This window comes from Chiloscyllium plagiosum, unplaced genomic scaffold, assembly GCF_037043375.1.
Source record: "Chiloscyllium plagiosum isolate Xiang-an unplaced genomic scaffold, Cpla_swu_hap1 HiC_scaffold_6, whole genome shotgun sequence".
Taxonomy (NCBI): Eukaryota; Metazoa; Chordata; class Chondrichthyes; order Orectolobiformes; family Hemiscylliidae; genus Chiloscyllium; species Chiloscyllium plagiosum.
In genome coordinates, this window is record NW_028270144.1 from 111893251 (window position 1) to 112725634 (window position 832384).

The 832384-nt window shown below is 42.8% G+C and overlaps 1 protein-coding gene, 1 long non-coding RNA gene and 1 pseudogene across 2 annotated transcripts; 1 reads left to right on the plus strand and 2 right to left on the minus strand.

Annotated features, from left to right (window-relative positions):
* Positions 1-69986: 69986 nt before the first annotated feature.
* LOC122550885 (uncharacterized) lies at positions 69987-81461 on the minus strand. Its single transcript, XR_006311968.2, has 3 exons — positions 81247-81461; positions 79239-79538; positions 69987-70624 (listed from the first exon to the last, which is right to left on the minus strand). It is a non-coding gene; the product is annotated as an uncharacterized LOC122550885 (long non-coding RNA).
* Positions 81462-81517: 56 nt separating this feature from the next.
* gabrg3 (gamma-aminobutyric acid type A receptor subunit gamma3) lies at positions 81518-677071 on the plus strand. The gene is made up of 10 exons (XM_043692286.2): positions 81518-81803; positions 83471-83619; positions 106334-106401; positions 268656-268876; positions 310315-310397; positions 416359-416496; positions 597581-597733; positions 643124-643320; positions 670801-670935; positions 672282-677071. The coding sequence occupies exons 1-10, from the start codon at positions 81751-81753 to the stop codon at positions 672558-672560; spliced, it is 1476 nt and encodes a 491-aa protein (XP_043548221.1). The 5' UTR covers positions 81518-81750; the 3' UTR covers positions 672561-677071.
* On the minus strand, positions 287484-289580 carry LOC122551022 (mitogen-activated protein kinase 6 pseudogene; annotated as a pseudogene).
* Positions 677072-832384: the final 155313 nt, after the last annotated feature.

The window sequence follows — 832384 nt, forward strand, 5'->3', positions numbered from 1 at the left end:
ACTTGGGACACTGCACCATGTTTCCCTACCTGCACTAGCACTAATAGCTGAGCTAACCACTTTCACCTCAACAGTCCCTCCTTTTGTCCCAATCCTGGAGAAAAAAGCTCGGAATATGACAGATGGCTGGTGGGGTGACTGATTTTCATCTGTTCACCCATTACAATGTCTGTGACTGCCCCAGATGGGTGCCATCCCATGCTCAGTCTCCTGGACAGATATGGGTGGCTGCCCTTGACTTACTGTGCCATGAATACTGACTGACTACGGACTTCACTGAGGGCTGCTCCCCTTAGACTTTGTGAGAGAGCCATTTGGTTGATGCTGTTTGCCTGCTGCATTAAGACCCTGGCACATGGTTCAGGTGTAAGATTGGCACAGCACCTGAGACTGATGACTGCTAGCAAACATGACAACCTGCATGTTTTTGTGTCTGCACTAAAGAAAAAGGCAAGGCAGGAGCTATTAGTGAGTACTGTGAGCTTTCAGACTCTGGCTGAAGGTGCAAAGCAATAAAAGCCAAGGCAGAGGTATGTGCCATGCATCAGAGGAAGTGCGAAATGAGTGAGTGTGGGGAGATCAAGCATCCTCTTTCAATCCATGGGTGCACTATGTGTCTAGCAGCAATATTGCAATGAAAGATGTTTGTGTGCTCCAAGTGCAGAAGGATAGAATTATATTATAAATGGATTGGAAATTTGCCTTGAAAGTATAGAGAAGCTGGTAATGTCTGATCACAATGCCTACGGAAAGGATGTGCATTTCTAATGGGAAGAACAGGTGGGGCCAGGTTAATAAACAAGGTGGGCTGACAGTCTGAAGTGTATTTAATGCAAGGAGTACAACCAGGTAAAGCAGCTGAGCTTAGAGTTGGATTAGCTCATGGAACTACAAATGTTGTCAATACAGAAACCTGGTTGAGAGAAGGATGGGACTGGCAGCTCAGTGTTCCAGGGTTTAGATGTTTCAGGATAGATAGAGAGAAGTGTAAAACAGGTGGGTGAGTTGCACTACTGCTGAAGGGAAATGTCATAGCTGTACTGAGACAGGGCATCCTGGAGGGCTCTTCCTAAGAGGCAATATGGGTAAAACTCAGGAATATGAAAGGTGCAAGCACTATGATGGGGTGCACTATAGACCTCTCAAGAGCAAGCAGGAGACAGAGGAACAGGTACGTAAGCAGACTAGAGAAAGATGTAAAAACAATTAGGTTGTTGCACTGTGAGATTTTAACTTCTCCACTGTTGACTGGGACTCCCTGAGAGCTATGAATGGGGATAGGGTAGAATTTATTAGGTGCATTCAGAAGAGTTTATTAAAACTATATAAAACTATATATTTCTGATGAAGGGCTTTTGCACAAAACGTCGATTTTCCTGCTCCTCGGATGCTGCCTGACCTGCTGTGCTTTTCCAGCACCACTCTAGTCTGGACTATATTTCCAAGAGGCCTAGTATTGGACAAAGAGCCTGGCCAGGTGATCAAATTTTCAGTGGGAGAACGTCTTGTGAACAGTGTTCATAATTCCATAAGTTTTAAGATAATTATGGATAAGGATAAGATTGGTCCTCAGGTGCAAGTGCAAAACTGGGGAAAGTCTAATCACAACAGTATTAGGCAGGAATTGGAGACAGTAATTTGTAGGTGGCTGTTTGAGGGTAAATCCACATCTTAATGTGAGAATTTTTTAAAGGCCAGTTGATCAGAGTTCAGGACCAACATGTTCCTGGGAGGATGAAAGTTAGGGATGGCAAGATTCAGGAAGCTTGGATGACAAGAAATATTGAACATTTAATCATAAAAGGAAAAAAAGAAGCATATGCTAGGTTTCGGAGACTGAAATCAAACAAGGTCCTTGAGCAGCCTGTGGTGGAGCCCACTAGGAAACCAGCAATACTGGATTTAGTGTTGTGTAATGAGGTAGACTTGATAAGGGTATCCATGTACAGCGCATCATCCGCCGTCACTTCCGCCACCTCCAAACAGACCCCAGCACCAAGGATATATTTCCCTCCCCTCCCCTATCAACTTTCCGTAGAGACCACTCCCTCCGCGACTCCCTTGTCAGATCCACACCCCCCACCGACCCAACCTCCACTCCCGGCACCTTCCCTTGCAACCGCAGGAGGTGCAACACTTGCGCCCACACCTCCCCCCTCACTTCTCTCCAAGGCCCCAAAGGAAACTTCCATATCCGCCACAGATTCACCTGCACCTCCACCCACATCATCTACTGCATCCGCTGCAGCCGGTGTGGCCTCCTCTATATTGGGGAGACAGGCCGCCTACTTGCGGAGCGATTCAGAGAGCACCTCTGGGCCACCCGGACGAACCAACCCAACCACCCTGTAGCACAGCATTTCAACTCCCCCTCCCACTCCACCGAGGATATGCAGGTCATTGGATTCATCCACCGCCAAACCACAACAACCCGATGGTCGGAGGAGGAGCGTCTTATCTTCCGACTGGGAACCCTCCAACCACAGGGGATGAACTTGGACTTCACCAGTTTCTTCATTCCCCCCTCCCCCCACCTTGTCTCAGCCGAATCCCTCCAGCCCGGCACCGCCTTCCTGACCTGCAGTCTTCTTCTTGACCTCTCCGCCTCCATCCTACTCCGACCTATCACCCTCACCTTGACCTCTTTCCACCTATCACATTTCCAACGCCCCTCCTCCAAGTCCCTCCTCCCTACCTTTTATCTTCTCCTGCTGAACACTCTCTGCTCATTCCTGAAGAAGGGCCTGTGCCCGAAACGTCGAATCTCCTGTTCCCTGGATGCTGCCTGACCTGCTGTGCTGTTCCAGCAATAAAGTTTCAACTTTGATCTCCAGCATCTGCAGACCTCACTTTCTCCTTGATAAGGGTCCCTTCACTTTAAGACTCCCTTAGGAGGCCGACCAAAATATGATGGAATTTACTTTGCAACTTGAGATGGAGAAAATAGACAGGAACAGTAAGGAGGAGGTGTTATCAATTTTAGAAGGTGTGAAAGTAGATAAGCCCCCTGAGCGAGATGGGATTTATCCGCGGATTCTCTGGGAAGATAGGAAGGAGATGACAGAGCTTTGGCATCGTCATTGTCTATAGGCTTGGTACCACAGGACTGCAGGAGTGCAAATGTTGTGCCCTTGTTCAAGAAGGGCAGTAGAGATGACCCAGATAATGATAAACCAGTGAGCCTTATGTCTGTTGTAGGAAAAGTTTTGGAAAGAATTATAAGAGAAAGGATGTATAATCAACTAGCAAGCAACAATTTGATTGGAGATAGTCAACATAGTTTCGTCAAGGGCAGGTCATGTCTCAAACCTCAGTTTTTGAGAAAGTGACCAAGCATGTGGATGTGGGTAGGGTGGTTGACGTGGTGTACGTGGACTTCAGTAAAGTCTTTAATAAGGTTCCACATGGTAGGCTTTTGGAGAAAATGCGGAGGCACGGAATTGAGGGTGTTTAAGCAGTTTGGATTAGAAACTGGCTTTCTGTAAGAAGGCAGTGAGAAGTAGTTGATGGAAAATATTCAGCCTGGAGTCCAGTTACAAGTGGTGTGCCACAAGGATCTGTTTTGGGACCACTGCTGTTTGTTATTTTTATAAAAAGGATGGGTGAGTAAGTTTGCAGATGAAACTAAAATCTGTGGAGTGGTGGACAGTATGGAAGAATGTTGCAGGTTGCAGAGGGACTTGGATAAACTGCAGAATTGGGCTGAGACATGGCAAATGAAATTCAATGCAGTGAAGTGATTCACTTTGGGAAGAATAACAGGAAGGCAGAATACTGGGTCAATGGAAACATTCTTGGTAGTGTGGATGCGCAGAGGGACCTTGGTGTCCATGTACATAGATCCCTGAAAGTTGCTACCAAGGTGGATAGTGCTGTTAAGAAGGCTAACAGTGTATTAGAAGCCCTGAAGAAGGGCTAATGCCCGAAACGTCAATTCTCCTGTTCCCTGGATGCTGCCTGACCTGCTGCGCTTTTCCAGCAACACATTTCCATCTCTGATCTCCAGCATCTGCAGACTTCACTTTCTCCCTAACGGTGTATTAGGTTTTATTAGTAAAAGGATTGAGTTCTGGAGCTGTGATGTCATACTGCAACTGTGCAAAACGCTAGTGTGACCTCACTTGGAATATTGTGTACAGTTCTGGTCTCCCCATTACACGAATAATGTGGAAGCATTGGAAAAGGTGCAGAGGACATTTAACAGGATGTTGCCTGGTCTGGAGGGAAGGTCTTATGAGGAAAGGCTCAGGGACTTTGGTTTGTTCTCATTGGAGAGAAGAAGGCTAAGAAGGGATTTAATAGAGACATACAAGATGATCAGAGGATTAGATAGGGTGGACAGTGAGAGTCTTTTTCCTAGGATGATGACATCGGCTTGTACGAGAGGGCATAGCTGCAATTGATGGGTGATTTTTAAGGCATATGTCAAAGGCAGGTTCTTTACTCCGAGTGGTAAGGGTGTGGAATGCCCTGCCTGCCATTGTAGTTTACTCAGCTACATTAGGGGCATTTAAATAGCTCTTGGATAAGCATATGGATGATGATTGGATAGTGTAGGGGGATGGGCTTAGATTAGTTGGTGCAACATCGAGGGCCAAAGGGCCTGTTCTGTGTTGTATTGTTCTATGTTCTATGCATAACAGCTCAATAAAGGTAACCACAGAGGAAGAAGGAGGAGCTGGGCAGAATTGACTGGGAGGGGAGCCTAGCAGGGCATGTAGTGGAACAGCAACAGCAGACGTTTCTGGGAGTAATTCAGGAGACATAGCAGAGATTCATCCCGAGGATAAAGAAGCATGGTACAGGGAGGATGAGATAACCATGGTTGATGAAAAAAGTCAGGGTGAACATAAAAGCAAAACAGAAAGCAGATAATTTGATGAAGGACAATGGGAAACCAGGGGATTGGGAAGTTTACAAAGACCAAGAGAGGGCAACTACAAAAGAAATAAGGATGGAGAAGATTAAATATGAGGGTAAGCTAACCAGTAATATAAAGGAAGACTGTAAGAGGTTCTTTTGAAATATAAAGGGCAAAATAGAGGCAAAAGTGGACATTGGGCTGCTAAAAAATGACACAAGAGAGATATTAATGGGGAACTGAATAAGTACTTTGGGTCAGTTTTCATGATGGAAGAGTAATATCCCAAACATTTAAGAGAGTGAGGGGGCAGAGGTGAGTGCGATGGCCATCAGAAGCAAAAAGTGCTAGAAAAACTGAATGGCCTGAACCAGATAAATCACCTGGACCAGATGGTCGACACCTCAGTTTTAAGGGAGATAGTTGAAGAGATAGTGGAGTCATCAATGGTGATCTTTCAGGAATCGCTAGAACCTGGAAGGGGACCAGAGGAAATTCACTAATATGTCACCCCTGTATAAAAAGGGAGTAAGATGGTAAATTACATGCCGATTAGCCTAACCTCAGTCGTGCGTAAGATCCTGGAATCCATTTTGAAAGATGAGATTTCTGAATACTCTGAAGTGTATGGTAAAATAGGGCAAAGTCAGCATGGTTTCATCAAGGGGAGGTCATGCCTGATAAATCTGGTAGAGGGCATTCTGGCTAAGTTTGCAGATGATACAAAGATAGGTTGAGGGACACGTAGCAGGCAGGTAGGCTGCAGAAGGATTTGGACAGGTTAGGAGAGTGGACACAGAAGTGGCAGAGTACAACGTGGGAGACTGTGAAGTTGTGCACTTCAGTAGGAAGAACGGAGGCATGGGCTATTTTCTAAGTGGGGAGAAAATTCAAAAGTGAAGAGACTTGAGAGTTCTAGTTTAGAATTCTCTCAAGGTAAATTTGCAGGTTGCGTCAGTAGTTAGGAAGTCAAATGTCATTATGGCATTTATTTTGAGAAGACTTAAATATAAAAGCAGGGATGTACTTCTGAGGCTCTATAAGGCTCAGGTCAGACCACATTTGGACTATTGCACACAGTTTTCAGCCCCATATCTCAGGAAGGATGTACTGGCCCTAGAGCATGTTCAGAGGAGGTTCACGAGAATGGTCCCAGGAATGAAAAGCTTAACATATGAGGAATGTTTGAGGACTCTGCGTTTTACTCAATGGAGTTTACAAGGATGAGGGGGGATCTAACTGAAACATACAGAATACTGAATGGACTGGATATAGTAGATGTTTCCATTGGTCGGAGAGACGAGGACCCAAGAACATAACCTTAGAATAAAGGGAAGACCTTTCAGAACGGAAATAAGGAGAAATGTGAATATTCACCTGCACCTCCACACACATCATTTACTGCATCCGCTGCACCCGATGTGGCCTCCTATACATTGGGGAGACAGGCCGCCTACTTGCGGAACGTTTCAGAGAACACCTCTGGGACACCCGCACCAACCAACCCAACCGCCCCGTGGCTGAACACTTTAATTCCCCCTCCCACTCCACCAAGGACATGCAGGTCCTTGGCCTCCTCCATCGCCAGACCTTGGCAACATGACGCCTGGAGGAAGAGGGCCTCATCTTCCATCTAGGAACCCTCCAACCACAAGGGAAAAATACAGATTTCTCCAGCTTCCTCATTTCCCCTCCCCCCCACCTTTTCTCAGTCCCAACCCTCAGACTCAGCACCGCCTTATTGACCTGCAATCATCTTCCCGACCTCTCCGCCCTCACCCCCTCTCCGGTCTTTCACCCTCACCTTAACCTCCTTCCACCTATCGCATTTCCAACGCCCCTCCCCCAAGTCCCTCCTCCCTACCTTTTATCTTAGCCTGCTTGGCACACCCTCCTCATCCCTGAAGAAGGGCTTTTGCCCGAAACATCGATTCTCCTTCTCCTTTGATGCTGCCTGACCTGTTGCGCTTTTCCAGCAACACATTTTAAAGCTCTGATCCCCAGCATCTGCAGTCCTCACTTTCTCCTAGTTATGGAGGGGTGTTTTTCTGATTAAATGTCTATGACTAGTGGTGTTCCACAAAGACCAGTGCTGGGACCTCTACTGTTTGTAATAAATAAATGACTGAGATGAAAATGTAGGTGCTCTGATTAATAAGTTTGTAGATGATGTGGAAATTACTCAGGTTGTGGATAGTGAGGAAGTTGATCAATAGATGCAGCAGCATATAGAACAGTTGGAATGTTGGGTGGAGAAATAGCAGATGGAGTTTAATCCAAACAAGTGAGGTATTTGACCTCCTAAAATGCATCACAAGAGGAAAGTATACAATAAATGGCAGGCCCCTTAGCAGCATTGATATTCAGAGGAATCTTGGGGTCCAAGTCCATAACTCCCTAAAAATGGCAACACAAGTGGATAAGATAAAGGAAGCATATGGCATGCTTCCCTCCATTGGTTTGGGCCATTGAGTGTAACAGCCAGCAAGCCGTGTTGCAGCTGTCTGATTTTAGTTAGGCCATATCTGGAATAATTTGTCCAGTTCTGGTCATCACACCAGAAGAAGGATGTAGAGTCTCTGGAGCGGGTGCAAAAATGGTTTACCAAGATGTTGCCTGGATTGGGGTTTATTGGTTATATAGAGAGAGGCTGGAAAAACTTGGATTGTTTTCATTACAACACTGGAGACTGAGAGGCAACTTGATAGAGCGATATTAAATAATGAGAGACACGCAGAGAGTGGACAGTTGGAGTAACTTGGAATGGTTGAAATGGTTAATACTAGGGGGCATATTTAAGGTGAAAAAGGGAAAGGTTTAAGGGAGATGTATGAGGAAAGGTTTTATGTAAAAGTTGGTAGCTGCCTGGAAAATGCTGCCACGGGAAGTGTTTGAAGCAGTTTCATTAACAAAGTTTAAAAGGTATTCAGAAAAACAAATGAACAGGCAGGAAACAGAGGGATACAATTATATGCGAGCAGATGAGATCAGTTTATAATGGCGTCATGGTTGACATAGACATGATGGGCTGAATGGCCTGTTACTCTGCTGTAGTGTGCTATGTTTTATGCAGTTGCTGTGCAGGGGTCATGCCTTAGGCTTTGGCAACTGGTGCCCATGATGTTGCGGGTGGGGGGATGCAGAAGAGCAGGTGACAAGCTGGAACCTGAATGATGGTAGAGCTCAACACATCAGTGCAAGAGATAAGGTTGAAGCATTGACAGGAACCTTCAGAAGAAACAACTATGTGGATGACGCATGTGTGCCTCATCCAGTGGTCTCCAATATCACAGATGCAGTCTTCAGCAAATTCTATTAATTCCATATATCAAGAAACAAATGGAGGCACTAGATACTTCAAAAGTCATGGTCAACATGCTGCGATAGTACTGAAGGCCTGTGCTCCACAACTTGGAACTCCTCTAGCCAAGCTCTTTCAATACAGTTGCAACACTAGCATCTACCCAACAAAGTAGGCAATTGCCCAGGTACGTCCCTTAAATAAAAAGCAGGGCAAATCCAACTTGACCAAATGCCACCCATCAGTCTACTCTTGATCATCACCCCAACACCTGTATTCAATGCTCTGACTGATGAAGGCAAGCATGCCAAAAGCTTTCTTCACCATCTTATTTGTCTGTGATGCCACTTTCAAGGGACTACATACCTGCATCCAAGATCTCTCTGTTCGACCACATTACCAGGTCCCTACTATTAACTATGTAAGTCCTGTCCTGGCTTGTCATACAAAAATGCAGCACATCACACTTATCTAAATTAAACACCATCTGCTACTCCTCGGCCCACTGGCCCTGTTGATCACTGTTCCATTGTACTCTTACATAACTTTCTTCACTGTCTACTATAGCACCAATTTTGGTATCATCCGCAAACTTATTAATCATGCCTTATATGTTCTCATCCAAATTGTTTATTTAAATGATGAACAGTAGACCCAGCACCAATCCTCTGGTCACAGGTCTTCAGTCCGAACAACCACCCTCTACCATTACACTCTCTGTGTCCTACCATCAAGAACTTTTTTTTATCCAATTGTCTAGTTCTCCCTGGATCCCTGATCTAACCTGACTAAGCAGTCTACTAGGCAGAACTGTTAAAGGCCTTGCTAAATTCCATGTAGACAATGTCTACCACTCTGTCTCCAGCTATCTTCTGGGTCACCAGTTCAAGAATCTCAATCAAGTTTGTGAGACATGATTTCCTATGCACAAAGCTATGCTAATCAGTACTTGTCTTTCCAAATGTGTGTAAATCTGTCTCTCAAAGTTCCCTCAAACAACATATCCACCATTAATGTCAGGCTCACCTGATTTTTCCTTACAGCCTTTCTCAAATAATGGCACGACATTAGCCATCTTCCAGTCTTCTAGCACCTCACCCATTGCTGCCAATAACATAAGTATCTCTGCTAGGGGCCCCACAATTTCTTCCCTATTTCCCACAATGTCCTGGGGTACACCTGATTGGGTCCCAGGGATTTATCTACCTTTCTGCGTTTTAAGATCTCCAGCACCTCCTCTTCTGTAATGCGGACTCTTTCCAAAACATTATTTATTTCCCAAAGTTCCCTAGCTTCCATGTCTTTCTGCAAGTAAATACTGATGAAAATATTTGTGTAGGATCTCACATATCTCCTATGGCTCCACACGTACTTGGCCTTGGTGATCTTTAAGGGGCCCTATTCTCTCCCTTGTTACTCTTGCGCCTAATATACTTGTAAAATCTCTTTGGATTCCCCTTAACCTTATCTGTCAAAGTTATCTCATGTTTCCTTTTTGCTCTCCTGATTTCCCTCTGAAATGTAATCCTATACCCCCCATACTCCTCAAGGGATTCACTTGATCCCTGCTGTCTGGGATATGACATATGCCACCTTTCTCTTGACCAGAGCCTCAATATTTCTAGTCATCCACTATTCCCTACTCCTGCCAGCCTTGCCCTTCACACTAACAGAAATATGCTGTCCCTGGACTTTCACTTTTGAAAGCCTCCCACTTGCCGCATGTCCCTTTCCTGTGAACAATGTCCCCCAATCAATTTTTGAAAGTTCCTGTCTAATACCATCAAAATTGGGCTCGCATCAACATAAAACTTTAAACTTATGGACCAGGCCTATTCTTTTCCATAGCTATTTTAAAACTAATAGAATTATGGTCACTGTTCCCAAAGTGGTCCCCACTAACCCCTCAGTCACCTGCCCCTGTCTTATCTCCCAAGAGGAGGTCGAGTATTGCCCCTTCTCTAGTAGGGCAATCTACATGTTGGTTGAGAAGATTTTCTTGAACGCACTTTACAAATTCCTCCCCATCCAAGCCCTTAATAAGTCTATGTTTAAAAAATTAAAATCCCCTACTGTTACAATCCTATTATTTTGACAGCTAACTGCGATTTCCCGACATATTTCCTCCTCAATTTTCCACTGACCGTTAGGCGACCTATAATACAATCCCATCAGAGTGATCACCTCCTTCTCCTTTCTTAGTATCACTCATCTAGTTTCATTGGACAATTCCCAGGACTAGCCTCTAAGTACTGCCGTGACATTTTCCCTAATCAAAAATGCCACTCCGTTCTTGCCTCCCTTTCCATCCTTCCCACAGCATTATACCTCAGAACATTGAGCTGCCAGTCCTGTCCCTCCCTCAGCCATGTCTCTCTAATACCTATGATATCTCAGTCCCATGTTCCCATCCATGTCCTGAGTTCAACGACATTTCCTGTCAGGCCTTTGGCATTGAAATAAATGTATTTTACTTCATCAGTCTATCCCCATTCTTGCCTGCCTGTCTATTTAACTAGCTCTCTTTAACTACAGTACCACCCTCAACCTTCTCTCTTGTCTCATCACCGCTTAGGATTCCAACCCTCTGCTATACTAGTTTAAACCCCCCCAAGTAGCTCTAGCATTCCTCCCCACCAGGATATTGGACCCCTCTTGGTCAGATGCAGCCCAAATCTCTTGTACAGGTCACTTCTGCCCCAGAAGAGATCCCAATGATCCAAAAATCTGAAACTCTGTCCCCTGCTCCAACTCCTCAACCACACATTCATCTGTCCTATCCTCCTATTCCTCTTCTTACTACCATGAGGCACCGGGAGTATAATCCAGACAATACTACCTTTTGAGATCCAGCTTTTTAACCTCCTGCCTACCTCCTGATATTCATTCTGCAGAACCTCATCCCTTTTTCAAGCTATGCTATTAGCACACATGTGTACAACAACCTCCAGTTAGTCATACTCCCCTTCTAGAATTTACTGCCACAGAAACGCCTTTTTGTGCCCCGACTAGACAGTCCCTATCACAATTGCTCACTTGGATTATGCCATACACTGTTCTACAGCAGAGCCAGTTGTGATGCTACAGATCTGGCTGTTGCTGCAATGAGAGGCCATTCCCTGCAAATGTATCCAAAATGATATACTTGCTTGAGGGAGATAGCTATAGGAGACTCCAACACTTCCTGCCTACCTGCTCTGGTGGCCACGTATCCACCATCTACCATGGTGTGACCACCTATATGAAGCTGCTATCTATCATACTCTCTCCTACCTCAGTGCATCCAATTCCACTCCAACTGGCCCATGCAGTCTGAGAGAAGCTACAGCCAGGGATACCCTGCAGATTTAGTCATCAGGGACAGTCAACTACTCCTTGATCTCCCACATCTGGCAGGTGGAGCATACTACTCCAGTGACTAGGGCGGGGAAAAAAATAGGTGTTACCCTTACCTTGTTGCTGCTTACCCTCCTCAACAAATCTAGTATTCACCTTGGCCTGCTTTTAGATCTAATCAGCAGCACCTTGACCAATCAGCCCCTTGCAAAAATGGTGAGAACAAGACACAGCAATGCCTGCCTCACCATTTGCCCAATATTCCACACTTAACTCAACTCCCAGTGATTGCACATACTTACTGGTCACACTCTCACAACGGCTGTGCTGGGACCAATGCTCTTTGCTAAGTACTGGAATGATTTGGACTCAAGAATTAGATATTTGATATAGAAATGTGCAAATTATACTAATTTGCAGGCATATCTAATAATGTGGAAAGTCTCGCTGACGTATAGGAAAGCATAAACAAGTGCAGTAGCTGCATAAACAGAAAATGTAATTTAGTGTAAAAAAGTTTGCGATTTTCAAAGCAGGGCTAAGGAGGTTGCTCATTACTGGGAAAGAAAAAAGCTAAAGGAGTGCAGTGATTCTTTTTAATTGCAAATTCCAATCTCTAAGTGTATTTGTAGAAATATGAAAACCTATGTCTCTACAAATTTACTTTGCAAGTCTCATGCAAAATGAAACACAATTAACTGAACCTGAAAATCTGTTTCCCACTCCTTTCATTGAGCATTGCATTGCATGCAAGGATTCATTAATAGTCTCCACACGTAATTAAAATGAAGAACAACTCCAAAATATAGGTCGATTTTTAACTATTAACCAGGAGATTCATACAAAACTAAATTATGCATGTAGAGGAAGAGAACATTGAAGGAAGAAAACTTTTGGAGAAATTCACATTCTGACCACTTTGTGTTTTTAATTGTAAGTGTTAATACAATGTAGCAGCTACTAACAAAACGATGGGATCCAATATGGAATGTGCGCTCAATTTGGAATAAGTACAATTAATTCAGCAATTGTGTTCAAATGATTACTGTGCAGTGCTACCACTTGGCTGCTTGCATCCTCTGTAGACTCATAAGTTGTAGCAACAGAGCAAAATGATGCATGATACAACGATGGTGACATCATAGGATTCCACAACCTGGAAAAACCATTGTCCTCCTTTTGTAAGATTTTAATGGAGAAGCAATGAATAGCTGCAAATACTTGCAACATTTACTTGAAAGTGTTTATCTAGATCAATTTTATAATCCCTGTAGAGAGTATTTAATTTTAAGTTCGCAGTCAACTTTGATAAGAATTACAAGAAGACTTCACATCTCTTTTAACAAGCAAACCAGAGCAACAGGCTAAACACGATTTGTATAGGTCTGCTTATACTTTAAACTGCCAATTCTTTCCCTTTTTAATACAGCCACAAATTCCACTTTACAATTATGCTTTACACTGTCCCTGCAATACACATTCAATTTATCCAGAATGAGTTTAAAATGATTCTTAGCTGCCAAGGGTTTACTTTCATTCTTTTCCATTCCCATGTTGGGAATTTTTAACCCCACATCTATCTTTCATAAGGGTTTTCTTTGGGGTTTCTCGCTCTGGCTCAGTGAGGCAAATCTTCTAGTCTCACTTTAATGAATGTGGCAATTTCAGTTAGAGTGTGAGGTCTTAGATGCATTCCTGTGCAGTGGACCATAAATACCTCTTGTCTTTCGCTTCTCTCTCTCTCGCTCTCTCTCTCTCTCTCTCTCAAGAAATCTTGAAGATAGCTTTTAATTGTATAAGGATTCCTCCTGTCTGAAAGCCTACCTCTAAGGTAATGTGAATCGATGTACCTTATATTCAGGTGGGGAAGCTGCATAGTATTAAAACAAAACTATATTGTATCTTCAAAGCAAATAAGCAGATTAAAGCATGACTGTGAGAAACCTGACGTTTTCAAAACCTTCCTCGACTTTTAAGGCCAGCAACATAACTGTTGTAAATATAGATGCATTTGCTATCGTCACATCAGGAAGCATTTCTTCACAAAAAGCATAATGGAGTTCCCGAAAAAATCTGTTCAGGCTGGAGTCAAGATTAGTCAGTCAAGTTTGATTTTTTTTTTGGCCAAACTTTTTGCAGGCTCTGGATTCAAAGTGAGTAGATCATTATGAATCAGATCTGACATGATCTAAGTGACGGTGGATCAAATGAAATGAGAGAGCTTGGTTTGACTGGGCCTCTACTCACTTGTTTTAAAACTATTGAACCTAACACTTTTTAGCAACCATATTTTGCAAGTGAGCTTTGAAATATTAATAAAGGATATTCGTATCTAGACTAGAATAGATTGAGGTTCACAAGAAAGAGGTATTAGAAATACTGCAGAGTGTGAAAATAGACAAGTCCCCTGGGCCGGATGGGATCTATCCTAGGATTCTCTGGGAAGCAAGGGAAGAGATTGCTGAGCCTTTGTCATTGATCTTCAAATCATCATTGTCTACAGGAATAGTGCCTGAGGACTGGAGGATAGCAAATGTGGTTCCCTTGTTCAAAAAGGGTAATAGAGACAACCCTGGTAATTACAGACCAGTGAGTCTCACTTCAGTTGTTGGTAAAGTGTTGGAAAAGGTTATAAGAGAGAGGATTTATAACCATCTAGAAAAGAATAATCTGATCAGGGACAGTCAGCACGGTTTTGTGAAGGGTAGGTCGTGCCTAACGAATCTTAGTGAGTTTTTTGACAAAGTGACCAAACAGGTAGATGAGAGTAAACCGGTTGATGTGGTGTATATGGATTTCAGCAAGGCGTTCGATAAGGTTCCCCACAGTAGACTATTACACAAAATGCGGAGGAATAGGATTGTGGGAGACACAGCAGTTTGGATCGGTAATTGGCTTGCTGAAAGAAAACAGAGGGTTGTAGTTGATGGAACATGTTCATCTTGGTGTCCAGTTAGTAGCGGCATACCGCAAGGGTCAGTGTTGGGTCCACTGCTGTTCGTCATTTTTATAAATGACCAGGATGAGGGCTGAGAAGGGTGAGTTAGTAAATTTGCGGACAACACTAAGGTCGGTGGAGTTGTGGATAGTGACAAAGGATGTAGTAGGTTGCAGAGAGACATAGAATGCAGAGCTGGGCTGAGAGGTGGCAAATGGAGTTTAATGTGGACAAGTGTGAGGTGATACACTTTGGCCGGAGTAATCGGAATGCAAAGTACTGGGCTAATGGTAGGATTCTTGGGAGTGCAGATGAGCAGAGAGATCTCTGTGTCCATGTACACAGATCCCTGAAAGTTGCCACCCAGATTGACAGGGTTGTTAAGAAGGCATACAGTGCTTTGGCCTTTATTAATAGAGGGATTGAGTTCCGGAACCAGGAGGTTATGCTGCAGCTGTACAAAGCTCTGGTACAGCCACACTTGGAGTATTGTGTACAGTTCTGGTCACCGCATTATAAGAAGGATGTGGAAGTTTTGGAAAGCGTGCAGAGGAGAATTACTAGGATGTTGCCTGGTATGGAAGGAATGTCTTATGAGGAAAGGCTGAGGGCCTTGAGGCTGTTCTCGTTAGAGAGAAGAAGGTTGAGAGGTGACTTAATAGAGACGTACAAGATAATCAGAGGGTTGGATAGGGTGGATAGGGAGAGCCTTTTTCCAAGAATGGGGATGGCAAACACGAGGGGACACAACTTCAAAGTGAGGGGAGATAGGCATAAGACAGATGTCGGAGAGTAGTAAGGGTATGGAATGCTTTGTCTGCGTCGGTAGTAGATTCGCCAAGTTTCAGTGCATTTAAGTCGTCATTGGACAGGCATATGGAAGTACATGGAATAGTGTAGGTGGGACGGGCTTCAAATTAGTATGACAGGGCGGCGCAACATCGAGGGCCGAAGGGCCTGTACTGCGCTGTAATGTTCTATGTTCTATAAAGGTAAATGGGTATGGATGATATTGAACCATGTCACGATGTTGTAATACAGGCCTTAACCTAGTTATTGTAAAACAACAGGCAAAGGAATATTTCATTAATACTATTAAGTTTTAATACCTTCATGCATGAATAGCCAAATTCCAAAGTATCAGAGGCTAGAAGGTACTATTTGTGACATCAAGATGTCGGACTAAAGGTATCAATACGTATGGAGAGAAGGCAGGAACAGAGTACTGATTAAGTTGATCAACCATGACCATATTGAATGGTGGAGCAGGTTCCACAGGCTAAATGGCCGATGTCTGCTCCTATTTCTAGATTTCTACAAAGAAACATATGAAATGGAATTTGGATGGCAATATAACTGAAATCCCTGGAGAGTTTTCAAACTTGTGTATCAAGTGCTGCATATTTTTGAGTTGTACAATAAAATGCTGCTTTCTAAAATATAAGGGTGAGAATGAGGCTGAGTGGCATCAAAGGTCTTTTGTGTTATGGACACTGTGCCTAATAGCTCTCTGGTTGAGCTGCAGAGTGTTAAAAAGCTGTAAGTGCCAGTGTGAGGAATGTCTGGAGCTTACAAGCTGAAAGCATTTATCTCCACTACCCCTCTCTCTTTCTCACTCCCTCCATCCTTTCTCCCCCTCTCCCCCTCTCCCCCTCTCCCCCTCTCCCACTCTCCCCCTCTCTCCCTCTCTCCCTCTCTCCCTCTCCCCCTCTCCCCCTCTCCCCCTCTCTCCCTCTCTCCCTCTCTCCCTCTCTCTCCACGTGCAAGAAAGATAAAAAACCATATAAGCTTAAAAGAAAGCATTGTAACAAGAAAAGTCCTTGGTCCACCCAATCAATGATTGAATCGAAGAATGACCATCATGAGACAGAGAGCAGCATGTCATCACCTCTAAAATGAGCAAAATCAAGTGAGACAGTTTAACACAGTCTTGAAATGAGGACATGTTGTTTGCCTGTTCATATTGTAATATAAGGTGTGTGAATTGAGTATATTTTAAATAGCATTTATTTTAACGTTTGGTTTTGGGCTACTGGTACATGGGTTCTCATATATGCGGCTGAAAGTGTTTAATGATTAACTTGAGTACTTCTGTCGTCATTGTCATTTCTTATTTAAGAACAAACAGGCTGAGGGAGAGGTTGAAGGAGGCTAAAGGTATTTTGTTTATTGTGAAATTGAGAGCGTTCACAAGTGAGCAAAGTCAACATTGTAGTTCATTACGCTTTCAGTTAAGATGGTTCTGCAAATTGTTTCTTTTTGATTAGGGGAAAAACTTCATTGTTTCAGTTTGGTGAAGAAGTCTAAGCTACAAATGGATGTGTAAAGCAGTTGCTCTGGATAAAAGGAGTTGGTTTAAATTTGTTAAGAAATAGGTTCCCTCAGTGTAAGCAGGTTAGTTGAAAGTTCCAGACCAGAAGTGTTTGGTTACTACTCCAAAAGAGTTATTTGAAGCTGATAAAGTCTAAAAAAACAGTTCTTCCTGTAAGCCTTCATGCAACTATCAGATTTTCAAAATAGGAAATTGAAGTCACAATTAAATTAAGCCTTATAGGTGTGATTAAGAAGGTAACTTTATCTGGCATGAGTATTGTAAAGGAATGCTTTTGGGATTAATAGGAATGTATTTCATGAAGTATTTCAAAATTATTAAATTTATGCTACTAATTTGAATTTTTCACAAACTATTTTATTGTTAAAGACAAATACATAGCATTGTACACTTTTGTTTCAATTAAAGATGACCCTGTTAGATCATATTTTATCATCTTTTTTGATTAGATTACTTAGTGTGGAAACAGGCCCTTTGGCCCAACAAGTCCACACCGACCCTCCAAAGAGCAACCCACCCAGGCCCATTCCCCTACACCTAACACTATGGGCAATTTAGCATGACCAATTCACCTAACTTGCACATTTTTGGACTGTGGGAGGAAACCAGAGCAAACCCACAGAGACTGGGAGAATGCGCAAACTCCACACAGATAGTTGCCTGAGGCAGGAATTGAACCCGGGTCTCTGGCGCTGTTGAGGCAGCAGTGCTAACCACTGTGTCACTGTGCTTACTGGTTTTATCAATCCAGATTTCACACTGAAATTTGACACATCTCATAATAATGTCCTCTGAGATCATAGCCATACTCCTAGCCCATCTGTGTCTAACCATTTGTCTTCTGTCAAATTTAATTGTGATTGAGTTTATATATATTTGAGGGTTTTTTGCAGGGGCATGGTTTAAATAGTACAGCATAGAAATCTTTCTTTTTTCTGTTTTATGTTGAAATCATGTGTGTTACAATAAATAGAACTACTTTTCTGCACTGAAAAGCTGGGGGATATATTTTAGTCCAAACAACAGTCAGTCAAGCAAAGTGGTCATCTTAGTGGTCGAATTAGGAATTATATATTTTAGGAAGACTTGAGAAACATTGGGGCATGATTACAGGGCACATTCCCCACTTAGGTCACAACAATCAGATAGGTGTTTATGGGTTAATATAAGTTAAAACCAGGAGTTAAAATTTTAAGGTTAATAGATTAACACCCTCATTTCAATTACAGAGAGAGAGGTTGCTGGGTAAATGACAATTTGTTATGCTAGTAATCCAAAAGGCCAGGCTAATGCTCCAGGGGCAGGAGTTCAAATCCCACCACATCAGCAGACAGAATTTAAATTTAGTTAATAAAATATGGAACTGAAAACTACTCTCAATAAGAATGGTCAGCAAGTTATCACCTTTTGTCATATGAGTCCACTTGCTTTAGCAATGTCCTTTTGGGAAAGAAATCAACAGTGTGATTTGGCTTCCAGGTGAGTCTAGACCAACAATTATATTATTTATTCTTAAATACCCCATGCTACTTAATTCAAGGAATGGACAACAAATACTGGCCTTACCAGTAATGCCAACATCTCATGGAACAATAAGTAAGTAACATCAGTAAAAGGAATTTAATTGAAAGTTGAATGGATTTGAACCTTCACAGCGGGCTTGCCTAAAAAATGAGAGAATGAGAGCAGGTAGTAAGGCCTACAGCTCAAATAAAAGCAAAACACAGCAGATTCTGGAGATCTGAGATAAAAACAGGATGTGCTGGAGAAAGGCCTGCAGCTACCTCATCTCCCCACTCTAGATTTCCTTCCCCTGAACCTTACTGAGACCGTAACTGTGCAGTCCTCGTCACATTACCACATGGCAGGGTGAGCAGGTGGATCTTAAACACAACACTGGACATTGTCTCTCGGGGCCAACATATGGAAATTAGGGTAACAGCTGGGAGCACTGAAAATGGCCAGCAAGTCAGACAGTCATAGAGAGTCATACAGCACAGAGACGGACACTTCGGTTCAACTCGTCCATGCCAGCCAAGTTTCCCAAACTAAACTAATCCCACTTGCCTGCATTTGACCCAAATCCCTCTAAACCTTTCCGATTCATGTACCTGTCCAAATATATTTTAAATGTTGTAACTGTATGGGCATCTACCACTTCCTTTTAGTTCATTCCACATATAAACCACTCTGTGTGTGAAAAAGTTGACCTTCAGATCCCTTGCAAATCCTTATCCTTCCACCATAAAAATATGCCTGTAGTTGTGACCCTTCTGCAGAGAAAGGAAGATTGTGCCTCATCAAAGGCAGACATCTATCTCCTTTGGTCTCTGCTGAGGACTGCTTGCCAGGCAACGTGGCTTGTGTATGGGACACTTCTGCCTGTGGTAGAGCCAATTCACCAATAGCCTCATGTGTATCAAAAACGAACTCCGACTCAGCGATAAGGCCATTGGATGTAGGAGTAGAGATAGATCATTCAGCCCATCAGCTCCACAACTCCATAAGATCATAGCTCAGGTGTATTTAAGGTGGCAAGCTGAAAACTGGTCATGCTGGAACCCTGCCCTAAAGCTCACTCACATACTTACCATCAACCTGAGCTACAAATTGTCCAAAAATCGCTAATGTTTATATTCAGTTTCAAGCATCGATAGGCTGAAGTTATTTAGAGAAATGAACGAGACAAGAAACCTGACTCAAATCGAGCACTGCGAGGTGAGTTGTAATACCCAACTCAATTGTAAATACCTTCTGCCAATTATGAACAGATCAAAATAATGTAAACTGTAAAAAGCTAACAGCAAGCTCACAGATGGGCACCTACGACCATCTGAGGTGTAGCAGCTGAAATGAACCGTGAAAGTAAAAGCTGAGATTGGGTCCAAATAATTACTTGAGGTGAATGAAGGAACAGAAAGGCCACTGAAGCGAAAAGTCCTCAGAGATTAATTTTCTTATCTGTTTAGTGGAAGACACTACCCACTATCAGACAAAACATGATTCTGTTTAGCTTGCGTAGCACAAAGAAAAACTTGAATTGAATCAGTCATGAGAGGAGTTGTTAACCCGTAGTTCACTTGCTATCTCACAAAAAATACTTAACTGCGCAGTCAGAAATTTTGTAAGATTGTAATTTTGACGACATATAGGGGGAGAAAGAATTGGGCCAAATGCTAAGTTGATTGACAATCTCCATAGTCTACCAATGCCTAGATTAGGGCATTTGTCCACAATACTGGAAGGAATAAAATGGTTTGGCAAAATCTTCCATGTGCAGCTCTACTATTTTTAATTGGCCCCCAAATCAATTCACAATCAAGAGACCACCAGATGCATTTTCATACACATCAGCAATACTAACAATAGCACTGATGAACAAAGCATTTTCAGTATGTTGGCCAGGTGTACAAAGAGGCAGTTGTGCAGTTAAAGCTGCTGTAAAAATAAATTCAGTTTCTGCTCAAGCCTTTTTCCTTTCTCCTTCCTTCAGTTGATTGAGCTGCCCTCTGGTTTGGGGCTCCTGTGATACTTTTTTCAACACCAATCCCACCATATTACATGGTAACAACCCTGCCAAGTAAAACCTGGCCTGTGAGAGGATGAAGCAGAAGCTTTGCTCCATTTTTCTGCACTCAGAAGAGATGTTTGAGCTTTTGCAGTGCCAGGTTCACTCTTCACGTACAAACAAAGGGTTAACTTGCTCTCTTATTTGCTCACTTTGCTACTTATCTCCCCTTTGCCAGAGTGGACTCATCTTGGTTCTGACTTGCTTGTAACCAGCCTTTCAGTTCATTTCAATCAAGCAGCTGAGCGGTAAGGTGAAGAACGACCTTGGAGTTAAAACAGTCCTTGCCTTAAACTCTCGATATTTGTCAGGCTTCACATTTGCATGCCTGCCTGGAACCCCACCCAAAACAACTTAAACTATCCCCACATGAGTAACAGATAGGTATTCATATATAAAAGTATTGGGTCTGGTTTTAACACTCTGCAAGCAGGCAGGTTTTGAATAGGGGAGAATCTCACCAATTGTCATTAAAGTGATTGAGCTTCTGGAGCACATTGCATCATTCACAGTCCAGAGAAACCTGTTCCATGACTGATCTCAACTTTAACTGATCATCCAAAGCTTGAAGGACAATGGCACCACAAAGAACATGGGGAAGGGGTTCATTTTCCCATCTAAACTCAAAATACCTCCACATAATGGCATTGGAGAGAAGCCTTTATTAAGCGAGTTTTGAGAAGATTAGTAGCTCAGGTTGTGGTTCTGGATGTAGGTTTGCTCACTGAGCTGTAAGGTTCAATTTCAGACGTTTCATCACCATACTAGGTAACATCTTCAGTGAGCCTCTGGATGAAGCACTGCTGAAGATTCCAGTTTTTTGTTTATATGTTTGGGCTTCTTTGGGTTGGTGATGCATTTCCTGTGGTGATGTCATTTCCTGTTCTTTTTTCAGTGGGTGGTAAATAGGGTCCAAGTCAATATGTTTGTTGATAGAGTTCCAGTTGGAATGCCATGCTTCCAGGAATTCTTGTGCATGTCTCTATTTGGCTTGTCCGAGGATGGATGTACTGCCCCAGTCGAAGTGGTGTCCTTCCTCATCCGTATGTAAGGATGCTAGTGAGAAAGGATCATGTCATTTTGTGGCTAGTTGATGTTCATGTCTCCTGGTGCCTAGTTTTCTCCTGTTTGTCCAATGTAGTATTTGTTACAGTTCTTACAAAATACTGTGTAAGAACTGTAACAAACACTACATTGGACAGGCAGAAAACTAGCCACCAGGAGACATGAACGTCAACTAGCCACAAAACGACATGACCTTCTCTTTCTAGTATCCTTACATATGGATGAGGAAGGACACCACTTCAACTGGACAACACATCCATCCCAGGACAAGCCAAACAGAGACATGCATGAGAATCCTAGAAGCATGGCATTCCAACTGGAACGCAATCAACAAACATATTGACTTGGACCCCATTTATCACCCCCTTTAAATAAAAGGAAATGACATTGCCACAGGAAATGACATCACCATCCCAAAGAAACCCAAACATATAAATAGAAAGCAGAAATCATCAGCAATGCTTCGTCCGGAGGCTCACTGAAGATGATACCTAGTAAGGTGATGAAATGTCCGAAAATGAACCTTCCAGCTCAGCGAGCAAACCCACATCCAGAAGCCTTTTTTTATTCACTCTTTGGATGTGGGCATTGTTAACTGGCCAGCATTTATTGCCAGTTCCTAGTTGCCCTTGAGGTGGTGGTGGTAATGAGTTCCTTCTTGAACTGCTGCAGTCCACGTGGTGTAGGTAGACCCACAATCCCCTGAACAAGGGAATTTCAGGATTTTGACTCAGTGATAGTGAAGGAAAAGCAATATATTTCCAAGTCAGGATGGTGAGTGGCTTAGAGGGGAACGTGTAGGTGGTGGTGTTCCAATGTATCTACTGCCCTTGTCCTTCTAGATGGAAGAGGTCATGGGTTTGGAAGGTGCTGTCAGAGGATCTTTGGTGAATTGCTGTTTTGCATCTTTTAGATGGTACATGCTGCTGCTACTGAGCGTCTGTGGTGGGTGGAATGGATACTTGTGGATGTGATGCCAATCAAGCAGGCTGCTTTGTCCTGGAAAATGTCAAGTTTTTCGAGTGTAGCTGACCAGGTCAGTGAGCAGTATTCCTCACACTCCTGATTTGTGCTTTGTGAATGATGAACAGGCTTTGGGGAGTCAGGTGGTGAATTACTTGTTGCAGCATTCCTAGTTTCTGACCTGCTGTTGTAGCAACTATATTTGTTTATGTGGTCAGTCCAGTTGAGTTTCTGGTCAATGGTAACCTGAAGGATGTTAATAGTAGGGGATTCAGTAATAGTACCATGATTGAATGTGAAGGGGTGGTCATTAGATTGTTTCTTATTGATGATGATCATTGCCTGGTACTCGTGTGGCACAAATGTTCCTTGCCAGTTGTCAGCCCAAGCTAACTTGCGGAATGTTTCACAGAACATCTCTGGGACACACGCACTAAACAATCCTACTGTTCTGTGCTTGTAAACATAACTTCCCTTCCCACTCCGCCAAGGACATGCAAGTCCGAGGCCGCCTCCACTGCCAAACACTAACCACCCGATTCCTGGAGGAAGAACGCATCATAATCCACCTTGGGACCCTTCAACCACATGGGATCAATGTGAATTTCACCAGTTTCCTCATTTCCCCTCCCTCCCATCTTATCCCAGATCCAACCTTGCAACTCAGCACTGCCGTCTTGAACTACCCTACCTTCTCACCTATCCGCTCCACCCTCCTCTCTGACCAAACACCACCTCCCCCACCTTCTTCTACCTATCGCATTCCCAGCTACCTTCCTCCCCAACCCCACCCCCTCCCATTTATCTCTCAGCCACAAGCCTCATTCCTGATGAAGGGCTTATGCTCAAAATGTCGATTCTTCTGCTCCTCGGATGCTGCCTGACCTGCTGTGCTTTTCCAGCACCACACTCTTCAACTCTGATCTCCGGCATCTCCAGTCCTCATTTTCTCCAAGTCTAGATACTGTGCATGATGTACACATGGACTGCTTTAGTGTCAAGGTGTCACAAATGATTCTGAACATTGTGGAACCATTGGCAAACATTCCCACTTCTGATCTTATGATGGAGAGAAGGACATTAATAAAACAGCTGAAGATAAGTGGGTCAAGGACACTACTCTGAGGGACTCGTGCAGAGATATCACGGAGCAAAGATGGCTGACCTCCAACAACCACGACCATCTCCCTCCATGCCAGGTATATCTCCAGCAAAGAGATGCTAATTGAGTCAAGTTTTACATGGCTCATTGATGCCACACTTAATCAAATGTGGCCTTGATGCCAAGGGCTTCACCTCTGGAATTCAGCTCTTTTGTCCCTGTTTGAACTAAGGCTGTAATGAGATCAGGAGCTGAGTCACCCTGGCAGAATACAAACTGGGCATCACTCAGCAGGGTATTACTGAGCAGGTGCTGCTTGACAACATTGTTGGTGACGACTTCCATCGCTTTATTGGTAATTGAGAGCAGACTCCTGAGTTGTTAATTGGCCAGGTTGGAACAGCTTTTTGTGTACAGACATACCTGGGAAATTTTCCACAATTCTGGGTAGATGCCAGTGTTGTAACTGTACTGGAAGAGCTTGGCCAGGGGAGCAACCAGTTCTAGAGCACAAGTCTTCAATACAATTGCCAGAATGTTGTCAGAGCCCATAACTTTTTCAATATCCAGTGTCCCCAACCAATTTTTGATATCATGGGAAGTGGGATTGCTTAGCTCTGTCTACCATTTGTTGCCTTTGCTGTTTGACCTGCAAGTACAGCAGTGCCCCCTCTCCCATACTCGAGGGCGATATGTTCCAGGACCTACCGCCTGGAACATATCAGATAGTTGTGAATCCATTCATTTAAATAGGAAATCTACCTTCCCAGCAGCCCCAGAACATTCCCTATAATACATTCGGGTCACGGTAAACCCCAGGTAACTGAAACCACGGAAACCAGACCTGCGGACACGGCGGTCAGCCTGTAGTCCTTTTTGGTAGCACAAGTCTCCAATACAATTGCCAGAAAGTTATCAGAGTCTATAACCTTTTCAGTATCCAGTGTCTCTAACCGATGCTTGATATCACGTGAAGTGAAGTGAATTGGCTCAAGACGGGTGTCTGATTTGCTGGGGACCATTGCTGCAAATGCTTTTGCCCTTGCCAGCCTCAATGCTTCATCCAAGTATTGGTCAACATGGAGGAGCACTGATTCATCAGCTGAGGTAGGAGGGTACATGGTAATCAGCAGCAAGTTTCCTTGCCATCTTCGCTCCATGATGTCTCTGCAGGAGTTCCTCAGAGTAGTTGTGGGCTGATATGTTGGGCTCTTCCATCATGAGGATGAAGACATTTGTGGAGCCTCCTCTTCTAGTGAGTTGTTCAATTGTCCACCACCATTCATGACTGGATGTGGCAGAACTACAGAGCTTAGATCTGATGTGTTGACTGTGGGATTGCTTAGCTCTGTCTACCATTTGTTGCTTACGCTCTTTCAACCTGCAAGTACAGCAGTCCCCTGCCGTACCCGAGGGGGATACGTTCCAAGACCTACCCTGGAAGCCCGGAACTGCGGATAGTCATGAACCCATTCATTTAAATGGGAAGTTTACTTTCCATGTAATACTTTCAGGCCATGGTAAACCCTGGGCAACTGAAGCTGCAGAAACCGGACCCGCTGATATGGCGGTTGGCCTGTAGTCATGTTTGGTAGCTTCACCATGTTGACATCTCATCTTCAGGTATGACTGGTGCTGCTCCTGGCATGCCTTCCTGCACTCTATATTGAACCAGAGTTGATCCCTTGGCTTGATGGTAATTGTTGAATGGGGGATATGCTGGGCAATGAGGTTGCACCTCGGGTTAGAAGTATAACTCTGCTGCTACTGATGGCCCACAGCACTTCATGGATGTTGCTAGATCTGTTTGAAGTCTACCCCATTTAGCACAATGATGGTGCCACACAACACGATGGAGGGTATTCTCAATGTGAGGTTGGGCCTTTGTCTCCATAAGAACTGTGCGTTGGTCACTCTTATCAATACTGATGCATCTGCATCTGGCAAATTGGAAAGGATGACGGCATGTATGTTTTTCCCTCTTGTTGGTTGGTTACCACTTGCCGCAGACCCAGTCCAGCAGCTATGTCCTTTAGGACCTGACCAGCTCGATCAATAGTGCTGCAGCTGAGCCAATCTTGGTGGTGAACCTTGAAATCCCCCACCCAGAGTACATTTTGTGTCCTTGCCAGCCTCAATGTTTCATCCAAATATTAATCAACATGGAGGAGCACTGATTCATCAGCTGAGGTAGAAGGGTACATGGTAATCAGAAGGAAGTTTCCTTGCCCATGTTTAACCTGAAAGCATGAGGTTTCATGGAATCCAGAGTCAATGTTGAGGACTCCTAGGGCAACTCCCTCCAACTGTATACCATTGTGTCGCCACCCCTGCTGGGTCTGTCCTACCAGTGGGACAGAACATATCCAGGGATAGTGATGGTGGTATCTGGGACATTGTCTGTAAGGTATGATTCCATGAGTATGACTTTGTCAGGCTGTTGCTTGACTAGTCTGTGAGACAGGTCTTCCAATTTGGGCATGAGTTCCTAGATGTTAGTGAGGGGCACTTCAGCAGGGTCGATTGGGCTGTTTCTGCCATTGTCTTTTCTGGTGGCTGATTGATGCTAGGTGTTCTGTCCAATTTCATTTCTTTGTTGAGACTTTCATGATTGATGCAACTGAATGGCTTGCTACGCCATCTCAGAGGGAAGTTGACAGTCAACCACATTGCTATGGGCCTGGAGTCATATATAGTCCAGACCATGAGAGAATGGCAGATTTTGTTCACCAGACATTAGTGAAACAGATGGAACAGTCTACTGTGGTTTCATGGTCATCAGTAGATTCATAATTCAAGGTTTTTGAGTTCATATTTCACCACCTGCCATGGTAGTATTCAAACCTAGCTCCCCAGAAAATGAGCTGAGTTTATGGATTAATAGTCCATTAATAATATCACTCGGTAATCACCTACCCTGCTCATCTTGCTATTCCTTATGTTTTTCTTTCTCCGAGTCGAAAAGCGTGGCGCTGGAAAAGCACAGGTCAGGCAGCATCCAAGGAGCAGGAGAGTCGACGTTTCGGGCATAAGCCCTTCATGAGAAATATTTCTCCATCCTATCTCACAACAGGCCAGTTGTAGGCAGAGTTTCAGCAGCAGAAATGATCTTCTGGTGCAGACACACTAGGGTAGGGAGAGGTCACTCAGTAGCTGTGTGTATGCAGTGAGCTTTACTCAGTTCATTTCACAACACGCCAACTCGCTCATGCCAGGAGAGGTTTAAATGTGGTGATGGTGATGGTGAGAACAGCTTTCAAAGCATAACGAATCTGATACACGAAGCTGCTCATCAAACATGTCCCACAATGTCCTTAAGCACATCTAGGATAGATGGGACTTGAACCTTGGCCTCATGGCTCAAAAATAGGGACACTACGACTTCACCATAAGTCTCTCTTAGAAATGCCAACACACTAATACTAGGGAGTGGCCAATCACCTGGTCACTATGGGAGCAATCATTTCCTCATTCATCCCATCTACCGACACACCAGCAAGTTTGGAAATCAGACTTTGGCTGATTAACTACTTATTTCCTTTACTATCTTCAGATTTGTTGATGACATTAGTATCTAGAAGTTGATCTCTGTATTAAATGTCAATGAACTCGCTGACTGAGCTTGCACAGACCTCTGGGTGATATGTTCTGGATATGTACCTAATAGAGTATTAGAGTCATAGAGATGCACAACATGAAAACAGACCCTCAATCCAACTCATCCATGCCGACCAGATATCCTAAATTAATCTAGTCTCATTTGCCAGCACTTGGCCCATATCCCTCTAAACTCTTCTAATTCATATACCCATCCAGATGCCTTTTAAATGTTGTAATTGTACCCGCCTCCACCACTTCCTCATTCCATACATGCACCACTCTGTGTGAAAATGTTACCCCTCAAGTCCCTTTTAAATATTTTCCCTCACCTTAAATCTATGCCCTCTACTTTTGGACTGGCCCACCTGGGGGAAAAGACCTTGGCTATTCACCCTGTCCATGCCTCTCATGATTTTATAAATCTCCATTAGGTCACTCATCAGCCTCTTGTGCTTCAAAAAAAAATAGCCCCAGCCTATTCAGCCTCTCCCTGTAGCTCAAATCCCCCAAACTTGGCAACATCCTTGTAAATCTTTTCTGAACCCTTCCAAGTTGCACAACATCATTCCTATAGCAGCGAGGTCAGAACTGTACACAGTATTCTAAAAGTGTTCTATAGACCTGCAACATGACCTCCCAATTCCTATACTCAATATTCTGACCAATAAAGGAAAGCATACCAAAAGCCTTCACTCTTTTGTCTACCTGCAACTCCTCGTTCAAAGAACTATGAACCAATACTCTAAAGTCTCTTTGTTCAGCAACACTCCCCAGGACCTGACCATTAAGTGTATAAGTCCTGCCCTGATTTGCCTTTCCAAAATGCAGCACCTTGCATTTATCTAAATTAAACTCCAACTGCTACTCCTTAGCCCATTGGCCCATCTGATCCAGGTCCCTTTGTAGTCTGAGGTAACTTTCTTTGCTGTCCACTGCACCTCCAATTTTGGTGTAATCTGCAAACGTACTAACCATGTCTTCTATGTTCACATCCAAATCATTTATACAAATGATGAAAAGAAGTGGACTCAGCACTGATCCTTGTGGCACACCATTGGTCACAGGCTTCCAGTCTGAAAAGCAACCCTCCACCACCCTCTGTCTTCTACCTTTGAGCCAGTTCTGTATCCAAATGGCTAGTTCTCCCAGTGATCCATGTGATTTAACCTTGCCAACCAGTCTACCACGAGAAACCTTGTCGAACGCCTTACTGAAGTCTATGGAGATCACGTTCACTGTTGTACCCTCATCAATCCTCCTTATTACCTCTTCAAAGAAACTCAATCAAGTTAGTGAGACACTATTTCCCACGCACAAAAGCCATTTTGAGTATTCCTAATCAGTCCTTGCCTTTCCAAATACATGTAAATCCTGTCCCTCAGGATTCCCTCCAACAACTTGCCCACCACCGATGTCAGGCTAACCAGTCTATAGTTCACTGACTTTTCCTTACCACCTTTCTTATATAGTGGCACCACGTTAGCCAATCCCCAGTCTTCCAGCACCTCACCTGTGACTATCAATGATACAAATATCTCAGCAAATAAATCATCTAACTCTAGAGGCAACTATTCATGAAAGAGGATTGCTGAGGGCAGAGTGGTGGACATGATCAATATGGACTTCAGTAAGAAGTTTGACAAGGCTCCTCAGAGTAGACTGGTTAGAAAGGTTAGGTAATGCATCTTCACATAGAGGGTATCAGAAGTGTAGCTTCTCCCAGAACATGGATATGAATTCAACTATTAATTTTAAGTCTGAGATCAATAGGCCTTTGTTACTAAAGGATATTAGAAGATTTGGATCTCAGATTGGAAAATGAAATTAACATGTAAATCAACCATGATCATGTTAAATGGCAGAACAGGCTCAAGGAGTCCGAATGGTTCACATTCTTATGCTCCTATAAATTATGTCCCTTAGTCCAATCAATTAACTTTCAAAAGGTTTGGATAAATTATAAGCCTCCATGAGAAGCCTCTCTGGGCCACGTGTGGTTAATGAAATTAGTAGGATCAACATTGAAGTGTAAAGCAAATTGACATGACTCAAGATAGAAAATATGATGTGAATCACCAGTAATGATGTGTAAATATAGAATAGGGACTGACTGTGGTGAGTGAAAGATAATAACTGGGACTCGGTCAGCAAAATAGCACAATAATAAGATTCTGCATTAACAGATTAAGATTGAATATTAATTGTGTGCAAACATTGGGACCTATTGCATCTGACCATGAGTCAAATCAATGTGGAAGAACTAATCAGCAACAGTAACATCAGTTTGTGAACCTCCATTGCAGCCCATGACTAGAGGTTATTATCATCAATATCCCAACCTAAGAATGCAGAAGTATTTAAAAGCAGGGCTTGAAGGCAATACAAATGCTGGTAATAATGGCAAGCTTTTTTTATTGAGTACTTTGATGACTTAAAGAGAAATCATTAATGATTAAAGTGATAGTCAAAGAATTAGATGAAGATGAGAAGGATATTTTATGCCCAGAGAGTAATGGAGGTCCAGAACTCACTGCCTAAAAAAATGTTAGAAGATGAAACCATCATCGCATTTAATAAGCATATATAGGGCTGTAGACTAAAAGCTCTAAAGTAAGATTTGACTAAATTAAATTTTTCTCAGTTACATTAGACATAATGAGTCAAATGGTGTCTTAATGTTTTCTGAGCATCTATGCTTTCTTTTACAAAGATACAAACATATCAAATAGGAGTACAAGTAGTCCATTTGGCCCCTTGAATCTGTTCTATCATTCAATAAAAATGTTGCCGGATTTGGTGGGTTTGAGCTATTGGGCGACGCTGAATAGGCTGAGACTTTTCTCCCTGGAGTGTCTTAGAGGCTGAAGGGTGACCTTACAGAGATTTATAATGTTATGAAGGGTGTGGATAAGGTAAGTAGCCAAAATCTTTTTTCCCAGAGCAGGAGAGTCCCAGATTAGAGGTCATAGGTTTAAGGTGAGAGGGAAAAGATTTAAAAGGGACATCAGGGGCACTTTTTTCACACAGTGTGGTGTGTGCATGGAATGAGCTGCCAGAGGAGGTGGTGGACATTTTGTACAATAACAATTTTAAAAGGCTACTAAATGGGTATGTGAATAGGAAGGTTTTCGAAGGATATGGACTGAATGCTCGCAAATGGGACTAGATAAATTTAGGATATTTGCTTGGCATGGACGAGATGGACCATCTGGTCCCGTGCTGTACAACTCTATCACCCTATAATAAGATTATGACTGATCTTTTTATGTTAAAATGTTTAAAATTCCAGATTCCCATTTGCTCCTGCTAACCCTTTATTCCCCCTGCCTAACAAGGCTCCATTCTCTTCTGACTTAAAAATAATTCAGTGAACATTTTCCACCACCTTTTGAGGCAAAGAATTTGAAAGTTGCACAACCCTCTTAAGAGAGAAAAAAAATTCTCTTCATGTCTATTCTGAGAAGTCAACCTCTCATTTTAAAACAGTTTGCCCTCATTCTGGACTGACCCACAGGAGGAAACATTCCTTCCACATCCATCTTTGGGCGGCACAGTGGCTCAGTGTTTAGCACTGCTGCCTCACAGTGCCAGAGACCCGGGTTCAATTCCCATCTCAGATGACTGTGTGGAGTTTGCACATTATCTCCATGTCTGCGTGAGTTTCCTCTGGGTGCTCTGGTTTCTTCCCACAATCCAAAGATGTGCAAGTCAGGTGATTTGGCCATGATAAATTGCCCATAGTGATAGGTGCATTAGTCAGGGGTAAATGTAGAGTAGGGGAATTGGTTTGGGTGGGTTACTCATCAGAGAGTCAGTGTGGACTTGTTGGGCCAAAGGGTCTGTTTCCATACGGTAGGTAATCTAATCTTGTCAAGACCATTCATGATCAATCAAGTCATCCTGCACTCTTCCAAACTGCAGTAGAAACAATCCCAGACTGTCCAATCCACAGGCTGTGACATCTAGCTCACTCAAAAAAAAATCAGTCCAGTAAATAGCTTCTGAACCACTACCAATGCACTTGCATCCTTCCTTCATAAGGAAACCAAGTTGCACATTGTATTCGAGATGTCTCAACAATCCTCTGTATAAACTGTAGCATAATATTCTCACATTTATGTTCAACAGCTCTCATAAAAGGGGAATTATTCCATCAGCCGCCTTAATTCTCTGCTCTACCTGCTTATTAATTTAAGATTCATGAACCAGAACAATTAAATCTCACTGGATCTCAGAATTGTGCAGTTGTTCTCCATTTAAGGATTACTTTGCTGTTTTACTCTTCCTGCAAATGATAGATAACTTCACAGTTTCACAGTTTCCCACACTGTCCTACACCTGCCAGATTTTCACCTAATCACTCAACCTATCTAAATCCATCACAACTTGTTATATTTTCTAACGCCGTTGTTTTAATCCTATCTTGTTGCTTGTGATTTAATTTTTTACCATGCCTTCATTCCCCTCATCTAAGAAATTGATAAAAATTGTAAAATATTAAGGACCTGGCACTTCCAATTCTCTGCTTGTCAAATCCTGCCAATCAGACAAAAGGCCATTTATGCATAATCTGTTCCCTGCCAGCTAATCATTTTCTCATGCTCACTCTGATATGATGAGATTTTTATTATGCATAATAAATTTTGACGTAGTATCTTGTCAAATGCAAACCGGATATTCAAATATCGTATATCCACAGACTCTCCTCCACAGTAGATATTACTCCTTCAAAAAACTCCAATAAATTAATTAAGCATGATTTTCCATTGACAAATCCTATCACTCTTCCCAATTACCTTGAGATTTTCTAAGCATGCAGCTGTACTCTCTTTAATGTTTGATGACAACGTCTTCGGCATCAAGCTAACTTCTTTCTTCTTTCTGGGGAAGTCAAATCAGAGATTGTTCTGGGGGGTATGACATCCCAAAATTGATAGAAACATGGCTCAAACCAGAACAGGGCTGGATACTTAACATTCCAGGTTATAAAACTTTTGGTTGAAATAGGGTGGGTAAAAAGGGTGTAGTCGTCTTGTTTAAGCATAGTATCACCGGCCTTGAAGGAGATGCAGTTTCTGAATTAAAATGTACTTGGTTGAAGGTGAGAAACAGGAAAGGAGCACTGACCTTGTTGGGTATTTATTATGGACCTCCAAATAGTAGGAGGTAGAAGAGAGTATTTGTAGGCAGATTATAGAAATCTGCAAGACAAACAAGATTTTGATAGTTGGTGATTTCAATTCCCATAGGGTAGCCTGGGAAGAATCAACTAAGCAAAAGTGAGGACTGCAGATGCTGGAGATCAGAGTCTAGATTAGAGTGGTGCTGGAAAAGCACAGCAGATCAGGCAGCATCCGAGGAGCAGGAAAATCGACATTTCGGGCAAAAGCCCTTTGTTGGAATGAAGGCAGGGAGCCTCCAGGGTGGAGAGACCTGCCTAATCTGTGCTTTTCCAGCACCATTCTAATCTGGACTGGGAAGAAGTTAGAATGTGGGACATGGAAGGGAAAAGAATTCCCACGATGCATGCAGAACAACTTTCTGGAACATTATATTTCTAGCCCTACCGGGGAGGAAAATATGTTGGATCTGGTCCTAGGAATTGATGCAAGTCAAACTGAGAATGTCAGAGTTGGAGGGGTTTGGGAAATAGTGATCATAATACAGTTCAATATTAATTTGGAATAGGATAAAAAATTGTCAAGGATCAAACTCCAAGACTGGGAAAAGGATTGACTTTAGGGAACTAAAGGTTGAACTGGAGCAGGTTGACTGGAAATGCGTTTTGGTGATCAAAAGGGTGGCTAAAAATGAGAGACTTTCAAATGAATGATGAATAGGCTGCATGCTCGGTACCTACCTATGAGAAATAAATACAGATTATCCAAAGCGAGAGTACCCTGGATGACTAAGGTTATTGATGAGAAAATAAAGAAAGAAAAGGAATCATATGATAAAAATAGCATTACAAAATCAGGATGCTATATCTCAAATGCAGGAGAAAGGCTTCGTCAGGACTAAGGAAGATTAAGAGGAAGCATGAGGAAAGAATGATAGACTGCGCCGAAACAAATAGTAAAATGGTGTTCAGATATATTAATAGTAAAAATGAAGGATAGAGTGAGGACCATAAGGAACAAGCAGAATAAAATGCTCATTGAAGCAAAGGGAACCGCAGAGGCACTAAATGAATATTTTGATTTTGTCTTTACTAAATTAGAAAATGGTGAAAATGGCCTATTTGAAAATGTGGGTGTTGAACAATTGAGCATAATGATAGATAAAGAAGAGGTGTACTCCAGGTAGAGACGTTGCCAGGTCCAGATGGGATACATCCTAGATTGCTGAGACAGTTAAAGGAGCAAATTGTGGAGCAGTTGACAGAAATTTTCCAGGCCCTTCTGAATACAGGATTAGTCCCAGGAGTAGAGGATTGCAAATGTGATTGTGTTGTTTCAGAATGGGGTAAAGGATAAAATAGGACACTGCAGACCTGTCACCTTGACATCAATTGTGGGAAGACTGACAGAGACCATAAAATGGAAAAACTTTTTTAAAAAATACTTAGAGAAAAATAATTAATACTAGACAGACAAAATGGCTTTGTCAAGGCAGGCCACATCTGACAAATTTAATTAAGTGCTTTGACAAGGTGACACAGTCAGTGGATGAGGGTAGTGGTGTGGATGTTGTATATTTGGACTTTTAGAAAGCATTTGTTATGGTGTCACATGGCAGGTTGGTGAGAAAATTAGAAATGTTTGGATTTGATGAGTGCAGCATGCATTAAAAATTGGTGAAAATATAGGAAACAGATAATAAGTATATTTGGGCATTTCTCAGATTGGAGATGAGTTGAAAGTAGTGTTCCCCAGGGATCAATATTGAGAACTTTGCCTTTTCTAGTTTGCTTAAAATGATTTGGAGATGGGTGTTGAGGGTAAAAATCTCTAAATTTGCAGATAATGCTAAGCTAGGGAGAATAGTGAATTGTGAGGATGATACTGAGGCAACTTCAAATAGACATTCACAAGTTGGCCAAATGGGCAGACATCTGGTAGATGAGCTTCATAGCTGCAGTGTATACTATCTACAAGCTGCACTGCAGAAATTTACCAAAGATCCTGAGACAACACCCTCAAAACCCACAACCATCCAGAAGACCAAAGACAGCAGATACATGGGAACATCATCTCCTGCAAGTTCCCCTCTAAGCCAATCACCATCCTGACTTGAAATATATAATTGTTCATTCACTGTTGCTGCGTCTAAATTCTGGAATCCCTAACAGCATTGTGGATCAACTGATAGCATATGGACTGCAGTGGTTCAAAAGGCAATTCACCACCACCTTCTCAAGGGCAACTAGGGTTGGGCAACAAATGCTGGCCAACCAGTGATGCCCATGTCCCATTAGAGAATAAATAAAAAATGTGAGGAAGTATATTTTGGGAGAAGAAACACAGGGAGACAATACAGGCCGAATAGTACAACTTTGAGGGGAATACAAGAGCAGAGGGACCTCAGGATACATGTGCATAATTCTCTGAAGGTGGCCAGGTAAGTTGAAACCATTGTTAATAAGATTTATAGGATCCTTGGATTTATATATGCGTACAAAAGCAAGGAAGTGATGCAACACCTCTACAAATGGTTGGTCAAACCACATTTGGAGTAACATGTTCAGTTCTGGACACCTTATTTAAAGAAGGATGTTAAAACCCCGGAGAGAGTATGAAGCAGATTTACAAGATTAAATTTACAGATTTATCAGGAATAAAGGATTTTAGGTACACGGACAGATTAGAGAAATTGAGCCCATTCTCCTTGGAGCAGAAAAGATCAAGGTTACCTTGTCAAGGTGTTCAAAATTATGCAAAATGTTGACAAGGTAAAGAAGGACATTCTGTTTCCACTAGATGGTATGTCAGTCACCTAGGGTCACAATTTCAAGATGGTGTGCAAGACTGCTTGCAGTGAGATGAGGAGTAATGTCTTTACTCAGAGAGTTGTTAGGATTTGGAACGTGCTGCTTTGGTGGAATGATGGAGGTAGATTCCATAGGAGGTTTCAAAGGAGAGCTGGATATATATTTAATAATGAAGAATTCAGAGGGTTACAGACATAGGATTGGAGAATGCGACCAGCTGGATAGCTCTTTCAGGGCCAGTACAGACATGATGGGATGAGTGGCCTCCTTTTGTAAAGTAAAATTATGAGTCTATGATTTTAATCAGCAGTTACCAGGACATAACACAGAGATCATCTTCCCAGACTGTAACATTATGTGGACTTTGTAGTCCTATCTGCCATGGACTCAAACTCATTTCCCAGAATGTTAGACAGGGATAACAAGGTCGTGGCATTGCCACTACACTACTAATCCCTCAAAAGACTGAGCTAAACCTGTATCAAGTCTCAACTTCATCAAAACTTGATTTCTAGAAGAAGTCTTATATTTACTGGACACTGGACCAAGTGTATATCCCTCAAAAGACTACTAATCCCTCAAAAGACTGAGCTAAACCTGTATCAAGTCTCAACTTCATCAAAACTTGATTTCTAGAAGAAGTCTTATATTTACTGGACACTGGACCAAGTGTATATAAACTTCAGTGCCTTCAGCTCTGACAAAAATGAATTCTGAAACTTCAGCCAACTGCACTCACCTGAATATCAGTCCGACAGAAATGAACTTTCACTGGACACAGCCTTTCTCAACTCTTCAAACATAAAAGTACACTTATTAAGGACTGTAATAACCTATCCTTCGTTGTAACTTTATCCCCTTCCCTTTCTTTGAAACGTTTTCTCTTTGCTGTTTACTTCTGTGTGTATATGTATTATGGCAATTTTCCCTTGGGTTTGAATGCATGAATAAACCATATTTCTCTTAAACTGAGTATGTTGTGGATCATTTGAAGAACATTGGGTTGCATGGACAAAGGGTTTTAGGGAAACATTGCACAGCCTAGTTCAAACAAGGAAATAATCGAGAAAAACCTTTTTTGAAAAAACACCTCTATTGAAGGGAACAAAAATGAAATAATTAAATTTTCCTCTGTCCCTGATCATAAAAAGACATTTTAATTTGAATGATGTTAGGCTATGACAAAATAATTTGCCAGTACAGAAATGTTATAAGGATAATAAACAATGAACTGTGGATGCTGGACATCTAAAACAAAAATAGAAATTGCTGGAGAAACTTAGCAGGTCTGGCAGCATCTGTGGAGAGAAGGAGAGCATGTTATAAGGAGTTCTTGTTACATGCAGAACTGTATTTCAACTCACTCTGTCTCCATGAGAAGGGTGGAAATTTAGACACATGGGGAGAAATGGGTTAACATGCTCAGAACTATATAAATATGGGATCGAAACTTATTCAAATGCATTTCAGGAATGACAACAGATAAGTCATAACACAAAACAGGTAATTAATGCTTAAACTGTTCTAATTCTTCTTTTTATTTATATGCTAATTAAAGGTGCAATCATTCATGCATGAATAGGCAGCTCTCAAATATGCACAAGAATGAAATCTGCAAAAGGAAAAGATCGGCAATGCACATATACAAATCTCAAAGCAAATATTTGGCCTTCGCTTGTATTCTCAATAATATTGAATTTAATGTGGGCATTAGCTAGGATTTGGCCCTGAATTACCTCACCAACTGTAATAATCTCAGATTCTGATCACAGCTATAATTAATACTTTGTACTTAATAATGCTGCTGTATAGTGACACACTGATTTATCACCATTACTTTAGTTGTTGATTTTGTTAACAATGTCCATTAATAGTTTACATGTTAGATTCTGATATAACTTTGACTCATCTACTCACATCTATCAAGCATTCATGTTTTTAGATATAAATTATGATTCTGTAATTGGTCTTCTTGTATTAATTAGCTGGTTATCTTTCTCATTATGCCTACATGGGATGTGGGCATTGTTTGGAGAGGCCAGCATTTGTTGTCCATCTTTGAGCTGAATGACTTTCTAGGTTTTTTCAGAGGGCAGTTAAGAGTTAACCATATTACTGTGGTCTGGAGTCACATATAATCAGGTAAGGATGGTTGATTTCCTTCCCTACAGGCCATTAATGAAGCAGACAGGTTCATAGTTACCATTTCTGAGACCAACTTTCAAATCTAGATTCATGGCTGTGAAATTCCACCAGGTTGGGATTTGTACAAAGGTCCCCAGAGTGGTTAGATGCAGTCTCTGGGTTACCAATATGCTACCATGCCCACTGATATCCACTTTAATAATTCAGCAATGAAGATTCATTTACCCACTCAGTAGATTACAGGCAGCCTCATCATGAATCACATTAAAATAAACCTGGTTGAGTTTGTGTAGGAAACAAATGGTGAGCCTACAGGGGTTTCATCCAACCCATTGTCTACACTGGGAGGTGAATGCCAGCTAATTCTTATGAAGTGTGTTTCAGGATGTTTCTAGTTGTTTGCCGTGATACAGAGAGTCAGTGTCCTTCCAATTCTTACGGTGAGAAGTCTGGTCAGATATCACAGACAGGCAGAGCATTGCCTGCAGTACTTGGAACAAGATGCTTAAGTAAATGGCATACTGCCAGAAATCTAAATCAACAATCTCCTGTAGCAGGAAAAGCACACACTACAAAGCTCAGCTTAATAAGCTTGCCCATGTTTACTGAATGTTTGTGCCAAGCCTTCAGATAACATTACTGCTTTTTCCTTAAGCATTGCTATCCCTCCGCAAACTGCATAACCAAGGAGTAGCAATTGCATAGAAAGGTGGGAACAGGAATAGGTCATTCAGTCTCTTGACCCAGCTCTGCCATTCAATTAGTTTATGATTGGTCTCTATCTTACTGCCATTTATTCACCTTAGGACCCTTACCTAACATAAATTCATTAATGTTAGCTTTGATATTTTTAAGGACACATTTCTACCACTTCAGAGACAGCTTCAGATTTCCACCATTCTTATTGTGGAAAATGTTGCTGAACTTTGCCTGTGAAAAATGGAGTTCTAATTAAAAGTTCTATGTTCTTTCAATCACTAAAGGAGGCTCATTCACCTGGATTCCTACACCTGAAAGAAGTTTCTCAACAGCCAACTTATCAACGCTTTTAATCATTTGAATCATCTCAATCAGATAATCCATCATTTTATGTACTCAAGGGAATACAAGGCAAGTCATTTTACTTTGTAATTTAGTTCTGGTTTCATTCTAGTCAATATGCCCTACATTCCCTGGAAAGTAATATATCCTTCCTAAGCAGTGGGGCCCAGAATGTCAAACCAAGGTAATGGCCTGTAGGGAAGGAAATCAACCACCCTGCCTATGTTACTCCAGACTACAGTCATATGGTTAACACTTAACTGCCCTCTGAAAGAACCTAGGACTTTACACAGGAATAGCACTTTTTGATACTACAGTCCTTGTACAGACTGTAAAAGAGTGCGTCAGTAGAATGAACGTGGCTAAAAGGTCATAATACAACATTATGGGAATCGTTAATGTATCAGTAATGTCACTGGATCGTGACACGGGCGAATGCTCTGGGGTCACGAGTTCATAGTTGATTAAAATTAAAGTCAATTCGTAAATCTAGAACATAAAGCAGATATGTAAGGGGATGTTACAGAATACATATATTCCAAAAAGTAAGAAAAATTCCAAGATGTATCATCTGTGGTTAACTCAAAAGGTTAAATATAACATCAAGAATAAAGAAAACGTGGTGCAGTAAGAGCATTCCCACCTCCACCCCAGAGGTGCATCATAACATGCCTGAATAAATTGATTAAAATGGTTGTAATTTGCAAAGGTAGGTAGCATATTTAGAAGATTGGACAGAATCTGAAAACCAGCAGAGAATTACGAAAAGGTCAATGAGGAAAAGATTGGAGTATAAGACGGACCTATACAGAAACATAAAGACAGACAGTAAGAGTTCCTAAAAATAATTTAAAAAGACTAAATAGTTGAGTGTTGGTCCTATAGAAAGTGAGTCTGCAGAACTGATACCAGAAAATTGATCCCAGGGATGAGGTGTTTGTCGTATGAGGAGAGATTGAACAGTTCAGGCCGATACTCTCCGGTATTTAGAAGAACTAGGGGAGATCAAAAAAAGGTATTCAGGATGATAAAAGGTGTGGATAAAATAGACATGGAGCAGATGCTTTCTCTTGCATTGCATTCTAGGATGAAAGATCATAGCCTTAAGAAAAGGGGTAGCTAATTTAAAACGGAGCTGGGGAGAAATGACTTCTCTCAGAAGATTGTGAATCTGTGGAATTTGCTACTTCTAAGTGTGGTGGCTGCTAGGACAGTGAACAAATTAATGGAGGAATTGGACAGATTTTTAATTGGTAATGGGTTGAAGGGATATGAGAGAAGGCAGGAAAATGGGAATGAGGAGCATATCAGCCATGATCAAATGACAGAGCAGACTTGATAGGCCAAATGACCTAATTCTGTTCCTAAATCTTATGACCTTCTGAAAATAAAGAAATGCTGCATGAATCAGATGGGTTTTTAGTATCAGTTCACTACTGAGTACATAAATAACAGAAACGAAAGGGAGGGAGAGACACAGTAAAATTGCAATCACCAGAGAAATAGTACTGAGCAAATTGATGGAGCTGTAGACTGACAAGTATTTGTGTCCTGATGGAATTTGCCCATGGGTTTTAATGAAATAGCCAGTGAGATAGTTGGTCAGTTCTGAGGAAGGGTCACTCGACCCAAAACATTACCTCTGATTTCTATCCACAGATGCCGCCAGACCTGCTGAGCTTTTCCGGCAATTTCTATTTTTGTTTCTAATTGATAGCATCTGCAGTTCTTTTGGTTTTTATTGAGATAGTTGGTGCATTGATCTTATTTTTTTAAAACTCTTGAGATTCAGGAAGGGGCCAACTAGATTGGAGGATAGCAAGTGTAACTAAAAGGCAGGGAGACAAAACTTAGGAAACTACAGGGCACTTAGACCAATATATCTCATAGTTTCAAACATTTCCCCTATCACTAAAGAAGTTATAACAGGGCACTCATATAGATTTGAGGCAATCAAATAGAGTCAATGCAGTTTAGTGACCAATGGATTGATATTCATTATCAATCAGAACTAATATGTTGTTGAGAAAGTGGAAATCAGTGGATGCACTGAAACTAGATTTGAAGGAGGCCTTTTGATAAATTGCTACAAAGTTAATGCAAAAAGTTAAACTTGGGGGTAGCATACTGGTAAGGATAGAAGACTGGTTAGATAACAAGAAGCAGAAAGTAGGCATAAATGGGCATTTTTCAAGTTGGCAGGATGTAATTAATGTGCTGCAGGGACTGATGCTGGGACATTAACTGTTTATAATTTATACAAATTATTTCAATAAAGGGGCAGAAGGGAAGGTTACCAAACTGTTCTATGAGACAAAGAGATGGAATAATAAGTTGTGAAGGTAGAGCGTACAAAGGGAGACAGCTAGGGTAAGTGAGTAGTGAAAGAACTGAAAATGGAATACATTATGTGAAAAGGTGAAATTGTCCATTTGGCAGGAAAAATAAAAGAAAAAAACATATGATCTAAATGGTGAGAGATTGCAGAGTTCTGAGTTGTAGCAGGATCTTAGTGTCCTTGTGCATGGATTGAAAAAGACTAGAACACAGGTACAGCAAGTAGATAGGACAGCGAATTGAATGTTATTGATGTGGGAATGGAATATAAAAATAGCAAGGGTATGTTTCAGTTATAGTGAGACTATATCTGGAGTACTGTGCACAGTTTAGGCCAACTTATTTAACGAAGGATGTATATGCATTAGAGACAGTTCAGAAAAAGTAGATGCGACTAATACCTGGAATGGGCAGGTTTTCCTCTAAAGAAAGCTTGAATCGTAGGAGTCTAGAACAGTAAGTGGTAACGTGATTGAAACATATAAAATCCTGAAGGATCCTGATAGAGTAGGTATGGAGAGGATGTTTCCTCTTATGGGAGAATCTAGAATGGGAGGTCACTGTGATAAGTTCTGAAGAAGTGTTACACCAGAATTGAAATTTAACTCTGTTTCTGTCTCCACAGATGCTCCCAAACCTGCTGAGTTTCTCCATTGCTCTCTTTCTTTGTTTCAGGTTTCCAGCATCTGCAGTATTTTGCTTTTATGTGAATACATTTCAGATTCTAACTATTCACTGTCTGAATATTTTTTTCTCAGCTCGTATATGCTTCTTTTGCACTTTGAAACTGTGCCCTCTGGTTCTTATGAGTGGGTACAATGTCTCCTAATTTAATCTGTCTCGACCCCTCGTGATTTTGAAAACTTCCATCAAACCTTCATTGAGCCTTCTCCTCTCCAACAAAAACAATTAAAATTTCTCTGAATTTTCTTAATCGAAGTGTCTCATCCTTTGAACCATTCTCATATACCTTTTCTCTCCAATGTATTTGTTGTATGCAGCTTATAGTGTGGTGTCCAGTTTGTACACTGTGCTTCAGCTGAAGTCTAACCAGTGCCTTATATAAATTCATAGTTAAAAAACACCCAAGACCAGGTTATAGTCCAACAGGTTTATTTGGAAGCATTGGCTTTTGGAACTCTGCTCCTTCATCAGGTGGTTGTGGAGTATAAGATCATAAGATGCAAAATTTATAGCAAAGGTTTACAGTGTGATGCAACTGAAATTATATATTGAAAAAGACTTGGATTGTTTGTTAAGTCTCTCATCTTTTAGAATGAGCATGTTGGTTTCAGTTCTTTCATATTCCAATCCCAGAACTTTTTTTAAAAGTTACATTCTCAAGTGGTTGCATCACACTGTAAACTTTTGCGATAAGTTCTGTATCCTATGATCTTATACTTCACAACCACCTGATGAAGGAGCAGCATTCCGAAAGCTAATGCTTCCAAATAAACCTATTGGACTATAATCTGGTTTTGTGATTTTTAACTTTGTACACCCCAGTCCAACACTGACACCTCCAAATCATATAAATTCATTATAGTCTCTCTATTCTTATACTCTACTTATGAAACCTGGAGGAGAAAGTGAGGACTGCAGATGCTGGAGATCAGAGCTGAAAATGTGTTGCTGGAAAAGCGCAGCAGGTCAGGCAGCATCCAAGGAACAGGAGAATCGACGTTTCGGGCATAAGCCCTTCTTCAGGAATGAGGAAAGTGTGTCCAGCAGGCTAAGATAAAAGGTAGGGAGGAGGGACTTGGAGGAGGGGCGTTAGAGATGGATTGGTGGAAGGAGGTCAAGGTGAGGGTGATAGGCCGGAGTGGGGTGGGGGCGGAGAGGTCAGGAAGAAGATTGCAGGTTAGGAAGGCGGTGCTGAGTTCGAGGGATTTGACTGAGACAGGATGGGGGGAGGGGAAATGAGGAAACTGGAGAAATCTGAGTTCATCCCTTGTGGTTGGAGGGTTCTCTCCCCAAGGCCTGTCTCCCCAATATAGAGGAGGCCACATCAGGTGCAGCGGATGCGCCCACTTGCGGAACGTTTCAGAGAACACCTCTGGGACACCCGGACCAACCAACCCAACCACCCTGTGGCTCAACACTTCAACTGCCCCTCCCACTCCACCAAGGACATGCAGGTCCTTGGACTCCTCCATTGCCAGACCATAGCAACACGATGGTTGGAGGAAGAGCGCCTCATCTTCCGCCTCGGAACCTTCCAACCACAAGGGATGAACTTAGATTTCTCCAGTTTCCTCATTTCCCCTCCCCCCACCTTGTCTCAGTCAAATCCCTCAAACTCAGCACCGCCTTCCTAACCTGCAATCTTCTTCCTGACCTCTCCGCCCCCACCCCACTCCAGCCTATCACCCTCAACTTGACCTCCTTCCACCTATCGCATCTCCAACACCCCTCCCCCAAGTCCCTCCTCCCTATCTTTTATCTTAACCTGCTGGACACACCTTCCTCATTCCTGAGGAAGGACTAATGCCCGAAACGTCGATTCTCCTGTTCCTTGGATGCTGCCTGACCTGCTGCGCTTATGAAACCTGGAGTCAAGATTGTGGTGCTGGAAAAGCACAACAGGTCAGGCAGCATCTGAGGAGCAGGAGAATTAATGTTTTGGGCATAGGCCCTTCGTAATGGCTTCATTATGAAACCTGGATTATAAATAGCTTTAACTACCTGGCCTGCCACTTGTAATGATTTATGCATGCATACACTCATGTCTCTCTGTTCCTAAACTATTTTTAGAACAATAGCCTTAATTTTATATTGTCTCTCCATGAATCACCTCACACTTTGCTGCATTGAACTTTGTTTGCCACCAATCCATCCACTCAACCAACAGATCAAAATTACTTTGTTATGTTTGAACTAACCTCCTCAAAATGTACAATTCTTTCAAGTTTTATGTCATCCGCAAACTTTGAAATTGCCCCCTGCACACCAAGATCTAGATCATTTATATATGTTGGGAAAAGCAAGGGTCACAATTCTTATCCTTGGGAACTCCATCCCAAACCTTTCCGCAGCCTGAAAATGCCCATTGAACATTGCTCCCTTTTCCTTTTCCCTCAATCAATTTTGTATCGCCTTTGCTGCTGTCACTTTTGATCTATCACTTTCCTTACAGGTCTGTTATGGACCAAATCAGACCCCTCAAAAATATTTCGAGAAGATAGACTAGACCCTATTTTTTCTTAATTTAAAGGCAAGTATAAAGCATCTCAGAAGCAATGAGACTGTCAAACTACATCATGTTGAGCAAAACACAATTTATTTAAACATTGCAGATAAAATACAACCAAAGAAAGGAATTTAGAAAACTTAACTCTATTGGAATCTTAACAGATACAGTAAGTATTACAAATTAACTGTTTCAGTACAAACACACACCTTGGCAAAAAGGGAAATTCAGGCATAGATTCTCACATGCAGTTCTCCAGTCCTGGAGGAAAAAGTACCAAGAGAAGATTCCGAGACAGCAGCAGCCAAAAGACATTCACTGAAGCTTCCAACCCTTTTGAGACCCCAGTAACTTCCTATGCTACTGGAAAAAAAAAACAAAACCCCGAAATCTGGATCTGAGAAAGCTGGCTGTTTGGGAAAAAAAAACAAGGCCTCCGAAGAGGTCTTCAGTAGTCAGTTTGGCACTTCTGCCTTAGCTCTCTTCAAAGAAAAAGGACAAAATGACCTCAAAGTGACAGCATCATCACATATGGCCTTACATTGGATGCCTTTTGGAAGTCCATCACTAACCCTCAGTCACCTCTTCAAAAAAAAGCAGAGTTAGTAAGACGCAATTTTCCCTTAACAAGTCCATGCTGAATCAATCCATATTTTCTCATGTGAAAATGAATTCTATCCTGAATAGTTATTTTGAGATGTTTCCCCAGCACTGGAGTTAAACTGTCTGAGCCCTCGAGTAAGGAAAATGATGGAGAGATTAAAAAAAAGTAAAGAGAATGAAGATACCTGGAGAATGTAGGAATGATATCAATATGAACATAGATCATATAACCATAGGATAGAGGAGCAGATTTAGGCCATTCAGCACACTGAGACTGCTTTTTCGAGAAGGGTTGTAAAAGGCAGAGGTTCCGATTTGTTTGGGGTTTGGGCTAACAGATGCTGCCTCAGGCAACAATCTGGGGAAAAGGTTTTTAGGATTTTTTTTAAAAAAACACTTGTACAATGAAAGGGAGGAGTGGCCAGTTCTCCCAGTTTGGGGATTTTTCTAGCTTGGTTTTGTTTTAGCTGGGGACCTAAAGGAAGTGCCTGCAGTGGAAAGAGGTTCCATGCTGATTCTCTCTCTGACATCTCTCCTGTGTTTGAATTTACCTTTTTGCCAAGGGTTGTGTTTATGGGGATGTTGCAGGAAATTGGAACACCATCATTCAGTTGGGTTTTCAGATAGGTTAAGTTATTTTATATTCTGTTCTCTGTTGTTCATGTTTCATTTGATAGTCTGTAAATAAATTGTTTTGTTTAAAACTGAATGGTTTGACCAGCTGCATCACTCCTGGAATATGCTACTTTACACCTGCTTCAAACAATTCAAAAAGTCACGATCTGGGCTACCTTCTTGAAATGTTTTGAGGGGTATGGCCTGGTCCATAACAAGACTTCACAAACATTGGCATCCTACACAAAGTGGGCATCAAGGTAAAGTCCACGCGTTAAATCAAGAAACAATAAATGAGATTAATTTTTATTTTAGCTACACAAGCACTTGTACTTTGTCCATGAAATTTCACATCAATGAATTGGAATTGGAGACTGACGTTTACCTAGAAAGAACTTGTCAGGCTATAAATGTACCATTAGCCATAACCGACAGAAACAGGCTGGGGACCCAAAGAATACTCACCCAGTTCTTAACAGATAAAAGTAAAAAGATCCTATGTAATATGACTAAGGACAGCTGGAATCCATTACGGGCCTTCGAAAGAGAAAGGAGATAGGAATTTTGTGAGATAGGAGATAGGAAGATTGACTCAGGAGAAAGAATAATTGCAGGAGAAACATGAGGAGATACATGATATAAAGAGGCAGCTTCATAATTTTTGAGTCAGTAGCTGAATAACCAACTACGATAATGCAACAGCAGAGAACACCTCAATAGTATGCAGAAGTTATTTTTGTTGGTATCCAGCAACTCAGGCAGGAGCTCTCAGAAAGCAAAAAGGGCAAATAATAAAGCTGGCCACAAAGAAGAGTATTCACCAAAACACAAGTAATGTTGAGGTAGAAGGGAGAAAAAAATGGGATTGAAGAAAAATGATGAGTAGAAAGTAAGGAAAGCTGTAATTAAAAACTGAAAAAGAGGTGAATTCCACGCTTTCCTTTTTTTCTGAGGTAAAAGTCAAGCTTTTATTACACTATAGGGCTGTTCTCTCATTAGAGGGGTTTAACTGGCGTAGTTTAACCTGCCTCAGACAAGGGCAGAGATTGAGAAGGGGAATCCTTCAAAGGTAACCTCAGCAACTCATGCTGTTGACATCACAAAACCAGCTATCCAACCAGCTGAAATAACTTAACCTCCTTTTGAATTACCAAGTCACATGAATAAACATTTGACACAAGCAAAGCTGCTCATCTGAAATTTAAGTTTCACCAGTACTTTGAAATAATACTTAGATATTTAGTATGGCCAAAGAATGCAAGTCCAAATTTGCATTCCAAGCTGAAAGAAAAATAGTAAACTTAGGGGGCTATACAAAAGTGCAATAAAACCGACAGCAGATAGCAATGGGGAGGGAAGGTACCAAGCAGGGCAACTCGAACAAATTCTCTCTGAAGGAAAGGGTATCTTTAGGGCAAGATGTCTAATGGTGAGAAAGATCAGGTAGACAAAGAAATTTTAGAACTAGATATAAACCATAGGTGTAATTCTATGTAAGTCCTATGTCTTCCTTTTTTAAACTCAATTTCTCTTCATTTGTAATATATCGTGCCAGCGAATAAAGAATCCGTGCTGCATGATTTTTGTGCCATCTGTGTGTTCAAATCTCATGATACAAAAGGGGGAAAAAAACATTGTCTATGAGAAGAAGATTGTTTTGCGTAATTTCTTGGAAATAAAAAAGAAATTTCTTTCTCAATGTGATTTCCTTCAGTGTCAGCAAGTTTCTAAATAAAGTGTTAACTTATTTTAAACTAAATTAAATATGTTCTGGTCTTGCTTGGTGTTTGAATATTGGTTGTTAAATGTTATTCGTATATATTTGTCTTGTGATGGAGGTTTGAAGCTAATTTAAATTTTAATATTCTTTCTTTTCCCTTCGGAGCCTCCAGTCTGGGGACATGTTTTGTACTCAGTGTTTATAATGCATTATAGGAGTTCATATTTCTTGCGCTCATGCAGATATGAAAGTGCAGATATGATTATTGAATGTATCCATATTAAACTAATAAAAACAGTAAAGTTAACCTATGGATCAATGTGAAGTAATTAGTACTAAGACTCTATTCTGTTATTGCAACTCTGTCAGATAAAAGAAATGAGTTGCATGGAATGAAAACTGAGAAAATGAGTGTGAGGTTGTAGTGTTCTTTTTCAAATAGCCACCTGTGGCTAGGAATGACAGTGCATTACATACGTTTAGAATCAAAATGTTAAGGGTTTTCTCGTGAGAATTCACCTCTTTTTCAGTTTTTAATTACAGCTGTTTGAAGGTGATTTGAAGAAATAAGATTCAAGATAAATGACAACATTTATTTCTCCTTTTCCTTTAAACAGCGCTGTGCTATCCTGTTTTGTGTTTCAGCCAAGAAAATGTTTTAGATAACAGCCTGACTTCTGAATTTTCTTTTAAATGGAGTTGTCAAATTTGGATTTGCATTCTCTGGCCATACTGAATATCTAAGTATTATTTCAAAGTATCGGTGAACCTTAAATTTCAGATAATCAGCTTTATTTGTATTTAACATTCATGTGACTTGATAATTCAAATGGGGTTAAGTTAGCTCAGTTGGTTGGATAGCTGGTTTTATGATGTCAACAGCATGAGTTTCTGAGGTTACCATTGAAGGATTCCCCTTCTCAATCTCTGCCCTTGTATGAGGCGGGTTAAACTACACCACTTAAACCTTTCTAATGACAGTACAGCCCTATGGTCTAATAAAATTACAGCAGCTTGACTTTTACCTCAGGAAAAAAAACGAAGCATGGATTTTCAAAACATGGGAAGGGTAATGTTTAAAAAAAGACTGTTTGAAGATATACCTGAGAATCTGAGACAGCAGACATTAATGAATTTGGGACAATAAAAAATCTAATAGAGGATGTAGGCTTTTCCTTTGTTTTAAAAAAAAGGACAAGGCATGTGATTCTCATCTTTGCCTTAAAACAAAGGGGTGGTGATCTAATTACAAAGACAGTTTGTTTCACCCTTTTAAGTTAATAAAAACATCAATTATTTTGGTTGGCAGCTCAGAGTGAGTGCTCAGCTTTTATAATTTAGTTAAATATTGGGCATTATATAATTTTAAGTCTCTGAACTGTCAGAGATGTTTGGATGTAGTAAATAATTCTGCCTGAAGCAGAATTGATCTTTTGCAGCATTTTTTTAAACAGGAGAACTGCTGTAAACATTGATTATCCAATAGTTCAAAAGCGTATGTACAGAAGTAATGAATAATATTAAGATTCATTGAGTTGATAGTTCACAACAGTCTTTAAAAAAAGTGACTTGACATTTAAAGTGATTTTAGAAAGCCAATAAAAATACATGGACACGGTCTCAAACAAACGTAAGACAGAAAGCTGGACAAACAGTCTCAGTTTGGGGAGTGGTGATGCAGTAACAGTAAAGACCTGCAGAATCCCAGGCTAAAGTTCTGTGGATAAGAGTTCAAATCCCACCAAGACAGATGGTTGAATTTGACTAAAAGAAACCTGGAATTAAAATCTATGGTAATGGTGAGCATATAAGCACAGTTCTCTGTCATACAAACTCATCTAGTTCACTGAGATTCTTTAGGGAAGGAAATCTGGTATTTTCACCTGATCTGGTCTCAGTGTGACTCCAGACTCACAGCAATGTAATTGACATTTAACTCCCCTCTGGCCATTTAAGGATGGGAAATAAATGCTGATCTAACTAGTAGCTTTCACCTGATGTGAACAAATTTAAAAAAAATACAAATCTGAAAAAGTAAAGTTAAAAATCGCACAACACCCGGTTATAGTCCAACAGGTTTAATTGGAAACACTAGCTTTCAGAGCGTCGCTCCTTCATCAGGAAGGAGCAGCACTCCGAAAGCTAATGCTTCCAATTAAACCTGTTGGACTATAACCTGGTGTTGTGTGATTTTTAACTTTGTACACCCCAGTCCAACACCGGCATCTCCAAATCATGAAAATATAAATGCAGGTAAGGAATCCTTTATCCATAAACTTCAAATAAAAGATGTTTTTGATTTTTGGATATAGTTTAATTTAGGTCTTTTCTAGTTTTAAAAGAAACTTCACTTGACACAAATAAACCCAAATGGACCTGAAAACAAAGGTATTTTTTTCTCAAAGGCCTGAACTCAGCAAACCTACAGGTCTATTTGGGTCTGCTTGGGTCCACTTTCAAAATGACCTTCGCTTTTTAGGTCATTTCAGCTTTTGGATGTACAGACGAAGGACACCTGACCTGTTATGTTTAAGAAAAATAAATTAGTCATAGAGTCATAGAGGTATACAGCATGGAAACAGACCCTGCGGTCTAACTTGTCCACTGCTGACCAGATATCCTACATAAATCCAGTCCCATTTGCTAACATTTGGCTCATATCCCTCTGAACCCTTCCTATTCATTTACCCATCCGGATGCCTTTTAAATTTTCTAATCATACTCGCTTCCACCACTTTCTCTCGAAGCTCATTCCATACACACACCACCCTCTGTGTAAAAATGTTGACCCTTATGCCCCTTTTATATCTTTCCCCTCTCACTTTAAACATATGCCCTCTAGTTTTGGACTCCCCCACTCGAGGGAAAGCACTTACCTATTTACCCTCATGATTTTATGAACCTCTATAAGGTCACCCCTCAGCGTCCGATGTTCCAGAGAAAATAGTCCCAGCCTAATCTACCTCTTCCCATTGCTCAACCCTCTAACCCTGCCAACTTAAATCTTAAAGGAATTATGTCAGCCAACACTTATTTAAATTTGGGATGATTTTAAGACATGATAATGCAGCATTACTTAGCATCTTATTTTTGAGGCAAAAATAACATATAATCTGAACTAAAGTGCAATGCCTGAAATAAAATAGAAATGTTTTAATATAGTTTTAATGATTTTATTTTAATAGTCTATTGAACTGTGAAATTTCTTGAGGGTTCATGATTGGGACAGATGGTAACTGGTAGGATTTGTAAAATTGTATGAGAGTAAAGTTGTGCAGGACAAGTAATTCCTCTTAATGGAGACAAAACATACTGCTGGGATTGGCTCCTGAAACAATAGGGTAAGTGTCTATGTTTGTGAGTTCAGTGATCAGCAATCTAGCTGCTCAGGTACCATTTCCTGGGAAGCTCTCACTCATAATCAGCAAGATAGTAGGGTATAGTGCCCCTTATGAAGAGGAAGTGCCCTCGTGGGTTATTACAGATAGTTTGGAAACATTGACTATATTGATAATAACTGCATTGTATGTGTCTCTGAGGTTTAGTGCAGACATATACACATAGTATAGGTAAACTGCAAAAAGAAAAATCTCGCAGTGATGAGTTTAGTGCTTTTCTTTTCGGAAGTGCTGAAACCTCTCACAATGGTTGCAGCACAAACTATATTCTGTTTCTGACAACAGGAGGATCAGATGTCAATCTCCTCAGCATTTGTTTTCAGCTAAATCAGTCGATGAATGGCAGTCAGTGGGCTGAGTAAGAGTGAATATCCTCCTGGTAACCACAACAGTATGGAAAGTACCCACCGTGTACTTCAGCGAGAGCAGCAGCCTGCATGTTTGACAGTACATGGAATGCCCAAAGAAGGGAAAAGAAACAATCACTAAAATCCTAAGTGTTACAAGAGATGTTGTTGGAAGAGATTATGATTTCACAAGGATGAACTAATTTACCTTCCTTCATATGGGAACCAGGATATGAAGGACAACATAATCAAGAATTGCATGTTGAGATTATTAAAAGATTAGGATGTACTAATGTAAAATGCTTTCATCTAATAACACATGATTATGAGAAATCAATGGAGTATGCGACTGTTGCTTTGCCTTCCTAGGATTGCATCACATAGATAGGGAAACTAAAGAAGATGTTATCATGAATCCATTAGGAGTGAATTAGAGTGTAAAACTGTTAAAGATCAACTGCAGTAATCACCCTGAGTCTTATTTAAGTGAGTTGCTGCTTTTAACATGCTGCAAACTTGCACCTTCAAATTTTTTGACAGTCTTACAGTATCAATCCTACTTCAGTTCTGCTCCATTCACCTGAAGTATTGTGTGCAGTTCTGGAACGCACCTTAAGCAAGGAATGCGATTGCTGTGAAGAAGGTGTATAGATTTACCAGGATGTCATCTGGGCTGGAGAGTTTTCGTTATGAAGAGAGATTGAGGATAGACTGGGATTGTTTCCCTTGGAGCAGAGATTGAGATTGGCCATGATTGAGATGTATAATATTTTCAGGAGCATAGACAGAGTCGATCAGAAGGAACTTTTTCCCGTCGAGGAGAGATCAGTGACTAGGGGAATTGATTTCAAGTAAGGTGAGGGAGATTTAGAGGAGATATGAGAAAACATATTTTCATCCAGAGGGTGGTGGGAAACTGGAACTGACTGACTGTAAGGGTGGCAGAGACAGAAACCTTCATAACATTTAAGAATTATTTAGATGTGCACTTGTGATGCTAAGGCATATAGACTATTTGCCATGTTCTGGAAAATGGGTGAGAATAGTTAGTTCATTGTTTTTGAACCTGTACAGAGCCGATGAGCCAAAGGGTTTTTTTTTTTCTGTGCTTTAGATCTCAATGAGTCCAAGGACTGCAGCAGTTCAACAAGGCAGCTCACCAGCATCTTCTCAGGGGCAATTAGCAATGGGCAATGAATGCTGGCCCAGTCTCATCCAACAATTGAGTTTTTTTCAAAAAAGCCAGTGACATTACCATTCTCTGGATAGGCAATTGAAAACACAGCCTCCAACATATCACAAGGATACAGGTCAAGCAGTATGAGGTAAAAGGTAAAAGCTTAGGGGTGTAATATCCTTAGAGTATTGCAGGAGTTCTGGACATCTGTCAGTTCAGTATCCAGGTAGGTGGCCTTTATGGCTCAGAGGATATTAGTCAGGGCACAGATGAGGAACTGAATCAGGACAAGGGGATTAATATTTATTGTGTGGAAAAAAATGCATGATAGTGTTGGCTGTAGTTCTGCCTGATTTCAGTTTTAACAATTATCCATTGCTACATGGACCAATGAGATAAGGGGAAGCTGAAGGTTGAGTTGTCATGGAAAACAGTGGACTCAGGTTGAAGTGGAGAGAAGTCAAAATAAATTTGGGAATTATAAACAGTGTTTGAACTTCCTATTGTTTTTAAGGTGTCATCGTGGGTAACCAAGTGAGCTTTTTACCCTTACGTACACTTGTATAAATCTTTGCTGGCTGAACCCAAAACTCAAAGTTACTGTTTATACAACAGAAATCCCACCATTTAAGAGATTATAAGATCATTGAGGAATCAGCTTGGCTTCGTGAAAGATAGGTCATGTCTGACTAATCTAATAGAGTTCTTTGAGACAGTCACTGAGGTGGTGGATGGAGTAGAATTGATAAATGGTAGATACATTAATTTTTAGAAAGTATTTGATAAGATTCCATGCAAAAGATTAGAAGCTAACATGATGCACATTGCAGTACAAACAACCTTGTGACAAAGACAAGATCCCTGTTCAAAGTAAGAAGTAAAAAAGCTGGGTTAAGAGGGACAGTCTTGGAATAATAAGTAGTGATGATTATTCTCCTCCAAGATCAACAGACACCTGTTTTTTACTCAGGAAGCAAAATTTTATTACAGGTTGAATTGTATAAGCAGGGCACATGGTCAGCTAAAATTATCAACACCCTATCCCACTGTCTTTCAATCTACCATGCTATCCTTAGGAAGGAGGAAGGCCATGAAGTGAGAAATGGCATGGGGCAGGGTGACACTAGGCACACAGACACAAGATGGCCACTTAGCCATCAGTTGGCCACTTGACACATAAGATGGCTGCTGGATGACAATATGGAGAGAGACAGCAGAGCAAACACAGATACAGTCTGGGGCTACCAGAATGCCAGCACAATACACTCACAGCCTAGTTGATTAGTTTAAGGCGGGTGGGGGAGAGAATACACAAGTAGCATATACTGTCCGCCGAAGTGTCTGGGTCCAGCCAACACCTTTGATAGAAATGCTAACAGTTTGATACGGACTCAGTACAGAGTGGTAATAGCCAGGGCTGCAGTAATCGTCCTTCTCAGGAAGAGCGATTGGCGCCCATTACCATAGCAACGGACTTCCGCACAGACATTGAAACTGAAATTGTCTGTGCTTAATATAAACAAAGACTGCGCTGTAACTGACAGTGACTGTATCAAAACTTTCAACGATTCTGCAATGATTACCATAAAAAAGACCATGTTACAAAAACAATAACCTCATCACTGACCTATTGTACCATAAGATGCATAAAAGTATCTTGACATGTGCTCCGGGTTGAGAGAAGAATCGCAGCTGACCACTGTGCTGTTGGGGTCTTTCTCTCCCTGGAGCTCCGGTATTTCCTTGTACAATAAACTCTGTCATTGAACCCTGACTCTGACTCTGAGGCTGGTGATTTTCCCCACAACAGCCAACTCTTTGTTTGTGCTGAAAATGTGTTGCTGGAAAAGCGCAGCAGGTCAGGCAGCATCCAAGGAGCAGGAGAATCGACATTTCAGGCATGAGCCCTTCTTCCTGAAGAAGGGCTCATGCCCGAAACGTCGATTCTCCTGCTCCTTGGATGCTGCCTAACCTGCTGCGCTTTTCCAGCAACACATTTTCAGCTCTGATCTCCAGCATCTGCAGTCTTCACTTTCTCCTAGAACTCTTTGTTTGTGGCTAGTTCCTTCCAGACAGCAGTCAAGCCTCAAAGACACTATTTTAATTGGTTGTCATGTGATTTTCCAACCAAGTGATCTTAGCTGGAAGAGGCATTCTAGACTCCTGTGCCCAAATGCACTCTTTTTGTATGAAGATTTTCACTAGATAAATAATGCTCAAAGAGAAAACGTAATATGTTTTTAACAGATCTGCTCCCATTTGAAATGGGCGACTGGATGCTTATTAGAAATTTCCTGAAATGTGGGGAAGCTTCTCATTCCTAATGCAATGTCATGGAAAACCCATTATTCAGGAAGTAAAATGTTATGGATCTGAAATCTATACAATGATTTCCAATCCCAGCCACCTTCATACCCCCAAACATAGTCCACCTGAAACCTGCCCAGGTTAAAATTGTCCGTTATTCTGAGTATTAATAGTACTGTATTATCAAGTATTTGCTGATAAACTATCAAGATTATGAGAAAATTATTCAGGACCATTTTACACCTCTATGTAACTTTTCCATTATTTAGGTTTTACAAAACAAGCTATGCCAATAAAATCTTAACATCCACAACCACCTGAAGGAGTGGCGCTCCAAAAGCTAATGGTTCCAATTAAACCTGTTGGACTATAACCTCGTGTTGTATGATTTTTAGCTATGTCAATAAGAATTGAACAAAATTTCAGAATGGTATCTTTTAAAATTTAAACCACAGCAGTTAAATTTAGGTCCCTTTAACATTTACTTTCGCTGAGATTGGGCTCTTGATAGCAACCGAATCAATTTACGAACATCACATGATAGTTGGCTGGGATGCTCTCCGTTTCTGGAACAAAGGGGAAGACTTGCATTTGTGTACAATGCCATGCTTTACTAAACTCTTGTTGAAGTCTAGTCAGTGGGGAAAGGAGGTAGCCAATCTATTTCTGTAAGGTCACACAAACAGCAACTGGACAATGGCCAAGTTTTATTGTTATTTTTTATTATTTGAGAGATAAATGTTGGCCAGGACACCAGTAAAAGCATCCCAACTCTTTTCCAAATAATGACGAGTTTTTTTCATGTCCACCGATTAATATCTCTTGCAGTGATATAACTATAACACAACATTTCACTTCTACTCCATTGGAACTTCAGCACAGATTGTGATTTTAAGTCGATGTACCAAAACTTGAACACGCAACTTTCAGATTCAGAAGTAAAAATGCTATCATCTATTTGGGGTGGCGCAGTAGTTAACACTGCTGCCTCACAACACCAAGGAACTGAGTTCAATTCCAGCCTTGGGCGACTGTCTGTGTGGAGTGTGCACATTCCCCCTGCATCTGTGTGGATTTCCTCTGGGTGCTCCAGTTTCCTCCCACAGTCCAAAGATATGCAGGTTAGGTGGATTGCCTTGCTCAATTGCCCATAATGTCCAGGAACATCCAGACTAGGTGGATTAGCCGTGGCAGGGTTACAGGGATGGGGTGAGTCTGGTTGGGTGCTCTTCAAAGGGTTGGTGTGGACTTGATGGGCCAAGTGGCCTGCTTCTTCACTGTAGGTATTCTATCAGGCCACAGTCAATAGGGAATGAGCTTCTAAATTTTCTAACATTATCTCAGGCTAGATCCAAGATTTGAGTTGAATTATTGAATCACAGCCAGCTGTAGAGACTGGAAATTTAACCTTAGCATCCCTGAGTGATACCGTGGAATAACTGCACAGGATTCATCTTTCTAATTTCTATAGACTGACCACGTTGAACTCTTATATGTGTGGTATTGAGCTAAGGGCACCGACAGGCATAGCAGCAATTATAGCCAGTGACACATTAAACAACAGCTGTTTGAATGGGGTCAATAATTAGCACTGTTGAAATCCTGCCTCATGATAAGTCACAACCTTCTAAACTGTACAGATTAGAGGAGAAATGTCATATATGAAAAGGATTTGAAACTACACACGCCTGAAATAAACTGGAGCTTTCAATGTAGTAATCGTACAAACAAAGAATGAGTGTGGGCCACTCAACTCTTCAAGCCTGCTGTACTATTCAATAAGATTATGGCTAATCCAACTTTAACCTCAACTCTACAATCCTGCAAATCCCCGATTATATTTCATCCCTTTGGTCATCAAGAATCTGTCTACCTCTGCATTAAAAATGCAGGGATCCTGCATGCACTTCCTTTTGAGGAAGGGAATTCCAAAGATTCTCAACCCCCAGGAAAAAAATCTTTCCTCATCTGTTTTAAATGGATGACTCATTAATTTTAAACCATGATCCCCAGATTTAGATTCTCCCACAAGAGGAAACATCTTTTCAATAACCACCTGGTCATTTTCCCTCAGGATCTTTTATGTTTCAATTGAAGTCACTTCTGACTCTTCTAATCTCTAGAGGATACAGGCCTAGCCCTGCCTTGCCTGTCCTCATAAGGCAATTTATTCATTCCAGTTGTGCCTTGATAAAATGCATACTGGGAATATTGGCTGTGCAATACTGTTACACAAAATAATAACTGTTGAAACCCTGCTGGCTTCGTAAGTAACTATTCCATCTAATGTCATGCTGAACCAAGATGTCCCAAGTTCCAGAACTTGGTTTGTGTTTAATATTCTAGAATGAGCCAAGATGGGCGGCATAGTGGCTCAGTAGTTAGTACTGCTGCCTCACAGTGCCAGGGACCCGGGTTCGATTCCTACCTTGGGCCACTGTATGTGTGGAGTTTGCACATTCTCCCCGGGTCTGCGTGGGTTTCCCCTGGGTGCTCCAGTTTCCTTTCTCAATCCAAACAAAGATGTGCAGGTCAGGTGAATTGGCCATGCAAAATTGCCCAAAGTGTTAGGTGCATTAGTCAAGGGTAAATATAGAGTAGGGGAATGGGTCTGGGTGGGTTCCTCTTTGGAAGGTCATTGTGGGCTTGTTGGGCTGAAGGGCCTGTCTCCATAATGTTGGAGTCCATTCTAATATTGCACAAAGGGCTCCAGCTGACCTCAGCAACAAGAGGAAAGCAGGGAAATAAACTCACCAGGATTACTGGACACTATTTCCTGGTAGAAAATGTATTTGTATCATCACCAAGTAAGGTCTTAACAATATGCTCATTAAAGCCAGTGAATTCATTTCAAACTCTGACCTGTAAGCTGATTTTTACCAAGCATGGATTCCCTATCATTCGAGCTGAATGACATTGTTTCCCGATGTCAAGATATTAAAATTCTCATCCCTGTTTTCAAATCCTTGTTCAGCATCTCTTCATCCAAACCAAGATCTTCATGCTCTGCCAGTTATCATTGATATCTGATATCGTTGCTCCAATATATTAAGATTCTGCACTATGGTCCAATATTGGTGGCTAGGTTTTCGTGAGCTGTGGAATTCTCTTAAACTTCTTTGTGTCACCATCAATTCCAGCTTTAAGTTGCTTCTTAAAACTGATCGCTTTGACCAAGCTATTAGTCACCTGCCTAATATCTCCTCAAGTGGCTCAATGTTTTATATTGTTTGGTAACACTCCTGCGATGCACATTGGGTCATTTTACTGCATTTAAGCCTGCTATACAAATGCAAGGTCAATAATAATAAAGGAGGTAGCCAACAACTACCATAGGTCAATAAAACCTGAATCTAACTGTGAAATTATACATCCAATATGTTCAGGACAGAGGGAAGAAAGGGGGAGAAAAAAAAATCCCGTAGCTCATGTGGAGTTTGTCAAAAAAACATGCATTTTTGTACTATCATGAGCATCAGAGCCTGAGCTACCATAGCAACTAAATATGTGTACCCTGGAAATCAGACCTTTTAAAATGTGTATTTGAGTTGCTGTATTATTAAGCCTTGAGTTTCACTCAGGATTAACAGCAAGTGGGGAAGTGACAAGCTAAGTGCCAGACTCAACTACATTCGCCAATGTTAGTTCAAAGCCATTTTAAATTCTTGAAACCACTAATGCATTCCAGCCTGACAGTCACCTAAAGGTGGCTGGATTGTCACAAAGATTTTGAATGGAAGGATGCCACATATAGTAGTCGGCTATCCCTATGCAAGATTGGTCTCCAGAAGTCAAGTAAATGACTATGGGACTCAGTAGAGTACTTCTGCAGCCTCTGAGCCACAAGGAAGGAAGCCAAAAATAAATTTTACTTGCCACTTCAGGCTTTTTCTGGTGCTGCCATTCTGCAACACACAGGTGCCAACCACATTGTTTTAGATAAACAGTATCATCAGAGTCTCACCTTATACCATCAGATCCTGACATTAAATTGCAATAATGCTCACCTCACCTGCCTGAAGTTAAGGCCTCCTCACACACTGACTATCAATGGAGTTCACTTGCAGTGTGAATATGCTACATACCTATCTGTCCCTTCCAACATACCTCTATTATCACCAAACATGGATAGCTTAAAATCAGGGGTCCAATTTCAAGTTCCCAGGATAAATGTCTCAATTAGACTCACATTGGTCACTAGGAACAAAAATAAAGACTCGCAGTTATGTCACACTTTTCATAAATACCAGCCATCTTAAAGAACTTTACAGCCAGTGATGAACTTTTGAAGTGGACTCATGGGTGTAATATAGAAAATGTGGCAACCAACTTGCACACAGGAACCCCAATTTGCACTATCTGCAGCATGATAATATCAAGGTGATCCAGTTTTGTCATGTTGACTGAGGAATATTGGCCAGGATACAAAGACAATTGCCCTGCTCTTCATTGAAATGGTTCTCATGGGATCTTTTGCATCCACATGAGCAGCCAGATAGGGCATTAGTGTAATGTCTCATCTGAAAGACATCACCGCCAACAGTATAGCACTCCCTCAACATTGCACTGAAATGTTAATCTTGATTTTAACTCAACATTAGAGTGGATGTGAACTTGCCATCTTGGAATTCTTCAGCGAGAGCACTTCCCACTGGAATGATAATATTCTCATGTCTTTAGTTATATCCATTTTGCATGCTATTTGTGATATTCCTAATTCCATGCTTTCATTTCACTTCTGTATGAATTTTCATATATGCTCTTCCTTAGAGACCTATCAGTTATTGAACAGATCTTCAAGTTTCATGAGATCGGTTTTAACTGTTAATAATGATGTTATGACAAATTCCATTTTGATAGTGGCATACCATCAGCAAGTATGTCTATCAAAATATATAGATAGGGGTACAAAGGTCCTGAGTGTCATCTTAGATTGAAGCTGGTTCTGCATTATATGCTCTCAAGGCATTACAAGACCAAACCAAGGAAAGGTGATATTTATATAAAGCCAGGAGGAGCAGAACTACTCTTCAATGGATCTATTGAAATGACCAGAGGATCAGGGCCTGACTGGGACTCCATCCCTTCAAAAACGTGCTCCATCACCAACACATACCTTTGTTGCAGTCATGATAGCTTTTAGTAAAGGAAGCTTTTTTCTTATATTGGAAGCCCTCTCTTTATTGAGGAGACCAGTCAGTGTTTTCCATTGGTTGGTCACCTATTAAGCCAACATAACAGATGCATCTGCTCAAGTTCAAATTCCATTAAAGTGGCAGCTCACCTACAATTACTGTTGCCACTTACATCATAAATAAAATAGAATTTCAGCTCGGAGACAACTTATCTTCGTTATCTAACTTATTGGACACAGCTGAAGATTATGCAAGAATTTACATTTTGTAAACTAGCTTTTATGTTTTTACAGTCAGGAAGGTGAAAAATGTCATGACTAAAGAATGTCACTTTGACATTAAAGGTCATTTTGAGTGCTTTCAGATCAAATGCAGCATGACTATATAGCAGCATGCACTTTTTCATTTTAATTCAACAATGCTTCCCTTCATCACAATTTATGAAATTCATACACAGGATTACTTTTCAGTTCCTCTGTTTTTTGCCCTTGCATCTCCTCTGTGTAAGATTGCCAGTTTCCAGGTGAATAGTGGTCATTGTTGCAGTTAGCACAAATGCCCATTAAAAGCTGAATTAGATATTAACAGATTCATTATATCTAATTACTTGAGAGAACTTTCAATCGAAGCTGACTTCAGATAGATCCAGACTTCAGACAAAAAACAAGTACTGCAACACAGATTGGAAAATAAAAACATATTGAAGTCAATAGCCTGAAAGATGAGTGCATATAATATACTTGGGTACAATCTCTTAGAGTAGTACATTCAGAGCCAACAGGAGAAAGAGTGTTTTAGATCAGGTGATGTGCAATGAAGTAGCACCATTCTTGATTCCTCAGATACTGAAGCAGTTCATGTTCAAATGCAACAAGATTTGGAGAATAGCCAGGCTTGGACTGACGAGTGGCAAGTAACATTTATATCATTCAAGCACTAGTTAATGACAAAAAAAACCAAAGAATTGTGGATGCTGCAAATCAGAACCAAAATCAGAATTGCTGGAGAAACTCAGCATCTATGGAGAGAAAGCAGAGTTAACATTTCAGGTCCAGTTCTGAAAAAGGGTCAGAAATTACATAGAACATTACAGCGCAGTACACGCCTTTCGGTCCTCGATGATGCACCGCCTGCTGACAGACCTGCTGAGTTTTGCTATTGCTTTCTGATTTTGTGCCAGGTAATTACCATATCCGATAAGAACCAATCAAACCATCACATTCAATGGTGTTACCATCACTGAATTCCACATTATTAACATCCTTGCGGTTACCATTGTTCAGAAATACAGTCGGACTTGCAATATAAATAGTGACTACAAGAGCAGTTCAGAGGCTCGAAATATGGCAGCACGTAATTCACCTCCTGACTCCCCAAAGCCTGTCCACAATCTTCATGGCACAAGTCAAAGTGCGATGGAATACTCCCCTTTTGCCTGGATGGGTGCATCTCCAATAATGTTAAAGAAGCTTGATACCATTCAGGACAAAAGAGGCGGCTTGATTGGCACCTAGAAGCAACCACTCCCTACACCACCGACTGGAGCAGAAGGGTGTACTACCAATAAGATGCCCTAAAGAAATTCACCAAAGATTCTCAGGCAGCACCTTCCAAACCCACGATCACTTCCATCTAGAAGGACAAGGGCAGCAGATGTATGGAAATACTATCACCCTCAAATACCTCTCCAAGCCGCTCACCATCCTGACTTGGAAATATATCACTGCTCCTTCACTGCTGTTGGGTCAAAATCCTGGAATTCCCTTCCTAAGGACATTGTGGGTCTACGTACCGCATATGGACTGTAGCGGTTTAAGAAGGCAGCTCACCACCACCTTCTCAATGGCAACTAAGGACAGGCAATAAATGTTGAGCCAGCCAGCGATGCCCACATCTCACAGGTGAATAAAAATAATGGTGCTGTTGTACATGAACCTCTAGGGAGTAGTGAGCATAAGATGCAGTTCACATTTAATTTGTCAGTAAAGAGAGTTGATCTAAGACTAGTCTTAAAGTTAAATAAAGGTAGTTAGAAGGATATGAAGATAAAGTGGCTGAAGTATTATGGGCAAATAGGTTAAAAGGTGGGAATGTAGAGGAGCAGTAATAGACATTAAAAGATATATTTCATTACTCTCTGCAAAGATGTTCCTTCAAGAAAAAAATCTATAAGGGCTATACACCATCAAACATTAATAAATAAAGTTAACGATTGTACTAAATTGAAAGAAAAATCACAAAATAATACACAGATTAATAGTAGGTCAGAAGATTGGACAGATTGTAGAAGCTAGCAAAGAATAATTAAAAATGAGTGATAAAATAAAGTAGGAGAGAAATTGAGCTAAAAATTTGAAAATCATAAAAATTTCTATAAGTAGTTTGAAAGAAAATGAGTAATTAAAGTGAGTATTTGTTTTCCTACATTCAGTCTCTAAGGAACAATCAGAAACAAGAAAATGTGCAAGTATTGGAACAAATATTTTGTGACTGTAAGGACAGTGGAAGATATATGATACATACTAAGAAAAGTTCAAAATCAAGGGATAAAAAGGGATGGAGACACTTAAAACAATAATAATCACTAGGGAAGTTATATTGAGAAAGCCATTGAAGCTAAAAGATGACATTTCTCAGGGATCTGATTTACTAGGTATGAAATGGTTAGAGGCAGAGTGGCATTAGTTATGATCCTCCAAAATTTCCTAAATTCAGGGAAGGTTTCAACAGGAAAATTGTACAACTGCAAATGTAATCCCACTATCTGAAAAAAGAGAAATACGGTGGAGAGGAAACTATAAGGGCTAAAGTTAACCTAACACCTATCATAGGAATAATGTTATAACCAATTATAAAGGAGATAACAGCAGAATATAATCAGATGGAGTCAATAGGCCGTTGTTAAAGAGAAATTATTTGTCAGATTTATTAGCACTCTTCAAGTTACAAGCAAGGTAGATAAAGGGGAAGCAGTAGATGTAATATATCTGGATTTCCAAAAGGCATTCAATAAGGTCCAACTTTGAAGATTTGTACACAAAATAACAGATCATGGTTTAGGGTGTAACATATAAACATAGAAAGAAGATTGGTTGACAAGCAGGGAGAAGTCAATTCTGAACTCCAGAGGTGAAGTGCTGCCATGGACATCAAAACAGCATTTGACTGAGCATGACATCAAGGAGCCCTCGAAAAACTAATCAATGGGAACAAGGAGGAAAACTCTCCATTGGTGGCGACCATACTTAGCTCAAGGGAAGTTGTTTGTCATTGTTACAAGTCAGTCTTCTCAATTTCAGGTCACATCTGTAGCAGTTCCACAGGGTAGAGTCCCAGGCGTAAATGTCTTCAGCTGCTTCACCAGTGACCTTCCCTCCATCATAGCATCAGCAATGAGGATGCTCGCTGAAGATTACACAATATTCAGCATCATTCACAACTCCTCAGACATTGAAGCAGTCATGATCAAATGCAACATGACAACAATATCCATCGCCAACGTGAAAGAATCCAACCATAATTCCTTGACATTGAATGGCATTATCATTATTGAAGCCCCTTCCCCAGTATCAACAAGTTGGGGGTTACCATTGACCAGAAATTAAACTGCACCATAGAAATGTCAAAAGGATGTTTCCATTTGTGGGAAAATCTATAAGCAGGGTCACAGTTTAAAAATAAGGAGTCACCCATTTAAGACAGCATTGAGGAAACATTATTTTCCCCCAGATGTTGTGACTCTATAGAAGTTCCTTCTTGAAAAGCCTGTGGATGTAGAATCTTTAAGTATTTCCAAATCAGAGATGAATAGATTCTTGATTACCAAGGGGATAAAGCACCGAGTGGAAACTTCCTTTTGACATTTCTATGGTACAGTTTAATTTCTGGTCAATGGTAACCCCCAACTTGTTGATACTGGGGAAGGGGTTTCAATAATGACAATGCCATTCAATGTCAAGGAATTATGGTTAGAATCTTTCACGTTGGCAATGGAGATTGTTGCCTTGCTGCATTTGATCATTACTGCTTCAGTATGTAAGGAGTTGTGAATGATCCTGAATATTGTGTAATCATCAGCGAACATCCTCATTGCTGATGCCATGATGGAGGGAAGGTCATTGGTGAAGCAGCTGAAGACATTGCAGGAATTTCAGTTGACGTTAAAATCAGGTCAGCCATGGTTTTATTGAATGGCAGAATAGGTACGAAGGGCCAAGTGGCCTACATGTCTTTCTATGCTTGTGAAATCCTGGAACTCCCTCCCTAACAGCTTTGCGCATATACCTACACCAAATGGACTGCAGCAATTCAAGAAGTCAGCTCACCGACAAATTCACAATGGCAATAAATGCTGGCCCAGCCAGCAAATGTCCCCCAAATGAATATAAAATAATTGGGATGAATATTCATTTTGATGGAACACCAGAGTCCTCAGTGCTGCAGCCTCAATCTGTTTACTATCCATATCAATCACTTAGACAACGACGCCAAATGTGGTAGCTAAATTTGCTAATGATACAAAGATGGTTAGGATAGTAAGTTGTCAAGAGTATATTGTTGACAGAGCTTTACACAGGTTAAGTGCGAGTATAATGTGGAAAAATGTGAACTTGTCCACTTTGGCAGGATACTGTCGGTTATGAAATAACACAATAGTTCAGATCTCAGGTGATCCTGTGTTATTAGAAAATTGCACAAAGCTGCACCATTTAAACTAAAAGGCTGGAATCACAGTACAGCCAATACAGCTAAGGAAAGTTTGTGTTCTACAAATAACTGAATAAATTCTTCAATTGCGTTAAAGCCAATTTGCATTGAAGAAACAGACTGTAGTGCAATCTGGATGTACTGGCACATGAATCATAAAAAGTCAGTGTGCAGGTGCAGCAAGTGATCAGTAAGACAGATGAATTGTTAGTGATTTCTGCAAGGTATAAAAGTAGGGAAGTACTGCTGCCACTTCTGGAGTTGTGTGCAGTTTTAGTCTCCTTACCTAATAACCTGAGATTATTCAGGAAACATTCACTTGACTAATACCTGGGATGGGAGGATTTGTTTATGGAAAAAGGTTAAGTATGACCTTCCAACAACACCTTCCAAGTCTGTTGTCTTCACCACGTAGAAGAACAAAGGTATCAGATGCAATGCAACATCACAATCTGCAAGTTCCTCTCCAAGCCGGGACCCATCCTAACTTGTAACTATCTTACTATTCCTTCACTGTTACTGAGACAAAATCCTGGAACTCCCTCCTAACCAGCACTCTGGGATTCCTACACCCCAAGAACTGAAATGCATCAGCTCAACACTGCCATTCATTGGATGACCAATGAATAGTGGACTTACCAGTGACACACACATCCCTTGAATGAATAAAGAAAAGAAGGCTGGTCCAATTCATATTAAGGTTTAGAAGATTGAGAACTGATCTTGATAAAGCAAATACGATCCTGAGGGAACTTGACAAGTTGGAGGCTGAAAGGATAAATGTGTGAATTAGCTTTATTGTCACATGGACTCAAATGAGTACAGTGAAAACTTTACAGGTCACCACTTAAGGTGTCATATTAGGTACAAGGTACCTAGGTACAGATTCTTCAGTTCAAGTTCTTAGGAAACAAAGAATAATTAAAAATCCAGTATTACAGATTGTAGGAATAAATTATAAAATAGAGAAATACAAAGTTCAGAATGACAGACCCTCCCACCCTTTCCACACTGGCACCTAACCTCCAGCCGGGCCTTGACTTCTTCACCTCGAGGCCGGGAGACTACTCTGGAATCACCTCGGAAGTCCACACTGGACTGAAAGACTGCCACCAATCACCAAAAGATCACAACGCAGGGCTGAGAGACTGCCATATTATGCCAAAAGATTGCCTCACCAGGTCCATGCTGAGGCTGGAAGTTCAGAACGTCTTCTCCAAGAAGAAAGAAGAGAAAAGCAGAGAGAAAAAAAACACCAAAGAGAAAAGAGAAAGAAGCAAACAGAGCAGGAGAGATCCAGCTAGAGCGTCCTACACTGCCATCACCTTGAAAAGGATGTTTCCCCTTGTGGGAAGTCTTTACTAGAGAACACAGTTTAAAAATTAGGGACCTCCAAATTTAAGTCGAGATGAAGAGTTTTTTTTAAATATCAGAGACTGCTCGTCTGTGAAATTTTGTTTCTCAGAAAACAGTAGATTTTGGGTCATTGAATATGTTCAAGCTGAGTTGGCTAGATGTTTGAACAATAAGTGTAATGGGTGGGGACAGTCAGGTCACTGGAGTTGAGACCATAATCAGATCAGTGGATGGAGGAGGCAGGCAGATGGGTGAGGTGGGTAGGTAGGTTGGTGGGTGAATGGGTTGTCATGCCAGCGGTTAGTTGGACTTCTGAGTAGTAATCGGGTCATGTTGGAGGGAAAGAGTCAAAAAGTGCTGCCTGACCAGCTGTGCTTTTCCAGCACCACACTTTTTGACTCTGATCTCCAGCATCTGCAGTCCTCACTTTCTCCATGTTGAAAAGATAGTTGAGTGATCTGCAAGGCAGTCAGGTTGTCAGGTGGTAGTCGGATCAAGTCAGGGTGAATTGGAGAGGTCAGGTTGTAGATGTGATTGGGAGATGAAGGATTAGTCAAGACAGGTTGAGGAGATGATTGAATTGGGTGAGGGATGTGTTGTTGGATGGTTGGGTGTGGTTGGGCTAGGCTAGGGAGTAGTTGGATGGTCGTGGATGGGGTTGGTGATTGGAAGGTTGGGCAGGTGAGGATGTCAGATGGCTGTGGGTTGTCTGATGGCTGGTGTTCACCAGAATCATTTGGGGCTGATGATTTCGGTGGAAGGCTGTGGAGCCACCCAGCTGTAAGATCAGGTATTAATCTAATAGAAACATAAAAACACACAAATTAGGAGGAGTGGGCCATTTAGCTCTTTGAGCCTACTCCACCATTCAATATGATCATGGCTGATCATCCAACTCAGTATCCTATTCCTGCTTTATGCGCATACCTTTTGATCCCTTAATTCCTAAGAACTATACCTAACTGCTTATTGAAAAGAATATTTTATGGGTTTGCAGATTGCTAAGTTCCACTTACCTAGCCCAGGTCTCCGCCCTGAGTTCAGGGTCAGGGCCTTTCACAGAAGGTTCCAGACAATAGGAATCATCGTTTTGGTAGGTTAAACATCTGTCTGTCCACCAGGGTCCTGACATGAACCTCCTGATACTTTTTTTTAATCTCCAACCATTAGGAGATAGTAAAGTTTGGGCCAATGTTTCACTTCAATGGTTTGGTTTCCAACATAGTGAAAGTTGGCTTTACAGAATTCATACCATGAGTAGAAAGTGAGGACTGCAGGGCCTGAAGAAGTCCTCATTCCTCATTTGAACTTATGCCCGAAACATCGATTCCCCTGCTCTTTGGATGCTGCCTGACCCGCTGTGCTTTTCCAGCACTGCATCCTCGACACTAAATTCATACACCAGGTATTTCAATGTGGAACTTGGGAAATAACCATATTATGAGATGTCACAGTTTAGATAAATATTATACCAAGACCCATTCTCTCTTTGAAATGGAGACTAAAAGTCTCATGGCACTATTTAAAGAAAGGCAAGAGATCCTCCCTGGTGTCTTGGCCAGCATTCAATAACTATTCCACTTGGGTATCTGGAAAGCATTCTATATCACCTAAAGCTATGGTTGCTTGACTGGGAGTACACAATCTTAGCTCCACCCAAGATGTCAATTGCATTTGAACTGATGGCTTCAGAAAGTACATGAGTAGGTGTGAATGCAGAGTTTCCCATGCTGACTAAGTAGCAGACAATTGTCAATGCTACACTACTAGTCTGTGCCATTACAACAAGCAAATGACAAAACAGGATAAAGGCATATTTCAGTGAGTTACTGCCATCCATCTCCTGCCCAACTGGGCCACTGTCACTAGATCAGTGGATAGAAAACATTTTTTACACAAAATGCAGCCCCAAGCTGTTAAAGGCTTATGCAACTATATTCTTGTGAGTAGGTCTCAAAACAAGTAGTCACCATTTTCATCCAAGTCAACCTACGGAAAATGTTAAAATCTGAGTCCACTGCTGTTAGTAGGATATTGATACAATTTTGCTCTTCCTTAAAAGACTATTTAAGGCTGCTCAAAGATATGCAGATTCGTTATTTCTGACACCAGTAAGTCCTTTATTGGTCTAGACTCCATTCTCTCTGAGATTTCTGTCACCGATTTTATGTTAGGAAATTGGGGGAAACACCCTCATGTTCATTCCATCTCTCAGACTATTTCACTCTCAGCCTGTTTTATCTTTTTATTGATGAGAAAATGTAGAACATAGGTGTGCATTAGCAAACACATATAACATCTCGAAACATGAGGAACTGAGTTAGGGCAATGTATGAAAAAACACAAGATGAGAATGTGAGAAAGAAAGAAAGGTTTTGGAGGTGACTATTTAGAACATAAATCATCAAGTTATTTACAGTTTGTTTTATATTGGACTCAAACAGAGCCTTTGTTTTATCATTAAACGTTAAGGCTTAATACTTAATCTTTCTGATTGCTTTTAACAGCTACTTGGGCAATGAGTGCTTTTAAAATTACATTTCATTGTAAGACAATTTTAACTGTGTTTTTGCTTCAATAGCTGTGAATTAGATGTGTTACAATCCGTCAGTATTACTCGGATCTTGAAATCATACTCTTACAGATGAGCTCTTGCAGGTAAGAATTTATTTTTGGCTGCTTTAGATAGCAGAATCTCCACTTCTATACTAGCATGAATTGTTTACCTATGTCAGAAAGCTTTGCCAAAGGTTGCGAACAGCCAAGGTTTGATCCCCTCCACTCTTCCCACTGTCACCATCACCACCACCATTTTCCCATCCTCCTCCACTATCACTAAATGCAGCAGAATTAATACAACAGCTTTTCCAATGTAAGATGGATGGTGGTACTACCATAGCGGCCCTCATCCTGCATCAGGAGAAAGTGAGGTCTGCAGATGCTGGAGATCAGAGCTGAAAATGTGTTGCTGGAAAAGCGCAGGGCTTATGCCCGAAAAGTCGATTCTCCTGTTCCCTGGATGCTGCCTGACCTGCTGCGCTTTTCCAGCAACACATTTTCAGCTCATCCTGCATCACCCTACCCATCCGGTTGGCTGGATGGTTGGCTTGCGTTGCAGAGCGACACCAATAGGTTTAGTTCCTGTACAGTTACCACGAAGGCCCAACCTCTTGTCCTTGCCCCTCAGTGTGGTGATACTCAGGTTAAAATACCACCAATTGTCTCCCTCTCTAATGAACGAACAGTCTTATGATCGTCTGAGTCTATGGTGACTACCAGCCATTTGGCCATTAGCTTGCAGAGTTAACTTGAGTTAAATGGGAAAAAAACTAAGTTCACACTGATGAGCCTGGCACATGAAACATCATAGATGACCCAATTAATTCTAATTAGCAACAGTGCTGTATGCCTGGCTGGATCTGGTGTTAATTGGACATGTTTGCCATTCAGATGAACTAGCTTTGAATCTCTTAACACCACAAAAGTTTCTATGTGGCTACCTTAAGAGCATAGTGGCTTTACTTGGTTTACCATCTCCCTCGCAAAGCAGGATAGCTACTAATAGGCTCACAAAAAGTGGATGTAAATGTGACATTTACAAAAGGGAACCATTTCTCTGTTGCAACCGAATATGTGTGTCGCACACCTGAAGAGATAATTTGCTGAAGCTCTCAAATAAATTAAAAATTTGAAACATATCTAAAAACAATATTATAGGGGCTTTGGGAAGGAAAACACTGGAAGATGTGAGAAAAGTAAGTTCTTTTATTTGACAAAGTTGAAAAATGTTACAGGTGTACTTTCCATTGTTCTATGATGTCAGTCAGTTACCTTCACAATATTCTTATGCAATGATTTTAAATAAAATTACAAAAAATAATTGTGATTGTACCAACATTAAATTTCAAATCGCATTGAGTTAATTGGTATAGTTTGAGTACAGTCAAGATACATTCCCATGACAGAGAAAGGCAATTCAAAACAAAAACTCAGAGTTCCCAGAATGGAGGAACTGACAGACAGCATGATGAAGCAGAATGCAGGTGAATATGAGAGTTGCAAAATGGATAGTTCAGTTAATACATTGAACCTGAATATAAAAAGGTTGTGAAATGGGAAATACAAGAAGTGAAGACAGAGAAGGGGAAAACATTGGCAACTATGGTATTATGATAAAGGGTATCCAAAAGTCTTCTGTAGGCATATAAATATTAAAGTAGTGTTTAAAGAAAGGACATGAAAGCAGATTATTTGTGCAGGGGGCATGGCTAAGGTACTAAATGAAAACTTTGCATCCTTCTTTACCAAAGATCGAGACACTGCACAAATCATAATAAAGAGGAGATAGTTGAAGTAGTGGATAGGCTGACAATTGATAACGAAGAGAGAGTTGTTCTGTTGAAACCAAAAGAGAAAATGCTGGAAAATCTCAGCAGGTCTGGCAGCATCTGTAAGGAGAGCAAAGAGCTGACGTTTCGAGTCTAACTGGCCCTATGTTAACGCTTTGACAAAGGGTCAGTTAGACTCGAAATGTCAGCTCTTTTCTCTCCTTACATATTCTGCCAGACCTGTTGAGATTTTCCAGCATTTTCTCTTTTGGTTTCCGATTCCAGCATCTGCAGTAATTTGCTTTTGTTTTGTTGAAAGGTCACAGATTTGAACCATCAGCTCTGCTTCTCTCTCCCTGGATACTAAATGACCTACAGAGTCTTTCAAGTATTTTGTATGCATTCACACCCCCTTTTTTTGCTTCAGTTTTGGGCTTGCATGTTATACACCAGAGCAGGAGGCTACGCACATTCTAACAAGTCCAGGGTTTTCCTGTCATTTAATAGCACTGTCTGAAATGTGATTCATTGATAGCTTTCTTTTTTTGGTCTGCTATAGGTCTCACTTCAGTTGAGAATTTAGCATTTCTATTGTTTGGTCATAATTGCCTCAGGGATTCAACTTAAATGAAGACAACTCATTTGCAGAGACAAGACAGATATAGTTTCATTCATTTCTTTTCGATTCAATATGCACTAAAGATGCTGCACAAACCAGGATGATACAAAATAACTTACTCTAGTTCAAGTGCAGCAAAGCAAGATAGAAATGGGACTCTATACATATTCCATCACAATACTGACTTATTAGGGTACGAATGAGATAACCATATGGATAGTGCATGAAAATTACAAGTGCTACATGGATGCATTTTTCTAAATACTATTTTAGACTTACTAGGTATTTCCGATTCTGAACAGAGTTATCTTCCTTGTTCAGTAATTTGATTTACTTTCCCCAAAATGCACTATCTTCTCTTCAGAGGTATTTCATCCTGTATTTAATTTTCATTTCGGGCACCCTTTTGCCCTATTCCAGGTCTGCACTTTTTCCCTTTGTAGTAGGTTGATTTCTGATGAATGGTTGATTTGAGATGTTCTTATTATTAAACCCTTGTTGGCTTATTAAACCATTGTGGAGAAGGCTTCTGATGTTTTCTTTCTCTTTGTTGAACAATGAAGTGTTGTGCCAGGAATAATAGGTTGACATGTGACCAGTGACCTGTTTACAGTGGTGGTGATTAATATAACAATGTTAGCTGGAACTTGAGGAGAAAGTGGAGAAAGACTTCACAAAAATGATTCACACAGCATCCTTACAGTCTGCTTTAATCATTCACTTTGTTTACTGTCAGTGAGATTTCTGTAGACATGTTTTTCAACATATCAGTGCTAACTGCACTTCAAGTTCACTCCACTGTCTATGAGGTACTTTGCAATGTCTTAAGGATGTGACAAGGTCTTTTACACACACGATGTTTCTACTCTTTTGGACCCTACTGTGTGTAAAATGATTGCTACGTTAGCCAACATCGTAGTAGTCACAATATTTCAAATACAGCATTGTTCGTTAAGCTTATTAACACATTTCTCAGATGTGAAAATAGTTAAAGAAATAGAAAGCTTCCTTTTTAATACATTCCAGGTTTGTCAAAAAACACAAATATTGTACTTTAAAAAAAAACCAGATTAATCTACTTCAGCGATAGTTTATTGAGCTGATGGAACTTTGTACCTAACTGTGCTATATCTGATCTAGATGTGCTTGACAGTGCTGACAGTGAGTACTTGCAATGTGAAATATTCCACTTCTGAACATCAATATCCCTTACCTTCAGGAGTATAAAATCAACAATAACAAAACTAAACAATTAGTTGAAGATGTACAGATGCTTGTCCTGATATAGGAATAAATATTTTCAGGTGAAATTATACGTTAAAATGGCAAAACATTTGGTCATTCATTTTAATGTTGAATGTAAGATATTACAAGGGTGAAATGGCTGACACATTGGTTTACAAATCAAATGCAGATTAATGGCAAATAATTGTATGAAATGCATTGAGATGTTCTAACATGGTAAGAAAGAACTGTATGGATATAAATCTGTCTCTCTTTCAGATGATGAACTATCACTGTAAATTTTTCTAGGTTTTCCTGTTATTTCTCCTAGCTGTTTTTTGAGGTATTTTTCCTTTATGGCAAACTGGACAATCTTCTCCCAATGTAATGATGCTCAAATACATAATTCTTCTGGAAAAGATTTTTTTTTAACTGGTATATTTCAAGAAATTTCAGGTTAAAAATTAACTCTAACACGAACAAATGAGGAAAGCCAGCACAAATATGTTCAAGGCAAATTGTATTTAAATAACATTGTTGGACTTTTTAAAAATTGGTTGATAGAAAAGGTTGAAGAGGATGGATTTTCAAAAGACGATCAATAGACTGCCATGTTTTAGGCTTGTCAGAAAACCTGGAACTTCTGCAATAAGTGGGACAGACTGCAAACATGTGGAGTTGACTGAGTGACAAGAGAAAGGAATAGTGGTGGGTGTTTTCTTCAAGCCAGAGGAAGGTAAGCAGAGATCTCCAGAATCAATGTTTTCCTTCATCTCTACCAATGACCTAGATCCAAAGTGGACAGCACACAGTTTGAAGATGACAGCAACATTTGAAGTATTATGATCTGTGAGGAGGGTAGTGATGGACTACAAGAGGACACAGGCAGGCTGCTGCAATAGGCAGTCAAGTGGCAGATTAAATTTAATGCAGACAACTGTGAAGTGGTGCATTTTCATACATTGAACAAGGAGTGAGGAGAAAATAATGAGTGAATTTTAAAGGGGGTGTGGAAGCAGAGAGACCTGAGGGTGTACATATACAAATCATTGAATGTGGCAGGACAGATGGAAAAAGTGTTTAAATACAGCAATAGAACTCTTGAGCTTTAATAAATAGAGTTCAAAAGCAAGGAGGTTATGATGAACATTTCTGAAACACTGGTTTGGCTTTGACTGCAGTTTATGGACCAGGCCAGACTCCCTCAAAATATTTTAAGAAGGTATCCCAGACCCTAACTTTTTCTTATTTTAAAGGCAGATGTGAAGTGGATATTCTAGGTATGATGCAGCTGGTTAAACCACTCGGCTTTAAGAAAAACAGTGTTTTTTTAAACACAATAGTTGAAACATAAACAAAAGAAAACAGAATTTAGAACAACTTAACTATTAGAAAACTTAACTGACCCGACACAGCAACTTAACTAAGGAGATGTTCCAATTCCAGTAACATCCCATAAACATACCTCTCGGCAAAAGGTAAATTCAAACTCAAGTTCTTACAGGCCGGAGAGATTTCAGAGCAAAGAATCAGTCAAGAATCATCTGTTGAAGCTCGGAACCTTTCTCTGGACTGCAGCAGCTTCTCTGCTACTGCTAAAACCAGCAATTCTCACTGTTACAACCAAACCAAACTAGATAAAACCTGAACTGGGAGAATTGGCCATTCCCCTGCCATTGTTAAAGTAGACATTTTGCCACCTCTGCCTTTATGACCTCTCTTGAAAAAACCAAGGACAAAATAACCTTCTTAAAGTGACAGCGTCGTCGCAGCAGCATTGTGTCCAATTCTGGTTACCTCAATTTTGAAAGATGTGAAGGTTTTAGACAGGGACAAAATCCATGAAATTGGTTCCAAAGATGAGAAACTTCAGTTGTGCAGATGAACTCGAGAAGCTAGGGATGTTCTTCCTGAGGAAGGGATGGTGAAGAGGAGATTTGATAGAGGTCTGCCTGTTCGTGGAAGGATTCACAAACAGAGGACTCTTATTTAAGATAACTAATAAAAAGACTAATGGCAACATGGGGATGAGAGTAATTAGAATCTGAGGGTTGTTGGACAGTATGACAGGGGTAGGTAGGTTCAATTGCGGCTTTCGGAAGGGAATTGGATAAGCACCCGAATGGGCAAACAAATTACAGTCGGTAGGGAAAAGAAAGGGGAGAACTAACTGAGTTGGACTTACAGATCCAGATTTGACATGTTTTCCAAATCATAGCTGAATGGTTTCCTTCCATACTAATTTTTTATATAAACCTATTATTCCATAACTGGTACAAGATAAGATCTGGTAATAACTCAATGGGACTGAAATGATAGTTTTAACAGAAGAACGTGAAGATGCCAAAATGCAGTCATGTCTCAAAGAATATTAGTTTCAGAATGAAATAACAATCAACTAGCAGTGAGGTAACGATTTATACTAACTCGTTCTTACACGTTTTTCTTCTAATTGATTATTCAAAACTTTTTTCTTCCTGTCGGTCTCACATCATTCACAGGGCATTACCCAGCACTTCAGTTCCTAATAATCATTCTCTGTAGCATCAGGAAGGGAAACAAAAATATTTTATTCAGCGAGTTACATGCACTGCTTCACACATGCCAAAAGCTATTGTTGCTCTTTGATAGCACTAAAGTTGAGTTATGGGTCTCTCAGATTCATGAATGAAGCACTATAAGTTACAACTGAGGTAAATTACACAGAGAATAGCAATGACAGAGGTTCTGCTGTAAGGCTATAACACAATTAAGAGTTCCAGACTACATCATAAATTTTGAGAGCAATATCTGAGAGTTTTACATCGATGATCTGAGAATGTGAGACAGCCTTGAGCACACTCCAAAATATGCTTACTCCATTGTAGAACTGAGTACCCAAAAGAAATTGATTTGGAGCATTCCATCCATATCAGTCCTCTGTGAATGGTGTGCACTTTGATCCACTTTTATTCTTCTATATATTTGTAAGAACTTTAGTAAGGTGTCAATCTTGGTTTGCTGGTAACATTCTTGCCCTGAGCTTAGAAGTGGCAAGTTCATATCCTACCCCAAAGAGTTCCACAAATGTATAAAGCAGACACCTCAATGCAATAAAATAAAATGCCATATTATTGGTATCCTTCAGACGTGATTGAGGCTTTTCAACATACGTTTAAGATCCATAGCACTCATGGAAGAGAAGGAAGATTCTCTCCTGTGGAGTCATGGACAATATTACCCCTCAAACAACACCACTAAAACAAATCAATCAGTCATTATTTCACTGCTGTTGGTTGCATCTTACTGTGTGCTGTATTGACTGTTGAACATCACAACAATAACCCAACTTAAGAGCTAATTGGCTGTAAAATAGTGTGGTATGTCCTGACATCACGAACACTGCTATTTAAGTACAAGCTCTTCCTTTAAATAGATTATTTTGTGAACCTATTTGAATCTGTTTCGATTAGTTTTACCATTGGAGCTTCATGTCCTCATTAGCTGGTCCTGGCGTTGCCATTCTTATGGCTGTTGCTTCTTCATATGCTGTACGTCTCGAATGTTTTTGTCTGTGCAGCCTTGGAAATTGTAAGGAATGTTGACCATTCTTTGTGTAGCTATTTTATTCCTGCTATATCCTGTGTTTACTTCTTACAAAGATAAATTAAAACCGGTGATCTAGTCATTATTTCAGCATGGTTTGTCAAACCTTGGGCACGGTTTGGTTGCCATTTTTCCTACACAAAACCGTTACAGGTTAAATGGCTGTTATAATACATGTGGGAGATTGGTAGTGAAAGATGCTATATAAATGCAAGCTTCTCTTTCTGAATTTAGGAAACACTTGAGCAGGAGGAACATAAGCACACTGCTATATTGATCCCATGCAAAATAAAGTCATATAAATCTACTAAGAAATCGGATAACAATTAGTACTTTGCTGCGTAATTCTCTTTTTTTGTGAAAAAAATCAGCAATGAATGGGGCGGGAAGAAGTTTTCTTTGTCTTGATAGTGGTCAGGAGGATGGAGAGATGCAACTTTACTGTCACTAAGTTCAGATGAACCTCACACAAATAATTCATAAGGCGGTGTCCATTGCTTGCCCTCAGTGCTTTCACTCCACTGACTGCTGTACTCAGGATTCCACTGTTTATTTTTCTCTGAAATAGACCTTCCTATCAGCCTTTTCCCAGTCATCTAATTTTCAGAAAAAGAATGGAAACTAGATTTAGTTTCCATACGCAAACATTAATTCCTATAATTGCTGGGATTCACTTTAAAATCAATAAAGTCTGCAGGGCTTTGACACCCAGGAGTGCAGGAATCCTTGTATGTGCAAAATTAAATTCACTGGTGGAAGATTAACATCTCCCCATCCATAGTCTGAGGCCAGTTTAAACAGCCATACTCACCCTGCATTACATGTGAATGCCAGATAACTGGGATGACATCAGGTTAACCAAAGTAAGCCATTAGCGCCAGATATGTCGATGCTGAGGCCACAAAGCAATCTTTAAAGAGACTAAATTTGCCAACCTGTTAACAGGCTGCTGAGGTTTTAACTTGTCGGTGCATGGTGGCTCAATGGTTAGCACTGCTGCCTCACAGTACCAGGATCCTAGGTTTGATTCCACCCTCAGGTGACTGTCTGTGTGGAGTTTGCACATTCTCCCTGTGTCTGCATGGGTTTCCTCCAGGTGCTCCGGTTTCCTCCCACAATCCAAAGATGTGCAGGTTAGGTGGTTTGGCCATGGTAAAATTGCCCATAGTGTCCAGGGCCATGTAGGTTGGCTGTGGGGACAGGTTGGATCTAGGTGGGATATTCTTCGGACAGTCGGGATGTATTTGATGGGCCAAATGGCCTGCTTCCACACTGGCAGAATTCTGTGATCCTCTGTCCCAGTGATATATCAACGTGCTCCAGCAGAAAGCGTGCTGTGGAAAACAATCCATTCACGTCAGTGAGTTTGTCGTGGGGGCTGTTTGTGATCGAGCACAGCTTCACCTTTCCCATTGTTTTATAGGGCCTACGTAGATAACTCAGCAGGGTGGCATCTTAAGAGGCAATATTAAGATCATCAACCTGAAGGGTTTTGCTCTTAAATCATCAAATGAAATATCTCTTAATGGAATTGGTGTAGATGTTTGATGCCAGTCCAGTAGTACTTATTCGTATCCACAATCTGACTCAGCGCATCGTTGAGTCAGAGATTTTACAGCATAAAAAAGGCCCTCTATGATTGTTGTCAAACATCCATCCTTTCCAATCCTATTTTCCAGCACTTGGTCTAGAGCCTGATATGCTATGGTACATCTAATATTCATCTAAATTGTTCTTCATGGTCTTGAAGGTTCCCACCTTCACCACCCTTTAAGGCAGTAAGTTCCAGATATACACCATCCTCTGGGTGAAAGATGTTTTCGTCAAGTCTCCTCTACACCTCTGCTCCTTACCTTAAAACTGTGCCCCCACATTACTGACCCCTCTACTAAGTTTCTGCCTACCTGGCCTGCCTATGACCCTTAGAACTTTGTGCACATCAATCCAATCCCCCTCAGCCTTCTCTGCTCTCAAGAAAACAAGCCCAGACAGTCGCCTGTGTCTTTGTTGCTGAATCACTCCAGTCCAGGCAACATCCTGGGTGAGCAAGAACAGAAATTGCTGGAAAACCTCAGCAGGTCTGTCAGCATCTGTGAGGAGAAAGCAAGATTAACGTTTTGGATACAGTGACCCTTTTTTCAGAAGAACTGTTTTTTCTGGTTAACTCTGCTTTCTTTCCACAGGTTTTGCCAGGCCTGCTGAGCTTCTCCAATGAATTATGTTTAAGATTTTGATTTCTAGCAGGAACAGTTCATTTTATTCCGGTCTAGCATCCTGGTGAATCTCCTCCGCACCCCTTCCATGTGATCACGCACTCCCTGGAATGAGATGACAGAACTGCACACAGTCCTCCAGCTGGGGCCTAACTAATGTTATGTACAGCTCCATCACAACCACCCTGATTTCAGGCCATAATCAACACCTTGACCAATAAAAGCAAATATAATTTTCTCATAGTCACCAAAGGAGTGTGAAGTGTGTCTTACCATATGACCAGTGCTTTCTGCTTATCTTTCACAAGTGTTAGAACTACGTGCACTTGCCTGATTGACACAGTCTCCCCTGAGTGAGGATTCTCCATATCAGGCGGGAAGCCAAGAGCATTCAGTCTATTAGTGAGGGCTTCACCATCTTCAAAATGATCAGACTGGGTTAAGAATGATGACGGTGACCCCCAATTTAGTTTTTCCCTCGCTTGAAATTAGTTTCTATCTTCTCACCCTGTTCAATATTTTCTGGTCAACTTGATAACCCATGTTATCAATTGGAACTTGACTCCCCTAGCTCAGAGACAGGGACACTCCCAATGTGCCTCAAGGAGTCTTAACGACCTCCACCCCGGATATTTTCCTAATCAAGTTGTTCAGGGATATTATCGCATTCCTCTGGAGAACGTGGTGCTTGAGCCTGGGTCTGCTGGCCGAGAGGTAGGGACGCTACCACCGTGTCACAAGGAGCCTTACCCCACCCCGAACGCCCCAAAATGCCTCTCCACATCCTCCTCAGCTGCATCTGACCACATTGATACACTCGGTCGCACTCACTGGGCTCTGGCTTTCAGCTGCTTGTTCACAGTTGACTCGTCTCGTTGACTTCAAGTAAACAGCAACGCTTCCAGACTCCAGATAAATGGAGGGAGGGTTTCAAATGATCAGGCACAACAGGGGGGTTGGGTTCACCCGAAGCGGGATCCATCCTACATCTCCCACGGGAGCTCCAGGAACCCTGGCTGTGACTGTTCCACAGACCCGAGGATGGCGGCGGGGGGGGGGGGGGAGAACCAGGCCGATGCCACCTTTTCAGGGACTTCACCCAATGTGCTTGCCCCTCTGTCTGGTTGATGCGTGCCCTCAGCATCCTGCTTCGTAGGAGCACTGGTTACTGCCGCCGCCTGAGGTTCGCCTCCAAACGCACGCAGACACATCGCCATCTGTGGGGAGAATCACGGGGAGGCTCCGGGCTCAGACAGTCACTGCCTCCCATCCCTCCCCGGGACCTCCCTCACCCCCTATTCCCCCCAGCCCCTACTCCCCCAGGAACCTACAGACTTGTCGGCTCAGCTCCAGAGAATCAGACTCTTGCCAATAGCTCACTGCAGATGAGTCACCCCCCCCCCCCCCCCGCTCCACTGCCTGAGATCTGATATTTATATATATTTTTTGTTTATACATATTCAGAGTGCCCACTGATCGTTTATATGTATGTATCAGAACGTACACAAACGGAGTCTACAGAGATTGAAGTGTATATTATAAAAGGGAATACTGGCATTTTATACAGAGTACACGCTGACAGTTTGTACAATAGTTTATATATCAGGACACACCAATGCATCGATATACTGATGTGCAGTAAATTTCAGGCGAAAACTGATTTTATACACACACAGTAGATATATATTCAGAGTACACGCTCTTAGTTGGTGTCTACACTCAGTGTACACCCTAGAAATTTCGACGGAGTGAAATTCCCTGCCTTGAAATGTTCACTGTTAACACTTTATTGTGCAGCAGACAAACGGACGAACGAACCCGTCCCCCCATTTTTGAACACGCCTGTAAGTCCCTCGATTTTCGCCAACTCCTGGTGTTGTAAAGTTAATGTCTCTCTCCCCACACACTGCTAAACCGCAATGAATACTGAACCCCTCTGGGGTCTCTCGCGATTGTTTGAGCGTGTGGAAGGGGGGAGGTGTGTTTGGAGGGGGTGGTGTGTGTGTGTGTGTTCTGGCGGTAGTCCCTCGACATCAGTTTAAAGCGAGCTACAGGTCTGTCGAGCCTGCACTGAAACACGCACTTTTGTTACGGGCAAGGTGTTGAACAGATTACCTTTTCCCCGCGCAGACTTCCCCAAAGCAAACACATACAGAATACTGTGTTATGTACAATCTAGCCGAGTTAGCGCTTACCCGAGCGGTCCGTCCCGAAGCGGCTGCGAGCGAGATGCATTCCTCTATGACGGACTCTCCTCCGATCCCTGGCCCCGCTGAACGAAACATAAGACAGAACAGCAGCGGAATTGGCTGCCCCGGGACTCCCGTGTGAGTGAGGCTGCAGAGAGATAGAGAGAAGGGAGGGGGATAGAGAGAGAGAGAGAAGAGAGAGGGGGTGGAGGGGGGCGAGAGTGGACAACAGCTGTCTCCATTCTCCTTTATGAAGTCAGCGCCCCTCGGCAGGTTCGATACTGCAACCAGGTTGTCCGGCGTCACCTGAGACAAAAAAAAAGTATTTCAGCACGGTCTGGCGCTGGAAGCCCCACACACTTGAGACTCCTTCCACCCCACCTCACCCCGGAGTGGGGATTTTCCCGTCGCCTTTTTTTTTGATTTGGGATCTTCAAAAACCAAGTGGGAGTTTTCCAAACAATAATTGCAATTGCTCCTGTGTGTGTTAATCGTTGGCTGAAATCTGTTTTGCTTGGATTATAAAGTCCAACTCAAAATACACGCAAAATGCTTCAGAACCTTGCGTGTATTCAAGGGCTGGTGGGCACATCAATCACGATCTTTATACTTTACATGTCATTTTATCAGCTGTTGCTCCCCCCCCCCCCCCCCCACACACACACACACACATACACACTCCTCAGATATCACAGAAACTAAATGTCATTGTCATGGCCAGAGCCGTGACCCGGGGTTTCAGGGCGCCAGCAAAGCAAGGGGCATAAATATCTGACACTTGGGTTAATCGCGTTGAATCAGAACGCGGAGTAAATCCGATTAAAACCCCATCTTGAGGTAACGGAAAGGATGTCAGGGTTTGGGAATGGGCGAGCTTGGTTAATATATTAACGAATCCAGCCTGGGAATGATCAAAGGGCACCAAGCCCAGGGATCATAACCCCTTGCACACATTGCACCCAGTCTCAGATGCAGCATCACGTTTTGCACCCTGTCACATATTGGACACCAACACACATCGTATCGTCATATAGTCACACAATCATATACGGCTTCAGTCACGCATGTAGCCTGTCGCATGTTGTACCCATTCCCGTACTGTACCCTGTCACATACTGTACCCCGTCACACACTGTACCCTGTCACATATTGCACCCTGTCACACACTGTACCCTGTCACATATTGCACCCTGTCATACACTGTACCCCGTCACATATTGCACCCTGTCATACACTGTACCCTGTCACATATTGCACTGTCACACACTGTACCCCGTCACATATTGCACCCTGTCACACATTGTACCCCATCACATATTGCACCCTGTCATACACTACCCTGTCACACACTGTACCCTGTCACATATTGCACTCTGTCACACATTGTACCCCATCACATATTGCACTGTCACACACTGTACCCTGTCACATATTGCACCCTGTCACACATTGTACCCCATCACATATTGCACCCTGTCACACACTACCCTGTCACACACTGTACCCTGTCACATACTGAACCTTATCACGTACTCCAACTTGTCACATACCGAACCTTGTCACATATTGCACCCCGTCATATACTGCACCCTGTCACATATTTCATCCTGTCAAATATTACCCCTTGTCACATACTGCATATTTCCATATATTCACCGTCACATACTGTACCCTGTCACATATCCACCCTGTCACATACTGCACCCTGTCACATATCCACCCTGTCACACATTGCTCACTATCACATATTGCACCCTGTCACAAACTGCATTCTGTCACAGATTGCAGTTTCATAACTTGCCCCCTGTCATATACTGCCCCCTGTCATATACTGCCCCCGTCACATACTGCACCCTGTCACACATTGCACTTATCACATCGTGCCCCCTGTCACATAGTGCACCCTGTCACTTTTTGCACCGTCACATATTCACCCAGTCACATCTCGGACCCAGACATCTGTATTCCCTCGCACCGAGGTGGTTTCAACAGTCAAAGGTAGATCGCTCGGTACCTTGCTCGCCCTGATTGCAGGGAAACTGCTGGCCTCCTCAAAACTAATCTCCCGATCCTGCGGTGAAACCTGACGTCAGTGAACCCAATGGGAGTCCCCTCGGTTGGAATAATGGGAAAAGTGGGAATTGGAGGCAGCTCGAGCTCGGTGCTCGGCCCCTCTCTCCCCCAGTGCAGGAAAGCCGAATGAGGTGCAGATGAGCGTCAGGAGAGGGCTTGTGGAGCTAGGAGGGGCTAGTTGACTCTGTCAGCCACTCGGTGCCGGATGGAAAGGCTGGAGCGCCACAAACGCTCCCACCTGTCAGAGGTGCATGTGCGATTTATCGCTGAGCACGGGAAGCACCGCTCGGTCTCATTTGTTCCGAGTCTCTTGATGGCTCCGAAGTGAGAGACAGCCGCTGTTTACACAGAGGGAGAAGCGAAACTCAGTCTCTCAGCTTCCTCTCCAAATCTACTCTCTCCACTGTCCGGCTCGCTCTCTCTTTCACGTCTCTCCCGCCCAACGATGCTAACGAAACTACTGGCAGCTTTGTTGCTACTCTCAGTCTTCCAAGCGTGGTAAGCAAATGTTATTGGTATTATTGCCCGAGAAGGGACGGTGCTACCTGACTGACTGTGCGGGCGACTAGTGGCTGTTGTTTCTGCCTGACTGCTCTGTCAATGGGGACTGTGGATGTTCTCCCCCCTTTTCTATTTCCAAATTTTTTAAAAAAAGTTGTGAAATGCACAGGCTCAGCCATGAAGCTGGTGGGAAGCGGTGGGTTTGGGTCTATGGGTTGTCTCCCACCCAACCACCCCCCCACCAACACCACCCCCGTCCCCCCCTTCCCCCGAGCACTATTACTGATGTCGCAGTTTACGGTCTGATGCAGGGCTACAGTCTCAGTCCTGGGGTTGGCTGTGGGATTTTTTTTGTCTCTATCGCGGGTGCCGGGCTGTGCAAACTCGGATCTCGCCCACTCAGTCTGGACAATGGGTTTAGTAACACACTACACGGGGTGAGGGGGGTGGGGGGGAACTCACCCCTTGAACTCCCGAGTTCAGCCGCTTCAGGGGAGAAGTGGGCTCAACATAGGGTGAGGGGGTGGTGTTTAATTGCCCCCACCTCCAGCCCCATGTAGTGATTTCAACCGGATAGTTAAACGGTGTCAGATATCCAGAGGACATCTCCCGTGAAGGTGCCTGTGTGCCTGAGGGAGGACTCTCAAGGCAATGCGAACAGGGTTAACAGAGCATCTAATCGACACCATCATTTGATCGTACATTGTGAAATGATGGAAATTAATCTTTCAGAGGCCGAGCGGTGGGAGCAGGAACCCATCCAGGTCCCACCGTTGAGTGAGCACAGTGAATAGACAGCCACTGAGTGTATTTTGATATTAGGTTCTCTGTTTAGAAAGACACTAAAAACGGCTTGGCAAGAGCGTGCAATGGACTGCAGGTTTTCACAATTGCCACTGACAGATTAGCGCTACCTGCAAGCAGCAGACAATTTGTGACTTCTCTCTTTATTTCCAGCCGGCCTGTGTGGGGATGGCGGGGTGGGGGAGGAATCTCGCTCTTTCCGGGCCCGGCACCGATAACCGTGCGGCATGTGCAGCATCGCCTTTAATCTGGAGAGCTGCTCAATCTTAACCAGTGAGGCAGAGCGCGCAACGCCATCAAGAAATCAAAATTACCCCCCCCCCCCATCATTGTGCACAAAGGCAGGGGTAAATATTATTTGCAAATGACCCCCCCCCCCCCCCCGCCATCTCCTTTTTGACATCCGCACAATCAAAATTGAAGGCGGCGTGAACCGTTCAAGTTTGGTCTGTCGACATTTTAAATATGTTCAGAAACAAACAGGGAAGCCTCACCAACCCGCTTTTCTTTTAAGAGTTCAGGCGAGATGAGAGCTCAGAGCAAGTTGCACACCAGATGCCAACTGCAAGTGCAGGTGAAAAGGGGCATTGAGTCTGTCTGATCGAGTGTCCTAGATATGTGACCCACTTGGGTACCTGTTGCTGTCTGGAGTGGTCCCGTGACCAAACTTCAGGACTGCTCGTTCCCTGCTTCCTGAACCTTCAGGATACACACACACACACGGTTCGCTTTGGGGGCCCCCCGTACACTCAGACAACCACTACGTTCAAACTGTGCAAAGTTTGCAGACGACCCTGGTTAACGCTGCTGCCAAATTTGCAGGTAATGACGGTAAGTGCCACCTTTTCTCTGTCTTGCAGCTCGAGAAAAATCGACGATGGCGAGGACGAAGATCGCACGGTCAACCAGACCTGGGTGCTGACTTCCAAGATGCAAGATAGAGACGCGACCAAGATTTTAAACCACCTGCTGAAGGAGTATGATAAGAAACTTCGCCCCGACATTGGAAGTGAGTACTGGCAGGTATTTCGTAAGTGATGTCCTCGCTCAGGGAAAGTTTTGACTGGATGTTGCCCGCGGTGTTCAGGTGATGTTTAAATGTTTAATAAGCTGGGGTTTCTTTGAATCAGGAATTCTAATATGAAACAAAAATGGAAATTATTGGAAAAGCTCAGCAGGTCTGGCAGCATCTCATAGAGTCCTAGAATCACAGAAGCCTACAGAACGGAGGCAGGCCCTTTGGCCTACACTAGTACATGCCGGCCAAAATGTTCGTCCACACTCACCCCATTTCCTTGCATTTGAACCCTACCCTTCTAATCCTTTCCTATCCTTGTATTTGTCAAATGCCTTTTAAATGTTTTAATGTACCCACCTCAAACATTTTCGCTGGCAGCTCATTCCATGTTCTTACCACCCTCTGTGTAAAAAGGTTGCCCCTCAGGTTCCCTTTTATTCTTTCCCCTCTAACCTTAAACTGATGCCTTCTATTCCTCAATTCCCCAACCCTAGGAAAAAGACAGAGTGGATTTACCCTATCCATGTCTCTCATGATCTTATACACCTTTATAAAGTTCCCCCGTCAGTCTCCTATGCTGTAAAGAAAAAAGCTTGTCCAACCTGTCCCCACAACTCTCAGATCATTGACTCCAGGCAATATCCCTGGAAATTTCTTCTACACTCTTTCCAGTTTAACCTACTTCCTATAGCAAGCTGACCAAAACTGAACACAATACTCCAAGGGTGGCCTCACCAACATCCTGTATAACTGCAACATAACTTCCCAGCTTTGATACTCAGTTCCCTGACTGATGAAGGCCAGTATGTCAAAAGTCATCTTCACTGCCCTGTCTACCTGTGACTCCACTTTCAGAGAACTGTGAACATGAACTCCAAAATCCCTCTGTTCCACGATACTCCTTAAGGCCTTACCATTCACCATGAAATTCCTACCTTGGTTTGACTTTCCAAAATGCAAGACCTCACACTTACCTTTATTAAACTTCATTTGCCACTTCTCTGCCCACTTGCCGAGCTGATGAAGGTCCTGCTGCAATTTCTGATAACCTTCCTCACTCTCCAAGATGCTGCCTATTTTAGTGTCATCAGCAAACTTGCTAATCATGCCTTGTACCTTCTCATCCAAATCATTGATATAGATAACAAACAGTAATGAGCCCAGCACAGTCCCCTGAGGCATCCCTGATTAAGGGGGTCGTTCCTGAAACGTCAATTCTCCTGCTCCTCAAATGCTGCCTGGCCTGCTGTGTTTTTCCAGCACCCCACTCTCAACCCTAAGGCATTCCACGGGCCACCAGTCCGTTATCACCCTCTGCTTCCTACCATCAAGCCAATCTTGCATCCAATTTGTGGAAAGAAATCAGTGTTAACGTTTCCTTCCAAGGAAGGGTCACTGGACCCAAAGGTCAACTCTAATTTCTCTCCACAGGTGCTGCCAGAACTGCTGAGCTTTTCTAGCAATTTCTGTTTTTGTTTCAGGTTTACATTGTCTGCAATTCTTTCAATTTTTAATTCTAATATGAACTTTGCAGTTTAAAAAAAACTTTAATTCATTATGACATGGTTGTTTCCATCAAGGCCTGTTGTAAAGTTATTGCAAATTCAAATGGTTGAAAAGAAACAAAACTCAGAAGACTTGCATTTATATAGAACCTTGCAGCAGCACAGATTACCTTAAAAGTAATGGCCCTCTGTAGGTGATGCAGCAGTCAATTTGTACACAGCAAGCTCCTGCATTAGGCTCTGTGAGGATGGCTAGATTTTTTTGTTGCTGTGAATGTTGACTGAGGATAAATATTGGTCAGGACATAATGAGAATGGAACCTATAACATTTAGACCGAGTGATGTGAGGATTACCAACTGAGTTATGACTGACACTACAACAAATGGTGAAATTGAAATGTTGACCAGCAAAGCTTGCTGTCATACATAAAGTGCATGATCAAGGATGCTTATTAGATGCTTAAGGCCAAAAGTTACACATGACAACTTAATGCAATTGTTCTTTCCCATATCTGACCATAACAGAAAATCCAATATATTAGCCACTAACTTCTGCATTGTAGAATGCTTTGTTTTAATTTAATCTCTAGAATTCAACACTGTGAAAGATTTGCCTTACACATGGAATCTCATATCTTGTATAGTTTGGTAATAGAGTGATTGAGGAGGGAGACTTCAGTGGACTCGGTTAATCAAATACTGAAGCTATCAGTTATTGCTCCTTTCCCGAACATAAATTCCATTATTCAGTGTATTTCAATATCACACACCTGTCAGCAAAGATTTCACTGGATTTATCAAAAAAAAGTACAACCTAATTGTCATGCAGACAGGGTGAGAAAAACTAATTATTGGAAGGTGCATCATTTACTTCCAATACATAAAAAAGTGAAGTGTTATGTAATTATGTGCACTGAACTGAACTAGCTGCATGGCAGGATTAGGGTATGGCATTTTAATATATATGATTTATGGGTCATGTAGATTATTTCAAATGACAGCAGCTTAACCAGACAAAACTCATGTGAAATCTTGACAGTGATTCCAATGAAGACATCGACACAGCAAAGCAACAGGATACAATTCTTATTTGTAATCACAAATCTTACTTGATGTCAGTGTAAAAAAGTGAAATGAACATCTATTCTGCTTCAAGTTGTTTGAGTATGTCAATAAAATTCTGTATTCATGGCTGCAAATCATACATAATCCAAAGAAAAACCTAGTTTAAAAGGCAGCACTTGAACTGAAGGAATATGAAGCTAAATTATTTTTTGTCAAAATATATTTTGTGCACTTGCTGTCTTTTGGGTGAGCTTAGTGATTCATTCATGCTTTATTTCAATCTTCTGTTAGCCTGGGTAAGTTGTTACATACCTGAAACAATAATCTGAAAGGTTTTTCAACCTGTCAAATCCATTTCAGCAAAACAGTTAATGTTACTTCTTAGCTGCTTATGGGGTTGACATATTTTCTACATTTTACTACGGAAATAACAAGATGTCAGTATGAGTATTGAAAAATGTCGTGCTGGAAAAACACAGTAGGCCAGGCAGCATCTGAGGATCAGGAGAATCGACGTTTCGGGCACAAGCCCTTCTTCAGGAAGAAGGGCTTGTGCCCGAAACGTCGATTTTCCTGCTCCTCGGATGCTGCCTGGCCTGCTGTGTTTTTCCAGCGCGACACTTTTCAACTCTGGTACTCCAGCATCTGCAGTCCTCACTTTCTCCTGCCAGTATGAGTGGTAAAGAAAAAAAATTAGACTGAATAGAACACAAAGCGGGAACATCTTCATGTCCTGCCAGGCTGATTTGATTGGGCTGTAGAAGTTTTCGATTTCCAGATTCCCCATATGATTATGGAAAGTGTTTTGTAAAGAAAATTACTTGTGCCTCTTAATACATTGTCAATCAAGGTGTTTGTATTATGCAATGCCATTTTAGAGACAATATTTACACTACATCCTGCCAAAAAGGCCCTTGATTGGATTTGTTTGCATGATGTTAACACAGGGATGGGAGGGCCTGAGGAAAGGAAAGAAGCAAATGATTCACTTATCTGGACCAAACATGATCTATAAGGCACAAGTCACGAATGTGATTGATTCTTTACACATACCTGGCTGGGTGCAGCTTCAGCAACACACAAACTTGACACTATGTGGGAAAACACAGACTTCTTGATTGGCCTCCCATCCACAGTATTAATTCCTTCCACCACTGATGCACAGTGGCAGCATTGTGTATATTGCATAAAGTGATCTGCAATAATTCACCAACCCTCTTCCATCAGCACATTCCCAACCTATAACATTTATGACCTACAGTGTCAAGGGAAGCAGATGCCTGGGAACACTGCTGCAAGTTCCTCTCCAAACTACACACCATTCTGACTTAAAGATCGCCACAGTTCCTTCTCTGTTGCTGGATCAAAAGCTCTCTCCCAACAGCGTTGTGTGTAAGGGGTCAGTGAGCTCAGTTGTTTGGATGGCAGGTTTGCAATGCAAAATGATGCCAACATCATATGTTTATTTTCCATGCTGGATGAGGCTGTCTGTCAGCCACTCTCCTCCCCTGAGGTATGGTGACCCTCAGGTGAGCCACACTAGTCATCTCTCCCAGTGAGAGAGCAGGGCCATGCAGTATCTACTCAACATGGACTGTTGAGATGCAAAAAGGCAGCTTCGCACCGCCATCTCTGGGATGGGCAATAAATGCTGGCTTTGCAAACAATATTCACATTCCATGTACAAATATAAACAAATAAACCAGCAATACTGAAACTGCCTATTCCAACCTAGCTGAAGTTAGACAACTGGCTCCATCGTTGGCTGTTTTTCTGTGTGTATTAGCTACTTGTTTGTAAATCTGCTGAATCATTGAGATAGTCACTTAGATATGGTGAAGAATGTCCCACAAAAAGAATAATAAAATAGTTTTAAATTGATTGATGTTTTAGTGTATTTGTAACCTGGTAGCAAATAACGTCAAGTCACTTTTCATTTTAAGTGATTGTGATTGGTTAATTTTAGTTTATTCCAGCTTGTAGTAAAGTTAATGGAGCTATTCAACCTAACTGCTCGATTAAAACTGTTGAATTTTTTTACAAAATCAAATTTTACTACAATGTAGAGTTTGTAAAGTTGTCAATTCATATTTATTGATATCCAAATTTCAGATTGCTGTGCAATTTGTATGATTTTATGGGTTCATGTTAAGAAGAGAGTAGAAGAGGATCCCTTTGCTGATAAGCAATAATTAACTGAACCAATCTAGTCCATTAGAATTGGTGATTGTGAAGACTTTGCTTAAAAAATGGGTGTAGATATCTCGATGCCTGAATAACATATGCCTTTTGACAGAAATACTAGTGGTGCTTTGCTACCTTCCTCTTACTTACTCAATGATTTCAGCATGCAACACGGTATAACTAGGTTAGTGATTGGCTGGAATCATCAATGGGAAGGCCAATATCATGAGGGGCTGACACCACTTAAAACTAACCTGCAAGGGGCATGGGGCGGACCGAGAGCCAGAAGGGGCGTAGGAGCTGGCTGCCTTAGAGTGACCGGAAAGTTGGAGGGACGGGAGGCTTGCTGGGTTGCTGGGGATGGGGTCTATATTCTATGCACTGCTTCTTATCTAATTGGACTGCCTTGTATGTATTTGTTACTGCTTCTTTTGTGATGACGGAAAGTGGGATTTGAAAGTGGGACTTGAGGTTTGTCCTCTTTCCCTGGATATTGGTTGAACTGTAGGGTTTGGGGTCTAGCTTTGCCACTCCTCTCCCTCGTAAAGTGCTGTTTCTCTATATACAGCTGTCAATGTTAATTGTTTGTAAACTGTACTGTTTAATGAAAAGAAAAGGAAAATAATAAAACCAACCTGCATTCCTTCAAGGGAAGGGATTTATTGTGGCTGGAACAGGTGGTGGCAGACATATAAGAAATGAATCTGATCTATGAAGGGAATGGGTGACCACCCGGAAATCTAACAGAAAATTGGAACAAGTGTACACCAGTTAGCCCTGTACCCCAAATGTAGCAGACTGATACAACATGAAAGTAAAAATGAGTAGGCAGCACAGCTTGTGGATGCACCCCCTGAGTTCTTGGTTAAGAAGGAACAGAGAAATTGCATTTATCCATGGTTAGCTGGAAATATATCTGGATGTAAGATCAATAGGCAATGGGATCAAGTAGTTATAGAAATTAATCAGAGAATCATAACATTTTACAGTACAGAAGGAGGCTATTTGACCCATCCTGTCTGTGCTAGATCTTAAAAGAGCTACCCAAGACAAAAGTTATCTCTGATGATGTGGATGCAATGTCGTAGAAGCTCACAGGATCATAAAGAAGAGATCAAGATCAGTGATTGCATCTTCAAATGCTGCATCCTATCAAATTACTTACTAGTCCCATGCACTCCTTAATTCATCACACGTAACTCAGTCACTTATCAATTACACCTGTCATTCAGGACTCACCCTAACATGCAAATGTACTATCTCACCTTAATACACATAACATTACTACGGTGTGACCACCTCCGTGATTGTGCCATCCACATAACTCTCAGCATTGCAGATGTGCCACAGTGTCTCCTGCCACAGCTCTGAAACATGGAGTTAAAGTTTCTGCAGTTGGAAGCATTCTTGCACATGTGGTTATCTTGGACATGAGTGGGAAACATGACTTCCCACATTTGATAGGTCACACACATCACTTGGCTGCCCTCGCCTGGCATGAGGTGCCATGCAGTTTGAGAGGGAGAAGCTGGGATCATTGAGAATTACAACTGAAAAAAGGTAACTACCATAAGACATAGGAGTGGAAGTAAGGTCATTCGGCCCATCGAGTCCACTCCGTCATTCAATCATGGCTGATGGGCATTTCAACTCCACTAACCCGCATTCTCCCCGTAGCCCTTAATTCCTTGTGACATCAAGAATTTATCAATCTCTGCCTTGAAGACAATTAGCATCCCGGCCTCCACTGCACTCCGCGGCAATGAATTCCACAGGCCCACCACTCTCTGGCTGAAGAAATGTCTCCGCATTTCTGTTCTGAATTTACCCCCTCTAATTCTAAGGCTGTGTCCACGGGTCCTAGTCTCCTTGCCTAACGGAAACAATTTCCTAGCGTCCACCCTTTCCAAGCCATGTGTTATCTTGTAAGTTTCTATTAGATCTCCCCTTAATCTTCTAAACTCCAATGAATACAATCCCAGGATCCTCAGCCGTTCCTCGTATGTTAGACCTACCATTCCAGGGATCATCCGTGTGAATCTCCGCTGGACACGCTCCGGTGCCAGTATGTCCTTCCTTAGGTGTGGGGACCAAAACTGGACACAGTACTCCAAATGGGGCCTAACCCGAGCTTTATAAAGTCTCAGTAGCACAGCGGTGCTTTTATATTCCAACCTTCTTGAGATAAATGACAACATTGCATTCGCTTTCTTAATCACGGACTCAACCTGCATGTTTACCTTTAGAGAATCCTCGACTAGCACTCCCAGATCCCTTTGTACTTTGGCTTTATGAATTTTCTCACCGTTTAGAAAGTAGTCCATGCTTGTGTTCTTTTTTCCAAAGTGCAAAACCTCACATTTGCTCACATTGAATTCCATCAGCCACTTCCTGGACCACTCTCTCAAACTATCTAGATCTTTCTGCAGCCTCCCCACCCTACTCAGTACTACCTGCCTATAAGGAAGAGCTTGACAGATTTAATTGGAAGGGGAACCTTGCAGGGAAGATGGAGCAGCAATGGCAGGAGTTTCTGGGTGTCACTCAAGAGGCAGAGCAGAAATTCATCTCAAGGAAGAGAAAATACACTAAGGGGAGGACAAGGCAACCATTGCTGACAAGGCAGGTCAGGGTCGAGAGAGTGGTGCTGAGAAAGCACAGCTGGTCAGGCAGCATCCAAGGAGCAGGAGAATCGACGTTTCAGGCATAAGCCCTTCATCAGAAGTCAGGAGTCAGGAATCAGGAATGTCAGGGACAGCATAAAGGGAAAAGAAAAAGCATACAGTGTGATGAAGATCAGTGGGAAGCTAGAGATTGGGAAGCCTTTAAAAAAACAGCAGAGGATAACTAAAAAGGCAATAAGGGAAGGGGAAGAAAATGACATGGATGCAAACTAGCTAGTGATATGAAAGAAGATTGCAAGGGTGTTTTCAGATAGATAACAGGTCGGAAGCCAAAGTGAATATTGAACTGCTCGAAACTGGGATTGTAGAAGTACTAACAAAGAATGGTGGAAGAACTGAATAGGTACTTTGCATCAGTTTTCACCATAGAAGTCACGAGCAGCATACCAGAACTTCAGGAGAGTCAGGGGGCAGAGGTGATTGTTGTGGCCATCACTAAGGAGATGGTGCTGAAGAATGTGAAAGGTCAGAAGGTGGAAAAATCACCCAGACCAGATGGACTGCATCACAGAGCTCTGAAGGAGGTGGCTGAGGAGATGGTGGAAGCATTGTTGGCAATGTTTCAGGAATCACTGGAGTCCAGGAGGGTCCCAGATCTCTGGAAAATGGCTGATGTAACACTTCAGGAAAGGGGGAGGCAGGAAGTTATAGGCCAATAAGCCTGACCTTCATTGTTGGTAAGATTTTAGGCTCCATTTATTAAGTATGAGAATGCAGAGTGCTTGGTAGTGCATGGTAAAATAGGGCAGAGTCAGCACAGCTTCATCACGGGGAGGCCATAATATGTTATAATTCTATGAGGAGGTAATGAGCAAGTTAGACAAAGGAGAGCAATTGCACATGATCTGTTTGGATTTCCAGAAGGCCTTTGACAAGATATCACAAAGGAGGCTGCTAAATGAGATTAGGATTGGCTGACTGGCAGAAGGCAGAGGATGAGATAAAGCGAACGTTTTCAGGATGGCAACTGGTAATGAGTAGAGTTCCAGAGAGGTCTGTGTTGGAACCACAGCTATTCATGTTATGTATTAACGATCTGGATGAAGGAACTGAGGGTCATTGTTGCCAAGTTTGCAGATGACACCAAGATAGGTGGAGGGTCAGATTATGTTGAGGAAGCGGGGGGGCAGCAGAAGGACTTGGACAGGCTAAGAGAGTAGGCAAAGAAGTGCCAAAGGGAAGACAATGTGGGAAAGTGTGAGGTTATGTGCTTTGGCAGGAAGTACAGAGGCATTGACTCTTTTGGAAATGTGGAAAGACTTAAGAAATCTAAAGCACAAAGGAACTTGGGTGTCTTAGTTCAGGATTCTCTTCAGGTTAACATGCAGGTTCAGTTGGCAGTTAGAAAGGCAAATTCAGTGTTAGCATTCATTTCAAGAGGGCTAGAATGCAAGAGCAGAGATATCCTAATGAGGCTGTATAAGCCTCTGATCAGACCTCATTTGGAATATTGTGAGCAATTTTGGGGCCTGTATCTAAGGAAAGATGTGCTGGCCTTGGAGAGGGTCCAGAGGAGATTTACAAGAATAATCCCAGGGTTGAAAGGCTTGACATATGAGGAGCAATCTCTAAATCTGTATTCAATAGAATTTAGAAAGGTGAGGGGACCTGCTTGAAACTGACAGAATGCAGAGAGGCCTGGATAGAGTGGATGTGGAGAAGATGTTTCCACTGGTAGAGGAGACTAGGACCTGAGGGCACATCTTCAAAGTGAAGGAGCTGTGGATAGGGGCTCCCGTTAGAACTGAGATGAGGAATTTCTTTAGCCTGAGGTAATTTACTTGTGGAACTCATTGCTGCAGAAGGCAATGAAGGCCAAGTCATTGCATCTAGTTAAGACAGAGATAGGTAAGTTTTTGATTGGTGAGGGGATCAAGGTTTATAGGCCGAAGGCAGGTTGAGAAATCCACCATCCATGATCAAATGACAGAGCAGACTTGATGGGCTGACTGGCCTAATTCTGTTTCTCTGTGTGATGATCTTACTTAAAATTTAGTCTTACCAGCTGACCTTTCCCATAACTTAGGCTAAAATGATACTCCACTTACTTTAGTCTCCACGTTCTCTGACTGTTACTCATCCCCCGCTGCATTTCAGTTAATCTTCAGTTAATTCCTTAGCAATTCTACACCTTTTAAAATAACTGATATTAAGCATTAATCTCTAAATGATGGTCATTACCACGCAGTCAATTCACTGTTAATTTTATCTTTAAGCATTTCCTACTGGTCTTTAACTTTTTAATCTGTAAAGTATTTCCCTTATCTACAAAACAAATTATCATGATATGCACATAACCAGCTGTTATGAATGTGCTGTTCCTCTTTGTTTTGTGCTGGGCTTCTGATCTTGAGCCTCAATTTGTCCTGTTAAAAGACCTGACAAACTGAACCAAAGAAAAGCAAAAAAAAACTCCTCTTCCCTTGTGCAATAAATTCCCACAGTGTTCCAAATTCCCCGAGATACACATTCATTCAGGCTGTGCCTCACTCTGGATGTGTTCTCTCCTACCTGCTCATATGGAGCTTATTGGTCTCATGTTGTAAGTTGACCAGGTTGGTATGTTATTTTTATGTATGCTTGGTAATGCTTCAGACATGCCCTCCTGCACTCCTAATTAAACCAGTATTGATCTCTAGGTCTAGTAGTAATTGTAGTGTGAGAGAGAGGCTGGATTCTACTGCTGCTGGTCCATAGCGCAGCATCGATGCCCAGTCTTAAATCTGTTTGGAGGAGGTCATGTTGCGGATCCTTAGGACCTTGGTTAGGGCACTTTTGGAAAACTGCCATTCTGGTCTCCCTGCTATTGTGAAACTTGAAAGGGTTCAGAAAAGATTCACAAGGATGTTGCCAGGGTTGGAGGGTTTGAGCCATAGGGAGAGGCTGAATAGTCTGGGGCTGTTTGGATAGTTAACATGGCAACAGGTGGATTGGTGATGATGAGGGGAAATAGATTTTGCCTTTTGTTGTTTTCCTCACCATGTGCTGCAGGCTCAGGCGAGCAGGGATGTCCTTTAGGACTGAACAGCTCGGTTAGACATTGAAGACTCCACATTCAGTGCTTCCTCCAAGTGCTGTTCAACATGGAAGACATGGGTGGGAATCAGGAGCATGGGTGTGGTGTTGTGGTACTATACATGGCAATTGGCAGGGGATTTCTTTGTCAATGTTTGACCCGATATCATGAAATTACACAGGGTCTGAAGCCAGTATTCCCAGGGAAAGTCTCTTCTAACATTGTGCCATCACATCTGGTGAGCTTGTCCTGCCAGTAGAACAGAACATGGCCAAGGAATGTGATGATGCTGACTGGGTTGTTATCCACAAATTATGATTCCATGAGTAGGCCGATGCTGGACGAGTCTGTGAGTTAGATCGCTCTCCTAATTTTAGCACTAACCACTCCGATGGGCAAAAAGAACTTTGCAGGGTCGACAGAGTTCGTGTTTGCCATTGTCATTCCCTGGTCTCAGTTAATGCCAGGAAGTCTTTCCAATATTTTACCTTTCTTTAGACATTATCGTAGTTTTAATATAACTAACTGATAGGCCATTGCAGACACCAGTAAAGAGTCAGTCATATTGCTGTGGGTCTGAATCACACATAGGTCAGGACAGGTAAGGACAACAGGTTTTCTTGCCTTAGGGATGTGAGTGAACCAGTTGTTTTTTATAACAGCAGTTAATAATGCCCACATTGTCACCATTAGTCTAGTTCCTAATTCCAGGTTTTATAGAATTAAATTTCAACATGTGCCAAGCTGAGATTCAAATCCATGCACCCTGAACATTCAACTCCAGCTTTGGATGTCCTATGTCACTCATCTCTCCCTGCCCTGGCATTTTGGAATTCTGTAGGATTCTACAGTGCAAAAAGTAAGTATAAACAATCCTAATTGCTCACCCACAATAGTACAAACTGAATAGATGTCCCTCTTGTGATAATCCAATCTACAGTTCTCACATCTTGGAGGGGGAGTTGGTTTATTTAGTATTATGCATTTCACTGCTCACTGAAAATAAAACATGAAAATCTAAACACTCTTAACTTTTTGTTGGCCACCAGTTTAATCACAGAATCCCTATAATGTGGGACCAGGCCTTTCAGCCCAACGAATCCACACTGATCCTCTGAAGAGCATCCCAACCAGACACATCCTCCTACCCTATCCCTGTATTTTCTGTGGCTAATAGTCTAGCCTACACATCCCTGGACACTATGGGCAATTTAGAATGACCAATCCATGTTACTTGCACATCTTTGTGACTGTAGGAGGAAATCGGGAGCACCTGGAAGAAACCCACACAGACATGCGAAGAATGGGCAAACTCGACACAGTCAGTTGCCTGAGGCTGGAATTGAACCTGGGTCCCTGGCGCTGTGAGGCAGCAGTGCTAACCACTGAGCCATCAGGCTGTCCCACAATTGTTGCATAAAAAGCCAAATAATACAAAGCCTCTGTGTGATGATACTTTTATAAATATGAGAAAAATGATAAATAGACTATTACATTCTCAATTGTTGAATGTACATTTTGTGTTAGTGTACTCAGTATGACATTCGAAGAGTTTGTGTTAGGTTCTTTTTCCTGAGGTTTCACATGTGAGATGCAATTTGCACAACCAACCTCTGCAAACAGTTAAAGTTTATTAAAGCTTGTACAAGCTAGGTGGCCCCTGTTGACCCTCATTGCAGGCATGCGAAGTTGAGTCAAAGTGAGGCCCTGAACAAAAGAAACACATCCCCTTTATACAGGTCAGTTGATCATGCTCACAGATACTTTGGCTGCTCCCCCACAGTCACATGCCACTCAAGACGACCCCTAGCCACTCCTTCACAGTCACATGTGACCCCAGGTACAACGTTAGGATGAGATCATCCTCAGAGATAATGCTAAATGTAAATCCCCTAATCCTGGGGAATTGCTATGCAGACGATTTCCTGACTCAGAGATTCCCCAAGACAATGTAGGTGTGATATGTCCTAGCTTCAGGAGATGATCATGCAAATGAATGTGATTGACTGGGCGATGGCTATGAAAGCATTCCTGAATGGAAGGGTCTGAAGGAGAGTTTAATTTGATAATAGCAGTAGAATAGTAGTAAATGGCTGCCAAAATGAAGTGTGGATTACAATGGATAGTCATCCTCATTCCTGTATGCTGTCTGTGAGACAGCATGTCGCCCCCACCCACTTGCAGAATTTTCAGCTTCTTGGAGAAAGACAGTACAGTCTAACTCTTTAACATTAATGGCCAGAGAGATAGTAGAATTTAATCCTTTCACATTACATTTGGAATCATGATATATTCCACTCTGAAAACCTCTTCTTGTGACTTCTCTGCTTCTGCTGTTAGTTACCAGACACAAGTGCAAAAAATGCAGAATTCAGCTCAGTTTTTGCTTAAAATTCAGGTGAGAGTGTCGCCTAACCAAGCACAGAATTCCAATGTGTCAATCCATTTTCAATACAGGCCCATTGTTCAGACTTCCAAACACAAGCAAGCAAGCATAAAATGATTTGCAAATCTTTCATTTGTAATTTACAGTACACTGCAGTACAGTGAAACACTGCTCACTTTGGCAAGATCAAAGCTTATTACTGATATCAAATCAGTACTGTGTGAGGTACATGTTTTAATTCAGAGCTTTCTGGTAGCTCTGTGACTTAATTGTCGTAATTCAAACACAGGTAGACAGGTGCATAAACCCATTATTTTATGTGCAGTCTATAAAGATTCTGATATGAGCATTACACTTCCTGAAAAACTAGTTTAAACTTTGATATGATTTGATGAGAATGCAGCATTCTTCCTATTTCATAGGTTAAAAACATATGTAAACACCAACGGAGAAAAATACTTCATTTTTATAACTTTGTGTTAGTTATTTAACTGCAATATCTTTATTTATCTGATTCATCTCCCAATAGTGTGCATCCTGGAGATATATCTGGAACATCTTATTCTCTCATTCTATTCCTGATTGCTCCAGCATGAATCTGTCTGTTCTCCCACCATCAATTTCAAGGGTTGGGCCCTTAGATCTATCCATGCTTATGGGCAGAGAACTGCAATGATTGCCATTGCTATTTAGCATGGGACTTGAACCCGGAGCTTCTGGCCCAGAGGTGGGGACATTAGCACTGTTCCACAAAACCAGATGAGTCTATTTCACCCAGATACATTATGTTCATCCATTTAGCCAAACTTGAATGTTATGGGAAAGAGTTGGAACCAGAAGGTGATGAAAAAGAAATACTACTTTTTCTTCCAGTTGTGCTGTCCAGACCTCAGTGCCGCAAGATGCTCACGACAACAGTACTGAAAACGTTGATGTTGAAGGTGCCTTAGCCCCAACCATTCTGTTGATGTCACACACAATCTGTGGGTGGAGATCGTGAGTTCTACTTTTAGATAATTTCCTCAACAACATCTTCAGAAATGTTACTTCACGTGCTCTGGACTCAGTGTGTCTTGAACCTAGGTCTTCTGGCTCAACAATAGGGATATTATCTCTGCACCACAAGGTTTCATGTCAAGTCACTGATAGTCAACTGTCAACACACAGTTCAAGTCAGGGATGAGAAGAAATGCAGTCAACAGGTCTTGAATTTGCATTGGGAAACACTCATGAATTTCAGGTTTATTGCCAAGGCTATAAGCCTGACAGTGAGTTCTCCATTAGCCTTCATGGGGAGAGATGTAGTCAGTAGAGCTTCTGAGACTGCTAGTAAGTATATCTGATTTGCAATATATTTATACTTATTGTTATAAAGCAATAAAAATGTTGATAACCACTATCTGCCTTTTCTGTAAAGACTCTGTGGTGGTATATGCTCAGTCAGTGATCATCAGATTGGTCCCAGAAAAAAGAACAATTAAAACAGAAAATGCTGGAGAAATTCAGCATGTCTGGCAGCATCTGTGGTGAGACAAACAGAATTAAAGTTTAGAGTCTGATATGACTCCTTAAGTTCTGGTGTATTTTTGCTAATGCTTTCATTCACTGTTGAAAGTCAAATGTACAACTAACAGATATAGTGTCATTGTCTAAATTTGAAGGGTCTACACATATGACAAGACATCAGTGATGAAATTGTTCTTTTTCCACTATATTTTAGGTTATAGGGCTATATGAACAATCTCCAGTGGAGACCCTGATATTAGTCAGAAATTTCAAAGAGTTGTGGTCTACATATCCCAGAGTTCCTCATTGCCCATTCGAGAATTTAGTAATTGGAACGAGGTTAGCTAAATGGACCTCATAGAAAAGGAATTCCCTGATTGGGGCTGTTAATCTGGTTCAATCAGGGAGCCCTGGCTGACAGATATAAACAGGAGTGTCACACCTGCACACACACACAACATGGGTGCTGGGGGAAAAAAATAAGCACTACCGCAGTTAAGCGTTAGTGTGGGGTTAATGGAGGAAAAAATAATAAACAGGAGTGTTCACTCTGAGTGCTGGCTCTGAGGGAACTGGATCAGTGTGGAATGAAGGGAAGGGGAGGACTCTGCTCTCTCAAGAGAAGAGGAGACTGATTTTTTGTTGTTGGTTTCTTTGCAGTAAGGAGGAGTTATATTTTGAAGTTCTTTTGGTCCTTTATATTGTTTACTGAGTTTGTTTGTTTTCTGGGGTTTTGAGAAAATTTAAAAAAACAGGAATGTCAGAAGGTTCTGTTCACTCTGACAGCTGGCTCTGAGGGGGCTGGATCAGTATCCACACGAAAATAAAGGGCAACTTGGCGATGGGATACCAGCCTCTGAGTTATTTCAGAGAATAGGTTTCAAAATGCTGCAGAGCTAATAAGATACTTGAGCTTGCTTTGGTGAATGTTTTCTGGAATTTGGCAGGTAGGTTACTGCCTGCCCCTAGGTTGCTGGCCAAAGTTTACAAAGGTCTTGGGCTCTGGATCACTTACTAAGCTCGCCTTTAATTTTGCATAAAGTCTTGGTCTACCCCATCTTTGATTTTCTTTTGAGAGCACTTGGCAGGGGACATGGCAGAGTGTTAAATCTCACAAATAACTTGGAGTAGAACTTGTACATCCCTAGGAATATGATATTTCCCTTTGGTTTTTGGAATTATGGCAGTTGACCTGGGCACCTCCTTTAGCTTTTCAATGTGGGAATGTGTGGCATTTTACACTTTAGTCAGAAGAATAGATGCAAAGACTGCTTTCCAAATGGGGAAAGGTTTCTGAAATTTGAGGAACAAGGGAACTTTGGAATCCTTGTTCGGGATTATCTTAAGGTTAACAAGCAGGTTCACTTGGCAGTTAAGCAGAGGCAATATTGGCATTCATTTCTAGAAGCCTAGAATATACAAGAGCCAGAGATGTACTGCTAAGGCTGTATAAGTCCCTGATCAGGACCCATTTTGAATAGTGTTAGCAGTTTTGGGCCCCATATATAAGGATGTGCTGGCATTGCAGAGAGTTCAGAGAAGGTTTGCAAGAATCATCCCAGGAATGAAAAACTTGTCATATGAGGAGCAGTTAAGGTCTCTGCAGTTTATACTCAGTGGAATTTAGAAGGATGAAGGGTGGATCTGATTGAACCTTAAGAGAACACTGAGAGGCCTGGATAGAGTGGATGTGGAGAAGATGTTTTCACGAGGTGGAGAGTCTAGGACCTGAGGACACAGCCTCAGAGTGAAGGGATGACCCTTTCAAATTGGGATGAAGAGGAATTTCTTCAGCCTGAGGGTGGTTAGTCTGTGGAGGTCGTTGCTGCAGAAGGCTGTGGAGGCCAAGTCACTGAGTGTATTTAAGACAGAAATAGATAGATTCTGCAGGATCGAGGGGTATGGGTTTAAGAAACATATCAACAATGATTGAATGGTGGAGCAGACTAGAAGGGCAAATGTTCTAATTCTGCTCCGATATATTATGATCATACAAAAACTGAAAGGACTGCATGATGCTGTAAATCAGAAGCAAAAACAGATATTGCTGGAAAAACTCAGCAGATCTGGCTGCATCTGAGGAGAGAAATCAGTTAACCTTTTGGGTAGAGTGACCCTTCCTCATAACCGATGGTAGCTAGGAAAATGTCAGTTTATGTGCAGAGGATTGGGTGGGGGGAAGGTGTAAGGAGTAAACGACAGGTGGGGATAGAGCCCAAAGTGAGAAAAGAACAGTTGGACGGACAAAGAAGTCATTAATGACCCAGTCTGGAGGTTGAATAGCTATTAATGGGCACTATTAGTGATTAACGATGGGTTGTCTGTAATATGGTTGTCTGCTATTACACACAACGCATTGTTAGTTCCTAACAGTCCCCATTAATAGCTATTCACCCTCCAAACCAGATCATTATCGACTCCTCTGTCTGTCCAACTGTTCTTTTCTCACTTTGGGCTCTATCTCCACTGATTGTTTACTTCTTAACCCACTTTATCTTCTGCATAAAACTGACATTTTCCAAGCTACTATCAGTTCTGAGGAAGGGTCACTCAACCTGGAATGTCAACTCTGATTTCCCTCCACCAATGCTGCCAGAACTGCTCAGCTTTTCTAGCAATTACTGTTTTTGTTATGGTCTTATGGTCAACAAGTGATGAAAGTTTGGAAAGTGTTGATGTCCAAAGGGACTTGGGTGTTAAGAAGACCCTGTAAGCTGGGTCAGTAGATAATTGCAAAAACAGTCTCCCAGTTGGAGCATGTAAGCCTGTGCTTGCCTGTCCAAATGTCTCTTTTTGTTCAGCTGAGAAGTTTCTAAATGCTCATAAGCCACTGCACAGGCAATAAAAGCACACTTCTGGAAGATGCAGACATATCTCCGTCTTCCTTGGATTCCAGAAACTTCTCTTTTAGTAGCTTCACGAAGCCCTGCACTTCATGATCATGACTTAACTCAAAGATTGAAGCCTAATGTTTGATATAATGACGTACTGGATGAAGGACAAAGTTAAAAAAAATCTCACAACACTAGGTTATAGTCCAACAGGTTTACTTGGAAGCACTAGCTTTTGGAGCACTGCTCCTTCGTCAGATGGTTGTGACCTGATGAAGGAGCAATGCTCCGAAAGCTAGTGCTTCCAAATAAACCTGTTGGACTATAAGCTGGTGTTGTGTAATTTTTAACTTTGCCCACACCAGTGCCTCCACATTAGGGTGAAGGGAACTTTCCAATAACGTGTGTTCACTTTTTTTTTAACAAAGATACCATTTTAAACCACAGCTTTATTGCGAGCAGTGACTCAGTGATAGGATTCTCACCTGAGTCAGAAGGTTGAGTTTGAGTCCCATCCAGAGCTTTGGGTTCACATTGTTAGCTGACGTGGGAGTCCTGTATAGTCAGAGGAGCTGTTTCTTGGAGAAATTGATAAACTGATATTTCTAGGAGAAAGTGAGGACTGCAGATGCTGGAGATCAGAGCTTAAAAATATGTTGCTGGAAAAGCGCAGCAGGTCAGGCAGCATCCAAGGAGAAGGAGAATCGACGTTTCGGGCATAAGCCCTTCTTCAGGCTTATGCCCGAAATGTCGATTCTCCTTCTCCTTGGATGCTGCCTGACCTGCTGCGCTTTTCCAGCAACATATTTTTAAACTGATATTTCTGCCTTCTCAAATGTACATTGCTGATCACATGGCACAAATACAAAGAGGAAAGTTAGTTCTCCAAATTTCCCTGGATGATAATTGTGACATATAAATTAGAAAAAGATTACCTACTTGTTTCATCATTGGACCTTGCTTCGCACACAATAATGGCTGTGCTCCCAACATCCCAATAACGACTGTGCTCCCTACATCCCAATAAATGCTGTGCTCCCTACATCCCAATAACTGCTGAGCTCCTGACATCCCAATAACGGTTGTTCTCCCACGATCCCAGTGACTACTGTTCTCCCTACATCCCAATAACTGCTGTTCTCCCTACATCCCAATAACTGCTGTTCTCCCTACATCCCAATATCAGTTGTTCTCCCTACATCCCAATAACTGCAGTGCTCCCTACTTCCCAATAACTTTGATCCCTCCCACATCCCAATAACTTTGATCCCCCCCCCACATCCCAATAACTTTGATCCCCCCCACATCCCAATAACTTTGATCCCCCCCCCACATCCCAATAACTTTGATCCCTCCCACATCCCAATAACTTTGATCCTCAGCCCTACATCCCAATAACTTTGATCCCTCCCACATCCCAATAACTGCCGTGCTCCCAACATCCCAATAACTGCCGTGCTCCATACATCTCAATAAATGCTGAGCTAACTACATCCCAATAACTGCTGAGCTCCTGACATCCCAATAACGGCTGTTCTCCCAAGAACCCAGTAACTGCTGTGTTCCCTACATCCGAATAACTTTTCTCCCACCCAACATTCCAATAACTGCTGTGCTACCTACATCCCAATAACTGCTGTTTTCCCTACATTCCAATAACTGCAGTGCTCCGTACATCCCAATAACTGCTCTGCTCCCTGCATCCCAGTATCGGTTGTTCTCCCTACACCCCAATTTAAGTTGTACTCCCTACATCCCAATAACTGCTGTTTTCCCTACATCCCAATAACTGCTGTGCTCCGTACATCCCAGTAACTGCTCTGCTCCCTACATCCCAATAACTGTTTTGCTCTGTACATCCCAATAACAGCTGTGCTCCCAACATCCAATATCGGTTGTTCTCCCTACATCCCAATAAATGCTGTGCTCCTACATCTCAATAACTGCTGTTATCCCTACATCCCAATATCGGTTATTTTCCCGACATCCCAATAATGGCTGTGCTCCCTACATCCCAATAACATTGAACCCCCCTACATCCCAATAACTGCTGTGCTCCCTACATCCCAATAACTGCCGTGTTCCCTACATCCCAGTAACTGCCGTGTTCCCTACATCCCAATAACTGCTGTGTTCACTACATCCCAATAACTGCTGTGTTCCCTACATCCCAATAACTGCTGTGCTCCCTACATCCCAATAACTGCTGTGTTCCCTAAATCCCAATAACTGCTGTGCTCCCTACATCCCAATAATTGCGGTGTTCCCTACATCCCAATAATTGCGGTGTTCCCTACATCCCAATAACTGCCGTGCTCCCTACATCCCAATAACTGCTGTGTTCCCTATATCCCAATAACAGCTGTGTTCCCTAAATCCCAATAACTGCTATGTTCCCTACATCCCAATAACTGCCGTGCTCCCTACATCCCAATAACTGCTGTGTTCCCTATATCCCAATAACAGCTGTGTTCCCTAAATCCCAATAACTGCTGTGCTCCCTACACCCCAATAATTGCTGTGTTCCCTACATCCCAATAACTGCCGTGCTCCCTACATCCCAATAACTGCCATGTTCCCTAAATCCCAATAACTGCCGTGCTCCCTACATCCCAATAACTGCTGTGTTCCCTACATCCCAATAACTGCCATGTTCCCTAAATCCCAATAACTGCCGTGCTCCCTACATCCCAATAACTGCTGTGCTCCCTACATCCCAATAACTGCTGTGCTCCCTACATCCCAGTAACTGCCTTGTTCCCTCCATCCTAGTAACTGCCGTGTTACCTACATCCCAATAACTGCTGTGTTCCCAAAACCCAATAACTGCTGTGCTCCCTACATCCCAGTAACTGCCGTGTTCCCTACATCCCAATAACTGTTGTGTTCCCTACATCCCAATAACTGCTCTGTTCCCTACATCACAGTAACTGCTGTGTTCCCTACATCCCAATAACTGCCGTGTTCCCTACATCCTAGAAACTGCTGTGCTCCCTCCATCACAATAACTGCCATGTTCTCTACATCCTAGTAACTGCCGTGTTCCCTACAGCCCAGTAACTGCCGTGTTCCCTACATCCCAATAACTGCTGTGTTCCCTACAGCCCAGAAACTGCCGTGTTCCCTACATCCTAGTAACTGCTGTGTTCCCTACATCCCAATAACTGCCGTGTTCCCTAAATCCCAATAACTTTGTTCCCCCCTTACATCCCAATAACTGCTGTTCTCCCTACATCCCAGTAACTGCCGTGTTCCCTACATCCCAGTAACTGCCGTGCTCCCTACATTCCAATAACTGCCGTGTTCCCTACATCCCAGTAACTGCCGTGTTCCCTACATCCCAGTAACTGCCGTGCTCCCTACATTCCAATAACTGCCGTGTTCCCTACATCCCAGTAACTGCCGTGTTCCCTACATCCAAATAACTGCCGTGTTCCCTACATCCAAATAACTGCCGTGTTCCCTACATCCCATTAACTGCCGTGTTCCCTACATCCAAATAACTGCCGTGTTCCCTACATCCCATTAACTGCTGTGTTCCCTACATCCCAATAACTGCCGTGCTCCCTACATCCCAATAACTGCCATGTTCCCTAAATCTCAGTAATTGCCGTGTTCCCTACATCCAAATAACTGCCGTGTTCCCTACATCCCATTAACTGCTGTGTTCCCTACATCCCAATAACTGCCGTGCTCCCTACATCCCAATAACTGCCATGTTCCCTAAATCTCAGTAACTGCCGTGTTCCCTACATCCCCGTAACTGCCGTGTTCCCTACATCCTAGTAACTGCTGTGTTCCCTACATCCCAGTAACTGCTGTGTTCCCGACATCCCAATAACTGCTGTGTTCTCTACATCCCAGTAACTGCCGTGTTCCTTACATCCCAGTAACTGCTATGTTCCCTACATCCCAATAACTGCCGCGTTCCCTACATCCCCGTAACTGCCGTGTTCCCTACATCCTAGTAACTGCCGTGTTCCCTACATCCCAGTAACTGCTGTGTTCCCGACATCCCAATAACTGCTGAGTTCCCTACATCCCAGTAACTGCTGTGTTCCCTACATCCCAATCGCTGCTGTGCTCCCTACATCCCAATAACTACTGTTCTCCCTACATCCCAGTAACTGCCGTGCTCCCTACATCCCAATAACTGCTGTTTTCCCTACATCCCAATAACTGCCGTGTTCCCTACATCCCAGCAACTGCCGTGCTCCCTACATCCCAGTAACTGCTGTGCTCCCGATATCCCAATAACTGCTGTGTTCCCTACATGCCAGTAACTGCTGTGTTCCCTACATCCCAATAACTGCTGTGCTCCCTATATCCCAATAACTGTTGTGTTCCCTAAATCCCAATAACTGCTGTGTTCCCTATATCCTAGTAACTGCCGTGTTCCCTACATCCCAATAACTGCCGTGTTCCCTACATGCCAGTAACTGCCATGCTCCCTGCATCCCAGTAACTGCCGTGTTCCCTACATCCCAATAACTGCCGTGTTCCCTACATCCCAATAACTGCTGTGTTCCCTATATCCTAGTAACTGCCGTGTTCCCTACATCCCAATAACTGCCGTGTTCCCTACATCCCAATAACTGCTGTGCTCCCTGCATCCCAGTAACTGCTGTGTTCCCTACATCCCAATAACTGCCGTGTTCCCTACATCCCAATAACTGCCGTGTTCCCTACATGCCAGTAACTGCCATGATCCCTGCATCCCAGTAACTGCTGTGTTCCCTACATCCCAATAACTGCCGTGTTCCCTAAATCCCAATGACTTTGTTCCCCCCTTACATCCCAATAACTGCTGTTCTCCCTACATCCCAGTAACTGCCATGTTCCCTACATCCCAGTAACTGCTGTGTTCCCTACATTCCAATAACTGCTGTGCTCCCTATATCCCAATATCTGCTGTGTTCCCTACATCCCAATAACTGCTGTGTTCCCTACATCCCAATAACTGCCGTGCTCCCTACATCCCAATAACCGCTGTGCTCTCTACATCCCAATGACTGTTCCCCCTTACATCCCAATAACTGCTGTGTTCCCTACATCCCAATAACTGCTGTGCTCTCTACATCCCAATAACTCTGTTCCCCCATATATCCCAATAAATGCAGTGCTCCCTAAATCCCAATAACTGCTGTGCTCCCTAAATCCCAATAACTGCTGTGTTCTCTACATCCCAATAACTGCTGTTCTTCCTTCATCCCAATAATTGCTGTGCTTCCTACATCCCAATAACTACTGTGCTCCCTCCATCCCAATAACTGCTGTGCTCTGTGCATCCTAATAGTGGCTGAAAATACTTCTTGGCAGTAAAACACTGTGGGAAGCCCTCAAGACTTAATCGGTTGTATATAAATGCAAGTAGTTTATTCTCTAAATTGTAATGCCATCATTATAACTGCTGCAGATATGAGTGCAAGAAGGTGTTATTAAGGCAACATAAAATGTGGTGATTAATGAGAATGGCGTCGGTTTGCTGTTTATTAACATACAACTTTTGTTTCCCCTTTTTTAACAGTGAAACCAACTGTTATCGATGTTGATATTTATGTAAACAGCATTGGGCCTGTGTCATCAATTAACATGGTAAGTCAGCTTTCCAGCTAAGGCATTGTCATCCTAATTTAATTTGCTGTGATGAACAAAAGATTGCTGCATTATAGTGGTAATGGTTTAGCTTTTAGAAGTTAACACAGAAACAATTTGCATATGTGTTCACATTAAACTGCATCTGCCATGAATGATACAGTCAGGTTGAACTATGGTAGGACATTGAAATAGGTACAACCACCAACTGAATATTATACTTTACAATGGGATGCTTCTCCAAAATTGAAAATATGCGAAAAAAACAAGTTAACGATTTATTTTGTTGCGGTGATATTGACCATTTCTTTTACCTTTGAGTATCAAAGGGATCAAGGTGGGCAAGTGAAGCTGAGATACAAATCATTTTTGATCTTATGGAATGGTGCAAAGGTCGGGAGGGACTCAATGACCATTCCTTCCTTTCATATGTTCCTTCCTTACAGGGACACATTTTGAAGGAGAAATTATCTCCTCAGCTGAATTAACATCAGTAAAGATACGCGAGTTCAGTATAATGACTGTGGTATTGGCTCTGGTCAATGGTCAGAAGGCCAGTGGCAACACTGGCACAGATACTTCCAGGATTCTCAATGAGATCAAATCTCTGTCAGATATTTAGCAGCCAACACTGTTCCTGGAATTCTTGAGGCAAACATCCCACCTTGGAGAGTAGCCAATCTATCAGAGGTAGCTCTTCCCTCCCAGCAGCCCCACCAGAGATGGTAGAAGGCTGGTGATCAGGAACAGTGCCTGATTGTTGGTCCAATATGGCAGGCTAAGACAGGGTCTGGTGGCCAAAGAAGCGCTTCCCTTCAGCCACCTGTTGCTACTGGTGGGGTCCTCCATCTGGCAACGGGCATCCAGTCCTAAGGAAATCGACCCCCCTCCCCGCTCCATCCTGTCTCCGTTGCATATTCATTGCAGCCGACCCAACAGGCAGGCTTGGTCGAAAGGGTCTCAGTTGATCTAAGGGGTGGACAGGCTGAACTTGACCTTCCATTCCTCTGACCTCATGGTCACATGGTGAAGTTGGAAAGGTAATGGCCTCACCACTCTGTTCCTGTGCACCTGATTGACTTCTCAATGTCTCCGAGTCCACTTCCTTTTGCGGCCTTAGCTTTGAGCCATATGCCTTCTAAGGTATTTGCAAGCACGCACATTAGATCAGTTCCTGGATCAATTTATTTCTCATGATGATGTGATCATTGTTACTGTTTAAGCAGAAAGGTCAATAGTGATAAAACAAAGAGCAAAGGGATATTTTCATTAGAGATAAAAATGCTGCCTTTTGTTCACAATGATTTGAAAATATAACATTGAACCAACTGTTCCATAGGAGATGCACCACTTGAGGGTTTTTGTCTAAGCTACTCCACTGACATCAGTTTGATAGTAAAGCCAGCTTACAGTACACAAATTGGCTGCCCTGTTTTCTACATTACTTGCATGGTGGTGCAGGAGTTTCAGATGCTCTGAGGTGAAACTGCAACTCGCTGAATAATTGCAAGTCTTTCCTTCCCCTTCCCCTTCCCCAGAAGAGACCGTTCCATTTTAACAGCACTGGCAACTTTGTGTCAGTCAGCCTGGAGTTGCAGGATCCCAGAAAGATGTGCCAATGCATGGGTATGCTGCAGACTTTGCCAGTAGTTTGTTTTCATTATGTCACCGCTTCTTCAATTCTCAGCTGGATCTCCTGGATCTCTTTAGTAGCAGTTGTATGTATTGTGTATTGGAGACTTTCACCTCCATTTGACTGTTCTAAATGCATTTTCACACAATTGCTGTTCAAATCTATTCATGGACAAAATATATCCTGACCAATCAAAATATAAAGGTTTAATTGAAATTGTTCCTTGGTGGCGTACAATTTAACATTATTTCAATGAACTAATATCCAATCAGACAGTATGTTATTTTACTACATATTGCACATGTAGGCATGTAAAATGGAAAACAAAGGCAGACCCCAGATCAGAAGGTCATCATTTAATGGACAATACACAGTAATGGTCTGGGATAATGAATAAGTGGTAGTTTAAAATGAGCAGAAGGCAGTAATCTAATAGAAAGTTCAAATAATGGCATAAAACATAAGTAGAAAGGTCAAATCAGGTTTAATGTAAATATTGAGCTGAGAAAAACACTATGGGATCTCTCTGTTATATTTATAAAAGACATGGTATCCACCAAATTTACAGTATTTGTGTAGCTCCCTCACTCTCTCTCTACCCCTCCCCCCTGCCCTCCTCCCTTCCCTTCCCCCTTCCCGCCCCTTGCTCTCTATCTCTCATCAGAGTCCAATAACATTCTCACTAGAGGAGTAAGTGCAAGTTTATTGAGAAATAGTTTACAGTCAGTAAGCTGTATAGGTGATTTGTTAGACACTGTTAACGTCATCAGTGTAATAACTTGTATATTTTAAAGGGAGATATATAATATTGGAAAATCAGGTATCCAAGAAGTGTGCTGCAATCATGTTTTAAAACTTGAATTTTAAATATAATCTCATGCACTGATAGCACGTAACTTTGAAAGAGGGGGTTCATCCAGTGTCCATTGTGATTGTATGTATTTGAGAAATAACACAAAATAGCTGCAGTTGTGTGGGAACCTGATGATATTCATGTGCCAATTCCTTTAAGGGTTCCACCTACTCAACCAAGCTCAAATCTGAATATGTAGATCTGTCCAGGTCCTTTGGGATTGCACTGCGATGACAGGGAAAAAAACATCAATGTGGCAGATTCTGAGTCTTGTTTACAAAAGTCTGTCAATTATTTTCTGGAGTGTTTCAAGATACCTAATGCTGGCACAGTGAGGCAGGTGGAGCATTTCTCTTTTGACAGCAACTAGTGCGTCAAACAGAGATGCAGATCAGCATTCATAACTGAAATTCGCATTCTTTGTGCCTCCCTACAAGTTCACTGCATTGTAAAAAGGTACAGTTACAAAAGCACTTTCCTGCTTCTAGCACGCCAAGCTCAAGTCTCAGAATGCCATTACTGCCTGGAAGAATACAAGTTGAATTCATTATCAACTGCTGTGCCCACCTTACAACAGTATAGCCAGTGAGTTTGAAGAGCAGACATTGACATGCCTTTGTCACTTGAGAGATCTTTTCTTGAGGACTGCTTGCCTACAAAGCAATCACTGCAGCCAACACAGAATTCATTATTCAAAGCATTTCAAGGCATTTTGACAATGTAATAAGGTCATTATCAACAGTAGTATTTCATCTTTTCTCATACTTATTCAGAGTTTAAAAAGTGGCTGTTGGGAAACCTGAGACACTTGAGCACATTTAAAGTGCATATTTCAGGAAATGGATAAGATGACTTAGTAATTTGACACTTTAGGACGGATGATACCCATTGTCAAATGTTGTACTTCCAGCAAAATGAAATGACTTTGCATGATAATGCAAGAGCCCCTCATTTTATTTTAAACAGAACTTCTGGTGCATAGCAGATGTCATATTGAGCAGGCCACATGGGTCAGGAGCTGGAATATTAAATGTCATAATCACTGAAGGGTTTCTACCTTCTATTAACATCAACAGTTTTTATTGTTCCCTTGGAAAAAGGGAAGACTTAACTTGACATTCATTGCCAAAGTTTGTCTTCCGTGAGCTATCATTTTCAGAGCCCTAGGGGATTAATATAGTATTGTCTCAGTTGTACAATCTGATATCCAATTAGTAAGTCTTAAGGGGAGGAGGGACTCAAATTCTGTAAGAAAATAAGTTGTGAAGGGAAATAAGGATGCAACGCCGGGCTGTAGATAGGTAAGGTGAGAGAGCAAAGATCCGGCGAATGAATATAATGTGAGTTTGTTCATTTTGGCAGGAAGAATAAAAAAAATTCTGAATGATGAGAGATTGCAGAGTTCTGAGATGCAGAAGGATCTAGGTGTTCTCTTCATGAATTGCAAAATGTTAGTTTGCAGACATAGCAAGTAATTCGGAACACTCATAGAATATTAGCAACTGCAAAGAAAATTTAATACAAATGTTGAAGTTTATACTTCAATTATACAAAGCATTGTGAGACTATGTCTGTAGCACTGGCACGATATTGGCCACCTTATTTTAGGAGCGTTGTAAGTAGATTGGAAGCAGATCAGTAAATGCCTATCAGATTAATGCCTGGAGTGGACAGGTCCTCTTTTGAGTGAAGGTTGGATAGACTAGGCTTGTATCTGCTGGACTTTAGAACAGTAAGTGATGATTTGATTGAAAGATAAGATCCTGAGTGGTCTTGACAGGTTTAACGTGGAGAGGATGTTTTTGACTTATGGAAGAATCTGGAATTAGGGGTCAATTTTTAAAAGTCGGGAGTTGCCCACTTAAAACAGAAGTGAAATGATTTCTTTTCTCTCAGCTTTGAGACTTTGGACCTCTTCCTGAAAATGTAGTGGAAACAACATTCTTGAACATTTTTAAGGCAGAGGTAAATAGATTTTTGTTAAAGAGGCAGTGGCCTCGTGATATTATTGCCAGCTGATTATTCCAGAAAATCAGTTATTGCCGGATTAAAATTGTGCCATGACAGATGGTGGAATTTGAATTCAACAAAGAATCTGGAATTAAGAGTCTAACGATGACCATGAAACCTGTCTGGTTCACATAAATGTCCTTCAGGGAAGGAAATCTGTCATCCTTCTCTGATCTGGCCTACATGTGACTGCACAGCCACAGCAACGTGGTTGACTCCTAACTGTCCTCTGGGCAAATAGATATGGGCAATAATGATGATCTGAAAATATGTTGCTGGAAAAGCGCAGCAGGTCAGGCAGCATCCAAGGAGCAGGAGAATCGACGTTTCGGGCATGAGCCCTTCTTCAGGAATCCTTCCTGAAGAAGGGCTCATGCCTGAAACGTCGATTCCCCTGCTCCTTGGATGCTGCCTGACCTGCTGCGCTTTTCCAGCAACACATTTTCAGCTCTGATCTCCAGCATCTGCAGTCCTCACTTTCTCCAATAATGATGGTCTAGCCAGCAATACCCACATCCCAAGAATGAATCACAAAAACTGAAAGATTGTCAGTGGGTGATGGGGATGTGAATTTGAGGTTACAATTAAATCAGCCATAATACTGAATGGCAGAGTAGATCTCAGGGGCTGTATAGCCTATTCCTGCTCTTTGTTCCTACGTAAGTACTAATCTGTGACAAAAAGCTTGGTTTCTTGGAGAGTGACTCCCAGACTTGTGTTAATACTATAGTAGCTTGATGTCTTCTGAAAAGGTTATTCTTCCTTTGCTTGGAGCAGGGTGCTTATTGGAGTTATCAGGCCGCAGTCCGATTATCCTTCAATTAAAGGAACAGATCTGAATCTCTGTAACTCCAGAGAGCGGCCTCAAAGCTGAAATACAAAATTAAGTCTTTAACGTGATGTAGCAGACCAAGAGAAAAATGGGCTCAATCCAAGCAGCTGTCCCAGTATGTGCATAATCAGAACTAGCCAGCAGCTGGCTCCCTCTCCCATGTTTACAGCTGTATTGACATTTGTCAAGTTTTCATTTCCCACCTCGTTTCTGCAGTCCCCAGTAGCAGAGACTTTGAGAATTCACTTAGTTAACAGACCAGAACTGCAGACAGGCTTTCGTTTGAATAGTATTTGGAGAATTTCTATATTTAAAATTATGGTCTGAGTTTTTTGAGTTGATGGTAACAAAGGAAATCTTTTAGCGTAATCAAATGCATGGTTTTGTGTAAGTTTGATTAGTTCCATGCTTCATGCAAATCATTTAAACTCTACTGCCTGTCATACAGCAATTCCAGTCTGTTGTTGTTCTCATTGGCTGACATTGGTTCCTGGTCAAGCAATATCCTGACTTTCATTCCATTTTCAAAGTCCCTCTGTGGACTGGTGCCTCACTATTTCTGCAGTCTCTTCCAGTGCTACATCTCCTTAAGGGATCAAGCTAATTATACAATTGCTGCACTCGTGCATATATCTTGAGCTTTGCAAAACTCTCCCTACACCTCTCCTGCCTTTGTCCTCTCCTTTCTTGAGACACATCTTTAAAACTTACCTCTTTGACCAAGCTTTTGATCAGCTGACCTACTTCTCCTTATGTAGCTCAGTATTTTGCATTGTATTGCTTTTGTGAAAGCTGTTTTATTATGCTGCTAGTGCGATGTGAATACAACTTGTTGTTGTTAGGAGTGATGCATAAAATAATACTGTTCATTATTACTACAGTCCAAGAGGCCCTTTGATTTACAATGGAAATCAGTAGCTAATTGGGAGTTGGCAAAATCTGAAACAGGACCCCTGATATCCACAGTACATTGGGATCCAATGAAAAAAAACCATTCGACACTTTAATAAAAAAAATCATGATATGGTTTTATTCATCAAGAGCTGCCTATAATGAATAAATTACAGAGAATAGATGAAGCATTGAATATAAGATCATAAAATCAAGAGCAGAGAAGGCCATTCAGCCCACTGAGCCTGCTCCACCATTCACTGAGGTATGGCTGACCTGATAATCCTCAACTTAACCTTCTTCCCTTTTTTTCCCCATACTCTTGATTTTTAAAAACTATCTTTGCCTTGAATATACTTACTGACCCAGCCTCAGCAGGTCCCGTGTTAAAGAATTCCACAAATTCACTTCTGTTCCAGAGAAAAAATTCTCCTCATCTTTGAATAAACTGTACAACCCTCTTATTCTGAGATTATGCCCTCCGGTTCTAGACTCCCCAACAGGTGGAAACAAACTGCCTATCTGCCCTGTCAAAAACCCTCAGAATCTTGGAAAAGTACAGCAGGTCAGGCAGTATCCGAGGAGCAGGAGAATCAATGTTTTGGGCATAAGCCCTTCATCAGGAATCATCCATTCCATATGAAGGGCATATGCCCGAAATACCAATTCTCCTGCTACTCGGATGCTGCCTGATCTGCTGTGTTTTTCCAGCACTACATTCGACTGTCTGCAGTCCTCACGTTTTCCCTCAGAATCTTGTATGTTTCTGTAGGCCATCTCTTATTCTTCAATATTCCAATGAGTACAGTTTCAATCTATTCAACCTTTCCTCATAAGGCAGACCCCCTCCATGTCTGGTATCAATGAACCTTCTCTGATTTGGAGGTGCTGGTGTTGGACTGGGGTATACAAAGTTAAAAATCACATAACACCGGTTTATAATCCAACAGGTTTATTTGGAAGCACTAGCTTTTGAAGTGCTGCTCCTGCATCAGGTGGTACAACCTGTTGGACTATAACCTGGTGTTGTGTGATTTCTAGCCTTCTCTGAGTCACCTTCAATATTAGTAAATCTTTCCTTAGATAAGAGTACCAAAATTGTTCACAGTATTCCAGCTGGGAACTGACTAGTGACTCATATAGTTTTAGAAAAACCTTCCTACTTTTATACTCCATTCCTTTTTGAAATAAAGATCAACATTCCATTTGCCCTCCCTGTTACCTGCTGAACTTGGATGCTAGCTTTTTGTGATTTGAGAACTCCCAAATCGCTCCATTCCATAGGTTTCTGCAGTCTTACTCCATTTAAATGATATTCAGCTCATCTGCTTTTCCTGGCAAAGCACATAACCTCACATTTTCCAAAATTATATTCCATCTTTTTGTTAACTTGTTGATATCCTTTTGCTCTTTGTATCAATATCTGTGCAATGGGAAAGAGGACTGAATTTCCTGATCTGCAAAAAAACATTATGGGTGTGCTTTCAATAGGGTACTTGAACTGGTGTAGCAAGGCTTATGTCATCTCTTGTACCATAAGAAACTGGTCATTGGTGTTGTAGTATTGAATCATACAACAGACATTTATTACAGCTAACTGTTGTACACCTAATTAAATAAAACGACACTGAGCAGCTTCTAGTTTTGTGTCATGCATCATGTGATCCCAGAGTGAGATGGAGTATGAGACCTTTACACACTCAGGTCTCATGCTATGATGATATTATGTGCATATCCCTGAACAGTGTACTGACATAATGGACCATGAGACATACCGCAGCACAAGTTTAACAAGTGGGAGCAGGAACAACATTGTAAAATAGCCCCTCGGTTCCAGACTCCAAGTAACTTTGTTGTAGGCTGGGTCAGTGCAGTGGATAGCCAGTATAGCCCACTCATGGGCCAATGAGAGGAAAGTTAATGGTGCCACTGGGATCTTTGGATGGTGGACAGAGAGGGAGAGAGACACAGAAACACAGAGATACAGAGAGGGGGAGAGAAAAGACATACACAGAAGGGAAGAGATAGAGAGACAGCTGAAGAGAGCGAAACAGAGAGACACAGAAACACAGAACAGAAAGACACAGATACAGAGAGGGAGGGGAAGGGAGAGACAGATGAAGAGAGCAAAACAGAGAGAGAGAGACAGATAGACAGACAGAGTGAATGAGACACATGGTAGGAGAGAGACGCACACAGATAGACAGACACTCAAAGAACCATCTTTTAACTGAAGATATTGACTGTAAAATGTTGAGGGGCTGTCACATCTCTTCACAGTCACCCAGTGTGAAGCTGCTGAAATGTATCAGCCAGACGTTATAGAGTTATAGAGTCAGAGATGTACAGTATGGAAACAGACCCATCGGTCCAACCTGTCCATGCCAACCAGATATCCCAACCCAATCTAGTCCTGCCTGCCAGCGCCCGGCCCATATCCCTCCAAATCCTTCCATTTCATATTCCCATCCAAATACCTCTTAAATGTTGCAATTGTACCAGCCTCCACCACTTCCTCTGACAGCTCATTCCATACACGTACCACCCTCTGTGTGAAAAAGATGCCCGTAGGTTTCTTTTATATCTTTCCACTCCCACCCTAAACCTATGCCCTCTAGTTCTGAACTTCCTGACCCTGGGGAAAAGACTTTGTCTATTTACCCTATCCATGCCCCTCATAATTTTGTAAACCTCTATAAGGTCACCCCACAGCCTCCGAAGCTCCAGGGAAAACAGCCCCAGCCTATTCAGCCACTCCCTATAGCACAAATCCTCCAACCCTGGCAACATCCCTGTAAATCTTTTCTGAACCCTTTCAAGTTTCACAACATCTTTCTAATAGGAAGGAGACCAGAATTGCACGCAATATTCCAACAGTGGCCTAACCAATGTCCTGTACAGCTGCAACATGACCTCCCAACTCCTGTACTCAATACTCTGACCAATAAAGGAAAGCATACCAAACACCTTCTTCACTATCCTATCTACCTGCAACTCCACTTTCAAGGAGCAATGAACCTGCACTCCAAAATCTCTTTGTTCAGCAACACTCCCTAGGACCTTACCATTAAGTGTATAGGCCCTGCTAAGATTTGCTTTCCAAAATGCAGCAGCTCGCATTTATCTGAATTAAACTCCATCTGTCACTTCTCAGCCCATTGGCCCATCTGGTCAGGATCCTGTTGTAATCTGAAGTAACCTTTTCGCTGTCCACTACACCTCCAATTTTGGTTTCATCTGCAAACATACTAACTGTACCTCTTATGCTCGCATCCAAATCATTTATGTAAATCACAAAAAGTAGAGGACCCAGCATCGATCCTTGTGGCACTGCACTGGTCACAGGCCTCCAAGCTGAAAAACAACCCTCCACCACCACCCTCTGTCTTCTACCTTTGAGCCAGTTCTGTATCCAAATGACTAGTTCTACTTGTATTCCGTGAGATCTAACCTTGCTAACCAGTCTCCCATGGGGAACATTATCGAACGCCTTACTGAAGTCTATATAGATCACATCTACCATTCTGCCCTCATCAATCCTCTTTGTTACTTCTTCAACAAACTCAATCAAGTTTGTGAGACATGATTTCCCATGCACAAAGCCATGTCGGCTATCCCTAATCAGTCCTTGCCTTTCCAAATACATGTCCATCCTGTCCCTCAGGATTCCCTCCAACAACTTGCCCACCACCGAAGTCAGGCTCACTGGTATATAGTTCCCTGGCTTGTCCTTACCACCCTTCTTAAACAATGGCACCACGTTTGCCAACCTCCAGTCTTCCGGCACCTCTCCTGTGACTATCGATGATACAAATATCTCAGCAAGAGATTCAGCAATCACTTCTCTAGCTTTCCACAGAGTTCTCAGGTACACCTGATCAAGTCCTGGGGATTTATCCACCTTTATGCATTCCAAGACAGGACTCCTAATTCCTGTTGAAGGGCTTGTGCCAGAAACGTCAATCTCCTGCTCCTCGGTTGCTGCCTGACCTGCTGTGCCTTTCCAGCACCACACTCTCGACTCTGATCTCCAGCATCTGTAGTCCTCACTTTCCCTTAACACTCTTGTTTATCTTTTTTTTTGCTTAATCCCACACTACTGCCTAACTACAGTAGTGCTTATTTTTCCCCAGCATCCATATTGTGTGTGTCCAGGTGTGAGACACAGTGAAAGACACAAGGCGTACGAATCTTTATTCAGTTTCCACCACCAGGAAGAAAGGAAACACTCAAGTGACCAGTGACAAGCAGTGCCCTTCGCATCAAAGAGCAAACAGTTAAAGGGAGGGCAGGGATTAAATCAAAATAGAGTTGGAGGGGGAAGTAATGCACTCCACTCCCTGCGGCGCCCACCTCTCCCTGAACAACTCCAGGGTGTTGGTGGACACCGCATGCTCCTTCTCCAAGGACACCCGGGCTCTAACGTAACCGCGGAAGAGGGGCAGGCAGTCGGCCCTAACGATCCCCTCCACGGCCCGCTGCCTGGACCTGTTTATGGCCAATTTGGCCAGGCCCAAATACTCTTGTTTATTTTTAAAAAATTTTTTTTCTTCAAAGGTTGATGTTCTAAGACTTTGTTCTGAAAAAAAATTCTAAAGCAGTTTGTATTCAAAAAAAGGCTTGAAGTTTATTTGTAGTGACTTTTTTTAAAAACAAAGGTTGTTTTGGGAAAGGTGCATGACAACACTGACTTGCCCCAACACTATTTAGTTCTGCAAATTGAGACTAAATCCCACACTGACATATGGTTTGAAATTACTTTTCTGTCCAAAACGATATTGAGGGGCATGAATGGAATTAGTAGGCTCAGTGGGGTGCCTAGTGGAAATGAATTTACACTTAACTGACCATTAGGTAGCACTGATTTGTGCTAATTGACCAATCTTTGTCCAAGACATATTAAAACCGGATGGGACGCTGTCACCCCGGGCGGGTACCGGGGCAGGCTGTCCTAGAGGTGGTTGAAAGGTGTGTCAGGGCGGACCGAGAACTGGAAGGGGCATGGGGTGGACCGAGAACCAGAAAGTGGGTCGGGGCGGGCTGCCTTAGAGTGGTCGGAAGGTGGGAGGGGCAGGGGCTTGCTGGGTCTGTATTGTCTGCACTTTTGTATGTAACAGTATTGTCTAATGTACAAATGTCATTGTTGATGTCTCTTTATATTTTTATATGTGAAACTGGGATTTGAGGTTTGTCCTCATGTCCCTGGAGACTGTTTGAACGGTAGGGTTTGGGGCCTGGCTTTGCTCCTCTCCCTTGTAAAATTGTTGTCTCTTGTATGCAGCTGTAAATGTAACTGTTTGTTGTAAACTGTTTTTGTAATTTGTTTAATAAAATAAAACCAGATGGTATGGGAAACAAACATGGGGAGTCGGAACACAATTCCATACTTCGGCTAAACCACTGAACTAATTCCACAGTGGCCCATATCCCATCAGCAAGTCACCCTTTATTTACACTTTGAGAACCCTTGACATTAGTCCGGCTTCTATAGAGTCAGCTCTCAGAGTGAACAGGAAGTCTGACACTCCTGTTTTTTTTTTGAGACACAGTGAAAGACACAACGTGCACGAATCTTTATTCAAATTTCCACCACCAGGAAGAAAGGAAACACCCGAGTGGCCAGTGACAAGCAGTGCCCTTCACATCAAAGGTCAATGCTGTGTGATCAAACAGTGAAGGGGAGGGCAGGGATTAAATCAAAATAGAGTTGGTGGGGGAAATAATGCATTCCACTCCCTGCAGCGCCCACCTCTCCCTGAACAACTCCACGGTGTTGGTGGACACCGTGTGCTCCTTCTCCAGAGACACTTGGGCTCTAATGTAACCGACCAGATATCCCAACCCAATCTAGTCCCACCTGCCAGCACCTGGTCCATATCGTTCCAAACCCTTCCTATTCATATACCCATCCAGATGACTTTTAAATATTGCAATAGTATCAGCCTCCACCACTTCTTGTGGCAGCTCATTCCATACATATACCACTCTCTGTGTGAAAAAGTTGCCCCTTAGGTCTGTTTTATATCTTTCCCCTCTTACCCTCAACCAATGCCCTCTAGTTCTGGACTCCCCTACCCCAGGGAAAAGACTTTGTCTATTTATCCTAACTTAGTAACAATGCCCTCAGTTCTTTCATCCAAATTATTAAGGTGTAATGTGAATAGTAGGGGGTCCCAACTCGGACCCCTGTGGAACCCCACAGGGGTTCCATCCTGAAAAAGACCCATTTATCTCCACTGTCTGCCATCTGCCAGTTGCCCAATGCTCTATCCATGCCAGCACCTTTCCCCTAACACCATGGACTCTTATTTGTCAGGCATGATTTCCCTTTAATGATGCCATGCTGTCTCATCCCTATTTACCATGCACTTCCAAGTATTCCGCAATCTCATCTTTAATAACGGACTCTGAGATCTGACCAACAACTGAGGTCAGGCTAACCAGCTTCCTGTCTCCTGCCTCCCTTCTTAAATAGGGGTGTTACAATATCCATTTTTCAGTCCTTTCGGAAACTCCCTGACTCCTGTGATTTCTGAAAGATCACCACCAATGCATCCACATCTTCTCAGCTATCTCATTCAGAACTTTGGGATGTAGTCCATCTGGTCCGGGTGATTTATCCACCTTCTGACTATTCTACTTCTCCACACCTCTCTACCGATGGCCACTACACTCAGCCCTGCCCCCAGATATCTTGAAGTTGTGGTATGCTGATGGTGTCTTCCACTGTGAAAATTCATGCAAAGTACCTATTCAGTTCCTTTGCCAATTCTGAGTTGCCCCATTACTACTTTTCCAGCCTCATTTTCCATTAGTCCAATGTCCACTCTTGCCTCTCTTTTGCCTTTTATACATCGAAAGAAAAACTCTTCTAGCTTACACTCATATTTTATTCCTTCTCCCTGTGCAAGGAGAAATGCCCTTTAGAGAGTTGTTCTTTCCTGTTTCTTTTGAAAGCTGTTGTAAATCTGGTGACAAGGTGTCTGCTCCATGGAAAGCAGAGTAAATAGCTATTTTTTTTTTAAAATTAGACCAAAGAAGCATGAGTGGGTGGAATCAGGCTCAGGCAGTATCTGAGAAGCGGGAAGATCTTCAGCATCTGCAGTACTCGCCTCCGCCTGGAATCGGGCTAATACAGACACAGGGGTTTAGTATTTGCTTGCAGTTGTTGCCATTGGGGTTTTTGGAGTGGACGCTTCTAGATACAGCTGTCTCTGTGCTGCTACAAAAAAAAAGTTTGAGTTCTCTCTCTGCTGCTAGATTCATTCTTTTGGGTTTTCCTTCCTCCTGGACTATGGGAGATAACATAGAGTCATTGAGATGTACAGCATGGAAACAGACCCTTCGGTCCAACCCGTCCATGCCGACCAGATATCCCAACCCACTCTAGTCCCACCATGCCAGCACCCGACCCATATCCCTCCAAACCCTTCCTATTCATATACTCATCCAAATGCCTTTTAAATGTTGCAATTGTACCAGTCTCCACCACATCCTCTGGCAGCTCATTCCTAACATGTACCACCCTCTGTATGAAAAAGTTGCCCCTAAGGTCTCTTTTATATCTTTCCCCTCTCACCCTAAACCTATGCCCTCTAGTTCTGAACTCCCCGACCCCAGGGAAAAGACTTTGCCTATTTACCCTATCCATGCCTCTCATAATTTTGTAAACCTCTATAAGGTCACCCCTCAGCCTTCAACGTTCCAGGGAAAACAGCCCCAGCCTGTTCAGCCACTCCCTGTAGCTCAGATCCTCCAACCCTGGCAATATCCTTGTAAATCTTTTCTGAACCCTTTCAAGTTTCACAACATCTTTCCGATAGGAAGGAGACCAGAATTGCACGTAATATTCCAACAGTGGCCTAACCAATGTCCTATACAGCCGCAACATGACCTCCCAACTCCTGTACTCAATACTCTGACCAATAAAGGAAAGCATACCAAACGCCTTCTTCACTATCCTATCTATTTGCGACACCACTTTCAAGGAGCTATGAACCTGCACTCCAAGGTCTCTTTGTTCAGCAACACTCCCCAGGACCTTACCATTAAGTGTATAAGTCCTGCTAAGACTTGCTTTCCCAAAATGCAGCACCTCGCATTTATCTGAATTAAACTCCATCTGTCACTTCTCAGCCCATTGGCCTATCTGGTCAAGATCCTGTTGTAATCTGTTTTGCTGAATTTGCGGTTGTCAAGGAGATGTTCATCAGATGTTGCTGGATTGGAACAGTTGATGAGTAATAGTTAAAATATATATTGTTTTGTTATGTATTTTGATTGAATAAGTTACATCTTTTTGTTGTCTGTATTTTAACTGTGCAAGAATAAAGTGTGTTTTGCTGAAAGCCGAATAGTGTGACCAATCAAATCAAATTTGGACTACAGTGCCTTAGACATGCCTTTAAGTAGATAAAAGCTAGGGTCTTGGCTATCTCCTTGCTGTGTTTTGAAAGGGTTTGACCTGGTCCATAACACCTATTATTACTTTTTTTTACTTATTCTCCGCTAGTTTTTAAAGGCTTCCCAATCATTTGGCTCCCCCTTAATCTTCAACACATTGTATGCTCTTTCTTTTGTTTTTATACTGTCTTCGACTTCCCTTGTCAGCCATGGTTGCCTTGTCCTCCCCTTAGTATGTTTCTTCTTTTAGATTAGATTAGATTACTTACAGTATGAAAACAGGCCCTTCGGCCCAACAAGTCCACACCGCCCCGCCGAAGCGCAACCCACCCATACCCCAACCCCTACATTTACATTTACCGCTTACCTAACACTACGGGCAATTTAGCATGGCCAATTCACCTGACCTGCACATCTTTGGACTGTGGGAGGAAACCGGAGCACCCAGAGGAAACCCACGCAGACACGGGGAGAACGTGCAAACTCCACACAGTCAGTCGCCTGAGGCGGGAATTGAACCCGGGTCTCTGGCGCTGTGAGGCAGCAGTGCTAACCACTGTGCCACCGTGCCGTCCTTGGGATGAATTTCTGTTGTGCCTCCCAAATTACGGTACACTGCTGCTCCACTGTCTTCCCTACTAGGCTCTCCTTTCAGTCAGCTCTGGCCAATTCCTGCTTCATATCTTTGTCGTTATCTTTACTGAATGGTAATGGCATTACATCTGATTCCAGCTAGCCTCGAAGACATTGGCTATGAGGAAAGGGTAAAAAAGACGATGATAGTTTTCACTGGAAAGATGGCGGCTGAGAGGAGAGCTGATAGAAGTCTACAAAATTATGCAAGGCATGGAGAGGGTGGATAGTCAGAGGGTTGACGTTTCAATTACGCAGGGACTCAGGTTCAAGATGAGAGGGAGAATTTATGGGACTTGTGCGAGGGAAGTTTTTCACGCAAAGAGTCGGGAATGCAGTGCTAGAAGTGGTAGTGGAAGCAGGCACATTGGCAACATTTAATAGGCGTTTGGATGTTTACATGAATAAAGAGTGAATAGAGGGATACAGATCGAATAAGGGCAGAAGGTTTGTTTTTTAGTTTAATTAAAGCATGATGATCAGCACAGGCTTGGAGGGCCGAAGGGCCTGTTCCTTTGCTGTATCTCTCTATTGCTGTTTTGTTCTAGCTCACCAAGGCTCATTCACCAACACCTTTTAAACCCATCTCCTCAATGTCCTTGAAGACGAGTGCAGCAGGTACTTGGGAACATCACTACCTGAAAGTTCCCCTTCAAATCACAAACCATTCTGACTTGGAATGATGTTGCTGTTCCTTCAATGTCACTGTGTCAAAATCTTGGAAATTCTTTCCGAACTGCACTGTGCGTGCACCTGCACCAGTTCAACTGCAGTGGTTCAAACAGACAGCTCACCACCGCCGTCTCAAGAGCAATTACGGATGGACAACAAATATTGATCTTGCCAGCAACATTCAGAGCACAGAATGAGTAAATCGGAAGGGGGAGAGAATTTGCAAGAGATGCTGTCCACGCCTGTGAAGTAGTTACAACATTAAAATAAAATCTCCAATTAACTATGCGCACTGACAGGTTGCAGGAGAATCCAGGTTGGATGTGACAAGTGCTTTCGCAACTGAAGAAGCAGGAATGCTGACACTTGAAGCTTGTAACAAGGGAAAGGGGAACATCATAAACTGTTCTTTTCTTTCTCGTTTCAACCTTTTGCTGTGATTATCCCCATTGCCTCTGCAAGCAGCAAGGAGAGACAGCAAAAATACAGTTGGACAATAACAATCTCAAGGCATAATCAGACAGTAGGTTCAGCCAATTAATCTAAACTGATAAGTACTAACTGAATGTTGTGGCAGTTTACTGGGAAAAGAGCCTGTGAACAGCAGAGAAGGCTGAATAAAGAATGTTATTTCTACCAAGAATTTAAACTAGCCACACTGAATAGAATGATTACATTGATTGCTGAGATCTTCTTTGCTTGAAAATGTAACGGGTCAGCACCTTGTTTCAGATTGAAAGAAAACTCGGCGTTCAAGAGAATCATAGAAGCCTGCAGGGCAGAAGAAGGCTATTCAGCCCATCATGTCACACTTTTTTCTTTGAGGCTAACTCTGCTAATCTCACTCCTCCATCTTGCCCCATTGATCAATGTCATGTAAGTGGACCCGAAAAATGCAGAGCAGATACAGATCAGATGATTCTTCCCCCTTTTGTGCAGTTGGCAAAAGATTAACTTACTGTTTTCAGTAAGGTTTGGATTTTGACCTCTAAAACTGTACTTTACCTCCTTAATTATCCCTGAAACTGAATCTGGCAACATTAGTGACATGTCTGTATTTGGACTTAAACGTATTTATGTTGATACACCAAAAGCTCTACATCTTTCTGTTTCAGCAGCCTTCAACAGGTTTTCCTCTGTGGTTAAGTGGGTTGTTTGTTCGTATCAACAGACCTAATTAAGTAGAAGTGAAAATGCACCAACATTTAACAAAGTCCAGCATTTCTGCAGGCACTGAAACTGCAGTACATTGGCTGAGTGCTGCTTATTTGTGAGCCCCTGAATTTTAGCAGGGTTTTTTCTTAATATGAAGAGCCCATGCTTGAAATGTCAACTCTCCTGCTCCTTGAATGCTGCCTGACTGGCTGTGCTTTTCCAGCACCACACATTTTGACTTTTTTTTTATAGCCAAACCGAATTCAGCATTCACCAGTGGCTAATAAACACACATTTCTGGTGCAGCCTGTCAGAAACTGGAAAACTTTTACAGTGCCAAACCCCTCTTCCCCTGCCCAATTGGTGAGGATGCTGGAGTCAAATTTGACTGTGGTTATGTAGACCAGCCTCTGTTCTGAAATCAATGGAAATAAAATTCGAAAGAGATATAAAGCGAAGTAGTATTGCATTATTATCACCTTGAAGTATTTAAAAAAAAACAACCAAAACTCCTGGGTGTAACTTATTTATTTTATTCAGCAAATGCCAATCTTCAAAGCCAAGTGATATATTCCTCATCTGCTGAGTTTGGGTGGCACGGTGGCACAATGGTTAGCACTGCTGCCTCACAGTACCAGGGACCCGGGTTCAATTCCTGCCCTGGGCAACTGACTGTGTGGAGTTTGCACATTCTCCCCGTGTCTGTGTGGGTTTCCTCCAGGTGCTTTGGTTTCTTCCCACAGTCCAAAGATGTGCAAGTTAGGTGAATTGGCCATCCTAAATTGCCTGTAGTGTTAGGTGCATTAGTCAGTGGGGAATGGGTCTGGTTGGGTTGCTCCTCGGAGGGTCGGTGTGGACTGGTTGGGCCGAAGGGCCTGTTTCCACGCTGTAGGAAATCTAATTTGGTGGTCAGCACAACATTGTGGGCTGAAGGGCCTGTACTGTTCAATGTTCTATGATTAGTCTGCCCCTTTGTCCAGAGAGGAGGCATCCCAGCATAATTTGCCTCCTGGACACCCACATCTAAATAATGGGTCTCCTAAAGCAATGCAGGGAGTGTGTTGATCTTGGAGGTGGGGGTGGAAGAGTGGGAGTAGAGTCATCTCAATCTTCGAAGCTCGGGAAGGATTCACTGCCTCATTGAGGGAAGACCTTTTCAAATGGTGGATGAAGAGCAGTGAGTGAGGTTTTTAAGGCTACTCTTTCTTTTCTTAATTCATTCCTTGGATGAGGGCAGCATTTATTCCCCATCTTTAATTGTTTAGAGGGCAGTTAACAGTCAGCCACATTGCTATTGGCCAAATCAGGTAAGGATGGCAGTTTCCTTCCCTAAAGTGCATAAATGAACCAGATTGGTTTTACCAACAATGGACTCATAGTCATTATTAGACTTTTAATTTCAGATTTAAATATTTTTTCATTGAATTCAAATTCCACCATCTGCCATGGTGGGATTTGAAGCCAGGTCCTCAGCACATTACCAGGATCTCTAGAATAACAGTCCCGTGAGAATACCATGTAGCCATCACCTCCCCATAATTGGTGCCAAACACAGAAGCAATTGCAACCCACAACAGTTTGAAGAATTCCAGGGTGTAGTGGTACCGACCCTCCCTCAGAGCCAGGGGGCCTGATTTCAAGTCCCACAGCTGCTTCAGAGGTGTGTGATAACTGTTGTTTTGGAAAATATCTAATCTGAGTTGAAGATTATGAGAGGGAAGACGGATGATGATGATGACAGTTTAGCAATTTTTGGCCATTTCTCCTTGGAAAGAGTTTCGAAAAAGTGCTACTTTTCAAGCACTAGATTTTGAAGTATGTTTTTAAAGCTATATTTTAACAAATGAACACAGTGAAAATGAAAGGGTTTATTAATTTGAAAATTCTAAATGATAAATGATTTGATAACCAATAAATCAATTCTTTGGGTTGGGAAGTCTCTGGCCCTGAGCATTTGATCAGATTTTCATTCCAGCTGTCCGTTTGGAAATGAAAACTAATGGAACTGCATATGAAATCAGCCAAAGATTAAATGGAACTTTGCTTCTTAGGAATTGAAGAATAAGGGAAGGCAGAGGCCATTTGGCCCCCCCAGTCTACTCCACCATTCAGTAAGATCATGTCAGACCTGAATGTGTCCTTGAGTCCACTCTCATGCTTGCCATCCCCCACCCACCACATCCCAATAACACTTGTGTTCTTCAATCGAGGAGGAAAACATTGGCAACTGTGTTGTACCGATCACAGAAAATCACCAACCCACTGCCAATGGAAAAGGATTGCGCATTCACTATTTTTGCACTTTGGAAAATTGTGCTAATTTGCAACATTATTGCTGCTTTGTATGTTAACTTGTTGTGAAATAAAACTGCGTAATGATTCATCTGTGACATTACCTCACAACATCTTCTCCCGTCTCACATTCTGAAGAATCAGAGAACCATGTGTGAAATTCAGAGAAGGAGTGGGTATGATTGTCACGCCCTTGGGAATGATTTCAAGTCCCATCCCAGAGGCTTGAACATAAACTTAAGGTGACACTCTCACACTATACTGAGAGAGTGCAGCATTGTCAAAGGTGCTGGGAAGAATCTTATGAGGGCCTACAACTCTAATGAGGTCCATCTCCACATTGAGAGCAACATGCTTCATCTTTTATGCATTTGCTGAATGTTGAGGCAGGTTTCTCGCTAGGCAGCGGTGAGTTGCCAATTAAAGGGAATTATTGATTCATATCATACCATAGAGTCATATAGCACAGAAACAGACCCTTTAGTTTAACCTGTCCGTGGCAACCAGGTTTCTCAAACTAAACTAGTCCTATTTTCCAGTGTTTAGCCCACATCCATCTAAACTTTTCCTATTTATGTACTTGTCGAAATGTCTTTTGAATGTTTTAACTGTATCTACCTCAACCTCTTCCTCTGTCAGTTCCTCTGACATGCCACCCACTTTGTGAAAAAGTTGCCCCTTTTAAATTGTTTCCCCTCTCACCTTAAAATTATACCCTCTGCTTCTGAATCCCCTACCCTAGGGAAAAGAGCTTTGCGATTCAACTTCTCTACATCCCTCATGATTTTATAAACCGCTATAAGGTCACCCCTCAACCTCCTGCGCTCCAAGGAAGAAAGTCCCAGCCTATTCAGCCACTCCTAATAATTCAAACTCTCCAGTCCCGGCATATCCTGGTAAATATTTTTTCAGTACCCTTTCCAATTTAATAATATCCTTCCTAAAGCAGGGTGACAGAATTGAAAGGAGTTGCTTGTTAAGATCCTTATTAATGCCACAAATTGCCTGATTAATAGTCAGCTGCCTATCATATCAAACTGGCCAAACAAGCCAGACATGGAGAATTTTCTACAGAACGGGTACCCATCTGAACATCAGCAGTGAGGAGATTTTGTGCTGCTCAGCACCCAACAGTATTTCAGGGCATTATCCATGGATACATGCACCGCTTGTCATTAGATTCCCTTCAGTACAGGCCATTCAGCCCAACAAGTCCACACCAACCCTCTGAAGAGTAATTCACCCAGATGCATCCCCCTACCCTATTTTTACCCCTCACTCATGCACCTAACACGATGGGCAATTTAGCATGGCCAATTCACCTGATCTGCACATCTTTGGACTGTGGAAGAAACTGGAGCACCCGGAGAAAACCCAAACAGGCAGGGGGAGAATGTGCAAACTCCACACAGACAGTGGCCCGAGGCAGGAATCAAACCCGGGTCCCTGGTGCTGTGAGGCAACAGTGCTAACCACTGAACCAGCGTGCCACCTGTCAACTCCTCATTACCATCTTGGCACCTCTGCAATGCACTGGCAGTGCACTTCAGAAGTACAAGCTGGCATTACAGGATGCACAAATTACTAATACTGAAGAGGAGCTACGCACGTGTACACAGATACCCAGCTGATTAACTGGGCTGGGCTCCATCTCAGGGCTGCTCACGTCATCTCACAGTGCTCACTCACTTAGCACCAACCTGCATTCCTGCCTGGTTCTGCCAATTAGCGCAGTCACATAACCAGGCCTTGCCTTGGTCTTCAATTCTCAGAGTTGAAAAGTGTGGCGATGGAAAAGCACAGCAGGTCAGGCAGCATCTGAGGAGCAGGAGAGTCGAATAATCAGGCATTAGCCCTTTATCAGGAATGCCTTCAATCCTTAGTCAAGGGACAGACATCTTGTTGTATAGCATTGTAACTGCCCTCTGGGCAAATAGATATGGGCAATAATGATGGTCTGAAAATGTGTTGCTGGAAAAGCGCAGCAGGTCAGGCAGCATCCAAGGAGCAGGAGAATCGACGTTTCGGGCATGAGCCCTTCTTCAGGAAGGATTCCTGAAGAAAGGCTTATGCCCGAAATGTCGATTCTCCTGTTCCCTGGATGCTGCCTGACCTGCTGCGCTTTTCCAGCAACAAATTTTCAGCTCTGATCTCCAGCATCTGCAGACCTCACTTTCTCCTCCTAGCATTGTGCTACATCAGTCTCACATCTGCTCATCTGTTAGCAGCTTATTTGATAAACACACTGGATGTGCGGCAGTCAGCAGCCCTGTCTCAAAGTCTGAGGCCTTGGTACTCTTGTCCTCAGAGATTGAGGAGATTGTACTGATAGACCTGGCTATTTCTCCACTGAGATGGTGGCGATCCTAGCAGCACCTGTAAGACTAAAGAGATCGAAAGCATCGCGGACAGTAGTTCAAAAGTGGTTAAAAGTTAGGTGCAGCATTGTGGACAGTGTAGATGATGGCGTAAAATTGCAAAGTCATATTGATAGACTAAGTGAATGGGCAAAACTGTGGCAGATGGAGTTCAATGTAAGCAAGAGTGAGGTTTGGACTGAAAAATAGATCAGGGTACTTCCTCGATATTCCTGAGTCCATTGTTCATCATCTTTCCAAGCTGGCTGATTGGTGGGACAGCCATTCATATCCCAAAATGTGAAATGATCAAATAAGTGCAAAATAAAACAGGAGATGCAAATTGCCTGATACTGACTCAGTCATCTCGTTCCAATATCTTTAAAATTGGTAGTTTCCGTGTAGACAGCTTTGTTTCCTCCCTATGGAACTTTCAAACCCTGTTTCAATCTGTGACCTAGTGATGAGTGCAGTCATATAAAGTCCATGTTTCTTCTTTTTTTGAAAACCAATTTAGTCCATGAAATGCCTCAGGCATCACAATCAAATGATGACAGTCAAAATTCAATAGTGCATATATCCCCCTATTGTAGCAAAACCAAAATGGATTCATAACACCTGTTATCTACAAATGGTTCCAGATTTTCCATTGTATAAGCCCATGAGGAATAACCACTATGGTTAGGCAAGCAGCCTCTGTGACTGTCCTTGATGTCAAGGCCACATTTGACTGAGTGAGGCACCAAGGAGCTCTGGCAAAAGTGAAGACAGGGAATCAGGGCGAGAGCTATCTATTGGTTGGAGTCATACACAGCATAAAGAAAGATGATTGTAGTTGTTAGAAGTCAATCATCTCAGTTCTAGAGCATCTTGCGGAATTTCCTCAGGCCCCTTCAGTCTCTTTAGCCCAACCAATTCAGTTGCTTCATCAATGACTTGCCCCCCCCCCCTTCATAAGGTCAGAAGTGGTGATATTCGCCAGTGGTTGCACAATGCTCAGGACCATCCGCGACTCCTCAGACACTGAACAGTTCCTGTTCAAATGCACCAAGACCTGGACAAAATTCAGGATTGGACTATGTTACATTGATGGGTCTAAACCCCAATATACTACGGACATATTTAGCCCTTATTCCAAACTGTATCCTTTTTAATAAAAAAGAGGACTGCTACAGAGACAAAATAGCTGCTGGTGTAAATCCTGTGGCTAGCTAGCAAAAAATACAGTGTGGTACCAATGAGATGTAATACCCAAAGGTGTCATAAAAACTTCACACAGACTGGACTGTGATCTGTGGTGACTATAAAATGGCTGGGTTCAAGCATTAGTTTGCTCTGAAGGTCACAGTCAAAGAAGTATCATCTCGTTACCCTGTATTTCTCTCACGCTTGAGTCCAGGAAGTCAACTACTTAGCAGGACTGTCCATCACCCTCATGGTTCGAATTCAATCAAAATCAAAGAGGAACAGAATAACAGAATCTCAACCAAGACGCGAAATCAAACATCATGTTATGGACTGTTGAAGAAACAATGTCAACGCTGCTGGTAACTTTCACTGCAAAGGCCATGACATTCAACTCTCTACTTTTCATGAACAATTTTGAGACTGATCTGTATATTTTTTAAAAAATTCTGTCCTTTTGAATGTACTCCATTTCTAAACCTATGTGTCCATGTACTGTCACTTGCATTTTCCATTCCAAGACATTCAACATCCTGACTTGGAAATATATCGCTCCGTCATTCCTTCAGTGTCACTGGGTCAAACTCCTGGAACTCCCTCCTTAGCAACATTGTCCCAATGCCAACTGGACTTCAGCAGTTCAAGAAGGCAGTTTAACACAACCCACTCAAAGACAATCAGGAATGGGCAATAAAATTTGGCCCAGTCAAAGACCCCCCTCCATCCCATGAATGAATAAAAGAAAATTCTTAGAACAGGCATTCTGGAATTAATTCAAGAATAGACTGTACCAGCCCTAGTATTGTGTAACAAGAGGTATTCATTAATCACTGCATATGGAAGCCACCGCTTGATAGCAGTGACCATAATACAAATGAATTTCGGGTTCAGTATAACAGAGAGAAGAGTAGGTCCAAGATTAGTATTGTAAGCTGGAATAATGACAATTATGAGGGCATGAAAGCAGAACTACCCAAAGTGATGTAGCAAATGAGGTCAAGGGCTAAGTCAGTTTGCATGTAGTGGTAGATTTTTAAATGGATATTTATGAACATATATAAGATATACATTCTAACAAGGAAGTTAGTTCCAAAGGTAGAACCCACCATCTGTGGTTAGCCAAAAAAAAAACATATTATCAAACTTAAATAACATGCATATCATTGTACAAAGTCACATTTTGTCCAAACAGTTTGCCTTGTACTACCTCTGGACAATTTGCAAGAATACCAATTTAAGGGCAAAACCAATATTTATGCTGCACAATAGGAGAATGCTGATTGTGTGGCTGGTCAACTCAGATTGGTAGAGGCATTGACATGCAGAAAGCACCAGTTAATGATGATTGACAGCTAATTGCCAAGCTCTGTTTAAATTTTAAACCAGGCAGGTTGACTTTAATTGGCGAAGACACTGCCCTGTGAAATGAAATAGCGAATGGCTGTCACATGCTTTATTGAGTTGAAACAGGCACTGCACATATACACATTCTTTTTGTCTGCAAGGATCAGGACCTGTGTATTAAGACCTGTAACTTCCAGTACACACCATTGCACCACACTGTAAGCCCAACTCACAATCCTAAATTAGTTGTCAGTGACATTCCTTTCACACTCAGGATTATTCTGAGTGCTGTCCAATTGTAGAGTCACTTCTAATGTTGGACACTATGTTGCAAGTTTTTTCCCAGTTACTAGGAAGTAACGATACATGTTCACCACTTACAGGATGCTCCCATCAAGCCAAAAAGATATTCTGTCTATCAAACAAATGAAAATGTGATATATGAATTTCAGTGCGGGGGTGATTCTAGCTGTGTAGACCATGCATCTCAGAAAATTGTGAATTACATCAAAGAGGATTTCAGTTTGTGTATTCATAACTGACCATACCATATCAAACTGCAAATAAAAATGAAGCATACTACCTAAACAGAGAGAAACTTCAGAGCATTGAGAAGCAGCGGAGTTGGGTTTCTTAGTCTATGTTTCTCCAAAGGTTAGTATACAAGTACTGCAATTAATTCAGAAAACTAATAAAACAGTAATGTCATTTGGAAGGGAAATTAGATCCAAGAGTTGGGAAGTTATGTTTCAATGAAAGGAAAATAAACTGCAGATGCTGGAAATCTGATGTTAAAAATAGAAAATACTGGTGCAAGTTAACAGGTCTGGCAACATCTGTGGAGAGAGAAACAGTTAATGTTTCTTGTCTGATTGGATTCTACTTCAAACTCTTCTTCAGAGATTATGCTTCAGTTGTACAGGGCATTGCTGAGACCACAACTGATCATTGAATCATAGAATCCTTACAGTGTTGGAAGCAGGCCATTCTGCCCATTAAGTCCACATTGGACTTGGTGTAAATGTTGGTTTTATTATTCAAGGAAAGGTGTAGTTGCATTGGAAGCAAGGTTCAGAGCAGATTTACAGACAAACACCTGGAATGGGTGGGTTGTCTTGTGAGGAAAGGTTGGAGAGGCTAGGCTTGTATCCACTGGAATTTGGAAGAAAAAGAGGCAGTTTCATTGAAGTATAAAAGGCTCTGAGGGGTTTTGATGCAGCGCATGTGGGATGTATGGGGTCATCATTTCAAAAGAAGGGGTTGTCCAGTTAAAACAGAGTCAAGACAATCTTTTTTTTTCATTACAGTTAATTGTGGGTTTCACAAGGCGGTGGAAGCAGAGTCCTGAATATATTTTTGAGATTGAGGTAAATGCTTGACAAGTAGGGAGCGTAAGATCATTAGAAGTTGGGGGAATGTGGAGTAATCAGACCAGCCACGATCTTATTTAATGGCCCAATAGGCTGGAAATGTTGAATGACTTATCACAGCCGTAATCCTTCTGTCCATATGCCTCTACTGATGTATGTTTTCTCCAGTGGGTAGATCTAGATCCCAAGAGGAAAAGTGGACGTGGAATAGAAGATGGAACTGGGGAATAAAAATCAGCATGATATCTAAATCAGCGCAGTATGCTGGGCTCTTGCCAGAACAATTCCTTTGTTGTCAGAAATTTCGTCCATGTTGGTTAACGCTGAAGACATTCTCTGAAAGCAGTAGTTCTCTGTCAACCTGTGCAAGTGAATGATTGTTAAGAAATAAAAGGTTTATAAGAACCAGAAAAAAAAATTAAGTAAGCCAGTTTACCATTTTGAGTGCAAATGTTTTGCTGGAGTTATATTGATGGATTTTGGCGGAAATTTCAACTTGATTATCGTGTAAGTTGATCAGCATTCTGAAAGGTCTGTATAAGAACAACAGTGGAAAGAAAGGCAAGTGAGCTGCATAAGAATGTGAGCAAAATACTCCTATAAGAATATGTGTGGATGCTGGAAATCTGAAACAAACACTGAGAGTACTGGAGAAACTCGGCAGGTCTGGCTGCTTCTGTGGAGAGAGGCAGGAGGCTGGAAGAACACAGCAAGCCAGGCAGCATCAAAAGGTGGAGAAGTCGACGTTTCGGGTGTAACCATTCTTCAGCACTGGGGGTGAGTTTTGGGGGGAGCTGCAGATAATGGTAGTGGTGGGGGCAGGGTGGTGAAGTGGGGACAGGTGAAGACAGGTAGAGGGTACGACCTTGGATGTCAATAGGAGGAATGAATCTGGTTGGTGGCAGGGAGCAGTGGAAGGGATGAGGAGGGACTGGGAACGGAGTGGGGGATGGGAAGGGAGGTTATTGAAATTGGGGAACTCAATGTTGAGTAGTTTAATTCAGATAAATGCGAGGTGCTGCATTTTGGGAAAGCAAATCTTAGCAGGACTTATACACTTAATGGTGAGGTTCTAGGGAGTGTTGCTGAACAAAGAGACCTTGGAGTGCAGGTTCATAGCTCCTTGAAAGTGGTGTTGCAGATAGATAGGATAGTGAAGAAGGCGTTTGGTATGCTTTCCTTTATTGGTCAGAGTATTGAGTACAGGAGTTGGGAGGTCATGTTGTGGCTGCACAGGACATTGGTTAGGCCACTGTTGGAATATTGCATGCAATTCTGGTCTCCATCCTATCGGAAAGATGTTGTGAAACTTGAAAGGGTTCAGAAAAGATTTACAAGGATGTTGCCAGGGTTGGAGGATTTGAGCTATAGGGAGAGGCTGAACAGGCTGGGACTGTTTTTCCTGGAGCGTCCGAGGCTGAGGGGTGACCTTATAGAGGTTTACAAAATTATGAGTGGCATGGATAGGATAAATAGACAAAGTCTTTTCCCTGGGATCAGGGAGTCCAGAACTAGAGGGCATAGGTTTAGGGTGGGAGGGGAAAGACATAAAAGAGACCTCAGGGGCAACTTTTTCACATAGAAGGTGGTACGTGTATGGAATGAGCTGCCAGAAGAAGTGGTGGAGTCTGGTACAATTGCAACATTTAAGAGGCATTTGGATGGGTATATGAATAGGAAGGGTTTGGAAGGATATGGGCCGGGTGCTGGCAGGTGGGACGAGATTGGGTTGGGATATCTGGTCGGCATGGACAGGTTGGACTGAAGGGTATGTTTCCATGCTGTACATCTCTATAACTCTATGACTCCTCTGCGCTATAGGCTGCCCAGGCGGAAGATGAGGTAGTTATTCCTCCAATTTGCAGTGTGGTTCATTTTGGTAATTGAGGAGGTCAAGGATAGTCATGTCAGAAAGGGAGTGGTTGGGGGAATTGAAATGGGCGGTGACTGGAAGTCTGCTCGGCCCCTGCATGCCCGGCTGAGATGCACAGCGAACCGTTCTCCAAGTTTACATTCGGGTCTCCCCAATGTAGAGAAGACCACATCAGGAGCACCAGATACAGTAAACTAAGTTGGAAGAGAGACAGGTCTGCCTGTTGATTTTGGAGTCTGGCATCTGTAGACTTTTTGTCTCTGTGGACAGAGAACCAGATTGCTTAAATAAAAAAAGTCAGACGTTTCTGTCGTCAGAATTTTATAAGATCATGGACAGTCGTGTTTGCATTGAATCTTGAATGCTCTACCCTGGGCGAACACGCTGAGTTTCAGACTTCATTACGTTGCATTTTTCCGACATTTTATTTCAGTTGCACGACGTTATTGATGAGCTGATTGTACATTTAGTGACCTGATGGTTGCTCATGAGGACATAGGGTTATCTATCTGCCTAGGTCCATTTTGTTTTTTGGGACAGCTGGTTCAACAGAGTACATTGGTCAACTCCCCACCCACCCGCCCACAGTCTTCATGCTGTGCACCTACCCTTTCCCACCCCACACAGTCAGGTAGCAAAGTCACTCTGTCATTTTCAGGCTTTGACATTGTTTCCATCTGCTAAATGGAACCAAATTAACAGTCCCAATGGAGCTCATTAGATTGAGCAGGAGAAACTAATCTCCAATGAGTACAAGCTCAACCTTTCATCTTTACCCGGGATCAATCTAGTGAACTTAGGTTTCTGGGGTGGCTTTAACCCAGATTGTACCTGCGTAGTAGATTAGCCTCTCCCCTCCATTGCCTGTGGAAGCAGTTAAAGCCTGCACTAATAATACAATCTAAATGGCAACTGTGATCCTAACTAAGACACAGATCCATAATTTTCTATTGCTTGTATAAGGTAATTGTTTTGGACACCTATCCATGGGTCTGTTTTATTTTCTAAATCAAGCTGATGAGAGATGTTAATGCACCCTTATGACCATAAGATATGGGAGCAGAATTAGGCCATTTGGCCTATCGGGTCTGTCGTACCATTCAATCATGGCTGATAAGTTTCACAATCCCATTCTCCTGCCTTCTCCCCAGAATCTTCTGCAGCAGGTGAGGTCTGAACTTAGGGTCATCTGGTTTAGAGATTGGGACACAACCAATGCAACATAAGAGCCTTCATAGGTCTGTTGCTGGATGTCTATAGAACAGTGAGGTGACATTCCTATTTTGAGTCCTTTCATTGTCCAAGAACATCAGATTAAGGGCATCCAAATTAATGTCTATACTTCTTTAAATGCTCTGATGTTATTGAAAATATTAAACAGCCTTTCTTTTAATATAAACAAATTAACGTTTGTGTTAGAGCTAAGGCCCTCTGGGATACCATGGCAATTGCTGGTGTGATTGTTAAATAAAAGTTTGCTAAGTATGCAGTAATTAAAAGTAATTAAGTTTTGGTCAATATTAAATGAAAAGTTATATAAACAGGTGGAGTAATTTATTGCTTCAATTTAGAACTTCCCACCTTTTTGTTATCCACATTAAAAGTTTAACTTGTGTGTACTTAATGTTTATGTAAAACTCATAGCTCAAGAGAGCTCTCCTTTAGTAGCTCAATGGACCATTAAGGAGCTAATGGTCACATCTTTTAAGTTGTGTAACTGTAAGTGAAACAAGAGCACTCACTTGGTGTAACGATACTATGGCTTTAACAGGAGTATTTTATCCTGCTGTTTTTATGAAGAGAGGTTGAGACAGAGGTATGGAGCAGTCTGTTCCAAGTCAATAAAGTAAACAGCTTGTGAGGCCTTGGGGTCTTGTTATTTAAAGTTGGAACAATAGAAACAGCAAGAATGTATGGAGCCAGGCTCCCATAGAACTAGGATTTCAGTTCAGCTTTCAGTAGTTATTAGAGTTTTGAAACATCTCTCGCTGTTACAGCAAAACACTTGAGTTCTGTCTCTCTCTTTCTGCTAGAATTTTCTCTTGATGTTCTCTCCTCCTTGACTGCATGTTAAACAATGTTTTACTGACTTTGCCTTTGCCAAGGGTATGTTTATGGGATGCTGCTATATTGGACCAGTTGTTGTTTAGTAATTAAATAATCTATCGTTCTGTCAAGTTTTCCAATAGAGTTAAAGATCTACCAGTTCTTCCTTCTTTTGTTTGTGTTTTAACTAGATGTGAGAATGAAGTGTGATTTGATGAAAGCAGAGTAGTGTGACCAATCTAATTACATCTGGAGCACAGCACCTGACACTTGCCTTTAAATAAGAGGAAGGTAGGGTCTAGGCTATCTCCTTGATATATTTGAAAGGCGTTTGGTCTGGTCTCTAATGTTGGAGTCATCCTTAGCATAAAGGAAGATAGTTGTGGTTAGAGGAAGTCTGTCTTTCCAGGCCAAGTCTGTAGGAGCTCTTCAGGAAAACAGACACTGGGATGGCATGGTGGCTCAGTGGCTAGCACTGCTGCGTCATAACATCAGGGATCCAGGTTCGATTCCAGCCTTGGGTGACTAATTGTGTGGAGCTTGTATGTTTTCCCTGTGTCTGCATGGGTTTCCTCCCACAATCCAAAGATGCGCAGGTCAGGTGAATTGGCTATGCTAAATTGTGTAGGTTAGTACATCAGGGGTAAACATAGGATAGGGGAATGGGTCTGGGTGGGTTACTCTTTGGAGGTCGGTGTGGACTCATTGAGCTTAAGGGCCTGTTTCCACATTATAGGGATTCTAATAAAAAACATTCAGTTCTGATATCTGAAAGGTATGAATAACACTGAACACTGTACTAACATCAGTGAACATCCCCATTTCTGAGTTTACGTTGAGGAGGAGGTCATTGCTGAAACAGCTGAAGATGGTTTAGCTTGGGGCACTACCCTGAGAGGATAGGATTCTTGTTACACAGTGGTAGCGTCTCTGCTTGTGAGCCAGGAGGCCTGGGTTCAAACCTCATTTGCTCCAGAGCTGTGTAAAAACATCTCTTAATAGGTTTGTTAAAGCATTTACCCTGAGAAAATAGAGTTCTTGTGGTGCAATGGTCACCTCTCTATTTCTGAGTAGGAGGGCTGGGTTCAAGTTCCTCCTGCCTCAGCGGTATGGAATAACATCCCTGTGCAGATTGATTAGGAGAATATTTTCCTTGAGAAGCTATGGGCTCTTATGGTGCAATAGTAGTTTCCCTCCCCTGAGCAAGGTTCATGTCTCACCTGCTCCAAAGGTGTGTGATAACACCTTTGAACAGGTACCATCTGCCTGTACAGCCTGAAAAACAGCACTTTTCACTGTAACAGATTCAAGATGGCGGCGGAGTGGGGTTTCTGGACTGGAGCTCCTCTGCTCAATGTGTTTCTTTTCATTTTTGCTCTTTTCATGTTTTGTTTTCCATTTTTACTTAACTCCCATCCTCGGACAGCGTCGGTGGTGGACTCGTTGTGAGGCCCAGCATGGATTCACGAGACTCATAGTGTCCAGGGATGTGCAATCTGGGTGGATTAGCCATTGGAAATGCGGGGTTATAGGGATAGGGTCGGTAGGTAGGTCTGGGTGGGGTGCTGTTCAGAGGGTCAGTGTGGACTCAATGTGCCAAATGACCTGCTTCCACATGGCAGGGATTCGATGACTCCCAGCCTCGAGGTGTAGCCCAGTGTGGACTCTTCTGTTCAGTCTGCTTTTAGTTTTGTTCCCTACTTTAGAAGTACTGTAATGCTGAACTTTTAACTTTAGTTATTTACTCTTCTAACTTCTACCTAACATATTGTACCTCTATACATAAGATGGCACCGGAAATGGTGACTGTACACTTTACTCATGCATCCCTGCAGTTGAGAACATGTGACAACAAAACGCAGTTCTAATGCTAACAATAAATCAAATCAAATCAAAGTTTGTTTAGAAGATATCAATGTCAAGGAATTCCTGTAGCCATGTCAATTTAGAAAGTATCAGTCAATTTGAAATATTCTCTTAAATCACCTTGTGATGACAAAGTGAAAGATTGTGACAATGGTTTGGGCACTGAATTTTCCAAAATTATTCTCTTGCTGACATTTTTGCTCAAACTTTTTTGCAAATCTTGGCAGAATCTGGCTCAATGGGCCAGATGGCTTACTCCTGCTCATATTTCTTATGTTCTTCATTGAATAAAGGAGCTGCTTTTTTATGACAGAATGTATTAAAAAGAAATTTTCTCTGGAAATATTTTAATTGCTTTTGAAAAGGGGGAACCTGGTGCAATTTTTTAAATGTAGCTTAATATGAGTATATTACAAAGAAAGAAGCAATTTTAATTAGTATCAAGAGATTTCACATGTGAGGAACGGGATTTTAAAATAATCGAAAATGACCTCAGCAAACTGCACCGAAGAATTTACTGTTTATATTGGTGAGCACTAATTAGTGGGTTTAAATAATACTATTTATAAGCTTTTAAAATGTGTCTATATTATCTATGCATCAGAAAATAAATCATTACTTTTAAGAATCTCTTTGAGGTCCTGCAAAACGATGCAATTGCCAAAAACTGACTCAGGCAATTAATGAGATCTAATGATGTGGTCAGTTTTGTGGGCAGGATGCAGTTCAGGGATTGTCTTGTGAGGAGAGATTGAATAGGTTGGACCTCTGCTCATTAGAATTCAGAGAGGAGACCTTATTGAAACGTACAAGATTCCGAAGGAACTTGGCAAGGTAGATGGGGAAAGAATGTTTCCTGTTGTGGGAGCATTTAAGACCAGAGGACATGATCTCAGAATAATGGATCGCACATTTAAGATGGAGTTAAGAAGAATTTCTGCTGTCAGAATCACAGATTCCCTAAACTGTGGAAGCAGGCCATTTAGCCATCAAGTCCACACCAATCCTCTGACGAGCATTACACCCAAACCCCCCCTCCCCCCCACCCCCACCCTCTCTCTGTAACCCTGTATTTCCCATGGCTAAGCCACCTCACCTACACTATGCTCAATACTATAGACAATTTAGCATGGTCAATTCACCTAACCTGTAAATCTTTGGACTGTGGGAAGAAGCCGGAGCACCTGGAGGAAACACGCACAGACGCAGGAAGAATGTGCAAACTGCACACAGACAGCCTCCAGAGGATGGAATCAGATCTGGGACCTGGTGCTGTGAGGCAGCAGTGCTAACCACTGAGCCACCATACCAATCTTAGTACTTAATAGGCAGTGCTGAATTTGTGGAATGCTTTAACACAGAAGGCTGTTCAGGCTGGGTTATTAAGTATATTCAAGACTGAGCTGGACAGATTTCTAGTCAGCAATGGGAATCATGATTTTGGGGATAGCAAAGAACAAAGAACATTACAGCACAGGATCAAGCCCTTCGGCCCTCCAAGCTTGTACCAATATATCCTCTATCTAAATCTGCCGCCTATTTTCTAAGGACCTGTATCCCTTTGCTCCCTGCCCATTCATTTATCTGTTCACATACATCTTAAATGACGCTATCGTTCCCAACCCTACCACCTCCGCTGGCAATGCACTCCAGGCACCCACCACCCTCTGCGTGAAGAACTTTCCACGTAAATCTTGCCTAAACTTTTCCCCTCTCACTTTGAACTCATGACCCCTAGTAATTGAGTCCTCCACTCTGGGAAAAAGTTTCTTGTTTTGCACCCTGTCTACACCTCTCATAATTTTGTAGGCTTCAATCAGGTCCCCTCTCAACCTCCTTCTTTCTAATGAAAATAATCTTAATCTACTCAACCTCTCCTCTGCACCTACTCCAAAGCATCTATAATCCTCTTGGTAATGTGGCGACTAGAACTGTATGTAGTATTCCAAATGTGGCCAAATCAAAGTCTTATACAACTGTAACATGATCTGTCAACTCTTTTACTCAATACCCTTCCGATGAAGGAAAGCATGCCGTATGCTGTCTTGACCACTCTATTGAACTGTTGCCACCTTCAGGGAACAATGGACCTGAACACCCAGTTCTCTCTGTATGTCAATTTTCCCCAGGACTTTTCCATTTACTGTATAGTCGCTCTGGAATTGCATCTTCTAAAATGCATGACCTCGCATTTGTCCAAATTGAACTCCATCTGCCATTTCTGTGCCCAACTGTCCAATCTATCTATACTCTGCTGTATTCTCTGACAGTCCCCATCACGAACTGCTACTCCACCGATCTTAGTGTCATCTGCAAACTTGCTAATGAGGTAACCTACACCTTCCTCCAAATCATTTATGTATATCACAAACCACAGTGGTCCCAGCACGGATCCCTGTGGGACACCACTGGTCATTGGCCTTCATTTTGAGAAACTCCCTTTCACTACTACTCTTGTTTCCTGTTGCCCAGCCAGTTCTCTATCCATCTAGCTAGAACACCCTGGACCCCATGCGACTTCACCTTTTTCATCAGCCTACCATGGGGAACCTTATCAAATGCCTTACCTAAGTCCATGTATATGACATCTGCATCCCTTCCCTCATCAATCAACTTTGTCTCCTCTTCAAATAATTATTTTATCTTTGTAAGACATGACCTTCTCTGCAAAAACCATGCTGCCTATCACTGATAAGCCCAATTTCTTTCAAATGTGTATGTATCCTATCCCTCAGTATCTTCTCCAGCTTCCCTATCACTGACGCCAAGCTTTACAGGTCTGTAATTACCTGGATTCTCCCTGCTACCTTTTTTAAACAAGGAGACAACATTAGCAAATCTCCAGTCCTCTGGGACCTCCCCCATTTTCAAGGATGCAGCAAAGATATCTATTAAAATCCCGGCTATTTCCTCTCTCGCTTCCCTCAGTAACCTGGGATAGATCCCATCTGGACCTGGGGACTTATCCACCTTAATGCCTTTTAGAATACCCAACACTTCCTCCCTCCTTATGCTGACTTGATCTAGAGTAATCAAAGATCTATCCCTAACCTCAACATTCACCATGTCCCTCTCTTCGGTGAATACAGATACAAAGTACTCGTTAAGAATCTCACCCATTTTCTCTGGCTCCACACATATCTTTCCTTCTTTGTCCTTGAGTGGGCCAGCCCTTTCCCTAGTTACCCTCTTGCTCCTTATATATGAATAAAAGGATTTAGGGTTTTTCTTAACCCTTCTTGCTAGGATATGACCCCATTTAGCCCTCTTAATTCCTCGTTCCAGATTGGTCCTACATTCCCGATATTCTTCCAAAGCTTCATCTGTCTTCAGTCACCTAAACCTTAAGAATGCATCGTTTTTTCTCTTAGCTAGTCTCACAACTTTACCTGTCATCCATGGTTCCCCAATCTTGCCATTTCTATCCCTCATTTTCACAGGAATATATCTCCCCTGAACTCAAATCAACCTCTCTTTGAAAACCTCCCACATATCGAATGTGGATTTCCCTTCAAACAGCTGCTCCCAATCTACATTCCCCAGCTCCTGCTGAATTTTGGTATAGCTGTCCCTTTCCCAATTTAGCATCTTCCTTTAGGAGCACTCTCATCTTTGTCCATGAGTACTCTAAAATATATGGAATTGTGATAACTATTCCCAAAGTAATCCCCCACTGAAAGTTCAACCACCTGACCAGGCTCATTTCCTAACACCAGGTCCAGTGTGGCTCCGTTCCCGAGTTGGACTACTTACATACTGCTTTAGAAAATCTGCCTGGATGCTCCTTACAAATTCTACTCCATCCAAATCTCTGACGTGAAGTGAATCCCAATCAATGTTGAGAAAATGAAAATGTCCTATCACCACCACCCTGTGGCTCCTACATTTTTCTATGATTTCTCGACATACTTGTACCTCTATCTCTCATTCGCTGTTGGGTGGCCTGTAGTACAATTCCAACATTGTTACCGCACCCTTCCAACTTCTGAGCTCTGCCCATATCACCTCACTGCTCGAGTCCTCCATGGTGCCCTCCTGCAGTACAGCTGTGATATCCAGTAATGCAACTCCTCCACCCCTTTTATCTCTCTCTTTATCCCGCCTGAAGCATCTACATCCTGAGATATTTAGCTGCCAATCATGCCCTTCCCTTAACCAAGTCTCAGTAATAGCAATAACATCATACTCCCAGTGTTATTGCTATTACTCCCATGATGTTATTGCTATTACTGATACTTGGTTGAGGGAAGGGCATGATTGGCAACTAAATATCCCAGAATATAGATGCTTCAGGCGGGATAGAGAGGGATGTAAAAGGGGTGGAGGAGTTGTATTACTCGTCAGAGAAGATATCACAGCTGTGCTAAAAGAGGGCAATATGGAGGACTTGAGCAGTGAGGCAATATGGGCAGAGCTCAGAAATAAGAAGGATGCGGTAACAATGTTGGAGCTGTACCACAGACCTCCCAACAGCGAACGTAAGATAGAGGTACAAACATGTAAACAGGTTATGGAAGGATGTAGGAACCATCGGATGGTGGTGATAGGAGATTTTAATTTTCCCAACATTGACTGGCATAAGGCAGGAAGGTGGAGTTGAGGATTATCAGATCAATCATGACCTGATTGAATGATGGAACAAACTCAATGGGCTGAAATTCTGCAATTTGTTATGCTGATTTGTGCAATGTTGCATGAATTACAACAGAGAAAACCAGCACAGTCCAACGGCTGGTCCTGTCCCTTGTCCCTTTACCCGACTCTATCCAGTTGAAACCTTGGATACATTTCATAATCTTGCACCAAAATTACCGCCTAATCTATCTCACTGTAGATAATGTATACATCCACAACGTATTTTGCTTCAACATTTAAGGAAAGGTAGGAGATTGTTTTTGACTCTGCAACCAATGGCCACTTGTTAATGAAGCTGTATTGGATCCCAGAAGAAGCAATGAGTGTCCCAAAACCATCAAAGCTCTGAATATTGTGGGGTTTTGGTGTTTAAGTGTCAATTTTGTCATGTTTCATGGAAGGTTAATTTTTGTGAGGCGGAGAAATTCCTCCCTGTATGGTCACAAATTCTCCCCATTAAATAGCGAAAATGGTCCTCTGCCGATGGAAACCCTATCATTCGATGCCAGCCCAACTCTACCATTTCACTGCATCCAGTAGAACTTGTCACTGCTGGGATAACCCAGAAAATGCTGGCATCCATTGGCATCTGTGCAATTTTTAAAATGTTGTTATGCATTTGGAGTAACAATGTCAGTTCATGACATTTGCCCCAGACATGGCAAACAGGGGCGAATTGAGGCTCCACTTCATAGACATGCCCCTGGAAGTCCTGGTAGTTAGGGTGGTGCAGAATAGGGATGTTCTTCACACACCCTTGACCCACCCCACACTGGACTATCAGAAGATGGTATGCCTTCAGACCCTGCCAACCTGGCCTGATGTTGTCACCTGGGTTATTGTGTCCAGCAATGTAGGAAGACGGCCAATGAGCTTCTCCACTCAGTGAGGGTAAAAGTCATCATCATACTTCACTCTCATTCCATTTACAATTACTCCTACCTCCAACACGGCTCAGATGCTACCCCTCACACTGTTACATAAAACACTTTGCTGCACTCTTCTCATTCACCTCACACCTCGTTGGCATGGCCTCCATAGGCTGCCTACTCACATGCTTAGGACACTTTTCTCCAAACAGTACCATCTTCAACAACCATGCCATCCACTTTCATCTCACTTAATCCCTCCCCTTCTCTAATGGCAGGAGAATGCAATCCACAGTTGGGCAGAAAGAGATAAGACATTTGGCCCCTCACTCCCTGACTCTCATCATGGCTGACTGACTGTGCCCAAGCTTCTGTACTGGTATTGGGGGCTGCCCTTGACTCACTTTACCCAGAACCACTCTGACTCCACCCTTCCGCTATCCCCCCAAACCCCACCCCCACCACTAACTGAAGGCTGTCCTCCTTGAGTTGCCTCAGCCATGCTGACAGCCATGACAAGTTTCCTGGCTTTGTATCTGCACTAAAAAACAAAACAAGACAAAAGAAATGTGAGCTTGGTAGCTCTGCCTGGGGAGGCAAACCCCCAAAGGTAAGGCACAGATTCTGTGAGTGCCCAGGTTGAGTGAGTGCACCAACAGAGCAAAGAAAGAGGCCTAAGCTCCAGTGTGGTCTATCTGGGAGCTGTGTGCTTCGCCTTGCGTGCAAAGCATCCTCGCAGCAACCCTTCGATAGGAATTACCCTTCCACCTGAGGTGCAGAAGAGTCCTGCAAGTGGATCAAGGAGGCGTCAGGAACATTATTAGATGCTGGCAGATGGCAGTGTCCCTGGAGCACGACAAGCGTTGTGAGTCGAGAAGATGCTCTGGATAGTGCCCCAAGATGTTGTTGCTAAGATGGCAGCCCGGATGAACCATTGGCAAGATGGACGCTGCCAGGTACCTGCTCTGACCTTCGTGTCAGGAATTCTTGGCGTGTTGTTTCCCAGTGACAGGTGTGGATGTTAATAGGATGAGATTTGGTTTGTGAGGCTGCCAACAAGCAGTAATCATCTTCCCCCCACCCCCAACCGCTGCCCTCATTAATAGGCATCACACTGCTCCCTGAGGAGAATCTCATCTTGACACCTGGAACTCTGTTTGAAGATGCAACAAGAAAGGCCAAGTCTGAATTCTCATTCAACTCCTGGTATGTCTGACCAAAAGTCACATAGTTCAGGCCTCTGTAAGTTCCTACCCAAAGTTTGTGATCCTCTGATTGAAAATTAAAACATTTCATTCCTGTGCGATAGATCGGGAGAATGCAGCTCATGGTCTCTGATGTTATTTAATGCAGAAAAGTAGGAAGTAGAAGTCAATGATAGGTACTTCATAAATGGTGCTTAAATTGCAAAGAATAAAACTGAATAGAATCTAAAACAAAGTTTGTTTACTTGTTGAGTATTTAACTCAGTGGAATCCAGGCTCACGATGTTGAACAAAGCAGAGCAGACATCATCCAAAGCAATGGGGTATTGAAACAGAAAGCTAAAACAGTAGAATACAATATGTGACCAACTTTAGGATAATCTGGTCAAATTTGTATCCGTTCTGACACTCAGGGAAACATGCTGAACACAGGTAACTGATTGAAAGGTGGGATTTCCCTCTGGCGCTCCAAGCAAGATACCATACAAGACTTGGAACTATATCATCATTCCTTCAGTGTGGCTGGGCCAAACTTCTGGTGTTGCCTGCCTAATGATACAGTGGGTCTTTAATAATGCTGGACTGCAGTGATTTAAGAAGGCAGCTCACCACCACCTTCTCAATGGCAACTAGGGATAGACATTAAACGTTATTTATAGACCATCCAGCGATACCCACATCACATGAATAAATTTTTAAAAACTGTTAGAGAATCAAGAGACAGTTATGAAGGAACGTTCACCGTGTATTCAACCTTTCTGTGTCTTAACCTCCCTCTCCTTCTTTAAAATCTTCTTCAAACCGAGTCCTTTGACCCACCTTTTGGTCACCTAATATCTCAGGTGGCTCGGCGTCAACCAATGTTTCAATAATGTTGCTGTAAAGCACCTTGGAAGTTGTAGTACATTCAAGGTGCTGCGGAAATGTAAGTTGTTGTTGTTGTTTTCAATGTTGGCGCCAGCACATGTACAAAATGTGTTAGGGTGCAGTAAATTTACACTTTATCATCAGCAGAGCAGATGCAAATGTTTGTGCCTGCTCCTAATAATTGCTCCTGGGAGTAAGCCAATCTAATGAACGTTAACACATAACTGATGTGAGTGTTTTTGTTTTGCTTGTTAAAGCCTTGTTAAGCAGCAATTAAAGGAAAGGTGCAAAATTGCTTACATTTGCTCACAAGCACAGATTGTGCTAATCATAACTGCAAAAATGATAATCTCCACTACTGTAATACTATCAGCCGAGGTTGAGCATGGAGCAGAGCAGAAGGCATGCACAGGAACATTTTGTCAGATTCACGACCACATGGCCTCAGCGTCCTAAACAACCAATAAACTTAGCTTCAGCCTATTGCCCTGCAACTCCTGTTAGAAAGGTCCAAAGTTTCTTGAGTACAAGATCAATCTTAATTGCAAAACCTGTCCTTTCCAGTCACATACCCTGCCAGCACTCACTTTTCAGATGCTTTGGAGCGAAAGCTTTATGAAACAATCAGTGTCAGTGAAAATTTAACTCCCAGCAAGGGAGTTAACCCGTTAAGGAGAGGAAGTGGCAAAATCAGATTGAAAAATAAAGAGCAATAAATTAGAAAGTTAAGATTAACAAGGGAAACCTGACAGAATCTTTTTCACTCAAAGGGGAATATCTTTCGAATAAATTGCTGTTTATATTGTGAAGGAAAGAAAGGTTATTCAAAAAGACATTAATGGAGCTAGTAAACTGTTTCAAGAGGCAATAATTAGTCTCTGGAGAAAAGTAATTGACAAATATAGAGAAATGTAGGAAAATTAGAAAAAGGAGAGTAAGGGAAAGGGTATTAGATGGATACCAGTAACATAAGTATTCAGGACTAATGTCAATGAGACGATATTTTTTAGCCTGTTCTTTTATGCTCTCATTCATAGAATCATAGAAACCCTACAGTGGGAAAACAGGCCATTCAGCCCAACAAGTCTACACTGACTCTACGAAGAGCATTCCACCCAGACTCATCCCCTGTACCCAATCCTTGTAACCTTGCATTCCTCATGGCTATAGATCTAACTGAGAAGCAAATGTGGTTTTATGGGGGATCATGCCTCACTAACTTGTTTGTGTTTTTTGAGAAGGTGACGAGGGTGATTGATGAGGAAAAAGCGGTTGATGTTGTCTACATGGACTTCAGTAAAGCCTAGGCTGGTACAACAGGTGAAGTCACATGATATCAGGGGTGAGCTGGCAAGATGGATACAGAACTCGCTTAGTCAAAGGAAACATAGGGTAGCGGTGGAAGGATGCTTTTCAGAATGGTGGGCTGTGACTAGTGATGTTCCAAGGGATCAGTGCTTGGCCCTCTGCTGTTTGTGATCCACATAAATGATTTGGAGGAAAGCGTGGTTAGTCTAATTAGTAATTTTGCAGACAACGCAATGTTTGTTGGAGTTGCAGATCGTGTGGAGGATTGTCAGAGGATACAGCAGGATATAGATCAGTTGGAGGCATGGGCAGAAAAATGACAGATGGAGTTTAATCTGGACAAATGTGAGGTGATGCATTTTGGAAGGTCAACTACAGAAGGATACTGTACAGTGAATGGCAAAACCCTTAGGAGAATTGATATGCAGAGGGATCTGGATGTGCAGGTCCACAGATCGCTGAAGGTGACAATGTAGGTAGATAAGGTAGTAAAAAAGGCCTATGGCATACTTGCCTTCTTTGGAAGGGGCATTGAGTATAAGGATAAACAAGTTATGCTGCAGCTTTATAGAACTTTAGTTAGGTCACACTTGGAATATGGCATCCAGTTCTGGTCAGTGTACTACCAGAAAGTTGTAGATGCTTTGGAGAGGCTACAGAAACAGTTAACGAGGATGTTGCCTGGTATGGGGGATTTTAACTATGAAGAAAGGTTGGATAGACTGTGTTTGTTTTCACAGGAACGCAGAGGTTGAGGGGTGACCTGATAGAGGTTTATAGGATTGTTAATGGTATGGATAGAATGGAAAATATGGGGCTTTTCCCAGGATGGAGGGTTAATTACCAAAGGACACAGGTTCAAGGTGTGAGGGAGGATGTTTAAAAGAGATTAGATTAGATTCCCTACAGTGTGGAAACAGGCCCTTCGGCCCAACAAGTCCACACTGACCCTCTGAAGAGCAACCCACCCAGACCCATTCCCCTACATTTACCCCTGACTAATGCACCTAACACTATGGGCAATTTAGCACGGTCATTTCACCGAGCCTGCACATCTTTGGACTGTGAGAAAGCGAGCACTGCAGATCAGAGCTAAAAATGTCAGGTTTCCTGAAGAAGGGCTCGTGCCCGAAACGTCGATTCTCCTGCTCCTTGGATGCTGCCTGACCTGCTGTGCTTTTCCAGCAACACATTTTCAGCATCTTTGGACTGTAGGAGGAAACCAGAGCACCCGGAGGAAACCCACGCAGACACGGGGAGAATGTTCAAACTCCACACAGACAGTTGCCCAAGGTAGGAATTGAACCTGGGTCCCTGGCGCTGTGAGGCAGCAGTGCTAACCACTGAGCCACTGTGCCGCCCCCATTTGTGTGAGGCAAATCTTTCTCACACAGGGTGGTGAGTGCCTGGAATGTGTTGCCAGAGGAGGTGGTGGAAGCAACCACAATAACAGCATTCAAGAAACACCTGGGCAAATACATGAGTAAGAAGAGAATAGAGGGATACGGATCCTGTAAGGGAAGACAGTCTTCGATAGAAGGGCAAAATGCAGCAGTACAAGCTCTGAGAGCCAAAGAGCCTGTTCAGTATTGTTCTTCACCTTCCTGGACACTATCGGAAGTCGCACATCTTTGGTGTGTAGGTGGAAGCCAGAGCACCGAGAGGAAACTCACACAGACACAGGGAGGATGTGCAAAGTCCACACAGGCAGTTGCCTAAGGCTGGAATTGAACTTGGTCCCTGCCACTGTGAGGCAGCAGTGCTAACCACTGAGCCACCATGCTGCCCAACACTCTGCTGTTTGCGTCCTAACTCCCACCTAGTCCTGATCACCCGTCATCTCTATGGTCACTGACCTACATCAGCTCCCCGAATGCCTTGATTTCAAAATTCATCCAAGGCCTCACCCCTTCCCTTCTCTGTAATGTTGTCTTACCCTCCACCTTCTGTGATATTTATGCTCCTCAAATTTTGGCCTCTTGCACTCCTCAGTTTTCATTACCTCATCATTCACACCCAGATGTTCAGTTATTCCAAATTCTGAAATTCCTTCCCTATACATCTCTGTACACTTCTCTTTTAAAGTACACCTTTGAATACTCGATCACATGGATACGTTTTAATCACACATTCAAATATCTCTTTACATGGTTCACTGTTAAATATAATTTGATAATTGGTATAATAAAGCACATTTAGAGAAACTGTGTAAATGCCTTGTTTTAACTAGTTTTAAATGTTGAAAAATAAACTGAAGCTCACCTGCTATTTTTAGGATGTATTGTTTGAAACATTAATTTCTCTTCAACAGCAACAATTTTCTGTAATAGTTTGCTTTGGCTCAATGCAAAAGGACAGACTTTGAGGAACATGGAGATCTTGGAAGGTTACGGTGTTGGACAGTGTTCGAGAGATGTAGACCGGGCAAGGTCTTAGTGGGATTTGAAAATTAAGATCAGAATTTTAAAATGGAGATGTTGACGGGATGGGAGCTAACGAAAGTTAGTGAGCAGGGGCTGATAACAAGTGAATGGGACTTGCTGGAAGTTTAACTCTGGGCAGCAAAGATTTGGATGAGCTCATGTTTGTTAGTCTGGTGTGCATTGGAACCCCAAAATGACAGAACAAGAGGCAAAGGCAAGAAGCAACCACAGGTACAAGAAGGTACAGAAGCCTGAACAGATGGTTTCGCAACAGTTTCTACCCTACTGTTGTTAGAATACTGAATGGACTCACAAACTCTTAACATTTGCCTGTACCTGTGTTTTTGTTTTTGCTGCTATTTACCTATTATTTACTTATCTATGCTAGTTAACTGTGATCTGCCTGTATTACTTGCAAGACAAAGCTTTTCACTGTGCCTCGGTACATGTGACCATAAATTCAATTCAATTCAATTCAATTCAGTTCACTCTTAGAGACTATTATCAAGCTGGAGAGGGTTTAGAAGAGATTTACCAGGATGTTGCTGGATATGGAAGGTTTGAGTTAAAAAGGAAGGCTGGATAGGGTGGGACATTTTTCTGTGGAGCATAGGAGGTTGAGAGGTGATTTGGTAGAAGTTTATAAAATAATGAGAGGTATAGATAGAGTTGATGGTAGTTGTCTTTTCCCTAAGATGGGGAATTTCAAAAACAAAGGAGTACATTTTTAAGGTGAGAGGAGAGAGTTTTAAAATGACATAAGAGGCCATTTTTTACACAGAAGTTAGTTTGCATGTGGAATGAACTTCCTGAGGAAATGTGGATGTGGGTACAATTACGTTTAAATGACATTTGGATGGATACATGAATAGGAAAAGTTTGGAGGGATATGGGCCAGGAGCAGGCAGGTGGGACTAGTTTAGTTTGGGACTTTGTTCGGCATGGACTGGTTGGACCGAAGGGTCTGTTTCCGTGCTGCATGACTCTATGACTCTAAATCATTTGGCATTTCTTTCTGTAGCCAGTTCAATACAAAATATTAAATTGTGCTTTACACGCCCTCCTATGCCTTTTGTTATGGATTCTGACTTATCATGAAAAGTGTTGAGGGAGATCCAATTGTATTTCCCACTGTCCTGCATTTCCATTATTGTATATTGGCCAAGGAGCTTTGTCAGTGATTTTCAAGGATTGTCAAGGATGGCAGGTTTACACATGATCAGAGGTGTGTTTCCTGAAGGAAGAGATAAACCATTTGAACACATTTTCTGTCCCTTCTGAATTCTGGAGTTATTTTTATTTTGTAACTCTCTTCTTCAATTGACCCACTTTTGGTTAAGTGTGAGCAGTACCTTGAAATGTTGTGTTACCTTAATCAGGTCATACACATCAGAGTATCACACTGTGCCACATTCTATTTAAGACATTACTGCTGCAAAATGTGGTGGCTTAGGCTCTCAATTTTTGGTGCAACAGGTGGCATTTTGGTTGCTCATGGGGTGGTGAGGTTCTTATTGTGGGTGCTTCGGATGTATGCCAGAGGTTGCAGAGTGGGCGGGTTGTGAGGTCAGTCTGTGTATATCGATGGTTTGTCCTGAGAGGTACATTATTGACTTCAGTGCTCCATTCACACCTTCAAGTTCTGTGAGGGGGCACTTACGTCGTCACACAGTTTGACAGTAAAAACAGGAAGGCCGATTATTATCTGAATGTCACTAGTTCAGGAAAGGAGGAGGTTAGACAAGAACTGAATGTCAGTTGCTGAAAGTAAGCGTACAGGTGCAGCAGTGGTGGAGAAGGGCAATGTTATATTGGCTTTCAAGGAAGAGGATTCGGGTGCTGGGGCAGGGATGTCTTGCTGCAATTCGACAGGACCTGGAGTATCGTGTGCAGTTTTGGTCTCCTTACCTGGGGAAAGATATTCTGGCTATGCAGGCAGTGCACGGAAGGTATACCAGACTGATTTTTGCGATGATAGGATTGATGTATGAAGAGAGACCATATCGATTAGGATTACATTCACTGGCATTTATAAGAATGAAGGGTTGGGGAAAAGGGAATCTCAGAGAAATAAGTAAAACTCTAACATAATTAGACAGGAAAAATGCAGGCAAGATGACCAGAGTCAGGCTTCATATTCAAAAGATAGAGGGTAGGTTGAGATGAGGAGAAACTTGTTCAGCCAGAGAGTTCAGCTATCGAAGGATATTGTGAAACTTGAAAGGATTCAGAAAAGATTCACAAGAAAGTCGCCAGTGTTGGAGGATTTGAGCTATAGGGAGCGGCTGGATAGGCTGGAGCTGTTTTCCCTGGAGCGTTGGAGGGTGAGGAGCGACCTTATTAAATAATGAGAGGCATGGATGGGATAAATAGACAATGTCTTTTCCATGGGCTGGGGAGTCCAGAACTGGAGGGTATAGGTTTAGGGTGAGAGGAGAAAGATATAAAAGGGACCTAAGGGGCAACTTTTCATGCAGAGGCTGGTGCATATATGGTATGGGCTGCCAGAGGAAGTAGTGGAGGCTGGTACAATTGCAGCATTTAAAAGGCACCTGGATGGGTATATAAATAGGAAGACGAAAGTGAGTACTGCAGATGCTTGAGATTAAAGTCAAGATTAGAGTGGTGCTGAAAACGCAGAGCAGGTCAGGCAGCATCAGAGGAACAGGAAAATTGACATTTCGGGCAAAAGCCCTTCATCAGATAAATAGGAAGGGTTTAGAGGGATATGGGCCAAGTGCTAGCAAATAGGACCAGATTAATTTAAGATATCTGTTAGGCATGGACGAGTTGGACCGAAGGGTCTGTGTCCATGCTATACATCTCTATGACTCTCTGGTGAGCCTGTGGAATTCTCTGCCACAAAAAGCAGTTGTGGTCAAAAGATTGAATGTTTCAAGAAGGAGTTAGATACAGTTCTTCGGGCTAAAGGGATCAAAGGATACGGGGAGAAAGTGTTAACAGGGTACTGAATGGCAGAGCAGACGCAAAGGGCTAAATAGACTACTCCTGTTCCTGTTTCCTTTATCTTTTGATTGTTGTCCATGTTTCACTTGCACAGTTGTATACGTTCTGAAACAGGAAGGGCCTTCCTTCCCCTTCCCACCATCTCCCCAACACAATTGGGTTTGTACTTAGCTTTTAGAAAAGCTTTGAGTTTTCTACTTCCACTTTAGTGTGGTGAAGTTAACTGCGAGTGATGCTGCACGCGATGAAGGTCTTGTTTCTCAGCGGAAGAATCTTTCAAATGAGGATCCTGAACCGGTGCCTGCTGGGAGAGGTGGGTGCTTTGAAGGTAGGAAGAAGACCTCAAAGGCATCTCAGCATGCAGGCAGCACCCACTATGATGTTCTACATTAACAATTAATAGTTTGCACCTAATTAGAACCTGAAGCATTTAAATTAGCTCTGTGGAGTGTGCAAGTGATTCACATGTTATCCCTTGTGTGGAAAATTTGCCCAATGGTCGGAGTAGCTCCCACCGCATTTCCACAAGGTTGGAAAATACTAATCCAAAGATTTTGCTGAAATTAAATTCTCTGAGATCTAGGCAGAGCCTGTACAGAACATGACATTGGAGACGCTGGACTAGTGCTCCAGAGGCCCACGTGAATACACTGGGTTTAAATTTTACCCCTGTAGCGAGCAGCATTTAGTGCAATTAATTAATTTAAAGATTTTGGAATTTAAAGCTCGTCTTAGTATTAGTGCCTTGAAACTGTCATCAATGTTGGAAGAACCTACATGGAAAGGAATTTTACTCTCCTTATCTGGTCTGACCGACTATTGACTCCAGACCCATAGAAATGTAGTTGACTCTAAATTGCCCTCGAAAATGACCTAACAAACTGAGGGTGATTAGGAATTGGGAACAAATGCTGGCCTTGCCTGTGACATCCAAGTTCTTGAAAGGCATAAAAAAAAGGATGAGCTGTTAGTTGAGGGATGAGGAAGAAGAGACAGAGGAGTTCATGACAGGAGACCTTATCCACCTAGAATCTCTGACCTCAACCCACACCAGGAACAGTGTGTGAACCAAAGAGGTTCTTGCAGAAACTTGTCACATTTTTGCAGGGCAGACCAAGGTGAGGATGACATTGACCACACCTGTGAAGGTGGACATGAACTTGTGATAACTCTAACATCTTTTAGGCTGGAGCAGGCGAGTTTGCCAACCATGTTTTGTAGAAGTCACCATTGCTCTTGCCACTGGGAGAAGGTAATATGTTGCAATATCCCTGGCAAATGGGAAATCAGGATAATGGACTTTGCAGTGGTAAATGGTATCATTGGCAACAAACAATGTTGAAATGCAACACAGCTGCAAAGTTTTTCTCAATCTTCTCCAGGGTTTGAAAATTATTAATATCCCTTGTCTTTTACATTCACCAAGAAATGTTGTGTGACATTGGAAATGTGTAAGCAGCCAAAGAGATATCTAGCACTTAAGACACAGGCCTGTCCAGAAGTGTTTAAGTCGAGATTATAGTGCTAGAAAAGCACATCAGGTCAGGCAGCATCCGAGGACAGGAGAATTGACGTTTCGGCATAAGCCCTTCATCCTTCAGCCCATCCCTGATGAAGGGCTGATGCCCGAAACATTGATTCTCCTGCTCCTCAGATGTTGCCTGACCTGCTGTGCTTTTCCAGCACCACACTCTCGATCTGATCTCCAGCATTTGCAGTCCTCACTTTCTCCCAGAAGAGTTTTATACATGTGAGAAATCAAACACATTACTTAATGTCAAAGGTATTCTCTGAGAGGCTTGGCTAAGCAAATTAATTGGCTGAGGTTGGATGTGGAATGGGGTTGAGATTTGAGGTGTCTGAAATACTCATAGAAGTAGCTGGTGAGCAGTTTTCCAAGATTTACCTCAGTATATCCTATCTGGAAACCAAGGCCTTATCACAGCTCTCAGTATAATAAACTTCCTCTTTCATTTACAATAAGATGTCATATCCAACTATTTGGATTTGATCAAAATTGCATTTATTGGGGAACGGGGAATCAGTACAATTCATGACTGTCTTTGTGACGACTCACTCCAAACCTTACTTTGAAATCTCCACTGCCAAGGAGTGCTTGGACATAAAAGAGGAATAGAGAGATCTATCAACCACCTGAATACATCTATCTTACATCTTACAAATAGCTACAAGAATGAAAACCTGCTATGTCAACCTGCCCCTAATATTCATACAATAGTTTCCACTAATAAGTGCATAACTAGGTGAGAACAGGAGTAGGGTTGACAGTGCATCCTTTTAAACCTATCCACTGCTAGTCATGATTCAGATTGACAAATGGAGAATGGCTGTTTGTGCGAGAGGTCTATTAGTAAAACTGGGGCATTCCCAGCAAGAGGTGAAAAGATAGGGCGCATCTAGAACAGATTAGAGTGGTGCTGGAAAAGCACAGCAGGTCTGGCAGCATCCGAGGAGCAGGAAAGTCGACATTTCGGGCAAACGCCTTTCATCAGGAATGAAGGCAGGGAGCCTCCGGGGTGGAGAGATAAATGGGAGGGGGTTGGGGCTGGGGAGAAGGTAGCAAAGAGTACAATAGGTGGATGGGGGTGGGGTTGAAGGAGATAGGTCGGAGAGGAGGGTGGAGCGGATAGGTGGGAAGGAAGATTGGCAGGTGGGACAGGTCATGAGGGCGGTGCTGAGCTGGAAGGTTGGAATTGGGGTAAAGTCGGGGGAGAGGAAATGAGGAAACTGGTGAAGTCCACATTGATGCCCTGGGGTTGAAGTGTCTAGACAGCAAATCTATGATGAACCAGAATCACATTTATTGGCTCAAATAATATCACAGAATTTTCAAAAACTGATATATTCTGATTCAAAAAATTAAGAGGTCTCTAGTTCTTTAATTTTTCAAAATTCTCATAATAACGTCTTCAATACTATGGACACAAGGAAGAAAGTGTCCATTTTGAAAGCTCACAGGGACATTTGTTATTAAAGGGTTACACTGGGAATATTTAAATGACCTAAATTTTTTAGGTTACGCAGTTCCTTCTATTTTTAATTTTGCTTGCTTTCTTGCTGCAGTGTAATCAATTCTTGCAAGGCAGATTTGGACTCCAAGATTAATTTGATTCCCAGTCTAACCGTTCACCAGGGATGTACAGTTTATTACCAATGTAGCGATGAAGCCAAAACAGACAGAATGATATATCATCTGCATAAACTTTTCTTGCACTTCGTTAGTACAGGGTCATGGAATGTATTCCACAGAGTACAGCCAATCACAGCAGATGGAATTTATTTAGGAAGCAGCTAAACCACAGCAATTTGAAGTAGGTAAGCCACCCAACAGCCTTCCGCTACCATCATCTCTATAGTTTGACATTGAGCATTGCTTTACACTACTGAAAGAATATTTGATTAAGAATGTTACTTAAAATAATTCACTTTATGATTAGATATAACAGAGTTCCTACACAGATGCTAAATTAGGTGTGACTGCGCTCTTTTTTGGTGATGCTGTACCCTAACATAAGATTCTTGCATTGCTGGCATAGTAATCCAGAGACCAGGACTAATAATCACGGAAACGAGTGTTCAATTCCCACCCTTCCCGGTTTTCTAAATGTTAATTTGGTTTAACACAAAATGTGAATTTGATTTTGAAAAAGTTGACAATGGTAGAGGAGTGGCCAATGGAGCCACCAGATCCTTTTAATAAAATCCAACTGGTTCACTAATGTACTTTTAGGGAAGGATATTTGCCATTCTTATTCTGCTGGATCTTGATGTAACTCCACACCAGTGCGCCTGGCTGGTAATTGCCCTGAGAAGCCAATAGGTTGTGGTTAACTGAACAGAATAAGTATAAGTAACAATCCAGTGACATGCGCATCCTGAGAACAAGAAAGTGTAAATTAAGTCTGAGCAGGGGTGTGGATCCTTCATTTAAGCAGGTTTAGGTAAAAGGCCAGAGGGGCATGATATCATAATAACATTTTAATGAGTCATTTATATTTTGGAAGAAGCTTTTTCCAAATTTTGGTTGCACAAAAAAAGCAATTTTTAAAAGAGGCTCAATTTTGTGTACAAGAGAATCGGTCCATGAAGTAGAGATAATTTGGATTTGCCCTGCACTCATTCCTGGCGACATCTGATGTGATCCTTTTGGTGCAAAAAGTGAAAAAGCAGTTCCATAAGCCAGCGCTGATCCACTTCACCTTAACGGAGAGAATAAATGGCAACAAAACGGGTGATAGCCATTCACATGGTCTAGTTGGCATGGTCAGCCAGAGGAAAGGCCGGCTGGTCAGCAGGGAGGCAGTGACCTTGTGGTATTGTCACTGAGCTGTTAATCCAGAAACCCAGGTGTAGGTTCTGGGGCCATGGGTTTGAATCATACAGTGGGAAATGGTTAAATTGGAATGCAATAAAAATCTGGAATTAAGAGTCTAATAATGATGATGAATCCATTACCAATGGTCACCAAAATCTCATCTGGTTCACTGAGATTCTTTAAGGAAGGAAACTGCCATCCTTACCTGGTCTGGCCCACATGACTCTAGACCTACAGCAATAGTGTTGACTCTCAACTGCCTTCTGGACAATTAGGGATGGACAACAGATGCTGACCCAGCCAGCAACACCCTCATCCCATGAATGAATTTTATAAAAGGCACCAATCAACTTGCAATCCCTGCAGCCACAGTCATTTTAAGCAGGCACAAAGTACGCCTTCTTCTGGAGCTACACTTCTGCAGGAGGTGATAACCCAGTGTAAGGTCAGAGTGCCATGAAATGAACATCCCGAGCTTCATTCAGACCCACAGCTAAATTCCCCATAGTCCATGAATGTGCAGGCTGGATGGATTAACCCATGGGAAATGCAGGGTTTACAGCGCTGAGGTAGGGGGTTGTGTCTGCGTGGGATGCTCTTCGGTGGGTCAGTGTGGACTTGATGGTCTGCTTCTGTAGATATCCTATGATTCGATGAATGTGGTTGACTTTTAACTGCCCTCTGGGATGGACAATAAATGCTGGCCTAGCCAGCAACACCCTTGAATAAAGAACAAAAAGGGAGAGCACCTGGGGAGTGTGCAGGGCAGACTCTGATGTGGAAAGACAGCAGGTATGGATAATCCTTCCCTTTTTCCACCCAAAGCCTGAGCAGGGTGACCTTCAGGGCCTAGCCTGCATTCTGAACTCATCCCATTGGAAGGGAAATTCTGGCCAGGCAGATAAAGGCCTTAAAGTGGCCAAGAATTGGCGTGAAGGTTGGCTGGATCACCCTAGACCTCATCTTCTCCAATAAGGCAGGTGGGAGGGCGAGGGGAAGCCCACCTGAATCTTTTTATGGGCCCCCTCATCTACAAACATGCCAGTGGGGCCCATAAGTTAAAGTTTCTGCCTCTACGTTCTAAAGTGGTTCCAGCCAATTGAAAGTTAACAAATGTTACAATACTATTCAGAAAACGAGGGAGAGAAAATGCTGGAAATTACAGGCCTGCCTCAATCATCAGGAACACACTGAAGTCCATGAATAAGAAAAGTCTCAACAGTTCACTTTTCAAATCACAGTACAATCAGCAAAATCGGCCATAGTTTTATGAAAGGGAAACCATGTTTTACAAATTTAATAGAGAGTTTGAAGATGTTAAGGTTAGATAAAGGAAATCAATTCGTACTCTGGTTTTCAAAAAAAGCATTTGACAATTTGCCAGACAAAGTGTTACAACACAAGATAAGGCATTTGAAGTTGTGAATAATTACTTAGCCTGGATAGAAGATTGGTTGATGGACTGAAAGCAAAGAGTAGGAATAATTGGGCATTTTCATGATAACAAGCTGTGATTCGTAGAGTGCTGTGACAATCAATGCTGCGCCTCAGCAATCTGTACAATCTATATTAGGGACTTTGTTGAAGAGACAGGGATGAATGTATTAAACTTTGTTTCAAATACAAAGTTCAGCAAGAATGCAAGCTGTGAGGTGGATACAACGAGGCTGCAAAGGGATATAGGCAGCTTAAGTCATTGAGTCGAAAGGTGTGGCACTGGAAAAGTACAGCAGATCAGGAAGCATCCGAGGAGCAGAAGAGTCAACGTTTTGGGCAAAAGCCCTTCATCAGCTCCTTCTGTGAATACAATTAAACTTATATTGATAACAGCATAACAATGACAGTTAATCCTTTAACAATCTCTTTGACCCTTTAATCGAATTGTAAAGTTGTACTGCGATAACGGTACACCTTGGAAAGCAATAAAACATCAGGGAAGAGCCTAACATTGATAATGCTAATATTATATCAAGAAACAACCATTGAAATTGAATTGGTTTTTAAACTCCCACAGACATTGACGGACCTGTTTTATTTTTAAACAGCTGGCATTTAAATAGCTTGACAGGTGACAGTTCGACAGACATTAACCACACTTCAAATGCATATACAACTTCAGTAAAGATTCCCATAATTCAGTGTAATGAAAATAGAGTCAGGTTTAAATCAATGCGGAGTACAAATTACCTTGCTGAGTTCAGGATTCCCACAAATGGAAGTCACATCCCATCTTGCTTCCCCTCCCAAGCCTCAGTCATGCTTGCGGTAAAAAAGGATCTCTCAGCAGGATGGGTGGGACTCCATGGAGTGTCCCCTGCATGACTTCATAAAAATCCAAGTGTCAATCCATAACCTACAGGAAAGCCACTTTTAAATTATAGGAAATATGTTTTTACAGAACTACAACTAGCTTGGGACACAGCAGCAAATACTACTTTGAGCTAAAGACAAAATTCAAAACATACTTATTGGCGTCCTTTTGCCTAGAACTTCTGCTTAATTTTAGAGTCACCACAAAAACCTGCAAATGAGCACAGCTAATAAAAGCCAACTGGGGGAATTAATTTATTCTCATGGTGTGGCCAATTTTGTAGTGTTATGACTATAACAGGAAGAATGCATTGATGACCAGACCCTAGTACTCTACGTATAAATGTTTAAGTACAATCATCAAATTTACCCATGGTTCCCTTTGGTACTGATAACTTGAATAAGAGAGATTTACACAGGCTTCTTCAATACTCGGTTTATTATAGCCCAAAACCGTTCTTAAAAACAGGTGGCAAGACTCATTAATATATTTGCTGTAATCCAGATTTAGAACTATATTCACTTTTAACCTCAAACAAATACACTTACACAACTTAAAAGTAAAAAAAAAATGTGGGTGCTGTAAATAACAAACAAAAATAGAATTTGCTGGAAAAGCTCAGCAGGCCTGGCAGCATCTGAGGAGAGAAATCAGAGTGAACATTTGGATCGAGTGACCCATCGTCAGAACTCAGACCCTTCTGAAGAAGGGTCATTCAACCTGAAGCATTAACTCTGATTTCTGTCCATAGTTGCTGCCAGACCTGTTGATCCTTTCTAGCCATTTCTGCTTTTGATGCTTACACAATACACATTGCTGTGCAGAGATGGTAGTTTAAAAAAAAAAACAAAAGGGAGAATCTCCTTTATTGACCAATGGCTTGAAAAGCAGAGCTTAGAGGTTGATGATTCCTCACAGTCCACTGAGCTTCTTGTTGAGAAAATCGAGTTTCTGGCAGCCATATGCCGGAAATGAAAGTGGGTGACCCAGCTATAATTGCTGGTGCAGGTGGGGAAACGAATGAGGAGGCAGTGCAGAGGGCATGCAGGGTTCATGGTGCGATCCTTTAAAGAAAGTTTCACTTTGATTGATAATCATGCTGGTTTCCAAATGATTCCGAGCCTTCAAACAGGAGAAAAAGAAAGACATGTTGCAGCTTTCTGATCCTTACTGCTGCTTTGCCTTCTCTGGCTCCACAGGATTTTGAAACAGCAGACAAATCCAGGCAGGGTTGCTTATCAGTACAGAGGCAGGTGTTCCAGCAGTTGAGGAGTGTTGACATTTTTTTATTCCAGAAGGTGTCCAAACAATTTAGTATCTCCCAATTCTCCACATAGACCATACACATATATATATATTTCCCACAGCAGGCAAGGCTGTTTACAGAACAAAAACTTTTTAACCTATTACAGATCTTAGTGGAAACTGGAGATGTGCTGAGCACACTTTGCTCTGTGGATTCTGCAATCTTTGGTAGCAATTGTATTGGTAGCAAGGAATTGCACCAGTTGTTCTACTTCAAAGCAGAAATGCTACACATGAATCACTCTGCAATTTAATAAGATTTTACATGCGTGAAATTCTTCCTGAAAAATGTTATTCTGCTCAACAGAAATTAACACAGCAACAAAGGAACCAGCAAAAGGCTCTGTTGGTAATTAGAAAAGTTCATGTTGGTTAACGATGATAAATTTTTCTTTGAGGCTTAAGGTTGATGAAACTGTTTGACATGGGAGCACTGACATGCTGTGCTTTGATTTACTTTAAAAAAGTGCACAAATTATATTGCTATCAATACACTTGTAACAGAACAAATCCTCACATTCATATGTAAGCTGAACTCCTTTGAAATATATTCATTGAAAGGACATCACTTTTTTTGTCAATGCTAGGGTCCCCAATTATATTCTTACACAGTCTATCTACCTTATCCTCGGTCTCAGTCTCCAGATCAAACACTACCTCAACTCTGTTTTTGTTCTGGGTGGTAAAAACAATGACTGCACATGCTGGAAACCAGATTCTGGATCAGTGGTGCTGGAAGAGCACAGCAATTCAGGCAGCATCCGAGGACAGGCCTGTCCTCGGATGCTGCCTGAATTGCTGTGCTCTTCCAGCACCACTGATCCAGAATCTGTTTTTGTTCTGTCAATGGAAATTCTCTTTTCCTTTTTCTCTTTCTGATGCATTACTGTTTAACCAGGTCTGTTATGCTTTCTTTCTGTTGGCCCTTCCTTTCATCTTGTTTGAATTTGTAGCGACTGTAACGAGGTCAGCTAGGTGGACATCATAGAATATGAGTTCCCTGATTGGGGCTGTTGATCTGGCTGACTGAGATAAAGAGGAGTGTCAGGGGGGAATCCAAGATGGCGGCGATCTAAGAAGATCACACTGCAGAGCTCTGCATTGCAGCACAAGCAGGATGAATCTTAAATCTGCCCAATCCAGACCATCACAACATCTTGGGACTCCGGAAAGATCATGGACTCCCAAGAAACTTTAAAACATTAACTTACCCATGTTTCTAGCCATCTAGAGAAGCTGAAAAAGGGAGGAGGAGCATCCGAGGCCAGGTCTGCTGTTCAGCTTGCAGGATCCTTGGAAGCAATTGCTTTCCAGGCCCTCGTGAACAAGCTCGCGAAATCTCGCGAGATGTTGGGGAAACAGATTGAAGAGAAGCTGACTCTAGTCTTTCTCATGCTGCAGAATCATGAGCAGCAGCTGGGAGACCTGAAGAAGAGGATGGATGAGGTGGAGCACAGGGTCACAGTGGTGGAAGCTGATGCCAGTTCATCCAAGGATAGGATCCAAGCCCTGGAGACGCAGGTCCGTAATTTGCACGACCAAATGGATGATCTTGAGAACAGGGGAAGGAAAAAAAACATTCGGATCATCAGACTGCCTGAGGGTAAGGAAGGTGAGTGGCCTGCGGGATTTGTTGAGGATTGGTTTTCAAACTTCCTTGACTTGGAGGCTGGATTGAAGATAGAGAGGGCTCACTGGGTCGCAGCATGGAGATCGGGTCTGGGTCAACGTCCTAGTCCTCTTCTGGTGAGGTTCCATCATTACCAGGATAAGGAAAGAGTCATGGAGGATTCCAGGGGAAGGACCCGAAGGCCCTAATTTACGAAGGCTCGAAGATCATATTTTTTCAGGACTTCTCAGCAGTGGTGATCCAGAAACGAAAATCTTATGACGTTGTCAAGAGAAGACTGAGGGAGCTTGGGTTTCAGTACTCCCTGAGGTATCCGGTGGTGTTCCGAATCACCTTAGATGGATCCATACATCTCTTTGACACATCAGAGAAGGCAAGGGACTTTGTGGACAAATTAACCTAATTTGAACAATTTCAATGTGTATAAATAGTGTTGTTTGTGTATGTACTTATCATTCTGTAAAAGAAACGGAGGAAGTCTGGTTGGAGCTTTATCTTTCTTTTTTATCCTCTATTGATAATAATTTGGTTTAAACTATTTTTGGCAGCGGTTGAGATGTACATTTTCAACTTCTAAGTTACGATACACCAAAGGATAGGTGGGGTATTTATTCTCCATTTTTGTTAAGAAATGTTTTTTATTCATATTGGTATTCTATGGAATGTTTACTCTTTTCTGCTTGTGTTTGTGGTGCCATTACAACAATTAGGGAAGGGGCTGAGAACCTAACATGTGATTCTAAAAAGATTAATGTGGCGTTCCAGAGATTTTACTCTAAGTTATACCAATCTGAGGATTGTGAGGAGGCTAAACGGAATCTCTTTTTAAGGATCTGAGGCTCCCAGGCATGACTCCCGAACAAGAGTCCTTTCTCAATGCCCCGTTATCAGAGCAAGAAGTGCAGGAAGCTGTGAGGCAGCTTCAGAGTGGAAAGACGTCCGGTCCTGATGGACTTCCCAGTGAATTCTATAAGGAATTTATAAGTATACTGTCAGGCCCGATGCTCAGTATGTTTAATAATTCATACAGTCATGATTGTCTCCCGTCATCTATGATCCTTATTCTTAAACAGGGAAGGACCCAGAAGACTGTGCTTCGTACAGGCCCATCTCGCTCTTAAATGTGGACTTTAAAATCCTCTCTCAGACTCTCACAGGCTGGAGACTGTGTTACCTTCTATTATTAAAGAGGATCAGACACGCTTCATAAAGGGTCGCAGATCTTCCAATCATGTTAGGAGGATGCTTTATGTAGTTCAAATCAATAAAGGGATTGGTGATTTCTCTAGATGAAAAGAAGGCATTTGATGGAGTTGAGTGGCCATACCTTTTCTATACTCTAGAGTGGTTTAGTTTAGGCGAAGTCTTTATAAGATGGGTAAAGGTTGACTATGTTGACCCTCTCGCGGCGGTCATCACCAACGGGGTAGATTAAATTCCCGAAGGTGTGGAAACAGGCCCTTTAGCCCAACCAGTCCACACCAACCCTCCAAAGAGTAACCCACCCAGACCCATTTCCCTCTGACTAATGCACCTAACACTATGGGCAATTTAGCATGGCCAATTCATCTGACCTGCACATCTGTGGACTGTGGGAGGAAACCAGAGTCCCCAGAGGAAACCCACGCAGACAAGGAGAGAATGTGCAAACTCCACATAGATAGTCATCTGAGGCTGGAATTGAACCTGGGACCCCGGTGCTATGAGGCAGCAGTGCTAACCATTGAGCCACTGTGCCACACAATCAAGCAATTTTAATATTTTTAGGGGCAGGCGGCAGGGCTGTCCCCTTTCACCATTGCTTTTTACGTTGATGATTGAACCGTTGGCAGAGGTCATTCAAAAGGATCCCAATATATCAGCTCCAGAAATGGGGTCAAAATTACATAAGATTTTGTTGTATGCAGATGATGTTCTAATTTTTTTGATAAATCCAGCAGTTTCAGTGCCTTGCCTGATACAATGCATTTGCGCATTTGGCGCTTTTTTGGGGTACAAGATTAATTTTGCGAAATCAGACGTTATGCCTATGGATGGTCTTATAAAAGAGCTAGGCCTTGAGGGCGACTATGGATTCCCATTTAGGTGGTCACAGGGGGCTTTTGTGTATTTGGGCATATTTATTACTCCAGTTCTGGATTATCTGTTCAAAGCCAATTTATTCCAAACATTTGAAAAAATTAAAAAAGTTCTTCAAAGATGGGAGGCACTTCCAGTCTCGTGGTGGGTCAGACAGCACTTATTAACTTGAATATTCTCTTGAATATTAACTTGAATATTTGCTATACCCTATATGGATGCTCTCCCTGATTTTCAATAAACAAATCTCAGGAGGTTGAATGGTTGGTTCAGTTCCTTTATTTGGCATCGTCAGTGACCCCTTATTAAATTAGCCAAACCGCATCTGCCTCACAGATTGGGTAGAGTGGACCTTGTGGACATTAAAAATGACCAATTAATCTCACTTTTGTCCTACATGAGTGATTGGGTTTGTGGAGATCCTCTTTCAATATGGCTACATATCGAAGCCTCCCAGGCAAGTTGCCCCCTTACCAGTTTGCTATTTTTGGACAAAATGAGGATAGTTAGAGAATATTGCCAGAACCCAATAGTTATCAATACTGTTAAAGCATGGAAGGCAATTCAGCAGAGGGAAGGCAAGATTGGCAAAACATCTTTGTTTACATCTTTAGTGAGAATGCTGGGTTTTCAACCGGGGATGATAGATTCGGGATTTAAATGTTGGACAGCTAGGGGAGTGTCTTGCATGGGCGATTTATTTGTGGTAGATGTAATGATGTCCTTCAATCAGTTAGTACAGAAGTACAAGTTACCTAATAGAGGTCTGTTTTGTTTTTTTCAAGTTAGGGATTTTATTCAAAAAAAGACTACACTTTTGACTGATCCTTACAAATCTGACAGAGAGAGGAGGGGGCTAAGTGCGAAGAGTACACTTTCTGTCAGTATTAATATCATCAATTGGGGGTGCCCCTTCAGATGAGTTTGATTGACTCTGCAGGATGTGGGAGAGAGAGCTGGATGTTGAAGTCTCCTCAGAGGCATGGGAGGATATTTGGGAGGATGCAGGAAGATATCAATTTGCAATAGGGCCCATACTTTACAGTTGAAGATTCTCCACAGGGTTCACTTGGCTCTGGATCATTTGCCAAAATTTAAACCAGGGGTATCTTCAGCATGTCCCAAGTGCAAGGTCTGCATGGGCACTCTTACCCATTGTCTCTGGTCTTGCGATAGGCTTCAAACATATTGGAGAGCTGTGGCAGGTGCACTGGAGAGGATTTTGGGTGTAAGGGTGGAAAAGGATTCTATCTCCCCTCCTTTTGGACCTGCCCACTGTATTTCCTGCAGGCGCATAAGAAAAAAATTTATAATATTCTTACGTTCTGTGCAAGAAAGAATATCTTGCTAGGTTGGATATCCAAAAACCCCTCCGGGCCTTTCGGGTTGGCGGAAGATTGGATTTTCTTACCACAAAACTGAGAATTTATACAAGACATGGCAGCCCTTTTTGGAATACCTGGATACAGATTTATCTGCCACACTAACAAGGGCTTTTATATAACCATAACGATTGTGTTTCACGAGTCCAATATCCAGAGAGGAGGAACTGTGAATGTATGTGCGTTTTGTTTGGCTGGGCTGAGTTATTGCTATTTATTAGTTTGTTGTTGGTTATTTATTTAGTTAAATAGCCAGTTTGGGTATTTTTATTCTATACTTTTCTATATACGTTTATACATTTGTACATGAGGGTGGGTTGGTTTTTTTTAACTTGGTCTTTTTTTGTATTGTTTTGTACTTGTTGTAATATTAAAAAATCTATTTTTCCAACAAAAATATATTTTAAAAAAAGGTGTCAGGGGTTCTATTCACCTGAGGAGTCGGTTCTCAGCTACCTGGGTCAGTGTCATAAGCTATGCACGTGTAAATAAAGGGTAACTTGGTGATGGGATCCTGGCCTTCAAGGAGTTACTTTGGAATTCTTTGTTACATTTGTCCTATTACTTTCTAGCATTTCATTCTTAACCCCTTTCCTGGGTATACTTTCCTTGGGTATATCAGGAGGAGAAAGTGAGGACTGCAGATGCTGGAGATCAGAGCTGAAAATGTGTTGCTGGAAAAGCGCAGCAGGTCAGGCAGCATCCAAGGAACAGGAGAATCAACGTTTCGGGCATAAGCCCTTCTTCAGGAAGGGTATATCAGACCAATTAGGTCGAAAGTGCAAAACGTTCACTGACATTTAAAGACCACAGCAATCTGTCATTTACACAGGCATGTTTGCACACAGCTTCATTCTTGAAGAAAGGTACGTATTTTTAAGTGTAGCTTTGTATTTACTAAATTTGTTTCAATCCTTGATATTTTGTTTAAGAAGCCCTTCTAAGGAATAGTTAAGTTTTCACTTGTAAATTAATTTTTGATTTCAAGTTAATAAATCATTAATTGATAAATGAATTAAGCAAAAATGTGGGAGCAATAATTGCCAACTGCGTTCTCCTTGGCAACGCCTCGCCTATTTGGCATGAACTTGCCAACCATTTAGCGGCCTTTTCTTCGATAAATTGTGGCTGCCTTTGAAATTTTGCTGAATCTTATCTATTTTTGGTGAAATGCGAGTTGTGTTGAGTTTTTTGGAGGGTTTATCACAGCAAAGCCTAATGGCTTTTCATGCCATACCTCACTAAACCCACCCCATTAATTAATGACCACATCCCTATGGTGTGTCTCATGTCCACCTCATCTTACCACGTGCACTGCCCAGAACATCTCGCCACTCAGTGGATATCCTAGAATTCACTGGGATCCCTTGCAACCACTCTATCTTTAAAAATTTGCTGGGCACAAGTGACGTCAGTCCACTGCTGTCCTGCACGATTCTTGAAATTTGCCCAAAATAAGGAGGGGAATCAGCACCCCTTGTGAGGGCAGGGTCCAATTGGACAGGGTGGTTTCAATACAAGAATTCCTCTTCCCTCATGACCAGCAATGGAGGCCTCGACACCAGACAACTGTCAGGCAGGTCTGAGGTTACCAGCAGTATAGGAAAAGGGTCACTGTCCCTCTGCACTCCTCCTGGGTAAGTTCTGTTGTCAGCTCTCCGATATCTCACATTCTACCACCCTCACTATTGAGTCATAGAGTCCTAGAGATGTACAGCATGGAAATAGACCCTTCGGTCCAACCAGTCCATGCCGATTAGATATCCCAACCCAATCTATTCCCACTTGCCAGCACCCGGACAAGATCCCTCCAAACTCTTCCTATTCATATACGCATCCAAATGCCTCTTAAATGTTGCAATTGTACCAGCCTCCACCACTTCCTCTGGCAGCTCATTCCATACACATACCACTCTCTTTGTGAAAAAGTTGCCCTTTATGTGCCTTTTATATTTTTCTCCTCTCACCCTAAACCTATGCCCTCTAGTTCTGGATTCCCTGACCCCAGGGAAAAGACTTTGTCTATTTATCCTATCCATGTCCCTCATAATTTTGTAAACCTCTAAAAGGTCACCCCTCAGCCTCTGACGCTCCAGGGAAAACAGCCCCAGCCTGTTCAGCCACTCCCTATAGCTCAAATCTTCCAACCCTAGCAACATCCTTGTAAATCTTTTCTGAACCCTTTCAAGTTTCACAACATCTTTCCGATAGGAAGGAGACCAGAATTGCACCCAATATTCCAACAGTGGCCTAACCAATTCCTGTTCAGCCACAACATGGCCTCCCAACTCGTGTAGTCAATACTCTGACCAATGAAAGAAAGCAGCCCAAACACCTTCTTCACTATCCTATCTACCTGCGACTCCACTTTCAAGGAGCTATGACCCTGCACTCCAAGGTCTCTTTGTTCAGCAACCCTCCCTATGACTTTACCATTAAGTGTTTAAGTCCTACTAAGATTTGCTTTCCCAAAATGCAGCACCGCGCATTTATCTGAATTAAATTCCATCTGCCACTTCTTGGTCCATTGGCCCATCTGATAAAGATCCTGTTGTAATCTGAGGTAACCTTCTTCGCTGTCCACTACACCTCCAATTTTGGTGTCATCTGCAAACTTACTAACTGTACCTCTTATGCTCGCATCCAAATCATTTATATAAATGATGAAAAGTAGAGGACTCGGCACCGATCCTTGTGGCACTCCACTGATCACAGGCCTCCAGTCTGAAAAACAACCCTCCGCCACCTCCCTCTGTCTTCTATCTTTGAGACAGTTCTGTATCCAAATGGCTTGTTCTCCCTGTATTCCGTGCTAACCAGTCTCCCATGGGGAACTTTGTCGAACGCCTTACTGAAGTCCATATAGATCATATCTACCGCTCTGCCCTCATCAATCCTCTTTGTTAGTTCTTCAAAAAACTCAATCAAGTTTGTGAGACATGATTTCCCACGCCCAAAGCCATGTTGACTATCCTGAATCAGTCCTTGCTGTTCCAAATACATGTATATCCTGTCCCTCAGGATTCCCTCCAACAACTTGCCCACCACCGATGTCAGGCTCACTGTCCTTACTACCCTTACTACCCTTGTCCTTGTCCTTACTACCCTTCTTAAAGAGTGGCACCACATTAGCCAACCTCCAGTCTTCCGACACCTCACCTGTAATCTTCATAATCTTGCCTTCAACATTTTTCCTCACTAGCTCTCATCCACCACAACCCCCTTCACCTCTAACCCTACATGTCTTATGTTCTGCCTACTCACTCATTCTCCACCTGCACTCGCAATAATGGCTGGGTCACCCAATTCCATTTCCATCAAACCTACCTCTCTTATATTTCATGAGGAAAGCAACCCAAAATAGAGAGTCAAGAAGGGTGGTGTGTTACCTGTTGTTGACTTCCTCACCCATTTTATGGGTAGGATCTTTACTCTTACCACCCCATTTCAGAGGCTGACCTTGTCTTACTGTGCAGCGAATCTCTGACTGAAGGCAAAACCCCTGGTGTTGACTGAGGACTACATTAACATGAGTCTGGTATCTCTGGCTCAGGAGCCAAAGATCAAAAAGGCAAAGCAAGGCAATGCATGATAGGAATGCTGGGAGATTCCAGATAGGTTCAAATTGAATTAATGCTATGAGAACAAGTGAAGCACCTGCAGATGCAGCCTGGTCCAGTCCATGAGCTTGGGTTGTGTGTCCCCAAATATACAGGCTCTTGTTTCAGGTTTACAATGCCAGTTTCTGGGGCAGCATTGCTGAGGTGCAGCATTGAAGTAGATTGGAAGTGAGCCATGAGGATTCTTAGAAGTTGCCACTTATTGGATTCTAATGTCCATGGACATGGGTACTGTTTAGAATGAAGCATGCCCTGAAATGTTGGTGCCCTGTTTCCAATGCTAAGGTTGTTCAGAAAAGTAGTGGGTGTTAATGAGGTGAGTTGGACTGTTACCGAGGCGTTAAGCAAGCAATAGAACTATCCGTTGAAATCTTGCTGCTGCCTCATGAGAATCTCGCCTTGCCACTTGTCAAAAGCTTAGTGAAGGTAGCATGCTTGTGTGGGCTAAGGTGCTGGATTGAGGCTCCAGTCTCTCTGAAGATGTAAGCTCAAATGTCGTCACAGATGCCAAAATGTTCTGATTTGTTAAAGAGCTCTTGTGATGCAACGGTAATGTCCCTATCCCCAAGCTGAAAGGTCCATCTGCCCTGGAGGTGTCATAACATCTTTGTTTAGAAAGGTTACTGCACTTGAAACATTAACTCTGTTTTCTCTTCACTGATCTGCTGCATTTGGAATCATAGAATCCCTACAGTGTGGAAACAGGCCCTTCAGCCCAACAAGTCCACACCGACCCTCCAAAGAGGATCACACCCAGATCCCTTCCCCTACCCTATATTTACCCCTGACTAATCCTCCGAGCCTATACATTCCTGAACTCTGTGGGCAATTTAGCATGGTCAACGCACCTAACCTGCAGATCTTTGGACTGTGGGAGGAAGCCAGAGCACCCGCAGGAAACCCACGCAGACACGGGGAGAACGTGCAAACTCCACGCAGACAGTTCCCCAAGGCTGGAATTGAACCTGGGGCCCTGGTGCTGTGAGGCAGCAGTGCTAACCATGCTGTTTCTCAAGCAAATTCTGATTTTTTTTTCACATCTCCAGCATCTGCAATTCTTCATTTTGTCATAACATCTCTGAACAGGTGAATTAAAAATATCTAAAACGTTGAGCAAAATGATCTTGAGGTCAAGGTGGGCCCTGTCAAACTTGTTGCCTGAGTCTGCCACACACCTCATGATAGCCCACAGTCACTCAGATCTCCATAAGGATCCAACCCCTGTGTCTGTCTCAGTGTAAGGTGAAAAGATTCAATAGCTCCTCTCCTTCAGCAATGGTATTCAAATTAAATTTTCTTATTTTTAGTTTCGCTTTGTATTCTTTTTCATTGGGTTTATAGAAATTGTGGTTTGTAAGACATCATTGCATTACATTGGTGTTAGATCTTCAACTGAGATTGTCTACCTCAATCCCACTTTCCTGCCTTTTATCCCAAATCCCAAGTATTTTTTAAACACAAATCCCTGACAAATTAGCATTAAGGTTTCTGCCTTGATAGCAACTTGTGTAAAAGCATCTCATGCTCCAACAAGGTTTTACGTGGAATGGAACATGCTGCAATTTTTTCCTTCATCCCTCTGTTGTTAATTAGAGTAGTAGAGGTCTACAACATGGAAACAGGCCCTTTGGCCCAATTATCCCATGGCGCCCAGTTTTCACAATTAAATTAGTCCCATTTTGCTTGTATTTGGTCCTTATCCCTCCATACCCATCCCATCCATGAGTCTGTCTTAATGTTTCTTAAATGATGAAATTATACTCACTTCCACCACTACTGCTGGCAGCCTGTTCCAGACACACTACCCTCTGTGTGGAAACAAAAAGGCCCTCTGGACCCTTCTGTGTCTCTCCCCTCTCACCTTAAACCTACGCCCTCTAGTTTTAGACTGCCCTACCCTGGGGAAAAGCTGTTGGCAATCTACCTTATCTATGCCTCTCCTGATTTTATAGACCTCTTTAAGGTCATCACTCAGTCTCTTATGGTCCAGGAAAAAAATACCCAAGCCTATGCAATCTCTCCTTATAACTCCAACTTCCAGTTCAGGTAGCTTCCTAGTCAATCTTTCGTGTGCTCTTTCTAGTTTAATAATATCTAAGCCTGAGGGAGTAGATGTTCGTCATGGATGGTGATGGAAAAAGAACAATATCAGATCAGCATTGTATTCCCTGTCTGATATGTCGGGCAAAATGTAGCTGTTAACATGTCAACCCTGATGTGATGATGACTTCCAGAGATTGGGAGCCACCAGAAGGCAATGGTGGGACATCAGCTGTAATGTATTCAGAGGTGGCCAATTGGAGGATGAACCAAAGTGTTTACAGGGAAGAGTACCAGCAGAGTGACCATGACTGTTGTTGCTGAGCTGAACCAAAGCCTGAGGCCTGCTTATAATTCTACAACCGAAAGAACAGTTAAGAATAAAAGTAATATACTGCAGATACTGGAATTCTGAAGCAATTACAGAGAACACTGGTGAAACTCAGCAGGTCTGGCAGTATTTGTGGAGAGAGAGAAACAGAGTTAATGCTTTGAGCCTGCTCTGAATCTTCTTCAGAATTGAGGAAAGTTCTGGAAAAGAAAAGTCCGAAGTCTGAAACTTACACACGGATTCCTCTGCAGGGATATGTGCCCACTTGTGAATGTGCTGAATGAGGCTCAGGATGTTCATTTCATGATCTTACATTGACCATACACCGGGCAATTATCTTCTGAGGAAGCTTAGCTGCAAAGAAGCAAGTGTGCTTTGTTCCTCCATGACTGCCGGTAATAGTGAGTTGATTTGTGCTTTTTAAAAATTCATTCATTGAATGAGGGCATCATTGGCTAGGCCAGCATTTATTGTCCATCCCTAAATGCCCAGAGGTCAGTTAAGAGTCAACTACATTGCTGTGGGCCAGATTCAGGTAGGGACATCAGTTTCCCTTCCTGAAGGGCATTACTGAACCAGATGCTTCTTTTTGACAATCAATGACAGATTCATGGTCATCATTAGACTCTTAATTCCAGGTGTTTTATTGAATTCAAATTCCATCATTTCACCATGATGAGATTTGAATCTGGGTTCTCAGGAAATTATCTGGCACTCTGGATTAACAGTCTCCTGATAATATCATTGGACCGTCACTTCCCTACATGGATATTAATAGGCCACTTCCCTAGCCAACAAGGATACAATCCAGATACACAGCCTGCTATTGGGGGAAAAAAAAACAGCCAGTGTTGCGAGACATCAGGAAACAAGCCCAACACTGATTTTTGGTAACCTACTTTTCTTTAAATTGCCCCCAAGTGGGTGGGAACTCTTGCACATTGACTTTAGCAGAACTGAATATTGAGTATCTCAGGCTGTTGAAGCAGGATCACTAATTCTAAGCTACTTAAAAGACAAATTTCACCCCATCCTTTCACAATTGATTCTTGTGAATCAATAGCATTTTACTATTGATTCATCAGCTAGTCACTCACTGTCTGACTTCGTGAAGCACTATTGAACTCTGACATTGAAGGCATCAATTTTGTCCATCCTTTCAACTGCTTAGCTCCAGTGAAAACAGCCTCTACTTTTCCATACTTCTGTTCATAATTATAACCCTTGACATAAATCTCATGAAACTTTGCTGAGGTATTTCCAAACTTTAATAACCTCTCTCTAATCAGGAGCCAAGAACTGCCTGAAAAACGCAAGTCGCAGTCTCACTGATGTATTCTAAAAATTTACATAATTTCCAGACATTCATTACAATTTACTTATACCTACCATCCAGAATAATTTTATAATCTTTGTACCTTAACTTCGATGTTTCACAGCCACTGCTATGTAATTGCAATGTTGGCCTGGCTCCTTTTGATCCTTTCGCATGTGCAGAGATCTTGCGAATGTGGATGGGATGGGAGTGACCAAGCTAATGAGCTGTTGTGTTGCAGTGGTAGTGTCCCTACTTCTGAACCAGGAAACCCACGTTCAAGTCCCACCAGTCAAAATGTAACAACATGTCTGAACGGGACACTTAGGGAAATACGTAATGATTCAATGAAACTCAATGACAGAAGGAGAGAAGTGACAATATGACTTGTAAAAATTCCATTTTGATGGCCAAAGATTTCCTAGATCATGATGCTGGGAATTGACTCCAATTTCACTATTTTGGATGCACCTCCAGAGTTTTCAGTGAGTTTGGGTTTTAATTTCAGCAAAACCCGTTTGAAATTGGCCAAACTGGTACTTAATTTGGCAAATTACAAGTGTGATTTTCATCCAGCATGCATTAGATTTCTGTAAATGTTTGCTCTTATTTAAAAACCATTGCATTGTAATCTGACCATGACCATTAACCTGGATATCCACCACACTGAGTCATTTTGTCCTTGTCTGTGGCCTTCCAGAAAGCTCAAAATTTTTTTTGTGCTGGCATCACAGATCAATATCCATCTCTGCCAACTTTTGTATGGGCACTGATCGCTGAGACGATAATGGAAAACGTAAACAAGCAGAATCTAAAATTGGATCTTAAAGATTTCAAGCAAAATGATTATGAGCATTTCCTTTGTGTTCCATTGTGGGATCGTCCTTGCAAAGAAAATAATTAAGCTGGTTCATTTGGGCACAAAGAATTTTTAGGCATTTTTAAAAAACTTGGAGGAAGTGAGCACAGCAGATGCTGGAGATCAGAGTTAAAAGGTGTGGCGCTGGAAAAACACAGATGGTCAGGCAGCATCCGAGGAACAGGAGAGTTGACGGTTTGAGCATGACCCCTTCATCAGGAATGTTGGGGTGCCTAGGGAGCTGAGAAATAAATGGGAGGGGAGTAGGGCTGGGGGGAAGGTAGCTAGGAATGTGATGTGTAGATGAAGGTGGGGGCGATGGTGATAGGTCAGAGCAGAGGATGGAATGGATAGGTGGGAAGGAAGATGAACAGGTAGGACAGTTCAAGAGTGCGGGGCTGAGTTGGAGAGTTGGATCTGGGATAAGGTGGGGGGAGAGTAGATGGGAAAACTGGTGAAATTGACATTGATACCTTGTGATTGGAGGGTCCCAAGGCGGAAGATGAGGTGTTCTTCCTACAGGCCTTGGGTGGCGAGGATTTGTGGTGGCGGAGGTCCAGGACTTGTATGTCCTCGGCGGAGTAGGAGGGGGAGTTGAAGTGATTGGCCACGGGGTGGTTGGATTGTTTAATGTGTGTTCTTGCTCAGCAGGTCTGGCAGTATCTGTGGAGAGAAATTAAAATTTACGTTTCAGGTCAAGTGACCCTTCCTTAGGTCCATTCTGAGGAAGGGTCACTCGACCGAAAGCATTAACTCTGATCTCGCTCCACAGATGCCGCCACACCTGTTTGGCTTTTTCGGCAATTTCTCTTTTTGTTTCTGATTTACAGCATCTGCAGTTCTTCTGGTTTTTATCATTAAAACTAAGGTGTAAACCTGGTGAATCAACAAAGTAAGAATACTTGAGTTACAAAAATTGTAAGCAGCCCGTGATGGACAGAGCTCAGTGATTCCATAAGCAATTGATCAGATTTGCAGTCCTATCCCATTCAGTCATGAATGGCGTTGGACAATGAAATAACTCCATGGAGTCTGGTATCCTATCACCAAGTCACCTTTTATTGACACACGCATAGTGCATGGACTCTGACTAGCAAGCTCAGAACCAGTCCCTAGAGTGATGAGAATTCCTTAGACTCCTGTTTATGCCTGTCAGCCAGGACTCCCTGATTAGCCCAGGTTAACAGCCCCAATCAGTGGTCTCTTAATCATCGCGATCCACCTGGCCAACCTGATTCCAATCATTGCAGACAAGTAAACAACTTCCTGGTGGAGAAGGCTCCACAAACATTCCTATTCTGGTGACAAAGGATATTGGAAGGTGAGTGAAGAGATTGACTGATTCTAAGATAGCCAATTCGTAAGTTAAAAAGAGAATACCAGCATTATCCTGAACAAATCCATCTGTAGTTTAGAAAGAGAAAACCAATACTGGGCTAATCAATTTGTATTTTCAAAATAGGAAATCAATACTGAAATAATAAAATAGTCATTTATAAAGAAAAAAAGCACAAAAATAATCAATTAGCAATTTCAGAAGGGACTATTAAAGTAATTTACAGAAAGGAAAACATTACCATTATATTTAGTGATTTAGAAGAGTGACCGAAAAACTATTGATTGTTGTAAAAATCCAAATAGCTCTCCACTGGATGTAGGTTTGCTCGCTGAGCTGGAAGGTTCATTTGCAGACATTGCATCACCCTACGGGGTAACATCTTCAGTGGGCCTCTGGGTGAAGCAATGTTAATAATCCCTGCTTTGGGGAAACCCAAACATATAAATAGAAAGCAGGAATTATCAACAGTGCTTCGCCCGGAGGCCCACTGAAGATGTTACCTAGTAGGGTGACGAAACGTCTGGAACTGAGCCTTCCAGCACAGCAAGCAAACCTACATCCAGAGCCTCAACTTGAGCTACAAATCTTCTCAGTTCTCCACTGTCCATTCTCAAGGAAAACCAACCTTCTCCATTGACTGTGGTTTCTATATAACTCCAGGTCCACACCAATCCAATTGACTCTTACTTCCCACTGAACTAGGCTCTCAAGCCAATCAATCAGGGCAATATCAAAGGTTCATTGGAAGAAAAGAATATTAGCAGGAGCACTGTGTATTGGTCTGTTAAGTCACCTCAGGATCCTCACTCCATCATGTAAAAAATTCATCCTCAGTATTGGGGTACTGCTGAAGTAGAAGTAGAAAGACCTAACCCTTCCACAAGAAACTCCTCTGCTGCCTTAACATGGAACTTTAGCCTGAATATTTTGAATGGATAAATATATCCTTTAAAAAAAAGCTGTAATTTCAATCATCATACATTCAGTTGTATAACTTTCTCCCTTAATGTTCTGAATGTGTCAAAATTTATGTCATTATTCACTGTCATATAGAATCCCGTGACTGACAGAGACAGAAAGTCTAAAAGCAATCTCTGTCTGTCTGCCTGTGTCGCAGGATGACATCAATATGCTGTGGAACACGAATGATTAACAGTATAGTCATTCACTATTGTTGCATAACTTACGTGTGTTTTTATCTCAAAAGTGACACAAAATAATGAAACAGACTGCTTTCAGGAGCACTACTTCTTGTGAGTGCTCTATAAATAATTAAAACAAATGTGCAGTCAACAGATTTTGTGTTAAGAAAAGTGTTTGTGTAGAAAGCATATCATCAATTTGACTATCCCGGTCCAAAATATCACTGAGTCATGAAGGTCTACCCCACAGAAAAATGCCCTTTAGCCCGTTGAGTCCAAACTGGTCAAAACCAACACCTCTCTATTTTAATCCCATTTTCCAGTACTTGGCTATAGCCTTGTATGCTTTGGCATCGCAAGTGTACATCCAAACACTTCTTAAATGTTTCTGTCTCTATTATCCTTACAGGGAATAAGTTTGATGCTGGACCTGTATAGTTCAGGAGCTGATTATGCTGGACAATATTTTGTGTAAGGGCATCACTGCAGGTACCCTTTTAACCTTTTCTGTCATTCAATAAGTCCGTGACTGATCTGTGGCCTAACCCCATCTTACCTCCCTTTGGTTCATATCCATTCATACCTTTATTTAACAAAAAAATCTTAGATTTAAAGCTAACAATTGATCTAAGAACCATTATCATTTCTCAAAGAGTTCCAAAGAGCTTCCGAACAGTTCTTCTGACCCCCCTGTCTGGCCTAACTTTTAGACTATTCTCCCTAATTCTAGAATCTCCAACCAGTGGAACTTGTCTTTTCCTGTTATTCCATTCCAACATCAATTAATTATCCCTATACATTCCCTTAATGACAGTGTACTGCTTGCCTTTGTCAATCCCAGTGCTACACCAGTGGAGAAGGCAGCTGATGGCTTTTCATAATTTCTTTCAGCAGCTCTGAGCCAGGAAGGCCTGAGATGGGCTGCACCAACTTCACAGGGTTGGCAGCACTCTGGGTACGACTAGCAGACAGGCACTAGGCCAAGCACAGGCTGGGGTGGCAATGGAAAGATGAATGTTGTGTTCCTGAGAAAGAATAGTAGGTACCTGGTCAGTGGAATCAAAGACATTCCAGTGGAATCATGCCTCAGCAATCCTGGCAATGTGTCGGAGGACATGGTGTTGGACTGCTAAGGGGAGGGGTGGTGTGGTGGTAATACCATTGAATGACTAACATAGAATGATTGAAAGTTGGAACCTAAGTTGGAACCATTTGGCCCGTTGAACTTGCTGCACCATTCATTATGATCATGGCTGATGATCCAACTCAGTAGCCTGTTCCTGCTTTCTCCCCCAAATCTCTTTAGCCCTAAATGCTATATCCACCCTTTCTTGAAATCATTCAATGCTTTATTCCGCTAACCCAGAGATCCAGGCTGATGCTGTAGGGACACAGATTTAAATAGCGCCATTGGGTGATTGAAATTTTAATTTAAAATCTCAAATTAAAATACTAGCCACGGTAATGGTGACCATGAAAACAACGTTGATTGTTGCAAAAATCCATCTGATTCTCATGTGATCTTCAGGGAATGAAATCTGTCATCCCTATCTGGTCTGACTGCAATGTAATTGACTCCAAACTGCCCTGTGAATTGAGGGCTCAATTAGCTCTGGGCACCTTGGCCACCAGTGCCACACACATCTAATTAACAAATTTAAAAAAAACTTGCAAGCCCTTTGAACTCTGCTGTCTGCAGCAACGGTGGTACAGTGTAGTCTGTGTGACAAGTAAGGTGGTCATGCATGACTTGAGTTTGAGCTTCCAATGCTGCACCCAGGCATCAGGTGGTATCTGACTGTGCTGAATGCAGGCATCAGGCGGTGTCTGACTGTGTTGAATGCAGGCATCAGGCGGCGTCTGACTGTGCTGAACCCAGGCACCAAGAGGTGTCTGACTGTGCTGAACCCAGGCATCAGGCAGTGTCTGACTGTGCTGAACCCAGGCACCAAGAGGTGTCTGACTGTGCTGGACCCAGGCATCAGGCGGTGTCTGACTGTGCTGGACCCAGGCACCAAGAGGTGTCTGACTGTGCTGAACCCAGGCATCAGGCGGTGTCTGACTGTGCTGAACCCAGGCATCAGGAGATGTCTGACTGTGCTGAATGCAGGCATCAGGTGGTGTCTGACTGTGGTGAACCCAGGTATCAGGAGGTGTCTGACTGTGCTGAATCCAGGCATCAGGAGATGTCTGACTGTGCTGAATCCAGGCATCAGGAGATGTCTGACTCTGCTGAACCCAAGCATCAGGAGGTGTCTTACTGTGATGAACCCAGGTACCAGGAGGTGTCTGACTGTGCTTGAATGCAAACTGAGACATTGTCCACCAGACAATGCATCATGGTTGGGTTGGCTCATGTGCACATGGAGTTAGCACCACCTTCACTCCGTGAGGAGCTTAGATCTCATCCTAGACTTCGGTGAGACCACTTTTAGAATATTGTATTCAATTCTAGTCTCCCAGCTATAGGAATGATGTTAAACTTGAAAGAGTTTGGAAACAATTTGCGAGGGTCTTGCCAGGTTTGGAGGGTTTGAGCTATGGGAAGAGGCTAAATATGCTGAGGCTTTTTTTCCTGGATTATCGGAGACTGAGGGGTGACCTTGGAGAGCTTTATAAAATCATAAGGGGCATTGATGTGGTGCATAGCCAAGGTCTTGTTCCTAGGATGATGGAGTCCAAAGCTATAGGGCATAGGTTTAAAGTAAGAGGGGAATGACATAAAAAGGACCTAAAGGACACCTTGTTGATGCAGAGGATGAAGCAAGCTGCTAGAAGAAGTGGTAGAGGCAGATACAGTTACAACATTTAAAAGGCATCTGGATGAGTATATGAACAGGAAGGATTTAGAGGGATGTGGGCCAAATGTTGGCAATTGTGACTCGAACAGTTTAGGAAATCTGGTTGGCATGGACAAGTTGATCTGAAGGTCTGTTTTATGCTGTACAGTTCTGTGACTCTGTGGCTGTTCACGGTCTTGTGCCAATAGTTAAGTCCCTGGGCTGGATAGGATTTATCCTCGGATTCTCTGGGAATCCAGAGAGGAGATTGCAGAGCCTTTGGCTTTGATCTTTATGTTGTCATTGTCTACAAGAATCGTGCCAGAAGACTGGAGGATAGCAAATGTTGTTTCCTTGTTCAAGATGTGAGGGAAGAGACAACCCTGGAAATTATAGTCCTGGGAGCCTTACTTCGGTTGTGGGCAAAGTGAAAGGGTTATAAGAGATTTATAATCATCTAGATTAAGGATAGTCAACATGGTTTTGTGAAGGGTAGCTCAAGCCTCACAAACCTTACTGAGTTCTTTGAGAAGGTGACCAAACAGGTGGATGAAGGTAAAGCAATTGATGAGGAATATATGGATTTTAGTGTTTGATAAGGTTCCCCACAGTCGGCTATTGCACAAAATATGGAGGCATGGGATTGAGGGTGATTTCACAGTTTGGATCAGAAATTGGCTAGCTGAAAGAAGAATGAGGGTGGTGGTTGATGGGAAATATTCAACCTGGAGGTCAGTTACTTGTGGGGTACCGCAAGGATCTGTATTGGGTCCACTGTTGTTTGTCATTTTTGTAAGTGACCTGGATGAGGGCATAGAAGGATGGGTTAGTAAATTTGCAGATGACACTAAGGTCGGTAGAGTTGTGGATAGTGACGAAGGATGTTGTGGGCTACAGAGGGACATATATAAGCAGCAGAGCTGGGTTGAGAGGTGGCAAATGGAATTTAATGCAGAAAAGTGTGAGGTGATTTACTTTGGAAGAAGTAACAGGAATGTAGAGTACTGGGCTAATGAAAAGATTCTTGGTAGTGTAGATGGGCAGAGAGATCTCGGTGTCCAGGTACATAGATCCTCGAAACTTGCCACCTAGGTTGATAGGGTTGTTAAGAAGGCATACAGTGTGCTGGTTTTATTGGTAAAGGGATTGAGTTTTGGAACCATGAGGTCATACTGTAGCGATACAAAACTCTGGTGCGGCTGCACTTGGAGTATTGTGTACAGTTCTGGTCACCGCACTTCAGGAAGATTGTGGAAGCTTTCAGGGTTCAGAGGAGATTTACTAGGATGTTGCCTGGTATGGAGGGAAGATCTTATGAGGAAAGGTTGAGGGACTTTAGGCTGTTTTCATTAGAGAGAAGAGTTTGAGAGGTGACTTAATTGAGACATATAAGATAATAAGAGGGTTAGATATTTTGGACAGAGAGCCTTTTTGCTCGGATGATGATGGCTAGCATGAGGGGACATTGCTTTAAATTGAGGGGTGATAGATATAGGACAGATGTTAGAGGGGATTTCTTTACTCAGAGAGTAGTAGGGGTGTGGAATGCCGTGTCTGCAACAGTAGTAGACTCACCAACGTTTAGGGCATTTAAATGGTCATTGGATAGACAAAATGGACGAGAATGGAATAGTGTAGGATAGATGGGCTTCAGATTGGTTTCACAGGTTGGTGCAACATCGAGGGCCAAAGGGCCCGTACCGCACTGTAACGTTCTATGTTCTATGTCCTGTGGTCTGTTGATGCTAGTCTACTCAGAGAAAGCGAGTAATGCAGATGGTGATGATCAGAGTTGAAAAGTGTGGTGCTGGAAAAATATAGCAGGTTAAGCAGCATCTGGGAACCAGGACAATCAACGTTTCAGGCATAAGCCCTTCATCAGGAATGTAGTGCCAGTCTGCTCTAAGCTCCTTGACAGAGACAGCAGGCTTTCTGGGAGATCCTGCTTATGTTCCAAGGGTCTTAGTGTGAATACCCATCAGCCTTTCCTCATTGCCTGTCCCAATGGAGTCCTCACCAGACATTGCTGCTGCAGGCCTCATGGTCAGCTTTGCAACCCAGCAAGTTGGCAGCTCTGCTACCCTCCCCCTCTTTTCCTAGCCCCCCTTCCCCCTTCTTCAACAAGTACTTGAATAAGAAAAGAGGAAATAAAGCTAGTGTGTTGGTCTTCAGGTGAACGCTTTTGGTTAATTAATAATTGAAAACAAAGAAATAATGGAAGCTTTCAGCATTGAATGTTGGGACACTCTTCAGTGTGGAAGATTTTGAAAATAGAGATAATTGTTGTTAGGGAGGGTTGAACCACTTTTACCACGGAAACAATGCTGAGAAAACAATTGACCAACAGTCTGGCAAGTTCCCAGGATCAGATGATCTGTATCCTGGCATCTTAGAAGAGGTGGCAGCACAAATAGTAGATGCATTGGTCAATATCTTCCTCAATTCCTTAGATCTGGAAGTATCGAGAAGATGGCTAAGTTTTGAAGTTTGATAAGAAGGAACGTGGGTAGTAAACAACTGCGCTGACCTTAAAGAAGGGTAATTACAAAGGAATGAAGGCAGAGCCGGCTGATGTAGACTGAGAAAGAAGTTTAGCAGCAAAGACCCCTGAGGAAAAATGGCAAACATTTAAGAAAATGGTTCATGACTCACAGTAAAGATATATCTCACTGTGAAAGAAGGATTCTTGGAAGGGTATAGATGACCCTGGTTAACCAGAGAAGTTAAAACCAGCAATAAATTGAAAGAAAAACATTCAATGTGGCAAAAACTAGTGGTAAGACAACGGATTGGGAAAGTTTTAACAACCAAGAAAAGAAGACCAAAGAAAGAGGAGAGGATGTATTTCAAGGATAAACGCGAAAGTGCTATTAAGACAAACAGCAAGAGCTTCTTTAAGTGTATAAAAATAAAGTGAGATGACAAAATAAACATGGATCTTTTAGCAAACAAGCTGGGAAAATAAAAATGGGGAGCCAGAATTTGGTAGAGGTGTTGAATAAACATATTGTATCATAGTAGTAGACACTAATAGCATTCCAAAATTACAAAGTAATCAAGTGGTAAAAGGAGGAGAGAAAATACATTCAACTTTTAGGTGAGAAGACGTGCAAGGGAAACTGGGATATTCAAAGAAGCATTTCCTGCTCCTCGGATGCTCCCTGACCTGCTGTGTTTTTCCAGCATCAATCTAATCTAGACTATTAAAAGAAGCAGTCACAGCAATAGTGGATATTGTAATCTTCCAAGAATCCTTAGTGTCCTAGCAGAAACATTTCTAACCAATCGAGACGAATGAGTTGATGTGATGTAGTGAGCTTTCCAAAAGGCATTTGACAAGTATCAGAACAAAGCTGAGAGCACACGGTGTAATGGGTGATGTATTAGAATGGGTAAATGATTGGTTACCTAACAGGAAGCAGAGGAGGGACAAGTTGTTGTTGAATCAGGCAAGCTGTACCAAGTGAACTTCCACAGTAATCCATGATAAAGCCTCAACTATTCGCAATCTTTATCAATAATTTTGACCAGGGGCTTAATGTATGGCAGCTAAATTTGCCAATCACAAGATAATAAGAAACTAAGTTGTCAAGAGGAAATGAAGAGTCTGCGAAGAGTTTTGAACGGGTTGTGAGGACAAAAAATCATCAATATAATATAACATAATATAGATGAATGTAAACTTGTCCATTCTGCCAGGAAATATAGAAAAGCAGTATTGAAATGGAGAAAGACTACTGATCTTGATTCTGCAGAAGCACAAAGGTAGCATACAGAGACAAGAGATTGGGAGGGCAAATGGAATGTTTTCATTTGTTGAAAGGGGAATATATATGAACGTAGGAGAAGTTCACTGCAGTTATACACTGTATGGTTAATGCCAAATCTGGAAGACTGTATGCAGTTTTGGTCTCCTTATTTGAAAAAAATGTTGTTTAAAGTTTAAAAGAGAGGTTATCTTCATGAAAAATAAGATCTTAAGAGGACCTGATAGGGAATGTACCCAAAGGGTGTTTCCTGTTATATAGCAAACCGAAACCGGGTGACATAGTTTAAGTATAAGAGGTTTACTCTTTTAAAATGAGGATTTGGAAATTTTCTATTTTCTCTGCATCATTATTCTGTGGAATTCTCTTCCCACAGAAAACAGTGGAGGCTAAGTCTTTAAGTCTTGAAGGCTGTCAAGATTCATGCAGTATAGACAGACACATACCGTTGAGTAAACAACATGGTCTTATTGAATGGCTGACCAGGCTTGAAGGGCCAAATGGCCTACTCCTGCTCCTAAATCCTATGTTCCTAGCAGTTGCCCACTCTTGTCCAGTGTCTCACCAAGTGTAGCTTCTGCCTATAAACTATCTGCTAAATTATGAGCATTGTCAGTACGTGAGCTGCTGGCTGAGAGTGTTGGTTCTTCATTGCTGTTTTCCTACTCTTCCAACTATTGCTGTTTCACCACAAGTAAGTCACAAGGTTAGGGTGCAGATAATGGCTGGTCCAATGATAGTGTGCACAGTTTACACTGTATAAAATGTCTATATGAACATTTGGGCATACATGTCCTTCACAAGTTAATTCCCGCTGCCTCTGATTATGTGTCACTTTTTCTTGCAAGACAGAGGGAAGCATGTCAGTGAGTGGCATGGTGGCTCAGTGCAGGGACCCAGATTCAATTCTATCCTTGGATGACTGTCTATGTGGAGTTTGTATATTCTGGTGTGTCTGCATGGGTTTCTTCTGGGTGGATCCATTTTCCTCCCACAATCCAGAGATGTTCAGGTTAGGTGGATTGGCCATGCTAAGTTGCTTATGGTGTCCAAGAATGTACAGGCTAGGTGGATTAGCCATAGGAAATGCAGGGTTACAGGGATGGGTGAGTTTGGCTGGGATGCTCTTCAGAGGGTCGGTGTGGACTCGATGGGCCAAATGGCCCACTTCTACACCGTACAAATTCTATTCTGTGTGTGAATTGCAATACCTTTGGGTGGTCTGATTGAATGGTAGGTGGTGTGTGAACTGAGGCTGGGGTTTGCAGCCATATTGAGAGAGATGAGTAATATGAACATTAGGTTTGAGTCATGATTGAGAGAGATTATTGATACATGAGTGATTGCGGTATGCTATATGCGGTATTTTGAAGTTTCTGGAACCAATGGTATGATACGGTATTCAAGATATATTTACTGACCCTGATCACCTGTCTGAGCTGGTTGAATTTCTTGCTACACTACACCCAAATCCTCAGGTCTACTGCAGTATTAACTGTCAGGAGCAGTCTGCTCCTGATCCTTTCTGTTTGTTTCTCTGGACGGTCTCCTGGCTAATTGCAGACTAATGTTCTCACTCCCCCTTTGTACCAAGGCCTCGAGGAGCACAGTGGAAATGCTTAGAGCTTGCCAGTGTGTCATTATTCAATGCTTTTCTCATTCACGGTATCTTCTACAAACGTACCACTGTAAAGTTTAGGCAAAAGGTTTTGGAGATGAAATGTGAACTCTGATTCAGACCACAGATGCTGTCTGAGACCCACTGAGTATATTCAGCACTTTCTGCTTTTATTTCAGATTTCCAGCATCTTTCTGTCATGGTACTGAGGTTTGTATTAAGCAATGTATGCTTCCTGCACCAGAAGCAACAAACAGAGATTAATCATGCATCACAATGCTCAGGGCCATTTTCAGATCTTGTGGAATTTTAAGGCCAATCTATTAAATTTACTAGCAGTTGAATTTCCATTTTCTGGCTTAATCATTATGTTAACATAACTTTCAATGTAGCTGCAGCATCATCACACTAACCAGAATTAACTGTAATAATTAGACCACTAATTCTCATAACACTGGAATTATTATAAATAGGAATGGTAAAAGGGCTAACTGTGTGAAAGTCATTGGGATTCAAACTGTGCGGTAGTTTTGTAACTTTGAACATGCTGCCAAGATTAACTTTGATTCTCCCACAGAAAACCTGCCAAAGTATTAGTAGGATTATATGAATGATATATCTTTAAGTCTTGTTTTTCCATGACTGGTAATGATGTAACGGTCCACTCCAGCAATAATTAGTTCAGTAAGGGCTACCTTTAGTTTTCTCCATTCACAGGATGTGTGTGTCACTGTTAGGCTAGCATTAATTACCCACTTCCAATTGCCCAGTTCAGTGTGAACCACTTTATTGTGAGTCTGGAGTCTGGACCAGATAAGAACGGCAGATTCTCTAAAGAACATGTGTGAGCCAGATGAATTGCTATGACCATCAATTGGAGATGCCAGTGTTGGACTGTGGTGTACGAAGTTAAAAATCACACAACACCAGGTTATAGTCCAACAGGTTTAATTGGAAGCATTAACTTTTGAGCTCCGAAAGCTAGTGCTTCCAACTAAACCTGTTGCATTATATAACCTGGTGTTGTGTGATTTTTAACTATGACCAACAACAGTGTCTACACAGTGGCTAATAGGCTAATTTTATTATTGAATTCAAATTTTACCATCTGCCTTGGGGGAATTCAAACCCAAGTCTCCAGATAAACAGTACAAAGTTCTGGATTGTTAGTCTGTTTTTTCTGTCTGTTTTTAAAATTGTTGCTCTTCATGGGACAAATCACTGCAAGTATACTATGTATATTTCACTGAGGCTTACTGACAGTTAACATCTCATTCATATTTCTCCCAGAATCTTGGTTATTTAAGATTCAAAAGAATGGAGTTTTTAGGAAAGGATGCTCAGTCTGGAAATCTATTTTCAATATCGACTCAATATGGCCTGAGTTGAAGTCGCTTTCCTGCTTTAAAAGTAAAGGTTCAAGTTGCACTGACAATAGACAATAGGTGCAGGAGTAGGCCATTCTGCCCTTCGAGCCTGCACCAACATTCAATATGATCATGGCTGATCATCCTTAATCAGTATCCTGTTCCTGCCTTATCTCTATAACCCTTGATTCCATAATCCTTGAGAGCTCTATCCAACTCTTTCTTAAATGAATCCAGAGACTGGGCCTCCACTGCCCTCTGGGGCAGAGCATTCCACACAGCCACCACTCTCTGGGTGAAGAAGTTTCTCCTCATCTCTGTCCTAAATGGTCTACCCTGTATTTTTAAGCTGTCTCCTCTGGTTCGGCACTCACCCATCAGCGGAAACATGTTTCCTGCCTCCAGAGTGTCCAATCCTTTAATAATCTTATATGTCTCAATCATATCCCCTCTCAGTCTTCTAAACTCAAGAGTATACAAGCCCAGTCGCTCCAGTCTTTCAGTGTAAGGTAGTCCCACCAAACCAGGAATTGACCTCGTGAACCTACGCTGCACTCCCTCAATAGCCAGAATGTCTTTCCTCAAATTTGGAGAGCAGAATTGTACACAGTACTCCAGGTGTGGTCTCACCAGGGCCCTGTACAGCTGCAAAAGAACCTCTTTGCTTCTATACTCAATCCCTCTTGTTATGTAGGCCAGAATGCTATTAGCCTTCTTCACTACCTGCTGTACCAGCCGCTTACCTTCATTGACTGGTGTACAAGAACTCCCAGATCTATTTGTACTGCCCCTTTACCTATATTGATTCCATTGAGATAGTAATCTGCCTTCCTGTTCTTGCCACCAAAGTGGATAACCATACATTTATCCACATTAAACTGCACCTGCCATGCATCTGACCACTGACCTAACTTGTCCAGGTCACCCTGTAATCTCCTAACATCAGAGACACCAGCAGAGAACATAATGGTTGACACTCTAGTCCCATACTGAGGACATACTGCACCATTACACCTGTGATTTGAAACCAAGGCACTATTATGAAGAGGGCAGCAGAGTTCTCTGTGGTGCCAAACCAACACTTTCCCCTCAAACAACATAGCAGCAATCAGATTATCTGACCATTTTCATATTGCTGGTTGTGAAGGCTTGTACTATGTCAACTGGCTGCCATTTTACCAACATTATGGCAGTGACTGGACATCAAAAGTACTCCAGTGGCTGTAAGGCAATTGTTTTGCAGTTGCTCATGGGACATGAGGTGTCACTGCTTGGGCCCTAGTTGCCCTTGAGAAGGTGGTGGTGGGCTGCCTTCTTGAACCGTTTCAGTCCAAGTGTTGTAGGTTGACCCAAAGTGCTGTTACATTCCAGGATTTTGACCCAATGACACTGAAGCAGTGGTCATTTCCAAGTCAGGATAGTGAGTGGTTTGGAGGGGAACTCGCAGGTGATATCTGCTGCCCTTACCTTTCTCGAAGGAAGTGGCTGTGGCTTTGGCTGGGACATCTTGAAGTGGTGAAAGAACATCCTGAGACCATGACAGGGTATCCTGAAACTGTAAACGGGGTTCGATCAATGCAAGTCCCTCTTTTATCCAGAGTTAAATGTGGCTAAATCTTTGTGGTTTTGATGGCCTCATAATATAATTCTGAAAGAAGTCTGGTGAAATCTGCTTGCAAAGCAGTGTGCAAGATTTGATTCCACCAGGCTTCCTAAGACTTCCAAATTACCTTGCAAGGGGAAAACAGTCTGCTCATCCCTCTTAAGACAAATATTGCGAGGGTCTGAGCGACTGATTTGAACTTTCTACAGTGAGAGTTGCCACCCTATAGTGGCTGGATGAGGATCAGTATCTGTGATGCCAACTGAATTGAGACATATCAATTTCAAGGAGAAAAGTTGGAGATCCTAAACATCAGATCCAGAGTAAAAATGCACTTTGGAATCAGGAAGAACAAAGAGAGGAGCAACTCTTGCAAGCATGAGAAATGGCTATTGGACAATGTATTCAAAATTGTAAGAACCATGTCCTGCCATGAAATCAAACCTTGGAGATAGAGTAAGGAGGTGAGTAGTTAGAAATTTTGCTTTGCAGTTTTTAAAATGCTCCTCTTTGCATTGTCCATTTTCTTTTCTGCCTCTGAGCACACCTTACATGCTCTTTATATTTACAAGTGTTTTAATCACAAGTTAGGTTTTAATCAATCCAAATTACTGTTTTCGTGCTCTGTCGACAGTTTAGCTCCCCATATGAATCTGCGCAACCGACAATTCTTTCGACCTGAGAAAACTCTCTAGTTGACTGCAGATTCAATCCCCTGCTTCGCTCAGCATTTTAATTATTTCCACGTCCCAGCACGAGAAACAATTCATGCACAAACATGATTGCAACTTTTCCTTGTTTTGCAACCTACTTTTTTTTCACATCTCAATTGCGTAGTCGTTTTAAGGTTTTCGAGGAAAATCGTCAGATTGGGTTTTCAAGATTCTGGCTATAAGAAAGGCGGGGGTCTAGGCTAGAGACTACACCCAACAGTGGCTATTTCAGGCATGCCCATCTCAATCCTCAGTGAAAACCAGGGATCAATGTCCAAATCAGTGATGAGAGATGGTCAACTCTTGCTGGAGAGCCAGCATGCAGTGATTGGCAGCACCACTGGTCAAGCTAGAAGCTATCAGTCTTCGTCATAGATTACACACACAGCACAGAAAAGGCCATATGGCCTTCAAGCTTGTGATGGCTATCTGAAAGAACTGTTCAACTTAGTTTCACACCCTAGTTTTTCATCATTGGCCAGTCCTTACACCAAATCTCAGTCTCTACCTTTTCCAGTGCCTGTTTAAGGGAATTAATCACTGCACATTTAGAAAGAAAAAATCTGATGTAGTATTTGATTTGGCATTTAGTCCATCAAACTCATTAGTCACCTGGTGGGCACTTATCTTATACTGCGGAAAGGTTGATTGAATTTGATATCACTGTAAAAAATAGAAATAACAATTCAGATGAGCTGGAGGAATAAGAGAATCAATCTAATTAAGGAATAAAACTTCTTCATGAAACTATTAACAAATGTGAAAAATGTGTCCTGCTGTGGAAATAAAGAGGAAAATGAAAATAGTAAGGCTAAAATTAATCTGTGGACCTAGAATAAGAGTTATTTTATAAGGTTTTGTCAGGTATTGATTTGAGAAATTTTACCATCTAGCGTCACGGATGCTCCAAAGGTCATCAAGTCATAGAGATCTACAGAAAAAGGTCCTTTGGCCCATCATCTCCATACTGGTCAGAAAAAGACTATTCTAACTATTCGATTCTAATCCCATTTTCTAGCACATGGCCCATAGCCTTGTCTGTGGTCTTAGAAGTACAAATGACATGGTGATGGAACACTGACATGAGAAGGCACATGGGTACTCTACTTTTTGTCATTTAATAAATGGTTTGGATGCGAGCATAAGAGGTACAGTTAATAAGTTTGCAGATGACACCAAAATTGGAGGTGTAGTGGACAGCGAAGAAGGTTACCTCCTGTTGTAATCTGATCTTGATCAGATGGGCCAATGGGCTGAGAAATGGCAGATGGATTTTAATTCAGATAAATATGAGGTGCTGCATTTTGGGAAACCAAATCTTAGCAGGACTTATACACTTAATGGTAAGGTCCTCGGGAGTGTTGCTGAACAAAGAGACCTTGGAGTGCAAGTTCATAGCTCATTGAAAGTGAAGTTGCAGGTAGATGGGATAGTGAAGAAGGTGTTTGGTGTGCTTTCCTTTATTGGTCAGAGTATTGAGTATAGGAGTTGAGAGGTCATGTTGCGGCTATACAGGTCATTGGCTAGGCCACTGTTGGAATATTGGGTGTAATTCTGGTCTCCTTCCTATCGGAAAGATGTTGTGAAACTTGAAAGGGTTCAGAAAAAATTTACAAGGATGTTACGAGGTTTGGAGGTTTTGAGCTATAGGGAGAGGCTGAACAGGCTGGGGCTGTTTTCCCTGGAGCGTTGGAGGCTGAGGGGTGACCTTATAGAGGTTTACAAAATTATGTGGGGCGTGGATAGGATAAATAGACAAAGTCTTTTCCCTGGGGTAGGGGAGTCCAGAACTAGAGGGCATAGGTTGAGGGCAAAAGTGAGGACTGCCGATGCTGGAATCCAGAGTCTAGATTAGAGTGATGCTGGAAAAGCAGAGCATGTCAGGCAGCATCCGAGGAGCAGGAAAGTTAGGGTGAGAGGGGAAAGATATAAAAGGGGCCTAAGGGGCAACTTTTTGATGCAGAGTGTGGTGCGTGTATGGAATGAGTTGCCAGAGGAAGTGGTGGAGGCTGGTACAATTGCAACAGTTAAAAGGCATTTAGATGGGTATATGAGTAGGAAGGGTTTGGAGGGATATGGGCCAGGTACTGGCAGGTGGGACTAGATTGGTTTGGGATATCTGGTTGGCATGGACGGGTTGGACCGAAGGGTTTATTTCTGTGCTGTACATCTCTATGACTCTATGGCCCATAACCTTGGTCTGAGGTCCTTGAGGCTGTGTTGGTAGTTAGAAGAACACATAATGACATGGTGATGGAATGCTGACATGAGAAGTCACATGTTCGGGAGGCTCGGAGAAGTGAGGCTGGAATAGCCTGTAGTAGGGAGCTGTATTGCAGAGATCATATTCTGTATTCCAGTGTGTCAATAAAAGTGCTTGCTGGAACCACTGAGAATCAGACAATAGGCACTCTTTGTGAGGCAGAAACTGAGATGTTGCGCATTAATAACGGAAACTGCACAGTTCTCAGGATCAATCCCTCAGCGTGCAGGATAGCACCCTGAGTTCCGAACCTCATGCTGGCTTTACCCATGAGGACTGATCAACTGAGGATTGTATCAGTAAAAGGCAGACTAAACAAGGAATGTATATATACGCCGAGGGACTCCAAAGGGATACAAACAGAGCATTTGTGCTCCTGACAGGGAGAAATACCATGAAGAGAGATGGAAATAATGTAGCGAGGATGATATTCTAGTCAGAACAAATTTGGATCTGAGTGGGTGACAGAGAACAGTAGCGTGTTACTTTGTTAAAAGAATAGCCACAGGGAAGAAATTTCCAGTGGACTGAACCAGGAATCCCCCACATGTTATTTCTGAAGTAGCAGCGGGTGTTACAGCTGAAAGTCCATTGCAGAAAAATGAAAACAACTCTACGTGTCAGCACAATGATAACTGGAAAGTGCATTCGAAAAACAGAGAGAATTGAAGCAAATGTTTACAGCCTTTGATTGTACCTTGATGTGATAGATTTTATTTGCTTCTCAGGCAGACAGAAATAGATAATAGATCCTGACCCACTTTAATGCCCCCCCCCCCCCCCCCCCCCCCCCGCTCACTGTCGTATTTTGCCACCAATTTGTACCATATTTAAATGGGGTAATAATACTTTCACAATATAATGCATTCCATTTTCCATCAGTACAGTCTTATTAGCACTAAACATGTATCAAACCTGGATAAAATAGGCATCCAGCAATGCTCAGTGGTAAGTCAAAGAGAGAGATAGATTGAAACATCTTTTGTGAAAGGATTCATAGGAAACATTTATTTTAAATCATAGCTGCAAGCTGCTTCACTGATTATCCTTATGCTTTTCACTCTGGGACTCTCAGTTATTGCTTCATTCAACCCTAAGTAGAACGAGCACTACTATAAATAATTCAGTTGAAGGCAGCACAGTGCCCAAGGCTTTTGGAGGAAGAAGAGAAACAAGAGCTGAGGACAGGTTAGCCAGGCAGCGCAAAGAGTTAACAGCAGTCAATGTCCATTGCCAATGTCTCCATAATGGAACACATACACACTAAATGCACTTCTATCTTAAGCTAACTGAAGGATATACTTCTTCACAAGTTCTCCTGCAAGTTGACCACAACCATAGGAACTGAGGTCATAATGGCTCTAAAGGCCAGAACTGTTGTGATGCTTCAGGCTGTGGGGCTGGAATTCTACTGGAGGACTCAAATCCCTGCCCTGTGGTGAGAAGATTGGGCTCACTGTGCTTGTGCTGTTCACCCCACAACCTCTTGACAACCATCGGGTCTGTCATTGGGTTGAAGTGAACCTCAGTTCCAAAGAAGTACCAGCCACGAGAGTGTCTGACCAATCAAGTGACAATGTCCTAGAAACACGCTGAGTGATTTGATTTGATTTGATTTATTATTATTGTCACATGTACTGAGATACAGTGAAAAATATTATTCGTGTGCAATCATTTCTTCTCATACATTATATAATTACATCAGGATAATAGGACAGAACGCAGAATGTAAAAGGTGCAGAAAAAGATCAACTTTAATATACGAGAGGTTCATTTTTAAGCCTGATAATAGCAGCAAAGAAGTTGTTCTGGAATCTGTGCATTCAAACTTTGGTGGGCGGCACGGTGGCACAGTGGTTAGTACTGCTGCCTCACAGCGCCAGAGACCTGGGTTCAATTCCCGCCTCAGGTGACTGACTGTGTGGAGTTTGCATATTCCCCCCTTGTCTGCGTGGGATTCCTCCGGGTGCTCCGGTTTCCTCCCACAGTCCAAAGATGTGCAGGTTAAGTGAATTGGCCATGCTAAATTGCCCGTAGTGTTAGGTAAGGGGTAAATGTAGGGGTATGGGTGGGTTGCGCTTCGGCGGGGCGGTGTGGACTTGTTGGGCTGAAGGGCCTGTTTCCACACTGTAAGTAATCTAATCTAATCTAATCATTTTCTATCTACTGCCCTATAGAAAAGGGTAGAAGAGAGTATAATCGGGGTGGGAGGGGTCTTGGGTCATGTTAGCTGCTTTCCTGAGGCAGTGGGAAGTGTAGTCGGAGTCAATGGATGGCAGGATGGTTTGTGTGATGGACTGGGCTGCATTCACAACTCTCTGTAGTTTCTTACGGTCTTGGACAGAGCAATTTCCAAACCAAGCTGTGGGATGTGTTCTATAAAAATTTGTAAGAGTCATTGTATACATGCAGAATTTTCTTTGCCTTCTGAAGAGGTAGAGGCATTGCCATGCTTTCTTGACAGTAGCATTGACGTGGATGGACCAGGACAGGTTGTTAGGAGGGAGTGAGGACTGCAGATGCTGGAACTCAGAGTCTAAAAGTGTGGCGCTGGAAAAGCACAGCCAGTCAGGCAGCATCCGAGGATCAAGAGAGTCGAAGTTTCGAGCATAAGCTCTTTATCAGGGACAGACTGTTGGTGATATTTACTCCGAGGAATTTGAAATATTGATAGCCAATGTTATGGTTGCAGGCAGTCCCTAAAGAAGAGGAGCCAGGAACCTGGACTGAGGGAAGGCTAGGGTCTTTTTGCAAGCTGGGATGGTAAGACCCAGTGTCAGGGTTGTGAGGGTGTGCAGGGGACTGAAATCAACAGGACTAGAGGGTAAAGAGAAAAGAGAGGAGGAATACTTCAGGAGGCGCACACAGTATCAAGAACAGGAGGCAACTACCATCCTCTCCCTACAACATGTGGCTAGGGTACTGCCATGTTTGACCCAGATGGGCTACTCACACCATCAGAAAAGATCAAACAGCAGGAGGAGGCTTGTAAGTGGTCATTTAGCCATTTGAAGGGCTCACCTTACACATAGGAAGGCAGGCTGCTCAAAACCTTCCTTGCCAGAGTCAACTTGCAGGAGAACTTGTGAAGAAGCATCACCCTCGGTTAGCTTGAGATAGAAGTGCATTTGGTGTGTGTATGTTCCGTAATGGAGACATTGGCAATGGACATTGACTGCTGTTAACTCTTTGCGCTGCCTGGCTAACCTGTCCTCAGCTCTTGCTTCTCTTCTTCCTCCAAAACTCTGCCATGCCAACCACTTTTCTGTCCTGTCTACCCTGTGACCCCAGAGGCATGCACACATTTCCTCTGGCAAACACTCCTTTCATGATCTCCTACCATTGCTCCATCACTAAAGCTTCCCAAGCCACTCCAACTCTGAGAGCCCAATCATTACTAAGACACTGTCTCTCCCTCAATACCCTACTTACCTCTCTCTGCAATCCATTAGCTTTCTCCCCTCAGCAGGGAAAATGCAGCTTTCCACTATATTCAGCGAATGCAGCTTAACACGTGGCTGCGAGGCTGGTGCAGGACGGAGGGCTTCAGATTCCCAGACCATTGGGATACCTTCTGGGGAAGGTGGACCTGTACATGAAGGACGGGTTGCACCTGAGCTGGAGAGGTACAAATGTCCTGGATGGGAGATTTGCTTGTGTGATTCGGGAGAGTTTAAACTAATTTGGCAGGGGGGTGGGAATCAGAGCCACATGTCTGAGAGGGGGTCAGTTGCAGATGGGGCAGTGACAGGATATATTAAATCTAAAAGGAAGGTTTCTCACGCGATGAAACAGAGGGATTGGTTGAAGTGTGTATGTTTTAATGCAAGGAGTGTCCGAAATAAGAGTGAAGAACTTAAAGCATGGATCAGTACTTGGGGCTATGATGTTGTGGCCAGAACGGAGATGTGGGTTTCACAGAGGTAGGAATGGTTGCTTGATGTTCCAGGGTTTAGAACATTTAAAAAGAACAGGGAGGGTGGAAAAAGAGGAGAGGGTGTAGCATTGCTAATCAGAGAGTACATCGCAGCTACAGAAATGAAGGTTGTTGCGGAAGATTTGTCTACTGAGTCAGTATGGGTGGAGGTTAGGAACATCAAGGGAACAGCCACTGCATTGGGGGTTTCCTACAGACCCCCTAATAGCAGTAGGGAGATTGAAGATCTCATAGGTGGGCAGATTCTGGAAAAATGCAAAAGTAGCAGGGTTGTGTTATGGGTGATTTCAACTTTCCCAATATCGACAGGAACTTCCTAAGTGTAGATCGTTTGGATTGAGCCAATTTTGTCAGGTGTGTTCAGGAGGGTTTCCTTACTCGGTATGTCGACAGACCGACGAGGGAGAGGCCATTTTGGAGTTGGTGCTCGGCAACGAGCCAGGACAGGTGTCAGATCTCGCGGTGGGAGATCCCTTTGGTGACAGTGATCACAACTGCCTCACATTTAGCAGCCTTGGAAAGTGAAAGGAGCAGTTACCGAGGGAGATATTCAATTGGGGAAAAGGAAATTATGACGCTATCAGACAGGAGTTGGGAAGTATAGACTGGGAGCAATTGTTCCACAGAAAGGGCACAACAGACATATGGAGACTATTTAAGGAGCAGTTGTTGCGAGTGATATACAAATTTGTTCCTCTGAGACAGGTAAGAAGAGGTAAGATTAAGGAACCTTGGATGACAAGAACAGAGGAACTTCTCATCAAAAGGAAGAAGGCAGCTTATGTAAGGTGGAGGAAGCAAGGATCTAGCACAGCTTTAGAGGATTACAGGCTTGCTAGAAAGGAGCTCATAAATGGACTGAGAAGAGCTAGGAGGGGGCACAAAAAAGGCTTGGCAAGAAGGATTAGGGAGAACCCAAAGGCGTTTTACTCATATGTGACGAATAAGAGAATGATCAGGGAGAAGGTAGGGCTGATCAGAGATAGCGAAGGGAACTTGTGGAGTCTGAGCAGATATGAGAAGCCGTAAATGAGTTTCTTGCTTTGGTTTTCACCAAGGAAAGGGAACTTGTTATAAATGAAAACTTAGAGGAGCTGGGATACAGTCTTGACCAGATCAGGATTGATGAAGTTGATGTGTTGGAAATTTTGGAAAACATTAAGATTGATAAGTCTCCAGGGCCAGACCACATTTATCCTAGGCTGTTCCAGGAAGCATGAAAGGAGGTTGCTAAGCCGCTGGCGAGAATATTTGCCTCCTCACTCTCCACGGGAGTCGTACCGGAGGATTGGAAAGAGGCGAATGTTGTTCCTCTTTTCAAGTAGGATAATAGGAAAATCGCTGGCAATTACAGACCAGTCAGTCTTCTGTCTGTGATCAGCAAAGTTTTGGAAAGATTTCTAAGGGATAGGATTTATGACTATTTGGCAAAACATAGTGTGATTAAAGGCAGTCAGCATGGCTTTGTGAGGGGCAGGTCATGCCTCACAAATCTTATTGAGTTCTTTGAGGGGGTGTCAAGACAGGTCGATGATGGTTGAGCAGTGGATGTGGTGCATATGGATTTCAGCAAGGCATTTGATACAGTTCCCCATGGTAGGCTCATTCGTAAAGTCAGGAAATATGGGATACAGGGAGATTTGGCTATCTGGATTCAGAATTGGCTGGCTGATAGAAGGCAGAGTGGTTGTTGATAGAAAGTATTCTGCCTGGAGGACAGTGTTGAGTGGGGTCCTGTAGGGCTCTGTACTTGGGCCTCTGCTCTTTGTAGTTTTTATAAATGACTTGGATGAGGAGGTTGAGGGGTGGGTTCGTAAATTTGCAGATGACACAAAGGTTGGATGTGTCATTGATAGTGTAGAGGGCTACTGCAGGCTGCAGCGCGACATAGACAATATGCAGAGCTGGGCTGAGAAATGGCAGATGGAGTTCAACCTGGATAAATGCGAAGTGATGCATTTTGGAAGGTAGAACTCGAATGCTGAATATAGGATTAAAGACAGGATTCTTAGCAGTGTGGAGGAACAGAGGGATCTGGGTGTGCAAGTACATACATCCCTCAAAGTTTCAACCCAAATGGATAGGGTTGTTAAGAAAGCATATGGTGTTTTGGCTTTCATCAACAGGGGCATAGAGTTTAAGAGTCGCGAGGTTTTGCTGCAGCTCTACAAGTCCCTGGTGAGGCCACATTTGGAATTTTGTGTCCAGTTCTGGTCGCCCTACTATAGGAAAGATACAGAGGCTTTGGAGAGGGTGCAAAGAAGGTTTACCAGGATGCTGCCTGGACTGGAGGACTTGCCTTATGAAGAAAGGTTGAATAGGCTTGGACTTTTCTCTCTTGAGAGAAGGAGGAAGAGAGGAGACCTGATCGAGGTATACAAAATAAACAATAGATAGACAATAGACAATAGACAATAGGTGCAGGAGTAGGCCATTCTACCCTTCGAGCCTGCACCACCATTCAATATGATCATGGCTGATCATTCCTAATCAGTATCCTCTTCCTGCCTTATCTCCATAACCCTTGATTCCACTATCTTTGAGAGCTCTATCCAATTCTTTCTTAAATGAATCCAGAGACTGGGCCTCTACTGCCCTCTGGGGCAGAGCATTCCACACAGCCACCACTCTCTGGGTGAAGAAGTTTCTCCTCATCTCTGTCCTAAATGGTCTACCCCGTATTTTTAAGCTGTGTCCTTTGGTTCAGCACTCACCCATCAGCAGAAACATGTTTCCTGCTGCCAGAGTGTCCAATCCTTTAATAATCTTATACGTCTCAATCAGATCCCCTCTCAGTCTTCGAAACTCAAGGGTATACAAGCCCAGTCGCTTCAGTCTTTCCATGTAAGGTAACCCCGCCATTCCAGGAATTGACCTCGTGAACCTACACTGCACTCCCTCAATAGCCAGAATGTCTTTCCTCAAATTTGGAGACCAGAACTGCACACAGTACTCCAGGTGTGGTCTCACCAGGGCCCTGTACAGCTGCAGAAGCACCTCTTTGCTTCTATGCTCAATTCCTCTTGTTATGAAGGCCAGCATGCTATTAGCCTTCTTCACTACCTGCTGTACCTGCATGCTTGCCTTCATTGACTGGTGTACAAGAACACCCAGATCTATTTGTACTGCCCCTTTACCTAAATTGATTCCATTGAGGTAGAAAGTGAGGTCTGCAGATGCTGGAGATCAAAGTTGAAACTTTATTGCTGGAACAGCACAGCAGGTCAGGCAGCATCCAGGGAACAGCAGATTCGACGTTTCGGGCACAGGCCCTTCTTCAGGAATAGATTCCTGAAGAAGGGCCTGTGCCCGAAACGTCGAATCTGCTGTTCCCTGGATGCTGCCTGACCTGCTGTGCTGTTCCAGCAATAAAGTTTCCATTGAGGTAGTAATCTGCTTTCCTGTTCTTGCCACCAAAGTGGATAACCATACATTTATCCACATTAAACTGCATTAAAATAATGAGAGGAATAGATAGAGTCAATAGCCAGAGACTTTTCCCCAGGGCAGGATTGACGAGTACGAGAAGTCATAGTTTGAAGATATTAGGAGGAACGTATAAAGGAGACGTCAGAGGTAGGTTCTTTACGCAGAGAGTTGTGAATGCATGGAGTGCGTTACCAATGGTAGTGGTGGAAGCAGAGTCATTGGGGACATTTAAGTGACTGCTGGACATGCACATGGATAGCAGTGAGTTGAGGGGCGTAGGCTGTTAGTATATTTTACATTAGGATTAAGTCTCGGCGCAACATCTTGGGCCGAAGGGCCTGTTCTGTGCTGTACTTTTCTATGTTCTATTTTCTATATTCCTGGCACTTTACCTTCCCCTTGGCAACTCGACTATTATGCCCTGTCTTGCAGCATGTACGTTCCAGTTGGGTGGCACTATCATTGTATCTTTGAGATTTTGCTCTCACGAGGCTTCTAACCGGCAGGAAATAATGCAATAGTGTTAAAAGGCAGCACTGAGAAGCAGAGTTGTCGCTTTTGCTGTGTTTGCAGCTCTCTCTTTCATCGTTAAGAAAGCACTTTGTGGATTTTAGTCCCTTTAATTGGACAAAAGCATAGTGGCCATGTTATTGGACCAGCAGCCCAGAAGCCTGGGCTCATGCTCAAGACTGAATTTTACAAACCATCTGGAGGCAGGCTGGTAGATCCATAAGCTGACAATGAGCCTGTAAATGGCCAGCCTTGCACCATGACTTTACAAACAGTGAAGAGGCATTGGGTGAATCACCTATCTAAGTTGAATTGGAACTCTTAAAAGGCAATTCATACTTAATTAATAACCTTAACCCATTGTTGAAAACTCAATTGACCCCAGTGTGACCACATCTGACTACAGATCACAAGCTTGTCGATTCAACTCCAATCTGGCTTGAGTGCAATTCACAACTTCAATGTTTGGGGCCCTCTTGTGGCGCAGTGACAGTATCCCTATGTCTGGACCGAGAGGCCCGGATTCATGTCCCACCTCATCCAGAGGTGTGTAATAGCATTTTTGGAACAAATGCATTAGCAAAATAAATTAAATTTTAAAAAACACGTTTGGTGGGAAAGTGAGGCTATTCTGTTTGGAGGGCAGACTTTGCAGGTGAGGGATACACCCCAAAATAGAGTACCCCACTTCTTAGTTCCTGTCCAAAAACTTAATCCCACCTCTCCAACCTTTTGCCCTCATGCCCTCTTCAACCAATGCTTCCCTTCAACCAATGACTTCTCTGGATCTGGAGATCCAATGTGGGGCTGGTTGTAGTACAGGCAGTGCCAATATGGAGCTCTAACAGTTGGGAATGTGAACCAGTCAGATTATCTGGCAGCTCCAGAATTTCCTGTCAGTGAGGGCCATAGTCCCACAACCCACTAATTGCTCTTTCTCAGAGTCTGTTCATGAGCCACCAAACTTGCTTTTGAAGGAGTGAAATGAGTGCCCCAACCCCTGCCATAACTTCCCACCCCTTCTGTGTGGAAAATCCTGTAACTTTTGAGATATTTTGAAGTACTGTAAATAAACCTGTTGTAGTTTGGGAACCAGAGTCATCTCTGCATAGTTCTGAGATAAATCAGTTGTACAAAATTGTCCCTCTGCCAGCGAATATGTAACAAAATTGGCAACAAGCAGAGCTGAGAAAGTTTCAACTTTATCAGCTCCAGAACATATTTCTTTTATTTCTGGCAAAGCTTCCTATGACCTTGAAGAATTGGATCTTGGGGTTCAGGACCTATTGGCTTATTGAAGGGACTGACTGTAGCAGCAATTCATAGGAAAGTGATACTTTGTACATTGCCTTGGAACAGAAGGTCAGTGGATATTCAAGCAACTCATAGATGGTTTTATTCAACAGTAAGTTCACTCAAAAATTACTTCACACCAAAGAATAATGATCAAACAATATATATTCCTGTCAGAGATCCCAGGGAAATGGTGAACCCACCAAACAACATCTGGTCGCATATATTTGGTGCACAAATCAATGAACTAATTTGCAAACAATAAATTGAAAAAGATTAGGGAATAATATTCCGAACATGTAGGACAATGATCCACCCTTGGAAAAAGTCACATACATAGTGCCCATGTGGAATCTGCCATATTAGATTCAAAGGGGTCACAGAGAAATGCACCTTTGACTCAGGATCACTGACTCAGCCTGCCCAACCAGCTCACATGCAAAAGTTACGGACCAGGAGATTTCAACAACCTCCTGCTTGCTCCATCACAGTTTTTGAACTGTACCAAATTGGCCAAATGCTCATTAAGTCCCAACACATTGTTGAGCATGAAGAAAAAAGGTAACTTATACCTTAGGTGGAATCATTTGGTCGATCATTGAAGAAAAATTTATCGGTTCAACATGTAGATCAGTTTCTTCCTGATAATGAGATGCAGATTGTATCAAACATCTCAGAAAGTTAAACATCAGCTGGTCACTTTAAAGAGAGCCCAGTCAAGATCTCACACACTCAATACCACTTCTTATTGATTGTGCAATAATATCTGTGTTCAGTAACAAAGTCTACCATTGAAATTATACACAACTCAATCTCACTCCTTCCATAGACACTCTTCAAAATTGCAGTGTTTATTGCTCTGATTTTGGGAGTAATCGGTATACACCACAAAAACTGTACCTTAGGCATGTTCACTTTCAATATAGCTGCCAGGTGAAGCCGTTTGGATGTGAAACATCTCAAACTTGAAGACCCCACCAGCCACAAGTGATGTAGACTATACACCTCATTATCCTCTCTCATTTGCTGACAGTGACTTAAGGGCACTGTCAGACTCCTAAGCTTAACATATCAACAGTCACACAGACTTGAGACAGTTAGCATTTCCAATCCATATGAAGCCCGACCTACTCTAGTGAAGACCTAGGAGATGGCTCTCTGCATCGTGATGCATTGACCTGTGGAGCCGCAGAAAATGGGGGAGATACTAAACGTGTATTTTGCATCAGTATTTACTGTGGAAAAGGACATGGAAGATATAGAATGTAAGGAAATAGATGGTGACACCTTGCAAAATGTCCATATTACAGAGGAGGAAGAGCTGGATATCTTGAAACGGTTAAAGATGAATAAATCCCCAAAACCTGATCAGGTGTACCCGAGAACTCTGTGGGAAGCTAGAGAAGTGATTGCTGGGCCTCTTGCTGAGATATTTGTATTATCGATAGTCACAGGTAAGGTGCCGGAAGACTGGAAGTTGGCTAACGTGGTGCCACTGTTTAAGAAGGGTGGTAAGGACAAGCCAGGGAACTATACACCAGTGAGCCTGACATCGGTGGTGGGCAAGTTGTTGGAGGAGATCCTGAGGGACAGGATGTACATGTATTTGGAAAGGCAAGGACTGATTAGGGATAGTCAACATGGCTTTGTGCGTGGGAAATCATGTCTCACAAACTTGATTGAGTTTGTTGAAGAAGTAACAAAGAGGATTGATGAGGGCAGAGTGGTAGATGTGATCTATATAGACTTCAGTAAGGCATTCAACAAGGTTCCCCATGGAAGACTGATTAGCAAGGTTAGATCTCATGGAAAACAGCGAGAACTAGCCATTTGGATACAGAACTGGCTCAAAGGTAGAAGACAGAGGATGGTGGTGGAGAGTTGTTTTTCAGCTTGGAGGCCTGTGACCAGTGGAGTGCCACAAGGATCGGTGCTGGGTCCACTACTTTTTGTCATTTACATAAATTATTTGGATGTGAGCATAAGAGGTGCAGTTAGTAAGTTTGCAAATGACACCTAAATTGGAGGTGTAGTGGACAGTGAAGAGGGTTACCTCAGATTACAACAGGATCTTGACCAGATGGGCCAAACGTCTGAAAATTGACAGATGGAGTTTAATTTAGATAAATGCGAGGTGCTGCAAATCTTAGCAGGACTTATACACTTAATGGTAAGGTCATTGGGAGTGTTGCTGAACAAAGAGACCTTGGAGTGCAGGTTCATAACTCCTTAAAAGTGGAGTCGCAGGTAGATAGGATAATGAAGAAGGCGTTTGGTATGCTTTCATTTATTGGTCAGAGTATTGAGTACAGGAGTTGGGAGGTCATGTTGCGGCTGTACAGGACATTGGTTAGGCCACTGTTGCAATATTGCGTGCAATTCTGGTCTCCTTCCTATTGGAAAGATGTTGTGAAACTTGAAAGGGTTCAGAAAAGATTTACAAGGATGTTGCCAGGGTTGGAAGATTTGTGCTATAGGGAGTGGCTGAACAGGCTGGGGCTGTTTTCCCTGGAGCGTCGGAGGTTGAGGGGTGACCTTATAGAGGTTTACAAAATCATGAGGGGCATGGATAGGATAAATAGACAAAGTCATTTCCCTGGGGTTGGGGAGTCCAGAACCAGGTTTAGAGTGAGAGGGGAAAGATATAAGAGAGACCTAAGGGCAACTTTTTCACACAGAGGGTGGTATGTGTATGGAATGAGCTGCCAGAGGAAGTGGTGGAGGCTGGTACAATTGCAACATTTGAAAGGCATTTGGATGGGTATATGAATAGGAAGGGTTTGGAGGGATATGGGCTGGGTGCTGGCAGGTGGGACTAGATGAGGTGGGATATCTGCTCGGCATGGACGGGCTGGACCGAAGGGTCTGTTTCCATGTTGTACATCACTATGACTCTATGAATCTATAACCCAATGTCTTGGAGAGTGAAAAAGACAACCTTATCTTCCATGGTAGAGGACTCAGTATCTACACCAACAATCAGACTATCCTTTGGCCTTTGTCATGATCACTCTGGATTGCCATGCATCTCTGTGCCACAGAGAGAGGTTGTGGACTTTTCTAAGCTACTGCACATTATCAGAAGGATGTTGGGAATGCCTGGACATCTGTTGACACTCTGCAAGCACCCTACTAATAAAAGCAGGGATGCCGGAGTACTTTGGGTTCAGCTGTTTCACCAACCATACAGAAGATTTGAAGACCATCTATGGAAATTCAGAGCCAATGTTGAAAATGCTCTTAAGTTACATGTCAATCAAAGATGTTCCACAAAGACTTTCTGTGTGGTGAACTTGGCACCAAGGCAAGATCTGATGGCCAGCCATATCGCTATGACATAAACAAGATATGAATCTGAGAGATATTGGCATTTCCAACTGTGAGATACAGGGAGCACTGTGACTGCCAGAGGATTTTTTTTGGAAGGAAATTGGAAGACGTGAGCACAGACAGGAAGCCCAATTGTTTGAGCCATGGGCTCCAAAGACTTCAGAGAACAGTGAATTGAACAGTGAATAGCTCACTTTCTCGTGGTGGTCCCACATCAAATGAGGTACGGACCACCAGAATGGGATTCCTGAACTGCATGAGACAATAGTCAGCACAGAGTTGGCCACCATGGAGTAGACCATGGAATCATGGGATAGAAGTTTTCCAAGGCATGTTAGAGAAACCAGGCATCGAGTAATTAAGTGAGAAATCCAGGAGGCAAGGTCGGGATACGTATCTGCGATGTAGAAGGAGACCATTTAGCCCCATCATGACTATGGTGGGTCTCCAAATGAACACCTCACCCAGGACTGGACATTACATGCCTCTAGCCGGCCTGAGTTTGGGCATGTAATTGTCTCAAGGCTAATATCAACACTAACACATGGCTTGTGTGCAGTTGCCCGAATTTGGCAAATAAAGTTGAGGTGAGGGACCAGACAGTGTCCTTGATTTTCCCCAAATCATATGCAAATAAGTAAGGAAGGTTCAGTTCAGTTTGTGAAACGCTCACGTGGCCCATGCTGCTGTTATATAGAAAGATGAATGGGAATGGGGAGACTTTTTTTGTAAGAAGATTATAAAATCCAGGAAGGGGGCATATTATCATAGGGGGTCACCTCCCCGAAGCTAGTGCCATTCCCCCTACCTCTGCCTGACACCGTGCATATTATTTATTTTCAAATAATAATCCAATTCCATTTGAGAGCCTTGACTGAGCCTGTTTCTGCAACACTCAGACAGGACATTCCAGACCCTAACTATGCACTGTGTGAGAAAATTTTCCTTGTGTCAATTTTGCTTCTTTTACTCAGTTAATTTAAATCTGTGCCCTCTCATTCTCGTTCTTCCCACACGTAGGAACCTTTTCTCCCTGTTTAATCTGTTGAGGCCATTCATAATATTAAACACTTCAATCAGATCACCACTCAGTCTTCTCCAAGGAGGAGAGTCCCAGATTTTTAAATCCATCTTCATAATTTAAATTCTTTACGATTGAAAAGTGGGGTCAGATTAAATGATAGGCTTGCTAATAAGCAAAGCATGCAGTGCACATTTATAGAGGCAGACATGGAATTGTGAAAAACTCTTGAGTGTGGATGTGTATGTTTACACTTACTCAGGACTGAGAATTTAATACTTTGATGTTCATATTTTCATTTTCTAATCTAAAACTTAAGCAGTATGAAGTGAATGAACAACCGTCTTGCATTTGTCTACCATTTTACTGGAAGGGTTAACCTTTTTGATGGGTTAGTGGTTCCATTAAAATATAAAACAAATGAAATCCATAATGTTTTATATGCTCATATTGCGCAACATAATTTCGAAACTCTCCCATTAAGAATAGCACTTTGACTATACACAGTTCACCACAATAACACTGTGACAGACACCACAAGAGCAGAGAGACTGGGTAATAAAGTCTACCAGTAAAATAAAAAGGATAAAATAAAACCCTTTGGTGAAATCCAATTATCATGTTAAAATACATAATTGATTTTAATTATCATGCCTTAGTAATGTGGGCATTTTAGTACAGTAGTCCCACTTCATTGCAAATTTTTATTGTAGCCCATGGCTTGGTGGTGATGACTATGCCTTAACACATGACGAGCTTTTTATTTTCTATGCACGGCTTAGCATTTTCAGTCTTGTGGCAGTTTCACTGGGCTCATAATTCAGTGCCGTACGTTGGAGACGTAAGTTCAAATCCCACCATCGCAGACAGTGGAAAATTGAACATGTAAAATTAATACCTAATGGTAATCATTGTCAGTTGTAAAAACCCATCTGGTTCACTCATGTCCTTTTAGGAAGGAAATCTGCTGTCCTTACCTGCTCTGGCCTACATATGACCCCAGACCCACACAGCAATGAGGTTGTCTTGGGATTGGCCAATAAATGCTCACCCAGCCCAGATTCTACCACAACCACGAACTGGTTGCTTTCAAATACTTCAGCCTTCAGAATTTGGCTTCACTGGTGAATTGAAGTTCGATTCAGACCATTTTGATTCTCAGCTCTCCTGAGTCTATTTCACTTGCTGCTGTCCTCTGTGTGATTACAAAGGGTGATGCATCAGGAGTGCCAGGAATGCTGCTTTTTTTAAAATAGGGAAAAATACACGGTATGAAAAGGTTTGTCAGTGTAGAATTTCCTATAAATCCCAAATACGTTGATATTTATTTGCTTCAGCCAGAGGTCTCTGAATAACAAAACAAAAAGGTGGAGCGGAAGGAATTTATTTGACAATTATCATCTTGATAACGCAGGAATAGTGAGGCCGAGTATAGAAATTTCACAGAACAAGTGAAAATAAAGAAAAATAAGAGAAGCAAGGAGAGACAATGAAAAGAGAATGGCAGATAACATTAAAAAAGTTCCAATTTTTTTTTCCTTACATATCATGATAATAAGAGAATTTAGGAACAGGAGTAGGCTATTCAGCCCCCCAAACCTAGGCTGATCTGTGGCCTAACTCCATAAAACTTGCCTTTGGCCATATATCTTAATACCTTTGTTTAACATCTGCCTAGTTTGGCCTAGTTTTTAGTCTATACCCCCTAGATCTGGAATCGCCAGCGAGTGAAAATGGTTTAACTTTACCTGCAGTCTGTTCTGATATAACGCAATAGTTTATTTCTGTGTGATCCCACATTATAGGAAAATCACATAATAGCAGCACTATTTAAACCAATCAGATCAGAATCACATTATAGGCATTACCGGGAAGATCAGTTTGCATTGTACAAATAATGGTCTGAAGTCTTCAGTCGTGTGAAAGCCAATTTGCTTTCTTTTAATATCATGAAGAGTTCAATTAGATCACCCCTTAACGTTCCAAATTCTAGAGAAAACAGGCCTAGTTTGTATAATCGCTCCTCGTAACTCAATCCCTGAAATCAGTTATCATTCTTATAAACCCATGTTGTACTCCTTCTCAGATCATAGAAATTTTATGCAAGTTATGGAATGAACTCAGGATCATAGAATCCCCACAGTGTGAAAGCAGGCCATTTGGCCCATCGAAAACAAACTGACCCTCCAAAGAGCATCCTACCCTATCCCTGCATTTGCCATGGCTAATCTACATAACCTGCACTTCATAGGCAATTTGACTCTGGCAGTCCACTTAACCTTTAGGCAGTGGAAGGAAACCCATACAGACAGTTGCCCAAGTGTGGAATTGAACCTTTGTCCCTGGCACTATGAGGCAGCAGGGCTAAACACTGTGGCACCACATGTGTGGAGGCAATTGCTTTGCTTGAGGTGCTGGATGATACTTCCCATCTGTTTTACCAAGGAAAAGGTTCTGTCAAAGTAGTGTCATAGTGAGAGAGGCTGTAGTTGAAATTCTGGATGGGCTAAACTGGTAAAGAGGAGGAACTGGAAGGTTACTTCAAGTTGATCTGTTATCAGGATTAGATAGGATGCTTCTCATGATACTGAGGGAACAGAGTGTGAAAATTGTTGAGATTCTAGCCAGAATCTCCTCAACCTCCCATTGCTAAGGGCATTGTGAAACACTGGAAACTTGCATGTGTTACCTGTTTGATCAAAAAGAGATGTAAAGGACAAACAGAGAAGTCACAAGCTGTTCAGTTTAACCTTAGAACATAGAACATAGAACATAGAAGAATACAGCGCAGTACAGGCCCTTTGGCCCTCGATGTTGCGCCGATCCAAGCCCACCTAACCTATACTAACCCACTATCCTCCATATACCTATCCAATGCCCGCTTAAATGCCCATAAAGAGGGAGAGTCCACCACTGCTACTGGCAGGGCATTCCATGAACTTACGACTCGCTGAGTGAAGAACCTACCCCTAACTTCAGTCCTATATCTACCCCCCCTTAATTTAAAGCTATGCCCCCTTGTAATACCCGACTCCATACGCGGGAAAAGGTTCACACTGTCATTGTGGGAAAACTCATGGAAATGTTTGTATAGGACAAAAGGAGTAAAGGAGTGAAGACTTGGAAAAGACCTTGCTCAGCCTTTTGTGGATGGCGACTGAGAAATCCATCTCTTCTCCAGGGGACCCAGACCTCACGTGCCTTATTCCCTTCCCCTTTCTTGGACAGAACCAGGCATTCCAGGTCATGGAAGACCAGGGCAATCAAGCTGCATAAACATAGAATTTAAAATGCAAAGTCAGAGAATAAGACAAAACATTCACATCACGTCAAAATTCAGAACCTGTTCTGAGATGGACCCAGGGTAGGATCTCCTGTATGAACTTGCTAATTCTGTCGTTCTGCAGTGGAATTAAACATGAAAAAACTGTTTTCATCATCCACGGTCATACGCTCAGCTCTTCAAACAAAGCAGCAAGCTTTAGAGCTTGAGGGACATATCAGTTTCTCTGATTCAGTACCAGTAATGGTAGGAAAGTGAAGAGTGGAAATTGATATTGTAAGACAGGTAAACAATGGTTGGAATGATGTGAAGTTATGTAATTCAATGTTGTCTTGTAGAAATGTTTCACTGAAGCTGATGTGTAAAATCTGCAAGGCCGTTCCAAGACTGATGTGATCGAGCATTAAATCATAGCTAACTACTATCAGCAATGGAGCTCATGGTTTTGTTTTATATATTCATTCATGGGATGTGGATGAAATTACAAGAATTTAATTGAAAACCCTTCTGGGCATCTGGTTTTCTCCAGTTCTTTTGGGGAGAAATCCTGTGACCATAAAAGGCCTGGATAACTCCAGATGTGCTCACTGTCACCTCCTGAATGAAATATCAGATGGGGAACGCGATAACCGTTGGCATTGTGAGCAGAAAAAAATTGATACATTAACAGATGAATTTAAATGTCCAAAAAAAAGCTGGGGTCAACTTATTATGGATAGCTGTGAGGGCATTGGGATTTTTAAATTTCATTCATTCATTCATCCCCGAGGAAGAGAAAGGGGACAAGGTACATGAGGTATGGGTCCCCCTGGAGACATCACTGACTAGGTCAGGATTTATTGCCCATTCCTAATTGCCCTTGCAAAGGGAGTGAGCCACATTCTAGAAACGTTGCCATCAGTAGGGGTTATGTACACCAACAGTGCTATTTGGGTGAGTCTTAAAGGACTTTGACCAATCCAAAGGGAAGGACTGGGGATACAGTTCCAAGTCAGTCAGGTTGGTGCCTAACTGGGAGGGGAACTTGTAGGTGGTAGTGCTCCCATGGATCTGCTGCCCTTGTCCTTCAGGTTGGTCAAGAGTATGAATTTGCAAGGTGCTGTCGAAGAAGCAGTGATGAATTGCTGCGGTGCATCTTGTAGATGGTGCACACTGTTGACACTGAGCATTGGAGGTGGAGAATATGCATGTTGACAATGTTGAATGAGGTGCCAGTGAGGAAGGCTTCTTTGTCCTGGATGATGTCAAACCTCATGAGTGCTGCTGCAGCTGCACTCATTCAAGCAAATGGAGAGTATTCCATCACACTCTTGACATGTGCCTTGTAAATGGTGGACAGGGTGTGAGGAGTTAGGAAGTAAGTTACCTCTGAATTCTTGCCAACTATAACTGTCTTATCTTTACAGCTACAGACTGTTTCCTTTCAAGCTTTGGTCAATGGTAACCAGCAAGGTGCTGAAGTAGGGATTCAATGGTGGTAATGCCATTGATTGTCAATGGGATATGATTTAGTACTCTCTCGGATTAGATGATCAGTGCTTGGCACTTGTGTGGTATGAATTTAACAACCCATATATAGGTGTTTTCTGGGTCTTGCTGTATGTTGACACAGACTGCTTGAAGATCAGAATACTGAAGGAGACAGTCCTAGTGCAGTAGATAATGGAAGAGGGAGAACAGTCGGAAAATAGCAATTATAATATTGTTGTTGTTGATATAAAAACTGAAAAAGGGAACATTCAAACTTAAATAATTGCATATAATTGACTCCAAAGAAGGTAATTTGCAACATAATATAAAGGAAACAAACTAACATTTCTTCCTGGTATGTGTCAAGTATTATTTGATAATGTTCCCGCGAAACCCCTAAAGATGTTTTACTTTTGCACCATATAGATGCAAGAAAAGAGTCCATTTAAATTTAGTATAAAAGAAGTATTGAAGATAAATTCGAGAAAAATTAGTTGTGGATCATCAATGGAAGGCATTCAAACAAGAGGTTAAGTTTGTCTAGGTACCCTCCAGGACAAAGCAGCCCACTTGCTTGGTACCTCATCTGCAAGCATCCAGTCCCTCCACCCAATGTTCAGTAGAAGCAGTGTGTTCCATCTACAAGGTGCAGTGCAGAAATTTACCAAAGATTCTCAGACAACACATTCCAAATCTATGACCATCTCCATCAAGAAGATCAAGGGCAGCAAATACATGGGAACATCACCACCTTCAAGTTCCTCTCCATGCACCCATCAGCCTGATTTGGAAATATATTGTCATTCCTTCACTGTTGCTGGGTCAAAATCCTGATTTTCCAATGGTGGGTCAAACAACAGCATGTGGACTGCAGCGGCTCAAAAACGCAGCTCATCACCACCTTCTCAAAGGCAACAAGGGGCTGGTAATAAATGCTGGCTCTGCCAGGGACACCCACATCACACAAATGAATAATTAAAAAAAAAACATATTCCCAAAAGAATAAAACGGCAAGAGTAGGAAATGTTTAAATGAAACCAAAAATTAAGATGGGGGCACATGATAAAATCGCTCGGAAAGGATACAAGAGAGCATTTGTTACCTGTGGTAAAGATCCTAAGCTGGATGTGGGTGCCTTTGAGATACTATGCTGGGCCAAGTACTGGAAAATGGTACCAGATTAATTGAGGATATCTGGTCATCATGGACAAGTTGGATTGAAGAGTTTGTTTCCGTGCTGTATATCTCTATGACTCTATGACTATGCTATAAACAATCAAAAAATAGTTCCGTCCTGTTGATTTGCAGATTAAAACAACAGATGCCAAATTACTTTTGGAAATCTATGATGGAATTAACCAATTATGCATTGCTCCACTTCAGTAATTACAGTGGATCAATGCCACTTCAAAATCAATCCCCAATATTTCAATCACATTCCAGGAGAGAAAACTCAGCACAGGATGGTGCCCTGTGAATATCTTGATTGATTATCTCAATTCCTTCTTGTAGCTTTCCTCATCACCCTGTTTCCTGGTGACTGAGTGCGTTTCGAGTGCAACAGTAATTAAGGGTGGCAGGCCTAATCAAAATCAATTATCCTCTATGTTAATTCCCCGATAATTTCTGTGCTCAGCAGGGCTGAAAACAAAATCAATGTTTTGCTTTTGTGATGTTGTTTTATAGACTGACAATTGCACTTCTGGACAAATGAAGCCAAAGTGAGAGTGTGATTTGGGAGAGGGAAGAAAAAGAGGGAATTGCTTGATCATGCTGTATCAAGTTCAGCCAAAAATCATATGGCGTTTGTTCTGTTGCACGGACTTAACAGAAAAGTTAGGAACAGGCTAAATTCAACTCTGTTCCTTTCTCAGTGATTTATCAATTTCTTCAACTTCTCATCATTGTCCCGGAAATGCCATCAGTGCGCAAATACTTAATGCACTCCCATCAGATCTTTCTCCACAATATTAATGGAGAGCGTGAGCTATTTATTTTGGACAGATTAATGCCTCCTCTAAAATAGTGCAGGTCAGAATTTGATCCAATAAAACAGTGAATAAAGCAACAATGTCACAAATGTAACTTGCATCCTTTTAACAATTCAGCATCACAGGAATGTCTCCTTCTACTTCTGAACAAAAATAACTACAGGATGTGGATATCAGTGGCATGGCCATCATTTATTGCCCATCCTCGATTAGCAAATGGCTTTGAGATGCCTTTTTGAGCTGTTGTCTTCTGTATGCCCATGCAATGCATGTCAATTCATGCTAACACATAGTCCTCCCCCCAGCCCCATTGGCCTCTCCTATACTCCATACCAACCCATGCCCCTACTCAACCCCATGGTCCCTCAACTTAGTGCCACCTCAAGCCTTCCACACCTTCATGACCACTGACACTTCTTTATGCCACTTAGTAAAACTCCTCCCAGTCCCATCCCCACATCATGATGCCCATGGCATCTTTTGGCCCTATGCCAAGTAAGTGCCAACTATGAGCAATACTTTCTTTATTTTGTTCAGTGCGTGGACCTCTGAGGTCTTTGTGCGGCATCAACTTCTGAGACCATAAGTCAATGCATTGGGATGCCACTTGGTTTGTATGGAACCTTGGAGTGGCTGTGTAATGGCACAGTCGTGTAGCCTAGAGGGAACATTGCTCATGATCCCTGTCTCCATACCCACCCATCACCCTTTAATTAGGTACCCTCCATGTCAACTCACCTAGAACCCACCATAGATAGACACTCTCCTAAGCCTTGCTCTGATGGAAAAAAAAGTTTTAAATATTTAAAATAGCATTCAATATTATTAGGAAACATTATAATTTGTGAAAACCTATTTAAATCCCCTTGAGTTTTTAACTCTGAATAAAATATGCATTTATATTCATAACCCCAAATCAAAGACAGTTAATCCTTTAATAACCTCTTTCAATTTGTCCTCATTATGATATTGATCGGTTATAAAGGGCACTTAAACCTCTTACTATAACTACAGTTAAAGTTATGTCAACAAACAAATTTTCCTCCAGCTTTGCTTCATGACTAGACTTTGCCTCTCCCCAAGGTCTTGCATCCCCTCCCTCCAGCACATTAATCCCCAGCGTGTCCTTCCATTCTGCTCCACCAACACCAGCACCAACCTTGGCTCCCTCCCAGTGTTTCTGTTTACCCTTTCTTCCTCCCCTGCGCTTCTTCTACCCGCAACCCATCCCAAAAACCTCACCCTGTTTCCTACTCAGCTTCCCTTAGGCTCAACATTCTTCTCTAACCTGCTGACTTTGCTCTTCATTCCAGCTTTGCTGCTGGTTTCACCCATTCCTAAATTTGCGCTGAACCTCTAGGCTCTATCCATGGGAGCACAAGTGGGTCAGTGCTGGTAATCTAGACTTGGACCAGCCAGCCTCTGGCCCCAGGTGGAGCCTGGTCAGTATGAAAGTACCATATGCTGAAGCCATTTTATTGAGTGTTGTATTTCTTCTTTAGAATGTCATGTACTTTATTTTCCAAGATATTTAGGAATACATTGTACATGTATGACACAATATCTCAACTTGTGCATTGTTTGTCCTGGATGAGAAGTGGCTGAAGAAAACTAATTCTGGCTTTAGAATTGATTCTGCTGGCAACCTATGATTCCTTTAAAGTTGTTTCAACTAATGTCATGATTTTCAGAAATGTAGCCACAGCTGTAAGCAAGGATTTATCATTACCTCATCTGTTCATTGAGATTATTTATGCCTACTTTAAAAAGCCATAACTCCCATGCTGTGGGAGAAAGCAAAAGGTGGATCCATTGTTATCTGCAAGGTGTTATTATCTTGCTGTCAAATTCAGTGTTCCCACATGAGTCATGTCCAGTCTCTGATCCAGCCTCTTCCCTCCTGTTCCCACCTTCCAACTGTCAAACTGACAAAAATAAGTTGGTAAGGCATTAGATCTGGGGTCTGTCCACCCTTTTGGACACATCAGGTAGTTTCCACAGCTGTGTGAAAGTCCAAGGCTATTTGTTCAGATATCATTTATCCTCTCCTGCTTTTGGGCACCTCTAGAGTGCCCCAGGGACTGCAAAATGAATTCCCTCTGATTTTCACAATTTAAATCCTGCCTTCACTAAGACAAGTTCCATATTTCTCCACCATCTCTGAGGCAATCCCAATGGCCATAACTGTTTTTTCCAATGACCTTCCGAAAGTGAAGTTCTAAATGAATCTGTTGAAAGACTCATTTATGAGACAAATATTATCCTCTATTCCCGGACAGTGCCTGCATCCCTAAGTTTAATTGCATTGTTATTTTTGTTTCAAGTTTCCATCAACTGTCGTTTTGCATTTTGTATTTTCCTTCGAGCATCGGAGGCTGAGGGGTGATCTTACAGAGGTGTATAAAATCATGAGAGGCATGGATGGGGTGACTTGCAAGGTCTTTTTTCTGAGGGTAGGGCAGTCCAAAATTGTAGGACATAGGTTTAAGTAAGAGGGGAAAGATTTAGAAGGGACCTAAGGAATAACTTATTAACACAGAGGGTGGTGCATGTATGGATTGAGCTGCCAGAGGAGATCAGAAGTCATACGACACCAGGTTATAGTCCAACAGGTTTATTTGAAATCACAAGCTTTCATAACGCTGCTCCTTCGTCAGGTGCAGTGGGGCTGCGCTCTGAAAGCTTGTGTGATTTCAGATAAACCTTTTGGGCTATAGCCCAGTGTCATGTGACTTCTGACTTTGTCCATCTCAGTCCAACACCAGCACCTCCACATTCTGGCCAGAGGAAAGGGAGGAGGCTGGTACAATTACAGCATTTAAAAGGGATCTGAATGGGTATATGAATATATAGGGTTTAAAGGGATATGGGCCAAATGCTGGTAAATGGGACGAGATTAGTTTAGGCTAAATGATAGGTATGAATGGGTTGGACCGAAGGGTCCATTTCTGTGCTGTACATCTCTATGACTCCATGATTCCTGTCGAACTATATTAGGATTCCACTGCCCCGCTGGAGCAGACATTCCTCTGATGAGTCTGCTGGTCCTTTGGCGTAGCATTTCACAAAGCTAGGTGTCGACACATGGGAACATGTGGAAATTCTGAACTTGAGGCGTTAGTGGTGAGAGTTGCCCCCCTTTGTGGCCTCTGAAAGTGAATATCCAAGCTTAAATTGTCTATTCACAGGTAACCGTGGAAAAGGAGAAAATCTATCTCAAAATTCAAATCCTGTTTCCAGGCAGCCTGTGTCTGTAATCAGTTTTGTGTTTTTATATCAACCTCAAACCATAATAGCAATGAATTTGTGAAATTACCACAAGTGCTTGGTACTTAACAATTTAACAATAACTGGCTGACAATGAAGAGCTGTGGTATTAATCCTGTTGCTAAGAATTGTATTGTGTATGTTTCAGTTAATGCCTGTTATTTATTTTCATTCACAGTGATTTGTGTGTCATTGCTATTTGTTTTTAAGCAGCCATTTTATCAATGTAATCTGGTAATGTTTTCCCGGACGGTACCTTTTAACCTTGTCCTTGTTCTAGGCAGTTATCAATAATTGAAGTTTTGTTGGGGCAGTTTTGTTTTCTGTGTAGTCACATGGAGTAAAATTACCTGAACCTCAGTGTGCTGGTAAGAACTGGGAAGCTTCCTTGATTTTTCTGGGTATAACCTTTCTAATGCAAATTGGAAACAAACACATCAGGAGCAGGAGTAGGCCTTTCAACCCCTTGAGCATGGTCTGCCGTTCCCTCCTCCTCTAACCTAAATTAAAAGTCCACAAACTTGCCCTAAAAAGAGGGTCCAAGGAAGTTGCTGTGGATTGAAGAGTGAGGCTTTAGCTCAGGAGTCTTCGACAAGGAGGTTTAGTGAAGTCATTATGCCACAGTTGAAGAGGGTGAAGACATGACTGCCCAGCTGGTTCAGTGCGCTACGTGCTTGATGTGGGAGGTCAACGACTCTGGTGTGTCTGGCTCGTATAAGTGTGGAAAGTGTGTGCACGTTCAGCTACTGACAGAGCATATTGCAGCACTGATGAAAGAACTCGAGGACCTTAGGCTCATCCGAGAGAACGAGATCTTTCTGGACAAGACCTTCAGCGAGGTTATTACACCGACCATACCAGAAGAGAGCAGAAGAGAGCAGACGATGAGGAAGGCAGAGAGGAGACAGGTGCAAGAGACCCCGGGGGAAGTACCTGTCAGGAACAAGTTGAATCTTTTGGAAACAGTAGAGACAGATGACACTGCCAGTCCGCGAGGCGGCCAGGTCTGTCAATCAAAAGTTGGCGTGGAGACAGAGCGGAAGAGTCGGACATCGCACAGAGCCGTGGTAATAGGGGACTCCATAGTGAGAGGAACTGACTGGGGTTTTTGTGGCAGCAGACGGGACTTAAGGATGGTGTGTTGCCTTCCTGGTGCCAGGGTTAAAGATATCACAGACAGAGTGCAGGAAATCCTCAAGGACGAAGGTGAAGAGCCAGAGGTGATGGTACATGTCGGCACAAATGATGTCGGGAAGAAGAGTAGGAACATACTACAGCGGGACTTCGGAGAACTAGGAAGAAGGCTGAAAAGCAGGACATCCAAGGTGGTTATCTCCGGTTTGCTTTCAGTTCCAGGGTTGGAGAGGCCAGAAACAGGGAGATAATGGACTTGAACATGTGGCTGGGGAACTGGTTCACCTAGAATCGGGGATGTAGAGTCAGTATGGATAGAGCTGAGAAATACTAAGGGTAAAAAGACCCTCTTGGGAATTATCTACAGGCCCCCAAACAGTAGTCTGGAAGTCGGATGTAAGTTAAATCAGGAGCTGAAATTGGCCTGTCTCAAAGATGTTACTACAGTTGTTATGGGGGATTTCAACATGCAGGTAGACTGGGAGAATCAGGATGGCATTGGACCTCAAGAAAGAGACTTTGTGGAGTGCCTCAGAGATGGATTCTTAGAACAGCTGGTGCTGGAGCCAACCAGGGAGAAGGCAATTCTGGATCTGGTATTGTGCAACGAACCAGAATTGGTCAGGGACCTCGAAGTGAAGGAGCCATTGGGAAGTAGTGACCATAATACAATAAGCTTCAATCTGCAATTTGAGAGGGAGAGAGTACAATCGGAAGTGACAATTTTTCAGTTGAATAAAGGGAACTATGGAGTTATGAGGGAGGAGCTGGCCAAAGTTCAATGGTGCAATACTTTAGCAGGGATGACAGTGGAGGAACAATGGCGGATATTTCTGTGTATAATGCAGAAAATGCAGGATCAGTTCATTCCAAAAAGGAAGAAAGATCCTAGGAGGAGACATGGGTGGCCGTGGCTGATGAGGGAAGTTAAGAAACATATAAAGTTAAAAGAGAAAAAGTATAACATAGAAAAGATAAGTGGGAAAACGGAGGACTGGGAAGCATTTAAAGAACAGCAGAGGATTACTAAGAAGGAAATACGCAGAGAAAAAATGAGGTACGAAGGTAAACTGGCCAATAATATAAAGGAGGATAGTAAAAGATTTTTTAGGTGTGTGAAAGGCAAAAAAATGGTGGCCGTCATAACAAGACGGATTGAGTATAGAAGCAAAGAGGTTCTTCTGCAGCTGTACGGGGCCCTGGTGAGACCACACCTGGAGTAGTGTGTGCAGTTCTGCTCTCCAAATTTGAGGAAAGACATTCTGGCTATTGAGGGAGTGCAGCGTAGGTTCACGAGGTCAATTCCTGGAATGGCGGGATTACCTTACACTGAGAGACTGGAGCGACTGGGCTTGTATACCCTTGAGTTTAGAAGACTGAGAGGAAATATGATTGAGACATATAAGATTATTAAAGGATTGGACAATCTGGAGGCAGGAAACATGTTTCCGCTGATGGGTGAGTGCTGAACCAGAGGACACAGCTTAAAAATACGGGGTAGACCATTTAGGACAGAGATGAGGAGAAACTTCTTCACCCAGAGAATGGTGGCTGTGTGGAATGCTCTGCCCCAGAGGGCAGTGGAGGCCCAGTCTCTGGATTCATTTAAGAGAGTGTTGGATAGAACTCTCAAGGATTGTGGAATCAAGGGTTATGGAGATAAGGCAGGAACAGGATACTGATTAAGGATGATCAGCCATGATCATATTGAATGGTGGTGCAGGCTCGAAGGGCAGAATGGCCTTCTCCTGCACCTATTGTCTATTGTCTATTGAAAGCAGTATGGGCTTGTTGGGATCCACTCACCCCTTGTTCCTAAAGACCTTCACATTGGAAACCAGACCTTCTCCATGGGCTTTGGCCATATGCACCCTTTATTGCAGAATCACAGATTTGTTTCAGTGCAAAAGGAGGCCGTTCAGCCCATCATGACTGTAGCAGTTCTATTATCAAATACCAATCTCTTGTCTTTTCTCCGTATCCCTGTCCACCATTTCTATCTAAGTAACTAACTACCTCTTCTTGAATGCCTCAGTTGAACCTGCTTCCACCATACTTCCAGGCAGTGCATTCTCCACACTAACTTTCCACATCACTCTTTGCACATAACTTTAAGTCTATGTCCTCTCATTCTTGTTACTGTTATGAATGGCAACAGCTTTATCCTATCTACTGTATCAAACCCACTCATGATTATGAAATCTTTAATCAGGTTTCCTCTCAGATGACTTCTTCCCAGGAAGAACAGTCCCAGCGGCATCAATCTATCCTCATAACTGAAGTTTCTCATTCCTGGAACCATTTTAGGGAATCTTGTCTGCATTCTCTCCAGTACTTTTGCATCTTTCCTGTAAGGTGGCACTATGACTGTACACAATACTCCAGCTGAGGTTTAACAATTGTCTTGTACAAGTTCAACATCACTCATTGCTCTTGTACTCTGTGCCCTTGTTAATAAAACTGAGGACACTGTATGCATTATGTACTGCTGTCTCAAATTGTCCTGTCACCTTCGATGATCTGTGCACACATACAGCCAGGTCCCTCTGCTCCTGCACTCTCTTTAGAATTATACCCCCTATTTTAAAAGCAAATTACTGCGGATGCTGGAATCTGAAACCAAAAGAGAAAATGCTGTTAAAATCTCAGTAGGTCTGGCAGCATCTGTAAGGAGAGAAAAGAGCTGACATCAAAGCCTTTGTCAATACCCCCTATTTTATATTGATTTTCAAAATGTTCTTCTCAACAAAGTACATCGCCTCACATTTTTCAGCATCAAACCTCATCTACCACCTCTCTGCTCCACTAACGTCTTAGTCTGCTTTTAGAGATCCCCACTGTCCTTCTTACATTTCACAGATCTTCCAAGTTTAGTGTAATTTGCAAAGTGTGAAATTGTCTTCTGTGCACCAAGATCCAAATCATAAAGGAAAAGCAAAGATCCCAAAACCTGGAGTACTCCACATTCTCCCCGTGTCTGCGTGGGTTTCCTCCGGGTGCTCCGGTTTCCTCCCACAGTCCAAAGATGTGCAGGTCAGGTGAATTGGCCATGCTAAATTGTCCGTAGTGTTAGGTAAGGGGTAAATGTAGGGGTATGGGTGGTTTGCGCTTCAGCGGGTCGGTGTGGACTTGTTGGGCCGAAGGGCCTGTTTCCACACTGTAAAGTAATCTAATCTAATCTAATCTAATCTAATAAACATCCATTGACTATTGCACTTTGTTTCCTATCTCTCAGCCAGTTTTGTATAGGGCTGTTCTGTCATTAGAGAGAGAGATAGGCAATTGGTGGTGATTGAACCTGAGAGTCACCACACCTCAGGTGAGGGCTGAAGTTGGGAAGAAGAGCCCTTTATGGTAACCTCAGCCAGTGTGGGAATTGAACCCATGCTGTTGGCACCACTCTGTCTCACGAACTAGCTGTCCAGCTGACTAACCCAATAACTCAGAGAATATACCTCGACTCCACCTGTATGGAGGCCGATATCCTATCACCAAGCCACCCTTTATTTACGCGTGCACAGTGCATGGACTCTGACCAGCCAGCTCAGAATCAGGCCCTAGAGTAATGAGAATTTCTGAGACTCCTATTTATTTTTGAAAATTTGTTTCCCCAGCACCCATGATGTGTGTGTGCAGGTGTGAGACACAGTGAGAGACACAAGCTGCACGATTCTTTATTCAGTTTCCATCACCAGGTAGATAGGAAAACACCCGAGTGGCCAGTGACGAGTAGTGCCCTTCACATCAAAGGGCAATGCTGTGTGATCAAACAGTCATGAAATAGTCATAACCTGGTGTTGTATGATTTTTAACTTTGATCAAACAGTGAAAGGGAGGGCAGGGATTAAATCAAAATAGAGTTGAGACATTTTTTTTTTTCCTCTTTTTTTCTTTTTTTTTTACCCATGTTGTGTGTGTGCAGGTGTGAGACACAAGGTGCACAAATCTTTATTCAGTTTCCCCCAACAGGAAGAAAGGAAACACCCGAGTGGCCAGTGACAAACACTGCCCTTCACATCAAAGGGCAATGCTGTGTGATCAAACAGTGAAGGGGAGGGTAGGGACTAAATCAAAATAGAGTTGGAGGGAGAAATAATGCATTCCACTCCCTGCGGCGCCCACCTCTCCCTGAACAACTCCAGGGTGTTGGTGGACACCGCGTGCTCCTTCTCCAAGGACACCCGGGCTCTAACGTAACCGAGACTCCTATTTATTTTTGTTATTTTTTTTTCCTTTTTTTTTCTTTTTGTTTTTTTTTCTTTCTTAAGGGCAAGCACACCTGTGTTTTTTTATTCTTTTTTATTTTAACCCCCACACTACCACCTAAGTGCGGTAGTGCTTATTATTTCAACCAGCACCCATGGTGTGTGTGTGCAGGTGTGAGACACAGTGAAAGACACAAAGTGCACGGACCTTTATTCAAATTCCACCACCAGGAAGATAGGAAAACACCCGGGTGGCCAGTGACAAACACTGCCTTTCACGTCAAAGGGCAGTGCTGTGTGATCAAAACAGTGAAGGGGAGGGTAGGGACTAAATCAAAATAGAGTTGGAGGGAGAAATAATCCCTGCGGCACCCACTTCTCCCTGAACAACTCCAGGGTGTTGGTGGACACCGCGTGCTCCTTCTCCAAGGACACCCGGGCTTTAACGTCACCGAGACACTTATTTTCTTTTCCACCACCAGGAAGATAGGAAAACACCCGGGTGGCCAGTGACAAGCAACTCCTGTTTATTCTTTTTTTTTAACCCCCACACTACCACCTAAGTGCGGTAGTGCTTATTTATCCCCTGTTTATTTATTTTTTCTTCTTCTTAGTGCAGTAGTGCTTATTTTTTCCCCCAGCACCCATGGTGTGTGTGTGCAGGTGTGAGACACACTGAAAGACACAAAGTGCACGAATCTTTATTCAATTTCCACCACCAGGAAGATAGGAAAACACCCGGGTGGCCAGTGACAAGCAACTCCTGTTTATTCTTTTTTTTTAACCCCCACACTACCACCTAAGTGCGGTAGTGCTTATTTTTCCCCTGTTTATTTTTTTATTTTATTTATTTATTTATTTATTTCTTTTCTTCTTTTTTTTTAAGTGCAGTAGTGCTTATTTTTTTTCCCCAGCACCCATGGTGTGTGTGTGTGCAGGTGTGAGACACAGTGAAAGACACGAAGTGCACGAATCTTTATTCAATTTCCACCACCAGGAAGATATGAAAACACCCGGGTGGCCAGTGACAAACACTGCCCTTCACATCAAAGGGCAGTGCTGTGTGATCAAAAACAGTGAAGGGGAGGGTAGGGACTAAATCAAAATAGAGTTGGAGGGAGAAATAATGCACTCCACTCCCTGCGGCGCCCACTTCTCCCTGAACAACTCCAGGGTGTTGGTGGACACCGCGTGCTCCTTCTCCAAGGACACCCGGGCTCTCACGTAACCGAGACTCCTATTTATTTATTTATTTTTTCTTCTTTATTAACCCCCACACTACCACCTAAGTGCGGTAGTGCTTATTTTATCCCCAGCACCCATGGTGTGTGTGTGCAGGTGGGAGACACAGTGAAAGACACAAAGTGCACGAATCTTTATTCCAATTCCACCACCAGGAAGATAGGAAAACACCCGAGTGGCCAGTGACAAACACTGCCCTTCACATCAAAGGGCAGTGCTGTGTGATCAAAACACTGAAGGGGAGGGTAGGGACTAAATCAAAATAGAGTTGGAGGGAGAAATAATGCACTCCACTCCCTGCGGTGCCCACCTCTCCCTGAACAACTCCAGGGTGTTGGTGGACACCCGTGCTCCTTCTCCAAGGACACCCGGGCTCTAACGTTACCGAGACTCCTATTTATTTATTTTTTTTCTTTTTCTTTTTTTTTCTTTATTCAATTTCCACCACCAGGAAGATAGGAAAACACGCGGGTGGCCAGTGACAAACACTGCCCTTCACATCAAAGGGCAGTGCTGTGTGATCAAAACAGTGAAGGGGGGGACAGCCCACTTATTTATTTATTTTTTTAAATTATTTTTTTTTAACCCCCACACTACCACCTAAGTGCGGTAGTGCTTATTTTTTTTTCCCCAGCACCCATGGTGTGTGTGTGCAGGTGGGAGACACAGTGAAAGACACAAAGTGCACGAATCTTTATTCAAATTCCACCACCAGGAAGATAGGAAAACACCCGGGTGACCAGTGACAAACACTGCCTTTCACATCAAAGGGCAGTGCTGTGTGATCAAAACAGTGAAGGGGCGGGTAGGGACTAAATCAAAATAGAGTTGGAGGGAGAAATAATGCACTCCACTCCCTACGGCGCCCACCTCTCCCTGAACAACTCCAGGGTGTTGGTGGACATCGCGTGCTCCTTCTCCAAGGACACCCGGGCTCTAACGTTACCGAGACTCCTTTTTTTTTACTTTTTTTTAGACAATACCGTTACATACAAAAGTGCAGACAATACAGACAATCTCCTGTTTATTTCTTTTTTCTTTTTTTTATTTATTTATTTATTTATTTATTTAAATAATTTAACCCCCACACTACCACCTAAGTGCGGTAGTGCTTATTTTATCCCCAGCACCCATGGTGTGTGTGTGCAGGTGTGAGACACAGTGGAAGACACAAAGTGCACGAATCTTTATTCAATTTCCACCACCATGAAGACAGGAAAACACCTGGGTGGCCAGTGACAAGCAGTGCCCTTCACATCAAAGGACAGTGCTGTGTGATCAAAACAGTGAAGGGGAGGGTAGGGACTAAATCAAAATAGAGTTGGAGGGAGAAATAATGCACTCCACTCCCTGCGGCACCCACTTCTCCCGGAACAACTCCAGGGTGTTGGTGGACACCGTGTGCTCCTTCTCCAAGGACACCCGGGCTCTAACGTTACCGAGACTCCTATTTATATCTGTCAGATAGGGCTCCCTGATTGGCCCAAGTTAAAAGTGCCAATCAGAGAACCCATCCTCAGTGAGACCCACCTGATCAACGTTTCAGTCACTACAGTACCCAAACCATCTACTCATTGAAGGTAGTCATTATTCAATCACTGATCTTCCCACCATCCTCCTACTCCAATTAATCCTGCTCAGCTTTGTTCTAGCCCCACTGAAGTCATCTCTCTGCCAGATGTTTTTTTTTTGCTCTGGGTTGGAGCTCTGGATTATACAATGATCATTGTACATCTATTAACTTTGGCATCTGATATGTGCCAGTGTCTACAAATCCTCATAGTACATTTTCAATCCACCTGCAGAACATTTCTGAACTTCAGTGTTGCACCTTGTGCTCACCAGCAACTATTATTGTAATGCTACTGCAAGGATACTTTGTGTTCAGAGACATGCACCCAGCCTATGGACTATAATATGCTTCACTCATTGTCGTAGAAGTCACTTACTCTGAGCCTCCCTGGATTCTAGAGCATCCTTGACATGGATTATTTTATCTTATCTTTTGGCACATTGACCCCTCAGCCACAAAAACCGTGCTTATATAATGACTGTACTGCCGTGCCCTTCAGCATGGATACAAATCTAGGAGGATTTACAGTTGCCAGCAGGTCTGAGTCAAGTTAAGTGTTTGAATTATAAGGAGAAGCTGGATAGGCTGGGACTTTCTTTCCCTGGAAGATCATGACCTTATGGAGGCCCTTTCAAATCATGAGAGGCATCAATAAGGTTGATAACCAACAGCTTTTCCCCATGGTGGGGGAGTCTAAAACTAGAGGGCATAGGTTTAAGGTGAGAGGGGAGAGATACAAAAGGGTCCAGAGCGGCAATTATTTTTCACACAGAAGGTGATGAGTGTCTGGAACGGGGTGACAGAGGTAGTGGTGGAGGCGAGTACAATTTTTTTTATTTAAGAAACATTAGACAGGTACATGGATAGGATGGGCATGGAGGGAAGTGGACCAAATGCAGGCAAATGGGACCACACTAATTGTGAAAACTGGGTGGCATGGACAAGTTGGGCCAAAGGACTGGTTTCAATGGTGTAAACCTCAATGACTCTTAAGTCAAGCCTTTGCTCAGAGTATCCTAGCACAGTAAGTGAAACCTAACCTCCGATACCAGCCCAGGTCATACACGGGGTGGTCAGTGTTAAGAAATGGTAAAGCTTTGAATGATGGATAGCAAACTATCCACCTTGACTCTTTATGCCCTATTTTGGGCTGTTTTGCTCCTGGAGTGAGAGAGTAACAGAGAGAGGGACAGACAGGTATAATTATTTATTAACCATGGTCTGTTATTGAGGCTTCCAATGCTGACCCTGGGGGGGAAGAGGAAGCCCTGCATGTGCATCACCCCATCCAGCTGCAGCTCTGGGTCCTTGCCTGCACAGCAAAATGCCAATTTTCCCCTGTCTGCCAAGTCAAATGTCAGGCATTGTGCAGGGCAGCTCCATATTGGCACTGGGTACACAACGACATTTTAAATATAATGCCAGTACATGGGATACTGGTCAATTCTGGGATCTCAGGAACAGTGTGTGGTAAGGTGGAGCAGAAATCAGACAAAAGGCTGAAAGGCTTAAATGCAGAAACACCAACTGAAGTATCAAGTTTGGAAAGTTACAGTGAGAAAACGTTCTCAGCCTCATGCCAAGAATCACCCTGACAACTGCAACGAGATGGAAAACCATGAGATTCAGCTCACTGTGATTCACATGTAGGGTTACCCAAGGCCCTCTGTACTGCAATGTTGTGTAGTCCATCTCCATTTAAGTAATTATTTTTACACATTATACATTTTCCCACATTATTCTCCATCTGTCTTTTTTTCCCACTCACTTAACCTTTTAAGAACAAGGCCATATCATCAATAACAAATTAAATACATACTTAAATTACCAATGACATGACTTGTGAAGTCAGAAACAATTGCTAAACCTGCTTAAAACATTTTTTAAACTCAACAGACTCTCAACACAGAACTGGCTTCTTCTGTTGTCAACAGCCCCTCCAGCCTGACTTGGTTGACACAAGCGTCTAAAACCTACTTTCCTGGATGAAAGAAAATGTTAAAGTTGAAAATGAGACAGCAATGATATGGCTGTCCTGAAGTTAGATTGCATGTGTTTTTTTTGTTTAATTACTAAAAGAGTTTCTTTGGTTATGGAGTCATAGAGTCAGAGAGATGTACAGCACGGAAACAGACCCTTCAGTTCAACCCATCCATGCTGACCAGATATCCCAACCCAATCTAGTCCCACCTGCCAGCACCCGGCCCATATCCCTCCAAACCCTTCCCATCCAAATGCCTCTTAAATGTTGCAATTGTACTAGCCTCCACCACTTCCTCTGGCAGGTCATTCCATAAGTGTACTACCCTTTGTGTGAAAAAGTTGCCCCTTAGGTCTCTTTTATACCTTTCCTCTCTCACCCTAAACCTATGCCCTCTAGTTCTGGACCCTCCGACCCCAGGGAAAAGACTTTGTCTATTTATCCTATCCATGTCCTTTGTAATTTTATAAACCTCTATAAGGTCACCCCTCAGCTTCCGATGCTCCAGGGAAAACAGCCCCAGCCTATTCAGCCTCTCCCTATAGCTCAAATCCTCCAACCCTGGCAACATCCTTGTAAATCTTTTCTGAACCCTTTCAAGTTTCACAACATCTTTCCGATAGGCAGGAGACCAGAATTGCACGCAATATTCCAACAGTGGCCTAACCAATGTCCTGTACAACCACAACATGACCTCCCAACTCCTGTACTCAATACTCTGACCAATAAAAGAAAGCACACCAAACACCTTCTTCACTATCCTATCTACCTGCGACTTCACTTTTAAGGAGCTATGAACCTATACTCCAAGGTCAGTGTATAAGTCTTGCTAAGATTTGCTTTCCCAAAATGCAGCATCTCGCATTTATCTGAATTAAACTCCATTCGCCACTTCTCAGCCCATTGGCTCAACTGGTCAAGATCCTGTTGCAATCTGAGGTAACCTTCTTCGCAGTCCATTACACCTCCAATTTTGGTGTCATCTGCAAACTTACTAACTGTACCTCTTATGCTCGCATCCAAATCATTTATGTAAATGACAAAAAGTAGAGGACCCAGCACCAATCCTTGTGGCACTCCACTGGTCACAGGCCTCCAGTCTGAAAAACAGCCCTCCACCACCGCCCTCTGTCTTCTACCTTTGAGCAAGTTCTGTATCCAAATGGCTAGATGTCCCTGTATTGCGTGAGATCTAACCTTGCTAATCCTTCTCCCATGGGGAACCTTTTCAAACGCTTTACTGAAGTCCATAGTTTTCCAGTGATTGAAGGTAATGAATGTAAAACTGTCCCTATCCATATTGCTGGAGGGAGTGTGAAGCAAGAGGATTCTTTGTCCCCGGCATTGTTTAATATAACCTTAGATCTACTTATTAGTTCATTAAAAAGTCAGAAATCAGGTATTTTTTATTCATTTTAAAGACAAAGATTTACATTGTGCAGCCCTAGCTTTTGCAGATGATATTTTTCTCCTGAGTGAGTCTCCACTAGGAATGGCCAAGAACCTGAAATTTGTGGAAAGGTTTTGTGGAAGTATAGGACTCTCAACATCAAAAAGAGGATTTTGCAGGGTCAACGGGACTAGAATAGATTAGATTCCCTACAGTGTGGAAACAGGTCCTTCAGCCCAACCAGTCCACACCAACCCTCCCAGACCCATTTCCTTCTGACTAATGCACCTAGCACTATGGACAATTTAGCATGGCCAATTCACCTGACCTGCACATCTTTGGACTGTGGGAGGAAATCCACCCAGGCACAGGGAGAATGTGCAAACTCCATACAGACAGTTGCCCGAGGCTGGAATTGAACTAAGGATCCTGCTGCTATGAGGCAGCAGTGCTAACCACTGAGTCACCATGCCACCCCTATTGTTAGTTCTAGAGTCTAATTTGACACTGGTGATCTGACCAGTTTCCTTCCTTTCTTTAAGCTTTACAATGGTTTCATAAAAATGAATGGCTTTCCAAGGTTACTTCAGAAGGCATTTAAGAATCAACCACATGAGCTAAGAACATTTGGCCTGGAGTCACACTGACGCCCGGCTTGGTCAGTTAGAGGTTTCTTCCTTGCACACTGTGTGAAAAACTTTTTATATCATCAGGTTGACAAATAGAAGTTGGATTGTAAAAGAGGTGTGGATGTCTCTGACTGGGCCAGCATTTATTGCCCATCCCTAGTTGCCCTTGTTAGTTGAGTCATGTTTTCTGCACTTGTTAAAAGGGCAGGAAATAAGGTCACAATTATTGAAGTCGAGTCCACCGCTCCTGAACTCCAGTTCTGTTTGCATCAGTTTGACATGGGTTTGACTAATATGAGGATGGAAAATGCAGCCCGTGTTTCCTGCAAGAGATCTCTGCCCTGTGGAACTGAATGAATGAATGCTCGTAAATTATTCTAAAATTATCACAGTCACAGTCACAGTTCAGGGCTGACCAGGAGGTACACGTATGGGTAGCCACCATGTTTTCTGGTCACAATTGAAATCAAGATTATTTTAGCGACACAAGAGATTGGGAGCAATAATCAGATTTTCAACATCTCCAGTCTATTCCATAATCCTGTCTATATTTTACCTTCATTTATTTACCTTGGCTTCAGATACCTAAAAAGCTTGACAAACGAGGATGTGACGACAATCTAAAGTTTGAACGTTTTGGTTTGAGATTTCAGATATCCATGACTTTAAAGAAGTATGCAGAATTACCTATGACAGCATCTCTGTGCTATAAATTTACCATTAGCAGAGGAAGGTGTCAAGCATCCAGGCACCACACTGAATACACTAATGATTCCCAGTTGCCATCATGCCCCAGGTTGTTGATGAGCAATGATGATAGTCATTAACAGCTGTAATGATAGAGGCTATATTCATCACTTACGGGAGATGGTGGCTGCAGAGACTGTTTCCTCCATTCCAATCTCAGCAATACTCTCAGTTAAGAACACTCCAGACACAGTTTCCAGAAGGAAACTCCTGTGACTTTATCATCTACTGCTGTAAGTCTTCATCTGCGGATATCTGAATCCTTATAGTAAACATTTTACCAGCTCTTCTATGACACAGTGACATGAGTTAATGTTCTTCTTTGAATTCCTTCAATATGCTGATTAATGTCACATCAATTGTCCACTTTTTAACAATCTAATTCAGAGATCCTGACCAAGCCTGGCCTCAATGTGACTCCAGACCATTCTTAAATGCTTTCTGAAGTGACTGGCAAGCCACTCATTTGGACAAAACCGCTATAAAGCTTAAAGAAAGGAAGAAATTGGTCAGATCACACAGTGTCAAGTTAGACCCTAGAACTATCAGCAGTGATTACATGGTAACCATTTGTCAAGCTTTCAAATTCCCAACTTATATTGAATACAGCCATGGTGGGATTCGAAGCGATATGTCTTGAAGATTAGCCTGCGTTTCTAGTTTATTAGTCCATTAACAGATTTCCAGAAGGCATACAACAAGATGCTACCGAAAAGGCTGCTGCGTAAGATTAAGATTACCAGTAATGTATTAGAATAGATAGAAGATTGGACAGAAATAGTGGATGCATTAATAGTCATCTTTCAACATTCTATTAACTTTGGAACAGCTCTTGTGGATTGGAGATTAGCTAATGTAACTCCCAAATTAATAAAGGAGGTGGAGACAAATCAGGGATTACAGACTAGTTAGCCTAACATCGGTCATGGGGAAAATGTGAAAGTAAAAAATCTAATGGCAGCACACTCAGAAAACAATGACAAGATCAGATAGAGTCACCATGTATTTCCGAAGAGGAAATCAGTGGTTAGTGGTGTGCCTCAGGGATCAGTGCTTGGACTGTACAACTTACATAGATGATTAAGGTTGGGGACCCAAGTGTAGTGTGTCACAGTTTGCAGATGACTCTGGGATGAGTGGTAGAGGAAAGTGGTAGAGTGGTGGAGGAGACTAAAAGTCTGCAGAGGGATGTAGATAGTGAGTGGGCAAGGGTCTGGCAGATGGAGTATATTCTTGGTAAATGTGAGGTCACCCATTTTGGTCAGAATAACAGCAAATGGACTAAGGTGGGTAGCAGATTTAGGACTGAGTTGAGGAACCCAAATGATTGTGAATCTGTGGAATTCCTTGCCCAGTGAAGCGGTTGAGGCTACCACTTTGATTGTTTTTCAGGCAAAGATAGGTAGATTTTTGAACTGTCAGTAAGTTAAGGGTTAGAGTGTGTGGGTGGGTAAGTCGAGCTAAGTCCACAAAAAGATCAGCCATAATCTTATTGAATGGAGGAGCAGGCTTGAGAGGCCAGATGGCCTACTCCTGCTTTTATTTTGTATGTTCTCATCAACCCCTATACCACCACTTCCCCTTTTCATTTGCCACTTGTGCCACCTGCAGGAAAGGAAAAATTCCAGCAAGGACTTGCATTTATATAGTGCCTTTTACGAATACTGCACATCCTAAGTATTTTTGAGTACTGTCACCAGTTTGATGCAGAAAATGCAACAGCCAGTTCTCCCACAAACAACAATGTAATAATGGGCAGATAATCTGTTCCTTTGTGATTTAACTGAGTGGTAAGTATTGGCTAGAATACTTCCACCTTGCTTTTCATCAAATAGCACCATGGGAAATTTTTACATCCACCTAAGAGAGGACAGCACTTCATTTTAACGCCTCATCTGAAGGATGTTTCGGCCTTGATTGTTTGCATAAGTGCAGAATTAGTAATTAAACAACATTTTTGTGACTCATCTATGAGTGCCACCAATACACCAATTGCTGAGAGAGTCGTCAATGTATTTTTTTGAAGCATCAACATAATTCAGTGGCTGACATGGAATGGAACTCTTTGTGAAGAACTGCCTTTTAATTGATGGTCTTTTCATTTTCTCAAAACTTGCATAGAAAAATGATACAAGGGGTAATTTTTGAGGCTTTGCTGCCAACACAGACTCTTGTAGCGTACAATATGTTACAGAAAACCACCACGTGGATTGCTTTACAAATCTGCCCCTGCTGTTGTCTGAGGCTCCCTGCCAGCATCAGACAATTGCAGAATTATCCCTCATACATCCGCATTCTAATTAGGTTCTTCTAATGAGAACCGCTAATCCCTGATAATACCCTAATTCTGCTGGAGTTTATTGTGAGACTGGTAATGGGTAGTGAATAGAAGAGTAAACAGTGTGAGAGTATTAATGAGGAATTGTAGATAAATGAGACATTGTACAGGATATATAAGTCACCTGCCCATCATATAGGGGATCAAAGAGATAGCATAGCAGTTCACTAATACTGTACTTTGGTCTGTCTTCACAAAGGAGGATAAAAATGACATTGCAATAATGTTGGAAAACACGAGGTCTAGTGAGAGGGAGGGGCTATGGGAAATCAGGATGTGTATGGAAATGGTGTTGGGGAAATTGTTGGATCAAAAGCCGATAAATCTTCAAGGAGCGATAATCTACATCTGAGAGTACTTAAGGAAGTGTCCGTATAAATCTTGGATGCATTAATGGTCATCTTTCAGCATTCCATTAACTTTGGAACAGTTCTTGTGGATTGGAGATTAGGTAATGTAACTCCCAAATTAATAAAGGAAGTGGAGACAAAACAGGGATTTCAGACTGGTTAGCCTAACATTGGTGGTGGGGAAAATACTAAAGACAATGTGAGGACTGCAGATGCTGGAGATCAGAGTCGAGACTGTGCTGCTGGAAAACCACAGCAGGTCAGGCAGCATCCGAGGAGCAGGGGAATCGATGTTTTGGGCAAAAGCCCTTCATCAGGAAAATGCTAAAGTCCATTATAAAAGATTTATTGCCACAACACTTGGGAAACAATGACAAGATCAGGTAGAGTCACCATGTATTTATGAAGGGGAAATCATGCCTGACAAATCTACTGGAAACTTTGGATGATGTAACTAGTAGAGTTGATGAGGAGGAGCCAGTGGATGTGGTTTACTTGGACGTTCAAGGTCCCACATAAGCGATTGGGTCGACAACTGGCAGACAGGAAACAATGAGTGGAAATGTTAATGCGTGACAGGCAGTACATAAAGTGGTACTGCTGGAATCAGTGCTTGGACCCAAGCTACATATTTAAAAAATGCTAATAATTTAGAGGAGAAAAATAAATGTAATGGTTCCAAGTTTGCAGAAGACACAAAGCTGTGTGTGAGGGTGACCTGTGATAAGAATGCTCTGCTTCAGTGTGATTTGGATAAGTTGAGTGAGTGAGCAAATGCATGATAGATAAAGTCTCATGTGGATAGACGTGTTATCCATTTTGGTAGCAAAAACAGGAAGGCAGATTATTATCTGAATAGTATTGGTTAGAAAAAAAAAGATGTGCAGTGATAGCTGGGTGTCCTTGTACACAAGTCGCTGAAAGTAAAAGTCAGGTGCAGCAGGTGGTGAAGAAAGCAAATGGCGTACTGTTGTACTTCATAGCAAGAGGATTCAAATACAGGAGCAGGGATGTCTTGCTGCACTTGTACAGAGCCTTGTTGAGACCACACCTAGAGCACTGTATGCAGTTTTGGTCTCTTTATCTGGGGGAGGATGTTCTGACCATGGAGGGAGTGTGGTAAGGTTTGCCAGATTGATTCTTGGGATGGCAGGACTGACATATGATGAGAGCCTAGATTAGTTAGGATAATATATGCTGGAGATTAGGATAATGAGGAGGTGGCAATCACATAGAAACTGATAACATTTTAACAGGACTAGATAGAGTAGACTAGACTTCCACAGAAGTGGCTGAGAACAAATCAGTAAGTTTTTTCAAGAAGGAGTTAGATCGAATTCTTAGAATTAAAGAGGTCAAAGGGGATGAGGAGAAAGTGGGAACAGGGAACTGAGCTGGATGATCAGCTATGATCATATTGAATGGTGGAGCAGGTAAGAGGGGCTGAATGGCCTGCTTATATTTTCAATGATCCTGAGTTAAAGGGGGTTGTTGCCTGTTTACTCAGTGAGGCTGGGGAATAATTGATGAAGTTTCTGCATCACAACATTCAAGTACAGCAACAATACGATAATGGGCTGGACTTTTTGGATGACACAGTTTCCTTTCCCACCATCTGAAAAGTCAGTGGAGAACTCATATTCATGTTCACCGAGCAATCATTTAATGCTGCAAGGAGGCCTCATTGATGGTGATTGGATCTCATGGCCTCCGCTGCAAAAGGGCACTGTGAACAGAACTGAATGTCCCACTTCAAAGTGAGATTGTTGGGTATCCATTTCCTTCCTGCCTCCATCCTGATTCAGTCTGTGATGGCCTTCCCACTTGCCTCTGAGTAATGCCCACTCGAAGGCCTCACGCAGCGCCAGTGTTATCCACCCAGCGGCGGGCAGTTTTCTGACCATGCAGGGCATCTATTTTTAAAAAAAAATCCCTTGCAAAGTGGCTTGGGGGAACCTGGGGAACAAGGCTGTTTTGCTGCAACTATATTGGGCACTGGAGAGGTCACACCTGGAATACCACATGCAATTTTTGTCTTTGTATCTGAGGAAGGATTTTCTTGGTGTGGAGGGAGTGCAGCAATGGTTTACCAAACTTATCCCTGGGATGGCAGGACAGGTGAAAATGGTGAAAGATTGCAGCATGCGGTTGTGCAGAGGGACCTCGGTGTCCTTGTGCATGAATCACAAAAAGGTTGGCTTGCCAATGCAGAAGGCAAATGGAATATTGCTAGAGGGATGGAATTTAAAAATAGGGAAGTTATGCTGCAGCTGTAGAGGGTGCTGGTGAGGCCACACCTGGAGTTCTGTGGACAGTTTTCATCTCTTTATTTGAGAAATGATGTACTGGCACTGGAGGGGTGCAGAGGAGATTCACCAGGTTAATTCCAGAATTGAGAGATTGAGAAGAGATTGAGCAGATTGGGACTAAAGTTTGGCCTCTATTGGAATACTGTGTTAAGTTCTGGTCTCTCTGCTACAGGAAGGATATTGTGAAGATTGAAAGGGAACAGAAAAGATTTGCAAGGATGTTGCCACAGTTGGAGGGTTTGAGCTACAGGGAGAAGCTGATAGGCTGGGGCTACTTTCCTTGGAGCGTCAGAGGCTGAAGGCTGACCTTAAAGAAGTTTATAAAATCATGAGGGGCATGGATATGGTAAATAGACAACGTCCTTTCCCCAGGGTAGAGGAGTCCAAACCTAGAGACCATAGGTTTAAGGTGAGAGGGGGAAGATTTAAAAGAGACATAAGGGGCAACTTTTTCACGCATCAGTGGTGCATATATAGAATGAGCTGCCAGAGGAATGGTGGAGGCTGGCATGAACAGAACATTTAAAAGATATCTGGATGAGTGTATAAATAGGAACGGTTGGGAAGGATATGGGCCAAATACTGCCAAATGGGACTAACTTAATTTAGGATATCTGGTTGGCGTGGGTGAGTTGGACCAAAGGGTTTGTTACCATGCTGTACAACTCTATGATCTACTTATTGGAATTTAGAAGAATGAGGTGGTATCATTTAGAAACATATAAAATGATGGGTATAAATAAGATGTAAGTAGAGAGTTCTTTCCACTGGTGGGTGAAATTAGAACCATGGGGCATAGCCTCAAAATAAGAGGGAGTAGATTTAGGACTGAGTTGAGGAGTAACTTCTTCATCCAGAGGGTTGTGAGTTTGTGGAATTCCCTGCCCAGTGAAGCAGTTGAGCTACCTCATTGCAAGTTTTTTAAGGCAATGATTTTTGAACAGTAAGGGTTATGGTGAGCAGGTGGATGAGTGGAGCTGAGTCCATGAAAAGATCAGCCATGATCTTATTGAATGGTGGAGCAGGCTCAAGGGGTCAGATGGCCTACTCCTGCTCTTATGATCTTATGTTCTTATGACTGACGTATGAGGAGAGATTGAGTCGTTAAGGCTGTATGCACTGATGTTTAGAATAAAGAAGGGGATTATGTAGAAACCTGGAAAATTCTAACACAAGTATACAGGTAAGAACATGTTCCTGATGGTTGGGGAATACAGAACCAGCATTCATCGTTTCAGGATAAGGGGTAAACATTTTCCTAAACATGGAAAGATTTCTTCACCCAGAGAGTGCTGAGCCAATGGAATTCACTGTCACAGAAAGTTTTGAGGCTAAAACCTTATGAATTTTCAAGAGGGATAGATAGTTTTTGTGGCCAAAGAGATCAGGGGGTATGGGGGGGAAGATGAGATTAGGGTATTGAGTTTGATGATCAGCCATGATCATGTTGAATGGCAGAGCAGGCTTGAGGGGGTCAAATGGTCTACTCTTGCTCCTATCTTTTACGTTTCCATGTTTGTGTGAGTGGATGGGAGTTGCGGGCTGTGCTCTTGCTGTTAGGTGCTCCATGGCTGATTAACAGACCTCAGGATGGAGAGCAAGGAATAGCCAGCACCTCATCAGTGCCTTCAGTCATACAGCTGACTGACAGATCTCTGTACATGGAATCCTTATGGATTCCTGGAGCTGGAGAGGACTCCTTGGCCTGTCAAATGCTCAAGTGCCAGTTAACTTAATGAGCTTCCCTAAAAAAGATTATGTTTACAGCAACAACATCCCTGGATTCATGAAAAGAAAATGTCTGATATCTACTTTATGTAGAACCAATTCAGAATCCAAATCTCCTTAAACATATGTTGGCCATTAATATGTGAAGAAAGCAAAGAGCTTACAATTTCCATTTCTCATGGGTATATTCATAGATCTTTCTCTGAAGTTGTGGTGAGAATCTATATGAGTACACGACCCCAAGAAATCTTAGGGAAAGGGTAGCAAATAGTTTTTAAAAACTCAAAGAGTTTAGAATGCTGGAAATTAGAAACACAGCAGATTTTCCAGCATCTGTGGAGAGAAAACCCTTCTTCTGAACATTGGACCCGAAACATTAACTCCAATTTCTTTCCATTGATGCTACCCAGACCTGCTGAGTTTTTCCAGCAATTTCTGTTTGTGTTCTTGGTAATAGATGGGTGTTGGCTATTGGAGCGACACAAGTTGGCGGAGGTAGAAATTCCTCAGAACAGCGTACTTTCAGAACTCGATAGATTGAACACAAGTTCTTATTGAGTCAGAAATGAAATTATTTAAAAGAGAATTGGATCTGTGGCTGAGAAGGAAAGATGGAAAGGGAATAAAGCAGCTCCAATTGAAAGGTGATACAGGTAGAGGGTGCAGTATATAGCAGAGAATTCCCTGTGCCCATTAGAGAGTGGGATGAAGTCTTTTAAGAGTCTCATTCTCAACCACTTACCTTTCCAGTATTCACTGTGTTTATGTAGTTCCATATCAGGAAAAACTCCTGTGGATTCATTGGAAAGGATGTGCCTAAATTGAGACATTGTCTGCACTTGGTTGCTTTCTCACCTGAAGCCTCAAGCCCTTTTCTCTCTGTAAATGTATAGGAAAGGGAATTGTACCTTTATTCCTGGTATAGGTACTAAGCTTTGTCATTTTGATGTCAAATCACATGCAAATGGAACTTTGGCCTTTGGGCTCCACGTAACATGTCCTTTCTTACTACCTTCTGCATACGGTTAAGTTCAGTAAAACCTGTTCATTCACAATTGTGTAGATATTGTCTCAGTAAATACATTGGACGACCAAGTTCCCTGTCAAGGTGTTCAATCCTGAAAGCCATTGATCTCCAGTCTGTATTGTGCCATTTAATCAGAACAGTCAGTATTGATTCATGAAGTGAAGTTATATCTAAAATAACTGGTTGTTATTTGCAAATAACAAAGATAACAACTCCAAATAGCAAGTGAAGGAAATGAGCTGCTCACTATATTTGTAATTTGGGCCCTGAAATCTGAGTCATTTCCAAGGTTATTTCAACAACAGCTCTTCCACTGGAGTTGCGCCCAGAGCAGAGTAGGCAGAGGTAGACACTAGAGCTGAATTTCTACACAGGTGACCCACCTAGTTCAAGACTGGTTTTGAGGGGATAGCTATTCTCAACATTGCCAATGTCCCTGTAAGCACTGGGAGATTGACTCAAAAGGAGGCAGGCTAGATCAGATCTGAGCATCAGCTCTCTCTGGCTGCTAATATACTCTGAATCAGCTTAGGTAGGATTTGGAGCAGGTGGAGAAATGTAGGAGGAGGATGACTAACGTAAATTGAATTACCACCAGGCTGACCTGAGACAACACAAGATCTTGCCAGTGATACTTTCTATCTGCCAACTCTTGCAGCTGTTTGGCAGCATTTTGGCTGAAGCCCTCCAAGCTTTATTATTACAGATGAAACGTTCACAGCTGGGACCCAATCCATTAGCTTCTAAAGCTATTGATCCTCAGACATCTGGCTGTATGCAACACCATCTTATTAGAGCACACTCATTAACTGAGTGTTGGCCACTCCTGTTGTTGTAATTGTTACACAAAATCCTTTCAGTACATTTGGTTTGCAAGCACTTCCTCTTTTTGTGCATTTGGGAAATTGGCACTCTCACGTCGACTTGACACAAAATTCAGCACATGGGATGTCCCTCTTCTTTCGACTGAATACATTCCCACATAGAGAAAAATCCAAAGGAGACATTACTTTGCAATTTTACCATATATTCAATTAATCTGCCTGTAGAGTTAGGTGCATTAGCTCGGGGGAATGGGTCTGGGTGGGTTACTCTTCGGAGGGTCGAAGGGCCTGTTTCCACACTGTAGGGAAGCTAATCTAATCTACGTCACACAGATGCACACATTGGCAGCACAGTGGTTCAAATCTTAATTAATCATCACTAAGATCCTTATTTTCAAAATATCATTACCATTTAAAAGATGTCCATTGTGAAAAGTTTGATTATATCATATTAGTGGCTTATACACACTCCACACAGGATATTACTCCAGTGCCTTAGCATCAGTATTCATACATTGTAAATCTAAACAAATAGTCATTATCAATTTAGGAATAGCATGGCCGCTTAAAAAAAGCACAGATGTCAGTATTCCTGGGGTAGGAGTGGTTGGACCACAGATGGTTCAAGGAATAGTTAATCAAACATAGGTTTCTGCTTCATTACTTATGCCAGGGGAGGGAAAGAAATCTGACCCCTATCTCCTTCCCGTTGGCCTCCTGCCCTCATATAACAGTGGGCTTGTTGGGTGTTTCTTAGATAAGCTGGAAATCCTGCCTATTACAGGTGGAAGCATTGGAGTCTCTGAGAGTTTTACTGTGGACTCACTAAAGATGGCAAACATTTCAGCTTCGAAAGGTGTCATTTTGTTCACTGAGGTCCACAGGTTTGAAAATTTACTTTTTGGGCCATTGCCATCTCTCAGACTCCCCAGTTGGAATGGCATGGTGCCACCATGATTGTTTTGCCAGCACTTCCATTACCTGCCTCAGCTATTATAAAAAGGTCAATCAAGGGTCAATATTCCCAAGAGCAATATTTCCTGAGAATATACCATATAATCTTGCTCATTCTACACACATAAATTCTACATTAATTCGTTGAAACCTTTGCTTGCTTTAGCTGCTTCAATATTGTGCAGCTTAACGACATGAAACCTTTTCTGTAAGTGAGCCTCATAGTTTAAGGGTGTCCTGTGAAAATGCCAGTGTTTCCAGCCTGAGATGAAAGATTTTGCAAGCCTTGCTAATACAGCAGACAAATGGTGTTAACTCTGTGTCACTCTCCTTAACACCAGAGAATCTGGCAGAGCTACTCTCAGAGGAGGTCATTTCTGCTTTATCCAACAGTTTATGTTCGACAATAGTGAAGCAGTTGTCTGTCAAACATGCCTGTTCAGATTGAAACCAATGGAAATGGAAATCAACAGAGCTGTAAAAGGGCTCTGAACTTGCTACCACTCATTTTACATTATTGTACAGTCAGTTCTACCCCAGAGAGTCTTTTTTTTTATAAAAGGACGGGCAGTCAGGGGAGGCTGGCTCTTTCTGATGCATGCAATCAGCATTTATTTTAGCAGCTTTTCATTACAGCTCCATTCACTTACAAATAAAGTTATTCCTTTGTAAATCTCAAGTGTTATCCACTTTAATTCCATGCAGAAGTTCTGAATAACTTTAAGAATGGACAAATCCTGCCACAAGCGTTTTCTACTGTATTCTCGCCCATGCGTTCTTGGTTTTATTATCCAACAAATGTATTGCATTGTAAACAAAGCATCTTTTCTCTCAAAGTGTCACAAAGCTAGTCCCTTTTTTTGTCTAAAAGCTGTTCCTTGGCTCAAGGAGACTCTGTCCTTGATTTTCTTTCAGAAGGGTAACAAAGCAGGCCGGGGTCCAATCAGTCTGGTTTGGTACAGAGATGAAAAGGATTTTGAGAGGGCTTCTGTTTATATGTAAACAGATGAGACTTCAGGCCAAAGTGGTCATGTTTTAGAAGTGACCTGGACAATGAAACGGGAGTGGTCAGCTCACTAGCTGAGCAGAGCAGTTTGGTTCAGTCCAGAACTGGTTGGGAGTTCAACAGTGGGCAGTGTGGAAACTCTCTCTTCTACCCTTCTAACTTCAACCTATAAACATCTGACCCTTTTTTGCACTGTGTTTTAAAGGGGGTTTGGGTCGAGAGTGTGTTGCTGGAAAGCACAGCAGGTCAGGTATCATCCAAGGAGCAGGAGAATCGACGTTTTGAGCATAAGTCCTTCATTGGGAATGATGATTCCCGATGAAGGGCTTATGCCCAAAACATCAATTCTCCTGCTCCTCGGATGCTGCTTGACCTGCTGTGCTTTTCCAATGCCACACTTTTTGTCTCTGATCTCCAGCATTTGCAGTCCTCACTTTCTCCTCCTTTAAAGGGGGGTTTGTTTATTGGGACTGTTGGGTATATTTGGAACAGAATAATTAAGTCCAGTTTGGATAGACTGAGTTCTGTAGGAGTTCTTTATTCTGTTTTTTGTGTTTCATTGTGTAATCTTGTGAATAATTTTTTGACTGTTTTAAAACCTGGTAGTCAACCTAGCTACCTCACTCTAGGTAATTCTCACTATACACTTACTGAGACAAATTGCAAAGTTATGGTCTGGGGGCTGCCTGCTTAAGAATGTTTTGAGTGGTCTGGCCTAGTCCATTACAAAAGGCACTGCTGTTTCACTTAAAAGCATTTGGGCTCATATCATCATTAACTATACCAGGAAAAGTGTGAGCCAAAACATACCCAACTCTGTCATACCCAGCTGCAGATTCTGTTGAAGATTTGCCTTGCTGTTTGTACATTGTTATAAATAGACTATTTTTAGTGGCAAATACCACTGGTAGTGCGTCATTGCGCTCTTTTCCATTTACTAGCCTGGAAAATTGTCTTGAGAGGCAATCTACCAGATGACAATGTCACTTAATCCAGCCAGTACCTGGTGCAATTGAAAAATGCAGCACCTTAAGGTATAAGCAAAAACTCGGGTAAAATCAAGTTGCAATAAGACGTTTGCTGTAAATGAGAAGCAGTGAAATTCAACTGGACTTATGGATTGCCATTGTACTGCATGAAATCTCTTTTTAAAATTATTTTTAGAAATGGGAAGGGCTCATTACAATTTCAGATTTCCCCAGAAGATGGCTTTGACTTTATGACAGCGTTTAATAAAGGTACATGGAGAAGCTTTCCATTTGAGGAAGAAGCCAAAGCTATGTGCTTCAACTATAAGAAAGATACCAATAAGTTGAACAGTGACTTCAGTAGATTTTCTTTAACCCAGATAATACTTGGAATCTGCAAATCCCTACTGAAAGGATTAGTTCAGGCAAATTGCACAGATGCATTTAAAGGGAAACTACTTTCATACATGACGGAGAAAGGAATTAAAAAATCTTTTGATAGAGGTGTCAGAGATGGCTTTTGTGGAGCATAAGCACTGGTATGGACTAATTGGGCTGAATGGCCTGTTTCTTTGCTTTACATTCCATATAGATGTATATGTTTTCTGTGGAGATTGGAGTATTATACTTCCCTGTTGCTAATCAACTTTTTTCTTACATTCTTCTGTGAATATTTGTGCCCATGCAGTTTTTAGCTGAGGATCAGTGGGTAGCACATTTGGTTCTAGATTGGAGCTCATAACCTTGAGTATGAATGAGTATAAATTAAGGGTTCTGAATTGTAGAGTCACAGGAAATTAGACTAAAACTGCCCAGCTACATCACTTAGGACGTTGACAACAAGCAGTCTAAATATTTTCACATCCTGTCACATTAAGTTGGATGCAGCACCCTTATTGAGGGTTAAGCATTAATGCTTAACCACTGGTCGAACTCTATGTCATGCATTCTATAAAAACATAATCCTGGATTTAATTTTCTCATTGATTAATCTTGTTGAGATATTGTGAGAAAATCATCAAGGTAGAAAACAGGAAAACAGGTGAATAAGGAAGTAATTATTTTGATGTAGAAGTTGGGTTTTGAATATTGGAAACATTGAAAAATAGATGACATCTGTTAAAAGGTAGGCTCTTTTGTTTCCCTTGGATAATCTTTAAGGGGTTTGTGGAGGATTACAACTGTCTCCGAATTTGTGGCAATAGTCTTCAGGTTTTAGATAATTGTGTTCTTGATAGAAAGACAAGTAAAGAACCTAAGCATTGTTGAAAGAAGACACAAAATTAAAGCTTTTCATCTGATACTCATCAGTACTTGGACACAAGAAACCAGATGTGGAAAAGGAAGACCAATTAAAATGTCATGAAAGAGGATGGTATCAATTGGTTGGGTCATTGTTCGCATGGGGATGTAGCAGGAATGATTAACCATCAATTTTAATTCTCAGGCTAGGCAGGTATGCTCTGATTGGTCAGGGAGGTACCATGGGGAGTGTATTCTGGATCAGTGGTGCTGGAAGAGCACAGCAATTCAGGCAGCATCCGAAAAGCTTCGGGGAATGTAGCATGGATTGACAGTCCTGACGAACACTTCCCATGATAAAGGGGCAGTTTACCTACAGATTCATTTTGTCGAAAAAGAAAACCCGAAGGGAAACACTGCAAGTCTGAATTATAATCTTAATTGGTTTCTTGTGTAATTCTCATCACGGTCTAGATTATTTAAGGCGTGTTGTCTATTATCTGCCATAGGTGTGCCAATCAGCACCCTCTTCTCAACCATAGAAATTGGCGTTCTTCTTCCAGGTCTGGTTTCTTGTGCCCCAATCCTGACGTGCGCAACATAAAGAAAAAATCAACAACATGTCTCCTTTTAGCAATGATTAACTGAGTCATGTTTTGCTGAGGCTAAAACAAATATTTGATCCACTGAGAAAATAAAAGCACTTTAAGAACACAGTTGATAATTAACTGGCCATCCTCTCTTACTGATGGCACATATAAAATCGTCGGCTGATTCTAACGCAGAAGACCATTGTGTCCATGTTCGTTCATTATAAAACCAGTTCAGCCAATACTACTCCACTGCCTTTACTTGTAATGCTTCAGTTACTTTCCTTTCAAGTGCTTATCCATTTCCCTTTTCAAAGCATTGTTGAATCTGCCTCTATCACATTAACAGGTAGTACATAAATTGAGTAGATAACCTATTAGGGGCCATTAGGGGTGGCACAGTGGCTCAGTGGTTTGCGTTGCTGCCTCACAGTGCCAGGGACCCAAGTTCAATTCCAGCCTCAGGCAACTGTCTGCGTGGAGTTTGCACATTGTCCCCATGTCTGTATGGGTTTCCTCCAGGTGCTCTGGTTTCCTCTCACAGTCCAAAGATGTGCGGGCTAGGTGAATTGGCCATGCTAAATTGCCCATAGTGATAGGTGATTAGTAGGGAGTAGATGAATGGGTCTGGGTGGGTTAGTCTTTGGAGGGACGTTAGATTAGATTCCGTACAGTGCGGAAACAGGCCCTTCGGCCCAACAAGAACACACACCGACCCTACGAAGAGCAACCCACCCAGACCCATTCCCCTACATTCACCCCTGACTAATGCACTACGGGCAATTTATCATGGCCAATTCACCTAACCTGCACATCTTTGGACTGTGGGAGGAAACTAGAGCACCCAGAGGAAACCCACACAGACATGGGGAGAATGTGCAAACTCCACACAGACAGTTACCCGAGGCGGGAATTGAACCTGGGACTTGTTGGGCTGAAGGGCCGTTTCCGCACTGGAGAGAATCTAATCTAATCTAAACCTGTATCTAGGACTTGGACACTTCCTAATTGGCATCAAATCTCCAGAACACTATACAGGCTTGTTGTAGCTGGAAAAATGCCTGTTCACCAATAATTGATGCAACATTAGTAAGTTGTGTGGAAGTCTTGAAAACTTGGCTCTAACAATTTGCGATGAGCCTCTATGGTTAAAGGGATTTAAAAAGGGCACGGTTCAAAAAGAGGAAAATGTACATTTTATGTCAGGTAAATGTAAACTCTGCTTAACATGGATTTCCTTCAGTTTTGGGACTTGAAGCATAATGACAGCCAGACTCCTGGCTGTACCAAAGCAAGTGTAAATGACAGCAGAGTATGCAACTAGAGCTAGAGGAGACCAGTCTAGCCATCTGAGAATTGGAGTTGTCGGACAACAGGATATTTGTTGCATAAGTGTAACTGAGGGTAAGATCATCAAGAAGGTTGAAGGGACAGTTCAGGTTGGCAGTGCCACAGTGTGGCTCCATGGCTATTACCTATTCTTGTGCACCAAGCAACACTTGACCCAACCCAACCTAGCTTGACGCAAAGTAACTGACCTGAATAGCACTGATCTGAAACCTGGAAACATTCAAAATCTGGTGCAGCTACAGTATCAAGGTGCCAGATTGGATGTGCTGTACCTTGAATATGAGAAAATAGCTTGCATTCAGACCACTCAGAACAAACTAATGGAGGAACAGATGGATTTTCTCATGGATAAAAGAAAAGTTGTGCGCACTGCTGCAGGAAGATGAAAGTTTCATAATCAATGGATTTCCATTAGCAAAGATGAAGGAGGAAAATAATTTGGGTGCAATTATCTGTCAAGTCAATGTGAGGCTGCGATCAACAAGGCTAATCAAGTACTTGAATGCATCTCAAGGGCATTTAATTATGAGAAAAAACAAGCCATTTCAAGCCTGCATTATTCACTGGTAAAATCATATTAGGAATATCTGTTGTTATGTGGGCCAGCTCACCTTTGAAAACAAATTAATTCACTGGAGATGGTTTAGAAATACTGACTTCAATCATTTTGAGGCTTGATTACAAGTGATTGGGGCGATGATTTCCTGGGTGTTCTGCATGTAGCCAACTCTTAATTGGTTTCTTGATAGAAGAAATAGAAAGGAGCTGGTTGCAGTCTGGTTACACACAGTGCACAGAGGTAATCTCTCCCTGTGTGACAAGCTCATAGCATTGATTTTGTCTTCCACGTGCTGCAGAAATAATAGTGAAAGGACAGTACAGGTTTTATCAGTGATTTGATCATGCTAAATTTGCAGCCTGACCAGACAAGTGTCTGGAATTAAGAATCTAATTGTGGGCGGCACAGTGGCACAGTGGTTAGCACTGTTGCCTCACAGCGCCGGCGACCCGGGTTCAATTCCCGCCTCAGGCGACTGACTGTGTGGAGTTTGCGCATTCTCCCCGTGTCTGCGTGGGTTTCCTCCGGATGCTCCGGTTTCCTCCCACAGTCCAAAGATGTGCAGGTCAGGTGAATTGGCCATGCTAAATTGCTCATAGTGTTAGGTAAGGGGTATGGGTGGGTTGCGCTTCAGCGGGTCGGTGTGGACTTGTTGGGCCGAAGGGCCAGTTTCTACACTGTAATGTAATCTAATTAAAAAGTAATCTAATCTAATTAAAAGAACAAAGCATGTGGAATACCAAACTGGAAAGCCTTAGCCAACATTGAAGAATTTATTTCAAGTTGTACATGGATTAATATATGACTTAAATAACACCAACTTGTACTTACATGTTTTTTAAAAATTCATTTAGGGGATGAGGGCATTACTGACTAAGTGAATATTTATTGTCCATCCCTAATTGCTCAGCGGGCAGTTAAGAGTCAACCATATTGCTGTGGGTCTGGGGTCACATGTAGGTCAGACCAGGTATGGATGGCAATTTACTTCCCTAAAGTGAACTAGATGGGTTTTCTGACAATCAACAATTATATTCTTAATTCCAGACACTTATGGAATTCAGATTCCACCATCGGCTGTGGCAGGATTCAAACCCAGGTTGGCAGAACATTTTCTGGGTATACGGATTAATAGCCCAGCAATAATACCACTCGGCCGTTGCCTCCCCCTAAGCATACATAGCACTTTTAACATAGAGGAAAAAAAAACTCAAGTCACTTCACAGGAGCATTGTTAAACAAAATTTAACACATTTGGATATTTTCTCATCAGCCTGTTCAGATATATTATCACACAGCTCTGGAGAAGGTGGGAATTGAATTCGGGTCTCTTGGCTCAGTGATAAAGACACTACCAGTACTTGACAAGAGCTGTTATAACAGATTTCTAATATTCAAAATGTTTGGATAAGTCAAATAGAAGCCAATGAGATTAGCATTGGTAAATGTTCACATAGGAATTGGAAACTTGTATGAGAAGTACACATTAGATGAACACAAAGGAAGAGACACCCATGATCTTGCAACAAATCCAGTGGTTAGCGTTGCCTCACAATCAAATGGAGCATGGGTGAGAGTCTATCATTAGCTGTGAAAAAAATAAAAAGCATCAATACTGCACAGTTCCACATGTGCATGCATTTGCTTCATTCCCTGTGACACGGCAACTGAACTATGCTTCAAACCATCATTATTCCACAGTCTCTCTTTTGTATTGTGAACAGCACTGTAGCTCATTGTTTGAGCTTTTCAATTTATTTAATTGAAGTTCAATTGTCCACTTGAACTTCATGTATTATCTCCCTCAAGGGGAACTTTCAAGTATAACAGCCAATCTGACAGAAACAGAGAGAGAATGGAGCGTGGGGTGGATAGTGAGGTGAAGAGAGAGAGATACAGTGAGGGGACAAAAGAGAGAGTAAGTGAGAAGAATGACAAAGAAAAAGAAAGAGAAATAAACAGACTTTCACAACCTCCATCTTTTCTCGAGCTCTTCGCAATCAAGGGAAATGCCGTTAGGATAATGGAAATGTGTCAGTTAATTAGTGAGCAGCACTATCCCATTAATGGTAATATTTAGTGGCAAAATCAGATTTCTTTAGATGATGTTTGAGAAATAAACATCAGCCAATTGAAAATATTGAAGAAGAATAGAAACCTCATGTAGCATTCTGAAAAGTTTTGTAGCATCATTCATTACTATAAGAAGATTGCTGAAACTATTTATGATTATCCTTATGTATAAACTGGGTAAAATCTTCTAGGGTTATGAATGGGGTGGGCTTTGGCATGCTTCAAAATTAGACAAGAAGTTTGGCAAGGCCCATCTCCTCATTGGGAGCATCTCACTCCATCGTTCATGCTTTTGACAAGGGCTGAGGTGAATTTCTCAATAGGCAGCGGTGAGTTGCTAAATAAGGAGCATCATTGCTTGATTTCTTATTATTATTCATGTTTTATTAACAGCCCCCAGCTCACCTCATCAGTATTCAGCTTCCCATTTTAACAAACCCCTCCAAAGAAACTAGACATCTAGACATCAAAACGAGGTATCTGGCGATGTCAGCTCATCACTTATTCTGAGTGGCTTCCATGTTTGATACTTGGCACCAACATCTCAGAGCCCTTTTCTTGGGCACAGGCCAAATGCAACCCATGCCCACAGACATTGGCTTCTGAGGTGTTCCAGCTTTAAAGAACACGCTGCGCTCTACTTAGGGTAAGCTTCTGCACCTCAATGCAGCACCTTAGGCTGCACCAGTAACTATCATTGCTGTGCTACAGTATTATGGACCAGAGCTAATCACCTCAAAACATATCAAGGAGATAATGTAGACACTAACTTTAATCTTATTTAAAGACAAATATAAGGCACTGTGGCCCAGATGAGATTTGATTGGTCAAACTACAAGGCTTTAAGCAAAACTTGATGTGGAAGTGCTGGTGTTGGACTGGAGTGAACAAAAGTCAGATGTCACATGATGCCAAGTTATAGTCAGCTCTGATGAAGAGTCATCTCAACTGGAAATGTTAGCTTGCTCTCTTTCTCCATGGATGCTACCTGACCTGCTGTGATCACCAGTGTTTGTTGTCTTCAGTCTTTCAGACTTTACCTGATGAAGGGGCAGTGCTTCAAAAGCTTGTGATTTCAAATGTAAACCTGTTGGACAGGTGTTGTGTGACTTCTGACTTAAGCAAAACATACTTTACTGTTACACCACAGTTAAAATACAAACCAAAAAAAAAAGAATTGGCAAACCTTTAACTCTAAAATACTTAACAAAATAATGTATTATTTAACTACTACTCATTAACTGTTCCAATATAGCAGCATCCAATAAACACACCGTGGGCAAAGGCAAATTCAGATCCCCCTCACTTTGATAGTTCCTTCAGTCCAGAAGTAGAATCACTGAAAGAATGAATCTACCACAGAACGGGAGGACTCAAGTGTTTTGCAGCAGCAGAGAGAGAGAGATAGGGAGAGACAGAGCTATATCTAGCAGCTTTTACTCCAAAATTCCAATGTCAGCAACTGAAAATAAAATTAAAACCTTGGATCTGTGTGACTCCATTCACTCATGCTTCTTCTGTCTAATTCTAAAAAGAAATCCAAAGCGATTTACTCTGCTTTCCATGGATCAGACAACACGCCACCAAGTTTACACTTCTGTTCAAGAGATGCAGAAAAAAACAAATCCCTCTTAAAGGCACATCTCAGCAAGGACATTTGGTACTCAGGGACAATCCCCCAGCTCATGGACTGGACAAGACTACATTTGTGATCTGTTCTCTTGCTGTCATTATGCTCGCTCACTCTTAACCTACCCAAATGCTCACTGTATTCCTACCTAGCATTGCCTTTGTGCATTTTGCCCACCACTCAGTGAGGGTTACCAGGCTCATATTCCTTCTGTTTTGCCCTGTTTTTAGCACAGACACAAAGCTTGTCGGCAGTCCACAGTCAAGTCAAAAGGGTTAGCCTTTTGTCTGGGAGTCCCGACTCAGTGAGTCAAGGGCAACATCCCAGTACCAGACGAGGGGCTTGAACACAATCAGTCATCCACCCGAGGCAATTAGAGTCAGGATGTCCTCTGTATAAAAGGTAAGGAGCTGAATGTTGGGCAGTCCACCACCCAGCTTGACTCTTTATGTCATATACAGGGCTATTTTCCTCCTGGTAAGTGTTATAGGAGATGAAAGTGGGTGGTAAAACTGTTACCTTCCAAGAGGGGCGTGTCCCGGATAAATAAATAGGCAGCATGGAGGGAATGCAGGATTAGTCGTGTCAGGGATTGGGGTGCATGACAGCAATTGAGGAAATAGCCCTTTCTGCCATTCAGTGAGATCATGGCTGATCTGTGGCCTAACTCCACGTACCTTCTTTTGACCCTTTGGCAGCTCACGAGCCTTGGTGGGACATGGGTACATTAGCTCAGATTGAATGAGTGTGAGGATGTTGGCATTTACACTGGTGAAGTGAAAAAAAAAATGACATTCTTCTTACACTGCTGGGCAGTCTTGCAAATGGCTAAGGCTGCTTTAAACCGGGTGGCAACCTTAGACCAGATGTTGTGACCTCCTCGAGTAATCTTAGGAGAAGAAGTCCTATTTATGCAAACTATATCAATGATTTGGGGATGAGGGTGGGGGCAACTGTAATATTCCCACATTTGTTGATAACATAAAGCTAAGTGGGGATTAATGTTGGGAGAAAGTTCTAATGCAGCTTCAGTTGGATTTGGACAGTGATTGGACAAGAACATGACAGACAGACAATAACGTGGAAAAATGTGAGATTACCCATTTTGGTCATAGAAACAAATTTGCAGAGTATTTCTTAAATGGTAAGAGGTTGGAAAGTGCTAACATACAAAAGGACTCAAGTGTCCTTATTGATAAGTCACTGATGGCTAACGTGCTGATGCAGCAAGCTAACTGGAAGGCTCATGGAATATTAGTCATTATTGGAAGAAGACTTGAGTGCAGCAGTAGTGATGTCCTGCTTGAATTGTATAAGAGCTTGCACCACCCCACCCTGCAGGAACCCTAGGTTCCTGAAATGTGGGGCACTGATTTGCCGTAAATGCCATGTCTGGGGCAAATGCCAGGAACTGCACAAGTAGCTCCACACTGATAGTTTAGTGTCCAGGTACACAATGGGCTTTTAAACATGGCACCATTGCAAGGGATACTGGTTAATTCTGGGTTATACTGGTGCTGGTGAGATGTTAACATGTCCACACCATGGTCTGGTGACAGCTGAGGAAAGCTGTCTGTGCCTGTGATAAGAGGCAAGGTGAAGATGCTGTGAGCATCCTAAGTTGGTCCAAGGTAACTGAGTGCTGCGAAAGCTGCATGGAAATACAACCTAGTCTAGTCCATGAGCTGCTTCCAGTCCCTGTGCAGAGTGCACTCATGTAGTAGTATTCCATTGAGATGTGTCATTGTGCTCCAAAGCATAACACTGAAGCACAGCAGTGTAGCGTAAGTGGACCAGAGATGTACAACAATGTTGTGGGGAGGCAGCCTCTGACAGATGCCAAGGTGCATGAGCATGCCGTGCATGTGATTGCCATCCTGGGGAGTGGGCCCTGAGATGTTGGTGCTTGAATGTCCAAGATGAAATCCAGAGGAACAAATGGCAAGCTGAAATCATCAGTTACATGACTGGGAAGTCTCAGCAGCTAGTTTCTATCTGGAGCATTGTAGAATAGGAACCTACATATTGATGAGTTGTGATTCGATATTAATGAGCAATAATACCCATGAAGTGGTACCTTGATATTACCGTGCAAGAAACTTATTTTAACAATTGAAACTCAATCTGTTGGAAAATATACCTTGTTGCTCCTGACATAGAAAGGATTCTCACCTAGCCCAGGTCATTAAGTGCCTTATATGAATTCCACCCAAAAGGCAATGGTGACTGGATGTTTTTGCAAATTGAATAAAGCTCCCAGAGACATTTGATAGAGCTCTGTGTTCTCTGCTTGCTGTTGTTGCAATGATTTGGATTTAAAACCATGAGGCATTGAAAGATTTCAGCTCATGCAAAATTTGGCTGAGTAGTTGACAGTGAAGAGGCAAGCTGTAGGCACCAAATAGTATCGATGGTTCAGTTGAGTGAACAGTGAAGTGATAATGGAATGCGGGAGAAAGATCTGTGATGGTAAAAACAATGACTGCAGATGCTGGAAACCAGATTCTGGATTAGTGGTGTTGGAAGAGCACAGCAGTTCAGGCAGCATCCGAGGATCAGTAAAATCAACGTTTCGGGCAAAAGCCCTTCATCAGGAATAAATCCTGATGAAGGGCTTTTGCCTGAAACGTCGATTTTACTGCTATTCTTTCTTGGGTGACGTGTTGGATGAACAAGGAGGGATTTAATGCAGGAACTAAATAAAAGACTGGTAAGGACCCAGCTGGAATTTTATCCACAGTTCTCATCGCGATGTTTCAGGAAAGACATAATTGTGCTGGAAAGAGTACAGAGGAGATTCACAAGAAAGTTGCCACACTTTGATAATTGAGCAAAGATGGTATAGGCTCAGGTTATTTTCATTCAAACAGACATGGCTGAGGGGTGAGTTAATTGAGATGTACAAAATAATGAGGTGCCTAGATACAATTGACACAAAGACCTGTTTCCCCTCATAGAGGGATTGTGAGGGGATATGAGGGAAAATATGAGGGCGGCAGGTGTCTGGAACATACTGCCCAGTTTGGTGATTGAGGTGGATGCCTCAACTCATTTAAAAGATATCTTGATCTGCACGACGTGCTGGAAAGTGGGATGAGAATAGACAGCTAGTTTATATTGGCTGTCAGGCATTCAGTGAGCTGAATGGTATCTATTTGTGCTGTAATATTCTAGAGTCATATAGCACGGAAACAGGCCCTTTTGCTCAACTCGTCCAATGCCAACCAGGTTTCCTGAACTGAACTTGTCCCATTTTCCTGCTTTTGGCCCAGGTCCCTCTCAACTTTTCCTATCTATATACCTGTCCAGATGTCTTTTAAATGTTGTAATTATACTTGCTTCCACTACTTCCTCTGGCAGCTCATACACACCACCCGCTGTGTGAAGAAGTTACCCCTCAAGTCATTTGTAAATATTTCTCCCCTCGTCTTAAACCTGTGCTCTCTAGTTTTGGACTCTCCTACCGTTCAGGAGCCGACCTTGGCTGCTCATCTTATCTCAGCCCCTCATGATTTTATAAATCTTGGTAAGGTCATCCCTCAGTCTCCTATGCTCCAGGGAAAAAGTACCAGGCTATGTAGCCTCTCCTTATAACACAAGCCTTCCAGTCTTTCTAACACTCTTGTAAATCTTTTCAGTTTAATAACATTGTTCTGACAGCAGGGAGACCCGAACTGTATGCAGTATTACAAATGTGGCCTGTCCACTGCTTGTACAGCTGTAACGTGACACCCCAACTCATGTACACAGTGTTCTGACCAGTGAAGGTAACATACCAAATGCCTACATTACCACCCTCATTCAGCCCTCCATTGCAGCACCTCCATTCCCTGTTCCACTGCTCTTAATCCCCCCACCCCAAAACACAATAAAGACAGTGTCCCCCTTGTCCTCACCTACCACCCCACCAGTCTCCGCAGCCAACGCATCATCCTTAAACACTTACGCCAACTCTAGATAGACCCCACCACCAAGAACATCTTCTCCACCCCACCCTCCTCTCCCTTCCACAGAAACCATTGCCTTCCTTTGTTTGCACCACTCTCCGCACCAACTCTCCCCCACACCCCCTCCAAACCTTCAGGTACCTTCCCCTGCAACCAGAAAAAGATGCAAAACCTACTGGTGCACCCCCACCCCACTTTCATCCAGGGTCCCAAACAGTCCTTCCAGGTGAGACAGAGGTTCACCAGTCTCTTTTCCAACCTAGTTTACTGCATCTGTTACTCCCAATGTGATTTTCTCTACACCAGGGAGACCAAACGTAAACTTTGGGAACGGCTCACCAAGCATCTCAGCCGGGACCAGAGGGGCCAAACATACCTCCCAGTCAGCACCCATTTTAATTACCCTTCCCACTCCCTTTCCGTCATGACCATCCTTGGCCTTCTCCATTGCCACAATGAACCACACTGCAAATTGGAGGAACAGCACCTCATCTTCTACCTGGGCAGCCTCCAGCCCGAAGGATTCAACATTGAGTTCTCCAATTTCAAATAAGCTCCCTTCCCATCCTCCAGCTCCCTTCTCAGCCCTTCCCCCTCCCTTCAACTCCTCACACCTATCATCCAGATTCATTCCTCCCATTGACCAACCAGGTCATACCTGTATTCACCTGTCCCCACTTCACCACCCTGCCCCTGCCACCCCCTTTATCTGCATCTCCTCTTACATTCAGCCCCAGTCCTGAAGAAGGGTTACACCTGAAACGTTGACTTCTGGACCTCCTGATGCTGGCTGGCTTGCTGTGTTCTTCCAGCCTCCTGCCTATCTACCTTGGATTCCAGCGTCTGCAGTTTTCTTTTGTCTCTACTTTACCATCCTGTCTACATGGGATGCCATTTTCAGGAACGATGTACCTGAACCCCTAGTTGTCTCTGTTCGACAACACTCCTCAGGCCCTGTCATTAACTGTATAAATCCAACTGTGGTTTGTCTCACCAAAATGCAACATCTCGCATTTTCTGAATTAAACTCCATCTGCCATTCCTTGGCCCAATGGGAATATCCCATTATATACTTAGATAATCTTCTACATTGCCCACTGTCCCACCAATTTTGATGTCATCCTTAAACTTATTAACCATGCCTCGCATAATTCTCATCCAAATTATTTATACAAATGATAAACAACAGTGAACCTACCGTCGAACCTCATGGCACGTCGCTGGTTACAGGCCTCCAGTCTGAAAACAGCCCTCCACCACCACCACCCACTGTTTTCTACTTTCTAGCCAATTTTGTACCCAATTGCCTAGCTCTCCCTGGATCCCATGTGATCTAACCACACTAACCAGTCCACTACAGAACCTTGTTGAAGGCCATGCTAAAGTCAATTTGCTAAATCGTTGGTTTTATACATCTGGCAACTCAACTGAAAGATAGCACCTCCGCACTGCAGCACTCCCTCTGGTCTGCATGGACTACCTAATGTGATTTTAGTGTTCAAATTATGAAATGGAACTTGGACTGGGAACCTTGTGCCTCAGATGCAAAAGTACTACCATTTGACCCACAGTTGTGACGTTTTTGGGGCTTCTGGGTGATGGGCTGTGAAACCACCTCAAATAGAGTGAATCCTATGCCCTTACTACTGTCAGTAGGGCCTAGTATCTGTTCTAAGTGATGATTAACGTGGGAGAATATGCACAGGTGTCCCCCCTTATCCGTGGGTGATACACTCTGAGACCTACCGTGGATGCCCAAAACCATGGATAGTAGTGAAACCTATCATTTAAAGGAAAAATTTACCTCCCCAGCAGCCCCCTGGAATTACTTCTAGAATGTTCCATGTAATATCTTCAGGCTGCGATAAACCATGGATAACTGAACCATGGAAACCAAATATGGGGGTTCTACTGTATTCATTCACAGAGTGAAGGTGGCACTCTAAACTAGACTACATGCGGCTCAGAGTCTAGATTAGAGTGGTGCTGGAAAAGCACAGCAGTTCAGGCAGCATCCAAGGAGCAGGAAAATCGACGTTTCGGGCAAAAGCCCTTCGTTAGGAATACAGGGGCTCAGAATCAATGTTGACAAATCCCAGGGTTCCTCCCTTCTGGTTTCCCAGATCATAGCTAGGACATTAGTTGTAAGATGTGATTATATATGACCAACGTCAGGCTGTTGCTTGACTTGTCTGGGACTCAGGGCTCTCAAACCTGGCCCAAGACCCCCACCAGTTAGTGGGGTTAACTGTGGGTTAAGAGGGTTAACTGTGTAGATACGTCTTTCAGGTCCCTGGGTCAATTCTGGGTGGTTTTTTTTGTATTCTTAGCAGTGTTGGAACAACTTCTCAGCTGTTCCAGAGAGTAGTTAGGAATAAACCACATTGCTGTGGGTCTGGAGTCACGTGTGGGCCAGACCAGGTAAGGATGGCAGACTGACTAAAAACCACAAGAACTGCAGATGCTGGAAATCAGACACAGAAACAGAAATTGCCAGAAAAGCTCAGCAAGTCTGGCAGCATCTGTGGAGAGAAATATGAGTTAATGTTTTAGGTCAAGTGACCCTCAGAACTGATAGTAGTTAAAAAAATGCAGAAGATAAGATGGGGAGAGAAGGTAAGGAATGAACAATAGTGGGGGATAGAGAGAAAAGAAAAGTTGGACAGACAAAGGAATAGATAACAATCTGGCTAGGAGGGTGAATAGCTATTAATGGAGACTGCTAGTGACTAACAATAAGTAGTGTGTAATAGCAGACTGTGTGATAACAAGGCCTGGTGTGTGGGGGTTGGGGTAAGGACACAGGGGAGCTCAAGCCCTAAAGATGTTGAACTTGATATTGAGAACAGAAGGCGGCAGGGTCCCCAAGCAGAAAATGAGGTGCTGTTCTTGCAGCTTGCGCTGAGTTTCATTGGAGCACTGCAGCAAGCCTGAGACAGAGAGGTTGTCCAGGGAACCGGGTGGGGTGTTGAAGAGGCAGGCAACTGGAAGCTTAGGGGCAGACTTCCCATTCTAAAGACGTTTGGGGAATCAACCACAATCACAGTCTTGGTTCTAAAGACTTGCTTTATCTTCCATATTTATCAAATGAATTTAAATTCCTCCCGTGCTGGAATTTGAACCGATGTGTCCAGAGCATTATTTTGGGTCTCTTAAGTCCATAATGTTACTGTCAGGCTGAAAAAGTGCAGCAAAGCAGTTATGTGGTGAGAAATGAGGGAGGATGGGATGAGAAAGGGGAGTGAGATTAATTCCATGTGACAGCCCCCACCCACAGCTGTCATGGTTGCTGGACTACAGCCTTTCATCCTTCATTGGAGGGTCTGTCCCTATGCAATCATTGCCTGCTACCATAATCGTATTAAACCTTCAGAAAGCATAAAATATGGGCTGGGAGGGTGGGAATTGACAGAAACAAGTGTCTGCTGCCCTCTGACAATGACAAAACATGCTGTAGCCAGCCACACAAGCTACAAAGACCATTTGTTTTCCCAAAGAGTGGATCGACAATCTTTCTTCCCAAAGATAATAGCACTGTCAAAGACAGATGCCAAAATAAATAGTTACAGGCCTGAAATTTAAAACTTCAAGACCTATTGTTGGATATTTCCATTTATACATTTTTCATTGCCAGGACTGCCATCTCAACAGGTTCAGATAGCCTTGTGGATATCGATGAGGATGGAATAGTGTGAACAGTGCAATCGCCACAGAACAGATACAAAAGTGGAAACCTTGTACGGGGGCTGCCTTTCCCCGCTATTCCATCATGAATCAACATCTTTCACCTGGGTCAGTGGAACTGTTGTCATGTTAGTGTTGCAGGGCCTCAGTACCCTTCCAATTGTTGTTCATTGCACAACGAGCCTGTGTCCTGCCATTAATATGCCCTCACTGAAAAAGTGAGGTGGGTGTGTCAGGAACCTGCTGCATGGAGTCCACACCTGGAACTGCTCCTGACGATAGATTTCTGACCAGGGCATGCAAATCCCACACCAATCATTAACCTCCTTGGTGAACTGCTCCTGTTCATTTTGTAAGTGTTTCTCTGACCGTCCAACCCCAACTCCTCTGGAAACATCGTTGATCATCCATGATTAAGGCTTGTTTTTATTTCAAAAATATACAACATTGGAGTTTGATTCTATCCAAACAAACCAAAGGTATCTCTAACTTGGACCAGACTATATTTACATATATATGAGGTAATGGGAGGGTCCGGGAACTGAATGGACCCCCATTTACCTTCAGTAGGAAGACCTCAGATGATGGTCTTTCCGCACTGCAGCCTGGCAATGGCTGCCTCAAGCTTTAGTACGTCCCTCAGCATGTCGTCCTGGACCTTGAAAGGTGCCAGTCTGCAACTCTCGGTCAAGATCAATGCCTTGTTTTTAGACACCAGCAAGTTTTGGGCAGATTAAAGAGTGTCTTCATCAAGTTGATGTTTGTCTCAGTGTGTGCATCCCCGAATCCAGTGTCACATCCTTGAACTGTTCATTGCCTTGATGTTCTTTATCGTTGTCCCTGCACTGACAGTCAACAGCAGGCTCCTTTGATTCGTTGTAGCTTTCCTTTAAGAGGGACTACTATCTCTATAAGTTGGAAGCTAGCTGAGTTGCATTCTGGCTCACATACTGTTGGTCCTCTTATTGTGTTTAGCACGAAATGAGTGTGTGGTCATATTGGACATTAGCTGTATCCATGGAAATGAGGAGGTACTGTGAAGGTTGTCAGTGGACTGAGTCTGAAAATGGCAAGCTCTCCACCCAAAAAACGACCTTGATGATTCTTCCCAAAAGTGGTAGTTAGCATTGAAATGAAGACAATTTATTTGATCAGTAAATTCTGTGTGCATGAACTTGACAGCAACTTGGTCAAATTAACCATAATTACGAGATTAGACTTGTTTTCTGCTTAGAGACCAGTAAGAAAGGGTTTAAACTAATCTGCTTCATATTAACTTACAAAAATTGATTCTTAATGTCGGAAACGCTCTTTCAATCCACTTATGATGTATTACTTAAAAGATATTGAGTTCCCAATGCTTGGAGTATAATACAGAATATACTTGACAGAAATTACATATTATTTGCCGATGCAGTGGGGCACTGATGATGCAAATTCATGTTGCCTCTGCCACAGTTTCAAAGAACAAATCCACCCTAATTATAATTGTGAATAAGCTGAAAGGTCACTTACAATTATACTGATTGTTTGTTTGTGTCCAACTGTGCACAGCTGCTGATGTCAGAGACTGTACTCAATTTAGTTTGATGGTGTACAAAGAGGAAACCATTTTACAGTCCAGTGAACTGGTTCACCTGCCTCTGAGGTTTCCAACCTTCCAGGATTGTCCAGGCGTCTGCCAGAAAGCAGAGATTAACATAAGAACATACTAATTAGCAGCAGGAGTAGGCCATGTTGTCCTGTGAGCCTGCTCTGTCATTTGATGATTGTGGTTCATCTCATTGGCAACTTCTCCTTTCCTGCCTGCCCTTTATATCCTTTTGACTCTTTGATCAGTCAAGAATCTATCTAACTCAGTCTTTACAATGTCCAACGTCCCCACCTCCACCGCTCTACGCGGAAGCAAATTCCACAAACGAATGACCTTCTGATAGAAGAGAACTCTCCCAATCAGAAACAAAAACAGAAATTGCTGGAAAATTTCTGGCCACTGGACCTTAAAGTTAACTCTGATTTCTCTCCACAGATGTTGCTAGTCCTGCTGAGCTTTATCACCAATTTCTAATCTCCTAATCAGAGATCAAGAGAATTTTAAAAACCAAAAGAACTTCGGATGCTGGAAATCAGAGAGTAAAACGGAAATTGCTGGAAAAGCACAGCAGATCTGGCATCATCTGTGGAGAGAAATTAGAGTTAACTTTCGGGTCTAGTGGCCAGAAAGTTTCCAGCAATTTCCGTTTTACTCTCTGATTTCCAGCAGCCGAAGTTCTTTTGGTTTTTCAAATTTGCCTAATCTCAGATGGGAGAACCCTTAATCTTAATATTCTCTAGTTCCAGTCTCACCCCCATCGGAAAACATCCTTTCAACATTTACTCTGTCAAGTCCTGTCTGTATCTTGTATGTTTCAATAAATTCATCACTTGCTCTTCAATATTGTCCAATCTGCATAATCTGTCCTCATAACATTAAGTGCCTGGACACAGCGGGGAGCAACAGGCGAGAAATTTGGTTGCCCATCTTCTAGGCTTTCATGATGGCCATACAGATCAAGGTGGACACCATGCAAACTCCATGTAAAATCTACGCAGGAATAGGCCATTCAGCCCCTCGAGCCTTAACAGCCATTCGGTGAGATCTCACCTGAATGAATTGTTGAGTAGCTTGAATCGCTGTCATGTTTTACTTCTGCACTGTCCCGTGTCATCTGTGCACAAGATGGCGGCCTGTTTGCAGATCGTGTGGTGCAGCCATCCTGATCTTGCCCAACACCGGCTGCATCTTAAAGGGACACTGCACAAAATTGTTACAGCCAGGCAAGCAGCAAAAAAGATTTCAATTTATTTAGGTGACCCGGGATGTTCAAAAATGCATTGCAGCCAATGTAGTACTCTTAAAGGTTAGGAGGTACCATTGTCAAAACATGTGGTGCTGGAAAAGCACAGCTGGTCAAGCAGCATCCGAGGAGCAGGAGAGTCGACGTTTCAAGTATAAGCTTTTTGTCACGAATGGGTGCTGCCTGACTGGCTGTGCTTTTCCAGCACCACACGTTTTGACTCTTATCTCCAGCATCTGCAGTCCTCACTTTCTCCTAGCAGCCAAATTGTGTACAGCAAGCTTCCACAAAACAAATAGATTGACCTGATAATTTAGAGTCATAGGGTTGTACAGCACAGATAAAGACCTATCGGTCCACTTCACGTATGTCAACCAGATACCCTGAATTATTCTAGTCCCATATGCCAACATTTCACCCATATCCCTCTAAACCCTTCCTACTCATGTACCCATTTGTTTTTGATGGACTGATGGATGGTAGACAGGATGCCAAGGATATCTCTCCTGTTCTTTATCCTATTCAGCCAATGGGATATTTCACATCCACTTTTCAGACAAGAGGGCCCCCAGTTTGACTTTTCATCTGAAAGATGGCACTGCCAACAAGGTTGCCACCTTTTAGTACTGCACTGGAGTGTTAGCCTAAACTTTCAGGCTGAAGTCCAAGGCAGGGACTTGAAACCAGGTTCTTCTAACTCAGAGGTAAAAGTACTATCAACTGAGCCATGGCTGTCTGGAATCCATGCTGATGGCTATGGTACTGGAGGCATTTGTGACAGGGAGGGGAAACTGTACAAGCAAAAAGACCCTCAGGAACAATCCTTAGAAAGGGTGACCCAGAAAGGTAATCTTCCAACGTCTGGAACTAAAGATCTCACACCAGCACCTCATGAAGTCAAATAACCTCATGTGGGAGATCGAGGTCAGTGAGTGCAACATCACTTGATATCTGCGACCTACGTTAACAGTAACCTCTCATATTGCTCAGTACACCACACCAATGGTCCCTCCACCAATTACTCACCCATCAGCACTGCCTAGACATCAAGATTTATACCTGACAGTCAGACACTCACCTCATTCTCTGAGCAACAAAGCTGGCACCTCACAATGACTCTCCACTATCTCCGTATACATTGAGCTTCAACCATGATGGACTTGTCACATAGACACAGTGTGACACAAGCTATTCTGTGTGGGAGGAGGTGGAATAGTTTAGAAGGAGGGAACAGCTGGTAGGGGACATCAGGTGTTTCTTCTGATCACAATGTGCCCATTGCAATAGGAGCTATGTCTTCTGGGTAACAACACATTCCTTCCTGCCTGATATTCCCCTTCTCTGCTCCGTTTATACCCTCATCCACCTGTTCCCAACTGCAGGTGAGGAAAGAGGTAACAGCACAGTGTAGACAAACAAGGCCATGTCACTTGACCTGACACATACAGCCCACAGCTCAGACACTGGGAGCTGCACCTTCCTAAGGAAGATGGCATTATATTGTAAACAGTGCATGGCAAGGCCTTGGCATTTGTACCAAGCCGGGGGAAGGAAGATTGCCAGTTGTACAAAAGGCTACTGAGGAGCTAGATGAGGACCAGAAAGGGCACTTTGAAGGAGTAACATCCAGGAGAACACTGATGGGTATTTATACCACGTTGCCAGTCTGGTCTGCCACACAGCCTTCTGTCAATGCCAAGGATCCCAGAGGAAGCGGCCTCCCAGTTTTTTTTCCTCCTGCTACTTTAGTTCCTGTTCCCTGTTACTCTGCACATACAGAAGCACTGCACAGCTGACCAACCCCCATATATGCTGCATGCTTTGCATGGACCATTCAGCCACACTGCCCCCATCCACCTTCTTCCAGAGCAGTAACACTCCCTGGCAAATCTCCACCATCACCAAAATATAACAGCAATCACAGCCTGGCCCCCTTAAATAGTGCTACTGCACGACCTGTCTTGCAACTTGATGGTCTCGGGTCAATAATGCAGACTCTGCCTGGCTATTCAGTGTCCGAGTTTCCAAACCCCCCGAGTCACATCAGCTGGTTGGGCTTTGTGATGCGAGGACACTGAATCAGCACTTTTCAGTGCACACAGGGAAATGCACCTGCAAGTGCCCTTAACCTGGCAGAATGCCACCCCAGCTGTGCAAGAAGTGGCAGCTGGCAGAGTGGGCACTGAGCAATAACACACTTTCCAGTTTAATGACATATGTTTTATTCACATTCTTTGACCATGTCTATTTATTAATTACAAAACCATTGTCAGTGAGGCAAAAGGTGGTTTACTTGGGCAGTCAGGTCAGAGGCCAGAGGTCACATTATAAAACCTTTAGGAATAAATCCAGCTAAAGCTGCCAACCTAGAATCCAGCTCTTTCCAGTTTACAGTCAGTCTGAAAGATTAATCTTTTTTCACAAGCCTCCACAGGGAGTAAAACTTCAAACGTTTTTTGCCTGCATAATTCTGTTTAGAACTAGTGATAGGAAGGGTCTTTGCAAAACATTGGTGAATGGTCTTTGTCAGTTAATTCTGCAATTTGTGGCCATTTGGTTGATAATCTCCTTCAAAATATAAGAGCAGCTGTGACCCTTATAGCTACCATGAGAAGTTGGTATGATCTGCACAAATTGATTTCTGCAGGAGATCTGCTCAAATTGCCCACTGTAGTTTTGGCTGCAGGAGCAATGGAAACCCCACCAAAATGTTATGCGTGATAAATATTCCATTTGTCAGATACCTTGTTTCAAGTCAAGTATTTTCCAGATTCCTAACTGTAGCATATAGAATGCAGAGAGAGGCTGTTCAGCTCATCAAGTCTATGCCAACCCTCCAAAAGAGCTACCCAACTCCCCACCCTATTCCCATAATTCCAAATTCCCCATGGCTGGTCCACCTCACCCTCACATCTTTGGACAAACTACGGGGGAATTTAGCCTGGCCGATCCACCTCAGCCTCACATCTTTGAATTATGGGAGGAAACCAGAGCATCCAAGACAAAACCCACGCAGACATGGGAGAGTGTGCAAATTCCACACAGACAGTCATCAGGGCTGGAATCAAGCTTAGGTCCCTGTGCCACTGTGCTGTACCATTCCTTTGACTTCTCTTGAGTCTGAACAGCTTGAAACCTTCTACAGCAGTACCATTTGGTGATGGAGTCTCTTTTCCTTGTTCCTAAGTACCTGACCAATTACTGCCTAAAGGTGACAATTTTCTCCTCTGATTGGCTCATTCCAACTGACTGAACCGAGTGTGCAGAACCCTTGCACTGTTCTCTGTGGCCTATTGAAAAGTTCACAATAATTCTGGGCGGCACAGTGGCTTGATGGTTAAGACTACTGCCTCACAGCACCAGAGACGAGAGTTCAATTCTAACCTTGGTTGGCTGGCCGTGTGGAGTTTGCATGTTCTCCCTGGGTCTGTGGGGGTTTCCTCCAGGTGCCCTGGTTTACTCCCACAATCCAGAGATGTGCAGGTGAGGTGGATTGGCCACGCTAAATTGCCCATAGTGCCCAGGAATGTGCAGGCTGGGTGGATCAAGGATGGGATAAGGGGAGTGAGTCTGGGTGGGATGCTGCTGGTGTGGACTCGATGGGCTGAATAACCTGTTTTCACACTAGGGATTCTAAAAGTAGAAGGCTCACCCTTGTTTCTAGGCAGTATTTAATATAATTGATATTTTGGAATAGTCAAGTATAGTATCCCCTTAAAACTCTCTTGAATGTTATCATTTTCATAGATTGGTAGTATACAATGGTATAAATAGCATAAAACAAAACATGGTTTTCATCATGGTCACAAATAACATTTGGGCCACAGAAGTGCTAGGTGAACACCATCTCCAACTAAAGAGAATCAGACCATCTCCCCTTGAAATTCAAAAGCATTATCATCACTGAATCCCCTCTATCAACATCCTGACTTTTACTATTTACTTTTACCAGCAACTTGCCTGAATGAGTGCAGTTCCACCAACACTTGAGAAGCTTGGCATCGTCCAAGACAACTTTAATATTTGGTTTCACTTGATCCATGGCATTAAGCCCTTACAGCTTTCACCAATTCTTAGTGTCATTGTGTTTAACATGTAGAAGATGCATCAACTCATCAAGCTTTATTTGACAGCACCTTTTAACCCCCCAACCTCTGATACCTGAAAGGACAAGGGCAGTGGATGCACGGAAACACTGCTCACCCAAATGTTCAGGCCAGGGCACACATCATGTTGACTGATCATGTTACTGATCCTATACTGGTCAAAACCCTGGATCTCCTTCCTAATAGCTCCATTGGTGTACCTACACCATGTGAAATGCAGTGATGCTTACCAGTGGGCAATTCATCTGAAATTGCCAGAAATGGCCAAATCCTGTGAAAAAGTTTTTGAAAAGTGACATTGCTCAAATTGGTGCAAAACTTCAAATTTACACCCTTATTGTTAGTCAATACTAATCACTCAGGAAAGATCGTTTGTTTACTAATTTGATTTTATTATTGTCACATGTTCCTAGGTCCAGTGCAGTATCAACAGACAAAGTGCATTGGATAATAGAACTTAGTGAAGAACACAATGTTACGGCTGTAAAGAAGGTGCATAAAGTGCGAGATTAACTGCATTTGTTTAACAAGCTTTGAGTCTTTCACGCTCCCCCCCACCTTTTTTTTTTAGATTACTTACAGTGTGGAAACAGGCCCTTCAGCCCAACAAGTCCACACCGACTCGCCGAAGCGCAACCCCACCCATTCCCCTACATTTTACCCCTTCACCTAACATTACGGGCAAATCAGAATGGCCAATTCACCTAACCTGCATGTTTTTTTTGGACTGTGGGAGGAAACTGGAGCACCCGGAGGAAACCCATGTAAGACACGGGGAGAATGTGCAAACTCCACACAGGCAGTCGCCTGAGGCAGGAATTGAACCCGGGTCTCTGGCGCTGTGAGGCAGCAGTGCTAACCACTGTGCCACCGTGCCGCCCTCGTAGAACATTGTTCATAACCAAAAGGCAAGAACACTTGAAAGCCATAACTTATGCTTTTCTTCATAAAGATGTTACAAATATGAAGTATTATATTGCTTTGTTTGCATTGTCTCCTGAACGTGGAGTAAAGTGAATGAAGAGGTCATGTGACCTGTTCTGAATCTTGCTTGACAACGAACCCTTGGTTATATTAGGTTAAAGGGATGGGCAGGGGGACCTGGTTGCTGGGCTGTTATAGGTAGTCTGTCAGTTTCCAAGACAAGTAAATTTTGGAAAGATCAGGTCAGTAGCCAATTATTCTTTAAAATAGTGCTTTAATTCCAAGATAGAATGGAATTGTGGATCTTGAAGATAGCATTTCTATTGGATACGATATACCTGTGATTCGCATTATCATTGGATGATTGAGGACACTGAGTCTGTATTTCCAAGAATTTCAAGCAATAAGGGGTCGAACTTAGTGAAACTTACAAACTTCTTACAGGGTGCATGTTGTTAAGATATTTCATTGGCTATGAATTTAAAGCCAGGGATGTGATCTCAGGATGGTCTCATTGAAGCCATGGATTTAGAGGAATTTCTTCATTCAGAGGGTGAGAATTTTTGGAATTCTCTACCCCAGAATGCAATGGAAGCTCAGTCATTGATTCAAGAAATAAATTGATACGTTTCTGGAAACTAAAGCCATTGAAAGTTGTGAAGGTAGTGATGATTTGGAAGTGCCGGTGTAGGACTGGGGTAGATCCTCTGATAGGCAAAAGTCAGGTCTGCAGATGCTGGAGATCAGAGTCTAGATCAGAGTGGTGCTCGAAAAGCACAGCAGGTCAGGCAGCATCTGACAAGCAGGAAAATTAATGTTTTGGGCAAAAGCCCTTCATCAGGAATTCATCAGGTTCCTCCACAACCACCCAATGAAGAAGCAGCACTCTGAAGGCTGGTGCTTCCAGATAAACCTGTTGGACTATAACGTGGTGTTGTGCGATTTTTAACAATGAAGATAGTGCATTGATATAAATGATAGGCCATGATCAAATTGAATAACAGAGCAGGTGCAACAATCCAAATTGCCCATTCCTGTCTTTTTATGTACCTGTGAAATGGACATTGAGAGGCAAATAGTCTAAAGCAGCTGAAACAACAGGAAAACAGAAATAGACAGGAGTGGCTGTGTCTCTTGTAGACCATGCAGAATGGAGCTCACACTGGGATTGAAGAGACCACATTTATGAGGATTTATATGGGGTTGGACATTTACCCTAGTTTTGGTTGGAGGAAGGGATCCCTAGATTAGCCTTCACTGTTAGATTTACTTCAGGGATTAGAAGTCATTCAGCCATAAAAGAAAAAAGGAAACATGTTAATGAAAAATTAGATTAGTTTTGGACTGGTTCCTGGATAATGAAGTGAACACTTCAATGACAGAGAAAATGAAAATCATGGAGGGATATGTTCAGATTTTAAATGAGGAATTTTTTTCTATCGTTTAACATATAAGTTGCCTGCTGAATTGTGCAAGAGCAATTGTCCATTTCACTTTCTTATTACAGTAAAATCTTTACAACTTCAAATACAGTCACTTTCTGTATGTTCAAATATGTTTTAAAATGTTATCAGCTTTGAAGCAGTTTGTAGCAGTAGTGGTAACATTTTTCTTAGCACATTTTATTGTGAAGTGCATAGTAGCAAAAATCAAGATCAAAATGGAACTCAACCTATTTCTCCAAGTCATATCAGACTTAGAAATTTAACCAAATCACCAAAAATAATTTCTTCTTGCTTATGTAATGACAGATGGCGTCTGAGATGGTGTCTTAATACCTTGATGTATAGTGAATTGAAATGCAGTGACCATTATGTTGGTAAATGCCAAATATGCATGATGTTCAAGATCTAATTACCTTGCAGCATACAGTAACAGATATTACTCAGTAATGAAGTGTTGATTATCTTTCAGTACATTGACAGTGATTACACCTCTGATTATCCTTGTGGAATTAAACCCACCCACCACCATCCAGAGATCATAGGGCCAAGATACAATCATGTCACCACATTAAAGTTCGCACATTTACGTAGATCTTATAAGCTTCGGAGTTAAAAGTGTAACTTACCTTACACTCATAAAAATATACCTTTAAATCATGTTACAAAGCTGTCCTTTATTCTCTGAGATATAATAGTTGTCATGCGTCACTTCAGTTTTACTCTCCTACTTGTATTATCAGGTAAACCACTCTAATAAGAACAAAGACATACACCATTTACAGTCACACAGACAGAAGTGGCTGTGTCTCTTGTAGACCATGCAGAATGGAGCTCACACTGGGATTGAACAGAGCACATTTGTGGGGACAGCAGATGCACGGAGAGTTTTACATCCAATGTTTGAAGTGTAATTACTATTAGGTAAACATTGATTGAGGTAAAAAAAAAACTGGAAGTACTACAGATGCGTAAATCAGAAACAAAAACAGAAGATGCTGGAAAAGCTCTGCAGGTTTTGCAGCATCTGTGAAGATAAATCAGAGTTAACGTTTTGGGTTCAGTGATCCTTCTTCAGGGCTGAATTGGTTGAGGTGTATAAGATTATGAGGGTTAGGGACAGGGTGAATAGAGAGCAGCCGTTCACCTTGGTTGAGGTGTCAATCATGAGGGGGCATAGTTTTAGGGTCAGGAGATTCAGGGGGGATTTGGGAATAAAAACTTTTCACTCATCAGGTGGTGGGAATCTGGAATGCACAGCCTGGGAAGGTAGTGGAGTTGGGAACCTTACAATATTTGGATGAGTGCTTCAAATATCAGAACACCCAAGGATATGGGACAAGTGCAGGCGTACTTTTACTGGTAGTTATGTTGGTACAGATTCAATGGGCTGATGGGCCTTTTCTGCATTGTATGAATCTATGAAATGGTAAGGATCTGGGGAAAGCACCCGGCTCCTCTTTGAAATAGCTCCGTATGATTTTTTGCGCCATCGAGAGAGGCGGTGTCTTAGTTTAACAACTCAACTAAAAGATGGGGGAGCTGCAGAAGTGCAGCGCAGCCTCAGTATAGCACAGGAGCCAGCCTTGACTTTGTGGTGAGGTCTCTGGAGTGCACTTAAACCCACAGTTTTCTGATTCACCACTGAGAGCGTGACCAACGAGCCATGGAAAATTCTTGAATGTCAGCAATCCTGGATGTTAAAAACCTCAATTTGTAATACTCAGCATAAAGTACGGAATGGCAGCAATGTTCCCAGCAATGGGAAGTGGGTTGGAGAGTTGGAGATGCTGGGAAAGTAGCTGTAAACTCCTTTGGGATGGCTCCCCAGTGTTAACTTTCACAAGGGCAGGCTCGATCAGCAAATGACAAATTACTCACTGAAGTATTGTGGGGGATGGAATGGCCACAGGGCAGACAATCAAGGGTGCAAGACCTCAGTTAGTGACCACTTTTAGAAATCCTGGGTGGCTCTCTCATCAGATTCTTCCATTGTCCCTCCTGTGTTCATATTCCACCCACTGTCCATAATATGATGGCAGGTAAAGAGGCAGGCAGTCATTTGGTTGCCTGCCATAGAATTTAACAGGCAGAATAACTGCCAATACAGAGAGCTCAGGACCCAGTCCGGGTCAGGTCTTGCCCTCACTAGACTTTGTAATTCCAGAAGATTCTAGTCAATGTGTCTTATCATTAGTTTGTCCATTTTTACAATGCTGAAGGATGAGATTGGATTTTAATGGTTAATGCGTTTCTGGTGGGAAACCACTGATTCCACTTGTTTTCTAGGATTCAGCCTTTGGATTAATGGTAGCAGTTTCATCACTGAGAAAAAAAATGGCCCAGGGTCCAAATTTCAGACAAATAAAGCATTGATGTTAAATTGTGGATTGGCACCCAGTTGGGTGCCAGCTGAAATTGGTTACCCCCAGGTCCAATCATCAATTGTAGGGGTGGTGGGTGTCCATAAAACCTTTCTGATGCATACTATTAACAAATGATATTGGTATAAACATGATAAAGCTATAGAAGGAGAGATGACTTCAAAGCCTGTCAGATTGTTGATCAGCCTGCAAGTTATTCAAGGACTTTTAGCATGTTCTCCAAGGGACATATGTGAAGATATGAAAATAGCAATAATCACTGGGTCTCATTCGATATACTGGCTGTCCAATTTTCCGCTCAGTTTGGATGGGAAGCCATTGTCAGCCTTTTGAAATTAAGTGGCGCAGATAAAGGGTAAGGATGGAAGGTTCTATGAAAAGGGTGAAATCTAGATTTTGTAAGTTCAGAAGACTCCCCAGGGTGGGGAGGGGACAACATCAGAGCAAGGTCATCAACAGATTCTGGAGCCTCTGCAAACTGGCCTTCACTTGGCAGGAAACACACAGTGGCTTTCCTGTTCACACACAAGTTAAAATGGCTGTCAGACACCAATGCTTTCATTGGGTTCCAATAAGGAAATGTCAATTATGGACCTCACTGGCTGTGGGTGGCTAGATAAGCCACCTGTACAGAGATGCCGTTTAAAATTAGAACTGTCATGATTTGGCCAGCTATCCATTTGGCAAGTAACCAAGGAGATTTAACTGCCGTCTGCTGGTTTCAACCAGGGTGGTAAGGTTAAAATCCTTTGCAAACTATTTTCCAGCTTCTTTTTAATTCTCATTGAAAATAGTTATTTAGATAATGATAACAGTCTTATTACATGTTACTAGTAGACAAATATTCTCTCAATTTCTTTGCAAACCTTTATCAAGTAAACTGCAGATAAGTAAACTGCATATAAAATAAATCAAGTTATAAAATATTAAATATGAGATAGGAAATGAAAAAATGTATTTCACACTGACGGACTAAGTGACTCACTGATTAAGATTTTTGGAAAAGTAATAAAGTAGATTGATGGAGGCGGAGTGGTGGACATGATCTACATGGACTTCAGTAAGGTGTTGACAAGGTTCCTCATGCTGGACTGGTCAGCAAAGTCAGATCAAATGGAATACAGAGAGAACTGACCATTTGGAAACAGAACTGGCTCAAAGGTAGAAGACAGAGAGTGGTGGTGGAGGGCTGCTGTTTAGACTGGAGGCCTGTGACTAATAGTGTGCCACAAGGATTGCTGCTGGGCCCACTGCTTTTCATCATTTATATAAATGATTTGGATGTGATCATAGGAGGTCTGGTTAGCAAGTTTGCAGATGACGCCAAAATTGGAAGTGTAGTGGACAGCAAAGAAGGCTACCTTAGAGTACAATGGGATCTTGATTAGATGAGCCAAAGGGCCGAGGAGTGGCAGATGGGGTTTAATTTAGATAAATGTAAGGTGCTGCATTTTGGAAAGGCAAATCAGGGCAGGTCTTATACACTTAATAATAATGATCTGGGGAGTGTTGCTGAACAAAGAGACGTTGGAGTGCAGGTTCATAGCTCCATGAAAGTGAAGTCGCTGTTTGACAGGATAGTGAAGAAGGCAGATGGTATGCTTGCCTTTATTGGTCAGTGCATAGAAGTTGGGAGGTCTTGTTGTGACTGTATATGTCATTGGTTAGGCCACTATTGGAATACTGTGTGCAATTCTGGTCTCCCTGCTATAGGAAGGATGTTGTGGAACTTGAAAGGGTTCAGAAAAGATTTACAAGATGTTGCCAGGGTTGGAGGGTTTGAGCAATAGAGAGAGGCTGAATAGGCAAGGGCTGTTTTTTTCTCTGGAGTACAGGAGACTGAGGGATGACCTTATAGAGGTTTATAAAATCATGAAGGGCATGGATAGGGTAAATAGACAAGGTCTTTTCCCCAGGGTTGGGGAATCCAAAACTAGAGGGCCCAGGTGTAAGGTGAGAGGAAAAAAATATAAAAGGGACCTAAGAGGCAACTCTTTCACGCAGAGGGTGCTGCGTGTATGCAACAAGCTGCCAGATGAAGGGGTGGAGGCTAGTACCATTGCAGCATTTAAAAGGCATCTGGAATGGGTATATGAATAGAAAAGATTTAGAGGGATATGGGCCAAGTAGTGGAAAATGGGACTAGATTTATTTAGGATATCTGGTTGGCATGGATACGAGGACCGAAGGGTCTGTTTCTGTGCTGTACGTCTCTATGACTCACAGATACATGAAAGAATAAATTAGAATTGAAGATGGTGGAAACGAGGTGATCTCATTGATTGAAATTTTTGAACGATTAAAGCTAGGGATGAGCAATAAATGCTGACCCAGCCAATGATACCTACATCCCATGAACGAATAGAAAAAAACCAAACCTGAACCCCACAATTTAGAACACCATAAAGTATTCTAGTTTTCTTTTAAAATCTACGGCTGTACGTATGCATTTTAATAAAGGTGGAATAATGGTTTATGTTACTTTATCGAGTAATCAGAGGATCTGGACTAATAATCTCCTGTGACACAATTAGTCAGTGGGTTTGGCTTTAACGAAAGGTTGATGATTTGAGACCACCAAGGGATTGAGCTTGTGCTGTTCTCACTCCATCAGCTTTCAAGGGATTCTTGTGATAAAATGGTAGCAATCCTACCTCTGAACCGAGAGACCCGGTTCAAGTCCCACCTGCTCCAGCAGTGTGTCGCAATATCTCTGAAAATAGACAAGCCATTTCGGACCGAGATGAGGAGGAACTGATTTACTCACAGGCGAGTGAACCTTTGGAATTCTGTCCAGCCAGAAGACTGTGGAAGCTTAGTCAGTGATTTTAAGGCAGACATTGATGGATTTCTAGGTGCTAAAGACATCGCACAAGAATGTGGTAGATGGTTAGTCATAATCTAGAATAGCAGAACTGACTCAATGGGCTGAATGGTCTACCCCTGTTCCAATGTTCTTACCAAGTTGTTACTTAACCAACCTTTACAGAAGTGGAATTGTTATCCTTACCCAGTCTGGACTGTATGTTATTTCAAACCTACAACAAAATGGTTGACTGGTAACAGCGCTCTGAAATGACTGGGAAGTCTCTCAGTCATATCCATTAAATGGATGGTACTGTAGGAATTCCTTCACCACATGGAATGGAGCAGTTCTGGGAGAGAGCTCTCCCACCTTTCTAGCCCTACGAGTGACTCTCAAACCTCTTAGTGAATGTATCTAAAAAGAAACTATTCTGAGTCGCAGGTAGATAGGTTAGTGAAGAAGGCGTTTGGTATGCTTTCCTTTATTGGTCAGAGTATTGAGTACAGGAGTTGGGAGGTCATGTTGCAGCTGTACAGGACATTGGTTAGGCCACTGTTGAAATATTGCACGCAATTCTGTTCTCCTCCCTATCGGAAAGATGTTGTGAAATTTGAAAGGGTTCAGAAAAGATTTACAAGGATGTTGCCATGGACGGAGGATTTGAGTTATCAGGAGAGGCTGAACAGGCTGGGGCTGTTTTCCCTGAAGCATCAGAGGCTGAGGGGTGACCTTATAGAGATTTACAAAATCATGAGGGGCATGGATAGTATAAATAGATAAAGTATTTTCCATGGGGTAGGGGAGTCCAGAGCTAGAGGGCATAGGTGAAGGGTGAGAGGGCAAAGATATAAAGGAGACCTAAGGGCAACTTTTTCATGCAGAGGATGGTACATATGGAACGAGCTGCCAGAGGAAGTAGTGGAGGCTAGTAAAATTGCATCATTTAAAAGGCATTTGGATGTGTATATGAATAGGAAGGGTTTGGAGGGATATGGGCCGGGTCCTGGCAGGTTGGACTAAATTGGGTTGGGATATCTGGTCAGCATGGACGGGTTGGACCGAAGGGTCTATTTCCCTGCTGTACATCTCTATGACTCTATCTCCCAGAAGTTAATTGTGATCCAAAGCATAATTAGAAGGTTCACCCTCTCTTTTAGAAGCTGCTCAGTAAGTGTTGCTGTCTTGACATATGTGGAATTTTGTTACTCTGTGTTCAACTCTGCTGGATTTACTAGGTCTTGCCTTTGTTTTGCAGGAGTACACCATTGACATCTTCTTTGCTCAGACCTGGATTGACAGTCGCCTGCGGTTCAACAGTACAATGAAAATTATCACTCTCAATAGCAACATGGTTGGATTCATATGGATACCAGACACTATCTTCAGGAATTCCAAAAAGGCAGATGCTCACTGGATCACCACGCCCAATCAGCTGCTTAGGATATGGAATGATGGGAAAATCTTGTATACTTTGAGGTGGGTTAGGAACTATCTGATGACATCTATTTAAGTAATTGGTTTGTGTTATTCATAGTTTGGGGGAGGGGCGGGGTTTGGCCTAGTGGTATTATTGCTGGACTATTAATCTGGAGATCCAGGTAATGTTCTGGGGACCTGGGTTTGATTCCTGCCACGACAGGTGGTGGAATTTGAATACAGTAAAAATCTGGGATTAAGAGTCTAATGTTGACAATGCATTCACTGTTGGAAAAACTCATCTGGTTCACTAATGTACTTCAGGAAATAAAACTGACATCCTTACCTGGTCTGGCCTACATGTGACTCCAGACCCATTTCAATGTGCTTGACTCTTATCTACACCCTGGAATGGGTAACAACTGCCAGCCTAGCCTGTGATGGCCTCATCCTGTAAATGAATAAACAAAGCAATTGGGTCCACACTGGTTCTGATCCCTCTCCCACATACAGTACCTTTTTGGTTTTATTCATTCAAGGAATGTGGGTATCACTAGCTGGCCCAGCCCATCTGTAATTACTGCTTGAGCTGAATAACCTGTTCAGCCATTTCAGAGGGTAGTCAAGAGTCAACCACATAACTGTGGATCCGGACTCACGTGGAGTCCAGACCAGGAAAGGATGGCAGATTTCCTTCCCTAAAGGAATTTGGTGAACAAGGTGTGTTTTCACAAGAACTGACAGTGGGCACATGGTCAGCATTAGGCTAGTGTTATTCCAGATTCTCATTGATACAAATGTCACCATTTGCCATCAAGCTCATGTCCCCAGAATCTTAACCTAGCTCTCTGGATTTCTAGCCTAGCAACGATACAACTATGGCCTCAAGTCTTCCTATCCCCCTATTGAATTCCAGTAGAGGGAAGGAGATTGGAGGATTTTCTTCTGCACCACCACAAATCAAGGGGACTCCTTTGCTGACTCGAGGACATACTGTTTATTCTGGGTTTTTTTCTAAGGCCTTGGAGGAAATTATACCAATTAAACTTAACATGAGTCCTACTGAGAAAACACCAAACAAGAAGGTAATTGATCCTAAAAGATGTAAAAGACCATTCCAAAGCCGTGCATTGCTCTACTGGAGCAGAAGATGAGATTATTCTTCACTGAGCACTGGCTGAGCTGACACTTTGCCACAAGAGAAGCTTGGCACGCCTCCAACATTCCAACTAACAGTTCAGGGCGAGTACTGCTGAATCATCCTTTTAAGTGCAGTGAAGCTGCCCTGCACATGACCATGTGTGATGGGAAGCAACAACAATGTAAAAGGAGAAAACAGAGGTTCAGCTCCACCCCAGAAATTCCAACTGTCTGAAAGAGGACAATAGGGCTCTTGATGGAACTCGTTATCATGTGAATTTAACTTGAACTCCAATTGTTTAACTATCAGGACAAATTGAACAAACTGAGGGCGAAACTTTCGATTGTTAAGAGATAATCCATTTGAAGAGAAATGAGTGTAGTAGATTATAAGACCACAAGATGGAGGATCACAAGTAGGCCATTCCTTCTATCAAACCTGCTTTGGCTGATCTGTTAGTTTTCAATTCTATTTTCCTGCCTTTTTCCCATAACCCTTGATTCACTTACTGATTAAAAATCTGTCCGTCTCAGCGTTGACTTTAATGATGCCCCAGTAAAGAATTCAAAAGATTCACTGCCCTCCGAGAGAGAACATTTCTTCTTATCTCTTTTTTAAATGGGGAGCTCCTTACTGTGAAATTATGCCCTGAGGTCCTAGACGCCCCGACAAGGGGAAGCAGCTTCTCCGCATCTGCCCTATCAAGCTCCCTAATAACCTTAAACATTTTAATAAGGTCTCTTCTTATTTTCCTAAAATGGCTCGAGTGGTCAAGTGGAGTTCTGCAGGGATCCATGGTGGGGCCCTTGCTGATTGTGGTACAGACAAACAATTTAGACTTGAGTGCAGGAACATTAATCAGTAAGTTTGTGGATGATATGAAAGTTGGTTTGGTGGTAAATAGTGAGGAGTATAGCCCCTGATTCCAGGAGGATAAAGACTGGCTGGTGAGATGGCCTAATCAATGATAACTGAAATGCAATCTGGATAAATGTGAGCTGACTTAAACAGGACAAATTAGGCAGGGGAATACATGATGAAAAGTAGGACTCTGGGAAGCACCAATGATCAGAGGGATTTTGGTGTGCAGGTCCCTTCAGATAACAGGACAGTTAGATAAGTGGTTGAGAAGACATACAGGATACTTGTCTTTATAAGCCAGAATGTAGAGTTTGAGAGCATAACAGGTTGTGCTTGAATTGCATAAAAATTTGACTAGACCACAGCTGGAGTATCATGTGCAGTTTGAGAATGCACTCGAGAAGGTGCAGAGGAAACTAACCAAGATGCTGCCTCAGCTGGAGAGATTTGATTGTGAAGAGAGATTGGATAGACTGCAGCTTGGGGCAGAGGTGTCTGAGAGGGGACATGATTGAGAAGTATAAAATTATGAAGATATGAAGAAACTTTTCCCATTGGTGGAGAGAGCAATGACCAGGGGTCATCACTTGATGGTAGAGGGGATGTGAAGATTTTTATTACACCCAGGATATGGTGGAAATCTGGAACTCAGTGCCTGTGATGATGGAGCCAGAAATCCTCAGCACATTTAAGAAGTGTTTAGATGTACACTTGTGATGCCAAGGTATACAAGGCTCTGGGCCAAGTCCTGGAAAATGTGATTAGAATAGTTAAGGTGTTTGTTTTTGACGGTTGCAGGCACAATTTGCTGAAGGGCCTTTTTCTGTGCTGTAGACGCTTTTCTGCGCTCAGACTCTCTGACGTAAAACATTTAAAGAAAAATTCAAAATGTTTAACAAAAACATTCCTTTGGAAAAAACATCATGAGTGACAAAACTTGATCTGTAGCTTCCTAGGAAGGTTTAAGGATGGTATTAGGTTAAAGGATGAACCTAACAAATTTGCAAAGAACTATCATAAGCCTGAGGATTTCAAATTTTTGAAAACAACATAAGGTAACCATAAAGTTGATAGAAAGGGAAAAACAGAATTTGAGGGAAATCTAACCTAACCTAATCTACACCTTCTGAAGCATATGAAAAGAGCATTGCTAGTCGAAACGTTGGTCCATCAGAAAATCATGTTACCATGGGGAATGAAAAGATGGTAGTGGCATTGAATAAATATTTGTGTCTGTCTTCACAGTATATGACACAAATTAAATATGAGAGCTAGAACATAACCAAGGAGTTAAAATTTAGGGCTATGATGGCTCAGTGGTTAGCACTACTACCTCACAGCACCAGGGTCCCAGGTTCAATTCCAGCCTTGGGTGACTGTCTGTGTGGAGCTTGCACATTCTCCCTGTGTTTGCGTGGGTTTCCTCTGGGTGCTCCGGTTTCCTCCCACAGTCCAAAGATGTGCAGGTCAGGTGAATTGTCCATGTTAAATTGCTCATAGTGTTAGGTGCATTCGTCAGAGGGAAATGGGTCTGGGTGGGTTCCTCTTCGGAGGGTCAGTGTGGACTTGTTGGGCTGGAGGGCCTGTTCACACACTGTAGGGAATCTAATCAAAATAAGTGAGGGAATTAAGTCAATTAGTGTCATCAGAGGAAAATATTGGAAATAGACTAAAAGTAATGGACTAAAACGCAACAAATCCCTGGACTACACCATAGGCTTCTCATCCAGATAGCCACAGGGATTGTGGATGTGCTGGCTCTAATTTTGCAGAATTTCCTACATCCTGGAATAATTCCAGATTTGGAGGTGGCAAGTGTATTCAGGGAAGGAAGGATAAAGAAACAAGGATCTGCAGGCTGCTAAGCCTGACATTAGTCATTGGGAAAATGCCAGACTATTATTAATGATGCACCAAGAAAAACATAATAAAGAACATGGTTGATAAATTTGTTTGAAGTTTTGAGGATATAACCAGTCGAGTAGATAAAGAGAAATAGCAGATGCAGCATCCTTGCATTTAAAGCCATTCAGTAGGGTGATGGATAAAAAAATTAACATACAGGGAAAGGACTTAGAGACTTGGGGAGGTGTGTCAGTATGCACAGATGAGTGGTTAACCAGGGAACTGGTGGCATAGTGGTAATGTCACTGGACTAGTAATCCAGAGTCTCAGACTATTGTCCCGAGCACATGAGCTTGAATCCAATGATGGCACATATAGTGAAAAGTAAATTCAGAAAAAATATAGAATTAATTGCTGCTCAAATGTAGACATTTTTGATTGCTTTAAATACCCATCAAATTTATTAGCAAGCCATTCAGGTCAAGGCAGTTAGAGATTGACAATAAAAGTTAGCCCAGCCAGTGATGCCCAGATCCCATGAATGAATTTTTGAAAAGGACTGGAAATGGAAAACAAATGGAGCATTTTGAATTGTGGCTTGTGGAGTGGCACAAGCATCATCACTGAGACCTCAATGATTTCTAATCTAAGACAGACGGTATTGTAACTAAAGATTTATGATGAATGCACGCTCTGCAGAGGGCAAACAATCTGTACAGAGATTAAGTGAGTGGTGTGGTGCTGGAAAAGCGCAGTCGGTCAGGCAACATCCGAGGAACAGGAGAGTCGACATTTCGAGCATAAGCTCTTCATCTGGAATGTTCCTGATGAAGAGCTTAGGCTTGAAACGTCAAATTTTTCAGAGGAAAAAGTGAGAGAGAGGCCTTTGCAGAGGTTCGCTAGATTGGTCCCTGGGCTAGGAAGCTGAATAAACTAGGCCAGTACTCTCAGGACTTTAGAAGAATGATAGGTGATCTAATCAAAACATTCAAGATGATGAATGGAAGCTATTTGACATGGTAGTTACTGAGAGTTTACTTCCCCTGGCTGGTGCGTGTATAATCACCTGATGGGAGCAATCATTTGGAACTAAGGTGAGGAGGTATTAACTCAGAGGTTGTGAACCGGTGGAATTCCGCACCACAAAGAATTCTGGATGTGCCATAATTGAATATATTTAAAGCTCAGATGCTTAAACTCTCAGCTAATTAAGGGATATTGGGAATGGTTGGTAAAGTGACCTGAAGCTAAAAGTGAGCCATGACCATGTTGAATGGTGGTTAGACTCGACAAGCTGTATTCTTGCATCTATTCCTTTTGTTCTTCCCTGTAAAGCATAATCTGTTAAAAAAATAATTTAAGAAATTGGTGGGAAGAGGATCAGAGACAATAAGGTTCGAATTCCAAGCATTATTGAAAGAACTGACGCACATTTTGTTAAATATATATTTAGCAACAAGCAGTCGGCTAGTCTAATAGCCAATGAAGGGATTTAAAGTAAACATGGTACTGAGGGAGGTGGTAAAATCAGGGAGTTTTTTTTTGCTGTATTCAAACAGCAAATGGCTTTCTCACTATTTCAGGTAATGGGTGGGTAAGTAGTAGGAGCAGCAAAATTAGAAATTGCTGGAAAACACAGCAGGCCTGGCAGCATCTGTGCAGAGAGAAACTGAGTCAATGTTTCACGTTGAGTAACCTCGTTCTGAAGAAGCGTCACTGGACCTGAAATGTTCACTCTGTTTCTCAGTCCACAGATGCTGTTGGACCTGTGTGGTTTTCCAGTAATTTCTGATTTTGTTTCTGATTTCCAGCATCCACAGTTCTTTGTTTTTTTTTGATTAGAGTAACATAAGCAATTTTGAACAGGTTTGCAGAGGGTGCAGAATGAACTGTTCAGGATAGCCGTGGAAATACAGAGTGATGAGCATAATAGCACTGCCGGGGCAGATCAGAGACCTTTAGAAGTAACAGTGTTTTATATTTTAGATGGAGGATTGGAGAGATAAAAAACACAGATGGGATTGTTGAGTCTTGGGGGAGACCTTCCCCCTCATTACCCTATCAAAGGGGGCATGAAGCCTCCAGGTCCCCTGCCTTTGATATATAGAACTCCTCTATTGTGTTGGCAGCTAGCCCTTGCAATGGGAAACCACGGTGAGTTTGACATCAGTGGTAGGTCAGTTTTTGGAAGGGTTTTGAGAGATAGCATTTACATGGATTTGAAGAGGCAAGAACTGACTGGGGATGATCAGCATGGTTTTGTGTGTGGCAAATCGTATCTCACACACTTGACTGAGTTTTTTGAGAACGTAACCAAAGAGATTGATGAGGGCAGAGCGGTGGATGTTGTCTTCTTAATAAAGCCTTTGACAAGGTTCTGCATGGTAGACTAAGTAGTAAAGTTAGATCACATGGGGAGAGTATGCCAATTGGATACAAAATTCGTTTGACAGTAGGAGACAGAGAGGGATGGTGGAGGATTGTTTTTTGGACCCGGAGGCCTGTAATCAGTGGTGTTCTGCAGGGATCAATGCCGGGTCCACCTTTGTTTGTAATCTATTTAAATGATTTCGATGAGAATTTAGGAGGCATGGTTAGTAAGTTTGTGGTTGACACCAAAATTGGTGGTGTAGTTGACAGTGAAGAAGGTCATCTCAGATTACAAAGGCCATTTAGGAGAGGGATGAGGAAACATTTCTTCACACAGTGTGTGGATAATCTATAGAATTTACTGCTATGGAAGGCTGGGGAAACCTGGTCGCTGTGTATATTCAGGAAAAAGATAGTTACATTTTTAAGGCACTAGGGATATGGAGAGAAAATGGGAAGATGGCGTTGAGATAGAGGATCAGCTTGGGCATACTGAATGCTGGAGTAGGCTCAAAGATCTGAATAGCCTACTCCTGCTCCTAGTTTCTATATTTCTATGTTTAAAGTGACAGAGCGTGGAATCTTCCCAACCACTGCATGATGTGGGCATTGGCAGAAAATTTGGGAAATAGGGTGAGATCAGCAGTAAGATGAATCTTAATGTCAAGAGCAAAACATCCAATTTTTCAACTGTGTGTTGAAAGGTGGGACAGATTCTTACTAGTAAGCAGGAAGAGACTTATTTGCATCCATTTACATGTATTAACATGTCATTATTAGTTAATCTGACCTCATTTAGTGAAATTCGATGTTGACCATTCCTGACATCAGGAACATTACAAAACAATTTCAGACCTTCCAGACAGCAGTCACCAACGTCTCAGGGCATGCTCCATGGACAATGCCAACATGTACCTTCCCATTCATGGATGTTAGCTCTGAACATATGCCAGACCTACCACACCCATCACTGATCCATTTACAGCTCAGTACTTCAATGCTGCACTTTGAAGTATCTCAACACCTTTCATTTGGATGCTGCTGCCAGGACACTTTGTGGGATAGGTATCCAACGCGCGGGTTGGAGGAGGTTGTACCTCATGGCTTCTCCCCTGCTCCTGTGCTCTTTGCTCACACTTGGAAATCAAGGAGAGGTGATGTGGGTTGCCAGGAGCCACTGATGCAAGGGACAGCTGCGGAACTCAGTTGTTGGGATTGGAGAGGGGATAACGATAATGCAGCTCGACATATAAGAGAGAGAGGTGGTAGAGCACAGGATGGAAAAAGGTAATGTTGCCCTTAATTATAATTAGTTTTGTGATTGGTTCTAGAAATTTTAAACAACTCATTATGTTGAAGCATTGTTGTTGGCTTCCACTTTGAAGATATCAATGAGATGATTTTTTTAAAGTGAGTACACTGCTTGCATACAGCACGGGGACCAAGTGGGGAGAGGCGGGGAGGTGGCAGCAGTACAGTCTAAGGGGCTGCACGCGCTACACACAAGGCACCTCTCCAAGTTAGATACCTCCCTTCTTTCCCTTGGTGAAAGAACAGATGCCCCATTTTCTTTAGTTTTCCACTCCCCAGCATATTGTGGTATTAGAGGAGGATTGAGATCCTTAGTTGCTACTTCATAAGGATTTTGAGGGTCTCAGTACACCTCAGGGCAGTCTGCTAAGCGGATACTTAATCCACCCCCTCCACCCTATATTATGGGCACTGGGTAGAAGTCCTTACCCACTTGACCTATTTTACATGGGACCCCCACCATTGAAAACAGCTCTTCGAGAAGTTGAGGAGCTGTAAAATACCCCCCCACCCCAATAAAAGACCCATCATCTTTCTATTACACTTATTTAAAAATAGAGAAAGACAGGGTAACATGCTGAATTATTTTGATAACAAATGGAATAATTGGGATTTAGTGCTCTTCTAACACTTTTCCAAGATCTGTGGATACAGGATTGTGACAGTGAGGAGTGAGAAGAATTTGGAAACAGTTGTAAACCAGAGTGAAAGTGAAAATAGGGAATTCCCAAATGCATTTTTAAATATATAGTCTTACATAAAACTCTAGGTTGAATTTCATTTTTTTGCTATTGACTGGATCAAAGTCACCTACAAAAACAGACAAAAAAGGGAATAAAGATTTATTTGCGCCCAGGGAATCCATAACAGTCACGTTCGTTATGAGCACACCCTCTCCCACTGCTGTGCAAGCTTCCAGATTACAAAGTCACAAAGGCAAACTGCAGTGTCAGATGTCAGTATTTAGATTGTAATGCCTGTGCTGGCATTGTCTTGTCCCTTGGAAGCAGTGTATCAAGCATGTTGATCCAGCAGATGTGAGCAGGTTTTGAGTATTCGAGTTAACTTCATTTTGAATTCAAGGATTCTGACTGAGCGACAGTGCAGGAATATGGTTCCAAGTCAGGATGGTGTGAGACTTTGATAGGAACTTGCAGGCAGTCGTGTTGCCAATCAGATGCGGTCCTTGCCCTTCTAAGCGATAGAGGTCACAGATTTGGAAAGTGCTGTCAAAGAAAGCTGAGTTAATTGCTGCAGTGCATCTTATAGGTGGCTCACACAGCTGGAGGGAGAGAATTTTGAAAGTGGTTAATAGGATGCCAGTCAAGCAGGCCGCTGTTTCCTGATTGGTGTCAAGTTTCTTGAATGTTGTTGGAGCTGCCCTCATCCAGGCAATCCATTACATTTCTGACCTGATTTGGAGGTGCCGGTGTTGGACTGGGGTGTACAAAGTTAAAAATCACACAACACCAGGTTATAGTCTAACAGGTTTAATTGGAAGCACACTAGCTTTCGGAGCGACGCGCCTTCATCAGATGATTGTGGAGGGCTCGATCGTAACACAGAATTTATAGCAAAAATTTACAGTGTGATGTAACTGAAATTATACTGAAAAATTGATTGTCTGTTAAGCCTTTCATCTATTAGAGTACAGTGATAGTTTCACTTCTTTCATGTGTAAATCACAAAACCTTTTTTTTAAAGTTGCATTCTCGGGTTAGCTGTTAACAATGGTGATAGCTAGACAATATGTTGAAAATGTTGGCCCCCTGTGTTCTTTGTCTATGCCATGCTGTTTAGATTGATTCTAATCTAAAAAGTGAGATAACGGACTTTTACATAAATTCATGCAGTTTTTGAGCTCAGAGTTCTACATGAATGCAACATCACACTGTAAATTTTTGCTATAAATTCTGTGTTACGATTGAGCCCTCCACTACCACCTGATGAAGGAGCGTCACTCCGAAAGCTAGTGTGCTTCCAATTAAACCTGTTGGACTATAACCTGGTGTTGTGTGATTTTTAATTCCTCACCTGGGCTTTGTAGGTGGTGGAAGGGCTGTGGAGATCCCCTTGTGCATTAATCACTTTGCATTTCAAGCATCTGAAATTTATGGCAGCTTAGGAAGAGCAAGCGAATGATTCAGAAGAATAAAAGACTAACATTTACAAATTTACAAAGTGTTACCCCAAGTTCAGGCTCTAGCCACTTAGCTATGTGGTATCCAGCTTTAACAAACACCAAAATAACCTCTTTCAGTAATGTTGGCAGAGGGATTAATGTTGATCTCACCTATGCTCCTTCCTAATGGTATGTTTTATATCTATGTGAGAAGATATACAGGGCCTCAGTTAAGCTTTCATCTGAGAAATATGGAAGTCCCTCAAGACTGTGACAAAGTGTTAGCCTAGATTTTGTGCTCAAGCACATGAAGTAGGATTTGAACCCACAGTGTTCTGACTCCAGGGCAAGATTACTCAAGTGAACTGATCCATGTTTCCAACATGTGGTTTCTCTACTGGGATTACAGCTTTTTAAAACATACCCGACTCTTCTGAACTACTGTGTTGAGAACAGTTCTCCAATATCACTGGAATGTCAATACCTGACATTGCCGATTTAATTGAGAGATAATGGATTGAAATTGCCGAGATGCACATATGTAAGTTTCCAAAATGCAGTGAGTTTCTTTGCTGGGAGCCTCAATTTCTGAAGTTAACTCTCATGTGCTGGGACCTCTTACTCTTCATGTTATATGGCAATCAAGTGCACATGCATGTCACGTTATAACTTCGCTTCGCGCTGAAAGACACAAAAGCTTCCAATGAACTTTGACTTGCCCTATGGCGATCAGAGAGCAAGCAGCCTCCTAAGAAAATGATGCTCTGGTGAATCTTGCTGCTATGGGCTAAAACTCTGGAAAAGGAACTTACTGTGTGGTTAGGGAAGGTAGTAATAATATCACTAGATTAGTAATCCAGAGTCCCAGGCTAATGCTGTAGAGACACTGTTTTGATTCCTACCATGGCAGGTGGTGAAAATTGAATTAACTTAAAATCGGGAATTTTAGAAAAAGATGGCTAGTCTCATGGTTATCATGTAGTAATTGCTAATTGCTGTAAATCCCATCTGGTGCACTGACATTCTTGAAAGAATGAAATTGGATGCCTTTACATGTGACTCCAGACCACAGCAATGGGGTTGCCTCTTAACTGCTTGATGAGAAACAGCATGGAATGTCTAAAACCAATGAAAGAATTTTTAACAAAACTCTCCTCCAAATAGCTGTTAATGCGATTGAAAATGTCAGTACTGAGGTTGATGGCTTTGATAAAAACAAGGTTGTTAAGGAGAACTGAACCAAAGAAGTGATGGAATTAAGAGCCAGATCAGCCACAATCTGATTGAACAGTGCAACAGGCTCTAGAGTCTGACTGGCCTGTTCTTATATTGCTGGAATGACCACATTGGCTGAGTGGAACTGATTTGTCTGGTGATTGGCTTTCAGGGCACTGAATGTGCAGACTTCACCTCTGTCTCCATAGTGATGCCAGAGACCAGAAAGCAGTGGCATTTCTGCCAGCTTGCATTATGTCATTCTTGAGCAGGGATGCATTGCTTGATAAACATGCTTCATTAACACAACTTCCAGTCTGATGAGGAAAGGGCATATTCACTGTTATATCTGAGGGGAAAAATCGAAAATAGGACATCTGTGGATTGTGTATTCAGCCAATGTCCACCCCACTCTCCCCAGCCATCAATTCTGATCGAGTTTGTATGAAGCAGTAGGCAATGAGAAAATCTCTCCCATTCCAGGAATGACATCATAGTACAAATGGGCATTAAATCACATATATTGCTTGCAACATCGTAGTAAACCGAGAAAACAGTTCAAGTAATGGAATTCAAATTATCATTTCACATTATGGGTATTCATGGAGATTTGTTTGTGACTTCACATTGTAACAAGTTGAAGGCTGGTAGCGTCAGCTTCAGACTGTACAGAATTACCTACAATGTGGAAGCAGGCCATTCAGCCCATCAAGTCCACACCAACCCAGTGAAGAGAATCCTACCCAGACTCACCACAACCCTATAACCCTACATTTCCCAGGGAGAATCCACCTATCCTGCACATCTTTTGAATCATAGAGTTAGAGAGCTGTACAACATAGAATGTGGGAGGAAACCCACACAGACTCGAGGAGAATGTGGACACTCCACCCAAACAGTTGCCCGAGGGTGGCATCAAACCTAGATCCCTGGCGTTGTGAGGCAGCAGTGCTAACCAGAGGTTAGCAGAGGTCTTCAACCTCTCCTTGCAGCAGGCCACTGTCCCTGCCTGTTTCAAGAGGGCCAACATCATCACTGTGTCTAAGAAGGCTCATGCAGCATGTCTCAATGACCACCGCCCAGTGGCCCTAACGTCGGTGGTCATGAAGTGCTTTGAAGGCTGGTCATGGCATTAATCAACTCCAGCCTCCCCACTACTCTTGACCCACTCCAGTTTGCCTATTGGACCAACAGATCCACATCAGATGCCATATCACTTGCCCATCACTCCTCCTAGAACATCTTGACACCAAGAACAGCTACGTAAGAATCCGACTCATTGACTTCAGTTCGGCCTTCAAGAGACTAATTACTAAATTTAGTGATCTCAGACTAAACCCCACTCTTTGCAACTGGATCTTCAGTTTCCTGACCCACACATCACAATCAGTGAAGATTGGGGATGATATTTCATCCTCACTAACACTCAACACTGGAGCTCCCCAGGGGTGCGTACTCAACCCCCTACTGTACGTATTGTATACCGATGACTGCATCGCCAAATACCAGACTAATGCCATTTACAAATTCACGGATGACCCCACCATTGTCGGTCAATCTCAGATGGTGACGAAACAGACTACAGACAGGAAGTTAAAGACCTGGAAAAATGGTGCACTGAGAACAACCTAGCTCTCAATGCCAGCAAAACCAAGGAACTCATTATTGACTTTTGGTGGGATGTTACTCATGCCCCCCTACACATCAACAGCACAGAGTGGAGTGTGTCAAGCTCCTGGGAGTGGTCATCAGCAACAAGCTTTCTTGGACTCTTCATGTGGACGCACTGGTTACAAAGGCCCAACAATGTCTCTTCTTCCTCAGGCAGCTGAGAAAACTTGGCATGATGGTGAATCCCCTTGCCAACATTTATAGGTGCGCCATCGAGAACATTCTGTCTGGATATATCACTACCTGGTATGGCAACTGTACCATTCAAGATCGGAGATGGTGGCAGAAAGTGGTGAACTCGGCCCAGACAATCACAAAAGTCAACCTCCCATCTCTAGAATCCATCTACCGCTATCAAGGAAAGGCTGCCAGCATTCTCAAAGATCCATCCCAGCCTGGCAAATATTTCCCAACAACCTCTACCATCGGGGAGAAGGTACAGAAGCCTGAACACACACACCAGCCGGTTTCACAACAGTTTCTACCCTACTGTTGTTAGAATACTGAATGGACTCACAAACTCTTAACATTCGCCTGTACCTGTGTTTTTGTTTTTGCCACTGTTTACCTATTATTTACTATCTATGCTAGTTAACTCTCTGATCTGTCTGTATTGCTCGCAAGCCAAAGCTTATCACTGTGCCTCAGCACATGTGACAATAAATTCAATTCAATTCAATTCAATTCAATTCAATTCAGTCACTGAGCCACTGTGCTACTCCAATGTTATAATTCAACATTGAATGAGATTTGTAGGAAGTGGAGGACAAAGGTGGCAGACGGTAACTGATTGATATGAATGGAATGGATGGATCACGGCAGCATTTATCAGTAATGTTTAGAGCTGCCTTAAATGACAGTTTGGACACCTTTAATGCCTTTGCTAAAGTAGTCATTGAACACTTCCTGTAAATTACCTTTTGTGTGTTAACTTTCAATGTGGTCATTGACTTCAGCTCACAAAGGAAATTTGTGGAATCTTAACTCCAAAAACCAAATTGGAAGATAAAACTCATTATTTCAAAATTCAGACTCTCAGCCTGGGTCCTGAGAGACCTCCTGTGGAACAGGACATTTAGCTTAGAAATCCCATAGGATGCTCTGTCCACAAATTCGCAAAACAATGGAATATTATCATCAACAATTTGGAAAGGAATAAATATACCTGAAGGCAAGGTGTTCATCACATTGTTCCAGCTGAAATGGGATTGGAACAGAACTCTGTATCATTGAAACATATTCATAAGCTTCACTCACATTGGCAAATAGTTAGCTATTCTTTGCTATGTTTGCAACAGTTGATTTGCTTCTCTTTGGGAATAATCAGTCAGTAGTCCTCTGGAGACCATGTCTGCCACTGTTCACATGGTACATGCATGTTGTTACAAAGGCTTTGTGCTGCCATAGATTCTGTGCTCTTTACTAGGAACCCTTCTTCATCTGTTGAAAATTGAGACAGTGTGTGGCATCCTGTTCAGGTGACAGATGGGGGCATTTAGAGCTAATGATGATAAGCCAAACGAAAGAGCATTCCAAACAGCCAGTGACCAAACTCTGATCAGATCCTGCGCCAAGTTAGGAGTTTGGTGAGACTCATGGGATACAGCTCACCTGTACAAGATAGTTCCACAAATAGATCTTGGACTTAGCTGTGCTCGAGTCGGATTCTTAAACAAACATGGTATTTGCAGATGATGCCAGGAGCTTTCTGTGCTTCTAATATTTAAACATTTAATTATATTTTCATGCCTGCAGCTACAGCTGCTGGCTTGGCTCAGTGGTAGCACCCTGATCCCTAGCTCATTAGGTTTTAGGTTGACATAACATTCCGGAAAAATGAGCAGAAATCCTAATTTGGCATTCCCACTTCAGTATGGATTGAGGGCTCTCAAAGGTACTATATTTCAGATGAGGTGTTAAACTGAGGCCTTGACTCTCCCCTCCAATGAATATAAATAAATCTTACGGTGCTATTTCTTAGAAAAGCAAGAGATTTATCCACAATGTCCTGACCAATATTTAACTTGGAACCAATAAATCATATTACCTAGCCAATATTTTATTACAGTTTGTAGGTCCTTATCATTCACAAACTGTCATGTTTCCTACTTTGCAACAGTAACTGCATTTCAAAAGTATTTTATTGGCTGTAAATATTTGAGGTGTTCAGGACTCATGCAAACTTATGTAAATTCAAGACTTCCTTCCTTTCTTCTCCATTAATTGGCTATGTTGAACATCCCTCCATCCCTGTACGTTCTCCTCTCCACATTTAATACTGACCCTTAAGCTACACAAGATGGATTAGTGAGTGTGGTAATTCTAATGATCTTAGCTTCAAGTCCCACCTGCTCCAGAGGCATGTGATAACATTTCTGAACAGGTTGGTTAGAAAAATAGGTTTCAATTGATGCAGTATGATTTCAACATGGATAACCAACAAATGAAACACTGTAGGGATTCTATGAATTCTATTCTATGTGAGAAGATAGAGTAACACTGAAGGCATTTTATGTACACTTATCATTGTTCTTGGGGCCATCATTATCTTCAAAAGATGCAACTTGTTTTGTTCCAGATTGGAGACAAGCAGGAGAGAGGGCTAACACATCATTACAGGGCAGTTCCGTGGGTTTTAATGGTGTTAGGATGGCCATTCAGTGTTGCTGTAACTTTAAGAAAAGGTGGGATTTGGGTGAGACAGAGAAGTTTTATGCCTTGAGGTATCAGGGAGGTGTCTCCAGAAAGTGGGAGTGCTGCAGGGAATGGGAAAAGTAAGATGTTGGGAATTTCAAGGTTGTGAGATAGGGTGGGGGGAGTTGCTGGTGCGTGGCAGTGATGGAGATGACATTGGAAGTTGGAAACACTAGGAAAGCAAAGGCTGGTTCTGAGATAAGTGGGGAAGGGTTGCTGGGGGTGTTCAAGGGTGGTTTCCGTTGGAGAAACTCATGTGAATAGACATTTAAAGAATTATTACCATTACCACCCACTCCCACCCCTAGCCCCGGCTCCCCCAAATCCTCCACCTCTATTCTAGTGGTTTGCCCTGCAGCCAGTTAACAGTTGCCGAATTTGGTTGTCGAGTCCTTGATTTTGGGGGAGTCTGGTAACTGATCTATGCTCACTATGCCTGATTGGTTAAATATGGGTGCGGACTCAGAGTAAAATAAACATACCATAGAAGTACAGAAATCTTGTGGTTGCAGTGATAGCTTAAAAGTCATGTAAATAAAGCTATTGGAAATGAGGGTCATTTCAACATTGCGTGAAAAATAAAGTATAGAATCCCTACAGTATAGAAGGAGGCTCTTCAGCCCATTGAGTCCACACCAGTCTACTGAAGGAGAGGTGATGGCTTAGTGGTATTATTGCTGGATTGTTAATCCAGAGACCCAGATAATGTTCTGGGGACCCCGGTTTGAATCCCGCCAAAGCAGACAGTGAAGTTTGAATTCATTTAATAATCTGAAATTAAGAAACAAGTGATGACCATGAATCCATTGTCAATTGTTGGAAAACCCATCTGGATCATTGATGTCCTTCATGGGAAGGAAGCTGCCATCCTTACCTGGCCTGGCCTACATGTGAATCCAGACCTACAGCAATGTGGTTGACCCTTAACTGCCCTCTGGGAAATAAATGCTGCCTGGCCATCAACGCCCTCATTCATGAATGAAATTTTAAAAAAGCATCTCAACCATCCCTGTAACCCTACATTTCCCATGGCTAAGCCACCTCTCTCTGGACACTATGGGCAATCTACCCTAACCTGCAGATCTTTGGACTGTGGGAGAAAACCAGAGCAAACCCACCCAGACAGGCATCTGAGGGTGGAATCGAATCCAGGCCCTTGGCTTTGTGAGGCAGCAGTGCTAACTACTGAACCACTGTGCCACCCCTATAAAACAGGTATATTGTTTCGTGACTTGACACTTCCACCCTCATCTGGGCTGCTGGCCAGTCAAATGACCTAGAGCTCCCTGGACATGTTAGCAACATGTGGAGAGATGGTCACTGCTGGGATTTCATCCTATAACCAGTGAAGGTCATCACTAGTACTGCACATGGGATATTTTAAAGGGGCAGGCTGGTGGGGTGGATGAGAGAGCAAGGATTGTGTAGGAGGGCCAAGATGAATCAGACCTGGGTAAAGAGACTGGTATAATGTAAGGGTATTCCATGGGCCCTGTGAAGAAGGTACCACTTCCACTTTGCTTGCAGCCAGCCCAATCAGTGCCAACTATCAACTAGGACTGGCCACCACTCTCTGTGAGTAAAGTTGTGTGGGAGCAAGAATAGGTCCTGAAGTAGCCTTTCCTATCACACATTGAAATATAGAAGTGGCCCCCATTGCACATTGAAACTAATGTTACATCCCCTGCTTGCTTGCCAACCATTCCAGGGGCATAAAGCCCAGCCAACTGTGTGTTTATAGATGTTATTTATAACAACTTGAATTTGTTCTGAGTTGAATGTCTTTTGTGTGTTTTATTTTCTCCAAGAGATTTATAAAGCACTTTCTTATATAAGTTTTTAAACATTGTAATATTTGAAAAATATCAACTTTTCATTACTTATTTAATTAATCTGCCTCATTGTAAAATGATAAACTTTACCCCTTCCAAAATAATTGAACAGAGAGGTTATGGAGGCACAGTGAATGTCAATGTTTGTATTTTATTGTTTGTATTCTAGGGGCATTAACAGTTTAACATGGTTGTAATCAGTTCATCAATGTAAACCCATTTCAGATTTTAAGGCTGGTTAGGTGTCAGAAGGTTTGAGAAGGTTGGTACTTGTCCACCAGAAAGGCCTCACTCATAAAAACTATCATAATCAAATATAAGACCCAAACTTAACAGTGGCTAATGGCTTGAGATGAGTTTTAAGGTTGGCCAAATTTTGCCCCTCCTGTGACTTTCAATGCTTCCAATCTCTTTAAGGTTCAGTTGAATTACAGTTTTCCTGTCCTCCTTTATTAGTTTGTCCACTTGCTCTGCTTTGAGCTATAACTAACCACACCAATGAACTAACGGAGAAAGAAATCATGCGATTTTGTCCCAGTTTTCCCTTTTCTTCAAGCTATTCAGGTATGAAATACTCCAGAATTGGAAAAAGACGACAGTTGTAAGGTGACATCAGCACAGTCTGTAACAGCTGCTCTTACAATTGGATTGGATTCCTCTTTATTGGCAATTAAATGCTGAGAAATAAAAAGGCTATAAATTACTTTCACCTACTGAAAGTGAATAGTTTATAAAACCAAACTATTGCATTATTGCAGGGATCTCAGAAAGGCTTTCAACCTTTAAGGCAGCAAGATGGCATTATGATATGTGATGTTCCAGTATAAGAGATGTCTATTTTCAAATGGCAGTCAGCATGCCCGTTAATCAGTTGGCAAGCCCATCAACAGTCAACATAATGTAATTGTAATGTATGGAAGAATATAACCCACACTGTATATGTAAATCTGAGATGTCATATTAGTATACATAGTTATTTTTAAACTTCCAGATATTGGGCATAATACAAACCCAATTCGTTGTTTTATAAAACAAAGATTTGTAAATGCTGGAAATCTGAAACAAAAACAGAAACTGCAGAAAAGATTTAGCAAGACTGACAACATCTATGGAGAGAAAGCAGAGTTAACAGGGTTTGGGTTCAGTGGCACTTCAGAACTTCCAATTTAGCAACTTCAAGCACTTCAACCACAGCACAGGATGTCCCATAATGCTTCACAGTCAGTAATGTACTATGGAGGTGTATTCACTTTTGCACATGAAAAAATAATTTAAATAAATAAATGGTTTGACAATTCACTTTCATGGTATCTATCCCAGTTGTAAATATGGCTGTGACTTTCATCCATTAGCAAACTATCATCAACTTCGTCCTCAATGCTTCTAATGAAAGCATCATCAGGGATGCAAATGCACCTTAGCACATCCTGTGGTGGTGAAAACATTTGATATTGCCATGTTTGCTGTTGCTAAATTGGAAGTGTACTCATCCACACTCAGTTTAAATGGTAATTGTTGCCAAGTGACTGGTATTCTGTACTACATTGAAAACAACAGAGATCTCATGAAGAGGTGTAAAATCCTGAACTTTGAAGAACCTGTACCTCAGAATTTCAGTGGTGAACTGGCAGGATTGTCAAACTGGGGAATACCAATGGACTCAAATTTCTTGCTAATAGAATCTCACCAATTCTGCTCACCTCTTTCACGCACTCTTCATTAGTTCTTTCCCCCAGTTTCCTGTCACTTGCCAGCTCGAGATTCTGTGATTTCTACCTCATCTTTTTTTTGTTAAATAACTTGTCTAAAATAACTAGTGAATGTACTTTTTTCTAGCTGCTCATCCTTCCAGTTGTCCCAACAAACATCTTCATCTAGATGAATTAGAAAACTTTTCTCCTCACCATCATTTCCGTCAATTGCAAACTGGCGATCCCATGGATTTTGACTTTGATATTCCAGTGAGCCAAACTGGCCATCCCTTTCTTCTCCTCTTCTTGACTGACAGACTTGGAACTTGACATTGAACTTTTCAGGTTTAACTGGGATGCAGAACTGTTCAAGTCATTCAGCTTATCTATATCACAAGTCTCTGGCTGCAAGCTAAACTTGATGGTGCTTGCCATGAAAGAATCAAAGCCAAACTTCTGAATCTTCTCTTTGTCCTTCTCAACAATCTGTTGTGTTGCCTCTACCAAAACAACTGTGCTTTCACTAGTCCATTCTTTTCACACTTTGAATTGCCTTTTTTATCTGGCTTATCTCTGCTTTGCTCTTTCCTGTTAGATAGGTCTACAATAAGTTTGGGCTCATAGTAATGATTCACTTTACTGTCTCTCCACACCAAGTCATCTAAGTAGGAAGGTGACCCCATGTTATAAATACAGTTATAGCCACATTTTAGACCACAGTATTTGTTTTCATGATGATCTGAATGTGGCCAAGAATGTTCAGTGTTCAGTAGTTCAAGTCAAATGCAGGATCCTCCAAATACTTTTCACGTTCTCCCTCTAAATACTTGAGGGTCCACTTGTACCTCATCTTCTTCAGTCATGTCAGACATTGCTCGTGGATCTCGTTGAACATCATCTGCCTCAAAATTACTGTGCAAAGGCCAGTCATGGTCTGACAATTCGCTTTCATGGTATCTATCCCAGTTGTAAATATGGCTGTGACTTTCATCCATTAGCAAAATATCATCAACTTGGTCCTCAATGTGAAAGGGGTAGGCAGCTGTGGGTTCATCTGAAAGGAAGGAATAAATACTCATGTACCAAAGCCTCAGCTGCTGTCAGTCTATCCATTAGATTGACGGTCAAAATTCGTTCCAGAAAGTCCAGTGCTTTAGCACAGACACCGGGGAGTAATTGTGGCAATGGATTGTGGGGTTCTGTCATGTCATTTTGTGTATAAATTGGAATCACATCCAGTAACTCCTGAAGGTCTTCTTCATGGATTACAGGGATGCAATTAGGAATCAACTGCATTTGCTCCAACTCATGAGCACATGCAAAAAGTGTTTTCCCAGTCAGCATTTCAGCAAATATACAGCCAGCGGCCCACATGTCTTTGGTGTAATTGTTGGGAGAGAGCAGGAGACGTGGAGATCTGTACCACTTAGTAACCAGTCCTTCAGACAGATAACCTTTGTGAGAGTAATGGGGATCCATGATGCATGCCAGACCAAAATCCCCTGTTTTAAGCACCAGATCCTCAGTGTTAATGAAAAGGTTAGCCCGTTTTAAGATCTCTGTGCAGAACATTAGCTGAATGGATGTATTTTAGCCCACGAAGCAGCTGGTATATGAAGAGCCTAGCATGTTCTTCTGAGAATGGACCTTGTTCCAACAGCTTTGCTAGATCGGTCTCCATATACCCCTGAACAAGGTATACTGCACTCAGTTCTGTGATCGCACCCGCATCATCAGACAGCAGTATCCCACTTGGACCCAAAATCTCAAATATCTTCACTATGTTATCATTGTCAAGTTGTCGGATGATTTTGATCTCTCGCAAGGTATGTTTGACACTCTGTGGATCACTCAGGGCAACTTTCTTGACAGCCACTCACTTGTCACAGTCATTGCCCACAGTAGAGAAAACCAGGCCATTGCCACCATACCCAAGTGGCTTCACGTCCCTAGACCGAGCACCCAAATCAAAATCATGAATGTTCATTAAACTTCCAAACTTTTCTGCCATGTTGATAATCCTCAAGCTTTCCTCTTCTATCTATGTCAAAACTAAACTAGTGAAAAATCAGCTTCCACAACGGAGAGCAAGCCAACTTTAACCTTTTCGCAACTTCAAGATATTTTCTCTTTAAAATGTGTGTGCTATCTATTCTAGCTGAACAAGTTCAGCACTGTTCCCAGTTGAATCCCTCTTTCAAGAATGAACAGCTTGAAGAATAGAAATTTCCGTCTGACCTAGGTTAGTAAATGTTAGACTAATTCAAACAAGGGCATCCCTGCAGACATTAAAAATTAAACAAAAGTTTGATTGCAATGGAATGAACTTCAACAGACAGATGCATCCAAACTACTGCTGTAAACAGGTTAACATTTAACAAGGTATGTGACAATACATATACGTGTTCTTAACCTCTCCTGACATCCTCCTCATAGTGCAGATACATTCAATGAAAGACTGATTCTGAGCAGCATCATTCTACAGTGCTGACTGGCACTTTTGTTTCTTTCCTTTTAATTATAGTCTGGACAGGTAATTAACTTGTGGCAGCTTTCTATCCCTAAAACATGGCTTCCGTTAATGATGAGTTGGTTCAAGCTCACTGCAGTCATAATCAAAGCAATCATCCATTTTATATTTGGACAACACGGCGTTCCAAAAACATGAGGAAAGCTTCAAATGCGATAACGCTACTCGCTCTCAGTCCCAGTCACTCCCCCGCCAGAGAAGGCTCAGCAACCGAGACCATCCAGCACGTGGCCTCCCAACAGGTGGCTCAATGGTTAGCACTGCTGCCTCACAGCACCAGGGACCCGGGTTCAATTCCTGCCTCGGGTGACTGTCTGTGTGGAGTTTGCACATTCTCCCCGTGTCTGTGTGGGTTTCCTCCGGGCGTTCCGATTTCTTCCCACTATCCAAAGATGTGCAGGTTGGGTGAATTGACCATGCTAAATTGCCTCATAGTGTTTAGGGATGTATATTTTAGGTGCATTAGTAAAGGGTAAATATCGGGTAGGGGAAATGAGTCAGGGCAGGTTACTCTTCAGAGGGTCGGTCTGGACTTGTTGTGCCAAAGGGCCTGCTTCCACATAGTGAGGATTCTATGGAATTTCCACTTTCTAAAAAGGATGGCATTGGTGTTAAACATTCTCAGCTATATTTTAAAGCATTATCATGTGGGACACCATTGCCAGTATATCACATTTCATTGAAGTATGGTGATTCACACACTGAAGACTTGACATTCACTTAGTGAGTGCTAAGTAACAAAAGATGTGTTGCAAGAACTATGCTCTGTATGTAGTACACATTATCTCATTGATATGATTGTTGGTAGTGAAGAGGGATTAAGCTACAGACACGAGTGTAGATTTTGAACCATTGAAGTTCATTGTATGAATTCACACTTACCTCAAGCTATGAATACTAACAGATTCTGGTGTGCGGTTTGGGATTTATTCACTGATAACATAAAGTGCAGTTACTTCCAAATCATTTGGCCAATAAAATTCAAACAGCACAAACAAGTTAAAAGCATAAATATGACTCTCTCACCTAGTTTTCCGGGGCTGTGACTTGGGTATAGAATATTATGCAGAGTTGAGACTAGGATAAGATCAGCCATGATCATGTTAAATGGCAGAGCGGGCTCGAAGGACTGAGTTGTCTGCTCATATTTCCTCATTCCTATGATGCATGGGCTGTATCATGAATATCCCTGAGTTAATTAAATATTTCAATCCAAATAAATATTCGAGTAAAGCTCATGTCAATATTTGCAATAGTGTGCTGAACAATATTGTCATTTTGAAGGGACAGCCATTGCCACCAGCTGCACAGCAACCAGCTGAGGCGGGTGAAGACAAAGGGAGGAAGCAAGCGCTGCCCCCTTTCTGCCAGATCGAGATGCTGTGTGTCGAAAAGGCAACTTGAAAATGAAGGTGCTTCGTGCATCTGCCGTCCTTATTCTTGTCGTTGGTGGGGATTGTGAACTTGAAAGCTGCTGTTGAAGCAGTCTTGGTGAATTGCTCTAAGATCATCTGTAGGTGGTACACACTGCTCCTGCTGTCTGTTGGTGCTGAAGGGAGTGGGATGCAAATCAAGTGGGCTGCTTTGTTCTGGATGGTGTCAAACGTCTTGAGGATCTTTGAAACTGCACTCATATGGATAAAAAGAGAGTATTCCAATGCATTCCTGGCTTATGCCTTATGGATGACATATAGGAATTGAGGAATCTGTCACAGAATTCTCAGCACTGACCTACTCTTGTAGCCACAGTGTTTAGGTAGTGGTCCAGTTCAATTTCTAATTGATGGAAATCATCAGAATGTTGTTAGTGGAGATTCAGTAATGGTAAAGCCATTAAATATCAAGGAGTGATGATTAGATTCCTTCTTGTTGGTTTGGTCATTCCCTGGCATTTGTGTGCCTAGAATTGTTAGTTGCTATTCATCAGCTGAAGCATGTATGTTATCCAAGCGTTGCGATGTCTGGACTTAGACTGCTTCAGTATCTGAGGAAGCATGGTTGATGAGGAATATTATCCAATCATGAATGCACATTCCCAGTTTTGTGTTGATGATGGAGAGATGGTCATCGATGAAGCAACTGCCTGCTAGGATACTATACTGAAGACCTGCTACAGAGATATCCTGGTGGCTGAGATGATTGAACTCCAACAACTGCACCGATCTATCTATGTGTTAGGTGTGACTCCAACCAGCAGAGAGGATTTGGCTTGACTCCCATTGACTCCAGTTTTTCTAAGGCTTCTTGAAGAAACACATGCTTAAATTCTGCCAATTGATAACAAGGTCAGTCACTGTCATAGCAACTCTATCATTCAACCCTTTTGTCCATGTTTGGACCAAGGCTGTAATGTGGACAGGAGCTGAATGGCCCTGGTGGAACACAAGCTGAGCATCAGTGAGCTGGTTAATCATTTGCCAGCATTGCTTGATAGCACAGTCAATGATTCCTTCCATCACTTTGCTGATGTTTAAGGGTAGATTCATAAGGTAGCAATTGGTCGAGTTGGATTTGTCCTGCGTTTTGTGCAAAGGACATATCAGGGCAAATTTCCACATTGTCAGGCACATAGGAACAGGAGTAAGCCCTTGAGCCTGTTCCAATATTCAATGAGATCATGGCCAATCCATGCCCAAACTCCATATCCCTTTGGCCCATATCCCTTAATAGCTTTGTTTAATAAATAGTTTAGTTATCCATCTCACATTAAAATTAGTAACTGACTTGCATACGCTGTCATTTGTGGAAGAGAGTTTCAAACATATTCCACCCATTGTGTGTAGATCTGTTTTCTAGCATCTCTCCTGAATGGTCTGGACCTAATTCCCACATTATGTCCTGTAGTTCTAGATAACTAAACCATTGGAAATGGTTTATCTTGGTCTACCTTCTTTTTTCCTGTTAATACCTTGAAGATTTTGATTTGATCACCCCTCACCTTTTAAATTGTACTGAAAACAGACCTAACTTGTATAACCCGTCCTCATCACTTAACCCCTGAAGTCGCCCGAAGTCCATGTATCATTCTTGTAAACCTATATTGTACTCCCTCAACTCTGTGGGCTTCCATCTTAATTAATAGTCTCGTATGTGGGACTTTCATCAAACACCTTTTGGAATTCCATGTAAACATCATCCATATACATTACCCTGACCACTAACTTAGATACCATTTCAAATATTCAATACAGTTTGTCAGGCATTACCTACCGGTCATAAATCTATGCTGAGTCTCCCTGATGAACTGAAAATTGGCAAAGTGTTCAGATACCCCATCCTTGATTGTTGGACTCCAATAATTTCCCCATCACAGTTATTAGGTTAACTGGTCTGTAATTCCCTGGTTTTCCTCCTTTGCCTTTCTTAAAAAGCAGAATGACCTGCAATTTCCCAATCTAGAGAGATGACTCCTGTATCTAGGGAACTCTGAAAGGTTATAGTTAGGTGTCTACAATATGCTCCTACTTGTTTAAAACCCTCGGTTAGAAACTGTCAGGTTCTGGGGTATTGTCACTTTTTAATTCGATTAATTTCTGTAATTCCCTGGTTTTCCTCCTTTGCCTTTCTTAAAAAGCAGAATGACCTGCAATTTCCCAATCTAGAGAGATGACTCCTGTATCTAGGGAACTCTGAAAGGTTATAGTTAGGTGTCTACAATATGCTCCTACTTGTTTAAAACCCTCGGTTAGAAACTGTCAGGTTCTGGGGTATTGTCACTTTTTAATTCGATTAATTTCTTCAATTCCATTGTTTTAGTCATGTTAATTTTATTCAGACCCTGTTCTCAATCCACTATTAATTTTTTTGGGACTCCTGGCAAGCTTTCCTCCTTTTCTCCTGCAATACCAAGGTAAAGTGATTACTCAACATGTCTCCCAATTCCTCATCGTCATTGACAATATTACCACTTTCAGTGTTTAGTCAGCCAACATTGTTTCTGCCCATCCACTTTCCCCTTTTGTGTCTACACTGTAAAATTTCTTGTAATTGGTTTCGATGTCCCTAGCAAGTTTCCTTTCACAGTCTCTTTTAGTAACTCTTGTCAGCTGCTTTGTGACCCTTTGCTGGTCTTTGTATCTTGCCTATTCAGCAAGATCTGTGCTTTTTTATAAGCCCTTTCTGTAAGTTTTACGCCGTTCCTTAACTCTAATTATCCAAGCTTTTTGTCTGTGAAGTAGAGTTTTTATGACCCAGTTATAAACTGGATTTGTATTGGGTTAAATGTTTCTTGAAACATTCTCCACTGTTCTTTAGTTGTTTTACCCACTAGCAGCTTTTCCCAGTTTATTGTAGATAATGTCTGTTGCATCTCATTAAAGTTGGCCTGATCTAAATCTAAAGCTCTCATAACTGATTCATTGTATTTTTGCTTTTAAATGGTACCTTGAACTCGATCATGTTATAATCACCATTTGATAAATGTTTATGCACAATTAGGTTTATAATTAAGTTTTTACTCTTTACTAAATCCAATATTGCTTGTCCCCTAGTTGCATCCAGGACATACTGCTGTAGCAAACTATCCTGGGCACACTCCAGAAATTCACTACCTTTGGAGAGATCCTTGTCTGCCATCCCCAAACTGTGTTAAAGTTATAATCGCCCATTAATACAACTCTGACATTTTTGCAAAGTTGCATAATTTCTGCACTCATACAATCAAGCACTTCTGAGCTGCTCCTGAAAGTCTGTATACTACAGCAATTTCACTGTTCCTCAGTCTCCACTGAATGCTTTCCTCTCATTATATCCTCCCTCCCCATTGAAGTTTTACATTAGTAAGGCTACTTCACCTTCTCTGTCATTTTGCCTGTATGTCCTTATAACCTGGAATGCTAAGTTCCTAGTCCTGGCCATCCCACAGTTTTGTCTCAGTAATGGTTACTATATCATAATCTCCAATTTGAAGTTGTACCTGCAACTCATTTAATTTATTCCTTATGCTCTGTGCACTTATATGTAGAGCTCATTTTGGGGGCATACACAGCAACCTATCCCTCAGCACTAATGCTTTAATCACCTGCTTGTTACTTCTCTCTTCTAGTTAATCAATCTGCATCTTGTAGATTTTCCATGACCTGCCATACATGAAGCAGGCTACAGACTGTTTCTTCACTCTATGTCATGTTACTTGATTTTGAAACTACATTGACTTCACCCAAGATTTCCAAAATCACTCATTTATTAGTTTGACATCCATGTGACAACTCTATTTAGCCTTTCTGCTGAGAGATTGGCTCTGGGTCAGTTCAGGTGGAGCTCTTCCTAATGGTACACTTTCTTCCTGTGCCAATACTGATGCCAGTGCCCCACAAAATGGAACCCAGCCTTGGTTACTCTTGAGGAGTTGATAGTGAGCTGCCACCTTGGTATGTGGGAATATCCACAGACCGATGAGGAAGGGAATTCTATGATTTAGACCCAGCAACAGTGAAGGATTGATGAGAGAGTTCTAAGTCAGAGTGATGTATGGCTTGAAAGGAACTTGCATGTGTTGGTGCTCCCATGTAAGTGCTGGCTTATCTTATGCCAAAAGACGTGCAAGTGTTTAGAGATGTATAGGCAAAGTGGATTATTCATGGCAAATATGGGAGTACAGTGGGAGCTGGGTCTAGATGGGATGCTCTTTGGAGGGTCAGTGTGGGCTCAATGGGCTGAATGGTCTCCATCTACATTTGTAGAGGTTCTATGGTTATCTTCTAGGTGGTAATGATCAAAGGTTTGGAAGGTATTCTTGCAGGAGTTGCAGATGGACATTGCTAGGTACTTGTGTAACACAAATGTTACTCGCCAGTTGTCAATCTAAGCCTGATGTCCGGGTCTTGCTGCATATGAACATGGATAGCTTCATTATCTTAGGTGATGTGAATGGTGCTAAACATTGTACAATCATCAGCAAACAAACATTTCCACATCTGGGTTTACGATAGAAGGAAGATTATTGATGAAGCAGTTGAAGATAGTTGAACCAAGGACAATCCAGATCCAAGGTCACCCCTGAAGAGCTATTGCAGTGACCTACTGAGGCTGCAATGATTGATTGATTTCCAACAACTACTATCATATTCCTTTGTACTTGATATGACTCTAACCAGCAAAGAGATTTCCTCCTGTTTGTTGGTTGGGGCTTTGTAAGGAACAATTCATGAGTATGGAACTCCGAGACAAGATCAGCTAACCACAGAAAAAAACATGATATAGTGACAGCCATCAACTGAGCTTGTTATTCAATACGTTTCCTTTTTCTCACGTTGGAAATAATAGTAATGAGATGAGCCAAAAGATGATGGTTGTCAAAGATAATTATTTCCTTTTCCCTTGTCTGCATGAGTTTTCTTTGCATGCACTTTGGAAAGACCAATCAGGACTTATACACTCAATGGTAAGGTCCTGGGGAGTGTAGCTGAACAAAGAGATACTGGAGTGCAGGTTCATAGCTCCTTGAAAGTGGAGTCGCAGGTAGATAGGATAGTGAAGGCGGCGTTTGGTATGCGTTCCTTTATTGACCAGTGCATTGAATATAGGAGCTGAGAGGTCTTGTTTTGGCTGTACAGGATATTGGTAGGCTAATTTTGGAAAACTATATGCAAGTCTTGTCTCCCTGCTATAGGAAGGATGTTGTGTAACATGAAAGGATTCAGAAAAGATTTACAAGGATGTTGCCTGGACTGGAGGGTTTGAGCTATAGGGAGAAGCTGAATAGACTGGGGCTATTTTCCCTGGAACATCGGAGGCTGAGAAGTGACCTTATAGAGGTTTATAAATTCTTGAGGGCATGGATAGGATAAATAGACAAAGTCTTAAACTAGAGGACATAGGTTTAAGGTGAGAGGGAAAAGATTTAAAAGTGACCTAAGAGGCAACTTTTTCACACAGACGGTGGTTCATATATGGTATGAGCTGCCAGAGGAAGTGGTGGAGGCTGGTACAATTACAACATTTAAAAGGCATCTAGATGGGTATATGAATAGGAATGGTTTGGAGGGATATGGGCCAAGTGCTGGCAAATGGGACAAGATTTATCTAGGAGTTGAACCGAAGGACGAGTTGAACCGAAGGATCTGTTTCCATGCTGTACATCTCTATGACTCTATGTGTACAATGCTGAAAGACCAATTTAAAAAAAAAGCCACAAGTTGAAGAAACCTTATTAAACAGCCTGTTAATGTCTCGCTATCGTCCCAAGTTATTCTGTGCCTACCCTGACCTGAACCCATTTATATTTCTGAAGTTGAGTCACTAAATTGGTGAAAGCCTTTTGCATGTCATCGAGGATGAAAATTCAGCCACAGTGGCTGGTGTCAGGGCTTCAGGTCCTCCTGCCTTTGTGGCTGACCTCCTCGTGACAACAGGGCCTAGCTGTGATATTTCAGATTGAGGGAAATATATAATCCGTGGGTAGCAGGTGGAGTTGAGGTGCAGATGGACCATGATCTAATTGAATGAGGTCATCTCAAAGGGCTGAATGGCCTAATCATGACACCTACAGTCCTGTCCATTTCTAAAAGGCACGTGGCCAAATTGGCAGCTGCCAACCCCTGCAGAGCAAAAGGTGGGCAACGAGATACAATCAAGCCACGTTACCTTTTAAGTAGCAACTAAACAATACATATCATCCCAAACCATTGGGAAACTCCAGGAATTCCCAAAGGAGACGAAAGCAATGGGGATTTAGAATCACAGCATTCTCCTCTAGTCCTCAGCTTTGAAACTGAGTGGGGACTATTCCCTATGTGAATACCAGCTCTTGCATTTAAAATAGTTCAAATATTCCTTCTGAAACACTGAATGCAGATGTTGTCATATTTTTAGTAAGGGCTGATAGGAGCATTGGAACAGGAAAAGGTCATTCAGCCCCTCAAGCCTGTTCTACCATTCAATGAGAAAGGTTAAACACACGTACTGACAGGTTGAAGAACAGCATCTTCCCCGCTGTTATTAGACTTCTGAATGGGCTTCTCAAATTTCAAATCTAATGTAGGTCTTGATATTTGTGCACCTTCTTTGCAGTCGTAACCTTGTATCCCTCGCTTTGTCCAAATTGAAGGAAGGCTAATTTTAATGGTATTAGACAAGAACTTTCAAAAGCTGATTGGGTGTAGATGTTCGCGGGTAAAGGGACGGGCTGGAAAAGAGGAAGCCTTCAAAAATGAGATAACAAGAGTACAGAGACAGTATAGTCTTGCTAGGGTGAAAGGAAAGGTTGGCAGGTGGAGGGAATGCTGGTTGACTAAAGAAGTTGAGGTTTTGGTTAAGGAAAAGAAGGAAGCATATATCAGATATAGACAGGAGAAATCGTGTGAATCCTTAGAAGAGTAGAAAGGCAATGGGAGTAATCTTAAGTGGAAAATCAGGAGGGCAAAAAGGGGACATGAGATAGCTTTAGTAAATAGGGTTAAGGAGAATCCAAAGGGTTTTTATAAATTCATTAAGGACAAAAGGGTAAGTAGAGAGAGAATAGAGCCCCTCAAAGATCAGTCAGGCAGGGAGCTGCAGGAGATGGGGAGATACTAAGCGAGTACTTTGCATCAGTGTTTACTATGGAGAAGGACATGGAAGATATAGAATGTTGGGAAATAGATGGTGACATCTTGAAAAATGTCCGTATTACAGAGGAGGAAGTGCTGGATGTATTAAAATGCATAAATGTGGATAAATCCCCAGGTCCTGATCACATGTAACCTCGAACTCTGTGGGAAGCTAGGGAAGTGATTGCTGGGCCACTTCCTGAGATATTTGTATCATTGATAGTCACAGGTGAGGTGCCGGAAGAGTGGAGGTTGGCTAACGTGGTGCCACTATTTAAGAAAGGTGGTAAGGAAAAACCAGGGAATTATCAACTGGAGAGCCTGACATCGGTGGTGGGCACGTTGTTGGAGAAAATCCTGAGAGATAGGATTTACATGTATTTGGAAAGACAAGGACTGGTTGGGGATAGTCAACATGACTTTGTGTGTGGAAAATCATGTCTCATGAACTTGATTGAGTTTTTTGAAGAAGGAACAAAGGATTGATGAGGGCAGAGCAGTGGACATGATCTATATGGACTTCAGTAAGGTGTTCGACAAAGTTTCTCATGGGAGACTGGTTAGCAAAGTTAGATCTCATGGAATACAGAGGAGAACAAACCGTTTGGACGCAGAACTAGTTTGAAGGTAGAAGACAGAGGGTGGTGGTGGAAGGTTGCTTTTCAGCCTGGAAGCCTCTGACCAGTGGAGTGCCACAAGGATCGGTGCTAGGTGCACCACTTTTTATCATTTATATAAGTGATTTGGATGTGAGCATAAGAGATATAGTTAATAAGTTTGCAGGTTACACCAAAATTGGAGGTGTAGTTAACAACGACGAGGTTACAACAGAATCTTGATTAGATGGGCCATTGGGCTGAGGAGAGGCAGATGGAATTTAATTTAGATAAAGGTGAGGTGCTGCATTTTGGAAAAGCAAAGCTTAGCAGGACTTATACACTTAATGGTCAGGTCCTAGGGAACGTTATTGAACAAGGAGATCTTGGAGTGCAGGTGCATAGCTCCTTGAAAGTAGAGTCAGAGGTAGTGAAGAAGGCAATTAGTATGCTTTCCTTTATTGGTCAAGGTATTGAGTAAAGGAGTTCACGTTGCAGCTGTACAGGACATTGGTTAGGCCACTTTTGGAATATTGCGTGCAATTCTGGTCTCCTTCCTATTGGAATGATGTGAAACCTGAAAGGATTCAGAAAAGATGAACAAGGATGTTGCCAGGGTTGGAAGATTTGAGGAAAAGGGAGAGGCTGAACAGGCTGGTGCTGTTTTCCCTGGGGCGTCGGAGGCTGAGGAGTGACCTTATAGAGCTTCATAAAATCATGAGGGACAGGGATAGGATAAACAGACAAGGTCTGTTCCCTGGGATGGGGGAGTCCAGAACTAGAGGGCGTAAGTTCAGGGTGAGAGGGGAAAGATATAAAAGGAACCTAAGGGGCAACTTTTTCATGCAAAGGGTGGTGCATGTATGGAATGAGCTGCCATAGGAAGTGGTGGAGGCTGGGACAATTACTGCATTTAAAAGGCATCTTGGTAGGTATATGAATAGGAAGGGTTGAGAGCGATATGGGCCGGGTGCTGGCAAATGGGACTAGATTAGGTTACAATAACTGGTCAGCATGGACAAATTGGATCAAAGGGTTTATTTCCATGCTGAACATCTTTCTGACTCTATGACTCTATGTGACATTAATAAATAAAATAAAATTAGTTGAAAGATTATGGCTGATCTTTGGCCTAACTCCATATGCTTGCCTTGTCAGAGAAAGATCTTAAAAATATTTAGATAATTTCCAAAATCAGGCAATAGTTTCCCTTGCACTGAAGTTATCACAAGATTGATTCTTCAGTGACATTTGTTGACTGTTACCTCAAAATAAAAACACTTCTGAGATCTTTTAAAAATCCCAACAGACTGTTTTATTCTTGAATACAAAGATTTTATTTACTTGTCTCTTTCTTTTTCAAGGCAGTAAACACTCTGTAGGGGCTGTTACATATTTATATGGCTATCGAAATGATTGCTTATGAGGGCTGTTCATTTTATCTCTTCATTACTCCATGCAATGCCAACAGGAACTTTGGTTATCAAACTGCTATCATAATAAAAATCAGCCCAACCAGCATAGATTGAATCATAGAACCTCTACAATGTGGAAGCAGGCCAGTTGGCCCAACAAGTCCACACCTGCTGAGTAACCCACCAAGTTCCACTTTCCTAATACTCTACATTTCCCCTGACTAAGGCACCTAACCTACACACCCCTGAACACTGTGGGCAATTTAACATGGCCAATCCACCTAAACTGCACATCTTTGGATTGTGGGAGGAAACCAGAGCGCCCCGAGGAAACCCACGCAGACACGGGGAGAATGTGCAGACTCCACACAGACAGTTGCCCAAGGCCGGAATCAAACCCAGGTCACTGGTGCTGAGACAGCAGTGCTAACCACTGGGCCACCATTCCGCCATGAATTATCAAAATATTTCAACTGCAATGTCTTCAATGACCTCAGGACATTTACAAAGCATTTTACAGCTGATGAATTATTTTTGAGGGTTTCTTACTCTTTTTGTGTCGGCAACGCTGTAGCTGATTAGTCTTCGTCCCATGAAACAACAAAGTGGTGTTGGTCAAAGCATCTATTGTTGTGCTATTGGTTGAGGGATAAATAGCTGCTTTGCAGTATAGAGTGATGCCAACAACACAGGTTCAATTCCTACACCAGCTGAGGTCACCATGAAGGTCCCACTTTCTCAATCTCATCCTTCACCTGAGATGTGGTGACCCTCAGGTTAAACCTACTCTGTCATGAGAGAGAAACCTTGTGAGACTGTGGTGACTTTACCTTTACCATGGTTCAGAAATAAGTATTGTCTCAACACAAAGGAAAACACTTTTTTCCAAACAGCACAGGAGGATCTTTGACATTTCAGACATAGGCCCAGGTTTTTAAGCCTGGTTTACTGCCCACAATCAGCCCTAGCTAATTTACTTATAGGCAGGCAGATCAAGGCCATGGGTCTATGGGCATGTGGAGAGTAATTTGTTCAGGATCCTTAAAGACCAATTAAGGCCTGTTATTTGAGGCTGACCTTTCCAGGGGGTTTCCAGGGCAGTGCAGAAGAAGGATTGCTGGACCCCAAATGGCAACTCCAGTTTCTCTTCACAGATGCTGCCAGACTTGCTCAGATTTTCCAGCAATTTCTGTTTTGTTTCTGGGACCTTTCCAGCCTGACTGGAGACCCCATGAAGCACTGGCAACCAGGTCAGCTGTGAAGGGAGAGCTTCCCATTGGCTGACCTTAGTTGGCACTCCTAGCAGACTTTGAGTTCTTTTCATGGCAGCCTGGCCTCAGCTTTAATTTAAAACTCAAAATATTAAAGGCTGGAGAAAGGGCTGCCTCCATCTCGAAACCATAAGAGGTAGATTCCCGTACCTTCTGTGTTATTCTTGACTCACTGTGCCTGCTTTCCACTCAATTAGAAAGGTAGCCTGCTCATTCTCCAGGGTTGCAAGACCTCCCTATGGCCCTCCAGCTTTGAACATCCACCTGCCATTCTTCAGTGAACAGTGAGCCTGACCTTTACAGACTTTTTGTCAATTAGGGGGGAAATCAGTGTTGGGTAATTATATCCTAAGCAATGTGGGTGTTTGACCCACATTCAACCACAACATTATGAGGTCAACCCTGAGGACAAAATACTGCTCTGTACCATCTGACAATGCAGCTATCCCTCAGTACTGCAGTGGACCGTCGACCCACATTTTCTGCTCAAATCTGAGTGGGCTTTGAGGCCACAATGTGCAGGTGCAAAGCCTAATACAGCAGAAAACACAGCCTCGACAAGAAGGCCATCAAGGGAGCATCACTTCTACTTATCTTTTATTTAAGTTCTTAACGTTGGAATAATTGTCTGTACAACAACAGGAGATGCTCATAATTTACCCTGAGACTGTGATTAGACTTAGAGAAAGTGGTCAGTGTACTTTAATGCAAAGCAGTTAAATTCTTAATTGGGGAAAAAAAAAGTTAGATTTAAACACCTACATGTTTTGTTGAATTGATTTGGAAGATTGCCATGCCTATTTGCTTAATTGATTATCTGAAATTTGACTGATTAAATTAAGGAAATGAAAACTGATTACAGTAGAAGCCGCGTACCTGGGTGTTTAACAGTATAGTACAGTTTAACTTGACAATGGACTAATGAAAGTGAGAATATGAATTATTTTGTATATTCTAAGTGCTCCTCTTCAAAAGTGCAATCATTTTTTTAGGTTTTGTTAAAATTTCATGTTGTGATGTGGATGTCGTTGAATAAAGTCACCGATTCTTTCCTACTGCTGATTGTCCTTGGGCAGATGGTGAGCCACTGACAGCTGATGTAGGCCATTCGAAAGCACTGTTAGGAGTCAACTGCTTGGCTATAGGCTGGAATCACATGTAGGTCCAACCAGGTGAGGATGCCAGGTATCCTTTCCTAAAGGGCATGCATGAAGCAGCAGGGTTTTCATTATAATCTGGTAACTACATTATTGTTGTTAAATAAGACAGAAATTTTATTTCAGATGTTTTCATCAATGGAATTTACAGTTCCTCCCACTGCCACGGTGCGATTTGAACATATTTTTCAGAGCGTTAGTAAATCCATATGCAGGATAACTTGGACAATGGTGTCTTGGGCAGATAAAAGGCCAAACATTTATGCTGCACGTGTACCAGGCAATGATCATTCCCAAGAAGAGAAAATCTAACCACTTCCCCTTGGCATTCAATGGTTTCACCATCACTAAATCTCCCACTATCAACTTCTCAGAGGGTCACCATTAACCAGAGACAAAATTGGACTCGCCCTATAATACAGAGCAAGTCAGAGGCTGGGAATTCTGCAATAAGTAGTCTACCTCCTGATTCCCCAAAGCCTGTCCACCATCTACAAGTCAGGAGTCTGATGGAATACCCCAACCTGCCTGGATGGGTTTCTTGAGACCACTCACAAAACCTGATGCCATCCAGGACAAGGCAACCCATTTGATTGGTATGATAGCCATCCCTCAAACAGTTATTTCGTTGACCACCAAAACACACTGGAGAAAGGTCATCCCATTTCCAAGATGTGCTGCAGAAATTCACCAAGACTCCTCTGACAGCAGCCTCCAAGTCCTCAACCTCTACCACCTTGTAGGACAAAGCAGCAGATGTATAGAAACATCACAAGTTCTCCTCTACACTGTATACCATTTTGAATTGGTACTACATCACTATTTCTCCATAATGGCTATGCTATGTCAGTATTGTGGAACTCCCTTTCTGCTAACACTCTAGGTGTCACTACATCCCAAGGACTCCAGTGATTCAAGAAGACGGCTAACCATCATCTTCCCCAGGACAATTAGGGATAGGCAAGAAATACCACATCATCCAGTGATGTCCACATCCCCCCTCATTTTCCAAAATTCCAGTGAACACAACCAGAGTCGATCCAGTCTTTCCTCATGTTTCAGTCCTGCCATCCCAGGAATCAGAGTTGAAAAGTGTGGCACTAGAAAAGCACAGCAAGTAATGCAGCATCTGAGGAGCGTTGACGTTTTGGGCATAAGCCCTTCAATCAGGAATATGTCTAACGAACTGGCCCCAACAGCTTTGTGTGGTAGAGAATTCCATAGGTTTGCATTCCTGATGAAGGGCTTATTGCCTGAAATGTTGATTCTCCTGCTACTCGGATGCTGCCTGACCAGCTGTGCTTTTCCAGCGCCACCTGTTTTGACTGATCTCCAGCATCTGCAGTCCTCACTTGCTCTCATCCCAGGAAGCAGTCTGGCGAATCTGTCCTTCCTCAGACTAGGAGACCAAAACTGCACACAATACTTTAGGTGTGGCCTCACCAATGCCATGTATAACTACAGCAAGATATCCCTACTCAAATCCTCTCACTGTGAAGGAGAACATGCCATTAGCTTTCCTCACTGCCTGCTGCATCTGTATGCCAACCTTCAGCAACTGTTCCACGGTGACACCCAGGTCTCATTGCACCTCACCTTTTTCTAAACTACAACCATTCAGATAGAGACCAAAAAAGTGAAGATGCGAGAATCCAAGATAGACAAGCAGGAAGCTGGAAGAATACAGCAAGCCAGGCAGCATCAGGAGGTGGAGAAGTCAATGTTTCAGGTATAACCCTTCTTCAGGACTGGGGATGAGTGTAAGGGGAGCTGCAGGTAAGGGGAGGGGGGACCAGGATGGTGAGGTCATGATAAGTGAAGACAGGTAGAGGGTGCAACCTGTTTGGTCAATGGGAGGAATGAATCCGGTTGGTAGCTGGAAGGAAGGATTGATTAGAGGAATGGAAGGGAGAGGGAGGGTCTGGAAAGGGAGTCAGGGGATGGGAAGGGAGGTTATTTAAAATTGGAGAACTCAATGCTGAGTCCTCCGGACTGTAGGCTGCCCAGGTGGAAGATAAGGTGTTGTTCCTCCAATTCGCCAATCCTTGGTTCACACCACTCTCCCTACCAACCCTCCTCCCCAAACCCCAAAGTACCTTCCCATGCAACCATAAAAGATATAAAATCTGCTGGCACACCACACCCCTCACCTCCATCCAGGGCCCCAACCAGTCCTTCCAGGTGAGAGGAGGTTCACCTGCCTCTCCTCCAACCTAGTTTGCTGTATCTGGTGCTCCCGATTTGGTCTCCTCTACATCGGGGAAACCAAACGTAAACTCAGGAGACGTTTCGCCGAGCATCATAGCCGGGCCCGCAGGAGCTGACTTCACCTCCCAGTCACCGCCCATTTTAATTCTCCTTCCCCCTCCCTTTCCGACATGACCATCCTCGGCCTCCTCCAATGCCACAGCGAATCAGACCGCACATTGGAGGGACAACATCTCATTCTTCTGCCGGGGCAGCCTGCAGCCCAGAGGACTCAACATTGAGCTCTCCAATTTCGAAATAACCTCCCTTCCCATCCCCAGACTCCCCTCCCAGCCCCTCCCCCCTCCCTTCCATTCCTCTGATTGACCCTTCCTTGCAGCCACCAACCGGATTCATTCCTCCCATCGACCAACCAGGTCATACCTTCTACCTATTCTGTTCACCCATCCCTACCTCAACACCCTGCTGTCCCCTTCAACTACACCCCCGCCTTATCTACAGCTCCCTTTATACCCACCCCCAATCTTGTTGAAGCTTTACACCTGAAACATTGACTTCTCCACCTCCTGATGCTGCCTGGCTTGCTGTGTTCTTCCAACCTCCTGCTTGTCTACCATTCAGATAATAATCTGCCTTCCTGTTTTTGCCAACAAATTGGATAACCTCACATTTATCCACAATATAGTGCATTTGCCAAGTATTTGAAACAGATTTCACCTCCATTCTGTTTTTAATAACAAATATTAATCCCAAAATATGGGTTTTAATTTTAAGGCTAAATATTCATTGATTCACTAAAACCTAGCTAAAAGCTTAAAATATTTACTTACTCCACTTATCAACACTTTGAAATTAGCAACACAGGCATTAATTACATCAGCTGGAATTTGCACCACTGTTAGATTACTCTTTTTGATGTCAAACTGTGATCTCTCTCTCTCTCTCGCTCTCGCTCTCCCCACCAAGAATCCAGACAAAGTGTCATTTTTCTTCCTAAGTGGAAAAAAAGCGATCAACATTTTCTAGAGCTTATGATGTCCCCTTTGAGTCTGGTCAAACCTAGAGACAGCAAATTTAATTTGAAAACTATTATTATTTAATTACTTAAATCTCTCTTTTCCTCTTTATTGTCTGGTCATCCTCAACTTTCCTCCCCCAGTCATATTAATTGCAACATTCAGTTGGTGTTTAATTGTAATCCAGTGATAACATTAAATTTGGATTTACTGGTATCCCTATATATAGTGGAGCAGGACAGGTGCACTGGTAATGCTATTACCACTCGGCCACACGTTCCAGTGTGAAAGTCTCTGCCTCACCCAGAGGTGTGTCATAACAAGTCTAAACAGTTTGATGAAAGGGGTTTGTTTTGATTTGTTAATACACCTAAATACAGTGAAAAGTTTTGTTTTACATGCAGTATAGGCAGTTCATAACATACAAAGACACAAAGATCATAAGGGCGATTGAACAGAGCAAAGAATACAAAAAGTTATGGCTGCAAAGAAGGTATCCAGAAAGCAAGAACAACATTAGATGTGAAATTAGAGAGGTCCATTCAGCAGTCTAATAACAGCAGGTAAGAAGCTGTTCTTGAACACGTTGGTCCGTGTATTTAAGCTTCTGTATCTTCTGCTCAATGGAAGAGATTGGAAGAGATTATAAATGAGATGGGAGGGGTCTTTGATGAGGTTGGCTGCCTTTGCAAGGCAACGGGAAATATAATTGGAGTCAATGGATGAAAGGTTGACTTGCATGAGGGTCTGGGCTTTATTCACAACTTCCTGCTGTTTCTTATGGTCCTGGGCAGAGCAGTTGCCAAACCAAGCAGTGATGCATCCAGATAGAATGCTTTCTGTGGTACATCCATAAAAGTTGGAGAGAGTCCTAAGCCTGCTGTGGAAGAGGAGGCATTGTTGTGCCTTCTTGAATGACGCATCTACTTGGGTAGTCCAGGACAAATTGTTGGTGATGGTCACTCCTCGGAACTTGACACTCTTGAACATCTCCACCTCAGCTTCATTGATGTAGATAGGTGTGTGTCCTCCTCCTCCTGCTCCTTTCTGTTTGAGCAGGTTTATACTTGGTTTGGAGGTGCATAACATGGAATAAGTGTCTCTGTAAATAAAAGCTTATGAAAGTATAAAGGTTTGGCTCCAGTCTTGCCTAATGATTAGAGTTTTAACATCCCTCATAGTACAGCCCAGCCATGTGCTGCAGAAGCTTGAAATAAACGGTTTTGACTGAAATACAGTGAGATACATTGTGCTATTTCATGTGCATTACCTAAAAGGATTTGCTGCTTTGGTTCAATCAAAAAGAAACTATTTACAAGGACAGATTGATTGATGCCATCTTTAGATCAGGGAAGGTTGAAGGAAGCTACAATGCAGGCTTTCAAAAGAATGAATTGTTACTTGATATTTTTTCAAGTATGATTGGCCAGCACTTGATGTAATACCGCTTGACATCTCCTGGTCATTCTTTGGCTCGTATAAAACAATTTTTCAATGAAAATATTAAAAAGGGATATACCAGGCATGTAGTTTTCCATATAACTAGGAAAACTGGAGTGTATTAATATTTTAGACTGGTATTTGGCAGTAGTGAACGATTCAGATTCTATTATCTCAAATCAAATTAAACCTACTCTATAGCCTTCTGCAATGAAATGTATAACATTCTCAGGGGATTTGGCAGGATAGAAACTAGACGATGTTTCCTCTCATGGGGTCTTGAGAACCAAGGGTCAAAATTTAAATAGAGGAAGTCTCTCATTCAACACGAAGATGAGGAATTTCTTCTCCCAAGGGGCAATTAGTCTTTGGAATGTTCTTCTATGGAGATCGGAGGAGGCTGTATCATTGGATATGTTCAGAGCTGAGTTAGGTAGATTTTTGATTTGCCATGGGAGTCTAGGCTTAGCCAGAAATTGGAAATAAGACCACAATCAAATAGCAATGATGTTGTTCAAAGCCCATCCTGCTGCTTTGTCTTCTTATTAGATGAGGACAATGCCATCCTCTCCATAAATCTAAATACAAAAACATTCCTTGTGTAAAAGGTGGTTATGGCTGATGAAGTAAAAGGACAGTAGTAACATGGAGATAACGTTATCTGGAGGATCAGGAAGCAGACTGATAGTTTATGGCTGTTTTACACATTGGTGGGTGGTTTGTAATGGCGTTCCTGAAGGGTCAGTACAGGATCCTTTGCTTTCCCTGATGTAAATGATCTAGATCTTGATGTGCAGGAGACAACTCCAAAAGTTGAGATGGCACAAAAATTGAGGATATTGTAACTGGTGGCTGAGGATGTCGTAAATGGTGTTAAATTCCAAAAGGACATAAACAGATTGGTGGAGTGGGCAGATGGGGCAGATGAAGTTCAAAGGGCAGAACTGTGTGGTGATGGAGAGCCAATATTAACAGAAAGGATAATATTCTAAAGGATAGGCAGGAGCAGACAGACCTGGGTATAAGTCATTAAAAGTGGCAAGAAAAGTCGAGAGAGAGCTGTTAATAAAGCGCACAGTTTTCTAGGCTTCATTAATAGGACTATACAGCACAAGAGTACTATACATATAAGACACTAGTTAGACCCCAGCTGGAGGGATGTGTATTGCTGTAGTTGGACAGTTCTGCACTGGAGAGGAAAAGGCTGTGAAGAGATTCGGTAAAAGGTTTCAAAAAATCAGGATTGCCTTGGATTGTATAAAATGGGAGGAACCTTTTCCTACTTGTAAAAAAGGATCAATAACTGGGGAGGGTGGGGGGGGGGTGCAGTTTGAACATGTTTTGCAAGAGAAGTGAACATGAGGTGAGAATAAAAGCCTTTTCACACAATGAACAGTTAGGGGCTGGAATGCACTTCTTGGAATGCACTACAGTGGAGGGAAGCAGGCAACTGAAGCAGTCAGTAGTGTGTCTGTTTCTATTTCAATAATCAAGATGCAAGGCAGGAGATTGACCTAAAGTCAAAACGCTTAGAGAGCTTCCACAGATTCAATGGACCGAATAGCCTTCTGTAATCAAACAATTTAGTGATTCTGTGACACATTTTCAATGTGTTAGTGAACGTCCAATTGGAATAATAAATAGAGGATTTGGTAAATTTGAAACCAAAATGTGGAGTTGCAAGATTAAGAAAGAAGATTGAGGAGATTGGGTCTGTTCTCCAATGAGTTTCCAAGACTAAAGGATTGCCTTGTGGAAGCTGAAAGAATTCTCACATCACAGGGTGCAAGAGTGTGATTATAGATAGGATGTTTCCCCTGACTGATGAGTCTAAAACCAGGGGATAAGATCTCAGGATAAAATGTAGCTTATGTAGAGATAGAAAGAATTACTTCACGTAGACGGTGGCGAATGTTTGGAATTCTCTATCTCAGAGGGTGGTGGAAGCCCAATTGTGGAGTTGGGTTCAAGATAGAAATTGATAGATTTCTGAAAACTAATGACATCAAGGGAAATGGAGAAGGTGTGGGAAAGTAGCATTAATGTAAACAATCAACCATGATGTAATTGAATGTTGGGCTGAGCCTCAATGGGCTGAAAGGCCTGTCCAGGATCCTGACACATCCAAAGGGGAGTTATTTTATAAGATATCATTTGCCAGTATGAAAAAGGCAGTTTTTAAAAAGGGGAAGATCAGTAAATATTGCAAAGGTTTCAAACATTTTTTTTTTAAATCAGTGTTACCATAAGATGGTCTAATTTCATCATTTGCCTGCCATGAAAGACAACATGTGGATTTTTGAATCTATAGATGAACCCAATTAATGAGCGTAGATTAAATGAATCAGTTGACCACTGCTGTGGTCTTCGTTCATTTGTGAGAAGTTACTTCTTATGCTAAAATAAATATGACTAGATTCTGTGTGGCAGTTTAGGAATTTCTTTACTTTCATTTATGGCCAGTTCCTCAATGCCTCAACTGGAAAATTGTGAGCAACACTTCCATTTCTTATTCTTTAGTAAAGCTGTAACAGTGCCAGACTGTAGCATAAAGTGATTATTAATAAACACTTGTTTTCCGCAGGCTGACAATAATCGCAGAGTGTCAACTGCAGCTCCAGAACTTTCCAATGGATGAACATTCTTGTCCACTCATCTTCTCCAGCTGTAAGTACTGCCTCACTCAAATATCTAATAACCCTTCAAGCAATTGATTGTTGGGCAGTATGGTTGCTCACTTTTGAGAAAGCTGGAATAGTGTTAATGCTTCATCACACTGTATCCCAGAGCGATTCCCAATTAACAGCTTAATGTATAATACATGTTGACTGGTATCTCCTTCATTTTCTCTCGTTCTTTAGCCAGCGATACATGTGAAACCTTGACAATGTTGAACTAAAATAATCTCACCCTTTGTAACATGCCACTCATGTAGTAGCATCTTTCTGTTTCACTCTGACAAGGCTGTCAGAGATTGGCTCGTCATGTCAGTTATTTAACTGGGCTTGATACTTAAGGGCCTTAAATGCACTGAATGGTGCTAACCTTTTTGAATGGAGCACCCACCTTCAATATGCAGAATGTGAGTAGGGATACGTGTGTGTGCACGTGAGTGAGTGAGTGAGTGAGTGAGTGAGAGATCTGTGCTCATAAATGCTATTGTGAACAGCAAAAATGTGTTTCGACTCCTGCTGGGGATAGCAAGTGAAAAAAAAAAATTGCTTAAGATGCTGCTACACACAACAGCCAAAAGGAAATTTAACAATCTACCCCTGCACCATTGCAGCACCCTCAGAATGGAAGTCTTTTGAGCAGTAAAGATTACAAATCAGCAGAAAGAAGGTATGGGTGGGGTGAGGTGGGGTTCGGGAGAGGACATTATGAACAAAACTGAAGAATTTAAACAATGTTTGAACAACATTCTGCAAAACAACAGATAAAATGTGGCTTACCATTTTGAAAAATCCTGATATAGCGTCATAGAGCCATACAGCATGGAAACAGACCTTTCGAACCAACAAGTCTGTGCCGAACATAATCTCAAACTAAACAAGTCCCATCTGCCTGCTCCTGGCACATATCCTTCCAAACCTTTCATATTCACGTACTTATCCAAATATCTTGTAAATGTTGTAATTGTACTCACATCCATCGCTTCATCAGGAAACTTATTCTCTGCAGTTCAAGCAATCTAATAGAGATAGCCTTGCTCCTTTTTCACATTACCAAAGCTTATCAAAAGTATTTAATTGGTTGCACAGCACTTTGAGGTGTCCAGGAAAAGTGCTGGGGGGGGGAGGGGGTGAATGCAAATCATTCATTCACTGATAAATTGCAAATAAAGCAAATGAAAGCAAAATGCTGCAGATGCTGGAAATCTGAAACAAACAGAATGCTGGAGAAACTCAGACGGTCTGGCGGCATCTGTGGAAAGAGAAACCGAGTTAACATTTTGAGTCGGGTATGACTCTTCTGCAGAACAGCACATCAAGCAGATTAATTCCGAAGCACTGCAAAAATGAAATGACTCAAGTCGAGAGTTGTTTTGGAACAATATCGTAAATTCATCTCTGAATTATGAATGTCTCCAATATGAGCCACAGCTTAATAAACAGCATTAATAATACATTAAAAGACCAACAAGGAAATGTTAAGGATGTGACTTGAATTGGCAATTGTCCTAAGAAATGCAGCCTATGGATTTCCCAGGGCCTTGAAGCAAGTTGATCTTGTCAGAACAGGAGTTTTCGCAACACCTTATTTAGCTCAAAGTTGGCTGGTTTGGCTGAGGGTATCTTCCCTAAGGGATCTACTGAAGTTCTAACTTCAATAAGTGTGAAATCTAATGCACCATCTGTCATAAGCATTGTTTTATAATTGGGTTGGACAGTGTAACAATTCAGATGGCTGTGTTGTGTTGTAAAAGCTTTCATAATGACTTTAAACATCCTCAGGAGTTCAATGGACATTGTAGCCTGACTTTGGATGGGGACCTATTTTTAAAAATATGCCATCTAAAAGTTCTTAGCGTGTGAATGAACCCTGGACATTTGCAGACCGTTGCTTAACCAATTCATCTGAAAACCCTTTATCTGCTTTTACTGAAGGGTATCATTGGCTAATGTCATGAAGGAATGATTTCAGATAGAGAAAAGAAAACAGTGCTCCTCACTGACTGTCACTAGATGTAATTTTTAGACTCAGGATTTTTTTTAAAATCAAAGTTAAACACAAATGCGTTCCACTCTGTCCCCTGATTCATTAATCCTTGGGGTTACTCGAGTAGGTGAAATATTAAAGGTTACCGCATAGAAGGAAGCCATTTGGCCCATCCTAATTGTGTGGGCTCTCTGTCACAATTAAGTGCACTCCACTCCCCTTTTCCCTGCATCCTGCAATTTTATTTCTGCTCAGATTCTTATCCAATTATGTCAATGAAATGTCACAACTCTGGCATTTTTTCACCATGTTTCATCGTACCATCTGTCCGGTTTTGCAAATGGCAAAAGGTTGCAAACACAGATGGATGGAACTAGTACTTAGAAGGAAAGATAATTGGGAGCTGGTGTTTCTATGAATAAGTGACATCCATTAAGCTTCTCCCTAGTGTTACAATTGGATCGTCCACATGCTTTGGGAACTGATAATGTTGGATAGTTGTTTGAAATAGATTTTCTTGTTGGGGTTTGAAAAATCCCCAATAAAATCTGAGAAAGTTTAGATAATGGTTCATAGATAAGAGTGCCGGCGATGAGTGGCTGAGGGATACATGCCATTCAGAACTGAGATGAGGAAACAGTTATTCACTTAAAAGAATGGCCAAATTTTGGAATTTGCTACCACAGAAGGGGCTGGAGGCCAGGTCTCTGAGGTTAATCAAGAAAGAGATTGATAATTTTCTTACATATTAAGTGTATTGATAGGTATAGGTGAGAAAGCAAGAATTTGGCAGAGATAGAGGTTCAACCATGATCATATTGAATGGTAGAGCAGGTTTGAAGGGCTGAATGGCCTACTCCTCCTCATTCCTATCATTTAACAGCATTCCAGTTTCAATCCTCAGTCTGTCCTGACATGGCTAATTTTGTTTTTGGGAGATTGAAAATCCCCAAACAAATGTTAGCTGTCTTTACAGGTGGCTCAATATTCTATAACATTACTTCTCTTACTGGATTTGTGTTTTTCTTTTAAACTTTTTGCCTGTCTCAGGAGAGCAACATGACTTTGAAGGGGAGGCTGTCTTAAAGCCCTCCAGTCATCAGGACATGGGGTGAACCCTGCCCCAGAATCGCTGATTACTCCATGCTTGATTTTGTCCACTCATGTTTAGAAATGACCATCTCTGACTTCACCAAGGAAATAACAATCAGGTTTCCAGAATCAGAGACCCATGCAGAAAATCAGGTGCTCTCACAAAGAATCATGTTCGACTTTGGTACTCCTGTAATCTACGAACTCAGTAGCTTATTACTTAGACTAGAAGTGGGGACATTCACTGATAGTGTTCAGTATTATTCACAACTCTGCAGATATTGAAACAGTCTATATCTGCATTAAGTAAGACCTTGTTAATATTCAAAGTTGAAACTTTATTGCTGGAACAGCACAGCAGGTCAGGCAGCATCCAGGGAACAGGAGATTCGACGTTTCGGGCACAGGCCCTTCTTCGGCCTGTGCCCGAAATGTCGAATTTCCTGTTCCCTGGATGCTGCCTGACCTGTTGTGCTGTTCCAGCAATAAAGTTTCAACTTTGATCTCCAGCATCTGCAGACCTCACTTTCTCCTTGTTAATATTCACACTTGGGCTGTGAAGTGCCATGTAATATTTGTGGAACTGAAATGCCAGACAATGCCCATCTCCTACAAAGAAAGAATCTAACAAGTCAACACTATTAGCAAACCTGAATCCTCCAGCATCAACACAGTGGGACTTGCCAGTGACTAACAACTGAACTGGACCAGCAATGAAAATTCTCTGGCTACAGGAGAAGGTCAGAAACTGGGAATTGTTCAATAGGTAACTAACTTCCCTATCCATAATCTACGAGGCCACAAAGTCAGGAATAGATTTTGTTTCTTTCCTCTTTATTCTTTCCTTGGATTTATTACTAGCAAGGCCAGCTTTTGTCACCCAACCCTAATTGCCTATGTTAAGTCATATCAGAGGGTAGTTAACAATCAACTACATTGCTGTAGGTCTGGAGTTACATAAAGGCTGCATCAGGTAAAGATTGGAGATTTCCTTCTGTAAAGGACTTTAGTAAAAGGATTTTATGACCATCAAGGCTAGTTTCATGTTCAATATTACTGAGGTTGGCTTTATAATTCCAGATTATAAATGGCATGGTAGCTCAGTGGTTACAGTGCCAGGGACCTGGGTTCGATTCCAGCCTTGGGTGACTGTCTGTGGGGAGTTTGCACATTCTCCCTGTTTGCGTGGGTACCCTGTGGGTGTTCTGGTTTCCTCCCACAATCCAAAGATTACAGGTTAGGTGAATTGGCCATGCTAAAATTGTCCCAGAGTGCTCAGGGATGTGTAGGTTAGGGGTAAATGTAGAGTAATGGGGAATGGGTTTGCATGGGATACTCTTCAGAGGGATGGTGTGGATTTGTAAGACTGAAGGGCCTGTTTTCACACTGTAGGAATACCGTGATCTATTAATTCACTGAATTTCACAATTGGACCTAAGTCATTCACCTGTAACCATTCCAGTGATATTACCATTGTGTCACCAACTTCCCACTTGCCTGCTTGAGTGCAGCTCCAATAATAGTCACTTTCATCAGCACCATTCAAGCCCACAGTCTCTCCCACCTCAGGATGATGGTAATGAATACTCCACTTGCAAGTTCCCCTTCTTGCCCTCAACATCCTGACTGAGGAAAATAGGTGTGTTTCTTCACAGTCGTTCAATGAAACTTCTGGAACTCCCTTTCATAACAGCACCCTGGGTGTATCTACACCAGTGGCTCAAGGAATTGGCTCACTATCACATTCTCAAGGGCAGTTAAGAACAGGAATCAGATGCTGGTCTCACCAGTAATATTCATATTTCGTCAGTGAATACGCAACTGACAAATAGTCACCTTGGTAAGATAATCACTGTTGAATTACCTCAGAGTGAATTGTTAACTTAAAAAAAACTGAAGGCAAAAACGAGGACTGAAGTTTTGCTCCCAAGTCAGGTGATTTCCTGGTTCCAGAAGCCTGACCAGGGAAGGTGTGTACTGGAACTTTGGAAGTCAGGTTTTATGGAATTTTGTGGCAGTTAGCACCAGAGATAGTGCAGAGGCTGTTGGGTGTGGAGATGGTTGGAGGGAAGGTGAATCATGGTACACAAACACTTTGCCAAAGCAACGATTAAAACAAAGCCAAAAGCAGCTATTAATCCATCTTGGCTAGAGACAAAAATTCCCTAGAGTTACTTGAATTAGCCTATGGCTGTGAGACACCCAGTTTCCATGTACTTCCAAGAGAAGGTAGCATTAGAGTGTAGCATTAGAGCTTCTGATTGTTCAATGTTGGAACATCTCATGTTGGAAACAGTTCAAATAGTTGAAACCATGAACATTTATTAAACAATAAGGAAAAGCAAAGAAAAAAAAACAAGCAACAGAAGTTTTATTCACTTCTTGGGGAAACAGGGAGTGTTTGTCTTTAAAGTTTCTATCCTTCTAATTATCCTGCTCCCAGCATGACCACGTTCCAATTCGTTCCCAGTTTGAATGGCTCCTCACCTTTACCCCAATATGCTCTCATGCCCCATCTATGTCAACCCAAGCCCTGATAACCCCAGTCTGTTGTCAACAGATGGCAGGAAATAACAAATATTGATTTTATTTTGTACTTCAGGCAGGCTTTGTTTTCAAAAATTTAAAGAGCAGGGGCTTTAAATGCCTTCACACCTCCCTTTGACAGTTTTGTTGCTTCCATTTCTGTTGATTGCTCTCTTGAGAGTTCCAATGAGCTCTACAGTTTTAGTGAATTTATAAATTTCATACATAAATTCATGTCCGCTCTTATCAACTCGAAGGGACACCTTGCCTTCCCAAAGCTGTCTGAGGAACTTATCTGAATGGGCACTGTACTTCTTCAAATAATTCCAGAAGTTTTAGACCTTCTTCTCTTTCGTATGAAGTGCAGAAAACATGCTCTGGACATCCCAGTTGTGAAAATCATCTCAGTCTAAGGTAGCTGCACTTTAATGTTCCCAGTACCTCTAGGCACAATGGATTTGTCAATTAGGAGACTCCACCATTTCCCCTACCGCTCCCATGAAAATGCTATGTCCAGGGTGGTACTTAATCACAACACCCTCGCCTGTGGCATAGTAATCCTCAGGCTAAACCACCAACAGTTGTCTCTCTCCAATGAGAGCAGCCCTGTGGTCTGGTAGGACAATGGGGTTTTACCTTTATAGAATCACTACAGAAGGGATAGAGGCCATATGACCCATCAAATCTGCACCTACCCTCCAAAGAGAATCCCATCCAGACCCAGGCCCTTACCCTATCCCTGTAGTGCCAAATTTACAACGCCTAACCCACCCAGCCTGCACATCTCTGGACACTACAGGGCAATTTAGCATGGCCATTCCACCTAACCTGCACATCTTTGGACTGTAGGAGGAAACCAGAGCACCCAGAGGGAACCCACGCATACATGGGGAGAATATACAAACTCCACACAGACAGATGCCAGAGGGTCAAAGCAAACCCATGTCCCTGGCGCTGACAGGCAGAAGTGCTAACCACTGAGCCATCATGCCACCCATTCTCAATTCAGACTAAATACTCATTAATTTAGAGGCTTGACCTTTTAAAACATTTTATCAAAGATCTTGACTTGGCATTGATTGAATAGTGTCTGAAACGCACATATTGTTACTGTTAGATGGGGGATTATGCTTGACAGTAGAGAGTTTATCTTCTATCTCACGTTGAAAGTATCTGCTGACACCAGATGCCCCTGTTAACTGTCTATACACCTGCGTGCAGAGCTACACATGCTGCCACAGGACTATATCCAAAAGGACACCACACTCCTTCAAAGAGTTCCAGAAATTTTAGATCCTCTTCTATCTGGTAACAAGCACAAAACGTGCCCTGGACATCCCACTAGTGAAAATCATCTCAGTCTGAGCTAGCTGAACATTTCCAGCTACCTCTCAGAACTGTGGATCTGCAGATTAGAAGGCCCCACCATTTTCTCTATCACTCTCAATGAAAATGCTCAGTCCAGGGTGGGACTGTCTGATTCAGGCCTTCATTTTTATAATGGTGGACGGGCTCTCCATTTCAACTTGTCCCCTCGCATGAGGCAGTGGTGACGTTTGTGTTCAGCCACCAATTGTCTCTATTGAATCAGTGCAGCCGGTGCGTGTGGGGAGATTAGCACTGATTCAGTGGAAAAAGTGGGTTTGCCATGGAATTGTTTGTCTCACTGAAGTCTGTCTTGGCACTGAAAAGGTTGGGAACCACTGTTCTGTCTCAAGGGCAATATGACATTATGATGCTATTGTTCGTTACCATGGATTTGGAAATGTTTGAAGTTTTTTTTTCTGAATTAGCAAAACGTGAATGCATTGAAAACATTCAAGAAAGTAACTTGCAAATAAAGGTTCATTTAGCAGTGTTCTCCCTCCTTGATGCTCGATCCCTCAGTCCCTAAGGGCTGTTCTTTTCTCCTGTTGTAAAAATACACCTTAATACAGCAGCATTGTATTTCTGGAGGAGGGTTGTAACTTCATGTTATATGTATAGCACAACTGGGATAAGTAAAGCATAAAAAAGGAACATTGTGTCTCTTGCCTGCTTTGCTGATGACAAAAAAAAAATCAGTGAGCTACGGAAACTAAGAACTGGGGTGTATAATAAAGCTAGGTTCTATCACTGAGAAAATCTGCACAAACTAATATACAGGGTAAAAGTTCCATTATGTCTTACTCATCCGATTTCGCACTCTGCTTTTTATGAATCTTGCTGTTTTACTAATGTTCCAGTCCGTCACCAACCTCCATTTCCTCTTCAAGGTGTTGTTACCTTCCAAATCCATAACACCATATTTAACTTACTCTAACCAGATCTGCCCTCTTGCCACAGTATTGAAACAGCTCTTAACAAAAATCACAAATGATACCTTATGTGACTGTGACAAAGGTAAACTTTCCCTTGTCATCCTTCTTGACTATCTTCAGCCTAGGGGATGATTGAACACATCATTCTCCATTATTGGCACACCATGGTCATTCAGCTGACTGGCACTGCGCTCACCTGGTATCATTCTTACTTATCGGAGAAACACTACGGCGATCCCTCTTCCTGCTCCAGTGCTGTTAACTCTGGTGTCCCCCAAATACCAATCTTTGGATCTTCTTATTACCTGGCCATCTGACATATTCAGAAGGCACAGCATTAATTTTTACATATATACTGAAGACATCAAATTCTACCTCATCACCATTTCCCTCAAATCCTCCCTGTTCTCTCAGACCCACAACCCTCCAAGATGTTGGCACACATTTAATTTCAGCATTTGACATTTAAGTGGCCATGCCTTCAGTTGAAGAGCCCCAAGCTCTCCCTACACCTCTCTGCCTCTCCATCTCACTTTTCTCCCTTGAGACATTCATTAAATTCGTGAACCAAGAATTTGACCATGTGGCTGAACATCTCCAATGTGGTTTACGGTCATGTAGTTTTTAAAAGTCTCCTCTGAAGCACCTCTTGTTACATTGAAGTTACGGTTGCATGTTTTATATCACAGATCCATGCAGAGATGGCAGTTGTGTTTATCTGTATACATAAGCTCTCCTTTGTCCAACTTGTTCGTTATCTCCTGAAGGAATTCTAACAGATTTGTTAGGTATGACCTCCTCTTGACAAAGCCATGCTGACTTAGCCCTATTTTACCATACACTTCCAAGTACTCTGCAATCTCATCCTTAATAATGGACTCTAAAATCTTACCAACAACTGAGGTCAGGCTAACTGGCCTATAGCTTCCAGTCTTCTGCCACCCTCTCTTCTTAAACAAGGTGTTACATTAACTCCTTTCCATTTCTTTGGCGCCGTCCCTGTAATTCCTGAAAAAGATCACTGCTAATGCTTATACAATCTCCTCAGCTATCTCCTTCAGAACTCTGGTGTGTAGTCCATCTGTTCCGGGTGAGTTATCCATCTTCAGACCTTTCAGCTTCCCCAGCAACCTTTCCCTAGTGATGGCCACAACAGTCACCTCTGCCCCTGACTCTCATGAAGTTTCTGGTATGCTGCTGGAGTCTTCCAATGTGAAAACTGTAGTGAAGTATCTGTTCAGTTCCTCCATCTTTGTTTCCCATTAATATTTTCAAGCCTCATTTTCCAGCAGTCCATTGTCCATTCTCACCGCTCTCTTATCTTTTAGGTACTGAAAAAAACCCTCTTGCAATCTTCTTTCATGCTACTAGCTACTTTACTGTCATCTTTCACCATCTCCCCACTTATTGTTTTTGTTTAAGTTATCCTTTGCAGTTCTTCAGAACAGAGGAGACTAAGTGAAGGTTTAATTGAGGTGTAACAAAGTGCTTAGAGTGAGTAGGCAAGACCTATTTCTCCAAGCAGAGAGGTCTCTAACCCATTGATTTTAGTTAATTGCTCAAAGGTTTAGAGGGTTACACAGAAATGCAGAATAGGAAAAGTAGGCCATTCAATCCTTTGAGCCTGTTCTGCCATTCAGTAGGATCATGGCTGATTATTCAATTCAGTGTCCTGCCCTCCCCCCAATTCTTCCCATTTGCTTTAATCTTTTTAATCCAAAGAACTGTACCTACTTTCTTGAAACCATGAAGCTTCAATTGCTTTCTGTGGCAGAGAGTTCCACAGAAGAAATTTATCCTTAGCTCAGCCCTGAATGGTTGAGGGGCTAGTACATGCATTCAGAGTGTGGTAGCAGTCTGGAACTGTGCCTGAAAATATCGTCAAGGCAAAACTCTACATTGCATTGAAAACAAAATTCACTGATATCCCAGGGGACCAACTACGGACCAAGAACCATAAAGAGGGGTCAACATTTTGAGTCCAATGAAGAATCGGCAGACGCGAGACTTTAACTCTGCTTTATTCCCACAGATGCTGCCAGACCTGCTGAGTCTCTCCAGCAAAACAAAATTGTTCAGATCTCCAGCATCTGTGGTTCTTTGTTTTATTAATATCAGGAAGTGGGATTGGGCTGGATTTGTTGGCAAGCACAAACTCAACAGGCCAAATAGTCTCCTTTTATGCAATGAATCTAGCATTGTTTCACCTATGGGTCAGTTAGTTCTTAAGCAGCCCTAACAATCCAAAACAACTGCAATATATAATACGAACAAAGTATTGGAGAAACTCAGGAGCGTGGTGCTGGAAAAGCACAGCAGATCAGGCAGCATCCGAGGAGCAGGAGAACCAACGCTTTGGGCATAAGCCTTTCATCAGGATGAAGGACTTATGCCAGAAACGTCAATTCTCCTGCTCCTCGGATCCTGCCTGACCTGCTGTGCTTTTCCAGCACCACGCTCTCGACTCTGATCTCCAGCATCTGCACTTTCTCCATTGGAGAAACTCGTCGAGTCTGCGAGCATCTATGGAAAGAAATGGAGAGCAGTTTGATGTGACTGTTTTCAGAATTCTGTTACCTGTTGTATAGAAGTATATGTCATTAATATAACCTCGCAATAACACATCATTCAATTGCTTTCATTTAATTCAAAGACTTCCAATGCACATCTAACCCTTGTGGCTGAAATTTGAACATCGATAGAGTGGTCACATTCAGATAGCTTTCTTCTTACTTTATGCTGCGATCACCGGAGTCACTTGCTAGGCCAACCTTTATCGGCGGAGGTAGGTATTGCAGATGCTGGAGATTAGAGTCAAGATTAGAGTGGTGCTGGAAAAGCACAGCAGGTCAGGCAGCATCCAAGGAGCAGGAAAATCGGAATTCCTGATGAAGGGCTTTTGCCCGAAACGTCGATTCTCCTGCTCCTTGGATGCTGCCAGACCTGCTGTACTTTTCCAGCACCACACTAATCTAGGCCAACTTTTATGGCCTATCCTTAAGTGTCTTTGGAAAAGGAGGGTGAGATGGGGATGCGGTCATGTACTGCATCTCTGAAATTTATATTTCTTGAGAGAATGACAAGTAAAGTCACACAAGCAAGTCATGGTGTCAGAGAAATAGGGCAAAGGGTGTTCTACCAGCAAACAGCCAGGACACTGGCTCAATGATAAGACAGTCTGGTAAAATCCTGAAATAAGACAATGCGGATGCCAGCAACCTGAAACAGAAATTGCTGGAGAATGCTAAGTTCCAACTCAATGGGTGGACTTGAAACATGAACTCGGTTTTCTCTTCACAGAAACTACCAAGCCTGTTGAGTTTCTCCCAGAAATTTCTAATTTCGTCACAGTGAAATCCAGGATGGTTGATCACCCTACACAGATCTGTCAGTTTTCCAAATGTCCTCCCTGTGCCAGAATGACAGGGCAAGCTGGTGAATCTTCATCAAAAGCTACCTTAAAAGGAAACAAACTTTGTGTGGAAAATATCAAGCTTAATAGGCCAAATAGATCTCTTATTCGTACTATATTGTCTCATGCCAGCAGAACAACTTGCTAATCACTGCAGGTTTAGTGAGTGCTAATTACAATCAATCACTGGAAAATAACACATTCTGTTCAGTAACTGCACAATGAATTTCACTCATCTGAAATTAACATTCTTTCCATTTAGCAGACTCGACTCACTCAGTCTCCTTACAGATTACTTGACACTTGCCTCTGATTTGCCTCTTTCTCAGATTGATGAGTTAATGCTGCAAAAGATGTTACCCATGACTGTTATATTTTTACCAATAAACAAAATCCAGCTGAGAGATATTAGTCAAATTAACTGCTTAATAGTCAAATTAAATCTAATTAACTTACACGAGCACAAAGCTTCTGATAGTTAAGGATTTTGGCTAACATCCCTCACCTGGAATCTATTTAATTTTACAAATACAGCAATTGCTGAGAAAGCTACCTTTGTGGTATTGACAGTTCTTGGAATAAAGACAATCCAGTGTCAAATTAGCTGAGAGATGCCAAAAAAAATTGAATTCGACTTTTCTCTTTCTACCCAGAGGAGCACAGCAATGCATTCAGATATTCTCTCAATTCATTAAGCTGTTTTGTTCTTACAGCAGAATGCGTGCAGGGTGAACAAAACAAGGCCAATGCATTTGGAATTTTACACTGCATCATTATTTTGTAATACGTTCTGGGTCAGTTGAATGCATTGAGGGACTTTAGATAGAGAGAGAGAGAGAGAGGGTTAATTGAAACAACAAAAAATGAGGAGACTGGCCAGGATTCTCCAATGGCCAGAGAGCCATTATTCCACCATTGATGCAAGTTGTACATGGGGATCCCACACAATCCCATGATAGCAGACTCTAAAGGAATTGCATTGTGGATTCTGGTGGCTAATTCCTCAATTAACTGTAACTGTAACTCTCCAAAAGCTTCCATTTAAATCCTTCTCCCACTCACTCTGATCTACTTTAAACACTGTATCACTTACCTGATTTCCTTGCCACCTTGCATGCTGGCAGCATATCCACTTGTTACCCCATTCCCTTCCCACTTGGTATCCTACCCACCTGGTGCTGTACTTACCTGCTACTCTACCCCCTACTCCTGTGGCATCTGACATCCTGATCCATGACCCAGCTAGTACCCTGGGTCAGGCAGGATCTGAGGAGCAGGAAAATCGACATTTCATCAGGAAGGCTCCTGCCCGAAACGCCGATTCTCCTGCTCCTCGGATGCTGCCTGACCTGCAGTGCTTTTCCAGCATCACTCTAATCTAGGCCAACTTTTATGGCCTATCCTTAACTGTCCTTGGAAAATGAGGGTGAGATGGGGATGCAGTCATGTACTTCATCTCTGAAATTTATATTTCTTGGGAGAATGACAAGTAAACTCTAATCTCCAGCATCTGCAGTCCTCACTTCTGCCCAGCTAGTACCCTCCTCACCTGGCAGTTTATGTTCTATCGAAGATTCTGCACTCAGTTCCCCTTTCACCACCACTGGAACCACTCTTCATTTTTCTCACATCGTATTCAACCTCTCTACCCTGGCCGCTGGGCCCCCAATTTGCAAGTAACACCCTTCCCCCCACCCACCCCCTCCACTGTCAGACACAATCCCCTCTCCCACCACTGGTACCAGACTTGACAACCCCCTTGACACCACAACCCCATCCTTTGCCAATTTCTCCCACTCACCCACCCAACCGAAACACTGCATCACTTACCAGTCCCCCTTTGCACCATGCTTCCTGGCACGCTGCATTCCAGCACATTACCCCTCACCCATCTGGCACCCAATTCACTTGGCACCCTACTTACCTGGTAACCTGTGCCCCTACACATCCGGCACCCGAACAGCCTACTTATGTTACAGACCTACTATCTGACAACAACTGTGTGGACTATTAACTGACAGAATATGGCAGTTGACTGCAGTGAAAAGGCAGTGTGACTTGTCTTCTTCATCCCATTTTGCAGTGTGAGGAAGCTGAGGTACGGCTCTGCTTTTCTAAGGCAGTTCTGATTGGATTTTTTTCTCAGAAATACAGAGATCCCTCCTTTCGCAACAAAGAAGGGACAGAGCAGCAATCTGCGACTGACTGCTGCTCCTCAGAAAATCCAGCCATCAATTTGGAGAGGTGGTGGCCTGATGATATTATCACCACACTGTTAATCCCGAGACCCAGGTAATTTTCTGGGGACCTGGGTTCGAATCCTGTAGATGGTGGAATTTGAGTACAATAAAAATCTGGAATTGCAATTCTAATCATGACCCTTTTGATTGTCAGAAATAAAGCCCATCTAGGTCACTAATGTCCTTTAGGAAAGGAAACTGCCGTCTTGGTGTGGCCTACATGTGATTCCAGACCGACAGCAATGTGATTAATTCTTAACCGTTCCCGTGGGCAATTAGGGATGGACAATAAGTGTGGCCTAGCCAGTGGTACACTCATCCCATGAATGAGTAAAGAAAATGTCTGAGTGTTGTACAGCACAGCTTTTAAGAAGGGTTACACCCGAAACATCAACTTCGCCACCTCCTGATGCTGCCTGGCTTGCTGTATTCTTCCAGCCTCCTGCTTGTCTACTTTAGATTCCAGCATCTGCAGTTTCTTTTGTCTCTCATCAACAACACAGCAGGAGACCATTTATTCCATCTACCTCTGTTGGTTCTGAGGTGGGACTATCCAATTAATCTCACTGCTCCCACTTTCTCCCACAATCTGTTTCTCCTTCACATATTTGTCAATTTTGTTGAATCTGCGTCCACCATCTTTTGAGATGGAACATTCCAGATCAGACCGACTCGTTGTGTAAAATATCTTTCCTCATGGAGGCAGTGATCCTTTTTCCAACCACTTTAAGTTTGTGATGTCAGGTTAATGGCCTTTTCTGCTCATAGAAACATTCTTTTATTATTCTTTTCCTGGAGGTGAGTATCACTGATAGGACTAAACTTTTTTGCCCCTCTCTCGTCTCCCTTGAGACGGTGATGGTGAACCACTGCAGCCCAGCTGAGGAGGGGAAGTGCATGGGTGGAGAGGGTTGTGTGGGGTGGATAGCGTCCTGTTAGGAAAGGGATTCCAGGATCTTGATGCAGAGATAGTGAAGGAGATGTGACGTGGTACCAAATCAAGGTGGTGTGTGGCCTGGTGAGGAACTGGCTGCACCCAAGCATCTGCTGCCTTTCTCCTTCGGTCGGAGGTTCAGAAGGTACTACACAAAGAGACTTGGTGAGTTGTTGCTTTACAACTTTTCAACCCTGCACTAAGCCCCAGCAGCAATCTAAATCAATTAAAGATTCCCGTTGTCGTTTCTCCCTTCAGACTGTTGCTGTAAGATTAATTTTTAAACAATATTCCCAGTCCAACTCTCCATTCCCCACTGCCAGCTAATGAATTTAAAAATTGCATGCATTGATTTAAAAAAAATTATTTTGCCTGCTCCCATCCATTGCATAATTAAGTTAACAATGACAGTTCTATTAATTAATTAATTAATTAATTAATCACCATGCAAAGATTTATTCTTTTATGTAATTTAGATATTTTGGGCATCACAGATTTTCCCTGCAATTTATTTAATGAATGCTAGCTGCTGCCTATAGAATAGATAACCTCATTACCACCATCAATGGCAACTGCTTTTACCCAATGAATATATTTTTTGTTAAATCTCAGTCCACTAAATGGCAACTATGTTTTGTGAAGTTTTGGTTGCTATGACTCCATTCATCTGATTGGCCATCAACAATGAGATAGGGAACGGACTCTTTTTGTTCATCTCTGGATGCTCAGTGTTGTCTGGCTCAAAATGGCAGAGACGTGTCTGCACACCCCTGAGACAATCAGATTATTTTACCATTGTATGGGGGCAGAGCAACAATTGATTTATTTCTCAGGACAATGTTAGCATGGAGATGAAGATAAATTTATTCACTCATGCGCTTGTAAATCTTAGAAATATTCAGAGATGTATAGCTGCTTGTTACATTCAAGGGTTTAAATCGATGGATCTTGGATGTGAAGGCATTCAAGGGATATTCTCAAAGGGCAGGAAAGTAAAGGGAGGCGGGTCATTGGCCATCATCTTATTCAATGGCAGTTCAGGTTCATTTGCCATATGGTGATCCTGTTCCTATTTTCTTCATTTAAATGGAAGGTAATTTAAGCAGATTCTGAAACCTTGGTGCCATTCTTTCCTTAGAGTACTCTATCAAGGCAACACTTCGAGTTTGATTTTCACCATGGAAACAGAAGATGGAGTTGAGAAATCTACCACTTAACAAGACCACCATGACAATAACCCATACAGAGATGGAGGAGAGTAGTAGTATGATCATGTTAGCCCGAGAGGATCACTGAGTGGGCAGTTGCTGAAGTAGCCTGGCTACAAGGCCTCCTTTAGTTCTCTTAGACATTAATCCAATTTTAGACTTTCTCGCTGTCATCCCAAAATACTCCCCCCTCAGCTTTCCTCCACCACCCCTCAAAGCCATCTCATAACCCAGTGCCACCTTCCTTATCCACTCATCCAATATCCCCTTTGAGAAAGTGAGGTCTGCAGATGCTGGCGATCAGAGTCAAGAGTGTGTTACTGGAAAAGCACAGCAGGTCAGGCAGCATCTGAGGGGCAGGAGAATCGAAGTTTCGGGCCGGAGTCTTTCAATAGGTGCTCCATTCCTGATGAAGAGCTCTGGCCCGAAACATCGATTCTTCTGCTCCTCAGATGCTGCCTGACCTGCTGTGCTTTTCCAGCAAGACAATCTCGACTCAATATCCCCTTTGGTCTAATTTCGGGAGCTATGTGGAGAAGGACAAAAATAACTTTAATGATGTAAAAGAGTTCTCTTTCATGTATACTTGATCTGGAAATAAATCTCCCAATTATGAAATTCATTCAAAGATTTAAGTCCCCTAAAATGATTGATTTGTTATTATTCTGTAATAATTCTGTATTCTTTTATTCTGTAACCATTGAAAAGCTAGTTAATTCTTTCGTAGCCTTATATAATTATCAATAATAACAAAAACACAACTCCTTGCTGAGATAAAAGATTTGGATATTTGAAACTCTACTTACCATTCATAATAGGCTCACTGGGAATAATAGCCCTTGGGGACTTATTGAAATTGCATCTACATTTTTTTTAAGCTACCCATGATGGCCTTTCAATCAATGCTCTCCAGTAGCAGCTTTCTTACTGTAAATGACACAAACAGCATGATTTTCTTAATATCGCCCAGTTTGGGTTCTGCCAGGACCACTCAGCTCCTGATTTCATCACAGCTTTGGTCCAAACATGGACAAAAGAGTTGAATTTCAGAGGTGAGGTGAAAGCAACAGCCCTTGACATCGAGGCCACATTTGAGTGTGGCATCTAGGAGCCCTGGCAAAGCTGGAATTTGTGGGTATCAGGGGGCAAACTCTCCACTGGTTAGAGTCATACCTGGCACATGGGAAGTTGGGTTGTTGGAGGTCAGTCATCTCAACTGCAGGTCATCTCTCCAGGAGTTCCTCAGAATAACGTCCTTGGCCTAACCATCATCAACTGCTTCATCAATGACCAATACTTCATTGTCTGTTGCAACATAATAATTATTTGTTTTTTTTTATCTGACTAACGTTAATCCTTTAACTATGTCTTTTCTAACTTATTCTTTAAATACTTTTCTTTTTATTCCTCTTTTGTATCTACGATTTGTACCTAGGTACTTGTATCTAAGATGGCACCATAAGAGGTAACATTGTAAAACTTTTCACTGTACTCCTGTATTTCTGTATTCTGGATTAGAGCGGTGCTGGAAGAGCACAGCAGTTCAGGCAGTATCCGAGGAGCAGTAAAATCGACGTTTCGGTCAAAAGCCCTTCATCAGGAATACAGGCAGAGTGCCTGTATTTCTGTACTTGAGTACACGTGACAGTAAAGGAGATTCTATTCTATCCCATTCTATTCCATTAGTACAGAGGTAGGGACTTTCACTGATGATTGCGCAATGTCCAGCACCATTTGTGACTTCTCAGATGCTGAAAGAGCCTATGTTCAAATGCAACAAAATCTGGACAGCATCCAGGCTTGGGCTGACATGTGGCAAGCAACATTCACATCAGACAGATGCGAGACAATGACCGTCTCCACAGACAGAAATCTAATCACTGTTTCTTCGCATTGAATGGTGTTACCATCACTGAATCAACATCCTGGGAATTACCATTGACCAGAAACTCAACATAAACAGAGTGACAGTACTGAGTGCAGGAGTTGGGAGGTCATGTTGCAGCTGTACAGGACATTGGTTAGGCCACTGTTGGAATATTGCATGCAATTCTGGTCTCCTTCCTATCAGAAAGATGTTGTGAAACATGAAAGGGTTCAGAAAAGATTTACAAGGATGTTGCCAGGGTTGGAGGATTTAAGTTAATAGGGAGATGCTATACAGGCTGGCGCTGTTTTCCCTGGAGCATCGGAGGTTGAGGGGTGAGGTTTACAAAATCATGAGGGGCATGGATAGGATAAATAGACAAAGTATTTTCCCTAGCGTCGGGGAGTCCAGAACTAGAGGGCATAGGTTTAGGGCGAGAGGGGAAAGATATAAAAGAGACCTAAAGGGCAACTTTTTCACACATCGGATGGTACATGTCTGGAATGAGCTGATAGAGGAAGTGGTGGAGGCTGGTATAATTGCAACATTTAAGAGGCATTTGGGTTGGGTATATGAATTGGAAGGGTTTGGAGGGATATGGGCCGGGTGCTGGCAGGTGGGACTAGATTGGGTTGGGATATCTGGTCGGTATGGACGGGTTGGACTGAAGGATCTGCCTCTGTGTAGTACATCTCTATGACTCTATGACTGTATGACTACAAGACACTGGGAATATTGCGGCGAATAACTCACCTCCTGACTCCCCAAAGCCTGTCCATCAACTACAAGGCACAAGTCAGGAGAATGATGGAATACCTGCCTGGATGGATACAGCTCCAACCACACACAAGCAGTTTGACACCATCCAGGATGAAACAGCCCGCTTGATTGGAACCACATCCACAAGCATCCACTCCCTTCACCACTGACATGCAGTGGCAGCATTGTTGTACTGTCTACAAGATGCACGTCAGAAATTCATCGAAGATCCTTAGACTGCATCTTCCAAAGCCATGATCACTTCGCCTGGAAGGACAAGGGCAGCAGATGCATTGGAGCACCACCACTTTCAAGTTCCCCTCCAAACATTAGAGACAGGCAATAAGTTATGAATAGCCAGCTTTGCTACATCCCATGAGTGAATTAAAAAAATAAAGAGGGCCAGTAATTTAAAAACTTAAGACCCCCGGCACTTAAACAGATTATTGCACACATAAGAGCATGACCTCCCACTTATTTGTGTATCATCATCAGCAAAATTTGATACATCATATCCTGCCCCCTCCTCCAATTTATTAGCATCGATAAAACATAATTGAGGACTGATTCCTGTGGAACTTCATTAATTATGTCTTTCCAACCTGACTTTCTGACATTTGTGTATTAACTAATCCACAACCCATGCTAACACATGACTTTAATACCATGAGCTCCTATCTTATACAACAAATATTTAAGTGGCATCTTAGTGAATGCCTTCTGGCAACCTAAATATGCTATATCTACAGATTTTCCTTTATCAACTCTGCTTGTTACATCCTCAACGAACTCGATCAGATATTTCAAACCTGATATAATTTTCACAAAATCATGTTGACTCTGATTGGGTGAAGCTTTTCTGAGTGTCCTGGTGTTTCTTTCATAACAATGGCCTCTGGCATTTCTCTGGTGATTGATATTCAGACAGGCACTTATTGTTTCCTGCTTTTTGTCTCCCTCCCTTCTTGAACAGGGGCACCACACAAATGGCTTCTCAATCTGTTGGACCTCTCCAGGAATCCAGTGAGTTCTGGGATATTTTGACCAATGCCTTCTTCTATCACTGCAGCCACTTCCTATGAAGCTCTTGGATGCAGTTCACCAGGTCCTTAATTTGTCAAATAATTTGTCTCTTGCGATAGAGACTGTTACAAGATCGTTGCTCCCATGAGCATCTTGCTGATTTGTACCTCTTTAACCATGAAGACCAATGCAATATATTGTCTGCCCACCCATATCTATTCTAAACAATTTGGATGTTAAATATGTTAAAAACGAATTTCTTAACTGCACTCTTCAAGTGCCAAAATGTCTCCTGATTGAAACCATGTGGCCAATCAAAAGAGACACAGATGAAATACCTGTTTTTCTCTGACAATGCAGTCCGGCTCTCACAGCAAAAAACAAGTTGAAGAGGCTATCTGCCAGCAGATTCTATCTCCCACCACCTCTGCCCTTCCCGTGCATTTGTCTTTCTGAAACTGCTGTCCCTGTGTTTTCTCACTGTGTTTGAGAAGCTGATGATCCTGCTGTCTCTCTTACTCTTTATGAAGATGCTATCCCCTTTCTCTGTCTTGCATTATTGCAGTAACACAGGGTCCTTCTCCTGGCGCTCTCTCTCTCTCACTGTCTCTCTCTTTCTCTGTCTGCCTCTCTCTCTCTCTCTCTCAATCTTACAGGTGCTGAAGACTCTCCAGGTCATCTTTGTTCCCATTCCCACAACTGGGTCCTGCCATTATGTTTAGAACAGCTTTGGAATCAGTCTGACTATGCCAGAATTCTGCCATATTGCAGGGTAGAAAAGATTTTTTACCTTCATTAAAAGCTATTTGTAATTTATTTTCAAAATAGGAAAAGGAAATTGCATAATGTATAAATGCTATTGTGGCCTCTTCTTGCGTTCTTAAATGTATTTCAGTCGCACTCTGATTCCAGTAAACCAACAAACAAATCCTGTAAACTATTCCCACACAAAGCAATACAGAAAGCAAAGAATATGTAGTTGTTGTAGCAAGGTCAGCCAGCTGGACCTCATAGAATATGAGTTCCCTGATTGAGGCTGTTAATCTGGCCCAGTCAGGGAACCTTGGCTGGCAAATAAAAAGAAGAGCATCAGAGATTTTCCGATGAAGCTGTGCCAGAGTCAAGGACATTGCACGTGCAAATAAAGGGTGACATGGTGATGGGATACCAGCCACTGTTGAGATATTTCACAGTAGAAACTGATCAAAATATTTCTCAAATTCTGTGTTAACTTATCAGCAAATGAACGCTGGAACATTTTCTAACACAGCGACACATGTTAAGGTTATAAAGGGTTTTTAATTCCATGAAGTTCAACTGCCTTGAAAAGACACCGAACAGTCCTATCTGATATACAATAAAGGCGACAAAGACTGTGGATTAATGAATGTCCTTTTGCAAACAAGATTAAATGCTGTCTCAACTACTTCAATAGGATCGCTAGCCTATTTGTTTTAAAGATAAAAATAATTTAACAAAAGAAAGCAGATTTCACAGAAACACAATTTTCTCAATCTTTCAGGTGCTGAATACCCTCCAGGTCATCTTTGTTTCCATTCTCACATCTGGGCCCTGCCATTATGTTTGGAACAGCTTTGGAATCGGCCTGACTCTGCCATATTGCAGGATAGAAAAGATATTTTAATCATCTACCCTAAGGGATCCACCCATACTTACTAAATATATGTTAGTAGCTATTGATAAATGCTTGCCTTTCTCCCCATTAATTGACAGACATGTCAGATGGGTCAAGTAATTTCTAATAGATCCCTCAGTTATATGATCTAAGCCTGAATGCATAATTCATGCCATACAGATTTCTAATTTTGTGCGATGTGCTGAATTCTAGATAAATGGAAAATCGTGTTTCGTGAAATTTGATTTCTTTTGTCAATTATTATCTTTAAAACAAATAGTCTAGCAATCCGATTGAAGTAGTAGAGACAGCATTTAATCTTGGTTGCAAAAGGACATTCATTAATCCACAGTATTTGTTGCCTTTATGTATACAAGATAGGACTGTTCACTGTCTTTTCAAGGCAGTTGAACGTCAAGGAACGAAAGACCACTTATAACCTTAAATTGCGTTGCTGCCTTAGAATATGTTCCAGTGTAATTTGCTGATCAGCTAATACAGAATTTAAGGAACATTTTAATCAGTTTCTGCTCTAAATAACTCCACAGAGGCCAGTATCCAGTCACCAAACCACTCTTTATTTGCATATGCATGTCCTTCACTCTGGCACAGCCTCGTCAGTGTCAGCGCCCAGGGTGTCAGAGTCTCTCACAATCCTCTTTTTATTTGCCAGCTAAGGCTCCCTGACTGGACCAGATTAATAGCCTCAGTCAGGGAACTCATATCCTATGAGGTCCAGCTGACTGACCTTGTTACAATCACTACATATTCCTTGCTTTCTGCAACGCTCTGTGTGGGAATATTTTGTTCGTTGGTTTACTGGAATCAGAGTGCGACTGAAATGCATTTAAGAACGCAAGAAGAGGCCACGATAGCATTTATACATTATGCAATTTCCTTTTCCTATTTTGAAAATTACCAACAGCTTTTAATGAACTTAATGTTTAAAAGCATAATAGGTATATGTATGAAGCTGTGACAGCAAATACGCAAAAGGCTCCCATTCCTTGGGAACTTGGATATTTAGGGAAAATAAGTCGAAGAATGTGGTGCTGGAAAAGCACAGTCGGTGAAGCAGGATCTGAGGAGCAGGATAATCGATATTTTGACCATAAGCTCTTCATCTGGTTCCTGATGAAGAGCCAATGCTCGAAATGTTGATTCTCCTGCTCCCTGGATGCTGCCTGACCTGCTGTGCTTTTCCAACACCACATTCTTTGACTCTGATCTCCAACATCGGCAGTCCTCCCTGGTTAGAGAAAATGGGGCATTTTGCAATAACAAGCTGAATAATATAAACGAAAACATAATATATTCACATGAATGAAATTCTAATTCCTGATACATTTTCACTTCATGTTTTCATTAACTATTGATTGAGTATAACTATACAAGGGTTTGGCTTTTCTTTTTCTCATAGAGAAGCAAATTTACGGAGGATTATGAGATAAATTTGGATTATAAAGAGTGCTTTGGCCTGCTCAATCTTGTCTTTTCAAAGTTAAAGCATTCCTGTCTTCCATTAGCATTGTCAGTTTTTTTTTTGTTAAAATGACCTTAAATGCTTTTTCAAACAATCTGTTCCTGCTTTTGTTCTCTGGCCATTGAATATGTGTCTTCATGTTTCGTTACCTCGGCACATCTGAAAATAATTTGCTGTCACATTGTGCATTTCTTAATGTCCCCATAAAGCCCTTCCACAAAATCTCAAATTATGAAACATTTTCTCCTAATCTACCCCGTCTAATTCTCGGAATTTAGATACTGCCAAGCAAAATAGTGACGTATGAAGAAAAGGTTGAAACCAGAAAATGCTGCACATGACTGCAGGTCTGGTAGCAACTGTGAAAAGGGAAGCAGAGTTAACAATTCAGGCCTGTGATCTTTCATCATAGCTCATATGTCAAAATCTACAACAATGGCCCACATTTAAAGCAGAAATCCTGATGCAGCTGACACTCCGGAAATTCCCCAGAATATTGAACTTTCCAAAGGCAGTTCCTTTGTATCTGAAACCCTCCAAAAAAGGCTCCTAATGTCAGAAACTTTGGACTGTTCTGATTAGATTCCCCACACCGACCCGCCGAAGCGCAACCCACCCAGATCCATTTCCCCTCTGACTAATATACCTAACACTACGGGCAATTTAGCATAGCCAATTCACCTAACCTGCACATTTTTGGAATGTGGGAGGAAACCGGAGCACCCGGAGGAAACCCACGCAGACACGGGGAGAATGTGCAAACTCCACACAGAGAGTCGCCTGAGGCGGGAATTGAACCCAGGTCTCTGGCGCTGTGAGGCAGCAGTGCTAACCACTGTGCCACCGTGCCGCCCACGGTGATTCACTTAAGCTTAACTGGTGCCCAGAAAATGTTTAAAAAAAAAACCTGCTCTCACAATGAGGAATGTCAAATCAGCCATGATCCTGTTGAATGGCTCAGCAGACTCAAATGGCATTCTCATGTTCCAAGGTCTTATGGTCATATGGTCGCTCCTGGTGTCCTCCGGACTGGAATCCCAATTACACCCCCATTGACAACCTAACACCCCATGACCCTGAAATCCCTCCACCTACCCCTGTTCCACAACCGTGATCTGATAAAGTCCCCCCAACCCCAAGCCACCCTTCCAGACCTGACCTGACAACCCCGTTCCCCATTTCGACCCAAAGTGCCGTCAATGAGGCAACCTGATACCCAACTTGAATCAACATCCCAATCCCATTGACCTGTAATCTACCTGGTCTGATCTGACCTGACCCCCAAATGATAACCCCACCACTATGACATCATTCGACACAACACCCCCCAACATAAACCAACACCCCCACAATCTGATCCAATCCCCCCACCCCACAACTCAACGACTTCCCCCAAAGCCAACCGACCCCCTCCCCCGACCCGTAATGACATTTGGACATCCCCCAATCCAGCTCCAGCCTGACCCAGCCCAATCTGACAAAACACTTCTGATCAGATTCAACTCTTGCTCCCACCCAACCAGACCCTTCCACACCTTCTGCTGACCTGACCCAATCCCCAAGTTACACTAAGCAGTCATCCACATAACTGGCACTCTTGCCACCTGTAACCTCACTCACCTGAGTTGCCTGACACTCTACCCATGTCATCAGCCAATTATACTCACCCCGCCCCTCTCCCCACACATCTCCCACCCTAACCTCAAACATGACAAGTGGCAGATGGAGTTTAATTCAGATAAATGCAAGGTGCTGTATTTTGGGAAAGCAAATCTTAGCAGGACTTATACACTTAATGGTAAGGTCCTAGGGAGTGTTGCTGAACAAAGACACCTTGGAGTGCAGGTTCATAGCTCCTTGAAAGTGGAGTCGCAGGTGATTAGGATAGTGAAGAAGGCGTTTGGTATGCTTTCCTTTATTGGTCAGAGTATTGAGTACAAGAGTTGGGAGGTCATGTTGCAGCTGTACAGGACATTGGTTAGGCCACTGTTGGAATATTGCATGCAATTCTGGTCTCCTTCCTATCGGAAAGATAGAGTCATAGAACATGGAAACAGACCCTTCGGTCCATGCCGACCAGATATTCCAACCCAATCTATTCCTGCCTGCCAGCACCTGGGCCGTATCCCTCCAAACCCTTCCTATTCATATACCCATCCAAATGCCTCTTAAATGTTGCAATTGTACCAGCCTCCACCACTTCCTCTGGCAGCTCATTCCATAGCCGTACCACCCTCTGTGTGAAAAAGTTGCCCTGTAGGTCTCTTTTATATCGTTCCCCTCTCACCTTAAACCTATTCCCTCTAGTTCTGGGCTCCCCAACCCCAGGGAAAAGCCTTTGCCTATTTACCCTATCCATGCCCCTCATAATGTTGTAAACTTCTATCAGGTCACCCCTCACTAACATGTTTTAGATGCTTCAAGCACTCAGCTAAATATTTGACCTGTTACAGATTGTGTGGTGCCTTGTTGAGTGTGTTGTTAGTTGTGTAGCATTGTCATTGTCTCCATTTGACTGTAATGGCCTTTATTCTCCCATCTGTTCTATGGTCTTCCCATTGAGGGGACAAAGGATTAGTTGTTGTTCAATTATTGGCATTATAGCCTCTTAGTCATAAAGTTCCAGTTTCAATTCCCACTACACCGTATGATCACAAAAGGCAGATGCTTCAGCGCAGTTCAGTGGGTGTGCTGCACTGGCAGAGTGCCAACTCCTGGATGAGATTTAAAACCATGGTCCCAAGTACTTGTTTGGATGGATATGGAATAAATCCCATGCACTGTTTTGAGAAAGGAGCAGGGAAATTATCTCGCCAATATTTTCCCCTTGATGAGTGTCGTGAAAGCAGATTCTCTGCTTATACTCACATCGTGGTTTGTGAAGGGTTGTTGTGTGCAAATTGGCTGATATATTTCAGAAATTGGAACAATAGCGAGTCCTATATGGGCTATAAAGCATTTTGGGATTTTCATTAATCACGGATGGGGCTTTAAAAATGATCTTTCCTCTTTCTTAATGGGCACAGGGCGTTACTGCTTTTGGGGTCAAGATTAGAGTGGTGCTGGAAAAGCACAGCATGTCAGGCAGCATCCGAGGAGAAGGAAAATCGAAGTTTCGGGCAAAAGCCCTTCATCAGGAATAACCCTTCATACTGCTTTTGGGGCAAGCCAGCACATGACACTTAAGCTGATCCCATGTTGAAGCTTCCCACCACCATCCTTTTGAAGTGAAGGAAATATAGGGTCTGCTTGGTTAAATTTTGGTCTAACTTCTTGATCTAACTAGGAGAGTACCTCATAGTGATAAGATATAGTTCATTGCATGTTCACAACTAGTTACAGGTTACATTAACTCAAGATATTGTTATAGGGACTTGGAGGAGGACCTGATGTTAGATCTTACTCTTTCGAGATCCTAAGGTGTCCACATAACATCACCCTAATAGGCGTGAAATAACTGCACAGAGGCCAGTACCCTGCCACCAATTAACCCTTTATCTACACATGCACACAGTACATGGGCTCTGACCAGCCAGCTCAAAGCCAGTCACTAGTCTGAGGAGACCTCCTGAATCTCCTGTTACCTTTGTCAGTCATGGCTTCCTGATTGACCCAGGCTAACAACCCCAGTCAAGGATCTCATAGTCAATGAGATCCACCTGGCCATGATTCCAATCACTACAGGGTGACACTTATGGCACTTGTCAGTATTAACCCTTTCAGACCCATATTCAACCGTTATAACACTCTTCCATAGTTCTGCAGATCTCACATTTGCTGAGATGTTCAGAAGTACAATTTTTATGAAGGACACTAAGGAAAGAGAAGAATATGGGGATAGGTAGAAAAGTTGGTTTGAAGTAGAAGATTACCCATGATCCTGTGCAGTAGTGCAGCATAATCAAGGAGCCACCTCTCCCTATGATCATGTTTGGCGCTTTAATGTGAAAGTTATGAATTCAGTGTGTTTCAGCGAAGCTAATATGTAGGAAGCGTGCTACCATTCTACGAGGGATTAGATAGCAGATAACTTGTGACAAATAAACTGATTAGGGAGGATGAGGGACCACCTTTTCAGATTATGTAAGGGCAGACTAGAGAACAGTAAAGCTGAGGAACAGGTTGACCTTTCCCGTGGTGAATAATGCAGTTTGATGCTTCTGTCATTGCAACTATATGTTAAAAGCTGAGTGGACTGGCCAGCCAATTCTTCCTCGCTTTCCTGATCTTGGTAAGCATCCAGGAAAGTGTCTTCCTGTCACCATGTCATCTTGCTGGTGACGAGAAGAGTATCAGACAGCCCCATCTTGCCTGAAGCTGAATTGAGGGTGTGCTTGCTGCTTCCTACCAGTAGAGGGCAGGCTGCTCCTCTAAGTGGGGATGAACATCCTCTGGGATGTTCTGAGAGTGGGCAGATCCTCTTTTTTGGCCCACTGTGGCAACCCGCCCCTCTCAACTCCACGCTGGAGGTTGACTGACTGACCCCCGAGCTTCCAGGTTTTGAGTCCTGAAGAAGGGCTCATGCCCGAAATGTCAATTCTCCTGCTCCTTGGATGCTGCCTGACCTGCTGCTCTTTTCCAGCAACACAATTTTTCAGCTCTGATCTCCAGCATCTGCAGTCCTCACTTTCTCCTTTGAGAGCATCAAACCCACATTCCCAGCTGCAACTCCCCACCATGGCCACTGCTGCTGGTGGCGCTGCTGAGGCTATTGAGCTACCAGCCCTCCTCTGGGGAATTGCCCTGTAGCTCATGGAAACCAGTGACTGACCATGAGAGGATGGTAGGCTCAAAGGCACTCATTGATAAATTACAACCCCAAATCCAGTAGGATCCCCCACTCTGCCATTACACTCCTTTTCTAATCCGGCAGTGGAATCCCAAACTTGGGAAAAATCTTGGCCCAGCTCTCAAACATCAGCAACTCTATCCATTTGAAGCTTACCTACCCCATTTTAAGGTTTGATCTGCTGGAGCACCATAGGCTGGAAGGCTTGGAAAGGCAGCTTTCAATAGCTGGTCCCCTCCCTCACTAACAACTCTTCAGTCTTACGAAAGGCCACCAGCACACACTCACATGAAGCCCAGACAATTGAAGGCACAACTCTGTGAACCATTACTGAAGAGAGATGTAGGGGTGAAACTTTACCAATGAAGTTTTTCTCAGCAGCTCTCTGGAAGGAAAGAGTGACATATTGTACGAGCTGCCTGTACAGCACATAAGACAACACTTCTCACTGTACCTCGATGCTCATGGCAGGAATAAATCAGACCAAATCAAACTGTAGCCATGGAGAAAGGTTGTGAAGTGCCAGGTGGATGCATCAACAAATATCTTCAGAATGTCAACATTTTACCCAAGAAGAACAGCAAGACAAAACAGTCCAGTTCATAAGGCAGAAGTGATGAAGCATTCCTGATGAAGGGCTTTTGCCTGAAAGGTTGATTTTCCTGCTCTTCGCATGCTGCCTGACCTGCTGTGCTAAGCACCACTCTTATCTTGAGTCCAGTGAATAAATCCATTCTTCACAAAGGAGTTTAAGATCCTGGGAACTGAAAGACGTATGAAACGCACAGAAGAAAGCATTGCCACTTGTTGTTCCCTCTGGCATAACAGTCTGCCACCAGAGGACACAGATTGAAGGTAATTGGCAACAGAGCGAGAGGAAAAATAAGTTGTTTTACTTTTATGTGAAGTGAATTGCTGCAGTATGGAATGCATAGCTTGGGAGAGCTGTAGTCAACAGTTCGGATTCAGATTTGATAATATAGTTCCAAAAGGAATTGAATGCCGACTTGAAGGGGAAAGCTTTGCATGGTCAAGAGGAAAGTGCAGAGAAGGAATGCTAAAACAGAAACAGAAAGTGCTGGAGAGACTCAGCACGTCTGATGGCAACTGTGGAGAGGGGAACAGAGTTAAAAGTTTGAGGCCAAACTGACACCACTTTGAAACCTTCTCTCTCTCTATAGATGCTGCCAGACCTGCCAAGTCTGTCCAGCATTTTGAGTTTTTATTTCAGCATCCGTCGTATTTTGCATTTATTTGGGGAATGATATTAATTTGATTCTTTTCCAATGAGCTTTGAAATGAGCTGAATGACCTACTCTGCGCTGTCTGTTTATTCTACGCATGATTCATGTATCTGTTGTGTAGAGGCAGTGCGTCAACTATGAGCATAAACATCATCATATTTTTCTGCAGGCTATGTGCCTTATGCTGTTACATTGAAGAGAGGATAACAGGTTTTAATATGCCTCAGACAAGGCTTAGCCTGGACAAAGCAAAACATACTTGGAAGAGAATCACAGTTAAGAATAGTTGAGATTGCAAGTCTTCAATAACGTGTTTGTTTTTATTAATATGTGGGTGTGGATTTTGATGGCTAGTCCAACGTTCATGGCCCATTCTCAGCTCCACTTGAGAAGGTGATGATGAGCTACCTTCTTGAGCTGCTGCATTCCATTTGCCATATGTAGACCCTCTATTCCGCTAGGGATGGAATTTTGGATTTTGACCCAGCACCAGTGAAAGGATAACAATTATTTTCAAATTCAGAAGTCACACTGCACGAGGGTACAGTACAATAGATTTATTTGAAATCCAAATGTCAGGTGAAGTCAAAGAAGCAGCACTTTGAAAGCTTGTGATTTCAAAATAAGAGCCTATTGGACTGTAACCTGGTGTCATGTGACTTCTGACATTGTCCACCTCAGTCCAACAATGGCACTCCCACATCATGATTTATTTCTGGGTCAGGATACCGAATGGCTTAGAATCAAAGAGATGTACAGCTTGGAAACAGACCCTTCGGTCCAAACCGTCCATGCCGACCAGATATCCCAACCCAATCTAGTCCCACCATGCCAGCACCCGGCCGATATCCCTCCAAACCCTTCCTATTCATATACCCATCCAAATGCCTCTTAAATGTTGCAATTGTACCAGCCTCCACCACTTCCTCCAGCAGCTCATTCCACACACGTACCACCCTCTGTGTGAAAACATTGCCCCTTAGGTCTCTTTTATATCTTTCTCCTCTCACCCTAAACCTATGCCCAATAGTTCTGGACTCCCTGACCCCAGGAAAAAGACTTTGTCTATTTATCCTATCCATGCCCCTCATAATTTTGTAAACCTCTATAAGGTCACCCCTCAGCCTCCGACGCTCCAGGGACAACAGCCCCAGCCTGTTCAGCCTCTCCCTAAAGCTCAAGTCCTCCAACCCTGGCAACATCCTTGTAAATCTTTTCTGAACCCTTTCAAGTTTCACAACATCTTTCTGATAGGATGGAGACCAGAATTGCATGCAATATTCCAACAGTGGCCTAACCAATGTCCTGTACAGCCACAACATGACCCCCCAGCTCCTGTACTCAATACTCTGACAAATAAAGGAAAGCATACCAAACGCTTTCTTCACTATCCTATCTACCTCAGACTCCACTTTTAAGGAGCTATGAACCTGCACTCCAAGGTCTCTTTGTTCAGCAACACTCCTGAGGACCTTACCATTAAGTGTATAAGTCCTGCTAAGATTTGCTTTCCCAAAATGCAGCACCTCGCATTTATCTGAATTAAACTCCATTTGCCACTTCTCAGCCCATTGGCCCAGCTCGTCCAGATCCTGTTGTAATCGGAGGTAACCCTCTTCGCTGTCCACTACAGCTCCAATTTTGGTGTCATCTGCAAACTTACTAACTGTACCTCTTATGCTCGCATCCAAATCATTTATGTAAATGATAAAAAGTAGAGGACCCAGCACTGATCCTTGTGGCACTCCACTGGTCTCAGGCCTCCAGTCTGAAAAACAACTCTCCACCACCACCCTCTGTCTTCTACCTTTGAGCCAGTTCTGTATCCAAATGGCTAGTTCTCCCTGTATTCCATGAGATCTAACATTGCTAATCAGTCGAACGCCTTACTGAAGTCCATATAGATCACATCTACTGCTCTGCCCTCATCAATCTCCTTTGTTACTTCTTCAAAAAACTCAATCAAGTTTGTGAGACATGATTTCCCATGCACAAAGCCATGTTGACTATCCATAATCAGTCCTTGCCTTTCCAAATACATTTAGATTAGATTAGATTCCAGTGTGGAAACAGGCCCTTCGGCCCAACAAGTCCACACCGACCTGCCGAAGCGAAACCCACCCATACATTTACCCCTTACCTAACACTACGGGCAATTTAGTATGGCCAATTCACCTGACCCTGCACATCTTTGGACTGTGGGAGGAAACCGGAGCACCTGGAGGAAACCCACGCAGACACGGGGAGAACGTGCAAACTCCACATAGTCAGTCGCCTGAGGCGGGAATTGAACCCGGGTCTCTGGCGCTGTGAGGCAGCAGTGCTAACCACTGTGCCACCGTGCCGCCCACATGTACATCCTGTCCCTCAGGATTCTCTCCAACAACTTGCCCACCACTGAGGTCAGACTCACCGGTCTATAGTTCACTTGCTTGTCCTTTACCGCCCTTCTTAAAACAGTGGCACCACGTTTGCCAACCTCCAGTCTTCCGGCACCTCACCTGTGACTATTGATGATACAAATATCTCAGTAAGAGGCCCAGCAATCACTTCCCTAGCTTCCCACAGAGTTCTTGGGTACACCTGATCAGGTCCTGGGGATTTATCCACCTTTAACCATTTCAAGACATCCAGCTTGAAGGGGAACTTACAAAGGGTGTTGTTTCCATGTGTCTGCTGCCTTATCCTATTAGATGGAAGTGGTCATGGGTTTGGAAAGTGCTGTACGAGAATCTCTAACTGGTTTGGAATATGTTTTTTTGGTTATAAGAATAGTTACTGACCAAATGATCAGGTATTACGCAGGACTGGGAGATCTCCCAGTGCTGGGTCAGGACATGGGCAAATCTGTCTGAACTGACTCAGCACAAGAGTGGAAATGTGGGAATATATGGACATTTAAGGAATTTTCTTCAGAATTAAGGAGTATTTATCAGAAACGTTCCCTCAAGATTATTTGTATTCGAGACTTTATTGACTGTAGCATACGGAAGGAGGGGATGTAAATGGTCCAAGTATCTCTTTCTGTGCAGCAACAGTTCTGCCATTCTGTGACTTGATGATCTCCCCTCAAATATAGTTCTGTTCCAGTAGGAATGAAGCCAAATGACAATATGGCTGAGTGCGGTTTTCAAAGCTGTTGGAATAAGCAAGGACAGAAACAATTAAGTGATTAATCGGTAGAATACTTCTTCATGGATAGGGAATGTAATCTGTCAACTGTGAAATAACATGGGCAGTAAATTGGTATCTTCACTGGCAACCCAAAATGATTTCAGAGGGAAATACTGGAGGACATTTCCCTTAGGAGATCAATTAATTTTGTAACACTCACAACAGGGCATTCTGTTCATGCTGTTGACCTGATGAAGATGAATGCCTTTGTGCTCTGTGCTTCTTTATGTCAATGTAATAAGTGCCGAATTACCCAGTTTGTAACATATCGACAGGTAGGAGTTATTCCTGAGCCACACATTTATTTAACCGTTTATTAAGCACCACAATTGAGTAGTCAACTTTTTACTGTCACTAAATATTGATATGTAAACACTGTCAGAATGTAAAGTTTGGCATGGGCTTCATGGCTCAAGGGGATAGTGAGATTTAGATTAGATATAAAAGCCATTGAACACTCCAAATTAAGAATAATTAAATGAAGGGAAAATCAACATCAATTGGGGTAAGAAAAAAATAACAGAACATAATGGAAATATTCAAAGGTTAGACAGCATCTGTGGAGAGGGAACTGTGGTTCACATCATAGGTCTGTTTTTATTTCAGATTTCCACCATTTTAATAAATCTGTTCATCAATGAGGAACAAATGGATTTAAACCAGGTAAATTGGAATGATAGGTTTGCTACTTTCAAAGAAGAGGTCATTCATGAACAGTCAAGATATATTCCCTCCAAAAAAAAGGAAAAAGAAAGGCAAACAAATCCAGACCTCCCCTGGTGGTGAACAAGATAGAGATTAAATATCAAAGAAAAAGTGTGCCTCTGACAGATGCCAAGCGGATAATGCATTGAGAACAGTGCTGAATATAAAAGTACTGAGTGGAATTGAAAAAGTGAATAGGAAAAGAAGAGAGAGACGATGAGAAGAGATTGGAGAAAGTGAGGACTGTAGATGCTGGAGATCAGAGTCGAGAGTGTGTTGCTGGAAAAGCACAGCAGGTCAGGCAGCATCCAAGGTGCAGGAGGATAGACGTTTTGGGCAAAAGCCCTCGTGCTCTTCCATTGCTGCCTGACTTGCTGTGTTTTTCCAGCTCCACATTCTCAACTATGAGAAGAGATAGGCAGCTAATATAAAAGGAAATCCAAAGGATCATTTTATAAATAGAATCCAGTTCTTTTTCTTTCACTTTGAAAAGCCAATCATTAACCATCTCTGTTGACTAATCAACCAATAACAATTTACCAATACTGATCTCGGCCGGTAGTGTTACAATGACAAAAACTAAAAAGATAGAGAAAACAAACATCATCCTACACTTTATCAGTTGGGTATAGAGTACAAGAACATCAAAGCTATCTTAACCTTAAACATTAGTTCAAACTCAACTGGACTATGTGCCCAGTTGCGTGCAGCACACCTTAGATGAATGTGAAAGCATTAGAAAGGACAAAACAAATTCATGCAAATGGTTCCAGGGAGCAAGAATTTCAACTGCCTTAATAGATTGGAGAAGTTGGGACTGTCTTGCTGAGAGAGGAGAAGCATGGAAGCAGATTTGATAGAGATATTCAAAATGATTATAAAGCAAAGAGCTGTGGATGTGGGAGACCGACTTGTGTCAAATGGTATTTGGACAGTGGAGATAGTGAGAAACTGTTCCCATTGGTGCAAGGATCGAGAACCAGATGGTGGATTTCAGGAAGATGATTAAAAAGGAGCAACCTTATCTTTATTCATTCATGGGATGAGGGCATTGCTGACTAGGCCAGCATTTATTGTCCATCTCTAATTGCCCAGAGGACAGTTTTTTTAAGAGTGAACCATATTGGTGTGGGTGTGGAGTCATATGTAGGCCACACCAGGTAAAGATAGCAGCTTCTTCCTCTAAAGGACATTAGTAGACCAGATGGACAATTGACAATGTTCATCATTAGACTCTTCATTCCAGATTTTTATTGAATTCAAATTCTCCTATCTGCTGTGGTGGGACCGTGACCTGTGGAGAAACAGTTTCATGCATCTAATCGTTAGGATCTGGAATACGCTGTCGGGAAATGCAATAGAGGCAGATTTAGTCGAGGCTTTCAAAAGGAATAGGTTTATGATGTGACTTGGATGAATTCTTCCTTCAGAAAACCAACAGACATGAATGTCCAGTTTGCTTCTGTTAGAAAAACGGAGAAATCAAAACTTTGACCGGATAGAGACAGTAAAGGATGAGGAGGATTTGGCTAATTTTTGTGACATTATGCTGCTAAGTGGATGCTGGAGACTTGTGAACAAGACCAGTAAGAAAATGAGTATATGTCAATGATAACAACAGAACAAATGCAATACCAGGCACCATGTCTAGGAAGGCTTAAACACCAGTCAATAAGATGGATTGCTAGAGAGTTCTTCAGCAGGAAGTTGGTCTCGATGGAACGTCATGTGAGAATAAAGAATTGAATAAATGAACAATGACCCAGAGCTTGTAATATAGTGGTGAAGGGTGTACATAATAGGAGTGAGACTATAATAAGGGTGGATAATTAGCTTAAATAAGGAATGGTAAGGATGGTTGATGAATTCCAACAAAATACCTGCTGAATGAGGATTTTGTGGCAATTAAGCCCAGATGTAAAAATCAAACCAGTGTAGACACTATCTTCTGGGCAGTCATGGATTTCCTAATAGTTTTCTATTGAAAGAGCATTGTAATTATTGAAAGACGGGAGCATTTCAGATACCAGGTAGAAATGGAAATAGATGGCTGTGCAGTTTCACAGTGACAAAAAATATAAATAGAGTATGAAATATTTCAAGAAACACGCATCATTACCAATGTCACACTGCCTATTTAAATTATTGCTTAACTATAGTTTTCCTGGCAGCATCATCCTTCGCTAATCTTTGGATGAGTTGCCAGTGCACCAGAAAAATTGTCACTTTTTTTTGCTTTCGAAATGAATATAATTTGCTGTTCATCGCTGTTCAACCTGGTGGCACCCAACAATTTTAGGTCCACAATGTCTGTGGCTTTTGTGTTGTGCCTTTGACATTACACAGTGCAGCTCAATCTGCAGACACCTGAACAATGGGAGACTTATTTATTCAGAGAAGATAAGTGCAATACAGGAACACAGCCAAGAGCAAACCTTATCAGGCTGGATAAAAAAGCACATCAGACTCCAGATAAATCATTAATTCACTTTTTTGTACTCGACAGTTGATCACTGCTGCAACCTTCATACTTCCCAACTAAAATTTAAGTATTCTGATCTTTCTTTGATTAACTGTACTTCCTTGGCCGTGAGGGAAAATTGTTATGTTATGCCACAACTATTTAATAAGTTACCATATACTGATGAGCAGATAGAAAATCACAGCGAATCAAATATATATGAAAGAGCAGAAGTTCTTGCTCCTTTTTGATGTTCATTGATTGTTATCCTGGTCAGTGATTGATTTCCAGCCACATTCAATTTAAAACTCACTAAAACTATGCAATCTCAACTCTGTACGTCAAATCTGCAGATATATTTTAATCTGTAACTCAGTCGGCTTATGCATTCAATGTATTGTTTACTACACCAGCTGGAGGATGTTTACCAATGCAAGCGACTAAATCAGAGAAACACAATTTATATGAAAAATTCTGTCACGGGACGTGGATGTCCTGGCAAGACCAGAATTTGTTGTACATCCCTAATTGCAGCCCTATTGAGTGGCTTTATGGGCTATTCAAGAGGAAGTGATGGCCCAGTGCTATTATTGCGACTCTGTTAATCCATAAGCTCGACTAACTTTCTAGAGACCTAGGCTTGAATCCTGCCATAGCAGACAGTACCATTTGAATACAGTTTTTAACAAATGTGGAATTAAGAATGTACTGTTAACCTTGAAGCCATTGTTAATGATCAGAAAAACCCATCTACTTCACTAATGTCGTTCAGGGAAGGAAATCTGCTATCTTCACATAGTCTAGCCTATATGTAACTCCAGACCCTCATCAGTGTTGTTGACTCTCAATTGCCCTCTGAAATGGCTGAGAGAGCTATTACAGTTGTACCAATCATTACAAAGTCTCAAGAAAGAAATTAAACTGGATGAACCACTGGGCATTGGCCTAAGCACCGGAAAAGACAACGGCAGAAACAGCCCTATCAACCCTGCAAAGTCCTCGAGACATCTAGGGGTTACTGCCAAAATTGAGAGAACTGTCTCACAGACTCATCAAGTGACAGCCTGACATAGTCATTCTCAAGGAATCTTACCTGACAGACAGTGTCCCATCAGCATCCCTGGATATGTCCTGTCCAACCGGCAGGACACCCTGAGAAAGTGGTGGAACAGTGAGATACAGTCAGTAGGGTGTTGCCCTGGGAGTCCTCAGCATTTCCTCTGGACTCCATGAAATCTCGCGGCTTCAGGTTAAACATGGAGAAGGAAACCTCCTGCTCATTGCAATGTACTATCCTCCCTCGGCTGATGAATCAATGCTACTTCATATTGAACAATACTTGGATTAAACACTGAGGGTGGAAAAGGTGCAAAATGTACACTGGCTGGGGAATTTTAATACCCACCAGCAAGAGTTGCTGGGAAGCAGCACAACTCATCAAGCTGGTCAGATCCTAAAGGACATAGCTGCTAGACTGGGTCTGTGGCAGGTGATGAGGGGACCAACAAGAGGGAAAAACATACTTGACCTCATCTTTGTCAGTTTTGGACCTTAAAGAATTGATGTGGCAAATGTTGCTTCAGGCAGTTACTGCCTGAAAGAGTTAACTGACATCACAAGGTAAGCTCTGCCCATCTACAAAGGAACTTAGGAACACAGGAACAGGAGTAGATCATTGAGCCTGAGCTGCCACTCAATGAGATCCTGACTGATCTGTGGCCTCATTCCTTCGCTTAACAAAAAGTTATCTCTCTGAGACTTAATCTATATCTGAAAGTAAAGGATTGTTCCTGGATGGATTGCGGGATGTCTAAGTAGTGTTCTACTTCAGTTTGAGTTGTTGAAATGCTCAATCAATGTAGCTAACAGTAATGTGTGCTTACCCTTGTGTTGAGCCTGGTTTCTCACAATAGACTATCATGTATCTCAGATGTAATGGAAACTGGATAATAAAAATCATGTAACAAACCTTTATCAAGATTGAATCTGGACATCCTTTCTTGTTTGGGGTGCATAACGTGGACTAATACGAGTATGAAGGCTTGGTGGTGGTGGATCTACCTAAGACATCCCACATGGTTTAAACACATGCCCATAATATAAGTGTGAACACTGAGCACTGTTGCTAAGGACCAGGACTGCCGACAGTCTCTAAGTTCCTGCAAACATTCATGCGAACTGGTGAAATTTTCTGATGGCGCTGACTTTGAGGCAGAAGAAGCAACTTGGTATCTGAGATATTTTCATTCAGATGATTCTGTGAAGCTAAAATCCAAAATAATTGACGTTTTCTTCAGCCAGCTTTTGCTGACCAGGATCCCGACATGTGCATTAGCAGACAAAGCACAGAGAACATGGAACAAAGAACAGTACAGCAAAGAATGGGCCCTTCGGCCCATGATGATGTGCCCAACATGACATCCAACTAGCTAATCCCTTCTCCCTGCTTCTGCTCCATATCTCTCCATTCCTTCCATATTCATTTGCTTATTTAAAAGCCTCTTAAATGTCACTGTAGGAAGGGATAGAAGACAATTATTTTATTTTGTTGTTATGTGTCTTAACCACTGAAACCGTCACCACTTCTTTGCTGCACCCACCATTCAGTGCTCGCCTGACAAATCTCCACGCACTTTAGGTCATTCAAAAATACGCCCCCATATTCTATTCATATCAAGTCATGCCCTTTTTTGTCTATCCTACATTGGCAACTGGTCACCCAATGTCTTAAGTTTAAAATTGAGTTTAAATCTGTCAATGTGTCCTCCTCCAGCTCTAGAATTCTGATGGTCTATCATTCTTTGGAGCCCACTATTTTATGTATGCTGCTTTCCATAGGCATATAAGGAAATAGATAAATTTATGGGAACGTCATTGGGCTAGGCTGGTGATCCAGACATCAAGGTTAATGCTGTGAGGAAATGGCAGCTCATGGAACTTCAATTCAATTCACAAAGTCTGGAAATGAAAGTTAGCCTCAATAATGGTGACCATGGCAACAGTCATTGGTTGTTGTAACTCACAGATGATGCACTCTAGCTTCATCACAATATGCTTATCTCTTAACCAGCTTCTGTGATGGTCTATCTTGTCACCCAAGGCCAGTTATGGATGGGCAAAGAATCCTAGCCTTTCCAGCAAAACCCAAGTCCCAAGAAAAATACAGCAGATACATCTCCAATCATGAGCACAATGCTCTGGAATAACCCCTCCAAACCTTAAGGATCTTTTCACTTTCATAAGACCTTAACCCTATTTCTCCTTTAAGATTCTGCTTAAAATCTTTAACAGTGTTTTTCCTGAGGTAAATGTAGAGAATGAATAGAATGATAATACCAGTCTTCTCATTATTGGTTTAACTCAGTTGCCTGGATTGTTGGTTTATGGAGCAGTGTGATACCAACAGTGTGGGTTCAGCTCCCATCGCCAGTTTGAGATTACAATGAAGGACTCTACTCAACCTCTTCTATTGCCTGAGGTCTGATGGCCTTCAGGCTAAATCACCACCAGGTACTTCTCTCTCTAATGAGAGAGCAGCCCCTATGCTCTGGTAAGACTATGGCGACACAACTTCGCATTCATGATGCTTATGGCAATGGGATATAACAAAATCTTACTTCTAATGCTATACTTAGCCAAGAGTCTGGTTACTAACTGAATCTTTTTTTCTGACATCATTAATGGGATCACATTCTTTGATTTCTACCATTTCTCTGTGAAAACATTGCTCAGTAGCCTTGCTGATAACACAAACCAGGATGGGTGGGTGATAAGTAGGGGAAAGATTGACAGCAGCCTTATGATATATGGATCAATGAATAGATGGAGAATGGAGCGGCTAATGTAGCTTAGATTGAATGAATACATAAATGCATTAGGCATTGGCAAAGATGGGGATAGGAAAAGAAACAAATTCACTAAAAGTTGGTCCGCAGTTCAAAATCACTGTCAACAAGACTGAAAGTCAATGTGCAGCCATTATCAGCAAGGCGCAGGACTGGAGAACAAACATGTACAAGATTAATTCATCTCAGACAAGACTTTAAATTAGAAGGATTTGTTTTCCTTCAAAGCATTCGAAAAATGTGGTTAGAAATTCCTGCCAAATCGTGGGAAAACCTGGCTTTCAATCCATGTTGGCAAAAATATCAGAGAAGGAACAGTCCAGATTTCTGATTTGGACTGTGTATGGAGTTTATAATATCGATATGGAGTTTGTAGATATTGATGTTTCGAACATGATACTTCTTCGGCTATTTCAGGACCAGATAAATGCCACAGAAAGCAATGATTTTACCGTGCTAAAATCGACAGGAAAGATGTTTGAATTAGATTAGATTAGATTAGATTAGATTACTTTACAGTGTGGAAACAGGCCCTTCGGCCCAACAAGTCCACACCGACCCGCCGAAGCGTAACCCACCCATACCCCTACATTTACCCCTTACCTATCACTACGGGTAATTTAGCATGGCCAATTCACCTGACCTGCACATCTTTGGACTGTGGGAGGAAACCGGAGCACCCGGAGGAAACCCACGCAGACACGGGGAGAACGTGCAAACTCCACACAGTCAGTCGCCTGAGGCGGGAATTGAACCCGGGTCTCTGGCGCTGCGAGGCAGCAGTGCTAACCACTGTGCCACCGTGCCGCCCATCAATTCTCAAGTTGTAATTAAATTCCCTAAGGAAGACAAGAGATTTTCGTACAGTTTCAATGGGATGAATACTCAGACCATGATAATGTGATTTTCACACATTGGACTAAATGTTAATTTTGGTGGTGGGGAAACAGAAGTCAGGTGATTTCCCTGAACGGCCATGCCCCCCAGGACATGGGAGACCATAAGACATAGGAGCAGAAATTAGGCCGTTCGGCCAATCGAGTCTGCTCCGCCATCAACCATGACTGATATGTTTTTTCAACCCATGCTCACCATAACCTTTGATCCCCTTGTCAATCAAGATCTCCTTGTCAAATAAATATACTCAGTAATCTGGCCTCCACAACCTTCTGTGGCAATGAATTGCTCAGATTCACCACTCTCTGACTGAAGAAGTCTCTCCTTATCTCCGTTCTAAAAGATTTTCCCTTTACTCTAAGGCTGTGCCCTTAGGTCATAGTCTCTCCTGCCAATGGAAATACTTTCCCAACATCCACTCTGTTCAGGTTATCAGTATTGCGCAAGTTTCAATTAGATCTCCTCTCATCCTTCTAAATTCCTATCGAGTATTATCCCAGAGTCCTCCACCGTTCCTCGGATGTTAAGCCTTTCATTCCTAAATCATTCTCATGAACCTTCTGTGGACCCACTCCAGGTCAGAACATCCTTCCTGAGGTTTGGGGCCCAAAATTGCTCGCAATATTCTAAATGTGATCTGAGAGCCTTATAAGTCCTCACAAGTACATCCCTACTTTTAACTTCCAGTCCTCTCAAGATGACTGACAACATTGTATCTGTCTTCCTGCAACGTGCAAGTTTACCTTAAGAGAAAACTGGACTAGTGGCCCCAAGTCCTTTTGCACTTCCAATTTCCGTATTTTCTCCCCCTTTAGAAAATAGTCCATGCCTCTATTCTTCCTAACAAAGAGATGGGCAACTGCCACATCAACACACCGTCTTGTTCCTTGGCCAACATCTCTGACTTCGGTTTGCTGCAGTGATCCAGTGAAGCTCCAGCAAGCACCTCTTTTTCCATTTGGGAACTTTACAGCCTTCTGGGTACAATATCAAGTTAACAATTCTAGGGCATGAGGCACCTTCACCCATTTCCTTCCACCAACCCTTGTTATCACATAGTCTGCTATTACACACAAACCATTGACAGCCATTAATAGTTCCCATTAGCAGCTATTCATTCTCCTAAACTGATCAGTATCCATTCCTTTGGCTGTCCATCTGTTCTTTTCTCTCTGTGTGCTCTACCTTCACCTATTGCTTACTCTTTAACCCTTTCTCCCCATCCTATCTTCTGCACAAAAAAACTTTTTCCTAGCTACCCTCAGTTCTGAAAGAAGGGTCTCTGAACCTGAAATGTTAATTCTGATTTCTTTCCACAGATGCTGCAAGACCTGCTGAGTTTTAACAGCAAAATCTGTCTTTGTTTCTGATTTCCAGCATCTGCAGTTCTTTTGATTTTCCACTCAGACAGTTAGTTTTGTTTCAGATCAACATCTGCAGTTCTTGGATTTATTTTGGTTTAGTTTCAACTTCAGAACAGATTGAAAGCCTAGATTGCAGTTCAGTTCGAGGGACCAGTCATCTCAGCACAAGTGGTTTCTCATGTCTTCTGAGTCAGGAGAGCTTAGGAGAGCTTTTAAATTGCCTTCAAAATTAGACCTCAGAAAATCTTAGCCATCAAAATTATGAGAGGTTCATGCAGTGGACTTGGAAAGGCATCAGAAAGAATAGTCTCAAGGGACAGAAACTGGAGAGCACAAATTCAGTAAATGTTTGCATCGGTGAGTTAGGAGTGATAATTTACTCGGATTGAGTCTGTACATCAGATGGTATTGGAAAACCGGCTGAAACTTCGTTTTGACATTTCTGTGAAGTTCTTTCAAATGGAGTGTACATTAAATGTATAAAATAGCTTTGTTTTCCCCCAACTTTGTGTAATAAATTTATGCACTGTTGTTGAAGAACATCTGCAGCCTCATTTGGGGTAAGTATTCACAGATCCCTGAAGCATGTGAATAGGATAGTTAAAAAGGCATGTGGGATACTTGCTTTCATCAGTCATGGAATAGTATATAAGAGCAAGGAGGTAATGTTGGAGTTGTACAGACTATTGATCAGGCCATAGCTGGAGTACTGTGTAGACTTCGGGTCACCTCACTATAGGAATGATGTAATAGCACTGGAGGGAGTACAGAGGAGGTTCACCAGGATGTTGCCTGAGATGGAGAAACTGAGCTATAAGGAGAAACTACATAGACTTGGATTGTTTTCCTTAGAATAGAGAAGACTGAAGGGGGACAGGCTTGAGGTGAGATTATGAGCAGAATGGACAGAGTGAATAGAGTGGCCATTCACTTTGATTGAGGAGTCAATCATGAGAGGGCATAGTTTTAGAGTAAGGGGCAGGAGACTAGTAGGGGATTTGGGCATGAAGCATTTTCACTCAGCGAACGATGGGAATCTAGAGTGCACTGCCCAGGAAGGTAGTGGAAGCCAGAAACCTTACAACCTTGAAACAATGTTTAGATGAGCACTTCAAATTTGACAACATTCAAGGATTGGTAGAAGTGTACGGAATTGGGATGAGCACACTTTTACTGGTAGTCACATTGATGCAGACTCAATGGGCCGAAGGGCCTTTTTGCACATTATGAATCTATGTGAGTATATTTGAGGGGCTAATCATTACATTTACCAGCTACAAAAAATTAAGTGCGTGATCTATCAGGCTAGGTTTCATTCAGAGATCTGACTTGTCCAGTATTACCATCAGCTGGGATATGGGAAAATGTGACAATGTTGACTTTGGCAGCAAGGGTAGAAAAGCAACATTTTATGAAAGTGGAGAGAGATTGCAGAATTGTATTGCACAGAGGTGTCCTGGAACATGAATCACTAAAAAAAAATGCAGGTACCCCAAGTAATCACAAGCATCGTTGGGATAATAGCCTTTCTTGCATCAGGAAGAGAATATTGCATAGAGAAATATTGCTACTAGCTGTACAGCGCCTTAGTGAGGCTGTACCTGTATTTTCATGTTTATCTTTGGTCTCCTGTTGCAAGTAAGAATATTTTGCACTGGAAATAGTTCAGACGAGGTCCACTCAGCTGATTCATTCAATGAAGACTTTGTCTTAAGAGGGAAGGTTAAGCAGGCTAGGCTTGTACTCATTTATTAAAGTTTAGAAGAAGGAACAGTGAACTTTCTGAAACATATAAGGTCCTGAGGGGTCTGACAGGGGAATTGCAGGGAGGAATTTTCTTCTTACTAGCGTCAAGACTTAGGATATCAGTTTCTAAATAATCTCTCATTTACAATGGAGAAGTGGACAAATTTTCTCTTCGAAGATCGTTAAACTGCTGTTAAGATTCCAGCTGATATTAGCTTTTGACAAATTAGATCTCAGTATGAAACCGAATATTTGTTAGATTCTAATTTTTTTATAACCAAAGGGATCAGTTACTGGACACGTTCATAAGAAGCCGCCAGTGTACTTTTTGCACAAAGATTAAAATATTTATTAAGTAAGGGAAAGAAGACATAAATAATATTACACCAGACAAAAAGGTTAGGAAAACTTCATTACAAATGCACTTTGCACTATACCTTTCACCGAAACAGTGATTTTAGAAATGTACAAACCTGAGCAAAGTATGACTATAAGACATAGGAGCAGAAATTAGGCCATTCAGCCCATCAAGTCTGATCTATTCAATCATAGCTGATAGCTTCCCAACCCCATTCTCCCACTTTCTCCCCGTAACCTTTGATTCCCTTGACAATCAAGAACCTATCTATCTCCATCTTAAATATACTCAATGACCTGGCCTCCACAGCCTTCTGTAGCAGTGAATTCTATAGATTCACCACTCTCTGGCTGAAGAAGTTTCTCCTGATCTCTGTTCTAAAAGATCTTCCCTTTCCTCTAAGGGCTGTGCCCTCAGGTCCTAGTCTCTCCTATCAATGGAAACATCTCCCAATATCTACTCTGTCCAGGCTGTTCATTATTGTGTATGTTTCAATTCGATCACCCGTCATCCTTCTAAATTCCATTGAGTATAGACCCACAGTCTTCAAATGTACCTCATATATTAAGTTAATCATTCCTGAGACCATTTTCGTGAACCTCCTCTGAACATGTTCCAAGGCCAGTACATCCTTCCTGAGATATGGGTCCCAAAAGTGTGGTCTGACCAGAGCCTTATAGACCCTCAGAGGTACATCCCTACTTTCACATTCAAGTCCTCTCAAAATAAATACCATTATTGCATTTGCCTTCCTAACAACTGACTCAACCTGCAAGTTTACCTTCAGAGAATCCTGGACTAGAACTCTCAAGTCTCTTTGCACTTCAGACTTCTGAATTTTCTCCCCATTTAGAAAATAGTCTGTGTCTCTATTCTTCCGACCAAAGTGTATGACCTCACACTTTGCCACGTTGCACTCTATATGGCACTTCTTTACCCACTCTCCTAACCTGTTCAAATCCTTCTGCAGCCTCCCCACCTCATCAATGCTAGCTGTCCTTCTACCTATCTTTGTATCATGTGCAAACTTAACTGGACTGCCCTCAGTGCCTTCATCGAGATCACTAATGTGTAAAGTAAAACGTGTGGTCCCAACACTGAGCCTTGAGAGGAACACCACTTGTCACTGGCTGCCATTCTAAGAAGGACCCTTTTAACCCCATGCTCTGCTTTCTGCCAGACAGCCAAGCTTCAATCCATGCTAGGATCCTGCCTCTAATGGGCCCTAATCTTACTCAGTAGTCTCCTGTGCAGCACCTTGTCAAAGGCCTTCCTGAAGTCCAGATAGATAACATCCATTGGCTCTCCTTCATCAATTCTGCTCATTACTTCCTCAAAGAATGCTAGATAATTTGTCAGGCCTGACCTCCCCTTGATGAAACCATGCTGACTTTGCCATATTTTACCATACACTTCCAAATATTCAGGAATCTCATCTTTCACAATGGATTCCAGGACCTTACCCACAACCGAGGTCAGGCTAATCAGTCTGTAATTTTTCATCTTTTGCCTTACTCCCTTTTTAAACAAGAGTATAACATTAGCGATTTTCCTGTTCTCTGGGACCCTTCCTGTTTCTAGCATTTCCAAAAGATCACCACAAACTCCTCCACTATCTCTTCAGCTATCTCCCTTAAAACTGTGAGGTGTACTCTATCTGATCCAGGTGATTTATCCACCTTCAGGCCATTCAGTTTTTCTAGCACTTTCTCCTTGGTGATGACCACCATACTCAGCTTGGTCCACAGAGTCACTTGAAGTTTGGGAATATTACCTGTGTTTTCCACGTGAAGAGTGATGTAAAGATATTATTCAGTTCCTCAGCCATTTCCATGTTCCCTATTAATATCTCCCCATGTCAATTTCCAATGGCCCAATGTCCATTTTTGTCTCTCTTTTGTCCTTTATATATCTAAAGAAACTCTTGCAGTCTTCCTTTATATTACTGGCTAGCTCACCCTTATACCTAATCTTCTCCCTCCTTATTTTTTTTTGTTGCCCTCTGTTGATATCTGTAAGCTTCCCAATCCTCTGGTTTCCCAATGCTCTTCGCCACATTATATGCTTTCTTTTTTGCTTTTATGCTATTCCTGACTTCCCTTGTCAGCCATAGTTGCCTCATCCTCCCTGTACCATACTTCTTTTACCTCAGGATGAATCTCTACTGTGTCTTCTCAATTACTCCCAGAAACTCCTGCCATTGTCTTTCCTGCTGGGCTCCTCTCCCAGTCAATTCGACCCTCATGCCTCTTCGGTTGCCGTTTTTCAGCTGTAATACTGTCACTCGGAGAAAGCGAAGACTGCAGATGCTGGAGATCAGAGTCAAAAAGTGTGGCATTGGAAAAGCACAGCAGGTCAGGCAGCATCCGAGGAGCAGGAGAGTTGATGTTTCGGGCATAAGCCCAAAATGTCGACGGGCCTGCCCCTTGGATGCTGCCTGACCTGCTGTGCTTTTCCAGCACTGCACTTTTTGACTGTAATACTGTTATATCTGATTCTATCTTCTCTCTCTCAAATTGCAGAGTAAATTCAATCATATTATGATCACTGCCTCCTCAGGGTTCCTTCACCTTAAGCTCCCTTATCAAGCCTGCCTCATTGCAGAACACTAAATCCAGTGTTAAAATCAACAAGGAGAAATTGAGGACTGCAGATGCTGGAGATCAGAGTCGAGAGTGTGGTGCTGGAAAAGCACGGCTGGTCAGACAGCATCTGAGGAGCAGGAGAATCAATATTTCAGGCCAAAGCCCTTCATCAGGAATGAGGAAATGCCCCATGATCATGGTAACTTTGCCTGTACTATCTCCTGGTGTATCTTGTGCCCCAGCTCCTGATTACCATTTGGAGACCTGAAAATAACTCCAACTATGGTTTCTTTACGTTTGCGGTTCCTGAATTCTACCCACACAGATTCTATACCATCTGACCCCACTTCGGTTCTTACTCTTGATTCACTTTCATTCTTACTAATAAGGCAACCCCATCCCCTCTGCCCACCTGCTGATCTTTTCGATAGGATGTATATCCTTGAATATTCAGCTCTCAATTACCTTACAGCCACGTCTCTGTGGTACCCACCACACCACCATCAGTGAAGGTATCACCACTACCTCCACACTTTCTTCTTTTTACTGGTACACCTGTATCCAGTTGCCTTTTGGTGAATTTTGTGCAATCACTAGGATTTTGTTCAGCCAATATCACTCCCTGAGACCTAAAGCAAGTGCAAACTGCAAAACTCCCTATCACTTTAATTTCAGAGCAAACTTATGAATTCCCCAAAGTCAAGTTTCCATCATTTACTTTTGTTTAAAATTTCTGACTGAAGAGATTAACACTTCAGCCTTCACACTCCAGCAGACTCACAGACTGACTGACAGATTGACTTCCTGGACTGTTTTGTCTCTTGACATGTCCTTGTTGCTAATCAACAGTCTCATATTTTCCCTCAATCTTCTTGCACAGCTTCATCCCTATCTCAACCTTGTAAAACTTAATTAAAATACACTTTCACAAAACAGACCTCCAAAGTCCTAGGCACTAAGTTCTGAAGTGCACAAGACATCTACAAATGAAACTAAAACTATGTCTTCCCCTTCTAACATACAGAATTTAAATTAAATTTTAAGTTCGACACGGTTCTTAACACCTCAGATTTATCTTTCCCAGAAAGCAGAGAAATTGGATCAATGAATACATTCAAGGCTTAATTTGACTGATTTTTGATTGACAGGGGTGTCAAGGTTTGTGGAAATCAGGGAAAAAAGTGGAGCGAGAGTCAGGATTGGGTCAGTCAGGATCTTATGGATTGGAGGACCAGGCTCAAGGGGCCAAATGGCCTATTCCTGCTCAATTTTGTTTTGGCCTTAGGATCTTATCACTGTGACAATGTTATGGCAACCCTGTCATCACATTTACTTTCTTTTACACTCTACAAATCTTATGACCTCACTCATTGAGATTTCCAATTAGTCCCAAATTACTTCCAAATGGTGGTGATAATAAGCTCATTGCCTGAATGAGACTGGTGGCATCCATTTTTTTTTTTTGCAGACCTCAGTAGTGATGAGATTTCTCACTCCATTTGATTTAAGGTTTAGAGAATAAAGGGATATCTCTTAACACTCTGCACTCACTCTATTCATTGTGTTTTTTGGTTTGTGTGTTTATGCGGGTCAAACTTCAGATGGTAAAATTGAGAACCTCTATACCTTGATCAGACCTTTGAGTTACATACATTACCATTATGGCATTCTAATGCAATGCAAATATAAGAGCATTATACTCAATGTCTTTTATTGCATATATTATAAATGGCTGTTTCTTCTATCATTGTCAAAAGCACAGTAGAAAGCAGCAGATTTCCAGCTTTATTTTTCCTACTAAGATGATCACTACCCTTTGATGCACTGACGTACGTTATTTTCCTGTTTTGCATTTGCAGCTTTCCTGTCATTGGGTTGTTTCTGCTTTTTACATTCAGCTGACTGTCAGTTGTGGCTCAGGCTTAGTGTTTTTGCCTCTGAGTCTCTAGTTCAAACTCCACTCCAGGAATTAATGAAATCACCACATCTGGCTCATTAGTCAAGTCCTGACAACTGGTTGAAGGTGTGTTGTATTTTTGGTGGTGTTGTCTTTTGGATGGGACGTTAAAGTGAGCCTACCTGCTGTAAAAGTAGATTAAGTGACCATTAGCATGTTGTCATTTATGAGAGTTTGCTGTATCAAATTGGCTGTTGTGATTCGTGTATCACAACCATGGCTACACTTCAAAAAGTACTCCATTGATGAGCACTTGGAGGTTTCCAGAGGTTGTGAAAGCCTCTATGTCAATGCAAATATTCTCTCTACTTCAAGAGTACTGTGAATGCTTGCATGTTCCAAGACTTTGCTTCCAGAAAAGATGAAGGCAAGCAGAATGCATAAAGTAAATAGCTTGTTCGGAAAGCCAGCGCAGACATAATGGGTCAAGTGGCCTCTTCCTGCGGGGCAACAATTCAGTGATTCTGTGCTTATCAATCATGTTTTCTCAGATTATTTGTTCGTTTTTCCAGTAATGGCTCTGGGTGAGCAACCAGACGGTATTGTGAAGGCAGAAATGGGTACTGCAGATGCTGGAGATTAGAGTCAAGATGAAGGGCTTTTGACTGAAACATTGATTTTCCTGCTCCTCAGATGCTGCCTGACTTACTGAGCTTTTCCAGCACCACTCTAATCTTGACTGTATTGTGGAAGGCCAAGGGCGCCAATTTTAACTTGGAGTAGATTCCTGTTCCAGTTGTTCCTTGCTCCCCCAACGTGGAAGGACAGGATCCTTTGGCAATTTTATCCATCTGACCCTATTTTCTCACTTACCTACTAGCCTCTTTGCCCTTCCGAAATGTTGCTGGTGAGAAACCTGGGGGTCATACCCGAAACATCAACTTCTGCATCTCCTGATGCTGCCTAGCTTGCTATGTTTGTCCAGCCTTCTGCCTGTTGACTTGAGAAACCTGCTGGGGCTTCCCTAGCCCAGGGATCCTGTTGAAGAAGGCACTAAAATTGACACTGCACTTCCACTTGTCTTTATGTGTTGAATTAAGTGCACGGAGGCCGGTAACCTGTCAGCAAGTCATCCTTTTTTACCTCTTTATTTACTTGTATTCAGTACACTGGCTGTAGCCAGCCAGCTCAGAGTCAGTCCTCTGGACTGAGGAGATACTAAATCCCCCATTAATTTAGTTGCTAGGGTTTTCCTGATTGTCCCAGGTAACAACCCCAATCAAGGACCTCATAATCAACAAGATCCAGCTGGTTCCAATCACTACAGGTGGTAAGTTTAGATTTTACCGAAACGATAGAATTGCTCAATTTCTATACTGTAACGTTGGTGATCGCTCCATTTATTGAAATCTGCAATTGATGCAGACCATCTCTGCCTGTAGTCAGCAATAACTGGAGAGAAAGACAAGAATACAGGTAAACATATCTGTCTTGTATTGAATTGTGTTCCCCCTACCCCTTCAATATGCATCGCTTACTCAGGTAAGCAGCTTTTTGTTCCAACCATAGAGTCATACAGCACGAAAATAGACCTTTCAGTCCAACCAGTCCATGCCGACCATAATCCCAGACTACATTAGTCCAGCCTTGGCCCCTATCCTTCCAAACCTTCCTTCTTTATGTACTTAACTAAATGTCTTTTAAATGTTGTAACTCTATCACATCCACCACTTGCTCTGGAAGTTCATTTCACACACAAACCATTCTCTGTGTAAACAAATTGCCCCTCATGTCTTCTTTTAAAATCTTTCTCCTCTCACCTTAAAGATACGTCCCCTAGTTTTGAAATCACCCACGCTAGGGAAAAGAGACCTGCCAATCACCTTATCTATATCCTTCATCGTTTTGTAAACTCTGATAGGTCACCTTCTCTAGTTCCTACGCTCCGGTGAAAAATGTCCCAGAATTTCCACCATCTCCTTGTAACTCAAATCCCACCTTGGCATCATCTGTCCTGATCTCTGTAACTTATTCCAGTCCAGTAAAGCTCTGCATTCCTCCAACTGTGACCTCTTATAGATCCCTCATAACTTCACCAGACAATCCTGACTTTAAGCTCCTCATAAAATACCTTCACCTTCCTTTGAGAAACCTTATACAAGCAACTGCTTTAGCTGTGTGTCTCACTGTCACATTGTTGTGTGTTTAAGTCCCTGTGAACTGTCTTGGGGTCATTTTACTATATTAATGGTGATAAATAAAGGCAAATCCTTGATGCTATTTGCAACATGATTTGCATCAATTCCTAAAGCCCCTGCTTTTAGATGGGAAAGCCACCTTCTGGAATCTCCAGGTTAAGGTTATAGGCAGCAGGGAAGGAGTGAGTTGTGAAGCAGTTTGTCAACTTGTTTAATTAAAACATCAACCTGCTTGTTATAAATGTATTAACTTTTTTTTTGATAATTAGAGTGCAGTGCTATAAGGTAGAGGGCTATGGAGACAGGATTGGAGAGTGGGTTTAGCTGGGTGCCTGTTTCGGGAACTGATACAGAAACAATGGGTCAACTGGCCTCCGTCTGTACTGTAAAATTCTGTGATTCTATGTTACTCTGACTCTACATCTGCCTGCTCCTGTCCTCTTTCATTTATCTTCCCCTCCCCCATCTTTGCCAGATTTACCCGATGGTCCTGAACTAGTGTCTCTCAAATGAGCCACCTGCATGGGAAGGCCTAAGTTTGCCTGAGTTATGTTGATGAGATACAAGTTCTGTATTTAAACAACTGGTGACCACTTTATAACTAAAATTCAGGACTAAGGGAATTTTTGCCCCTTTTCGTTTTAATTTTAACACCGATGTAGGAAGGAGAAAAATTACCAATTGCCAGTTGAATATTCAGTATTGCAAGAGGGTCATATTTTGCAAGAGGATCTAATAGCATACAACATAATTTCAGTTGCGTGTTTAAGTTTCTCTAGCCTTTCACATGGCATGTTATGGTAAGTGCAAAAGTGACACAGCATGAAAAACATGGGCAGATGGGGAAACTGATGAACATGGCAAGCCAACTGTGTGTTTGCATATCCAAACAATTGTAGGATAACGAGAGTAACAGTGCAAGGATGAGAGATGAATGTCATTTAAAGTGAGGGATTTAAATATCAGATCATGTCTGGAAAATAAATTGAAATGCAATGAAAGACTGTTTATTAGAGAGATAGATAATGAAAAACGAAAGGTTAAACAAAATGTCTGTGTTTCATATTTTAAATCTTCAACAATTAAAATCTAAAAAAATGAGACTTCACATTGATGATAGTTCATTTTCAGTGCCACAGAGGATGACTGGCATTAATAGCTGTTGCATTATGAGGGGTATACTTAAGACTTGAAAACTAACGACTGCGGATGCTGGAAATCAGAAACCCCCAAAATTGTTGGAAAAACTCAGCAGGTCTGGCAGCATCTGGAGAGAAAGCATAGTTAACATTTCAGATCTAGTGACCCTTTTTAGAACTTCATTAGTTTTTCCAGCATTTTCTGATTTTGATACTTACACTTGAAATGGTTTAACTGCAGAATCATAGAAGCATCTTCAAAGGTTTACATCGATTGGCATGGACAGGATTTTATGGGATAGGAAAATAGGCCGTTGCCCACCCACTAAAGAAGCAGTTGACAGATCTGGAAAATGCCCACCCTACAGCTGTAACACTTTGCTATCGAGCTAACCTGGTGCAGCATGGGATTCTGCCCCCTCAGTGCAAAGAAGACCAAACTTGTAGAGTTTCCAATCCATCTGAATGGGCAGTAATGCTAAGATCTTGGAAGTGGGCACTGCCAGGACTACAAAAAGAAGCATGAAAACAGGCCCTCTGGCTCCCCTGAGAGAAGTAAATTGGGATTATTGAATGGAGAGGGTTCAGTGAGTCTATGGAGTGAGAAGAGAGTTGTTGAAGGTGTAGGTGTTGGAGATCAGCTGGATAAGTAGGAAGGAAGGTGGGTCAATTGACCCTTAAATATTTCGTTAAGTAAGGGAAATAAGTGGAAAGCACTGCTACCTCAGTGTCAGGGACCCAAATTCAATTCCAGACGCAGGCAACTATCTGTGGAGTTTGCATGCTCTCCCCGTGTCTGCTGGGTTTCCTCCAGGTGCTCTGCTTTCCTCCCCCAGTCCAAAGATGTGCAGGTTAGGTGGATTAGCCATGGTAAATGCAAGGTCACATGGATAGCGTGGGATATTCTTTGAGGGTCGGTGCATACTTGATGGGTGAATGGCTTCTATCTGCACTGTTGGGATACTGTGATTTATGTGAACCCCTGCTGAAAATCCAGCGGTATATAAAATCCAGTCTTGGATGCAAGTTCAGCCATTCTCTGAATTGCAATGTAGTAAGATATCATGCAGATAATTGCCCAATGTGGACAACCACTTTTGGATTTCGGTGTTGAGCCCTCCATCTGCCCATGGCCTAAATCTGCTGAATCCTTTGCACAATAATAATGACAAGTGAAAGCAGCCACAATTTGGAATCAAAACCTGGACCCACTATCTTCATGTACAATACCTAGTCAGAGAAGTTCAGGTTTACTTGATAAATCTCACAAAGTTATTAAAATGGACAGGGAAACTAGCCTTCAAGCAGAAATATTCATAACATTTTTGTCTGCGTTTTTCATCAGTTCATCTACAGATTAGAAGTAGCTAGCCCTGTGTGCAAATCAATTTGATTTCTAAATCACGATTACAATGCTGTTCATATTTAGCATTTCCCCTATAAATGACTTATGTCTTCTCCCAGCTAATCTGTCCACATGAGTAATTACTAATGTCTCTTCTCACGGATTCCATCCACCAGTTAGATCATTCAAAGTTCTCTTGTGGTTCAACTTATCTATTTTTGACAATGTTACAGATTGCACCGGTAGAGACAGTGTTTGTTAATGTCACACTAACTAATTCCTCATTATTCAAGCTGAACATATGTCAATAAGTGTTCTGTTTCCACCACAGCTTATTCAGGTCATGGTCAGGTAAATTCAGCTGACTATAATTTTGGCTTAGAATACAAAGTTGCTCCAATACCACAGTAGATTTACCGAAAATGTAACTGAGCCATATCAAGAAGGGAGGTGCCAACATCAGAAGATTTCTTATGCTGAGTCTTAGCCCAGTAATACCTAGGACGCTCCAAATAACATTAGTGTCCCGGAGTTGGGGGTGGAGTGGTGGCAGTGGGATATTTTCATTATCTTGGATCCCTCCAGTGTGGAAGCAGGCCATCCAGCCGTCCAAACAGCATTCCACCCAGACCCACCACCACCACCTCCCTCCATCCAGACCTACTACCACCCCCCTCCCAATCCCTGTAACACTGCAAATCCCTGGACACTATGAGGCAATTTAGCATGGCCAGTGCACCTAAGCTGCATATCTTTGGACTGCGGGGAGGAAACTGGAGCACCCGGAGGAAACCTGCACAGGCATGGGTAGAAGGTGCAAACGCCACACCGAAGGCTGGAGTTGAACCCAGGTTCCTAGCGCTGTGAGGCAGTTGTGCTAACCACTGAGCCCTTTTGATATGACGTCCCTATAGGCCAAATCCCTGGCATCTATTGATGCTTTCCAGCAGTATGCAAATGATTGAAGGCTGTTGTGGAATTTCATGAATAAGAGCTGCATTGTTGGCAAGTAACTCTTACAAATACAATGGGATTGCCTGCAATGAACTGATAGCTTCAGGAGAGGGAAGAGATGGGAAAAAAAATGTGAAACAGGTACAAAGACCATGGTTACATCCTAACACCAAGGTAAATGTCAATATTAGTTTTGTGATAATTTCTGAATCTGAAGGTGGTATCCAAGTCACATCATGATGTGGAGGTGCGGGTGTTGGACTGGGATGGACACATGACACCAGGTCATAGTCCATCAGGTTTATTTGAAATCGCAAGCTTTCGGAGTGTAGCCCCTTTGTCAGGTGAAGAGAGAAGGGGACACACAGAGCACAGAAGCTATAGCCAGAGAGATCAAGGTCAGAGAGATCAAAAGATCATACAAGCGAGTGGAGTGTTGAATAATAAGTCTCTGCAGGTGACCACTGGTGTTAGACAATATGAATAAAGTATCAACAGCAGAATAACAAGCAAAAGGATGACCTATAATCTGAATAAATGAGGCAGCGAGATAGTTACTAAAAATGAAAAATAAGATCGTGGGTTACGAGCGCAGACTTGAAGTTGCAGCCAAGGATGATGTGAACTCGTGGAAAATTGACTTTTCATCAGACTTTCTATTCAGGTTGCTGGAACTGAATAGATTTAACATCTTGGTCTCAACTGGTTTGCAACGTGATTGTTCAGATTCCAAAATTCAACTGCACGGAACTCAAGTTAAAATTGCCCCTCGAACCTGCAATGTGGAGAAAATAGTTAAACGTTTCTCCAAGTGAATAAGATTTCTGACTCACGCTAATAAGTCAGAATGCTTAATGATCATTGGCAAGTGATTTTTTTTTTGGAAAATAAAGGTTTTGCTGATGCCTTCCGTCATTTCTCAGTGGACTAATTCTTCGAACCAGTAGATAACGGATCTGACCCTAACTGTCATGTGCATCACTTTTCAAGCTGGGATCCACAAGGGGATCTTACATTTTTGCACTGCAACGTCAACAGAGCTTTCTTTGCTTGAGACAAGATGGAGGATCTGCCATCAGCATTGTGCCCTGAGACTTCTCTTTTGTTTACTGCTGCTGTGTAGTAGCCAAATAATGTATTTTTGCAGCGATTGAGACCAGCTTCATTTAACTACAGTGCCGTGTCTCTACAGAAACAGAGTATCCTGTGTAAATGTAAAGCGACATCATCAAAGATCCCTCCCACCCTGGTTATAATCTCCTCCAATGTTTTCTTTCAGGCAGAAGATACAACTTCTTCCCTGCTATTTGACTTCTGAATGGACCTCTCAAACTTTAAATTTAACGTTGATCTCACTCTTTGTACACCTTCACTGCAGCCATAGCATGGATCCCTCGTTCTGTTCTATTACATTAATATAGTTTGTATTGTAAGATCTGCCTATAGTGCATGCAAAGCAAAACTCTTCACTGTACCTAGGTACTTGTGACAATAATAAACCAAATCAATAATAAACTCTCCTGCCCAGATCCTAACTCACATTAAGTCCTATTCATCTGCCCTTTCTCAACTACTTGGGGTCTTGCTTCAGAAAGGCCTCAACTGTTTGACCAAGTTCCCACTAAGCACCTTGTGGCAATTTATTACATTAATGGGGTCATATAAATGCAGATTGTTGTTGGTGACTAGTGAGCCAGCTGAGCGCAATGATCAAACCAAAAACAAACTGTTGTAATAACAAGATCAAAAACAACAAAGAATGCATTAAAGAATACATTGAACTCACTGACATACTTGAGTATAGATTTTCAATCAATTGAAAACAATTAACTGAATTCTGTTCTAATAAATGAGCATTATTTCTGTAACCTCATCCACCTCTACAAAACTATGATTCTCTGTTCTTGTGTCTTTGGCCTCTTCCAGCCACATTTGGTCCTGTTATCACTGTCGAGTGCCTGTACTCAAGGAATTTCCTCCCCCAGCTCCATCTGCCTCTTCATCTGGGCGGCACGGTGGCACAGTGGTTAGCACTGCTGCCTCACAGCGCCAGAGACCTGGGTTCAAATCCCGCCTCAGGCGACTGACTGTGTGGAGTTTGCATGTTCTCCCCATGTCTGCGTGGGTTTCCTCCGGGTGCTCCGGTTTCCTCCCACAGTCCAAAAGATGTGCAGGTCAGGTGAATTGGCCATGCTAAATTGCCTGTAGTGTTAGGTAAGGGGTAAATGTAGGGGTATGGGTGTGTTGCGCGTCGGCGGGTCAGTGTGGACTTGTTGGGCCGAAGAGCCTGTCTCCACACTGTAAGTAATCTAATCTAATCTAATCTCATCCTGGGGTTCTTACAATTCAGGTTTTTATCCAAATTTTTCATCCCCTCTGCTTGTTTGGCCCAGTATTTACTTTTGTCTGCTTGCAGAATTACAGAAGTGTTATGGTACAGCAAGAGGCCATTCAGCCCACTGTGTCTGTTCCAGCTCTCTAACGGGCATTATGTTTTTGTACCAGTCTCCTGCCTTTTTTCCATGCCTTTGCACCTTACATCATCACTTAAACAGAAACAATGCCCTCTTCAATGCCTCAATTGAACCTGCCTCCACATACTTCCAGCAAGTAATTGCAGACCCACTGGTTGAGTGAAAAAGATTTTCTCAATCATATGATTTCCTATATTTGCATATCACTGTAAATCTGTGCCCTCTCATTCACAATCCAACCATGAGTGAGAACAGTTTTTCCCGATCTGCTCGAAGCAGATTTTTCATAGTTTTGAGTGTGTCTCTCGGATGTCCTACGAGCCTTCTGTTCTCCAGGGATAACGATCCTAAGCTATTCAATCAGCAGAATCCTCCTTTCTTCTCGGATAGTATCTCACCTTTTACCACGCTTTTGCTATTGGGAGCTATCTTAGAGTCATGCAGCATGGAAACAGACCCTTCAGTCCAACCAGTCCATGCTGACCATGTTCCCAACCTAAACTAGTCCCACCTGCCTGCGTGTGGCTCATATCCCTCTAAATCTATCCTATTCATGTACTTATCTAAATGCTGTTTCAATGTTGTAACTGTACCTGAATCCACGTGTTCCTCTAGAAGTTCACTCCACGCATGAACCACTGGGTAAAAACCTTGCCACTCATGTGTTTTATTAAATCTTTCACTTCTTGCCCTAAAAATGTGCCCTTAGCCTTGCAATCTCCTACCCTAATGAAAACAGCCTGCCATTCATTTTATCTATGCCCCTAATGATTTTAAAAACCTATTTAAGGTTACCCCTCAACCTCCTGCGCTCCAGTGAATAAAGTCCCTGCCTATCCAGCCTCTCCTTATAACTCAAACCTTCCACGTCCTGGCAACATCCTGGTAAATCTTTGCTAAACCCTCTCCAACTTGACAATATCCTTCCTATAACTGGGCAACCGGAACTGCCTCAGTACTCCAGAAGAGGCTTCACCAACATCCTGTACAACCTCAACATGATCTCCCAACTCCTGTTGCTTTAATGTGGCACATCTGTGAAGTGGCATCAATGTGGACTTCACCAGTTTCCTCATTTCCCCTTCCCCACCTCACCCCAGCTCCAACCTTCCAGCTCAGCACCGCCCTCATGACCTGTCTTACCTGCCTATCTTCCTTTCCACCTATCCACTCCACCCTCCTCTCTGACCTATGATCTTCATCCCCACCCCCATTCACCCATTGTACTCTTTGCTACCTTCCCCCACCCTCCTCTCTGACCTATCACCTCCATCCCCACCCCCATTCACTCATTGTACTCTTTGCTACCTGCCCCCACCCTCCTCTCTGACCTATCACCTCCATCCCCACCCCCATTCACTCATTGTACTCTTTGCTACCTTCCCCCACCCTCCTCTCTGACCTATCGCCTCCATCCCCATCCCCATTCACCTATTGTACTCTATGCTACTTTCTCTCCCCCCCCCTCTCATTTAACTCTCCAGTCTGCAGGCTCCCTGCCTCTATTCCTGATGAAGGGCTTTTGCCCGAAACGTTGATTTTCCTGCTCCTCGGATGCTGCCAGACCTGCTGTGCTTTTCCAGCCCCACTCTGATCTAGACACCTGTGAAGTGGGCTTGTGGCATTTTTCTATTTAAAAGACGCTTCATAGCATGTGGTCTGTTGTCGTCTGTGGGTGAGCGATTAATATTCAGTCTGCTACATCTCAGAGGAGTGCCGCTCTCATAACTGATCATTCAAAATCATCAACCATCACTGCTGTTGATTGCAATATCTTATTATAGATTCTTTGTCAGTCACATTAAATGCACTGCTCTTTTCCCAAGTTGCACTCATTTATCAAGCAACCACTCAGGTTCTGCATTCAGAATTAACCCATGATGGCATGCCCAACTTTAACAGAACAGTATTGATTAAGTTCTCTTGACCAACTCCTTCAACAGATGGGGTAGCTGTGCACAAGCTTGTGTGAGAAGTTGACAGCTATTTGAGAAAATACAAATACTTCCCAAGGTGGGGTAGATTCTATCGCTGCCTGTCACTATTCTAATGATGATGTTCAGAACAGGAACTTCTATTGGGTTTTTACTGCAGTATGAACGAGCAATTAATTGGTGCCGTGACGGGACACATTGACGTGAATGTCAGAAGTCAGGTATTAACCAGCCAGTTAGGCTGTCTGCTCCTATGTATCTGTTTCAATGTCTCTTGCACAGATGTTTGCATACTTTTACAAGACCGTCTTCAGTAATTGGCTAAGATTTGCCTCCTACAAAGCATAGTGCTTACTGATGACAGAGTGGGAAAACTGATGGCATAATTGTTTGTACTAAACCATGATGTTTGCTGTGAAATTTTGAGGTGGGAGTTCATAATTGAGCATTTCTGTCTCCCATTCTCACAACGTGGTTCTGTAATAGCATTGAATTTCACATCACAAAATGTCATCCTTTTGGTTTCTAAAATTGCTACGCTCGGGTCCCATTTATATTGCACCAGAGATGCCCAGTGATGAGTTGCTAGATTTGTTCAAAGCCATCCGATTTAACGCGGTAGTACAACACAACATAATGGAGGGTATTCTCAATATGAAGTCTGGGCTTCATCTCCACAAGGACTGTACAGTGGACAGTCTTACCGATACTGTCACGGACGGATGAATCTGTAGCTGTCAGGTTAGTGAGGCTGAAGTCAAGCGGAATAAATTTTCACTTGCACCTTGTGGACAATAATCTAATGGATCAGATTGTCTCTCCATGATGGAACCCATCTGACTGATAGGAGAGGCCATAGCCTGCTGTTTATATGTGTATCAGCCAGGCCACCTTAATCGGCCCAGGTTAACAATCCCTATCAAGGATCTTATAGTCGATGAGATCCACCTGGCTCTGGTTCCGATCACTACACTCCTTCAGACCATTTATTTCCCAAAGAAGTTTAAGTTTGAAAAGGCAAGTTATGTCTGCATTTGTGAAAGGACTGGAGGTGTGACACTGGGTGGGTAATTTGTTTCAAGAGTTGGTGCAGAGGTGATAGGTTATTTGAGAATTTTTTAATTCTGAGCATCCAATTCTGCATCAAGCAATGATCAAAGTTAGTATCGTGGACAAATGCAAGTTATACACCCTTCAGCTCAACCTCAGCTAAACAAGTGAAGATCAATGCCAACTGCAACTTGCCACTTCAGTCACTTTGAGACATTAGTGTCAGTTAGTGTCTTAAAATTGAGTCAGTTGTTTTGTCATTGTTGAGAGCTCATATCCTTAAGGAGTTGCTTTAGCATTGTCTGTCTTTTGTCCTGCCCTCGATCCAAGAGTTCACTTCTCTTGGATTGGTCCACCCTTATGAGGAGATTCCGCAGCGCTTTGCCAAAGCTATCTGCAGGGAGAAAGTGAGGACTGCAGTTGCTGGAGATCAGAGCTGAAAATGTGTTGCTGGAAAAGCGCAGCAGGTCAGACAGCATCCAAGGAACAGGAGAATCGACGTTTCGGGCATAAGCCCTTCTTCCTGAAGAAGGGCTTATGCCCGAAACGTCGATTCTCCTGTTCCTTGGATGCTGCCTGACCTGCTGCGCTTTTCCAGCAACACATTTTCAGCAAAGCTATCTGCAGGATGGCTGACCAAGAGATTCTGCCATTCTTCCCGCAGGCCAGCAGATGTGTTCAAAGGGTTTGCAGGCTGACAACTAACCTGTTAGGCACTGTATGAACACGCCTTCCAAGACTAACAAGTCCTGGTGTGGGGCTGTGACCCAGAGCTTCTGACTTCTGTGACACAAGACTTCAGTTTGACTTCATGGCACCCAGATAGATTTTTCATCAAACTTCAATCAAACAGCCAACAAACTGAAAAGGCTTATGTGCCACTAGTCAGGATGGATTTGAAGCAGATTTGAAACTTAACAGGCCAAGGTATGAACTTAACCCTCTTAATAAGAACTGTTTAAGCAGCTTGGAGTACAACTCGTACGTTTTGTGTTGCACTCGATGCTGCTGAAATGATTTTGCTTCTTGTTGTTAATTACTCTTAAACTGTTGAAGAATGAACTGAAATTAAGATTAAAAGGTGGGACATATGGGGGTTTCCAGAAGTTAATTAAAACCGAAAGAACAGTGGATGCTGTAAAATCAGAAACGAAAACAGAGATTGCTGGAAAAGCTCAGCGGGTCTGACAGCATCTGTGGAGAGAAATCAGAGTTAACGTTTCAGGTCGAGTGACTCTTCCTTAGACCTGCTGAGCTTTTCCAGCAATTCCTGACTTTGTTCCCAGAAGTGGAGTTGTATTTTGATTTGGAAAAGGTGGAAGAAAAGAGAAAAGTCAAGGCAATGAGGTTATTAGTTCCCAATTGGAAGAAATGTGAGAATGCAACATGGATCATTTAGAATTCCATAAGGTTCTCTCAGTGCAAAGCATACTACATTACCTCATTTTGCTTCACTGTTAGGGACCAATTTCAACCACTCGTCTTTTAAAAACTCTTCCCAATTCTGTATCTACCACCTGTTGCTCTACACGCTGCCCACTAAAACTCAGAGGTTAGCCAGTTTCCATTGCTGCAGTTTTATTGTAACAATGGATTCCAATTTAATGACAGCGCACACAGAAATTCTTGCTTTCATGCTGTGAATGGCCTTGCAGCTGTAACAGTTTGAAGTTTTACCAATTTGTTGACATGCTGGAGGACATTATAAGTGATTATCCAACCTAAAGGTCACGATGTCACTTGCTGGCATTCGAAAAATTGTCACCAAAATAATTTTTTAAAAAGCTAATTGCACAATTCTATTTTTGCTTCGATTGGAGGCACTTAAATTCCACACTGTGCACAATATTGTGACTCTGTTCCTAAGTACCAGAGGTACTCAGAAATTGTGCATCAGAGGAGGCAGCCTTATGAATGTCCTTCAGACAAAGCAATAAGTAGCTCTGAATGCAGTCATTCAGTTTAACATCGCTGCCAGAGGTGACAGTTTATTGCCTCTAATAATATTGAATCCCATTGCGTAATTTCCATCCAGCAGTATTATTAAAACGATAAGAAAGTCCTGGAATGTATAAAAAGAACTGTTTAAAAAAGGAATGATTAATGAATAGTAATTTCATGCCCTGTGATTGACTGAAAAATCAATTGAATGTCTATGAAGCAATTTGGAATGTCCCTGGGGCCCAGAGGCATAGCTGTTATCAGGACTGGACAAAGCAGGTCGCAAAATGCAATCCGGTATTTTTTTTTAAACAAAAACAGAAATTGCTGGAGCAACTCAACAGGTCTGGCAGCTTGCCCAAAACGTCGATTTTCCTGCTCCTCAGATGCTGCCTGAGCTGCTGTGCTTTTCCAGCACCACTCTAATCCAGAATCTGGTTTCCAGCATCTGCAGTCATTGTTTTTACCCAATGGAGAGAAAGCAGAGTTAACGTTTCGGGTCGAGTGGCCCTTCTTCAGACTTGCTGTGTTACTCCAGCAATTTCTGTTTCTGTTTCAGGTTTCCAGCATCCGCAGTGATTTTTGTTTTGCTCTGGCATTTTAAAAATTCAAGGAGCAGGAAAATCGACAATTCGGGTAGGAGCCCTTCATCAGGAAGCCTCCGGGGTGGAGATATAAATGGGGAGGGGGACGGGGTGGGGGGCAGGGGAGAAGGTAGCTAAGAATGCAATAGTTGGATGGAGGTGGGGGTGAAGGTGATAGGTCGGAGAGAAGGGTGGAGTAGATAGGTGGGAAGGGAGTTTGTCAGGTAGGACAGGTCATGAGGAAGGTCCTGAGCTGGCAGGTTGGAACTGGGGTAAGGTGGGGGGAGGGGAAATGACGGAACTGGTGAAGTCCACATTAATGCCCTGGGGTTGAAGTGTTGCGAGGCAGAAGATGAGGTGTTCTTCCTCCAGGTGTCAGGCTCTTCCTCAGCTACATTGATGACTGCATCAGCGCCACCCCGAGCTCCCGCGAGGAGGTTGAGCAATTCATCCACTTCACCAACACATTCCACCCCGACTTTAAATTCACCTGGACCATCTCTGACACTTCCCTCCCCTCCCTGGACCTCTCCATCTCCATTAATGACAACCGACTCAACACTGACATTTTTTACAAACCCACAAACTCCCACAGCTACCTGGATTACACCTCTTCTCACCCTACCTCCTGCAAAAATGCTATCCCGTATTCCAATTCCTCCACCTCTGCCGTATCTGCTCCCAGGAGGACCAATTCCACCACAGAACACAACAGATGGCCTCCTTCTTTAAAGACCATAATTTCCTCTCCCACATGTTTGAAGATGCCTTCCAATACATTTCATCCGTGTGCCACACCTCTGCCCTCAAACCCCCACCCCTCCAACCGTAACAAGGACAGAACCCAGGGGTCCTCACCTTCCATGCCACCAACCTCCGCATAAACCACATCATCCGCCAACATTTCCACCACATGCAAATGGACCCTGCCACCAGGGATATATTTCCCTCCCCACCCCGATCCGTTTCTGCAAAGACTGTTCCCTCCATGACTACCTGGTCAGGTCCATGCCCTCCAACAGCCCATCCTCCTCTCCTGGCACCTTCCCCTGCCACTGCAGGAATTGCAAAACCTGAGCGCACACCTCCCCCCTCACCTCCTCCAAGACCCTAAAGGAGCCTTCCACATCCATCAAAGTTTCATCTGCACTTCCACACGTCATTATTGTATCAATTGCTCCCAATGCGGTCTCCTTTACATTGAGGAGACTGGACGCCTTCTCGTAGAAAGCTTTCGGGAACATCTCTGGGACACCCACACCAATCAGCCACACCGCCCTGTGGCCCAACATTTCAACTCCCCCTCCCACTCTGCCGAGGACATGCAGGTCCTGGTCCTCCTCCACTGCCACTTCCTCACCACCTGACGCCTAGAGGAAGAATGCATCATCTTCCGCCTTGGAACACTTCAACCCCAGATGATCAATGTGGACTTCAACAGTTTCGTCATTTCCCCTCCCCCCCATCTTACCCCAGTTCCAACCTGCCAACTCAACACTATCCTCATGACCTGTCCTACCTGCCAATCTCCCTTCCCACCTCTCCACTCCACCCTCCTCTCTGACCTATCACCTTCATCCCCACCTCCATCCACCTATTGCACTCTTAGCTACCTTTGCCCAGCCCCATTCTCCTCCCATTTATCTCTCAACCCTGGAAGCTCCCAGCCTTCATTCCTGATTAAGGGCTCCTGCCCGAAACATTGATTTTCCTGCTCCTTGGATGCTGCCTGACCAGCTGTACTCCATCACCACTCTAATCTTGACTCTGATCTCCACTATCTGCAGTCCTCATTTTTGCCCATTTTAAAAATTCATACAGGAGACGTGGGCATTGCTGGCTAGGTTAGCATTTATTGTCCATCACTAGCTGCCTTTGAGAAGGTGGTGGTGAGCTGCCTTATTTAATTGGCACAGTCTATTTATTGTAGATACTGTTACAATGTCATCAGAGAGGGAGTTCCAGAACTTTGCCCCAACAACACTGAAAGAACTGTGATAAGTTTCCAAGTCAGGATGGGGAGTGGCTTGAAAGAGAAATTGCAAATAGTGGTATTCCAGTGCTCCGCTCACTTTGTCCTTCCAGATGGTAGAGATTATGGGCTTGGAAAGTGCTGAGGAGTTGTGGTGCCTTTCTGCCGTGTATCTTGTAGATAGTACACACCGTTGCTATTGTGTATCAGCAGTGGAGGGATTGGATGCTTGTGAACATGGTGCTGTTCAAGCAGGCAGCCTTGTCCATGGAAAGTACTTGAGTGTTGTTGGAATTGTATTCATCCAGGCAAGTGGGGAATATTCCATCACGCTCCTGATTTGTGTTTATAAATGGTGGACGGACAATAGGAAACAGAAGTCGAGTTATGCGTGGTAGGATTCCTACCTCTGACCCATTCTTGGAGCCACAATATTTACATGACCGGTCAACTTCAGTTTCTGGACAATGGTAACACCCAAGAGATGCTAATGGTGGAGGATTCAGTGATAGAAATGCCATTAAATGTCAACAGCTGGTGGATATCACATGGAGCGAATTGAATTGACTAAATACTGACATCCATAATGCTAGAGACCTCTGGAGGAGGCCAAGATGGATCAGTCATTCTGGTTGAAGATTGTTGCAAGTTCTTCAGCTTTACCTTTGACACTGATGTGCTGTGCTCCCCTGTGACTGAAGATGAGGATGTTTGTAGAGTTTCCACCTCCAGTGACTTGTTAATTATCTACCACTATTCACAACTGAATGTGACAGGACGACAGCGGTTCAATCTGAGTCATTGATTCTGGAATCATTTGGCGCTGTCAATCATTTGTTGCTTATACTGATTGGCACGAGGGTAGTAATTTGTTACGGCTTCACCAAGCTGACACCTCCTATTTAGGTACATCTACTGCTGCTCCTGGCATGCCCCTTACACTCTTCATTGACCAAGTTTGCTCCCCTTGTTTGATGGCAATGGTAGATTTACAGGATATGCTGAACCCTGAGGTTACATAATGTGTTGGAGCACAACTCGGCTGCTACTGATCACCCACAGTACACAATGTATGCCCTGCCTTGATTTCCTAGATTTGTTTGAAGTCTATCCAATGTAGCAAGGCGATTGTGCCACACAGCACAATGGAAGGTATCTTAAATGTCAAAACAAGACATCGTCTCAAAAGGACTGTGTGCTGGTCACGCTTACGAATACTGAATGGACAGATGCATCTACGGCAAGCAGATTAGTGAGGATGAGGTCAAGTATGTATTTCCCTCTTGTTCATTCTTTCACCACCTGTCACAGACTGCAGCTATGTCCTTTAGGACCCAGTCAGCTCAGTCTGTAGGGTGTTGCTAAGCCACTCTTGGTGATGGACATTGAAATCCCTCACCTGGAGTACATTCTGTGCTCTTGCCACCTTCAATGTTTCTTCTAAGTAGTGCTCATTATGGTGGAGTGCTGGTTGGGTTGTACTACATAGAAATCAGCATGAGATTCTTAGCATATATTTGACCTGATGTCATGAGACTTCATAGAAGCTGGAGTCAATGTTGAAGACTCCTGTGTGTAAAGACCGTAACTTTAGTTTTCTGTACTTATTTGATTGTGGACTGAAATGGGAAATGCACTGCATTTAAAAAAAAAGGATTATGATAAGGATTATTGCACGTGTGGACTTTTAAAAAGCAGGTTAGCAACCCTCATTTTAAGTGTTGTTCATGTTCAGTAAGGGCAGCTTACAACAAATGAGCTGGAATGGGAGCAAGTGCTTGAATGGAGATTTGGGTGGCAACAATAACTGATTGGTCTGTGGAATAGTGATCAGTTGTTGATGATAAACGAGTTCTACTATGTGATTGGCTCCCACACAGCTGAAGAATTTGAGGCTGAGAATATTCTGTCAGAAGCCATCGAAACTTCAAAAATGAAGGAGCCATCGTTTCCTCTGCAGTAAAAAAATGTATCTCAAGGGTCAAAGCCCATTTATTTCCCCTCATTTGTCATAGACTTATACAGCGCAGTAACAGACCCTATGATCCAACTCAGCCACGCTGATCAGATATCCTAAATTATTCTAGTCCCATTTACCAATATTTGGCCCATATCTCTCTAAATCCTTACTATTCATAGACCCATCCAGATGTATTTTAAATTATGTAACTGTACCAGCCTCCACCACAGCTCGGTCCATACACACACCACCCGTTGTGTGAAAATGTTGCCCCTCAGGTCCTTTTAAAATCTTTCCCCTTTCACCTTAAACCTATGTCCTCTAGTTTTGTACTCCCCTACCCTGGGAAAAGACCTTGACTATTCACCCTATCAATGCCCCTCATGATTTTATAAACCAGGCCTCCCATCTGAAAAACAGCCCTCCACCATCACCCACTGTCTCCTACCTTTGAGCCAACCTTTTACAATATATCCATTTATGAGATGAAGAATTCACTTGATCATCCCTAATTACTCAGAGGGCAGTAAAGAGTCAATCACTTTACTGTCGGTCTGGAATCACATCTAGGCCAGACCCAATGGCAATTTCCTTTCCTAAAGGACATTAGTGAACTAGATGTGTTTTTCTGACAATTGACAATGGTTTCATGATCCTCATTAGACTCTTAAATCCAGATTTCTATTGAATTCAAGTTCCACCATCTGCTCTGATGGAATTTGAAAGCAGGTCCCCAGAGCATTAGCTGGGATCTCTGGATTAATAGTCCAGCTAAAACACCACTGGGCTATCGGCTACCCGATTTTATATCCAATGGCTAGCTCTCCCTGTATTCCATGTGATCTAACCTTGAAAATCAGTCTACTATGCGGAACCTTGGGAAACACCTTACTGAAGTCCATGTAACACCTACTCTGCCCTCATCAATCTTCTTTGTTACTTCTTCAAAAACATCAATCAAATAGTGAGACACAATTTCCCACGCACAAAGACATGTTGACTATCCCTAATTAGTCCTTGCCTTTCCAAATACATATGAACCCTGTCCCTCAGAATTCCCTCCAACAACTGACATCAGGCTCATTGGTACATAGTTTTCTGGCTTTTCCTTACCACCTTTCTTAAATAATGGCACCACTTTAGCCAACCTCCAGTCTTCCGGCACCTCACCTATTGCTATCAATGATGCAAATATCTCAACAAGAGGCTCAGCAATCCTCTCCCTAGCTTCCCACAATGTTCTGGGATACATCTGATCAGGTCCCTGGGATTTTTCCACCTTTTTGTGTTCTAAGATTTTTGATGAATAATCTTCAGTTTCATTGTTCAAGAAAATCTGCAGCCTAGTGTGTCTATGTTTCAGTGAATGAACATCACGTTCAACAACAACAAAAACACTATCAAGCTACGACCAATAAGAATGAAACTAGGTGACCATCTAGCATTAACGGAGAAATTACAGCAGCAAATTCAGTCCTGACAAACCTGCAAAATCCTCCTTCCCAACATTTTTTGGCTAGTGCCAGAATTGGGAGAGCTGTTCCACAGTACAATCAAGCAACATCCTGACATAGTAATAATTGTGGAATCATATCTTACATGCAATGTCCCAGGACATCACCATCTCTGGGATATCATGTTTTAAGATGTCCAGCTCCTCTTCAGTAATGCAGACGCGATATCACTATTTATTTCCCCAAGTTTTCTAGCTTCCATATCCTTCGCTGTCAACAGGATCTTGACCAGATGGGCCAATGGGCTGAGAAGTGGCAGATGGAGTTTAATTCAGATAAATGCGAGGTGCTGCATTTTGGGAAAGCAAATCTTAGCAGGACTTATACACTTAATGGTAAGGTCCTAGGGAGTGTTGCTGAACAAAGAGACCTTGGAGTGCAGGTTCATAGCTCCTTGAAAGTGGAGTCGCAGGTAGATAGGATAGTGAAGAAGGCGTTTGGTATGCTTTCCAGAGTATTGAGTACAGGAGTTGGGGGGTCATGTTGTGGCTGTACAGGACATTGGTTAGGCCACTGTTGGAAAATTGCATGTAGTTCTGGTCTCCTTCCTATCGAAAAGATGTTGTGAAACTTGAAAGGGTTCAGAAAAGATTTACGAGGACGTTGTCAGGGTTGGAGGATTTGAGCTTTAGGGAGAGGCTGAACAGGCTGGGGCTGTTTTCCCTGGAGCATCGGAGGCTGAGTGGTGACCTTATAGAGGTTTACAAAATTATGAGGGACATGGATAGGGTAAATAGGCAAAGTCTTTTCCCTGGGTTGGGGGAGTTCAGAACTAGAGGGCATAGGTTTAGGGTGAGAGGGGAAAGATATAAAAGGGACCTATGGAGCAACTTTTTCACACAGAGGGCGGTACGTGTATGGAATGAGCTGCCAGAGGAAGTGGTAGAGGCTGATACAATTGCAACATTTAAGAGGCATTTGGATGTGTATACGAATAGGAAGGGTTTGGAGGGATATGGGCCGGGTGCTGGCAGGTGGGACTAGATTGGGTTGGGATATCTGGTCGGCATGGACGGGTTGAACCGAAGGGTCTATTTCCATGCTGTACATCTCCATGACTCTAAATGGTGGCTCTCAACAATGGATGGCAGACTTTATAGATTGTGAGCCAATCACTTTGTGCCTCCTGAAAGCAAATTGAAGAATCTGGAGAAAGAAGATCAAGGAGCAGCAGGTCCTGACAAGCTTAAAGGATCATCTCAGTGAACCTGCGCACAGAAAATGTTGAGGTACCTTCCCAGATTTTCCCCCTGTCCATAAAACCCATGCTTCTTTTTGTCTGTTAGTATATGTGTGTAAGGGGATATTTCTAAGGGGGTTAGAGTTTTAACAAGTATCATAATATGTTGATGGTTTATCATTAATTGTCTGTAGCCTGAAGCTATCTTTGTTATGGATAGTAACTATGAAATACAGGAGCTCGCTCCATGCTTTCTGTTAGCCTAGGTCTAAAATACAAGTAAATTGGGAAATGTTGCATATTTATTTTTGTAAAAGCTTTAACTTTTATGAGGAATCCAGAAATAGCAGGGTTTGATTTCCAGCGGGCTGCAGGAGTGAGATGTAACATGGGACAACTAACTCCCTTCTGACTGCTTACCTCAGTGCTGCCACCTCTGCTGGGTCTGTCCTCTGGTGAAACTTTATTGCTGGAACAGCACAGCAGGTCAGGCAGCATCCAGGGAACAGGAGATTCGACGTTTCGGGCACAGGCCCTTCTTCAGGAATGAGCAGAGAGTGTTCAGCAGGAGAAGATAAAAGGTAGGGAGGAGGGACTTGGAGGAGGGGCGTTGGAAATGTGATAGGTGGAAAGAGGTCAAGGTGAGGGTGATAGGTCGGAGTAGGATGGAGGCGGAGAGGTCAAGAAGAAGACTGCAGGTCAGGAAGGCGGTGCTGGGCTGGAGGGATTCGGCTGAGACAAGGTGGGGGGAGGGGGGATGAAGAAACTGGTGAAGTCCAAGTTCATCCCCTGTGGTTGGAGGGTTCCCAGTCGGAAGATAAGACGCTCCTCCTCCGACCGTCGCGTTGTTGTGGTTTGGCGGTGGATGAATCCGCCACAGATTCACCTGCACCTCCACCCACATCATCTACTGCATCTGCTGCAGCCGGTGTGGCCTCCTCTATATTGGGGAGACAGGCCGCCTACTTGCGGAGCGATTCAGAGAGCACCTCTGGGCCACCCGGACGAACCAACCCAACCACCCTGTAGCACAGCATTTCAACTCCCCCTCCCACTCCACCGAGGACATGCAGGTCATTGGACTCATCCACCGCCAAACCACAACAACGCGACGGTCGGAGGAGGAGCGTCTTATCTTCCGACTGGGAACCCTCCAACCACAGGGGTTGAACTTGGACTTCACCAGTTTCTTCATCCCCCCTCCCCCCACCTTGTCTCAGCCGAATCCCTCCAGCCCGGCACCGCCTTCCTGACCTGCAGTCTTCTTCTTGACCTCTCCGCCTCCATCCTACTCCGACCTATCACCCTCACCTTGACCTCTTTCCACCTATCACATTTCCAACGCCCCTCCTCCAAGTCCCTCCTCCCTACCTTTTATCTTCTCCTGCTGAACACTCTCTGCTCATTCCTGAAGAAGGGCCTGTGCCCGAAACGTCGAATCTCCTGTTCCCTGGATGCTGCCTGACCTGCTGTGCTGTTCCAGCAATAAAGTTTCAACTTTGATCTCCAGCATCTGCAGACCTCACTTTCTCCTGTCCTCTGGTGAGACAGGACATCCCAGAGATGACAGTGTTCTGGGACATTGCCTGGAAGATATGATTCCATGAGTATTACTAAGTCAGCCTGTTGTTTCATCATACTCTCGGACAGCTCTCCCAATCCTGGCACTCACCTCCAAATGTTGGGAAGGAGGATTTTGCGGGGTTGACAGTTCTGAATTTGCTGTTGCAATTTCTAGATGAGTGGTCAATGGTCCATTCAGTTTAATTCCCAATGATAGTGGCTTGACGGTTTTTTTTGTTATTGTTGAATGTGGTGTTCATTCACTGAAATTCAGTTTTCATATACTGAGCTTCAGAATTTCTTTAACAATAAAACCGAAGGTTATTCAACAAAAATTAAAAATGCTAAACTACTGATGTAGAAGATAGTTTGAAAGATCTTAAAACACTCTGCAAAACAAAGTGTCATTTATTCTCCACCTATTCTCCAAACATTTTCACTTTACAGTGATTCTAATGCAAAGAAATTACCCTTGTGTATGAAATCTTAAGGTTCAATTTAATTGCATTTCCTTAATTCTGTTTCATGAACTGCAAAGCCTTCTTGCATGAATACACATGAAGCTGAAAACTTAGACTTCCTCAGTCTTTTCATAATCTGCTGATTGCTAACCAAGTACATCCACGAGCTAAACTTTGGAACAAGGAACTGTGCCTTGTATGACCTGTCCTATACTTCTTTCTAGGGCTTAAACCAAATCTCAGCTCCCATCTCTGTAACTGGATCCTTAATTTCCTGTCCCATAGACCGCAATCATTAAGAAGAGGCAACAACACTTCCTCCATCATAACCCTCAACACCAGTGCCCAGCAAGGGCTATGTACTCAGTCCTCCGCTATACTCCTTATCCACTTATGACTGTGTGGCCAGATTCCACCCCAACTCCATTTACATGTATGTTGATGACCCCACCGTTGTAGATCGGATCTCAAACAATGAAGAGACAGAGTACAGGGGAGAGATTGAGGACTTAGCAGCATGGTGTAAAATCAAAAATCTCTCCATCAATGTCAGCAAAGGAGCTGGTCATTGACTACAGGAAGCAGAGTGGAGGGCACGCCCTGTCTGCGTCAGTGATGCTAAGGTGGAGATGGTCAAGAGCATCAAGTTGCTAGGGGTGATGATCGCTGACAATCTGTCCTGGCCCATCCACATCGATGCGATTGTCATAAAAGCATAACAACCCCTCTACTTCCTCAGGAGGCGAAGGAAATTTGACATGTCCACAAAGACTGTTATTATTTTTTATAGCTGCACCATAGAAAGCATTCTATCTGGATGCATCACAGTGTAGCATGGCAACTGGTTTTCTCAAGACCACAAGAAACTACAGAGGGTTGTGAACACAGCCCATCACACAAACCAGCTTTCCATCTATTGACTCCAGCTATACTTCCCACTGCCTTGGGAAAGCAACCAATTTAATAAAAGACCCCTCCCATCCCGGTTATCCTCACTTACACCTTCTTCAGTCAGGTAGAAGATATAATAGTTTGAATACATGTACAATAGGTTCAAGAACAGCTTCTTTTCTTCTGTTATCAGACTTTTGAATGGACCTCTCACATTTTAATTTTGATCTGTCTCTTTGCACTTTCTCTGAAGCTGTAACACTGTACACTGCACTTTGTTCTGCTACCTTGATTCACTTTGTATGGTACAATCTGTATCTATAGGATGCAAAACAACACTTTCAGTGTGTCTCAGTGCATGTGACAACAATAAATCAAATTCAAATTCAACCAAACTCAAACTATATTTGCTTCTGACCTCAGTCAGTATCTTCCATGATTGTAAACCTCACTGTGTCAACAATCATTCATTGACACTCCATGGAATTTGCAAACATCTCTCTGGCACATACAGAATTATGACACTATTCTAGAAAGGGCTCTAACCATGTTTCTTTGGTAACAAAGACCTAACAAAATTACTCAACGCCCATATGCTGCTAGTTTGAAATCCAAACTCTAAAGCTAATATGTATAATATAATTAGTGTGTGTAATAAATCTCATTCTGAGACGTATATCTATTTTTATTGCGATCTACTATTTTCCAAATTTTGTATCATTCATGAACTTTATAATGCTGCTGTCTACACCCAGGCTGTGAGTGCAGGTTAGAATGTGGAAAGCATAATGGAGCCAAAATCAATCTTTGGGGAACACCAGTGCATGAGTCTGAAAAATTGTCTACCCACTCTTACGCCTGCTGTCCCTGAACAAATCCTGCACCTGTACTGTCACTTTCCTCTAACGTCCATGGGTTTCCATCTTCCTAATTACTTCTCTGTCAAATGCCTTCTAAAAGTTCATGCATGTATCCACTGCATGATCTTAAATTCAATCTTAATTATTCATAATTGACTGTCCCTTAACAAATACATGCTGGCCTTCTTTGATTCACCCATATTTTTTCAAGTAAAAGTTTATTTTGTTCCTGATAGTTGATATAAATCCTGACCGACCAACACCCCCCTCCCATAAGCGAATAAAAAGCTACACCTTCATCACACAGTAAATCTTTGATTTATAGAAACGTACAGTGCACAATTCAGATAAGTTTGCTGACTCTTAAAAAGGATAGTCATGTTTAGACCCATATCCTATAGCCCTTTAACTTCGTCTTCCTCAAATATCTATCTAACTCCCATTTAATAATACTAATGGAGTCAACTTCTATTCTTATTTCATGTACAGTGTTCCATTCCTGCTAACAGTCTGACTGAAATAGAAATCTTCACCCCGTCTCGAGATTTTCTGCTCATAGTTTTGAATCTGTGATTTCTGGTTATTAACCCAGAAGGAATAACATTTCTCTCAATGCTCAATCAAAACCATTCATTGCTTGAAAATCTCTCCTTATCTTTGAAGAGTCTATTAGATCAACTCTTCACCTTCTCTGTTTCAAGGAGAACAGTTTTATGTTTTTGGACCCCTCTCATAAATGAAGTCCATCATCCGTGATAAAACAGATAAGACATCTCTGTTTACCTTTTCTGATATGCAGTGCTTAGAATTATCAACAATGCTGATTCCTAACCAGTGATTTATCAAGTTTAAATGTGATCCCTTTGCTTTTATGTTATATTCCTCAATTCATAAATCCCAGTTGTTTTGTTATTTTAATGTATTTGGGAATTTGTCCTGCTAATTTGAAGTATCTGTGTATGTAGACAAGAAATTATCAATTATCTCTGTTCATCAAGCTTTTCAAATTTATGCCGTTTATGCCATACCGACTTTGCATATTGGTCGTCACAAAATGCATCATACCTTACTACATTGAACACCATAACTGTTGCCATGTCACCAATCTATCTGTGTCATTCTAAGATGTTTAGCTATTTTTATCGCAATTACCATTTTCAAAGTTTTGTATCTTACATAAACTTTATAATGCTGCTCTCTACACCCAAGCTGTGAGTGCAGATTAGAATATTGAAAGCATAATAGAGGCAAATTCAATCTTTGGGGAAAACCAGTGCAAACCACCTCTGACTGTGAAAAATTGTCCACCCACTCGTCTGCCTGCTGTCCCTCATCAAATCCTGCATCTGTACTGTCGCTTTTCTCTAATGTCCATAGGCTTCCATCTTCCTAATTACTTCTCTGTCAAATGCCTTTCAAATATTCATGGATGTAGCCATTGCATGGTCTTAAATTCAGTCCTAGCTATTCAGAAATTATTGTTCCTTAACAAATTCATGGTGGCTCTCTTTGATTAACTATGCTTTCCCAAACGTATGTCTATTTGGTTCCTGATAGTCGATTTCAGTAGCACCTCCACCACTGATGTCAGGTTGACTGGCCTTTAGTCTTCTGTTTTTCCTTCTCTCCTTTCCTGAACAGGAACACATCATTAGCTGTCTTGCAGTTGTCCTATTACTACAACTCTACCTAAAGAGATTTCAAAGATTGTGACCAAGTCTTCTGCTATTTTTAACTTTTGTTTCTTTCCACAATCTAAGATGCATTGGATCTGAACCAAACAAATTACTGGTGTTCAGTAGTGATGATATTTTTAGTTCATTATCACGACCTACTACTATTCAGTACATTAGCTTCCCTTCACTCTTTCCACGTCACCTTCACATCATTCATTTTCCTTGTGCAGACTGATGCAAAGAACACTCTTAATACTTTATCATATTCTCTGCCTCCAAGATGGCCAAAATTTCCCTAGTCAGCAGTGTATACTTTTAATTATAAATTGTTCTTGGGGTTCAGTTTAATTTTGTCTACTAATATTTTTTTCATAACCTCAGTTCAACTCCTGATTAAATTTTTAAATTCTATCCAACACTTTGCATAATTTTCCTGCTTATGAACTAAATCATGCTTATGACATTTGTTAGAAGTCTTTTTCTTCTGCTTGGTAATAACTAATGCTTCCTCTGTCATCCAAGGCTCAGTGGCTTTGGATATTTTTCGTCCAAAGGCGGAAACTTGGTTTGCACTTAAGCTGTTTCTTCCCTCAATTCCCTTTATTGCTGCGTTACTGCCTTAATCAGCAATCTCAGTTTCCAATATTCCTGAGTTAAGCCCCTTCTCCAAACGTTGAAAATACTGTCGCTAAACCTTGTTCTTACCGTTGATTATTTTCTGGTCTTTTGTCCAATTATAGAGTCATAGAGGCATAGAGATGTACAGCATGGAAACAGACCCTTCGGTCCAACCCGTCCATGCTGAGCAGATATCCCAACCCAATCTAGTCCCACCTGCCGGCACCCGGCCCATATCCCTCCAAACCCTTCCTATTCATATACACATCCAAATGCCTCTTAAATGTTGCAATTGTACCAGCCTCCACCACTTCCTCTGGCAGCTCATTCCATACCTGTACCAACCTCTGTGTGAAAAAGTTGCTCCCTAGGTCTCTTTTATATCTTTCCCCTCTTACCCTAAACCTATGCCCTCTTGTTCTGGACTCCCCAACCCCAGGGAAAAGACTTTGTCTATTTACCCTGTCCATGCCCCTCATAATTTTGTAAACCTCTATAAGGTCACCCCTCAGCCTCCGACGCTCCAGGGAAAACAGCCCCAGCCTGTTCAGCCTCTCCCTAGAGCTCAAATCCTCCAACCCTGGCAACATCCTTGTAAATCTTTTCTGAACCCTTTCAATTTTGTGTGATTTTTAACTGGGTTTAACTTCAACAATTTTGCAAGTTATGAGGAAGCTCTTGGAGTGCTATTAGGACAAAGATAAGATACTGGCTTGCAGTTAACTCAAGAATTAACTTAGAAGTCTGGCTTTAGCAGGAGTGGTGTTTCCTGAGGAAACTTTGCCAGGATCACTGAGATAACAGAACAGTGGGGGGTACTGGCTCTGTTAAGCAAAGAGGCCATGAAGTCTTCGAACTATGACAGTGTAGTTCTGGATCCCTGCCGCTGTGAGAGTGCTCACAGCAATTCTGAAATTCTGCTTTCACTGTTAAACGGGTGATTTCTAACTTGTCAGATGCCATTGTAACTATCTTGAACATCACTCGTTCTGATCTGCAATTCCCTGCTGCAAGCAATTTACACAATCTACCTTGGACCTCTTAATGAGGGAGATGGGGAATAGCAAAACCAACAGCAGCCGCCTTCTCCGCAGACACAAAAGCTGGATCTACAGATGCAGCACAGTGGAGGTGAGGTGCCCAGCACAGATCCTGCAGGCAGAGAACGCGCGGTCTCGGCATGTGTGAGCATTGGCCCCTCAGAAGGCTTTCATAGGACGTTGCCACTTGACATCTGTAGCCTACTGGAGCAAGGTGGTGGGCATTGTCAGTGCCTGTCATGATAGCCATCACTTCAGCTAAACAGCCAGAGCAAAGCTCACTATAATTACAGATAACTTTCCAACCTAGTATTGGTTCCACTGCTGCACTTGGTCTATTATAAGACTGGAAGTGTTTAAAGAGATGTCTGAGGCATGTTTTTCATGCAGAGGGCAGTAGGTCTGGAACATACCAGGGGAAGTGGAAGAGCAGATATGATTGCAACATTTGACAGACACATGAACAGGCAGGCAATAGAGAGATACAGACAGATGGGATTAGTTTGGAATGGCACTGTGGTCAGCACAGACGTGGTGGGCCAGGGGGCCTGTTCCATGTCCTGTGGTCTATGTTAAGGTTCCAACCATTGAACATGAACGTTCTGCTGCACAAATATCAGAAATTCAGTTCTTCTGTATCCTTATCATTATATTTTACCTTGCCTATTGCAGGCCAACTACATGATTTTACTAAACTAGTTTTGTCCACATGTCTGCTGACAAATTCCCTGATCAATCTCCTTACCGTTGTTTGGCTATCTGAAAAAAAATACTCTGAATGATGTAACAACTTAACCTCTTCTTCAAATCAAGCAAACCTGATCCCATCTGAGAGGTATCCAATAAATGCCATTTAAAACTGTAACATCATCTGTAATCTATCCCGATCCAGCCAATCCCCTTTCCCCTTCTACATCAATCCTTAATGTTGAATAACCAAAGATACTTGGCTCCTTTGAACCATGTCCTTATTTTTATTAGTCACTCATTGGATGTGGGCATCGCTGGCTAGGCCAGAACTTTTGCCCATCGTGAGGCCAGTTAAGAGTCGACCGCACTGCTGTGAGCCAGACCAGGTAAGGATGACAGTTTATAGCATAAAGCACGTTTATGAGCAATGTCATAATCATCAGGGATTGTGGCATTGTGACATTGTCACTGAATTACTGATCCAGAGACCAGGCTAAGGCTCCAGGACATGGCTTTGGATCTAATCTTGGTAGCTGGTGGAATTTAAATTCACTAGTTTCTGAAATTGAAAGCTTACTGCCTTTCATTTCCACCCAGTCAAGCGAAGTCTTGAATTTAGTAATACCACTCTTGTTTTCAAATTCCTGCGCAGCTTTGCCCTTCTGTATCTCTGTAATTTTCTCTAACCCCACAACCCTCTGAGATTATTGGGATGCCTCTAATTCTGCACTCAGGTATATTCCCAATTTTGTCTTTGTCTTCGGTAGCTTAGGTCCAAAACTCTGAATTTCTCTCCCGATACCTCTCCGCCTCTCAACCTTGCCTTCTAACTTTAAAGATACTTCTTCAAATCCACCTCTTTGACCAAATTGTAAATTAAAGACATGATACCTCTTTATCCAACTTAGAGTCTTATTTTGCTGAATAGTGCTGCTGTGAATTAGAATTAGGTTTTATTGCCATGTGGACTCCAGTACAAAAGTGCAGGAGTACAGTGCAAAAAGTACAATGTCACCAAACACAGCGCCATCTTAGGTACAAAGTACCTCGTCGCAAATCTTAGATATTACAATAGAGAAATAAAGAAAAAAGCTAAAAGTTCTACATCAAAGTTCTTCATAGCATAGGTACACAATCCTTTATCTGAAACACTTGGGACCAGCTATGTTTTGGAATTCGGAATTTTTCCAATTTTGGAATAGGTGACAGTTTGACAGTGAATTTCTAAAACAAAATCTTACCAAACAGCAGACTCACTGTTGAAAATGTGTTGCTGGAAAAGCGCAGCAGGTCAGGCAGCATCCAGGGAGCAGGAGAATCGACGTTTCGGGCATAAGCCCTTCTTCAGGAATGAGGAAAGTTTGTCCAGCAGGCTAAGATAAAAGGTAGGGAGGAGGGACTTGGGGGAGGGGCGTCGGAAATGTGATAGGTGGAAAGAGGTCAAGGTGAGGGTGATAGGTCAGACTGGGGTGGGGGCGGAGAGGTCAGGAAGAAGATTGCAGGTTAGGAAGGCGGTGCTGAATTCGATGGATTTGACTGAGACAAGGTGGGGGGAGGGGAAATGAGGAAACTGGTGAAATCCGAGTTCATCTCTTGTGGTTGGAGGGTTCCTAGGCGGAAGATGAGGCGTTCTTCCTCCAACCGTCGTTTTGTTGTGGTCTGGCGATGGAGGAGTCCAAAGACCTGCATATCCTTGGTGGAGTGGGAGGGGGAGTTGAAATGTTGAGCCACAGGGTGGTTGGGTTGGTTGGTCCAGGTGTCCCAGAGGTGTTCTCTGAAACGCTCCGCAAGTAGCCGGCCTGTCTCCCCAATATAGAGGAGGCCACATCGGGTGCAGAGGACCCCAATATAGAGGAGGCCACATCGGGTGCAGTTGGACTCCTCCATCGCCAGACCACAACAAAACGACGGTTGGAGGAAGAACGCCTCATCTTCCGCCTAGGAACCCTCCAACCACAAGGGATGAACTCGGATTTCACCAGTTTCCTCATTTCCCCTCCCCCCACCTTGTTTCAGTTAAATCCATCGAATTCAGCACCGCCTTCCTAACCTGCAATCTTCTTCCTGACCTCTCCGCTCCCACCCCAGTCTGACCTATCACCCTCACCTTGACCTCTTTCCACCTATCACATTTACGACGCCCCTCCCCCAAGTCCCTCCTCCCTACCTTTTATCTTAGCCTGCTGGACAAACTTTCCTCATTCCTGAAGAATGGCTTATGCCCGAAACGCCGATTCTCCTGTTCCCTGGATGCTGCCTGACCTGCTGCGCTTTTTCAGCAACACATTTTCAGCTCTGATCTCCAGCATCTGCAGACCTCACTTTCTCCTCAGCAGACTCACTATGAGTACTACAGGCCTTGAGACAAAATTGAGGCCTGCTAGTGCTGGGCCACACCCACCCACATTGCATCTGAGTGACACGCATCATGTGGGTGTGGAGTTGGTTTAATTGTTTGCATGCTAAACAACCTTGTTAATAAGAAAAAAACTTCACGAGAAAACCTTTGGATTTTGGTGCTTTTCAGATTTTGGGATTTTGGACAAAGGGTTGTCTACCTGTTTAAATAAGGGAGATAAAGAAATAAGCCCTGGGACAGTTTGTTACATTAAAGGCGTTGTATATAACTAAGTTGCCAAAGTTGTATTCTACTGCAGACTGTTTTCAATATACAGAGGAACCTTGATTATCTGAATATCGGATTATCCAGCAAGATCGCAGGGTCCTAATGCTTGGCTAAACCATGTTATCCAGCATTCGATTATCTGGAATTCAATTGACAAAACAAAATACTCCTCACCCATGCCCTTTGGATAATCGAGGCTCCTCTGTATTATTGAACAAAACAAGAAAATAATTTCGCAAACGTTTTACATACACCCTCTCCAAGCATAAGCTTTTGTGAGAGTGCAGCATAAGTCTTTAATCAAATAGACAATATTAAATCTGTCTTTATTACTGCTGTGTCCTTCAGGAATGTTTCTATTTCCTGCCGGTACTTTTTGTCTCTGTCACCAAGTTGACTGCAATCTGGGGAAAAAGACCAAGCTTAAATGTGTTTAACTACACTTTTGATGGCTCAAAGACTGAGACACATGCTGTAGGATGAGGATAGTAGTGTATCTTTGATGTTAAATGACATTGGACTGATAATGTGACCTAACAATGTTGACTTAACCAAGATTAGAAAGCAGTGATCTTATCTACAATAAATTGCCTCACAGTGCAAAGGATTTGTACGGTAGGTAGGGACAAGATAACCTTAAGTATTCATTGTCACCATTATTGAGGGGTGAAGGGCTCTTAGTTTCGATTCCCTACAGTGTGGAAACAGGCCCTTCGAACTAAGAAGTCCACACCGACCCTCTGAAGAGCAACCCACCCAGACCCATTTCCCTCTGAATGATGTACCTAACACTATGAGCAATTTTGCATGGCCAATTCACCTGACCTGCACATCTTTGGACTGTGGGAGGAAACCAGAGCACCCGGAGGAAACTCATGCAGACACAGGGAGAATGCGCAAACTCCTCACAGATAGTTGCCCAGGGCTGGAATTGAACCCGTGTCCCTGAGCTGTGAGGCTGTAGTGCTAACCACTGAGCCCTTGTATTAAAAAAAACAGCAACTGCTGGAAGCATACAGCAGACCAGTGTTTCCTGCAAAGAGAAAGTAATTTTCATCTGTGTCCTGTGACTGAGCAAGAGAGGACAAATGTTTCAGACGGAAATTTGTCTTTTTCATAAATGTGTGGTATGTACGTTTTGAAATGAGTTCAAACAATAAAACTATTTGGAGACTTTTAAATTGTGGCCCTCTCACCTTTAACTTTTCTTTCAAATGTGAATGATTTTTCCTCAGATGTTCTTTTGCTCAAAACAGACCACTATAGTTTGACATTTGATGTTCAGTTGATCCTTGATGTATTGTTCTCCATTTTTCCTTTCTTGTCGTTGACCACATCATTTTAGTGACAGAGGGACTTTCTCCCTGCAGGGTAGCGCAGCCATCTGCTTTTCATTTCAGTTGATAAATGCCGACGATGGTGGAGCAGTGGGAACATGAGCAACATTATGAACTCATGATGAACAGAGAAGTGAGTTTCCTTTCTTATTGTATTGGACCATAAGGAAGCATAATGAAGCAATCAGGCTTGGACACAATGGGCCAAAAGGCCTTTTTTTAACCGTAATGACTCCAGGACACGACCAGAGCAAACTGAACATCTCACAATCCATCAAATATCATGTTACTTTTCTCTTCACAGTAATTCATGTGGACATAAAATGGTGTGGGTTCTGTTTCCAGTATGTAATCCTTCCTTCCTAATTTTCTATTGTGCCCAGTTGACACAATATGGTTGACCACAAAAAGAGGAAATTCTGTACTTAATTATTGCCATAGGTACTGGTTATCATCCAGTGTCTGTTTTCGTTGTCATTTTAGTGATTGTTGGTATGTACAGTATCTGAATGATACCATGGTTACATCCTCTTCTTACTTGTTATCCACCACGTGGCACTTCCAGCAGAGGCAGTGAATAATGATCAAGATTCAGACTTCCAAGAAAATAGACATTGAAGTTACCAGCAGAACGCCCTATCACTTTGCAGACTGGGTTCAGTTAATTCAGCATAGCGGTAGGGATGTTTCCTCTCCCAGTTCCTGAATTAAAGAGGCAAAGCACCTTCTCTCGCATGCATTTTAAGTGATTCATATCCTCAGTCTTTCTTCATAACTAAAATGCTTCATCCCAGGCAACATCCCTGGAGAATCTCCTCTGCAAGGCCTCCTGTGCAATCATGTCCCTCCTACAGTGTGGTGACCAGAACTACTCACTGAGCTATCAGGTAAGATTAGATTAGATTCCCATACAGTGGGAAAACAGGCCATTTGGCCCAACAAGTCAACACCAACCCTCCAAAGAATAGTCCATCCAGACCCATTCCCCTACATTTATCCCAAACTAATTGTAAGCTATTGTATCCAGCTGTAGCCGAACCAAAGTTTTGTACAGCTCTACAAGACCTCCTTACTCTCATAATCTATGTCTCGACAGTAGAGGCAAGTGTCCATATGCCTTCTTAACTGCTCGATTAACCTGTCCTGATCTGTTGACAAGCACACCAAAATCCCTCTGTTCCTCTGAGCTTCCTAATGTCCTGCCATTAGATGTATACTTGCAACATCAAGTGGGTCACGTGCTGAAAAATAGGATTACAATGGTTAGGTGGTTGTTTTTGGCTAACACAGACTGTGATGGGCCAAAGGGCCTTTCTTCTGTGCTGTAGACCTCTATGACTCTATCTTACAAAGAAACATGTGGCACTTTGGTAAGAGTAACAAAAAGATGGGGTACTTGACTAATGGTTGGATACTTGGTAGTGTGGATGAGCAGAGGGATCTTGGTGTCCATGTACACAGATCTCTGAAAGTTGCCACCCAGGTAAATAGTGCGGTGAAGAAGGCATATGGCGTACTGGCTTGTATTGGTAGAGGAATTGAGTTCTGGAGTCCTGAGGTCATGTTGCAGTTGTATACGACTCTGGTGCGGCCGCATCTGGAGTATTGTGTGCAGTTTTGGTCACCATACTATAGGAAGGATGTGGAGGCACTGGAACGGGTGCAGAGGAGGTTTATCAGGATGTTGCCTGGTATGGTAGGAAGATCGTATGAGAAAAGGCTGAGGCACTTGGGGTTGTTTTCATTGGAGAAAAGAAGGTTTAGGGGTGACTTGATAGAGGTGTACAAGATGATTAGGGGTTTAGATAGGGTTGACCATGAGAACCTTTTTCCACGTATGGAGTCAGCTATGACGAGGGGGCATAGCTTTAAATTAAGGGGTAGTAGGTATAGGACAGATGTTAGGGGTAAATTCTTTACTCAGTGAGTCGTGAGTTCATGGAATGCCCTGCCAGTAGCAGTGGTGGACTCTCCCTCTTTATGGGCATTTAAACGGGCATTGGATAGGCATATGGAGGATAGTGGGCTAGTGTAGGTTAGGTGGGCTTGGATCGGCGCAACATCGAGGGCCAAAGGGCCTGCACTGTGCTGTATTTTTCTATGTTCTATGTTCTATGTTCTATAATGAATAACTTCAAGAGTAAATGAGGACTGATTGCAGAGATGAAAAATAGAATACATATCTCTGATAGAATAATGTAGTCTGAAAACATGACAGAAAAATTGTGTAATAACAGCATACAGGAAATAAAGACAAGGCACGAAACAAATAATCAAGCAATTGCTAAAGGATAACCTGCATTCGACTTTACTGTTACAACATTTTGTTTTGCTTTTTGGAAAAATGAATTATTACATTTCTATGAAGAAAAGTAACAGGCTCTGGATTGCTTGATTCCAAACACTTTTATCATTAAAAAAATAGTTTACCTGATAGCTCAGAGCACAGTATTATCATGTGATATGCTTTTGAACCACACAGGATATCATTGTGTCACGTTGGCAAACCTTTTCTGAATTTACCAATGTCAACCTTTGCTTGGTTTTTGCCATTCAGTTCAATGGAAGGGAAAGTTTTTGGCTATGCTTACTGCTTTGATCATTACCATCCACATTGTCCGACCTCATATCCGCACTTTCAAATTGCCAGCATAGAACAATGTCAACAATTTTAACATCCAGATGTGAACACAGCTTTGAGAATGTCTGATTCATCTCAGAGCAGAAGCGAGGAGACCCAGTTGATTTTAGTAACAGGCCTCTCATTAATATAGCATTGAGCAATTTCCCATCAAAACGACTTCCGCACCTGCTGTTGGTATCAATCATTCTTGGCTTCGCAAGTTAAACCTCTGCGACAATCAGGTTTAAAAGCCATTGGTTCCCATAATGTGTATGATGTGATTTTTTTCTTTCATGTACATTTTCACCAGCCGGTATTTCCAGCAATATCCTGGATAAGTTGGCCCAGAGTTTGCTGCGAAAATAAGATGAACTTAATGCGTGTGCTGTTAAGGCGTAAATAGCCCTGCAATTTGCAGTGGAGAAGAGATAATCTGTGGGGTATGAACTGGCACAAACTGCTGGGAATGAGAGCCTGGCTTCAATCACCCCCAATGAAATTCAATAAATCTCTGTATTTGCTGCAGAAATATGAATTAAATTCACCTCAGAACATTAGGCTAATACTTAATGTTGTAAGGAGCCATTTCATGACGAGATTTATGTGCTTTCAGAGATCTCGGAGTGATGATAAGCAGTGATATTAATGCAAATTCTTCCTTTCTACCCAAATTGGATTTAGTTACCATATATTAACGAATTATTAACTTGATGAATTGAACAGATAAGCCTTCACAATTCTGAAAGGAGATGACATGTTGTTTGAATTAGATTCAATTTAATTCCAGTGATGACATCACTCAACTCCACAGCTGAAGTAAATGTGCTCGATCTGGCACATCATTTTAATTGCTTGTGGTTTGAAAGAATTTTAGATGGACAAGACTTTGTCTATGTCAAGATCGCCCGTCCAGTCTACCAGAACATTCCTGTCCCACATCCATCATTTTGGGTGCTGCACTTAGTTTTGATTTTTAACACTTTCCTTAATGGGGCAGCACAGTGGTTAGCACAGCTATCTCACAGTGGTTAGCACAGCTATCTCACAGTGCTAGTGTCCCAGGTTCGATTCCACTCTTGGATGACTGCCTGCAGAGGTTTCCTCCTCCAATCCAAAGATGTGTAGGTTAGGTGGACTGGCCATGCTAAATTGTCCATAGCATCCAGGGATGTACAGGCTAGGTGGATTAGCCAGGGTAATGCAGGGATGGGTAGGTGGGCTGATCTTTGCAGGGATCAGTGTGGATTTGATGAGCTGAGCAATCTGCTTCCACACTGAGAGATTGTGTGATTTGGGTTCAAGAAGAGAATCATGAAGGAGGGAAAAGAAATATGTTCAATACCATTTCAGATCTATCCAAAATGATGCAAAGGTTACCAGGGGTCTCTGATATCAGCATGAAAAGCAAATGACATTAAAAGAAAATGTGCATTGAAACTTCACCATGAACTCCATGATAACATGAAGAGAAGACAAAGTAACCTTATTTGTCATTTTTGGTCAAAATGCTAATAATTAAACACACAAAACAAAAGACTGTAAATGTGATCAAACATGATGCAAGAACCTTTTTGAAATGTTTGAGTTGATGTGAAACTTCAATGCGTTTTTTGTTATTTTCTAGAAATATTGTTCAATCATGGCACTTTATAGAGTGGCATCACCGTAATTTCTTTCTTGAAGAATCTTTTCGAATTACAACTCCATTTCTACAACCGGGTCCTTACTTTCATCATATTAAATGGGTTACATTCACAGTAATTAAAGGATAAGGGAGTGAGGAGAAAATGAAAGGACTGGATCATTGTCCCCTTTAACTGTGATGCAGTGCATTTGTTAATGATGTATTTTCAACGGAATTGAACAAATTGTGCTGTTGGCAATTACAAGTTGGATGTTATAATGGGGTAATTTAACACTGTATATGGCAGTTCCTGGAACGTTGTGTTGGGTAATCAGCTAATTAAGAAGTTGTTGGAACCACTTCTCTGGCAATACAATGAAAAGCTAGTCAAAGATATTCCCTTCCGAATGTTATCATAGGCAATTGCATTTCCTGACCACTGGAAACAACCTTTAAAGCTGCCAAAGAACATAAATAGAACAGTTCAAAGCTGAAGATGTGTGGGAAGGATGCAGAACCAGCAATATTCTCTTTATTTTGTCTCCTTTAGGTTGTGTGCATGTTTTATATGCATGTTTATGTGTATCTCTGCGTGTGCATGTGTATTTTTCTTTGTATCTTCTCAAATTTCTTTCAGGAAACTCTCATCTAAAGCATTGATGGTTGATTCTGTTTCATTTGTGCATCTGGCAGTCAGATAGGTTATCCAGGAGTCAGATATTTCTCCAGTTGTAATCCCAAGCAGGACTGTGATCCCAGGCTGGTCTTTTCCACTTCCTTGCCTTTCTTCTGGCAAATTAGCTGATCAGGTCAGCATGTTTTAGGGAATGATCCGGCAATAGTCTAATTCTAAATTCTTTCAATGTGGACTGAGAAAGGAAATAGGGTGGTGGTGGTGGCGGTGGTAAGAGTCAAGAGTATGATGCTGGAAAAGCACAGCAGGTCAGGCAGCATCCGAGGAGCAGGAGAGACAATGTTTAAGAAAAAAAGGGTGGCACAGTAGCTCAGTGGTTAGCACTGTAACCTCACAGTGCCAGGGACCCGGGTTCAATCCCTGCCTCGGGCAACTGTCTGTGTTGAGTTTGCACATTCTCCCCATATCTGCGTGGGTTTCCTCCCACAATCCAAAGATGTGCAGGTCAGGTGAATTGGCCATGCTAAATTGTCCACAATATTATGTGCATTAGTCAGGGATGAATATAAGCTAGAGGAATGGGTGTGGATGGATTACTCTTCGGAGGGTTGGTATGGACTTTTTGGGCCGAAGGGCTTATTTCCACACTGTGGGGATTCTAATTCTAATGTTTGCATGGCTCAGTTTCACATTGGCCATTACCAAATCAGACATTGACAGAGCTTCTCCTTCTCATCAGTGATCTATGCTGCTTCTGCTGATTTTGGGTTGTGGAAAATGTCCCAACCCAAGCTCCTGCAGAAAGAAAACCCGTGGTGCAAAAAGGCATGTTTCTTTTCCCTAAGAGGTAGCTAGCTCAGTCCTCTTTGCTCTGGTCTTCCCTCCATGCTGGATTACCTCTTGGTATTCATTATTGCACCTAATAGGTGAATATTATTTGGAAGCAGAGTGTTACCCGAAAGGAATACTCAAACCTTTTATCCAAGTGTGTCCCTTATGTGACAGATAAGAGGCAGGGAATTGACTTTGACCTTAATTAAACAAATCCTTTTTTATTTAATTCTTTATATACTAATACTCAATATAAAACATGCATTTGTTGCAACATTTCCTTCTTACTTCGCTATATGAACATAAGAATGTACAAACTAGGAGCAGGAGTAGGCCATCTGGCATCTCGAGCCTGCTCTGCCATTCAATAAGACCATGGCTGATCTTACTTGACTCCAACTTTAACTCACTTCATTTAACTTCACTCCACCTTACTTTAACTTTATTCACATTTAACTCTAACCTTAACTCGATAAGTTTGGCTTGGATCAAATTCCACCCCAATTCGAGCGAAGCAGCCAACTTTGCTCTCAGTGTAAATCTTGCCACGCCGTACTTTATTTCTCTGAAGCAGGGCACATTCTTTTCAAATGTTTGTCTCTGGGGCTCATTCCTGCAAAATTCGTTGTGCTGTTAAGTTTTATCCCAAAGTGTGCTCATTTTCCAGAAACCTCTCTGGCACTCAGCCAATGAATTGACCAAACCTGATCACAATGTTTGATCCCAGCGAGTGGAGTTTACTAGTGAACAACTCCCCAGTGTTTATACCTTGTCATTTAACCCACTTTCCATGCTCCATATAAGGTAATAGTGGTGCTAGCATGTCTGGCAGACCACCATGAGACCTCTCATACTTGAGCAACACAGGGAACTGCAGGTCATAGTTGACTGGAGGCGTCCTTCAGCTTGAACCTAGGTCTGAATTTAAACCAGCTTGACCAAAATTCCCAGCATGCCTGATTGCAGCTCTTAACCATCCTCATCGTCATTTCTGCTGCTGGCCACCTGACCACAACAGAGTGGAAAACGAAAAGGAAAGGGTGTGAGGTAGGCACAAAGTAATTAATATTCGGTTGTGCAAGTACACGACATCAACACAGAAACAGAAATTATTGCATGGTTTGAGTCAGGTGGGGTGATAGTTGTCCACATCCCGAGACCAAGCTAGATTCCTAGTTCTGATCCCTATCCAGTGATGTCTGCTGAAGAATGCTCTTAGAGTCATAGAGATGTACAGCACAGAAACAAAAGCTTCGGTCCAACTTGTCCATGCCGACCAGATATTCTAAATTAATCTAGTCCCATTTGCCAGTATTTAGCCCATATCCCACTAAACCCTTCCTATTCATATACCTATCCAGATGCCTTTTAAATGATTTAATTGTACCAAGCTCCATCACTTCCTCTGGTATCTCATTCCATACACGCACTACCCTCTACATGAAAAAATTGCCCCTCATGTCTCTTTTAAATCTTTCCCCACTCACCAGAAACCTATGCCCTCTAGTTTTGGACTCCCCTTCCCTGGGGAAAAGACCTTGGCCCCACATAATTTAATAAACCTCTATAAGGTCACCCCTCAGTCTCTGACACTTCAGAATAAATAGCCCCATCCTATTCAGTGTCTCCCTGTAGCTCAAAACCTCCAAACCCTTGTGTAGACATCACATGAGAATATAATGTTGCTTAGCTGTGGTGTTCCACTATCATGGAATAGACTGGAGATGGTCACTGCCTGAACTGAGGATTGAAGAGGAACTGGGGATAGTCCAAGTTATTAGAAACAGCATCCACTCACTTAAGTCAGGCCAAATGGCATGTTGGCCTTTATTACTTGCAGATCAACAAACAAGAAAAACAGGAGTGTTATTACATTGTACAGGAATTTAGTGAGCTTACATCTGAAATATTATGTGTAGTTTTAGTCTTCACATTTAAGAAAATATATACTTGCATTGGAGGCATTACAGCTAAAGTTTACTAAATTGGTCCCTCTGGTATCTCATTCCATACACGCACTACCTTGAAAAAATTGCCCCTCATGTCTCTTTTAAATCTTTCCCCACTCACCAGAAACCTATGCCCTCTAGTTTTGGACTCCCCTACCCTGGGGAAAAGACCTTGGCCCCACATAATTTAATAAACCTCTATAAGGTCACCCCTCAGTCTCTGACACTTCAGGATAAATAGCCCCATCCTATTCAGGGAGTTGTCCTATGATCAGAGGTTGAGCAGTTTGCATCTGTGTCCTCTAGAGCTTAGATGAACGTGAGGTAATCTTTCTGAAACATGTAAGCTTAAAAAGAACCTTGATAGGGTCACATTGGACTCAAACGTTAATTCTGGCTCTCTCTCCAGATAATGCCAGACCTAGCATTCCCTGTGTTTGTTTTTGATAGGGTAAATGCCGTGAGATCATTACTGCCCCTCAGGGTATCTAAAACACAGGAACACAAGCTCAGGATAAGGGGCAATTTTCTAGGACTGACATGAGGAGAAATTGCTCCACTCAATTCTTCAATTCTTGTGATTCTTGGAATTCTCTCACCCCAAAAGGTTGGGGCTACTCCATCGTTGAATATGATTAAGGCTGAGGTGGGCGGAATTATAGGTGGTTGTGTTCTCCTAGGACTATGGCCCTTGTCCTTCTGGTGGGCGAGGTTGCAGGTTTGGAAGTTGCTATCAGAGGAGCCTTCATGAGATTCTTTCTGCACTTTGTGTTATTAGATTAGATTAGATTACCTATAGCATGGAAACAAGCCCTTCGGCCCAATAAGTCCACACTGACCCTCCGAAGAGCAACCCACCCAGACCCATTCCTCTATGTTTACCTCTGGCTAATCCACCTAACACTACGGGCAATTTAGCATGGCCAATTCACCTGACCTGCGCATCTTTGGACTGTGGGAGGAAACCGGAGCACCCGCAGGAAACCCACACAGACACGGGGTGAATGTACAAACTTAGCTTCAAGCATTCCCAGTATTAAAAGAAAATTAAGAATCTTGAATGATAGCTCAGCTCTTGGTCAGAAGGCTGCTAAAATTAAACAAGTGGGAAACAAAACAGCATTAAAGTACATGAACATTAAAGTAAAAACCGATTAAACTGCAAACACTGGAAATCAGAAACGAAAACAGAAATTGCTGAAAAGTCTCGGCATCTGTGGAGAGAAATCAAAGTTAATGTTTCGGGTTCAGTGACTGTTCTTCAGAATGAAGCTTCAACAATGAACATTAAAGTGATTGTTTACTGGTCCCCAATCTTGGCCTCAGGAGACATCCTCTTGCTGTAGTCTTTCGACTGTCTTCTGTAGCTAACATTGTTACCTTCTGAGATGATCACTAAGCAACCACTTTGTGTTGAAGTGTGGGCAGTTTTGGGGTATGGAATACATTCACTGGAACAATTTATAGCAAGGTCTTCTGAAGAAAGAATAAAACTTGATGGAAATCTTCAAGGAGCAAAAGGTCCTTGAAAAGGTTCCTGAGAGGCAGTTACCTCAATCATGGTCATTTTGGCTGTTTATAATTTGGCTGTTCATAATTAATTACCTATTGACACACATTGGGACAGTCAATATGTAAAGAAAAATGTTCAGGAAGCAATGAAACTTATGGAATGATGCAGGACAAGGGAGAAGATGGGAGGCAAGAGGACATGAAATAAAGGATATTTACTCATGCAAGTGCATTATATTAAATCAAAAAGAAAAAAAATAATGTACAACTTGCATTCTCTCTAAATATTATGACACCTGTGAGATTTGGACACCATATGTTAATTAGGCAATCAGTTATTTCTTCAAGTATTAATCGTGTTAACTGCTAACATTTAGAGGTATATTAGCATCACCTATGTTACAAATTGCTCCCAGTAAGGAACTGAATTCCTGTCTTCCATCTCTCCAAAAGGATAATAAAACACAGAAGTAGACTCTGACGGTGGCAAATAAAGATATTGTGGAAATAAAAATCGAGAGAAAGAGATGCAAAGATGCTGTAGACTCAACATCGTTACTTAATATGATCTCACAAAGTCAACGAGAAAGTGAGGGCTGCAGATGCTGGAGATCAGAGCTGAAAATGTGTTGCTGGAAAAGCGCAGCAGGCCAGGCAGCATCCAAGGAACAGGAGAATCGACGTTTCGGGCATAAGCCTTTCTTCAGGAATTATGCCCGAAACATCGATTCTCCTGTTCCTTGGATGCTGCCTGACCTGCTGCGCTTTTCCAGCAACACATTTTCAGCTCTCACAAAGTCAAGACCAACCTACCATATTGATGGAGATACATTGGAGATTATTCAAAACTAACAATACAGTTTGTTTTACTTGTTCTTGGGAAGCTAGTGATGCTGATGAGGCCAACATTTATTGCCCTTGAGTAGCTGCTGGTAAGCCAACCACAACTGAGGGTCTTTTTCAAAGGGCTATTTCAGAGGGTAGTTAAGAATCAATCACATTGATGTGGATCTGGGATCGTGTTTAGGCCAGTGTAGCTAATCAGAGCAGATTTCCTTTCCTGAAACAATTTTTCAACAATCTAGTGGGCCCGTGATCGTTATCATTCATTCCAGATATGTTTAAGTCATTATATTTCAATTCCCCTGAAGGGTGGCTCAGTGGCTGGCACTGCTGTCTTACAGTGGCAGGGTCCTAGGTTCGATTCCAGCCTTGGGTGACTGTCTATGTGAAGTTTGAAGATTCTCCCTGTTTTTGCCAAGTGCTCCAGTTTCCTCCCACAGTTCAGAGATGTGCAGGTTAAGTGGATTGGCCATGCTAAATTGTTTCTAGTGTATAAGGGTGCCTAGGTTGTGTGGATTAGCTGTGCTAAATGCAGGATTACAGGGATAGAGGGGGTCTGGGTGGGATGTTCTTCAGAGGGTCAACACAAACCCCATGGGCTGCATAGCCTCTTTCAACAGTGCAGGGATTCTCTGAACCTGTGTTCTCAGGAGATTGGTCCAGTTTTCTAGCTGACTATCCAGTGAACCATCTAAAATCTGAAATCAACTTTTAAAACCTTTATTGAACTATTGCAAGCCAATCAGCCTTCATGAGTCAATTTTCAACTTTTCTTCTGGATTTCAAACATTCAGTGTGGATTGACAATTTATTACAGAAACTGGCCCATTTTTCTTCCTGCTGTTGGAGGTGGAAATGAAGATTGTCTGGTTTCCATGACTTGCAGCTGATATATAATGATAGATTTTATGGGCCATCATAAAATCTCATGATACTGTCACCCTTTCAATCTTCCAAATGGGCCACAGTACAATCAAGACATCTCTGATCAGCTGCTTGTTACTTCAAAGCCTGGCTATATGAAGGCTTATTCATGATGAGAAACCTGCAAGTTCTACAAAATCATAACTGCATTCAGCATTTACTGTACCCCACACAAACCACTTTGAATCTCTCCAAAACCTGTTCTAGCATCAAAACAACTATCAAGGCTACAAATGATATCCAATGTGATTGTGACCATGGTAAACAATCCTTCCTCATCCTGTCTTCTGTTGTGATGAAGTTGACAACATTGTCCATTTCCAAATCCTCCCTTTCATTATTCTACAAACTGCACTCACGTGACTTCATTCTTATTGATTCTTTTAAGGTGAGAGAATCAGTTGTGATGTCTTCTTACATCATCACAGTTACCTCTGATGTCCATCAGGCCTCTATCTTGGGGCCCCTCCTGTTTCTCACCTACAGGCTGCCCCTCAGACACATTATCTGCAAACCTAACACCAGGTTCCATGTAGACACTGAACTCCCAAGCTGCCATTTCTCACGATCCCTACATTATCTCGAAGTTGTCAGACTGCTTGTCTGACATTAGATGCTGAATAAGCAGAAAATTCCTTTAATTAAATATAAGGCAGAATAAAGCCATGATCTTTGATCTACACCACAAACTCCATTACTCAGCCATTGACTCCATCTATTTCCCTGATAACTGTTTAAGATTAGTTCAGAATATTCACAAATGTAGTGTCATATTTGACCCCAACATGAGCTTCCGGCTGTAAAGATAGGGGAGACAGAGTTGTGGTGATGTCATTGGACTAATAATTCAGAACCCCAGGCTATTGTTCTGGGACATGAATTAGATTGCCAGATTGTAAAACTTGAATTGAATTAAAAGCTGTTCCAGTAGTGACCAATGTAGATCACTGGAAAACTCATCTAGATCACCAATGCTCTTTGGGGAAGTAAATTTGCCATCTTTAACTAGTCTGGACTACAGGAGTCTCCAGACCCACGACAGTGTGGTTGACTCATAACTGTCTTCTGGGCAAGAAATATTGGCATAACCAGTGAAACCCACATTCCATGATGAACTTAAAAAAAATCACCCAATCCATCCATTTTCACCCCAAAAAATCTTGCCTTTGAACCTCTATGACCTTAAGCTCATCAAAATCTCTGATACCCACCAGCCGTCTCATACCAAGTCCATACATGACTACACTGGTTATGCTTCAATTTTTCTAACACAGCAGCTCTTTGAGATTCTGTAATTCTCACCTCTTAGGACACAAGAACTTAAGAAGAATATGCACATCAAGGCCATTCAGCCCCTCAATCTTGACATGCCATTCAACAAGATGATGGCTGCTCTACATCAGGCCTCAGCTTCTCTTTTGTGTCTGCTTAATGTAGCCAACAATTCCCTGCTATTCCAAAAGTCTGTCTTCCCCTACTTTAAATATTTTCAGTGATTGAGCATTCATAACTCTCTGCTGTAAAGATTCCCAGGCATTCACTGTCCTTTTGGGGAAGAAGTTCCTTTCCATCTCATTTTAAAACCAGTGCCTCACTTATTCTGAAATTATATCCACTAGTTTGAGATTCCCCCACTGTTTGAAACACTTCCTCAACGTTTCCATGTCAAGCACCTTCAGAATCTTGGATGTTTCAATAAGCTCACCCTTAATTCTTCTCGACTCTAATGAATAAAGGCTGAAACTGTTCAGCTGTTTTTGATCAACCTTTGTTTCACATAACTTCAATGTTCCATCATTGCCATCCAACTTTCATTTGTTAGGACCGTAAGCCATGGAATTTTCACCCTAAAACTCTGTGGTCCAGACTGTTTCCATTGGAAGCTGGATTCTTGAGTCTCGGAGACTCCCAATTCAATAGATATGCAAACAAAGCCCATACTCATGATATTTACTCGAGTATCAGGTTGTAAGTTTACTTGCTGAGCTGGTAAATTTGTTCTCAGATGCTTTGTCACCATCCTAGGTAACATCATAAATGAACCTCTGGTGAAGCACTGTCCCACTTTCTATTTGTGTGTCTTGGTCTGTTGTGGTTGGTAACATAATTTCTGGTTCTTTTTCTGAGAGATTGTTAAATTGGGTCCAAATCTATGTGTTTGTTGGTGGAGTTCTGTTTTGAATGTCAGGCCTCTAGGAATTCCTGTGTGTGTCTTTGTTTAGCTTGTCCCAGGATGGATACATTGTCCCAGTCAAACTGGTGTCCCTCATTGTCTATGTGTAAGGATACTAGTGATAGTTGGTCATGTTTTTGGTTGCTAGTTGGTGCTCATGTATCCTGGTAGCTGGTTTCCTACCTGTCTGTCGGATGTAGTATTTGTTGCAGTCCTTGCAGGGTATTTTGTATATGACGTTCGTTCTACTGATTGTTGGTATAAGGTCCTTTAGATTCATCAGGAGCTGTTTCAGTATGGTGGTAGGTTTGTGGGCTACCGTGATGCCTAAGGGCCAGCATGTCTGGTTGTCATCTCTGAGATGTCTTTAATGTATGGCAGTGTGGCCAGAGTCTCTGGGTCTGTTGTACCTTCTTGTTTAGGTTTGTTGTGTAAGAATCGACGGACTATGCTTATCGGGTACCTGTTGTTCTTGGATACGTTGTATAGATGTTTTTCTTTGGCTTCTTGTAGCTCCTGGGTGCTGCAGTGTGTTGTGGCTTGTTTAAATGATGTCCTGATGCAGCTCCATTTGTGGGTGTTAGAGGATGTTTACCATCCTCTCAGAAAAAGAACCGGAAGTGATGTCACCCACCACAACAGACCAAGACACATAAATAGAAAACGAGACTGTACACCAGCACTTCAACGGAGGCTCACTGATGATGTTACCTGGCATGGTGTCTGAGAACAAATCTTCCAGCTCAGTGGGCAAACTTACAACCTGAGCTACAAATTTTCTCAAATTTGCTCCAGAGGTGGTCATAAATCCAGCAACAGCTGAGGAAAGCTTGTTGAAAGGCTTGCCCTATTTCTCCAGAACTGCAGCCCAGCTTTGTAAAAGGTTGCAGGATTCTCACACCTCAAACAGTTTCCCACCCTCCCTGCACATGCTGTCCCACATCCCCATGTCTTTCATACCCCCATGCCAATCCATGCTATCTCACAACCCATTCCACCTTAAAACCCCTCATACCTCCAGGGAACCACTTCATCCCCTATGCCACCTTAAATCTGCTGCCAAGCTCATGCCTGCTCAGATCCTATGATACCTGACCATGCCAAGCAAAAAATGTCCCAAAGGGAATTCCCACGAGTCTCAGATTGTGAGATTGCGGTTCCTGAGGGAGGTACCAGGGCTGGGTGCTAATGCAAAACTCCTGTCCCCGTACCGATGTGCTCAAATGAGAGTCACCACAAACGTGAGCTGCCTGAGGAGCATGGTTGCTGTAAGGGCCGGGCAGCACAGTTTTGAATCTTCAGGATTCTGGTGTCGGCTGTGAGCATTGGCTCAATGTCCAATGCACAGCTCCTACTGGCAACATCTAGCCCCACTCCTGCACCACTCAGCACGCCCTCACTGCTGGTTACCCCAGCAACTGAGACTGGGGAAGCATTGCCATTGTCCGAGCTCCTTTTGGACAAGGTGTCAAACCCAATTCCCATCTGTCCTTGTCGAGGAAAATTAAAAGGGCCCAAGGCACAATTCTAAAGCCAGAGCTGGGGAGTTCACTTCAACGTCCTGACCTTGCTTCGGACAACGTGAGCAAATTTATCAGATCAATACGTCATAGCTGCTTCTGGTGTGCTGTGTTTCTGAAATCATGCCTGTGCCCACAGTTCAATTATGGCTGCGTTCATCATCAATATCACCATGGCAACCACCATGACGCACACTGGCAGTAGAGGTCATGTTGCAGGTGACTGACATCAGCATGGGCTGCCATCTATGACATCAGGAATGCATACTTCCTTCAGTTGGCACCTATGGGAGATGCCAAGGTTGTAACGTGCTATGTCAATGCAAGTCTTCATTTTAGTTTATTTAGATGAAGCCCAACACTTAATTTCAGGACAGCCTTGGGCCCACTCAGTTGGTTCACAGTATAACCACATAGCAAGATCACAAAGTGAGCACTCCCTGAATTCTGAGTGCTGCAGGTCTTTCTGTAGTTTTATCTGGTTTCTAACATTCTGTGTATGGACCTGCCACCATGAGATGGATGATACTGTATTTATTCTGTGTGCCCAAGAAATGAACTATGCCACATTTACTGTCTGTTGCCATTAGATCATTTATTCCATATTTACAATTCACTTCTCCAAAAAATGAAATATCTGTCTTCATAATGTCAACAGCTAGACAACAAATTATTCTATTTTTACTGCCTGTCAAAGATAACACATGACTCCATATTCACAGCCCACCACAGCCTCGACAATGAACAATTTCCTATTTGCAGCAGATCACTGTTAACTAACAATGAATTTTAAATGGATTGAATGGCCTCACTCTGTTTCTATATCTTACAGTCTTACAGTAAATGCTGGAGAAACCCAGCAGGTCAGGCAGCATCTGTGGGGAGAGAACCACATATGCAGCTTAGGTGGGTTGACCATGTTAAGCTGCCCATCATGTCCAGGGATATGTAGGTCATGTGGATTAGCCATGGGAAATGTAGAATTACAGGGATAGGGTAAGGGAGCAAGTCTGGGTAGGATGTTTTTCAGAGAGTCATTGTGGACTTGTTGGGCCGAATGGCCTGTTTCCACATGGTTGGGATTCTGTGGATTTCTGGCTGAGGGCCTTTGGCCAGAACTGAGAAGAAAAGGTTTTGAGAGGTGCAGCAGGTCTCAGGTCTCTAAAACTGCAGGGAAAAGTGAAGGACAGGTGAGGAAAATAGACAAACGGGAGATTCGGTGATTGGGTGGAAGGCAGGAGAATAAGGCCTGGATTCTTAGCTCCTACCGTGTACAGGGACAGAAATAGCAAGCACAGAATGTAACGGCATTGTTTATGCCCAACTCCATCGCACCCTCACAGACAGTTTCCCTGCATGGGGATGTGGTAAGAGCAATCTGGGTTCTGCCCATCACCTGTGGCTAGTCGACTGAGGCTGATAGGGATTTTCCATTTGGTCCACAGTCTCCTGGACGCACTGAGGGATAGTTCAGCCGCCTGGGATGTGGCCGTGGGCCGACCCTGATACCTTCCTGGGCATTGTACCACCATGTGTCGGAGAGGTTCACCCACTTCTCCCCCTCCCCCAGCCCCAATCACCACCATCACTTCAGTGACACCGAGGCTACCGTCTTTGTCTTGATGGTCAACAATGTTGAAGAGCTGGCACCTCCAATAGGCAGCACCCCTTACCTTCACTTACCTGCCATGATGTACTAGATTAGAGTGGTGCTGGAAAAGCACAGCAGGTCAGGCAGCATCCGAGGAGCAGGAAAATGGACGTTTCAGGCAAAAGCCCTTCACCAGGAATCTTCAGATGCTGCCTGGCGTGCTGTGCTTTTCCAGCACCACTCTAATCTAGACTCTGATTGCCAGCATCTGTAGTCCTCACTTTTGCCACGGTGTACTGCCATTTGTTTCAAGCCAGACGGCTTCAGATTGGCCAAAAAGCTCCAGTGCCTCTCCACCGTCCCAGGCCTGCCCTTGTGGCTGTGAATTGGCAAATCCAGCAAAAGCACATTTAACCGTATGTTACGAATCGGAGTCAGATTTAGCAAGACCAGCCTGTGTTTGTGTTGGGAGGGGTTACTGAGGAATTACATTCCACTCAACATTTTGCCAAAAGTGCAAGCCAGATAAAGAGATCAAACTGAAGGAGGATAACGCAGAGCAGAACTCGATGGGCACAAACTGGCAGAACTTCAAGTACCATCAGTTGCACATAAAACAAAGGACTGAATACATCAGTAATGTCTGCAGCAGTGCACTGTGAAAATAATCTCCGCCTCTGTGAGCTGAGCATCACTGTCAAACTCCCACACACTGCTGAGGGATAACAGCCCCACAGCAAATCTTGTTAATAAATCAGCTGGCATAAGCATAAATTACATGTGTGTATGTATGTGTGTGCACTTGGAGTCTGATTCTGTATTAATGTTTGATGGCTGCTATAACCACAAACTTGTTAATTGCCTCTGTCCATTTCTCTCAGAAAGAGTAGGCTTTTGTAAATTCTGGATCATATGCAGATACTGAGGACAATTACAAAACTGGGCTTGATGTGTTGGGATTTTAGTACCAGCCTCTACATTGGACCTCCATATCCAGTTGTCTGCAAACAGACATCTGGGTCAGAAGGTTGTGAGCACTCAATTCTAGGCTGACACTCTGGTGCATTACTGAGGGAGTACTGAGCTGTCAGATGTGCCAGTTAATTGAGGCCTCTTTTGCCCCTTCAGATGGGCATCATAGATTCCTTGGCATTGCTTAAAAGAAATGTTATCCCTGGTGTCCTGACCAATACGTATCTGTCAACCAGAATCACAGATCAGTTAGCCAGTTTCACCTTGCTATCTGCTGGAGCATATCATGTGCAAAACTTGCTGCTTCATTTCTTACGCAGCAACAACTGCATTTCCAAGGAGGTAATTAATTAGCTGTAAAGGGCTTTGGCACATCCTGACTTCACAAAGGTGCTATAGAAATGAAAGCCTTACTTTCCTTTTTGTGAAGTAAAATTTTGTGTTTCTGTCCAGATAAAAAATTGGCATTTTGGATCAGTTGCCTGTTAGAGAAAACACACCACGTCCACAACAGGAATTGGTATTGACAGTGTCCATTGTGGATGGCTAATCATTGATGTCAGTTTTATGTCCAGATGGAAAGATAAAAATCTCTCGCAATATCTCTGCAAAACCCTCATAAAAATGGACCTTGATTATTGCACCAATGCTATAATTGCTTTTTGTTTTGCTTTAAAAAGTAGTACAAAATAGACATGGTAATTTCTCTTCAATTTAGTTTTTATTAGATTTTGTTTTAATTGGATTTTATTTTAATTAGATGGGTTTGGATGAAGAAACCCCTTTGGCAAGTTTTGATCTCTCCTTTCCAGATGATATGCACAATAATATGTATAGCAAAGGTTAAGCAATCAGACATACACTATGCCTAACAGCTATGTGTATTCAGAATATGCCACTTAGTCTCTAGGACTCCAAGTCCGAGCTTGGAAATCAACCTCTCATTACTATCTGTGTCCCATTGAGCTATAAGTGTCTTCACTGTATTCAAAACCTGTCAATTAAAGGGGTCTGCTGATTGCCAGGGGAAAAGAAGCCTTATTGACATCCAGGAGAGAGAAGATTGATCCAATTGTTGGTGCTTCCTGGATGCTATGACTAAAACTGAGAGCATCTTTGGAAAGAGAAACGAAGGTGATATTTCAGATTGCTGAAATTTCATCAGGTTGCATGTTCATTTCAGCACCTCCCTCTACATCAGATCAGGACTGTGAGTGCAAACAACAGCGTACCTCTTCAACTGGTCAGATGGTAGAATTTTCGTTGAGACAGCATTAGGCTCACACGTCTGTTAGCTGGGCACCGCAGGACGTCTTGAACTACCAAGCTACCAGGCTTTCAATAGGAGGTGCACTGAGATGCCGCAGTTGTAAAGAAGAATTGCACATACACATGAAAGGATCACAGTCAGCTGCTAATTTGGCACCATGTTGCAGCTTGTGCCCTTTTCCATTCACGCAAATGTGTCGATTGGCATGCAGGGCTTCCTACCAGTGCTACTTAAAAGGATCATCAACTATTTACAAGGATCATCAACTAGTTGCCAGGGTTGGAGGATTTGAGCTATAGGGAGAGGCTGAACAGGCTGGGGCTGTTTTCCCTGGAGCATCGGAGGCTGAAGGGTGACCTTATAGAGGTTTACAAAATTATGAGGGGCATGGATAGCATAAATAGGCAAAGTCTTTTTCCTGGGGTTGGGGAGTCCAGAACTATAGGGCATAGGTTTAGGGTGAGAGGGGAAAGATATAAAGGAGACCTAAGGGCAACTTTTTCACACAGAGGGTTGGACGTGTATGGAATGAGCTGCCAGAGGAAGTGGTGGAAGCTGGTACAATTGCAACATTTAAGAGGCATTTGGAGGTTTTGGAGGGATATGGGCTGGGTGCTGGCAGGTGGGACTAGATTGGGTTGGGATATCTGGTTGGCATGGACTGGTTGGACTGAAGGGTCTGTTTCCATGCTGTACATCTCTATGACTCTGTGACTCTACTTGTAGATTGGCTGATGAATTATTTCTTCTGGCTGTTGTTGCAATTTTACCTGCTTTGGCTGCTTTTCCATGTGTATTTGCAGTCTCAGTGGTCTTCAGGGAATACTCTGGTTGGGTCAGAAATACATTTTTAGTAATATAAATGTTTGTGCACAAACAAGATGCTTCCAAAAACTGCTGCTTCCCAGGTGGCATTGAGCTTTGTTGGAAGAACAATAGAGGCCATTCAGAGCAGGATAAGCAGCTAGAAAAAGGAAGAGGTGGAGGTGGAAGGGGAGAAGAGGTTTCAACAATGCACTTGTTGAAACCTCTATAGGTCTAAAGAATGTAGGCAAACCTTCGCTGATTTACTTTAATTAGTGCTGCCTCCTGTTCTATGCCTCTTTCTCCTACTAGAAAGAAGGCGGTGTGCCAGTGAAAGTTTTGTGATGGCTTTCAATGATCATGGTGGACAAACTGTTAGTCTGTATAAGTAGTCAGATGTGGATGTGACACTGGACTCTGTTCTCTCTTTGAGGGTGTGATAACCTGTGTCTAATGTAATTTATGAGCCCTTGATTGGTGTTGTGAGTGGGTGGGTTGAGGTGTTGGTGGGTAAATTATGTTTAATTAGGCAGTGGATGAAGTTAGGTATGGCACTACTTACTTTGGCAAGCCCTGAGAGATCATTAAATTTCTTCCTGCATTGCAGCAGATTCTTCGAGCCATACTCCAGCAGCAACATCTGCCACTATCACTCGCCACTGTTTTCCAAGCAAGTGTCTGGAGACCTTCCTTCCACGTTGAGGATACAAGACATCTTTATTTCCATCACTTCCATAAAAGCACCTAGTCCTGCATCCGAAAAACCTTGATGCATACACTTTACCATTGTCAGTTATTTATGAATCTTCCACAGCAAGGAACTGGGATTACAGAATTGTTCCATTGCAGAGTTAATGTTTCAAGTCCAGTGTGCCTCTTGTTCAGAACTAAAGGTCTCAGAGCCCTTCTTATTCTAGACATCTTCTCGTGTACCACTTTGAAATCACGTGAGGTGACTTTATCCAGTTAAATCTGACCTCTATGTAATCCCAGTCCTACAACGCTGCATGGCTAATCCTGAACTGCCCTCTGAAGCAGCCTAATACGACCATTCCAGAAGAAGAGCCATTAAAACAACTCGGAGAATAAAGCCCACATTCTGAAAATGCATTTTGAGTCAACATCCCCTTTAGACCACAGTGAATCACGAACACCTCATCGATCTCTCGCACAGTTTCCTATGGCATGTGCATTCACTGCTGTATCTTTTGCCAGTTATCATGCAACGCAGCGTTAGTAGTGCCATGGACAGCATGAAATGTATGTATATGTATGTAAAAAAAAAGCACTTTTTGTGACATCCTGAAGCACGTTACATCCAATGAAGTATTTTACCAAGTATAATCTGTGTTGTAATGTAGGAAGTGCAAAAGTCAACTTGTAAGTCCCACAAACAGCAATGTGATGACATGTGGATAATGTTTTTTTATGTCATTGAATGAGTGATAAACATTGGCCAAGGCACCAGTGTCAATTCCCCCGTGCTCTTTTGTAGTGTAGGTTTCTTGGTAGTGTAGATGTCCAGGTACACAGATCCTTGAAAGTTGCCACCCAGGTTGACAGGGTTGTTAAGAAGGTAAAAACAATGACTGCAGATGCTGGAAACCAGAGTCTAGATTAGAGTGGTGCTGGAAAAGCACAGCAGTTCAGGCAGCATCCGAGGAGCAGTAAAATCGACGTTTCGGGCAAAAGCCCTTCATCAGGAATACAGGCAGAGAGCCTGAAGGGTGGAGAGACAAGTAAGAGGAGGGTGGGGATGGGGAGAAAGTAGTATAGAGTACAATAAGTATGTGGGGGAGGGGATGAAGGTGATAGGTCAGGGAGGAGAGGGTGGAGTGGATAGGTGGAAAAGAAGATAGGCCGGTAGGACAAGTCATGGGGACAGTGCTGAGCTGGAAGTTTGGAACTGGGGTGAGGTGGGGGAAAGGGAAATGAGGAAACTGTTGAAGTCCACATTGATGCCCTGGGGTTGAAGTGTTCCGAGGCGGAAGATGAGGCGTTCTTCCTCCAGGCGTCTGGTGGTGAGGGAGCGGCGGTGAAGGAGGCCCAGGACCTCCATGTCCTCGGCAGAGTGGGAGTTGAAATGTTGGGCCACAGGGCAGTGTGGTTGATTGGTGTGGGTGTCCCGGATATGTTCCCTAAAGCGCTCTACTAGGAGGCGTCCAGTCTCCCCAATGTAGAGGAGACCACATCGGGAGCAAAGGATACAATAAATGATATTAGTGGATGTGCAGGTAAAACTTTGATGGATGTGGAAGGCTCCTTTAGGGCCTTGGATGGAGGTGAGGGAGGAGGTGTGGGCGCAGGTTTTGCAATTCCTGCGGTGGCAGGGGAAGGTGCCAGGACGGGAGAGTGGGTTGTTGGGGGGCATGGACCTGACCAGGTAGTCACAGAGGGAATGGTTTTTGCGGAAGGTGGAAAGGGGTAGAGAGGGAAATATATCCCTGGTGTTGGGGTTCGTTTGGAGGTGGCGGAAATGCCAGCGGATGATTTGGTTTATGCGAAGGTTGGTAAGGTGGAAGGTGAGCACCAGTGGCGTTCTGTCCTTGTTACAGTTGGAGGGGTGGGGTCTGAGGGCAGAGGTGCGGGATGTGGACGAGATGCGTTGGAGGACATCTTTAACCACGTGGGAAGGGAAATTGCGGTCTCTAAAGAAGGAGGCCATCTGGCGTGTTCTGTGGTGGAACTGGTCCTCCTGGGAGCAGATACGATGGAGGCGGAGGAATTGGGAATACGGGATGGCATTTTTGCAGGAGGTAGGGTGGGAAGAGGTGTAATCCAGGTAGCTGTGGGACTCGGTGGGTTTGTAAAAGATGTCGGTGTCAAGTCGGTCATCATTAATGGAGATGGAGAGGTCCAGGAAGGGGAGGGAGGTGTCAGAGATGGTCCAGGTAAATTTAAGGTCAGGGTGGAATGTGTTGGTGAAGTTGATGAATTGCTCAACCTCCTCGCGGGAGCACGAGGTGGCACCAATGCAGTCATCAATGTAGCAGAGGAAGAGGTAGGGAGTGGTGCCGGTGTAATTATGGAAGATTGACTGTTCTACGTAGCCAACAAAGAGACAGGCATAGCTGGGGCCCATATGGGTGCCCATGGCTACACCTTTGGTCTGGAAGAAGTGGGAGGATTCGAAGGAGAAATTGTTAAGGGTGAGGACCAGTTCAGCCAAACGAATGAGAGTGTCGGTGGAAGGGTACTGTTGGGGACGTCTGGAGAGGAAGAAACGGAGGGCTTGGAGGCCCTGGTCATGGCAGATGGAGGTGTAGAGGGATTGGATATCCATGGTGAAGATGAGGCGTTGGGGGCCGGGGAAACGGAATTCTTGGAGGAGGTGGAGGGCGTGGGTGGTGTCTGGAATGTAGTGGGGAGTTCCTGCACTAGGGGGAATAGGACAGTGTCGAGGTAGGTAGAGATGAGTTCAGTGGGGCAGGAGCATGCTGAGACAATGGATCGGCCAGGGTGGTCAGGCTTGTGGATCTTGGGAAGGAGGTAGAACCGGGCAGTGTGGGGTTCCCGGATTATGAGGTTGGAAGCTGTGGGTGGGAGATCTCCTGAGGTGATGAGGTTCTGTATGGTCGGGGAGATGATGGTTTGGTGATGAGTTGTTAAGAAGGCCACAGTGTTTTGGCCTTTATTAATAGAGGGATCGAGTTCCGGAACCATGAGGTTATGCTATAGCTGTACAAAACTCTGGTGCGGCTGCACTTGGACTATTGTGTACAGCTCTGGTCTCTGCACTATAAGAAGGATTTGGAAGCTTTGAAAAGGGTGCAGAGGAGATTTACTAGGATGTTGCCTGGTCTGGATGGAAGGTCTTACGAGGAAAGGCTGAGGGACTTGAGGCTGTTTTCGTTAGAGAGAAGAAGGTTGAGAGATGACTTAATAGAGACATATAAGATAATCAGAGGGTTAGATGGGGTGGACAGGGAGAGCCTTTTTCCAAGATTGGTGACGGTGAGAACAAGGGGGCATAGCTTTAAATTGAGGGGTGATAGATATAGGACAGATGTCAGAGGTAGTTTCTTTACTCAGAGAGTAGTAAGGGTATGGAATGCTTTGCCTGCAATGGTAGTAGGTTCACCAACTTTAAGTACATGAATGTTGTCATTGTATGGACGTACATGGAATAGTGTAGGTTAGATGGGCTTCAGATTGGTATGACAAGTCGGCGCAACATCGAGGGCCGAAGGGCCTGTACAGTGCTGTAATGTTCTATGTTCTATGTTCTTTTACAAGTCAATGCTGTAAGATCTTCTACATCCATTTAAGCAGGCAGATCAGGCCTTAATTTAACATCTCATTTGAAAGGCAGCATCACCAAAGGTGCAGTGCTCCCCAACCCAATGCTGTTGTGAAGTATCAGCCTGAGCTTTGTTGTACTCACAGGGTTTTGAACTGAGAAGCTTATGATTCATAGGCGAGAGTGTGATATGACTGCAATGCAGGAAAGATTCAACAATTAAATTGATATAAAATGGAAGGATTAGGCATACATTTGAATATTAATTTCTGTAGAATGTCTGAGCAGATAGGCAATTAACTTTCACTGGTGACAAAGTCATGTGTTTAGCAAGTCACAAAAGAACAGGCAATGTGCACTGACCCTGTCTCCTTCTGACTGAGTGCAGGGAGATGTCAGACCAACAGTCCTGCCTAAACCTTGAGCCCTTTGCAGATGGAGTCATTTGTTTCCTTTTAGATTTATGTTGCTTGTTCTGAATAATTGAATGGAAGGTCAGTTGAGTTTTATTTCTAATGCATTGCAGCATTGCTTTGTTTACTGGAGGCAGCCCCTGTGGAAATGCCACCAAATAAATATTAATGAGATTATTATTGGTCATGCCTAGGATACTTTCACATTGGCACATTGCTCCTATATTTTCATAAATGGGATTAGATTAGATTAGATTACTTAGAGTGTGGAAACAGGCCCTTCGGCCCAAAAAGTCCACACTGCCCCGCCGAAGCGCAACCCACCCATCCCCCTGCATTTACCCCTTACCTAACACTACGGGAAATTTAGAATGGCCAATTTACCTGACCTGCACATCTTTGCACTGTGGGAGGAAACCGGAGCACCCGGAGGAAACCCACGCAGACACGGGGAGAACGTGCAAGCTCCACACAGTCAGTCGCCTGAGGTGGGAATTGAACCCGGGTCTCTGGTGCTGTGAGGCAGCAATGCTAACCACTGTGCCACCGTGTCGCCCACGGAGGATATTGCAGAGTGCAAATCGAATGATTTCCCAGGTCCCTCTCTCCCCATTATAATGGGGACGTTAGCAAGTAACAGTGGGTGGCCCAGTGATTAACACTGCTGCCTTACAGTGACAGGGACCTGGCTTTGGTTCCAGCCTTGGATGACTGACTGTGTGGAGTTTACACATTCTCCCTATGTCTATGTGGGTTTCATCTCGGTACACCGGTTTCCTCCCGCAGTCCAAAGATGTGTAGGTTAGGTGGATTGGGCACACTGAATTGCCCAGAGTAAAACTCCCCAAGGTAACTCTCCTGGTCAGTAATTGCAACCCACACTGTCCTGCAGGCTCGGCGTCTGTCACTGGACTGGCCCATCTTTGCTCCTGGTTCATCACTATTTATCAGCTTTATTGAACTGCTGCTCATGATCCAACATTGACAAAGCCACCTCAGATCCCACAGTTTAGAATCGAGGGTCAGTTACTGCACTCCGCAGCTACCCAAAATGGGTGAGCCCAAATTTTGGCCTGTACTCTGTGTTGTATTTTTGCCAGCGAGTGTGTGGTGCACTAAAGATCAATAATGACAGTGACAGGATCTCACTGTTTTTGATGTCTGCGAGAATAAGTGCTGGAGATAGGGGGCACTGGTAGCCTGATATTACCATCACTACACTATTAATCCAGACTTAGCTCATGTTCTGGCAACATTGGTTTGAATCCTACCATAGCAGATGGTGAAATTTGAATTTAATTTTAAAAAAAGGAATGAATGTCTATCTAACCACAGCCAGTTGTAGTAAAAGTGTCATCCAGTTCATTCATTACATATAAGATAATCAGAGGGTTAGATAGGGTGGACAGTAAAAGCCTTTTTCCTTGGATGGTGATGGCTAACACGAGGAGACATAGCTTTACATTGAGGGGTGATAGATATAGGATAGATGTCGGAGGTAGTTTCTTTACTCAGAGAGTAGTAGGAGTGTGGAACGCACTGCCTGCAACAATAGTAGACTCACCGACTTTAAGGGCATTTAAATGGTCATTGGATAAACTTATGGCTAAAAATGGAATAGTGTAGGTTAGATGGGCCTTAGGTGCGTTCCACAGGTCAGCACAAATGTACTGCGCGGGAATATTCTATGTTCTATGTATTAGAGGGCAGGAATTTGGCTTTGGTCTGATTTAAGCATGATCCAGATCTAAAACAAGATTGAAGACACTTAACTGTCCTCTGGGCAATAAACACTGTCAAAACCAATGACGCCCACATCCCATAAATGACTTAAAAAGAATAATCTTGTCTCTTTATGTGTCAATGTATTTTAAATAGGAGTATCTTGTCCCTGTTATTTGAACAATTATGGGTTCAGTGGATAAACGATTAATTAGATCATTTGCTATTGATCTGCACCGAGTTAAATTACTAATGAAAGTAATGATTAAGACAAGGGTCTATTTCCATACAAATATCCTTGGCTGAGATTTCTGTGTTTAAAGTGGTCAAGGTAATGGTGGCAACATAGTTAAAAAAGACCCACTGATTCCTCCAGCCAGCTGACCCTCACAGCATGGCGTTTTAACTCCCACATTATATCCCCTCCCCACAACATCTTAGCTCTAACCTTTCTTCGTTGTTCGTAACCTGTATCCTACATTGTGCTGGTACATTCTAGGTAATTGGGAGGGCACGCACCCATGCAGTTTATTGGGGAACATTGCACTCCACCCTACTCGGAAATCAAGCTAAATCCCAGATAATGCCAAAAAAACCCAGAGGGAAAATTAGGATCACAAGAGGAATAGGGTTGGTAAATTTTTTCCCAGTTCCCTTTGGCAATTGAAACTGTGTCATCAAGTGTGTTGTTTTATGTCACAAAATCTACATTATAATTGTGAGCAAAGTGCTGTGCATTTGACAATAAAGTCTGTTCTGATCTTTCTTCCAGATGGATACCCAAAAGAGGAGATGGTCTACAAGTGGAGGAAGAATTCAGTGAAAACAGGCAATGAGAAATCCTGGCGACTCTATCAGTTTGATTTCTTGGGCTTGAGAAACACAACGAAAATCATTGAAACGACTGCAGGTATTGGACCGAAGTTCTTGTTAGTTTTCAAAGCTCAATGTTTAAATGTCTTATTCTCCTCAAACACTGAGGCTTCCAGTTGAGTGTTAAGGTTAAGAAGTGTTATTTAAGTGCACTGTCAATCAACTGAGACAAACATTGAAGGAAGCAACGTAGTGACAAGATGCAATGAAGCATATAATGAAACTGGATTGCATTTTGCGAGCGCGGTTTTCCTTGCTGAAAATTGAGTCAATATTACCAGTCACTCAGTCCAGGGTTGATTGGATTGGTTATTTTAATAAGTCATTGGACTGACCAGGTTAACAGAAAAGTGGCAAATGCAGTTTATTCCTGAGACGTGACGTAATTCATGTGAGGAGTATGTAAAGGCAATGGCAATAAATGAGGTGGTGCTGAGAAGAACAGTAAACGTTTGGAAGATTCAGACCAGTGACTACAGTTCGGGAAATAACTGCTATGGCTGTGAAGCACTTTTAACTGTAGAAAATGCAGGAAATCAATATTCTGTTTCACCACATCTTTCGAAAAATTTCTATTCACTAAAAATGTTAAATCTCAAAGATTCCAGTTTTGATTCCAGCTCTCAGGATTTATTCTTCCTTTTTCTTGTCAAGCCTGGTCCCAATCTCAGCGATCACCTCCTGCTCACCTATTCTGTCAGTCTCAGTCAGTCATTACTCGATGTGACTTGCTATATCATGCAACTGCCTACTAAAGACTCCTTTCATGTGGCAGGTCCTAGAAATTGTGTGACACTCATTTTGCAGCCTTCCTCATCCGTGACAGTTCTGCTGTTTTTCACATCGTTAGGCTCCTAGGTCCTTCTGATTCTGTCAGCTCCTAAGACTGTGCTGGTTCCTGGACCTTCTCATTCAATCCTTCACTTCTCTTTCTCTGTCACTTCTCTGATCCACGTGACTTATAGAGTCAAAGAGTCATAGAGATGTACAGCACGGAAACAGACCCTTCGATCCAACCCGTCCATGCCAACCAGATATCCTGACCGAATCTAGTCCCACCTGCCAGCACCCGGCCCATATCCCTCCAAACCCTTCCTGTTCATATACCCATCCAGATGCTTTTTAAATGTTGCAGCTGATTGGTCAACATTCTGTAAATGATAGCGACAGCAAGTGGATGACTGTTGGAATGCAGTGAATCGACTGTCAAGAGTGGTCTCTACTTACTCTGAATGGACAGTGATGAATTTGTATGTATGTGTTGATAGCTCCTTAAAAATAACATTCTTCTGATTAAACACAAAGCTAGCCCATCTGCCATCTCTGTTTGCATTCGTAAGAAAAGCTGGTGAAAGCCTTTCCTTTAAAGCACACTGAATGTTGTAGAAATGTTCCCGGCCTCACCTTCCTGGAATGGTCAAATTTTTCATTTAGAGGTTAAAGAGAAAGCCAACAGTAGCTGTCCAACAATGCAAACATTTGAACACAGCAATCCTACAAAGCGAGCAGAGATTAACACGATACACTGAGGGTTGGGAAAGGAGTCATTTTAGTTCAGGACAAATGAAAATGGAAGGAGTGTTCTTATTCACTCATGGGATGTACGCATTATGGGCTGGCACGGCAACTATTGCCCATCCCTAGTTGCCCTGAGAAGGTGGCAGTGAGCTGCCTTCTTGAACCATTACAGTCCACGTGCTGGAGGTACACCCACAACACCATTAATGGGGGAACCCCAGGATTTTGACCCAATGAGTGGAGTCACGGCAAACACCAGGAACTGCAATAAAGTCACACAACAGATGCTGGAGATTTGAAACAAAGACAGAAGTTCAGCAGGTCTGGCAGCAACTGCAGAAGGAAAGCAGATTTAATGTTTTAGGTTCAATGGCCCTTCTTCAGAACCCTGCAATATTGGGCTGATTGGCAGCAGTGCTTAGAGAAATCCTCTAGCTGCCAAGGATCCTGGAGTAGTAGGCCATCGAAGGTGGTCATTCAGCCCTATTACGCCAATCATTGGATGAGCTATCCAAATAGTTCCACTCCCCCATCTTATCCCTGCAGCCCTGCATTTCTGAGTATTTATATCACTTCCTTTTGAAAGACACTGTTGAATCTGCTTCCAACAGCCTTTCCGCCAGTGCAGACCAGAAATAACAAGTTTTCTCTGTGAAGGCAAAAGTCTCCTCATCTACCCTATGTTTTTTTTTCCCATAAATTACATTACATTTGTATCCTCTGCATACTATCAGTGGAACACAACTTTTACATCTTTCCATAATCTCCTGTGCTTAGGAAGAAAGAAAGGGAGAGAAAGGTATATAAGCAGGGGGGGAGCAAAAATGCATGTGCATTATGAACTGTTCTTCTCACTCCCATCTCATTACAACATTTAAGCTCATATACCTGATGATCCACATATTTAAAATTAAAATGGAAGACATTCATTGATTTATGTTGAAGTTGACTGTACTCCTATCAGTCTGCACGTCAGCACCAGAGTCTTGAATCGGCAACCCCTACTATCATAACTCACCATGCTTTCAGACAGCAAAGCCTTAAAATCTAGGCAAAAGTGAGGACTGCAAATGCTGGAAATCAGAATCTAGATCAGAGTGGGGCTGGAAAAGCATAGCAGGTCAGGCAGCATCCGAGGAGCAGGAAAATCGACGTTTCGGGCAATAGCCCTTCATTCCTGATCTGGTGATCCCTCCCTAAACCTCTCTTCCTCCTTCTGTCCTCCTTCAAGTCTTACTCTTTGACCAAACCTGTTGTAATATATGGCTCTCTATCAAAATATGATTGATAATTTCTGTTGTAAACAGTGTGGAAAGGTTATACTTCACCAGACGTGCTATATAAATGCACATTGTTGCATTATAATATGGGGTGATTTGGTCACTGTGTGTTTCTTATTTCGCATGTATGCTCTTAGATATTACGGGCTGGATAAATATCTTTTTGTCACTGTCTGAATGCAGAACGAATATCTGCCACTTGGAGAATAACACTATGATAAATACAATAACTGTGACTGATTAAACTGCTGTAACCTTTCTTTCAAATTGTTCTTGCAATGACCTGACTGCTTCCACGAAGGGAAATCTGATGCAGTCAATCTGTCCAAGTTTTGCAGACAGCGTTACCTGGCACCTAGCATTTAGTAAAAAAAAAGCTCTTACGAGGGCAGTGATATGTCACAGGAGACATTTGCAAAATGTTACCTGGAAGGCATGTCATAGACAGAACTCCCTAGTTGTGTTATAGCGTGGAAATTGCTGAAGTTTCTTCCTGTACTGTTGCTATAGCCTGCCAAATTGGATAGGCCCAAGGTGATTTGAACTGGCTTATGTCATGTTAGCAGGGTTCATTGAGCATTGTGAAATGCACTCTGTAAGATCTTCCTTGAGAAAGTGGTGTTGAATAACTTACCTTAAGCCCAGAGGGCAATTTGAGAAAACTTGTAACAACTTAATTCATACGCACTGTGCATTTAATAAGAGCACACATTATTTTCGAGCATTTAATTTTCAGGTGTGATATAAAACCAAGGCGAAATCTGCCCTCTCAAGTGGACTTTAAAGATCGCAAGGATTTATTTTGAAGAATAGCAAGAGAGTTAACCCATGAACATCATAAAAAAGAGATTATCTTGTCATTATTGTCTAGCTGTGTGCACATTGGCTGTCACATTTCCTCCATTGCAGCAGCAACACTTCATGGAGCAGTTCATTGGCTGTAAAGGGGTTTGGCATGCCCTGTGAACATGAAAAGTACAGCTGAAATGTGTGTTTTTTTTATTTACCGATAACTGTAGATGGTCCTGCAGAGTAAAGGACAAAAATTCCAATGGCATTGTACAGGCCCAAATTTTGAAATCGTTAATATTCTAAGGTTGATGTGGAGGTGCCAGTGTTGGACCGAGGTGGACAAGGGTAAAAATCACACAACACCAGGTTATAATCCTGTTGTACTATAATCTGGTGTCCTGTCATTTTTAACTCTAATTTTGGGCACTCAAATCAGTGCGAGCATCACATCCCAGGGAGAACGATTAATTCAGGAGGGTGTTTTTTTTTCTCTGTTTTGTCAGTCTATTGCTGGCTGGATCCTCAAATGAAAAATTGATGCATTGCCATATGGAATCTGTGACGATCACAGATTCAGCTGAGGATGGTACCTGAGCCAGCTTTCTACAAACCAAAACTCAAGCTGCTGACAGTGGAGTGAAAGTTTGCAACTAATTTCCCAGATTTGTACAGTTGGACTGAACTTCCTGGTACCTGCCCACCTTTTGCATCTGCATCACATGAAGACTCAGGAAGAAGCCAGCTCGCCAGAGTTAATGTCCTCGTTTCTAATTACTTGTGCGAGCAAAACATACTTTCTGATTCCCAACTGCATGGACAAGACATGCAGCAAGTAAGGTACTGTCCCTGCTGGATTTTGGAGTTAGTAGCTGCTGCTTTCAAAATCGAGGGCTCTGGACCGAGTGTACAGGGAGAGCACTTCTGAGGAAGGGTCACTGAACCCAAAATGTTAACTCTGATTTCTCTCCACAGATGTTGCCGGACCTGCTGAGCTTTTTCAGCAAGTTATGTTCTTGTTTCTGATCTCCAGCAGTTCTTCCGGTTTTTATTTGGACAGGGAGAAACTATCCCCACTCACAAAAGGGTCAGGAACCACAGGGCACAATTTTGCAAAAACGGCAATTGTGCTGTGACAGAAAGCTTGTTTAGGCAGACAGTCGTGAAGATTCGGAATGCATTGCCTTGAAGTATGCTGACGGTTTGTTCAAAAGACGCATTCAAAAGGGCATTGAATGATTATTTAAACTGAAACACTGCTCAAGGTTTACCGGCATGGAGATTAGCAATGAGTTCAAATACTCAGAGAGCCTCTGCAGACATGATGGACCCAATGACCTCTTTCTGCATTGTAGCAATTCAATGATTCTGCTTTATTTGATTCATTATAGTCACATGTATCTAGGTTTTGAATTGAATTGACTATATTGTTACGTGTACTGAGGCATTGTGAAAGGCTTTGTCTTGCGAGCAATACAGGCAGATCACAGAGTTAAGTAGCATAGATAGTAAATAATAGGTAAACAGTGGCAAAAGCATAAACACAGGTACAGTCAAATGTTAAGAGTTTCTGAGTCCATTCAGTATTCTAACAACAGAAGGATAGAAACTGTTGTGAAACCGGCTGGTGTGTGTGTTCAGGCTTCTGTACCTTGTCCCCGATGGTAGAGATTGTAGAAAAGCGTTGCCAGGGTGGGATGGATCTTTAGAATGCTGGCAGCCTTTCCTTGACAGCGGGCCTAGTAGACGGATTCTATAGATGGGAGGTTGGCCTTTGTGATTGTTCAGGCCGAGTTCACCACTCTCTGTAACGGTCTCTGATCTTGAATGGTACAGTTGCCATACCAAGTAGTGATACATCCAGACAGAATGCTCTCGATGGCACACCTATAAAAGTTGGCAAGGGTATTCACTGTCATACCAAATTTCCTCAGCTGCCGAAGGAAGAGGAGATGTTGTTGGGCCTTTGTAACCAGTGCATCCACATAAAGAGTCCAAGAAGGCTTGTTGTGGATGACCACACTCAGGAGCTTGACACTGTCGACTCATTTCACTTCTGTGCTGTTAATGTGTAGGGGCATGAGTAACATCCTGTCAAAAGTCAATAATGAGTTCCTTGGTTTTGCTGGCATTGAGAGCTAGGTTGTTGTCAGTGCACCATTTTTCCAGGTCTTCCACCTCCTGTCTGTAGTCTGTTTCATCGCCATCTCAGATTCAACCGTCTATGGTGGTGTCATCAGCGAACTTGTAAGTGGCATTAGTCTGGTATTTGGCGACACAGTCATGGGTATACAATGAGTACAGTAGGGGGCTGAGTACGCACCCTTGAGGGACTCCAGTGTTGAGTATTAGTGACGATGAAATATTGTCCCCAATCTTCACTGATTGTGGCCTGTGGATCAGGAAACTGAGGATCCAGTTGCAGAGAGTGGGGCTTAGTCTGAGATCACTATGTTTAGTAATCAGTCTCGAGGGGATAATAGTGTTGAAGGCTGAACTGTAGTCAATGAGTAGGATTCTTACGTAGCTGTTCTTGGTGTCAGGATGTTTCAGATAGGAGTGAAGGGCAAGTGATATGGCATCTGACATGGATCTGTTGGTCCAATAGACAGATTGGAGTGGGTCAAGAGTAGTGGAGAGACTGGAGTTGATTAATGCCATGACCAGCCTTTCAAAGCACTTCATGACCACCGAAGCTAGGGCCACTGGGCAGTAGTCATTGAGACATGCTGCATGAGCCTTCTTAGGCACAGGGATGATGTTGGCCCTCTTAAAACAGGCAGGGATAGTGGCCTACTGCAGGGAGAGGTTGCAGATACAGTGTACAGAGGTACAGTGTAAAGTTTTGTTTTGCCTGTAGTACAGGCAGATCGTAACATTCAAAGACACAAAGATCATAGGGTGTTTGAACAGAGCGAAGAATGCTAAGTTACCCCTGCAAAGAAGGTGTATGAAAATAAGATCAACATTAGATTTGAAATTTGAGAGGTCCGTTCAGAAGTCTAACGATAGCAGGAAAGACCCTGTTCTTGAACCTGTTGGCTTGTGTGCTTAAGCTTGTGTAGCTTCTGTCTGATGGCAGAGTTTGGAAGAGATTATAACCAGGGTGAGAGAGGTCTTTGAAGATGTTGACTGCCTTTCCTTGGCAACGAGAAGTGTAGGTGGAATCAATGGATGGAAGGTTGGCTAGCGCAGTAGTCTTTACTCCCTTCGCAAAGTGTTAGTCTGTTCCAGGCAATGATTGAGATCGGGTGGCCAAATGTAAGTTGCTCCGGGCATGGAGGATGACAGAGAGAGAGAGAGGCTGGAAGGCAATGAGCTTGTTCAAGGAGACTGACCAAGCTTCATGTTCCTCTCTGGAAGCGAGGCAAGCTGACCAGAATGTTCAACTGCAGGTGTCCACTCCGACAATCCGTGTGATGCTCCTGGCTCAGAGAAAATGAACATTTGTCCTGGTATCCTTTAAATACGACAGGAGGACCTTCAACCTCTTGAGCTAATAGACTTACTGATCACCTCTGTCATAGAATACAGTATGTTCTTGAGCGTGCAAATGTAGGGGCAGCACGGTGGCACAGTGGTTAGCACTGCTGCCTCACAGCGCCAGAGACCCGTGTTCAATTCCCGACTCAGGCGACTGACTGTGTGGAGTTTGCACATTCTCCCCGTGTCTGCGTGGGTTTCCTCCGGGTGCTCCGGTTTCCTCCCACAGTCCAAAGATGTGCAGGTCAGGTGAATTGGCCATGCTAAATTGCCCGTAGTGTTAGGTAAAGGGGTAAATGTAGGGGTATGGGTGGTGTATGCTTCGGCGGGTCGGTATGGACTTGTTGGGCCGAAGGGCCTGTTTCCACACTGGAAAGAAATCTAAAAAAAAATAATCTAATCTAATGAGCTAAGAACCATGTGAAAAGCGTTACCTGTCTGCAAGTAGGCGAGACTTATCCGAGTATCTCATTCCGCTGCTCACCATGTTGTATGAGCTCTCTGTACTATTGCTCGACTCAAAATATTTTTACTGCTGCCACCCTTTTTCCTGGTAGGGATTGTCAGGGCCTACCTGTCTGGTGTGGTAGAAGCAAACCACTCGGTGGTCTAACAAGTAGCAGCTCTTGTCCCATTGAGGTAGACCCATTGAGATCCCAAGTCGTTCTTCACCAAGCCCAAATACCATCACCATGTTGGGCAGTGCCAACAGCAATCCACCATTTTCACTTTTCGTGATCATTTGACCCTTACCCAGCAGTGTACAACTCCACACCCATAATGGAACTTAGAGGCATAATGAAAGGTTCATTGAAGTTCAACTAGATCCATCAGGATTGCAGCAGGTAGCACTGCGGACAACAACAAGGTCTTGGTCCTTATCCGCCAGGTAAAGGCTTTCAGAGTAAGGAGGACGTATTCATGACCATGCCCTAACTCTCCTCTGATTGTCCACTGCGCAACCCAGCCCACACTCCGTGTTTGCACTTGAAGCTAATTATCAATGAGAGAAGAGCCGATGGACCCTATTTTTTCTTCAAATTCCAATGTTTATCTCTTGCCCAGATTCTGTAGCAAGAACGAACCGAGTTTCAGTGGTGAAACATTATAAAGGCAAAATGAAAAGCGTAGTGTGCATTTGCAGCGTGCTCTGTGGAAAAACCAACAAGTAGTCCTCATCCTCTATTCCTGAAATTCCCCTGTCTGACATGGAAGACACTTGGAAATAAAGTGCATTAATGTGCAGCAGGATGTTGCTTGCCTTAATACCCAAGCAGATGCCCAAACGTTTACTTTTGATTTGTTTCAAGGTCCAGAGACCAGGGTCACCAGCACCACCATCCACATTATTGACCATTTGATGTCTAATTCTCACTTTTCTAAAGTTGATGGCTATGCCTCAGCAACTTGGGCTGTGAGCTGTGCAATTTCCTCCCTAAGTATTTCTGCCTCTCTTGTATTCGCTCTCTCTCTATCCTACTTTAAGATCCTCCTTAACCTACCTTTTTTTTGACCACCCCCTAGCCACTTTTCCAGTATCTCATGTTACTGTGTGTTCAATTTTGCCTGTTAATACTTTGATGAAACAGCTTGGGATGTATTCCTTCATTAATGGTATTACATAAATGCAAGTTGTTGTTGCATTGCTGCTCGTGTTGCCATTATCACCAAAGGATGGCTCTCCACCCATAAGAGCCATCCCATTTGGTTGTGCTTGTCACTACTAATTCAGAGTGAGGAAGTGTTTCCCATATTGTTCCTCCCAACCATAAGTTACTGACTTTTGTGAGATATAGAATCCCAATAGTGTGGAAACAGGCCCTTCAGCCCAACAAGTCCACAGTGACCCTCTGAAGACTTACCCCCTAGACCTATTCCCCTACTGCTCTACATTTACCCCAGACGAATACACCCAACCTACACATCCCTGAACAATATGGGCAATTTTAGCACGGCCAATTCACCTAACCTGCACACCTTTTGGACTGTGGGAGGAAACCCATGCAGACATGGGGAGAATATGCAAACTCCATATAGACAGTCGCCCGAAACTGGAATCGAACCCAGGTCCCTGGTGCTGTGAGGCAACAGTGCTAAGCACTGAGTCACCGTGCCACACCGGGGTGGTTAGAATGAGGTTAGAAGACTCTTTTACATGCATTGATCTGTTCCTGTTAAGTTCAGCTGCTTGGCATAATTCTACAGCCAATAGTCATCCTGCTGGTCGACTTAATCCCCTTGTAGTGTGTAAGGGACTGAATCTAACACTGTAGCATTGTGCTCAGTTCTGCCTTATCAGCTGCATTCACTCTCTGTGGCAGCCTTGTGCTTTGCAAGGAGATGGTTTGCGCCAAGATGGCTAACTCTGTGTTGGACATCTCTTGGTGTGGCTCAGGAAGATGCCCCACTCTGACAATGGCAGTCTCTGCCGCACAGTTTCCAGAGAAACACAGAGGGAGCTGGGAAGGTGCACACTCTGCTAGCCTCTGTTTTCTCTGGCCGGCTGAGCTTTTCCCTTCCCAACCAATGTCCTTCCAAACAGTCAATCACCAGAACAACCCCTCACACCTTCTTAATCTGTAGTTCTGCCTACCCCCACCTCCAGTCCTGAAGCGTTGACTTCTCCACCTCCTGATGCTGATGCCTTGTTGTGATCTTGCAGCCTCCTGTTTGTCTACCAGAGTATATGGCTCTCAGTGACTGCCTCCCAGCTGGCAATGTCAGTGTTTGCCAGCTTCAGGTGTTCTTTGATGAGCACCCTATTGAGAGTGTTACCTCAGTTGTAAGGCACTGATCTTACTGAAGAGTTCAGACGGGATCATAGACTGTTAAGGCAAAAAATTAAAAACTGTACACCTGTTGTCTGAGTCCCTAAATGGAAATGCAACCTGTCTTTTCTTAACGAGATGCCAGGGTTTATCTCAATGGAGGGTGTGCTTCAGTCAGTTCACTAATAGATGTGCTGACGATGGGCATTGAAAGATGATGGTGCTTCAGTCTGTACAATTCACCCACTGCTCCTGGCCTCTAAAATCCACCCTTGCCCACCAACTTCCCTTGATACACTCTGACAAAACCAATACAGGCCTGGTTCTCTTTTTATACTACCAACTGTGACCACTGAGGTGAGCAATCAGTGTCAGCTTAAGGTCCTCATCACCTTACCTCTAGTATTGACCTGGCAGAGCCCCCTACCTTTGCTGCTGACCAGCCTCCCACCCTGTGAAAAATTGTCCTCCCATCAGCCCCTCTGACCCGGGATCCAGTGATGGTCCTAGACCTCCAGATGGGAAGCACTTTGGCTGTATCCACCCTTCATCTGGTGGCATTGCTCCCCAATACATTTGATGACCTCTGACTGGCTGGCAGCTCTTGGTGGGCACAATATTCACCTCACAATTATTCTAGCATTTTTGTTTGCAGTTTAATTTTCTTCAGCTTTGCTTGTCGACTTACTGATTCCTGAGATCAAAGTGCAAAAGTCTCAGTTTCTAGAGCCTTGTGCCCTACAAATGGCTCAGTGGTTAGCACTGCTGCCTCATAGCACCCAGGACTCAGGTTCAATCCAACCCTCAAGGTTACAGGGATGGAGTGGGTCTGGATGGGATGCGCTTCAGAGAGTCAGTGTGGACTCGATGGGCCAAACGGCATACTTCCACATGGTTGGGATTCTATGAAACATCTGGGGATCAGCTAATGTGAAAATGGATCAGAATAATTTTTCCCAGAGTGTCTGACAACGACCTCATCATTGTATCTAATGAGGAGCAAGACAAGTTCTCCCTTAAGTCTGAGTTTGGAGGTGCTGGTGTTGGACTGGGGTGTACAAAGTTAAAAATCACACAACACCAGGTTATTGTCCAACAGGAGCAGCGCTCTGAAGGCTAGTGCTCCCTTAAGTCTGTTTGATTTGACTTATTATTGTCACCTATAACGAAATACAGTGAAAAGTATTGTTTTGTATGCTGTCCAGATAAATCATACTATACGAGTGCTTCAGGGTAATAGAACAGAATGCAGAATATCGTGTTAGACGTACGGAGAAGGTGCAGAGAAAGATCAACTTTAATATGTTCCTCAGGCTTTGAAACATTCCCTCATATGATTCCTTTTTGCCCTGGCTTATGAACCTCCAACATACCCTTGGCTCAGTGTTGTTCCTTGCATTTGACCTTAACCCCTTCATTCCCTTCCTCGATCAGGCACAGACCAGGCATAATACAAAGAACAGCAGCTGCTGGAAATTTGGAACAAATTGCTGGAGAAACTCAGCAGATACGACTGGCATCTGTGGAGAAAAAGTAGAGCTAACGTTTCGGGTCCGGGGACAATGCCTTCAAAACAGAAGTTGCCAGACTTGCTGAATTTTTCCAGTAATTGGTGAGTGGCACATTGGGACAGTGGTTGGCAATGCTGCCTTACAATGCCAGGGACTATGGTTCGACTATTCCCAGCCTCAGGCAACTGTCTGTGTGGAATTTGCATGTTCTCCTGGTGCCTGCATGGATTTCTTCCCACAGCTCAAAGATGTGCAGGTTAGAGTGGATTGGCCATGCTAAATTGCCCATAGTGTCCAGGGATGTGCAGGTTAGGTGGATAAGTCATGGGGAATATAGAGGTTGGGTGGGATGTTCTTTGGAGGTTGGTGAGTGGACGCAATGGACCAAATGACCTGCTTCCACATGGTGGGGATTCTGTAACTTCTGTTTTTGTTACAATCCAGACACGACAGCCCATCTCTCAAAATAGACCTGCAGCCCTGCTGGTTACTCAAATAAAGTCATGTATTAAAAACCTGTCTATAACGGTATGAAATGAAGAATTAAATATAATATTGCAGAGTAGTAGAAGGAACCGCCAAGAAAAACATTATACAGATGCAATCCGGATTGCAAATCAAATGTTAAAGAGAGAAAGGACATTTTTGTGGAAAGCAAATAAATAAAATTGGAAAGGGATAACAGAGAGTTTGTAATGCGCTGGGTGTAAGATATCTTGGACAGCGCAGTGACGCCAATAGTACGCTTTCAATTCCCATACCAGCTGAGGTTACATGAAGGTGCCACTTTCTTAACCTCTCCCCTCCTCAGGAATGGTGACCGTCAGGTAAACCTCACCAGCAATTCTCTTTCTCTCTCTGTCTGTAATGAGAGCGCAGACCTGTGGATTTTACCTTTTACAAGCATCATGATTTAGCTCAGGACAATATGATCTCTGGTTTCACAGGATGTTGATTAACTTCTCGGACTCAGTTTTGATTCACGAGAGCCCTTTAGACTGATTACAGCTTGAGAAATCTCTGTTGTTTTCTAGATGAGGGAAAGCTGTTGGCCACGATTCTGTTTGTTCAGATAATATTATGGGATCCTTTAACGCCCACCTGAACAGACAGCTGGGGCTCAGCTTGGCATCTCATTCCAAAAAAAACCAGCTCTGAAGTAACAGCATTCCCTCAGTGCCACATTGAAATGTCAGCTTTGATTATGTGCTCAGAACTTGCGTTGAGACTGGAACCCACAACCTTTGGAGTCAGAGATGTGATAAGGCACTTTGAAAGCGAGCTAAGTATTTAACAACAGATCTGCAGTAGAGCCTTTGGGACGTTAATTCTGGTTGGTGGAAAGACATGGAGCTTGTATACAGGGACAGGGATCCAGGTGAATCACCATTCGTTTTGTAAGACAGTTTTGACTGTCAGCTCCTAGTTACGCCCAGAAGGTGGTATTCAACCAGCGTATTCACTTTTATAAGGGGCCATTTTATGTATCAAAGGGGTATCGACACAGGATAAGGGTTAGCAGTGACGTGTCCACAGATTTTAACAGCAAATTATCAAATTATTCAAAGAAAACAAAGATAAAAATCAAATTACTGTGTATGGTAGAAAAACAGAAAATGCTGGAGGAATTATGCCGGTCCAACAACCTCCGTGGAGGAAGAAACAGAGAGCTGAAGTTTACTTTTTTATTGGCTAAGTGTGAGCTTAATGGAGAGATTCTCGCCAAGTGAGATTTCTTGCCACGTCTTACCAAATGCACCTCATTAATGATCTACTCCATCCCTATGGTGTCCGTCATGTCCAATACGATCTCCATTTTACCACATGAATTCCAGAACAATTTGCCCCTCGCAGGGTATTTGCTGAAACACCAGCCTCCCTGGCACCATCTTGAACAGGCATCTGTGAACGCGGACCGACACAGGCATTCCGAAGCTGCACTCCTGGGTCAAGGGCAAAGTCATTAAAAAAAAAGATGGCACTGCGACTCTCCAACAGGGACCTGGAGGTTCCAGTCGAAGGGATGGTCCAGAGGACAAGCAGCTTCCTGGATGACTGGCAGCGAGGCCGTGCTACTGGACCCTGGCAGCTTGGTCTGAGGTCGCCACCAGGTCAGTGCAGTGTTAGGGGTGTGGAGAAATGGGCAGCAGTGTCAAACGAATGTCAGTGATCTTCTCCACTGTGCCAGGGTAAATGCCACACACATTTCTCTGCTTCCTCACACTCACTCAATAGTGCACTCACCTCCCACCTAGGATCATGCTGGAGCACTCTCACTGTTGCTGGCAACACTTGTTTTCACCTGTTTTCCCTCACACCCAACCTCCCAAGCCATGAACCCTCCTGTGCTATCTCCTCATTCCCTCAGAATCCCTCAGCCAGCTTTCCGCCTCCTGCTTCAGCACGAACAGCACTTATACCTCACACATTCGCTCCCTTTCTCTTGTTCCAGGAGAAGATAGCCCACAATAGGACAGAAAGGACCCAGAAAGTGGGAGGAGAGAACCCTAACATTCGACTCTTCAGGAGAGAATCCCAGTATCACAGGAGAAAACTTTGAGTGATCCTCCAGGGCTGCTGAGACATCCATGTTCCATGAACTGAATCCATACCATTTTCCATCCCACTCCAGCCTCACAGTAACCTTGCTGCAAGTCTCATTCATTGTGCACCACTTCTAACCACTGGCCACAATGCTTTCTCTGATGTTGTGTTGGACAGATACTGGTGGGATCTCCATTGTCTCTACAAGAAATGGCCGACATTGCCAGATGCCCCATCCTTGATCTCTGACGGAGAGAGCATTGAGATCTTGAAGAAAGCATTGACACGGCTGCCACCTGAGCTCCCCCCACAACCCCCCCTGCCTCCACCCAACCAGACCAGTGACTGGCACTTTGGTGGGAATGTTAACATTCAAGAGTGTGGGTCCACAATCTGATGAGCACCTCGCTGTGAAATCTCTGCTACTGCTGGTGGTGGAAGAAATGCCCCAAATCCAGAACATTTGGAGGACCACCAGAGGCCAACAAACTGCTCAACCCCCAACAATAGAGGACCCTAGAGAGTCGGTACTCAGGGACTTGATTCTGAGCAACACAGAGGCTCTTCCCAGTCAGCAGCAAGCTGGAGTTGACAGGTCGTCATTCTGATTTCCATGCTGAAATTTCTCAATGTTCTGCTGCTTAGGCGAGTTGTTAGAGGGAATCCTGAGGCATTTAGAAAGGCAAGGACTGATTAGGGATAGTCTGGAAGGCATTGTGCGCGGAAAATCATGTCTCACGAACTTGATTGAGTTTTTTAAAGAAATAACAAAGAGGATTGATGAGGGCAGATCAGTGGACGTGATCAACATGGATTTCGGTAAGGCATTCGACAAGGTTCCCTGTGGGAGACTGGATAGCAAAGTTAGATCCCATGGAATACAGGGAGAACTAGCCATTTGGATATTGAATTGGCTCAAAGGTAGAAGACTGAGGGTGGTGGTGGAGGGTGGATTTTCAGAGAGGAAGCTGAATATCAATGTCATATCTGGCACAGAGGAAGGTGGTTATGGCTGTTGCGGGCCAATCAGGACATCACCGAAGGATTTCCTTAGGGAATTGTCCGAGGCCCAACCACCTTCAACCTCTTCCTCAATGATCTTTCCTCCATCATAACATCAGACGTGGGCGTATTCACTGATGATTGCACAATATTCACTATCATTCATGTCTCTTCTGATACTGAAGCAGTCCATGTTCAATTGCAACAAAATCTGGACAATATACAAGTTTGGCCTGACAAGTAGCAAGTAACATTCACGCCATACAAAAATCAGGCAATGATCATTTCCAACAAGAGACAAACTAACCACAGCCTCTTGATATTTAATGCTATAACTATCTCTGAACCCCCCCATAATCAACATCCTGGGTGTTACCATTGACAAGAAACTGAACTGGACTTGCCACATAAATAGGGAGGTTAAAAAAAACAGGTGAGAGGCTAGGACTACAGCAGTGAGTAACTTACCTCCTGACTCCCTAAAATCTGTCCAACAACTACAAGACACAAGTGGGGAGTATGATGGAATACTTCCCACGTGTCTGGATGGGTGCAGCTTCAACAACACTCAAGAAGCTTGACACCATCCAGGACAAAGCAACCCACTTAATTGGCACCACATCCACAATTACCCAATCCCTCCATGACTGACAGTCAGTGGCAGCAGTGTGTACCATCTACAACATCAGTGTTTACTGTGGAGAAGGACATGGAAGATATAGAACGTGGGGAAAGAGATGGTGACATCTTGAAAAATGTCCATACTACAGAGGAGGAAGAGCTGGATGTCTCGAAATGCATAAATGTGGATAAATCCCCAGGACTGATCAGGTGTACCCTAGAACTCTGGGAAGCTAGGGAAGTGATTGCTGGACCCCTTCCTGAGATATTTGTATCATCGATAGTCACAGGTGAGGTGTGCCGGAAGATTGGAGGTTGGCAAACGTGGTGCCATTATTTAACAAAGATGGTAAAGAAAAGCCAGGGAACTACAGACCAGTGAGCCTGACATCGGTGGTGGGCAAGTTGCTGGAGGGAATCCTGAGGGACAGGAATTACATGCATTTGGAAAGGCAAGGACTGATTAGGGATAGTCAACATGGCTTTGTCTGTGGGAAATCATGTCTCACAAACTTGATTGAGTTTTTTAAAGAAGTAACAAAGAGGATTGATGAAGGCAGATTGATGGACATGATCTACTTGGACTTCAGTAAGATGTTTGACAAGACTCCCCATGGCAGACTGGTTAGCAAGGTTAGATCTCATGGAATACAGGGAAAACCAGTCATTTAGATACAGAATTGGCTTGCAGGTAGAAGACCTGTGGTGGAGGGTTGTTTTTCAGACTAGATGCCTGTGACCAGTGGAGTTCCAAAAAGATCGGTGCTGAGTCCACTACTTTTCGTCATTTACATGAATGATTTGGATGTGAACATAGGAGGTATAGTTAGTAAGTTTGCAGCTGACACAAAAATTGGAGGTGTAGTGGACAGCAAAGAAGGTTACCTCAGATTACAATGGAATCTTGATCAGATGGGCCAATGGGCTGAGGAGTAGCAGATGAAGTTTAATTTAGATAAATGCGAGGTGCTGTATTTTGGAAAAGCAAATCAGAGCAGGACTTATACACTTAAGGGTAAGGTCCTAGGGAGTGTTGCTGAATGAAGAGACCTTGGAGTACAGGTTCATAGCTCCTTGAAAGTAGAGTCACAGGGAGATAGGATAGTGAAGAAGGCGTTTGATATGCCTATTGGTCAGAGTATTGAGTACAGGAGTTGGGAGGTCATGTTATGGCTGTACAGGTCATTGGTTAGGCCATTTTTGGAATAATGCATACAATTCTGGTCTCCTTCCTTTTGGGAAGATGTTGTGAAACTTGAAAGGGTTCAGAAAAGATTTACAAGGATGTTGCCAAGGTTGGAGAATTTGAGCTATAGGGAGAGGCTGACTAGGCTGGCGCTGTTTTCCCTGCAGCGTCGGAGGCTGGGGGGTGACCTTATAGAGGTTTATAAGATCATGAGGGACATGCATGTGATAAATAGACAAGGTCTTTTCCCGGGGGAGGGGAGTCCAGAACTAGAGGGCATAGGTTTAGGGTGAGAGGGGAAAGATATAAAAGAGACCTAAAGGGCAACTTTTTCATGCAGAGGGTAGTGTGTGTATGGAATGAGCTGCCAGAGGAAGTGGTGGAGACTGGAACAATTACAACATTTAAAAGGCATCTGGATGGGTACATGAATAGGAAAGGCTTAGAGGGATATGGACCAAGTGCTGGAAAATGGCACTGAATTAGGTTAGAGTATCTGGTCGGCTTGGACGTATTGGACCTCAGGGTCTGGTTCCGTGCTGTAGATGTGCATGACTCTATGGCTCTCGGATACATTGTAGAAATTCACCAAAGATCTTTAGATAGTGCTTTCCACACCCACGACTACTTCCATCCAGAAGGACGAGGGTACCAGAAACATGAGAACCTATGAGTTTCCCTCCAAGCCACTCATATCCTGGCTTGAAAATATTCCTTCACTGTTGCTGGGTCAAAATCCTGGAATTCTCTCTAGGATTCTCTCTGAGGGTCAACCTGCAGCACATGGACTATAGCAAGTCAAGAAGACAGCTCACCCCCACCTTCTCAAGAGCAATCTGGGTTGGGCAGTTAATGGTGACCAGCCACTGACACCCGTACCCTACAAGTGAACAAACAGAGTGAGTTGAGTTGGTCCATTAATAAGGTGCTTAACAAGCTATTGTTCTTCTTAATTAATAACTTGCCAGTGTTTAGTGAGGAACTTACCCCGCTGCTCAGCAAAAGCATAAACATTACAACCAAATGTCCCCAATATTGAGATGGCCATGATTGATTCTGCCACAAATTCCACCATAGCCCCACGTCACTCAAACCCTGTGAGATTCTATCAGAGTTAGTGTTTTGAGTCCAATTATGAAGCCAGATCTGAAGAAGAATCATATTGGGCACAAAATGATAACTGTTTCTCTCTCCACTGAAATTTCCTCCTCTGGCGACTGTCTGTGTGAAGTTAGCACATTCTCCCCATGTCTGTGAGTGTTTTCTCCAGGTGCTCTGGAGAATCCAAAGATGTGGAGGTCAGATGAATTGGCCATGCTAAATTGCCCTTAGTGTTAGGTGCATTAGTCAGGGGTAAATACAGGGTAGGTTGAATGGGTCTGAGTGGGTTACTTTTTGGAGGGTCAGTGTGGACTTGGTGGGCCAAAGGGCCTGCGGGGTTTCCTCCGGGTGCTCCGGTTTCCTCCCACAGTCCAAATATGTGCAGGTTAGGTGAATTGGCCATGCTAAATTGCCCATAGCGTTAGGTGTAGGGGAATGGGTTTTGGTGGGTTGCACTTTGGCGGGTCGGTGTGGACTTGTTGGGCTGAAGGGCCTGTTTCCACACTGTAAGTAATCTGATCTTAGCTCAAACAAGGCAAGAATTGCAGCACGTTGCTTTTGTACAGTGTGAACAACTTGTGCAAGGCCAGCAGTTTGTCTGTTCATCAGATGGAATTAAAGCAGAAGCAAACTCCTATATTTGACAACTAGTTCTTTCTATAGCAACAACTGCTCATAGATAGTAGACATCAAAGTCAACAACTCTGATGCATCTAGCTCACAGTCCTTAAAGGAGTGCTGAGGTTTGTTTTGGTTGCCAGAACAAAATAATTCTGTGCGTGCTGGTGGATAATTAAACAAATAACAGGAGGAAGATGTTCAACAATATCCCCAGCCTTAATGATGGGGGAGCTCTGCATACTCAGTGCAAAAGGAAAAGCCGAAACATTTGCAACTATCTTCAACCAGAAGTATTGAGTGGAATATCTATCTCAGGCTTCTTTAAAGTTCCGAGCTTCACAGATGCAATTCGGTTCACCCCACTTGATATTAAGAAATGGCTGAAGGCATTGGATACTGCAAAAGTTATGGGCCCTGATGACATTCTGGCAATAGTATTAAAAACTTGCGTTCCAGAACTTGCTGCACTTCCAAACTGTCTGTGTCCCTACACCCTAAAGACTTCAGTGTTTTGAGAATGCAGCTCACCACCGTGCTCTCACAGGCAACAAGGGATGGGCAATAAATGTTAACTCGGTCAACAACAGTCACATTCTGTGAACAAGTAGAAACAATTTGAAAAAGGTCTCTTCTCTGCTTGAATGTTTTGAACTGAATTGGAAGATGGATTGAAGGACACAGATTTGGAGTAGGAATAGCGTTCCAGAACCCAGTATTACCCATTTGACTGCTTCAGTCGATTAAGGTGCGTCTTCTGAAAATTTGCGGATTTGTTTGGCAATGACAGTGAGGTCCTGTTTGTTGTTACACTCGCCTGTAGCATTTACACTTGATGAGCGGATCTTACCATCAAAATGTTTGTAACCCCTGGCTTCAAGCTGCGACAAGGTATAGCTCCTAGATCAGTTAACACAAGATACAGGGAAATACATGATTGCTGAACCTTCCTCCACTTTCATCAACACCAACAAACAGAAGAGGATGGGGAATTGGCAGAAGTCTAGGGAAATTAGCAATTGTGCATAAATCCAGTGCCAGGATATTAAATTAGAATTGATTCCCTACAGTGTGGAAACAGGCCCTTCAGCCCAACCAGTCCACACTGACCCTTCAAAGAGTAACCCACCCAGACCCATTTCCCCTCTGACTAATCCATCTAACACTATGGGCAATTTAGATTAGATTAGATTACAGTGTGGAAACAGGCCCTTCGGCCCAACAAGTCCACACCGACCCGCCGAAGCGAAACCCACCCATACCCCTACATTTACCCCTTACCTAACACTACGGGCAATTTAGTATGGCCAATTCACCTGACCCTGCACATCTTTGGACTGTGGGAGGAAACCGGAGCACCCGGAGGAAACCCACGCAGACACGGGGAGAATGTGCAAACTCCACACAGTCAGTCACCTGAGGCTAGAATCGAACCTGGGACACAGGTGCTATGAGGCAGCAGTGCTAGCCGTGCCGCCCGTATGATAATGAGCAGTCAATAATCCCGAGGAATTCGATACCAATTTCTAAGCGGTTGGGGATTAGACAATAAAACCAGTTGGGTTAAACCTGCTAACCAGGCAATAGTCACAATTCTATATTTTATTGGAACTCCCTGTGATTGGTTTGTTTCTGGAATGGAGTGAAGTTATATGTTGGCAGAGTTATAGGCAGATACTGAATGCAAATTGCTCAAAGTCCATGCATTTCCCATGGAGATAAGAAACAAGTAGATAGTAGACAGTTGCCAAGGCCCGAAGCTCTGGGTTCATTCTCCTCACCTCTCTATCGAACATGAGGTCCTCCCTTAGGTCACTCCTTAAGACTCAACTGTTTTACCGTGATCTCATCTTAGATCGCCTGATGTCAGTCTGTGTCATATTTTGCTTTTTAATCAAGTAACTTTGGATGTTTTATTACTTTAAAGGTGATACATAAATTCTAGTGCTATTGTTTTTAATGGTTGTGATTAGCCATTTCTCCTTGGGCTAACTTTAAGTCCGTGAGAGTTGAATGCTTTTCATCGTGGCTACAGGAGGGAGTGATGCTAAGTATTCGTTTCCTTTTCATGGTAACTACACCAGAGTTTTTTGTAAGGAAATATGAAGATAGGAGTGGACCTATAATAGATGACTAACTGACAGGCCTGGCAAACAAGATGTCATGTTATAATGCTTTACTCTATTCCATGGGAGAGTGAAGATAAATACTAGAATAAATAGTGCTACCCGTAAACTTGGCAGATCCCTCTGATTACATTCTTTTCTCGATATTATTCAAAGTGACTTCTTGGTAATGTGACAAAAAGTACATGAAGATCTTTCTTGTCAGCAACTTGCATTTGTGCAGCATATTTCACTGTCAACAACATCAGAAACCATGTCAGTTTGAAATGGATGCTGTGCAAGGAATTAGACATAAGGACCTGTAAATGATAATGTGGCCCAAGTGAAGCTTGTTAGGAGGGACTTGTTAAAGCACAGAGGGAGGGGAAGAAGTGGAGAAGTTTAGGGTGGGAATTCCAGAGTTTGGGGGGACAGTATTTTCAAGAACGCTTACCTCTGCTCTCAGTAGTGCAATTTCAGCCAGGATCACTTCATGCGCTTTGTTCTGCACATGTACCAATGTCCGCAGCAGACAGAGCAGCTTTCTGTGAGAGGTACTACATAGAGAGTAGCTTTCTTACATTTCTTAATTGTGATAAATTTACTTTTGCTTTGTTAACAAATATGATTTCAAACTTCATTCAGGCTGTGCTATACTTTGTGTGAGACATTTGGGTGATTTTTGAGCGATCGTGAGTGATATCTTTGCTGGTCTGTCCCAACCCCACTTTTCCCATAGGCCCCATTATTTCTATTAAGTGATTTTCTATTAAGTGAGGTTTCACTGGAACACGACTATGGTGTTATAGGAGAACTATGTGCAAATGCAAGTTAAAGGAAAACGTGCCCTAGCAAAAAAAAGTCACTGAAGATAAACCCTGTAAATGATTAGACCATTATGTCTGCATCTGTACATTTAACCAGGTCAACATTAATCTTATCCCATCATCATCCTGCACTCCACAGATTTTCTTTACAAACTGTCGACTTGCTTCTTAATAGAATTGATGGACTTTGTTTCAAAAGCGGTTTGAGGAGAGAATTCCACATCCAAACTATTGTGTTCTTGTGGTCCAGGCACACTTGAAGTCAGAGAGACCAGGGAACCTTTCAGATAATGGAGGCAAGTAAGTCAGAGATTAGCCAGAAAGCCGACACAGGGCGAAGGACAACTGAGGTATGAAGGAAGGTTTTTCCATTTTACAAGTGCATTGGATAAAATTATCCAGAAATTGTATTGAACCAAAGGACAAAGTAAGATGAAGGAACATAGATTCAAACCAGTATAAAAAAACAGCTTTATGTGTAATATGAATACATTTCCTTCCTGCAATATGATCCATAGATAGAATACACTTCTCAGTAGAACAGTGGAGACAAAAACCCTGGGAGCATTTGCAAGAATCAATGTCAAATAAAAGGACTTGTAAGGTGTTCTGTAAAAACAAGCTTAGATGAGCTTGAGTGGCCACCCTGTGCACATTTATCTTTTGATCTCGAAGTCGTTTGTCACAATGAACTGTAAGATAAGTATATTTTGTTTCAGCTCAGGAGAGGAGTTTGATATAATAGAAGATCATTTCCAACAGTGATTTGACTGACTGATCTGAAGATTAGGATCTCAATTCCAATCAGACCTCAGCTTTTTACCCTCAGGAAGCTCATTCAGTTATAATAGGATACACCAACGTTAGACAACTAAACATTGATTAGAATCAAGCCTCTAACCTTTTTTCCGTCTAATAGCAGAACTCTCATTGAAAGTAAGAAGTGTTATAAAGCATTCAGTTGAAGTGCAAAACAGCATTTGATGTATCGTCATGGGTCTAGATTTGATGGATATGAGATATGCCAATGTGTCAGAATTTTGACAAGATCTGCACAAACGTTCTTTCATATAATTTATTTAAATATATACATTTTATATATGTTCTTCAGACAGATTGAACCCCATCAAAGGATTGAATAGATCACCTATTCACTCAGTATTTGTGGCTGTCACAACCAAACAAGTTCCCTTTGTTCCCCAACAAGGCATTTTAGTGCCATATAAAAGATAACAACACAAGACAGGGGCTCATAGAGCTGGGGATGTTATATTTAGTGATTAGTAAGCAGACAGAGAGTAGGAGCAAGCAGGCTTTTTCAAGTTGGTGGCTATAATAAAGGCAGATCCCTCAAGGATCAGCACTGGGATCTCAGCTACTTGCAGTCTATCTTAATAAGGGACCGAGAGTGATGTATTCAAGTGTTCTGATTAGAGAAAGATAGGTGAGGGATAAGCTCTGATGAAGACACTGCAAAGGAATATATAAAAGCACAGTACTTATGATACTGGAGGTCTGAAATGAAAACAGAAAATGCTGGTGAAGCTCTGACAGCATTTGTTGAGAGAGCAAAGGAGAGTTCGAGTTTTGAGTCCAGTATGACTCTTGTTCATGTTGAAGAACCTTATGAAGTGGTGGTGCAAGCTCGAGGGAAGGAATGGTCTACTCCTGCTGCTAATGCTTTCGGTCTTTTGTTTGGATGGTCTCAGTAGTTCAGTGTAATCAAGGCTGAGTTTAATAGGTTTTACTGGAAGAGAAGGAACAAACATGGGGATTTGGCAGGAGAATGAAGTGAAGATCAAAAATAAACATGTTCTTCTTGAATGACAAAGTAGGCTCACCAGACCTTAAGGCCTGATCTTTCTATTTCCAATGACGAGGTGGCTTCCTGTTTATCAACACAGTAGATTGGCTAGTGTTGAATAATCCTAGGTGTCAACGGAAAGTATGTCCCCTGCTCATCAACAAGCTGGATTATCAAAACCACTGCCAACACGACCCTCGAGTATAATGTCCCTACCTCTAAACCAAGTGGCTTGAGTTCAGGTCCTACCACCTCTAGTGGTGTGTAATAACATCTCAGCAGAGTGATTAATGGGTGGCATGGTGGCTCAGTGGTTAGCACTGCTGCCTCACAGTGCCAGGGACCCAGTTTCGATTCCTGCCTCAGGCTGTGTGGAGTTTGCACATTCTCCCCACATCTACATGAGTTTCCTCCAGGTGCTCAGGTTTCCTCCCACAATCCAAAGATGTGCAGGTCAGGTGAATTGGCCATACTAAATTGCCCACAGTGTCAGAGGGAAATGGGTCTGGGTGGGTTACTCGTCGGTGTGGGCTTGTTGGGCCGAAGGGCATGTTTCCAAACTGTAGGGAGTCTAATCTAATTTTCGTAACAACACTGCAAGCTGTTATTATATGATGGAAAATTAAAGAGGACTTTGGAAATGCAAACAAAAAGCTGGGATTGTTTCTTTTTTTCAAGACACAGCAGGCCAGTGGAGTCTCCATTTATTAATTACCCATCCATATTCCAAAGCTTTACTTCAACCTATTGGCATTTATAATGCTTTATAATTTTGTGTGTATAAAATGGTAAACCACACTTCCTTGTGCCAGTGAAAAGTTTAAATGGAATGAAATGACAATGGGCAAAAATATGGAAGGGTAATCCCCAAATTAATAGCTGCTGTGAGTGTTTGAAAAGCTTCTGACATTGATCCAATATTAAACAGTGCAAAGGAAGTAACACTTTAGATGTATGGTTAATATTAGAGAAACTGATCTGTTGTGACAAGCAATTTATTTTAACACTGATCTACTCAGAAGTAATGCTTCCACATGCCTTTTGGGAGTTTTTAGTGCACAGCTCAGAATAAAGGCATTTGTTGTCATAGCTTGGATTGACATACCAAGAAGGGTTCTCACGTTCACTTGAAACACTTTGACCTGGAGAAACAGTCTCCCCATTTCATCAAACTTGCCTCATTAATTGCTCACCATGTCCCTATAGCATTTCTCACACCCAATTTCTGCCACACTGTCACACTCCGGGAATACTCACTAGTCAGTAGATGTCTGTCAAAAGACTGGTAATCCCTATGGCTGCGCCATCTTTAAAAGGTTGTTGAGTCTTGAATATCTGCAGGAGCACAGGTGCCCATAGCTGCCTTGCTTGGACATGGGTCAAGATTAGAGTGGTGCTGGAAAAGCACAGCAGGTCAGGCAGCATCCAAGGAGCAGGAAGATCGATTTTTCGGGCAAAAGCCCTCCATCAGGAATCCGCCCTGCTTAGACAAGAGCAGCGTCTGAATATGTTGGAGAAGGGAAAGATGGCTATGATATTATTCAACAGGGACACAGAGGTCTTGGTGCACGAGGTGGTCAGAGGATCAACTTCCCAGAGATCCCGCAGAGGAGGCCTTTCCAGCCAGTCAGGTCGAAGGTTGTAAGATAGATCAGCGCCCAGTCTCCAAGCTTCTGAAGAACACCAATAAAGAAAGAAGGTTAATAGCCTTCTTCACTCCACCACGGTAATAACTCCACACTCGCTCTATCTCTGCTACCGTACACACCTCTCACCAAGATCTCCACACTCACTCTATCTCTGCTACTGTACACACCTCTCACCAAGATCTCCACACTCACTCTATCTCTGCTACTGTACACACCTCTCACCAAGATCTCCACACTTGCTCTATCTCTGCTACTGTACACACCTCTCACCAACATCTCCACACTCACTCTATCTCTGCTTCTGTACACACCTCTTACCAAGATCTCCACACTCACTCTATCTCTGCTACTGTACACACCTCTCACTAAGATCTCCACACTCACTCTATCTCTGCTACTGTACACACCTCTCACCAAAATCTCCACACTCACTCTATCTCTGCTACTGTACACACCTCTCACCAAGATCTCCACACTTGCTCTATCTCTGCTACTGTACACACCTCTCACCAAGATCTCCACACTCGCTCTATCTCTGCTACCGTACACACCTCTTACCAAAATCTCCACACTCACTCTATCTCTGCTACTGTACACACCTCTCACCAAGATCTCCACACTGGCTGTATCTCTGCTACTGTACACACCTCTCACCAAGATCTCCACACTTGCTCTATCTCTGCTACTGTACACACCTCTCACCAAGATCTCCACACTCACTCTATCTCTGCTACTGTACACACCTCTCACCAAGATCTCCACACTCACTCTATCTCTGCTACTGTACACACCTCTCACCAAGATCTCCACACTCACTCTATCTCTGCTACTGTACAGACCTCTCACCAAGATCTCCACACACGCTCTACCTCTGCTACTGCGCACACCTCTCACCAAGATCTCTACACTCACTCTCCCTCTGCTACAGCACACACCTCTCACCAAGATCTCCACTCTCGCTCTATCTCTGCTACTGTACACACCTCTCACCAAGATCTCCACTCTCGCTCTATCTCTGCTACTGTACACACCTCTCACCAAGATCTCCACTCTCGCTCTATCTCTGCTACTGTACACACCTCTCAGCAAGATCTCCACTCTCGCTCTATCTCTGCTACTGTACACACCTCTCACCAAGATCTCCACTCTCGCTCTATCTCTGCTACTGTACACACCTCTCACCAAGATCTCCACACTCACTCTATCTCTGCTACTGTACACACCGCTCACCAAGATCTCCACTCTCACTCTATCTCTGCTACTGTACACACCTCTCACCAAGATCTCTACACTCACTCTCCCTCTGCTACAGCACACACCTCTCACCAAGATCTCCACTCTCGCTCTATCTCTGCTACTGTACACACCTCTCACCAAGATCTCCACTCTCGCTCTATCTCTGCTACTGTACACACCTCTCACCAAGATCACCACACTCACTCTATCTCTGCTACTGTACACACCTCGCACCAAGATCTCCACTCTCGCTCTATCTCTGCTACTGTACACACCTCTCACCAAGATCTCCACTCTCGCTCTATCTCTGCTACTGTACACACCTCTCACCAAGATCTCCACACTGGCTGTATCTCTGCTACTGTACACACCGCTCACCAAGATCACCACACTCGCTCTATCTCTGCTACTGTACACACCGCTCACCAAGATCTCCACTCTCGCTCTATCTCTGCTACTGTACACACCTCTCACCAAGATCTCCACTCTCGCTCTATCTCTGCTACTGTACACACCTCTCACCAAGATCTCCACACTGGCTGTATCTCTGCTACTGTACACACCGCTCACCAAGATCTCCACACTCACTCTATCTCTGCTACTGTACACACCGCTCACCAAGATCTCCACTCTCGCTCTATCTCTGCTACTGTACACACCTCTCACCAAGATCTCCACTCTCGCTCTATCTCTGCTACTGTACACACCTCTCACCAAGATCTCCACTCTCGCTCTATCTCTGCTACTGTACACACCTCTCACCAAGATCTCCACACTGGCTGTATCTCTGCTACTGTACACACCTCTCACCAAGATCTCCACACACGCTCTATCTCTGCTACTGTACAGACCTCTCACCAAGATCTCCACACACACTCTACCTCTGCTACTGTGCACAACTCTCACCAAGATCTCAACACTCGCTCTATCTCTGCTACTGTACAGACCTCTCACCAAGATCTCCACACACATCCTACCTCTGCTACTGCACACACCTCTCACCAAGATCTCTACCACTCACTCTACCTCTGCTACTGCGCACACCTCTCACCAACATCTCCACATCAGCTCTATCTCTGCTACTGTACACGCCTCTCACCGAGATCTCCACACTCACTCTATCTCTGCTACTGCACATGCCTCGCACCAAGATCTCCACACACCCTCTACCTCTGATACTGCACACGCCTCTCACCAAGATCTCCACACTCACTCTACCTCTGATACTGCACACGCCTCGCACCAAGATCTCCACACACCCTCTACCTCTGATACTGCACACACCTCTCACCAAGATCTCTACCACTCACTCTATCTCTGCTACTGCGCACACCTCTCACCAACATCTCCACATCAGCTCTATCTCTGCTACTGCGCACACCTCTCACCAACATCTCCACATCAGCTCTATCTCTGCTACTGTACACGCCTCTCACCGAGATCTCCACACTCGCTCAATCTCTGCTAATGTACACACCTCTCACCAAGATCTCCACACTCGCTCTACCTCTGATACTGCACACGCCTCTCACCAAGATCTCCACACTCACTCTATCTCTGCTACTGCACACACCTCTCACCAAGTTCTCCACACTCTCTCTATCTCTGCTACTGTACACACCTCTCACCAAGATCTCCACACATGCTCTACCTCTGCTAATGCGCACACCTCTCACCAAGGCTGCGCCACTTTCATTATTGAATGTTTCACCTTCTTTCACTCGCTCTCCACTTTCTCAAATCACTAATTCGGCATGGCCTCTGCTCTGCCCTCCTTCAGTACGTCTCACCAGCTTTCTCTCATCTGGACGAGCACTGATATCCATGCCACCCAAAGTAATCTCACTCATTTCCTCTGTTTCTCTCATTGCAGGAGAATAGTGTGTGTGTGTGTGTGTGTGAAGGCAAAAGCCAAGACCCTTCCTCATTCTATTGAAACTCATACACTAAAGCTGCTGCCAGTCACAAACATTGCACAATCATCTCCTGCCATCTCATCCCAAATCGAACCTTCCAACTCGGCACCACCCTCTTGAACTGTCTGAACTGTCCATCTTCCTTCCCACCTATCGGCTTCACCCTCCACTCTGACCTATCACCATCACGCCCCACCTGAATCTGAGCAACCTTCCCCCACCCGCACCCCCACCCCTCAGCCCCCTTCCGCCCATCACATTCCTGATGAAGAGCTTGTGCCGAAAACATCACTTCTCCCGCTCTTCGGATGCTGCCTGACCTGCTGTGCTTTTCCAGCGCCACATCTCTCGACCACAATCATTGCACACCAATTCTAACCCACTGAGTGCAATGCCTTCACTCTCTTTATTCTTACAGATTCCACCAGCCTCCCCAACCTGCTCCATCAGAAGCGCTTTCTCAGACCTCCGAGGGTGAAAGTGAGAGTGCTCAGGTTTCAGAGATAGTGCTTCCGCACCACCCCCCCCACTCCCGCCCCCCCCGAGCCTAGATGCTGAATGTCAGGTAGCACAGTAGGCATAGAGATTGCAGGGGCACAATCTGGGGAGCACCTCACTTCTGCAGCTGTCTGAGAAAGAAATAGCCCAGCCATTTTTGCTTTGTGCAGATATGAGATTGAAGTAGCACTCTTGTGGACTGCAAGAATAATCTGCAGCATAGTATGTGTGACTGTGCTTATTAGTAGGGCAAGGTGAGGCAAGGCAGGAATGTCAAAGATAGGCATTAAGTAAGCAAGCAAGTATTCCAGAGATGCCAGTAATTCCAATCTACGAGTTGGGTGCCCTATCTCAATGGGTAAAGTGACCCACTGCAGCCACTCAGTGTTAGTTACTGGTGTGCCCTGCAATGCAAGTCTGTGCTCCCAGAGCATACTGGCAGTGTGTAGGAGAGGTCGCAGGTTGGTCATGATGGGTTGGCTAAGATGATGATGCGTGTGGATGACTGGTGCATGCACTTAGTGCCTGTCAATGAAGCCTTGGTTGTGGTACAATTGAGGACAACATAGATGCCATCTGAAGCAAACAGCACGCTGAATTGACCAGGTATGCACTGTCGTCTCCTCATTGAGTTTTCCCAACATTGAGCTTCTTTGGCAAGTTGGATAAGGCAGAAGCCTAAATATCAATGAGGTAAGCTGCGTCATTAATGAGGCAATTAATGAGCCTTAATCCCCATCAGTTTGCAACTCCTCACTGTCAAGTGAGAATCTCACCATTGCTACGTGTGAAAAGCATCAGAGATTGAGTAGGAAGATATTGACATTGAGATGGGGCCTTGCGGAGTTCCTGTCCGATTCTACTACACATTCACTATCGCTCAAATCGCTCTGACCCCTGTAAGATTCCACCCTTTACTTTCAAATCTCTCCATTTATTTCTCCTCCTCTCTCTATCCCTGTAACCTCCCCCAAGCCTACAGCATTCCGAGATTGTCACATTTCAGACATGCTATATTTTGCACGTAGCTGTTTTAGTCGGTCCACCCTTGGTATCTGTGCTTTTAGTTGCCTCGACCCAAAATGCTCGAATGCTGTCTTTTAATTTCTCAACAATTTCTCAATTTTTTCAGAATGGCAGCTGGTGACAAGTGGTGTCCCGCAGGGTTCAGTGTTGGGGCCGCAGCTGTTCACTTTATATATTAATGATCTGGATGAAGGGACTGGGAGTATTCTGATGAAGTTCGCCGATGATACAATGTTAGGCGGACAGGCAGGTAGCACTGAGGAGGTGGGGAGGCTGCAGGAAGATTTAGACAGTTTAGGAGAGTGGTCCAAGAAATGGCTGATGAAATTCAATGTGAGCAAATGTGAGGTCTTGCACTTTGGAAAAAAGAATACAGGCATGGTCTATTTTCTAAAGGGTGAGAAAATCCATAAAGCCGAAGTACACAGGGATCTGGGAGTGCTATGTCGAGGATTCTCTAAAGGGTTGACTTGCAGGTTGAGTCCGTGGTTAAGAAAGCAAATGTAATGTTGTCATTAATCTCAAGAGGGCTGGAATGTAAAAGCAGCAATGTGCTACTGGGACTTTATAAAGCTCTAGTTAGGCCCCACTTAGAATACTGTGTCCAATTCTGGCCTCCATATCTCAGAAGGACATACTGGCACTGGAGCATGTCCAGCGGAGATTCACACGGATGATCCCTGGAATGGTAGCCCTAACATACGATGAACGGTTAAGGATCCTGGGTTTGTATTCATTAGAGTTTAGAAGGTTGATGGGAGATCGAATAGAAACTTACAAGATAATGCATGGCTTAGAAAGGGTGGATGCCGGGAAGTTGTTTCCGTTAGGCGGGGAGACTAGGACCCTTGGGCACAGCCTTAGAATTAGAGGGAGTCAATTTAAAAAGGAAATGAGGAGACATTTCTTCAGCCAGAGAGTGGTGAGCCTGTGGAATTCATTGCCATTGAGTGCAGTGGAGGCCAGGACATTAAATGTCTTCAAGGCAGAGATTGATAAATTCTTGATCTCGCAAGGAATTAAGGGATACGGGGAGAGTGCAGGTAAGTGGCATTGAAATGCCCATCAACCATGATTGAACGGTGGAGTGGACATGATGAGATGAATGGCCTTACTTCCACACCTATGTCTTATGGTCTTATGGTATAACATCAATCTCTTTCTATAGAAGCACTGAAATCTAGCTCTTTAATCTGTTTTTTGACACATGAATTAATAACTCCTTTTATGGCTATTTGATAATGCTTCTAATTACATTACAATTCAATATTGTTGCAGCATTAGGCTGTATACCAATCACAAAATACATTTATAACAGTGCGATTTCCCAAATGCTGCCGACTTGTGATAAGGGGTAAGAAAGCCATAACTGATTTCTCTCCCCAGCAAAAACAAAACACAATCAATTATACTTCCACAACACACCATTTGATCCCGAGGTGTCTCTTGAACATGGTTAAACCGACAAGCAGCAGACTTAATATCACTGAAGCCAGTTGGGAAATCAAACCACAGATCATCAAAAGATATTCATCTGAAATAATGTGCTGCCAATCCCTGGAGGAAGAGTCCACCAGAGGTGAAATTTCAGAACGAGTCAGGAAGATTTATCAAGCCAAATGTCACATAGCAGATGTGGAAACTAAGCAACAAATCATCAGAGCTGGATCAGTGTCGAGATTAAACTTCAGCAAGAAATGGCAAAACCACAGACCATTCTGATCAATTGTGTAGTTATCCTTCAGATGAGGTGTTCCACCGAGGACATTTATGCTTATTTGGGTGAACCTACAAGTCCCACAACACCTTACAGAGAAAGCAGATAGATCTGTTGTTAGATGCCCATTTAGTAATACTGTCACTTCTAAGATTGTGAATTGCAGCCCAAATCCAGAGATACAATCTAGGCAGACCCCCAGTGTAGTGTTGGGGTGGGGTGGGGGTGTGGGTGCTGCATTGCCAGACTCACCGCCTTTCAGGTGAAATGCTAAAACAAAGCTTGGATGAATGAATGAATGTAAAAGTTTCCACTAAATCAGATAAGAGCAGGAGTGTCCTCTCTCGTGATGTTGACCATTAGTTTTTCCTCAACCAAAATCATCCAAATCGATAATCTGCTCATTATCACATCTCAGTGTGTGGGAAGTTGCTTGCACTCAAAATGATCACTACATTGGGCCACATTTCAACACTGATTACACACTTCCAAGATTTTAATAAGACCATAACAATAAGAGCAGGAGTAAGTAATTTGGCCACATGAGCCTGCATCGTGATTCAATAAGATCATGGCTGGTCCAATATCCCCCAGGTCAACTTCCCTGCCCTTTCCCCACTGCAGGCGGAGATGAGTATCCACCTATTGCCCTCTCAACTACCTTCCCCCCAGCCCCATCCCCCTCCCATTTATCTCTCTACCCCTGAGGCTCCCAGCCTCGTTCCTGAGGAAGGGCTTTTGCCCGAAATGTTGACTTTCCTGCGCCTCGGATGCTGCATGACCTGCTGTGCTTTTCTAGGTAAAAGTGCTTTTCTAGCACCACTCTAATATTTCCCCACTGCACTCCATTCTCCAACTGATCAAGAATCTAACTATTTCAACCTTAAATATATGCAATGACTCTGCACCACAACTCTCTGTGACAAGGAATTCCAAAGACTCACAACTCTCTGAGAGAAGAAATTTCTCCTAATCTCAGTCTTAAACTTTAATTCTGAGACTATGACCTCTGGTCCTAGATTCTTCCATGAGGGGGAACATCCTCTCAGCATGAACGCTATTAAGCCTAAAACCTGTAAGTTTCAATGAAATCACTTGTCTTTCTTCTAAATTCTAATGTGTAGAGTCCCAAACTGTTTAACCTTTGCACAAAAGTCAATCCCTCCCTACCAGGAATCATCCTAGTGAACCTTCTCTGAACTGCTCCCAATAAAATGGCACCTTTTCTTAAATAAGGGGTCAAAACTGCTCATTGTACTCCAGATGAGATCTCACCAGAACCTTGTACAATTGCAGTAAAACTTCCCTCCTCTTATACTCTGACCCCTTGAAATAAGGGTCAACATTCCATTAGCCTTCCTAATTACCTGCTGAACCTCTGCACTAGCTATCTTTGCATAAGTACCCCCGGTCCCTTCGTGTTGCAGTTTTTCTCTATTGAAGTAATATTCTGTCTTTTGTTCTCCCTTCCAAAGTGAACAACTTCACATTTTCCCACGTTGTGCTGCATTTGCTAAATGTTTGCCCACTTACTTAACCAATCAATATCTCTCTGTCAACTGTTTGTATCCCATTTGGAATCTACCTTTCCATCGTTTTTGGTGTTGTCTCCAAATTTGGCCACAATACATTTGCTTCCTTTCTCCAAGTCACTCATTTATACTGTAAACAGTTGTAGTCCCTGCCTGATCCATGTGGAATCCCACCGGTTACAGGTTGCCAACCTGAAAAATAACCCCTTATCCTCCACCGTCTATTTCCTGCCCATTAGCCAATTCTCTATCCATACCAATATACTACTGCCAGCACCGTGAGTCTTATGTATTAACTGTTTGTGAGGTATATTGTCAAATTCCCTCTGGAAGTTCAAATACAACACATCTACTGGTTCCCTACTAAACTCTGGTTGAGACTTCCTCACAAAACTCTGATAGGTTAGTCAGACACAATTTCCCTTTCATGAAGTCATGCTGACTGCTTGATTCATTAAAACTTTCCAAATTTTGCACTAATACTTAATAATAGATTCCAATACTTTTCCAACAATAGATGTTAGGCTAATCGGCCTGTAGATATTCACTATTTGCCTCCCTCCCTTTTTGAATAGGGCTGGGATATCAGCAGGTTCCAATCCTCCTGTACTTCTACTGAAGCTAATGATTTTTGGAGAATTGCAACCAATGTGTTCACTATCTCTGGAGCTGTCTCTTTTAGGATCATTGGGCCAGGAACCTTGTCTGCCTTGAGCCTCATTAGATGGTCTAAAATTACTTTAGCTCCAGAGGTGTGTAATAACATGGCTGAACGGATTGATTCGAAACATACGTTAAAAAAAGTATTATGTCTCAAGTGAAGGTGATAGTCCTTATCTCCTCCCTCGTATTCTTTGGTATTAATGAGATGTTTGCAATATCTTCCACCATGAAGACTGATCATAATATCTATTAACTCCTCTGCCATTTCCTTGTTCCCAATCACCATCTTCCCAGATTCATTTTCCAAGGGGTCAATATTCACTTTAACTTCTCTCTTTTTATAGATTTCAAGAAGCTCTTATTATCAGTTTTCATGATCCTCACTAGTGTGCCCTCATTGTTTATTTTCTCCCTCTTTTTATCTTTTTAGTTCTCTTTTGCTGGATTCTCAATTTATTCCAGTCTTTGGGGCTTTCACTGATTTTGGCCTCTTTATATGCCTTTTCTTAACTTCCTTGTTTTGTCATGGTTGGTTTATTCTTCTCTTGGAATCTTTTCTCCTTATTGGAATGTAATTTTTCTGTGAGTCATGTATTACCTCCTTAAGTATCTGCCACTGCTTGCTTCCTGGCATTCCTGCTAATCTATCTTCCTTGCTCACTTGAGTTTTTTTTTCCTAGTTCATCTTAATGAAGTTAAACACAATTGCTTCTGACCCAAATTTCTCAACCTCAAAATAATATTACATTTTTTCATGTTATGATCACTAATTCCCAGGGGATCTTGAAAATAAAAATGGCTCATAATTATTGCTTAATTCTTTTCATATGCTCCTATAATTTGTTGATTTCCTACAGTGTGGCTACAGTTCGGGCATCTGTACACTACTCCTACAAATGTCTTCTTTCCTTGCTGCCTTTTATCTTTGTCCAAATGGACTTGACATCATCGAAGCGTAGACCTTCTCTCACAACTGTTCTCATTTTCTCACTTATCAACAGTGTTTCACAGCCAATCAAAATTAATATTAAATTCTATCATGCTATGATCACGACTGCCTACGGGATCTTGCTTGGGACTTTAACCTAAATCTTGGAAGTGCAGGTTGAGTTGCATTGAAAATTTTAAAAAAAGAGTTAAAGGAGAAGGTAAGATTGCAGGTTAGTGACGGGGCTGATTATTTGTCAGATGACAAAAGGAAGGGACAGAATGTGTGAACAGTATGTTCACAGAATCCCTATGGTACAGAAACAGCCCATTTGGCCCAACAAGTCCACACCAACCCTCCGAAAAGTATCCCACCCAGACCCATTTCCCAATCCTATTACTCGACATTGCCCCTGACTAATGCGCCCAGCCTCCACATCCCTGGACACTAAGGGCAATTTAGCATGGCCAATTCACTTAACCTGCACATCTTTGGACTGTGGGAGGAAACTGGAGCACCTGAGGGAAACCCACGCAGACACAAAGAGAATGTGTAAACTCCACACACATTGCACCAAGGAACTATAAAATTTAAAGACCTTATATCTTAATGCACAAAGCATTTGGAATAAGGTAGGTGAACTGGCAGCAGAAATCGAGTTAAACTAATATGATCTGATAAGCTTTACAAGAAGATCAAGACTGGGAACTTAACATTTGTTTGACCTTTTGGAAAGACAGGAAGAATGGAAAATATTGTGGGGTAATTGCACTTTTGATAAGTGAGCTGCCAGAGGGAGTAGTGGAGGCTGGTACAATTGCAACATTTAAAAGGCATCTGGAAGGATGAATGAATATGTTTGGTTGAGAGGGATGTGGGCTAAATGCTGGTAAATGGAATTAGATTAATTTAGGATAGCTGGTCAGATTTTGTGGTGCAGTTGTAGTGTCCCTGTATCTGAGCCGGAGATGTGGATTCAAATCCAACCTGCTCCAAAGGTGCGCAATAATATCTCTGAACAGGTTAGTCAGCAAATACCTCAATCTGGGTCTCTTTAAGAAGGCAAAGTGGAACATTTCAGACAATTGCCAGATTCGCAGAGCTGACAGGAACCAGACAGAGAAGGCCTCCCAGCCTGGTGCAGGACTAGCAAGACGCCACACTGTAAAAGGATTCCATCATCACCTTCACCTGCAAACCCATGGCCATGTTACACTTTATAAACAAATTTTGGAAAGAGGGCACCTCCACATCGAAGCTCCCTCACATACCTACGATCACATCCTACTGAATCTGCTTTCAGTCTGGGTGGTTCACTCAGCTCTGAGAATCCCAAATTGGATAGCTAGCTCTGACCATTAATTAGCCAATCTTAAGCAAAAAAGTCTTTTTCTAACCTAGTGCAGGTTTGTGATGCCATTTTGAACATGATGGTGTGGTTCAGAAGCCCATAGGGAAAAGTCCTGTCACAGTGATATTATTGCCAGGTGGAGCTATCAGCCTGTTGTTGCTAGTCTGATGTTGGATTAGTGGTGCTGGAAGAGCACAGCAGTTCAGGCAGCATCTGAGGAGCAGCAAAATCGACGTTTCGGGCAAAAGCCCTTCATTCCTGATGAAGGACTTTTGCCCGAAACGTCGATTTTGTTGCTCCTCGGGTGCTGCCTGAACTGCTGTGCTCTTCCAGCACCACTAATCCAAAATCTGGTTTCCAGCATCTGTAGTCATTGTTTTTACCTAGTTATTAGTCTGATGTCTGATTGACACTGCATCACATACTGATCTAGATGTTTAATATGAAAAGACACCTCCTCCAGTGCTCTGACTGACTTGGACAAGTAAACTTATGTTTTTGATAAATGGAAGACCTGTTTGTTTACTTGGCCTACACCCAGCTCAAGCCTTGTGCTCCAAGATCAAGATTACAGTATATAGCATCAATAAAACAGCATCGATGGTTGCTATTTATAGTGAATTCTCTCTCATCTTCAACAGTATATGGCAGCCGAGGGGCATGCATGACAAACTGGTCACAACTGTGTTATTCCCCTGGTCCAGTGTCATTGCAAGATATCATTTCCTTTCTGGAAAAAAATTGGAATCAAATTAAAAGAGCTAATCTGCAGTGATTTATTTAGAAGTGCAGAGAATCCTTGGTGTCTTAATGTTTACTAATTGCCCTCAAGCCTAACAGTCCCAGTGATATAAATCTTTCTGTCGATATGTAAACAACAAAACAATTAAGCATCAATAGACTTGACAGAGCAACTTGTTATTCCTGGAATCATGGCAAATATTTATTCCTCAACCAACATCACTAATGCAAATTATTTGATCGTTATATCATGGCAATTGGGGGGTGCTTTCTATGAGTTTTTTTATGGTGTTATTTGATAGTTTGTATTTGGATTCAGGACAGACTGGTAAAGGAGGAAACAAAATCAAGAACTGTCATCAGGCTGAGGCTTAAAAGTAACACAATTTATCGTACAGTGATACTAAGAATAATAGGGAAGACAAATGGCATTTTGGCCCTTATTTTATAAAAGGAGGAAGGTTTTGCTAAAACTATACAATACTATATAAGACATTAGTGAGACCACTCATGGAATACTGTGGACAGTTTTGGGCCCTTTATTAAAGGAAAGAGGTCTTGGCAGTGGAGGCAATCCAGTGAAGATCCTAGATATGGAAAGGCTATCTTATGAAGGAGAAAGTTAAAATTCACACAACACCATTTATAGTCCAACAGGTTTAAATGGAAGAACTAGCTTTCGGAGCGGCGCTCCTTCATCAGGTGGTTTTGGAGCTAGTGTTTCCAATTAAACCTATTGGACTATAACCTGGTGTTGCGTGATTTTTAATTTTGTACACCCCAGTCCAACACCAGCATCTTCAAATTATGAAGGGGAGGTTGAGTAGATTGGGCTTGTACTCTTTGAAATATAGAAGAATTAGAGGCCACCTTACTGAAGTTTACAAGATTCTCAGGGACTTGACAGAGTGGAAGTGGAAATGGAGTTACCTCCTAGTGGGAGAATCTAGGTCCAGAAGGAATAATCTAAGGAGTAAGGAATCACACCTTTAAGACAAAGGTCAGGATGAATTTCTTCTCTCAGACTTTGTAAATCCCTAAAAGAGAGGATGTGGAGAACAGGGGAAGGAAGTCAGGGAAGGTTTGAGTGTTGACAGGAACAAAGAAATGGTCGTCTTCCAATGGGAAAGAAAGGGGTAAGAGCATAGTTAAATTGTTAATGAGCAGAGAATTGTGAATAAAATTGGGGAAGTGGCAGCAGAAATTGCTTGAGGAGGATATGACGTAGTAGCATTGACAGAAATGTGGGTAAAGTCAGAACATTCTGGGTTATAAGGCTGTTGGTAGAAACAGGGTGGGTAAAAACAGAAGAGGTGTCGCAATATTACTGAAAGATAGTGTCATCACCTTGAACGGGATGCAGTACCTGAATTAGAATTTGTATGGAGGTGAGAAACAGGACCGGCACAGTGACCTTGTTGAGTATTTATTGTAGACCTCTAATCAGTGAGGAGGAAATCGAAAAGAGCATTTATGGGCCGATTATGGAAATCTGCAGGGCACATAGGGTTGTGCTAGCTGTTGATTTTAATGACTCTCTGGGAAAGAGGTAGAATGTTGGCCACAGAAGGGGAGAAATTCCTGCAATGTGTGCAGGAGAACATTCTGGAACAATACATTTCCACTCCTACAAGGAGAAGGCTGTGCTGGATCCGGCCCTAGGAAATGAGGCAGCCCAAGTGGAGAATGTCTGAGTGGGGGAGCACTTGGGAAATAGTGATCTTAAAATAATAAGTTGCAGTATTAAGTTGGAGAAGGATAAAAATCAGTCAAGGATTAAGATCCCAGAGCGAAAAAGAGCAGATTTTAGGGGTCTTAAAGTTGAACTGGAGCAGGATAATCAGAATGTATTTGCTGAATAAAACAGTGGATGAAAAATTGGTGTTGAGAGTGTGGTGCTAGAAAAGCATAGCAGATCAGGTAGCATCTGAGGAGCAAGAGAATCAACGCTTCTGGCATAAGCTCTTCATGAGGAATAATTCATATGAGGGGTTTATGCCTGAAATGTCGATTCTCCTGCTCCTCAGATGCTGCCTGACCTGTTGTGCTTTTCCAGCACCACATTCTCGACTCTGATCTCCAGTAACTGCAGTCCTCACTTTCTCCTAGATGAAAAATTCAAAAGAGAGATGAACAGAGTGCAAGCGAGGTACCTACCCATGTGAAATACATATAGGGTATCCAAAGCTGGAGTACCCTGGATGACTGAGGATCTTGATGAAAAAATAAGGAAGTCAAAGAAGACATATGATGCATACCAGAAGAATAATAGTAACAGAAATTAGGAAGAGAATCTCAACTACAGAAGAAAGACCAAGGCTGGAGTAAGGAAGACTAAGAGGAAACATGAGGAAAGGAGCTTGGCTGAATTTAAACAAATCTTCAACCACATTAATGGTAAAAGATTATTGAAGAATAAGGAGTCTTCTGAAGACCAGAAGAAACAAGCAGGGTAAACTGCTCACTGAAACAATGGTTATAGCACAGGTATTAAATGACTATTTTGCTTCTGTCTTTACAAAATTAGTAAATGATGACAATTGACCAGTTAAAAACATGGGTGTTGAGTACCCGAGCCCCCAAATCTGCCCTTTTCCCATCCTTGACTACTTAGGAGTATACTTAAGAGAGAAATCAGGAGGGCAAAAAGGGGGCATGAGATAGCTTTGGCAAATAGAATTAAGGAGAATCCGAAGGGTTTTTACAAATATATTAAGGACAAAAGGGAAACAAGGGAGAGAATAGGGCCCCTCAAAGATCAGCAAGACGGCCTTTGTGTGGAGCCGCAGTAAATGGGGGAGATACTAAATGAATATTTTGCATCAGTATTTATTGTGGAAAAGGATATGGAAGATATAGACGGGAGGGAAATAGATGGTGACATCTTGCAAAATGTCCAGATTACAGAGGAGGAAGTTTTGGATGTCTTGAAACGATTAAAAGTGGATAAATCCCCAGGACCTGATCAGGTGTACCCGAGAACTCTGTGGGAAGCTAGAGAAGTGATTGCTGGGCCTCTTGCTGAGATATTTGTATCATCGATAGTGACAAGTGAGGTGCCGGAAGACTGGAAGTTGGCAAACGTGCTGCCACTGTTTAAGAAGGGCAGTAAAGACAAGTCAGGGAACTATAGACCGGTGAGCCTGACCTCAGTGGTGGGCAGGTTGTTGGAGGGAATCCTGAGGGACAGGATGTATATGTATTTGGAAAGGCAAGGACTGATTAGGGAAAGTAGCATGGCTTTGTGCATGGGAAATCATGTTTCAGAGACTTGATTGAGTTTTTTGAAGAAGTAACAAAGAAGATTGATGAGACCAAAACAGTAGATGTGATCTATATGGACTTCAGTAAAGCATTTGACAAGGTTCCCCATGGGCGACTGATTAGCAAGGTTAGATCTCATGGAATACAGGGAGAACTAGCCATTTGGATACAGAACTGGCTCAAGGGTTGAAGACAGAGGGTGGTGGTGGAGGGTTGTTTTTCAGACTGGAGGCCTGTGACCAGTGGAGTGCCACAAGGATCGGTGCTGGGTCCTCACTTTTTGTCATTTACATAAATGATTTGGATGTGAGCATAAGAGGTACAGTTAGTAAGTTTGCAGGTGACACCTGCTGAGAACTTCTTTACTCAGAGAGTTGTTAGGATTTCAAATACACTGCCTGGGAGAGTGCTGGAGATGGATTCCGTGGGAGGTTTCAAAAGAGATCTGGATATGTATTTTAAAGTGATAAATAAAGAGGGCGAGAGAGATAGGGCTGGAGAACAAAACTAGCTGGGTAGCTCTTTCAGGAGCCAGTACAAAGATGATGGTCAAATGGTCTCTTCCTGTCCTGTAAATTCAATTATTTCTACATTCCATTTGTCTCCTTTACTGCCTACTGCACCTACATGTTTGTTTTCAGCCACTGGTTACAGGGACACACAGATCTCATTGCACCTCCCACTCTTGCATCTATCACTATTCAGATGAGATTCTGCCTTCCTGTCTTTGCTACCAAAGTGGATAAGCTCACATTTAGCCTTAGATTCTGAATTCGAAGCGGATTTGTTTAATTCAGTTTCTGCCATCTGCCATGGCCAGGTTACAAACTTGGCTTCCCAGAGAGTTATCTGGGTTTTCTGAATTAATAGTTCAGCACCAGGCCATTGCCACCTTGACTTATTGTGAATCCAAGAGAGGATTCCAAAAAACTATATCTGCATGACGAGAGGCAATCTTTTTGATTGCAATTCCAGTTGAGATTTTTCCATTTGTTACATTCATGCAGACTATGTTCACAATTCAACATGTAATCACATTTACTCGAATAATGTGATACTCTCTCATCATTGGCTGTCAGCACATTACCTGCCATTTTATTTTTATTTGCAGTTCAATCTTTCAACCTCAGTTACTGCCAAAACACCCCCATGTTTTCTCAAAGTACTGCCTTGCCACCCCAATTGAAATCCATTTCAAATTGTTGACATATATTTACCTGCATCTTGAACCTCTGCAAGATTCCTCTTACTTAGGGAAAAGACTGGTCTGATAAGGAGATTTTGAAGTCAATTAATCTCGCATACAGCAATCACAGCAGAACAATGAAGGAAAACTGAACACAATATATATCCAGATCCCCCAGCATTTTCTTAAGTTCAATGAAGCAATCGCCCCAGTTTCTGCAGCAAATGCACACAACGGTATGTATGCCCAGAAGAATCTTGCAAAGCAAACATGGAGTTCAAACGGTGTAAATTGCTCAGGTAGTTTTGTTTTCAAAGTTTGTGGCACCACCTGGCCGTGTCCCCTTTTCACTGGATGGTTTAAACCATGTCGTTCGTGACTCGTCTGACGGGGCAGCTGTTAGTCCTTATGTTGTGAAATGCTTCTAGTCCTCTCAATATGCCTCAATCCATGCTCACTGAATGATAAGGGCTTGCTGACGAATATTCCAGATAAGCAGTTGGCAGAATGGATCATGTCTTCTACTGAACGAAGGAAATGATAAGAATCCTCCATGTCAACCAGATGTTTTACTCGGCTGATCTGCAGGAGGCTGCTGGGTCAGAGGTCAAGGTGTATATGGCATCACTCAGTCAGTGATTAACAACCTCGGCATCAATTCAGCAGGGAGTTTGTCAGCAGAACATTTCAGATCATAAACACTTACTGCATGAATAAAAATCTACTCCTCTTACATCTGGATGTTTTTTGATTGTTATCTAAAACCTGTGTACTCTCGAAACTGGGCTTTCTGCTACAGGGAACACTTTATTCTTATATTCTATCAAAACCTCTAGGGGCTAGAACAATTTGAATGAATATTTCCTTCTTCTCCTCGGTTTGGAACAGAAGCTCCTCATCCCTAGTATTATGAGCGATTCAGAGACTGGTTATTCTGCACTGAATGACTTACCACTTGACATCCCAAATCCTGTCTGCTACCTACAAAGTACAAGTCAGGAGTGTGGTGGAATGCTGTCCACTTACCTGGACAAGAGTAACTCCAACAACAGTCAAAATGCTGGAAACGATCCAGGTCAGAGCTGCCCACTTGATCAAAACCCCACCTTAGACATTCATTCCCTCCTGCATCAGTGCAGAATAATACCAGAATGCACTGCAGCAACTTGCCTCAGCAGTACTTCCCACACTTCCAACCTCTACCACCTAGAATGATAAGGGCAACAAATGCTTGGGAATACCACCACCACCAAGCCACACCATTCCCGATGTGGAATGAAATTCCTGTTCCCATGTTCTCTCCAAAACCCACACCATGCGGACCTGGAACGATGTGCTCATTCCCTCAATGAGACTGAATCAAAGCCCCAGCATCCACCTCCTTAGCACCACTGTGCATTTAGTTCACCACATGGAGTGCAGTGGTTCAAGAAGATGATTCACCATCACCTTCTCAGGAGCAGTCATTGATGGTTTTGCTTTGACCAGTTTATATAATAAACTTTAACTCAGCGCTGTTATCAATGAGGTGGACAAAGGAACAGAGAATTCAGTTTGTGATTCAACTCAACTTTATTAAAAAAAATCCTTATTAAAAACACAGTGTGAGCATATCCCAAATTCCCACAATATTTACTCTTTGTCCATCTCTATCTGTCTGTTAAAGGATATTATCTGCAGTGACCTGGGTGTTTGAGCTGAGCCTTTGGAATCTTCTTCCTTTCTGACTTAGGGCTGGCTCTCTTCATCAAAGTGGGTCTGATAGCTCAGGGTAAATCGATTCCTGGATCTTCTCGGGTTGCCACGCAGTCTTAGCTCTTGCTGTGAACCTTTACTTCGAGTCTTCGTTGAGTCTTGCCTGATGGACTGGCTTCCAGGTGTGTGTATTTTTATCCCTCCTTGCCCCAGACCCTCCAGAACATTCTGTGGCCTTTGGTCAGTGGGTTCAAATCAATCAATGGGGCTGCGCCAACAACCCTCACTGTTACCATGCCGGGAGATGTAAAATGCACATACTCAGGCAGTCAAGGTACCAGAAAGTCTGACTGACACTTCTCCAATACACAGCCCTCAGGCTGATTATAACTGGTTCCCTTTGAACCCTTGTGACCACTTTGATATTGGTTTTCACTGTTCTCTGTCGCCAATAACTGCTGGCTATTTAATTTGGCCAGTTATATGTCAAGTCCAATTTCTCTACTGGTGGAGCAATTTAGAATGTCCAACTTTGGGCCTGTGGTCTCTTGATCTCACCAGCAATGCCTACACTTGAATAAGTTAATGAATAAGTTAAAATTGAGAGCTTTAATTGGAGTGCACATTTATCCCCAAGGAGTTCAATTCCTTTTTACTTTGGTCTCATCCAAACTCTCTTGAATTGTGTAGGATTTCTCTTTAACGCTGTGGTTATAGTTGATAACTAATGAATATATAACTAATGTAGCTGCATTATTGCTCCATTGTTAACGTTTATGTTTTCAGCTAGATGTGCCCTAAGGTCCAAAAATTCCCTCTGCTTCTCTGCCTCTTGACCTTCACTAACTCTTTATAATATGTACCTCTGACCAAGACATTGGTCACCTGTTTTGTTACATCCTTTGTATGGCTCAGTGTCCACGTAACACACAATAATAAAAATTGCTGGAGAAACTCAGCAGGTCCAGCAACATGCATGGATATAAAGCAGACTTCACATTTTGCATTCAGTCCATTGAACTTTCTTCAGTAACCATGTACTTTGACTGACTGCATGGCTTTATGATATTTTACTGTGTTGAAACTGTTGCATATATGGGGATGATGGCTGATGCATATTCTGTTACTAGGAAAACGGGGCACTCATAAAATGTTGGTGTTACTGCAGCTATCACAGGTCATGAATGTTACGAATTCATCGGGACATGTGAGTGCCTGGTCTGTGCACTATTTTTTCAGCTAACGTTATTGTTCCTCAGTTCCAAGATATTTCACCTTTCCTCATATGATGATCCCAGTTAAGGGAGAAATTACATAAAGTTGGATCCATCGAAGGAGAAAGTGTCATAATTAGGGGAGAGAGGAATGTAAAGTGTGTGAAGGATACTAATTATGGAAAGCACAGACTGATATAAACCACTGGTAAATGTTATATTTTGTTTTTATAAAGTAGACAACAGTGAGGTACACAAATTTCTAAAACTAACAGCAGACAAGCACTGAAAAAATTAAATAAAACCCAACTTATCCTTTGTGGTACATGCTCAGAGTTCCAGGAATTGCAAATATCTCTGTAAATGTGTCCCTGGCATCTAAGCCCTGACCACATTATTCTTAGGCGAAAGTGAGGACTGCAGATGCTGGAGATCAGAGTCAAGATTAGAGTGGTGCTGGAAAAGCACAGCAGGTCAGGCAGCATCAAAGGAGCAGGAAAATCGACAATTTGGGCAAAAGCCCTTCATCAGAACATTATTCTTTGGCTCATGTGGAAAGGAGGAGCCGTCAATAGATGTGATTTTGAAAAAGTGCTGACGTTCAAAGTATTATCATGATTTGGAGCTCGACCCTAATAAGTCCAATTTTATCCATTTGTGGGTCAGTTGCCTCACTCCCCTATCTCCAATAGGGGAGATTGAACCCCAATCTCACTTGAGAATGAGTTGTTTTAAGTTTCTCCGTGTTTAATTTTCATTCAACTGGCTTCTAAGTCAGTCTCCTGAATTTAGCTATAGTGTACATCATTTGTGCGTCACCGAAGATTACCCATCCAACAATGGGTCTCACCAGTGGTCAGATGATATGTGGCAAATTTAGATTGAGGTAATTGCCATGTGTGTGAGCTAGTGACTAAGACACCATAACATTTCCTGGACAGGATTCCCAGCTCACTTCAACTTGACAATTGACATTGCAATAAGGCTGTGGACTGGGTCAGAATGCGAGTCTTCCTTTGGATCTTGTCTCCATCTGGGTTCATTGTAATTGTGCAGCTACCTCTTCAAACATGGAACATAATTTAGTCATATCTCTTATCATCAGTGAGCTGCAATTCAATTATCTGCAATCTTCAAATATCAATCAGTGTTTCCTCTGCAATGTGGCAGGGAACTGAGATCCCATTGTACCTTTAAATGCATGATTATAATAGATCCACGGGGCATAGCTGCAGGCTATAGCAGAGATCGACTCCGGCTTTCAAACTGCAATGTGTAAAAATGAAACTGTCATGAGAAATCTATTGCTGTTGCGGTCAAGAGGAATATTTTGCAGTTATGGATTTTCAGTTGTTTTATTGGCTGTCCAAGCTATGGAACTGATTTGAAAGTCAATGTAATATAGCAAGGCTATTTGTATGTTGCACTTCAGTTGCACACTAACTTCCTGGATATCCTGTTTTCCATCATGGCCTACAGTGGGCAAGGTGAGTGGAGTGCATCAGGGAGGTCAGGGGCTTGGAGATGAGGCAAATTATCTGCCTGAATGTTTCACAAATTGTTTGACAGGATGTTTCAGATGAAGATCTGTTTCAGTCACAGTCATAGAGTCATAGTCATAGAGATGTACAGCACGGAAACAGACCCTTCAGTCCAACTTATGCATGCCAACCAGATGCTGCCTGACCTGCTGCGCTTTTCCAGCAACACATTTTCAGCTCTGATCTCCAGCATCTGCAGTCCTCACTTTCTCCTGCCAACCAGATATCCCAACCCAATCTAGTCCCACCTGTCAGCACCTGGCCCATATCCCTCCAAACCCTTCCTATTCATTTACCCATCCAGGTGCCTTTTAAATGTTGCAATTGTACCAGCCTCCACCACTTCCTCTAATAGCTCATTCCATACACGTACCATTCTCTGCATGAAAACATTGTCCCTTAGGTCTCTTTTATATATTTCCCCTCTCACCCTAAATCTATGCCCTCTCGTTCTGGAATCCCCCACCCCAGAGAAAAGATTTTGTCTATTTATCTTATCCATGTCCCTTATGATTTTATAAACCTCTCAGACTCCGATGCTCCAGGGAAAACAGCCCTAGACTATTCAACCTCTCCCTGTAGCTCAAATCCTCCAACCCTGACAATATCCTTTTCTGAACCCTTTCAAGTTTCACAATATCTTTCTGGTAGGAAGGAGACCAGAATTGCATGCAATATTCCAACAGTAGCCTAACCAATGTCCTGTACAGCCGCAACACATTTTCTTGAAATGTTTGTCCCAATGACTCAATGACTGGTCCAGCTGGGTTGCATTCCTCTGGAGAAGAGGATGCACAGGAGAGATGTAATGGAGACCTTTAAAATGTTGAAGGGGTTTAAAAGGATTGAGAAGAAAGGTTGGATGGATATTCCTGTTCTGACATAATCCTTTAAAAATGGTGTGCCAGACCTGAGTTGGGTATTTTCTCCCCCATTCCTAACACTGAAAACTTTCAATGATGTGCAGAAAGGCGACACACAGATGGCCTGATGCCTCTGTAGAAGACATCAGATCTCCTGCAATTTTCCTGCTGTGTGACTGGCTACGATAGGGGACTTATTTCCCACCAGCACAGAGATGTTGTGAACCATAGGTGATGTGATGATGCTATTACTTTAAGAGGTTATTTTGTCCTGTTTTTTTCTGAGGAGAGATCATAAGGCAGAGGTGAAGAGCTGGCTACTGAAGACCTCTTGAGTAAACAGTTTGGGAGTTTTTTTCAACAGCCTGAATGGGTGTGGCCAGCTCTCACAGATCGAGATTTCTGGGATTTAGTTCTTTTTCAGTAAGATCAAAAGAGGTGGAAGCTTCAGTGAATGTCTGCTGGCTCTCTGAATCTTCACTTGATTTTTTTTTTCCTCCTGGATTGGAGAACTGCATGTGAGAGTCTGTGGCTGAATTTTCCTTTTTGCCGAGGGGTGTGTTTCTAGGATATTACAATATTGCAACAGTTAATTAGTAATAGCTACTGTATCTGTTATTCTGTTAAATTTCAAATCTATTAACTTATTCTATATTCCTCTTTCTTTGGTTGTATTTTAATGAAAGCATTTAAATAAATTGGGTTTGACTTAATGTCAAATAGTTTGACTAGTCTCATTGCATCTAGGACACATTACATTTGCCTTTAAATATGAAAAAGTTAGGGTCCAGTCAATCTTCTTAAAATATTTTTTGAGGCAGTCTCGTCTGGTCCATAACAAATGAATCACTATTTGGAGTTGGGAACCATATGAAAGGTAAGTTTGAAAGCTGTTGCCAATTACATCTGTCAGAGTGAAATGGTATGTCATAAGTATATACATTGTTAAGGCAGTGAATGATGTGTATTGTTTCTGTGATGTAGCAAGTGGCAATGTCTACCTCACTTATTACAGCTGACTAGTTGCAAAGGAAATATAGGGCTTTGTGCAAATGAAAACGTTTCCAGATGCTTTAACATGTTGTCTCCTGGATAAAATGATATTGTACATTGTGCGTTAGTGATTACAGAAATGTGCCCCAAGCCTTGATTGCTTTTCATCAAGTTCAAGCTTAGACATCTGTTTGAGTTCATCCGTCTACTTGACAGATGGATGAATTTTTGTTATTTTTGAAGTTCGATTCAGCTGTTTATCTGTTTAGCTGTTTCAAAGCCTTGATAGTTGATGATCATTATGTATATCATGGAAGGCTTGAATATATTCATAAATGGATTTGTTGACAGAGTAAATTGAATGTACCACATTGTGGATGTTCTGTTGAGTTCCAAACCCACCAATGAATTAAGTTGTTTACATTAGACTATCATTATCAATAGTTGGTTGATTTACAAAGTCACAAATTAAGTTGGCCTTTCCGTGTTTGTTGACAGAGTTGTCAACGATAATGTGAGGTTTCTTATTTTGGTAGATTTATTAGCAGCTAAAAGAATGATATTTAAGTGAATTTCGAGTGCTATTTACTTATTTTTCACAGATTCTTGAGATTTGCATACTGCAGGCAGTAGTAGTGAGATCAGGCAGATGAACCTCATAGAATAGGATTTCCCTGTTTGGGATTGTTAATCTGGTCATCAGAGAGCCCTGGCTGACAGATATAAACAGGAGTGTCAGAGGATTCTGTTCACTCTGAGAGCTGGCTCTGAGGGAGCTGGACCAGTGTCAAGTACAATGTACGCATTGATAAAGAGTGATTTGGTGATGGGATGCCAGCCTCGCTGGAGTTATTTCATATACACTTCAACAACTCATGGTTCTGTTCAGAGTGGATACTGTGTGAAGGGATTTGGGGGTTTGAGGGGTCTGGGAAGGATAAGGAAGTTTGGATGTTGGTGTTGGGAGTTACGGGGCTGAATTGGTTATGATTCGAAAGTGAATAGATGTTTGGGAGCATGACAGGATGGGATTGGAGGTAATGGGGGTGAGGATCAGAGGGGACCTCACACTCATCTTCAGGGCTAGGCTGATGGCTCTGTGATTGAAGGCGGCCATTTTTACCTTGGCATCAGCCTATCTTTATTTCCTTGTAGTTGGGCACTGCCTGCCAGGTGCTGGGATAGCGACATTGGGAAAGCTCCTGACTCACAATTCCCAGGTCTAAGAAGGTCCAATGTTTCCATTTGCACAGGAGATGAGAAGTAAATGGCATAATTGTAAAATAGTCCCAAAAATTCCCATATGGAATTATTGATTTCGAATATAAGGAGAAACCTCTAGTTTGGGGTACCTAGAATGTGACACTCACTAATGCAGAGCATAGTCCAGCTGATAACATCGACACGTTTAAGTAGATGCTCAATAAATACATGAAGATGAAAGAGAAAGAAAATTATTCTGATAGATTTTAAAGAAATGTATAAACATTAGTTTTGTCCAGTTGAACCAAATGGCTATTTCTATGCTGTAAGGTCTTTGTACTTCAAGAGAGGGTCTGCGAAGTAGCTAAACCGCAGAGATCAGATTGGCTCCCAAGTTCAATTCACAATCTGTGATATAGTTTGCTGGCCTCAGGTGGGAGTTGCAGAAGTAACTGCAGTAACTGGTGTTTATATTGTAGAGGCAGTGTAAACAGGCCTGAACAGTCCGGAGTGCTGGAAGGTCCAAGTGGATATGAGGAGTGTCAGATGCTACTGAATGGTGGGGCAAGCTTGAGGGGCCGAATGGCCTGTTCCTGTTTCTTATTGTCTTATGGTTTAGCAGTCAGGCTTGGGGAAGGGAGGGGAAACTGAAGAATGGTTTTCACTTCTGATGGTTATTCAACTTTCTCATGTAGGTTTCGGGGTTTCGAGGGGAAGGTGGGAGGGGAGATACATAGAATATCCAAGAGTTGGCACAGACTCAGTAATGACACTGTACACAATTCAAAGGCATGGCATCAAGGTTCAGGCATTAATAATGGCAACCTCGATGAAGTGATGATAGGATTGTAACTCTGCCATTTAGTTTACACACCATGGCTTGTATTTTAGTAACCCTACAATGATGGGTTTGGAGGCACGATGCCTCATGAAATGGAAGTGGAAGGCACAAGGAGGTATCCACAGCGATGTAGTCTCTCATGGAGGGAGGAAGCCGGTGGCAATGAAGAGTCTCATATCTACTGCACCAGCATTACATCTGGCATTGAGGAGGAACTGCTGCTGTACAGAATGACTGGCACTGATGATCCCATAGCAAATTCTCCAGGCAGTGGATGAGTGAATGTGGGATCCCGAGTGGATCCTCCCTGTGTAGTATCACTGCTGGAGTACCACGCTGGATTTCCAGGGAGTAGCCTCTACCTAATAACGGAAAGAAATTGACTCTAACATTGCGGATGAATCTGTTCCAGTCGCCATTGCTATCTGTACCATTTGGAGGCTATCCAACTGGTGGCACGTCAATTAGGCCTGGAAGGTATCTCTGGGAGGTAGGCCAACATCAGACAGAGGTCCCCACAATGGTCTTTATATTTTCCAAGTACCCTGAGCAGGAGACCTTACCTTGATTCAAACTCAGCCCTGTGATTCCTCAGATCAGTCATGATCTCATTGAACAGTGGAGTGGACACAATGGGCTGAATGACGGAATTCTGCCCCCATATCTTATGGTCTTATCATCCTCAGCATTCCATTGGACTTTCAGCCACACCTGAAAGATTTTATTTCCCAAAAGGTCCTTATCTTTAAAGCAGTTCTCTGCTTTGTTCGAAAGAGACAGCCAATTAAATCACAACATTACCATACAAATAGAACACCTTTACTATTAATGACGCGTCGTTTGCAATTCAATCACCAGTCAAAAATAGTTCCCTTTTGTCTCTTTGGCTTATCTGCATGCTTGTATTGGGACTTTTAAAAGGAGTCTTTGAAGACTGCTCACTTTCCTTAGTGGATTCTGTCGAAATATTTAAGTAAGTAGATTTTAGGTCATTTTAGGTATGTGCTAATAAAGTGTAGACCATGAGAAATAGCAATGAGACTAGCTATGATTATGACAATAACAGCACCATTTTAGCCGAAAATTCCTCATACACAACACAAGTAACTATCATTGAAAAGACAGATACTTTCCTGAAGCTTTTCATCACTCATCAGGACAATTGCAAGACTGCAAACAAACACAACAATTATGCTGCAAGAGGAGCGGGTGATAATTGGTTGCCAGGCTAACTGATTGACAGTAGCGTTGGGGAGAATTCTCCCTCTCGAGAATAGCTTGGACAATGGGGAAGAAGTTGGGAAAATGTGGTGAGGAGAAACAAAAAAATTAGAACCTCAACATTAGGGAAATAGTTTCCAACTTTCCTTTTCAGGTTTAAGTGGTGATTTCAGAATCTCACTGTTGAACGGTGACAAATTCATCTCCATGGATTTGTGTCTCATTATTAACCCCAACTCACCCAATTTGCATGATATTTCCATTTCTCCTCTCTTTTCCCATGATACAAGATGGCACAAATTTCCCACATGTAAATCAGAGCTGGTGGAGTCGCAGTGGGAGGGAGACCCATTGAGATCTCTCAACTAACCCTGACCTAAACTGTCCATCCTCCTTCGCACCTATCTGCTCCACCCTTCCCACTGACCAATCACAGCCACCTCAAGCATGCATCCACCTATCACCATCCCATCTACCTGTCTCCCATCCCCACCCTCTCCCTCTATTTATCTCTCAGCCTCCTTCCCCATCCCCAGGCCTGATGAAAAGTATAATGGCGACTCCCCTCCTCCTCTAATGTTGCTTGACCTGCCATGCTATTTCTAGCTCCACTCTTTATCCACTCCTCAGGAGTTCAAGTAGCTGTGCCTGTTGTAGCTTGGAAATAAGGTTTGTCATGGTAGAGACTTTAATTTTCTTTCCACCACATAAAATCATGGAGTCATGGAGCTGGCCAGGAATCTGTCACACTCTTTCTGCCTGCCAACGGCATACATTGAAAGGAGTTATGAGTTGATTCCAATGTGTTGGGCAGCATGGTGTCACAGTGGTCAGCACTGCTCCCACATAGCGCCAGAGACCTGGGTTCACTTCCAGCCTTGAGTGACTGTCTGTGTGGAAAGTTAAAAATCACACAAACCAGGTTATAGTCCAACAGATTTAATTGGAAGCACTAGCTTTCAGATTGCTGCTCCTTCATCAGGTGGTTGTGGATTATAAGAGAGTGTAAGAGAGATTTTATACTCCACAACCACCTGATGAAGGAGCAGCGCTCTGAAAGCTAGTGCTTCCAATTAAACCTGTAAGACTATAACCTGGTGTTGTGTGATTTTTAATTGAGTCACCCCAGTCCAACACCGGCTCTTCCATATCATGTCTGTGTGGAGTTTGCATGTTTGTCTGTGTGGGATCCCTCTGGGTACTCAGTTTCCTCATACAGTCCAAAGATGTGCAGATTAGATAGATTTGCCACGGTAAATGTGGGATTATGGGGATAGGCGGGTTGCTCTTTGGAGAGTCGGTGTGAATTTGTTGGACCGAATGGCCTCTTTCTGCACTGCAGTGATTCCGTTTGGCCCTGTTATGAACCCACCTTCCTTGTGCCATCAAATCCTGGAGTGGGACTTGAACCCTGAGCTTCTTCTTCCTGGAATGGTGCCTACGCCAACACGAGAGCTCCCTTCAGAACTATTCCACTATGCACAGAACTGAAGAAGCAATATCCTTTTTTTACTGCATCTGTCATGCTAAGGCATCTTTCTACATGAAAGAACCATTAAAGCACAAGATGTTGAAGCTCACAGCAAGAAAAATATAGTTTCAAAATCAGCATTAAGAAGTACGTAGCTTCTTCCAACAGCTATTGAAATATGGAGTTATTAAATTCAAAGTGAATATTTGAATCTGTAATACAATACAACAAAAAGGCATTTAATTATTTCTCCACATTGACCAGCATTCTAGTTTTACTCAAAATGCCTCCAGGGTTGACAATAACCAACATTATTGCTTTGTTATTTTCGTTCTTGCTCTGGTCAATAAGTTTGTATGGCATTCTGAGAATGCCAAAATGTCAAAAATGTTACTGGTGGTATACTTTAGCTGTAAGATCACAATTATAGGGAATCACGATGGTGTAAATCCCCTGGAGAGCTTCAGTGTACTGCATGATGGTTGAGTTGTAGCCTTTCTTTTGCATGAGTTTTATACAGACTCAAATCAGTTTTATTCTTGAATTTCACCTGCATCTGCATCTTGATTATTTTAATGCTCCAGGTATAAGCCAGCCAAAATATGGCTTGATTTGACAACATAGCTTCATTCCCCAAGATATCCCTACAGTGTGGAAGCAGACCATTCGGCCCATTGGGACCAAAACAACCCTCTGAAGAGCATCCCATCCATACCTAATCTTAACCCTGCATTTCCCGTGGCTAACACACTTGACGTATACATCCCTGGACACTTCAGTATGGTCAATCCACCTGACCTGCACATGTTTGGACTGTGGGAGGAAACCAAAGCACCCAGAGGAAACCTATGCAGACACAGGGAGAATGTGCAACCTCCACACAGACAGTCACCCAAGGGTGGGATTGAACTAAGGACTTGCAGTGAGGTAGCAATACTAACCACTGAGCCACTGTGCCACCCATGCAAGAATAAGTTTTCATTATTTATTCCAGTTTTGAGTCCATGTGGATTTATGCCCTAAAATCTAAGTGTGAGCTAATCTGTCGTCACTATCTTAGTGCTTTTAAGAAAACTTTGAATCCATTCTTTTATTTCTCATTGCACTTTCCTTGCATTTAAACAGCTTTTAGTACCATCAGAACCTTGATTGATTGGCAGCACATCTGCAAACATCCACTCATTCCATCGTTGACGCTCAGTAGGTGTACAATCTACAAGGTACACTACATAAATTCACCACATCTCCTTGGACAGCACTTTCATAACCCATGACCACTACCACATTGAAAAACAAGAGCTACAGATGCATGGAAACACCACAACCTGCAAGGTCCCCCTCCAAGCCACGCGTCATCCTGACTTGGAAATATACAGACATTCCTTCACTGTGGCTTGGGCAAAATCCTGGAACTTTCTCCTGAACAACAGTGTGACCTCCAAGTCAAGAAGGTAGCTCACCACCATCTTCTCAAGGGCAACTTGGGACTGGCCCATCATACCTGCCCCACATGGGTGGCATGGTAGCTCGGTATTTAGTATTGCTGCCTCACAGCACCAGGGTCCTAGGTTCAAATCCAGCCTCGGGCGACTGTCTGTGTGGAGTTTGCACATTCTCCCTGTGTTTGCGTGGGATTCCCCCCACATTCGAGTGAATTGGCCACGCTAAATTGCCCATAGTGTTAGGTGCATTAGTTAGAAGGGGGTGGGTTGAAGGGCCTGTTTCCACACTGTAGGGAATCTAATCTAATCGCTCAATACTTTGACCTAAGAGATTAGTTGATCTCACATTTGACATTTTTTGTTGATTTGACATCAACAAATTGTCTCCAGGTCAATGTTCCTGATTTCCATTAGCTATTATTGTGAAGAATGGTTTGCTGAAGCAAACACTGAGCTGCCCAGCATCTAATTCTAATTGATGCCTCCATCTTCCCCATGCAAGCTTTTTCTTTGCAACTACTTTAAAAGTTGTAGTGTTTTTGTCACTAAATTAAAATCTGACTTGAACTAAAGTTCTCAAGGAATGTATATACTTTGATTCAATTGCAACATCCTCGCTTCTGTGCTCGGAAATCTCTTCGCATTTACACAATGTTTGTAACCCCAGATAAGTTATTGCCAGTGCGGAATATAAAATTCTCACAAAACTAATAGTGATCTAGATCTATTGGGATTTATGCTGCTGACTTTGATGGGAATGACAAAACATTTGGACCATTGTAAGTGCATCCAGAATATTGTTTGTTAGCAATGCAGTTTGACTTGTGCATTTGAGAGCACAGATTTGTCTTCAAGGAGAATGTATGTGAAAGCATGAACACTGGACTTTACTAAGCTACACCAGAATGGTTTAGGAAGCTTCTATCGAGATCAGGGCAAAACATGGTTTCAGAGAAAATACAATATTTTTAAAAAGAGGTGTTTTCTTTTTCTGGGCTTCATGAGGCAATGCTTGTTCCTAAGCTAATATTTGCAGAGAAGGTGTTTTTTCATTAATGTGCATGTGTTTAGTTTTTTGAAGGATATATTTGTTCTGTCAAATTTCAGATTGCATGTTGTTAAGCTTTGCATTTTTATTGTTTTATAATAATTCAATAGTTTTGTTGTTCATTTAAGAAACTTGATTGGCACATTTGTATTCTGAAACGGATATATAATTGGCCATATTGCTAAGTGGATAAAGCATTTTCTTTCATATATATTGTGACTAGTGGAGTACTAGGAGTTTAGGTCAGCACATTCTCCTTCCATCTTTATTGTAACAGTGCGTAATATGGAGTGAGTGAAGTGCTGAGTCATATACATTTGTATTACATTGTAATTGGGAACTTAGATTCTAAACTTTAGGAAAATTGATCTTAATTTTTAGTTCTTTGAAAGTGACTTGTTTTAAAGGAAAAGAATATCATTTTTTGAACAGAATTCAAGATAGATTTGGACTGTAGAATATGGGGCTGAAATTAAGTGACAAATTAAGTGTTTTACAAATTAAACTCTTATGACAAACTAAAGCGGATGGTCAGGACCACGATTAAGTGGACTTCAGGAGAAAAGATACCATCCTACAAGTTTGTTAACTTGTAGAAATTTCCAAACTAAGGGAGCTTAGTCTGTGAAAGTCTTCAGGTTCTGACAGTTCAGAACTGGAAAGAAAATTCTCAGCCATTAGAACTGGAGAAAAAGAAAATTAGTTAAGTATCAAATTATTTTAATATTAAGATTATAGAGATATCTAACTGGGATTGATATTATTGGGAAAGGGTTTGAATCCTTATTTTATTTTGTTGTTCATGTCAAAATCTTTCTAAATTGTCTTGTATGTAACATTTCTTTAAAAGATGCGCTGAGCAATAAACTTGTGTTCTTTTGTTAATCGAATCTTGACAGTCTCAATATGCCCCAGTGAGTGACTTATCAAGCTGCAACAATAAACCTGTTAATCTATCAAACCAAGTTCATGTTGGGATCTGACTTGCGCAGTAGTATCATAGCTGGGATCAGAACAACTGAGGGAGTGCAGTACTGAGGATGTACTGTTCTGAGGGAGAGTTGTGTTTCAGAAAAGATTATAAAATTGAAACATCACCTATACTCACAGATGAATGGAGTAGGGTGGCACTGCTACCTCACAGTGCCAGGAACCTGGGTTCAATTCCAGCCTTGTGTCACTTCCTGTGTGATGTTCTTGTCATATCTGGATGCTCCTCCCTCAGTCCAAAGATATGCAGATTAGGTGAATGGGCAGTGCTTGAAAATTATCCAAGGGTGTGCACATTAGGTGGGTTGGTCTTGTGTCTGTGTGGGATAATCTTTGGAGGTCTGATGCAGACTTGGTGGGCTGAATAGCCTCTTTCTACACTGGAAGGATTCTATGAAAAGCACCTAAAATGGTTCTCGATGAAGAACAGAAGAGTGCTCCTCAGCTTCCTGGGTCAATATCTGTCACTCAAGCAACACCCGAAGCAGATCTACAGGCCATTTATTTCAAGTTCTTTGTGGGAGTTTGCTGTGTGGAAATTGGCTGAATTTCCCACATTACAACTTGACAACTCAACAAAGTACATCATTGACAAAACTACCTTCAAAATTAAATGGACCTTGGTGAATTGTCATTAATTGAGATTTACTCCATGGTATTCTGGTCTGGATATTTGCAATGTGACTTATGGAGTTCAAAGTTTGTGAGAAGATTTGTAGCTCGGGTGCTCGTTGCTGTGGTTCTGTTCGCCGAGCTGGAAGTTTTTGTTGCAAACATTTCGTCCCCTGTCTAGGTGACATCCTCAGTGCTTGGGAGCCTCCTGTGAAGCACTTCTGTGGTGTTTCCTCCGGCATTTATAGTGGCCTGTCCCTGCCGCTTCCGGTTGTCAGTTTCAGCTGTCCGCTGTAGTGGCCGGTATATTGGGTCCAGGTCTATGTGTTTGTTTATGGAGTTTGTGGATGAGTGCCATGCTTCTAGGAATTCCCTGGCTGTTCTTTGTTTCACTTGCCCTATAATGGTAGTGTTGTCCCAGTCAAATTCATGTTGCTTGTCGTCTGCGTGTGTGGCTACTAGGGATAGCTGGTCGTGTCGTTTCGTGGCTAGTTGATGTTCGTGGATGTGGATCGTTAGCTGTCTTCCTGTTTGTCCTATATAGTGTTTTGTGCAGTCCTTGCATGGGATTTTGTACACTACATTAGTTTTGCTCATGTCTGAGAGTGGCTGTTGGTTTGTGTGCTGTTATAAGTCCTAGTGGTCGCAGTACTAGGTCGCAGTAACAGCACACAAACCAACAGCCACTCTCAGACAACAACTCACCAAAACGAAGGACCCGATACCCAGCATGAGCAAAACTAATGTTGTGTACAAAATCCCATGCAAGGACTGCACAGAACACTACATAGGACAAACAGGAAGACAGCTAACGATCCGCATCCACGAACATCAACTAGCCACGAAACGACACGACCAGCTATCCCTAGTAGCCACACACGCAGACGACAAGCAACATGAATTTGACTGGGACAACACTACCATTATAGGGCAAGCCAAACAAAAAACAGCCAGGGAATTCCTAGAGGCATGGCACTCATCCACAAACTCCATCAACAAACACATAGGCCTGGACCCAATATACCGGCCACTACAGCGGACAGCTGAAACTGACAACCGAAAGCGGCAGGGACAGGCCACTATAAATGCCGGAGGAAACACCACAGAAGTGCTTCACAGGAGGCTCCCAAGCACTGAGGATGTCACCTAGACTAGGGGACGAAACGTTTGCAACAAAAACTTCCAGCTCGGCAAACAGAACCACAGCAACTTATGGAGTGTTGCATTTGTGTTATATAAACTGAACTAACACAGTTTCAGCTTTTATTTATTTTTAACAAAGACTGCAATAATCTCAGTACTGTAACTAAAATGGAGAAGTAACAATAAAATACACAATTCAAATGCCTCTAGAATAAACAATGAAACAGTACAACAATAATATTAGTAGTTCGGTGATTGTCTCACTGTAACAGGAACAAATAAAGATAGTTCAGGAAATCAAATGGAGCAGTGCAAATACCGACGAGTTTTTTTTCTCTCAGGTTATAGAGTCATAGAGTCAGAGATGTACAGCATGGAAACAGACCCTTCAGTTCAACTCGTCCATGTCGACCAGATATCCCAACTCAATCTAGTCCCACCTGCCAGCACCCGGCCCATATCCCTCCAAACCCTTCCTATTCATATACCCATCTAAATGCCTCTTAAATGTTGCAATTGTACCAGCCTCCACCACTTCCTCTGGCAGCTCATTCCATACATGCACCACCCTCTGCGTGAAAAAGTTGCCCCTTAGGTGTCTTTTATATCTTTCCCTTCTCACCCTAAGCCCTCTAGTTCTGGACTCCCCGACCCCAGGGAAAAGACTTTGTCTATTTACTCTAATCACTTAATCCTTTCCATCCAGTGGAAACTATGCTGACAGGCAGTGCAATGATCCCAGCTAATGGTATGACTGGAAAGGCCAGGTCCCAGAGGGAAATTTGACCTGTTAGATCCCATGTTTCTCAATATACTCAATCACAGGGATACAGGAGTACAGTGAAAGGTCTACAGAGTCACCCCAAGCGAAAGTGAGGACTGCAGATGCTGAAGATCAGAGTCTAGATTAGAGTGATGCTGGAAAAGCACAGTAGGTCAGGCAACATCCGTGGAGCAGGAAAATCGACGTTTCAGGCAAGAGTCATTCATCAGGAATCCTGATGAAGAGCTTTTGCCGAAGCATTGATTTTCCTGCTCCTCTGATGCTACCTGACCTGTTGTGCTTTTCCAGCACCACTCTAATCTAGACAAAAGAGTCACCCTCCCCAGTGCCAGCTCAGGTGTAAAAACCCAGATGCAAAATCTTAGTATAAAGTAGACAAACAAACTTAAAAGTTCAACATTAAAATCCTCCTTAAGTGCTCAGCCATGGACCTAGACCCACGCTTCTCTACTCAATGCTGAGACCATCACTAGGACCAAGTAGTCTTCAGCCTCGTGTCCCTGAGCCACTCCACAGCCGAAGGACTAGATTCCCTATTCTTCAGTGCCATCATCCCTTGACAAACCACTTCGGAACCATGAAATGGCACTAGGCCAATCACGGCAATGCAACCACCGCTCAAGCTGTTGGGTCCAGTGCCAGGCATTGGGCCCAAATGCGCCTCCCTCCCCCACCAAAACGAACACACTCTCCCCTCACTCCCCCACCGCCAACAGGAACACACTCTCCCCTCCCTCCCCCACCGCCAACAGGAACACACTCTCCCCTCCCTCCCCCACCAAAACGAACACACTCTCCCCTCACTCCCCCACCGCCAACAGGAACACACTCTCCCCTCCCTCCACCACCGCCAACAGGAACACACTCTCCCCTCCCTCCCCCACCAAAATGAACACACTCTCCCCTCCCTCCCCCACCACCAACAGGAACACACTCTCCCTTCCCTCCACCACCGCCAACAGGAACACACTCTCCCCTCCCTCCACCACCACCAACAGGAACACACTCTCCCCTCCCTCCACCACCACCAACAGGAACACACTCTCCTTTCCCTCCACCACCACCAACAGGAACACACTCTCCCCTCCCTCCCCCACCAAAATGAACACACTCTCCCCTCCCTCCCCCACCGCCAACAGGAACACACTCTCCCCTCCCTCCACCACCGCCAACAGGAACACACTCTCCCCTCCCTCCACCACCGCCAACAGGAACACACTCTCCCCTCCCTCCCCCACCAAAACGAACACACTCTCCTCTCCCTCCCACACCGCCAACAGGAACACACTCTCCCCTCCCTCCACCCCCGCTAACAGGAACACAATCTCCCCTCCCTCCTCCACCACCAACAGGAACACAATCTCCCCTCCCTCCCCCACCAAAACGAACACACTCTCCCCTCACTCCCCTACCGCCAACAGGAACACACTCTCCCCTCCCTCCACCACCACCAACAGGAACACACTCTCCCTTCCCTCCACCACCGCCAACAGGAACACACTCTCCCCTCCCTCCACCACCACCAACAGGAACACACTCTCCCCTCCCTCCACCACCACCAACAGGAACACACTCTCCCTTCCCTCCACCACCACCAACAGGAACACACTCTCCCCTCCCTCCCCCACCAAAATGAACACACTCTCCCCTCCCTCCCCCACCGCCAACAGGAACACACTCTCCCCTCCCTCCACCACCGCCAACAGGAACACACTCTCCCCTCCCTCCACCACCGCCAACAGGAACACACTCTCCCCTCCCTCCCCCACCAAAACGAACACACTCTCCTCTCCCTCCCACACCACCAACAGGAACACACTCTCCCCTCCCTCCACCCCCGCTAACAGGAACACAATCTCCCCTCCCTCCTCCACCACCAACAGGAACACAATCTCCCCTCCCTCCCCCACCACCAGCAGGAACACACATCTCCCCACCCTCCCCCACTGCCAACAGGAACAGTCACCCCACCCTCCCCTCTCTCCCCGACCGCCAACAGGAACACATTCTCACCTCCAATCACCACCACCAACAGGAACACACTCTCCCCTCCCTCCCCCAATGCCAAGAGAAACACACTCTCCCCTCCTTCCCCCACCGCCACCATGAACACACTCCCCCCTCCCGCCCCCACCACCAACAGGAACACACTCTTCCCTCACTCGCCCACCGCCAACAAGAACACACTTTCCCCTCCCTCCCCCACCGCCTACAGGAACACACTCTCCCCTCCCTCCCCCACCGCCTACAGGAACACACTCTCCCCTCCCTCCCCCACTGCCATGAACACACTCTCGCCTCCCTCCCCCAACACCAACAGGAACACACTCTCCCCTCACTTCTCCACCGCCGGGAACACACTCTCCCCACCCTCCCCCACCGCCAGGAACACACTCTCCCCTCCCTCCCGCACCGCCAACAGGAACACACTCTCCCCTCCCTCCACCACCGACAACAGGAACACAATCTCCCCTCCCTCCCCCACTGCCAACAGGAACACACTCACCCCTCCCTCCCACACCACCAACAGCAACACACACTCCCCTCCCTCCCACACCGCCAACAGGAACACACTCTCCCCTCCCTGCCCCACCACCAACAGGAACACACTCTCCCCTCCCTGCCCCACCGCCAACAGGAACACACTCTCCCATCCCTCCCCTACCGTCAACAGGAACACACTCTCCCCTCCCTCCCACACCACCAACAGGAACACACTCACCCCTCCCTCCCCCACCGCCAGGAACACACTCTCCCCTCGCTCACCCATCGCCAGGAACACACTCTCTCCTCCCTCCCCCGCAATCAACAGGGACACACTCTCCCCTCCCTCTCATACCGCCAACAGGAACACACTCTCCCCTCCCTCCCGCACTGCCAACAGGAACACACTCTCCCCTCTCTCCCCCACCGCCAAGAGGAACACACTCTCCGCTCCCTCCTCCACTGCCAACAAGAACACACTCTCCCATCGCTCCCACAATACCAACAGGAACACACTCTCCCCTCCCTCCCCCACCGCCAGGAACACACTCTCCCCTCGCTCGCCCACCGCCAGGAACAAACTCTCCCCTCGCTCGCCCACCGCCAGGAACGTACTCTCCCCTCCCCCATAACCAACAGGGACACACTCTCCCCTCCCTCCCCCACCGCCAGGAACACACTCTCCCCTCCCTCCCCTACCACCACCAGGAACACACTCTCCATTCCCTCTCGCACTGCCAACAGGAATACACTCTCCCCTCCCGCCCCCACCACCAACAGGAACACACTTTCCCCTCCCTCCCCCACCACTGCCAGGAACACACTCTCCTCTCCGTCCCCCGCCACCAACAGGAACACACTCTCCCCTCCCTCCCCCACCGTCAACAGAACACACTTTCCACATCCTCCCCCACCACGAACAGGAACACACACTCCCCTCCCTCCCCCACTGCCAGGAACACACTCTCCCCTCCCTCCCCCACCACCAACAGGAACACACTCTCCCCTCCCTCCCTCACCGGCAGGAACACACTCTCCCCTCCCTCGCTCACCGCCAGGAACACACTCTCCCCTCCCTCCCCCACCACCAACAGGAACACACTCTCCCCTCCCTCCCCCACCACAAACAGGAACATACTCTCCCCTCCCTCCCCCACCACTACGATCACACTCTCCCTTCCCTCCCCCACCACCGCCAGGAACACACTCTTCCCTCCCTCCCCCTCCACCAACAGGAAAGCACTCTACCTTCCCTCCCCCACCGCCAGGAACACACTCTCCCCTCCCTCCCCCACCACGAACAGGGACACACTCTCCCCTCCCTCGCCCACCGTCAACAGGAACACACTCTCCCCTCCCTCCCCCACCACCGCCAGGAACACACTCTCCCCTCCCTCCCCCACCACCGCCAGGAACACACTCTCCCCTCCCTCCCCCACCACCGACAGGAACAAACTCCCCTCCCTCTACCAAAAACAACAGGAACACACTCTTCCCCTCCCTCCCATACCGACGGGACCACACTCTCCCCTCCGTCCCCCACCATCAACAGGAACACACTCTCCACTCCCTCCCCCACCACCAACAGGAACACACTCACCCCTCTATCTCCCACCACTGCCAGGAACACACTCTCCCCTCCCTCCCCCACCGCCAGGAACACACTCTCCCCTCCCTCGCTCACCGCCAGGAACACACTCTCCCCTCCCTCCCCCACCACTGCCAGGAACACACTCTCCCCTCTCTCTCCCACCACCAACAGGAATGCATTCTCCCCTCACTCCCACCACTGCCAGGAACACACTCTCCCCTCGCTCACCCATCGCCAGGAACACACTCTCCACTCCCTCCCCCACCACCAACAGGAACACACTCTCCCCTCCCTCCCCCACCACTGCCAGGAACACACTCTCCCCTCTCTCTCCCACCACTGCCAGGAACACACTCTCCCCTCCCTCCCCCACCGCCAAGAACACACTCTCCCCTCCCTCCCCCACCCCCAACAGGAATGCATTCTCCCCTCACTCCCACCACTGCCAGGAACACACTCTCCCCTCCCTCGCCCACCGTCAACAGGAACACACTCTCCCCTCCCTCCCCCACCACCGCCAGGAACACACTCTCCCCTCCCTCCCCCACCACCGACAGGAACAAACTCCCCTCCCTCCCCCACAAACAACAGGAACACACTCTTCCCCTCCCTCCCATACCGCCGGGACCACACTCTCCCCTCCGTCCCCCACCATCAACAGGAACATACTCTCCACTCCCTCCCCCACCACCAACAGGAACACACACTCCCCTCCCTCCCCCACTGCCAGGAACACACTCTCCCCTCCCTCCCCCACCACCAACAGGAACACACTCTCCCCTCCCTCCCTCACCGCCAGAAACACACTCTCCCCTCCCTCGCTCACCGCCAAGAACACACTCTCCCCTCCCTCCCCCACCACAAACAGGAACATACTCTCCCCTCCCTCCCCCACCACCACGATCACACTCTCCCTTCCCTCCCCCACCACCAACAGGAACGCACTCTACCTTCCCTCCCCCACCGCCAGGAACACACTCTCCCCTTCCTCCCCCACTGCCAACAGGAACACACTCTCCCCTCCCTCCCCCACCACAAACAGGAACACACTCTCCCCTCCCTCGCCCACCGTCAACAGGAACACACTCTCCCCTACCTCCCCCACCACCGCCAGGAACATACTCTCCCCTCCCTCTCCCACCACCAACAGGAACAAACTCTTCCCTCCCTCCCCCACAAACAACAGGAACACACTCTCCCCTCCCTCCCATACCGCCGGGACCACACTCTCCCCTCCCTCCCCCACCACCAACAGCAACACACCCTCCCCTCCCTCCCCCACCGTCAACAGGAACACACTCTCCCCTCCCTCCCCCACCGCCAAGAAACACACACTCCCCTCCCTCCCCCACCACCGCCAGGAACATACTGTCCCCTCCCTCCCCCACCACCAGGAACACACTCTCCCCTCCCTCCCCCACCACCAACAGGAACACACTCTCCCCTCCCACCCCCACTGCCAGGAACACACTCTCCCCTCCCTCCCCCACTGCCAGGAACACACTCTCCCCTCCCTCCCCCACCACCAACAGCAACACACCCTCCCCTCCCTCCCCCACCGTCAACAGGAACACACTCTCCCCTCCCTCCCCCACCGCCAAGAAACACACACTCCCCTCCCTCCCCCACCACCGCCAGGAACATACTGTCCCCTCCCTCCCCCACCACCAGGAACACACTCTCCCCTCCCTCCCCCACCACCAACAGCAACACACCCTCCCCTCCCTCCCCCACCGTCAACAGGAACACACTCTCCCCTCCCTCCCCCACCGCCAAGAAACACACACTCCCCTCCCTCCCCCACCACCGCCAGGAACATACTGTCCCCTCCCTCCCCCACCACCAGGAACACACTCTCCCCTCCCTCCCCCACCACCAACAGGAACACACTCTCCCCTCCCACCCCCACTGCCAGGAACACACTCTCCCCTCCCTCCCCCACTGCCAGGAACACACTCTCCCCTCCCTCCCCCACCACCAACAGGAACACACTCTCCCCTTCCTCCCCCACCGCCAGGAACACACTCTCCTCTCCCTCCCCCACTGCCAGGAACGCACTCTCCCCTCCCTCCCACACCGCCAACAGGAACACACTCTCCCCCCATCACCCAACCACTGGGAACACACTCTCCCCTCCCTCCCCCACCCCAAACAGGAATGCACTCTCCCCTCACTCCCACCACTGCCAGGAACACACTCTCCCCTCCCTCCCCCACCGCCAACAGGAACGCACTCTCCCCTCACTCCCCCACTGCCAGGAACACACACTCTCGTCCCCGTCCCCCCAACACCAAACTGGGACATAATCGCATGGGCCTCGATTGTTTCTTGATCAACAGAATACATATTATTATACAGAACAATTATAACAAAACCAAGCTGTCTAGATCTAAAAGATGATTTTGAAATCAAATCTTTTTTTTAAAAGGCAGCAACAAAACAAAGTTTCAATCTGTTTCCAAGCACTTTCACTTTAGAGCAATTCAAATCCAGTCAAATTATACTAAGTGATTAAACTGGATATGACTGATGTTTCCTCGTTTTTTTTCCTTTGAACTGTAAAGTCCCCTTACATGAATATTCACAAAACTGAGAGGTGAGACTTTCTCAACTTCGAATACTTTGCTAATTTGTGCTCAAACAACTTTTGCAGGTAAACGTTATAGCATATGTTAAACTTTTCTACTGAGGCAACCTATTCCTGGAATTGCCTTGGAAAGGCTCATTTCAAGGAGAGCGACTGTTTTCTTTTTAAACTCCAGTTAGGTCTCCTCAGATCAATCTTGGAAACTTTCATTCTCTGCGTTTTCCAAATCAAAACTCAACTGTTAATTGTACTGAACTGAAAATACGCTAATGACATTTTGTCCTCTTGTAAAACACCTCCTTTTGAACAAAGTTAAAAATCAAACAACACCAGGTTACAGTCCAACAGGTTATTTGGAAACTTTCAGAGCGCTGCTCCTTCACCAGGTGGTAGTGGAGTATAAGATCATAAGACACAGAATTTATCACAAAAGTTTACAGTGTGATGTAACTGGAATTATATATTGAAAAAAACCTGGATTGTTTGTTAAGATTCTTATCTTTTAGAATGAACATGTTGTTTTCAGTTTTTTCATATGTAAGTCGCAGAACTATTTTAAGTTGCATTCTCAAGTGAACTTTAACAATTGGTGTCACATCGCCCCAGATAATGTATTGGAGGTGTGAGGTGCCCTGTGTGAGACAGTCTGTGCCAGAATGGTCAGACTGATTCTAATCTAAAAAACGGATTGACAGAATCTTATATGGATTCAAGTAGTTTTTGAGCAAAATAAAATGTATTTCTGCAAGTACAAATTCACCCCACACACGTGTGTGTGTGTGTGTGTGTGTCGGGGGTTATGAGTGTCTGCGAGAGAGTGTGTGTAATTGTGTGAGTGTGAGTGTAAAGGGGTATAAGTCTGTGAGAGGGTGCGGGTGTGAATGTGGGAGCATATCTGTGAACGTGTGAGAGAGGGTCTGCGTGAGTGTATGGGTCTGTACGAGTGTTTGTGTGTCTGCAGGAGTGTGTGTAGGAGTGTCTGCTTGTGTCAGAGTGTCTGTGTGTCTGTTTCTGTCTCTATGTGTGTGTGTTTCTGTGTCTGTGTGTATATAGTGCAATTGGGTCACCTGTAGTGTGACATGAATCCAAGGTCCCGATTGAGGCCATCCCCATGGGCACTGAACTTTGCTATCACTCTCTGCCAGGCCAATTTTCGTTGTTGCCTGTCCTGAGTCCGCTTGGAGGATGGTCACCAGAAGGTCTGAGGTCGAATGTCCTGGACCGTTGAAGTTTTCCCCAACTGGGAGGGAACACTCCTGTCTGTTGATTGTTGCGCAGCATTCATTCATCCATTGCTGTAGCCTCTGCTTGGTTTTTCCAATGTACCATGCCTCAGGGCATCCTTGCCTGCAGCGTATGAGATAGACAACATTGGCTCAGTCACATGAGTACCTGCCACGTACATGGTGGGAGATGTCCCCACGCATAATGGTGGTATCTATGTCCACACTCTGACATGTCTTGCAGCCTCACCATGACAAGTTTGTCCAGAAAGCCAGGCAGTTTGCTATGAACAATGATCTGTTTGGGGTTTGGTGGTTGTTTAAAAGTGAGCAGTGGAGGTGTGGGGAAGGTCTTGGCAAGGTGCTCATCCTCATTGATAATGTGTTACAGGCTGCAAAAAACATGGGGTAGTTTTTCAGCTCCTGGTAATTACTGGACAACGAAGGGTACCCAGTCAGTTGCAGCACGTGTCTGTCTCCTGTGGAGGTCATTACAGTTCCTTGCTGTGGCACATCAGAACTGGGGTCAATGAGTTGAGCATCATACCCCGTTCTTATGAGGGGCATCCTTGAGTACTTTGAGGTGCCTGTCACGTTCCTCCTCATCTGAACAGATCCGGTGTACGTGTAGGGCTTGTCCATAGGGGATGGCTGTTTTAATGTGGTTTGGGAGGAAGCTGGAGAAGTGTACCGTCATGAGGTTATCTGTGGGTTTGCAGTAGAGTGAGGTGCCCATCCTTGATAGAGATGCATGTGTCCAAGAATGAGACAGTTAGTAGAGAGTAGTCCATGGTGAGTTTGATGGTGAGATGAAACTCATTGATATCACTGTGTCGTTGTTTCAGTAACCCCTCGCCATATGACTCAACCTTCTATTAACATTGCAGAGGTTCTATGCTTTTTGTCATACCCCGGATTAAGTCAATGTTTCAGAAGGACTATCTGATTTGTGTTATACTTAAAAACTCTTCTCAGACATTTTTTGTTCATAAAACACACTTTAATGTCACTAATTTAAAATTTCAAATCTGATCATATACTTTTCATCACAGCAGACACAATCCTGTAGATGATGTATTTGTCTTGAGTATTATTCTGCTCTTCTGAACAAGTAGTGAGGGAATCCTGCCTGAAGCTGGGGTCCTTTAAATTTTGATTTGATTTGTTATTGTCACACATGTATTGAGATACAGTGAAAAGCATTATTTGGATTGCTAACCAGACAGATCATACCTTACATAAATACATCAGGGTAATGGAACAGAACATATTGTTGCAGCTACAGAGAAGGTGCAGAGAAAGATCCAATCTAATATATGAGAGGTCTGTTCACAAATCTGATAACAGCAGGGAAAAAGCTGTTCTTAAATCTGTTGGTACATATTTTCAAATTATTATATTTTTTGCCCAATGGAAGAGGTTGGAAGAGTGTTGTAACCAAGATAGGAGGGGACTGTAATTATGTTGGCTGCTTTCCCTAGATAGCAGGAAGTGTAGACGGTGTCAGTGGATGGAAGACTGGTTTTCATGATGGACTGGGCTATGTTCACAACTCTTTGTAATTTCTTGCAGTCTGAGCAGAGCTGTGGCCATATCAAGTTCTGATGCATCTGGATAGAATGCTTTCCATGGTGAATTTATAAAAATTGGTCAGAGTCATTGTGGACATGCTGAATTTCCTTAGCCTCCTGAGGAACTAGAGGACATTGATGTGCTTTCTTGACTGGAATGTCAACATTGATGTCCCAGGATAGATCGCTGGTGATATTTACTCCCAGGAACTTGAAGCTCTCAAATATTGATACAGACAGGGGCGTGTCCTCCACTCTATTTCCTGAAGTCAATGACCAGTTCCTTCATTTTGCTGACATTGAGGGAGAGATTGTTGTCCTCACATAATACCACTAAGCTGTCTGTGTCTTTCCTGTATTCCATCTCGTCATTATTTGAGATCCAGCCCTTTACTATGATGTCATCGAAAATTTTGTGGATGGAGTTAGAGTTGAATTTGGCCAAATAATTATGAATGTTTAAGGAAAATAGTCGGGGGACTGAGCACTCAGCGTTGTCGGGCACTGGTGTTGAGGATTATTGTGGAGGAGGTATTGTTACCCATCTTTACTGATTCTGGTCCATAGGTCAGAAAGTCAAGAATCCAGTTTCAGAGGGGGAAACCGAGTCCTTGGTCTCAGAGTTTGTTTGAAAATATGATGTTGAAGGTGGAATTGAAGTCATTAAAAAACAGTCTGAATAAGTAATAAATAAATGAATACATTTGCAGATTGAAGCCTGCTGATATCACCGGGTCCTGACCACTGTTATGATTAGAGAATTGCTGAAAAATGGACACTTTGTGGAAGACCTTTGGCATGTACTCATTGGGACATTTGTGAGAATACCAACATAAAGGGAAACAATATTTTATATTTTATGAGAAGGAAGTGCTGATTGGTTGGCAAGTGTTGTGAATGTTGATTACCATGCACCAGTAGATGATGACTGGGAGTTGACTGCCATACAGTTTGGCTCTGATTTGTCAAGGCATTGCCCTGAGGATTGAATGACAGAATGGCTATCAATTATTGTGTTAAACAGGAGATAGGTGTATAAAACAGGGCCCTGTCCGTTAGTGTATGTAATTTCTAGAATATGCAAGTGCACTACACTGTGAGGCCAACTGACAATCTTGAACTGGTTGGCAGCATAAATCTTAGCATATTTAGGATTATTTATGATTTGGAGAATTATCACCTGATGAAGGAGCATCGCTCCGAAAGCTAGTGTGCTTCCAATTAAACCTGTTGGACCATAACCTGGTGTTGTGTGATTTTTAACTAGGATTATTTAGGCTTTGTGCACTGACCATATCCAACTTGCCCATGTTTGCAAAACTTAAAACACAGTATCCAACATCACATGTAATTCCACTACCGGACAACATTTGCTGTTGATCCAGGGGTTTAACGGATCTGATTGTATGCAGTTTTGATCTTCTACTCTAGGGAAGGAGGTCTGACTTTGGGAGCATGCAGTGAAGATTTACCAGACTTATTGATGGGATGGCAAATTGATGTATGAAAAGCAATGGATTACTTAGAACTATATTCACTGGAATTGAGAAGAATGATGTGGTAATCTCATAGAAGCCTATAAAAGTCTAACAGGATGAGACAGGGTAAACACAGGAAGGATTTTTCCGATGGCTGGGAAGTCCCGAACCCAAGGTTCACAGCTTAAGCATTTGGGGTAAGCCACTTAGGGCTAAGATGAGGAGAATTTATTTTTACCCAGAGTTGTAATCCTGTGGAATTCTATTCCACAGTAAGTGGTTGAGGCCAAAACATTGAATGCTTTCAAGAAGAAGTTTGATATAGCTAAAGGTGTGATCGAGTCTGCAGAGAAAGCAGACACGGGATACAGAGTTGGATAATCAGCCGTGAATAGTGGAGCGCGCTCAAAGAGCTGAATGGAATCCTCCTGCTCCTGTTTCCTCTGTTTCACTGTCTACATGATAAGGCCAGACATCACACAACACCAGGTTATAGTCCAACAGGCTTATTTGAAATCACAAGCTTTCGGAGCACTGCTCCATCATTACCTGACAAAGGGACAGCACTTCGAAAGCTTGTGATTTCAAATTAACCTGTTGAACTATAATCTGCTGTCATGTGACTTCTGACTTTGCCCACCCCCAGCATGGAGTTGCTGGGGTTGGACAATGTGCACTGGGAGAGGATTAATTAATGACCTCATAGTGAAGGCATGCCTGAAGAACAGTGATCACAGTATGAATGTCACATTTGGCTTCAGATAGAGAATAGTGGATCTAAAAGAGGTTTTAAGTTGAGTGTTCATAGCATGAGAAATGGGACAGGAGTAGACCGTTCAACCCATTGATTTTGCTCCACCATGCAATCAGGTTATGGTTGGTCTTCCACCTCATTGCCACGTTCCTGTGTTTGCTCCACACGCCCCAAGGGTTCTCTCTATGATTTCTGATGTGTTACCTCACAGCATTCTCCATTTGTCACCTCAGTCTGCATTCATCCCTCCCCTACAGCGCCATGCTTGTGCTCACGAATAATGGAAGCACTCATCTCTGCTGGGCCTTTTTGGGAATCACACTGCTGATTCTGTGTTTCAATCTCAGCTGTGCACCAGGCCAAACACTGCAAGCCAGGAACTGACTGACTTCCATGGTGTGTTCCTGCACAGTTTCAGATGTCATGGCTAAGAAAGTGACATTGGTACCCGCTTGGCTGACAGGGTACGCAAGGTCCTGGTGGATGGCATGGCAGAGAGGAGGGCACTCCTCTATCTTCAATACCTTTAGAGGAGACCAAAGCACCAGACGCTGTCAACCTTGGTCTGAAGTTGCCATCCAGCTCAGTGCCATGCCCACAATCTGGAGGAAAGCACGCAGTGCAAGAAGAAGGGTAGTGACATTCTACCCTCTGCCACCATAGTATGCCTATTTTTAAATTCAGATTTATAAAGAAAATGAATCATATTTTATGATCTACTATGGTGGGATTTGAGCTCAAATCCTCAGGACAGCAACCTAGGGTTCTGGATTATTACTCCAGTGACATTATGCCACCAACACCTCTGGAGTCTCTCTTTCTACACCTGATTTGAAATGCATTCTCCCATTTTAATTCCACTTCCTTCTCAAACTTTGTGTTTCTTTTTGTGTTGCAATCTTTCTCCCTGTTTGATCAAGGAAACAGAGCGTTGCACAAAACAGTGTTCAGTACTGATTCCAGCTTTCACTCTCTGTGTTGTGTTCAATGGTTTGATTGACCTGTGTTGGATTATGTTAGTCTGGTGGCCATTTTATGTTACTGTGGTTTATTGACTGAGCCTCAGTGGACCCTAGGGCCCTAAAGTAAACAGATTCTTCCAGAAAGACCTGTGGAGCCTGAACTGTGAGTATATGGGTGGAAATCTGGAGATTGCTGAGATATTTTAGAGCACTGTGAACAAATCTGTTGTGAACTTAGAATGGTGTCATATCTGCATTGCTCTGAGGTAAACCAGATGTATAAAAAATTGCAGTAAACTGGCAAAAACAGAATACTCTACAGTTTTCAGGTCAAAGTTTCAACAGATTAAGGCAGTAAAGGCAAGTCGAAGTAACACTGGGTGCTGCTTATTGCTCTATCCAAGCATATCCAGGGTCAGTGTTCTACAGCAAGATTCAATTCACTTTCCTGAAAAGAATCCAATTTACAGGCACTTGACATTTTAGAAAGTTCCAGTGTTTCAGAATTACTAATGCTTTCTCAACCAGTAACAAGATCTCATTTGAACCATTGCGAAGTCAGTAAATTTTGTTGCCATATTGCTTTCAATCCTTTCTCATTAACTCTCTTCTCTTGCCCACTTACTATGTTATCAGCTACTTCCCTTGTCCCAGATTTTATCTGATTGCACTCCTGTGAATCTGCTTGGGAAGTTTTACGATGCAAAAGGCAATAAGTGCATCAGAAGTGATTCTCCAATCAGTTAGAGGAAGGGCTTTATATTACAATATTTTGGCTATTTAGTTTTGGCTGGTTTTCATAGAATCCCCACAGTGTGGAAGCAGGCCCTTCAGCCCATCGAGTCCACACCAACCATCCAAAGAGAATCCCATCCAGACCCACCCCATCCTTGTAACCCTGCATTTACCATGGCTAATCCACCAAGCCTGGACTGTGGAAGGAAACCCATGCAAACACAGAGGGCATGTACAAACTCCCCACAGACAGTCACCCAAGGGTGGAATCGATCCCACATCCCTAGCAAGGATGTGAGGCAATAGTGGTACCCACTGAACCACCCTGTATCATTTCATGGAGTTTAACCGTGTGAGAAGCCCAGTGAGTTTTCTTGCCATATCTTACCCAAGCTCAACTCATTAGGTACCATGCTGCCTCTCTTACCTGATTCACATCCCATGCTAACACCCACCATTCCTGCAACAATTTGCCACTGCCTAACTGACGCACACAATATTAGTACAGGCACTAAAGAGCCTGTGTCTCTAATATTCATATATGCCTGTTGAATCTTTCAAAGTCATGTTACCCATGTCCAGTTTTAAGATACAGAAGCTGGCATGTCACATCAGGTTCCAACATCCAATTGGAGGTAAAGCCAACACCATGATGGTAGGTCCTGCCCTGCTGCTAATTGGCTGTTAAGTGGCCAATTAACGAAGATATCAGGCCTCATCCCACCACTGCTGGTATTAACCCATTTGCCAGCGATAGTGGCACCACACAGTGTGTGCACAGCAGCTGCAAATCTGTGTCCACCTCTGGGATCAGTGGGATCCCTTGCTCAAAGGGACTTAGTGTCTCTTCAAGGGTCTTGACATTAGGATGGAGGGGGTCCCATGAGAGCCAACTCCTTGGTCTCGTTACCAACATGCTGTTCTCCATCACCCACATCCTCTCTGCCCCTTACCCCCCAAACCATATTGCTTCCTGGTAGCCTGGACCACTCCACTGGTTGGGTATTTTACCTGCAGTAGGCAGCTCCTCCTTTGCTGTGCTGTTGAACATGAGAGTTGCCAGCCTCTGATTGGCCAGTTATTTCCAGTAGGCAAGGCTTCTGCTCCCCTATTTTAGTTTCCAGGTGAAGTGCTGCAGGTAGCCTGCCTCGTCACTGCTCAGTTGGTTTGTGGTCAGGTGGACCTTCCCAAAATGAGGCAGTGCAGATCTCTCCCGAGTGTTCCATCTGGCAGGAAAAAGCTGTGAAGCCTCTACAATATCCCACTCACCATCCAGAGTGTGGCTTTGCCAAAGGCTGGTACAGTTGGCCGGCAGTCAGCTCAGTTGGCCTGTTGGCTACTTTGTGATGCCAACAGCGAAGCTTCACTTCCTGCTCTGGCTGAGGTCACCACAAAGGTCCTACCTTCTCAACCAATTTCCCCCCAACCCCCCCCCCCCCCCCCCCCCCTCACTCCCCACACCTGAGGCATGGAAACCCTCAGGTTAAATCACCACCAGTCTAATGACAAAGTGATACTCTGGGGACTGCATTTTCTTTACAATTATTGGAATATTTCCAATGCCTTTGCAATGATTGCCAACAGACCATATGCCTGACTATTTGCTTGCTGCGCCATGGTAACCTCCTGTGTCCCTTGTATATGTTCACCCAAATCTTCCTGAATGTCAACATTAACCAAATTTTGAGAAAAGTTGCTTCTTTCTGAGCTTTGAGACATGTTAAACTCTTCACGTTGGTCAGAGTTACTCCTCTGTCATGTTTAGCATTTGACATTCCATAATGTTACGGCTAAAATTCTCTCATCAGATGTCAGCATTGCTGGCTGGTCCTGTACTTTTTTGCCCTTTTCTAATTGCCCTTGAGATGGTGGTAATGAGCTGTCTTCTTGAAGTGCTGCAGTCCGTGTGGGGTCAGTACACCCATGGTGCAATCAGGGAGGGCATTCAGCAACTTGATCCAGCAACAGTGAAGAAGGAGTGACATATTTCCGTGTCAGGATGACAGGTGACTTAAAGGCATGTATGACAAAAAGTCAGAGAATTTGCAAAGTGTGACATCTCGAAATGTGACTGCTGCTATGAGATAGGGGCTGAATGTGATGCTTGCAGGACTTGTGCATTAAAACCCTGAAAATAATGTCATTAATAAGGGGGGCAGCTTATTCCAATTTTGGCAAAGGTTTTATACTTCCTGTCACCCTGTGCATTGATAAATAGAGTCATAGAGATGTACAGCATGGAAACAGACCCTTCGGTCCAATCCGTCCATGCCGACCAGATATCCCAACCCAATCAAGTCCCACCTGCGAGCACCCGGCCCATATCCCTCCAAACCCTTCCTATTCATATACCCATCCAAATCTCTCTTAAATGTTGCAATTGTACCAGCCTCCACCACATCCTCTGGCAGCTTATTCCATACACGTACCACCCTCTGCATGAAAAGGTTGCCCCTTAGGTCTCTTTTATATCTTTCCCCTCTCACCCTAAACCTATGGCCTCTAGTTCTGGACTCCCCGATCCCAGGGAGTCTATTTATCCTATCCATGCCCCTCATAATTTTGTAAACCTCTATAAGGTCACCCCTCAGCCTCCGACGCTCCAGGGAAAACAACCCAACCTATTCAAACTCTCCCTGTAGTTCAAATCCTCCAACCCTGGCAACATCCTTGTAAATCTTTTATGAACCCTTTCAAGTTTCACAACATCTTTCCGATAGGAAGGAGACCAGTATTGCACGCAATATTCCAAAAGTGGCCTGACCAATGTCCTGTACAGCCGCAACATGACCTCCCAACTCCTATACTCAATACTCTGACTAATAAAGGAAAGCATACCAAACGCCTTCTTCACTATCCTATCTACCTGCGACTCCACTTTCAAGGAGCTATGAACCTGCATTCCAAGGTCTCTTTGTTCAGCAACACTCCTTACCATTAAGTGTATAAGTCCTGCTAAGATTTGCTTTCTCAAAATGCAGCACCTCGCATTTATCTGAATTAAACTCCATCTGCCACTTCTCAGCCCATTGGCCCATCTGGTCCAGATCCTGTTGTAATCTGAGGTAACCCTCATCGCTGTCCACTACACCTCCAATTTTGGTGTCATCTGCAAATTTACTAACTGTACCTCTTATGCTCGCATCCAAATCATTTATGTAAATGACAAAAAGTAGAGAGCCCAGCACCGATCCTTGTGGCATTCAACTAGTCACAGGCCTCCAGTCTGAAAAACAACCCTCCACAACCATCCTCTGTCTTCTACCTTTGAGTCAGTTCTGTATCCAAATGGCTAGTTCTCCCTGTATTTTGTGAGATCTAACCTTGCTAATTATTCTCCCATGGGTAGCAAGCTTCCCCAGTCAAATTTCATTCTCTTGCTTATCAGGAGGAACTAATGGCTATGTAAAAGGAGAACAGATACTTAATCTTAATTATAAAGGTAACAACATCATGGAAAAATGCATATTATACAAATACATGTATAAACTCAAAGGGATGGCCTATAGGTGAAGTATTATTAGTACTTATTTTTGTATATATACACACACCATGCATTTATCTAATTATCTTTGTATTCTGTGACAAAGCAATGTTTCAGAACTGGCACGATGGCTGAGTGGTTAGCACTGCTGTTGCACAGTGCCAGGGACCCAGGTTTTATTCCAGCATTGGATGTCTGTACCTGAAATTTGCACATTCTCCCCGGGGCTGCATCGGTTTCTGCTGGGTGCTCTCGTTTCCTTCCACAGACGAACAGGTTTGGGAGATTGGCAATACTAAATTGCCCATAGTGTTCAGGGATGTGCAAGCTAGGTGCATTAGTCAGGATAAGTACAAGATTATGGTTGGCAATCAGGGTGGGATGCTCTGCAGGCAAGTGCAAGCATGATGGACCAAATGGCCTCTGTAGGGATTCTGTGATTTTAATTCAGCTTGATTGCAAATACCACATGTATAAATCAGTAATGGTTGAACTCCTCAGATCATTATTTTACCTCTTGTCGACTTTCCTTTTAAAATATATCTCTACCGTCATCTAGTATTCTGATCCCGGCAAGTTTATCTGGAAGGAGACTTTAAATGTCCATCTGTCTATGGTAGCTAAATAATCAAAATTGGGGTTGTCAGTAATTCAACTCAAGAGTCTTTCTCTGAATTTAAGTTTATTGATGTGAAAGCCTCTGTCATTTTTCAAAATATCAGGAAAGGTTGTTCCTTGAACAGGTAACAGAATTTGGAAGTCAAGCAAATCACACTCTTGTTGCCTGGCATCTCCTTCTCTTGCCTGGTCAGTAGAATTGAAAAGCGTGGTGCTGGAAAAGCATAGCAGGTCAGGCAGCAACCGAGAAGCTGGAGAGTCAACGTTTCAGGCATAAGCCCTTCTTGAGGAGAATTGCTTAGAATCAGCAAATTGAATTGTGGTCTAGCTGGTTCTCACTGAAAAGGTGAAATTAAAATCATCCTTTCAAAAATGGATGAATCAAAAATCTGTTGGTAAACATAAATCATATCAGGAACATGTCTGTGCTGAGTCTCCTTTCAGCCCGGAGGCAGGTAAACAAGGTCAGCTAGTTAACCCACCAGCATCCCAATCACCCCTGAGCTCAACTACATAGTACCGAAACCTGCAGCCCACCCCATCATTTATAAATAACTAACTAAGGGCCAAAACCTTTACCCTGATGATATCCTGTCCTTTCCAAATTACAGCTGGGAGTGGGCATGCCATTTTTAAAGACTTACATGGGGCAAGGGCAAGAAAAAAGTTAGGAGAGGCACCTCAAAGGATGTGCTGCATGAATTGAGGACAGCCAGCTCCCCCCCCCCCCCACCACCACATCCTCTCATAAGGTGCCACCTCACTCTTGGATGAATGCCTGTGTGCACTTTGCCCATTCTCCCCGTGACCTCGTGGGTTTCCTCCCACAGTCGAAAGATGGGCAGGTTAGGTAGATTGGCCATGGGCAATGCAGGATTGCCAGGTGAGTCTGGGTAGGATGCTGTTTGGTCAATGTGGACTTGGTAGGCTAAATGGCCTACTTCCACAATGCAGGGATTCTATGAGTCATAGACTCACACAGCGTGGAAACAGACTCTTCAGTCCAATTCATCCACACTGACCAGATCTCCCACAAACTAGTCTCATCTGCTTGTGTTGGCCCATATCCCACCAAACCATTCCTCTTCATGTACCTGTTTAAATGTTGTAACTGTATGTGCATTGACCACTTCTTCTGGCAGTTCATTCCACATATGAACCACTCTCTGTGTGAAAAGGTTGCCCCTCGGGTCACTTTTAAATCTTTCCCCCCTCACCTTAAGTCTAGGTCCTCGGATGCTGCCTGAACTGCTGTGCTTTTCCATCACTATTCTAATCTAGACTCTGGCTTCCAGCATGTGCAGTCATTGTTTTTACCCCCTCACCTTAAACCTACAACCACTAGTTTTGGCCTTTGGTCCTACACCTTATCTATGCCCCTCATGATTTTATAGAATCCCGACAGGCTGTTTGGCCCAACAAGTCCACACCAATCCTCTGAAGAGTGACTCACCCAGACCTATTTCCCTACCCTATTATCCTACATTTACCCCTGACTAATGCACCTAACCTAATGTTATAAACCTCTATAAGGTCACCCCTCTGCCTCCTACACTCCAGGGAAAAATGTCCCAGCATCTCCTTATAACTCAAACCCTTCAGTCCTGGTAACAACCTTCTAAATCTTTTCTGCTCCCTTTCCAATTTAATAATATCCTTCCTATAACAGGGTGACCAGAATTATGCGCAGTATACCAAAAGTGGCCTCACCAACCTCGTGTACAACTTTAACATGACATACTAACTCCTGTACTTAGTGCTCTGACCTATGAAGGCAAGCGCTATTTTCACCACCCACAACTCCACTTTCAAAGAACTATGTACCAGAACTCGTGTGTCTTTCTGTTCGACAATACTTCCTAGGGCTTGTCTGGCAGAACTTACACCACCATCCCCCTGCCACATCCCCCCAAAAAACACTTTTCTCCCTGTCTATGGACTCTGGACTCACATTTCTGTTCAAGTCTCTTCCTGCAGTCCTAGCAGCACCTACTACAGGGCTTTGTGGCAGTTTTACGCAATCCAGTGCACAGTCTACTAGTGTCATCACAGGTTAAGGTGATAGAGTCGTACAGCATGGAAATAGACCCTTCAGTCCAACTCTCATCCTTCAACCCCTTTGCACCAGTTTTAGGAAAGCTGTGAACGGTGCAAAGCAAACCTTTGAACATGTGATTTTAAAGTATACTAAGCCCAGATAATATAGTTTTTGCATTTTTCTCATATAACCATTGGTTTTTTACAACACAAAGATAGCCATTTGGCACATCCTCAATATTTTCGACAGTTTCATGGCTAACTTCTACTGCCATAGCCTTGCAAATATTTCATCCTTAGATTATTAATGGATGGAATATATTACTTAGATACTGTCCTGCAGAATCTGCATGCATCTGTAAGCCTCCATGTGTGGAACACACACACTCACTTGTTTAACTGAACTGAGAGCATCGTGAGTGGGGCAGTCATGTTCCCAGTAGATATTATTACTGGTAAAGCCCGATCACAATTAGGAACATGGCTTGATTGATCATATTTTTATTTGTTACAGTCTTTTGCTGAAACGTAAGTAGACAGGGCTGCAGATCTTGTTTTAACAACAAAATAGAACTTTATTACAAAAGGAACTTAGATAAAACAGAATAATGCAAAAAGTCTATTTAAGACCATAAGACCATAAGACATAGGAGCGGAAGTAAGGTCATTCGGCCCATTGAGTCCACTCTGCTATTCAATTATGGCTGATGGGCATTTCAACTCCACTTACCCGCATTCTCCCCATAGCCCTTAATTCCTTGTGACATCAAGAATTTATCAATCTCTGCCTTGAAGACATTTACCCTCCCGGCCTCCACTGCACTCCGCGGCAATGAATTCCACAGGCCCACCACTCTCTGGCTGAAGAAATGTCTCTGCATTTCTGTTCTGAATTGACCCCCTCTACTTCTAAGGCTGTGCCCACGGGTCCTAGTCTCCCCACCTAACGGAAACAATTTCCAAGCCATGTATTATCTTCTAAGTCTCTATTAGATCTCCCCTTAACCTTCTAAACTCCAATGAATACAATCCCAAGATCCTCAGCCGTTCCTCGTATGTTAGACCTACCATTCCAGGGATCATCCGTGTGAATCTCCGCTGGACACGCTCCAGTGCCAGTATGTCCTTCCTGAGGTGTGGGGCCCAAAACTGGACACAGTACTCCAAATGGGGCCTAACCAGAGCTTTATAAAGTCTCAGTAGCACATCGCTGCTTTTATATTCCAACCCTCTTGAGTTAAATGACAACATTGCATTCGCTTTCTTAATCATGGATTCAACCTGCATGTTTACCTTTAGAGAATCCTCGACTAGCACTCCCAGATCCCTTTGTACTTTGGCTTTATGAATTTTCTCACCGTTTAGAAAGTAGTCCATGCTTGTATTCTTTTTTCCAAAATGCAAGACCTCGCATTTGCTCACATTGAATTCCATCAGCCACTTCCTGGACCACTCTCCCAAACTATCTAGATCCTTCTGCAGCCTCCCCACTTCCTCAGTACTACCTGCCTGTCCACCTAACTTTGTATCATCGGCAAACTTCACTAGAATGCCCCCAGACCCTTCATCCAGATCATTAATATATAACATGAACAGCTGCGGCCCCAACACTGAACCCTGTGGAACACCGCTTGTCAGCGGCTGCCATTCCGAAAAAGAACCTCTTATCCCAACTCTTTGCCTTCTGTAAGACAGCCAGTCCTCAATCCATGCCAGTAGCTCACCTCGAACACCATTTGTAATACAAATTCAAAAATTTAAGCATACAATAAAAGTATAATCCCATTAATCCCAAAATGCTGTTTCATACACTAAAAAGAAACAAAAAATAAATTATATAATATCCAAAATACCTGTTCTGGTATAATTGACAAAACACCATTAAAATTGTACCTAGATCAGAATCCCTGTATCTAACACCTTAGTAGTTTAAATCTTTGCGAATTCAGCTTTTAAAATCTGAAACTGCACCATCTTCTTGTTGCTGCCACATACCTGGGCTTCACTTTACTCTGCGCTAGGTAAGCTTTTACAGCATTTTATCCCAATGCTTCTGGTCTGGGGCTAATACTAATTTTTCATTCCAAAGTAATCTGCTTCACTATATCATTCTCTTCTCAAGTATACTGCTCTATACAACTGTCGTGTTCCAACATATTAACATAACTAACATTGCCAAGAGTTAAAAGTGAAACTAAAGGCTGTCTGTAATGGGCATTTTCCATACGGTCAACAAAAAAAAAATTTCAAGAACTCTCTTAATAACATTTGAAGCATCCTTATTTACCAAGCTGAGTTGCAAACCTAAAATAATTGTAAGTTCATTAGTGCTCAAACCCATTCAACAGCCAGGCTTCAACAACTGTTCTTTAAACAAAATCACTCTAATTATAGAAATACTTAAAAGTTAGCTATTAACTTCAGACACACAGAAAAGCCCCATGAGTTATTGACTGACAACCAGAGATTATGCTCAGCGCAACGAACATTAAAAATTATACATACAAATCCCACCGTTTACATTATAGGGCTAGTACTGTCAGTCTGCACTATTCTCAGGCTAGTTACCTTCAAGATAATTGAGTTATGAGTAGCAGAGATGTTCGCTGTCTCTGTCAAATCGAATTAATTAGAAGAAATGCTGAATCAGAATGAAAAGAAAATGAATCAATGCTTAATTAGTTAAATCTTGTTGACTTTGCACAAAATGGATGCCCTTTAATAGAGAGCATGTGTTGGGCATCAGATATATTACTAGAAGAATGAGGCTCAGCTTGAGTAATATTGGATCTTTGATCAGCACATACCTATCAGCCTCTGAATCCTCTTTCCATGGGATGTTACTTCACAGCAGCGGCGGGCTGAAAGGCAAGCCCATGTGCGTAATTCCAGGAAAACATTCCCTCTCAGATTTGCTGTAATGGCCAAATTTAGGACGAAAGCAGAAATTGCTGGAGAAACTCAGCAGTTCAGACAGCTTCTATGGAAAGACAGCAGATTTAAAGTTTTGAGTCCAGGCATCCTTCTTCAGCATCTTCCTTGTTCTGAAGAAGGGTCAATGGACTCAAAACATTAACTCTCTTCTCTCTCCACAGATACTACCAGTTCTATGGAACATAGAACATAGAAGAATACAGCGCAGTACAGGCCCTTTGGCCCTCGATGTTGCGCCGATCCAAGCCCACCTAACCTACACTAGCCCACTATTCTCCATATGCCTATCCAATGCCCGCTTAAATGCCCATAATGAGGGAGAGTCCACCACTGCTACTGGCAGGGCATTCCATGAACTCACGACTCGCTGAGTAAAGAACCTACCCCTAACATCTGTCCTATACCTACCCCCCCTTAATTTAAAGCTATGCCCCCTTGTAATAGCTGACTCCATACGTGGAAAAAGATTCTCACTGTCGACCCTATCTAAACCCCTAATCATCTTGTACACCTCTATCAAGTCACCCCTAAACCTTCTTTTCTCCAATGAAAACAACCCCAAGTGCCTCAGCCTTTCCTCATACGATCTTTCTACCATACCAGGCAACATCCTGGTAAACCTCCTCTGCACCCATTCCAGTGCCTCCACATCCTTCCTATAGTATGGCGACCAAAACTGCACACAATACTCCAGATGCGGCCGCACCAGAGTCTTATACAACTGCAACATGACCTCAGTACTCCGGAACTCAATTCCTCTACCAATAAAAGCCAGTACGCCATATGCCTTCTTCACCGCACTATTTACCTGGGTGGCAACTTTCAAAGATCTGTGTACATGAACACCAAGATCCCTCTGCTCATCCACACTACCAAGTATCCGACCATTAGCCCAGTACCCCATCTTTTTGTTACTCTTACCAAAGTGAATCACCTCACACTTCGCTACATTGAACTCCATTTGCCACCTTTCTGCCCAGTTCTGCAGCTTATCTATATCCCGCTGTAACCTGACACATCCTTCCTCACTGTCTACAACTCCTCCGACTTTCGTATCATCCGCAAACTTGCTCACCCAACCTTCTAACCCCTCCTCCAGGTCATTTATAAAAATGACAAATAGCAATGGTCCCAAAACAGATCCTTGCGGAACACCGCTAGTGACGGCACTCCAAGATGAACCTTTGCCATCAACTACTACCCTCTGTCTTCTTCCAGCCAGCCAACTCCTAATCCAAACCTCCAAGTCACCCTCAATGCCATACCTCCGTATTTTTTGCAGTAGTCTACCATGGGGTAGACTCCTGCTGAGTTTCTCCAACGATTTCTGTTATTGTCACAGTTTTTTGTTTGTTCTGGTGCTCAAATTTAAGGTCCTCTTTATGTTTTTGTTGCATTATGTTTTTGTTCTCAGCTGATATGAGGCATTGTAATGATTATTTAGCACCTCAAAACCCAGGTAGCATAATCATATGTGATTCTGTTATATTACAGCTTAGAACCAACACCGAAGATCATATGGTGGTGATATGGTAGATTGCTAATTTACCACGTACACTATTTCATCATTTTTTAAAGCTGTTATTTGCAGAAATTTAGAATGAATGGGGAAATGCATTTAATTCATACAAGCAAGTAAATAACGTTATCTGATTTGACACTTAAGGTTGAATGTTCCTTGGAACTGAAACACGACGTGTTGAGTTACTCCAATTTTCTGCGATAAAAAACAAGGAAAGTCAAGTGTGAGTGGTGTCCAATACAGCATCATAATTAGTCATATTGAAAGTTAGAAAGGTTTCTTATTTGCATTTTTCTCAAAAAGCACACACAAGATTCTCATGGTGTAAATGGTTTTATATATTATGTACATTTTTTTATTTGAAGGGTTTTCACAAAGAAACATGTGTCACTTTCCTCAGAAAACAACAAATGCTGGAGATCGCAGCAGGTCAAGCAGTATCCATGGTGACAAAGCAAGCTAACATTTCGAGTCTAAATAACTTCTCAGCTCTGATGAAGAGTCATCGCGACTCAAAGTGTTAGCTTACTCTCTCTCCATGGATACTGCCTGGTGCGCTGTGATTTCCTGTATTTTTTGTTTCCAGCATCTGCAGTAATTCACTCCCTCGCTTTCCTCAGACCCTGATTGATTTTTCACTTATTGTTGCTTCTTTGTCATTGTTGTTACGGTACAACATTTGGTAATGTGGACGGCAGGATATTTTTCTTCGGCAATATTAGTGTAACAAGTTCAGAGTTTGGAAAAAAAAACTTTCTAATTGCATGACTTGTGGAAAATTCTGGCCTCAAATTGCATTGCAACCAAAGCAAGTAAAATTCTTACTAAATAAAGTGCGAACATCTGCCGGGCTCTGTTAATTCAATGTTATTATAGTTACGCAGTTCTTACTTGAGGCTTTTCCCTGCCAGAGCGATATTCTGTAAGTATAAAGCTGAAAAATATTTCCTATTTATCAGGTCTTTCATCATATTAAAGAGCCTTCAGGCCAACCTATACCCAACAACCTGCTCCGAATACTCTGCTCACACTTTGACAGCTGTTGCAAAAGACACCACACTGGCTGAGAAAATTATCAAATTCTAAAACAATCAGCAACGTTCTTAATGAAACAATTGCTGTGCCTCACTGGGGTATTATTGGAAAAGCAAGAACACTATTCAGAGAGACTGAACTAGTTAAAAGATTTTGGGCGGCACAGTGGCACAGTTGTTAGCACTGCTGCCTCACAGCGCCAGAGATCCGAGTTCAATTCCTATCTCGGGCAACTGTCTGTGTGGAGTTTCCACATTCTCCCCGTGTCTGCGTGGGTTTCCTCTGGGTGCTCTAGTTTCCTCCCACAGTCCAAAAATGTGCAGGTTAGGTGAATTGGCCATGCTAAATTGCCTGTAGTGTTAGGTGAAGGGGTAAATGTAGGAGAATGGGTCTGGGTGGGCTGCTCTTCGGAGGGTTGGTGTGGACTTGTTGGGCCGAAGGGCCTGTTTCCATACAGTAAGCAATCTAATCTAATTTAAGAAAGTATGCAGAATTCCCCAATTTACCTATCTTTCAGACGCAAGTTGACAAAAGCACTCTGTTGTGTTACCCTGATGCACTTGTATAGTACAATCTGCCTGTAAAGCATGCAAGACAATAATTTTACTGTATCTCAGTACATGTGACACTAATAAATCACATCAAATCATAAAAAGAATGGATCAGGTTTCTGGATTTAACGCCAATTGCTATTTATTACAAATTAGCATATTCTAGCTAAAGATAAACAATTACAAATCATCAACATAAAGTTCTACTGGTTAAAATTCAAACTCCCTTATAAAGTCTACACAGACATACGATGAACTCAAAAAATGGGTGTTATGGATGGAGGGAAAGGCCGGGAACGTAGTTCTGTAGTCCCTGTCTGTCGGCTTGCTGGCGGGATCTTTTTGCTGATTACAGCACGGTTTCTTGATCTTCCTTCTCCAGGTACTTTCGTCTGTTGGCAGGAATGACTGGTTCCCACTTATAAAGGTCTTTGACTTATCAATCAAAAGTCATTGCTTACAGCAACTGCAAGAGGGAAACAAATGGGTCTCCTCAGGCATGAGATAGTTTTTACTGCAGAGCGAAAACAATTTTTCTGCCTGAGATCCAGTGATTTCTGTCAAAATGTTCACATCCTTAAGCTGTTCAACTGCTGAGGAACCTATCATATAGTTGTTGGCAGGCAGAAAGCCTTTGCATTGATACCTCGCACAGACCAATCAGTTACTGCCTGCCAAAGCTCCATTAGTATACCCACCTTGCCTCCAGCCAGGACTAGTTTCCACTTCTGCTTGAACACGCAGCTGTGTAAACATTACTTACAAGGAGTATCAGTTGCTTGCTTTCAAAAAGTACTACAATCTTTTAAACATGCTTGGATTTTAAAACAGCTTTTTTTTCATTTTAGTCTACATTCAATAATATAGAAAAATAAAAAGGCACAGTCTTTACACAGCCCAGTCTATTTTTAAATACAAGGTCAATTTTCTCTATCTCCCAATGTTGCCAGCATGGTCATTGGACTCATTTTTTGTTATTCCCTTATGGAATGTGGACATCACTGACTGACCAACATTTATTGCCCATCCCTAGTTATCCTTGAGAAGGGGATGGTGAGCTGCCTTCTTGAACCACTGCAGACCATGTGCTATAGGTTGACCCAAAATGCTCTTAGGGAGAGTATTTCAGGATTTTGACCCAGCAACTGTGAAGGAAAGGCAATATGTTTCCAAATCAGGATGGTGAGTGGCTTGGAGGGAAGCATAAAGGTGGTAGTGTTCCCCAGGATGCTAGGGTCCATATCTGGATCAAAATCGAATCAGTTCTTCCGTGGGCTACACCCTTTCTGTGTGTCAAGTTTCTTTGAAATCTAACCATTAATTTTTGATATCACATTGAAAGAATGGAAGCCTAGCAGGAGAAAATACATGGCAAATGCTTAAGTCTGCATTTGATGGCGAGTTAGCACAAATTTTGTTTCCATTGTCTCATTTGCCATACAGAGTAGGAACTGGCAACAGTGCTCCAGCAGCACTGGACAATGAGAAGAGCCAACAAATGAGCCAAAGGATTGTCTATGAGGTGTCATAGTCAGTGGGATGTGCTGTCAGGTCTGGCCACTTCTTTACATGGCCCGTTCATCTCTCTATCAGATAAAAAATATCATATGTGTAATGATTGTAACAAGGTCAGCCAGGTGGATCTCACAGAATATGGGTTCCTTGATTGGGACTGTTAACCTGATTCAATCAGGGAGCAATGGCTGACAGATAAGAACAGAAGTGTCAGACATCCTCACACTCAGTGCTGACCCTGAGGGAGCTGGATCAGTGCTAACTTTCCGCATATAAATAAAGAGTGACTTAGTGATGGGATATCGGCCTCTCTGGAGTTTCCTCAATATGCACCAAGAGGTTCTTCTGTTTTTCCAATATAATTCTCCTCAGGTAAGTCAAAGAAAGCAAAATATTGGAGAACTTTTGGTCTGAGTTACTTCAAGTTCCTCATCTAAATAAGGATTAGAATTAGTCTAAATAAGGATTAGAATCAGAGCAGGATTGGTGGGCCAAAGGGCCTGTTCCTATCGTGCATTGTACACATTAAGTTCCACAAATAACTTTTTTAAAAACCTTGCTGGAAAAAGGCCCACCCTCAAAATAATTCACATCCTGGATAAAATTAACTTCTCTCACGAATGAAACTAGTAACTGGTTCCAGTTTTCTTTAGAATTTTTTGCCAGTCATAATCAGTGATTTATAATGAGGTCACTCAGGACTGTTGTTAACAACTCTTATTAAAGTGATCTTTTTTGTGAAAAACCTATTTTCAGCTGAATTGATAACACTGCACAAGTTACGACTCTTAAAGACACTATTTCTTAAAGTGCAGAAACCAACTATGTTCTTTAATGTTCCACTGGGTGATGGAGGATTATACGACTAAGTTTAAGCAGAAATTTAAATTGCATCTTTACTCTGGGAAACCAGTGTAATTTCAGGTGCTATGCATACTCAGATTGCTAATTGCTGTCAACTCCCCCCAGTTGCTCATATGTGAGGTTGTTGTGAGGGTGGAAGGACTGAAGGGAATGTTTGGTATTGTGCTTAAAGTTTTGAGACCATTTGCAGCTCAGGTTGAGGTTCTGGATGTAGGATTGCTTGCTGTGCTGGAAGGTTCATTTCCAGACGTTTCATCCCCCTACTAGGTAACATCTTCAGTGGGCCTCCATTAAAAAGCTGGAAGATGTTACCCTAGTAGGGTGATGAAACATCTGGAAATGGACCTTCCAGCTCAGCGAGCAATCCTACATCCATTGTGTTTAAACTTAAGGACCATTCTGAAACAGACGGAGGAGTTGCCCAGTAAGAGGGAGCTGTGATAATCATTGGCTTGTGGTGGAAGAGCAGCCCCATTGGTTGACAGTTTTGCTTGAGCCTGAACCTGTAGAGTTGAGATGCAAAGTTAGAAATGTCAGTGATAAAGATATTAAAGGCACAATGAAATGCATTATTGAGTAAATCAATAATGGCAATTAATTCACAGCTGGTGGAGCACCAGTAATGTAGTGTATACTGGGAGGAAAAGTTCCAAGGTGTTGGATTTAATGAAGCCAAAATGAACAAAACAAGTTGGAAAAGGGAGACTGATAGTAATCTTGGAAATTGCCTGGCTCTTTCATGAAAATGTTGCATGTAATACAACTATTACACAGTGGGGTTGAAATTTGTGATTGTTTATTGGGGAGATAGTGAGATACAAGCAGTGTTCCTTTCCTTCCTGAATATCATCTCTTCTGTCAAACCTTCCAGCACTGTGGATGTCTGTCCTGTTTTCTGTTAAATACCTTTTAGTTATGGAAATATGGAAATTATGGATGAGAGGATGTCTAAGATATGTTTTCGCAAAGCTTCCAAATTTCTCAAATGGTTGAATTGGTAAACGTCATGCACTGCGCACATAACATTTTGCTTCCATGAAATTGCAGTTTAGTCCTGGCTTTATTCTGTTTCATTTGGTATGTATTTCATTTGTGAATACTGAGGATAATGAACAATCTGTTTATTATTTGCATATCCATATTGAAGAATAAAGTGTTCAAATGTCACATGATATCAGCACAAACATGCATAAGTACTTTCTGTGAAATTTCATTTTGGCTATTACAATAAAGTGGAGCTTTGCTTTTTCATTTATTATAATATTTTCTACTATTTATTTATAAAATCACTGCATTTTATTATTAAAATGTACATAAAATGATTTAATTCCATTGCTAGAAACCCCATTCCTCAATTGCACATACTTGTGTGCAGCACCTTTCCCTGCACTAAGGCTGAGATTAATCTGTATTTGTTCTCACATTTTAAATGGATTAATACTGCCATTTTAAAAAAATCAAATAAACGAATTTCAAATGAATGTACTAACTGTGGACAAGCTAATACATACAATATTGTAATTTCAAGAATAATGTCTATAAGAAAAATATTCTTCATGATATGTATAAAAATCACCTTTAGGAAGTTATTCATGGCTACAAAATCTTCTTGGATTTAATGAAGTTTGCTTTTTTGCACATATTTTTCTAATTTTTAGACTGAATGAATATTTTGGTTAGGAAATTAGGGCATCATGACATGCTGGAAAAACACTGGAGGAGCAAGGAAAATGGTGACTAAAGCTACATTACCGGAATTTGCTGGTACAGGGTGAGAAGGACTTGTGTAGCAGGTCAGGTGATGCAGAGCCAAGAGTAAGGAACAGGAGAATGGATCATTTTAATGATGAGAGTGATGGCAGCAGACCACAGTTATTATGGAAGCCCTTGGAAGTATGTGGGGTGGGGTCACTGGCAGTTTGGCTCAGTAAACCTTCTAGATTTGTAGGGCTGATTACCATTCTCTCCTCCCCTCAAACAATGGGCAGCACGGTGGCGCAGTGGTTAGCACTGCTGCCTCACAGCGCCAGGGACCTGGGCTGAATTCCCGCCTTGGGCAACTTTCTGTATGAGTTTGTACATTCTCCCCATGTCTGCGTGGGTTTCCTCTGGGTCTTCCAGTTTCCCCCCACAATCCAAAGATGTGCAGGTTAGATGAATTGGCCATCCTAAATTGCCCATAGTGTTAAGTGCATTAGTCAGGGGTAAAATGTAGGGAAATGTAAAATAAGTCTGGGTGAGTTACTCTTCTGATGGTCGGTGTGGACCTGTTAGGCTGATGGGCCTTGTTCCACACTGTAGGGAATCTAATCAAATGCTTATTCACTGACCGAACAATTCCAGAATAAAGAGTTTGAGATCCATATTTTCACAACCTCTTATCAAGATTTCACTTGCACCCTTCCTTGAAAAGATGTCATGGTCCCCACCTTCAACTAATCTTTGTGGCAAAGCTTTCTCAGTTTCAACAGCTCTCTGCGTGAAGAAATTATACCTACGCTTCTCTCTGCACTTAGCTAAGTGGATGACACTTCGCTGCTGAGCCACTAACCAAAGGAAGTAGTCTTTCCTATTCACTCTCTAAAAATCCTCCATCATTCTAAGAGCATCTATTAAATCTGCTCAGCCACCTCTGTGTGTGTGGATGTTGTCCCAGTCTGTCAAATCTATCCCCATGTGGTTTGTCGCTCTTGTCATCATTTTGGTTATTCTTTGCTGTACACGCTTGACTGCTTTTTAAATCATTTTCTTAAAATGTTGCCCACAACTGCACATTGTCAACAATGTCAGGAAGTTAATTACAACTTTGAGTTGCCATGTGGAAATTGTGGAGATGGTCCTGTTCTTTTCTATTTTGACATCTTAGGTCTTCCTGTCTCTCACTGACAAGCAAATCTTTATCATCAGCCTTATTTGGGCCAACAGTACTTCTGTCGGTCCTCCTAATAACATGCGATCTCCAACTAGCTGATCTTACCTGACAGTTTCAACTTCTGTTTGAATTGCAAGCAGTTCCTTGTCTAATAATTGTCATCAATCAAGGGTTCATTGGTCCTTCTTCTCAATTTTTCATTTAATGTTTTCACACCATTTACCAATTTACAGCCTTAACCATATGGCATGCTTATTGTCTGAGGCCAAAGAATATCACGTGAAATAATCAAAAGAAACACAAATATAGGGCTGAATCTTATGTTTTCTGGTTACATGCCATTTGCACCGAGTTATTTGGAGGTTTCTGGGCGTGAGGCCTGCAGAGATTTCACGCTATACCTGACTAGACCTACCTCATTAATTATCTGTCCGATCTCTATGTTGACCCCCTTTTCTGATTCTAGCCCTATCTTACCATGTGCACCCAGAACCAATCGCTTCTCCATGGATATCCACCGAAAAACTGGAATACCTTGGGATCGCGCCATCTTTAAAAGCCCCTGTGCTCCCAGACAAACGTTGGCAATCTAGTGATTCACCTCACCAAGAGCTTAATGGCACAGCAGCCACAAAGCCACATCACCCTCAGCATGTAACTGGCATAGCTGACACTTCTCCATGCATACAACTCTGTCCTCTCCCTCAGCCAGCAAAAAGGAAAGCAAAGAAAATGATCAGAGGCAGCCATTCACCCCCACAATGCAAACACAATGCTGGCATCATGACTAATTTGTAATCTACAGGCCATGATGATCTGCTGCAACCAGCTCTCACTTTATGGAACCAGATGTTAGTCTGATCGTGCCTGGTTATAGTGCCTGATGCGGCTAAGCTGTGTCATGGGTAAGGAGATTGTCCTTCTCCCCATTGTATTCCATATCCTCATCAGAAAACTTCTCCCATTCCTCCAGTTCCTCAGGATCTATCACATCCCTGTGTTGCTTGCTCCTGTTGTGCAGTTGCCAGATTGCGAGGGCACATTCTGTCTCGACTATACTGAAGGGCCCTGCCCAGACAGCCTTAAACTACAGGATTGCATCTTCAGGAGTCCTACTGGAGACTTCACCATGGACTTGGTCACAGCGTGTGTACCAAATTGGTGAAGGTGCTATGCCAGCTGAGTGACCAATGCATTATATCAAAAGGGAGTAACTCCACTCTCCGACCCCCTTCCCATCCCAGACCCATATCGCCTCTTCCACTTTCCATTGTGCCCATTAGAGTCCATTGGCATAGTTGCATGGCATATGATGCAGCAATGTTCCCTTCCTTCCACACTGTCTCGAATGTTTCACAAGAGATGGGACACTTTTCGCCAGCATTAGCCTTTTAAATCATTGCCATTGCTAACTTCAGCTTCACTGAGGTATCCATATCTGAGTTACAAGGACCAACAGCATGGTGTAATCACCCTTGAGGAGAATTTGGAGGCGCAAAACTTTTACTCTGCAAGCATTGCGACTGGGCAACAAAGTGATTACAAACACCCACTTCATGTTGCTGCCCATTCTCAATGCCCTAGAATTGTGCACATGCAGGTCTCACGCTTTCAGACTGACACTGATTCTGCCAATTGGACAAGGTCAGAGGTCAGCTCATTGATTGCTGAGGGACTGTTCCAGCTATTCCCAGTTGCATCTAGCATTTAGAAAGCAGTGATTGATGGTAGTGAACACAGCTCACAGTGAGCATCATCAGTCTTGGGCTCCTCCTGGTAACCGGCTACCCATATCTCATGCCCCCTTTCACCTTGCAGTAGCCTGACAGTTCATTTCCACTCATTCCCCTCCATGCTAAGACCCACCATTGAACATTGCCTCCAACTCCTCTGTGTCCCGTGAACTCCATACATTATACACATAAGGGTACACCCGTTACACCATAGTGATGGCCACCCTGCTCTTTTATGTGTCACCCCACACCCCGCACCCCCGTGAACCCCACAACGGTGGTTGCTGCCAATAAACCCACCTCATCCAACCCACAATGCCTCCCTCCACTATTCTGCCTAACCTTCCAAACACCTTACATTTTCCTCATCACCATTCTTGTCCCTATCGCTGCAGATGACTCAGTTTCCACTCACCCCATTCCAGCCTTGATAGCCCCACTTACCCAACAGGACCCTCTTTGAGGACAAAAGTCACACCAGATTTCTGACCAACTGCCATACAGAACCTCATCACCTCAGGAGATCTCCCACCCACAGCTTCCAACCTCATAGTCCGGGAACCCCTCACTGCCCGGTTCTACCTCCTTCCCAAGATCCACAAGGCTGACCACCCTGGCCGACCCATTGTCTCAGCATGCTCCTGCCCCACTGAACTCATCTCTACCTACCTCGACACTGTTCTATCCCCCCTAGTCCAGGAACTCCCCACATATGTTCGAGACACCACTCACGCCCTCCACCTCCTCCAAGACTTCTGTTTCCCCGGCCCCCAATGCCTCATCTTCACCATGGATATCCAATCCCTCTACACCTCCAACCGCCATGACCAGGGCCTCCAATACCTCCGTTTCTTCCTCTCCAGACGTCCCCAACAGTACCTTTCCATCGACACTCTCATTCGTTTGGCCGAACTGGTCCTCACCCTTAGCAATTTCTCCTTTGAAACCTCCCACTTCCTCCAAACCAAAGGGGTGGCCATGGGCACATGTATGGGCCCCAGCTATGCCTGTCTCTTTGTTGGCTACGTAGAGCAGTTGATCTTCCTTAATTACACCGGCACCACTTCCCACCTCTTCCTCCGCTACATTGATGACTGCATTGGCGCCACCTCGTGCTCCCGCGAGGAGGTTGAGCAATTCATCAACCTCACCAACACATTCCACCCTGACCTTAAATTTACCTGGACCATCTCTGACACCTCCCTCCCCTTCCTGGACCTTTCCATCTCCATTAATGACGACCGACTTGACACTGACATTTTTTACAAACCCACCGACTCCCACAGCTACCTGGATTACACCTCTTCCCACCCGACCTCTTGCAAAAATGCCATCCCGTATTCCCAATTCCTCCGCCTCCGCCATATCTGCTCCCAGGAGGACCAGTTCCACCACAGAACACACCAGATGGCCTCCTTCTTTAGAGACAGCAATTTCCCTTCCCACGTGGTTAAAGATGCCCTCCAACGCATCTCGTCCACATCCTGCACCTCCGCCCTCAGACCCCACCCCTCCAACCGTAACAAGGACAGAACCCCCCTGGTGCTCACCTTCCACCCTACCAACCTTTGCATAAACCAAATCATCCGCCGACATTTCCGCCACCTCCAAACAGACCCCACCACCAGGGATATATTTCCCTCCCCACCCCTTTCCGCCTTCCGCAAAGACCGTTCCCCTCCGTGACTACCTGGTCAGGTCCACGCCCCCCCTACAACCCACCCTCCCATCCTGGCACTTTCCCCTGCCACCGCAGGAACTGTAAAACCTGCACCCACACCTCCTCCCTCATCTCTATCCAAGGCCCTAAAGGAGCCTTCCACATCCATCAAAGTTTTACTTGCACATCCACTAATATCATTTATTGTATACGTTGCTCCCGATGCGGTCTCCTCTACATTGGGGAGACTGGGCCCCTCCTAGCAGAGTGCTTTAGGGAACTTCTCCGAGACACCCGCACCAATCAACCACACCGCCCCATGGCCCAACATTTCAACTCCCCCTCCCACTCTGCCGAGGTCCTGGATCTCTTTCACCGCCGCTCCCTCACCACCAGACGCCTGGAGGAGGAACGCCTCATCTTCCACCTCGGAACACTTCAACCCCAGGGCATCAATGTGGACTTCAACAGTGTCCTCATTTCCCCTTCCCCTACCTCACCCTAGTTCCAAACTTCCAGCTCAGCACTGTTCCCATGACTTGTCCGGACTTGTCCTACCTGCCTATCTCCTTTTCCACCTATCCACTCCACCCTCTCCTCCCTGACCTGTCACCTTCATCCCCTCCCCGACTCACCCATTGTACTCTATGCTACTTTCTCCCCACCACCACCCTCCTCTAGCTTATCTCTCCACGCTTCAGGCTCACTGCCTTTATTCCTGATGAAGGGCTTTTGCCCGAAACGTCGATTTCGAAACTCCTTGGATGCTGCCTGAACTGCTATGTTCTTCCAGAATGCGATGAGCAGCCCCAAGGCATGATTGATTCCGTCACCATCCTTGCTCTGACCTCTGCAGCTACCTCTAGTTCACACCCCACTGCAGCCTTGCCTTGACCTTCCCACCTCTGTTGACAGGGTCCCTCCTTTCATCTCCCTCAACAATGAATGGACTGACCCCTGACCTTGCCCAGTGCGAACTAATGACTAGCTCTTGGACAAGGCCCTGCACTGTGTGCTGACCGAGCTCATGATGGACAATGCGTCGTGACTGGCAGTGTCCACTCCACCCCCACTAACAGGTAAGACATGGTGAGATAGGGGTGTACCTACACCACATGGACCACAGCAGGTCTTAAAGGCATTCCTGATGAAGGGCTCCTGCCCGAAACGTTGATTTTCCTGCTCCTCAGATGCTGCCTGACCTGCTGTGCTTTTCCAGCACTACTCTAAACTTGACTCTGATCTCCAACATCTGCAGTCCTCACTTTTGCCTATTACTTTCTACAGGCAATTAAGGATGGGCAATAAATGGTGGCCAAGACAGTGATACCTTGCTTGATTAAAAAAAATTGAAGTGTGCCAAATTGAGCATTCTGTAATCAAGAACATTGCTGGAAATTTTACTGTTTCCTTAACATTTGAATTTGGGAATTTCCCTGTGGCTCTTCAAGTCATAAACCGTAGTTCGAGCGAAAGACAAGCAGACGTTTTCTTTGCGCATCCATTTGCAAACTTTCATCAATCTCTCCTGAAGTTACTTAGCTGGTCAGGAGAGACGTTGAGGTAAATAACGATGATTACTTTATTCAGTCATGAATTTGTCTGCATCCTAAATCAGCCATCATTACAGCCTTTCAGTGTGCTATTAGTCTTTTAGCATCACTGCCTACCTAATGAGTGCCATCCATGACAAAAGCAGCTGAGCTGAGATGTGCAATTCAGTAATTTAGAATCCTTACATTGGCAGATGGACGATACTTTAATCACATCAATTTTGGCGAGATTTGAATCCATTCTTCATGAATAACAAAGGAGCGTGCTAATCCACTATGATGTGTGATCATTCTGTATTCATTTCAATAACAATTATCGTTAGATTCACTGTGTTCCAAAGTTGTTTCAGTACTTTCTGTTCCCTTTACTATTGATGATTAGGTGATCCATTTGGAAATTAAACACAATGGGCACAGTTTTTCCTTGACATTGAAGTGTGGTGGGATGTGTGTTAGGTGGTGATCAGCATGCCACCCATTACTGCTGAGAAAACCCAATGGATCATGTGCCACTCGGCTCATGAACAGTTAGCATAGGAATGTGGGCGAGTGTCGCAGCCTATCACAGACCACGGCAATGGCGTCCCGGGACCTCAGAAGCTCCTGACCAATCAAATTCTGGCCCCGAGGACCCATGGTTGAGACCCAGTCCTTGAGGAATCCCGCAACCAAACGTTAAGTCTTTGTTCATCTATTGTCGTGGCAAGGGGAGAGGGTGGAAGCACGGGTGACCAGAGACAAGGGCGGGACTGTGGCTTTGAGAAGGCTATCCACTATCCTCTCTTCCATTCCTCCGATTGCCTCCAGACTGGAGCCCCACCAACCAGAAAGGTCACCTAACAGTCACTATCCTGGCTGGACAGAAGGCCTGGTAATCATCAGATGACAAGTTCAGGCCCTTAAGTGATTATTCATTGACCATTTACAGGCCTTAATTGATAGTAGGTTGAGATGGTCACCCATGGACCTTCTAACTCAGAGTTTAATTGCTGAGGTGACGAGATGGGAAGTGAGTGTCTTGCAAGAGAAAACTTCAGAGTCAGAAGTCACACGACTCCAAATTATAGTCCAACAGGTTTATTTGAAATCGGAGCGCTGCCCCTTTAGCAGGGGATCCAACTTAACACTACAACTGGATTTCATATGACATCAAACAGGTTGAAGAACCAAGGGATCTGAATTTCTCCCAGGTGTTAGGAGTGTACCAAATGGAAGGGATTTTTATAGCACTGTGCTGTGGCAACAGTCTCATTTTGGGCCTTCTGAAAATAAGCTTGGACCTACAGGTCTGACAGGCTAATCAGCTGAGTCCCTGCAATTCAATATCCGCCATCCTACAGGGGATCCACTAATGGTTTTTAGAGCATAGCCATTAAAACGACCTCTGTCAGGAACTTGTCACAAAGAAGAAACAGCATTCAGCAGTATCAGGTCATGGGGCTGCCAGAAATGAATGTAGTGCTGAGTGAAAGTATTAGCTGAACAAGTGAGAATGGTGTTTGGGTCTGATTTGTGGAGCAGATTTATTTCGCATTGAGGATAACAGCATGTTTGCACCATTTGTTGGATCCATCCTCTGTGCAGATTTATAAGGATATCTCAGGGTAGGTTTCTCAGACAGCAGTGTCAACAGCAAGTTACATTTATATAACACCTCTGGTCAACATGGCAAGGTGCTTCACAGGAGAGTGAAAATTTGTTCTGAGTGACACAGGAGACTATTCGGACAGACAAGGAATTGGGTTTTAAGGAGCACCTGAAAGGAGGGAAGAGATGTACAGAGGTTCCGGGAAGGAATTTCAGAGTTTAAGATTCCAGGCAGTCTGAAGCCACACAGCCACCAATGGTAGAATGGATATGTAAGGAATACGCAAGAGGTATGATCTGGAGAAGTACAGAGATTGCGGTGATACCTAGGGCTGGAGGAGTCCAGGGAAACAGGAAGTGTTATATGAGGTATTGGGGTTCTGCCAGAGTTCATGGTGAAGTTTGCATCATGCTCCATCCAGACTCTTCAGAGGGGGGTGATGGTCTGGTGGTATCATTGCTGAACTATTATTCCCCTGACCCAGGTAATGTTCTAAGGACCTGGTTCAAATCCCGCCACGGCCGATGGTGAAAATTGAATTCAATAAAAATCTGGAATTATGAGTCTAATGATGACCATCCATCCATTGCTGATTGTCAGGAAAATCCCATCTGGTTCACTGATGTCCTTCAAGAAGGAAACTGCCATCCTTACCTGGTCTGGTCTACATGTGAATCCAGACCCACAGCAATGTGGTTAACGCTTAGACTGCCCTCTGGGCAATAAATGCTAGCCTAGCCAGTGACACCTTCAGCCTGTGAATGAATAAATAGAGTAAACCCAATCTAATGATGCCAAACAGCCTTGGCTGGGGTAAAGAGATCCTTATGGGGTCAGAAATATTATCTGTGGCTCCTGATAGCAAGGTGTAGATCTGATTTGTGCCTTTTGCAACCAAGTAATAAACTACATTTTGATGTTTAGACAAGTGCCTCAGCCCACTAAGACTCACTAAAGGTTTATCCTCTCCCATGCAAACCAGTTAAACCCTTAAACCCAGTATGGAAAGAAGGATTGGTGGCAGCACTCAATCATGAGCTGCTCATGTTGCAGAAGCATACAACTGGATTAAAGGACAAAACCACTAAGAGACTTGTCAACAGGGATGAGATTTTTAAACATTGAGCTCTTATCAGACTGGGAGCCAATGTACATCAGAAGTAGTACTTTGGAAGCTAGGATCTACCAATTTGGGTCTTATCTTTGCTTTTTGAACTCTCACTAATGTATTGGGAGGCAGTTTGTAGCTGGCTCTGATATTAATGTATTCAGTTTTACCCTTTGAAAAGTTGTTTTTGCTGTCAATAAGGGATGCTAGCAGTGGAGATACTAGCTTCTTCCATTCCAAGCAGCACTAAGCACGTCCAGGCCTGGTTGAACATAACCAGATGCAGAGTAACACTCACTTCACCCTCCCCCTGAAAGACACATTGAGGATTACAGTTCAGAAAGAGGCCATTCAGCCCATCATGGTTGCCCTGGTCCACACAGGTCTGGCTGCACTAATCTCATTTTCCAGCTCTTGGTCCTTTACCCTGGGAGCGATGGCGATGCAAGTGAATATCTAGATCCTGTTTTAATGTTATGAGTGTTTGTGACTTCAGCACCATCTCAGTGAAAACATTTCTCCTCAATTTTCCTCTTAGCCTTCTAGCTCTTACCTCAACCTATGCCCTCTGGTTATTGATCTTTCTGCTAATGGGGAAACGCCTTCCAATCCACACTATCTGTGCCCCTCATACATCTCTATCAGGTCACCTCGGAATCACTCTCTCTTGTGTGCAATCACATCCCTCCTGTAATATAGTGACCAGACCCATTCACAATGTGCCAGACACGGCCTGACCAGCATTTTATATAGTTCCAGCATAGTCTACTTGCTCTTATATTTCTATACCTTGGAAAAGCACAGCAGGTCAGGCAGCATCTGAAGAGTAGGAGAATCAATGTTTCAGGCATAAGCCCTTCATCAGGATATTCTCCTGCTCCTTGGATGCTGCCTGACCTGCTGTGCTTTTCCAGTGCTGCACTTTTCCACTCTGATCTCCAGCATCTGCAGTCCTCACTTTCTCTTATTTCTATATCTTGGCTAATAAATCATGGAATCCCTACAGTGTAGAAGCAGGCTATTCAGCCCATTGAGTCCTTACTGACCTTCTGAAGAGTATCCCACCCTGATCCAACCCCCACCAACCCCCGGTCCTGTAACCTTGCATTCATCATAGCTAGGAGAAAGTGAGGGCTGCAGATGCTGGAGATCAGAGCTGAAAATGTGTTGCTGGAAAAGCGCAGCAGGTCAGGCAGCATCAAAGGAACAGGAGAATCGACGTTTTGGGCACACGCCCTTCTTCACCATAGCTAACCCACCTTCCCCACACATCCCTCATGACCATGGGCAATTTATCACAGCCAATCCACTTAACCTGCGCATCTTTGGACTGTGGGAGGAAACCAATGCAGATACAGGGAGGATGTGTAAACTCCACCCAGACAGTCAACCAAGGCTGGAATTGAATCCATATCCCTGGTGTAGTGAGGCAGCAGTGCTAGCCACTGTGCCATTCTAATAAAGGCAAGTATCCCATTTGCCTTCTTAATCACCTTACATACTTGCCCTGGCACCTTAAGGGATCCGTGGACCTGTACACCATGGGCCCGCTGATTTTCCGTACTTTCCAGGATCCCTCCATTCACAGTATAATCCATGGCTTTATTAGTCTTTCCCCAGTGTACCCCCTCGTACTTTTCCAGTGTGACCAGTCTGTTGACCAGTCTGACCAGTCTGTTGATATGCTCTGGCAGTTCATTCACATCACCTGTCCAGAGTGTGGCGCTGGAAAAGCACGCAGGTCAGGCAGCATCCAAGGAGCAGGACAGTCAATGTTTCGGGCATAAGCCCTTCATCAGGATTCCTCTGATCTCCAACATCTGCAGTCTACACTTTCTCCATACACATCACTTACCTAATTCGTATCACTAATTATCACCCTACCAACATCCGTATCATCTGTGAATGCCTTAATCATATTGTATCTCTGCAGTTAAGTCCAGTACATTAATATGTACCTCAAAGGGTAAGGGCCACATGTGCCAGATCTTCCTTCAGATTAGCACTCATTGTGATTTTTTTCCCCACCACAGCCCAGTTGTGGCTTCTATGATTAAAATGGCAGCATGGTTGTTCAGTCGATGACACTTCTGACACCCATGTCCACGATAGAGGTGTTGTTTAAATGTGTAAGGGCCTGAAAGGGTTAAAGCTGAGGGGTGCTTTAAGTTCCCCGCAGTATGATGATATCATGTGGACTTGGTGGAAGCACAGTTTAGAGTCTTGAAGGAATAAGATAAACTATTGCAGGTCTCCCTCATAGTCTCTGTAACAATGCCTAACCTATTAATAAAACTTGTACACAGTCACTGTCATGCAATAAACCGCACCTTATTGAAGACAAGACCATTTTCAATAGAAAACCAATTTGATTTTCCTCTACCATACTAGATCAAGCAAACCCAAGAAAGGAGATGGGTGGCGGCAAATCTACACAGAAATTCAATATTAATTTATATTCCCTTTCTGTAGGTGGTACTTATACCAAAGGGACCGCAGTGGTTCAAGATGGGAGCTCATCACCACATTCACAAGGGTGGTTAGGGGTTTGCCTCACCAGTGACAGTCACATGTCAACGAATAACATTGTGTCAACAGTCAATAGTCAGGTGAAAATTGCACATCATCAGCCAAAGCTGGATTTCAACCTGGTAAAGAAGAAATACATTCATCCAATGAGTTAAGCTGATCACTGAGACTGGTCCCTGTTGTGGAATAGGAAGGCCCAAGGCCTATTCAATTTGGGGCCTCAGGCTTCATTTCAATAAATCCATTTAAACTGGGATACTTATCAATACCAGAACCGTCAACAATCCAGGAGTTTAAAATTCCACAGTCTTGCTGTCAAAAATCTGGAACGCCTGTACTAATATGTCACTGGATGTGTTTCCGGCAGCTGTATGGGCTAGAGATTACCACCTGCACCCCCCCCCCCAAAAAAATTGGAGCCTCTGTTTTCAGGGTGGTGTCGCTGGAAAGGGCAAATCCCTAACTACCCTTGTGAATTTGGTGACCTGAAAACGCATGTATAATCAGGCCGATTTCTTTGCCTGTGGAATCCCTGAATTAGAAAGTCTTCCTCTCCTTCACTACACTTCCCATTTCCCTCACGTAAAATAAATCTTTGAGCCAGAAACGGAATTGAAGCAACATAGTGCGGGCATCCCTGAGAAAACCAGCAGGCAGATATTGCAAACCTGAGGAATGAAGATGCAGAGAAACTGGTTCTTCAGCATTGACGGGAAGACATTTTTAAATCAGCCTGTCTTTAAGCAGACATGGTGTGATACAATTCTGCAGCAGGTGGAATCCAGGACATCTGTTGGTTGGGTCTGAATACAGTCTGCAAAAACCTTTGCTCGGGTTGGATTACTAAACCTGTCAGCACTTCTGTCTCAAAATATACTTTACTTGTAAAAATCTCTTTATACATATATGTTGTCACAAATGCAGTTCAATTTTGTACAGTTGCATATTAAGTAAACAAACAGACCAGTGGACTTTGACTGTCTCCAAAAACCAAAGACTTCTCTTATATATTACAATACTAATATTTACATATGCTTGAGGCACCAAGTGCATCTGTTAATTGAATGAACCCCCATTTACCTTCAGCAGGAAGACCTTAGACAGTGGTCTTTCCCCACTGCACCCTGACAGCGGCTGCCCCAAGCTTCAGCGCATCCCTCAGCACGTAGTCCTGGACCTTGGAATGTGCCAGTCTGCAACACTCAAAGAGGGTCAACAACTTGTTCTGGAAGACCAACAAGTTTCAGGCAGACCGAAGAATGTCTTTCACTGAATTGATGGTCCTCATGTGCAGTTGATGTTTGTCTCGGTGTGCGTTCTGGGGAACAGCTCTTGGAGCACGGACTCCTGTGTCACCGAGCAGCTTGGGACGAACCTCAACAATAACCACTGCGTCTTTCTCCAGACTTCTTTTGCAAAGGCACCTTCCAGAGGGAGATGTGTGCCAGCGTCTACCCACTCCCCGCAGCCTGCTTGGCACACCTTCCTCATACCTGAAGAAGGGCTTATGCCCAAAACGTCGATTCTCCTGTTCCTTGGATGCTGCCTGACCTGCTGCGCTTTTCTAGCAACACACTTTTCAGCTCTGATCTCCAGCATCTGCAGTCCCCACTTTCTCCTCCTAAATTGCCCATAGTCAAGGGTGAATATGGGGAATGAGTCTGGGTGGGTTACTCTTCAGAGGGTCAGTGTGGACTTGTTGGGCCAAAGGGCCTGTTTCTGCACTGTAGGGAATCTAATTTAATTACTCGACCTTTTCAGGCAGGTTGTGTTTAGACACACCTCCAGGATAGTTGAGACTTGAACCCTGAACCTGCTTGAACAGAGATAGGGATATTACCAGTGCCCCACAAGAGTCCTAACCTTCAAAATGAACGCATAAGATAAATCAGAAGAGAAATAACTAGCAGCGCTATGTAATCCCACAAAGATTAGAATGATTTATTTTAATTTGATAAACTGCTGAAATCTATTGTGGAGGAGTACTCAGAGCTTGTTTTCAATGTGTCAGTCAGTAACCTGTAAGCTAATTACGATTCATTTGCGCCTAATCTGTGACTACTGGTAATAACCCCAGGGAGCTGCATTGCTTCTCTTCTAATGGCATAATACTGGAGGAAGAACTTTTGTGCAAGTAACCAAGTTATACAATTAAGCAGTCACCATGGAAATGAATGAGGAATTAGCACTGCTTGCAATTCCTTAATAGGAGCATTTGCAGTTCCCTGTCAGATTCATTCTGAAGGAAAACAACAGAGGCTTATCCAATAAGCTAAGGCATTTAATAATCAGCTGTACGTTTGGATTGCTGGCATTTGTACCTGGCAACATACACATTCTGCTACCTGTCTGTCAAATCAGTAGAGAGATTGCTTTGAGAAAATCAGGAAATCCAACCTGCCATAAATTATGTAAATAAAATTGCAATAATAGAAGTGAAGGCCAGAATTTAAATAAATGGCTTTGTAAATTAATCTATTTAATTAAATGGGTGTGCATGAAATAATATGGGAAAATTTGGGACTTTGGATCAGATTGAATCAAGTTGGCTCTGTGATTAAATGTTATGAGTGGGAGGCATTGTTTTGCTGTAATAACATTTCTGTGCAAAATGTAATTACTTTGCCTATTCTAATTGTGCCTAAAATCAAATTCTATAGAACCCTTCTTATGTTTTTGACCTAAGATTTTGTTGGGAGGAATTTCAATTCACATAATTATTTAACCAGAGTCAGTGTCCTAGTTAACATGCATCTTTATTTTTAATTCACTAGGAAGATGTGGGTGTTAAGAGTCAACCACATTGCTCCAGCCCAGCTCTTTATTCCAGATTTTTTATTGGAATTCAAGTTACACCATGTGTTATGGTGGGAATTGAATCTATGTCCCCAGAATATTGGCTTGTGTTCTGGATTATTAGTCGAGTGGTGTTATCACTACACCCTCAGTGCTCGACCTGAATTATTAAATTAAATTGTATGATCATTTATATCACTACCATTTGGGGATCTTGTGCAAGTAGCCTGCAGGCAAGGCATACAGTACAGGAGGAGGCCATTCAACCCTTTGTGTCTTTACTAACTCACTGAAAATTTGGACAGTGACAGTGCCTTATTCCTGTAACGCTGTATACTATCTCTAGTTAAGTCCCTCTCGGATCCTTCAATTGAACCTGCCTCCACCCCATTTCCAGACAGTACATTCCAAACCCTGTCTAGCCTCTCAGTGAAAAAGGTTCTTCCTTGCCTCGCATTTGTTTCTTTCGTGAATACTTTACAATTGTGCTCTCTGTTTTCGATCTGTTCAACGGTGGGTACAGTTTCTCCCTAATCACCCTGTTCATGATTTTGAAAATCTCTTTTTAACCTTCTTGGTGGCTCAGTGGTTAGCTCTGCTGCCTTAGAGCATGAGGGACCAGGATTTGATTCCAGACTTGGGTGACTGTCTGTATGGAATTTGCACGTTCTCCCTATGTCTGCGTGGGTTTCCTCCAGGTGCTCCGGTTTCCTCCCACAATCCAAAGATGTGCAGGTCAGGTGAATTGGTCATGCTAAATTGCCCATGATGTGAAGGTGAGGTACAGGGATGGGATGGATCTGGGTGGGACGCTGTTTGGAGGGTCAGTGTGGACTTGATGGGTCAAATGGCCTGCTTCCACAGTGTAGGGATTCTTTTCTCTAACAAATATCAACAGGCGTAGGCTATTCAGCCTTTCAAACTTACTTCATCATTCAACAAGAGCATGGCTGATGTGCCCCAGGCCTCAGCTCCTCATAGTCCTCAATTCCCCAATATTTCAAAACTGTATCAACCCCTCCTTTAGACACCTTCAATAATCTAGCCTTCATAACTCTCTGGGATAGACAATTCCAGATATTCATCATTCTCTGGGAGAAGAAAAGTTTTTCTCCTCTCAATTTTAAATTAGTGTCCCGTTCTCTAACTGCTCTAGTTCAAGGATCCATCATTAATGGAAACATCATCCCAACTTCTACTCCGTCAGACTCCCTCAGAATCTTGTATGGTTCAATAAGATCACTCTTCATTCTTCGAAACTCTAATGAGTAAAGGCCTGACCTGCTTGACCAATCTTGATAAGCCAACCCCTTCATCCCAGGAATCGACTAAATGAGTCTCATTTGATGCCAATATATCCTTTCTTAACTACGGGAACCAAAACTCTACACAATATTCCAGGTGTGACCCCACCAATACCCTACACAGTTCTAACAAGATTTGCGTAACTTTAAATTTCAACACACTCACAATAAAAGTCAAAGTTCCATTTGTTTTCTTAATCACTTGCTGTATTTGTAAGCTAACTTTTGTTTCATGCACCCAGATCTCTCTGCACTACACTTTTTTTGAGACTCTCTCTATTCAAGTAATGATCTGCCTTTTGATTCTTCCTAACAGAGTGCATGACCTCACACTCTCTGACAATTGAACTTCCTCCACCAAGTTTTTATCCACTCACTCAACCAATCTATTGCCTTTCCTTTACTTTCTGGTGTACTTTCCTTTACATTCCTAGTTACCCTTGAGAACGGGCTAGTGAGCTGCCTTCTTGAACCACTGCAGTCCACATGCTGTAGGTTAAGCAACAATGATCTTCGGTCAGGAATTCCAGGACTTTGACCCAGCAATAGCAAAGGAGAAAGACTCTTTGGGTTCTGATTATCTGGTTTATACAAACTGAGCTCTGATCATATTTGTCACAAAGATTGCCAACTTCCACCCTCAAAACAGGCCTCAATCTATCACCCAAACACAGCCTATCCTCTGCTAAATCTGTCTTCACGTATTTTGTCATCTCTAGATTCCAAGCCCTGACTGGTTAATATTCACTATTCACCATCCATAAATATCAGCTTGCCGAAATTCCAATTACTGCTGTCCTACCTCACTCCAAATCCTGCTTAACACTTTGTTTTGCTGACGATGTTGGCTTCCTGTTTTCCAGCACTGCAGATTTAACAATCTCAGTTTTTGTGTTCGAACCCATCGCTGTTCCTATTGGTCTGTAATCTTCTGCTACATTTGCTTAAGCCGTCTCAAACTGGCTTGACCTCACCATTAGTCCTATGTCCCACATTTCCAAGATTCTCCACCTTCCCTCCTCCTCTAAGGCCCTCTTTCCAACACATCTCTTCAATGTAAGTTCCTCCTCTCTTTTCCTTCAGGTTTTTTTTTGACTTTGCAGTTAAGGTCAGGGTTTATTGCTGATCACTTATTGTCCTTGAGAGGGTGCTGGTGAGCAAACTTGGTCAACCATGACAGTCCATCTCATGGAGCTACATACACAATGCTTTTCTCTCTGTAGCAACTGGAATAACAGTTGTTTGGCACCACTTTTCAGAGGACTGAGCATTGCTTTGAACCTGGAGTCATATCTACGCCAGACCAGAGAAGGATGGCAGATTTCCTCCTTTGAGAACATCTGTGAATTTATGACAATCAGATAATTTCATTGAATTTAATTGAATATCTGAGCTGACATGGTGGTATTTGAACTCATGTCTGTGAATTATAGTCCACAATCATCATGAGTATGCTGCCATTCCTATCCATTCAGACACTCAGAAGCACTTCCAGGTTATTTTTCATGTCGAGCATGCGACTATAACTGCAAGCTACATGGGACAGTCAATTCCAGAAGAAGGGAGATATGTTCAGGGCACTTTGACACTTTTCACAGTGAATTAACTAATTATTTGAATTTGGATGGTGTGATTAGACCCTGACAGATAGGATAAATAGACAAAGTCTTTTCCCTGGTGTCGGGGAGTCCAGAACTGGAGGGCATAGGTTTAGGTTGAGAGGGGAAAGATATGAAAGAGATCTATGGGGCAGCCTTTAAACAACCTTTTAAATGATGATGGCTCATTTTCACAACGAAGATAGATTTATGCAGCATCTCAGATGTTTGGTGCAGATTGTGTGGGTGATGCAGAATGTTATTACATTGATTGTTGGCCTTGAGGGCTGGCATGCTCCTCCATGAGTTCTTGGCTTTCAGTGCAATGAAAAAGTGGCACATGATTCGTTTACATGTGGAGGCAGTGAGTTGTTAAGTTCTGGAATACATTGCCCAAAAAGCCAGTGGGGAAAAAAAAACGTTAGCAGTGATTTTCAAAAGAGGTTTATATTATTGAAATGGAAAATTTTGCAGAGCTGTAGGGAAAGGACAGGAAAGAAGGGCTCCAGTAGATAGCTCAGATATGCTGAGCAAATGGCCTCCTTTTTGACAGCAAGAGCCTGTGATTCTTTGGTGATTGCTAAGCAGATTAACACAGTTTGCTAATGATTTTCCAATTTCCGTGCTCAGTCATGTTCTTTTTAAGGATGTCCTTGATTTCGGTCTCCCTGCCATCTCTGTTTGGACAGGAACATTGAAGTGCACAGTTACATTGATCAACCATCCACCATTTATTGTTATCAGGTGCCAATTTAGCCACTCAGCATATGCTCAGCTCTTCAATTGAGCATCATTCATTCAAAGTTAGCAACAATCTGTTCTCTTGGCAGCATGCAGCAAAATGAAACAAGTGAGAGTAAAACCCACTCTTCTTTAGCTTCAGATGAGCCTTCTCAGTGAGTTAAACATTAGTGGCCCAAAAATTAGGACATCGCCCCATCCTGCTCAGCGAACAGACAGGGTGGTTGTTTCAAACTTCCACATCAAAGCAAGCCTGCTAATAAGAGTACTGGTGTTAACAGAAACATGCCTGTGATTAAGAGATGCATAATGACAAGAGCTGCAAAGGTATATATTTCAGCAGACTAGGGACTGAATCTTAACCTTCACCAGCAGGCATGAAAGCAGGCAACACCACCTTAAATTAGGACATTGTACCATTGATAGGGTGCCCATTACTGCCCCCTTTCCCACCACCCTCATCCTCACTACAGTTGTATAGAGGTGAGGGTATGTATAAGTGATGGGTGGGCTGACCATCAATGGCCTAATTAAGGTCTCTATGCCACAGCTACTCTGAGTTAACAGAGGCTGGCACTCCCGCCCAGGGATCTTCAGCCCAGCACTTTCAAAAGGAATCATGCACATACAGAGTCAGAGAGATGTACAGCATGGAAACAGACCCTTCGGTCCAATCCGTCCATGCTGACCAGATATCCCAATCTAGTCCCACCTGCCAGCACCCGGCCCATATCTCTCCAAACCTTTCCTATTCATATACCCATCCAAATGCCTCTTAAATTTTGCAATTGTACCAGCCTCCAACACTTCCTCTGGCAGCTCACTCCATGCATGTACCACCCTCTGTGTGAAAAAGCTGCCCCATAGATTTCTTTCATATCTTTCCCCTCTCACCCTAAACCTATGCCCTCCAGTTCTGGACTCCCTGACACCAGGGAAAAGACTTTGTCTATTTATCCTATCCATGCCCGTCATGATTTTGTAAACCTCTATAAGATCACCCCTCAGCCTCCGACGCTCCAGGAAAAACAGCCCCAGCCTGTTCAGCCTCTCCCTAGAGCTCAAATCCTCCAACCTGGGCAACATCCTTGTAAATCTTTTCTGAACCCTTCCAAGTTTCACAACATCTTTCCGATAGGAAGGAGACCAGAATTGCACACATATTTCAACAGTGGCCTAACCAATGTCCTGTACAGCCGCAACATGACCCCCCAAATCCTGTACTCAATATCTGACCAATAAAGGAAATCATACCAAACGCTTTCTTCACTATCCTATCTACCTGCGACTCCACTTTCAAGGAGCTATGAAGCTGCACTCCAAGGTCTCTTTGTTCAGCAACACTCCTGAGGACCTTACCATTAAGTGTATAAGTCCTGCTAAGATTTGCTTTCCCAAAATGCAGCACCTCGCATTTATCTGAATTAAACTCCATCTGCCACTTCTCAGCCCATTTGCCCATCTGGTCAAGATCCTGTTGTAATCTGAGGTAACCCTCTTCGCTGTCCACTAAACCTCCAATTTTGGTGTCATCTGCAAACTTACTAACTGTACCTCTTATGCTCGCATCCAAATCATTTATGTAAATGATAAAAAGTAGAGGACCCAGCACTGATCCTTGTGGCACTCCACTGGTCACAGGCCTCCAGTCTGAAAAACAACTCTCCACCACCATCCTCTGTCTTCTACCTTTGAGCCAGTTCTGTATCCAAATGGCTAGTTCTCCCTGTATTCCATGAGATCTAACCTTGCTAATCAGTCTCCCATGGGGAACCTTGTCGAACGCCTTACTGAAGTCCATATAGATCACATCTACTACTCTGCCCTCACCAATCTCCTTTGTTACTTCTTCAAAAAACTCAATCAAGTTTGTGAGACATGATTTCCCATGCACAAAGCCATGTTGACTATCCCTAATCAGTCCTTGCCTTTCCAAATACATGTACATCCTGTCCCTCAGGATTCTCTCCAACAACTTGCGCACCACTGAGGTCTGGCTCACCGGTCTATAGTTCACTGGCTTGTCTTTACCGCCCTTCTTAAACAGTGGCATCACGTTTGCCAATCTCCAGTCTTCCGGCACCTCACCTGTGACTATCAATGATACAAATATCTCAGCAAGAGGCCCAGCAATCACTTCTCTAGCTTCCCACAGAGATCTCGGGTACACCTGATCAGGTCCTGGGGATTTATCCATGTTTATGCGTATCAAGACATCCAGCACTTCCTCCTCTATAATATGGACATTTTGCAAGATGTCACCATCTATTTCCCTACAGTCTATATCTTCCATATACTTTTCACAGTAAATACTGATGCAAAGTATTCATTTAGTATCTCCCCCATTTTCTGTGGCTCCACACAAAGGCAGCCTTGCTGATCTTTGAGGGGCCCTATTCTCTCCCTAGTTACCCTTTTGTCCTTAATGTATTTGTAAAAACTCTTTGGATTCTCGTTAATTCTATTATCTTTACTCCAGTGCACTACGCACCCTGTGCTGTTGGCCAGTGAGGAAGGAGGTGAGTGAGGATGTTGTTGCCCATCGGAGGTTCTACACCACAGATGTCCTCACTTGCCCTAGGTCGATCTCCCACCATGCTCTGCCCAACATGGCCTCTGCCCATCTGTGGCCCATCAGCCTGGCAACAGCCAATCCCTGGACGTAGCTGAATGTCCAAGATTGTTGCTGAATGTCACCTCCTTGGTCTACTCGCAGTGCCCACTAAGTCTGCTGGTGGGCAGGACTGCTGACCTCCAATTGGCCAACTCTCTGAGGTGGGACTGCCTCCAGTCAGTGGACTAATATCCCACCTCCTACCAGCTACCAAGGTACTGCCCCAAAACTTAAAGTGAAATGAGATAGGCAAGTGATATGGACATTCTCCGGAAATTCAGGCTCGGGTACGGGCATCCTGCCTTCACTCCTAAGAGCTTTGTAATTTGTAGATAGTGATATAAAATGGGGCATGACAGCAATGCAAAACATCTCAGTATTGTTACACGGAGAAAAAGCAAAATAATTTACATTTATATAGTGACTTCAGACTTCAGGATGATTTAAAGTGCTTTGTAGACAATTAAATACTTTTTGGGGTGTAATTACGGATGTAATTTTCGAAACAGGACAGTCAATTACTGTGTATTCGAGTATCTCACTGCAACTTGGCACTGACCAGATTAGCTCTGTTGGCTGGATAGCTGGTTTGCAATGCAGAGTCGGAGAAAGTGAGGACTGATGCTGGAGATCAGAGTCAAAAAGTGTGGTGCTGGAAAAGCGCAGCAGGTCAGGCAGCATCCGAGGAGTCGGAGAGTCGACGTTTCGAGCATAAGCTCTTCATTAGGAATGTGGGGGAGGCCCAAGGGAGCTGAGAGATAAATAGGAGGTGGGTGGGGCTGGGGGGTAGGTAGCTGGGAATACGATAGGTAGTTGAAAGTGGGGGGGTGATGGTGATAGGTCGGAGGGGAGGGTGGAGCAGATAGGTGGGAAGGAAAATGGACAGGTGGGACAGTTCGAGAGGGCGGTGCCGAGTTGGAGAATTGGATCTGGGATAAGGTGGGGGGAGGGGAGATGAGGAAACTGGTGAAATCGGTGTAGCATGAGTTCAGTTTCCCTACCAGCTATGGTTACTGTGAAGACTCTCCTTCCCAGGCTCTCCCTTTGCCTGAGGTATCATGGCCCTCAGATTAAACTACTGCAAGTTATCTCTAGACTAATTTTGGCTGAAGGATAAGAACTAGACAAGCCATCAAGGAGAACCTTCCTGTTCTGCATCAAAGTGACATCCATTGGAAAGAACAGGTGGGGACCTTGGTGGGATACAAATTTGGAAGTTCCAACATTTCTGTACTGTACTGGAATGTCAGCCTAGATATTATACTCAGGGTGAGTGAGCTGAGAGTCACTGCCTGTGATACCGAGGCAGCATCTGACTGAGTCTAACATCAGGGAGCCTTAGTTGATCTAAAGTCAATGGTAATCAGTTGGAAAACGCTCTGCTGGCTGGAGATTTACCTGAAACATAAGAAGATGACGTTACTGTTGGAGGTCAGTCATCTGATTCTCAGAACATCTCTGCAGGAGAACCTGAAGTCCTAGGTCCAACCATCTGCAGCTACTTTATCAATGACCTTCCCTCCATCATAACGTCAGGACTGGGCATGCTCCCCAATGATTGCACAATGTACATTACCATTCACCATTCCTTAGATAGTGAAGCAGCCCATGTCCTGATAAGACCATAAGATGTAGGAGTAGATCTAGGCCATTCAGCCCTTTGGGTCTGCTCCACCACTCAAATGAGATCATGCCTGACCTGATAATTCTCAACTCCATTTTCCTGCCTTTTCCTCACAACCTTTGATCCCTTACTGATTGAAAATGTGTCTAACTCAGCCTTGAATATAATGGCCCAGCCTCAACACCTTCTGTGGTAAACAATTTGACAGATTCACCACCCTCAAAGAGAAGAATTTTCTCCTCATCTCATTTAATTGTGTGATCCCTTCTTCTGAGATCGTGCCCTCTGATCCCAGGCTCTCCCACAAGGGGAAACAATCTTCCTGCATCTACCCTATCAAGTCCCCTGAGAATCTGAAATATTTTCAACCATGTTGCTAATCATTCTCCTATATTCTAATGAGCATAGACCCGAACTCTTCAGTATCTCCTCAGAAGACAGTCTCCCTATACTTGGTATTAGTTTAATAAACCTTCTGTGGAGTGCCTCTGATACCAGTATATCTGAGATATGGAACCCAAAACAGTTCACAGTATTCCAGTTTTGATCTCACTGGTGCCCTGTATAGTTTTAGCAAAACTCCCCTACTTGTACACTCCATTCCCCCTGAAATGAAGACCAACATTTCATTTCTTTCTATGTTCCTCATTGAACTTGGATGCGAGCTTTGTTTGATTTATGCATGTGAACTTCCAAATCCCTCCATTCCATAGCTTTCTGCAGTCTTTCTCCATTTAAGTAAATGCACTCCTCTGTTCTTCCTGAAAAAATGCATGACCTCACTTTTCTCCACATTATATTCCATTTGCCAGTGTTTGCACATTCACTTGCCCTGTTTGTATCCCTCTACAGACCCTTTGTGTCATCCTCACCCTTTGCCTTCCCACCTATTTTTGTGTGATTCATAAACCTGCCTATAGTACATTCATTTTCCTCAACCAAATCATTTATATACTTTTAAAATAGTTGTGAACCCAGTACTATCTCTGTGGCATTCCACTAAATACATGTTGCCATCCTGAAAATGCCCTCCTTATCTTGACTCCATCTCCCCGAGTCAGCCAATCCTCTATCCATGTTCGACACTATCTTATTAACCGGCATAATGTTGGTACCTTATTGAACACCTTGTGAAAATCCAAAACACTTTGCATCCAATGTAAACAACAAGAGGGCATGATTTTAATGTAAAAGGCAGGAGGTTTAGAGGGAATTTGAGGAAAGCATTTTCACCCAGTAATTGGTGGGGGTGTGGAATACACTGCCCGGGAGCACAGTTAGGGCAAGAAACCTTCCAATCTTACTCAGATGAGCACTTGAAGTGTCGTAACATTCAAGCCTGTGTGCCAAATGCAGTATGTCGGCATTAGTGTAAGTAGTACCATGTTTTCCAAGGTACAGCCTTGATGGGCCAAATGGCCTCTTCTGTACTGTAAGATTCTAAGATCCTGTGCTTCCACTTTATGCTGTTACTTCAAAGAATTCTTTTTCAGGCAAGATTTCCCTTTCATGAAGCCATGCTAATCCTGCTTGATCATATTTTGCGTTTTTAAATTTCCTGCGATGACATCCTTACACATAGAGAGGAGCTGGTAGTGTCATGCTAATGTCACTGGTTGAATAATCCAGAACCACAGGCTAATGTTCCACTTTGAATCTCACCATGAGAGGTGATAAAATTTGAATTCAATGAAAATCTGCATTAAAAAGCAATCTGAGTTGTTTAAAAACCCATCTCCTTCATTCATGTCCTTTAAGGAAGGGAATCTACTATTCTTACCTGGTCTGGTCCATATATGACTCCACCAATGTGGTTGACCCTTAGCTACTCTCTGGATGATTAGAGATGGGAAATAATTCTGGCCTAGCCAATGTGTCACACACATTCCAGGAAATAATTTTATAAAAATCAAGTCTCAGAAGTTGGACTTGAACCGACAACTTTCTGATTCAGAGATAAGAGCCTGAATGACTGAACCGCCAGTCAAAATTGTTCATGACGAAAACATAGAGCTGGAAACCTAGAGCTGGAAACAAACTCTTACCTCATGTATCCTGATAACACACTCTCTGTGCAAGTTGGATCGATGTTTTTAATCATCCTGTTCAGCGATGTTGTTGCTCACCTCTGGAGTAAACAGGACTTGAACCTGGGCCTCCTGACTCAGATGTAGAGACATTACCTTTGCAACACAATAGCCCTCGGGCAAAAAGGATATATTATATGTGATTATAATGTGATAATGAGCAAATTAGTGACACGTAGTGAAAGCAGAAAGTGATAATCAGTGACTGACTGAGTACAACTAGTGAAACAATGATCTAATGCAGATGCTGTATCAGTTTTAATGTTTTATAGTCCACTGGAACTGATTACAATATAGAAGTAGGTCAGCCGTTGGTTTCAGTGATTGTTTTATAGTTCCGCTTTAGGTAGTAATTAGGCTCAAAGCCAAAATTAACAACGTGTTTATACAGAGTTTCAGATGAGTAAACTGAATCTGTAAGAACCCTGGGGGTAACCGTGTGGGAGGTGGAGCTGGAGAATAAGAGAAAATTCTAATGTTTGAACAGTCATGTCAAGTGGTGTGGAAAGTAAATGTATCCCTTTGAGATTCAGAACAAGTGAAAAGATAAATATAGAAAGAGAAAATTCGTATTGCCTGCACAAGGAGGTCAAAAAGAATCCAAAAGGCCAAGCAGAAATACTTTGAAGGAAGAACAAGCACATAATAAGCCATGGGGAGAGGGAATTATGCAAGACTCAGTTTTAGGGTAAAATCAAATACATTTTTCAAAGGGCTATGGGGAGCAAATTGCAAATAAAAGCATGAGAAGTTCAAGGATACCAGTTCTGAAGAACAGTCACATCAGGCTAGAACACAGATGCTGCCAGACCTGCTCCAGCATTCTCGATGTTTGGTTCGGATTTCCAGCATCTGCAGTATTTTGCTTTTATATCATTACATTGATCGAATTGACGGTTGGTTTAAGTTGTATTGTTCATTGGCAACTTTGCTTGTGGCCCAGTTTCTTTCAGAAGGTAGCGCATCCCATACTTCAGAGATGGTTTATGCAAATTTACAAGATGCCGGCCATAAGTCACTGTAAATGGTAGGGTTAATTTGTCAGTGCACCAGAGCCCTTCCTGTAATCACGATGCCTCTTGACATCCTCAGGATGCCTTCTTTCATGGGTTTATTCCCTTTGCTCCCCATTGTTCCTAATGCCTTGATACAGTAGCTTCTTCTGGATAATTGATAGCCAATGGCAGGATAATGTTAACCACAAGGGCTTCAGACTGCAGGAGCAAGTGAGCATGGCAGGAGGTTGCCACTTAGGGCTCACGGGATCAGTGCCCATGATAGCTAGGCCTGAAGTGTTGGCGAGGTAACCAGAGAATCTGGATTGGTTCAGTGCCTGGGCAGATGAATTCTCTTCTTTCTGGTCAATGGAGGTCTGTCTTTAAATAAAAGAGCAACCATACTGTTTTGGCCTCCCACTAGCAATGCCTTTTCTTGGCATCTGGCCTTGCTGGTAGAGAATCCCAAAATCGTGACAGTGCAAAAAGAGGAACTTCAGCCCATGATTTATTACCTAGGTAAGACCCTAGCATTGGTGGGCGGCACGGTGGCACAGTGGTTAGCACTGCTGCCTCACAGTGCCAGAGACCCGGGTTCAATTCCCGCCTCAGGCGACTGACTGTGTGGAGTTTGCACGTTCTCCCCGTGTCTGCATGGGTTTCCTCCAGGTGCTCCGGTTTCCTCCCACCATCCAAAGATGTGCAGGGTCAGGTGAATTGGCCATACTAAATTGCCCGTAGTGTTAGGTAAGGGGTAAATGTAGGGGTATGGGTGGGTTTCGCTTCGGTGGATCGGTGTGGACGTGTTGAGCCCAAGGGCCTGTTTCCACACTGTAATCTAATCTAAATCTAAATCATTGAACACTGTTCAGACAGCTCTTAGCAATGGCATTGTGGATTGATTTACATCACCAGACCCTCACTGCTTGGTTTAACTAAGTAAGTATTGAGTACAGGAGTTGAGAAGTAATGTTGTGGCTATACAGGACATTGGTTAGGTCACTTTTGGAATATTGCTTGCAATTCTGGTCTCCTTCCTATTGGAAGGATATTGTGAAACTTGAAAGGGTTCAGAAAAGATTTACAAGGATGTTGCCAGGGTTGGAGGATTTGAGCAAAAGGGAGAGGTTGAATAGGCTAGGGCTGTTTTCCCTGGAGCATCAGAGGCTGAGAGGTGACCTTATAGAGGTTTATAAAATCATGAGGGGCATGGAAAGGGTAAATAGACAAGGTTTTTTTTCCTGGGGTGGGGGAGTCCAGAACTAGAGGGCATAGGTTTAGGATGAGAAGAGAAAGATATAAAAGAGACCTGAGGGCAACTTTTTCACGCAAAGGGTGGTGCGTGTGTGGAATGAGCTGCCAGAAGAAGTGGTGGAGGCTGTTACAATTGCAACATTTAAAAAGCATCTGGATTGGTATATGAACAGGAAGGGTTTGGAGGGATATGGGTCGGGTGCTGGCAGATGGGACTAGATTGGGTTGGGATATCTGGTCGGCATGAACAAGTTGGACCGAAGGGTCTGTTTCCGTGCTGTACATCTCTATGACTCCATGAGTATAACAGTCACCTCACAGCCTGCAAAATAGGCCCCATACATCCCCCAAAACATGTCGGGATTTAATAGATCCACACAGTGCAAATGCAGCATATAGTGGTATTTAGTTTAACCTTTGGCAGTTCTGTTCTCATTGTTCAGGTGAGTGGTCCCCATCATCCATAGCAGTGATTTGTGGACTTGTTCTCAATGATACTAAGCAGGAATAGCTCCTCTATGGTTTGCACTTTTGCAATTTTTTTTATCTCCAAGAGTTTTGTTTTCTGCTCTATTTCGATGAAATGTAAAGTAACCCTGTTCATTTCTTTAAGAAAGCCAAATTACTCTAGCAGTTCAGCATTTCAGACACAGATTCATGAGGACATCACATAGTAGATGAGCTGCAGACTCCATGACTGATGCAGCTACCACTAGACTATTGCTATGACAACACCTTTAGATCATTCCAGTATTTATTTTGGTGCTTCAAGTAGCTGTGAAATGAGGATGGGGTGTGGGTGTATATGTTTAGGAGGGGGTTAGGTAGCAATCCATGGTGAAGTGGTGAGAATTTCTTTAAATACACTGACATTGAAAATCATTTTTTTTTTAAACAGTTTCCTCCAATTCTGTGAGAAACATCACAACCTAAGGCACTTTATTAAAGCTTATCCCAAGCTACTTTCCCTTGGTCATTAATTTTAGTGAACCTGGGGATGTCACTTTTTTGCAAAAGCAAAAACAAATCTCTAGTTCATAATTAAGTCTCTTCCCATCCTTAAATTAGCAAATAGTGGAAAGCTTCGGGCAGCGGCGTCAATCTGGAATGGCTTGACTTGCTGAAGGCCTTATTTAGCTTTCAGTTGGAGGCCTACAGGACCATGGTGATGAACCTTAATCTTCCCATTCACCTGATAGCTGGAGAACCTTCCCAAGTGGCAGACTTCGAATACATTCAGCTGCCACCACACTGAGGTGAGCAGCCAATTAAAATGGGTAAAAACAAGGACTGCAAATGCTGGAAACCAGAGTCTAGATCAGAGTGGTGCTGGAAAAGCACAGCAGGTCAGGTAGCATCCGAGGAGCAGGACGATCGACGTTTCGGGCATAAGCCCTTCAGCAGGAAAAATGGAAATATATTGAAGGGCCTGAAACATCGATTCTCCTGCTCCTCGGATGCTGTCTGACCCTCTGTGCTTTTCAAGCACCACACTCTCGACTCTGACCTCTAGCATCTGCAGTCCTCACTTTGTCCTAGCTGTATAAATGCAGCAAACCATCTCTCCTATTGTATACAAATCCTCCTGTAATGAAGGCCAACCTACCATCTGCCTCTCTAATTGTTTGCTGTACCTGCATGTTAGCTCTCAGTGACTCATGAACAAGGACACTCAGGTCCCTGTGAGACTCAACACATTCTACCCTCTCACTATTTCAACCATACAATGTATTGCCATTTTTCCTTCCAAAATGTATAACGTCACATTTCTCCACATTGTAGACTACCTGCCAAATTCTTGCCCAATCACTTCAAATGCCCTTGAATCGTGTTCCCATCTTTCTCACACCTCCACTTGCACCTCGAATTTTGCTATCTGCAAACTTGAAAACATCATGTTTAATCCTCATTGATATACATTGTATATAGCTTGGCCCAAGCACTAATCCTTCTGCTACTCCATAAGTTAGAACCTGCATACCTGAAAACATCCCACTTATTCCTAAATTAAAAATCAAAAGCTACAGATACTGGAAATCAAAACCAAAGCCAGAAGTTGCTAGAAAAGTTCCACAGGTCTGGCAGCATCTGTGCAGAGAAATCAGAGTTACCATTTCAGGTCCAATGACCCTTCCTCAGAACCCTTCCATTTGTTCCTACACAGTAAGAACTGGCAATTAACCAGTTAACAATCTATGCTAGTAAAGTTGCTCCCCTAACCCCATACCCAACCACACGTGCTCTAATTTTATTTGCTAAACTGTTACGTGGAACCTTGTCAAAAGCTTTCTGAAAATCTAAATGTGCCCCATCCACCATTCCCCTTGTATCTACCATTCCCCTCGTATCTACTTGATGAAGTACATCCTCAACACGTTAAGAATGGTTTCACTTTCTTAAATCCATGTTCACCAATGTTCCCTCTGTGCTGCACGGTGATAGGGTGCAGCATTGACTTTCAGCTCCAGAAGTTACTGCCCACACATTGGCCTCAGACGTCCATGCAGCTTGTAAATAAAATTAGATGGAACGCTAATGCTGACTATGTCCAATCTGATCACTATTTTGTAACTGTCTTATTATCGCATCCTTTTCTATCAACAATATAATGTGTCCGTTACAAATTTACCACCATATCCTTGCCCTTTATACTCTGTGCTGCTATTAACAAGATCAGAGATGCTGTATCCTTTATTAACTGTGCTGCTCATCTACTGCCACCTTCAATGATTTATTTCCGTCGGCACCCAGGTCATGCTGCTCTTGAACTCCCTTTAGAATTATATCCTTCATTTTATATTGTCTCTCCATACTCTTCCGATCAAAATGAATCACTTTACGCTACACTAATCTTACTGAAAGACATAAATCTCTGTGGAGGCCCAACAAGAGAGATGTTTCCCTTCGTGGGCAAGTCTAGGGGATACAGTTTAAAGTGAAATGTCTTCCAATTTAAACTTAATAAGGAGATCTTTTTCTCTCAATGGGCAATGCATCTGTGGAATTGTCTTCCTCAGAGAACAGTTGAGGCAGAGCTTAAAATTGTGCCGTATACGCCCAAGGTCTAGGTATATCACAAGATGGACAAGAGTCCATATTCCAAACTGTGGGGAATTTCACCACAAACTTTCCTCCAATCCAAAAATTAGATTAAGCATCACTCTATATTGTTGGTAATAATTAGGGACATTTAAGCAACTCTTGGATAGGCACATGGAAGATAGTACAATGAAGGGTATGTCAGGTCTTCTGATCTTCAAGTAGGATAAAAGGCTGGCACAACGTCGAGGGCTGAAGGGCCTGTACTGTGCTGTACTATTCTATGTTTTTTATCCTTCCTCCCTGCCACTTTCATATCCATTTTGCTACAGACCCTTTTATTGCAGGGGCACCAGCCTATCATAACGTGACAATTTCTTAAATGTTTTCTGGAAGTTCATACGCATCATGATTCCACCTTCTTATTGAAAGCCAAGCTACTTTGACAGTTTTTCTACAGTTAAGACATCCCAAAATAAGTATAGAAACGGATTATGATATTTTATATTGGTACCATACTCTCACATTCTACCCTCCAATACATGAGGTAATCCAAATCGTTGCTGCCCATGCCTTAATCTGCTCCAAATCCTATTTCCTTATCACCCGTGCTGATTTACATTGGGTCGCAGTCAATGCTGCTAAATTTTGAGTCCATATTTTCAAATCCCTACATAGGCCTCATGCCTCCCTCTATGAACTCCCCTCCAGACCGCAATCTCCTGAAATATCTGCATGCATCTAATTCTGGCTGCTTGAGAATCCGTGATTTTAAAAACACCACAATTCATGATAATATTGACAGCTACCAAACCCACAAGTGGTGGAATTCCCTCCCTACACCTGTCATTTTCCTGTTTGAAGATACTGATTTATACCTCTTCTTAGCCAAACTTTTCATCAACTGAACTGCAGTTGATGCCTCCCACTGCCAAACCGTTACCACCCGATGCCTGGAGGAGGAATGCCTCATATTCCACCTTGGGAACCTGCAACCATCTGGGATAAATGTGGATTTCAACAGCTTCCTCATTTCCCCTCCCCCCTACATTATCCCAGTCTCAAGCCTTCAACTTGGCACCGCCCTCTGGACCCGTCCGTCATTACCCCCTCTGACCTATCACCTTCTCCTTCAGCTTCATCCACCTATCGCTTTCTCAGCTACCTTCCCCCCAACCCCATCCCCTCCCATTTATCTCTCAACCCCAATTCCTGATGAAGGGCTTATGCCCGAAACATCGATTCTCCTGCTCCTCGGATGCTGCCTGACCTGCTGTGCTTTTCCAGTGCCACACTTTTGACTGTTTAGATTAGATTAGATTAGATTACAGTGTGGAAACAGGCCCTTCGGCCCAACAAGTCCACAGCGACCCGCCGAAGCGAAACCCACCCATACCCCTACATTTACCCTTACCTAACACTACAGGCAATTAGTATGGCCAATTCACCTGACCCTGCACATCTTTGGATGGTGGGAGGAAACCGGAGCACCCGGAGGAAACCCACGCAGACACGGGGAGAACGTGCAAACTCCACACAGTCAGTCGCCTGAGGCGGGAATTGAACCCGGGTCTCTGACGCTGTGAGGCAGCAGCGTGCCGCCGTGTTCTCTGGCTTCTACAGTCCTGACTTTCTCCTTTGTTGACCTCGTGCCATATTTTGTTTGAAGATGTCCTGTGAAGTATTGTGGGGCACTTTTTATTGTAAAGGTGCTATATCAATAGAGGTTGTTGTTGTTGCTGAAGAACATCTCCTGTAACCTGGAGCCAGCTGCTCTGTGACCTCCATGACACCGGTTTCTCCTCACCTCTTCACCATGTGCTTATTCCTGACTCTCTGAACCTTCTAAATACTGTACCTCCTGGAGGCCTTTGAGGGCAATGGCTGTGCAAACAGTGACTGGTGCAGTTGAGGTCAAAGCAGCCATCCTGATAAGCTCCAGCGCAGACCTCTTAAATGAAGAAGCCAGGTTAAAACAATATTGGAACGGTACTGTGTGAAATGCTGTGAAATGAACTCCAGTGCAAATCGTAGTACTTGCTATGTTGCTGCGTTGCTGCGCTCTCCATAATGAGCACAAAAGGGCAGCAAGACAATTAAATGAGAGAGGACGTAATGCATGCTGGGCCTATGCAAAGCCGTCAGGTTTTCCTTGACCTATGCCCTCAATCAACTCTGCCCCGACAGTTTGCAAGGTGCCTCCATATGTTAATTGTGTCTTCTCAGTTGACAGGTCTGGCCCTGGTCCATTTTGCCTGCTCATGGTTGGGAGAAGTCTTGCTGTTTAAAACTAAAAACCTAAAATTCCATTTCCACGCACGCTGGGAAGGCACACTGTGAAATTGCACACTCACAGCTTGTATATTTCCCAGTCATAGATGTTCGCAATTTTAAAAAAACAGAGTCTGTTACCCCAGTGTAGAGCACACAGACTACATCCTACCTTCAGTAATCTCTGGGCAAGCGTGCATTGACATTTTCTTTTTTAAGCATTGATTGATTTGGCCAGATAGCAAGCCAAGATCACAATCACATCACTCATACTTTGATACAGTGCGTCTACAAGGTGCAAGTGTTGTAATGTTAAAAATAATGCTCTGTCTTCCATCTGGTTCTGTAAACGATCCTGTGCCAACATTTCTAAGAGCAGGCAAGAACACCTCTGTGCCCAGGATAATACATTAGCCCCAAGAAACACCACCAAAAACAAATTATCTGATCATTTGAGCTGGAGGGAGAGGCTGAATAGGCTGGGGTTGTTTCACCTGCAGCGTTGGAGACTGAGGGGTGACCTTATAGAGGTTTAAAAAGTCATGATGGATATAGAAAGGACAAATAGACAAGGTATTTTCCTGGGGTGGGGGTGTCCAGAACTAAAGAGCATAGGTTTAAGATGAGGGAGAAAAATTTAAAAGGGACCTAAAGAGCAACTTCTTCACGCAGAGGGTGGTGCATGTGTGGAATGAGCTACCTGGGGAAGTGGTGGCGGCTGGTACAATTGCAGCATTTAAAAGGCATCTGGATGGGACATGAGTAGCAAGGGTTTAAGGGGATATGGGCCAAATGCTGGACTTGATTAGGTTCAGATATCTGGTCGGTGGGGTCGGTTTAGACCAAAGGATCTGTTTCCGTGCTGTACATCTCTATGATTCTATTTGTTTCATTGCTCTGAAAGACACTGCTATGTGCAAATTGGTCTCGAGGATTTCTGCTGTTTTCTCATTAATTTGTAGGATGTGGGTGTCAGCACCAGCATTAATTGTCGACATCTAGTTGTCCTTGAGAAGGTGATGGTCAGATGTCTTCTTGAATTGCTCCAGTCCATTCAGTGTAGGAACACCCACAGTGTTATTAGGGAGGGAATTCCAGGATTTTGACCCAGTGACACTGAAGGAATAGCGATATATTTCCAAGTCAGGATGGTGAATTGCTTGGAAGGGAACTTGGTGTTGCTATGTATCAATTGCCCTTGTCCTTCTAGAGATAGTGGTCATGGGTTTGGCAGGTGCTGTCTAAGTACCGTATATACTCGAGTAATAGCGGATATCATGTAAATGTCACCCCCCCACCCCCCCCCCCCATTTTTGGCCAAAAAATCAGCAAGTAAAAAGTCAACCCTACTTCTTCACCGATATCGGATCAACATTTATGAGTCAGTGTGCTGGTCATTGTGTTCCTTTTCAGGTTTCCAGTCTGTTGGTCATCCTGCTCTAATCTATTTAATCTATTTCTGTCCTAACTCTATCATGCTCTTGTTGGGCAAACAACTTACATAATGACTCTGGTATTCTATATTACACGATAGTACTCCAGCCAGCCAGCTGTTGCGCTTTGCTCCAGGTTTTCAGAATTATTGTAATTCATTATTTGTTTTTTTCTTTATTTCTTTACTGGGCTTCTGTTAATAATACAGTATAAATTTTAACAGGCATGAAGTTTAGCCGCTCAAAGATAATATCCGTGTAATAGTTGACCCCATAAATTTAACCTTAAAAGTAGTAAAAAAAATTTGACTATTACTCGAGTATGTACAGAAGCTTTGGTGAATTCCTGTAGTGCTTCTTGTCGATGGTGCACACTGCAACTACTGTCTGTGGTGGGAGGAATAGATACTGATAGTTGTGCTGCCTATCAACTGGGTTGCTTTATTCAGCATAGGGTCAATTTTTTTTCACATGTTGTTGGAGCTGCATCCATATAGGTAAATGAGGAATATTCCTTCACGACCCTGAAGGAGTTCCATGTCAGGCATCGGGAAGTCAGGAGATGAGCTATTCACTGCAGGATTCCTAGCCTCTGACCTGCTCCTGTAGCCAAAGGATTTATGTGGCTGATCCAGTCAGTTTCAGATCAATGGTAACACCCAGGATGTTGATAATGTCTCAATACAATGTCAAAGGGCTATGGTTAGATTGTCTGTTGTTGGATTATGGTAATTGCCTGTATTTGTGTGGCACAAATATTGCTTGCTACTTGTCAACCCAAATGTGAATATTGTCCAGATCTGGGGGAATTTGGACATGGAACTTTTTTCAGTATCAGAGGAGTCACAAATGCTGCTGAACGTTGTGCAATCATCAGCGAACATCCACACTTGTGACCTTATGATAGAGCAAAGGTCATTGATGAAGCAGCTGAAGATGGTTGGGCCTTGGACACCACTCTGAAGAATTCCTGCAGAGAGGTGCTGGAGCTAAGATGGCTGACCTCCAACAAACACAACCTTCTTCCAATGTTCCAGGTATGATTCGGAACACCAGAGAGTTTTCTCCTCACTCCTGTTGACTGTAGTTTTTTTTTTTGCTAGGGCTCCTTGATAACACACTTGGTTAAGTATGGCCATGATGTCAATGTCAGATTCACCTCAGGAATTCAGCTCTTTTATCCACATTTGGACCAAAGCTGTAAAGAGATCAGGAGCTGAGTGGCCCTGTGGAAACCAAAACTAGGCGTCACTGAGCAGGCTATTACTGAGCTGTTCTCAAACATACATGGCCTATGGATGGGGAGACAGTATTGATCAATCTCTGGCTTCGCTTGACGTGCAGCCTCAGTCACAAATATGGATATCCAGCTCAAGACTAACTCGCTGAGGCTCTTTTGTGTCTTCTGAAACTCTGACTTCTATCATCAAGGGTAGCAAATGCATGGGAGCACTCCCACCTGCAAATCCCCCTCCAAGCTACACATCAGCCTGAGCTGGAACTAAATTACCATTCTTTCACTGTTGCTAGTGAAAGTCCTTTCGAGCAGCATTGTGAGTGCGCTTAGACCACGAGGACCACAGCATTTCAAGAAGGTAGTTCATCTCCATTTTCTCCAGTGGAATTTAGCCATGCTCTTGTTGATTGGTAGAGGAGCCTCAAAGGGCTGAATGGCCTCCTCCTGTCTGGAGTGAGCTATAAACACTCCCATGAATGGATATATAGAAAAAAAACAACCTTGTCGTTGGAGAACATTCAAACTACACTCATCCATAGAGCAGTCTTCTCCAAGTGTCCTTGCCTCCTCTCCATTGCTGTTCTGCACCTGAAAGACCAGGTCTAATTAACCAGCCACTACCAAGCAACTGATGTCCCTGCCTCCCTGCCAGTCACAGCTCTCTGCGTTCTTGGAAATGGGAGTAAGCGTTTAATCTATTTCTGTCCTAACTCTATCATGCTCTTGTAGGGCAAACGATTGCATAATGACTCTGATGTTATATATTACACGATAGTACTCCAGTGTAGGGTGCACTGCTCTGGTGTCACCCGTCAGATGAAGCATTAAACTGAGGCTGTATCTGTCCTCTCAGGTGAATGTCAATGCCCTTTCCCCTATCCTTAATACAGCTGAATGAAGGTCACTAATCATAGAGTCATAGAAGAATCATAGAACCCCTATAGTGCAGAAATCAGCCCTTGGGCCCAACAAGTCCACACCGACCCTCCGGAGAGTAACCCACCCAGACCTATTTCCCTACCTTATATTTCCCCTGACTAATCCCTGAACACCATAGGCAATTTTCATGGCCAATTCATCTAACCTACACATCTTTACATTAATATCTCTTAAAACTGTGCACATGCTTGAACAAGAAATGTTGATGGGAATGGCTTCAACTTGAATGTTGTGGAATAATTGCTGGTGTTTACTATCCAGTCTCTTTCATGAGGTACTGAATCTTTGGCATTACCTATAAAATATAAGTTGTCACATCTACATGGACCTGCAAGCTCGCTATACTGGAAGAAAATGAGGATTGCAGATGCTGGAGATCAGAGTCAAGAGTGTGGTGCTGGAAAAGCACAGCAGGTCAGGCAGCATCTGAGGAGCAGGAGAATTGACGTTTCAGACAAATATCCTTCATCAGGAATGAAGCTTGTGAGCCGAGGGGGTGGAGAAATAAATAGGAGGGCTTGGAGCGAGGGGGAAGGTAGCTAAGAGTGCGATTGATGGAGAAAGGTGGGGGGTAATGGTGATAGGTCGGAGAGGAGGGTGGAGCGGTAGGTGGGCAGGAAGATGGACAAGTAGGACAGGTCATGAGGGCAATGCCAAGTTGGAAAGTTGGATCTGGGATAAGATGGGGAAAGGGAAAATGAGGAAACTGTTGAAATCCACATTGATCCCATGTGGTTGGAGGGTCCCAAGGCAGAAGATGAGGCATTCTTCTTCCAGGCATTGGGTGGTTAGGGTTTGGTGATGGAGGAGGCCCAGGACCTGCATGTCTTTAGCAGAGTGGGAGGGGGAGTTGATGTGTTTGGCCACGGGCCGGTGGGGGTGGTTGGTGCGGGTGTCCTGGAGACGTTCTCTGAAGCATTCTGGAAGTAGGCGTCCTGTCTCCCCAATGTAGAGGAGACCGAATTGGGAGCAACGGATACAGTAAATGACATGTGTGGAAGTGCAGGTAAAACTCTGAAGGATGTGGAAGGCTCCTTTGGGGCCTTGGACGGAGGTGAGAGGGGAGTTGTGGGCGCAGGTCTTGCAGTTTCTGGATTGGCAGGGGAAGGTGCCAGGAGGGGAGGGTGGATTGTTGGGTGGCGTGGACCTGACAACAGAGTTGCAGAGGGGATGGTCTTTACGGAAAGCGGATAGGGGTGGGGAGGGAAATATATCTCTGGTGGCGGGGTCCATTTGTAGGTGACTCAGTACACTGTATGAGCAGCTGCTCATGATTAAGGCTGCTGCCATCGGCCTCTCTAAGAAACTACAGTGTGGTCTGTGTGGTCTCATGTGTTCTAGAGGAAAACCAATTCCTGCTCTGTCTACAAGAGTCTCCTATAGTTAAGAAGATATGCAAAGGCACTTCGATTATCCAGCATTCGATTATATGAATTTTAGATTATCCAACAAAATACTCCCCATTTGGCACGATCTCAACATCTAAACTGTGTTATCCAGCATTCGATTATCTGAGCATTCGATTATCTGACAAAATGCTCCCCATTTGGGTGTGATTTGGATAATCGAGGTTCCTCTGTCGTTTATGGCCCGTTAGCAGCTAATTACAGGTTATGTTGCTATGGCGGACAGATACTTTGAGGAGGATCCGACATTTGGTCTCACACCTTTTGGGATACTAAGCTGTTTTGCTCACAAGTCCATGTCATGATTCGGAGATGCCGGTGTTGGACTGGGATGTACAAAGTTAAAATTCACACAACACCAGGTTATAGTCCAACAGGTTTAATTGGAAGCACACTAGCTTTCGGACAAGTCCATGTCACACCATCATACTGGGTGTCGTGTATAGCACCCCTGAGCATTAGCCATTTCAGCTGCACATACAACAGTCACCTCCATGGGAGAGAAAGGGAAAACTGAAACACAAAGCGAAACTGACAAAAGAAGGTTGGCAGAATCTGCAGGTCACTAAGAATTGGTTCTTGTCCAGCTTGTTTTGTTAATTTTAAGTGCTTGTGCTTATTTCTCATTGCTTTGCAAGGTCATAAATTGTGTCAAGAAATTTATAGGCTTCATAAAGAAATGGTCAATTCATGTGGTCATTTCTAATTACCCATTGAATTATTGAATACTACAGGAAAATTATGCAGAGAGATATTGCTGGTAGTTTCATGTCCTTAACCTTTCAAGGCCCCTGTTAAAAAATGTCTTTCATTTGCATTCAAAGCACACAATCATACCCATCAATTAATTCAGAGAAAGTTAGGAGTGAAATATTTCCGATGAGATATACTGAAAACAGCATTGCAGCTTTAACTGTTTCTAAAGAGACAATGTGGTTGCTTGGGAATAATTAAATCAGATTAACTTTGTAGTTAATACAAAGGACAAAATTGACAAAACACAGAAAATGTTGGCTTGATTTTGCGCAAGTAATATGAGTAAGACTGTGAGCATTCAACATCACTACTGCTGTGAAACTGACAGGAAATTCTGCTCTGTTTTGTTTCGGCCCAGAAAGGGAGCATTGAAAAGCAGAGAAGTTATTTTAAGCTTATATCAACCTTGTTTAGGTCATACTCAGGATACTGGTTAACTGTTTGGTCTTCATGTTATAAAAAAGATAAAGATACTTTGGAGATGCTGCAGAAATGATTCACCTGATTGTTGTATGAGTTGGGATCATATTCCTGTCAGGGAAAATATAGAGGAACACCTATAGGCAATGTTCAGTCAAATGCAGAAATCCAAAAGTTGCTGTCAGTGATTCCTCATTTGACAACAGGGTGCTCTTTTGATAGCAGTCAAGTAGAAATTACAGAACTGATGAATATTTATCCATTAAGGCCATTGGTACTGCTGCAAAAATTCCTTGCATCTTGTTGAATGAAGTGTAACCTGTCATTAATTGCATACTAAGTTCATAATTACTGCTGAACAATCTAACTGAACTTGATAAACTAACTCTAGGTGTGTGGAATGTTACATTTCTCCAAAATTGCAGTTTTAACGTTCTTTTAAAAGAAAGATTGTTTGTGATCATTTGAAAAGTCACAATCATTGATTTTGCCTCTTGTAAATCTTTTCGTAAAGGGAACATTTTAGAGCTGAATACTTGCCACTGTGGTGGCTGTAGTTGTACATCACGTTGATTGGCTGTGTATCCTGTTTGATGACATCACTGTTGTTGCATGCCTGGAGACCCCTTGACTTGACATCACATTCAGGCTCATGTCTAGAACGAGGAAATCCATAGCACAGAGATCCCTACATCATTGTGGGAAGCTTATTGTGAAATCAACTGGTAGTGTGCTCAATGACCACTGACCATAAAATCTAGATAATAAATATGCAGAATAAGTAACTGTCAAATTAATCTCAATATTAGACAGATATGAGCTTGTGTATTTTGGCAGCAGGAGTAAGTATGTTTGCATAATGAGAGTTTATACAGTGGTCATAATAACAGCCTGAATAAAATGGAGAAGCTAATGAACCTAACAGGACAAATATAAAACAGGCTTAAAATATTTTCAAAAATATTTAGGCTCAGAAGTATAGAATTGAAAAGCAGAGAATTAATGTTAAAATTGTATTGAATCCTGTTTGGTGTTCAACTGCTGTTCAACTTTTTGGTGGTTAAAAAGGAAACAAACTCATTGGAAGTACTCCAAAAAAGGATTCGCCAGAATGTTTTGAGAACTGAGAGGGTATGCTTGTCAGGGAAGGTGGCGGTTAGCTGAAGCTCCTTTCATTTAAAAAGAAAAGGCTGAAGGCTGACCTGATGAAGGTTTACCAACCATGAAGGTAATTGATAGGGTAGGTTTAAGGGAAACTTTCCATTTGTACCTCGTCTGAACTCAAAGGTAATGAATATACCGCTGTCACCAATCTCCATGCTACATTCTGGAACGTGATCCCCTCTTCCACCTACCATCCTACACCCCATCCAAAGGTCTAGTTTCCCCTCTTGTATCCAACTCTCTCCTGACCTCTTAAGTTCCCATCTTCCCCCGAACCCAATCTCCAATTTTCTTCCTTACACTCCACTCATCCACTGACTAACCTGTGATCCACTCTCTGGCCTCTGAGCATCTCTTACCCGAGATTCCGTTGCTCCCTCATGTCTCTGCTCTTCTCTGACTGCAACCTCCAATTTCCTTCCATATCCCCATATTCCTTAATCCAATGAAATTGATTAGCTTCAATATTAAAGATACTCATTGAGTGAGAATTCACAGCCCTCACAATTCCAAAGATTCCGTGGGTGAAGAAATAAATCCACGCATCAACCCTAAATGGGTGACCGTCTTATCCTGAAATTAATTTGTGTATCTCTGGTCAAGGGAACTAGTAACTTAGTATGTACCTTGATATTCACTCTATAAGCTTTAATAACATCTCTTCTCATTTTTCCAAACCGTAGAGAATGCAGGACCATCCTATTCCTTCTTTGATTTGATTTTATTTACTATCATCACATGCACCTAAGTACAGAGAAAAGTTTTGTTTTGTGTGCAGTACAGGGATATCATACTACACAGTATATTCAGGTAATAGAGCAAGGAATGCAATGTTACAGCTGCAGAGAAAGTGCTCAAAGAGTGATCAACATGAAATTTAAAATTTGAGAGGTCTATTCAGAAGTCCATTAATAGTGGGGAACAGGCTGTTCTTGAATCTGGTGGTACGTGTTCATAAGCCTTTGTATTTTCTCCCCAACAGAAGAGGTTGGAAGAGATTATAGCCGGGGTGGGAGGGTTTGTTGATTATGTTGGCTGCCTTCTCCTCATAGGGCAACCCTTCACTCCACGAAACAATTTTGTGATGTTTTGTTGCATCCCTTCTAAGGCAGGAAGGAAACAAACAGCTGCACCATACTTGAGGTGTGAGCTAACCGAAGTCCTATGTATTTGCAGCAAGACTTCTGTACTCTTGTGCTCCAACCTCCTTATAAATTAAGATTAACAAATCATTAACCCTCAACCCTACACATACGTGGACTTTAGGTTTGTGTGGTTTATCTACAAGGATAATGGGGATATAGCAGGAAAATGTACATGAGAAGTGACAGATCAGCCATGATCCTATTGATTGGCAGAAGAGACCTGAGGTGCCAAATGGCTTGCTCCTATTCCTACTTCCTGTGGCCTTATAGTCTGATAAGAATTTCCAACTGCATTGAAATATCAATATTTACTATTCTGTTTTGAAAATTTTCTGCTTTTTGACTGATGATACATCTTCCCCCACCTTGCCTGGTCACTGAAACAGTCTGGAAATGTGTTGCTGGAAAAGCGCAGCAGGTCAGGCAGCATCCAGGGAACAGGAGAATCGACGTTTCGGGCATAAGCCCTTCTTCAGGAATGAGGAAAACCACCTGGACACCCCGTGCTGGCCTCCTACCTGCCCTCGGCCTCTTCATAGCCAACTGCCGCCGCGATATTAACCGCCACCTGAACTCCCCCACCCTCTCACCCACTCCAACCTCTCACCCTCGGAACGCGCAGCCCTCCACTCACTCCGTTGCAACCCCAACCTCACTATCAAACCAGCAGACAAGGGAGGTGCGGTAGTAGTTTGGCGCACCGACCTCTACACCGCTGAGGCCAAACGCCAGCTCGCAGATACCTCCTCCTACTGCCCCCTTGACCATGACCCCACCCCCCACCACCAAACCATCATCTCCCAGACCGTCCATAACCTCATCACCTCGGGGGATCTCCCATCCACCGCCTCCAACCTCATAGTCCCACAACAGTGGGCGGCACGGTGGCACAGTGGTTAGCACTGCTGCCTCGCAGCGCCAGAGACCCGGGTTCAATTCCCGCCTCAGGCGACTGACTGCGTGGAGTTTGCACATTCTCCCCGTGTCTGTGTGGGTTTCCTCCGGGAGCTCCGGTTTCCTCCCACAGTCACAAAGATGTGCAGGTTAGGTGAATTGGCCATGTTAAATTGTCCGTAATGTTAGGTAAGGGGTAAATGTAGGGGTATGGGTGGTTTGCGCTTCGGCGGGTCGGTGTGGACTTGTTGGGCCGAAGGGCCTGTTTCCACACTGTAAAGTAATCTAATCTAATCTAATCTAATCAACCCCGCACCTCCCGCTTCTACCTCCTGCCCAAAATCCACAAACCTGACTGCCTCGGCCGACCCATTGTCTCCGCCTGCTCCTGCCCCACCGAACTCATCTCCGCATACCTTGACACCGTCCTGTCCCCCTTAGTCCAAGAACTCCCCACCTACGTTCGGGACACCACCCATGCCCTCCACCTGCTCCATGATTTTCGCTTCCCCGGTCCCCAACACCTTATTTTCACCATGGACATCCAGTCCCTGTACACCTCCATCCCCCATCACGAAGGACTCAAAGCCCTCCGCTTCTTTCTTTCCCGCCGTACCGACCAGTACCCTTCCACTGACACCCTCCTTCGACTGACTGAACTGGTCCTCACCCTGAACAACTTATCTTTCCAATCCTCCCACTTCCTCCAAACGAAAGGAGTAGCCATGGGCACCCGCATGGGCCCCAGCTATGCCTGCCTCTTCGTAGGATATGTGGAACAATCCATCTTCCGCAACTACACTGGCCCCACCCCCCCACCTTTTCCTCCGCTACATCGATGACTGTATCGGCGCCGCCTCGTGCTCCCACGAGGAGGTTGAACAGTTCATCCACTTCACCAACACCTTCCACCCCAACCTCAAATTCACCTGGACAGTCTCAGATTCCACCCTCCCCTTCCTCGACCTTTCTATTTCTATCTCAGGCGACAGAATCAACACGGACATCTACTACAAACCGACCGACTCCCACAGCTACCTGGACTACACCTCCTCCCATCCTGCCCCTTGTAAAAACGCCATCCCATTCTCCCAATTCCTTCGACTCCGCCGCATCTGCTCCCAGGACGACCAGTTCCAAAAACGCACAACCCAGATGGCCTCCTTCTTCAAGGACCGCAATTTCCCCCCCGACGTGGTCGACGATGCCCTCCACCACATCTCTTCCACTTCCCGCTCCTCCGCCCTTGAACCCCGCCCCTCCAACCGCCACCAGGACAGAACCCCACTGGTCCTCACCTACCACCCCACCAATCTCCATGTACAGCGCATCATCCGCCGTCATTTCCGCTACCTCCAAACAGACCCCACTACCAAGGATATATTTCCCTCCCCTCCCCTATCAGCATTCCGTAAAGACCACTCCCTCCGTGACTCCCTCGTCAGATCCAGACCCCCCACCAACCCAACCTCCACTCCCGGCACCTTCCCCTGCAACCGCAGGAGGTGCAAGACTTGCGCCCACACCTCCCCCCTCACCTCCCTCCAAGGCCCCAAAGGAAACTTCCATATCCGCCACAGATTCACCTGCACCTCCACACATATCATCTATTGCATCCTCTGCACCCGATGTGGTCTCCTCTATATTGGGGAGACAGGCCGGCTACTTGCGGAGCGTTTCAGAGAACACCTCTGGGACACCTGGACCAACCAACCCAACCACCCTGTAGCTCAACATTTCAATTCCCCCTCCCACTCCACCAAGGATATGCAGGTCTTTGGACTCCTCCATCGTCAGACCACAACAAAACGACGGTTGGAGGAAGAACGCCTCATCTTCCGCCTAGGAACTCTCCAACCATAAGGGATGAACTCGGATTTCACCAGTTTCCTCATTTCCCCTTCCCCCACCCTGTCTCAGTCAAATCCATCAAATTCAGCACCGCCTTCCTAACCTGCAATCTTCTTCCCGACCTCTCCGCCCCCACCCCAGTCTGACCTATCACCCTCACCTTGACCTCTTTCCACCTATCACATTTCCGACGCCCCTCCCCCAAGTCCCTCCTCCCTACCTTTTATCTTAGCCTGCTGGACAAACTTTCCTCATTCCTGAAGAAGGGCTTATGCCCGAAACGTCGATTCTCCTGTTCCCTGGATGCTGCCTGACCTGCTGCGCTTTTCCAGCAACACATTTCCAGCTCTGATCTCCAGCATCTGCAGTCCTCACTTTCTCCCCACTGAAACAGTCTCTCTATTTCATTGCAGCTCCTTTGCATCCTCATTGCAACTACATCCCTACCTGTCAATATTACTCCTGAGTTACTTTTCTGTGGCAATTGTATAAAGGATGCTATAATGTCTCAACAGGTATCTATCATTCATATGAAAACTGTCATGTGCGCTCATGTGAAACTCAGCTGCTGACATCACAGAAGAGGATTTAAAAAATTAATATCAAAATTCAGAATTAGTTTGGATAGATGGAGGAAGTGATGGAGATAAAGAACAGGGCAACCAAGTGCAATAAGGCTTGGTCAGGAAGTGTCAATATGGTTGATTTGAATATCTTGCTTTCAGGGTATTGCTACCTTGAAACCTGCCACAGTCGGTTCTTTTAAGGTTGTTCTTCTAATAAACACTCGAATTGGAAGGAATGCCATGTAGAATCATGGATTCCCTACAGTATGGAAGCAGGCCGTTCAGCCCGCCAAAGAGCATCTTACCCTGTCCCACCCTCCCTATCCTATCTCTGTAGCACTACATTTCCCATGGTAAATCCATGCATCTCTGGGCACTATGGACAATTTAGATTAGATTCCCTACAGTGTGGAAACAGGCTCTTCAGCCCAACCCAACCCTCCGAAGAGTAACCCACCCAGACCCATTTCCCTCTGACTAATGCACCTAACACTATGGGCAATTTAGCGTGGCCAATTCACCTAACCTGCACATCTTTGGATTGGGGGGGGGTGCCGGAGCACCCAGAGGAAACCCACGCAGACACAGGGAGAATGTGCAAACTTCACACAGACAGTCACCCAAGGCTGGAATCAAACTGGGACCCTGGTGCTGTGAGGCAGCAGTGCTAGCCACTAAGCCACCGTGCCGCCCTTAGCATGGGCCAATTCACCTAACCTGCACATTTTTGGATTGTGGGAGGAAACCGAAGCACCTGGAGGAAACCCACGCAGACAATGTCCAAACTCCACACGGACGTCGCCCGAGAGTGGAATTGAATCCAGGTCCCTGGCACTGTGAGGCAGCCACGCTAACCACTGAGCCACTCTGCCACCCTTTGTAGCAGGGTGAGTGAGAACATGTCCCAATATTCAACATACAGTCTCAGAAGTGGATAACAGGCTATTTCATGAACTGAGATTTCTTGTGCTATCCCCAAGCAATTGACAGTGGCATCATATCTTCTAAGAGCACAACAATACAGTCAGTGCTACTCTTCAGAGGTGTTTTGCTTCTATGTTGAAAATTCAATTATCAGGGATTTAAGTTGAGGTGTAAAGTCCGAGATATTGTCAATTTGCTATGCGGAACAACATAAATAACATAGATCTGTGAAAGTTTCCTCTGTAATTTCTGTGAAAATTATAAATTGGCTCTAAAATAGTGTGTCATGTTACTGAACAAGAAAATTCCTCCCTTAATGTGCCAACAATGTTGATGGATTAAAACAGCTGAACAACATCCCATTCCATGGCCACGTACAGCCCCAGTCTTTTTTTTTGCAATAAGATACAACGAAAACATTAAAATCTTTGACTAGAAGGCACGATAAAAGGATATCTTTGATTTCAAATCATTGCCATCTCTCAGAGTCTAATGTTATCTTTTTTTTGTCCAAAGTGTTATCCTGCCACATATTCTCTCTTTATTATCATTATCCTTTTGTTGATACAATATACTAGAATGGTTGGCAGTGGGGAGGAAGTGAGGCCACAATTATGATGAACTTCATGACATCATTATTTTGAAACTTGGATCCTGAGAATGGCTTAGTTTCCTATTTGAGTACGATGATGAATACCAGGAATTTGGAAATGTGTCTTCATACATTTAAATGAGGCAATTAAAATTCTTGAGGTAAATAGCTCATTGCAAGGGCAAAATGGAGAAGAAAAAAAATTGAGCTGTAGTGTAGCAACAATATGTCACATGACACAAGAAGACAGAGAATGAAACAGTTTCCCTTTTGAGAGAACCATCCAGAAAGTCAGTCAGTGTGCAGATTTCTTTCAGATAGCAGGAGTGCCGATTCATAATGTCCAGAACAGTCAGGGCAGAAGAAAGTAAGCCGTGAGTAGTTCACTGTCATTTAGGGAAAGTTCCAAACACAAAAGGTTGTGGAAAAGCAGTTTAAGAAACTCATGGTGAGGAATAAATGAGCTATGTCAGCAGTTTGTGTAAAGATCTCAGTAAGAGATATTCACTAAAGAAGATAGCATTAAATGTATATGTAAGTTTGCAAGAAAGAAATAAAATATGGCCCTGTCAACTGAAAAAGAAATCTGAAGTGGAAACAGATGACTCTCTGCTGAAGCTTGTGTCTCAGTGGTTAGCACTGCTGCCTCACAGCACCAGGGTCCCAGGTTCAATTCCAGCCTTCGGTGACTGTCTGTGTGGAGTTTGCACATTCACCCCATGTCTGTGTGGGTTTCCTCTGGTTCCCTCCCACAGTCCAAAGACGTGCAGGTCAGGTGAATTGGCCATGTTAAATTTCTCATCGTGTTGGGGGATTGGTTGGTGCGGGCTTGTTTCCAAACTGTAGGGAATCTAATGTTGAAACTAAAATAATTGAATCTTTATTTGTAATAAGGCCATTTCAGCTCATTCTTACATAGTGTAAAATAGGTTTTGTTCCTTTCCACAAACTTTGATATTCTTTTGTTGAAAATAAATAGGCAGCCTCTAGTGAACACATTCATTAACTGATCACTGCAGCAACCAAATTGCAAAAATAAAACTTATTGTTGATCAAGCTAGATTTTAGTTGAAAATGTGTTGCTGGAAAAGCGCAGCAGGTCAGGCAGCATCCAAGGAGCAGGAGAATCGATGTTTCGGGCATAAGCCCTTCTTCAGCCCTTCTCCTGAAGAAGGGCTCATGCCCGAAACGTCGATTCTCCTGCTCCTTGGATGCTGCCTGACCTGCTGCACTTTTCCAGCAACACATTTCCAGTTCTGATCTCCAGCATCTGCAGTCCTCACTTTCTCCTACAAGCTAGATTTTACTCAATAATCTGACTTATCCAGTATTACTATTAGCTGGGATCAGAACATAATTTTGTATTTAAGATATTGTGGGGCCATTGTAGCTCAGAGTAATGGACAAGCAGAACTTGCTTCAGGAGATCTGATGAGCAGAGCTTTTTTTTATGAACTGAAGTCTACGGACTGTGGGTGATATGATAAGGATAGTCTAGAGATTACTAGAACAGTTGGACTGGATGTGGGGAAACACAGTTCGAGGTTTTTGTGAGAGACAGGAGCTTGGGGTCGAAGTAGAGGCAACAGAGTTCACAGTGTTAGAGGTTTGAAGGTTGTAGCTCCTAAAGTAGAGTACATGGGATTGGCATTGCCTTTCAAATTTGAATAGGATAGTCTACAAGAATCTGCAAATGGGGACAGAGTTAGTGTTACTGTCTGCAGGTGATGGCTTCAGTCTTCACCCAGAAGAAGTTGCAGTTCATCCAAGCTGGATATCAGACAGTGTACCAGCATTGAGAGAGTAGAGGGAAGTGAAGGTGGGCAGAGCTGACACCATCACTACTGTATACATAATGTGAGAGTAGATGGCAGAGAGTGTGCCACATATATTTGCAAACGCAATGTGATTGGAAGCTCTCAGAAGATTCTAAAAGATTTGCTGTATGTACTCGAGTAGAGCTTGATCCATATAAAGTTGACTCCCATCTTTTAGGCAACAAGTTAAATTAAATTTTCGTATACCTCATGTACATGTCTTCTCCTAACAAATAGAAATCTGATCTCTTTGTACTTGGCATGACTCAGCGTTGTAGTCAAACTCACCCTCGTGCAAACATACAACATAAGCAATTAATCCATGATAGAATCGTTAATAAAGGTGACTGTTCAGTTTCTTATGTCTGTACATCTCGTTTGGTTTCATTTGCACTACTTTTGAGGCAAGGACAACCTCTGAACTGGCAGCTCTACCAAAGGTGTTACCAGTATAAAAGTCAACACCCTGCTTTCTGACAAAAGATTTATAAGTTAGATTTTTACACAAGGATAGAGCACAAACAGGTTCCAACTAAAACAGCTCTTTCAGAATCTTGAACTGTTTGGTTTTAAGGAAAGGAATTAATGTATGATCCAGTCTTGTGATTAATGAGAAAATATCACATCTGAAAAGCAGATTACAGTCAGTGAATCATTACCAGATTTGTCTGTGGCTGATGAAGATTGTGTTCCATTCTGCCCACATTGCTCACTGAACGTACACAGCACTTGCCTGTAGCCTTGATATTATTTTGTTTTGGCCCGTAATCTGGCAACCTCACTGCATTCTCAGTTATTGATGCTGACAGTGAATCATGCATTAATTCTGCCATTTGCTGTAACATTAAGTACTCCCCTGTGGATATAGAAAGACCCAACTGAAGTTGAGTAATAAAATCACGCAGATCCAGAAATGTCAGTCAGGCTTACAGTGACGAAGAATTTGCTTCAAGTACCACTTGCCTTTTTAAGACGTGTTCAAATGAAAATGTCCAAAGATATATTTAAGAGAATGTTGGGAGTCTTGGAGATTACAGCAAAAACGCAAGCACAATCTACAACTGATGTTCACTATCCAACACATATCCAAAAACTATCTTCCAAAATCATTGTTAAAGAAAAGGGGGAGTATACTTCAAATACTTGTGTGAATTGGGTGCTGTTGGATCAGCCGCCCATTGTGCATCTCTCTGAAGTATCATACTCTGTGTCATTGATGCTTCATGTGAAGTAAACAGAAATATTATTACACTGTTCAGGATAGAAGACACAAAAAGATTACCCAAGAACTGTCTTACAGTCTTGTAACATTTACTTATTAGTTTCAGCATATCCACTTGCACACTTCGACTATCACTGTGGTAAGGAGAAAGTGAGGACTGCAGATGCTGGAGATCAGAGCTGAAAATGTGTCACTGGAAAAGCGCAGCAGGTCAGGCAGCATCCAGGGAACAGGAGAATCGATGTTTCGGGCATAAGCCCTTCTTCAGGAGGGCTTATGCCTTTCCTGAAGAAGGACTTATGCCCAAAACGTTGATCCTTCTGTTCCCTGGATGCTGCCTGACCTGCTGCGCTTTTCCAGCAACACATTTTCAGAGCTTATCACTGTGGTAAGGTAACCTCACTATATATTTTATCTATACAATGACAAAGATTTGCTTCTAAAATAGAAAACAGAGGATTGTTTACAACTGCAAGCAACATGGAAAATGAGAGGGTTAGCAGTCAACTATCAACCAATATCCTTTGCTTAAAATGACTGAGGTAGTCTACAATTGCCAATGTTTAGACAAGTAACTATTGGCAAAATATTTAGCTCCCAGCAGCAACTAATACCTTGATGTTCGTAGAATCAGTTACTTTCCCTCTTGCCCACCGTCAACGCATGATGGTAGTACTTACCATATTATCTAAATAGTGAGAGGTTGCAGAGCTCTGAGATGCTGAGAGACCTAGGTGTCCTAGTAAATAAATCACAAAAGATTAGCTTGCAGGTATAGTTAGTAATTGGAAAGGTAATTGAACGTTATGTTTATGCAATGATAATTTAGTGTAAGGGTAGGGAGGTTGTGCATCAGTTATACAGTATTGTGATCCCACATCTGGAGTACTGTGTATAGTACAGTACTTACTGAAGGATGTTAACACATTGGTAACTGTTCAGAGAAGGCTTACTAGACAAATACCAGGAATGAGCAGATTGCCTTATGAGGACAAGCTAGACAGGCTGGTCCTGCATCCTCTGGGGTTTAGAAAAGTCAGAGGTGACTGAATTGAAACATATAAGAGGATTTGATCAGGTGGATGTTGAAAGGATGTTTGTCTTGTGGGAGAATCTAGCATGGGGGAATCATGTTTAAAAATAAAATGTTGCCTATTTAAAACAGAGGTGTGGAATTTTTGTTTTACTCTCAGAGTTACAAGTTTTGGAATAGCCTTCCTGAAAAGGAAATGAATGCAAAATGTTCAAATATTTTTAAGATGGAGGTAAATAGATGCTTGAAAATGAAGGGGATGAAAGGTCATTGGGGATGTGCAGGAATGTAGAATTGAGGATAAAGTCATATCATTCATGAACATATTGAATGGTGGAGCAGGCTTGAAGGGCTAAGTGGCCGACTCTTGTTTCTAGGTAATTTTTATACCATTTACTGGATGGACTGCAGCAACTCACCAAGGCTTCCTTGACAGCACCTTCTGAACCTAAGATCTGGAAGGACAGAAGCAGCAGATGTGTGGAAACACCACCACGTTCAAGTTTCCCTCCGAGTCACAAACAATATCACCTATATGGAACAATATCACTATGCTTTCACTGTCACTGGGTCAAAATCCTGGAACTCCATTACTAACAATACCAATGATGTATCTAACCCCCCTAAAATACAGCAGTGTGGCCTCATCACCATCTTCTCAAGGAAGTTAGGCCTAAGATATAAATGTGGGCCCAGCCAGGGACACTTACATTCTGTGAATAAATAAATACATACCTCTAAATTTGAATATAGACATAGTTAGTAGAATATTTTACCAATATTTCCCAGAACTCCACACTGGGTAAATGATACTTTTTGTTCTGATTTGTAAAGCTGAGTGAAGCATTTTTGACAACATACCGAGATTTTCTTTTACACTATACAACTGTTTCATGTGAGATAAGGCGTAAGATTACCAAGACAATGATCCAAATATTTCTGCTATGAGTTTGCCATCAAAAAGGCAGGTCCAAGTTCTGATCCAGGATGTGTAAAATAGAACGGGTGATTTCAATGTCAAATTAAATACCGAATGAAAAATAAAGAGGAAAGGCACATTGGGTAACGAGAGAGAAAACAGGAAAAGGAAATAGAGTTTTTACTTAAATTTAGCATTAAAAGCATCTCCAACAATGATGGAAAATGACTAAATGAGTTTCCATAAATTATTTGTTTTTGGTGTCAGATTACTTAGCAGCAATTAGCACTTAGTATGTTGTTAGAAGGATGCTTAGACTTGAAATAACTTAGAACATAGAACATAGAACAATACAGTCCAGAACAGGCCCTTCGGCCATCGATGTTGCGCCGACCTGTGAACTATTCTCAGCTTGTCCCCCTGCACTATCCCAAAATCATCCATGTGCTTAACTAAGGATTGTTTAAATCTCCCTAATGTGGCTGAGTTGACTACATTAGCAGGTAGAGCATTCCACACCCTTACCACTCTTAGCGTAAAGAACTTGCCTCTGACATCTGTCTTAAATCCATCACCCCTCAATTTGTAGTTATGCCCTCTCATACAAGCTGATGTCATCATCCTAGGAAAAAGATTATCACTGTCTACCCTATCTAATCCTCTGATCATCTTGCATGCCTCCATCAAATCCCCTCTTAGCTTTCCTCTTTCCAATGAGAACAGAACCAAGTCTCTCAGCCTTTCCTCAGAAGATCTTCCCTCCAACCAGGCAACATCCTGGTAAATCTCCTTTACACCTTTTCCAATGCTTCCACACCCTTTCTGTAACGGGGCGACCAGAACTGTACACAATATTCCAAGTGTGGCCGCGCCAGTGTTTTGTATAGTTTCAGCATGATATTGCGGTTCCGGAACTAAATCCCTCTACTAATGAAACCTAACACACCGTATGCCTTCTTAACAGCACTATCCACCTGGGTGGCAACTTTCAGGGATCTATGCACATGGACTCCAAGATCCCTCTGCACATCCACACTACCAAGAATCTTTCCACTGACCCAGTACTCTGCCTTCCTGTTATTCTTCCCAAAGTGCATCATCTCACATTGAGCTGCATTAAACTCCATTTGCCACCTCTCAGCCCAATTCTGCAGTTTATCCAAGACCCCCCTGCAACCTGTAACATTCTTCCAAACTGTCCACTACTCCACTTTAGTGTCATCTGCAAATTTACTAACCCGTCCACCTATGCCTGAGTCTAAGTCATTTATAAAAATGACAAACAGCAGTGGTCCCAAAACAGATCCTTGTAACACACCACTAGTAACTGGACTCCAGACTGAATATTTTCCATCAACCACCATTCGCTGCCTTCTTCCAGAAAGCCAGTTTCTAATCCAAACTGTTAAATCACCTTCAATTCAATGCCTCTGCATTTTCTCCAACAGCCAATCATGTGGAACCTTATGAAAGGGTTTACTGAAGTCCATGTACACCATGTCAACTGCCCTACCCTCATCTACATGCTTGGTCACCTTCTCAAAAAACTCAATGAGGTTTGTGAGACACGATCTGCCCTTGACGAAACCATGTTGACTATCTGAAATCAAGTTGTTGCTTGTTTTAGCTGTGATGAGTTTATTTATTTTCTACCCATGCAAGTATTGGAACTTTATGTCAATCAAATGTGTTTGAGCCAGAAGCTGAGCCTTCGCTTTTTGCAAAGCTAATGGTAGAACAATTACTCTCTGATAGCAACTTCTTGATTTCTTTGATTTATTGGGCATCAGCCTTGCCTGAAGCTGTTACGGCATTTTGCACTTAAATAACGACAAACATTGTTAACCTCACCATTATTTTGACATCAATATTTGACCAGCAGTAAACTGACTGATGCCATGGGGTACTGTGAATAGCTTTCAGATAGAAATGAAGTAATATTTGCACAGAAAATAATACAATGTCACAACATTGATTGTAAAATTGTTAAATGGAGATGATTCAAACAATTGTGTATATGGCAGGAGCATATCAGTGGTGGCTCCTTAATCAAAGGTGTCGACTAGTGATAATTGGGTACAACTAGCATAATTTAAAAAAATATAAGTTTGGCATTCAGTGACAGTACTAAATAGTTCCAGATCTCGAGCAACAAGACCTGTTGTTGAATAGGTTCCCTCAAACCTGCACTCCAGGACGGTAATCACCGCTAATGTGGCGTGGGGGCTCAGTGGTTATCACTGCTGCCTCGCAACATCAGGGTCCCAGGTTTGATCCCAGTTTTGGATGACTGACTGTGTGGAGTTTGCACATTCTCCCCATGTCTGCGTGGGTTTCCTCCGGGTGCTCTGGTTTCCTCCCACAGTCCAAAGATGTGCAGGTCAGGTGAATTGACCATGCTAAATTGCCCATAGTGTTAGGTACATTCATCAGAGGGAAATGGGTCTGGGTGGGTTACTTTTCGGAGGATCGGTGTGGACTTGTTGTGCTGAAGGGCCTGTTTCCATACTGTAGGGAATCTAATCTAATGTAGTACTGTGATAGGTCTATTTCCATTGCAGCGTCTTTGAGATTCTCAATCACTATTTCTAATTGTTCTTGACGGGCAAGAACTCTATCTTGCAGATGCAATCATCAAGTCTATTTCGACCTAGCAACATGAAGTAAGTAGTCAGTTTCAACTCTGCCTGATGTCCAAAATATAAATGTTAGGGAATCCAGAAATTAGACATGGTAAATTAAGAAAGAAAATGCAATACTCTGGGGTTATCTTGATGTATTGAACTGCCTTTGCATTCCCTTTAATTTCACTTTGTATTTCTAAACTTTATAGGATCATAAGGTGTAGGAGCAGAAATAAGCCAATCAGGCAATTGTGTCTGCTTTGCCATTCAATGAAGTTATGACTGATTTGATAATCCTCAACTCCACTTTCCTGTTTTTCCACATAACCTTCCATCGCCTTACTGATCAAAATGTCATACCACATGGAATATACTTAATGACCCAGCTTCCTGTAACAAAGATTCATTACTTTCTCAGAGAAGACATTGCTCTTCACCCATGTCTTAAATAGGTGACCCCTTACTCTGAGATTATGCCCTCAGACCCTAGACCCTTCCACAACGGTAAACAGCCATTCTGTCAAGTTCTCTCTGATATGTGTATCTTTCAATAAGGTGTCCTCTCATTCTTCTAAATTCCAATAAGTATAGACCCAACGTACTTAACTTCTCCTCATAAGAAAGTCCTTCGACATCAGGATCAAACTGGATGCACTTTTATCCATTTGCCTTCCTATTACCTCGTAAACTTGGTCTGACGTCACATACCAGGTTATAGTCCAACAGGTTTATTTGGAATTTCAGAGCGCTGCTCCTTCATGTGAAAGCGCTGAAAACTTATGATTTCAAATAAACCTGTAGGACTACAACCTGGCATCGTGTGACGTCTGACCTTGTCCAGAAGAAGGGCTTATGCCCGAAACGTCGATTCTCCTGTTCCTTGGATGCTGCCTGACCTGCTGCGCTTTTCCAGCAACACATTTTCAGCTTGTCCACTCTTGTCATCATTGCTGATGAAGGGTTCTGGCCTGAAACGTTGATTCTCCTGCTCCCTGGATGCTGCCTGACCTGCTGTGCTTTTCCAACAACACACTCTTGACTCTGATCTCCAGCATCTGCAGACCTCACTTTCGCCTTGTCCACCTCAGTCTAACACCATCACCTCCACATCTCTGGTAAACTTGGGTGCTACTTTTTTTTCGTGATTTATACACAAGGGCTCCTAAACCCCTCTCTGTAACTTTCTGCGTAAACAGGCAGTTCTCTGCCAAATGTAAAACTCAAGGAGAGATTATTAAGTGTAAAATGTTTAGCATTTCAGAGTTACAAAGCTATAATTTGTTTCTCTCTATCACTATGTGACTGTTACCTTTGGTCATATCACCACATCTCTTCTTTCCTGCCTGTGTATCATTTCCCACTCACATGTCTGTGACATTCCTTGAAAATGTATTAACATAATGTCACTTTCCAAGTGTAAATTGTTCTGTTGAGCATTACCAGCTGCAAATTACAATTCATTCTTCAATATTCCTTCACTGGACTCTTGGAAGCAGCAACAATCTCCTGAACAGGAAAGACATCTATCAGTTTCTTTGCCACTTCAAAATCTGAATTCCATGACTTTGACAGCAACAAGGTAAAAACAATGACTGCAGATGCTGGAAACCAGATTCTGGATCAATGGTGCTGGAAGAGCACAGCAGTTCAGGCAGCATCCGAGGAGCTTCATACTACAGTCATCCCATGAATAAAACAAACACATTAATCATATTTCGTTAATACAGAAGTGGATGTTAAATACTCAGAACCTTACAAGCAAACGGATTTTTAAAAAGCATGGAACAACTCTTGGCTGCCTCATTTCACATGTATTGTGGGCGGCACGGTGGCACAGTGGTTAGCACTGCTGCCTCACAGCGCCAGAGACCTGGGTTTGATTCCCGCCTCAGGCAACTGACTGTGTGGAGTTTGCACATTCTCCCTGTGTCTGCGTAGATTTCCTCCAGGTGCTCTAGTTTCCTCCCACAGTCCAAAAATGTGTAGGTTAGGTGAATTGGCCATGCTAAATTGCCCGTAGTGTTAGGTGCATTAGTCAGAGGGAAATAGGTGTGGGTGGTGGGTCGGTGTGGACTTGTTGGGCCTGTTAAGACGGACCCGCGGGGTCCCGTCTTTGCGTGTTCTTTCGGAAGGAGAGACTCACACTGGCAACTATGGTTAGACGCAGACAGCAGTTTATTCACAGAATCTTAACTGGTACAACGAATCTACAAGCATGTATTCGTTGGAGAAGGCGTTCTCCCTCCTCGTTCAAACTTGACACAATTATACTTCGCGCTGCCTGGAGTCCCCGGTCAGTTCGCCTTCCCCATTGGTCCATTCATCTGCGCGCGCTGGGGATCCGTCCTCCTATTGGCCGCAACGAAGTGCCTGTCCAGCTCCTGCTGTGCTTGACAATGGCTCAGCCATCCCCGGGAGCGGTTCCGATCCCGTATTCAATAGTTCATTGTTTCAAGGAATTACTATGCGTCTAACAGGCTAGCCATTTTCAATAGTTTCAGTTTAACTAAATTGACAATTACACTTATGAACTTTAGACTTAAATAGAGCCATTCACACTTAACAGTTACAGGTTCCGATAGAGCAATTCACACTTGTCTAACAGTTACAGATTCCGATCGGTTTCTTTATTAATCCCGAGTTTCGATGGGGCAATTGATACTGGCTGGTATTTACAGGCTCCAAGATTTAATTAACATTATGCATATCCCTTACAAGCTCCAGCCAGGTACTCATGCAGTCGCCAGCAGCAGCTCGCTTGGCTGTTGTTAACCATTTCAGGGCTGGAACTAGAAGTGTCTGTTGCAGAACTAGTGTCACCCTCCCTAGCCCTACATTAAATACCCCAGTGAAATCTCCCCAACAGGCCGAAGGGCCTGTTTCCACACTGTGAGTAATCTAATCTAAGTATTAAATAATGATCTGATTTGTGTCAATAAACATTTGCATATGTTGTAAATATAGTGTTTTTTTTCTTCAAAGTAATAGTTTTTTCATTACTTCCATGTTACTTGTGAAAATGAATAACTGGGTGACTAATTTTTTATTATTTAATTTCTGGGAACTTGTCAGCTCCTTGATTTTTTGACTTTGTTGACCTGATGCAAAGTTCAAGAAATGAGGGCACCTTTTGAGCTGGAGGCCTATTTACCATTAAAGTATTAGCAATTTAAATTGCGAATATTGTGGGCGGCACGGTGGCACAGTGGTTAGCACTGCTGCCTCACAGCGCCAGAGACCCGGGTTCAATTCCCGCCTCAGGCGACCGACTGCGTGGAGTTTGCACATTCTCCCCGTCTCTGCGTGGGTTTCCTCCGGGTGCTCCGGTTTCCTCCCACACTCCAAAAATGTGCAGGTCAGGTGAATTGGCCATGCTAAATTGCCCGTAGTGTTAGGTGCAGGGGTAAATGTAGGGAAATGGGTCTGGGTGGGTGCGCTTCGGCGGGTCGGTGTGGACTTGTTGGGCCGAAGGGCCTGTTTCCACATTGTAAGTAATCTAAAAAAAAAAGAATATGTGCTGTTCTCAAAGCTCAGCATCAATGATGCTCGATAATAAGATTTACTCTTCACTGTTGCTTAACGTAAAGTGCCACTTGGCCATAATGTGAAAGGGATATCTGCAATTTGAAAAGGATTTATTTGGTAATGACTTTGGTATGTTGACCTCACTGATTGTTTGTTTATTGTCAGCCAATGTTTTAAGTACAGTAGCTTCTCGTTGATATGATTGTGTGAGAAGGTAAGAGGAGATCTTTCATCAAAAGAGAAGGCCCAGACAAGATTTGTTCGAGATGTTCAAACAACCCTGGGTCTGGATGGAGCAGTTAGGGAGAAAGGATGAAGAAGGAAGGGGCACTAAGCAAAACACTTTTCATCCAGCAGGTGGTTAGGGTCTGGCATTTACTCCCTGACAGTGTGATAAGTTCAACCACTGCATTCTAAATGTTTATTTTTAATCACTCATTCACAAGCTAGGGTTTATTTCCCATCGCTAATTGACTCTGAACTGCCCTCTGGGCAATCACGTTGCTATGGGGCTGGGGCCACAGGTAGACTTAACTAGGTAGATTTCCTTCCCAAAAGGACATGGGTGAATCAGATGGATTTTGACAACATTCAGTAATGGTTACATGATCATCACTAGAACAGCTTTATTTTGAAACAATCAGACTTTTACTGAGTTTCAATTTCACCATCTGCCATAATGCCACTGCTCCCATGACCCTCTGCACCATGCACAGGGACATTTGAAAAGGAACAGCTTGGAAGGTTACAGGACAGTTTCAGTGAAACTATCACTTTGAGAGTATTGCTGCCAGCTAATGATGCAAGGACAAGAGGATACAGATTTAAAATTCTGGGTAAGGGATACAAGGGGGAATGTGAGGAAGAACTTTCTATTATAATGATCGGATGGTTATGTAATAAACCTGCTGTCCTCATTGGTGGAGAAGCAGAGGTGATCAGTGAAAGGGAATTGGACAAGGAAATTAATTTGCAGAGCTACTCCGATGCTTTTACAGTGATTGGGTGGTAACGTCATCATCCTGCTGTCCACAAGGATGGAGAAGCAGAGGTGATCAAGGAAAAGGAATTGGACAGACACTGCAAGGAAATTAATTTGCCGAGCTACTCCAAAAGAGCCCTCCTCATCAGCAGTCACTCATAGATGTGGATAACTCTTCCACTCTCAGGGTGAGACAACAGGTGGTTGTATAGATCGATGAGACTATCACAGACTCAGTCACATTCAGGGCAGAAGGTCTTCATGGGAAGGTATGCGTGGGGCGTTGGAACGGCAGCGTGTTCCTTCCGCTGTTTTGGCCCGGCTTCCACTTGTTCTTAATGGCAAGTCTCGAGGTGCTGTACGCCTTCCTGGATACTCCTCCACCAACGATTCCCAGGTGTCTGTGGGAATGCTGTACTTCACCAGTGAGAGTGTCAACGAAACTGTTCCTCTGCCCACCTGGACCCCACCTGCCATTTCGGAGCTGGGAGTAGAGCACCTTCGTGGGAAGTCTCATATCAGTCAAGAGGATGACAAACCCAACCCATCGTAGGTCGTCGGTGCCTCAATGCCTCAGAAAGAGTGGAAGGAATGGGACTGACTGGATTGCTCTACTGGGTCAAAATGCCCTCTTTCGGGTTAGAAATGCTTTTCTCTCAAATATCAACTGCAAATTGACCTGTCCCAGTGTCAACCTAATGTCAATCAGCAAAGATTCCTTAAAACTAAAGAGATGAAGTATATATGTATTTGAATGTAAACAGAATGTGTGTGCTGCTTCACAAAACAATGACCAATCTTCCGTCCATCTCAAACGATTGGAAGAGTTTATGGCTTGAGGCATCTTGCTATCTTGCTTGTTGAGAACAGTCTTTTGTGGATCTTCCATTGTTAAAGTGATCTGGCAACCCTCCCTCTGCACTCTGGCAGCTTTAAAAATGCAAACCAGCTGACTACTGTGTACTGTGAAAGTTCTACTGACAAAATTACCATGTTGATTGGGCTCCTTGAGTTCGAGTAGATGCAAGCTGAAGCATTCTGAGTGACAGTACAAATGATTCGTTGCTTATGATCAGACAGATATATTAGTTTCAGGTAACTGATGTTGCTTTTGATATCCACCTCTGCCCCAACCTTTGTGTATTTTATTTATTTAAATAGCTGCTCAGGTTTTCAGTTTTTTGTTGATACACGGATTTCTCGAGCAGTAAAGCATTGATCATTGACAGTAAACAGTACAATGCAGAGAGATAAATCTCTTACCGTGTGGATGCATACCTCACATTCACCTTTCTTCCCTTAAATTCGGCCTCTTTCTTTTCTGCTCCACTTTGCATGGATCCCACAGGCAATCCGATACAGCACCACTTGACCTGGCTTAGCAAAAATCATCCTTAGATGTTCTTGCACAATATGTAAGGTTTTCTGTACACAAATGTATCCGCAAGGGTGACTACGTCTAATCTAATACGTATTGCATTTTGCCAGAATTACATCATGCCCCTTGATGCCACAGTGGCTCAGTGGTTAGCACTGCTGCCTCACAGTACTAGGAACCTGGGTTTAATTCCAGCCTTGGGTGATTGTCTGTGTGGAGTTTGCACATTCTCCCAGTGTCTGTGTGGGTTTGCTCTGGTTTCCTCCCACAATTCAAAGATGTGCAGGTTTGGTGAATCGGCCATGCTAAGTTGCCCATAATATGCAGGTTAGGTGCATTAGTCAGGGGTAATTATAGGATAACAGGGTAGGGGAATGGGTCTGGGTGGGTTACTCTTCAGAGGGTCGGTGTGGACTTGTTGAGCCGAAGGGCCTGTTTCCACACTGTAGGGATTCCAAGTATAATTTCTCAAATGTTTGAAATATCCTTTGGGAAGCAGAAATCTGCCATCCTTACCTGGTCTGGCCCACATGTGATTCCAGACCCACAGCAAGGTGGTTGACTCTCATTGTCCTCTGCAAAACCTCAGCAAGCCATTTGGTTTCCAGGCAATAAGGGATAATAAATGCTGGCCTAGCCAGTGAAACCCACATCCCATAAACAAATCCAAAGAATTAAAACAGCTCATGTTTTTCTGAATTTCTAGCCATTTCAAACAGTTTACTGGTCAGTGCATTGAGAATAGGAGTTGGGAGGTCATGTTGTGGCTGCACAGGACATTGGTTACAACACTTTTGGAATACTGCATTCGAATCAGGTCTCCCTGCCCTAGGAAAGATGTTGTGAAACTCAAAAATGTTCAGAAAAGATTTACTTCAGAAAGGATGTTGCTAGGGTTGGAAGGTTTGAGGTAAAAGAAGAGGCTGAATAGGCTGGGGCTGTTTTCTCTGAAGTGTCAGAGACTGAGGGGTGAGCTTATAGAGGTTTATAAAATCATGAGGGGCATGGATAGGGTGAAGAGCCAAGGTATTTTCCCCAGGATAGTGGAGTCAAAACGTGTGGCGCTAGAAAAGCATAGCAGGTCAGGCAGCATCTGAAGAGCAGGAGAGTCAACATTTCAGGCATAAGCCCTTCATCATACGAAACTGTAAGGGAGTACTGTAACGCACAACTGTAGGGTAGCACTGTAGCAGAGTACTGTAGGGGAGTAATGTAACACAGAACTGTGGGTGAGTACTGTAGGGGAGTACTATAGCAGAGTAATGTCGGAGCGTACTGTAAGGGAATACTGAGGAGAGTACTGTAGGGGAGTACTGAGGAGAATACTGTAGGGGAGTACTGTAGGAGAGCACTGTAGGGGAGTACTGAGGGAGTAGAGTACTGTAGGGGAGTACTGAGGAGAGTACCGTAGGGGAGTAATGAGGAAAATACTGTAGGGGAGCACTGTAGCGGAGTACTGTGAGGGAGTACTGAGGAGAGTACTGTAGGGGAGTACTGTAGAGGGGTACTGATGAGAGTACCGTAGGGGAGTACTGTTGGGGAGTACTAAAGAGAGTACTGTAGCAGGGTATTGTTGGGGAGTAGTGTAGCACAGAACTGTAGGGTAGTACTGTAGGGGAGTACTGAGGAGAGTACTGTAGGTTAGCACTATAGGGGAGTACTATAGGGGAGTACTGAGGAGAGTATTGTGGGGGAGTACTGTAAGGGAGTACTGTAAGGGAGTACTGTCGGGGAGTACTGTCGGGGAGTACTGTCGGGGAGTACTGTCGGGGAGTAATGTTGAAGAGTACTGTAGGGGAGTAATGTTGAAGAGTACTGTAGGGGAGTACTGAGGAGAATACTGTCGGGGAGTGCTGAGGAGAGTACTGTAGGGGAGTGCTGAGGAGAGTACTGTAGAGTACTGTAAGTTAGCGCTGTAGGGGAGTGCTGCAATGGGGTCGCCTCAGTTTCTGGTTCCATTTATCTTCAGTCTTAAACACACAAATGCACGTATCCCCTGCAATAAGACCATAAGAATTAGGAGTAGAATTAGGCCATTTGACTCATCAGGTTTGCTGCACTATTCAAACATGGATGATATGTTTCCCAACTCCATTCTCCTGCCCTTACCCAGTAACCCTTGATTCCCCTTACTAATCAAGAACCTATCTGTCACGGTCTTAAATACATTCAATGACTTGGCCTCCACAGTCCTGTTTGGCAATGAGTTCCACAGATTAACCATCCTCTGTCTGAAGACCTTCCTCCTTATCTCATTTTTAAAGGGTTGTCACTTCACTCTGGGGCTCTGTCTTCAGGTCTTAGTCTCTCCTACTAATGGAAACATCTCCTCCACATCCAATCTATCCAGGCCTCTCAGTATTCTGTAAGTTTCAATCAGATTTCGACTCATCCTCCTAAACTCCATCGAGAACAGGTCCAGAATCTTCAACCACTCCTCATATTATATGCCCTTCATCTCTGGAATTATTCTTGTCATTCTCCTTTGGACCACATCCAGAGCCAGCACATTCTTCCTTAGATATGGGGCCCAAACCTGCTCACAATATTACAAATTCAGTCTGGCTAGAGCAAGCCCACTTTGCTTTCTGTGTACAGACCCATTTTGATTGAAATCTCTCTTATTGTTGTGGTTCTGATGACCGAGCTGGGAATTTGTGTTGCAGACATTTCGTCCCCTGTCTAGGTGACATCCTCAGTGCTTGGGAACCTCTTGTGAAGCACTTCTGTGATGTTTCCTCCAGCATTTATAGTGGTTTGTCTCTGCCACTTCCGGTTGTCAGTTCCAGCTGTCCGCTGCAGTGGCCGGTATATTGGGTCCAGGTCGATGTGTTTGTTGATAGAATCTGTGGATGAGTGCCATGCCTCTAGGAATTTCCTGGCTGTTCTCTGTTTGGCTTGACCTATAATAGTAGTGTTGTCCCAGTCGAGCTCATGTTGCTTGTCATTGCGTGTGTGGCTACTAAGGATAGCTGGTCATGTCATTTCGTGGCTAGTTGGTGTTCATGGATACAGATCGTTAGTTGTCTTCCTGTTTGTCCTATGTAGTGTTTTGTGCAGTCCTTGCATTGGATTTTGTACACTACATTGGTTTTGCTCATGCTGGGTATCGGGTCCTTTGTCCTGGTGAGTTGTTGTCTGAGAGTGGCTGTTGGTTTGTGTGCTGTTATGAGTCCTAGTGGTCGAAGTAGTCTGGCTGTCAGTTCAGAAATGCTCTTTATGTATGGTAGCGTGGCTAGTCCTTTGGGTTGTGGCATGTCCTCATTCCATTGTCTTTTCCTTTAGGCACCTGTTGATGAAATTGCGGGGGTATCCGTTTTTGGCGAATATTGTATAGGTGTTCTTCTTCCACTTTTTGCAGTTCTGGTGTACTGCAGTGTGTTGTGGCCCTTTTGAACAGTGTCTTGATGCAACTTCTTTTGTGTGTGTTGGGCTGGTTGCTTTCGTAGTTCAGGACTTGGTCTGTGTGTGTGGCTTTCCTGTCTACCTTTGTGGTGAATTCTCCGTTCGGTGTTCTCTGTACCATCACGTCTAGGAATGGGAGTTGGTTGTCCTTTTCTTCCTCTCTAGTGAATCGGATTCCTGTTAGTGTGGCGATGATGATCCGGTGTGTGTTCTCTATTTCTGTGTTTTTAATGATTACAAAGGTGTCATCTACATATCTGACCCAGAGTTTGGGTTGAATTTACAGTAAGATTGTTTGTTCTAATCTTTGCATTACCGCTTCTGCTATGAGTCCAGAGATGGGTGAGCCCATGGGTGTGCTGTTGATTTGTTCATATATTTGGTTGTTGAATGTGAAGTGTGTTGTGAGGCACAGGTCCAGTAGTTTGAGTATGCAGTCTTTGTTGATAGGTTCCCTGTCCTGTTGTCTGTTCTGTATGTCCAGCAGGTTGGCTATTGTTTCTCTGGCTAAGGTTTTGTCGATAGAGCTGAACAGTGCCGTTACATCGAATGAGACCATAGTTTCTTCCTTATCTATATGTATATTTCTGATGATGTCCAAGAATTCCTGTGTTGACTTTATAGAGTGTCTGGATCCGCTGATCAGGTGTTTCAGTTTCTGTTGTAGTTCTTTAACCAGTTTGTGTGATGGTGTCCCTGGTAGCAATGCGATGGGTCTGAGTGGGATGTCTGGTTTGTGTACTTTAGGTAGTCCATAGAATCTGGGGGTTGTGTTGCTTTCAGGTTTCATTCTCTGTAGGTCAAACCTGGTTATCTGTCCGTTTTTTTGCAGGTTCCTCAGTATTTTGTTTATCCTATTGGTGAGCTGTGGGGTGGGGTCAAACTCCCTATTTTTGTAGGTGTTGGTATCTGCAAGTAGTTGTTGCACTTTCTGGATGTACTCTGCTTTGTCCAGGATGACCGTCATTCTGCCTTTGTCTGCTGGTAATATGATTATGTTCTTATCATTTCTTAGTGTTTTTAGTGCTTCCCTCTCCTTGGCGTTGAGGTTGTGTGTTTGTCTTTTCCTTGTTATCAGGGGTACGATACTTTGTCTCACAGTTTCTTGTGTCTCTTCTGTCAGTCCATTGTTCCTGAGTGTGCATTCTAGTGCTGCTAGGAAGTCTGCTGTCTTGGCGTCCCTGTGGTTGTAGTTGAGTCCCTTGGCCAGTATTGTTCTTTCTGTGTCTGTGAGCTGTCTGTGGGAGAGGTTTCTAACCCAGGTGTGTATTGTGGTGTCCTCTCTGTTGTGTGTTAGTTTGGCCATTTTTTTCTTTTAGTGCCGTTTTTTTGCGGTGTGTGGTCCTGTTCTGTCCTATGGTGACGGCCTGTTCTATGGTCCGGGTCCATTCCTGATTGGTGGTTTTTGAAATTAATGATTTTTGGCATGCAATTTCTTGTCTGTATTTGTGAAGTCTGTTGTGTGCGTCTGTAATCATTACCTGGATCAACCTGAATCCGTTCTCTCTGGCTGTGTCCCTGGCTTGTGGGTTGTTGACTGGTGGTCTGTATCTGACACATGGTGGAAGGATTCGATTCTTTCGGCATTCGTGCAGGAATCGGAGTTGTTTGTATGTGGCGCTTAGGCGGTTGGCACAGGATTCCCATTTCCTGGCTTGTCTTAGTGTCTCTCGCCCATAGGTGATCAAAGTTTGTGAGAAGATTTGTAGCTCGGGTGCTCGTTGTTGTGATTCTGTTCGCCGAGCTGGGAATTTGTGTTGCAACAGAGTACATCAAGGCAGATTACATCCAGAAAGCGCAACAACTACTTGCAGATACCAAAACCTACCAAAATAGGGAGTTTGACCCCACCCCACAGCTCACCAATAGGATAAATAACACACTGAGGAACCTGCAAAGAAACGGACAGATAACCAGGTTTGACCTACAGAGAATGAAACCTGAAAGTAACACAACTCCCAGATTCTATGGACTTCCTAAAGTACACAAACCAAACATCCCACTCAGACCCATCGCATTGCTACCAGGGGCACCATCACACAAACTGGCTAAAGAACTACAACAGAAACTGAAACACCTGATCAGCGGATCCAGACACTCTATAAAGTCAACACAGGAATTCTTGGACATCATCAGAAATATACATATAGACAAGGAAGAAACTATGGTCTCATTCGATGTAACGGCACTGTTCAGCTCTATCGACAAAACCCTAGCCAGAGAAACAATAGCCATACTGCTGGACATACAGAACAGACAACAAGACAGGGAACCTATCAACAAAGACTGCATACTCAAACTACTGGACCTGTGCCTCACAACACACTTCACATTCAACAACCAAATATATGAACAAATCAACGGCACACCCATGGGCTCACCCATCTCTGGACTCATAGCAGAAGCGGTAATGCAAAGATTAGAACAAACAGTCTTACCGCAAATTCAACCCAAACTCTGGGTCAGATATGTAGATGACACCTTTGTAATCATTAAAAACACAGAAATAGAGAACACACACTGGATCATCAAAGCCACACTAATAGGAATCCGATTCACTAGAGAGGAAGAGAAGGACAACCAACTCCTATTCCTCGACGTGATGGTACAGAGAACACCGAACGGAGAATACACCACAAAGGTATACAGGAAAGCCACACACACAGATCAAGTCCTGAACTACGAAAGCAACCACCCCAACACACACAAAAGAAGTTGCATTAAGACACTGTTCAAAAGGGCCACAACACACTGCAGTACACCAGAACTGCAAAAAGTGGAAGAAGAACACCTATACAATATTCGCCAAAAATGGATACCCCCACAACTTCATCAATAGATGCCTAAGGGAAAGACAACGGTATGAGGACATGCCACAACCTAAAGGACTAGACACATTACCATACCTCAAGAACATTTCTGAACTGACAGCCAGACTACTTCGACCACTAGGACACAAACCAACAGCCACTTTCAGACAACAACTCACCAGGACAAAGGACCGATCCCCAGCGTGAGCAAAACCAATGTAGTGTACAAAATCCCATGCAAGGACTGCACAAAACACTACATAGGACAAACAGGAAGACAGCTAACGATCCGTATCCATGAACACCAACTAGCCACGAAACGACACGACCAGCTATGCTTAGTAGCCACACATGCGGATGACAAGCAACATGAGCTCGACTGGGACAACACTACTATTATAGGACAAGCCAAACAGAGAACAGCCAGGGAATTCCTAGAGGCTTGGCACTCATCCACAGATTCTATCAACAAACACATCGACCTGGACCCAATATCCTGGCCACTGCAACGGGCAGCTGGAACTGACAACCGGAAGCGGCAGAGACAAACCACTACAAATGCCAGAGGAAACATCACAGGAGCGCTTCACAGGAGGCTCCCAAACACTGAGGATGTCACCTAGACAGGGGACGAAACGTCTGCAACACAAATTCCCAGCTCGGCGAACAGAACCACAACAACGAGCACCCGAGCTACAAATATTCTCACAAACGTAGAACTCTCTCTTATATGTGGGTGAGCTCTATAATAGGTGGAGGACAAATTAACTTGTATCATGTTGAACCTGAAGACCATTTGATTATAGATTTGTATATATGGTGATAAGTATGGCAAAGTCAAAAATCACAAAACACCAGCTTATAGTCCAAAAGGTCTATTTGGAAGTGCTAGCTTTCAGAACACTGCTCCTTCATCAGGTACTTAATGGGGCAGGATTAATAAGTCACAGAATTTATAGCAAAAGTATTACAATAGATAAGGCCTAATTTTGTTCATTTAAGTTTGAGCCTGATCCAAATAGTGAGGAGCCGTTGTCCACAACAGACTGTAGGATCTTTCTCCATTTGAGAGAAACAATTGGTTATGCAGAGCTTAGTGGTAACCACTCCATAAGTGTATATGCAGGCCTCCATGAACTATGGAAGTGCAGGGAGTGAACCAAAATTGTTAACTTGCTTGTTAACCATATTTGCAAGCAACAGTTTGCATTGGAACAGCATCTTTTGTAAAGAAACATCATCCCAAGTCACGGAAGTTTTCTAAGACAGACCTTGACACCAAGTTACGTGAAGAGATAATAGGACAAATGACTGAAAACTGGATGCAGCATGCCTTCTGGGAGACTGTGAGTGTTTTGCATATACTTAGCATTCTATGGTACTCTCTGCCTCTATATCCCAGGGTCATGTTCTTTATTAACTGCTTGATAGCCTGGAGAAAATGAGGACTGCCGATGCTGGAGAGTCAGAGTTAAAAATTGTGATGCTGGAAAAGCACAACAGGTGCTTTTAGAGGCAGAGAGTACCATAGAATGCTAAGTATATGCAAAATACTCACAGTCTCCCAGAAGGCATGCTGCATCCAGTTTTCAGTCATTTGTCCTATTATCTCTTCACGTAACTTGGTGTCAAGGTCTGTCTTAGAAAGCTTCCGTGACTTGGGATGATGTTTCTTTACGAAAGATGCTGTTCCAATGCAAACTGTTGCTTGCAAATATGGTTAACAAGCAAGTCAACAATTTTGGTTCACTCCCTGCACTGCCAGCTCCTCGGATGCTGTCTGACCTGCTGTGCTTTTCCAGCACCACTGTAATCCAGACTCTGATTTCCAGCATCTGCAGTCCTCACTTTTGCCCTGTTAGCATAACTGTCCACTTGATGTCTATTACCGTCTTACTCAGTGACTACTGTACCGACAAATCTTACATTATCGGCAGATTTCTAAAATTTTCCCTGTACCCTTGTGATGTATGGTATGTGATTTATATATATTTTACTATCAGTTATTCTACAGTTTGCATTTTTAACTCGTGGCATGTGGTATGGTCTTTGTTTATAAAGAGGTTTAATGATTAACTAATAAGTATTGCTGTGGCCATGTGATCTTTAAACATAGTATGAAAGAGAGACTTCCTGGAGAGAAATAAGGTTTTATTTTTTTTCTATTGGGAGAGTGGTTGGAGCATTAGCTTTTAGTTTGATTAGATTAGATTAGATTACATTACATTACAGTGTGGAAACAGGCCCTTCAGCCCAACAAGTCCAGACCGATCCGCAACTCACCCATACCCCTACATTTACCCCTTAGCATGGCCAATTCACCTGACCTGCACATCTTTGGACTGTGGGAGGAAACCAGAGCACCCGGAGGAAACCCATGCAGACACGGGGAGAACTCCACACAGTCAGTCGCCTGAGGTGGGAATTGAACTCAGGTCTCTGGCACTGTGAGGCAGCAGTGCTAACCACTGTGCCATAGTGCCGCCCCGTTAGAACGTTTCAGATTTTTTTTGGCTGAGAGGAAACACTCATGGTTTGAAGAAACGTCCTATTTTTTAGTTTGCAGAAGTCTTTGTTGAAGTTGGATATGTTAAATATTTTATCTTAGAGAAGGGAGATATTTTAGAACTGTTAAGAAATAGATTGCACCATTATCAAGGAGTTTAGTTTTAAAGTTCCAGACCAATGATGTGTGATTCACTGAAAGTTATTTGAAGCTGAGAACGTCTAAGCTCAGTTGTATGAAGATTCATGGGAGAGGTGATCAAATTCTCAAGAATGGAGAACTGAAGCCACAGCTAAGTCTAATCCTATGTGTGATATAAAAGGAAAATCTGTCTTTGGTATTTGGTACATGTCTTGACATTTTTAAACGTGTTTTATGTAAATAGCTTGTTTGTTCTATTTTGCCTTTTCTTTTACTTCATAAAAGTTTATGTTATTGTTAAATCCAAACATGCAGCATTGCTTTTCAATGAAAGACTACCTCATTAAAAAAAAAACAAAAATCTGTCGAGCCAGATTTCAGTCTAGGATCAAACTTGTCTCGTCTGGCATGTCTGGAGAGAGAAACAGAGTTAAACAAATTCAGTCTGGGATCATAACAACTCTCAAGTCCAAGTTATCAATGTCTAACATCATGGTGTGAGATAAACAAAGAGAATGCAAGCTCTTGCAAAAGGTTGTCAAAAGTATCAGACTGAGTTTATCAAGTTTCAGTAACAGCCACTTGGACAGAACATAGCAAAATGCAGAAACAAACAGTGGTTGGCTGCCAATGCCATTATGTAAATAGGCAGCATGGTCTCAGGCTTAAATGAAGGATTTCAGAGATTTCAATGTCTGCAACCAGAATCTAGAAGAGACATTAGATCAGCAAAATGCCTTGAGGCTTTAGCTCTCATGCAACAATCTCCTGAATGCCACACTTGTAAAATATCTGGATAGTAGGGAAAGCCTAGTGGCAGAATGGGAATATTATCTATGTCATTTGCAATCCTACCCATTATCCCACTGATTGTGAATTGGATAATCTAGATGCTGAACCAAAGTACTATCGAATTAGATCGAGAGTAAGTCACAAAAACAAGCAATGTGGTCAGCAAACCCAAGCTGACATTCAACCTCACTCAATCCTCATTCTGTTTTTCCTCCACTAACTATTCCCTTCTCTTCATTTGCTGATCTTTGTAGCAATTAAATACATTTCACGTAAAACCTTTCAAAGATGAAGACCTGAATATTTTAGGATTATGTTCCAGTGTAGTACTGGGGATGAGCTGCACTGTCAGATGTTCTACTCCACAGATGAAACATCTGGATTAGTACCAAGTCCTTGTCTGTCTTCTTCAGTGAACGTAAAATATTCTATGCTAATATTTTTAAGAAGGACAGGGATGTTTTTCTTCGTATTGTGGTCCATGTTTTTCTTTCGATCAATTATCTTGTCATTCTGATTTTGTTGTATGTGGCATCTTATTAGGAGGTAGATTAGCTGCTGTACTTTGTGCATTGTAACAATGGTGACATTTCATAAGTACTTCATTGATTGTAACACACTTAGTGATATGCAGTAGTTATGAAACTATACTAATGCATGTATTTATTTTATAGTGATGTCAAGTTTATTTTCCTTCAGTTTCATTCCCTTCAATCCCCTGTTTTCAAATAAGAATGAAACCTTTGTGTTCTTTAAAGCTTAAGTAATTTGAATGTGGTTACAAATGAGACAAGTAATCCCTTGCAAAATATTTTAGGGTGACTGTAAAATAAAAGGAAAGTAGTCATAAAAGCAGTTGTTAATTTGTAAGATAAGGTAAAGTCACCACAGTCTTTCCAGACCATGGGGCTGATGTCTCAGGGAGAGAGAGAGAGAGAGAGAGAGAGAGAGAGAGACTGACTGTGGGGGAGAGAGAGAGAGAGATGACTGGTGGTGGTTGAACCTAAGGGTCACCACACCTCAGGTGAGAGGGGAGGTTGAGAAGGAAACCCTTTCTGGTAACCTTTGCTGGAATTGAACCTATGCTGTTGGCATCATAGAATCCCTAAAGAGTAGAAGCCAAGCATTCAGCCCATCAAGTCCATGTTAACACATCGAAGAACATCCTGCCCAGACTCACCTCAACCCCCGACCCTATCCTGTAAGTTTGCATTTCTCATGGCTATTTCACCTAACTCACACACCCCTGGACACTGTGAGCAATTTAACACGGCCAATCCACCTAACCTGTGCATCGTTGGACTGTGGGAGGAAACCCACGCATACAGGGAGAATGTACAAATTCCACACAGACGTTCTCCTGAAGATGGAATTGAACTTGGGTCCCTAGCACTGTGAGGCAGCAGTGCTAACCACTGAGCCACTGTGGATCACTCTGCATAAAAACAACTGGCCATCCATCTAGCTGAGCCACATTTTGAAGGTACTAATTTTGCCTGACGGTTGTCAGTTGGTCTTGCTCCTTAACCCCGGTTTAGATCACAGAGTTTTAAATACAGCTGGAGAAATTAGCCCACACTTCCCCATCCTGCTACAAAGCTGATCCATGGTAGGCAGGCTTTACAAATGGCAGCAGGAACATAAAATCAGGGCTTTCATTCCCAATTAGAAATGAAGGGGATAAAGGTTTGGACCATCAGCCCGCAAGTTCACTTATGCCCACTTCATTATGATGGGGGGGTGATTCAGAACCAATCCCCCACCCCCCACCCCACCATCCCCAAAGTTTTCATGGACCTGCTTTTGAAGAGGACATGGATCTCCTCACCTAGGTCAAGTTTTCAAAAATGAAGCGGCTAAGCACTTTGAATTTCAGCTTGGACATCAAGTTTATTGTTTTAACATTTGATCGCAGAGCCCTTTCAGCAACTTTTGAGGCTTTAATATATTCAACTCTAAGTTTTTGTTGACCAAGTTACGAAAAGGAATTTCATTAAGAACACGTGGCTGACTTCTAAATTCACTAATCGATTTAGATCAGCAGGGGTTATTGCTGACATTGCTCCAAGGATGGATTTCTACACTTTAACAGCATTGTGATTTCTTTTTAAGTATTTTGCTCTGATTAATACCTTGACAGTGTTATCAGATCTTAAGAGGATTTTTGTTTACCAAATGTATTTTGAATGATGATTTATTTCACAGTTTTATGAACACCTCGAGTATTCCTAAAATGAGCATACCATTTGTGAGTTCGGCAGATAATGGTTACATATCCTCATGTTCATTTACAGAACTGTAATAACATCCCAGCAAATGGAAACTTTTATCTTGTCTGCCATCGCATCTGCTCTTCCAATTCTGCCTCAGGCATTCTTCTCGTGTTGGTACCTAACACCAACTAGTGCCCAAAGTTCTCACTGTGGTGGCCAAACACTACCAGCTAGAGTCTTACTCCTGATTTCCATTTGAACTTAGCACGAGCACTCCTACTGAAGTTCACACAATATAGAGTCCAGGAATGCAGTTGCATTTCACATTAGTTGGGAGACTGAGATCTGAGCTGCACAAAAACAGCAAGAACAGAGAATGTTGGAGAAACTCAGCAGTTCTGGAGAGAGAAACAGAGTTAAAGTTTCGAGTCCGGTATGACTCTTCCTCAGAACTGCTCTGAGCTCTGACTTTTTATGGATTAAGACAACAGTGAACAGGCAATTGCGCCCCGACCAGCTCTTTGCAGACCGACCCAAATTCTCCCATCTTCCATTCTTCACCTCTCATTTCCCCTCATGAACAACAGAGATTGTCTTTTTTTTATATTCTATTCATCCTCCAATATCCTCCTCTTTAGCATTTTCTGATTTCTGGGGCAGTCTCTAATCTCTCCTCCAATATCCTCCCATTTCATGTCTGGATCAGAGAGTGAGTGGAAATTCAAATGTCTATATCAGGGAGGGGTGGGACAGAGAAATGGAGGAGAAGTCATAGTAGCCACAATCTTATCAAACAGTGGAGCAGTCCCAAGGGATCAAATGGTCTGCTTCTGTTCTTGATTTGTATGTTAGCCCCTCATGTACATTTTTAGAATGAAAAGAAATACTTGCATTTATATAGTATTTTCATGACCATCAAATATCTCAAAGTATTTTACAACCAATGAAGTGTCATCATCAGTGTAATGTAGGGTATTAATTTGTACACAGTAAACTCCCACAACAGCAAGGAGATAAAGATCAGATTTTTTTTCTGATGTTTATCAACGGATCAATATTATCCAAGGCACTGTGTATAACTCCCCTGCTGTATTTTGAAATAGCATCTTTGACATAATCTTTTACATGAGAAGGCGGATAAGTCCTTGAATTAACGCCTGAGGTGAAGGATTGGGTATTATTTTCACCAATAGTTATATGTGGACTTTACAACTGAGCTTATTAGGCAGCAAATGAATAACCTGGCTAATCTTCTGCACCAAATTGATCAGTACGACTCAATACAAATTGGGCAATTCCAACTAATTTTCAAATTTATAATGCCATTTTTAGTTTTACAATGCTGCATGTGCCTTGTAAAATTATTTTTAGCAATGCCCTGTTTTGATTTCTTATATTTACTTACCTTATTTTGATGAGGATGTAATCCTCTCACAACATACTGATTAAAGTCTATTAATACTATTTTTCCCTTTTGTACTTACACTTATATTTTCAAGAAATTTATCAATTAAATGACAAGGCATATTACAGCAGATGAAATCATTGCTAATTTAGAATCAAGATTAGAGTGGTGCTGAAAAAGCACAGCAGGTCAGGCAGCATCCGAGGAGCAGGAAAATCGACATTTTGGGCAGGATCCCTTCATCAGGAATGATTCCTGATGAAGGGCTCCTGCCCGAAATGTTGATATTTGCTACCTTTGATCATTGCAGCTAAGCTGAAAATCAATGGTAAGAAATAAGTTAGAGTTCATCAATATACATTCCATGATACTTTAGGACTATCTATTCATCAAAATAATTTCTAGTGGTTGGTACAGGTGTTGCTGCATTTTTGGCAGGTATGTGCAAATGACAAAAGACTGAAGCAGTGGCTGCATGTTTTGACAGTCTTCCTCAGCTGAACATGTAGCAGCAGGCTGAGTAGTGGAAGTGGTTTGGAAATTCTGGGAAAAGTTGAGTTCTCCCAGTGTCCGAACATCGGTGTGCAGGAGACCTAGAATTGTTGGGCTCAGAAGTAGATATGGAGAGACTTTTATAGCCGGAATGTGTTATGAAACTGTATTTTATTGAACAGAGTGAGATCTCAACATGGCCACCTTAAAATAAGATGCTCCACACATGAATATCACTCAACATGACATCACTGCTAGTAATGTCATTAGCTAACCTATTGATAGCTGTTTCCCTCATACTCCAAGAATCTCTGTGGAGTTCAGATCTCATCGGTACATATATTCACTTTAAAAGAAAACATTCCATTATTTGTCCTTTGTTGCCAATCTGACACCACGGTTGGACAGAGCCATGTCGATTGCTACTCCATGGTTCCTCCAGATATACTCCAGTGCAGTCTGTGAACTCAGACCTGAGAATCTGTCTTCACAAAGTTTACAGTCTAGTGGGGACCACCTGCAGCTAATTCACCTGCAGCTGCCCCTTTCCCACACAAATCTTGTATTAGTTCTTTGGTTTAAAATATTTGTTTTTGCACTTGACGGGGTAGACCAGGTGACATTAATCTGAAATGCATGAAAAATTCAAATGGACTGGGATCTGCGCATTGGCTTTGTCTTCCTTAGGTACGTCTACAGGAGGCCAGAGGTCTGGGAGGTTTTCCCTTTGCTGTAGTCTCTTTCTCTATCTCTCTCTAATTTATGACAATCCTGTCCTGGAAAAGGAGAGCAAGAAGTAAGAATTGTATTCAGTTTTTAATGAGACAGAGTAAAGAAAAAGAGGATTAGCACACAGCAAAGGAACATATCAAAGTGAAAACTGGAGCCACAAAGGTATAATACTTACTTTTACGGGTCTGAGAAAAAAATGTAATTAAAGTGCTTTAACAAAGTTTAATGGGAGATCAGCGGAAATAGCCCCTTGTATTTGGCAGATTCTGCTTACCTTACCTGTGCTCTTAATTACTTTTCCAGCACAGATCTATGATGCATGGGTATTTACGTTATCACTGACTGCCTGAGCCACTTCACCACTACTCCTGTACTGCTCTCCTCAGAAATCTGGGTCATTCTGTTCCACAGAGTGCCTTTGTCTACTCTCCATCAGCAAACAACACATTGGCAGCTGCTTGTGTGATACCTGAGGCCATTGAAGCCCTGCTATAGCTGTCAAAAACCCCTTTGCTGGTGGAATTTCTCTCTTCACATATAAATCTGATTAGTGTATCTCCATCCCACTTAAGCTGCTGCAGGTATTGAAACACCAGTTCCCCCACCAACAATGGACAAGCTCCCACAATATGACATTCTTACTGTCTATAACTAATCTGTTATGTGGTTGATCCCTAGAGCCTGTGATGATTTAATGCATTTTCCCACAGGTTGACACAAAATATTGTCTTGTCTACAGTTTTAAAAGGACAGTTGAGGACATGTGGAGTTCTTTATAAATGTATAATTAAATGTTAATTCGAGGCAGAGAATTGCTACTGCATAGAAGAGTCTGTTTAGCCCAACTTGTCTTTGCTAGATCCCTGCTCAAGCAGTAAGCTCAGTTAGCTGCACAGCAGGTTTGTGATACAGTGTGACACTAAACAGTGTGAGTTCACCTCCTGCACATACTGAGCTTCCCATGAAGGTCCTGTCTTGCCCCTTGCTGTGCCCCTCAGGTCAAACACACCATCAGTAATCTCTCTCTGAGGGAGCAGCACTCTGGCAACTTTAGTTCCAAGAATAGCTCAGCTATTAACATGCCCATCCCCAAAGGTTTATTTTGCAGCACTGCAGGTGTTTTCAGATAACTGAGAGCCATGATGAGATGTGCCACCATCATATTCTCAGATGATGCATTCCAGAACCTAACCACTTGATGCATAAGGAAGGTTTTCCGATAATTGTTTTGGATATTTTCCCATCCACTTTAAAGCTGTGTCCTTGACACCTCTGTTGATAACAACAGTTCCTCCCACCGACTCTGATCAGACTAGAGTGGTGCTGGAAAAGCACAGCAGATCGGGCAGCATCCTGAACTTCATTCCTGATGAAGGGCTTTTGCCTGAAATGTTGATTTTCCTGCTCCTCGGATGCTGCCTGATCTAGAGTCATAGAGATGTACAGCATGGAAACAGACCCTTCGGTCCATCTACTGTGCTTTTCCAGCACCACTCTAATCTTGACTCTAATCTCCAGCATCTGCAGTACCCACTTGCACCTACTCTGATCAGACTCCTCCTGATTTGAAAGATTTCTATCAAACCTCCTTTCTAAACAGAGCAACCCTAGGTTCTTCAATCTTAGCTGATGTCCCTCATACCATGAACAGTTCTCACAAGTCTTTCTGACCCTCTGTAATACCTTCCCATGCTTTTGGGCTGGATGTCCTCAGAAAGTGGCTGATCCACCACCGTTCATGGCAACATAAAGAAGCAGCATCTTTTTAAAAAGAATTTACAGAATGTAGATATCACTTGCTGGACCAGTATTTATTACCCCTTCGCTAACTGCCCCTTGAGCTGACCGGCTTGATGGAGCCATTTCAAAGGACAGTTTAGAGTCAGCCAGTCCCATGTAGGCCACATCACTAAGGGCAACAGATTTCCTTCAAGTGAACCAGATGGGTTTTTAACAACAACGTTGTACATTGTCACCGTCTTAACAGAAGATTTTCCATTGATTTAAGTTTTAATCATTGGCCACAATGGGATTTGAACTCACGTGTTTAAGAGCATTAGTTTGGATCTCTGGACTGCTAGTGCAGTGACAATATTGCTATGTCACTGCATCTCCTACCTGTCAGGTATTTATTTCGGGTTTCCAGCAATCGCTACAGACAAAAGAACATCTGAAGAGCACTCCTGGTATAATAAGTGTTTTGAAGAAAGTTTAAAGGCAAAAGTGCCACAAGGAGACAATCAAATTCAGTAAAGAAAATGATTGTGCAACAGATTTCATGCAAATGAGATATGGAAAGGGAACCAGCCACGAATTAGGCTTTTACTCTCATGTAAGGGATCTGACAACTCTGAATGATCCTTTGAACCAGTTTGCCTGGCATGTAGCATGATGAAACACTGATCAGTTGAAATCGAAGGCCTAGCTACAATTGTTGCCTTCAGACACAAAATAAATGCTGATTCAGATTATTCTCTGGGGGTAAAGACTTATCTCATTACTGTTGAGAACGCCTCAGAAATATAATTGATTGATTCAGTTGCCTCTGGTGGAACAATAAATTGAGATAGAGTATTCCTCTGAGTGCAACCTTAATCATCGTGTAATTCAAAAGGACTTAATCGGCATCAGGCTAACGACGAAAAAAATCTAGAATCCCACCATTAACTGCATTCCATATTCTCTCTGGATTCATATTTACAAGACTGAGACAGAGTTGCGACATTGTGAATTCAGGGCCTTGTATGTGAGTATACATGTTCCCTGCAAAAGGGCATCTTCAAACCTCAAATGTTTCATTCCTTAAGGATTAAACCATTACAGCTAACTGTAGGAATGGTTCAATGATTAAAAGTTAAAACCTAACAGCTCAACTTTTTTTAACTTAGGATGAATTAGGGAGTAAATGATAGAATTCTACTGAGGCCCCTTCAGATAATTGTTTTGGCAGTGGAAAGCACATTAGCAAACTTCCTGACTTGTCCCTAGAATGTCATCAACCCACTGACTTCAGCTGTTTGCTCTAATGGTCTGTTTGCATACAGTATGGAGTCCACTACACGTCAAAAAGAAACATCTTCCATTCTGCCAAAATAACTTGCCCACAATTGAAATAAAATGTGTAAATGGGGTTTCCCGCCACGTTTGAGGTGAAGTTATGACAACCGAGTTTCAGCCTTTCAAAGGACATCTTCCTCTTGCAAACGACAAGTGTGTTACAGATCATTTGGTTCTTGAACTAGAAGGGTATTTTAATGTTTTAGGTTTTAGCCACCAATGGAATTAGCTGAGTTTGGTTGGAGATCCTCCTAATCACAGGTCTGTTCTGGGCACTACAATTTAGAAAGCACATCTTGGCCTTGGAGGGGGGAACAATGCCAATTTACTCGAATTATGCCTAGACTTTGGGAGTTCAACTATGAGGAGAGATTAGAGGTTTAGAAAGGGTCGACAGTGAGAATCTTTTTCCACGTATGGAGTCAGCCATTACAAGGGGGCATTGCTTTAAATTAAGGGGGGGTAGGTATAGGACAGATGTTAGGGGTAGGTTCTTTACTCAGCGAGTCGTGAGTTCATGGAATGCCCTGCCAGTAGCAGTGGTGGACTCTCCCTCATTATGGGCATTTAAGCGGGCATTGGATAGGCATATGGAGGATAGTGGGCTAGTGTAGGTTGGGTGGGCTTGGATCGGCGCAACATCGAGGACCGAAGGGCCTGTACTGCGCTGTATTCTTCTATGTTCTATGTTCTATGTTCTAGACGAAAATGAGGACTGCAGATACTGGAGACCCGAGTCAAGATTAGAGTGGCGCTGGAAAAACACAGCAGATCAGGCAGCATCCGATGAGCAGGAAAATCAATGTTTGGGGCAGGAGCCCTCTAAGTTAGGCCTTTTTTCTCGGGAATTTAGAAGGTTAAGGAGCGGTCGGATCAAAGTCTTCAAGACATTAACATCCAATTCCTGATGAAGGGCTTATGCCCAAAACATCGATTCTCCTGCTTCTCGGATACTGCCTGACCTGTTGTGCTTTTCCAGCACCACACTGTCAACTCTGATCTCCTCACTTTCTCCTGTTAACAGAAAAAGACAAGGTAGATAAAGATAAACTATTTCTACAGTTTGGGGAGTCTAGAACTGAGGGACATAGTCTGAGAATAAGGATAGATTTTGGGAAGCACTTCCACACATAAAGGGTGGTAGATGTTTAGAACTGTCATCCACATTTGGCAGTGGATGCTAGATCATTTGTTAATTTTAAATCTGTAAGAATTTTTTATTGTTGTTAAGATGTATAGGCCAAAGGTGATAGGTCAGCCATGATCTCATTGAATGGCAGGTCAAGCTCAGGGCATTGAATGGCCTACTCCTGTTCCTATGACTCAGCAAATCTACCAAAGTCTATAGACCCCAAAGTAGTGTTTCTGTCGAGTAACCCAGTAAGTATTCTGTAGAGTAGCTCAGTAACCCAGACATCGGAAGCAGGAAAATCTGAGTGCAAATTCCCATCATAGCAGTTCAAAATCTGAGCTACTGCTCTGTGCACTCATGTGGCCCAGTAGTAGTGTTTTTTCTCAGAGCTAGGAGGCCTGGGTTCAAGTCCAACTTGTTCCACAGTGATAACATCTTTGAATAGGCTGATTAGAAAGTATCTGTATACCTGAGTAGGAGAGTGGTATAATGGTAATATCTCTGGGCCGGTAATCCAACAGCCCAGGATAACTTTCTGAAGACGTGAGTTTGAATGCCACATGGCAAATGGTGAAATTTGAATTCAGTAAAAAAAGCCCTGCAATTTAGGAGAAGGAGAAAAAAGCCTAGTCTAACCATGATCATTGTTAATAGCCCATCTGGTTCATCAGAGGCGTACATATGACTTCAGACCCACTGCAGTATGGTTGACTCTTTACTGCTGCTTGGACAATTAGAGATGGGTAATGCATGCTGGCCTTGGCTAGTGGCATCCACATCCTGTGAATGGATTTCTTAAAAGTGTAGCTCTTAGATATTGCCAGTGAATTTTGTCCCAGACCTTGAGGTGAAGTGGGACTGTGGCTTCACAAGCCACTCCTGTACACTGGTAACATGCTGCAGACTTGGAGAGCGCAGAGAATTGGGATCATAAAGAGACTTCCTTTTGCCAGGGGATTTTCAATGAAGGAGATTTGTGCTGCTATATGATAGCAACCTTATTTCTTAATTAGTATGTGAAGCTTGGGTGTCCGAAGATTGTACACACAGCATTAGCCAATGGTTTTCTCCTACAGAAAGCTACACAAAGAAATGCAGCCCCACAGGAACTGGAACTATTTTAAAAGCAGTGGGTGTAGACATGGTGAATGCTCTACTTTTGTCACTTTTATTTTAATGTTTTGCTTCTTGGCAAACTCCCTTATCACTTTGAAGTGACAATGTATTGTTGTGTTACAGTATGGATTCCAGACTAGATGGGCTTGTACCTTTAAAACAGGTACACAACATCATGATAAGTGTAAAGGTATCTGCCTCATCTTCAGTCACTCTCTCTGTCTAATGGATGTGGAGGTACCGGTGTTGGACTCGGTGGACAACATCAGAAGTCACACGACACCAGGTTATAGTCCAGCAGGTTTCTTTGAAATGACAAGCTTTCGGAGCACTCCATACTTCACCCGATGAAGGAGCAGTGCTCCGAAAGCTTGTGATTTCAAATAAACCTGTTAGACTATAACCTGGTGTCATGTGACTTCTGACTTTGTTCTTATATATCATGAACAATAAGGAATGCGGCACTGATCCCTGTGGTACACCATGGACACCAGCCTCTAGTAACACAACCGGCCTTCCACCACTACCTTCTGTCTCCTACCACTAATGTTTGAACCTCTTACAAAGTTATACGGATCCCCTGTGCTTTTATCTTCTTTATTAGTTTCCCATTTGGGATATTGTCAAAGGCTCTGTTGAAATCCATATAAACTATATCAACTACATTACCCAGAACTACACACCTAGTCACCTCCTCAAAAAATGCAATCAAATTTGTTTGACATGACTTCCTTCTGACAAAGCCATGCTGAGTATCCCTGATCAATCCCTGCCTCTCCAAATGGAGATGAATCCTCTCTTTTAGAATTTTCTCCAATAATTTGCTTACCAATAATGAGCATCTCACTGGTCCATGAAGTTCCCTGGTCTATATGTACCAGCTTTATTGTAAAGTTGAACCTCATTAGCTGTCCTCCAGTCCTCTGCCACATTCCCTGTAGGCAGAGAGGAATTAAGAGTTTGTCAGAGCTCCTGTAATTTCCTCCCTCATCTCCCAACCTGGGATACAACTCATCTGGACGTGAGGGTTTGTTCACCTTTTAGCCCACCAAGACACATAACCCTTCCTCTCTCCCTATGTCGAATGCCTCAAGACCCTCACAGTCCCTCTTCCCAGACCCTCACAGTCCCTCTTCCCAAATTTTGAATCCTCTTTCTCCAAAGTGAGGACAAATGTGAAGTACCCATCGAGTTATACAGCACGGAAACAGATTCTTCGGTTCAACTGGCCCATGCCGACCATATACCCAAACTAAACCAGCCTGCGCTTGGCCCATATCCCTCCATACATTTCTTCATCATGTACTTACCCAAATGTCTTTTAAACATTGTAATTATACCCACATCCACCACTTCCTCCGGAAGTTCATTCCAACGTGAACCACTTTGGCTGTAAAACAATTGCCCCTCATATCATTTTTAAATCTTTCTCCTCTCATGTTAAAAATATGTCCCCTAGTCTTGAAGTCCTCTACCCAAGGAGAAAGACACTAGCTGTTCACCTTATCTGTACACCTCATAATTTTATAAACCTCTATAAGGTCACCGCTCAACCTCCTACGCTCCAATGGAAAATGTCCCAATCTATTCAACCTCTCCTTATAACTCAAACCCTCCATTTTGGCAACATCCTGATAAATCTCTTAAATAAATCTCGTTTAAATACTCATTTAACACCATACCAATATCCTCTTACACAAATTGCCCCTTGACCCTTAATGGGCCCTACTCATATCCTGGTTGTCCTTTTCCATTTGGTATACTGAGAGAATATCTTGTGATTCTACCTAATCTTACATGCCAGTATTTTCTCATACCACCTCTCTCAGTAAAGGCAGGACAATTTCTTCAGAATAGATTTTGTCAGAGAGGGATATTTGCATAAAACAAATTATGCTTGTACCATTCTTATGGCTGGTACCAATGTAGTCTGCAGGACTGACAGATGAGTAATTGCTCATCAATCTCCATTCTGCCTGTGAATGGTGGTGTCAAACGTACAGCCACAGAAAGATTCCTATTCATCTTCAGTGAACTTTAACCCTCCAGTTTTCTGTGAAACTCAATAGTCATTTCATAGGCGATTTCTCAACATGTCTATCTTCATTTATTTGACTCTGCACAAAACATAATTCACCTTTTTATTTGGCTTGGGTAAGTTGTGAGAGAAAGGTGGCCTTTCCTCCACAGAGATTGGCTAAGAGCTATTCTTTCATTGATTTCTTATTTAATTCCAGGCAACTTCTTACTCAATCTTCAAGAAAATGGAAAATTAGCTAGAGTATATAAAATTTAATTAGGATAGAGTGTTCCAACATTCCACAGGTCAACCAATCCAATGCATACTTCAATCAAGGTTACAAAAGTACCTTTGAACCAATTAACTCTCCTCTCTTCGGTGGGGTGTGACTGAATTTTACATTGTTATTAACATTGTGACAGACAGGAGTCCTTTCACACTTCACTAATGTGTATTTGCAAGTCGCTGTCTTGCACATCACTAATCCTTACTAATTACAAACATTCACTTGGCAGCAACTGTTTTCCATTGTGAGAACTGACAATTGTTTTCAATGATGCTGTGCTGAATAGCTCTCTAATTTATGACATACGCAGCCAAGGGGAAGCAGTGAAGCGAGCTTTACGTCCCCAGTGCTCTGCCTTGTCTTCCTAGCCTGGGTGCCAGTGGTGAAAATGATGCAGTGTCAAGCCGCTGTGCACTGAACACTCCACCGAGGGACTGAGGTACAAATGCAATGGAGTACCATTCCTCCTGTTCTTCTCGTTCAGCCACGTTAAAATTCTCCTCAGCATGATTTGCTCAGCCAACTTTCTAGTATAGAAAGAAAATGAAATTATCATTGTAACGCTGTTGGTCTTTTAACAGCTGCATTAGCACTGATTGATAAATTATCTTATTTTGTGTTTGTTCTGGGGACATTTCTGCTCCTTCTGTGGTCATTTTGCTGTAGACGTGATAAGCCCTTAGTTTTTGCTCTGAAGGAAAAGCCCATTTATCCAAGTGACATGATAAACAATTGCATATCAGTGGTATCGCTTTGAAGTATTGTCGAGAGCAAGAAACAGGATCTCCACAAACTAGAATCACGTAGCTAACTGAGAAGCCTTTTTATATTCAAAGATGTTTTTTCATCGCTCCTTGTTTACTCAGATTCTACTGTAGTCCATTATCATTTCTTCTGTCAGATAATATGCCACCAAGCATTGGTGAAATAATTTGCAGACTCCTGTTGGAAATTAGTTTCCCTTCTTGCAAAATTGGATTTCCAGTTAATCATTGGTTTTCCTGGATACACTGACCTTGGCCTCAGTTCCCCAGATAGAAACTAGATGGCTCATTAGTTTTCTACAGCGGCTATGAAAATGAATGCAAATCCAGCCCGAAATAGTATGAGAAAGCAGCTTCCGGCTGCTATTTGTAAGAGGCTGTTACAAGATAAATTGGACAGCCTCAGTCAGGTTCCTCAAGGAATTGGATCCTCAAGTCCAAGTTCATCACTTTGCTCAAAGAGGTCATATGGTTTTCAAAGTGACAACATAGACAGCGTTTAGCCAAACCGGCCCTTTTAAATGTTTATCCTTTACATGAACATTAGTTCTAATCCCATGCGGTTAGGTCCAGGCTATATTATTTTCCTCCAACCACCTAACTAGCTTCTTCTTTCACGTTCTCCTTTGATCATATATTTCCAATGTGGCTCTGTCAAGAGCTCTGTCAACCACTCTGTCAATGTCTCACAAATCTAAGTGAGCACTTTGACAAGTTGTCATAAGCAGTGAATGAGGGTCGTGCTGTGGATGTTGTATGTTTGGACTTTCAGAAAGCATTTGATACGTACCAAATAGCAGGTAGTTTGGCAAATTAGGTATGTTTGGGGTTGATGGCTCCTGGGCAGCATGGATTGAAGCTGGTGAAAAGATCAGAAACAGAGGGTAGGTAAAGATGGGCACCACAGGAAATGACATCATCAGCCCAAAGAAACCCAAGCATATAAATAGAAAGCAGGAATTATCACCTGAGGCCCACTGAAGATGTTACCTAGTATGGTGATGAAACGTCTGGAAATGAACCTTCCAGCTCAGCGAGCAAACCTACATCCAAAATCTCAACCTGAGCTACAAATCTTCTCAAAATGGGCATTTCTCAGATCGGAGATGAGTTGAAAGTGATGTTACCCAAGGATCGGTGTTGGGACACTTGCCTTTTCTAATTCATATATACAATTTAGAGATGGGTGTTGAGGGCAAAATCTAAATTTGCAGATGATGCTAAGTTAGGGAGAATAATGAATTGTGAGCATGATTCTTGAGCAACTTCAGAGAGACATTGACATGTTAGCCAAATGGGCAGACACATGGCAAATGAATTTCAATGTAGAGAAATGCAAGACCATGCATCTTGTTACAAGAAACACAGAGAGACAGTACAGACTCAATGATATAACTTTGAGAAGAACACAAGAGTAGAGAGACCTCAGGGTTCAAGTGCATGATCCTTTGAATCTGGTCAGGCAAGTTGAAACATGTCAGAAGGTTTATTGGATCCTTTGATTTATAAATACAGGCAGAGGGCATAAAAGTAAAGAAGTGATGATGCACCTCTACAAATCATTCATCAGTTCACATTTGAAATATAATGTTCAGTTCTGGGCACCTTTATTTAAGGAAAGATGTTAAATCCCTGGAGAGAGTTCCAAGGAGATTTACTGGGTGATACCAGAAATGAGGGATTTTAGATACAAGGAAAGATTAGAGAAATTGGGATTATTCTCTTTGGAGCAGAGAAGATTAAGAGGTGATTATATTGAGATGTTCAAAACTATGAACAATTTTGTCAAGGTAAAGAAGGATATTCTGTTTCTACTAGTTGGCATGTCAATAACTAGGGGGTCACAATTCCAAAATTGTCAGTGAGATGAGGAGAAACTTGTTTACTTAAAGAGCTAGGATTTGGAATGCACTGCCTGGGTGAGTGGTGGGGGTGGATTCCATTGGTGGTTTCAAAAGAGAGCTGGATGAATATTTAAAAATTTGTAATGTGGGTGCCCAGTTGCTGTATTTGTGAGTATGTCTGCTGAGCTGTGAAGTATATTTGTAAATGTTGAATTTAGAAGGCTGTGGAGATAGGACTGGAGAATGGGACTAGCTCCTTCAGGAGCTGGTGCAGACATGGTGACTCAATGGCGCCTTCTGTGCTGTACCGCTGAAGTGATGGCTGCGCTGTTGACTGATGTAAACTGAGATATTGCCTTTCAGATGGACAAAGCAAGACAGTCTTCCCACTGTCCTAGCCACTCCTTTACCCCCGAGTTAGGATTGCTCTATCAGATTGTACACTAATCTAGTTCAGTTATTTGTGGAATTGTGCTCTGCACACTGCATCTGCTTCACTATCTTGTAACAGTGATAATGCTTCAAAAATACTTACTTTGAAAGTTGTGTAATGGCAAGTTCTGTTTTCTTGAAGAGAAAGATAAATGTAAACTGACAACTTTACATCAATGTCTTTGAACAATCCAATTATACTGATTTATTTTAGCAATCTCTGTGCAAACTTTTATTGTGCTGAGATTTAGTTTGATTTCTCATTCAGTAAGGTGAAAACCAGATGAGCTAAAGGAAAGTCAATTGATTGTAGTCCAAATTTCATGTATTTTTGTTCTTAAATTATTGAGATAATATTCAGGAATGTTACAACTTCAGCTTATTAATCAATTTAGGCAAAGGATCCTGTTGATTGGACTAGCCATGCTGCATTTATAATAGATTATATTGGAAGTGTAACATGGAAGTATTTTTCACATTGTCCTTTTTGAGTTACTTAACCACTGAATAACTTGGTTGAATTTCAGGCTGAGAGCGAATAGCTGTTATTTCTCACTGTACAGCCAGGGGGCAGTCTCCTCCCGATCCAATGCAATCAGCCATTTCCTCATATATAGGGGAGAGTTTGGACTGATCAATGCAATTAGAAAAGGCATTGCAAAATCTCTGCTCCAAAAATATTTATATGACGGATACAATTAATTTTTATGTCGGTTGTGATCCTCAGGTTATTGATGGCAGTGATTTCAGCAATGCCAATACCATTGATGCCAAAAGGAGAGGGATAGATGCTCCCTTGCTGGAGATGGTCATTATCTGGTACTTGTGTCACAATTGTTAATCACCACTTATCCACTAAACAAAGGCTGCATATTGCTCAAGCTTGGCTACATATAGATATGGACTACTTCTGTAGAAATATTCAATTTTGATTTGTAACTGTTATTCATCTGTATGTGTAGTGATGGAACCAGGTCCAGGCTAGTCCAATCAACAGGATCCTTTGCTTAAAATGATTATTAAACTGAAGTTGTAACATTCCTGAACATTATCTCAATAATTTAAGAACAAAAATACATGAAATTTGGTACAATCAGTTGACTTTCCTTTAGCTCATCTGGTTTTCACCTTACTGAATGAGAAATCAAACTAAGCCTCAGTACAATAAAAGTTTGAACAGAGATTGCTAAAATAAATCAGTATAATTGGATTGTTAACCTGTCCCAATCAGGGAGCCCTGAATGACAGTTTTAACAAGAGATTCAGAATGTTTTTTCAGTGTACGGACTGGCTTGGAGCTGGCTGGTCAGAACCAGTTTACTGTGCACATGTAAATAAAGGGAATCTTTATCAGGATACCAGCCACTGTACGGTTATTTCAACAAATTAAAAATGTATTTAAAATTAAAGATAGAGCAAGTTGGATGAAAGAAATGGCTGGTCAATGGCCAACTCCCAAAGCAAAATGAGAAATGAGGTAGATCCTGACTTTGTGAGATTGTAGCTTTCAGGTTGAACATGAGTTGCAGCCCAGTTTATATCTGTATTTGATTTTTACTTCCAATCTTCTTCTGAAGAGTTGTACAATTGGCCACTGACTCACAATCACTTGTTGAACAATATCACACAAAATCATATGATGCCCCAGTACTTTTGCCCTACTCTACTAATAAGAAGAATAACAACAGTAAGGGAAAAGAAAGTAACTACCATTCTTTCTCCATTCCAAAACAAACAGCATGTTAAAGTCACAGGATTAAATACAGCCTTTAAGAACCAGCTACTTATAATAAAGCTTGTTCTGCTCCCACACTCAGCCTTTGCAGCCTACATTTATTCATATTGTTTTAATACAAATATCAACTATTTTAATGCTGGGCAATTAAGTTGCATTCAAATCTGCTTGGGATGTTTGATATTCATTTGTTAAAATCTACTCATAAAAACCTGGTGTCAGAAGGAAGTGACCATAAGAGCTACTAAAATTTCAACCTGTTTGCAAATGTCCCTTCGCTAAGTGAGCAATTTCAGTTGACAAAGGAGCAGTGCTCCGAAAGCTTGCGATTTCAAATAAACCTGTTGGACTATAACCTGGTGTTGTGTGACTTTTGACTTTGTTCACCCCAGAGTATGGCTTGCACATACTCTGGTTTCACATTAATGTAACTAACGGTCCTGTCAAAGTAGCCGAACACGCCACTTAGTTGTATGAAACTGTTACAAATTGTAATTCAAGTTGGCAACACATTCTGAGGGCAATGAGGGATGGACAATTAATGGTAACCTTGCCAACAATGCCCATATCGCGAGACTGAACAAAGAAAGTCAGCACTGATCGGAATATTCGTATAAAGCAAATTGATTCTAAACTGGATCTGTTAGGGAGGGGTTTAAGATGATACAGCTTTCTATATCAATGTCAAATTCTAAAGTTTTCTTCCAAACCAGCATGGAGAAAGGCTGTAAATAACACAGAGCTCAGGCAGCAGTGGGAGACAGAGAAATGAAGCATGACAGACATTTATGTGAAGAATGAACTGCAGGGAAAACTGCTTATTATCATCCCGTTGTCTGTCATAACCTATTTATTATCTGAGAATGCTGAAGCTCTTGGCTCTATTCTATTCACTAAGTCACTCTTTTCTTGTTTGCATATGAAGGATTGCAAATGGGGAAATACTTTCAATCCAACCCAGCTTTTCTTCTTTTGTCTAACCCATATAATTTGTGCAATGGAAAACAAAGAGGTACATGATATCCCCAGCAGTGTACTTGGTCTCCAAAGAGGTTTAGTATTTCAGGTTAGTGGAAGCCAAAACTCAAAGCTTCCACCCCATTAAATGTAAGTTTTTTTTACAGCCAACAGCACTTCGCTTTTATACAGTATGTTGCAATGTCCCAGTGCACTTCACAGAAATGTCATGAAAAAGCTTTGACAATTTGGCCATATAAGGAGATGCCAAGACAGGGGAACAAAAGTTTGGTCAAAGAGGTACGTTGTAAGGAATTTCTTAAATGTGTTGGGAGAGGCAAAGAAAAATTCCAGAGCTCAGGTCTTCAGCAACTGGTTGCCCAACCACCAGAGGCGGGATGAGGAATACAGAAGAGGTCAGAGTTGAAAGAGTGCAGAGAGTCCGGAGGGTAAGATAAACTGTAAGTGTTAAGCTTATGACAATCTCAAAAAACATAATACTATAGGAAGCTTAGAAAATACAGAAATGAAGAGATAAAGGAAAGTAGGAAAACACAAAGTGGAGTTGCCGGAAGACTGGAGGTTGGCTAACGTGGTGCCACTGTTTAAGAAGGGTGATAAGGACAAGCCAGGGAAACTGTAGACCAGTGGGCTTGACCTCAGTGGTGGGCAAGTGTTGGAGGGAACCCTGAGGGACAGGATGTACATGTATGCAGAAAGGCAAGGACTGATTAGGGATAGTCAACATGGCTTTGTGCATGGGAAATCATGTCTCACAAACTTGATTGAGTTTTTTGAAGAAGTAACAAAGAGGATTGATGAGGGCAGAGCAGTAGATGTAATCTATATGGACTTCAGTAAGGCATTCGACAAGGTTCCCCATGGGAGACTGATTAGCAAGGTTAGATCTCAGGGAATACAGGGAGAACTAGCCATTTGGATACAGAACTGGCTCAAAGGTAGAAGACAGAGGGTGGTGGTGGAGGGTTGTTTTTCAGACTGGAGGCCTGTGACCAGTGGAGTGCCACAAGGATCAGTGTTGGGTCCTCTATTTTTTGTCATTTACACAAATGATTTGGATGCGAGCATAAGAGGTACAGTTAGTAAGTTTGCAGATGACACCAAAATTGGAGGTGTAGTGGACAGCGAAGAAGATTACCTCAGATTACAACAGGATCTTGACCAGATGGGCCAATGGGCTGAGAAGTGGCAGATGGAGTTTAATTCAGATAAATGCGAGGTGCTGCATTTTGGGAAAGCAAATCCTAGCAGGACTTATACACTTAATAGTAAGGTCCTAGGGAATGTTGCTGAACAAAGAGACCTTGGAGTGCAGGTTCATTGCTCCTTGAAAGTGGAGTGGCAGGTAGATAGCATAGTGAAGAAAGCATTTGGTTTGCTTTCTTTTATTGGCCAGACTATTGAGTCCAGGAGTTGGGAGGTCATGTTGCAGCTGCACAGGACATTGGTTAGGCCACTGTTGGAATATTGCATGCAATTCTGGTCTCCTTCCTATTGGAAAGATGTTGTAAAACTTGAAAGTGTTCAGAAAAGATTTACAAGGATGTTGCCAGGGTTGGAGGATTTGAGCTCTAGGGAGAGGCTGAACAGGCTGGGGCTGTTTTCCTTGGAGTGACGGAGGCTAAGGGGTGACCTCATAGAGGTTTACAAAATTATGAGGGGCATGGATAAGATAAATAGACAAAATCTTTTCGCTGGGGTTAAGGAGTCCAGAACTAAAGGGCATAGGTTTAGGGTGAGAGGGGAAAGATATAAAAGAGACCTAAAGGGCAACGTTTTCACACAGAGGGTGGTACGTGTATGGAATGAGCTGCCAGAGGAAGTGGTGGAAGCTGGTACAGTTGCAACATTTAAAAGGCATTTGGATGGGTACATGAATAGGAAGGGTTTGGAGGGATATGGACTGGGTGCTGGCAGGTGGGACTAAATTGGGTTGGGATATCTGGTCGGCATGGACAGGTTGGACTGAAGGGTCTGTTTCCATGCTGTACATCTCTATGACTCTATGACTCAATATGAAAACTTATTAGCTGGTAAAATGGAGGAAAATCTAAAGACGTTTGAGCAGTACATTAAGAGCAAGGGGATGATAAAGGAAGTAGTTGAGCCTATCAGAGATGTCCATGGATTTGTGTATGGATGCAGAAGATGGGCATTGTTCTTAATGAATATTTTGTCTTCACAAATGAGAAGGATGATACAGACTTTCTAGTTAAAAAGGAGGATGCCTTTATGAGATATCTGTATTATCTCTCTGATGGGACAGGCAGTAGGGGCTGAGCGACACACTCCTGTTCCTATTTCTTCTGGCCTCACTTATATGAGAAAGAATAAATGTAGGAAGGGAAGGACTAACTTCCTTGAAGATGGATAAATCGGGAAGACCAGATGAATTGCATCCTCGACTGCTACAGGAAACCAGAGAGGAAATAATAAATGCTCAAGAAGATTATTTTTCAATCTATACTAGTTACAGGAGAAGTACAGAGCATTGGAAGTGAGCTGTTGGTAAAACATTGTACTGTTAGCAAAAGGATATGAGGAATAGGCCAACTAATTATGCCAGTCAGCCAGTAAATCACCAGAATCAATTTTGGTAAATACCATTCATTGGAAAGGTATGGTAAACTAGGGATAGTCAGCATGTTTTTGTCAAGGGAAGTTTTTGTCTGATTAACTTAAATTATTTCTTTCAGCAAGTTGGCAGGATTGAATAATTGAATCCCTATGGTGTGGAAACAGACCACTTGAACCAATAAGTCCACACCGACCCTCCAAAGAGTATCCCACCCACACCCATTCCCCTGTCCTATTACTCTACATTTCCCCTGACTAATGCACCTAGCCTGCACATCCTTGAACACTCTGTGCAATTTGGCCAGTTCACCTAACCTGTACATCTTTGGACTGTGGGAGGAAACCCACGCAGACACAGGGAGAATGTTCAAACTCCAGACAGTCACCCGAGGCTGAAATCGATCCCAGGTCCCTTGTGCTGTGCGACACCAGTGCTAACCTGCTGAGCCACCCCGTGGTAGTTGTTGTTTACTGGATTTTAATGAGGCATTTGATAAGGTTTAACCTGGTAAAATGGTCAAAATAATTCAAGCCCTTAGGATACAGGAGAATGTGGTGAGTTGGAGCCAAATTTGGTTCAGTGGGAGGACATAAAGGGGAATAGTCATTGGCTGTGGTTGTGAATGGAGATTAGTTTCCACAGGATTTCCACTGAGCTTGGCATTGGTTCCCTTGTTGCTGGTCGATTCTGTTAATGGCTTAGACTTAAACATGGGAGGCATAATTGGGAAATTTGCAGATGACTCAAAGATGTCACCCACCACCCCCACCTCAAGACAGGACTCTACTGACAAACAACCTATCTGTGTGTCTGTGCTAAAGAATGTGTGAATACAGCCATACTGAAAGCCTTTAGGCTCTGGTTGAAGTGCCAATATGCAAGCATGGGTTTGGTTTGGTATGGTATGGCAAGATAAGGCAAGTGGGAGCATGCAAGTAGGCATTAAGTGAGCTAGCACGGCCCAATGTAAGTGAGAAGCCTGAGATGCAGCCTGATTCAATCCATGAGTCTGTTCCTGTGTACAAAGTGTCCTTGCAGCAGCTTTTCAATGCCCATCACTGGTACGCCCTGAAATGTGGGTTATAACCTCCTAAGCATCCTGCAAATGGATCAGAGAGGTTCGTTGAGGACTCTCACTGGTGTCAAGGTTCTTTCCAATATGGTTCCAGGTAGTTTTTATCAGAAGCAATCAATATTCTTCATGGGAATAATGTCCTGATTTTAACTTGGACCGGGAGTTAAGTGGATAGGCGAGGGGGTCAGTGAGCTCTGTATCACATTCCAGTGAACACTTGCACATGATTACAAACAAGAACAAGTTTTTGAAAGGTAGCTCTTCTGATCTTGAATCTGCTCCCTGTCATTTTCATCTGGCTTCCACATTCAGGGGTGGCATGGTGGCTCAGTGGTTCACACTGCTGGCCCACAGCACCAGGCTTGATTCTAGCCTCGGGCGACTGTCTGTGTGGAGTTTGCACACTCTCCCTGTGCCAGCGTGGGTTTTCTCTGGATGCTGCAGTTTCCTCCCACTGTCCAAAGATGTGCATTTTGATTGGATTGGCCATGCTAAATTGCCCTTGGTGTCCAGGGATATATAGATTAGGCAAATTAGCCGTGGGAAAAATATGGGGTGGGGTGGGATGTTCTTCGGAAGGTCAGTGTGGACCTGATGGGCCAAATGGCCTGCTTCCATACTGGAGGGATTTCATGACATTGTTAAAATGAGGCCCACATCAACATCCACCCTATAAATGCCTTCCTCGTCCACTGGGGGTCCTACTGCCTGTTTGGAAGAACAATTTACAGTTGAAGATGGTGTCCCTTGTGTGGGACATTGATAGGCAAGCCAACCACCTTATTTTGACTGCTCAGTTGTCCAGTGAGTAACAGTGTTAAGACCATGTTTTAAAAGTCAAAGAGTATTTCAGAACATCTTATACACAGTGAATTATCGAGTTTTGAGAAGATTTGAAGGTTTTGGATGTAGGTTTGTTTGCTGAAGTGAGCTGACCTATCAACAAACACATCAAGTTAGACCCCATCTACCACCCCCTGAGAAAAGGAACAGGAAGTGACTTCACCACAGGAAATAATATCCTCACAGGAAATAATGCCACCAACCCAAAGAAACCCAAACATATAAATAGAAAGCAGGAATTTTTAGCATTGCTTCTTATGAGGTCCACTGAAATGTCACTTAGTAAGGAAATGGAACGTCTGGAAATGAACCTTTCAGCTCAGTGAGCAAACCTACATCCAAAACAGTGAATTATTTTCAAGCGTGGTAACTACTAGCACGTCAGGTAATATAATCATTCCACCTATTGCATGACTGACAAACAGCAATGTAATAAATGATTGTCCAATCCACCTTGCTGGTGTAGATTGAGGCATGAATGTTGACCAGGAATATAGAATCATGCCACACTGTGCTCTCAATAGTGTCAGTAGTTCTTTCCTTACTATCAGTTAGGCAGTCAGGATCTTTTACTTTCACCTGAATAAAAGTACTGCTGCTAATAAATTACTGTCACATTATTGCACAGGAGTGTCACCTGTCACGTATTTGAAATCTCCACTCTATGGATGAAAAGCTAAGCTAGTGAAAGATAATAAGGATTTATTATGCATGGATTTAAAAAAAGTAATTGCACATCTTACCAGCGTGTGACTGATGCATGATCTGTTCCATTACCACATTGTTATCTGAAAGATGCTACTGGTTGAGTTAATCCTTAAATCATTACATTTTTAGAATAATATTTCTCCAGCCTCCCAAATCTGATATCTGTATTTTGCTTCCTTCTCTCGAGGGCTAACTGTGTGCACTTAGTGCCAAGTTTGCTGGTGCTGGACTCACTTGTGCCAGCTCCCCCAGAGCAGCGTCATGACTTCTGAAGTCAATGCACAGTTTGTCATTGATATCACTGAAGGATGATGAGTGGGTTGGGCAAGGGAGTGTCTCAAGGCGCTGCATGCCCCAATAAATGACTTTCATCTGCCCATGAGTAGGCACTATGTAAATAAATTTCTTCCCCTTTGTTTTCTAGGTTTACATATTCAGACCTACATCTGTTCATAGCTCCAATCTGATATACTGCATGCCATACGTTGCATTCATTCTAAGAGGATAGTACATTGGAAATTTACAGTGCAGAACGATATAATAGTCTATCAATAGCACTTAGATAAGTATGGGCTGACACACCAGAGTGGCATGGTTGTTCAGTGGTTAGCTCTGCTGCCTCACAACACCAGGGACCTGGGTTCGATTCCATCCTCAGGCAACTGTCCGGTGTGGAGTTTGCATATTCTCTCCGTGTCTGCGTGGGTATCCTTCGGGTGCTCTGGTTTCCTCCCACAATTCAAAGCTGTGTAGGTCAGGTGCAAGTCATGGGAAAGACCGACGTAGGGTGAGTCTGGGTGGGATGCACTTTGGAGGGTTGGTGTGGTCTCAATGGGTTGAGTAGCCTGGTTCCACACTGTAAGGATTCTGTGACCGTGAAAATGATTACCATTGCATAATGGAAATAATGTGGTGGAAGTTTCCTAGTCAAGGAGGTAGATTTGTTGTGGGTTCATACATGAGTTAAATGCCCTGCGAGTTGACATATAGTTTGGGGGATTTCCATCACCCGACACTTCTGTGTTTGTGCAGCGAGGGATAGAAGAGAATCCTGAGACAGTCCCTTGAGTTAAACAGCTTATGGGTGGCATGGTGGCTTAGTGGTTAGCACTGCGGCCTCACAGCAACAGGGTCCTGGGTTTGATTCCCGACTTTCTGTATGGAGTTTGCCCATTCTTCCCGTGTCTGCAAGGGTTTCCTCTGGGTGCTCCGGTTTCCTCCCACAATCCGAAGATGTGCAGGTCAGGTGAATTGGCCATGCTAAATTGCCCATAGTGTTAGGTGCGTTAGTCAGGGGTAAATATAGGGTAGGGGAATGGGTTTGGATGGATTCCTCCTCGGAGGGGCGGTGTGGACTTGTTGGGCCGAAGGGCCTGTTTCCACACTGTAGAGAATCGAATCTAATCTAGAAAAAATCTCAAGCTTGGTTAACCTCTCCTGCAGGGACAGCCTTGGTTTTGCATTAGCAACAAATCCATGATTTCTACGGTCCTGAGTCGAGTTATAAAATGAGAATGATAGATGATTTCAGATGTGGCATCCACCTGTTCTATGTGTCAGCTGAAAGAAGTGGGTTCATCTCCTGAAAAGCACTTGGAATCAGACTGAAGGTACACCCCAGCCACAGAAAGCACATTGGGATAGTTTTTCGTATGCCATGTTAACAACGGATGGGAGTCCCAATGGAAAGTGATGTGGGTCAGAGAAAAGGGTCAGAGAGCTGTAGTCCTACCTTGAACCCATGCTCCTTTTTATTGTGGCTACATGGAGAGAAACATTAGCAAAAAAAAAAGGAATAACACTTGGAAATTAATGTACTGGTCGCACTGGAGCTTCATTTTGAAATACACAGGATAAATGGGACCACTACGTCCCATTCTCAGGTTTTCCCATCTTTTTCTCTTTTGGGGTATCTGGTTGGGAGAAACACATTCCTTTATTTTAGTATAATAACAATTGAAAATGGCATTGACCATCATTTTCTTGTTGAACAGGGGAATACGTCGTGATGACTCTATACTTTGATTTAAGTCGAAGAATGGGATACTTCACGATTCAGACCTACATTCCCTGCATATTGACTGTTGTTCTATCATGGGTTTCATTCTGGATTAAGAAAGATGCAACTCCAGCCAGGACAGCACTTGGTAAGTTACCTTTTGTATCAAGCTTAGTCCCCAGGACCTTGATTAACTGTTATTTAATTAATTGGAAAATGAACATGGCAGAAAAATGCAAGATGCAGTGTATTGCAATGATCTGAAAACGTTGCGGCTAAAGATTCAACCAAGGTTTCGAAATGCAATTAGACAACTACTTCAAATATGTTTTAAAAATTGTCACAATACTGTATATGGGGTGAGCAGGTGGGACTAAATGGATAGCTCTATTAGAGAGCCATCAGAAAGATTATTGTGGTACAGTGGCAGTGTCCCTACCTCTGAGCCTGAATGAGACACATTCATGTCTCATCTGTCCAAGAGGTGTGAAGTAATACCACAGGTTAATTAGAAATGATCTTAAAAAGAAGCACAGCATTGTACAGTCATACAGCACGGAAACAGATCCTTTGGTCCAATTCACCCGTGGCAACCAGACGTTTCAATCCCTCTAAACACTTCCTATTCATATACGCATCCAGATGCCTTTTCAATGCTGTAATTGTACCAGCCTACACCACTTACTCTGTCAGCTTATTCCATACACGCACCACCCTCTGCATTTAAAAGGTTACCACTCAGGTCCCTTTTAAGTCTTCCTTATTAAACCTATGTCCTTCAGTTTTTGACTCCCTTACTCTGGAAAAAAGATCTTGGCTTTTCACCCGATCCATGCGCCTCATGATTTTATAAATCTCGATAACGTGACTACTCAGTATTCAACACTCCAAGGTAAAAATACACAGTTTATTCAGCATCTACCTGTAGCTCAATTCCTCCAGTCTTGGCAACAGCCTTGTAAATCTTCTCTGCACTCACTCAGGTTTATCAACATCCTTCCTATAGAAGGGCGACCAGAATTGTACACAGTATTCCAAAAGTGGCCTCACCAATGCCCTGTGTAGCTGCAACATGGCATCCCAACTGCTATACTCAGTGTTCTGACCAATGAAGGCAAGCGTGCCAAACACCTTCTTCACCACCCTGTCTACCTGCGACTCCGTTGTCAAGGGACTATCCACCTGCCCTCCTAGGTCTCTTTGCTCGGCAACACTTCCCAGGGCTCTTTATGTATAAGTCCTGTGTATATCATATCCTGGTTTGCCTTACCAAAATGCAGCACCTCACATTTATCTAAATTAATCTCCATCTGCCACTCCTCAGCTCATTGACCTAGTTGATTAAGGTCCTATTGTACTGTAAGATAATCTTCGTCACTGTCTGGTACACCCCCTATTTTCATGTCCAAACTTACAAACCATGCCTCCAATATTCACATCCAAATCATTTATACGAATAATGAAAAGCAGTGAACCTAGCACTGTTCCTTGTGGCACAACACTGATCACAGGTCTCCAGTCTGAAAAACAATTCTCCACCATCACCCTTTGTCTCCTCCCTTCAAGCCAACTTTGCATCCAATTGGCTAACCTCCCCTGGATCCTATGTGATCTAACCTTACTAACCAGTGTACCATGAAGAACCTTGTCGAATACTTTGCTGAAGTCCATGTAGGCAATGTCCATCACTCTGTTTTCATCAATCCTTTATGTCATCTCTTCAAAAAACCCAATCAAGTTAATGAGACATGATGTCCCATGCACAAAGCCACGTTGACTATCCCTAATCAGGTCTTGTCTTTCCAAATGCATGCAAATCCTGTCTGTCACATGGGCCAAATGACCTCCTTCATTACGGTATCATTCGTTGATACCATGAATTTTCCTTTACAAATTATAGCCACTTAAAACCCATATGACATGATTTTCTTTTACTATTCATTGACTGTAGCTACTCCTCTTAGAAGTTCTTCCTCTTGACACACCAAAGTGTAGTTGACAAAACTGTGAGGGAAACCTTTCAATGTTTTGAGCATTATGTAAAGGGGCTTGTGGTGCAGTTGTAGTCCTTCCTGCTCCTGCAATGTGTAGGACAATATAATGTCATTGAACAGATTGATGAGGAAACATTCATAATGTCATGTAAAGCTAACCTAGGAAGTTAAGACCAGAAGTTGCACACTTAAGCAAAATTCGGAAGACTGTTCTGATGAAGAGTCACTGGACTCAGGACATTAACTCTCCTTTCTTCTTACAGATACTGCCAACCTTGCTGAGTTTCTCCAGCAATTTCTGCTTTTGTAGCAAAATTATTCACATTTTGAACTCAAATCCTCCAGGTAGATGTCAATGAAAACATACTGATGTACATCTACAGTTGTCAATAAGACTGGAGCTTGTAAAGAAAAGGCAGTCACTAATCAATCCAGTGAGGAATTCAGGCAAAACAGCTTTACCCAAGGAATGCTTGGAGTACAGAACCTGCCACTACACAAAGTAGACAAGAAGAATACTTTAGATGTATTCCAATTAAAGTGAAATAGGAAACGAAGGGTGAACGAAGTAGAAGCTTATACTGAAAGGATGCCTTAGAGTGGAGGATTAAAACATAGGTACTATAGGGGGAGCAATGCGACTTATGGTGAGCAATTTAGGAATACTGAGAGGGATGTCAACCTCTCATTGACATTTCGATACCAAAATTCAGTTTTGTAACCAAGTCCCAGATGGCAAATCAAATTCTTGCATCTGTGCAGTGAGAGGCCTGTTCACTGAAATTATCACTAATTATTACCATCATTACCATCTAATCCTGCGGTCATTAATGTGCAGGCTCCCATTCTCCCACACCTCAGAGGCTGTGGGGTGACCATATAGAATCATCATGGGCATGGATAGAGTAAATATTCAAGATCTTTTCCTCCAGGATAGGAGATTTCCAAAACTAGAAGGCATACATCTAAAATAAGAGGGGAAAGATTTAAATGGGACATAAAGGGTAATTTTTCAGGGTAATATATGCACTCAGAGGGTAGTGCATATATGGAAAGAGCTGCCAGAAGAGGTGGCAAAGGTTGGTACAGTTACAACATTTAAAAGACATCTAGATGGGTATATGTATAGGAAGGGTTTAGAGGGATATGGGCCAATGCTGGCAAATGGGACGAGATTAATTTAGGATAACTGGTTGGCATGGACGAGTTGGACCGATAGCTCTATGACTCTATGATGACAGATAGAAACTAGATGCCGAGAAATCGTAACATGACATTTAGAGTGTGCATTTAGTGTTTAAACTCATCGCTTGCTGCTAGGGATCTCTAACCTAGACATTCGGTACGGGTTTCTCTGGGCAGGCTCCAAGGGCAGCAAGCACAGGCACCCCGTGGCCATGGACATTTGCATCTGACACACACCAGCCTCACTGGGTCAGAATGGCACATCTCCAATCCACTTTCAGCATGCTTCTGCACTTTGACATGCACCCGAACCTTTCATTGTAATACTGCAGTAAGGGACACACTCTGAGCTCAAGGCCTGGACTGTGGCTTAGAAAGTATGGAGGCTGGGAAATCATTTCCATCAGGCGGGGATACTAGAACTCGTGGGCCACAGCCTTAGAGTTAGAGGGGGTCAATTTAGAATGGAAATGAGGAGACATTTCTTCCGCCAGAGAGTGATGGGCCTGTGGAATTCACTGTTACGGAGCGCAGTGGAGGCTGAGACGTAAAATGTCTTCGAGGCACAGATTAATAAATTCTTAATCTCACAAGGAATTAAGGGCTACTGGGGAGAGTGTGGGTAAATGGCGTTGAAATACCTATCAGCCATGATTGAATGGCGGAGTGGACTCAATGGGCCGAATGGCCTTGCTTCCATTCCTATGTCTTATGGTCTTACCATGGAGCATCTCAGAACCTGCTTGCTCACTCTCTGAGCGCACATCAGAATGCCAACACGAATGCCCACGGCCTTGCCTTTTGTATTGTACCTCTTTCATTCAAGCTTAAACATTAGTATTACCTTGCTGTTCAGCAAATGGAGAGCTTGTCATGGTTTTTTACACACACACACTCTCACTCTCTCTCTCTCTCTCTCTCTCACACATGTGCACACACAAACATTCACATGCACACATTCTGTAGTTCATCAAGGGCTTCAGCTGATACTGATGTAGGAGATTGGGCCCAGTCACTCAGGGTAACCACGGGGTAGGGCGAGTGAGGAGCCAAATGATAAGGAACCCCCCCCCCTCCCCAATTCTGACCCATCCCCCACACAGGTATTAACTCCTTTTGCCCTAATGTGGGCTGATTTGAGACAAGTTGAAGGATGGAGTGAGATGATGGAACTAGCACAGCAGTTGGTGGAGAAAAGGCAGTGAGGAGTCACCAAGTAGAAGGCACAGAGACCTTGCAGGAGCGAGTAGTATTGGAGGATGACCGCAAGTGAGAGAATATGCTGCAAGCAGAGGGGCTTGAGTGTGAGCCTTGGTGGGAGGTGGGGAGCAAAAATGAAGTGAATGTGACAGAGCAGAGACAAGATGGTGGTACCTCCCCACGTGGAATGGAATGACCTTCCTGTAGCATGGCTGTGCATCCTTCCGGTGGCTGAGACCTTGCCAACCCAGATAGCAACCTTGCGCCGAGGTGGCAGAGTCTGGCATCGTGCCCTTCACTGCCATGTCTGAGGCTGAGAGGACAGTTGACCAGTGTGCCACCTCATCAGGCGGGACCTCCGAGTCCCTGTCTGTAAAGCGGGGCATTAGTTTTCCCATTGTCTGCCACATCCAGGGCAAATGTCACCAGCAGTGCAGGGCAGTTCCAGACTGCCAGTATCTGACCGGCCTTTTCGGGGTCACACCTGTGCCAGTGACAAGTACTTCTGGTTGCTGTGATTTAGAGAATCGGGTTGGCATCAGTCAAGAGGGGCCATAGGGCCATGAGAGGTATTTAATGAGGTGAGCTTGGGATAGTTGGGTGAGAAGACCTGCCGGACCCCATTCCGCATAAAATTTGATGCACACAACACTGAAGCCACAGTGTGGGCAGATTCAGCCCTTGTCACAGCTCACTGGGGTAATAGGCCAGAAACCAAGCTCCACAGTCTCCGAGAAGAATGCAGAATTTCCAATGACCTGTCTTTCAGACGCAGGTTGACAAACAAACTGGACCAGGTTTCTGTACTTAATAAGAATGATTACTTATGACAAGTATAGGTTAATGAACCAATGACGTACAATGAAATCACCATCCTCCCATGGGGCTGCTCTGTCATTAGAGGTGGTGGTTTAACCTGACGGTCACCACACCTCAGACAAGGGAAAGATTGGGAAGGAGGGACTTGCCTGGTAATCTCAGCTGGTGTAGGAATTACTCAGCATCTGTTGGCCCTTATTTCAAGGGGGTCGCATTGGAAAAGTCTAACTGCAGCTGTACAAGGTGCTGGTGAGACCACAGCAGGAGTATTGTGAGCAGTTTCGGTCCCCTTACTTAAAGAAAGGTAGTATTTCATGGCAGGCAGTTCAGAGAAGGTTCATGAGGATGATCCCTGGTATGGAGGGATTGTCTTATGAGCAAAGGCTAAACAGATTGGGACTCTACTCATTGGAGTTTAGACGAATGAGAGGTGATCACATTGAAACAGACAGGATTCTTAACGGGCTTGACACAGTAAATGCTGAGTGGATGTTTCCCCTCATGTCCAGGACCAGCGGGAATAGTCCTACAATAAATGGAGATAAAGAGGAATTTCTTCTCTCAGAGGGTTTTGAGTCTTTGGAATTCCTTGCCACAAGGAGTTGTGGGGACAGAGTCCTTGTGTATTTTCAAGGCTGAGATAGATGGATTGTCGACAAGTTGGGGAATTAACGGTTACAGGGGAAGGGTAGGAAAGAGGACATTAGCGATGTTGGATCAGCCATGATTCTATTGAATGGTGGAGCAAACTCAAAGGGCCAAATGACTTACTCCCGTTCCTATCTCTTAAACCAGCCAACTGGGCTAGTAAACCCCTATCGGAATATAACCCTCCTAGTCAAAACACTAACCCACTTATCAACTCACCCACACCAACTTGGGAATTTCCCAGCTCCATGATGATATTCCCATCAGTCTACGTCCTGACACCAATTCCCAAAACACTAATTGAGACAATAAGTGAGCTGCAGTCTGCTTCACTCGACATGCCTCATGACCAAATGCTACACCTGACTGCTATAGCTATCAAAGCATTGAAAGTGTGCAACCCATTTGGACACAGAACATAGAACAATACAGCGCGGAACAGGCCCTTCGGCCCTCGATGTTGCGCCGACGTGTGAACTAATCAAGCCCATCCCCCTACACCATCCCATCAGCATCCATGTGCTTATCCAAGGATTGTTTAAATGTCCCTAATGTGGCCAAGTTAACCACATTGGCAGGCAGGGCATTCCACGCCCTTACCAAGAAATTTGTGGAAATTTTTAAAAGAAAGCCTCAAGATCTTTCTCTTAGCCTGCCAAACATTGCACTGAACTCTGTGTTGGAGATGCATTTTTAAATTTTTGTCAGGTAGGAAGTTCAGTCTCCCAGTCTGCTAGAAAATGATCTCATGTTGTGATGTGCTGTCCGCCTCATCTGAGTGATCTAGGTCAGGACTGAGCAAGTGCAGCAACACGACAGATGTCAAGTCAAAATGTTTGTTTAAAGCTATGTGGCTTACAGTGCATTAGTGATGCTTATAAAAGTAGAGTCACACTTTAAACCCACAAACATGCTGAACATCTGGTCTAAAGTGGTCAGGAGAGGGTTATTGAAACAAATTGCAGTGAGTTAAAATGAATCTCATAAAAGGAAGCATTGCATATGGCAAATATATCATATTATCAGATATCGAATGTTCATGTTAATTCAATCAATGCTACACAGCAATTCAAAAAAAGGAATTTTAAGTAATCATTTAATAAGGTTGAATTTGCAAAGGAAGTCTGAGAGAAAGGTCTAAAACTGACCGTATACTCCTGATGTTCAATACCTTGACAAATTGAGGACAAGATGAGTCACAAAAAAATAGAATTCTAGATTACATAACAAGATTGGTAAGAAATGGAGGTGAGTGTCATGCTGACAATGGGAATTTTAACTGGTTCCCAGGTCACTGTACAGCTTGAGGCTATGAATGAGATAGAGAGAGTCAGCAGATCCCTACAGGTTCAGAAGCTCTCTCGGTTCTGTTGATGTCTGCTTTGTTCCACAAATCCAGACGACACAAGCTTTCTGTTCAACTGCAGTAACTTTATTATTGGACAGCCGGCGAGAGATTCAAAGCGTCTCTAAAGTAGCTGTATGTCTGCTTGTAGTGGCACTTCTTCATGAATCTCTGCCTGACACACAGAGACAGTATATTTTATAGGAATTAAACAAAGGTTTATCAGTCTCATGGGTGATTGTCATCACATAGTTTAAAGTAGGTAATTATGAATTTACAAAGCCCGATGAATGTCGATATCCTGTGATAATGTGTGAATGGATTACAGAAACTGATTATCGTATTCTTTATGATTATGTGTTGATGGGAAGAGATTAAGGCAGAAGGCTTCTGCCTTCAGTAAATGGGGGTTTCACTACCTATGCTAATATGGAAAGGAAGTAAATGGGGGATTCACATACATATGCTAATATGGAGGGGAAGTAAGACAATGGGAGTTTAACAGGGTTGTGGCCAGGGCTATCGGTCTTGTCTGGAAAGGACAAATTCCTCTGTCTGGAGCTATGGGGAAATCCACATGTGTGGCCCCAATGGGCTCTATTTCTGACATACAGTCAGTGTCCCCCACCCTGAGATGGTTTGTCTGTATTATAAGAGTACAGGCTTTCAGTTGATACTGCAGTAAGTCCTTTGGTAGTGGAATGTTTAACCCTTGAGTCCCCAAAGCATGGAACTGACCCCCCCACCGTGGCATTTTAACTTCCTCAGTTCTCTGCAGTATAAAGCCTCATTAAAGCTGAATCTGTTTTCCAGAATAAATTAGATTAGATTCCCTACAGTGTGGAAACAGGCCCTTCGGCCCAACCAGTCCACACCGACCGTCCAAAGAGTAACCCACCCAGACCCAGTTCCCCCTGACTAATGCACCTAGCATTACGGGCAATTTAGCAAGGCCAGTTCACCTGACCTGCACATCTTTGGACTGTGGGAGGAAACTCCACGCAGACACGGGAGAGCGTGCAAACTCCACACAGCCAGTCACCCAAGGCTGGATTTGAACCTGGGACCCTGGTGCTGTGAGGCAGCAGTGCTAACCACTGAGCCACCGTGCCATATAGTCACACAGCACAGAAAGAGACCCTTCGGTCCATCCAGTCCATGCTGAAAATAATCCCAAACTAAACTAGTCCATCTGCCTGCTCCTGGCCCATATCCCTCCAAACCTTTCCCATTCATGTACTTATCCAAATGTCTTTTAAACTCTGTAATTGCACCCACATCAACCACTTCCTCTGGAAGTTCATTCCACCCTCTGTGTAAACAAAAGTCCCTCATGTTTTTTTTTAAGTCTTTCGCCTCTCACCTTAAAAATGTGGCCCCATTACTGAAATCCCCCATCCCAGGGAAAAGACACTACCATTAACTCTGTCTATACCCCTCATTATTTCATAAACTTCTACAGGGTTGCCTTGCTCACGGGATGGAATGAAAGTGGGAACAAGGTACTGAGTTGGGAGGTAAGGTATGGTTATATCTAATGGTGAAGCGGACTCAAAAGGCCAAGTGGCCTATTCCTGTTCCTATTTTGTATGCTTCTGTGTTTCCCACCAAACACTGGGTGTGAACCCCACTGGGCTTGGCGCCCTGGTAGCATTCATTGGTTTGAACTGACCTTTCTACCTCCATCAGAGAGAACATCTCCCCTGTGAGAGCCTACCAAATGGCTGAAAACTGTCCTGTCCCAGTTGCACCACCCCTGGTGCCCATTGATGGGACTACCCCACGGAGAAGCCAACTCCCATGAAGCCCTGACTTGAAGGTAATCTGAGTTCCCACTGGGGCCTACCTGGAAAATGCTGGTGAGGGAGGTGTGTGTCCTGAGTGGACAGGGTTGGGAGGGGTGTTGGGATAGCTCGGGTGGAAGAGGGGTGACTCAGATTGGCGTAAAGGGTCAATAAAAGAGGACTGCCTCATTTGGCCAGCCATGCCTCACCCAGCCAATTCGATATGTGGCACCATACTCACACTGCAGAGACAACCCAAGGAGAGGGAGGATGCCCTCATGTCGCCATAGTTAGGATAGCTCCCACAGAGGTGGACCATCCCGATCTCTCTCCAGCTGCTAGCAAAACTGTAGGGTCAGTTGGGTAGGAATTGGAAATAGTATAGTTAGTGTGGTATTTCATTTTACAGGTCAGCACCCCACCAGTCACTCTCACACCTTCACCAGCCAGCGCCATTGTTAAATTCCAGCTGTTATTCTTCAAAGGATTTGTTGGATGCTAAAAATGTTTTGACAAGACCAATAGAACATAGAACATTACAGCGCAGTACAGGGCCTTCGGCCCTCGATGTTGCACCGGCCTGTGGAACCAATCTGAAGCCCATCTAACCTACACTATTCTATTCTTGTCCATATGCCTAACCAATGACCATTTAAATGCCCTTAAAGTTGGCGAGTCTACTACCTTTGCAAGCAGTTCCCTCCTACTCTCTGAGTAGAGGAACTACCTCTGACATCTTCCTATATCTATCACCCCTCAATTTAAAGCTATGCCGTCTCATGTCAGCCATCACAATTGGAGAAAAAAGGCTCTCACTATCCACCCTATCTAACCCTCTGATTATTTTACATGTCTCAATTAAGTCACTTCTCAACCTTCTTCTCTCTAATGAAAACAACCTCAAGTCCCTCAGCTTTTCCTTGTAAGACCTTCCCTCCATACCAGGCAACATCTTAGTAACATCTCCTCTGAACCCTTTCCAAAGCTTCCACATCCTTCCTATAATGCAGTGACCAGAACTGTACGCAATACTCCAAATGTGGCCGCACCAGAGTATTGTACAGCTGCAGCATGATTTCATGGTTCCGAAACTCAATCCCTTTGCCAAAACAAGTTAACACACCGTATGCCTTCTTAAAAACCTCACCAATCTGGGTGGCAACTTTCAAATCTTAGACAACACCATTTTACTGTTGGTCAGCAAACAATGAAAAGATTTAGACAATGGAATTTAGCCGGAGTAAACAAAACTATTTCTTCTAGTTTAGCCAAGAAAGTCAGACTGGAATCCATCAGTTTAAAGGGCGTGTAAGCCAGGGAGCTAGATAAGCTTTTTTATTTGAATATATAAAATCACACTTGAAATACCAGCATTCAAACTTGTTTAAAATAAATAGATCAATTTGTCTGGTTAATGAGATGAGCAAGTGAGTCTTACACATGTGTGTATTTGGAAGCTGTCATTACACAAAGTATTACTGCAAAACAGTCATTAAACTGGCTGTGGGAGTTAATGGTTAAAGAAAAAAAATCAGGTGAATGTAAAGTGAATGAATCACGAGAAAGAGATTAAATGGGGGAAAGGGGAAATCAGCTTTTCTTGGAATCTTTCCCTTTGCCTTTGGTGAATATCTTTCTCGGCAGACTAAATTTAATTGATTTTACTCACCTAATGCTCTTTGTCAAATGTAATAAATGTAATGCCTTGTATTATGGCTCTCAGCCTTTCACTACTACTTTACAGTAGCGTCATCGAGTCATACAGCATGGAAACAGACTCTTCAGTCTATTCAGTCCATGATGACCATGTTCCCAAACTAAACTACTCCCACCTCCTGCACTTGACCCATATCCCTCCAAATATTTCTTATTCACGTACTTACCTTAGACATTGTAACTGTACCTGCATCCATCATTTCCTCTGGACGTTCATTCCACCTGTGAGTCACTCCCTGTGTAAAACAATTTCCCCTCATGCCTTTTTAAAACCTTTTCCTCTCTCCTTAAAAATATACCCCCTAATCTTGAAATCCCCCATCCTAGGGGACAAAAAACGCCTGTCATTCACCTTATCTATACCCCTCATATAAATCTTATACATCTCTGTAAGATCTTACCTCAACCTCCTATGCTTCAGTGAGAGAAGGTCCCAGCCTATCCAGTCTCTGCTTATAACTCAAACCATTTATTCCTGGCAATATCCCTGATAAATCTATTCAAAACCCTCTCCAAATTAACAATATCCTTCCTATAACAGAGCAAACAGAACTGGACACAGTAGTCTTGAAGAGACCTCACCAACATCTTGTACAACCTCAGTATGCTACCCCAACTCTGATACTCACAAGGTCTGAACAATGAAGGCAATTGTGCTAAATGTCTTCTTATCCATCCTATCTATATGTGATACCTCCACCACCTCTGGCATTCCTGAAGAAGTGCTCATGCCTGAAACGTCGATTCTCCTGCTCCTTGGATACTGCCTGACCTGCTGTGCTTTTCCAGCAACACATTTTCAGCTCTGATCTCCAGCATCTGCAGTCCTCACTTTCTCCTCCCATTTTCCTAATTGATCATGATCTCTTTGACATATTAGATAAAATTCTTCATTGTCCACAATACCCCACCAATTTTGGTGTTATCCACAAATGTACTAACCATGCCTTCCATATTTTCACCTAAATCATTTATATAAATGACAAACAAAAGTGGACTCAGCACCGATAAAAACAAAAAAAAAAGAAAAACCAAAACACCAAAGTAACTAAATAAATTTGAAATAATATTGTCACCAAGTTTTTTTGAGAATGTTGACGTGATCTGCTGTTCCCCTTGGTGGGTCTTCAGAAATACGTCAGAGTCATAGAGATGTATAGCACAGAAACAGGCCCTTTGGTCCAGTTCATCCACGTCAACCAGATATCCTAACCTAATCTAGACCCATTTGCCAGCATTTGGCCCATATTTCTCGAAACCCTTCCTATTCATATAGCCATCCAGATGCCTTTTAAATGTTGTGATTGTGCCAGCCTCCTCCACCACCTCTGGCAGCTCATTCCATACACGCACCAGCCTTTTGTCCCTTTTAAATCTCTTCCCTCTCACCTCTAGTTTTCAACCTCAAGTTGATCTTTAATAAGAATGTAGTAACCATTACTATAAAATGCAGTTGACATGAGTACCATAAATGAGCAGATGAATGAGAAAGGGGTAAAAGGGTAAAAGACCATCAGATGAAGGAGCAGAATTAGGCCATTCAGCCTATTGGCACTGCTCCACCATTCGATTATTGTTGATATGTTTCTCAACCCCATTTCGCACTTGATCCCCTTACTAATCCGGATATCTGGTCGGCATGGACAGGTTGGACCGAAAGGTCTGTTTCCGTGCTGTACCTCTCTATGACCTATGACCAATGAATTGGCCACCTCCATAATCTTCTGTGACAATGAGTTCCACAGATTCACTAGCCTTTGGATGAAGGCATTCTTCCTCATCTCAGTTCGAAAGGGTCATCCATTCATTCTGAGGGTGTGCCCCGGGTCCTAGTCTCTCCCACCAATGGAACCATGCCCACTCTGTGCAGGCCTCCCAGTATTCTGTAAGTTTCAATCTGATCCCCCCCCCCCCCCACATCATTGTAAGTGCCATTGAGTACAGATTTAGAGTCCTTAATCACTCTTCATACAACAAGACCTTCATCTCTGAAATCTTCCTTGTAAACCTTCTCTGGACCCTTCCAATGCCAGCACGTCCTTCCTTAGATACAGGGACCAAAACTGCTTACAGTATTTCATATGCAGTCTGACCAGAGCCATATGCCGCCTCAGCAGTACATCTCCATTCCATATTCTAGCCCTATTGAAATAAATGCTAACATTGTTTTGGCTTCCTAACCACAAGCTGAACCTAAGTGTTAATCTTAAGAGAATCCTGAATCTTATGTCCCTCTGTGCTTAAGATTTCAGAAACCTTTCCCCATTTAGAAAATAGTCCTGCCTCTATTCCGATTAAAAGTGCATTACCTGCCACCTTCCCACATTGTAATCCAACTGCCATTTGTGTTGGCCCACTCTCATAGCTTGTTCAGATCCTTCTGCAGTCTCCCCACTTCCTCAACATTACCCATCTCTCCACCTATCTTTGTGTCACCCACAAATCTAGCAACAATGTCCTCTGTTTCTTCGTCTGGATCATTAATGTATATCGTGAATATTGTGATTGCAACAAGGGCCCCATATGCCATACCATGGGTATGCCCATACAGTTGAATGAAATGGGATTGAGTATAAATAGAGTCATCGAGTCAGAGAGATGTATAGCAAGGAAACAGACCCTTCGGTCCAACTCGTCCATACTGACCAGATATCCCAACCTAATCAAGTTCCATTTGCCACCACTTGGCCCATATCCCTCGAAACCCTTCCTATTCATATACCCATCCAGATGCCTTTTAAATGTTGCAATTGTACCAACCTCCACTACTTCCTCTAGCAACTCATTCCATACACGTACCACCCTCTGCGTGTAAAATTGCCCCTTCGGTCCCTTTTATATTTTTTGCCTGTCACCCTAAACCTATGTCCTCTAGTTCTGGACTCCCACTCCCCAGGGAAAAGACTTTGTCCATTTATCCTATCCGTGACCCTCCATGATTTTTTAAACTTCTATGAGGTCACGCCTCAGGCTCCGACACTGTAGGGAAAGCACCCCCAGCCTATTCAGCTTCTCCCTGTAGCTCAAATCCTCCAACCCTGGCAACATCCTAGTAAATGGCTTAGAAAGGGTGAATGCTGGGAAATTGTTTCCGTCAGGCTGGGATACTAGGACTCGTGGCACAGCCTTAGAATTAGTCGGGATCAATTTAGAATGGAAATGAGGAGACATTTCATCACCCAGAGAGTGGTGGCCCTGTGGAATTCACCCCAGGGCATCAATGTTTCCTCATTTCCCCTTCCCCCACCTCACCCCAGTTCGAAACTTCCAGCTCAACACTGTCCCCATGACTTGTCCTACCTGCCTATCATCTTTTCCACCGATCAACTCCACCGTCCTCTCTGACCTATCACCTTCATCCCACCCCCATCCACCCATTGTACTCTTTGCTACCTTCCCCCACCCTCCTCCCTGACCTATCACCTTCATCCTCACCCCCACTCACCTGTTGTATTCTATGCTACTTTTTCCCCACCCCCACCCTTCTCTCATTTATCTCTCCACCCTCAGGCACTCTGCCTGTATTCCTGATGAAGGGCTTTTGCCTGAAACATCGATTTTCCTGCTCCTCGGATGCTGCCTGGACTGCGGTGCTTTTCACCACTAATCCAGAGTCTGGTTTCCAGCATCTGCAGTCAATGTTTTTACCCTGAGGAATTCACTGCCATGGAGCGCAGTGGAGGCCGGGAAGTTAAACGTCTTCAAGGCAGAGATTGATCAATTCTTAATTTCACAAGGAATTAAGGGATACGGGGGGAGTGCGGGTAAGTGGCGTTGAAATGCCTATCAGCCATGATTGAATGGCAGAGTGGACTCAATGAGCCGAATGGCCTTACTAACATTCCTATTTCTTATGGTCTTATGGTTTAAATATTTTCTGAACCCTTTCAACTTTTACAACTTCCTCCCGATAGGAAGGAGACCAGAATTGCATGTAATATTCCAAAACTGGCCAAACTAACTTGCTGTACAGCCGCAAAATGACCTCCCAACCCCTGTACAGAATGCTCTGACCAATAAATGAAACCATACCCAGTGTCTTCTTCACTATCGTATCTACCTGTGACTCTACTTTCAAGGAGTTATGAACCTGCACTCCAAGGTCGCTTTGTTCAGCAACACTCCCTAGGACATTACTCTGAAATGTATGAGTCCTGCTAAGATTTGCTTTCCCAAAATGCAGCACCTCACATTTATTTAAATTAAACTCCATCTGCCATTCCTCAGCCCATTGGCCCATCTGATCGAGATCCTGTTGTAATCTGAGGTAACCCTCATCGCTGCCCACTGCACCTCCAATTTTGGTCATGATTTGGAACCACCTGATGAAGGGACAGCACTCCGAAAGCTAGTGCTTCCAATTAAAGCTATTGGACTCTAACCTGGTATTGTGTGATTTCCAATTTTGGTGTCATCTGCAAGCTTACTAACTATACCTCTTATGCTCACATCCAAATCATTTATGTAAATGATGAAAAGTAGAGGACCCAGCACCGATCCTTGTGGCACTCCACAGGTCACAGGCCTACAGTCTGAAAAACAACTCTCCACCACCACCCTCTGTCTTCCACCTTCGAGCCAGTTCTATGTCCAAATAGCATCAACAACTTGCCCACCACCAACATCAGGCGCACTGGTCTATAGTTCGCTGGCTTTTCCTTACCACCTTTCTTATATAATGGTACCACGTTGGCCAACCTCCAGTCTGCTGGCACCTCACCTGTGACTCTTGATGATACACATATATCAGCAAGGGGCCCAACAATCATTTCCTTAGCTTCCCACAGAGTTCTAGTATACACCTGACCAGGTCCTGGGGATTTATCCACCTTGATGCGTTTCAAGACATTCAGCACTTCCCCCTCTGTAATATGGATATTGCTCAAGATGTCACCATCTATTTCCCCACATTCTACATCTTCCATGTCCATCTCTACAGTAAACACTGATGCAAAATACTCGTTTAGTATCTCCCCCATCTCCTGCGGCTCCACACAAAGTCTGCTTTGCTGATCTTTGAAGAGCCCTATTCGCTCCCTAGTTACCCTTTTGTCCTTAATGTATTTGTAAAAACCCTTTGGATTCTCCTTAATCCTATTTGCCAAAGCTATCTCATGGCCCCTTTTTGTTCTCCTGATTTCCCTCTTAAGTATACTCCTATTGCCTTTATATTATTCTAAGTGTTCACTTGTTCTATCCTGTCTATACCTGACATGAGCATCCTTCTTTTTCTTAATCAAACCCTCAATTTCTCTCGTCATCCAGCATTCCCTATACTTCCTAGCCTTCCCTTTCACCCTAACAGGAATATACTGTCGCTGGATTCTTGCTATCTCATTTCTGAAGGCTTCCCATTTTCCAGGCGTCCTCTTACCTGCAAATATCTGTCCCCATTCAGCTTTGAAAGTTCTTGCCTAATACCGTCAAAACTAGTCTTCCTCCAGTTTAGAACTTCACCTGTTAGGTCTGGTCTATCCTTTTCCATCATCAATGCTCTGTTGAAGATACATTGGTCCATGTCTTTCATGAAATGGTAATGATCATTGGATGGCTGCTCCATTGTTATCCTTTTCTATGCCCCTGATAATCCTCCACATCTCTGAATGGCTGTACTGAGCCAGGCCACTACAAAAAATGCAGAACACACAGTCCCAAAATGAGCTCCATTGCCTGGTCAGAGGAAGATAGTAACAGGAAATGTCATGGTCCCCGTTCGCAGCACAAGATGGAGTCAGGTAAACTTCAATGTCCAGAGTGAACGTTAGCAAATGTGTCAGTGGGTGAATGGATAGCTTTGTGAAATAAGTACATAAGTGGGTGAAGTGGCAAGCAGGGTGGCAGATGGCTAGATGGATGAGGTGTGGCACCACATCAGGGGATATTTGTACCACATTGAGAGGGGTAGATACGCAGAGGACTGATCAGTTTGTAGGGGTTAATCAGGTCCGTTCAGCAGGGTAGTCCGGTAATTATGTCAAGGTGTAAGTCACGTCAGTTCAGGGAGGGGCATCTTTGAGAGGATTCGCGTTAGGATTGGCGTTAGGTGAAGTTTGTTTGCTAAGTAATTGGGTGCTATAGTCAGACCGGTCCAGGATAGTTAGGAGGGCTGGGGTCATATCTGGGGAGTTGACAGGGACTTGCTGTCATCAGTGTGAGTGACTGCAGTGTCAGTTTGTGTAACATTAGACTAGGATGTTTCTGTCCAACAGTGCTTGCGTAATTATTCTAGTATGTTCCATGAAATTGTCTGAAGACGCATGCATTTTTGCAGGTCCCAGGCAGCAGGAAATTGCCCATGAGAAGCTCAAAGCTCAGTGTCAGTCCCCACAATGGTCACTGCATTTGGAATTCCACACGATCCCAATGTGCATTTTGGATTATGCATTCACGCTCTGACAATTTGGAGACTCAAGTTCTAGACCAATGTGATTCTGTGGAGTACTCACAATTGTTGTGGTATGGTGACTCAGTAGTTAGCTCTGCTGCCTCACTGCGCCAGGAGCCCTGGTTCGATTCCAGCCTTGGGACACTGTCTGTGTAGAGTTTGCACATTCTCCCTGTGTCTGCGTGGGTTTCCACCGGGTGCTCTGGTTTTCTCCCGTAGTCCAAAGTTGTGCAAGTTAGGTGAATTGTCCATGCTAAATTGCCCATAATGTTCAGGGATGTATAGGTTAGATGCTTTAGACAGGGTAAATATAATGTAATAGGGTAGGGGAATGAGTCTGGGTGTGATACTCTTCAGAGGGTCAGTATGGACTTGTTGGGCTGAAGGGCCTGTTTCCACGTCGTAGGGATTCTATGAATTATGTCAGCCAAAATAGCATGAAATTTGGAGCTCTTCTATGTCGGTTGGTTACAGATTAAATCAGTTAACAGTGAAAGTGGTAATTTTCGATAAGCACAAAAGAACAGAGCTAGTCTATAATCTGATTAATGTAAAAATCTTGAAAATTAATCAAGACATAATTGACTGCACCAGAATCTGCAATTGAGGATAAGCATTTCAAACAGGCAAGTTTTTCCTCATAGTTTGAAGGGTATATAAAATTAATCAGTAATTTGTAACTAATTAGTATTTATTGTAGGGCATTTGCTAGTCATTAATTTAAGTCCTGATATTTTTGAAAGTTTGCTTCCTCAGTTACTTGCTTCTTGTTAAAGATTGTTTGTGGGACAGTCTTTCCTCTTTTATATCGATTAATATCGATGGATGGAAAGTTGCCCCGGTCTCATTTTGGTCAGACAATTCTCTCCATTCAATGTTCTTTCAAAGTATTTCACTTATACAATTATGCAATACCCCTGAGCAAATGAGGAAAATCTGTCGAACGGTGTTTTTCAAAACATGCTGACACCAGTTGGTGTTAACAGATGCTTTACAAATTCTCCTGCATAATGCTTCAGAAGAATGATAAATATTCTGGTACACATTACACAGTTTATAACAGTATAAATGAAGGAAGTAAAATAGTTCGCTCCTGGCACTGGTTCTATGTAGATGAAGTTCGCATCATCAAATTGCTGACTATAAGGCCTACCACTCAACTTTGTAATAATCTAGCCTTTTGGCATTGTTTGTTTAGTCACTTTCACATTTATAAGAAAATAATAGTTGAATATGTTTTCCACAAAGGTGAGAGGAAAATTGCTGGTTTGATTGACAATGATTAACATATTGAAAACTTCTGTTTGAAAGACGGATATATATGCAATAGATTTTGCCTGCTGTCATCTTGTGTCATTTTTTTTGTTGATGTTAGCTACCTGGGAAAAAAGAAATTGCCTGTGGAATTGCATTGCAACATTTTGTAATAAACGTGTTATATCAGGCAAATCCAGTTTTAGTTTGATCCCTGCCCCTTTGTAAACATTAGGAGGCTGATACATTTAAAGATATTTTCAAACTCAGTATCGTTATGAATTCGACTAACTTCCTTATTCCTTTGGTGCACACTCAAGAAGTTGTGGGCTTTGTCCACTAGTACAAGGTGGCTCACTTGACTCAACTCAGATAGTTGGGCATGGGACTTTCCAGTGCTCTGAGCTTTCCAGCTACAGTCATGTACTGTCATTCCCATACCCAATTCTGAAATCTGATCCACAAAACACAAGGCTATGTTCCAAGAATGAAGTCTCACAATTTCAATATTCCCAACAATGTCCATCTGCAAATATTGATAACATATCTATATGCTGTCTTCAAATTAGTGCATATAGAATGTTCTCTGAGTATTTATGCTAAAACAAAGCCTTAAAATTGTAACTGCTTTCTACCTGCACACCTGTTTTGGCTGCAGCAGATTTTCACCACGCACTTCAGGATAACATCTGAATTGCAAATCGATCACCTGCCACACGACATTCATAATGTTCATTCTTCCTACTGGAACATTTAATGGTCAAGTTTATTATGGCTTTGCTGGTGTACACACATAATCCTGTGCGATACTGACCACGGATACAGAACTGGCTCAAAGACAGAGGGTCGTGGTGGAGGGTTGTGTACCTTGTAGAGGTTTACAAATTTATGAGGGGCATGGATAGGGTTAATAAGCAAAGGCTTTTCCCTGAGGTCGGGGAGTCCAGAACTAGAGGGCATAGGTTTAGGGTGAGAGGGGAAAGATATAAAAGAGATCTAAGGGGCAACCTTTCCACACAGAGGGTGGTTCATGTATGGAATGAGCTGCCAGAGGAAGTGGTGGAGGCTGGTACACTTGCAACATTTAAGAGGCATTGGGATGGGTATATGAATAGGAAGGGTTTGGAGGGACATTTGCCGGGTGCTGGCAGCTGGGACTACATTGGGTTGGGATATCTGGTCGGCATGGACGGGTTGGACCGAAGGGTCTGTTTCCATGTTGTACATCTCTATGACTCTACCTGGTTCTCAGTAATAATTCAAAATACTTCCTGGAAGCTTTTTCATTCATCAGAATGTTCTCAATGGATACATTTTGTAAAACACAAAAAAGAGGGTTTAAACAAAATAATGATAGCATTGTTAAGTTCATTCTGAGAATCACCATATATGTGATTTGCATAAATAATCTCACTTGAAGGCCTGAGCTTGTCCCAGAAGCCTGGTTTAGACAAGGTATTCTGCCTAAAACAATGTCTGGGAACTGAAGTAGGTTTATTTTCTTCATACTTGGGATTTGGACTTCACTGACTCAACCAACATTTATAGCCCATCCATAATTGCCCTGGAGAAAGCAGTTAGGAGAAAGTGAGGACTGCAGATGCTGGAGATCAGAGCTTAAAAATGTGTTGCTGGAAAAGCGCAGCAGGTCAGGCAGCATCAAAGGAACAGGAGAAACGATGTTTCAGGCATAAACCCTAGAGAAAGCAGTGTTGAGCTGCCTTCTTGAACTGCTGAAGTCCTTAAGGGGCAGGAGCAGCCACAATGCTGTTAGGTAGAGACTTCTAAGATTTTGGTTCAGCTATAGTGAAGGAACGGCAATATATTTTCAAGCTAGAAGGTGAGCAGCTTGAAGGGTGTTTGCAGGCATCTGCTACACTTGATGTTCTAGATAGTAGAGTTTCTGTGTCAAGAAGGTGCCAATAAAGGAGCCGGTTGTTGGAGGGTTCCTAGGTGGAAGATGAGGCGCTCTTCCTCCAGGCGTTGTGTTGCCATGGTCTGGCGATGGAGGAGGCCAAGGACCAGCATGTCCTTGGTGGAGTGGGAGGGGGAGTTAAAGTGTTGAGCCACGGGGCGGTTGGGTTGGTTGGTGCAGGTGTCCCAGAGGTGTTCTCTGAAACGTTCCGCAAGTAGCAGCCTGTCTCCCCAATGTAGAGGAGGCCACATCGGGTGCAGCGGATGCAGTGCATGATGTGTGTGGAGGTGCAGGTGAATTTGTGATGGATATGGAAGGATCCCTTGGGGCCCTAGAGGGAAGTAAGGGGGGAGGTATGGGCGCAAGTTTTGCATTTCTTGCGGTTGCATGGGAAGGTGCTGGGAATGGAGATTGGGTTGGTGGGGGTGTGGACCTGATGAGGGAATCGCAGAGGGAGTGGTCTTTCCGGAACGCTGATAGGGGAGGGGAGGGAAATATATCGTTGGTGGTGGGGTCTGTTTGGAGATGGCGGAAATGATGAAGGAAATGAGGCCATGGTTGCTAAGTTTACAAATGACAAATAGATAGGTGGAGGGGCATGTAGTGTTGAAGAGGTGGGGAGGCTGCAGAAGGACTTGGACAGGCTAGAAGAGTGGGCAAGCAATTGGCAGATAGAATATAATGTGGCAAAGTGTCAGGTTGTGCACTTTGGTAGGAAGAATAGAGGTTAGATTATTTCTAAACAGGAAAAGGCTTTGGAAATCAGAAACACAAAGGGACTTGGGAGTCCTAGTTCAGGATTATGTTAATATGCAGGTTGGTAGTTACAACACAATGTTAGCATTCATTTCAAGAGGGCTAGAATACATGAGCGGAGATACACTGCTGAGGCTGGATAAGGCTCTGGTCAGACCACATTGGGAATATTTTGACCAGATTTATGCCCTATATCAAAGGAGGGATGTGTTGGTAACGGAGGTGTCCAGAGGAGGTTTACAAGAATGATCCAATGATCCTGGGGATGAAGGGATTGTCATATGAGGAGCAGTTGAGGTCTCTGGGGCTGCACTCAGTGGTGATTAGAAGGATGAGGGTGTATCTGATTGAACCTTAAAGTATACTGAGAGGCCTATATAGAGTGGACATGGAGAAGATGTTTCCATTGGTAGGAGAGACTGGGACCTGACGGCACAGCCTCAGAGTGAAGGGACAACCCTTTAGAACTGAGATGAGAAGGAATGTCTTCAGCCAGAGGGTGGTGAATCTGAGAAACCCCTTGCTGTAGAGGGCTGTGGAGGCCAAGTCATTGAGTGTATTTAAAGGAGAGATAGGTAAGTTCTTGATAAGGCGATCAAGGGTGTGGAGAGAATGGGGTTGAGAAACATCTCAGCTATGATTAAATATTGAAGCAGACTCAGTGGGTCGAAATGCCTGATTCTGCTTCAATGTCTCATGGTCCTAAGGTATAAACACTCTGACCCCAACCTCTTTCATAATGGTGTAAGGTTTTTGTTTGATAGTGGAATAAATGGAGCTTTCAGTTAATTTTCACCTTGTTTGCTGTGGGGTACTTTTTCTTGATTCTTTTAAGTCATTACCTGAAGTTTTATTGAACTTCAATCTGTGAAATGTTTGTGTGAAAAACCTTTAAGCAATGATTTGAGGGTAATGTGGAACATGTTGCTTGTTTCCCTGAAGATAATAATAAGGTTAACCCATGAAGTGGTGTGAAGTGATGTGTAGATATGGCATAATACCACTGAAAATTGTTTAAGAACAATTCAGAATCAAAATTAGCTTTTATTGTCACATGTACTCATGTACAGGGATACTGGAGTACAGTGAAAGGTTAATAATGTCACCATTGACACTATCTTAGGAACAAGGTACCTACGTATACAATCTTGGTAAGAAGTAGAAAAATAAAGAAATAAGTTAAAAGTTCAACATTTCAGTTTCTTGTCAATATAAAGTAGTAAATAAGAAATAACGTTAACATTTCCAAATTGCAATCCTTTAGCCCTGGCCCTGCAGTCGCTCGACACTGGGCTTTTCCCAGGACGGCCCGATCTCTCCCCATCACTGAGTTCGATCTCTTGATCACTGCACCTCCACTGCCATCTCGCTGCTGGTTACCATCTGAGCTCACCAGCTGCCTCACCACAGGCTGCTAGTGTCCTACTCTGGTACTGCACTGGGTCCCCAGCCACTTCCACAATGCCGCTGACCACTGGTGTCCTGCCCAGGCACACCACTCCACCACCTCGTGGCCGACTGCTGAAGTCACCACTGCCTCCATGTATTGTGTAAGGTATTTAAAAGGTGAGTATTCAGCTGACTTATCTTTTACATCTTCATGTGGGATAAGAACATTGATCAACATGGTAAATGCAGAGTTGACGTAACGGAGTGATAAAGGGCTTATGCCTGAAATGTCAACTTTCCTGCTCCTCGGCTGCTGTCTGACCTGCTGTGCTTTTCCAGCGCCATCCTTTTCAGCAATGGAGTGATGATCTATTTGTTGCACAGTGCCGTTCAATTTTACAAGGAACGCTCTAACTTATAAAAAGCAAAGATGGAGATTATTTTGTAAATGAAAGTGTATTTATATTTCACTCAGTACAGCAGCGGTTTTCTCCCTATGGTGAGACCACAATGCACAATCATGGATTTTGCCAAATACCGGTCAAAATTTCAGACTGTTCCTTCCAAACGAGAGACACAAACTGCCCTCTAACTTACTTTCTGAGTGTTGATTCCTGTCAGAAGGAGGTGGGGTGGTGTGGGGAAGGTAGCTGCTGGAGAAGGCCCTGGGGAAGAACTTAAAAAAAGAAAGTGGCAACATTGTATTAATAAATTGGCTTCCTAAACGTTTGTGTTTCAGTAATTTGATGTATGACTTATTCCCTTTACTTTAATGAGGCCCATTTAATGTCGAGGCTTTCATCCACATGCATGACCCAAGTGAGACTTGTGAGAGAATACTTTCCACTTAACTGGATGGGAGACACTCATGCAGCCTAATGCAAAACATTGCATTTTGTTGGGTTGATACCCATTCTACCACTTTTAAAATATCACACCCTTCACTATCACCTGCCCTTTGGCAATAATACACTTCCTGAGATATGGAGACCAGAACTACTCCAGGTGCTGTCTAACAAAGCTCCTATATAACTGAAGCAAGACTTCACTGCTGCTGCCCTCAAATCTACTTCCATTAACTTTCCAAGGAACTTGCATGTTAGCCATCAGTGATGTATTGACAAGGACACCGGGGGACGGGGTAGGAAAATTGACACGAGTAATGTCAGATCAGCCCAGTGAGTGGTGGAGCAGGCCCAAGGGGCCAAGTGGCCTATTTCTTATGGCTTTATTTCTATAGATCAGGACTTACACATGGGTCAGTCAGGTAAGGAGTGTAGATGTTTTCCTCAAGGACATTAGTGAACGGGGGGGAGTTGACACTCATTCGTATCAATGATAGTTTCATGGTTACCGTTACTGATGCTTTAGCTTTAGAATTGGGATTTTTGGTCCTGGGCCTTGAGATGCCCAATTCCTCATCCTGGAAACACCTGCCAATTTGTGGTCAGAAATATGGCTCTAGGTTCTGCTTGATCAGCTACATAAGGGCCCATTGACCAATAACACAGAATTTTCTTGGTGGACAATCAGATTCAGTAGTGAGTGGTTGTTGACAATGACGATGAATTTAATTTTTTAACTGGATTTAGTCCGCATCAGCTGCCATGATGGGATTTGAACGTAGACTTCAAGAATATGTTTTTACCTTCAAGAATATATAGTCTGTTACTATTGCATTATATACATTACCATTATGCCATCATCTTATTCTCTCACAAGCCTGACTTGTGTCATGCATGTAGTTGAAAGCCTCGACATTAAATGGGCTTCATTAAAGTATAGGGAATAAGTCATATATCAAATTATTGAAATACAAATACTTAGGAAGCCAATTTATTTATACATTTTTGCCACTTTCTTTTTTTAAGTTCTTCCCCAGGGCCTTGTTATTCTTAAAGTCAAGATGGATTGATTCTCTTGCCAAACAGGATTTTAATTTTATTGGAAATAGATGGAGGGATGTGGAATTTGAAGTTAAAACAGATCCTCCAAGCAGACTCGAGCGACTGAGTGGTCTACCTCCCCTCTTAGTTCTTATTTTTGTACATCTTCAGCATCAATCAAAGGTTTTAGCCTCACAATCTGTCAGTGAGTCAAGGTGAAGAAATCAAAAGGAATGGAGCACAAAATGTAATCATTCCAACATCTCAACAGTAAAAGACAAATTATTTGATTGTTTTCAATCATAGGAACCACTGACATCTCTTTGTCTGAAAAGGTGAAAAAAATGTTTTTTGGACTCTATGATGATATATTTGATTGTTCACTTGATTTAAAATGTATTTCTATGGCACAGAAGCATCCTCAACTACTTTTCCCCAGTTCACTGAATGATTCTGGCCCAGGTATTGCCAGTTCTCCTTCCCTTACTCCCCCTCCTATGATATTCCCCATCCTGCATGTCACCCCTGTCCAACCCCCTCACTCACGGCTCTGCCTCTCAGCATGTACACTTTCTCCATCTTCTCTGAGGGGCTGGTCCTCTGCCGGGAACGAGAACTCTTTACCTTGCAAAATGCTTAAGCAAATACTTGTCCACAGATCCATCCCCAAGAGTGACATTATCGTCTGGCAGGAGCCAGAAACCAAATGAGAGAAGTCGCTAATTTTCAACTACAATTGCAGAATAGCAAAAGATTGCATACCTGCATGGGATGCAGAGGATTGGCATAGATGTTAAACCTAGCTAAGATGTTAGCTTTTTGTTTGTCAATTCGGAGACTCAGATTTGAATCTTTATTTAGCTGATGGTCAATTGAACTTTTTAAGCCAGTGAATTGTCAGAAGCCACTGTGACCAGAGAAGGGAAATAAACTGGGAATCCCCTACCTTCTACATTATATAAGTATTCCTCAGGTATACTGAACGAATCAGTGCAAAAATATGCCATTGCACTATTTAATATTCAGAGCATATTGACATTCTTTATTCATTGATAGGATGATGAAGTCAGTGAGTATTTGTAATAGCCCACTGGGGCATCCTGTACACCTCCTCTTCAGAGGGCCTCTTGCATTAGGCTGGATCCTGGGTTCCACTAGTCCCTGTAGAAGAGAAAGAAACAGTTGGTGAAGAAACTAAAAAATCTTATGGAGACCAATGAATCTGTTTTTGCTCACACTCAAGAAAAGCAGCGCACAACATTGCTTTACTGATTCTTGGGCCATTCCAGTAGAGCCATTGCATCAAGGGCCATGTCTACTAGCCCCCCACCATTGCCAGATGTTTCCAAACTACAAATTATGGAAGGGTTGAGTGTTATGCTAATGGATACATGATTAGCCACACAGCAGGCAGAGCTGTCCATAGTGAGTGAGGAGGAAGTGAAGTGTTCAGGGATGGTTCATAGTTTGAGAGGAGAGGTTGGGTGTGAGCCCTGGACTGCTCATCCTGCATTTGATGCTGAGGCTGGCAGCATCTAAGGCTTTATGAGGTGCCTGTGCAGCAGCAGGATTGAGGTGAGAGATGGCCCTGTTGTGAAAGGGTGAGCTGGCTGCGATACACTAACATGATTTCTCCTTGTAGAATGCAAGGGATCATTCACTCATCATCATCCTGTACCGCTGGTACACAGGCACTGACATGCATTTGTTCCCAGTCCAGATGGGGTTTGAAGGGATGACTTTCTAGTTCCGGCCCTCTGCCAATGTGCCCTTCTGTCAGGGACTCCATCCAAGCACAGTTTTAAGTAAGTTAAATAGACCCTTAATGTCAGATTATAAGTCTGGCTCATACATATTATCAGTTCTGGTATGGTCTGCCCCATGAGTTGCTCTATGCCCACATGCGAGCTTGTTTGGCACTTCATTCCAAAGAATTAAGAAGCACTAGAGGTGAAATTGGGGAAAGTGTGAATTTTGGAAATTTGCAGAAGAAATGCATTGGATATGTCGGTAAGTCCATCAGCTAAGATGCTGGCAAAACATATTTCACACACATTCTATTTTTACATCAGTGTATGGCAGCTTTCCAACCATAGCTGTCCGAATTTATTTTGGACAGAATGCACTATCTTTACCTTGCAGGCATAATACTTGCAGAGATCATTTGATTTTAAATCAACATATACATTCAGATTTAGGGACAAATTCTTCGACCTGTTATTATTGTGTTCAATTGGTATACCAGACGTTATGATGGAGGAATGCAAAGACAGTGTTACGATCAGATGCCAAATGAGGTTTCGCTAAGATGTTACCAGTCCAGATAGGATCCTCCAACTTGTTAAGAGCCTGGCTGAGGAACAATGAACTGGTTCTCTCCCTTCATTCACCCACCTGCTCAGTTAATTGTCATGGGTAGCACGGTGGCACAGTGGTTAGCACTGCTGCCTCACAGCGCCAGAGACCTGGGTTCAATTCCCGCCTCAGGCAAGTGTGGGTGTGGAATTTGCACATTCTCCCCGTGTCTGCAAGGACTTCCTCTGGGTGGTCCGGTTTCCTACCATAGTCCAAACATGTGCAGGTTAGGTGAATTGGCCATGCTAAATTGCTTGTAGTGTTAGGTGTAGGGGAATGGGTCTGGGTGGGTTGCTCTTTGGAGGGTTGGTGTGGACTTGTTGGGCAGAAGGGCCTGTTTCCACATTGTAGGGAATATTTAAAGATGATCCCTTCCTTGAGGATACCTTTCTCCCTGACTAAATTAACTAATCTTTTGAAAGAACCCTGTTTAGTTAGGCTTTCTTGAGTTGACAAAACTGTAAGCTTATTAGTTAAACAGGAGAAACATTAGTAACATAATGCACGGTTCAGAAATGAGAAGTGAGTTTCAAAAGAAGACGAAAATGAAAAGATGAATGCTTTCAGTCTCTGAAGCAGAAACAGAAATTGCTGGAAAAGCTCAGCAGGTCTGGCCACATCTGTGGAGAGAAATCAGCATTAATGCTTCAGGTCAAGTGACCCTTCATCAGAACTGTTCAGATGCTGTCAGACCTGCTGAGCTTTTCCAGCAATTTCTGTTTCTGTTTCTGATTTACAGCACCCGCAGTTCTTTTAGTTCAGTCTCTGAGTTGCTCATGTAAAGTAGAAAGTGGAAAGTTGATAGTTGGACTTTCAGGTTCAGGATTCTTAGTCTGTCAGATTAGTTGAAATTCTTTGCTTGGGTTTCCTTTCGAGGGTGGTTGGCTGACAGCACTGAAAGGCAGATGGTAACTTTCCCATCATTGCAAAAGCATTTGAGTTGAGAGGTCAGGATGTCTTATTACAGTTATATCCGGCTTTGGTGAGACCATACCTGAAGTACTGCATGTAGTTTTGGTCTCCTTACCTCAGAAAGGATATATTTGCCATAGAGGACATGCAGTGAAGACTCACTGGTGCCAAATGGGTATTGGCAAAACTATGTCATACAGAGGGGTTGGTTTCACTGGGCCTGTATTCATTACAGTTTAGTCTCCTATTTGTCCTGTATACTTTTGACTGACTTGCTGGCTCTTCACACTCAGACTGAGAGCTTTCTTTACAGTATAGATACAAGTGACTTGCACAAGGGAATCAAAAGCACCATTTCCGAGTAGATGGCAAGACAAAACTGGGTGGGATTGTGAGATGTCAGGAGCATGCAAGTGGGCCCCATGGTGATTTGGACGAATTGCGTGAGTGGGTGAACACCTAGCCGATGCAGTAAAATGCAGCTAAGTGTAAAGCTGTATACTTTGGTGTGAAAACCAGGAAGGCAGACTATTATTTAAACTATGAAATATCGGGAAATGTGAGTGTGTAAAGGGATCTGGGTGTCCTTGTGCACCAGTCAATAAAAGCAGACAGGCAGGTGCACCAAGCAATTAAGAAAGCAGATGGGAACTTGCCCTTCGTCACAAAAGCATTTGAGTTGAGAAGTCGGGATTTAAAGCCTTGGTGAGACCATTATCTGGAGTGCTGCACTCAGTTTTGGTTTCCTTACCTAAGGAAGGATATATTTGCCATAGAAGACATGCAACAAAGACTGACTGGGTTGAACTGCTGATGATAGGACTGTGCGATTCAGAAGAATTAGTTTGAATGGGCCTGTACTCACTAGCGTTTAGGAGGAAGAGAAAAGATTGTATTGAACCGTATGCAATTCTAAGAGGGCCGACCAGACTAGATTCAGAGCAGATGTCTTCCCCATTTTGGGAATCTATCTTCAGAGACATAGTCTCAGCCTCCAGGGTAGACCATTTAGGAAGCAGATGAACAAAAATTTTCTTCACTCAAATGATATTGAACCTGTGAAATTCTTTACCACAGAGAGCTGTGGAGGTCAAGCCTCTGAATATACTCAAGAAAGAGATAGATGAAATTTTAGAAATTAAAGGCATCAATGGATATAGGGAGAAAGCAGGAGTATAAGATAGAGGGCGAAAGTGAGGACTGCAGATGCTGGAGATTACAATCGAGAGTATAGTGCTAGAAAAGCACAGCAGGTCAGGCAGCATCCGAGAAGCAGGAAAATTGACATTTCGGGCAAAAGCCCTTCATCGGGAAAGCCTTCTTGATGAAGGACTTTTGTCTGAAATTTCGATTTTCCTGCTCCACTGAGATAGATGGTCAGCCACGATCATAGTAAAAGATAAAGCAGACTCGAAGGGCCGACTGGCCTATTCCTGCTCTTCATTTCTACGTTTCTATATTTATATTTGCCACACAGGTGCCAGGCAATGGCCATCCCCAAGAGAAGTTAACCATTGCCTCTTGACATTCAATGGCATTAGCATCACTGAGTTTTCCATCATCTATATCCTCAGCATTACTACTGACTAGAAACTGAACTGGGCGAACTATACAAATGTTATGGTCAGGAGAGCAGATCAGAGGCTCGAAACCTGCAACCGATAACACATCTTCCAACTCCTGAAAGCCTGTCCATCTACAAGGCACAAGCTATGATTATGATGGAATACTGCCTGAAAGTACCCTTTCACACTGATATAAGTGTAACCCACTAGTACTTTAAAGAACAATTACAGGTGTCTCTTCAGTTTCGGTTGGTTGTAAGAGATTTAATACATGTATATTTTAACATTTTAATAACTCTCCTGCATCAATCTATTCCATGAAGAACAATTTACATTTATAGACAGAAAATGCTGGAAATAATTGGCAGGCTGGTCAACATCTCTGGAGACTGAAGCAGAGATGATTTCAGGCAGGATTTTCTGACTAAAGCAGAGGCTGAAATTTCAAGAGGAAAAGGCACAGTCGGACAATCACTGCACTTTACCAACATCCATCCCAAGACTCACAGTTGAGCAGTTATTTGATTAATGTGACCATTGACTGCATTGACTCTGCACTTAATATGAAAATCCCTAGTGAAAGACAATAGAGGAAAACTTTACCAATTACCTAATAACAAACAGCCAAATAAGAGGCTGTCAATGATAGAGCCACCTAATTAATGCTGGCAGATGATATGTTGTGGTATCAAATACTGGTGATGTGTGGTTGTAATAGAGGGATGCTACCAACCATCCTTTTCACCTATTTTGACACACCTCCAGGATAAATGAGGCTTCAACCTGGACCTTCTGACCCAGAGATAGGGCACTACTGCTGTACCTCAGGGGCCCTCTTATCTTCCTTTCAGCTCTTTGAAAACAACTCATGGTTAGAGAGTCTCTGCTGATGGGATCCTGTAATGGAAATGTGATTAAACAGTTAAAGGAAACTTATAAAAAAAAAACAGAAACTTATTAAGTCATATCTTCCTCCTTGTACTGAGTTTAAGGGCCTATCATTTCAGCAGTAGTAAAAAGTAAACCGTTTACTGAGTCCTAACAAGATGAGGTATTTGTCTTAACAACATAATGTTGTTCATTGCATTATAACAGTAGGTACAAGTTGGCCGGAACGGTGGCTGAGTGGTTAACACTGCAGCCTCACAGCGCCAGGGACCCAGGTTCGATTCCAGCCTCGGGTGACTGTATGGCATTTGCACATTCTCCCCGTGTCTGTGTGGGCTTCCTCTGGGTGCTCCGGCTTCCCCCATAATCCAAAGATGTGTAGGTCAGGTGAATTGGCCATGCTAAGTTGTCCATAGTGTTAGGTGCACTGGTCAGAGAGAGATGGGTCTGGGTGGTTTGCTCTTCGGAGGGTCGGTGTGGACTTGTTGGGCCGAAGGGCCTGTTTCTACACTGTAGGTACTCTAATCTAATCTAAATGTCACTAGGACTGTTTAAACAATTATACAAGTTATGTTACTGGAACAGCACAGCAGGTCAGGCAGCATCCAGGGAACAGGAGATTCGACGTTTCGGGCACAGGCCCTTCTTCAGGCATTCCTGAAGAAGGGCCTGTGCCCGAAACGTCGAATCTCCTGTTCCCTGGATGCTGCCTGACCTGCTGTGCTGTTCCAGCAATAAAGTTTCAACTTTGATCTCCAGCATCTGCAGACCTCACTTTCTCCTACAAGTTATGTTACAAAGACCATCTGGAGCCATACTTGAAATGTCTGCCTCAGTTAAGATCACATGATACATTGCTCCATCTCTACCCATGATCAGTGGACAACATCAGGTCAGGTGGAGCCTACTGCAACATCAACATTAACTCTTTCAAAATCATTACCTTATGTAACAGATCCCAGTGGTACACAAAGTTGAGATGGGCATCAACATTTTTACTCTTTCTCAGAGGCTTATTCATTCAAAGCAACCACTGGAGTGAATGAAAGGCCTCAAGGGGCACAGGAAGAGTATGTTTTGGACAATGGGGACTCTCCTCAGAGCACTTTCACAGCTGAAATCACATCCCCAACAGTGGTGATATCAATCTTGGACCCTGCTTCTTTTATTGAGCTGGCCACTGGGCAGAAGTGGGTACTGCAGATGCTGGAAACCAGAGTCAACATTAGCGTGGTGCTGGAAAAGCACAGCAGGTCAGGGCTTTTGCCCGAAGCGTCAATTTTTCCTGCTTTTCAGATACTGCCTGACCTGCTATGCTTTTCCGGCACCACTCTAATCTTGAGCTGGCCATCGGACAGGCAAAGTGGCCCTTTTTCATAACTCCAAACTAGAGAGATTGAAATCAAGACACACTTTTAATTTCTTTTGTGTAGAGAGTTTATTTATCTCCTGAGTGTTAATCCTCTCATTCCACACACTGAATTCAAGGGAGGTTATGCTGGAACTGTATAAAATGTTGGTGAGACCATAGCTAGAGTATTGTATGCAGTTCTAGAATCTACAGTTTAGCAGAGACGTGATAGCACTAGAGAGGGTGCTGAGGAAATTTACCAGGATGTCGCCTGAGCTGCAGTGTTTCAGCTCTGAAGAGAGATTGGACAAATTGGGGTGGTTTTTGTTAGAGTAGGGGAGATTGAGAGGGGACCTGTCTGGGATGTGTAACATTATGAGGGGCATAGACTGGGTGTTAGTGACCGGGGGCATAGATTTGAGGTAAAGGCAGAAGGTTTAGAGGTGGTTCGGGGAAAACATTTTCATCCAGAGAGTGTTGAGAATCTGGAGCTTGCTGCGTATACAGGTGGTAGAGGCAGAAGCTCTCATAACATTCACTAAGTATTTAGATGTGAACTTGTGATACCAAGGCATACAAGACTATGGGCCAAGTGCTGGAAAATGGGATTTGAATGGTGAGGTGGTTGCTGAATTTTTTTTTGTGCTATAGTTCTCTATGATTCTATGATTCTCTTCTCAAAATATTTGCTTGGACAATTAATAATCACTGCCAGTTCCTTCTTGACCTTAAATACGGAAATTAAATAAAGATTTTAACAAACTTAACAATGTGTTTCTTTTTATTTATTTGTGGGATGTGGGTGTCACATTGATTGCCCGTCCCTAGTTTTCCTCGAAGAGAGTTTGTAGCAATTGGTACAACTGAATAGTTGGCCAGGCCATGTCAGATGGCAGTTGAGAGTCATAGGATCCCTACAGTGTGGAAACAGGCCCTTCAGCTCAACAAGTCCACACCTACCCTCTGAATAGTATCCCACCCAAACCCCATTACTCTACATTTACCCCTGACTAATGCACTTAATCTACACATCCCTGAATACTATGGGCAATTTATTTAGCCAATTTACCTAACCTACACATCTTTGGATGGTGGAAGGAAAGTGGAGCTCCCGCAGGAAACCCACGCAGACACAGAGAGAATGTACAAACTCCACACAGACAGTCACCCAAGGCTGGAATCGAACCTGGGTCCCTGGTGCTGTAAGGCAGCAGTGCTAACCGCTGAGCCACTGTGCCACCCTACTACTGTGAATCTGGAGTCACATGTAGGCCAAACCAGGCGACGACAGCAGAATTCCTTCCCTGAAGGACATTAGTGAACCAGATGCAATTTTTCCGACAATCGATAATGGTTTTGTGGTCATCTGTAGATTTTTAATTCCAGATTTTTCAAAATTGAATTTAAGTTCCACCATCTGCCATGGTGGGATTTGAACCTGGGTCCCCAGAACATTAGTTGCTGGATTAATAAATCTTGTAATAATACCACTAGACCATCACCTCCCCATGATTAGTCGGACATTAACAGCCTTGTGGTCCAAATACTCAGTGGTCTCAGGTCACAGCCATTTGCTGTACTCATACTACGCCCTCTGGAACACAATGTTACACTGTGTGCAATAGATGATATTGATGTAACTTGAGGTTGTGATTTTCAGAGCTCCCCCTGATTCTACTGAGCCACTGAAATCTCTTGTTGAGCAGTTGTTCATTAATCTGCCATTCACGCTACCTCTGGGCACATGTTTTAATTATTTGCTTGTCCCATCACCTCTCTGTTTGATTTGCAGGACCCACACTTTATTTAATTTCTCCTTTACCGTCAAATCCCACTAATCTTCCCCATTTGACTTGCCTAAAAAGTATTTCATTTCTAACTTTTCCTAATTCTGATTAAAGATCGACAATGGACTCTATTCCTCTGTCTTCAGATAATGTCTGTGAATATATTCCCCATTTTCTGCTTTTATTTCATATTTCCAGCAAGTGCTGCACTTTGTTTCTGTACTTCTCAAACTCCATTGAAATAGAAAAATGCCCCAGGGTGCTTCAAAGAGCCATATTAAATAAAATGGATGCTGAGTTAAAGAAGGAATTAATGGACAGGGTGACCTTAAAACTTGATCAAAAAGGTCACCTTTCTGGATTTTATAGCTTTTCTATTTCAGCTTTGCAGGTGGTTGGAAGTTTTGGTTTCAAGTTGGGAGAACCTGCTGATTCTCAGGTTATTGCTCCTATTTCTAAAGCACCCTTGTTGTAAATCTAGTATGAACCTCGATTGTCCTGTTAAAGAGCAGTTACAAGACTTATCTATGTTATGTTTCCTGAGCACGTTGCATCTGCTAAGCCCCTCGAAGAAAACTGCCATATCTAGTCACCGATTGAGATGTCCCAGAATGCCACATTAGCAGCATCTGAACATTCCACACCATATCCTTTTGTTTCTTTGAAGATCTAACTATTATTGGCCAAAGTGTTTTCTTTATTTTCCAAAGTGAATCTCTGCAGGGAGAAGTCCATTTTCTACCCTTTCCCTGATCCATGGATTAATTTGGAAGTCCAGTTGATTGGAAGGCTGATTTGCAATGCAGAACAGGGCCAGCAGTGTGGATTCAATTCCCACACCAGCTGAGGTCACCATGAAGTACTCTCACCTCACCTGAGGTGTAGTGACCCTTAGCTTAAACCACCAGCAGGCTTCTCTCTCTGATGAGAGAGCAACTCTACACTCTTCTAGGAATATGATGGCTTTACTTCGATGACTAAACATTTATAGTTTCATTTTACAAACGACATGTGTTAACTTATAATGAATCTTTATTGTATAATATTATTTTATCATAAACCAATAATTGTGTTTATTGAAGAAATCTGGTCAATGGACTTTTTATTCTAAGTACAATATAGAGAAAGCCTATGGTGGCCATAACAGCAGCTGACTAAAACAATTACATTTCTAATGTGACTCATGGAGTTGTGGGAATGGAGAGAGAGTGTGTGCTCCTCACATCTCAATCATAACAAACCTAAGGCAGTTTATCTAATATTCTGAGGAGCACTGAAGCTATGAGAAGTGGACATGGATCACACAGTCCAAATATCATCAAAATGAATCCTTACCAAACGGTTTAGAATGCAATTCTCCCTCAAATATTTTTCGATTGAGTTTTGACAGATATTAACAAGAGAAAACAAATACCATAAATGGGTTGTCAAACTTCTGATTAAATTCCTATGGGAGCAATGGTTTACAATTCAATTCCTCGTTGAATGAAAAAGCTACTTTGCCCTTAAATTCATCTATAGCGTTCACTGCCCAGGAGCTACTTACGGACTCACGGGAATTGATAACATTTCACATTGCTTTATCAAATCGGGAACCTATCAGGCAAACCTAAAATTGCTTGCCAAAAGTTGTAATTGTGGTTGCAGAATCTTCTTCACACCACCTGCTCCCATTTGATAATAACACTCCGATCCAGCAGCAATGCCCAGATTGTTTTTTTTATATATATATTGAAACTTGGGCACAGAATGCTTCAAGTCCAAATGGTTGAATTATTATTCTTAGATATAATGTTTGACAAATTTTTAGAGTTCTTTGAAGGAGGAACGTGTGCTGTAGATAAAGTGGAATCAGTTAAGAAACCACGCTTGAATTTCCAGGTGCCACAATGTTATTCATGGTGGTGTGGGCAACATTACCACAGACAGAAGATGGGCTGGCATGCAGAAAACAGATGGTATGGATAAATGGGACCTTCTCTGATTGGCATTGTATGATGAGTAAAGAGTAACGAGGGTCTGTGCTGGGATCTCAATTTTTATCATTTACATCAATGAATTAGATAAGGGGTATGATGTCATAGTCATAGAATCAGAGATGTACAGAATGGAAACAGACCCTTTGGTCCAACCCGTCCATGCTGACCAGATATCCCAACTCAATCTAGTCCCACCTGCCAACACCCAGCCCATATCCTTCCAAACCCTTCCTGTTCATATACCCATCCAAATGCCTTTTACATGTTGCAATTGTACCTAACTATCTGTGACTCCACTTTCAAGGAGCTATGAACCTGCACTCCAAGGTCTGTGTTCCTGGTAGCTAATTTTACAGAGGACATAAAGATCGACAAGAAAATATATTTTGATGAAGACATAAACAGTTTGTAGAAATGTTGAGGTAATTTGAGTGTGTGGGCAGAAATCTGGCAGATGGAGTCTAAATGTGAGAAAATGTGAAGTTGTTCACTTAGAAAGGCAGTATGAAGGAGCAGGGTATTACTTAAATAGTGAATGATTGCAGAAATCCAAGACACAGAGGGATTTAGGAATTGTAGTCCATGAGTCAGAAAAAGTTAGCCTGCAACTTGATCACATGAGCAAGATGGTTAATGGGATTCTATCATTTATTATGAGAGAATTGAACACAAAAATAAGAATGTTATGCTTCAGCGCATTAATGAGACTACATCGAGTTATCCAGTATGGAAACAGACTCTTCTGGCCAGCCAGACCATGCTGAACATAACCCCAAACTAACCTAGTCCTACCTGCCTGCTCCTGGCCCATATCCTCCAGACCTTTCCTATTCATGTACTAAAGGGGTGGCACAATGGCTCAGTGGGTAGCACTGCAGCCTTGTAGCGTCAGGGACCTGGGTTTGATTCCAGCCTTGGGCAACTGTCTGTGTGGAGTTAGCATGTTCTCCTTTGTCTGCGTGGGTTTCCTCCGGGTGCTCTGGTTTCTCCCACAGTCCAAAGATGTGTGGGTCAGGTGAATTGGCTGTGCTAAATTGCCCATAGTGTTAGGTGCATTAGTAGGGAGTAGGTGAATGGGTCTGGGTCGGTGTGGACTTGTTGGGCCGAAGGGCCTGTTTCCACACTGTAGGGAATCTAATCTAATCTAAGTGTCTTTTAACAGTTATAACTGTGCCTGCATTCACCATTTGTTCAGGAAGTTCATTCCACACACAAACCACACATCTCGGATACTGTGTGCTGTTTTAGTCTCCTTATTTTAGATACAGGGACACAGGGAAATTTGGCTGTCTAGATACAGAATTGACTGGCCGAAAGAAAACAGCGAGTGGTAATGGATGGAAAGTATTCCGCCTGGAGGTCGGTGACCAGTGGGGTCCCGCAGGGATCTGTTCTTGGGCCTCTGCTCTCTGTAGTTTTTTAATGCATTTCCTTTATAGTTTTTATAAATCATGTGGATGAAGAAGTGGAAGGGTGAGTTAGTAAATTTGCCGATGACACAAAGGTCGGGGGTTGTTGCAGGATCCAACAAGACATTGACAAGATACAGAGTTAGGCTGAGAAGTGGTAGATGGAGTTCAACCTGGATAAATGTGAAGTGATTCATTTTGGAAGGTCGAATTTGAATGCTGAATATGGGGTTAAAGACAGGATTCTTGGTAGTGTGGAGGAACAGCGGGATCTTGGGGTCCACGTACATAGATCCCTCAAATTTGCCACCCAAGTTGCCAGGGTTGTTAAGATGGTATTTTGGCTTTCGTTAACAAAGGGATTGAGTTTAAGAGCTGGGAGGATTTACTCAGCTCTATAAAACCCTGGTTAGACCACACTTGGAATATTGTGTCCCGTTCTGGTCACCTCATTATCGGAAGGATGAGGGAATGAATTAATAACCAAAGGCAGTACTATTCTTCCCATTGAGTCTCTGTTGGGATGACATGCAAACCTGGATGGAGTAAGGTGAGGAAGTGGACTGCGCAGTGTTCTGGCCTTTCTGTGTGGTACATGAAACAGAAAGAACCTTTGTTTGCTTTGAAATTACTGACTAGGCAAAAGTGAGGACTACAGATGCTGGAGATCAGAGTCTAGATTAGAGTGGTGCTGGAAAATCACAGCAGGGCAGGCAGCATCAGAGGAGCAGGAAAATCGATGATACTGATGAAGATCTTTTTGCCCGAAACATCGATTTTCCTGCTCATCGGATGCTGCCTGACCTGCTGTGCTTTTCCAGCACCACACTAATCTTGAAATTACTGACTATCCAGGCAGTGGAGACTAGATTAGTTACACTATCAAAATCCCTGCAGAGCAGCTCTATTCCATCTCTCCCTAAACAAAATCAAAGTGCCGAATGACCTAATCCTGCTTCCAAGTCTTATGTTCACCATCTCAGTCTGGCATAATGCAAGACAATGGGAAATGACAACTGGAGCACATCCCAGGTCCAATGAACTTGTAGCAGTGGACATGTTTGGCTGGAGAAAGTGAGGACTGTAGATGCTGGAGATCAGAGTCGAGAGTGTGGTGCTGGAAAAGCACAGTAGGTCAAGCAGCATCAAAGGAGCAGGAGAATCGCGTTTTGGGCATAAGCTCTTCATCAGGAATGACTGGAGTTAGATTAGATTAGATTACTTTACAGTGTGGAAACAGGCCCTTCGGCCCAACAAGTCCACACCGACCCGCCGAAGCGCAAACCACCCATACCCCTACATTTACCCCTTACCTAATACTACGGACAATTTAACATGACCAATTCACCTGACCTGCACATCTTTGGACTGTGGGAGGAAACCGGAGCACCCGGAGGAAACCCACGCAGACACGGGGAGAACGTGCAAACTCCACACAGTCAGTCGCCTGAGGCGGGAATTGAACCCGGGTCTCTGGCGCTGCGAGGCAGCAGTGCTAACCACTGTGCCACCGTGCCGCCCACTACTCATATATTTATGTGCTGTCAGTTCTGTCACCCCAGAGCAGAAAAAAAAGTTTCCATGTAACCAGGAAGAATCATCTCCTTTTGACAGTAGTGCAGCCTTTCCCCTTCACCACTTGAGTGGATTAGATTGACTGCCCCATTACAGTGCGCACCCAATTTTCCCAAGAAAACACAGATTCTGTAATGGCTTGTCAGCTTCCTGCATAATTGGTGAGTTCAGAAAGTAATCGCTGGTGGGGAGAATTATTTCTTTAAAGAGACGTTTATCTTTTCTTATGATAAGCCAGAATAATGAGATCTTTAGAAACAGCCATGATTTTTACTGAACTGTTGGCCCATAGTTGTTGCCAGGCTACAATGAGTTGCCAAGCTACATCTGTTGTCAGGGCAACTGCTACATGTGCTGCTGGCTCCAAATGTAGCATTTGTGGAACAACTCCACCTTCGGCTTGTTAGAGAAAATCAAAAATGAAACGTATTTCAATGGAAATGAGCTCCTGATGGCTGTCTGTTGACTGCCGATGTTGGGTGGGGTCACGGCATTGAGAACAGACTCATAGCCAAATAGACTTCATCATCCAGTTTTTGATATGTTGATGAAGTACTAGAGGGCTACCAGTGACCATGTCCTGGTCCCATCAACATTCATCACAGTTTGAAATTGAGGAGAAAATATGAGAGAAAATAAAAGCATGATGTTTCGACTTCTGAGTTCTACATGCAGAAACTGGGGATTTCCCTATCGATTTTTTTTCCTTATGCTCATTAAAAATAAATTAACTTTTAAATTTTGTCCACATTCCTCACTATAAATAAACATGTCACCCATGTCCCCCTCTCCCTGCTTCCTTTCACATTGACAAAGGGACTGAACTCAACTGCGGGTGACTGCCCTTATCAAAGCAGCTTTTGATCAAGCGTGGACTCAAGGAACTCGGGCAAGACTGGACTCAGCGGGAATCATGGGAAAACTTTCCACTGGTTACAGGCATGTTGGGCACAAAGGAAGATGGTGGGAGGGCAGTCTTCTCAGTCATTGAGACATCATTGTTAGGTGTCCTCATGTAATGTCCTCGGACCAAGCACCTTCAATTGCTTCATCAATGACTTTCCTCTGTCATAAGGTCAGAACTGGAGCTGTTCACTGATGATTGCGCAATGTTCAATATCTTTCACAACTCCCCAGGTACTGAAATAGTCTGTGTTCAGAGCAGCAAGACTAACATTAAGGCTTGGATTGATAGAATGTAACATTCACACTACATTAAGATCTTAAAAGAAGTGGGAAAGTGACATTGTTGATGCATTGGTTTTAATTATCCCAAAGCTCTCCCAACTCAAGGAGGGTCCCATGAGTTTGGAAGGTGGCAAATCTAACTCCTTTATTCAAAAAGTGAGAGTGACAGCAACTAGGACACTGAACATCTATCATCGATACAATGTTAGAAGGACGTTAACAGCACACGTGGATAAGTTCAATGTAGTTGGGTAAAGGAGTCGTGAAAGGGAAACCATATTTGACCAATCATTTGGAGTTCTTTGAGGAAATGACACATGCTTTGGACAAAGTGAAACTGGTAGGTGCAATGTACTTAGATTTTCAGAACGCATTTCATAAGGTGCCATATCAAAGGTTATTGTGGAAAATAAAAGCTCATGGTACCGGGTATAGGTTATTGGCATGGATAGAAGACTAGCTGCCTAACAGGGAGCTGATCATTGGTATAAATGGGCCTTTTTCAGGTTTGCAAGATGAAAAGAGTGGTGGGTGACAGAGATCAGTGCTGAAAGGGTGGTTGCACAATTTGCTACAACACAAAGATAGGGAAGATAGTTGGAAGACAATACAAGGACATTACAAAAAGATATTGATCAGTTAAATGATGGGCAAAGATATAGATAATGGAGTATAATGTATGAAAGGATGAATGGCCTACCCATGCTTTTAATTGTATGTTCATCAGTCCCAGGCAATGATAATCACTAAGGAGAAAGAATCTAATCATCCAATTTAATTGCATTACCATCAGCAGATTCCTAACTATCAATGTCCTGCGGGTTACTATTGATCAGAAAAATGAGGGGAGGGGATCTCATACAAGCTCATAAAATTATAACAGGCTTGAACAGATTAGATGCACAAAGAATGTCTCTGATGCTGGGGAAGATCAGAACCTGGGGTTCACAGGCTAAAGATACAGGGCTCAGATGTGGAGAAATGTCTTTACCTGGGAGTGGTGAGCCTGCGGAATTCGTTACTGCAGGAAATAGTAGAGGCCAAAACATTGTATGATTTCAAGAAGGAGTTGGATATTCAGAATCATATAATCCCTACAGTGTGGAAGCAGACCATTCAGCCCATCAAATCCACACCACTCCTCTGAAGGGCATCCCACCCAGACCCACACCATCCCTGTAACCCTGTGTTTCCCATGGCTAATCCACCTAACCTGCACATCTTTGGATTGCAGGAGGAAACCCACATAGACATAAGGGGAATATACAAACTCCACACAGACAGTTGCCCAGTAGTAGAATTGAACCTGGGTCCCTGGTGCTGTGAGGCAGCAGTGCTAACCACTGAGCCACCGTGCTGCCCTAAAGCACTTGGTTTTAAAGGGATCAAAGGATGTTGGAGGGAAGGCAGGACCAGGATATTGAGTTGGATGATCAGCCATGATCATAATGAATGGTACAGCAGGCTTCGTGGGCTGAATGGGCTACACCTAATCCTACATTTCCTTTAAGAAAAGAAACTGAACTGCACTAGCTATGTAACAAGAACAGGTCAGAGGCTGAGAATTCTCTGGTGAGTAACTCACCAGTTGATTCCTCAACTCCTGTGCTCTAACCATAAGGCACAAGTCAGGAATGTGATAAAATGCTCCTCACATGTCTGAATGGATGCAGCTCCAACAATATTCAAGAAGCTTTACACCATCCAGGGCAAAGCAACTGTTTGAAAGGTATTCTCTCTCACTCCTGCAATATTCACTAGCTCCACCCCCAATGCACAACGGTGTATCCACCATCAACATGATGCACTGCAGCAAGTCACATAGACTCCTGCAACAGCACCTTACACACCCACCAGCTCTACCAGCTGAAAGGACAAGAGCAGCAGATCCATGGGAACATCATCATCATCTCCAGGTTCCCTTTATAGCTGCACGCCATCAAAAGGACTTCTGAAGACATCTCTGTTCCCTCAGTGTCACTGGATTAAAATTCCGGAAATGCCTCCCTTCCAGCCCTGGGGTGCCCCTACACAAAATGGGTCGCAGTTCAAGACGCTCAACACTACCTTCTCAAGGGTAGTTAGCGAAGGGCAATAAATGCTGGCCTGGCCTACATCCTGCAGACTTCCATGCTGAAATCCTTCATAACATGCTTGTCGTAACATTCGAGGATATGGTACTAGTGCAGGGAAGTGGGACTAATGTTGGCAGTAGTTTGGCAGTTACCTTCGGTGATACGGGCCTGACAGGCCGAAGGGCCTTTTCAGTTCTGTCTGTGCTTAGAGTCATAGAATCATAGAGATGTACAGCATGGAAACAGACCCTTTGGTCCAATCCGTCCATGCCGACCAGATATCCCAACCCAATCTAGTCCCACTTGCCAGCACCTGGCCCACATCACTCCAAACCCTTCCTATTCATATACCCATCCAAATGCCTCTTAAATGTTGCAAATGTACCAGCCTCCACCACTTCCTCTGGCAGCTCATCCCATACATGTACCACCCTCTGCATGAAAAGGTTGCCCCTTGGGTCTCTTTTATATCTTTCCCCTCTCACTCTAAACCTATGCCCTCTAGTTCTGGACTCCCCGAGCCTAGGGAAAAGACTTTGCATATTTTCCCTATCCATGCCCCTCATAATTTTGTAAACCTCTATAAGGTCACCCCTCAGTCTCCAACGCTCCAGAGTTCCTCCATCGAAGGGAAGATAGGGCAGGTGGTGATAAGGACAAAGGATTGTATGGATCTACCTGTTCTCATCACCTCATCAATCAGGTTCTGGGCAAAAGTCCCCTGGGTGACCTTCCCAACCCACTGCCAAGTGGTCAATTAAAGACCTCAACCCCACCGCAGGCCTGATTACCCACCTTCCTGGTGGGCAAGATAAAGGATTACCTGCCTGGTGAGCAAATCATGTGGGTGGGGGGATGTGGTGCGATCCTCCATTTATCTGAATGCGTTGGGGGTTGGGGGCACAGACGGAATCGGGCAGAGGTGACGCCACTGAAAGCCAGCTTTGTGACCATGCTTAGGACCTTGCGAATCCTATCTCCTGCTGTCTCTAAACCCGCACTCTCACCATCGCCACCATTGATGACTGTGCAGCCACGCCCCGAGTGGTGATCTCCAACTCCCAGGAGGCTGCTAACCTGGGATTTGCCAGAAGCTTCCGGTGAGGCAGATGCAGTGTTGAGGCTCATGATACAATGAGAGATGGGTCAGTCTGCTCTGAAGTGGTTGATTGGAGCTCGATCTGGCTGCTTTCTCGCTGATGCAGGCCTGGGTGTTTAGTCACCCCTGAACATGTCTGTCACCACACACTGTGCCGAGAGTACTAATTCATAACCTCCCATTTATCTCCATTCTTGTGGCACCAACTTCCTATGTGTCTCCTCTCCCCATTCCACAATTGATAAACACTACCACCCCCAACCCCCCAGTGAACAGTCCCAAAATCCTGCCTCTTGGGTTCCCTAGCTCGCAAATGATTCCCGAAACACTTTTCCTCAACTTTGGTTTTGTTTAACAATCACCAGCTGTATTTTCCTGTTTGGTTCCAGTCCTGCTCAGAAACCAGCTTGATGTAATATGCTCTGAGCTGTTGTTATCCATGTGAGGAGTAAATAAATGGACACAGGCTCTTGTCTGATACAAATATTAACTGTAATGGAAAGCAATAAGAATTGCTGTAACACACAATCTGTGGTTGTTATCTGTTCTAATCATACTCCTCTGATTAAATTCCAGTACAAACCAGTTCAGCTTCACCCATGGTTGCTCACAGCTACAATTTATGCTCTGTGAATCAACAGTAAATAGTCTTTATTTCATTCCTTGTGAACAATCCTAACTATTAAATCCAATTGATGTTTCGATCACATTTCTGAGCTGGTGTATTCAGAAACACATCCTGCTGTTTGAGCAACCATTCACATTTGTGCTGAGGGAAAGTGACATGGTTGGATAATGCCCACAGTAATAGACTGTAATACCCATCCTAATTGATGGTAAATTTAAAAAAAAAAATTCTTTGTTTCAAATTCATTCATGAGATGAGGGTGTCACCAGCTCGGCCAGCATTTATAACCATCCCACGGTGCAGTTAAGAGTCAACCACATTGCTGTGGGCCTGCAATCACATGTAGGCCAGACCAGGTAAGGATGGTAATTTCCTTCCCTAAAGGGCATTAATGAACCAGATGGATTTTTCCAACAATCAACTGTAGATTTGCAGTCATTGCTAAACTTTTAATTCCAGATATTTTTTGTATTGAATTCCAATTTCACTGTCTGCCATGACAGAATTCAAACCTGGATCCCCAGAACATTACCTGGGTCTCTGAATTAACAGTCCAGCCATTATGGTGCTGCTTCCCCATAATGCCAACAGTAATAGACTCTAATGTCTGCAGTAATGGACTGTGATGCTCACAGTAATAGACTCTAATGTCCACAATAATGGACTGTAATGATCACATTAACCGACTGTAATGTCCACAGAAATGGACTGTAATGCTTACAGTAATTAGTAGTGATGCTCAAACAAACTTGCCATAATGCCCAGAGGAAATGACCAAAAAAGGCAAGACTGATGTGCACGAGTACTAGCTATATTTTGACTGCTGAAAATTAATTTGTTGGTATAACATCTGTACAGTTTTATTGGTTGGTTTGGTTAATAAAATTATGTGATATAACATAGTGAATTAGAATGCTGCACTGGGAAAAAGTTGATGTTTTGAACTGATACATCAGTGAAATAGTGAGGTATACCTGCCTTCTCATTCATGTTGCCCTGTTTGCCCATTTCGGTATTTTTCAAGATTCTATGGCAGTTTAGGAAGGAAACTATGTTCCAATATTAAAAATCTTGAAAATGGATCATTGGAGTTCCCTCCCTAGAGGCATTGTGGGTCAACCCACAGCACATGAACTGCAGCAGTTCAAAAAGGCTGCTCACCACATCTTCTCAAGGGCAACTAGGGACAAGCAATAAATACTGGCCATCACATCCCACAAATGAATAAATAAGAAAAAAATATTGTTATTTGCCTAACTTCTCATGGAAGTTTGCTGGTAATGTGATATTGTGCTTGTTTAACAACATTCAATGTATTTGCAAAATTTGCCAAGGCTACTTAGACAGCATCTTCCAAACCTACGACCATGACAGTCACGAAGAACTAGAGCAATTGACCCATGGGAACACCTGCAAGTTCCCCACCAAGCCACTCAGCATCCTAACTTGTAAATATATTTCTTTTCGTTCACTGTCACTGGGTCAAACTCCTCATACCATCTCCCTGATGGATGTACCTACAACAAGTGGACTGCAGTGGTTTAAGAAGGCAGCTCACCACCACTTTCCGCAAGGGCAGCCAGGTTCAGATAATGAACAGAGTTGAGAGTGTGGTGCTGGAAAAGCACAACAGGCCAGGCAGCATCTGAGGAGCAGGAGAATCGACGTTTCAGTCATAAGTCCTTCATCAACAAATTTCCTGCTATGCTTTTCTGGCACCACACTCTTGACTTTGATCTCCAGCATCTGCAGTCCTCACTTTTTCCCAGACAATAAACAGACAATGCATGGCCTATTACCCATGAATGACTATTAAAAAATGCAAACCATTTTACGCCCATGACGTACAAGATCTGCTAAATAGTTTATACATGCATTGGGTTTCACAGTTGGAATCCCAACACAATTGCCGACTTTAAGGTTAAATTGTCACTGTCACATTCCCGTGAGCTTGCCCATTAGCACTTTAACCGGGGTTATACTGGAAAATTGCATGCAGGCTGTCCATGATCTTTCACTCTGTGTATGTAATTTCCCAATGAGCAGATAAGGCATCAGAACAGCTGGATGGTAGCAGAAATGGACCATTTTCCACTTCTAAACATTTATATGGTTATGATGTTTTTTTTAGTGACTCACTTTGACTTCTTATTTGTGACACTAGGAAAGTAGCCTTGAGCACGAGTGAAGTCCTGGAGTCCCCAGTTACAACTCAATTGAAGTTAATATGATGGGATTATATCTACACGTGTTCACCAAGGCCAATTTGTCATTGCATTTAACTCTGCACCGATGTTGTCTTTGCCAGCTTCTTCAGGGCTTGACATTAGACGGCTGCAGCTAACTGTGTGAATAATAAATTAATAAAATTATAACAGGGTATTTATATAATGGATTGGGAGTGTTCTTCACGTGTTAATTTACATTGGCATTTCTTTCTTTACAAAACAGGGATTACAACAGTGCTAACCATGACAACGCTCAGCAGCATAGCAAGAAAATCACTACCAAAGGTTTCCTATGTCACTGCTATGGATTTATTCGTCACGGTGTGCTTTTTATTTGTCTTTGCGGCATTGATGGAATATGCTGCCCTCAATTACTACACATGCTGCAAGAAACCCACGTGTACAAGGAAGAAAAAGACCGTAAGTTTTCCAGATGTTATTTAACAAGTCACAGAGCAATGTGTTTCCTCTGAACAATTTAACAGGCACAGGGGGAGACTCTTTTGCTGCTTCCAGTCTGTGACACAAATTTGTAGAAACGCGACAAGAGGATTTCCTCGGATGATGATAACATTTTGTCAACGTAGTGAGGATTCCCTTTTAAGAGTGTGGTGCATAGAACACAGACACTATTCCAGTTGATGTCAAACCAGTGTTGGAATATTGTGTGAATTCTGGTTTCCTTCCTATCGGAAAGATGTTCTGAAACTTGTAAGGGTTCAGAAAAGATTTACAAGGATGTTGCCAGGGTTGGAGGATTTGAGCTCTACGGAGAGGCTGAATAGACTGGGGCTGTTTTCCCTGGAGCATCAGTTTGTATCAGTTCATCATAATCTTCTGCATTTGTACTCCACGCTTATTTATGAAGCTCAGAATATTCTACAAATTATTAACAGCTCTATGTATCCATCCTGCTGCCTTTAATAACTTATGTAGAGATGCATTGAGGTATCTCTGCTCCTGCAGAACCTTTAAAATAGTAGCCTTTAAGTTATACTATCTCTCTCTATGTTCTTAATACCAAAGTACATCACACCACACTTGTCTGTGCTGAGCTCCAACTGCCAACTATCTGCACACTACACTAAAGTGTTAATGTTCGTTTGAACTTCTATATTGTCCTCCTCAGTTTACAATTCTTCCAAATGTTGTGTCACCTGAAAATTTTGAGATTATTTCTGCATACCAAGATCCAAATAATTATATACCGAAAATCAAGGATCCTCATACCAACACATGGGAAACTCCTTTCAAAACCTTCCTCCAGCGCCCCCAGAAAATTCTATGAAGTAAAATCCATTTCTGTTTCCCATCCAACAGCCATGTTTTTATCTTCATTGCTACTGTTTGTTTTAGTCCATTAAATATAGCTTTCCTCACAAGTATGTGTTGCATGATTCGGTATGAAGCACTTTTTTGTGAGTCCAGGTTCACCATAACAACAATGTTCTCCTCACCAGCTGTATCTGTAGCTCATCAGAAATCTCCAAGTTATTCAGCCAAGATTTTTCTTTAACAAGTTGACGTTTGAATCAATTCGCATTTTTCCATATTACTATTAATGACATTATGCTGCATAAGTGTCTCTGGAGGTTCCCCCACCACTGGATTTAAGATGACTCATTTGCAATGCTTTGCAATAGGTTTTTGAACGAGGGTGCAATATTTGTAAGTGTCCAATCATAGAGTCACAGAGTCATAGAGATGTACAGCAACCCGTCCCTGCCGACCAGATACCTCAACCCAATCTAGTCCCGCCTGCCAGCACCTGGCCCATATCCCTCCAAACGCTTCCTATTCATATACCCATCCAAATGCCTCTTAATTGTTGCAATTGTACCAGTCTCCACCACTTCCTCTGACAGCTCATTCCATACACATACCACCCTCTGTGTGAAAAAGTTTATATCTTTTATATCTTTTCCCTCTCACCCTAAGCCTATGCCCTCTAGTTCTGGACTCCCTGATCCCAGGGAAAAGACTTTGGCTATTTACCCTATCCATGCCCCTCATAATTTTGTAAACCTCTCTAAAGTCATCCCTCAACCTCTGATGCTCCAGGGAAAACAGCCCCAGTCTATTCAGCCTCTCCGTAGAGCTCAAATCCTCCAACCCAGGCAACATCCTTGTAAATCTTTTCAGAAGCCTTACAAGTTTCAGAACATCTTTCCGAAAGGAAGGAAACCAGAATTCACACAATATTCCAACAGTGGCCTAACCAATGTCCTGTACAGCTGCAACATGACCTCCCAACTCCTGTACTCAATACTCTGACCAATAAAGGAAAGAATACCAAACGCCTTCTTCACTATTCTATCTACCTGCCACTCCACTTTCAAGGAGCAATGAACCTGCACTCCAAGGTCTCTTTGTTCAGCAACACTCCCTAGGACCTTACTATTAAGTGTATAAGTCCTGCTAAGATTTGCTTTCCCAAAATGCAGCACCTTGCATTTATCTGAACTAACCTCCACCTACCACTTCTCAGCCCATTGGCCCATCTGGTCAAGATCCTGTTGAAATTTGAGGTAACCCTTTTCTCTGTCCACTACACCTCCAATTTTGGTGTCATCTGCAAACTTACTAACTGTACCTCTTATGCTCGCATCCAAATCATTTATGTAAATGACAAAAAGTAGAGGACCCAGCTCTTATCCTTGTGGCACTCCACTGGTCACAGGCCTCCAGTCTGAAAAACAACCCTCCACTACCACCCTCTGTCTTCTACCTTTGAATCAGTTCTGTATCCAAATGGCGAGTGCTCCCTGTAGTACGTGAGATCTAACCTTGCTAGTCAGTCTCCCATGGGGAACCTGTCGAACGCCTTACTGAAGTCCATATAGATCACATCTACAGCTCTGCCCTCATCAATCCTCTTTGTTACTTCATCAAAAAACTCAATCAAGTTTGTGAGACACGATTTCCCACGCACAAAGCCATGTTGACTATCCCTAATCAGTTCTTGCCTTTCCAAATACATGTACATCCTGTCCCTCAGGATTCTCTCCAACAAATTGCCCACCACTGAGGTCAGGCTCACCGGTCTATAGTTCCCTGACTTGTCCTTACCACCCTTCTTAAAGAGTGGCACCACGTTAGCCAACCTCCAGTCTTCCGGCATCTCACCTGTGACTATCGATGATACAAATATCTCAGCAAGAGGGCCAGCAATCACTTCTTTAGCTTCCCACAGAGTTCCAGGGTACATCTGATCAAGTCCTGGGGTTTTATCCACCTTTATGCATTTCAAAACATCCAGCACTTCCTCCTCTGTAAGATGGACATTCCGTAAGGTGTCACCATCTATTTCCCTACAGTCTATATTTTCCATTTTCCTTTCCATAGTAAATACTGATGCAAAATATTCATTTAGTATCTCCCCCATTTTCTGCAGCTCCATACAAAGGTCGCCTTGCTGATCTTTGAGGGGCCCTATTCTTTCCCTAGTTACCCTTTTGTCCTTCATGTATTTGTAAACACTCTTTGGATTCTCCTTAATTCTATTTGCCAAAGCTATCTCATGTCCCCTTTTTGCCCTCCTGATTTCCCTCTTAAGTATACTCTTACTTCCGTTATACTCTTCTAAGGATTCACTCAATCTATCCTGTCTATACCTGACATATGCTTCCTTCTTTTTTTTAACCAAACCCTCAATTTCTTTAGTCATCCGGCATTCCCTATACCTATCAGCCTTTCCTTTCACCCTGACAGGAATATACTTTCTCTGGATTCTCGTTATGTCATTTCTGAAGGCTTCCCATTTTCCAGCCATCCCTTTACCGGCGAACATCTGCCCCCAATCAGCTTTCAAGAGTTTTTGCCTAATACCGTCAAAATTGGCCTTTCTCCAATTTAGAACTTCAACTTTTAGATCTGGTCTATCCTTTTTCATCATTATTTTGAATCTAATAGAATTATGGTCGCTGGCCCCAAAGTGGTCCCCCACTGACACCTCAGTCACCTGCTTTGCCTTATTTCCCAAGAGTAAAAATCATTTCCACCCCACAGAAAAAAAGTGGGTGGCACGGTGGTTAGCACTGCTGCCTCACGGCGCCAGAGACCCGGGTTCAATTCCCGCCTCAGGCAACTGTCTGTGTGGAGTTTGCACATTCTCCCCGTGTCTGAGTGAGTTTCCTCCGGGTGCTCCGATTTCCTCCCACAGTCTAAGAATGTGCAGGTTAGGTGAATTGGCCATGCTAAATTGCCCATAGTGTTAGGTCAAGGGGTAAATGTAGGGGAATGGGTCTGGGTGAGTTGCTCTTCGGAGGGTCAGTGTGAACTTGTTGGGCCGAAGGGCCTGTTTCCATCCTGTAAGTTATCTATCAGTATGTCAAGTTTTGCACCTTCTCTAGTTCATCCACACACTGAACCAGAAAATTGTTTTGTATACACTTAACAAATTCCTCCCCATCTAAACCTTTAACACTATGGCAGTCCCAGTCTATGTTTGGAAAGTTAAAATCCCCTACCATAACTACCCTATTATTCTTACAGATAGCTGAGATCTCCTTACAAGTTTGTTTCTCAATTTCTCTCTAACTATTAGGGGGTCTATAATTCAATCCCAATAAGGTGATCAGCCCTTTCTTATTTCTCAGTTCCACCCAAATAACTTCTCTGGATGTATTTCCGGGAATATCTTTCCTCAGCACAGCTGTAATGCTATCCCTTATCAAAAATGTCACTCCCCCTCCTCTTTTGCCTCCCTTTCTGTCCTTCCTGTAGCATTTGTATCCTGGAACGTTAAGCTGCCAGTCCTGCCCATTCCTGAGCCATGTTTCTGTAATTGCTATGATATCCCAGGCCCATATTCCTAACCGTGCCCTGAGTTCATCTGCCTTCCTCGTTAGGCCCCTTGCATTGAAATAAATGCAGTTTAATTTATTAGTCCTACCTTGTCCCTGCCTTCCCTGACTGTTTGACTCGCTACTGTTCTCAACTGTACCAATCTCAGATTGACCTCTTTCCTCACTATCTCTCCCCCACCCCAGCAGGTCTAGCAAATTTCCCTGCCAGCATATTAATCCCCTTCCAATTTAGGTGCAATCAGTCCTTCTTGTACATGTCACTTCTACCCCAAAAGAGATTCCAATGATCAAAAATGTGAATCCTTCTCCCATACACCAGTTCCTCAGCCATGCATTCATCTGCTCTATCCTCCTATTCCTGCCCTCACTAGCGCATAGCACCGGGAGTAATCCAGATATTACGACTCTCGAGGACCTCCTTTTTAAATTTCTGCCTAGCTCTCTGTAATCTCCCTTCAGAGTCTCAACCTTTTCCCTTCCTTTGTCATTGGTTCCAATGTGGACAATGACCTCTTGCTGGCCCCTCTTCCCCCGTGAGAACATTCTGCACCCTCTCTGAGACAGCCTTGATCCTGGCACCAGGGAAGCAACACACCATTCTGCTTTTTTGCTGCTGGCCACAGAAACGTCTGTCTGTACCTCAAACTAGAGAATCCCCTAACACAATTGATCTCTTGGAATCTGACGTACCCCTCATTCCATTAGAGCCAGTCTCAATACCAGAAACTTGGCTGTTCATGCTACGTTCCCCTGAGAATCCATCGCCCTCTACATTTTCAAAAACAGCATACCTGTTTGAAATGGGTATATCCACAAGAGACTCCTGCTTAGCTGCCTACCTCTCTTATCTTTCCTGGAGTTAACCCATCTATGTTACTGTATCTGTGACTTTCCCCCCTTCCTATTACTGCTATCCATCACATACTGTTGCTGTTGCAAATTCCTCATTGCTTCTAACTGTCTCGCCAACCAATCCACTCAATCTGATAAGCCTCCAACAGCACTCCCAAATCCAGGGAAGATTGAAAAGTAAATATCAGTACCTCTGCAGTTTTCACTCTCACTTCCTTCAATGTCCTTGGATGCATTTCATCTCGTCCCATTAACACATCAACTTCAACTCATCTAAGGGCCACTAAGGACGGCAATAAATGCTGGCCAGTCAGCGACACCACGTCCCACTGGTGAGTTAAAACAAAAGTATTGATAGTTTGTTCAATACATACTCCTTATCAATTTTAACCCCTTCTCTTAACTGAGTCTCCTCCTCTGTCACTTTGGCCTCGGCAGCATCTATCTCCAAAAACGATAGCCAGCAAAGTATTTGTTTAACATCTCTCTTACCCTCTCAGTGTAAATCCCTGCTTTGGTCCCTAATCAGCACGACTCTTTTTACCATCCATTTCCATTTTTGATTTGTTTATAGAAAACTTTGGGATATCCTTTGTGAGCCGACAGTTTCTTTTCGTAACACTATGCTTTTTGTACTAACATTGTCACCTCCTTCTGAATCTCCTGTATTCACCTTGGGTCTCAATTATGTTTACAACCTGACACATGTTCTGAACACACTTTTGTTCTTTGACTTAATTTCTACCTTCTTTCCATCAGGCATCTCTGGATCCTTTGTCCTACCATTCACCTTTGACAATGTAACCCTTGTCTTCAAATAGCAACACAATTAGTGCAGTCACTGCAGACTCAGGTATTAGATGGCAACTATTCTGCCCATTGGTCCATGCTCTTGCAAAGCCACGCAATCACAATTATAGGGATTCATGAATAGAATAATCTCAACCATTTTAGTGTCTGCTCAGTAATAGCAATAAAACTATTACAAAGATGCAAATTACATAAGAACAATAAATACAAATGTGTCCATACCTACAATTATAATTGTAATTACAATCTACTCATTTACCCTATGTTCTGCAATATTTCTTGAGCAAGCACATTCTGTACAGGATATTCCTCCAAGATAATATTAAACACTCCTTTCAGGTAATAGATAAGCTTTCCATTCTTTAGTGCTTGTAACAACATCTTATCATTTTACCCCAGCAATTCCAATTTGTGAAACAGACAATGCCCAATATATACTTTTATATTAAGCATTACAGCACTTATTGCCTGGTGGTTGAAAATTAATTGTAAGTGATTTGGAGGGGAACTTGCAGGTGGTGGTGTTCCCCAGTATCTCCTGCCCTTGTTCCTTTATATGTCAGTGGGTTATGGGTTCGGAGGACACTGCCTGAGAAGCTTTGGTGGATTCCTCCATGTTTATGCACGGTCCACACTGCAGCTACTAAGTGTCAGTGGTGGAGGGAGTGGATGTTGTGCCAGTCAAGTTAGCTTCTTCGTGCCAGATAGTGTCAAGCTTTTGGATTGATGTTGGAACTGCACTCCAAACAAATGGGGAGTATTCCATCACTCCTGACTTGAGACTTGCAGATGGTGGACAGGCTAGGGGGAGTCTGGAGGTGAATTACTCAGTGTAACATTCCTAGCCTCTGATCTGCTGTTGTATCCACTGTATGCATATAGCTAGTCCCATTCAGTTTTAGTTCAATGGTCACCCCACGATGTTGATAATGGAGGTTTCAGTGATGGTAACACCACTGAATGTCAAGAGGTGATAGTTAGTTTCTCTCTTGCTGGAGATGGTCATTACTTGGTAGTTGTATGGCTTGAATGTTACTTGCCAAATTTCAGTCTCAACAGAGTCATAAACAGTGCTGAACCTTGTGCACTTATCAACAAATATCCTCACTTCTGACTTAATGATGGAGGTAATGAAGCTGATGAAGATGATTTGGCCAAGGACATTACACTGAGGAACTCTTGCAGAGATATCCGGGAGCTGAGATGAGTAACCTCCAAAAATCACAAACATCATCATTTGTGCTAGTTATGAGTCCAGCCAGCAGACAGATTCCCCCCAATTCCCATTGACTCCAGTTTACTTGGGACTCCTTGATACCATATTCTGTCAAATGCAGTCTTGACACCAAAGGCAATCACTCTCACTTCACCTTTGGAATCTTTTATCCATGTTTGGTCCAAAGCCTTGATGAGGTCTTTGGGGATTGTGGGCTGGAAATGATCAGCGATAAAGGGGGGCAAAGAATGGAAAGACCTAAAAACAAGAATGAGAATTTTAATATCAAGATGTTTCTTAACCAGAAACCCATGCAGGTCGGAAGGCACAGTGGTCATAGAAGAAAGTATTGGTCAAGACACTAAGCTGTCTTCAGAGAGTTTTTAAGAGTGATGAATAGCAGTACATCCCTCTTTTCTTTCCTCTTAATCTAACTCTGAAAGCCAGTGACTTAATTAAACAATCAGATTTACCTCAAATCATTGACTCTCAAAATTGGTTGGAAATTTATAATTCCGATTACACATGTGACAATTTCATTTCCAGAACGAGAGACTTTCAAACAGTTTATAGCAAACAGAATTTGACAGGCTGTAACCCACATCTGATTTTTGCAACTAAATAGGTTTGTCTGCTTCAATGTTTCAAATTTAATTCAAGCCAGTATTATTAACCAACCACAATGCAAAGCAGACGGTAACACATGCTTGCAGAAAAAGCAATAAATCTTTATTTTGCTTCCTTCAGATGCTTTTCTGATCACTCTAAAAATAATGAATGTAACAGAAGTGAATCTTCATTGTGACATAAAATCTTCAATAGTTTTACATAAAAAGATTTAGACTTGTTTTAAAGAAAGATAGACTGAGTGCAAAATAAATCCTGCAACCTGTGACATCAGAAAAGGAACAACATTTTCCCTTATTGTTGGTAACAACCTTGGTGTTCTTTTTCTTCAGACTGATTTATAACTTCTGCTTTTCTCCAGTTGTGTGCAAATTCAAAATCTCAAACTTGCAGTCTGTGTCATCACCCAAACTGATTACATTGCCCTGAATTATTTATCTTTTCCTGTGATCTATGGGAGAAGTGGACTGTCATAGCATGAAGGGTGCAGGGAACATTAAAGAGCTACTTCAGAGTCCCAGTTCCTCTCCAAAAGCACTGTAGCCACAAATTCTAACTGTTATCACAGAGCAGTTTCAACATTTCACCTCCAATTCCAGATCTCTTCAACCATGCTTACAACAGCTACATTTTTTTCACTGAGATGCTCCATCAGTGTTTTCTTGCTTGTTTGTAGGAGGTGAACAGCACTGGCCAGCAACGTATTTATTGTCCATCACTAATCACTGTGGGGGTGGTGATGCCTCGTGGTATTATCACTGGACTGTATATCTAGAGACCCTGCGGACCTGGATTCAAATCCTGGCATAGCAGATGGTGGAATTTGAATTCAGTTTGGAATTAAGAGTCTAATGATGACAATGAATGCATTGTTAATTGCCAGAAAAGCCCTTCTGGTTTACTAATGTCATTTAGGGAAGGAAACTACCATCTTTACCTGGTCTGGTCTACAAGTGACTCCAAACCCATGACAATATAGTTGACTCCTAACGTCCCCCAGGCAATTAACAATGGACAATAAATGCTGGCCTAGCCAGTGATGCCTGCATCCTATAAATGATTTTTTTTTAAATTGCCAATGAAGTTAGTGATGAACTGCCTTCATAACCAATGCAGTCTTTTGAGTGTTAGGAAAGGAATTCTAGGATTTGACAATGAAGGAACAGCAATATCATTCAAAGTCAGGATAGTGTAGAGATTGGAGAGTGTTCCCATGATTTTACTTGTCTTTCTAGTTGGTGGAAGCCACATGTGTGAAAGAAGCTGTGAAGGGGCCTCAGACGACTCACTGTGTGGAGTTTGCACATCCTCCCCGTGTCTGCGTGGGTTTCCTCCATGTGCTCCAGTTTCCTCCCACAGTCCAAAAATGTGCAGGTTAGGTGAATTGGTTGTGCTAAATTGCCCATAGTGTTAGGTGAAGGGGAATGGGTCTGGATGGGTTGCGCTTCAGCGGGTAGGTGTGGACATGTTGGGCCGAAGGGCTGTAAGTAATCTAAAGGGGATTGCATGTAATGCATCAGTAGACACTGCTGCTACTGTTCAAAGACACATGACAGCAGGTATAATTTATCAATAAAAGTTCTGCAAAGGGAAATGGCAAGCACCTCTGCACAGAAGAATCCTTTACACAAAGAATATTTTCTGCACTGACTGGTGAGGTCATCACTTTTGCATTTCTATTGCATGTAAATAAGGCTGGAATATGTTAACCATGCAATCATCACTCTTTTTACAATGTCTCAGATCTCAATCTCGGGTTAAAATTCACCAATTGACACACACTGTTTATTACAATAGCATCCATTAGATTTTTTCCTCATTCTTCCTGATTTTGTGCAACCTTAAATATAAAGCTTCCACATTCATTTGCAAGAAATTTATAAACTCAGTGATTTCAGGTTTCTTTGTTGGCAACTTTAAAACTTTGCAGTCTCCTTCTCCTCCCATTCCCTTGTATTCTTCTTCATCGCCTATCCCTTTTTGCAGCCTCTTCCTCCTCCTCAGCTCCTCTGCAGCCTCCTTCTTCCCCCAACCTTCCCGACACCCTGATTGCAATCTCTTACTCTCTAACCCACACCTCTTTTGTGGCTTCTCCCTTCCCTCACTTCCTCTGCAGCCTCCCACTCCTCCTCATCACTTCTGCAGCCTCCCTCTCCCTCTCCAACTTTCACAATTTCACCCTCCCCCTACCCCTCTGTCCCTGAACCCTCTTGATTCCCCTACATCCAACTGTCCTTTTCAGGTTCCTCAAACCCCCTACCTCTGACAAGCAAACACCTCCTGTCTCCCCATTCCCCTATCCAGTATGCACGTATCAGTAATCATCTTGAAAACAGATTAATGGTCATTTATCGCATTGTTGTTCATGGTCTCCCTTTTGCAAGCAGTCTGGCACCTGTACATGCCTACATTATAACATCAACTACATTTTCATACTCGGGTCATAAAGTCATACAGAACAAAACAAGACTGTTTGGTCCAACTCATCCATGCCAGCCAGGTTTCCTAAACAAAACTAGCCCCATTTGCCTGCATTTGGCCCATATCCCTCTAAACCTTTCCTATTCATCTACCTTTTTTAATGTCTTTTAAATGTTGTAACTGTGTCTGTATCGACCACTTCCTCTGGCCATTTATTTCATGTACGAACCACCCTCTGTATGAAAACATTGCCCTCAGCTCCCTGTAAAATTTTTCTCCGCTCACCTTAAAACTATGCCCTCTAGTTTTGAATTCCCCCACCTGAGAGAAAAGACCTTTGCAAATCACCTTATCTATGCCCCTCATGATTTTGTCAATACCGAGTGTCAACAAAGTTATAAAACTTTATTAAAAAGTGTAGATTCCTTTGTTTGCCACTAAGCCTGGATGTTGCATATCATCATGGGCTTGACTTCTTGGCTGGATGTCAGTAGTGATTTTTTCCACAACGTAGCTGACAGCCCATTAGCAATATAACCCGGCAAAAGCAGCATTCCTTATTTCGAGATGAGACCTCTGCCTCTACCTCAGGGTGAAGTCTTGTCTTAGAAGATGGTGCCCATTACTGGGACTGGTCCCAACAAAGTGATAAGCCCAGGTCAGGTAGGCAGGCCATGGCAAAGGGTGGTTGGGTGGAGTGACCACTTTGATACGGGGAAGGTGGAGATGGTAAAGGAAGAGGTGTGGTATTGAGGAGGTGTCTGCAGTGGACACAAAGAAACCTCAAAGAATACTCCCCTTGCTCCTTTTCAGGACACGAGCCCAAGAAGGTAAGATTGTCAGCTACCTGGCCTCCCCCTGTCCTGGATAAAATGGTAGACAGGTAGGAGGCTGGAAGAACGCAGCAAGCCAGGCAGCATTAGGAGGTGGAGAAGTCGATATTTCGGGTGTAACCCTTCTTTAGGATTGAGGGTTACACCTGAAACATTGACTTCAGTACTTCCTGATGCTGCCTGGCTTGCTGTGCTCTTCCGCATTCCAGCTTCTGCAGTTTTTTTTCTCTCTGGGTAAAATAGTGGCCTGTGTGGAACGAAGCCTTTAAATGGCTACTAATTGCCCATTTAAGAGCCTCAACATGTTCAAGGTTCAATAGGTCACCCACCTCCTAAACAGTCCCCACTAAAATTTCAGACAAGGAGTGTGAGCCATGTTGCAGGCAATCAGTGGGCAGGTCATTATTTGGATTTCACAGTCCCCCCAGCAAACATTGCTGGCAGAGGAATCTGAATACGAGCCATAAAAATAAACTGACTCAGTCATTCGAGATGAGTTGCCTTGTTCGCAAATGGCAGCCCATTTATTGCCATTCCCCTGTAGAGCAGTAGCTTGCAAACATTCCTATGTGGCAGGCCATCAGTGCTGCAGAGCAACATAATTGGTAACTATTTGCAAAGACATTAGATTCTGAATATTATGACTGGATAACTCCAGTCGCTAAATTCAGGGGCTGATTCAATTCACCATGAACATTTAGCAAAATGTATGAGATACTTCTTTCTCTTAGCAAATCCCTTTGTTTGTCAGAATAACCATAAATAGCTCCCAGCATAGGCTTCACATTAAAAATACTAAAAGCAATTGAAAGCTTTGCCATCCTTTATTAGATATAGACTTAGACCAAAGTTGCAGTAATTGCCAAAATAGATTGTCAGTGTCAAAAATGCATGCTATGGTATCCGTTAAATGGTTAAACTTGTACTGTATTGATATTGACAACTGCATAATGTCAGAACCTGACAGTTTAGTCCTTCAAAGAAATTCTGTGGCATTTGACCAGAACTCCCATCGACCCAAAGTTCCAAGTAGCTTGGTAATTCACCAATCTTATCAGTGGCCCCCAAGTGCAAAGAGGCAGATATGGCAGGGAGATCATCAAATATGTCTCACACAACCTAATGATGTACAAAGGCTATTAGTATGTTAGTGTCACATGAGACTGTATCCACAAAGCACAGACACATGCAGAATCCTGGTTCAGGCATTATGCATCTCAAAACACAAATTGCTGACAAATATGTTAGAAAGGTTTTTTCGTAACCTCTTCAAGTTCATTAAGTGAACTCTGTCTAGCTATGATTGGATTACTTACAGTGTGGAAACAGGCCCTTCGGCCCAACAAGTCCACACTGACCCACCGAAGCACAACCCACCCAGACCCCATTCTCCTACATTTACCCCTACACCTAACACTACAGGCAACTTAGCTCGACCAATTCACCTAACCTGCACATTTCTGGACTGTTGGAGGAAACCGGAGTACCTGGAGGAAACGCATGCAGACACGGGGAGAATGTGCAAACTCCACACAGTCAGTCGCCTGAGGCGGGAATTGAACCCAGGTCTCTGGCGCTGTGAGGCAGCAGTACTAACCACTGTGCCACCGGTGTTGCTTGAAATACTGGCAAGAGGTTGGCTTTTATGCAATGTTTCCGCCCAAAATAACTTGACAAAGGCCAGTATCCTATCATCAAGTCACTCTTTATTTACACAAAGAGAAGGTGCCAGTGTTGGACTGGGGTGGACAAAGTTCAAAATCACACATCAGGTTATAGTCCAACAGGTTTATTTGGAGTTACTATCTTTTGGAGTGCTGCTCCTTTGTCGGTAGTACATGGAAATAAGCCTATTGGACTATAATCTGGTGTTATGTGATTTTTAACTTTATTTACACAAGCATAGTATATAACACTGACACAGCCAGCTCTCGGATTGAACTGAACCTGTGACGCACCTGTTTATATCTGTCATCCAGGGATCCCCACTTGGACCAGGTTAACTGCCCCAATCAGGGAACTCAATATTATGAGATCCACCTTGATGATCTTATTCCAATCACTACACTGCCCTCATGGACTACTGGTGTGGGCAAGGATGTTCCTCCATATTTACAATGGTATTGAGGTAATGTGTTAGACTGCCTTTTCCACGGAATATTTTCAAACAGAGCTTTCACTGCACAGTGATTATGGATACAAGTGGAAAGGAATTAGATGGTTACAGGAGACAACAGCTGGAAAAAATTCAGCCAAGCTTTCAAATGTGGCAGGACCAGAAGCAGGTGTTGGGGTGGTGGGGGCTGATCCTGAGAGATGGTAAGGTAAGGAATTCCTGCCCAGCTGGCTCCGCAATGAGTTCCTGCCTCCAGGGGATTATGGAACTGTAAGAATGATTGCTTGCCAGGCAGCAAAGGGTGATTGAGCACCTTAATGTCTCATGTGGCCTCTTCCACAGGAGGCAAAAGGAGGTGATGTGTGAAAATTTCTTCTATTCAATCTGTCACCTTTAATTCTGTCAATCCAACCAGAGAAGTACCCATGTAATATAGTTAATAGAGAGCAAATATTTGCAATGACAGGCTTGCATCCAATCTGCAAATCAACTGTCCTATCAGTCAGTGAGCTTGGATCTTGATGCCATGCTTTGCTGAATTGTTAGTGTGCGTGGATTCTAATGAAAGAGCTGTGAAGCTGTGTGAGTGCTGACCATGACAGGACAGCTCCTGTGTCCTAGGTTCACAATAAACCTTTTGCAGCGCAGTTTTATGTCTTTACATGATCGATGGCATTGTTCACAAAACATACACTGCCACATTTGTTAAAATGTATATGCACTTGCGTGCTTCTTGTAAGAACAGGATTGTACACACCATTGATTCTGATTGGCATTTCCTACTGTGGTATATCTGTGCCATGGAGTTCCAAACTGTCAGACCTTCCTGGTCCCTCCTCATGCAGCAGTGCAGTGCTGTATCAAATTTATCATCCATAGGTAAAAGTGGTGTCCCATTCCATTACCTGCAGATGAATCGCATCAAGAGTCGACTTACTTCTCTCTTGGATTGATACAGTTTCATCTCCTGGCAGTGTTGGCATAGGCTGAGGTATCTGAAATGCCTTCATGTCAGAGTATGGGAAGCATAGAGTGAATGGAGCCAACCTGTAGCGAAGGATGGGTGCCAAATTGGAGGAACTGAGGAATGGACAAGCAAATCAACCAAGGCATCTTGGTGTTGTATGCTGTTCAAGTGGAGGGAGTGAAAAGGAATGTGATAATGATAGGGAACATTATATTCAGCTGGACAGATGATGACCAGACTACTCCAGCCCCATGGCATCATGGTGGCCTACAAACCTACCACCACATTGAAACAGCTCCTGAGGAATTTAAAGAACTCTGTACCTACAATATGCAGAACGAGCATCAAGTACAAAATACCCTGCAAGGACTGCACCAAACATAACAATGTGAGGTGATCTCACTGAGACATACACAGTTATAAAGGGGTTTGGCAGGGTAAATGCTAAGAGGACATTTCCCCTCATGGGAGAGTCTCGGACCAGTGGGAGTTATCTCAGAATAAAGGCGTGCCAATTTAAAATTGAGATGAGGAGGAATTTCATCTCTGAGGGTTCACAGTGTTTGGAATTCCTTGGCACAGAGATCTGTGGAGTCATTCTCTGTGTATATTTAGGGCTAGGATAGATAAATTCTTGTTCAGTTGGGTTATTAGGAAAGTGGACGTGAGGAGTGTCAAATCAGCCATGAGTGGTGAAGAAGGCTTGTGGGGCAGAATGGCCTACTCCTGTTCCTATGGTCTTATGGCTTTAAAACTAGGAATGCTGTCCTGCTGAGGCAACTCAAGGAGTTAGGGCCCAATTTAAACATTAGAAGTAGTCATCTATGGATTACTACCACGCCAATTGACACGGGTGAAAGCCAATTAGAAAACTAAGCACTTGATTCAGAGTGATGAAGGTATTTTGATTCTTGGGGCACTGACACCAATACCTCATTTAAACTTGTCTGGGATCATTGCCCTGATCAATCACATAATAAAGACAATGGATAGGGATTTAAACTAACAGATGGGAAGATAGATAAGCTAATGGCAGAAATAAAGGAAAGCAGCGAGTTTTGAGAAGATTTGTAGCTCAGGTTGAGGTTCTGGATGTAGGTTTGCTCGCTGAGCTGGAAGGTTCATTTCTAGATGTTTCGCCACCCTACTAGGTAACATCATCAGTAGGCCTCAGGCGAAGCACTGCTCATAACCCAACGAAACCCAAACATATAAATAGAAAGCAGGAATTATCAGCAGTGCTTCACCTGAGGCCCACTGAAAATGTTACCTAGTAGAGTGACAAAACGTCTGGAAATAAACCTTCCAGCTCAGTGAGCAAACCTACATCCATAAAGGAAAGCAGTTTAACTGTCATTGTCAATGAAGAAAGATAGTTATCTCGTGATGAAACTGAGGAAATAAATATTTCAAGATACATGATACTTCAAAAGAGGAGGAGGGCTGGCCTTAATGGTAAAGGATGACAAAAGGGCAACAGTAAGGAAGGATCGTAAAGTGTCATTTTAGGGTGAAATTGGGAGTAACAAGAATCAGAAAATGCTGGTCTGAATAGTTTATTGATCCCCTAACATTAGTTATACCACTGAAGAGAGCATTAAACAAATTATTGCTGTACATAACAAAGGTAATGTAATTATTATGCGATATGTTACTCTTTATACAGAATGGACTAGTTCAACTGTTAAGGATGGTTCAGACATGGGGTTTCCAGAAAGCTTTCATGACTGTTTCTACAATGTATTGCTCTGGGAAACTATGAGGTAGACATCTTCTTTTGGTCTAATATTGTGTAATGAGGCAGGGTTAATTAGTAATATTATAGCAAGAAAAAGAATTCCTGGAAGCTTTTGAATACGATACAATTGAATTTTATGTTAAGCTTGAATATGACATAGAGTCATACAGCACAAAAACAGACCCTTCAGTCCAACTCGGCAAAAGTGAGAACTGCAGATGCTGGAGATTAGAGTCTATATTAGTGTGCTGATGGAAAAGCACAGCAGGTCAGGCAGTATCCGAGGAGCAGGAAAATCGACGTTTCGGGCAGGAGCCTTTCATCAGGATGCTGCCTGACTTGCTGTGCTTTTCCAGCACCACTCTAATCTTGACCCTTCAGTCCAACTTGTCCATGCCAATCAGGTTTCCCAAATTAAACTAGTCCCATTTGCCTACTTTTGGTCCCTATCCCTCTAAACCCTTCCCATTCATGTACCTGTCCAAATGCCTTTTAAAGGGGAGGCGCTGATGTGTCAGTATAATTGCTGGACTGTTAATCCAGAGACCCAGGTAATGTTCTGGGGACCTGGGTTCAAATCCCACCTCAGCAGATGGAGGAATTTGAATTCAGTAAAAACTCTAGAATTAAAACTCTAACGATGACCAGGAATCGATTGTCAGGCAAATCCCATTGTGTTCACTAATGTCCTTTGGGGTGCCAACTGCCATGCTTATCTGGTCTGGCCGACATGTGACTCCAGACTCTCAGGAACGTGGTTGACTCTTAATGGCCCTCTGGGCAATTGGGAATGGGCAATAAATGCTGGCCTCGCAGGTGATGCCCTCATCGCATGAATGAATAATTATGTTTTTCAAATATTGTCCCTGTACTGGATCAATCATTTCCTCTAAGAGTTCATTCCATAAAAGCACCAACCTCTGTGTGAAATGGTTGACCCCAGATCCTTTTTAAATCTTTCCCTTCTCACCTTAACCCTATGCCCTCTAGTTTTGGATTCCCCTACCGTGGGGAAAAGACCTTTGCTATTCACCTTATCCATGCCCTCATGATTTTATAAACCTATATAAGGTCACCCCTCAACCTCCTACGCTCCAGAGAAAAAAGTCCCAGCCTCTCCTTATAACTCAAACCCTCCAGTCCTGGTAACCCTTTTAAATCTTTTCTGTATCCTTTCCAATTTAATAGTATCCTTCCTGTAGCAGGATTACCAGAACTATACACAGAACTTTAAAAGTGGCCTCACCAACCTCCTGTACAATCTCAACATGACATTCAACTCCTACATTCAATGCTCTGACCAATGAATGCCAAATGCTTTCTTCATGACCCTATCTACCCGTGACACCACTTCCAAGGGACTATGTGCCTGAACCCTCGGTCTCACTTACCAACAACACTATCCAGTGCCCTACCATTAATTGTGTAAATCCTGCCCTGGTTTGTCTGACCAAAATGCAACATTTTGCATTTATCTCAATTAAACCTCAACTTCCATTCCTCAGCCCAATGGCTCAGCTGATCAAGATCTCATTGTACTGTCAGTTTACCTTCTTCACTGTCCACTATACCACCAATTTTGGTGTCATCTGCAGACTTACTAATCATGCTTCCTACATTCTCATCCAAATTGTTTATTAAATGACAAACAACAGTTGACCCAGCACCAATTCCTGTGAAATACCACTGGTTACAGGCCTCCAGTCCAAAAAAACAACAATCTACTACCATCCTCTGTCTCCTATCACCAAGCAAATTTTGTATCCAATTGGCTAGCTCTCCCAAGATCCCATGTGATAAAACTTTACGAAGCAGGACCTTGTGAAAGGCCTTGCTAAAGTCCAGGTAGACAATATCTACCACTCTACCTTCATCAGTCTTCTTGGTCACGTCTCACAAAACTCAATCATGTTTATGAGACACCATTTCCCATGTTGACTATCCTTAATCAGTCCTTGGCTCTCCCAATGCATGGTATCTTGGAATCCCATCCAATAACTCAGCCACCATTGGTGTTCGACTCACCAGTATGTATGGCTTTTCTTTACAGCCTTTCTTAAAAAAAGGCACACCATTAGCCACCCTCCAATCTTCTAGCACTTCAGGCATGGCTATGGATGATATTAATATCTCTGTTTGTGGCCTCGCGATTTCTTCCCAGCTTCCCACAATGTCCTATAATACACTTGATTAGGTCCTGGAGATTTATCTATCTTTAGGGCTTTAAGATCTCCAGTACTTCCTTGTCCGTAATGTGGACTGTTTCAAGATATTGCTGTTTATTTCCCCAAGTTCCCTAGTTTCCATGTCTTTCTTTCTCCACAGTAAACATTGATGCAAAATATTCACTTAATATCTCCCATCTCCTGCAATTCCGCACTTAGACAACCTTGCAGATCTTTAAAGTGCCCTATTCTCTCCTTAGTTACTCTTTTGCCCTTAATTACTTGTATAATCTCTTTGGATTGTCCTTGATCTTATCTGCCGAAGCTATCTCATATTCCCTTTTTGCCCTCCTGATTTCCTTCTTAAGTATGCTTCTCCTCTTCTTATACTCCTCAAGGGGTTCACCTGATCCCAGCTGTCTAGACCTGACACATGCCTCCTTTTTCTTGATCAGAGTCTCAATATCTCTAGTCATCCAGTGTTTCTTATGCCTACATTCCTTGCTTTTCACACTAATAGGAACACACTGTCTCTGAATTCTCATTATCTCATGTTCAAAAGCCTCCCACTTGCCAGTCATCCATTTAACTGCAAACAGACTACCCCAATCGACTTTTGAATGTTCCTGTCTACTACCATCAAAATGGGCCTTGCTTCAATTTAGAACTTCAAGTTTTATACAAGGCCTATTATTTTCCATTACTATTTTAAAACTAATTGAATTATGGTCACTGATCCCAAAGTGCTCCCCCATTAACATCAGTCACTTGCCCTGCCTTATTTAGAGTCATAGAGATGTACAGCATGGAAACAGACCCTTCGGTCCAACCCGTCCATGCCGACCAGATATTCCAACCCAATCTAGTCCCACCTGCCAGCATCCGGCCCATATCCCTCCAAACCCTTCCTATTCATATACCCATCCAAATGCCTCTTAAATGTTGCAATTGTACCAGACTCCACCACATCCTCTGGCAGCTTATTCCATACACATAACACCCTCTGCATGAAAAAGTTGCCCCTTAGGTCTCTTTTATATCTTTCCCCTCTCACCCTAAACCTATGCCCTCTACTTCTGGACTCCCCGACCCCAGGGAAAAGACTTTGCCTATTTATCCTATCCATGCATAATCATAATTTTGTAAACCTCTATATGGTCACCCCTCGGCCTCCGACGCTCCAGGGAAAACAGCCTCAACCTGTTCAGCCTCTCCCTGTAGCTCAGATCCTGCAATCCTGGCAAGATCCTTGTAAATCTTTTCGGAGCCCTTTCAAGTTTCACAACATCTTTCCGATAGGAAGCAGAATTGCACGCAATATTCCAACAGCGGCCTAACCAATGTCCTGTACAGCCACAACATGACCTCCCAACTCCTGTACCAGAGAAAACCAAGTTTTTCTCCTTTTTTAAATAGATTCATCTACATATTGATAAAGAAGATTTTCTAGAATACACTTAATAAAGTCTCCCAAACAAGAATCATAAAGTTTAACAAAGCAATTACATAGGCATGAGAGAAAAGCTGACTAAGGTTGATTGGGTAATTAAGTTAAAAGGTGTTGGTGGAAATAAACAGTGTGAAGCATTTTTGAAAAGTTGAAAATATGCTAGGAAGATGCATTCCACTGAAGAACAAAAAGTCAGCATGATGCTTCCTTGGGTAACTCAGGAAATTAAAGTTAGTATTTGCTTAAAAGAAGAGGTTTACAGTGTTGCAAAAGCAATTAAACAGACAATTAGGGAAGTTTTAGAAATCAACAAAGCACGATTAACGTTATGGGGCGGCACAGTGTCTCAGTGGTTAGCAGTGCTGCCTCACAGAGCTAGGGACTTGGGTTTGATTCCCATCTCGGGCGACTGTCTGTGTGGAGATTGCACATCTGTCCTGTGTCTATGTGGATCCCCTCTGGGTGCTCCAATTTCCTCCCACAATCCAAAGATATGCAGGTCAGGTGAATTGGGCCATGCTAAATTGCCCATAGTGTTAGGTGCATTAGTCAGAGGGAAATGGGTCTGGGTGGGTTACTCTTCGGAGGGTCAATGCAGACTTGTTAGGTTGAAGGGCATGTTTCCATACTGTAGGGAATCTAATCTAAACATTTTTTAAAAAAATATATACAATAATAAACTAAAGAACCTATAAAAAGGTTATAGGAGCTTTTACAAGTATGTGCAAAGGAAGATAGTAGCTAAAGTAAACTTTTGATTCCTTAGAAGTAGATACAGGAGAAATTATCATGTGGAATAAGGAAATTGAAATACATTGAACCATTTTCTGCCTGTATTCATAGAAGATGCTGTCCAGAAGTAGACAGTAACCTCAGGATTAATAAGACTGAAGAATTTTAAATAATTAGTAACCTCAGAAAAATAGTGTTAGAGAAGCTCCAGGACCTAAACTCCAAGTCCTATATTCTATAATTCTAAAAGAGATACTTCAATAATAATGGGTGCGCTGGATATGCATTCCCAAAATTTTCTAGAGTCTGGAATGGTCTTAACAGTTTACAAGTCAACAAATGTAAATTCAAAAAAGGAGGCATGCGAAAACAGGCAACAATAGGCTCGTTGCCCTGATATCAATCATTATGAAAGTGCTAGAATCTATTGCCATGAAAGTCTTAACAAGCTTTGTATATTTAGGAAAGGTCAGTTTGATCTCATGCAATGGAAATCATGTTTGATAACACATCTTGGAGAGTGTAAGGAATAGGGTCGACATAGATGAATCAGTACCTATATTTCCAAAATTTGGAGATGCCGGTGTTGGACTGGGGTGTATTAAGTTAAAAATCATACAAGACCAGTTTATAGTCCAACAGGTTTATTTGGAAGCACTAGCTTTCGGAGCACTGCTCCATTATCGGGTGTTTGTGGAATATAAGATCGTAAGACACAGAATTTATAGCAGAACTGAAACCAACATGGTCATTCTAAAAGATGAGAGACTTAACTAACAATCCAGGTCTTTTTCAATGTATGCGTTTCAGTTACATAACACTGTAAACTTTTGCTATAAATTCTGTGTCTAACAATCTTCTACTCCACAACCACTTGACGAAGGAGCAGTGCTCCGAAAGCTAGCACTTCCAAATAAACCTGTTGGACTATAACCTAGTGTTGTGTGATTTTTAACTATATTTCTAAAACACATTCAAAACAGAAAATGTTAATAAAAGAGAAGATAAAGAATTGCGGGTGATATATTAACACAAATAGATGATCTGTTAACAGATGAAAAACAGAGAGCAATGAAGAATGGCACATTTTAAAGATGTGACTAGTGGAATGCTGCTAAGTTTTGGGCCTTGGTTACTTACAATCAATATTGGTTGTTTAAATGGACATTCAGAGGGGAATGAATCTAAATATGCTAATAATACAGTGTAAGCTGAAGAGTTGTATACAGGGCAAGTGAATGGACAACAAGATAGCAAATTAAGTATAATAGAGTCATAAGCAAGGAAACAGGCCCTTCGGCCCAACTCATTCATGCCAACCAGGTTTTCTAAGCTAAACCAGCCCCATTTGCATGCTTTTGGCCCATATCTCTCTAAATATTTCCTATCTATGCACCTGTACAAATGTCTTTTAAATGTTGCAATTGTCCCCGTAGTATAATGTAAGATTTGACTGAGGTATTGCTGTGATAATTACCGGTGCACCCTGATGTCTAGCTTTAAAATGAAGAAGCATCCTACAAGTTGATTAGAGATGTGCCATGGTGATGTAAGAAAGTTAGCACATGTCAGACAACAATGCCTATGAACTGGGGTGTGGGATGGGGTAGCGCTTGCAACCACTGTCCATATAGTATACCCTAAGATCAGAGGAACAACTGGAAAGCAGGAGTTGCCAGGTATCTGTTCTGACCTTCACATTGGGTATTGTCAATGTTTGGTTTCCTCGGAACTGGTGGTAGGGGAGCTGCATATTATGAGGCAAGGTTTGCATTTAGTGAGATCGTTAACATGCAATAATCCACATTAAGAGGCATCTCACCAGAACATCCAGAACTCTATTTGAAAATGCAGTCAAGGTTGAGAAAGGCCTCACCTGACTGAGAGATTTCTCATCATATCTCACATTATTCAGGGCTGAGTAGGCCTGAAGCAATTTTTTAGTTTGTCTGCTATTTCTGCATTTTGCACTATAATTCTCAACGTATAATGGAACCACATTTGTCCAAGCTATTCCCTGCCTTTTCACATTCCTAAAGAAGCTTTCACAATATGTCTTTTTGTGTGACTTGATATCATGTATTTATATTCTCTTTATCAGTTTCTTCATTCTCCACAACCAGATTCTAAAGTGATGCTAATCCCCAGACTTACCACTCTCTGGCCACATTACAATCAAATGTAATTCTTAGTAGAATCACGGCAACAGGGAAACAGGCCCTTTGACCCAACAAGTCTACACTGACCCTCAGAGTAACCCACCTAACCTGCACATCCCTCAACACTATGGACAATTTACCTAACGTGCACATCTTTGGACTGTGGGAGGAAACCCGTGCAAACACAGGAAGAACGTGCAAACTCCACACACACAGGTGCACAAGGCTGGAATCGAACCTGGGTCCCTGGTGCTATGAGGCAGCAGTGCTAACCACTGAGCCACCATGCCTCCTCACAGTAACTTTCTTTGTTAGCCATGGTTGTTCCACCTTTTCTCTTAGGTTTCTGTCCCTAAGAAAAATGTAATTGCATTTTTGTCGACCACGTATTCATTCTTAAATACTAACCATTGCCTGTCTTTTGGTTTCTCAATCCACCACAACCAATTGTCCCTCACTTTTTGATAATTTCCTTTGTTCACATTTAGACCCTAGTTTGGCATTAACTACACCACTTCTGGTAACTTCATTTAAACAGTAACTTGCATTTTTATCATGGTTTTAACATTCTAAATCGTGCCATTCTAAAGGCACATCACAAGAGCATTGTGAAATAAAATTTGGCATTGGGTTATTAAAACAGATGACCAAGGCATAGTCAAAATGGTAAGTTTTAGGGATCATGTTCGAGGAGAAGATAGAGAAGAAAATTTGGATGATTTTGAACTATTGGTTTGGGTGCAAAGGAATGAAAGTTATACCTGAAGACAATGCTTTTGGTTTTCTCAATATATAGTTGGTGGAAACTTTTATTCATCCAGTACTGGGTTGGAAAAGCAATCAGAAAGGATTTTGTAACATGACTGTCCATGTGTAGACAATCTACTTTGAAATAATTGGAGCCTGGAGCTAGTATGAAACCAGCATAATAAAAATAATAATGATATGAAGTACACTATTGGAGGTTCAAGTGACAGCATTGTGTTCAGTAAGTAACAGAGCTGGAATTGACTAGACCCTTTTTTGATTATTTTAGTTCTTTTGTAACATCCACTTTACTTTGAACTCTATGCTGGAAACAAGACAAACATTTACCTCACAGTTACAGTCCAGTCATCTTACAAAGCATATTTGGAGTAGTTACAAGAAATCCTTTCATGCAGCACATGCTTCATGACTCATATATTGGACTCCCCAACACGAGCTTGTAACCAGACTGAAGGAGTGCAAAACAGAAGAGAAAAAAGTGCTTTGCAAGTCATGGTGAGGCTAATATTGCTTGCTATTATTAAGTGGAATTTCTGGGCAAGGGTCACTGCATGAAAGTCTTCTGTTGTGGCCTTTTGAAATCAGCATCTTGCTCTCTAGTTCCCAATTCAAATACATTACATCAATGCAATAAAGCACTTACAGGATAGAAACCATGTACGTAAATTGCCACAGAAAGATATGCTTGTCCACTTCAGTCTGAGTGCCCTTGCAACTGTGTGATAAGTGTTAATTACTGCTTGTTAACCTACTGACCAGTGGGCATTAACCATTACAAGTGTGCAGTCCTTTTGCTTTAGGTTTTAATGGTTATTCTGGAAACTAAAAAAAAATAAACACATTAAACCGTCTTTTACTCTCTCTCCTACTGTAATCCTTTATTCAATTTCTTCTTTTTTCTTCCTTTACCTGGTTTAACATTGCACTCATGCATTCTAAATTAAATCTGCCTGAGCCAATCTTGCTGTTTTCATTTTATCATCCTTCAATCTGATTCGATTGAGTGTACTTCCATGTCCATTCAGATCTCAGGCACCCTGCAATGATTGTGTTGGCTCCACCTTGTTCTCCCAGTAATCTGTGAGGCATCACATAGAGTGAAGAGGCAAGGGCAAGCCTAATGAACAGCGAACACTCCATTTGGTCGACTTTAGGCTGAGTATAATAACCTTTGAGATATTATATCATTCAGGAGAGGTGCACTTAGAATAAGAACATAGAATTGGCTCTACTGGGACTTTGAATCTTGTCATTAACAGAATTTCTGAAAATTATCCTCTTGAAGCACCAATGTGGATGAGGCCACAATCACCACACCACAAGCCCCGCCCCTATTATTCAAATCCACATGGGGAATGATTCTTAATTTATTTCACTCTTACTGTGAATTATTGCAAGTGTGACGTTTAGATCCTTCTCTGGCTTCACCAGTCCCTATCTCCAAAACTTCTTGTAGCCCTATAACCTACTGAAACCTCTATATTCCTTCAATTTTGACCTCTAGCACATCCTAATTTCCTTGGCCACAGTGTTGCCAGCCAAGCTGTGGACTTCCTTCCTACAATCTCTCCAGTTCTTAACCTCATCCTTTTCCTTTAAGATGCTCTGTAAACACCTACCTTTTTGACCAAATGTCTAAACATCTTCAGCTGAGGCTCTGTGTAAAATGTCTGATAAAAATTCTGCATTGAGCCATGGGTCACTTTACTCCATGAGCAAAATGTTATGGGAATCTGTACAAGTATAAGTTTATGTCTTGTGTTATGGGGCAATGATCAGAATAAACTGAATGGAAATCACTTGGGCCCAATTCATATACTACAGCTGGTGAACTGCGAAGACCTTCCACTGCATTACTCTGAGGAACATTGCTGATAAAAGGCAATTTTCTTAATCAATACAGCGCTGCTATTAGAATTAGAATTAGGTTTATTGTCATGTGTACTCAAGTGCAAAAGTACAGTAGTTTCTTCTATAACCTGATAGTTGTGTTTCTGTGCAACCCCAAAACTTGTGCAATACAAATAACATGTAAAGTGTTGCGATGTAATCATGTTAACACACACTTTAAAAGTTCATGTTTTAGAAACAGCCTTCCTTATTTACCCAATCGCGTTACAGCCAATTTGCATTAACCAAAGAGACATTATAACAGAACTGACTCCACAGTGAAAAGTTTACAACGTCCATAAGACCATATGACATTGGCCTTACTTCCAATCCTTTCAGCCCATCGTGTCCACTTTGCCATTCAATCATGGCTGATGGACATTTCAACTCCATTTACCCACACTCTCTCCGTAGCCCTTAACTCCTTGAAAGATCAATAATTTATCAATCTCTGCCTTGTAGACATGCAATATCGGCCTCCACTGCGCTGTGTGGCAATGAATTCCACAGGCCCACCACTCTCTGGCTGAAAAAGTGTCTCCTCATTTCGTTCTAAATTTACCCCCACTAATTCTAAGGCTGTGCCCACGAGTCCTAGTCTCCCCGCTTAACGGAAACAACTTCCTAGAGTCCACCCTTTCTCAGCCATGCATTATCGCGTAAGTTTCTATTAAATCTCCTCTCAACCTTCTAAACTCTAATGAATACAATCTCAGGATCCTCAGCCATTCATCGTATGTTAGGCCTACCATTCCAGGGATCATCTATGTTAATCTCTGCTGGACATACTCCAGTGCCAGTATGTCCTTCCTGAGGTGTGGGGCCCAAAATTGGACATAGTATTGTAAATGGGGCCTAACTAAAGCTTTATAAAGTCTCAGAAGCACATTACTGCTTTTATATTCCAACCCTCTTCAGATAAATGACATTACATTGGCTTTCTTAATCATGGACTCAACCTGCAAGTTAACGTTTAGAGAATCCTGGACTAGCACTCCCAGATCCCTTTGTACATCAGCTTTATGAATTTTCTCACCATTTAGAAAGAATGCCTATATTCTTTTTATCCAAAGTGCAAGACCTCGCATTTGCTCACATTGAATTTCATTAGTAATTTCCTGGACCACTCTCTTAAACTGTCTAAATCTTTCTGCAGGCTCCCCATTTCCTCAGAACTACCTGCCTGTCCACCTAACTTCGTACCATTAGCAAACTTTGCCCGAATGCCCCCAGTCCCTTTATCCAGATCATTAATACATAAAGTGTACAGCTGCGGCCCCAACACTGAACCCTGCAGGACATCACTTGTCATCAGCTGCCATTCCGAAAAAGAATCTTTTATCCCAACTCTGTCTTCTGTCAGACATCCAATCCTCAATCCATGCCAGTAGCTCACCCTTGAACACCATGGGCCCTCACCTTACTTAGCAGCCTGCCGTGAGGCACCTTCTGGAAGTCTAGATAGATAACATCCACTGGGTTTCTCTGGTCTAACCTACTTGTTACCTCTTTAAAGAAAATCTAACAAGTTTGTCAGGCACGACCTCCCCTTACTAAATCCATGCTGACTTGTTCTAATTCGACCCTGCACTTCCAAGAATTTAGAAATCTCTTCCTTAACGATGGGTTCTAGAATTTTACCGACAACCGAGGTTAGGCTAATCAGCCTATAATGTCGGCCCTCATGGTGCTGTTTTAGATACAAATCGTAGATACAAAATAGAGAAATAAAGAAAAAAAAAGTGAATTACCTTAGTGGTACTTAATATAAGTTAGATAATATGAAGTAGAGTTAAAAGGGTAAATACTACAGTCAGATAAACAGACTATAGATAAACATTACAATGTAGTCGACAAGCACAGGGGCTTCCTCATGTGGTCTGACCGGGCTCATAAGCCGCTGACCGGCACCTCCATTCCAAGGCTCCAACCTATTGGGTTTCGCTCAGTTCTGGCCCTCAGCCTCACTGCTCCAGCCTTCTCCAAAGTACGTTTCCTTTTATTAAACAAAACGATTAAAAATTTTAGATAGAAAAAAAGGTAGAGAAAGGAAAAGACAAAGCAGACAGATGAACGAGCCCCAGGCCAAGGAGCCTCTGCCATTTTGAAATGAGGCAAAAACAATGGCTGCAGATGCTGGAAACCAGATTCTAGATTAGAGTGGTGCTGGAAAAGCACAGCAGTTCAGGCAGCATCTGAGGAGCAGTAAAATCGACGTTTCGGGCAAAAGCCCTTCATCAGGAATAGAGGTTTGGTTTGATTAGCTTTGATGATTCATTCGTAATGATGATTCTCAAATTCACTGAAGTACATTACATACACATGGAAAAACCTTTTTCCTTTCCCAGCTCCCAGATGCAACCCTCAGCTGTAGAGTTAAGCAGAATTCTCACTGTCGTGGGTATCCGAATCAATATGAGCATGACTGGAAAGCAGAGCGTAGACGTGAATGGTTCTTCACCCAGCAGAAAGGACCACAAGAGGTAATTATCCTTCACAATTCTTGCTCTTATTCAAAATACAGGGTTTGTTGTAATATAAGGATACCATTCTTATGGAGGGACATGTCAACCCAATAGCAATGCATTGGATTACTAATCCAGAGGCCCAGTATAACACTCCAGCAACACATATTCATATTCAATTAATTAATAGCTTTAGAACATAAAGTTAGTTTCAGTAATGGTGGTCATTGTGAACTGTCATTTGGTTCACTATTGAGTTTTTAGGGACGAAGGTTTGCCATCCTTTCAGATCGGGCCTTTATATGTTACTCCTGATCCACAGCAACTCTTAACTGCTCTCTGAAATGGCCTAGCAAGCCACGCAGTTCAAGGGCAATTAGCGATGTGCTACAAATTCCAATTTTTATAGTGACAGCCATATCTTATGAAGGTCTATAAGAAGACTGTCAGTACCTGACTAAGATGATTTGAACACCAAATGAGGGAGGGAAAAGTCATAGGAAATGGCCTCCATTCAGGCCTTCAGACCTGCTCTGCCATTTAACATGATCACAGCAATAGTGGCCTTCGTGTCACTTTCTCAAACAAAATCTGTCCAGCTCAGCTTTGAATACATTCAATAGATTATAAAAAAAACCAAAGCATAAATGGGAACAAATCCTGACTCATATGACCCACACAGAGGCATTTTTTTCAAATATTAAGCCAAACAATTGCTCCGCTCTGATATGGTGATGTTCTTTACTTTTAAATAAATAAATAATATCCTATGATCCTGTGCTTTTTATCAAAGGAGCCCTCCTTGAGCAACAGGGGTGAGCTGCTGATAGAATGGAAACTAGAATCCTGCAACCTGTACTGCACATCAGCACAGCTCTCTACTCAGGGGATGGATTGCAAGAGACAGTTGTTTTGATTCTAAATTAATCAACTATATTGAAAGGGGAAAGACCACATTTGCTTTTACTGTAGGCCAATATGTGAAAAATATTGTTTAAGGACAATATCTTCAGCCTCTTGGAAAATGTTTGACTTAATTATGAATAATCAAAGTGTCTCATAATTGGGCGTGTGGAGAATGCTTCTTTAGACCCTTGCAATCATTATTATTTTCTTTATTGATAATTTAGCTGTGGCATAAGGCAGCAATAAAAAGCATTTTGCAACATTGTAACTGAAAGCAGTCAAGAAAATGGTCAGGATTACAACTGATGTTTTTCATAGAATATATGGATCTACAGGTCGTTCAGATTTGCGAAGTGAGATGTGTGTATATTAAACAAATCTGTTTAGATTTTGTTGGAAACGTTGCAACTAGTGTGCTGTTGCCAATATTTAAAATCTCATTTCTCTATTCATTCTAGAATTACTCTGTACTGAACCTGGGGCCAGCCTCTTCAGTTATTACCATAAATAATTCTATGTACTGGCAGGACTTTGAGGAAGCCTGCGTATATGAATGCCTGGATGGTAAAGACTGCCAGAGTTTCTTCTGCTGTTACAAAGAATGCAAATCAGGCTCATGGCGCAAAGGACGGATTCACGTAGACATTTTGAAATTAGACACGTATTCGCGTGTGTTTTTTCCTACGACATTTTTGCTATTTAATCTTGTCTACTGGGTTGGATACCTTTACCTTTAAGCTTCTGCCTGTAGCAGTAGTGAAGACTTCTCTTCGTCACGCTTGTCCTGTAACTTTGATATGTATCTCTGGATGTTGTCAGAAAAGTGAAACTACCTGGGATGAAGTAACAGCATTGGTTCTTTCATTTCCATTTCTTTAATATATTAAAAAAAACTACAAATTCAAAATGGCAGAAGGAAGAAGGTGTGGAAAGTGTACATAAGCTGACGAGGCATCTCTCCAAGGTCATCAGTTGAAATATTTTTTTGAAAAACTTGAAGAGAAGGGACCCAATTTATTTGACTTCACAAACTGTTTTCTTGGTTTTGCAACCAGCAGCAATTTTAGAGTAACTATTCACAGGTTTGTCGGATAGTCAGAAATGCCTGGATTATTACATAGTTGCATGAAGAAAAGTGAAGAGTTAGCTAAGAGCAAACTAGACTGAAGCATATTACTCTTACAGAGCTAATTAGAATCAATTAAGGCATTTCTGGCCATAGAAACCCAAGAGTTTTTTTTAATCTTTCCAAATTAAAGGCTACTCATGTGAACACATTTGTATTTGACAAGATGGACTAAATCCAGAGATATAGTCAGGTTCTTTGGAACGAAAGGAAAGTTTTCTTTGAAAAAAAACTAAGAGTGTTTGTGTATGCTATGTCTTTTCATTAATTGAAATTTCAAAACAGCGTCGGGTGAACAAAGTGTTAGACTGTTTGGAAAATTATTCAGCACGTCATATTTTTACGTGGGGTTTCTTTGGTAGTATGATGTTAGAGGTGACTGAGATAAACTAGCTGAAAATATTGATGAAACATTAGGTGGTGCATTCTCCATTCATTCTTCCTTGAAAACGATCACAATTCTGTTTAGCCCTTTGAGGACTGAGTTAGCAGTTGTTTCACCAAATTAAATCAACAACATCAAGGCTAAATTTGATATTTTGGTTAATTCCCATTTACAAGCTTTTCCCTAGGGATATCTTACCATGGCAGTATTACCCAGAAGAGCAAAGAGGTCCTTCAACATGATGCAAGTGTATCTTTTGATGTGTCAAAGGGGTGGCAGAAGTGGTACCTATGGACCATTCCATAGACATGAACAGGTAAATTGAAAACAGGGAAGAAAATGTCAAGTGTGCCTCCTTGTATTGAGTCACTGCTATGAACATGACTGTCATAAATATGGTCATCATATTGGCCATCAACATTTGAATGAGCCATCATCATTTGGAAGAAATATACAGGAGAGCCTTACATTGAGTTGTTGAAGAGGATCTAAAATCAGTGATATCAAATAAAGTGAAACAGGTTGAAAACATTGGATGGGAATTTGATGTCAATACCAGCAAGCAAACATGAACTTTATTTCTTACATGTGATGTACTGGTCAACCATGTAACTTCAGAGGACTGTCTGGATTTAGTGAACTGGCACGATGAAAGGGTACTTACTGCTGACCTTACTGTACAGTGGAAGTTGGTTGTCATAGGGATGTTGAAGTCCAAAAAGCAAAACCTCTCTACAGCTGGTTTGTATTACAGGTGGACCACATAATAAAAAAATGCTTATTTTTAACCAGCAAAATGATGATTTAAATAAGGATTTACCTCTTTTGGGAACCAGGACTTCTCGACCATATAAGCAAATTTGCAGTTTGCTGAACCATGTTATAACAGACTTCCATTGCACTTGGATTGGAAAGTTCACTAGTCTGATTTCTGGGATAAATGGGGTATCCTCTGAGGAAATGTAAGCAGAATGTGTCTAAAGACTTTAGAATTTAAAAGCTTGAGAGAGGATCTTACTGAAACACATTCTGAAGGGCCTTGATGCTAGATGGACACAGAGAATGTGGTGAAATTTAGAATCAAGGGTCAAAGTTTAAAAATAAGGAGTCTCCAATTTAAATTTGAGATAGGGAGTTTTTTGTTCTCTGTTGGTAAGTCTGTGGAATTTGCTCCTTCAACAAGCAGTGAAATCTAGATCATCAAATATATTAACATGGAAAGTTCATGGGGCTGTGAGGAGGAAGTGGAAGGCAGAAAAGTGGACTTGGAGTGGCAATCAAATCAGATATGATTTTACTGAGTAGCAGAGTAGCCTTCTGCTGCTCCTAGTTCTTCTTCCTTTGTTCTTTTGAGAAAAGAAAACTGACCAGTAAGATCCAGTGATGTTTGTGGTGGGAGTTTACCAAGTCAAGAGGATTTATTGTCATAAAGCAGTAGTGATAACTGCAGAGGATTGTCAATCATATTGCAGTATGGAATATAAAACAAGCAAACCAGGATGTTAGAGTACTTAATATGCTTCATTATTAATTTACATTTTCAGGTAGTGTAGTTAATGATCCATTTCATAAATATGCATAACAAAAGGGCAATGTTCTCAAGACATGCTGCTGGAAGTTTAGAGCACACTACTGCCAACTCATCTGCCAATTCTATATCCATGCCGCTAATCTCCCAGTGGACTTTAATTTTACTTATGGTTTATTAAACAATATTTTGTATGTGAATTAATATGCAGTCATTAATCATCTCTGTTATTTCATCAAAGAACTCAACTCGTCATAATTAAGCACAATTTGCCTTTAACAAATCTGCACTGGTTTCCACTTATTCAAACATTTTGTACTAGATTACAGTCTTTAAAGGTTTCCCTGCCAACAACAGTAAAACATTTGACCTGTTTTGTCTCCTCCCAATTCAAGAACAGTTATGCAATGTTTGCAAAACTCCAGCAGCAGCTCCACATCAAAGGCACATTGAAAGAATCTGGCCAGAATTTCCTCAACCTTGACCCGGAGTTCTCGCAATAACTTGAGCTGCATCCCAGCCAGATGTAATGGTTTTTGTACTTGGAGAATGGCTGACCTTTTGAGTTGCTCATTACCAACTCTTATCAGATCCTATTGTGACACCCCTCCAGGAGCTGCAAATTTGCATGGTTTCCAGGGTCGATATCTTACAACCTACATTCTGATCGCACCCCCAATTTGCCGTGGAAATTAGTACAACTTGAATTCCTCCCCCTACAATTTTACCCTGAACTATTTTATCATTTTGCCTGATAACTTTCCTCAGTTCCATCAAATTCCCAGTACACCTTCGCAGGTATGCTTCTGAAATGATTTACCTCAAGGTTTACCAAGCCTATCCTGAAGTTCCTCATACTACGTGCTCCTCAAATGTGGGCTCACCCTCTGGTTTAATACGAATCACTATAACTCTCAAAATCCAACCTGCCTAACCGTCTACCTGAATTGCATGCCAGTGCTACCTCTGCTGTGCTTTGACATATTTATAATTCCAAAATTGTTTACAGCCTTGGAATGTTCACTCCCCCCGCCAAATGAGACATCTGTAACTTAATCAATTGCCAACCTTTTCCAAAACTTTGAGAAATAGGACTTAGCTTCTGGATTGGTTTTCAGGTTTGCTTCCTTATAGCACACAAATTTGCCTTAACTGCAAAGGTGGTTTAAACAGAGCAATAGTCAGCCATCTTGAGGAACTACCTAATGGACAATGGTGCCAATTGCTTTGTTGTTAGGCAGTGATAAACATTGTTCTTCATAATATCATGTTTTTATCCTTTTTATTTAAATAAATACATAAAATTGCTTTAATGTGAGCAGCACTATAGAATCTTTAAGTATTTTCAAAAATACCCCTTTAGTCTTTAGGTTACATCCAATGTTTTTATTCACCCATTGTTTCCTGAGGCTTGGTATATTTAACTTGCTACCAATTCAATCTCAATCCTGGTTCTAAGGACAAAAGAAATAGGAGCATAAACAAGCTATTTGGTCCTTAAGGACTGCACCACCATTCAGTTGGAACAAGATTGATCTGATCTTGGCAATGACTCCACTTCCCTAACTGTTTCCTGTAACCCTGGACTCCCTTCAAATATTTATCCATGCCAGCCATGGATGTATTCAATAACTCAGCCTGCACAGCTCCTCATCTTTGGTCTTAAATTATTCTGACTTGTGCCCCTTTGCCCCTTAAAATTATATTGAAAAGCAGCATTTTTTCCAATTGATATTTCACATTTGTTGCATGCTTGAGTTCCAAAGTTTCTCAAATAGACTAACTTCAGTGTCAATAATGGCATCAAATTCAATTAAATATTCACTCATTTCCAAGGCTGATTTCAACTCCGAAGAGCTGAACATTATATCTAATATGGTATCTGTCCTAGATTTCTCTGACCACTTACTTATCCCTGATCTATTCAATTTATCAATCGAATGTTGAAATCCAATCATTATCACAGTGTGAGTTTTCTCTAACTGCTGTTTCTTTTGAAAACAGCTGTCAATGGAGAGAAAGCCCTGCTAGTAACATTATAGCAGGAATGCTTATCACACCCCATCCCAAATCTCTCTTTTGCTTTAACAAAGATAATTAACTGAACTGAAATAGGCTAATGCTTCTGTTAGGTAATAACAAGGACTGCAGATGCTGGAAACCAGAGTCTAGATTAGAGTGGTGCTGGAAAAGCACAGCAGGTCAGGCAGCATCCGAGGGGCAGGACAATTGACATTTCGGGCAAAAGCCGTTTATCAGGATGAAGGGCTTTTGCCCAAAACGTCTATTTTCCTGTGCCTCGAATGCTGCCTGACCTGCTGTGCTTTTCCAGCACCACTCTAATCTAATGCTTCTGTTAGAACATTGGAGATAGAAATTTCATATGGCCAGGTTACACAAGTGGATGACGACTTCAACTGTACTAATTTCCAACCATATCAACTCATCTGGCAGTCAGTTGCTTTGTTTACTTAATTATCAATTTCACCCCATATTGCTTCTCCTGGTAACCCCTTTATGGCTGTATCCTCCTGTTTGTTAATTGTCCAATCACTCTTTGCTCTATTAAATAGTCAATAACCTCATTAACGTACTTATGTATGACCCGTTTGCTAACTGTTTAGTCCCTGACTACAAACATTCATTTATCTACATATCCTGCACTTCCATCAAATTCCAGGACACATTTTGCTTCACTCTTCTTCTCCATATTTTGGGAATATCAAAGAATTGATATTTCACTAGAAAAATGGTTTACATTCATGTGGTCCTTGTAATCTGGTTAAAATATCTCAAGGCAATGATCAGTCATTATAATTGTCAGTTAACTAAAAACACCAAAGATAATTTTAACCTAACTTGCCTGGGGAAAGCTGGCAGGATTGCATTTTGTATTATGTCTGGTGTAAATCATGCAAGTTGTGAAACAAACATTGCACCAAATTATATTAAAGAGAAAGTGAGGACCGCAGATGCTGGAGCTCAGAGTTGAGAGCATGCTGCTAGAAAAGCCCAGCAGGTTAAGCAGCATTCGAGGAGCAGGGGAATCAACATTTCGGGCATAAGTTCTTCATCAGGAATGAGGCCTGAACAAGCCCTCATTCCTGATGAAGGGCTTATACCCGAAACATCGATTCTCCTGCTCCTCGGATGCTGCCTGACCTGCTGTGCTTTTCCAGCATCACACACTCAGCACCAAATTATATTATTTTTCCAATGATTTGTTCAGTTGAAAATACAGATATTGTTCTTTATTTTAATAAATAAATGTGGGTAAAAACACATTTCACTATAAAATTAGGTTTTTTGGTTGCTATTTTACACTGTGCAGGGAAAGGTGGAAATTATTCATCTCATCATAACAGTGCTGAGCAGGGAAAATCATGAATGAATTTAGAATATTTCACATAGTGACCACCTTTTTCCTTTATGTTACACACAGAGACAGCAAGCCAGATTACATCAGCTTATCTATCCCTACACTCACAACACTGTAATATTAAAACATTCAATAACCCTCAAGATTTCCACAATGATGCCCTAGCAGATTTTACAAACAGGGAGAGGCTGAATAGACTAGGACGATTTTCCCTGGAGTGTCGGAGGCTGAGGGGTGAGCTTATATAGGTTTATAAAATCAGGAGGGGCATGGATAGGGTAAATATACAAGGTCTTTTCCCCAGGGTGAGGGAATCCAAAACTAGAGGGCATAAGTTTAAGGTGAGAGGGGTAAGATTTAAAAGGGACTTAAAAGGCAACTTTTTCATGCAGCTAATGCGTGTTTGGAAAGAGCTGCCTGAGGAAGTGGTGGAGACTGCTGCAGTTACAGCATTTGAAAGGCATTTGGATGGGTATATGAATAGGAAGGGTTTAGAGGGATGTGGGGCAAATGCTGATAAATTAGACTAATTAGTTTAGGATATCTGGTCGGCATGGATGACTTGTACCAAAGGGACTGTTTCTGTTCTGTATATCTCTGTGACTCTATGACTCTAATTGATATCAGACAGAAAATGTATACCTAAAAATTGACAGTTTATTATTTATACTGTAACTTCAGCAGAGCAAAATGAAACATCAAGGTGATCTAATGAATATCAGTGATTTCAACTCAATCTCACACATAGGCAGGCAGAGACAGCTAAGGGCAAATAAAAGATATAATTTGTCAGTTCACTTAAGTATGGTATAATTCACAGTATCAGAGGCACATGGGATTTTATCTTGCTTGGTTTCTAAAGACACCAATCAATGCAAATACTTCCAGTAAGCTCCAAGGACTATTCACTTATTTCTTATAATTGGAATTCTGTTCTCCAAACTTTCAATAAGTCGATAAAATTTGAAAAACTGGAAAGCAATCAAAACTCCTCCCAGCAGCTCTGTCAGTCACAGCCTTTCTGTCCAAATAAATTATCCAAACCAGTTCAAACTTTGGTTTCTCTTTCTGTTTTTGCTTTCTCTTTGTTAGACTGGTCCGCACCAGCTCTCTGTGATCAGTCCTTTTAACATCCAACCATCTGCCATCTTTGAGCATAATGCATCTCTGATTGTAAACATCTACAGTGTTCTTTGAACAATAATCAACTTCCTAGGGCCGGTCCCATAAACAAATACAGTATAAGTTTGTTTGTCCTTTTAAGGAAAAGCTGCTGCCCACAGTGCAAAGGTTACCTTCAATTCACGACTCACTGTTCCAACCAAAAATGAGAAAAATAAAATGGTGAAGCTCCCAAAACAAGATTGACATTTTACACATTTACTGATGTAATTATACTCATCACAGAATGCGGTCGAGTTATTACTCATGCAGTCATTTTAATAATGTGGACAATCATTTATAACATCATTAGACTATAAATTATAATAAACTTTCTATTCTGTAATACAGAACAATAGCTTTCACCATTAAATGGGACCACCTCTCTGTGAAAGATCTGTATAAGGTGCTGGTCTCAACTACCATTCAAATTTGTCAACTCTCTCGCTGAATTATATATATATTGTTGAGCAGGGTATGTATCAAACATGTTTCAGTGGAGAATGTGGAAGGAAATTAAAAATTGATAGAGATGGCCACTCATTCAAATTGCATCTCTGGTCACTTTATAGAGATTGGCTTGTATAATGGTCATGCAGATATCTCGAGTTACTAACATTTGTAGTTTATGCCAATGGGTGGGGGGGAAGAGCGTTCAAAAAATGTGAGAAATTCACACCTTGATGATATTGCAGTTTCCTCATGGAATAAAGTTACCCTGTGCATGTCTTCAACTTCCATCTTAAAATGAACACAGCAAGCTGGAGAAACTCAGCATGTCCGGCAAGATCTGTGGAGAGAGAAGTAAGATGAGCATAGAGTTTTGGAGAAGTCGTATCAGATTTGAAATATTGACTCTGTTTTTCTCTCCATGCCTGCTGCCAAACCTGCCGAGCTTCTGGAGCAGTTGTTTCAGATCTCCAGCACCAAAAGTATCATCGCTTCATTCCATCTTAAAATATACAGTGCAGCAATTGCACATGGTATTCATCCTGGGTGAGAGAGATAACCTTCATAAATCTGTAAGATGAACTCAGTACTCAAAGGGTTAATAAAGCATTTCTTTATCGAATGGTGAGGCAACTGTACAGGTCATTAAGCCATTGAAGAAAATCAACTTTTGTTTTTATCATTTCTGTTTAAGAATTATTAACTTTATCCATGCACTTTATAAGTGTTTTAGTGAAATGTATTTACAACAAATAAAACTATTTTATGAGTAGAGTTGGTATCCAGAGTGTTTTTGTTTCATTTTACAAAGTGGCTGAATCAGTAATGTTTTTAGTCTGACAATAACTTTACCAAAGGTGGGATGGCATGCTGCTCGGTGGTTAGCACTGCTACTTCACAGTGCCAGGCACTTGGGTTCTAATCCAACATTGGGTGACTGTCTGTGTAGAGTTTGCACATTCTCCCTGTGACAGCATGGGTTTCCAAAAATGTGCAAGCTAGATGGATTGGTCTGGGTGGGATGCTCTTCAAGGGATCTGTGCAGACTCAATGAGCTGAATGGCCTCTTTCTGCACTATAGGGATCTTATGATACCTTTCAGAGTAACTGTGTACATCTTATCACTAAACAACGGAAGTATTTATGCATTTCTTGAGACAGTACAGGGCCACCCATGTAATCAGAGACCTAAATTATGAAATTTTCTTTGGCCTTCTGTGAAGATTCTTCCACTTAAATTCTTCAGAGGATTGGCGACATTAATCCAGACAATGGGGTGGGGGTGGAGGGGATGTCTTGTGTCGGTCATAGTGTCCCTCTCGCTGAGCCAAAACGTCTGGGCTCAAGTCCAACCTGCTATGGAAATGTCTCAAATTTTCCAGGCAGCCTGAGGAGTGTTCATTTTGGAGTAAGAAGGGGAGTTGGGTGCAAAATCTTTTGTGACAATAAAAGAAAACTGACATATTTATGGCCAGACCAAGTTATAGATAAAGAAGTTGAGATCAGGGAGAAGAAAAAAGGAGTGACCTTTAGATAGAACTTCATTTTTTTTTCCCAAAGTGGGTCCCAGATAGGATTTTATGGTCATTAAATTATTTCCCTTAATATCTCCTTCAATGGTTTTGTGATGCTCAGGGGCTCAGAGACTGACAGACTCTGGCTGTGGCATCACCAACAGTAGATAAGAGACCAGAAGGAAGACTCTACATGAAGAAAGAAAATCGGTGCATTCATAATGACTGATACTACAAACTTAACTTCATTTTGTATCAGTAGGCTTTTTTTTAATTCTATGTCTCTGAGAGATTTTGGAGAATTGCCTATACTTAATTGCCTTGAGAAGGTGTTAATGAGCTACCTTGTTGAACCACTGCAGTTCTTGTGAAGTAGGACACCTACAGTGGAAGGAATTTCAGGATGTTGAAGCAATGACAGTAAAGGGACCGTGATACAATCCCCATTTGGAATGGTGTGTAGCTTGGAGGAGATTTGTAGGTGGTGGTGTCCCCATGCATCTATTGCTGTTGTCCATCTAGCTGGTAAAGGTCGTGGGTTGGAAAGTGCTATCAAAACAGGCCTGGTGAGTTGTTGCAATGTGTCCTGTACATAGTAAACTCTATACTGGTTACCACTGTACAGGAGCGTGAATATTTACAGTGGCGAATGGGATGCCAATTCTGTAAGCTGTTTTGTGCTGAATGGTGTTGTACTTTGTATGTACAAAGGAACCTTGATTATCCAAATGACACAGGTGGGGAGTATTTTCTTTAGTTAATCGAATTCCGGATAATTGAATGCTGGATAACATTGATTAGCCAAGCATGGGGACCTTGCAATCTTGCTGAATAATCCAATATTCTGATAATCGAATGCCGGATAATCGAGGTTCCTCTGTATTGTTGGAGCTGCACTTATCCAAGCAAATGCAGATCATGGAGACCATGGAGAGACATGGTAGATTGGTGAGACCAAGCAGAGGCAACTGCAACAGATGAATGTACACCGCACAACAGTCAACAGACAGGAGTGTTCCCTGTCAGTCGGAGAACACTTCAGCGGTCTGGCACATTTGACCTCAGACCTTTGGGTGACTGTCCTCCAAGGCGGACTTTGGGAAAGGCAACAACGAAAAGTTTGGTATCCATGGGGATGGCCTCAACCGGGACCTTGGATCCATGTCACACTAAAGGTGACCCCATTGCACTATAAACACAGTCAGACACACACTCACATGCGCACACACAAACACACACCTACATACAGATATAAGTTTATGGGGTGAATTTGTACTTGCAGAATTACAGTTTACTTTGCTCAAAATCTGCATGAATCCATGTAAGATTCTGTAAATCCATTTTTTAGATTAGAATCAATCAATCTGACCATTGTGGCATAACAGCTCACACCTTAAATGCATTGTCTGGGCCGGCATGACACCAATTGTTAAAGTTCACTTGAGAATGTAACTTTTAAAATGTTCTGCGATTTACATTTGAAAGAACTGAAACCAACATGTTCATTCTAAAAGATGAGAGATTTAACAAACAATCTAGGTCTTTTTCAATATATAATTTCATTCACATCTCACTGTAAACTTTTGCTATAAATTCTGTGTCTTACGATCTTATTCTCCACAACCACCTGATGAAGGAGGAGCGCTCTGAAAGCTAGTGCTCCCAATTAAACCTGTTGGACTATAATCTGGTGTGGTGTGATTTTTAACTTTGTACGCCCCAAGGATAATCAGAGTGGGATGATCAGCAATGTTAATGCCATAGAACATCGCCATCTGAACTCCACACGTTTGCCAGCAGAAAACAGTGTCACACCCCCGACTGCCCATATTCCCCCTACTCTACTGTCCCCTGCACCACTACTGCATTGCTCCTTCCTACTCCACTCTTGAATGAATATATCACAGTGCCTTGGTTGATGATCTCATCCACCTTGCAGCCCTCATTCTCATCCAAACAAATTGAAAGAACCTCAAATGTTTTCTGAAAATACAAAGGTTGAGTCATCTGCAGTCCTGTCCTCTGAGTCATGTTAGCTGTCTCACTCACAGTCATACCCTTTTGTCCCTGTACACTGACCAAATCAGATGAACCAAATCTAAGACATAGGATTACCTCCTGGTACAACCAATCCATATAAGCTACCATCTCTCTGATGCATCCCAATGTCTGTAGTTTAGCCTCCAACTCAGACTCTAAAGTGAAGTGGAACTTACCATAGACATGTTTCCTCTGGTCCAAATAGGTATCCAGGGACTCCCAAATACATCAGCCTTGACACATCACCTATCCTAGCTTCCTCAATTTGTTCTGATAAGCTACTTAATTATATCATTTAATTATGAATACATTAATTTTTTTTATTTATTTTATAAATCTTACTACAACTTGCTATGCTCCCTTACCACATACTTTCCAAATAATAAGGTCATTTTCCTTTAGCAGAGTAGGGAGCAATTTTGGAAATAGAAAAAGGTTTAGGAAAAACAAAAGTAAAAGCAACAGAACATCTCTTTTTCTTCCTCTTCTTGACTCCATTAATCATTTGACACTGGCATACTGTTTTCTAAGTTGCACTAAGTTAGTTAGTTTTATATGCTTCTAAAGAAACTGTTTAACTGACTCACTTCAATGAAGATCCAATTTCAGCTGGCTGTTATAAAACTGTTCTTTCATCACTAGCCTCGTTAAAGTCCTGCTTAAGGTTGGCACCTTCTGTACTTAAACTGTAGATTTTGATTTCATACCAACTCCAAATTAAGTTAGATTTGTACAAAATAAAAATTTAGACTTTCTTACCCAAAAACTGCATGCAGTCAATCTGAGCTGCTCTGCTGTGTAAAGCTTTAGTTCCAAAAAGTTCAATATGTTATGCACATATATCCAGTGATGATCTTCTAAATTATTATTTCAGATAATACAACTGCAAAACAGCTTCTAATGATTTGTCTTTTGTACTGCCATCCATTTGATGTGCATCTGAACATTTGTTAGTCCAAAACCTTAGGTTTATGCATACCAGTAAAACCAAAAAGAAGTGCTCATAGTGAAATCATAATTTTTTTGAGATAAAGCTGAAAAAAGCAACGTTTTCTGAACACCAGCTCTCATCTGCACATAAAATTGATGACAAATTAGGTTTCATTCCCATTGTAATTTATTTAAGACTAGCTCTTAAACAACCAATTTTAACCATAATCACGCTGGCAGTGTAAGACCTGATTCAATTTACTGATTTGATATGCGATTGCACAGAATTTTGATTCCTGTGTCTTGCCATTGTTGATTGATACCAGCATGTAAAAAGAATTCTTAAATATCTTTATTTTTTGAACAGCTGGCAGCTGAAATAAAGAACACAGCCAGAAAACAAGGTCTGGTAACATTGATAGAAAAGGCGCATTAAAATATGACCAGGACTGCTTCGACTATGTTATTTGTTTGAGAATCGTCAACATATTTTCATCCCATGCCCATAGATGCATCAATGGTCTCTTGGTCAATGGTCACCGGGAGACTTCCAGGCCATTGTCTCTGTGGATTCTAGGCAATTCATTGAAAGCACTAACCAAAGACAATTACAATGGCAAAGATTAAAATTCTAAATATTTTGGTAACTGAAGTATTCTCCTCCCATGTCACCTTTCTAATTCTTGTGGCCAGCAGTGTGCGAAGCAGCATGTAGAACCATCTGGGTACAATCCATATTCTCATTGCTCATAGGAAGCATATCCAATCACTTGCTTTGGCAATATGAATTTCACAGTATTGTATTGGTGCAGAAGCATGCCCATTATGTCTGCACCAACTCACCTAATGTGCACTTTGCCGAATGCCATTCTCCAGCCTTCTCTCCTGCACCTTTTTCCTTTTCACAATTGGGTTGATATGCCTGTAGATAACTTATATTGCTGAAGTCTCCAGTGCCAACTTAAATGTTTTTGAATGACTCTAGGGTTCATGTAAAATGGTTAAGTTGTACAATTGAAGCATGCTACAGCATACTACCTAACAGGTGAAAAACAACCAAGATTTTCTGTTGATTGCTTTTCAAATCTTCTGATTCTTGTTGAAGTTTTGTTATTAATTGAGATACCAACTAACAATACCCATAACCTTAAGGGTTAAAATTCCATGTGTTTTGGTATTTGAAACATGTTCTTTGAAATAACAAACCATGTTATGTGCTGTGAAGATTAAAAGTCCTTGCAAAATGACAAGTATATGCATTTAATTGGATAAATGCCCAAAGTACAGAATAATGTGAATTCACGATTGGTTCAGGTGGATTTTTACAATGGAAATCAAAATCCCCTAAAGCCCCAATTCAGGCTAGTACTCTCCTGTCTGGATATATGAATTAGGAGCATAATAAATTAGTTGGCACATCTAGCCTATTCCACCATTCAATAAGATCATGATTGATCTAACAGTGGCCTCAGCTCCAAATTCCTGCCTTCTCCACTAACCATTGACTCCATTATTAGTCAAGAATCTATTTCACTCTACCTTAATAGCATTTCGTTACCCACCACCACCACACCCCCACCACCCCCCTCCTCCACTGGTCTCCAGGAAAGAGAGTTTCCAAAGACTGAGAGAAATCTCAACTCTCTTCATACTTGCAACACTTCAGGTCTAACCTCAGGAAATGTGACAAAAGTAGAGATCACTACATAGCTAAAAGATGTTATTGGAATTTAACCCAACCAGGTGAGATATCAAGAGAAGATTAGAACATATAAACTTGAGAAAAGATAGGAAGCGTGAGAAGAATTAGTGCCTGTTGTTCACCATATTTCTATATATCCCTGAACAAAGCATGGGGTGTGCAATATTACTGCTTTAAAAGTGCCATCCCTTATGGGCATCCTGAAAGATGTAGCAAGATGGTTTTACCTTTATTATCACATATAGTTAATAAACAGATTGATATAAACAACTATCTTAGAATTCAAAGAAAAAGATGGTGCTGTCAGTGTAAAGCCCTTATTGTCATACCTTCCTGATACATTAATGTCAAGATGCTCCTGTGTGTAACATCAAAGAAAATGGTTCATTGAACTGTTATAATGAAACAATGGTAGTTCAGTCAAAGAATGCTTACCTTGAACTTCACTGACACAGTAAGAAAAACCTCAATGTCGTGTCTGTTCAGAATTTTAGCAAATTCACTGGAGGTGAATGTGGCAGTGACTTTGCTTTTAAATGTTCAATGGAAGCTAACAATTCTGAAAGGAAAGAAACTTTGAATTAAGTGCAGAAAAGTGTGAGGTAGTTCACTTCAGAAGAAGTAATAGGAATACAGAGTTCTGGGCTAATGGTAAAAGTTTTGGCAGTGCAGATGAACAGTGAGATCTCGGTGCATAAATCCCTGAAAGTTGCCACCCAGGGTGATAGGGTTGTTAAGAAGGCAGATGGTGTGTTGGCATTTATTGGTAGGGGGATTGAGTTTCAGAGCCACAAGGTCATGCTTCAGCTGTACAAGACGCTGATAAGGCCGCACCTGGAATATTGCATGCAGTTCTGGTCACTGAGCTTTGGAAAGGGTTCAGAGGAGATTTACTAGGATGTTGCCTGTATGGAAGGAAGGTCTTATGGAGGAAAGGCTAAGGGACATGAGGCTGTTTTCGTTGGAGAGAAGAAGGTTGAGAGGTGACTTAATCGAGATGTATAAGATAATCAGAGGCTTAGATAGGGCAGACAGTGAGAGCCTTTTTCCTCAGATGGTGAAGGCTAACACGAAGGGACATAGCTTTAAGTTGAGGGGTGATAGATTTAGGACAGATAACAGGGGCAGTATCTGCACTCAAATTAGAAGGGGCTTGGAACGGCCTGCCCACAACAATAGTAGACTCGCCAACGTTAAGAGCATTTAAAAGGGCATTGGACATGCATATGAATAATAATGGAATGGTGTAGGTTAGATGGGCACCAGATTATTTTCACAGGTTGGCACAACATCAGGGGCTGAAGGCCTGTACTGCGTTGTAGCGTTCTACGTTCTATGATTGACATGATCTGATTGTCTGCCTGTTGTCTGCTCGATGATAATACTTTTCTTTGAAAGTAGGAGAGTGAAATATGCTCTCATACTCTGTGCCAGTTAGTAACTTGTGGGCAAACAGGGGGAACTATCAGCAGACTGTTCATCATGTTTCTGTCCAAAGTCAATGTATTGGTCAATAAGGCCATCTCAAAAAGGGGGCAGTGAGAAAATAGCCCAGACACTAAGTGTACTCCTATGGTATAAATACTCCCCAATTGATTTTGTTAAAAACTTTCATGAGGTTTGACCGCATCAGCATTTCTAAATAATTCTTCTGCTGCTTCTTGTGTTGCACCATCTTAAATCCAGAACTCTGCTTGCATTGCTTCTCAGTTAGTTTCTTCGGATGTCCAAATCTGTCCTGAATCCATCTCATTATAATTTTCTTCCTTGCCCATGAAGGAGACCTGGCCTCCATTCTGGATTTTACAGTTGCACATCAGTCAGGGCACCCTCGCTATTTTCAAGTAATGTACTGAACAATAACATTGGGTTAACAACCCAACTTCATCATGTCAGTTTCCTAAATCTTGGGAGGTGAGCTGACCTAGTTAAAAGATTTGGAGGTGCCGGTATTGGACTGAGTTGGATAAGGCCAAAAATTACACTACACCAGGTGTTTTAGAAAACAGTAGCTTTCAGAGCGCTGCTCTTCCGCTAGCACCTGATGAAGGAGCAGTGCTCCAAAAACTAATGTTTTCAAATAAACTTGTTGGACTATGACCTTGTGTCATAGATAAAGGAAGCCTGCCTAACCTATTTTTAAAGAAACCAAGCAAGCAGTTAGTCTTGCTGAAGGCCCAGCCTTAGGGGAGCCAATGGCCTAGTGGCATTAACACTGGACTGTTCATGGGGATTGTTCTGGGGGCCCAGATTTGAATCCCATGAAGGCAGATGGTGCAGTTTGAATTCAATAAAATCTTTTTTTAATGATGACCATGATTTTATTTTGGGAGAAAAACCTACCCAATTCACTAATGTCCTTTAGGGAAGGAAACTTCTATCCTTTCCAGGTCTGACCCACATTTGGTTCTGTACCCATGGCAACATGGTTGACTCTTGACTGCCCTCTGGGCAATTAATTCTGGCCTAGCCAGTGATGCCCCCATCCAATGAATAAAAATTGACTGATTATTGTTGTGTGTTGAGTTCCTCTTTTCATTAGGCACATGAGGAAAAAAAATTACATATGCATCTTACTAAATATGAGGAGGTGACACAAGAACTGATCAGAAGATTTCCAAGTTGAGCTATGGCCACATGTAACAGATGAGTCTGAGTCTCTTGATGAAGGTGAAGGCTTTACGATGCTATTAGATTTTTGACTCTTGTTAAGTGACTCTATCAAATGAGAGAATGAGAGGGGAGAGGGCCATCAAATTATTAGCTGGCACTTTCTGGATAATGACCTAACCCTTTCCCCACCAGACATCCAACTTAACATGTAATTTGGTACAGGATTCTATTGCCAAGTCTACTTATCCACCTTTCCACAGACAGCTGCTAATTGCATGTCCAATCTCATTATGTCAAGGCAACACAGTAAGTGAACCACACAGCTCCTGTTCCACCTCCCTCACCCCATGAAAAACCAGGGTAAAACTAAACTTAACTGAGGTCAGAAACAGATGATTTTACAGGGATGCTAGATGATTACACAGGCCGTAAAAGATCAGATCTGTCAATAAGGTTTGATGAACTAGTGTGGGAAGAGTCTGGAATGGAACATAAACAAAAGAGTCAAGTTGACTTAGAATGGAGTCCAAGAGTATGTGGAAGAAGTTAGAAATGGAATTGAGTCACAGTCAGAATGCCCATAATCTTATCCAACAATGGAGCTGAGTCAAGGAGCCAAATGGCCTAATCTTGTTCCCAACTCTTATGCTCATATGTAATTTTATACACTTAGGCAGTTGAATGAAACTAGGCAAAAGTGAGAACTGCAGATGCTGGAAATCAGACTCTATATCAGAGTGGTGCTGGAAAAGCACAGCAGATCAGGCAGCATCCAAGGAGCAGGAAAATTGACATCGATTTTCCTGCTCCTCGGATGCTGCCTGACCAGTTAAATGAAACTACCTGCTCCTCTGCTGTCAGTTCTGCATAATCCTAGGTAAAGCAGGATGAGATCAAACTTGTTGCCACACCTAATCCTCTACCGCAGCATCTAAAACAAAATACAAGCTTGCACAGAAAATATCTCAAAGTACTTCAGGCAATTGACTACATTTCTGCAGTGCTTGTTACATAGGCTCCATTCACCAAGATGTACTTCCTTAACTTATTGCAGCCATAATTTTATACGACTGCGACCAAGATTAGTTTAATTTAAACCTGTCGTCTGCGATAATGTATAGTTCTCTCAGGAAGCAGGAACAACATCTTGCGTGTCATTAGCAGAAACCTGCTTTTGGAGGATGCAATAGAAATTACTTCCATCTGGATCTGGGCCATGGATGTGCCAAATGGGGATGTGTGAGGTGACAGGGAATGATTAGGAGTAAGGAGATATATGCAGAAACATAGGTTTATGAAATAATGTTTCCGATCATTTTACAGGAAGCATTTTCAGTTTGCGTTCTGGTATTCATGGCTCTGACTCATCATAAGCATTTCTACTATTAGCCTAGCAACTACAAAGAAATGTAAATGATAAACTGTACGAGGAGCGAAGAATTTGTATATATAAAAATGTCATTGATGCCAGATACACTTGGGGATCCTGCAGCTTCTAGGACTCAACATTAAGTTCAATAATCTTAGTGCTTGAATCCATCCGTCCATGTTTAGTACCCAACCAACACCAAGTCCCGTTATGACATGGGTTGCTTTTAGCACAGTAAACAATTCTCATGAACTCCTTGGCCCATTATCACATTATATGGATTGCATTCAGCACAGCTAACCCATTTTTTCCTATTCTTACCTCTTATTATCACTTATTCAGCTTTTTGTCCAGGCTTGCTATCCATGATCTCCTTGCTTGCTGAACCCTTTCATCTCTCTCTCTCTCTCTCTCTCTCTGTCTCTCTGGATTGCATCTCCACTTACTTGCTCACCTCTGCTTTAACCCTACCCCTCACCCCAATTTGGGTTCAGTATAAATAACACTTTCTCCCCTCTGCCAATAGTTCTGAAGAAGATTCAGCAGACTCGAAATGTTAATATTACTTTCTTCCAATAGATGTTGCCAGACCTGCTGAGTTTATCCAGCAATTTCTGTTTTTGTTATAGGAACAAGTTGTTGAAATGACGTTAAGCTCTGAAAGAGTTAATGCTGAGGCATTTATTAAGAACTGCCACATAGATTTCAAATGGACTTTGAAATGGAGAACAATTGGATCTTGAAAGAGATTGGCCTACCATCTAGATGTCCCTCGTAACCTGGTAACCACGTCTATCATACAAATCTAATCTGTACTTCAATGCTATCATAACAATAAACTAAATGAATCTTGTCTGAGGCAATATACTCTTTGTTAGACTATCCAATGGTTTTCCTATACCACACTAGACCAGTTAGGTTAGTTAGATCACAATCTGAAAGGAAGATTCAGATATACCCGAGTATCTTTCACCATGGTGACTGTGATGAAAATTCATTATCCGACACAAAAGTTTCTTTGACGTTTTTTCTCAATCTAGGTGCAGCCAGGCACTTAAGAAATTTAGACATAATCAGGGTGTTATAATGAAAAGAAATTAAATACATCAAAGGCATTTTTCTCATTACCAAGTCATGGTGTCAAGGAGGAGAAAGTGAGGACTGCAGATGCTGGACAGTCAGAGTCAAAAGATGTGTTGCATATACCAAACAGCCCTGCCACCCTGTGGCCAACCACTTCAATTCCCCCTCCCATTCCCCTAACGACATGCAAGTCCTGGGCCTCCTCCACCACCAGATCAATGCCACCAGCCGACTGGAGGAAGAACGCCTCATCTTCTGCCTCGGGACCCAACAACCACATTGCATCAACATTGATTTCACCAGTTTCCAAATCTCTCCTCCACCCACTTCATCCTAGATCCAACCCTCCAATTCAGCAATGCCCTCTTGAACTGTTCTACCTGTTCATCCTCATTCCCACCTATCCACTCCACCCTCCCACTGACCTACCACAATCACCCACTACCTGCATCTACTTATCGTCTTCCAAGCTACTTTCCTCCTTGCTCCCACCCCGGCCCCCACTCCCACTGTCCTATTTATCTCTCAGCCCCCTTCCCCAGCTCCCGCCCCCCCCCCCCACATTCCTGATGAAGAGCTTCAGCCAGAAACATCAACACTCCTGCTCCTCGGATGCTGCCTGACCTGCTGTGCTTTTCCAGCACCACATCTTTTAAGTCAGTCATGGTTTCAAGCCCACTCCAAATTCTTAAGCATAAAGAAAATGTTCACCCATCGTTACAGCATTGAGGGTGAACTGTGCTGTTTTTCAGAAGCCAATGTAAAGTAAGGACCTGCTCACCCTGACAGGTGGATGCAGTAGATGCTGCAAAAGTGTATGAAGAATAAGGAAGACCTTCGATTTCCCAATCTGCATTTATCGGTCAGCCAAGACAACTAAGGTCAGAGAAAAACTACATTTATATATCTGGTCATTTCTCAAGGCTGTTGCTATGGCCTTGCTATGTACAAGTTGGTTGCTGGGATTCCCTGTGTTAGAACAGTGATCAGACTTCAAAAGCATTTCACAGGCTGTACCCGAGTTTGCGACTTCCCTTAGGTTCTCATCGACACAGTATAAAAATAGGTTTGTTCTTAACAAAGAGCAAAATCAGACAGCTATGCATGACGATATGGTCTTGGAAGGGCAATAGATCAGACAGGCAAAAATGGGTACTGCAGATGCTGGAGATTAGAGTCAAGATTAGAGTGGTCCTGTAAAAGCACAGCAGGTCAGGCAGCATCCGAGGAGCAGGAAAATTGACATTTTTGGCCAGAAGTCCTTCATCAGGAATAGATTAGACAGGCCAGAGGTTAACTAACTCCAGCCTTGACCAGTGAACAGGACGTTTTGTGCCCAGGTCCCGAACCAGCACTTAAAAATGGGATAACATTAACTTCAGTGGGAGTGGAACACTTACAGTAACAGATCTTCTGCCCATGTGAAAGCAAAAAATGAGTGTGGTGCATAAAAAGCACTGGTTTTCTGCTCTTAGTATAGTCAAACGTGACTATTATAATTCATGCTTATCTCCCATGTGTCAGTGTCAGATAAAACCGTAAGTCAAGGTGCTGTCTCATGTTCCATGACCTAGTTTGCTGTTAAAGATATGATAGTGCTATTTGAAAGAACAGTCAGATGTTTGACCAGTTCTTCCCAAATCACATTATCAAAACTGACCAAAAACTTATTAATAAATCATTCTTCTCATTGCTTCTTTAAGGATGCGTCATGCACAGTGGCTCAGTGGTTAGCTCTGCTGCCTCACAACCAGGGACCTGGGCTCAATTCCAGCCTCAGGTGACTGCCTGTGTGGAATTTGCACATTCTCCCAGTGTCTGCGTGAATTTCCTCCGGGTGCTTTGGTTTCCTCCCACAATTCAAAGATGTGCAGGTTAGGTGGATTGGCCAAGTTAAATTGCCCGTAATGTTCAGGGATGTGTAGGTTAGGTGCCTTAGCCAGGGGAAATGTAAAAATAACAGGGGTAGGGATTTGGGTCTGCATGGGTTACTCTTCGGATAGTAAGTGTGGACTTGTTGGGCCAAATGGCCTGTTTCCACACTGTAGAGATTCTATGAAATAATTTGCTGATGTTCTAGCCCATGTAACAAGTCACTGAACTTTTTAATCCTAACATGTCAGACATAATTTGGAAAGATAGAAGACAGCCTGCAAGTGCAATTCATGTTATTTTGAACTCTTTGTCTTCAGAAGGAGAGTTCATATAAAAGTTGGGACATGCAAGTTGCAGGGCAATTGTAAAGTCTGACAAATTGCAAAGAACTCACAACATACTGAGACTGAGACTATCAACAAGCTGGTAACTAACTATATGTGTGTATGCACAATAAGTGGCTTGGATCCAGTAGCAGAATTCTCAGCTCAGCATGTAGCGCATGGCATAAATTACCATATGTTTCGTTGAAGGCTACAGCATTGTTTTTACTGACTTCTGGGGGAAAAAAATTGATGAAAGGAATGTCAAACTGTGTAAATTAATAATCGCAGCTGAATACTGGAGGAAAACAATGGAAACACCTTTAGGCCAGAATGCACTGATGTCCCTTTGCATAGGCTGCATCTTTGCCTGGGGAATTTCAGTCACCCAAACACCTTGTTGCATTCCCATTAAGTTACTATTTTCGATATCAATCTTCATTTTCTTGAAAATATACCCAGAATAAAATAGTCTCATGGCCACTGGCTATTGTGTACGAAAAGATAATGAATCTCTAACTTCAAAACTATTTTGACAGTAGCTATGATACAACACCTGGTGCAACAACCAAATATCTCCAACCATAATGATAAGCAAAACTTTCTTTCTCTGTTTTGTCTTTGATTCCTCTTCACTTAATTAAATACCTTTTGCTGATATACATCCAAAAATGCCATATTTGAAAAATAGAGACAAATACTGTGGATTTATGCTTTAGACTGCCACTTGCCCTTTTCAAAACTTGGCAGTCTGTTTTATTGTGTGCATTGCCAATAAGATATAAACCAAACAAGAGCCTGATTTCCTCTTATAAGTAGAACCACTTTCCCACTTACTTCTGTTTTCTAATGAGTGTGAAACTTAATCCTCGATGAATTGCAATGAATTTTGATGAGCAGCTAAGCATACATAAAATCTCAAGCCATGACCACCTCTCCCCTGCTCTGATAAATTTCTTTTACTGCTTTCCTCTGAGGGCTGGTTTGATCTTTGAGATAGGTGGTCAACTTTAGATACCAAGGAATATCTCCAAGGAAAACCAAAGTCTATGAAGCTAACCAAATATCACATGAAAGGAATTTTACCAACTTTCACCAATTTAGTGATAAATTGATGAAATTGGATCACTGGCTGTGTTGGAACTCACCTGATTGCAATGAAAGTAACAATCTCCCTTTCATATTTATGCATTTATTAAGGCACAGTTTATGCTCATAATGGATGTACTGGATGTAATTTCTGTAACTGCATTCTTTAGGGTTCTCATGCTACAGTGGTTGTGTCCCTAGTTCTAAACCAGGAGACTCAGTTCAAGCCCCACCTGCTTCAGAGGTATATAACATACCAGAAGAGGTTAATTAGTGTAGCTGTTCTGGGGCTCAGCACTAACATGCATTGTGGCTCTCAATCCAGCACCACTAGAGGGACCATTTAAGGTGCTTATGGCGATGTGGTAATGTCCCTACCTCCAGAGGTGTGTAATAAAATCACTGAACAGTTTGATTTGAAAAATATCTGAAGGGACCTGTTTCTTCTTCATGAGTTCCCTGCCTGAAATAGATCCATCCCACCGTGTTGGAAATCCCACCCCAGGTAGGGAAAGGAAACGGAGTGAGTGTGAATCTACCTGAGCTAGAGCAGGGTTCGAACCCTGTGTAGCTGTCTGAGCCATGCTAGTGGTCTAACCAACCACCCACTCACTGACTTTCAGTAGGTGTCATTAAACCAGTAGAAAGACAGCAAAGTACTTTTCAGGTATTTTCCAAGGCTCTAATATGTAAAAATATGCATTGCAAAATCCCATGGTATATAGATTAAAGTGGAAATATACCAAAACCTATCAATATAGGAATGCTTGGAGCATATCAGGAAGGGAGAGGGTGTGTTACCCTCACAGTTGCATTCTCATGTCCTCCTCCCCACTTTAAGGCTTCCCTCTGGTACCTGCCCTAAGAACCTCACAACTACCTACACCCTGGCTCTAAGACAGCATTGGGGATGACCAAATATGGCACAGGGGCTGGATTGGGAAGTTTCATCCTAAGGAGAAAGTGAGGACTGCAGATGCTGGAGATCAGAGCTGAAAATGTGTTGCTGGAAAAGCGCAGCAGGTCAGGCAGCATCCCAGGAACAGGAGAATCGACGTTTCGGGCATGAGCCCTTCTTCAGGAATGAGGAAAGTGTGTCCAGCAGGCTAGGATAAAAGGTAGGGAGGAGGGACTTGGGGGAGGGGCGTTGGAAATGCGATAGGTGGAAGGAGGTCAAGGTGAGGGTGATAGGCCGGAGTGGGGTGGGGGTGGAGAGGTCAGGAAGAAGATTGCAGGTTAGGAAGGCGGTGCTGAGTTCGAGGGATTTGACTGAGACAGGTGGGGGGAGGGGAAATGAGGAAACTGGAGAAATCTGAGTTCATCCCTTGTGGTTGGAGGGTTCCTAGCCGGAAGATGAGGCGCTCTTCCTCCAACCGTCGTGTTGCTATGGTCTGGCGATGGAGGAGTCCAAGGACCTGCATGTCCTTGGTGGAGTGGGAGGGGGAGTTGAAGTGTTGAGCCACGGGGTGATTGGGTTGGTTGGTCCGGATGTCCCAGAGGTGTTCTCTGAACCGTTCCGCAAGTAGGCTGCCTGTGTCCCCAATATAGAGGAGGCCATATCGGGTGCAGCGGATGCAATAGGTGATGTGTGTGGAGGTGCAGGTGAATTTGTGGCGGATATGGAAGTATCCCTTGGGGCCTTGGAGGGAAGTAAGGGGGGAGGTGTGGGCGCAAGTTTTACATTTCTTGCAGTTGCAGGGGAAGGTGCTAGGAGTGGAGGTTGGGTTGGTGGGGGGTGTGGACCTGACGAGGGAGTCACGGAGGGAGTGGTCTTTTCAGAACGCTGATAGGGGAGGGGAGGGAAATATATCCCTGGTGATGGGGTCCGTTTGGAGGTGGCGGAAATGACAGCGGATGATCCGCTGTACTTGGAGGTTGGTGGGGTGGTAGGTGAGGACCAGTGGGGTTCTGTCCTGGTGGCGGTTGGAGGGGCGGGGCTCAAGGGTGGAGGAGCAGGAAGTGGAAGAGATGCGGTGGAGGGCATCGTCGACCATGTCTGGGGGAAAATTGCGGTCCTTGAAGAAGGACGCCATCTGGGTTGTACAGATTTGGAACTGGTCCTCCTGGGAGCAGATGCGGCAGAGACGAAGGAATTGGGAATATGGGATGGCGTTTTTATAGGGGGCAGGGTGGAAGGAGGTGTAGTCAAGGTAGCTGTGGGAGTCGGTCGGTTTATAGTAAATGTCTGTGTTGATTCGGTCGCCCGAGATAGAAATGGAAAGGTCTAGATAGGGGAGGGAGGAGTCTGAGACGGTCCAGGTGAATTTGAGGTCGGGGTGGAAAGTGTTGGTAAAGTGGATGAACTGTTCAACTTCCTCGTGGGAGCACGAGGCAGCGCCGATACAGTCATCGATGTAGCGGAGGAAAAGGTGGGGGGTGGGGCCAGTGTAGTTGCGGAAGATGGATTGTTCCACATATCCTACGAAGAGGCAGGCATAGCTGAGGCCCATGCGGGTGCCCATGGCTACTCCTTTGGTTTGGAGGAAGTGGGAGGATTGGAAAGAGAAGTTGTTCAGGGTGAGGACCATTTCAGTCAGTCGAAGGAGGGTGTCAGTGGAAGGGTACTGGTTGGTACGGCGGGAAAGGAAGAAGCGGAGGGCTTTGAGTCCTTCGTGATGGGGGGTGGATGTGTACAGGGACTGGATGTCCATGGTGAAGATAAGGCGTTGGGGACCGGGGAAGCGAAAATCATGGAGGAGGTGGAGGGCGTGGGTGGTGTCCCGAATGTAGGTGGGGAGTTCTTGGACTAAGGGGGACAGGACCGTGTTGAGGTATGCAGAGATGAGTTCGGTGGGGCAGGAGCAGGCTGAGACAATGGGTCGGCCGAGGCAGTCAGGTTTGTGGATTTTGGGCAGGAGGTAGAAACGGGCAGTGCAGGGTTGTGGGACTATGAGGTTGGAGGCGGTGGATGGGAGATCCCCTGAGGTGATGAGGTTATGGATGGTCTGGGAGATGATGGTTTGGTGGTGGGAGGTGGGGTCATGGTCAAGGGGGCAGTAGGAGGAGGTGTCCGCGAGCTGGCGTTTAGCGCACCGACCTTTATACCCTACCTTTTATCTTAGCCTGCTGGGCACACTTTCCTCATTCCTGAAGAAGGGCTTACGCCTGAAACGTCGATTCTCCTGTTCCTGGGATGCTGCCTGACCTGCTGCGCTTTTCCAGCAACACATTTTCAGCTCAAGTTTCATCCTAAGCCAATTAATGCTCTGCAAAACCAAACTTTTCACTTGCAGGCTCCCAACTGAGTTTTTAAGTTAGTAGCACAGAGAACACAACACACTATAAAATTCAACACTTGCTGGAATTCCACGAAGATAAAGGCAAACATGGTTCCTGTCTTACATTCTTGCCCCTTGGCATTTTGCACAGTGCATTGAGAAAACTGTGCTGAAGTTTCAAAGAAGCAACAGATGTGCAAATCCCAATCGAGGAAATTCAAGAGCCATGTTTCAATATTGTCATGGTTACTTCAACAAATGGTCAAATTGTTTGAGGGAGAGGAAGCCATATATTCAAACATAGCATACAGTAACATTGTGAAGGATATGGGCCAATGGATGTAGCGAACAATGTATTTCCTTCATTTTGATTATGAATTTATGCAGCAGAAACACAGGGGAATTTAAGGAATTGGTTGCTTGTTTCCACGAAGCAGGAGTCTAAACTTAAAAAATATTTCGCTATTATTGGCTTCGGTTCACTTAAGCATTGGTTCTCAGGCATTGTTAATACAACCAGCATTAATCCTTTGGGGAATATCTTCACGTTTACTGCAAATAGGGCAGACTTAGTTCTCTCATGATTGCTCAAGCAACATGACTGGATGCCTATCCACTGATCAGAACACTTTTTTTTTCTTATTGAATAAACACAGTTCTATTTTTAATCATGAGAATAATCCATTTTCTGGGATATAAGGGATAAGATGGGAGCAGGAGCAGGACTTTCAAGTCTGCTAGCTCCACGATTCAAGATTAAATTCCCTACAGTGTGGAAACAGGCCATTCAGCCCAACAAGTCCACACCGACCAACTGAAGAGTAACCCACCCAGACCCATTCCCTTACCCTATATTTACCCCTGACTAATGCACCTACCGCTATGGGCAATTTGGCATGGCCAATTCACCTGACCAGTACATCTATGGGTTGTGGGAGGAAAGCAGAACACCCAGAGGAAACCCACACAGACAAAAGGAAGAATGTGCAGACCCAATCCCCTACCCTTATAACTTTTACATTTCCCCTGGCTAAGACACCTAACCTAAACATCCCTGAACACTACAGGCAATTTAACTTGGCCAATCCAACTAACCTGCAGATCTTTGGACTGTGGGGGGAAACCAGAGCATCCGGAGGAAACCCACGCAGACACAGGAAGAACATATAAACTCCACACAGTCACCCAATGCTGGAATTGAACCCAGGTCCCTGGCACTGTGAGGCAGCAGTGCTAACCACTGCACCACCGTGCCACCTGCTGATCAGTGCTCTTCTTCCCCAATGTGACCTTTCTTCATGATTCCCATATCCCTTAAATTCCATCGGAGTCAAAATCTATTGACCTCAACATCAGAGCAAGCATTGTGCCCAGTTTTAGAAAGCTCCTAACATTTTCAATACATTGAGAGAAAAAAAAAAGATTCTCCTCAGTCCTAAAGAAGTTGACACTTTATTTGTAAGTAATGACTCCATATTCTGCATATTACAGACATGGGACACATTTTCTCAGGAAAATATCGGAGGAATTTTACATGATTCCATCAATCACCTCTCATTATTCTGTAATCCAGGATATATAGACCTAGTGTACACAGTCTTTTCTCATAGGTCAGTCACGTCATCCAGGAATCATCGTCGCTAAATTCCCTCAAGAGCAAGGATGCCTTTCCTCAGGTCAGGAGACCAAACTGTGCACAATACTCCAGTTGTGGCCTCACAAATGAACTGTACTTTGCTATCTAACAAAAGATAACCAAGCAGTTAATTTCCCAATTGCCTATAGTATCTGCATGATAACCTCCTGTGATTCATGTGCAAAGACAGTCAGTCAGTCAGTTTCCACTGAAGGCAAACTTACCCAATTTCTACCATTTAAAAAAAATGTTTTTTTTAAACCTACCAATGTGGATAACGTCACACTTTGCCCCATTGTAACTTGGCTGCCATGTTCTTGCATATTCATCCAAACACTTTACACTCTCTCGAGCGCTAACTTTCTCACCTAACTTTGCATCACCAGCAAATTTGGACAAATCCAACTATTAATGGTTATTGTACCCAGATGTAGACTGCCAATCTGAAAGTGTCCTGTTTATCCACCCTCTCTTCTCATTAACTAATCCTTAATTAATGCAATTATATTGCACCCAATCCTATGAGTCTTAATTCAGTGCAATAACCTCTTGTGAGACAGAGTGATAGAGTCATAGAAAGGTACAGCATGGAAACAGACCTTTCAGTCCAACTCGTCCCTGCCAACCAGATATTCCCAACCCAATCTAGTCCCACCTGCCAGCACTTGGCCCATATCCCTCCAAACCCTTCCTATTTATATAGGAGAAAATGAGGACCAGATGCCTCTTAAATATTACAATTATACTGGCATCCATCAATTCCTCTGGCAGCTCATTCCATACACGTACTATCATCTGCATGAAAAGGTTGCCCCTTAGGTCTCTTTTATATCTTTCCCCTCTCAACCTAGATCTATGCCCTCTAGTTCTGCACTCCACAATCCCAGGGAAAAGACTTTGTCTACTTATCCTATCCATGCCCCTCATAATTTTGTAAACCTCTATAAGGTCACCCCTCAGCCTCCGACGTTCCAGGGAAAACAGCCCCAGCCTGTTCAGCCTCTCACTGTAGCTCAAATCCTCCAACCCTGGCAACATCCTTGTAAATCTTTTCTGAACCCTTTCAAGTTTCACAACATCTTTCCGATAGCAAGGAGACCAGAATTGCATTCAATATTCCAACAGTGGCCTAACCAATGTCCTGTACAGCTGCAACATGACCTCCCATCTCCTGTACTCAGTACTTTGACCAATAAAGGAAAGCCTTCTTCACTATCCTATCTACCTGCGATTTCACTTTCATGGAGTTATGAACCTGCACTTCAAAGTCTCCTTGTTCAGGAACACTCCCAAGGACCTTATCATTAAGTGCATAAGTGCTGCTAAGATTTGCTTTCCCAGAATGCAGCACCTCACATTTATCTAAATTAACCTCTATCTGCCACTTCTCAGCCCATTTGCCCATCTGATCAAGATCCCATTGTAATCTGAGATAACCTTCTTCACTGTCCATTACTCCTCCAATTTTGGTGTTGTCTGCAAACTTACATCTTGGTAGACCAAAAAATGATTATCAACATCACTCTCCTTTCAAGAAAAACAATTTCATATGGATATTTTGAGAGTAACCACTCCACAAACATGAGATAAGTTGAGGGAGAGGACTGCCTGAACTATCACAGATGCAGATACCACGTTTTAATCATCTAGCCAACTGAGTTCACCAAACTCCATATGTGACACTTCATTGGTAGTGAAAGAGGAGAGACAATGGCCAGGTACTATCACTACACCTCTTAAGAGACCCAGCTAACATTCTGTTGACCTTGGTTTGAATCCTGCCATGGAATTTGAATTCAATACAAAGTCTTTTCCCTGGGGTGGGGGAGTCTAGAACTAGAGGGCATAGGTTTCGACTGAGGAGGGGAAAGATATAAAAGGGACCTAAGGGGCAACATTTTCACGCAGAGGGTGGTACATGTATGGAATGAGCTGCCAGAGCTTGTGGTGGAGGCTAGTACAATTACAACATTTAAGAGGCACTTGGATGGGTATATGAATAGGAAGGATTTGGAGGGATATAGGTCAGATGCTGACAGGTGGGACTGGATTGGGTTGGGATATCTGGTCGGCGTGGAGAGGTTGGACCGGAGAGTCTGTTTCCATGCTGTACATCTCTATGACTCAATGACTCTAATAAAAATCTGGAATTTAAAATCTAATGATGGCCATGAAGCTGTTATCAATTGTCAAAAGAGCAGTGGTTCATGACTGGCTTTTGGGGAGAAAATTTGCCATCCTCTCCTGGTCTGACCTACATGAGACTTCAGACCCACAATGATTTGGTTGACTCTCGACTGCCCTCTGGGCAATTAGGAATGGACAATAAAATCCTGGCCTTACAAGTGACTCCCACATCCTGTGAATGAATAATAAAATGTGCACTGCGCACACTCATTCCCTGCTAACCATCTTGGAGGAGAAATTGAGGACTGCAGATGCTGGAGATCAGAGTCGAGAGTGTGGTGCTGGAAAAGTGCAGGAGCAGGAGGATCGATGTTTCGGGCATAATCCCTGATTATAAAACCTCGACTGCTAATCATCTTGTTTGTTATATCTTTCAAAAATTGCTCAAATGTATTCCCTTTCCATAAGTTTTATTATTCTGCTTATTCATGTTATGATTTATTTGTGCCCTGTCAACAAGTTCCTAATAAAAAATTTGTTAGGCCACTGATGTTAGACTAATTCTACTAAACTTCCTCATTGTCTTTTTCCACTTTTCTTAAATAATGAGGTAATGTTTGTTACCTTTCAGAGAGGGAACTGCCTTAGAACCTACATAATTCTACCTTTAATGAAAAACAACACATGTATACACAAACTTCAAGACTGAGAAAAAAGTGTAATTTTTTGCAGCCTGTTATTTTAAAAGTATTTTGGCTAAGTGATAGTTAACCTCAGGGTAAAGGAGATGTTGAATGTTGAGCGGTAACCGTTGAGCGGTAACTGTTCTTACTGCTATGTCTTCCTGGATCAGTTTTGGATGGCTGAATACTCTTTTCTGGAGACCAATTCTAAAATCTTCTTTAGGAAACCTCCATGAGATGGTGATGAGGTTTTCCAGGAAGTCTTCATCTCACATTTTAATGAGAGGACTTACAGAAAAAGTGAGAGAGGGCAAAGGGCTGTTGCTCCTCAGGTACGTTATCTCAGACTCCTTCAGTGTCTGTCTTAAAAACTTTGGCTTTTTCCATACTTCCACAAACTGGGATATGTAGCCTCTCTCTGAAAATATTCTAGACTGGATGGCTACACTTGAATAGAGTGATCCTTGCAAGAGCAATATCGTTCCTCATGTTCCTTTGCAAAGTATCTCTTTCAAAATTTGAAGATATACAACATATATAAAATTGGCCCAATTAATAATATTAAAAATTAATATTTGAATCATGCATCTTTATAAAATATTCTCTGAGAAATTTAATTGTTACTTTAAACACTCATCTTCTTCTCATGGAGTCTGAACTGTTGTTCCCTTTAGATTTAGCATTCTTTCAATTCTCTCCTGATGAGTACAAAATGAAAAAACTTCAATAAAATTTCTCTCTTTTCAGCAAAACTTTATAAAAGGTTTTATTTTACAAGAACTGAATGGCCTTAATGTTTCAGGTCATGTACTCCAACCATTGTCTGAGGAATGCCCGAACAGGTGAATGAAGTAGTTATACATAATGGAGGTTGAGAGTATAGACAGGAGTTTACTGGTTGCTCAGCATACGGAGGTTGTAAGAATTCAAAACATGTTCTTGCTGCTGGTTGGTTGACTATGTAGAATGGATGGTAATACGTCTTTTAAGCAAAGATAGACAAATATCCGTGATGTGAAGACCACTTTCTTAGGGAATGGTGTAGTATTGGTAGATCGCAATGGCATCTGTGATACACCTTATAAGTCAATGTGTGTGATGGGAGAAATAAGCCTAGATTTGGGCCAATGGATGGGGTAGTTATGAAACTGGGGGAGAAAGTGAGGTCTGCAGATGCTGGAGATCAAAGTTGAAACTTTATTGCTGGAACAGCACAGCAGGTCAGGCAGCATCCAGGGAACAGGAGATTCGACGTTTCGGGCACAGGCCCTTCTTCAGGAATGAGCAGAGAGTGTTCAGCAGGAGAAGATAAAAGGTAAGGAGGAGGGACTTGGAGGAGGGGCGTTGGGAATGTGATAGGTGGAAAGAGGTCAAGGTGAGGGTGATAGGTCGGAGTAGGATGGAGGCGGAGAGGTCAAGAAGAAGACTGCAGGTCAGGAAGGCGGTGCCGGGCTGGAGGGATCCGGCTGAGACAAGGTGGGGGGAGGGGGGATGAAGAAACTGGTGAAGTCCAAGTTCATCCCCTGTGGTTGGAGGGTTCCCAGTCGGAAGATAAGACGCTCCTCCTCCGACCGTCGCGTTGTTGTGGTTTGGCGGTGGATGAGTCCAATGACCTGCATATCCTCGGTGGAGTGGGAGGGGGAGTTGAAATGCTGTGCTACAGGTTGGTTGGGTTGGTTCGTCCGGGTGGCCCAGAGGTGCTCTCTGAATCGCTCCGCAAGTAGGCGGCCTGTCTCCCCAATACAGAGGAGGCCACACCAGCTGCAGCGGATGCAGTAGATGATGTGGGTGGAGGTGCAGGTGAATCTGTGGCGGATATGGAAGTTTCCTTTGGGGCCTTGGAGAGAAGTGAGGGGGGAGGTGTGGGCGCAAGTGTTGCACCTCCTGCGGTTGCAAGGGAAGGTGCCGGGAGTGGAGGTTAGGTCGGTGGGGGGTGTGGATCTGACAAGGGAGTCGCGGAGGGAGTGGTACAGCGCATCATCCGCCGTCACTTCCGCCACCTCCAAACAGACCCCAGCACCAAGGATATATTTCCCTCCCCTCCCCTATCAGCTTTCCGTAGAGACCACTCCCTCCGCGACTCCCTTGTCAGATCCACACCCCCCACCGACCCAACCTCCACTCCCGGCACCTTCCCTTGCAACCGCAGGAGGTGCAACACTTGCGCCCACACCTCCCCCCTCACTTCTCTCCAAGGCCCCAAAGGAAACTTCCATATCCGCCACAGATTCACCTGCACCTCCACCCACATCATCTACTGCATCCGCTGCAGCCGGTGTGGCCTCCTCTATATTGGGGAGACAGGCCGCCTACTTGCGGAGCGATTCAGAGAGCACCTCTGGGCCACCCGGACGAACCAACCCAACCAACCTGTAGCACAGCATTTCAACTCCCCCTCCCACTCCACCGAGGATATGCAGGTCATTGGACTCATCCACCGCCAAACCACAACAACGCGACGGTCGGAGGAGGAGCGTCTTATCTTCCGACTGGGAACCCTCCAACCACAGGGGATGAACTTGGACTTCACCAGTTTCTTCATCCCCCCTCCCCCCACCTTGTCTCAGCCGGATCCCTCCAGCCCGGCACCGCCTTCCTGACCTGCAGTCTTCTTCTTGACCTCTCCGCCTCCATCCTACTCCGACCTATCACCCTCACCTTGACCTCTTTCCACCTATCACATTCCCAACGCCCCTCCTCCAAGTCCCTCCTCCCTACCTTTTATCTTCTCCTGCTGAACACTCTCTGCTCATTCCTGAAGAAGGGCCTGTGCCCGAAACGTCGAATCTCCTGTTCCCTGGATGCTGCCTGACCTGCTGTGCTGTTCCAGCAATAAAGTTTCAACTAGTTATGAAACTGAGCATGTTTGATGATAGCTGAGCTGTCCCATTCATTAACCTATTACAAATATGACAGTCTGACCTTGTTTTATATGCAAACATATGCTATTCAATAAGTGAGTGATCTGACTATAACATCAAATCTGCATTCTTGCCTATCCTGGGTAACATCTCATCCTTTGCTTAACAAGAATCTCTGATCAAGCTTCCTAACATCTCTCTTTGTCACCGAATTGCAGAATCAGTTCAGCAAAGAAAGAAATCATTCAGGCCATTGTGTCTGCAACAGCTCATTAAATGAGCATTATTACCTACTGCCAATTTCCTATCCTTTCCTCATATCTTTGCATGTTACTTCTATTCAAACAATCATTTGATACCATCTTGAATGCCTCAGTTGAACTTATCTCCACCATCTTTTCAGGCAGTACATTCCATAATGTGATAGAAAGTCAAATTTTCTCTGATTCATTAATTTGAGGTACCTTAAAATGTTTTATTTATGTTAGAGGCACTATATAAATGCAAGTTCTTGCTAACTAATGCCCTGCAAGAAAACAAATGACAGCAAATCATTGCCCCAATTAAAACCTCAAGGAGGCTTTGGTTAACGCTCTAGTACATGATTTCGATGTGAAGTCAATGTCGCCCACGCATCAAAGTCCTGGCAGAATCCACAGAGCTCAGTGAATACACTCAGGCAATGCTGGCATTAACTTCATAAAGAAGCTGTCACAATATTTGAATAGCACAGTGCTTCTATTTTAATCTAGAAAGAGTTGGCTGTGAAGCAATCTATTGAAATGCATACGTAGTCACGATGTTTTAGCTTTCCAGCAGCATTTTGGAGAGCAGTGGGGAGGATTGAATTCCTATAGATTTTTCTCTTGTCTACTTCTCCATCCTATTGAGCTCTCGACACTGAATATCTATAACCCTTTGTGATGGCTGCTTTGCATTTTATATACTGGTGGTAAATATCTATGCACCGGCTTCATTTTATTTGTAATTCTCACTTATGTCACCCACAGTTTCTTCCACAGTGTCTCTTTCCTTTCCTATCCTGTGCACTTTGTATTGCTCTGACATAATATACATGATAGTGTGATCTTTTACTTCGACTGTGCCTCAATACCTTTGCACTTGATCAATCAAAAGAACAGACTGAAATCATCTTGTTCTGTTTATCAATGTCCCTACCAGTTAGAAGTTGGAAGAGATCAAAAACACTGGGGAATTTCCTGCTTTTGAGGCATCTGTTATCCTGAACGATAAAACTGAATTAGCCAACATTTCTGTCACTATAAAGACATGTGCATGAGTGAGTCTGACTTCAAAGGTATATGTAAATATAGTCTTAAGTGAGTGCCCAGTGTAAGCATCTTTGAAATAGATGGGAAGTTACAAAGACCACAGCTAAAGCTTTTATCCCAGAGTTACTAAAGCAAAAACAACTGAAAGAGAACAATTTAGCAAGTGTATCTGCCACTCTCTTATTAAAAACTGAACACAAGATTATGCCACATGAGTTTTTAGAGCCATAAATGTCATTCTGGGATATAGGTAAGAACAAAGTATTAGTCATCATTCCTTCCTTGCTCATCCTGCTTTGCCATTAATGGTCTTCCTATATGATCCTGCTTTTTTAAGGACATGTCTTTTCAAAACACACAATGTATTTCATGGGGAATGGGCATCAATGACAAGACCAGTATTTACTGCCCATCCGGAACTGACCTGGGGAAGGTTGTAGAAAGCTGCCTTCTTGAACCATTGCAGTCCTTGAGTTGTAGGGACATCCACAGTACTGTTAGAAAGGGAGTTCCAGGATTTTCACTCAGTGACAGTGAAGGAACAGTGATGAATTCCCAAGTCAGGATTTTGTCTAATTTGAAGTGAAACTTGCAGGTGCAGTGCTCCCAACTACCTGCTGCTCTTGTCCTTCTAGATAGTAATGGTTGTGGGTTTAGAAATTGCTGTTTTAAGGGACTTGTTGAGTTGCTTCAGTGTATCTTGAGCTGCTGCTGGTACATACCACTGATGCTGTGCATTGGTGGTGGAGCAAGAGAATGGTTAATGTGGCAAACAGGATGCCAAACAAGTAGGTGGTTTGGCCCTGGATGGTACCAAGCTTCATGAGTGCTGGTGGACGTGTAGTCATCCAGGTAAATGAAGAGGATTTCATCACACTGCTGACTTGTTCCTTGTAGATATTGGACAGTCTCTGGGGAGTCAGAAAGTGAATTACTCACCTTAGAATTCCTAGCCTCTTACCTCCTCTTGGAGCCACTGCACTTCTAAGTTCAGTTTCCTGCCAATGGTAAACCCCACCATAATGATAGTGGAATGTTCAGTAATGGTAATGCCATTGTTGGACAAAGGAAGATGGCTGGCTTCTCTCTCATCGGAAGTGGTCATTGAGTAGCATTTGTATGGTGCAAATGTAACTTATCAAGCAAAGAATTCATCTTCTACTCTTCTGGTAGAAGTCACATGATACAATGGCAATTAAATTGTTGGTTAATTGTACAAATTAATTTCTTATTAATTAGTCTACAACGGACCCAAATATTATCCGAGGAAACCCAGTGCTGGCAAGCCTTTGTAACAATTAGTCTAAAGTGCTATTGAGCGATGGTGATGTCGTATAATGTCACTGTTCTAGTAAACCAGGTAAATCATCTGAAGACATACATTCAAGTCACACCACAGCAGCTGATGGGATTTGAATTCAATTAAGAAAATTCTGGAATAAAAAGCAGCACTAATTGGTAATGCAGGCCATAGCAATTGTAATCAATTAGGCAAAAGTGAGGACTGCAGATGCTGGAGATCAGAGTCAAGATTAGAGTGGGGCTGGAAAAGCACAGCAGGTCAGGCAGCATCCGAGGAGCAGGAAAATCAATGTTTCGGGCAAGACCCCTTCACCAGGAAGGGCTGATGAAGGACTCCTGTCGATTTTCCTGCTCCTTAGATGCTGCCTGACCTGCTGTGCTTTTCCAGCACCACTCTAACCTTGACTCTGATCTCCAGCATCTGCAGTCCTCACTTTCACCTGGAACGGTTGGGAGCCTGGTATAGATCTTCCTAAGGACTGGCGGTTTCTGTGAAGGAATGGCTCCCAGATTGCAGTCTCACAATTGAAGATGTATGTTTGTCTTCCTATTTTATGCATGAAGATATTGTTGCCTTCCTCTCTTCTAAATCTCTGAAGTTTGATATTGTACCTAAGGCTCTCAATTTCTTATATGCTTTCACCCCTTCACCATTTTTACACTGTCATCGGGCTGAACATTAACAAACATTTAACAAATTTGGAAACAAAAGGGCTATTTTTACAATTGTCACAGTTATTTTGATATTTTTAACAATTCCAGTGCTCTGCCGTGAGTTTCTTTATCATTTGTGAACTCAGAAAACCAAGGTGCATGATAATTATTGTCGCATGCCAAACAGTCACCAGTGTTATACCCTGTTAATGTCCAATACTGCAAGCAGGATTGTAATTGAAGTTGTAGTTAATGATATATTGGATAACAGCAGGTTTAGATGATAATTTCATTTGAATCAAAAACAGGGAATATGGACATGGGACCAGCAATTGATCATTTGGCCTTTCAAGACTGCTCCATCATTCAGTAAGACCACGGTTAATCAGGTTATGGTCACAGTATTTTAGAACAGAGAATCATAAAATCTATAAAGTGCGGAAACAGACCATTTAGCCCAACGAGTTCAAGTCAACCCTCCAAAGGGCATCCCATCCAGATCCATCCCCCTACACTATCCCTGTAATCTTGCATTTCTCATGGCTATCGCACCTAGTCTACACATTCCTGAACACAATGGGTATTTTAACATGGTTAATCCACCTAATTTACACATCTTTGAACAGTGGAAGGAAACTAAAGCATCCAAAAGAAACCCATGCAGGCATAGGGAGAACATACAAACTCCATACAGACAGTTGCCGAAGGGTAGAATCAAACTTAGGTCCCTGGAGTTGTGGAGCAGCAATGCTAACGACTGAGCCACCATGCCACCCATAGTTTTCTTATGTGTCACCTTCCAACCCTAAATCCATTATTTACCAAATCATCTATCTAACATACAATTAGAGAATCAGCCTTTAGCACCTACTGGGGTAGAGAATTCCATTGTCTATCGACCGTTTGAAAGAGAAAGAATTCCTCTTATTTCTGCCTGAAAAAGCTATGCCCTCTAGTTTTAATCTTCCCCACAAGAGGAAACTGAAGATCATATGTATTTCACTAAGATCACGTCTCATTCTCCTAAACATCACTGGATAAAGAGTCAAAGAGATGTGCAGCATGGAAACAGACCCTTCGGTCCAACTCGTCCATGCAAATCAGATATCCTAAACTAATCTAATATAGGCCCAACCTTTTCAAGCTTTGTCTAGAAAAGAGCCAGGTGACTCTTCCCTGAACTGCTTCAAAAGAAATTTTATTTTCAGGTTCACGTCTCTTAGCACTCTGCCACTTCTGTTCCACCTCACACTAGCTCACAAAACAATTATGGGCCACTCAATAGAGTCATAGAGTCATAGAGATGTACAGCATGGAAAAAGACCCTTCAGTCCAACCCATCCATGCTGACCAGATAACCCAAACCAATCTAGGCCCATATCCCTCCAAACCCTTCCTATTCATATACACATCCAAATGCCTCTTAAATGTTGCAATTGTATCAGCCTCCACCACATTCTCTAGCAGCTAATTCCATACATGTACCACCCTCTGTGTGAAAACATTGCACCTTAGGTCTCTTTTATATCTTTCCCCTCTCACCCTAAACCCTCTAGTTCAGAACTCCCCAACCCCAGGGAAAAGACTTTGTCTATTTATCCTATCCATGCCCCTCATAATTTTGTAAACCTCTATAAGGTCTCCCCCCAATATCCAACGCTCTAGGGAAAACAGCCCCAGCCTGTTCAGACTCTCCCTGTAGCTCAGATCCTCCAACCCTGACAACATCCTTGTAAATCTTTTCTGAACCCTTTCAAGTTTCACAACATATTTCCGATAGCAAGGAGACCAGAATTGCACACAATATTCCAACAGTGGCCTAACCAATGTCCTGTACAGCCGCAACATGACCTCCCAACTCCTGTACTCAATTCTCTGATCAATAAAGGAAAGCACACCAAACGCCTTCTTCACTATCCTATCTACCTGCGGCTCCACTTTCAAGGAGCTATGAACCTGCACTCCAAGGCCTCTTAGTTCAGCAACACTCCCTAGGACCTTACCATTAAGTGTATAAGTCCTGCTAAGATTTGCTTTCCCAAAATGCAGCACCTCGCATTTATCTGAATTAAACTCCTTCTGCCACTTCTCAGCCCATTGGCCCATCTGATCAAGATCATGTTTTAATCTGAGGTCACCCTCTTTCCTGTCCACTACACCTCCAATTTTGGTGTCATCTGCAAACTTACTAACTGTACTTCTTATGCTCGCATCCAAATCGTTTATGTAAATGACTAAAAGTAGAGGGCCCAGCACCAATCCTTGTGGCACTCCATTGGTCACAGGCCTCCAGTCTGAAAAACAACCCTCCACCACCACCCTCTGTCTTCTACCTTTGAGCCAGTTCTGTATCCAAATGGCTAGTTCTCCCTGTATTCCATAAGATCTAACCTTGCTAATCAGTCTCCCATGGGGAACCTTGTCAAACGCTTTACTGAAGTCCATATAGATCACATCTACTGCTCTGCTGTCATCAATCTTCTTTGTTACTTCATCAAAAAACTCAATCAAGTTTGTGAGACATGATTTCCCACGCACAAAGCCATGTTGACTATCCCGAATCAGTCCTTGCCTTTCCAAATACATGTACATCCTGTCCCTCAGGATTCTCTCCAACAATTTGCCCACCACCGAGGTCAGGCTCACTGCTCTATAGTTCCCTGGCTTGTCTTTACCGCCCTTTTTAAACAGTGGCACCACATTTGTCAACCTCCAGTCATCTGGCACCTCACCTGTGACTATCGATGATACAAATATCTCAGCAAGAGGCGCAGCAATCACTTCTCTAGCTTCCCACAGAGCTCTCGGGTACGCCTGATCAGGTCCTGTGGATTTATCCACCTTTAACCGTTTCAAGGCATCCAGCACTTCCTCCTCTGTAATCTGGACATTTTGCAAGATGTAACCATGTATTTCCCTACAGTCTATATCTTCCATATCCTTTTCCACAGTAAATACTGATGCAAAATATTCATTTAGTATCTGCCCCATTTTCTGTGGCTCCACACAAAGGCCGCCTTGATGATCTTTGAGGGGCCCTATTCTCTCCCGAGTTACCCTTTTGTCCTTAATATATTTGTAAAACCCCTTTGGATTCTCCTGAATTCTATTTGCCAAAGCTATCTCATGTCTCCTTTTGCCCTCCTGATTTCCCTCTTAAGTATACTCCTACTTTCTTTATACTCTTCTAAGGATTCACTCGATTATCCTGTCTATACCTGACGTATGTTTCCTTCTTTTTCTTAACCAAACCCTCAATTTCTTTAATCATCCAGCATTCCCTATACCTACCAGCCTTCCCTTTCACCCTGACAGGAATATACTTTCTGTGGATTCTTGTTATCTCAGTTCTGAAGGCTTCCCATTTTCCAGCCGTCCCTTTACCTGCGAACATCTGCCTCCAATCAGTTTTCGAAACTTCTTGCCTAATACCGTCAAAATTGGCCTTTCTCCAATTTTGAACTTCAACTTTTAGATCTGGTCTATCCTTTCCCATAACTATTTTAAAACGAATAGAATTATGGTCCAAACAATGTGTGTTAAATCATATAGTCAGCATATAAATATACTTTAAGTGATGTGCTCATAATATCATCATGGTACTGTAGCATATGACGTGAAAGTATAAAGATTTCATATTCCATCTTACTTTGGATCAGTTGAAGCATAGTAAAAGCATACTCTCCTATTGTCAACTACAAACTTGATGTTAGCCCTGGATATTTATGTGCCTGTGAATGTATAATAGTCAGCTATAATGAGAATATTTGTTGAATTCCTCAATAGCATGATATCCACACCCAGTTACTTACATTAGTAGGGGTAACATAAGCATTGCTGCTTCAGGTAAAAACATATTGTTGGAGGTAAACTCACATCAGATATAAGGTGGAGAAGCTGGTCTTGTGTGATTTTTAATTTTGTCACACCAGTTAGCACAGCCTTTCTCTAGTTACTATTGGCAAAAGTGCACCCCTCTCTGATTCCTCCAGATCATATAGCATCAGCCCATTCATGCGCAGGTGGATGTAAAACCGATACTCTTGACAAATTACTTACTGCCCTGTGCCTTTGATGGTAGCATTTGTGAGATTGGTGCCAGAAAAGAGGTAACTTCTCCCAAATTCTATTGACTTCGACATATCTGTAAATGGGATGCATCCAGGATGTCAAATACCCATTTGTTTCAGGTTTCATACTTAGCCAATACTGCTGTAATAAAGGGGGTTATACGTTGACAGTTCAACGAGTTGGCAAATCATCTTCTTATATCAAAATGGGTAGAGTCAACATCAGCCAAGCGATTCCCTACGTACCGTATGATGTTATAATGATGTTATTCCTTTACTCTGTTACCAGTGTCCCCTGCACTGCTTGCCCTGGACTAAAGCTATGAAGCCAATATTACTGGACCACAAACAGACCACTCCTTATCTCCAAGATATCTACTAAAATCAATCTGCATCTCATGGTTTACCTGCATTGATTTTACAAGGTACACAAGCTCGGAGTTTGACATCGATGTCCATTCACCGGTACAACATTTCTTGTCTATACTTTCATAATCTCAGGGATGTGAATGGCATGTCTTAAGTCCAACTCCAAAAATCTGGTTGGAGTGGAATTCTCTTATGAGCTGAGGTGGATTGGTAGCATTTTGATTTTTACTGCTTGGTGCTATTGGCTTCCTTTAGTTCTGAAGAAAAGTTGTGCTGGAGTTGAAATGTTAGCTCTGATTCTCTTTCCACAGATGCTGCAAGATCTGCTGAGTTTCTCCAGCATTCCTGGTGTTTGCTTCAGATTTCCAGCATTGCATTTTACCCTTCCTTTAGACTAACCATGTTAGGCAACAGCGTAATTAGCTTCTCATTAACCTCAATTACTTGTATCACTACCCTGGAGCATCCCAAAGGTGCAGTATCCTACTGTTGTTATATCATTCCCTCCAAATAGAATCTCTCCAATAACGATTTCAAATATCTTCAAGGTAAACCAGTCACTAAGTTAATTGTAAATATTTATGGTAACAGTATATTTTTCTTCAGAAGTTGCTGCTTTTCTTCATGTTACATTTACGTTTAGACTTATGTTAAGGGGAAGATCTGTAAATCTAATTCTCTCGTGTGATATAATCAAAGACGTAAACTGTGCTCTTTATCTTCAGGATGCATTGAAAGAAAATAGACCTCCACTAACATCAATACTCAACGATTTCCTTTTAGTATCACTGCCAAGAAATAAATACAGATTCAGAAACTGGGTTGTTAAAACGTCACAGTGAAAGGTCATTGAAAGGTTAGGAATGAAAATCCTCTGACAGTGAATGTAGAAATGGATACCTAGTTCTGCGCTGTTAATTAAACACCTTCAGCTAATCAATGCCCTTCAGTTTACAGAGTAAAGTGCAGCACAGGTCAATATGGGTTTAACTACAGAGGTACTGTGTTTTGATAATGCTTGTCTATTCCCATCGAGACACATACTACCCAGTGGCAATTAAGCTGATGTGGACTCTCACACCTGCAGCTTGGTGCTACAATGGACAAAGGAACACCATGTCTGTCAGTAACCTTCAAGAACATGTTCTATGAAATTAAAAACAAAATTGCTGTCCACTGGGCAGTCACAAGTTAAAGGTGAGTTGTTACGATGCAGCCGTGCATGGAATATGCCAGTCTGCAGATGGGGAACAGCATGCATTTTGAATTAATTTGTAGGTGCAATTAAAGGAACAATCAGCCAACTCAAGATAAATGCATCAAAAGCAACTATTTACAATCTGTAAACATCAAAGAAAAATGAATCAGTTGCAGAAATGTTAATAATGAAATGATCATCTGTGAAATTACTGACTCCCAACCATCCATTTTCCCTCAGGCAGGGAGCTCTACATTCAGAATGTCAAGAAATGAACTCCCTCGAGTTAATTTTTGAATGAAGTGATTGACTGTTTACAGACAAACCAGATAAAGAGATATTTGGATAAGTGACCAAATGTTTGGGCAAAGAGATAGATCTGAAGAAGTTTCATAAGCAGAGATGGAAAGTATGGGGATAGAATTCCAGAACGGAGAATCTTGAAGCTGAAGGGATAATTGCCAAGGAAGGGGGAGGGGTGTGAAAGGTGTGTGAGGTACACAAAGGGGCCATTCGAGGCCATTGAGCCTGCTCTGCCATTCATCAGGATCTGGCTGGTCTGATATTCATCGTAACCACTTTCCTGCATGTTCGCCGCAACTCGTAATTCCCCAATTCGTAAGAATCTATATATCCCAATCGTAAATAGACACAAGTTGCTCCTACAACTCTCTGTCGCAAGGTATTCCAAAGACTCACAACTTTCTGAGAGAAGAAATTCCTCCTCAACTCAGTCTTGAATTGACACCCCTTTATTTTGAGACTATGCTCTCTGGTCCTGGACTCTCTAATGAGAGTAAGATCCTTTCAGCATTTGCCCTGTCAAGCCCCTTAAGAATCCTATATGTCTCAAAGAGATCATCTCTTATTATTCTAAACTCCGGTGATTAGAGTCCCAACCTGTTTAACCTTTGCTCATGAGACAGCTCCTCCATACTGGGGATCACCCTCATGAACCTTCTCTGTACTGCCTGCAATGAAAAGGCATCTTTCCTAAATAAGGGGAGCAAAACTGCTCACAATACTCCTGATGTAGTCTCATCTGCAACTTGTGCAATTGCAGTAAGACTTCCCGACTCTATACTGCAAATCCCTTGAAATAAGGCCAAACATTCCATTAGCTTTCCTGATGACCTGCTGCACCTGAGTGCTAGCTTTCTGTGTTTTGTGCACAAGTACCCCAAAGTCCTTTTATGTTGCAGTTTTCTGCAGTTTTTCCTCATTTAAATAATACTTTGTCCTTTATGTTCTCCCTTCCAAAATGAGCAACCTCACATTTTCCCACATTATACTCCATTTGGCAATGTTTGGCCTACTTACTTAACCCACCAAAATCTCTCTGTAAACTGTTTGCATCCCTCTTGCGACCCTCCTTTCCATTTATTTTTGTGTGGTCTGTAAGCTTGGCTATAGGACATTCACTTCCTTCTTCCAAGTCATGACTATATATTGTAAACAGTCCCAGTCTTAGCACTGAGCCATGTAACCCTAGTTGTTGCCAACCTGAAAAAGAATAGCGTCGAGAGTGTGTTGCTGGAAAAGCACAAAAGGTCAAGCAGTATCCGAGGAACAGGAGAATCGACGTTTCGGGCACAAGCCTTTCATCAGGAATGGAGTCCTTACTTTCTCCAACCTGAAAAAGAACACCTTATCCCATTAGCTGTTTCCTGCCTATTAGCCAATTCTGTACCTCTGAGAATATACTCTTTCCAACTCCATGGGCTCTTATCCTATGGATTAACCTTTTATGAGGAACCCTGTAACATGCCTTCTGGAAGTCCAAATGTAGTGCATCTACTGATTTCCCTCTATCTATTCTGGTTGAGACCTGCTGGACAGGCTTTGGAGATTCAGGAGGTGACTCATTCACCACAGTACTTCTACTGTAGCCACTGAGATTAAGTGGCAAATCCAGTTGAGTTCCTGGTCAATGGTAATCCTCAGGACATGGATAGTGAGGGATTAAGTAATGATAACACCATTGAATTTCAAGAGGCATTGCTGTAGTTGGGTCCAAATTTCATCTCATCCTGGTAAAAGGAAGTTGTCTTACAACAAGAGGTACTTGGGGGTGTATGTGTAACTTGAAATTCAGCAAGAATTTCATCAAGAACTTATAAGTTCTCATAATTGGAGCCAAATGTTGGACCCAATCCAGTGAGGGCAAACAGAGGACTCTGGTGGCAATTAAAAAGCCTCCATTTGGACAGCAGAGCCAGTCAGGATCATCGTCTACATCTCCGATCCACCCTTTCCAATCAGGGAGCTGACAACCTGACAGTCTCAGTAATGCTCCTGAGAAAGGTGGTCAATACTGAGGCTACAAGGGGGTAGAGGTGATGTTTCTATAGGTAGGCACCCACTAAAAAAATAAGTTGATGAATGAGAGCAAAGTAGGCAGGCCCTGACAATTGGAGAATGAGCCTGCAGTGTCAACATTGGAGCCATGACCACTGGGGTGGTCCTTCCATGAGACCTAGAATTTCATCTCCCTCCACCCAGAGGGATAGCATTGATAGGCCACCCCCTTTTATCTGGTGGCCTCTCCGGGTAGAGTAGGTGAGACAATTCTAATAACAGTAAATGGCCCTCAGGTGATAAAATGGCCATCAAGAGGCCAATTAATTCACCAGAATTGGACACCGTCTTCCCAATTGGCCAACATTGTTCTGCATTTTACTACCCTAATTGTTTCTTAGCCTATCTCCAAATAACTCATCTGAGGGGCAACATATAGCTGAAGGGGAAGAGAGAGGGAGGAGTGAGCATTGATCCTTAAGGGGCTTTACAGATAGTTGTCTGGGCAGAAGCAGAGAAGGTTTGATTTGATTTATTATTGTCACATGCATCGAGATGCAGTGAAAAGTATTGTTTTGTGAAAAGTATTATCTTACACACTAAGCAGACAGATCATAACTTACGTAAGTGCATCAGGGTAATAGAACAGGGTACAGAATATAGAATTTCGAAGCATGTTGGGGATCTTTTAGAAACGTATAAAATTATGATGAGAATGGGTAATGTAGAAGCGGGAGGTTGTTTCCATTGGCACGTGAAACTAGAATTAGGGGGCATAGCCTCCAAATAAGAGGGACTAGATTGAGGACTGAGTTGAGGAGGAACTTCTTCACCCAGACGGTTGTGAATCTGTGGAATTCCCTGCCCTGTGCAGCAGTTGAGGCTACCTCATTGAATGTGTTTAAGGCAAAGTTAGACAGATTTTGAACAGTAAGGGAATGAAGGGTTATGGTGAGTGGGTTGGTAAATGGAGCTAAGTCCACGAAAGATCAGCCATGATCTCATTGAATGGTGGAGAAGGTTCCAGGTGCCAGATGGCCTACTCCTGCTTCTAGGTCTTATGTTATATTCTTATAGTGTTACAGCTACAGGTATGATCAGCTCTAATATATGGGAGGTGTGTTCATGAATCTGATAACAGCAGGGAAGAATTTGTTGCTAGGTGTTTTCAAATTTTTTTAATCTTCTGCCCAATGGAAGAGGGTGGAAGAGAGTATATCCAGGGTGGGAGGGGTCTTTGGTGATGTTGGCTGCTTTCGTGAGGCAGCGGGATGTCTGAACGGAGCCAAAGGAAGGAAGGCTGGTTTGCGTGATGGACCGGGCTGTGTTCACAACTGTCTGTAGTTTAGTGCAGTCTTGAGCAGAGCAGTTGCCATAGTAAGTTGTAAGGCATCCAGATTGGATGCTTTCTATAGTGCATCTATAAAATTTGGTAAGAGTCATATGGACACACCTTAGCCTTCTGATGAACTAGAGGTCATTGCTACTTAGTCTTTGCCATAGAATTTCCTGCAAAGTGTGGAAACATGCAGGGTGAGCCCTTTAATACCTGAAGAGACACAGTAGAGGGAGATAGAGTGGTCCAAGGCTGCAGTCATTCCTGATTGTGGGCTTTTGCCCGAAGCATTGATTCCCCTGCTCCTTGGATGCTGCCTGACTGGCTGTACCTTTCCAGCATCACACTCTTGACTCTGATCTCCAGCATCTTCAGTCCTCACTTTCTCCTGGTCCAAGGCTGCAGACAGGTCCAGGGGGTTAAAAAGGGAATACACTTTAACATCAATCAAAGGATGTCATTCATAGCATTGATTAATTCTATCGTCCAAACGTTTGCAGCCATTGTCATTATGCAAGGAAGTGACATGCTCATTTCACCGGACAAGCTAGACAGTTTTTGACTTAATGACAGCTGGCATTTGAATTTAGGTCACATTGCTGAGAACCAAACACAATGCATTTGATAAAAGGATTCACAGCAGTGACAGGCAGCAAAACGATATCAAATTATATTAATCACAAATATCCTTTTCTCCCATCAGTGCCAATTTACTTAGTCATGAAGAATGAAGAAGAAGTGAGTGGATGGTTTGATAATGAGCATTTTATTGATCCCAGGAGCCCAAGAGGTTTAACAGGGACGGTGCATTACAAGATAAGTGTTTCTTGGCTCAACAATTAACACGCTAATGAAACACGGACGGATTGTACCTAGATTTGCATTTCTCTTATTGTTTCTGAAACCACAGCTAAGACAAAGTGAAGCCAAGAGTTGGGCATACACTGCAACGTTTATAATTCTCAGCAGATTTTGTGATTTCCAACACATTTTAATTGCGTAGTTTAGCCTCAGCAATATGACCCTGTCACTAGTTTTGTGTTTTATACAGCAAATTAAATGTGACTTAAATAGTTTCTTCCTTTTCAATGATGCTAGAGCATCTATATGCACATGGTCGCAGGTTGTAAACTGACTTCAAAAAGTAGAGTTGCTAAATCCCTTCCCCTCCCCCAGTCCTGATGAAAGATTCCAACCTGAAACGTCGGCTTTCCCTTCTCCTCTGATGCTGTTGAGCTTTTTCCAGCCCCACTCTTTATCCATGCAGATCCCTGAAGTGGAAAATTTTGTGGCATTTGGATGTAACAGTTTATAACGTGAACAGCGAATAACCAGTGTGTCACCTAAGTAACTGTGCACAGATCTCTCTCTTGGGTGGGAGAATTCAAATCAAAGTTCCTGATGAAGGGCTTTTGCCCGAAACGTCGATTTTCCTGCTCCTCGGATGGTGCCTGAACTGCTGTACTTTTCCAGCACCACTCTAATCTAGACTCTGGTTTCCAGCATCTGCAGTCATTGTTTTTACCGAACTCAAACCAAATCCAAGCAATGTGAATGATGAACTCCTTCTTCAATTCCCTGCCAGAAATAGGTTCATCTAACAGTACCATGATCTCCAACATGGATAGAGCAAGGAGGCAGAGCCTGAATTGATCTGAGCAAAATTGGGAATCAAGCCCCATGCTGTTGGTACCAATCTGATCCAAACTGCTGCACAGTCAACTGAGGTCAACCATATCCCCAGGTAGTCCAAGTTGCTGTGGCAACATACACTGGTGGATGTCTCTCATATTCCAAAGCTATGGATAGTGATGGTATGGACTCCAATTTCTTTCCAACACATGACCGAACTGGAATCTCTCCTACTCTTACCACCTGCCATTGGTGCATTTTGAAAAAATAAGTTGCAGGTAAATAGTCAACCTCTTTGGTCGCATTATGAAGGCACCTCCCTCAGGCCGTCAAGTCCTGAAGTGGGATTCAATCATGGAACCTGTGGTTCAGGAGAGCACATCCAACCCACAAAACCTCCTAATGATGTGTCAACCTGGCAGATATCAACATATTCTAAGCCGAGTAGTGAGACGACACTACTTAATTCGCATTGTATGGAACACTGACCTCAGCGTGTCTGCTCTTCTACTGATCCAAGAGTAGAATCCAGTTGTGGCTTTAGCTTATGGCTAGTCCCATTATGCTTGATCAAGATTATTTCAGATGTTTTGGTTTTAATATTCAAGGCGAACTCTGATTCCTGGGATTGGCCTTTAGTTAGACAATTGGAAATTCAATGACATTGAATAATCATTTCTCTTCCAGAAGGTCTGTTTCTGTGTCATTTAGTTATGTTTTCAATGCAGGGTAGGTACTAAATGGTACTCCACTGAAAGGATCTTCACTTATGAATAACCAGAGGCAGAGTAAATGGTGAAGAAGTTTTATATGGATGGGAATTGAGCATGTTCCTTTTTTGTTTATTGAGATGTGCATCGCATAGCAAGGACAGCATTGGTTACTTCTCCATAATTGGTGGCTTGTCAGGTAAGTTCAGAAGGCAGTTCAGGAAACCACATATCAATGTGTTTACTGTCACATATAAGCCAGACAGGTTAAAGATGCAAATTTCCTTCCCTGAAGAGCATGAGTGAACCACATTGCTTTTTACAACAAATGATGGTAGTTTCCTAGTCACGGTCAACATTACTGAGACTAACTTACAAATTGCAGATGAATAAATTGACATTAAATCCCACCAGTAAGAATGATGGGATTTGAAACAGATCCCCGGAGCATTATCCTTTTGGATTACTGATTCAGTGATATAATCACAACAGCATCATCACCCCTGATCATCACAGAAGTATTGATCATAGATCCCTACAGTGCAAAACAGGCCACACCAACCATCCAAGGAGCATCCCACCCAGACCTACATTCCTTCCCTATCTCTGTAACCCTGCATTTCGCATGGGTCATCCATCCAGCCTTCACATCCCTGGACTCTATTGGCAATTTTAGCATGGTCGATCAACCTAACCTGCACATCTTTGCACTGTGGGAGGAAACAAGAGAACCTGAAGGAAACCCACGCAGACACAGGGACAATACACAAACTTCACACAGACAGTTACCCAAGAGTGGAATTGAACACGAGTTGCTGATGCTGTGAGGCAGCAGTGTTGACAACTGAGCCATTGTGCCACCCATGACATCTTACCACGGCCTTAAAGCTATGATATGTCTGGTCCAGTTAAACCTCTCATCAGTAGTGACTTTTAAAGGTTTTGGTGCCTGCTTGACTCCTATTTGAACATAGGTGCGCTGTGAAAACTACATCAGGGAAGCCCTAAGTTGGTTAGCATCAAAAACATAGCAATGCCTCACTTGCAAAATAATAAGCATTGTTATGGGTTGCAGATTGGGCCTAGAGATGGTTTCATTTCTAACTTCAGTAAAAAGTTAAAAATCACACAACAACAGATTATAGTCAAACAGGTTTATTTGGAAGCACTAGCTTTCGGAGCGCTGCTCCTTCATCAGGTGATCGTGGAGTATAAGATTATAAGACACAGTATTTGTAGCAAAAGTTTACAGTGTGATGTAACTGAAATTATATATTGAAAAAGACCTGGAGTGTTTGTTAAATCTCTCATCTTTGAGAATGAACATGCTGGTCTCAGTTCTTTCATATGTAAATTGTAGAACATTTAAAAGTGAACTTTAACAATTGGTGTCACATCAGCCCAGATAATATATTGAAGGTGTGAGCTGTCCTGTGTAAGACTGTTTGTGCCACAATGGTCAGACTGATTCTAATCTAAAAAATGGATTTACAGAATCTTACATGGATTCATGCAGTTTTTGAGCAAAATAAAATGTAATTCTGCAAGTACAAATTCACCCCACAAACTTATGCATATATGTTTATGTGTGTGTGTATGGGTGGGGTGGTTAAGAGTGTCTGTGAGACAGTGTGAGTATGGGTTCATGTCACTCTCCAGGTGACCCCACTGCATTATACACACACACAGACAGGCGCACACATACACAGACAGACAGTCCTACACACACAGACTCCTACACACACACACTCCGACTGACCCATACTCTCACGCAGATCTTCTCTCATACACTCACACATACACTCCCACACTCACACATACACCCTCTTCCAGACTTATACACATTAATGCTCACACTCACACACATACACACACTCCCTCACAGACACTCATAACTCCCCCCACAATGACAGACCAACCCACATGCACAAACACACATAAAAGTTTGAGGGGTGAATTTGTACTTGCAGAATTACATTTTATTTTGCTCAAAAACTGCATGAACCCATTAAGATTCTGTAAATCTGTTTTTTAGATTAGAATCAGTCTGACCATTGGGGCACAGACAGTCTCACACAGGGCAGCTCACACCTTCAATGCATTATCTGGGCCAATGTGGCACCAATTGTTAAAGTTCACTTAAAAGTTCACTTTTTAAAAAATTCGACAATTTACATATGAAAGAACTGAAACCAACATGTTCATTCTAAAAGGTGAGAGACTTAACAAACAATCCAGGTCTCTTTCAATATATTAATTTCAGTTCCATCACATTGTAAACTTTTGCTTACTGTTTAGATTAGAGTGGTGCTGGAAAAGCACAGCAGGTCAGGCAGCATCCATGGAGCAAGAAAATCGACATTTCAGGCAAAAGCCCTTCATCAGGAATGGAGGCAGGGAGCCTCCAGGGTGGAGAGATGTGTCTTACGATCTTGTCCCCCAAAACCACCTGATGAAGGAGCAGCACTCTGAAAGCTAGTGCTTCCAAAGAAACCTTTTGGACTATAACCTGGTGTTGTGTGATTTTTATCCTTTTACACCCAGACTAACACTGGGCATCTCCAAATCTGTAAAAAGGACTTACTATTCAGAATGAAGGTGACGAGCTGTTTTGTATGAATGATATAGTTAGCACTGATTTCAAAATTCCCACTCTACTAAAGAAATTGCTAAAGGTTCCTGATGATTAAGGAGGGTGTTTCAATTTTTGAGTTTTAAGGCTTAATGAAGTTTATTAATGATGAACTTATGCAGTTATTTAGCAGCTGAGTCAAATTGGACAGTCAGCCTTTTCGTCCAGGTCAGACTTCAAATTCAATTTGGCGAATTTAATGAAAGGCATGATTTTCAGCCATCAGCGCAACAGTAATGGAAGGTAATAGTGAACAAGGGATTTCTATTACAGGTCATTTTTTTTTCCTTTTTGAGTCTAAATCTAATTTCCCTTTAGGAAGTCATTTTTGAATTATCGTCCACTGTTCCTTCAGTCAGTGCATTCCAGATCATTATGACCAGCTACATTCTCCTTCTTTAATAAAAATGGAAAGAACTACAGATACTGTAAATCAGAAACAAAAATAGGCATTAATATGATCTGATGAAGGGTCACTCGACACAAAGTGTTCACTCTGATTTCTCTCCACAGATGCTGCCAGACCTGCTGAGCTTTTCCAGCAATCTCTATTCCCGCCTTTAGATTTTATTTTGTCAGTTACCTTTAACCTGGGACCATTGGTTGTTTAACAAACCAATATTTAAATGCTGAATTAGCCAGCACATGACTTCATTTTTCAGCCTCAGTGACTGCATTAAGCATGTTCTGGTAAAACTAGAATCCCTGCTAATTATTGGAAAGTCAATTAAAACAGTGATGGTTTTTGTAGGATATATTTCACATGCGAGACTTTCATGCCACGTGGCTGAACAATTAATTTCTTTTTTCCGATTCTTTTGACGACTAGTTTGCTTCAGCTTCAATCTCCGATTTAGAAAGCATTGGACAATTTCTCAAAGCCATCTTACTTTTCCATATGGCATCAATACATCCAGAAGTTACCAAACTGCTGTGCACTCACTGTCGCCTTTGCCGCCAAATATCACTACCATATTCTACCCCCCTGCTTCAGGATATCTTGACTCTGTGAAATGAATTTAATGAAAATTTTCTAGAAATAAATACTTCAAATATGTCTTCTACATGATGTTCGAAACAGTTGGAGCTTAGAAAAGCTATTTATTTGTGCAGCATTGGTCTTGACTTCAGACCATCTCAAAAAGATGCACATCCAAAATGATGTTTTTAGGAACACAAGAAACATACGAACAGGGTTAGGCCATTCAGCCGTTCCACCATTCACTAAGTTCATGGCTGATTTGTGACCTAACTCCATATTAGATTAGATTCTCTACAGTGTGGAAACAGGCCCTTCGGCCCAACCAGTCCAGACTGACCCTCTAAAGAGTAACCCACCCAGATCCATTTCCCTCTGACTAATGCACCAAACATTTTGGACAATTTGGCATGGCCAGTTCACCTGACCTGCACATCTTTAGACTGTGGGAGGAAACCAGAGCTAACTCCACACAGTCAGTCACCCAAGGCTGGAATTGAACCTAGGACCCTGGTGCTGTGAGACAGCAGTGCTAACCACTGAGCCACCGTGCCACCTTTGCTTACCTTGAGCCCATATTCTCACTTAATATAAATTTGTCTATCTCAGATTTAAACTTAACAATTGAATTAGCATCAACCATCATTTGAGGAAGAGATTCCAAACTTGCACGACTCTTTGCATGTAGGAACGCTTTCTAACTCTCTCCTGTGTGGCCTGGCCCTAATTCTTCGACCACGCCCCTGGTTCTAGAATCTTCAACCAGTGGAAATAGTTTATCTTTATGTACCCTGTCTTTTCCTGTTAATATTCCAAAAACCTCGATTAGATCACCACTTAACCTTCTAAATTCTAGAGAATAAAGGCCTAATTAGTGTATTCTCTCTTCATGATGTAACTTTGGAAGTCCTTGTGAACCTGCACTGAACTCTCTCCAGGGCCAAAACATCCTTCCTTTGGTATGTGGGCCAGATCTACTCACAGTACTCTTAGTGTAGTCTAACTAGAGTTCTATGCAACTTCAGCATAATATCTGAATTTCTGTACTCAAGCCCTTTAGATATGAAGCCCAATATGCCATTAACCTCCTTGACTATTTTCTGCATTTACTTGTGGCATTTTAAAGAAATATGTACCTGAAACTCAAATCTCATCAGACATCAACTGAGGTGTCATGGTGGCTCAGTGGTTAGCACTGCTACTTCACAGCACCAGGAACTTGGGTTGGTTTCCAGTCTTGGCCGACTGTCTGTATGGAGTTTGCAGGTTCTCATTGTGTGCCTGTGTGGGTTTCCTCCTACAGTCCAAAGATGTGCACTTTAGGTGGATTGGCCATGCTAAATTGCCCTTGGTGTCCAGGGATCTGCAGGCTAGGTGGGTTAGCCATGGAAGATGCAGAGGTGCAGGGATAGGGGTAGGGGTGGCTCTAGGTGGGTTGCTCTTCGAAGGGGCAGTGTGGACTCGATGGGCTAAATGGCCTGCTCCCACATCATAGGGATTCTATGAAGTGTATTCATTCTAAAAACATATCCTACCTGTCCTTTCTCAGTCTGAAATGGAAAACCTCACACTTGCTTATATTGAAATCCATCTGTCACAGCTTTGCCCATTCACCTAATCTATCAATATCCTGTTGTAATTTTATGCCTCCTGCCCAATTTTTGGAAGTTAGCGTTGTAGGAAATGCAACTCTCATTTTGTGCAGACCCAAGGTCCCACAATCAGTAATGTGATAGTCACTGCTTGCTTTAGCCATATTGGATGTGAGATCAAAAAGTGGCTAAGGTATGGAAGGGAATATCATTGCTCTTCTTCCAAAGGAACAATAAAATCTGTCACATGTACCCAAGACGTTTTATATTTCAGCTGAAAGATGATATTTCCCAAAGAGCAGTACTCCCTCAGTACTGCGTTGAAATATTAACATAGATTTCACACTCAACCATGTGGAGTTGGGACTTGTAACCAATAAATCTCTGACTCAGAATCAAGTGTGCAAGCATCTGAACCACAGCAGGCACCTGAACTCTTAGACAAGGGTTACAACTCATTTAAATGTGTGGTTGATGCCTTCTGCTCTGCTCACAGCCTATGAGAATATGAAAATCGTAAAGTTATAGCAAAGGAGCCACAATCTGCTTCCGGATGGACAATGTGATCAAAGTGAAATTGCTGAATGAGTGATTGATAGACAGTGATGATTTAAGGTAACAGGTGTCAATGGATCAGGAATTAAAATGCACAGTAAAACACCCTTTTATTCCTGGCCAAGGTGATTATACTGGGGACATAGAAGGCATGATAGCAATGCTGTTAGCCATACAAAAGGATGCAGCACTCCCGATGGAAGTAACCAGGCTTCCATTGGTATGTTAACATAATGGAATATGAAAGAATATTTTGCACAGTGACCAGCCAAACTTTTTTAAAAATACATTCATCGGCATCATCGGTAGGGCCAGTATTTATTGCCCATCCCTTCTTCCTCTGGAGAGTGATGGCGAGCTTCCTTTTCAAACTGCTATAGTCCTTGGGGTGTTGGCACACCCACAGTGCTGTTCGGGAAGGATTTCCAGAATTTTGACAGTGAATGAACAGTGATATATTTCCAGGTCAAAATGGTAAGTGGCTTGGCTGGAAACTTTCAGGAGATGGTGTTCCCATGTATCTGCCTCCCTTGTACTTCTCAGTGGTACAGCTGAACTTAAGCATGTTTGCTGCAGATCTATGTAATGTTAAGCAAAATTGTGCTGTTTCCCTCACCTTTCATAGTATGGAGACAGGCCATGTAGCCCATCGAGTCTACACCAACCCTCCTGTAGTTCCCATGGCTAACCACCGAGCCTGCACATTTTTGGAATGTGGGAGAAAATCAGAGCATCCGGAGGAAACCCACACAGACACGATGAAAATGTCCAATCTCCATAGAGATAGTCGCCCAAGGCTGGGATCAAACCTGGGTCCCTGTTGCTGTGAGACAGCAGTGCTAACCACTGAGCCACTGTGCCACCCGTGGGTTCTCATTAGACTGATCTTACCCACTCCCCCAACCTGATCTTAGGTTTGTTTCTGGTCACACAGTACTCTCTCTGGTCAAGTATGTTCAAGTCTGTGAAGCCATTCGTGTAACCAAAGACTTGAAGATGTTTACAAAAAAAGCTAATAAAGCTTGTGGGTGGCACAGTGGTTAGCACTACTGACTCATAGCACCAGAGACCCGGGTTCAATTCTCACCTCAGGCGATTGTGTAGAGTTTGCACATTCTCCCTGTGTCTGTGTGGGTTTCCTCTGGTGCTCCGGTTTCCTCCCACAGTCCAAAAATGTGCAGGTCAGGTGAATTGGCTATGCTAAATTGCCTGTAGTGTTAGTTGTAGAGGAATGGGTCTGGGTGGGTTGTGCTTTGGTGGGTCAGTGTGGACGTGTTGGGCCGAAGGGCCTGTTTCCACACTGTAAGTAATCTAATACAATCTCTTGAATATTAGGCTTGTGTACCTTCTATGCATTTTGTTTAAACTGTTGCCTCAGTTTCAATGCAGTGTGCAAGGTTCTGAGGGGACTTGACAGGGGAGATACTGAGAAATGTTCTTCATTAGTTGGGGAATCTTGAAAAAGGGGGCATGGTTAAATGATAATCGAACACTATTTAAAAGGATTTGCTTCTTCCATAGAGCAGTGAATATTTGGGATTCTTACCTCATAGCACTGTGGAAGCCAGATCAATTAAAGTATTTAAAAAGGAGATCGACAGACGTTTTGAAATATCGGGGAGTCATGGCTATGCTGAGCTAGCATGAAAGAGTAGTTAAGGCCTGGGCAGGGCAGCCATGATCTTGTTGAATGGTGGGACAGGTTTGAGGGGATGATTGGCCTACACCTGCTCTTATTTCTTATGTTCTTAAGTTGAACCCCATGTGCCACATGGAGTAAGACTTGCAATGAAAATGAAAAAAAAGACTTTGAGTGTAAGATTCACTACAGGGACATAAAAAAGCAGCTTTTAAAAAAAATGTTCCACGTTCTGGTATTAATCACATTTAGTTATGTACTTTTATGAATCCTTCACAGTAGAATTCACTCCAGCTCTCAGCTGGACTCAAAAATGGTGATGGTAGTGAGGGGCAGTGAATGGGCAGCAACAGCCTATTACAAATTGTATCTTCAATCACTTCAATTAATTGCGTCTTCACCTACTGCAGCTAATGTTGAAGTCTACCTTTCAAAGTGTGGATTCACTAATAGGGTCAGTTGGCCCATTATTCTGTCACCTCAATCAGTTCTCCTTGTAACATAGCAATCATTTAACTGCCTTAATGTAACATACATGCAGGACTGTTTCATTAGCTCAGCTTCAATATCAGCTTAAAATTGGATTTTTAAAATGAAATCCTGATGCCATTTCCAATGAGCTGAGGAAAGTGGGATAATTATGAACTTCACATACCCATCTAGGAGTCTTAAAAATCACCATAGTTACATACAGCAACTGTAATCGCAAACTTTTACAACATTGTCCTATGTTGCATCTCATGAAGTAAAATCACTTCGCACAACGTAACGCTCCTCTTAATGTCAGTTGCCTGAAATATTTGTTCTTCCACACAAAGTATTTTGCCCATTCAGTTTGCATGGACAGGACAATGCAAGAGTAGAAGTCTACAATCAAGGAAGAAATAGCAAGGCATCCAGATAGAAATTGTCCCATTGGGCAGGCACCAGCATGGATTCACGAAGGCTAGGTCGTGCTTCACTAATCTTTTAGAATTCCATGAAGATATCACAAAAACGGTGGACAACAAGGACCAAGTAGATGTGGTGTATCTAGATTTCCAAAAGGCATTTGACAAGGTGCCACACAAGAGGCTGCTACATAAGATAAAGATCCAAGTAATTACAGGCAACTTATTAGCCTGGATAGAGTATTCGTTAATCAACAGATAGCAAAGAGTGGATATAAATGAATGCTAGTCTGGATGGCAATCAGTGACTAGTGGTGTGCCTCTGGGATCTGTGTTGGGACCACAATTATTCACAATTTACATGGATGGTTTGGAGTTGGGGACCACATGCAGTATGTCAAAGTTTGCAGATGACACGAAGATGAGTGACAGAGCAAAGTGTGCAGAGGACTGTGAAACCTTGCAAAGGGACATCGATCATTTCAGGGAGTGGGCAAAGGTCTGGCAGATGGAGTGCAATGTTAATGAATGTGAAGTCATCCATTTCAGTAGGAACAACAGCAAAAAGGCCTATTACTTGGATGTTAAGAAATTGCAGCATGCTGCTGTGCAGAGAGACCTGGGTGTCCTTGTGCATGAATCATTGAAGGTTGGTCTACAGGTACAACAAGTAATTAAGAAGGAAAATGGAATTTTGTCCTTCAGTGCTAAAGGGATGGAGTTTAAAAAGCAGAGAGGTTATGTTGCAGCTGTATATGGTGCTGGTGAGGCCTCACCTGGAGAACTGTGTGCAGTTTTGGTCTCCCTCCTTGAGAAAGGATGTACTGGCACTGGAGGGGGTGCAGAGGAGGTTCACCAGGTTGATTCCAGAGTTGAGAGGGTGGCTTATGAGGAGAGACTGAGCAGACTGGGATTATATTCATTGGAATTTAGAAGAATGAGGGGGGGATCTTACAGAAACATATAAAATTATGAAGGAAGTAGATAAGATAGAAGCAGAAAGGATGTTTACACTGGCAGGTGAAACCAGGACAAGAAGCATAGCCTCAAAATTAGAGGGAGCAGATTTAGGACTGAATTGAGAAGGAATTTCTTCACCCATAGGGTTGTGAATCTATGGAATTCTCTGACCAGTGAAGTGATTGAGGCTTCCTCAGTAAATGTTTTTAAATCTAAGATAGATAATTTTTTGAACAGTGTAGGAATTAAGGGTTACGGTGAGAGGGTGGGTAAGTGGAGCTAAGGCCACAAAGAGATCAGCCATGATCTTATTGAACAGTGGAGCAGGCTCAAAAGGCCAGATGGCCTACTCCTACTCTTAGTTCTTACGTAAAGGAAAATACACAGACACAGGGAGAACATACAAACTCCACACAGATGGTTGCCCAAGACTGGAATCAAACCAGATTCTCTGGCACTGTGAGGCAGCAGTGCCAACTGCTGAGCCACCGTGCCACACTAATCTTAGAACTCTACTCAACTACCCATAATTCTTGATTTTCTGTCTCCCTCAGCATTTAATATATTCAATAATGGTGCATCCATATGCATGTAGGATAGTGAATTTGAAGACATTATAAGCTTTGGAGTGAAGAAATGTCTCCTTATTTCATTCACAGATGATTATTCCTTATATTAAGACTGTGGCCTTTGGTTTAGAGAGGAGGAAAGAAGCACTCAGTGTCTACCCAGTTTTACAAGGATCTGTTTCTTATTGATATACATTTAGCGACATGGTGGCACAGTGGTTAGCACTGCTGCCTCACAGCGCCAGAGACCCGGGTTCAATTCCCACCTCAGGCGACTGACTGTGTGGAGTTTGCACATTCTCCCTGTGTCTGTGTGGGTTTCCTCCGGGTGCTCCGGTTTCCTCCCACAGTCCAAAGATGTGCAGGTCAGGTGAATTGTCCATGCTAAATTGCCCGTAGTGTTAGGTAAGGGGTAAATGTAGAGGTATGGGTGGGTTGCGTTTCGGCGGGGCGGTGTGGACTTGTTGGGCCGAAGGGCCTGTTTCCACACTGTAAGTAATCTAATCTAATTTGCTAATTTTCTATTTCCTGGCTAGATTTGTTTAAAACAAACTGAGGCACATTTCAGATTTCTGTTAAACAAGACACTGACTAACCAATTTCACATTTCAACAAGTTGAATGAAAACAGACAATAAGACACCAAGAGAGCATGATAGACCATCTCATTTCTTTCATTACAGCACCCTGAAACGTTTCTGAGATGAGACTTTGAAATGGATTTACCTGTTTTGAAGCAATGATTGTTGCAGACATGAACTCATAGAATCACTCTGGAATATATAAAGGAACAGAGTAATTTGAAGGTCCTTGCAAGTCGGAGGGGAGACTAAAACTACGCTGTGTTGAAGGCACGCTGAGATACCGTGCCTCTCTCTATTGCTCTGTCTCTTTGGAAATGGTGTACCCAGTTCTGCAAGAGTGACAATCAGAGAGAAGAACAATTGTGAACTGAAATCATTTAAAATTTAACATTTGCATGACACAGCTTTATCCCGGAGAATGGCTTAACTAAATGGCCATAATGTTGAACGTAGAACATAGAACAATACAGCGCAGAACAGGCCCTTCAGCTCTTGATGTTGCATTGACCTGTGAACAAATCTAAGCCCATCCCCCATACTATCCTCTCATCATCCATGTGCTTATCCAAGGACTGTTTAAATGCCCCTAATGTGGCTGAGTTAATTACATTGGCAGGCAGGGCATTCCACAACCTGACCACTCACTGAGTAAAGAACCTTAAATCGTGCTCCATGTGTAACCTAAGGCAACCTGTCTGAGCCAATTCTTCCATAGTCTAATTACAAATAATGGGACGCATACAGAACTGACAGGGCACATCCTCCCTAAATCCTGAGGAGTGCAGGTTTGGGACCTATTGTTATGGGAGGGTTGTACTGTTTTATATAGGGTTAGCAAAACCAGGTTTTTGTACTCTATGTCTCAATTCATAAAGTTGAAAGTTCAGATTTCAGTATGATACGCTTTGTAACCACAGCTTTGCCCGACAATTACACTGAATTTAGTCATTCATCTTATGCAATGCTTCCATTTCTTTGAACCTGACCCAAATGAATATCAAGACAACAACATTCACAAGGGGCATTCTACACAATCAACAATCCATAGCACAAGGGAGAATATTTTGAACTAACAGTGACATATTTTGCTGAAGCAGAACTCTCATCTTCAGTTAAGTTTAAACATGTAAAACTGTCCAGTTAATTAGTCCTGAGCAATCCACCTGGAATAATGGGCTATTTTTTTCTCACACCAGAGGCCTTTGTTAACAGAGGAATTACAATTTGTACTCAAGAGTAAATATTTCAAAGTGAAGTAACTCATAGTCACAAATACGAAGTATGTATTAGGAGAGTTGGAAATCTGAAATACAAACAGAAAATGCTGGAAATATTCAGCAGATCAGGCAGCACCTGCAGAGGCAGAAAAACAAAATCAACACTTAGATCTGTGATTTGCACTTGTCTGTTTCTTTTTGCACAAATGCTGTCAGATACATGAGTATTTCAAACACTTCCCATTTATCTTAGAGCAAAACCAACCTAAATTTTGTTGTCCTCCAAAAAAGCAATCAGATTTCATGTGGGTCTTTCAGAAATAAACTCAGCAGCAAATCCTTGAGACCTGATTTAGCACAACAATAAACATTAATTTTTAAAAAATACGGTATGTAGAAAGCACAAGTGAGTTGCAAAGTAAAGAGTCAATGACTCAACAATGAATTGATCATTTAAAAGAAGAGTAATTGTTAAAGCTAACCAGTAAAAAGTGCCAAGCAGCATGTGGTATATTTCAAGGTGACCACTCCTTGCACTTTATGGTATTTGCCACTTCTCCCAGTCTATGGCATTGGGTAAGGTTTGCTTGAGGTAATTCATTACAACCAATTCTCTTTTGTCTTTGTTCTGTCTTGGGTGTATCTTGTGTTAGTAGGAAAGGGTATACTGCCTTAGAGTAGAGCAGAAGAGGTGCTGTTCTTAGTAATGAGAAGATTTATTTCATGGTAGCAATAAATACGACTATATTTGGTCAGGATCAATTACTTGGACCTTAAGGAGCTGTTACAGATTCATATACAGTACTTGCTCCAAAAGCTAGAGGAGAGCTCCTTATCTTCATCTGCAGACTGTGTAAGGCATCAGTAGAATGGGTGGAGCCAATGTACTGAGCTTAGCCCTTCATTACCTTAAACAACACATCACAGCAAACTAAAAAGGCCTTTTCATTTCCCCAAAAGCAAAGCTGGAGAGACCAAAATCCTGAAATTCCCTCCCTAATGGAATTGTAGGTCAATCCAAAGCAGGTGGGCTACAGTGGTTCAAGAAAGCAGCTCACCACCTCAAGGACAACTGGGGACAGGCAATAAATGCTGGCCAATCAGTGACACTCACATCCCACAAATGAGTTTTTAAAAATCAGTAGGTAAGAACCACAAGGTGGGATTAGCAGTTAAATTTAGAATTAGCTTTATTGTCACAGGTTCTCACATGAGTACAGTGAAAGGTTTATCAGTTGCCACTTATGACACCATCTTTGGTACAAATGTACCTAGGTACAGATTCTCAAATACAAATTCAAAGGAAAAACTTAGAAAAACAAAGAAATAAAAAGTCTAGCATTACAGACTTTCGGGCATCTTAGGTACAAAAGTAGAAAAGTATAGGAATAAATTAGAAAAATAAAGAAACATAAAGTTCAGAATGCAATCCCCCCACTGCAATTCTGGCCTGGCCTCACCTTCAGTCCATGTCAGGCTTAACCTCAAGGCTCTCGACGTCAGGAGATAAGAAGAAAGCAGGAAAAAAGACATGAAAAAATAAAGAAAAGAAACAGAGTGGACGAACACTGGCTGAGGAGTCCTACTCCACTGCCTCTTGGATGAGTTGGAAACAATACCGATCTCAGACTCGCTTCTGCCATGCACATTCTGAGGTGGTTTTGGTGAAATTCATATTAATGTGGGGATTGGAATGCAGTTTGCTATCAGACTGACTTTTCCTCTTTTTCATGACTATTTATGTGCCTCGCTTGCCCAGACTTAAAGTTCACTCTCTCTCTTTCTCTCACGCACTCACTTTCTCCTTCTCTCTCTCTCACACATACACTTTTACACTCACACTCTCAGCCACTCTGTCTTTCTCTCTCAAAACTCATTCAATCATGCCCTGCTTAAAGGCTCTTAGAATATATTTCGATATTCTTAACCACTTTACACTCAGATTCAATGGCTTTCCCATTTTTAAATATATTTTCTAGAGGCCTTTTGCTGGCTTCTAAAACACACCTGCACACTTACTGCTAACGTTTGAACTTTATAAGCTAATACTATTGGCTTTTAAACTGAACTATTCCTATTCTCCTTTATAAGCCACGGATAGATCTTTCCTGCTGCATTTTGGTAAATATTTATCCTCCCATATGTGTAGTATACTGGGGAATTGCATCTCTGTTTGCAATTAATACATTTTTACATCTCTCCTTGTGATAATTCAATAAATCTAAATTGCCATTTGATCTTAGGTCTCAACAGGGTTACATCAGGCATGATCCAATTCAAAGTTGCTGGAAATTGAGGTGTATACAGGGTTCGACCAAAACTGTCAATTGGAAAAATTATCCTTTTTAGGACACCTCAGCTATTGGAAGGAAAGAGAAATCTGATGGGTGACCAAATCGAGGTTTTTAACGTTATGAATGGATTCAGTGGGGAAGTCATACAGAAGAAGTTTCAACTGTACAGAATGCAAAACCATAAGCCATCAATATTAGAATCCCAGAATCTTACAGTCACAGGAACAGGTATTTAGCCCAAATATACAAACAAAAGGAAGCAGTACAGGAAACACAGACTAAATTGTGCAACCATTCTCTCGGAATGGTCTCAATATCTCTCCACAGTCTGTTTTTTATAGGAATCAGTGATGCCTTACATCACCAGCAGCAATTCTGTCACAACTAATAAGCCTCTTGTGTGATTTGTAATGCTTGCTGTGGGATCAGGATAAACTGTGTGTGCTTTTAAGTGGGAATCAATAGTCAGTACTAACTGTGTGCCTTATTCGGAGCTTTGCTGAAGGCCTGCAAGTAAACAACGCAAGTGACTTGCCGGAGGGTCACTGTGGAAATCAATTAGGCAACAGCAGAGCGGAGCTAGCCTGTACACATTCAGTGGAGACTCACACTGGAGAAATGGTCAATAACAACCAGGAAAAGGCCATTTGGATCGGGGATATTATTCAGTTAGTTCACCTCGAATTTGTACTTTTTCTCCATGTCCGCGCTTTGCTTCTACAAGTTCTATATTTCCTTCATAACCTTTCCAAACAAAAAAAAACTTGGCACTCTAGGTTTGGAAATTTTTAATTGACCCTCATCCACAAGAGTTTTTTTTGGGGGGAGAGAGAATGTTAGATTTCCATGACCTGTACATGATGAAGTGCTTCCTTCCATTTTTATTTGATCTGTTTTTTACCTAAACAACCTTGTTCAAAGACATTATTATACACCTCTGTGTTGGTGGGACTTGAACTCAGATCTTTCAGTCTAGGGCCATTGTGCCACTCCTTATCTCACCCCTGAGTGACCTAGTTCCAATTTTAAGGTCAATGCCCTCAGTTTCTGGGCTCTCCACCCAGAAACACAATTTCACTTTATCTGCCCAATTAAATCCTTTAATCATCCTAAACAGCTCAATTAGATGACTCCTTAATTATCTATCCTCAAGAAAATACAAGTGGTACAAGCCGCATAATTTAACACAAATTAAGTTATAAACTATTTTATAATTCTGTCTGATGCTTTGCTTTGAAAAAAAAAGCATATTTATTTGAAGCTTATTATCTTCATTCAATTGAATATGTAATAAAGTGAGTATAAATCCAAATTTATGGCATGAAAGCCACACACTAAAAAGAAGCAAGGTGAGATCCTGTATTTCTGCATCATCTCTACAAATACAGGAAGGAGGAATATTTGGGTTTAGGGGTCAGAAACCCCTGGAACTTTCCTGTTTGCCTTTGAGAAATGTCTCTTTGTTTTCCCCAAACTGTCCTTTGTTTTGTTCTCTATCTGTTCTTTATCTCCCATTCAGGGTTGCGCAAAAACACATAGGGATGTCGGGATGAGTGTGGAGCTGGAGGCAAGAGATGGTGCAGATTATGGTGTATAGATGTTACACAATGCTGGATCAGGACTGACGTAATGGGCCAACTAAATGCACCACAGAAAACATTCTATCCTGATGCATCATGGCTTTGTACGGCAACTGCTGTGCCCAGGAGCATAAGGAACTACAGAGAGTTGCGAATACCATCACACAAGCCAAATCATCCATCCATTGATTCCATCTCTAATTCTCACTGCCTCAGGAAGGCAGCCAACATCATCAAAGACCCTTCCACCCCAGTTATAGTCTCTTCCAACCTCTTCCATCAGACAGAAGATACAAAAGCTTAAGCACACGTACCAACAGATTCAAGAACAACGTCTTCCTCGTCGTTTTTAGGCTTCTGAATTAACTTCTCAAATTTTACATTGAATGTCGATCTCACTGTTTGTGCACTTTCTCTGCAGCTGTAACATTGTATTCCTTGCTCTGCCCTCTTACACTAATATGCTTTGGATGGTATATATGCCTGTATTGCATGCAAAACAAAACTTTTCAACATACTGAGGTACATGTGACAATAATACCTCAAATCAAATCTCCTGGTTTTTTTTGTCCTTTCGCATGTGTTTGTGAGCGTGTTCAGGACAACACTAAACTGCAGCAAAATAACAGGCGCTATCAATACAGAAGCAAAGAGAAACCTTGGTGTGGATTGAAAATTATATTGATCGCAATCAAAGCGAGAGGGATCAAAAAGTAACTACTCTAATCTTGCAGTGAAGGCTATGTAACAGTTCAAATCATTAAAACTCTGCTCTTTGTGATTGTGATGCTGTCCTTTGATTATTATGACAAACAGAAGGCATTTATTGCTGTTAGCTGGAAATGTGTTGCTGGAAAAGCGCAGCAGGTAAGGCAGCATCCAGGGAACAGGAGAATCGACGTTTCGGGCATAAGCCCTTCTTCAGGAATGGGGAAAGTTTGTCCAGCAGGCTAAGATAAAAGGTAGGGAGGAGGGACTTGGGGGAGGGGCGTCGGAAATGTGGAAAGAGGTCAAGGTGAGGGTGATAGGTCAGACTGGGGTGGGGGCGGAGAGATCGGGAAGAAGATCTCAGGTTAGGAAGGCGGTGCTGAATTTGATGGATTTGACTGAGACAGGGTGGGGGGAGGGGAAATGAGGAAACTGGTGAAATCCGAGTTCATCCCTTTTGGTTGGAGGGTTCCTAGCCGGACGATGAGGCGTTCTTCCTCCAACCGTTTTTTGTTGTGGTCTGACGATGGAGGAGTCCAAAGACCTGCATATCCTTGGTGGAGTGGGAGGGGGAATTGAAATGTTGAGCTACAGGGTGGTTGGGTTGGTTGGTCCGGGTGTCCCAGAGGTGTTCTCTGAAACGCTCCGCAAGTAGCCGGCCTGTCTCCCCAATATAGAGGAGGCCACATCGGGTGCAGAGGATGCAATAGATGATATGTGTGGAGGTGCAGGTGAATCTGTGGCGGATATGGAAGTTTCCTTTGGAGCCTTGGAGGGAGGTGAGGGGGGAGGTGTGGGCGCAAGTCTTGCACCTCCTGCGGTTGCAGGGGAAGGTGCCGGGAGTGGAGGTTGGGTTGGTGGGGGTTGTGGATCTGACGAGGGAGTCACGGAGAGAGTGGTCTTTACGGAATGCTGATAGGGGAGGGGAGGGAAATATATCCTTGGTGGTGGGGTCCGTTTGGAGGTAGCGGAAATGACGGCGGATGATGCGCTGTACATGGAGATTGGTGGGGTGGTAGGTGAGGATCAGTGGGGTTCTGTCCTGGTGGCGGTTGGAGGGGCGGGGTTCAAGGGCGGAGGAGCAGGAAGTGGAAGAGATGCGGTGGAGGGCATCGTCGACCACGTCGGGGGGGAAATTGCGGTCTTTGAAGAAGGAGGCCATCTGGGTTGTGCGTTTTTGGAACTGGTCCTCCTGGGAGCAGATGTGGCGGAGTCGAAGGAATTGGGAGAATGGGATGGCGTTTTTACAGGGGGCAGGATGGGAGGAGGTGTAGTCCAGGTAGCTGTGGGAGTCGGTCGGTTTGTAGTAGATGTCCATGTTGATTCGGTCGCCTGAGATAGAAATAGAAAGGTCGAGGAAGGGGAGGGAGGAATCTGAGACTGTCCAGGTGAATTTGAGGTCGGGGTGGAAGGTGTTGGTGAAGTGGATGAACTGTTCAACTTCCTCGTGGGAGCACGAGGCGGCGCCGATCCAGTCATCGATGTAGCGGAGGAAAAGGTGGGGGGTGGGGCCAGTGTAGTTGCGGAAGATGGATTGTTCCACATATCCTACGAAGAGGCAGGCATAGCTGGGGCCCATGCGGGTGCCCATGGCTACTCCTTTCGTTTGGAGGAAGTGGTAGGATTGGAAAGAGAAGTTGTTCAGGGTGAGGACCAGTTCAGTCAGTCGAAGGAGGGTGTCAGTGGAAGGGTACTGGTCGGTACGGCAGGAAAGAAAGAAGTGGAGGGCTTTGAGTCCTTCGTGATGGGGGATGGAGGTGTACAGGGACTGGATGTCCATGGTGAAAATAAGGCGTTGGTGACCGGGGAAGCGAAAATCATGGAGCAGGTGGAGGGCATGGGTGGTGTCACGAACGTAGGTGGGGAGTTCTTGGACTAAGGGGGACAGGACGGTGTCAAGGTACGCAATCCATCTTCCGCAACTACACTGGCCCCACCCCCCACCTTTTCCTCCGCTACATCGATTGGCGCCGCCTCGTGCTCCCACGAGGAAGTTGAACAGTTCATCCACTTCACCAACACCTTCCACCCCGACCTCAAATTCACCTGGACAGTCTCAGATTCCTCCCTCCCCTTCCTCGACCTTTCTATTTCTATCTCAGGCGACCGAATCAACACGGACATCTACTACAAACTGACCGACTCCCACAGCTACCTGGACTACACCTCCTCCCATTCTGCCCCCTGTAAAAACGCCATCCCATTCTCCCAATTCCTTCAACTCCGCCGCATCTGCTCCCAGGAGGACCAGTTCCAAAAACGCACAACCCAGATGGCCTCCTTCTTCAAGGACCACAATTTCCACCCCGACGTGGTCGACGATGCCCTCCACCGCATCTCTTCCACTTCCCGCTCCTCTGCCCTTGAACCCCGCCCCTCCAACCGCCACCAGGACAGAACCCCACTGGTCCTCACCTACCACCCCACCAATCTCCATGTACAGCGCATCATCCGCCGTCATTTCCGCTACCTCCAAACGGACCCCACCACCAAGGATATATTTCCCTCCCCTCCCCTATCAGCATTCCGTAAAGACCGCTCCCTCCGTGACTCCCTCGTCAGATCCACACCCCCCACCAACCCAACCTCCACTCCCGGCACCTTCCCCTGCAACCGCAGGAGGTGCAAGACTTGCGCCCACACCTCCCCCCTAACCTCCCTCCAAGGCTCCAAAGGAAACTTCCATATCCGCCACAGATTCACCTGCACCTCCACACATATCATCTATTGCATCCTCTGCACCCGATGTGGCCTCCTCTATATTGGGGAGACAGGCCGGCTACTTGCGGAGTGTTTCAGAGAACACCTCTGGGACACCCGGACCAACCAACCCAACCACCCTGTAGCTCAACATTTCAATTCCCCCTCCCACTCCACCAAGGATATGCAGGTCTTTGGACTCCTCCATCGTCAGACCACAACAAAACGACGGTTGGTGGAAGAACGCCTCATCTTCCGGCTAGGAACCCTCCAACCACAAGGGATGAACTCGGATTTCACCAGTTTCCTCATTTCCCCTCCCCCCACCCTGTCTCAGTCAAATCCATCAAATTCAGCACCGCCTTCCTAACCTGAGATCTTCTTCCCGATCTCTCCGCCCCCACCCCAGTCTGACCTATCACCCTCACCTTGACCACTTTCCACCTATCACATTTCCGACGCCCCTCCCCCAAGTCCCTCCTCCCTACCTTTTATCTTAGCCTGCTGGACCAACTTTCCTCATTCCTGAAGAAGGGCTTATGCCCGAAACGTCGATTCTCCTGTTCCCTGGATGCTGCCTGACCTGCTGCGCTTTCCCAGCAACACATTTCCAGCTCTGATCTCCAGCATCTGCAGACCTCACTTTCTCCTCATTTATTGCTGTTAGCTTAATAGAACATGAAATCTTAATTCACAAATTCAAAGGAACTAATTTCAACCGAGTGCAATTGTGAATTGGGTGATAGCTAGTCATTAGGCCATTTTACGTACTTCACCTCAAGTTTTATCTGCAATTACATTGCTGCCTAAGGGCTGCCAAGTGGCTACAATCCAATCCATACTCTTGTATAAAGTTCAAATTACTCCTCCTGCATCTTAGGTCCATGCCTCCGATCCATAGCCTGGCTATCTGATTTTAACATGGCAATTAGTTTAAGCTTCAAATGGCAACAGGAAAGGATAGATAATTCTTTAACATTTTTATATAAAAACACTGAACACAAAATCAGGTTGGTGATTGGCAAAAGAACAAGAGGAGGGAGGAGGTGGATCTTTATTATATTGCTATCTGTTGTGATCTGTAAGCATGGTGGAAGTTGTTTCAATAGAAATGATCAAAATGGAATTGGATAAATACTTGAAGGGGAAAGCTGTACAGGGCTGTGGAAAAGCAACCTGAAAATGGAACATTCTGGATTGTTCTTTCAAGGAGCTAGCATAAAAATAGCAGGCTGAATGGCCTTCCTCTGTGCTTTGTCATTCTATGTTTCAATGAGATGGCACATTTGTATCCAAACAATTGGGCTGTCTTGTAGTGAATCTTAAGCAATTAACAATACTGACTCAATTTAACTGATTTCATATGTAAATGTGTTTATATATATGTATAGCAACTGTGTGGATGGATTGCAATATGAATGCTGAATTCAGTGCATGAGTGTATTGGAATTCTGATCAGATCAAAGGTTATTCTGGAGCTCAACCTGATGCCAACATAATCAATGGCTTGTTAAAAATCCCTGATATATACATAGCTTCTTGTTCTTTGTTGCTTAATTGATTTTGTACATGTTTAATGTCTATTTTATGTTAATAACTCTGGGATTTCAAATTGAAAACAAGACACAAAAATCACAATTGAAGTATTCCTGTCAAAAGCACATTTCTTGTTTTAACATCTCTGAGATGAAGAGCAAACTCCCCCTATTGATTGCAGGCATTTCTGCTAAATCGTGGGTTTTTGCACTGAGACGGAGCTTGATGGCATTCTTCACTGTTTCATTGGATTTAGCCAAGACTCTCTTTCTTTGAGAGATAGTTAGAGAATCTCCCCCTACACTGTCATTCAAATGAGATGCTAAACTGAAGTCCTCCTTCCACTTCACATGGGCATTAAAGATCACCTGATATGATCTCAAAGGAGAGTAATGGGGTTTATGCCTAGTGTTCTGACCAATCTTTATCCCTCAGTCAGCATCACACAAAAAAACAGGCATTGCCTCCCACCCCTTCGGGAGCTTGCTGTGCACATATTGGCTGCTGCATTTTCAGGTGATAGCTTGGTGGTGTTATCATTGAATGATTAATCCAGAGACCCAAGTAATATTCTGCCATAATGGATGTTGGAATTTGAATTCAATAACAATCTGGAATTAATGATAACCATGAAACCATTGCCAATTGTTGGGGGGAGAAAGCCCTAACGCCTTTAGGGGTGGAAACTGCCATGTAACTCCAGAGCCACTGCAATGTGGTTGACTTTTAACTGTCTTCTGGGCACAGAGGGATGGGCAGTAAATGCTGATCGAGCCCACATCCTGTGAATGAATAAAGAAGAATACGATACAACGGTCATACCGTGTTTTTTCTGGAATAATCCATCAAGGAAGAATACACTAATGGAGAACCGGAAATAATATCACAGTAGGAAATGATGTCACTACAGGAAATGACATAACCAACCCTAGGAAACTCAAACACATAAATAGAAAGTGGGCTACACCACCAGTGCTTCATTCGGAGGCTCACTGAAGATGTAACTTAGTATGGTGATGAAACGTCTGAAAACGAACCTGCCAGCTCAGTGAGCAAACCTATATCCTGGAAAAGTTTTGTCTAAAGTATTCATCTTTGTGTGGAAAAGGCACATACCAGGCAATTTCCCACCAATTATGTCGCAGCACTTTTTACCACCTTTTTTGAGGAACATTGTTACCAGGGAGCAGGCTGTGGTTGGCGTGGACATAACTCTCTGGCTTCAACACCACTGCCACCAAGCTGAACGTCTGACTGCACGTTAGGTGTTCCAAGCCAGGAATGATCCCTTACACTGTGGTCCTTGCCCATTAATACTGGCCCAACAGGAAGGAAACCTCACTCCCTGCTTTTTGGACAGGGACATAGAGGTGTTGGTGGATGGGGTGGTGATGAAGAGGGCAGTCCTTATTCCTGTGAACTGCCACAGGAGGCTCTATCACCAGACGAAAACCAGCCTGAAGCCAAATTTCAAGATGGGTCAGTGCTGCATACCATTGAAAAGGGACATCGAGCTAGACAGCTATACAATAACACAGATCTTCTGCATTCCACAAGGGTAAATGCCACCATTTCTTTTCTACTGTCTCAAAGCCATCATTTACTAACTCTTCAAATGCATATACCCCTCACCAAAGTACATGGACTACACCTGTCAATATTACATGCATTTGCACTAAATGACCTCCACCCACTTCAACCTCCTAAACAACAAACCCCTCACCCCTATACTTCCTATTCGATCAACATGGGCACCTCTGCTGTTTGTGCATTACCACTAACTGCTATTCCATTATTTTCAAACACTCCCTTTGCCTCATTGCAGTAAGAATGGCTCATTCCCCTTTGCAGACTGATATCTCCACAGATAATCCTGACTGACATACCTATAATCCCTGGAGCGGCTATGCTGACCTTCAGGAACTGACTGTGGCCCTATCCCCAGAATGCAAGGAGAAGGATCATAGAATCCCTTGAATGAAAAAGAGGGCCATTCGGTCCATTGAGTCCACACCAGCCGTTAAAAGAGCATCCCACCCATCTCTGTAACCCTCCATATCCATGGCTAACCCACAATCCCTGGACACTATGGGCAATTTAGTATTGCCAATCCACCTAATCTGCACATCTTTGGAGGGTCGGAGGAAACCACAGCACCTGGAGGAAACTCACACAGACATGGGTAGATTGTGCAAGTTCCACACAGACAGTCAACCTGAGGGTACAATTGAACTCGAGTCCCCGGAGTTGTGAGGCAGCAGTGCTAACCACTGTGTCACCATGCCGGTTAGAACAAGCCTTTGACTGATCGTAGCCAAACCCCAGGTTAAAATCAGACAAGCCCATTTACTGATTGCGACAATGCCTGACTATCCCTTTTCACTCCACAATGCACTGCTCCATCTGCTTGACGCACATGCAGCATATTTATTGTGTAAAGGTGGTGTGATGCTGACATAGCACAGTCCTCACAGTGTCATGTCCACCCACTTGATTGCTCTGTAACTGCTAACAAAGCAGGACATGGTGTGCCCTTCCACGCAGTGCAACCTGGCAGAATCATGCAGGCTGTAGTTGTCTCTGAACCCCAAAGCCCTGAGGTTGTGACTGGATTTTGAGAGGTGAGAGGCTGAGCCTGGTGGTTTTCCACAGCCAACTTGCTTGGGTGAGGAGTCAAGGGCAATGGTAGCCATGGAGTGTTCCGAAGATGCAGTTGGATGATACAAGGAACAGCAATCAGGTAGCCATCAGATTTACAGGTCAGAAATTTCTGCCATACCATTTCTAGGGACAAGGGAAGAGAATTTGAAAGGGTGTATAATTAATGCCAATTGGGGCTTTAATGAGATGCAAATACATAGAAATATGGTAGTTGCCACTTGATGGTGAGATTCTGAATTAGTCACTTAATGCTTGAGGGGAAAATTGCGAACATTTTCCCATGTTGAGATTCTGATTTTTAAATTTTCTGTATTTTCCCAGCTTTCTTACCATTACCGCACTACACTAATGAAGGGAGAATTCCACTGATGTTGTCCCACCGTGTTCCATCCAATTTACTCCGTAAACACAAGTTTTTTAATTCAACTTCCAGTTTGTCACACAGCTCCTATCTTCCTTTCTCTGCACATTTACTGAGCTTCCACTTTGGGATTTGACATCGTTGTGGCAACATCACTGAATTAGTAATTCATCAGTCTCAGCCTAATAGTCTGGGGACAAGCCTGCAAACCTTACTGGGGGGAGCTTATGGGATTTAAATTCAAGTAATAAAATTTGGAATCAACAGCTTGTAATTCTTTTTGTTTATTTATAGGACGTGTACATCACTAGTTGGCCAGCATTTATTGTCCGCCCTTGGTTGCCTTGAGAAGGTGATGCTGATCACGCCAGCTATCTCAGCTGCTTAATTGGTAATGGTCACTCTGAGCCGAATCTTACCAGAAACTGGCTAAATGTCATTTCAGGAGGTTTCAGTGGAGTGTCTCTCTTGGCCAGGCCTGAGCAATTGTCTTGTACTATCACCCCAAACTTGCCTCATTAATGAGCTATCTTTGTCTTGGCGAAAGTGAGGACTGCAGATGGTGGAGATCAGAGTCTAGATTAGAGTGGTGTTGGAAAAGCACAGCACGTCAGGCAGCATCCGAGGAGCAGGAAAATCGACATTTCAGGCAAAAGCCCTTCATCAGGAATGGGGCCTCATTCCTGATGAAGGGCTTTTGCCCGAAACATTGATTTTCAATACCCTATGTCTCCTGACCTGTCCAATGTCAGCTTGATTTTCTCGCTTACCAAGTACAGAAGTACCCATTACTGTCAGGACGTTCAGGGATCCCTGGCATTGGCATTGTCTTCGAACCCCAGGCATGCACCTAGTAAAATGTTGGCAACCTTGAGTTGTCCTTCACTGTGCACAAACTGGGACAGCATCCAAAGATCAACACTTCTGAGAAGACATAGGAGGCACAGCTGTAGCTACCTTGCGTGTATAACTGCACATTCCTACACCTCTGGCTGCCAAGCATCAAGCCACACAACTCAACTGTCCTGAGCCACAACACACGCTATATCCCTCACTAAGTCATTGCTACTATTTCCCCAACATGTACCGTCACCAAGGATCCTTTCATTATGGGACCATCACACAAAGAAACACCTTCAAAAACTTCAAAGTGTTCACTTTTACTTGCAGCAAAAGCTAACAGAAACCATACAATCAGAAACTGAATAAAAACAGAAACTGCTGGCAAAGCTCAGCAGATCTGGCAGCATCTGTGGACACATCTCAGGATTAACATTCCTGAGCTGGGCATTTGTGTTGCAGACGTTTCATCCCCTGTCTAGGTGACATCCTCAGTGCTTGGGAGCCTCCTGTGAAGCGCTTCTGTGATGTTTCCTCCAGCATTTATAGTGGTTTGAATTTGCCGCTTCCAGTTGTCAGTTCCAGCTGTCTGCTGCATTGGTCGGTATATTGGGTCCAGGTCGATGTGCTTATTGATTGAATCTGTGGATGAGTGCGCATCCACACATTCAATCAATAAGCACATCGACCTGGACCCAATATACCGACCACTGCAGCAGACAGCTGGAACTGACAACTGGAAGCGGCAGATTCAAACCACTATAAATGCTGGAGGAAACATCACAGAAGCGCTTCACAGGAGGCTCCCAAGCACTGAGGATGTCACCTAGACAGGGGACGAAACATCTGCAACACAAATTCCCAGCTCAGCGAACAGAACCATAACAACGAGCACCCGAGCTACAAATCTTCTCACAAACTTTGAAAGAGGAATTCATATTGGGATTTTTGACGAGGTTAATACAACTGGCAGAGGCATGTGACTTTGGTCTAAGCCTTAATGAGATGTCAAGAGACCAATTGGTATGTGGGATTAATGATGTGACTGTACAAAACTCTAGCTGAAGCCCAACTGGACATCAAACAAACATTACAACTAGCTTTGTTGTTAGAAAATGCAGCAGGTGGAGTATATGGGTTACAGGGTATTCCGATGGAAGTGGACACCCTCACCAGTCCAACTGAGCTACGGGAAAATTGCTTGAGTGGAGGCCATTGCAGATGCTCACACAGGACTTATCCTGAACAGCAGGACTCTCAGCCAGTCCACAGCAAAACCCCAAAACAAAGCATAGCCTCGGGCAAATGGTTAAAGTTTTCTTCAGGATCGGTGCGGCCAAGCCATAATATTTGCCGCAGGTACGCCAGTTTGAGACAGTAAAGGAATTGATCTCGACCTAACTGGAGTAAGAGAACTCCTAGGCCAGTAGTATCCAGGAGAGTGCACGCCCTGGAAGGTTTACTGACATCTGGCTTGGAAGAGTTAAATTGCATAACAACATCCAAATCAGAACCAATCTAAATTAATGTCTGATTTAATGGCCATCGGTTCTAATGAAGGTCAATACTGGTGTGGCTGTTTCAGTGATCTTGGAATCAGTCTTTAACAAAATTTGCTCCGGACTCCAAACCTTAACTTTATGCATTTCTCTGCGAGACTGAGAACCTATAACGGGGAACTTTTACAGATTAAGGGAAAACTTTGGTTCTGGTCTCTTTTGAGAAACAGTAGGCTCAGTTACCACTGATTGTAAAAAAGACTCAGGCCCAAGCTTGATGGGGCGAAATTGGCTGAGAGAGATTCACTTTGATTAGTTCAACATTTTTCAATTAGAAAATGGCTGTCTGGATGACGTCTTAACGAAAGAACAGGAAGCTTTCCAGGAAGGGCTTGAGACTTTCAAAGGAGCCAAGGCCGCCTTGACTAGGAAGCAATTCCACGATTCTGCAGGGCCAGCCCAATACCATTTGCCTTATGGACAAAAGTAGAGACAGACATCAGACAACGAAGAGCAAAGGAGTCACCAAACCCGCCTAGTTTGTGGAATGCGCAGCACTGCTCATACAGGTTGTGTAGTCCGTGGGTTAGTTTGCCTTGGTGAAGATTTTAAACAAATGGTAAACTGCTTTTCACAGCTGGATAAATACCCAATCCCTCATGTGCAGGATTTAAACACAAAACTGGCAGGGGGCTGTCCTTCATGAAGCTGAACATGAGCCATCTAATTGTAATTAGATAAGGTTTCCCAGAAGTATGCTACAATTAATATCCATAAGGGTTTGTACCAATATTTGAGACTCCCATTTGGGGCATCATTAGCCTGTGTATTTTTCAGTAGATGATGGAAAACATTTTGTAAGGTCTACTCCAGGTCACCATTTATCTAGATAACATGCTAATAACAGGCAAGACCAATAAGGAGTACTTAGAGAACTTGGACATATTCCTTAGATGGTTCTCCCAGGCAAGGAGGGAAGGGAAAAGTGTGTGTTCCAGTTCCCCGCATACCTACTTGGGCTACAGAGTCGAGAAGATCAAGTTACAAGCCGTTGGAAGATAAAGTGACGGTGATCAAAAGATGGCCAGGCTTCCATGTCTGTACCTGAGCTTAGGTCTTTCCTTGGGCAAGTGAATTATTACAGAAAGTTCATACTGAACCTGGTCTACATCCTGGCACCTTCACATCAATTCTTAAAAAAGAGTCAGTCTTGGAAATGGTAGCATTGCCAAGCCGTAGCTTTCAGAGAAGTGAAGAAACAGCTATCACCTTCTCACGTGTTGGCACACTAAGATCTGGTACTGATGTGTGATGCCATCGACCATGGGTAAATAAAGTGTGATTTGATGACGAGATGCCGGCCTCTGTGAAGTTATTTCAATTAACAGCTGAGGAAAATTAAGCAAGTGAATGAAATAATTAGCATCAGTTTCAGATATCAACATCTGATGGGGATTAAACAAGGACGTTGAATAATTAACATCAGTTGCAGACTGAGCAGAACAGCACTTGAGCCAGGCATTAAACTTAATTCTTCCGCTTTATGCAATAAATTATCAGCCAGATGGCAAGCAAAGACATTGTACTAACTTAATTCCAGCAATCTGTCTCCTAACTCAATGTTGAAATTCAAATAAAACCAGCATAAATTAAAATCAAATTGGAATGTACTTGATGGAGGAACCAAAGCTGAGGACAATGATTCCATGGGTTAAGATTTCATAAATTCCAGCTTCACAGCTGTTTGTTGTGATGTGACTTAAATCAGATGATTGTTACTGAAATGGCATTGAAGAATTTCCAACGAGGTTTAGTTTAGCTCGTGTCACCAGGGAGTGTTGAAACTAGTGGGAACCAGAGCAGTAGACCAGCAGGTGAAGTGACCAAGGAGGAGTTCAAGATCAATGGCAGTAAGGATAATAGGCAGAACAGACAGCAAGAAGGTCCTGAGCACGATGGTCTGAAGTGCTTTTTTTTTCACCTGACAAGGATGACAGGTAAGGCAGATGAAGTTAGAGCTTGGATTAGTACACATAACTATGATGTTGTAGCTAATACTTGGTTGACAGAGGGACAAAACTGGCAGCTTAACGTGCGAGGATTTAGATGTTTCAGGTCAAACAGAGAGGGATGGAAAACAGGTGGGGGACTTGCATTACTGACAAGGAAGAATATCACAGCTTTACTGAGGGAGGACACCCTTGGGTATCTCATCCAGCGAGGCCATATTGATAGAGCCTCAGAATAGAAAGGATGCAATAGCGTTGATGTACTACAGGCCTCCCAACAGCCAGCAGGACGTAGACGAACAGATTATGTGAGCAGATTATGTGAAAACAACAGGGTTGTTCTGGTGGGTGTTTTCAACTCCCACTATACTCACTGTGATTCCCTTAGTGCCAGGGGCTTATTTAGGTGGGGGTGGGGGAGGGGAGGTTGTAAGGTGCATCCAGGAGGGTTCCTTGAAACAATATGTGCATAGCCCAATGAGGGAAGGGGCCATGCTAGACTTCATATTGGGGAATGAGCTTGATCGGTTGATTAAAGTTTCAGTGAGGGAACGTTTCGGGAACAGTGACGATAATTCAGTAAGTTTTAAGTTACTCATGAACAAGGTTATCAGTTACGTTCAGGTAAAAGTACTAAATTGAGGGGAAGGCCAACTACAGATCTATTAACCAGGAACTGGGTTCATGCAAGATAGTGGAGTGTGGTCCTTCCCAGAGCTCATCTGCTCTGACTGCTTTCCTTTCTTTGTCTTTTTGTATTCCCACTTATTCTATCTTTTAGTTGTTTAATCTTTAGAGCTTGCTCTTGGATGTGGTGACAGTGGTGGCTGGGGGACTTTGATGGTGGATGGCATCGCGGCTCGATTGATGTCCAGTGTGGTACCAGAGTGAGACTCTGCAGCGAAGCAGCAAGTGTGGCAAGAGAGTGAGGCAGCTGCTGGGACCAGCGGGAGCCTGGATGGCGACAGTGATGTGACGGCACTGATGGCAGTCAGCGATGACATGGTGACGGTCGGTGGTAAAAGATGGCGGTGGTGACGACAAAATGGCATTTGGGGTCAAGGCCTCGCTGGGGGCAGTGAAGCCTGGCGTGCCCAATGCAGGTCAGCAGTGACAGTCTACGGTGACAGTGTCTGGTGAACATAGACTGGTCTTAGCCCAGCGCGGGTGGAAGCATGCTCAGTGCAGGGGAGAGTGAATCCTCTTGGGGAAAGCCCAGCTTGGTCATCTCCAGGCCCAAGGCTTAAAAAAGGACTGTTATGCTTGACATGTAAACTTTATTTCTTTATTTTTCTACTTCAATGTTAAGAAGACTGTAATGCTGAACTTTTAAACCTTTTTTTTACTTCTGTATTTCTGTAACTAAGATTTTGTATCGAGGTACTTTGTACCCAAGATGGTACGGTGTGTGGTGACATTGAACACACTTCACTGTGCTCTTGTACCCCCATACCTGAGTGCACATGGCAATAAAACATAAATTTAAATTTAATGTAGATGGGGTGGGCTGCTGATGGAGGGTAAATCCATATCTCTCACGTGGTAATCCTTTAAAGGCCAATTGATTCCAGTTCAGGACCAGAATGCTGCTGTGAAAATTAAGGATAAGGGTGGCAAGATTTGAGAACTCTGGCTCACAAATGAAATAGTGAGGTTAGTCAAAAAGTAAAAAGAAGCATACATAAGGTTCAAGAATAAAGAACAAAGAAAATTACAGCACAGGAACAGGCCCTTCAGCCCTCCAAACCTGCACTGATCCAGATCCTCTATCTAAACCTGTTGCCTATTTTCCAAGGATCTGTATCCCTCTGCTCCCTGCCTATTCATGCATCTGTCTAGATACATCTTAAATGACGCTATCGTGCCCGCCCCCTACCACCTCTGTTGGCAATGCATTCCAGGCAACCACCACCCTGTGCGTGAAGAACTTTCCACACATATCTCCCTTGAACATTTCTCCTCTCACCTTGAACTCATGACCCCTAGTAATTGAGTCCCCACTCTGGAAAAAAGCTTCTTGCTATCCACACTGTCTACACCTCTCATGATTTTGTCGACCTCAATCAGGTTCCCCTTCAACCTCCTTCTTTCCAATGATAATAATCCTGATCTACTCAACCTCTCCTCATAGCTAGCTCCCTCCATACCAGGCAACAGCCTGGTGAACCTCCTCTGCGCTATCTCCAAGGCATCCACATCCTTTTGGTAGCGTGGCAACCAGAACTGTACACAGTATTCCAAATGTGGCCGAACCAAAGTCCTAAAAAACAGTGACATGACCTGCCAAATCTTGTACTCAATACCCCGTCCGATGAAGGATAGCATGCCTTATGCCTTCTCGATCACTCTATCGACCTGCCCAGCCACCTTCAGGATACAACGGACCTGAACACCCAGATCTCTCTGTACATCAGTTTTCCCCAGGACTTTTCCATTTACTGTATAGCTCGCTCTAGAATTGAATCTTCCAAAATGCATCACATCGCATTTGCACAGATTGAACTCTATCAGCCATTTCTCCACCCAACTCTCCAAACTATCTGTATTCTGCTGCATTCTCTGACAGTCCCCTTCACTATCTGCTATTCTACCAATCTTAGTGTCATCTGCAAAGTTGTAAATCAGACCACCTATACCTTCCTCTAGATCATTTACATAAATCACAAACAACAGTGGTCCCAGCATAGATCACTGTGGAACACCATTGGTCACAGTTCTCCATTTTGAGAAACTCCCTTCCACTACAACCACTACTCTCTGTCTCCTGTTGCCCAGCCAGTTCACTATCCATCTAGCTAGTACACCCTGGACGTCATGCGATTTCACTTTCTCTATCAGCCTACCATGGGGAACCTTATCAAACGCATTACTGAAGTCCATGTTTATGATATTGACAACCCTTCCTTCATCAATCAACTTTGTCACTTCCTCAAAGAATTCTATTAAACTGGTAAGACATGACTTTCCCTGCACAAAACCCTGTTGCCTATTACAGATAAGCCCATTTTCTTCCAAATGTAAGTAGATCCTATCCCTCAGTATCTTCTCCAGCAGCTTCCCTACCACTGACATCAGGCTCACTGGTCTATAATTACATGGAGTATCCTTGCTGCCCTTCTTAAACATGGGAACAACATTAACAATTCTCCAGTTCTCTGGAACCTCACATGTTCAAGGATGCTGCAAAGATATCTGTTAAGCCCCCAGCTATTTCCTCTCTCACTTCCCTCAGTAACCTGGAATAGATCCCATCCGGACCTGGTTACTTGTTCACCTTAATGCCTTTTAGAATACCCAACACTTCCTTCCTTCTTATGCCGACTTGACTGAGAGTAATCAAACATCTAACCTTAACCTCAACATCCTTCTCCTCAGTGAATACCGATGCAAAATACTCATTAAGAATCCCACTCCTTTTCTCTTCCTTTGTCCTTGAGTGCGCCAACCCTTTCTCTAGTTACCCTCTTGCTCCTTATATATGAATAAAAGGCTTTGGGATTTTCCTTAACCCTTTTTGCAAAAGATATTTCATGATCCGTTTTAGCCGTCTTAATTCCTCGTTTCAGATTGGTCCTACTTCCCTGATACTCTTCCAAAGCTTCATCTAGTTTCAATCACCAAGACCTTATGTATGCTTCCTTTTTCCTTTTAGCTAGTCTCACAAATTCACCTGTCATCCTTGGTTCTCTAATCTTGCCATCTCTATGCCTCATTTTCACAGGGGCATATCTGTCCTGCACTCTAATCAACCTCTCTTTAAAAGTCTTCCACATATCAAATGTGGATTTATCCTCAAACAACTGCTCCCAATCCACATTCCCCAGCTCCTGCCAAATTTTGCTACAGTTGGCCTTCTCCCAAATTAGCACGCTTCCTTCAGGACCACTCTCGTCTTTGTCCATGAGTATTCTGAAATGTATGGAATTGTGATCACTATTCCCAAAGTAATCCCCCACTGAAACTTCAAACACCTGGCCGGGCTCATTTCCCAACATCAGGTCCAGTATGGCCCCTTCCAGTATGGACTATTTACATACTGCTCTAGAAAACTGTCCTGCATGCTCCTTATAATTCTGCTCCATCTAAATCTCTAACTCTAAGTGAATCCCAGTCAATGTTGGGAAAATTAAAATCCCCTACCCACTACCCTGTAGCTCCTACATCTTTCCATAATCTGTTCACATATTTGTACCGCTATCTCACACTCGCTGTTTGGAGGCTTGTAGTACAGCCCCAACATGATTACCACACCCTTCCTATTTCTGAGGTCTGCCCATATTACCTCACTGCTCGAGTCCACCATAGTGCCCTCCTTCAGCACAGCTGTGATATTGTCTCTGACCAGTAATGCAACTCCTCCATTCCTTTTACCTCCCTCTCAATCCCGCGTCAAGCATCTATATCCTAGGATATTTAGTTGCCAATCTTGCCTTCCCTCAACCAAGTCTCAGTAATAACAATAACATCGTACTCTCAGGTACTAATCCAAGTCAAGTTCATCTGCCTTACTGAGTACACTTCTCATATTAAAACAAATGCACCTCAGACCACCAGTCCCTTTGCATTTATCATCTGCTTCCTGCCTGCTCTTCCTCTTAGTCATGCTGACTTCATTATCTAGTTCCTTACAGGCTTTAGTTACTACTATCTGTGCCTTTTGATCTTTCCTACTTCAGCTTGTGCCTCTGTGATCTTGTGATCATACAATCAGGGAAAATTCCTGCAAAAACATTCTCCATTTCTTCAGTTGCCTGTGTCTCCATTGGCTTTTCAACTAGATTAGGCAGCACACCTACCGGTGAATCAGCTATATCATTTGCAAGGATAAATTCTATTCCTGGAGCTGAGAGTTTGTCCAGTACTCCTACCACAAATTCTCTACTCTTCTCTGGACTCTCTAGCCTCTCTTTAAATAATTGAGCACTTTTTGTCTCACCATGAATTCCTGTTACCAGTACCTTTTCTGGCAATAGTCCCTCAGGAGTACATATCTCCTCATTCCTCAGCATTACAGACTGTGAGGATCCTGTGTCCCTTAATAATGTAACCTCCTTACCTACTGCCTATGGCCTATGTGAATAAACTTTACTTTTGCATGTATATTTTTTAAGCAAATCGGGCACTTCCTCCTTAATCAACCTCTGATTACCTTGTGCACTCTGAGGTAGTTGTCTAACTTCCCTTGTGCTTTTTGTTACTTGTCCAACAAATCTTCCAGGCTTGTCTGGTTTTCCTTCATCTGGCTTCCTCCTAGCCCATCAACCCTGTGATTTTGTGTAGCGAACTTTATTACAATGAAAACACCAGAGCTTTTTAACTTGTTTGTCCTCCTCAAGGGTTTCTTTTTCATCCTGTGGTAGGTTATCCTTATGATCTTCACTGAGATCTATCTTTCCCTTTCCACGTGAGGATTTTTCTTTGCCCCAATTTCTATCCCTCATGGACTGGAACTGATTCTGGAAGCCAAACCGAGTTTTATGGGCCAGCTCATGATCATCAGCCACTTCAGCTGCTAAGCTTGTTATTTTAACTCTCTGCTCTTCCACATGAGTTTGCACGACTTCCTCACTGAACCTACCCTCAGCCTTTATCTCCAGCCTATTAAGCTGACTTTCCTTTCTAAGTGTCGAGAGTGTGTTGCTGGAAAAGCACAGCAGGTCAGACAGCATCAGCAGCTTATGCCCAAAATGTCGATTTTCCTGTTCCTCGGATGCTGCCTGACCTGCTGTGCTTTTCCAGCAATACACTTTCAACTCTGATCTCCAGCATCTGCAGACCTCACTTTCTCCTAGTTTCCTTTTTAAGTGTCAGTTTTGAAGTTCAAACAATCTCTCTTTTTCTTTCTCTGCTCCCTCTTCTTCCATCTCTTCTACTGCTCTCTCTTTTTCTCTCTGTTCTGCTTTTAACCGTAACTCAAACGGTTTCATTTCTGCTGCTCTTTCCTTATCTCTCGCCTCAAGCTGCTTCATTTGCAATTGAATTCTTGCCGTCTCTATAGATTCTGATGGTTTCTCTGGCAAGTTTAAATGCTGAGCTACTGCTGTAATTACCTCTCCTTTCCTCACAGAAGCCAACATTTCCAATCCCAGTTTCTGTGCTAATTCTTGCAACTTGATCTTGCAAAGCATCCAAAGTCACCGCATCCATTTCCAGAAAATGTTTGGTGACTGAAAGAACCATTATTATCCAAAGCTTTGTCTATCCAACCAAACCAACACCTGAAGTAAAGACATTAACACCTACCACTCACTATTTATAATCCCGCAAAGAGCTGTTATGTGTTATGGACTAAGCCAGACCACTCAATGCATTCTTAAGCAGGCAGCTCAGACTTTGCAATTTGTTTCGCTAAGTGAACATTACCCAGATTAAGTTAGCTAGGTTGACTACTAGATTTTAAAACAGACAAAAATTTACAGAATAAAGAACCCCGACTGAACTCAACCTATCCAACTAGACTTAATTACGTTGTTCCAAATCTTCACAACAGTCCCAATAAGCGACTCCCTTTAAAAAACCAGAATAAATCGAACACATGCTTACAAGTTGAAGTTGAAGGTCAGAAAAGAGAGTTTTCACACAGCTTCAAGACTAAACTAAAACTGCTCAGCTCAGCTAAAGAGCAGACCACTTCCCTTTCTTTATACAGGTCACTTCTAAAACATGACCACTTTGGCCTGAAGTATCATCTCTTTACATATAAACAAAAGGCCTCTCAAAATCCTTTTCATCTCTGTACCAAACCAGACTGATCGAAGCCCGGCAAGTTTTATTATCCCTCTGAAAAAAATCAAACACAGAGTGTCTTTGAGAAAAGGAATAGCTTTTAGCAAAAAAAGGGACTAGCTTTGTGACAAGGCAGCATGAGTTGGCACAGGCGTGTGGGCTGAAGGCCTCTTCCTGTGCTGTCTTGCTCTTTGTTCATCACTTTTATATATCAACCCATTGAACTGATAATATCAAAGTCAATGTATTTCTTATGATGACACCATCAATGTTATCCCTAACACAGTGATTTTGTATTTAGTGAATACTTAACAGAAATATGCTATGGAGTGGACTTGGTGAACATTGACGAAGGATGAAATGGGCAGTGAGAATTGTCAGAGGGTTTGGGCGCAGAGTAAGCAATGTCAGCAAGAGGGATTTGGCTGAGCAATGTCTAAGGGTGCAGGAGGAGCTGAACATTGTCAAGGAAAGCAGGGATGTTGCAATGTGGTCAAGAGAGTTGCAGGTGGAGTGGGAAAAGTTGAGAAGGGTTGGAGCAGATTAATTATTCTTGTTTCATTACATATTTCAGCCTTCTTGATGTAGTCCTATGCCAACCCAAGTCCAATGCCTGGAATTAACAGGGAGAATATCGTGGGGGTACATTTCTATGGCAATTCAGAGTGTCAAATCCAAATTATAATGAGCTTGTCTGTGACGGAGATACAGGCAGCATTATTCTGACTATCTTAAGTGTAAACTTCCTTGGTAACTATAGTGCATGTGCCAACTAGATTGTAAACAGATCACTATTGACAATTATAGGATAAAAAAGTCAGGAAAATAGAATTGATTTGTTGAGACATGTTTCCAATCTTGTTTTTTTAAATTATTTCTATTTTTTAACTCAGCAAAGATCGAGTTGCCATGGTCCCAGAGGACTGACTGCTTCCTCATTAGAGAGAAACGGCTATTGGGGTGTGTTTAACATGAAGGTCACCACATCTCAAACAAAGAGTAAAGTTGAAAAAGACCTGAATGGTGGCCTCAGCTAGTATAGGAACTGAACCTACTCTATTGGCATCACAGACTAGCTGTCCAGCTAACCAGACCCCTTATTAGTACACAGGGTTAATGCTTAGTGAGCATTTTAACCTTCGCCATTCCCTTGTAGACGAGTAATGTAAAATTGAATTAAATATCTCACCAACACAAAGAATGAACTGTAAGAATGGTCACTCGATCAGTTTAAATATTGATAAGCATGATGTACAAGGCTTAAAGGTGATAATTCTAGTACACTTGTGAAACAAATCTGTTTCCATAGTCTCTCTAATTCCCTCAACTCCTTAAAGACTTGCTTTAAACCTATATCCTTGACAATGTTTTCAGTCATATTTTTGAATAGGACCTGTTTCATTTTTTTTCCAATTAAGCTTCTCTACAAGGTTTTGGAGTGTCTTTTCTCACACTAATGGTGGTAAAGACGCAGCTGTGGAGTGAGTGAGGAAGTAACTACACAGGAACAGAATGCGAAACAAAAGCTTTTAGCCTTTCTTGAAAAAAAGAAACAAAATAAGCAATTTTTGTGCCTTCTGCTACCACCCAAGCATTTAATGAGCTGTGAAAAAATTCAGCACTGATTCCTCTACTTTCATTTCCTTATGTATTCATGGATACCATTCATCCGGCCGCTGAGTTATGAATACTCAATCATTCTCGTTTTTAATTACAATTTCAATGGAGACTTCAATTTCCTCCAGTAGCCCAGACGTGGATTTTCTGTTGGCATCAAATGAAACGTTTGTACCACCATTTGTTGTAGTACAAATTGGAACAAAAAGAAACATCGTCATTATATTCTCTATTGGCAGCATGGTCATAACCAGCAAATGCAGCAAATGTGATGTGAACGCCATTAATTTTCTCCCATGAAATGGGATTGGTCAAGTGGGTCAAGGCAAACCTTGTTGAACACATCTACTGGATTATTTTGAGGATGTAACTTGTAGAATGGATAAGGGGGAACAAGCGGATATTATGTATTTTGATTTTCTGAAGGCTTTTGATAAGTTACTTCATAAGATACAGTGGGCAAAGTTAGAACACACATGGGATTGAGGGTAATTTGCAGGCATGAATTCAGAATTGGTTGACAGCCAGGAAACACAGTGGGAATAAATGGATCTTTTTCCAAATGGCAGTCAGCGATTAGTGGAGTCCAACAAGGATTAGTGCTTGGGCCCCAGCTATTCATGATATAAATGATGTGGAGGTGCCAGTGTTGGACTGGGTGGGCAAAGTCAAAAATGACACAACACCAGGTTATAGTCCAACAGGGTTATTTGAAATCATAAGCTTTCAGAGCTCCCTTTCCTTCCTCAGGAAGCCAGTGAGAGAGAATACATTGGACACAGAATTTATAGTAAAAGATCAAAGGGTTATACAACTTATGTGAATGTATTGAACTAACCTAGATGGCTATTAAGTCTTTAAACAGTTGGAATGGAGGGACAAGCTTTGGCTCCAAGATGGGATACAAACAAACTTGAAATACGGCCTGACACCTAAAAATGCATTTTATGATCTAAGATGTCACCTTTATTTTGATAAAACCTGAAGTTAAATTGGGGCAGGGATTTACATATTAATCAGTTGAAACCTGCACCTCCATTCTAACTGATTAAAGACTTAACAGCCATCAGTCATTTGTTCAATACATTCGCATAAGTTGTCTGACCCTTTGATCTTTTACTATAAATTCTGTGTGCGATGTATTCTTTCTCACTAGCTGCCTGAGGAAGGAACAGAAGCTCTTAAAGCTTGCAGTTTCAAATAAACCTGTTGGACTATAACCCAGTGTCATGTGATTTTTGACTATGATATCAATAAGAGACCTGGATGAGGGAACCATACGTATCATTTCCAAGTTTGCTGATGACACAAAACTAAGTGGAATTTGAATTAGAACATAGAACATAGAACATAGAAGAATACAGCGCAGTACAGGCCTTTTGGCCCTCGATGTTGCGCCGATCCAAGCCCACCTAACCTATACTAACCCACTATCCTCCATATACCTATCCAATGCCCGCTTAAATGCCCATAAAGAGGGAGAGTCCACCACTGCTACTGGCAGGGCATTCCATGAACTTACGACTCGCTGAGTGAAGAACCTACCCCTAACTTCAGTCCTATATCTACCCCGCCTTAATTTAAAGCTATGCCCCCTTGTAATACCCGACTCCATACGCGGGAAAAGGTTCACACTGTCAACCCTATCTAACCCCCTAATCATCTTGTACACCTCAATCAAGTCACCCCTAAACCTTCTTTTCTCTAATGAAAACAGCCCCAAGTGTCTCAGTCTTTCCTCATACGATCTTCCTTCCATACCAGGCAACATCCTGGTAAACCTCCTCTGCACCCGTTCCAGTGCCTCCACATCCTTCCTATAGTATGGCGACCAAAACTGCACACAATACTCCAGATGCGAGGAGGCTTCAATGCAATTTAAACAAGTTGAATAAATGATCAAAAAAATGGCAGATTCAGTGCAATGTGACTAAATATGAGTTTACACGCTTCAGTGAAAAAAATAGAAAGGAAGAATATTATGTAAATGGTGAAACATTGGGAAATGTGGATATACAAACAGATCTGGGTGTCCTTGTACACCAGAAGTAGACAGGCAGGTGCAGCAAGCAATTAGGAATTCAAATGGTATTTTGGCTTTCATCAAAAGAGGACTTGAATTGAGAAATAGGGATATCTTAGTGCAGTTATGTAGGACCTTGGTGAGACCACATGTGGAGTCTTCCATTCAGTTTTAGTCTCCCTATTAAGAAAGTTAAAAATCACACAGCACCAAGTTAAAGTCCAACAGGTTTGTTTGGAAGCACTAGCTTTTGGTGCATTGCTTCTTCATCAAGTAACTAGCTACCTGACGAAGAAGTTGTGCTCTGAAAGCTTGTACTTCCAAATAAACCTGTTGGACTATAACCTAGCGTCGTGTGATTTTTAACTTTGTCCACCCCAGTCCAACACTGGCATCTCCACATCATATTCAAGAAAGAATATACTCATCATTAAGGAAAGGTAATGGAGGCTAATATTGGGTTGGGTTGTTGTATGATGAGAGATTAGTTCAACTATGTGAGTAAACATTAGAGTTTAGAAGGATGAGAGGTGACCTGATTGAAAGGTATAACATTCAAACAGGGCTGAACAGGCTAGATGCTTAAAGGATATTTTCCCTGGTCGGGGTGTCCAAAACAAGGGTATACAGTCTCAGAATACAGGTAAGGCCATTTAGAACTGAGATGAGGAAAGATATCTTGCTCAAAAGGCAGTGAAATTGTGGAATTGTCTACCACAGAAGGTCAAAAATCAAATGACCAAAGGTTATAGTCCAACAGGCTTATTTGAAACCACAAGCTCTCGGAGCTGAGGTTCTGAGCTCAAGCGTGGTATATCAGATTTATACAAAGCGTGAAGAAGGAGCAGGGTCTCCAACAGCTTGCAATATCAAATAAACCTGTTGGACTATAACCTGATGTCGTTTGATTTTAGAGTGGGACTAGATCACAGAGCTTCCAGCTCAGAGGCAGGAATCTTAGACCACAAGCCTCCAATTTAACTTAATTTAAGCAAATCAGAATCTCAACAATTACTTCTCTCCTATTATAAGATGCACGTATTATCCTATGATGACACATCACTTTCAAGTTGTCATGGCAGCTAACAGCCAAATCCAATTATTTCCCCTTAAGTCACAGGTGTACACTTGTACAGCTCCAGTTGCTGATTATCCAAAGTTTTTTTAGTTACTTCGAATTTGTCACTTGTCAGCTGTGTTAACCCTCATAGTTTATTTATTTTATCCTTTCAGTTCCTTCACCAATGTAGTATAATAGCTACATTAGGAAGTCCTTAGGTTACATTTTCCCATACATTTGGGTTTGTCTTAATAAGGTGATTTGGATGAAAAATCAACATCATGTGGGAGTTGGTAGCAAATCAGCAATGTCTTATCCAAGCAATTGATTGACCACAAATGTGTGTGTGTGTGTGTGTGTATGTGTGAGTGTGTGTCTGCATGTGTGTGTGTGCATTTGTGTGTGCATGTACTTGTGTGTGTCTGTCTGCGTGTCTCTGTGTGTGTGGATGTGTTTGTGTGTGTCGGTATGTGCATGTGCTTGTGTGTATATCTGTCTGCGTGTCTGTGTGTGTGGGTGTGTTTGTGTGTGTCGGTGTGTGCATGTGCTTGTATGCGTGTATGTGCGTGTGTGTGTGTCTGTGTCTCTGTGTGCACGTGTGCATGTACGTGTCTCTGTGTGTGTCCGTCTTGTGTGTGTGTCCATCTTGTGTGTGTGTGTGTTTGCGTGTGTGTGTGTTGTGTGTGCACGTGTGTGTGATGTGTGTGTTATATGTGTTGTGTCTGTGTGTGTGCTGTGTCTGTCTGTGTATGTGTGTGTGTGTGTCCATCTTGTGTGTGTGTGTATGTGTGTGTGTGGGTGTGTGTGGGTGTGTGTGATGTGTGTGTTATATGTGTTGTGTCTGTGTGTTGTGTGTGTGCTGTGTCTGTCTGTCTGTGTATGTGTGTGTGGGTGTGTGTGTGTGGGTGTGTGTGTGTGTGTGTGTGTGTGAGTGATGAAAGTGAGCGCACACCATGAAAAACAAAGGAATAAAGAGAGTGTTAAAACAAGACAAGTGCAATCATCTAACAATGAGTATGAAGAAACAGTAAATTATCTCTTCATCAGTTTTATGTTTTTCTCATCGCTATTTAAATTCTGCATTTTAATTTTCAATGGAAGAGCTCTGTTTTATGTTCCTTACATCATTGCAAACCTGAAAGAACAGGTTACTAGAACTGCTTGTGGTCTCTAAAACACTTCACAGCATCTTCAACATTGTCTTCAGTATTTACAGACAATAGCTGTTTGCAAGCTGTGGTTAATGTGATGTGATTAGATAGTCATAATGTACAACGAACATTGTCTCTAGTAAACAGAGGAGTTGAAGAAAATTAGCATTAATTTAAAAAAGGTGCTGGAGAAATTAATGGCATTGAAAACTGATAGATCCCCAGGGCCTGATAATCTATATCCCAGGGTACGAAAGGCAGAAATAGTGGAAGCATTGGTGGCCATCTTCCAAGACTCTGTATTTTTTGGAATGGTCTCAACAGTTTGGAAAGTGACTTATGTAGCTCCCTTGTTTAAAGAAAAAGAGAGGAAACAGTAGGGAATTGCAGTCAAAATATGTGGCGCTCGAAAACCACAGCCGGCCAGGCAGCATCTGAGGAGCAGGAGAGTCGACGTTTTGTGTATCAGCTCTTCATCAGGAATTACAGACTATATAGCCACCATCAGGAGTCTATTATAAACAATGGGATATCAAGGCATTTAGAAGTATTGATGGATTAGACAAAGCCAACAGAGATTTATGAAAGGAAAAGAGTGTTTGATAAACCAGGTAGAGATTTTTGAGCACAAGGGAAAATCAATGAATGTGGTGTAATGGGATTTTCAGAAAGTTTCTGATAAAGTCCCACATGTGAGATTAGTGGTCAGCTATTCACAATGTGTATCACAATTTGGATGAGGGAATCAATTGCAATATTGTTAATTTTGTTGATGACACAAAACTCGATGGGAGTTTTGAGTTATAAGGAGAATATAAGAGATGTAAAGCTATTTCAAGACAATTTAGTGAGTAATGTGGATAAGTGTGAAGTTATCCACTTTGGTAGGAAAAACCGAATTATTCAGATAGTTATTTAGATAGTGGCAGATAGATAATTATCAGTTTGCAAAGGGACTTGTGCACAGTCACTGAAAGCAAACATTGTCGGTGCAACAAACAATTAGGAAGAGATGTAGTATAATGGCCTTTATTACAAAAGGGTCTGAGTACAGGAGAAAGGATGTCTTACACCAATTTTTCAGGTTCTTGGTGAGAGCACATCTGGAGTATTGTGGGCATTTTTGGTCTCCTTATCTCAGAAAGAACATACATTTCTTGGAGGGAATGCAGCAAAGGTTTATGAGATGGTTGGTGAGATAGCAGGCTTGCTCTCTGATGGGAGATTGGGTCAACTTGACCTGTAATTACTAGAGTTAAGACCAATTGAAGGGCGATCTGATTGGAGTTTATAAAATGTTGACAAACTGAAATCTGTTCCTGACTCATAGCTCCTTGAAAGTAGAATCGCAGGTAGATAGGATATTGAAGAAGGTGCTTGGTCTGCTTTCCTTTATTGGTCAGAGTATTGAGTACAGGAGTTGGGAGGTCATGTTGCGGCTGTACAGAACATTGGTTAGGCCACTGTTGGAATATTGCGTGCAATTCTGGTCTCCTTCCTATCAGAAAGATGTTGTGAAACTTGAAAGAGTTCAGGAAACATTTACAAGGATGTTGCCAGGGTTGGAGGATTTGAGCTATAGGGAGATGCTGAACATGCTGGGGCTGTTTTCCCTGGAGTGTCAGAGGCTGAGGGTTGACCTTATAAAGGTTTACAAAATTATGAGGGGCATGGATAGGACAAATAGACAAAGTCTTTCCCTGGGGTCAGGGAGTCCAGAACTAGAGGGCATAGGTTTAGGATGAGAGGGGAAAGATATAAAAGAGACCTATGGGGCAACTGTTTTACACAGAGGGCGGTACATGTATGGAATGAGCTGCCAGAGGAAGTGGTGGGGGCTGGTACAATTGCAACATTTAAGAGGCATTTTGGATGGGTATATGAATAGGAAGGGTTTGGAGGGATATGGGCCAGTGCTGGCAGATGGGACTAGATTGGGTTGGGATATCTGGTCGGCGTGGACAAGTTGGACCGAATGGTTTGTTTCCATGCTGTACATCTCTATGACTCTATGAGTCCAGGGATTCTAAATGAGAGCATCATGGTGTCAGAATGTGGGGCAGGCAAAGTAACACTGAGATTAGGAGAATTCTCTTCACTCAGAAGGTGGTGAACATGTGGAAGTCTCAACCTGATCATGAAATAAGAAAGAAATCAATAGAGTTCTATACAATGGAGGGGTCAAGGAAGATGGGAGAGAGCTTGAGTATGGCATTGAGAGAGATGATCAGACATAGTCATATTGTTTGCGCAATTGCTCTCGATCATTGCCGCATATCTATGCCATATTTCCATTTGCTTGCTGGTATGATGGCGGAATGAATCTAATTTCCAAAGAGATGGATTTGACGAGCTGAGTTAAGGTTTCAACAAGCCATGTTTCAGTGGTGGAAATAAGCCAACTTGAAAATGTGAAAGCTCGAGGATGAACAAAATGTTTGTGTTTCACATGACCTTAATCCATTGAATGAGGGTGCACGGTAATGACTTGTTGCAGGGGCCAAGAACAATGGCTTGAATCTATTCCACAAAGTTTTGAAGCATCTATAACTCATCCTAAATGGGGAACACACTGCAGCTTATTTCCAAAACTTTTAATGACACATTATTTTTGACCTGACTAGGAAAAGAAAGCTTAAAGCATCAGTCGCCCTTGTATGTGATGTTTGTCATGTTGTGTTCACAGGTGAAGATGAAGACTCAACTTCCATGTCAGTGAAAATAAGAAAGATGGCACTACAGTTTGCTCTTATAAACCCCCCTTCTTTAACATAATTAATAATCACTTAGAGTCATTTTACTATCATAAATACATCATAAAAGTGAAAGATGTTTTTAATTCAATGGAAGTTCTGTATCTTACATTTATATGGGTCTGGAAGTTTAGGGACAAGAGCATGTTGGAGAGAACATCACATAATTCTTGGGGTTAAGTCACAATCTGTGCTTCATAGATATGAATGAACTGAAACATTTTTTGTCAGGCACAGCATCTTGAGGATTTATTCATTTTATTGAGTAATGACAATTTTAGATTTTGATTTTGGTTTATATTTGAAGGACAACTTTGCACAGATCAATATTTGTGGCTGTATTGCAAAAAGTGAATATATCAGTAACATTTAGTGCCAAACCAAATTGCTTTCAAACTGGAAGAGTTGGCCATTTGGATACAAAATTGGCTCAAAGGTGGGGGACAGAGGGTGGTTGTGGACGATTGTTTTTCAGACTGGAGGCCTGCGACCAGCGGTGTGCTGCAAGGATCAGTGTTGGGCCCACTGCTTTTTGTCATTTATATAAATTATTTTAGTGTGAGTATAGGAAGAATGGTTGGTAAGTTTGTAAATGACACCAAAATTGGTGGTGTAGTGATGGTGAAGAAGGTTATTTGAGAGTAGAATGGGACCATCAGATGGGCCGATGGGCTGAGGAGTTACAGATGAAGTTTAATCTAGATAAATGTGAGGTGTTACATTTTGGAAAGGCACATCAGGGCAGGTCCTGAGGAATGTTGCCAAACAAAGAAACCTTGGAGTGCAGGCGCATAGCCCCTTCAAAGTGAAGTTACAGGTAGACAGTGAAGAAGGTGTTGGTACACTTGCCATTATTGCTCAGTACATTGAGTTTAGGAATTGGGATGTCATGTTGTGGCTGTACAGGATATTGGCAAGGCCATTTTGCAATACTGTGCTCAATTCTGGTCTCCCAGCTATAGGAAAGATGTTATTAAACTTGAAAGGGTTCAGAAAAGATTTACAAGGATATTTCCAGGGTTGGAGGGTTTGAGCTACAAGGAGAGGCTGAATAGGCTGGAGCTTCCCTGGAGGGTTGGAGGCTGTGGAGTGACCTGATCGAGGTCTATAAAATCATGAAGGGCATGGATTGGGTGAATAGCCAAGTTCTTTTTCCCAGGGTGGGGGAGTTCAAAACTACAGGGCACAGGTTTAAGTTGAGAAAGGAAAGATTTAAAAGGGATCTAAGGGATAACTTTTTCATGTAGAGGGTGGTACGTATATGGAATGAGCTGCCAGAGGAAGTGGTGGAGTCTGGTACAATTACAACATTTAAAAGATATTTGGATGAGTATATGCATTGGAAGGGTTTAGAGGGATATGGGCCAAAGGCTGGCAAATAGAACAAGATCAATTTAGGAAATCTGGTCAGCATGGACGAGTTGGACCAAAGGTCTGTTTCTGTGCTGTACATCTCTATGACGCTATGATTCTTTTGAGACCCTCAAATCAGTTTGAAGTACCTAAGCATGAGGTAATTATTTTACAAAACACAAGCAACACTGATGTCTACTCAACATAAGTTGCTGAGCAAAGGTAACTTGCTATTAGTGAGGGACTGATTTTCACATTCTCACCAATACAGAGCAAATAGAACTAAATAATAGACTGGACTGGCACTAAATATTCTGTAACAATGTCTCAGAACATAGGAATCCCACAAGACTCTAGATAACTACACAAGAAAGGAAAAATATGCCAGTTTTTAAACTTCTCAAACCTAATGGTATCCTTTGTTCAAAACAAAAAAAATTATGAAAAAGTAACCCTGACAACTTGTATATGAATGAATTTTTAAAAATAAATTACACTGTGGGATGTTAACATATAAATGCCAATTCATACTTCAGAATTTCTTAGCTTTAATATTTTAACAGTAAACCTTACTCCAAAAGAGCAGAAAAGAATTGCAGATGAACGTGCCTTTTACATCAGCATGGAATGGTATAACTGTGAAGCTATTGTATTTCAATCAATTCATAGGTTCCATCAATTCACATGTTGGCCAAGGACCTTAAAATACCCATCATCCCTTTGTATGAAAGGAACCCTTTTTCTGAAAATGGTCACATGAGAAAATATATCTTTGTCTCTCTAGCTGTGAACTTTCTTTGATTTATCCTTGGCAAGACAAAAGATAGAGATCTTCAGGATATTCAAGTCTCTCAGATGCTGTCAGATATGTCATTGTTTTTAGAAGTATTCATGATGCAATTATACCTCCAGACAAAGCAGCATCACTTCCTTTCCTTAGTAGCTTTGCTTTGATCACACTTTAGCTACTTTAGCAAAGACCTTCCCTCCAACATAAGGTAAAAAGTAGGAGAGGTGGTTGATGATTGCACCACATTTACTACCACTTGCAGCTCCTCAAATATTCCTCAATCCATGCCTACATGCAGCAAGATCTGAACAATGACTTGCATTAGTAACTGATAAATAACATTCATGCCACGTAAGAGGATGTCAAGCAACAGAGAATTCTTAACATCCCCCCCCCCCCCCCACTTTCACATTCAACGGTGTAGCCTTATGGCTGCATCTTAAGGGCAGCACAGTGGCTCAGTGGTTAGCACTGCTGCCTCACAGCACCAGGGACCCGGGTTCAATTCCAGCTTCGGGCAACTGCGTGGAGTTTGCATATTCTCCCCGTGTCTGCGTGGGTTTCCTCCGGGTACTCCGGTTTCCTCCCATAGTCCAAAAGATATGCAGGTTAGGTGAATTGGCCATGCTAAATTGCCCATAGTGTTAGGTGCATTAGTCAGGGGTAAATACTGGGTGGGGGGTGGGTCTGGGTGGATTACTCTTTGGAGGGTCGGTGTGGACTTGTTGGGCCAAAGGGCCTGTTTCCATACTGTAGGGAATCTAATCTTAATTCATACACAGTACTAGAGTGGTTAACAACAAAATCTCTAAAGGATGATGGAGAAAAGGTGGCCAGCTTCACAAGATGAAAGCCTACTGTGCAAGATAGAACCAGGCACTGTTCATTCAGCAGGAATCTGATGGTAAGGGCTGCTAAAAGGTGGCTTGACCTTCATGGTTATCAAGGCTACTAAATTAAAGACAGAAGGGAGGACAATGAAAAAGATGTATCATGTCTAAACGACCCTTGTATGGATTATTTTAGAGTGACAAGGGTCCTGGGCAGGAGTCAAACTTTCTGGAACTTCCAAGAGAAAATTTATAAAAATAAGTTATTTTTAAAATGTTGGCAACTTAACCTAGGAACAAACATCGAAGAAGCAGTACCTAGAGCATATATTCAACAAAGAGGAATAGATCCATCTGAGTGACTGAAGCCCAGTCAGCTAGCCCTCATGAGTGCAGGTAATACCTCAGTCTCTGTCATCAGTCTGAGGCAGCTATGTTTTGTAACCTGATGCAATTTTATGCTGTAGAGGTAAATTGATTGAGTGATCCATAAAGAAGTCATTTTTAATAACAGTGCAGGCTGTAATCATTGAGTTCACTGCTGTTGATCCAAGGAAGGCAATAGACAATCATCCTTCCATCACTGAATCCTGTATCATCCTGAGCATCACATTCAATAGAAACCTAACTTGAACAGCCACAGAAATGCTCTGGTTAAAAGAGCAGGTCAGACCCTGGGAATGTTGGGATAAGTAACTCACTTCTGTCTCCCAATTAAAGGCAAAACACTGCTGATACTGGAAATCTGAAACAAACAGAGAATGCAGGAAAAACTCAGTGGAATAGGAAAAGTTCTAGAATGATATGGGCCAAATGCAGGCAAATGGGACTAGTTTAGTTTGGGAAACTTGTTCAACATGGACAATTTGGACAGAAGGGTCTGTTTTCATGCTCTATAATTAAATGACTACAGCATCTGTAGAGACAGCGGCACAGCTGAAAGTCTGGTATGGCTCTTCCTAATGCCTGGCCACCATTTACATGTCAGGATGGAGATGGAGTACTCATCTGGATGAGTGCAGTTCCAACAATATTCAAGAGGTTCAAAGCATTCACCACTTTAAACATTCATTCCCTTCAGCAGCATAGAAGCACGTTAGCAATTCAGCAAGGCTCTTTCAATAGCACCTATCAAACCCTTAACTTCCATTTCCTAGAGGGCAAGGGCAAAAGACAGATAGGATCACCACCATCTGAAACTTTCCCTTTAAGCCATATGTTATTTTGACTTGCATATCATCATTCCCTCACTTGCTGGATGAAAACCCTGGAACTCCTTTCCCAATCACACTTTAAGTGGCCGGACACCATACGGACAACAGTAGTTCAAGAAGAAAGCTCACCACCAGTTTTTCCATGGCATTAGGGATGAACAATAAATGCTGGCCTTATCAGAGATATTCATATCTCATGAATGAATACAAGTAATTAAAGCTCCTTACACACCTCCACACCCCTGCTTCAGCCATCACCTCTCCCTCTTCCTCTGCCCATGCATAGTCTTATAATCACTCCGTTTAACTTCCACATGTAGAACCAATATTGGAAGTCATGCCAGCAGGTCTATACATGTAACAGGTTCTCTCTCGCCAATAAATACAGGTATGTCTAAAATAATACTGGGAGTAAGAGAGCCAAACTGGTTGACTTACATGAGATTGAGTTTAATAGATTTATTCCACAACGATGTTGTCTTGTGTAGACAGGTGTGGAGAGAAGGAAATAAAATAGTATTAATGTTGTAAATTGAGATACTGAAAGATGATAAATTATCATGAGACAGTGCGCAGATAGGCCAAACTGAATTATGCAAAATCAAGCTTTCATTAGTCAAAATTATGGGCTGGCAACGAGGTTTGTTTTGACTGATTGGTTGTATTGAAGATTGAAAATGCTGCTAAGTATATACTACCATAATCAACTCATGTTTCTTCATTCAAAACAATGAATATAAATTCCTCAAACAGCTTTCAGCATTAGGTCCCTGTGCATTAACACATCATCAAAACACTTAAATACTCTAACAGCTCTTCACTCGCTGCTCTCATTTTCCCTAGCAAACAAGGATTGGCAGGTCACATTTGAAGCTGACAATTTATTAAGGAGGGAGGAATATTTATAGAACTAATTAACTTATGGGAGGGGCAACAGCTCATTGTCCAGGTCAGTCATAAGCTTAAAAACTGTAGGGGAGAGACCAGAGGCAACTCACTTGTAATAGATATCCAAGTGCGTTATGCACAGTTCTCAGCTGATGTCTTTCTCCACTGCTCATCAAGAAGTAATGACTTAGGCGATCTTATAACTGAGTTTTAAATGTTATGTAGATTATACGTATGGGAGATCGTGGGAAGTTAGGAACTCGAGAGATTTAATTTTCATTACTTAGTGGGTGGTAATTAACAATTCCTGGCAGCTTTTAAAATACTATTTTCCTCCAAAAATCACTTGTTTTTTGGTGAGGGAAGGTAACATTTAGAAAATTAAATGGGTCATGATGGGCCAACAGGTATATATTATTATAATGAAACAAAGAACTGCAGGTGGTAGAGATCTGATACAAACAAAAACAGAAAATGCCGGAGAAATTCAGCAAGTCTGACAGCTTCTGTAGAGAGAGAAACAGTGTTAATGTTTCAGGGTCAATGACTCCAGTGTTTCACTTTGAGTTCTGACAAAGGGGCACTGGGCTTGAAATGTTAACTCTGCTTTCTCTCCAAAGGTGCTGCCAGACATGTTGAGTCTTTCCAGCAATTTCTGTTTTTTGTTTGTTTGATGTATGCATTTTATTTGAATTAATGGACAAACTCTAGACAACTCAGTGTCCTTGTCAGTATCTGAAGAGAGAATATAGGTGCACTGGGTGGGGCACTTCGATAGGTTCAGAAAAGAAGTCCCACCCAAAATGCTAGCTCATCTTTTGATTTTATTTATTTCAAAAGCTGACTAGACTTATTATGTAGATGAAACACTTTCAGGTTTTCCTTTTTTTGTGTTGCATTTTGGTCGTTTCTGAACTTCCAAAGTTTGCCACTATCTTTTTTTAACTCTGAATTGTTCATTACTTTAATTCAATATTTCAGTGGTTCACTACAGGTTGCTGTGGAGAGGATATGAAAGATCAAGATGGCCAACTTGTGTACACCGTACTGAACAGCCTTGTCAGCAGAGCAATTTCTTAGAGTAACCATAAACTAAATTTAAAAGCTTACCGTTCCTAAATGTTATTGCATGACATTGTAATTGTAAATTGAATAACAGAGTTGCAAATACAAACCATTAACTTCAAACAACAAGTCTGTATGAACCTCCTTCCTAGCTGGTCTGCAAGGCGTAGAAATACAGGAAATAGAAGCAGGAGTAGGTCAATCAGCCCTTTGGGCCTGTATGGATTCAACACCATTACCCTGCAACTTTCATATATCTCTTGATCTTTCCAATATCTAAAAATCTATAAAGTCATTGAGTCAACAGCATGGAAACAGACTCTTCAGTCCAACTCATCCACGCCAACCAGGTTTCCAAAAACTAGCCCTATTTGCCTGTGTTTGGCCCAATTCCCTCTAAAACGTACTTACAGTTCCAGTAACCCAGCTACAGTAAGAATGTTACTAAACTGGAAAGGGTGCAGAAACAATTTACAAGGATGCTACTGGGACTGGAGCATTTGAGTTGTAAGGACAGGTCAGATATGCTGGGACTTTGTTTCCCTGAAGCACAGGAGGATGAGGGCTGATCTTATGGAGGTTTACATAAATCATGAGGGGCATTGATAAGGTGAATAGTCAAGATATTTTCTCCAGGTTGGGGGAGTCCAAAACCAGAGGACATAGGTCAAAGGTGAGAAAGGCCAACCTTTTCACACAGCAAGTGATGCGTATTTGGAATGAACTGTCAGAGAAATTGGTAGCAGCGGGTACAATTACAACATTTAAATCCCTGTCTTGAATATACCTAGTGACATATGCTCTGCAGCCTTCTCAGGTTGAGAATTCCAAAAAAAAGACTGATCTCCCTTTGAGTGAAAAGAATATTCCTATTCCCTTCTGATCTCAGCCGTAAATAGCCTATATCTACACTGTGAAACCTGGTTCTAGCCCCTTGAGGTAACAACTTTCATTTATCCTGTTGAACCCTGTAAGGATTCTGTCAATTTCAATGAGATCACCTATCATCTTTCTAGCTCCAACGAATACAGCCACAGTCTCAGTACCTCCCCAGAAGACTGACCAACATCCTAGAGATCAGAGTGTGATGCTGGAGAAGCACAGTAGGTCAGGCAGCATCCAAGAAGAAGGAAAATCGACATTTTGGGCATAAGCCCTTCATCAGGTATGAGGTCTCACTTCATCCTAGATATCAGTCTGGTGAGCCTTAACTTTACTCCCTGTGTTGGATGAACCTCTGTATGAAGAATATAAAACAAAGGAAGACCACACAACTTTGCAATTTAAATTGTAACATAAATGGCGTTACAAGTATTTTCTCCAGTTCCAAGTTTGTTACCTGGTGCTGAGAGCTGATATTCCATGTTCTAGCTGTAGATACAGCTGATTAACGTAAATGAGGGATGCTACCTGGAATACCATCCTGAACAGTCACACAGCTCCTCTACTCCTATTATTTTATAGCTCACGGTCAGTAACATGCCCATAACAACTGCACTGTATCATGGGCCCATGACCGGAGGGTCAAAAAATCTTTTACTCCATCTTACTTCAGATCAGTTGAAGCATGACACTCTACCAGACACCTGCTCCTGTGCTGAGACTGAATAGTTTAATGGTGGTCCAGCCACTTGTGTGCCTGCAGAATGTAATGTTTATTTGTAATAGTGAGTGTAATAAATGTCCGTTATTTTCTTCAATATCATGACATCTACATCCAGTTGCTTATGTTACAGGAGGTAACATTAGCATTGCCCCCATCCAGTAAAACATCCTGTTGTCAGTAAGCTCACACCAACAACCCTCTGAATGACTCGTGACAATTTACCTCCACAATTCTATCTTCAAGCCTGTGGCTCAATTGGGAGCGTTCTTGTCAATAAATTAGAGAAAGCAATCCAGGAGATGAATCCTGGTTCATTGAAGTGTGTACAATAGATAATAGACAATAGGCAATAGGTGCAGGAGTAGGCCAATCGGCCCTTCGAGCCAGCGCCACCATTCATTATGATCATGGCTGATCATCCTCGATCAGTATCCTGTTCCTGCCTATTCCCCATAACCCTTGATTCCACTATCCTTAACAGCTCTAACAATCTATTTCTTGAAAGTATCCAGAGACTTGGCCTCCACTGCCTTCCGGGGCAGACCATTCCATATATCTACCACTCTCTGGGTGAAGACGTTTCTCCTCAACTCTGTTTAAATGGCCTATCCCTTATTTTTAAACTGTGTCGGAGGGTATGCCAAGAGCAGAACATGATGTGGTGATGCCGGTGTTGGACAGGGGTGGACAAAATCGAAAATCACAGAACAGCAAGTTGCAGTCCACTAGGTTTATTTGGAAGTACAAGCTTTCGAAGTGCTGCTCCTTTATCAGGTAGCTAATGGAGCAGGATCATAGGACACAGAATTTATAATAAAAGATCAAAGTGTTATACAACTGATATGAAGGATTGAACAGACCTAGATTGCTATTAAATCTTAAATCACTTAGAATGGGTTGCAGGTTTCAAGTGATTACTACAAAAATCCCAGAACTTCTTTCAAGTCACAGTCCCAAGATAACTTAAGGTTTTATATAAAAAAAAGGTGACATCTCAGCTCAGACATTGCTTTAAAGATATGAGGTTAGAGTCACCAAACATACTTAAACACAAGGTGCACAGGATGGAGCAAAAATCCCCAATATTTAACATACTGGACAAAACCCTTAGACTTTCCAATATCTAAAGTATTGGACAAAACCCTGAACTTTGCAAAACTTTTAAAAGAAAAAGGGGACAGCTGAACTGAGTTCTGTGGGATATGCACAAACACAACCAGCAGAATGCAGGCCACTTTCTGGAACGACTGTTCAGCCTGGAATTCCAATTTACACCCCCACTCGGAAAGAACAATATACCATAGCCAACAGACGCGAGCCCGGGAGAGCTTTTACAACCCAGGCTACACAGTGCTGACAGAATAGGGCCGACAGAGATACCTGACATTCAATCTCAATCAATATCCATTCCCACATACTCTAACTATCAGAAAGCTGATCAACTTCAGAAGAACACACATCAGAGTACAATGATAATGACAGATCTGGCAAGCAGATAAGGGGCCAATGGTCAATATAACTGCCAGTCCCCATCTCACCTGGGTATTCTATCTGAATGAATGCTTCCACAAATGGGCCTCTCCTGAACTAAGAGCACCAATGGCAAAACCCTCAGCAACTGACCACAAGCGTCGGAACTGAAGACCGACAACTTGGAGAAACAACAAACCCGAGCAATACCACGAGTCCTCAGGCACAACCTGAGTTGAAAACCAGCCCCACCAAAGTAAGAAAAACCAGATGCTTACCCGATAGATCGAATCCACACCTTTCCACATCAGCAGACTCAAACCAAACTGAAAAACCTGCACAGTCCAAAGTGTTCATCCAGGCCCCAGGTACGGCAAGCGGGAACAGCTAGGGGCACTTCAATACTGCGTATACAAGTGATGAGCACAACCTCCCAACACCCCAATGTTCTGACCCGTGTGCCACAAGAGCCAGGCAATTACCACCTCCAATAAAAGAGGATCTAACTATCAACCCTTGGCATATCAATGGTGTCATATCACTAAAGCCCCCCACTTTCAACATTCTGGGAGTTAGAGCTTAAAAATGTGTTGCTGGAAAAGCGCAGGAGGTCAGGCAGCATTAAAGGAGAAGGAGAATCGACGTTTCGGGCATAAGCTCTACTGGGAGTTAGCCAAGCCTCCTCCATCGCCACACCCTAACCACCCGACAGCTGGAGGAAGAATGCCTCATCTTCAGCCTTGGGACCCTCCAACCACATGGTATCAATGTGGGCTTCAACAGTTCCCTCATTCCTCCTCCTGCCACCTTATACCAGTCCCAACCTTCCAAATTAGCATTTCCCTCTTGACCTGTCCTACCTGTCCATCTTCCTTCCCAGCTATCTGCTCCTAGATTAGAGTGGTGCTGGAAAAGCACAGCAGTTCAGACAGCATCCGAGGAGCAGGAAAATCGACATTTCAGGCAAAAGCCCTTCATCAGGAATAGAGGCAGAGTGCCTGCAAGGTGGAGAGATAAATGAGAGGAGGGTGGGGTAGGGAGAAAGTAGCATAGAGTACAATGGGTGAATGGGTGTGGGGATGGAGGTGATAGGTCAGGGAGGAGGGTGGGGGGAGGTAGCATAGAGTACAATGGATGAATGGGTGTGGGGATGAAGGTGATAGGTCAGAGAGGAGGATGGAGTGGATAGGTGGAAAGGAAGATAGGCCGGTAGGACAGGTCATGGGGACAGTGCTGAGCTGGAAGTTTGGAGCTGGGGTGAGGTGGGGCAAGGGGAAATAGGGAAACTGGTGAAGTCCACATTGATGCCCTGGGGTTGAAGTGTTCCGAGGCAGAAGATGAGGTGTTCTTCCTTCAGGCGTCGGGTGGTGAGGGAGCAGTGGTGAAGGAGGCCCAGGACCTCCATGTCCTCGGCTGAGTGGGAGGGGGAATTGAAATGTTGGGCCACAGGGTGGTGTGGCTGATTGGTGCGGCTGTCCCAGAGATGTTTTCCCGAAAGCACTCTGCTAGGAGGCGTCCAGTCTCCCCAATGTATACGAGACTGCATCGGGAGCAACGGATACAATAAATGATATTGGTGGATGTGCAGGTAAAACTTTGATGTATGTGGAAGGCTCCTTTGGGGCCTTGGATGGAGGTGAGGGAGGAGGTTTGGGCGCAGGTTTTGCAATTCCTGCGGTGGCAGGGGAAGGTGCCAGGACTGGAGGGTGGGTTGTTGGGGGGCATGGACCTGAAAAGGTAGTCACGGAGGGAACGGTCTTTGTGGAAGGTGGAAAGGGGTGAGGAGGGAAATATATCCCTGGTGGTGGGGTCCGTTTGGAGGTGGCAGAAATGTCGTCGGATGATATGGTTTATGCAAAGGTTGGTAGGGTGGAAGGTGAGCACCAGGGGGGTTCTGTCCTTGTTACGGTTGGAGGGGTGGGGTCTGAGGGCTGAGGTGCAGGATGTGGACGAGTTGCATTGGAGGGCATCTTTAACCACGTGGGAAGGGAAATTCCGGTCTCTAAAGAAGGAGGCCATCTGGTGTGTTCTGTGGTATTACGGCAGAGGCGGAGGAATTGGGAATACGGGATGGCATTTTTGCAGGAGGTAGGGTGGGAAGAGGTGTAATCCAGGTAGCTGTGGGAGTCGGTGAGTTTGTAAAAAATGTCGGTGTCAAGTCAGTCGTCATTAATGGAGAGGGAGAGGTCCAGGAAGGGGAGGGGGCAACTTCACCAACACATTCCAACCTGATCTTAAATTTACCTGAACCACCTCTGACACCTCCCTCCTCTTGTCTCTTATTGGAGATAGCCATCTTGTTGGCACAAATGTTACTTTCAACCCAAGCCTGGATATTGTCCAGGTCTTGTTGCATTTAAACATGGACTACTTCAATATGTGAGGAGTTGAAAATGGTGCTAAATATTGTGCAATCATTAGTGAACATCCTCACTTCTGGCTTTATGATGAAGCAGCTGAAGATGGTTAGGTCTAGAACACTACCCTAAAGGACTCCTGGAGGTGAGATGACTGACCTCTAACAACCAAAAACATCTTCCTATGTGCCAGGTGTGATTCGAACCAGCAGTGAGTTTAGCCCGTGGATCCTATTGATTCCAGTTTTGATGCCACTCTTGGTTTGAATTGAGCCTTGATGTCAGGGGTTGTACCTCTCATCTCATCTCTGCAGTTCAGCTCTTTTGCCCATGTTTCAACCAAGGCTGTAATGAAGTCAGGAGCTGAGTGGCCCTGGCGGAACCCAAACTGGGCACCAGTGAGGAGGTTGTTGCTAAGCAGAAGCAGCTTAATGAAGGTATCATCAACAGTGCTATCATAATATCTTCACTTTCCTGAAATTCGAGAGTGGACTGATGGGATGTTAAATCAGCTGGGTTGGATTTGTCCTTTTTATTTGTAGGACATACCTGAGCAATCTTCCACATCATGAGGTAGATTTTGATAGGACCTGATTAATACATCCTCGAGAGTTTAAGGAAAAGGCTCTATAAATAGTAGATGCATAGGCGATCATCTTTCAAGTTTCTATACACTCTGGAAGAGTTCTTATGGATAGGAGTGTAGCAAATATAACCTCACTATTTTAAAAAAGGGGTTAGAGAGAAAACAGGGAATTACAGACCAATTAATCTGATATCAGTAGTAGTGAAAATGCAAGAGGTCATCAAAAAAGATTTAATAGCAGAGTACATGGATTACAGCAAAAGGATTAGACAGATTCAGCATGGATTTATGAAAGGGAAACATTGTGAATAAGTTGTCTAAGTTCTGATCCCTGCGGTACGCAACTAGTCACTGCCTGTCACTCGTTCACTCTGAATGAAGGGTCTGTTTCTGTGCTGTGCATCTCTATGACTCTTATGACTCTATATATCCCCGTGTCTTGAAATTGCCAGCCCGAGGGAAAATACACCTTATCTATACCCTTCATGATTTTATAAACCTCTATAAGATCACCTCCCAACCTCCTGCACACCAGCAGAAAAACATCCCAGCCAATTCAACCTCTCCTCATGACGCCAATCCTCCATTCCCAGCAAACATCCTGGTAAAATGGGTAATAGGGAATCACACAAATGTACTGTCTGAAACAATTTGGCTGTGTTCTTGCCTGAGATAATGAGAGTCTCTAGTGTAAATAATTACAATTCCAATTATTTTCGTCACAAAATTGAACAATCATTGTGTAACAGAATGCTCTACTCTGAGATTTTTAGAGTAGGATAAAAGGCTGTCACAACATCGAGGGCTGAAGGGCCTGTACTGTGCTGTTCTGTTCTATATTCTAATCTTTGTTTCCTATCCATCAACTAGTCCTCTATCCATGCCAGTACACACTTCCAAATCCCATGCATATTAATCTTACGTGCAGTCTCTTGTGTAGAATTTTATCAAAACCCTTCTGAACGTCCAAGTAAGTCACATCCACTGGTTCCCCTTCATCAACTCCTCAAAGAATGAAGGGGGAATCCCATAGAAGTTTAAAAATTCTAACATGACTAGACAAGGTAAACACAGGAAGGATGTCTCCCTTGACCAGGGAATCCTGAACCAGGGATCAGTAACTAAGGATATGGGGTTAGGTCATTTGAGACCAAGATAAAGAAAGAAACTTTCATCCAAAGAGTGATGATCCTGTGGAATTCTTTGCTATAGAAAGAGACTGAATGGTTTCAAGATGGAGATGGGTATAGTTCTTGGAGATGAAGGAATGCAAGAGTATGCGGAGAAAGCAGGAACAGGGGGCTGAGTTGGAAGATCAGCCATGATCATATTGAATGGCGGAGCAAGCTCAAAGGGCCAAATGACCTACTTCAACTCCTATTTCCCACGTTTTTATGTTTCAGTTCTCTTTTCTGCTTTATCTACTGGGTGTACACACTCCCATGGCATTACTTCAAAGAAGAGCAGAGGAGTTTTCTCCGGTGAGCTGGCCAATATTTAATCAATTAACATCACTCAAACAAATGGTCTCTCCACTATCACAGTGCTGTTTGTGGGAGTTTGCTGTGTTTCTTACATTACTACCCTTCAAATACAGTTAATTGGCTGTGAAGCTCTTTGAAATATTGGGTAGTTATGAATAGTGCTGTAGAGATGGAAGCCTTTTTCTCTTTCTAGCAGTATGTTATTTTATAGACTGCTGAACAGTAAAATACATATGCAAACATGTTACAAGGAAGGGCAGGAATAACAAGGCAATAAAAATGAATATGTCTCATTATAGAATTTTAGATTGGGAGCAAAATGATGTAGAAGGCACAGGAAGTCTTTCTATTTCAACCTCAGTTTGCTGTTATCCAACAATGAACAAGGCTGTACAAATTAGGTCCTGTACAGAAGTAAGTGGGGTAAGCAGGTAAAATAGGAAACTGAATGTTGTTCTGGGGACATGGGTTCACGTCCCATCACAGAAGATGAGAGAATTTAAATGTAACTATTAAAATCTGGACTTTAAAGTTAATCTCAGTAATGGTGACCATGAAACTATTGTTGTAAGAACCTTCCTTGTTCATTCATGTTCTCTGGGAAGAAAATCTACTATCTTTACCTGATCTGGCCGACATTAGACTGCCAGCATAAAAGATTGACCTTTAACTACCCTCTGATACAGCCTAGCTGGCCATTCTGTTCACATTTACCTGGGGACAGGCAGCAGCTGATCACCTTACCTGTGATGCCCATATCCAATGAAACCTCATTGACAGAAACCTCTAGTGTACCCTCGCTATAACTTAATGATAGTACAGGTAAAAGTGACCACCACGCTGTCTTGTGGAGACAAGTCCCACCTTCACATTGTGAATAACCTACATCGTATTGTGTGGCACTATCACCGTGCTAAATGGGATAGACTTCAAACTGATCTAGCAGCTCAAGACTGGGCATCCATGAGGCACTGCGGGCCATCAATAGCAGCAGAACTCTACTCCAGCACAATCTGCAACCTCATGGCCTGGTGAATCCCCACTCAACCATTACCATCAAGCTAGGGGATCAACCCTGGTTCAATAGAGAGTCCAGGAGGGCATGTCAGGAGCAGCATCAGGCATACCTAAGAATGAAGTGTCAACCTGGTGAAGCTGCCAAACAGGACTACTTGTGTGCCAAACGGCATAAACAGCAAGAGAAAGACAGAACTAAGTGATCCCACAACCCATGGATCAGATCTAAGCTCCGCTGTCCTTTCACAGCCAGTAGTGAATGGTGGTGGACAATTAAACAACACACTGGAGGAGGAGGCTCCACAAATATCCCCATTCTCAATGATGGAGGAGCCCAGGACATCAGTGCAAAAAATAAGGCTGATGCATTCGCAACAATCTTCTGTCAGAAGTGTCGAGTGGATGATCCATCTCAGGCTCCTCCAGTGACCCCCAGCATCCTAGATACCAGTCTCCAGCCAATTCAATTCGCTCCATGTGATATCAGGAAACAGCTGGAGGGACTGGATACTGCAGAGGCAATGGGCCCTGATAACATTCCAGCAATAGTAATGAAGATGCATGCTCCAGAACTTTCCACTCCCCTAGCCAAGCTCTTCCAGTGACCACACTGGCATTTACCTGACAATGTGGAAAATTGCCCAGGTACATCCTGTACACAAAAGCAGGACAAATCCAACCCAGTCAATTACCACCCAATCAGTCTACTCTCCATCATCAGTAAAGTGATGAAAGGGGTCATCGACAGTGCTATCCAGCAGCACCTACTCCACAACAACCTGCTCAGTGATGCCCGGTTTGGTTTTGCCAGGGTCACTCAGCTCCTGATCTCATTACAGCCTTGGTTCAAGCATGGACAAAAGAGCTGAATTCCAGAGGTGAGGTGACAGTGACAGCCTTTGACATCAAGGTCGCATTTGACCGAGTATGGCATCAATGATCCCTGGCAAAACTGGAATCAATAGGTAGGGGGAGGCAAATAATCCATTGGTTAGAGCCATATCTGGCACAAAGGAGGATGGTTGTGGTTGTGGAGGGCCAGTCATCTCAGTTCCAGGACATCTCTGTAGGAGTCTTTTAGAGCAGTGTCCTAGGCTCAACAATCTTCAGCTGTTTCATCAATGACCTGCCCTCTGTCATTAAGTCAGAAGTGAGGATGTTCGCCGATGATTGCACAGCGTTCAGCGCCATTTGTGACTCCTCAGATACTGAAGCAGTCCATGCTCAAATGCAACAAGATCTGGACAATATCCAGGCTTGGGCCGATAAGTGGCAAATAACATCGGTGCCACACCAATGCCAGACAATGACCATTACCAATATGAGACACTCTAACCACCGCTCCTTGACATTCAACGGTATTAATATCACTGAATCCCCCACTGTCAATATCCTTGGGGTTACCATTGACCAGAAACTCAACTTGACTCACCACATAAACACAGTGACTACAAGAGCAGGTCAGAGACGAGGGATACTGTGGCAAGTAACTCACCTCCTGACACCCTAAAGTCTATCCACCATCAACAAGGCACAAGTCAGGAGTGTGATGGAATATTCCCAACTTGCCTGGATGGGTACAGCTACAACAACACTCAAGAAACTTGACACCATTCAGGACAAAGCAACCCACTTGATTGACCCCACATCTACAAACATTCAATCCCTTCACCACCAGCGCTCAGTAGCAGCAGTGTGTACTAACTACAAGATGCACTGCAGAAATTCACCAAAGCTCCTTAGGTAGCACCTTTAAACCCATGACCGCTTCCGTCTGGAAGGACAAGGGCAGGAAGTACATGGGAACACCACCACCTGCAAGTTCCCTCCAAGCCTGACTTGGAAATATACTGCTGTTCCTTCACAGCCGTTGGATCAAAATCCTGGAATTCCCTCCCTAACTGCATTGTGGGTTAACCCACAGCAAGTGGACTGCAGTGATTCAAGAAGGCAGCTCACCACCACCTTCTCAGGGGCAAATAGGGATGGGCTATCATTGCTGGCCAGCCAGCTACACCCAAGTCCCACAAATGAATTTTTAAAAAGTGGAATCCAGTTTCAGTCGAAGTGAAACCCAAATGCTGCAATCGCAAAGATATAGAGTCATAGAGTCATAGAGATGTACAGCATGGAAACAGACCCTTCGGTCCAACCCGTCCATGCCGACCAGATATCCCAACCCAATCTAGTCCCACCTGCCAGCACCTGGCCCATATCCCTCCAAACCCTTCCTATTCATATACCCATCCAGATGCCTCATAAATGTTGCAATTGTACTAGCCTCCACCACTTCCTCTGGCAGCTCATTCCATACACGTACCACCCTCTAAGTGAAATGGTTGCCCCTTAGGTCCCTTTTATATCTTTCCCTTCTCACCCTAAACCTATATCCTCTAGTTCTGGACTCCCCCACCCCAGGGAAAACACTATTCCCTGCAATATTTCAGATATTTTTAAATTAACCTTCTCAGATATATAATGGCACCCTTCTTGAGCAGTTGGGACTCGGACCCTGGACTTCTCCCTTACACAAGCACTGTGCCACAGGCGCCCTTTCCTGCAATATGCTGTGTATTTTTTTTAGTACAGTTGTACAATTATGAAATGCAGGGCTAAACATTCAGCCACCTTATTTTTTGGATGCAGAGGTTACATTTCACCACCTATTCCACACAGATTTGGTGCCCCTACATAATTATCTTGACTGTAGAATGGGCCTGAGTACCTCCTTCACTGCGAGCTTCCTTTCCAAGCCGCTGGCTCCATCTTGCATTTAGCAGGGACTCAATTTTCATTTCACTGAGTGCTGCAGCTAGCCAGCTCTACCTAAAACAGAGTTTGTTGCTCATAAAGGGAAGGTACATTCAATCAGGCTGCTAAAATTTCAAGGGATGGACAATAGGATCAGTGAGAATATGCCAGGAAGATGCCTCAAATTCATTGATTCTGCTTTCTGTCTTCAAGCACATTAGAAAGGAGCAGAGTGAACAGGAGAGAGATTACATTTGTTAGGATGATGTATTAACAGAAATATTAGTTCAGAATATAATTGATGACATATAGGAAGGATATTAGGAAGAATATTATTACATTGGAAAGGATTCAAAAAAGATTTACCAGGATATTACCGAGACTGGAGGGTTTGAGTTACAAGGATAGGCTGGGACATTTTTCACTGGAGTGCAGGAGGTTGACGTTTATATAATCATGAATGGCACAGATAAGGTGAACAGCAAAGATCTTTTCCCCCGGGTGGATGAGTTCAAAACTAGACAACATATTTTAAAGTGAGAGGAGAAAGATATAAAAGGGACCCAAAGGGCAACAGAGGGTGGTTCCTGTGTGGAATGAGTTGCCAGAGGAAATAGAACATTTAAAAGAAATTTGGATAGGTACATGAATAGAAAAGTCTGGAGGAATATGGGCCAAACACATGCAAATGGGACTAGTTTAGTTTGGGAAACTTAGTCGGCATGGATGAGTTGGGCCGAAGGGTCTGTTTCCATGCTGTACGACTCTGTGATCAGATCAGCAAATTCAGACACCCTAAATGATTCACGAAAGCACCCAAGACCAGCAATTTGTATGTGAAGTGATTTTGGGTACAGATGAACAGCTGAACAATTTGACATCCATTGTGAGCTGAGCTTCAGAAGTGAAAGGGTTGCATCACCATTTATTGCATTGGCAGTATTTATTTCTTATAAATGTTTAATTACTGGCAAAAGTGCCTGTGTAAAATGGAGCAACAATTTATTGAATCCTGCCTACCGAGAACCATGACATCTGTTACAAGAAAAACTTTTGGCATTGTGATTCAAACAGCTTCAAATTGTTGGTTTGTTGCAACACAATTTCTGATTAACCGCTCGATTAAAATTCCTTTCTGTTACTGCTCAGTTCAGGAAGTTCTCTCATGGTCCACAAGTGACATCGAAAATCTGTAAGTTCATTGGCTGAGGGTTGAAGTTTTGGAAGGTTACCCTAGGAATCAGAAGAGAAAGCAGAACCCAAGAGAGTACTGCGGGAGGAGTAGGAATATCTAACTCGGGGCTGAGGATTGAGGCCTACCCTGCTGACTTGGCAGCTGGAGTGGGTCTGTGGGGAGCAACTGATTTGAAACAAAATGAGAAAAAAAAAGTCATAACACAGAAAAACTGCAAGTTTTTAGTTGGAGAAGAAATTACTGTAAATTAGAAAAGTGTATTTTTTAAATAAGCAGCTGCTTTTGGATTTAACTGAGAAGGTTAGGCCCCAATATAAGGTATTTTAAAGTGATGTAAGGGACTTAAAGTTAAAAGTACGGTCTCCAGGGATTTATGACAAGAACTTTGCATTTCAGCAGGAATATTTGGAGTGAAATAAGGTCGCTCACAGAATGATTATTCTTTAAAAGGAGTAACTAACATAATCAATCTAAAAGGAGTCATGGTGTACTTGGGATATGATCCACCTGCACTACAGAGAAAATCACAAATATGCCAAGTGTCCCAGGCGACCATATTTCAGAACTGGATCAGCCAGTGGATTCATTCTGGAGCATTTGACAATATCGAGTTTTGAGAAGATTTCTAGCTCAGGTTGAGGTTCTGGATGTAGGTTTGCTCGCTGAGCTGGAAGGTTCATTTTCAGATGTTTCGTCAGGTAACACCTGCAGTGAGCCTCAGATGAAGCACTGCTGATGATTCCTGCTTTCTATTTATATGTTTGGAAAACTCAAATGTTGGAGAAAGTGAGGACTACAGATGCTGGAGACTAGAGTTGAAAAGTGTGGTGCTGGAAAAACACAGCAGGCCAGGCAGCATCCGAGGAGCAGGAGAATCGACATTTCAGGCTTAAGCCCTTCTTTTGGGAAAGCAAATCTTAGCAGGACTTATACACTAAGGTCCTAGGGAGTGTGTTTTTCCAGCACCACACTCAAAACTCAAATGTTACCTAGTATGTTGACAAAACATCTGAAAACGAACCTTCCAGCTCAGTAAGCAAACCTATACCCAGCATTCGAAAATGCTGAGACTGATGTTGCCAATGTAGGGATTATAACAAGGTCAGCCAGGTGGACCTCATAAAACATGAGTTCTCTGATTGAGGCTGTTAATCTGGTCCAATTAGGAAGCCCTGCCTGACAAGGCAGCCTTTGTGTAGAGCCACAGAAAATGTGGGAGATACTAAATGAATATTTTGCATCAGTATTTACTGTGGAAAAGGATATGGAAGATATAGACTGTAGGGAAATAGATGGTGACATCTTGCAAAATGTCCAGATTACAGGCGAGGAAGTGTTGGATGTCTTGAAACGGTTAAAAGTGGATAAATCCCCAGGACCTGATCAGGTGTACCCAAGAACCCTGTGGAAAGCTAGAGAAGTGATTTCTGGGCCTCTTGCTGAGATATTTGTATCATCGATAGTCACAGGTGAGGTGCCAGAAGACTGGAGGTTGACAAACGTGGTGCCACTGTTTAAGAAGGGCGGTAAAGACAAGCCAGGGAACCATAGACCGGTGAGCCTGACCTTGGTGGTGGGCAGGTTGTTGGAGGGAATCCTGAGGAACAGGATGTACATGTATTTGGAAAGGCAAGGACTGATTCAGGATAGTCAACATGGCTTTGTGCGTGGGAAATCATGTCTCACAAACTTGATTGAGTTTTTTGAAGAAGTAATAAAGAAGATTGATGAGGGCAGAGCAGTAGATGTGATCTATATGGACTTCAGTAAAGCGTTTGACAAGGTTCCCCATGGGAGACTGATTAGCAAGGTTGGATCTCATGGAATACAGGGAGAACTAGCCATTTGGATACATAACTGGCTCAAAGGTAGAAGACAGAGGGTGGTGGTGGAGGGTTGTTTTTCAGACTGAAGGCCTGTGACCAGTGCAGTGCCACAAGAATCGGTGCTGGGCCCTCTACTTTTTGTCATTTACATAAATTATTTGGATGCGAGCATAAGAAGTACAGTTAGTAAGTTTGCAGATGACACCAAAATTGGAGGTGTAGTGGGCAGCAAAGAGGGTTATCTCAGATTACAACAGATGACCAGATGGGCCAATGGGCTGAGAAGTGGCAGATGGAGATTAATTTAGATATATGCGAGGTGCTGCATTTTGGGAAAGCAAATCTTAGCAGGACTTGTACACTAAGGTCCTAGGGAGTGTTGCTGAACTAAGAGACCTTGGAGTGCAGGTTCATAACTCCTTGAAAGTGGTGTCACAGGTAGATAGGATAGTGAAGAAGGCGATTGGTATGCTTTCCCTTATTGGTCAGAGTATTGAGTACAGACGTTGGGAGGTCATGTTGCGGCTGTACGGGACATTGGTTAGGGCACTGTTGGAATATTGCGTGCAATTCTGGAATCCTTCCTATTATAAAGATGTTGTGAAACTTGAAAGGGTTCAGAAAAGATTTACAAGGAGGATCTCAGGAGGATCTGAGCTACAGGGAGAGGCTGAATAGGCTGGGGCTGTTTTCCCTGGAGCATCAGAGGCTGAGGGGTGACCTTATAGAGGTTTACAAAATTATGAGGGGCATAGATAGGATAAATAGACAAAGTCTTTTGCCTGGGGTCGGGGAGTCCAGAACTAGAGGGCAGAGGTTTAGGGTGAGAGGGGAAAGATATAAAAGAGACCTAAGGGGCAACCTTTTCACGGAGAGGGTGGTACGTGTATGGAATGAGCTGCCAGAGGATTTGGTGGAGGCTGGTACAATTGCAACATTTAAGAGGCATTTGGATGTGTATATGAAAGGAAGGGTTTGGAGGGATATGGGCCGGGTGCTGGCAGGTGGGACTAGATTGGGTTGGGATATCTGGTCGGCATGGACGGGTTGGACCGAAGGGTCTGTTTCCATGCTGTACATCTCTCTGACTCTATGACTCTATGACCTGGCTCAAAGGAAGCTGGATCAGTGTCAAAGGTTTTCCGTGTGTAAATAAAGAGTGATTTGGGGATGGGATACTAGTTTCTTCAACCAACATTTTTAGTAAAGTGTCAAGTAAAGACAAAACATGCAGAAAGCAGATGGGTGATCAGCAAGCAGTGTAATGGGTGTCAGATAGTGCAGAAGCTTGACCCCTCACTGACAGACCAAACATTCTGGTTATTGTTGGGAGTAAACCTTCTGAGGATAACAGCACGAGCCACATCCATGACACTGTGGATGGCTGGGATTAGTGTTAATAAGAAAATGGTGCTCAGAAAATTAATGGGATTAAAGGCTGACAAATCTCCAGGACCTGATAATCCATGTTCTAAAGGAAGTGATCCTGAAAATATTGGATGCATTGGTGGTCATCTTCCAAAATCCTATGGGCTCTGGAGCTGTCCCTATATATTAAAGGCAAATGTAACCACATTATTTAAAAAGACAGGGAAGAAAAACACTGAAAATTAAGGACCAGAAAGCTTAACATCAATAGTGGGTATAAATGTAGGGGTCAGTTTTGAAACACACAATAACAGAACATTTGGAAAGCTTTAATAGGATTGGACGAAGCCAGTATAGGTTTAACCAAATCTGCTGGAGTTTTTTGGAAGTATCGCTAGTAGAATAAATAATGGGGCACCAGTGGTTGTGGTGTACTTGCATTCTGAGAAGAATTTTGGCAAGGTCCCTCATAAGGGGTTAGTGGGCAAACTTAGAATGCATTAAGAATTGATTGACTGACAGGAAGCAGAATGGGAATGAATGGGTCTTTTCCAAAGTGGCAGGCAACACCTCGTCACAAGGATCAATACTTGGGTCCAGCTATTCATGATACAAATCAATTACCTGAATGAGGGAACCAGATGCATCATTTCCAAGTTTTATGATGACACAAAACCGGTTGGGATTGTGAATTGTAAGAAGGAGGTAAAATGATTTAAACAAGTTGAGTGAGTGGACAAGCACATCACAGATGTAGTACAATATGGCTAAATACACTTTGGTATGAAAACTAGAAAAAGGAGAGTATTATTTAACAGTGTGGGAAGGAATCTGAATGTCCTTGTACATTGGTTAAGGTAGGCAAGGGGAGCAGCAAGCAATTTGGAAGGCAAGTGGGAGATGGTTCATTGCAAGAGGATGTGCGTTCAGAAGTAAGGATGTCTTACTGCAGTAGCACAGGTTGGACCATACCAGGAGTATTACGTGCAGTTTTGGTCTCCCTACATAAGAAAGGGTACAGCAGCCATAAAGGATGTGCAGTGAAATTTCACTTGACTGCTACCAAGGATGGTAGGTCCTTCACAGAGATGTACAGCACAGAATCAGACCCTTCGGTCCAACTTCTCCATTCTGACCAGATAGCCTAAACTGATCTAGTCCCATTTGCTAGCATTTGGCATATATCCCTCTAAACCCTTCCTACTCATGTACCCATCCAGGTGTCTTTTAAAAGTTGTAATTTTATCAGCCTCCACCACTTCCTCAGGTAGCTTATTCCATACAAGAACCACCGCTTGCGTGAAAACATTGCCCATGACGTCGCTTTTAAACCTTTCCTCTCTCAACTTAAACCTATGGTCTCTAATTTTGAATTCCCCTATCCTGAAGAAAAGACCTTAGTTATCCACCCTATCCATGCCCCTCATGATTTCATAAACCTCTATAGGGTCATCCCTCAGCCTCCAACACTCCAGGATAAGAAGTCCCAGCCTATTCAGCCTCTCTCTTTGGTTCAAACCCTTCAATCCTTGCAACATCCTTGTAAAACTTTTCTGAACTAACACCATCCTTCCTACAGCAGGGAGACCAGATTTGAATGCAGTATTCTAAAAGAGGCCTCATAATTGTCCAGTACAGCCACAACATGATATCCTTATGAGGAGAGATTTGTTCAACAGGACCTATATTCACTAGAGTTTAGAATAATGAGAGGAAATCCAATTGAAACTTATAAAATTTGAACAGGGCTGGACAGACTAGATACAGGAAGCATGTATTCCCTAGTTGGGAGTCTAGAACAAGATGACATAGTCTCAGGATTGGAGTATATCGTGTAGGACTGAGATGAGGAGAGCTTTCTTCATTCAAAGGGTAGTCTTCCAAGGAATTCAGCCCCTCCACTGGGTTGTCAAGGCTCAGCCACTGAAGATATTCAAGGACAAGACATAGATAAATATCTACATTTTAAAGGCGTTAAGGGGCATGGGGAGAAAGCAGAAATAATGCAGTGAGACCCCTGATCCACCATGATCCTATTGAATGGTACAGCAAGCTTGATGGACTGAATGGCCTACTCCCAGTTTCTATGTTTTTTCCTAAGGATTACTACTTGGTTCTGATTTCTGTTATAGCTGGCACTCATATAATTGATTTCTCTTTGTAAATAATTGAGTTCTAACTAATGTTATCATCTGGATTAGGGAAGGCAACATTAACTAGGTCTCTTGATCTAAACAGCGCTCCTACTGAAAGTCTTAAAAGGGATTTATACGACGTTAGATCAGAAAAAAAAACATCATTTAGTCCAACACTATATTGATTCGCAGCAGAGAATTCTTAATTCCTAATATTGATCCTTGACAGAATTTTCTCCTCAGCTCTTCTTTTAATTGTGACTATTTTTAAATTTAAAATTAACTTATTCTTGTGTCTACCTCACTGATCAATGAAAAGATTTGGATATATAAATAAGGAGCAGTGTAGAATACTCAGCTCCTTGACCCTCTCTGTTCATTAAGAAGATCAAGGCTCATTGTCGCCTCAAACTCATACTCCTGATAACCCTCACCCTCTTATTTCACCATAATTTTCTATCTCTACTATTTAAATATTCAAAACATCTGCTTCTGCTACTTTTTCAGGAAGACAGTTCAGAATGCTCACTCTCCTCTGAGAGAGAGAAAAAAATCATCCTGTTTGTTTTAAATGGGCAACCCCTTATTTTTAAACCATGACCTATAGTTCTTAATTCTCTCCCAACAGAAAACCTCAATTTTACAACCAAATTTCAATGTTGAAATGAATTATATGTTTCAAACAAGTTGCCTCTTACTCTTCCAAACTCCAGCTAGCCTGCCCAACCTTTACTCATAAGAAAACTGTCAATTCCAGACATTAATCTGGGTAAATCTTCTTTAAACTGCTTCCAACCCTCCTCAAAAAAATGTGACCAATTCTGTGTATTATATTCCAGTTGTGGTCTCACTAATACTCCATATAACCGATGCATAACTATCCTACTTTTGTGTTTAATTACTGCTGCAATAAATGATAAAATTCTTTTAGCTTGTCTAATTAATTGCTGTACTTGCATTCTGACGGTTTTGCCATTCATGTACTAAGACACCCAGATCCCCCCGCCCTGCCCATATCTCAGAGCTCTGCAATGTCTCACTATTTGGATAGTATGTTTCTTTTCAAATAGTATGTTTCCCACTAAAATGGACAAGCTTATACATTATACTCCATTTGTTAGATATTTTCTTCCAAATTACCTATCTATATCTTCTGGTATCTTCAGAATTTATTTTACCAATTATTTTTGTGCAGTCAGCAAATTTGACAACCAAACCTCCCATCCATTCATTGAAGCCATTTATGTAATTTCAAACAGTTGACAAAATATGACAACACACACACACTACCTCTCTCTCTCTCCATCTCTTTCTCTCCATCTCGCTATCATTCTGGCTATCTCTTTCCCTCTATCTCTCTATGAATCTCTTGCTCTCTCTCTCTCTCTCTCTCTCGCTCTAGATTATTAGAAGGAAAGAAGATGTTCACTACAAACAGATAAAAGAAAATCCAAGAGAAGTTACAAGGTTATGAGAGAGAAAATATTTGGGTTTAACTGTTAATCTGTTGGTCTGTTTCTTTATCATTGGTGATGTTTGCAGATATTTAGTCCTCAGTAAACAATGATTTTTCAAAGCGTTTTCTCATCAGTGTCTTTTTTTTCTTGTTATTCATTTGTGGGACATGGGCATTGCTATGTGGGTCAGCATTTATTTCCCATCCCTAGTTGGCCTTGAGAAGATAATGGTGATCTGCTCTCTTAAACCACTGCACTCCATGGTTACTGTGACTCAGGCTGAGACTAAGAGGTAAAGAAGAGTATCCAGTATCTTGGATGTCATTGTTTTGCTTTCTCTCTATTTTTCTCAAAGGGTCCTTTTTTATGGATTCTAGCATCAGTGTCATTATTTTATTTCAACTTAGATAGCTGTAGGCAAACTCTCATCTCTCAAAGTGTGTAGTGTTATGACACAAAGACAGACTGCTGAGCCAAATCAGCTTGTCTACCTCTGTATTTGTAACACACTCAAATTAAAACCATTAAAGACTCTTAAAACTGACCTACTGATTCCTCAAAATGATATGGCAATTGTCATGGGGATTTTAATCCACATGTTGATTGCTCAAACCAAGTTGGCCAAGGCAGTCTTGAAGAGGAGTTCATTGAATGTATCCAAGGTAGTTTCTTCAAACAGTATGCAATGGAGCCCACGAGGGAGCAGCCTATCCTAGATCTGGCCCTGTGTAATGAGACAGAAATAATTAATGATCTCATAGTTAGGGATTCTCTCAGAAGGAGAGATCACAGTATGATTGAATTTAAAATCCAGATGGAGGGTGAGAAGTTGAAATCCAATACTTTGTGCTGAAACAAAGGAGACTACGTTGGGACAAGGGGAAAGTTGGCTAAGGTAGATTGGGGGCAAAGATTATAGGGTAGGACAATTGAGGAACAGTGGAGGACTTTCAAAGCAATTCTTCACAGGGCTCAGCAAAAGTATATACCAGTGAAAAGGAAGGACTGTAGAAAAAGGGATAGCGAGCCATGGCTAACTCAGGAAATTAAGGAGGGTATCAAATTGAAAGCTAACACATACAAAGTGGCAAAGACTAGTGGGAATCTAAAGAGTTGTAAATCTTTAAAGGTCAACAGAAAGTCATGAAAAAAGCTATAAAGGTGGATGGAATATGAGAATAAACTAGCTCAAAATATAAAAACAGAAAGCAAACATTTCTACAAAAATGCAAAACAAAAAAGTGTGGCGAAGGTAAATATTGGTCCTTTAGAGGATGAGAAGGGGGTTTTAGTAATGGGAAATGAGGAAATGGCCAAGGTGTTGAACAGGTATTTTGTGTCGGTCTTCATAGTGGAAGACACAGTAACATGTCAGTAATTAATGACAAGAAGACTTTGGCAAATGAGGACCTAGAAATGAACATTATCAATAAAGAGGTAGCACAGAGCAAACTAATGGAGCTAAAGGTAGACAAGTCTCCTGGTCCTGATTGAATGCTTCCCAGGGTACCAAAAGAGATGGCGGGGAAATAGCAAATGCGCTTATGGTTATTTACCAAAATTCATTGGATCCCGGGGCAGTTCTGGCAGATTGGAAATCAGCAAATGTGATGCCACTGTTTCAAAAAGGAGATAGACAAAAAAAACGGTAACTATAGGTTCATTAGCTTAACTTTTGTAGTGGGGAAGGTACTTGAATCTATCATCAAGGAAGAAATAGCGAGACATCTGGATAGAAATTGTTCCATCGGGCAAAGTCAGCATGGATTCATGAAAGGCAGGTCATGTCTAACTAATTTACTGAAATTCTTTGAGGACATTACAAGCTTGGTGAACAATGGGGACCCAGTAAATGTGGTGGAACTGGATTTCCAAAAGGCATTCAACGAGGTGCCACACAAAAGGCTGCTGCGTAAGATAAAGGTGCACAGCATTATGGGTAATGTATTAGCATGGATAGAAGATTGGTTAATAAACAGAGAGCTAAGAGTGGGTATAAACAAATGTTATTTCTGGTTGACGATCAGTGACTAGTGATGTGCCTCAGGGATCAGTGATGGGACTGCAATTGTTTACAATTTACATAGATGATTTAAGGTTGGGGACAAAGTGTATTGTGCCGAAGTTCACAGATGACAATATGAGAGTGGTAGAGCAAAGTGTGCCGAGGACACTGAAAGTCTACAGAGGGATATAGATAGGTTCAGTGAATGGGCAAGGGTCTGGCAGATGGTGTACAATGTTGGTAAATGTGAGGTCATCCATTTTGGTCGGAATAACAGCAAAATGGGCTATTATTTAAATGGTGATAAATTGCAGCATGCTGCTGTGCAGAGGGACCTGACTGTCCTTGTACATAAATCACAAAACATTAGCTAGTAGGTGCAACAGGTAATTAAGAAGGCAAATGGACTATTGTCCTTCATTGCAAGAGAGATGGAATTTAAAATAGGGAGGTTACGCAACTGCTGTATAGGGTACTGTGTTCAACTTTGGTCTCCTTACTTGAGAAAGGGTATATTGACACTGGAGGGGGTGCAGAGAAGGTTCACTCGGTTGATTCCAAAGTTCAGAAGGTTGGTTTATGAGGAGCAATTGAGTCGACTGGGAATATACTCATTGGAATTTAGAAGAATTAGGGGGCATCTTACAGAAACATATCAAGTTACAGAGGGAATAGATAAGATAGAAGCAGGGAGGTTGTTTCCACTTGTGGATGAAACTAGAATGAGGGGGCATAGCCTCAAAATAAGGGGGAGCTGATTTAGGACTGAGTTGAGAAGGAACTCCTTCACCCAAAGGGTGGTGAATCTGTGGAATTCCCTGCCCAGTGAAGCAGCTAAGGCCACGTCATTCAATGTTTGTAAGGCAAAGTTAGATAGATTTTGAATAGTAAAGGAATTAAGGGTTACAGTGAGCGGGTGGATAAGTGCAGCTGAGGCCACAAAAAGCTCAGTCATGATCTTATTGAATGGTGGAGGGCCAGATGGCCTACTCCTGCTCCAAGTGTTCTTATGTTCTAACCATACTTCTTTGAGTAAACAATTCCAGACTCTACAAACAATCAATTTCAAAACCAATTTGTCGCTTAAACAAAAGACTTAGCAATTTATTAACAAGACACTAACTTTAGCAGAACAAAATTAAACAACAAAGTAATCTAATTGATTTCTTTGTTTAAACCTATTAACCTTTGTTTTCAATCCCATTCACAAAAAAAACAAATACAGCTCCACGATAAATATGAGGAAATTACCAAGCTTGCCAGATTACTTAAATGGTTTTCATGATGCATTATTCCATAGGCATAAATAATTGTTTTTTAGTTGATTTTCTGAAGGTGTTGATCATGGCTAACTTTTCAACTCATTCACAGGAAGTTACTGATACCGACAGTATAGTTTCTATTCTCTGAACTTCCAATAGCTATTAATGGGAGACTAAACAGAGAACTTTCCAATCTTCATGCTGCAGCATCAACAGCAAAACTCCTTCTTCTAGTAGTCATAGTCCCAAACCCATGTGAACAGCACAGTGACTCATCGGTTAGCACTGCTGCCTCACAGCAGCAGGGACCAGGGTTCAATTCCAGCCTTGGGCAACTGTCTGTGTGGAGTTTGCACATTCTCCCCATATCTGCATGGATTTCCTCCAGTTTTCCTTCTACAGTCCAAAGATGTGCAGGTTAGGTGGAGTATACATGGGAAATGCAGGGTTACAGGGATGGGGTTGGTGTGGACTCGATGGGCCAAATGGCCTACTTCCACAACATAGAGATTCTATGACAACCCATTTCAAAACTCTGGCCTTACCCTGGCAGACTGACCATCTCCCTTCAACATTTGCCATCTGCTGGAGCATTCAGCCTTTCCAGACTTGCTGGAACCCATTCCTAGGTAGTGACCAGCATCCCCTGTCTATTTAAATATACTGCTCTCCTTCGTGTCAAAGCATCTATAGAACCTTTTGATCCAGAACCAACCTGCCTGGCCTCACAAACAAACCAGCGCTTCTTTGTGCTGCTTTTGTTTTAACATAGGCTGATACCCACAATCTAAATATCATTTTAGTTCATAATTCTCAGCTCACAGCTGCAAAATTAATAAAAGAATAAAATGAAACTAGTGAAAAATCAGCGAGCGTGCCGACAGCAGTTACAGGGTAAGTGTGAGTAAACCATGAGATTTGAATGTCTTGACCTTCAGTGAGTGTCAGCGCTTCTTGAGTAAGTGGTAATTCAAAAGTAGCTATATTGGGATATTTGTGTAGAGTCCCTAAGACTGTCAGGTGATTATAGCAGCCATTTCAGATTAGCAGCATCCTTTGTAAAATCTTTTACATCCATGAAAAGCACGTGTATTAAAGTCAGATGATGAAGGCGGAATAGTGGTGGTTCATTTTTCACAATTGTAACACCTTCACTATGAAGAAGGTATTTTCCTACTTTGTTTGCAGCGAGCACTCCTTATGGAGTCAGTATGAAATTGTGATCTGAAACAAAATGAGACAACATATTTTGCATACACTGTCTTTGTCCTAAGCTGTGTTCAAAGTCTCCTGAGCTTCCAGCATGATTTATAGATGCGGGTGTTGGACTGGGGTGGACAACCTGATAAAGGAGCAGCGCTCCGAAAGCTAATGCTTCCGAATAAACCTGAAGGACTATAACCTGGTGTTGTGGGATTTTTAACTAGGTTCTAGCAATCAGACTTGTTTGCTGAACTGTGCCACATTCCCAAGTCTTTTTCTTTCACTGTCTAATTCTGTAATCTATCTATTGGCTTCAAGCATTTTTACATATTTGATCTCCAGGAGGTTACTAAGTAATGAACTGAAGTTTGCCACATGTAGGCTGTCTGAACTTGCATCCCGCGCCTCACTCTCACTTACCTTTGTGTCAAGCTGAGGGGGTGACCTTATAAAGTTTTATTAAATCATGAGGGGCATGGATAGGGTAAGTAGTCAAAGGTCTTTTCCCTGGGATGGGGGAGTCCAGAACTAGAGGGCATATGTTTAGGGTGAGAGGGGCAAGATATAAAAGAGACCTAAAGGGCAACCATTTCACGCAGAGGGTGGTGCGTGTGTGGAATGAGCTGCCAGGGGAAGTGGTGGAGGCTGGTACAATTATAACATTTAAAAGGCCTTTGGATGGGTATATGAATAGGAAGGGTTTGGAGGGATATGGGCTGGGTGCTGGCAGGTGGGATTAGATTGGGTTGGGATATCTGGTCGGCATGGACGGGTTGGACCGAAGGGTCTGTTTCCATGCTATACATCTCTATGTCTCTATGACTGGTTAAGGTTTGACATTTGATTCTGTTTCTTGAATATCTCATTGGGTAATTCTCTTTCTAACTCAGTCATAAGTTCTGAGTTACCTCAGAAGAGTTGTCTGGCGTGGGATAAATTCCTTTCCCTTTCACCTTTGCTTTGGTCTTTAGCTTAACCTATTTCCTTTTTCCTGGAGTGTTACTGCTAGCAGCTGGGTGTTCAACTTCTGGTATACTCCAACGTTGCACTTCCACTAAATCAGAGTACACTTTCTCCTGACCTGTTCAAGAGCGCCACCAGTCTGTTGTAAATTTGGTATCAGTTAAGCAGATGTCTAGCTCTGGACTCTCATCCATTGTCACTTTTCCTGGCCAGTTCTGGCTTATTTTTACAAGGAGGGACATGCTGGTGTTGGGATTTTGTTGCTGGACTAATAATCTAGAGACCCAGATAATGTTCTGGGGATCTGAGTTTGAATTCCAGTAGCCCAAATGGTAGAATGGAAGTTTGAAAACAACCAAAAATTTATATTAAAGTGGATCACGATACCACTTAGTTCAAGAATATCTCTGGACATTCTGGAGGAAATCTGCCGATCCTCACCCGTTCGGGCTAACATGTGACTTCACATCCATGACAATGCTGTTGACTCTGAAATAGCTTGCAAGCTATTTACCTTATCAAGCCACTAAAATGTCTCAAAAAAAAATGAGACTGAATGAACAACCTGCCACTGACCTAGGCATTGGGAATGAGAACAGCAACATTAGCATTGCCAACCTTGCAGAGTCTTCCTCACCAGCATCTGGGAGCTGGCGTCAACCTTGGTAGAAATGTCTCACAGACTAGTCAAGCAACATTCTCACATAGTCATACTTATGGGATCATACCTTTCACTGTCCTAAACACCACCATTATCATCCCGGATATGTCCTATTCCTATGGGAGGACAGATCCAGTACAGGTGGTAGCACAGTGGTGTAGAGTTCAGTCAGAGCTACCCTGGGAGTCCTCCATTTTGTTTGAAGACCCGTAAAGTCGCAGTCTGGACATGGATAAAGAAATCTCTGCTGATTACTGCTTACTGCAGCCAAGGAGATAAAGATTTCCTGATCAAACTTCACGATCAAATGGACAATCTACAATATATAGCTGAAAATGTGTTGCTGGAAAAGGTCAGGCAGCATCCAAGGAGCAGGCGAATCGACGTTTCGGGCATGAGCCCTTCTTCAATCTACAATATATACTCTTACATCTGAGTTAGGTGTGTTTCCTTTACTATAGTTGATATCAGGCTACCTTCACAGCTTGAAATGTCTTAGTTTAGCTTCCCATTCTCTTTCAATCCCTCTTGCCTGGAATTCTCTCTCACTTTACATCTTCTGCATCTTTCCTGTAACTATCTTTTTATTTGTTGAAATTTCAGTTCTAATTTTTGATGTTTCAATTTTAATTTATCTGTTTCATTATCCTCAGCTTCTATCTCTAGATAGTTTTGCCATAAATGTTGCAATTTCTGTTTTTCTAGCTTTGAGGTGAAACTAAGTGCTTAGGTATCACTTTTAATTCTTCCAAGGAAAAGCCTGTTAGTTTATCCTGAGTTATTTTATCCTGCTGCGTGAAAGCATTAACATCAAGCCGGGACATCTTACTGTTAGAAATAGGGAAGTGTGTTGTTTTTGCAAATATAGAAAAAGCATACAGAAAAGGGGTACAGCAAGAGAACTATTGACTCTGCAGGTATTTAGGGAAGAGTATCTCTACTTTTCAGTGCATAATTATGGATAATTAAGTACTAACTTTAATATAGATTTATTAAAGAAAATAATTCCTTTTACCATAATGTTTAAAACAACAGTTTCAGCAAAAAGCTGAGATTACTGAAACATATAAGCAAAGCATGAAAAAAATACATTGTTAAGATGTATGTACAAGAATGGAATGTACCTATGGATAATGAAAGAAGTTACAAAGGGGAACATCGAGATAAGAGTTTATTTAGCCTTATGACAGCACGTGCAAGGGGGAAATTGCCAACTTGGAAAGAAAGGGGCAATGGGCGTGGAGCATAGATGAGTAGAGGCGAAATAGTAGGAGAGATTGGGTAATTAGGAGTCTGGAGAGATGACCTCACTCAGCTCAAAGGGTATAACTGGACACTAACCAAAGTTCTAATTTGCTTTCATTTGCTTATGCAATTGAAGCCCTTACTTGCAAGTTCGTAATAAATTGTCTTGTTTCCAGCTTTGGTGGTCTCGTCTAAATTTTATTGATTTTGTTTCTAACATTACCACCTTTAATATTAAAGACTCAAGAAATTTTGTCAATCCTACTCTAATTCTGTTCTTCACCTGTGGAGAAGTTATTCTGGAGAAGGTTTACTTGAAAGAACAAAAGTGGTGCTTTATTTTTTTTACCCCAAAACAGAACAATGAATTGTGACAACAAGCACACAACACACAGGCTTACACAGAAGGTGGGGGTGGGGATGGGGGTATGGGGAAGCTGGTGGGGGTGGATGTGTGTCTTCTCCAGATCAAGGGTCATTTACTCACAGAGATCTGTGAGATTTTGTGTTGCCTTATTGCATTATTATTTCAAGATTTAAAAAAACTTCCTTAAATTCATAAATACTACTCTTTCAGAGAAAAGGCACTTAGAACACTTCCTCAGAGAAGAGGCACTCAGAGTTATCGAGTAACAGACTTATTGAGCACAAAGAGACCTTTTGGTCCAATTTGTCTGTGTCGACCATATTCCCAAACTAAACTAGTCCCATTTGCCTGTGTTTGGCCCATATCCCTCTAAGCCTATTTTATTCATGTATCTATCCAAATGTCTTTTAAATGTTGTAACTGTTACTGCATCTCCCACTTCCTTTGGCAATTTATTCCACATATCTTCTGAGTGAAAAAGCTGTCCTGCAGTTCCCTTTTAAATTGTTCTCATCACACTTTAAAAATATGATTTTCTGCTTTCTAAGAATATAAAATTAAGCTGCTTATGGTCTTTCTTATAGGAAATATCATTCTAAATATGGATTATTTTTCATTGGTAAATGCTACCTTCATTAATTGAAGTGAATTGAATTGAATTTATTGTCACTTGTACCGAGGCACAGCGAAAAGCTTTGTCTTGCGAGCAAAACAGGCAGATCACAGTTAAGTAGCATAGATAGTAAATAATAGGTAAACAGTGGCATAAGCAAAAACACAGGTACAGGCAAATGTTAAGAGTTTGTGAGTCTATTCAGTATTCTAACAACAGTAGATTAGAAACTGTTGCGAAACCGGTTGGTGCATGTAGATTCGTCAGAACTGGTCAGAATAGGTGTTATCTAATAGAATTCAATTTAACTCATTTATTTGTCCAAGTAAAAGATGTACAGAGCATAATTATATGCTTATTTACATTTCTCACAGAAGATTTGTGAAGAGTGGTTAATGTGCCTTGAACAATCAATGAATGAAATCAGGCTACTTTTCATTTTCCCGATAATGACAGTTCAACTTACAGCAAAATATTCTATATGGCCCTTACTGAAATCTATTTGTCTTGATTAAAGTTAAAAATACTAGCTTTTATCTCACAAGTTACAAATTCAATATCTCAACTTGCAGCATCCATGATGCTTTGCACAATAACATGGGCTGTTTAAAGCTTATAAAAAAGTATTAACATTTACAGAACCTTTTCTTCTTTCTGTAGCATCAGAATTTTTTTTGGCGGATCAAAAGATAAAAGGATAGAAATTATTCTTATTTAGCTTTGTGAAATGTGTTACATAGGCTGGGCAGCTAAATATTCAATTCTACTGACCTCTGTTGACTCTCCTTTATCATGACCAAACAGAGAGAAAGAAAGACTTGCATTTATATAAAAATAAAGTACTGGAAATCTGTAACAAACACACAGTGAATTCTGGAGATGTTTCAAATCTGATCTGACGTTCCATCAGAACAGTTCTGACCTGTCATACCACACTCAAAATGTTAACTGCTTTTTTCTCTTCACATTTGTATTGATATAGTGCCTTTCATGACCATCAGCTGTCACAATGGGTTTTCCAGATAATGAAGTACTTTTGAAGTTGTAATATAGGTAACATGGTTGTCAATTTGCATATTACAAGTTACCACAAACAGCAAAGAGATAACCACCAGTTTATCTATTTTTGTATTGTTTGTTAAAGACTGGAGCAGATTCAGTGATTTCTGAATTGGGTAAATAATTGAAGGGGAACTACTTGCAGAGCTCTGGACAATGACATACTGCTCAGCTCTTTAGAGGAGTGGAATGGACACAATGGGCCGAATGGCCTCTTTCTTGACTGTTGTGTGATTTTACCTTTTGTCTGAACCTTTGCAGATCACTATTTTCTGCTGAACAACAAAATGGAACAATTCTTGTGATTAGCATTAGAATGAGCAGGGTATTGTAAGGGATTTTAATTTAACCCAAATACAGTGAACCTGGGTTAAAATCCATGACCAATGCCGCTGTTTTAGCTTCAAATCCTAGTGCAGAAGTACACAGGATCTAGATTGATCTTCGAACGAGGAAGGGAAAGACAATGTTATGAGAACTTGTCTGATGTCTTTCATGCACCACTGCTCAAGATAAGTAATTGATTTCACAGATGACTCCTGTGTGTTGCAAGTGACAATGTACAAGCCACTATTTGCTATAACTAAACCGAGCTTCACCTCCAGATGTATTCTTCTGCTCTCAGAATTCTTTTCATTCAGGTAAATAGGGAAATGAAAGTCAATTACCCAAAGCAAACATAGAATTCAGTGCCCTGCAAGGTCAACTCGGGAAGTTGTTATCTCCATTGAACATTATGACCATTTTGACGAAATAGAATTGGCGCTGAGAGAAGCCACCAGAGTAGATTAACAATATACTGTAGCCGCATGTTCAATGTTTACAGTGAAATGGAGCTGAGGCCTCCAAAGAGGCAGGAGAACAAATCTGGTCCTTACTTCGTCCTATCCTCGAGCATGAATCACCTTCACTATGTGGCAGTGGGAATCAGGCACATCTGAAAGGTAACATCAGTGTGGACACTTCTAATGTGGTACAGAAACTCACCAAGGTTATATGCAAGACCAATCTGGATATTATAACGAAGACCTAAACGATCAATTTCTAACACATAATTTTGGATACTAACTGGGGTAGTTTTAATTGGAATATCTGGGGTTTAAAATGTTTTAAACTTGCTTCAAGTTCACTCTACATCTTATCTTAAGCACCATCACAGTGTCCCATTTTTAACCACTTCCATTTGACCACGAATATTGAATAATGCCCCACTGCATGGTCAGTTCTCTGAGAGGATATTTAAGTCGCTTGCACTCTCTTGTTCCTTCCTTGGAGGCTTAGCACATTGGTGGAGTGAAATGTCCTCTTCTGACAATGACAGTTCTTTGGTCTATGACCCACATGAAGAGTTGAATGTAACAGCATTGCAGACCAGTAGGGGAAGAAAAATGATTCAGAGGAAAAGGTTGAAGGGCACAGCCTCTCAAATATGAAAATAAGTGTGTGGAATTTTTATTTTATTTTCTCTCTGCCTTGCCCCTAACATAGGGACAAATGTAATTGTTTGGAAGAAGAATCAAGGGCATCCTGAGGGCAATGGTAGAGGGGAGGTGCTGAGAACTTCTCTGCAGTGGCCACTGCTTTGAGTACGGGAATTTCTCTTTCTGTAAATGGTGGCATTACTTCAATGGAGAAAGTGAGGGCTGCAGATGCTGGAGATCAGAGCTGAAAATGTGTTGCTGGAAAAGCGCAGCAGGTCAGGCAGCATCCAAGGAACAGGAGAATCGACGTTTCGGGCATAAGCCCTTCTTCATTCCTGAAGAAGGGCTTATGCCCGAAACGTCGATTCTCCTGTTCCTTGGATGGTGCCTGACCTGCTGCGCTTTTCCAGCAACACATTTTCAGCGGCATTACTTCAATACTTGCTATGATTTAAGGCTGCAGAGGTGCTATCAAGAACACCTCAGGGACTCCATGAGGATCCAGGGTGGTACAGTTATGGACAGCAAATTAACCTGCCATAGTAGGAGCAATAGCAGACTACTTGAAAGGGCAATGTCCTTCTCTTTCAAATATCAATGGATACAAGCCCAGTCTGTCCAATCCTTACTCATAAAGCAACCTGCCCATTCCAGATATTAATCTAATAAATTTTTAACAGCTTCTAAGACATTTACATCTTTCCTTAAATAAGGAGATGAGTACAATACATAATAGTTCAGATATGTTCCAAAAACGTCCTGTATAACCGAAGGATAACGTTTGCATTCAACTCACCACCCCATTCACCCCCACCCCCCCACCATTGCTTTCCTAATCACTTCCTCTGCCTGCATCCCATTGACTAGTAGGATGCTAGGAAGTACTGAGGATCAGAGGGATGCAAATGAGTTTTGGAAGATTGCATTTAATTCTGGTCTCCCTGCTCTACGAAGGGTGATGTGAAACTTGAAAGGGTTCAGAAAAGACTTACGAGGATGTTGCCAGGATTGGAGGATTTGAACTATAGGGAGAGGTTTAGTAGGCTAGGACTGTTATTCCTGAAGCGTCGGAGGCTGAGGGACAACCTTATCGAGGTTCATAAAATCATGAGGGGCATGGATAGGGTAAATAGACAAAGTCTTTTCCCCAGAGCAGGGGAGTCCAAAACTAGAGGGTATAGGGTTAAGGTGACAGGTGAAAGATTTAAAACGGACCTAAGGGGCAACTTTTTCATGCAGAGGGTTATGTGTGTATGGAATGAGTTGCCAGAGGAAGTGGTGGAGGCTGGCACATTTGCAGCTTTAAAGGTATCTGAATGGTTAAATGAATAGGAAGGGGTTTGATGGATATGGGCCTAATGCTGGCAAATGGGACTAGATTAATTTAGGATATCTGGTTGACATGGACGAGTTAGATCGAAGAGTCTGTTTCCATGTTGTACATCTCTATGACTCCATGACACTAAGGTGGTTAAGCATGATTTCCCTTTCACAAAACCGAGTTGACTCTGACTGATTACCTTGAACCTTTCTAAATGCCCTGTCTTAACATTATCAATAATTGTTTCAAACATTTTCTATATGGTGACTCAATGGTTAGCACGGCTGCTTCACAGCGCCAAGGACCCAGGTTCGATTTCTGCCTCTGGCGACTGTCTGTGTGGGGTTTGCACATTCTCCCTGTGTCTGCGTGGGTTTCCTCTGGGTGCTCCGGTTTCCTCCCACAATCCAAAGATGTACAGATTAGATGAATTAGCCATGTTAAATAGTCCATAGTGTTCAGAGATGTGTTCAGGGGTAAATGTAGGGGAATGAGTCTTGTGGGTTACTTTTTGGTGTGGACTTGTTGGCCAAGGGGCCTGTTTCCACACTGTAGGGATTCTATGATCTTAAGCTGTCCAGTCTGTAGTTTTCAGCTTTCTCTCATCCTCCCTTCTTAAGTAAAGGAGTTACGTTTTACTATTTTCCAATCTCATGGTACCTTCCCAAATCCACATTTTCTGTGTTTGCTTCAAAAATACGTCCCTTGTTCTCAGAGTATGAAAAGCACATATCAACGTGAGACTTTCTTTCTTTTCTCAATAGGAAAGGATTCAATTCCCTCAAAACAGGATGTAGAGGACTGAACAGAGATCCCTGACAATCATCATGAAGCCATTGCTTGTCCACCATGCTCAGTGCCCGTTCAGTTTCTCCCAGGTTATCCGGTGTTAGGCTAACTACTAGAGGACACCAGATACGCCCTGAGAACTTAGCTCATAATTCCTTTTCAGAATGTCCAAGAGCACTTAAGAGCCCACCTGAGCCTAGATTGAGAAGACCATCTAAATCCTCAATAAGCCTTGGCCTCCAAGAAGGGACTCTGGAGGAATGCTCAGATGAAATCTCTGCTTTGATCATTGTCTGCTTTATGTTCCTTAGCTCTGCCCTGTACAGGAGCCAGACCTTTGAAAAGGCTGGGGATGAAGAGATCCATTAGTCTAAAGTTGGTAAGGAGAGTGAGGATAATGCATTGATGAGCTAAGGGAGGGATGACCAAATATTTCACCTTTAGAAGTAGATACTCTTGCAAATAAATTTCAGCTATCTGACTGAAGAAGAGCCCAAATATCTGTGATATATCTTATGTAGACTAACGTATATAATAAACTGTAACTTGCATTTGGCAACAAATGCTGGTCTTGCCAACACACTCAAAGTCTGCAGAAAAATTTTAAAACAGAACACACCTGGGAGGAGATCCTCCTCAATGATGGTAGATTTACAACTGTGGCCAAAGTTTTAGATTTCAATGTTGCTGTCTCTTTCTCTCTCACACACACACAATACTCTCTCTCTCACACACACTCACACCCCCCCCTACACACACACAAACACACACACGCAGTCTCACGCTGTCTCTCTCACACATTCAATCTCTCTCTCTCTTTCTCTCTCTCTCACACATACACACACACACTCTCTCTCACATACACATACACTAACAGACACACACTCACTCTCTTTCTCTCTCTCACACACAAACACACATACTCTCTCTCTCACACTTATTCACTCTCTCTCTCTCTTTCTCGCTTTCTGTCTGTCTATCTTTTACATGCATTGCAAGCCTGAAATTCCACCTGAGCTTGAAAATCTCCCATTGGCTGTCCATCTTTGAGAGCCCATGAGTCAATCCTTATTGGACAGCTCCCTGGCCAGTAATTGGCCATTTAAGGAAGAAAACTCCTCGGCAACTGTTTCCCTCAGAGTGTGAAGCTGTGACCCCTATTTGACTTTAATACCAGGGTCCCAAATCCAAACCTAAACCATGATCAAATGTTGTATGGTGAGAGTAGCTTACTTTCACTTGAGGCAAATGTCCAGTCTGCTCACTGAGGTGAACGTAAAAGATGCCATGATACTATTTAAAGAGCAGAAACATTTTCTTGCTGTTCTGATGAACATTTATCCATTATCCATTACCACTAAAGTGGTGTTAATGATCACTCACTCCATTGCTGCCTCTGAGTCCATGCTGTGAGCTAATTGACTACTGTGCTTACTATATTACAGCACAGAGTATACTGCAAAAGTCAGTAATTAGCTGTGAAACATTTTGAGATGCTCTGAGTCATTAGAAATGCCAATCAAAAGTGAGTTCTTTCCTCCTATAGGAGTCCAACCATCGATTTGCATTCCCTGTGCACTACCAAAGAGGGGTTTTGTTCCTGAGAGGTGCCAGACTGCTATGAATTGTAAGAATTACTTCTCTACCATTGCCAGGCTCTCACTGTCAAAGCTACACTCACAACTGGTGGTTTTGTCATCTAATTGTTTTACAGCTGGTCTGAGAGTTACCTTGTGCGAAGTGTTATGGATCAAACCAAACCACATTAAAATACATGAAGAAGGTAGAGTGGACCCTATATTTTTCTTATTTTAAAAGTAAGTGCAGGATGTTGTATTCCAGATGTAATTTGATTGGTCATTCTACTTGATGCTAAGCAAAACACACTTAATTTTTATACAAAATTTAAAATGCAGACAAGATAACAATAGAAGAAAACAATTGGCTAAACTGTATCTATTGAACTGCTTAACAAGATCATTTATATGTACAGTTGAGCCCCATATCCGCGGTATCAATTTCCGTTATCTGCAGTTTACTGTGGCCCAAAAATATTACATGGAACATTCCAGAAGCAGGGATCAGGGGGCTGCTGGGGAGGTAAATTTCCTATTTAAATGTTAGGATTCGCTACTATCCATGGTTTTGAGTATCTGTGGTAGGTCTTGGAGCATATCATCCGTGGATATGGGAGGCCACTATATATATATATTATAAGCTGGTACTAATTAACTGTTCCAATATAGTAACATCCCATAAACACACCTTTGGCAAAGACAAATGCAGTAAAATAGATTGTCTCCATGCAGAAAGAGAACCCCAGCGTTTAGTTGTAACAGAGAGAGAAATAAGAGCTTCCACATCCAGCTTCAAGACCCCAGCAACTGCTGAAAGCTAGAACCAAAACTCCAGCTTCTGTCGGAGCTTGATCACACCCATTTGGGTTGCATCTATTGTTCCAACTTAAAAAAAACCCCAAGACCTCACAAGCTGTTTATTCTACTAGCTTTGAGCATACCACTCTGCACCTCTGCCTCAAACTTTCTTCACAATAAAACCATAACAAAATACATCTCTTCAAGTCATAGTCTCGTCACATACCCACAAGTTCCCGTCCAAGCCGCTCACTGCACTGACTTGGAAATATATCACCATTCCTTCACTGTTGCTGGGTCAAAATTCTGGAATTCCCTCCCTAATGGCATTGTAGATCTGCTCATAGCACCTAAACTGCAGCAGTGCAAGAAGGCAGTTCACCATCACCTTCTCAAGGGCAACTAGGGGTGGGCAATAAAAGCCAGCCCAGCTAGCGATGTCAGAAGTTAATTAAAAAAAAAATTCAGCTTCACACTCAGAATAGAATTCCTCTTTAAGGGTCATTACATATACACACAGGAAGCATGCCAGCTCTCACTGTTCAGAGATGCCGGAAGTTTAGAACATTTCCAGGATCTTGTGTTATTTCAAAAAAGGACGTCACTCTCTGAATCCAAATACCCTTAAAGATCGTTGCATCCTGCTCTCCTGACCCCCAGCCATTTGACTTCGGAGATTGCACAAATGTAATGACCACTGCCTTGAGTTGCACTTGTAGGGTCTTTGTGAGTACTGTGATATCCTGTTCACCAGGGGTGGGCAACAAAATGCCATTGTGCCTGCCAAAGACAGCATGGATGCAGGCAATGTATGTCCTCAACCTACAGGCATGGCTGGATACAGTGTTGTAAGGGTCTGAATGATCCTTTCTGGTCTGCCAATGTATAGTCCAATTACTTCCCCTGCCATTCAGATCTACTGCTCCTTCTCTATCTCTCTCTCTCCAGCACATCCAATTTACTGATTAGTGCTTTCTGTCCTTAATATCCACCTCCTATCCATCATTGTCCATGTTGCTCTTCCCTCTGCATCCCTGCCAGCCCTTTCCATTCCCTAGGAACCCCTCAGCAATGAAGTCTTTTAACAAGAACAGAAGCTGCTGCAAAATCTCAGCAGGTCTGGCAACATCTGTAAAGAGAAATCAGAGTTAAAGTTTCAGATCCAGTGACCCTTCCTCACCCAAAACTGGAATTGTGGCTCAGTGGTTAGCACTGCTGCCTCACAGCACCAGGGGCCTGAGTTCAATTCCCACCTCAGCCAACTGTCTGTGTGCAGTTTGCAAGTTCTCCCTGTGTCTGTGTGGGTTTCCTCCCACAATCCAAAGATGTGCAAGTCATGTGAAGTGGTCATGCTAAATTGCCCACAGTGTTAGGTGCATTAATCAGGGGTAAATAAAGGGGAGGAGAATGGTTCTGGGTGGGTTACTCTTCAGAGGGTCGGTGTGGACTTTGGGGCCAAAATGGTCTATTTCCATACTGTTGGTAATCTAATCAGCTTCTGCTGTACAGCGTCCACGGTTGTTTTGGATTTTAATGAAGTCCTTGAAGTTCCATTCCTTATCCTTCCTTAACACTGCTCACTTTTTCCGCTGATACCCCTTTACTTTAATACACCATCTAAACTGCATCTCTTTTTAAGTTGGTCCCCATTCCCCTGGCCTGGTCAGCTTTGAGGTGTCACTTGGGCAGGTCAATGAGCTCATAGGGCCTTCACCCTGAACACTGTCAATTGTCACAGAACACAGGACAGACTGAGTCCAGTTAAGACTTCTCTTGAGCTGATAAACAATGGAAAGTCTGCATCTCTAACATGACCAGCTTTGATGTAATGAAATGGCTTTTACTTTTGGGTAGTCACATCAGTGAAGAGGTTTTTACTTGCTACAGTATGAAGAGAGTGGGTATCTTAATACCTGGGCATCAGGCCTTAAGTTATGAAGAGATTTTACATAAATTAGGCTTTTCTCTAGAATTTAGACGGTTAAGTGGTGATCTGATTGCTGTCTTCAAGTTATTAACAGGAAAGGTCAGTGCAGATAAATTACTTCCACTGATTGAGGATTACAGAATAGTCTGAGAATTGTGGCCAGACCATTCAGGAGAACTGTCAGGAAGTACCTCTACACACAAAGGGTGGTAGATGTTTGGAACTCTTCCACAAATGGCAGTAGATGTTGTTAGATTTTAAATCTGAGATAGTTAAATGTTTTTCTAAAGCAAGGTATTAAGGGATATGAGCTAAAGGTAGGCATGTGGAGTTAGGCCACGAATCAGCCATGATCTCATGAATGGTCGAACAGACTCAAGGGGCTGACTGGCCTAATCCTGCTCCTATGTTCTTTCATCCAGTCGGGTTTGTGAATAGCTATGTTGACTGTTCTAGGTACAGTAAGCCGGAGTGTAAATGAGTATTCATGACATGCTAACAAATGCAAAAGCAATTTCTGTCAATTTTTTCAAAGATTTATTCATAGTTGGTTGGCACCATTGGCTAAGCCAGCATTTATTCACTGTCTCTAATTACCAGTAAGCAGTTAAGTTAGTGAGCCAGATGTTTTATTGTCTGGCAATTGACAGTTGTTTCACGGTCATCATTAAACTCTGAATTGTAGATTTTTATTAAATTCGCATTCCATCATCTGTCGTCGTGGTCAGGAAAGCTGATCAACTGAAACATTCCAAGACAGCAAATATTTAACCTGTCCCTTGACATTTGGATGCTGACTGATTAATTCCCTCTGCCCTCCATTTCCAGTGAAGCCAGGAAACTTTTGCCTTAGGTCACAATGAAGCCAATGGAAATGATGGCATTCTCTGCTCAAAGCAAGGCCTCGATGCTCAGCTTGGGTTTAACTCTATTGTCCAGTCTTGGGAATTATATGATTCCTTGCTCCTAAAATTGAATAATCCTCTGGATTTTCAAAGGCATTTTTGCAACAAGAACATTGCCTGACTGCCTGAAAGTTCTGAGATTTACCGTATGCCCATCATATTCAATTGTCCTATACAGAGGCAGTTACATTTCTTCATTCTTAGATATTAAATCCAAGCATGCTCCTTTCACCAGAGGAATATAATATGTGACATCAAGTTATGTAGAGACGAAGGGAGAGATATAGCACCTCGAGGACCAACTGATCCACACCTCTGTTTATATTCAACCTAAGTCTCATTTCATCCCTTTTTTAACCCTATTGATATATTCTTCTTTTCTCACTCCTGTGTTTCTCTGGCAGTCTCTAAATGTTTTTCACTTAATCTACCCCCTGGCAATGTGCCCCAAAAATCATTTTTCCCCAAACTTTCTTTCAGATCTATTAGTAAATATCTTACACTTGTGATTTCTAGTTCTATGTTCCCCTGCAAATGTCAACACCTTGTCCATAACTACCTCATCAAATACTTTCCTTGTGTTAAAGCCTCAATCAGTCACCCATCAGTCTGTTCTTTACAACTGAAAATAGACCCAGCCTTTTCCGATACAGAGATCTTATCAGTTCTGGTTTCTTCCCTGTGAATGTATTTTGCACCTTCTTCACTTCCTCTCTCTCCTACAGAGAGCATAAATGTACACAGTACTCCTAGTGTGACAGCAAATACATTATTATATAGTTCCACATTGCCTGATAGCCATATGTGTGATTTTCTGAATTCCTGATCTGTGCCACATTGGGCCAGACAACTGTCAAAAGCAGAGCTGGAAATGTGTTGCTGGAAAAGCGCAGCAGGTCAGGCAGCATCCAGGGAACAGGAGAATCGACGTTTCGGGCATAAGCCCTTCTTCAGGAATGAGGAAAGTTTGTCCAGCAGGCTAAGATAAAAGGTAGGGAGGAGGGACTTGGGGTAGGGGCGTCAGAAATGTGATAGATGGAAAGAGGTCAAGGTGAGGGTGATAGGTCAGACTGGGGTGGGGGCGGAGAGGTCGGGAAGAAGATTGCAGGTTAGGAAGGCGGTGCTGAATTCGATGGATTTGACTGAGACAGGGTGGGGGGAGGGGAAATGAGGAAACTGGTGAAATCCGAGTTCATCCCTTGTGGTTGGAGGGTTCCTAGGCGGAACCGTCGTTTTGTTGTGGTCTGACGATGGAGGAGTCCAAAGACCTGCATATCCTTGGTGGAGTGGGAGGGGGAATTGAAATGTTGAGCTACAGGGTGGTTGGGTTGGTTGGTCCGGGTGTCCCAGAGGTGTTCTCTGAAACTCTCCGCAAGTAGCCGGCCTGTCTCCCCAATATAGAGGAGGCCACATCGGGTGCAGAGGATGCAATAGATGATGTGTGTGGAGGTGCAGGTGAATCTGTGGCGGATATGGAAGTTTCCTTTGGGGCCTTGGAGGGAGGTGAGGGGGGAGGTGTGGGCGCAAGTCTTGCACCTCCTGCGGTTGCAGGGGAAGGTGCCGGGAGTGGAGGTTGGGTTGGTGGGGGGTGTGGATCTGACGAGGGAGTACACAACCCCACTGGTCCTCACCTACCACCCCACCAATCTCCATGTACAGAACCCCACTGGTCCTCACCTACCACCCCACCAATCTCCATGTACAGAACCCCACTGGTCCTCACCTACCACCCCACCAATCTCCATGTACAGCGCATCATCCGCCGTCATTTCCGCTACCTCCAAACGGACCCCACCACCAAGGATACGGAACCTGTCAAAAAGCAGAACCAAGTAAAACCATCTCAGCATTATAATAAAACGAAAGGTCCTTTCAGAGCCAGTGAGATGAAACTTAAGCTCAATTGTATGGTTCTTTTGGCAAAATGTGACTTCGGGTTATTTTGGAAGGCTTTTCACCACAAGGCTGGGATAGGCCTTTCACCCCAACTACCAAACTCGCCACATTAATTGCCTACCGTGCCCCTATGGTGCCCATCATTTCTGATTCCATTTTACCCTGCACCATTTCCAGAACAACTCATCACTCCCCTGCCAAAAGACCAGCATCCCTTGCATCTGCACCACTTTTAAAGGGCCAACTTGCACCCGGATAAGAACTGGCATTTCGAAGTTGCCCGGCTCAGTGACAGACAGAATCTGAACATGGATGAGAAGGGGAAGATTCTTCAAGAGGGATTTGGAGGTCCTGGTGGATAGAGTGGTGAAAGGAAGGGTTATCCACTTCCCGTAGGACCGGTAGAAGAGGCCATGTCACCAGATTCTGGCAGCCTGGTCCAAGGTTGGCACCCAGTTGCTGCAATCTCCAAGTGCAGAGGCGGAGCCAACAATGTCATAGGAAGGTCAATGATGGTCTCCACCGCACCGGGGAAATGCCACACTCTTCATTCTGCTACCTCACACTCACTCGCTCTATCTATGCACTGGCCTCCCACCAAGACTCACACTCTGTCACTGAAGCATTTTTCCCTTGCTCTCACACCCTCAACCTCCCATGTGAGTGCCAATGGCTTGTAAATGATTGTGAACCCATGTATAAATGTATGTGATCCAACCATACATCTGGTTGTTAGTTACTGTGTGTAGGGCTGAAAGGTGACATGATCAGGTACAGAAACGTAGGCACAGGTAAGGCTCTGTGGATGAGGTGTGTGCTGACACCCTACCAGATCACGTGGAAGCGAGTGGAACAATGTGTTTCCCTGGCGCTGGGCCGGGCTGTCAATGTTGGCCCTTGTTGTGCAATATGGCTGTTATGTCACAGCCTCTGTACTCACAGGTCTCAGTATCAATGAGTTGTCCAGCAGTGATTGTGGCAGGGAGTGTAAGACACAGGGAGAGGGCGGCAATATTTAAGACATAAGCCCCTCATTCTTGATAAAGGGCTTTTGCCTGAAATGTCGATTTTTCCTGCTCTTTGGGTGCTGCCTGACCTGCTGTGCTTTTCCAGCACCACTCTAATCTTGACTCTGATCTCCAGCATCTGCAGTGCCGACTTCCGCCCAATGTTTAAGGACGTCCAGGGAATCGGGACTCTGCAGGTTTGTGTCCTGTGCTATGCCTGCGTCTGTCACGAAAGGTCTTTCCCTTTAAAACCTCAATCATCAGTAAGTCCCACAGTAGTACCCTCCTCACTCATGCCGGCCATCTGAATGTAGTTGCTGCATTTTCTCCCCCAGTGAGTACTTTCGATTTCCAGCATGATTGAAGGAGACGTGAGCTCCCAAATATCCCAGTCTGCTTCCTTATGGCCTTCTCATGAACCCCACAGGTTTCACACCTTCCCAAGTGCCCATTTAAACCACATGAGTGTGCCTCCTTTCCCCATTGCCTCTAGTAAATGAGATGCCCATGTCAGGGTGCTCCTGATCATGGATGACCCTCCTTCCGCATTGGGCCTTCCCAGCAAAGCTTCACTGTTTCCTATCATTGCAGATACTTCATGTTTGCAATCCTACCACACCAGTAGGCCCCTGCCCCATGGGTGAACGTTCACAGCAACCATCATCCATGCCTCCACCTTTATCCATTGCTTATTTCCGACAGACGCAACCTGCCCTGACCAGCGAACCTCTGGACCGACAGTTACCCTGACCCCTAACTGGTGACTGTACACTTCCCCAACTGCATTAAGCACTAACCGTGACTGCCTAATATGGAGCCACGAGACTGATCGTGTCTAATCCCTAAGCTGCAGAGGCATGGATCACTGACTGGAATCACCCTGACTGGATGCCTGACAGTGGTGGCCAATCCTTGGACTGGTATGGGAGGCTGCCAATTGACTTATTGTTCCCACCCCCCTGATTGACAGAATACCCCCATGGACCTCAGTGAAGACTAGTCCCAAGAGCTAGTCCCAAGACACGGGTGCTTGTTTGTGTGTTCACCGCATCCACTGCTGGCGTGTGGAGCAGGACAATAAGGGAAGGCAATGGCCGAGTGATATTATTACTAGATTGTTAATCCAGAAACCCAAATAATGTTCTGAGTACCGGGGTTCGAATCTCACCACGGCAGATGCTGTGATGTGAACTCAGTAAAATTTGGAATTAAGAGTCTAATGATGACCATGAATCCATTGTTGATTGCTGGAAAAACCCATCTGGTTCACTCATGTCCTGTAGGGAGGGAAACTACCATCCTTACCCGGTCTGGCCTACACAGACTCCTGACCCACAGCAAGGCGGTTGACCCTTAACTGCCTTCTAGGTAATTGGGCATGGGCAATAATTACTAGCCTGGACACCGCTGCCCTCATCCCATGAATGTATAAAAAAAAAGCACACTGTTGCACTGTGAGACGTCTCACCCCTTGACTGAGTCCTGTGACTGCCACTCAAGCGGCCTGGTCATGTGATTGAACTAAATGGCACGTGAGGCAATGCAAGGCAGACAGCAGTGAGCAGCCAAGTAGAAGCCAATTGAGTGGGCACGAAGAGGTGAAGTGAGTAGCCCTGAGATGGAGTCTGGACAAATCTGTCAGCTGGGTATCTTTCTGTGCGTGCAAAGTGTCTGTGTTTCAGTCCTTCAATGTTAGTTGCTGGTGCATCCTGCAATGCAAGTCTGTGCTCCCAGAGTGCACTGCCAGTGTTATCGGACAGGTGCTAGGATGGTTGAGAGGGCTGGCCAATGTCCGTGGAAATGGGTACAAGGCTGCTGCTTGTGGATCATATCCTCAGCTGCGGTTTGGTCGTAGGCAACACGGAGATCGATCCAAGGCAAAAAGTGAGCTGAATCGACTTGGTAAGTACTCTGGTCTCCAGATTGCATTTTCTCGATGTTCAATTTGTTTTGGCAAATTTGGTAAGATAGAAAGATGAACACTGATGAGGTGAACAGGGCCATCAAGCAATTATCGTCCCTTAATTGGCAACTTACAGCTGCCCAGGGAGAAACCCACCTCACCACTTACTGAAAAGATAAAACACAGCATGAGTTGCTCCTGACACTTAGCTTGGTGTCATTGGTCTTGCCTGATTCTGCTATACATCTCGCCATTTCCCAGCAGTCAGACCTTGATAAGGTTCCAGCCCGAGTTACAGTTGTATTGAAGCAGAAACGGGAGGAAGTTTCTACACAATAGGATCTCACATACAGCAATCTATTATATTGTCAAATAATCAGAGTTAGCAATGTCTGTTGTAAGGGAAACATTTATTTCAAAAGAGTCCTTTATGTTCTCCTGAGAAGGCAGATGTGGCCTTGGTGTGATCAGAGCAGCACTTTCTCAGTAATGCACTGAAGGAGACTAAATTACTGCATTTAAGTCTCTGTGATCGGGTTTGGACCATTATCTCTTCAGCAGTGAGATTGCTTCCATTGAGCCAAGTCTTATTCAAATAGGGATAACAATGAGAGGCCACACAGCTTCAGTGAAATACTGCTATCTACACTATTTTGTCTTCTTTCATTAAAATCCCATTCACCAAGTTGAAGGTATTCTGCTTTGCTGAATTGTTGTTATACAATAACGAAGAATTTATGGCTTTCTTATTACATTGATTTGTGGAATATGGATGTCACTGGTTGGGACAGCATTTATTGCCCAGCCCGAGTTGCCTTGGTTACAGACTAGGCCAGACACCTCAAAACATTCTGGTCTCCTTCCTATCGGAATGATGTTGTGAAACTTGAAAGGGTTCCGAAAAGATTTACAAGGATGTTGCCAGGGTTGGAGGATTTGAGTTATACGTGGAGGCTGAACAGGCTGGGGGCTGTATTCCCTGGAGCATCGGAGGCTGAGGGGTAACTTTATCGAGGTTTACAAAATTATGAAGGGCATGGACAGGGTAAATAGACAAAGTCTTTTCCCTGGGATCGGGGAGTCCAGAACTAGAGGACATAGGTTTAGGGTGAGAGGGGAAAGATATAAAAGAGACCTACGGGCAACTTCTTCAAACAGAGGGTAGTACATGCATGGAATGAGCTGCCAGAGGATGTGGTGGAGGCTGGTACAATTGCAACATTTAAAAGGCATTTGGATGGGTATATGAATAGGAAGGGTTTGGAGGGATATGGGCCGAGTGCTGGCAGGTAGGACTAGATTGGGTTGGGATATCTGGTTGGCATGGACTGGTTGGACCAAAGGGTCTGTTTCCATACTGTACATACTCTATGACTCTATCTTTAAGCAGATAGCCCAGACTGTAACTTTGCTATTTGTTTTAACTAAGTGGATATTCTTGCAGTAAATTAGCTGGTTCTACTACCAAGTTTTAAACAAACAAAATTTATTTCCAAAATGATGGAATGAAACATCAAGAACAGAAAACAGAATACCATATAACTTAACCTATCCAAACCCGACTTAGTGATGCTGCTCTGAAAATACTTCCAACAGTCCCAACTCATACATCCCTCAGCACAAACACTAAATCTGAAACAGACTAGAGTTTACAGGCTTCAAGTTAGAGAGAAAGGTCAGCAGCCTTTTTCACACATCCCCTGCTGCTACTGAACTGACTAAAGTTCTGAATCATAAAAAAGTTCTAATCTAAACAAAAGCTAGCCACACAGCCAGCTGGCCAATGGCCTTTGATTGTATTTTCTAACATGAAAGCTTTTGGCCTGAAGCACTATCTGTTAGGGGTAAGCAAAAGGTCCCAATAAAACTTTTAAACCCAGCCTAGTTGGAGCCTGGCCACTTATCTCCTCGCTGCAAAAAAACTCAAGGCCACAGTAACCTTGTAAAAAGAACCAGTATTGTGACAGCTTTGAGAAGGTAGTGGTAAGCAGCCCTCTTGGACTGTGGCTATCCAGCTTTTGTTAAAACTTTCTTTTCCACTCAGATATTTACCCTTGTCAAATTCAATGGATTGGAGTCTTCGAGGTATTGCGTTCTGTCCTTTTATCATAGAATCCCTATAGTGTGGAAGCAGGCCACCCAGCCCACAGTAACCCTCCAAAGACCAACCCACCCCAGCATATCCGATGGATAATCTATCTAGCCTGCACACCACAGGCACTATGGAGTGACCAATCTACCTAAACTTTCAAAGTGAGAATGTGCAAACTCCACATAGGTATTTGCCCAAGGCTGGAATTGAACCCAGGTCCCTGGTGCTATGAGGTTATAGTGTTAACTATGCCACTTTCTATTACCAACAATACTCAAAAGCTGATTGCATTAGGGATAGGGAGCACAGTCACATAATTAGCACATGCGATCACATGAAAATTAAAGAATACTTGTACACATGTACCTAACGTGACATTGGTAAGTTTTCAAATGCCAGGGACTTAATTTAATTTCCCTCAGCAATATCAAATTAGGGAGCTTGCTTCTGTTCCTTGACAATTATATTGTGTGGATGGAGGCAATGGAGAGGGACAGAGGGGGAGGATGGGGCAAAGCTGTCATTGGGCTGACTCCAGGAAGCTTCCAGACTGGTGAAAAATTGTGTGTCACCAAATCAATCACAATTTTATGAAAACCAAGTATACATTGTTTGTTCATGTCAATGAATGGTAAGCCTTTTTTCCAACAATGGTAAGCACTTGCTAAGATGACAAGAAATCTAAATAATACCAGAAGCCGACATATCAGAATCAGTTCGCTGACATAACCAGCCAATTAAGAATTTTACTGGGTATTCAGGCTGCTTCTTATCCATTCCATACAGTCATTATTTTTTTTTTCTGAAGAAAGTCGCGGCTATAAATCATAAAATCTCATTTGTTTTCCAAAGGTCAGGTCTTAAACTATGAGACAGCTCAGAATATAAATCAGATGTGAAAGACAAAAATTAACTCTCGATCTCGAAGCTCATATGTGATGAATAGCATCAATTTAAATGGACAAAAATTACCAGTAATGAGATTTGTTGGTATTGAAAAGTCTGGATGTTCCTCTTCAGGGTCTGCCAGGCAGTGGGCTCATCCACCCTCTGTGCCTATCTCTTCCACTTCCCCCCTCCCCCCACCCCACCCCCAACCCGCCGCCCAGTTCAGGGTTGAATTTGTGATGTAAGGCTTGTGGAAGATGAAGTCAGATGTTCCAGTGGTCATGGTGGGCATGTCAACTATGGGAATTCTAAGAAGGACAGACCTGAAGCCAGCCCAATTTTAAAGGAGGCCTAAAGCTGGCCTTTAGGCCCCCTCATTAACATACACAAATTACTTCATTTCTGTTAGAAAGCTGCCCCCCAAAAATGCCCATAACAATTCCCAGAGAAAACAGAGGCCTACAAATCCAGCATTTCAACAGCCTGTTTGCCTGCACTTTCAGCCAATATGGCAGAATGGGACAGCTGAGTCACACCAGGCTACATCTTTCACTGGGACTACAAGAAAGGTATGAATCAACCTCTCACGGAATGGTAGGTTTCTGGCTAGACACTTTGTGGAGTGTGGGACCTTTGTTCATACTTTATGCTTAAAAGCGATCCACTCCTGTATTTCTAAATTGTAAGAAACAATTCTGAAAGTTTTCTTCAAGTACAGGTTATTTTGCTATAACCTGATTGACAAATTCAGAACTCTATGTCTAAAGTGCAAACTTTTAAAATGTGCGTTGGCTGTCACGTGATTACATCACCAATACTTTAAGTGTTGTTTCTAAAGCACGATTTTAGTACAAGAACGCACCATCATATTATAGAAGAACTGACTGTAATTTAAATTGTGGGAGGACATAGCACAGTCCTGTTTAAGAACGTGTTTGACTTGCATGTGAGCACAAAACAAGAAAGCACACATTTCAAAGCAGTGAACCTCAAGTGAGATTAGAAGAACAAGTAGTTGGAACAGGTTCTCTTCAGCGTAACTCCTTTTTACAGAAAGAAAATTGCAGGAATAGGCAAAATGCAAGTAATAAGACAAAGTGACACAGATTTAATTTTAAGTCTGAGATAGATACATTTTATTCAGCAAAGGTAGTAAGGGATCTGGGCCAAAGGCAAGCAAATGAGTTAGGCCGTAGATCAGCCTTGAACAAGGTGAAGGGGCTGAATGACTGAGTCCTGTGTTTCTGTGATTCTAACAAAAAATGGCAAAATAATGAGATGGAGGAAATATTTTGTTATCTTTGTGTGGTGGCCAGCAATGAACATAATAAGAACATAAGAACTAGGAGCAGGAGTAGGCCACCTGGCCCTTTGAGCCTGCTCCACCATTCAATAAGATCATGAGCTGATCTTTTCGTGGCCTCAGCTCCATTTACCCCCTCCCCCCTTCACCATAACCCTTAATTCTTTTATTGTTCAAAAAAAACTATCTTAGCTTTAAAAACATTGACTGATCTAGCGTCAACTACTTCACTGGGCAGGGACCTCCACAGATTCACAACCCTCTGGTTGAAGAGGTTCCTCCTTAATTCAGTCCTAAATCTGCTCAACCTAATTTTGAGGTTATGCCCTCTTGTCCTAGTTTCATCCGCCAGTGGAAACATTCTCTCTACGACTATCTTATCTATTCCCTTCATAATTTTATCTGTTTCTATAAGAATCCCCCCTCATTTTTCTAAATTCCAATGAATATAATCCCAGTCTACTCAGTCTCTCCTGATAAGCCAAACCCCTGAACTCCGGAATCAACCTGGTGAACCTCCTCTGCACCCCCTCCAGTGCCAGTACATCCTTTCTTAAGTAAGGAGACCAAAACTGCATGCAGTACTCCAGGTGTGGCCTCACCAGCACCCTATACAGCTTCAACATAACCTTCCTGCTTTTAAACTCAATCCCTTTAGCAATGAAAGACAAAATTCCAAATGCCTTCTTAATTACTTACTATACCTGCAAACCAACCTCCTGCATAGGTCCCCCTGCATAGCAGCATGCTGCAAATTTTTACCATTCAGGTAATAGTCCTTATTACTGTTACTCCTACCAAAATAGATGACCTTGTTTTCCATCTGCCAGATATTTGCCCAGATTAAGTAGGAGAGATGTGAGAATGATGAGCATTCTGCTAAGTTGAAACAAGTCGTTTCATATTGACCTCTCTCTCGTCAAATTGATCACGTCAAATCTCAATTAATTCTTCAATGAAGATTGAGACATGAATCCCCTTTCAGTATTTATGTTTCCGTATTCTCATTTTCCTCAAGCAAAGACTTTACATGTTTCCTTACTGATTTTAGTTATAAATTACATTATAAATTGACAAATAGTGCAAAAGCCAACTCCTTTTACTCACCATCTTCCTATTGCCTGCAGAAAACAACAACAGGACAATGTGGACACGCAACTTATTTTCAAACAACTGGTAGGACATGTGGCTCTTAGGTGCTTGTTCCTATTGAAGGGGTTCAATTAGTCTTTGCATTCTGCTATGATAGAAGCTTCGACAGGCTCAGCAATCACATTCATAGCCCAAGACTACACCATCCTCATTACACCTTGATTATTGATCAGAAAGAAGTACATTGAATGTATTGGGTAGAATCTGCACAACCTTGAATGACATGATGTGATAATACTGTGGCTTTAAGAGGTATACTTTGTCCTGGTTACTTTTTGAAGAGAGGTTTTAAGGCAGACGTGCTTAGCTGTCTATTGAAATCTCTTAAAGTAAGCTGTTTGTGAAGTCTTGGGGAGTTTTTTAGAAGTTGGAACAATAGAAGCAGCCTGGATGGGTGGGGTCAAGCTCCCACAGAACCAGAGTTTTTAGTTTTCAGTAGCAGTTGTTGCTGGGTCGTGAAGCTGGATTTGAAAGCTGCATTACATCTCCCCTGCTCCTCTTTCTCCTGGAGTTTTCTTTTAATGTTCTTCCCCCCGGAGTGGAGAATTGCCTGTGGGACAATCTATTTTACTGAACTTGTTTTTTGCCAAGGGTATATTTCTGAGACATCAGTATATTTGAATAGTTAATTAACAGTAGTTAATAATCTATTATTCTGCTAGTTTTTCAATTTCTTCTTTCTTTTGTGTTTTAACTATAGTATAGGGATGAAGTATTTTTTGCTTCAAATCTGGTAATTTGACCAGTCAAATTGCGTCTTGAAAGCAACTACATTTACCTTTAAAATAAAAAAAATTGGGTCGAGACTATCTTGAGGGTCTGTAACACTGGGCAATGCTGGGAAAAGCATATGAGACGCCCAGCAAGGAGATCCCTGACATCGAGAGCAAAATGCTAGGGAGCAGCAACAGACCTACATGCATGAATGAGCATGCACTAATATCCTTATAATTATGCCATCTTGCCTCATTGATATAGTTTCCCTTCTCTCCCACCCTCCGGATATAAACTAGATGACAAAAGAGGTAACCTGGTAACTACAGCTTACTGCTTTCCCCTCTAGCTCTCCATGACTCATCAATGTCTCAGGGTAGTGGCAGCATGTAACACCACCCCTACCCACCAGGGCCTCCAGATTCCCATTGGCAACATCGGGTGCTAAATATCCTCTGTCTGACATGTCCGGGGCAATGAAAACAAATTGCGTAGGCCAGCCGTAGGCCACCAGAGCTTGCCCGGTGCATGACTGAACTTTAAAGATGGTGCTGGTGATCAGGAATCTCTGGGTGGTCCCATGAGAGCCAAAACTTCCATTCCTGGCAAGGGAAAGAACATGCAAGTGGGACGCCATAGAAGCATGGTGCCCTGGTATGAAGCAAGTTGGTACAACGGCACCAGAACACGCGCTTAGCCTCATGGAGAGAAGCCCTCCATAAAGCTCATCAAAATTGGTACTTTGCTGACTTTTGGTAAAATTCAGCCCACCATTTCACTCAAATTGTTTGTATAATTTATCCTTTCATGAGATGTGAATGTCGTTGGTGTTTGTTGCTCATTCTTAATTTCCATTAAACTGATCAGCTTTATACATTGGGCCATTTGAGAGCACCAGATTATACCATCCGTGTGTAAAATCTTTCATGAACATAGAATCCCGATAGTATGGAAAGAGGCCATTTGGCCCATCGAGTCAGCACCAACCTCCGAACAGCATCCCATTTAGATGCAGCCCCCTGAAACCCCACATTTACCATGGCTACCCCACCTGCCTATGCACTATGGACAATTTAGCATGCCCAATGCAATTAACTTGATAAATATTAACAACCTAGATCTCAGTTTGCGGAGGACAGTTTCAAAGTTTGTAGCTGACACAAAACTTGGAAGAAATCCCAGCTGTGAGGAGGACAGTGCGAAATTCCAAAAGAAATGACCATGAAACAAGAGATCGTAGTTTGGGGACAAGGTGTATTTAAAACACAGCTGAGGGGAAATTATTTCTCTCAAAGAGTCATGAATCTTTGGAATGAGTAAATGTAAGGACGAGGTAGACAGATTTTCTTGGGGTCCTGGGCCTCCTCCATTGCGAAACCCTAACCACCCGATGCCTGGAGGAAGAACGCCTTATCTTCTTCCTTGGAACCCTGCAATCACATGGGATCAATGTGGATTTCACCAGTTTCCTCATTTCCACTCGCCCCACCTTGTCGCAATCCCATGCTTCCAAGTCGGCACCGCCCTCTTGATCTGTCCATCTTCCTTCCCACTTATCCACTCCAACCTCCTCTCCAACCTATCACCTTTTCTCCCCAACTTCATCCACCTATCACATTCCCAGCTACCTTGACCCCAGCAATACTCCCCTTCTATTTATATTGGGCTTATGTCCAAAATATCGATTCTCCTGCTCCTTAGATGCTGCCTGACCTGCCGTGCTTTTCCTGCATCACAATCGACCGAGACATTAAGTAAATGAAGGGATATGGAGAGCAGGCAGGAAACTGGAGTTGAGACTGAGGTGAGGTCAGCCATGATCATATAATAATGGTGGAGCAGGCTCAGGGAGCTGAATTATCTACTCCTCTTGGTAGATAATGCTTATTTTCTTATATACACAAGTTAATTGAGTTGGGGGGATATGTGGCAGATGAATTTCAATGCAGAGATGTGAGGTGATGCATTTTGGTTGGAAGAATATTGAAACGAAATGCAAAATAAAGAGTACAATTCTAACGGGAGTACAGGTGCAGAGCAGACCAGAGCGTGTGTGTTTGTGTGTGTGTGTGTGTGTTTGTGTGTGTGTGTGTTTGTGTGTGTGTTTGTGTGTGTGTGTGTTTGTGTGTGTGTGTGTGTGTGCCTACATCATGGCAGGAGGCAACCGGGTAGAGCAGCAGGAAATAAAACAGAATTATCAGTATTATAAATCGAGAATCTTCAATTTTCGTGATGGGGGCCTAGAGTATAAGAGTAATGAGGCGATATTGAATTTCTGTAAGAGCAGGAGTATTAGATTAGATTTGATTACTTACAGCGTGGAAACAGCTCTTCGGCCCAACAAGTCCACACCGACCCTCCAAAGAGCAACCCACCCAGACCCATTCCCCTACGTTTACCCCTTCACCTAACACTACGGGCAATTCAGCATGGCCAATTCACCTAACCTGCACATCTTTGGACTGTGGGAGGAAACCGGAGCACCCGGAGGAAACCCACACAGACACGGGGAGAATGTGCAAACTCCACACAGACAGTTGCCCAAGGCGGGAATTGAACCAGGGTCTCTGGCACTGTGAGGCAGCAGTGCTAACCACTGTGCCATAGTGCCGCCCATATTGTCGATAGTCTGGGCACCACGTTGTAGGAAAGCTGCAAATCCGTTGGAAATAATGCAAAAGTGACTTACAAAAATGGCACCAGGGATGAGAAACTTCAGTTAAAATCATAGAATCCCAAAATTGTGGAAACAGGCCAATCAGCCCACACTGACCCTGTGAAGAGCATACCATGTAGACCCACCCCCTTCCCTGTCTTTAGATTAGATTACTTACAGTGTGGAAACAGGCCCTTCGGCCCAACAAGTCCACACCGACCCACAACCCACCCCCTACATTTACCCCTTCTCCTACAACTGCAGGCAATTTAGCATGGCCAATTCACCTAACCTGCACATTTTTGGACTGTGGGAGGAAACCGGAGCACTCAAAGGAAACCCACACAGACACGGGAAAATGTGCAAACTCCACACAATCAGTCGCCCGAGGCAGGAATTGAACCCAGGTCTCTAGCCCTGTGAGGCAGCAGTGCTAACCACTGTGCCACCGTGCTGCCCCATCCAATTCACTAACCTGCACATCTTTAGACTGCGGGAGAAAACCGGAGCACCCGAAGGAGACCCACGCAGACCCACAGAGAACAGCAGATTCCACACAGACAGTCATCTGAGAGTGGAATCGAACCAGGGTCCCTGGCACTGTGAGGCAGCAGTGAGCTCCGTGCTGCCCTCAGTTATGAGAATAGATTGAAGAAATTGGGATGCTTCTCCTGGGAGAAAAGGAGGCTGAGTGGAGGATTGAGGGAGGTTTCCAAAATCATGAACAAGCTGGATAGAGTGGATAAGGAGAAACTGTTCCAGCTCATAAAATCATTAGCAAAAAAGAGGGCATGAATTTAATGTGATCTGCACAAGGAGCAAGTGCAGAAAAACATTTTCACTCAGCAAGTAGTTAGGTAACGGAATGCACTGTCTGAAAGGGTGGTGAAGGAATGTCCAATTGAGGCATTAAGAGGACATTGGATGATTATTTGGCTAAAAACAGTTAGGGGAGAAAACAGGAGAATGGCCCTGGTAATGATGCGCCTTTAACAAACTGATGCAGACATGATGGGCCAGTTTCTATAATTCTTGGTTAATTCAAGAGAGGCCTCTTAAATGGCCCTCACTGCAGTCCTATGTCAGCAATCTGTCCCTCACTGTCCTGCTATGGATAATCATAGAATCCTTATAGTACAGAAGCAGGCCATTCAGCCCACAGAGTCACACCAATCCTCTGAAGAGGATCCCACCCCGCCCCTGTAACCCTGCCTCTCCCATGACTATTCCGCCTAGCCTGCACATCCCTGCCCATAGTGCTTGGTGCATTAGTTAGAGGGAAACGGGTCTGGGTGAGTTACTCTTCGGAGGGTCGGTGTGGACGGGTTGGGCCGAAGGGCCTGTTTTCACACTGTAGGGAATCTAATCAAACAAGATGCAGACTGAAGCTCTCAAATTCCGCCTCAGTACCGACTTCAGAAGAACACCCCGTACTGATGCAATGCAAGTTGTTCCACATTTTAATACCAGAAATCCTCTGAACCTCTCTGCACGAGATTGCCAATTAGTGCTGAATTACAGGTCATTTTGAGCCTTGGATGTTCTTGTGCTTGGAACTAGGCTGAGACTGTCAAGCTCAGGTCACACAGAATCCACACAGCCATTAGATAAAACACAATTGGAGCCAGCTCCATGTTTCTGGTGAGGGATACACTTAAAAATCTCTTTATTTAAGTTTCAAAGCAGCTGGCTCCTACTGAAGCATCAGGTCCAGTTATTGACATTCACAAAGATCAAGCATTTATCGGGACACAAGTAATGTTGCTTTTCTCGTGGAACTGAACTTTAGAAAATCTGAGTAACCTTGAATTGACTGCAGCAAATGGGGCTCGAGTCGATCCCACCTCCACCCGTGAAATAGAATGCTGTTTCAAGTCCCCCTGCAAGCTGGCCACATTCTTTCTCATTGTGGTCTTGAAAGAATTATTACATTGCCTCAAGCATGTCAGTGAAATAATTTCATTCTTTTAGCATCATTTTGGGCAGCGTGAGGGAAATAAAATGGTTATGGCCTAGTTTGCAGGTAAGATATTCAGGTCAATGAGATTTAACAAAGAGAATTGGCATTTTGTTTCCCCTTCATTCATAGGAGGGCATTGCTGGCTAGGCCAGCATTATCAACTATCCCAGAGGGCAGTTAAGAGTCAACTGGATTGCTGTGGGCTTAGAGTCACATGTAGTCCAGACCAGGTAAAGATGACAGTTTCCTTCCCTAAAGGGTATCAGTGAAGCAGATGGGTTTTTTATGACAATGGTTTCATGGCCATTATTAGACTCCCAATTCCAGATTTTTAATTGAATTCCAATTCCACTATCTGCCATGGTGGGATTTGAACCCAGGATGTTACCTTGGTTTCTGGATTAATTGTCCAGCGATAATATGACTAGGCCATTGCTTCCACTAAACTGGTTCAAGTCTGTGTATGCATGTGATGTCAGGAGCAAGGGCATAGCAGGGAGCTATTACATCAACTTTCGGTAATACATATTCATCATGCATAGTGTACCTGAAAATCCACTGCCAGAAAGCTTGGTGTTTGTTTCAGATGGAGGCCCCAGAGAGCGATTAGCATTGATCAACGCTGATGTTTGTGAAGTCAGGTCACCTCAATTACATGAAGCACTGAAGACCCTCTTCAGGACACATGTCTGATTCTCACTACCCCTGTCAGTGAACATTTGACAGCCTATATTGGCTCAGCCACAACCTGATCTCTGCAATGCTCAAATTCAACACCATTCATAGTCTCTCATTCTTTGCAGCAGATTAGTTTTACCGCTGATGAAATAGCCAAGTAAAGCTTACAGTCCTCATTAAATATATGCATAGCATAATTGAACAAATCCATTTGCTAAGATAGCATTCTGCTTGGACCTGAATACTGCTTGCTTTCTTGATCCCTGGAAGAGGGCACTTAAGCGTTTATCACCAATTCTACTGTTCCTCAGTGTTTAGCAGAAGGTTAGAGACTTAGAGAGCAAAGATCAAAGAAAGCCCAAAGGGAAGAACCGGCCTGATTATATTGGACAACGTTTCCTCACAAAACTCAGAATTTGAGACGTATTTGTTTAACCCATTGAATTCCATAATGAGCTTTCAGTAATGCTCAGTGCTAGGAGACTGCAGCCTCAATAACAATGAATGTGCTGTTTGGGATGTACCTTTTTAGTCCAAAGGGCCATAAATAAAATGGATCACATCACACCCATCTATCATCCATTCTTTGGTGAACTTGCTTCGAAAATTTTGTTGTTGTTTCCAACCTTTTTCACGGCTTCTATCTATGGTGACCAGGTTTCCAAGATGTGGGTTGCAGAAAGAATGGTCACAAATGGGGGCAAAGAGGACACAAAGATACCAGCAAGGACTGGTATGTGAGTATTCCAACCTTGTTTCCAAGCATTGGCTATTTTAACATTGTTAAGGCTAAGTAAGAGAGACTGACTGGGATCTTCCAGTCTGCCTCCAATATTGCTGTGCAACATTTTAACTGCCCAGAGTTGGGAAGCTGGTGGGTAGTGGGGAGGTCAGCACTCCTGGAAGGCTGTCAGGACCTCTATGGCTGTTTGAGAAATTCCAGCATGCCTCCCTCAACACCCCCACCCAAAATCCACATCCCTTCAAACAAAAGACCACATCCACGACAATCACCAGAGTGGTGGGGCTTGGCTGAATTTTGTGTTTTTCTTAAATTAACTCCTTAAAAAAGTAGCGGAGGTTGTGCCTTTCTACTGAAGAGCCCTCATAGATACTTTTATCGGCAGCTGACCTCTGATCTCAGCTCTCCAGCTTTGAGGCTGCACCCTGAACTGGAGAGGGAACCCGTCCCCCCACTCATTTTGGCCCTGATCCAAATTACAACCAGTTGCTGATTTCTCCAAGAGGTGAGTTCAAAATCTCAATTCAATTCCCGGTCCTGTATCTTGTCCCCAGAGGAAACATTCAGGCCACGGATTTTATCCATCCAGCGAAGAACACTGAACTTAACTTGCGTGATCAAATAAATTATAGATTCACCGTGGTCACGTATTTTCACTTGTTTTGAGCCTATAAGTAAGAGGAACATTTAAATCTAAGATGAAGAGAATTTATTTTTTCACTCAGAGGGTTGTAAACCTCTGGAATTCTCTATCACAAAGGGCTATGGAAACTTTTTGAATGAGTTTTAAGATAGAGATTGATTGATTGCTGATTAGCAATGGTATACAGTTGTATGGGGATGAGGTAAATAAATAGGCATTGAAGTGTTCAATCAGCCATGATCATATTGAATGGGAGGGCAGGCCTCATGAGTTGGATGGTCATCTCCTGTTCCTATGTTCCTAAGTAAATGTCAAATGTTCTGTTATACATTCTCAGCTTGATGTTGTTCTGGGTTGGCATTGTCCATGACCGCCCCTGAATGGCATGGGGAAAGTATAAGGAGCCACATCGATGTGGGATTAGAGTCACATTTAAGCCTGACATGTTAGGATGACTTTCCTTCTTTAATAAGAGATTGTTTCACCAGTCAGGTTTTTGAGGACAGCTTCACTGATCTGTATCCATCGTACACCAGCAAAGCGAGCTTGCTTGCTCACATTTCACGGAAAGATTGCATGTAAATCTAACATTTCTTCCACAAGCTGTTGATTCTCCTTTGTCCTTTGATTCTAATTTTTAAACAAATATTGTAACAGCAAAAAATGATGTTGTGGCATCTGTCATCCTAATGAGCACCAAAATTACGCAATGGCTTAGATTATCCAAGCAATGTTTGTCAGATTGCTACAGTGCTTGTAAACTCTCCCAAACTCAACAGTACAACACATTCCCACTGACATCTACTGTACTGGGCCTGGCCTTAACAGAGTGGTGGCAGCATAATGTCCATTGGGAATCTTCATCTGAGTGGAGTAGAATCTAGAGACAAGACACAACTTACTTTGTACTGCTTTGGTAAATTTAAAGGTCCACTTTAAATGTGGTGAATGAATGGATGGGTTAGAGGAGTACATGAGGTGGGTAAGTGGGTATGCGATGGGGTCTGTCAAACACTTGGGTGGGAGATGACCAAGTTAGGTGGGTCTATTGATGAGTAAAGGTGTGTTGGTGGATAAACAGTTAAGCCACACTTGGATGTGTGGCTAGTTGGGTCAAGGGAATAGACAGGTTGGATTAAAGGGCGAGTCAGGTTGGGAGGAATAGTGAGGTTGTCAGAGAAGCATCATAGAGTCATAGATATGTACACCACGGAAACAGGCTCTTTGGTCCAACTTGTCTATGCCAACCAGATATCCTAAATTAATCTAGTCCCATTTGCCAGCATTTGACCTATCTCCCTCTAAATGCTTCCTATTCATATACCCATCCAGATGCCTTTTAAATGCTATAACTGTACCAGTGTCCAGCATTTCTTCTGGCAGTTCATTCCATACATGCACCACCCTCTGCGTGAAAAAGGTGCCCCTTACGTCCCTTTTAAATCTTTTCCCTCTCACCTGAACCTCATAGCCTCTGGTTTTGGACTCCACTACCCTGGGGAAAAGATCTTGTCTATTCACCCTATCTATGTTCCTCATGATTTTATAAATTTCTATAAGGTCACCCCTCAGCCTTCTATGATCATGGGAAAACAGCCCAGCATATTCAGCCTCTCCCTATAGCTAAAACCTTCCAACCCTGGCATAATCCTTGCAGATCTTTTCTGAAGCCTTTCAAGTTTCACAGAATCCTTCCTATAGCAGGGAGACCAGAATTGAATGCAGTATTCAAAATGTGGCTTAACCAATGTCCTGTCCATATTTGGGACGCAGTCAAAAGTTCCCCTTAGCTGAAAGGTCAATAATGAGGGACATAATTTTAAGGTGAAGAGAGCAGGAGGTTTAGTGTGGATTTAAGGAAAGATTTTTTTGCTCAGAAGAACGTGGGAATCTGGAATGCATCACCTGGGGGAGTAGCAGAGACAGGAAACCTCACAATGTTTAAAAAATATGTGGATGGACACATTAAATGTCATTAACATTCAAGGCTAAATGCTGGACAGGGAGATTAGTGTGGAACATCAGCGCAGATTGATGGACTGAAGGGCCTCTTTTTGCTTTATGGGGTCTGTTTGTAGGTGGTGAAAATGGGGGAGTGGATGAGACCCCACCACCAAGGATATATTTCCCTCCAAACCCTCCATAACTCTCTTGTTAGGTCCACACTCACCACCAACCTGCCCTCCCCTCCTGCCACTTTCTGCTGCCAAAGTAAGAATTGAAAACCTGTGCCCACACCTTCCCTCTCACCTCCGTCCAAGGAAACCAAAGGAGCCTTCCACATTTGTCAGATATTTACCTGCACTTCCACACACGTCATTTACTGTATCTGTTGCTCCCAATGTGGTCTCTACTCCATTGAGGAGACAAGATGCTTACTTGTGGAATGCTTCAGAGAACATCTTCAGGAAACACACACAAAATAACCCCACCGCCCCGTGGCTGAACATATTAACTTCCCCTCTCACTTCCCCAAGATCATGCAGGTCCTGGGCCACCTCCACTACCAAATCCTAACCACCCTCCGCCTGGAGGAAGAGAGCCTCATCTTCCACCTTAGACCCCTCCAACCACATGGGATCAATGTGGATTTCACTAGTCTTTTCATTTCCCTTTCCCCCACCTTTTTCCAGATCCAACCTTCCAACTCGGCATCGCCCTCTTGACCTGTCCTACCTGTCCATCTTTCTTCCCATCTATTTGTTCACCCTCCTCTCTGACCTATCACCTTCACCCCCACCTCCATTTACCCATCACATTCCCAGCTACATTCACCCCCCCAGCCTCACTCCCTCCCATTTATCTCTCAGCCTCTTTTGCCCCCACAAGCCTCATCCCTGATGAGGAGCTTATACTCGAATCGTCAATTCTCCTGTTCCTCAGATGCTGCCTGACCTAGATAAGGTTTTAGTCTGACTAACACTTACTGAGTAAGCACACCCCTACTCTAGCACAGACACTGAGAAATTTACGGAATGTATCTGGGAGTAGGGATTTTCTCATTGGAAACTGAAATTTCCTGGGAGTTCCCATGTAGGTCAGCACATCAGAACATCTGTACAGTCTCAATATGCATCGTCAGTCACGTGCTGTCTTCAAAGGTGTGCAGACTGGAGGATTTGCCCATTGGCTATATTTAACTGCAATCATAATTCCATCAATGAGCAGGTTGGTTAAATCTAAAAGATACGCATACATTAAACAGATGTAGCCCCTGATTAAGATATTTTTGATAAGTCTATTTACATATATAGAGCTGGTGCCAGCTGGAGAAGCATTACTTCTTACCTTATACATTCTACTTACAGGAGGTTGCAATAATAAATCACCTGAAAACATATTAACAGCATTTTCTAGCTCGATCATGATGGAAAGTTAGTATGTGACCTGAATTAGATAACCTACATTGAGGCCTGACAGAGAAAGAAAACATTTATGTTTCTAAATCAGTATCAATATACTGGCACTGTTCTCATAATAAGTCTTTGATGTCAATACAAATAACTTCAGATTTGGTGAGCTACCTTCTTCAAATACTGCAGTCATTGTGGTCTAGATACATCCAACCGCTCTTGGGGAGGATGATCGTGGTGTCTGAGCCAGACAGTGAAAGACTACCGTTCCAAGGCAGGTTGGTAAGTACCTCAGAGGGGTGTTTGGAAATGTTATTATTGCCATGTGTCAGCTGCTTTTGTCCTTCTCACAGGCTTGAAGCTGGTACTGAAAGAGCATTAGCGCATTGCTACTGTGCATTATAGATGGTATACACTGCTGCCACTGTGGAGGAAGGGAATGTTCAAAGTGGTGGATGAAATGCTAATCAAGCAGCTGTTTTGCCTTAGTTGGAGTCAATTTTTTTGCAGCTGCACTGGTATTCCTGGCCTGTGATTTGGAGGTTGTGGACAGGGCTTTGAGGAATAAGGCAATCGTTACTAATCACATGATTCCCAGTCACTAAGCTGTATTTATGGCTGGCCCAGTTTAGGTTCTGTACAATGTGTCTTTCACTTGGAGCTGGTGTACTTGGTCACTGCCTCGCTCCCCTCTGACACAGTGCCCTTGGCCAGCTCCACGGACATCAGCAGGCACACAGCCTTCTGGATCTCCCAGGAGCTAATGGCACAACCTTTGTTGTATTAGACCAAGCAGGAAGCTTCCCTGGAAAATATCAGAGACGAGCGAACTCAGGATGCTCATGGCCTTGGAGGAGATACCATTATCAGGGTGAACCTGCTTTATTACTTCGTACAGGCAGACGCTATAACTTTTTTTCCTGGACTTCCTCCTCTTCTTGCCACTCTTCATTAGTGCCTCCTTCAGTTCTTTCTTCACGTCTTCCTTGGCAACTTACCCTTTCTTTTCCTCAACGATGATAACAGTCAATTTCAGGCACAGCCATTTCTGACGATAGCTGTGAGGGATTCAGTGATGGTTATGCCATTGAATGACAAGGGGATTTAGTTTCTCTCCTTCCTGGAGATATTCATTGCTCGGCACATGTATAGCATGAGTATTATTTACCATTTATCGGCCCAATCCTGAATATTGTCCAGGTCTTACTTGAAGTGGATTCCTTGGGCATCTGATGAATTGTGATTGAATACAATCAGCAGCAAACATTCCCATTTCTGTTTTAAGGTGGAGGAGATATCACCATTGAAATAGCTGAAGATATTTGAGTTAAAGAACTTCTATTCTGAAGTCTTTGAGCTGAGAGTGCGAGCAGATTGATAGAATGGTAATTGGACAGATTTGAGTTGTCCTGATATTTGTGGATAGGTTATAGCTGGGCCATTTTCCTCATTGCCGAGTTGAACATAAGAGCATAAGAGATAGAATCAGAACTAGGTTATTCAGCCCATCAAATCTGCTCCACCGTTCGATCATGGCTGATATGGTTCTCAACCCCATTCTCCTACCCTCTATCCATATCCTTTGACCCCCTTACCAAACAAGAATTTATCTGTCTCTGTCTTTAATACAATCAATGACTTGGCCTCCATACACTTTACATGAGTGAATTCCACAGATTCACCACCCTCTGACTGGAGCAACTCCTCCTCATCTCAGTTCTAAAGGGTCATCCATTTACTCTGAAGCTGGGCCTTCGGGTCATAGTCACTCCTACCCTTTGAAACATCTTCTCCATGTCCACTCTATATAGGCCTGTTAATAACTTCTCATATCCCCCCTCATCCTCCTAAACCCCAAGTACAGACCCAGAGTCCTCAACCACTCCCCATATCCCAGGACTATTCAAGTAATCCTCCTCTGGATCCCCTCCAATGCCAGCACATCCTTCCTTAGATGTGGAGTCCAAAACAGCTCACAATATTACAAATGCAGTCTGACCAGAGCCTTACACAGTCTCAGCAGTACATCCCTGTTCTTGTATTCTATCCCTCTCAAAGTGAATGCCAACATTGCATTTGCCTTCCTAAGTGCCAATTGAACCTGCATGTTAATCTAAGAGAATCCCGCTGCAGATTTCCGAAGCCCTTTCCCACTTAGAAAATGCCTATGCCTCTATTATTCCTTCCAAAATACATTGTATTACATCTGCCAACAGTGTTGTAGCTGGACAGAAACAGGTCAGTTAGGTACACTGCTCATTCTGAAGCACAGTGTTCTGTACCCTGAGGAGAAAGTGAGGTCTGCAGATGCTGGAGATCAGAGCTGAAAATGTGTTGCTGGAAAAGCGCAGCAGCCCTTCCTGAAGAAGGGCTTATGCCCGAAACGTCGATTCTCCTGTTCCCTGGATGCTGCCTGACCTGCTGCGCTTTTCCAGCAACACATTTTCAGTTCTGTACCCTGACCAGCATGTTGTCAGGGCCCATTATATCAGGTTGAGTGAAGTGAATTAACAGAAGAATGGCAGCTACAAGGCCGGTGACCTTAGGAGGAGAGCAAGTTGAATTGTCAAGTCTTTTTTTTGTTTCTTCAGTAAACCAGGCAAAACCTGCTGGGATCTGTGATTTTCAAACGTTTCTCATTACCAGCACTATCAGTTGAAAGTGCAAATTTTGCATTGAACTGTCTGGGGTAGATCTGGTTTTTCCAAGAGTGTGTTGGGGTGGACTCAATACAAAATTGTTCAGTTATATCATGGATGAAAAATTGTGAGCAATGCTTTGTCCATTCACAGAATGGGTACTACACAGAACAAGATCAATGCAAGCTTTTTGCAAGCACCAAGTTGCTGTGTTAGCAAAGCAGTGAAGATGGAAATTGGAAATCAAATAATTTAATCATTTTTTTCTCATCTATCACATTTTAATATTTAACTGGAGGTTAGTCCATGTGTGAAAGAGGACCCCTGGTGTAATGGGCAATGTGCCACACAGGATTGATTCCTAATGAGAAGTAAATTCATTGATGGATAGCAGGAATGTAATTAACCAGCGAGAATCAGGAGGGGTAAACTTTAGCCTCTCATTCTAGAACACACTGTTCAGTAACTCTTGCTTCTTGGTACATGTACTTTTTAGAATTAGAATTAGAATTCCGACAGTGTGGAAACAGGCCCTTCAGCCCAGCAAGTCCACGCTGACCCTCTGAAGAGTAACCCACCCAGACCCATTCCCCCATTACTCTACATTTTCCTCGACTAATGCACCTAACCTACACATCCCTGAACACTATGGGCAATTTAGCATGGCCAATTCACCTAATCTGCTCATCTTTGTGACTGTGGGAGGAAATCGGAGCACCCGGAGGAAACCCACGCAGACACGGGGAGAATGTGCAAACTCCACACAGACAGAGTAAATATATTGAGGAAACTAATGAGGCTAAAGACCAATAAATCCCCTGGACCAGATGGGATACATCCTAGGATATTAAAGGAAATAGCTACAATGTTAGTGGTTGAAATATTCCAAGAATTTTCAGATTCCAAAAGACTGGAAAACTGCTAATGTAACATCTTTATTTAAAGAGGGCGAAAGACAAAAGAAATCGAGTTACTATAAGACACTTAGCTTTAAAACTGTTCTTGAGAAAATGTTAGAATCAATTCGAGGGTATGTAATGGAACAGCATTTCGTAATCCATGATCTGATCAAGCAGAATCAGCATAACTCCATGAGGGGGAAATTGTAACTGACAAATTAATTAGAATTTCTTGAGGAGATAGCAAGCAGGGTAGATAAATGGGAAGCAGTGGATATAACAAGTTTGGATTTCCAGAAGATACCACACATTAGTCTCCTTGATAGGAGCCCATGGTGTTGGAGGTCGTATATTAGCATGGATTGACAATTGGCTAACTAATAGAAGACAGAGAATTGGGCTAAGGCAGGAGTATTTTATACATGGCAACCTGTTACTTGTGGAGTGCCAGAAGGATCAGTTGTAGGGCCACAATTATTAACAATATATATTAATGACCTGGATGAGGATTTGCAGATGACATAAAAATAGGGGTGGGAAGGCAAGTGGTGAGGATGACACAAAGAATCTACAGATGGATATAGACAGGTTAACCATGTGGACAAAAACTTGGCAGATGTAATTTCATGTGGGAAAATGTGAAGTAATGTACTTTGGCAGGAAGAATAAAGGAGCTGAATATTACTTAAATGGAGAAGGACTGTAGAAAATGACATTATGGAGGGATTTGAGGGTCCTCGTGCATAAATCACAAAAACTTAACACCAATGTTTGGCAGTGATAGGGAAGACAAATAAAATATTGCCCTTTACACATCTTCTCTTTGAAATGAAAATACAGAAGTCTTTGTGAAAACTATACAAGGTAGTAGTTAGTCCACACCAAGAGGAACCTTAAAAGTTTAAATCTTCTCATCTAAAAAAAGATATATTGTAATTGGAGTCAGTCCAGAGAAGGTTTGCTAAACTGATACTAGGTATGGAAAGGCTGTCTTAAAGGTTAAATCGGTTGGGTCGGTCCTCATTAGAGTTCAGAAGAATGGGCGACAATCTTACTGAAACAAGATTGTAAGGGGACTGACATTCCGGCGAAGAGGCTTTTCAACCCTATTAGGTCTGTACTGACCTATCCACACTAATCCCACTTCCCAGTACTTGGCCCATAGCATTGAATACTATGAGATTTCATCCTCATACATTTTAAAGGTTGTGAGGTTTCCAGTCTCTCTCACCCTCCCAGGCAGTACATTCAGATTCCCAGCTCCCTCTGGGTGAAAAGAGCTACCGTTGAAATCCCCTGTAAACCCCTTGCCTTTCACCTTAAAGTTGTGCTCCCTCATTATTGACCCTTCAACTAAGGGGAACAGCTGCTTTTTATTCACCCTATCCATGCTCCTCATAATCCTATATACCTCAATCAGTTCGCTTTCCCAGCTTCTCGA

Coding starts and splice junctions, on each gene's coding strand:
- gabrg3 (XM_043692286.2), top strand. CDS start 81,751: ATGCTAACGAAACTACTGGCAGCTTTGTTGCTACTCTCAGTCTTCCAA. Junction 81,804..83,470: donor CTCTCAGTCTTCCAAGCGTG/GTAAGCAAATGT, acceptor TCTGTCTTGCAG/CTCGAGAAAAATCGACGATG. Junction 416,497..597,580: donor AATCATTGAAACGACTGCAG/GTATTGGACCGA, acceptor CTTGTTGAACAG/GGGAATACGTCGTGATGACT.